Source organism: Lissotriton helveticus, chromosome 2_1 (assembly GCF_964261635.1).
Source record: "Lissotriton helveticus chromosome 2_1, aLisHel1.1, whole genome shotgun sequence".
NCBI classification, from domain to species: Eukaryota; Metazoa; Chordata; class Amphibia; order Caudata; family Salamandridae; genus Lissotriton; species Lissotriton helveticus.
Genome location: NC_136059.1, coordinates 1,869,434,446 through 1,870,587,878, shown reverse-complemented (window position 1 = coordinate 1,870,587,878; position 1,153,433 = coordinate 1,869,434,446). Strand labels below are relative to the sequence as shown.

The following is a 1,153,433-nucleotide window of genomic DNA, read 5'->3' as shown; positions in this document are numbered from 1 at the left end:
CAGAGAGTTAGAACTCAAGGCCCTACAGGCAGGGACTTCCAGTTCTCCAAATGGTGGCAGCGAATCAAAGGAATTGACCAGGGAACCCAGACCTTATCTACCTAACGACATAGTCGCCAGTTACAGTACTGGGGATGACATCGCCAAGTGGCTGGCTGCCTATGAGGTCTCCTTAAGAGCCCATGGGATCTTGGAAAAACACTGGGGGGGGGTGGCTTGTACAAATACATGCCTCCTGCAGGAAGGGATACACTCTTGGCCCTAGGGCAGGGAGAGCAGACCCACTACCCCACCATGAAAGTGGCGCTTATAAGAAAGTTTGGACTGACCCCAGAGAAGTATCGGCAGAAGTTCAGGGGTAGTCACAAATTAGGCACACAGAATTGGGTGGATTTCTTGGACTACGCAAAGAAGGCATTAGAGGGCTGGGTGCAGGGCAGCGAGGTAGAAGACTATGAGGGGTTGTATGACCTTATACTCAAGGAGCACCTACTTGAGAAATGTTTTCCCGAGCTGCGTCAACACCTGGTGGACAGCAAGCTGACCAACCCCCGGAAGCTTGCAGAGGAGGCGAACATCTGGGCAAGTACCCGGGTGTCCTCAAAGGGGACTGGAGGGGATTCCCAAAGGGCCGGACAGGGCGCCCCCCAGAAGAAGGAGGGGGGAGATAAAAAACAGGAGTTCTCAAAAGGCCCCCAAAACAGTTTCCAGGGAAAGGGAACAGGATTCACCCCTAAGGCTAACCCGCCCAGAAACCCTCATCCTGGCCAAAGTCAGCAGCCAAGGGTTGTCCACTGCTTTGAGTGTGGTGGTGTTGGACATTATAAGGGAGATGTCAAGTGCCCAAAGAGACCACCCCCTCCCACCGGAGGAAAAGCCCCGGGAGTAGCTAGTGTAGTGCTCGGGGAGGAGTTGCCCTTAGATAAGGGGGGTGAGTGGGCGGGTGTCACCTTAGTGTCAATGGGGGATCGGGAGATGGTTCCTAAGATCCAGGTGCCCTCAAATACTGTCAAGTATGGGCAGTGGGTCACCATCAATGGCCAAAGAGGGGAGGCTCTGAGAGACACAGGAGCCAGTATGACTATGGTAAGGAGTCAACTGGTGTCTCCAGAGCAGGTGATTCCACATGTACTCCACCCCGCCGCGATGGCTGACGGCAGATTGGGCCACTACCCTGTGGCCGAGGTTCCCTTTGAGTGGGAAGGGGTTGCAGGTTCACTTCGAGTTGCCGTAAGCCCTGCCGTGCCAGTCGATTGTCTGTTGGGAAATGACATGCAGCACAATGCTTGGAAGGAGGTGGAATTCCGGACTCATTCGGATATGCTGGGTACACCTGACTGGGCCTGTGCAAGCACAAGGTCTGCGACTACCCGGAGAGGGAGTTCGCCTGGGCTGGAGCCTGGAACAATGGCCCAGCCCGCTGACAAAAAGGGAAAGACCCGGAGACAGGAGAAGCCTGCTTCGGCTTCCACGCCCCATGAGACAGATCGGCCACCTGCGGTGGTGGGCCAGGAGTCCGTGGAGGGGGAAGTAGTCTCCCTGGAGGACTTACCTATCCCTGCTGAGTGGCATGTGGAAGGAGGGCCTACCAGGGAGGAGTTGTGTAAGGGCCAGAAGGAGTGCCCTACCCTTGAGGGACTGAGGCAACAGGCCGAAGGCCAGGCAGCAGGGAACGTTGCAGGGCACTACCATATTTACTGGGAGGACGAACTCCTCTACAGTGAACCCAAGGTACCTTTGCCCGGTTCATCACGGGCCTTGGTAGTCCCTCAACGGTACCGAGCCTTTCTTCTGGAACTGGCTCATGAAATTCCCTTGGCAGGACACTTAGGACAGGACAAGACCTTTGCCCGGCTTGTCCCCCACTTTTACTGGCCTCAGATGAAAGTGGCATCCGACACATACTGTCGGACGTGTGTATCCTGCCAAGCCAGTGGGAAAACAGGGGTGAAGCTGAAAGCTCCCCTGGAACCACTTCCTGTCGTTAGCACCCCCTTTGAAAGGGTGGGCATCAACATTGTGGGGCCATTGGATCCGCCAACTACAGCTGGTCACAGGTTTATCCTGGTTCTGGTGGATCATGCCACACGGTACCCAGAGGCAATTCCTTTGAGGACTGTCACTGCACCTGTAGTGGCTAGGGCCCTGATGGGGATCTTTACCCGAGTGGGTTTCCCCAAGGAAGTTGTGTCTGACAGGGGGACCAACTTCATGTCAGCGTACATGCGGGCTATGTGGAAGGAGTGTGGAGTTACCTACCGGTTTACCACTCCTTATCACCCCCAGACGAATGGTCTGGTGGAAAGGTTCAACAAGACCTTGAAAGGCATGATAAGAAGTCTGCCTGAGAGCCTGCGGAGGAAATGGGACGTCCTCCTACCCTGTTTGTTATTTTCCTACAGGGAAGTGCCACAGAAAGGAGTGGGCTTCAGCCCCTTCGAACTTCTGTATGGGCATCCTGTGCGTGGACCTCTCAGCCTGGTGAAGGACGGATGGGAAAAGTCTCCCAGAAAGCCTCCCCGGGATATGGTGAGTTATATGCTGGCCTTCTGGAGCCAAATGGCAAAGTTGTGGAAGCAAGCTTCTGACAACTTGGAAGCCAGCCAAGCAGTGATGAAAGAGTGGTATGACCACAACGCTCACCCTGTGGAGTTGGAGCCTGGCCAGAAAGTGTGGGTGATGGAACCTGGAGAGCTAAGTGCCCTCCAGGATCGCTGGACAGGCATCTTTGAGGTATTGGAGAAGAAGGGTAAGGCCACCTACCTGGTGGATCTTAAGACCCCTCGACAGCCCCTGCGGGTGCTGCATGCTAATCACCTCAAACCCCACCATGAGAGGCCCGAGGTCATCTTGATGATGGTGACTGATGGAGGAGAGGAAGCGGAAAGCGAGCCTCTCCCTGATCTTTTTTCGTCTCAGGAAAAGGATGGGTCGGTGGAGGGAGTGAATCTCTCCCCATTCCTAACTCCTGAGCAGCTGGAGGACTGCCGCCAGATATTGGAGCAGTACTCTTCGTTGTTCTCCCTTGTCCCGGGAAGGACCCACCTGTGTACCCATGATGTGGACACAGGAGACAGCCCACCAGTGAAGTCTAAGACCTACCGGCTGTCAGACAAGGTGAAGGCCAGCATCCACAGTGAAGTTACCAAGATGCTGGAGCTAGGAGTTATCGAACCTTCCAGTAGTCCCTGGACCAGTCCGGTGGTTCTGGTACCGAAAGCTGCCCCACCGGGCACCACTCCAGAACTAAGGTCTGTGTGGATTACCGGGGATTAAACTCAGTAACTAAGACTGATGCACATCCGATCCCAAGGGCGGATGAACTCATTGACCGGCTAGGAGCTGCCCAATACTTAAGTACCTTTGACCTCACTTCGGGGTACTGGCAGATCTCCCTTACAGATGGAGCAAAGGAAAGGTCAGCCTTCTCCACGCCTGAGGGTCACTACCAGTTCTGTGTGATGCCCTTCGGGCTCAAGAACGCCCCTGCTACTTTTCAGCCCCTGGTGAACCAGGTCCTTTCTGGAATGGAGGCTTTCTCCGCTGCTTATCTGGATGACATTGCCGTCTTCAGCAGCAGTTGGAAGGACCATTTGTGTCACTTACAAGCTGTTCTCCAGGCCCTGAAACAGGCTGGCTTGACAATCAAGGCCAGTAAATGTCAGATCGGGCAGGGGTCGGTTGTGTACCTGGGCCACTTGGTGGGCAGGGGAGCGGTGCAGCCCCTCCAGGCAAAGATTGAGGCAATCATGGCCTGGGAGCCCCCCAAGACCCAAACTGAGGTCCGAGCTTTCCTGGGCCTCACAGGTTACTACCGTCGCTTTGTGAAGGGGTATGGCACTATTGTGGCGCTCCTCACGGAGCTCACATCCAAGAAACAACCTCAACGGGTAGTCTGGACGGAGGCTTGTCAGCAAGCCTTTGAGAAGCTGAAACAAGCAATGTGCGCAGCACCGGTCCTGAGGGCGCTAGATTTCTCCAAGGAGTTCATTGTCCAGACAGACGCATCAGAGCATGGCATTGGGGCAGTGTTATCGCAACTCAATGAAGAGGGTCTGGATCAGCCTGTTGTCTTTCTGTCTAGGAGACTGCTTCCCCGGGAACAGAGGTGGAGTGCAATTGAGCGGGAAGCTTTTGCAGTGGTATGGGCTCTGAAGAAGTTGTGGCCATACCTGTTTGGCTCGCATTTCCTGGTTCAGACCGACCACCGACCCCTTTGTTGGCTGATGCAAATGAAGGGGGAGAATCCCAAGCTGTTGAGATGGTCCATCTCCCTACAGGGAATGGACTTCCGGGTGGAACATCGGCCTGGAGTGGACCACGCCAATGCAGACGGTCTCTCTAGGTATTTCCGCCTTAGTGATGAGGACTCCCAAGGTGTTGGGTAGTTCTCTCCACTTTCAGCTGGGGGGGACGCGTGTTAGACCTGTCAGCCCTTTGGGTGGTCCCTCCTGTCATTATTTATTTTGTCCCCTTTTTGCCCCTCATAACCTTCATTTTTTTTTATGTCCACTGGGAATTTTTCAGGTGTTGACCAGGGGGTTAGGTGCTCCTTGACCCCATGGTTCCTCTCAGACCCAGAATTCCCTCCTTTTCTGAGGTAAAGCCTAGATGCCTAAAATGGTGGACAGTAACTGCCATAACGGTCACCTCAGGAGAAGGACCCATAGGTTAGAATAGGGCCATTCCTGAACCTTCTGGACCCTGCTGGACCTTTTGAGGGGAGCCTATATAAGGCGGAATGTTAGGCGGCCATTTTAGAAGTGACCAGTGAGAGCACAGAGTGGAACTGGTGAGGAGAGAGGCGACTCTGAGAAGGAGGACAGCACATTACAAGGAGTGGGATCGACCTGTGGGCCGGCTGAGCTCCTGTACTGACCTGACCCCTCTTGCGTTGACCAAACCCTGCCATGGCAGTCCACATCTAAATTTCTCAAAAGACCCCGTGTTATTCAAAATGCTCTGGGGACCCCGTACTGAGTTGCTACTGAGGAGTTGAAGAAACCTAGCTCCGAGGGGTCATCCCTAGAAACCGCTGAACTTGACTCGCCCCTTGTCTTGCCTGCGGGGAGTTATCCGGCCCATTTATCAAGGACTCACCGCACGTGGGTCTTGCGGGGCCAGCTGTCGTCCCTGTGGGGCAGAGGCGCCCTATCCGGCGCGGATTACTTCTGTGTGCTGGCGGAAGCGGGACCCGGCAGAGGCTCTGCGACTTCTGGAGGAAGTCTGAGGGGCGTCGGAAGAGGCGGACCAGCGTTGAAGGAGGCCGGACGTAGGCGGGGAACTTCCTGCGTGTGGAGACGGTGAGGAGCGAGCAGCCTGTGAAGAAACGCCGTGAGTAGTGCGGCGGCGTCTGTCACTTGTGCAGGCCCAGAAGCGCGGTTCTCAGAGGAGTGTACCGAGCGGCAGTGTCTGGCTTCTGCGCAGGATCTGGGGGTGAGTCGGCCCGACCAGTGACGGAGGCGCACAGGGAAGAGGAGTGTCAGGAGGCGCTGTTGTGTTTCCGGGCGCTAGTGACAGCCTGAGATTGTCCGGACATCGAACTCCCCATAAGTAAGCTGGGGGCTCTTGACTGGAGGGAGGTGAGGAGCGAGACTGGGACTGCAGCGGGACAGCGGTTTTGGCCGTGAACTCTCACCCAGGCTACAGAAACAGTCCCCAATTGATGGGCGGTGGCATTAACATTACCCCATAAGATCGGGAACTTCCTGATGGTTTAATTGTCCTTTACTAGAAACCACAGAACCAGGGCTGAACTGGGGATAAGAAAGTGTGTGGGGCTGCATTTGACACGGGACAATCAGTGCCCGTTAGGAGTCAAGGTGATTCATCTAGCCTAATGTGGGTTTGGAGCAAGTCAGGTTAGCTTTTATTAAATGAATTAACATCCTGTCTGTCTTCACTCAGACCCCCAGCTGATCGCACCGAGACATAAGGGTGCCATTATTGGAACTGTGCTGAGAGCCTGTGCAACCTGTTGGTAATGTCCATGAGACGGATCTATGATGTTACAACGCGTTATTTTACAACGCAGACCGTTACATCGCAATTTTTACAACGCAGGAACCATTACAATGCAAACCTTTACAACGCATGACATTACATAGCAGATGCTATTACAACGCATGGCATTACATCGTAAGTATAGGTAAGTATACCTTTTTAAAAAAAATGTAATTAAGTTAATTTAATTAAATTAATTTAATTAAAATACATTTTAAAATAGTAATTATTTTTATTTAATAAATTTAAATTTATTTATTTAAATTAATTTAAATAAAAATTGTAATTAATTTTATTTAATTAATATAATTAAATTAATTTAATTTAAATATTTTTTTGATTGTAATTAAATTAAATTATTTAAAATAATGTATTTAATTTAATTATTTTAATTAAGAAATGTAATTAATATAATATAATTAATTTAATTTAACCTAAAAACACCCCTGTACCCTAAAACCCAAACCCTGCCCTGAAACCTAAAAACACCCCTGTACCCCAAAACCCAAACCCTACCCTGAAACCTAAAAACACCCCTGTACCCCAAAACCCAAACCCTACCCTGAAACCTAAAAACACCCCTGTATCCCAAAACCCAAACCCTACCCTGAAACCTAAAAACACCCCTGTACCCCAAAACCCAAACCCTACCCTGAAACCTAAAAACACCCCTGTACCCCAAAACCCAAACCTTGCCCTAAAACCTAAAAACACCCCTGTACCCCAAAACCCAAACCCTACCCTGAAACCTAAAAACACCCCTGTACCCCAAAACCCAAACCCTGCCCTAAAACCTAAAAACACCCATATACCCCAAAACCCAAACCCTGCCCTGAAACCTAAAAACACCCCTGTACCCCAAAACCCAAACCCTACCCTGAAACCTAAAAACACCCCTGTACCCCAAAACCCAAACCCTACCCTGAAACCTAAAAACACCCCTGTATCCCAAAACCCAAACCCTACCCTGAAACCTAAAAACACCCCTGTACCCCAAAACCCAAACCCTACCCTGAAACCTAAAAACACCCCTGTACCCCAAAACCCAAACCTTGCCCTAAAACCTAAAAACACCCCTGTACCCCAAAACCCAAACCCTACCCTGAAACCTAAAAACACCCCTGTACCCCAAAACCCAAACCCTGTCCTAAAACCTAAAAACACCCATGTACCCCAAAACCCAAACCCTGCCCTAAAACCTAAAAACACCCCTGTACCCCAAAACCCAAACCCTGCCCTAAAACCTAAAAATACCCAAACACCCCAAAACATATACCTCAGTACCCCAAAACATATACTCCTATACTCATACTTATTTTAAAAATTACTTTAATTAATAAATTTAATTTATAATATTTAAATACATTAATAAATATTTTTATTTATTTTTATTTATAATTAATAATAATTAAATCAATTATATAATATTAAATAAAATTAAAAAAAATTATATACTTACCAATATTTACGATGTAATGGTATGCGTTGTAATACCATCTGCTATGTAATGCCATGCGTTGTAATGGCATCCGATGTAATGGATCCTGCGTTGTAATAGCTGCGTTGTAACAGCATTACGACGTAAAAGTTGCGTTGTAAGTGATACACACCCCATGAGACCTCAGGGGTAATGTACAGCTTTATTATAAAGAAGCTTGACAATTGCTGATACCTGATCTAAGTTTGTAGAGTATATGTACTGCTTGCTTGAGATACAGAATTTATCGCTCAGTTCCCTCCATTTAGGAAAAGAGAAGAAAGTAATGTTAATGTCCTACAGAAATTTGGCACAAACTAATAATTGAATGTGAAGATATTTAATGTACTGTCTCTGAAATCTGCCGTAACCGAACAAAGAGTTTTTATAAAGCAGAACGTATTTTTCTAAAACTGGTGTAGTGTTATTTTTGAATGGATGAACGCTGAGTTACTAAGGGGTGTGGCGTAAGCTTTGCACTTTTGCCTCTAGGAATTGACTGTCTTACACTGGGCCAGGCTACCCTATGTGATCTAGAAACCTTAGGTCCAACAGTACTCAAGAGTAGTTCAGGCACAGAAAAACGAAATTAAACACGATGCATGGGCTGAGCTTATGGATAAAGCAACCCTAAAAGATAGTGCCAAGTTTTGGTCTAATATTAATACCCCCTTGTTTTCCTGTAATCAAAATACTGTCTTAGAACTAAATATTGCAGAGGAGGACTGGTTGAGCCACTTTGAAAAAATCTATGGAAGTCATCTAGAGCTGGAAACTTTTGTGGCCCCAGCCTCTGAACCTCCCGTTATACCAGTAAGGTTTAACATAGCTGAAGTTGTCAAAGCAATTGAGGGCACAGCAGGGCGAAAGGCACAAGGCCCGGATGGGGTACCCTCAGATATGTACAAGGCAAACCCTACGTACTGGGCAAATATTTTGACCAATGTCTTCAATACCTCGGCCAGTGTAGGATTCCCTAAGTCATGGTCTCGTTCGATAATAATTCCTGTGTTTAAGAAGGGTCAAAGGGGAGACCCTAGATGCTTTAGGCCTATATCTTTGCTAGACTCTTCCATTAAAATCTTAGGGAAGGTCATTCTAGCAAAGATAACAGGTTGGGCTTCGGAGAACAATATACTGTCCGACGCCCAGTATGGCTTTAGAGCTGGGAGGAGCACGGAGGACCAATGTCTGAACTTACACCTAATTATAGCTAAATACACGAAGGCGGCAAGGGGCTCTATTTTCCTGGGCTTTATGGACCTGTCCACGGCCTTTGATCTAGTCAATAGATCAAGGCTGTGGACAATGCTCCTGGAGATGGGCCTTGATCGGCCCCTTGTGTATTTTTTGGCTGAGCTGCATAAAGACCTAAATGCCTCAATTAGGATGACGAACGAGGGGAAATGTATGTCAAGTTTTAAGTCCGGCAGAGGGGTGCGTCAGGGATGTATCCTGGCCCCCATGTTGTTTACGCTGTATGTGAACTCGTTGGAGGCAAATTTGTTAACAGCCACCCTTGACATCCCGCGCATGGGGGGAACACCGATCCCAGTGCTCCTCTATGCCGACGATGCTGTCTTATTAGCAAGGACTCCGCTGGGCCTACAAATATTGTTGGACTCTTTTGGGGTTTTTATGAAAAGCCTGGATCTGGTGGTAAATAATGGCAAATCGCATATCATGTCGTTAGGTGTTTCAAAAAACAATGTCAAGACCTTTTACTGTGGTAGTGAAGTAATCACCAGAGTGAAAGTATTTACCTATTTGGGAGTAGTTTTTGATGATAGGGGAACATGGTCCCCACAGCTTTCAATAAAGGTAAACGCAGTGAGAAGTTCTTCTGCTGCAGTGATAGGATTCGCTAAAAGATTGGGGGGGAAACCCTATGAGGCGATCCTGGCAATTTATAAAGCCAAGACCATCTCAATTGCAAGGTATGGGGCAGCAATATGGGGGTTTACCAAACCCGACCCCATTCAAACAGAAGAAAACACATTTTTACGGTCCCTTCTAGGCCTCCCACAATCCACAGCTACCCACTCTGTCCATCTTGATTTGGGGATAGGATATATATCAGATATAATTAAAATAGCCCCTATCCTGTTAGGATCGAAATTTGGTTGAATTCGAATCTTTCCCTAAACCACAAGATCCTAAAGGACTGTATTAATTTAGATAACATGAAGGAAATCCAGTGGTTGTCCTATATAAAAACGTCAGCTGTGAATATGGGGCGCCCTGAGATTTTTTCAAATCCAGAATCTTTATGTAAGGCTGATTTAGCGTGGGTAAAAACTAATTTTACTAAGCTAAGCGAGGTAGAGCGGGAAGCAGTAGAATTATGTAAACCATCGGTCAGGGGCCACCTCCTGGTTATTTTGTCATTAGCGATGCCTCCTTATTTGTCCATAGTGACTAACTCTTTCCATAGATGGCTATTGACAAAATTTCGGTTCAACCAAATACATATGGTATTATGGGATTTGCAGGGCTGGAGTAGGCTCGAGGACGCTGCTCCGTGCAAATGTGATGATTTCTCTCCCCAAGACACCTTGCATTTTATGTTTTTTTGTCCTTTGTACCGCGAGGCTAGGAAAAGGTTTATTTTCCCATTATTGAAAAAGATGAATTTTTTTCCGTGTAAACCTACTTTACTGTTTTTACAACTGTTGGAAACCCCCGAAACCATGTTTAGTGTTGCCAGCTTCCTTGCTGCGTCTGTTAGAAGCAGGAGGGTTAGACAGGATGCTGCACAGGAAAGTTAATTCTCTTAATATAAGTATAGGTATACTGTTTACTGGCTTTAAAAATGGAAATGTTTTTTAACGATTTTTTTAATGTCCTTTGTACTGTGTTTTAAATTGTATAATATATTTTTAAAAATATTTTTAATGTTTTGTATATGTATAGCATGCTTTTATGATTTTAATTAATCGAATAAAGTGGTTTGGCTTGACTTGACTTGACTTGACTTGACTAGTTTACACTGCATTTAGATCCAGCCTCTATACACAAGGATAAAAGCGAAGAACAAAACCCAGGATATAGTGATGACCAGTCATATACATCATCGGCAACTTCATAGTTTCTTCAGAACAGGGACACCACTGGAATAGTAGTTAGGGAGCGAGTGTCCACCCCACAGCGGAGGGCTGCAGATGATGCAAGATAGAATGAATGGGAATAGGGCTGTAGGTATGGCACGATGGCCAGTATATCAAGGAAGAGATCAGGAGTTTGGAAGGAGTGGGGACAGTGTAGCACTTTGGAAGAAGGAGAAAGGGAACATAGTAGTTTCACCAGAAAGTGATCAAGAATGGCTATTGTCAATTGAGAGAAGGAAAGACGCCAGTGAACTGAGGAGAAAGGGGATAGCTAGATGACTTTTCATGAGAAATTCAGGGAGGTTTCGGGAGAAAAACAGATAGGGTAGAGACTAAACATAAGCGTGTGGATAGTATAGGTGAGATGCTTCAAACCCTAAAAGCTAGGCACCATACCCATGATACTGATATTCAAGAACGACTCCTTATTGATTTGGACCACACAAGGAATGCAAGGAGATTGTCTAAACTTTCTGATACTTGTGTTTTCTAGAGGTAGGAAAACTCGAGCAACAGAACTTAAGCAGTTAAAATTGCAAGGTGCTCATGGCCAGCTAGACCCCAGGATGGGATCCTGTGAGACCATGGGAGGATTGACACTAAAGAATAGACCAGGACACCATGTGAGTGTACAATTAATTCTGCACAGTGCAGATTTCACTCCTAGTGAGATAGTCACTGAAGGTGAGAATGACTGCTACAATGTTGTGCTAAATGTAGATGATTTGGTGGATTGGACTGAGGATTTAGCTTCACAAATGAGCCCATGGCCACAAGAAGGGTCCTTTGACCCACACAATATGGCAAATGCGGAGCATTGCATTATTTATGGTGAGAGAGACCCAGACTGGCATTATCCTGTGGAAATGTTTGTGTGTATGGCAGAAATACCCCAGACAGTACAATGCGCAACATTCAACCTCTCCCTTACACCAAATTCTCCTGATACGAAAGGGATCTGGGGCACCACATTAAGGGGTCGATTAGGATCGCGGACGGACTTGAGTCCGTCCGCGACCCCTGAGGAGGAGGGAACGTCCGCATGGGCTGCGGCGTTCCCTCCGATCTGATTAGGATGTGACCGCCAGGGTGGCGGTCACATCCTCTATCTCTAACATTGCGGCGGGTGCAGCTTCAAGCTGCACCCGCCCCAATGTAAAAAATGCATGCACAGCATTTGCGTGCACAAAGCGGCAGGCACCGCGCGGTGCCTGCTGCAGTGTGCACGCAAATGCAGGGGGGTACCATAGGTACCCCCCATGTGCACCCCCCACCACCCCTTCACCCAGGGGGCCCGCAACGGGCCCCCAAAGTGAAGGTCCGTATGCTTTTTCACGGCGGAAAAGCCGCCGTGGAAAAGCATAGAATTGCAGACATCCTAATATGCCTGGCGGTGTCTGATAGACACCGCCAGCCATGTTAGTGCTTTTCCGCCGTGGTCGCCTTCCGACCGCGGCGGAAAAGCGGCGGACAGATTGTGAGACCCACCAGCCATCCTGATTTGGCGGTGGGTCTTTCAGGCCTCCTCGGCGGATTTCCCGCATACTCCGGGCCGGCGGTGGCTTCCGCCGGCCCGGAGTATGCGGAAAATCCGCCATCATAATGACCCCCAATGTTTCTTGCCACAGATGGACACGGAAAATCTAGAAAAACAGTTGTCGTTGCTTACAGAGTAAGCAGGGAAATGGATTAGGGTGTTTGAAAAGCAAACCGCAGGTATCACTTTAGCAGTTGGAACTATAAAGAGTCTGCTTAGTTCTCTCATAGGAGATGAGACAGACACTGTATTTCAAAAGGCTGGAGTGAGAAATGTTACCAATACTGAGACTACATGTGTTGGGTCTCCATTTAATTTGGTTAGAACAGTAGTTTGGGATCAGCTGAGGTAAATGTATCCTGATAGGCCAGAAATTGGATCTCTCATGGCTCAGTCAATGCAGCCAAATGAGGATCCCGCTCAGTTTCTTAATAGGAGGAAAGAGAAATGGACCAAGGAAGTAGGTCAGGGTTGGGAAGTAACAGGAGAACACGCTGTGTTGTTTTACCATGTAGTTAAAAAAGGGTTGCCTTCTGACATGCATTCTAAATAACATAGTAGTGCTAGAAGTCAAACCCTGGACAGAAATATTAAAGAGGAAAACCTTCTGATTTCCAACAGATCAATGGACATACAAGGGTTCTCTGGGGAAGTCATAAAGATTCTTTTTACCAAACCAGTGGAGATGGAAGTAGGAGGGAGTATGTAGTAATTACGCTCATAATCAAAGTAAGATTTGAAAGGTTTTAATGTCATCAGGTGCTGCGCAGCAGATCAGCTTAAAGAGTCAGCATAAAATGACAGTTACATCTCCAGGGCATTCTAAATAGAACATAAGAATGGAACACTTTGGAAAGGTTCCAGAAAGACTAGAACAAAACATTACATTATCCTCTCTTCTTCAATATCAACAATTTTAAAAAAGGATAAAACATACAGGAAGAAGAAGTAAATGAGAAAAAGAAAGCAACAAAAAGAAAATGATAAATTAACGATACCTAACAGGAATGGAGCGAGGACGGCCACTCCTTCGAACACCCTCCACACGAGGTGAGTAAGAAGGAGAAGAGTCCTTTGCGCACACAGTATCCGAAGACGAAGAATTACATCCACTTGAAGTGGAGCTTGCAGGTGACAAAATAGTTCTTCTGGCACAATCATTGGCCTTGACAACTCTGGCCACATTCCACCAATTCTTCATGTTCACCCTCACAGCATTACCACAAACCTTATCGATAACAAGAGGTTCAGAGAATTTCTCACTCCCTTTGGTGGTATGAACAGGCAACTTAATACGAATTCTATCTCCAACAGAAAACTGTTGAGCCACAACTTTTTTCCTGGAGTCAAAGTGAAGTTTCTGTTTGGACTGAGCATTAGTAACATTATCCCTAATGATCTCATCCACATTGCACAGGGAATTAAGCTTCACCCAACGTGACATCCACCCAGGACAAACCTTAGAACACGGTTTCCTCCCACGCAACAATTTATACGGAGAGAACTTGGTAGAGGAATGGGGAGTGGTACGATAGAACCACAACATGGACCTGACTGCATTGGGAACATTGCAACGTTGAGAAATAGCCCATTGAACTCAGTTATTTAAGACTCTGTTCATGCGCTCCACCAGGCCGTTTGTTTGAGGGTGATAGAGAGCACTCTTCAAATGATTGATCCCACTTTGGCACAGAAAAGAGTTAAACTCTTGACTAACAAACTGGACACCGTTATCGCTAATAATGGTGGAAGGAAAACCTTCCCGTAAGAAAAGGTCTTTTAAAAAGTCAATGACATTTTTGGAATTGGACTCACCAACAAAACGCACCTCCGGCCATTTGGAATAATAGTCAACAGCAACAATGGCCTCCAGGGCATTCTAAATAGAACATAAGAATGGAACACTTTGGAAAGGTTCCAGAAAGACTAGAACAAAACATTACAGAGTCACATTGATGGCTGTTTATTGTTCTCCCCAGCTGCCCAAGCTAATCTATTAGGAAGAGCTTTGATGGCCAAATTGAATATATATGACTATTTGTTTTGAATCTGATGGTAGCATGATTTGTTCCACCCCTTGAGTTCCGTCCTCCAGGATCATGGCAATACCAGTAGATTTCTCCACTGGAGACCAGATCAGAGTATGACCTGCTTATATAGCAACATTTACTACAGCAGTGTTTACTATTATAGCAGTTGCTTAAGAATTCTTTTTTCAGCGACAAGAACAAGATTATTGGATGCCTGATGCTGAATTAATTTTGAAAGTAGAGGCTTTAGAAGTAACACCAACCTATTGTGCTCTGATGGCTAGTGACCATAATCATGTCTTATGGACTTGTACAATCTTCATTGAGCCAGGAAAAATGGTTAGGGAGATATTAGATGACTAACTATTTAACGATGATCCCAAGAAAATGGTTGTAGTTTTCCAAGATGACACACCACTGAGCACAATGAGAAGTAAGGACACCAACAGTAGGAAAAGCTTTTGACTCTGTTAGGGAGGCAGACCTGTCCCAAGTACTAGACACATTGTGGACTAAGGGTCCCCATGATGTCAGCCTTAATCGTACTGCCATACCATTCTGAATTACTTAATCAATTGCTTGCCTTATTCGACAATAATAGTCATAAAATAATAAAATAAATAAATACAATTCATAAAATATAAGCTATATAAAAACATACAAACAATTTGATAAAAATGTAAAATGCTATATCATGCAAAAATCATTGCAAAGGCTAGATAAAAAGAATTTTCCGGAAAAGTGTTGAGAACAACTACACCCACAATTTACTTGGAAAAGCACAGTAGAGCACAAAAGTAAAGACTAAGGTACACATGCATCAAGCTAATTTGCAAGCGCAAAATTTGCAAATTTGAAAAACAGGCCTTTTGCAATGCATCAATACAAATTTGCAAAATAGGAAGAAATTCCCAAAAAGAGGGAATCACAATTTTGCGAGGACCAAAATTGTGATTCCTTATTTGTGAGTCGATATTACAAAGTCGCAAAGCAATGCAAGAAAAGTTGCAAATAGCAATTTTCATGTAAGTCGCAAATTTGCGATCGCAATTTACCAATTTTTACAGGTAGGTGGTAAACAGGTGAAAACAATCACAACGGGTGCAGAACATCAGCAAAGTATTTAAACAGGCCCAGGAAGCTTCAGAATGTTTCACAATGGCAGCGCTCTATGTCATGGCGAGGAGGATGAGGTTACGAGCAGCAGCACAGAGAAGAAGGAGAATACAGGAGCGCATTTTTAGAGTGCGCATCACATTGTGGGGGCAGACAGAGGAAGAGATCTATGACAAGTATAGGTTAATTGCTGCTATGATTCATTATCTGATTGCTGAATTGGATCCCCTACTGCAGCGCCAGACTAGCAGGACACATGCCATTCCCACTCATGTGCAGGTCCTATGTTCCCTCACCTACGAGCGTCAGGTAGCTTCCAGGGTGTAGTACCTGTAACTGGAGGGGTGTCACAAAGTGCCTGGCCACGTTCTTTTTATTCATTCCTAAACGCCATGTTGACCAGGATACACCACCACATTAGCTTCCCCTCAACCACACAATATTTGCTTAAGACAAAACTAGACTTCTGTCAGGTAGCCCGGTTTCCCCATGTCATAGGTTGCATTGATGGAACGCATGCAGCCATTTGTCGACCATCAGTGAATGAGTACATCTTTAGGAACCAGAAATCCTACCATTCACTGAATATCCAAGTAGTCTGCAATTAAAAAACCATAATCACTGACATAGTTGCACGGTACCCTGTCAGCACACATGACTTGTACATATTCAGACACAGTGGTATACACACTCGTCTCCTTGGGGATGAATTTGGAGAAGGATATTTACTTGGTAAACATATGTTACAATTTCTCTGACACTATGGTCAAATGGTAATGCATATCTGTCACTAACCATTTGCTTACTACCCTGTAGGTGACAGTGCATACGCTGTACGCAACTACATCCTGAGACCATACCTCAACCCAAGTGCCCCAAGTGAGCAGCGTTACAATGCAGTGCACACCACACCACGAAACGTCATAGAGCACACCTTTGGCCTGCTGAAAAGTAGGATTTGCTGCCTCCACAAGACTGGAGGGGCATTGCAGTACCGACCAGAGACCTGCTGCAGATTGTGGCCACTTGTGCCATGTTGCACAACAACGCTAGTAGGAGAGGCATACCCTTGGAATTGTCAGACAGCAAGCCTAAGGAGGACAACCAGCCAGGGCAACCACTATGAGCAGCAAGCTTAGCAGAAGGGAGAAGGAGACATGCAGAAATTACACAGCATTATTTTTGAGGTGGGTAATCATGAGACACGAAACAGAATGGTTGAACTGTACTGTATGTTTTTCAATGTAGAAATGTGGTAGGGTTAATGCACACATACCAGGTGCTAAATAGCACAGTGAGTGTAAACAAAATAAATCAACAAGACATCCTCATTGGATTTGAATGTCAGGCACAACTTTTGCCATGATAATGGTTACATCACCATATAGGAGGTAGTCTGCCAACGGCCCAATATATTTTGCGAACATGCACTCACAAACTCCTTTTGGTGACCTCATTCATGTCCCTTGTGGAGCCTTCTGAAGCTGCGGTACTCTTAGTAGTGTGCCTCCTGCATAGTCACTGGCACCAAGAGACTACTGAGGCTGGACGCCTCATCACTCTCCCCTCCCCCAATACATTGCTGCCCCCAGCAGAAACAATTTGAAATTGCTCTACTGCATTTGTGACCTGGACGAGTCCCCTGGCCACATCCTCACAACAATGGCTCATTTTGACCTGCATGGCCACAGAACGACGGGACAGCAGAGCTGTGTTGGTGCTCAGCCGATTGATGGATCTGGTGTAGCCATCTAGGCGCCCTAAGAACTGGCGATGCCTTTTTCTTTGAGACACCTGGTCCTCCTGCAGCACCCTGCATAGCTCCTGTATGGCCTTATTGGACTATCTATGTCCTTCCACCACTGCTGTAGGCAGCTCTTTCAAGCAGTCCCTCATGTCTGCCATGTTGTTTGGCATAGTGCAAAGTTGTCTCCCTACCTCGAGACCATAGGTCCCGACCCCTACGCACAATCTCAATGGGAATTTACCACCAAAATATATTCAACTGTATATACATTAAAGAACAATATTTGAATTAAATTTGAACATTTATTTCCAACACCATAAATGTTTTTTCAAATGAATTCTTATAGCAAATCATAAAGCATAATTATGAAACATATGCAATCTTAAATTTCATTTACACATGTAAAGTTTTCAAATGTAAAGTTTTCAAATTAACAATTCATCTGTAATTTCTTGAAGATGCTCTATGCATTTCGGGTCACACCGGACCCTTCATCAGGAGCAAGTGCCATCTAAAAAACAATGTTACACAGCAATAAGCAATATGTACCAACTGGAGTGTGCAATGTATCAAAAATTATTCGAAAAAGCAATACAAATTGCAGTGAAATCAATGTAACCATGTGGTGCATTATAGTGCCCTTCACCTCAGTGTTCGAAAAATAACCATACTCTGGACTTACTTGATCCATCCTACTAAATACTCGTGAATCTGAAAAAAAGAACCAACATAGGATCTAACCTGCAACTTAAATAATGACAAACTTAAGTAATACTACAAAGCTAATGAAAACTTGGCCTTCAGGACTTACCGAAGGACTTCCACAAAATCTACTGAATGCCGCAGCCACCTTTAGGAATACTCTCGTACTTTCAACTCTCAAAACGGAGCTTATGTCGGGGAACCCTGTAAATGTCAAATACCAAACAAACGTTCATCAAACCTCCACTCGAGAAAACGCTCGAAATTAGCGCACATCCAAAAAATACTTGCTCTATGTAGAGCTTACCGGGACTTCCTCGTGCTACCAAACAACTCCGCTTCCACGGATCTCCTTTGGATACGACTCTATGGTTCCTAACTGAAGATCGGTGCTAATATCCAGTCTCGATCGATAAACACTAAGAACGGACTACTATTCCATAACATATCTGTAGCCGCCATCTTTAAATGGTGAAAAGTGAAAATACTCCGGACATTCTCCAATACACTGGAACTAATAACGTTACCCATACGGACTGGTGCACATAAAAACTGAATCCCAAGCCACACTGGGGGTCAAAACTAATATCACTCCTGCGGAAACTAGACTCGCCCCTCAACCAAAAGAGGATCGTAAAAACAATAGAAAAAACTTTATTACTCATTGAATTGAACACTGCCATCAGAACCGCTGTGCTGACACCATATAAAAAGTGCTGGAAGAGTGTAAATGTATGAGACATGAATGGAAAAGAGCAAATGATTGCTTAATGATGTTACAATTTCTATAACACAATGCACAATATTTACAATATTTACATAGGTACTAAGTCAACAATATACAGAGCAGTGAGCGAATTTACAAAAAACATGATAGATCAAACTTATCATTTAAACCTTTTGGTTCTTGGGTACCCAATTTTTTTATCCAAAATGCTTCTCTCTGGAGGAGGGATCTCGTGTGATCCACACCTTCAGGGAGAACTACCTGTTCTAACACTGAGAACTGTAGTTGAGAGATACTGTGCCTTTCTTGAATCCAGTGGGATGCCAAATTACTCTTTAGATTTTTATTCCTTATAGTGCTCTTATGTTCTGAAATGTGCACTTTTAGTTTCCTTTCTGTTTTGCCTACGTAAATTTTCCTGCAGGGGCATTTTATATAGTAGATCAGGTTCATGGAGTTACAATCTGAATTATGATGTAATGCGATTTCTTTGCCTGACTGGGGATGATGCAGTTTGTTTCCAATAATCACGTTGCTACAATGGACACAATTAGCACATTTTTTCATTCCTCTATTCACTGTAGTTTCTTTCCTATACGTGGGAAATTTTAAAATTTCTTTGATGTTCTTCGACCTGGTGTAAGCAAACAAGGGTTTAACACAAAATAAACCTTGAAAATCCAATTCGTTTTCCAGAAGAACCCAATGGCGGTTAATTATATTCTTGATTTTTTGGGTGCTTGTGTTGAATTTGGAAACAAATACATGTCTTTCTTGTTTAACCTTCGGTTTCTGGATCAACAAATTTTTCCGTTCCATGGCGTGAATTCTTTTGTTTGCCTGCTCAATTACATTGGTAGGATATCCCCTCTCCTCATACTTTTGCGCCTGAATTCTTAATTGAGCTTCCAGATCTGTTTTATCAGAACATATACGTTTTAATCTCATGAATTGAGAAAAAGGGAGATTTTTCTTCAAGCTCGGTGGGTGAAAGCTTTGGTATTTGAGCGCATTGTTTACATCAGTATCTTTTCTGTGGAGGGATGTGCTGATTTGTTGATTTTCAATTTTTACTAAAACATCTAAAAACGATATTTGAGAATCACTGATGTCATGAGTGAATTGAATATTGTCATCATACGTGTTCAACTGTGAGAGTTTTCTCTCTAAACCTTGTCTGTCGCCTGTCCAGATGATGAATATGTCATCTATGAACCTGCAAAACAGTCTAGTGCTGGTACTCCATTCCTGATCATTGAAGATGTTATCTGATTCAAATTTAGCCATGTAGGTATTGGCGTACGCCGGAGCCCCGGCAAAACCCATAGAAGTACCTTTCTGTTGCAGAAAAAATTGATTGTTCCAGGAAAAATAACTGTGGAACAAACAAAAGTGCAAAATTTCCAATATGAAGATTTTATCTGCCTTAATGTCTCTTTGTTGGAGTAATGCCCACTCTACCGCCTCAATTCCCTGAAGATGGGGAATTGAGGTGTAAAGTGACTTAACGTCCACTGTGCATAACAACGTGTTCTCTGTGCAAGATACTTCTTCAATCTTATTTAAGAAGTCGGTGGTGTCTTTGACGTAAGAACGCCAGTGTTGTACGAATGGTTGAAGAAAAGTGTCTATGTATTGGCCTAATGGTTCAAAGATAGTTCCACATCCCGTGACGATGGGTCTCATTGGAGGATTCTGTAGATCTTTATGAATTTTGGGTAGCATGTATAACTTTGGTTGCCTTGGTAAGTCTATTGTCAAGAATTGTCGTGTGGAGGTGGAGATTACGCCTTCTTCAAATGCCTTCTCCAGAATGATGTTTAGGGTAACCTTAAGATCTTTAATGGGATCCTCTTTTAAGTGAAGATATGTTGATGCGTCATGCACATGTTCATTAACTTTTTCCATATAGAAAGAGGCCTCCATAACAACAATGGCTCCACCTTTGTCCGCCTTTTGAATCACCAGTTGTTCATCTTGTTGAAGCGTCAACAATGTGCGTTTATCATGAAATGACAAATTTTTTCTCTTAGTTTTGTGCAGGTTTAATTGGTGGAAATCATGTAAAACTGTTTTCTCAAATGCATCAAGAACTTTATGAGATACTGGAGCTTGAAATTTCGATTTTGACTTGAATTCCATGTAGTCTGGTTCTGGTTTCTGAGTTTGTTCAATTACAACGTTCTTGAAAAAATGTTTCAAACGCAGTACTCTCATAAACTTGTAAAAAGATACCTCTGTTTCCAGGATATTCGTGTCATATGTCGGCACAAAACTTAGACCTTTATTAAGAATCTTTATTTGTTGGCTTGTGAGTGTTTTATTTGAAATATTGACAACTAGGTTGGTCTTTGACTTCTCAGGCGACTGCTTACGGATGCTTCTTCTTGTCCTTCTTGTCTTTTGGATGAACTGGGTGTTTGACTTAAATCCGTAGCCTGTGATAAAAAATATTTCGACTTAGATGTTGCTTATCCACTCTTTTCTGAGGAAACTTTAGCGCCAGCTTTATCCTCTATTTGTGTTTTTGCTAAAGGTCTGCTTGCACTGACCTCAGAGTCAGAAACACTACTTTCCTCCGATGTAGTAATATTTGTTGCTGTCTTCTTTTTTGGATAAACGCGTCTCTGGGCATAGACCTCAGCCCAGGTATATACCTCATTCAATTTATAATCCTGGGTGCCCCTCTTATATTTGCGAAGTTTCCCTTCTTGGACTTCTTTAGCATGTTTCTCTAGACGTATTTGTAGCTCCTCCAATTCTCTATCAAAATGTAATCGTTCCATTCTTTCTGACAAATTCTGTTTAATCTCATTGATTTCAGTGGCTAATTCTTCGATGACTCTGGCCAATTCCTCCACCAATAATAAGATCAAGTCTAAAGAACACTTGTTTAAAATAGAATACCATTTTTCCATAAAGTCTTTGTTCAAATGAAATCTGTATAACATAGGTTTGATCGCCATTCTTAAGCCACGTGGGATTCGCTTTGCTCTGTGGTACTGTATCAGAGTACTCGCATGTAATTTCGGACTCAATTCTCTTTTAACTAAGAACTCCAGTTGTTTAAGCTGCTGTATTACTGTGCTGCCTTGTACATTAGATGTTTTCACTTCATTGATGAGTGAATAAATATCTGTAGCTTGTTCAGCTGTGTAAGCTAAAATATTAGCTCTGTTTTCTGTCATACTGGTGATGGCGTTGAATGCCATGATTGGGTGCTATCTCTGGAAGACTAACAACTGAGACTTTATGAGATTTGGAGATGCACACACTCTTCCAAGTACCTAATCTCTTTTGACTGAAATTTCTCTGGATTAATCCACTTTATCTAGCGTGCTGCAGGGGTGACACGTTTGTCCAAGACCGTGTCTCTAACTGAACCTCCCTACCTCGAGACCATAGGTCCCGACCCCTACGCACACTCTCAATGGGAATTTACCACCAAAATATATTCAACTGTATGTACATTAAAGAACAATATTTGAATTAAATTTGAACATTTATTTCCGACACCATAAATGTTTTTTCAAATGAATTCTTATAGCAAATCATAAAGCATAATTATGAAACATATGCAATCTTAAATTTCATTTACACATGTAAAGTTTTCAAATGTAAAGTTTTCAAATTAACAATTCATCTGTAATTTCTTGAAGATGCTCTATGCATTTCGGGTCACACCGGACCCTTCATCAGGAGCAAGTGCCATCTAAAAAACAATGTTACACAGCAATAAGCAATATGTACCAACTGGAGTGTGCAATGTATCAAAAATTATTCGAAAAAGCAATACAAATTGCAGTGAAATCAATGTAACCATGTGGTGCATTATAGTGCCCTTCACCTCAGTGTTCGAAAAATAACCATACTCTGGACTTACTTGATCCATCCTACTAAATACTCGTGAATCTGAAAAAAAGAACCAACATAGGATCTAACCTGCAACTTAAATAATGACAAACTTAAGTAATACTACAAAGCTAATGAAAACTTGGCCTTCAGGACTTACCGAAGGACTTCCACAAAATCTACTGAATGCCGCAGCCACCTTTAGGAATACTCTCGTACTTTCAACTCTCAAAACGGAGCTTATGTCGGGGAACCCTGTAAATGTCAAATACCAAACAAACGTTCATCAAACCTCCACTCGAGAAAACGCTCGAAAAAAGCGCACATCCAAAAAATACTTGCTCTATGTAGAGCTTACCGGGACTTCCTCGTGCTACCAAACAACTCCGCTTCCACGGACCTCCTTTGGATACGACTCTATGGTTCCTAACTGAAGATCGGTGCTAATATCCAGTCTCAATCGATAAACACTAAGAACGGACTACTATTCCATAACATATCTGTAGCCGCCATCTTTAAATGGTGAAAAGTGAAAATACTCCGGACATTCTCCAATACACTGGAACTAATAACGTTACCCATACGGACTGGTGCACATAAAAACTGAATCCCAAGCCACACTGGGGGTCAAAACTAATATCACTCCTGCGGAAACTAGACTCGCCCCTCAACCAAAAGAGGATCGTAAAAACAATAGAAAAAACTTTATTACTCATTGAATTGAACACTGCCATCAGGACCGCTGTGCTGACACCATATAAAAAGTGCTGGAAGAGTGTAAATGTATGAGACATGAATGGAAAAGAGCAAATGATTGCTTAATGATGTTACAATTTCTATAACACAATGCACAATATTTACAATATTTACATAGGTACTAAGTCAACAATATACAGAGCAGTGAGCGAATTTACAAAAAACATGATAGATCAAACTTATCATTTAAACCTTTTGGTTCTTGGGTACCCAATTTTTTTATCCAAAATGCTTCTCTCTGGAGGAGGGATCTCGTGTGATCCACACCTTCAGGGAGAACTACCTGTTCTAACACTGAGAACTGTAGTTGAGAGATACTGTGCCTTTCTTGAATCCAGTGGGACGCCAAATTACTCTTTAGATTTTTATTCCTTATAGTGCTCTTATGTTCTGAAATGCGCACTTTTAGTTTCCTTTCTGTTTTGCCTACGTAAATTTTCCCGCAGGGGCATTTTATATAGTAGATCAGGTTCATGGAGTTACAATCTGAATTATGATGTAATGCGATTTCTTTGCCTGACTGGGGATGATGCAGTTTGTTTCCAATAATCACGTTGCTACAATGGACACAATTAGCACATTTTTTCATTCCTCTATTCACTGTAGTTTCTTTCCTATACGTGGGAAATTTTAAAATTTCTTTGATGTTCTTCGACCTGGTGTAAGCAAACAAGGGTTTAACACAAAATAAACCTTGAAAATCCAATTCGTTTTCCAGAAGAACCCAATGGCGGTTAATTATATTCTTGATTTTTTGGGTGCTTGTGTTGAATTTGGAAACAAATACATGTCTTTCTTGTTTAACCTTCGGTTTCTGGATCAACAAATTTTTCCGTTCCATGGCGTGAATTCTTTTGTTTGCCTGCTCAATTACATTGGTAGGATATCCCCTCTCCTCATACTTTTGCGCCTGAATTCTTAATTGAGCTTCCAGATCTGTTTTATCAGAACATATACATTTTAATCTCATGAATTGAGAAAAAGGGAGATTTTTCTTCAAGCTCGGTGGGTGAAAGCTTTGGTATTTGAGCGCATTGTTTACATCAGTATCTTTTCTGTGGAGGGATGTGCTGATTTGTTAAATGATAAGTTTGATCTATCATGTTTTTTGTAAATTCGCTCACTGCTCTGTATATTGTTGACTTAGTACCTATGTAAATATTGTAAATATTGTGCATTGTGTTATTGAAATTGTAACATCATTAAGCAATCATTTGCTCTTTTCCATTCATGTCTCATACATTTACACTCTTCCAGCACTTTTTATATGGTGTCAGCACGGCGGTTCTGATGGCAGTGTTCAATTCAATGAGTAATAAAGTTTTTTCTATTGTTTTTACGATCCTCTTTTGGTTGAGGGGCGAGTCTAGTTTCCGCAGGAGTGATATTAGTTTTGACCCCCAGTGTGGCTTGGGATTCAGTTTTTATGTGCACCAGTCCGTATGGGTAACGTTATTAGTTCCAGTGTATTGGAGAATGTCCGGAGTATTTTCACTTTTCACCATTTAAAGATGGCGGCTACAGATATGTTATGGAATAGTAGTCCGTTCTTAGTGTTTATCGATCGAGACTGGCTATTAGCACCGATCTTCAGTTAGGAACCATAGAGTCGTATCCAAAGGAGGTCCGTGGAAGCGGAGTTGTTTGGTAGCACGAGGAAGTCCCGGTAAGCTCTACATAGAGCAAGTATTTTTTGGATGTGCGCTTTTTTCGAGCGTTTTCTCGAGTGGAGGTTTGATGAACGTTTGTTTGGTATTTGACATTTACAGGGTTCCCCGACATAAGCTCCGTTTTGAGAGTTGAAAGTACAAGAGTATTCCTAAAGGTGGCTGCGGCATTCAGTAGATTTTGTGGAAGTCCTTCGGTAAGTCCTGAAGGCCAAGTTTTCATTAGCTTTGTAGTATTACTTAAGTTTGTCATTATTTAAGTTGCAGGTTAGATCCTATGTTGGTTCTTTTTTTCAGATTCACGAGTATTTAGTAGGATGGATCAAGTAAGTCCAGAGTATGGTTATTTTTCGAACACTGAGGTGAAGGGCACTATAATGCACCACATGGTTACATTGATTTCACTGCAATTTGTATTGCTTTTTCGAATAATTTTTGATACATTGCACACTCCAGTTGGTACATATTGCTTATTGCTGTGTAACATTGTTTTTTAGATGGCACTTGCTCCTGATGAAGGGTCCGGTGTGACCCGAAATGCATAGAGCATCTTCAAGAAATTACAGATGAATTGGTTTTTTTTTTTTTTTTTTTTTTAAGTTAACTGTTCACTTTAATTTTCAAATGTTTCATACTGTACGTTTATAAATAGCAGGCATTTTGCTCCCAGTGGCTGGTAGACACTGCCATATTTACAACTGACAAAATACAGTAATTTTATTTTAAATGGGAGAAACTGAACGTGAAGAAAAATGTTTCTATTAACATTGTCTTTTCTTTTTTTTTTTTTTTCCAAAACCTTTATTTGAGCAAGCATAGAAAAATACAAAAATGGGCCCACAACCTCACGGGCTGGCCGCTAATAATAAGGCACAAAGAAATAAATAGAAATGTACTCCCGTGGTCAGGCACAAATCAAGTACCAAGCAGTACTCCAAACATATCACAGAGCATATTGATTTTCTGTTTTATACATAAACACAACAAACACTAAAAAGGCGAATGCATAGTAATCAAGGTCAGCCCAAAGAACGGAGGGGATGGTCAGCAATCAGGAGAACATAACAAGAGCCCTGAGACTCTAATAAGGTTGGGGGGGGGGAAGCAGCGGGGAGAACCGGAAATGCACAAGACAGTATGAAAAGGTTCCGGGAACGCTCGCCTAGGGAGATAGAGTAACATCAGTAGTGCCAACAAGGGGAGGGGTACAGATATCCCCACGATATTCATTCCACTGGCCCCAAATCTTCCTCCACGCCCTGGGTCTGCCCCTGGCCACGTAAACAGTTTTCTCACGAAACATGGACCAGTCCATATTGTCCTCCCATTTCGAGACCTCAGGGGGTCTGGATGCGCCCCAGAGTTGCGCAATATCCCGTTTGGCAATCATGTAACCCAAGGTAGCCCATCTGGTCTGGGCTACAGAGTAGTCAGTGGGTTCCCACACATTCAACAGACACCGTCGTGTCTCCGGCCGCAGGGCAACACCAGTCACAGCAGTCATCACCTCAAGCACAGCAGTCCAGTAGGCCGCCACCACTGGGCACTCCCAAAGAATATGTAAAAAAGTAGCACTCGACCCACAACCACGCTTACATAACCCATCAGGGGAAAAGCCCATTGTCACCAGACGCGGACCAGTGACATACACTCGATGAAGGATTTTAAGTTGAACCAAACGGAGACGGGCAGGGATGGCTACTTCTTTCGGAGAAGAGAGTGCAGATTGCCAATCCTCGTCGTCCAGTTCCAACCCATCGCCGACCCAAACCTCCCGAAGTCGGACCAATAAGTCTGCCCGATTATTGATCAGCTTCTTATAGATCAGGGAAATAGTGCTATCAGGCAGGTAGCCATCAAGGACACGATCTTCGAGGGGGGAAGACTCGGGCAGGGTCTCATCAGGAGTCAGGACTGAGGCGAGAGCGTGTCGGACCTGCAGATAACGAAAAAATTCTCTACCATTCAAACCGTATTCCGCCTGGAGGGCCTGGAACGACTTCACACTACCGTTCGAACAGACATCACCCACCTTACATATCCCAATCATATCCCAGCGGTCGAAGCCCTTAGTAGACCAGAGGCACCCCAAACGTTCAGAGGCATAAAGCGGCGTCGCCAATGTCATTCGATCCTCCCATCCCAAGCTCACATTCGCGGCTCGCCACACAGTGACTGCAATCCTGGACGGACCCACAAGATGGCGCCCGGCTGATCGAGAATAAAGCGCTCTATTAAAGTCCCCACCCGGCAGCTGGAGTTTATCCATCTCAAATGCAGGATTTCGACCCGGTGAAAACATCACGTGATTAATAGCAGACAACTGGGAAGCCCAATAATATCTCTTGATGTCGGGGAGCGCCATGCCCCCGTCGTACCAAGGGATGGTGAGTTTCGCGAGAGCAATACGTGGACGCCCGTCCCAAATCAATTGCCTTTGAAGACTCTCGATCTCTCGGAAGTAGGTCTTGGGGATGTCGTCATAGGAATTCTGGAGCGCATAGAGGAACCGCGGCAAGGACATCATTTTAAACAGAGCCGCCCTGCCCAGAGGAGACAAAGGGAGCTTACGCCAACGGGCCACGTCCAGTCGGAATCTAAGCAACGGGGGGAGGAGATTACGCTCAAATCGGAGCGAGGAGTCCAACGTAATGAAGATCCCTAAATATTTGAAGCCAGACTGGACCACCTGTATAGGAAGTCTGCTCGGCAATGGGGGTAAAACACCCGAAAGAACATATACGCAGGACTTGGCCCAGTTAATAACAAGGCCTGAGTTGGCTCCAAATGAAGTAAGAACATCAAATAAAACAGTCAGAGATTTACGCGGGGAGGTGTGATATAAAAGAATGTCGTCCGCGTAAAGCGAGACGCGGTCCTCAAAGTCCGGTGACCAGCGAATCCCTTTAAGCGAAGGCTCCCACCGAAGCCATGCAGCTAACGGTTCCAAGGAAAGTGCAAAAAGCAACGGAGACAAGGGGCAACCCTGACGGGTTCCCCTGCCAAGGGTGAAAGGGGTCGAAACTCTACCGTTTACCACTACTTGTGCTAGGGGTTCAGCATACAATAACTTGACCCAACCAATAAACTCAGGCCCAAAACCAAATTTCTCAAGAGCCGCCCAAAGATAAGGCCATTCCACAGTGTCAAAAGCCATCGAGGCATCCAACGACGCCAAAATGGCCGGCTCCGTCAGAAGCCCCGCCCTCGCAATCGCACCGTGGAGACGACGTAGGTTAAGAGCCGTGTTGCGATGCGGGATAAATCCGGATTGATCTGGATGGACCAAGTCACTAATGACCGTCAGAAGGCGGGTCGCCAGGAGTTTCGCCAATACCTTGGGCTCAACATTCAGCAGGGATATGGGTCTATAGGATGAACAAAGGTCCCGCGGTTTACCATCCTTGGGGATGACAACTATCGTGGCCAGACGCTGATCATATGGGAGAATACCCCGTTCCCGGGACTCCAGAAACATGGCGCGAAGATATGGCGCCACTCTGTCGGGACGTAGCTTGTACAGTTCAATTGGCAACCCGTTCGGGCCCAATGCTTTGCCCGAACGGAGTGAACTGATGGCAGTAGCTATCTCATCAACAGTAAAGGGGGAATCCAACGCTACACGATCCAAGTCGGAAACACAGGGCAGAGCTATATCACGCAACAGAAGGCGAGAGTCAGCCACATCCCTCACAGACACAGGGGTATAAACCACGCGAAAATACTCAGCAAAACAGTCAACTATTCCAATCGGGTCCGTCACACTCTCACCACTCGATGACTGAATCACGGGCACCACACGATTAGCCCTCTCCTTCTTATCCAACCATGCCAGCAATTTACCCGCTTTGTCCCCCACATTATACAAACGACCCTGTTGCTCCCGAAACATCAATTTAGCAGCATCCGTGACCATAGATTTATAGGCAAATTGTTTCAGACCCAGGGCGTGGAGTTTCGCAGACGTGACCCCCGATTCCAAAGCAGCCTCCAATGCAGAAACCTCCCCCTCAAGGTCCACCACCTCCCGATTCCTCGCCTTCTTAGTTTCCACAATAAGGGAGAGGGCCTGCCCACGAATCACCGTCTTAAAAGCCTCCCACAGGGACACCGCAGAGGAAACCGACCCCTCGTTATCCAGAAAATATGCGTCCAAAGACTTAAGCAAAAGGCTGCGGGTCTCGGGGGAGGTAAGGTACCACGGGTTGATAGGAGCCACCCGGCCCACCGCCTCCACTCCAACCTCAAAACGGAGCCAGAGTGGAGAGTGGTCAGAAATGCCCCTGGGTAGGTGTACAATCTCACGCACCGCTGGCGACTGAGCCGCAGGCATCAGGAAATAATCCAGTCTAGACAGACTCCCATGGGCCCCAGAGTGAAAGGTGTATTGAAGCTGAGTAGGATGCAAAAGCCTCCAGCAATCCACCAAGCCAAATGTATCCAAAAACCCACCCAACCACTGTTGGGCCGCAGGAGTATCTCTAGGGGGGTGGCGATCGTGTAGACCGGAGAACACCGAATTAAAATCACCAGCCATAAATAGAGTACTATTAGGGAGGTCCAACAACACACGGCCCAAATCGGAATAGGTAGAAGTCTGCAGGCCGGGGGGCACGTAAACCGTAAATAAGGAGAGGGCACGACCCTCATAGCGACCCACAAGGACAGCATATCGCCCCCGATCATCCAGAATCACATCATCAATAGCTAGGGGGAGGGAAGCCCGAACAAGGATACCCACACCCCTAGAACCCGAGGTAAACCCCGAATGTGCTACGAGGCGATAGCCCCACCTATTCATCGCATGACAGCTATTGCCCACCAAATGAGCCTCCTGCAGGAAAACAATATCTGGAGATAGACGTCGTATGCATTTCAACACCACACTCCGTTTGATACGGTCCCCCAGACCGTTAACGTTCCACGAAACAAATCTCAACCCGCTACCCCCCATCCCACCCAACAACGCCAAAACCCCCCACCAATGAGCATGACACAAGAAACATCATCAAATACAGGATAGAGTCGCCTTGAGAACAGAACACACAAACAACGAACTTCCCAACCGCCCACCCCCCAACTAACAAGAGAACACCCCCCACCCTGCACCCCTGCAAAAAGCTAAAAAGCCACCCCAACCTGCAGTGTGCCTGTCGCCCAAGAACCCCCATTCTACACAAAGACCCCGGAGGAGGAAAGGCTCCGTCCCACCCGCCACCCCGATCAAGACCAATAACGAGAAAAAACATTCATCAAATCACATAAGCAATAGAGGAGCGTAGGCATACACTCCTGGAAAAAGTTATTCAAGACAAGGCACCAGGCGAAGACGAAATGTTCAGCTCTCTACACCACCTTCAGCACCGCCCAGGTGGGCATCGGACTCAGTCTCAGGAGGTCGGTCAGGCAAGGAGTCCAGCCAGTCATTCACAGCATCCGGCCGATCAAAGAAAAAAGTTCGGTCATTGTACTCAACCCGCAGCCTGGTCGGAAAAAGCATAGCATAGCGCATCCCCATGTCCCTAAGACGCTTCTTGACACCACGAAATCCCATTCGCTGCTTCTGGACCTGTTGGGAAAAGTCCGGATAAAAGTTCACCGTGGCATTCTCAAAGGCCACCGGGCCCTTCACTCGTGATGCTCGCAGGATAGCGTCCCGATCCCTATAGTGGAAAAGTTTTGCAACAATAGGTCTCGGCGGGGCACCTGGCTTACCCAGGCCCCCCGGAACACGATGTGCACGCTCCACTGTGAAAAATTTACTCAGTCCAGATGGAGAGAGGTGGTTTTGGATCAGGTCTTCAACCAGGAGATCAACCGCGTGGGGTTCTGGATTCTCCGGAACACCAACCACGCGAACATTACAGCGACGTGCCCTGTTCTCAAAGTCTTCCAAGCGCCGGGTCATGAAATCGTACACCCTACGGAGGTTGCCAATCTCCGTCTGTATCTCAGAGACGTCTGTCGTGAGGCTGGAGGATTTGATGTCCAACGATTTCACCTTTTCATTGGTTTTTGAAAGATCGGCTCAAATTAAGTTCACATCAATGGCCACGGTGTCAATTTTGTGGGCCAAGGTTTCATATTGTTGGCTTATCGACTCCCTCATGCCAGAAATGGCGCCCATGATGTCCTGCAAGGAAGGCTCCGTCGACGCATCCACGATGTGGTCAGACGCGCTGGAGCCGGGCAGGGCAGCTCCGGGGGACCCCTTAGAGTGGGTATAACGGTCCATGACGTTAGATTGGACCGGACCCCCGCGCAGAGGTGTCTTCGTCTTCCGTGTCTCCCGGTCCCCTCTGCCCGCCATTTTGGAGATGCGTCACAAGGAGATTCACCAGGGTCAACGGACCGGGCACCAGAAAGGGAGGCCTCAGGACCAAAGGACCGCCACAAAGTTACCGCTAGGATAGGGACAGCCAAAGAGGAGAATAGTCCAGCCAAAGGCCCGACAGCCGACTCGTGCCCTGGACCCAGCTCTGGCCCGACCCTCTAGCCGATGTCTCAGTCTGAGGCAGAATCGAAACCGAAACTTAAGAGGGGGACCCACAAGTCCAATCCCCCTGCCGTTGTTGTTCAACTCCAAGACGGCCACTGAACCTCACCCAGTCCCGGGCGCACCTCAAGGGCGGAGCCCAAAAGTTCGAATCACCGTAACTCCGGCACCCGGTGTCAAAATAAATTTCTGAAAGGTCCAGGTAGATCAGCCCAACGTCCTCTATACAAATCCTCGTGGAAAATCAGGATTTGTTCAGGATATTATGCCGGGAGTGGCGGGGGTCCGGGGAGCGCTGTGCTCACGCGGCCATCTCGGATGCCCGCCAAGCTCCTCCTCCACAGATGAATTGTTAATTTGAAAACTTTACATGTGTAAATGAAATTTAAGATTGCATATGTTTCATAATTATGCTTTATGATTTGCTATAAGAATTCATTTGAAAAAACATTTATGGTGTCGGAAATAAATGTTCAAATTTAATTCAAATATTGTTCTTTAATGTATATACAGTTGAATATATTTTGGTGGTAAATTCCCATTGAGATTGTGCGTAGGGGTCGGGACCTATGGTCTCGAGGTAGGGAGGTTCAGTTAGAGACACGGTCTTGGACAAACGTGTCACCCCTGCAGCACGCTAGATAAAGTGGATTAATCCAGAGAAAATTCAGTCAAAAGAGATTAGGTACTTGGAAGAGGGAGTGCATCTCCAAATCTCATAAAGTCTCAGTTGTTTGTCTTCCAGAGATAGCACCCAATCCTGGCATTCGACGCCATCACCAGTATGACAGAAAACAGAGCTAATATTTTAGCTTACACAGCTGAACAAGCTACAGATATTTATTCACTCATCAATGAAGTGAAAACATCTAATGTACAAGGCAGCACAGTAATACAGCAGCTTAAACAACTGGAGTTCTTAGTTAAAAGAGAATTGAGTCAGAATTACATGCGAGTACTCTGATACAGTACCACAGAGCAAAGCGAATCCCACATGGCTTAAGAATGGCGATCAAACCTATGTTATACAGATTTCATTTGAACAAAGACTTTATGGAAAAATGGTATTCTATTTTAAACAAGTGTTCTTTAGACTTGATCTTATTATTGGTGGAGGAATTGGCCAGAGTCATCGAAGAATTAGCCACTGAAATCAATGAGATTAAACAGAATTTGTCAGAAAGAATGGAATGATTAGATTTTGATAGAGAATTGGAGGAGCTACAAATACGTCTAGAGAAACATGCTAAAGAAGTCCAAGAAGGGAAACTTCGCAAATATAAGAGGGACACCCTGGATTATAAATTGAATGAGGTATATACCTGGGCTGAGGTCTATGCCCAGAGACGCGTTTATCCAAAAAAGAAGACAGCAACAAATATTACTACATCGGAGGAAAGTAGTGTTTCTGACTCTGAGGTCAGTGCAAGCAGACCTTTAGCAAAAACACAAATAGAGGATAAAGCTGGCGCTAAAGGTTCCTCAGAAAAGAGTGGAGAAGCAACATCTAAGTCGAAAGATTTTTTATCACAGGCTACGGATTCAAGTCAAACACCCAGTTCATCCAAAAGACAAGAAGGACAAGAAGAAGCATCCGTAAGCAGTCACCTGAGAAGTCAAAGACCAACCTAGTTGTCAATATTTCAAATAAAACACTCACAAGCCAACAAATAAAGATTCTTAATAAAGGTCTAAGTTTTGTGCCGACATATGACACGAATATCCTGGAAACAGAGGTATCTTTTTACAAGTTTATGAGAGTACTGCGTTTGAAACATTTTTTCAAGAACGTTGTAATTGAACAAACTCAGAAACCAGAACCAGACTACATGGAATTCAAGTCAAAATCGAAATTTCAAGCTCCAGTATCTCATAAAGTTCTTGATGCATTTGAGAAAACAGTTTTACATGATTTCCACCAATTAAACCTGCACAAAACTTAGAGAAAAAATTTGTCATTTCATGATAAACGCACATTGTTGACGCTTCAACAAGATGAACAACTGGTGATTCAAAAGGCGGACAAAGGTGGAGCCATTGTTGTTATGGAGGCCTCTTTCTATATGGAAAAAGTTAATGAACATGTGCATGACGCATCAACATATCTTCACTTAAAAGAGGATCCCATTAAAGATCTTAAGGTTACCCTAAACATCATTCTGGAGAAGGCATTTGAAGAAGGCGTAATCTCCACCTCCACACGACAATTCTTGACAATAGACTTACCAAGGCAACCAAAGTTATACATGCTACCCAAAATTCATAAAGATCTACAGAATCCTCCAATGAGACCCATCGTCACGGGATGTGGAACTATCTTTGAACCATTAGGCCAATACATAGACACTTTTCTTCAACCATTCGTACAACACTGGCGTTCTTACGTCAAAGACACCACCGACTTCTTAAATAAGATTGAAGAAGTATCTTGCACAGAGAACATGTTGTTATGCACAGTGGACGTTAAGTCACTTTACACATCAATTCCCCATCTTCAGGGAATTGAGGCGGTAGAGTGGGCATTACTCCAACAAAGAGACATTAAGGCAGATAAAATCTTCATATTGGAAATTTTGCACTTTTGTTTGTTCCACAGTTATTTTTCCTGGAACAATCAATTTTTTCTGCAACAGAAAGGTACGTCTATGGGTTTTGCCGGGGCTCCGGCGTACGCCAATACCTACATGGCTAAATTTGAATCAGATAACATCTTCAATGATCAGGAATGGAGTACCAGCACTAGACTGTTTTGCAGGTTCATAGATGACATATTCATTATCTGGACAGGCGACAGACAAAGTTTAGAGAGAAAACTCTCACAGTTGAACACGTATGATGACAATATTCAATTCACTCATGACATCAGTGATTCTCAAATATCGTTTTTAGATGTTTTAGTAAAAATTGAAAATCAACAAATCAGCACATCCCTCCACAGAAAAGATAATGATGTAAACAATGCGCTCAAATATCAAAGCTTTCACCCACCGAGCTTGAAGAAAAATCTCCCTTTTTCTCAATTCATGAGATTAAAACGTATATGTTCTGATAAAACAGATCTGGAAGCTCAATTAAGAATTCAGGCGCAAAAGTATGAGGAGAGGGGATATCCTACCAATGTAATTGAGCAGGCAAACAAAAGAATTCACGCCATGGAACGGAAAAATTTGTTGATCCAGAAACCGAAGGTTAAACAAGAAAGACATGTATTTGTTTCCAAATTCAACACAAGCACCCAAAAAATCAAGAATATAATTAACCGCCATTGGGTTCTTCTGGAAAACGAATTGAATTTTCAAGGTTTATTTTGTGTTAAACCCTTGTTTGCTTACACCAGGTCGAAGAACATCAAAGAAATTTTAAAATTTCCCACGTATAGGAAAGAAACTACAGTGAATAGAGGAATGAAAAAATGTGCTAATTGTGTCCATTGTAGCAACGTGATTATTGGAAACAAACTGCATCATCCCCAGTCAGGCAAAGAAATCGCATTACATCATAATTCAGATTGTAACTCCATGAACCTGATCTACTATATAAAATGCCCCTGCGGGAAAATTTACGTAGGCAAAACAGAAAGGAAACTAAAAGTGCGCATTTCAGAACATAAGAGCACTATAAGGAATACAAATCTAAAGAGTAATTTGGCGTCCCACTGGATTCAAGAAAGGCACAGTATCTCTCAACTACAGTTCTCAGTGTTAGAACAGGTAGTTCTCCCTGAAGGTGTGGATCACACGAGATCCCTCCTCCAGAGAGAAGCATTTTGGATAAAAAAATTGGGTAACCAAGAACCAAAAGGTTTAAATGATAAGTTTGATCTATCATGTTTTTTGTAAGTTCGCTCACTGCTCTGTATATTGTTGACTTAGTACCTATGTAAATATTGTAAATATTGTGCATTGTGTTATAGAAATTGTAACATCATTAAGCAATCATTTGCTCTTTTCCATTCATGTCTCATACATTTACACTCTTCCAGCACTTTTTATATGGTGTCAGCACAGCGGTTCTGATGGCAGTGTTCAATTTAATGAGTAATAACGTTTTTTCTATTGTTTTTACGATCCTCTTTTGGTTGAGGGGCGAGTCTAGTTTCCGCAGGAGTGATATTAGTTTTGACCCCCAGTGTGGCTTGGGATTCAGTTTTTATGTGCACCAGTCCATATGGGTAACGTTATTAGTTCCAGTGTATTGGAGAATGTCCGGAGTATTTTCACTTTTCACCATTTAAAGATGGCGGCTACAGATATGTTATGGAATAGTAGTCCGTTCTTAGTGTTTATCGATCGAGACTGGATATTAGCACTGATCTTCAGTTAGGAACAATAGAGTCGTATCCAAAGGAGGTCCGTGGAAGCGGAGTTGTTTGGTAGCACGAGGAAGTCCCGGTAAGCTCTACATAGAGCAAGTATTTTTTGGATGTGCGCTTTTTTCGAGCGTTTTCTCGAGTGGAGGTTTGATGAACGTTTGTTTGGTATTTGACATTTACAGGGTTCCCCGACATAAGCTCCGTTTTGAGAGTTGAAAGTACGAGAGTATTCCTAAAGGTGGCTGCGGCATTCAGTAGATTTTGTGGAAGTCCTTCGGTAAGTCCTGAAGGCCAAGTTTTCATTAGCTTTGTAGTATTACTTAAGTTTGTCATTATTTAAGTTGCAGGTTAGATCCTATGTTGGTTCTTTTTTTCAGATTCACGAGTATTTAGTAGGATGGATCAAGTAAGTCCAGAGTATGGTTATTTTTCGAACACTGAGGTGAAGGGCACTATAATGCACCACATGGTTACATTGATTTCACTGCAATTTGTATTGCTTTTTCGAATAATTTTTGATACATTGCACACTCCAGTTGGTACATATTGCTTATTGCTGTGTAACATTGTTTTTTAGATGGCACTTGCTCCTGATGAAGGGTCCGGTGTGACCCGAAATGCATAGAGCATCTTCAAGAAATTACAGATGAATTGTTAATTTGAAAACTTTACATTTGAAAACTTTACATGTGTAAATGAAATTTAAGATTGCATATGTTTCATAATTATGCTTTATGATTTGCTATAAGAATTCATTTGAAAAAACATTTATGGTGTCGGAAATAAATGTTCAAATTTAATTCAAATATTGTTCTTTAATGTATATACAGTTGAATATATTTTGGTGGTAAATTCCCATTGAGATTGTGCGTAGGGGTCGGGACCTATGGTCTCGAGGTAGGGAGGTTCAGTTAGAAACACGGTCTTGGACAAACGTGTCACCCCTGCAGCACGCTAGATAAAGTGGATTAATCCAGAGAAAATTCAGTCAAAAGAGATTAAGTACTTGGAAGAGGGAGTGCATCTCCAAATCTCATAAAGTCAATAGTGCAAAGTTGTGCCTGCATTACTCTCATGTTCTTTGCTTGCAGGTGCTGCACCCTACGCATTTGGCTCTCCAGCCCGCCCCAGACATTTGGACTTTCAACCTCTGGTGTCGTCATCTGTGCCCTTGACCTGTGCCTCCGTGTTAGGTTATTGCTGCGCCGGACCTGTGATTTGGGTCTTGTCATGGGTGTATGTTCAGGCTGGGATGTCTGGGGATCATGTTCGCTCTCTTCCTGACCTTCCATGGCAGGTAGTGGTGGGACTGTGGACCTGCATCTAGTGGGTGCAGGGTTTGTGGTTTGTGGGGCCACGGGTGTCTCCACATCTACCTCAGCCCAAGTCTCCTGGGACTCTCCGCCTTTACTTCCCTCTGACTCCTGTACAGCTGCATCTGTGATGTTGAACAGTGAATTTGTTTGTTATAATGTTGAAATTTGTGTCTCACATAGTGCATATTTGTGTTCCATTAAATTACTATCTGACACACAGTGTCCATATGTTTTACTTCCTTGTTGTACTTGCCTACCAACTTCCCTTCCCTGCCTGTTCCTTCCATACCGTATTTGGCTATTGCAAGTTAAATGTGGACTGGAGTATGATTCAGAACACTAGACCTGATCTGACTTGATGTTTCTAAATTTATAATCTGCATTAAATAGACATATGCATGCATCTTACCTTGTGAAGTACTGGCCGGTGCAGAGGTGTCCAACTCCGTCACTCCGACCACAGCTTCAGGCAGGAGTGTGGACTCCACTAGGTCCTCCTTGGGTGTATTCCCAGGCAGTGTTACAGGTCTCCCTCCAGTCTGCTTTGCCTCCGAAAGCCTGTCAGCAACCCTCTCTTTAGCACGACTGCGTAGGTCATACCACCGTTTGCGCAGATCTTCTATTGTGCGGTGGGTGACCCCCACTGCGTTCACTTTGGATTGTATCCTGAGCCAGATTTTTTGCTTCTCTGACTCAGGGACCTGGAGTGATAGTTTGCCAAACACCTTGTCATGGCTTCTCACAACCTCCTCAATGAGGATTTCTATCTCCTTTTCACTGAAATTCAGTTTCCTTTTTTCGATTAACAGCCTTCTTCCCAGTTGCTCCAGATTCCATGTTTTTATCCCAGAATAGTTTTAGCAAAGCAAAAAAAGGTAACTTCAGCTGTGCTCCTGCAGTCTGCCTCCTCCTCTGACTCTCTCATTGCACTGGAATCAGCATGGGAGGCATCACTTCCTGATTGTATTGTCATCAAGCGGCACCAAAAGCGACTCGCTATTTGCGATATCGCAATTTGGGATCTCGCTATTTGCAATATCGCAATTTGCAATATCGGTATTTGCGATATCGCAATTTACGATCTCGCAATTTGCGATTTCACTAATAGTGAGACTGTAATATGTAATCGCTAATAGCGATTGGGAATATTACTGATTCGCTATTTTTTGCGATTTTTTTGGGGCATTGCATTTCAGGTTCCTTATTAGCGATTCCTTAAAAATCGCTATTAAGCAATCGCAAATTCGTACTTTGATATAGGTGCACCTAAGAGAATGCAATACAAATATATACCTAATAATCAATGGCACATCCCTTAAAAATCGTAATGACATTCATTTCCAAATAGCAATAATCACCTCACACAGGTTCAAAGTAATTACACTAGATCAAAATTATGGTGTTGCATGGCAGTCTGGGAGATGTTAATAGGGTTAAGTAATAGCTGTTAATGCTTTTGCACGAATGACCAACATTTTACCCAGAAAACGTAGCAACAGCACATACATATTCCTGGTTCGAATCCAATGTGAGTATTCTAAAGGCTGCTTGGCTACTGTGTGTCCCCGTCAACCTACATATAGCTTTAACCCATGTAGGACGAATACCATTATACCCATGGCAGGCAAATAAAACGTGTCTAATAGATTCAGGAGCAGCATTACATATTGGACATACTTCATCTTTGTCAGGAGCCCATCTAGCAGTGAAAGTCTTGAGAGGCAATGTACATGTCCTGAAGTATAGTTTTCTGTCTAAAGGTGCGGAGATTGTATCCCAATATGGTTCCCAAAAAAGTATGGATTTAAAATCATAAAAGCTTCCGATCAGGGGATGACCAATCAGGGGATGACCAATACTTGCTCTAACTACATTTTTGTCAACTCAATGCCCATTTTGAATTACATTAAAAGAAGGAGCTCTCTTACCCAGAGTATAGCAATATCCTTTGTCTACAGACGCAGATGAGGGCATCACCCGTACTGTACAGGCGTTGCTAGAGCAAGGAGTAATTTATCCTGCAGTGTCTCTTTGCAACACCCAATTTACCCAGTCAAGAAAGAAATCTAAGGGTAATACTTGGCGTGTGGTTCAAGACCTGCACCCCCTAAATGACATAGTGGTAAAAAAAAAATCAATTGTTCCTGACCCGCATCATTTTGACGAATATTCCACGGGATGCCAAGCATTTTTCTGTTATTGATTTGAAGAAAGCCTTCTTTAGCATCCCTCTCCTTCCAGACTACCTTCATCTTACAGCTCTTCCCTGTCGGGTGTCTCAGTACTTGTCCTCTAGATTGTCCCTAGGGTATTGTGAGCACCCTACCATTTTTAGAGAATGGTAAAGAATGATTTGTTGAATTTTCAATGTGACAGCACATTGGTGCAATATGTCGATGACGTTTTGATTTGTAGTCCTACTGAGCTGCAGTGCAGAAAAGACACCATATCTCTTCTAGTAACTCTTGCGCAGAGAGGATACAAAGTGGAGAGAGAGGAAATTCAGTACTGTCAGGAAGAGGTCCATTATTTAGGGCATTTATTGTCAACTTTTGGTAGTCGAGTGACCCCTGAAAGAGCAGCATCCATCCGCCAAATGACTAATCTGGGAACTGTCAAAGGAATGCAGAAGTTTCTTGACCTCTGTAATTATGTAAGGCAGTGGGCCTTCGATTATAGCACATTAATAGTGCTCTCGCTGGCTTCTATCAAACACGAAAGAGACAGTAATGACAAGATAACATGTACACGAGAAATGAGGGAGAATTTCCCAAAAATTGAAAACTGAAATAACAAATGCTCGAATTTTGGGAACTCCTGATTACACCAAGGAATTTTTATATATTCTGCCATTTCAATGGTCAGGTGCCGACAGCTGTCCTTACACAGAAATACACTTTAGGACATATACCCATTGCATACTTTAATGGGCTTCTGCATTCAGTAATGAAAGGACATTAACCCTGTGAGCAAGCTCTCACCACTGCAGCCTTTGCAGCGCAGAACAGCACCCCCATCATTATGATGACACCTTTGACACTCTATGCAGAGCATGCAGTATTTGCTAGTATTCAGAAAACGAAGACCACTCTTGCCACACGTAGAGTGTCAGGATATGAGGTGATACTGTCACTACCATCTTCGAAGGTTGGGAAGTGTCCTATGGTGAATCTTGCTAAATTTTTTGCCCATGCAATAATAGACTCTGAGAAGGATGCGCATGAGCGTGCAAACCGTATTCCCAATGAATCTAGTCAAGCAACAGAGGATCCTATACCAGGTATCATTGTCTGTTTTGTTGACATGTGTGGCCGTAGCCAGAACAAAACAGCATGATTTTTCTGATCCACTCCATATAGTAGGACAGTTGACATTACCAGGGCATTATTCCACCCAAGCAGCAGAATTAACTGCATTAATAGCGGCTCTTAAGCTAGGAGCAGGTGAAGTCATTGCAATATATTCAGATTCCGCTTACGTGACAACCACTGTGCATTCCAACATCATGGCATGGGCCAGGAATAGTTTCCTTCAGTCAGATGGAAGTCCTGTTTTGCATAGAAGCCTCTTAGCGGCACTAATAGATCCACTCGCGTTTCCAAATGCAGTGGCATTTGTGAAATGTGCAGCACATACAAGTGGACAGGATTTTGTGTCTCAAGGTAATGCACTAGCATATTGGCCACCTAAAGATGCAACTAGGTTCACAACATGTCCCTGTTCTAGTGGCTCAGACTGCCTCACCGCCTGAGTCTGAAATATTGACAATGACATGCCTTATTAGATTGAGACAGCGCAGTTACATCTGCAAGAATTGCAGGAAGCTGCTCCTCCACATGGAAAACAGTTATGGGAATTTAGAGGATGCACCCAGTCAGGGGATGACCTAGTATATAGACAATTATCTAAAGGTAAACCAGTGATGTCACATGCTTTGCTTACAATAGCTCTTGATAAGCTACATTTACCAGCCCATACTTCAGGAGATTATGTGTTTATGCAAATACAAGAAGACTGGTTTGTTTCCAATTTAAATGACATACTTATCATGTATCTTCATAACTGTTTTGTTTGTCAGCAATCCTCCCCCAGTCCCACACAAAAGTATAAATTCTACCATTCCACAACCACACTGCCCCTTTAAGGCCCCTCATATGACTTTGCGGATATGATAGATAAGTGCAACAACTACAGATGCCTCATACTTGTAGTCTGCCCTTCTTCTCGATGGATTGAAGCAGGACCATGTGTCCATTTTGATGCTAAATCACAGCTACATTCCTAATTTGTGAAGTAATCTCATGATGGGGAATTCCTGAAAGGATTAGATCCGACAATGGCATTCATTTCATGAACACAATATTTGTGCATACCATGACACAGTTAGGAATAAAAAAAACACTCAAAAGTAGGAAGAAGGTCTCAGGGAATGTTTATAGACCTAGCGTGAATATATTCCCAAATCCTATGCTGTATACACACCATAATATCTACGGGTCTCACTTATTGAGATGTACAATGAAGCCTACAAGAAACCTAGAGTAGCCGCAAACTGCCCGCCCCTAGGCAAACCCGAGGAAATATTTTTAAAAAGGACGGATTCCCATCACTCACCATTGGTGACATGCTTCATCATCTGGGTCTCCTCCTAGTGACACACTGGTGTCACTAAGGGCTGCAACCCTTTGAGAAGGAAAGTAGAGCTCGCAGATGTTTTTTATTTTTATCAGCTGTATATGATCCTACAGATGTGAGCAAATACTTTGTTTAGGGATGATAAGTGCAGTGCAAGCTAGTGAATGATAGTGAGTTAAAATTGGGCAGTGAGGGAAAAAAAACTTTAATATGTATCTCTTATTGCGCAAGCTTAAAAACAGTGCAAAGACAGTTTTCAACATATGACTGTCTGTGAGTGGAAACTGAGGGTTGGCATGTTTCAGTCAAAAGAGGACAAAATAGTCCTAGGCTTTCTTCAGGACCATAAATGTTGCTACTGCATTAGTAAAAACAAACAGTAAAGTGAAAAAAAGAAGAAAGAAAGAGGTTGGTACCAAATAGAACCTCGTCACCTGTTTACAGGGATATACGAATTCTCTGCACAAGACGGTTCACTATGGATGTCTAAAAGAAATGACAAATAGTCCACACATAAGGATCGTCACAACTTCACTGGTACTTCTAGACTTCATACATCTGATTGATCCAGAGTGACCTATTTGTCCGTCATTTCTGATCTTATTGTTACAAAGTCAAATGCCTTCATGCTTACCCGTTTTGCACGAGAACAAGACCTCACCTCGCCTGCCAATGGCTCAGGAAAAGAGGCAACACTCCATGAGAAAACAATGGAAAGAACCACTAATGTTCACCTTGTTTTCTAACAAAACACTCATTCTGTCTACTGTTAAAAAGCACGTCCGGCGCAAACATCACACAACGTAGCTGTCAAATCACTCGATTAATACGCGAAGAATACCTGTGGGGAGTGTCATGCTTACCCCACTGACATTAACCACACTATGGTGCCAGTTCTAAACCAGCCAACATCATTTCATCATATGCTAATCAACATATTGCTTTGCATGAGGTCCCCATGTGCCATGCAATGACCCTGCTACTCTAAAGCCGAAGGAAGAGTACTGCAGAGTACGTTGGTACAAGCAGCAACAAAGTCCCGGGCACACGTAATTGCGGTCAGAGTATAGTCATGGAATATCCAGTGTCAAATAACAGAATCTGTGGTCCACACCAGAATGAAAAGTTTAAATAAATGTAATTAATGTAACACAAAAAAGCAACCAGCCGGCACGTGTTTCGTCACCTATGGGAGTGATCCCGTGACTTCTTCAGGGCTAGTGTGGAATACAAAAAACAAATGAGAAAGGGATAATAGGGAATCTTAAATTAATTGGATGCTGAGACGGTCCAGCATGACCAGCCGGTCATGCAGAGGTACAGTATTGCATATTAACGTGGAAACCCTAAGTGCATAGTGATGGTGAAATTTAGTGAGATTTTAAGAAAACAATAGAACTTGTGACTCAATTAAAGTGTAAGTAAATTAAAAAACATCGAAAATGTAATGAAAACACTGGGGGAGGAAAAAGAAAAGTGACATGAACCTGACACTTAGGGGGTCATTAGAATGACGGGCGGACAAGCTAGCGGATAACGGGACCGCCCGCCATAAGGGCGGGGGTCCCGTGGGGGGAATTAGGATGCACCCGCCACAGTGGCGGGCGCATCCAGTATTTTTAACATTGCGGCGGGCGGTGCTGAATGAAATACATGTTGTGCATTTCAAAGCACACCGTGACAGGCACCGCGCGGTGCCTGCCCCGTTGTCCTTTGAATAGGTACCCCCCATGTGCACCCCCCATCCCCCGGAGTCCTTGGGGGCCCGTAACAGGCCCCCAAAGTAGACTCCGCATGCCTTTCCGTGGCGGCATTGGAAAATGCCCAAGGTAATATGGCTGGCGGTGTCTGATAGACTCGCCACCATATAAACCCTTTTCCGCCCCGGTCGCAATTCGACCAGGGCGGAAAAGCGTAGAACGGTCTTTCCATCCGCCGCAGACCCCCCAGCCATACTAATATGGCGGTGGGTCATTCCGGCAAGGATGGCGGGCGGATCGCCCCCTCCAGGCCGGCTGTGGCTACCACTGGCCTGGCGGGGCCGATCCGCCCGCCATCCTAATGGGCCCCTTAGTGTGGGGTGTATCGGCGGTGACAACCAGTATGATCTACACACTTGTGACAGAAGGAGTACATATGAAACAGAATTAAAATAAAGCATTTTTGTGCTGAAGTAATAAAAAATCATGTGAATGGAAGTAACGGCTGCAGAGCTGAATTGTTATTAAGAAAGTGTTATTGAGAATAGAAGTTAAAGCTGGGTCACACATCCTAAGGGTAGTGAGAAAAGTGTATGAGGCACTGTGTAGAGAATCAAGGATGGGAGTAATCATAACTGTAAACAAGGCAATTGTACAAGCACTTGGAATGATGTTTCCCAAGAGTACCGCCTGTTCAATGATGTGCAAATATTCTGCGAGAGCATTCTGCTGCTCGTTCAAGCTAAAGCAACAGCTTGGTGGGTGCAAGATATGTGGTGGGAGCTGCTTAAAGTCACTAACACTACACATGACTGTTTTAATGCCACAAAGGAAGAATTGTGTGCTATAAGAAAGATGGTACTGCAGTACTGTTATGTACTTGACCTTATGAGAGCCATGCATGCAGGGGTATGCAAGAAAATTGGAACAGTGTGCTGCACTTTTATTTCATCAAAAGATGCAGATAATGGAACTTTATCAGAGGCTATACAGACACTGCATAATCTACAAAAGAAAATGGTAGATAAAGGAGATGCCCCAGTTAGTTGGTTTAGTGGTTGGGTTTTATCACTGCCATCCTGAATGAGGGTACTGTTAAGAGCCTTGTTGTCAACTATTGTGGTCTTATTGCCAATATATTGTGTTGTAGAGTTCATCCCAGCTTGTTGTAGGAGAACAGGCGCTAAGGCAGAGGGATGTTTCCAGTTAGGACACCAATGCAAGTAGCAGATTCCCATGGCAACTTGTACACCTAGTGCCAAGTACAGACCAAGGTCTAGATGTAGTAGCCGAAATATCAACTAGAGGTGGGAATGTTGTAGAAAACATAAATTATGAACACCCAGCAGAGAATATAAAACACGCAGAAAATGTAAAACACAAGAACATAGCGCAACAACAAATACGAGTAGAAAATACACAGGTGTACTTGGTTAAAAAACAGTTTAGACCCAAGTCTTGCGCTGACAAGAGTGAGGTGAAAAGTTTACTTGTGAACACATTGGGACAAGCAACTTGAAAGGGTTTTAGTTTAAGGCCAATTCGTATTTAGCAAGCATGAAAATATTTATGGGTTTAGCACACGAGAGCACCTGAATACACTCCGTGCTTCCACACAGATTGTAACCTGAATGGACAATGGGGGCAGAAAAACTAAAGTAGTTTGGAACACACGGAGGTCTTAGGTGCACAATGATAAAAGCACACATTCCATTTAAATCACATTTTCCACCAATACACATGCATTCACGAGCAGAAGAATGCTTAATTTGTTAAGCAATGTTGGAAGTGAAGTCAGTAAAGAAATGCATTGTATTGCCAGGAGGAGTCTGTTGTTTTTTCATTGTGATGGTTTCATGTCACCCTGTACCACAGAGTATCCACAGGTCCAGAAGTTTACTGAAGTGGTGGTGTCTGAGGTTTTTCTTTTATACACATCTATGCCTTTGAAGTGGGGAGTAGCTTCTAAAGGCATTCCTTTGAAGTACACATAGGCCATGCCTTCCTGCCCTGGCTCCAGACTATCTACAGTGGCTATGCAGCCCTTTGTGTGAAGACACGGCACAGCCTATTTAGGTGTAAGTGAGGCTTTTGCCAGCTCCTCCCATCCTACCAGTGATGGCACTTGCAGTCACACCAAAGCTCACATTGTGTGTGACTGTTTAGGAGAAATACACAAAGCCAAACTTCCAACTACACCCAGTCATGTGATTAGAGACAGTCTGCAGGCTCCAAATGGCTAAGTCAAATAAATGCCAGCTTTCTGAAAGTGGCAGTTTCAGAATTGTAATTTAAAACCCAACTTCATCATAAGTTAGGATTTTAAATTAGGATTCCAAGACACCAAACATGAACCACTTATCTCTTCCTAATTGGAAATTATACTTATAAAATGTAACCAGGCAACTCCAATGTTTTCTTATAGGAGAGATAGGCCTTGCAAAAGTGGAAAGCAAATTTAGGAGTTTTTCACTGCCAGTAGATGTAAAACTTAAAAGCACATGTCCAACTTTTTAAAAATACTGCACCCTGCCCTTGGGTTGTCCAGGGCCTACCCTAGCGGTGACTTGTATGTATTAAAAAGAAAGGTTTGGCCTGGCAAAAGGTGTATTTTGCCAGGTGAAAATGGCAGTTTAAACCGCACACACAGGCTCTACAGTGGCAGGCCTGAGACATGTTTAAAGGGCTACTTAAGTGGATGGCACCACTAGTGGATCGCACCACTAGTAGCATTGAATTTACAGCCCCTGGACACATGTGGTGCCACTTTACTAGGGACTTATAGGGAAATTAAATATGCTAATTGCGCATAAGCCAATATTACCAAGTTTTGAGTAGAGAGCACTGGTTGGCAGTGGTATAGTGCACAGAGTCCTAAAGTCAACCAAAATTATTTCAGCAAAATGTTTGGGGATGACTCTGCAGAAAGGGCCAGGACCAATACAGGTTCAATAACTTCAAGACTTTTCCTCACTTAATACTCCACTGAAGAACCTCACTAAGAAAGGACATGCATGCCTGTGGTCCCATGAATGGCAGGCAGCACGTGAAAATTAATAAATCCCTTGCCCAGGATAAAAACTTGTCATACTTTTATTTCTCATTGCACACTGAGCATATGCTAGCCTTCTAGAATTTGATGTTATCCCAGTTTATCATAAATGTGACCATTACTCTAGAGACCATCAGATGTTGACGAATAGATATGTTGTGTCATATAGCAGGACTGCCTTTGCCAACATAATTGAAGCAGCTTAATAATATGGTTGACGTTGTGAAAGAACTAATGCACAGCAGGGATCTGGTTATATTCAGAAGACACATTTATTTTCGCTGCAGCTCGAACTCGGTTTGCAGCAAATCCCTTCTGGATCTCTTTACATGACGCATTGTCGCCATTGCATTTAGGTAATCTATACCATTATTTGAATTTTATATAGTGTAGCAGTCCGTACCGCAATTAGGTATCCTGGTCCTGGTTCTGCTTTATCCTTACACGGTTTTTTATCTCCCTGCAGTAGTAACTATCAAACACCCTCTGCAGTGTATGAGATTTTCCGCTGCATTTGTTTGTACATCTACTTACCAGAGGATAGCAATGTATACAAACACCATACGTACCCTACCTGTAGGTACCTCACCTCTAGAGTAATGACTGCATTTATACAAATCCACTGTCCCTGAACTGAAGTTTAATTTTAATTTTTAGCCTATTCTATCTGTAGTAAAAAGCAACCGCTCTGGTGCCTTATCTGAAATTCAAGTGATCACAACACTATATCTAGAGTCCACCTCCAGCTATTGCGGTTGCCGCACTAAACGGGTAAGATACCATCCAAACAGTTCAGTTAAATATAACCAACTCCATATGCTTCCCTCTCTTCCCTCCATTTTTTCCCCCTGTCTCTTTTTTCTCCCCTTTTTCCAAACCCCCCCTTTTTTTCCTTCCCATTTTCCTCCCCCCACTTCTTTCTTTTCTTCTCTTTTTCTTTTCCCTCCTTTTTCTTCTCTTCAGCTTATCCTTCCCTCTACACCCCCGTTCTCCCCAGGACGTTATAAATGGAACGGACCATAAACTATATCTGTCAACCCTAAGTGTAAATAGAAATACTGATATAGACCAGTAGGTCTCTTCAGATTTTTTCAAACCTTCGTCTCTTGATCTTATGTCCTTAGAGCTGTAACCACACAATGGTTCGAAGAAGTGTGTGTAACATTGTACATAGATGCATAGATGTATATACTAAGATTGTTTGTTGTCCTTTTGTTTTTAATGATAGCCTTGTAAATATTAGATTAAATGTATTGTATATATATATATATTCACAGAAAAAACCCTAGGTTATAGACCATATATAGTTAGGAATTAGCATTTACAAAACCTTGAAAATTCACTGAAAAAACCATAGGTTATAGACCATATATAGTTAGGAATTAGCATTTAGAAAACCTTATTTTACTCACACAAAACCATTGAAATTCCATATATAGTTAGTTGCACTAACTATATATCGCGCACCCGCAATCCACTGCTGATGATGTCACATATTACATCATTCATGACATGGTCAGTGACATCACTGATGACATCACTGATGACATCTCAAATGACATCACTGATGACATCATCTAGTGTCTGTGTGTTTTTGTAAAGTTTAAATACGTTTTACATATTGAAGAATGACTGGATGTATGGAAGACTGAGTGTGTGTGTGGCTGGCTGGGAGGTGTGTGACTCTGTGCATATCAATGTGTACTTGTATCAGTGATTGTATAAGAGAGTAAGTATGTGTTAGTATATGTGTGAAAAGTATGGTGTTCTGTGTTTAACTATAGATGAGGAAATCGAAGTGTGATTGATTCTTCACAGGACTGACTAGGTGTATGAGTGCATATGATAGTGTTCTAATAATAAGTGACTGTATGTATGAGTAATTGTATGGGTGAATGAGTGAATGTGTGTGTAGACGTACGAATCAGTGAGTGTGTATGTAGTAACTGGTATTGGTGTGTCATGATGTCATCAGTGATGTCATTTGAGATGTCATCAGTGATGTCATTTCAGATGTCATTAGTGATGTCATCAGTGATGTCACTGAAGTATGGTGTTCTGTGTTTAACTGTATAGATGAAGAAATGGAAGTGTGATTGATTCTTTACAGGACTGGCTTGGTGTGTGAGTAACTCCATGGATGAGTGGCAGTGTGTGACTGTCTGCATAGGTGTATGAGTGCATATGATAGTGTTGTAATAATAAGTGACTGTATGTATGAGTGATTGTATGGGTGAATGAGTGAATGTGTGTGTAGACGTAGGAATCAGTGAGTGCTTATGTAGTAACTGGTATTGGTGTGTCATGATGTCATCAGTGATGTCATTTGAGATGTCATCAGTGATGTCATCAGTGATGTCATTTGAGATGTCATCAGTGATGTCATCAGTGATGTCACTGACCATGTCATGAATGATGTAATATGTGACATCATCAGCAGTGGATTGCGGGTGCGCGATATATAGTTAGTGCAACTAACTATATATGGAATTTCAATGGTTTTGTGTGAGTAAAATAAGGTTTTCTAAATGCTAATTCCTAACTATATATGGTCTATAACCTATGGTTTTTTCAGTGAATTTTCAAGGTTTTGTAAATGCTAATTCCTAACTATATATGGTCTATAACCTATGGTTTTTTCTGTGAATTTCATTGGTTTTTTAACAGCTAATATCTGTAGCTGTAAAATGTATTCTTCTTTAAATCCAAAAATATATTTTATATGTTTATGAATAATTTTTTTTTTAAATATTTTTTTTTCTTCGTTCCCGCTTCGCGAATCGGGAAGCTTCCCGTTAGCTGACCTTGATGCCGCGAAATAGACCGCGAGCCGGTAAACGTTTCTTTACCGCAAGTGCCGCGTTAGAAAACAACATCGTGACGCCTCCCGTCCGCATGACGTTTCACGTTGTCGCGTGATACGTCATATGACGTACAACGTTAGCGAACTGGTACGCGAAGCGAGTCGCAAAGCGCAGGTTTCTGGAAGCAAACCGGGAGGCCCTGCAAAGCGCTTAACGTAAACACAGCAAGTCATGTGACTTGGTAATAACACTTTTCATTGGTTCATTTCACTTTTGGTTTCCTAATGATGTAAGACTAGGTCATATAATCTAAAATGAACACTTTTGATTGGTTGAGAACTCTTGTTTTTCCCAAATGATGAAAATCCCTCCTTCTTTCCTCACTCTGACTTTCATCATTGTGAGAGAAAGACCCTTTGTGATCACTGAGCAATGGCTTCTTTAGTAGCTTCAGCTGGTGCTTCCCCACCACCTCCACCACATCCAAGGAAGAGTGGACCACCTGCTCAAGTTATAATTCAACAAGGAGAGGAAGAAGAGGAACAGGAGGACGAGCACGAAGAGAGGCAGTTTTTGCCTGAGCAGCCCAGGACGTCTCACCGGAAAGAAAACTTCATTTGGCAATTTTTTAAAATTCCCAAAGGTCAGAAAAAAGTAAATGCAAGATACGTAACTTGCCTTATATGTCAAGATAGACTGTCCAGAGGGACCGACAAAAAATACAGTTTCGGAAACTACACAATGCATCGCCATATGACTAGGTGGCATCCTAACAACTACAGTGCTGCACAGTTTCGGAACGACCTAGATAATCTCCCTATTATGGCCAGAAGATCTGTTGTACCGGAAGTAACGGGACCAGAGGGCAGGGAGATGGTGCCAAATATACAAATGAGATTTGGTGATGTAAAACACATCTGCGTATTTTGCGATGGATTCATTTCCTACGGAGAAAAAAGCATCACTCTGATCAACAGAGCTATTGACTATCATATGCAAGTTTGTACGAAACGCCCAAAATAATAAATACTTCTTTTTTTTGTTTTGTTGCTCCTGTTGAGCCCTTTACAATGAATCGTTTTCATTGCCCCCTCCAAGAAAAACCCAAAAAAATATAAAACTGTTCAGAAAAATTCAAAAAAAGTAAAAAAATGTTCTGAAAAATAAAAAAAAAAGTTCTTTTCAGAACTACCTCCCCGTTATTAAAAAATTGGTACAATATTTGGAACTGTGCCAACCTCTATTTCTCTTAGTTCGCTTCCCAGTTCGCTCCCCGGTACGCGAACCGGAAGCGAACCAAAAACAGTAAGTATAAGGGAAGGAAACAGACACTTATGTTAAAAGAAAGACAGCTATAGGGGAGTAAACTAGAGATACTATTACCCGTAATCCACTGCTGATGATGTCACATATTACATCATTCATGACATGCTCAGTGACATCATCAGCAGAGGATTGCGGGTTTTTTGGCAACGTGCCTTATCCACGGTTTAATAACGCTGCCTTTTGCTTTATATAAGTTTTCAAATTGTATGAAATATATACCAATAGGTCGTTATGAACCTTTAGGTAGTGCTTTTCTTCATGAGGTCTGGTCGCTTCCATACACATACAGATGTTTCAAAGATGATCAAGAAGTTTATCTGAATGGAGAGGAATGCACTGAGACGCCAGATCATTCACTAATGTGTAGGCACATACAGTTACACGGTTCATGCAACAAACACCGACCAAATATGGCTTGCGTGTTGCAAGGCACGCCAGTTCCTGCTATCATCCCCACGTTCAAGTTGTTGGAAAATGGTAGTTATTTGATGCTCAATAATGAAGATTGTTCTGAGTTAATTAAAAGTATTCCTTTTATCGTAACAGTAAGTGAACGGGTTATTTGCTGCAGAAATGTTCTATTTCCTCCCACACATGAACATAGGGAGTTTTCAATCTGGCCACAAATACCAACCTTGGGACAGATTTCAACGGCATGGCAAGAATAAGAGCTCTTTTGTCTCAGAGAGAGGTGGCCTTGAGTTCGGCCCGTGAAACTTTCGTGCTTCACATAGCGAACACCCGTACAGAGGTGCACACACTTTTCAATTTAGATTTGCCTTTCAAATTCAGCAAGATGGTTCCGACTATCTTTAACGCATCCTCCGCAAAGTCCCTGGCGCACTTTTTTAAAGTTGTTACCAGTGGTCTCGTGACTTCATTTGAGAAAATCTTTGGACTCATCCCTGCTTCCTTTCATTCTATTTTCTCCACTCTGGTTCGTGGATTGGCATTTTTACTTGCATTACCAGTGGACGCTCTTGTGCTTTTTTACATTTTTAAATATGGATGTCCCTCCTATGCAACCTCCCACCCTGCAGCTGCTGACACTGTTCCGCAATCGCATGCTAGAATATTATGGCACAATGCCGTTGGCGATATTAAGCACGGCATATGGATTATCTTTTCGATTCTCCTACTTCACCTGTGTCCAGCCTGTATTTCACTGCCTGACCTGTGATTTCGATTGGGCCATTGATTTGTGTCTCTGCGGACCGGTTTCTCCTGACGTCGACTTTAATCAGCTGATGACTCCTATCATTACTCACGAGTTGGTTTGTCCTGGCGAAAGGATTATGGCTGTGGCATTGATGCATGGACTACTTGGTCCCTGGAATTTACTGGCGGCAGCACAGTCTTTCTTGGAACAGAGCTTTCTTGAAAACCCACCGAGCTGTCCTCTGATGGTGATAGAGGATCCGGTGCTGGGAGAGCACGTATGTTCTTTTCCGCTTTTAAATTGGATGGCTGTACTGTTTTCGGATGAAGACGGTGACTTCCTATTGGAGGCTGTTGCAGCTTATTTTGCATACACAGTTATGTCATAGACCTTTTTCATGTTTGATATGCTGAGTACTAGCATTTCATTGACAATTCATTGACTTATTTGTCAAGTTTTTATTATTTACCTTGCCTATTGGCTTAAGACTCGATAAAGTACTTGGCTGTTTTATTTTTCTTTAGCATTAAATTTTCCTAGTTTTTAATGCTTTACCTTGCGGACCGTCCACATATAAACTTGCACTCTGCTCTCATGAGATGGCACTTCTATTATCTTATTCAGTTCGTTTCCGGATCATGGGGAGGTGTCATCTAGGTCCTGGATATCTTTACACCGTGTTAAGTTAGCATGGGCTCATTACCGGTTTAAACGCCATTTTTCCTTTTTTGCAACTTCTGCACACGACACTTAGTTGTTGCTTTAGCTTTCCACCTAGTAGTTCATCGTGGTTTACATGAGAATAATATGTTATTGCTCTACTATCTGCTTTGCTTGTTAAACTATATCTGTACAGCGAGTGCTAAAGTTTCAAGAACAACACGATACAGAATTGTTATGAGGTCTGATCTCCACGACTTCATACTCATAACATAAGTGCAACTTCTGCCAATTCTGGGCATGAGGCGGGTTTTATATTGCTTTGCCGAACACACATACACAACAGTTGATGCGGCTCACATGAAGAGAGAGCTGGTGTATGCTGATGTGATTCCTTCAAATCTAAGACACTAAAGTATGGGCACGCCCTAAACCAACACAAAGAGACCTTCTTAGCAAATAATATAATATGTGTATTAGGGAGGGTGAGATATAAGCAGCCGCGGGCCGTGGAGGGAGTTACGGTGAGGCAGGGAGGCGGGGATGGGGAGAAGCAGGGTGGAGCCCTCTCTACCTTGCCCCTCCCCCTCTCCGCCTCCCTGCCCCACCGTAACTCCCTCCACGGCCCGCGGCTGCTTATAAGTGTTGCTAACTCTTATTCATTTACAGCATGTTAACATACCATCACCATTCGCTTTTTATGTACTAGTAACTATGCTGGTAATTTTGCTACTGATAATATGTGTACTTGTATTATCTAAGATACTACGCCTGTGAAGACGGCATTAGTAAATAAACATTTCAAATACACATGTGTTCTTCTTAACTCCATGTTCTGGTTTCTAAGAAATATATAACGACCGACTGTTCATGAGTTCCACGTATCCTGAGGTACTATAAGTTCATATTCTGGATTGTCTAAACATTGAGAGTTTGTTATATCCAATGTGACACTGTACCTAGCTTGCTAAGGAGTTTTTGATTACTAACGTGAGTTTTGGGACACCCTAATTCGCCGAGGTTCCAATCCTCTGTCCACAGTTCTGTGTGAGAACAGAAACCCTGCGACAGGGGCACCCCCGACCCTTGCTGGAGCTTCATCACACTTGCGATACAACTCCAGCAATGCGCCACCTTTACGGCACAGATACATCACGCATCTGTGCTGTTTTTGCCCCATGATGCGCCGCATTGTAAATGCAGCACACCATAGGTGACGGAACAGCGGCACAGAATGACTAACACATCCCTGGTGATGCGCCAGTCATCATAAATGTATCCCTATGCTTCTTATCTTGTTAGAGATGAACCGCCATATGTATCATCAAAGTTTTTTGCATTTCCTAAATAGCGAACTTTAAGGAATAAATAGCGATTCTTTACCATTCCTAGTTTGCGATGAGCTATTTGCTAATTACAAATTACCCATTCATTTCCTTCATTTCCATAGGGCGGTTGGACTCACTTTTAGCTCGAACGGCTGAATGGATTTCCACGAAACTTGGCAAAATTGTAGGGACTGGTAGCCCGATGTGCCTTTGCTATGTCTCAAGATATATGCTCCAGTGGTTTTTACGAAAATTAACTTTGAAAAATATATATTGGGCTACATTGGCCTATATATATGTTGGAGCCCAAATGTAGCCCAATGTAGCCCAATGAAGCCCAAAGATGGCCGCCAGACACACAAAAAAACAAATGTAGCCCAAATATCAGCCAGATGTAGCCCAACTATAGCCCAGTGACAGAATGACCAATCAGCTTCGCAAACCTCCGTTACGCGAAGCGGAGCGCTGTTACAGATATATATCTTTTTTTGAACGTTAATTTCTTAAAATCCACTGGAGCACATATATTGAGACCTAGCAAAGGCACATCGGGCTACCAGTCCCTAATATTTTGCCAAGTTTCGTGCAAATCCATTCAGCCGTTCGATTATTATTATTATTATTTTTTTTTGCCCCGCGGGGCCCTTTTAAAACCTCCACATCAAACCTAGGGGGTCAGCGAGGATCTACTATGCCCCCTTATAGTTATTTCCCCCTTTGTTTTGACCTCCTCTTGTCTCTCGATCCTACCGAGAGACAAGATGGCGGCCGCTACGGACTGTTTGGAATGTTGACAGACGCCGGAGAACCAATCAGCTTCGCTTCACAAAGCTCCGTTGCGCGAAAAGTACGCGTCCTGGGCCGCTGCCCAGTCCGCTGTTACAGATATATATCTTTTTTTAAACGTTAATTTCTCAAAATCCACTGGAGCACATATATTGAGACCTACAAAAGGCACATCGGGCTACCAGTCCCTACAATTTTGCCAAGTTTCGTGCAAATCCATTCAGCCGTTCGGGCTAAAAGTGAGGCCAACCGCCCTATGGAAATTAACATGGGAAAAACGCGTTTTGGGACCCCCCTTTTTTCTCGGCCCCCCCTTGACGAACCCCCCCAAAATTTTCAGGGGCTGCTCAGAAACAAAATGTGCCATTTTCCTGAAAATTTCAGCCAATTCCGTCCACAAACGCCAAAGTTATTAGACATAGAATTTTCAAAAATCCCATAGGGAAAAAATCCTAACTATATATACCTACTGGCGACCGCCAGTAGGTAATATGATGTAAATATTAGGACTTGACAATGACACTGATATGGATTTTTCATATATTTTGTATAGGTACATTTGGAACATATATCATGGCTTCCTGATGAAGGCTTAAGGCCGAAACACGCGTAGCAATGTCAAATTATCTTCAGCCATGTTTTTGTGATTATACAATTTACCTTTTTATATATATATTATCTTTTGTATTTACTTGAATCTATTTATGAAATGTATACTTTCACTGAATTGTATTGTGATACATAATAAGCATCAAAAACACACTACGATAATCGATGCTGGATCGGCAATGAATGTTTAAACCAGATCCCAAATAAAAATAAAAATAAAAATATATTTTTGAATAAAATATATTCTTGATGATATGTTCCTTTTCACTTTTTACTGTTTATCCATAGTCAGTAACTCTTGTTGTCAGTAACAATTGTGGTCAGTCCATTTTATTTAAAACCCTTGTTCCTAAATAATGGTACTTCCAAACAAATATATTCAGAAGACACAACACAGCAACATGGAAGAACTGGGAGTTTTTGGCACTTCCAAGTTGAACTAGCGTACAAAGCAGAAAGACTGAAGCTCTATGGTGTATGCATTGTTGTTGCACATTATTGCGTCTAAAGTCCACTTATGGCCTGTGGACCCTGATTGGGGATTGCCTATTGTTTTCTTTGCGTTATGCATATAGCTACATAGTAGTGCATTGCTTATGTTTTATATATCATGATAGTAAACTTTTAATGCACATACATATATATCTAATGTGGTATGGTGGTTTACTTATGCCTAATTTTCTTTTTTATGTATAGATGTATACAGGACTGTAAAAGTTCCATGAAATACTTCACGCGTTATGTCAATAACTGCAAGAACACCTCACTGTTCTACAAAAACACTACAAATAGGGTGGTATGATCTGACTGATAGAAAGAGGTGTGCTTTCTTTCACTCAGAGACTTAGGGGCAGATCTATCAACCAATTTTTTAGTCGCAAACGCTGCGATTCGCAAACAAACAGCGTTTGCGACTAAAAAATAGAGAAAAGGTATGCATGAAAGAAATCGCATCGCAATATAAGGAATTGCAAAAATTGCAATTCCTTACATTGCGAGAACATAATTTCTGCAAATTTTTCTGCAATTTTTTATTTTGCGATGTTTTTTGTTTGCGAATATCGCAAACCAGAAATCGCAAATTAAGAAATCGCAATGACATGTATGAAAAAATAGCAAATTGTGAATTTATGAAAATGGCAATCTAAGAAATCGCAATTACGACCAAGTGCATGCAGGTGGTTACCAGGTTGAAAGTATAAAAAGTAACCCACAATGCAACAGTAACCTCCAAAATGGCAGGACTGTACCTGATAGCCAGGAGGCTGCGTATCCGTGCCCTTGCACCGAGAAGACAGAGAGAGGAGCGAATATTCAGACTGTGCATCACGCTGTTCCAGCAGACTGAAGAGGACAGGACACAATCAATTCCAACCCATGTGCAGGTATTTTGCTCACTGCACCTTCTGGCTTCAGGGTCATTTCAAGGTGTTATAGCAGAGGTGGGTGGGGTGTCCCAGAGTGCTCTTTCAAGGTTTTTTCATGCCTTTTTGGATGCAATGCTGAACAGGCTACAACATCACATTTACTTTCCAAGCACCCAACAGGCATTGCAAGAAACAAAACTTGATTTCTACCAAATTGCACGTTTTCCCCATTTCATTGGCTGCATCGATGGGACCCATATTGCCATCACGCCACCAGCAGTTACAGAATATGTCTTCAGGAATCGGAAAAGCTACCATTCCCTGAACATCCAGATTGTGTGCAATACTAAATACATTATAACTGATATTGTGGCAAAATACCCAGGCAGCACAAATGACTCCTTCATTTTCCGACATAGTGGGATACATGGACGTCTGAGTGCTGGACAGTTTGGAGAGGGATACCTGCTTGGTAAATATATCTCACACATCCATCCTTCCATACATTAGTAATTCGTCAGTGGAACATACACTTACTCTTACTTTCCTTCAATGCAGGTGACAGTGCCTACGCAGTGCGTGACTTCATCTTAACGCCCTACTTAAATCCATCAAATGCAAGTGAAAGAAGATACAACAGGGCACACCGGTCAACGCGCAGTATCATAGAACGCACATTTGGCATATTGAAAAGCCGTTTCTGGTGCATACATAAAAGTGGAGGGGCATTGCAGTACGAACCTGAAACATGTTGTAAGATTGTAACAAGCTGCGCAATGCTACACAACATGGCAATGAGGAAAAGGCACTGAAATTGAAGTGAGTGACTCAGACACATCGGATGATGATTGCACACCTCCCCCTTGCAGAGCAACAGCAGGAGTAGGAGCAGCGGCTGGACGGCAGAGGCGGTCTGAGATCACACAAAATTACTTTTAGGTAAGAAAAAAATGTAGTCTCAGAAAATTTCTGTATCACAGGTGCTGTGTTTAATCACACTTCACGCATCTCATTTGTGTAACAACCCATAACATGTTAAAGCACAGTCATGGCACTGTTCAGTGAAGTAATTTCAAAGTCATAGTTGTGTTGCATCCACATTTGAAACAGTAGTGTACTGTAGTATTTCACTTCCTACGGTTGCGGCTAGTTGCAGGGTGGTGTTCTGATTGTGTGCTCTCCATTCCTTGTGAACTTGCAGCACCAAGTCTGCCACTTCTGCGTTGAGTGATTTGCGATGTAGGAGTAGGAGTGGTACTACTCCTGCTAGAGGCCTCCTCACTTTCTGCAGATGCCATTAGGGTGCTGGCACCAGAGTTGGCTGTTTGTAATAGTTCAACTGCATTTGTTATTTGCGCCAGGCCTCTAGCTATATCTTGACTGCAGTGACTCATCTCCCTCTGCATGGTGATGCTGCGCCTTGTGAAGTTTGATGTCACTGTGCAGAGGTGGTTAACAGCCTTTGTGTAGCAATGCATACGCCCATGTGCACGATGAGCAGCCCTGTTTCTTGCTGTCTCTGTGTGCTCCAGTGTGGTACACAATCTATCTATAGCACCTGCCATTTCCAGCATGCCCTCGCCCATGTTTCGCTGATTACCGTTTAATTTGGACAGCTGCCTATTTATTGACCGCAGTGCCTTATGTTGCAGGCACTGCACCTCAAGCATGTCCTGCTCCAGACCTGCGAATACAGTGGGTGTCTCTACATGAACACTACTACTCCTGCACCTTTGTGCTCCGTATGTGTGTGTTCTTGCTTGCAGTTGCTGTTGGCCTAGGCTCTCGCCAGGGTCCACTGTGTATTGGCTACTGTCTCTTGCATCCCCATGCATGTCCATGACATCCTCCAGAGGAGGCAGAGGGGGCACATGTCGGCGTTTCCAACGCACTATTGGTGTGGAGACACGTTCCTCACTACTTTCCCCTTCATTGCCAGATTCTACATGGATTTGGGACTCCTCTCCCTCAGTGATGTCCCCTGGTGCCCTTATTTGTGCTGTGGATATAGAATGGGACATATGAGTTTGTGTTTTGATCTGCATCTTGGAACAAATAAAGATAATCAGAACCACTATGTAAGCATGTGTATCATTGCTATCAACTACAAAGTTTCCTGCATTAGACTACAACTCCCATGGTGCATTTGTATGTGTATGTTAAAGGGTGCACCTGGACTAAAACTTCTTTGCTCAATGAACCTCTATCTACACTGTGTGCATGCAACACCTAGCTGATTTTATCTTTCTGACATGCATCTTACCTTGAGCACTGGAAGTAGGGTCGGAGCTGTCAATATCAGCCACTCCACTTACACTCTCAGGCAGGAGAGTAGCCTCCACAAGGTATTCGTGTGGAGTTGGTTGCTCTGCAGTGGAAATACCACCACCAGTCTTCTGTGCCTCCTTCAACCATGCAGCCACCCTTTCTTTGGCGCATATCATACCATATTTTCCTTAATTCCTCGATGGTACGTGTGGTCACTCCTATAGAATTCACCTTCTGTTGGATTTCTAGCCAGACCTTCCTCTTCCTGGACTCTGGCACCTTCAATGCTTTCTTTCCAAAAAGCAGTTAATGGCTGCAAACCATCTCCTCAATTAAAACTTCCTGCTCCTTTTCAGAAAACGTATGATTTCTTTTCCTCTTTTCAGCATCCATGCCCTCCTGTGGCCTCTGGGACTCAATTGCAGAGCTAGCAGTTCAGTTCAGCTTCCAAACAGTCTCCTAACTGCCTCTGGGTGTGGCTCAGGCAAGCAGGTGCAGGTGATCACTCCCTCTTCCTGGTTGTGATGTCATCAACCTGCACCTGCTTTGCAGATTCCCGTTTTTGCGATTTTTTAAATTGCAAATTTTGCAATTTAGGAAATCGCAAAATATTCTGCAATTTTTAGCGATATTTAAGAAATCGCATTTTTTTGCGATTTATTACATTCATCCCGTTTTGCGAATCTGCAACTGCAAATCGCAAAATTTCGCAATTACAGAATCGCAAAACGGATTCTTGATACATCTGCCCCTTACTACTTTAAAGGACACACTATCACATAATCTAGTGAGGCCTCGATAGAATGGTCTGTGTGATTTGTGAGCCCACCTTTGGTAAACAGATAGTGGCAGACATTTTAGTTGCTAAGTGTTAGTAACCGAAGCTCACTAGGAAAATGAATTACTAAATATACCGTGTGATATCTGATTAAGATATAATATTTATTAACACTTTAATATTGTCTACCATTATTTTGGGTATTTCCTGTTCGAATTTAGTTTATAATTAAAGCCACTGATAATACTAAGCCAGATGTGTTCTGACTTTGGGGGATGGGTACGGAGAATCCAGAAAAATATGCCTGTTGTCACTGCAAAGTTCATCTGTTTCTAATATGGTTTATTACCAGGTCAATTAGGAGAGGTTCACTGGAAATCTGTTCATTTTTCCCACTCCAGATGATAAGTTGGTATGATTGTACTGCTGGGGGCTTTGGAAATCTATAGGTGTGACCAAGATTAGTTTGACAACAGTGGAGGTGAAAAAAAATAGTTATAGCAGAATCTCTTTGGAGACAAGTCATTGATCTACTTCATGAGGCACATCATCAAACTATAGTCACTAAAAGACAAAAGGTCTAAATTCCATTTTTGGACATGCTTGTGGAGAAAGCATCCTCATCCACTAAGTCTGAGCAAAGAAGGTGCACTTGAGTCCAATCAATGGTCCTCATTACTACAAGGCATCTAGGAAGAAGTGGCTACTGATTTGTTGTTGCCAACCCCAATGGGGCTTGCTCTCATTGTTGTCATGGAAGACTGTCCCTACTTGGATATGTCATTGTGGTAAACAACACTTCCGTGGATGTTGTTGTCTCCACTCTCTAAACAAGATTTACTCAACGTTTTGCATACCTAAGACTGTCAAGTCATATAATGGCCATCTGTTTAATGGAGAGGAATTCTAAGACGTTCCTACTTACATGAGGTATAATCATTGGAAGATCGCTTCTCGCTGGCCGAAGGTAATTGACATTGTGAAACACTACATGCACAGTTGGATAGACGCCATTGAAATAGTCGAGCTCACCAGAAAACCTATATCTCAAATACTTTGTTAAGCACTCAAGATTTCAGAGACACCCCTCATGGCAGTACTAGCACATCACTTTTTACTGCATTTGACTGGACACCCCATGTAATTTGATATGTTTGGGGAGATGTCGCTACATCCAAAGCACACACTTTCTGACACATATAAGAGGAGGCCAGTTGGCAGGGAGGGCAGGCTATCACTAGATTTGTAGAGTGCAGACTAAATTCTGCGAAGATTATAGGCCGCTCACTTGTATTTCTACCTGTAAGAATTGATGGTCCTGAAATATATAACCCTTTCACTGCAAAAAAAAAGTTGTCGCCAGGAAGTCATTATGATGTATTTATCACCTCATTTATTCACTACCCCTGGGCTCCATTTCTAAAACGCTTTTTTGTCCCCCAATGAGGAAAAAGATCCTTCTTAAGTTACTTTGAAGGAGTTTGCTGGTTCCTTCTGAGCACCAACACACTCTTGAATTAAGTGGTCTGCTGCTCACTTCCAGATCAACTCTTTAATATGTACGTGATGTCATGAATGATATCGCTTGCATATCAGATGGACCTGAGAGGGGTTGCCTAGCCTCTTAGGTGCCTCCTAAGATCGAGCTGGTGGGTGTGGCTGTTGCTGTCCCCAGCTCTACTTTAGCCATGCTCACCAGCTCGACCCGCTCTTTTTGGAGATTGAGAGGGAGGTAGGAGGAACAGCCCAGATCCTGAACACCCTCCCACCCAGCACCTGTTCTACCTCACCAGCAGAAGAAATTAATCTAGAGGTGGGGATTGGGGGGGTCTGGGCTAGGATTTCTTTAGTCCCTCTACTTCCAAGCATCATTTCCTGAGTCAATTTCACCGGCTTCTTTTTTAACACAAAGCTTCTTTTTACAAGAGAAGCATTGTGAAAGGAAGGAGGTTTGTGTAATGTTCTTGAATAAAACAGGAACACAGGTTGTAGACAACATAGAGGTTTATTCTTGACATCACCGTTGGTGTCTCTTCTCAGCAAGATACCAGTTTTGTTTTAGCCTAAGGAAATATCCAGAGTGTCTGTTTGGATTGTTTCTTATCATAAGAAAAATCCAATAAATGTCAGGCTCATGTCTAGGGGCAGAGACACTCATATCTGGGCCCCAGCAATGATCCGGATGGTATTTGAATTTTTTGTTAGTGTACAAGAACATCCGATAGACATCTGGCTAGTTTTTGGGGTACTGAAAGTCTGTGCTGTTTTTTTTTTTTTTTACCCTAAGAAAAAATTCAGTAAGCCCATGACTCCTTGCTGGGGTGCGGACACATAAGCCACCCTAGCGCCTCCCCCCCCACCCCTAGCGCCTTGAGACCCTTACGGGTGAGTATTTGCGCTTTAACAAACTCCTGATTGATTGATACATAAATAATAACGTTTGTTTGCTGTGACTTCAAGGACCTCACTTTGTTTACTGAAGACAATGAAATTAGTATAAAAATTAATTATGATTTAAATGTAGTGCTTATTCTTAATGTGCTGTATAATAGTGTGCAAAATTCTTACAACAGCCAGACATATTCAAGTAATTGAACAGGTCTAAATAGTGGCATGTAGGAAATGATTGTCACTTGAGTTTATGTGTGAACACATTAAAATGAAGAGAATCTTAAGTTCAAAGAACGATTGTAATAGACAGGCTAGCTCAGCACGTCATGTCCCAGGGAGATTAGGCAATCTACAGTTTGCATTCCCATTGTAGGCTTATTGTTTATGCATGAGTAATTGTCATTGGCCTAATGTGGGCATTTATATTCCTTTCTCAATCAGCTGATTCTCACTTTGTGAAACTATGGGCAGGGAGAAGTCGAGGGGGAGGTTAATAGCCCTACATTTCACGGCTTCAATGGAATTCTGCCAGAAACACTGCTTGACTTTTACGCATCGTTTAGAAAAAGAATTGCACAGCAGATGAAATCGCTTTATTGACATTAACACTTAAAGTGAAAAACTATGGGACATATTTACAAGTCCCTATCGCCATGGGAACGTCACGTTGTACAACGTTCCTGTGGTGATCGGGTCTTCGCCTTATTTAGAAGTCAACGTTAAGCCACTTAACATGGCTTACCGCTGCCTTGTAAAGAAGCCCTCTTTCACACTATGCTTAGCGTGAAAGGGGAGGGCAATGGGTGTTGCTGTGGGCGTTCTACTGCAACACCCATTGATTCTGACGCTGCTCCGTATTTACAAGGGAGGCGTCAATGGGAGGCAACACCAGAATTAAGACAAGGGAAAACCTGGACTACGTTTCAATCTGTTATAAAAATGGGATCATGAAAATACACTGTTTGCCTAGATACATAAATCAATATGAAAGCAAGTAAATACAAACTAGAATGTGTAAGAAAAAAGAAAGGGGAAGATGAAGAGAAAGGAGAGAAGAGAAAGAAAATGGAAAAATTAATTTTGGTCACTTGCATTAGTATAGAATCTCTGCAGTAGGGTCTCCGTTCTGTGGGCAATCGTGACTAAAACATGTTGATGATTCTGTGTAGTATCTAAAGTAGGTAATAATATGGCGCACAACCAAGGAGTTCCAATACAATGCTCCCTGCCAATATTCAACCTGCAGTTCTAATGGTCCACAATAATTGAGTGGCATGCAGAGTGGTCAATAGCGTGCACCATACGAAAATCACCTGTGAGAATTACACAGGCATTACTGCCGCAAGATCAAGGGGCTCCGTGCAGTGCTTTATACCAAATAGACAACTAGCAGGTTAAGTTGTCCAGTAAAAGTCACATGCATAGTGGTAAGTAGCATGAGTTATACAGAAATAATCAGTGCACATAAATATAAGAATTACCAAAATCATATGGCTGCACCAAGAACTACTCCAGGCGAGAGTCCTTCCATTCATTCAAGGTGTTCCCGGAATGGGAATACCAGTGGCACTGTCATAAATAATCAGATTATGAACATAGGACTAGCCAGCTTAAATAAATACAGTGTCCTAAAGAAAGAACTCAAAACTTACATACCTAGAGCTAATTAATTCGGTAGAAACTAATGCACATATTCATAAAACTGTGACAATGCCTGATGCCCAAACTCCTGAATCAAGGGCTCGCTGGCTCTGAAAACGATAATTAATATGTTTGTTCCGGATCGACTGGCGCCTGGGGAATGGGAAACTTCAATGGAACCTAGAACATATGGACTTACACTAGAAGGCAAGAAAACTGTGACCAGGTCAAAACTATGGTGTTGATATTTACATGTATTATGATTGCTTGAAGATTGACATATTATTCATTATGTTTAAAGGAAATAACTGTGATTCATTGATGTACTAAGAAGCCTTGATAAAGCCCTGGTCTCATTGATCACTAGGGGCGAAACACGTGTCGGCTGTTGCAGTATCTACAATGTAATTCAAACAACACTTTGAAAAAATAAGGATGCAACCAATATGTTTGATCAAGAAAAGAATATCAAAAGAATAAAAATTGTTTCTTTTTTAAAATCAAAGAGGATTTCTTCTTGATTATTAAAATACATGTCAAGTAAGGAGGAGTATATGCTCAACTCATTCCGTACTGCTAAAACAAACGAGGCTGGAAAGTTCCAGTGCCTCGAGATAATCTCCTCTACCCATCAATACCACATTTGGGTAATACTATCCGGGATCAGAATCCCTGGATCTTACATAAACTGGGAACATTCATATATAATTAGCCTGTCGCATCAGTCCTTCTGATATAAATATGCCAATATGCAGACCTACATACCTATTAAAGGCAAATGTATCACTAATGTCAGCCAGGGAATTGAATATTGCCAGCAGGTATTACAACTTGGTCCTGACCATGGCAGGAGCTAGTTGTGCGGGCTCTATAAAAAGACTATTTGGTTTAATGACCCAAAAAATGCAGTTGTATTGAGCTATGAATGCATGCCTGTCTTACCATGGCAACAGCATGGTGTGCCAAAGCAAGCTGGCTGTGAGCTAGCGGCTGTGGATGGAGACATGCGCATCTTCAAAGTAATAGAAATGAAGAAGGGACTAATCCAGTAAAGTCCCAAACAATCCTTAAATCAATGGTGGCCTTTTAAAAATAGGTTAGAACAGTGAAGAAAACAGTAAAGAAAAATAATAGAAAAGGCATATAGAGCGAATTGATAATATTATAATTTGTATTAGGAAATGTACGCAAAAAACCCCAATTGGTGGCTTGCCAAGAAGGAAATTACAAAATGTGGCCTCAAGATATGCATGTAGGGGCAAAATGCAAAACAGTGTGCATAGAACACATGAACTATATATATAAACAATATATATAAACATTAGCCCTTATACGGCGGCACATACCTTAAGTAAGGAAGTGTTCGGTAATTATGTACATTTGGGGTATATCGTGTGAGAAATAGCCCATCCTAAGTGTTCTGTGGAACAGTTATGACAATTTATCAACCTATTGTGGTATATGGCTGTTATCAGCCACAAGGGAAATAAATATAATCTTAAATGTCTGTTCATGACATGTAAAAAGGTAGCAGTCAACCAGAAAATTCAGCATTGGGAAACTTGAGATGGCATTACATCCCCTTGTGTGCTCCTAGTTCCTCAGAAATATAATCTTAAATGTCTGCTTAATACATGTAAAAAGGTAACAGTCAGCTTGAAAAATCTGCATCAGGAAACTTGAGATGGTATTACATCCCCTTGTTCATAGTTCATCAGTCCTGACAATCAGAGAGATTCATATCAGAGACATCCAATCCTCTAATATGTTATGTCTGCTGTGGAAACTATCCGTTCTCACAATCCATTTCAGGTCTTCTTTATTGAGAATTGCTTCAAGGTCATCTCCATGTTCAGGTACTTTTACATTAATTACTTGCCATTGCAAGTCATTTTCATTATGGCCCAGTGATTAGGAATGTTCCACCAAAGGTGCATTTGCCACTTGCCTCTCAATCAGCTTCTGTGCTGGCATAATCTAATTCTCACTTTTTCTGTAGTCTGACCGACAAAGGTCAGGTCACAAGGACAGAAATATAATCTTAAATGTCTGCTCATGACATGTAAAAAGGTGACAGTCAACCAGAAAATTCAGCATCAGGATTCTTGAGCTGGTGTTAAATCCCCATTGTGGGCTTATAGTTCATGAGGGAAAGAAATATAATCTTAAATGTCTGCATGTGTCATGTAAAAAGTTAACAGTCAACCAGAAAACTCAGCTTCAAGAAACTTGAGATGGCCTTAAATCCCCTTGTGTGCTCATAGTTCATCTGTCCTGAACCATTAGAAAGATTCATATCAGAGACATCCAAGCCTCTAATCTGTTAAAACTGCTGTGGAAACTGTCTATTCTCACGATCTATTTAATTTCTTCTTTATTGAGAATTGCAGTGAGGTCACCTCCATGTACTGGTACTTTTATAACATTAATTGCTTGCCATCGTAAGTAATTTTTGCTATGGCCCAGAGTTTAGAAATGCTCCACCCAAGGTGCGTTTGCCACTTTGCATCTCAATTAGCTTCTGTGTTGGCATATTCTAATCCTCACTTTTTGTGTAGTCTGACCCTCTTAGATTAGGTCACAAGGACAAAAACTAGCATAAATTACATTTGCAATGTTGCAATTAGAACAAATGTGAAAGTGCAGTTTTTAAATTTTGGTGTACAAATTATTGTGTCTCAATTGTATATTTACACATACACTGCAATTCCCACATTCTCGATGGCCAACAGAGGGTGTCATACACCAAATATCATGCAAAGTGTGAGTCACTCAAGAGGCTGGTAGGCATGCTCTCACTAAGTGGCCTTTGATGTTATTTTTTATGGTGAAATGCAAAAATGGGGAGCTCTATGGATAACTGTCCTGAATTTAGAATTTGCCAGTGGCATAAAATAGATTTCTTTATTTGATTAGAGGGGTGAAAATGTGGTGACACAGACCATATTTCCTGTATCATCTCTTACTCTGGGGGTCAAAAGTGCTTCTAATGGGCAGTACCATACCCTTTTAATTGATCTTGTCCTTAGTCTATGGGGTAACCTATAGTTGGTTTCTTACTGGGTCCCCCAATGATTAAACAAAAACAATTGGTTCTGTCGGGATATGTGCAATTGCTTAGGGTACTGTTTGTAAATACAGAGAACAATTACTTTAAAAAAAACATAAAACAATGATTCACAAAAGAAATTAATTCACACAAGGAGAAAACACACACACAAAAATAAAAATCAATAATGTATTCTAAATGAGAATCGAATACCAAGGCTGTCACAGCTACAAATTCAATTGTATCAAGAGACAACAAGTGACCGTGGTGAATAAAGTGACATATAGTGATTGAGTGATATGAACAGTACACTATATACATAACAAATTCATGTGGATCAAATAAGGAGGGAGGGTAAACTTTGGAGAAGGTTTTGTCCTGTTTCTTTTTGCACATGTACTGCAAGATCCAATAATAAATTTAATTGTGATCATGAGGGCTGTGTGGACACATATGGCATGCCGACGTTTCGACCCCGAAAGTAGCGCAATTTTAAGGTGCATCAGGGTGGGTCTTCTTCAGGACTTTGGAGGGATGAGTGGATAGCCAATGACGCAGGTGTCTCAATGAATGAAATTAGAATGCAGTAATTAAGTAGCGAGTCACGATTTGACAAAGCAGGTCTCCACCAGCCGGTTGGACCCTCATCTAGATCTTCAACAGCAGGTTGGGTTCTCGTAAGAAAAGCCTAACGATTCAGGCTTGTTAAGAGCAAGGAAGCCACGTCCATCCAGCAGCAGTTTGGATCAATAACTCAACGAGGCGACAGACTTGGCGCCCCGATGCGATGCGACAATCCGGGACGATGCATGGATTCTTTCAGCCGCACAGCAGGGCTTGTGTCGGAATTGGTGCGGTTATCTCTAACCCTGGGCGTAGTGGGCGTAGTGGGGCTCCGCGGAGCTACGCGGAGTGGGCGAGAAGCTACTCCCACTCCCGCACTCCGCGTAGCCCCACTACGCACCTCCCTCCCGCTCTCCCCTACATACGTTATTTAAGCAACTAACCTTAATAAAACAATTTTAAAGCACTTACCGTGTCTGGGGCTCGTCCGGGGCTCCCTCTTGAAATAGCGTCGTCCTGGATACCAATGCGCATGCGCGGGCGGCCGCGCATGCGCATTGGTATCCAGGAAGGGACGCTATTCCAAGAAGGGAGCCCCAGGCGAACACCGGACACGGTAAGTGCTTTAAAATTGTTTTATTAAGGTTAGTTGCTTAAATAATGTATGTAGGGGAGGGCGGGAGGGAGGCGGGTGGCGGCCGACTCGGCTACGCACACGGAGTGGGCGTAGTGTTGCCGGCTACGCTGTCTACGCAAAATGCGTAGAAGGCAACACTACGCCTACTCCGTGGGCGTAGCCGATTCGGACGCCCAGGGTTAGTTATCTCAGACTTCAGAGATTGTTGCACTCGATGCGGCGTGCAGCGATTTCTCAAGCCGCGGCAGGCGATGCAGCGGTTTCTCCGGTGATGTATCAGAAACAGGTACGGATGCGTCACGCTTCTCGATGTTGCATTGATTTTCCACCTCCCAGCTGAAAACAGTTCTCTAGAGGTCCAAAACAACAGCAGACACCTCTATGGAGGTCAGAACTCCCAGCAAGGCAGTTCAGGGAGCTGGTGGTGAAGTCTTTGTGTCCATGAGACTTCAGAACAGGAAGCAAGCTCTGTTTCAAACCATTGGAGATCTTCCTCAAGATGGGGACACAGCAAACCGCAAAGTCCTTTTCTCCTTTCCTTAACAGCAAGTAGCCACTGCAGGCCAACCCCGACAGCAAACAGCACAGGGGCAGTATTCCTCCTCAGCTTATCGGGCTCTTCTCCTTGGCAAAGGTTCCTCTTGATTTCCCAGAAGTGATCTAAAGTTCTGGGCCCCAATATTTATACTACAAAATCCTTTGTTCTGTGGTGGCAGAGAAGCCCTGTGCTTGGTCAAAGCCAGTTCTGTCCTCTCTGGTGCCGCTTCCTCGCAAGAGGTGGAGACATCATTGTCCTTGACAGACCAGGCCCATTCGGGTGAAAGGAAATCTTCTCCCCCTACTCTAAATGCAGCCCAGTTCTATTCAGCCCCAGCCCTGACTCATCAGGCTCTCTGGAGCCACTGCTCCTCCCCAGCCCCTGTCATTCAAAAGCCAGACATACGATACACAAACCTAGCAGAGGCACACTGGATGGCTAAGCAAGAAAATACCTACTTTCTAAAAGTGGTATTTTCAAACACAGAGTGTAAAAATAACCCTCACTAAAAGATGCATTTTAACATTCTGTGTTCAGGCATATCAAACTTTCTTTTCCTACCTTGTTCCCAGGGGTAGTTATGTTTATAAGATATTATAAACAAACATCTCATTCTATCCTATGGGAACAGGTAGCCTTGCAATCGTGAAAAACGAAATTGGCAGTAATTCATGATCAGGACATGCCAAACACACCAGGGCATGTCCTACCTTTCACATACACTGCAACCTGCCCACAGGGGTACCGTGGGCCTACCTTAGGTGTGACTAACATGTAAGAAAAGGGAAGGTTACGGCCTGGCAAGTGAGTACACTAGCCAAGTCGACATGGCAGTACAAGACTGCACACAGGCTCTGCAATGGGGGGCCAGAGTTACATTTACAGGCTGCTTATCTGGGTGACACAATCAGTGCTGCAGCCCACTAGCAACATTTTATTTACAGGCCCTGGGCACACACAGTGCACTGTACTAGGGACTGACTAGTAAATCCAATCAGCCAATCATGGAAACACCAATACATAACAACAATTTACAATGGGAGCACTTGCACTTTGGCACTGAACAGCAGTGGCAAAGTGCCAAAAGCATCTAGACCAGCAAAACTGACACCAACACAAAGCAAAACCACAGGAGGCAAGGCAGAAATACAGGGGAGACCCACACCAATGGTGTGAGGTCTAACAGCCACCTTTTGTTTTAGATCTTCCCCTTCCCTTGACCCTCCGGGTAGGTCGCTTCCCCACCGCTGCAGCGCCACCTGTGCCTGTGACCTCCTCCTGCCAGCCGCCTGCTCTGCTGCCTCGCTCCTCTGCTCCCCGTGTGCCAGTGCCTGCTGCCCTTCTCATTTCTGTACCCCCGTGTGCCTGTCGCCCCTGTTTCCCTTTACTCTTTACCCCTCGCTCCACTACTCCCCCGTTTCCCGCGGCTGACTCCCGTGCGGCCCGCCCCCCGTGCCCATTGGCTGTCCTGCCCTCCTGCCTCCCGGCTGACCCATTTAATGGTGGCCGCTGCGCGATAGAGGCAGCGACCCTTGACCCTCCGGGTAGGTCGCTTCCCCACCGCTGCAGCGCCACCTGTGCCTGTGACCTCCTCCTGCCAGCCGCCTGCTCTGCTGTCTCGCTCCTCTGCTCCCCGTGTGCCAGTGCCTGCTGCCCTTTTCATTTCTGTACCCCCGTGTGCCAGTGCCTGCTGCCCTTCTCATTTCTGTACCCCCTGTTTCCCTTTATTCTTTACCCCTCGCTCCACTACTCCCCCGTTTCCCGCCGGTGACTCCCGTGAGGCCCCGCCCCCCGTGCCCATTGGCTGTCCTGCCCTCCCGCCTCCCAGCTAACCCCTCCTCCCCCCTCCCACTTAATGGCAGCCGCGCACAGCGGGCGCGCCACTGGCAAGAAGCCCGTCTGCGCCCGTCCGTGCCTGGACCGCGCCCTGCACCAGAAACCCTGGCCCCCACCAGATCCAGAGGACGCGACTGAGATACGACTCCGCGGACCTCCACGCACTCAACACCGAACGACCACACGCCTGCTACCGAGCCACCCCGAAGCGCACCCACGGACCCTTCACCTGTCAAGCCTGCAAATTCACCTGCCTCCGAACCCGCCCCAACACCCTCTAAACCACGCAACAACAACAACAACCACCTCAAGTGCATCCTCCTCAACACCCGCTCCGTCCACAAGCACGCCATCGAACTGTGGGACCTCCTCGACACAACAGCACCAGACGTCGCCTTCCTCACGGAAACCTGGATGAATGCCTCCTCGGCCCCCGACATCGCCACAGCCATCCCGGACAGCTACAAGATAACCCGGAAGGACTGCGTCAACCAAACCGGAGGAGGAATCGCCATCGTCCACAAGAACACTATCGACATCACAACCACCACCGAAGACACGCTCCTCGCTGCCGAACACCTACACTTCCAGATTCACACTGACCCGAAGGCCACCCTCAGAGGAACGCTCATCTACAGACCCCCGGGACCACGCACACAATTCAGCAAAACCATCACCAACTTCATCAGCCCGCACGCCCTAACCTCACCAGAATACATTCTCCTAGGGCAGTGGTTCCCAAACTTTTTTGACCCGTGGCTCCCTTGACCTAATTGGCAGTTGGCCGTGGCTCCCCACAATTTTTTTACCGGTGGGCAAAGGGGAGGGGGGGGTGGGATGTAAGCCATGGCCCTATAGGGTCACAGAACTTCTCTGTGACTTACAATATCTTTATAACATATGGCAGGCGGTATTTTATCCCTTTTATGATATTTGGAAGCCTGCAATCCTTGTATAAAAGCTACTCAGATGTAGTAAGTTATTAGTGTTAAATTCTGACATCACAATGTCTTCAGCCAGACCCAGCAGTCAACTTATTTAGCGCTGAGGTGTGTGAGTGGTTTCCCTTATTGTCTTTCTCCCGTCCATCTATGTATATTGGTGATATTTAGCTGGGAAGTGAAAAGCATGTGCCATTGGCAATGACTGTGAGCCATTGTCAGTGATCAAGAACATCATTAGTATCTACGAACTTCCCAGTGCCCAGAAACTCACCCACAGGGTTGGTGGTCCTAGTTGGTGACTGTGTGCTGCCCACTTGCTGCCCACCAATGAAGTGCAGGTCCAGCAACTACTATTCGTGTTCTGTGCCTTCATGGGCGGTGTCAAGACATTCTTCTAGAAATGAAGAGTCTCTGTGAATCAGGCCCTAGTGAGATCAACATCAACTACATGGCCATCCAGTCCTTTTGTGGGCAAGTTCTCTGCCTGCATTAGTGATTTCTCTTTGCTCCTGACAGGTATAGAAAAAAAAAATTATATTTGAATTTCTGATATCCGATCCTGCAGCAGCACACTTGCAAGTCCTACACATGCCAAGGGACCTGACACAGAAAACATTTTGCGTACAAGATCATATTTGAGGTTAATACATTTATTGTTTAATGCAATACGCATTTTTATTTATAACATTGACACGGCCTGTTTTTATGTAGTCCTTTGATTGACTTTAGAGTCACCACATTCCAATACTTGTTTACTTTAATATGTGCGCTTAAATGTTATCGATTCCGCAGCGCCACCCATTTTAACTTGCACACTTTGCTGAATCGCACCCCCTTGCTTTCAAGACCCATTTCCATTTCAAAAACTTTCCTCGAAGAACAGCATGGCTCTGTGCGCCTCGGGTCTTACATGCAAAAGAAAGCAGCCCCCACCAGCAGTGGGGCCTTCCCTCGGGTTCATGGAAAGTTTGCTCAAAACACAGACATTAAATGCCTGTTCATTAAGTGGTGAGGGTTGGAGTGAGCAGAGGTTAAGCACTTTGGCAGCCAAACCCCAAGTCGGTGAAAGCTGAAGGATTCAGACAGCAAAACCTGTTGGTGTTAATAATGGAGACGAGACTTCTGGGGTTGAAGGTTCTGGCATCATTTGCCATCAGAATCTGTTTTTGTGTCAAATAGGTCAGGAAGGAGGAATCCGATGAGCTAGTGGCGGTGGCCAGGGTCGGACTGGCTGCAGAAAAAAGAGGCTTCACTTTTCCATATTGTGGTCGCGGCACCCCTGGCTCCTCATTACAGAGCACAGGGGTGCCGCGGCGCACAGTTTGGGAACCATGGTCCTAGGGTATCTGAACTTCCACCAGGAGAAAAACAGCAACAACAACACCACCACCCTGCTCGACAACTTGACCAACCTCAGACTCAAACAATTGGTTGACACACCCACCCTCCTCGCCGGCCACACGCTCGACCCCATCTTCTCCGCCAGCAACCACGTCTCCTTCAGCCACTCCACAGAACTACACTGGACCGACCACAGATGTATCCACTTCACCTTCAAAAAGAACACATCCCACCACCGCACACGACAGATCCTCCACAGATGCTGGAGCAAAATCACTACAGACCAACTGCTCTCATCACTAAGCCAGAATCCGCCAGCCAACACCACAGACGCCAACGACGCAGCCCGCAACCTCGCACAGTGGATCACCAACTGCGCTGACGACCTCGCACCACTGAAGAACCCCCCAGGCCTGACCGGCAACAGGAAAACCCCATGGTTCACAGACGCACTTAAAGAATCCAAGAAATCGTGTCAAACCCTTGAAAAAACCTGGTGCCACGAACGAACCACAGAGAACATGACAGCCCTAAGGAACGCCACCCACGAGCACCACCAGCTTATCCGAACCACCAAAAGGTCTTAATTCAAAGAGCGACTATACAACAACACCCGCAACAGCAAGGAGCTCTTCAGCATCGTCAAAGAGCTCTCCAACCCCAGCGCCAGCAACAACGACGTCACACCATCACAAGAACTCTGCAACTCCCTCGCCACGTTCTTCCACCGCAAGATCGCAGATATACACGACAGCTTTGGACCCCAGACGCCACCTGCAGCCACCAAACGAATGACCATCACCTCCATCCTCAGCAACTGGACCCCTACCAGCACTGAAGACAACGCCAGCGTCATGAACTCCATCCACTCTGGCTCCCCCTCTGACCCTTGCCCCCATCATATCTTCAACAAAGCCGACACCATCATCGCACCCCATCTCCGGAACGTCATAAACAGCTCGTTCACGTCAGCCGACTTCCCCGAGAGCTGGAAACATGCAGAAATCAATGCCCTTCTGAAGAAACCCACGGCGGACCCCAAAGACCTCAAGAACTTCCGTCCCATCTCTCTACTACCCTTCCCGGCCAAAGTCATCGAGAAGACCGTAAACAAACAACTGACTGCTTTCCTCGAGGCTAACAACCTGCTCGACCCGTCCCAGTCCGGATTTCGAGCCAACCACAGCACCGAGACTACCCTCATCGCAGTCACCTGACGACATCAGGACCATGATGGATAACGGGGAAACAACCACCCTGATCCTCCTGGACCTCTCGGCAGGCTTCGACACCGTCTGCCACCGCACCCTAATAACCCGCCTCTCCAACACCGGGATCCAAGGAAAGGCCCTGGAGTGGATCACCTTGTTCCTGTCCAACAGAACCCAGAGAGTTCGCCTCCCTCCCTTCCGATCAGAAGCCACCAGGATCATCTGTGGCGTACCCCAGGGCTCCTCGCTCAGCCCAACCCTCTTCAACATCTACATGAGCCCCCTCGCTGCCATCGCACGCAAACACAACATCAACATCATCTCCTACACCAAAGACACCCAGCTGATACTCTCCCTCACCAAAGACCCAACGACCGCCAAAACCAACCTCCAGGAAGGAATGAAAGACGTCGCAGAATCGATGAGACTCAGCCGCCTGAAACTGAACTCATACAAAACGGAGGTCCTCATCCTCGGACAATCCCCCTCCGCCTGGGATGACTCCTGGTGACTCACAGCACTGGGCTCCGCCCCAGCACCAGCGGACCATGCACGCAACCTGGGATTCATCCTAGACACATCCCTCACAATGACCAAGCAAGTCAACGCCGTTTCGTCCTCCTGCTTCAACACCCTGTGCATGCTCCGAAAAATCTTCAGATGGATCCCCACCGAAACCAGAAAGACCGTCACCCAGGCCCTCGTCACCAGCCGACTGGACTACGGAAGTGCCCTATACGCAGGAACCAACGCCAAATTTCAGAACCGACTACAACGCATACAAAACGCCTCCGCACGACTCATCCTCGACATCCCCCGCCACAGCCACATATCCGCCCACCTGAGAAACCTGCACTGGCTCCCCGTCAACAAGAGGATCACGTTCAGGATCCTCACCCATGCACACAAAGCACTCCACGACATATGACCCGAATACCTCAACAACCGCCTCTCGTTCTACACTCCCACACGCCAACTCTGCTCCTCCAGCCTCGCCCTCGCCACCATCCCACGGATTCGTAGAACCACCAACGGAGGAAGATCGTTCTCCTACCTAGCAGCCAAAACATGGAACTCTCTCCCCACACACCTACGAACGACCCAGGACCATCTCACCTTCAGGAAACACCTCAAGACCTGGCTCTTCGAGCAGTTGCAGCAGCAAGTCCTGGCTCTCGAACAGTAGCAGACCCCCTTACTCTCTCAGTGCCTTGAAACCCTCACGGGTGAGTAGGGCGCTCTATAAATGCTCTGATTGATAGATTGATTGAGGAAGTTATATGCAGACCTGACTGATGTAGAAGAAACGATGGCCAGTGCGAGCGAAGAAATAGGTGCCTTTTTCATGAATGAGAGGGTGAGCCTGCTTCTGTACTGGGACTCCCCTAGTAACACACAGATGCCAATTTGGGACTAATAATTGCCTTCCCGTCATTACATGCTCACACCTTCACTTCATGGCCATGATTGCCTGGCAAGCATTTAATAGGAGGTAAAACTCACTTGTTAATACTCTGCACAGTGGGCAATAGGGCTTAAATATTATTAGACTAGATGTGACAATTACATTACTATTTGAGAACTGGAAATGTGCTCCATTTTCAGCTGCAATTCTGGTACCCTCATTATATGGCAGTGATCCCACTTTACCCCTTTTGGGATAAATGGCACCCTCTGTGGCAGAATACTTTGGGTGGTCCTTCCTGAACTGGTGCAGCGGAGTTATTTCCTCAACCACACCACTGTCCAGCCACAAAACACTATGTCAGGACCTCAATTTGCAATTACAGATGCAAACCATTTGCTTCTACAACATTATACTGACACTCTATAATCAGTGATATCTTCATCTAACTTTTCAAATATAATGCAAGGCAGCTTTAATGGGTTTATACTTTTCTGGATAGCTTGACCCTGTCTATCTCCAATACTAGCAACCTTTCAAATAGCTGGCAATAATGCCTAGAGATTCTAAAGACTACAATCACTCACACTTTTTGTAGCCAATTATTTGTCATCATGCTTTTGATTGGCACCTTGAATAATGCCACTGTAAAAAAAAAATGCATGTCTGTCAGAAGGTGCACTTGTGCTGTTCCCACTGGTTCTTCTCAGCACAACTCTGCTCGCTAACCTTCAGCACTGTCTCTTACTGATCCCTTCTAACTCCCAACTTGACAAAGGCATCCGTGTTACTTAACCATGCCTCCTAGCCCCATGAGTTCCAACATGGATTTCAAGTCCACATGAAAGATGCTGGCTGCAGCATCTTCAGTATTATCTACCTTCCTATGTTCTCAAAAAGTTACCTAAAAAACCTCAACAACCAGGGTCTCACCTCCAACTCCAAAACCCTTTTTGCAGAGAAATATGGGCAAATAATGCAGTACCTAACACCATCCTCATCTTCTACTTTCACAACACTGTTGCCTGGGAACTGACCTTCACCAACTTATTTTACACCCTTACAAATGATAAAACTTTCAACAATAGGAAATGGTTTGTTTCTGGTTATCAGAGCCAGAAACCCGAACTCCATGACAGTATCTACGGTAATAGAAAAACAGAAGATACAATCCTCAGACCTCAATCTGCACATCTTCGCCACCCTTTTTCAGGACTTCAAGAAACATATGACACTCTGTTTCACATCGCATATCATGTATACTTTTCCCCCACTTCAAGTCCAGGCTCTTGCTTCCCTCACTCTTCAACTCCCATTTAACCCTGTACTCCCAATTTACCCCTCTCAATCTAAGAATCCCTTGCTAGCTATCTCAACACGTACTTCTCTTTGCCCTTTCACTTTCCCTCAGCCTTCTAACACTCTCACCTCTTTAATTTTGCATTCAATTGACCTTCTCTTTACTCACCCCTACCACTAGTACTTCTTTAACCTATCTTTCACTCTCTGACAACATACGTCAAGTTAGCATTCCCAGAAGTCATTGATTAATACCCCTTAACCCTCTCTCACTCTAAGCCTTCTTCTTCATCTACCCCTTTCCTCCTTTTAAGGTTGAGCATGAGCCAGCACGCAAGCGCTGCTCTGGGAAGATCTGTGGTAGTTCATTACAAAGAGAAGCTTTACCCACTCCCTTGTCCTTATTTTTCATTGGCTTGTGTGTTTGTCCTTTATAAATGCTCTCTTCTGATTCATTGTGAGGCTTGTAAGTCTCGCCTTAGTACAGCCATGTCGTCATTAGTATCCTCCCATGGCTACTGGCCCCTTTACTTGAATGTTACATGTATCGTTTACTTTTTGTTTATTGAGCCAGGACAATGGCATAGTCCTCGCAGAGCGAGGTGTCTGACGCTTTCTTTCACTCCTTTTAAACCACTGCGGATGCTGCTCAGCAAACTGCACATAACGAGTTTCCCCCATTGTTGGAATTATGTTTTGCTGTAATATGCAAGCACACTGTATGTCCATAATGCGGAAGTGACTTTTAAATAATAATAATTTCAACAGTGTGTCTCTATAGTGGCAGTTACTATTTTGCAGTTTTGAATCGCTATAATTTGATATTATCCCTGTGTGACACGCAAGCTAGGAGCAGCAGAGGCAGCCTGAGACTCCGTGCTTCCTGACATTGGCGTTTATGATAACAGATTGCATTATGGGAGTTGTAGTTTGCTTCTCTGGAATGGAACTCAGTGTACTTGAACATCAGATTACAACAAGGGTCGGTAAAAAGCGGGAATAAAAATCTGAAAATGCCGTATACAGGAGCTGCAACACAAATGAAAACTTCTGGTATAATAAACTAGTTTGTGTCTTGGATGTTTGTATGTATGTATGTATTTGGTATTTGTTAGGCGCGTGTATCACCCGTAGGTCTCGCAGCGCCAGCAGAATACTCAGATAGCTTGTGAGTGGTCACACGTTAGAGCTGGAAGAGCCAGGTTTTCAGTAATTTGCGAAATCTCTTGTGGTTTAGTTCTGCACGAAGATGCAAGGGAAGGGCATTCCAGGTTTCAGGGCCAAATTTGGAGAAAGCTCTGCCTCCGTTTCTGACTGTGCGCACTTTAGGTATGGCTAGGAGGAGTTTGCTGGACGAGCGGAGGAGTCTGGCTGGTTCGTATCTTATCAGTTTATTGGCTAAGTGTTTGGGCCCATTGCAGTTTAGAGACTTGTGGACCAGGCAGCATGTTTTGAAAATTATCCTCTTTTTTATTCAGAGCCAATGGAGGGCCTTCAGACTGGGAGCAGAGGGGGAGCGAGGGGGGAGGTTAAGGACCAATCTGGCAGCCGTGTTTGGCAGCAACTGGAGTTTGTACAGATGTTCCTCATTGATGTCAGCTAGTAGGGCATTTCCATTGTCTAGACGACTAATAATGAGACCCTGGACAAGGGGCATTCGGGAGGATAAAGGACTCCACTTGAAGACTTTTTTAAGGGTTCTCATTAGGCGGATAGTAGTGTTAATATGATCAGCCATAGAAAGTTTGTCGTTGATTATGATGCCCAGGTTGAGTGCTGCAGCTTTGGGTGGGGGGCAGGGGCCCAGGGATGATGGCCACCAGTCGTCGGTCCATATTTTCTGGGCGTTACCGAAGAGTAGAATTTTGATTTTGCTGGCATTAAGAAGAAGGTGGTTATTCGCAATCCAGTCACTGATGGATGCCATGCATTAAATCTGACTTTGGAGTCAATGGGGTCTGCCCCAAGTGTGATTAGTAGTTGCTTGTCATCAGCGTATGACACTGTATCGAACCCATAATCACGGATGATCTGAACCTGAGGTGACATATACAGATTAAAAAGTGTAGGGCTCAATAAGGAGCCCTGGGGAACTCCTTTGTCGATGTTCTGTTTTTTGGAAAGGAAAGAGCCTATTTGAACTTTAGAGGACCTCGCAGTCAGGTAGCTCCTAATCCAGCCCAACGCCGGGCCCCCGACACCAATATCCGACAAACGTTCTAGCTGGGTGTTGTGGGAGATGGTGTCGAAGGCCGCAGATAGATCAAGCAAGATTAAGATAGTGGACTGTCTAGCGTCGAGAGAGAGCCTGATGTTATCAAAAATTTCGAGGAGGGTGGTTTCGGTGCTGTGGCACACCCGAAAGCCTGACTGGGATGGGTCTAGCAGGTTGTTGTGTTCCAGGTATTGATAGAGCTGTCCATTAATCATGGATTTCCAAACAAGGGTAAGAGGGAAATGGGAAATGGGGCATTAATTGGCAAGTTGTTTTGGGTCGGCCATGGGTTTTTTCAGAATTGGTCGGATTGTGGCTTCCTTCCAATGTTTGGGGACAGTGGAGTGGCATAGTGGTCGGTTGAAGATTTTCGTCAGGTGTGGGACGAGGACTGGGGAAATTTTTGAAATGATCTGGGCGGATGCTGGGTCATCAGGAGATCCTGATTTGATTTTATTCAGGGTAAGGCCTACCTCTTCCTCAGTGATGGTGGGGTATTGCTTAAGAGAGGGAGTGGAAGGAGGGAGCGATTTGTTGGTTTCTTGTAAGGGGTTAGTGTTGGGAGGAAACTGACTTTAAATGATCTCTATTTTCTCTACGAAGTGGGACGAAAGGTCGTCAACCCATTCCTGGGAAGCCGAGAGTGGGGGTTGACATGCAGCGGGGCAGGTGAATTCTTTAACTATTTTGTAAAATTCCTTCTCTGAGTTAGAGGCCTGATCTATTCTGTTTGCAAGATAAGTTTTTTTTTGCTGAGGCTATCTGACCCATGTAGTTCCTATGCATTATTTTGTAGTGTTGTTTATCTATTTCGTTTTTAGTGTGTCGCCATTTACGTTCTGCCTTCCGGACAGTAAGTTTATCAATTATTAGGTCAGGAGTGGACCAGGGGGAGAGTTTGGCTGGACACTTAATAGCTTTTACTGGAGCAATGATGTCCAGGGTCTTGCTAATTGCATTTTCCAATTCTCTGGCAGCTTTGTCAATGTGGATGGTTTCAGACGAGGGGGGAATGGAAAAGTGGGTAGAGAAGGGCACTATCTGAATCTTTTTCCAGTAACGACAAGACTTTGTTTCTCGCACAGGTGGGGATTTGGTCAGAGACCCGTGGATCATGAACTTTATTACATAGTGGTCTGACCATAAGACTGGGAATAACTGGTCATAGGTGACGTTGGGTGAGTTGGAGAATAAAAGGTCTAAGGAGGGTCCTGCAACATGAGTGGGGCCTTTTACCAGTTGCTCCAGACCCAGTGAACCTAGGCTGGTGATGAGGTCTTTAGTGTGGGGATCCGATGGGAGTTCCGCGTGGTAGTTGAAATCTCCAAGTAGAAAGACATTTTTGGTGGCTAAGATATGTGGCGCTATTATTTCAGACAGTTTATTGATAAAATGGGTTTTATCGCCAGGTGGACGGTAGAGGAGAGGTCCTTTCCGGGATTCTTTATCTGTGAGCTCTATGTTAAAGATGCACAGTTCGCCCCAGTCTGACTGGTGGTATTCGCTAGGCACAGCTTCTATGCACTTCAATAATATAAAACGTATAGAAAACATATTTAATTATGATGCAATGAATACAAATACTCTAAATTGAGCAGATAGTTCGGTAAATAAGCATAATATTCGGGTAATTCAATTGGCCAAAAGATGACTTTTCAATGTTTGCTTTTTTTAATTCCGAAATGATTTCTTCTGTTCATCCTTCAGTAATTGAGCGCTAGGCATGGCATTTGACAAGACCAATGCTGCTCACGGCGAGCAGGGTGGCACAGCTCGGTGCACGAGGCGTGGCTCCATACCTTTCTCACCTGGTTTGGCAGCAGTGGGCTTCGGGATGCTACTCTCCTCCTGCTCAGCCTTCTCTGCGCCCCTCCGGACCCCACCAGACCCCACCAGAAATAAAAGACTGGGCTGTCCCACTGGCCCTATCGGTGCACCAGGGCACACTGGTGCCCCCTGCCAGTGCTGGGTAGCTCGGCGTGTGGGTGGTGACAGTGGTGGGTGCGAGGGTTGTTCCCACCACGGGGGCCCAGGCAGAGCTGGAGAGCCCGGCTAGAAGGAGAAGAGGTCAGTGCATCCTGCGAGCTGTCCAGGCACTGTGTGAGCACCACAGCTGCTGAAACTATTACAGTAAGACCCCAGGCTCAGCCCTGACCCCCCTCTCCCCTCCCACACCCATCCTAGACCCTCACACCGCATGCAGGGCCCAGAGAGACCACCCTCCGGAACCCCTGCAGAATCCTTCATGCAGCACTACCACATTCTCGGGACTAGCAGGGGGTGCTGTACTAAGAAGTATAAATCTTTGGGGAAAAATGTGCATGCTGGTCAAGTAATTTCAAACAAAAGTAGAGGTATATAATTTCTCATCATCACCTCATGCCTGTAAACCCTTTTTTTTTTTGTATTTTTACAATTTGTGTATTTTAATCTGGTGTCCATATAAAGTGCACTATTGGCCTGTGGATCAAATTTGCGCTATATAAAAACTGCAAAAAAGTAACAGTCTAATAAACGTCTACATGAACTCATGAATTTGTTTGTGAACCATTTGTCGTGAAAATAAAATCCGCTCACATTTGGTTGACTCCTCGTTACAATTCTCCCAATGTTCTATTTTCATTCCACCCACAATAGACATTCATGAACTTGACTTATTACTCATTAGGTCTTGTATATCGCCTATGCCTGTCACCTGCCGACCTCTTCAAAGCGCTGGGCAATGGATAATTGCGATAGGGTGAATATTGCTTACATGAGGCTCCTTCCGGTGAGGAGTCCGAAATGGCAATGCGTCCTTGGGTCCATTGAGGGCTCTGGGCATGAAAAGTAAATTGTTCCACCCCGGTGAGGTGATTCAGACTTGTGGAGGGGGTCCTTTTTCTGACTTTCTTGTATAAAAGCAGCTTTGAAGATCAGAGTTATCAGGTCTTCCTTTAACTTGTGTTAACTTGATGGCCATCTCTACACTGAGTCGCTCCTGGCTTGTATAATCCAGATTTCAGCATTTTGAGGGTTCGTCTTCCATGCTTTTTTCGCCCGGGCTCTCTTTGGCACAGTCGGGCAGTGTACCTGGATCATGGGCTGCCTACAGACACCTAGCGGGAGGTCAGCTTGACCGAATCCATAGGTGACTTGGGAGAAGGTCAAACAAAGGAAGTAAGAGCTAGTTTGCGCATTCTGTTTTAGGTCCAGGTCCACCCTTGCTGACTGATGGTTGATCCTCTGTAGTTCTTGCATCCATGCCTTAGGTAGATGGGCAAAGGTGATGTTGCTGTGATCCAACCTAGTGGGACCATTGACCTTGTGAAGTTGATATGAAGGAAGCAGATCTCTCATCTTTGCAGGGAGAGTTGGAAGTTATGCTTTTCACTATGGCATGGATTTAGAGGTCAAACAACATCTATCAGAATAACTATATGTTATATAGAGACTGGCAAATGCAGGAAAACCACCTAAAGGATTTTCTATCTTGTCTATATTCCAGCAAACACGACGTATGTCTCACTTTTTAATTATTTTGTGCTCAGCAGACACAAGCACTTCCCAAGGTATGTATCTCTGCATCCTTCATACCCTAGAAATGAAAGTGTTCCTGTAGCCAGGAGTCGCTGAACCTGTTGGGATTTGCCAACACTACTTCAACAGAAATTAGAAATGAAATATGGGGTCTCTGTATTGATGTATTCAAATCATGGCTGGATGGGACTGCGAGTCTGATAACAGCACATTTTAAAAGGAGGGTGTAGGATTGAGCCTTTTTTATATGGTCACCCCACAGTTTTTTTCTCCAAATGCTGTTGGTTATGACTCTGATGGTGTACTGTAGTCTGCTGCCAAAGCACCGGTGCCATTGCCTTCTCCCAAAACTGTGATGTTCAATTTGGTAATCCCAAATTGACAAAGACTTTTCTCTGTTATAAGTCCCTAGTATATGGTACCAGGGGTAGCCAGGGCCCGGATGGTCAGGCGGTCCCCAGAGCAGTTTGGTGCCACAATGAGTAACCCAAGTAAACTACAGACAGTAGGCCTGCCATTGCAGACTGCAGGAGTAGTGTAAACTGCTCGAACTGTGTGTGGCACAGTGAGAACACTATTTTAAATATATGTCAGGCACCACTAAGGAAGTCCTCCTGAGCCCAGGAGGCAGGGTGCATTATATTAAAGGTGAGGACATATAAATGCAAGACTGGGGTTCCCCATTGGAAACTACTATAAGTGTTGGCAGGTTGGCAGTCCATAAGATAACATGAACTGGCATCCAAGCATTCCTGAGGTTGACAGCTCCATTATGGTATCAGAGAAATATATCATGTTTGGTATCAAACGATGTGCTTTCTCAACCCTGACACAAATCTCGAGTTAAGTGCAATGTGGCATGCACCCAGGTGTCAACCTTAGAGGGGTTGCACCAGCTTCTCTGTGCTCTGGCTGACAAGCCTGCGATTCCCACGCTTGCTGCGGCCAAGACAGGATTCTGACCTCCCGCCAGGCAGTGTGATTGTTTGACCTGGCATCTTTTGGCATGTTTCCCCTGTCTTTTTGCATTCCGACCTCCTGTTTTTGATGGTATGTTGGACTACATTTTTTCTGGTCTGTTGTCTCTGCGCACTTTACCACTGCTGACCGGTGCTAAGGGCAAGTGCCTCCCCTGTAAATTGTGGTATTGATTGGTATTTCCATGATTGGCTTATTTGATTCACTTGTAAATCCCTAGTATTGGGCACAGATGTGACCAGGGCCTATAAATAAAATACTACTAGTGGGCCTGCAGCACTGATTGTGCTACCCACACAAGTAACCTTTCAAATGTGTCTCAGGCCTGCCACTGCAGTGTCTGCAGGCAGTTTTAAACTGCTTTGTCGACCTGGCAAGTGCACCCACATTCCAGGCCCAAACCTTCCCCTTTTACTACATGTAAGACGCCCTTAAGGTAGGCCCAGGGCAGCCCCTTGGGTAGTGTGCAGTGTTCTTAAAAGGTAGGACATGTAGTAGTGTGTTTTTACATGTTCTGATATTGAAATACTGTGCATTTCATTCTTAGGTTGAGCGCGAGCCAGCGCGCAAGCGCGGCTCTGCGAAGATCTGTGGTAGTTCAGTACAGAGAGAAGCTTTGCCCACTCCCCCGCCCTTATTTTTCATTGGCTTGTTTGTTTGTCCTTTGTAAATGCTGTCTTCCAATTCATTGTGAGGCTTGTTAGTCCCTCCTTAGTAGGGCCATGTCGTAATTTGTATCCTCCTATGGCTACTGGCCCCTTTACTTGGATGTTACACGTTTTGTATACTTTTTGTTTATGGAGCCGGGACAATGGCGTAGGGTTCGCCGAGCGATGTATTCCGGCTCCACGCTCTCTTTCTCTCCTGTGACGCCAACTGCTTGGGTGCCTGGAGTGAGAGGACTTTGAGTCGCTGTGCACTCCAATCTGCGTCAGCCCGGAGGAAGCAGAGGCCGGCTTCCAGCAGATGGACACCGATGGGGCCATCACCTTCCAGGACTTCACCATGGGCTTCCACGGGACCCGTGGCTCACCCTGGCTGCGGAGAGGAGGCTCGGGGGCCTATGTGAGGGCTCCCAGCGAGCCGGAGGATGAGCACGGAGGAGACCCCCTTTAACCCGGCTTGTTTTGCTTGGCAGCGCAGCGCACTACAGTGGCTGCACACCTTTCTTTTCCAATGGCAACCGCATGCCTGTATTTGCAAATGTGCGCCTCGCCCCACTAGAAAAGCACAAACTCATGTTGGAAGCAGCTGGTGTAGGTAAGTTTCATTTCTTTAAAAAATTATATTGTATCAAAAAAAAATCTGTTGGAGGTTTGTTTTAATACTTTAATTTTATGTCTACTTCTATGCTAAATGTTACAAAGTTAACTACTCCTTAATGGGTACGTGCATCTTCCAAGACGCCACGTTGGCATTGTTCGTATTTTCTTCACAATTTCGATTTCCTGTATTAACTGAAGACACCGCCCTTAGGCGACCAAGCTAAACTTTCTGTTTTACCTACCACGTCCGACTTGCTATTTAGAAGGAAATAGCTGCTGGAAAGCAGATTTATTTGCCTATGGTCTTGTATTGTATTAGTCATTTACTCCTTTAGTCACGTCAGTGCTTCAAGAGTACCCCCCGGCGATCAATCAAGGGACGCATAATTACATTTATGAATTAATTAATCACTTAAGTTTTAGGGCCGAAGTTACACTTTCTTTCCACCACTTCTTAGGAGCCTCACACAGACCCCTCGAAGACACCATTGGCCATAGAGCATTCTTAATGGATCATAATTTAAAAGCAGCATATAAAGTCTGCAAAGAGAACACATACATTTTTATGCTGCATATATCATGTATGTCAGATTCTCAACTGGTAATTAATGGTAATTATCCAAAAATGGTCAACTACTGACGCTTACCAGATATGGCACCTACACCATTTACTCCCCCTACTATGCACTGCTCATGATCACATTCAAGTCTGCACTTGTGACATGACATCCTAATAACATCACATATGACATTACCAGATGTATCATCAATCACCTCAGTGATGAAAACACAATGGGGATTTGGGGGGGCAGCCGACCAACGGGAGGCTTGCCCACCCGGGGAAATTTGGGGCAGCAGGAGGGGGGGGGGGATAGGTGAGCACTGTGGGTCCCCGTAGTTTGGGCTGGTTTGGCTGGTTGGGCTTCTTTTGGGCGCCTTTTGGGCTGGATAGTTTAAAACCGGACATTTTGTAGAGCCAGGCACCATTTGAGGTGCAGTGACATGGCAGCCGGGGGTTGTCCGAGATTGTTGTCCCGCCCTCCCTCCCTGTGCCCCGTTGGAGTGGGGGGGGGGGGGTTGCTTCCAGGTACGGGCCAGGGTAGGTCCTGGGGTCGTGAGGGGCTTTCTTGGTTGATGGTGCACTGGAGGTCAGGGGACAAGAGTTGTGTTGTCGCTGGAACAGGTGCTGGGATGGGTGGCATTTCCCTAAGAGAAAGGGGGGTATTCACAGAAGGCCTGGGGCTGTATGGGCAGTTGGGGAGCGGAGGTCAGTAAGGTCACTGAGTTCATTGTAGTTGGGGGTAGGTTGCTGAGCGGATGTGGACACTTTGTTGCATTGTTGGGGATACAATTAGGGGTGGGGGTGGGGGGGGCTGTTAGGCAGTTGTTATTTATCGAGCACTAGTTTTGTTCGGCACAGGCCAGGTGGGTGTTGTGTAGGTGCACCTGATTCCAAATAAAGCGGCCTTTATCACACTAAGTTGGTGTCTGTGTCAGTGCTTCCCCCCTCCACCTACTGGTGTGCCCCAAAATGCGATCTGAATGCAGCCTTTACATTATCCTCGCTTGAAAACATTACGATTGTTGCTGATCACCAACCCTCTTCCTATAACACTTGAGGACGTAGATTGAAAACCAAAACATGACTAAATCAATGTAATCGTGAAATGAGGTGCTTTAAATGACAGAGAGGTGAAAGCAAACTTAACTTTCAGACTATATGGGAACCTGAAGTAGGTGATATAAGGGAATCTGTAATAGCATGACGTGTCGCGTGACTGCATGAAAACCACATACAAAACAATGACGTGGGAGACAGAGGCCTTAGGTATGGGACTGTCTTTGAAGAGCTCATTAGTGAAGTCAGTAATGGAAAGGAAGCTAGCGAGCTGAAGCGGTATGCAAGCAGTGCACTTAAGACTGAAGGGTACGTGATCAGGGTACGTCAGTGCCCAGAGCTTGCCCGGGAGTGGAGTGTGCACATCCATCCTTGCACCCAGTAGCCCCCGTAACATATTCTGCAGAACAAAGCCCACAGACAGCACAGCAGTACATGGACATGATGCAAGATCACAAAATAACTGAAATTATGTGCTGTCCAGCCGTTCAAGGGTTCATGGCCCTTCCTATAATTGAGAAGCCTGAGGACTAGTAAATGTTTTTTAAATGTAGAACAATTACTGAACAGAGTTAAGGTACATTTGGAAAAGCACTCAGGAAAAAAACACTCTGCTCTGTTTGAATTCCAAATTCAGGGCCATTTGACCCATCTGCTTTATTTTCTCTAGCATAATCCTAAACTCCATGCAGGAGTTAACAAGCATTTGTAATGCACTAGGTCTCGCATTACTGAAAGTTTGAGCTATGACAGAACCTCTGCCATATTTGTGAAGGAATATCCTGTCCACCAAACTCTAAATAAGACTATAACTAAAGCAGTGCTTAATTTGAGCTTGTGTTTCCCGGTGCTCAACACCGGCACTTAATTGCCTCAACCTGCACTTATGACAGCTACCACATGGTAGCACTGTTTGTGTAATTTAAAGATGAGCAGAAAAAGAGTTGTTTGTTAATTCAAACACATTAACAACAATTAATACCTGCCACCCTAGCTGTACTTGAAGCTTTGGCGGCCTAGACCATTCTGAATTGTCACACTTCAGTGTGATGGTTAGTAGTTGTGTAAGTACAGTGGCAATGTGTTGTGCAAACTGTGATTGCCTCCTGACGAGGGCCCTGGCACTTATTTTTTCACCAATTAAGCGCTGTTCTAAAGAGACATGCTGTTAGAAAAGTGTGCGTAGAAAAAAAAGACTTTTCTGTCACTGTCCCAGATTAAAGTGCTAAGGAAAATGTTAGAAATGGGATCTCTGGTTGGCTAAGGCTTGCGCCAAAGCCAGGCAGAGACCACCACTCTAGTCAGGGCAAGGGAGTTACACACCAAAGATAACCCCTGCTCACCCCCTTGGTAGCATGGCACGAGCAGTCAGGCTTATCCCCGTGGCAATGTGTAAAGCGTTTGCGCAACACACACACAGCAACAACATACTAGGCACACCACAAAAAGGAACTCCACACAAGGTTATATATATAAAAAACAGCCTTTGGATTATCATAAAACACATTAAATGGTAATCACACAATATACACTGTGCCATTTGGCACTGGGCAATATTTACAGCGGATTGTATACACATGACAGGGCCACGTGGTCCACTGTCAGAATCCTCACTTAGCAAAGACAATAAATGTTGACATATAATAAACGTAGAACACAACCAGTAATTACTGGCAAACACTATACTCAGCATTATCCTGTAACATAAATTATATTATGCACAGTAACACACCAGGCGAGAAATATATCCTGCACCAACCTCATAAGCCTAAACGTATTAGACCATAACCTCCTAAGCATAACTCACATTAGGAAATACTCTTACATAAACCGCAGTAAGGAATAACTCATACCTAAACTACATTAGAGAATAATCTCACGTGGAAAAACCACAGTATGCAAATAACCTCATACCTCAACCTCAGTAGAGGATAACTCAAACACGAACACAGTATGCAAAACCTCATAATCATAAAAACACATCTAGAGGCATAAATTAGGGTGCATAAAACAGTACATGAATTACATTTCCTGCGCACCAAATAAAAACACATTAGGGCCTGGCGCCCTATTAACCTAACAGTCTCCAGGGCCAACTGGCCTCCTCAAAGGGGCTCAAATGCCCCATGTCCAAAAGTCAGGGCGCGCTGCCAATGCAGCAGAAGTCAAGAGTGCCCAATTGCGCTGACCTAAACGTAGCAGCTGGCACTAAGTGCTGCGCAGCTGTAAGTGTATGGAGCAGAGAAGTGGATCTCACTCCTAACTCAACAGACATGCCCCAAAGAAAGAATGGCCTAAACGTTGCAGCTGGGACTAATTGCTGCACAACTGGGATCAGAACGTGGGCCTGGGTACTCACTGGGCCCTCTGGACAAATTGTTAGGCAAAACGTTGCCAGCGTTGGTGCGGTGCAGCTGAATCAGAGTGAAGGGGACCTGGCACATCTTTGCCTTCGGGGCCTCACTGGGGCTCTCTTAAATAATATTGCCCCCATCAGTGCAGCTGCCCACTGTCAGGTGGGGCAGCTCAGAAAATCACCAAATGTTTAGGGCACGGCCCCCTCTGGCCCTCTTAAAACAAATATGCCCCCTTCAATAAATGAGGCCTACCAATGGGCCCTACGAGGAACTGGCACTCTTTGTGCCTTTTGAAGCCACAAGGGGAGGCAGGCACCGATAGCGTGCCTCGCTATACCCCCTCTCCCCCAGCTCCATTCACCAGACTTCTTCTGCAACATGCAGGGCTCTCACTCAGTGTACGGAAGCCCCGCTGATGATCCGGGACCGGTACTCAGCTCTCCTCTTCACCCGGGCCCCCTCTTGGGACCTGGGACTTCTCCCTCCAGATGTGGGGGCTCTCCCAGGTTTACGGGAGCCCCACGCTGACTTCCGGACGCCTATAGGAAGTCCTGCCCACAACCAGGCAACCGCGCCTGTCTTTCGGGTTGCTAAGATAGAGGCCCGGAGAAATTTTCAAAAGCGGCTCGGGCCGCGGCGGTACTCTTGAAAAATAGAACACGGGGTCAACCAATAAAATATAAAGTAGACAATGAGGGGTAGGCTCCCTCCCAATTAAAAGTACAAAACGGGGTGGGTACCCACTATGGGTCAATAATAAAAAAAAGGCAAAGATGCGGGGTGGGTTCCCGCTTCTTCTGGCCTCACGGGGTAATCCCTATGACAGGGATTCCCTCTACGCAGACGGCAGCTCAGCGCTGTGGAGCATACATGTTCCTCTTCTTGGACAAAGCTGGAGTTCCCCTCTCTGGGGCACCAGCCATAAAAGTGTAGTGCTCACGAGGCGCCAGACTCACCAAAAGTCCTGCATAGCTGCAAAATCGGCCCTGTAACAAAATCATCCGAAAACCGGCCCTGGCAAAGAGCTCGGCAGCACCCACAACCCCCCAGGGGGGCGGGGAGGGAGGGTGGCAGAGGACTTTGCCAGGGCCGGTTTTGGTTCCCAGTCTGGCCCTGGAAGGGATCCAAACAAAAGGGTCCCAAAGAAAAGGTCTTCTAGGTCCAGGGGAAATGCAGGGCAGGGCCCAGGGAGGCAGCCCCCCTGTGCCCCCACAGCAGCACTCCCAAGCAGGAACAGCACACCAGAACTCAACATTTTCATGGCGTCACAGCCCCTATATTTATACTACATTTCCCATTGTGTCACAGCACAGGGCTTGGGGATACTAGCCAGAACTGGTTTAGGGGGGGTTTGGAGCACTTTGTTTTGCCCAGCTCCTCTCCCCTTTGTCAGGTGGGGACTCAGTGATCAGACACACCACAGGGGGCGGAGCCAGCATTGTACTAGGAAAGCACAATCCTATTCAGAGTCAGGGAATCTCGCATCCCACCACTCTCAGCTCAGGGGTCCCATTCAGCCTAGCACCGACTCATCCCGCCCCTCCTGGAGCCACCCACGCCCCTCAGCTCCTGTCACTCACAAGCCAGACATGCAATTCACATCAGGCAGGTAGACACATTGCACACAGAAATGCCAACTTCTAAAAGTGCCATTTCTAAAATAACCACAATAAATCTGTGCACACCATTGCGCAACATTTATTCACACAACCTCAGACAGACCATACTTGACCATACTGCTCCTCTCATAACAGGAAGTATCACTGACACACACTGATTAGGGAATCCCCAAAGCATTCCTGTGGGAGGGCAGGCCAACTTTACAAATGTAACACAGAGAGCGCACGCACTTTACACTGGCCACAGTGCTAAAGTGCCCAGAGGCCTAAAACCACCAATACCAGGTCAGAGAAAAGGCTAAAAGTTTAGGAGTGAACCTGCCAAAAAGGGCCAAGTCCAAGAGTTACAAATAGTTTATCCTCTCAGCTAAAGCTTCTTGCCTCAGATCTCTGAATAACCCTGCCAAGAACAGATGGGCCAGATACTCTGATATGCAATGGATTCTCGACATTGTTCACAGACAAAATCAGACGAGCACTTGACATCGGCAATAAAATCTCTTCCATCGGAAGACATATCTCCAGTATCCCTCCTCCAAAACCTCCAACATCCAACCTCCTGATTGCACCTGCCATGCCAACGAAAACAATCTCCCTTTGTTGGAATTTTTTCTCCTTCAATTTGGAACAAAACCTTCTCTCGACTGTATCCAATGGCGAACTTTGTAGATCCAATCCCTCCCACCACTGCCAAAGACCTTATTTATATACTTTTTTTTTTTGGCTTTCCCTCGCCAATTTTTCTTTGGAGACTGGCATTGTACCAAACTGCCTCAAAACAGTCAACGCAAAACCCCTTGTAAAAGAAAAAAACAACAACCTTTAATGTGGAGGAATCCCCATAAAATCATTTGGATTGTAAGATTAGTTTATTCAACACAGCTCTTTGCAGCTACCAGGATTTAACTACTGTAGAACTCCTGGGTCAACCAAAGCCATTCCACATAGAGCATTAAGAATGAAGACCTAAACAATACATTACAACAACAAGTCCCTTTATCGAAAATAACTCCCATCCTACAAGCATAGGAAAAGGAAACATGAACAATAAATAAAGTGAGAAAACAAGGAGAAGAGGATTGAGGAAATATCAAGATTAAAATGTGAGCTGGGCAAACCAATTAAAACATACATCACAAGAGTTATGCAATAGAGTTATACAAGAGAAGCAAATTCATCGCGAAGAAAACACCCTACATTGAGCACAGTGCTACCTGATTACTGTTAGTGGGGGAGGTGCCTGAACAATCTTTCAACAAGCCGAGGGCTAGGTTCCACCCCTTTCTGAGAAATAAAATGACCCAGATATTTAACTAATCTTTTAGCAAATTCACATATGTAGTTGCTGGCCACAATACCCACATTGTTCAACTTGCGAAGCACAGTATCTAAAATCTTACCATGATCTGCTTTGTAACAACCAGCAACCAGGATGTTGTCTTGGAAAACAACTGTGCCAAAGATCCCCCTAACTCTCTGAAACACAGAGGCAGCTGATGCTAAACCAAATGAGATCCTCCTGAACTGGAAAGTTCCTGACAATGAAACAAAAGCTGTAAGATGTCTCAAAAACGGGACTAAGACGACCTGCTAATGAGCAAATGCCTGGTCAATGTTGCTGAAATCTTTATCCCTGGCAGTATACAAGATGTCATCACTCAATAGTAGAGAATGAGTGTTCTAAACACTTTTTCTCACATTAATTTTCAAGATCCTCTCTGATACTAAACAGTACGTTACTCGGCTTATGTATAATTAGAGTGGCACCTTCTTTTATTTGATGACACAATTTGTCTGAAAACTCCTCCTTGAAGGAAGTGAGCCAAAGGTCTTGTTCTTCTTCTATTGATCACCCACCAAAGAAATCAGCTCTTTTATCCCACGTCTTAAAGATATTCCAAAAATATCTTGATGATATCAACCTAAAATATTGAGACCCCCATTCGCCACATACCTTCCCGCTGAATATTAAGGTCTCTTAAACTCAATCTACATTTAAAATCCCAGGCAAGTTAATTTTATTGACTTCATAAGTGTTAGACCTGTCGTGTTTTTCCCCCGTCTTTTTTTTTTCTGACCTCCTGTTTTTGACTGTGTGCTGCAGTTCGTTTTTGCTGGTTTTAGGACTCTGGGCACTTTACTTCTACTGTCCAGTACTAAAGTGCATGTGCTCTCTGTGTAAATAGTATCTGTAATTGGTTATCCATGGTTGTCATATTTGATTTACTGGTAAGTCCCTAGTAAATTGCACTGTGTGTGCCCAGGGCCTGTAAACCAAATGATACTTGTGGGCCGGCAGAACGCATTGTGCCCCCCATGAGTAGTCATGCAAACATGTCTCAGGCCTGCCATTCAGTGCTTAATTTGAGCTGGTGCTTTCCGGTGCTCAGCACCGGCACTTAATTGGTTTCCGGTGCTCGGCACCGGCACCTAATTGTCAACACCATACTTAGAACAGTCTACCACATGGTGGCGCTGCTCATCTAATTTAGGGATGAGCAGAACAAAAGTTGCACCTCATGGGAATAGTCCAGACCGAACTGCCAAGCCAGGTCCTCCCTGGACCTGAAACAAGCATCCTGGGACCAGTTTCTGGGAATTACCCTCCATCAGCGAGGCTAGCTTGAATCCATAATATATTCACAACAATTATGGAAAAATAAATAGGGAAAGGAAAAAACTATATAGCCCAACAGATAGTCAGCCACAAAGGTGATGCTATTTCAAAAGATTATATGGAGAACCTTGCCCAGGTAATATACACTGGATATTATCAATAAATAAGTGCAATTAATTTGATCTTCTAATGGTGTGCTTATAACCGCTGTCAAGACATAGCCTAGTGTAAGTGAAAATGAGTACCTTACAGGTGAAGTTGAGCTTACGACTGATAATATGACATACTCAAACAGTGCTGCAGTTGCACAATCTTTAAGTAGTGACAAGGAATCCAAAGATGTAGAACCTAAACATGCTAAAGAGACAGAGCGCATTCTGCGCAAAAGGAACTGGGTGCAAATTTGATCAGGGCAATATGAGGCAAGGGGTGGCCACCCAACCCAAGTTGACTGCTTGCTGATGCATAGATGCACACAGAAGATCTTTCAGTTGCCACCAAATGAAAGATGTACAAAAGGGGGTGGTGACGGACGGAGCATCTGAACCAATCAAACACACACACCCAGTCGACAGATCTGGGTTTAATCCATCACCGTTCTTTAGCCCACTCTGCCACCCCAGTTCAGACATGGCCATATGCAAATCTGTCTGACCCTGTTCTTCATGGGAACAGTCCAGCCTGAACTGCCAAGCCATGCCTTCCCTGGACCGGAAACAAGCTTCCAAAGACCGGTTTCTGGCATTTCAGCCGTCTTCAGCCCGGCTTGCTTGAATTCAGTGGCAAAGTGAGCAAGGGACGCACGTCTGAGCATATCCTGCCAACTTATGGCGAACAAAGTGGTACAGAAGGGGGTGGTGATGGACGGAGCATCTGAACCAATCAAACACTCACACCCAGTCAACAGATCTGGGTTTAATCCATCACCGTTCTTTAGCCGGCTGAAGATGGCTGATAGCCAGAAACCGGTCCTAGGATGCTTGATTCCGGTCCAAGGAAGACATGGCTTGGCAGTTCTGGCTGGACTGTTCCCATGAGGCATAGGGTCAAGGCTGATTTGCATATGGCCATGTCTGAATTGGGGTGGTGTGGTGAGCAAAAAAACGATGGATTTAGGCCCAGATCTCTGTACTGGGGTGAATGTATGACATTGTTCTGCATTCTGTCCATCAACTGTTGTTTTTGCATTTGTCACCCCGAGTGCGACGGGTATGCTCAGACGTGAGTCCCGTGCTCTCCACACCACTGGAGTCAAGCTATCCTGGCTGAAGACGGCTGATAGCCAGAAACCGGTCCTAGGATGCTTGATTCCGGTCCAAGGAAGACATGGCTTGGCAGTTCGGGCTGGACTGTTCCCATGAGGCACAGGGTCAAGGCTGATTTGCATATGGCCATGTTTGAATTGGGGTGGTGAGATTAGCAAAAAAACAATGGATTTAGGCCCAGATCTCTGTACTGGGGTGAATGTATGACATTGTTCTGGATTCTGTCCATCAACTGTTGTTTTTGCATTTGTCACCCCGAGTGGGACCGGTATGCTCAGACGTGAGTCCGGTGCTCTCCACACCACTGGAGTCAAGCTATCCTGGCTGAAGACGGCTGATAGCCAGAAACCAGTCCTAGGATGCTTGATTCCGGTCCAAGGAAGACATGGCTTGGCAGTTCGGGCTGGACTGTTCCCATGAGGCACAAGATCAAGGCTGATTTGCATATGGCCATATCTGAATTGGGGTGGTGTGGTGAGCGAAAAAACGATGGATTTAGGCCCTGATCTCTGTACTGGGGTGAATGTATGACATTGTTCTGCATTCTGTCCATCAACTGTTGTTTTTGCATTTGTCACCCCGAGTGGGACGGGTATGCTCAGACGTGAGTCCCGTGCTCTCCACACCACTGGAGTCAAGCTATCCTGGCTGAAGACGGCTGATAGCCAGAAACCGGTCCTAGGATGCTTGATTCCGGTCCAAGGAAGACATGGATTGGCAGTTCTGGCTGGACTGTTCCCATGAGGCACAGGGTCAAGGCTGATTTGCATAAGGCCATGTCTGAATTGGGGTGGTGTGGTGATCGAAAAAACGAAGGATTTAGGCCCAGATCTCTGTACTGGTGTGAATGTATGACATTGTTCTGCATTCTGTCCATCAACTGTTGTTTTTGCATTTGTCAGCCCGAGTGGGACGGGTATGCTCAGACGTGAGTCCCGTGCTCTCCACACCACTGGAGTCAAGCTATCCTGGCTGAAGACGTCTGATAGCCAGAAACCGGTCCTAGGATGCTTGATTCCGGTCCAAGGAAGACATGTCTTGCCAGTTCGGGCTGGACTGTTCCCACGAGGCACAGGGTCAAGGCTGATTTGCATATGGCCATGTTTGAATTGGGGTGGTGAGGTGAGGGAAAAAACGATGGATTTAGGCCCAGGTCTCTGTACTCAGGTGAATGTATGACATTGTTCTGGATTCTGTCCATCAACTGTTGTTTTTGCATTTGTCACCCCGAGTGGGACCGGTATGCTCAGACGTGAGTCCCGTGCTCTCCACACCACTGGAGTCAAGCTATCCTGGCTGAAGACGGCTGATAGCCAGAAACCGGTCCTAGTATGCTTGATTCCGGTCCAAGGAAGACATGGCTTGGCAGTTCGGGCTGGACTGTTCCCATGAGGCACAGGGTCAAGGCTGATTTGCATATGGCCATGTCTGAATTGGGGTGGTGTGGTGAGCAATAAAATGATGGATTTAGGCCCAGGTCTCTGTACTGGGGTGAATGTATGATATTGTTCTGCATTCTGTCCATCGACTGTTGCTTTTGCATTTGTCACCCCGAGTGGGACGGGTATGCTCAGACGTGAGTCCCGTGCTCTCCACACCACTCGAGTCAAGCTATCCTGGCTAAAGACGGCTGATAGCCAGAAACCGGTCCTAGGATGCTTGATTCCGGTCCAAGGAAGACATGGCTTGACAGTTCGGGCTGGACTGTTCCAATGAGGCACAGTGTCAAGGCTGATTTGCATATGGCCATGTCTGAATTGGGGTTGTGTGGTGAGCAAAAAAACAATGGATTTAGGCCCAGATCTCTGTACTGGGGTGAATGTATGACATTGTTCTGCATTCTGTCCATCAACTGTTGTTTTTACCAAATGAAAGATGGCGGCATGCTGATGCTCCAACACACGTCACTGGTGATGTTTCTCAAAGCTCTTTCACATCAAGGATCAGAGCTTCTCCCTGAACATGTTGTCGGGTAAGTTAAGGCCGTCGGCATATGGGCACTAAATTAATCTTTCAGAGTTGAGGACTCAGCACTCACAGTGCGCGCTAGAGCGGCAGAGTACCTTGGCAGCAGACCACCTCACAAACTGAATGTAACAGTCCAACAAACTGTAGTGCTCTCCACCCCTCTGCTCCCAAGCTTCACAGAAAAGATAACAAAACAGCTTCCTCTGCATACGTTGATCCTGGGCTGCGGTGTCACTCATCGCCAAATTGCAACGTGAAGGAATCATAATGAAACCATTTGGAATATAACATTTATTTATTCCCCACAGGCCTCTGAATCTACCAGGATTCATCTACAGTAGATCTCCCAGTTAACTCAACCAAATAATTTCCAAATAGAATGTTAAGTGCAAGGACTAACCAGTGCATTACACCATAACTTGGACCCATTTATTGTGGAAAAATACTGCCCTTTCTCAAGTCCATCTTTTGTAGACAAAGGTCCAGCAAAATGCCTATCCTCTCGCTTAATAAAATACACCCAAGAGAATGATTTATTGGGTATGTTCCAACCTGGTTTACATCAGGGCCACAATACAGAATTTGCAACACTCACTGTTATTGAAGACATTCTCTGCACCTCATCTCACTAGATTGAACTATAGCGTTTGACACAGTTGACCATCAAATTCTACTGGACACCCTGAAAAACAGAATGTGCCCCAGAGGAAGTGTCATCCAGTTGTTCCGCTCGTCTCTCTCTGAACACTCCCAACAGTTAAAGTTGGTAATAAATATTCTGTCCCTTCCCCCATCTCAAGTGGTGTCCCTCAGAGCTCCATCATAGCACCAGCTATCTGTAATATTGATGTACCACTATCGGTTGACCACCTTGAAATATTTTGGCAGCTCTTTCCACCAGTCCATCTTGTGAGTTGCAGCCCACATGTGCCCCAGATTGCAGTGAGCAGAGTCCAGGAAGTGGCAAGGAGACAGACTAGTGCTGTCTCTTCCCAAGACAAAAAGTTGTTTAAAAACGATTTTCACTTTCTGTGTTTACTGTCTATGCCTGTGGTTGTTACAGTTAAAAATTGTAGTTTTAGCCTTCCTGTAATTGCATATTTTATCACCTGTGTTGTGTTTTAAATGTGTGGTTTTCCCTGCCCATCATTTAGTGTGTTGAATTGTGGGATTTGCAGTCCAACCTCTGTAGTTTGTCCCTCTCATTCCTTGGTGACAAATCTGTTTTCCCTCCAAATTTCTCCTTTGCTCTGTGCTTAGGCCTGTGTGCTCAAACAGTGCACCCCCAGCCACCATTTTGTGTTCACAAGCCAGTGAGGCCAGCCCCCCTGCCTCCCCCCCCAGCAACAGGGATTTTCTACATCAGATGGGGCTTCTGTGAGCTGTATTTACTGGGGCCTGTGCACTTTGTTTTTTGGCCAGCAGGGGGAGTAAAGCTTTATTCAAACAGTATTGTTAGATTTCGAGTTAGTGAAGCCTTTACCTGCTGAAGTCCAAAGTTGTGGATTGAGCCTGTCTGTCTCCTAGGAGATTCTGAACAGGAGCAAGCAGCTGCTCAGACCCCACCCCCAGGCCAGCAGACCTTTGGCTATTCAGCTACCAGGCAAGTCTAAGCCCTCCTCTCACACCTGCCCAGGCCCCTGAAGGCCTTGCTGGGTGCACCCCAAATCATTCTCCTCCATCTTGTGAGTTGCAGCCCACATGTGCCCCAGATTGCAGTGAGCAGAGTCCAGGAAGTGGTAAGGAGACAGACTAGTGCTGTCTCTTCCCAAGACAAAAAGTTGTTTAGAAAACGATTTTCACTTTCTGTGTTTACTGTCTATGCCTGTGGTTGTTACAGTTAAAAATTGTAGTTTTAGCCTGCCTGTAATTGCATATTTTATCACCTGTGTTGTGGTTTAAATGTGTGGTTTTCCCTGCCCATGATTGCCTTCATTTAGTGTGTTGAATTGTGGGATTTGCAGTCCAACCTCTGTAGTTTGTCCCTCTCATTCCTTGGTGACAAATCTGTTTTCCCTCCAAATTTCTCCTTTGCTCTGTGCTTAGGCCTGTGTGCTCAAACAGTGCACCCCCTGCCACCATTTTGTGTTCACAAGCCAGTGAGGCCAGCCCCCCTGACCCCCCCACCCCCAGCAACAGGGATTTTCTACATCAGAGGGTGCTTCTGTGAGCTGTTTAAACTGTATTTACTGGGGCCTGTGCACTTCGTTTTTTGGCCAGCAGGGGGAGTAAAGCTTTATTCAAACAGTATTGTTAGATTTCGAGTTAGTGAAGCCTTTACCTGCTGAAGTCCAAAGTTGTGGATTGAGCCTGTCTGTCTCCTAGGAGATTCTGAACAGGAGCAAGCAGCTTCCAACTCCCTGGCCAGCAAACCTTGCCTGAGGTTGCTGGGACCTTATATGGTGTGCTAGTGGTTGGTACATGTGTACACTGATTGGTGGTTGTATCTGGTGTTTCTATTGGGTTAGGGTTAATGTCCTCATTGGTTGGGTATTTGAGGGTTCTGATTGGTTTCTCGGTCTGTGATTCAATCATTGCAGGGTTGGGACTAGGGCTAGGGTTAGGATTTCTATTGGAAGTAGGGACTAGGCCTTTCTATGTTATTGGTTGTTGGGAGTAGGGTGGGACTAGGGCTAGGGTTAGACCTTTAATTGGAAGTAGCTATTTAGGGCTTCTGGTGTGATTGGTTGTTGGACCAGTTGTGGGACTAAGGGTAGGGTTAAGCTTTCTATTGGAAGTAGGGACTAGGGATACCTGTACCATTGGCTGCTTGGACATGGGTTGGGATAAGTGGTAGGGCTAAGGCCTTCATTGGACATAGAGATCAGGGTTTTTGAACTGATTTGGTGCTTGGACTAGGGCTAAGATTGGCTCCAAGGTCCTGGTCTCCTATTGGTTCTAGATGTTAGGGCTAGTGTTGTGATTGGATAGTGTTAGGGCTAGGGTTCCCATTGGCTGAAGGGGTCACCTGATTAGGGCTACAAAAAAGGCCAGGGCATCTCAGCCCGGGCGTCAAGGCTAAGGGTGGAGAGGAGAAGGATTGTTGCCTGTTTGGGCCTGTTAAGGGTGGAGAGGACAAGGGTTGTTGCCTGTTTGGGCCTGTTAAGGATGGAGAGGACAAGGGTAGTTGCCTGTTTGGGCCTGTTCGAGACTGGTCGGGACTAGGACTAGAAATGCTGCCCTTTTTCTCATTTAACAATACCCAGCCCACACCATCCACAACCACAAACAGAGCAACACACTCACACCAAATATACACCACGCACAACACTATGCACAGATTAATTTACTAGCATGCACCACCAACCCAACCAAACCACATCTACACACCCTACTATCCCAACTACCACACATATCCACCATCACCCACAAACAGTACACAACTCTATCCTATACCACTAACCAATACACTCATTACTAACACAACGCCAATCAACACCATAAATAACTTCATCCCACTCAGACACACTCTCCCTGCTGTGATTACACCTAACAGTCCACCTTTTATCACTAACAAATATATAATGATCCTTTCATCAGTTGACCTAAAAAAATAAAAATAAAAAAAAAGTCCTTCACTCTTTTATCCCTCCATTATTCTTTTTCTATCAAAATTAACAGACTAACATGTTCACTTCTCAAATTCCGAATTTTCCATATTCCATATTCAACTATACTAATATACTGCCCAAATAACTGAATAACATATCTACTACTCAAATTACTTCATATTTATACTATACTAATTTTCAACACTAATCCTTTATGGGTTCCGGAGTGGCGTGCTACTCGCCAAAAAAACGCTTCAACACCCATCAGGGGTAACAAGTGCTATCTGAATGCAAATCTTTCTTCCCCTTTTATCCATCCGCTAGCCTTCTCACTCCAAGTAACAGACTAATATCCACCACTGAAATTACCTCATATTTCACCATATTGATTCACCACTAATTCTTTATAGGCTCCCTGAATAGCATGCGTCAACAAGCGAGCGATAAATAAATACAAACATTTGTCCTACTCTATCCTTCTGCTATCATTCCAAATCCAAATAACTGACTAACCTATCCACCACTTAAAATGTACTTGCATGTTTCACTATACTAATTCAACACTAATCCTCTGTGGGTCCCGGAGTAGCGTGCTACCCGCCGAAAAAGCGCTTCGACGCCTCGTATGGGGTAGTAAGCGTGATATAAATGCAATTACAATACAATACAATACAACGCTCAGGTCTATCTCAAACTGCATTTCCCTGAATCCATCATAAAGTTGAAATCCTCACTTCAGTGCCTCAGCAAATGGATGGACCAAAAGTATTTCAAATATGCGGAAGGCTGAATTTCTCCTCCTCATACCTAAACCCGACTGTGCTACTGACCTTCTCTGATTTGAATCCATAATATCGGCAGATATAATCTTTGGTAATTAGTGTGCATTGACTGAACGATTTTGCAGAAATACGCTCGTCATCTGAAACTGATTTTACCTATTTTATACTCCTTGCTCCAATATATATTTTTTAGGTTTCGCCCTCGCCGTAGCAACTGCGTAGCAGTTGCTCCGCCCAGGGCGAAATCTTATGTCCTAGATATGGGGCTTTGGTTCCGCCTCTGTCTTCCATTGGCTAGCTCCATAAATGGAGGCTAGCCATTGGAAGAGATTGGCTGTCAATCATGCTTTCCCCGTGAAAACGCGATTCAGGGGCGTTTCTGTGTCTTTTTTTAAGTCACGCCCTCTCCTCTTCCCATTGGCTGGAATTTTACCTTCCAGCCAATGGGAAGGGGAGAGCGCGAAAAACACGCCCCCGAATCTGCCGGCCGGGACACCCTTGTGACGTCATTCCCCGGGCCGCGCTGTGATTGGCTGCCGGCCCGGGACCTGACTTGTTTTTTAATGTGTTTGTTTTCGTCATTCCATGCCGACCACGGCCGCCGGAAGAAGTACAGGTGGTGCTTTGTTGGGTGCTTTGTTTTTCTTGCCTTCCCGCCCCTCCCTCCCCCTCCCCCTGTCCTTGTGCCCGTTCCCGCCCCCTCCCGCTGTCCGTTCCCGCCCCCCCCGCTGCTGTCCGTGTGCCCGTGCTTCTTGTTCAATGTCTGTGGTCGTTTCCAGATGATATTTGAGAGTGTTTAGTGGTGCGTTCCTGCAGTGCACAGCTCGGGTCCGTGCAGTGTGTGCCCGGCACCTGAGGGCTGTTTTTGTCTAATGCACAACGGACACGGCGTTCGTTGGTTTCGCAAACTCGACCTATTTCCTCAGGGCTTCCTTCTGCTTTTCATATGTGGATATCAAAATGAACCAAACAAGAGTCACTTCGGAGGCCTGTCAGCCCTGCCGGGGTTCTCGCGATACGATCGGCAGATTATGGCCGTGCCCCATCTGTTTGAGTGGAGGGCCCTCAGGGATGCTCCAGAGTCAGTTCTGACAGTCCTTTAACTGTTGTCCTCTGCCTTCCGTTATCAGCGGCAGCAACACCTGCACTACCATGCAAGAGTCACTTCTTCCCTCAATACACTGAATCCTGGCTATAATTTGAGACGGACAAGTCCGCCGTGCCCCTGCACTCTTTTCCTCACACACAACACAACGGCCGACGTGTTATTCTTCGCGTTTTGTTGTTTCTTGGAGCATGCTCGGGGTGACAAAAAGTTACATTTATTTGTTGTGGACTAGCCATCTAGTAGTCAAAGAAGGAACAACTGTAATGAGTATGAAAACACATACTGAACATTAATACACTGCAGGACACCATACTGGAAATATTGAATTTAATCCTGCACATTAACTTGTTTTCCGGGTCACTGGTGAAAGGGAGGCAGGTGGCTGTTGGGTCTTGTAGTTACACAGCCCCCACAGCACGCCTTACCTGCGGCCTGCACAGCCTCCTCAGGCTGTGCTATCATGCATACCACTGTCGCTCGGGGAGGCGGTTGCGTTACACGTGTACCTGTAGCCTCCTAAAAACACGCCCTCTCCCCCACACACACAGTGGCAGCTTATCTGATTCGGGGTGTTTTTGTTCTGTCTGACAAAAGTTAGTTCGCGAGTTCTTATTTAGTGGAAGTGAGTTGCAATTACATTAAGTGGTGTCGGGAACTCTAAAACTGCTATTCTTTGGGGAAGTTTTTAATAATCGTGCATCAGCGAAGCGTCCTACAATGTCATTGTTTACTATTTAGCTGTATACTCCCGTTGTGTTTTTTTTTTTTTTTTTGGCTCGGTGAATAGGACACCACTGTCCAACGCGAAACATGACCGTGACAACTCAGCCCAAATACGTAGGCCACACCACTTGTGAGCAGCAACGTGCTTTTGAAGGGGGAGTGGTGGGGTGGTTCTGTCAGAGGTGGGGCAGGGTAGACCATTGTTTATGATCGTACCATTGGAATTATGCAGGTTTGAGTAAACTATGCGGCAAGAAAAGGCAAATAAGGCGGCACGTTTTTTAATGGCATTACCTCATTTTGTCATACTGTAAACTTGTAAGTGTCTGGGCACTGGTTGCACCTCATTAGAACCAGTTGAACACACACACACATAGCAAGCAGTAAGCAACTGAAATGTGTCTAGTTTTGCAAAGAGCATCCAGCCTGCAGCAAAACTTGTTTCTGTTTTTTTAGTAACTTTTGATCCGTTTGCCCTAGAAACAAACCTGCAGGTTTTAACAAAAAGAGTTTATGCAGCAGATGATTATGTGACAAATGCGGCAGATTTATATAGTTATGCCATAATCTCTGCACAATCCCATAATTCCAGTGGCCATGTTTATAATACACAATTTGAACATCTCACAATGGTAGTTTATCGTGTGACGTTTACTACACACAGTGGATTCGATCATTCAAGTCATGCATGTCATTTGATTTTTAAAGGCTAAATTGTGTAAGTGATCATAAGTAGGCATTGCTTAGCTTGAATTATTAACTCCTTCACCTCAGCTCTCCATCTTAAGTTACGGCAATGTAGGAGCGATCATTCACTCTTGATTGGTAAAAGTTTTCTTTCGTACCGCAATAAAGTCTCACCATAAATATAGCATTGTTCAGGCTTTTTTTCCTGGCCTTTAGTTGACCCTTTAAATTAAGTCGAACAACACTTGGTGGGTACTTTTTGAGACCACTATACGAACTTGGGACCCATTTTATTTTCCCCCATAATACCGGATCACCGACCTTTAATACTTTACTAATTGTCATTCCAATTTCCTGAACTACTGGCATTTTATGGGTAGTATACTTCCCCACATCTTACTGTAGAACGAAATGGGCTTATTTCTCCATGTGGTGTAATAACTGTGTGAAGGTCGTTCGAGGTTAGTGCCAGATAATAGCAAACGACGTTTCACTGTTATCTACAGTGTTAGGCTGAGATCAGGCTTTATTTATTTACTTCATGGTTTAGTGCTCTGTCCCGGAGAACCAGGACTTTTTTTCCATTATACTCTGTTCATTGCTGGTGGGTTTTTGTGTTTTTATGCTCCATGCACTGGGCTGGAAGTCACGCCATGCACCAGAGCTGTGCTCAGGCTCCTGAGATCCACAGCGCCTCACACATCTGGGAGGACTACGAGGGGTGTGCTGCTCCTCTGAGAATGTGGCGGACCCTCACAAAGCCATAGCTGGGTGTGTGTGTGTGTGTTTACAAACTCTCAAAGACTTTGTCACACTCATTGCTGCCAGTTCATGTAGTTGTAAATTCTTTAATGAATGTGGGAAAGTGCCAGAACCCACCCGTGTTTTCAGAGGGTCCACGTGAAGGGATTTCCACGCAAGGAAAATGTTTTGCAGGTTAAAATAAAAGTGGCATAACATTGGTCCCCATATGATGGTGGATTTTCCCCTTTGTGTACCATCCATTGCTGCATAATTAGATGTGAGCAGCCTGTGCTACCTGCAGGTCGCCCAGGAGCAAACCTGTCTGTGTTCAGCATCTAATAATTGAGTAAAACACGCAAACAATAGATTTATGCTTATTTAAGCATGGTTTGGCTTTTATTTGCTTATTTAAGCACGGTTTGTCTTTTATTTGTTTATTTAAACATGGTGCAGCTTTTATTTGCTTATTTAAGCATGATTTGGCTTTTTTTTTTAAGAGGAGTCCCCACTCTGCTTCAATGTTGAACCTGCTCAGTGATCCTGATGTGATGAAACAGTTCTCAGGAGTAGTGCCACACTGTGTGTGAGAGACTCCACCACCAATCCCTCTGCCTGGAAGCTTATTTACCTTCGTGTTTTTTATTTCCGGTTTGTTCCCTCCTGGGATATACTTCCATGTGGTTGGAAGGCAGTGGGGAGGGGGGGTGACTGGCCTGTGCAGGATTTCACAACATATTCTGATATCCCTGGATGTGCAGGTGTTCGTCAGTGTGGGGAAACTCCTCTGAAACACTGTGAATCAATTGCTATGATGCTTTTTCTACTCGGGTACAATAAGTGGAAACAGGCCGCCAGGCAATGGTAGGAAATCTGCTGTTGAGTCTGCCTTTTTTGTGCGGTCACCCCAGATTTTTCACCTTTATCGTGCCCCTATGGGTGCTGATTTAATCACTGTGTCCATTTTGTGACACTGTTGTTCAGTGCCACTGTGCTCGTTCTCTGGTTCTAAAATGGTACGGTCAAAATTGCTTTCACCCCATTGGTGTATTTAACTTTCCCATAAGGTCATGGTAGGTGGTGCAGAACATACACCAATGGCTCTGGGTGTGTGTGTGTGGCTCTGGGTGTGTGTGTGTGGCTCTGGGTGTGTGTGTGGCTCTGGGTGTGTGTGTGGCTCTGGGTGTGTGTGTGTGTGTGTGTCTGTGTGTGTGTGTGTGTGTGTGTGTGTGTGGCTGGCTCTGGGTGTGTGTGTGTGGCTGGCTCTGGGTGTGTGTGTGTGGCTGGCTCTGGGTGTGTTTGTGTGGCTCTGTGTGTGTGTGTGGTAGTAATTGCTGTCTGCTGAGCTCGTCCGTAGGGTACAATAGGTCTCACATTTGCGAGAGATTAAACTAATGGCAATGTAAATGACAATGCCATTTATTTATCTGTTTTCAAAACCAACACATAAATACAAATTTTGTCATTTACAATGCCAATAGCTCAAACTTTTCCATAGGCGAAACCATTGCATTGTAAATGCTTGTTTCTTTTTTTGAACCGCTTTCCTTTACGTGTTCTCTTGTTTTATATTGTTTGTTTATCATATTATATGATTGAGTCTTATAGTGGAGATGCCCCATTTAATGCGAGTGAGGTACCACGCTGATTCCTAAATGATGAAAATGTTTTTTCTTTAATTTCGTTTTGATTTCGAAACATGCAGTGAGGGAATCTTCTTCTCCGAGATATCAAGTGGGATACTTGATCTGGCCATTAAATGCTAAATGCCTTCTGAGCCTTGAACTAGATACCTAAACTGAAAAAGTCTACTTCAAGAAACAGATGTAAAATATAGGCTCCCTTTAGGCGTGCAAGTATTAGCAAAAAGAGTCGCGTGCTACATGTTTCATAGCTGGCTAGAGTTTTCATACTTATGAATAAGACTTTTAATGGTACTTAAAATTAACATGAATGTTACAGACTGCGTTGAACTGTTTATTTAAAATACAACTATATCGTTCGCAGAGGATGCTGCTAAGAAGGATGCAAACATGTCAGGTAAGGCTGGGTGACAAAGAAGCCATGAGGTGTCTGGGTAGGCTACAACAATGTGTATCGATTTTTCTGTCACAAAGGGATAAAGGGGCATATCATCAAGAACTGCCTCTAAAACGGTGATAATGGGCTTGATAATATGCCCTTGTGAATTCTCATAGCAGCCCAGGTTAACACCAGATAATTTTATCGCCGTTCTTGATAATATGCCCCGCTGTACTTTCGCAGACCTGATGAAAAACAGAAGAATTTATTTGCATTTTTTTTTTATGAATTCCTTTAGGATGAACCCCATACTCATCTACCCCTGAAAGGAAACAGATGATTTGGGATTAGACAATTTTCGGTTTCTGCTTTTGGTTTGCAGTGAGTTCAGCCCTGAAAGAAGGTCATTTTTTCTGTTTAAAGGGGATCTGGTGAGAGCACAGCAAAGAAATACCTGGTGGGCACTGGGTAGAGGAGTGTAATACGGCCCCTTTAAATCCACTTGGTGCACGAGGCCCCCCGCAAGACAGGGGCCCCGAATCTACCCAAAGTGTCAGCATATCTTTGAGAGGGCAGACCATGTGATGTTCTATGTACTACTCACCAAATTATGCGGGGGGGGAGAGGCGGGTTGGGGGGTGCATTCTTTAACTTCATGCCACCAGCTGGATATTGAACCGGGAACGTTAAAGAGGAAGGGAGATCGGGCAGGTGAGTGTTGATTCATTTGAAGAAAGTGCATTACCCACAGCGCCTCAGCAGAGCACTTAACCTGTCCTCTGTCAGGTGGAGTTGCACATCCAGTTGTGTTTTTTCTTTGAATGCTGGTACTTGCAGAACTCCATTTATCAAAAGGGATAACAAAATCAGAAGTATCCGAACATTAGGTTCAGGTGAATTATCCACGCCTAACACGGGGAAGTCTTGGAGTTCTACAAAAGATATGGGGCAGATTTACAAGCCCCTTGCGATACATTTACGCCGCTATTGTGTCACTTCTGTGACGCAGCGGCAGCGTAAACCATGAGCCATGTTGCGCCTTATTTACAAAGTGAGGCATCTAGGGAGATGCATCACGTTGTAAAGCCCTGCGCCACATGAAACTTGCGTCAGGTTTCATGTGGGTGTTACGGTGCAGGGTGGGCATTTCCTTGCAGGTACGCCTCGTAAAAGTGACGCAGTGACATCTACAAGATTTCACTGAGTCACTTTTACGGCCATGCTGTGTCAAAACCCAGCGCCTGGGGGAGCGCGCGGCGGCGGCAAGATGGCCGCACCCTGAAAAGGCTCCGTTGCACCGAGACAAACTTCCTCACGAAGGGACCTCCCAACGGGACCGTATCCGCTCACAAACACTTGTGATTTCGTTGGAGACCGCCAGGATTGAGGAGGCGTATTTCCGACCTTTATTGAAAATGTGTTGACCCGTTTTCAGCACAAATTGGATTCTCCTGTTGTTCCTCGAGATCGCGGCAGCCAATATGTTCACGCTTGGAGCGGCGCATCACAAATCTCCTCAGCATGACCCGCATTATGACTGGCACAGAATAAAATCTTCACAATGCAAGTAAACGCCTAGTTTTTCAATAAGCATGGCGGCTGTTACCAAATGCTGCCTTTGGTTTTTGTAACTTATTCTCCTCAGGTGTTTCTCCACAGCGTGCGAGCTTATCGAAGCACAACTACTTTTACCTCAGCTCGTGGCTTTTACTGAGAATATACCTAGAATACTCTTCATAAGATTTAATATTATTGCAGCTGCCACTGTATAGACACTTGTAACTGCGCAATCAACTCTGCATAGTTCTAATAGTATTGTGGCTCTCATAGTTCTGATAGTATTGTGGCGGCCACAGTAGTGAAGCTTGCATCTACCTGTATATAGCTGTTATTCAGCTCATTATATCAATAACATGCTGAGCCTTCTAAAACGTCTCTCCTTCTAAGCGTATTATATTTGATTAAACTCAGCTTTTTGGCACCTGCTAAGTTGACACTGTGCTTTTTCCCTGGATTTTGGACTCTGTATCCTCGTGGTGTCTGCAGCAACTCACTCTCTACCAGTCACTCCACTGAAGTGATTGAATTTTACTCGATCTCGCTTTAATAACATTATTGTCTCTGGTCTTTTCCTGCCTTTGATTTTGGGTTTTTGTCTTTGACTTTACCTGACGATCTTGCTCAACTCTTCAAAATGGATCTTGCGCTCTCTAATAAGTTTCATGGAACTGCTGGGTCTTTTTCTGGAGGTCGAAAGGACTCTACAGCCAACAACAGCAAACGCCTTAAAAAAGACCCTTCCTCTCCAACTAAGTCCCCTCTTCCGATCACATTGGAGGACATCATGGTTGAATTACTTCCCTTTCTGCCCCTTCAAGTCGGACACTACCACCACCCTCCATAGAATTGAGGAAAAATGGTCCGGCCTTGACATGAGACTATCTGATGTGTGAACAAAAGTTGAGCGACGCACAGGATGTCATTGCCAAAGTCGAGACCCTCACCAAAGAAGTTCACCAACTCATAAAATCTACTGAGGATTTAGAAAACCGCAACAGGCATAATAATCTCCGTATTTATGGCATTCCGGAAGGTTCTGCAGGCTCCGATATGATCACCTTCTTGAAAACTCAGGTTTTGCAGATTGTTGGCCTCTCAAAATCAGTTGACTTTAATATTCAAAGAGCACCTAGACTAGGGCCTCAAAACGCATCCTCTGCCACCAAACCAAGAGGTATCATCGCCTATTTTCTGCTATCTTATGTAAATCCTAACGGCTGACAAACAACACAAACAGATGTACTCGTCAGGTCACAAGGTTTTTTTCAGTCAGCATGTAACCAAATCAACTGCTAGTAGATGCAAAGAATTTTTGGATCTCAGACCAGCCTTAAAATCCATGAATGCACGCTATGGCCTTATACATCCCTGTTACTTTAAAGTGACTAACAAGGACAGACCATTTTCATTTGAGGACCCAGCTGATCTCCGGAAGTTCATTCATACACATCGAGAAGAGCACAAGGAACTTGGCAAACATTGATTGTTTTATTATGTCTTCTTCTTCACTCCTTAGGTTTTGCATTTGGTGTTTGTCATTGTTAATTTTTCCTTTTGTCCGTTTTTCGTTTTTTCTTGTGCTGTGGTTGAAGATTCCTGCATATATCAACTGCCTGTCGATTTGTTTGCGGTATCCAGTTGACTTGTTCTCCTGTCTCTGGTAAGCTCCCCTTTTCCTTGTATTATTTGTTTATTTTAAATTTTTTTCCTTTCTGGAATATTTCATCCTTTCCTTTACATCTGATATTGTAAAAACGATATTTGTTTTTCGGTGTCCTCCCCCAGTCGTGTAGTTGTTTTGGTTTTTGCCGTCCCCCCCTCCAGCAACAATGCTTCTTGTTCTTTTTTACATCATTACCATGACTAAATCCCCTTAGCTTTCTGTCATCTCTTCTTCTTTATCTCCTTCTACACAACTTCTTTCCTCCTCTCTAATTTTTTCCTGGCAACATTATTCTTTTTTTGGACTTTCATTTAAAAAAGATTCTATTTCATCTAAAACTTTTGCACCGTACTTTTCTCTTATCTTGTTCCTGCTGCGACCATTTCATATGAGTACCTTTTCTTGGGCTGTCTTCTGCTGTCTTGATCTTTCTACTCCTCTCCTCGCTAATTCATTCCCTATTCTCTTCCCTCTCTTACTTTTCTTCATCCTTATGCTTACCTTTATTTAACATTTACTCAAGAAGGGTCTTCACGTGATATCCTGGAATGTTAAAGGTATTCGCAACCCTGTTAAAAAAACAGCTAGTCTTAACTCATTTGGCGAGATTAAAATGTCAAATTGCATTGTTGCAAGACACACACCTCAAACATTGTTGCAAGACACACACCTCAAACACAGTGCTTAATTTGTAAAAAATGAAGTGCATGTGCTGAAAATTTTGTCAAGCAGGCCACAGCTCACTTCTTCCTCCAGTGAGCCCCATTTTCAACACTCTCACTGCCTCAGTCTCTATCTTCTAACCTTGATCTGTTGTATGTCCCCTACGTCTTAGCTCTAAAAGCCTATCTTCTAACCTCTCGAATTGTTTTCTATCATCTTTGTCACACCTAGTGTGTTACCTTATACCCTGCATTTCTGATTTGCCCTCTATTCATTCTACCCCTGCCCTTTTTCCTCTTCACTTTTATCCATGCTCTGCTCTCTCTCTCCTCGATCTTGGCTCTTTACGATCACTCTTCTGGCAGTGATTAGCTGTGTCTCCGTTTTATCATTTGTCTTCTTTTTTTCCTCTGTCCTTTCTTCTACATCCTTTCATTCTATCTTCTCTCTTCTTAATGCTCTCTTCTTCACACCATGGCTGCTTTCTCTTTGTATCTGATTTGCTCTTCTCTTCTTCTACTTAGCTCCGTCTTATCTCTCTCCTCTCCTGTTGTTTCTTTCTCCTCTTTACACCTGCTCTCTCTCTCATCTCTAACACTGCTGCTGCCTGTGACCCCTGTCGTCAGCCTGTACATGTCCCTGCTATTTTGAACTCTGCGTTTTCCTGTTGTCTTTCCTAAAGAAGAGGATGGTGACAAGTGTTTTACTTTCTTACCTACATCGAGTGCAAAAACAAAATGTACACCAAAAAAAATTCTCTTTTTGCATATATTAATCAGTGCAGTATAACTGGGTTATTTGCAGAACGGGTAGCTGCTCGAGCACAGCAGGTGATGTCACTACTAGTGCTGCCTGTAATTAGTAGGTCCAGGGAAGGCAACGGCATTGGCATCCACTGCTCAGCTTGCTGTGACCCTGCCTGCTACAGCACAGGCTTTGTCCCCAACCGTAATGCTACCAATGCCGGGAAGTATGGCTGTGGTGCCTACTGGACTCACGCACGCTCAGCAATTACCATGCTGGGGTGCAGCACACAGATTCTACAGGTGATGCCATTGCGCACAAAAGTTGTGTTGGGCCACAGCCGCATTGAGCACGTTGAGGATAGCAGCAATGCAGGGCTGCAGAATATGCTACTCTGGCTACACAGCAAGTAGAAAGTCCACACTTATTTTTGTTTATTCTTCCTCAAGAACCCTTACTCCCAAGTTCCAAATGCTCTCTTGCAGCTTCCTTGCCTCAACTCCATCTTGAGCCAGCCCCCAGCTACAATTATCCAATGGGAGGCTTAGGCTCAGGCAGTGGCATGGTGCAGCAGACTCTCAGAATAGAATGCAACACATAGTTTGTCAATGACTTCTTGGATTTGTGATTGGCGAGATGACATCATCACTAACTTGGTGATACACAATCATGCCTGCCTGTACAGGCGTATGCTGGCCTGTCTATGAACATTTACCAGCCAGAAACCATGCAATGTATGTTATCATTTTTATTTTGAATTTGAACAATTAATATTGAGACCACCACCTGCAGGGTCAGAAATTGTAGCCCCTGCCCTGTGAAAGAAGCGCAGGTGCTGAGCACCTGAAAGCTCCTGCTCAAATTAAGCACTGCTCAAACTACAAGATCTGTCTTCACTGCGTAAGCAAAGGGTAGGAGAAATTTTTTGTTCTCCAGCAGTGAATAATAAAAATGGTGTTGTTATTTTGTTTCACAAGTTGTTAAATGTTCAGTTGCAAAATGAGTTTCACGATAACAATGGTAGAAGGTTGTATTTGTATACTACTGCTAATGATACAGAACTTTTCTTTTGTAATGTTTACTGTCCTAATGGCATTGATTTAGCTTTTTGGAACACATTTTCTACTCTTCTCTCTTCGCATACAACTGATAGCTTAATTGTGGGTGGTAATTGTAACCAACTCATGGATCCCTTCTGGATCGGAAGTCACAAACCAGATATGTTCCCAATAAGATGCAAAAATCCTTCTATAGAGCCATTTCCTTTAGAGGTCTAATAGACACAGGGAGAATTTCCCATCCAGACACATTAGAATTCTCCCCCTTTTCCCCTGTTCACAAATCTCACTCACGAATTGATTACATTTTCCTTACACAACACGCCTTGCAATTCATGACTGATTCAGACATAGGCTCTAATCTCATTTCAGACCACGCCCCGTCATTTGAGATCTGGATTACCCTACACCATCTCCCACCTCTCGTTGCTGGCGCTTTAATAATTCTCTCCTCCTAGACTCCCAATTTGTTGAACAATTTACATCCTTGATGGAAGAGTTTTTCCTTAACAATCTTCACTCTACTCCTCATTTTCATTTTGTTTGGGATGCCTTCAAGGATGCCGCAAGAGGATTTATTATTGCTTATGTATCTCAGAAGAAGAAGAAAGATCTCTTGCAGTCTTCCCTTATTCTTAAACAGATTAAAGACCTTGAACATCAATATTTCACAACAAACTCTACTGATACATTATCTTCTCTCATTAAAGCAAAAATGCGATACAATAAACACTCATGGGATTCTGCCAGTAATAATCTTCTCAAATTTAATGCAAAGATGTATGGTGGATGGAATAAGGTGGATACATTTCTTGCAAACTATCTTAAAATTAAAAAACAAAAATCCAACATTATTGCTATTAAGAATAATCAGGGAGTTTGTCATTCTACAAGTGATAAGATTCTTTTTTCAAACAATTCCCAAATGTCCCAAAACTTCTATAGATCTCACATCCCTAGATACTCCTATATCAGATAAAGAAATAGCCAATGCCATTACTCTGTTGCCCAAAGATACAACCCCTGGCCCAGATGGCTTTACTGTTCGCTTTTATCTTCACTTTAAATCAATCTTAATACCCCATTTACTCTCACTGATTAATTATTTTCTTACTACAGGTAAATCTGCCGGCTCTTTCACTCAGGGAATGCTATGTTTGATTCCTAAAAAGGACAAAGGTCCTTCCATGTGCAAAAATTATAGGCCTATCTCCTTAATTAACACTGATTTTAAAATCTATGCAAAAATTCTAGCTATTCGCATCAATGAAGTTATCCCTGATCTCATTAATATTTATCAATCGGGGTTTGTTAAGGGTAGATCAATTACTGACAATTCAAGAACCTTTCTCAACATCATTCACCTTGCTTCAAAGATGGATTCTCCTGTTGCAGCTATCACATTAGATGCTGAGAAAGCATTTGAAAAGGGTAAGCTGGGACTTTATGTTTGGAGCATTGAGATGGAACGGTTTTAGTCCCCATATCATTCAGCATATTCAATTGCTATATTCTGCCCCCCCCACTTCCATTTGGGTCAATGGCTCTCAATCTAATTACTTTTCTTTCCTCAAAGGTACCAGACAGGGTTGCCCCATTTCCCTTCTTCTTTTCATTCTTGCTTTAGCACCTTTCCTGGAAAAAATTAGGCGCTCATCATCTTATACTGGTTTCAAATTTCAGAATATTGATATGAAATATACTGCCTACACTGATGATATTCTTCTTTACATTGCTAACACGTCTACTTCCTTGCCTTCCATTTTCTCCTTATTAAATGAATACTCTTTAGTTTCTGGTTACAAGTTAAATATCGATAAATCTGAGGTTTTACCCTTAAACAAATTCTGCCTCTCTCATATGTTTCAAGGTTCTGGCTTTGAATGGAATCCTAAGAATATCAAATGTTTAGGTGTCCTATATGCGAATACTATTAGAGAAACTATTTATATCAATCATGCTGATTTTCTCTACAGACATGTTATTTGAATTTTTGCCTTTTCTTCTTTTTTGCTCCTAGTTGTTATTACCATTTAATTTTACTTATCCTTATGTTTTTTAAATAAATATTATATATTGACTGCATATGATATGTTGCTTTCTTTCTTCTTTCTCTCTTTCTTTCTTCTTTTCTCTCTTTCCTTTTCCTTCTTAAAAACAAAAAATCCTCAAAAGCTTTTTGTAATTGGTATAGCTTTTATATCCCTTTTTGGGACTTAAATTTCATAAAATTTTTCTTGCAACTTTTTTAATGAATTTTCTTTGTACCGATGTTTTACATTGTCTATTATATTCAACAATGCTTTCTAAACTTAGAAAAAAAACCTGCGCCTGCTTGGAGTAGGCGTAAGGAGTGATGCAGCAGGTTAGGCATAGGGCGCCCCCGAGCCTTGCTAGAGCCGCTTTGTGCTTGCGACGCGACTCCAGCAATGCTCCGTCTTTCCGACGAGGGATGCGACACGCATCTGCCCATCCGTGCGCCACGGCGTGCCGCATTGTAAATGCGGCGCATCAGTGGTGGGGCAAGGGTGGTTTTGCGTGCCACATATTTCATAACTTGTTGAAAAATTAGATGGGCCGATTGGTCAAATGCAAATGTGGGCATCCAGCAGGGCTTCCTCCACACTTGTGCGTGATTACTTCTATTTCTTTTATGATTGCCTAACAGTAACTGCAGGAAAACAGAAATAGAGAGTTAAAGAGAGAGGCAAAGAGAGGAATACTAGATTCAAAATCAGACATTGATAGAGGGCAGCCAAAACTAAATTTGATATGCAAGATAAGATACAGCCTACAGCAAGGAAGCTTTTAATATGGCTTCACAATTCAACATATATTTTTATATATATTGATTTCTGATTCAGATGGTTATTTGAGAGGACGAAGTTCTCTGGAGCTCCAAATAGGCAAATTACACAGAACTCTTCATTCACCCAAAAGTTCACAAAGTCAATGTGAGAATATTACCATACCCTGAGAATCCCTTATCCTACAGCAGACCCGGTTGGAAACTCACATTTCCAATCCTGGAGGTATGGCACAGGGTGAAACTCACCTTGCACTGTAAGATTCCATGTTTAAAATATTCCTTCGAGATGCAGACTCATGAGACTCAAGAGGAACTGCATTTTTGAATCTTTTTGAGAGGAGCCCCACTGGATGGAAATTGTCGCTTTCTTCACAGCGCTGATGGTCTGCAAATGGGTGCCATATTTACAGTGCCCAGGCAGCACACTTTTTGTAATGAGCAAATAGATACCCAAAGTGGGAGTTTGTTCCCTCAATACAAAAAAATAAATGCCGCAGACAGACATGGGCTGGGAAAATGATTCATAGTCGCTCTTCCATTAATAGGGGGGGATGACCATCACTGTGACTTGACGGCCCATGAGAAGATGGACCACGGGATCAGAGCCAACAGAGGCTGGTGTAAATACAATGCTTCCCTCAACTTAAAATAGAGCTGGGGTACTGCAGGTTTGTGTTGGTGTTATCACCAATTGACGTTACCAGAAATTCGCAAAAAAGAATCCTAGCAGTTTCACATGGTTGCACTATAGTGGATTTCTCCACCAAGAGTGTAAAGAAATCTGCAATTGTATCTCTCATGCTGGTGGTGGAATGTCGATAAAACTAAATGTGATTAGACTTGTGAGTTTGTGAACATCCAGAAACTTACATTTGCAGGCATGTGCAAACTGAAATCCAACTATTTTCCACCATGGAAATGCCTGGAGGTCTACTCTAACTGTTCCGTTCTAGGACGGCCAGGGGAATGGACTTACCCCTAGATTTGGTGATGGTGTAAGAGGTAGTGCTTTATCCACAGGTAAAAGGCGTTTCCCCAGAAAGAAAAAAAAATAGAGAATAAACATGTGCTTTTGGACATTTGGCTCCCCATCCACCTGAATGAAATTGCATTCTGTGTACAATTGCATCTAGAGGGAATCGTCTCTGTTACTGTGTTTCTGCAAATTGCCCATACCTCTTCTCAAAGCAGGCAATCTTTCTGTTAAAGTTCATACCCCTGAAACCTAGCAATACCTAATCTCCTGCAGCTCATCTATTCATTTCACCAGCCATTTGCACTAATTCCAATACCCGCAGTGGCGTAACGAAACATGAGGGGGCCCCCCTGCAAAGTACATGGAGGGGGCCCCCCATTCTCCTTGCCAGTCAAGAGCTCTCAGGCCAGCGACCCACTATACTTCATGGGCTCACCCCAGCCATAAAAAAGCATTTGCAATGCAATAGGTCTCACATTTATGCCAGTTTCAGCTATTGACTTTGCAAATAACAATCCCTTTTGTTTTTGTTTACGTTTTAAAACATAAATAAAAGGCTTTGTCATTTACAATGCCAAATACTCCAGAATGATGCTGCAAAATCACAATACTTCAGACACAGCCTATGGGACTAGACACAATACTCAAGAATGAAATTGTCAGAATTGTACACAATACTCTGGATGTGGTGCACAGTGCTGGGCACAATACTTCAGACAAGGCCTCTATGACTTTGCCTGGCCACTGGTCTTGTACAATTGTGCCTCCCTGCTGTTTTTCACGTAATTATGAATTTGCCATATTTGCCACATCATCCTTAATCTGCTGCATAATTTGCAGATTTTTAGAAAACAATGTTATGTATCTATCTCAACCAGATTGAAAGTTACCATAAACAAAGCAATGTGTGCTACTGGGCAGTGGAAGGTCCTTCAGGGAGGTTAACAGTCACTTTTCAGTAGCTTATTGAATGAATGAATAAATGAATGGATGAATGAATCAAAGTGTTCTTATATAGCGCAACGTTCACTCCAGGGAGAATCTTGGCGCTTAGCGGAAAGAAAAGAGACAACTGGTGATGCATTACAGAGGACGGGGCGATGAAGAGGATACTTTAAATCAGAGATAGCGCCAAGTGATCTGGGAAAGCGAAGATCCATGTTTTGAGCAGGCTCCTAAAGGTTAATTCTGTTTGTGTGTGCCTCAACTGAGAGGGTAGGGCGTTTCACGCTTTTGTCCCTAGTACCGCCATAGTCTTTCCCCCCGTGTGGTCATTTTGAAGTTGGGGACAGTTAGTATGTTTTCTGATGTTGACCGCAGGATGCGTTTGGTTCTATAAGGCTTGATGTTGGATCTTCGATATTCTGGCCCAGTTTCGTTTATGACTTTGTATGTGGTTGTTAGGACCTTAAAGAGAATCCTTTTATGAACCGGTAGCCAGTGGAGCTTTTTGAGTGCTGCAGCTGAAGAGGAGTCCCTGGGGAGCTTCAATACTAATCTTGCCGCAGACTTTTGGACAACTTGTAGTCTTTTCACAACTGACTTTTTAGTTCCTGCATATAGACTGTTGCAGTAGTCCAAGCGAGACAGGATTAGGGCCACTGCAACAGTCTTCCTAGCGGCTAGTGGAAGTAGGTCGAAAAATTTCCGGAGGGTTTTGATGATTTGGAAACACATGCCTGCAGTTGCAAGTGCATACTTGTGAAAGGAAAGTGTGGGGTCGAATTTTATTCCCAGGTTTTTGGCTGTATCTGCCATTGTGGGTGGGGCATCGGAGTCTGCGGGCCACCATTGAAGAGGTCTGAAAACGTTTGATTTTCCAAACAGCATGACTTCGGTTTTGGAGCTATTACATTTTAGGTGATTTTGTTTCATCCAATTCTTCACTGCCGTGAGGCAGTGATGGAACTTTTCCTCCGTTGCTGAGGAGTTTTTGTCCAGCGTGAGAATTAGTTGGGTGTCATCGGCATAAGCAATTGACTCAATGTCGAAGGTGGCTATCAGGGAGAGAAGTGGCGTCATATAAAGGTTAATCAGGGTGGGGCTCAGGGAAGAGCCCTGGAGACCCCTGATGACAAGCATTTCTCTCCTGATTTGTAGCTGCCCAGTGTGACGATCTGACGCCTTTTATCAAGAAAAGATGTGGTCCAGGCCAAAGCTTTGTCTTTTATTCCGCTGCATTCTAATCTGTCTCCCAGGATATTGCGTGATACGGTGTCGAACGCCGCCGACAGGTACAACAGAATCAGTACTGCCTCCTTGCCTTGATCAAGGGCATATTTTATTGTGTAACTTTATTGCTGTATTTAAAGGTTAAGGTTGTACTAATAAGGCAAAACATTTGATAAAACAGTATTAAGGTAGGTAAAAATCACAAAATAACAAAGTAATATGCTCACAAAATGTGGTGCATTACACCCCATAATTTACTTTTTCTTGCTGCATAGTTGAGTCAATGCTTACCAGGGTCTTACTGGCATATTAGGCAGTGCATGTGTGTGTTTTTGGCAGTTTTTGGACTTGTTTGATAATCTGGTGGAACGACTTTTACTGCTGATTTCCCTGATAATACCACAAACACTGCATGCAGCAGGCACACCTGCATTTATTCTCCTAAACCATGCAAAACACCTGTAGCATGTGTACGTAAAATTTTAAACTGCCCGAGGTGCAGGAGGGGGGTCACTGTTTTAGCTGTAAATGGGGGCTTTTCGGTTGTGGTGCCCCAGCGTGTTTTCAGTACCATCCTGAACCTGGACTTGCCGCATAATTTTGTCCTCCTCTGCCGCATAATTCCAGTGCCCCTAGTCTAGACACGGTACTCGGATCGATGCTGCTAAAACTGAATGCAGCCTTCGGGTGTACACAATGCTCTACAAGGGGGCGATGTTGAAAGGTGAGGCCGCCGAAATATATGAGACATCGCTTCAGCTGGGCTCCCTTTCCTGCAAAGGAGGAGGGGGGCTCTTATTGGCACATTATACCCCAAATGATGGCTCTACGGTAACTGCACAGTTACTGCAGGTGATTTATCAAACAGTACAGGGTGATATTTGCCAGTCTTCCTGGAGGTGACATCATGATGTTTACCGACTTTAAGGCATCATGTAAGGCAGGTGAGTGGGCAACACAGATTCAAAGTATGGCAGGGCTGACTCTGCCTTTCATCAATCAACTTCAAGGTATTGTGTAAGTCAACTGAGTTTACAATACAGATGCAAAGTATGGTAGGGCTGACTCAGCAGTTCATCTACTAACGTGAAGGCATCACGTAGAGCAGGTGCGAAGGCAATACAGATCATAGCAGGGTTGACTCAGCCTTTTATCTTCCAGCTTTAAGGTCTCGCGTAAGGCAGGTAAGTGGGCAATGCAGATTCAAATTATGGCAGGGCTGACTCGGCCTTTCATCTACCAATATTAAGGTATGGCATAAGGCAGATGAGTGGGTAATAGAGATCCATAATATGGCAGGGCAGACTCGGCCTTTCATCTACCAACTTTAAGGTGGCTGACTAGGCCTTTCATCTACTAACTTTAACTTGAAGGCAGGTGAATGGGCAATACAGATCATGGCAGGGCTGAATCGGCATTTCATCTACCAACTTTAAGGTAGCGTAAGGCAGGTGAGTGAGCAATACAGATACAAAGTAAGGCAGGGCTGACTAGGCCTTTCATCTACTAACTTGAACTTGAAGGCAGGTGAATGGGCAATACAGATCATGGTAGGGCTGAATCGGCATTTCATCTAACAACATGAAGGCAGGTGAATGAGCAATCATATCATGGCAGGGCTGAGTCAGCCTTTCATCTACCAACTTTAAGGCATCATGTAAGGCAGGTGAGTGGGAAATACAGATCTAAGGTATGCCAGGGCTGACTTGTCGGTTCATCCCCCAACTTCAAGATATTGTGTAAGGCAGCTGAGTGGACAATGCAGATGCACAGTATGGTAGGGCTGACTTAGCCTTTCATCTACTAACATGAAGGCATCAAGTAGCACAGGTGAGAAGGCATTACAGATAATGGCAGGGTTGACTCAGCCTTTTATCTTCCAACTTTAATGTATAGCGTATGGCAGGCGAGTGGGCAATGCACATCCAAAGTATAACAGGGCTGACTCGCACTTTCATCTACCAGCTTTGAGGCATCACGTAACACAGGTGAGAAGGTAATACAGATCATGGCAGGGCTGACTGAGCCTTCCATCTACCAACTTTAAGGCATCAAATAAGGCAGCTGAGTGGACAATACAGATGTAAAGTATGGTAGTGCTGACTCGGCCTTTTTTCTACCAACGTGAAGGCATGATCATCATGTAGCGCAGGTGAGTAAGCAATACAATCATGGCAGGGTTGACTCAGTCCTTTATCTTCCAACTTTAAGGTATCGCTTAAGGCAGGTCTACTAGTAATCATCTTTGATTTCACAAAAAACTCAGTTTTTCTGGCCTTGCAGTCCTCCCTTCATTAGCAAACTGTGATTAAAAGTCAGCTCAGGACACCTTCAGGCAATCATTGAGCTTTAAAAATTAAACAACTTGGAGTCATTATTTGCAGGTCCACTGGAATTATACGTCAGAGGAAGACCAAATAGTGTGGCAGGGTTCACCAAAGTATGCGGCAAGGAAAATCGAATTATGCGGTGTAATGCAGCATCTTTTACGATAGTATTAATTATTTAACACTTTAACACTATCCAGGAAAATGTTTGATCTCATTAGTACGAGTTTAACATTCAATTCCAACAGAAAGGTAATCAATCAACTTTTGCAAAGGGTCTACCATGGATTGTGGGAAGCAATTGCCTAAAATTAGACATGCTTTCTGTGGCGAAGTCCTCGCGTGATGTAGTCAGAAAGACCCGTCTTGCGCATATTTCCTCTCAAACAAATGGACAAAACTTGGGCTGCACATTGGCACCAGGGCCCCCACCCCATCCTTTTTCCGGGCCTGGCGCGCTCTGACTTAGGAGAAACAATGTATGTTGATACTTTGTTTCTCTTCAGTCTTAGGTCAGCAGCGCAAGGTGCTCAGGGCAGGCTGCAGACTGCTGCAACTCAATCAATCAAATATACTTTATTCGGTTTTACATATGTTAAAACCATAAAAGCAACATTACAACATAAATATAAAAAAACTTTAAAAAGGATAAATTACATGTTCGTTGCCCCAGTTTTTATACAAATCATTTCATTTACAGAGGAGATGGGATACATCAATAAAATCCATTAATAACAACACGATAAAAATCTGTCATGCGTTTCTGGTTTTTAGTGCTGATTTAAGAAATCCTACCACATATAAAGTGCATCTGCAAATAACACAGTGCTGGGCGGACCTGATTAAAATGTAATTTTTTTAATAACGGTTTCAAAAAGAACCACCGGGGAGCATTATAGAAAGGGCAAAAGAATACAAAATGCACCAAATCCTGCGGAGACATATTGTCGCAGCCGCAGGGTGGTAACATCTATCCTCTATGTGATCCCCTAGGTATAGCTAGTAATAGATGGTAGTAATCCAGCTGAAACCTTATTAGTAAAAAACGCTCATGATTATTGATGGGCCATGATAGATATGGCTCTATTAGAGGAGTGGTTTTGAGCATCGCAAATTTGCGTATGCTGGGTTTTGCCAGTTCCACCTCATCTCCGGCTAGTTTTCTCGTGAGCATAACGTTTTTTTTACAAACTCTACATCAGCGGTGACAATCAAGTCTGGATTTAAAAAAAGTTCAGGCCACCCCAGCCCAGTGAAACAACTTTTAAGGTATTTAAGCCATGGTCCATTAAGCATGTGGACCTGAGACATCACGTCTCTTAACAGCTGATGATTTAAAACCAGGTCTTTATTTAACCAGCACATTAGCCAGAACAATAGAGGCCGTAGTGCTATAGTATCGCCAATAAAAGGTGTTCCGGTTTCCTCGTGTACTATTAGATTTGCTGTTCCCTTGGGTACCCCCAATAGCTGTTTCAGGAAGGTGTTCTCAGCCACCTTGATACATTCAACTGGGGCGTACCCCCATAGTTCACTACCGTAACTGCCTAGTGCGATACTTTTTGCCTGGTATATCTTCAATAGTGCGGCTACTGGACGTTTGCCCATTTTAGTCGCAAAATTGAATATTGCTGAATTAGCCCGGATTATCTCTCCTCTTTTCCTTTGTACCAGTGTGCCCCATTTTAACTGGTCGTTAAACAGGACTCCCAGATACGAGAATGACGTAGTTAAAGGTACCTTCTCAGCATTTATCATGAATGAATACTGTTTCTTTGGGCGCACCCCTATCTGCATGATATATGATTTTGTATTATTTATGACAAGATCATGATCAGCCATAAATCCATGAAAGTTGTTCAATAGGGTTTTCAGGCCTCTGGGAGTTCCAGCCAAAAGGACGGCGCAGTCTGCATATAGCAAGACGGGCAGGCCCCTGCGCCCAACAAATGGGAAATCAGCCTCAGTCTTTACCAGAAACGTATCCAGCTCGGGAATATATACATTAAAAAGAAACGGGCCAGAATACAGCCCTGTCTTACTCCTCTCTCAACGGGGAAATCCCTGGATACCTTAAGATCTAGCGAATATCTTACATTTGCCTTGGTGTCCTTGTGAAGGTCTCTTATGAAATTGACCAGGGAGGGCTCCACCCCCATGGCGCCCATGAGATCCCATCATTTCCCCCGGTTTATGCAATCAAACGTGGAGGAGAGATCCATGAACGCCATGTAGATGGTGCCCTGCCTGGCCATAATGTACTTCCCAAGTACCATATATAATTTTAGGCATTGTGCTAGTGTTGAGTGGCCAGGGCAAAACCCGTATTGAATGTCTGATATAACCCTATTCTCCTCAGCCCAAGTTGACAGTCTATTCAGGACCACACCTCCCACGACCTTAACCACAGAATCAATCAGGGAGATCGGTCTATAGCAGGTAGTACTATTTCGGTCTTCCTTCTTGAAAACAGGTACGATCGTGGATGTACCCCAGGGTTGCTGCTGCATTAAGTACTGCTGTAAGGACTGGTACCCATAAAGCCATATTTGACTTATAGAGATCTGGGGGCATAGCATCAGGGCCCGGTGCTTTGTTTCTCGTCAGCCCGATAATTCCTCTCTCAATTCAATTCAATTAGTCTTTATTTCGAATGATAAAAATTCATAAAAGACAATATACGATCATGTACAATATAAAATACACTAGGAACCCCTAGGGCTAAAAACACAATACACAAACAGTATACATAAAATTCATCTAAATGGGACGATCAGTGCAAAGGTGCATTCAGACTCTTGATTCGGATCAGCCAAGACCATCCCAGGAATCTAGCAACACAAACCACCACAATTTCCGATCTTACTACTTGCAATTTCCTGAGTGCATCACGATAACCACTACAATTCAAGGATGCACATATGGGTTTTAGCCACTTATTTCTAGGATCACGATAAACAGGGCAACCAAAGAAAAGATGACCAATGCTTTCTTCCTGGGCAGAACACCAAGGACATTTACTTCCTGTCTTCGCATCCCATTTAGCAGTAAAGGAATTGACTGGCAAGGTGCCAGTACGAAACTGATGATAGAGCTTACGATCTAACACCTTGGGTATCAAATCCCAATACTGCTCTAATAAGGGAGTGACCTTGTGCAATAAAAATATTCCTGTTAGATTAGTGTCCAGGGATTGGGTTACCAAGATGGATTTTTTCCATGCCCAGAAGAGCGCTTTGAACTCAGATTTGGATGGAAAAGTAGACCCCCCTGGATTTGACCAAAGCTCAGGAAGGCCCATCATATGTAGGGTGTTTCTGACTTCCCTAAACCAGTGTAATTTTTGTGCACCCCATAATGATTTTACCTCGTCTAATTCCCGAGCAAAAAGACTAAGCTCTGGAGTGGACCAAAGGCGACGCCAGAGTGACACTATGCGATACTGGGCCAAATCATTGATTGGTCTACAACCTAGGTCAAGTAACAAGGGTTTTATGGGTGCAGACTGCGGGAGACCTACCAGGTTCCGTAGGAACCTATTTTGTGCCACAGCCAAGCATGATAGATCTTTGTGACCCCAGACTTCGGCTCCATATAAGGTTGCAGAAAGGACCTTAGCCTCGTAGATCTTAAGGGCAGGGGTAATACGTTTTGTAAAAGAGTTCTTTTGCTCAAGAACCAAACAACCGGCCAGCCTATTAAATTTCAGTTTGGACGTCTCCAATTGGGAGTTCCAAACGAGATGTTGATCAAGAGTCACACCAAGATATGTCATGACCTTGACCTGCTCAAGTTGGACCCCGTTTAGAGACACAGAGCAAATCGGAGGGGTTTTCTTACAAAAAACCATAAATTTGGTCTTTTCAACATTTATTTGTAAGTCGTTTGCGTTACAAAACTCAGAAAATCTATTCAGGGCGACCTAGAGCCCTCCTCTTGTTTTCGAAAGGAGGAGGGTATCGTCTGCAAAAATAAGCATAGGATATTTGCGACCACCCAACATTGGTGCGTCGGTCTGTGTGTTGTTAAAATATTGGGCCACCTGATTAATAAACAAGAGGAACAGGGTGGGGGCCAGGACACAGCCTTGTCGCACCCCACGTTGTACAGGGAAGCATTCGGTCACCTGCCCCTGGCTACCCCACCTTACCTTAGCGAAATTATCCTCGTGTAAGCGCTGGACAAGGCTCAAAAGCTCTAAAGGAAGACCCATTGATCTAAGAGCTTCCCATAGCTTCTTCCTTGGGACTAAATCAAAAGCCGACTTAAGGTCGACAAACGCGGCGTATATTACGCCGCCGCCCAACAGAACCACTTTCCAAAAAAGAAGTGAGAACCGGAGAACCTGGTCAATAGTACTAATGCCAAACCTAAACCCTGCCTGCATAGGAGAAAGTATGTTATTGGTGTCGATCCATTCCTGGATTCTTACTAAAATCATCCTAGACACAATTTTCTGAATCGCATCGATCAGACTAATTGGCCGATAATTATTTGGGACGGAGCGATCACCCTTCTTATATACTGGCAGGATTTCCGCACCTTTCCAGGATTTCGGAATCACTGCGCCTGCGGCTATATTGTTAGCCAATAGTGTGATATAAGGAACCCATAAGTCAGGATTAAGCTTAAAAAGGTCAGCGGGGATAACATCTAGGCCAGGGGCTTTTCCCGACTGGACTGACTCAAGAGCTTGTAAGGTATCAGTTTCCAGAAAGGTAAGTCTATCTCCTATTGGTTGTAAAGGACTCTGTGGGAAGGTTGCTAATGTGTGATCCAGAGCTATATTTGGGTCGTTGAATTGTGCCGAGAAAAATTCAACCCAAGATTGCGCTGACACGTGATTATCGAGTGTTTGGGCAACTGAAGCCCTTCCCCTCCTCACGATCAGCCAGAATTCAGTTGGATTGGAAGACTCACAGGCTCTAAAAAGAGCGAGCCAGTAAGAGTCATCCCAATCCCGCTTGGCCGCCCAGAGAGTTTGTTTATAACGCTGCCTAGCAACCCTAATATCTGTGGTATTCCTAGCCTTAACAGCATCTATTAGGCCACTGTGAGCTGCTCTGCAGCTCTTGTTGTACCATTTTTTGTGCGCCTTAATGGGGGCAGGTTTAGAGGGCTTAGTAAGGAGGTTTTTGAGACTCAAAAAACACTCCTCATGGAGATTGATGAAGGTTGGATCAACAACACCAGAAGGGGATAATGGTAGCATCCTGCTCCTCGTGCTCCTGACCTTCTCCTCTATCTTGGCGATAAGCGCTAAATCATCTAACACTCTGGTCCACTTTACACGACGTCTATTGTCACACAAGACTACGTCTGACGTCAAGCAGTTGGTTCCACAGGCTTGGGCACCCAAGCCGGAAACCAAAATCTCGAGTGAAAGAGGATTGTGATCGCTCTCTGGACGGGGCTCTACCACCATATCTCGCACAATCGACCAATATTCAATATTGATCAATATGTAGTCGATACGGCTAGAGCTTAAACCATTATCAAAGGTATTTGTCCCTAATCTATCTGAGCGCGTGCGCCCATTAACAGCCCGAAGGCCCCATTCCAAACAGAGGCCCAGCCAATGAAGGGCTGCCTCAGTACCCCTAACTCCCCTGGAGATAGTTAACGGGGGAATGTTCCAAGCTGTGTCCTCCTCTGCACCCACGTCCTCTGCCAGTGTAAGTATGGGCTCAAAGGAGGAATTCATATCGCCCGCTACCATAATAATCTGATCGGCTGTGAGGTTCTTCAGTACCCGATCAAGGTCGTTCAACACGGTTTGTTTTCTCCCACCCTGGCAACCACGGGCATAGACATTAACCAGAAAAAGATCAATGGCATTGACTTTACTCAAAGTGATGCACAGGAGATCCAGACTCTCTACCAAAGTTTCCTTACCATAAAAGCCCAGGTTATTTTTAATCCAGATGGTTAAGCCACCTGAGGCCCTACCCTTGATACTCGGGGTGGCGGGTTTTGAGAAATTAAGATAACCCACCCTATATAGGGGGACTGTTGACCATGTTTCCTGGAAGATAATAATATCATATAGGTCGATAAAGTTGGTCCAGTCGACATTATCCAGGCGTCCCCGTAGCCCTGCGATGTTCCAGGATGCCACTCTCAGTGGGTTATCCGTACCATTTGCTCGGTAGGTGGAAACCAGATCCTGCGCATCAAACCCAGACATAGCCAGAACAGCGCTAGGGTCTGGAGATGGACACAGATTTCCAGGCGTAGTGGGGCCAATACATGACGATGTTAAGGTAATAGGTTGGGCTGCCTCCCTAGAATAGGGAGAGTTCGTCAGATTTCTAGGAGGAGTTAAGTTGACACTGGATTTTGTAGGTGTGGTAAATGGGACTATCTCCCTAGTGTGAGGGAGGTTCCTTAATGGCAGTATGTCAACAGACCCCCCATGTCAATCGACATCCTCCAGACATCCAAACATATTTGATGTCGGTGCCCCCTGCCACCAATTATGCTGGGTGTACCCATCAACCATATGATTTGGCCGTCTAGAGTGCTGAACATTTGACCATAAGCCCTCCTGCATGGGTTGATGTCTAGGAGGGTAAAAGAAAGTAAGTGGCCTCACAACTATAGTAGAGTTAGCTCCATAGGATGGCCGTGCGCACAGATGCTGGGCTGTGTGGGGGTCGGCAAAAGATACCACAACACAGTCACCCGCTATGGACTTATACGTGGGGCCTATCCAAGGCACTCTCCGTACCATTAGGACACTACTTCTATACTGACCAGGGAGCTGTTTATTAGAATTAAGCCAATGAATGACCTTGTTTTTTAGGGAAAGATCATTCTCCTGAGAATGAGGGTCCAATTCAGGAACACCAGCTAATATAATGACATAGAACCCAGCTTCAGGGGGTAAATCAATAAACCCTCCACGAAAGTTGGGGCGGGTAGCCTGTCGTGGTAGGTGTTTCGTGCGTTCAGGTCTTGAGTATTGATGGGCTGCTACTCTTGGGACAAAATTCTGTCTATTGGCAGGTTTTTGCGAGGGTAGAGATAATGGTACATCTAAGCTAGGAGTGGGTACTGCAGAATTGGCAATAATAGTGCGGGGCTTAGGTGTTGGTTTTGATGCTGACAAGGTCGCAGGAATGCTTACAGATACATGCGGAGGGGATGGTGTGGGAGCAGGTGCCTTGGCTTGGGGGATAGGGTCGGTTACACATGGGAGCTTGGCTTCCATGTTTTTTAAGCTCAAACTAGCCAGTGTGACTATGGTCCTGTCCATTTCCAACAGGTTGTTCTCTATGCGGGAAAGTCTTAATTCCAAAGGGGATAGTAATTGCTTAAGCGTGCCCCAAACTATCTTAAGGAATTCTTCATCCCCCTCCCTTTCATTCACGGGACAGCTCACCCGACTCTCCAGGTTAACCACACTATTCTTCTCTGGGGGGGTGATAGGGATGGTATCTTCCACCAGTCTAGATGAACTGGGGACGTGTTCCCCCCCCATACCACTAGGAGTCATTTTATGACTATCATCTTTCGCCCCAAGGGAGCCCATGATACGTCTGCGGTTAAAAAACTGGGATCTTGCAATTTTAGCTTTTTTCCGTGCGTAAATAGACCTCGCTAGACATTTCTTTTTGAAGGTTGCTGCTTTCTTGGCACTACACGATCTGGTGATTAGGTTAGTTTTGGGAAAAGAAATGGAGCCTGAACCATTGGTTAGTGGGACAAGGGCTTTGCTTTGCTGCACTAGAGATGGGATGGGGGTAGGGGGGGAATTTATAAGAATTGTTGGCGGTGCGGGATGAATAGCTGCCGTTATTAATAAGGGCCGGGGAGCTATGGTACGATCAGGAGTACGGGCAGATGCAATATTCCCCAAGGATGATTTTTTTGTGCTGGCTATATGTTCTGACAGCCTTCTTGCAGCATCAAGTTCTAGGGAAACCTTGTGCTGCATTTTACTGATTTCTTGGTCAATAGCCAAATTGGTTTTGACTAAGAAATCATCCAGGGTTCTATTACAATTGCTAGCAGCCATGAGGGTTTTGCTCCGACTACCCCGTGAGCACATTTTACAGAGTACAAGTGAATAAATAACAATACAAACAACAATAAAACTGTATAATGTACCAACAAGGGGGGGTGGCCCAGCCCAGCCCTCTTAGTCCTCGAACGGCCTCAAACGGCCCGCTCTTTGCCCGGTCTTCGCTCCGGGCTGCGTCCCGCGCTGCGGGAGTGTTGGGACAATAAATAAGTGGCCGAATAAAACATGGGGGCGTAGCAGCAGGGAGAGCGGACCGGATGTCAGGCAATGGTCTAGCAGGGACTCCTGGGCAATGGAGTCCCCTGCACGCTCGCAGCCCCGCTGACCGCACTCACCCGGTAGCCGGTGTCCAAAGCAGCGAAGTGGCACCCGCAGAGCGGGTGCGGCGAGTCGTCCTGCAAAGTCCTGCAAAATCCTGGAAAGTCCGGTGAGTACCGCTGTGGTTGCAGGGTCAGCGACCAGAAGAGCCTCAAAAGTGCCTCAGTGCTTGCAAATGCGTCCCACAGGTGAAGGGAAGGAAAGGGTTTTTAAACGGCAGAGGGCGGGAGGCGGCAGCAGGGAGAGCGGACCGGATGTCAGGCAATGGTCTAGCAGGGACTCCTGGGCAATGGAGTCCCCTGCACGCTCGCAGCCCCGCTGACCGCACTCACCCGGTAGCCGGTGTCCAAAGCAGCGAAGCGGCACCCGCGGAGCGGGTGCGGCGAGTCGTCCTGCAAAGTCCTGCAAAATCCTGGAAAGTCCGGTGAGTAACGCTGTGGTTGCAGGGTCAGCGACCAGAAGAGCCTCAAAAGTGCCTCAGTGCTTGCAAATGCGTCCCACAGGTGAAGGGAAGGAAAGGGTTTTTAAACGGCAGAGGGCGGGAGGCGGCAGCAGGGAGAGCGGACCGGATGTCAGGCAATGGTCTAGCAGGGACTCCTGGGCAATGGAGTCCCCTGCACGCTCGCAGCCCCGCTGACCGCACTCACCCGGTAGCCGGTGTCCAAAGCAGCGAAGCGGCACCCGCGGAGCGGGTGCGGCGAGTCGTCCTGCAAAGTCCTGCAAAATCCTGGAAAGTCCGGTGAGTACCGCTGTGGTTGCAGGGTCAGCGACCAGAAGAGCCTCAAAAGTGCCTCAGTGCTTGCAAATGCGTCCCACAGGTGAAGGGAAGGAAAGGGTTTTTAAACGGCAGAGGGCGGGAGGCGGCAGCAGGGAGAGCGGACCGGATGTCAGGCAATGGTCTAGCAGGGACTCCTGGGCAATGGAGTCCCCTGCACGCTCGCAGCCCCGCTGACCGCACTCACCCGGTAGCCGGTGTCCAAAGCAGCGAAGCGGCACCCGCGGAGCGGGTGCGGCGAGTCGTCCTGCAAAGTCCTGCAAAATCCTGGAAAGTCCGGTGAGTACCGCTGTGGTTGCAGGGTCAGCGACCAGAAGAGCCTCAAAAGTGCCTCAGTGCTTGCAAATGCGTCCCACAGGTGAAGGGAAGGAAAGGGTTTTTAAACGGCAGAGGGCGGGAGGCGGCAGCAGGGAGAGCGGACCGGATGTCAGGCAATGGTCTAGCAGGGACTCCTGGGCAATGGAGTCCCCTGCACGCTCGCAGCCCCGCTGACCGCACTCACCCGGTAGCCGGTGTCCAAAGCAGCGAAGCGGCACCCGCGGAGCGGGTGCGGCGAGTCGTCCTGCAAAGTCCTGCAAAATCCTGGAAAGTCCGGTGAGTACCGCTGTGGTTGCAGGGTCAGCGACCAGAAGAGCCTCAAAAGTGCCTCAGTGCTTGCAAATGCGTCCCTCTCTCAATTTCACTTGGTGTAAAATGCGGACGGGTTGCACCCTGCCCACCTATGTCCAGCTGGGGGGTGTTGGCCTTAAAGATGGGGCTGAAGTGCTGTACCCAGGCATTTTCAGGGATATTAGTACCTAATTCGGGTACCCCTTCTGTGTCAAAAAGTGGTCTGTTGACTATACCCCAGAATTTCTCTCTGTTATTCAAAGTGCTGGGGTCTGAAAGATCCGTCCAGATAATTTCTTTTAGTTCACCCTTACATTTTATGAGACTGCTGCAGCTGATTTAGAGAGTGAGAGAGACACACAGCTCTCTATGGAAGTGCTGAGGGACCCCCCCTTCATCTACTGAAGACTGGGGGTCCCTTGCACCGTGGGGGCTGCGGGGGTGTTTGTCATGCCCCTGAATACCCACTCCCATTAAAGATCACACCTAAGTCCTATTAGTGTCATCTCTGACATAAAAATGGGATGCATGCAATTGTGTCATTCAGTGCACAAGACTAATACCAATACCTAATAATAATCAATGAAAAACATATTGAAGCCTGAGTTCTGGAGCAGTGTGCTGCATGCCACAAAGCTTTTCAGTGCCTTGTCAGGGGTAGTAAGCTCTAAATGAATGCAATTTCAATAGAAAGACATTCTACAATACATGCTGCATGGGCCTACCACAGAAAAAGGAAAACTCACATGTGCTCTGCTTACACTGCTGGTGATTAAGGTCACACACCGCCAACAACATTTTTGCCTTGTAAAGAATGTTTGACCAGGATCCTAGATGTATATGAGAGAAGTGGTCCTATGATGTGTGAAACATATGTAATTTCTGAGCTAGGATTTATCGGATCTCATACCTTGTTCATTGTCATTAACTTATTATAAAAAACTTAATGCAATCAACTACAGGAATGTAATCACAAGAGAATTTTGCTGCATTTATAATGCACTTGCTTATATATTTTGATACTGCTTTGGCAATGCTTCTAACCCACAATTATTGAGTTTAAACTTTGAAGGGTTCATCCATTGATGATATAGTCTGCCTTGCCTTTTCATTTGACTTTGAGCTGCTCCGTACAGGGGAGATGCTTTTTTCCACGTCTTTTAGAGAAGACATAAGCACAAAGGTGCCCTTCTAAAATGCACATTAGCACTTTGCTGTGGGGGCACATTAGCTTTTTCTTTAAGATGAGTCAGTGAATCTTTCTGATTGGAGTAATGAAAGGAAACACTGTTCTCAGTAACTTTGCAACTCTGTTCACGCCTTTAATGACTCAGCAGACAGGTTTGTAGTACAGTTAGTGGACCTTCATGCTCTGATACTGCTTTGAATCTATCAACTGCCCCCATTTCCCTATGTATTTGCCATCTTTAATTGTATTTACCCATTAGAAAATACATTTCCTTGTTCTGAAGCAACCTTTGGTGGCATGCAGTGCTATGTATGTGTAATAAATACTCAATTAAGTAATGTTAGAAATGGCGTCTCTAGTTGGCAGAGGTATGCACACTAAGTAGGGACCACTATCCTAGACAGGGTAAGCTAGACACACACTAATTGATAGCATATACTCACCCTCTAGTAGCTTGGCACAGAGAAGTCAAGCTTCTCTAAAGAGGCAATGTGTAAAGTATTTGTGCAGCACACACACAGTAACACAATGAAAACACCACAAAAATATTGAGAGTTATTTGCAGGTCCTGTAGTGTACTGTCTTGGTACAGTCAAAGCCTCAGCATTTATACTCAAATGTGCCTTTGAAGTGGGGGGTGACTTCGAAGCAGGCCCGGGAGTGCACAGGTCCCTTTTCATCTCAGCCCTGTCTATGGGGGTAATCAGCCCTTTGTGTGAGAAACAGAACACTGCCTATTCAGGTGTAAGTGTCAGCTCCCCCTCTCTCTTCCTGCCCAGGAAGAGCTATCAAAATGCAAATGAGTTTTCTGTCACACTCACCCTTCCTGTGTTTGTGGCTGTCTAGAGGGAATGCACAAGGTGTAGCTGTATCCCACCCCAGATGTGTATTGGAGGCTGCAGGCACACAGAGCAGTAAGAGCAGAGAAATGTCAATTTTCTAAAAGTGGCTTTTCTAAAATAGTAACGTTGATTTCTCATTACTACATTATGCGGAAAAAGTGCTTTGACGCCTCGTCAGGGGTAGCAAGCGCTATATAACTGCAATTACAATAATACAATACAATTACAAAGATATGAAACATGATGCAGCAACTCCTTTCTAATCAGGAATTACATCTTAAAAGTGTATTAAGGAATTGCACATGTTAGCCTATGCTATGAGAAGACTAGGTCTCCCAGTAGTGAAAAACTAATTTGGCTGTTTGTCACTACTAGGACGTGTAAAACTTAAAAGTACATGTCCTACCTTTTACTTACACATCACCCTGCCCTTAGGGCTATCTAGGGCCTACCTTAGTGACAAATTATGTGTAATAAAAGAGGAGTTTAAGGCTTGCCAAGTGGTTTTAAATGCCAAGTCGAAGTAGCAGTAAACTGCACATAAAGGCCTTACAATGGCAGGCCCGAGGCAGGTTTGAAACTCTGTTTGTGTGGTTGGCACAATCAGTCATGCAGGTTCACGAGTAGCATTTAGGTTATAGATCCTAGGTATATGGTATGTGACCATACATGGGACTTGTATGTACACTAAATTTGCCAATCATGTATTCACCAATATAAACATGTCTAGAGGAGAATCACATGCTTTAGCACTGGTTAGCAATGGTAAAGTGCTCAGAGTCCTATGGCCAACAAAAAGATGCAGCAAAAAGAAGCCTTAAGAAGGCAAACAGTTTGGGAGAAGATCACACTAAGGATGACAGGTCTAACAAGTAATTAAACAAATACATACAAATATGAACGTCAGAACCCGTGATATAATGGAAATCATTAGTGTACAGAAAATCTGAAATTTCATTAAACATGGAGTCACAATTTATGTGCAGAACATTCTTTATTTACTATATACTAGCAGCAATAAAATAAAGAATAAATAGAGACTTTATGACCCACTAAATTCCCAGCTCCATTACAACAGCCTAAGCATTCTGCAAATCCAGTCCAGAGTTCATCAGGGGAAATTGTGATATCAACTAAACAGAGGAGGGGAAAGTGAGTTGAGACAGGAAGAACAAGGAGATTAGGAGGAGCCTCTAAACAAAGGGAGCTGTGAGAAAAAAGGGCCAGGGCAGCCAATAGAAAAACAGAAAAGAATGCAAACATACATAGCAACTAGAATGAAATAAAGCTCAGGAAACAATGAATTGCTTGTCCAAAAGATAAAAAAGTTAGCTCACTACAATAATTGGGAAAACTCCCTTTTAACCAAGAGGTAGAAAGTCATGAAAGCTGTGTTACTGGACCAACCGAGTGTTTTAGGAATTTCCTGTAATCTAGAGCAGCACGGTAGACTTTGGGGCCAAGGCATCCCCCAGAGCCCCGAAGGAGGGCACACCAGTGCCTGCTGAAGCCACGACGAGCTAGTCGGAGGAGGACCAAAGAGTATTGGTCTGAGACAAGTATTCTCTGAGGTACTAGATGGATACACAAGGAAGGCAAAGGATAGTGTGAAATTAAAAGTGTTCGCTTCTAAAATGTTTTCATATGATTACCAAGAACTGCAATGTGTTTTGCTCATGTTATATCTGGTTACCAGATGTGCTCGTCTCCTAAATAAAACACGAAGTGCCTTGGCACTGGAGGTGAGAATGTTCTAATTAGCCTAATCAGTCAAAATAACACTAAGGGCCATATTTACGAGGCCAGTGGCGTCACACTTGCTCCATGCAAAGTGGTGCTTGCACAACACAACTCAAAAATGAGATTTATGAAGCCACGCAAGGCCACTTTGAGTGGCTCTGAGTGGCTTCATGGACCTGGAATAACAGAGCACAGCGCACTATTCTGCATTCCATTACATCTGCCTTGGGAAAACACTACATGGGCATTGCGTGGGTGTTCCCACGCAAATCCCATGGATTTTGACACATTGCTAGATTTACCAGGCTTGGTAAACCTGAGAATAAGGCAACATGCTACACCTTCCTAGGGGAGGTATAATGAGAAGAAATGTCTTTATTTCTTCATGTTACTTCCTCTCTATATGTTTGCTGAAGAATGCAGCACACATAGAAAGAGCAATATGTGTCAGGGTTTTGTGTTGTGAAGGAAAGTGCGCCTTCCTGCACAAGACAATCCTGCATGCAACAAAGGCACCGTTGCACCATGTGTCCCAGCTCAGGGACAAAGGCTGGAATGCGCCATATTCCTTTAAATACGGCACATTCCTTCCAAGGTGACTTGCTGCCTTGCGCTACTTTGCCATAAATATAGCCCTGTAAACATACCTGTTCACCTGCGTTTATTCCAGTGTGCTCTATACAAGAAACTCTGCCGTGCTTCAGGGAAATGGTTTCCATTGCTTTTGTCAAGGGATACACAGTGTCAGATCTCTCTGTGACTCACAGACTTGTAATTATGTAGGAAATGCCTGTAGCCTTGTCTATCTGGATGTGAGTTCACAAGAGCTGGCAATTGAGGTGCAATGTATGAAGGTCTGCAAACAGGAGATCCTAATGACTAGTTACTGCCAGAAATTCCTGAGAATCCAGTTTTCAGTGGCTGTGCTCCAGTGACGCCTGAAGTAAAAGTCTACAGACCAGTGATGTCCTCTATGATGACAACTAAGGTGTTTCATAAACGGTGTTCCTAGAGGTCTTTTGGAAAGTTTGCAAGCACTTTTCACTGTGCATCTCCAAGTTTGTTCACATATTCTTGAGAAAGGTACAGCAGTTGAACTTCTGTTTGGCCGCAGTCTTTATGGAAAGGCATTGGCAAGTAACTCCAGAGCATTACATTTGGGGTGCCCTTCAACCAGGGACCACAAGCAATTGGTAAACAAGTAATTTCAATTTGTTGTAGTCCACTCTACAAATGATAGTTGAATCAGAAAGTAGTTTGTTCCATAAATGGAGGGAGAGCAGGTTTGTGCATCTTTCTCACACGAAATCAGCTCCAACAGTCACCCACCATCATGAACATTCGTACAAGGAATGAACACGTCATAACTATGACCACAGTGACATATACTACCCATGGCATCCAACTTAGCAACACCACATTTGGCTCCAAATATTGCCTTGATTGTGCCATACATAAAGATGATGTTTGCAGCAGTGCCAGAAATGGCATTGCCAGTCTAACACTGATGGTTGGGCCTACACCAATGAAGTTCGAACTGTGAATCCCTGTCCAGTGACATGTGGTCGGAGAAATGGAGACCATTGTAGGCATGTTTCGTTTTCCAGTCCTGGAGAGCATGGTGGTGCAATGTGGCTCAGAATATGGATCATTTGTAGTCTGCCAAGAGACCAGTAAGCTCCCAGAGGGAAGGGGTGAGAAAGTCAGTTTGAAAGGAGGTGTATTGTAATGTAGAACCTCCATATGTCATACATGTTGTGGTTGCATGATTCTTACTGCAGCAGTTGCTCCATGGCTGGTGAAGGGAAGTCTCAAACCATTACTTGGTGTTTCAATAAACGAAGCCTACAGGTATATACTGTGTCGTGGTGTTGTCATTACCTCAAGGTGCAGGCTAATTTTTTTTTAAATACCAAAAGAAACCTACACATACAGGAGAAAAATAATGTGTTGAGACACTGCTGCATAAAGAGTGTGCAAGGTAGATATATATAATGTAATATAAAATTGATTTATAAAGTGCATCCTGGCACTCGTGAAAATCATTGGCTAACTGAAAACAAAACAGGACAGTCTACAGCAACTAATCAGAGTATAGCCAAGTGTTTGGGTTTTCCAAAACAGTAACAGCTGGTTAATATTATTCAGATACAGTGGCAAAGAGTTCCATCATCTTACCGCAGTTAGTGTAAAAGCGTGATCCTCAGTGCATGCTAGTAGGCTAGTAGGCTGAGCAAGGTAAAATGTTCCCGGAAAATACAGAGGACCAAGTGTTGTTGCAACAAAGCATCTAGATGCTTCGTAAATAGAGTTAAAGTAAAGTTTACTTCTTGGAGCAAGGAGTCGTGGCAGCCTAAGGCTAGGCACCACAAACTAACAGACTTCTTGAAAAAAAAGCACTCGGAACACTTTAATAATGAATTCTAAAACTGAACCCTTATGTTACCATGACGATAGCCCTGTTTAGTGACATATATAAAACCAAGACAGTGAAAACACCTGAAGACCATGCAGAGTGACTTGAAAGTAACTCTTTTTGGAAACTGACAACCAGTGCAGGGTATTTAGGAGCATGGGAGGTAGAAAAACTACGGGGCAACGTCATGAAACTGATAGACGACTCCCTAAATAGAGAATTATAGCAGTTCAGGACCGAAAAAAATAATCTCATGAACATTAGAGGACACGGAATCTCTTGTATAATGGAAATGATGAGGGACTGGAGGAAGTAACTGAACTGCGAATCCTGTTGCTGGGCTCTTGGTTCATTTCTTTTCCCCGGACTGCTGCATTAACTGGAGCCTGAGGACCGAGGAGCGCTTACATACCGGGACATCACCGCTGCTAACGGGGCCGGGACTGCAAGACCCAGGGTGCACAGCGCTTCACCACCATAGCGCACCTGGTGTCTCTTCCCACCCCCAACTCCCTCTTATAAGCACTTCCCCCTCCGCGCATGCAGGACGTGTGCGGGACTCAGCCCGGGGCTAAGCCCGGGCAAAGGGCGGGCCGTTTGAGGCCGTTCGAGAACAGTCGTGACCGGGACCGGGCCACCCCCCTTTCAGGCGTCTCCCTGGCATACACTGAATCCAACTTTGCTTGACGATGACTACGATGGAAACAAGGAGCAAAAGCACGCTGGCGCCATTCGGAGCTGCTAAAGGTACTTTGGATAATTACTTTGTAAAAGCTGGGTCATTACTGATCGATGAAATCACGATCCTGGAGAGGCGTATTTCCCAAGAAATTGACTGGGTGAGAAGATCCTCTATGGGCCCCTTGGCACAGGCCAAGAGCCCAACCAACAGACCCAATTGTACTGAGCACGCTGAGTCTAGCAATGGGGCAACTAGTGTCAGTGAGCATTTAGTGAATTTAGATTTGACCAATTCCAGCTCGCACATTAGCGCGAAGGATCAAAGCGACTTTGTTGATCTGAGCCTGCTAAATCTGCCATTGGTCCAACCCCACCCTGCCCTATTCCCCAATCCTGACCATGCACTCGATACGGTCACTATTAATGACAGAGTCACACTGCAGGGGACAAGGGAAGGAGCAATCCCGAAAGTGAAAAGCGGGGCACATAAAAGAGGCAATAGGAAGGCAAAAACCCCAAAGTCCAATCCTACTTTGAAGGTTAATAGTCATGGATTGAGCACACTGGGGAATTTGCCTATTGACAGAGTTGAGGCTACACCTACTGAGATTCAGCCTGTAGTGACATTGGAATACACCAGTAACAATTCCCTTGAGACTTCTGGCGAAGACATTACCCTAGCCGATATAGGATCTCTTTTGAGAACCCTATTAAGTCCTCTAGAAGCGCGGTTAATTAAGATGGAAGCCAGGCTAGTGAACATAGAGAAATCTATGGTCCAACTAGCCGACAACCTCAAAATAGAGAGCAAAATAGATAATAAGGGTGGTAGAGGGGGGCAGAGACAAAGAATAAGAGGGGCACTACAGTTAACACTAAGGTGGGTAATAGTGCAGTATCCCTAGCCCATCAGGACAAACCAACTCCCTCTCAAGGTATGACCACGCAGCCCAGGACTAATACTGTTACTTCCAATCAGCCACTAGCACTCCCTTCCCAAACTATACCCAAACAGCCCAAGGTTAACACTCCTGTCCTTAGCCAGCCTCTTAAAGTAGTAGCACCAATAGATGAGACACTAGGTAATACTAAAAAGTTAAGAGTAGTGAACTTGCCGCCGGAGGCAAGTCCGTACACAGTAATCCTAGCGGGGGTGCCGGAGTTAAAAACCACTCTGACTGAATCTACTGCCTCTCTTAAGAACAAGGTGATGGATTGGTTATCAATGTATAGACCTCTACCACAAGGTATAACAAGCGAGGTCCTTATGGTAAGAAGGGTCCCGTGGGTGGGCAGTTCAAGAAAAACAATCAAAGGAGACTGTGTCCTGATTAGTTTTTGAGACCCCATGACCATCTCCCACATTTGTGGATGGTTCCATGATGACCAGGGGACCAATATTCAGTCCCTACCCCTCTCTTTCTTCTACCCCCGGCTGACACACGCATATGAGGGGTAGCCTTCTGGAGAGGGCGGGAGGGAGAGGAGACTTTCACTACCCAAGCCGTCACCAACAAGTGTATTTCACCCCAAACACTGAAGAGGAAGGCTGGGAAATTTGTCACAGGAGGGGAGGTGCCTGGAGGGGTAGAGAGACAGGTGATTATCGCCACCCCAGACCTCAACACGCTATATATTTTCCTTTGTCCAATAGGTATAGTCATTTGGACATGGTAGATTGACAGTCCAGGTGCAACGCCAGCGGGCATTACTCCTACCCCAGGGAGGGTGCGGAGGTAGACATTATATCCCCTGGACCCACAATGGATTTAATGGTAGAGTCTGGGCAGCCTGATGTTCCATTGCACAGCAAAGAAAAAGTTCAAACCACTGTGGATTTGCCCCTTATAAATACGGAGCTAGGGGAAGGATTAGGAGATTTGACTCCAGAGATAAGGCCCCTGGATAATGTAATTGACATCGTTCCCTCCCCAACAGCGGCCTCAAATCCAAGGCCACCATCCCTGAAGATAATTTCATGGAATGTGGCTGGCGTGGGCAACAAGCTGGATCTACAGGAATGGACTGCCTTTGTCGATTCCAGGGATGTATGCCTGTTTCAGGAAACCTGGGCGAGGGACGAATACTCTCGTCGGGGTTTCCTGGCATTTTCCATTCCCGTGAAATGGGGGGGTAGGAGCTGTCCTTCTGGAGGCCTTTCAACATGGGTGGCGACCCATATGGGTTGCCAGGCGGTACGCCTCCCCCTGGCTTCTGAGGACATATTAGTGGTATTGCTGGAATGGCCAAATTCTTGCAGACTTGCCGTGATAAATGTATATTCAAGGCCGGTAAATATAACACGAGAATCACCTACTATCGAGGAATTATCAGCTTTCCTCAGTGAAATTCCCAAGGGTACCCCATTTCTGGTAGGTGGGGACCTGAACTCACATTTTGAGCCCCTAGAAGGCCTGTTGTATGGTCCCTCCTTGGAAGAGGATGCAAGGTGGTCTGTTCCCTCTACAGTGGCCCCTCCACCCAGAGCTTGGACACCACTTGCCCTACAGATCACTGCCCTAACTCTCAAACATGGTGTTAGAGCTTGCAATGGGCGCATTAAATCTGATATACCCAGCAAACATACTTACAATAGAGTGGGTAGGGAGTCGCGACTGGACTATGTCCTTGTACAACTTTCCTCGTGGTCGCATATTATCGACTTTAGGGTCATAGAAAGAGTCGATAGCGACCACAACGCCCTAGAACTGGACTATGCTTTCCCTGGCAAGGAGGGCAGGGATCACGCCACGGTGGAGCCAAACCCAGGGCTTTTTTTCGAAAACAACAGAAGGAGAATTAGGTGGGAAAAATTAGTCACCAGTAGAGAGAAGCTTCCCAGGCTTTATGCTGGAATTATTCCAATTCTGGAAAAAGTGGGTATTTTAAGTGAGGAAACCAACAATCAGGAAACCCAAAAATTACTCTGTTTGGCACATGAGGATCTTATTAGGACCATGGCGGCAGATCTATTTACTGAGGGTCAAAGCAGAGGTGGCAGGGTACGACGCAAAACATGGTATAATGCTGCTTGCCGCAAGGCGAAGGGAGATCTCCTCTCATGCATTAAGGAGGGTAAAAGCAGTTTGGAGTTACAGGCCAGAAGACGGGAATACAAGAAGTTGGTCACCCAGGCCAAGATTGAATGGGAGCAGGACAAATGGGAGGAACTTTCTAGTTCTCTAGCTACCAAGGATTACCGCACGTTTTGGCGAATTGTTAATGCGGGATCCGAGCATTTGGCATCGGCAATAGAACCGAATATTGCGCCAGGGGTATGGCAGGAGCCCTTTCAGTCCCTCTACACATTGGAAGCTGGGGTTTTATGCAATCCATCCCCAACCATAGCTAGCCATTCTAAGGGGGACCTGTTTACAGAAAAGGAGGTGCGAGCCGCTATTGTGGGACTGTCATCAGGCAAGGCTCCTGGGTTGGATGGCCTCCTAGGTGACCTGTTTAACCAAGAGCCTGATGTACGGGCTCCCTATCTGTTGACAATATTTAATGCTGTCTTATTGGGCATGGAGGTGCCCAGTACTTGGGTGGGGCAGAGGTAGTTCCTATATTCAAGAAGGGCTCGCCTCTGCTCCCAGCCAACTAAAGGCCCATCAGCCTAATAGACGTGTCCCAGAAGCTTTTTGGTAGGTTTATGTTAGACCGCCTCCAGATCTGGCTAGAGGAAACTGCTACTTTGAGCCCATACCAGGCGGGATTTAGAAGGGGGGTGTCCACAACTGATCAGATATTCCGCCTAAATCTCATCTACTGGAGGACTGCACTAATCGAGGGGGGTAGCTTGTACACGGTCTTCGTGGACTTGCGAGCCGCCTTCGATTTGGTGCCAAGACCCAGATTATGGAACGTGCTCTCTGAGATGGGGGTTCCAGTTGATATTCTTGCTATTCTGATGAGACTGCACCGGAATAATTTTGCACATGTCAGGTGTGGCAGAAATGGTAATTTAACAGAAAGATTCCCCGTTGGCAGAGGGGTGAGACAGGGCTGCGTGCTCGCACCGACCCTGTTCTGCCTCTTTGTCAATGGGGTAATCGCCCACCTGAACAGGATTGATGACACCGATGCTCCCAAATTGAATGGCAGCAGGGTGCCCGCTATTATGTTTGCGGACGACACCCTGCTGCTGTCTAAATCCCCCATGGGAATTCAGCGGATACTTGACGGTTTTTTAATATTCTGCACGGAGAGGGGCCTAGAGATCAATGCCCTTAAAACAAAATATATGACAGAATCGGGATTAATTAATGTACAAAGAGGCACAAGGCAGGGCTGCCCATGCTCACCGATTTTGTTTGCCTTGTTTATCAATCCATTAATTTTTTCTATGAAACCAAGATACTTTGATGTGGCGGTATTAACACCTAACCCTGCTGAGGCAATCCAGGAAATCGAGCGAATCACTCAGACTTTTGGTTACTATTCAGGGTATTCCCTGAACCGGGATAAAACAATGGTTTTGTGCACGAAGAATATTTCTTATGAAAATCCAAAGAAGGTGGATAATGCTATCTATCTTGGAGTTTGTATCTCCCCCAAGGTAGAAACTATCAACAAGCTCAACTACGAACCCCTAATGAAGACCATTAAAAAGGATCTCATAAGGGTAAATGGTCTCCACCTATCAATCATTGGCAGGGGGAATTTTTTTAAAATGAACATCCCTCCTAGGATATTATATCTATTTCGCACTATCCCCCTGATGGTTGATGATAATATTATTAAAACTATTGACTCACATATGTCCAAATTTATTTGGCAGTATGGTAAAATAAGAAGGGCTCTATCATACCTATCATTACCACAGCACAGGGGAGGATTGGCGATCCCTAATATGATGTTATATCTTTGGGCAGCTCTGCTCCAGCAAATGACACCATTATTCAACCCAAAAATACCAACTGGAATCATACAAGATGGGGAGATACCGTCAATATATGAATTAGCAATTGGGGACAAAGCCAGAGGGCTGCTTCTAAGACAATTGGAGCCGTCTTTCTTTAAGAAAGTAAAATTTAAGATCATCCATAGTGCATGGAATATTTGGAAAAAATCTTCCAAACATCTAGCAATACCAAAATGTAATAAGTATACCCCGTTATGGCACTCTTCTGTTTTACCAATTCAAATCAATGATAGAACTGCCAAAAAATGGGAAAGCATGGGGATTGCTATAGTGGGGGATTTTCTTGGTCAGGAACCAAGTACTGGATTGCTGAATTTGCAAACAAAATTTTCTGTGCCTAGTAGTGATTTTCTTAAATTTATACAGGTGAATACTGTTCCTAATCAAGTTATTCCAAGAATTACACTGGAAAGCATCCCCTTATTTGAGCTTATAGGGAAACGGTCTACAAGGATAGGTACTATTTATGACTTACTAATTGAGAAACAACGAGACGATCTGGAACATGTTGAGAGTGCGTCGGCGGGCAAACTTGATAATCCCAATGTGGATATTGACATGTCATTATTGCTATCGTCTAAATTATTTTTAGCATCTAATCTAAAATCGCAACTTTATAAAACTATATATAACTTATACTACACGCCGGCTAAGTTACATACCTAGGGCAAAAGAACAAATGATAAATGTCCAAGATGCGGTATGGGTCCCGCAAACCTAATACATATGTTCTCTGAATGTTCCAAACTAGACCTATTTAAAAAAATGATATCTGATTATTGGGAGGAAGTCTTTGGCCATAAATTGTCGGTATCAACAACACTCTATCTAGTAGGCTATAATAATACTCTTGGGCATAATAAGGAGGAGGAATCATGTTTATTCCTGGGTATGGCGGTGTATCGGAGTATATTGGCAGCCCGGTGGAAGGAAGTTGATCCTCCTAGGTTCCAAATGTGGTTAACCCGCTTTTTAGGAATTTATAACCAAGAAAAAGTCATTTATGAAGCTAGAGGTAAAAAGTCTAGAATACGTGGATGCCAAATTTGGTCTCCAATTACCGTCTGGAGTAATGATGTAAGGAATGCTCTGTGATGATTGATTGTATAGATTTTTATGTTTTGATAATTTATATGAGAGAAAATGTAATGTTTTTATAATAATACTATGAATTGACTTCGATCTTAATCTTTACTAATGTTTACTGCTGTAACCTGATATCTTTTTCATATGTATTTTTATATTACCGGAATATGAATCATGTATTTTGTATTATCTGAAACTGCTCTATTAAAAAAAAAATTAAATGAAAAAACATTTTAGCAAGTTCATGTGACACAATAGAACAAGAAAGAGGCTCAAGGGGCTTGTAAATCTGCCCAACAGTGTATGCAGCAGTCTATCTATACTGACTACAAAATTGTAGATTTATAACACAAGCCTAATTCTACAGAAGCAACATTATTAAATATTATACAACTAAAAAAGTGACTGCACACATTCTACATTGTTTAGTACTGCACTTTATTGCACAAAGGTGACTAACTAAACACATTAAATTACCAAATGATTTTATCACAATACTTATCCAAATGCAGAGAAACTCAGAATATGGTTCTACAAACTTTACAGGAATAAACACATTACTCCCTTACAAGTAATCAACTCACCTTACAAACTGATTGGAAGATTAACAAGAATGTCACTCACACAGCAGATAGCCTCACACAGAATCTCTCTGCTTCAGTGCGTGCAGCAGAACCAAACAAATGGCACATTTTCCCTCTCAATTTACACATATATACACATTAATAACGAATCAATTTCCTTCACACAATAATTCAAAACCAAAGACACATTTCCATTGGTTCAACATTTCAAACCTGTTCAACTGACATAACTTTCCACCCTCCCCCCAGCAAATCATGCAAAAGTTAACTGTCAATAGAGGTCAAAAGTTTAGCACTCTATAAAGCACTGCTCCTCAACGAATTTAGACTATGCATAAGTACTTACATATAAGTACCAATAAATAGAAAAAGTATTATTAGAACCAACCAACACATAAACACATAAGCTTGATAGATATTTGTAAAATATAATTTATTTATTGAGTTTTTCATGCTGAGGTACGCTTATGGGACGTCTTACAGATGTTTTACCGTACGTTGTACCGTGCGTTCATGGTACGCGTACTGTAAATCTTTCGTAAAAATAAAAATAGCGTCTATTACTAATTTTTATAATCCCCGGGGACCCCATCCCCCGGGGCTAAAATATAACGTTGGGGACCGTGGGGGAGGCCCAAAGCCCCCACGGTCCCAGCCGGCTCCCCGCGTCCTTCGGGAGCCGGCATTGCTTTTCGTCAGAGAGAGCAGCTAACATGCTGCTCTCTCTGACGAAAAGCAGTTTGTTATGATAGGGCAGGAGCCGCGAGGCTACCGCCCTACCATAACAAATAGCAGTGTCTCGGGGGTAGGCACCCCGGGACACTGCAGGAGCCGGCCCTGGGGAGGTGGCGGTCCCCAGGGCCACCACAAAGCTCCAGGAGGGGGGCCTCGCCGCCCCCCTCCCAACATAGAAAAGGCCCAAGGGGTGGTGGTCCCCGGGGCTGGGGGGTCCGTAACGGACCCCCCAATATTCAATATTAAAGCCCCGGGGAGGTGGCGGTCCCCGGGGGGACCCCCACACAAGTTTTTTTTTTAAACAAAGCCCCGGGCGGGGTGGGGGGCGGTCCCCGGGGCTCGGGGGCCTTAGAGGCCCCCATAATATTCCTTAAACCCCAGGGGATGGGGTCCCCGGGGATTATAAAAAATTAGTTACAGAGGCTATTTTTTTTTTATGGTAAATTTACTGTGCGAGTACCATGCACGCACCATACGACGTATGTGCAAACTCTGTAAGTTGTCCTGTAAGCGCAAGAAACCAAACAAAAGAAAAAAATGGACAATAAGGAGCATTGTTAAACCCTCTAACTAACCCAAGAGAATCAGGAAGTTTTATAGCAAACAGAAAATATTTTCTGTCAATCTACACATTCAATCCACACACATATACAAATCAATAACAAATCACATTTATTCCCACATTAAATCAAAATGAAACATACTTTTCTATTGCTTGAACTTTTGAACCTTTTCCAACTGTCAAAACTTTCAACCCATCCCCCAACCACATTCTGCCAGTTACCATAGAAACACTTCAGGGAACACCTAACTGAGCACACAGGTGAAAAGTTCATCATACATTGTTGCAAATCAAAACAGCAAGTGTGCTTGACTTCTCAATATACCAGCTTATATTAAGTAATGTTCTTTTCTATAACTTTTTCTTAACCAATAAATGACAGGCTTTTAAAAAACTGAAAATTGCACCCTACCTTTCTACCTAGTAACATTTCAAACAACCAATCACTTCTTTGCTTTTTTTCAAAACTCCACTTATCCACCATTTTAGAAAAAACGAAAATCTTCAAACTACCCTTTCATTTACTATCTGAGTGCATCAAGACCTCTCTTCAACATGCTTACAGTGTGGATTGTGGGACACAGCTATATTTTCTGGAGTGAAAGGTACGGACAACAGAAAGAAATTCACAAAGACCTAGGTTTACCAAATGTAGACATTAAATGGATTGGACAGAGAGGGTTAAAGTGGCATCAATTGACGCCATTGGTGAAATCCTTTATGCATTTCCAAAACCTAGGCCTAGGCACTTTGACTGGGGTAGGTCTGGAAATGTTTATGAAGGACACCTTTACAGAACTGATGTCACTTTTCCCCAAAACTACCTTTGTCTATTCTAATATATGTCAAAGGTAAAAATGGAACTGGTCCAATCAATTTTGTCCACAGATTGAGAAAGCTAGGAAACATGTGAATAAATCTGTTTCTGCGTTTCTCCGAGACTATAGAATGGGGTCCATTTACCATAACAATCTGCGCTTCAATATGCATGACATCAATAGGAGAGATGGTGTACATTTTACAAATGAGGGGAACAGAGTCTTTCTCTTGAACTTTAGATTCTGCATCGGTACTTACCTGTAGGTACTAAAATCTCCCACTAAACACAAAGGCTCTTTTTAGATCCACCCAACATATAAACACGTACACTTCATAAATATCTAATAATATTGTACTTTTTCTATCTTAGGTGCATGGTACGCGTACCGTAAATCTATTCTAAAAAAGAAAAATCGCGTCTATTACTAATTTTTTATAATCGCCGGGAACCCCATCCCCCGGGGCTAAAATATAACGTTGGGGACCGTGGGGGGAGCCCCAATGCCCCCGTGGTCCCAGCTGGCTCCCCGCGTCCTTCGGGAGCCGGCATTGCTTTTCGTCAGAGAGAGCAGCTAACATGCTGCTCTCTCTGACGAAAAGCAGTTTGTTATGGTAGGGTGGGAGCCACGAGACTCCCGTCCTACCATAACAAACAGCAGTGTCCCAGGGGTAGGCACCCCGGGACACTGCAGGAGCCGGCCCTGGGGAGATGGCGGTCCCCAGGGCCACACAAGGCTCCAGGAGGGGGGCCGCGGGCCCCCCTCCCAACATAGAAAAGCCCCGGGGGTGGTGGTCCCCGGGGCTAGGGGGTCCGTAACGGACTCCCCAATATTCAATATTAAAGCCCCGGGGAGGTGGTGGTCCCCAGGGCTGGGGGGGCCGTGAGCCCCCAGCATACTTACAAAAAAAGCCCCGGGCGTGGCGGTCCCCGGGGCTTGGGTGGCCTTAGAGGCCCCCATCACTAACAACAGAGCCCCGGGGGCTGGCGGTCCCCGGGGCTGTGTGGGGGCTCTATGCCCCCTCGCTAGCATAATAACTTTGCCCCGGGGGGTGGCGGTCCCCGGGGCAGTGTGGGGGGGATTGGGGCCCCCCACACTTTTTATAAAATATGCCCCCGGGATTTGGTCCCCCAGGGGCTAATATAAAAAAAGCACACCGTTTTTTTTTTCTTTTTCGCGGGGTACGCGTACCGTGCGCGTACCCCCGTGATTTTTAAAAAATATATTTTTTTTTTTGGGCCTTGGGGGTCCTTGTGGGACCCCTTGAGCAGGCCTAGGGAGTCAGGGTGTGTCTACCCTGCCCCCTTTGCATGTTTTGAGCATTTTGTTTTCAGCTTTCTTATGCCGCGGTTCTACCGAGGCACAAGATGGCTGCCAACACTTCCTGGTCCGGAGTGTTGGCAGACAGTTGACAGCCAATTAGCATGCAGCTCGTGCTCGGGAAGGTACGCGTACAGTACGCGAACTGTACAGAGTACATTACAGAGTATGGTAAGCTCCTCTAGATATACTTATGATTTTACTTATGATTTTCACAGGAACTACTGAACGGATTTACACCATTCAACAAAAAGGGTCATCTGCGAACCAAACTCTACCGTTTTGCCAAATTTAGTGTAATTCCGTTCAGCCGTTCGGGCTGTAGCCCTGCCTAAAAGTCCTATATAAAATTGCATGCGGAAAACACATTTTGGGACCCCCCTTTTTTCTCGGGCCCCCGCTTCACAAATCACCCCCAAACTTTCAGGGAAGGAGCGGAGCGGAGGAGGCCATTTTCTTGGAGAAATTTGCGACGATTCGTCCACCGATGCCAAAGTTATTCCAAATAGACAAATATGACAACTAGGTTTTAACTATAACTACCTACTGGCGACCGCCAGTAGGTAATATATCTCTCACTCACTCACCCCCCAGCAGGAAGAGGAAAACGAGGAGGGGCAAAAAAACCAAAACAGGAAGATCAACTCCTATAATGACACGCAGCAAACGGGGGGGGCCACTAGAAAAGAACGAAATGACCCAAACAGTGGTGAACCTATTATATAGGGTTCTGACTGAAACCGAACTAAGAGTTTTAGAATTAGGTCTAACGTCTCACCCCAAACTTTGATTATACACAAATGAGAATTGATCTTTATCTTTTCATTAGAAAGGTCAAACTGATGAAACTGCATATACTCCACCCACGACAGAAGGAAAAATCCCTTGAACAAATGGAACGGTTCGACGATTTAAAAGGAACGGATTTGGAAATGATACAACTCTTGAATGAATGCAGTGGGGAGGAAACATCCCCAGCGATAAATGTGACACAAATGCTGGAAGAATCAGGCATTGATCAACGTACATGTTAAAGCAATCTGAAGAAAAAATCTAAGACAATCCCGAGAACACCCTATGATGCAATTGATACTTTTCAAGAATTAATCATAGAGGATTTGAAACAATTACAAACAAAGAAATTTAAGGAATCAGAAAAAAACTTATCGAAAAAACAATGGGAAGCAATAAAATCTTTGAAGGAAGATGATTCTGTGATCATCAAAACAAGTGATAAAGGAGGAAACGTAGTAATTTTAAACAAAACACAATATGAAGATGAGGCGTTGTTGCAGTTGAACAAAAAGGAACATTATTTACCAATCAATAAACTGAGATTTTTGGAAAGTATCTCTAACTTTGAAACATTAATCAACAAATGGAGAGATGAAGGAACACTAGACCAGGAAGATTGGTGCTTTTTGAAATGTGATTATCCTGAACTGGCAACATTTTACCATCTGCCAAAAATACATAAGAGCAAAGTATGGCCTCCAGGGAGACCTATCGTCTCCTCCAAAAACAGTTTATTGGAAAACACTTCAATCTATATTGATCACTTCATCCAACCAATGGTGAAAGATCTTAATTCATACCTTCGTGATACTAAAGATTTTTTGTGCCTCATTGAAGGGATAGGTTGGGAACCAGATATGCTTCTAATAACATTAGACTTAACAAGTCTTTACACGTCAATTGATCATGAAAAAGGACTCTTTGCCATGAAATCTTTTTTAGACACAAGACCTTTGAAATTTCGAAAACATAATGAGATGCTATTAGAAGTAGCGAAATTCTGTTTGTATAATAACATCTTTTTATTTTCAGGACAAATATATGTGCAACAACAGGGGGACTGCGATGGGCACGTGCTTCGCCCCCAGCTACGCAAATCTTTTCGTTGGCTGGTGGGAGAAGCACGTGGCCTGGGCGGGCACTAATGAGAGGTGGATGGAAAATATCGCTCTTTGGACGCGATACATTGATGATCTTTTCATCTTGTGGCGCGGTCCGAAGAGCGAGGCTGAGCAATTCGTGGCAGCTTTGAATCAAAATGAGCTAAATTTGAAATTTACGGGTTGCATCAGCCACAAAGAGGTAATCTACCTTGACCTGAAGGTTTATATTGACAAAAACAGGATTCAAACCGCACTACACAGAAAAGCAACAGCAGGGAACACAATCCTCCATGCGGAAAGCTGTCACCCCAAGAGAGTGATACGTTTCATTCCTGTAGGCGAGTTTTTAAGAATGAAACGCAATTGTTCCACCACACCTGACTTTGAATTAGCAATATCTCAGGCGAAACAAAGATTTCGACAAAGAGGATATAGCTCAGTCCTGATTAAAAAAGCAGAAGCAAAATGCGAAAATACAGAAAGAAGTCTCTTATTGACAGAGAAAGTCAAGAAGACAGATCAAAAAGTAAGACTAATAACAAACTACACAGAAAAATCTTCAGAAATCCACAGTATCTTAAATAAGAACTGGAAGGTCATAAAATCTGACAATGTGACAGGGAAATTGTTACCAGAACATCCTTTAATTACATACAGGAAAGGTAACTCCTTAAGGGATCATCTGGTCAACAGTCACTAACAACAAAAAAGAAAGAATCTTCAACAATAACTGGATTTTTTCCTTACATGAAGTGCAAGGCCTGCAGGTTTAGCCACAAAGTTAAAGATTATCATGTTCCAGGGAAAAAGGCAAAGGTGCCAATTACTAAATTACTGAACTGTAGTTCAGATCACACTGTATATTCCCTGAGCTGCCCTTGCAATAAGAAATATGTAGGGAGCACGATTAAACCAACCAAAAATAGAATCCTGGAACATCTATGGGCAATAAACAATAAAGACCATAATTATCCTGTAGCCCGTCACTTTGAGGAGAAACATGACAGCAATAGTAGCCTCCTGAAATTTTTCTGTTTAGATCAAATTATCAAGTCAGAAAGAGGGGGTGACAATGTAAGGAAACTCCGTACACTTGAGTCCAGGTATATTATCAAATTACAAACTAAGATACCGATGGGACTCAATAATGAGGAGGAAATGTGGGTTCATGTAGGCTAATTCCTGTAGATCATAATTCTTTATGTAGACAATTAGAAAACGCTTTCTGTATATATATGCATTGAAATGGACTGGAATGTCGAATAGTATGTCGAATTTCACACTGTAGAGTCTTTTTTGAAATATTACAAATCAGTTGAACTTAAGCTAGCCCATTCAGGGCTTAATTGTAAGGTATCAGTCATAAAATACGAATAAGATAATATCATTGTCATAAAATATCATTATGAATAATGACTGAATAAAAATGCAACGCTTAGCACACAGCAAGCATAAATCAGAAAGTTGAGAGTCCATATGCTAACCGTAATATGCATTGAGAATTTATCACATGTAAATATTGGTGCAATATGGTGTCATTATGATTGTTGTATATGTAACGTTAAACACCATTCCAAGATGGCCGACGACAAATAAGTCCTTTTGTGCTTTTTATGATTTGCATGGACACTTTCTAGGTCTATGAAATGAATACTCCTTTTTTTTATTTAAACACTGTTGAGTAAAGTGCACATTGAACCTGACGAAGGTGGCAACGCTGAAATGCGTCTGTCAATTTTTGCTGTAAAACGGCTAAATAAATTTTATCTTTCGCTTCGAAAATCATATATGGCTCAGGAGTGCACTCTTTTGGAAACGTTTCTTTTGGATTGAGAGACGAGAGTTGTGTAATATATATATATATATATATATATATATATATATTCACTGAAAAAAACATAGGTTTTACACACGTTATAGTTAGGAAAGAGCATTTACCAAACCTATGAAATTCAATGAAAAAACCATAGGTTTTACACCAGTTATAGTTAGCTGGAAATTTTACACGCATAAAAGCAATGAAATTCCCACGTTATAGTTAGTTGGACTCACTATAACTTGCGCGTGCAATGCACTGCTGATGACGTCACATATTACATCACTCATGACATGGTCAGTGACATCAGTCATGACATCACTGATGACACCATCCTTGTGACAGAGTGACAGACCTCTTTTCACTGTAATGTAATGGGAAGCGTGTAAAAATAAGGGACTTTCTCCTCTGAGTTGGTCAGGAAATCAGCTTCCTGTTTGCTGATATAGCCATCCCTTTCCGCTGTCATAACCAATTCCAATATTTCGTCTTTCAGGAAAGGGGAGGGGTCCTGTTGGAGGATGGTATAACTGGTAGTGTCACCCAGGAGTCGTCTGCATTCCTGGTCATAGGCAGCGGCATCCTGGATGACAATGCCACCCCCCTTGTCAGCACTCTTGATGACAATTTCTGTGTTCTTCTGTAAGGATTGAATGGCTTTATACTCCCCTGCTTTGAGGTTCTTAAAGGGAGTAGGTTCTGTCAGAGCCTCAACTTCGAGGAACACTGCTTGCTCAAAAGCTATTATGTCAGCAGGCACTAAATGGGTAGGTGCGGTAAAAGTAGACTTTTTCTTGAAGGTTGTGTCACTTATTGGAACATGATTGGTTGTAGGGTCGTGTTGCTCAAAGAATGTTTTCAACCTGAGTTTTCTAAAGAACTCACCAAGTTCACATTTTAATTTAAAGCGGTCTAGACGAGGGGTAGGTATAAAACCCAAACCCTTTTCTAAGACAGCGGTCTCGTCCGGATTCAGGACAATTTTCGATAAGTTTGTTATTAGGGTTTTTGGTTGCTGGGTCCCGCTCTCTGATCCTGGGTTTTGCTCCGCGTGTTGTCCCCTACGGATTCTGTTGGTCCCCAGTGTACTTGATTCCCTCTCCTCTTCCCCCTGCCTCTCCGGCCAAAACCTAAAAAAGGCTGGGGATACATGTTCTGCTGAAAATGTTGAGGTGGTGGAGCAAAATGTGGGTTCCAACCAAACTGAGGTGGGAATGGAGGTTGGTTGAAGGGGTTCGGTTGATAAGCACCCTGTCCTTGTTGTGGATAAGGAAACCAATGTGGATTGTACTGATTCTGATTCTGTCTGCCTCTGCCTCTGCCACGTTGTCTATTCCCTCTGCTACCAGTACTTGAATTACCGGGATTTGGTCCCCCAGGGGCTAATATAAAAAAAGCACGCCGTTTTTTTTTCTTTTTCGCGGGGTACGCGTACCGTGCGCGTACCCCCGTGATTTTTTAAAAAAAATTTTTTTTTTTTTGGCCTTGGGGGTCCTTGTGGGACCCCTTGAGCAGGCCTAGGGAGTCAGGGTGTGTCTACCCTGCCCCCTTTGCATGTTTTGAGCATTTTGTTTTCAGCTTTCTTATGCCGCGGTTCTACCGAGGCACAAGATGGCTGCCAACACTTCCTGGTCCGGAGTGTTGGCAGACAGTTGACAGCCAATTAGCATGCAGCTCGTGCTCGGGAAGGTACGCGTACAGTACGCGAACTGTACAGAGTACATTACAGAGTATGGTAAGCTCCTCTAGATATACTTATGATTTTACTTATGATTTTCACAGGAACTACTGAACGGATTTACACCATTCAACAAAAAGGGTCATCTGCGAACCAAACTCTACCGTTTTGCCAAATTTAGTGTAATTCCGTTCAGCCGTTCGGGCTGTAGCCCTGCCTAAAAGTCCTATATAAAATTGCATGCGGAAAACACATTTTGGGACCCCCCTTTTTTCTCGGGCCCCCGCTTCACAAATCACCCCCAAACTTTCAGGGAAGGAGCGGAGCGGAGGAGGCCATTTTCTTGGAGAAGTTTGCGACGATTCGTCCACCGATGCCAAAGTTATTCCAAATAGACAAATATGACAACTAGGTTTTAACTATAACTACCTACTGGCGACCGCCAGTAGGTAATATATCTCTCACTCACTCACCCCCCAGCAGGAAGAGGAAAACGAGGAGGGGCAAAAAAACCAAAACAGGAAGATCAACTCCTATAATGACACGCAGCAAACGGGGGGGCCACTAGAAAAGAACGAAATGACCCAAACAGTGGTGAACCTATCATATAGGGTTCTGACTGAAACCGAACTAAGAGTTTTAGAATTAGGTCTAACGTTCTGTCTCACCCCAAACTTTGATTATACACAAATGAGAATTGATCTTTATCTTTTCATTAGAAAGGTCAAACTGATGAAACTGCATATACTCCACCCACGACAGAAGGAAAAATCCCTTGAACAAATGGAACGGTTCGACGATTTAAAAGGAACGGATTTGGAAATGATACAACTCTTGAATGAATGCAGTGGGGAGGAAACATCCCCAGCGATAAATGTGACACAAATGCTGGAAGAATCAGGCATTGATCAACGTACATGTTAAAGCAATCTGAAGAAAAAATCTAAGACAATCCCGAGAACACCCTATGATGCAATTGATACTTTTCAAGAATTAATCATAGAGGATTTGAAACAATTACAAACAAAGAAATTTAAGGAATCAGAAAAAAACTTATCGAAAAAACAATGGGAAGCAATAAAATCTTTGAAGGAAAATGATTCTGTGATCATCAAAACAAGTGATAAAGGAGGAAACGTAGTAATTTTAAACAAAACACAATATGAAGATGAGGCGTTGTTGCAGTTGAACAAAAAGGAACATTATTTACCAATCAATAAACTGAGATTTTTGGAAAGTATCTCTAACTTTGAAACATTAATCAACAAATGGAGAGATGAAGGAACACTAGACCAGGAAGATTGGTGCTTTTTGAAATGTGATTATCCTGAACTGGCAACATTTTACCATCTGCCAAAAATACATAAGAGCAAAGTATGGCCTCCAGGGAGACCTATCGTCTCCTCCAAAAACAGTTTATTGGAAAACACTTCAATCTATATTGATCACTTCATCCAACCAATGGTGAAAGATCTTAATTCATACCTTCGTGATACTAAAGATTTTTTGTGCCTCATTGAAGGGATAGGTTGGGAACCAGATATGCTTCTAATAACATTAGACTTAACAAGTCTTTACACGTCAATTGATCATGAAAAAGGACTCTTTGCCATGAAATCTTTTTTAGACACAAGACCTTTGAAATTTCGAAAACATAATGAGATGCTATTAGAAGTAGCGAAATTCTGTTTGTATAATAACATCTTTTTATTTTCAGGACAAATATATGTGCAACAACAGGGGGGCTGCGATGGGCACGTGCTTCGCCCTCAGCTACGCAAATCTTTTCGTTGGCTGGTGGGAGAAGCACGTGGCCTGGGCGGGCACTAATGAGAGGTGTATGGAAAATATCGCTCTTTGGACGCGATACATTGATGATCATTTCATCTTGTGGCGCGGTCCGAAGAGCGAGGCTGAGCAATTCGTGGCAGCTTTGAATCAAAATGAGCTAAATTTGAAATTTATGGGTTGCATCAGCCACAAAGAGGTAATCTAACTTGACCTGAAGGTTTATATTGACAAAAACAGGATTCAAACCGCACTACACAGAAAAGCAACAGCAGGGAACACAATCCTCCATGCGGAAAGCTGTCACCCCAAGAGAGTGATACGTTTCATTCCTGTAGGCGAGTTTTTAAGAATGAAACGCAATTGTTCCACCACACCTGACTTTGAATTAGCAATATCTCAGGCGAAACAAAGATTTCGACAAAGAGGATATAGCTCAGTCCTGATTAAAAAAGCAGAAGCAAAATGCGAAAATACAGAAAGAAGTCTCTTATTGACAGAGAAAGTCAAGAAGACAGATCAAAAAGTGAGACTAATAACAAACTACACAGAAAAATCTTCAGAAATCCACAGTATCTTAAATAAGAACTGGAAGGTCATAAAATCTGACAATGTGACAGGGAAATTGTTACCAGAACATCCTTTAATTACATACAGGAAAGGTAACTCCTTAAGGGATCATCTGGTCAACAGTCACTAACAACAAAAAAGAAAGAATCTTCAACAATAACTGGATTTTTTCCTTACATGAAGTGCAAGGCCTGCAGGTTTAGCCACAAAGTTAAAGATTATCATGTTCCAGGGAAAAAGGCAAAGGTGCCAATTACTAAATTACTGAACTGTAGTTCAGATCACACTGTATATTCCCTGAGCTGCCCTTGCAATAAGAAATATGTAGGGAGCACGATTAAACCAACCAAAAATAGAATCCTGGAACATCTATGGGCAATAAACAATAAAGACCATAATTATCCTGTAGCCCGTCACTTTGAGGAGAAACATGACAGCAATAGTAGCCTCCTGAAATTTTTCTGTTTAGATCAAATTATCAAGTCAGAAAGAGGGGGTGACAATGTAAGGAAACTCCGTACACTTGAGTCCAGGTATATTATCAAATTACAAACTAAGATACCGATGGGACTCAATAATGAGGAGGAAATGTGGGTTCATGTAGGCTAATTCCTGTAGATCATAATTCTTTATGTAGACAATTAGAAAACGCTTTCTGTATATATATGCATTGAAATGGACTGGAATGTCGAATAGTATGTCGAATTTCACACTGTAGAGTCTTTTTTGAAATATTACAAATCAGTTGAACTTAAGCTAGCCCATTCAGGGCTTAATTGTAAGGTATCGGTCATAAAATACGAATAAGATAATATCATTGTCATAAAATATCATTATGAATAATGACTGAATGAAAATGCAACGCTTAGCACACAGCAAGCATAAATCAGAAAGTTGAGAGTCCATATGCTAACCGTAATATGCATTGAGAATTTATCACATGTAAATATTGGTGCAATATGGTGTCATTATGATTGTTGTATATGTAACGTTAAACACCATTCCAAGATGGCCGACGACAAATAAGTCCTTTTGTGCTTTTTATGATTTGCATGGACACTTTCTAGGTCTATGAAATGAATACTCCTTTTTTTTATTTAAACACTGTTGAGTAAAGTGCACATTGAACCTGACGAAGGTGGCAACGCTGAAATGCGTCTGTCAATTTTTGCTGTAAAACGGCTAAATAAATTTTATCTTTCGCTTCGAAAATCATATATGGCTCAGGAGTGCACTCTTTTGGAAACGTTTCTTTTGGATTGAGAGACGAGAGTTGTGGAATATATATATATATATATATATATATATTCACTGAAAAAAACATAGGTTTTACACACGTTATAGTTAGGAAAGAGCATTTACCAAACCTATGAAATTCAATGAAAAAACCATAGGTTTTACACCAGTTATAGTTAGCTGGAAATTTTACTCGCATAAAAGCAATGAAATTCCCACGTTATAGTTAGTTGGACTCACTATAACTTGCGCGTGCAATGCACTGCTGATGACGTCACATATTACATCACTCATGACATGGTCAGTGACATCAGTCATGACATCACTGATGACACCATCCTTGTGACAGAGTGACAGACCTCTTTTCACTGTAATGTAATGGGAAGCGTGTAAAAATAAGGGACTTTCTCCTCTGAGTTGGTCAGGAAATCAGCTTCCTGTTTGCTGATATAGCCATCCCTTTCCGCTGTCATAACCAATTCCAATATTTCGTCTTTCAGGAAAGGGGAGGGGTCCTGTTGGAGGATGGTATAACTGGTAGTGTCACCCAGGAGTCGTCTGCATTCCTGGTCATAGGCAGCGGCATCCTGGATGACAATGCCACCCCCCTTGTCAGCACTCTTGATGACAATTTCTGTGTTCTTCTGTAAGGATTGAATGGCTTTATACTCCCCTGCTTTGAGGTTCTTAAAGGGAGTAGGTTCTGTCAGAGCCTCAACTTCGAGGAACACTGCTTGCTCAAAAGCTATTATGTCAGCAGGCACTAAATGGGTAGGTGCGGTAAAAGTAGACTTTTTCTTGAAGGTTGTGTCACTTATTGGAACATGATTGGTTGTAGGGTCGTGTTGCTCAAAGAATGTTTTCAACCTGAGTTTTCTAAAGAACTCACCAAGTTCACATTTTAATTTAAAGCGGTCTAGACGAGGGGTAGGTATAAAACCCAAACCCTTTTCTAAGACAGCGGTCTCGTCCGGATTCAGGACAATTTTCGATAAGTTTGTTATTAGGGTTTTTGGTTGCTGGGTCCCGCTCTCTGATCCTGGGTTTTGCTCTGCGTGTTGTCCCCTACGGATTCTGTTGGTCCCCAGTGTACTTGATTCCCTCTCCTCTTCCCCCTGCCTCTCCGGCCAAAACCTAAAAAAGGCTGGGGATACATGTTCTGCTGAAAATGTTGAGGTGGTGGAGCAAAATGTGGGTTCCAACCAAACTGAGGTGGGAATGGAGGTTGGTTGAAGGGGTTCGGTTGATAAGCACCCTGTCCTTGTTGTGGATAAGGAAACCAATGTGGATTGTACTGATTCTGATTCTGTCTGCCTCTGCCTCTGCCACGTTGTCTATTCCCTCTGCTACCAGTACTTGAATTACTGGAGTCTGAATCATCAGAGGTATTAGGATCGTAATTTGTACGGTCAGGTGGAGTATGGTCTTGACTGGCATAGGGGTAGGTTTTGTCATATGACCATCTTTTCAGATCTTTTTGGAACTTCACTACCTTAGATTGTGTAAGGTTTTCTTTATATTCATTGAGTTCCTTATTAAACTCCTCAAGTTTCTTTTTGAAACCTGTGATTGTTGTCTTAATATGGGTTTCTGTAGCCTGTATGTCAATTAAGAGGGCTTCTGACAATCGCATTGCAGTTTTTATAATTAAAATAGCCCAATCATGCGTGCAATGCCAGGCGATTTGCGCCCATTCTTTCCTGAACACACTGTCCTCTAAGAATATCCGAGGGGCATTAGTAACTAATAAGCCCTTGGGGGGCATTTTATTAGTAAGGTATTCTTTCATCATTGTTCCGTGTAGGATGGCCCTAATCCGACTCTTCTTCTGCTCACCCAACTTGTCCCAATCAGAAGTTTGTGATATAGCCTGGGCTACCAAGGGATCGGCGAACAGTGAAGGGTCATTTAGTATGGCATCTGCCTCCTCTCTGGAGTACGACAGGCCTGATGCTTCCATAGTAAAGGTGTAAACGATGCACTTTCAGATGGATGTTTTATTAAAAAATTCTCTAGACTCTCGCAGCTGCACGCTGCTGAATCAAAACAACCAACAAGAGAGAAAGGGTCAAAAAGCCACTCTTGTACCCCTTACAAACGATATATATACCAATCAACGTAAGAGTGTCAACAAAACTAAAGTAAAAAGCAAAGATAAAAGACAAGAAAGGTTCAAGGTGTCATAAGTTTACTAGCACCAAAATAGATACCAAGTTAGTATGGAGGTGAAATACACGTGCTCAGTGTAAGCTAAAAGGACCCTCAGGCCCCAACTCAGAGTTGTGAACACCGTAGGTTTGACGGCGGGCAGTCGCCCAGATACAAGTAGGTTGTCCGTGGGCCGATGGGGCCTTTTGACTGGAAATAATTTAATAATTGCTGTAATAAACACCCCGAGCCGTGCATAGGAATAAAATCACCGTTTCCCTTGTGTTTACATTTAGATTGCCTGGGCGTGAAGAAATCCCCCTGCCGCAAGCCCATGGGGCGCTCTCACCATTAATTAACTGTGAGTGCTTTTTTCTCTGAGTGCGATCGGACCTTTTGATCCTTCCGTTTTTTCTAAAGGTGTTTTTAACTGCTAGTAATTCCTAACGAGCACTTTCTATACTAGGATGTATTTGGCTGCCAAACAACGTGTACAGAATATTTTTACACACCAGTTTAAGGCAGACTATGAGTGGGGCTTGAATATTATGCCATGAATATTGCTACAGTCTATAGCATTCATCTATTTGTTAATGGACAGTTTTGCAATTACAGAAGATAAAATTGGGAGGTTATACAGCATGTATACATGTGTCTAGAAGTGTTTACAATTATATAATGTCTAAATACCCATAATTATAAATTACATATGTTTGTTTTGATTTCTACATTTCAGATTTCCTGGTCTCCCATAATGCGGAGAGGCCACAGGAAGAAATCCCTACATGAACTTTTACAGATAAGGTTGTAATAGTTTCTTTTCCCACCCCATAAGGTCGGACGCCTTAGCGTGTGCCTACCATGGAGTGAGAATTTCTTTTTTGGTCCTGACGAATGCTAAGCTGATCTTTGGCTTGCTAGCAGAAACATGTTGACCATTATTTTTCTATTATTAGGACTTTATGGTTTAAATTAACACAACCACTTATCAGTCCGCTTTGTTTCACTGGTTTTAACGGAGTTAGAACTACCCTCTCATTAAAAAGAATTGTTTCAGTTGGAGGAGTAGTCCATACTCCTTTTAATTCACCCTAATCACCAATTCTGATTTCTTTTCTACTACCTGGGACCCAATGAAGACAACTGGCTACCAACTCTGAGTTGGGGCCTGAGGGTCCTTTTAGCTTACACTGAGCACGTGTATTTCACCTCCATACTAACTTGGTATCTATTTTGGTGCTAGTAAACTTATGACACCTTGAACCTTTCTTGTCTTTTATCTTTGCTTTTTACTTTAGTTTTGTTGACACTCTTACGTTGATTGGTATATAGTTGGGCTACATCTGGCTGATATTTGGGCTACATTTGGGCTCTTTTGTCTCTGGTGGCCATCTTGGGAGACTGCATATCAGAATTTTTTTAATGAAATATAAGAGGATTTGAGAAGTCACTCAAAATGTGCCCTAATTTTTCTTTCTTCAGCACTAATCATAATTTCTATGGCAAAATGAACCCCCTCATTTTGTTCCTTTGCAAATTAAATGTTTTAATTGTTAACACTTTATTCCAATCAAGATGACTTCAGGTGTGCCATACTTTTGTCATAAGTAAGACTGTTAGCGCTCTAGTTGTTCTTTAGAACACTCTGGGACATTCTGTCATTGGGGTATAGTTGGGCTACATCTGGCTGATATTTGGGCTACATTTGTTTTTTTTGTCTCTGGTGGCCATCTTTGGGCTACATTGGGCTACATTGGGCTACACTGGGCTACATTGGGCTACATTTGGGCTCTAACATATATATAGCCCAATGTAGCCCAATATATATTTTTTCAAAGTTAATTTTCTCTGCAACTACTGAACAGATTTACACCATTCAAAGAAAAGCGTAATCTGCGAGCCGGACTCTACCTTTCTACCAAATTTCTTATAAATCCATTCAGCCGTTCGAGCTGTAGCCGTGTCTAAACGTCCTATGGAAAATAACATGGGGAAAACAAGTTTTGGGACCCCCCTTTTATCCCAGCCTCCACTTGACGACTCCCCCCCAAACTTTCAGGGAAGGAGCGGAGCGGAGCAGGCCATCTTCTTTGAGAAATTCGCAAAGATTCGTCCACCGGCGCCAAAGTTATTCTCAAAAGAATGTTGTGGATTTCCTATGGAAACTAGGTCCTAACTACTGTCATTGGGTTATAGTTGGGCTACATCTGGCTGATATTTGGGCTACATTTGGGCTCTTTTGTCTCTGGTGGCCATCTTGGGAGACTGCATATCAGAATTTTTTTAATGAAATATAAGAGGATTTGAGAAGTCACTCAAAATGTGCCCTAATTTTTCTTTCTTCAGCACTAATCATAATTTCTATGGCAAAATGAACCCCCTCATTTTGTTCCTTTGCAAATTAAATGTTTTAAGTGTTAACACTTTATTCCAATCAAGATGACTTCAGGTGTGCCATACTTTTGTCATAAGTAAGACTGTTAGCGCTCTAGTTGTTCTTTAGAACACTCTGGGACATTCTGTCATTGGGCTATAGTTGGGCTACATCTGGCTGATATTTGGGCTACATTTGTTTTTTTTGTCTCTGGTGGCCATCTTTGGGCTACATTGGGCTACATTGGGCTACATTTGGGCTCTAACATATATATAGCCCAATGTAGCCCAATATATATTTTTTCAAAGTTAATTTTCTCTGCAACTACTGAACAGATTTACACCATTCAAAGAAAAGCGTAATCTGCGAGCCGGACTCTACCTTTCTACCAAATTTCTTATAAATCCATTCAGCCGTTCGAGCTGTAGCCGTGTCTAAACGTCCTATGGAAAATAACATGGGGAAAACACGTTTTGGGACCCCCCTTTTATCTCAGCCCCCACTTGACGAATCCCCCCCAAACTTTCAGGGAAGGAGCGGAGCGGAGCAGGCCATCTTCTTTGAGAAATTCGCAAAGATTCGTCCACCGGCGCCAAAGTTATTCTCAAAAGAATGTTGTGGATTTCCTATGGAAACTAGGTCCTAACTACTGTCATTGGGTTATAGTTGGGCTACATCTGGCTGATATTTGGGCTACATTTGGGCTCTTTTGTCTCTGGTGGCCATCTTGGGAGACTGCATATCAGAATTTTTTTAATGAAATATAAGAGGATTTGAGAAGTCACTCAAAATGTGCCCTAATTTTTCTTTCTTCAGCACTAATCATAATTTCTATGGCAAAATGAACCCCCTCATTTTGTTCCTTTGCAAATTAAATGTTTTAAGTGTTAACACTTTATTCCAATCAAGATGACTTCAGGTGTGCCATACTTTTGTCATAAGTAAGACTGTTAGCGCTCTAGTTGTTCTTTAGAACACTCTGGGACATTCTGTCATTGGGCTATTGTTGGGCTACATCTGGCTGATATTTGGGCTACATTTGTTTTTTTTTGTCTCTGGTGGCCATCTTTGGGCTACATTGGGCTACATTGGGCTACACTGGGCTACATTTGGGCTCTAACATATATATAGCCCAATGTAGACCAATATATATTTTTTCAAAGTTAATTTTCTCAGCAACTACTGAACAGATTTACACCATTCAAAGAAAAGCGTAATCTGTGAGCCGGACTCTACCTTTCTACCAAATTTCATATAAATCCATTCAGCCGTTCGAGCTGTAGCCGTGTCTAAACGTCCTATGGAAAATAACATGGGGAAAACACGTTTTGGGACCCCCCTTTTATCTCAGCCCCCACTTGACGAATCCCCCCCAAACTTTCAGGGAAGGAGCGGAGCGGAGCAGGCCATCTTCTTTGAGAAATTCGCAAAGATTCGTCCACCGGCGCCAAAGTTATTCTCAATAGAATGTTGCGGATTTCCTATGGAAACTAGGTCCTAACTATAACTACCTACTGGCGACCGCCAGTAGGTAATATATAAATATATATATATATATATATATATATATATATATATATATATATATATATATATATATTCACTGAAAAAACCATAGGTTATAGACCATATATAGTTAGGAATTAGCATTTAAAAAACCTTATTTTACTCACACAAAACCATTGAAATTCCATATATAGTTAGTTGTACTAACTATATATCGCGCACCCGCAATCCACTGCTGATCATGTCACATATTACATCATTCATGACATGGTCAGTGACATCACTGATGACATCACTGATGACATCTCAAATGACATCACTGATGACATCACTGATGACATCTCAAATGACATCACTGATGACATCACTGATGACAACATCCAGTGACTGTATTTTTCTGTAAAGTTAAAATATGTCTTGAGTGGATGTATAAGTGTCTGGATGAAGGATTTAGTAGGTGCATGACTGACTGTATGAGTGAGTGATTAAATGTGTCTCACTGAGTGCATGGGTTAGTGACTAAACTGTCTTAATTTGTGCATCATTATGTCTGTTGTTCTGAAAACTGCTGCATGTGTTGTTCAGTAGCTATATGAGTAACTATATGGGTTATTGATTGGTTGCCCAAGTATTTGTATGGGAGACTGAGTGTGTGTGTGGGTGGCTGGGAGGTGTATGACTCTGTGCATAGATGTGTGAGCAGTTGATTCACTAGATGTATGGGTTCAAAAGTGCATGTGGAAACAGCTGTATGGGCGGTTGACTGTGTGCATCAGTGTATTGGTGAGTGAATGGATATCTCAGTGCTACATGTCAAAGTAAGTACATATGTAAAACACAGTACATGTGAGACTTGACATATATAAATAACTGTGCATAAGAGCCAGTGAATGTGTGAGTGGCTGTATGCATCATTGTGAACTTGTATCCATGATTGTATAAGAGAGTAAATATGTTTTAGTATATGTTTGAATAAGTAAGGTGTGTATAACTGTATAGTTGGGAAAATGGAGGTGTGATTGATTGTTTGCATGACTGACTAGGTGTGTGTGTAACTTCATGGATGAGTGACAATCTGTGAGTCTGTGCTTACACTGAGTGTATCTAATGTTATATTAGAGTCTGAAGAGGTTCATCGTATTATCACATGAATGATGTCATCAGTGATGTGATCAGTAATGTCAAATGAGGTGTCATCAGTGATGTCATCAGTGATGTCATTTGAGATGTCATCAGTGATGTCATCAGTGATGTCATTTGAGATGTCATCAGTGATGTCATCAGTGATGTCATTTGAGATGTCATCAGTGATGTCATCAGTGATGTCACTGACCATGTCATGAATGATGTAATATGTGACATGATCAACAGTGGATTGCGGGTGCGCGATATATAGTTAGTACAACTAACTATATATGGAATTTCAATGGTTTTGTGTGAGTAAAATAAGGTTTTTTAAATGCTAATTCCTAACTATATATGGTCTATAACCTATGGTTTTTTCAGTGAATTTTCAAGGTTTTGTAAATGCTAATTCCTAACTATATATGGTCTATAACCTATGGTTTTTTCAGTGAATATCATTGGTTTTTTAAAAGCTAATATCTATAGCTGTAAAATGTATTCTTCTTTAAATCCAAAAATATATTTTATATATTTATTAATAATTTTTTTAAAATATTTTTTTTGTTTCGCTCCCGGTCCGCGAACCGGGAAGCTTTCCGTTAGCTCAAATTGATGCCGCGACCCGGTCCGCGAACCGGTAAGATATCAACATAGTGACGGTATCGCGTTGCCGCGTAATGCGTCTTATGACGTACTGCGTTAGCGCACCCGGAAGTGCCCCGGGGCGCGGACCGAGGCGCGAAACGCAGCTCCCCGGAAGCGATCCGCAGCGCGTCGCGAAAGCGCGACGTATCGCGTTGCCGCGTAATGCGTCTTGTGACGTACCGCGTTAGCGCACCCGGAAGTGTCCCGGGGCGCGGACCGAGGCGCGAAGCGCAGCGACCCGGAAGCTAACCGGGGCGCGTTCCGCAGCGCGTAACATGAGCGTGAGAGGTCATGTGACTTGTTAATAAAACTTTTCATTGGTTCATTTCACTTTTGGTTTCATAATGATGTAAGGCTAGGTCAGGTGACCTAAAAATAACACTTTTCATTGGTTGAGAAGTATTGTTTTTCCCAAATGATGAAAACCCCTCCTTCTTTCCTCACTCTGACTTTCATCATTGTGAGAGGAAGACCTTTACTACTATATGAGAAATGGCTTCATTGGTAGCTTCAGCTGGTGCACCCCCACCACCACCTCCACCTCCTCATGGGAAGAGAGGACCACCTCCCCAGGTCATTACCAACACTGAGGAGGAAGATGAAGAAATGGATGAGGAGGGAGAAGAACCACAGTTCTTAGAAGAGGTGCCCCGGGTTTCCAGAAAGAAAGCCAGTTTCATCTGGCAGTTTTATTCGATCCCTCGTGGCCAAAAAAAAGTCAATGCGAGGTATGTCACCTGCCTCATATGCAAAGAACAATTATCAAGAGGGACGGACAAGAAATATAGTTATGGAAATCACACAATGCACAGGCACATGACAAGGAAGCATCCACTAAATTACAGCCGGGCGGAAATAAGGGATATGCAGGACAATCCAAGATCAACTCCTGTGGCCAGACCAAGAATACCAATTTCATTAACACCAGAAGAGGCACGGGAAACTGTGCCAAATATACAAGAAAATGTTGGCCACATGATACACTCTTGTATGCACTGTCGTGCGTTGTTAGCGTGTGGCAACATGAGCATCAATGCACTCAACCTGGCGTATGAACACCATGATTGCCCTAACCGCCCCCAGTAATTTTTTTTTTGCTCCTGTTGAGCGCTTTTCAACGCCTGTTTTTTGTTGTTTCCCCCCCCCCCCAAAAAAAACCAAAAAAAATATAAAATCGTTCAAAAAAAAAAAAATGTTCAAAAAAAAAAAAAATATATAAAACAACAAAAATATTTAAAAAAAAGTTCTTTTCAGAACTACCTTCCCTTTCAAAAAAAGTTTCTTTTGGTTCGCTCCCGGGTTAGCTTCCCGGTACGCGGACCGGGAGCTAACCAAAAAAAATTTACAAAAAAAAAAAGAGTAAGTATAAGGAAAGTAAACAGAGAGTGATGTTAAAAGAAAGACAGCTATAGGGAGTAAAGAAGAGATACTGTTTAATAGATCTATTTACCGAAGAAAAGACGGAAGAGGGTATAATTGTGAAAAACAAAATAGATAACGAAGTGAAAGAAAGAAAAAAGAGTATAACATTAACAAAGAAGAGTTTCTTGGAGAATGTGAGTGAATGTTCAAAATAAGATTAAAACATGAGGAATAACAGAGAGAAAAAATAGAAAACAGAAAACAAAAAATAACAGAAAAAGATTAATTGAAACAGCAAAGAAATGTAAGTAACATAGAGCCATATCATCAACATAAGCAATAAAAGTTTTGCAGCTTTTATTGGCAGAAATGTGTCGCTAAAGCTGCTTTTGCGGCAGAAAACTGCCGCTAAAACCACTTTTGCACCAGTTTTCTGCCAATAAAAAGAGCAATAATTTTATTGGCTGTGTTCATAATATGCCCCTTAGTGTGCTTCAACTACACAGAGAAAGCATTATGAACAAGTAGTGATAGAGTGATCAGTCAAAGACACTAAGAGTAATAGAGACGGAGTGAGTGAACAAGAGTGAGGAACTATGAGAAGAGAGGGACTGAGAAAAAGAGTGGAAGGAGTTGAGTAAGTAGGTAATAGAGAAAGGAATGAGGGAAGTAGCAAAGGCAGGAAACTGAGGGTTAAAGAAATGAAGCAGTGGAACTAATAGTAGGTGAATGTGATAGAAATGTAACGAAAAGAGTACAAAGCATTTACCTTATAATTGTCGTTAAATTACTCACTTTTTGTTTTGATACTTTCAATCTGTGAAAGAGAGAACAAACATTTCAAAAATATTAAAACATGTATTTAAAAATTACAAAAGACAAGGGAAAAGATTGAAGGACAAACAGTTTTTCAACAACTTTGACACTTACAGAAGCTTCTGCTTCTCCAGGCCCCCTACACAGTCCTAAAGATATACATTTTAAACTAACAGTATCTTGATGCAGATGAAGTGAGGCCTATCTTAAAACATGGTGCATCTTTTGCATTGCTGTTGTCTCAGAAAAGTGTCGCAAGACACTAAAATTTTAAATAATTGCTTCAGGATGCCAATAAGATGTGTCCTATCCAGAGGTTTGTTTGAGGTGAGGCCTACTCAGGGTTGCAGATGAAATTTCGAGTTGTTGAAGAGAATAGAGGACATAATACATGTGAAGGTCTACCAATGAAGTGAGTCATGTCCACTGCACTCTTGAACAATGTCCAAACCTCCTATGTTTCCCTGGACAGACCTAAACTTGATCTGCACAATGTGATTCGTAATGATAGGAAACACAGGTGATGTAATTGAAATACGTGCAATTTATTTTGCTCATTTCACAATCACATCACTTGTGTTTCCTTTGCTTAGGTATCTCATTGTGCAGATGTAGTCTAGCATATGAAAGAATATTACAGAAGCCTCACCTTCTCCATGCCTCCTACACAGTTCTACATATACATCATAAATGCAAACAGTACAGAATTAATTATACATGTTAAATGGTTTATTTTTGCTGTTCTCAGAATGTATCAAAATTCACTAAAAACAGTGACTTGAAGGTATTCATCATATAACAGCGGGGAAAAAAAAACACAATCAAAATGATTGTGTTTAAAAAACCCATACAACATAAGAAATCAGAATTCAGAACTCCTTAAAGTTAACTTACTTTCCATGACGTCAAAGGATGTCCTATGAACAGCTTACACTCTTTTGTGCTGTTATTACTTTCAGCCCGCCACTTTCTGAAAGAAAATCTCCATCGTTTTTAAAAACATGTTACATGCAATAAATGACTTCTTGCTCTCTACCACAAGTTTCCACAAGGCCAAATCTTGTCAGACCCATTTATAACTCTTGGATTTCTTGTAAGCCAATCCCGTCATTTGGCATTTCCGCAACTTTCAGAATTAAAATGTTGAAGATCATTTTCACAATCCTGGAATAGTAATATCTTCCCCTTCTTGCTCAGTCATGTTCTACATTTCCTATGACACTGATACTGCTTACTATGAAGCAGACTTACACTAACTCTATGACTACTACAATTATTTAATTCTCTACATCACTTTCAATCACAAAGCAATGTAAAACAGTAGACAGCGTTGCAGACTTACATTCCCTCTACTCTATGTTTTGATTGGCTGCTTCAATTAGCTTATAAAAAGAAATAGTTTTTCTGAACTCATTCAAAGTGCACTTATTTCTCCATGACGTCCAGTCTTATGGTTAGAAGTTATGTCTCTGAACTACACTTATCCTCAAGGCCAAATTGTGTAGGAGCCATTAGAACTTCTTGAAATTCCGCAGAGCACATCCTAAGATTATTTCCCTAAAATTTTGGTTTTAAAAACACCAGGTAAGAGTTTTTAAGGTCATACGGCAATTTTTTTTTGAAAATTAAAACAGAATCGTTGCAGAATGACCAGCCATTTCTAGACTTTAAATAAGCTGTGTAATGTCCTGATGTTATTGAAGGGCCGTCATGATATATAATTGCTGCAGTTACAAAAGTCCTTCCTGATATTGACAACTGCGAAGCTACAAAATTTTTAATTAAAGTTGTCAATTTTGTTCCATCAGGCCTACATCGTTGGAACATTAAAATGACATACTGGCCATATGTTCGTATAAATAATGTGGACATCATTTCAGATTTACATTGGCTACACTCCATGTTGTGATCAGCTGCTTTTACTAGCTTATTAAAGGAGACTGATTTACTGTCTGGCAAAGTTAAATATATAAATCTTTCTGAGTCTACACTAGTAGTACTTGATACCATACAGTTCTCGCAGTCATGCTGCCATTGATAAGAAAGCCCAAACAGCTGATCTACATCTACACCTTCAGCATGCAATACATCAAGCATATACATTAAAAACTCCTGACAATCTTGCTGAATATTTTGAGAGAATTGTGTTTGGCCTGAACATCTGTCTAACAGATTTCGAATTTCAGACACACTTTCTATGTTTCTTCTATCAGTGCTACATTTCTCTAACACAGAATTTAACAAACTGCAAAATCTTTGATCAGAATTGACCACAATCTCTTCTTTTACATTTTCTAGAGAAAACAAAACATTAACCACTACATTAGCATAGCAGTTGACACCAGAACTGTTTTCAAATTGAAAATCAACAACATCTTCAACAGAATCCTTTTTGTTTCTGCTTGTAATTTTAGGTTCATCGACTTTTCGTCTTTTTGCTACAACCTCCCCAGTATTGGTCACATTTCTTCGTTTCCGGCCTACCACACGTTTCTCAAACAAAGGATACTGAGGCAAATGTGGCGCATACTCTCTTCTTAACCTATTGTATTCCTTAACACAATCTAGATCCGCACAAATGTTTGTGACATCACACTCAATCAAGTACAATCCCGATAAAGTTCTAACTCGTGACAATGCCACATATGCCATACCCTCCTTGAACACAGAACTGCCAATATTCACCAATGCACAGTCTACACTTAAACCTTGCGATTTATGGATTGTCACCGCATATGCCAAGCAAACAGGAAACTGCTTACGGCGAACATATAAGTCTTTTACAAGCAAAAATCTAGCAGAGCAACAACCAATTAGCTGTACTTCCTCAATGCCATCAAATGTAATTTTTAAAAATTCAATTCCATCTCTATTTCTGTATTTTACAAAATCAACAACATTACCCATTGATCCATTTACCAGACCTCTTTCAACATGTAAATTCCTTCTTAAAATTATACGGCAGTTCAAGCACACATTCAGAGTCTTTTCAAAACCTGCAGTTTTAGATATACTCTTCTCTAATGAATCCAATTTTGTTTTCAGATTCTCAGACAAAATAATTGTTGATCCCATATGCTCTACTCTGTCAATAGCTTCCAGTTTCACAATCTCTTGCTTTTCTAAATGCAACATTTTGTTGTTGAATTTGGCACATTCTGCAAGAGTTGGCATCAAACATATTCCAGATTTCTTATCAGTAATTTTCTGAAAAATATTCTCAGGCACAACATCTTGTTCTGGATATAAATTTGATAGTAATCGTGCATGTAAAGCTTCTTTCCCATGCTCGGTCACTTTTCCAATTCTAACATCTTGTAGAATAGTCTTGTAAACTTCATCCTTCGCCTGACGCATATTTTCATGCAGTTCAGCATAATTGAAGTTTAACCATATATTGACGTTGCCAATGCTGCCTAGGCACTTCCTGGTATCTTCATGCGTGAGCATTTTGAACACAGGTTGCCCTTTCACTGGTGTCAGCTGCAGAAGATCTCCGAAAACAATGATGTGTTTGCCACCAAATAACACATCATACTCTGTTTTGAGAACTTCTTGCATTCTCAAATGCACAAAGGCAAGCATGACATTGGAAACCATGCTTACTTCGTCAATGATAAGAAGTTTCATTTTCCTCAAGATTCTTGAAACTTCAAAACAAGCATCTCCAGATAGCTTGTGATATTGTAATTTGTTGTCATGCTCCACTGGCAGCATCAGTAAACGATGTAAAGTAATCCCTTTAATGTTATGTGCTGCCAGTCCAGTTGGAGCGGTGACAACACAAGACAGCGATGACTCTGTCCTTTCCTGCAAATAGCATGAAATTGCTTTAATGAGGAAACTTTTTCCAGTTCCCGCTTCTCCACTCACGTACAGTCGGACAGGCTTCAACGACGTACATCAGCACTCTTTCTTGTCATGACTTAATCCATGATCAATTTGCATGGTAACTTCGTCATATATTTTCCTCTGCTCAACGTTGAGTTGTCTTTCCAACTCTTCTAAGTTAACCGCATCCTCCTGAGCATGTGCCATGGCTCTTTCCACTTCATTCATGGCAGTGGCAGCTTCATTTTCGATAACAGGTCCTCCTAGTGGATCCTGACTCAATGAAGCAGAACTCTGACTGTCCTGAGAACTGTCTCTGGCAATCTCGGCTGCAATCGTTGCTTCCTGCTCAATTTCCGCATTCAACATTTCTACATATTTGGGAAAAGCAGGACATTCTATGGTCTCCTTGGCGGCATTGAAAGAGTCTTCGTAACAGAGGAAATCTCCAAGCAGTTCCTCTTCTGCACGCCAAGGCTTGAAAAGTTGCAAAAGTGCTAAATAGAAAAACTCCTTTTTTTCAGGAGATTCGCCACTCAATTTTCGATGGTTTACCAAGTGGCATTTTCTTTGCTTGACCAGACATCCCTCACTTCCTATTACAGCATACACTCCTTTCTCAGTATCTTCTTTGATGTTCCTCTTGAATATGTAATTTTGAAGAACCTCATACAGACAAACATTGTCGAGGTGACTGCTTCTATTTGGATAATATGTATCCAACATGTTGGTCTTCAAAATGTCGGTACTGTTTGGCTCCTTTTCCGCCAAATACTCAATTTCCCGCACAGGTTTCAGAACTCGATTACGCGTTGCAGCAAGACCAAGACTCGCCCAAACGATACTCCTGGACTTGGCACAGAGACTTGCTGAAGACAACCGGTCAGAGCATTCGTAAGCTCCAATTTCTCGATGCGACAACATCTTCAGACTGAAACTGTACAACTTCTTGCTGAGGCTCTTTTCATGGGAAATGTCCTCCCACATATCCTTCAATTCTGTCTTCTCTTTTTTGGTGATGTAAGACGTCACATACCGAGCCACAGCCATACAGTTATCAGCCACAAACTGTATATCCATGTTAGCATTCCACATGGACAAAATCACCGGGTTGTAGTCGTTGATGTACTTGGACTCTTCGTTCCTCTTCAAATTGTATGTGTTTTTAGGTGATTTCTTCATGACATTATGTCGCAGCGAAGACATCAAACTGTTTACTCTTCCTTTAGAAATCACCGGTCGTGGAAAGCCGAAACGACATTTGGTGTAGAACTTGTCCTTGTTTCGGAATTTACGACGGCAGTACTTTCCACATCGATGGCTTTGGAAACGCAGAACTTTTTCTCTTAAGCTTTTCTTCTCCTTTGCGTTTGGAACAGCACACTTAGAATACTGTTGGATGAAACTCATCACTGAGTCTTCTGGATCCGTTCCAAATTTAGGTGCATCCTTGATCCACAGCAACATATGTATATGAGGAGCACCTCTTGCTTGGTACTCCTTTCTCCAGAAGAAATCCAACACCTCTCCAAGAGGTGGATTCTTCTTATTCATGATGAAAGACATCATAGCTTCAAATCTATGATTGAAGTACCTACATACATTGACTGGATCCAAAGAGCACAGTTCTCCGGGTGTTTTGAATTCGATGTTATCTACGTTAGCATTTGCCTCTCGTAGAAATTCAAGTAAGTCTTCCCAGCCATACTCGGCACAGCTCAGAGTGAGGAACCATGTGGGAGTACCTAAGTTCCTCAGCATACATTTTAAATCACCATGACGACGGTACCAGTACTCATTAGTACCACGCTGACACGCCATGAGATTAATCAGGTGAGAATCCAAAATACTGTCTTGGACATTGACTTTATCCATAAAGTCACTTGCCGAGATGTTTTGCATGTGTATACCACTTTTCAAGATGTGGTTCACTGCATATGACAGTCCAGACAGATCGCTTTCAAACAGGAGATGAAACAAATAGGGAATGCATTGTCGAAACCTAGCATCTCCTGCATACAATCGCAAAGTCCGGTATTCAGAAGCAGGAATTTGATGAGGTCGCTCATCATATCTTCCTCCCTGACCTGTTGGAAAAAGCTGTGGGAAACACCGAGCTTCCAAACTTTCCTCCCAAACACTAATGGGACTCCCTTTGGCTTGTTTCATTTGAAACAACTCAATAGCATTCCCCATGACTTCCTTGGAATGCAAAGGATGAACACTATAATGTTCATATATTTCTTCACTAGTAGAGGGTTCTACTTTCTCAATTTGACCAGCACACAAATCGCTATCCTCTTCCTCACTTACTTCCTCTTCTGCAACATATACATTCTTATAGTATTTATTATTTTTTTTCAAATACAATGTTGCCTTTTTAACTTTCCTAACATCTACTAAATCTTGCCATATTTTCTTATTCTTTGTCGGAACCCCATTAACTAAGATAACCAGAGGTTCCTCTTCCACTTTTTCTACTCCAATTGTGTTAATGTTTTTCTTCAAATCTAGAGGCAAATAAACAACTCTTCCCTTTAATCCTCTCTGTAAATCTGATGGAGGCAATTTCCCTGTCTTTGGCTCCATTCTTACAATAGCCTGAAAGGGATGGATACTTTGAATCAAAATAGATTCATAAGTATTTAAATCCTTCAATTCAGAAGGAATCTCAACCAATTCCAGATTATTATGAACTGCTCTAGCAGGCATCTGGTTTTGATTTAATTTGCAACAACAATAAGTACACACACGTTGATCGAATCCCAAATCAAAACAATTTTCTACCATCAAGTATGTTGCAAAATCCTTCCATTCACTATTATTTTCCCTTTCACTTTTTGCATATAAATCCACTAACTTAGTCTGATTCTTATAATAAGTGCGTCGACAACACACACAAGTGAAATTAGGCCTCTCACTTGATTTCACCTGAAACGTCGCAATTTCCCTCTGGAAAATATCTGTACTGGAAACCTGTACACTATCTTCCACATTACCCTCTTCTTCTGGGTCAATTTCAACATTCTCCTCTTTACTTCCAAAGTAACAAAACTCAATTTCTTCACATATGTTCTTCACATCTATTTCAGAACCATGCAAAAGAGCAGCGCATAATTGCTGGACTCTTAGCATAATACAACATTCTAACTAATTTCCTCACTTTATTATGATGCACTGCTAGCATCCTGAAATGATGAAAAACACTCTGGCATACTCTCCTGGAAAGACAAGCCAGTGAATGACCATGCAAACCTGTCACTTCTCTCACTCTGCAAGGATCTAATTCTTGCAACAACCTTATTTTCTGCTTCAAACTTTTCTTATTAAATGACCGTACAAAATCACAAAGCAAATTGATGGAATCCTGTCGCACACTACAAATACTACTACACTTCCAGGTGTACACAGGACCCTTAGCACGTCTTCCTAAAACCTCATTACCTAACACCTCTTCTGTCTCTGTTGTCACAAGTTTTTCTTTTTCAACTGGACAACCATCTTTCACTTCATAAGCACGACCACTGGTGTCAACTGCATGCACCAAATCATTATCCTGGAAATAACTCTCCTCATTAAAAAATGCCTCACAGCTTGAACTATGCATCCATTCTCCAGAAAAAACTTCACAAAAATTACTACGATTAACTATTCTCTTCCATCTACTATTTCTTTTGAAATCATAAATTGCCTTGTTTAGCTTCCTAATTCTATTGATTATCAAAATAAATAACTTACGTTTAATTTCAAATGCCTGACCAATAACTTTCTCAACTTTTTTTTTTCTCTTATAAAAAACCAGTTTCTGTTGACCTTTCTTAATATTTTTTAACAAATTGCCAATTATCCTGTTGCGGAACATTCGTTTACGAATGTCCCTAAACTGTTGTTTCCTTCTACTATCATGCACATAGTTATCTCTTGCTCTAGCAGTAACATTTTTGATTGGCCTTTCCTTTCCATTTGATTTGCTTCTCTTTTTATGGACTGAAACATTTTCTGTAGTAATATTTTTTTTACTACACATATTTCTTATGAAATATTTTGTGCTCTTACCCGGTGCTTTCTTCGTGACTTGACAAATCTTTTTGTTAGAGGACTGCTGCTTATTTTGTTTCACCTGCTGTCTTTGACGTTTTGCAGCCTTTCTCTGTCTTTCTATTGTTGGCATGGTGAAATCTTGAAATGATCTGCAGTTGAATCTGTGGTAAAATATAATAAAAAATGTTATTAACCATTATTACCAAACAGTAAATCAATAACAGTGATCAAAAACTTAACACACTACTTGACATTTTAAATAGAAGATTTTTTAGTCCTTGGCAAATTTACAATACAGAAATAGCAGAAAAGAAATGACATTTATATTTATGTTACCTGTGCTATTTTATATGTGAATCTGATCTAATTTTATGAGCATATTTTAATATTTTATTGAAGACACTACACATAACCTGTTTTTGAAGGTGTCTTTATTTTTAAATTAAACGGTTTACATTTTTACTTTTTATTAATTATACATTTTAAAAATAAATGATTATATTTCCATAGGCTCAAGCAGGTCAGCTTCCCACCCTATGTCATATAATTCGGACAAATCTGCATCCTCATCACGCTCTTCTTCATCCTCAGGATTTAAATCATCCAATGGATCAACATCCACTGATGTTTCAATTACAAGTTCAATGATGAGGTCAAAATCAACTGATTGCAGATTGTCGCTCATGTTGATGTTGTCTTTATCTTTAAAGAAAGATAACAACAATGAGATGTTGCAGAGTAAGAGACAAATCTCAGAGATTATAATAGTAAAATTGTTTAACAAGAGTAATATTTTGCAGCTATTATTTAGCCATGTCCAGCAATGCTGATCAGGTGAAGACTATGCCTAATTTTTCAGTGAACAGGACTCATCTCTTCTTAACCTTGGATAAGCCTCACCGACTCTGTGTGTCCTGCACATACTTACATGTAAAGGGGCAGATTTATGTTAAATGGCACATCCCCAGGCATGCACCAGTTAACGTGCACCGCTGCTCTGCCACCCATGGTGTGCCGTATTTACAATCAGATAGGAGAAAGCTGCGTCAAAACCCTGCGCCTGCTTTAAGCAGGCATAGGTCTTGACGCAACATTGTGGAGATGGGGCACCCCTGAGCCTTGCTTGAGCTGCATCGCACTTGCGATACAACTCCAGCAATCACTACCTTTACAGCACAGATACATCACGCATCTGTGCCATTTTTGCCCCATGATGCCCCGCATTGTAAATGCAGCACACCATGGGTGGCGGAACAGCGGCGCAGGATGACTGACACATCCCTGGTGATGCACCAGTCATCATAAATCTATCCCTAAGCTTCTTATCTTGTTACAGATGAACCGCCATATGTACCATCAAACTATTTTGCATTTCCTAAATAGCGAATTTTAAGGAATAAATAGCAATTCTTTACCATTCCTAATTTGCAATGAGCAAATTGCTAATTGCAAGTTACCCATTCATTTCCATGGGCTAGGAGCCTCATAGGAATGAAGGTTTAATTTGCGATTAGCAATTTGCTCATCACAAATTAGGAATTTTTCCAAGGGTGCAGGGGTGTCTCAAGAACACCCTGCTGCACCCCTGAAAAAGAAATTTGGGGGCATATGGCACACATACATGCCCTAAGGGCATGTGTTGGCGTCATATGGGACCTTTTGTTTTTTTGAAAAAAAGCTTTTTGAAAAGAATTCACAAATTACCACCAATTTACCACAATAGTTTCCAAATCCTTAATGTCATTTTTTACATATTTTTTGTTTGATACATTGCATTTAAGTAATCGCAAAATTTGCAAATCCCTCAGTGCAATCGCAAAATAAGGAATAGCAAATTTTGCTACTCCTTATTTTGCATCAAACTTGTTTGATACATACCATTTGTCTAATTAACATTCGCAAAGGCTGAAATTCGCAGAATTTTGATCTTTGCGAATGCTAATTAGCTTGATACATATGGCCCCAAGTGAGGCCTGTCTTGCAACATGGTGCATCTTTTGCATCACTGCTGCATTGGTTTCATGTGGTACGTTTTTTTTACACCATGACATATCTGCCTAAATGCATCAATTTGTAATTTTGTCGCCTCATAGCAAATCTTTTGCACCGCCGCTGCATCATAAAAGTGACGCACAGTGGCGCAAAAGAGGCATACACCTATCATAAATCTGTCCCTAGCATTTTAAATGATTAATCCAGGATGACGATAAGGTGTGGCCTACCCAAAGGTTTGTTTAAGGTGAGGCCTACTCAGGATTGCAGATTAAAGTTACGCTTGATGAAGAATACAGAGGAGATAATACATGTAAAGGCCTACCAATGAAGTAAGTGATTTGCACTTTATTTCGCCAGTCATCATAAATGTATCCCTAAGCTTCTTATCTTGTTACAGATGAACCACCATATGTACCATCAAACTATTTTGCATTTCCTAAATAGCGAATTTTAAGGAATAAATAGCAATTCTTTACCATTCCTAATTTGCAATGAGCAATTTGCTAATTGCAAATTACCCATTCATTTCCATAGGCTAGGAGGCTCATAGGAATGAAGGTGCAATTTGCGATTAGCAATTAGCTCATCACAAAATAGGAATTTTTCCAAGGGTGCAGGGGTGTCTCAAGAACACCCTGCTGCACCCCCTGAAAAAGAAATTTGGGGGCATATGGCGCACATACATGCCCTAAGGGCATGTATGGGCGTCATATGGCACCTTTTGTTTTTTGGAAAAAAAGCTTTTTGAAAAGAATTCACAAATTACCACCAACTAGAAGTTGGTGGTAGTTTCCAAATCCTTAATGTCATTTTTTTACATATTTTTTGTTTGATACATTGCATTTAAGTAATCGCAAAATTTGCAAATCCTTCAGTGCAATCGCAAAATAAGGAATAGCAAATTTTGCTATTCCTTATTTTGCATCAAACTTGTTTGATACATACCATTTGTCTAATTAGCATTCGCAAAGGCCGAAATTCGCAGAATTTTGATCTTTGCGAATGCTAATTAGCTTGATACATATGGCCCCAAGTGAGGCCTGTCTTGCAACATGGTGCATCTTTTGCATCACTGCTGCATCGGTTTCATGTGGTACGTTTTTTTTACACCATGACATATCTGCCTAAATGCATCAATTTGTAATTTTGTCGCCTCATAGCAAATCTTTTGCACCGCCGCTGCATCATAAAAGTGACGCACAGTGGCGCAAAAGAGGCATACACCTATCATAAATCTGTCCCTAGCATTTTAAATGATTAATCCAGGATGACGATAAGGTGTGGCCTATCCAGAGGTTTGTTTAAGGTGAGGCCTACTCAGGATTGCAGATTAAAGTTACGCTTGATGAAGAATACAGAAGAGATAATACATGTAAAGGCCTACCAATGAAGTAAGTGATTTGCACTTTATTTTGCCAGTCATCATAAATGTATCCCTAAGCTTCTTATCTTGTTACAGATGAACCACCATATGTACCATCAAACTATTTTGCATTTCCTAAATAGCGAATTTTAAGGAATAAATAGCAATTCTTAACCATTCCTAATTTGCAATGAGCAAATTGCTAATTGCAAATTACCCATTCATTTCCATGGGCTAGGAGGCTCATAGGAATGAAGGTTGCAATTTGCGATTAGCAATTACCTCATCACAAAATAGGAATTTTTTCAAGGGTGCAGGGGTATCTCAAGAACACCCTGCTGCACCCCTGAAAAAGAAAATTGGGGGCATATGGCACACATACATGCCCTAAGGACATGTATTGGCGTCATATGGCACCTTTTGTTTTTTGGAAAAAAATGCTTTTTGAAAAGAATTCGCAAATTACCACAAACTAGAAGTTGGTGGTAGTTTCCAAATCCTTAATGTCATTTTTTACATATTTTTTGTTTGATACATTGCATTTAAGGAATCGCAAAATTTGCAAATCCTTCAGTGCAATCGCAAAATAAGGAATAGCAAATTTTGAATTAAGGACATTTTAAGTAATTTCCACATGTGCAGTGTTTTCAAATTATGATTTGAAAATCGTTTTTGGGGAAAAGTAATGGTTTGCAAATTTATGACAAGGACATAATGGTGTATGCTTCTCTATAAGGCATTTCAGTGTCTCTGATGTCATTTTTCCCATATTACATTATAAGACCTTTCCCCATGGAGCACATTCCTTGTAAATATGCTCCCACCTGTGCATGGTGAATTTAGATTTTGACTGTTTGAGTCACATAGCCATGTTAAAAGTGACCCAAAAAAATTGCAAACGCTTTAAAAAAACACATTCATGTGTCTTAAGGACATTTTAAGTCATTTCCCCATGGACAGTGTTTTGTAAGTGGCGCAAAAGAGGCATACACCTATCATAAATCTGTCCCTAGCATTTTAAATGATTAATTCAGGATGACGATAAGATGTGGCCTATCCAGAGGTTTGTTTAAGGTGAGGCCTACTCAGGATTGCAGATTAAAGTTACGCTTGATGAAGAATACAGAGGACATAATACATGTAAAGCTCTACCAATGAAGTAAGTGCTGTCCACTTCATTTCGCCAGTCATCATAAATGTATCCCTAAGCTTCTTATCTTGTTAGACATCAACCGCCATATGTATCATATAACTATTTTGCATTTCCAAAATAGCGAATTTTAAGGAATAAATAGCGATTCTTTACCATTCCAAATTTGCGATGAGCAAATTGCTAATTGCAAATTACCCATTCATTTCCATGCGCCAGGATGCCCATATGAAAGAAGGTGCAATTTGCGATTAGCAATTAGCTCATCGCAAATTAGGAATTTTTCCAAAGGTGCAGGGGTGTCTCAATAACACCCTGCTGCACCCTTGAAAAAGAAATTTGGGGGCATATGGCGCACATAAATTTTAACAACATTCCTTTACCTCAAAAACTATTTTCAATTCATAATTTGAAAACACTGCCCACAGGGAAATTACTTAAAATGTCCTTAAGACACATGAAAGTGTTTTTTTATTGCCTTTCCAGCATGGTTGGGTCACTTTTAACATGGCTATGTAACACAAACATTTAAAATCTAAATTTGCCATGCACAGGTGGGAGCATATTTACAAGCAATTTGCGCCACAGAGAAAGGTCTTACATTAAAATGGGAAAAATAACATCAGGGACAGTCAATTGCCTTATAAAGAAGCATACACCATTATGTCCTTGTCATAAATTTAAAAACAATTCCTTTTCCCCAAAAACGATTTTCAAATCATAATTTCAAAACACTGCACATGGGAAAATTACTTAAAATGTCCTTAAGACACATAAAAGCGTTTTTTAATTGCCTTTGCAGCATGTTTGTATCACTTTTAACATGGCTATGTAACACAAACATTCAAAATCTAAATTTTCCATGCACAGGTGGGAGCATATTTACAAGCAATTTGCGCCACATAATTCATAATTTTCTCCTTAAAGCACACTATTCTCTATCTAAATTAAAGAAATATTTTCTCACCTTAGCAAATACTTTGAGTTTGAAAACAGTCTCAGAAACACACCAATTTGTCTTCAGCAGAGCAAAAGGTATGCACTCCAGAGTCTGCAGCTATCAAAAGCACAGAAATGCTGTAATTCTTCACACATATCTCTCATGTCACCCAATCAAAACTCTTCCCTCACTTTTTTTTAAATGAAAACCCTTCCCCCCTCTGCCCTTTCTGCCTTTTCTGCATGGCAACCACCTCTTGGAAGACTTCTGGTGTTTGCAAGTTCACACAACAATGTTGCAATTGAACTCTGAACTCTCAGTGCACCTGCATATCCAGTGCATTCTTTCATTTAATGACTTTTTATTGACCATTCAAAATACATCTTTCAAATAACTCATCCGTGCACCCTAACTTTCTGTTTTCAGCAATCAAAATCCACCAATCACTGTTACTGCTTCATGAACACAGAAACTCCACAGTTTTTTTCATTTTAAACTCTCATTTTTTCAACTGCCATTTCATTGCCACACTTCATCTGACTGCAGGAGAACCTTCTCTCACCATGTTTTCTGTCTGGATTGTTGGACATAGTTATATTCACTGGGCTCAAAGGTACACTGAAAACAGGAATTTACCTAACCTCAATTTACAAGATGTGGAAATTAAGTGGTTTGGCCACAGAGGATTAAAATGTCACCAATTGATACCATTGGTGAAAACCTTTATGCATTTGCCCAAACCTGACCTGTTAATTGTGCACTGTGGAGGTAATGACTTGGGCACTTTGACTGGTGTAGGTCTGGAAATGCTTTTAAAGGACACCTTTGAGCAATTAATGGCACTTTTTCCTCAGACTGCCTTGGTATATTCAAATATATGCCAAAGACAGAAATGGAGGTGGTCAAACCAATTTTGTCCACAAATTGAGAAGTCGAGGAAGCATGTAAACAAATCTGTTTCAGCTTACATGAGAGACCATGGAATGGGCTCCCTGTACAACAATAACTTGCGTTACTACATGCAAGATATCTACAGAGGAGATGGAGTTCACTTCTCAGATGAGGGCAACAGAATTTTCACTCTGACTTTAAGAATGTGCATTGGTACCTACTTATAAGTACCTAAATGTACCATAAACCCAAAAGCTCTTCTCAGAGCTACCCTACATCTGATCACTCACAATTGTTATTTTTCCTCTAACTTTTTTCACTAATTTTCAACAAAGTACGCTCCCTGGGACGCTACCCGGTACGTGAACCGGGAGCTAACCTCGCGAAATTTAAAAAAAAAAATTTTTTTTTCCGCACATATAAGCCTCTTCAGCCACCCTCACAAAACCTAGGGGGTCAAGATAAGTCTACCGTGCCCCCTTCTACCCATTCTGAACATTATTTGCCCTCCATTTTGTATCTTAATTCGACCGAAACACAAAATGGTGGACTCCCGTAACGCTTAAGGTTCGCGAACCGGGGCGCTCAACGGTTCGCGTACCGGGTCGCTCCCTGGGAAGCGCACCATCAAAATAGGTGGGAAAGTAGTTCACAGAAAAGCCACTGGAGACAATTTCACCAAATATAGATTAGCTCATACTACATACCAATCCCTACCATTTTCACAAATTTGATTGGAATTCCATTTAGCCATTTAGCCTGTAGACCTCTCTAAATACCGTGAGGTAAATTACTTCACAAAACACATCTGAAGTGTTGGAATTGACAACCAATTAATATGTTACTTTCATTTTCTACTTTTTTTACCTGACATTTCATTGGTTATATACCTGAATATATATAAAGGAAGAGAAGAAAACACAGCCATTTTGACTACTACTTCTTGGTGTACATTTCAATAGGATTTTCACTAATTCCTTCAACTTCTTTCTAAAGGTAAGTTTTTATTTTTAAAACTGAAGTATATTGTGCACTATAAGTTAATATGGTAAACTTTTTCTGATAGTTATATACTATCCCTCTGTAGTAGTTATAGATTTAGATAGACTTCTCTGTTATAGTTATGGATGGAGTTAGGCTTCTCTTGTATAATTATGAATTTACTTACGTTAAATCACATACACTTTTTTATATTCCTACTTCCACTCTGATACTATACACTGCCCAAAGATAAATTCACTGATAAAAACTGCCTATCTAAAATTAATCCCAACAGTGCCCCATCTCTACTAATATATATTTTTTTAATCTAAATTTCAGGCAAAATGGAAGGCGAACAGAAAGTTGAATTTCAAATTGTCCTGCAAGAGAGCAGCCAAGAAATCATTGATGAAAATGATATTGAATTTTTCGATGAAACTTTAGACAAAGAACTACTGCAATGTGTACAAGCAGTAGATAACCTCCTTGAAAATGAGGACATTTTACACCCTCAGAGACTACAATGTATATTCAATGATAATTATGAAATTTCTGACAATGAAATGTTAGAAAGTTTAATAAATTATGAAACACAATCACAATAAAAAAAAATGCTTAAAAAATAAAGAAAATAAAAAATAATCAACAAAACCAACAATCAATTAACATACAGCATTTGAAAAGTCTATCATTCATTTTTCATTGTAGTACGCTGCCTAGAACGCTTCCCGGTTCGCGGGGCCCTTTTAAAGCCTCCACATTAAACCTAGGGGGTCAGGGAGGATCTACTATGCCCCCTTATGGTTATTTCCCCCTTTGTTTTGGCCTCCTCTTGTCTCTCAATCCTACCGAGAGACAAGATGGCGGCCGCTCCGGACTGTTTAGAATGTTGACAGACACCGGAGAGCCAATCAGCTTCGCTACACGAAGTTCCGGTACGCTTAAGGTCCGCGGACCGGAGCGCTGCCTGGAGCGCGCTTACAGATATATATCTTTTTTTAAACGTGAATTTCTCAAAATCCACTGGAGCACATATATTGAGACCTACAAAAGGCACATCGGGCTACCAGTCCCTACAATTTTGCCAAGTTTCATGCAAATCCATTCAGCCGTTCGGGCTAAAAGTGAGGCCAACCGCCCTATGGAAAATTGCATGGGGAAAACACGTTTTGGGACCCCCCTTTTTTCTCGGCCCCCCCTTGACAAAACCTCCCCAATTTCAGCCAATTCCGTCCACAAACGCCAAAGTTATTAGACATAGAATTTTCAAAAATCCCATAGGGAAAAAATCCTAACTATATATACCTACTGGCGACCGCCAGTAGGTAATATATATATATATATTTATATCACAAAGAACCAGCGCTTCGAAGTGCACTCTCGATCACAGTCATATTGGTTGCTCGGCGGCTTCCCTTCCCTCGGGTAATTATCATCTGCCTTATGCGTTTCAGAGCCGTAGCGCTCCTTGGTCACAGGCATTCATGACGAGCACAGGAAAACAACGGAGGAATTTCGGTATTGCGTTTTTTATTTCACTACCAATTAGCACCATTTGACATAGTGTTGTATTCTGGTACTTAGAGTCTGTAGTAGGCTTCCTTTAGTAGGCTTTGTGCCCCCTTTGCATTGTCTTCACCATAGTGGGTCGGGCGCATCTTCATGGATTAATAAAATTAACAGTAGCCCTCTAGTGGGCCCCCAGGGCAAAGGGCTTCCAACAGTGAAGTTGACTGGATTGTCCAACCGGAGACTTTCTACAGTCCTAGTGTCTCCACGGCCCCCACTTCGGGTGGTGCAACTTCGCGACAGTGGACTGCTGCTGGTTCTTTGGGATACATATATATATCCAGGGTGCGAGTGAAACCCCTCCTCAATTGGGCGAGAAGCGGCAGGAAGCTGGGATTCTGTGAACCAGAATCGAAATACTGACTCAGGTAGGAGGAAGCCGCGAGAGCCCCTGCGAGTGAAGCACACGCCTACCTGGGACCAAAGGAGTCGGCAACACTGGAAATCGTCTGTGGATTTGCGGGCAGCCTGGTCCAGGTAGGAGAGCAAACGCAAAGCGCAGTGAGGAGTGTGCCCGGCGGTAGCATGTTAATTTAAGAACACGCGTCTTACCGGTTCCTTTGTGCAGTGCTTAAAACAGAGCCACTATAAGTAATAAAATGTCCGCTGATGTGTTGAAACACAGGGAGGAAGCCTCTGAATCTGTGTTCGAGCCCCCGTCTGGGGGAGAATCAACCTCGCGACGTATGGACAAAAGAGACACTAATCCCACAATCAAGGATTTATTCCGCAAGCTAGAAAAACTCATCAAAAAAGAACAGGCAAAGTGGTGGGAAAATAAGTCTTTATCCCGCTACTTACAAGCCGGACGTGTCCCCAGGGGTCTGCGCATAACATTAGCACCCAGCTATGATAACCCTGACCCAGAAATGTTAGAGGAGTGGGCTGCTGCGAATTTGGAACATTCTGCTCGAATTATGGGGATTTTGGTAAAATCTGCGGAAAAAGACAGGAAAAAATTACAAACTGAAATAGAAAGCATTGAGGATGAATTGGACAAAATGGAAAAAGATGATAGTTCCAAAAAAATGAGGGAAGAAATGTTGACACGCTTGGCAAAGGAGGAGGACATCATTAAAAAACGTAAAGCTTTTAAATTTGAAAGAGACAGATTAGATTATTTAAATGGTCGGATTTTTACCTTCGCCCGTAGGTACGATAACATCAAGGCAAGAGTGGGCAAGGGTGTGCAAAAAACACAAGGAGCAACATCAGTGTCCGTGTCTTTAACTGATTTAAGCTCGGCAGCGGAGAGTGATGCGGATGGTGACCCCACAAAAACACAGGGATTGGGGTTTACCAAACTCTCCCTTGCCCAGGAAGTGAGTTGCTTATGCGAAAATCGCCGAGATACTCTGAGGCCAAGACTGAAGGCAAATGCCAATGTCATTCCAAGCGACAAAGAGCAAACCACAAGCGGTTCGAACGCCGCAAATGCCACAAAATCAAATACGGGCGGAGCAAAGAAAAGCAAACACGGGAAATGGAACAGATCTCAAAACCAATGACAAACCCTGGTACAACATCAATTATAAATCTAACAAATATCACACTGACGACTAAGGAGGTGGCCATTCTGGGGTTGGGACTGTCATATTGTCCACCCAAAGACTTTAATTATGCGACCACACGTATGGATGCCTTTAGATTTATAAGGAAATTAAAATTGAGCAAATTCCACCGCTTACAACCTTATAGAAAGGCTAAAAATCCACCTTTAAAGAGTCCATCTCTCCTAACAGCAAGTGATGAACCCTCTTTCCAAGAGATGTGGTCACTCCAACAAGAATGTGCCGATGTTAGCCTAATGGAAACCACACAGACTGAGGGCAACACTGGGATGGGTACTACACCATTCAAAGCTAAGTCAACTTTCTTACCGCTCATGACCCATGACAATCTTGATGTTTACCATGATTTCATCATGGAGGACCTAAAAAAACTGTATACAGCCACAAATAAAAAGCTCTCTGCCTTTAATCGGCAAAATCAGAGCTACAATAATTTGATAAAGAAACTAAACACCAATAAAATGTTGTAGTGAAACAGGCAGATAAAGGTTGGAACATTGTCCTGTGGGACCGTGACCTCTATATCAAGGAAGCTGAAAAACAACTGGGGGACCAAACCTCGTTACAAAAAAAGCAATATATGGGCAATCAGGACAGCCTGGAATGAACAAAATTCGAAATTAATGGCATGGAGGAGCAGTGGTCTAATATCCAAAGATGAATTTCAATTCCTGAAAAAAGAACATCCTGTCATTCCAACTTTTTACCTTTTACCAAAGGTCCATAAGGATGTTGCAATACCACCTGGAAGGCCGATCATATCTGCTATTGATAGTTCGACTGAGAACATTTCTAGATGTATTGACTATTTTTTGCAAGAATGGGTCACAAAATTGCTTTCTTATGTGAGAGACACTACTGATTTTATATGCAAATTGAAGGAGATTGTTTGGAATGAGGACTATTTGTTAATGACTTTGGATGTTAAGTCGTTGTATACTTCGATTAGACATAGTGAAGGTGTAAAAGCAGTGGAACACTACTTGGACAAGCGTCCCATGAATTATATACATCACAGCAAAATGATTGTTGGAATGTTGAAGTTATGCCTAGAGCAGAATTTGTTTTATTTTCTATGGCCAAGTGTATCAGCAGCTCAGAGGGGTGGCCATGGGGGCCTGCTTCTCCCCCAGTTTCGCGTGTTTGCACATGGGACTGTGGGAGGAGCGGGTCCTCATAGACCACCATAAGGTCATAATAACCAACAATGTGATTGTATATCTAAGATATATAGATGACCTTTTTATGATTTGGAGGGGATCCAAGGAGGAGGCCACCAGTTTTGTAGAGAAACTGAATGATAACATCTACAATTTACAGTTTACATCAGAGATCCATAGAGAAAGAGTAAACTTTTTGGATGTCGAAGTATACATTGAGAATAACAAGTTGGAGACAAAATTACACAGGAAGGCAACTTCAGGGAATACAGTGTTGCATGCTACTAGCCAGCACCCACGGCACCTCATCCGCAGCATCCCTTATGGGGAGATGCTCAGGCTGAGACGGATCTGCAGTACTGACAATGATTGTGAGAGAGCTCAGAGGGAAAGCAGAAGCCGTTTTTTGGAAAGAGGGTACAGTGCGAGCATAGTAGAAATGGCAATTGAACGCACCCGGAGCATCCCTAGAGAACAGGCTTTGAGACCTAAAATCAAAACTATAGAAACTAAGCCTGAGTGTATACAAGCTAGGGCCATTGTGACCTATAGCAGGCAGCATGCGGAGATTAGAAAAATTTTCAGCAGAAACTGGAACTTAGTAAAAGGGGATCCAGTTATAGGGAAATTTGTGTCCAACAAACCAGAACTTACATTTCGTAAATCATTAACAATGGCCAATGCTTTGGTAAGCAACAATTTGGACAAATCAATTTCAGGGACCTGGATGGACCTGAACAAAGGGATTTAAAAAGTGTCCATTTTGCAAAGCAATGTCGCCATGGAGTAAATAAGACTCACTACTCTATCCCTTTCCATGACAAGCCAATCGCAATCAGTAAAAGGCTCACATGCAAAACAGAATATGTGGTCTATGTGCTGCAGTGTCCGTGTGGGCTGCGCTATGTGGGCAGCACACGGCTGCCCGCCCACAAACGAATACTGCAGCACCTGAGAGCCATATCAGGTAAAGACCACACATATCCTGTAGCGCGACACTTCGAGTCAACACACAATAGTGACCCTGAGGGTCTCCAATACTACCTGGTTGACACAATCCCACCCCTGAAGAGGGGAGGAAATAGAGATGCCGAGCTACGATTGCTGGAAACAAGGTACATTCTGGAGTTTAACAGTAAGAATCCGGGAGGCCTTAATGCAAGCGAGGATATGTATACTTGTTTGTGAAGGGTTTTAAGATCAAGGGAATGTTCTTTTGTAAATACTGATATATATACTCATCTATCAGGAGACAACACAACAAACTGGGACCAGGTGTTGTAATAATTGATATGTTTGAGGAATTTGATTCTTTTAGGACACAGATTCATAATCTTCCATATAACAGATAATGTTATTTCTTAAAAATAAAGATTGCACTTGCACTTTACTCACATACATTAGTTTATTCCAGCACCCCCGCGTGGGCATTTGATATGTAAATGGAGGAGAAATTTTCCTTACTTGTAACTGAAAAGAAATTCTTGACTACCCACATGGGTTAGATGAACAGAATTATAAAGATCTGCACTTTATGGTTAGGGTATAAAGATTGCGAGGTAGGATGTTATGATGCTATAACCATCCACTCCTCTTAATACTCCTATTTTTGTATTATTCAGAAAATCAATGTAAATATATGGTTATATGAAATAGTATGGATTTATCCTTGTAAATATAACATGTAAAATTGGTTTTAGATTGTAGAAATGTTTTTAACATTCTCTATTTATGTATATTTATTTTTTCTTAAACATTTGGGAAAAATATGTTTACATTATGTTGGGCACTATGCCCTGAATATACTGCTTGCTGCTATAACATTTAGGCAGTATCTTTTCTCTGTTCACTGTTTTAATTGCAAACAGCTGTTACAAGGTAGTGGATTCGACTACAAATGCCCTTGTTTGTGTTAATGACACATCATGTGATCAAGGCTCTTTGGGAGGCGAAACGCGTCATGGCAGATTGCTGGCACGATTTTGCACCAATAAAGCACTAAGGATCAGCACTGAATGAAATATATATATATATAAACCTAAGGTTACAGAGACGTTATAGGGAGACCCAGGTTTTACTGGTACAAAACCAGAGAAATTTAGCAGCTAAGCTAACTTTAAGTAGCTCCCCTATAATGCAATGCTTATGACCTCACATATTACATCACTGATGACATGGGGCCTGACCCTTTTTCTATATAAAGAATCAGGAGGGGGACAGCGGGCCCCCACCCAGGCAAATTTTGGCCCAGTGGACCCCATCCCCTGGGGCCCGGCCTTTATTTTTATTTTTTTGTATAATTCAAAGGGCATGAGGGCTGAGTGGCCGCCCTCCTGAGGCCGATTTTGGCCCAAAGTCTCCATCCCCCAAGGTCAGGCCTTTATTCTTTTTTTACAAAAAGGGGAGGGGGCGCGTGGCCCCTCTCCCCAAGCCTTTTTATTTAGAAGTATTTATCCCCAGGACTATTCCACTTCATTGAGGACTGCGGGGGGAGCCTGAAGGTACCCGTGGTCACTGCCGGCTCCCTGCCTCCTGCAGAAGCCGGCATTGCTTTTACACACAGGGAGCTGCTGACATGCAGGTCACTGTGAGTAAAAGCAAAGTTTTCCTCTTTGAGCAAGCAAGAGCAGCTCTCACTTGCTCAAAGCAGAGCATTGTTTGCTACGGCATGGCGGGAGCAGTGCTCACGCCAAACCATAGAAAACTGCAATGTCCGGAGGTGGGCACCCATGACATTGTAGGAGCTGGCAGTGGGGGCTGGCGGTTCCCAGGGCGATGTAGAGCTCCGGGAGGGGGCGTGCCCCCCTCCTTTGTTCAAATTTGCACCGGGGAGGTGGTGAACCCCGAGACCAGGAGTCAGTAACAGACCACTTAGTATTGCAATTGTACCCTGGGGAGGTGGAGGTCCCTGGGGCAGTGGGGAGGCACTACAGACTCCCCCGCACTAATTAAATTAAAAAAAGCACTGTGCCCCGGGGAGTTGGTGTCCCTGGGCCGAGGGGGGGGGGGTTCATGAGGCTAAACATAATTTTAATTAGCCCTGGGGAGGTGGCAGTTCCCAGGGCAGGAGGGTCCACAAGGACCCCATGTAATTGCAATTAGCTCCAGGGAGGTTACGGTCCCCAGGGCTACCGGTGGGCCCACATAATTAGCAATCCCCCAGGGAAGTGGCTGTCTGTGGAACTTTGAATAGCCAGAGGAGGGGCGCCCATGCTTCCCCTATTATATTTAGCATATGCCTCCAGGACCTGACCCACCTGGGCTTATTCAAAAGCAAGCATGTGAGCCTGCAATTGCTTTTTTGAAAACAATTTTGCTGTGGATTTGCGGATCCACCCACGAGTCTGAGGAAAAATTAAAAAAAAAATGCTTTTTACCCATTGCGGGGTCCCTCTGTTGAGCCCCCCCAACATATCTGGGGGTGGGGGTATTTCTACCCTGCCCCCTTTACTTTTTTTGAAACTTTTTTTCTGTGATTTGGCTTCAAGCCGAGCCTGAAGATGGCGGCCAACACTTCCTGGTTGAAGTGTTGACAGCCACTCACATTTTGGTAGGATTTGCGAGCCCACTGCAAGGACTCGGGTCTCCAGATATCTCAAAAACTACTGAAAAGATTTACACCAAATCACAAAAAGCACGCTTTCTGGATCAACACCTACGTTTCTGCCAAATTTGGTGTCATTCATTTCAGCAGTTTGGGCTGTAGTCATTTTAAAAAAATAGAAAAATACCAATAGACATGACATGGGGAAAGCGCATTTTGAGACCCCCCTTTTTTCTCGGCTCCCACGTGATGGATCACCCCCAAACTTTCAACACAGCAGCTGAACCAAAAAGGGGAAGTTTGGGGAAACTTTTGTGTAGATTTGTCAAGCGGCATCAACGTTATTAGCAAAACAATAATGCTTTACCTGTAGGGACTTTTGATCTTAACTATAACTACCCACTGGCTATGTATATATATGTATATATATTACCTACTGGCGGTCGCCAGTAGGTAGGTATAGTTAGAACCGAGTTTCCATAGGAAAAGCATTTTTTGATTTGCTAATAACGTTGGCGTCGTGTGACGAATCTTTGTGAAATTCTCCCAAAAAAAGTCTATCCAGGTCAGCTCCTAGCCTGAACGTTTTGGGGTGATTCGCCAAGTGGGGGCTGAGAAAAAAGGGGGGTCCCAAAACGCGTTTTCCCAATGTTAATTTCCATAGGAAATTTTGAGACGGGCTACAGCCCGAACTGCAGAACCGAATTACTCGAAATTTAGCAAAAAGATAGAGCTTGGTGCACAAAGCGACCTTTTTTTTTTAAAATGGTGTTAATCCGTTCAGTAGTTGCTGAGAAATTAAAAAAATAAGAGTAAAAAAATCAATTTCCCATAGAAAACTTTGGGAAAGTCTAAGCTGAAACTACTGAACGGAATTACCCCAAATTTGGCAAAAAGGTAGTGCTTAGATAAGAAAGCGTCATTTTTTTAAATGTTGTAAATCCGTTCATTAGTTGCTGAGTAATTAAAAAAATAATAGTTTTGATATCCAAGGCCGCGATGGAATCGCGACCCTTCCCGACCACGAGCTTCATTCTAATTGGCTGTCAACACTCCAAACCAGGAAGTGTTGGCAGCCATCTTGTGACTCGGTAGAAGCGAGTCACCAGAAAACAGAGAAACAAAGATATGAAACATGAGAAGGGGGTAGGGTAGAAACACCCTGACCCCCTAGGCCTGCTCAGGGGGTCCCAGAATGACCCCCAGGGCCCAAAAAAGCATTTTCTTTTACATTTCATCACAATTCCTACTGGGGGCGCGAATCCCGCCTAAATTATTTTAAAGAAATTAAGCGTGGGATATTTAATGAGACCCCCCTTGTGGGCTAGGTGCTGGGGGCATTTCTTAAAAAATAATAAAGTTTCGATATCTGGGGCAGCGATGGGCTCTCGCACCCTCCCGACCACGCGCTTGACTGCAATTGGCTGCGAGAACCACAAGCTTCACTGTTATTGGCTGCCAACACTCCAAACCAGGAAGTGTTAGCAGCCATCTTGTGACTTAGTAGAACCAAGTTACAAGAAAACAGTAAAAAAAAAAGATTAAAAGAGAAGAAGACGGGGCAGGGTAGAAACACCATGACTTCCTAGTCCTGCTCACGGGGGTCCCACAAGGATCCCCAGGACTAAAAATTATTTTTTTAATTAAAAAAAAACCTGGATGCGCGCTGGGTGCGCGAATCCGGACAAAACATTTTTTTTATAAAAAGAAGCGGGGGCTGCCCCACTAAATTTAAATGAGCCACCGGGTGGGCCAGGGTCCAGGGGTAACCATATAATTATATTGCGGGGGGCCTGCAGGGCCTCCACAGCCCCAGGGAATGCCACCTCTTCGGGGAGGGCACACGGTCCCCCCCAAGCCCGGGGGTTCACCACCCCTGGGATTTAATTAAATATGCAGGTGTGGGCTTCGCCGGCTCCCCAAAGGTCCGGGGAACACCACCTTTCCGGGGTTTTTAAAACAGCCCGGCTCATCTGCTGGAGTCCTTGATGGCTCTGGGGACCGCCACTCCCCAGGGCCAGTTCTTGCACAACATCTAACAAACTGTGAATACGAAGGGTGCATGACTCTCAGCACGGCCCCCTAATGTGAACGTGCTGGGTGTGTACCTCTCAGTGTGGCACTCGAGTACTTCTTAAGTCTTTCAAACACCGAGGGGTATATTCTCAAGGACACATCGCCGAGTTAACGGTACTTTATCGCAACCAAAATGGTAATAAATATAACGCACCATTCACAAGCTGGAGCAAACAGCCTATATCACCAGTTTACCAGCGATAGCAGACTCAAAAAGCATCATCACGGATGACCCAGGCAAATACTGCTAATGAGATGTAAATTAGGCTTTCCAGTGCAAAAAGCAGCAAACACATCACTTCGCAAGTTTCTCAACCACCAGCAAGATCGTCGAAGAGAGTACAAAATAAGCAATAAAGGTGCATTAGTAGCAGGAGTTTACACCTGCTCTGACCTGGTGTAAAGTCGGACTACATCCTGCAACATGAAAGAGAGCCCAGCCCAGAGCCACATCTGAACAACAAAAGATGCAATGGAGCCAACGATCATGCTGCTCGGACACCCAACACTGCCCTGACACCCCCCGCCACCAGCCCCTTGTCCGCCATCCCCCCTCACCCCCCCCCCCCACAAACAAATGTGACAGCAACATTCGAAAATCTGGAATGTAACAAATTGGCTGATGTTGCACAATTATATTAAAAAAGATGTTTGTGAGGTTGGACAAATAAGAATCTTAGTCATCCATTGATTTACATATAAAACATTTTATTTAAACAAAACAACAAAATAAAAGTAGGTACAGCCATGGCGTGTCATCCCTCGACAATTTGTGAATCACAGCCTGCAAGACAAAAAGAAAGGTAAGATTGTGTTTCAAAGGAAGAGAGGGAGAAAGAGAGAAACAGTGTGAGAGAGAGGAAGAGGGAGAGAAAGAGTGAGACAGAGAGGAAGAGGGAGAAAGAGAAAGAATTAGAGCGAGAGGAAGAGACAGAGAAAGGGAGAAAGAGTGTGACAGAGAGAAAGGAAGAGATAGAGAGTGAGAGAGAGATAAAGATTGTGAGTGACAGAAAGGAAGAGATTGAGGGGGAGAGTGAGTGTTGACACTGTGGAGAAAATCCTCACAGCTCACCTTTCTGCCACCGGTGTGTCTCCAACCACGTGCCGGGACATAGTGCAGCCCTCAAGTTTAGCCATCTGAAACAGTATATAATCAGTAATAGCAGAGTACATACAACTGCACACGCCTAATTCTCTGTTCCACCCCTGTGCACTCAAGCTCCTGTACCCCATCAACTCCCGCCACCCAGAGGTGTCTGTCCGCCCCTGCGCACTCAGGCTGCTTCACCCCAATCGACTCACGCTGGCCAGAGGCGTCTGCCCGCTTCTGCGCACCCAGGCTGCTGTTCCCCATCCACTCCCACTCCCCAGAGATGTCTGCCGCTTCTGTACACCCAGGCTGCTGCATCAATTGGCTAATTGAGCAACAGAAAGGCTTCACAAAGTATAATTCATGCAAACAATCACGGAACCCAATGGAAACATAATACGTTTGGATCAAAGAATTACCTGCACAACTCAATATGTAATCTACGTAATTGAATGCAACTGCCGGATGAAATACATTGGTAGTAAAATCTGTATGCTTAAAAAATGTATTTAGAAGATATCCAAGCTGTAAAAAACAGGGATATGACATATACCACCGTCAAATACATGGCACAATGTCAGAATGGAGATAGGAAGGCAATGAGCTATTGTGGCATCAATGCTATAACACCAGATGAGCAAGAAGGGGACGGAATGACAAAATGAGAAAACTACGTCAAGTGGAATCTCCCTACATCATCAGACTCAGGACAAAGACCCCAAGGGGAATTAATAATGATGAGGAACTTTTTGAACATCTATTGACCCTAATGCAGTTGGTCCGGTTCGCCTGATTACCACTTTCTGCACCCAAGAGAAGACCATTCGACGTATTATATACTCCGATTGGCCGATCATTATGACAACATTCTAGGTCCTATCATGCCAAGTCAGCCCGCCATCACTTTCAGAAGAGCGCCCTCCATGAGGGATGCCCTTGACAGACCCATGCCTGAAATTTTAACCAAGCGAACCTGGTTATCTAAAATGGGCTTCTTTAAATGCACATCTTGTCGTGCTTGCACGTTTGCTAAGAATGGCACATACTATCAATCAGCCTTCAGCGAGAAACGCATTGCCATTCAAGAATACCTGACCTTCCGGTCGGAGTATGTTATCTACAAACCCAGATGCACTTGCAATTTAGAGTACATAGGAAGCACCAAGCTTCCTGTCAACAAACGTACCTTGCAACACGTTAGAGCCATTGTTAATTCAGATAGTAATTATCCCGTGGCTAAACACTTCAAATCCATACATAACAATAAACTGAAGGATTTGGAATATACTGTTCTAGGTTCAGTCCCTAACACCGGAGGGGGGTGGGGGATTGAGATAAATTACTTAGACAGAGGGAAACCCATTTTATTCTTTTGTTAGATATTAGAGTTCCGAATGGGTTAAATATGAATGAGGATCTGCATAACTTCTTATATAAAACCTTATGTCTTTGAATTATGCCTTTTGGTCTATATTTGTACTTTCTGTGTTATTAGGTCTCTATTTCCATCGGTATCGCTTTTTTGTAACTGAACTGTATTATTGAGTCTTAAGGTTTTCAACACTTTGCCCCATGTGTGCTGCTGTTCTCCTTTGTTTATTCATATATTTTTGTGATGCTTTATTTACACATTATTTTTTAGTTTTTTCACAAAAAAAGACTAGTGTGGCATAATTTAGCATAACATGTTATTTATGTACCATCTTTTTTGAGAGGTTCAGATCAAATTTTGATCCATTTTTGAACTGTGCACTTGCACTTTAGTAGTTCCAGCTTCTGCCATCCGATAATTCTCCATATATCAAATCGATATCTTTTGCACTTGCACTTTATTGATTCTTGTTATACAATGGGAATTATTCTATATAAATAGTAACATATTGCACTGTGATTGTGGTGGACAAACTTATACATTTAAAACAACTTGTTGTTGCTGCTACTTTTCATGTTCGACTACATTTTGATGATTTTGTGATTCTTTGGGCACTTGCCAATATTTTTAACATTGTGAACAAAAAATGTCTTCTCTAATGTATGAATTTTTTTACTTCTTTTGTGGACCTCCAGTACCTTGATTTGCTTTTTTGTCACTCTTAGTCGTTTTACTTATTTACTACACATGATTGCCTTTCAGCCTATTTTCTAGGGCTGTTTGGGCTTTTAAAGCACTTTAAATTTGTGATGTTTGTCGGGGCGCGTCATGTGATCAAGCTCCTTTCAGGGAGTGAAACGCGTCATGGGGGACATTTGTCTCAAAGAACAATGAAATAAAACTTTAAAACTGCTTGCAGAACTTTGTGCAGTGGCCCGTTATTGAATCTACATCTTGGGGAAGAGGTCCGCACCTGTTCGGTTCCGCCTTGTAATTGGCGGTCAGGAGCTGCAACTTTATATATATATATATATATATATATATATATATATATATATATATATATATATATATATATATATATATATATATATTTATATTCACTGAAAAAACCATAGGTTATAGACCATATATAGTTAAGAATTAGCATTTAAGAAACCTTTTTTTTACTCACACAAAACCATTGAAATTCCAGATATAGTTAGTTGTACTAACTATATATCACGCACCCGCAATCCACTGCTGATCATGTCACATATTACATCATTCATGACATGGTCAGTGACATCACTGATGACATCACTGATGACATCTCAAATGACATCACTGATGACATCACTGATGACATCTCAAATGACATCACTGATGACATCACTGATGACATCTCAAATGACATCATTGATGATATCACTGATGACCTCACTGATGACATCATTGATGACATCTCAAATGACATCACCGATGACATCACTGATGACATCACTGATCACATCTCAAAAGACATCACTGATGACATCACTGATGACATTATTCATGTGATAATACGATGAATCTCTTCAGACTCTAATAAAAATTTAGATACACTCAGTGTAAACAGACACTCACAGACTGTCACTCATCCATGGAGTTACTCACACACCTAGTCAGTCATGTAAAGAATCAATCACACCTCCATTTCCTCAACTATACAGTTATACACACCTTACTTATTCAAACATATACTAACACATATTTACTCTCTTATACAATCCCTGATACAAGTTCACAATGATCCATACAGCCACTCACACATTCACTGGCTCTTATGCATAGTTATTTATATATGTCAACTCTCACAAGTAATGTGTTTTACATATGTACTTACTTTGACATGTAGCACTTAGATATCCATTCACTCACCAATACACTCATGCACACAGTCAACTGCCCATTCAGCTGTTTCCACATGCACTTTTGAACCCATACATCTAGTGAATCAACTGAACACACATCTATGCACAGAGTTATACACCTCCCAGCCACCCACACACACACTCAGTCTCCCATACAAATACTTAGGCAATCAACCAATAACCCATATAGTTACTCATATAGCTACTGATCAACACATGCAGCAGTTTACAGAACAACAGACATAATGATGCACAAATTAAGACAGTTTAGTCACTAACCCATGCACTCAGTGAGACACATTTAATCAGTCACTCATACAGTCAGTCATGCACCTAATAAATCCTTCATCCAGACACTTATAAATCCACTCATTCTTCAATATGTAAGACATATTTTAACTTTACAGAAACATACAGTCACTGGATGTTGTCATCAGTGATGTCATCAGTGATGTCATTTGAGATGTCATCAGTGATGTCATCAGTGATGTCATTTGAGATGTCATCAGTGATGTCATCAGTGATGTCACTGACCATGTCATGAATGATGTAATATGTGACATGATCAGCAGTGGATTGCGGGTGCGTGATATATAGTTAGTACAACTAACTATATATGGAATTTCAATAGTTTTGTGTGAGTAAAAAAAAGGTTTCTTAAATGCTAATTCCTAACTATATATGGTCTATAACCTATGGTTTTTTCAGTGAATTTTCAAGGTTTTGTAAATGCTAATTCCTAACTATATATGGTCTATAACCTATGGTTTTTTCTGTGAATTTCAATGGTTTTTTAATAGCAAATATCAAAAGCTTTAAAATGTATTCTTCTTTAAATCAAAAATATATTTTATATGTTTATTAATAATTTTTTTTTTATTATTATGTTTTGGTTCGCTCCCGGTCCGCGAACCGGGTAGCTTCCCGTTAGCTCAATTTGGTGCCGCGACTCGGTACGCGAACCGGTAAACGTTCCGTTAGCGCAACTGTCGCGTTAGAAATCAACATCGTGACGCGTCGCGGAAGCGCGACGTATCGCGTTGTCGCGTAATGTGTCTTATGACGCGCCGCGTTAGCGCACCCGGAAGTGCTCCGGTACGCGAACCGAGGCGCGAAGCGCAGCTCCCCGGAAGCGATCCGGGGCGCGGCCCGCAGCGCGTAACGTAAGTGTAACAGGTCATGTGACTTGTTAATAAAACTTTTCATTGGTTCATTTCACTTTTGGTTTCCTAATGATGTAAGGCTAATGATGTAAGGCTAGGTCATGTGACCTAAAAATAACACTTTTCATTGGTTTAGAACTATTTTTTTTCCAAAATGATGAAAGCCCCCACCTTTTTTCTCACTCTGACTTTCAACTTTGTGAAAGGAAGACCTATTTTGCTTAGTAGAAAATGGCTTCAGTAGTAGCTGCAGCTGGTGCACCCCCACCACCACCACCACCACCAAGGAAGAGAGGACCACCTCCACAGTTCCTTCCCAACACAGAGGAGGAAGAGGATGAAGAAGAGGAAGAGGAAGTACAGCCAAGACAGTTTTTACGTGAGGAGCCCCGGATATCTCACCACAAAAATAGTTTTATTTGGCAGTTTTTTTCTTTTCCTCAAGGACAGAAAAAAGTGAATGCTTGCTATGTGACATGCCTCATATGCAAAGAAGATTTATCTAGAGGCACAAATAAAAAGTATAGTTTCGGCAACTATACTATGCACCGTCACATGCAGAGGTGGCATCCACTGAATTACAGCATGGCAGAGATGCGTGACCTGCAAGACAACCCACCAACTCCTGTGGCCAGTACATCGGCACAGGTAACTCTGTCGGGGCCAGAGGCACGGGAAACAGTGCCAAACATTCAAGAACATTTTGTGCACATGAAGATAGTGTGTCTTTATTGTGGTAACCTACTCTCATGTGCAAACATGAGTATCAATTTGATAAACAGAGCATATGAAAACCACAAATGCTCAAAACGCCCCAAAAAATATATATTTTTTTTGCTCCTGTTGAGCCCTTTCTAATGCCTGTTTTTCGTTGTTTCCCCCCAAAAAACCCCAAAAAACATAAAATTGTTCAAAAAATACAAAAAAAACTAAAAATGTTCAGAAAAATAAAAAAAAATATAAAACAACAAAAACATTAAAAAAAAAGTTCTTTTCAGAACTACCTCCTCTTTATAAAAAAATTGCTAGAATGTTTAGCACTCTGGCAACCTCTATTTCTTTTGGTTCGCTTCCCGGTTCGCTCCCCGGTACGCGAACCGGGAGCGAACCCAAAAAATTTTTTAAAAAAGAAGAGTAAGTATAAGGGAAGTAAACAGAGAGTAATGTTAAAAGAAAAACAGCTATAGGGACTAAACCAGAGATACTGTTTAATAGATCTATTTACCGAAGAAAAGATGGAAGAGGGTATAATTGTGAAAAACAAAATAGATAAGGAAGTGAAAGAAAAAAAGGAGAGTAGAAGAATAACAAAGAAGAGTTTCTTAGAGAATGTGAGTGAATGTTCAAAATAAGATTAAAACATGTGGAATAACAGAGAGAAAAAACAGAAAGCAGAAAAGAAGAAGTAACAGAAAAGGAATAATTGAAACAGCAAAGAAATGTAAATAACATAGGGGCATATTATCAACATAGGCGATAAAAGTTTCGCAGCTTTTATCGGCAGAAATGTGTCGCTAAAGCCGCTTTTGCGGCAGAAAACTGCCGCTAAAGCCGCTTTTGCAGCAGTTTTCTGCCGATAAAAGCAGCAATAATTTTATTGGCTGTGTTCATAATATGCCCCTTAGTGTGTTTTAATTACAGAGAGAAAGCATAATGAACAAGTAGTGAAAGAGTGATCAGTCAGAGACACTAAGAGTAATAGAGACGGAGTGAGTGAACAAGAGTGAGGAACTATGAGAAGAGAGGGACTGAGAAAAGGAGTGGAAGGAGTAGAGTAAGTAAGTAATAGAGAAAGGAATGAGGGAAGTAGCAAAGGCAGGAAAGTGAGGGTTAAAGAAATGAAGCAGTGGAACTAATAGTAGTTAAATGTGATAGAAATGTAACGAAAAGAGTACAAAATATTTACCTTATAATTGTCGTTAACTTAGTCACTTGTTATTTTTATACTTTCAATCTGTGAAAGAGAGAACAAACATTTGAAAAATATTAAAACATGTATTTAAAAATTAGAAAAGACAAGGGAAAAGATTGAAGGACAAACAGTTTTTCAACAACTTTGACACTTACAGAAGCCTCTGCTTCTCCAGGCCCCCTACACAGTCCTAAAGATATACATTTTAAACTAACAGTATCTTGATGCAGATGAAGTGAGGCCTATCTTGGAACATGGTGCATCTTTTGCACTGCTGTTGTCTCACAAAAGGCACACAATGGCAGCGCAAAAGAGGTGCACAATCATCATAAAACTGTTCCTAACATTTTAAATGATTGTTTCAGGATGGCAGTAAGGTGTGTCCTATCCAGACGTTTGTTTCAGGTGAGGCCTACTCAGGGTTGCAGATGAAATTTAGGCTTGTTGAAGAGTACAGAGGAGATAATACATGTGCAGGCCTACCAATAAAGTGAGTCATGTCCACTGCACTCTTGAACAAAGTTCAGACCTCCTCTGTTTCCCTAGACAGGCCTAAACTTCATCTGCACAATGTGATTCGTAATGTTAGGAAACACAGGTAATGTATTTGAAAAACGTGCAATTTCTTTTGCTCATTTCACAATCACATCACTTGTGTTTCCTTTGGTTAGGTATCTCATTGTGCAGATGTAGTCCAGCATATGAAAGAGTACGCAGAAGTGCAGCACTGCATGCAACAACTTTGACACTTACTGAAGCCTCAGCTTCTGCATGCCCCCTACACAGTCCTAATTATATACATTTTAAACTGACGGTATCTTGCTGGAAATGAACTGAGGCCTATCTTGCAACATGGTGCATCTTTTACACTGCTGCTGCGTCACAAAAGTGACGGAACAGCGGCGCAAAAGAGGCACACAGCCTTCATAAAACTGCCCTTAACATTTTAAATGATTGTTTCTAGATGCTGATAAGGTGTAGCCTATCCACAGATTTTTTTCAGGTGAGTCCTACTCAGTTTTGCAGATGAAATTTAGGCTTCTTGAAAAGTACAGAGGAGATAATACATGTGCAGGCCTACCAACGAAGTGACTCATGTGCACTGCACTCTTCAACAAATGTCAGACCTCCTCTATCTCCTGGAACAGGCCTAAACCTTATCTACACAATGTGATGTGTAATGTTAGGAAACACAGGTAATGTAATTGAAAAACGTGCAATTTCTTTTGCTCATTCCACAATCACATCACCTGTGTTTCCTTTGCTTAGGTATCTCATGGTGGAAATGTAGTCTATCATATGAAAGACTACGAAGAATGTGAGCACTGTATGCAACAACTTTGACACTTACAGAAGCCTCAGCTTCTCCATGCCTACTACACAGTTCTAAATGTATATCATAAATACAAAAAGTACAGAATTAATTATACATGTTAAATGGTTTATTTTTGCTGTTCTCAGAATTTATCAAATTTCACTAAAAACAGTGACTTGAAGGTATTCATCATATAACAGCGGGGAAAAAAACCCACAATCAAAATGATTGTGTTTAAAAAACCCATACAACATGACAAATCAGAAATCAGAACTCCTTAAAATTAACTTACTTTCCATGACGTCGAATGATGTCCTATGAACAGCTTACACTCTGTTGTGCTGTTATTATTTTCAGCCCGCCACTTTCTGAAAGAAAACCTCCATCGTTTTGAAAAATATGTTACATACAATAAATGACTTCTCGCTCTCTACCACACGTTTCCACAAGGCCAAATCGTGTAAGAGCCATTTATAACTCTTGGAATTCTTCTAAGCAAATCCCGTCATTTTGTATTTCCGCAACTTTGAGAAAGAAAACGTTCAAGATCACTTTCACAATCCTGGACTAGTAATATCTTACCCTTCTTGCTCACTCATGTTCCAAATTTCCTATGACACTGATACTGCTTACTATGAAGCAGACTTACACTACCTCTATGACTACTACAATTATTTAATTCTCTACATCACTTTTAATCACAAAGCAATTTAAAACAGTAGATAAAATTATATCAACCCCTAGAATCATTATAGGCCAGTTACCTACCCTAAATTCTCTTTTCCTGAAAACAGAAAGTAGGAATATTTTTAAGTAAAAAGGCAACATTGTATCGTAGTCAAATAGGAATCATTTACGAAACAGCAGCTTTTTTTACATTTTCAATAAGCTGTGTAATAAGCGGATCTTGTCAAAGGACCATCATGTCATATAATAGCTGCAGTTAAAAATGTTCTTCCTAAAATAAACGACTGTGTAGCCACAACATTTGTAATTAAAGTTGAAGACTTACTTTCATCAGGTTTATATAGTTGGAATTTTAAAATGACATTATAACCAAAAGTTTGGTCAAATAATCTAGACAGCATTGCAGACTTACATTACCTCTACTCCATGTTTTTATTGGCTGCTTGAATTAGCTTATAAAAAGAAACAGTTTTTCTGAACTCATTCAAAGTGCAGTTATTTTTCCATGACGTCAAGTGTTATGGTAAGAACACCGTTTGCTTTGGGAAATACTCTGTTGTCCTTTAACTAATCCGTGCCCACCACTTTCTGTAAGAAAACCTTCTTTTTTTCCAGGAACTATTTAAAACTCAAAAATAACTTTTGACTCTGTACTACACTTATCCTCAAGGCCAAATTGTGTAGGAGCCATTAGAACCTCTTGAAATTCCTCAGAGCAAATCCTGAGATTCCTTCCCTAAAATTTTGGTTTTAAAAACACCAGGTAAGAATTTTTAAGGTCAAAAGGCAATTTTTAAAAAAAAGTTAAAACAGAATCATTGCAGAATGACCAGCCATTTCTAGACTTTAAATAAGCTGTGTAATGTCCTGATGTTATTGAAGGACCGTCATGATATATAATTGCTGCAGTTACAAAAGTCCTTCCTGATATTGACAACTGTGAAGCCACAACATTTTTAATCAAAGTTGTCAATTTTGTTCCATCAGGCTTACATCGTTGGAACATTAAAATAACATACTGGCCATATGTTCGTATAAATAATGTTGACAACATTTCAGACTTACATTGGCTACACTCCATGTTGTGATCAGGTGCTTTTACTAGCTTATTAAAAGACACTGATTTACTGTCTGGCAAAGTTAAATATATAAATTTTTCTGAGTCTACACTAGTAGTACTTGATACTCTACAGTTCTCGCAGTCATGCTGCCATTGATAAGAAAGCCCAAACAGGTGATCTACATCTACACCTTCATCATGCAATACATCAAGCATATACATTAAAAACTCCTGACAATCTTGCTGAATATTTTGAGAAAATTGTGTTTGACCTGAACATCTGTCTAACAGATTTCGAATTTCAGACACACTTTCTATTTTTGTTCTATCAGTGCTACATTTCTCTAACACAGAATTCAACAAACTGCAAAATCTCTGATCCGAATTGACCACAATCTCTTGTTTTAAAGTTTCTAGAGAAAACAAAACATTAACCACTACATTAGCATAGCAGTTGACACCAGAACTGTTTTCAAATTGAAAACCAACAACATCTTCAACAGAATCCATTTTCTTTCTGCTTATAATTTCGGGTTCATCGACTTTTCGTCTTTTTGCTACAACCTCCCTACTATTGGTCACATTTCTTCGTTTCCGGCCTACCACACGTTTCTCAAACAAAGGATATTGAGGCAAATGTGGCGCATACTCTCTTCTTAACCTATTGTATTCCTTAACACAGTCTAGATCCGCACAAATGTTTGTGACATCACACTCAATCAAGTACAATCCTGATAAAGTTCTGACTCGTGACAATGCCACATATGCCATACCCTCCTTGAACACAGAACTCCCAATATTCACCAATGCACTGTCTACACTTAAACCTTGCGATTTATGGATTGTCACCGCATATGCCAAGCAAACAGGAAACTGCTTACGGCGAACATATAAGTCTTTCACAAGCAAAAACCTAGCAGAGCAACGACCAATTAGCTGTACTTCCTCAATGCCATCAAATTTAATTTTTAAAAATTCAATTTCATCCCTATTTCTGTATTTCACAAAATCAACAACATTACCCATTGATCCATTTACCAGACCTCTTTCAACATGTGAATTCCTTCTTAAAATTATACGGCAATTTAAGCACACATTCAGAGTCTTTTCAAAACCCGCAGTTTTAGATATACTCTTTTCTAATGAATCCAATTTTGATTTCAAATTCTCAGACAAAATAATTGTTGATCCCATATGCTCTACTCTGTCAATACCTTCCAGTTTCACAATCTCTTGGTTTTCTAAATACAACATTTTGTTGTTGAAGATGGCACATTCTGCAAGAGTTGGCATCAAACATATTCCAGATTTCTTCTCAGTAATTTTCTGAAAAATATTCTCAGGCACAACGTCTTGTTCTGGATACAAATTTGACAGTAATCGTGCATGTAAAGCTTCTTTCCCATGCTCGGTCACTTTTCCGATTCTAACATCTTGTAGAATATTCTTGTAATCTTCATCCTTCGCCTGACGCATATTTTCATGTAGTTCAGCATAATTGAAGTTTAACCATATATTAACGTTGCCAATGCTCCCTAGGCACTTCCTGGTATCTTCATGCGTGAGCATTTTGAACACAGGTTGTCCTTTCACTGGTGTCAGCTGCAGAAGATCACCGAAAACAATGATGTGTTTGCCACCAAATAACACATCATACTCTGTTTTGAGAACTTCTTGCATTCTCAAATGCACAAAGGCAAGCATGACATTGGAAACCATGCTTACTTCGTCAATGATAAGAAGTTTCATTTTCTTCAAGACTCTTGAAACTTCACAACAAGCATCTCCAGATAACTTGTGGTATTGTAATTTGTTATCATGCTCCACTGGCAGCATCAGTAGACGATGCAAAGTAATACCTTTAATGTTATGTGCTGCCAGTCCAGTTGGAGCAGTGACAACACAAGACAGTGATGACTCAGTCCTTTTCTGCAAATAACATGAAATTGCTTTAATGAGGAAACTTTTTTCAGTTCCCGCTTCTCCACTCACGTACAGTCGGACAGGTTTCAACGACGTACATGAGCACTCTTTCTTCTCATGACTTAATCCATGATCAATTTGGTTGGTAACTTCGTCATATATTTTCCTCTGCTCAACGTTGAGTTTTCTTTCCAAGTCTTCTAAGTTAACCGCATCCTCCTGAGCATGTGCCATGACTCTTTCCACTTCAATCATGGCAGTGGCAGCTTCATTTTTGATAACTGGTCCTCCTAGTGGATCCTGACTCAATGAAACAGAACTCTGACTGTCCTGAGAACTGTCTCTAGCAATCTCGGCTGCAATCGTTGCTTCCTGCTCGATTTCCGCATTCAACATTTCTACATATTTGAGAAAAACAGGACATTCTATGGTCTCCTTGGCGGCATTGAAAGAGTCTTCGTAACAGAGGAAATCTCCAAGCAGTTCCTCTTCTGCACGCCCAGGCTTGAAAAGTTGCAAAAGTGCTAAATAGAAAAACTCTTTTTTTTCAGGAGATTCGCCACTCAATTTTCGATGGTTTACCAAGTGGCATTTTCTTTGCTTGACGAGACATCCCTCACTTCCAATTACAGCATCACTCCTTTATCAATATCTTCTTTGATGTTCCTCTTGAATATGTAATTTTGTAGAACTTCATACAGACAAACATTCTCGAGGTGTCTGCTTCTATTTGGATAATATGTATCCAACATGTTGGTCTTCAAAATATCAGTACTGTTTGGCTCCTTTTCCGCCAAATACTCAATTTCCCGCACAGGTTTCAGAACTCGATTACGCGTTGCAGCAAGACCAAGACTCGCCCAAACGATACTCCTGGATTTGGCATAGAGACTTGCTGAAGACAACCGGTCAGAACATTCGTAAGCTCCGATTTCTCGATATGACAACATCTTCAGACTGAAACTGTACAACTTCTTACTAAGGCTCTTTTCATGGGAAATGTCCTCCCACATATCCTTCAATTCTGTCTTTTCTTTTTTGGTGATGTAAGATGTCACATACCGAGCCACAGCCATACAGTTATCAGCCACAAACTATATATCCATGTTAGCATTCCACATGGACAAAATCACTGGGTTGTAGTCGTTGATATACTTGGACTCTTCGTTCCTTTTCAAATTGTATGTGTTTTTAGGTGATTTCTTCATCACATTATGTCGCAGCGAAGACATCAAACTGTTCACTCTTCCTTTAGAAATCACCGGTCGTGGAAAGGCGAAACGACATTTGGTGTAGAACTTGTCCTTGTTTCTGAATTTACGACGACAGTACTTTCCGCAACGATGGCTTTGGAAGCGTAGAACTTGTTCTCTTAGGCTTTTGTCCTCCTTTGCGTTTGGAACAGCACATGTAGAATACTGTTCTATGAAACTCATCACTAAGTCTTCTGGATCTGTTCCAAATTTAGGTGCATCCTTGATCCACAGCAGCATATGTATATGAGGAGCACCTCTTGCTTGGTACTCCTTCCTCCAGAAGAAATCCAACACCTCTCCAAGAGGTGGATTTCTCTTGTTCATGATGAAAGACATCATAGCTTCAAATCTATGATTGAAGTACCTGCATACATTCACTGGATCCAAAGAGCACAGTTCTCCGGGTGTCTTGAATTCGATATTTTCAATGTTTCCATTTGCCTCTCGTAGAAATTCAAGTAAGTCTTCCCAGCCATACTCGGCACAGCTGAGAGTGAGGAACCATGTGGGAGTTCCTAAGTTCCTCAGCATACATTTTAAATCACCATGACGACGGTACCAGTACTCATTAGTACCACGCTGACACGCCATGAGATTAATCAGGTGAGAATCCAAAATACTGTCTTGCACATTGACTTTATCCATAAAGTCACTTGCCGAGATGTTTTGCAGCTGTATACCACTTTTCAAGATGTGGTTCACTGCATATGACAGTCCAGACAGATCGCTTTCAAACAGGAGATGAAACAAATAGGGAATGCATTGTCGAAACCTAGGATCTTCTGCATACAATCGTAAAGTCCGGTATTCAGAAGCAGGAATTTGATGAGTTCGCTCATCATATCTTCCTCCTTGACCTGTTGGAAATAGCTGTGGGAAACACCGACCTTCCAAACTTTCCTCCCAAACACTAATGGGACTCCCTTTGGCTTGTTTCATTTGAAACAACTCAATAGCATTCCCCATGACTTCCTTGGAATGCAAAGGATGAACACTATAATGTTCATATATTTCTTCACTTTTAGAGGGTTCTACTTTCTCAATTTGATCAGCACACAAATCGCTATCCTCTTCTTCACTTACTTCCTCTTCTGCAACATATACATTCTTATAGGTTTTTTTTCAAATACAATGTTGCCTTTTTGACTTTCCTAACATCCACTAAATCTTGCCATATTTTCTTACTCTTTGTCAGAACCCCATTAACTAAGATAACCAGAGGTTCCTCTTCCACTTTTTCTACTCCAATTGTATTCATGTTTTTCTTCAAATCTAGAGGCAAATAAACAACTCTTCCCTTTAATCCTCTCTGTAAATCTGATGGAGGCAATTTCCCTGTCTTTGGCTCCATTCGTACAATAGCCTGAAAGGGATGGATACTTTGAATCAAAATAGATTCATAAGTATTTAAATCCTTCAATTCAGAAGGAATCTTAACCAATTCCAGATTATTATGAACCGCTCTAGCAGGCATCCGGTTTTGATTTAATTTGTTACAACAATAAGTACACACACGTTGATCCAATCCCAAATCAAAACAATTTTCTACCATCAAGTATGTTGCGAAATCCTTCCATTCACTATTATTTTCCCTTTCACTTTTTGCATATAAAGCCACTAACTTAGTCTGATTCTTATAATAAGTGCGTCGACAACACACACAAGTGAAATTAGGCCTCTCACTTGATTTCACCTGAAATGTGGCAATTTCCTTCTGAAAATTATCTGTACTGGAAACCTGTACACTATCTTCCACATTACCCTCTTCTGCTGGGTCAATTTCAACATTCTCCTCTTTACTTCCAAAGTAACAAAACTCAATTTCTTCACAAATATTCTTCACATCTATTTCAGAACCATGCAAAAGAGCAGTGCATAATTGTTTAAGCATAACTGCTGGACTCTTAGCATAATACAACATTCTAACTAATTTCCTCACTTTATTATGATGCACTGCTAGCATCCTGAAATGATGAAAAACACTCTGGCATACTCTCCTGGAAAGACAAGCCAGTGAATAACCATGCAAACCTGTCACTTCTCTCACTCTGCAAGGATCTAATTCTTGCAACAACTTCATTTTCTGCTTCAAACTTTTCTTATTAAATGTCCGTACAAAATCACAAAGCAAATTGATGGAATCCTGTCGCACACTGCAAATACTACTACACTTCCAGGTGTACACAGGTCCCTTAGGACGTCTTCCTAAAACCTCATTACCTAACACCTCTTCTGCCTCTGTTGTCACAAGTTTTTCTTTTTCAACTGGACAACCATCTTTCACCTCATAAGCTCGACCACTGGTGTCAACTGCATGCACCAAATCATTATCCTGGAAATAACTCTCCTCATTAAAAAATGCCTCACAACTTGAACTATGCATCCATTCTCCTGAAAAAACTTCACAAAAATTACTACGATTAACTGTTCTCTTCCATCTACTATTTGTTTTGAAATCATAAATTGCCTTGTTTAGCTTCCTAATTCTATTGATTATCAAAATAAATAACTTTTGCTTAATTTCAAGTGCCTGATCAATAACTTTCTCAATTTTTTTTTTCTCCTATAAAAAACCACTTTCTGCTGACCTTTCTTAATATTTTTTAACAAATTGCCAATTATCCTGTTGCGGAACATTCGTCTACGAATGTCCCTAAACTGATTTTTCCTTCTACTACCATGCACAGAGTTATCTCCTGCTCTAGCAGTAACATTTTTGATTGGCCTTCCCTTTCCGTTTAAATTGCTTCTCTTTTTCTGGACTAAAACATTTTCTGTAGTACTACTTTTTTTTCTACAAATGTTTCTTATGAATGATTTCTTTATCTTACCCGGACCTTTCTTGGTGACTTGACAAGTTTTTATTGTAGAGGTCTGCTGCGATAATTTTTTAACCTGCTGTCTTTGATGTTTGGTAGCCTTTCGCCTTCTGTCTTTCGAAGGCATTCTTTAATTTTGAAATGATCTGCAGTTGAATCTGTGGTAAAATATAATAAAAATTTTTATTAACCACTATTAGCAAACAGTAAATCAATAACAGTCATCAAAAATTTAACACACTACTTGTTATTTTTACATAGAATAATTTTTAGTGCATTGGCAAATTTAGAAATCACAAATAGTAGCAAAGAAATGGAATGCTTCTACATTTTACCTGTGCTGTTTTATATGTGAATCTGATCTAATTTTATGAGCATATTTTACTATTTCATTAAAGACACTACACATAACCTGTTTTTGAAGTTGTGTTTAATTTTAAATGAAACGGTTTACATTTTTACTTTTCACTTCAAGTAAATTTTAAAAATAAATGTTTATAGTTCCATAGGCTCAAGCAGGTCAGCTTCCCACCCTATGTCATACAATTCTACCAAATCGGCATCCTCATCATGTTCTTCATCATCCTCAGGATTTAAATCATCCAAGGGATCTACTTCCACTGACGTTTCAATTACAAGTTCAATGATAAGGTCGAGATCAACTGATTGCTCATTATCACTCATGGTTGATGTTGTCGTTATCTTTAAAGAAAGAGAACAACAATGAGATGTTGCAGAGTAAGAGACAAATCTCAGAGATTATAATAGTAAAATTGTTTAACAAGAGTAACATTTTGCAGCTATTATTTAGCCATGTCCAGCGATGCTGAGGAGGTGAGGCCTATGTCCAAGTTTTCAGTGAACAGGACTCATCTCTTCTTAACCTTGGATAAGCCTCACCGACTCTGTGTCCCCTGCTCATACTTAAATGTAAAGGGGCAGATTTAGGTTAACTGGCGCATCCCCACGGATGCACCAGTTAATGTGCACCGCTGCTCTGCCACCCATGGTGTGCCGCATTTACAATGTGGAGCACCATTGAGCAAAAACAGCACAGATGCGTCACGCATCAGTGCTGCAAAAGCAGCACATTGCAGGAATCACGTCGTAAGCGCGACATGTCTACTGCAATGCACAGGAGGAAGCCTCACATTGCATGGTGCATCACTCCTTATGCCTGTTTCAAACAGGCGTAAGGATTTGATTCAGCAATGCTATAAAGCTGACTCAGTGAAATCTTCTAAATTTCACTGTGTTAGTTTTACAGGGCTTTCATGCAAATAAATGCATACCCTGCAACAAAACACCTATATGAAAACTGACGCAGGTTTCATGTGGCACAGGACTTTACAGCATGACACATCTGCCTAGATGCATCAAGTTGTAAATATGTCACAACATAGCAAATCTTTTGCACCGCCGCTGCGTCACAAAAGTGACGCACAGCAGCGGAAAAGAGGCACACACCTATCATAAATCTGTCCCTAACATTTTAAATGATTGATTCAGGATGACGATAAGGTGTGGCCTATCCAGAGGTTTGTTTGAGGTGAGGCCTACTCAGGGTTGCAGATGAAATTTAGGCTTGTTGAAGAATACAGAGGAGATAATACATGTCCAGGCCTACCAATGAAGTGAGTCATGTCCACTTCACTCTTGAACAAAGGCCTGACCTCTTCTGTGTCCGTGGACAGGCCTAAAGCTCATCTGCACAATGTCATTCGTAAAGTTAGAAAACACAGGTGATGTAATTGAAAAATGTGGAGTTTCTTTTCCTCATTTCACAATCACATCACCTGTGTTTCCTTTGCTTAGGTATCTCATAGTGCAGATGGAGTCTAGCATATGAAAGAGTACACAGAAGTTCAGCAGTGTATACAACAATTTTGACATTTACAGAAGATTCAGCTTCTTATCTTGTTGGAGATGAAGTGAGGCCTGTCTTGCAACATGGTGCATCTTTTGCATCACTGCTGCATCGGTTTCATGTGGCACGGGACTTTACAGCATGACACATCTGCCTAGATGCATCAAGTTGTAAATATGTCACCACATAGCAAATCTTTTGCACCGCCGCTGCGTCACAAAAGTGACGCACAGTGACGCAAAAGAGGCATACACCTATCATAAATCTGTCCCTAACATTTTAAATGATTGATTCAGGATGACGATAAGGTGTGGCCTATCCAGAGGTTTGTTTAAGGACGGTGAGGCCTACTCAGGGTTGCAGATGAAATTTACGCTTGTTGAAGAGTACAGAGGAGATAATACATGTGAAGGCCTACCAATGAAGTAAGTCATGTCCACTTCACTCTTGAACAAAGGCCAGACCTCTTCTGTGTCCGTGGACAGGCCTAAACCTCATCTGCACAATGTCATTCGTAAACTTAGGAAACACAGGTGATGTAATTGAAAAATGTGGAGTTTCTTTTCCTCATTTCACAATCACATCACCTGTGTTTCCTTTGCTTAGGTATCTCATAGTGCAGATGGAGTCTAGCATATCAAAGAGTACACAGAAGTTCAGCAGTGTATACAACAATTTTGACATTTACAGAAGATTCAGCTTCTTATCTTGTTGGAGATGAAGTGAGGCCTGTCTTGCAACATGGTGCATCTTTTGCATCACTGCTGCATCGGTTTCATGTGGCACGGGACTTTACAGCATGACACATCTGCCTAGATGCATCAAGTTGTAAATATGTCACCACATAGCAAATCTTTTGCACCGCCGCTGCGTCACAAAAGTGACGCACAGTGACGCAAAAGAGGCATACACCTATCATAAATCTGTCCCTAACATTTTAAATGATTAATTCAGGATGACGATAAGGTGTGGCCTATCCAGAGGTTTGTTTAAGGTGAGCCCTACTCAGGGTTGCAGATGAAATTTACGCTTGTTGAAGAGTACAGAGGAGATAATACATGTGAAGGCCTACCAATGAAGTAAGTCATGTCCACTTCACTCTTGAACAAAGGCCAGACCTCTTCTGTGTCCGTGGACAGGCCTAAACCTCATCTGCACAATGTCATTCGTAAACTTAGGAAACACAGGTGATGTAATTGAAAAATGTGGAGTTTCTTTTCCTCATTTCACAATCACATCACCTGTGTTTCCTTTGCTTAGGTATCTCATAGTGCAGATGGAGTCTAGCATATCAAAGAGTACACAGAAGTTCAGCAGTGTATACAACAATTTTGACATTTACAGAAGATTCAGCTTCTTATCTTGTTGGAGATGAAGTGAGGCCTGTCTTGCAACATGGTGCATCTTTTGCATCACTGCTGCATCGGTTTCATGTGGCACGGGACTTTACAGCATGACACATCTGCCTAGATGCATCAAGTTGTAAATATGTCGCCCAATAGCAAATCTTTTGCACCGCCGCTGCGTCACAAAAGTGACGCACAGTGACGCAAAAGAGGCATACACCTATCAAAAATCTGTCCCTAACATTTTAAATGATTAATTCAGGATGACGATAAGGTGTGGCCTATCCAGAGGTTTGTTTAAGGTGAGGCCTACTCAGGGTTGCAGATGAAATTTACGCTTGTTGAAGAGTACAGAGGAGATAATACATGTGAAGGCCTACCAATGAAGTAAGTCATGTCCACTTCACTCTTGAACAAAGGCCAGACCTCTTCTGTGTCCGTGGACAGGCCTAAACCTCATCTGCACAATGTCATTCGTAAACTTAGGAAACACAGGTGATGTAATTGAAAAATGTGGAGTTTCTTTTCCTCATTTCACAATCACATCACCTGTGTTTCCTTTGCTTAGGCATCTCATAGTGCAGATGGAGTCTAGCATATCAAAGAGTACACAGAAGTTCAGCAGTGTATACAACAATTTTGACATTTACAGAAGATTCAGCTTCTTATCTTGTTGGAGATGAAGTGAGGCCTGTCTTGCAACATGGTGCATCTTTTGCATCACTGCTGCATCGGTTTCATGTGGCACGGGACTTTACAGCATGACACATCTGCCTAGATGCATCAAGTTGTAAATATGTCGCCCAATAGCAAATCTTTTGCACCGCCGCTGCGTCACAAAAGTGACGCACAGTGACGCAAAAGAGGCATACACCTATCATAAATCTGTCCCTAACATTTTAAATGATTAATTCAGGATGACGATAAGGTGTGGCCTATCCAGAGGTTTGTTTAAGGTGAGCCCTACTCAGGGTTGCAGATGAAATTTACGCTTGTTGAAGAGTACAGAGGAGATAATACATGTGAAGGCCTACCAATGAAGTAAGTCATGTCCACTTCACTCTTGAACAAAGGCCAGACCTCTTCTGTGTCCGTGGACAGGCCTAAACCTCATCTGCACAATGTCATTCGTAAACTTAGGAAACACAGGTGATGTAATTGAAAAATGTGGAGTTTCTTTTCCTCATTTCACAATCACATCACCTGTGTTTCCTTTGCTTAGGTGTCTCATAGTGCAGATGGAGTCTAGCATATCAAAGAGTACACAGAAGTTCAGCAGAGTATACAACAATTTTGACATTTACAGAAGATTCAGCTTCTTATCTTGTTGGAGATGAAGTGAGACCTGTCTTGCAACATGGTGCATCTTTTGCATCACTGCTGCATCGGTTTCATGTGGCACGGGACTTTACAGCATGACACATCTGCCTAGATGCATCAAGTTGTAAATATGTCGCCACATAGCAAATCTTTTGCACCGCCGCTGCGTCACAAAAGTGACGCACAGTGACGCAAAAGAGGCATACACCTATCATAAATCTGTCCCTAACATTTTAAATGATTGATTCAGGATGACGATAAGGTGTGGCCTATCCAGAGGTTTGTTTAAGGTGAGGCCTACTCAGGGTTGCAGATGAAATTTACGCTTGTTGAGGAGTACAGAGGAAATAATACATGTGAAGGCCTACCAATGAAGTAAGTCATGTCCACTTCACTCTTGAACAAAGGCCAGACCTCTTCTGTGTCCGTGGACAGGCCTAAACCTCATCTGCACAATGTCATTCGTAAACTTAGGAAACACAGGTGATGTAATTGAAAAATGTGGAGTTTCTTTTCCTCATTTCACAATCACATCACCTGTGTTTCCTTTGCTTAGGTATCTCATAGTGCAGATGGAGTCTAGCATATCAAAGACTACGCAGAAGGTGAGAACTGTATGGAACATGGCTATGTAAGTCAAATAATCAAAATCTAAATTTGCCAAGCACACATGGGGGTGTATTTACAAGGACCTTCCACCACGGGGAAATGTCTTTAATTAAAATGGGAAAAATAACATCAAAGGGACTCAAATGCCTTTTAAATATACCCCAAGCAACCTATGAAACTCTAGCACTACATATCAAGAAACCTAATTGATTTCAAAAATCGTTTTTAAACACATCATCTAAATCAATTATATACCTACATTCAAGGAGAAATGACTTAAAATGGCCTAAGACACATGAAAGCGTTTTTTTAAGGCCCTTGCACCATTTTTGGGTCGCTTTTAACATGGCTATGTTAGTCAAAGAATTAAAATCTAAATTTGCCAAGCACAGATGGGGCATATTTACAAGGAACTTGCACCACGGGGAAAGGTCTTAAATTAAAATGGGAAAAATAACATCAGAGAGACTCAAATGCCTTATAAATATGCCCCAAGCAACCTATGAAACTCTAGCACTACATATCCAGAAACCTAATTGATGTCAAAAAACGTTTTAAAACACATCATCTAAATCAATTATATACCTACATTCATCGGGAAGTGACTTAAAATGCCCTAAGACACATGAAAGCGTTTTTTTTAAGCCCTTGCTCCATTTTTGGATCACTTTTAACATGGCTATGTAAGTCAAATAATCAAGATCTAAATTTGCCAAGCACAGATGGGGGCGTATTTACAAGGACCTTGCACCACAGGGAAAGGTCTTAAATTAAAATGGGAAAAATAACATCAGAGAGACTCAAAGGCCTTATAAATATGCCCCAAAGCAACCTATGAAGCTCTAGCAGTACATATCAAGAAACCTAATTGTTTTCAAAAATAGTTTTTAAACACATCATCTAAATCAATTATATACCTACATTCAAGGGTAAATGACTTAAAATGGCCTAAGACATATGAAAGCGTTTTTTTAAGGCCCTTGCAATATTTTTGGGTCACTTTTAACATGGCTATGTTAGTCAAAGAATTAAAATCTAAATTTGCCAAGCACAGATGGGGGCATATTTACAAGGACCTTGCACCACGGGGAAAGGTCTTAAATTAAAATGGGAAAAATTACATCAAAGGAACTCAAAAGCCTTGAAAATATGCCCCAAGCAACCTATGAAACTCTAGCAGTACATATCAAGAAACCTAATTGTTTTCAAAAAACGTTTTTATACACATCTTGTAAAGCAATTATATTCATACATTCATGGGGAAGTGAGTTAAAATACCCTAAGACACATGAAAGCATTTTTGTAAGACCCTTGCACTATTTTTGCGTCACTTTTAACATGGCTATGTAACACAAAGAAACAAAATCTATTTGTAAAACACTTGACACAAAGCAACATTTTAAATACACAACTTTCTTCATAATTTTCTCCCTAAACCATACTATTCTCTATCTAAATTAAATGAATCTTTTCTCACCTTAGCAAATACTTTATGAGTTTCAAAACAGTCTCAGAAACACACCAATTTGTCTTTAGCAGAGCAAAAGGTATGCACTCCAGAGTCTGCAGCCATAAAAAGCACAGAAAAGCTGTAATTCATCACATATATCTCTCATGTCACCCTTATCAAAACTCTTCCCTCACTTTTTTCAAATCAACACCCTTCCCCCTCTGCCCTTTCTGCCTTTTTTGCATAGCAACCACCTCCTGAAAGACCTCTGATGTTTGCAAGTTCACACAACAATGTTTCAATTGAACTCTGAACTCTCAGTACACCTGCATATCCAGTGCAATCTTTCATAAAATGATTTTTTTTGACCATTCAAATTACATCTTTCAAAGAACTCATCCATGCACCCTAACTTTCTGTTTTCAGCAATCAAAATCCACCAATCACTGCTACTGCTTCATTAACACAGAAACTCCACAGTTTTTTTCATTTTAAACTCTTATTTTTTCAACTGCCATTTCATTGCCACACTTCATCTGACTGCAGCAGAACCTCCTCTCACCATGTTTTCTGTCTGGATTGTTGGACATAGTTATATCCACTGGGCTAAAAGGTTTGCTGATAACAGAAATTTACCTAACCTCAATTTACAAAATGTGGAAATCAAGTGGATTGCCCACAGAGGATTAAAATGTCACCAATTGATACCATTGGTGAAAACCTTTTTGCATTTGCCAACACCTGACCTGTTAATTGTGCACTGTGGAGGTAATGACTTGGGCACTTTGACTGGGGTAGGTCTGGAAATGCTTTTAAAGGACACCTTTGAGCAATTGATGGCACTTTTTCCTCAAACTGCCTTGGTATATTCAAATATATGCCAAAGACAGAAATGGAGGTGGTCGAACCAATTTTGTCCACAAATTGAGAAATCGAGGAAGCATGTAAATAAGTCTGTTTCAGCTTACATGAGAGACCATGGAATGGGCTCCATGTACAACAATAACTTGCGTTACTACATGCAAGATATCTACAGAGCAGATGGAGTTCACTTCTCAGATGAGGGGAACAGAATTTTCATCCTGAATTTAAGACTGTGCATTGGTACCTACTTGTAGGTACCTAAATCAGCCACAGGACCCAAAAGCTCTTTTCAGAGCTACCCTACATCTGATCACTCACAATTATTATTTTACTCTAACTTTTTCACTAATTTTCACCAAAGTACGCTCCCCGGAGCGCTACCCGGTACGCGCACCGGACGCTAACCACGCGAAAATGTAAAAACAAATGTTTTTTTTCTCGCACATATGGGCCTCCTCAACCACCCTCAGAAAACCTAGGGGGTCAGGATACGTGTACCTTGCCCCCTTCTACCCATTCTGATCATTATTTGCCCTCCATCTTGTATCTCAATTCTACCGAAACACAAAATGGAGGACTCCCGTAACGCTGCCGGTTCGCGTACCGGGGCGCGCACCGGGAAGCGCTCCATTAAAAAAGGTGGGAAAGTAATTTACAGAAGAAACCCTGGAGACAATGTCACCAAATATAGATTAACTCATACTACATACCAATCCCTACCATTTTCACAAATTTGATTGGAATTCCATTTAGCCATTTAGCCTGTAGACCTCTCTAAATACCCTGAGGTAAATTACTTCACAAAACACATCTGAAGTGTTGGAATTGACAACCAATTAAAATGTTACTTTCATTTTCTACTTTTTTTACCTGACATTTGATTGGTTATATACCTGAATATATATAAAAAAAGAGAGAAAAACACAGCCATTTTGACTACTACTTCCTGAACTACATTGCAAGATCATTTTCACTCACAACTTAAACTTGTTTTTAAAAGGTAAGATATTATTTTATAAATTTGAAAACATTTTCAGATAGTTATATACTATCCCTCTGTAAGAGTTAGACATTGAGAAAGGCTTGTTTATTATAATTATGGATTGATTTAGGTTTCTGTGGTATAATTATGAATTTACATAGGCTTTTTCACAGGCACTTTTTAATAGTACTACTTCATGCCCCAAAAGTACCTGTCTGAACTTAAACCCAACAGTGCCCTATCTCTACTGATATATATATATTTTTCAAATTTCAGCACAAAAATGCAAGGAGAACAGAACGTTTGCTTTGAAATTGTCCTAGACATGAACAATGAGGAAATAATTGAACCCATTGACTTGGAATTCATGGATGAATCACGAGACCATGAACTTCTACAATGTGTAGAATCTGTGGATCATTTACTTCATTATGATGACGGTCAAATGTGGGAAGTTATGTTCACTCAACAAGAGGACATATCGGACAGTCAAATGTTAGACGTTCTATTAAATTTTGAAAAACAATCCGAAAAATAAAATTATATGTAATATTAAAAAATTGTTTGAGTCTTTAATAATTTTTATATGTAATTCATAAACTAGTACCAAATTGATTATAATGTAAAGTCAGACTTATAGTATGCTGTGCACAATTCCAAAAATACATTTATATTTAATAATCATTAATACTGCTACTTAAATAAAAAAAATTAAAAAAACAACAAAAAGAACAATCAATAAACATACAATATTTCAAAATATCATAGTCTATCATTCTTTTTTCCTTATAGTACGCTCCCCGGACCGCTTCCCGGTGCGCGTACCGGGCGCTCTCCACGCAAAAAAAAACAAAAAAAAATGTATTTTTTTTTTGCCCCGCGGGGCCCTTTTAAAGCCTCCACATCAAACCTAGGGGGTCAGGGAGGATCTACTATGCCCCCTTATGGTCATTTCCCCCTTTGTTTTGGCCTCCTCTTGTCTCTCGATCCTACCGAGAGACAAGATGGCGGCCGCTCCGGACTGTTTAGAATGTTGACAGACACCGGAGAGCCAATCAGCTTCGCTTCGCGAAGTTCCGTTACGCGTCAGGTACGCGAACCGGGGCGCTGCCCGGAGCGCGCTTACAGATATATATATTTTTTTGAACGTTAATTTCTCAAAATCCACTGGAGCACATATATTGAGACCTAGCAAAGGCACATCGGGCTACCTGTCCCTACAATTTTGCCAAGTTTCGTGCAAATCCATTCAGCCGTTCGGGCTAAAAGTGAGGCCAACCGCCCTATGGAAATTAACATGGGAAAAACGCGTTTTGGGACCCCCCTTTTTTCTCCGCCCCCCTTTGACGACCCCCCCCCAAATTTTCAGTGGCTGCTCAGAAACAAAATGTTCAATTTTCCTGAAAATTTCAGGCAATTCCGTCCACAAACGCCAAAGTTATTAGACATAGAATTTTCAAAAATCCCATAGAGAAAAAATCCTAACTATATATACCTACTGGCGACCGCCAGTAGGTAATATATATATATATATATATATATATATATATATATATATATATATATTCCAAAGTACTCTCCTTTCCACGAATTACCACTGGAACAGCACGAGCACCGACCACAGGATTCGTGTTTAATACCGATTTGCTTTATTCAGGCTTATTTTACAAACAAAACGGCAGCCATTATATATATATCTCATTGTGCCCCATTATATTTGAGATCCAAACCTATTACCACCTCAGAGAGTAAGCATTGACACTCATCCCAGCTACCATTGGAGAGTTAGAAGTGAGAAAGGTCTTCTTGGTTATTCAGGCGGTGTGCAGTACATCCTGAGTACTTTCAGCACCAGTGCAAAACATCAGTGCTCAATGTGGATGCTTCTCTGCAGCCGGGACCGGTAGTGGGAGTAACGAATTTCGTTGGGCGCACTACATCGCATTTGGTGATGCAGTACGCAACGAAATTCGTTTTATTAATTAAATGTTTACTTACCTGTTAAACTCCGTAATCCATACATTACTACCCCGCACCCTGCCCCTCCCCCTCCCCACGTCACCGCCCGGCCGGTACTCCCACTACTGGCCGCGGCTGCTTCCCTGTATGCTCTAACTGCCCTAGACCACGCTTAGAGGCATTATTTTTGGGCACAAATGGTACAAAATCAGTTCCTGACATTATGGGGCATATCTACAATGAAATGTCAGAGAGCGGAGCTGCGCCAAATTTGGCAGTGCCACGCTCTGACATTTACCAACATGCAGGGGTGCGCCGTATTTACAACAATATGGCGCACCCCTTTGTTGTGTCTAGCGCTGGCGCTAAAATTAGCAGCCTAGCCTAACGTTAATGCAGGCACCCTTTATTCATAGTGCAAGGTGTAGGAGAGTAGGGTCTGCTTTCCTATGGTCACCCCACTTTTTGCTTCACTGGTTTTCGATTTTAATGTGGCTGTGGGCCTGCTAATCAGACCCACAGCCCAGCTGTTCCCTCTCTAAACTCATACCATGTACTTTAGGTACATCACCGATTGGGAAACGGGTCACTCTTGTGAGTCCCTGTACAATGTACCATAGGTACCCAGGGCATAGGTGCACCCAAGGCCTACCAGGGGCTGCAGCATATCTTATGCCACCCCTGGCTGGCCATCCAAACTGACACAACTGGCTGATCACTCAGCTGCGGCAAGGTCATGTAATCACCCCTTGCTTAGGTATGATATTCCTATACCTACCATTATATATAGACACATATGCTCCTATAAGTCACTCCTATGGCAGGCCTTAACAATCCTGAAGGCAGAGTGCTTGGTTTTATGTGAGATGAGGCTCTAGCATGAGCTGAGCCTGTCTGCAGCTTTCGGAACCATGTCCTTATAGCTGTTCTATGATATAGCCATACTATATACTCTTAAATGCAATATAATCCTCGCGGTTGAATGGTAACTTTGGTTTGACTTTATCAAAACATGTTGTGTAAGGTGTCATACACTTTGGAATAATACCCCTTCACCAGTTCTGGCGACGGGGGTAGCATTCCACCCTCCTAGAGGGAGATGACATGTTGTTCCTACTAATCCCGGTTAAAGTTAACCTGAGCCTCAGCATCACAAAATGGATGCTGCTGCCACAGACACAAGTCTGACCTCCTGCTGCTGGGAGTCCTTCCAACTAGGGAGGCTTGGACAATAGGTTTCCTGTCTTGGGAGGTGCTAGCACCACCCCAGAGAGGCCATAGTGTATTGGGGCAGGGAGGGCTGAATGAAATGAGACACTGCCTGGGGCACACAAGGTGTCCCATGCATAGTCCGGTTCAAACCGGTGCTGGGGCATTCCAGACCCAGCTCTGGCATGAAACTGGACAAAGGGAAAGGGGTGTAACCATCCCCTTCCCTGGTCACACCCATAGGAGGGACCTAGCAAGTAATCCAGCCCCTAAATTTGGTATATAGGTTGGAGCTGAGTCCCAAGACTTTAGATTTATCCTGACTGAAACTTGAAATGAAACTCTTGACCTTCGATGTTCTTCCTGAAGATAGAAGACTGAAGAATCTCCCTTGTGGTCAAGGAGTGACCACCCTGTGTAAGCAGGCACTATCAAGCGATCAACAATTTGCTTTGTCGATGCTCCCGCCGGAGCCCGAGCACAGAGCCTGACAAGACAAGTCCCAGACTTCCAGACTTCCTTCAGCCCGATCCACAGCCACAGCAAAGCTGAGACCCATGGAGGCGACGAGAGACGTGGGAGCGGCCATCTTGAAAAGCCAGCAAATTGCTTTCCTTGCAACTTCTGAGGCACCCTTGAAGTTGTGCTTTGGGGATTGAGAAGTCCCAGCCCCGAGCATCAACTGCACCGAAGATCAGCCCTCCACACTCCACGAGTTCTGCGTGGGGCCCTTCTGCATTTTCCTGCTTGTCATGTCTGTCTGGTCAATTGCCCGTTAGCTAGTGGCCTCTGTGACGACGAACCTTTGAATTTCCACTGCTGGTCTGGTTGCTCAAGACTGGCCCCTGCTTCCCTGAAAAGGAGAAGCCCATCAAACCTTGCTGGTCTGATCCAGAAGGCATCTTTGATTCCTGCATGGGTTGCATTTGCCAAGGCCTGTTGACTCCAATCCGGAAGCCGATGCCGCCAACAGCGAGATCCTTCTTGGGACAGTGGGTATCCAACTCCTGGTTGTCGTCGACGCCTCCTGGTCCACATGGTGCAGAGTCAAGCTTCACGACATCACCTGATCGCATCCCGACATCGCCTGGTTCCTTCCTGGTTCCTTTCTGGTCACTGGCTAGTGACCCAGACTCTGTCCCCTCTGCTTTCAGGTACTCTTCATCCTCGATCCATCCTTGGATCCACCCGTACACTTCTCTCCTGGTCGCCTGCAGCATCTTTCTTCACCGTTCCATAGGATTCAGCGGCGAAACCCAACACACTTTGACACCTACGCACCCGCTTCCTGTGGGTGAGGTAACGCGAGAACTACGGTGCTCCTGTGGTTATTAACTATCCTCGTGTCCTAGTTTTCAGTGGCTTTCTCCTAGTCCATCCGGAAGTGACCTAAAAGAACTAGTTTCCAATTCTTTCGTTCCCATTCTAACTCGATGGTAACTTGCGTGTGTGTAAAGACACTGCACACGCATCCCGTGGGCCTCCTGCTCCCTATCCTTTGGTAGTACAGCGTAGCCCCAGTGATTCTCCAGGCCCTAGGCCTATCCTTTGTTCGTGACGTGGGTCTTATACCACTATTTTAGTATATGGTTTGAAGTGCCCCTACGGCATTACTGTATTTTGTGTAACCCTGGGCGTAGTGGGCGTAGTGGGGCTTCGCGAAGCTACGCGAAGTGGGCAAAAAACTACGCCCACCCACGCACTTCGCGTAGCCCGACTACGCGCCACCCGCCTCCCTCCCTCCCGCCCTAAATGCTTACTTGAATATATAAATGAATTATTAAACCCTTTACCTTGTCCGCCGCGTCCCCGGGGCTCCCACTCATCCTCGCGCCGCCGCCGTCTTAGATCCTAATGCGCATGCGCGGCCGCCCGCGCATGCGCATTAGGATCTAAGACGGCGGCGCGATGACGAGCGGGAGCCCCGGGGACGCGGCGGACAAGGTAAGTGGTTTTATAATTCATTTATATATTCATTTAACCATTTAGTGAGGGCGGGAGGGAGGCGGGTGGCGGGCAACATCGCAGCGTAGTGTTGCCTGCTTCGCCTACTTCGCAAAGGGCGAAGTAGGCAACACTACGCCCACTTCGTGGGCATAGCGAACTTGCCCGCCCATGGTTAATTTTGTGCAACTTATTGTATGATAATTAAGTATCTTGTTATGTGCTTGAGCCTCTGACCTCATAAAGAGTTCAGAGGATTAATTTAGTAATAAATACATATATATTTTATATATATAACCTGTGTGGTGTCCTTTCATTTGGTATTAAAGGGATTGCATATGGTAAAACAGCTGGCTTCACATGCCCTCTTGAGTTTAGCCTAAGACTGCTTTGTCCATGCTACCACTAGGATAGCTGGTCTATAAGGTTGACTTTACAACCATCACCATAAGGGTTGTTTGGACTGGTGCAAGGTGCTCACTAGAATAGTGAACATCATATACCAGGACAACTTCTCACATTGGTGTGCAGCGGTTGGGATTTGAGCTTGCTATTGTTTTACCAATTGTAATCTTTGAGATATTATTTGAAAGTTCACATTAGGTACCATAGGTCCATATAACAAGACTTATAATACTTAAGTTCTACTGAACTTAGTTGTTGTAGACCAAAGGGCCTAGCACACCCTGACTACAACTCCTAGAGAGGTTTAGTAGGAAACCCTTAGTGTAGGTAGGTGCACACACCACACCTCACTAGATCATGTCAACCACAGGTGAACCTAGTGTATCTCTACCTGTGGGAGGTGACCCTCCAAGGGCACCCTCCAAATTTGACATACTCAACTTCAGAGAGCTGAGACACTTGTGTACCACAAGGAAGTTGAAACAGGGTTCTAACCCTACCCTTCAGCACCTGATAGACCTCTTAGAAGAATCTGAGGTTCTTAAGGCCTCTAGCACAGGTCCTACAGGGAATGCAGAAGGCATACCCACCACAGAAGATGACCCCCCTGTCCCAGAAGATGAGGAAGAAGAGGAAGAAGAAGATTCTGAGAAAGAGGTGGACAGCCAGGTACCAGTCAGAAGACTTAGCCAGGCTAACCTAAGCCTACATGGGGCTGGAGAAGGGCTAGCCCTTCCCAGACCCAACAGTAGACTTAATCAGAGGTATAGGAGGGAAAGATCCCACTCAGGGGAATCTCTCCACTCCTATGCTTCAATGGGTTCTCAGAGGGGAATGACTTCCCCTCAGAGGAGAGAACACCTGGCTAGGATGAGGGTAGTCCAAATCAGGATTGAGAGGGAAGAACGTGCCCTAGCCCAAGCAAAACTTGCTCTTGCAAGAGAGCAGAAGTTAAGTGGACTAGAGTCCACTGGTAGCAGCAATATCCCTAAGGATAAAGACAGGTCCTATGACTATAGACACCTGAGTAAGATTGTGCCCCCCTACAAAGTTGGGGATGATATCCACAAATGGATAAAAGCTTTGGAGAGGGCCTGCAAAGTACAGCAGGTACCCCAAAGTCAGTGGGCAGCAATCTTGTGGCTCTCCTTTTCAGAAAAAGGAAGAGACACGCTCCTCACAGTTAGTGATGATGATGCTAATAATTACACTGTCCTGAAGAGTGCTCTGATTGATGGGTTTGGCCTAACCACTGAACAGTACAGGTTGATGTTCAGATATACCCAGAAGACACAGACTCAGGACTGGACTGATTTTGTTGATTGTGCCATTAAGGCTCTGGAAGGCTGGTTGCCGGGAAGTAAAGTTAAGGACTATACTGGATTGTATAATTTGATCATGAGAGAGCAAATACTTAACAATTGTCAGAACCAGTTGTTGCACCAACACCTGATTGATTCAGATCTGACCTCTCCCCAAGAATTGGGAAAGAAGGCAGACAAGTGGGTCAGAACCAGGGTTAAGCAGAAAAACCAGGTCCAAGGTGGTGATCAGAAAAAGGCAGACCAAAAAGGTGGGGATCAGAAACAAAAAGACCAGAAGTCTTCTTCAGGCCCCTAACAAACGTCTTATGAGGGGGGTCCCAAAATTCCAAGAAAAAGAAGAAAGAAGGTCCAAAGAAACATTGGTGTAATTATTGTAAATTTGCCTCTCACTGGTTCAGTGAGTGCACCAAGAAAGGTACAGCCGCTACCACTGTAGCCCCTAAGGCATCTGCACCCCCTAGTACAGTTAACAGTGGTAGTTCCCAACCCAAGGCTATAGTGGGGTTAACCATGGGTACTGAGGTGGATTCTGGCTTAGTCAGGATACCAACCCAAGCTGTTCTTGTCTGTAATGTGGACATGGCTATGCCCTCTACTGTGAGTCCCAGTACTCTGGACAAGTACAGGCAAACACCTTTGATTAATGACAAAGTTGCTCAGGCCTACAGGGACACATGTGCCAGTGTCACCATGGTGACACCTAACTTTGTGGACCCTGGAAAGATTGTACTGGGTGATAATTACCTGGTGACCAATGCAAGCAATGTCACTACTACACATAGTGTGGCAGTTGTTAACTTGTCCTGGGGAGGGGTAACTGGCCTCAAAAGAGTTGTGGTAAGTGCAGACCTCCCAGTTGAATGTCTGTTGGGCAATGATCTTAAATCCTCAGTATGGTCAGAAGTGGAGTATAGGACTCATGCAGAGATGTTAGGCATATCAGCTCATGTCCTTGCTGTGACCGGGTCACAGGCCAAAAAGTGCCAAACTGAACAGGTCTTGATCCTGTTACTAGGGACCAAGTACCACCCAAGAGAAAGAGCGGTAGGGTTAAGGCAGTGCCTTCCCCTCTGCCCTCAGGTGAAGATCAGCCTTCTCAGGAAGCTGATTGTGAGACCCCTGAAGGAACTGTCCTAGAAGAACTTGAGCCTGACCAGGTTGAGTTTCCTGGGACAGGGGGACCTTCAAGGGCAGACTTGAGGCAGGCACAGTTAGACTGCCCCTCTCTTGAACCCCTCAGACAGCAAGCTGCATCTGAGGCTGCTGGGAATGCTACAGGTACCCACAGAGTTTACTGGGATGAAGGACTCCTTTATTCTGTCTGAGGCTAGAGACCCCAAGCCTGGTGCTTCAGGAAGTTGGTTATACCTCAGACCTTTAGGGGTTTCCTTCTTACCTTAGCCCATGATACTCCCTTAGCAGGACATCTAGGCCAGAACAAGACTTGGGACAGGCGTGTCCCTCACTTTTACTGGCCACAAATGTCAGAAGATACCAAGGAGTTTTGTCACTCCTGTGTGACCTGCCAAGCCAGGGTAAATCAGGTGGCACAACAAAGGCCCCCCTTATACCACTACCTGTGGTGGGGTACCCTTCGAAAAAGTAGGGATTGACATTGTTGGACCAATGGATCCCCAAGCAGCCTCTGTGCACAGATTTATACTGGTGGTAGTGGATCATGCCACCAGGTATCCAGAAGCTATTTCCCTAAGGACCACAACAGCACCTGTTGTGGCAAGAGCCCTCCAGGGAGTTTTCTCAAGAGTGGGCTTTCCAAAGGAGGTTGTCTCAGATAGAGGTGCAAACTTCATGTCTGGGTACTTGACTGCAATGTGGAAGGAGTGTGGTGTAAATTACAAATTCACTACACCCTACCATCCACAGTGCAATGGGCTTGTTGAAAGATTTAACAAGACCCTAAAGGGTATGATCAAGGGTTTACCTGAAAAGCTTAGGCGAAGATGGGACATCCTTCTACCCTGCCTTCTGTTTGCTTACAGAGAGGTCCCACAAAAGGGGGTTGGCTACAGCCCTTTTGAGCTTTTGTTTGGGCATCCTGTAAGGGGACCCCTATGAAGGAAGGATGGGAGTTACCTCTCAAAAAGCCTTAACAAGACATAGTGGACTATGTACTTGGTCTCTGCTCCAGGATGGCTGAGTATATGAAGAAGGCTTCTAAAAACCTTGAGGCTAGCCAAGAACTTCAAAATGCTTGGAATGACCAAAAGGCTGTGCTGACTGAGTACCAGCCAGGACAGAAGGTGTGGGTGTTGGAGAAGTGGCCCCAGCAGCACTCCAGGACAAATGGTCTGAACCCCACACAGTTGTTGAGAAAAAGGGAGAGGTCACTTACCTGGTGGACCTTGGAACTCCCAGGAGCCCCCACAGGGTGCTCCATGTCAACAGACTCAAAGCACATGTTGACACGGCAGTCATGGGCTTCCTCATGGCTTCAGATGAGGGACAGGAGGAAGAGAGTGACCCTCTCCCAGACCTGTTGACTCAGAACCCTGATGATGGTTCAGTTGATGGTGTGGCCTTAGCTGGCAGCCTCACTGACCAGCAGCAACAGGACTGCAGACAAGTTTTACAGTCCTTCAGACATATGTTTTCCTTGACACCTAGTCAACCTAACTGGTGCACCCATGAGGTGGACACTGGTGACAGTCTGCATGTGAAGAGTAAGATCTACAGGCAACCTGACCATGTCAGGGACTGTATAAAGACTGAGGTACAGAAAATGTTGGAGCTGGGAGTAACTGAGCCCTCAGAGCGCCCCTGTGCCAGCCCAGTAGTCCTTGTACCAAAACCTCACACCCAAGATGGTAAGAGAGAGATGAGGTTATGTGTGGACTATAGAGGTCTCAAGGCTGTCACTAGGACAGATGCTCACCCAAATCCAAGAGCAGATGACCTCATTGATAGATTGGCTTCTGCCAAGATTCTGAGCACATTTGATTTGACAGCAGGCTATTGGCAAATCAGGTTAGCTGAGGATGCCAAGGCCAAAACTTCTTTCTCAACCCCAGGAGGTCATTACCAATTTGTGGTGATGCCCTTTGGTTTGAAGAATGCACCTGCCACTTTCCAAAGGTTGGTGAACCAAGTCCTCAATGGGTTGGATGACTTTTGTGCAGCTTATCTTGATGATATTGCTGTCTTCAGCTCCACCTGGGAGGATCACCTGATCCACCTGAAGAAGGTTTTAGAGGCCCTGCAGAAGGCGGGCCTAACTATCAAGGCCACAAAGTGATAGATAGGGCAGAGTAAGGTTGTGTACCTGGGCCACCTTGTAGGTGGGGGTCAGGTTCAACCACTGGAGAGTAAGATCCAGACCATCAAGGACTGGGCTCCTCCAACCATCCAGACACAGGTCAGAGCTTTCTTGGGCCTGTCTAGATACTACAGAAAGTTTGTTAAGAATTATGGGTCCATTGTGGCACCACTTAATGACTTGACTTCAAAGAAGATGCCAAAAAAGGTTCAGTGGACAGTAAGCTGTCAAAAGGCATTTGATGACATGAAGAAGGCCATGTGCTCTGCACCTATCCTGAAGACTGCTGACTACTCCAAAGAGTTCATTGTCCAAACAGATGCTTCTGAGTTGGGGGTGGGAGCTGTGCTTTCACAACTGAATGTAGATGGTCTAGACCAGCCCATTGCTTTTATTAGCAGAAGGCTGACCCGTAGAGAGAAACGTTGGTCAGCCATTGGGAGGGAGGCCTTTGCTGTGGTTTGGGCCCTGAAGAAGCTGAGGCCATACTTGTTTGGCACTCACTTCAAAATTCAGAAAGACCATAAGCCCCTCTTGGGGGTAAATCAGATGAAGGGTGAGAATCCCAAACTGCTCAGGTGGTCCATTTCCCTACACGGGATTGACTTTACAGTGGAGCACAGACCAGGGACTGACCATGGCATTGCAGATGGTCTCTCCAGGTACTTCCACTTAGAACATGAAGACACAACTGGTCAAGGCTAGTCTAATGTCCCTGTGTTTGGGGGGTTATGTAGGAGAGTAGGGTCTGCTTTCCTATGGTCACCCCACTTTTTGCTTTTTGCTTCACTGGTTTTCAACTTTAATGTGGCTGTGGGCCTGCTAATCAGACCCACAGCCCAGCTGTTCCCTCTCTAAACTCATACCATGTACTTTAGGTACATCACCGATTGGGAAACGGGTCACTCTTGTGAGTCCCTGTACAGTGTACCATAGGTACCCAGGGCATAGGTGCACCCAAGGCCTACCAGGGGCTGCAGCCTATCTTATGCCACCCCTGGCTGGCCATCCAACTGACACAACTGGCTGATCACTCAGCTGGGGCAAGGTCGTGTAATCACCCCTTGCTTAGGTATGGTATTCCTATACCTACCATTATATATAGACATATGTGCACCTATATGTCACTCCTATGGCAGGCCTTAACAATCTTGAAGGCAGAGTGCTTGGTTTTATGTGAGATGAGGCTCTAGCATGAGCTGAGCCTTTCTGCAGCTTTTGGAACCATGTCCTTATAGCTGTTCTATGATATAGCCATACCATATACTCTTAAGTGCATTATAATCTTCGCGGTTGAATGCTAACTTTGGTTTGGCTTTATCAAAACATGTCGTGTAAGGTGTCATACGCTTTGGAATACTACCCCCTCGCCAGTTCTGGAGACAGGGGTAGCATTCCACCCTTCTAGAGGGAGAAGACATGTTGTTCCTACTAATCCCGGTAAAAGTTAACCAGAGCCTCAGCATCACAAAATGGATGCTGCTGCCACAGACACGAGTCTGACCTCCTGCTGCTGGGAGTCCTTCCAACAAGGGAGGCTTGGACAATATGTTTTCTGTCTTGGGGGTGCTAGCACCACCCCAGATAGGCCATAGTGTATTGGAGAAGGGAGGGCTGAATGAAATGAGACACTGCCTGGGACACACAAGGTGTCCCATGCATAGTCCGGTTCAAACCAGTGCTGGGGCACTCCAGCCCCAGCTCTGACACGAAACTGGACAAAGGGAAAGGGATGTAACCACCCCCTTCCCTGGTCCCACACATAGGAAGTACCTAGCAGGTAATCCAGCCCCTAAATTTGGTATATAGGTAGGAGTTGAGTCCTAAGACTTTAGATTTATCCTGACTGAAACTTGAAATGAAACTCTGGACCTTGGACGTTCTACCTGAAGATAGAAGACTGAAGAATCTCCCTTGTGGTCAAGGAGTGACCACCCTGTGTAAGCAGGCACCATCAAGCGATCAACGGTTTGCTTTGTTGACGCTCCCGCCAGAGCCGGAGCACAGAGCCTGACAAGACCCAGACTTCCAGACTTCCTTCAGCCCGATACACACCCACAGCAAAACTGAGACCCGTGGAGGCGACGAGAAACGGGAGACCGGCCATGTTGGAAAGCCAGTGAATTGCTTTCCGTGCAACTTCTGAGGCACCCTCAAAGTTGTGCATTGGGGATTGAGAATCCCCAGCCCCGAGCACCAACTGCACCGGAGATCAGCCCTCCACACTCCACGAGTTCTGCGTGGGGACCTTCTGCATTTTCCTGCTTGACACGTCTGCCCGGTCACTTGCCTGTTGGCTAGTGGCCTCTGTGACGATGAACCTTTAAATTTACACCACTGGTCTGGTTGCTCAAGACTGGCCCCTACTTCCCTGGAAAGGAGAAGCTCATCAGACCTTGCTGGTCTGATCCAGAAGCCATCTTTGATTCCTGTGTGGGTTGCATTTGCCAAGGCCTGTTGACTCCAATCCGGAAGCCGACGCCGCCAACAGCGAGATCCTTTGTGGGACAGTCCGTATCCAGCTCCTGGTTGTCGTCGATGCCTCCTGGTCCACGTGGCTGCAGAGTCAAGCTTCACAACATCACCTGATCGCATCCCGACATTGCCTGGTTCCTTCCTGGTCACTGGCTAGTGACCCAGACTCAGTCCCCTCTGCTTACAGGTACTCTTCATCCTCGATCCGCTCTTGGATCCACCCGGACACTTCTCTCCTGGTCGCCTGCAGCATCTTTCTTCACGGCTCCAAAGGATTCAGCGACGAAACCCGACACACTTTGACACCTATGCACCCGCTTCCTGTGGGTGAGGTAATGCGAGTACTCTGGTGCTCCTGTGGGTATTAACTATCCTAGTGTCCTAGTTTTCAGTGGCTTTCTCCTAGTCCATCCGGAAGTGACCTAAAAGAACTAGATTCCAATTCTTTCGTACCCATTCTAACTCTATGGTAACTCGCGTGTGTGTAAAGACACTGCACATGCATCCCGTGGGCCTCCTGATCCCTATCCTTTGGTAGTACAGCATATCCCCAGTGATTCTCCAGGCCTTGGGCCTATCCTTTGCTCTTGACGTGGTTCTTATACCACTATTTTAGTATATGGTTTGAAGTGCCCCTAGGGCATTACTGTATTTTGTGCAACTTAATGTATGATAATTAAGTATCTTGTTATGTGCTTGTGCCTCTGACCTCATAAAGAGTTCAGAGGATTAATTTAGTAATAAATACATATATATATATTTTATATATAACCTGTGTGGTGTCCTTTCATTTGGTATTAAAGGGATTGCATATGGTAAAACAGCTGGCTTCACATGCCCTCTTGAGTTTAGCCTAAGACTGCTTTGTCCATGCTACCACTAGGATAGCTGGTCTATGAGGTTGACTTTACAACCATCACCATAAGGGTTGTTTGGACTGGTGCAAGGTGCTCACTAGAATAGTGAACATCATATACCAGGCCAACTTCTCACACAAGGGTGCCTGTGTTTCAGGGAATGGTTGTTTATGTGCAGGAAATTGTCCCTTCTCGCACATAAACAATCCATAATGGCGATTTGTTACTTCTATGTGTGCTACATTTTGCAGCACACGTGTAAGTAGCAAATCGTAATTATTTTATGATTGTTTATGTGCAAGAAGGGAGACATTCCTACACATAAACAAACTTTAATGGCACACATAGACAGAGGAAAAACTAGGAGGAATGAAAGTATTTTTCCTCGTTTCGCCATTCTAATGTCTGTTCGTGCACGGCATTTGTTTTTGGCACTGCCTCAGATTTACGCATCCTAATAAATCTGGGGTAGCATCAAAATGCAATGGGTGTTGTGATGGAATGCCCACAGCAACGCCCCTTTCATGTTAAGTGATGTGTGTAAAAGGGCCATATTTACAAGGCAGCTTTAAGCCTTAAAAAGTGGCTTAACGTCGCTTTGTAAATATGAAGAAGGGCATAGGGCCACCAGAACGTTGCTAATAATGATGTTCTGGTGGCGCTATCCTCTTGTAAATATACCCTTAGGAATCAAGTGATATCACTCACTGAAGTTCACCACAATGGCCAGTTACAGTGCTGGTGATTTGCAACTGACTGAGGAGTCCAAAATATTGGCAATACCAGAATTTTGGAATCATCATCAAACTTAGTCTTTGAACTTTTTATTTCAGAGGTCCCTCCTTCAAATAAAGTACCACAATATGCTACAAGCTCCCTAGACCCAACAAGATGGAAGATATTGGGCACGGCTGTCCTACAGGGACAGTGAAGGACTGTATTTAAACCCTTCTACCCTTATGACGGCTCCCGAGAGAAGTGAAGGTCGCAGACCAGTCTTCCCCCGGAGTGCTTTGTGCAGGGCCAATGGTACAGGGTTGGGAAATAGGCCAACCTAGGGGGAAGGGGCGGGTTTTAGAAAGGGTATAAATGTGTCAGGAGAGTAGTATCCAGCCTCTTCCAGACACCTGAACATCACTGGGGCTGACAGACAGGTTTTTTCGGCCTTTCACTTACCCTACATATTGTAGGAGAAAGAGGTGGTAAATGTCTTGTTGTGTGTTGCCAGTTTAGGACAGGTTGCAGGGCATAGGCAGTATTTTGGGGGTGGTGAGTCACATTCGGGCATATCCACCCCTGGGGGAAGGAAGAGTGCACAGGGAACTGGTGGCGGTTCTTGTGATGTGACGAGCAAGGGAAGGATCTTCAAGGGAGGATGTTTGGGGGGCGGGTGAAATAAAGTTTGGGTAGATGGAATAAGGTCAGTGTTTGAGAGGGGGAACAGTTGAACAAATTATATGGTCTTACGGGGTACGTGGAAGTGGATAGTGGTGAATGGTGCTGGAAGAATTGAACACTCTGGGTTATGTCAATGGTTTGTATTTGAAATGTATAGTTAAAGTTAATAAAGTTAATTTAGTATGTAAGCAACCTTGTCCTAATAAATGGCCTTTTACGCTATCACGACAGCGTGGAGTGTGGTTATTCCACGAGGTTGATGCATGAAACCCTGATGGAGAGACGTTTTGCACCCCATGTTTTTAACAGTTATCGTTGCTAGTTTTAATGGCCTGCTGTGTGTAGCTATGAATGCATTTCCTTTATTTTACACCTGATGCAAAATGTGTATCCCACCTTCATGGAGCTCCATGGAAAGTCAGCCAAGCCAGGTCTCAATTGTTCTTTCCTGTCATGCCATCGATGGTCAAATGTTGGGAGTTGTCACTACTGTTTACTTTTTTATTCAAATATTACTGTAAACCATAATATCGGTGTCCCTTGCTGATGAAATGCCTTTTCCCGAAAAAAAAGTGTGACTGCTCCTTCCATGTTTCCATTCAGTCATAGTTTTCTTTCTTGCAGCTTTCGTTCTCTGAATTATTTGCTCTCCTTTTTTATGCGAGTGCATTGAACTGGGATGTATGACATTACAACGCATGCTTTTACATCGCAGTTTTTACAACGCACACCATTACAACGCATAGCGCTTTGGGGTGCTGGATAGTGAATAGTTTAATTTACTATTCCAACTCCAGTCCCCGTGGACACTAGGGAAGGTGTTGGATAGTAAATTAAATCTATTCCCTATCCTAGAGTGCCCCCCCAGCGCAATGCGTTGAAATGATTTGCGTTGTAAAAGTTGCGATGTAAAAGCACTGCGTGGTAAAAGTTGCGTTGTAAAGGATGTTTCCCATTGAACTGTGAATGTCTGGGTGACAGTAAGCAGCATTGGTAGCTGCACTATTTTCTCCACCGCCCTCCTGCACTGAATCGTTTTGGGTTCTGCAAGGGGCAGTGGTGTAACAAGGATGCCCTGGGCCCTAATGCAAGAAAGCAAATTGCCCCCCGTTTCCTGTTTAATTAGTGAAAGACAATTACAGCTGCCGTACAAAGGGCCCCCGTGCTTCTGGGACCCGGTGCCACCTCACCTGCCGCCCAAATGATAGCTAGGCCCCTGGCAAGAAGCTGCTTGTTACCAATCCTTGCCCAGGGGCGGAAGAGGTGCCACCGAGTGCCAGCACCCCCTTGCACTGCTTTCTCATAAGCAGCAGCTGTCACGTTGTCACTGGGATCAGTGTTCGTCTCATGCTGCTGGCTTGTCTCTCATCAATGTGTATAGTTTTCCCTAATGTGCCAGCGACTGCCACAATGGAGGCGCTTCATGGGCGGCGAACAAACCACAACTCCTAATCTCAACAATAAAACCTCAACATTTTTTTTAATGAATTTACCATTCATAAAATTCTGAACACCAGCATTTCTCATGTTATACTCTAGAACCACGAATATGGCCTCGGAGGATGTTATGAGATTAATTTGAGATAAATTGTTTATTTAATGTTTTTTTTTTAAACGCCCTGCGGAACATCATGAAACATCACGCTGTTCATACAAAGGCATCAATAAGTATTTATTTACCATAAAATCACAAATAATAATTTGAAGAGCACAGGGCAGGTGCTGCTATACTGAACAATAGTATTCTATTCTCAAATTCTGTTTCTACTGAGTGGAAAGCAAACCCTCCTTTTTGTTAGCAAATCAAACGTACGAAGCAAATATTTATACAGAGATAAAGGGACTTAAATCAGAGTACCACTAGCCCGGAAAACTCCTTTTTCAGACATACCACATTAATCAAACTGTATTTTTTCGATCCTTTATAGCTTCTTGAACATTTTTAGGGGTTACTGACAGACACCCTCAGAAATATATTCCAAATTAATGAATAGAGGAGGAAAAAAGCAGTTGCTAATCACTGAGACTGGTGGAAAGAAATGTTATCTGTCATGTTGCAAACTTGGCAGTGTCGCTCATTTCTGGTGAACCTGTGCCAAGCACCTTGGACGCTTAGGAGAGTTTCAGTGTGTTACCAATGCCAGCATTATAACAAGAGCGTGTAAATTACACAGTGACTTCATTAAGCCACTGGTCCAGCCTTTCTCATAGAATCCCTGATCTGTGCAACAAAGATGCAAAATGCAGCTGTTTAATTCCCCCTCCTTATCCCACACCTTGATGACAGGGGAAGGCAGACACAATCTGCCATGGCTGGGCCAATTTCAGCCCTTGTCTCAAGATCATCATCTGGAGATTAAGAGCTTATCCGTCCACAATAACGTGAGAGCAGACACACGCCTTCGTTAGCACCGGGAACAACAGGAACACCAGCGTGTAGGATTAAAAGAGCAAAGAATAGGGAATGTGAAAGGCAGAGTGGTTACATCGAGGAAGAGGGCGGTGAGGAAGGCGAGAGCAGCAGAGACATGAAATCAATATTATGGAACAGTTGCATAGCTTTTGAAACTGAAGTGGCATATGTCCTGTGACAGAACAAGGATAATTCTTACATCTGGTCAACCGCAGAGTGATCAGGGAGGCGGAGCCACCAAAATATCAGGGTGAGTGGAAGTGACAACATGCACCCTTAGATCCGCCTCACATTAACTAGAGATGCATAGTGCTCTGTAAAGCCCCTCGATAAATTAATAAATACTCAATTGTCCAGCATTTGTCCAGCTACTACTTAGCTAAAGGCGAAACAAAGTGAAATGCTGCCAATATGAGAGCACAGGCCACAGCTTATCACTTCTATTAGCAATCGTGAGTGAGGAAAAACGGTCAGATGACCTGAGTAGAAAAAAGACCCCCCTTAGAAAAGGAGGTGGGATTCCATCATTGAAAGGGAAATAGAATGCGTAGTACACTAAGGGCCTGATTACGAGTTTGGTGGTGCAGGAGCAGCCCGCTCCAGTATCGTCAAACCCATGGTCGGGCCGCCTGCTGTGTTGTTCATCTTCCCAACTTTCATTTAATCATACTTTTGGCTTATTTTTGCTGAAGTACCCTCCTCAAATAATTACCACAACCCTTGTAAAGGTGAACCACAAAAGCCCCTATATTAACTTGAGCTCAACCCCCTAGTAGCTATGACACAGAGCAGACAAGCTTAAATTAGAAGCAAAGCATAAAGTATCCATGCATCAACCACACTGTAATAAGGACAAAACACTACACAAGTAAAATTCCAAATCAGTTCAGAAAAATAGGGTACATTTGAATCCATTAAAGGACACCAAAATACAAAAATCTAATAAGTTGAATTGGAGTTATGAGTTTTTAAAGCTTACGTTTATAGCACTAAAAAGTGGTAAGCGCCAACCATGGCTATCTGGTTGCGCTTGACTGGAACAAGAGTAATGTTTCAGGACAACTGTGATGGAGCGAGGCTTGATTCTAGAGAACAGGTTCATCTCAAAGAAAAGTTTTACCATCTTACTTAGCCTCTGGAATGGAAATCAAAATTCTCAGTTGGGCAAGACAGCAGGCTGTGTATGAATAGGTCTCCATCTCATTGGCTAGCCGCTGGACAAGGTCTCGGTGAAGCTGCTGATTTCTGGAAGGAAAGCTCAGAGTGGGAGAAATTTAAATTTCACGTCCAGAGAAGTTCTCTTGCCGCCCCCACCACCACCAGTAAATACAACGATAATAAAACAGGTTTTAAACCTGTTTTATTATCTTTTAATTTTAATCTACTGGACCCACCCCCAGGACTATAAGGAGTCTTGCGGGCAGGTCCAGGGGTTGACACTGCTAGTGAGGGAGTAGTGGCTCTCCCATCACTGTGCAATAGGTGTTTGGCGGGCCCTCTCAGGCCGGCAAAACCCCTCATGCACAGTGAAGCTCTCTCCAGCCTCAGCTGCGTTGCTGGGAATGGAGAGAGCAGGCACAGGCTCCCAGTCTTCCTGGTGCATGCGTAGCTGGCACTCAGGCCAATCCTGAAGCTGGTCTCTTGTGAGAGCAGCTTCAGGATGTGCCGCAGGGCAGGCTGGGAGCCTGTGCCCAGAGCCGCAAGCAAAAAGAGCCAATGCGCGGGAGACGACGGCAGCGGCAGCATTAAGGTAAGTTCAAGTTTTTATTTTATTTTTGTGCTCAAACCCTCCCCACCTCCCGCCTCCCTCCTCAGGTCCGGACCACCCCCCCCTACTGTGGCAGGGAACGGTCTGCTGACAGGATCCACCTAAATTGTAGGCCTTGCGGCCTCACACCTTCACCAGATTGGCTTGGCAATTTTCAGAGCAAAAAGTTAGCAAAAAGTTTCTAAGTCCTAGGTTTCAGGAAGCTTCAGGAGAAGTACACATATACACCAGCCAAGGTTCAAGGACCTTGGAGACAACACTTGGGGTCAATACTCATTTCAGTTGAGGCCAGCAGCAGGGCCCAGGTCAGGCACAGTTGGAACTGGTCAGCTGGAAATGCAGAACATGGCCTCTCATAGCCTGTTGTGTCCCAAAACAGGGGGTAATCCTTATGACCCTTGGAGTCCACAATTGTGTTCATGAGGGTGCACAAGTACAGTCTTAAGGGCTTTTCTAAGATCACATACAGAAGTTCCAGCCCTCTTCTGTTCTTCCAGCTCCGGAAGTGATCTGAGGATGATACTGTGGGTGCCACGGTTATGCCCAGTGCCAGCTTATGGGGACACTCCTGGCTACTCCCTAACCAATGTGGCACAGTTTCCAGGAGTGACCCAACCCACATTTGCAGCCTTTCCTGTGTGTGTTCAATGCAAATAATCCCAAAGGGCCTCTCTCTGCCAAAACCAACAAAGCAGAAACGTTCTTCCTCTGTGCAGAGCTCCTGTCCCCACCAGATTTTAAAAAGTCCAAGGGCAGACTCTGTAGCTGTGTCCTAAGCAGAAATAGAGAAATTACATTTAATAGAGTATCCCAAAGCTTTCCTATGGAACAGATGGCCCTGCTACAGTCAAAATATCCATTTAGGCCCTTTCACTGTAAGGCCATGTTTAACACTAAACTTTTACATGTCCTACTCTTAAATACCATGCTCCTGCCCTAATGGGAAGTAAGGCCTACTTAGGGGTGACTTATAAATATTTGAAAGAAGTGTTAAGGTATGCCAAAAATGGTTTCTTTTGTCAGGTCATATTTGCAGTCAAAACCTGCATCACTGTGGTATATATGACAGGTCTGAAATCATGTTTGCCCTGTCACTTCAATGCGTTGCACAATATATACTTCAGCCATCTGCAGTATACATTTAGCTTACAGGCCCTGTGGACACATTAGGTGCCATATACTAGGTACTTATGGGTACGTTAAACATGCCAATTAGGGGAAGGTCAATCTCATCAGGTTGAAAGGGGGAAAACAGGCACTTTACCTAGTTGGCAGGGGTAAAGTGCAGAGTTATTGTTAGAAATGGAATTTATGGTTGCCAGGCTATGCAGTCTGTACAAGCAGGAACCACAACTTTAGTCATGGTAAGCTACATACATACTAAGAGATAACCTGTGCTCGCCCCTGTTATCTTGGCTTAGAGCAATCAAGCTTATCCAAAGAGGCAATGTGTAAAGTACTTGTGCAACACAAACACACACGCACACACGAACACACGCATACACAGACAAACACATGAACAGCATGAATTCACCACAAAAAGACTGCACACAGGTTTATAAACATAGATTTTTATATTAAAAAACAAAACAAGTCCAAAACGGGAAAAATCCAATAAGTAAGAGTTGAGATATCGAATTTCAAAAGAATAAATGCTTTAAAGCGCTTTGAAGCAAGTAGCGCTAAAATGTTACTTGAGGGCGCGGGGGACTGGTGCAAATCCAAACTTCAGGCTGACCGCGATCGAGGGCAGACCGGCTACAGAACTCAGACAGGTCCCGCTGACAAAGGAGCTTGGATGGAGCAAAGTGTCGATGTCGATTGGAGGCAAGCAGTTGAGGAGGCGCCACGTCGACGTAGATCTGTGGATGGAGGCGGGTGTGGGTGACAATCTGCACCATAGATAGAATCTTCGAAGTCAAACCCCTTTTTTATGCAGTCGCTGCATTGATGTTGAGCCGTGCTGTCTGTCTAGGCAATGTCAACGATCGGCTCCTGCATTGGTGTTGAAGGACATCCCGGTCTGTTCAGGTGACGTCGATGGTCAGCTCCTGCTTTAACGTCAAAAGGCAATGTGTCTGATCTTTTTTTATGTTTGAAAGCTTTATTAGAATAAAATCAGATATTACAATTAAGGTGACATCAGCAAAAAATTAGAAAAAGTTAAAGATTGGGATAAATTAAACATAGGCAGCCAATATCACAGTGAAAAAACCAAGCATTTGGAATTATTTTACGGGGGGAAGGAGGGGGAGGGGAGGGAGGTAAATAAAAGCATGGTAATAGGATAAGGAGTGAGTAAAATAGAGAATTCAATAAATGTAATCAAAAGAGTACAGTAAAATACATAATATTTAGCGATTACTTGAAATAAGAACCTTTAGCGAGAAGGAAACAAGTATAAAGATAAAAAGAGAAATCACAATAGTGAAATTGAAATATCATAAACTGCAGGCAGAGTACATGTATTCAAGGGGGTTTGAAATTATCCGAGGAAACTGGAGAATATATCTTTTTGGCAGATTGATCTAAATATAAAGTGAGAGGTAACCAGTAAAGTTCAACATTTCGGGGGGGTTTACAGGAGGAGGCAAAGGCAACATCAAGTCTATGTGATTGACATACTAGATTCCACCAACAATTTAGAGACAAATTGTTCAAAGATTTCCAGTTAGATACAATGTGTTGTAATGCAAGGGCTAACATAAGGTCAAAAAGGCCTTGAGAGTGTGGAGGGAGATCCAGATCATCTGAAAGGCTACCTAGAAATACAGTGGTAGTGGAAAAATGGGGAGAGATGTTGAAAATACAGGAGAGGCGAGAAAATATCTGAGTCCAAAAAACGCGAACTGATGGGCAAAGGAAGAAAAGATGTGAAACATCTGCATTGGGAGCGTTACAGGTCCAGCAAGTAGGGAGAGAAGTGGAGTGAAAGCGAGATATAGAAAGAGGAGAAAGGTAGAGTCTGTGATAGAAGAAAAATAGGGATTGAGTGAGAGAGGCAGTGCGGGAAATCTTCAAAGATCTGGCCCATATTTTGTCCCAAAGAGAAGTTGACCATAAAGAGCCCAAATCTTCCTCCCAAGACAATTCTAACTTCGATTTAAGACGGTGTGGGTCAGGGGCTGAGAAGTGGCGATAAATAAGAGAAGCTTTAGGAACAGTATAGAGGACGGTAAGTAAAGAGGGAGGTGAGGCTGGCAGGTCTTCAGACGGAAGAGAATAATAGCGATCTAAAATGGTTTCCATAAGAATGAGGAATTTTTTTGCAAAAGAAGGAGGGCAGCGGAATTGAGACTGGAGTTGGGGAAACGAACAGGGGGATGAGCCATCAAACAGATGACGTACCCAGATGATACCTTTCGCTCTCCATGAGGGCCATGCGATAGGTCTGTTATTTATTAGTATGAGTGAATTATACCATATAGGTAATAGTAGGAAGGATTCCTGAGTGACCGGGGCAGAGGAGATTAAAGGTCGTAGAAGAGAAGAGGTATGTTTGAATAAAAGGGGGTTAAGACATGGGGCTTTAGAAGTGAAACGGATAACCTCTTGTAAAGAGTAAGGAAGCAATAACTCCTGTTCGACAGAGAGCCAGAGGGGAGAAAAAGGGGAGGTTTCCTGAGAGAGCCAGCGGGAAGCTTGTCGAAGTGAGAAAGATTTGTGGTAAAGTCGAAAGTCTGGGAAGTTGGTTCCACCATTGAGTTTAGATTTGCGGAGGCGTAAGAGAGAAATACGAGCCTTTTTCTGTTTCCAGAGAAATTTGGACAAAACCGAATCAATGCGGCGGAAATAAGAAATAGGGATACGGATTGGAAGCATGGATAATAAATAAATCAAAATTGGGGCAATCATCATCCTGATGGAGTCAAGACGACCCCACCAGGAGAGAAACAGAGGATTCCAGGAAGCGAGCAATAATTCTATTCTAGAGATAACTGCATTCATGTTGAGTTGAATAGAAGAGGAAATAGAGTTAGAAAAAAGAACACCAAGATATTTAATTTTCTTAGAGTTCCAAGCAAAGCCTGTAGCCGTAAAGAAGTGGGGAAGGCAAAGTTTAGTTAACGGAAGAATTTCAGTTTTGTCAGAATTTATTTTATAACCTGAGACCAAAGAGAATTTTTCGAATTCACTTAATAAAGAGGGAACAGAGGTGACTGGGTCTGAAATAAATAAAAGAATATCGTCAGCATATGCAGATAATTTAAGATGATGAGCACCATAAGGGAATCCGGAAATGGAGGGATTGTTACGTATAGAGGTGAGGAAGGGTTCAAGTGCTAAGATAAATAAAAGAGGTGACAAAGGACAACCTTGACGGACTCCACGTTGAAGTGTGAATGGGGAAGTGAATTGACTATTGACGAGAACAGAGGCTTTGGGCGTAGAGTATATCAAAGAAATATAAGATATGAATTTAGGGTTGAAGCCATGCCATTTTAAAGAAGCCATGAGAAAGGACCAGTCAACCCGATCAAAGGCCTTCTCAGCATCGACTGAGATGGCGGCAATGGGAATTGATAGTGAGGGGGCTTTACTTAACACATTAAGGAAGAGTCTGGAATTATCTGAAGTAAGGCGGCCTTTAACAAATCCACATTGTTCTTTCCCTATGAGATGTGGTAAGAGCGGGTCAAGGCGGAGAGCTAATAATTTTGCAAAAATCTTATAATCCACATTGACTAAAGATATAGGGCGATAATTTTTACAAAACTTAGGGTCTCTACCGTCTTTAGGAATAAGGCATATGGGAGCGTCCTGAAATGAGCCTTGGGCCGATCCAGTAGAACAAAAAGATTGAAAAAGAGATAGAAGTTTAGGTAAAAGGAGATCCGAAAAATGTAAGTAAAATTCAACTGGAAAGCCGTCAGGTCCTGGAGTCTTGCCTTTAGTGAGGGAGGATAAAGCAGTGGACAACTCAGAGATGGTGAGGTCAGTATCAACGGTCGAAAAATCAAGATGGGAGGTATCTGGTGTAGGTAGGTTGTCAAAATAGGATTGAATAAGGTCTGGGGTGGGAGGGTTCTCAGGCGTATATAAAGATTCATAAAAAGAATGAAATTGTTCCAGGATTTCTGCATTTGTATGTAAAAGAACATTAGAGGGGGAATAGATAGAATCTATGTGAGTTCGTTCCTTACGCGATTTGAGGTAGTTAGCTAATAGTTTGCCAGATTTATTTCGGCCTCCATAGTATCGTGCGCTGCTCCTGAGGAGAAAAGAGGAGGCTGAGTCTGTAGTAAGCTTGTTAAAAGCGATCTTAGCTTTAAGAAGTTCAGGAGACATATGATTATTAGAGGAGGTATAGAATTGATGTTCCAGCGATTTAATGTGGGCAAGGGTAACTTTACGTTTTTGAAGGAATTTTTTCTTCTTCTTAGAGACAAAATCAATAATAAAACCTCGGGCTGTGGCCTTGAAGGAATCCCAAAGAATATGAGGAGGGGTATCAGGTGTAGAGTTGAGTTGAAAAAATTCAGAAGCGAAAGAGCGAAAAGAGGAGGAGAAGAGAGGATCAGTAAGAAGAGAAGGGTTGAAACGCCAACGAGAGGATTTAGGAGTAGGTGGAAGAAGGTCAAAGACAGTAATAATAGGAGCATGGTCAGAGATAACAATAGGTTCAATAGAAGTGGAGATAAGGTGTTGAGAAAGAGATGAAGATAGAAAAATGTAGTCTAAACGAGAGAAAGAAGCATGCGGAGGAGAGAAGAAGGAGAAATCCATAACGTCTGGGTGAGTGAGTCTCCATGAATCCACAAGATGTGTCTGAGTGATAGTGTCAAGGAATTGCTTATGTGGTTTGTGAGGGGAAAAACGAACAGAAGATTTACGGTCTAAAAAGGGGTCAATGATCTGGTTACAATCTCCACCTAGTAGGAAAGAATCATCTTTATATTGAATACATTTCGCTGTAATGGAGGGCCAAAAGGAGGAGTCAAAACCTGTGGGTCCGTACACATTGAATACAGTAATTGGGATAGCATTAATGAGTAGTTTAGCCAAGATCCAACGCCCCTCATCATCTTTTTCTTCTAACAATACTTTACACTGGAGGCGTTTATGAATCAAGATAGCCACCCCATTCTTTTTTTGAGAAGCAGGAGAAAATAAAACAGTGCCAACCCATAATCGCTTTAGTTTTAAGGATTCAATATCTGAGAGATGGGTTTCTTGAATAAGAACAATATCTGGATTGGAAGAAGATAAATGTGAAAGTACTCTTTGCCTTTTGATAGGGTGATTAAATCCTTTCACATTCCATGAAACAACTTTGAAGGTGAAAGAGCAGTAAATTGATCAAAATTGAAAAATGCAACAACATACCGTACAATAAGTAATTCAAACTGTAGATAAATAAGAACCATATAGATCATCAAAAAGGTAGAAGGAAGGATAGATAGAAGATGAAAAAGAAAAGGAAAAATAAAGGGAGAAAGGGAGAAGGATAGGAAAAGGGAGAAAAGAGCAGCAAAGGAAGGGAAAGGAAGAAAAGAGAGAAGGCATAGAAGACAGTACAAATCCAAAAGGATGACTGTATTGAACATACCTGAAGGGGGAAGTACACAAAGGGGAAGGTGGGGAGGTGGTGATGCGCTACAAGACGGACGAACCAGGGTCGGGAGCAGGACCACGCCAAGACCGGACAAAAGGAATACAGGGCGGGACAAAGTGGTGAAGGAAGCGTCCGACAAATATCCATCTGGGAAAAAAGAAAAATTATTGACAGACATACGAAACATGTGACTTAAACGTAGAGCTAGAAATACAGAGAGGAAGAATAAATAAACGTAAGAGATGCAAGAGAAAGACAATCAAAGAGGAGATAGGGGAAAAAAGGATGTTAAGGATAAAGTAAGGAATGCGGAAAGGAGCACAAAATCAGAGAAAGATTATTAGAGAACAAGACATGAATACAACAAAGGTCAAAGCTCAGCCACTGGTCGAAGCAGAGGAGGAGGCATCCATTCCTTCTTCATTTTGTAAGAGGAGAAAGTTCCGTAGTTCTCCAGGTTCCTGAAATGACCAAGTCTTGTTCCGATAGGTGACTCTGAGAGTACAAGGGTGAAATAGGCCATATCTTGCTCCCATAGAACGTAGAGAAGGACGCATAGCCAGAAATTCTTTACGTCTGGAGGCAGTAACATTAGATACATCTTGGGATAAGTAGACTCGTTGACCTTGCCAAGACACTTGTTTCTTGTTCCTTGCTGCTGAAAGAATCAAAAGAAGATCTGTGTACTTCAAAAAGAGGATGATTACTCCACGAGGCTTGGAAGAAGAGTCAGTTCTCGCACCCAATCTATGGGCCCTCTGTATACTGATGGTTGTAGAAGGGGGCAAGTCCAAGAGTTTCGGTAAGAAGGTGGTAAAGAAAGTCACTGGATTGTCACCCTCAAGATTTTCCGGCAAATTGTAAATACGGAGGTTGTTCCTCCTATTGCGATTTTCCAAATCTTCTGTATGCTTTTGCAGGGAAAGGACAGTCTTCTCCAACGCCCCAATACGTTGCGTGTTGGATTGAAGTTCAGGAATATGGAGCTCAACAGTAGAAATACGGGCATCCATGGATTCCCATTTGTCTTTCAAAAGTTGCATATCTGTACTCGTCTTCTCAATAAAGGGACGCATTGCTCGTAGTTCCTCCAAAATCTGATCAATAGGCGAGGCAGGGGGGCTATCCTCTGGTGTAGGAGAATTTTGTTTGAGGCGCTTGCCTGGTGTAGCCGGTGAAGAGGGCTTACCAACAGATGAGTGAGCCAAGGATGACTTCTGAGTCGCCATTTTGACAGAGGGATTCCACTTAGGTGCACCAGATGGAGAGCCCACCAGAGTTTTCATAGAGGGTGTAAAAACAAATTGAGGCTCACGTAACCATTAACGTACCTCAGACAGGTAAAGTCAAGTTTGAGAAGTCACTTGCACATGTAGTGATTATGTGAATAGATGTAAAGTATTCATCAGATGGACAAAGGACGAGAAGGTATACTGTAGTCCTCTCGCGCTGAGGTAAAAATGAGTTGCAGCGTAAGAGGAACCGTTCCGCTAATGGCGCAGGCGCGCTGGTTTGTTGATTCGCGCTTTAGATGAGGGGGCGCTTATCCATGATGAAGTAATTGGCACAGCGCAGTGTGAAGAACGGTTATAATAAGGCGCGCTAATGACAAGCGCCCGTAACTGAGATATCCAATTTAGTAATGATGATGGGGTCAGTGTTCATGAGACAGTCACCACAGGGAAGTGCACAACATGAAGAGGAGACATGTGGCGAGCCGCAGTGCCGTCACAGAGAGCAGAGGAGGACATAAGGTGGCAGTTCGCAGATGAGAGATGTAAACAGCATGGAAGCGTGAGGAGATGAACTTGGATCGCGGTGCGCAGTCAGTCGCGGTGATTTCAAAATGGGGGACACTTGACAGGAGAGGGATAGCGGTTTTAAGTGGAATAGGGGCATAAAGAAAGACGAACTCGTGTAAGTGGCTGTTGGTGTGAGGCCGGTAATTAGAGGCGCTAAAGAAGAGCCAGTCTGTAACCGAGTCGCCGGCACTGAGGCAGATCACAAAATGGCGGATCCCGGTGACTGGAGAGTTAAACAGGCTAAAATTCCATCAAAGTCACGGAATATGAGCAGGGAAAAACACACCTCATGTTGGCGGTATGCTCCGGTTTCCAAATCCGGTGTTTTGGGCGAAGTCCAGCTTCCTTCACAACGGTAAAAGCAGAAGAGGCTGTCCCGGCGCGACGGAGCTCCTCACCTAGCCGTCCATCTCGCACGGCGTCCAAGCCACGCCCCCCAATGTGTCTGATCTAATCAGTGCAAAGTTGTCACTGCTTCGATTTTGTAGCAAAACAGCTGTAGCACCCACTTCTGAAACCCAGACCTGGAGAGGACACCTCAGACAAGGGCAGGACTCACAGTCAGCAGAGTCCAGCAGCAACAGCAGAATTGCAGGAAGTCATTTGTGCCCCTGGGATTTCAGAAAACAGGAGGCAAGCCAACAAGGCCTTGGAGGGAATGCACAGAGTGCATTTGTCACTCAGCCTAGATGTGTATCAGAGACAGGCTGTCAGGCACAAAGGGCCCGATTCACAGAACTAACTTAAGACAAAATCCTAAACTTGCTACCATTTTGGTATTCACAGAAGGCACTTACTCATTTTGGTATTCACAGAAGGCACTTACTCATTTCGGTATTCACAGAAGTTAGGAGTCCTAACTTTAGGACTCCTAAGTGCCTTCTGTGAATACCGAAAGTCTTAAAGTTAGGATTTTTCTCAATTTAGTAGTAGTAAAGTTAGGACTCCTAACTTTAGGACTCCTAAACATTCACTGTCCGTAGCAGAATGTACAAATCCAACACTGCAGATTTGCTTTTTAGTCTAAGAAGGATGGCTGTTATCAAACTGCAAAAGGCAGAAAGTGCTCTTGTTGTGAATGCTATGCATTCAAAGCTCTGTACCCTGCGAACGACGCACTCAAAAGCGCAGTGTTAATTACAATTGGTCTACAGCACAAAGTAGCTGGTGAAGAATACATTCCATCACCCCTCAAAGAAATAAAACAAATCTTAGTGCCATCTTTTGCACTTTTACAAAAAGTGTAGACTGGAGACCAGGGGCCTCATTTATGAGGCCTTGCGTCAGTCTTGCGCTTCCGATGCGTCACTTTTTGTGACGCATCGGCGGCGTAAAACATGCCTCCTGTTGCGAACTATTTACAAAGTGACGTATCTAAGCAGATGCGTCACTTTGTAAACCCCTGCGCTACATTATACCTGCGTCAGGTATAATGTATGCAGAGAGGGCGTTCCCCCGCAAAATGCCTCGTAATAGTGACACAGTGAAATCTATGAGATTTCACTGCGTCACTTTTAGGATGCTGTTGCGTCAAAATCTTGCGCCTGCCTCACAGCAGGCGTAAGACTGACGCAACCCTTTCACATGGGGATTCCCCGTGTGAAAGGACACATTGCTGGAGTTGCGTCACTTTTGTGACACACTCCAGCAATGCGTGACTTTTGCGCTTACAGATACGTCAGAAATACTGACATATCTGTAACTCCTTGCAACATGATGCGTCATACTGTAAATATGATGCATCAATCATGTCGCAAGGAGTGCGCACTGAGAAGTGACGCATCGCTGCTTTCACGCAGCGATGCGTCATTTCTCATAAATGAGGCCCCAGGTGTTAGAAAACCGCTTGGTGCGCTACCAGACCGTAAAAGCTCTGTGAACAGTAAACCTGCTCCATCTGTTTCCCTTTTTAAAAGCACGCCCGGGCACAATAGACTGGGAAGAAGGACACGCTTCAAGGGAACTATTTATGGCACCGGGCCCGGTACTAGCTTGTGTGTTTTTGGTGTCAGTGTTTGTGTTACACGCTTTCCCAGTGCTGAGGACCATTTGAGCAAGCACATGGGAATAGTTTATTTTCCATTCCAAGAAAATTAGTTTAAACACGTTTAAAAGAGGGACACCCACGGCCCCTCCATTAGTGCCCATGCCCTTTGTCCCTTACCATGAGCCCACTAACGTTCCACTTTTAAACCTTGGAGGACCGGTGGGGCACGAAGGTAGCAAAAGTGACTGTAGAAGAACAGCTATTAGCCAGTACAGACTGCTGCGTGCAGCTATTGTGAAGAATGACAGCACCACTGAGCTGATGCACCTCCTGGTGGAAGGAGCGACTGATGCAGGCAGCTACCAAGACTACACCCACTCCAGGGCACCACTGGTCGACCTACGCGACGGTTAGAGTATAGCAGTAGATGATGACAGTGTCTATTATAGCTAGGCTTTCTTGTTTTCAGTTTCTATTTTTGGTAGATTCCGGTGGGGTTTATTCAGTTTTTAAAAAAAACAGTGGTTATTAGTGGTTACACATTTTCACGCCATTAAGAACAACAGAAACTGTGTTTTTCCGGTTTTTATAGAATTTTAATTTAATTTGAATTATTGCTTGCTTTCTGCACTGATAGTGCATGTGTATATGAGGTCAAAATACATTTTTCAGTGAGTCTTTGGTCATGGGCACATGCTCTTTCCTTCCTATGTAAACGTTTGTCTGTGAAAATGCCCTCTCAACATTGGCTCTTGAGACGGGCAACGCCAAAACAGCCAGTACACAATTTTCTAACTCTGGCCAATGACATAGCTTTCCATGCCAATACTTGTGCACCTGAAGATTGTGATTCTCTAGGACATGTTCTGCAACCTATGCGTTGAATTGGGCACATATGCCCTCAGCTATTGAAGCAGTCAAAAATGAATCAGTACTTTTCAAAGTCTGGAGAAAATTCAGAAGGAATTCAGAACTTGTGCAGAGTACACAAGTGAGGCTTCATTAACTTCAAATGCCATGGTTGTTGAAGGCACATTTCTATGCATGATTGCAAGCCATTTCCCATAGACTGTAAAATAAAATTGTCTGCATTGCTCCTCTTTGTTTACCAAGTGGCAAGAATTCTAACATGGAGCAGTACCAAAGTCACTAAAAGTGTCACCCAGTCTACTCTCAAGGAGATGTTTCACATCTACACCAATTACGCTGAACACTTGGTAGACAAGGATGTTTTCAGACTCTAGTATTTTGATTATGTCTACTACAGCAGTCACGTATTCCAGTAAAAACCAAAGCATGCAGTAAACTGTACTTTTTTCACATCACTATAAATATGTGACCAAAGATCATCACATTTCTTGCCTTTGGCATCATCACTAAGCAAAAATTCTGTAACAGGTCGCTACATGGATAATATAGCATTCACGTCCTCTAGGATTGAGAACCACCGGCTAAATGACACAGTTAGTATGACTCTTTCTTTGATGCCACACAATGCACAAAATTAGAAATATTTGCATTTTAGTTCCCGGGCATAGCGAAACAGTGCACCAGAATGGACTACAAAGTCAATAGCATTCTTCATTAACTCTGAAGATTGTAAAGATGCTTTCAGAATACCATTTAGCAAGTGACAAGGATCTCTTACAGGGAAGCACTTCAGCTCAGGTATCGATTTTAACAGGCCATCATACACATTTTTCATATACGTACTTGAATTACTGCAAATACAAACAATATTACTCCAATCTTTATTGAACTTGGTAGGAACTTCTTTCAGCAGCATTCCAAGACACCAGACAAATGTCTAGTGTCATGTTTTCACCACTTTCTCAGATGCTTGATGACATTCTTTTTACACATACCTGTCGCTACACCTTGCATTGAAATTTTAAAACCTGGGGTGTTTGGCAATTCAATTACAATCAATGCTGACTCACTAGAAAAGGGGGCTGATGTATCAAAGGATTTCACCCATTTTCTGTCTGTGGGTAAATGTGATGGTACATATTGGGAAAGGTTCTTATGAAAACAGCCATTTTACCTATCAGTGAAATCAAATGTAGTGCCAAAATATCAAATATGATTTTGATATTTCCATATTCTCTACAGTTTGTAAAATAACTAAATAAGACCTAAAACATGCTTCTAAACACTGCCATCTTTAAAACAAAGACCACAAAACTAAAGAAAGAGCTTAAGGAAGAAGAGACAATGTTTTAGCGACAGCCATAAACAACAAAACTCAAACAGAATACTGTTAACCCAGTCTTTCTTGCTGCTGCCTTGTATAACAAAGTTACATTGTATTGGCCCATTGAGGAAGAAATAAAAATGAGTCTTTCACTCATCTTTTCCTTTCTTCGAATGGCACTTAGTTTGTGGTTGCAAAGGTGTTTTTTCAGTGTATATAAGTTTACAGCGGCTATGGCTATTTTCCTTTCAGAGGGGTTTTATCAGTTATTATAGGTTTAAACCTAAATCCAGATAGGCGAATTATAGCTAAGGCGTTGGCCATCCTGGACAAGGTCTTTTTGTAGATTATATGATATGTATTAAGCAAGATATTTGAAAGGTGCGCATATCAGAACACTATTTAGAAATAATTGTTACAACTTACAACTGTGCTGATTACGAACATTAAATGCTATTTTGGCTCAATTACTTTTTTTCTTAAAACGTTAGATTTTTTTAGTTTGAACAGAGGCAGATGTTTTAGGTGTGCTTTGTTGATTAGTATTCGTCTGCCACAACAAATTCTAAAATAGTACTTTAAATTTACTGTGATTCTATAAATTAGCATAGACTGTGTCGAATACAAAAATCAGAGACACTGGAGTAACCCTTTCTCAGGAAGCTGTCCTCGGTAGTACTTATGTACCGCAAATAACTTAATCGCCCCTGTTATATCATTCTACAAATGTACATAAAAAGAGCAGCTGAGACGGGGTAATGTAAATTAAAGTTAAAGTAAACAAGCATTGCAGGCATACCTAAAAAACAAGTCCACTCCCCATTAGATGGAAGCCCAAACCAAGCAAATATGCTACTAGAAAAAGCCTAACTGTCAGTGGAGATCGGAAAATACAAAAAGCCTAATTAAAAAAGTACAAGCAATGGAGGCAACGGAGCTGGAGCCACAGTGAGGGAGGCAGCAGTAAAAAAAGGCAGCAATAACACAACCGTGGAATTAAGAGGAGGTGGGAAGAAGAATGCTTTATTTGAATGTAAGCTGCTAGGGAGATGAAGTTAAAAACACAGGCAACAGTAACAGAGCAGGAATCCAAGAAAAAATAGTCCCCCAAGAACAGATAAAGAGCCATAGCGGAATGAGACAGTGGGAAGAACAGGAGATAGAAAGGAGGGACAAAGAGGCAGGACTGACCACTAGCAGGCAAGGATTTTTAAAGGACACTGACGTAGACAAATGAAAAGCAATAGCAAGAAAGGGGATGGACTTGATGCCCACATACCGATTATAATGGAGTAAAAAAAACAGGATTAAACCAGTTAACCCAACTGAGACCCGGGTACAGTTTTTAACTAAAAGACAACATCTCAACCGGTAATCATTTAGGGGGGGAAGTACTAGGAGAGTACCAATCACTCAGGGAAGGGAAAGAAGGGAGACCACAAAAAGTTTCATTACAAAGTAAATTTCTTTGTTGTAAGTAGTTATATAGGCACTACAATACAGTTTATGTGAAAGTAACCAGAACACACAATTGTGCACTGAATGTGCTAGTGACAGTGAATGACGCAGTGACACAAAGGGGTGAAAAACAGCGTGAACAGCGCAGGGATTATATACAGAAATAGTGGTCAACCAAACGGTAAGGATTATATACAAATAGGGTTTCTTCGTTAAATCTCTTTAAGTAGATCACAATGATGCCAAGTATATGTGAATAGTCGACGGCGCTTCAACCTGTTCAATTCCAGGTCATCATCAGGACAGGGTTACTTTATTCAAAGTAGTGCTGCATAAGGAGAAAGAAGAATGAGGTGCAGAATTCAAGAGAATAAATCAAGAGGTAGTAATTGTGGGAGCTGAAAACTACCTCTGACGGTAGTGGTGAAGAGATCCAGACGGTACTAAGAATGAGGGCGATTACAGCAGGTCTCGGAGAGACAGCTGCGCTGTCTAGCTCGACCTAAAAATAAGCCAATTTGGTATGAGCCACTGCTACATGTTTTAGGGAGAGAGCGCATGCACTTTAGCACTGGTTAGCAGTGGTAAAGTGCCAAGAGTCCTAAAGCCACAAAAACAAGGTCAGAAAAAATAGGAGGAGGAAAGCAAAAAAATTGGGATAGCCTTGCAAAAAGGGCCATTTCCAACATAACCCCAGACTAAAGTCAGGGTAGCTTAATCAATAACTTGCTGGACTTCCCGGCTTACGGCAATAGAACCTGGATAATGGCCCACTAATGCAGGGGCACTTGCCAGCTCGATGCCTCTCTGAACCCAGTTGGATTCCTCTGTCTATGCTCTCAGGGGCCGGTGACCTTACTAGTGGGGACTCCTTTTCTCTCTTGTGGACCCCTTCTGTGAAACACCTAACTTTAATTTGCTAACTCTGTTGTTTAAAGTTTGAAAGATGCCAACGCAAAATCTTTTATATTTAAATTTTATTGTTACGAATTTTTATAACAAAAAGTGATGTGTATTTTTACAGATTGATAAATCGTTTGGGAAATTCTTTTATATTGCATTAGGGGAGTATTGTAATGATTTTAATTAATCAAACAATAAAAATGAACTTGAACTTGAACTAACTTTAATTTGCTCACAGATGCATCCCAGTAGGCAGACAGTGCCACCATGGCCAACAAAGTGATGTGGCCCATTCCACCCCTTGGGTCTGACTTCTGTCCCCAACCCAAGGTAAACTCTGTCCACATGGACTGCAACCAACAGAGTAAACTGTTACCCCTGGTGCCTTTAATCCTTTCTCCACTCCACCTCCCAACAGTTCAGGTGTGATATCCTACAACTGGTCCTCCAGCCCAGGGTCTGTACCCTTGGGCTGGACAGGAGTCAGGGGTGAGCCTTTCCTCCCCCTGACCCTCCATGCTCCGTACCCTCCTTTTGGGAGTAGTACCCCCAGAAAACTGAACTGTCAGGGTGCTTGTGGCAGCTGCCCTGCCCAGTTCCCCCAACAGTTCAGTGGTGCTATCCTATAACTGGTCTCCTAACCCAGGGACTGAACTCTTAGGTTGAACAGGAGTTAGGGCTGAGTCCGTCCTCCCCTTGCCTCTCCATATGGGCTTCTGCACCCTCCTCTATGGATTGGTACCGCCAGAAACCAGAACAGGTTGGACGCTTGTGTCAGCCGTCCACCCAAGTTCTCTTGACACTGTGGGACCCCCCTCAGTGGATGGTCTCCCGATATAGACTAGACTCTCCAGTGGGGCCCCCTCTGTGGATGGGCTGCCAGCACATACTAGACTCCCCTGCTGGTGCTCCCTCCTGGAACTATCCAAGCTCTGGGTATAGGGCATCCTTGGCCTCTGCCCACCTCCACCTCTCCTTCTACTCTGAGAACTAAACATCGAACCCTTTACTGCCCCCCTACAAAGCAGGGACCTGCCTGGGCTACTCTGAATGTTCCCTGTCCTCGACTGGCGGGAACCTGAGCCACTCCCTTTAGTATCACTCTGAAATGCCTTTCCAGACTCCCTGGTACTTACCCAGAGGTAAACCTCCTACGCAAGTTCCCTGGGGTCAGAGGACTTACACTCAACCAGTTGTAGGCGTAGCCCCAGAAGACAATAACTGAAAATGTTCTTTCTGACAATCAAATTGTACAGCCCTTTAAAAGTGTTTACCGTGCTTCCATTCACCCAACCATCCAGTGCTCTGCAAAAGTACTCCACAAAATCCCCTCAGGTTGGTGAGACAGTTTTTTACTGCGCCTAAACGTAAACCTACAGTTTTCTGGGGTGAATCCATACTTCCTAACCAGGGCCTCCTTCATGCGGTATACCTCAACCTGTTCCCCTCTTCAAAGGCCAGTGGGATGCCCCTCCCATCACCAGGAATATGACTCAATTTGCATGTTCCCCAATCCTCCCTAGGGTTCCTATGCACCTTTAGATCTACTTCATATGACTGAAACCATTGGTGTATGCCATTCCACTCTTTGAAGCTAGGAGCCAAATCTCTGGGTATGTGTAATGACCGAATTTCCTGACCAAGTTATCAGCTCACCCAAACACCACAAACCCAGTCATCATGTAACTTCATCCCTTCCCAGACCCTATTTACAACAGTACCTGGGGTACTTACCTGGGAATGGGGAACCCACAATATATACAAGCTTACACAGCTAATATACCACTAAATCCTATAGGAACTACGGAATTCCATCCTATATCCTATGATCTCACCTTATAGCCCCACAACAATCTGGCTCGGGGTAATCTACTCTCTGTCGTGTCGGAGAGCAGCTATTTATAGTGTTCCCACTTGTAATCCCACGGCAATCCGACCCGGACTACTCTACCCCCTCTCTCTTCGGGGAGCAGCTCCAGCATACAGCGCCCTATCCTGAGCGATCTCTCTCTTTAGTGTCCCCACTGTCCTATTAATACCTCCTGCTCTCTATTGGGAATTTCCTAAGTACCTAATATCTACTGGAAGTATCTTCTATTATATATATATATGAATTATTATTAAGAACTGCCAAATTATTACATTCAAGAATTATTCCCTAATATGGTTCACACTCTCCCTTGTCATCAGTTACCTTCTCAGAAGGGAATGTCCCATCCTTCTGTTCGTCAGCATCTGGCTAAAAAGAAAGGTTAGCCCCATCATGGAAACAATACTCAGATGTAAAAGGGGTCTCTTTATTACACAACTGACAATCACCTACACATACATTTATATGAAGAACTGAAAAGTAAAGATGATTAAACATGACACAATGATAGAATGAGGAACTAAAAGGAAAGTGATTCATTGTGGCATAGCTGAAAGAAAAGTGATTGATTATGAACAGATATAATGAAAGTACTCTTAAAACACCTCACCCTCAGAAAGGGGATCCAATTCTCTCTGTCCCTCTCTGGTTGAATCAGAACTCTCTGCTCACTGAGCCACCATCACCAACGGGCCAACCTCTGTTGTTCCTTATGGCCTCTGCACTCCACTGGCTCCAACTGTCAGCTGTACTCCAAACTCCAAACTGACTTTATCAACTCATCTCATCTCTCCAACTGCCAGCTCCTCCTGGTTTCTCCAACAGACAAATCCTTCTGAACCAAACTATAGCTGGCTCTTTCTCAGCACACTGCACGTTCCCTTCTGCACATGTAGTTCCATCTGCTCCAAAAACCATCTGGATCGTCTCTCTCTCTTCTACCAAGAATCATCTGCGTGTCCAAGAATCGTCTGCCCCTCTGCTCTCTTGCCCTCTGATTATATAGAATGCTCTCTCCTCATGGAAATTTCCAGCAGCAGGCTGCTTCCCACCGAATTCCTGTGCCAGCTCCAAGGCTCCCTGCGCACCCGCAGTGGCCACTTGCGTGTTGCGTCTAGGACCCAAGAGACAAACACATTCCTTCGATAAGAACCAGTCTTCACTGGCTCCTCTCTAGCACATAACAGGCTAAACTCTAAACATTACCTTTACCCTACAAGCAACTCAGGCAGCTGAGGCAAGAACAAAGATGGCTTCTCTCTAGTTTAGGCTTCCAGGCCCGAAAAGAGGCAAAGAAGGCACAGAATCATGCCAAAGCCAATAGGTAAACCCTACAAATAGGCACAAATAAGGCTGAAATAAAGGATTCATAAGTATATACTGAGATGGCGGTGGACAACAGTCACCATCAGTCCAAATAGGACAAATTATCCGGGCACGACAGTATGTGAGTTGTGTCTTAAGCACTGGACACAGTAGTTTAGCTGCACCCACAAGATTCTGCGTGCTCTGCTCGTAAGTCCAGTTCCTTCAAACTTAGCTCATGGGCCAATTTCTTCTCCACAAGAGCAAGTTTTTTTTCTGGTTAAGGCCCTTTCAGCCTCAGCCTTCCTTTCCTCAACCAAGGCGTTTTCAGCCTCTGCTCTTCTCTCTTCTGTAGCCAGTTGGGCCAGCCACAGTCTCAGGTTCCCCTCTCTGTATCTGTCCTTGAGCTCCTGAGGTTACAAGGTTTGGGAGGAGACACTGCTCCCAGCATGGGATCCCTCTCTGTGGGCTCCCCTCTCTCTTCTAGAGCCTTTGCCCAGTCATCGGTCTGCGGGCGACCATCGTTTTGGTGTTTTTCTTGTTTGGCAACCTCTGTGAGGTACCAAGGCATTGTATACTTTAAAATTCCAAAGGGGTCCTCCCCTCAGAGTTCTTATTGATCTCTGAATCCTCCTCAGAGCCTTCTGCTGTTTTTGCCCCCACGTTTGAACTCAAATGAACAGAGGGCCAGCTTTTGGTCCAGGTTAGTGGAACCTCTCATAACTGGCAGCTCCCTCTTCTTGCAGAACCTCCTCAGCTCCCTAAGCAGTCACGGAGGCACTGTGCCAGCATCAATTCATGGATAGAGGCGAGCGGCAGACCAATCAGCACAGTCTATTGAAGCTTTGGTGTCCTACGCCTTCTCGATACAGGAGCTGCGCTGTCTGTCGACGTCGAGCTGTGAGGTCTGTTGAGGTAATTTAGATGATCAGCTCCTGAGTTGGCGTCGAAGGGCCACATGGTTCCTCGAGGCAATGTCGGCAGTCGGCTCCTGCGTTGGCATAGAAGGGCACTGCATCAGTTTTCATCGGCGCAAAGTCGTCACTGCGTCGATTTTGTAGCAAAACAGCTATAGCACTCACCTCTGAAGCCCAAAACTGAGGGCACCTTGGGCAAGGGCAGGACTCACAGACAGCATAGTCCAGCAGCAACAGCAGAATTGCAGGAAGTCTTTTGTGCCCCTGAAACTTCAAAAAAACTGTAGGCAAGCCAACAACCCCTTGGAGATCAGTTTGGATGGAGGGCAGAGTTCAATCTCCTTCAGCAGAGTTAGAAAGCAGCAGGTAGAAGTGCAACAAGCAGGCAGCAGTCCTTCCAGGAACGCATTCCAGTTGAGTCTTTTAAGCAGCACAGCAGGTCTTCTGACAGAAGTCAAGTTCAAGATCCAGAAGTGTCTGATGTGATAGGGTCAGAGCCCTGGTACTTATACTCAAATGTTGATGTAGGGGGTGACTTCAAAGGAGTTCTCTAAAGTGCACACTGATCCCTTTCAATCCAGTCCTTGCTCCAGACTACCAGTATGGGGTAAATCAGCCCTTTATGTGAGGGCAGGACACAACCTATTCAGATGTAAGTGTGAACCACCTCTCCCCCTTCCTGCCCAGGAAGTCTATCAGTATGCTGATGAATGCTGATTAATCTCCTGTCACACCCAGCCCTCCTGTGTTGTAGCTGTCTAGAGGGAATGCACAAAGTGTAGCTGTCACCCAGCTCAGGCTTGTATTGTAGACAAGCTGTCAGGTGCAAAGCGGTATAAGCACAGAAAAATGTCCACATTCTAAAAGTGGCATTTCTAAAACAGTCATGTGAAATCCAACTTCACCAGTAAGGAGGATTTATCATTACCATTCTAAACAAACCAAACATGACAAAGCTACTCCTTTATGATCAGGAATTATCACTGAAGAGTATATAAGGGAATTCCCAATGCAAGCATATTAGAGGAGTAGTCCTCACAGTAGTGAAAAATGTAATAGGCTGTTTGTCAAAATCAGGACTTGTCAAACATAAAAGTACATAAGCTACCTTTTACTTACACAGCACCCTGCCCATAGGGCTACCCAGGGCCTTCCTTAGGTGTGACCTACATTTATTAAAAGGAGAGTTTAAAGCTTGGCAATTAGTTTTAAAAGCCAAGTGGAAGTGGCAGTAAACTGCACAGACAGGCCTTGCAGTGGCAGGCCTGAGGCACATTTAAAATATATATTTTTTTAGAGTTTTACATAGCACGAACTAGACCTGAGACATCAGGTACCAGAGCGCTTTACATGAGCACCAGTTTCGTTACAGATGGACACATTCATTTTTGTTAGGCACAGGGAGATTACGTGATTTGCCCAGAATCACAGGATGTTGAGCGTCGTTGCCGAGACTCAAACCCAGTTCCCCAGTTTCAAGGTCAACCACTCTAGCTGTAAGGCTACATCCTATATTGTGGTCTTTGTGTGTCATACACAGCTTTAGTAAGTGCTGGCTTTGATGAGCCAGTCGTCTAGGTAGAGGAAGACGTGAATATGTTGTCTTCTGAGATGATCTGCAACTACTGCCTGGCATTTGGTAAATACTCTGGGAGTAGTAGTCACTCCAAACGGGAGTACTTTGAATTGGTAATGTTTGCCTGCTATCACAAATCTGAGGTATTTGCGATGAGCTGGTGTAATGACCGGATTTTCTGACCAAGTTATCAGCTTACCCAAACACCACAAACCCAGTCATCACGTAACTTCATCCCTTCCCAGACCCTATTTACAACAGTACCTGGGGTACTTACCTGGGAATGGGGAACCCACAATATATACAAGCTTACACAGCTAATATACCACTAAATCCTAGAGAAACTACGGAATTCCATCTTACATCCTATGATCTCACCTTATAGCCCCACAACAATCTGGCTCGGGCTAATCTACTCTCTCTCGTATCGGAGAGCAGCGCTAATGTATAACGCTCTATCTTGAGCGATCTCCCTTTATAGTGTCCCCACTTGTAGCCCCACGACTATCTGGCCTGGACTACTCTACCCCCTCGCTCCTCGGGGAGCAGCTCTATTATACCTAACGCTCTATCTTGAGCGATCTCTTCCCACTGTCCTATTAATACCTCCTTCTCTCTATTGGGGAATCTCCTAAGTACCTAATATCTACTGGAAGTATCTATCTCACATGAGTTACTATTATCCTTTGTATGTTGGATAGGAGATCCAATCCTCACACACAAAAACGGTTGAGTCGTTACATTCAAGAATTATTACATGACCTGACTTACACTCTCCCCTGTCATCAGTTACCTTCTCAGAAGGGGATGTCCCATTCTTCGGTTCGTCAGCACCTGGCTAAAAAGAAAGGTTAACTCTATCATAGAAATAATACTCAAATGCATTCATTAAGAACTGGGGTCCCTTTATTAGGCAATAAAAATAAACATTGCATTTATAGTAGCACCTAGCAATCTAAGCATAGCCTGAAAAGTAAAGGAAAGAGTTAATATATATTTGCGCACTATAATAGCACGACAGACTTCACCTTATAATTACGTAGTCCGGTTCTGGCTGTCGTCTGGGTCCCTCTCTCATCTGTGCCTCGGCTCATCTCAGACTCTGCTCTGCACTCACGGATACATGTCTGCACCGCTATGCACCTTCACCTCCGTCGCCCCTCCAAATCACTGGAACCCTTCTCTGGTCTTCGTCTCTGCCTCTCAGCTCTACACTGTCCAATCTGCACTGACTTCTCCTCTCTCCCACAAACTGTCTTCACCTCCAAGCTTCACTCTGCTGGTATAGTTTTCACTATTCTGAGAACCATCCGTCGACTAACTTCTTCACTCTGATTATGCCAATGCTGACCACAAACTAACTCCAAATGCTCTAACAGACCGATTGATATAACTTCGGCCTCTCCAAAGGATCATCTGCGTGGCTAAGAATCGTCTGCCTCATTTCTCTTTCAAAGATCGTTGCCTGTCCAAAAATCATCTGTCTCATTTCTCTCCCAAAGATCGTCTGCCTGTCTTACCTTGCTGCATTTCGATAATATAGAGAGCCCTTCGTTCGTGGAAATTTCCAGACAGTAACCTGCCGCCCACCAGACTTCTGTACCAGGCCCGGAGCTCTCTACGCTCCCACAGTGGCCACCTGTTGTTGCGTCTTAAACTCGAGCCCCGTTTACATTCTTCTGATAAGGGCCAGCTCTGACCGGTTCTTCTCCAGCGAACAACAGCTCATAACTAAAATATTACTTTTGACCTACAAGCGCCTCGGGCAGCCGAGGCGGAAAGGAAAATGGAGTCTCTCTCGTTTGGGCCTTGCAGGCCCGAAAAATATGAAAGAGACACTGTTGGAAATGGGGGTTGCCCAAATCTCAAAGGGGGGTAGCATGGCATCAAGCGGGCAGGCCAAACTTCGAGGACATGTGAAGCATTCACGCAGTACACACAGACGACCTCCCAATCACACTACAAAAGAGTCACAACACCACCTTTGGTTGGAAAAAGATTACATTTAGTTATGTCTCCAACCTGCAAGGTAAAAAGAAATAGAATAGTGGTAGTCACAACAAGGCGCCAACTGGCACCAGAGCCAAGTACTTCATAGGGGGATTATTTACATGGGACAAAAAGGGATTGAGTCCATAGTCCATAGCTGTAAGGAAAAAGGATGGTTAATAAAACACTAGACCTGGGGCCAATCTGGCGGGGCCAACTCAGGATCTCATCCTTAGGGGGTTGGCTGAAATTGTAAGTTGCAACATTAGCGTAAGTACACCTCATGTGTGACAATGCCAACCCAACCCCTGTAAGGGAAAAGCATCATATAATACCAGACAGGAACATGACTCCTCAGCCCCCTCCGCAACCTGCAACACAAACATTAAGCAGTGCATTGGCAACAATAACATTTGAACCAGGCCGGCATCACATTTTCCGTGAGTAGGAATAAACGGTTCATTGCATGAGGACATATCATTTCTTTCCTTGTAAAGCATCTCATTAGATGTAACACTTTCCCAATTGAAACACCCCTCAGTAGCCGTAGCATCAAGTTGGCATTTCTCTTCCCTGGGTCAGGAGTAAAACATTTCAGCATTACATTTCCTTAGAGCAGGGTCAAGGAAGCAAGTCAACAATGCAACACTTCCCAATAAAGGATTAGCCCTCCATTACCTTCTAATAGGTGGTTTAGTATAACAGAGACTAGCGTAGAACATTTTATCATCTACTGGTGGCCAATTAACCTACATTTCACTATGGGGGAAGTAACCATCTCATTAGGCACAGGGAATAAGGCACCCGGTGACATGTGCTACTCCCTAGGCCTATCACCCTTGGTCGATGAATGTACAACTGTTCCTGGGGGGGGTCACGAGGACATCTTGTATTTCCCCCTTTCGCCTTCCTGGTAAGCAGGGGTCTCTATAGGCAGTTCAAAAAGGCCTAATGGGAGTCCTGGGTTTGACTAGTCCCCCAGCAGTCACTAGCGGCTTTTACCCGGCCTCTAGGCACTTAGGCCCTTACAAGTTGACAGGGAGGGGGGCGGACACCGACCCTGTGTCCCATTGCCCTCTCTACCCTCCCCACGGTGTGCTTGAGGCCTCACTCACCAGCTACTCCAGGTTTCTGGCTCCATCCACGCTGCTGGCCTTCTCCCAGGGCTCCCGAGATAAGGGGGGGGGGGCAGGCACCGACAATGTGTCTCGAGGCCCCCCTCTGTGCCCTTACAACCAGCCACGGGACTTGCGGCAACACTAGGGACTCTTCTCACTGGCTGGAAGCCCCGCAGGAATTCAGACTTCCTCCGGCCGGCTCCTGTGCGTGATGGCAGGGCTCCTCGACCACACGGAGCCCTGCAGGTAACTCGCTACTCTTGTGGTGCCCTGCCCGGTGGGGCGTTCTTCCGTGGAAGGGGGGCCGGCACCGACAGAGTGCCTCGATGCCCCCTCCTCTCCCCCTCTCACACAGAGTCCTACAGGCGGGGCAGTCTGCTGGGCGGCTCTCCGTCCTCACCCGGGCACAGACCGGCGGGGTGGCCTCCCGCTCCGGTCGCTCTTGCTCCGGCGCTTCACCCGGCCTTCCTGGCCGTCAGCCAATCCCTGCGCGGCCTTTACAGGTCACGGCCGCGCAGGCCAATCAGTGCGCGGCGGGGGCGGGCCGATGACGCGGCCGGGCCCCCGTCATGTGACGGGAGAACCTGACGGCCTCAGGGCCTAGCGCGGCCCTTCCTGCAATTCGGCGGCCCTCTCCTGGTACCGGGGGCCGCCGCGACGATTTCCACAGCGGTGGGGGCCCCTCCACAGTCGCGCCGGGCTGCGGCGGTGATTTCCAGCGGCGATAAGGGGTAGGCTCCCTTGTAATTAATTCATAATACGGCAGACAGCGCGCTGACACGAGGGTAGGCTCCTCAGCGCTATTTCTCCTCACAGTGCCCTCAGGCCACACGGCGCGATTCTCCTCAGCAGATGGCGCTATTTACAGCGCCCTGCTCCTCCCTCTGCACGCAGCTCAGGGCCAACAGTACTTCGGGGGCCACACCAATCACAGGGCACAATCCCTTGGGGGCACAATCCTCCCCAGGCAGCCACAGTCTTTAGACATCCAGCGCTTAGGGGGCGATACCACAGTTTATGCCAGTCAGCTGTCCACAGCCCTTCACCATAGGCACCTCACAGCCCAGCGCTTCCAAAGGGCCTCACACCACCTCAGCCAGCAACAATTCCTTTGGGGGCACAATCTTCCCCAGGGTGCTTCAGAGGGGCAGACAGTCCCACAGCAATTCCTCAGGGGCACACTCCTCACCTCCTGGGCGCTTCTTCACACAGCGCTGGCGTGGTACCCGGTCAAATAGCGTCAGTGACCTGGATAGGGGCCCTCCCTTGTCAGGGGCCCTTGGGGACAGCAGAGAGGGGGGGTTTATAGGGGTGCAGGGCCCAGCTCACAGGCCCCTGTGGCGGTAGCACCTCACTGCAGGTCCCCTCACTTCTTTGTCCCAGCGCTGACTGACCTTCTGGTGACACTTCACCCTATTTATACCCTCCTCCCAGGCAGTGCCAGGACCTTCTAGAATGTTGGCACATCTAGCCTAAACTGGTTCTAGGGGAGGGGGTGAGCACCCTGGGTGCCAGGCTTTCCCTCCGAAAGCTAGGGGTAGCTGGGTAATATTATCTAGACCGCTGACCTATGTCAGTCCAGTGGCAAAACCCATGGCCATGGCATCCATTTTAAATACAATACATTTCAATCAGGGGCAGTTTTAAAATGGGGGATTTTACAAGTGCTCACATTACTTCAGGTAATTACATTTTCACAAGGTGTCTCACACCACTCATGGCCTATACAGGTTTAATCCCATGGGGGAGACAATCTAGATAAGGGGGTCAAAAGCGAAAAATTTTGGGGGGGAAAAGGCCAAGTCCAACAGACACACAGCTCTGTCAAAGTACATAGGCAAGCCCTAAGAATAGGCTACGAATAGGGATCTATCCACTATACTAAGATAGCAGTAGACCACAGTCACCATCACTCAGAAAATGAAACAAAATATCCGGTCACCACAGCTGGATGAATTGGAACATGAAAATATGAGTCTTTTAATTCTAGAGTAGACATAAAATCTCCCTTCTGTAAAAGTGGAAGTACCTATTGAAGGGTTATCATGTGAAAGTGCTCTGACAGTATATATTGGCTTAACTCTGAGATCCAGAATAGGTCTTAAGGAGCCTGTCCTTTTTGGGAATCAGAAAATCGAGAGAGTAAACCCCTGAACCATGGTACTGTACTGGAACTGGTGCTATGGCTCCTTTTAATAAGAGAGATTGCGCTTCCTGTTTGAGCAACTGCAAGTGGTCTGGAGACAATTTGTGATAACGAGGCAGAATATTTCGAGGATTGGTGGTGAGCTCCAGGAAATAACCATGTTGGATAATTCTGATCACCCATTTGTCAGTTATTATAGATTGTCAAATGGGGAGGAATTGTTGAAGTCTTCCTCTGACAGGAGTGGTATGGTCGGAGGGGAGTGTGGGGAAGTCACTGCTTATTAGGGGAAGGGGAGTTACAGGGTGTGGTACCCTTACCTTTCGAGTTGTTTCGTCTATATCTTCCTCGAAAAAAGCCTCTTTAGGAAGAGAACTGGCTATTACCTTTGTAAGAGGAGGTGTTCTGGTCTGAGGGTGTGGTTTTGGACCCTGCTCAGTAAAAGGAGCATTGAAAGGAGCCTCCGTTTGAAGGAGACTGGCCTTAGACACTTCAGTGTCATTTTTCATTTTCTCAAGCACCTGATCTACCTCAGGACCAACAAGAAGTTTTTTCTCAGATGGTGTATTTAAAATAAATTGTTGGACTTTTGGGGTTAAACCCGGAAATCCTTAACCAAGCATGTCTTCTGAGTAAGATGCTAGTGTGGACCTCCCTAACTGTGGTATCAGCAGCATCTAGAGCACATCTTATTGAAGAATTGGAAATTAGCTTTCCTTCATTTACCAAATCTTGCGCTTTTGCTTTATACTCATCTGGGAGATATTGGAGCAATTGCTCCATTTAATCTCAGTGTACCTCATCCTATCTGGCCAAAAGGCCCTGTGTGTTACCAATGAGCCAGTGATTGGCAGCTTGAGCAGCTATGCATTTACCAGAAGTGTCTATTAGCTTGAATTCTTTGTCTGGGGGGGGGGGGGCGTTTGGGAATTCGCTTTTTTGCAAGCATTGGACACCACCAGTGAGTCTACTGGCAACTGACTTTTAAAATATTGGGTCTGTTGGGGAGGCTTTATATTTTTTGTCGACTCTAGGAGTCAAGATGTGTGCACATACAGGATCTTTAAAAATGTCATCAGTGTGTCTCATCATACCTTTAAGCATAGGGAGTGTTTGTGTCAACCTGTGTATGGATCCTAATTTCTCAAACAAAAATCCTCTTCTAAGGATTCTTTGTGTAGTACCACCCCATGGTATTCTGTAGCCCTGGCAATGAGTTCCTGATTAGATACATTGTCATCAGATGGAGATGGCTAAGCAGGGTAAAGGTCTGGATCAGTGTTTAATGGAGGGTCAATTGTGTTATACCGCCATGGAGCTACCGGTAATTGTGTGTCCCCTTCATCAATATCGTCGCCATCATGCTGAGAATGTGGAGAATCCTAAGGTGTGATGTGCAAAGGATTTAAAGTCTGAGAAGAGGATGGTGGAGGGGATGCTGGTGGTGGATGAAAAGGGCTGGTACCAACAGTCTTCTTTTTTGAAGGGATCTTGGAATGACAGTCCTCATCAGGAAGCTTGTGTTTACGAGGCAGCTTGGTATGAATAAGACCAGTTTCGGGGTTAATATAAAGTCTCTTCTGTTTGGGATCCATTTTCAGTGGAACAATGTCCCAATTTGGATCAATGGGGACATATTTTGGTTTCGGCACTAGCGTTTTGGGTGCCGATATGGACTGGCCTTTGGGTGCGGAAGATTTTGGTTCCGAAGGAGGTTCATTTTTCGGAGTGGAGGATTTTAGCTCTGAGACGTATTTTGACTTGGAACCGGGGTGCTTTAGTTCCAAAGAGGTTATGTGTCAACTCGGTCCCGAGCCGGAAGGCTTGACCGGGTGTTTCGGAGCCGAGCCGGAAGGCAGGGCGTCGCAAACGTTGTTTCGGGCTACTTATGTGAGTGGCACAAGCAGCGCTGCTGGACCACTAGTCGCGTTTAATTTACAGGTCCTGGGCACATATAGTGCACTATACTAGGGACTCTCCAAGACTCAGGGACAGGTGCACACCGGCAATGGCATTTGCTAACTTTAAAATGTATTGTGACCAATTGTGTGTATCCTCTAGGAATAAGTCCGCAGGGATGCCATCGAGTCCTTGTGCTGTAGCTTCTGCATCTAGTGCCTTATGAATATCAGTTAAATCAAAAAAGGGGATCCTTTTGGAGGGCTGAGTAGTCAATTGACAAATCAGTATAGTCCACTTCTGCATCCACTATACAAGAGCCTTCAGCAAATATATTTGTAAAATGTTCAGCCCAGGCTGCTGGGGATATATGGTTTTGGGCAGGAGGCGCTACACCATCATTGCCCCATGTAACAAAGGCCCAAAATCTATGAGAGTCCTTGGCAGAGCAACCTACCCTAAGAACCTGACACCTCCTCTTATCCCAGTCTCTCTTAGCTGGAGCCTGAGTAGATTTATACTGCATTCCTGCCTCACGGATGTGCTGGATATCCTTGTTTTTGATTGACTTGATCAGCAGGGAGCGCATCCGTCTGCATTCTGTGTTGAACAAAGTCTTCGAAGTAAGAAAGTGTGAGAGGATTCTCTTAAATAGCTTATTGTGTCAGGGTATAACTATGCTTAAATCCTCCTGGTGCGAAGGCTCGTCTGGCCACTTGATCAGACATGAAGATATATTATCGCTAAGACTAGATAATATTTCTGGAGAACTAGCAATCTGAGCCCACTTGACATGGCATTTGTCATTGGAGAGTTGGATACTACTAGTGGAGATGGCCATAGTCAGACATCCAGGAAAATATAGTCTATGCGGTGTTATCAAATGTATTGGCCCCCTTCCTATCAGACTCTGTTCTACCATTGGCTGCTTTTAAGCTCAATTCTATAGAAAAAACCTTAAGTTGCATGCCCATTTTTTGATTTATGTCAGCTCTAGACTTGGGATGCCCCATATTTCATCCTTGTCCCTTGTAAAGTTAATGCCATCACTGTACATGGGTTCGAAAGTTTTATTGAAATCTCCTGCTGTCAAGAGATATGCAAAAAGACTTGAGGGCATGAAATAGGATCCCAGGGACGAGAAACTGTATAATTTAGCATCCCCCTTGACACCCCAGCATACACATGGTAGAGTTCTATTCTAGTGTGTTTATCGATTACCAGGAGTATAGCCAAGACATCGTGCATATCAAAGTTTATTGTCTGTATTTTACAGGAAAGACTAGCTCTGGTCCAAATGGTTAACCCCCCCCCTTCAGGCCGACTAACACGTCTGTGCCTTGCTGGGGTATAAAAATGTAAATAGCCCGACTTATATGCTGGATCCACACTCCAAGTTTCTTGGAACAAGCATTTGTCATAGGGCTCAATGAAATTATTCCAATCTGGGAGGGAGATCTTAAAACCAAGGCCTGACACATTTAATGAAATAAGTGTCGTAAGGGGTCTTTGATGGATGTCAAAAAAAGGTTTTAACTCAATAACGTCAAAATCCGACTCTTAGTGAATACCTTGTTGCAGCATTAATGTCCTCGCGTATGAGAGAATTACATCCCCTAACTTTGTGTATCCAATGAGTTACCTTATTAATCAATGTGTCCTCGCCCTCGCTACGTGTGGACTGGCTGAGTTTGGGGACATTAATCATAAAAACTTTGCCAGGAATTTGTGAAACTGATGTGACCACTTGAGATTGAGAATTCTGGGCTTGTTCCAAAGGGCGCTCAAACTCTCTAAGGAAAGGTGTTATGTTGTTCTATTTCTCATGTACCTTTAAGACTCGTGCTATGTATTATAGAATGCATGAGGTCAGGGTTGGAATGTGGTATTAGCTAGATTCTTAGGTGGTGGCAGTTATGCTGGAGTGGTCCTTGGACTGAGCTACCTCCTGGCACACACCTGTATAGCTTATGCTTATATCTTAATAAAGCTATCCTCTATTCCTGCCTACGCTCCATCATTACAATTGGCGACGATGGAAAACGGATTTGGACCCTTATAAAGAAGAAGTTCGCTCCTTTACATATATTCGTGTTTTTGAAGAAATCGACCGTAAAGCGTTTGGATACTTTGGAGAATTTCATCTCTGGTGGAAAGAATTGCTATTGAAACGCCGGTGTATCGTGGCAAAGGTAACATTTGTCATTTGACTTACTTCTCTTTAAAAAAAAATTGGCCCGGTCGCTTGGTGTCCGTTGAGATCTCTTCCAGCGGCATTTTTCGAGTGGAGAGCGAGATTCAGCTCGGGCTGCGCTCAAGCGGTAGTGCGAGAAGCGGAAGTTACCTTGGAACACCGGATGATCCTGCAATTAGAGGAAAGAACCTAACTACGCGAGGCCACGTTACGTGACCTTACGTAGAGGACATTGTGAATTGCCTTCCTCTATCTTTCATTTCCACCGGAGCAACGCGATTGTGGAGAAGCTTTCTGATGATTTAATTCGACCGGAGCAACGCGTTGGAGGAGAAGTTTTTCGGTGATTTAATAACATTTTTTTTATTCTCCCTTCTTTATTGACTACATTACACTTGTGGATTTAATAACAGTAATTGGACGTAGAGGGAATATATTTCTGAGACATTAGAACAATTTTTCTATACAGGTGAGGGAGTCGGGCAGGAGCAAATAAACATACTAATAGTTTCTCTCAACATTAGTAAAGAGAGAAGTGTTATGTTTAGCTTTTGAAGAATTTTGTGTGTAATGGACCAGGGCGACACAAGTGAAGCCAGTGAAAATACAAGTGTAGAAATGGCTCAACAGAACTTCACGATAAATGCTCCTGAACCTTTTTGGGCAACTGGTACAAAACCGGTTATTAAGTGGATTGAATGGAAAGAGTATTTTATAAACTATGTCGAAGCAATTGATGAAGGGAAAAAGATGAAACCAGAACAAAAGAAAATAATTTTGTTACATTCATTGGGCCCAATTGGTTTAAAAACTCATTCACGTATGAGCAAAGTTGAAGACTCGAATTTAGATGTTTTTGAGAATTGCATTAAGGATATGGATAAGTATTTCGCACCCAAAGTATGTATTGGTGTGACGAGACATAAGTTCTTCCAGAGGAAGCAAACGAAGCAAGAAACTGTTGATGACTGGGTGGACGACTTAAAAAAACTGGCTATTGACTGCAATTTCAGAGACTTGCATGATGAGCTAATAAGAGACCAACTGGTTATGCATAACAATAATTCTACATTACAGGATAGGTTATGGGTGAACGGCGATGCGCCTTTGGATGATGTTTTAGCCATTATGAGAAAAGTAGAAATGTCTGGCAGATGTTCTTCTGTGGTAAAAGAAGCAGAAGAAGATAAGAGCGCAAGTGCGGTTTGTAAAATACAAACCGCAAACAAACCACAGAGTAGATTTCAACAAAGCTCACAAGGGAAGGGTTTGAGTCAACCTTCTAGGTTTCAGAAATTTGAAGTGAAAAGGGAAGAACGAAGATGCTATCGCTGTGATAGTAAGGAGCACTTAGCATTTAGCAGGAATTGTCCTGCTTTAAGAAAGAAATGTTCAATATGTGGATTATTAGGCCATTTTAGCAAAATGTGTCGAAGGAGAAGCACTGTTAAATATATATGGGATGAGGAAGAAATTGAACATGTTGAAGAATAAACTGAGTATGTGAAAAGTGTGAGGGGCAATTATGTGATTAATATATCGGAAGAGTCGTTACAAGGCAAACCTTTATGTAATATTTCTTTAGGAGGTGTGATTGTGGAGGTGTATGCTGATTCTGGATCTCCCTACACTATTGTCAATGAGGATGTATGGAAGAAGAGTTTTGTGGGAAAAATTGGAGGTCAAATGTATGAGCCTGATATTAATCCAGTTGGGTATACAGGCAAGAGGATTGAAATGCTTGGTTACAGATGGCTTACATTCTTATTTAAGGGAAGGAACACAAGAGGAAAATTGTACGTGTCTAAGGTTGGACCGTCAGTATTGGGGTGGTTTGACTAGAAAAATCTGAACATCATCCTAGACCCCAATAGAGAGGAAAAAGTGTTGCTTGTGGATGATCAAAGTAAATTGAGTACTGTTTTATGCAAAGAATTTCCAGGAGTGTTTGGTGAAGTGTTGGGGAAATTGCAAGGTTTTGAGCTTAAAATCCAACTTAAGGCTGGCGCGGTACCTAAGGTTCACAAGGTGAGACCCATTCCAATGTTGGTTAGAGATGAGGTAAAAAAAGAGTTACAGGGTCTGCTAGCGAAAGGGATCATTGAAGAGGTAGAGGCGTCAGAGTGGATTAGTCCTATTGTCGTCGCACGTAAACCTAATGGCAAGATCCGGCTATGCATTGATTTATGCCATCTTAATATTAACATTGTTGTGGAGAAATTTCCATTACCGAAAATTAATGAAATGGTTTCCTTGCTTAATGGTGCTTCATGGTTCTCAACCATAGATCTTTCAGCTGCATACCACCAGGTGGAGTTAGAACCAGAGTCAAGAGGCCTTACGGCTTTCATCACGCTGTTCGGTTGCTATCAGTTCAAACGGATGCCGTTCGGGCTGGCGTCAGCTGCTGCTGTCTTCCAGCGACTGATGTATAGGTTATTAGGGGATATGGAAATTATCTCATTTTTCCAGGATGATATTTTAATTGCTGCTAAGAACCAGGAGGAACATGATGTTAAGTTGAGGCAAGTTTTAAAAGTGTTGGAAGATGCTGGGCTAACGGTTGAGTTGTCCAAATGTAAATTTAGTCAAAGAAACGTATCTTATTTAGGTCACATCATTAGCGAGGAAGGGGTTAGGCCTAAGCCAGAATTGATTGAGAATATTGTGAATTCAGGAGCACCTTGTACCAAAGAAGAGGTGAGGGCATTCCTTGAGATGGCGGAGTATTGTGCGAAATTTGTAAGCAATTTTGCATCTAAGACATTTAACATAAGGAACTTACTCAAAAAGACTGTAAAGTTTGACTGGACAAAGAATTGTCAGGATGAATTTGACAGGATCAAAGATGATTTACAACATGTCAATGCCCTAGCCAGTTTTGACCCTAATGCTGAATGTTTGTTAACAACTGATGCCAGTGATAAGGGTCTGGGGCTGTGTTATTGCAAGTGGATAGGCAGGGGAAAGAAAGGATAATTGTATTTGCTTCCAGAGCACTTTCACCTGCGGAAGTAAGGTACCCTATCATTGAGAGGGAGGCGTTGGCGTGTGCATGGGCGTTGGAGCACTTCAGAGCCTTTGTTTGGGGCAAGCCTGTGGTCATTCGCACGGATCACCGACCATTGGTGAAGATTTTGTCGTCTGAAGGAATTTGTGGAGCTTCAGCGAGGATGGCCAGGTTATCCATGCGCATGAGGGAGTATATATATAAGATGGTTTATTTACCAGGCAGGGACAATCTTGTTGCAGACTGTTTGTCTAGGTTGCCTTCTCCACTTGAAGAGTGTGTTGATGACCCATGGGGCACTTTTAGTGTAGCTCTGGTGCATGATTCTGGAGCTCCTGCCATTAGTAATGAAGAGTGGTTAGTGGAGCAGGAGAAGGATGTGGAACTTAAGAAAGTTCTAGAATATATCTGTAGGGGGTGGCCTAGGAAGTGTTTCATGGAAGATGGTTTAAAAGCTTTTTGGGAGGTCAGGATGGAGTTTTCTCTTGAGAAAAATATACTTTTTAGTGGCGATAGAGTCATTCCCCCTGTCTCCTTGAGACAAAAGATTCTGGAGTTATGTCATGAAGGACATTTTGGAATTGGTAGGAACAAAGTTGTAGTTAAGAACATGTTTTGGTGGCCAGGGGTTGATAGAGATACGGAGAAATTTGTTAGGAATTGTAAAGTTTGTTGTTCTGCAGACAAGACTCTCAGAACTTTGAAACCAAGCATGAGTAAAGGATTGATTCCTGATCTTCCATGGGATACCATTGCTGTTGATATTATTGGACCTTTGGGTGCCATGAGTGAGTTTGGTTTAGTTGCTATAGACTTATTTACTAAGTGGCCTATTGTGAGGTTTGTAGATAAAGCGGACACTCTTTCGGTTTTGAAATTTTTAGATAAGATTTTTATTATGGAGGGTCTGCCAAATTGTATTCTCACAGACAATGGTGTTCAGTTTCTGTCACATATGGCTAAGGATTATTTTCAGAAGTGTGGAGTAAAGCATAAAACTTCTGCCTTGTACAATCCTAGTGGTAATGGCACTGTCGAGAGATTTAATAGAGTGATCAAGGGGGTGATTCAGGCTGCTGTTAACAAAGGAATGGATTGGAAAGTTCAGGTGCAGAAAGCAGTGTGGTCTTACAGAACTACGTCACAGACTGGCGTTGGTCTCTCCCCATTTGTTATGATGAGAGGAAGATTGCCAAGAAGCAAAAATAACCCTGGTTGGTTGGTGGAAGGGAAAGTGACTCAATGGTCTCCTACTAAAGTTAAGAGGGACCTGGATTTGCTCCATGCTAAGAGTAAAAGTTTTTATGATGTTCGTCATGGTACGAAAGATATACAAATTGCTGTGGGAGACTGGGTGCATGTGAGGAAGCCTTGGAAAGTACCCAAGGGTGAGAGTTGTTTTGATCCACCAAAACAGGTTAGGGAAGTTTTGAGAAATGCTGTGAGGCTGAGTGATGGAAAAGTGTGGAACATGAAAAGTATTGCTATTAATCCTGAACAAAACAATATGGAATGTGCTGAGGAGGGTTGTGGACGGAATAGTTATGATTGGATTGAAGATCATTTTGAGAATAGTTGTTTGCAATCCCAGTTGGCTGATGTGGAAAACAACAGTGATAATGTCATGGAGGACTCTTCTGTTGTCAGTTCGTCTGTTTGTGAGAAGGGGGGAGGGGTTGCTGGTAGTGATGTTATTTCTGATTCGGATTCTAACTGTGACATGGGTGGCTCCACTGTTGTGAGAAGGGAGCATGGGAAAATAACTTGTGTTTTACCTTCATGGCTTAAGGACTAGGGCCCAGATGTAGGGAAAATAGATTTACCGATTTTTAATTACCGAATTTTACCGATTCGGTAATTAAAACTCGGTAAATCTAAGGGGTGGATATGTAGGTATTCCAGATGTGCTGGAATACCAATTCTGAAGAATTCGGTATTTACCGATTCGGTAAATACCGAATCGGTAATGCCCATTCATTCCTATGGGCTTTGAAGCCCATAGGAATGAATGGGCATTACCGATTCGGTGTTTACCGAATCGGTAAATACCGATTTGCACAAGGGTGCAGGGGGTGTCACTTTGACACCCTCTGGCACCCCCAAAACAGGCTCGGGTGCCATGTGGCAGGCATACATGCCCTAAGGGCAGGTCTGCCTGTCACATGGCATAGGTGTGCATGCACACATGTGCATGCACACCGGAATCGGTATTTTACCATCAAATTGGATTTGATGGTAAAATACCGATTCTGTAAGGCCTCTGGGACTCTGAAGAGTCCCACCTACATCTCGGTGCCTCAGAATCGGTAAATTTACCGATTTTTTATTTTACCGAATCGGTAAAATTACCGAATCGGTAATTTTACCGATTTGTTAAAATAATGCCCCCTACATACCTGTCACCCATATACCGGTCGGTAACGGCCGAAAATACCGATTTTCGGCCGTTACCGACCGACCTACATCTGGCCCTATGTTACTTAATGTATCTGTGGGTGGTTAGTTCATTTTGTTTTTTTATTTGTTTTTTTTTTGGTTCTTTTGATTAAGGGGGGGATGTGTTATGTTGTTCTATTTCTCATGTACCTTTAAGACTCGTGCTATGTATTATAGAATGCACGAGGTCAGGGTTGGAATGTGGTATTAGCTAGATTCTTAGGTGGTGGCAGTTATGCTGGAGTGGTCCTTGGACTGAACATACCTCCTGGCACTCACCTGTATAGCTTATGCTTATATCTTAATAAAGCTATCCTCTATTCCTGCCTACGCTCCATCGTTACAAAAGGTTTAATGCCATGGCTAGAGGGGAGGGAAAAGCAGGGTGATTGAGCTGGCCTAAGAATACTGTTCATCTTGATTCTCCCTAAATCGCTAGACATTCTCAACGGGGGAGCTAAGTATTTGGATTGGGAAAAAATGGAATGGGGCCCATTTTGAAAATTGTTTGCCCTTTCTGGAAGAGAGGTATTATTCCGTAATAGTTGAGTTGAAATGAACCGATCAGTTTGTTATCTCAAGCTTTCTGATATGCTATTCAATGATGCTGTTTAAATGAACTATCAGCGCTTTTAAATCTCCCACTTCCCCCTAAGATTTTTAATACGTTAAAGAAAGTGAGTGTTATCTGCCATAACAGAGAATGTGAGAAGGTCAGACCCATGAACATGCTGTACAGGTGGTAGGCTACTGGCTTCCTCTGTAAATGGTGAAAAATTATTTGTACAGGGGATAGAGGGAGAAGTCAGCAGATGACTTGGTTCAACGATGTGTGTTTCTCGGACTGGTGGAATGCCAGGGTTATAATGTTTGCTCATCTGTTGCTTAAAATACCTGGAAATCGATTGTAATTTGCTCTTAGACTTAGCTACTCCCACTTCTGTAAGGGAATTATTTAGCAGGCTTTCTTTTTTTTGAGCAGTCCCAGATTTATTAGGCAATTTAGCACAAAATTCAGCTGATTTGGTGTTTCCAGCAATGGACCTTTGCTCTAATCTAGACGGAGTATCAGAGCTGAAAAAAGCTCAACCTCCTCTATGAGAGTATCGATTTCTTTAAGAGTACAGTTTCCTGTCTTTGGGCATTTTTTTGCAATGTTGGCGGTGCCCAGACCAATTTTGGTACTGCTCAGCTGCCTTGCGTTTCTCTATGATGGCGTATTTAAGGCAAACCACCTACTATGCGAAACTACCCACTAAAGTAAATATGATTACCACTTTCTAACCGCTCACACTCTACTTTCTGGAGGGCCTGTCCAATTAGCAAAATTGCTGGTCAGCTGTCTAATTAGTCCAGTGCATTAAATTTTCCCAAAGTCAATCGCAAAACTAGTTCAATGGTTTAAAAGTCACACTGCCACACAATATAACTATACTGTGTGAGGCCTGCTCAGGCACCACCGTGGGAATTATGATACACATTTCCACACATATCACCACTTCAGCATTAATTAAGTTAGGTCTTCCAATTAAGTTATTATAAGGAGGTAGTTGGCCAGGTTGTCTAAGAAATGCCTGATAGCAGTGGCAATCTGCAGAGATTCCAGTCTGCTGTGGTAAACGGATTGTGTGGATCCTTACTATCGATGATAATATTGATGGTACTTAATATCTCAGTCATATTATTGTGTCCACAATTAGTTTGACTATTATGTAATAATGGGGTGACCCATATTAGTCCTCGAGTCAGGCTCAGGAAACAGCAAATAACCTGTAAAACCTATCAGGGACAGGCCCCATTGTGAGACTGGTGTTATTGTAAACCACAACCAGTTTACTAAGGACAGTACTATAAGAAATTGATTGTTCTAAATTATTTTCTGATTTCTCTCCCTATATATCTGTTCTATTCTCACGAGCACTCTCCTTCTTTAAACTCCCTTTGGAGCAACCCTCTTTCTGTTTTGAAGTATTATCTACATTGATCTGTTATTGTAACTGTGAAATTAAACAGTCAGTACTGGAGCTATTTTTGGTGCTTGTGTGTCATTTGGAAGATATACTGAATTAAATTGAGAAATAACTGGGGTACATTCATGATGCAACTTGATTTCTATGTGTACCAGGTATATAGATCTTGATTTAAAGAATACCTTCCTAAAAGCCACAATTAGTTTGAGGCTTTGAATACCAATCATAAATATATTGTTTTTGTTTGTGTAACAATAATATCAATGTTTAAATATTTCTAACTTTAATATTGTGATGTTTAATATTGCTGTACGTGTTCTTTGTATCAATAATGGTTAACTTATATGATATTGTTATTTTTTAGGGATGTATTTAATATTTATTTTTTTACTTGTTAAGATGCTTTTTATTTTTTATCCCAGTTTTCAAACTTGTTTTGATTTTTGTATTTTCAATAAAATTTGTAATTGGACTGTTTTTTAGTTTAGTCCTATAGGGGTTTTGTCTGGCTATTGTTTTAAATAAATGTTCTACATTTTTTGCATTTTTTTAAAAGTATTTATTATTTTCGTAATAATATTTTTATTTTAATGTTATGTATTTTTTTAAATTGGTAACCTTTAAAGGGGTTTGAGTGGGTAGTGTTTTTAAGTTGATTATGTTATTTTAAAAAATTGACTTTTCTAATTACTTTTTAAAATAACGTGTTTCTTTTTTTGTTTATTTTTGGGTTGTTAGGTTTTGTTGATGTTTTGGCTGTGTAGCATTTTAAAACCTATATAATTAAAAGTTTTGGTTTTAAAATGTTTTGTGTACATTTTATTTTATTTTTTAATGTGTTTTTATTGGTATTTGGTATGATTCATATGAGTGGACAAAGGAAAACAGGTGTATTTGAACATTACATTACATTAAAAGATGTTTAAATCGTATCATAGATTGTTACAGACATTAATACACATGCAGCAACGGCAGTTTCCATTGCAGTTATTTCCTAGGAGCAGAGAACCCAATCATCTAGAAGCCTGCACCCCGCCTTCTAGCTTTATTAACAGTGGTCAAAGAAATTACTTACATCTTCGGATATTGAACATATTATCTAGTACTTGTTTCACTGACATCTGGTTACGACAACATGTAAATGGGTGTTTTCTGACAGCGGTCCAGTATGCACACATACCATTTGTCATCGTTTAAGAGCTACTTCATGTATTGAGTACAAACCTTATACCCAAAAGGGAAACAGTATGAAACAGAACATAAAACCTGTGCAGAGGAGAGGGGTGAATAGTAGTTGACAGTACCACCTGAGGGAAGAGTTATAGTGCAAAGAGAACTCTAGTGAACCCGAAGGGAGAGAAGGGCTCCCTGCTTCCGCCATGTCTCCCTCGCCTGCTCATCAGAACTCTAACTGACAACCACTCATGATCGACTATCATTTGGTTCAACACTCAGGGCCCACTGGGGACCGCAACAGACTGCCACGCCTAGTACCTCCAGGACATGCCCCCAGTCCCAGCCCTACCTCCTCGCTATCAGTATCCACAGGTTTCTCCCATACCGCCAGTGCCTCTGTCCATTGTTCAACTATTGGGTGCTTCCGCAGCCCCTTGGACTCTTCCCAGCTGAGCGCTCTACCTTCTGCCCCAGCCCATCTGATGACGTCTCCATTCCAAGTTTCAAACTGAGGCTCCCTTGGAGACTTCCATTCCATCACTATTCTGCATTTATCGAGGCCCAGTGCGAGATCTATCAGCCTAGTCCCAACTTTGCGCTTTGGCGGCCTAGGGAAAAGACCCAATAAACAAGTCTGCACTGTTGGGATCAGCACCCTGCCCAACGCCACCCTTAGCTTGCCCAGTACTACCTCCCAAAAGGGACACAGGCCCCGGCAATCCCATGTCATGTGGCCAAAGTCTGTATCAGGGTGCATGCATCTGGGGCATTGTCGGGCTCCCCCCCCATAAGTCACATTAAGGCAGTGAGGTGTCATGTAGGACATATGTGTATAATTGAATTGTATGTATTTTAAATGAGTATTGCTGGAGATCTTTTTAGGATAATGCAAGACTCTGCGCCATTCTGAATCTGTGAGTTCTCTGCCCCCGACTCTGTCCCACTTTGCCCTTAACCCACTCAGGGAAACTACGGCCGTTGCTTGCAGCGTGGCATATAGCCATTTCACTAGATGGCCTGCTGTACCAAGGGTCAATAAGGCTTGTAGTACGGGGTGAGTCTCTGGTTCTTCCCTCCCTCTGTTCCATAACTGCGCAAACATGTGCGTCAGGGCCTCATATTGTAAAAATTGTCCTGGGGAAAGTCCACAGTCCTCCATCAGCTCTCTAAACGGGAGCAGGACTTTGTCCAGGTAGCAATCCCGACATTGTCCAACCCCACGGCTGAACAATGAGCCAATTGCTCACTCGTGAATATAACTTGGGGGTCGCCATGTGATAACCCCACGAGGGGCAACATGGGGGTGTATCTGGTGGATCGCTGCTCCTTACTCTGGCACCGCCTCCAAGTGTGGAAGGCTGTGCGCTGCAACAGTGAACAATAAGGGTTGGACGTTCCTGGGATCAGTAGCTTTCCTATCAATAGACTGGGATGGGACTCTGGATGCGATAAGCACTCCCTCTACCCACTGCGCTAGCCACTGTAGCTGAGCAGCGAGCATATAAAGTTCAAAGTTCAGTACCCCTAGCCCTCCTTCCGACATAGGGTGTTGTAGCATTTTAAGAGACACCTTAGGCACCCTTCTCCCCACACCAAGTCCCGTAGAAGGGAGTTCAAGGAGCGGAACCATTTTCTTGGCATAAGGACTGAGAGATTGACAAAGAAATACAATAGCCGTGGCAGCATGACCATTTTAGATGGAGCGATCTGGGCCAAAATGGGTAGTTGCAATGTGCGCCAAAAATGTACACAAGAGCGCATCAACTGTAACACCATGCCCAAGTTTCCTTCCTTCAAATCATACAAGGAATGGAAGATGTGTATGCCTAGGTATTTAAACGTACTCTGAGCCCAGAGTATGTCGGCCATCAATGCCTCCGGTCTCTGCAATTGTCCTGCTATTGGGAACAGATATGTCTTAGCTTTGTTGACCCGAAGGCCAGAGAGAAGCGAAAAGTTATCCAGGATTTGCATGACCGTGGAGGTGCCAGTGGCTGCGTCTGTCAGGTATATCAGCAGGTCTTCAGTGTATAAAGAGAAATGATGTAACCACCCTCCCATAGACAAACCAATCCCATCGCCTCACTGGCAGATCTCACCCACGAGGGGCTCGATTGCCAAGGCGAACAGGAGGGGAGAAGGGGACACCCCTGCCTAGTCCCGCGGGATATCTTATACTGTCTGGAAATTGTTCTGCCTGTTTTAACCCTTGCCGTAGGTGAAGCATAAAGGAGTCACACCCACTGCACTCTCTCTTCCCCCAAGCCCATGTGCAGCATCCCCTCAAACAAGTACTCCCAACCCACTGTGTCAAAAGCTTTTTCTAACCGCTGCCTGGTGTTTGGTTGGGGCCTCAACAGGGTAGAGTATGGAGTAGAGCCTGCGGAGGTTATAAGAGGTACTGCGAGAGGGGATAAAGCCATTTTGGTCAGGGTGAACCAGAGTCCACATGTGAAGGAGTAGCCTGCCAGCTAACACCTTACTGAGGATCCTAAAGTCCAGATTGAGCTTGGAGAGAGGCCTGAAATTTTTCATTCCAACCTCTGACTTCTTAGTCTTTGTGAGAGGGATCACTAGAGCAGTCTCGGTGGAGCAGGGCAGTTCACCGCTATCGTATGTGGCTGCCTACAGCTTGACTAATTGTGGTGCTAATATATTGGCAAAGCAAAGGTTAAATTCCGCTGAAAGACTGTCTGAACCCAGCATTTTGCCAACTGCTAATGCACTAATAGCTGCAATGATTTCCTGCAAATTTATCGGTTCTCCCAATTCTTCCCGATCCTCCTCCTCCAATGTACGGAGAGGTAGAGGGCCCAAGAACTGATTTATATCCAGGCGGGGAGCCGCAGCTGGGCTGAATACAATCGCTCATAATATGCTAAAGAGGAATTGTTAATCGCGTCCAGGTTGTACACTCCCTCTCCCGTATCCAGGCTAAGTCGGGTGATTGGTGGTTCCGCTAGTTCAGGTTTAATTAACCTAGCTAGGAGTCGCCCCGCCTTCCCTTCCTCCCTCTGCACTCCATCCAAATATTCCTTTAGTTGTAACATCTTAACCGCCCAATTGCATCATTATATTTTGCACCTGTGGCCTCTGGTGAAACGCGAGCCGGGGCATCAGTACCCTGGATGTTATCTAAGCTGCAGATGCTCCCTTCCAGGTCTAGGAGTTCTTGACGGGGCTATCTGTGGGCACCATTTGCCTGTCCCATACAGTGACCCTTTATGACCCTTTTAAATACCTCCCACTCCACTTGAGCAGAAGATGCTGTATTGGCGTTGATGGGGAAGTATGTGTCTAGGAGTGTATGTAATGACGTGCAGGGTAGAGAGACAAAATATCGAAATTAAAATACCGATATACAATAATATCGATGTTTTAATTTCGATGGTATAGAATATCGATGTGCAAAATATCGATAGACAGAATATCGTTTTTAAGGTATGTATGTTACTAATATCGAAATTTACTAATATCGAAATTTTGTTTAGTATTATGTATTTTATTATGTTGTTTATATGTTTGTTAAATATGTTTTTAATGTATGTTTTGAAATTAGTAATTTTGTTTACATTTTGCGTTTTAGTATCAGAGGGTTTATAGAGGAATAGGGTGGGAAGTAATTTAATAATAATTAATTAAATAATATATATTTTAATATTTATAATTAATAATTAACTGGTAATTAATTATTATTAATTAGTTAATTGAATTAATTAGAGTTAATGTAGTAGTATTTACTTTTTTGTTATTGTTAATTAATAATTAATTGGTAATTAATTATTATTAATTAGTTAATTAAATTAATTAAAGTTAATGTGCTAATATATTTAATTTTTAGTTATTGTTAATAATAATTAATTGGTAATTAATTATTATTAAGTGATTAAATGATGTGATTTATTTACGTGTAGTGGGTTGTGTGTTTATAGGGGAATAGGGTGTGTTAAAATTAACTTTAATTAATTAAAGAGATTGTATTTATTTATTGGTATTTATTGTTAATTAATTGGTAATTAATATGTGTTAATTAGTTTATTTATAATTACATCAATTTAATAATATTAATTTTTATTAATTGATTAATTGATATTTATATTAATTGTGTTTTTTTGTATGTGTAGTGTGTTGTGTGTTAAAGGGGAGTAGTGTGGGAAGTAGTTTTTACCTCCATGCTATCCAACACTTTCCCTACTGTTGCACCCTCTGGAGTGGGAATAGTAATTTTTACCCCTACGCTATCCAACGCTTTCCCTACTGTTGCACCCTCTGGAGTGGGAATAGGAATTTTTACCCCTACGCTATCCAACGCTTTCCCTACTGTTGAACCCTTTGGAGTGGGAATAGTAATTGTTACCCCTACGCTATCCAACGCTTTCCCTACTGTTTTCACCCTCTGGAGTGGGAATAGTAATTTGTACCCCTACGCTATCCAACGCTTTCCCTACTGTTGCACTCTCTGGAGTGGGAATAGTAATTTTTACCCCGACGCTATCCAACGTTTTCCCTACTGTTGCACCCTCTGGAGTGGGAATAGTAATTTTTACCCCTACGCTATCCAATGCTTTCCCTACTGTTGCACTCTCTGGAGTGGGAATAGTAATGTTTACCCCTACGCTATCCAATGCTTTCCCTACTGTTGCACTCTCTGGAGTGGGATTAGTAGTTTTTACCCCTACGCTATCCAGCGCTTTCCCTACTGTTGCACCCTTTGGAGTGGGAATAGTAATTGTTACCCCTACGCTATCCAACGCTTTCCCTACTGTTGCACCCTCTGGAGTGTGAATATTAATTTGTACCCCTACACCATCCAACGCTTTCCCTACTGTTGCACTCTCTGGAATGGGAATAGTAATTTTTACCCCTACGCTATCCAACGTTTTCCCTACTGTTGCACCCTCTGGAGAGGGAATAGTAATTTTTACCCCTACGCTATCCAACGCTTTCCCTACTGTTGCACCCTCTGGAGTGGAAATAGTCATTTTTACCCCTACGCTATCCAACGCTTTCCCTACTGTTGCACCCTTTGGAGTGGGAATAGTAATTGTTACCCCTACGCTATCCAACACTTTCCCTACTGTTGCACCCTCTGGAGTGGGACTAGTAATTTGTACCCCTACTCTAGCCAACGCTTTCCCTACTGTTGCACTCTCTGGAGTGGGAATAGTAAGTTTTACCCCTACGCTATCCAACGTTTTCCCTACTGTTGCACCCTCTGGAGTGGGAATAGTAATTTTTACCCCTACGCTATCCAACCCTTTCCCTACTGTTGCACCCTCTGGAGTGGGAATAGTAATTTTTACCCCTACGCTATCCAACGCTTTCCCTACTGTTGCACTCTCTGCAGTGGGAATAGTAATTTTTACCCCTACGCTATCCAACACTTTCCCTACTGTTGCACCCTCTGGAGTGGGAATAGTAATTGTTACCCCTACGCTATCCAACGCTTTCCCTACTGTTGCACACTCTGGAGTGGGAATGGTAATTTTTACACCTACGCTATTCAACGCTTTCCCTACTGTTGCACTCTCTGGAGCGGGAATAGTAATTTTTACCCCTACGCTATCCAACGCTTTCCCTACTGTTGCACCCTCTGGAGTGGGAATAGTAATTTTTACCCCTACGCTATCCAACGTTTTCCCTACTGTTGCACCCTTTGGAGTGGGATTAGTAATTTTTACCCCTACGCTATCCAACGTTTTTTCTACTGTCGCAATATGTGGAGTAAGTATATATATATTAATTTATATGTAGAGTTTTAAATTTATTTTAAATGTATATGTATTAGTTATTATTTTTTAAATATGTTTTAATGTTTATATTTAATATTTGTAAAATTATATGTATTTTTACATTATTTGTACATTATTATTAATACATTTAAAAAAACGATATTTTTAATTTCGATATTTTTGTACTACGATATTTTTTTTCTCGATATTTTTGTACTTACCTTTATGAAGATATAACTTCGATATTTTTGATGTCGATATTTTTGTGTCGATAATTTTGTATGTAGATATTCTGTCTGTCGATATTATGTCAGTGATCCGACGTGCAGAAAGGAGCATCCTCAAGCATTGTCGGATTCAGTTTGCAGGTGGGGATCGGAGGTCGGCTTCCCGGGAGCTGATGCGTCATAATCAGTGGACTATGGTCCGACACTGTACGCCCTAAATATTCGGTGTGTATGATGGAGCTATAAAAGGCAGGAGGGCAAAGAAATGTGTCAAGCCTAGTGTGTACCTGATGCACCGGTGAGAAGAAGGAGTACTCCCTATCTCTATTGTTTTGCAATCTCTAGGTGTCTTCAAGGCCCCAGTGGGATATCCAAGTGCGGAATCCCAGAGCTGCATGATATGGCTGAGACCCCGACAAGGGAGGGTGCAAACGGTCAGTTGCAACATCTGCAACACAGTTAAAGTCCTCCCCTAGTACTATGTGTCCATTGAATTCATTAGCGAGTGAGGCTGGGAAGGACTCCAGGAAACCGATCTGGTCTTGATTAGACGCATTTATATTGCCAAGTGTCGCACCCTGACCCTCTAATTTCCCCGTGATCAGGGCATACCGTCGCTCTGCATCCAGCCACACCTGCTCGAGGGCAAAAGGGACCCCAGCCTTGACCCAAATCAGTACTCCTGTGGCTAAAGCCGAGGAGGTGGGCACGAAGACCTGACCCCTCCATCGTCTCTTCAACTTCCAGGCTTCCTCACTATTCAGTTGTGTCTCCTGGAGAAATGCAATTTGTATGTCCCTGCGCCTCAGATAGGAATAAATATTGTGGTGCTTTACAATAGACCCCATACCTTGAATGTTCAATGTCAGGAACCGCAAAACATTATGACCATCTGCCATTCATGTTGGATAGCACAAGACAGCCCCACAATGGAAGCCTTCCCCTGCCCCCCCGTTCATGCACGACCACCCCCACTGCAATCTTCAAAACATAAGAAACAAACAAATGATTGGTCAACTCCCCGAACCCCTGGCAGTCCGACAACGGTCGACCGCCCAAACAGCGTGTGAAACGTTTGTACTAGATGAGGCCCCAACCTAGGAAGGCACTCAGCAGGGGGTAGCCAATGAAGACATAGTTAAGGGCGCCCAAACCATCCAGAGCGCACCTGCCTCATAAGATGGGGCAGCTCGGGACCTGCATCAGCAATCAACAGACAGGAACCCCTCCAAAGTTACCGCAGCAATCTAACTGCCTCAGATAATTTTGTCGGATGTATTCGGCGTCACCACCGGCAACTTCACACTGTCACTGCGGGAGGTGTCTGACTCATTTATTTCAGTCTCCCTCAAGGAGCGGACCTCCACCACTGGGGAGGGACTCTTGTCCTGCATAAGCGCTGCCACACCCTGCAAAGCTTCAGCCCTCTTCCTCTGTGTCTGCAAAGAGTTTGGTTTTTTCGTGGCCCTTCAATGAGGTCATCTTCGGGAGTGCTTCCCAAGCTCCGTGGCTTTCTTCGGAGCAGGTCCAGGGCCCATGTACTGTGGCGACCCAATCTTGTAGGCCTCTAACCAGTCCCAGGCATCTTTGGGACTTTCACAGTAGTGAGTGTTCCCATCTAGGATAATACGCAGCTGGGCTGGGAACATCAGAGAGTATTGGAGGCCTATGTCTCTCAATGCCTTTTTGACCTCTAGGTAAGAGGCCAGTTTCCTCTGCACTTCCAGTGTATAATCCGGGAAGAAGGAGATTCTGCTGTTTTCCTTGGCGAATGGGTCCTCCGTGCGAGCTTTTTGCAGGAGGAAGTCTCTATCTCAAAAATGGAGAAATCGAGCCACCACGGACCGCGGGGTCTTCCAGGGGCAAGCGGTCAGCACCCAATGGACCCTCTCCAGTGTATAGAAGGTGGACAGTCCCTCAGGTGCCACAACCCTACATAGCCAATGCTCCAAGAAGGACACAATATCACTGCCTTCCCCCCCCTTCTGGCAGGCCCATGACCCTGATGTTGTTCCTGCGGTTGCACCCTTCGGCGTCTTCGGCCCTCCGCTCTAGCACACCCACTTTGTCCAAAAGGGCCCCCACCTGCTTCTCTAGTGCATTCTGTGCCGGCGTTAGTTCCATAATACTGGTTTCAGTCCCTGTCACTCTCTCCAATAGCTTATTGTGCTCTTCCCGCAGTAGGCCAAGCCCCATTGCGACCGTGCTGATATCTTGGTGGAGGGTGGCCTTCGAGTCTGCTATGGCCTCCAGGATTTTGCTCAGCTGTTGTTGCACCGGGTCCTCTGTGGTAGGCTACGATTGCTCCTGGACACTGTCCTCCTGGTCGTGCGAGACCCCCAGCTGTCAGCCCCTGGATTTGCCCATTATGCCAGAAATCTCTTTAGGTCTCCCGGGGAGGATAAGACTAAAACCTGCAGTGCCACTCCTAGACACCACGTAGTGAGGCACCCTATGTTCCCGGGGCCATGGATCTGAATATCTACCTCAGTATCCCGGCCCCAAAAGACAGCTTGGTATGAGGCCGTCACACGCCTCGCAGGTGTGTAGGCTGTGCCCCCTGGGGCAGGAACAGGTTGTCGCAGCCCCCTCTGTCCACCCACTTCAAACACACTCCCAATGGTGCGGCAGCCTCATGATCAGCTCCCACAGCCTCGTGGGTGCAGGCCCTTATTCAGGCCCCATCTGTGGGTTGCCTGCATTCCTTAACAACCCCAGGGGCCGAGGTGCCATGCTGCACTCGTTGTAGGTATTGTAGTAGGCAGTGTCCACACCCCAGGCAACCCTTCAATGCAGGCCACAGGTGTACCAGGGAGCAGACCTCTCAGGCAGCGACTTCAGTACCTACCTCCTACCAGCTGGGAACAAATACAACCTCCCACGGTCTTCACACGGGGTGTGCCTCTTCTCCTGTTGTAGCCCAGACCCCCAGTTTGAGGATCAACCAGGGCCAGCCTCTTCAGTGCGTCACCCGGCTCGCGCGAGGAAACAGCTTGGCACACGCAGCCCAAAGAGCCAGAGAAGGTCGGCACAAGCCCCGATCCAGGCCCCGGTCCAGGCTCCGATCCCCAGTTGCACCCAGCTCCTCACCTCAGGAATAATTTCGCCATTCATCGGTGTTCAGCGCAGGGGCCACACCGCAGCCAAGCCCCCAAACTGGACTCCAACTCAGCAGCTGGGGGGCGCCTGATCTATGGGCAGGCAGCAACCCCCACAGAGTTACTCATCACTCGACTCCGGTCGTCTGCTCTGAAGCTGCCAGCTCCAACCAGCCGCGGTTCCAGACTCTGCTCTCTCGCCATGCGCCCGGTAATCGGCGAGCTCGTAAAAGCCTACCCTTCACAGCATGGGAGCCTGGGGGTACGTTTTCCGCCATCGCCCTAGCCCCAGCTGCCAGTAATTAAGCCAATAAATGATGGGCCTGTGCGGAGCTCCGAGCCCACGCGTCCGCCATCATAGACTCCAGGCCACGCCCCCGTATATTAAATTAATTAAAAAATAAAAATGGAAATCCCCCAGAATTCAATACTTTCTCCAATGTTGCTTAGTTTGGAGTGTGACTATTAACCCTGAACTCACTATAGCCCAGGAGTTTACCTTTTTTTTTTAGTTTGGAGTGGTAATAGAAATTGTCATCTCACCCACGTAATTTCCAGTTTTCACATATTTTGTTTACTTTGTAATGGTAACAGTTATCCTGGATTTTTTTATTAAAAAAATGTTTTATCTGTTTAACTAAAAACACATTTTATGCTTAATTGTTATACTACTTAATTGTTAACAAAATAAAATGTATATCCGTGCAATATATTTTGTTTAATTACATAAAATATAAATATTTCTTTAATACAGATTACATTTAATGTATATTCAATTAATATTATATGTTTAAATGATTAAACTAATGTATACCATGTTTTTGTATCCATTTGTGCAATTGTTTCACTAAGTATAAAAAAAAATAGATTTTCATATTAACCATTTTTCATGATTTCTTTTTTTCATAAATACAGATTGTTAAACTTAATTTCATTAAAATACCTTTTCACCTCTTTTGAACATTTAATACAAAACATGTTAAATATTTCACATTTAAACATATAATGTAAACATTTTATATACCACATCGTTTAATGTGTTTTAATACTTTTTTTCTTACATGTAAACTCTTTTTACATAGGATAATGCAAAAAAGAATTGTTTTATTTTTCATTAAGACATTTTTTTATCTCATAGAATACTTTCTATAAATCTTTTTTCATCAGTCAGGGGTGATTGTTGTGGAGAATAATTGTTAATCAGATGTAGAAACTTAAACTTCGAACATGAATCTCTGCTACACTTGATTTGTTGCTGTCCCAGAATGCTCCAGCCCCGTCAGAACCTTTTCAAACAAATATGGCTGTGTAACGGGGTTCGGACAGTTAAAGAAGATGTCTCTGTACTCTTTTCGTGCACTTTACCGTCAGACTTGGCCAGGTTTGGGAGATACATGGCCGAGCTACGACATAGACTTATGGAAGAAGAGGAGCCAGGCAATACGAAAGTCAATCTGGGTTATTAAAATAATTAGTCGCAAGTAACCAGCCGGTGAAGAAGTCATTTTAACTATTAAATCTTAGAAAGTGTATGAATTTTGGCAAAAATGTTGAACTGGCAATCTCTTGTAGTTTTACTAAGGTATATATTTATCCTTTTACTATGTTTTGACAGTGCTGTATGGAAATGTTTTTTTAACTGTATTTAAGTTGTATTGCAAATGCTTTTAAGTAACTGTGCAATATAAATAAATAAAACTCATATCAAAACTCCATTTTGCATTCCTTAAGTAGAGATATTTAGGTCATTGCTATTTAAGGAATGCACAATGATGTGTAAGAAAATAGCGATGACCTAATAGCCATTCCTAAATCACAATTAGGTAATCGCTATTAGGTAATACTACTCCATTCGTTCTTATGGTCCCAAAGGCCCACATGTGCCACTGGTTTTGTATTACTAAATTTGTGATGAACTAATTGTTGGTCGCAGGTTGGGTAATGCAAAGCCAGGGGTGCCTAGGGGCCTAAGCCCCCCCGGAGCACCCCATAAACAAATGTACATTTGTAAAGTGTAGGCATGCCCCAGGGGCATGTGTGCGCTTAATAGGACTTTGAAAAATGCATTTTTGTGTTTTTTTTTTTAAATTGCACATGGTGACCATTGTCAGTTTGTATTTAAAAAATGCTGGGTACATGTGCTCCATCAGGACCACTTCTGCAGGACGCATTGTCGGTGCAAGCCTGCGTCACAGCCCTCACAGCACATCAGAAACCTTCAAAGTGGAAGGCATCCTTGACAGGTGCTTTGCACTACTCCTCAGGACCACTGCTGCTCGGTGCAATGACCCCCCCCCCCCAAAAAAAAAATGTTAAGGTGTTAAATATGGTTACGGTGATAAAATGCTCTTATTCTGCTTCTTATAATGTTATGATGTTTTGAGGTGGAGGTGAGAATGTATATGTTGTGTTTTTTTAGGATTGATGAAGATTTCATTCAAGTTGTATTTTTTCTTATGTCCCCTTTTTGTTTGGTTTTGTTTTTTGTGAAAGGAATTATTTTAGATAGTTCTTATACCTAACTGTTAAGCAAATTCGTTTTATGTTTTCTTTTTTTGGTATGCATACCATTTTTGGATTGCTTTTTAGCCTGCATGGATTATGTTCATTTTTTAAATATGTTTGGATTTGATTTTTTCATTTTAGGCGGTATCTCTAATGGATAAATGCTTTCAAGATGTACTGCTATACAACTGTCAGTAATATTTTACATTTATCTTTTTTTTGTTGGAGGGAAAGTTTATATTGTATTATGTAAGTAATAAAAAAGATTATGAATGTTTTTATGTACTATGGTTTGTATTTAATCACTGTATTATTGTTATCCATGCATTACTTATGTGTTTGATATTTTCATCTATATTGTATTTGTATATATTGTTTTTTTAACTATCTTTGTGAGTTTATGGGGAAATTAGAATTTTGTTGAAGATGTCTTCATTTAAAGTGTGGTGTGTGCTACAGAGTCTAGGTTGTCTAGAGGTTGAAGATCTGTCAATAGTGTTACTTCATTGCATAAGATTTCTACATGTATTTGATTTAGTTGGATAGTTTGGTTTTAAGGTTTGAGTAATTAATTACTTATTAGAATATTTAAAATTATAATTATGCAATTACATAACTAAATGACAAACTAAAGCTTCTGAAAATAAAATTATATATTTTTAAAACACTGCCCATCCAACACCTCTCTAAAACCCATGAACTAAAAACATACATAATTATTATACCATTTCAAAATATATTTACGAACTGCTAAACACTAAACTATTTAAACATTTGAAATAATTTAAAAACATTGTTTAAAAATACTACCCACCAAAACTGAAAACAAATGTGGAAAAATATATATATAAAATATTGAAGACTAGTATAAATATCACTTCCAAATGAAAAAATATACAAAGAGAAACTGCACCCTCAATAACCAATGGCCATAGCCAGAAGATGTGTCCAATGGGTACCAAGGAGAATACCTGCAGTGGCAAGGCCAGATCCTGTGACCTGTGGGTGTTGGCCATATTTGAAGGTAGTGCAGAATGAGAGCTGGAACATGGCCTGATGCTGCACCCTACGCCATGAGCCTAACGGAAAAAGCTAAAAATGGTGGTAAGATATTGAGGGCCTGGTATTGGGTACAGCTTATAAGTGTGAAAAAGTTGTATCTTAGCCGCATTTTTCTTTGGTCACTTTAATCATAATTTTGGCCTCAGGCTTAACGTATAGGTTATTCATCATCCCTACTAATTTTGGGGGGACTCCAACGTACAATAGGATCGTGAACAGAACCTCCTCCTGTATGCCATTAAAAGCCCTCTCATCATTGAGCATAATTATTGCAGCCGCTATCTTATTGGTTGAATAATAATAGATTGCCTAAATTTACATTCAGTGACATTGATCTCCCGGGCAAAATGTTGTTTTGGTCACCATGTACTGATGATGCGGCAGGGCCTAGCCTTAATGTTATGATTTAGGGAAAAGTTTATAATCGCAATATAAGAGGCTGATAGGATGATACAAACCAAGTTGGTCAGGCGGGTTGTCCTTTTTGAGAAAGCTTATGATGACTGCCTTCGTGAACGCCTTAAGGATTTCACATCCATCCAGGATTTCATTAAAAAGTATAACTAGATCATTCACTAACTGCGCTACCAATACTTTATAGAATTTGAACGGTAGGCCATCGTTGACACATGCTTTGGCATTATGCATAATTTTAATAGCATTTTATTCTCAGTGCTCATAATAGGAACCCACACCCTTTACCGAAGTTTCAGTGAGGGGAGTTTTATCCGATGCAAGAAGGCTTCAATCATGCTAGGCAATGGGCTGCTAGTAGAAGCATAGAGATCTGCATAATGATCTAGAAACACCCTGCCAATCTGATCGATGTCTGTTACCGTTCTATTCTGATTTAAGGCACAGATTGCTTTAATGACCCCCTGGTTGTGTTTCTTTTTATCCGACCATGCCAAATAACGCCCTGCATGCTTGCTCTCTTCGTAGAAGTGCTGCAAACAGGAATTCTGATTGACCAAATCTCTGGAAGTAAAAAAAGTCTTTAAGTCTTTGACTTACCAATGTCAAATTAGCATTGGATTCAGCAGTGTTTACACTAAGGTAATCCCTATGAGCTTGCTCCAAGTCTTGTTGCAAGGTGGCAATTTCTTCCAGTCTTACTTTATTGGCATTGACTATAGAAGAGATTGCTTCTCCCTGAATGAAGGCTTTACATGCCGCCAAACAGAAAAACTAGAGGACGTGCCAACATTTCTCTGAAAAAACTCCTCCAGCACATGCGTGTGATCCATCCCTCTTGTGTTAAAAAAAATTTGTCTAATGACAACCATGGTCGCTCTTTCAGAGTGCTACGCATTTTTAGATCTAAAAAAGGAATGGTGTGATCTGAGAATGGGTTCAAGAGTATAAATAACAACAAGCACTTCTCCCTTAATACATATTTTAAGGCAAGGTAGTATATCCAAAAGTACACATGTCCCAAACACCAGTTATGTATCCAAATTTATTATCAAAAAGTACAAATCATTTTATAAATACATTTTTGATATTACAATTATACATAAAAATATCTTGAAAACATCAACTTTGGAGAAGCCCCATTAACAAGATGAGGAACAGTGGACGTAATATACACATCAGAGAGGAAACATAAAGAAAAAAGACATGATTAAAGACAACACAGATTCGTCAATACACATAATTCAAAAACTGGACAAACAATATATGTGAATACAGCACAATTTACATAGATAAGCAAAATTTACAATACACAATTCTCAACATTAAATACATGTGAACAGGAAATGCGATGACGAGCATTTCGGAAATGTGAGGTACACAACAAATTCCTTCATCAGGGCACTGAGAGAACCAATAAATCAGTGGCCGCAGGCCATCTGCGTATCATACACTGAAATTGTATATACAGTGTTGTGGGCTCCATATCAATTTACGTTGTGAATGGGTCTGCTTTCAAGGAAGAAGCAAAGGATACTGGTTAAGTTTGACAAAGCATCACAGTGTTGAAGACGGTGCATTAAATCCAAAGCACAACGCGAAATACCAATAACTTGAATGAACCCGCTCCTGGATTTAAAATAGGGTACTATGTCCCGCAATGTGAGCAATTATGCAATAATGTTAGCCGGGACTAACACTAAATTGAATGCTCTGAAGACTGAGAAATAAACTGCTATATCAGTGGCAGAAAATATCCATATGTATGAGTTCAAGAGTTACCTGATCAAATTCTTCCCCCGACTATGCAGTAGTAAGAAATAATCCATGCGAGATGCAGAATTGAAGCATTTGGCAAAACAAGTATACTCTCGTCCTGGAGGATGGTCAACTTTCCAGGGATCAACCAAAGTGAGATCCTGTCCCAAATGTGCCAGAATGCTTATTTTGGTGAGAGCAATTATATCAGACTTCAGAGAACTTCTCTTTTAAGATTTTTTTATGCCATGTCAGTATCTTCGTACTGACATGTTGATACTGACATGTCCGTTGGGCTTAGGCCATGGTGCTGCTAAAAAGTGTTACAGTTCTTTGCATACACATATTTCTGATATTATTGTGACCTGGAGTGCACCCTGTATCTCTGTAGTATTGAATTATAACTGCTAGGGTGGACCTAGATTGACAGCGCGTTGCACCACATAAGGGTGATGGAGGAGGGGGTTAGAATAGGATATTTCCCAAGTGTGAATATTATTGATGAAATTTTAGCATGGTTGGGCCTAGTCCTGCTAATAATATTTCCAGGTGTGATTTATACCCTGAAATACACGATGTTCATGTGTTGATTATTGTGTATGGTAAAACCAAATTTTATTTACATACATCGCGTGTGAAGTCTCTTTTGCGATGTTTAGTGTATTTATTGTGAGTGAGTGCGGTGCCAATGCTTTACACATTGCCTTTGTGATAAGCCAGAAAGCTCAGTGCCAAGCTACCCAAGGGTCAGGGCAGGTTATACAGTGAGTGTAATTATCCACCTCTGATGGGAGTGCTAGGTTCTGCCTAGCTGGGGCCTTGCCTCAGCCAGCCAGAATGTGCCAATTCCAACACTCAAAGAAAAGAGGAGATAGACCAAAGTGAATAATTGGGGGTGAGAGTCACTGGAGGCATTAGTGTCTGCATGTACCAGAGAAAGGCGGTGTGTAAAGAGAATAAAACACGTGTGAAGTGCCCCCGTGTCCCTCCGCAAACCCATTACCATAAGGGCTGATGGCAAGCAAACATTAAAATGGTGCACATCGATGCAGGCTGATAGTGACATTCCAGGTGGTATTTTGAAGGTGGAAAGCATCAGAAGCACATCCAAAGTGACAACATGTCGGACAAGCCACAAGACGCAGCGGGCCCAGAACTACAATGGTATGCACAGGCACCAATCACAGTGCTACCGCCATTTAGCCAGCTGGTGGATCCCACGACTACTGCTTCGCGTTGGTGGATACAGTGCATTTCCACTACTTTTGAGCCACGCTTGAGACAGGTAGGACTGTCAAAAGTGAATGTGTGATGCTTCATGTGGGTGATGCAGAACTATATGATCTATTCCAACATCTCCCTAACACAGTGGGAGATGACTACCTCGATTCAACTGTGGCTGCTCTGAATCAACACTTTCACCCCCAGTTGAACCCAGATTACAAAAGATTCAAGCTGTGGCAAGCCCGGCAGACTGTAGCCGAATTGGTGGATGTGTTCTATGTGCACCTATGCAAACTGCACAGCACCTGCACAAACATCGACCAGCCAGATTAAATCAGGGTTCAACTGATTCAAGATTGCCATTTGTCCACCCTCCGGAACTCATCCTCCGCCAACCAGGCTAACATTGGACAATATATTGATTCTGGCCAGGTTCCACGAACTAGCAGACAGCAAGGCTGAGGACATGGAAGCAGCCCTCGCACATGGCTCAGGTGCGTCAACCACACCAAAGAATGTAAAAGGTAAAGAGGAACAAGTGGATACTATTCAACGCTGCCCTGATCGACGTGCCCTGTATCAGCTCCCAAACAGGTCGAGAAGGTCTGTGGATACTGCAGCATGGCCCTCCGCACACCCATGTGCTCAAAACAAGGTAAACGCTGTCTGAAATGTGGCTGCATTAATCATTTTGCTAGAGGGAGGCGCAGCGGAGGCCGAGGTACAAGCTCAGGTTACCGGGGACGAGGGTGGTTGACTCTCCCCCAACTTTTGTTTAAAGATGGAGAAGAAGGCCAGGCCTGGTAGCGTGCAGAAGCTGTGAGTCGCCCGACGATGATGATGATAATGATCAGGTCTTCATGATATCATTCACAAGCAAAGAAAACCAACGCAAGAGGCCCCCGCTGATGTGCAAGGTGGAGAATTGAAGAGTCCAGATCATCGCCCTCATCGACACGGGTGCGTCTGTAAATATCATTAACACTACTCAGTTCCGCAAACTGGTGCCATGGCCTAAGCTCATGCCCATGAAGGGCAGGATCTATATATGTGGAGGAACAGAGATGATACACCTAAGAGGAGTCATGAAGGTGATGGTAGAAAATTAAGGGACAAAGACACAAGTCAGGTTGCACATGATGAAAGGAGACACCAGCACCTTTCTGGGATGTCACACAGCAGAAGACCTTGGCCTGGTCTTCTTTGCCCGGCATGTGCATCAGTCACATGTGGAGGACTTCCTGGGGGAATTCTGGGAACTATTCAAGGGCCTAGGTTGCCTAAAAGGGTGAAGCTAAAGCTACACATTGATGAGACAATATGGCCGGTGGCCCTGAGACACATGAGAGTGCCATTCCACTTACACACGCTAGTCGAGGAAGAGCTAGAACAGCTCGAATTGCTAGGTGCAACTGAAAAAGTAACCGGACCGACTACATGGGTATCGCAACTCATAATAGCTCCTAAGCCCAAACAACCTGGGGCCATAACACTCTGTTTAGACATGAGCTTTCCAAACAAAGCTGATGAGAGGAGTTGGCTTAACGGCTAGGATGGTCAACCTCGAATCTGGGGTACCAGGTTCGAGTCTCTGCAATGAAGCTAATCATCCTGTGATTCTGGGCAAATCACTTAATCTCCTGGTGCCTAATAAAAAAATTAATGTGTCCTCATGTAACACAACTGGTGCTATGTAAAGTGCTCTGATACCCGATACCTTCGGTTCACGTTCGGCAGGAACTGCACATCACTTCGACAGAAGGCAACATTGTGGCAGATCTAAATGCTGCTTGCTGGTTCTCCAAGTTGGATCTTAATGCCGTATATCACCAGCTTGTGCTTGACAAGGCAAGTAGATATATAATAACCTTTTCAACCCATGTGGGTCTCCACCGATACTGGCGCCTCTGCTTCTGGATCTCTTTGGCAGCCAAAGTCTTTCAAGATGCTAATCGAGAAACCATGTTGGGGCTGGTCAGAGTGATCAATGTGAGCGACAACATCTTGATTTTCTCTGACACTTTGGAGGTGCACCACGTGAGGTTGAGAGCCTCCTCAAATGCCTGCCAGACTGTGGGCTCACATTACTACACCAAAAAGTCTTCCTTCTACAGGAATGCTGTTGAGTTCTTTGAATACCACTTCTTGAGCAAACGACTGCAGGTTGATCTCAAGAAGGTGGAAGCCATTCGATTTATAGTGGTTCCTCGAAATGCATCTGAAGTACGAAGTTCTTTGGGGATGGCTAGTTACTGTGGATGTTTTGTATCCACCTGGACACCTTGGACACCTTGTTAGACCCCCTACGGGCTTTGACTAAATGTGACTGCTCCTGGGAGTAGGAAAGCAGGACCGGGCAGGAGTTCAGGAAGGTAAAGGAAGCACTGCTAGATGATGTTATGATGGTGTACTACAGTCTCAGGTGCTGGACCGAGCTGGTAGTGGATGTAAGCCCCATGGGCCTTTGTGTTGTCCTGCTCCAGGAGGAACATGAAGGATCATGGGTCCCCATTGCCTACGCCAGCAGGGCTCTCACTGACACTGAGGCTCTGTATGCCCAAATTGAGTGGGAGGCCCTGGCACTTTGGTGGGCTTGTCAGCAACCCCACCTATATCTCTGAGGAGAAAGATTTCATGTAGGGACAGGCCACAAACCATTGGTCCTCTTGTTTGCTGGCCCCACTTGAAACGGGCCACCCCCGATCAAACAATGGGTGGTTAAAATTCAACAGTACTCATTCGATGTGGTGTATCATCCAGAGGTAAACAACCCTGCAGACTACCGGTCTCAACATCCCATCATTCCCATTGAGACCCGCAGCAAGGAAAAAGATGAAGGCGTGGAAGGCTTCGTAAAGATGATTGCTGAGGATGCCTGCCCAACTGTAATGTCTCTAACAGAAATCCAGGAGGCTATCGCAAACGACACTCAAATACCAAAGCGGCGCTTCAGCGATGATAGTGGCACAACTATCTGGATGGGGGCTGAGCACTCGCTGCAGAGAAGCAGGCAGTGATGAGCCAAATCTACTGGACTTGTGATGAGCTCTGAACTAGCGATGAAAGGCTGTTGCTGTCAGTGCATCAAATTGTGGTCCCACAAAGCCAATGGGCCCGAGTCATCAAACTGGCTCACCAGGGGCACCAGGGCATCACCAAGACCAAAGCCTGCCTCCAAGACAAGTTGTGGTTCCTTGGTTTGGACAAGTGGGTAGAGGAGAAGGTGAGAAATTGCCCTTCATGTGCCATCACTAGTGGAGACCCACTGCCTGCACCAGTGATTATAGAAGAAGCTAGCCCTAATCCATGGCCATCTGTCAACATAGATCTCAGCAGTTTCCCCAATGGCTGACTCACCGCAGTCATAGACAGCCACACCAAGTACCTCGCTGTAGAGCTAGTGAGGTCGAAAGTGTTTGGAAATGTCAAACACACACTGGAGAAAATATTCGCACTATTAGGCATTCCAGGTGAAATTAAGACTGACAATGGCCCACCAATCCGCGGCAAGAGTTCCAAGTATATCTCAACAGCCTCAATGTAAAACAGCAGAAAGTGACCCCGCAGTGGCCCCAGGCCAAATGAGAAGTCGAGCGCTTCATGCGCACTTTAAACAGAGCTCTGAGAATCGGGGTAGAGAAAGGAGAAGATGCAAAGTACAGCCTGCACCGATTTTTGATAGCCGATTGTCAGATACCCCAGTGCACCAAGGGGTGCTCTCCAAGGGACCCCTTGACCAGGAGATGTGCTTGAGACATCATTCTGGCAGGGACTAGCTGGAAATTGCCAGTCATTGAAGTTCAGGCTACACAGGAGAAGCTCCAGGCCACTAACGATCGGGGCAGCAAAGACTGAAAATCAGTGGTGTCTGACATTGTTGTTGGTGACAAAGTGATAATAAAAGATCGCCATCTGGGATGGAAGTTCCACACCCCGTTTGAGAAGGATTGTGGGAAGTCACACAACTCCAAGAGACAAAGGTCACAGTTCAGAGAGAATCGTCCCTAGTGTCCAGAAATATTTCATGATTCATGTGAGTCAGATCGGCAGAGCATGAACAACCAGCATACCACAACCCCATGAATGACGCCACCAGCCTGGAGGACACTCATTCCAACGCAGGCCAGTATACCCCACCAGCAACGCCTCTACAGGAGCCCACACTACAGCCCACAACTAGCTGCCTGCCCGCGCAACAGAGTGAGAGTGATGGATGTACCATGAGCCAGGATTTGAGTGGTCGCTGCCAGAGGTATGAAATCCGGCTCAATCCTGCACCAAGTCGGAGCCTCAGAGACTAAGTATGCTGTGTCTCTGTTCCATGATTATGTTATTATTTTATTTTATTCCTTATCCTTTACTGCTATCATGCCAGTAAAATTTGGGAGGGATGTAGAGTGCCACCTGGACGCAAAGATATCCGCTAGCTATCCGGTCTTTGCATTGACTTCCGATTCAGCAAAGGACGGTATTTAAAGCCCTATGTCTGATCCATAAGACATTATTCAGTGGAGCACCTCACACTTCTCAGAATCTTTTTTCACGGTATACCCCCACCAGAAATCTTAGATCCACCGATGCTGGTTTCGTGTGTATCCCTAAGGTCGGCAAAGCTAGATTGGGAGGCAGAAGTCTCTCACATTGTGCTGCAAAGCAATGGAACCAGCTACCCATTTCCATGAGACTAATGTCTAATAGGTTTCTTTTTAGGAAGGTATTAAAAACACGGTTGTTCTCACCTCTTTAAATATCAGCTTAGCCACTATGACCTACTATCTCACCTACTAGCGCCAAGACGCCTCGGCATTCGAGCCCTTTACAAAACTCCATCCAATCCTATCCTAATGTATTGAGAATGCAGCCGTAGGGCTGGGCGCGGCCCGAGGGTATAAATAAAGGCTGGGTGATCGCTCATATTCTGCGTGTCTAAGACCCTTATTTTATGACCCAGTGTGGTGCCTGCAAGCAGTCTGTCGACAAGGAGCACCATTCCCACACTGACATCCCTGGGAAGCACCTATCATTTCATTTTCCATGCTGGAAGATCAGCAAGTCTGTCAACTGGCAGACCTATCCACTATATCTTCAGCACCGCATGATCATTGCATAAGTGTTCCTCTTGTACCAACTAATGTTTATGAGGCATTATATTGCCCAATTCTGCCTATTTGGCATAGAATTTGACACTGGGTTATTTGAGATGACTGCTTTAAAGATTGGTTTTTTTGCAGTGCTGTCTTGCTAGCATTACTTTTACTTCCAGGTATTTAATATTGCGACCATTTGTGAGTGGCCTTACGAGAGTTCCCAATGGAATCACTGAGGAAATTGGAGCTTGTTGGTTTTGGAGGAACACTATTTTTTTCAAATTTATATTTGTAATTTTTATTCCTAATGGTAATATTCTGTCAGCAAAGTTACTTTTCATGATGCACCAACCTGCAGTGTCAATTGAAGCAAATATAGGAAGAGGCTTCTTCCTTGCAGGGCTTCACATCCTGCATCACAACCCAAATGCAAAATCTTGGAGCTTTGTCTGCCAATAATACAGCCAACATTGTCAATGGTGCCATTCTGCTGTACACCCTAAACATTAAATGCTAGCTTTCATCTCACTAAGAAAGCTGCACCATGGTGATAGCCTTTCTACATGTATGGCTTCCTTCCTTAGGGGGTTTCAACCCCATGTATTTCCCCACATCATGTACAAATCTTTAGGGTGGCTTATTAGGTTTGGCAGAGTGGGAATACCTTTTTAAATCAGCAGTCACCCTGCAGTGCCAAGCTCGCTGGCTCCATGTCCCGTTAGAGATAGAGAGAGACACTGGTATTTCATAGGTAGAACTGCAGCTTGATCTGGAGGTGGTGTAGAGTTATCAGCAATGTTTGACTTGTAAAAAAAACATAACTGTTGGGTCTAAAGCTTTGCTCAGAAGCCTGCGGTCGGCACTATTGAATGTCAGCATGATGAAACCCAATGCTGCGTAGTTTTTATTTCATCTCATTCCTCATTAATCCACTACCAGACACTTTCGGTACCTTTATCTCACTCTTGCAGATATCTGCATTCTCCCTTTCTGTAGGTCTTCCATTTTTCCTCATCCTCCTTCCTCTTGTGTATTTTGCCCTTCTTGCTCTGAGTCAAAGTCTGATGAAAAGTGCTGGTCCCCAAAAACTAGTGCCGGTGGGCCCCACCTCCAACCATCAGCTCAAATTAAGGACTGGTTATCGGAAAGATAGGCAGATAAGGAATGGAGACTATTTAATCTCCTCTTACCTATCTATTCCTAGCTTGAAGATAGAGTTGTTGTCAATATTCTGGAGTCAATATTGTTTCAGATTGATATTTTGTAACTCAATATTGTGACCTGAACCACCACCTCACTTTCCATGTACCCGTCAGACAACTCGGATCCTCCAAACTCGCCCTTGCCTTTGTCCCCAGGATATACAAGACCAGAACCGGAGGAAGATTGCTCTCCTACCTCAACACTAAGACCTGGAACATAATGCCCCTCTACCTCAGGCTATCTGCGTTGCTGACCCAATTCAGGAAAGACCTCAAGATCTGGCTCTTTGAATTATCCTCCACCCAGTCAGACCAGCAGCCCCATCCCCCTGTACCTTGAGCCCCTCACTGCGCTATACAAGACCCTGATTGATTGATTGATTGACTCAGCCTATGGTTGGATCTTATGGCTACCATAATATTAAAGGATTGCGTGAATTTCATATATATGCTACAGTATGCATATACCACACTAATTACATTCTGCACAAGGTTGTTATATAATCCAGTTCATTTCTTTTTTTCTGATGTTAAAGCGAATATGTCTTGTTCTGTATTCAAGCAAGGTCCTGTTTGGACACTGGGGACCCGATTTTGGAAAAGGGGGTGGTGATGGACAGAGTTTCTGAATGATGCAGAATACTCTTACCAAGTCAATAGATCATGGTTTTAATCCATCACCGTTTTTTAGCTCACTGCACCATCCCAGCTCAGAACCTGGCTATATGCAAATTAGTCTGTTCCTGTCCCAGTGCATGATGGGAACAGGGCAGACCAAACTACCAAGCCAATTCTTATACTGGGAAGGAAACAAGCTTCCGGGGACCGGTTTCTGGCATCACAGCCTTCTTCGGCCCGGCTTGCTTGAATCCTGATGGTGCAATGAGCAAGGGACTCACGTCTGAGTATACCCTCCCACACATAGTGTGGATAAAACCGATTTTGGAAAAGGGGGTGGTGATGGACAGAGTTTCTGAATGATGCAGAATACTCTTACCAAGTCAATAGATCATGGTTTTAATCCATCACCGTTTTTTAGCTCACTGCACCATCCCAGCTCAGAACCTGGCTATATGCAAATTAGTCTGTTCCTGTCCCAGTGCATGATGGGAACAGGGCAGACCAAACTACCAAGCCAATTCTTATACTGGGAAGGAAACAAGCTTCCGGGGACCGGTTTCTGGCATCACAGCCTTCTTCGGCCCGGCTTGCTTGAATCCTGATGGTGCAATGAGCAAGGGACTCACGTCTGAGTATACCCTCCCACACATAGTGTGGATAAAACCGATTTTGGAAAAGGGGGTGGTGATGGACACTGGGGACCCACAAGCATGTTGGGCCCCATTGACAAAAGCATGTTAGAGTAGATAGTTTTACGTACTCTTGCATGCTTCTATAAATTGGCTCCTTAACCCAAAATATTTTAATGACATAGGACTATTCAAGGAATATTAATATACAAGACGAACAAATAGAAAGGAATGTGCCCTCTTGCACTTTTGGCAATAGGGAGATGGACATTTTGGGTCACTTCACAAAGGCTTGTAAGAGTATGTAAAAAAAGTACTACATGGCTAATACTTTCCTTACTCACAAATGTTTTTGTGACTCAACCCCATTGTGTCCACTTGCATATGGGGAAGAAGGACTGGCAGTTATGGGGCACCTGTGGCTCTCCAGTGCTTTGAGTCTTCATTAGCACAGTACCCCTGTACTGCACTCAGGGCAGTACATGCTTGTTGGCTTGAGGTGTGATGGTGTAAGGCAGAGGTATTCAAACTGTGGGGCGCGACCCCCAGGGGGGTCCTGGAGTCCTAGGAAGGGGGTCGCAGATTCCCCATCTTCACTTGTCTCTGTAAAAAGACAGCCGTCTGACATCCTCGGATGGCTAATTGGGATCGTCATCAGCTGTTTGCCTGAATAAAAGGCAAATGCGCAGGTAATCTGCAAGTGTAAAGGATGCTTGGGAGCCTTCTGGCTCTTTGTGACGACAAAGATGTGTGTTTATTTGAGTTGAAGTGCAAAGATTTACCTACTGATCTGGGAAGTTCATTCCTTTAATTTTACTGCATTTACACAGCCCTTTGTGCCACTAAAGAGGTCTTGAAGGGACAGTTATGTTAAAAAAAAAAAAGAAAACTGCATTACATATGGTCTGGTACTATTAAAACCTACATTTTAAAAGCACCATTTTATTGTAAAACCATTCACACATTTTGCAGCATTGTATCTTACCCTGTGTGTAAAGCAAGTATACAAAATTGACTTGCATATTCACAGTGCTTTCTGTTGCAGGCTGTGAATTTGTAGCACTAAAACTACACATCACTATTCTCCACTGCATCAATCAAGATTTAATTCTGTGGGTCTCTGGTTACACGCAGACCTCCGCAGTGCATTAACTAATGGAGGTTTCATAATGTACTACTGTGCATTTCCCACTGAGCAATAACTTTTTTTTATTTATGTTTCATTTATGCTGTCCATTATTTTATATGTGAATACCTGAAGGCGAAAGAGCCAAAAAACGTATAAAATATTTTGGGCTTATTTATGAGAGGCTTGGATTGCCAGAGCATCACTTTTTTTAATGCTCCAGTGGCGCAACCATCTCAACCATACCTATGAGGCAGTGCAAAGTCACCCTGCAAGGCTTTGCATTGCCTCATATGGAGTAATCAGTAAGACAGAAGCGCAAGTCACTGTGTTGCTTTACTCTGCATCAAGTAGGTATTCCATGGGCTTTGCGTGGGGTTCCCACGCAAAGCCCATGGATTGTGAGGCTGCCCCATATTTACAAAATCATGTAAACCTGGGGCAGCTCCAAAAACTGATGCCTCTCCAGTGGAGGCGTAACGAGGAGAAATGTTCTAATTTCTCCTCGTTTTTAGGTCTCGCCTGTCGATGCGCATGCGCATCGAGCAAGGCGAGAGTATTGGCACTTATCCGCTCTTTATCCACACTGCAAGGAATCGTGGCGATTCCTTGCAGTGCACGAGAAATTTAAGCTCAATGCGCATGCGCATTGAGCTTAAATGCGCGTGCACATGCCCCCAGCCGCCTACTCTCTCTCACAGCCTCCCCCAGCTCCGCCCCTCACTACTTGATTGCACGTGTCGATGCGCATGCGCATCGAGCAAGGCGAGAGTATTGGCACTTATCCGCTCTTTATCCACACTGCAAGGAATCGTGGCGATTCCTTGCAGTGCACGAGAAATTTAAGCTCAATGCGCATGCGCATTGAGCTTAAATGCGCGTGCACATGCCCCCAGCCGCCTACTCTCTCTCACAGCCTCCCCCAGCTCCGCCCCTCACTACTTGATTGCACGGCCGCTAGGCCGTGCCTCCCCTACTCTCCTCCCCCCTCCTCCTTTCCTCCCCTGCCTGCCTGCCGCTAGGCCGTGCCTCCCCTACTCTCCTCCCCCCTCCTCCTCCTACTCTCCTCCCCTGCCTGCCTGCCGTGTCGCACCTCTCCCCTCTCCGCCCCCTCCCCTGCCCGCCCCCTCCCCTGCCCGCCGTGTTACGGTGAAAGGCTTGTTGCTTGTTTGCCTTCGTCTCGTTCCTCCCCCCCTTCTTTTAATTCTGTCCTTCGTTCCTTCCTTCTATCCATCTTTCACTAACTTCCATAACACTCTCCTCCTGCCCTGGATTTCCTTCCCTTCGTCCATAGCTGTTTGCTCCATTTCTCCATCGTTGACTCCCTCCTTCATTGCTATTCCAGACCTGTTCTCAGGCACGGGTTTCTTTCTTTCTGCCCTCCATCTCCTCTAATCACCCAGCTCTTCCCGTGACCTCTGCTCCTTTCAATCACGGAGAAAGCCCGCGTTACCATAACAACCTAATGCGATCACTGAGAAACAGCGGCCTCCTCTGCAGTCGCCGCCCGTTGCAGCGGCCGCCTGGGGCCTTGAGCCCTCGGAAGCGATGGCTGCCCACCCCCCTCCTCCCGCGTAGAGCCTACAACGGGAGGAAGAATAGTGAGGTAAAAAGTGCATCCGAAAATGTTTAAGACATTCTGATCCTCTCAAGGGAGGCTAGGGGGTTCTTTACCTATTGTTTATTTTTAAATTACGCCAAAACATTCTTTTTAAAGAAAGATTTTCGGTTTGGCATGCAGTTCTGAGACATGGCTGTGCCAGTGACATTTTACTTCGTGGCTGCTTTCACGATTGGCGGGCCCGAGGGCTGCCCTCCAGCCCTCAACACAGCCCCCTGACCTAAAGCCTCCTGGCGAGTGCCCCATGTCCCGTATGCTCACTCCAGCACCGACGACAGTGTCAGGAATAATAATAATAATAATAATTCCTGGCTGCTCACTTCCAGCCCTCTATAATCTTGGATCAGTAGAGCAAAGAAAATATTAACTCAAAAAATCGCCGATGGGTTTGGCACAACACCTGACTCTGAAAGATTGTTCTTCAAGCAAGGTTTTACTGCATGCACTGGCAGGGCAGCCATGTAGCGGAAGAAATCATTGACAAAGCCAATGGCTTTCATGGCTGTTGGGGCGTGAATGTTCCCTGTATGATAAACATGTTCCCCTGCCCGAGTGCCCGACTCAGTGAAAAGGCCCGGACCTTTATTTTGCCCCTGGAGTCACATTATTCTAGTCTGTGCACAGAGGCAGAGGCCTGTCCCTGACAGAGAAAGACCCAGGAACCTGTCCTGTGACCAGCAGGGTTATACCAAGCATAGCCTAATTGTATGCAGTGGAATAGAGTCTCTGGTGTACCATAGAGAACAGTGGTGGCTTTTAAAGGTGGAAAAACACAATATTTGGTAGGAAGCATACCAATAACAAGCATGTTGCCAGGATACAACAGTGGCAGCATACTGTGATTTGTGAACCCTTGGTATGATTAGACTTTTTTATCGGTTTCAGTGAGAGTGTGGCATTCTGATCCCTCTTTAGTAAAGTAACACTGTTATGTGAAAAACAAAACCTTGTGCCGACATCCCATATGTATGTGTGGCAGTAGGATTGCGTGGGTAACTGAGTACTGCCACTAGTGGTATCCATTATTAATGCCCCTGGTTATAGCATGACAACCAGCTTCCCCAGACAGTGGAAGTGTATCGCCTGCGTTCCTTTGAATCGAGGAAGGATATCCGAGTAGCCACTGTCTGCTTTGTGGCCCCCAAACAGACCAGACCTGTGGCTTTGCCACTGCTTGTTTTTTTAAAACTCTTTATTTGTTAAGACAGGGAAGAGTAAAATAATAAACACATCTCACATTTGCAGCATGTTTAATCATTCGACACTTCAGTGTACATGTTTCATTGGACAATTAAGTAGTGATCAGAATAAGCGAGTAGGAAGATACTTACTTACCTGCCGTCAAGGAGTCTCCTACTTCAATAGAGGCGTGTTCCACCAAGAGACTGCTAGAAGAAAAGAAATGACCTCTCCTAGCTTTCTTCCTAAGTGGGTCACTAATGGAACACAAGCCTTTTATTAGGTGGAGAAAAAGGTTTTTAGGTCTCGCCTGTCGATGCGCATGCGCATCGAGCAAGGCGAGAGTATTGGGACTTATCCGCTCTTTATCCACACTGCAAGGAATCGTGGCGATTCCTTGCAGTGCCCGTGACTTTTAAGCTCAATGCGCATGCGCATTGAGCTTAAAAGCGCGTGCACGTCCGTCTTTGTTTACCCGCTCCGCCCCCTCCCCTTCCCGCCGTCTCGCATTTCCCCTGTCGCACTTCTCCTCCCCCCTCCCCTCTCTTCCCTCCGTCTTGTTTATTGTACCCGCTCCGCCCCCTCCCCTTCCCGCCGTGTCGCATTTCTCCTCCCCCCTCCCCTCTCTTCCCTCCGTCTTGTTTATTGTACCCGCTCCGCCCCCTCCCCTTGTGTATGTTTGTCATATACTACTGGTGCAGTAGCATTTCAAGAGATGACTGGTGTAGCAGCAGTATACAAATGTTTTTATTCGTTCAAGATGGCGGCAGATTTTCACTCTCTATGATTTAATGTTTCACTTTAGTCCTACTTCTTTTTTTCACTTTCACTGCACACATGTTTTGCTTCCATGTCACGTAATACACTGGAGACACTAACGCATCGGTTGCACTCAATCACCGAGTTGTCCAGCACACGAGGGATACTTTTTGCGGCACGGTCCGATAAGTTTATGTGCTCTTTAGTTAAGGCACGATCGCAATGAGTGAGCGAGAGGTTTCATGGTTACTTCTTTTTCACAGCACAAGACACGGTTCACCTAAAGGCCAGCTACTTACACTTTTTTAAAAGAACCGGCGAATTTAGCGGGTGGTGTTCATCCGCATGCTTTAACATTTCGGTAAGCCTTTGTGTATACATAAGCATGGCCGGAGTCTCACATTTTTACTGGGCATTGTATCGAGGGGAATTTTACTGTATCTCTCTTTGCTTTTTGAAGTTTGTGGTGGACTTTGCGAAATATAATACATTTATTTAGCACAAGCATTTGGGCACGAAATAGGTCTCCAGGATTCCTCGTACAATTAAGTAAGAGGCTGATTTTATGTGACTTCTCACGTGTTTAGTTTAGCCAGTGAAGACCACAGTAATTACGCATGTTTCATGCTTTTTTCTCAGACAGGATTCCCTGGTTTTAAAAGCAATCCTGAGTTACAGGACAGTGATAATTTGAATGGGCAATCAACCTGACATTAACCTAATTGCACTCACCCTCAACCCCTCACCCTCACTCACCCTCACTCACCCTCACCCACCCTCACACACCCTCAACCCATCACCCTCACTCACCCTCACTCACCCTCACCCACCCTCAACCCCTCACCCTCACTCACCCTCAACCCCTCACCCTCACCCCCTCACTCACCCTCAACCCCTCACCCTCACTCACCCTCACCCTCACTCACCCTCAACCCCTCACTCACCCTCACTCACCCTCAACCCCTCACCCTCAACATCAACCCCTCACCCTCACTCACCCTCACCCTCACTCACCCTCACTCACACTCACCCTCACTCACCCTCACCCTCACCCTTACTCACCCTCACTCACCCTCACCCTCACTCTCACTCACCCTCAACCCCTCACCCTCACTCACCCTCACCCACCCTCACTCACCCTCACTCACCCTCAACCCCTCACCCTCACACAGTGGAATAGGTCTCGGAGCATTTGAGTTAGAGCTTTTAGAAATGTTTATGGTTTTTTTTTTTTAATTCTTTAGCATTGGCTACAGGAAACAAAAATGCTAAAGATTTACAAAAAAACCCATAAACAATTCTAAAAGCACTAACTCTAATGCTGCGAGACCTATTGCATTTCCAATGCTTGTTTCCTCTTTCCACGAGTGCTGCATTCTGCAGCTCTCATAGAAATAGGAAAACGCCCCACAGGATTGTTTTGGTGAAGGAAGGTGCCTCTTCCCGTACAAAAACAAATCTGCCTATGTTAGTGCTAGGCAGCAATTTGTGAAGGGAAAAGAACTGGAATGCACCGTGTTGCATAATTACAGTTTATTCCTGCCCTTTCACATTGGCATTGGGCAACGCCGGAAGAAGACTTGCAGCGCTGTCCTTCGCCAATTCCTCATAAATAAGGCCCTTTGTTTTTAGCTACACCTTTGGCTACACCCCTATGCTCAATGACCTTTGGTTTGGATATGCTCATATAATGTTATTAGTAAAGTCCCATTCTATCCTATGGGACAGATAGCCTTTCCATAGTGAAAAATGAAACACACTGTAATTCACTACCAGAACATGTCGCACACACCAGTACATGTCTTACCTATAACATACACAGCACCCTGCCCACAGGGGTACCTTGGGCCTATCTTAGGGGTGACTTACATGTAAGAAAAGTGAAGATTAGGGCTTGGCAAGTGGGTGCACTTGCCAGGTCGTCGTGGCAGTTACAAACTTCACACAGACACTGCAGTGGCAGGTCTGATAACCCTTTTAAGGGCTGCTGGGTGAGTGGCACAATCAGTACTGCAGGACCACCAGCACCATTTTATTTACAGATTCTGGCACCCTCAGTGCACTTTACTAGGGACTTATCAGTAAGTCAAACATGCCAATCATGGAAACACCTATCCATAATACAATTTATAATAGGAGCACTTGCACATTAATACTGAACAGCAATGAGGAAGTGTGCAGAGACACTGAACTAGCAAAAACAGAGTCAAAACTAGGTCATAAAAGAAAAAAACAGGAGAAACATGCCAAAAGATGGCAGGTATAACAGGGGCATTTATAGTTATCGATATATGTTGCTGACAAGAAGAACCAGTTTCTAGAAAATGCTGTCAGAAGGGGATCCTTACGCCTAAAAAGGTTTGACAAGGGGATCTCGACTTCAAAACGTTTGAAGACCACTGGTGTAAGGGCTGAAAGATGTAGCACAGGGCAATTCACAACTGATGTGTCCTTTCATTGTGCAAAAGTTTAATGCATAATGTGGACACAAGAATGACTTTTAAGCAAATTTGGATGCTGTTCCTCTAAATGTGGTGCCTAGTTTACAAGAGGTAAAAGGACCATCCACCAACAAGGAGGTGGTGGTGGCGGGGAGGGTCATGCTTCATCACCTGGACCTGCTCCTCGTCGGGTCGGCGGTGCAATACTCAACGGGCACCCACGAAGGGGCTCTTTTTCTGAGATCTTTTGCTCCTTTGCGTATGATGAAGTAGGGGGGTGTGGCCCGTGCAAGTGTAGATACTGTGAAGTGCAGTGAGTGCGTTAAAAAAGGTTAGATATTCCACATAATATTTTTATTCAGTTTGGTAATCTACCTTGTTAAAAACGTGAAGAGTGGCAGCTTCCCTGACGTGAGGGTTCAGTTGAAGATATGCTCATCTCGTAGGGTCAATATGTTTCTCTCCTAATGGTTGCTCAATACCATGGCAATTCTTCAGGACCTAATAAATGAAAACTAAATATATCTAGAATGACACCATATATCTACTTTCACATTGGGGGAAAACGACAACTCTACACAGTCATTGTTTATTTTTAAACACAAATACCACTTATTGGCGACTTTATGGAACTCCTTGCCCCTTAAGATCCGTTCAGAGCCCAAGATCTTACTCTTTAGGGAACTTCTGAAGACTCATTTGTTTCCACTGTAGTGATTGAGCTGAGCCTCTCCTGTGTTCTGTTTCGCGCCGGGATGCCTCTGGGTAACTGAGCGCGCTATAAATTTTATATAAATATAAATAAAATAAACAGTGCCACTGGATTTATGCGGCAGGGGAGGACCAAATTATGCAGCAGGGTTTAGTACATTATATGGCAATAAAAGGCAAATTATGTGGCGCCAAGTGGCCCTTTTTGTGATGGCATTACTTCTTGTTTTTGTAATTTTACCAAATATTAACACTATCCGAGCAACGGTGTTTGCCTCATTAGCGCCAGCCTGACACCCAAATACAGCAATAAGTAACACAAGATGGTATTTGTGAAGAGCCTTCTCTTGGTTGGAAAGTAACGCGTTCTGTCTGGTTTTCATAATTGTTTAACTCGCTTAAAGCTGCTTTTTTCGTTAAAATCTGACGATTATGCAGCAGCACGTGGGTTATGTGGCAACTGCGACAAATGCATAATTATGCGGAAACCGCCACGAAGTGGCATCATTTCAGTGCCTCTGCTTATAAGTCAGACGCAGCGCGGTGTTCCATGAGCGGTGGGTAAGAGACGTCCAACCTCGAGGGAGAGTTTCGATGAGCGGCACACGAAGGGGGCATGCTGTGGGCAGGATGGCATTCTCCTGAGGGGACGAACGATGACAGCACAGTAGAGACGGAGTTGCCCTTGCTAGAGAGGTTTTGGTCGCTTACAACCTCTGAAAACAGCAGCGAAACTGTTCAATGGTGCTCGACCCGAATTTTAAGTCGGGGTTGATTTTAACGCACAGTATTTAAACCAGCAGTACCTTTAGCACCACGGGTCTAGAGGTTCTGTATGCCCCCTCTTTTCTACTTTGAAAACTTGCGGATATTGACCTGCAGCTGATGGGATGTTGATGTTTTACTAACTACATTAAAAGCAGGATCCGAGCATCCGAACTGGGGTCTCTTAGGAGCTCGGCGAGGCGCTGCTCCTGGCTGCGCGCTGGGGTCCCCGTCCTCTGCGCGCTCTGCGCGATGTCCCCTCTGCGGTCGACCCCTGTCCTCGCTCTGTTTGCGCTGCCCTCCCTCTCCCCGCGCTGCCCTTCCTCTCCCGCCCACCCCTGTGCAGACAGCGCCCTCCCTCCGCGGTCAGGGCTGACACCTGCCGGGAGGAGCAGTGGGGCGGTGGCTGCGCGTTCATCCACAGGGACCGCTGCACTTCGCCCTCAGCGCCGATCTGATCCCGCGGGGAGGGGGGCAAGTACCCATGAGTGAAACCGGGAACCCTGCAACAGCCGCTAGCGCCTCGAAGGAGCCCTCCACCTCGCGTGCCGACCGGCCAGTGGCCAACGAGAAGCAGGGTCTCTGAGTCCATCCACTGCGCGTAATATATCACTTTAAAGTTGGAGGGGTTTACATTACTCATTTCTAAGTGGTCGGCGTGGACACTGCTGAGGAGCTAGAACGTCGAGATCACACAAAGTTTGGTGTCAAGAAAAGTTTATACGACTGGCTGGCTGGTGAGGCAGAGGACACGGACATACGCCTGCGCGCCCAGGAGTAAGGACTTTACCCCGGACAGCACTGTGAGGTGCGACCGCGGCGCTGGAGGAGCAGGTACATTGCTGAAGAGACGAGGTGAGCAGATGCGCCTCAGGGAGAGACTGGAAGATGGGGTTATAGACGCTTTTTTGGTAATATCTGTATTTTTCCAGAGCATGGTACAAGCTCCCTAATTCATCTATACATAGGCTCTGGACTAGCTGATAGAATGGTGACAAGCTTGCCATAAAATGAATCTGAAGGGAACCTTCTTGAGTGGCAGATGCGTGGTTGGTCAGGTGTGTACCCTGCTTACGTCACGTCCACAGGTGAGAACTCAGGGTCCCTGACCCCGGCGGTACTCCGCCTGGACCCTCGGCTCCACGGATCAGCTTTAGACCTTTCATTGGAATCTCTCTGAGGCGAGTTGGCATCCACATAACCAATACCTTCTCGCCTCTCATCATCCCCTTTCCGCCTCCAAGCCACTGCTCGGGTCTGTCATTGCCTCTCGCGCGCTGAGGAAAGGGCACCAGAAAAGCAGGTTGCCCTTTCCAGAGCTGTGAGGTCGAACAAACTCCCGCTTTGTTCAAAACGGTTTTATTTCCTCACTCCCAATTTTTCACCGCCTACTCTGGCATTTACAAGACGTTTTCCACAATTTAATAATGGGTTTTAAATTTTTTGGCAATGTGTCTCGTGAGGAAAGTGCAGAGCGAACGGTCTGGTTTTATCAAAGGCACGGGAGCTATAAAAACGCTCCAGGGTCGTATAGCAGGGTTCCTCCCTCTTGGGCGCCGCGTTTCTGGGAAACACCTGTAAAGAAAACCGCTGCAGAGGTAGAGGCGGGCGAGTCAGTAGATTAACGGGGAGAACCGAGCCCAGCGTGGGTGGCTGGCAGAAGGCACATGAGGGCTCAGCCCAAGAGGACCTCGAGCCCAGCCAAAGTCAGGCTCGAGCCTTTATTGGGCTGTTTATCTCCATCCAGAGCTCGGCACAGGTTTGCTAACACTGGTCTGTGACCTTCTCCTCGCCATTGTGGAAGGTACAGCATTCCTCACCCTCCACTATTTCCATTCATAGGCTTGCCTTTAAATTCTCAGTTAGGACCACTCTTCAGTGCACACCTCTTTTATGTGTCCCCATTCGTTTATGGACAAACGTGTCTTCTCCCTACCCCCATGCCAGAATCTCTCTTTTCCATTGTGTGGTGATTCTGCACGCACCTGCTCTGTCCCATTTGCCACCGATGAACCCGTAGCCCGTCCTCTGTGTCACCTGGGTCCAGATTACATAAACTGCCACAGAGCGCTCATTGGTCGAGAGGCGCCGTTTATGACTTTATTACATTCTGAATGCACGGACTATTTCGCACTGTTTATTTCTGCAGAAGTCTGTGACGTTTTGCAGAAGTAAAACATACTTTTATTTTGTCTATGAAGACCTAGTACGTAAACAAAGTAATACGAATATTTAATTATGGCCGCTGAAGGTCAACAGTCATCGCATGAGGAAATGGGGCGCTGTGGCACACACTCCAATATTTATTTATTTATACAATTTCTAAAGCGCACTACCACCTAACAGGCATCTTGGCGCTAGTAACTCCGAGACCAAATCAACACAGGAGGGGTCAATGCGCAGGCCTAGTTCCTAGGGAATAGCCAGGTTTTAAGGTTCTTTCTGAACGCAAGCAGCAATATTGTAATACGGTGCAAAATAGAGACCAGTGAAATGTGTTAAAATCTGTTGTGAATGTTCAAAGCAAAAATTGAAAAAATACAATATCGCTGCGCAAGAAACAACATTGTGGATAGCTGTCTGCTCCTTGCTAGCTCTGTATGTGTGCCACAATTAAACAACAAGATGACAAAATGCTACATATAGGGACATTTAAACAGCATTATGAATATTTGACAGTCACTTAGACGATTGCTGTTTTTAGCAGAGCTTTTCTGATCAATGTGCGTGCTCGTGGCTCAACAGTAAAACTTTCCGAGCCCACATCTTAAACATCTCCCAAACCTGGCAGCTTTCAAGAAACAAGCGTTGGCAAAGCCTATAGGTCTGGCACTGGCAGTCCGCCTTTTGACTTTTTCAATGCTTGTTTTCTTTCGTTATGGTCAAACTTTCGTGTTGGGGAAGCTGTCGGACCCTTCCCAATCATTAATTAATTAATTCTTCATTGTTTGATTACTTAAAATCTTACAATATTACAGATACAAACATATACTATAATGTTAAAACCATTAAAAAAAATTACATAAAAAATACATTACAACTTACTAAGCCTCGTATTTTAGGACTTAGTCTCCCAATTTTGCTTTAACTCTCAGTAAAAACTTTACGAAGGCAGAGTTCATACTTATATCATTAGGGTGCAGACACCTTATCAGTGCGTGCCTACATGTCCTTATTCCTCGTATATTAAAAGATCGTTTAAGTAAAATTTTTCTTTCAATCTGAAGTCCAGGACACATACATAGCAGGTGGACAATATTCTCCTCTCCATTTTTACACAATCCGCAGAGTGTACACCCCTCCATTTTCTTCCACGGGGGAAGATGACTAAGGCCAGGGAGTATGCCAAATCTTGCTTTAACAAGAACTTGCTTATTTTTTTCTGACCAAGGTATTTCCCAATAATCTTGTACCTTCTTTTTTGTATATCCATTATGATTGGCCTTCCCAATCTAAAAAAATGTCTAAAAGTAGAACTGTTGTTTTGGTTTCAAACTGTAGACATTAGTCGCTGGCACTGAATGAAGCTACTTTGTGTATGAATGCGCACCTTGGGAAAGGGTAAAACACCGTCTCTCACAGTGAAGTTAGCCAGTGGCTGTAGTGGGCTGAACCACTACCCCTTGCTGTAGTGGGCAGAAGTAAAATATGAATGACTTACCAAAAGACCAATGGGTGAAGGGATAGCTGAAAGCCACAATAAGTTAGTATAATATAGATATATTTTAGTAAAATCAAAAGATCTTGGCTAATGCCAGACTGAAAAAGCCCAAACAAGCCTAATCTTTGAGTCATTCATCCGCTTGTCCAACCACTGTGACTAACACTCTCCCCTCCCCTCCGCCCCTGAAGCTCATAGCCCGACTCAACTTAGTTTGACCTGCGGCGGCCGGCACAGGTAAGCGCAGTGGGGCGTGGTAGTGCGTGGCAGGGGGGAAACCGACGGAATAGGTATTGTTTATATAACTATACCTGTCATCTGTCGACTCCCCTTCCCACCCCACCCTGCCCCGCCCCACCACCCTACTGTGTTTACCTGTGCTGCCCGCCACTGAGTTTGACCTTCACAGAAGATAAAAGCTCAACACATACCATACCATGTATCCTGTCCCAACATTCTCACAGATCTTCAGCTAACCAGGAAGTAAGTGATGCAAGAAAAATCTGAATCCCCACATTTAAAAACAGCATGAAGAAATAAATAAACTAAAAAGCTGCCATGCAAGATACATGTAGAAGGAGAATGATAGTATGAGTGCTGCAAACAGTGGATAAATCATTTGATATATCTGGATGAATGGATGCATGAAAAAGCACTAGTTATTGATCATCTTGTGTGGTCATGACTCAAGGTTCAAGGCATAGGAGGCGTGGGGTGTGGTCTTTGTAAAAAGGAGGCAATTATACCGAAGGGACAGGGAGCGGGGTTTGAGACAGTTAATCCCTTGATTCCCATGTGGTCGTGCTGTCTTCCTTCCTCTTTTCTCTCAATAAGTCCCTCCTTTTTTTGCACCCTTTAAGAGCCTATGTGATATATGCAGGCTTGTGTTAGCATAGCCAGTTGAAGCCCTAAGGATCCTGGAGCTATAATATTTCATAGACCGGTGCATTAAAGGGTAACATGTGAGTCGGTACTGACGTGAGTAGTGCTGCATTCATGCCTGATATTTCAATTTCTAAGTACATGTATGAAAAGTACTAGGAAAGGAACAGGCCAATTCACACACAAAATTTAGGAATCCCGGGCTTGCAAAGGCATTCCCCCATCTACCAGTGCTCCATCGACTCACAACACCCAGCGCACAACTCATGTAGCAAACACAAGAAGATGATGGATGGGGGGCTTAAACTTTCCAGACACTCACCCCCAGTCACAGATCTCGGTTGAATCCATCATCGTTCTTTAGCTCACTTCATGGAAATGGAAATGGAAATGGATGTGGATTTATAGAGCGCGAATTGCTGCCCGAAGGCGTCCAAGCGCTTCACCACTCCAGTTCATACACAACTATATGTAATTCAGTCTAGAACACTTAGGGGCACATTTATGAAAAAGTGGTGCGGCGAAGCACAGAAAGTCATCTTGCTGCATGGCACTGTGCCACTGAGAAAGGGCAGGAATGTGACATTTATACGGCAAACAGGACATTCCTGACTCCCCCCCCCTGTACTGGCACACAATGGGCTGCCTAGCACCAACACAGGCACCCTTGCAGAGGTTTATCTATGCAGAATGCAGCACACACAGAGAGAGGAAGTAACATGGAGAAAAAATATATATTTCTCCTCGTTACAAGTCTCCTGGGGAGGCATATTGTTTAGGCGCATTCCCAGGTTAACAAATCTTGTAAATCTTGGAATGTGCCAAAAACTGTGGGAGTTGCGTGGGAACACCCACTCAATGCCCATGGATCGCCTTCCCAGGGCAGAGTAACAAAACACAGCGATTCGCGCTGCATTGTCTTACTCCAGATTGTTGTAGCCACTCAAAGCCACACAAAGTGGCTCAAATAATCTGACTTAGAGGTTTGTGTCACGCATGTACCACACTGCATGGCGCAAAGGTGACACAACCTTCTCATAAATATGCACCTCCTGATAGACAGATGTGGTATATCCCCTAGTGCTCCCCTGAGGCACATCATTGAGCGGCTCTCCTGAGGTGAATCACTAGGACTTCCTGCATTTCATCCTAAACTACCCTGCTGAACATGAACCTGCGCGGCTGATATGCATCACCATGTGCCCCCTGCATGACACAATCCTGTGCTCTGTTGATGCGCATCATTCTGCGCCCACTGCTGCACAGGGTGATGTGTAATTGATGGTCTGTGTGCACTGAAGCATGCATATGTGTTGATATGCATGTATAAATTGTCTGTAAGTCTGTTAGACTGTTAGATTTTGTGAAAAGATGTATCTCGGTGTATTGATCTGTGCGCCTGTGGGCACTTTGTGCAATCTGGATTATTTGTATGTTGGATGCCTCGCTGTACATGTACTTAACAAAAGGCAAATAAATAGGCTTTTTTAATGTTTATCATTGAATTTATTTTGAAAAAATTAATGCAATGTCAAGCTTCAATGATGGTCACAAATAAGGGTATATTGTTCTTTTAACTCATTCTATGCCCCAGACAGTCTGTACCGTTTGATTAGAAAGAATGTGACTGCATTTAATACGCCCACAACCTCTTTCAAAAGCCGACTATTCCCAACAATACATTTGTAGATATGAACATGGGTTTTGAAGATTCATTAGTCCCTGCATACCATTACCCATTGCAAACCACAGGATCTCTTACAAAGTTTAACCCCTTGGGCACGTCTGGAATTCCCCAGCGGTGCAGGCAAATTCCACACGTGCGAGGTTCGGACGGCCCCCGGCCGTCCAACGCACACACCCACCTTGACGTTGGATGGCCGGGGGCCGTCCGACGCATAGAAGGGGTTAAAGTATGTGGAAGGGGACAATGGGACTGATCTCAGTGCACTTATCTGCCTAACTTCTCCAATGAGCAACTTGGTGGCAGAGTCAAGATGTAAGGGTCAATGGTCAAACCTTGTTGTAGGTCAGGCGCACCAATAATTCTGCTCCAACTACCACCCATTAAACGCACAACGGATATAAAAATATGTGTACTTCACTGTCATATTTGCCACAGAACATTTACTAGTGTTTACGTTATGTCAATTTGTTAAGCTTACTATTCACCTGCAAGTGTACCCTGGCGCTTGAGTAGGTGTGTGGTCCCTGCATAATTATTTGAAGAGCCAGGTCTTCAGCTTCTTGCGAAACTCAAGTAGCGAGGATGAGGCTCTGATGTGTTGCAGGAGGTTGTTCCATGTTTTGGGTGCAAGGTAAGAGCACAGAATGATGGCTATCAACAGAGCACAGGATCGAGTCATGCAGGAGGCACACGGTGATGTGTATCAACATCACAGGTTCATGTTCAGCACTGGGTGTTGTGAGTCAGTGGAGCACTGGTTGATGAGGGAATGCCTTTGCGTGGCCATGATTGGCAGACAATTCTAAAGCTGGACTACTTGAAGGCTAGGTAGGCAACATACCAGTTGCCGTTTGTATATTCTGTGAGTTTTATGGCATTGGCGTTATTATATAAAATCTAATGTATAGAAATTGAGATATTGAGTTTCAAAACAATTAGCAAAAAATGGCACTTAGAAGCAAAAAGAGCTTTAGGGGTTACTGAGGTCACGTTGGACCGAGGCAAAGTCAAAGTTCGGGCGCAGTGGAGCACCAGCCGGCTATAGGACCCATGCAGGCCCCATTGAGCAAAGTACATTTCCGGGTCGCAACAGCGAGATGCATTGGGAGATACATCGATACAGGTCCCACACGTTGAGGGTTAGTCAATTTTCTCCATGCATTGATGGCGATGCGTCAGTTCCACCGACGGATGCCAAAGTTGAGAGGTGTTGAGCTATGCGCCTGATTTCTCCATGGAATCAAGGAGATGTGTCGATCTCTCCACACTGCAGCGGGGACAATACGATGTCTGATGCGTCGATCTCGAGAGGCAAAGCGCTGGTTCCTATGTGATGCACTGATTTTACTCCAGCAACCAGGTCAATGCGCTGGTTCTCCTACACGTAGACATTAGATCGCTCGAAGTCTGTGTTGTAAGTATCTGTGCCACTTCCAGTGAGCCAGGCACAGGAGCAGCAGTAGAGACTTTGATATACCTGAGTCTCAAGCAACAGGAGGCAAGCCAAGAAGTCCTTGGAGCACACTTGGAGTGAAGGCAGAGTTCAGCTCTCCTTCAGCAAAGTCAGAGAGCAACAGGCAACAGGGCAGCACACATAAAAGCAGGCCTTCCAGATTAGCAGTCAGTTGAGTCCTTTAAGCAGCCCAGCAGTTCTTCCGGCAGAGCTTTAGTGATACGTCCTGTAGTGTCTGATTTTAGGGGGTCAGAGCCCCAGTACGTATACCCAAAAGTGCCTTTGATGTGGGGGTGACTTAAAAGCAACTCTTCGAAGTACACAGGTCCGCCTTTCAATCCAGCGCTATCTGCCAAGCTATCTATGGGGGGTAAATCAGCCCTTTGTGTGGGGACAGGACTTAACTTAATTAATGAAGTGTTAGCCCCTCCCTTCCATCCTGCCCAGGCAGGGCCATCAGAATAGAAATGTATGTAGATGGGTAATGAGCCACACCTATCCTTCTTGTGTTATTGGCTGCCCAGAGGAGAAACTAAGTGTAGCTGTCACCCACCCCAGATGTGTATTGAAGTAAGGCTGCTAGACACACAGAGCAGTAATTGCAGAGAAATGTCCAATTTCTAAAAGTGCCATTTCTAAAACAGTAATGTTAAATCCAACATTTCCAGTAAGGAGGATTTATCATTACCATTCAAAAGATATGAAACATGAAGTGGCTCCTCCTGTCTGATGAGGACTTACACCTTAAAAGTGTATAAGGGAATTCCAAATGCAAACCGATGAGAGAAGTAGGCGTCACAGAAGTGGTAAGCAAATCTAGCTGTTTGTCACTACTAGATCAGGCAAAACCTACCAGTACATATCCTACCTTTTACTTACACAGCACCCTGCCAGTGCGGCTACCTGGGGTCTACCTTAGGTGTGACATATGTGTAATAAAAGGGGCGTTTAAGGCTTGGCAAGTGGTTTTAAATGCTAAGTTGGAGTGGCAGTAAACTGCACACACAGGCTCTGCAATGGCAAGCCTGGCCACGTTTTAAAGGCTACTTGTGTGGAAGGCACAATCAGTGCTGCAGACCCACTAGTAGCCTTTATTTTAAAGGCCCTCTGTATATGGTATACCTCTTTACAAGAGACTTATAGGTAAATTAAATATGCTAATCATGTATACACAAAATATCCACATGTTCAGAGAAGAAGCACAAGCACCTTAGCACTGGTCAGCAGTGATATAGAGCTCAGAGACCAAAGGCCAACAAAAACTTTGTGCAAAAAGAGGAAGAGGAAGCCAAATAATTTGGGGTGACCCTTCAGAGAGAGACATTTTCCAACAGTGACATTATAGTGAGGTGAAAATGTCAGTGGCAAGGTAAGATTTTAAACCAAAAAACAAATGAAATACACCAGTTATAGTTATCTCTAGCAACAATAATGTGTGCCGTAATTACCCCACATTTTACATTGCCCATGACATATTCTATAGCATCATCTTTTCTGTTTAAATTTGTTTTATTGAATTTTGGTTTTTCACATCTCAGATGGTACATTCTGGAGCATCATAGATAACATTACTGCAACATTTTCGACATCTTGAGAACACAGTGCATGGGGGGATGGTTTATAGTTACTTATTACATTGGTGCACAAGTTTAGTTACCAGAGTAGACTATAACTGGTGAATATCAGTTTAAAATGCTACATTGTCACTTACATTTTCACCTAACTATACCGTCACTTTGACCACTGTTTTATTTACACACACACATATTTCTTTTTATTCCACATTGACATACCTTATGGATTATACAAGAGATGAACAACACGTTTTGAGATGCTAAACTCATACAATAAAATATGTCCAATCCCTGCATTTACCAAAGTTTTTCTTTTGTGATTTTATCAGTAACAACTGAGGAACCTTAAAATTGACATTTTACTGTCACGATGGAAGAAAGCAGATTTTGCAGGGTCAGAAAAAAATATTTTCCCCATGGGGAGTTGCCTTCTGGTTGTCAATAAAAAGTTGCCTAGTAATGTATTGTCCGCTGTTGTATTCTCAAAGTGATACCGAGCAATCTTTGGAACTTTTTATGCTCATTCACATGGTGTGATAGCTGTAAATTCTGTTGCTTTGAAAACAGACCTTGGGCGGACAGGTTGGGCGAGGGACCAGATCTTATCGACTCTACTTAGGGTGGGCTTTTCACTGTCCCTGCTCTCAGTAGCGGTTGCTGGTGGGAGTAGCTACCGGGCGGTGACGTGGTGAGGGGGAGGGGCAGGGTGAGGGGTAGTAATCTATGGATTACGGAGGATTACAGGTAAGTAAACATATAAATAAATTAATTGAATTTTGTTGCGTGCACTGCATTCCGAAATGCGATGCAGTGCACGCAACTAAATTCGTTTTATTTATTTATATGTTTACTTACCTGTAATCCACAGATTACTAACCCCCACCCTGCCCCTCCCCCTCCACCCGTCACCACCCGGTAGCTACTCTCACCACCGACCGCTACTGCCTGCAATCCATGAGGGCCCCACCCTAAGTGCGCCCACTCATTAAAAGGAAATATATTTTGTTTGTGTTTCCTTTAGCTTCATCAGGTTATGTATACACAGTAATTCCGCTATAAAACAGAAGATGTTGCAAATACGTAACCGGAAGCAATAAGAAAACAACTACAGAAAAATGTGTTATGCTACCAAAATGGATAAATGAGAGTGTAGCGTTAGAACTCCATGGGGGCTTATTTACAATCCCCTTGCTGTGCTGGACCATCAATTTTAACATGGGAAAAAATGGCAACTGGCGGCGCAAGGGGCTTGTAAATAAGCCCCATGGTGTATTGGTCTCTTCCGTATTAATTTGTGCTGGTGTTTGCTTGTGCTCGGCACAGGCACCTATTGTTGACAGTCCACAACATAATGGCGCTGTCTTTCAAACTTTTAAGCACTGTAAAGCAGCAGAGTGTTAAAAATATCGATATACATTAAAATCAAAGTTATAATTTAGAGCTTTGGTTAACACAGAATAGACCAAATCGACACATTAGTTAAAGAGTGATGGTTAGGAAGCAACAGAGATAATGCATTTTGCAGTGTTTGCAGGCGTGGTGGGTGGTTCAGGTTGAAGTTGCCTTCCATGAACACCTTGGTCAGTGGCACTTTTTTTTACACAGGAAGCAATGATTACAGAAGACTTTATAGAAATATCCGAGGTTCGTTGTTCACTAAAAAGGTTCACAAATAGAAGCGACAGTGGCTTCTATCACTAGAACCAATGCATAGAATCATATGTTGCAGAAACCGATATTGACAATAATGATATCAATATGTTTTAGAATGACACAGACTTTTTACATTGGCACTTCATGAACCACTTCTCTATAATGTTTCACTATCGTTTTTCATTGCTTTTCTTTTCTGTATTTAGTTTCTAAGAGCCTTGGTTCCACACAATTCTCAGCTGCAAAATGTGGGGCAATGCATTCAGTGGACATCATAACTGATTACATTAACAATGCACTTTAACATATCATGAGTGATGTAATACTTGAGGTCATAAGCAGTGCATGGCAGGAGCATAGGTTTTAGTTAGCGGAGAAAACTATGAATGATGAATTTGAGTATGCTTTTTAAAAAAAAAAAAATTTGCTTTTATCCAAAACTATAGCATCAATGTTTCCTTTATTTTTGTTAAGTAAGGTAAGAATTTATCACCATATCTAACTATAAAGTCACATTAATCTCCTCCTGGAGAATGGTATGTCAGTCAAAAATGAAAGCAATCTCACCTGCATTCAATTGGTGTGTGAGTGATCCACCAAAGTATGTCTAAGGCAGGTAGGTGTTATATTCAATGAATGGTTTACACCGTTACATCCAGAGGTGTTTTATACCAACTGTCCACTGAACTGCTGTTTGTTCACATGCCCTAGGTATGTGATCACACTCAAGTGTATTGTGGCTAATGCCCAATATGTGTTGCCTATACATCAATGTTTTCTGCGGCCACACATTACTTTATATGCTAACAATAGCAACAACAACAACAATAATAATATGAATACTAATTAACAATGTATGAATCCATTAACCCTGTGTTTTTCCACCCACTAATAAATACAATTATAATACATAACGATGATCACACTTGTCCCATAATAATTAGCCTTACCACAAATAAACTGGATGGATTGGTTTCCTTAAGAGCACAAAACAAATCCAAACAAGCTACAATAACCACTGGGTTAACCACAAACCTTGGGTTCCAGTTGGAGCAGCATGTCACTTGCCCTAAAGCGCTTGTTCTTCTCTACTCCCACTTGATTACTAGTTCTTCGGAAGTGCGTGGTAGTAAGCCCACTGTTTCGGGGAGGCCCATTGCAAGCTTTGCCCACTCCCATGGAGTCTTTATGGTATAGAAACCTGTAAGCCTCTGGAAGATGGGCTGCTTTACCTTACCGTGGGTGTTATTCCTTAGTGAAGCGTTGATCCCCTCCATTATTACAAGAAGGTGGAGATCTTCAGTTAAGTCTTTCATCTGGCTTCCTTTCTTTGTAGACTACTGCAGACCTGATATGACTTCTGCAGCGTCCAAGGCCTTCCTCTCCTTTCTGGTGTTGACATACAAATCCCAAACCAGCATTTAATTCTCTTGGATCTGACAATATTAAATACACGAGTGGCCCGACAGAAGACCAGGAGGGAAAAAAAAAAAATAATAATTTCCCCACATCGTCGTCTGTCGAATTACGAAATCCCCCCCCCCCCACCCGGCCCCACCACTCTTACCTGCACGGGCGGCGGCTGATTAAGTTATCCAAGTACTTATACAATTGCACAAAACCATTGCCAAAGTAGGCTTAACAATGTTCAAGTTCTTCTTGCTGGATCTGGGCACACACTAGTGCTACCAACTTTTTTCTGGAAGGAATGGTGCAAAGCATTTTAAAGATTTGTGAAACCTTAAACACAATAGTATATTTTTTGAGGATTTGGTTTCCCATGGAGCTGTAAAGTCAGTGAATTGGTTTATTGAAATGCCCTCGTCCATTACGCTGATAAGATAGCTCATTTTATTTAATAATTTGCTGTAGAGATCCGTGGGTCCCCTGAAGGTCACATGTCCGAGTTCTGGTAAGGCTGACTCAGGCTACTCGGTTGATAACATTGTTTTTTATTGATTTACACCTGCTGTTTAGTGCAGAAATACCAATCAATTATATGTGTCCTTCTTTGCACCTGGCAACCCCACAAATAAATGGTCATCCATTCAATGTTTTTTGGTGCGATCAATGTAAACATCTAAGTGGCTAATATTTTCATTACGTAAACTCTGTTCATATTAATTTTGAAAGCTACAATGTGTGAGAATGAGCCCCAGGGCATTAACAACCTATGGTTGCTGCATAATTAATGCATAATTAAACATTTCACATGAGTGCAACTTCCTTAAATACACGTTCAGCTTTATTTAATTGAGCAACAGTTGCTTCTGAAATAGAATGAACCGTCACATAGTAAATTGCAAGTGCTTTTCAGGTCTTGCCCACAGAGAGCTTTGGCTGTCTGATTTCAAAAGACCTTTTGTCCTTATTGCAAATATTTCTAGTGGACTTTAGGTCAGCCATTGCTTATCACTGGTTAGCTTTTTTGTCCATCTCATTTGCTAGCTTCTAATTTATTGGCTTTACTTCATCTTATTCTTCTTGTCCCTCCCCTGGAGTGAAGCTGTGTTATAGAGTTTCTGAATGAATGTGTTATATCCTTCCACTTCTTGCAGTCAGCAAACAACTGTTTTCTTCTCCTTTCGGCATTCATAGGTTATACATGTGTTTTCCCTCTCTCTATAGTGTGCTTATTTTATTTTATGTTTGCCTCCCCATTTGCTTTTGTTGAATAGTGGTAGAAAGTAACTTTTATACCCCTATAATGCACACATGAAGTACAAGACCATTTAATGAAACTAGCTTTTCCACACTTTTCAGAGCACCTTATTCCTTCAATAACACTGTCCTTCTCAAAGTTTCTGTTCCTTCCCTACCCCTTCCGACTCTTTGCTTGAAATTTTTTTATATGTATTTTTTTATATGTATCCCCCCCCCCAGTGTCACATGTGTGAGGGCGCAGCAGCTGCACACTGCTGCCGCATTGCTCAAACCGCTGATCATTGCTCTCCAGCGATCCCCCATCCAGTTTCTCCTTCCTGCTCCCCGGCTTACTCCTCGTTTATAATTTTTTTCTCTTTTTCCCCCCGAAAGGACACAGCAGCTGTGATGTGCTAAGGGGGCCGCTCCTTTCCTATTTTCCGTGCTCCTGTGTATTTTATTTGATCTTTTTAATGGACTTCCCTAACTGACCATCAGCGAGGCTGGAACAGTAAATTATCAAGCATTTGCAATACAATAGGTCTCGCATTTGCGAGATTTTGAGCTATTGGCGTAAATGACAATGTCTTTTACCCGCGTTTTTCTTGGGTGGAGTTGTTTGGAAAAATAGGCAATATTTGCTTGTGCAGTTTACTTTTGCTTACCATAAGTTTATGCTACATAAATTATGATTGTAAATGCATTCATGCACACATATACATGTACATAGGCGTGTAAATAGATATCGATGCATACATGAGTACAAACATGCCTATTGGCGATGTGAAACTTCACTTAATCCCTGATAGCAACATCCTTGGACAAGCCCCTTACTCTCCAAAACATTGGTCCTGTATACAATGCACAGAAGCAGTTTTATACTAGCAGTCGGACCTACAGTTCACGCCACTGTATTTTGAATAATAAAGTCGGGAACCCTGAGCGGAGACAAACAGAGCCGTTTGTGCCTGTCTGCTCACAGGAGTTTTAAAAAGTGTCCCTCTTTCTTCTGCCAACACAGCCTTAAGCCTGAGCTGTCTGGCCCAAATCCAACATGATTTCAGATGCACTCATAGCAACACACAGAAATGAACACATATGAACACGGTTCTTTCCACCATGCCTTGTGCTGTTTTAAAATTAGGGTTGCGTGAAGGGTGACCAACTGGCATGGGTGCAAATTTAGAATGGCGATTGTAAAAATTCAGGACACAGGGTCAATATTCAGGACAAAAATTCAGGACAAAAGGTCAAAATTCAGGACAAAACTTCAGGACAAAAGGTAAGTTTTACAGATGCATCAGAGGAGGTCGCGCAATAGAATATAAGTAAGTAAATAGACAACCACTTAAGTACAAGTCAAAATAGGTTTATATTAGGGTGAGACAATCGTGTACTTCACGTTTTTTTAGTATGGCCACTGCTTGCTACCTTAGACGATTCAAAACTGGCATCTCACTCCAGCAGGTACATTAGTCACCAGACGATGGTGAACCACACCTGAATACAAGTGGGGCTGCTTTTATTGTTGATTGAAAACTACTGGATATTCAAGGAACTTGGCAGTGCCATCACCAAGTAACAAAACCGCTCACCCCCCTTTAATGCCTCCCAGGGAAACACCTGATTCCCAGTTGGCCAGTTCGATATTGCTACCACCCTCCGATGGTGCCCCGCATCTTCACATAGACCATCTCTCATGTGTATTTAATTTCTTTTACAGTGTTACTCATCTCAAGTATATAGGGCAGGGAGTCAGAGTGTGATACATCACACACACATTATGTAGAGACAATGACTCATATGAACGTGAAAGTCAATGTATAGGAAATGTTACTTAAGATAATGGGTGCTACAAGGAGTAATCATTCTTTTATATATATCACCATTCATTCTGTCCTTCTATCTATGTGCCCATTTATATCCAAACATATTCAACCATTTGCAAACGTATCTACCCTGTATCCTTACATCCATCATTTCGCTCATCCATCCCTCCATCCAACTTTTCACTCATCCATCCATTATTCATCCACCCATCCTTTCACCCCATCCGTACCGTCATCTATCCACTCTTCTATCCATCCATCTATTCACTCATCTATCCAGCCATTTACCCTTACACCCATCCAGCCATCCTTTCACTTACTCATCCGTCCACCCAGTCACTTATTCTTCCACCCATTCACCTTTTTAGTCATTCACCCTCCCTTTCCCTCTCCATCCCCCTTTCACTTATCCATCCATCCTTCCACCCACCCACCCATCTACTCATCCATTCATTAATCCATCCATTGACTCTATTACTCATCCATCCGTTCTCTCATCCATCCACCCTTTCACTTCTTCACTCATCTATCCATCCTTTTGTCCATCTACACCCTTTCACTCACTCATCAATCCTTACATCCACCCTTTAACTTATCCATCCATCCATCCTTTCACTTATCAATTCATCGATCCATCCATCCTTTCACTCATCCATTCACCCATTCACTCGCCCATCATCTACCCTTTCTCTCATCCATCTGCCCTTTCACCCACACATCCATCTCTTTACCTTTTCTCTCATCCATACTTCCACTCATTCACTCATCCATCCATCCTTTCTTTCATTATCTATCCATTCACCCTTTCATTCATCCTTTATTTATTTATTTATTTTAAAAATTTATAAAGCGCGGCGTATACCCGTGGGTGTCTTGGCGCTATAATTTTGCTGAAAATCCCAGAATGAGGTGGTATCTGCCTTAAAACGTATTGTTACTGAACAGATTATTGATCGAATAACCAGGTTTTTACCAATTTTCTAAATTGAAATAACGAGGGTGACAGTTTTATTTCCTTTGGGAGCATGTTCCAGATTTTGGCTGCAGCGTTGGTAAAGGTTCTATCGCCCCATGTCACCGTCCTGGTACGTGGTACTACCAGTAGGTGACTCTGTTCGGAGCGTAAGGATCTTTTTGGTGAGTAGTAATAGAGTTTCTGTTTGAGAAATGCTGGTCCAAGACCCTTAAGGGCTTTATAGGTGAGACACAGGGTCTTGAATCTAATGCGATTTCTCACTGTTAACCAGTGGAAATTTCTTATCGCTTGCTTGGTGGACTGAAACTTAGGAATGCCAGCTAGTAGCCTTGCGGCCGCATTTTGTATAAGCTGCAGTTTGGCCACCACCCGTGCCTGGGCGTTTACAAAGAGTCCGTTACAGTAGTCAAGTGATGAGAGTACTAAGGAGCTCACCACTGTTTTCCTAGCACTCTCAGGGAGATAGGGCAGGATTTTTCTAATGATCTTAAGCTTGTCGAAAGCAGACAACGCAACCTGGTTGGCATGGTTGGAAAAATTGAGATTGTCGTCAAATATAATGCCTAAGTTCCTGACCTTTTTCACTGGTTCTGGAGGGGCTCTGAGGGGTGTCGGCCACCAAAGAGTGGACCACTGCGGTGATAGATTTCCAAAGATCATTACCTCGGTTTTCTCCGAGTTGAGGCGCAAGCAATTTTCAGACATCCATTCCTTGATGGCAAGCATGCCTTCTTGGAATCTGGCGGCAACCTCCTCACCATTGTTCTTGATTGCGATCACCAGTTGGGTGTCGTCGGCGTAGGAGGTAAGGCTCATCCGGTAGTTCTTGATCACCCTTGCTAAGTCCGACACATAGATGTTAAAGAGTGTCGGACTTAGGGATGAGCCTTGCGGGACGCCACATGGGAGGGCGAGCTGAGGGGATTGAAATGCGCCCAGTGTCACTGCCTGTGTTCTATTGGACAGGAATGAAGCCAGAAGCTCCTTGGCCTTTGAGCAAATGCCCATCTCCTCGACACGGTCAATCAGGACGGTATGATTGACCGTGTCGAAGGCCGCCGAGAGATCCAGTAGGACCAGTATAGCGGTTCCTCCTGGGTCCCTAATGGTTCTAATATCATCGGCGGCCTTAATGAGGGCAGTCTCCGTTCCATGAAGTTTTCGGAATCCAAACTGCGACTCATCCAGGAGATTATTTTGTTCGATATATTCGGCTAGTTGAACATTCATTGCTCTTTCCACAATTTTAGCCAGGTAGGGCAGGCTGGCAATGGGTCTGTAGTTTTTAAGAGTTGTTTTATCAAGACCAGTTTTTTTCAATAGGGGTTTCAGCAGAGTGTTTTTTAACTTGTCTGGGAAGATCCCAGATTGGAACATGGCGTTACAGATGGGAGTTATGACTTTGCTCACCACATCCATTACTGGAATAAAGATTTTAGGGGGGCAGGGATCTAAGGATGAGCCTGTTTTTACCAGTCTCATAATATCTCCTATTTCCTGATTCGTCATATCCCTAAATCGGGAAAACGAACAGCCCATGCTATTTTTTGATGATTTAGGATATGTGCTGGTACTTGATGGAGTAACCGAGAATTCTGCATATATATCGTTTACTTTTGAAAAAAAGTAATCTGCTAAATTATTGCAGAATTCCTGAGTGTGAGGAGGGTTCAGATCTACCACCTTCCCTGCCAGAGTCTTAACTACTTCAAACAGTTGTCGACTCGAATTTTTTGATTTATTAATTTGCTGCTCGAAATAGTCCTTTTTTACCTCCTGAATCATTTTTTTATAGATGATGAGTTCATCTTTATACTGGGCTTTACTTAAGTTATCGTATGTTTTGCGCCAGGTTCTTTCCTTGTTTCTACAAATCTGTTTTTGCTGTCTAAGGGTTTTTGAGTACCACGGTGCTGAAGGCACCTTTCTGTTTTTTGATATGGTTTTTAAAGGAGCGTGCATGTCTACCGCATTGCCTACCCAGTTAAGATACTGCTCCACTGCTTCGGTGGGGTCAGACTGGATATTCGGACAAGTCTTGGAAAGGGACATCTTAAAGGTTTCGTCATCGATGTCCTTCCATACTCTGAATTTATTTTGATGATGGGCCTGTTTATCCGGTTTGGGTCGTTTGAACAGTAGATGACAGAAAATAGCATGGTGATCTGTCCATGTGAGCGGCAGAATTTTAGATACCTCCAGATCACTGATGTTAGAAAAGATAGCGTCCAGGGTGTGTCCTGCGTCATGTGTTGGAGCTTTTATGTACTGGTTTAAGCCCAGTGTGTTACATTCTACTAGTAGCGTTTGTGTATCCGCCTCATCTGTCCTGTCCAGATGGAAATTTATGTCTCCTAATGCCATAAAGGAATCCTCAATGGCTAAGGGTTCCAACCAGGAGGTAAAGGTGGAGAGAAATTCTGAGCGAGATCCTGGTGGCCTGTAGATAAGCACTCCCTTAAAATTGTGTGACGCATTCAGTTTAATGGCAAAGTGCAGCGCCTCGCATGCCGACGATGGTACCGGGGAGATTCTAACTGGGAAGATGACCCGTGTAATGATAGCCAAGCCACCTCCTCTTTTTCCCCCCTGTCTGTCCTGCCTATACACCTTATAGCCTACAGGTACAGCTACCTGAAGGTCGGGCTCGGATGTATCATCCATCCAAGTTTCGGTTATAAAAAGGATGTCTATTGCGTGATCTGTAATTAAGTCAGCGATATCCTGCCTATGCTTAGCCAAGGAGCGAGCATTGATGAGGGCGATAGATGTAGTGGGATGCTTGGTGGTACCGTCAATCAGATGTTTAACTTTGTCATTAATAAGGGGAATAGTGATTTTGCAGTTCCTACACCTGATGGTGGCTTGATCTACAAGATTCTCTGGAGTATGTTGACTGCAAGTCGTCAGTGGTCCAGGATTCAACTTACGTATTTTCACTAATCCATCCAGCCGTTCACACATTCCTTCACTTATTTACTCACCCCACCTTTTCACATTATGAGCTGAGCCTTTGTCTGCGGAGTTGCAGACAGAAGAGGCCCATCAAGAACTTCACCTTGCTGTAGTTCCTAAAGCAAGGAGTGGGGTGGGTGAGGGTTTACTATGCCCCTGCACATAGGCAATCTGAAAACTAGAAGTTGAGTCATACATGATTCACAGTGCCAGGATGTGAGATGACTGTGACATGGTGTGGTTTTCAGGGCTTTAAGTGGCGTAAAAAAACTGGATGGTGTCTTCACATGGGGTGTTCGATGTAATTAAGGGTGTGGTTTAAAACACCTAGGCTAAAAATCTGTGCTTAGCATAGTGTTTCGCGGGACTGGTATTATGTTGTTTCTGTCATTGCATCCAAATACATAATACAGCAAATATCATTACACCAACAACAAGCCAGGACTATTGGCTTTCTCAATGGTTGTTATTTGCTTAGAAATAAAAAAGCAGTAACCATTGCTTTGTTGAATATAATATTGAAAATACTTCAGTTCTAAAATGATGAAATAATGAAAGAACATAACCTGTTTCACAGGCTTCTTTATGTAAACTGTTGTCTAACATTGCAGCCTGGGCGTTTTACCTTTTATCTAACAGAATGCCCTGCTGTACACTGAGGCAGGAGGAGGCCACCACATGCTGTCACACTACAGACTGCCCCATTGCCATTATGTATGTGGCAATTAGCCGGCATACAGAATGACAATGGGCGGGGTGGGGCTGCTCTTGTGCTCAAGGAGGAGTGTGAGGCGCCAGCATCAAGGGGCTAAGGCTTCTCACAGGGGAGCAGCGCAGCACCCTGTGATGGCCAAAATTACAGACTAAAGATGTCCGTAAAAGGGATCCTCACGGACTATGGACGTGAGGTTCAAATTACAGACAGTCCGTGAAATTTACGGACGGTTGGTCACCCTAGTTGCGTGTGCCCCCAGCCTCCTCATTCCTCCCTTCATTCAAGTCCTGCCGTAATTCAGAAGGTGCTAAATGAGGACTTAACCTGATTAGACTGTCCCCGTGGCCTGTGGAACAAGCACTGGCAAATGCACTAGGTTTCACCTATATGATTAATAATACGTTTTTTTGTAAGCAGTGAGCAGTTTTGTAATATAAATTTAAGAAACTCCATAATCTCCAGGAGGACTTCAGAGGCAAAGCCAGGAAATAAATGTCAGACAGTGTGTTTGTTAAACAGGCACAGATGGCCAAGGGGTTGGCAGACCAGTGTAATCTGAAATCTACACTGCCTTTTGAAGCTGCACCCATGCACGCTTCTTTAACATTTCAGGCCTCTGCGAAATCTAAAACTGCTTCTGAAAAATTCAGAGCGAACAGAGCCCACATCTTTTCAGCTGAGCAGTAGTAGCCTTTTTGTGGTAAGGAAATTGCCAGAAACCCCTGCCCTTTCAACCTAAAGACCACAACAATAAACCAGACTCTAGAAAGAATGTGCTTTCACATTCTAAAGTAAGAGGCAGTAATGTCTGAGCCTGGGTTGTTCATACTGCTTTAAAAAACAATTGCATCAGATAAATAAATCATCTGCCTTCTTGTTCAATGGACAAATCCATGGTTGTACATTTCACAGTTTCATTGGTCATGCATAACATCCATGGTATTGTATACTTCCATTGTCTTTGTACATTCATTGTTGTTATTTGCTCCCAAACAGTATAGTTTTGCGAGGTGCCCCTTCTGCAGTTCCAGGCTTCAACTTGCTATCGAATTTGGTGGGTGTCCGACAGGACCTGCCTAGGCTGCAAGTGCTGTTCTGCTTGCCCTGGACCCTTTGTTGGCCCCTCGCCTGCTCTTCAGGTCTCCTGCTGTGTGGCATCCCAAGGGACCTGTGTGAGCACTCATCTACTCAGCCTGTGGCTTTGTCCTGTCATTTAGCTCCCTCAGTACCCCTGCCGTGAGGCATCCCAAGGGCCCTCTGGGAGCATCACATCTACTCTGCCTGATTTTTGTGTGCCGTCATTAGCTCCATCAGTGCCCCCTGCCATGAGGCATCCCAAGGACACTGTGTGAGCCTTCCATCTACCTGTAGTAAATGTTCTCTCTTTTGCATATATATCCTGGGTTTCTTCTGCCACGTTACCTATGGTTTTACGATCGGAGGGAGATCTCCCTTCTCTCCCTTCCCTTCCTTCCTCACCAGAAATCCCTCTGAGTCTTCGACCGATGCAGGAGGATCTTCATATAACCAGCCCCCGATTCCATGTCTGCCTGGTGTGTGTAGTTCGTTCCTGAGTTATCTGCTGCGGGGGCCACTATCTCACTGAACTTGCATGCCCCAACGAATGCCAGCCGACCGCTGCCTTAAACAGCTTAGCCTCCAGTTCCATGGAGCCTACCTCATCCAGTATCCATATCATTTCCCGTAGTACTTCAAATACAATGGGCCACACTAGTGCGCTTGCTGACAGTTGTGGGAGATTATATCACTTGCTCTCAGTAGCGGAAAATTGGTGGAATTTGAAACTGCGAATGCTAACTACTGATTCAACTATTACTTCCCAGCCCCAAGTGAGATGTCAATAGGAGGCTGTCTTGCAACAGGCAGTGTGGCTTCACAATTATTACCATTTAATGCAGTGATTTTGGCTGCATTTCCCTTATTTAAATTATTTGTGGTCTCCCAGCTTACCAACTTTGAGGGCACTGGAGCCTGATTTGACATACCCAATAGTTACTCTTCTTTTTTTGTTTTTAAAACAGTAAGCTATGCTTCAATCAATCAATCAATCAAAGCATTTGTATAGCGCGCTACTCACCCGGAGGGTCTCAAGGCGCTTGGGGTAGGGTGGTCCGCTACTGCTCGAACAGCCAGGTCTTGAGTTGCTTCCTGAAGGCGAGGTGGTCTTGGGTCAGACGGAGGTGGATGGGGAGGGAGTTCCACGTCTTGGCGGCCAGGTAGGAGAAGGATCTTCCTCCCGTTGTTGCTCTTCGGATGCGGGGGTCGGTGGCGAGGGCGTGGCTGGTCGATCGAAGCTGGCGGGTGGGAGTGTAGAAGGTCAGGCGATCGTTGAGGTATTTTGGGCCTTGGTTGTGGAGAGCTTTGTGTGCGTGGGTGAGGAGTCGGAACGTGATTCTCTTGCTGACGGGGAGACAGTGCAGGTTCCTCAGGTGTACGGAGATGTGGCTGTGTCGGGGGATGTCCAGGATGAGGCGTGCTGAGGCGTTCTGAATGCCCTGGAGTCTTTTCTGGAGTTTTGCAGTGGTTCCGGCGTAGAGGGAGTTGCCATAGTCCAGTCGGCTGGTGACGAGGGCCTGGGTGACCGTCTTCCTGGTTTCGGTGGGGAAACGTCTTTTAAAACACTTACACAGGTGGGAGACAGGTACCTTATACCACACCCCAACCAAACACTGATAGCATCAATCCTCTGTGTTTAAAGCAGTGCACATGCAATGACTACAAGTACTAGGCACAGAGAAAAACAAACTCAGAACTAACCCGTTTGACAAAGGTTTCTGCTCAAATGAACCCTTTTTGCAGCTTCAGGATAATGAAACACTGGGGAAGTCTTACCACTCTGCTCTGCACCTCATAGTTGGATGCAGCACCCTGCTATCCAGTAATGGCTCACTGTTCTGATTAACCTAACCAGGATAGTGACATGTGTTTTCAATATTGTGACATCTCACTAATAATATTAATAATACTACAAATAATCCCTCTGACCTACGACTACGAGAGTTCCGGTTTTGATCTAAAAGTAACTTTGTATGGATGTTTGCATGAAACAAACACAATATTTCTCTGCCAAATATCTATAAGACACATACATCTCTCACATTAAAATGAATTAAAGGAAAATGGTATTTGAAGCATCTGCTTAAGCATTATTCAGGGCCATCCGGGCAAGACTCTCTGGAAAACAGAGTTGTCTCGATCCCGGCCCCCCCTGCAGGGCTGGGCACCTAGGCCAGGGCTTACTTTACCCATTCCTTAACATCTCTGCTTGCCAACGCGCCAGCCCACTGACCTATTTCTTGCCAAAAACTTCGTGCTCTGTCTGGTACTGTCTTTGCTGCGGGCCCATTAACCTTGCCTACTGCCACTTGATCAGATAACAATTTCCCCCTGACAAAAACTAAGACCCATCCCCTGGCCAGACATTAATCATGAGGTTCTCCCGACTTTTATTTTTCTTGAAATTGTGTAGGCTGCAGGGAACCGGTGGGGCTGGTAACAGTGGGGTATTATCCTGCCGCCAACCATATATCAGACCAGTCCTATAGGCAAGCATTAGGGCTTTTAATATAAACTATGTTCAAAATGTGAGCCCTGTCCTAATTCTTGCAGTGTTTAACTCTAGTGCTTCCTGACCGAAACCCCTTCAAGGCAGCTTTTTCCATCTTATTCTCCTGAATACTCATTACTCACGCAGGCTGTGACTCCAACTTCGCTACTAGATCCGCCATCTACACCTGCGTTGCTGGCCTCTGCCTGAGACCTTGATTTCCCGGCTAAACACACATTACTCTTGTATGCGCACTGGCCAACCACTTAGTTCAATGGTTCCCAATTTTTTTGTAGTCATGTCACCTAAAAATGTAGGCCCCAATGCCAAAGTGTTTCTGCGCTTGAAGAATATTTGCCTGCACTTCCATTTCTACCCATGTCATACGTGCCACACCTGTCTCAGCGGGGTGACTCACGATTTTTTAAACCCCATACAGCTTTATTTTTTGCTGCCTCATCCCTAAAATTGGCTCCAAATCAATGCAAGTAAAATAATTCCTCTGATTTATTTTTATAAACGTCCCTCTTCCTTGCTCCTAAATGTTGCCATTATGCCCTATATGGTGTTTTACTTACCTGTGCTCAAGGAGAGAGCAGGGCTGTCTGCAAATGTGTGTGTACTGAAACAAATGTGTACTGGAAGTACCTATGCTTCAAGTAAAAATGTCAATACTTAATAATACTTAGTGTGTTTAATAGACAGAAATACTGTACTTTCCTGATAACTTGCATTGGTGTAAAATGCATTTGGAAAACAACTAAACTATTAACAAGTCTAACAAAATACATCTGTTATTTTCACCGTACTTATTAAGGAATCGCTATTAAAGACTCGCAAAACGGGATTCATGTAGCAATCGCAATATTATTTGCGATTTCTACAGCTTCCTTATTTGGGATTAGCAATTTGCTAATTGCAAATAAAGATGCGATTTCAAGGGTGCCAGGGGTGTCCAAAGGACACCCTGTAGCACCCCTGAAATGTAAATGTAGACTGATGTTGCGCACACACATGTCCAAAGGACATGTGTGTCTGTATCATACAACTTAGAAAAATGCACTAAAGTGCATTTTTCTAAGTTTTCGCTATTTACCACAAAGTCAGACTTCACGGTAAATAGCGGCCAAAAATAGCGATTTCGCAATTCAAAAATGGTTCATGAATTGCATTTAAGGAATCTCAAATAGAGATTCCTTAAATGCAATTCCTCGCAATTTAGCGATTTTGCAATTTGCGATTTTTGCATTTGGGGTGAGGAATCCCAAATGCAAAAATTGCGCACGCAAAGGGCCAGATTTTCAGAATTTATTTAGCGATTTCTTAAAATTCCTTAATTGCGATTAGCAAATTGCGAATCACAATTAAGGAATACTTTCCCATTCATTTCTATGGGCAAGGAGACCCATAGGAATGAATGGGAAGTTATTCTCAATTTGTGATTCGCAATTTGCTAATCGCAAATTGAGAATAATTTCAAGGGTGCAGGGGTGTCCAAAGGACACCCTGTTGCACCCCTGAAATATGCATGGGTGCACATGTGGCGCACATACATGCCCTAAGGGCATGTATGTGCGTCACATGGCACTTTGAAAAATGCTGAAATGTGCATTTTTCAAGGAATTCGCAACTTGCGATTCCTTAAGGGCATTTTGCAATTTTTTTTGCTTCATACATTGCATTTAAGGAATTGCAAAATGTGCGATTCTTTAAATGCAATTGCAAAATAAGGAATTGCAAATTTTACGATTCCTTATTTTGCACCAGATTTTACTTTATACATACCATTTTGCAAATTTGCATTCGCAAAGGCCTTTGCGAATGCGAATTTGCTTCATACATATGGCCCTAAGTTCACAATTTTAGTCGTGTCACTTACAAATCATCTACGTCATGCATTTGAGTCTAATTAGTTTAACTGAAGCCAACAGACCCTTCAACATTAAATGCATTAAAGTTTCAGCTCTGTCATGCCCAATCTGGCCAGGTCACTGCCACTGCATTGGACAATGGTACAAGTTCTAACTGTGTTTACATCTAATATTGGGGGATAGTGACATGCAATATTGTGACATCCCACTAGTACTACCACAATTATTCCCTGAGTCCCCTGACTCGGAGAGTTCCCGTTTTGATCCAAAAGTAATTTTTTGTATCGATGCTTGCATGAAAAAATACAACATATTTCTGTAAAATATCTATCAGACTCATTTCCATCCACCCAATCTGTGAGCATTTGTGAAAAGCTTTCTGAATCGAATTGAGGTTTTCAGATCTTGCTCACTCTTCCCACTTGCTCCATTATTTCTCAAGGTAACGAAGCCTTTTAGGGAAGTGCCATGCCACCGTAAAGACATTGAGCTGTCACTAAATTAGTCTTTTCTGGTCCCGTGAAACTGACCCCGTTCTTGCCCAACCAGTGTGCTGAGAGGCATGCACATCTTCATTAGAGCCGCATTTCAGCTCCACGCGCACTTACCTTAACAAAAAACGCCATTGTAGTTCTATTATACGTGACCTCGAACCGAAAGCATTGGGACGTTTTACGTTGGCACCAGTTACATTACACAAAGACAACGTTTATTTTATTTTTTGTAGGCATGGGGATTGTCCAAACCCACAGAATGGGGAGCAAACGCTGAGACTCAAACGCTCTTCCACCGCCAACTCCATGGAGAGCAATTCTAGACTTACGCCACAACTTCACCCACATACCATTCATTTCCCCACCACTTATCTATTTGTTGAGGTGGCACTCCAGACCCCATTCGGCTGCTCTAAGTAATGTGCTAACAATGGTCTTCTCCCGGCTCGCCTTACACTTAAAGCTCATGGCATGCGGTATCTAGTGCCCGGAACTACTGCTATTAGTTGCGGATAGGTTTGCGACTAAAGATTTAACGGGTAACTGACAGTCTGCTGAATTGTCTTAGTTACTTCACACTGTATGTGCAGCCCAATTGGGGCACGGTCAGGGCCAGACTGGCTACTGGGTGTTTTGGTGGGCTGGGTAGCGGGGCCGATTTCACTGCGGTGGGGGCTGATTTTGTGGATGGTGACCCGTATGTACTTCTAAATAAAGAAAGCAAAACAAATGGTTTTAAAACATACTTTAAACCATGTGGTTTTGCATTGTTTACTTAAAAAGCGTGTCCAGCCCCGGCCACGGTACCATTAGAACTCTCAGAGTAATGGAGTGTGCTGTAGTAAGACTTAGCACCTAGAAAAGCAAGCCCTGCACTCTATCACTACTTGACTTGTTGGAGTTTGCGCAACATGGTATGCCTCAACAGTAAATTAACCGCATCGCTGCTAGAGCGATTCCGCTGCTGTGCTGGACAGAAATAAAAACAGGTGTGGTCATGACGAACTCAGCTCGTCATGAGCACAGGAGCACTGTACTGCATGACGAGCTGAGCTCGTCATGAGCATGGAAGGGGTTAAGACAAATCTTATGACAAGTATTGCAAGCGCAAAATCAGACGAGATTACCTGCGACTGATGAGACTAAGCTTAGTGCGGAGCGGTACTACGTCCAATATCATGCGCCAACCCGTCTATTCGTATTACGTGGGGCTTCACAAGTCCAACCCCAAACACCTCTGCAAACTGGCACCATTGACTAGGGCCTCTGCCCGCTTTGTTACCAACGCCGGCTTATGTGCATCTCCGCCTGCCTGTGTGATATGGGCCTGACCAAGCCAGTCCTCCTCCCAGGGCCCGCCCCTGCAGATCGGATTATCAATGCCGGCTTGCCACTCCATGTTGAATAGTTATGCCATGTCTCAGGCACCGCCGCCCTGGCTGCAGGTGCCTCCATGGCCTGCTAGTTGCCCTCGCCAGCTCTGCCCATCCCTGCAGCTGCCTAAGGTGAGCCGATCTCCTCTTCCTGGGGATTACTTTGCATCAAGCCTCCCATGCAGTGGTGGCAACCACGTTCGTGATCAGCTTTCGGCGGGCAGGCCCCCACAAATGTCTAAGAACCTCACGCAAACCAAGCTTGGGGTTAACGGTCCGTTCCTACCGCTGGGTACCTCACACTTGGGTGTTCGGTCCAACGAGATCAGCATGCTCCCCTCACACCGTTGCCTGCTCCACCTTCATGCCGGCGTCTCCTCTAGCTCCCAGGTATCTCCGCAACGACCCGAAGGCGAGGGCTTCTCACAAAAAGCTGTTCTTCAGCGCAGCTCCCCAATGCTAGAAAAACCTTTGGAAAATTGCAACAGGCTTTTAAATGCCGTGCTCTCCACGAAGACATGCAACCCCCGGCTTGGCCCCCTTGCAACATGCTTCTCGTGTTTCTATCCTCAGACATTTTCCACAAAGAAGCTGTTCCTGCCACCACGCAGCCCAGTGCTGATTGCTGCCTGCTGACAACACCGCCACCCTAGTGGACAACCTCGCCAACCTCGGACTTAAACAACTAGTCACTTCCCCCACCCACATCGCAGGTCACACACTCGACCCCATCTTCACATCCAGCAATCATGTCTCCTTCAGCCACACTACGGACCTCCTCTGGACTGACCACAGCTGCGTTCACTTCACCTACAACAAACCAAAACCCAGCATCCACCTCCAACCTACCCTACAAAGGAACTGGAACAAAATCACCACGGACCAAATCTCCGCATCGCTCCTTCAAAACACCCCAGCCCTCTCTTCTAACGCTAACGAAGCCGCCGCCAACCTCACCCTATGGTTATCCAACACCGCTGACACCTTAGCACCACTGAAAAAACGTCAAAACAAACCTGGCAGCAAGAAGGCCTCATGGTTCAACGATGATCTCAAGAAATCCAAGAAACTCTGCCGCTCCCTTGAAAAGACCTGGAAAAAAGACCCAACCACCAGCACCAAGGACGCCTTCAAAAACGCCACCCGCACTCACCACCAACTAATCCGAAAAGCCAAGAAAACAGCATTTAAGGATCGACTTGACAACAACGCCCACAACAGCAAGGAACTGTTCAACATCGTCAAGGAATTTTCCAATCCCTCGGCCAACTCCAACGACATCACCCCCTCTCAAACCCTCTGCGACTCCCTAGCCTCATTTTTTCACAACAAGATTGCAGACATCCACAACAGCTTTGACAACCAACCCGGAAACCAACCCACCCTACCATTTGCTGATCATCTTCCCCCCGTGAACACCCTTATCGACTGGAACCCAATCTCCACTGAGGACACCATCCGCCTGATGAATTCCATCCACTCAGGATCTCCCACAGACCCATGTCTGCACCACATCTTCAACAAAGCAGACTCCGTCATAGCACCGCACCTCCGAGACGTCATCAACTGCTCCTTCAACTCCGCCACCTTCCCGGAAGACTGGAAACACGCTGAACTCACCGCCCTTCTGAAAAAACCCACAGCGGACCCCACCGAACTCAAAAATTACCGCCCCATCTCGCTTCTCCCATTCCCAGCCAAAGTCATCGAGAAAGCTGTCAACAACCAGCTCGCCGCCTTCCTCGAAGCCAACAAATCCCTCGACCCCTCACAATCTGGCTTCCGAGCAAAACACAGCACTGAGACCGCCCTCATCGCAGCAACAGACGACATTCGAACCCTACTAGACAATGGAGACACAGTCGCCCTCATCCTCCTCGACCTCTCCGCAGCCTTCGACACAGTCTGCCACAGCACCCTTCTACAGCGCCTCAGAAACATCGGAATCCAAGGAAAAGCACTTGAATGGATCACCTCGTTCCTCACCGGAAGAACCCAGAGAGTCCGCCTTCCACCATTCAAATCCAAGGCCTCTGAAGTCATCTGCGGCGTACCACAAGGATCCTCACTCAGTCCCACCCTCTTCAACGTATACATGAGCCCCCTCGCGACCATCGCCCGCCAACACAACCTCAAAATCATCTCGTACGCGGATGACACTCAACTGATCCTTTCCCTCACCAATGACCCCAGCACCGCCAAAACCAACCTACACGAAGGAATGAAAGAAGTTGCCGAATGGATGAAACAAAGCCGTCTGAAACTGAACTCAGACAAAACAGAAGTCCTCATCTTAGGTACATCCCCCTCTGCTTGGGACGACTCCTGGTGGCCGGAAGCCCTCGGAAAAGCACCCATACCGACAGACCACGCACGGAACCTAGGCGTCATCCTGGATTCCTCACTCTCAATGAACAGACAAGTCAGCGCCGTATCCTCTTCCTGCTTCAACATTCTTCGCATGCTCAGAAAAACATTTCGCTGGATCCCCTCCGAAACAAGGAAAATAGTCACCCACGCTCTGGTCACGAGCCGACTGGACTACGGAAACACCCTCTACGCAGGTACTACCGCAAAACTCCAGAAGAAACTCCAAAGAATCCAAAACGCCTCAGCCAGACTCATATTAGACATCCCACGCAACGATCACATCTCTGGTCACCTTAAAGACCTCCACTGGCTAACAGTCAATAAGAGGATCACTTTCCGACTGCTTACCCACGCACACAAATCACTCTACGACATCGGTCCAGAATGCCTCAACTCACGACTGTCCTTCTACACCCCCTCCCGCCAACTACGTTCTTCCAGCCAAGCCCTCGCCACCGTACCTCGCATCAACAAGACCACCATGGGAGGCAGATCCTTTTCATACCTGGCTGCTAAAACATGGAACTCTCTCCCCGCTTACCTTCGCCTTACCCAGAACCACCTAGCATTCAGAAAGCAACTTAAAACGTGGATTTTTAACAAGTAATTCTCCTCCCCTTCCTAAGCGCCTTGAAACCCTACGGGTATGTAGTGCGCTATATAAATCCTTTGACTTGACTTGACTTGACTTGCTGAGACCCCAGGCGCCCGTCGCCTCCTCGCACCACCATCCTGGCTGCTGGTAAAGGGGATGGTGTACTCGTCTCTTCTGTAGATAGTGGTACTGGCCATAGGCTCCTCAACTGGTTCCCGCCGGATAGAGCCTGATCCTCGCAGCAGCTCGATTAATCCCAGTGCCGCCTTCCTCCTCGATGGTCTGGTCTCTGCAGTCGAACCGACGATTCCTTCTTCTCCTTGCAGGGGCGGGTTGTATGCTAACTCAGTGCCTTGCGCCCTTATTTAACCCCCCCAGCTGCTTGCCAACTCGCAACTTGATTGGGGGCGCGTTGGCGTTCTTGGGTCGCCCCTCCTTATGCGGGCTTTGGGACGGGGAGGCTTCCCACCTTTGGGCTGCGTTTACCCCGGGCCCCCATTGGGACCTGGAGCAACCTGCCCGGGTTTTAAAGTCTCCTTGTTTTTGTGAATCTGTAGGACAATGGGGGTTGTCAAATTATTTTTAATGCAAACTTAATTGTATAGCCATATGTGTTACTGTGGTTGTTCTTTAGATGGATGACCCGGTAGTACCTCAGAAAAGAACATTCACAGTGCTCGGTATGATGGCAGAACAAGCAACGCAGCCACACATGCAAACAAATGTAATTAAAAATAAATACAAGGGAGTGTCGGCGATGAGAGGGCTTTTTTATTAGGCAAAATACTTTATCCAGGCGCCGTGCCATCTCTGCTCTAATTATTATATGTGGTTCCTGCAGGCTGTGAAAGGCTGTAGCGAAATACTTCAGCTTTACCCAGGTGTCTCTGGGCTGCCTGTGATCATAAAATAAAACACATGCTTCCCTAAAGCATGGCGTACGTGCATATTTAAGGTAGATGCATGGCGGCCCGGGAAGCAGGAGCCATGGTGATAACAAAACAGAAAGAAATCACAAAACCAGGCGCCATGCTAGGTGCACAATACAAAATAAAAGAAGTAGTCCCTAAACAGAAGAAACAAAAACTTACAGCATAACAAAACTGTGGTTGGTCGGGGCTCCTTGCTAAACAACGGAAGTGATGTATCGGGGCACCAACCAATAAAGAGTCATTAAAGAAGACTGATGCAGGAGTCAGCCTATGGTAAGCAGCTGTCTTGAAGACAGTGCATGTGTGCTGATGCTCGACCTAAAAATGACAAAATGACAAAATAGCTGCCTGTGCATGCATCATCACTCAAAAGTGACTCTAAAGCACATAGGCACACACAACAGAGGTCACCTGGCAAAGGCATTTCTTTTTAGAAAACACAGTCAAAGATGGCTAGCCAATGCTTCCACATGCATGGCCATATGTCATCAGCCACTGGCGGCCACTGTGGCATTACCGTAAGTCAAATATAAAGAAGCATTAGCAAAGCCAATTGCTTGACCTTTCAGAGGAAAGACCTATTGGCTTTGCCATTCCTTGTTAATGGGACACACAGCTGTCGTGTGTGCCTATTGAACCTGAAACAGGTGTGCTCAGAAGCAAATATAGTCCATGCCCACCTTTAAAAATATAGGTATTTGCATCAAGGCTATTTTTAATTTCAAAGTATGTTTATTGAGTTTTAGAACAGAAAGAAAAAGAAAAGGCATGGCATAGCGAAGGACAATCAACAGGCAAGTTAGGCAAGCGAGACAGACAGACACGTCTTCTCTTAATAAGCGTTAGGTGAGTTGGATGAACATGCTCAGATGTAAAGGTAGTGCCCGGAGGTCGAAAGACGCCCCTAGTCGGGCAACAGGTAAACAAGCCAGCCTCAAGAACCCGCCTCCCCCCCAACACCCCAATTCAACGCCCCCCCACCCCACCAGTACGCCATTCTTCCATAGTAGTCTTATGAGTCATAGCTAGTCTAAATGTATCAAGGCGCCTCTGTTTGCGTTCGGTCCATCATGCAGTCTGTAAGCCGTAGGATACGAAGGTACTTCGGGCAGGTGATTTCGTGGAATTCCCTGGAGAGCAACGTCAGGAGCGGCTGCCAAGTGGTGCGGAATGCGTCAGTGGTATGTGTTAGTGTAGCCTGGATCCGTTCCATGCCCAACGTGAACCACAGCTTGTGTAGCCAGCCAGTGTGGGTGGGTGGGATAGTAGAGCCCCATAGCGACAGGATGTGTTGCGATGCTGCCTGCATAGCGATGCCCATCTGTTTGCCGCGAGCTGATCTTAGAGGGAATGTAAGTGCATTGGGAAGTCCTAGGAGTGTATAAGCTGGGAAACGCGGGATCTCAGTGTCGAACGTGGAGTCAATATCGTCCAGGACGACCTTCCAGTACTCCTGCAGGGCGGGGCAGTCCCACAGGAGGTGAGTCAGTGTTCCCCGGCTGCCACATCCTCTCCAACACAGCGCACTACGGGTCGGGTTGCCTTGATTGAGTCTCGCTGGGGTAAGGTGCCAATAGATAGCCAATTTTATCGCCGATTCCCTGGCTTTGGTGTTGCGGGTAGTGTGGGCGGCCCTGTAATATACGTGGTTCCATTCTATTGTGGAAAGAGGTCTTCCGAATTCCGTTTCCCATCGCCGCTGCCCAGCGGTTTTAGCAGGGTCGGCAGCAGGGGAGAGCATCCGATAGAGGTCTGAGATAAGATGTTTATCTGAGTCTTTGGACACGAGCCAGCGTTCGAACGGTGTCATTTGCCGGCCCACCAGGGGGGCAACGTCCGGGCTCAAGAGCCAGTGGCGGATTTGGAAATATTGATACATGTGAGGGTTATCCACTCCATAGTCTCGCGAGATGTCGGCGAGAGAGAGGAACCCCTCCGTATCAAAGAGGTGCCCAGCTGATCGGCACGGTGTGTCACGCCATTGCAAGAAAGCTCGAGTGTCCATGCCGGGTGGGAATGCGGGGTTGTCAAAGAGCGGAGTAAGTGGGGACGGGAAGGTCGTGAGGCCCCGTTTGACCGCTACCATGTCCCGGGTCGCCATAGTGGTCCGAGTAATAGGGGAACGGAGGAGATGACGTAGCCTGTGCTGGCGAGCGAGAAACGGTATCTTCCACAGGGAGGTCTGTGCCATAGCCCTGTCCTGAAAGAGCCATCTCTTCTCTGATTCGGGCCGGTACCACTCCACTAGATATCGAATTTGCGAGGCCTGGAAGTACTGCAGCAAGTTTGGGATCCCGAGGCCGCCCTCGTCCACAGTCCTGTGCGCTACTCGTCGATGTAGCCTGGCGCGTTTCCTCTCCCATACAAATTGGTGAAGATCATGTTGGAGATCAGCTAGCATTCCCATTGACGGCGACACCGGGAGGGTCTGAAAGATGTATAGTATTTTGGGCAGGACCGACATCTTTACCGCCGCGATCCTCCCAAGTAAGGAGAGGGGTTGCTTTGACCAACGCGCGAGGTCAGCCCGGATCTGGGATGATAAGGTAGAGTAGTTGTGAGTAACCGTCGAGACCGTGGAGGAGGTCAGGGTAATCCCCAGATATGGCAGTCGAGTGGTGGACCGCAGTTGGCAACCGAAGGTGGCCAGCGGGCTATTGGAAAGAGCATGGCTGCCAAGGGGCAATATCAGGGATTTCCCCTGGTTGACCTTGAAACCCGACACCGCGCCGAATTGTTCCAGCTCCGCCAAAAACGCTGGTATGGAGCTAGATGGACGGTCCAACGCGGCGATTATGTCGTCTGCGTACAGTCCCACCACGTGGGGTTCGTTGCCGAAAGACATTCCTAGAATGTGGGGATTATCGCGGATCTTCTGCGCCAAGGGCTCCACATATAGAGCAAATAGGAGTGGTGAGAGGGGACAACCCTGGCGGGTTCCCCTCTGTATCTCGAAGGGGTCGGACATGAGGCCACCCAGCCGGACACGTGCCAAGGGACGATGGTAGCAGCTCGCGATCCAGGCCTGAAACCGGTCGCCCAGGCGGTAGCGCTGCAGCACAGCCTGCATGTAGGTCCAGTCGACACGGTCGAAAGCCTTCTCGGCATCGATGGCTAATAGGGCCGAGTCGGAAACCTGAAAATGAGCTTTGTCCACGAGGTGCAGGAGTCTTTTGGTATTGTCACTGCACTGGCGGTTCGGGACAAAGCCCGATTGGTCCGGTTTGAGGATGCCCGGGAGGCAGGGGCCCAGGCGGGCTGCCAGCACCCCCGTAAACAGCTTCAGATCTAGATTGAGTAAGGAGATGGGGCGGAATGCAGAGCAGTGCGTTGGGGGTTTGCCCGGTTTAGGCAGGACCACAATGTCGGCTGCAAGCATATCGGGCGGGATGGAGCTTGGTCCTTCAAAGGAATTAAAGAGCCTGGCGAGGATAGGCGCTAAGACATGGCCGAAGGATTTATAAAAGCCCGATGAGAAGCCGTCAGGGCCCGGGGATTTAAGCGGACGGAGGCGTGCAATGGCAGCGAGGATCTCGTCGGGGCGAATGGGGGCATCAAGGGCTTCCACGCTCGCTGAACATAACGGCGTAATGTTGGCCGATTGCAAGTAGGTGTCGATGGCTGTCGGTGACGCCTTGTCTGCGCTATACAGAGAGGCATAGTAGGAGCGAAAGGCCGAGGCAACCTGTGCGTCCTCAGTAACTGCATCGCCGGTGTCGTCTAGTAGCGTCGTGATTTTGGAGCGTTGGAGTTTGGCTTTCAAGGCGCTGGCCAGGAGCCGGCCAGTGCGGTTGCCCCCCACATAGTACGTGTGGCGGAGGCGAAGAGCAGCAAATTCTGCCCTGTCGGTATCGAGGCTAGCCAACTGAGCTCGGGCGGCCTTAAGTTGGCGCCATATTCTCGGGGCGCCAGTGCGGCTGTGAACTCTCTCCAACTCCGCGACTTTGTCGGAGAGGTCGCTCCTCTTTTCTTTGCGAAGTTTGGCGTCTGCAGCTGATATCGCTATCAGCTCCCCCCTAACGACAGCTTTCAAATCTCCCCATAAGGACGACATCGACACATCAGGGGTGTCATTGGTGGCCAAGTAGTCTGAGATGCATTTATGAAGTTGGCGGGTGACCGCCGGTTTTTGTAAGAGGGTTTCATTAAGCCTCCACGACCCCGGAGTGCGTGGCGTGCAGGGCACGTTAAGCGTCAGTTCCACTGCTTGATGGTCGGAGAGGGCAGCCGGGACAATTGACACTGTGGCGATGTGGGGAATAAGGGTCGATGAGCCCATGAAGTGGTCTATGCGTGCGTAGGTGTGGTGTACGTGTGAGTAGAATGTGTACTGCGTTGTAAGTGGGTGTGCGTGCCTCCAGAGGTCCGAGATGTCCCTATCATGCAGCCAAGTAGTGCCTTTCTGTGAAATCGCCCCCGTGTCTCCGTATCGGTGCCCCGATCTATCCTTGACTGTGTCCATGACGAGGTTAAGATCCCCCCCTAGGAGCATGTAGGTGTGAGGTGCTTGAAGCGTTTCCGAGATTGCGGAAAGCAAGAAGGGTTCCTGACCTGTATTGGGGGAATAGATGGAGCCTATCACGTAGGTGGTGTTGCCTATCTGGAAAGCGTGGGCTAGAAGGCGTCCCTTAATCTCCCCTATTTTGGCCCCTACCTTGCCTTTGAAGCGCCGTGATATGAGCATAGCCACCCCAGCCTTCTTTGATGTGAGAGAGGAGAAAAGTTGCTGTGGGAAAGCGCGAGAGCACAGCCGGTGCCAATCCTTAGCCAGGAGGTGGGTTTCTTGCAGCAGGCAGACGTCGGCCTCAGAGTTCTCTAGGTAAGAGATGATAGCCCTGCGCTTAATCGGGTTATTGAGTCCCTTGACATTAAGGGACAGGATTTTGAGCGTGTCAGCCATCACTGGGGCACACAGGGGTGAACGGGCTCAGTTTTGCAAGACGCTGCGCAGCGGTGGAGAACGTGGGCAAGCCCTGGTGTGTGTAAAGATCCCATGGCATACTGATCCCCATCCCCCATGGCGTACTGGTCCCCCCCAACAGTTCCCTCCCCCCGTGGCCACCCTAACCCCAACAGAGTGGACCTTCCCAACCCCCCTCGAGTGCAGAACCCCCCATCCCCAACTTCCCCATCCCCTCCCAGAACATCCCGCCCAACAGAAACCAGTAAAAGTCTCGGGCCTAGTCGTGCAGGGCACAGGTCCGTAGAATGTCAAAGAAAGGGGTACCGTGGTTGCAGCCCAATTGGCGGCTCCCCGGCCCAGACCCCAGTTAAGCCAGGTGCGAATGAGAGAACACCCCCAAGCTGGTCAAAGTTCATGAGGGCGGTGTCCTACAGGTCGGGTGCTGTGTTATCCGCCACTTCCTGTATTGCAGCTTCTCGTTCCTGGGCGGCCGTGATCGGGTCTGGCTTCGGGATGGTTCTCGGCGTTCTCCTCCTGCGGACCGTCTGCCAGCCGTCGGCTGTAGGGCGAGGTGGGTCTCCCTGCGATCGGGACGGAGAGGCGTCCCTGGAGGTTGCACTGTCCGGCATGTCGATCCCAAGTAGGGAGCAGGTGTCGCGGAGTGATCGAAGCTGGTGAAGGGATCCGTTCCACTTGAAGATCAGACGGAACGGGTGGCCCCAGGAGTAGGGTATTCCGGCTTCTCTCAGGAAGTTCGTCGCAGGCCTGAAGGATTTGCGCTTCAGCAGGGTGATATTAGAGAGATCCTGAAAAAGGGCCACAGGGTAATCGCGAAATCTGATGGGTTGTGCTTCCCTGGCCTCTCTAAGGTTGCGTTCCTTCAGGGGGAAGTCCGGCAGGAATGCCAGGATGTCCGGAGGTGGTGCTGGCGCCCTGCGTGTCATGCCCACCCTGTGCGCCCTGTCGATTCGGATTTCGAAGTCGCTCGTCTCCCCCAGGATGTGTCTGAATAGGTCCTGCAGGTAGTTGGTCACACTGTCCTTTTCAGCTTTCAACGGGACACCCCTAACTCTTATGTTATTCCGCCTGGAGCGGTTTTCCAAATCCTCAGAGTGCGACTGTAAGTCCACCTGTTGATCCTGAAGTCGCAGGATTTCCTGCTGAAGTCTCTCCACCTCCTCACTGCGGGACCGATCAGCCTCCTCTAGAGAGGCAACTCGCTCACCCAGGCCGTCAATGTCGCGACGGAGTTCGCGCTGTTCCCCGGCCTTGTCCTGTTTTAGAGTCTGGAAGTCCTCACGCAATGTGTTGAAGAGGGAGGCCAGGAAGGCTTTTGTAATCGGAGCGGAGTCTTCATCCTGTGGCTGAGGGCTCGCGGGGGGTTTCGGGGACGACTGTGGTTGAGTCTTGTCACCTTTCGACGCTGCCTTATGCATAAGTTCCACCACATTCCGGGTCCCTTTGCGATTAGAGTGCGTCATTGTGGCCAGAGCAGGGTGGTGGGCCAACTGGCGGGCGTCGTCGGAGGTCGCCGAGTAATCGCCCAGCAATGAAATGAACAGTGAAGGGTAGTGGACGAACCAGAGCTGGCGCCGGGTCCCGTGAAGAGGCGAGGAGCGGCGACCCAAGAAGAAGCTCCGCAGGGTGCCTTGGGGGCGGCCGGAGGGAGAGTCTCTCGTGTGGCGCCGCAAGGGTGGCGCTCAGGGTGCGTTGTGGCCGGTGAGGTGGTGGGGATAGAGGTGACCAGGCCAGTCGGGCTGGGGCCACTATGCCGCGCCGAGCAAGGTTATGCCTGAGTGAGGAAGAGCAACGTGGATCTAGGGAGAGTGCTTAGGCGCCAGGCTGAAGAGCAATGCCTCGGGAGCAGCCGAAGGCCGCGGAGATGTCCACTGATGTCCTTATTGGCCAAGCGGGGGGTCCGGTGGGCAGCAGGCAGCAGGGAGGAGGCCTGGACCGACGGCTCCGGCGATCGGGGGCCCAGGGCAATGTCCAGCTGGGCTGTGACACCGACCTCAGCTGTCGAGGGACACCCAGCAGCGAGTGCAGGGACCCAGGGGAGGGGAAGCAGGCGGTAGTCCAGGTCGCAGGGCGCCGCTCACCTGATGCCCCTCGTCCAAGGGGTCGTTTTCAATGCGGGGGTGCACTGCTGTGTGGCTCCTCACGTCGTTAGTGTATCCCTCCGCCGGGAAATCAGGGGATGGGGGGGCTCCGGGGCTCTCCCGGTGGCGGGCCGACGCCGCTCAGTGAGATGTCCGCCGTGGGTGGGGTGGCGGTTGGAGATATCTCTGACCCTCAAGCAGGCCCACGCCGGGGCGTAAAGTGGCAGGAGGCGTCCGGCGGGGTTCGCTGTTCCCGGAGGGGCCGGGTGAGCAGGCCTCAGCTCAGGTGCTGGCGCTCGGGGATGCGGGGGAGACTCCGGTGAGGTGTGGGGGCGGGTGAACGACTCCCCGCCCGGCGTATAGCGCTGTGGGTGAGTCCGTGCCGCCACCCTATAGGCCCACGCGTGGGCCCAGAATGTCCAGAGGACTCCCGCTAGGGTGTATGAGGCACCCGCGGATCAGAACCACCGATCACGGCGCGCCCCCCCCCAGGGGCCACTGATGAGATGGGGGATGGCCGGCGAGAGTGCGCAGGACCGGAGGCCGGCGCTCCTCGCGATTCAAGGATCCGTGGGCCCGCCAAGGGAGGGCGTGGGTGTGCGCCTGGAGGCCCACGCCGGGGCCCGAAGTCGGTGGTCGGCTGCTGATGAGGCGCGGGCCGCCCGGGAAGGCTGAGATCACCGGCCCTCAGGTACTCCGCCGTGAAGTGTTCTGGGCGCTTGTGCTCGGGTGGCTCGGGTGGCCGGCCCCAGGGCTGGCAGGCCTGTCTACGCCCGCAGCCGCCGGGATGCAGGCGCGCGGCGGAAGGGCTCTAACCTTCTTCGCCGGTGCACCGGTCACGGCCACAGCAGAAGTTGCGGGTCGTCGGCATCCGTTGGTGCCCAAAGCTCTGGTCGGCGGACCCTCAGCGAAGCAGGGTGGATGTGCGCGGTATGTGGGCGCCGTGGGGCCGCCGGGGTCGGACCAGTCTGGTCTTCTGGTAGGCCCACGCCGGGGCCTAGATTTGCCAGGGGTCCTCTTGCGAGGCGCTCTATGTCCGAGGGGTTCGGGGCACACCGCGTCCCCCGGGGAACTCCCGCGGCCTCTGGGTACGCTTCACTGCAGTCCGGTGTGCTATTCCACGGCGCTCCGGCGTGGTATACGTAGTCTCCGCGGTGCAGCCGCGCGGTGGAGGAGCTCAGACCCCCGTCGCCATTACGCCGTTCTCCCCGGCGACTGGGAAAGCGAGGCCACCGGCGGTCAAACGCCCAGAGGAGTCCGAACGGTAGCTCTCCAAGGCAGTTGAGAGGGTCGAGCTCGGATTTGGGCTGAGTCACGGGGGGTGATAGCTGGAAATTACGTGGTAATGGGGCTTAGGGCCGGGGAGCCTCTTGAGATACGTCTGTTCAAGCCGCCATCTTGGCCACGCCCCATCAAGGCTATTTTTAAGTTCTTTCTGTCCAGCGAGTTGGAAGCTAAACGTTACCTCCCCATGTAGCAATATTCTTTGCTGAGAAGAATATTGAGTTCATGGAAAGGAGATAACAATATATATTAAAAATATATGAAAAAAACTGGCCCTTTAACATGAAGATGGTTGAGCTCTGTATCGGTAGCTGTTTCAAAACAAGGAGGCTATAGTAAAAGATGTTCGGAATTTGACTGCTAAGAATAAAGTAATGCTCTTAAGATATGACTATAAATTGGCTCTTTCCAAAAGAAAGAGGGAGTTGTAGCAAGAAGCTTGGGACAACCTAGTGCAGGCAGCGGATACCTCTGACTGCTGCCTGTTTTGGGCTACAGTAAATTCGCCCTTTCTTAGGGACGATAATGCTCCACATCTTGCGTCCCATGTCAGCAGTGAGGCCTGGGTCACCCACTTTTCAGCCATATTTCTATCTGCTGGCCATAATGGTGTGAAACGAAGTTCATGGTCTATAGTCCCATTAGACATCACTTTAGCTGAGGTGGAGAAGAGTATTGAGGCCAGTAAGGGGGGTAAGGCCCAGGGACCGGATGGGGTCCCTATCGATGTTTATAAGGCCCTCCCACTGTTATGGGGCCCTATACTTACTCCAGTTCTTAACGCAGCAGTGACTACTATGATTCCACCAACATGGGGGGACTCTATCATTGTACCTATTCATAAAAAGGGGGATAAGTCTGCAGCATGTAACTACCGCCCTATCAGCTTACTCGACTCATCGGTGAAAATCATGAGCAGAGTGCGGCTGTTTAGGCTGGAAGAGTGGGCCGATGAGAGGGGAATCCTGGCCAGCTCACAGTATGGCTTCAGGAAGGGGCGCGGCACCCTAGACCAATGCTTAAATCTGGATTTATTAATTGGCAAATACACCAAGGCCAAGCATGGCACTCTATATCTTTGCTTTGCTGATTTAAGCAGTGCATTTGATTTGTTCGACCACTCCCTTTTATGGCCAACCCTGTTAGATCTTGGTGCACCCGAGGAAATTATTTTCTTTTTAGCCCGACTTTATGAGAAGATGCAAGCCTGTGTGCGCTACTGGGTAAGCGAGGAGTGCACCCCAACTTTAACATAAAGCGTGGAATAAGACAGGGCTGTGTCGTCGCCCCTTGCTCTTTACCCTTTTTTATAAATGCTGTGTGTTGGAAATGGGATCCCTGGCCGGCCAGGGCTTTCGCCAAAGTCAGTCAGAGACCACCACTCCCAAGTCAGGGCAAGGGAGTTACACGCCAAGATAACCCCCGCTCACCCTCTAGGTAACGTGGCGCGAGCAGCAAGGCTAAACTTGGAGGCGATGTAAGTTAAGTATCTGCGCATGCACCCCAGCAACAACACCCAGGACCCACCACAAAGGAAACTCCACACAAGGTTATATAAAAAATAGCCTTTGTATTACACCAAAACACATTTAGATAAAACACACACTTTACAAGGTGCCAGAGGCACGGGCAGAATTTACAGGGGATATTTACAAGACAGGGCCACCTGGACCACTGTCAGGAATCAGCACTTTTAGAAGTAACAATACAATACTTGTAGGCCTAGAACTTAGAACATAGCCTATCAGACAGTACCTTCCGTCCTGGTTGCACGGGATAATGCGAGTGACCTCCTCAGTAAGCTTGAGCGGGCGGCCCAGCGAAGCGGCGCGACTCAGGGGAGAGCGGCGCGGCTCGAGGCTTGAGCGGGCGGCCGGCAAGGTACAAGCGTTTCTCTGGGGCGACCAATGTGTGCGGCTCAGAAGAGGAGGGGAAGGCAGGATGCGGGCGACCCAGCGAAGCGGCGCGACTCAGGGGAGAGCGGCGCTGCTCGAGGCTTGGACGGGCTGCCGGCACGAGCTGCCGAGGGGAACGAGCGAGGCACACTTCAGCGAGGCCCCAGGGGCCCAGGGAGATCAGACAAGTCCCAGCAATTTGGCAGGGAAGGCACCATAGAGTCCACTGGTCCTGGGACTCTGGTCAGGGGGCAAGCTTAGTATCAAGCCCTTGGGATCACTTATAACAGAAGATCACTGTAACACAAAATAGGACATAAAGCACACAACCAGTACCCACTGGTAACTGGTAAGAACCCCTTACGCAATCCTAACCACCCTAGGAACAGGTCACGCAGGGAACCAGGACCTTACTAGCACCACCTGCACTAGCAAGAACAACCACCTCAGTATCACAATACAAGTAGGGGCCTAGACCTGGGGATAAAACACATGATGCAGAACCTACATTCAGCGGTGTAAGGAACAGGGCACATAATGTATCAACAACACATTCAGAGGTGCAGCAAAGAGCACTTTGCAGAAATCACAGTAACATGAACTTACATCAAAGTCCAGGGTCCAGGTTGCGCCACTGCGCCAAGACCTAAACGTAGCAGCTGCCCACTACTTGCTGGGCCGCTGAGGGACAGGACAGGGGGCCTAAACGCTGCAGCTGGCACTAAGTGCTGCGCAGCTGGGGAAAGGCCAGGGATGAAGGAGTGCGCCTCACTCCTAAAGTCCAGAACATGTCCCTAGAAGCAAAATACCTAAACGGTGCAGCTGCCCACTAATTGCTGGGCAGCTGGAAACAAATCTGCGCCAGGGGCCCTCACTGGCCCCTCAGGAAGCAAAACTGTGCAAACGGGGAGCCTTCTAGGCTCTAGAACATACATAGGCGCAGTTTGGATCCCACTAGGCTTTCAAATTAAGCAATGCCCTTGAGCCTCTCTGGGCTCTATCAAAGAATGCGGGGACCGAACCTCGCAGGCTCGCCGGGGCAAAGGTAGGCGGAGTCCCTCTCGGGGACTCGATATCACGGGGGGCCCCCACGAGCCTCTCTGGGGCTCCAAAACACTCTGTGGGCACTCAAGAGCCCCTCGTGGGCTCTCCACAGTGGGGCCTCGCAATCGGTGGAGTCCCGCTCGGGGACTCAAAAACACTCGTAATGCCCCCGGAGCCTCTTGGGCTTGTGAAGCAAGGAAATGCCCCCAGAACACTCACCGGGCGTCTTTCCTCCGGGGCCAGCGCGGGACTCTGCCTCCGGGGCTCCCCTCACTCCTGGGAGCCCCAACATGCAACACCCGGCTCCAGGAGGGGGGGGGGCATCTTCACCCGGTCCCCCATCTCGGGACCGGGACTTGGAAAGTGGAGCCCTCAAGGCTCCGGGCTCTTCTTCTCCGGCCGGGCGCCCTGGACAATCAGAGCACGGCGGCGGGCGGGACTTCCTTCAGCAACCCAGAAGTCCCGCCTACAGTCAGGCGCGATGCCGCCTGACTTCCTGGTTTTGCCCGCGGCTGCGGTGGTGATTTCTCGGGGCCATAGCGAGGGGTGGGCACCCTCGAAATACACCGTAAATAGCGGGGTGGCACCCGCTAGGGCTCTGATATGCGGGGTGGCACCCGTGAATGCATATCATGAAAATCGGGCAAAAGTCAAAATAAAGCGCTCCGAGCGCTAGGGAACAACACAGCGCTTTCAAGCGCTATAAGGCAAATAAATCGCTCCTTGCGCTAGGAGGGGAAAGAAAGGTCTTTCGGGCGCTTGGAGGGTAGATACAGCGCTCCCAAGCGCTATGGCAAGCCCCACAAGTCCAGGGACAAGCACAGCAGAGAAAAGTCCTCCAGGGCATCAGTAGTCCAGGGGCTGGGTAGGGCTCAGGGAGGCAAGCCTTCCCCTGAGCCCAAGCAGCAACACGCCCCTGGTAGGATTCAAGTTGAGAACAAGAACATTTTCATGGGGTCACAGCCCCTCTTTTATACACCTTTTCCCTTTGTCTTTAGGTGCAGGGTGAGGGCAGAACCAGTCGCAGCTGGTTCTTGAGTACTCTTGATGGCCCAACCACCCATTTCATTCACTGGGGAGGCTTGGGTCATTAGACGCACCACAGGGGGGCGGAGCCAGCATTGTCAGGGGAAAACCCAGCCTCATTCAGGACACAGGTACACTCCTCCCACACATCACTCATGCTAATCTCCCACTCACCACCGGGCAGACCCAGCCAGACTTCCTGGAGCCTGGCATGCCAGCCAGCTCCAGCCAATCACGCTCCAGTACCCTTACTGCACACACACAGCCATGTCTAGAAGTGCCCTTCCCCACTAGACACATACAAGCCGGGCATACCGTTGCGCAGCATTCATTCCCACGAGTTCACACATACCAATCTCGAGCCTGCACTCCCCACGCATCAGGAACTACCAGGGACACATACATTCCCCATGCATTCCTATGGGAGGGCAGGCCTATCTCACACACACACTCCAAGTGCGCACGCACTTTACACTGCGCCACAGTGTCAAAGTGCGCAAAGACCAGAAATCACTATTATTTAAGGCAAAAAGTTCAGGGGTGAACCTGCCACAAGGCCCAAGTCCAACACTGTGGACTCCATTTTAAAAACAGTCAGAGCTGATGCGCCCCAGGTAAAAGGGTTGGAAGTGCCGATACTGCTTTACGCAGACGACGCTGTTTTATTATCAAGTACCCCTATAGGTCTCCAGCGTCTGTTGGACCGGTTTTCTGTTTTTATTAAAGACAGAAAATTATTAATCAATAAGAGCAAAACACATACGATGATTTGTGGGGCTAGGGTTAACAAAAATCATACATTTTTTATAGAAGGGGTGAAAGTGCAGCAAGTTGAAAATTTTTGCTATTTGGATGTTACATTTTCAAGAGATGGTAGCTGGTCCCAGGATCTTGTTAATGTAAGGTCAAAGATGGCAAAAAGTGCTTATGGTATTTTTAAATTTGCCTCTAAAATTGGCAACCGACGAATTGGTGATATGATGCAGATATATCAGGCAAGGAGTGTCTCGGTTGCATTATATGGGGCTGGGTTGTGGGAATATTCTAATATTGGCCGTCTGCAAATGGAAGAAAACGCTTTCCTTAAAAAACTTCTCTGCCTACCTGCCTCTGCCCCAACCGACTTAATCCATAGGGAAGTGGGGGCCGCCTATTTATGTGATCTTATATCATTAAGACCTCTAATGATTTGGCGCTCTGTTTGGCACAAGGAAGAGACAGTTTTTAACCAACATGTTATCAAGGATTGCCTTGATTTGGCTAATTATTGTAAGATCTCCTGGCTAAAGTACATCATAGATAGTTTTCAGGCAATTTATGGTCTAGATATATTAGCGGACCCCTATGCCTTAGGAGATTTCTCCAAACAGGAGATGAAAAACAAATTTATGTTGTATAAAGCCCAAAAGCGTTTAGCTGCCAATGAACAACTGACTACAGTTGGCCTTTACAATAAATACATTGACTATGAAGGTTTTCAACCATACTTGAGCCAGGTAACCAGACCAACCCACAGGTTTGTTCTTACGAGACTTAGACTTGGACTGGCTCACTATTTGGTGGCTTTCCCTCATCTCAAGAAGCACCCTGTTGGACCCTGTCCATGTGACGGCCGCTCCAAACAAAGCACATTGCACTTTATGTTAATCTGTACCCTTTTCATGAATTTTAGGGTGGCCTACCTGAAGCCGATGTTTATAAAATATGGTATCTATAATGTTGAGGAGGCAATGAGGCTGATGTACAATATGGATTCTGCTGATAAATGTTTTTTTACAGCTACCTTTCTATGTAAATCTATTTATTCTAGGAAAGGATGATATTTTAAATTTTGTATCTTGTCTTTTAAACCTGTTTATCGCTACCTTATTATATGTTTGTTTTTGCCTGTATGCTTTTATGGTCATTTGTATATATGAACCGAATAAAGCTTCATGAAATGAAATAACTGCTTTACTCAAAACTGCAAAAGTTTGCAGAGGCCACACAATTTCCACATTGAAATATATTGCTGACCAGTGAGAAGGGCATTTTTCATTGAACCAAGTTGCCCTCTGCAAAAGGCATTAATCCTCCTGCCTTTTGTAATGTTTTAGCAGCTTTTTAAAAGCACCACATATGCTTCCTTAACCCCTTCAGCGCTAATGACAAGGGTAACTCGTCATGGACTTTCCATTGATTTCAATGGAAAGTGAATGGACCTCGCACACACCCCTTAGCAGCCAAGTGGTTAAACCGCTTGATTTTACAAAGGTATTAGAAGTAATAGAACATTCACAGCGGCAGATTCAAAACAGAGGAGCATGCTTTTGTGTCAGGGCTGGACTGGCCGCAGCAGTTACCGGGCGTTTTCCCAGTGGACTGGAAGGGTGGGGGTGGGTTTTGGAGCAGTGTGGGCCATTTTTGTTACTTTAGAACGGTTTTGCAGCAGTGCTGCAAAATTGGCCCCCAGGAACAAAAGCAGCAGTGCTGGGGGTCAGTTTAGTGAAGAAGCAATGCTTCACACTAGCATTGTCCCCCCCCAACCTCAGGGCCAGTCCGATTGAATTGCCGGGTCTGCTATGTGTTCTCAGTCTGGCCCTGTTTATATTTATAGTTTTCTAAGAGAAAGCAATACCAGACGAGGGGTTGAATTGCTCAACACATTTGATTTAAGCAATTCGCCCATCTATTTTTTTGCTTTCCTTAGTTTGGTTTTACAGACTACTGAATCTGATTGGCATCAGGAAAGAATATTTAAAGATTGGATTTACATAGGTTTTGCAGGTTCCAACAGTGTGACTAAATTATAGATCATGCTTTACAGTTGGTGTAGTAGCTCATAAAATGTGTATTGGTTTGTTTCCAGAAACTGTGTGAAGTCTGAGGCTGACAACAGTCTAGTTGCTTTGAAGTTGAACTGATTCTTAGGCGTGAGGAAAGCCCCAATTGCCTCTGTGCATAGCTAGTTCATCAGCTGCGCGTTACTGTATTTTGCTCACTTGTCCCCTAGGAGTACTCAAGCAACAAACCTGTACGTGTTCCGAAGTGAGGGGTAACGAGGAGAAATATATTTATTTCTCCTCAATATTTTCTCTATGTGTGCTGCAAAATGCCTCTTAGGATTTTTTTATGTACAGATTGGTGTTCCTTCCTGCACAAAAACAATGCTGCATGCAATTGAGGCACACTTGCAACATTGTGCAAAGGTGCCTACGTTGGCGCTAGACTGACGAAATGGTGCCACTGCAGGGAGGAAGGACAGGAACGCACCGTATTGCATGAATATGGTGCATTCCAGTTCGTTCACTTTGCCGTAGGTCAGTGCAGCAAGAATCCTACTTCAAAATTCCTTAAACAAGGGCCTCAAATTATTCATCCTGTAAATGGGGCTGGAAGAATTGTGCTAGGCTTTGGCTGCAGGAACAGCCAAGCCACAGTGCCTTTTTTGTGTAAATTCTGTTTATTGAATATATATCAGACAACAAATTTATTTTGTTTGACAGGTTGATGATATAATGCTCCCCTATGCCAGAAAAAAACTCTCTCCTACCTGCCCAAACTCCCCTCACTGCACTCCCTCGACCCCACACACAGGTCCCACCATAGTTTTATGACCCATTGAGACCAGGTTTTAAATGTATTTGTTCAAACTCCATGGAATGAGGAATTCCAGGTGGTCTTGTGACTGGAATAATGGTCCCACACATTAATTCCCCATTCCATGGTGTTTTACTCGTAATTGTATTGTAATAGTTTGAATTCACAGCACGATACAAACAATTTTACCAATGTCGCCCGTGTCTGGAAACTTGTAGAGACAAGATGGACGAAGAATTTTTGAGGTCGCAAACGGCCCAATTCACAGAATCAGGCCATTTGCAACCACAGTTTTTTTTATGTACAAACACCAAACTTCAATTCTACAGAATCTCAACTTGGGCTTGCGATTCTGTATTTGGAAGGGGCATGTTCGGTGGGTCCCTTCCAAATAACAAATCTGAATGGTATATATTAATGTTTTTTGGCCAGAATTAGTTAATAATTTACAGCCTTCAGAAGTGTAGTAGTAATGCATTTGCAAACAGGAATGTAAAAAAAAAGAGAAGGCAGGGATACATGGGACCACTGCAATTTCTTAAACAAACAGAAAACAAAGAAACTTTTTTTTTTAAATGCAGCCCTGTTTTCTAAAGGAAACAAGCAACATCTAAAAAGCATAAACCAAAAAAAAAGTTTTCTTTAATAAAAAGCAATCAGCAGGCCACCATTCCTGTGATGTCTGCCATTCCTAACGGGTTGCAAATAAGCGACCTACCTGATTAATATTCATGAGGCAGGTCGATTTGTGACCCACTAGAAATCCCTAATTTAAAAATAAAACTTAAAAACATTAAGATTAGTGATTACCAAATAGCGATTTGAAAAAATATTGCTATTTGGAAATCGCTATTCTAAATGTACAAATATCTGGTCCCAGGTCCTTAGTGGTAAATCATTTTACTCTCAATATCGTTTTCTAATCTAGTTGTAAGGGCCTGGCTGGACAATCCATAGATGATAAAAGCATGCAAAGGAAGGTAAGCCCTACTGAAGTATGCTACTTCATCATTTCAACAGTTCATTTTAGCAAGATCCTGTGAAAAAGTCTATAACTTTTGATTTTCTTGTCCTCAGTGTCCAGAGCAGGAGATGGTGTCTGGAGCCCGAGGTGGGATCTCCCGTGGACAGCTACCTCGAAAATTGACCTTTTAGGGGAAGCATTTTTAGTGGTCCATTCTTGGTACTCTTGCATCAGGTTGATGAGTGCCATTGCTGTTGACGTTTGGAAAACAAAGTTTTTTAAGGCGGATTTATTTCCAGTCAAAGAGGGTCACAGAATGAGATGAAAGATTGTTCAATGCTTTCTCACTGGCTCATGAGCATGTTTGGACAATGCTACCATGTGGCAACGGTCAACTGGCAAGTTGGTGCCAGTGTTTTTATGTTTTTTGCACAGCACTTTGAGGCAATGACTCAGGTTGTCTTGGGGCTGTTCTCTAGGGTTTGTAGTGGGTTCACGGCAGACAAGGTATAGTGAGAGCATAAGGCGCAGTTTACCAGGGTTTCCAGTTACTTCGCTTTGAGCAGGTAGGACAGTTCTATATCACAAGAACGTAAGAGACAGACTGTGCTTGTGCTAGTGATCAGTCAACAAATGTGTAAATCTCCACTGGAAACTCCATTTCAATCATTAGGCAAGAGACTTGTGTGCAATAAAGAGCGTTTAAGGAAGTGGGCCACCCATTTGCATTATAAAAGAACATTGATAGTCCTGGATTGACAAATTTATATCCAATAGTGGCCTCCATTAAAAGTCCTAGTCCAGGATAAATGACCCCTTGCAAGATAACTGGAATAATAAGATAAATTCTCTGAAATGGGGAGTAACCTCCCGAATCCAGACTTACAGGGTACTTTTTGCAGATTTTTCTGAATTCTGTGAATTGTAATGCAGATGTTTGCACCCTGCTCTGATTAGTTAGCAAATATCTTTAGGGTTCAAGGGGAAGGCGATTGGGATTTTGGGGTGGGTGGTGGAGAGTATGTCTGGACTGGGGGGGTGAAGAACTGTGGGGGAGTATTGTCTACCCTACTTGTGGTAAGGCGATGGATGGGTGCCGGACTGTGCCTCTGATCTGCAGCCACTACCTAATTTGTTTCCAGATGCAAATCTGCACCCAGTAACACCAGTCTAATGCTTCTGAACTTAGAAATTTCTCATTCTAAAACACTGGTCCACTCAAAATTGCCTGGAGTGGTAATCCCATCTGAATATTACTCTGTGCAAAACACACTTTTACTTAGAGTAATAATTTTTGATAAACTACATTCAGAAGTGGTGCTTAATATTAGCCCTTCAGAAGACATCCAAGTAGTGCACTCTATATATTTACTTCCACTATTAGGTTCTTTGTATTTTGGAACAGGAAATAATGTCTGAAATTTCATTAGAGAAATACATTTGGTAAAGGTTGAAGTAAATGGGTCTTTGCCTTACTACATACATCACCACTAAAGGTCTAACTTTTGAGCTGGATTTCACAATACCTGAGGGAAATAATGGGCCAAATCTACAAATGTTTTCCCAAAGTAGGGATAAATATTGCGGGGACTTTTTTTATTGACTGAGTTGAGTCTTCTGGTTGCAGGGGGAAGCGGGGTAGCAGAGATCCTTTAACTTCAGCTGGTGGGAGCAGAAAAGGTGACCTTGAGTCTTTTTGAAATATGCATAGTAATAACCTAACTAAATATGCAAACATTTAGAAACTAAACCAAGTAGTGTACTTGATAGAAATCGAATTACCAGAGGCATTTGTTTAAATATTGTCTGAAAGACAGCAACATCATTTTTAGCATGATTTTCTGAAGGAAAAGAAGGTGTCTGCATTTACTGGCTGCAATTTATTTGCAAAGTCCAAAAAATGAAGTAAACCTCAGCGAATACTTAGGTCTTTTAGGAGTATGTTCGGAAATGTCACCATATGATACTGTAGAGCTTGTACACTAAAGTGTGCCATGATAATTGGATGTCCATGCTCTTATATTTCAAGGCTTGTATTGTTGGGGTTAGGGCGAAATTTTAAGTGCCCCAAACCCCAGCACGCCCTGCAATTCAATCCCAACAAAGTTTCATTTTTAGAGATCGTCTTAAACTGAAAAGATCCATACAACACGTGTCCATTGAACACAGAGGGTCCCACACCTGAATCTATAGGGAGGTCGCACCACCAACTTTAACACGGCACCCACATTTTCAGCTTTTTTATTTTTGTCGAATTTTTATGTCGCCTCCTTTATTTATTTATGTGTGAACAGTATAGAGACACCCCTGATTGCGCGAAGGTTTGTGTAGAATAAACTGATGATCAGTGCTGTTTAATGGCGCTGATTATTTACAACAAGGGGTGGTGATGGACAGAGTCTCTGAATTAAGCAGAGTACTCTCACCCAGTCAAGAGATCAGGGCTAGATCCAACACCGTTTTTTAGCTCATTGCACCATCCCAGTTTCAGATTTTTGAATCCTGATGGTGCAATGAGCAAGGGACTCACATCTGAGTATACCCTTCCACGCTTAGGGTGGACAAAATTATTTACAACAAGGGGTGGTGATGGACAGAGTCTCTGAATTAAGCAGAGTACTCTCACCCAGTCAAGAGATCAGGGCTAGATCCAACACCGTTTTTTAGCTCATTGCACCATCCCAGTTTCAGATTTTTGAATCCTGATGGTGCAATGAGCAAGGGACTCACATCTGAGTATACCCTTCCACGCTTAGGGTGGACAAAATTATTTACAACAAGGGGTGGTGATGGACAGAGTCTCTGAATTAAGCAGAGTACTCTCACCCTTTAATGGCGCTGAGACATTATGTGTCAAATTTTCATTTAGAACTAACCTACGAAGAGATACGTTGGCCAGATAGACAGAGCCATTCACACCTGTAAGTCGATCTTACATTTGCAAATAGAATAATTTACAAGTGCAAGCAATTCACAAACTCTGAATTTGCATTAGTAAATTTATTTAATTATGTAAAATAGTATCCCGGTGCGATGTTATATTATGCAAGAGTAAATAATCTGCTGAGGTGTAAAGTGGTGGTTTCTGGGCGAGAATGCCTTAGAAACGCCGTGGGAACACCCACACATTCATTTGTGGGTTTTTACAAGCTTCTCAGTGACCCATTTCCACCCTGCAAAATCTCACAGATTTGCCCCTATCAAGAGTGGGAGCAAACATGTTTCCAGGTTTGTACCTAACTCTAAAGTTCTTCATTAAATGCTGTGACAAGAGCAGACAGTGGTTGCCCGGTTGGGTAGTCCCACCATTCCCCTATGATACATCTGCATGTATTTCAAGAGCGGAGGTCCAACCTTACTTGATAAAACATGCCGACCCTTCTTCAATCCTAAGAGAAATGTAATACCTTTTATTCTTAACTGCTGACTGCGTACAGTCCGTGCACGCTCATCCACAGCAGACCCTGATGAGTTCCATAGCCAGCTGGCTCTTCCCTCTGTCTTCCTAGCAACATGTTTTGTGGGCTGCGCGAGACGCGTGGCAACTTATTTAAATATTGAAGAATGTCCCCCTTGACAACTGACCCATACTATTACGGGGTAATTAACTGCCCCACCAACTAATGCCTGGCCCGGTTGTCAAAAGCGCCTTGGAAGGACAATACAGCAATTCAGAATGGGAACATTCCTCTCCTCTGTGTGGGATTTTTGAAATGATGTACTGTTCAGAGAATATCTTTGTTTGGATCCTGAATTCCTCAGTGAACGAGAAGGAGTTGCTGATGCAGGGGAAGATATGGCTACGGAAGTCATTCGTATTCTGGAGGCAGGGCTCCTTTGCACAGATCCCTGATAATTGGAGTGATGTCGCTGCTGGGATGGTCAGGCTTGATTTCAGGCCCTGAGAGGGACGCTTCACCCTGAATCCCAAGCTTGCTCTGGTGCTCTCACTGCCAGAGAGAGACTGACGGTATTTGACAGCAGAAGATCCCCCTGCCAAAGCACAAACCTTTTTCTAAGAGTAGCTGTGTCTTTATCTTGTTTTAGATATAAGTTAAACCTGAATATTCATGCCTGATTCACAAAGTGTGGTTATTCACGGAAAAGTGATTCACAAAGTGCTGAAGTAGCAAGGGTGTTATGGGCAGTGGTGTAACGAGACTTGAAGGGGCTCCCCTGCAAAGTACATGGAGGCTCCCCACCCCACCCGTACTCACTCTGGTGCTCTCAGGCCAGGGTACTGAGCTGAGGGGACCCCCTGGAGCTCAGTGCCCCCCACATTGCAGGAGCCTTTGTTACGCCACTGGCCACAGGCTCTAATGCAAACAAAGCTATAACGAAAATTGCCCCCCTCCGTCTGTCATAAATGGGGTGCAGTGGGTGTCTTTTATACCTGTGCTCATTACCACTGCACCTGCTGCACTAAACAACCGCTAAGGTTCCGTTGTCCAAAAAGTGGCACCAGAACCAGGACCCAACTCCTCACATAATGTCATCAAGGCAATAGCCAAGTTTCACAACTGTAAGGTAAAAGGGAAGGTGACCATTCTAAAATAATGCCCCTGAGCCCGCTGCAAGGCAGGCTGGCCTCCCACCACCCGGTGCCACTGCACTTCTGCACTACTATCGCTAAGCCCCTGCCACAAAGCTTTTTTTTCTGTGAGCAAGCACCTCTTAATTGATTGGTAGGTCAAACTTAACCCTGCAGTATGACACAGGTGCTTCCATGCAATGCTTTCTAAAAACACTTTGTCAATCAGGCCCCCACTCTCTAGTTGGTGGGACAACACTTTTGTACAATATAATGCCAATGGAACTTTGTCCCACTCTGTAGATCAGTGTTCATGTCAGCATTCAACACCAATGTTTAATTTAAAGAAGGCTATATTGGATAGCGCATGTTAATGAAACACATAGGGGCTTATTCACAAACTGCATTTTGTAGTATGTTTATTAGTACTGCAATAGTACTACTAATGTACTACAAAATGCTATTAACAAACCTACTTGTGGAGGTTCCACATCACCTATCTTTTTCTGTGCGTAGATCTCTGCCCCGACTTTAGAGTCTCTACACACTTAAGTATACGTTTTAGTAGTAAATGTGGAAGGGACAGTGGAAAATGGCTGGAAAATGGGAAAGACATACTACTAACTGGGAGTGATAAAGGGAGGAGTAAGGAGAGGTTAAGGCTGGGTTAGGGAGAGGTTTATGGAAAGAGGTGCACACGTTCACAAAAGAGTAAGGCAACTGTTGTTCACTTCTAAAGTTACTAATGCGAAAAAGGACCCAAAACAGTGAAAAACATACTCAAGCATAGAGCTGGAGTAAGTCTAGCATCACACATGTCCTGTCACAGGTACTGCAAACCCTGGTCAAAAAAATCACATAGAAAATAATGTTAAATTAAATAAATTATTTAAAACAGTTAAAAAGTATAAATATTTAAAATGTAATGTTAAAAAATTATTAGCAAAACAAATATATTTTTATTTGAACATATTTCAATAATTAAAAAAAAGTATAACCATTTTTTATTAAAATATAGTTAAACTGATTTTATTTAATTCTATAATTATAAATGTATTACAATTCTGTGGAGGTCCCCCTAAGTTAAAGTAACAGGAAACTATAGGATCTCCATAGAGGTCTCCTTATGGTAAAGTATAGTGAATATTCATAAAGTTTATTAAATTTATACAGAATAGTGAAACTATTTTTATGTTAAATAATATTGGAAAGTAATTTTAGGTATTTATATTAAATATAGAACAAAGCAAAAAGCTACAGCACTCAACTTTATTTTGAATTAAATATTTAATTATTTTAAATATGTTAAGTTAAAATCATTTTCCGAAGTTTAAAATAAAGAAAATAAATTCAACTACAGTTTAAAAAAATGAAATTTTTGATTAGTATTAATATTTATGAAAATAATTAAAAGTAATCTATATAATTAATCAAAAATAATGTAATTCTTTTAAATTGTTGGTACATTCTTTATTACATTTAAAACAGATTATTATATATGTTAACATAAACATTTTCTTTTAGATTATTTGTAAGCATTAAATGAAAATTATTTATATTTTTAATTATTTTAAATAATTGTATTTAATGTACCATTATTTCCTACAGTGTTTTATTTTAAGTCCTACCTCCATTATGTTCTGTGGGATGGTGATGCAGTATCACTAGTTGGCCATGTGTTGTACTGGACTTACTACTGATCCTTGTTGGCATTATTACTGTTACACTCATCAATTTGGCTGCAGTCCCTTGTAGAGATGTAAGTTTATACTTTTGAGTAACTTTACACTCATATATTGGGAATAGCCCAAAGTAGTAAAGTTACTCAAAAGTGTAAGAGTAAATTTACTAGTAGCAAATCTACACGTGTAGCCGCCGACACCATCGCACCCATGCTCTGCCACACCATCAGCCACTCCCTGGCAACCGCCTCATTCCCTGACGACTGGAAACACGTTGAGATCAACCCCCTCCTGAAGAAACCCTCGGAGAACCCCAGCAACCTCAAAAATTACAGACCCATCTCCCTGCTCCCAATCCCAGTGAAAGTCATCGAGAAAGCCATCAACAGCCAACTCGCCACATTCATCGAAGAGCACAACATCCTCGACACCTCCCAATCCGGCTTCAGAAAAAGCCACAGTGCAGAAACCACCCTCCTTGCTACAACAGACGACATCCGTACCTTACTGGACATAGTAGAAACAGCAGCCCTCATCCTCCTCGACCTCTCAGCGTTGTTCGACACTGTCTCTTAACGCACCCTAATACTCAGACTCCACGACGCAGGGATCCAAGACAAGGACCTCGACTGGATCTGTTCCTTCCTCTCCGGTAGAACGCAGGGGATCAGACTCCCCCCTTTCCTCTTGGACCCTACACCTACCCCCTGCGGAGTCCCCCCAGCGGTCCTCCCTCAGTCCTATGCGCTTCACCGTCCACATGGCTCCACTAGCCCCCATCGTCAGAACCTACAGACTTAACATTGTGTCATACGCAAACAACACACAACTCATCCTCTCCCTATCCAATGAACCCAACACCGCCAAACACAACTTTTGAGAAGGCATGGAAGTCGTCGCCAAATGGATGAAAAACAGCTGCCAACAACTAAACACCAACAAAATGGAAGTACTCATCATGGGCCCAAACCCTGATGCCTGGAATGACACCTGGTGACCCCCCTCCCTCGGAAGCCAGCCCACCCCCACGGACCATGCACGCAACCTGGGAATCATCCTGAATTCAGAGCTCAAAATGGACTGCCAGATCAACTCCTTCTTGTCCTCCTGCTTCTACACCTTCCGCCTCCTACATAAGACCTTCAAATGGATCCCCCTCGAACACAGAAAGACCGTCACTCACGCCCTGGTCACCAGCAGACTCGACTACGGCAACGCATTCTATGCTGGAATAAACAAAAACCTCACCCGCAAGCTGCAGAACATCCAAAACGCCGCAGCACGACTGGTCCTCAACCTGCCAAGACACTGCCATATCTCCCAGCACCTGTGCACACTCCACTGGCTCCCATTGAAGCTAGAGACACCTTCAAGATGCTAACCCACGCTCACAAGGCCCTCCATGACCCCGGACCAGCATACCTGAACAGCCGACTCAAATTCCACACACCCCAAAGGACCCTACGATCAGCCCGGCTCTCCTACGCCGTGGTCCCCCACACCAGAAAGACCAGACTGGGAGGCAGCTCCTTCTCCTTCTGCGCGGCCAGAACCTGGAACGACCTTCCGCTCCACCTCAGAGAGATAGCACCGCTCCCCATCTTCGCAAGGAACCTCAAAACCTGGCTCTTCGACAAACCCCTTCCTTGATAGACTGGAACCTGCGACCCACCCGCCCAGCGCCATGAGAACCGTACGGGTGAGTAGTCGTGCTTTAACAAACACCTGATTGATTGATGATTGATTGACTTGTGTAAATTTACCTTTTGTAGAAGCTCCATTCTCTTTATGAACACATTTAGTCCTGGGTGTTTCATCTTCCTTTTGGGTGCCTCAGAAATCTTCCAGCGTTTCCTTCCTGGAAACACCAAGTCATAGCTGAAAATAATCCAGACAGTTGTTCTGTCTATCGTCTAGTTCCCCCACTGTAGTATTAAGGGGGTCCGAGTTTATCATGAATCAGAAGCTCTGAGATATGAGATACAAAAATAAAAGTGAGAAGGCATAATAAAACGGAATCAATAAACACCTATATCTAAGTCATGGAAAAGGAAAACAAGGGGGGAAAAGGAAACAAAACTAAAGGGAAGTGAAGTATGAACATTTCATAAAATATAACATTGTATGCATATATTAAAACTTAAATAAAATGTATACAATTGACAGCGAGTAATAAATAAGTATAAAACTTTATAAATCGAAGGAAAAAGATAAATAAGCAAAATCATGGCGGCTTATGAACATCATCAGATGGATTTTGGTGGGTAACAATAGTATTTTGAGGAGAGGGAGAGGTTTTGGAGAGGTAGGTAGTAAGAGGAATCCATAATAGATCTGGTTTAACAGCTAAGGAAACAGGGGTAACATAATTGGTATCAAGCCTATGGTGAAAACAAATAGCATTCCACCAAGCTGAATAACTGACTTTGGTAGAATCTTTCCAATTGGAGGTAATCAGGTGAAAGGCTATGGCCAAAAATAAGTCAAGCAACTTATAGTGAGAAGGGGAGAGTGGTAAATCAGGAGACAAAGAACCCAAAAGGACGTTGGAAAGGGAGAAAGGGAGTGTGAAACCAAAAATATTGTGCAAGCGGGACCAAATCAATTGCCAAAAGGAAGCAATGTTGGGGCAGTGGAACAACATATGAAGTAAATCAGCAGATTGGCAAGGACAGGACCAACACTTAGGCGAAATGTCCTGGGAGAATGTGGCCAATCTCATATACCTTTCATTGATTGAGTGTATTAAATTCTGTATTCTATGCTATGTTTTGGTTTCAATAAACTTGAACTTAAAAAAAAAAAGAAGCTCTGAGATATTTTTGTCCCATAAATAGCTTATTTTTTGCACCACGTTCACTTTTGGGGTACGTGTACCTTCCAAGAGCGTAAATATTAAACAGAAAAATGTATGTCCTATTAAGCTTTGGAGGAGTTAAATCTGAGATGTCCTGGCATTCACTGCAGTTTGCCCAGCTTTAAAGAAAAAAGGCAGTGGAATCTGGTAAATTAAAGGGAATATTGTGAGATCGGAAGACGTTTAGGGAACATAGTAAAAGCAAGACTCAGACTGTGATAGTATCACACTGTATGACATATGTTATAAAGCTGAGTGCAAAAAGAGAATGATCAAAAATAGATGTAAAAGGTAGTGGCAAGCATATGTCAACGGAAAATGCAGAGATAAAAAGATCAAATTTGTATCATTTTTTTATATTTTCATATATTCAACTTTTCTGTAGTCTAAATATGTGATGAACTACTTTTGTCTCTACTTATTTGTTACGCTACTGTTAGAAATTAAGTAACGTTTATTATTATCTTTTTAACGCACATCTTTTATAACTGGAAAGTATTTTATTACGCCAGTTAATTGCACTCATTCACTTTATGGGACAGAGCCGCAATCAAGCGTGCGTAAGGAGGCTAAGGGACAACAAATAACGTTATGTGGCGGCTCCAAGGCCAGTAATTCTACTAGCGTATTCATGTTTCACTTCCTCCCCCTCCCTCAGTCTACAGTCCAACAAAATAGTACGTTTGTGTGTGAGAGCTGGAGATGAGCGCCCATAATGGCAGTTTTGACTGCCTTCTACTAAAACTATTTGGATGTCCTATTTACAATTACTAATGCTCAACTTCCCTAACAAAACATGTGACAATACTGAATATTAATACAGCAAATGGAGTCCCCATACCACATTTCACACTTACTGTAGATGCTTGATTGCCACCAAGTGCCCCAGGCACCATTCTCTACACAGGGGAGAGTTGTCTACAGTGCAGACCCTTAGAAAGTCAACTTATGTGTCATTTGTCAGCCTGGGCAGAACACACCCATTCGACCCTGACGCAGAAATCAGGGCCATCCTTCACTGTGTTGCCTTGCCCAATATGTTAGTTATTGTGACAGGTGTGGCGCTAAAAGCTATAATGCGTGGTAGTACACAGTGAGAAACTAGAACTCTGAAAAAACAAGCAAGATGTTTATGATCTGCTAACAACTCTGCAAAAACGGATCACTGACATAATATAGAATGACAAAATATAGACTCACCAAAATATAGTCACCAAAATATAGAATGCCAAAATATCGAATTCCTATCTACAAACAGGTAAGTACAAAAATATCGAATCCAAAATATAGTCTGTAAAAAATATAGTCAGTCAAAATATCATTTTTTTTTTAATGTCTTAAAAGTAATTTAAAATTAATGAAATAATAAATATAATGAACTAAAACATACTTAAAAATACTCAAATAACCTTACAATTAAGATATAATTAATTTAAGTTATTAATAAAAAATGTACAATATTTTACCGTAGGATAGCAGGAGGGTAACATTTAATATTACCACTCCAGTGAGTGCAACAGTAGGGAAAGCGTTGGATAGCGTAGGGGTAAAAAATACTATTCCCACTCCAGTGAGTGCAACAGTAGGGAAAGCGTTGGATAGCGTAGGGGTAAAAAATACTATTCCCACTCCAGAGAGTGCAACAGTAGGGAAAGCGTTGGATAGCGTAGGGGTAAAAATGACTATTCCCACTCCAGAGAGTGCAACAGTAGGGAAAGCGTTGGATAGCGTAGGGGTAAAAAATACTATTCCCACTCCAGTGAGTGCAACAGTAGGGAAAGCGTTGGATAGCGCAAGGGTAAAAATTACTATTCCCACTCCAGAGAGTGCAACAGTAGGGAAAGCGTTGGATAGCGGGAGGGTAAAAAATACTATTCCCACTCCAGTGAATGCAACAGTAGGGAAAGCGTTGGATAGCGTAGGGGTAAAAAATACTATTCCCACTCCAGAGAGTGCAACAGTAGGGAAAGCGTTGGATGGCGTAGGGGTAAAAATTACTATTCCCACTCCAGAGAGTGCAACAGTAGAGAAAGCGTTAGATAGCATAAGGGTAAAAATTACTATTCCCACTCCAGAGAGTGCAACAGTAGGGAAAGCGCTGGATAGCGGGAGGGTAAAAATTACTATTCCAACTCCAGAGCGTGCAACAGTAGGGAAAGCGTTGGATAGCGTAGGGGTAAAAATTACTATTCCCACTCCAGAGAGTGCAACAGTAGGGAAATGTGTTGGATATTGGAAGGGTAAAAATTACTATTTCCACTCCGGAGAGTACAACAGTAGGGAAAGCATTGGAAAGCGTAGGGGTAAAAATTACTATTCCCACTCCAGAGAGTGCAACAGTAGGGAAAGTGTTGGATAGCGTAGGGGTAAAATGTACTATTCCCACTCCAGAGAGTGCAACAGTAGGGAAAGCGTTGGATAGCGGGAGTGTGAAAATTACTATTCCCACTCCAGATAGTGCAACAGTAGGGAAAGCTTTGGACAGCGTAGGGGTAAAAATTACTATTCCTACTCCAGAGACTGCAACAGTAGGGAAAGCGTAGGGGTAAAAAATACTATTCCCACTCCAGAGAGTGCAACAGTAGGGAAAGCGTTGGATAGCGGGAGGGTGAAAATTACTATTCCCACTCCAGTGAGTTTAACAGTAGGGAAAGTAATGATTTAATATATTATTAAAAATAAATTAAATATCAATACCAATAAAACGTTAATTGAAATTAATAACCAATTTAATATTATGTAATAATTAATTAGAAATACAACTACATATTAGTTATTAAAAATTATTAACCTAATCATAATTATTTAACAACTAATTAATTTTCAATAACAAAAACGAATTAATAATAAAAATTAATACCAATTAAAAATTAACAGTACATTAATTATCAATACACAAAAAGTATTTTTAATATGTAATTAATTACAATTACATTACTTCCCACCCTATTCCCCTATAAACCCACATCCCACTACAGAAAATACATTAATACAATTATCATAATTATCAAATATTTAATTAATACAAAATAATTACCAATTGATAAAAATTAATTGCCAATTAATAGAAATTAATTACCAATTAAAAATTAATTAACAATAAATCTAAAACCAATACCAGTAAATGAAAAAAATTATTTACTTAATTACAATTAAATTACTTCCCACCCTATTCCCCTATAAACCCACAACCCGCTACAGAAAATACATTTAGAAAATTAACATAATTAACAATTAATCAATTAATACAAATTAATTGGCAATTAATAAAAATGAATTACCAATTAAACAATAACAATAAATTCAAAATGAATACCAATAAATAAATAAAAATATTTAATTAATTACAATTAAATTACTTCCCACCCTATTCCCCTATTAACCCACAACCCGCTACAGAACTAAATAGCAAAATTTAATAAAAAATGTATAATAATTGCTAAAAATTAATATTTAATTTAATATAATTAAATTACTTCCCACCCTATTCCCCTATAAACCCACAACCCGCTACAGAATTAAATTACGCAAAAATTAAATAACATAAAATTCATTACTTAAAATACATTAAACATACATTAAAAAAATTAATATACACTTTTCACACATATACTAACATACAAAACACTTTTTAAAAAATGATATTATTAAAAAATTGATATATTTAATGCCTATATTGTATACTTCGATATTTTGACTTCTATATTTTGAAAATCGATATTACTTACCTTAAATTCGATATTTTTAACCACTATATTGTGTCCATTCGATATTTTGTCCATTCTATATTTTTACTTCGATATTATGTCCATTCTATATTTTGGAATCGATATTATGACTGTTTACCTGCAAAAACATCAATTGCATGATTTATTCATTGCAAGTTCACAGAAGGTGAAATGGCTGCATCACTCTGAAGACCTAACACCATGGCACTTTTTGATAGTGCCTATTCTCACTCAGTGCATTGTCTTACTCTCCAGAGCCGTTGCTACCCTGGAGTGTGCCATGGGCACCTTTCACTGGGTGCACAAAGCATTTATTGGGTTAATGTGCTCTAACACAATGAGTGTGCTGTCCTCAATACAGCCGCAAACTTGCAACTGTCCTCGGGCAGTGCATCAGTGAAAGATGGACTGGCTGTTTGAAGCAGCGTGTCCAACTATAACCCCTTCCATGCGTTTGTCGGCCAACGGCCGTCGCAAACACTACCTCCATAGTGCTGCGCATGTTCGTTGGCTAACGCGGCCCCGCCCACTCCGCTAAACCGCCGTACCGCAGCGGAATTGCCGCCACGGTTAAGCGGTTATCTGTGCAAAGTGCAACCTCATCTGACTTCAAATGTGGGGCAGAGATCCCTCTGTGGGATGGTGCAGAGAGTGACTGCACCCGCCTGCAGGGGGGATGTTTGAGGCAGTTCTTCTTCCCTTCCAATGGCTTCACTCAAGGCGCACACTGACTGTGCACTTGCAGTGCGCCTCACGATGGACTCTTCTGCAACCATGTTTGTACAGCATGGGTGCAGAGGCAAAGTGTTTCTTCATTTGGATGGGGCAAAGCCCCCATGCAAATAGGAGAATGCCCTCGAGATCATGCCGGAGCAATGTGTCACAGAAGCAACCTCTTCTGTAATACCATAGGGCCTGGGGTGCAGAAAGCGGGTGCATATGCTGTTGTGCCCCTGGGGTACGTAGTGTGATATGGCCACTTGATTCTTTATAAAGAGCGTCTGCCGATATGACTCAAAGATGTGAATGTTTTTTTAATTCTGTGAATAGCTGCCACTAGAGGTCACTTTCCCATGGGAAACCTGCTATGAACTTGAGAAACCCACTTTGTGGTTCAGCTGGTAACCAATGCAGCAACATACTCCAGAAGGGATGTACGACGGTACAACGCGTGGTATTACCACGCGTACCATTACAATGCGTCTTTTACAACGCAAGTCGTTACCACGACTTGCGCCTTAGGGGTGCGGACTTAGGAATAGTTTAATTTACTATTCCAACACCAGCCTATGTACAGTAGGGAAGGTGTTGAAATAGTAAATCTACTATTCCTTATCTTAGAGCGCCCTTTAGCGCAAGTCGTGTTTACGACTTGCGTTGTAAAAGATGCGTCGTAACAGTACTGCGGGGTAACATCCGCGTTGTAATGGATGTTCCCCCTCCAGAAGAGTTTTTTCCCAACAGTAGTGTTTTTCCCTCTCACACCAGTTACACGGAAGTTTCCTGTAAATCTGCATCTAAAACCTGCTACTCTGAAGGTTCCTGTAAATCTGATCTAATTCTTTGGGACACACTTTAGACATTTGCTGTGGCGAAACAAACATATTTCGGATTGGGCTAAGTTTTCATGTACATACTAGTTTTGCTCATGGCGTGTGTTAGAAATGAGGTTAGTAATTTGGGTGGAGCATGCCTATAAACTGAATAAATAAACTTTGGGTAGATCAAAACTCAGCTCACACCCTGGGAGCTTTGGCTCATGCAGCAGGCAAACCCAAGAGAAGGGTGTGCAATAAGCAAGCAATGTCAACAATCTGAAAGTAAAGAACCTTGAATAAAAAAATGTCCAAACCAATTTAGGCAAATTTAAAAAACTTTAAGGAGCAAAGACACCAATTTCATCAAAATAGATTATGGAGAAGTGAAGAAATTGATTTTTAAAGCTTTAAGCAAAAAGCACCTGGTCCACTGAAAACAACAGTTTTCAGTGGACCAGGACCTAGGCACAATATCAGGCTAAACACAATGGAGCAGAGGTTGGATACATCACATAGGCTGTACCATTCAAAGATGCTACATTCAGACTGACTGCCTGATTTCAAGTTTTCATTTGGCTGAGGAATTTAAACTGAACCTGCCGATTTAGATAGATTCTAGCCTGCATCCTGAAACTTGAAACCAGCAAATATTATTTAACAAACATAAAGTGAAGCACCTGTGCTAACACATACAGCTACCAGTAACAACACATTCCAATTTATACAGTTCAACTTTGTACACAGAACATATATCACTCCAACATGTTCCATAAAATTGACCAACCCAAAAGTCGTAAATGTCCGCAGTGCCAACAAACAAGTGCGTCATATTTACGTATGACCTGGGATTGTCTGAGATTAGAGGAATTCTGGGAGTGAGCAGGTGTCAGCTCGATTTCAGGAAGGGATACATGCAGAATTCCAGTAGAGCTCCAAAGCCTGCTTGTTGGGGTTAAGTGCTGGTGGCACCAAAAGTAAGATGAAGAGAAGGTATGTGCATTTTATGTCATTGCCAGCAAGGAGGAGGTGAGCAACACATTGCTTAAATCGCAAAGTTCCAATCGTAGCTGACTGGCTGAGAGACGCATGCTTTTACCACGCATGCCATTACAACACAGTTTTTACAACGCAAGTCGTTACAACGACTTGCGTTGGGGGGCGTTGGATAGTGGAATAGTTTAATTTTCTATTCCAACTCCAGTCCCCGTGGATAGTAGGGAAGGAGTTGGATAGAAAATTAAGCTATTCCCTATCCCACAGCGCCCTCCAGCGCAAGTCGTTGTAATGATTTGCGTTGTAATGGTTGTGTTGTAATGGTAGTGCGGGGTAAAAAAGTTGCGTTGTAAAGGATGTTCTCCATCAGAAACAGCCAGAGATCTAGAAACCCCACAGACATTAACCAGTAGCATACACATCCCGCAAGAGCGACCTCTGAATGCTTCAATAAATATAGACTTGATATGTATATGTTTTGCTGGCAACTGTGAGGCCTTTAAATTGACACACGCGAAGAATAACGGGGCACTGCTTGTGGCAAGATGGTGTAAAGTTACGAAACGACACGTCCATTTGTGTGTAATATCGCTCTTCGCCAAAGGCACGAATTAAGATGTTTTTTAAGGTTATGGATTTTCATAGAAAATCACAATATAAGGTTATATAAAAAAAAATAAAGTGCTTACCTGCTGTAACTGTTCTCATGCGAAGCGCTCTGCAAATAAATAAATAAATACACACCCATTAAGTTCGACGTTTTCACACCGCATGAGCTCCTGCTCCCTGCAACTCATTGACTTAGGTCAGGACTTCGGGTCATTCCAGGCACAGTTTAGGCAGCCCGCCGGGCATTTTCTTTATTGATTTCTATCCCCCCAGGGAACCACCTCTATTATGTGCATACCCTAACTTAGAAAAACAGGCAGTGGCAATTTATGCAAATAAAAAACACAAAGGAGGGTGAACCGTTCCAAATTAAACTCACCTTTTACTTATCTAAAACATTAAAATACCGAATTTTGGTGAAAATATTCTATCACGTTGTTGTTTTTGAAATTACTGGAACTGTGGAGTGTTTTTCTCATCCTCGCTGTTCCGTAAACTGTTTTGAGGAACATAAGATAGTGTGTCCAGAACACTAGTTGCCTCCCTGGGTGTGTCGCACTTCCTGGCCTTCTCTCTTTGTTTTGTGACCCGCATGCACAGCTGCGGGAGATACCTGAGGAAGTTTATTCTTTCTTTTTAGTGCACTCTGTGCCACTGTAGTTTATGGTAGGCAGCGGTTTGGGTGTTGTACCAAGCTAATGCACGACTGTGTAATCAAATCACAAATTCAGCTTCCTTGTAGAAACTCACGCCCATGGGCCTCCTCACTATGTTATTACAGAGCAAGGCCGTGGGAACGTAAACTGGCGACAATCCACGAAACAAAGCTTACACTCGAAGGTATACACTTGCTTCAGATCTGATGCAGGTCACACGCTTCATTCTTAGAAAAGGGTTTCTGACTTTACTAGACTAAGCAAAATGCGTTATTGGTGCGTGTGTGCTGAGGCATAGCATGGGCGGGGCCACAGGGGTGGTTGCCCCGGGCGCAAAATTCTTAGGGGTGCAAAATTTTAATAGGGGCGCAAACTTTTAAAAGAAAAGTGCTCCGGGTGCTGGCAATCCACGCTACTCCGCTGCCTATGTGCTTGCTCTGTAGGTGTCCTAATCGTTCCCAACTTACTGGTAATCCTCGGCTGATTCCTGATCCTCAATCAATCAATCAACTATTCGTAGAGCGCACTAATCACCCGTGAGGGTTTCAAGGCGCTGAGAGGGGGGTGGGGATGCAGCTACTGATTGAACAGCCAGGTCTTGAGAAGTCTCCTGAAGGTCAGCAGCTCCTGGGTCTGTCGCAGCTGAGTGGGGAGGGTGTTTCATGTCTTGGCAGCGAGGTAGGAGAAGAATCCGCCACCGGTGGAGGTCCTGTGGCTGCGTGGGACGGTGGCGAGGTCGGCAGAGCACAGCTGGTGGTTCGGGGTGTAGAAGGTGAGAGGCTTGTTGAGGTATGCTGGTCCGGCGTTGTGTTGTGCTTTGTGGGCGTGGGTGAGGACCATGAAGGTGATCCTCTTCTTGACTGGGCGCCAGTGCAGGTCTTTCAGGTGGGCAGTGATGTGGGTGTGGTGGGGAAGGTCGAGGATGAGGGGTGTGGAGGCGTTTTGTATGCGTTGGAGCCTCTTCTAGAGTTTGATCATGGTCCCTGCGTAGAGGGCGTTGCCTCACAATGCTTACACTTGGGGTGAGCCGAGGATGTGTAATAGACAACCACAAAAGCATCGCAAACGTAGCAGTATTTCAGTACTCTCTCTTGCACCTTTCATACACATTTGACCTCTCGCTTAGATGTCCTATTTGTCCTACTCAGGCAGTCCCACAGAAACTGAAGGCATAGTTTCTGTAATTCAAAATGCAAAATGTGATGAGATAGCAGCAGAACCTTTGCCCTGGGAATGCAGCCACAGCAGGACTGGAAAGGGTTAAATTGTACTATGTTTCTATTTGATCATCTCACACCTCATTCAAATATTATTGTAAATGAATTTTAACAGCATAACGTTCAACTTTTTATCGATACATGTCTGATTACCTCTTCATTTGAGTTTATTACAGATGTACAACATTTGATGTTACCTAAATAAGTCTATGAATGCCTGTTTCGTAGCCATCATGGATTTAATACACGTGCAGAAACATATTATTTTAAGGAATGAAATATGTGAAACTGTTCTAAGAATAAAATAATAATTATTCTAATGTTATGCAAGTGTGAAACACGCACAGTAATATTACTACACTGTCTCCTTATTCCCAGAAGGTGGCTGCTGTGGTGGTTAGCCTCATCCTAAGAGGGCTCACACACCTGCGATAGGCCTTGTACCTGAGTCAAGCTGTTTTTGATGTGATCTGTCACCTTTCCTGTCAGTATCAACCAAGCACTCTACTCCACCTGGGTCTATATGTCTGCCTTTAGTTTTTAAAGCAATTATCTGAAAAAAATTCAAGACATTATCTAACATATACAGATAGTTCATGTATCCACTACTGAAACACGAATATTAAGAAGGGGTAGCCTACAAGCACAGGTGAGCAGCCTAAAATGGAGACAGACTATTAACCAAACAGCTTGTATGACAATACATCAAAGAGTAGCCCTGTGTTCCAGTGACTTGCAAGCGATTAGAAGGATATTTCTATTTTTGTTTACCAGCAGCCATGAGCACCAGATCAATTTGCTATTCCTTCATCTTCGAAAAAGCTAATCTTACACCTTCAACATCTTGTGGGAGTCTCCAATCCCTCCAATTACCACTAAGATTTTTAGAGGGTGGTTATTTTTGCACTTTGGAGAATGGTTGACCGGGATCACCGCAATTGCTCTTGATGCCAAAGTCACCAACACACTTGAGAAGCGTTAGTCCAAGCTCGAAGGTGTGGATTTTCCATGCTCGGGCGCCATCGAGTGCTTGTAGATGTAGAAGTGCTTGCGCGGCCCTGCATGTGAGCCAAAAGAGGACGCAAGGAAGCTGCCAGTACCATGTCTATGGCCAGAGGATACTTTGTACTTGACCCTAAAAACTACAACCCATCAGTCAAATTGCTGGATAATGAGGATTGGATTTTTCTTTTGAGTAGATCATCTTACTTTAGGAGGTGCTGAAGAATCCTGGGGTACATGCAAAGCTCTGATAAATGGCAACAGGGCCTGCATGTGACATGGCATAGTCTGTTATACTTAAGAAGACACCTGCCCGATAGACAATCCTAACCTTTGGAGCTGCTACAAATAGTGAATAAGCAATCTGATGATAGATAGTACTGAGACCTGATAATACTTAGCCATTGATAATATTGAGCTATTAAAAATTCACCTCCATCATTGATACCAGCAAAACAAACGTATTGGTCTCCAAGGTTTTGTGTCTTCTGGTTGGTGGCCCTTGGCCGATACTTGTTTCCTCATTGCGCGGGGTCAGCTGGGTGCCGGTCTATCCCTCCAAAAGAGATTTGTGTGTTTTTCTTTCAAAAGTTTATTAATTTATGACTGTATTTTTAAAAATGCATTCGTCTGGTAAGACATTTGCTATGTTCCATTGCTTTTGAAAACTTTGCTTCGGCAGGCTGTGAGCTGTGACTGTGTAGTGGACTTGTTTATTTTTAAAAAACAAAATGTTAAAGACATTAGGATAGTGTTGTAACAGTGCTGTGATCTTTTGAAATACCTTGCCCTCTCCCAAGCTAAGTAGAGGTTCCCAGGCAATAGGGCTACTTTCAAACAGCTACATAGTAGGGCTGAACTTTGGCCTTAGGCTAGCCTTCCTAGTGTGTGACATGTAGAGATCTGATTGGACCCTGGTCACATGATCGCTGGGGACATTAGAGCGTCCAGCCCAGGCGACCAGGTAAGGGGCGACCAGATATTGGGTGACAGGTTTAGGGCACTACATGATTGCACTTATTGTTAAAGGCTTTGCCTAGTTGGGTCTGTGGTTAAAGTCATTGCCTGTTTGGGTCTTTGGTTCAGACAACTTCCTACTTGGGCTTGTAAGAACCTGTAAAGGGCAGAGAGAAAGAAACTCTGCTCTCTCTTCATCCGACACAGGTAATCTGTTAGGAAATAGTTACTCCACTGTCCATCCCACACCTGTCTTCTGCAGGATAATTGATTCCGAGTACAACTCTTATCGGCCTCCTGTGGATAGCTGCTCCTGTGCAGAGCCCATTAGCTCAGCTAAGACCATAATGTTTGCATTCATCAGACTCAATGTCGACTCAAGTTATAGATACTGTGAACAGCACCATAGAACCTTTGAGAAATCTCAGCAAACTAATAAATCCAAGGATTATAACACTCTTAATGAAAAATAAATACCAACATTTCTTTCTAATACTTATAATGATTGTTTGACATCTAATGTGAACCATTCCCAAAACACGCATTAACTACGTAACAGTAATTGGTGATACCAGTGGCGGCTTGTGACATTTGAAATTAGTGGGGCGTAAAAGTTCAGGATGAGTGACACCAATTTTTTATTGTGTCTCTATCAATAAGCTGGTGTCTGATGCACACTGGAGCAGCTTTACACTTGGCCGACCTGCTATCGCACTCATAACTGCCCCCGTGGGTCACTCTGCTTGAGGCTTGGACCACAACAGGCACGGGTCTCTGGGGGGAGGGAGGCTGGCGCAAAGCTGAAAACCCCCAACCTTCCCGTGCCCAGTCCACCTGGCATCGCGCCTTACAGATGGCGAGGGTGGAGCTAATGAAGACGTGGTTGGGGGCGACCCCAGGTCAAGGTTCTTCTCGAGGGAGAAAGAAGATGAGGCCGAGCCCCCCACGTCCCTCCCCGTGCCACAGCCCCCGGGCATTTGGTCAATCCCCACTTCAATGTTGACGTTTTGACCCACAGGTTAATTTGCCTGGATTTGCTCAGGACAAAGTCTGTCTGACAAAGGTACCTCAGCGGTGTATATTCTGCACCTATAGAGGTCTCTAAACTGCCTCAACAACGGCTACTTCACCCTCGAGCCACCAACTTTCATCATGGACGGCAGTAAATATGAGCTCGGTACCAGAGGTCTCCGGCGCTCGCACTGCACTTTTCTATGTTTTATTCCTTTGAAGTCTTCCCTGCACATTGCTTTAGCTGTTGTCTTCACACTCCATGAGGATGTATCCTAGTACAGAAAAAGGCTTTCAGCCATTGGCTACTGTCGTTCATCTACTTTTATGCATTTTTCTCTGCTTGTGATTGATGGGACAGTGAACACAATTATTTCATAAACACATTTCCGTTATGTTTTTATTTTTTTTGCTTTGGCCTAGGCTCTGTGCACACCTTCCCTCCTCCAACTTGTCTCTTGCTCTCAATGCTTATGAATGTTTTTCTCTCACTCACGGATTCAAACTGCGTCTCTACTTCTGAGCTGTTGTGCTCACTATATGTCATATACTAATAAAACACCCGTGGAGGGTGCACGTGACTGGCCAAGGCAAGAGGGTGAACTTTGTACACGCCATGCGACGTCGACGATAAATAATAATAAAATATAATAAAACTTACCTTGGCTTCAGTTCCCGCTTTTCTCCCGAGACTGCAGACTCCCGCCGTCCTGGATTTTGAATTCCTCTAACGTCTGGTCTGGGCTCTCCTCTCGTCAACAGGATCAGGAAGGCTGCAGGCAGCCTCCCTCCCCTCCACCGCAGCCAGCGCTGGGATTGGTTCGGCCGGCTGCCCCAACCACGTCATTTCTCTCTGTATGCTGCAGCATACAGAGAGACAGGGAGAGTGGGAGGTGTCTAGAGGGCAGGGGGGAGCGGCTTTCCCATTGTTCTTAATACTGTCTATTTGGCAGCCTCTCAGGTTGCCCAAACAGACAGTATTAACAACAGTGAGCAAGCCGCTCCCCCCTGCCCACGAGTAACCCCGCCCACTCGAACTTCTGCTTTCTCGCCGTGCAAGAAGGCAGAAACAAATGGTAGTTATTACGGTAATAACTACCATTTGTTTCTGCCTTCTCGCACGGCGAGAAAGCAGTGGGGTGGCGACCAATTGCCCCCATGGATGAGCCGCCACTGGGTGATACTAAGGGCCTGATTCACAAAGGAAAACATACACTTATGTGTAAGTTTAGGATTGCTTGTTATCAACAAAGGGATTTACGAGTAGTATCTTTACGACTGTGAAGTCTTCACACAGAAGAAGATAGGACAGTCCTATCTTTTTATGGGCAGAGACTCCCAACCCTGTAAAACCTTCCGACACTGAGCCCTTCATAATACTTGATACTGATATGTCTGAAAAAGCATACCTGAGGTATGTGCTCTTTTCACTGCCGGAGAGCAAGTGTAGTGTGACATCGTAATGAATAGGTTAAAAAGAGCTAAGCATCAGAAAAATGTGTGGGAACCATTCTGGCTGGCTGACATTACATCACACGATTCAGAGTTGTGAAAAAATCCCTCAGTTACCAAACAGAAGACCTACTATGATATTTAGGATTGTTCTATGAATGAACTGATCTTTTAATACATCTTGAAAGCCAGGCGAATAGTCCAGGTGGTTTAAAAAGGTCCAGCTTCCAATCCCTGTACCACATGCCAGGGGTTGTTGCAGTGATTTGTTTGTAAGCTGTATGTCACAGGTCTCATTGTAGATATGATCGACCCGGTTATTTATCCATATCAGGTTCATAAAATAACTGTGATTTATGGGCCTCATTTATGAGAAATGACGCATCGCTGCGTGAAAGCAGTGATGCGTCACTTCTCAGTGCGCACTCCTTGCGACAAACCTGATGCGTCATATTTAATGTATGGCGCATCATGTCGCAAGGAATTACAGATACGTCAGTATTTCTGACGTATCTGTAAGCGCAAAAGTGACGCATCTCCAGCAATGCTTCCTTTCACATGGGGCAAGCCCCATGTGAAAGGGCTTGCGTCATTCTTACGCCTGCTGTGAGGCAGGCGCAAGATTTTGACGCAACAGTGTCCTAGAAGGGACGCAGGGAAATCTCATAGATTTCACTGCGTCACTTCTACGAAGCTTTTTGCAGGGAAACGCCCCCCCCCCCCTGTATCTATTATACCTGACGCAGGTATAATGTAGCGCAGGGGTTAACAAAGGGACGCATCTGCTTAGATGCGTCACTTTGTAAATAGAACGCAACAGGAGGCATGTTTTACGCCGCCACTGCGTCACAGAAAGTGACGCATCGGAAGCGCAAAACTGACGCAAGGCCTCATAAATGAGGCCCTATATTTTTAGGGGCATATTTATGAGAGGAGTTGCGTCACTGCTGCACTACGCAATATGGTGCAAGAGTAAACCAAGTACAAAATGAGATTTACAAAGCTATGCAGGGCCATCTTGCATGACCCTGAGTGGTTTCATAAATCAGGAGTAATGCAACGCAGTGCAAATTGCTGTGTTGAGTTACTCTGCCCCGGGAAGACATTCCGTGGGCGTTGTGTAGGTGATCCCATAAATGGTAATCTTGGGAATACGCCAAAAAAATACAACCTTCTCAGTAGACGGTGTACTGGGAAAAATATGATTATTCCTCCTTGTTACTTCCTCTGTGCTTTGTGCTGCAGCAGCACACTTAGAAAGAGGAATATGCCTCAGGGGATTTTTTTTGTAGAGGAAGGTGCTCCTTCCTGCACAAAATCAATCCTCCTTACAATGCAGGCACCCTTGCATCATGGTGCAAGGGGGTCTGCTTTGGCGCAAGGCTCCTAAAACGGCACCAGAGCAGGGACAAAGGCAGGAATGCACAGTATTCAATTAAATGCAGCACATTCGAGCCCTTTACCTGTCACACAGTACAGCGTAGCAAGGGGACTTGCTGCGCTGAGTGACTTTCTAATAAATATGCTCCCTCATATGTACATCTAAATGTATATGAATGGAACTTTTATTGCCCATAGTATCTCTTCAAGCTGATTGTGGAGCAATTTAATGAGCATCTCAAGGGTTATTTTTGCTTGTTTTATGACTGCTCTTCCAAATGTACTTTAACAAAGATAATTTAAAGTGCACCATTTTGCTCTCTGCTTAAAGCATGTTGTAACCAAATTCTGATGAATTTTGACAAACAAAAAAAGTAAAACTGCTATAAATCGAACCAGGTAGGCCCGTTCCTTTAACTACATGCTATTAAATCCAATCGTATCTGAATAAATCAGGCCAAAAACCTTTTGGTATAATTCCCCCCAAATCCCCAAATTCCTTGGCTGGAAAATCCTAAACTACGCAAACTCTCTACAGTATCTCTAAAATATAACCTATTTCTCCAGAGAATTGCAACAGGATCTAGATCAAGAAAAAGATGATGTTTCTCACTGCCAGTGGGTACAGGGTTGAGGACGGACAGGATTGTACCTGCTTTATATACTCTCATAGATGGCAGATGAGCAGAGGGTTGCATCTCTGCAATGCTGCTTCCAGGCACCCTGCCTGATCACACATACAATCTGAGCACTACAATTGCAAGGCAAGTGCAAGCATCCTGTCTTTACTCTCTGGTTTCTGGGCCCCTGTTAGTCAATGGGGCAGGAACAAGTGTTCACCTCTTCTTTGAGCCCGATAAACTTACACATTCTCCCGTGGGCACTCCAGGGGAAAATACATTTTCGGAAACAAGCAGGTTTGCCAGTCCTATAACCAGTTGTAGTGAGGACTAGGAGGCCATTACAAGTTTAGAATTGCACATCTTGACTGAGTAGCCCGAGAAATATGGTCGAGGTCTGCCGGCTGAAGAGTCAATGCAAAAACAGGCCAGACCAAGAAACATGGCAGGGAAGGTCTTAGAGTGGAGGTACAGAACTACACATTCAGAAGTAGTTAGCACAAGTTCATGTAGTTATTGATTTACTTTTACATGTGTAGGGCCTCATTTATGAGGCTGTGCGTCACTTTTACGCCGCCGGTGCGTCCCTTTTTGTGACGCACCAGCAGCGTAAAAAATGTGCCTTGTTGCACCATATTTACAAAGTGACGCATCTAGGTAGCTGCGTCACTTTGTAAACCCCGGCGCTACATTATACCTGCACCAGGTATAATGTATGCATAGGGGCGTTCTGACGCAAGAAAGGGTCATGGAAGTGACGCAGTGAAATCTATAAGATTTCACTGCGCCACTTCTAGGACGCAAATGCGTCAATTTCTTACACCTGCCTCACGGCAGGCGTAACACTGACGCAGGCCCTTTCACATAGGGCTTGCCCCATGTGAAAGGACACATTGCTGGAGTTGAGTCACTTTTGTGACACACTCCAGCAATGCGTCACTTTTGTGCCATACAGATACGTCAGAAATACTGACGTATCTGTAACTCCTTGCGACATGATGCGTCATATTATAAATATGATGCATCAATCATGACGCAATGAGTGCGCACTGAGCAGTGACGCATCGCTGCTTTCACGCAGAGATGCGTCATTTCTCGTAAATGAGGCCCGTAGACCTTGGCGTGTGGAGGATGTGCATGACTTGAATCCTTCTTAAAATAGTTCAGAGAAAGACGCATGAAAAGTGTGAATCGTTTCTAGTTAGTTTTATACTCACTGGCAGCTTGGTCCAATTTCCAGCTGAATCTCGTTTTACTTCCTGCTTCGACGAGGTGGGCTAGTCCGATTCACTGCAGACCCTCTGCCTTTATTCCAGTATCTAATATTACAGGTCATGCATGCAGCCAGGTCTTGTTAGACACCCGATCTGAGAGGGTGTCTATTCCGATAATCTATAGAGGCCTCAGGGTGTTGTGAGTCGACGGGGAAGGTGAGACAATGACACCGCAAAGGTATCTGCCCCATTTGGAATCGGACACACCACCTTTGCAGAACAGGAGAGAACATGATAATGGCCCTCAACATTTGTATTTTCATTTCAGAGATGTATCAAAATTGTACTGGTCCTAAAATACGAGGCTAGTATGCCCCTTCATGGCCAAAGCCAAGTTCAGCTGCTGTGTGGAAAATTTCGAATTGAACCATCAACTGGGGGCAGAGAAAAAGGGGGGGTTCCGAAACCCGCTTTCCCCATTATATTTCCCGGAGGGATTTTGAAATTTACTGCTGGACGGAATTGTACGAAATTTGGCAAAAAGTCTGCTCTTGGTCCAGTTTTGTAATTGGCTGATTTTGTAATTTGGTGTAAATCTGTTCGGCATTTTTATAGTTATTAAAGAAAAAAGAAAGATAGGCATCTAGGGATGCAAACCCTCGGCAGATCCGAGAGATCTCATGCTGAGATCTGATTAACTGCTAACACTTCAACCTACTAAGTTTTGGCAGCCATTTTGGGAATTGGACTCAGCCGAGTCCTAAAGAAAAGTAAAAAGAAAGAGAAAGGGGCAGGAAAGGAATACTGTGACCCCCTAGGCCCAGTGGTGGGGTCTGACAAGGACCCCTCCAGAGTAAAAAAGCATCTTTATAAAAAATATTCCTGCGAAAATCACAGTTGATCTGCCAAAGTCTAGAAAAAAAAAAACAAGCGGGGTCTCTTGCACTTGTTTATAGTGAGCCCTTGGGTAGGCCAGGTCCCGGGGCTAATTTAAATATTAATTTTGAGGCAGGGTGCACACGGTCCCCCTTCCTATGGCTAAAAGGACCACCACCTCCCCAGGACAAGGTCAATAAATTAAATACCAGTGAAGGGGGTATGTGCGGACCCCCTTTCAATGCCCTTTATGGCAAGATTTAACTAAAAGGGTATGGAAGGCTGTGTGGCCCCCTCCCAGGACTTTTTTAGCCCCAGGGACCAGCAGTTCCCTGGGGCAGGCCCCGCAAAAACAAAGGAGGGGGACCCCCCTCCTGAACCCATTACTAGCCCTGTAGACCGCCACCCTCCAGGGCTGGCGTCCTATCTCCCAAAGTTGCCATCTTCAGGGCCTGATTATGACTTTGGCAGTGCTGCGACGGCTTTGCGCTGGCACAGCACCACCAAAACCATGCATGGTCTGCCCGCCAGATTATGAGTTCAAACTCATGTCTGGTGGGCTTTTCTTTTGCCCTTCCCACAGCGGTGCCCTTAAAATATGCACTACAATGGGAACGCAAAAGCAATTCCAGCACAACATGGACTGTTAAGTCCATGCCGAGCTGGAACTTAGGGTGCGTGCAAACAGGGGGGGCACATGTTGTGCGCTCCTGAATGCATCCACATGGTGGTGGGGGAAAGGAGGCTCCCTTTGTTTCCCCACCGCCAGTCTTTTCGCGGCTGGCTCACCACCATGAAAAGGCTGGCGGTGGGGAACCTCGTAATATGCTCGGTGGACCAAAATGGTCCCCCCTTGCATATTATATACCACTGTCTGCTGCGCCATCATCTGGGTACAGAAGTTCCCTGGCCCAGCCAGCGCAGCAGTGGCTGTCCAAATGGCCTCCTTGTAAAACGGTGGCCATAGGACCGCCACCAAATACTGCCAGACTTGAAATCAGGCATAGAGTTATTTGCTGCCTCTTGGCCAGAGCTTAGACAGCTGCAACCAGTGAGAGCAAACAGTAAGTCCACACCCAGAAGGCAGGCGCAGGAAAATTGCTCGCACCCATTGGGAGCGGACTTTTCATCTTTCAAGCAGACAGGAAAACAGATGAAAACATTGCTCCCACGCACAGTTGGGTGGGAACTTGGGGGCCCGAGTCTCCCCCTAGGGTGACCAACAATGCACATAGGGTGCCCTGGGTGGGGCCAGGGCAACCAGCAACAAGTGGTTGGGCCCAAGGGCGAGAACCGGCCCGGGGCAAAGGCCCACATGTCCCCTTCCCTTTCCATCAATTGGCTGGGCCCCAGGGGAATGGGACCCCTGGGGCCAAAATTGGCCTGAAGAGGAGAGCCGTGTGGCCCACCTCCCCTTTTACTAATTTGTCGGGTCCTGGGGGTTGGGGTGTCCTGGGACAAGGAGGTCTAATTTCAGATGTTATCAGTGATGTCATCAGTGATGTCACTAACCATGTTATGAGTTTTGTAATATGTGAGGTCATAAGCATTGCATTGCTCAGGTAACTATAACGCCTGATTTCACTGGTTTTGTACGAGTGAAATCTGAGCCTAACTCCCTGTAACCTTCATTTTTTTCAGTGTATTTCCAAGTTTTTTAAATTCTAGTTCCTATCTATAATGTCCCTGTAACCTTTGGTTTAATCAGTGAATTTCTATGTTTTTTAATGTTATTTGCTTACTATAACTTTCCTGTCACCTTTGTTTTTTTTGTGAATTTCGATGTTTTTTATAATGTTATTTCCTAACTATAACATCCCTGTAACCTCTGTTTTTTTAAGTGAATTTCTAATGTGTTTTAAATTTTATTCCCTAACTGTAACCTGTAACCTTTGGGAGTAAGTGTGTGAGCAAGTACATGAGTGTCTCTGTGGCAGTAGCGGCCTGTGGTGGGAGTGTTGCTGGGCTATGGCGTGGGGCAGAGGAGGGGCAGGGTGGGGGGCAGAAAACTATGGATTACGGGCGATTAGAGGTAATTATGGCCTAGGGGACCCCAATCCGCAGGGCCTGGCCATGCCTACCTGGATTCTCTAGCTCTACCCAGGGCACCCAGTGTGTATCAGGAAACACATGGGGAGCTTCAAGGTCCCCACAGGCCAAGACAGTTTCCTGCCTTCTGCGGGACCCGTAATGTATAAAGGGGGGGTTCACCCAGTATAAGTCTCTGGGACCTGGGTATTAATAGTACTGAGAAGAGGGGTCCCAGCAATTAGAGAAGAGAAATACTAGAAATGGATAGTAAAATATACAAAACAGAGTAGAAAAAAAACTAATTGACGTACATTGTTATTTATTTCACAATGTAGGCATATACTGTATATCACAAAAAATCACACAATTGTATCAATCAAGGCTGTTCAACAAGGTGCCCCTTAGGAGGGAGGGAGTGATATAGTGGAGGGTAGTGTAGGTAGGATAGTGACATAAAAAAAAACGGCCAAGCGGCCTCACTGTACTATGTATTTTCAGTCAGACATAGACATAAGAATCATCAATGTAAAATTTCTTAAATAGGAAAACATGCTCCACATAATACATTCAATGTCATGTTGGTGGGGTGAAGCTGAAGATGCACACAAAGCTGTCGACGTTTCGACCCCTAGAGGAGGCAGGCATTAATTAGTCCCTTGCAATGGGGTCTTCATCAGGACGAAAAATGGGGTAGGAGACCTATTTAGTAGATAATAAATGTGATTTAATATATAGCATTAATCTAGAAAGATACATTGCAAACATAGGCACATGAGTCATAGACAAGACATATCAGCCGGTTGCTTGTCTCAGGTGGAGATGAAAGGGAGGAACACTCTCACAGGAGAAACTTCAAATCCTATGGGGAAGAGTATGGATTATGAAAAACTCAGCTAGAGTGGCTGGCTAAGAATTGAGAGAGGGAGTGGAATAATATAAAAGGAGACTCACAGCTTTGGTAACGGTGATTAGGTCATCAGATCTGTAAGAAAGCAAGGTGACAAAATGTACCTCCTGTGCATGCTCCGTATGGATAAATTAAATGTTACGAAACATGAAGAGAGGGAAGCTTACTATGTGGTTGATTGCTTTCGGGAACCGCCAGCAGGTCGGGTACACCGTGGTCAGATCCACTGCTATGTGAGACGTCGTTGATCGGCACACAGTCTGAAAAAGTGAAAACTAGGGTCACAATGAGTGGGGGAGGGTGGTCAAAAGCAGTTAGCAGTTAGCCATACTCTATAGAGCGCGAACATAAAGGAGGAGATAAATCCATCCGAATCCACAGCGCGGTCAATAATGGAGGACGGCTGCTTCCCGATTCTAGTGTCACTATGAAAACTAAGACACGTGATCAGTGACGACGTGTCGGAATAATGGAGCCCGAGAAAAGACTCAAAAAACGGACAGGAGGATCCGCGGACTGACAAGGAATGTTAAAGTCAATGGTGTATATAAGGAGTATTATAACAAGCTCGGATAGTTTATATTATTATGCACATAAACAAACAATTACAGTAATGTCCAATAAAAATATGGCATATATAAAAAAGGGCCGTAGAAAGAATATGTGCATAAACGTATATGATGTTCAAAGAACACAATTTTCAGTGATATGACCCCTGTTAAGAATAGTGAGATTCTGAGATAGGTCAAAGGACGAATTAAAAGCATAATACATATGGCAGCCTACCTGTTACATAACGGTAAAGGCTGCACAATTATAGAAAGATCATTAGTTAGTGGAATCAAAAGTACAAATGAACCAATGACAAGGCCACAGTGGGTAAGCGATAGGGGGTATCATATTTAGTTGAGTGTGGCCAATTGGGAGAAAGAACTATCGTTTTCATTTAGGCCATTTTGGATTGAATCAAAATAAAACATCCATTTGGATTCACGGATGTTAAGGATGTTGGTAATGCTGCCCCCTTGGGGTCCCAGCATTGCTTGTTCAAGAATCACCCATTTGAAAGTGTCAGGAGGGTATTGGGCAACCTTGAAATGCTCCACAAGCGGTGCACCTTGTACATCACGCCGTATTCGGCTCATATGTTGCAAAATTTTGGCTTTCGCCTTTTGTTGAGTCTGTCCGATATATATCTGATTGCAGGGGCAAACTATGGCGTAGATGATATTGGTTGTGTTGCAGTTGGTAGGCGATTTTAGCTGCACTTTACATTGGTTATAGTGGAATTCCTTAGTCTGGATTGTGGTACCACAGGCCTTACATTGTCCACATTTGTAGTGCCCCACAATCGGTGGGAGATTCCACACGGTCGTAACAGTTTGTTCTTCTCTAGGCTGTAGGAATGATCTTACCACGTGGTCCCTTATGCTTTTTGCTTTTCTGAAAGCGTGGAGAGGTGTTTTTCCTTGTCCAACTTCATCAGCGATCAGCTTCCAATGTTTGTTAACAGTGTGTTTTATTTTGTTACTTTTAGTTGTGAAAGTAGTAACACACACAAGTCTCTCTTCTTGCTTGTCTGTTTTCTCTTTAGGAGTCAGCAGATGTTCGCGTGGATTGAACATGCACACTTCTGCAGGACCCAGCATTGCTCCGATATGCAAGGAGCTTCTAGAAATGTAGATCCCTGTGTGTGGGAGCTAATTGTTTCATCTGTTTCCCTGCCTGCATAATAGTGGGCAGGATACAGATGAAAACTCTGCTCCCAGCATCTTTTTTTAATTACCTGCATGCCCCCGGGCCCTGGCCGACCCCGGATTTTTTTTTAAAACAAGAGCAGGAGACCGTTTTTTCTGCTTGTTTTTATGACCTCAGTTTTGCCTTTTCTGCTTGTTTTTTCTGCCCTCTGTTTTGTTTCTCATGCTCATTTTTCTGCCCTTCATTTTACATTTTCTGCTCATTTTTCTGCCCTTCATTTTGCCTTTCAGCTCGTTTTTATGCCCTCTGTTTTCCCTTTTTCTGCCCTCTGTTTTGACTTTCCTGTTAATTTTTCTGCCCTCCGTTTTGCCTTTTCTGCTAATTTAGCTGTGCTCCGTTTTGACTTTACTGCTTATTTTTCTGCCTTCTGTTTTGCTCTCTTCTTCTCTGTTTTGCCTTTTCTGCTTGTTTTTCTGACTTCTGTTTTGCCCTCTTCTGCTCTTTTTTGCCTTGTGTGCTAGTTTGTGGCCCTCTGTTTTGCCTTTTTCTACCCTCTGTTTTGCCTTTCCTGCTCATTTTTCTGCCCTCTGAGGGAGACAATGCTTGTTTTTGTGTAAAAAACGTTGCTGCAGATCTGTGAATCTGTTGCGATTTTTGCCGCTAAACTTAAAAAAAAAATGCTTTTTTGCCCTGGCGGGCTCCCTGGATACCCCAGAGCTAGGGGTTCAGGGTATTTCTACCCTGACCATTATTCCTTATTTCATTATTTCATTTTACTCTGGGACTTGCCTGAAGCAGAGCCACAAAATGGCTGCTAACATTTCCTGGATGAAGTGCTGGCAGTCAATCAGATTTCTGCATGAGATCGGGAGGATTTGCGGCCCTTTATATACAAATTTGGTTTTCTTTTAATAACTCTAAAACTACTGAAAGGATTTTCACCAAATAACAAAAAGGGCGCTTTCTGTTCCAAGACTTACCTTTCTGCCAAATTTGGTGTAATTCCATTCCGCTGTTCAGGCTGTTTTCATGTCTAAAATTCCTATGGGAATTAACATGTGAAACAGACATTTTTGATCCGCCCTTTTTGCTTTGCCCCCGCTTGTGGAATCACCCCAAAGCTTTCCATGCACAACTAGAATCGCCAGCACACATATTTTTTTTTATTTCGTGAATATTCGTCAACCGGTGTGTGTGTATTAATATGTACATGAAAGCAGCGCCGCAAAACGAAAATGCCAGCACTCCAAGATGACTGCAAAGTTGTTTATTTGATTGCCCTAATGTGACATGCTTTGGCACAATTGCCTTTCTCAGGCTGAAGTGCCCAACAAGCTTCCAAAAGAAAAACGCAGTGGTTTAATAAACATAGAAGAAATGTGCAAAAGAGTTTACTAAAGGCGTACTTGCATTCCTCCCTGCCACATTGAAAATTGTAATACCACAAAAATGTAGTGCCAAAGGACAATGTATACAAACAAATGCATACAAACAAAGAATCAGTGGTGCTGGCCAAATGGGCTGACCAAGAGAAGCATCAAGTCAAAATGCAATATTGTAAGAAAACCAAAATAAATGTTGTAATTTCACAGCGTGGTGTGAATAGCACTGTGATTAATCCTATGCTTAAAGACTTTGCTGTAGAAATTGCAAAAGAGCTTGTCCCTTTCTATCTCGGCATGGATGGCATGTGCTTATCCTATTCTTAAATGCTTTGATAGAAAGCAGATATTTGAGGGAGCAAAAATAGTGTCGCTGGTCTTGTAGGGTGTTCCACACAGGAGCTGCTCTCCACCTAAACTTGGCCAATAATCAAAGTTCTCTGCTTCTTTTTTTGCATAATTTATCCGTCCCTCTATGCCTGAAAGAAAAATATGTAAATGTCACACTTCCCAATATATAACTAAATCACTTACCACAATATCAGAGAATCAAAAATGTAGAAAAAATAAATTAAAAGATTCAAAATTCAAAGAAAAACGGATAACTCTTCATCGATATTATGACCCATCTGGTATTTTGCATCCAGTTGAACAATATATCTGCATTCCATCTGCCTCAAAATTGTCACTCAATCCCCTCCTTGTGTTTTCTTTTGAACCCTGTCAATACCAAAAAATTGCAACAAATCAGAATTTTGATTATGTTCTATGTCAAAATGCCTTGCAACAGGTTATGCATTGCCACAATTTTTGATAGCTCTCACGTGTTTCAAATTTCTTCTGCCTACGGAGAAGATGGTACTACCCACATAAATTCGTTTGCAGGGACATGGGGGTACATAAACACAATAATCACAATAATCACTGGAACATGTGATCTGTTTTTGAATCTTTTTGATCTTCTTGTAATCTAAAACTTTTACAATTTTTACTGAACCTGCAAACCTTCCAATTACTGCATTTGAAAAAGCCTTTACTGAGGTACAACCAACTCATACTCACACTAGGCTGTAGATAGCTGGACATCAAAACATTCCTTAATGGTTTGACCACAAGATAAGTGATGGTAGGATTACTTAACAATTCAGGGCCAAAAATCAGATCCGTTTTGACAAAATACTAATGTTTTCTCAATATCTTATTGAACTCCTTATTCACCTTGCAATAAGTGCAACTAAAACGAGCAATATCTTTATCTTCAGTCTCATCCGTTATGGGAAAACAGTCACTGATCTCTGATTACTATTGATATCTTGGTTTCCACCTGACGTACTACCCTTTCAGGATAGCCCCTCTGTCTGAAGCAATTTTTATAGATGACAATTCTCTTCAAAATCCTTCATCAGTATGGCAATTCTGTTTTGTCCAAAGAAATTCTCCATAAAGAACGCTTCACTTGAGACTATCTGGATGGTGGCTAGACCCATACAGGATACTGTTACCTGCTGTGTATTTGCAAAATAAACAGGAAATATTTTTGCCACCCATAACCATAACTTTAATATTGAAAAATTGAACCTCAGTATTGCTAATACGGGATGAGAAGGCTAGTTTATCTACTTGCACTTAATGAAATCTTCTGCCTCTGTCCTACTTCCATCCCAAAGAACAAACAAATCATCTATATTGAGAATCCATAATGGAATCATCTGGATTCAATTGCCCAAACATTTATGGCCTACCTGCTCTTCCCACTAGCCCATAAAGATATTAGTATAGCTGGGGCGAAGCAGGTGCCTATTGCTGTTCCAGATAGCTGTCTGTATAACTGCCTTTCAAATAAGAACAGATAATCCACAAGGCAAAATTCAATAATTTTCAACAACTCCCCCTCCCCATGCCCATATCAGCCCCGGGGACCCCATCCCCCACATTGTGGTTTTCTATCTGGGAGAGTGTGGGCATACCCTGCTCGTACTCTCCAGGGCATGGAACTCCCCTTTGTACACGCTTGGTGTGAGCATTTGAAAAAACTGTTTCCATCAGATGAGAGCAAAGAAAATGTGCCAACTCTCGGCAGCATCTAGTATGGTGCTGGCTGGGGAGCTGGCTGGGGGGCAGTGGTCTCCCCGTGAGCGCCAATGTAATATTTTGTGGGTGCCCTGGCTGGACACTGGGGCTCCCATCTTTGGCAGCATACGTCCTGGGGGATGGGGTCCCCAGAGCCCATAGGGATCAGGGAGGTGGCAGTGTGCCCCTTCTCTCAATTTTAAAACAAAGGCACTGTGGGATGGGGTCCCCGGGACCCTTGTTGGCTCGGAAAGCGTGGCCAGGTGTCCCATTCCCCTTATTAAAAAAACATGACCCATGGGATGGGGTTACCAGGGACCCCATCCCCTGGGTCGGCATATATTAATGAAGGGGAGAAGGGGAGTGTGGCAACCCTCACTGAGGCAGTTTTGGCCCCAAGGTCCCCATGCCTCAGGGGGCCAAATATGTAGGAAAGGTGAGGGTGCCAGGTGGGGCCTCTAAAGGACCCCATCCCCAACGGCCAAGTTATAAAATAAAGGTAGGGGGTGCACAGACCCCCTCTCGGAGCCTTCTTATGCCACAGTATCCCATTTGCTGGGGCTGAAGTGTATATTAAAGGGGAGGGTGTCCTTGAAAAGGCCTTGGGGACCCCATTTCATAGGGCCAAAACTTTAATGTAAAGGGAGGGGGGTAACGCGGCTCACTCCCTGAGCCTTTGAAGGCCCCATGGACTGGAGGGGGGCAACGCTCCCCATCCCTTTATTTTATTATAGGGACTGCTCATTTACTGTGACCCAGGGATCCCATCCCCACCACCCAGTAGTTTCCCTGCCCAAAACATGTTTACCCTCATCTTGTGGGAGCATTTAAAATTCACCCTCCAAATGGGAGCAAACACTTAGGACCCAATTAAGACTTTTGGTCGGAGCGGTGGCGCAGAGGCGCAAACTGCCGTGTCACCACTCCGCCGAAGGTCGCTGCTGTCCGCCCAACAGATTACAACTTTTCAGTAGTCTGGCAGGCGGGCTGCGTGGTGGTCCCATGACGGTGCCTCTTTTAAAGGCCGTTATGTCTTTGAAAAAGGCACCGTACTACAAAGTTACTGCACGGCATGGACTCGAAAGTCCATGCCGTGTAGGAACCTATGTCCATGCACACAGGGGGACACATGTTCAGCCAAATGCGGTTGAGGCACAGGGGGGCCCTGTAGGGCCCCCTTTGATTCCTCTCCTCCAAGGTCTACATGGAGGAAGAACCTCCATGTAAACCCCGGAGGAAAGGAAACTTGTAATATGCCGGGCGGGACCGCGTCGGTGCTGCCAAGCATATTGCGGGCTCTGAACGCTGCTCCAATGTCAGGAAAAGGTGGTCCCGTGGCAGAGCTGGCGGTCCGAGAGCAGTCCGACTGGCCAAATCCTAATGGGATGATTGGACCGCCGCTTTGGCAGTGGCTAGATCTGCGCACCACCTCGCCACCACGAGTCTGCCGGTCCTCAGACCGCCAGACTCGTAATAGGGCCCTAAGTCTGCTCTCAGCCGGAGAACGTTTTAAAGATGTTCCCGCCGGCTAGGAGCAGACTTATGTTCTGTTTCCCTATCTGCACTGATGCAGTCAGGGAAACAGAACCTATCTTGCTCCCGCCCCAACACAGCAAATGTAAACAGCATTGCTCTGGGTAGCAGTAATGCAGGTTCTTGTAGCATGTGGGGGAGTAGGCTGGGGCACCAGGGGTTGTGGATGCCATGGGTGGGCACAGGGGCACCCACCTATCATCGCGGGGATGGGGCTGTGCAGCCCTCCTCCTCTTTTAAACAAAAAACGGCCCGGGAGTTAGGGAGTTAGGGTCCCTGGGTCCTATGAAGGCTCGAGGAGGGGGGCTGTGCAGCCCATCCACATTTTTATTGTATTTTGTCCTGGAGTATGGGGTTCCACAGGGCCTATTAAGGCTCTGGGATAGTGGCTGCATGCTCCCGACCCATTAGATTTTGGCCCTGGGTGATGGAGTCCCCGGGGCCAAAAAAGGCCTGAAGAGAGAAACCATGCAGCCCCTCTCTTAAAAAACACACACAGCCCTGGAGATGGGTCCAGGGCCCTAATAAGGCTCAGAGAGGGGGGCTGCATGCCACAACCCCTTAGATTTTGGCCCATGGGGATGGAGTATCAGATGGTGTCCCTTGGGCCCCAGAAGACTTTAGGAGGGGGTCCACCCCCCCCCCCCCCCCATTTTTCATTGTATTGGACCCCACGAGATGCAGACTCTGTGGGCCTCTTAAGGCTCGGGAGGGGGGCTGTGTGCTCTGTTTGCCTTTTTTAATTGTATTTTGCCACAGGGAATGGAAACCCCGGGCCTTTTAGAGCTTGGGGAGGAGGCCGCATGACCGACCAGGCCAATTAAGGGTAATCGAGAGGGGCTGAATACCCCCTTCCCCTCAATATATATATAGTTTGACCCCAGGGGATGGGGTCTCTGGGACCCGAAGATCAACACTACACTGCGCACACCAAAGACTGTGCGCAGTGTGAGTTGGCAGCCAGCTGGTGGCAGACCAAGCCCTGTGGCCAATCCCCCACTGTGTGTGGCCAAGACTTACTTCTGATTGACTGTTCCTCAGTATAGGGCTGGGAATGTTATTTTAACCCCTTGGCCGCGGCAGTAATTCTGCTGCGGAGCTGGGGGTGAAGGGGGGTTGCGCAGCGCCGCCATGCTTGTGACGGAACCACTCTGTCACGAGCCAGGGGCGGGCTGTGCTTATGATGGAGTGGAACCACTCCGTCATGAGCACACGCCACCCGTGGCTCGTGATGGAGTGGTTCCGTCACAAGCATGGAAGGGGTTAAAACATATCTAACAAATGTACATCACTTTCCAGTCCTGCCAAACATTAATGCTCTCCTTCTGAATGAGGGACATCAGCATTGTGGTAGTTCACCTACAGTGTAACACTACCTCCCAGTACAGGCTACAGCCTTTTTCTACATGAACTGGACAATATAAGGTATGGGACTGTATTACCATGGTGTCTATTGCCCCAGTTGTTGCCTGATCCTTCTTGTGTGCATCCGATACAAGCCAAGACCATAAACAACAGTCCGAAGCAAAACAAGGCATGGATTACGGTCCGGTGCAAACCGAGGCCATAGACTAGTGTCTAATGCTAACCAAGGCATGTCCTAGGATCCAGTGCAACCAAGGGATGGACTAGCATCCTGTACAACCGAGGCCAACCAAGGCCACGGACTAGTGTCTGGTGCAAACTGAGGCTATGGACTAGCGGCCAATGCAATCCAAGACATGGACTAGTGTCCCATGCACACTGAAGTAATGGACGAGGATCCAATGCAGACCAATCATGGACTAGCGTCCAGTGCAAACTAAGATTGTAAACTATATTAATCAAAAAAATAAAGTGGTTTCTGTTACATGTGTGCATGACAGCCCCAAATAAAAACAAAGACCAGTAGCCAGTGTATGTTTGTGTTTTAGATGGACACCTCAGTCCTTTGAGAGGGGCACTTAAAGTCTAATAGTGGAAGCACCGACAGTCATGAGGACCTTTAAGGTCAACCTTAAGATTCAGGAGGCAGTGTTTCCCTACACCGACAGTAACAGTGTCACAGTAATAGTAATACCTCTACTATGCATTACTAGCTAAGGGTGTCCCCAAAGGATCCCACGTACTATAAGATATTTGTCTGATATAGAGATGGATGTATGAACAACAATGTACTTACATCTCTTGTCTGTGATACTGCTCACATTACTTTTGTGTTCTTGTGCCCTTTTAAAATATATTTAGGTGTAATCAGATTGTGTTCCCAATGCAGCATTGACTGTTTCCAACAGTGACTGAACTGTGAGTATTTGGCGGGAGTCCGATTCTATTGTGAACCATTTAAAAAGTGAATACAGGGAATGTTTTTCATCTCGTCAGTTCTGAAGTCTACTGAATGTCACTCAGAATCCATTGGTGAAAACATTCTTTTCTACGTTTTAAAAGCTTTATTAAAGAATATAATGCATACAAGAGAGTAAATTAAGTAAACAATTGGAACCGAGAACAAATGTATAAATAAGCATGACTAAAAAACATGTGCATACAAAGTTGATGATAAATGCAATCATAATAATATAAGCAAAACCTCTGAAAAATGAAATAAAGAATAAGCTAATTTTGGTTATTTTTTCCTTTTTTGGGGCACTGGAGGGGGGAAGAATTATGCATGGGTGATAAGAATCATTATATAATTGGTCAGTCAAAATTACAATGGGAGGACAATCTGCAATCTGCATACAATAAAATACGAATACCTTTTTTTTAAATTTTTTTTTTATTAAACATTTTTTTTTAAAAATTCCACATATTCCTGTATATGTTACAGCATACAGCAATTTCACAAGTGGTTATATCATTACGCACTGGGGGAAAAAGGAACGTAAGTAAACAAAGTAAAATAAGAAGAGAGAGAGTAAAATAACCACCTCCCCTCAACTATCCTGGGTTTAACCTACTATTTTTCCAGCTTGTGATGGGCTGCCATATCCTTTTTCCTAATAACTTAGCTCTCCTTCCTTTCCTATCATAGATTGCCTTTTCCAGATTATACATAGAAAGAAGTCTTGAGATCCAGATTTGGAACGGGGGGAACCTTGTCCAGCCAGGTTCTTGCTATACAGATGCGGAGCACCGCCAGTGAGACAAAAATAAATTCTACTGGAAAAATGTCTAATGTATCCCCCACACCCAACATAATTAATTCATCTGTAAGCTTTATCTTAATCTTAAGTGATTTATCCAAGAACTCTTCAATAGCCTTTTTCAGAGTGAACAATTGAGGGCATTGTGAAAACATATGTATAATGTCTGCTTCATTTGAGTCACAGCGGGGGCATGTTATTCCAGTTGTTCCACCCCACTGGGCGATTCTGGCTGGGGTATGATATAGTGAGAACACAGTCTTAAAGTGTTGTGATTGCAAAGTAGCTGAGCATAGCACTGTTCTGCCCAGGTCCAGAGATAGCTGAAAACTTTCTACTCCTGACCCCAGTTTTTCTGTCCATTTTTGTGCATATTTCCCCCTTTCATCAGTTTTAATGTCTTTCAGTTCCGTGTATAACTGTCTTATTGTGCATTTGTTAGCTACTTCTATATAATCCATGACTCTGCATTGACCCAACCCTGCCAGGCCACCCTGTTTTTGCATTAAGAAACTTCTAATTTGAAGATATTTATAAAAGCTGTGGTGTTCTAGCCCGAACTTTGCTTGTAGCCCCCCGAACTGTAGCATATTCCCCTGACTATCGAGCAAGTTTCCTATTTTCACTATACCCTTGTTATGCCAATCTCTCATGGTAATATCTCCAAAAATGTCCCTCGGTAATGAACAATTTGTGTACAGTCGTGTATAATTATTATGTCTTCCTAAACCAAGTTTTTTTGAAAACCCCTTTCCAGACCCTATAGGCCGCCTTTAATGTTTTAAACCGTGTATGTTTGAAATACCTAAAGTCGATTGTGTTTAAAAACCCATTTTCTGCCCCCTCTCCCAATAATGTAGTATATACATTAGTACATCCTGAGTTGTCGTCCGCTGTGTAATCTGTGCCTCCCCCACCTAACAGCCCTGACAGTACTGCAATACGGCAGCCCAATAATAGAGCCTAAAATCTGGTGCCCCCCAACCGCCTTTTTCTCTAGATACTGTTAGGTGTCTGTAAGCTCTCCTTGTCTTTCCTTTGGCCCAGATAAATTTATTCAGGATTGCTTCTAATTTATTAAACCATATAGTGTCAAAAAATAGCGGAATAGACCTAAACAAATACAAAAATTTAGGGAACGTTACAATTTTTATTACATTAATCCGTCCCATCAAGGTCAAATGCAGATTATTCATTCTTTCCGTATTTGCTTTTACTTTTGCCAGCAGTGGAGTCATATTAATTTCCACTAACTTATCCAGGTCAGCTGTAATTTTGACACCTAAGTACATGACTTCAGGAGCCACTCTTATGTCCTGATAATTAACCCAACTATTTTGTATAATTTGCGTCTTTCCTTTATTCAGTGAGTAACCCGAAACTATCCCAAAAGCAGCTGCCTCCTGTTCTATTTCTATGATGGCTAGCTCCGGTTCAGGGGTGACCACCGCCACGTCGTCTGCATAAGCGAGCGTTTTATATTCAAAACCATGCAATTTTATCGGGAGGATGTTAGAGTTTCCTTCCAGCTTGCGCAGGAGGGGATCAATATATAACGCGAATAACAGTGGTGAAGACGGGCAGCCCTGTCGTGTGCCACGTCTTATGCGTATTTCAGCAGTATACCCTCTGTTTATTCTCACCTTAGCCATAGGTTCTAAATATAGTGCTTGAATAGCCTTTATGTAGCCTGTTCCTATACCAAACCAGTCCAGAACCCTCCACAGATACCTCCAGGAGACCCTGTCGAAAGCCTTCTCTGCATCCAGAAAAATAGCCGCAGCAGGGTCCCCTGTGGCGCCCGCTGCATCCAGTATGGTAACCATCTGCCTTGTATGTTGTGTGGTCCCTCTCCCGGGAATGAATCCATGTTGTGTTACACCTTCTAAACCCTCAATTACCTTGCTTAATCTATGTGAAAGCGCCTTGGAATAGATTTTTGCGTCGGCATTCATGAGTGTTATTGGCCTGTATGACCCGGGATCCAAATGTGATTTGTTTTTTTTCAAGATTACTATAATGTTTGCTCCGGCCCATGACTGTGGAGTACTTCCCCCCCTCTGCGCATGACTTAAGGTTTCCAGCATATCACTTCCCAGGGTGTCCCAGAAAATTCTGTAGAATTCCGCCGGAATTTGATCTGGCCCTGCTGCCTTTCCTGAGGGGAGTTTGGATACTGCATTCTGTACTTCCCCCAATGTCAATGGTAACTCCAGTGTCTCCTTGTTCTCCTCGGTCAGTTCCTCATGCAAGGTTCCTACTAAGTAGTCTTCTATCTCAGTGTCAACATTTCCGAGATCTTGATCATATAGATCAGAGTAAAACTCCCTAAACACTTCTCTCACTTCCTCTGCCTTAGTCACAACTTTTCCCCCTTTATGCTTAATTTCTTTTATTTCTCCTGCTGCCATGTTTTGTCTGGTGCGAACTGCTAGCATATGGCCTACCCTCTCATTAAATTCATAGCATTTTTCCTTTTTCATTAAATAATTACTTGCCGCTTTATTTGCCAAACTTTCGCTAGCCTCGGCTTTTTTCAGTTCTATTTCCAATAGAATCTCCTCTAAAGATTCTTGGGTAATGGCTGCTTGGATGAGCCGTTGTTCCAGCTCCATTAAATCATGCAGTCTGTTAGTTAATTCGAGTTTTTCATTTTTACACCTGTGGAGAGTGTAGGCCAGAGTTTCCCCTCTTATCCCGGCTTTAAAAGTGTCCCAGACCACCCCTGCAGAAGCTGTACCTCTGTTTACTTCCCAGAATTGTCTAATCCATACCTTCATCCTATTTACGTATTCTTCTTCCCTAAGTAGCCCTCTTTCAAACGTCCAATTATATTCTTTATATACAGCACTTAGATTCTGAGGGATAGTTAATATTAGGGGGTTGTGGTCTGAGAAGACCCGAGGAAGTCTTTCTATTTTTGTGTCTGGTACTAGGGAGCTAGAAACCAGAAAGTAATCCAATCTGGCAACTACCCTGTGAGGGGCAAAATAAAAGGTACTGCCCGTTCCAGCGGGATTATTGACTGTCCAAACATCTACCAATGCATTGTGAAACATTAGATTACCAATAGCCCTTCGTGTTCCCTTTTTACGATCACCCTGCATCCCCCCACCCATCAGACCCAACCCTGGCAGCCCATTGACGTTAAAGTCCCCGCAAAATATCACCGGTTCTGCCCACAGTGCCAATTCAATGTCTAAAAAATCAAATAATTCAGGTTCATCCTCGTTAGAGCCATATACTGAGACAATGGTATACCGTCCCCCAGCTGTTTCCCCTTCGACCATAGCCCATCTCCCTTCCTCATCTTCCCTCTTTTTCTTTACCTGTATAGTTCCTTTCTTAGCGAAAATAGCCACTCCTTTTGTTTTAGAATCTTGTTGTGTACATGCTAAAACTTCATAACCAAGTTGGTCCATAAGGTATTTGTCCTTTCCCCTCACATGCGTCTCCTGGAGGCATATTACATCCAACTTCAATAATCTAAACATAGCCGCTACTTTCTGTCTTTTCCCACCATCGTTTAGCCCGCAGATATTAATAGTAGCAACCCTTAGCGCCATCTTATCTCGATGATTGAACTACCAAAGGCCCTCCTCTTAAAATATGCTACCACTTGTTCATTTCTATACATCTTTTTGTCTTGTGCTGTACATAACCTTACTTCTTCACCACCCCTCCACCTCCCTCCCCCCACCCCCCAGTCAACCCCCCTCCCTTTACCTACCCCCCCCATTCTACAGGCAAATAGGTCAAGCATGACCTATGTGTGACTACTTACTGCTGTAGTGTCGCCTCCTTCTCCTGCCCAATCTACCCATACTGCTAAGATATTCAATACTTCTTCAGTATTGTAATATGTATCTTATGCTGGTTCAATATCCCTACTCTTCCTGCCCCTTTGACTCTCCGTGATTTCTGCAAGATACTCGCCTGCCTTTATCTCTGAGAAAAACATTCTGACACGACCCCCTGTAATAACTTTCAGCTTTGCTGGAAACATCAGGTATGCTTCAGAGCCCTGACGCTGAAACGGAGTAATTAGCTGCCTGAACTTCCACCTCCTTTTGACGGTCGCATGGCAGAAATCAGGCCTAGCAAAAAATGTAACCCCTTCAAATGATTTCTTTTTGTCTGGCCTGGCAGAATCCATGACTTCCTGCCTAGCCAGAAAGTTCCCAAAAAAAACTAGCATAGCCCTTGGTAAGGAATCCTGACTAGCGCCTTTGGGTTTTTTCTGGGTCAGTGGGAATCTGTGTGCCCTCTGAACTTCTAATTCCCATTGTCACTGTGCCTCTGGGTATGCACCTTTCAGCAGTTTGACCACAAACCCCCTAGGGTCCTTCCCTTCCACTCCTTCTTCCAAGCCAAGAAATCTCAGATTGTTCCGCCGCTGGCGGTTCTCAAAGTCCTCCAGCTTCCATTGTAAGTCCTCCACCACCTTCCCTTGCTCCATTCTGAAAGTCTGCCAGTTTGTAACTTCATCCTCCAATCTGCCTGTTCTTTCTTCGACCTGTACAACTCTCTCTTCCACCTCTTCATATTTTTTATTCATTTTCCTAATACTCGCTTGTATTTTTTTAGTGTCTTGTCTTGCTCTCCTACTTTCTATTCTAGCCTCCATGTGCATTTGCTTTAACATATTAAACATCCCATCTAAGGTTGCTTGAGGTGGTGGTTCGGCAGTGTCTTGGGTGGTATTTGCGGCGTAATTATCAACTCCTTCTTCTTCCTGGTACATCTTGGAGGTATTACCGTAGTCCCAGAGCAATTTCCTATTAGTGCTAGATGCTGATCTGTCTATGTCTCTATCCCGTTTTATCATGGTTCTTCTTTTTTTCTTTTGTGTCTCCTTGTTTCTGGGATTACCAGTATGTGACCCCTCTGACTCTGTCTCTGATGAGAAATCTGAAATTCCGCCCTCCTCTTCTGTGCCCAGTAAGGAGGAGTCAGAGCCTTCAGTCACTGAGTAGAATTTCTCTCCTTCAGGGGAGCGAACTCTCCTCCCTTTATCCGCTTTAACCCCCTTTAGCCCACGACTTTCGACGCTTCTCATGCTTCCCCAGGTAGAAGATTCTATTAGCGCATTTTGGCCTCCAGGGGTGGGAGCAAGATTTACCTGCATTAGGGCTTCTAGCATTTGAGCATTGTTGAGATTTACCGGGTCTCCGAGTTCTGCCCCCGTCTCTTCAAGCATCCCCCTGCTCACCTGGTCGGCCCCGCTCTCTGTGACCCCGCTCTCTGTGGCTGCGCCTGTGTCAGTGTCAGCATTCTCAGCACTTCCAGCGTTTCCGTCTCTCAGCGCGATTCCCGCATGAGGCGTGCATGATTGGAGCTCCTGCTGCCTAACAACCGCCGTACTTGCGTCCTCGCGGTCGATGAGTGCTGTCTCAGCGTTTGTTTCCGTGTCTGTCTCGTCAGGAGCTTCGGATACCAGAATCACCGGCTGGATTTTACCTGCAAAAGCCTCTGAGACGGTAGGTTGTCTTAAATCTTTGGTTGGTATGGCGATCGCTTGTTTTAAAGCTCCGCTGTCTGATTGGGAGCGTCTCTGCTGTTGCTGCCCTTTAGATCCGGGGGTGCCCGCTTGCACCGTTATCTTGGCTCCCACTTTTTCTTTGGCAACTTTTTCTGCCTTCTCTCCTCTCTTGGGTTGTTGACTCAGTTGAGAGACAGTACTCGCCAGGGTAGATCGCTTGTTCATGCTTGTTAGTTTCGGAGCTGCTCCAGCGCGGTGTGCCATCTCTGCAATTGCGCTGACACCTCGCTTGTAAACCTCTCTCCAATGTCTCCCAAGCAGGATAAAGAGTGTCGCCAGGGACTTCTGTAGCACCAAAGTACCTCCTACAATATTAATTTTACTTGGTTTTGGAAAGATCGGCATGTCCTTTTCCAACTTCCAGCTGCATGTCCCGCGGGTCAGGAGAAGGAGTAGATGCGACTACTCTCTACAGCAGCATAGCGGCCATCTTGCCTCCCATAGCGGCCATCTTGCCTCCGCATAGCGGCCATCTTGCCTCCGCATAGCGGCCATCTTGCCTCCGCATAGCGGCCATCTTGCCTCCTAAAATACGAATACCTTAAGGAGAAAAAACATTGTATTGATGAATACTAGCAAAAGGGGTTGAAACATTTAAGGTTTAAAAGTAAGAGTATCAGAAGTAGAATCAATAGCAGATAAAACACTAACTGTGTTTAAATATGTAGTGAGAGATTCCCAAATAAGCCCTCTATTGTGGGTTCCAAAGGTGTAGATTGTATGGGCCATATGCATGAACACATTTTCCCATAGACACAGAATGGGCAAAACCCTTTGATGCATCTGGCCCTATATGCTCTATCTAGTCGTTGATGATAGCAATTCTTGAAAAGAGAAAGGAAAAATTAAAGACTTTTCTAATGTTAACCAAAGAGGTGAAGAAGAGGGTTGTGCTTTTAATAACCAAAACGCGGCATGTTCAAGGCCAAAAGCCTTAAGATATCGTACAAAGTTAGAAAAAGTAACACCCTCTTCAGTTTTCAAAGTTTTGAGATGGGATAAGGAGATGCAGTATGTCTTCTTGTTCCATGAAAAAAAAAATAATCGAGAATCAATTTCCTTGAAATAGAAGTGGGGTATACGCATGTGAATCATGGATAAGTTATAGATAATTATGGGAGAAATTATCAACTTAATTGAAACAAGTCGACCCCATCAAGAAAGAAAAAGAGCTGAAGTAAATAAGGTTTCAGTTCTGAGAAGAAGGTAAGTAAAACTGAGGGACAGAGGCAGTAATTGAATTAGAGAGCCATTTTTCTAGATATTTAATTCGAGTAGGAGTCCAAGTGAAACCAGAGGAGGAGAATGAATGTTTAGTACAGAATGTATTGAAAGGAAGGCTTTCAGTCTTGTCAAAGTTAATTTTGTAACCTAAAACCTGGAAAAAAACTAAGAATATCTTGAGGGAGAGAGGTGATAATGAGGTTTCGGGATTGAACATAAAAAAGGAGAATATCAGTAGCATAAGCTGCAGCCTTTAAGTGATGTGCAATGCCTTGAAACCCAGAAATGTAAGTATTGAGTATGATTTTGGATGCTTTTATAAATGAGTTAGAAGGCCCTCTATTGGTGATCGCGGGTGATCTAAATTGCACATTCGAGCCTCTTGGCCACGATTATCACAATCTTAGTGTGGAGGAGGGCTCAAATTGGGGGGTACCATCCTTATCGCTGCCGCTTATTAATAAATGGACAGGGGCGGCGCTACAACTTAAAAGTCTAACCCTCGGGAGGGGTCTCAGGGCAGTCAACGGGAGATCGCCCTCGGACAGGGAACGCATTAATACCTTCAGTAATGGGTTAAGTAGTAGTAGGATTGATTATTTTCTTATTAGCTTAGAGCTGTGGTCAAGACTTTTAGATATGTTGGTCCAGCATAGTCCCGAGAGCGACCATGGCCCATTGCTGCTAACATTAGCAGTGAAGGGACTGGTTAGACAGAGGGCTCCCCAGGAAATGCTGACCGGAGATGTAATTATGACCAATAATTGACGACGGCTAAAATGGGCAGCGGTCTTAGAAGATGGAACTACCCTAGCCCAGATCAAGCTAATTACCGCAGAAACATTATCGATTCTTCCCTCCTTAGATTCCCATGCTGACCCCTTCTCACGCCTAATGAAGGTACATGAGGACCTCTTTGCGAAATTGAAAACCTTCTTTACAACTAGTAAGAGAGTACCAAGGCTTACTATAAAAAAAATCAGCTAAATGGTACGATGATGCATGTGGGACTGCATTTAGGCAACTGTCACAAGCAATTAAGCTGGGAGATCTACAGGAGGTAAAAAACGCAAGGGTAAATTATAAAAAAGTCCAATATAGGGCCAAGAGGAATTTTGACGAGAAAAGATGGGCAGATATAACCAATGCTAGTAACGAGAAGAATTGGCTCAAATTTTGGCATCTGATTAAATGTGGTAATGGGGAATCAGAGCCTATACCAGCTAATAATGTTCCACCCGATTTCTGGGTCTCACATTATCAGGCCCAATTTGCTATCCCGACAAATGCCCTAACTGATTACTCTGAGCCTACAACTGATGCCGTCCTAACCTTTGGTAAAGGGGAGATAGAAAGAGTTCTGGATTGTGTTCCAGCAGGATGGGCACCTGGCCCGGACTGCATCCCGGCCGACATATACAAACATGATAGGAAGAACTGGGTCAAATACATCCATATTATCATAAACGCCTTGGCCAGAGGTGCTCCGATTCCTGAAACTTGGTGTGGGGCAGAAATTAGCCCAATATATAGTCCATGCAACTATAGGCCAATAAGCCTAATTGACAGCCTGCAAAAATCGTGTCTAGACTGGTGTTAGGTAGAGTCAATGAATGAATAACCGATCATGAGGTACTGTCTACCTACCAAGCGGGTATCCGACCACATGTCAGCCCCATCGACCAAGTCTTTAGATTTATGATAATCTACTGGAGTACTTTGATCCTATCTGGGGGGACCCTTTACGCTGCGTTTGTTGATTTAAAATCAGCATTCGATTTAGTGCCACGTCATACGCTGTGGGATTCTCTAAAGGAGGCCGGGATGCCCCCAAAACTCTTATGTTTTATCATCAAATTGCATAAAGCAATGCACAGGTAAGGTGGGGACAACAGGGCAAACTAACAGATCGCTTCCAAGTTAACAGGGGAGTGCGGCAAGGGTGTGTCCTCGCCCCTACCCTGTTCTTCCTATTTATACACAAGGTAATCTCCTACTACTCTAATTTTCCTTCTGACGCTCCAACTCTTGCCTGTTCTAGGGTCCCACTTCTAATGTTTGCAGACGACACTCTAATTTTGTCCAAAACTCAATCTGGTCTGCAACGGGCCCTAGACAGATTTACAGTGTTTTTCAACAACCATGATCTGATAATTAATGCTGATAAGACAAAGTTCATGGTGCTGCATAAACACAAAATAATCAAGGTCAGAGTGGTAATGAATAATGCATCTTTGGAACAAACAGATACCTTTACTTACTTGGGAGTAACTATGGGTAGGAGGATGAACTGGAAACCCCAGCTAGACCTGCTAGTCCTCAGGCACAATCAGCTAGCAGGTGCTCTATTAAAAGAACACCGACTTTCACACACTAAACCGGTGGGGCCGGCACTAGCTAAGTACAATGGGAAAATTAGAGGATCTATAATCTATGGTGCAGAGCTTTGGGGATTTGACAATCTATCTCCCCTAGCAACTGCACAAAACAAGTTCCTGCGATGACTCACAGCCCTGCTTCAATCCACTCCTATTAAGCCCCTATTACTAGATCTAGATTGTACTCCGTTTGATCAGGATGCGGGATTTAGACCCATATCTTACTAGAGAAGGTTGTGGACGACACCAGAGTTAGCATCCTATGCCAATGCAGTAATGCACATTAAGAAGGCAGATATGTCTTCGAAAATTGCATGGTTGCAAAAGATCAAGGCAGCTTGTTTGATATGGGACTTGGCCACCTGTGGGATGACCCAATAGGGAACTTGTTTCCTAACAAAGACGAGTTTAAAGCACCTTATTGGGAAATGATCAGCAGGAAAACTATGTCATTGGTGAACAGTAGCTCCCTAACAGGCATTTTTATGGAGCATAACCTGGTCAAAAGACTAGAAGCTTATTGGAATTTTATCACAAGGCCTGGTGATAGGAAGCTATATCACCAATTTAGAGTGGGCTTACTTCCGTTAAAATCCTTTACAACAAAATGGAATGATGCTTTAGATACTTATTGTCCCTTGTGCCCCTCCATGGTAGAGACCATAGCTCACGAACTGTTCGTCTGCCCAGCATATGTTGGCCCGCGAAACAGGTGGCGTAAGCCGTTGTGCTCCAATTTTGGCACCAGATCCTATGAGACTGCATTGCGTATTTTGAAAACCAATACACGAGAAGACATAGTAATGGCTGTGGCAAAATTTCTTAGCTGGACCTGGGCACTACGCAGAACAAATTTGAAGGCTTCCATAGTATCCGCACCGTCATCCCAATTTTGTCCACTTAGGAGCGGTTTGTGTTTATGATAGAATTCTGTGTAATTGTTTTACGACTCTTTTTAAACTTAATTCATTACATTGCCTGGTATGATTTAAATTGTTAGATTCATATTAGGAAACTTTCGATAAAGATGATACTTAAATTTTGCTCTGAAATGTATGATTTTAATAAGAAATAGTTCTAAGGCAAGAATGTCCACCTCTATGAAGAGGAAAGCATCTTGATGATTTACCTTTAACCAATAGCGAGGCTATCAGAGAATTATAAAGAGTAGAGATTAAAGATAGAATAGGGGGCTAAAGCCATGCCATTGCAAGGCCTTAAACAGCAGTCTGGTGCATGGAGCATAAAGACATATAAAATGATATGTGCATTGCCTCAAAAAGTTCATATCACTCCAAGCGGAGCTTGACTGTTTCTAGAGGACTGTGGCAAAATCCTTCGTCTGCTGGAATACTCTAGGCTTGTAGGGAGAGATAGGATGAAGCACTCAGTCCATCCACCACTGAAAGCTGCCATCTAGAATCAGCACACCGTCTCATTGCAGGATTCACTGTTACTCAGAATGAGATACTTTAATATTCCACGATTGTATCTTCATGTCTGTGCATATGTTTTTCTTTTTTACCATATTTAGAAAACTGGGTTAACATTCTTTTTGGGCGTTAACTAAGCACATATATGAGTTAGGAACAGCCCGCTTGTCCATTGGAGAGCAGGGGTGGCTCTAGGCTCATGGTGTCCCTGGGCAGGGAGCGTAGGTAGGGGGCCCTGGAAGAGGGGGTCCGGGAGGGGCGGAGCGTGGAGGCCAGTGAAGAGGGGGGGTCAGTGTGTTTGGAAGTGGAACAGAGCCGGAGGCCGCCAAATCCCTGCCAGGGGCCGCCATGCAAATATGTATCCATCCTTAGAGGATTATTTTATTAAGGATATATATTGGCATGGTTGCCCCTGGGGTTTGGTGGCCCTGTGCAGGTGCACAGCTTGCACATGCCTAAGGCCGCCCCTGTAGAGAGCTTCTGCCATAGTCACTTTGCCTACCTCTGTAAATAAGGACGTATATTTAAAAAAAATCCAGCATTGATTTGAGCTTTTATTTCTGTTGCTGCTTCTAAGCCTGCACCTGTGCCGCACAGGGCTTCATGTCAGCCTTTGGTATAGCTAGGAGGCCCTGAGACCTAATGCAAATGAGGAAAATGGACCCTCAAAATTCTCGGTTGGGTTGAAAACCATTAATATTTGCAGTAGAGAGGGCTCCTCACTGCATTGTGCCCCGGTGCCACTGCACCTACTGCACAATTGATAGCTGCGTCCCTGATACCAGCGCATCCCTTCACTTTGTGCCTTTGTGCCTTCGATAGGCTTGACCCCTCTGCAGTCTGCTCTTTTCTGAACCACTGCAAGATTGCTCTCTACTTGTAACAGACTCTACGTGTGAGGGACCTCACCACAATCCAAGACAATTAATCTCGATTATTTGATGTCTCTATACCTTTTTTATGTGCCCACACTGCTGTCAACCCCGTTTCTTTGCTTCATTCGTTATTCCCTACTCTAATCCAATCCGTGTGAACTCGACTCTTAATTTCTTTTGAGCACTAGCATCCTCTTCTAATTGAGGCTGTATGCAATCGGAACTCCATGTGTGGTTGGAACCAGAGTTGAATTTACAGGTGGGAATTCTGCACTTGTAGATTTATTCCTGCACCTAGGCGTAAATCTCCTTATAAATCCAATTCACCAACACCGAGCAGTGATATACTGTTAGCATTAGGAGGCCCCACTCCTTTACATGAAGGGATGAGAATATGTACAATTCAAAATGCAATCGATATTACCTTTAAGGGTGTATTTTAGGTGTTAAATTACTAGATGGAGTTATCCACAACATAGGTAACAAACTCCGTCTTTGATATTTAGAAAATGAATTGAAAAGAATATGGAAACAAGCATCACCTGAGAAAATTATTGTATATTAATGTGTACCAGACAAACATTACCACTGGGAACATTTAAATAGAGCCTACGTCCTTGAGTGTGTGTAGAGTAGGGTTGGATGTGAGATGAGCCAGAGGTCGTTTTTTTTACAATTTATAAAAAATGTGCCTATGTGTAATTTTCTATGTATGTGCATCTTTTAGGTTTACATCTTTGTAACATTATTTGTATTAGTGGCCACCATAAATACAGTGAATGATTATGAATTTATAATAATTTTATTTGAGTATATTAGTACAATGTGGTGTATATGTAATGTGTAAAGTTACATGACCTGCTTTGTTTTATTTAATTTTTTTGTAGGTAGTGTCCTTTGTGCTAATATTGTTATCCGCTGATTTCTGTATCATTTCACTACAGTTGCTGTGAGTGGCTATGTTTTGAATGTGCTCTACTCAAAGGCTTGGCTAGAGTAGATAAGCCGGTTTGAGCTGTATCACTACTGGAGAAGATGTGGGCAATCTTTGGTGAACTGCAACTAACTTACCTTTTTGTAGGTGTTTTTGTATGTGCCTGTTGTAGTGTCCTCCCCAGCCCGGGTACTCGCCAATGATACCGCCACACATTGGGCCTACTATAGCACGTCTTCATTCTTCTGCGTGTAAACGCAGACTCAACATTCTAAACCTGTATTCAATTCACTATGCTCTAACGCTTATGTCATAGTTCTATGGAGTCCATCAGGAGCCACAAAGGTTCCATCATTACATGCTTACACCACACTACACTTGTCTCTCCCCTTGCATCTTACTTTTTACTTTCCTCCTCCCACTTTGTAGTAAATATTTCCCATTTTGTAGCCACTCCAAATGCCGCTCTCACATTTACGACTAAATGTAGTCTATGGGCATGGAGTAGTACGCCCTCATAGCAGGCAACTCTGCACATAAAACATAGAGCCAGTCTAGGTGTGGATCTATGCCCATATCTTTGTGAATTGCATTTATGAGTGTGTGAAGTAGCACTGTGGGAGTGCTACTACACATACTGACAACTGTTTTTATAAACTAGTTCCTAAATCTTTTCTGAAGTGGGAAGTACCCCAGTTAGCCTTAGCCTGACATCTATGCTGGCAACATAAACATCTTTTAACCCAATTTAGACTAGGGTGGGAAAGTGATAACTAGTTAAAAAGGCTGATTTCACGTTAGCCTGTTGTTTAATCTTCTGTCTCATTAAGAGAACAAGGGAAGGTAGTATTATCGATAACAGAGTTGCCTCCATACGAGCTTTGTGAAACATTAATTTGGTGGCTGTGATGATGCAAATAGTACCAAAATGGCAGCCCTTTTTATGGTGGCGCATCCGATGCAAGACTGTCTTTGTTACCAAGGCAGTTTTGCACAGAAAACTGTGTATATGTCCCTGACACCCATGAGGACATTTCCATTGTGGATTGTGGAAATGTATCTCCACTTTGGAGAAACATTTCCAGGACCCATATCCATCCAGACGGTAGTGTGTGAAGAGGATGGGATCTGGTTTGGTGGGGGCTCAGAACAAAGTGGCAACACAGGGTTCATGTTTTAGGGGATCAAGATTTGTCGAGTGAGACTTTTGTGCCCAAAGAAGCGCCAGCCTCAAACTCTAAATCACCTCTCTAGGCTAAAATAAAGTACTATCTGCAGTTAAAACATTGGAAAACTGGATTCTCTGGCTTGAAGAACTTCTGAAATATATTTTTCTCCCACTGCTTCTGCCAAGCATCTTTGTATTGCTGGAAATAGAACAAACCATTAATCTTAGGTTCAGTATCTAGAATACCAAAAAACAAGAGCAACTTTGAGTGAAAACACTGCGTCATACCTTGGTAGCCATCACTGTTTTGACTATAACACAAACAACTGGCATAATAATTTATTGTAATTTTGTGTCTCTGCTATTTCAGCCATGAAGACTCCTCACACTACAGTTTTCTTAGTCCTTTGGTGTGCTGTTGGAATAACAAGGGCTGCCAAAATTGTGATTGTGCCGCCAATTATGTTTGAAAGCCATCTGTACATTTTCAAGACCCTGGCTTCGGCTTTACGAGAACAAGGCCATCAAACGGTGTTCCTGGTGTCTGAGGGCAGGGAGGTCCCTCATTCAGATCACTATGGACTGCAACGCTATCCAGGGATCTTCAACAGCAGCACATCAGATGATTTCCTGCAGTCCAAAATGAGGAATATTTTCTCTGGGAGACTAACAGCACTGGAGCTTTTTGATATTCTAGACCATTATTCAAGAAACTGTGACATGATGGTTGGCAACAAAGCACTAATGGAGCGCTTAAAACAGGAGAAATTTGACCTCCTACTGGTGGATCCAAATGAGATGTGTGGGTTTGTTATAGCTCATCTCCTGGGGCTGAAGTATGCTGTTTTTTCAACTGGACTTTGGTACCCGGCAGAGGTAGGAGCCCCGGCTCCTTTGGCATACGTTCCAGAGTTTAACTCTCTTCTCACAGACCGTATGGGTCTGCTCGATAGGATGACAAACACCGTGGTTTATCTACTTTCCAGATTTGGAGTCAATTTTTTGGTTTTACCAAAATATGAACGGATAATGCAGAAATACAATGTGCTGCCAGACCGATCAATGTACCAGCTAGTGTCTGGATCCAGTCTGTGGATGTTGTGTACTGATGTTGCACTGGAGTTCCCAAGACCCACCTTACCAAACGTTGTTTATGTAGGAGGAATCCTAACCAAACCTGCGAGCCCTCTCCCACAGGTAAGGATTATTTTCTTCCACATAACGGCGTGCATTCATTTTAACATTGCAAACTGTTTAAAACTTAGCATCCGGCCATGTGAAATGTTAAATATAAAAATTACAATTTGCAAATGTCATTTTGATACAAATGTTTGACATATCGAGTAATTTCTCCCCATGATTTGCATTTAGTATCCCTTTGTTATGTGCACAGAAATGTTGATGTCCTTGGGACAGTCCACAATAAAAGATTGGTGGAGCTTTTTGGTACAGAGGAAAAGAATTCGGGATTTGCTAAATTGCAGGTATTTTCACGAAGTTTACGAAGTTGGAAATAACAGTGAGGAGGTAATGCTAATGGCCTCATTCCATGCACCATGTAATTCACAAATCGGGCACAAACTGGAGTTTACACTTGAATCATGATTCTGAGATCTGCAAAATTTGCCTTGCATCTGGAATTTTTCTTTTCACATTTCACCTCAAACATCTTGGTGAAGTGTGATGGGAAAAAAACTGCTCAAAAGGCCAGAATAGTTGTAGTAACAAGTGCTCACAACTCTGATACCAGAGGCTAACCTTCATTCTGAGCAGCAAAATCAGAATCAAGAGGGAATATCCAAGGGTGTTGCTTGATTTATGTCCTACCCCCAAATAAATGTTAAATGTCGGGTTCTGAGAGGCCCTGTGGGGTTTGACAGTATTTTACAGCTTTCACTTGAGTCATACTTGTCAGTATAGCAAATAATAATCCTTGGAGCACTGAAAATGAATACAATAATGCTTGACTTGGTTTGCAGCACTAGTAAGGTCTGGATTATGAGTCTGGTGGTCCACGGACCTCCAGATTCGCGGGGGCACGGTGTTGGTGATCTCCCGACCACCCTATTAGGAATTGGTTGGTCGGACCGCTGTTCCCTGGCGGTGTTGCGGCGGTGTAGAAGCATCAATATGCTTGACGGGATCACCGCGGTCCCGCCAAGCATATTAAGAGTTTCCTCTCCTCCAGGGTTTTCATGGTGGTTCATCCTCAATGAAAAGCCTGGTGGTAAAGAAACAAAGGAGGGCCTACAGGTTCTCCTGGTGCCTCTGCCCTCCTGTGTTCATGCACACCAGTTCCTGCACGGTATGGACTTTTCAGTTCATGTCTTGCAGGAGCTGTTTTTGGTGTTCCCACTGCGGTGCCTGTTTTCAGAGGCACCGCCGTGGGAATGCCAAAAAAAGCCCGCCAGACAGGAGGAAACTCCTAATCTTGTAGGTGGCTCGACCACAGCTTTTACGGTGAGGTGGGCGGTCCCCGCCCAAGTGTATTATGGTTTCTTCCACATATTTTCAGGAACACCGCTACTGAAGTTTAGAGTTCACCACTTGGTGCTGCAGACAGAGGAGGAACAGACACATGAAATGCTACAGAATAGATCGTAAAGTGCATAAAAATGTTGGCATGCTATTCAACACAACTTGCACAAGTCATGGAACAGTGGATCCTAAGTATTAAATATGAATACACTACTAGTGGAAAAATAATAATTTCCAGAAATTGTTCCCATGACTGTAAGGAAAATGTATTTATTTTTTGAATAAAAGACACATTAAGAATAGATTGAGGAATATACCCCAGCCGGGGTAAATCCAAAACAAGTGTGAAAAACAGACAAAACAAAAAACATACAGGTAAAGAGCAAAGTGTGATCAACAATCATGTAAAAAATTAGGGTCACTTATTTAGGAAACAACGATCTACTGAACTCAAAAAGAAAGTTTATACAGAATCTAGCGGGTCATGGTGTGTGTTGATTGCGATTTGATCCATTTTCAATATGGGATCATCATCAGGGCAGCTAATAATTTGCCTGAGACAAAATTAAATGGTACAGTAATGAATTTAACACCTGGTGTCAAGTGAATTAAGGGGAGAACAATGGGGCTGAGTAGGGCACATAACAGACCATCTTCCAAGTCGAAGTCATGATAACTTGGCTCTTGGTTCCAATCAATTATTGAATCTAGAGAATTAGACTGTCGGGTTAGGGTCCAGCCATAAATCCAATGTGGTTGAACAGTTGTCAGAAGGAGTGCATCGTTTCTGCATGAAGACAGACAAGTCTGTCTATTATTATTTCACTAGTATTGTGTTCATATTTAATGCTTAGGGACCACTGTTACTTTAGCTACGCATTACCCTTGGTCCCCACTGATCCTTGTGTTTCCCTTGTTTGTGATGCTACAAGTCATGGAGGCACAGACGTTTTAACATTAATACATTGCTTTCTGCTTTTGATGCGCATGCTGAAGATGATATTTTGAATCTGCTGAATCTCAATACATCATATAGGATAAAGAATCAGCTTCTTGAGCTGTGCTGTTTTCATACCTCTTTTTTGAGGGAAGGTCCAGAATTAAGGGTGATATAAGAGCATGTCTGGGACTTTGCTTTTCGTTGGGCACTCTGCAGTGCTTGTTGGGACACCTCAGGCTTACACCCCCTGAATCCAACTGAGTAAGCTACGCCCCTGGTGAATATTACAGACACCTTCCTGCACATAAACAATAATTCCCTGCACCGTAGGCACCCTTGCACTATGTTGCAATGGGTGCCTGCGTTGGCGCCAGGCAGCTAATTTTAGTGCCAGCGCTAGGGAAAACACAGGGGTGCACTGTATTGTTGCAAATACGGTGCATCCCTGTGCTTTGGAAATGTCGGAGCGTGGCGCTGCAAAATTTGGCCCAGCTCTGCGCTCCAATATTTAATTATACATATGCCTCAGTGTGTACTATTATGTGCCACAGAGAAATGGAGAAAATAGCACCTAATTTGTGAATATTTAAGCAAAAATGACATTATCAATAATGTCAGTGGCGTTGTCGTCTTTAATTTCTGTGAGAACTCATGAGCAATGCAGTGGTTGCAACTTATTGTTAGCTCACCATAAATTTAACTGCTTTAATTTTTTAATCATAATAATAGTCTCTTCCACTGACCTTTTTTAGGTGAGTATACATGTTTTATAGCACACGTTATTTTGTCATCTTATTTAACAATTCCCATAGCAAAATTATGTTTCAGTTACGCTGAATCTACCTTTGACCTTACTTCAGTGCTTAACTTGGCATACGACCTGTCCCTACACTCAGAGATGCTGGGAATTGATAACTGTGTAACACAGCAGACTGCCAAGTACAGTGCTCTTGAGTAACTTCACTGATAAATGCAATGCTGTGATTTCACCAATGTTGTTATTGAAATTATAATCTATGATGCCATCTGTGACAACGTTTGTGAGGTAATGAACTGTGCACTGGTGGAGTCATGATTGTGTAGCTCACCATACCTGGCTATTTGCTGTGAGATTTTGGTTTTGTTAATCTTTCAAGTAATGGTTTGAGGACATTTTTATCTTTTTGTGTATCAAACTTTACTTTCTACTATATGTGAAGATTCATTACATTTCAGTAAACTTTTCTTGACATCATTTACCACCTGGCCAAAGGAAGCAAACACACTGTCCATTGCCACTGGCATGCAGGAGGTGTCCGAAAGACCATTGTTAGAGCTATTTGGTTGTGTGTACGGCATATTTAACACAGGAAATTGCCTTTGCACACATTCTGTTACCATTCCTTGTACCTCCAACATACGACACACGGACGTGGGGTGGGCAACGTGCAGTGGGCTTTATGATAGTTTCCGGTCCTTAGCACAGTGCAGCACCGCACAAAAGGGCATAACTGCCTCTACCTTCAGCCATTTCCTGTCTTTGTCTCATGACCTGAGAACCCAATAAATATCTCTGTTACATCTGCAAGAGCGCACTAGGCCACACCTTGCTAACACTTCCTATGCTTTCGGAACAGATTTGCATGCCATTGACCCTCCATAAGGGGCGGCACTGTCATGGTCCTCAGCCATGTACCCTACTTGTTGCATAGGGCCCAAGACCTAAATGTACGTTGTCTTCAGTCATTTGGAGCAGATTAGGCAGGGGCGGCCAGCACTGCTCACAGGTGGGTCCGCGAGGGTGGGAGGGGGCCGCGGGCTGCATTGAAAAATAACACAAATAACACTTACCTTGCCACCACCGGGTCCTGCGTATACTCTACTGTTCGCCTGTGTCCGACTCCAGGTCAGAACTGGAAGCAGGCAGCCAGGCTCCCACCCCTAGGCCAATCACAATGCTGCAATGCAGCATTGTGATTGGTCTGAGCGCCGTGGTACGGCGCTCAACCAGGGACTGGAAGGGTGGACCTCCTTGCGGGCTATAATGCAGCCTGCATGGAGAACAGGGAAGTGTGCGTGACTCTTTTGGGTGGCCCGAGAGGGCCGACCAAACAGTCACTGCGCACAGGAGTGTTCGACCACCCTTCCCCTGTTCTGCAGCCCCACCCCACCCTCTCACTCCCGCTGCTGCAGCAGGAGGACAAAATAAAATGATAATAACATTCTGTTATTTTCATCGTATTTTTTCCTTTCTTTTGCTGCTTCCTAGCAGAGGGGAAACACTTCTCCGCCTTAGCAGGGGAGCCACCCCTGAGATTGGGTGGCCTTTGTGCCATTACCATGCACTCTAGCCTGTGCACCATTAAACTGCTGAACATGATGGGGCAGATTTATTGGGATTTGGTGTAGGGGAGTGCAGCAAGTCACCTTGCTGCGCTGTCCTACGTCAAAGTAAAAGGGGAGGAATGCACCATTTGTATCTATTATTGAGCGTTCCTGTCCTTTTCCTTTGCAATTCAGCCATTGTGGCAGCCTAGTGCCACTACAGGCACCCTTGCACCAAAGTGCAAGGTTGCCTATATTGTCATCAGGATTGTTTTAGTGCACGAAGGTGCACCTTTCTGCACAAAAACAATCCTGGGAGGCTTCTTCCTCTTTCTATGTGCAGTACAGATAGAAAGAGGAAATAACGAGGAGAAATACAGTTATTTATCCTCGCTGCGCCTCCCCTGGTGAGGCGTAAGGTTTTTGACACAACCTCAGGTTTACATGGCCTTGTTAATCTGAGAGAGTTTCAAAATCAATGGGGTTTGTTTGGGAACACCCACCGCAATGCCCATGGAATGCCTCCCTAGCACAGAGTAAGGCAACACATTGACTCCATATCTATGAGTGGCTTTGCGTGGCCTCATAAATATGAGTTTGCCCTGCTGAAGCATCACAAAATGTGATGCTACAGCGGTGAAAAGGGCTCATAAATATGCCCTTACACCTTCATCTGTGCTCAGCATCTTTGTGCATAGGGTTGCATGTGAGAATTTTGAGTTTTAAATATGAACCTACAAAAATATTGTGACCTAAACAATGACTGCAAGAATATAATGAAGGTAAGCATATGCAGGTAAGTATAGATTTACTATTCTCAACTTCATATCTATGTACCTTGAACATGTAAATATCATTAAAGTAGATATATGACATTCTGGTAGTCGCCAATTTGGCCACAAACATCAGCATGGGTCATGGCCTTTGGAAACATATTGCACCTAGTGTCTGTGCTCCCAGAAACCAGTGGTGATTGCTTTTGGCGATGGATGGCCGTCAATACGTACAGTGTGTGACATTTGAATATGCTGTGTTCCTTTTCTGGGCTCATAAGTTCTGACATCATTAACACTAGGTTGTCGAGGTGCTTACATCCTGAACAATAGGTTGTCGAGGTAGGGCATGAACAATTTTCAAGAAATATCATTTAATGCAGAAATGTAATATGTTTTTTTTCCGCTGACTATATATGTTTAAACAAAATAGTAGGATCAGTAATAAAACCCTTTAATTGGAGTGAGCACATGTCTTTTGACTTCACACGGACATCTAGTAACAGCCTGGGCTACTGAAGACTTGTGCTGTTTCAAAAGGGAACTCTTGGAACTGCCTGTAGGAATGCATTGAGGAGTAAAATAAGAGGGGGCCGTCATGAGGAGGTAGCAGTATTCAACCAGGCCAGAGAAGATGTGTCCCTTTTAGTTTATTCCCTTGATGTGTCATTGTTAGAAATGGGGGTCTCTAGTTGGCAATGGTTTGCAACTTTGTCCAAGTAGGGATCCTTCCTTTTAGTCAGGATAAGGGAGTTACACACCTAAAATAACGCCTGCTCACCCCCTTGGTAGCTTGGCCCGAGAAGTCAGGCTTATCTTAGAGGCAGTGTGTAAAGCATTTGCACATAACCACAGTAACAGTATTAGCACTACAAAAGGACACCACACAAGTTTAGACAAATAGCCAATATTTTGATATACTTAAGGCAAGACCAAAAACTATAAGAACCCACAATACAGTACTTAGAAATCTTCAGTTAGCCAAATAAACTTGAAATAAAGTTCCTTGAAGTCAATAGCTCTGCCTGGGGCTATCACAGCATTGTGCAAAACAAATTTCAAACAGTTCTGGCTGACCACCACGTCGCGGGCCCGCTATAGTGTCGGGAAGACCCGCAAAACAGTACCTTTAGAAATGCAGGGCGTCGGTGACCTCTTGTTGAGCTCCGAAAGCACGGTGTCCACAGGCGTTGGTTCCGGACATTGGTGCAGGAGTCGTCGAGCCATTGAAGTCACACGCATTGCAGATCAAACTCCTCGCGGTTGAAGTATGGAGCCCTGGCGTTGGCAGGCATCGGGTGCTGCGTTGCGAAGTACAGCAGTGCGTTGTGCGGGACCTCAGGTTGCTGTACAGGCAGCGGCTCGTGATGGTTGTCCAGCGGCGTCGGTGAGACCAGGGCTGTGGTGCGAAGTGATGCGGTGCTCGTCGCAGTGCTGGCAGGTCACGGTGCAAGCAGCGGCATAGTCGTTTTTGGAGTGCTGTCGTTGACTGACGAACTGGAGTTGATGGTGCCGGCATCAGTAGGCCATGGTTCTAGTGCGGGAAAAGGACGATGCATCATGTAACTTACGAGCAGTGCCCTCATACCACAGTGCAAGCAGTGGCGTCGATGTTGGCGTGGAGCGGCATCATTGGGGAAACCATGGGAATGATGTGAAGTGAGGCGGTGCGGAGTGCGGTGCCAGAGGTTGCGGTGCAAGTAGCAGCTCGGTGACAGCATCAGCAAGCATCCTCGGTGAGACCAGGGTTGTGGTGCGGTGTTGCGACGGTGCCCTCTGCGGTGCTTTCAGGACACAGAGTTGGCTGCAGCGTCGTAGACAGCGTCGGGTTGCTTTTTCTTCTGTTGCAGCACAAAACACAGTTTTCAGTGCTGAGGGCAGAAGAACTTGAAGTCTTAGCTGTTGCTGAGACTTATTGAACAGGGGGCAAGCTCTACCTCAAGCCTTTGGAGAAACTAACAAAAAGAAATTGCAGAAAGTTCAAGTCCAGTCCTTTCACTGTCCAAGACAGAAGCAGCCACTGCAGGCCAACACACCAAAGCACACAGTAAAGTGGTAGTTCCTCCTCAGCTTCTCCAGCTCTTCTTCTTGGCAATCCTCCTGGTCCAAAAGAGTTCTAAAGTTCTGGGGTCCGGGCCCCAATACTAATACCCCAAAATCCTGTGCTTAGTCCGAACCAGTTCTGTCCTTTGTGGCCCAGATTCCTGGCAGGGGGTGGAGACAGCATTGTCCAAGGCAGAGAGGGCCTATTCAGGTGCGAGGGAAATCTCCTCCCACCACTCCAAATGCAGACTGGCCCATTCAGGTGCCAGTGAGAACTCCTCCCACTACTCTGAATGCAGCCCAGGTCTATTCAGCCCAGCCTTGATTCATTCAGGAAAGGCAGGACACACATCAACCCCCCGGTGGCCGTCTGAGAGAATACACCTCCCAACCCCTGTCACTCCAAAGCCAGATAGTCAATACACATCTTACCAGAGGATCACAGGATGGCTAACCAAGAAAATACCTACTTTCTAAAAGTGGTATTTTCAAACACAGAATGTAAAAAATCACCTTTACTAAAAGATACATCTTAACATTCTGAGTTCAGGCATATTAAACTTTATTTTCCTATCTGGTCCCAATGGGAAGTTATATTTATAAGATTTTATAAATTAACTCCCATGCTTTCCTACGGGCCAGATAGCCTTTCAATAGTGAAAAACAAAATGCACTGTAATTCACTACCAGGACATGTCATACACATCAGTGCATGTCCTATCTTTCACATAAACTGCACCCTACCCACAGGGGTACGTTGGCCCCACCTTAGGGGTGGACTCACATGTGAGAAAGGGGAAGATTAGGGCCTGGTAAGTGGGTGCACTTGCCAAGTCGACATGGCAGTTACAAATTGTGTGCAGACTCTGTAGTGGCAGATCTGAGTTACCTTTTCAGGGCTACTCATGTGGGTGGCACAATCAGTGCTGCATGCCCACTAGTAGCGTTTGATTTACAGGCCCTGGGCACACACAGTGCACTGTACTAGGGACTGACTAGTAAATCAAATATGCCAATCATGGAAACACCAATCCATAATACAAATTTGAGAGATCATATGCACTTTAGCACTGATTAGCAGTGGTAAAGTGCCCAGAGTCCTAAAACCAACAACAGCAGGTCAGGAAAAAATAGGAGGATGAAGCAAAAAGTTTGGGGATAACCCTGCAAAACGGGTCATCCACAACAGTCACAATGCTGTGTATAAGGTGATGCTAAGGTCGTTGGGGATCAGTGTGTAGTCTGGAAGGTGAAGGAGCAGGGCTTAGCAGCTATACAGATCCAAAAGTATCATGTTTTGAGCTACAAGTCTGAAGCTGCAGTTGGGAGGATCTGTTTTTGAGGTTGAGCATTAGGTTGATGATGGAGAAGCCTTTGAAGGATCTGAATTTGTGTTGCTCTTTGTTGGGTTGACCTCTGTGTGTTAAGTTGATGCTGAGCAGGGTGATGGGTTGACAAGGTGGTCGGTCCAGCCCAGGCATATAGGATGTTTGCGTTGGATGGTTGGTGATGGTGATGTTGAAACGACAAGGCAGATGATTTTGGCTGAGTGATCTGCTAAACCACACTGAGAGTGTTGAAGAGGATGAGGGTTTAGAAGGGGTCCATAGTTTTTATTCGTGCTTGAATGTTTGGAAGTTAAAGTCAAGGGGGAGTGGTGGGGTGGTGTCAGATTAAGCAGGTGCTGAGAAGGTCAGAGAATTCATTTATGAAGTGTTTGTTCTGTTTGGGAAACCTGTGGATGAGGTGGAAGATGACAGACGGAGTGGAGGAGAATGTTAAGTGGCATGAACACAGCTTTATAGTGTTATGTGTCACTCACTTGTCTATGGCGCAGGGCCAGGAGTACTTATTCATTATTACGAGGCATCCTCCCCTCTTATGTGTAAGGTCCACATGCTGGAATCAGTATCCTGTGGGAACAATAGCAGTTAGGGTGTGTGAGGATGTGGTGACAATCTATGTTTCTGTAATGAAGAGCGCATTAAGGTTGTGATATTTGGTGTGGTCTGAGATGTCTGGGAATTGGAGTGCTACAAAGTGCGTATTAGTGAGCATGAGTTGCATTAGTTTGAGGATGTGGGTGATTAGTGGGCTATGTTTGACTTTGGGCCTATGTGTTGTGAGGATGTGTTTTGAGGGTGGCCCTGGTCTGATTGTGAGAATGGGTAAGTAGGTATGCTAGGCTAGCTACATGAGCGTATTTTACCTTGCACATGTTTGCATAGATTGCAGTGGAAAGGGGATTCTGACCCAGTGCCTTCCTGTCTATATCAGGCCAAAAAGTTGACACTCTTATCTGGGGATTCCAGGATGGTGTGAAATCCTCAGGAGGAGACTTACTTAGGGTAGACAGCAAGAAATATCTGGTGGGAACTGCCGATGTCACATCCTCCACTTATGGCTGCTGTTGAATGCATGTGAAGTCACGCAGCAGTGCATGTTGGGAAGTGCAGTTATGTAACTTGCTGTAGAGATGGATGCTACAAAGATATCATTTCCAAATATGATAGCCTAGTATCGCATTTATGTTTCCTTGAGGTGTTATCCTGAAGCCATGTCATGCTGGCATGTAATGTGCCTTCTAGCATTTATTTATTTATTTATGGATTTGTAACGCGCCGGAATCACACCCGAAGGTGTATCTCCGCGCAGTGCTGTATGAGGGTGCAAAGAGAGGAGGCACTAGTACTGAAACAGAGTTGTCTTAAGACTCTTCCTGAAGATTGAATGGCTGGAACACTGTCTAAGCAGGAGGGGAAGGTTGTTCCACAGACGTGCACCCATAACAGAAAGGGCACGTCCTCCCTGTCTGGTCTTGTTGAATCGGGGAATCTGCAGTAACAGCTGATTACTAGAGCGCATGTTACGTGAGGGGCGATGATGAACAAATTTTTCAGCCAGATAGGGCGGCCCTAGATTATGTAGGCTTTTGTGCACCACGAAGCAGGTCTTAAATTCCACCCGTTTCTGGATGGGGAGCCAGTGTAGCAGTTTAAGAAGGGGCCGGGATGGAGTTCTGGGGGGGGCATTTGTCACCAGGCGTGCCGCGGTATTCTGTACCACTTGGAGTTTGTTTAGCACGCCTTCATTGGCTGCTAGGAGAAGATTACATGAGGCATTATTAGTAGGTTGAATCCAGATACAATAAAATACAGCACCAGAGCTGCATTAGATTAAGTGAGTAATGCAAGATCAGCGAGTTCACAATTACATTTCATTACCAAGTCTATCATGTACTCTTGATATGTAGTAAGGAGGAATGTGTGTGTTCAGCAATGCTAGTATAACTTCAACATGGTGTAGTACAAGACTATCATTGAATATCGTCTATGTAATTATTGTGCCCACATTTTTGTCTAGAAAGCTATCTCCACATTGGACTTAATAATAGAAAATCTACACCCAAAGGAACAATATTTATGTCAAACAATTTTTCGGTGTTCAATATTCTGACGTACAGCATGGAACATAGGGTAGTTCCACATTCGGCCAGGCTTAGTTTGTGGTTAAGAGCCTGTACCCTAAGCGCTAGAGTGGTTGACCTCGAAGCTGGGGAACTGGGTTCCAGTCTCTGCAGGAACACTCAACAGCCTGTGATTCTGGGCAAATCTCCCCGTGCTTTACAAAAGGAGTGTGCCGTCTGTAACGCAGCTGGTGCTTGTGTAAAGATCTCTGATATGTTCGGGTCGAGCTCGAGCTATATAACCCCTTTGCCCCCCTAAAAAAAGATTTGTCACCGTTCATGAGCATTAAGAGGAGAATCGATTTTGGAGTACACATGGCTCAGAGACGATACCAGCTCTATCATGACGGGCTTTGCTAGCACCGTGAACAGTCTAGCACGGGTTTTATGCACTACGAGTTAAATGAACACACTGCAGGCACATACAACAGGGGCTCGGCTATGTGCAGGGCCACCAAAGCCCATCATGACATGGACACCAAAATCTATCACTCTTTCACTCACTCACAAACTGAGCTTTTCTGCTTTACATTGGAGAGCATGTGTGTCCAGGTGATGTTAAAGTGCCACAGCTGCCCATGTTTCACATCACTTTTTTACAACATGCTTCTGGCTCCTAGTCATTTTAAATTATGTCGTAACAGATTGAACTGCCATTTGGGTCCGGACATATTCTGGGTTATGCAAATGTTTCTCATTATCAAATAGCTAATTCAGCAGGATAAGTGTCATGTAAATGAGTAATTCATTGGCACGAGTGAATGGAAACAAAGATAGACCACATTCTACAAGTTTGTGGTTCTGTCCCAAAAGATACTACAATATATACAAGCCAAGCATGCTCTATCATTCGCCAGGCCCTCCTGTTATTTAAAAGCAGGATGGCCACTTGCAGTGCCTGCTCCTCGACTGCCACTGCATATCAGTTTTCCAACGGTGACCCTCTTCAGTCTCAGCTGTGCAAAGATGTGAAGCTCTATTGTGCGCGAGCCCATTCAGTCAGAACCGGAGCACCTGCTATCACCTAACCGGTTGCTAGGGGAACCAAGGCTGGAAAGAGTGGACCTTCCTGTGAGGAATGGAGGAAGAGGCTGAGGTCTGCCGCGAGTTGGGCGCCAAGCGAGCTCATAGGTTCCGGTTTATTTTGTAGTTCTTGTAATGGGCGAACGTTTGCACTTTCGTAGTCAGCAGACGCCAGTCATAGATTGTTGGCAAGCTCAGGAGTCCCTGAAAGGCGACCAGGATCATGACGTACATGTTTATTGGTCGCATACTAAAATGATGTTTTCAACTGTTATTTTGTTTAACATACGTTTAAATGCTCTTTCCCTCTATTTTATGTTAGGGTTGTGTTTTTATACGGCATCATGAACAGTTGAAACCCTGTTTCAGATCACGTTCTTATTATACTGTGTGACCTCGCCGGGCATCACATCAGAGGCAGAATTAATTTCAAAGTCCAACCGAGTAAAGAGGTGAGCAGGCTTATTAACAACCCACTTCTGATATCTGGGATGTGAGTATGGCCGGGTATGGACTTACATTCTGGTCGAAGTTTTTGGAAATAAATATTTATGCAATGGCTTGAATTTGGATGAAAATATTTTGGAATCTATGTTTTTGAAAAATATGTTTTCGCAGTCTGTGTTTTCATGTCTAAGCTTGTAGAGGGGTGCGGATATTCCCACCCTCCACAACAGCCTCTTGCGCAATAAGGACACTCCACGCATCTGCTAAGTAGCATAAAAGGTCACTTTATTTTTAGGACAGCCAAAGACAGACTCCAAACCTTGCATTTATTAAATAAACAAACCTTTGTATATTTTCCAAAACCTTTTCCCCAACTGGTTTTTGCATCACCATTCCCCAACGATTTCATCATTTGCCAAAACTCCAAAACTGTTTAATACCAAACCAATGTTTTTCCTTCCAACTTTTCCTTTTCCTTTTCCTTTTCCACCTACCCTCCCCCACCCCCCAGAGAGAAAGGATACGTCCGCACTAGACTATCCTATCCCCAAAAACACGCCTAAAAGAAAATATAATACAAAAGGAGAACTGTGAAGACTGCCCTAGAGTGACATTTTTTTTTTTTTTTAAACACAACATGGTCAGTTATACCAATCCCCCCCGCCCCCCACCAACCCACAGAAAGAGGGCGGGTGGGTGGGGTAAACAGGACAACGCCACAGCTCCCTCACTCTTCTCGAGTGACGTCACCATCCAGCTCCCAGCGCGAGCACAAACCAGCCCCTCCACTCTCCAACCTGACCAATCGCGCCCCGTGGGAAGTCCCACCGCGCGAACTATCCCAGGGGGACACTGGCTCGTGCCACGTCCCCCCGGGACCCATCACGCAATAAGGACACTCCACGCATCTGCTAAGTAGCATAAAAGGTCACTTTATATTTAGGACAGCCAAAGACAGACTCCAAACCTTGCATTTATGAAAGTACAAACCTTTGTATATTTTCCAAAACCTTTTCCCCAACTGGTTTTTGCATCACCATTCCCCAACGATTTCATCATTTGCCAAAACTCCAAAACTGTTTAATACCAAACCAATGTTTTTCCTTCCAACTTTTCCTTTTCCTTTTCCACCTACCCTCCCCCAGCCCCCAGAGAGAAAGGATACGTCCGCACTAGACCATCCTATCCCCAAAAACACACCACCCAGGAAAACCCAAAGTGTTTTCCTGCCCCACCCAACCCCCCCAACAGATAACTTCAACCCTTCTTGTTAGAACACCATAACTCAGTACCCCAAAACCCCGCCAACAAATCCCGAAGCTCCATTAGATAGTACGCCTGCCCCAATTGAGACAGATGCACTCCATCCCTTCTGAACAAATGAAGCTCCTTGCCTGACAGATGTTCATGAGCCAATACAGTAATGCCCATAGCAGTGCAATAAATTTTCATGGCTGTATTCAGCTTCCTGCGAGCCTTCTCAACTGCCGAATGCGTGCGAGCCCCTCGCCATTGGTGTCGGTACACAAATTCTGTCCAGACCACCGCTGTGCCAACCCAATTGTTTTTTATGACCGCTAAGTCCATTTTCATTTGCTGAATCAATGTGAGACCAGATAGTTCGACCAGATCGTTCTCACCCAAATGTATGAGTAAAAGATCCGGAAACTCCCATTCCTGAGCCAATTTGGACAATAACGGGAAAAGGTCTCTCCATTTCAGCCCCCCAATCCCTTTCCACAATACCTCATGGTCCTTGCCATGCAAACCCAAAGCCCTTCCACATATCTGTTGTTCTGCAAACACTGATGACCACTTCACCAAAGAGTGGCCCACAATCCATGTTCTCTTTTTCCGGGGAAAAGACACAACTCGACCTACGATAAGAAAGAAAAGCGACTAGCATAAAAGAAACATACTGTATTCATTGACAAACATATCTATAGCAACAGTCAGATTTCCAATGCCCAATGTGCTGAATCTCCTCCCTCGCCCAACCCAATCTGGCAGCCTCCGTAGCAGCACCTATACGAAAAGAATGTGTACCATAGCACCGTGGATTTTTACCCACCAGTGATAAACTTTTTCTCATAACTGCTAACAATTGAAAACAAGATACCTGGCCCCCATCTTCATGACAAAATATGACCCCAGCTCTAAAAACAGGTGACTTTAAAAATGACTCCCATTCTGTCAATGGACAACAACCCGCCACCCCGCTTCCCCCCAGTTTTACCCAAGTTCCAACCCTTCTTTGGTCTGTCTTTGACTGTCGTAACCTGATCCGTAAAATTTGCTCATTTAAAATTTGTATATCAGACGTTTGGAACAGTTATACCAACCCCCCCCCCCACCAACCCACAGAAAGAGGGCGGGTGGGTGGGGCAAACACAACGACGCCACAGCTCCCTCACTCTTCTCGAGTGACGTCACCCTCCCGCTCCCAGCACGAGCACAAACCAGCCCCTCCCACTCCCCAACCTGACCAATCGCGCCGCATGGGAAGTCCCACCGTGCGAACTATCCCAGGGGGACACTGGCTCGTGCCACATCCCCCCGGGACCCATTGGGATCCCATCAGACCCCAACTCGCACGGGCCTGTCAGCTATGTGCTGGTTTATGCTTGTGCTGGTGCTGGAAGGGTGTGTGAGTGAATACTAGCCCATATATGTTGTTTGGGGCCGAGTCTTGGGCTTGCATATTAGGAAAGAACCTGATAGTTTTAGCAATGTGATTAGTTTAGTTGTCCAGTTTTCATCAGCAAGGGTAAACTGTGCTATGCAGGAAACATAAAAGGATAAAAAGATGCATAAACAAAGAATAAGTGGATAAATATTTTTATAAAAATAAAAAGTGAATGTGACTGTTCTTGGGTGTGTAATTGTCTTAGATTAATCCCCGTCCCCTCAAGCGTGCGGGGCGCAGGCGCACTGATAAGCTGATGCTTCCAGTATCCTGTTTCTCCCATTTTTCACCCTGAACTTGCACCTTTGTTCTTTTGTATATTCACTGCCAAGCTCCTTTGTTTAACAAAGCCACATCCTGTCCTAACCCCAAAACACGCCTTTCCAGCCTCCATCAATTTTGATAATTTTTCCACTCAACACAAATATCAAAGAAGGGATCCTAGGAAGTGTCAATACCCGTTGGACTTTTGACTATGACTTTGTAACTTGATAGTATATGATCTGCAAACAGAGGCGATGAGCGAGGCGCAGGCAGTATTGATTGCAGGGGAGTGGGCCTTTTATCTAAGTTCCTGGTTACCCATTGACAGTCCCTCTGCTTCCAGTGTGTTTCTTTTAATTAATGATTTTTCAAACTCACGGGTTGATAGAAAACTCACTTCAATGTCCTCTTATAAAATGTCAGGGAATCACACATTATTAAATAGGGTCTGTGTGTCAACCAAGAGAATGTTTTATATTTAATAAGGAGGATCAGGTTATGTGAACTGTATGTTATGTTGGTATAAAAATGAGCATTTAATTGATAAAGGATGTGAAGTTAATCTTTGTAGCTCTCCTCCTGTTGACACTGGTGTTGCCCCACACCTTATCTATGTCTGAATAATTTTGAATACTCACCTGTGCATCCCTTTCTATCAAATGCAAAGATAATCTCAGAACAGAACTTCTACTATTTAACCCATTACCATTCTATTTGGTCAGAGCGCTAATTCGCTTTTACCTGCTTTACACTGCCCCCCTTTGTGTCGTTTTTAGGTTTCGGCTACCGTCGCACTGCGTAGCAGTGGGCGGAGCCGAAATCTTATGTCTGTAGTATGGGGGCCTGAACACGCCCCTCTTCTCGATTGGCTGGCCTCGTAAATGCTGGCCAGCCATTGGAGGAGAGGAGCGTCACTGAGTTCAGGGCCCGCCTTGACGCGATTCGGGGGCGTTTCTGGGTCTTTTTTTAAGTCCCGCCCTCTCCTCTTCCCATTGGCTGGAATTTTACCTTCCAGCCAATAGGAAGGGGAGAGCACGCCCCCGAATCCCTACAGGACGCTGTGCTTTCCGAGCAGCGTCTACGAGGCCATGAGGTAAGCCTATTCGTCCGCTGTGTGTTACTGGGGCTTTGGCAGATTACTCGGCCCTGCAAGGGGTTAACATCCAGCAACAGGTTTCACGAGGGGTGGACCTTCGACTCCACGATTTGCGCCCTCGAGCACACACTGTACAGTACCTTGGTAGGGGTTGTCGTGGACAAATGCGGGGGGACAGCGGTAGACCGGGACAGGGCTCAGCAGGGCGCCTGATGTGGGTCCGGCTCGTGGCGGCGTCAAGACGGGCGGCGCTGGAGCGGGGCCGCCGAGTGGCTCTGCGGGCTTTCAGGGACGCTGTCTGTGTCCGGGCGTAGGTGTCCCTTCGACGCGAAGCTTTAGGGAGATCTGGGGCGGAAATGCCACATGGAGCAGCCTGTACGCATCGTACAGGGCAGCTCCTCTTGATGCGGCGCGGCCTCGGGGATCTCTCCCGGTGCAGTGCAGTGCAGTACGCCTTCACCGGCTGGGGAGATGCAGGTCAGATCCGAAGTGAAGCAATCAAGCTGGTGCGGCGCAGCCTCAGCGGGAAGGTACGGCGCGGAGCTGCTCATGCCTGTTCACAGATGGCGAGGCTGAATGAACAGCGACGACAATAATAAAGAGAAAACCGAAAGCGTCATTATGAGCCGCATAATTCCCTCTTGTGGTTTTAACAAGCAACAATATAGTTATTTGGGTTTTCAAAACTGCTTTCTTTTGGAGTGACGCAGCGCTGCTACGCAACCTCTGAGGTGGAAATGAAAACAGAGGCACGAGAAAAGTAACTTAGCATTTCAAAGGACATCCTTCTATTTAATGCCTTCGGTACAACGCGGAAAAGAGTCAGGATTGCATACGGCCTGCGGTTAGGGTGAAATGTAAAACACGCGCTATAAAACATCTGTGTTTTGCTTTGGCAGACTGACCTTTTCCATGTGTGGAACCGGGCACACGGATACGCCCCGGAGTCGGTTTGAGAGAGTATACATAAAACGCGTTAGTCTGCGAGAAAATAAAATCCAGGGGTCAGACATCATGCCCTCGCGTGAGGTAGTTTGAGATGGGAAGAGAGAAGAAAGGGTGGGGGCTGTGATTTTTTTTTACTGCTGGTAGGTGTTGGGTGCTTGACCAGAGAAGCCGTGAAACTCGTTAATAATAACGGGCGGACGTACACTGATCCCGGGGGCAATGCTCATCTATTGATTTAATTGTTTAAATCAAACTGCTTAATGGTCCCGGTCGGAAAAGTGTGCAGCTACTACAGGGGCAGCGAGGTTCGCAGAAATACTTCCTTTCAGCACATGTTTTTGATGTATAAATGGGAACCAGGTGTCGGCTTTGATAGTGTAACGGAAATCCCCCTGGACTGTCAGTAGCTACGGGCATAAGATAAAACAGCTAAAATGTTCCATCTGCTTTAATTCTGAATTCCGAGATATGTATTGTTAATGCATAGACAAGGCAGTTATTTCCCAGGTCCAACCTTTCTGACGTGCTGGCCTACTGGCTCAAATGAGAGAGGGACTCATATTAGCTTTTGTGTCTGATGCGAAAATATTGATTTTCTAGTCATGCTTACGACTTCATAATTTTAATTTCAAAGTTGAATTGAAAAGTACAGTTGTTCTTTGAAGCTTCTCACATCCTACAGTCAGTTCAAGGTATAGGCCGTTGCTTATAACGTTGAGGTCGGAAAAACGTTCCAATACCTTTAAAGTAAACCACAGGCTACATGGGTGTGTGGGTATGAGACGCTCGTCATGTCTTTTATTTCTGATATTTATGTTTCCTTTGTCTTCATTGCTTGAATTTGCTTGCGAGGCAGTGTCACTCATAGTTGTTGAAATGTAACTCATAATTACACTGGGATTATGAAATTGTCACACATAGCAATCTGAAACCTTGGCAGCTATGTGGTCGAGGGCGCGAAGCCCTTCCGCTGCTACATGCAGGGGCGTTTCTGTGCCCACCTCACCCTCCTTCTGCCTTGAATTTCTCTGCCGGTGTCCTACAACTATTTTGTGCCGCGGCGACCTGTGCCAGGCTGTGAAAGTACAGTCCGAAGTCTGCTGCGCCCAGACCTTGCATGAGGACTTAAACATTAGCTGACCAGCTCAGTGACCATATGTCGGCTGAAACGACCTTCAATAGGGTAAGGGATGGGGTAAAATATGTATTCTGTAAAAGAAGGCTTCCCGTGAGTTTACATTCCGGAGAGACGAGGCAAACACACTAGCGAAATGCAGAAAATTGTGGACATGTCAATGCGGGAATCCCAGTGCAAGTAACAGAATAGACATTCATAGATGTTAATACGCCGGCAATGGGCACCGAAAAGGCACATTCAGTGCTCCATTGGTGTGAATTGAGGTAACTCAGACTCCGGCTTGGAACTGTCATGTCGTTGTCTTCTCTTAGGCCCACATGCATCAATGTCTCTTTTTGCATTTCTTAATTTGCGAAAAATAAGGAATCGCAAATTAAGAAATGCAAAATGATATGCATCAATATTTTCGGTATTCTTGTGGGATTCGGTAAAAATCGCATTTTTTACCGAATCCCAAAGAAATACCGATTTCTTAACTTAATTTTCGCAATTCCCATTGATTCCTATGGGCCAAAAGGCCCATAGGAGTCAATGGAAATTGCGAGTGGCACTTAGAAAATTTCATGGGTGCAGGGGGGGGGTCCAAAGGACCCCCCCATGCACCCCTGAAATGTACTTTTCAGCATAAGTTACATACACACATGTCCTAAGGACATGTGTGTGTGTAACTTTACAGTTTAAAAAATGCATTTTTGTGCATTTTTAATCAATTTCGCAATTTACCACGAAGTTGAACTTCGTGGTAATTTGCACTTCCAATTTTAAAAAACGCATATTTTTCTATAATGATGCATAGCATTTAAGAAATCGCACAATTGCGATTTCTTAAATGCTAACGCAATTTTAGAAATCGTAAAAAAGATGCGACTTCTAAAATGGCATGATGCATCCCAACAAGCACTTTTGCATTCGCAAACGGCCGATTTTAAGGAATCGCACCGTCTGCGACTGCAAAAATGCTTGATGCATGTGGGCCTTAAAGTGTACTTAGCGGTGTAACAGCTTGGGTTGTTATAGGGGGTTAGTAAGCCCCCATAGCGATGCCGTGCTACACTAATTGCAGAAGGCGCTGCACAATTTATGTTAACACAACACAGACCTAAGCTGCCAAGTTTTTCAATCGAGCTTTGTAAATTGTTGCTGGATGGTGTCAACCCCGATTCTGCCACTAGGAGTCCCTGTAACTGAACTCTGGCCACAGACCTGTCATCAGACAAAAGTAATCTTACAGAGCCCATATTCCTCGTGCGCCCACACAAGTAAACACTTCAGTCTGTAATGCGGCATTAAAACACATAGGCGCGCCTGGAAATTGTCAGTGAGCGCATGAAGTGGCCACCCATGGAAACCGGTCACTGCATTCGAAAGTTGTGCTTTTCAGAACAGCATAAATGCTGGAACTATTCGGCCTTGTCCGTATAGGCTGTTCTTTATCAACAGAAAGGGTAACAAGCACTGGCGTTGCCAATAGGTTTCGCATTTGGAAAGTTGGAGCTATTTGTTTTGTAAATGACATTTTATATTTATATATCGTTATTGGCATTGTCAATAACAATATATAAATATAAAATGTCATTTACAAAACCAATAGCTCCAACTTTCCAAATGCGAAACCTATTGGCAACGCCAGTGCTTGTTTATCTTGTTTTCAATCTTTCTGTCTCAGATGCAGGTGAACTTTGGCCTCATAAAAAGTTAACCTCATTCTATACACTTTATAACTTAAATTGACGTCAGTCATAAAGGACTACGTAATCGGTAAATTGACTACCAATAAATTTAGAAATCTTAACACCTGTTATTTGCAGCGGTTAGAAAAGTAATATAAAGTGAATATAAAAGCAAGTTATTATTACATGAGATTTTTATGACCGTGGAACGTCTGCTTAACCCCTGCGAAGAAACATTAATTTTATTTTATTTTATAAGATAATGACAGGAGATATGATCAACTCGATAGGTCTTGGCTTCAGACATGAGTTCTAATCTCTTTCTCGTCACTTGATTACATTATATAATCAATGTATCTGCCTGTGCCGCATTTCCTTCTCTGCCAAGACGCTGTGTGTTTACAAAGCAGTGAACCAGCATGTACTAAGCGCTACATGAAAGTGTTTTTTTCTGTTTCACTGTGAGTACCGTAAAAGTATCCACAATTCACAAGACTTTGCTCTATGAAAGTGATCTAATGTTTTGCATGGAGTCCCTTTAACTCAGCGTCGTCATTGCAGTTAAGAGCATAACATCCTTAACATTAGTCAAGCAAAGGAGCTTAGTCAATGAGGCTTTGATCTAAGCAGTTTTGTTGTGAATGTTACTTACTACCTCATCACTTTTGACCTTGACATCAGCTTTAACTTCTTTTGTACTACTACTCGACATCTCAGCTTCCCTAATAATAACTAAAGTAAACTCTAAATTTGCATCTCCATTCACCCACAACCTTTCCTGTATGGATGGGTCCTTCTCATGCATGACCAAGTGGTCTCTGATCAAATTCTCTTGCAACGCTCCAAATTTACAATCTAAAGACAAGTTCTCAGAGTACAAAACGTAATTGTGTCAAGATTCATCCGTTTCCTGTTTCTTCTGGAAGAACTTATATCTTACAATACCCACACAAACCTTGGGTGAGAAATAACAATCAAAATCACGCCACAGGACTTTTAAACACATTTCTATCCACCTCCCCTCCAACCTTAGACATCTGAATAATAGCTTTATCATCCTCTGGGCCTACAGAATGAAAGATTATTCCTTTCCTCTGAGCAGCAGGCATCTTTCCTTGCATACCCATGGTATCAATGTAGGTAAAAAAATATGCTTTCCATTCTGGCCACTTCATGCATGTGTACACCCAGCCGGGCCAACAACTTTATGGATGGGCTAGTGCATAATTTTTAGCAAACATGTTGAAGCCTCATCAGCAAGAAATAGGGACTACTTCACTGTAACGCTCCACCAGTGTCCGTTCTTTAACCAGAAGATACCCCCACTGCAAACACAAGGGATTTTTTTGCTGTAAAATAAAAATCCACAGTGTCCACTTTCACAGGTGAGGGACCGTCACGAGACCGGTGTGCTGACAAGGGAAGACCGAGATTGCCCTCCACAGACCAGAACAAAATTACAGCAGTACCCCTCATATGAAACCACTAAAGACAACCAAACTTGCGTTAGAGAATGTAACCATTCTCTGGCCGTATTTATAACACTTCATAAACACAACATTACAAATTCAACTGTTGTCTTCATGTTGCATAACATTTCTATATATATACAAAATGAATACAAAATAATTACAAATAATTTTTCACTAATACAATGAATCTCCTGCTCGCATATTCTCACACTCAATTAGGAGTCATGATTGACCAGCTCTCAGTTCCTAGTGGCATCGTTTACAAGGCGAACTTTCCATTCCTTCAAGACAGGGGAGCTAGGGCCAACAAGGTAGCTGGCCCACCAAAAGAACCATGCCAGAGCAACTCAGTAAAGGGACGCCCCCTGGCACTCAATCGGGGGGATGAGCCTTACCTGGGCCCCCTAGTGCAGCCACCTTCCCCCCGCCACTTCCATGGGGAATGTCACGGGGTACCCTCTAAAGCCAGAGACAATTGCAGTAGCGGATGCCCCCAGCCCTTCACTAGTGACTGTATCACACTTGCCCTGGGTTATTCAAAACCAACAACATTTTGAATCCACCTGCGGTTAGATCTGTGATGCCCTGCATTGGCAACCCGTTTTGTGGTCAAAACATGGCTCCTTAACCACCTCCCCAAAAGTTTGTCGATGCTAGAGGGATGGAAGGGTGCTTGAGGTGGTTGAAAACCTATTCAAGCAGCAACCACAATTTCTGACAGGGCGAACTCACAAGCAACCCAAAATTAAGTTAACTTCCTGGTAGCTAGGCACAAAGCAGTCAGGTGTAAATTGGAGGCAATGTATAAAGTATGTATACAGCACTTCAAACAGTAATAAAGTGAGAGAACAACCCAATAAAAAACAAACAGACTAATTTTGAAAAAATGCAATAAGTTATTTAGACCAAAATGGCAAATATCCAACCAGTGGATCCAAAGCTATGCAATTTAAAAGATTTAAGTGGAAATAGGGCCTAGAAGCACAAAGCGCCAACTGTGGTTATCTGGTTGCACCAGACCGAGACATTCACAAGTCAGAACAACCACAAAGGAGTGATGGACCTGCTGAACAATGTACCTTAAATCCTGGATATGGAGCATTGTGAGATCCCACGCCGAGGATGCGTCGTGCAGAGGCAGCTCCGGGACTGAGATGGGAGGTCCTGCATTGTCTTCAAGGATACAGCTGAAGAGGGGCTGGCAATGCGAAGTCTAGCATCGAGGATGTTTGGTGCAGTGGCAGTTCTTCGGGGCTGCAGATTGTGATGAGAGGTCCTGCATTAGGCATGTGTTGGGAAGTGGCAGTTCCGACGCAGAGCTCTGAGGAGATGTGTTGTGCTGCATTGGTTCTGCACAGAGGACCACAGCTGGGCTGGAAAATCTTCTTAAGGCTCCTTTCCAAGGGTTCAAGACTGTAGTGGCACCACTCGAGGGGCTTGACTCGAAGCAGACAGAGTCCAGGTGCTGAGTTCAAAGTGGTTGGAGCCTTTTCTGTTCCAAAAGCTCTGATCAGGAGGCCATCCAATTAGCCGTTGGAGTCACTCTGGTGTTCTTCGGTTCACGATGCAAGTCCAGTCATTTTCAATCAGGCATCAGGGCTGCAGAGTAGCAGTCCTTCTTGCAGTAGAGCAGCTCAGCAGTCCTTCTGAGTCTTCTACAGGTCCAGAGTTGTACTGAAAGGCTGGGTTTGAAGGCCCAATATTTTATACTTGGTGCCAGCTTTGAAGAAGGGAAGGTTCTGTAGGTTTTCACCCCAGAGGTGTTCAGAAAATCCTGCCTCCCTGCCCTATCCCACCTTGTCTGGAGACACAAAAGACTTGTGTCAATCCCTTTGTGAGTGTGCTTAATCAAAGGCTTTGTGATTTGCAGGTGTGGAAGGTGACAGCCAGAGATGGCCCATCCTGCTAACACCTACCCCCCCCCTTGTCTCACTGTTTGGGAGAAATACACAAAACCAACTGACAGCTAAACCCAGCCATGTGAACCAGCATATAGTTTGCAGGCACCAAATAGCTGGGAAAAGAAAATGTCAACATTCTAAAAGTGGCATTTTCAGAATTGTGACTTAAAATCTGACTTTACCATTAAAGAGTGTTATATTTTACAATTTTTTAGATACCAAACTCGAACTTCCTACCAGATCCCAATTGAAAGTTCTCACTTAAGGTAACCAAATGTTATACTATGGGAGAGGTAGGCCTTGCAGTAGTGAAAAATGAATTTAAGAGATTTTCACTACCAGGACATCTAAAACTGAAAAATACTTTCCCAACTTTTTAAATACACTGCACCCGGCCCTATGGGCTGTTTAGGGCCTATCCTATGGTGACATACACCTGACAACGGGGTTATTTAGTCAGGTCGAAATGGACTTTCAAAATGCACACACAGGCTGCAATGGCAGGCATGAGACATATTTAATAGGCTACTTAAGTGGGTGGCAAAACAAATGCACCAGGATCGCTACTAGCATTAAATTTACAGGTACTGAGTATTGTAGTACCACTGTACTAGGGACTTACATGTAAATTACATGTGCCAACTAGGTCTGCGCCAAAGTAACTGTTAGACCTGGCTCCATTGGCGTGGGTCTCCCTTCCATTTTTTGCTGTTGCCTCCTGTGTTTTTGCTATGTTTTTGCTGGTCTAGATGCTTTGGGCACTTTGCCACTGCTATTCAGTGCCAAAGTATACGTGTTCCCTATTGTAAATTATTGTAATGGATTAGTGACTCCATGATTGGCTATTTGATTTACTTATCAGACCCTAGTACAGTGCACATGTGTGCCCAGGACCTGCATATCAAATGTTGCTGGTGGGCTTGCATCACTGGTTGTACCACCCACAGAAGCAGCTTGTAAAATATGGCTCAGACTGCCATTGCAGAGCCTCTGTGCAGTCTGGGACTGCCATGTTGACTTGGCAAGTGCACACACTTGCCAGTCCTAACATTCCCTATTCTACATGTTAGTCACCCCTAAGTTAGGCCCATGGTACCCCCGTGGGCAGGGTGCATTGTATATATAAGGTAGGACATGCCCTGATGTGCATGACATGTCCTGATAGTGGATTACAGCCAATGTTGTTTTATTCACTATTGCAAGGCTACCTGTTCCCATAGGCCAGAATGGGCAGTTTGATTATAACATCTTATAATCCTAACTGACCCAGGGAACAAGGCAGAAATTTGAGTTTCGTATGCCTGAACTCAGAATGTTAAAATACATCTTTTAGTGAGGGTGATTTTTACATTCTGTGTTTGAAAATACCACTTTTAGAAAGTTAGTATTTTCTTGCCTAACCATCCAGTATGTCTCTGCTGGGTTTGTGTATTCCATGTCTGGTTTGTGAGTGATAGGGGGCTGCAGAGAGCCTTGGCTCCAGCAGTCTGATGGGCCAGGGCTGGGCGGAATAGGACCTGCATTGAATAGAGAGTAGGGGGGGAGATTTCCTTTCACTGCCCTGAGCCCTCATAGAATAGAGAGTAGGGGGCGGAGAATTCCTTTCACTGACCTGAGCCCTCATTGAATAGAGAGTAGGGGGGGAGATTTCCTTTCAGCTACCTGGGCAAGGTCTGCTCTCAAACAATGCTGTCCACCTCCTGCCAGGGAACTGCACCCAGGAGGACAGAACTGGTTTTGACTAGGTACAGACACTCTCAGCCTTCAGAGAACAGAGGATATTGCAGTATAAATATTGGGGGAAGTCCCCAGAACTTTACAATCAAGACAAACCCTTTGCCAAGGAGAGAAACCAAGGAAGCTGAAGGAGGAGACTGCCCATGTGCTGTTTGCTGTTCGGGGTTGGCCTGCAGTGGTTACCTATTGCCAAGGAAAGGAGAAAAGGAACTTTGTGTGTACTTTTACTATCTTGAGGAAGACCTACAAGGGCTTGAAGTTGAGCTTGCCTCCTGTTCTGAAGTCTCAGGGCCACAAAGACTTCACCACCAACCAGCTCCCCCTGAATTACCTTGCTGGGAATTCTACCTGCACTGAGGTGCCTGCTGTTGTTGTGGGCCCTCTGGAGACTGTGTGCCGCTGGGAGCTGGAAGCGCGACGCAACGAGGATGAAGCGTGTCACAGCCACAGCAGTTGCCATCACATCGCCAAAGAAGCGTGCCGTCACCGCAGCTATTCACCGTCGCATCACAGATGAATCGTGTCACATCCCCGGAGAAGCGTGTTGCAGGGCCTGTTGCGGCTCCAAAGTTCATCGATTTCGCTGCACAGCCGTTGGGCGTGCATGCATCGCTTCCAAGTTGTCGCATTGCATCAAAGACACCATTTTGTCGCATCACACCGGATCATCACATCGCATCAAGGCACCATCTTGTGGCATCGTAACCAGAACGCAGTAAGAAACCGACGCATCTCCTCCTCTCCGGTAAGGAACCGATGCATCACCTCCCCTGCGCTGCAGTAAGGAACCGACGCATCACCTTCCCTGCGACCCTTTTGTTTGTTTTGCGTGACGCATCCAAGGTACTTTGAGAGTAAAGTGTTGCATTTACGATCTACATTGAACTAAGCTATTTCTACCCTTTTAAAGTGATATTCTTGATACTGTATTGTGGATTTTTTTTGTTTGGTCTTGTGTTAAGTCTAGTAAAGATTACTTCTTTTTCTACACTGGTGTGGTGTCCATTTGTAGTGTTTTCACTGTATTACTGTATGTGTTCACAAATGCTTTACACACTGCCTCTGAGATAAGCCTGCCTGCTCGTGCCAAGCTACCAAGGGGGGGAGCAGCGGTTATTCAGGAGTGTATCCCCCTTTCCCTGACTAGAAGCAAGGGTCCCTTTTTGGACAAAGGTGTATACGATTGCCAACTAGAGACCTTCATTTCTAACAGTTACCATGTTTTAGAGAGTGAGCGCACGCAATGGAGCTTTGTGAGTTCAGGCTTATACATAACTTTTCCTGGGGTGAGTCAGTGAATGACGCAGTCAACCCTGTCCTATGTGATGTATGCCCTACTCGATCATGTGAAAATCATGCTCACAAAGGTCTCGCAAAGGCAGACAGTGAGTCTGCTTTCCACCCTTTTCCTAGTCACGCATATTATTTTCATTTGCTTGTCTTTCAGTTTAAAGGATCCTTCTTTTTTAACAAGTGCATGTCGAGCTGTTGCTCGGTGTCTTGTGGATCCTTGGAACATTTCAGCACCTTTCTTGGGTGGGCTTTAAAGAAACAGCTAAAATTAGCTAGGTCATTCACTATTTGGATGATTTTTATTTCTTCTGCTCGGTTGGCTCATGTCTGCATGCAGAGTTGCTGTCTCACTTCATTGACCTCATGGCAAAGTGTGGAGTCCCTTTAGCACGTGAAAATGCCACAGGTCCAGCTACTTTGTTAGTTTTCATAGGTAATGAAATTAATACAGTCAACCGAGTCTACCATCTACCTCCTGAAAAAATAACAGCCTTCAAACACTCACTAAGGTCTTCCTTGGGAGGGTATCAAAGTTACACAGCAGCAGCTGCAAATATTAATTGGGCACCGTAGCTTCACACCCCGCATCATCCCGATGGGGTACTCCGTCTCAAGATAAAAGTGCAAGCTATATCAGATTTAAAGGAGAAGCATTACAGGACCAGAAAAACCGTAGAGGTCAAGCAGGATCTGGCTGGCAATATGGGCTTCATTCTTGGACCACTTCAATAACTCTGTGGTTAGACCCTCCCCTGTTGTTTCAAGAGCAGACTTGAGTTATTCTCTGGTGCAGGGGGCGGTGTAGGTTTTGGAGCCTTATTAGCAGCCGAAGGGTGTGTACAAGTGTGACCAAATGTCTGTTTTGTTCTGAGCTGGTGAAATATGCAATATTGCAGGAAGTGTTCCGTATTGCGGTGGCACTCTGGGTTTTGACTGATCGTTTCCATGATCGGTCAGTCATGTTCAGGTCAGATAGCAGTAGGTAGTTGATGCCATTAATTTGCAACATGCCAAGTGTAAGATGTTGCTGTGCCTGCTGAAGGACAAGGTACTGGTTTATCTGATGGATATCATCTTATTCAAAGCTAAATATCCCCCTGCTGTGATTAATAATACTGCTGATGCCTTACCAGACCTATCTCGTATCAGCTAGCCTAACGCTAAGGACTGTGAGGCACTATGATGGGGCCTTTAGTAACTATTTGAAGTTTGTAGGCTGGGCTTTGGAAAAGGCCTCTTTAGACTGCTGGGTTGTTTCCTGAGCTACTTGTTTGGTGAGGAGAGGTCGGCAGCATTTGCTGGGAGACATATTTCAATGTTGGCTTTCCTCGCCAAGGTGGCATGGGCACAGGGCTATTCTAGTACTTTCCATATATGCAAAGCTTTTGCGTAATGGGAGAGACTGGACGTGGTGCGTTGAAGGTGCTCTTGCAAAATTCAAAATAATAAGAAAGCAATATAGTACTTTGAATTTATGCCTGGGTGTGCTTGTTCTCAGGCTCCTCCCAGAGCTTGTTGCAGCAGAGCAATTTCCCACAATGTTTTGGCCGTGTACAGTTAAAGGGCTTTAATGCCTCCTGATCTTATGAAGTTATACCAGGATGCATTGTATTATTTTCCCGCCAGACAGGGACTGGATTACATTTATGCATTGCTGTTTGATACATTTTGCAGTGGTATTTGGGTCAGTTTTACACTAGCATTTTTACTGACCACCCAATGCAAAAAAATGACCTTTGCAATGACTGATTAATTGAAGACTTTTGCACGCAGAAAAGAGGTCTGGCGTGCCGTTTAAACATCAGAATGATGACAACTGCTTCATGTCAACAAATCAAGACATGGACAGTAGTTCCTGGTCATTAAAAGAGGGCATGCTTGGTGCCCAGGTCACAGAGCCATTTCTAGTGCACACGCTAGATGAATGGTTTCTGGGCCTCACTAACTGTCGAGAAAGTAGTTAAACATGCAGTCGCGTGCTCAGGGTAGGGGTATACTGCCAGTACAGGATGTAAGCGACATTCCCGTCCCAAAAACGGTTTAAATGGTTAGATACTACCACGTGGTGAGTGGTATAATACTGAAGCTCTGCTCTGTGTGGCTTGATTTTTCGGGTCTTCATTGGAAAGTAGAGGCAATGAATGACTTCACGAGGCATGAATACCGACCTCTGTCACGTGGAGATTACAGAACGATTCTGTGGCATGTCCAAGTCTGGCCACCCCACAACTAAAAGACTGTCTGTGTTTTTTTAAACTCTGCACATTATCGATCGCGCGCAGAGCAAGCAGGTGCCAGGCTCTGCATGTCACCGCCAGCTGGTGCCTCGCTGCCCAGGGCCAGCTGTGCGGGGACACTGCTGAATCCCTGATTAGAATAATCGGAAACAAAAAGGGACACTCAGTTCCGGAGAACAATCTCTTTTTTTATGAAGGACACTGGGTGAGGGCAGGAGGATTTGGGGAAACAAATCACAACTTTGTCCAGGCACAAATATTGGCACGCTTGATTAAAGTTGCTGTCTAGGGATGTGCCCGTGAGGAAAAAGCTACTGAAAAACACAAGGACCTTTATGTACTCCTTTCGACAGCATCGTGAAATTACCGAAGATCACACATTTGATATGTTTAGGCAATGTTTTAAATGGAAATATAGAAATGCATGCACTCACAATGTAGAGTATCTATTTGCTCCTGAGAAGTGCCAGTACTCTGTCAATAAATAAATTGCAGCAGTGCTGAGAAGTGCAGGTACTCTCATATTCGAATTAAAGTAGACCAGGTACTCAGTACCGGACACTACCTGCACATTTAAAGAACTGTGTTTAGGTCATCATCAACATTTTATCAAATATTACACTTGCTTTGCAAGGGACCTGCATCATTAATATTCATGGGGCATGTCGCAATTTGCTACTCATTAAGAATGGCTAGCACTCAGGTATTGTGGCCTGCTTGGGTAGGCTGGACTGGCTACCGGGCGTTTTGGTGTGCTGCTGAGCTGGGGGCTAATTTTACTGCGATAGGGGCTGATTTCGTTGATGGGGACCTGCCTGGCTTCGAAGTAAACAAAGCAAAACAAATGTTTTTCAGCACATGCAGGTCCCCATCAACTACAGTTTTGTTACAAATGCTGTAAGTTTCCATTTCTTATGTTTAGGGACTACTTCTTTTATTTTGCATTGTGCCATTGGGTGGATGAACCAGTTGAACCCTCATCTACGGTTCACCAAGAGCTCCCTGGAATATGGTAGAGCCCACCCTGACTTTTAGGTGTCAGGGTGACCCAATGATGAAGTATGACACCACTAGGGTGTGTGAAGGTAAATAAAACAAAAGGATCGGTCTCCTTTCCCCACTGTCCAGTTGGTGACCAACTCTAGCTTCACATAGGGACTTCATAGTTGCGCCTAGTTTCATGTTTTTCTTTTTTTTGTTATCCTCATGGTACCTGCGTCATGGGCTGCCATGCACATAACTTAAATGTGCATGGGCGCCACGCTTTATTTTTTTGGCACAACGCCCACTTATTTTATTTTAATTGTTTCCTGCCTCATGTTGTTTCTTTTTTATATCTAAACCACAAGAAGTACTCCTCTGGTACGTGAATCGTATCAGTGACTCATAATAAATGAACCATGATATGACAGGAATGGGAAGTCCCTATGTGAAGCTAGAGTTGGTAACCAACTGGACAGTGGGGAAAGGAGACCGATCCTTTTGTTTTATTTACCTTCACACACCCTAGTGGTGTCATACTTCATCATTGGGTCACCCTGACACCTAAAAGTCAGGGTGGGCTCGACCATATTCCAGGGAGCTCTTGGTGAAATTATTGGCCAGGGGAGTTTAAAGATTAAAAATTTGCAGGCAGATCCCAGTTTCCCTTTATTATTGGATCTGGCAGGGATATTAAAAATAGAAGTGAAAAGGTCAATCAGGTTATTATGGTCCTAAGACCCTAGTGCCAACATGTTTCAGTCCACTTATGCCCCAACAGGGTGCTGGACTTTCTTCAGGGCGATGGAAAGAACCTCCCTGGAACAAGAAAGGGGATTTGCCTACGCTATTGTTTGTAAAAGGGCAGATAGCTGCTCCTTTTCTGGACAGAAATGTTTTATCTTGTCTGGTACTCCATCTGCAATACAAAGGAGAAAATAAAACCAAACATAGTGTGTCAATGATGGAAACACTGTTACTTCCCATGTGAGATGTGCTCGTCAATGCACCTGTGTACTTTTAACTGTCAGGTGTAAATGACTTCATCCAACATACCTATTTGGTGTGTGTAGGAGATTACTATTTAACGTTACCACACTCACCTAGGTGATTAAAGCAAGTGTGGTGGCGGCATTTGTCGCATACTGTTAATATCCACATAATTGTGCATGTAAAATCATTGTGAAACAACTGTGTCTTTCACTCCAAAATAGCAAACGCTGCTATCACTCTCCATGTCATGCAAACCACACAATTTATTTACCCTGCAATTCTTACCCCAATGTGGGAGAAGACGCGTCTCTCAAGGGACCTCACGTATAATGGGGTAGCCCTGTAGTCACACACTGTTATGTAGTCATAAAACATGAACCAGCGCGTTAGCGTAAATATATGTACAAGGAAACACAAAAAGAACCAATGGCCAGATTATTGTTCAGTAAAACGTGGCCCTGCATTGGAGCGAAGCTCGCACATACCTGTAGTCAAGCGGGAGTGCCAGATCTACTTACACCATCAAGGGTCCTGCCCTGCTGGGTAACCTGCTCTGCGTGGGTCCCTGAGCTTTTCGCAGAGAGGAGACGAGGTTCAAATGTTTATAAAGACCCAAAAGAATGCCAAAGTGCGGGAACCACCCCCTGCGGGAGAACCATCGTAATTGCAATGCGCGGTCCCCGTCTAGCTCGTCATGCGTGAACCAGGGATACTGGGAACTGTAGTTCAATGCATGCGTGTACACAAAATTGCTGAATCGAAAGTACAGCAAATGGAGGGGGTCAGCCACGGCCGGTAGTGGGAGTACCGGCCGGGCGGTGACGTGGGGAGGGGGAGGGGCAGGGTGGGGGAATAGTAATGTATGGAATCCGGACATTAACAGGTAAGTAACCATAAAAATAAATAAAACGAATTTCGTTGCACGCACTGCATCACCAAATGCGATGCAGTGCGCGCAACGAAATTCGGTTTATTTATTTTTATGGTTACTTACCTGTTAAGGTCCGGATTCCATACATTACTATTCCCCCACCCTGCCCCTCCCCCTCCCCACGTCACCACCCGGCCGGTACTCCCACTACAGGCCGCGGTTGGAGGGGGTGATGCGGATGTAACACTGAATCCCTTCACCCATATGAGATTTTGGACACACACTAATTGGCATTTTATTGTGATCATGACTAGGAATGCAAGTTATGGATGTTGTTCCCATTCGGACCAGGTCATCCCCATGCTGGGTGTGCTGGGAATTGTAGTCACCTGACTAAAGTTGTCAGATAAAATTAGTAAGGAAGAGAAAAAGCGATCTTCAAATAAATGAGCTGTCACTCAGTCGAACACATTTCCTAATGTTGATGGCCCATAACATGTTAATAATGTGGACTACACAAACCTTTGTGTAAAGACTAGTGGGGATTGTGAAACTTTATTAGTAATCACAACCCAACAATCTGGAGAACTTTATTTTCTACAGCTACCTCTGGACCCCAACATGTGTTGGAAATATCAAAGAAAGTCAGGGACTCTAGTTGTGTATGGAATAGTGTGGAAGCAGAACACACAGAGTTATGATCATTTTCTGTCCATCTGGTTCCATGGTATGTAATCATTCAACCCGGTGACGTGGGTTTTTAATCGGTAAACCCAACAAGGTTCTCGTTCTAGAACTCTTTTAGTGAGGTCACCAATACCCTGAACCTTTTCAATGACTGTCGATTTTATATCAGTATCAGAGTGTTTCTTCTCCAGGTTGTGAGCTGTTAATTTGGTGGTAGTAATAGCTCTTCTGACTGTGCTTCTATGTACGCTTATGGGATGTATGACGGTACAACGCGTGCTTTCACAACGCGTACCGTTACCACGCAGGTTTTACAACGCAAGTCGTTACAACGACTTACGTTGGGGGGCGCTGGATAGTGAATAGTTTAATTTACTATTCCAACTCCAGTCCCTGTGGATAGTAGGGAAGGTGTTGAATAGTAAATTAAACTATTCCCTATCCTACAGCGCCCTCCAGCGCAAGTTGTTGTAACGACTTGCATTGTAAAACCTGCGTGGTAATGGTACCGCGTTGTGAAAGTTTCGTTAGAAAGGATGTTTCCCACGCTTATGCGTACCTTGACTTTTCTTCCAGGCATGCCTATGTACATAAGTTGACATTGACACTTGATCATGTATATAACGTTGTCACTGTTACAATTAGTATGGGATTGCTGTCCCCAAGCGTGATGCATACCTAAATCAATTTCTTTGATGTGTTCAGTGAGGGGGCATGCCACGCAAGATCCTCATGGGTAATGACCCGTAGCTGGAGGATTGTTCCAGAGATTTAACTGGTGAGTGGTTGTGGACCTCAGTAAGTTGGTATGTATTAATGTGTCCCTTATGCTCTTATTCCTCCTGAAAGAGTACATAGGCTTCTCGAAGGTTAGTTTATTAGGTGTCAACACAGCCCACTTCTTATTGATGAATTTTTTGATCTCGTTAGACGAGGAGTTGAATGTTGTAACACATATCAGTGTATCCTTTTCTTTTTTCTGGTAGGATTCCAGCAATGCCTCTCGTGGTGTGTTACATGCTCTTTTTTTGGCTTTCTCAATAATCTTTGTCGGGTAGGCTCTCTGTTGCAACGTTTTCGACAATGTTTCTGCTTCGTCCTTATTATCTCTTAGGTCAGCACAATTCCTGCATATACGGAGAAAATGGCCAATGGGTAAATTTTCTCTAAGAGCGCGAGGCTGGGCGCTGTTAAAGTGTAATGGACTATTCTTGTCAGCTGGTTTCATGTAGAGAGAACTAACCAATTTTCCGCCTTTGGCCCTGAGTTTCACATCCAGAAACGAGACCTGCTCCTTGTTAGAATTCATAGTGAACCGTAGATGAGGGTTCAACTGGTTCATCCACCCAATGAAACTCCCCAGCTTTGTTTGATCTACTTTCCAGATTCCTGGGAAATAATCAATGTATCTGAACCACTTACAGATGTTATTCGAGTAAGGGTTTGTTGGCCAGATGTATTGGTCTTCAAGTTGGCCCACATACAGACACGCTATATTAGGCGCAATTGTGCTGCCCATCGATGTTCCATGGACTTGAAGATATAGCTGGTCCTCAAAGCTGAAGACATTTTCAGTCAATGCCAGGCGCATCAATGTGATCACCCAGCTGATGGGTGCATCCCAATTCCAATCTTCCTGTTTCAGGAGATCCTCTACCACACGGATACTTTCTTCTTGCGGGACGCTAGTATATAGCCCTTCTACGTCTCAGCACACCATGATGTTCTGTTCTGGATCATATGTTACATCTAACAAGAGGTGGAGCAAATGTTGAGTATCTGGTACATATGGCCTAATCTGTGTGACGAGGGGACATATCTTTTCGCTAACGAGCTGGGACATGTTTTATGACTATATAACAGTGTGTGGTTAAAGGGGTACCCCATTAAACGTGAGGTCCCTTGAGATACACGTCTTCTCCCACATTGGGTTAAGAATTGCAGGGTGAATTAATTGTGTGTTTGCATTACACGGATAGTGATAACCACGTTTGCTGCTTTGGAGTGAGAGACACGGTTGTTTCACAATGATTTTACACACATTTATGTGGATATTGACAGTATGCGACAAATGCCGCCACCACACTTGCTTTGATCACCTAGGTGAGTTTGGTAACGTTAAATAGTAATCTCCTACACACACCAAATAGGTATGTTGGATGATGTCATTTTCACCGGACAGTTAAAAGTACACAGGTGCATTGACGAGCACATCTCACATGGGAAGTAACAGTGTTTCCATCATTGATACACTATGTTTGGTTTCATTTTCTCCTTTGTACTACAGATTGAGTACCAGCCAAGATAAAATTGTCCTGTGCAGAAAAGGAGCAGCTGTTTGCCCTTTTATAAACACTAGCATAGGGAAATTCCCTTTCTTGCTCCAGAGAGGTTCTCTCCATCGACCTTAAGAAAGTCCATCACCCTGTTAGGGCATAAGTTGACTGAAACATGTTGGAACTAGGGTATTAGGACCATAATAACCTGATTGACCCTTTCACTTCTATTTTTAATATCTCTGTCAGATCCAATAATAAAGGGAAACTGGGATCTGCCTGCGAATTTTTAATCTTTAAACTCCCTTGGCCAGTAATGTCACCAAGAGCTCCCTGGCATATGGTCGAGCCCACCCTGAATTTTAGGTGTCAGGGTGACCCAATGATGAAGCATGACACCACTAGGGTGTGTGAGGGTAAATAAAACAAAAGGATCGGGCTCCTTTACCCACTGTCCAGTTGGTTACCAGCTCTAGCTTCACATAGGGACTTTCCATTCCTGTCATATCATGGTTCATTTATTATGAATCACTGATGCGATTCACCTGCCAGAGGAGTACTTCTTGTGATTTAGTTGTTAACACACAGGAGGGTGTACTCCCTCTAGTAAGTTCCTCTTGGCCCTTGCGGTGTAGAGAGAGGGGTCCCTCTCTCTCTATATACAATTTTGTGCATCACAAATCTTTTTTATATCACCATTGCACATGAGCTGCGCTTTCTAATTTTTTAAATTCTTTTTAACCCCTTGGATGCTGGTGATGGAACCACTCCGTCACCAGCCATGGGTGGGTTGTGCTAATGACGGAGTGGTTCCATCACGGCCCGGCCGCCACGCCTGCGCGGCATGAATTCCTCACCTGCGCTGAGCGTTCTATTCGGCGGGCGGGGCCGTGACGGAACCACTCTGTTACAAGCACAACGCGCCCGTGGCTGGTGACGAAGTGGTTCCGTCACCAGAATGGCAGCGCCGCGCGGCACCCCCTCCCCCCAGCGCCAAGGTGTTAAACAACAGTGGTCCCTTACAAGCAAAGGAATACAGTCTAATAAATATAGACACAGTTGTTTCTATATTGGTATGACATGTCCAGCCAGACAGAGGTCTAATATTTAGTCATTTAGTAGTATCAACAAATTCAACAGCAATTTACAGGGTGGGGCACAAGCCTGTACCCTACTTAGCATTCATGAAACGTACAGAAGGGAAACGTAAAACACAAAGGGCTTTTTAAGCAAAAGCTTAAGGTTCTGTTATTCGTACAGTTTCACTTGTCAAGCAGAACATCAATACACCTTTACATATAAAGTGACATCAAGGATCATAAATGTATAAGGTGCGCAATTTTTTCGACGGTGTTTCGATCCAACTAAACCAGTATGTGGATCATCATCAGGACATGTGATAAATGCCTAATAAATGCAAGCCTTATTTGCCTAAGGGAAAAAAAGGGGAGAGAAGGACAACAAAAACCAATAAGGTAAGTAAGTCGGAAAAGCGGTTTTTCAACAGAGTTTAAGCGACGTCCAATGCCAGTGATTAGGTATGCAAACTGAAACAAGGTGAAGTGGCTCGGCCAACCAGGCAGTTATACAAGACATGTGAGCAAGCCAAGAGATGGAAACCTGCATACCCGTGTAGGTACAACGTACAATTGAGGCGCAAGGTGGTTTCCCTAATTTAATGAAGCTAAGGGTGGTGCGTGTCCCCAGTGCGTGGGGGATCAGTAATACAGGTGGAATTCCGCACTAAAAAATGATGAGTGCGCATGGAGACAGTATGCGGGTAGCGGGTTTGGAGAACATGAAAGTTGAAACAGACAAAAAGTGTAAACGTGAACTGGCCGATGTGGCTAGCGTTGTCAGCAAGATGGAAGGATACCGGATAAGAGAGTGCAAACTATACCCGGAGGTGTATACCGTAAAAGAAAGTGAAACCGGAAAGACATATTAATGTGGAATGACCGACGTGACTAACGGCGTGAGCCATGGTCTAGTTAAAGTGGTGCTGGGAATGAAAGGGCAGCTATAATCAGAGGCGCTTACCGTGACCGAGCCAGAAGGCGGACATGGCTCTGGAAGCGGGTGAGCGTATTCAATATGTGAATAACGAAGACCCTGTAAAAGTAATGCTATCAGGGTCCGTGCTCAAGCAAGGTAACGGCGTGTGTGAAAATGACTGACTAAGGGCTTACCAGGGTCGGGGTCCTCACAGAAACGTCAAGCCAATAAGGGCAATGTGGGTGATCGCTTCATTTGGAGAAAAATTGCCTGTAGAGAACAAGGTGGGGAATGAGGTCAAGGAAGGCCGGACCTCGCAAGGGGTGAACCGCTAAAGCAATCCTAGTAGGACTTACCGCAAGTATCAAGCAGGGTCGTGCAGTCACGATGGGATGGTGAGCCGGCAATGTTCAAACAGGCCTCCTTAGGGAGATATGTACTGCCGGATTGGTTAGAAAAGTCACATGGTCAAGGTAAAAATAAAAGAGGGGTGCCGAGTTGGTAAAGTCGGCGGCCATCTTAAGATGGTCATGGATTGGTGAATGTAAAGGTGGAGAGCCGCGAGAGGGGCGTTTACAACCAGTAAAGGGCATACAAGGATGCAAAACAACATTAAAACCAATAATACAATTCAGAGACAGTACACATGAGAAAAATATGAGAAAAATATACACTGGGAGTTAAAAGCACACGAAGCAATTTGAAAGCACTATTTCTTGTATACTGCAATAAAACAGTATTGTGGATTGTTCATATCAGAGAGGTCCAATCCTCAAGAAGGTTCAGGCCAGAGTTCAAGCTATCGGTCTTCAGAATCCATTTAAGTTCCTCTTTGTTAAGGATCCTGGAAAGGTTGCCACCTCTTGGAGGTAAAATAACCTGACAAATCACAGTCCAACGAATGTCATTTTCAGTGTGTCCTTTTTAGATCTCGCCTCTCAATGCGCATGCGCATTGAGCGAGACTATAGGGGCTTAAATAAGGTTTACCTAGACTGGCGATTGAATGGCGATTTGATGCTGTGCCCGTGCGCTTTTAGGTCAATGCGCAAGCGCATTGACCTAAAATGCGCGTGCACATCATCAAATCGCCATCTGTTCCCCAGCAGCACTCCTCCCACACCTTTGAAGTGAAGCTTAGCTTCACTTCAAAGGCCCCTGCTGATCTCCCCGCTCCGCCCCCTGCTGCGGCCGTGTCGCATTTCTCTTCCCCCCTCCCCACAGCACTGCCCTCCGTCTTGTTTACCAAATGGTCACTCCCACAGCCTTTTGCTTGTTTTTAAGAGTTTGCGAGCCGTCTATTTTTTTCGTCTTGTGTGCAAACGTCTTATCTTTTGCCTTTTGAAAGTATCATGTAAAATAATTATTTTCACAATGTTTTCATAGTCCGTTTCAAGACCCTCAAATTTAATTAGCTGCTTAGATAGCCGTTCAATTTCGCTCTTTTTAAAAAGCGCGCATGAAAACTTGTTTGCTTACTTTCTGAATCTGCAAATGAGACAGTTCCATACGATTGCGGCATGGCTTGCTTTTTGAAGGTACTAACGCCCTGTGCCAAGGGTGCATGCATGTGGGTTGGGTGTAGCAGTAAGTGCAAAGGCATTTTTTTCTCTCATGCCTCTCTCCCAAACTCATCTTCTCCCTTTCTATACTCAACTCTCTCCCTTTCTATAATCTCAGACTCCCTCTCCTGCTTCTCTCTCTTGCTTCGCTCTTGGGCTCCCTGTCCGTACTTCTCGCCCCTGATACACTCTGTCTCCCTCTCCATGCTTCTGTCCCCTGCTGCACTCTCAGGTTCCCTGTCCGTGCATCTCACCCTTGCTTCACTCTTGGGCTCCCTCTCCCTGCTTCTCTTCCTTGCTGCACTCTCTGCTCCCTCTCTGTGCTTCTCTCCCCTGCTGCACTCTCGTGCTCTCTAGAGATGTGGCCTAACGACCAGAGCTGCCATCTAAGTCACGTAAATACAAAACATGTTGCATTCCAAATGCTATAGGTGTCACATTCGCGAAAGTTATACCTATTGGCATTGTAAATGACAAAGCTATCCATTTAGCTATTTTAAAAACCAACACATAAATAAAATATTTGTCATTTACAAGACCAATAGCTCCAACTTTTCTAATGCGAGACCTATTGCATTTCGAATGCTTGTTCAGTGAAGTGCTCAACAAGGGGGGCATTGGCTGTTTTACACCGGATTCTGCTTCAATGTTGAGAAATACGCAGCCGGATTTTCTGTTTTGTTTGTCCCACGTAAATCATATTGCACGGGAAGAAGATAGCATATATTAGATTACACGTGTTCAATCAATCAATCAATCATGCCATTTGTATAGCGCACTACTCACCCGGGAGGGTCTCAAGGCGCTTGGGGGAGGGGTATGCTACTGCTCGAACAGCCAGGTCTTGAGTTGTTTCCTGAAGGCGAGATGGTCCTGGGTCAGCCGAAGGTGGATGGGGAGGGAGTTCCAAGTCTTGGCAGCCAGGTAAGAGAAGGATCTTCCTCCGGCGGTGGCTCTTCGGATGCGTGGTACGGCTGCGAGGGCGAGGCTGGTGGACCGTAGCTGGCGGGTGGGCGTGTAGAAGGTCAGGCGGTCGTTGAGGTACTTGGGGCCCAGGTCGTGGAGAGACTTGTGTGCGTGGGTGAGGAGCCGGAACGTGATCCTCTTGTCGACGGGGAGCCAGTGCAGGTTCCTCAGGTGGCTGGAGATGTGGCTGCGTCGGGGGACATCCAGGATGAGTCGGACGGAGGCGTTCTGGATGCGCTGGAGTCTTTTCTGTAGCTTGGCTGTGGTTCCGGCGTAGAGGGCGTTTCCGTAGTCCAGTCGGCTGGTGACGAGTGCCTGGGTGACAGTCTTCCTGGTCTCGGTCGGGATCCAGCGGAAGATCTTGCGAAGCATACGCAGGGTGTTGAAGCACGATGAGGAGAGGGTGTTGACTTGTCTGGTCATCGAGAGGGAGGGGTCCAGGCTGAAGCCCAGGTTGCGTGCGTGGTCGGTTGGCTTGGGTGCGGTGCCCAGGGCTGGGGGCCACCAGGAGTCGTCCCAGGCGGAGGGCGAAGATCCCAGGATGAGGACTTCCGTCTTGTCCGAGTTCAGTTTCAGGCGGCTGTCCTTCATCCACTCGGCGATGTCTTTCATCCCTTCGTGTAGGTAGGTTCTGGCGGGGTCGGGGTCTCTGGTGAGGGAGAGGATCAGCTGGGTGTCGTCGGCATAAGAGATGATGTTGAGGTTGTGCTGGCGTGCGATGGCTGCGAGAGGTTTCATGTAGATGTTGAAGAGGGTGGGGCTGAGTGAAGATCCTTGCGGGACGCCGCAGATGACTTCGGTGGCCTCGGAGCGAAACGGGGGGAGGCAGACTCTTTGTGTTCTTCCGGCGAGGAACGAGATGATCCACTCCAGTGCCTTCTCTTGGATACCGATGTTGCTGAGGCGCTGGACTAGGGTGCGGTGGCAGACTGTGTCGAACGCAGCGGAGAGGTCCAGGAGGATGAGGGCCACTGTTTCCCCCTTGTCGAGCAGGGTCCGGATGTCGTCGGTGGCTGCGATGAGGGCGGTCTCGGTGCTGTGGTTGGCTCTGAAGCCGGACTGCGAGGGGTCGAGGGATCCGTTCGTCTCGAGGAAGGCGGTCAGCTGTCTGTTGACGATCTTCTCGATGACTTTAGCAGGAAAAGGGAGGAGTGAGATGGGGCGGAAGTTTTTGAGATCGGTGGGGTCCGCTGTAGGCTTCTTCAGGAGGGCGCTGATCTTGGCGTGCTTCCAGCTCTCCGGGAAGGTGGCGGTGTTGAAGGAGGCGTTGATGATGTTCCGGAGTTGGGGTGCGATGGTGGAGTCGGCCTTGTTGAAGACGTGGTGTGGGCAGGGGTCGGTCGGTGATCCGGAGTGGATGGTGTTCATCGTGCGAGCTGTGTCTTCGGTGGTCACCGTGGTCCAGGTGCGAAGGGTGGCGGTGGGGGGCGTTAATTCGACGGTTGGGTGCGTGGGTGGGGCGCCGAAGCTGTTGTGGATGTCGGCGATCTTGCGGTGGAAGAACGAGGCGAGGGAGTCGCAGAGGTCTTGTGACGGAGTGATGTCGTTGGTGCCGGTGCTGGGGTTGGAGAACTCCTTGACGATAGTGAAGAGCTCTTTGCTGTCGTGGGCGTTGTTGTCCAGTCGTTCCTTCAGGGATTTCTTCTTGGTGGTGCGGATGAGCTGGTGGTGCTTGCGGGTAGCGTGTTTGAGGGCGGTCATGTTGTCGGTGGTCCGGTCGAGGAGCCAGGCTTTCTCGAGGGTGCGGCAGGTCTTCTTGGAGTCCTTGAGGTCGTCGGTGAACCAGGATGCCTTCTTGCTTCTGTGTCTGCTGGGAGGGTTCTTTAGTGGCGCGAGGTCGTCGGCGCAGACGGTCAGCCACTGTGTGAAGTTGTGGGCTGCTTCGTTGGGGTCCGTTGTGTTGGCGGGTGGGCTCTGGCTGAGGGAGGTGGTGAGCTGGTCTGCGGTGATCTTGCTCCAATTCCTGTGAGGTACCTGTTGCGGGTGGTGGTGTTACAATTAGTGAATGTCTTGATTGTGTTCTTTACTTCTTTATACACAAATTCCTTACATTCAATGGTATAGTCAGCTTTCTAATTTTAGCACAGCGCCTGCTTTAGTTGTTTCCTGTCTCTGCTCCGTGTGCATGGCGACTGTGTCCTCAACATGTGTTCAAAACAGTGTTCCGTAGATGAGTCTGCAGAAGATCTCGCAACTCTGCTGATAGATTCAACCCTCGAAAGATGCACAGGGCTCGCAAAGTGAAGCCTTTCAGCTAAAACTGAATTTAAAGCCTTTTTATCGCGGACTGCATGCCCTAATTTTGAAAACCTTCTGAAGTCATAGAAATGTAATTGCATGGTTTCGCCTCCTTCTGGACAGTGAGGAAGGCAGTCTGCGGTATTTGCTTGAGGTGCACTGGACTGCTGACCTTTAGCCCTCCCTCATGTTCAGCAGTGGCGAAAAAGACTTCTTAGCCAGGTACTAATTTGAAGGTCAGTCCCCACTGCCTCCCCAGGCTTCACTGTATGTATTCTTGAATGTTCGATGTCTTACGGGAATCCCGGGCTCTTATGTTTTCTTCTGGGAAAAGAATTGTCTTGTGAGAACTTTTCCTTTGTGTGCACTTTGAAAGCCCTTGCCTCTGGTGCTATTGGGTCATGCGTTAGCTACATACCTGTTCTCTGTATGATTGATGTTAGCAGGCGCGAATCATAGGGCACATTTGGCTGGTGCTACGAAGCGTTGGACGTTTTTCGTCATTTCTTGGCCTTCCTCCCCCGTAGGCTTTAGTCACTTCCTGGCTCGTTGAGATCAAACACTGTTAGTCATGCAAGAGAGATCCTGTTATTGAAAACGGGCTCTTTCTTATCTGCGACTCCATCATCAACATCAGTTCGCAGTTCGCAAAAGGGGTACTACCTCCCTCATGGATTTGGTAAAGTATGAATTCTTTGTGACCACATTCTGGTTGAAAAACATTCATACATTCCCCTGCGACTCGTTATTATGAAACCTAATTTGCGATTCATTAATAGTTTACCAAATCACAAATAGGGCTTTGTACATTTAAAAATGCTTTTTTTCAGGTCGCAAATGACACGATTCTGTGAATTGGGCCGTTTGCAAGCGGAAAAAATCTTCGGATTTGTTTTTTGCTTGAAGTGATTGGTTGTCTCCATTAACATAGTTTCTTGTAAGCCTTTGTTCTTGTTATTCATTTGTTTCCACTGTCGACCTCACCAGTATTCCATTTGTGTCCAGACTAAACTCTGGTTTTCACCTAAATACAAGTCAATCTCCAGACTATTAGTCAGCAGTGTGTCCTTTGTCCTGGAATCCAATTTTTTAGAAGTTTCATCGACCGTCTGAGGAAAGATTTCCTCTGACCGGATAGCACTTAGGAAAGCATCAAGAGGCTATGTAATTGGCAAGTGTGCCCTATATAAAATACAGGTTACCCGTCAGGTTGCAGAAGATGGTGCTATAAGTGCTGCAGTCATAAGAGCTCACTAACCATTGGCCCCGTTTCCCTGACCAGTAGTTTACAGGTATCCACCTTTCTCCCAGGTCTCATCCATTGTCTCTCTAGGACCCCAAGCAACTCCCTGTCAGTCGTTTGCCTATCTAAATCAAAATTCACACTGACAGCTGGCCTGTCCTTGTTACACTAAAGTGCAGTCCTTAGACTGTCCCCTAAAGCAACCTTCTATGTCCTAAACTTAGTTGCAACGGCAACATAGTGATCTGTCTGCTCGATTTAAAAGTTGCTGCACCATAGATGTAATCACATTAAAGGCTACTCCATCTCTGCCATGATTCAACCCCTCCAAGGGCACTGTGGTGTAAGTGCCTTCGGTGACAGACTTCTAATTCTGCCCACCTGATTTAGATGGGTGGAATTAGAGGTCAAGGAAACCCCTGGCTGTAAGGGACAGTGAAAACTACTAGTTGCTCCCTTCACCATGGGAGAGGACTCCAATGACAAGAGGACCATTTTCTTTAGTTTTTTTCAAACAGAAAATCCCGCTGTGGGTTTTAGTTTCAGAAAAAAAAGCAGTTTGGTGCAAGGCTCCATCATGTTGACATGGGAAGGTGCTCTGCGATCAGTGTCTCCGACACATGTCCACCAAAAGGTAGCTCATGCAGATCGCACAAATAAGAACAAGATGAAATCATATGCGGACCATCGACGGCGAGCCGAGTCTCCTTCCTTACAGACGGGGGACTGTGTGGTGGTCGAACAAGAACAATCCCGCGAGACAGATTGCGGGTTCAAAGACGAACTGTTGGTTATCACCCAACAAAAGGGCACCATGGTCACTGCGGCATCTGACAAGAGAAAGATTACGAGAAATGTGTCTCACTTTCAAAAATGCACGCCAGGCCTGAAGGAGGCTCTTGAACAAGATGGAGACATACCGGACACACAAGGACCCAGTCAAGTGGGCGCAATCCAAAGACTTGATCAGCAGACTGAGGCTGAATTGGATGCTGGCGGTATGAGTCTGCGACCGAGAAGGAACATTCACAGACCTAAAAGACTGATTGAAGAACTTTAATTAATCTAGTTTGTTCTTTTGTTAACAACGGGGGAGATGTTATGTCTTTGAGCATTCTAGTAGCTGGGCGTGGGTGGAGTCATGGGGTGGAGGAAGAGGCGGGGCACGAGCAGGAAAGAGTTAGTTAGAGTAGGGACAGGGACGAGGAAGGAGTGTGTTAATAAAGCTCCTTTAACATCAAGTAGTGTCTGTCATTATTGCATGCACGACACTACACCCGCCTGTTCCTCAGGTTGTCTCTGAATGCTAAAGGGCAGGCTGGGGTCGTGTTTGGGGCAGATGTTTGTGTCGCTGCTTCTGTAAAACAGATAACACCGGATCTAAATGTACGCTGGCGCCGTCCCCTTTACATGGGGCACAAGCACATTTCAATGATGGACTCCACTGCCTTTGCACCGGCGCCGAATTGTAGCAATGTTCTGCTGGTTGGAGATGGGCCTAATTCGTACATGAAAAACGAAAATACGAAGCGAAAATAAAGAGTTATGAACAGCGAAAAACTCAGGGGCATGTTATCAAGGACGGGGATACATTATCGCCACTTTTATCGGCAGGAAACTGCCGATAAAGCGGCGATAATGGGCTTGATGATATGCTCTATGGAATTCCTATCGAAGCACATGTTAGATGTCTTCACATTTAACATGGGCTTCGATAGGAATTCCATAGAGCATATTATCAAGCCCATTATCGCCGCTTTATTGGCAGTTTCCTGCCGATAAAAGCGGCGATAATGTATCGCCCGTCCTTGATAATATGCCCCTAAATGTTTTCATTCTTTAGCTCATTTCCACCAACTAGGCTCCGATGTATTACAAGCACACACGCGTTGTGTACAGCAAGTGGTACGGCCTCGTCGTGACCTGCTGTCCAACTCTGGCTGCCTGCTGCTGCCGTCACTTCATCAAGAGGGAATTGAATTCCTGTGCCTGCACGTTCCAGGCGTTTTATGTACATGAATAAAACCCCATACTTGTTGCATTCCCCGCCATTTGCACCTCCGCGCCTTCACTCTTTCCAATTATCGCCACAGCGGATGTGTGATCACTCATCTAGAGTGACCCCTGTATGAAGCCCTCTTCTCGTCCTACACGGCCAATGCACCCTAGGGTCGGTCTTGCGAGGTGACCTGTCCCTGTCCCACCCTCGTCGTTCTGTCACAGCCGGTCTTACAGTCGGATTTTCACTCCTAGACCAGCGGGTCTTTAAATGCACGCAGCAGCTGTAGTTCTCAATCTGTGGACCCCCAGGAAAGTCTCAGGAGGATTCCAAGGTGGTCACTGAAGCCCCTTTGGCTCTATTTGAATTCTGACACCAGATATGCAAGGAAGCGATAGGATTGCCATTGGCCATTTATACGGGAAGAGGTCAGGCCTTGACCATTCCTTTACAGAGCGCGAAGCTGCACAGGGAGCCGATTATAGAATTTCTGACAATTTGCACTGGGGCAGCATAGTTGAAACGTCAAACCCTGTGACTGGACTCGGCAAATAAAGCGATAGGGGTTACCACCAGGTACCGCAGCGTGTTATTAGGTGCTGGCGAGTCGCTGCTGGCATGACGGGCGGTGGTGGAGCGGGGGGGGTGAAAATGGGATTATTAACTTACCGTCCTGCGCCACCTCAGCTTCCCGCCGTCTGGTCCTGCTTTTCCAATTTCGGCTGCAGCTCTATTCGTGATCATGAAAGGCAGCCCCCCTCCCTCCCCTCCGCCAATCACAACACTGAAATGGCAGTGTTGTGATTGGTGAGGCGCATCCGAGCGCGCCCTACCCGAGCCATTTTATTTTCTCTGTAGGCTGAGAAAAAGGGAGAGTGGGCAGTCCTGTTCGAGGGCAGGGGGAGTGGCTTTCCCACTGTTGTGGGTATTGACTGTTTGGTTGGCCCCAGGGCAGACCAAACAGTCAGTACACACAACAGTGGGCAAGCCACTCCCCCCTTGCCCTTAAGCAGGACCGCCCACCCCCAACGAGGCACTTCTACTTTCTCGCGTGCGAGAAGCAGAACAAACATAAATGGTAGTTATTGCCAGTATGTTTCTGCCTTCTCGCACTGCGAGAAATCAGGGGGGCAGCGCCCAAACGCCCCTATGGAGGAGTCACCACTGATCGCCCTGGTGGAGCAACAGGCCACCCGCCTAAATATAAATCAGGACCACCGTTTCTTATCCCAGGGAGGGGGACAGTTGGGGCTTTAGACTCCAGGACCTCCCTTTTTCAAGGCCCCACACTGGCTCTCCAAAATTTATTTATAGATTTTGAAGCTAGCCTGCCCCATTTATTAATGATGAGAGAGTTAACATAACTACCCACACTAGATGGCACCAAATGCTGGAGCTACTATCTTTTTAATGTAGAAGAAGGTGCCCATGCTATATGGGCCCTGAAAGAAGTAACAGGGCCTCACAAAAACATCAGATATGCCTTTCTTAGCAAGATCTTTATTGTGTTATAATACATGGTATTCTGAAGTCTCTGTATATCCGCCTGTCTCTAATTTCTTTATAATACATGGGATTCTGAAATCCCTGTATAAATGTCAGTGTTTAATTTATTCTGGACTATAACACATTTTTGCAGTCAAGTTGTGATGTCAGAATCCCTGCTGCCAGAGCCAGCATCCGAGGTGAAAGAGAGGCCAGAGAGCATAATTGAAGCAGTTGTTTAAAGCAAACAAAATGAAGTGTTGCTTTTCTTTCTTGTCCTTTATTTTTCTGCTTACAGTGAAAAGCAGAAATATTTTTTGCACTCCTTAGATCATTTTATAAAAGTTAGAATCTCTCTGTGTGTTTCTACACATTCTGAGCTACTGCAGCTTTTTGTTAATAAACTGACTTGTTTTGAACAGTTTCGAATATATTTTTTCAACAAATATCTAACTGGGGTTAATTTTGCATTATAGGTTCTGTTTTTATTGCTCGTGTTTGCAAACATGCCCTCTCTTTCATATGAAAGAGCTACACACCAAGGGTTTAAGTGGTTTGTGCAAAAGGTGATGGGATGACCATGTATACATGGGATAATCTACCCCCTGTCGTACATGATAAGGATATTGCAGTCACCTTTGAGATTTCATAATCCTATAAAGTAACTCGGTCTTTGACCTTGGTCCTCTATATGGTTATGAAACACCTCAGTGACTTGTAATGCCTCATAATGTATGGCAGGGGATACTTTATCTCTTCTATGAGTGTTCAATAATTCATATCATAGGTCTGCAAACATATGGGGAAATTTACTCACCTATTTTGCATCTCTTCTTAGTCACAGAGTGTATTGCAAAACTTTCAAGTTCAAGATAACACACTTAGGTTTCTGTCCGTGAGCCAAAGATTTATGGCAATCCAGTAAAGAGAAGTTGAATCAGTTATCTTGGTGGTGTACCTTTACTCCATATAAAAGCTCTATCCACAGCTCCACCTCCAGCAGTGTCCCAACACCATCAGTCCCTGTAACTTTCCGCTAACATCAACAACTAGTAGAATCTACACAATTCCACGTTCCACTGTTCCACTCCAAGATACCACACATCTCTCTTTCTATACCAAACAAAGAACAGTTTACAACCCAAATATAACATAATACCACATACTAAACAATTCATTGCTACATAACAAAATCTTTTAATTTTTTCAGACTCCTTTGGTTTCTAATCCATCTTATCTGTTGCTTCTGCTCTGGTTTTTCCACACTTTCTTCAGCCATTTGTTTCACCAGGTCCATGTGTGATCTTCACAACTCTATTCAAGTTCCAAATACGGCCATCTTCTGTTCTCACAGCATTTTTAAATGCTTTGATGACCTTCAGAGGCCTGCCGTACTTGAAATACAGATTAAGAGTGACAGGTGCTCTGACCTTCACTTTATCACCAACTTCAACAAAAAAGCCTTGACTGCTTTCCTCTTGTCTTTATTCCTTAACCTTTCATCCAATATTCTCTTCACTTTACTCTTCATCTTCAACACACACCTCTATCCCCTTACATTCCTTTGTCCACGATGGTGACAACATGGAATTAGATCTCCTCCCTCTGAACAATTCAAAAGGAGTTCTACCAGTTGTTCCATGAGGAGTCAGTCTGCACGTTTCCATACATTTCATAAGTTCTTTTTCCAGTGTTTTCCAGTACTCTGTGCTGCATGTATAGCCTCTTTAGTTGTTCGATTTAGTCTTACCACTGTGCCATTAGTTTCTGGGTGATAAGAGCAGACTTCTTGTGTCTAAAGCCTCTTTTTTTAAAGGAAATTACTCATCTTTCTATACAAGATGCACACTGTTTTCTGTTAATACAGATCCTGACAAACCTTCTCTCACAAAATATTTCTGAGAAAAACTCAGCCACACTCTCAGAGCTGACATCATTCACAACATCACTTCTGGCCATCTTGAATACAGATCTACCAGCAGAATGATAATCTTTCCTTATGCCATCCCACGCAGTGGCCCCATTATATACAGCAATGTCATTCCATTCTTTCTTCTGTAGTTCTTGAATTGCAATGGGCTGGTCGCTGGTCTTACATACCTTGTCACTCAAAAAACTTTCCATGCACTCCCCTCACCTTTCTCTCCATCTCCTTATCCATAGCCAGTCACCAGTAACTCAAAAGTAACTGCTCATTTTGTCTGGAAATGCATTGATGACCCTCATGAGCCATGCAAACCAATTTCTTCAGAATTGACTCAGGAGGAATTAATCTTTTTCCTCTGAACACAATACCTTCATCCAATGACAACTCATCCTTAATATACCAAAAAGGCTTCACCTCTTCATCCATTAACTTCTTCTCTCCCTAAACTTTTTCCATCTTCATCATCATATTTTGCAAAACCCTATCTTCACAACTTCTTTCTTCAACTCTTCCTTCTCCACAGCACCTTCAATCACAACACGCACCTTGTCATCATCTTCTTCTTCATCGTCTTCCACATCACCTACATTGACCATTCTATACAAGAATTCCACTACTAAATTACTCTTTCCAGGTACATAAACCAGAAAATCAAATTCCTGTAGCGCCACTACCCACTTCGCAAATCTGCTAGAAATATTAGCCATTCCTTTTCTCCCTTCCTTTAGCGTCTTATACCCCATTCTTACTCTAAATTCCTTGCCCCATATACAAGTTTTCTATTTCTTCATTGCCCAGAAGACCGTAAGTGCTTCCCTTTCATTAACTGAGTAGCTCATCGAAGCTAGTTTAAGGGCCTGTGAAATAAAAATTACAGTTCTCTCAACTCCGCCTTGCACCTACTCCTTTCTTGCATCCATACATATCATGTTTTCAGATTCTGGACAGTAACTTTTTACATTTTGTACATTTAGTAGTTCTCCTTTCAACGGTAAAAATTCATCTCCACACTTCTTCTACAACTTGAATTCAACATTCTTTCTTAACAAGCTTCACATCACAAACATCTTTTCTGAAAACTTTTAAAGAAGTTTACTATTGAATTCCACTAATTCCAAGAGTGATGCTAACTCTTCCTTGTTCTGTGGCACAGACATTAATCTGATGCTTTGCCAAGCTCCTGTTTTGGTCTCAGCCATTCACTAGTCAACATGTAACCAAGAAAGTCAAATAGTTCTCCATGGAATTTATTATTATCAACTTTGAAAGTCAAACCTTTCTCCCGTAATCTTCCCAAAACCTTACGAACTCTTTCATCATGTTCTTCTAGAGCGTTCCCAAAAATTAAAATATACTCCTGTTACACTTTCACCCCTGATAAATCTCCCAACATACTGTCAATTGCTCTTTGGAAAACTGAGGCTGCAGAAACCAACCCAAATGGCATCCTTCTGAATCTCTATGTCATAATAATCGTAATAAATGCTGTGAGATCAATGAAATTCTAATGCATTCTAATTTCGTGATAGGCAGAGGCTATGTCTAGCATGGAAAACCATCTGACATCACCCAGCATACACACCAAATCAATAATCCCAGGTATGGAAAATCTGTCCATTACTACAAACTTGTTCAAACCCTTTAAGTCCACGCACAATCTGATCTCCCTGCTCTGCTTCTGCACTTTCATCACTGGATACAACTATTCTGTTCCCTCTACCTTTTCATTCACTTTCGCAGCTTCTAAGTTACCCAGTTCTTTAAGAACCGCATCCTTAGCCTCAAGAGTTACCTTCCTCATCCGGCTCACCACAGGACTGGAACCTTCTCTGATTTTGATTTTATGTACTTATCCCTTCAAACAATCTAATGAATCACAGAATATTTCCAGAAATTCTTTTCAAAACACATTTTTAGACTTCTAACTTTCCAAGATCTTCATGATGTTTAACCACTTTCAAATCCAAATCATCTCTCAATCTAATAGGTGGGTCAGAATTGTATTCCAGCATGGCTCCTAATTCATATTGATGGAACCGTCTTATCACCATATCACCTTTAGCAGCCACATAAACCTTGCCTACCTTACCCTCAAAATATCCCACCAACTTTATGGACTCACATGCCTTACCTGTCGATCCAATGTCTGGTTTAAACAGTTGTACTTTGTTCTTATTATTCTGAAATACATCTTGTGAAATGATAGTCAGTTTTGCTCTCAAGTGAAACAACATCTTTACTTTCTGCCCCTGTACCATCACATAAACATGAGGTCCATCACCTTGTTTTCCAGTCACTTTAAGTATTAATTCTTCACATTCCTCCTCAACATCCATTATTTCCTTAATTTCCCCATCACTGTTAGTACTCCTAAACAAGCATTTACAATGCAACGGTTTCGCCTTTGGAAAAGTTAGAGCTATTGGCATTGTAAATGACAACATTTGTATTTATGTGTTGGTTTTGAAAACATAAATAAATGGCACTCTCATTTACAATGCCAATAGCTCAAACTTGCGTAAATGCAAGACCAATTGCTTTGCAGATGCTTGTTTAATGTCACGCTTCATACTGAAGACTACCTAGCTTTCAGATGAATCGAGTGTCAATATGTGACTCTGTAATCCATCATCTGATATTTAGAAAAAGTAACATGTGCCCCTAAAGAGTTCTAGTGGTGTTATACAAGCCACCATGCTGGCTAAACAAAAGTTTGGGTGATGGCCTATTGAGAATCAATCATCTTGAACTCTAAAGACAGTTACTCCCCATTGCTAATCCTTAAACTTTAAAAGACCTGAAGGAACCTTCTAGGACCATAAAATCTTGTGATACTCAAAGAAGCCCAGAGTGTGGCAAACGTATGTCACTGTGGCATAGTCAGACCATACACTGAACTCAATTCTCAATGCTACTGTTGAGGCTGTCACGTACTCCCTAAAGGCCCTCATAGCCAAAAAACTCCTCACTATACTTATAAATTGACCAACAACAGTACTTCATGGACAAAATAAGCACCAACAAGTCTCAACGTCAGCAGCACATAAAACTCACACTGATCAACAATAACACAGTCTTACCTCACAGCACTATCTCAATAATATCACTTCTAGAAAGTAAATCTAAATTATTTCTTCAAACATTGACTATTAATATTAATAGCACCTAAAATATGATTTGTGAGTGAATCTGCTCTTTTTTGCAGTTTTATATAGTGCACCCTCGACTCAAAGGTATTGAAACGCTTTACAAGAGCATCAGTTACATTACACAAGGACACATTTATTATGTTAGGCACAGTGAGATGAAGTGATTTGCCCAGAACCACAGGATGGTGAGCCAATGCCCAGACCAGAACTTGGTTCCCCAGTTTCCAAAATAGGCAGCGCTGGCTGTTTCGCCACATCCTCTCCCCTAATCTGGGGGAGAAAGCCTGGAGAGTGGATATTCAATTGCTAGAGTGCCTTGCAAACTATGTGAAGACCCACAAACTTGCAAGTTTGCAGGCATTCATAGACGTACATTTAAACGTTGATTTATTGTTATTGAGGGAAAAGTAAATTGCTTTCACAAGGACGCAGTGCAGTGGGAATAATCTCAAAATTCGTGAGGTGTAGGAGTAGGGGATTGTCTACGGGAAAATCAGCATTACCCTGAAAGAAAGAAAAAGTTATGTGTTAACCGCATTTTCTTATACGTTAACAAATGTGTAACTGTGCACAATGCACATTGACAAATGTGTGTGTTTTCCTGGAAAGCTACTGTAATAATAATAAGTACTTTAAATGGGCTGGTACTTTCAGGGACCGAGTACCTGCACTTTTTTAATTTTCAAGTGAGAGTACCTGCACTTCTCTGCAGCAAGAAGGTACTTTGGAATAGTAAATATCCACACTTTTCCATTTCATGCATCTGTCATCCTGTCCCTGCAACACCATAAACAACCGGCCAGGCCCAATCTATGCAGGTCAAGTCACATCCTAAAAAAGCTGCAGGAAAGGGTGGGTAGCGACCTTCCTGCATTATGAATTCTCCTTGGCAACTGACACATCAAGATTACCGGGAAAAGGCCAGGTGGCGCCTTCAAATACAACTTCACAAAATCAAAGTACCACTCGGGATAGGGGTACAAGGAGATTTGCCTAGGTCCAATACATTACCGAGAGATGGCATTGCATTTAACCCAGCAGATTCATTCATATGTAGGCCTTAGCATGCCACAAAAAATCTAACCATAACAAAACGCCAGCTTTAACAAACGACGCTCCTAAGGTGCAAACATTACATAGGACATTTGCCAGATTCTGGGGTGGCTGAAAGGGGATAATGTTTTAATGGTCTATGCTTGAAAGGAGCTGGTTGCACCCTCGTTGTGTCAAGCCCCCAGGACTCCACAGGGATTAGTTTTCCATTGCGGCGCATCTTCAAGGACTACAACCCACCAACCAACCAAATTCTCCAATATCTACCTAGTTACCCTTGTCTACAGAGAGCGCTATCAGCAGAGCCAGTTCATGCTTTCACGCCCACATCCGTTTTGCGGTAGAAAGGTTCAGACGCCTGTCTGCGCTGCATCCCATATCCCCAAATACAAAAACAAAGGGACGCTTGCATCTAATAAACAGTCATGCATCATTCCTGTTTTTCCGATTACAAAAAAACAGAAATGAGGTATGGCGCACCATATAAACGATGCTCAAAGGCTCAAGAAATGTATCCGCATAACAAGTGACACAATCTTTAAGTTTAATGGGGCACACTCAAAAGCGTCACCCGCCAAATTTAATCTAGCACCCGAAAAATTCACAATAGCAGTGTCCAACGTAGGGCAGCCATGCAACATTTTCAGGACTAAATGCAAGCTATGAATTAGTTCAGACAGGAATAGAAGAGAAAACTGCCGTGATTAGGTTAACATTTTTTTAATAGACTGAGAAGAAATGTGTGCATTTGTTAGCATTGGAAACTTTATGCACATTTTAGCGCAAATCTGATAATTCGAAAAAGAAGTAGATAGCAAATAAGTGCACAAAAAGGAGCCATAACTAGAAAAGAATAAACAATTAGGCCTACCAGGCCCTGCCTCAACAGGTGCTGTTCAAGCTTTTGTAATTACTGCCTACTCCTCAAGGCTCGCATCAACACCAACGTCGTCCAGGTCGCGCTCTTAGACTGAGTTTGAATGGCGGCGGCCTTTGAACCTCGATGACTCGGTGCCGGTGGTGAGGGCGGCGTGAGGGTATGCTGCCTGGGGCTTGGCAAAGCAGCAAATGCGCGCGCAATCGGAAAAAATTTGCGCACACTGCCTGCTGCTGAGCTCAGCCCCAACCCCCACAGAAGACTAAAATCCAGCCCTGCCCAACTCAGTGTCCCGCCCACAGGGCAGGCAACACCGAGACACTGCATCAACATTTAGATTGAAATTGAGAGGCGTGAAAAACAGAACTCGAAGAATCAGAGTCAGAAAACGTTCAACATCAACACAACAGTACGTAACACTCGGAAACAGTAACATCAGCACTTGCGGTAGAGCAGCACTCACTCTGTGCCACTAATTACTATTAAATCAATTAAGTGCACAAACTGCGTGTAGACCCGGCCCTGGTAATTAAGTGCCGGTGCTAAGCACCGGCACAAATTAAGCACTGACGCCCCGTTCCTTCTGCCCAGTGATGATCAACAAGATGTAACCCCGGAAAGAGCCAAAATAAATAGCTCAGTGGGTTCCGCGGGGGCATGGTGACATTGCTAACCGCTTCCTGTGTCATTCTGCATGCGACCGACAAAGTAGCAGCCGGCGTACACGAAAACCAATTAATAATGAAAAGGGTATTTTTTAATTCAGAGCTTACATACCAATGTGACGTCCTTCACGTTCATTTTGAATCTCACGCAGCCAACTCAGTTGGACACTTCTAACAACAAGCATGTAGCCACTCTGGGAAGCTTAATTGAACTCTCCCTTAAAGTAGCCCAATTCACACCTTCAACTATTGGGGTTGCACTCGGACCAGAACAAGCTGCAAAGACTGACATTCAAAAAGCCGTAAGTAAACAGAAACGGAGCTACATTTCCACTTACTGGCATTTTAGTATGAAATGGCCTTGGGTTCTGGGAAAAAGGAGCGGGCAAATGGAGAGATGGCACGAATAATGAATACAAGCCTGAAACAAGCACCTACGAGGACACGGACAGCAGGAGGGGGGGGGGGAAAGCACACGGACAGCGGGAGGGTGGGGGGGGCGGCACGGACAGCGGGAGGGGGGGGCGGCAAAGACACGGACAGCGGGAGGGGGGGAGAGGAACGCACTCACCTGGACTTCTTCCGGCGGCCGTGGTCGGCATTAAATGAGGAAAACACACAAAAAAAAAACGAGACTCCGCCCACCACCCAATGACGATGCAAAAAGGGTGGAGAGGGAAAAAAATGCAGGAACGCCCACGAATCTGGTCCGGCCTTGACGGACAGATCTCTGTTCCAATGGCTAGCCTCCATTTATGGAGCTAGCCAATGGAACAGAGGGCGTATTCCAAGAGTCCCTTACTGAAGACTAGAGATTTCTCTGGGGGCGGAGCTTACGCTCCATGCCCCAGGCGAAACCTAAAAACGTACTCATGTGTCCCTTCCGTAAGCATAGTTTTCAAGTTATCTTCCACCCTGTACATTTCTTGTCATTAGCCATGTGTCCTCTTGCCCACAGCTTAAACATTTCCCTTTGAACTGCTTAACTTTGCCTTGACCTTTAGAAAAATTCTAATCTGGTTCTTTCATCTCAGTTCATGGCTTATTTATCGCAGATATTGCACTGCTGGTTCCACTTTCAGTGAAATTTCTTCTAATTACTTCCACACATGCTAGGCTATGTTCCAATATTTTAGCCAAATGTATAATTTCTGTTAATTATGGATTATCTTCTCACCATTATTATTATTAATGACATTTGTTAAGCGCATGGTTGCACAAGGAACAGTGCGTCCCCGCGCTGACAATCCCACTAAACATCTCTTCAGCTTAGCTCACGGAGGATGAGCACTTGGGCCAGGGGAACCTATACTGATTGTGTCTTGGGGAAGAGATGGGTTTTCAACCTCTGTCTGAACCTTGTTTCAGACGGTTCCATCCTCAATTCGATGGGCAGGTCATTCCAGTCTTTACTAGCCAGATGTCTAAAGGACCGTCCTCCCATCCTTGCTCTGTGGATCCGTGGAACCACTAATAGCATGCTGCCCATTGACCTAAGAGGGCGTGAAGGACGATAGATTGGAAGCAAATCCTGGAGATATGAAGGTGCTTTTTTGTGAGCTATGCGATGGGTAATGCACATAGTTTTAAATTTAATTCGTTCCCTTATTGGAAGCCAATGCAGGGAACGTAATGCATGTTTCCCAGAGGCCCTCCTAGGGAGGTTCAGGACAAGCCTGGCAGCTGCATTCTGGGCACGTTGCAACTGCATTAGGCCTTTTTTACTGAGTCCACATAGGAGGGAGTTCCCATAGTCTAAATGGGAGGTGACCAAGGCATGTACCATTGTTTTTCTGGTGCTGGGAGGCAGTAGGTCAAGGATTTTCCTCAGGACCTTCAAAATGCCATAGCCATACCATAGCTCTTGTCTGACTTTATCATGAATGCATCTAAGCACAAATTGATCTCTTATCCTCTCATCCACAGTATTTTCAAATGTACACAATGAACTAACTTTCTTTACACCATACTGTATTCTTCAACCTTCTTCATTTTCATTTGCATATGTTTCCCAAAATAAAATCTTTCTAAAACTGACGAAACTTGGCCAAAACATGACTATCCAATACATTCAAACCATCACAACAATTCTGGAAGATGATTAAATATTTCTTGCCTTTCTGGACCCAAATAGTGCAATAACAATTATGCTTTCCTCTCTACACTCAAACTAGGTTCAAGCACTCTGGCACATCTTGAAAATACATTTCTGCCACCTAATTAATGGTTATCCAGGAGATGGTGGAGAAGACACTTTTTACATGTTAAATACTTAATACTAATAACAACTGTTACACCTTAAACCTCTCATTAGATATAACAATTGATATCAATTTAGTATACTAAACTACTGAGCCTTTAAAGTACCTCACACAGTCCTTAATAAATGGCAAATAAATCTTCGCAATTCCGCACAACTATTATCCGTCCAAATGGAGTGTGAATTACTATTGAATCGCTGCACAACTACAGTCCATCCAAATGGTGTGCGAATCACCATTGACTCTCCGTTGTGATGAACGTGAAGCAAGCCAATATCCAATAGCAAAGTTGCGCGAATCACTGCTGTTTGAAACAGATTCAAAATGGCCTGTGCTGGCCTATGAATTACAGTTATGCGAACTTGCATTAAAATACTTTTATAAGGTGTGTAGATCATCGTAATTTTTACACACTGAACATGGACCTCCCCAATAAAAAATGGCAGCAGTGCATTTGTTTGCGTATCCCTTTTCGCCCTAAGTGGGATGGGTATGTCCAGACGTGGGTCCCTTGCTCACTTTGCCACTGCATTCAAGCTAGCCTGTCTGATGAAGGGTAATACCCAGAAACCGGTCCCAGGATGCTTGTTTCCGGTACAGGGAGGACCGGCTTGGCAGTTTGGGCTGGATTGTTCCTATGAGGTACATGCTCAAGACTGTTTTGCATATAGCTGGGTCCAAACTAGGGTGGCATAGTGAGCAGAAGAACAATGGATTTAACCCAGATCTCTTGACGGGGGGATGTATAATTTATTCAGCATTCCGTCCATCATTTGTTTGCGTATCACGCAGTGCGTGGCATGCATGATGATGCACAACCAGACATGCGTGTGACGTGTGAAGAACCTCTCAGATCCGATCAGGTGAAGAACCTCTGAGATCCAATGTCAGCCTCATGCTTGCTGTACTCACAAGAGCAGAGAGCAGAAATGTATGTCAAGAGGGCTTGTGGGCAAAGGCACCTGCTGAGAGCTGCAGCAAGCAAACCTGCTCTGGCTTGCCAAAAGGCTCCAAGTTTGGAAAGTCTGTGGGAAAGAGATGAAATCCCAAAATCCAGCACCATGTACGAGACATGAGTCGAGTCGTAGATCCTTCACTCGAGCTTCACCTCTGGTCTCACCAGCCTTGTTGAATATTATTTTGTAATAACTTCTTGCAGAATGTGGCAGGCCGGATAAAAATCGCTGTGTTGGAAAACAAAGAGTAATTTAAAGGATTTTCCTTGTTGGCAAAATATGGTAATACAAATAAGAGAAGTTGAATCAGTTATCTCTGTGGTATTTGTTTACTCCGTATAAAAGCTCCATCCACAGCTCCACCTTCAACAGTGTCCCAACTGTCCCTGTAACATCCCACTAACCACACATCAACAACTGGTAAAATCTACATGATTCCACATTTCACTATTCCACCCCAAGATACAACACAATTATTTTATAAATAAATGTGGTGAACACAAGTCCTTGTCAAAGGGAATAACCACTGATCAAGCCATCTGTGTTTAAACCATGCCCTGATGATATTGTAGTGAGGTGACAGTGTGTAGGACATGGTCAAAGAGCATGCCCTGCAGATATTGCCAGAAGAATACTGCAAGTAGGGGTGCTGCACATGGCTATGCCCTATACATCATACCCACAAGATATCACCATCCATACTAATATTATAAAGAGAGAGCCGAAACCTTTGAGGCGGGTAATCTCAGTAACCACAGCACCAATTACAACACCCAATACAGCGTTGGAAAAGGCAGTTGCAGCAGAAGGACATAGGCTATGCAGATGGCCACCATATATATATATTTTTTTTTTTGCAGAGTTTTATATAGCGCGAACTTGACCCGAACTGAATCAGGTATCAGAGCGCTTTACATAGCACCAGTTACGTTACATGAGGACACACATTCATTTTTGTTAGGCACGGGGAGATTAAGTGATTTGCCCAGAATCACAGGATGTTTGGCGTCGTTACCAAGACTCGAAACCAGATCCCCAGGTCCGAGGTCGAGCGCCTTAGCCGTTAGGCCAACTCCTCTATACATTTAAAAGGTAAAAGAACCGTGCCAGCAAAGTAGTCCCTTGTGGGCGTGTCTGCTTTGTGCTGTGGGCGTGGGCTGGGGGCGTGGGGTACGGCCATCACATCGTGGGCTGTGGGCGTGTGCTGGGGGCGTGACAAATGCTGGGGGCGTGACAAACACTGGGGGCGTGTGTCCGCCCTACATGCCCTGTGAGTCGTACATACAAACGCCAATTACGTTGCTGCGCAGCATCAAGGGGCACGCTGGGGGCGTGACACGCTGGGGGTGTGAGAAACGCTGGGGGCATGTGTCCGGCCTTCATGCCATGTGAACGCAATTGCGCCGCATCAAGGGGCACGCCGGGGGCATGAGAAACGCTGGGGGCATGTGCTACGTTTCGCCCTTCATGCCATGTGGGTCGTACACTAATCAGAAGATCGCCTGCTATGGCCGTGTGCTCGTGGCGTGACAAACGCGTTCACCTGGAGGCCTGGTAGGTAATGTTACTGCAGCCTCTCCTGCGCGCTGTTACTGAACTCTCTCATTCAATGAAATTACACACACCTGCTACCATCAACCAGGTCTCTAGCCGGGCTCAGGCGTCGGATCAGTACACTAATTACACGCGCCTGATAACATCAACCAGGGCTGCAGCTGGGCCTCAAGCGGGGGAACACGCTCCTGCTAACATCAAACAGGCCTGCATCTGGGCCTCAAGCGGGGGAACACGCAAATGAGCGTGTCTACGGGGACAATTACTGCAGTCTCTCCTACTCGCTGTCACTCAGCTCTCTCATTAAACGGATTTACCCGCGGCTGATAACTCTCTCATTCAACGACATTACACGCGCCTGCTAACATCAACCAGGGCTGTAGCGGTGCTCAGGCGGCGGATCACTACACTAATTACACGCGCCTCCTAACATCAACCAGGGCTGCAGCTGGGCCTTCTCCGTCCGTATTCTAATGAAACAAAAAATGTTGTCTACCGCGAGATTTTAAAATAAATTGCCCTTGCCAAATACACACATTACACACATTCTATTTCATACCCGGACAACGTCGGGACGGGCTGCTAGTGTATTGAGATTGCTATCCGTCAGACTTTTCAGGTATTCAATCAGTTCCTTTTCCACTTTAGTCCCTATGACTGGCAAAACCCCAATATTCCTAAAACATTTTATAGTTTGTCATGTTTAAGGAGTGATGGTAACTGCACTACTGTCTTGCTATGTCAACGCACTATGTTTTGGTGCACAGTGGCAAAAATGGGGTCCTTTTACTGGTGTCTATTTAGAGATAACATTTTAATCAACCACAAAATAATTAAGTGACAGTACTATTCGAGTCATGTCTAATAACATTCACCTGAAGAAGAAAACTTGCTGATCTTTCTTCTAGAAAATAATGTAGTGTAATAATGGTCATCAGATGCTTAGTGCTCATTTAGTGGTTAAGCGCTTCAGTTGTAACCATTGCGTTATATGATTGATGTTGCATCCATCTTACTACATTTTTACTATCTCTAGTAAATGGCTGCCAGCAGCACTTGACCACAAGGCCTAGGTTTGGGTAATTTCCGATGATCAAAACGAGTAAGGGTCAAAGTACCAAGCCCCCGGGAAGTCAATAATCTTCACAATCCCAAACAGTGTGGCTCCGGCCCACATTCAAATCGTGATTCACGCTGTTTGGGATTGTGAAGATTATCGACTTCCCAGGGCTTGGTATTTTGACCTTACTCGTCTAACGCAACAAGTGTGTTTTTGGTTTACTGGCCCGTACTAGTGACTACCTGGGCACTGGTTAGCCCTATGACATTAATTGGTATGGAGTAGCACTTTGAAACCATTGCAAAGATTGTGATTACGTTGGCTTTGCTGATTTCGCATATTTTTAGAATTTTGCACTTGAGCCGTTGAAAAAGTCTTATAACGACGAAATATGTGTCGGCTGTTCATTTTGCTCCATCTACGTGTCAACAATTTGTTTCATGATCCACCTATGATCAAGATGTGTTATACCTATTCCTCTTCATTTGGAAATAAACGGTTTACTGACTGTTTGCCAGTCAGTTGAAACTTTTAAATGTGCTGTGCTCTGCTGTCTGAATTTTTACAATTTATGTGCTTGGAGAATTTTCCACCATTTACTAAGAAATATTGTGGGTGGCACAATATTTGCATCGAGCACACCATAAAACATATTGAGTACTTACATTTTCAAACATAACAGAGGAGCTGGCTACGCTGTTTAAAAGCACTACCACCTTTTCTGTTATAGATATCTTAAGCTGTCTAGTGTCTACACCTAAAAAGTAGTCAAACTGTTACAGCATCCAAGACAGTACATTGTTACTCCAAAACGAAGCACCAGCTGTTATGCAATATGGGCATACACATAAAATTATAGCAGCTTCGTTACAACAGAATGCCACTACTTGATGTGAAAAGGAGCAGCCAAGACAAACCACTCATCTTTAAAGACGGAGTTCTTCTGGTAATTGTATGTTATTTGTGTTATTGCATTGACAACACCCTGACCACCGCCGAACACCTGCATTTCCAGATCCACACCGACCCGAAGACCACCCTCAGAGGCACCCTGATCTACCGACCCCCGGGACCACGCACACAATTCTGCGAGGACATCGCCGACTTCGTCAGCCCGCATGCCCTCCCCTCCGCCGACTACATCCTCCTGGGGGACCTCAACTTCCACCTGGAGAACAACAACGACCGCAACACCAGCACCCTGCTCGACAACCTCGCCAATCTTGGACTCAAGCAGCTGGTGTCCACCCCCACCCACCTCGCCGGACACACACTCGACGCAGTCTTCACCTCCAGCACAGACATCGACTTCTGCCACGCCACAGAGCTGCAATGGACGGACCACAGCTGCGTCCACTTCACCTTCAAGAGAACAACGACCCACCACCACCAGCAACAGGCAGCCCGCAGAAGCTGGAACAAGATCACAGCAGACCAGCTCGCCACCTCCCTGAGCCAGCACCCTCCTGCCAGCTCAGCGAACCCCAGCCAGGCCGCCGACAACCTCACGAAGTGGATCAGCATCTGCGCGGACGAGCTCGCCCCGATGAGGACCCCGCCCAGCAGACCCGGCAGCAAGAAAGCCCCGTGGTTCACCGACGAACTCAAGAGCTCCAAGAAGAACTGCCGAGCCCTCGAGAAAGTCTGGAAAAGGGATCCTACACCAGACAACAGGACCACCTTCAAGCTGGCCACCCGGAAGCACCACCAGCTGATCCGCGCCGCCAAGAAAACTGCATTCAAGGACCGGCTGGACAACAACGCACACAACTACAAGGAACTCTTCAACATCGTGAAAGAGCTATCCAACCCCAGCGCAGGAAACAACGACATCACCCCATCGCAAGACCTCTGCAACTCCCTCGCTTCATACTTCCACAACAAGATCAAGGACATACACAACAGCTTCAACACCCAAACAACGCACACCAAGACCGAACAACCACCCCCCACCACCACCCTTCTCGCCTGGACCCCGATCAGCACCGAAGACACCATCCGCACGATGAACTCCATCCACTCCGGATCACCGACCGACCCCTGCCCTCACCACGTCTTCAACAAGGCCGACGCCGTCATCGCACCCCACCTGCGAGACATCATCAACACATCCTTCGACACCGCCACCTTCCCCGAGAGCTGGAAGCACGCCGAACTCACCGCTCTACTCAAGAAACCCACAGCGGACCCCACCGAACTCAAGAATTACCGCCCCATCTCGCTCCTCCCGTTTCCCGCCAAAGTCATCGAGAAGACCGTCAACAAGCAGATGACCGCCTTCCTCGAGACGAATGGATCCCTCGACCCCTCACAGTCCGGCTTCCGAGCCAATCACAGCACCGAGACCGCCCTCCTCGCCGCCACCGACGACATCCGAGCCCTGATGGACAACGGAGAAACAGCGGCCCTCATCCTCCTAGACCTCTCCGCAGCATTCGACACTGTCTGCCACCGCACCCTAGTGCAACGCCTCAGGAACGTCGGAATCCAGGAGAAGGCACTGGAATGGATCATCTCCTTCCTCGCTGGAAGAACACAGAGAGTCCGCCTACCACCGTACAAGTCAGAGGCCTCCGAAGTCATCTGCGGCGTCCCCCAAGGATCCTCGCTGAGCCCCACCCTCTTCAACGTCTACATGAGCCCCCTCGCGGCCATCGCACGCCAACACAACCTCAGCATAATCTCCTACGCCGACGACACCCAGCTGATCCTCTCCCTGACCAACGACCCCGCCGCCGCCAGAGCCAACCTGCACGAAGGGATGAAAGAAGTAGCCGAGTGGATGACGACCAGCCGCCTGAAACTGAACTCTGACAAGACGGAGGTCCTCATCCTGGGCTCTTCACCCTCCGCCTGGGACGACTCCTGGTGGCCTCCCGCCCTGGGCACCGCACCCAAACCGACAGACCATGCACGCAACCTGGGCTTCATCCTGGACTCCTCCCTCTCCATGACCAGACAAGTCAACAACGTCTCCTCGGCTTGCTTCAACATCCTACGCATGCTACGGAAGATCTTCTGGTGGATCCCCACCGAGACCAGGAAGACCGTCACCCAGGCCCTCGTCACCAGCCGACTGGACTACGGCAACGCCCTCTACGCCGGTACCACCGCCAAGCTCCAGAAGAGACTCCAGCGGATCCAGAACGCCTCAGCCAGACTCATCCTCGACATCCCACGAACCAGCCACATCTCCGGACACCTGAGAGACCTTCACTGGCTCCCCGTCAACAAAAGAATCACCTTCCGCCTCCTCACCCACGCACACAAAGCCCTACACGACCAAGGCCCGAGCTACCTCAACAACCGGATCAACTTCTACACTCCCAAACGCCACCTCCGATCAGCCAACCACGCCCTCGCCGCCGTCCCTCGCATCCGAAGAGCGACTACAGGAGGAAGGTCCTTCTCCTACCTGGCCGCCAAGACCTGGAACTCCCTCCCGTCCGACCTGCGCCTGACCCGAGACCACCTCTCCTTCAGGAAGAAGCTGAAGACCTGGCTGTTCGAGCAGTAGCGGCACCCCCCCTCCCCCAGCGCCTTGAGACCCTACGGGTATGTAGCGCGCTATATAAATGTCATTGATTGATTGAATTTCCCTTCAACAGACAATCACATATCTATCTTGTAAAATTGCATTAAGTTCCACTTTCCTTTCCCGCTAAAGAGAATTAGCACATGACAGCAACACCCAGCGCTGACATAAAATGTATCAATTCATCGCTTTCATCATAAAATATATGCGTCGGTTTCATGTTTCTAATTCTCATTGAATGCGGCATAAACAATTTTTTTGATAAATGTTAACTTGTAGGGCGTTGTATGATGCAGCAAGCCTCTTTAGCGCACATCTTTTGAAACCAAATGTGTGCAGCAAACGACAAACAATTTACCGGTCCTTAAGGTGGAATTTGTTCACCAAAATTGGTTGGCCGCGATTTGCTGGCAAGCTCAATCAGCTGGTTACTGTCTTTGGAGATTGTAAAGAGGTTTATGAACAGACCCTGCCTAAAATATTCTGAGGAAAAGTGGTTTGCAAAATATTTCCTCTAATTGAATGGTTTAGAGACTTTTTCAGAATTCAAGGTTGTCACCTTGGTATCAGAGCTGAGAAAGTTGCATATCTGAAGGACCTTGGGGCATATTTTAATCCCCTAACGCCACCGGAGCATCATTTATTCTGACGCTCTGGTGGCGTTGCGCCATTCCCCATATTTACAAAGTGGCACTAGGCCACTTAACGTGGCTTAACACCAACTTGCAAATATGCCCCTTTCTGCCGCAGTCTGCTACAGCAAAGGAATGGGTAATGGGGATTGCACTGAGTGTTCCACTGCAACACCCGTTGCTTTTTGACGCTGTCCCATATTTACAAGGCTGAGGCAGTGCCAAAAACTGAGGGCAGGTAATACCTGGTGTTAGAATGGCGCTATTTGCTCTTTCTATGTGTACTGCATTCTGCACATTGCGTATAAAATATTTTTAACTGTGACATCGAAATACTCTTATAAAAATTGGGGAGGACCCTCACACATGTGCAATAGCAGGAGTTACACCAGTTGTGAGGAGAAATATATTAATTTTGTCCTGATGAAGGTGGTCATATCGACTAAATACCACTGAAACGCGTCAACGCTCTTTTTCCTGTTAAATTTGGAAGGGCAAACAGGGTTGGTTGTGGTGACAGGGAATTAAAACTCATGCCATCTGTTGTGCCAAGCTAATCTAAATTAACATCAACAAGATAAAGTCAATTGTCTAGGTTTTCTCCTGTCAGTCTATGATACTTTTTTTAACAATGTAGTGTTTTTTTTAAAATACATTTTGTGTCAATAATTTTAATGTATTTGTACATTAGGGATAATGCTTTTAAATGACAAACTTTGTGATATATTTTGAATATAACTGTTATTTTACTTTGTAAATGCTTTATAACCTGATGATAGGTCAAGAAGAGTGATTGATGTGAGTAAATAGGTGTGGCGTGATTGGCCTCTATGTTAAATGACACTAAAGGGAAACCTTGTTCTTTTACTATAATGCATTCTGCAGCACACATACAACAATTAAATCACCATTATTGATTGTTTATGTGCCATTATTGATTGTTTATGTGCAAAAAGGTGTCCCTTCCTGCACATGAACAATAACCCCTGCAGCGCAGGCTCACTTGCAACATGGCACAAGGGTGCCTGTGCTGGTGCTAGGCAGCTTTTTTAGTGCCAGTATTAGGGGAAATGCAGGGGTGCACCGTATTTCTATAAATAAGGGGCATTCCTGCGTTTGAAAATGTCGGAGCGCGGCGTTGCAAAATTTGGTGTAACACTGCGCTCCTGCATTTTCTTGTAAATATCCTCCTTGTCTTATCTGAGTGAACGTCTCTTAGAGAGTCACTTAACCTTTCCAGTATGGATTCTATTCACCATTCACCTTGCCTCTAGGGTCAGCATACTCTGAAGGGGGAATTACCTTGGGTAGCCATACTCTCAATATGCCTTGTGGGCTAGGAACAGCAATCGAAAGAGGAGGTATGATCTCTTGGTGATGCAGATTATAATTCTGGCATCACCCATTATTCTCAGACCTACAAACATTTTGGGTAATCTATATTGTGCCATTTGAAGTTCCATATTGTGCCATTTGAAGTCCTTTATCTGGAGATCTGCATATGTGAATTGTGGAAGTTCTCATGATTAATCAGGACAGAAGCTCTGATTAGATTTTGACCTGGAATTGGGGTGAAAAACAGCAGAGCTCTTCTGAGTTTTTATGTGGAAGTACACACTTTTTGTGGCACGATTAATAACTAGCTCGCCGTATGCAGCGCTGATTCAGCAGCAAAGCCTTTCTCAGAGACATTACAAGTGGTATGAACGCATTAACAATATCATTAAGAAATGAACAGGCTGATAGTTCAAGCCATGTTAATTTAGATGGCAAAGGGTAATAAGAAAATTGTCACACTAAATAAGACAAACTGTAGTCAGGCTCAAACTTTAAAGAGAAATCAACTTTTGCCCAGTCTACATAGAAAAAGCAAAAAACTGTGAACAAATGCCCCAGTGTACTCCATGCAATTGACTTGGACTCTAACACCTTTTTTGGCAAACTTGTATCTGGCAGAGTACAGATACAAGTTGATGGTTGGTTTTGGTGAAAGTTTTAAATTTAAGAATTAGAAACTTTTCTGGAAGCCAAATGTCTTCCGCTGGGTAAACCTCGAGGCTGTATCAAGCAAAGACTCTATGAGTTTTCATGCAGTGGTCGAGGAGCCGTCGCAAACCTCTCAATAAATAACTCAGAGCAAGAAAAATGGCAATGTGATCCAGTCGAAGTTGAGCCTTATCATGAAGACCTATTAGATTGTCAGCAGTAATACAGTGATAGTTATTTCACAAATTTCAACGTTTTCCATGAGTTCCGGTAGCAGTGGTACCTTGAAGAAAAGTCCTTAAATATTCAGAACTCGTTCCTTGGTCATTTTATTTATTTGATTTCTGAGTCAGTGGCCCATCTCATCCTCCAGATCCTCACGAACTGCACAGTGCCAACAGGACTGCTCAAAATCTCTGAGACAGAGAACAGATCCCTCTGTCTCAATCAAACATTTATAAAGCACTGCAAATCACATGTAAGATTCTCGAGATGCTGAAGATGTTGGCTACTGCCTGATGGGTAGTTCATTCAAACATCTAGTTCTTTCCTGATTTGCTGGAGCAATGGAGTGATTCTGAGGTGCAGGGGTCTGTTGTTCTATGCCTTGGCTGCCAAATGCAAGAAGGAGCATCCTCCACTGTTGGTTCGGTGGATCCATGGGGTGTGTGCAAAGGAGAGGAAAGCCAATTAAAGGTGTCTGGTAAGTTGGTAGAAGGTCAGGCGTTTGTTGATGCAAGCTGTTCCTTAGTTGTGCAAGGCCTTATAAGCATGGGCCAGCATCTTCAATTGGCATCTCTCTGGATCTGGAGCTAGTGTACTATCTTGAGGTGGGGTGTGATGTGGGTCTAGGGAGGTCTAGGATGAGTCTTGCCGCTGAGTTTAGAATTGGCTGGAGTCTCTTCAGGAGGCGTGCAGTGATTCCTACTTAGAGAGTGTTCCTGTAGTTCAGCCCATTGGTGATGAGGGCCTGCATGACAGTCTTTCTTGTGTTGACTGGGAGCCACTTGAAAATCTTGCAGAGCATGTGAAGGATGTGGAAGCAGGTGGATGAGTCTGCTTTGACTTGTTTCTTCATAGATAGCTTGCTGCCCAGGATGATGCAGAGGTTGCAGGCATGGTCTGTTGGGGCAAGGGGTGGGCCGAGTTCTGTGGGCTGCCATGTGTCACTCCATGGCGAGGTGTTGTTCTAAAAAAAAAAGGACTTACATCTTGTCCATGTTGAGTTCGAGTCAGTTGTCCTTCATCCAGTCAGTTGGCTCTGGTGATGGAGGGGTCTTCGGATAGTGAGAGGATGAGCTGGGTATCGTCGGCATAGGAGATGATGTTGAGTCTGTGCGATCTGACGATGTCAGCCAGGGGGATCATGTAGGTGTTGAAGTGGGTGGGGCTGAGGGTTGACCCTTGTGGGCACTCCACAGATAATCTACTTGGGCTCCGAAGTGAACGTGGGAGATGGATTCTCTGGGTTCTACCGGTGACGTAGGAGGCAATTCACATTTACTTGAGGGCATCTCCCTGGATCCTGATGTGGATCGAGTCTGTTGATCAGGATGTGATGGGAGTCGGTGTCAAATGTGGGTGACAGGTCCAAGAGGATGAGGGCTCCCGTTTCTCTGCTGTCCAGTAGGGTCCTGATGTCTTAGTGCTAAGGTTGGCTTGAAATCCAGATGGGGAGGGGTTCAGAAGGTTGTGGTATTCTAGTTGTTGGGGGAGTTGAGGGTTGATCGCTTTTTCAAGGACCTTTGCTGGATAGGACAGCATAGAGATGGGCCAGTAGCTCTTTGGTTTAGTAGGGTAGGCGGATGATTCTCTCAGGAGGGGCTTCACTTCAGCACATTTCCAGTCCTCAAGAAAGGAGGCTGAGGTGATAAAGGTGTTCAGGACTTTCCTCAGCTTGTTGCCCATTGTCCTTCTTCCAAGATTGAAGGCGTGGTGGGTGCAGGGGTCCGTGGGTGCTACTAAGTGAACGGATTTCATGATAGAGATAGTGTCTTGTGTGGTGAGGAGGTCCCAGTGGGTGAGCAGGTGTTCAGGATTTGTGTTTGTGGGTGTGAGCTGGTTGATGCTGTAGGTGGCTGAGGTTTGGCACTCAAAGTTGTCTTAGATGGCTCGGTCTTGTCGTAGAAAAAGTCAGCCAGATTTTTCCACCGTTTCTGGGAGGGAGTAATGCCGTTCTTGGTGGCAGCAGGATTGGAGAACTCTTTAGCTATGGCAAAGAGTTCCTTGCTGTGGTTTGTGCTGGCGTCAATGCTGTCTGCTATGGTGTGCTTCTTATTTTCTTTCAGGAGGCAGTGGTACTAGTTGAGTGCTGTCTTCAAAGCGATGCAGTCTTCCGTATTTTTGCTTATGCGCCACCTCCTTTCTAGTTGTCAGCAGTTGCACTCGGTAGATTGCAGTTCACCTGTGAACCAGCAGGTTCTTTTGGTAGGTCTTTTGAATGTGGCTATCTTGGCAGGAACAATAGTGTTGACGTATTCTTTGATCCACTAGGAGAAGTGTTTTGCTGCTTGTTCTGTATCTAGAGTAGGTCTGGGAGGTGGGAGCAGAGAGTGTTGTTTCATTGGTCTTCTGAAAGTCTCTGGACTTTCTACATCATAAAAGCTCTGGCGGTAAGTTCCACAGGGGTAAGGAGGCTTAACTCAAAACTCGCTTTAAGTCTGTGGGTCAGCAAGGTCAACAGGGGATGGGTACCACCAGTCCTGGACCAGACTAGTGGAATTAGAAGTTATTGCTAAGCAGAATACAACTTTCTTCAGTGATCTCTGGCTGGTCCGCAACCATTAATCAGTGCAGCAGACAAGGACGTTTTTTCTGCTCTTAAGATCTGGACAGTTTTTCTCCATGGAGTGATCAAGTTGGGTGTTGCAAAGGATAAACCATTTAGTCATTGTTTCTGAGCTCTAGACTGTTCTGTAAACATCTGTGGGCTTCATTAACCCTGGGCGTAGCATGCGTAGTGGGGCTACGCGAAGCTACGCAAAGTGGGCAAGAAGCTACGCCCACCTATGCACTACGCGTAGCCCCACTACGCGCCGCCTGCCCCCTCCCCTACATAGCTAACTTTTGTACATTTTTAAATAAAAGTAAATAAAAAGGCACTTACCTTGTCCGCTGCGTCCCCGGGCTCCCTCTGCTCGTTCGCGCCGCCGTCGCCGCCATCTTGGATACCAATGCGCATGCGCGGCCGCCCGCGCATGCGCATTTCTCGCATTTCTCTTTTGTCTTTTGCCGTATGTTATTTTGTTTACAGACCAGTAGTATTCATCTAGTTTGGTTATAAAGCCTAAGCACTCAGGCAGTTGCAATTAGCAGAGGCTAGAAGGGTCTACTCAGCTCGAAGTCAGCAAGTATTTCTAAGATCTGTTTTTTCTAGTCTAAGGATCAAACTCTATTATAATTCAACAAAACTCTAATTACAAAATGTTTCTTCATTCTCACTCCTGCAAACCAATCAGTCTTCACCAAACTCTAGGAGGAGGTAAACTCTCCAGTTTCACATGTATTTACAATGGTTCATACATGAACATGTCCTTGAGTTACTCTGAACAAAATCTTCCCACGAGTCGCGCTTCCTGGCATCTTCCTCTCCTCCTCAGATAACAGAACAGCTCTCTGGAGAGTCCCCCAAGGGAATATATGACGTTACATCACGGTGTTTACAACGCAATACCTTTACAACGCAGGCATTACAACGCAAGTCGTCACAACGACTTGCGTTGGAGGGCGCTGGACTTAGTGTGATTTACTATTCCAACTCCAGTCTACTTACAGTAGGAAAGGTGTTGGAATAGTAAATCATACTATTCCTTAGGTTAGAGTGCCATCTACTGCAAGTCATTGTAATGTCTTTCGTTGTAATACCCGCGTTGTAAAGGTATTGCGCTATAAATACCGCAATGTAACCGATGTTTCCCACCCAGGGTCCTTCCCTTTCTCCTCTTTTGGCCAGTCTATAACCACCCGCTCCATCAAATGGAAAAGTCATGTTCCTTGTATTAGGATGCTTTCAACTTTCGTTGGACAAGGAGAAATATCAAGCTTGTAAAGGTGTCACACTCTCAGGCCTTGATAAGGTTCTGGGGCTAAATATCTATGTTCGTTGTTAGCATGTCTCCCAATGAGTGGGATTATCTTCTATGGTTGTACTATCAGAATGGGTGCCCTAAAACAATCTCTGTGATGAGGAATCATGCCATTCTTGTGGACTCCAACCTTTCCCATGATGCACATATTTCAGTTTTCTCAATATTTTGTTCTGTTTTCAAACTCTGTGACTCATCTTACAGTTTTTACGAATGGCTCACAGAGTTTCTAACTTCTGTGACTTTTATTCACTTCCATATTGAATATTGTGATCTAACCTCCATGGTTTGTGGTAAATAAATAATTAATTACCGGTACTATTTTTCAGGATAATCAATAAAACAGGTAGCTCAATAAATAAGAGTCAGGATTCGAGGTATCTTGAGTCGTCAGGCTTTAATCAGACATAAAGGACAGGAACAGGACAGCCTGCACGGGAAGGGAATGAAGGCAGCTGCCGGGGGCAGGATCTGGGAGCATAAGGGATAACTTTCAACATGGGTGCACAGTATATATATCAAAACAATTGCATTACATTCAATACAGTAGGCGTAGCAGTAGGCGTGACTCGTAGCAGTCGCGAAAGATAAGGGCAAAATGATGTAACAAGAAGGCGTGTACAGGGCGTATACATAGACATGTGATGTAAACGTAACAGAAGTGTCATAAATGGGGCGGAAACATGGAGGGGGCTACCTGAGCAGCTGGGACCTCTAACCTAGTGGTGCGCGCAAACGGGCAATGACGTGTTACCAGGGAGAACTGGGGGCTATGACTTCTGCGCTAGAAGAGGAGACTAAAGTCTGGAGTGTCAGAGCGACATGTACCCAAGACATATCTAGTATCTGGTGTTTAGAGTACATGTTGATAGAATCCAAAAGTTATCAGGGCAAAGGCTAATAGACTCTAAGACTGGTGCGTGCATAATTCTATATGTATTGCGTGTGCGAGGAATATTCTATGAATATTAATACAGTATTTCTCTTATATGGAGACATAAAGGCTAGACCATGACGGAAACTATTGATGCGATTCAGTAGCTTAGGAATGCAGAGAAGGAGGGCTGGACTGATAACTAGAAACATAACATACTCTTGGCAGACTGGGAGGCAGAGCCAGGCCGGGCCGGGCACTGCGAGGCAGGAAGTAAGTGAAGGGTCAGGGATGCAGGTGGGGGCTGTATCGCTCCTCGGAGAGGGTTCAGGAGACAGGAGCTGAATCTGAGTCCGGGCCCTTTTGAGGCCTAGAAACGGGGACAATTCAATGAATTAACGTGCACACTGTAAAATGTGGCAACGTAGGTTTACATAGGCCTAATATTCGTTGTTTTCACGAAGACTGGAAACTGGCATACTAGAGATGGACACAACTGTAATTGCGTCTTTAATCGATCAGAGGGGAAATACATGCATATCGATCATGCACATATAACATAAGATGGGGAACACGTAGGCACATACAACATGGCAAAATTCACTTTTCCACATTCCCTCCTTGTGCCCTACGTTTCCATCAGGAAACATCAATATTCATGATACCATCTATCATTTCATATAGCATCATTTGCTCGTCTCGAATTGTCTTGGAACGGGATTTAGGACTAGGAATACAAGAGGTAGCACACATGCCGCAAATCGCAGGGCCACATTGTATACAGAGGCAGCAACTGAATATGATCATTACTGCAATACCTAGAAATGACAATACTTTCCATCCCCAGGCAGATATAATACTCCAGAGCCAACCGGACCATGTCCAGGTGCCTGGATTCTGGTGTAACTGATGGGCAATTTTATGAAGTCTGGTTATAGCTGAATAAACAGACGGCGCGTTATTAGGAATGAAAATGCAGCAACTAGATCCGATGACTCTACATGCTCCTCCTCTATCGGCCAGTATGACGTCAAGAACGAGACGATTTTGGAGCACGACAAATCTCATTGCTCCTCAGTTAAGTTACCTAGAGCAGAAGTAGTCTCATTCACTACTGCTTCAAGGGTTCTGGTTAACCTACGTATTAACTTACTATTCTGGACAGGTCCTATAAAGAAGAAGAAACCTTTATTAAAGTCTTGATACTGTTCTAGAGCAGTTTCAGTTTGATCGACAATTGGGGACTCGATCTCCCTTCTAGGTCTGACGTGTACTAGATGTGTGTTTCTATGATAATCAGATGGGGCTAGGAAAACTGGTGGCAGTAGGAAGGCAATGTAACATGTTCCTTCCCAATCGAGGGGCAGACGAACATATGCGGTCTGACCACAAACAAAATAAGAATGACGTGAGGCTTTGAAAATAGATTTCCCACTGTCACGATACTCGACAGTAGTAGTACAATCACTATGACCTACATGTGCGGAACCATTCTTTCTGACACATAATTCGCCTTTGACTGGTAGTACTGAAATAGCAGGTAAATCTGGAGTAGTATCAGACTGAACATTCAGGACCATGAAATTCGAAGAATAATTACCTAAATCATATACTTCATTTTCTAGATCTAACCCTGTTCTATGGGAGAGACCTTGCTTGTCTGGAAAACATATTCTATTCAGAAGGGACATATCATTGGAGGATGATGTTAAAGTGGACCATGCTCCACACGAACCATTATGTGAAAACGGATAAGGAAAGAGTGGCAGAACTCCCTTCGGTGTCTGGAAAGGGGGGAGTCGACCACACACCCAACAATTAGTGGCATTGCTGGTCTGGTGTGAATAGTGTAACATTCTGATAAATGTATTATTTCGCATAGCAAGACGATAGGATAGCTCGTGAGGAGGCAGATCACTAGATGTGTGCTCTACTGTAGCATTAGAAAACATATTTACATGTGAGACTGGAAAACATAAATGTAAAGCATAACTTGTACAGGTAACCATAAGACTCAAAAATAGCAAAAAACTTAGAACAACGATACATCGTTTAGAGTTTTGACTAACTCTCTCACTATGGGGGTCTATCTTATACATGTCAGAAACCTGTCTAACCGTTTCACCCGAGAGGGACTTAGACAATTAAACTGGCTGACTTATTTTACTAGACCGAAGCTTCTCTTTATACTCCTGTTGCGGAGTTTTCTCTAACAGGGGAACTTTAAGTTCAGAGTCTGTTTTTAGGCAGTCTTTAGGAATGCGGCAGTCCTTTGCAAAAGTCTTTTCTGGTACTCCATGGAATTTCTTTATGTGGGTCAGATGGACCCATCCTTTCCTCCCCTCGAGTTTCACGGCGGTCCTTGTTGTAAGCAAGACGAGGCGGGGCTCCTTCCAGCGGGGCTCCAGCGGACTTGAACGATCAAAATTCCGCACCAACACCAGATCGCCTGGAATGACTTCATGCGGTTTCACCTCGGTGTTGTCTGGAAATGCGGCGGCAACCTGTGAACGACAAGAGTGTAGGGCAGACATCAAGGAAGCTAGGTAATCTGTCAGCATATTACTGGAAACATCTGTAATACTGCGGGGTCTAGGTGTACCCCACATGTTTGGGGGGCGGCCGAATACGACCTCATACGGGGACAGACCTGATCTGGAATGTGCAACCATCCTCATAAAAAATAAAGCAACTGGCGGGGCGACTAGCCAGTCTACACCTTTCTCTTTACATATTTTCGCAATGCGAATTTTTAACGTCTGATTATGTCTCTCTACGAGACCGGCTGCTTCAGGATGGCGCACACAATGGAACTTCCACTGGTACCCTAACAGAAGGGAAACATGTTTCATAAGTTCAGATGAGAATGGCTGGCCGTTATCAGAATACACGACCCTAGGGAGTCCATAGCGGGGGAAGAATTCACGAACCAACTGCCTGGCAGTGGTCGCGGCTGTGTAATCTGGTACTGGATATGCTTCTGTCCACCTGGACAAAGCGCATACAACTACGAGGATATACTTGAAACCTCGACATCGCTCCATCTGAATATAATCCATCTGGAGGACTTCAAAAGGGTGGTCAGGAGGTTGGAATCCACCTTGTTCCACCGGGACACTTTTACCTGGATTGAACTGGCAACATATCATACAGGTACGGACTTTCTGCTTGGCTGCAGCTCGTAAGTGCTTGTTGAACCAAAGGTTCTGAATACTGTCTAACATAGCTTTTTCGCCTAGATGTGCTGGACTATGTGCGGTATTAATAATGACTTGAACCATAGAGTCGGGGAGAAACCATGTGGCTTTTCCCTTCGTCACCCATCCTTGATCTGTCTGGACCCCTCCTTGTTCGGACCATTTCTTGATTTCTTCGGGAGTAGCATGTAACTGTATGTCTATGACATCTTGTGTAGGGTCCTTAACTGTCATACAAGTAGTCGGATCTGGAGTGAGTGTCTGTGTTGTGTTAACTGGAATGTCTTGAGTCTGAGCTGTAAGCTTGGCTGTTCGATCTGCTAGATCGTTACCTTGGGAAATGATGTCAGTAACTTTCGTATGTGCCTTGCACTTCATGATAGCGATAGCTGTCGGTAAATGTATTGCATCTAACAGAGCTTGAATGAGGAGACCATGCTGAATCTTGGTTCCATGAGAAGTCATGAAACCTCTCTCCTGCCAGAGCACTCCAAAGTCGTGTACGACTCCGAATGCATAACGCGAATCTGTATATATGTTTACTTTCAGGTTCTTGGCACGTATGCAGGCTTGGGTCAGAGCAACTAGCTCTGCTGCTTGAGCAGACAGGGTGTCAATACGATGTGTTTCTATAACTTCAGTTTCAGTAGTCACTGCATACGCGGCTACTAGTTCTCCTGTACTTGTTCTCATACATGAACCATCCACATAAAGTGTCAGGTCGGGATTAGGTAATGCAATATCTGTCAGGTCTTGTCTTGGCTTAGTCATAGTGTTAACAACTTCCACACAGTCATGTGTGGCAGGATTTGAAGTAACTGACGGTAACAGTGTAGCTGGATTTAGAATGTTGCAGCGTCTGATTTCTATGTGTGGCTGGAACAGTGTCAGTTCATAACCTGTTAAACGTGCAATGGTCAAGTGCTGAGTCTGTGTTCGGTTTAAAAGAACTTCCACGGAGTGTGGAACTTGTACTGTCAGGGAATGTCCTAACACTATGGAATCACTCTGTCTGATTGCTAGAGCTGTGGCTGCAACTGACTTGAGGCACGCAGGCAGAGCCTGGGCTACTGGATCTAATGTGCTCGAAAAATAAGCACAGGGCTTGTACTGTCCTGCTTGATCTTGTGTGAGAACAGATAATGCAGTACCATCACGTTCTGTGACAAACAGTGTAAAAGGCTTACTGTAGTTCGGTGTAGCTAGAACAGGCGCTTGGCATAAGGCTTTCTTTAACTCATTAAAAACAAGTGTATGTTCCTGGGTCCAAGGGAGGACAGTCGATACGGCTGCCTCCTGTGTCGTTAACTGTATCAGTGGCTTGGCTAGAAATGCATACTGAGGAATCCATTGTCTGCAATAAGAAGTGAGGCCAATAAAAGCTCGTACCTCCTTCTGTGTCTTGGGCTGTGGAAGACTCGCTATTAACTGGATACGGTCTGGTGTCAACTGCCTACCCCACTTGGACAGTAAGTGGCCTAAGTAGATCACTTGCTGGACACAGAATTGTAACTTGGAAGGGGACACCTTGTGCCCCTGCTCGGCCAGGAAATACAGAACTGTAAGTGACGCTCGCTCGCAGTCACGTTCAGAACGGGCTGTGATCAGTAGATCATCGACATACTGGAGCAGGGCAGTGTCAGTTGGCATGTGAATATTGTCTAGTTGTCTCTTAAGTGCTTGACTGTAAATACTAGGGCTTTCTGTGAAACCTTGAGGAGCTTGTGTGAATTTATAGCTCCTTCCATTTAAACAAAAACCAAAAAGGTACTGGCTGTCTGGATGAATGGGGACACTGAAAAATGCATTCTTGAGATCGATAACTGTGAAAAATGTAGCTTCGGAATCAATGGCTGTCAATAGGGAAGAAATATCTGGGACTACTGGATACTGGGGTATGATACATTTATTAAGCTCTCGAAGGTCAATCACTAATCGATATACTGGAGGTGCATTTGGATCAGTACGTTTCAGGACTGGAATGATAGGAGAATTACATACATTGGAGTCAGTTTCTACAACCACTCCTTGAACAATAAGCTCGTCAATAATTTTGGATAAGGCTGCTACAGCCTCAGGTGGCAATCTGTACTGTCTGATTCGTGGCAAAACTATACCTTGTTTGAGAGTCACACGATGGGGTGTGATGTGCATACATCCTACATCAGTTGGACCTTGCGCCCATAAATGCTGTGGTACATTTAGTAATCCTGGATCAAAATCACGTAATACATAATGACCTTTAAAGTCGCGTAAAAACAATCGAACTCCTTCTGGGGAGCAACAAATTACTGCACCTAATTCTTTTAACGTTTTAATGCCTAACAAATTTTCTGGACATGACTTCGTAAGTAACAAATCAGTAGTTCGGGACAATGGACCAACTCCTAGAGTAACTGGTTTTGAAATTTCATTAACAATCGGCTTTCCTAGAAATCCAAGGGAAACATTTTTAGAGCCTGAGAGCGGAGCCCCTGGAACTTCGTCATGACTGATGGTAGTCCTACTTGCCCCTGTATCAATCAGAAACTTTCTGTCTTTCCCTAATACTTGACTGTGTACATAGGGACCCTCTTGATCTACAGGTATCTCGATGAGAGGCAAGCCTACCTCCCTCTCTAGGCTGTTTCATGAATACTGCTGATACTCTGGATACTCTGACTGAGCATACTGGTACATTTGCTGTGTAACATGCTGTGTTGCAGCGATAGGCTGCGGTGCTGGAGCTGTCTGTCGTGCATTCTGTGGTGACTGAGAAGTCTGTGAAACTTGTTCTTGCCTAGGCGGACGTGGTCTTTCTTTAGTTTTACCATTAGCTATGTTGTGTTTCAGAACTGCACACTCGTTTATAAAATGACCTGGCTGTTTACAGTAATTGCAAGTCCCTTTAACGGGAGCTGCAGGATGACTGGCTTGATTCGGACCCCTCTTCTGACTGTCTTGTGGAACAGATTGTGCAACTAATACTTTCATTTTCGTGTCTTTCATACGTCTCCTTTCGTGTTCTTGCTCTTCCCTGATTCTATTCTGGTGATACTGGAGCATCTGTAACATTTGGGACGGAGTATTAGCTTGCCAACTACTTTCGACTTTCAAAACTCGATTTTTAACTTGCGGACTTGAATTCTCGACTAGTTTGGTAACAAAAAGATGAGGGTACGATTCACTACTCGTCTTCAGACCACTGTTAATTATAAAACATTTTTCAAATCTAGAATAAAAATCACTAGTGTCTTCATCCTGTTTCTGTTTACAAGCTGAGATTGCATCCCAATCTTCCTTTTTCGTGGCTAGTAACCTTTGCAAAACCTGTATCAATAACTCGGGCAATTCTTTAACTTTACCCCCTAGATCGGTACCTGGTACTCGTGAAGTATCTTCAGCTTCTAGAGCTGTCCAATCTATCTTTTTCTCTCCCACCTCCCATTCCTTCTCCTTGAGTTTCTCATATACCCCTGCGGGCAACAGGACTTTTAACATTTTAGTGATATCAGGATATGTGTATTCTCCCATACGGAGCATGTCTTTTAATTCTCGATGGAACCCTGCTGGATCTTTGTCGTGACAGGGAATTAACTTTTTCATCTCTAAGAGTTCCATTTTTGTGATAGGGGTGTAAACAAATACTCGTTCTAGATCACCACCCGTTGTCCTAACTGGGTGTACTTCTCGTAACGGATGCTGTCTATCTATGTAAAATGATTTACTTTCTGGAGGTGAGACATGAACAAAATGCGGATTCAAAAACGTTCGATATTTGTGGCGCTGTTCTAGAATGACACTAATTAAATCGGTACCTAGACCTCTCCATCTATACTGGAGTAACTCGTTCAGAACATCATGTAACGGACCTGGATCAGAATGCTGTCCCTCATACAGTGTGATGAGGTGCTGGATCATATACATACCCACCAGTCGCTGCTCGGCTGGGGGCAGTTTCAGAAACATTTGTGCCACTATTTCGTCAGGAAAAGTGGTAGAATCAGTAGTCCATCGGACCGCTGATCGGGCTAGTTCTTGTTCATGCATGGTACTAAGTTCACTATAACCGATTCGTGATTTCAGAATGTGATCGGTAGCTTGAAATGCTTGTTCAAGAGAACCTTGTTCTGGTGCTGGAGGAGGGAAAACTTTCTTGTGTTCTAGGCGTGAATGTCGGTCGGGAAGTCTAGTTCTACCTACATACGCTATTCTTGAAGTATTCTCGTCGTCTACCTCTTCAGTAGAAGAGTTGTCTTCTTTCTCGCTTACTTGTACTGCTTTTCGTTTCTCGTGTAACTTTATTATTTCCCTACGGATTTTCTTGTACATACTGTCTATACAGTTCTGTGTCTTGTGTCTTCCCTCGGCTATATGGTCACTCCACCTGGTCAGGACCTTCATTTCTTCCGGATCTTTATCCGGATAATCTTGTTCTCGTATTAAACAATTAATTAGAAACTTTAAAAGCATGAGCTGAATCTCGACTTTTCTTTGAACCATGGCCTCGCCAATACTTCCTGGATCTGCTCCTGTACGGATAAAACGATATATTCTGTCTAGATATTCTTTCATATTCGGTAGGGTGTCCAAATATTCGGTCACCCGTCTTACACGCAATGAATATATAACCATATCATCATTGCTTGGGACTGGATCATAACGGCATTCGGTAAGGGCTCGCTTGATATCGGCAACTGACTGATGTTTGGGCGAACGCTGTAACGCTCGGGCATGTAGCTCGAGTAATGTCACACGTCTGTGTTGAGGCGGGGTTCCAGGAGGACTTCCCCCCGCTGCTCCTAGACTAGAATCGTCGACGGGTATTGTACGTGCTGGGAGAGTGACTGACGTAGCGGGTACATGTACTGTAGGCTGGACCGGGGGTACCGTAACAGGTGCTGTAACGGGTGCCCCGGTGGCTGGAGGAACAGGAATTACATTATTTACGGGAGCTGGCGGAGCAGGATTTGCATATTCTGGGACTGTGTCGTCCAAATAGGACGAGAGAAAAATATCAGCTGCGGTCGGTTTGTGACGTAGCTTAATCGGAACTAATGGCGGCGGAAAATTACATGGTGCTTCCGGGGTTGCTTTCGGCAAGCCCTCGGCAAGAAGAGGATACATACCCTTAATAAGGGCATTTCTCTGTCTGTCTGACTGTTCGGCTTTAACTCGTTCACCTACTTCGATTAATTCCCTTTCTTGGGCTCTTTCTGAGGATTCCCTACTTAATTCTGTCTTTCTGATTTCTTTTTCTGTTCTTCTATGAGATTCTTTGCGCCATAACTCGATGGCATCTTTCTGAGACTGTCTAGATTTCTTTTTCCATAATGCTTCTTCTACTCGCATGATGCACTCGGCATCCCACGTACCTGATACGGGCCATCTATATTTCTCTTCTAATTCCTTGGTGTAATCCACCCATAAGTCTAGATATAATATGGCACTTAAGCCATGCTTATGATACATAAAATGACCTGGACTGTCCCTAGGCGGGACAGGAACTGCTTCCTCGAGCAGACTTTTTCTGGTTTTTAACTGACGGAACTTCGAGAATAGAGGCATAATTTAGGCTGGAGTCTGGACACAATACAATACACGATAAAAACAATAATAACTGAAAAACAAATCACTCATACCACGACATTGAAAACACATGAAATAACATTTAAAATAACAGTTCGGACAGAATACATGAATTTTCGAGAACTGAACTTACTAGAATGACTAGATGCACTGCTAAAACAGCACGAAACTTACCGGTCCCATAAAGAGACACGTCAGGACCCGCGTCCACCTAAGTGAACACTTCGTGTTGGATCTGCGTACCCAAACCCACGGACCAGAGACAAATTAATTGACCCTGTCTAGATACTACCCCAGCAACGGTACTCACCGGGCAGCAAGAACGGAAGGCCTCGGACTGGACTGGACTGCTACGACGACGGACTACGAACTTCGGACTTCAGTTACAGGTGGGCCTCTGGATACCTCGGACCTTGGACTCTCGGCTTGGGCTCTGGTCGGGACTCGCCGCGTTCCTCACCGCCTCGTCTGGACGCTGGACCGCAACCTCCGTCTCCTCCGTGGGCCTGAGGGATACTTGAAGCAGAAATATCTGCACGTGCACGGTATGGTTCCGTCACGGCTGCAGAGGATCAGGGGGCCTGCGTGGCTTCTCCGGCGCGTGGGGAAAGGGCAAGTCCCTATTCGGGCGCCATTATGTGGTAAATAAATAATTAATTACCGGTACTATTTTTCAGGATAATCAATAAAACAGGTAGCTCAATAAATAAGAGTCAGGATTCGAGGTATCTTGAGTCGTCAGGCTTTAATCAGACATAAAGGACAGGAACAGGACAGCCTGCACGGGAAGGGAATGAAGGCAGCTGCCGGGGGCAGGATCTGGGAGCATAAGGGATAACTTTCAACATGTGTGCACAGTATATATATCAAAACAATTGCATTACATTCAATACAGTAGGCGTAGCAGTAGGCCTGACTCGTAGCAGTCGCGAAAGATAAGGGCAAAATGATGTAACAAGAAGGCGTGTACAGGGCGTATACATAGACATGTGATGTAAACGTAACAGAAGTGTCATAAATGGGGCGGAAACATGGAGGGGGCTACCTGAGCAGCTGGGACCTCTAACCTAGTGGTGCGCGCAAACGGGCAATGACGTGTTACCAGGGAGAACTGGGGGCTATGACTTCTGCGCTAGAAGAGGAGACTAAAGTCTGGAGTGTCAGAGCGACATGTACCCAAGACATATCTAGTATCTGGTGTTTAGAGTACATGTTGATAGAATCCAAAAGTTATCAGGGCAAAGGCTAATAGACTCTAAGACTGGTGCGTGCATAATTCTATATGTATTGCGTGTGCGAGGAATATTCTATGAATATTAATACAGTATTTCTCTTATATGGAGACATAAAGGCTAGACCATGACGGAAACTATTGATGCGATTCAGTAGCTTAGGAATGCAGAGAAGGAGGGCTGGACTGATAACTAGAAACATAACATACTCTTGGCAGACTGGGAGGCAGAGCCAGGCCGGGCCGGGCACTGCGAGGCAGGAAGTAAGTGAAGGGTCAGGGATGCAGGTGGGGGCTGTATCGCTCCTCGGAGAGGGTTCAGGAGACAGGAGCTGAATCTGAGTCCGGGCCCTTTTGAGGCCTAGAAACGGGGACAATTCAATGAATTAACGTGCACACTGTAAAATGTGGCAACGTAGGTTTACATAGGCCTAATATTCGTTGTTTTCACGAAGACTGGAAACTGGCATACTAGAGATGGACACAACTGTAATTGCGTCTTTAATCGATCAGAGGGGAAATACATGCATATCGATCATGCACATATAACATAAGATGGGGAACACGTAGGCACATACAACATGGCAAAATTTACTTTTCCACAGGTTCTTGCGGAGAAATTGAGCCAAACCTCAATATATTCAGAATATGGCATCTATAATCATTTTTGGCCTTCTCAAATTCTATCATTTTTCTGCGAAGATCAGATCAATGCATCATATATCATATTGCTGCTTACTCTTGTGGCTGGTCCACAGAGCAGGCCATCCTCAGATATAAATTCAGAGACATGTGCATTTGCACATGCAATTGTTTTTCTTTTTTGTCGAAGAGGAGAACATTTTAGCAAATGGAGAAAACTGCTTTCACTACGTCACAATAAACTATCAGAGTGTTTTAAATCTGTTCCCACCTTAGAAAAACATGGACTCCTACCTTTTGTTCGAAGTAAATTTACTTGTGCTTTTAAAGTGGGGGTAATCATGCAAGCTGTTTGTTACTATCCTCTCGGGCGCTCATTTATGAGAGCCTTGCATCAGGTTTGCACCATGTAAAATGGTACACACTTGATACAGGGCACTCAATCTGATTTATGAGCCATGCAAAGCCACTCTGCATGGCTTTGAGTGGCCTCATAAATATTGAGTAAGGCAACGCAGAGCAAATTGCTGCGTTGCCTTCCTCTGTGCCCTGGAGGCGTTCCATGGGTGTTGCAGTGGATTTTCCCAGGTAACACCCATGGATTTTGACGCTGCCTCAGATTTACACAATCATGTAAACCTGAGGAAGTGCCAAATGGATACACCTCTCGAGATGAGGTGTAACAAGGATAGATATGTTTATTTCTCCTTGTTTTTTCATCTTTCTGTGTGTGCTGCATTCTGCGCAAACATAGAAAGAGGAAAACACCTCTTAGGGTTTTTATTGTGCAGGAATGTGTATCTTCCTGTGCAAAAACAATTCTGCGTGCAACAAAAGCAACCTTGCAAGGGTGCCTACGGTGAAGCTTGGCTACCAAAAAGGCACCAGCACAGGGTACATATGGTGCATACCTGCCCTTTCACTTTGGCGCAGGGCAGATCAGCAATGTGCCTTACTGTACGGCCCTATGCCAAAATCCCATAAATGAAGGCCTAAGTTAGAACTGTGAAAGTGTCCCAAGCATTTTGAATGGCCATTCCTCTATGACGCTACCTTGATATTCTCGAAATACCCCTAAATTGACAACTTAGGGAAATGTGCCTTAATTGTGGATTTCCCCAAGAAGGAAAGCAGAGGGAATTAACAGACTGCAGCACACATAGAAAGAGGAAGAAACAAGGAGAAATACAGATATGTTTCCCCGTTACACCTTCCCTGGGGAGGTGTACGTTTTTCGTGCATTCACAGGTTTACATGTTCTTGTAAATCTGGGTATGCGTCAAAATCCATGGGAGTTGTGTGGGAACACCCACTGTAACACCCATGGAATGCCTATACAGAGCAGAGTAACGCAACATAGCTATTTGCGCCGAGTTGTGAAACTCCAGATTTTTGAAGCCACTCTGAGCCACGCAAAGTGGCTTTGCCTTGCTTCAGAAATCTGACTTAGAGGTTTGCATCATGCATGTGCCACTTTGCGTGGTGCAGCAAGACGTAGGCCTATCACAATTGAGGCCCTTTGAGTTCACTTTCTAATGACCTTCTTTCACATGAAAGAAACCTCAGATTGGTGACTGGTTTGCATATACATCAGAAACCACGGTGAAAATGTCCTTGACCCACAATCGTATCATCAAAAGAAAATTGGAACACATTTTTTTTTCTAGATTAGAGACTTAGCTAAAGCTCATTGCGAATATTATTTTGTTTCTTGAAGTTTTTGCCTATTGCTCTAGAACTCAGAATTAAAAGACAATAATTTAAACAAGATGCCTTTTCATACTCTCTCCCGTTATGCGCAAATTGAATAATATCATTTTAGTGCAAGGTATTTTTCCAGATTGCCTGAAGGTAGCTGCGTTATTCTATAAATATCAATTTTTAATCCTCCCTACTTTAAAACCCCACCTGATAATATTAATAATAATATTAATAACAATAATAATAATAAGCAGTTCATTCCTGTCTGGTTTCCAAGTTACCTTTATAACTAAAATGGGACCCCTCTAGGTGCCAAGCGACTCACATTATGGATGGTGGGGATGTCTGTTTTGTAATCATCCTTATTACTTAAAGTCCTCTCATTGATCACAGGTCCATCTGTGTTGATGCTGTTATTTGCCATGGATAGCGCACAAACTGCATCATCGTGAATGACTGCATATGGTTTGATGGGGCTGGGGAAAGAGTGTAAGGTTCTATACCTTCTTCTGCGGATTTCATGCAGCCCCATTTTTTCCCCATGTTTGGTTTACATGGAAACACTCAGGGCCAGATGTAGGTAATTTTTATTTACCGACCTCTTAAATACCGAGTCATACCGACTCGGTATTTAAGAGGTCGGAAAATAAAAATACCGAGATGTAGGTAATTGCAGATGTGCAATTACCGAATCGGAAACAGTCGGTAATTTCCGATGTGGTAAATACCGACCAGTTAATGCCCATGCATTCCTATGGGCTTTGAAGCCCATAGGATTGATTGGGCATATACCGGTCGGTATTTACCACATCGGAAAATACCGACTGTCACAAGGGTGCAGGGGGTGTCACTTTGACACCCTCTGGCACCCCCAAAAGAGGCTCGGGTGCCATGTGGCAGGCATACCTGCCCTAAGGGCAGGTCTGCCTGTCATATGGCATAGGTGTGCATGCACACATGTGCATGCACACCAGAAACGGTATTTTACCATCAAGTAGTATTTGATGGTAAAATACCGATGTGGTACTGCTTGTGGGACTCAGAAGAGTCCCACCTACATACCAATTGTCCGGAATCAGTAATGATACCGACTCGGTATTTTACATACTCGGTAAATTTACCTACCGGTAAATTTACCGAGTCTGTAAATTACAGGGACCTACATGTCAAATTGCTTTTACCGGGTGGTAACGGCCGAATTCGGCCGTTACCACCCGGTAAAAGCCTACCTACATCTGGCCCTCAGAGTTCTTTTTAACTAGCATGGCTTTAACATCCATCAGAAAGTCACGTCACGGTGTGTCTTGTGGGTCACTTGAAGATCTTACATAGCATGCGCAGAGTGAGGAAGCAGGCAGATGAGATGGCATTGATCTGTGATTTCATGGTGAGCTTGAGGTCAATGATGATTCCGAGGTTTCTGGCGTGGTTGGAAGGAACGGGCGCAGTTCCACGGTCTAATGGCCCCCAAGGGCCGTTCCATATGTTGCTGCTGTTGCCAAAGATCAGTACTTTCCATCTTGTGTGTGATCAGCTGCAGACAGTTGTTCTTCACCCAGTCGGTGTTGTTTGTCATGCATCTGTGGAAGTTGGTTATGGTGGTTTGTGGAGTCGTCAGTCAGTGAGAGGATGAGTTGGGTATCTTCTGCGTAGGAAATTATGTTGAGACTGTAGGATCTGACAATGTTGGCCAGCAGGGTCATATATGCATTGAAGAGCATAGGGCTAAGTGAAAAGCCCTGAGGGACACCACATGTGAACTCCTTGGGTTCAGAGGTGAAAGGTGGGTGGTCGATCCCCTGGGTTATTCCGGTGAGGAAGGAGGTGATCTATCTGAGTGCGTCCCCTTGGATGCCGATGTGGTGGAATCTTTTGATTAGTGTGTGGTGGGATACGATGTCAAAGGCTGCCAAGAGGTCGAGGAGGATCAAAGCTGCTGTTTCTCCTCCGTTCTGGTGGGTTCAGATGTAGTCAGTGGCTGGCATCAGGGCTGTTTCAGTGCTGTGATTGCTGGGAAAGCTGGATTGGGAGGCATTGAGTAGCTGGTTCTATTCCAGGGGTGTCATGAATTGATTGTTGATGAGCTTTTCCAGTACCTTTGCTGGGAATAGGACCAGGGAGATTTGCCGGTAATTTTTGAGTTTGCTGGGGCCAGCTGAGGGTTTTTTGAGTAGTGGTCTGACTTCAGAGTGTTTTCAGGCATTGGGAAATATTGTGGTGGTGATACAGGTGTTGAGTAGGGTTGTGAGTTCCTGGCAGATCCTTTGGTTTCTGAGGTTGAAGATGCTGTGCGGGCATGGATCTGTCGGAGTTTCCATGTCGATGGATTTCATGCTAGAGGTGGTGTCCTGGATGGAGAGGATGTTCCAGGTGGTCAGTGAATGGTTTGTGTCGGTTACAGTGGTGGCATATATGTTGAGAAAGTCCATGGGCGAGATTGTCGTACAGCTCCTGTGAGGGTGTGATGTTCGCTGGCAGCCAGGTTTGAGAATTCCTTAACAATGTTGAAAAGTTCCCTAGTGTTGTTGGCGCTGGTTTCGATGCATGCTGCATGGGCTGTCTTCTTTGTTATCCTCTGCAAGTGGTGCTAGAGGTTGAGGGAGGCTGCTCTGCTGGAGGTGTCCTTGTTGGTGCTCCATCTCCTCTCCAACTGTTTACTGTTTCATTTCGCTCTTTTGAGTTCTTGGGTATACCAGCTGGCCTTTTTGCAGGAATTTCTCTGGATGTTGCTGGTTATGGGAACAATGCTTTCTGTACAATTGATGATCCAGGCAATGAAGTTCTTCACTCCCTATTTGAGGTTGGTGGATGTAGCAGAGTTGGATGTGTTGTGGGCATTTGCCCAGCTGGTCTCTTAGACTGTATTCTACCTCTGTTGGGGGACGTTGGTCATCTTGAGGGTGGCGGTGTGTGGGTTGGAGATGCTTAAGTGGACGATAGAGTGATTGGTCCATGTGAGTTCTGACATGGCTATATTTTATGCGGTTGCTGATGGTGAAAATTGAATCTAATGTCATGCAGCGTGTGTAGATTCATGGACGATCTGGGTTAATCGGAGGCTGCTCATTCTGCATAGTGTTTTTGACGTTGGGGTCATCGATGTGAAAATTTAGCTCACTGAGGAAGCTGTAGTCCTAGAAGTTTAAGGCAGAGAGTGCAATGAAGAAGTCTGCAGTGGTGTTGCAGAAAGTGCAGCGTGGGCCTTGGGGTCGGTATGCAAGTGTGCGTCTGATGGTTGCCTTGGCGTCCATTTGGAGCTTAAAGTTGAGATGTTCCATGGGGGTGGTGGTGTTGTCGGTGGAAGTGGTACACTTTGTGGTCTCTTTGTGAATGATGGATGTTCCTCCTCCCAGCTTGTCGGTGCAGTCTTGGTGAGTGATTTTATATCTGTTTGGCATAACTGTGGCAATGTCTGAGGCAGAAGTGCGGTTGAGCCAGGTCTCAGTGAAGAAGATGATGTTGGGTGCGACATTGAGGAGGAGCTGAGCAACACAGGGACTCGGCGTCGCCACTTTCACAGGAGCATACCATGAACTCCTGGGTCTAATACAATAGCTGTATTTTGAGTACTACCAAACTTTTTCCTCATTTTTTTCTATTATGACTGACTATCACTGAATGATTTGGACAGTTCCCTACTGGTGACCTACAACATTTCTGTAACTTCATTTCTTGTTTGGTACTCATCCAACTGCACTATTTCGAACCAGTGGATTATTATCTTGATGGACTGATCACTGCCAACATATGGCCATTGTTTCATATTCATTTTAGGTCTAGTTTTACAACTACCAGCCCATGAAGGGACACCCTTTCTATGTACCGACTTTGATCATTCGCCAATTTACCTCTGGACTATGCTGTCGATAAAGAAATAAATACCTACATCCATTCTATAAGCCTTGAAAAAATCACAGTGACGAAACATGCTTTGGCTGTTCATCCACAAATAACATTAATTTGTATATCATCTGTATCAGAAGACTATCTGTTTGTTTATACCTTATAATAAACAGGAACAGTGCTCCCTACAAGTCTTTACTGTTTGGACAGTGTATTTTGCGATACAATACCATTTTGAGTGCTTTGGTTTGTTAAATTACATTATTCGACTTACTGGACTCTTTGCAGTCTGTCAGTAGCCATCTTTGGTGGTAGGGTGCGTAAAACCAATATAGCACCACCAGACAAAATAATTGTTGCTCTGTGTTCAACATACTTCACCCACAATAAATGTATATAGGCTCAAACGATGTGCAATAATGAAAACCACTACTACTGATTATTGTTCTTGGGTGCGAGGGTGGTGATGAGGTCCCATAATTCAGTGGAATGCTTGCATAGTGAGCATGTGTTGAGAAGGGCCCATGCGAGTTGATGTTTTTGTTCAGGTGGTGTTTGTGGATTGTTCGGGGTGGGGCGGGTTGGTGGGCAGGTGTGTGTGCAGTGGCAGGTGAAGTGGCAGTGGGTGCAGGTAAAAGGTCCTACTGTGGAGCTTGGTCTGCGTGGTGGCAGTGTTTGTTGTGGCATCCAGGGTCGAGGGTGTAGAGCTCAGCAATAGTGTATCTTCGGGGGCGGGAGGGCCAGGAGACATAGTGCTGGGTGTGGACTAGGCGTTGTCGGGCTCAGATGCGCCTGCCTTTTTTGCACCAGCGGCACACCTGCTGCATGGTCGTGCTACGGCCTGCATTAAGTAAGTCCTGGGGTGGTCAGGGTTTTTGTTAACGGAGAGAATGGTTAGTGGGAAAACCACAGCGGGAAAACCCAGGCAGCTACAGTGTCTCTCGATCAGCCTTGAACAAGCAGGTACTAGTGGCCACAGGCAAGTGGCAAGCTAAGTGTTCGGGTGCCTGTCTTATGCATTCAATTGCTGGAAGCATTTTCTCAAAGCTTTTTAGTAGGAAAGTGTGAGCATTTCAACATCTGTTGACCATATTTTTCCAGTGATGCTGTTTTTCGTATTTTTCATTGAAATAGGTCTTTCGTTTTGAAGGTCAGTTGCTATGTCTTTGCTGATAAAATGTGTTCTCTTTTGCCAACCCCAGGAATCTTTCTTGGACTTGGACTACTCCTAGGCTGTGCATGATTGTGGTATATGAGTGCTTAAAATGGTTGGAGAGCTCTAAAAATAGGATAGCAGAAAAAGCATATAAAAACCCTCCATAAGAGGCATGGTCTTTGCAACGAAGGACGTGCTCAAATACATGTGGAATAGAATTGTGTACTCAACAAATTCATAAATACTTACTGAACAAGCAATAACTGAAATTAGTGGGCAACAACATATTTGTTTAGCAGTTTACATAGTACAATTACCACGTGCCTTAAGCAATAAAGCATTTCACATGTTAAACGTAAGCAACGCCATGACAGCTTCTGTTGTTACTGTATTTAGGCCCTTGCACACCAATGGTATTGAATAGTATCAACCATGTTGCTTTATCCCACTGCCACAAATGAGACTTTTGGATACTTTGTCGCAGTTCAGGTGTGTGACAGGCAGCCAACATGGTTGATGACAACAGGGTCATGATTTGAATGGTGCAGCAGGTTCAGTGGCACCAGGACCAAAAATGATCAGAACTCCTCTAAACACTTAAAATTTCTATATTTTACAACTAAACAGGCAGTCACAAGTGTAATTATCTAGCAAGCGCTAGGTCACAATTTCAATAGTGCAGCAGTTGCAATGGCACCGGGACCAAACGCTCCAAGGACCCCACTAAACACCGATTATTGCTATATTTTACAACTAAAAAGGCAGTCACAAGTGCAGTTACCTTACAGACAACAGGGTCATGATTTTAAAGGTGCAGCAGGTGCAGTGACACCAGGACCAAACGCTCTAGGCACCCCACTAAACACCTAAAATTGCTATATTTTACTAGTCAACAGGCAGTCACAAGTGCAGCTACCTTTCAGACAACAGGCTCATGATTTGAATGGTGCAGCAGGTGCATTTGCACCAGGCCCAAAAGTTGTCAGAACTCCTCTAAACACCTAATATTACTATATTGTACTACTATACAGGCAGTTACTATTGCAGTTACTTTGCAGTTAAAAGGGTCATGATTTAAATGGTGCAGCAGGTACAGTGGCACCGGGGCTATATGTTATCATAACTCCACTAAACACCAAATATTGCTATATTTTTCTACTAAACAGGCAGTCACAAGTGCAGTTATCTTGCAAGCAACAGGGTCATTATTTGAATGCTGCAGCAGGGGCAGTGGACCTGGCCCACAAGTTATCCAAACTCCTTTAAGCACCTAATATTTCTTTAGTTTACAACTAAACAGGCAGTCACTGGTTGTGGCTAAGATGGCCGCGAGGTAGGACGTAGTTTGCTGCCTCTCTGCCAACCGCTGCACTATAGCACCAGCCCGTAGCCTCACGGAGCATTGCCGTCGAGGGTGACAACCTCTACCCACGGCGTTGCACCCAGGACCCCCGCAGGGCGAAATTCAGCTGTCCCGAATGCCGTGGAAGGTGGAGTTTGGCACCCGGAACCGGCGCCATCGCAGCAGCGGCGCGGCCTACACTCAGGCAACGGCCGCATTGCATTGGCGATCCGATTCACTTGCTACACGTAGCTGCCTGGTGGCTGCTTGACTGGGGACCGCTGCTTGGACAACGAGCTACCTGCCACCTGACCCCTGCTTTCAGCGCCGTTCCAGTGGGCCCAGAGATTAGGAGAGGCGCCCCATTGGCGGCGGTGTGAGCTACACCCCGGCGGCGACTGAGCCACATTGGTTTGCCGATTCCTCCGCACCGCATGACTATCCTGTGCCACCCGGAGGGGGCATATTCTTGCAGCAGTAGGCAACCCACCGCCTGAGCCTGGCCCAGTGGGGCTTGCTTTGCGACAACGGTGGTTCGGCGACCGGCAGCGAGGACTGTAGCAACGCTGTAGATGCCGTGGACGTCCCTGGAGATGAGGAGGACCCGCTTGGGGACCCGGCGCCTAGAACACGCTTACGGCGACAGTGCGGGGTGCGACCGATGCGGGCCCAGCTGGAAACCCTGGAGCTTGATTCGCCTGCATAACTCTTTTGCCTGGCTCCTGAGAGTGTGGCGACTCCGGCTGGCCGTTTAGAGCCAGTCGCACCTGACCCAGCCTGCATTGAGACCTGCTGTGGCCGGCGGCCTCTGGGTGTGAGAGAGGAGATATGGGCCCCTACCCGCAGCCTGCGTTGCGCAGGGCCTCTGGGATAGGGGACCCTGCCTGAGGGAGCTGAGGAAGGCTGTCGCTGCCATTTTCTGCCAATGCTGGGATTCCCTGATGTGAGCTGCCATTGGCCTGAGGTGGGCCCAGACCTGAGAGCACACGGCGAGGGGCCTTCAATACCTGGAGTGCACCATTCCTGGGCGGTGGAGTGTGCCTGGCACTATGACATCCTGGCTGCTGCCCCCTGGACTCAGCCCGCCATAGATTCTGAGCCGGGCCTCGGAGCACTGACAGGCCGGTCCCCTGCGCATTTACTTGATTCGTGCAACCTTGCTCCGGTTACCACGGGGGCGAGTTCGCTCTGCTCATTCCTTGTGGAGCAGGCCTGGGATTAGACCTCCACCGGATCCAAGAGGGATAGAAACCAGAAGGACTCCAAGCCTGACCTTAGAGTGAAGGACCTCTTCTGTCACGCCCCACGGGCCCTCTCAAGATGGCTCACTCATCCCAGGAAGCCGCGTCCACCTTAACACCGAGATATGAATGAGAGGAACCAGTGACATGCACCTTCCTTGAGTCCCTTTTCACAACGCTCCGGGAGGATCTGCAGACGGTGAAACGCGATCTCACCTCTGAGATGAAGGACATTCACAGGGACGTTGATAACATTGGGGAAAGTGTTGCAGCACTTGAAGATAAAAGGAGACGATAGAGACACAGAACTCTCCGTGCTCCAGCAGTAGGTCATCCGCATCCATGTGCAGCAGGTGGACCCTTCAAGCACATCTCGAAGATCTTGACAACCGCTCCCAGACACACAACATAAGGATCCGGGGAGATGCTACAATCGGACATCGTATATATTCACAACATTGTGGTTCTTGTTCTTGTTGGGGTTTCCTATTTCCTTTTTCCTTCTTTTGGGGGCCCTCATCCACTGTGTTTTAAGATTGGCTTTGATAGGCTACCTTCGTTGATGAACTATCCCTGCTCGACAGGCCCTTGTACTCAGAGGTGCTCTTGGTCTCTCACTCCCTAGATGGCACCCACCACATTTCGTATTCTTACCCTGAATGTGCTGGGGCTTAACAACCCAGTCAAGTGCAGGACAGTCCTTTTCTACCTGAAACACTCGAAAGCGGATATTTGTTTCCTCCAAGAGATGCACTTACTGGCCCAGGACTGCTACTGCCTCAAATCCCGCTTGTTCCCCACTCCGTTTTTTTCCTCTAGCGCTACCAAAAGGGCAGGGGTAGCCATTTTGGTTTCCCGTTCCTTCCAGGGAAGGGTTCTTCAGAGGGAGGCCGAGATTAGAGGGAGATTTCTCACATATCATTTCCCTATCGGAGGAGTTGACGTTCACAATAGGGTCCATCTTTGCCCCTAACGAGGGACAAGAAAAGTTCTTGCACAAAGCACTGACCGAAGCCACAGCGACAGTGGAGCGTAGAATCCTGTTGGGGGGGACTTAAACCTGGTATTTGACAACTCGAGGGACAGATCAGCGCAGCGGTCGGGCCAGTCGGGCGCACTCTCCCAGTGAGGCCTGGATGGATTGAGGGAGTTGGGGATAGTGGACCTGTAGTGTACTTCCCACCCAAATAGCCGTGAATACTCATTTTACTCGAGTGTCCACAAGACTTATGTTCACCTTGACTATTTCCTTGGCACGGAGGCTCTTCGGACCCTGATGGGGCGGTCAGAGATTTTGACCGCCTCTCTCTCCGATCTTGCCCCGGTTGTAGTTACTCTTCACTTCCCCTACTCCAGCAACCTTCCCACCAATGACCCTTGCGCGACACCCTCCTCCACCATGCAAACATGGTCAACAAGTGCAGAGCACGATGGACTATTTCCTGACGCACAACGACAACCATGACACTCCACTTTCCACACAATGGGCAGCTCTTAAGGCTGTGCGGAGAGGAGAAATCATCGCTATTGCGACGGCAGATAATGCCGACCACAGGCGTAAAAGAGAAGATCTTACGTAGCAAACTAGGGAGTTGGAACAGATGCACCAGCGTACCCAGGCGCATAGGATCTGGGGACAATTGCGCCCAGTAAGGGCCCAGCTGGCGGCTATTGATAATGACAGGGCTTAATATGCAGCCCTTCGCTTGCACCAAGCCTTTTACACGGGGACCGTTTACTTGCTCACAAACTGCGCGAGATCAAGCAGCGACAGGGGGTTCAGAAACGGCGCGGGGCGAGTGGTGACAGATGACGCTGACATTGCAAACACCTTCCGTGACTTTTATGCCCAACTGTATGCGGCGCAAGAATAAGATAGCTCGGTCAGCAAAACATACATAGCTGCTGCACAACTTCACTCCCTCATGCTGGCACAGGCTGACCACTTGGAGAGAGAGATACTTGTGGAGGAGGTCATAGCGTCAATCTCTCGCCTTAAACTGGCTAAATCTCCCAGACCTGATGGCTACACGGCCACCTTTTACAAAAACTTCTGCCCAACGAAGGGAATACATGCTCCTTACCAAAGACGTGGAGAAGGCCTTCGACAGGGTCCACTGGCCATTTCTAGAGCAGGTACTGATCCATACAGGGATAGGGGAGAAGTTTCGTACCCTAATGTCTAATTGGTATCGGTGCCCTGCGGCCTCTGTCCGAGTTAACGGACACACCTCGCCTCGCTTACCTATTACCAGGGGAACAAGACATGGATGTCCTCTTTCTCCCCTGCTTTTTGTGCTATATATGGAGCCTCTCCCAAAGTGTTAGGCGCAACCCTCTTATCAGCGGGATTAGAGTTTGGGGGCGATACCCACATCATTAGCCTTTATGCCAATTACATCCTAGTATCTCTTTCCGATCCCACCCTGGCCTTGGGTGCTTTTAGGGCAGAACTAGATCGCTTCACTTGGGCATCGGGCTTTAAAGTTAATGTTGAAAAATCGGTCGCCCTCAACCTCTCCTTCCACCTTGGCGCACTTACGTTCTGTGCACCCCCTCCAATGGGCGGAAAGACCTGTCCCCTACCTAGGCATCCAGCGGCACCTATGCTGCCAGAGATGGCCACCATCAACTACGCTAAGCTGCCGGCGCAGATCCGGGTAGAGTTACGGTGGTGGAAATATTTCCCAATCTCCTGGCTAGGGAGAGTGGCTGCCATAAAAATGATGATTCTCCCCCAAATACTGTACATGTTCCAGAACCTGTGCCTATGGCCACCCAAGGGGTGGATCAAGCGGCTCCAATCAGAGCTGTCACAGTTCATCTGGCGGGCCGCCGACCCCGCATGAAGGGAGCCATTACGATGCTGCCTCCATAGCAGGGCGGTCTGGGGGTCCCGGATCTCTGGCTTTCAGGTGGCGCCAATTCGTTATTCTGAATCTGAGAAACATGGGCTGTTTCAGGACCAGGCGGTGGCGGTCACAAAACTACGAAGGATCCCTTTTCTGTGTAAGACCCACAGGCCTGCCCATCTCTATGCCTCTCACATTACCAGGATGATTCTGGAGGCCTGGGATCAGACCTGTCAGAAATACAACTTGACTACCTTCCCATATCCCCTCACTCCGCTCTTTGATAATCCTGAATTTCAACTGGGGATGGGCAAGACCTCCTTCACGAGCTGTGGCCCTATGGGTTTTCGGTCCCTGGGACATTTGTTCGACCTTGAGGGGATTTTACCTTCCTTCAGGTTCGCTCACTTTATGGGATTCTGGATTCTGAACGATTCCACTACCTTCAGTTCCGGCACTGGGCTCTCCACTCACTCATAAAATCGCAAGCACAGCACTTCCTCACACCCTACGGAAAATGGCTACTAGCACACACATCCGATAAAAAGCTAATTTCTGAAATGTACAAGATGATGCTAGCTAGACATACACATATTTACAACGCCAGGCGAACGCGCTGGGAGTGGGACCTGGGTCGGGCCCTCAATCACAAAGAACGCGAGGGGGTATATTATAGAGCCCATCACTCAGCACGCAACATCGGACTGACGGAGACCCTGACCAAGGTGACCACATACTGGTATTACACACCCGACCACCTATACTCGATGGACCCTACACAAAGTGCAGTCTGTTGGCGAGGCTGTGGGAAACGGGGCACACTGGTGAATCTTCTGTGGGACTGTGAACAGCTGCACACCTATTGGACACAGGTTATCCATGAAATAGACAAATATTTCGATACTCAGCTCTCACCCTTTCTAAGTAATGTCCTACTGGGCCTCCCGAATCCTCTCGCATACCCGCTCCGATCATGGCGGGGCCGCCAGATGGCGATTACTCTGGGATCGGCCATGCAAAGCATCTTGCTCCACTGGCGGACCACTCACATCCCCACATTTACTGGCTGGCTGCATCTGTGGCAGGCCTTGGGGATGGAAAAGATGACTCTCACTTTAGCTGGGAAAGGTTCCACTTTTGTAGACCTCTGGCAGCCATTTCTCGCCCTGCTGGGCTCTGAGTTTAGGGAGCTCACCTGCCCGAGACACCTCCGCCTGCTGCGCCTTTCAGCCCCCCCGAGGGAGAGTCCCAGGATGCTGTGTTGAAAGAGGAGGAGTAGACCTGTCTCATATTGGCCTTTTAGTCGTGGACGAGGGTCGGGTGGGGGGTGGGGTGGGAGGGTAGAATATGTTTCCTTTTTTTGTCCATTTGTAAAAGTGAAACTGTTGGTTCTCTCTACTATTCGCATTTCATTGATGGTAAACCTGATGTGCGTTGGAGAATATATGTCTATCAAACCGTTGGCCTTTGTTTACGAAATGCAAATAAAAAGATTTAAACCTAAACAGGCAGTCACAAGTGCAGTATTCTAGCAAGCGCTAGGGTCACAATTTCAAAAGTGCAGCAGGTGCATTTGCACTGGGACCAAAAATTCCAGGCACCCCACTAAACACAGATAATTGCTATATTTTACAACTAAACAGGAAGTCACAAGTGCAGTTACCTTGCAGATGCCAGGGTCATTATATGAATTGTTCAGCAGGTGCAATGGCTCCAGGCCAAAAAGTCATCAGAACTCCTCTAATCACCCAATATTGCTATATTTTACTACTATACAGGCAGATACAATTGCAGTTATCTTGCAGCTGAAAGGGGCTTGATTTGAAAGGTGCCGCAGGCGCAGTGGCACCAGGGTCGAAAGCTCTTGGGTCCCCACTAAACTCAGAATATAGCTAAATTTCACTGCTAAACAGGCAGTCACAAGTGCAGTGATCTAGCAGGCACTTGACTAGGTCCATGCTTTCAGTGGTGCTGCAGGTGCAGTCGCACCTGGGGCAAAATGTGTCAGAACTCCTCTAAACACCAAATATGGCTATATTTAACTACTAAATAAGCAGTCACAAGTGCAGTTACCTTGCAGGCACTAGGTCCATAATTCCAATGGTGCAGCAGCTGCAGTGCCACCGGGGCCTGAAGCTCTAGGAACCCCTGTAAGTACCACATATTGCAGTATTTTACTATTAAACATGCAGTCAGAAGTGCAGTGACCTTACAAGCATTATGGTCATGATTTGAATGGTGCAGCAGGTGCAGTGGCACCGAGTCCGAAAGTTGTCAAAACTCCTCTAAACACCAAATATTGCTGTATTTTACTACTAAACAGGCAGTCACAAATGCAGTTATCTTGCAGGCACTAGGAGCATGATTTGAATGGTGCAGCAGGTGCAGTGCCACTGGGCCCAAACGTTGTCACAACTCCTCTAAACACATAATATTGCTATTACATCAAGTAAACCATCATTATTTCCTTCTTTAATTTAATTTTTCAAAATATTACTATTAGTTACCAGCACTATACCACTAGTAACAGCACTATATTTTGCCTTTTTGTACATAAGCAAGTCGTGGTACTTCAACAGACTTTCAGTAACTTATATTGTACAACTACTCAGCAAGATACAACTTACAACAAAATACTGCTTATTTTTAATCACATAGGCGAAACCTAATGCATTTACTGATGCTTGTTATGGTTTGCCAGGGCTCAGCCCTTGCAGACCCTGAACCATAAGTCAGGTCCAGGGTTCACTTTATGTGGAACAAAAGATCTACTGGGAGCCGTTGTTCTGTTGGTGGTTGATAGGTGCTTCATTTTGACTGTCGCTTTCCTCCCTTTTCCTAGGTTAGCTGATTATTTCCAGGATCTGAGAATCAGTGGCAGTGGTTTTGAAGTCCTTTCTTGACTTGATTGTGGTGGCTTTGGAAAAGGCCACATGCAAGTTAATTTGGAATCTTTGACCGAACGACATTTTGTCATTGTTTTTTAAGTCCGTGAGTGGCTTTATCACGTGCACTTTGAAACTTTCATGACAAACAAGGCCGTTCTTTATGTGCTATTAGTTAGAAACTTTATGCTGCACTGTTTTCTAGGCAAATCAGTCTAAGGAAATAAGAAACATGCATCTTGAAAACATTTCTGATATGTAAGGAGGATTGTTAGTCAGTGCTTAATTTGAACTGGTGGTTACAGGTGGGGCACACTGGCACTCTTGTTTGTGCACCAGCACCTATTTTGCCTCATCAGACTGACCCAGAGAAAGAGAGAAAACAATACCTAAGTGGGGAAGAAAGAAGAAAGAGATAGGAAAACCGTGACAAAAGTTGAAAGCAGGGAAGAAAAAGAACCTATAAGAGTGAAATGGGAGTGTCTGGTGGTGGATGAAAGATGCATTAGTTGGAATCAAGATTTGAGTTCCGTGCTACTGGTATTTGTAATGCCCCGGTACTTATTGTGTTACAAATTAAGCAATGTTATAGTCACTATTCACAGAGATTGCTAACAGCAGCACTCATAGATAACAAATAAATGGTTAAACCCACTTAAACGAGTGCAGTCATAGGGGCCGATTCACAGAACTAACTTAAGACAAAATCCTAAACTTACTACTTTTGGTATTCACAGATGTTAGGATTTTGTCTTAAGTTTGTCTTAAGACAGACTTAAGACAGACTTAAGTTAGGATTTTGTCTTAAGTCTGTCTTAAGTCTGTCTTAAGACAAATTTAAGATAAAATCCTAACTTCTGTGAATACCAAAAGTAGTAAGTTTAGGATTTTGTCTTAAGTTAGTTCTGTGAATCGGGCCCTACCAAGCTAAACTCAATCTGATTGGGAGCTTTGAGTCCATGTATAAATCCACCTTTAACTTCAGAGAGGTGGCCATGTTATTTCATTTGTGTTGTCAACATTTCAGTATTTCAATCGTAAAGGATGGTTTATTTGCCATACTCCACCTATTAAGAAAAGACCTTAAGGAACCACAAATTCCAGAGTTAACAGTTTGGCAAACCTTGCCGAACCATGGTAAGATCTAATAAATAATTGGAGCATATTTTAAGAAAAACAGGACCATAGCCTCACGGCTCTTCCACCGTCAAAGTGTGCCAACGCATTGTACACCCAAGAAATTCAGAAAGATGGTTGCATTGTGTGCTTGTTGGAAATGAAAGCAGACCTGCTGTCGAGTAATCCTTACTGCATAGGTGTCTGCAGGTGAATTATTTATGTCCCTTCATAATTGATAACCCGCCACCATTTACTCCTGACTTCACTTCTCTGGACCATAGAATGGGGCGTGTAACCGGCTCACCGGGGTGTAGCTTCTACTTAAATTATACATGGTCCGTCGACCCATGGTATAGTATCCATGTCAGGTAGGCAGTCATAGGTGCAATCAAAGCATCATATTGGAGCCTATAAGAATGTATGTTTAGAGCACATCCATGTATTATCTGGTACCTCCATTTACAATAGTTGTTCAAATATTTCCAACTGTACATTTAGACAAGAGTAAGATGCTTGCAATTATATTCTAGTCCCCCTTGTGCCAAGATTTCCAATTAATATTGCACAATTCTGTCCTTTTTCCAATAGTTTTACACACATCAGTTTCCTATATGTGAGCAGATCACAGTGGATGGTTATATATGTTGGATATTTAACCATGTCCCCCAAACAGGTGTTTTACAGCTATGTTAAATGTAAAGTACCAGTGAAAGGCTATAGTTCAGCACTATGGATTATGCAGGAGGAAGACAGTTAGGCAGAAGTGTGGTCCTTCCTGCTGGGAGCTGGATTAGATACCACATTAACTGTTTAGGTGGTGACGGGTTGCGTCATAAGGTATTTACCTTGGCCGAAGGGTGTCTCTACTTTGGGGGACTGGGCTCAGTCCATTGGGAACGCAGTGCCAGTTTGGTGTCATTGTGGCTTGTTACGCAATGGAGGCAAACACTGCTGCTTATGTCCAAGCTGTGCTGCAGAATCCCACGTTTTATGCCACAAGCCACACTGAGGGGCTTATTTACAAGTCCCTGTGCGCCGTGGGAATGCCACTTTTAGTGATTGTCCAGCGTCGCACACCACAGGGCCATATCTACAAGGCCACATAAAGCCACTCTGCATGGTTTTTCATGGCTTTGTAGTTATGGACTGAAGCAAAGCAGCACAAATCACTGCGTTGCCTCGCCCTGCGATAGGAAGAGGTGCCATGGGCATTACGGTGGGTGATCCCACGTAACACCCATGGCATTTGACACATTACCAGCCAGCGCAAGGGAAAAGGACAGGAATGTGTTGTATCTCAAGAATACGGGACATTCCTGTCCATTTCTTTTGATGCAGGGTGGCACAGCAATATTCCTTGTGGTGCTACCCTCCGCCAAAACCTCATAAATTAGGCCCTCAGTATTACAGAGTTAGTGCAATGCTGTAATATGAATTGAGTAGTTTAGCGAAGAGATAAATGTGGCCATTTTAGCCATTTTAGAGCCAATAGAATGCAGGTTCACCAGGTTGTGGAGATATTCTCCTGATTAGCAAGTTGGATGATCAGTCTAGCAGTCATACTTTGAGATACCTGTAGTCAGTAGTTTAGGAATTTAGGAAGTCTGTAATAAAGTGACAGTCAACGTCTGTAGTTCAGCAATATGGATGATACAAAGTGCTAGAGAACGTCTGTGGTTCAGCTATCTGGGTGCTGCAAAGAGGTAGTGGATATCTGTAGCTCAGAAATATGGGTGCTACAAAATGCTAGTGAGGATTTCTAGTTAAGAAATATGGATGCTGCAAAGTACAAGTGAACATCTCTAACTTCAGCAGAAAAAATATTGTGTAAAGAACACAAATAAAAAACTACAACGCTCTGCCTCTCAAAGCATTCACGATTATAAAACTGAAAAGATGTGAATCCCGCTCTAAGCGCCACAACCATCAAAGGTGCTGTTTAAAATTCATTCATTAACCAGGAGATATAGCACAGTGTCTAAACATATAAACAACTGAAGATATCCCTTACCATCTCAAGTACTGCAGAGACTCCTGTGATTGGCTCCAGGAAACAGTTAGTACTTTATGTGTTGCTCATTTCAACCTTTAAAAACATACAGTGACACAAACGTCAATATATGTATTCCCCTGTCCATTCTATTTCAAAGCAATACCCTTGGTCTTGCCAGTACTCAATTGTGAGGAGTTGAAGGCTATGGCAAATCGCCACTAGAGCACGGTCAGTTGTTCTCATTTAGTCCGGTGGAGGCAAGAAGTCAGTAGATACTTACATTCTCTGGTTCTGCGAGCTGTTGGGAGAATCTGCTATGGCTAATCATTCCCAGGAAATAATATAAGTAGTCCCCAAAGGAAATCATAAACACGTATAGCGTAAGTAAACTGTACTTAGTCGGTGCTGCCTCAGCACAAAACAGAAATGCTGTATAGGACCACCAACCAATAAGGAGCCAGGACATAAAAGCAATGCAAGAGTGAACCAATCCCAAGCAGCAGACGGGTTTACACTACGTACTGCAATTGCAGCAAGTCTTCCAGACAGCACATGTGCGATAGGCTCGCTCGACCTAAAAACGGGTGCACAACTTGTACTGCGGCCGTGTGCTAGAGCTGATCCCCTTTACAATACGGCCGAGTGCGCACTCACACGTTTATTCCTGCTCACTAATTTAATTTACGTGCCCAACATTATTCGTGAACCGACCTCATAGATCATTAATATTGCCAGAGTTTTTTCTTGAGCGGTTTGTTCTCACTAAACTGAAAACAAGCTTGTTAAAAAGAAGAGCAAAACAGCCTTGGACACCGCATTAAAAGAAGCTGGGACAGTAAAAGGTTAATAAAGGACAATTCCTAAACTTCACACCGTCCTAATAAACTATTCTGGGAACCTGAAACAACAGAAGGCATTTATCTTGTTAAATAATAGATTAAGCGGTTTCCTGGAGTTGGTTTTAATAACTTCTGGGCAGACTTGTTATAACAACTTGAAACTCGAGATGAGCATCCAGAGGTATTTGAGCAGTTTCTCAACAGGGCTTGCTTCATGGATCTCACTTTACTAATCAGACAAGCTTGATCGCCAATAAAACAATCGATTAGAAAAGGCGAACTGAGTCACATTGCCTTCATATCTGCGTACGTATATTCGCAATAACCTTGACCGCATTGCCTTTCCAAGCATACGCCTAATAAAACGTCTGCTCTCTGGAGCACCTCGAACGTGTGCTGTGTGGAGATCCAAGCAAATTGTAAGGTTTGCTGCTCCTCTACTCTTCATTTCACAGCCTTTGCAGTTCCCTTCGCGTCAAAAAAGATATTTTGTTCTGCGCGTGTGTGTGCGTGTGTGTGTGTGTGTGTATATATATATATATATATATATATATATATATATATATATATATATATATATATATACTATATATATATATATATATATTCTGAGCGTTTTTGTTTATATATATATATATATATACAGGCTTCAAAATTGTCAATTCACTCAATTTAGGGGCTTATTTACAAGTACCTCACTTTTTCCATATTATAATTGACTCACCGGCGGCGAAGGGGCTTGTAAATAAGCCTCTTAGGATGTAAACAAGGTATATTTAGTACAGATGGAAATGTGGACACTAGAGTTGAGCCGCTAAACAAGAAAGAAACACATGAATTCGGAACACGTGAAACATGTTGAGCCGCAAGGGCGACCAGAGCTGAGAGAGAGGTAAATTTGAATATTGACAGACCCACCGTGCTAAATGTACAGATGAGGTAATAACATTGCCCCATGAAATGCTATATGAATATATACCTTAAAGCGATTCAAATTGCAGATGATGTGAGCTATTTTTAAGGGCCTTTTTTCCAAGTCAATTAACTGTTGTGTCTTTTTGTTTGTTATCTTTGCGCTGTCTTTACTGAGATTTACTGGAAACGAAGGATCTATGGGCCATATTATCAAGCAAGGGCGATACATTATCGCCGCTTTTATCGGCAGGAAACTGCCGCTAAAGCGGGGATAATTGCTTGATAATATGCCCTTGTGAATTCCCATAGAAGCCCAGGTTCTGGTGTTAACCTGGCCTTCTATGGGAATTCACAAGGACATATTATCAAGCCCATTATCGCCACTTTAGCGGCAGTTTCCTGCCGATAAAAGCGGCGATAATGTATCGCCCTTGCTTGATAATATGGCCCTCAGTTTCCTGCCAATATTCGAACTTTTTTTGTAAAAAAAAAAACAATTAAGCAGAATGGCCCACACACGTCAACATAAGTTATCCACATAAGAATTACGACAGAAGCATCTGTATAAAAATCCATTTTTATCTCAGCTTTGCTAGCAGCCTTTCCGAACATTATTGTGTTTGCCCGTCAACAATAGCATCATATAAAAGAAAGAGTGGGTTTTGACTATGTCCACTAGCACCAGAACCGTGGGTTCTGTGAGGAAACAGTGAGGGGCTTATTTACAAGCCTCTTGCGCCACCTCTTGCGTCATTTTTAATATGGGAAAAAATGTGACGTAGGGGTGGTGCAAGGGGCTTGTAAATAAGCCCCTCAGTCCTCATTGAGTGTGACCAGCTCATCACCTAAAGTGCACTTCGAATTCATTCGTTATTTTATTGATTTAAAGGTAAGAGAGATGCTCTTGTGTGAGTTACAAAGTAATCCTTCTGCTGTGCATCACAACTATGCGTGAGGAAATAGTAAGTAACACTACATTTTTAAATCTTTTTATGCAGGACCTACAAAGCTGGGTGGCTGCTGATCCCGAAAATGGTTTTTTTCTGGTCTCGTTTGGGGCTGGAGTGAAATACCTGTCAGAAGACATAGCCAATAAGTTAGCTGGGGCCTTGGCAAGACTTCCTCAAAGAGTGCTCTGGAGGTAAGTGAGACACAGAAATCAGGAAAAAGTATGACTTCCTAGGTTCATGTTTCTTGTGCTAAAGAAACAGTTTTATACTTTGCTTAAGTGACAACACTACAATTTTCCTATATTCATGGCCACCAATCGCTAATGTCAACCGGTTTATGAAAGCTGAGCAGTTTGTCTATAAAAAGAAGTTTAAAAGAAAAGAAAATGGCCTTTCGGTAAATATTTTGGTGGCAGCTGAAGTATGATTTCAATCATAGTGCCCGTGAACTTCCTGAATATGTCGATTTTGGCACCTCTGCTGACGTGCTCTCAGTCTCCAATACCACATTCTTGCCACTGTGCTTGTCTCGATTGCCCGGGCATTCCTATCCAGCTCTTTAAATCCCCTCCTGTCTCATCAGCAGGTGAACAGTCTGTGCTCGCCGACGTCACACAGTGAAAGCCCTTCTGTCATCGTGTCTCGCTGAGCTCCACTTATCTGTGCGGTGGATTACCTCCCCATAGCGTTTGATTTCTGGCTCATTTATTGTGTAATACTAGACTTATCACACGCTTTTGACACCATCAACCATAGAGTGTTGAGGGACAAGCCAGAGTGGCTGGCAGGAGCAGGGTCCGCAGCAGGTGGTGGTTACCTTTCATTGTGCCACTGTGCTCATCCGGCTGACGCGGGAGGGGATCACCTGACATGACCTTCCATTATGTGCTGCCTCTAAACCATTCCTAGTCTACCTTATGTTATGTAGCTGATTCGAAGATGTCTGCTAATTTGTTTTTGCCAGGCTGGTATTGTACCTGTCTCTACTCCTTTTCAAATCCACGTGCTGCAGGATATCTGTGTTAAAGTGATATATTTTGAATGCCTCATGTGTCACACAACTCTTCTCCCAAACCTCTGATGAAAAAAGATAATTACATATTTCTTTCATGGGAAATAATAGCAGTCATCAGACTTGCAATTATTACAGGGTGGCAGCGGAAATGTTTTTATTGTAAGTATGAGAAGCGTAAAAGCCAGCGGCGGTGCGTCCATTAGTGTGCTGCTGGCGCTGGGGCGTTAACTCACCAGTCACCCGCGCCCGCAGCTCCCTCGACGTCTCTGAACTTAAGTAAACTCTCAGTTTACTTACCTACAGAGACGCCGAGGGAGAATTGACAATGCACGTCAGTCAGCATAACGTGGGACCGCCCACCCCCTTCAGAGTCCGGCGTCATGTTGACTGACAGGCATTGTCAGGGGCAGGCAGCAGCACAAGTGCGCATGAGTGGGGAAGGTCTGCGTATTTTTCGCCCCTGCCCAGTCATGCACACTGGTGTCTGGTCAGGCTGGTGCATGCCCATTAGGAGAGCGAGGGTTGAGCAAAGGCTCAAACCTCGGTCTCCTTATGGGCTGGCGGGCGGAAAGTTAGCATGCCCTAAGTCAATCCTTGCCACTCACTTGCCAGCACTGCGCAGTGATGCGGCTGTTGAAGGCGCCAATGGTCCAGAGGGGGCGCGGACCAGGTAAGATTATTTTTATTTTATTTAAGTGGAATGAACAATTTTAGGCTAAGGTGACTTAATGGATTATCTTTCGACTCGGCAAAGACTCCACTCTGATGTTCTTCCTTTTAAATGCCTTACGTTCACAAGGGTGACAGCACCACCTCTTTTTGGAGAAGTGCCAAAATGGAGTACATTAGCCTGACGGACCCATTTTTAAGATTTCGAAAAAAAATATTTGATTAAATAAAACAAACTCAACAAAAAGGGACAATAAAAACGAGCAGCAAAACTGGCAAGGAGAGAAAGAAGGAGCGGTAAGGGGAAAATATACTAGAGTGTAGATAGGGACAGATGTACTCGGGAAGAGGTACTGGTATATAGGTAGGTTAAGGCGAGCCGGACTGGGAACCCAAGCAGTCCTGGCAATATTCTCATACCAGCCCCTGCGAACCACTGCCTGGCCCATGGAGGCTGAAAACGCTTGCTTGCTGCTTGTATTACTGGAGGCCAATATTGCAGCACCACTGCAGAACCGGCCCCCAGTAACAAAGCCGGCCCCGACTTCTGCAAAACCGGGCCCCACTGCTGCAAAACTGGCCCACCCTTCCAGCCTCCCGGGGAAACACCCAAGGCCCAGTAAGGCCAGTCCAGCCCTGAGGTAAAGAGGTCTGAGTATAAGGAGAAGCCGAGTTGCTAAATTATAGGAAGAGACAGAGGTTCTAGAGTACAGAATGGGTAGAGTTATTAGGGTATATTAAGATACAAGGGAATAGTTAGGTATACAGTTAGGGTTAGATATACGAAGGCATAGGTAAGGGAAGAGGTACTTGAATATAGGCAGGAGAGACAAAACTGTAGAAGTAATTCGGTATATGAGAGCTTAGGACATAGATGGATTAGCAGTCCTAGGGTATACTGTAAGTAGGTGTTTAGGAGGTGTCAGACCCCATTCAGGGGTCAAGGGGCAAGCAGTGGCTTCTGAGCATCAATTATGGGACTGGGGTACTTTGCCTCCGATGTTCCGGGGTCCGTCCTATCCTGGTTCTGCAAACACAGCAAGAAAGAGCCCCTTCTGCACTTGACTCTCAGTGGTAGCAATAGCAAGCAGTCACAGACTTCTCACAGAGGTGATGTGGGTGTGCTTCAAGATGATAATTCAAAAATCACCCAGCAGAACAATAATTCATTGTCTAGCCCTGTGCTTATATTTTATAAAAAGAAAGGATGTTAATATGCTCAAAAAATGAAATACTAGACACTACAGTATGCAAATAGGAAAGCAACTGGCACAAGGCCACTGTACCCAGGTACCAGGGTTCCCTCCTTCCCTCTTCCTCCTCAACTCAGGGTTGGATCTGGTATGACAAGTTTCAGGCACAGGTGAAGTTCTAAACGCCTCATTCCCAATGTCCATACCTCACCAATACAAGTTTTAGAACCACCGGTCACAACCAGGACCCTCAGCACACAGCTTGTCTTTCCTCACTCCTCTGGGAGGAAATTCTCTGGCTGTGAGTGTTTTACCACTCATGTCTAGTTCTCGGAAGAACCAGCGGATGCCGCCACCCAGAGTCTGTGCTAGTGGGTAGGTTTTGGCATTTAAAAAAAGATCTTTTTATTAGTTTCATAACCAGCAGATATAAAGCAAGAATGTTGTCTCCATGGAACCCCCTCATCCTGCCCCAGGTCCATAGTATAGAAACAGCTCCAAACATCAAGTACACATTGTAGCCCCGCCCATAACAATAGATTCCTTCCCGATCATGGCCGCGCTAAGGTCTCTCTCCACCCATCCTCCCCTCGCATTTGGAGCGCAGGTGGTCAACACGATAATCCTTCCCCCATGGTGCCAACCCTGGACCCAACCATCTGACTCCTATCCTTTGGCTTCGTCTGTGAGTTGCTTCCAATGGCCCCATACTATCTTGTGCTTCTGATGAGAACCTCTTGACTGATAGACCAGTTTTTCTTTTTACATGCACCATTCTAAGTTTGAACTCCAAGCCTTGACTGTTGGAGGTCTTCCCCTGTTGTAGAGTATGTCCCGCTTAGCAACTGCCAATGTCACAGTACAAAACAGTTGCGTGTATTTTTCTAGCGATTGCATGTCACATATTCCCTGCATTACCAGGGCTGGAGTAAGGTTCAGGGTGAGGTCCAACCCTCCCATTATTGTCTTGCCAATCGTGTATACTGGTACACGTGGGCAGACATATAGAGTTTGAAATAGTCTGCAACCTCTGAGGCATCTATCATTTTCTATCTTGCTGATTGCCAACAATTGCGTTCTAGTGTAGTGCACTCTGTGGCATATCTTTAATTGTCCCAACCTAAAGCCCACCGGATAGTAATTTCCTTAGGGTAACTACATGCTTCTGCCTGGCGTTACCCTCAAGTCTCCCTAAGTCTCTCTCCCAGCTATCCTCCAGTACCGTGAGGGGGGTAGACTATTGGTAAAGTAGTGTGACACAGATCTGCAACACTGCATGTTTGTGCAGGGGTCCCCCCAGGACTTTCTATTCCAATGGTGTTTCTTCTTCCGTCTCTTCCAGGTTGTTGATGGGGGCCATCAGTATATGCTGCATCTGCATAAAACTGAAATGTGGCTACCTGGCAAATTATATTGCATCTGGAGTTCATGGAATGATAGCACTTCTCCATCCTTCCACATGTCCCCTATTTTTGAGATACCCAGCTGGTTCCACTTCCTGGACCCTTCTACAAACCGTAGGTTTTTCAATACATCAGTCTCCCAGAGCAGTGTCTCCATTGTCAACTTTCCTCCCCATCCTGTGGCCACTGTCGCTGTTTTCCCATAATCAAACCAACATTGCCGTCTCGCACAACAACATGTCCGCCCAGTCTCCCCCACTCAAGTATCGCAGATTTTCCTTCAGGTCCATTTCTGTCCTGCCTGCAATCAGAGCGAAGTCCTGTTGACTTTGTACACTCAGTCATTAGCTACCAGTAGCTGAGACGCCCAGTAGTATAATTTTAGATTCAGAAGAGGAATTCCTTTATCATGGGGTGTTCTGGTCAGGTCTAAAACTACTTTCCCAGGGTGCATACGAGTTCCCTCTTCACTGCAACCACTTCATTAAAAAAACAAATAGGGACCTCAAATGGAGTGTTCTTCAGGACGTATAGGAATTTAGGCAGATGGATCATCTTGGGCTGCTGTGCCCATCACTATTAGGGGGAGCTGGTGCCAGTGCTTGACATTGTTTTTTATAGTTTTCCAGGACCCCCCCCCCCCCAGATTGTTGGTGTGAAACCCATTACGATCCTCTGCAGCGTAAATCCCCATATACCTAAACCTGTTGGTTCTCATTGCAGGGGAGAGTCCCACTCGCCTTTTGGTTCCCACAGAGTCAGGGGGTAAATCGCAGATTTGGCCTTTGTAAGTCGCACAACACCTCCATGACTTGTAGGACCCGTCTTATCGAGCACTCAGGGTCCTCCAGGTAGAGGAGCAAGTCATTTGCATAGAGCAAGATCACATCCACCCAGTCTGGGTTTCACTTCAGCCCCGCAGTGAGGCATTAGTTTGGGTCAATGGAGCCAATGGCTCGATTGCCGTCGTAAAGAGCAAGGGGAGGGCAGTGGGCAGCCCTGCTGGGTGCCCCTGCCTAAATGGATTTTGTGTGAATCTGCACCATTGAAACAGCCCCTGCCATCGGCTTCCTAAACAGAAGCCTTGTCCATGCCATGAAGAATGGGTTGAAGCCCCTTTTGCGCATGTCCTCCCAAAGGTATGGCCACTCCACAGAGTCAAAGGCTTTTGTGGCATCGAGGGTTAGGAGTACTGCTGACTTCCACACTCAATTTAGGCCCACCAGGCAGCCGAAAAATCTCCTCAGATTGTGCCAAGTCGCTCTATATGGCATGAAGCCAAATTGATCTCCTGCAATTAGGGCATCCATCACCCCCATCAGACGGTTAGCCAGTATTTTGGCCAAGACCTTGGTTTTAATATTCAGTGGGGAGATTGGCCTATATGAAGCCCAGTCATCCCTTTTATTTTCCCTTCCTTATGATTGAGCACTATTGTGTCTTTCCTCCAGTCTCTGGACAGTGTTCTGCCTGCTCTGGCCACATCAATCACTGCCTTAATTGGCCCCGTAATTTTGGATTTCACGCATTTATAGAATTCAACTGGGAAACCATTGGGGCCCGGTGCTTTCCGGCTGTGCAATTGGTTTATCGCCTCGGAGATCTCCAGTTCTATGAACTCTGCCTCCACGGTAAGCCTCACCTCATTTCTTAATTGGGAAATGGTAAATCTCCGACAAAGTGGGTCAGAACATTACCGTCCTGCACCATCTGGGATTAATAGATACTATTCAGGTGGTCAGCAAAGACCTGGGCTATGTCTTCCGCCATAGTCACCAGAGCCCCGTCCGGCCACACACCCCATGAACCCGCCTCTGCTCTTCCATTCTGTGGGCTTGCCAGCCTAATGGATTCACAGGTTTGTTCCCCACTTCATATAGGTAAGCCTGCTTGTTCTGGAAGAGAGCCCTCACCTCCTGAATGACTTGGGCCCTATATTCCTCCCGGAGGACCTCCAGATGATTTTCACACTCTGCTGTGGTGGCAGCTATGTTGTCTGCCTTCTTATGGGCCAGTTGGTCCTCAAAGTCTCTCAGGTCCTTATTCTTTCTCTCAACGTTCCCCCAATTTTATGGGCTGTCAAGTGGCCTGTGTCACTATGGAGATGGATGATGTTCTCAGATTTTATTCCTGGAACTGGGAGGATCTATCTCATTCACTGTTCAGGATTTTTGTTTCCTATTGTTAGAAAGGGTTGGTTATTCGATTTGGGAGAGGGAGGGGGCAAAGTAATCCTTTATTGTCCACCAATCAGCTCTGTCCTGATCATTCGTGACAACAACAGGATCTTTGCAATACAGCGATGATCGTCCGTGACGCCATGCCTGCTCATCACGCTACATCGACGACACCATCCACAATGCTTCTCTGGCTTCGCCGCCCCCTCCACCACAAACAAGACTCTTTGCACTGGACTGACAAGGTAATTTTTCAGCAGACTAACCTGGTCCCTGTATCCGACCCACGCTTCAGCAAGCTTCGCCTGACTTGTGACCGTCTCCTGTTCCCTCATTATTAGATAGCCGCGAGTGCTGCTTTGAGCTGTTTAGCGGTATTTTCACTTAAATCTTTAAAATTGCATATTTTCGGTTGTACTGATTGGATTGTTGTCATTTTGGTCTTGATTACATTTTTTAATTTGCTCTATTTTTGTGAATTTGTGTGGAATTTTTCTTGTGTTGTGTTTCGACTTTTTTACTGTTGGAGGTGCTGCATAAATACTTTACACATTGCCTTTAAGCTAAGCCTGACTGCTCTGTGCAAAGCTCCCAGAGGGTTGAGCACAGGTTAATTTGGGGTTTGCTTGTGCCTCACCCTGACAGGGATTCTGGTTGCTGGTTTCACCCCCCTCAACCAGTTATCCAATTTCTCACATTTTCCAATTTATAAATGTTGGTTTCATACTCACAAATGGATTTGCTTGAACAAAAATTCTTTTTAAGTTCAAAAATCTTTATTGGGATTTTTTAGCACAATCCAAACACAAGAGGATACAATAGACATAAACACATATAACATAACATAAATTGGCAGTAGTAAAGATACAGACATGCTGCAGTTAATAGGATGTCTAATAATAGCGCATCATTGGGCGAGCCCACCCAGGGGTCCAGAAATCCCTTAATGTGGGAGCTAAAATCTCAGTTAAGCTGAAAACAGAATAGTGTTCAGAAAAAGTAAAAAATTATTTCCAAAATATAGAAACCGAGTGACAATGCATAAGGTGTGTTAAGTCACCGACTTCCTCATTGCAGTTCTAACAAGTCGGATTGTCCAAGAGGGCTAGTTTACGGAGTTGAGAGGGAGTCCAGTATATTCTGCGTAGAAGCCAGTATTTGGTTTGGGACAGGGTAGGGATAATTTTGTGGGAGACGACCAGTGTCCATATTAGAGTCCATTCCTCTTGGGACATAGGGTTACACTCGCCCCATTTACAATGTGTGACAAGGTTTAAATGAGTGGAGGTAGGTTTTAAGAGTTTATAGAATTTTGAAATCCGGCGTCCAAATTTGTTGGTTAAGTCGATCAGTTTAGGAAAGGAATGATCTAGTAAGGAGGGTTTAGATTTAGATACACAGGACTTAAGCTTAAGAGAATTGTAAAAATCTGTGTTCTCCAGTTTATAATAGATTTGAAGTACTTTGAAAGTAAGCAGGTAATTTCTTGAGCATAATTTTCCCGGAAATGAATGCCTTTGGAGGACCATGATTTCCAAAAGATTCAATTGCCATTAATCTATAATAATGGGTTATGCATGAGTGAAGCTAGTCTAGTTTTAACCCCTTCGATGCTCATGACGGAATGGTTCCGTCATGAGCATCGGTGCCCCTGTGCTCATAATGGAACCATTCCGTCATGAGGCCAGGGGCACGAAATCCCTCTGCTGCAGACAGCAGAGGGAATTCCTTATCTCCCCCAAAGCCTCGGGAGCTGGGGAAGAGCTTCCCCAGAACCCGAGACCCCCACCCTGGTTTCTGTGAGTCATTGCGCAGAAACCGAAAGTGAAATGAGCCTTCAGGCTCATTTCAGTTTCACTTTCTACATGCTCAGGGGGCTGTCTCAGCCTCCTGAGCACGTAGAAAGACGGGAGATGTATCATTGGAAAGGGGAGAATCACCCAGTGGATCCCTGCTTGGGGATCGACCCAGGAGGGCGATCCCCAAGCAGGGATCCACCCACTAGACACCAGGGAGGAGGGAGCGGCCCCTTGGGCAAGGGCCTTCGCTCCCCCCATAAAGAAATGGGAATATTTCAGTCTTTCTGCCCCCCCCCCCCCGGAGGCAGATGGGGCAGTAGCCCCCAATCTGTCTCCCCGGGAGGCAGAAAGCCCACTTGATGGCAGGGATTTTTTTCACACATTTTATTTTAGGGTGGGGGCTGCCCAAAATGTACATGCCAATGCCCCACCCCTCCCCCACAAAAATTACAGCTTTTATGTCCCCAATCTGCCCCTTGGGGTGGCAAAAATCCCAGTAGACAGCAGGGATTTTTTGGGCATATTTAATTAGGGTGGGGGCATTGGCATGCCCGTTTTGGGCAGCCCCCACCTTAATTAAAATCTGCCAGAAAAACTCCCTGGCGTATAGTGGGATTTCTGCCCCCCGGGGGGCAAAAAGCCCACTAGACGCCAGGTAATTTTTTGGGGGGAAAATTTGAATAAGCCTGGGGGCTACCCCCACCCACAACAATTATAGCCTTTTTGCCCCCCCCTGGGGGGAAGATGGGTGCAGTAGCCCCCAATCTGTCCCCCGGGGGGTCAAAAAGCCCACTAGACGCCAACGACTATGCTGGCTTTTTTATGTGTGGGGGCTGCCTAGAATGGGCATACCAATGCCCCCGCCCCCCCAAAAAAATAGCCACAGCGTTTCTGCCCCCCTTGGGGCATATTGGGGCAACACCACCCCCCATTTCCCCCCTTGCCGACTAGGCACAGATTTGTTTTTAGCAATATGCCTCCCTGTGGAGTTTGGGCCCTAGCGCAGCCAGTACATAGAGAAACCTGGTAAATCAGAATTTTTTTGAAAACTAGACACCCAGTGGAATCCAGGATGGGGTGGCTCACCTGGTTCTGTTATCCAGAATCCCTTGCAAACCTAAAAATGTGTCCCAAAAACACATTTTCCTCACATTTCTTGTGGTGGAAAGTTCTGGAATCTGTGGGGATCCACACAAGTGAGGTACCGTTTTTCTCGGAAGACTCTGGGGAATGCAGAGTGGGTGGAAATTTGTGGCTCCACATAGATTCCAGAACTTTCCACCACAGAAATGTGAGGAAAATGTGTTTTTTGTGGGACAATTTTTTAGGTTTGCAAGGGATTCTGGATAACAGTACCTGGTGAGAGCCAGTCAAGTAACCCCATCCTGGATTTCCCTGGGTGTCTTGCTTTAAAAAATGTATAGGTTTGCTAGGTTTCCCGAGGTGGCGGCAGAGCTAGGGTTATAAAACTACAGCTAGGCACTTTGCCAAAAAAGGGTCATTTTTCGCTGTGAATTTCTGGTGTGTCCACGGTTGCATTTTGCACCATTTCATGTCACGGGCACTAGGCCTAGCCACACAAGTGAGGTATAATTTTTCTCTTAAGACTCTGGGGAATGCGGGGTGGGTGAAAATTTGTGGATCCACGTAGATTCCAGAACCTTCCACCACAGAAATGTAAGGAAAATGTGTTTTTTTGACAATTCTTTAGGTTTGCATGGGATTCTGGGTAACAGAACCTGGTGAGAGGCAGTCAAGTCACCCCATACTGGATTCCCCTGGGTGTCTAGTTTCCACAAATGTTTAGGTTTGCTATGTTTCCCTAGGCTCCGGCAGAGCTAGGGTTCAGAAACTACAGCTAGGCACTTTGCCAAAAAAGGGTCATTTTTTGCTGTGAATTTATGGTGTGTCCACGGTTGCATTTTGCGCCGTTTCCTGTCACGGGCACTATGCCTACCCACAGAAGTGAGGTACCGTTTTTCTCTGAAGACTTTGGGAAATATGGGGTGGGTGAAAATTTGTGTATCCACGCAGATTCCAGAACTTTCCACCACAGAAATGTGAGGACAATGTGTTTTTTTGGATACATTTTAAGGTTTGCAAGGGATTCTGGGTGTATTAGAACCTGGTGAGAGCCAGTCAAGTCACCCCATCCTGGATTCCCCTGGGTGCTAGTTTTAAAAAATGTATAGGTTTGCTAGGTTTCCCTAGGTGTCGGCAGAGCTAGGGTTAAAAAACTACAGCTAGGCACTTAGCAAAAATAGGGTAATTTTTCATTGTGTAATTATGGTGTGTTCATGTTGCGTTTTGAGCCGTCTCCTGTCGTGGACACTATGCTTACCCCCACAAGTGACATACCATTTTTATCGGGCGACTTATGGTAATTCAGGTTTGTAAAGCAAATCTTAGAGAAGTCATGCATTTTCTGTGAAGAGACGTTTTATTGTCATGAACCACTTTTACTGTCCTTCTATTCAATGTATTTCTACCTTCCAAATGAACGACAATGTGTAAAAAAGAAGTCATTTTGAAAAATGACCGATAATTCTCATGCGAGCATGAGTATTCTCTTTTTCGGAAAGATGCAAATATCTACTGTTTCTAAACTCTATATTTTGTTCCCATTTCAGAAATACATAGGTGTCTTGCATACCGATTTTTCCATGTATACATTTTCCCAGAATCAGAATAATTGCTATATACCCTGTACATAATAAAACACCATTGCAAGTCGCTGCTCAGTTTTTGGCTCTGGGTTTGTTGGGTTCTTGGTAAACCTACAAGTCCTATATATCGCCACAACCAGTAAGGTCCAGCGGATGTAACAGTATATTGCTTTGAAAGAGCCGTCATAATGAGAAGAAGTTACAGGTTAAAGCATTGACACAAAAGGCTGTTTATTTCAACTAATTTTCAATTTTTCCTATATTTAACTGTTAGTTTCTATAAAGAAACCTTGAATTATTTACACAGTGACCACTTGCTGAATTCAGATATTTGTCTAGTGTTCAAAAAGGTATAGCTTTCCAGGATCCATTATTGCTTTCATACCCATTTTTACTATTAACTGGAAGGAGGTTGAAAGCACAAAAAACAGCAAAAAAGGCTATGTCCCAGAAAATTGCCAAAACTGTGTTAAAAGTTTTGGTTTTCTGACAAAAGTTTGTAATTCTCTCAAAGCTGGGAAAATTTTGATTTCATTCCCACAAACCCTTTTTTGATACCATTTGCAGGGGAAAAAACTGATGCTTTCCTTTGCAGCAGTTTTTTCCCATCCCCCCCCCCAAATTTTTTTTAGCTGTATTTTGTCTAATTTCTGGGTCCTCTTCAGGGGAATCCACAAACCCTGGGTACATTTGTAATCCCCATGATGTTGGAAGAAAAGGACGCAAATTTGGAGTGGATACCTTAAGCGGTCAAAAAGTTACAGAGGCCTAAGCTCGAACTCCCCCAAATAGCCCAAAAAAGGCTTAGCACAGAGGGGGTGGGGGAAGGCCTAGCAGCGAAGGGGTTAATAAGGCCTGTTTGGTATTTTAAATATCTATTTGTTTGGTAGTGATGGCCTAATTATAGTGGACTATAGCATGATAGGGTGTGTTCCATCTAAAATCAATATTTCGACCAAAAGCCAGTGTTGAATTCAGTAAAATAAAGATGAAGACTCCTCGTTGTAATGTTCAAGTAGTATATTTTTTCTTGGGATTAGTTGGTCAGGTACAGCATTCTAGTAGAAATGTAATCTGGTAAGAAACCCCACCGGGAGCAGATAACCTCCTGCTCAGCCTCCAGGTAACTGTTAAATCTCTTGAACAGCAACAGGTAGAATCATGGATGACATCACAGAGACATGACATAGACAAGCAGACACTAACACTAAGGAGGGACATAGAGGGAGGGAGAGTAGGATGTAAAACACCTCCCCCTTTAACTGAAAAGAAGAAGAAGATTAAACAGAAGATGGCAGAAGCAGAAAGGCAGAAGAAAGAAAGAACATAAACGCACAAGAAATAAACACCCTCTTCAACATGGTGGAAAGAAGAGGTAACACCAAGGGGCGCAGGTACAAAGGTTGTACAAGCACCGTAAGCTAACAAAATAATGTAAGCTTAAGTAAATGTGGTAAAGTCCATAAGAGGAGAAATCCACAAAATGAAAACTGAACATCTCAAAACCAAATGAGCAAAAGTAGAGTATGGCTCAGTACCGTAGGTTGAAATTTCAACTCCTCAAATTCGAATATTTTTTATTCCTCTAAAAATAAAGCACAATAAAAAAGAGCCCAACTCCTCACAGTTAATACATAAACGCCTCTAAAAATAGAGCACAGTAAAAGTGGTTCATGACAATAAAATGGCTCTTCACAGAAAATGCACGACTTCTCTAAGAATAGAATAAAACTGAGCCCCTGCAGCTCCTCACAGTAAGTAACAGAACATCACTGAAAAAACTGAGCCATGCAGCTCCTCACAGTAAATAGATGAACTCCTCTAACCATAGATCAATATAAGTGTTTTATTTGAAATGACAATGAAATAGAGCCCCTACGGCTCCTACTAGGTAGCACATGAACACCTCTAACAATGGAGCGTTATAAAGTGGTTCATAACAGAAATAAACAGCAAAACTTAAGCATCACTCTAGCTCATTATCACTAAGCATGAAAACAAATTGGAGCACCTCAAGATAGTTGAGCACATAAATGACCCCAATAAGCATAACGCCTACAAATTGTTGTGTTGTGTCTCGAGGTGTATCTCGAGACAGATCTGTTCCTTCATTTAGATCTGGCTCGAGTACATCTTGCACTACTGTTCCATAGTGGTTTTTAGTTGAACATGCATGATGGGTCAGTTGCAATGTGGTGGTTGGGAAGACACAGTTGGTGAGTGGAGCTGTCAGGCGGTGCGCCCCTGATTATCCTGACCAGGTTACGCTTTTAATAAAGAAGACATTATCTACAAGACTACGAATCTTCTTTTTAACAATGGCGACGATGGAAGCGTAACCCGAGGAAGAACCTGCGCATTCAGCAGCAATTTAATTTATTTGTGCGTTCGTGAATTTCTGAAGGAAGTTGAAGACTTCAAGATTTGATGAAGACAGTCCGCACGATTTAAGCCACAATGAAATCTTAACGTGAGTTGCTGACATTTCATTTTATGGATTAATAATTATTTAACAAGAAGTCTCTTCTGGACTTTCTCGGTTAGATGACACTCAGCATCGCATTCCTTTTTACTGCTGGAGAGTTTGAATGGGCATTTGGTTATGCTATTTCCTTCGTCTTCATTCTACGTGTCATTACGTTTATGATAATTATTACCTTGTTGAGCTCGAAGACTACCATTGTGATGTGCATCTTCTGAAAGCTCCGGCATTCTACTGCACACACAGAGCGCTGGATGGTTACGCGAGACTTGTGTTGTGTCATCGCAAGTACACGCAAGGTCACCACGTCATCGCATGATCACGTAAGGTCACGCTACGTGACTCCATTTTGCCGGCATTTATTCTTGACAGTTTTGGAAATCCTCGCTAATTAGAAGAGAAGTTTACTGTACTTTCAGTGTTCTCAGTGGATCAATATGATATAAATATTCAGCGAGAGGATCGCTTTACCAAGTATTATAAATTAAGTAAAGTATTTATTTTGAGAGCATTTTTTTCGTTTGTGTGTTACGGAAGTATCCTCATCAGTGACACACACACTGTTCTTACCACAATACTGAAGGTATTTTCAAGCATTCATTGAATACAACCTGAGGATTTGGATTGATATTTACGTTGTTTAAATCATATATATTATATATATTGTATTGAGTGTTATTTTATATTCACAGGTTTGTATAGTACATGCATTGATTATATACGCATTCTTTTGCTGTACCCTTGTTATACCTTTTAGTCAATTACTCTACTACTTACTACTGCAATATGTCCACCACCACTATGAATCTGCCTGCTCCACAGGCATTTATGATTAGAGATGGAGAGGTGTCAAGCCAGAGATGGGAGGAGTGGAGAGAATATCTGGTTAATTATTTGGAAACCTTTGAGAGCAAAGAATTGACTCCTGAAAGAAAGAAAAAAATACTCCTACATTGCCTTGGTCCAGGCGGATTAAGAGTTTACAATAGAATTGAAAAAAAAGCTAGTGGTGGAAGCGATGAGAATGTCTTTACACGTGCAATCGATGACCCCAACACTTATTTTGCACCGACTGTATGCAAGGCTGTACACAGATTTAACTTTTACCATAGGAAGCAAGAGAGTAATGAGAAAATTGAGGATTATATAGCATCACTTAGGAGACTTGCACTGTCATGTAATTTTGGCACTTTTGAGGAAGAATTGATCCGTGACCAATTGATAATGCATTGTAATAACCAAAACCTGCAGGATAAACTATGGATCAATGGTGACGCGAGTTTAAAAGAGATTTCAGCCATAATTTCAAAGGCGGAATTAACTTCTAGATGTGCTAAGACTGTTATCAACAAATCTAAAAGTAACAACGGTGAAAAAGTGATCAAAATTGTAAGGGTTCCAATTCAACAACAAAATACAGAGAAGAGTAAATTTAAACCCAGCTTTAAAGGGAAAAGTAAAATGAAAGAATCCAGCACAAAACCTAATGTAGTTAAAGGCGTTTGCTTCCGTTGCGATAGCAATTCACATCTGGCAAATGATCGTAAATGTCCGGCACTGGGTCAGAGGTGTGCCTACTGTAAAATGTCCGGACATTTTGCACGAGCGTGTAGGAACTGTAAAAGTGTAAAATGTATTGTGGATGAGTGTGATGCTATTGATGACAATGACGAGGACAATCCTGATGACATTGTATGTTGTATTAGTGATGATGAAGCAACTGATCTAGGTAAGATAAGGAAAAAGCCTGTATGTGATATCGCGGTGAACGAGATTATTGTAACTTTAACAGCTGATTCCGGCTCACCATACACTATTATCAATAAAAAGAAGTGGGAGGATCTATTTTGTCTAAAGATAGGTTATGATCTAGACAAACCTGATATCCACCCAGTTGGTTATACTGGTAAACCTATTGATCTGATAGGGTTTAGGAGACTTAAATTTGAATTCAAAGGGAGATCTGCTTTTTGTAAACTTTATGTCTCGAGAGTAGGACCCTGTGTTTTGGGCTGGTGGGATCAGGGTGACTTAGGGATACTTCTTGATCCTAATAGTCCAGATCCTGTTTTGTGCATTGAACAAGACAATTGTGATGAAATTTACAAGGAATTTCCAAAGGTGTTTTCTGGGGATGTGGTGGAGTTAAAAGGATTCTCGCATAAGATCATCTTAAAACATGATGCAATACCATGCATCCATAAGGTAAGGAATATCCCTTTTGGGGTCAAGAATGATGTACAAAGTGAAATCCAGAAACTCATGGATAGGGACATAATTGAGTGCATTGAGTCTTCTGATTGGGTCGCACCTTTGGTGGTCGCACGGAAGGCCAATGGCAAGATTTGTCTCTGTGTTGACCTCAGGGCGTTAAATAAGATCATTTTTATTGATGTTTTCCCCCTGCCTAATATTACAGAACTTCTCTCATCCACAAGGGACATGGAATGGTTTTCCACTATTGATCTAACGTCTCCCTACCACCAGGTTCCACTCCATATAGAGAGTAGACATTTAACTGCTTTTGTGACGCTGTTTGGGTTATTCCAGTTCAAAAGGGTACCGTTAGGGTTGGCGTCGGCTGCTGCTATGTTTCAGCGCAAAATGTTTACCATGTTTAAATGTATTAGAGATGTATTATTTTTTCAGGATGACATCCTTGTGATGGGCAAACATAAGAATGAACATGATATCTTGTTGAGGAAGGTATTACATGTTCTGGATACGACAGGTCTGTCTGCTGAAAGGTCTAAGTGCAAGATTCAAAAAGGTGTGTGACATATCTTGGTCACAAAATTAGTGGCAATGGCATTATCCCTAAATCTGAATTAGTAGATGCTATCCTCAAGGCTCCTGTTCCGCAAAATAAGGATGATGTTAGATCCTTTTTAGGGTTAGCAGAATACTACTCAAAGTTTGTTAATAATTTTGCGGAGAAAATGTATAGTATCAGACAGTTGTTAAATAAAGGGAACACTTTTTTGTGGTCTGATAAGTGTCAGGAGGGAATGGAAAGAATTAAGAAAGACATTTGTACCGTGCCTGCATTGAAAGGATTTGACCCTAAGCTTAAGAGTTTCATTACAACTGACGCTAGTGGGAAGGGTCTAGGGGCAGTCCTTTCACAACTGCAGAGGGATAGCTCTGAATGTGTAGTGGCTTTTGCTTCTATGGCTTTGACTGCAACTGAGGAAAATTACTCCGTTATAGAAAGAGAAGCGCTAGGTTGTTTGTGGGGTCTCAAACATTTCAAACAATTCATTTTGGGAACGCGTGTTACTCTAAGAACAGACCACAAGCCATTAACTTAAGTTCTTACATCTTCTGGTCTTGACAATGTATCACCCAAGATATCAAGTTTTTCTGCACAGTTCTTGGGTTTTGTTTATGATGTAGTGTATATGCCTGGGGTGCACAACCGTATTGCAGATTTTCTAAGCAGGAGACCTCTTCCTGTTGTTGATAGTTGTGATAAGGAGTGGAATGAATGGTTTGTGTCTAGTATCTTTGATAGTGAAGTTAAGAGTATAACTCACAAAGAGTGGGTGGATAAAATAGCTACGGACTGTCAGATCCAAGAAATTTGTAAATTTGTCAAGAAGGGATGGCCAGAGAAACATAATTTAGACAAAAGTTTAAGACCGTTTTGGGAAGTGAGACATGAATTGTCTTTTGAAAATGGGTTGTTACTCAGAGGGGGGAAATTGATTCCACCTTCAATTTTTAGAGTGAAGGTTATACATCTTTGTCATGAGGGACATTTAGGTATTGTAAAAACCAAGAATAGGATTAAACATAACTCTTGGTGGCCCGGCATTGATAGAGACATTGAGATGGTTGTGCGGGAGTGTTGTGAATGCATTAACTCCGATAAAACCTTGACCACGTGTAGTCCTATACCTCATCCTATTATTGTTCCTAATATGCCATGGGAAAGTTTGGAGTGGACATTTTTGGGCCAATTAAAAGTTATGAGGGTTTACTGAAATACATCATTGTAATCGTTGATCATTTTTCAAAATGGCCAGAATATAAGGTGGTGGAAAAAGCAGACTCTGAGAATGTTTTGTTATTCTTAGGTGATGTTTTTAGCAGGGAAGGTCTTCCTAAAGACTTACAGCCAGATTCATCATGGTCCCGTTTTGCGAGCCCTTAATAGCGATTCATAAGGAATCGCTATTAAGGACTTGCAAAACGGGATTCATGTAGGAATTGCAAAAAATATTGCGATTCCTACGTGTTCCTTATTTGCGATTAGCAAATTGCTAATCGCAAATAAGGAATAAATCCCCATGCATTCCTATGGGCCTACAGGCCCATAGGAATGAATGGGGAGTTATTCCTTATTTGCGATTAGCAATTAGCTAATCGCAAATAAGGATGCGATTTCAAGGGTGCAGGGGTGTCCAAAGGACACCCTGTAGCACCCCTGAAATGTAATCTACATTGGTGTTGCGCACACACACGTCCAAAGGACATGTGTGTGTGTAATATGCAACTTAGAGAAATGCATTTAAATGCATTTTTCTAAGTTTTTGCTATTTACCACGAGGTCTGACCTCTCGGTAAATAGCGGCCCAAAATTGCAATTTCGCAATTTTAAAATGATTCATGAATTGCATTTAAGGAATCTCAAATAGAGATTCCTTAAATGCAATTCTTCGCAAATGTGCGAATTCTTTAATAGCGAATTTTGCATTTGGGATGATGAATCCCAAATGCAAAAATTGCACTCGCAAAAGGCAAGATTCTGAGAATCTTGCCCTTTGCAAGTGCAATTTAGCTTGATGAATCAGGCTGGTAGTTTCTGATAATGGTGGACAATTTGTGGGTGAACAGTTCAAGGAATTTATAATGGATTCTGGTGTTACCCACAGAACCACTTCAGTTTATCACCCAGAGGGCAATGGTAGCGTGGAACGGTAGTGGCCTGTTGCAGCGGCCTTTATAAGTTATTTGGGGACACTCACTGTCTGACATTTTACAGTAGTGTCAGTCAGTGTCCCCAGTTGCCCAAATAAATTATAAAGGCCGCCGCAATGGGCCACCAGTCAATCAGAGTACAGCCCAGGCCTGACGTCACCAGATCGAGACATGAGTGGCAACTGCTGGGCGGTGCCTGCCCTCAGTGGGCCTGCCACCCCACCCACTCCCTATTATGCCACTGACAAATAGGATTTACATAGCGCTACTTATCACCTGTGAGGGTATCTAGGCGCTGGGGGGTGGGGGCGGTGCTGCTGATGAGGGACGATAATCAAATACCCATGTTTTTAGGCCCCTTCTGAAATCCTGCAGGGTGGCAGTCTGTGTGTTCTCCTTTGTTCTGCCGGTCACCGGTGTATTCACAACTGTGTAGCCCTGGACTGTGTCATGTATGTGCATGCAACTTGAATGATCAAGGTAACTATTAGCGGCGGGACTACGCCCCCCCCCAGGGGCGGCTTACTGAGGGATAGCCCCGGGCCCCACAAGCTCTAGCTACGCCCCTGCTTAAAGCAATACATGTATGCACATTTATTTAATTCCTTGTGTATTTTAATGATTTATAGTTTAATCTATGGCTAGTGTGGTACTGTTTCTTTTCTAGTTTTGATACTTAATCCCTCCACCATGAGCCTGATCAGAATCAAACCCCACCTAATGTAAAGGCTGATCCTGAGTGTAGCACCTATAACGAGGGAGAGAGCTATTTTTTTTTATTTCAAAAGATTTTTATTGAAGACATTTTCTGATATTATACAGATACAGTACAGTGGTAATGCGGGGGCACATACAGATGAGGCACAGGCATATTATGGTAAACATTCGGCATATAGGAATAATGGTATAGCTCGTGACAGAAGAGCTACAAGGCTATTAGAACATTCCATCCACCAAGGGTGGAATTTTCTACCTTAAAAAGGGAGAAAAAGAAAGGCAAAAAAACTGGAATATTAGAGCAAAAGGCCTAAACCATTATTGACCCTGAGCTACCTCATTGTCTTCAGTGGAGCTCTGAACGTTCTAATGTTCTAATCAAGTTCAATTTTCAAATGTTTGTTGTTTTTATCGATGAATATGAGGGGCAAAGAAGAGAACCTTACCTTGCTAAATGTCCACATTAATGTCAGAAAGAATAGATGTAAGAAGTGAGCTATATTGTATATTTCCTTAGCAGGCACACTATGATATTGTTACTCAAAAATTACAATTGCGATAGAGTTCTCCTGGAAGCACCTAGGGCTTTACTTGGCATCATGAATTAACGATGTGCATTATAGACTTACATCATTACAAGGAGCCCAGATCTATGAAAATCAAAGTATCCACAATGGCGGTAAAGGTAATTTCCACTTTAATGACTGGTGATCACAGCGAAGAGCAGATATGGGTCTTTACGGCTAATCCAGAAAGCATGACTCACTTTTGGCAAATGGTATTGGGCGTAGACGTTTTCCCTTGCATTCAGTATTCATCATAGTGCATAAGGGTGGTTTGCATTAATTAAAATGAGACAATTCATGCATCTCTTTCAAATATGCATAAACCAATAAGAAATGCCTTGTCTGTCCTGTAACACAGTGTAAAGTAGCTAGCATAATGTTGCATTACACATCTAAACAGACTTGTTAATAAAAGCAGCATCTAGACCCTAAGTGATGAATAGTTCCTTAATAAATCAGTTCACACTTTGACTTAATTTACTTAGAATGACCAACATGAGGTTTCTACTTGCACCTGGCATTTTGATGCAGAACTGTTAGTTTGAGTTCTTCTGAGCGACCCTTGACCCTTTATAGGCAGGTCGCTCCTCCACCCGCAGGCTACCACCTGTGCCTCATCCCTGGTGGCCAGTGGTAGGGCATAGGTCTGCTTTTTGTTGTATTTGTATGGCTTTTGTTTTAATTGTTTATTTGTTTCATTTTTCTTCCTCCTTGTCCCTCCTGTATTATTTCAGTGCTGTGTGCCTTTTTTTGCCTTTTGTATCCCTCGCTGTTCCTCCCCCCTTTTATGCCTTCTGTATCCCTCGCCGTTCCTCCCCTCGGTTTTTCCCGCCACTGCGTCCTCTGCGGCCCGCCCCCGCTCACCCATTCATCCACTCCCTCCTCCCAGCTGCTCCTCCCTCCCACCTCCCCTTCTTATGGCGGCCGCGCGCAGCGGACACACCGCTTGCGCGCCGAAGGCGCACCTATGGCGAGCCCATCTGCGCCCGTCCACCCCGGACCGCGCCCAGCGCCAGAACCCCTGGCCCCCGCGAACGGCACGACGCCCGTCTCCGCTACGATGCCAGCACCCTCCATGCACTCAACCCTGGACGCTCACCCACCTGCTTCCTGGCCACCCTGAAGCACACCCAAGGACCCTTCTCCTGCCCGAACTGCAGCTTCACCAGCATATGATCTGCCAACCCACCCACGGTAAAAGAACGCAACCACCTCCGATGCATTCTTCTCAACACCCGCTTGGCCTGCAAACACAACGTTGAACTTTGGAACCTACTCAACTCAACCTCCCCATACATCGCCTTCCTGACAGAGACCTGGATGAACCCCTCCTCAGCACCCAACATCGCCATAGCCATACCGAACGGCTACAAGATCACCCGCCGGGACCGCACCAACGGAACAGGAGGAGGAATCTCCATCATCCACAGGAACACTCTCAGAGTCTGGACCAACACTGATGACACCCTCAGCACCGCTGAACACCTGCACTTCCAGATCCACACCGATCCCACCACCACCCTAAGAGGAAACCTCGTCTACAGACCCCCCGGACCTCAGCCACAGTTCAGCGACTCCATTGCCGACTTCGTCACTACACAAGTCTTCTCCTCCACAGACTACATCCTCCTCAGGGACCCGAACTTCCTCCTTGAGAACAACAACAACACTAACTCCACCACCTTGATCAACAACCTCGCCAACCTCGGACTCAGACAGCTCGTCACAACACCCTCCCACTCTGCCGGCTACACGCTTGACCCCATCTTCTCCGCAAGCTCCCACGTCTCCTTCAGCCATACCATCGAACTCCATTGGAACGACCACCGCTGCATCCACTTCACCTTCCGGAAACCCACCACACACCACCGCACCAAACAGATCTCTTGCTGCTGCTGGAGTAAAGTCACCGAAGACCACCCTCGCCCGGAGCCCACACACCGACCTCATCCACCCCAAAACTGCCGTCCGCATCCTCAGACAGTGGATCAACGACTGCACCCTCGCCTCGATCAAGAAACCCTCCAACAGACACACCAGCAAGAAAGTCAGCTGGTTCACCGAGGACCTCCAGGCTTCCAAGCAAACTTGCAGAAAACTAGAGAAGAAATGGCACAGCGAACCGACACCGGACAGCTAGGCAGCCCAGAAGAATGCCACCCGCGGACACCGTCACCTCATCAGATCCGCCAAAAGGCCTCCTTCAAAGACCGCCTAGACGACAACGCACACAACTGTAAAGAGCTCTTCAACATCGTGAAGTAACTCTCCAACCCCAGCTCCAACACCAACGACATCCCACCTTCACAAGACCTGTGCGACTCCCTTGCCACCTTCTTCCATCGCAAGAACGCAGATATCCATGACAGCTTCCAAGTCACGACCGCCCGACAGCCACTGAGACCTCCGTCCCCATGGCCATAATCCGCACCAATCCCCTGCTCTTCTGGACTAACATAAGTGACGACGACACCATCAAAATCATGAACAACATCCATTCCGGATCTCCGTCAGACCCATGCCCACACCACATCTTCAACAAAGTCAGCGCCACCATCGCACCCCATCGACTAACATAAGTGACGACGACACCATCAAAATCATGAACACCATCCATTCCGGATCTCCGTCAGACCCATGCCCACACCACATCTTCAACAAAGTCAGCGCCACCATCGCACCCCATCTCCGGAAAGCCATCAACATCTCCTTCGAGACAGCGACCTTCCTGGAGAGCTGGAATCACGCCTAGATCAACGCCTTACTCAAAAAACCCAAGGCAGACCCTAAGGACCTCAAGAACTTCCGGCCTGTCTCCCTGCTCCCATTCCTGGCGAAGGTCATTGAGAAGACCATCAACAGACAACTGACCCGCTACCTCGAGGAGAACAGCATCCTGGACCCATCCCAGTCCGGGTTCCGCAGCAACCACAGCACCGAAACTGCCCTCATTGCCACCACTGATGACATCAGGGCCCTGCTGGACAACGGCGAAACCGCGGCCCTCATCCTCCTGGACCTGTCAGCCGCCTTTGACACTGTCTGCCACCACACCCTACGCACACGCCTACACGACGCTGGGATCCGAGACAAGGCTCTGGACTGGACCACCTCCTTCCTCTCCGGCAGAAGCTCATCCTTCAGCCCGACATTGTTCAACATCTACATGGCACCGATCGCCCACGTCACCCGACTACATGACTTCAAGATCATCTCCTACGATGACGACACCCAGCTGATCCTATCCCTCACCAAGGAACCCTTCACCGCCAAAACCAATCTCCATGAAAGAATGAAAGCAGTCGCTGAGTGGATGAAGAACAGCCGTCTGAAGCTAAACTCGGACAAGACAGAAGTCCTCATCCTCGGCTCCACCCCCTTGGCCTGGGACGACTCCTGGTGGCCGACCATACTGGGAACAGCACCAACACCCACCAACCACGCAACCTGGGGTTCATCCTCGACTCTACTCTCTCCATGACAAAGCAGGTCAACGCTGTCTCGTCCTCCTGCTTTAACACCCTCTGCATGCTCCGCAAGATCTACAGGTGAATCCCCACTGCAAGAAGAAGAACGGTCACCCAGGCCCTCGTCAGCAGGTTGGACTACGGAAACGCCCTCTACGCAGGAACCTCGGCCAAACTCCTGAACCGACTACAAAGCATTCAGAACGCCTCTGCACACCTGATCCTCGACATCACTCGCTGCAGCCACATCACACCCCACCTGAGAGACCTGCACTGGCTCCCCGTCAACAAGAGGATTATCTGTAAGCTTCTCACCCACGCACACAAGGCACTCCACAACACCGGACCTGCATACCTCAGCAGACCTGGCTATTCGAGCAGTAGCAGCACCCCCCCACCCCAGCGCTTTGAGACTCCCACGGGTGAGTAGTGCGCTTTACAAATGTTCTGATTGATTGATTGTATCTTTTGCCAGAAATAATACAGATGACCTCCAGATTGACCGGAGGTTTCTATTTTCCAAGCAATAACTTGAATGTGTTGTTTTGACTTCACTGAAGGAAAGCCCAATAACCATGCTGTGTTGCATTAGTACCGTGATTGACAAAACTATTAAAATGTTGCAAAGTTAACCTCTGTGGATGGTCATGGTGCTGGTTAATAATCACATTTCAATGATTAAGGACAATGATGGTGGAGAAAACACTATATAATGTAGAGATGGCTTTTTAACAAAAATGTTTGTTTCTTGAACAATAAGTTGAAGTCTTGTGTTGCTTATTTATTGCAGGTTTTCCGGGTCTAAACCCAAACTTTTAGGAAACAACACAAAGCTTGTGGAGTGGTTACCACAAAATGACTTGCTTGGTAAGTGAAAGATTTCTTGCAGTGCGCGTTAATTGGTGGAAATTCTCCATGTTTACGATTCTTACGCACATTCCCAGTTTTCTCTTCAGTGCACATTGCCCTGTTTTGGCAGATAAAGCATGGATAGCAAAGAATTGGCCCCGACAAGCTAGTTTTTAGACTACTTAAAGCAGCTTAAGGACTATTTTAAGACAGACTTTCAGCCGCAGGTTTGGGATGACTGGTGTCTTGAAGAGTTGAAGAGTATGATGTACAGTGTTGTATCACCTTAGACAGTGGTAAATGGTTGAATGGCATGGCAAATGTAAAGTCATGTGTCACTTTTGGGAAATAATGTAGCAGCACTTGTTGGCATATCTAAAGTAAACAAGAATCGTTACACAAATAATACATAACAGGCCACAACAAAACAGCCACAATAGAATGCATCCCAGCACCAATACAACACAGCAATATTACTTTGCAATACTGCAGCACAAAAATATAGCAGCACAAAACAAATAACAAAACACAACACTGCACCCACAAAATGCTGCATAACGCATATGCAACATTGTTCTTGTCACATTTTTCAACATCCAGGATTCTGTTTTCATAATACAGTAGTAAAATGTATTTGGAACAAGAACGGCCATACCGTATTACAAAGCACACAGTGCCAGTCAAAAATGTTTTGTGATTTAGCCTCTGGAATCTAAGGAATATACATTTCCATAACCGGGAAGGAAACTTTCCATTGAAAAAAATAAGGTCAAAGTAAGTTATAGTTAGGTGATAATTTCTATGACAACGTAACATTTTAAACTAAAAAACCCAATGAATTTCACCAGTTATCCAGTATTAGGGTATCTTTCATAGATTCACATGCCTGAATCATTTCCCGTCGTCGGGATGGGAGTACCCGGTACATAAATAAAGTAATGTCTCATTAGACATATAGAGTAATAGGCTAAGGGCCTCACATTAGTAACATATCCATGTCCTTTTGCAAAAAAAGACCAAACTCTAGAGAAGAGCCAATCAGCTATCATCACCCTCTGGAACCTTCCTGGAAGGAGCTCTAGTCCCTCAGATTTTCTACCGCACGTCATGCTAAGGGAGTCTCCACTGAGCTCTGCTCAGCTTTCCTTGTTTCTGGATTTCCAGTTTTTTTCAAGATTCCATCTTTGTGTGAAGTTCTCAATATCTTCATGCCAGATACTCCAAAGAAAGGCCTTTTTAGGCCCTGTGCTTCCTGTGGTAAAAAGAAACTTCATGTTGATGACCAACACAAAGACTGTCTCTACTGTCTTTACCGGGATCACTCCTCAGAGGACTGTAAGGTATGTTGTACCTTTTCTTCAAAGACTCTTAAAGACCGGGAGGGACGCCTTTTAATTTGGCTGCATAGACTTAAGGACAAAGACCAAGCCTTGTCTTCTGAGGAGAGTGAGAGTTCCTCCAAGTCTTCAAAGTCCTCTCAAAAAAGGCCCAGAGTTTCTTCTCCAGGGCCTTCGTCGCAGCCCCCTCAAAAGAAGACGCACAAAAAGTCTTCAGAGGCACACTCTAAGGCTTTACCAGCAAATGTTTCTCCTCAGGAAGTTCTACACACCTTTAAGAAGCCTAGTTCCACCTCGTCGTCGACTGCCTCGCGACGGTGGCTTCGACAACGAGAAAATCTCCGTCTACAGCTGTGGGTGTAACCTCGTCGATGACGACTGTCTCTACCTCTTTGTCGTCTTCAGCATGGTCCACGTCGACAACGACGACTTCATCGTGGACGGCTGGTAAATTGGTTTCATTGATGATAAAAATGAAGAAATAATCGTCGATGTCTAAACCAGCATCGCGTTACGATCACCGACGAGGGCGTCGACGCCTACGTCGTCGAAGACTGTTCCGTTGACGTCTTCCCCGTTGTCGCGAGGGCTCCGCCGCCGCCGACACCGTCGATGAGGGCTCCGTCAAGGACGACAACATCGTCGACGAAGGCTCCACGACAGGAGCTTTATCGACGTTACCTGCAATTGTGCCCGTGGATGCTTCGGCGTCGATGACTACACCTTCGATGGGCTCGTCGATGACAACAGAGTCCAATATACAAAGTGCTTATGTCCATCTCAAGATAACAAAACGCAGGCTGACACCTACCCTGACGTCTCCTAGTAGGGTCCAACCATTACCTCCAACTCACCTTTTGGAAGAGGAGGAAGATTCAGACGATGGCAGTATGTTCAGAACTGCGACAAGTCCATCTGAACTTCACGTCAAGTACCTAGACAGCTCGGACTATGACGACCAAGAACCTGAGTACCAGGGAGATTATCCTGAAGACAGCCATCCACCTCACCCTCCCATGGTTTGTCTACCTGTGTCTTTGGTTTCCGACCTCCAATTTCTTATTACTGACTATAAGCAGAGATTTCCAACTTCTGCTACGTCTCCTCCTCCAGTTGTCTCTCCGCTGCCAAGGCCACAGCCTCCACCTCTGCTTCCACAGCCTGTGCCTGTCACACCAACACCTCCACTGTCCACAGATGATGAGGAGGATGATCAACAAGAGGAAGGAGAACTCCATGATTCTCAATCGACTCATGATGAATGGGATGATTATGTTATCCCCTGTCCAGCGTCTCCGGTGCCTACTCAAGCTGACTCGCCTCCTGAGGATATCGGGGGTTTTCATAAGGTCTTGGAAAGGTCTGCACAGTGTTTCCAGATCCCTATGCTTTCTCACCAACAGGATTGCTTCCTTTAAGACTTTAAGGAACCTTTTAAAAAGTCTGTCAGATCTGTGCCTATTATAGACTACATATGGGGATCAGGGTGTAAAGATAATGCACAACCCATCTTTGGTTCCACCAGTCTTACCACGGCTAGACAAAAAATACAGAGCTCCGGACCGGACATCCCAAACCTGACTCCGTCATCACACAGGCTGCTCAGCGGTAATTTAAAAATCCTTCCGCTCCGCTGTCCGCTCCTCCAGACAAGGAACGTAGAATGCTTGATATATATTGGGAAACGTTTCTCTTCCATGTCAGCATTGACAGTGCATGCATCTAATTCCTTAGCACTGTTAGGGTGCTATAACAGACAGATGTGGGCGGACATTGCTCCATACTTGGGTGCCTTGCCGGATGATTCGAGGGGAGAAGCAAAGAAGATCTTGCTGGAGGGCGAATGTTCGGTGTCCGAAATCATCGATTGTGCGATGGATATCACCTCTACTGGTTTCCGCCAACTGGCTGGCGCTGCTGTACTACGACTCCAAGGTTGGCTGAAGGCGACTTCATTCCGGCTGGAAGTACAGACAAAAATCCCGGACATGCCCTACGACGGTCAGCTTCTTTTCGGCACACATATCAATGAAGCTCTTCAAGGCATAAAAAAGGATACCGACACGGCTAGGGCTTTGGGTACCCTTCAATTTAAAAAACCTCCCTTTCGTGGCTCAAGGGGAAGAGGGCAGTCTTCTACTAGAGGAGACTACCAACACTATCGATCTTCCTATTCCTCCTCCAGCCAACAGTATCGACCGCAATACCAGCAACGTCAACAACAACAATCTTCTTACACTAAGTCCTCATTTCGACGAAAAGGAGGGTGACAGAAAGACGCTGCTCAGCGACAATGACTTTTCACTACTGCTGGTCTCCACTTCCTTTCCACCCTCCAGAGTAGGAGGAAGAATATCCCATTTGCTGCACCATTGGAAACAAATAACAACAGACGGTTGGGTCCTTCAACTAGTTCAATTTGGACATTCACTGCAGTTCATTCAAATTCCTCCCCAAACCCCTCCCCGGCCTATGCTTCACAAAAATCTATGCCTTTTACTCCTGGAACTTTCACTTATGCTCCAGAAGGGGGCTATAGAAAGGGTTCCTCTTTGTCAACGGGGAAAGGGGCTTTACTCCCGTTTTTTCCTGGTGCGCAAAAAGAAGAAGAAATGGAGCAATCCTAGACTTGAGAAGTCTCAACAAATTCTTAAAGAAGCAATCGTTTCGCATGGTTACCATCCAAGGAGTGCTGCAACGTAATGCAAACAACTACATGGTGTCTTTGGATCTTCAAGATGCCTATTTCCATATCCCTATCCACCGGAATCACAAAAAGTTTCTGAGGTTTGCCGTGGCAGGCAGACGTTACCAATTAGTGTCCTGCCCTTCGGACTCAAATCAGCTCCACGCATTTTTACGAAATGCCTTTCTCCAGTGGCTGCATATCTCAGGCAACAACACCATCAGGTTTTTCCCTATCTCGACGACTGGCTCGTCAAGGCACCTTCTCTAGAAGGCGCGCCTAGGTCTTCGGATGCCTGTCTACAGCTTTTCAATCGCTTGGGACTCACTCTCAATCAGGACAAGTTTGTCCTTCAGCCTTCTCAGCAAATACCCTTCCTGGGTGCTACTCTCAACACAACCCAGAAGAAAGCTATTCCGTCACAAGAGCGACAGAACAGACTTCTTTACTTGGTGAATCACATAAAATCCAAGAAGTCTCTCTCAGTGCGCTTTTTCAAATCCGTTCTCGGAATGATGTCTTCCTGCATTCTTCTGATTCCTCACTCTCGTCTTCACATGTGCCCTCTCCAAAAAGCGCTGTCAGCTCAATGGATTCAATGCGAAGGATCAATCGACGATGTCATTCAGGTGACCCCTCAGATGGTCACTGTTCTGCAGTGAAGGAATCGCCCACGGAATCTTTCTCAAGGCCTGCCTTTCTTACTACCAGCTTCTCCACAAATCATCACAACAGATGCAAGGTTGGGGAGCTTTCCTCCAAGAACTTCGGATCAGTGGAAAGTGGTCTCCTTTCGAACGGAAGCTTCACATAAACCTCCTCAAGCTGCGAGCTGTCTATCTGGCTCTACTGGCGTTCCTTCCCAGGATCAAAAAATTCTCTAGTGCTTGTCCGGACAGAAAATACCACGACAATGCACTACCTGAACAAGCAGGAAGGTACTCGTTCTCTGACACTCTCTCACGAATCACAAAAGATCTGGAACTGGTTGCTTCATCACAACATTTCCCTTCGAGCAGAATATGTTCCAGGAACAGACAACATGCTGGCCGACTCACTCAGCAGGCAACAAACAACGTGTCACGAATGGGAGTTGAACCAGCGGACTCTCGACCGCATATTCTCTCAATAGGGCATCCCTCTTTTGGACCTATTTGCTACCAAGCAGAATGCCAAATGAAAAAACTTCGCAAGCTGGCATACCAACGGGAATCTCTAGGGAATGCATTTTTTTTTTTTTTTTTTTTTTTTTTTTGTAAAACCTTTATTGTGCACAAAAAGAGAGAACAAATACGGGCCTACAACCAGCAGGCCGGCCACGAAACTTTAAGCACATGTGCGAGCAATGCGGTTTCACAGCGGCAACAGGCAAGATAGCAGCAATCAGTAGCAGTTACACTGAATGGAGTCATGTCGCCAAGGAGAAGGAGTATTGAAGGTTAAATTTTAAAGTTTCGAAAAAATATAAATCAGTAAAGAATAAAATCAAGAAGAACTGAGTCCGGACATTAGCTTTACAACATGAGCAGGCAGCAGCAATTAGAACAACATTAGTAAGAACACCCCATAAATATGGCAGTACCATACAAAACAATAAGAGCTGCAGTTCACATGTACGCACTACCCTCAGCGCCACCCAATCCCTACTGACCCCTAACGCAGACCCAGAACAGAAAGCAGAACAAGAAAGCGCAGAAATTAGAAAAATAAGGCCCATAGAAACTAAAAAGAAAAATAAATCTACCCCCCCACCCTGCAACAATCCGGAGGCTACGGCCTACCCCCCCCGGCAAAGTGCCTGTCGCCCAGTAAAGAAACCCGAAATACAGAGGAAGAATAGAAAAGAAAGAAGAAAGATAAGAAAAGAAAGTTATCACACTTGAAGCATCGGGAGGAAGAGAAGAACAAGCTAGTCTACCACTCCCGAAAAAGAAAGGAAACGGGGGAGGAGGAGCCCTCATACTAACAAAATTCCCGGACCCCCAGCTATGTATAGCCCCCTGCACTGAGTGAAGCAATAATATCGAAAAGTACACCACCAGATGAAAAATTGAATCAGATACACCCGGGACCCCGAGCCGGTACTTGAATGACCACCCCGTCCATATGGGCAATAACAGGATACACCCAGTTCAACCCCACGTACGAAATCGCCAGGATGAGCAACAGTAGCAGAACAAATGTGGGGGGCTACGACCATTACGTTCGCCAGAGATGCGGCACAGTCCGAAACATAACAGCTAGTCCAACAAGAGCGAAGCCCCGAAGACCTCCAGCTCTGATCAGGTCGCAAGCGACCACTACAGTATGACGCCCAGCAAAAGCCCTCCCCAGTCAAGACAAAGGGACAAGATGGCCGCCGTAACGAGAGTGCAGAGAAAGGAGAGCAAGATGGACGCTACCCTAAACAAATAACACCCATGTCACAACAAGCTTCCAGGACCAGCAAACAGGAACCATAGAAAACGTGGCGGAGCCGATAGCCAGCAATTAATTAGGGTAGCCAGTGTATAATGCCGACTGTGCCATTGACAAAGGTCGCAGCACCCGAAGGATGCCTTGATTGGAAAGCAAAACAACCACTAGCTATAATAGAGACAGACGGGGGAGAACAATCTACATCGTAAACATAAGCCATGCAGCCAGTACGTACCCCATTCTAACCCCAATCCCCACCCGGCAAGACAGTGACACAACCAGGAACCCGCCCAACCCTGTCCCGATCTAAGGAGCACCCCCGATCCCAGCCCTCGATCAATTAGCAGCAGTCGATGAAACTGGACATAAAAACAATCCTAAACCCGGCCCAACCAGCCAAGAAGCAGGTACTAAGGAAATCAGCCCAGCCCTGACCCAAACGTGGATAAACCCCCGGACAAGCTCCCCGAAAGAAGCTCGCCCACTGCAGAACAAAGAAGCAACAAGGCAAGAGAAAAACGAAAGTGCAGTGAGATCACAAAATGGCCGTCAAAAGTCACCAGGAATTCCGTCGACTGTAGCATGGAAATCCGCGTGGGGGTCATTGCATGTAAAAAGCGACCAGTATATCAACCAGCGCGCCAGTCCAGGTCTCAGCCAGCCAGTCAGTCAGAACCAGGGAGAGAAACAGCATCAACCTTGTCCTGAACGTCGAAACCCCAGCAGGCTTGGCCACCGCTGTGAGCGCACTTCAGGCAGAACAAAGGAGGAAAATGGCCGCCCTCGGCATGGAAGAAACGGAAAAAGAAGAAGGGAGTGTCCCCAGTCGGCAGCCAGAGAAGCGTCCAAGGTGGCGGGCTCTATGTTTTCCGCAGGATGGCTCACACTCCGATTGTGAAGAAAAGACGATGGCAGCATTCTCGTAGGCAAAGTCTCAGTAGTAAGAATGGAGGGATACTTTGTAGCTGCAGTCTCGTCAGTAGGGAAACACTCGACACTGTAACCAGGGACATGGCCGATCTCCGTGTGCACATGTTGCAACATTGTATCCATCTCGGGAGCAGTGAGAGGCAGCAAAGGGTCAGCCAGCCGCGATTGCTCCATGTCATGGGCAGCGCTGTCGATCTTCCGTGCCAGCTCTCGAGCAGTCCTTTGCCATGTCGCCCGTAGATCCGCAAGCGCCACCAGGATATCTCTATAAGTCAGGACACTCCGCGGTACTGGCCGGTCAGCTCCGCTCAATGACACCCCCAGTGTAGTCTCAAGCCCCAGGGCAGGCAGGGCGGCAAGTACTGAAGACAGGGGACCAGCCACTCCATCGTATCGATAGGCAGGCGCCATTACCACCCCTTCGGGCAGCCTACAATGGAGGGAGGGGGGGCCGACTCCGGTACCTAATGAAGCAGGGGTTAGAGCCACCAGATGTAGCGCGGCTCGCAGTCCGGGGGCCGCGCGAGTGAAAGCCCTTTCGCTGGCTGTTGGTGCAAGCGTCACACGGCGGAGAAAGCGCTTTAAGATGGAGTCCGCTCCGATGGCCCGTCTCAGAACAAAGAAAGGCTTCGCCTGCATAGACCCAGCCCCACGATTAGACACTCCGCCGTTAAATGGGGTCTCGTCCCAGCAGAGAAAGCAATCCCGCTCGTCTCAGCAATCGGACGCGCTTCGCTCAGGATCGGCCCCGCTACAGCCCCGCCACAGCTCGTTCCACCTCCCAAGTCCAGCAGCGTCAGGCGGGGAACATCGGAGCAGATCCCAGGGGCAGTGTCGGAGGTCGGCTAACTCCACGAATCCTCCAGCAAATCAGCCGAGAGAGACCTCAGGAGAACGCAGTCATCTCCAGCGCAGTCGTGGCTCCGTTTAAATTAGATTCGACCGAGGATAACTAACAGGATTTTAAAGTGAAAAACAGACGGGTCGCGGAGCTGGGGGCTCACACGTCCGTCCCGTCCGCCATCTTGGCTCCTCCCCCCCAGGGAATGCATTTTTGATCGCATGGTTCAATGTCTTTGCATACACTTTTCCACCAATTCCCCTAATTTCCAGGGTCATCAGGAAGTTGAAAGCAGAACCTTGCACACTCATCATGATAGCTCCAGCATGGCCACGCCAGCATTGGTCCACAGAGCTCCATCTTCTCTCCCTGGAACAGCCGATCCCTTTGAACCCATTTCCCTCTCACCTCACAATGAACTGGCAACAAGTCCAACATCCGGATCCAGCATCTCTCAAATTATCGGCTTGGCTCCTGAGTTCAGAGAATTCCATGGCTTAGACATTCCTGCCGACTGCAGGGCAGTTCTGGCTCGGGCTCGAGCCGACAGTACTAACAAAACATATTCCTTAAAATGGAAGAGGTTCTGCATCTGGTGCAAGTCAACAAAGATACACCGTCTTTCATCTTCTCCAGAACAAATATTGCCTTACCTTCTCCATCTGGCGAACTCAGGTCTTAGTCTATTAAAGTTCACCTGGCAGCAATATCCCTTTTCAGGAGATCTTCTGCAGGCCCTTCTCTTTGGTCTAGTAGATTGATTAAACAATTTCTCAAAGGTCTATTCAGGGTGTTTCCTCCGAAAAAGTCTCTGCCTCCCACTTGGCAGCTCAACACAGTTCTTGCTCAGCTTATGAAACACCCTTTTGAGCCGATACACAGAGCTGATATTAAATATCTCTCCTGGAAAACGGCACTCCTTTTAGCCCGTACCTCTGCAAGGCGAGTAAGTGAGCTTCAAGCTTTTTCAATTCAAGAACCTTTCCTTCAGTTCAAACATGACAGGGTTATACTGCGAACTAATCCTAAGTTTGTGCCTAAGGTCCCGTCAGACTTTCACCTCAATGAGCCTATAGTCTTACAAACCTTCTTTGCAAATCCTCAAACGGCGGCAGAAAGAGCCCTACACTCTCTAGACCTTAAACGCTGCCTTAAATTTTGCCTTGACAGGACAAAGTCGTTCCGCAAATCCAACCAACTTTTTGTGGCTTACAGTCGACCTAGGAAGGGTCTTCCACTTATTAAACAAAGTATCTCTCGGTGGATCTCTGGGGCCATTACTTTCTGTCACTAGCAAGCGATCAACCCTTGCGTTCCAAGGTTCCAGCACATTCCACTAGGGCGATTTCTACCTCCATGGCACTTTTGGTAGGTGTGCCCATCACAGACATTTGCAGAGCGACATTTACCAAGCATTACTGCTTGGATACAGAACTCATAAAGGATGCTGCAGTGGGACAGGCGGTGCTTCGTCATCTATTTCATTAGAGGTGAGCCTTCTCTTCATCCCACCATCCTTTCTTCTATACGCACATTTCTCTATTGTATACTGTGAGAAGTTAGCCTGGCATATGATGTCCACTATTCTAGTGAGCACCTTCCACCAGTCTAATCGACCCTTATTGATGGTGGTTGTAAAGTCAACCTTATAGACAAGCTATCCTAGTGGTAGCATGGACCAGCAGTCTTAGACTAAGACTTCAGAGAGCATGTGAAGCAAGCTGTTTTACCAATTATAATCCCTTGAATACCAAATGAAAGGACACCACACAAGGTATTTATCAAATATATATGTATTTATTCTAAACACAACTCCGCTGCACTCTTTATGAGGTCAGAGGTAAAAGTACATCATAAGTTACTCAATTAGCATACGATAAGTTGCACAAATACATTTATGCCCTAGGGGCCTCACAAACCATATACTAAAGAAGTGGTATAAGAACCACGTGAGAATTAGACAGCAGGCCTAGGGCCTGTAGAATCGCTGGGGCTACACTAAACAACGAAAGGTTAGGAAGTAGGAGGCCCACGGGAGACGCGTGCAGTGTCTAAACACAGTCGGGAGTTACCATTGACTTATAATGGGAAACGTAGAAGTTACAAAGTTACTGTTTAAGGACGCTTCCGGATGGACTACGATAAAACCCCTTTAGACTAGGACACTTCGAGAGTCAAGACCCATGGGAGCACCGAAGTACTCATGTTACCTCACCCAGGGAAGCAGGGTGCATAGGTGCCTTTTGGTGTCGGGTTTCGTCGTCGTTTTCTATGGAGAGTTGCAAAGAAGTGCTGCAGGCGACCAGAGGAAAAGCGTCCGGGTGGATCCAAGGGTGGGTCGGTGATGTGAAGAACCTGAAAGCAGAGGGGACAGAGTCTGGGTCACTAGCCAGTGACCAGGAAGGAACCAGAAAGGAACCAGGCGATGTTGTGTGCTTGAAGGTGAAGAAGGTGAGCTTGTCTCTTTAGCCACGAGGTCCAGGAGGCATCGACGATGACCAGGCACTGGATTCGAGCTGTCCCACATTGGATCTAGTTGACTGCGGTGTCAGTATCTGGATTGGACCCAACAAGCCTTGGCAACCGCAACCCACGCAGGATGTCGAGATTGGCTCTGTTGCAGACCAGCAAGGTCTGTGGCGCTTCTCCTTTGAAGGGACACTGGAGCAAGCCTGGAGCAACCAGGAAAGCAGTTTAGTTCAAAAGGAAAGTCTTCAAGGGGCTCACTAGCCAATGGGCAAGGAACCGGGGAGATGCATCGAGCTGAAAGAGCGGGCCCCACGCGACACTCATGGAGTGTGGAGGGCTGAGCTTCGGTGCAAATGGCGCTCGGGTCTGGGGCTTCTCGTACCTCAATGCACAACTGAGAGGGTACCTCGGTAGTCGAGCTGTTAGCAAAATGCAGGCTGTCCAGGGTGTCCGGTCCCACGTCTCTCGTGTCCGCCACGGGTCTCAGCTTTGCTGTGGATGTGGGTCGGAGTTAGAGAAGTGTGAGAGTCCAGTTCCTGTGTTGCTGAGTCTTCGGGTTCCTGCGGGAGCGTCGACAAAGCAGACCGGCAAGTTACTTGAGTTCTGTATCAAAGTTTCTTTCCAGGATAATCTAAAGTCCTGGGGACACAGCTCCTATGCTTATACTAAGCTAAAGGGCTGGATTACCTGCCTAGGTCCCTCCTATGGGTGGACCTGAGAAGGGGGTGGTTACACCCCTTTCCCTTTGTCCAGTTTCGCGCCAGAGTTGGGGCTGGAGTGCCCCAGCAACTGGTTTGAACCGGGCTATGCATGGAGCACCTTGTGTGCCCCAGGCAGTGTCTCAAAAAGCATCTGCTGATGCAGCCCTCCCTGTCCCAATACACATCTGCCTGACTGGGGAGGTGCTGGCACCTCCCTGAACAGGAAACCTATTGTCCAGGCCTCCCCTGCCGGAGTTTCGTCCAGCAGCAGGAGGTCAGACTTGTGTCTGTGGCAGCAGCATCCATTTTGTGATGCTGGGGCTCTGTTTAACTTTAACCTGGTAAAGCAGTAACATGCATGTCTTTTCCCTCTAGAAGGGTGGAATGCTACACCCACCGCCAGAATTGGCGGGGGGGGGGGTAGTATTGCAAAGTGTTTGACACCTTACACGACATGTTTTGATAAAGCCAAACCAAAGTTAGCATTAACCGCGAGGATTATAATGCACTTAAGAGTATATGGTATGGCTAAATCATAGAACAGCTATAAGGAGATGGTTCCGAAAGCTGCAGAGGGGCTCAGCTCATGCTAGGGCATCCTCTCACATAAAACCAAGAACTCTGCCTCCAGGATTGTTGAGGCCTACCAGAAGGAGTAACTTATAGGTGCATATGTGTCTATATATAAGGTAGATATAGGTATACTATATCTAAGTAAGGGGTGATTACACCACCTTACTCAAGCTGAGTGATCAGGCTGTGGTGTCAGTTTGTAGGGCCAGCCAGGGGTGGCATAGTACATGCTGCAGCCCCTGGTAGGCCTTAGATGCACCTATGCCCTGGGTACCTATGGTACACTATACAGGGGCTTACCTAAAGTACATGGTATCAATTTAGAGAGAGAACAGCTGGGCTGTGGGTCTGATTGGCAGGCCCACAGCCACACTAAAGTCGAAAAACCAGAAAATCACAGCAAAAAGTGGGGGTGACCATAGGAAGCAGACCCTACTCCCCTACATATACCTTAATGTTTTCTTTGATTGCAATTTGGTACCTTCTATGTTTCACATTGATATGTTATTATCTGGTAAATTTGTATATGCTGTACCATCCGAAATGTGCTTATCATTGCTTACTACTCTGATTCAGGCATGTGAATCTATGAAAGATACCCTAATACTGAATAAGAAATGCATTACTTTCATGTAACTGCAGTTATCCAGTATTGGTATCTTTCATAGATTCACATGCAACCCACCCACCTCCCCTGGAAGGGCTCACCTAGTTTTCTCAGTGATACACCTGCTTAGCACTGTGCTTATGAATATCTGAGGGACTAGAGCTCCTTGCAGGAAGGTTCCAGAAGGTGGTGATAGCTGATTGGCTCTTCTCTAGAGTTTGGTCCTTTTTGCAAAAGGACATGGATATGTTACTAATGTGAGGCCCTTGGCCTATTACTCTATATGTCTAATGGGACATTACTTTATTTATGTACCGGGGACTCCCATCCCGACGACGGGGAATGATTCAGGCATGTGAGTCTATGAAAGATACTAATACTGTATAACTGCAGTTACATGTAAGTAACGCATTTCTTATAGCTATCTCAGGTAACTATAACTTGTGCCTTAAGGTAACTATAACTCACCCACCACCATGCACAGTCTTGTCAGCAATTATGTCATTTCAGATGTTGCAGTAATGTTATCAATGATGTTACCGAACATGTCATGAGTGATCTAATATGTGGGATAAATAGTTGTGCACGATTTATAGTTAAACATCAGTTATAGTTAATTGAGATCACTACAGCTGTTGAAATCCATTTTCTTTTAAATTTTGAAACGTTATGTTGTAGTTGAAATTTTCACCTAACCATAACATTACTTTAACCTTTGTTTTTGTCAGTGTATTTCTAGTTTTTTTTAATGTAAAGTAATATTTTATTACCATACATAGAGCCAACTCTCTGCCTTGCATGCACTTCGGCTGTGCATGGATAATCCCGTGCGAGCAGCCAACCCCATGCAGTGCACTGCCTTTGGACATGCTCAGCATAGGTTCAGCCCTAGGGCTTGGCCTGATAGCAGGCAATTCCTCACAGTGCACTGCCTTCTGGTTGGTCTTGAAGGTCCTGGCTGCACTCAGGCAGACTTTTGACTTTATCAAAGAGTCAAAACAATGTTTAAAGGTGAGTCTGTTGGCTTCATCAAGTTTTGAGCATTTTAATATATATAAAGCAGATCTATCATCGTTATCCAAAAATCACCATTATGTTAAGTCTGATGAACACTTCAGCAATTCACACAATGCAATGTTCACTAATATTGATTATTATAAAAATGTCTAATAACTTTTTTTACAAAAAACATGTTTGTTATTTTCTTTTTACAAAAATTTTTATTATTACATTTTGTAGGAGGAACCTTTTAAAACAAATAGTCAGAAACATTTGTTTTTTTAAATTAAAACCAGCATGTCTCTTAGACTTTCTTTTAAAAAAATTTGGCCCAGAAAATACAATCATAAGAACAATCACAAGAGGGACTGGCACTCTAGCTGAATAGCACATAGCTTCAGATAGGAGTGCTTTTCAAAATATGGGAGTGTGTACAAAACAATATCCCAAATGGTATTATTGAACACGTTAGTAAACAATACTTGGTAAGGATATCTATACAGTATTATCCTAAAAAGATCAAGGAGTCAGTTATTTTGTTCATGGTAGTGCTAAAAAGCATCATTTTATATTTATGATTCAAAGAAAAAGGGGGGGGGCAGATAAATACAATTGGTTACAGCACTGTCTGAACAAATAAACAAATAGCAAATATCAGCCCAAAAGGTAGTACAAGGTGCACGAGTGCAGTGGGTTGTGACACTACGGCAGCGCAAGTGACAGAGAATACAGCGTGAACGGCGCAAGGTGCAAATATATACAGTGAAGGTACACAATGGTTTCCGGTTCAATAATGGTGTCTTAGTTCAGTATGTGTAAGGAGAACCAATGTGGAGGGGCGCCTAGAGTCTGGCTGTTTGGTCGACGGCGTTTCGATCCGTGTAAATGAGGATCATCTTCAGGACATGGTGGGCTGGGTACAGTGCTGTATGGGAGGGAAGGGAGACAAGGGTAAGGGGAAGTCAGGCAACTGGATTAAGGTCATGGGAAGGGGGGGGGGTTTGGTGCTTACCGTGGATCAGTAATTATCGGACCAGTATGAAAGGATTCAATTGGAGTCAAGCCTGTGGTGGTCCTGATCCGGGTGGCGCGTGGAGAACTGAAATTATATATGTATATATATCAGGCATGAAATACGATTTAAAGGGAGTAGGTCTGTGTAGGGCGAGCAAGAGCACTAGCACTACTCACCAGCAGAATCCTGGAGTAACGAGTAGTCCAGGAAGGGCAAGGGCCGTCAGGTGGCGTAGAAACGTCCACTTCGGCGGCAAGGAGATCAGTTATCTGGTGAGATGAAGGGAGGGATGGAGTTGGAGCAACGGTCTCGGGGCTTAGATTGAAAAACACAAATGCAACGCGCTGAGGGAACCTCAGCGTCTTACCTTCAAGCTGTCATATGAATCACACGGTGAAGGGATGAATCTGTGGGGACAGAGAGCCTAGATCAGAAAAGCGCCTATAGGTAACAAGTGGGAATCGCAAAGTACGGAGGGGCCGCCATGGCGTCTTACCGTCTTCAATTCGGGCAGTGAGTTGAATCGAGTAGCAGCGCTCAGTCGCTATGGTGACCGGCTGCTTACTCGTGGTATACATAACGGGATTGGATCCGGCAAGCGTGAACGCCCTCCGGTGTTAGGGAGGCTTGGATAGGGCCCCGGTAAGGGATGACGCGCAGCGTCATTGGTAACCGGGACGATGATCTGAACAGCCCACGTGAGTGTGTGGAAGTGTCATCAGAGTTCCCAGTCGGTCAGAATGTCCGATTGCTGGAAAGGGGTGGACAGCGGTATGAGCAAGAGGTAGCGCTAGGCGAATTGCTGGGGGAGATGTCCGACTAGAAGAATGGCCCATTTTGGAGGTGTGTAACAACGTTGTAATACAGCCATATTTGTGGCGTTGTTAATATAGAGGGCCAGCTTCATAGAGTGACAGCGGGTGTATGTGCCCAGGTCCTAGATGTGTAAAATGGCCTGGAATCAACATTCATGTAATAGACCTTGATAATTATGTACAATTGTCGACATTCACATTTACATTACATCGTAAAAAGTTACATTAAGAGACAACATAGAGGAGTGGCTAATCACCGAGGTAAAGGTTGTACAGATGTTATTCAAAATTGTACATTCATGCAATAATGGTCAGAGTGATTGCCTAATGAGTGGGTTACTAAGGCAAGTAAGCTGCTTGTCAGTAGCACAGGGAAGAATGGGTTGGGGAGAAGGCATGCAGCAAGGAGGGGGGTCATATCAGAATGGTACTATTCCATTCGTCAATAGTGTTCATCCCCTGGTTCACTGAGACACAGAGAGTGATCCATTTGCTTTCACTTTTATTCAAAAGTGCGTGAATGTTGCTACCTCTGGTTGGTAAAGCGATCTGTTCAATGACCTGCCATTTCAAGTCCGTGTCTTTGTGATTGAATAGCAGAAAATGCGGAACCATGGGTGATGTAGTCACTTCACAGTTGATGCGGCTCTTGTGCTGTATGATCCTGTTTTTTATCATTTGTGTGGTCTGGCCGATGTACAAGAGGCCACACGGGCATTCAATTGCGTAAATTACGTTAGATGATCTGCAATTGGTGTGACTCTTAAGGGTCTGTACCTTTCCTTTGTATTGGAATGTCTTGGTGTTCAGTGTAAGTTCGCATACAGAGCAGTTTTGGCATTTGTAATGTCCGAGGACCGGGGGCAGTCCCCATGCTGCAGTGATGCTGCTTTGTTCAGGTTTTTTCTCCGGCCAGGTGATGGCTCGTACTAGATGTGTAGAGAGATTGTCACCCCTTTGGTAAGAGAACAGAGGCTCATCCTTGAAAGGGGCGAATGGGCGTAAGATGGACCAGTTTCTTTTGATTATTCTGGCTACCTCGTTGCTGTTAGGGGAGAATTTAGAGACGAAGGGGATTCTCTTCAGAAGTTGTTTGGTCTGAGGCGCGAGAAGGTGTTCTCTGTGGCAGTACCATGCTCTCTTGCGTGCCCGAGTGATTCGTTTTTTTGGATATCCGCGTGTGAGGAGCTTCTGGGTCAGGACATCTGCTTCCCTGAAATAATCATGGCGCCATTTGCAGTTGCGCCTGAGTCGTAGAAACTGCCCATAGGGCAGACCATCCCTGAGTCCTCTCGGATGGTAGCTGGTGCATTGCAGCAAGGTGTTTCTTTCAGTGGTTTTTCGGAAAAGACGGGTTCCCAGTTTGCCTTCTTCGGCATGGATGGTCACGTCTAGGAAGGGTAGGTCATTGGTTTTGCACTCACTGGTGAAACGTAGGTGATCTTGGGATTGATTTAGCCAGTCCATGAAGGTTCGTAGGTGTTCTCTTGTGCCTGTCCAGAGCAACAGAATATCGTCGATGTAGCGACGCCAAAGACGAATATTACTGTAGAAAGGGTTAGTGGGCTGGAGGAAAATCATTTTTTCGAGATGGTGCACGTATAGTATAGCAAAATTGGGGGCAAAGCAAGCGCCCATTGAGACTCCTTTGATCTGTAAATAAAAAGTGTCTTTGTATAATAAGTAGTTGTTTTGGAGGGCGATACGGAGTAAGTTCATGATGTTAATCAGATGCGTGGTGTCTCTGATGAAGGTATCTGTTAGATACCTTCATCAGAGACACCACGCATCTGATTAACATTATCGATGATCTAGACTACGACGAAGAACGTGATTTGATGGTAGGATTGGATATCGAATCATTGTACACCAATATCCCCCACCAAGAAGGTTTATGTGTCATTGAAACCCTGCTTCACACCAGACCACTGCCCACCAGAATTCCTACACAATTCATCATGAACTTACTCCGTATCGCCCTCCAAAACAACTACTTCTTATACAAAGACACTTTTTATTTACAGATGAAAGGAGTCTCAATGGGCGCTTGCTTTGCCCCCAATGTTGCTATACTATACGTGCACCATCTCGAAAAAATGATTTTCCTCCAGCCCACTAACCCTTTCTACAGTAATATTCGTCTTTGGCGTCGCTACATCGACGATATTCTGTTGCTCTGGACAGGCACAAGAGAACACCTACGAACCTTCATGGACTGGCTAAATCAATCCCAAGATCACCTACGTTTCACCAGTGAGTGCAAAACCAATGACCTACCCTTCCTAGACGTGACCATCCATGCCGAAGAAGGCAAACTGGGAACCCGTCTTTTCCGAAAAACCACTGAAAGAAACACCTTGCTGCAATACACCAGCTACCATCCGAGAGGACTCAGGGATGGTCTGCCCTATGGGCAGTTTCTACGACTCAGGCGCAACTGCAAATGGCGCCATGATTATTTCAGGAAAGCAGATGTCCTGACCCAGAAGCTCCTCACACACGGATATCCCAAAAAACTAATCACTCGGGCACGCAAGAGAGCATGGTACTGCTACAGAGAACACCTTCTCGCGCCTCAGACCAAACAACTTCTGAAGAGAATCCCCTTCGTCTCTAAATTCTCCCCTAACAGCAACGAGGTAGCCAGAATAATCAAAAGAAACTGGTCCATCTTACGCCCATTCGCCCCTTTCAAGGATGAGCCTCTGTTCTCTTACCAAAGGGGTGACAATCTCTCTACACATCTAGTACGAGCCATCACCTGGCCGGAGAAAAAACCTGAACAAAACAGCATCACTGCAGCATGGGGACTGCCCCCGGTCCTCGGACATTACAAATGCCAAAACTGCTCTGTATGCGAACTTACACTGAACACCAAGACATTCCAATACAAAGGAAAGGTACAGACCCTTAAGAGTCACACCAATTGCAGATCATCTAACGTAATTTACGCAATTGAATGCCCGTGTGGCCTCTTGTACATCGGCCAGACCACACAAATGATAAAAAACAGGATCATACAGCACAAGAGCCGCATCAACTGTGAAGTGACTACATCACCCATGGTTCCGCATTTTCTGCTATTCAATCACAAAGACACGGACTTGAAATGGCAGGTCATTGAACAGATCGCTTTACCAACCAGAGGTGGCAACATTCACGCACTGTTGAATAAAAGTGAAAGCAAATGGATCACTCTCTGTGACTCAGTGAACCAGGGGATGAACACTATTGACGAATGGAATAGTACCATTCTTATATGACCCACCTCCTTGCTGCATGCCTTCTCCCCAACCCATTCTTCCCTGTGCTACTGACAAGCAGCTTACTTGCCTTAGTAACCCACTCATTAGGCAATCACTCTGACCATTATTGCATGAATGTACAATTTTGAATAACATCTGTACAACCTTTACCTCGGTGATTAGCCACTCCTCTATGTTGTCTCTTAATGTAACTTTTTACGATGTAATGTAAATGTGAATGTCGACAATTGTACATAATTATCAAGGTCTATTACATGAATGTTGATTCCAGGCCATTTTACACATCTAGGACCTGGGCACATACACCCGCTGTCACTCTATGAAGCTGGCCCTCTATATTAACAACGCCACAAATATGGCTGTATTACAAGGTTGTTACACACCTCCAAAATGGGCCATTCTTCTAGTCGGACATCTCCCCCAGCAATTCGCCTAACGCTACCTCTTGCTCATATCGCTGTCCACCCCTTTCCAGCAATCGGACATTCTGACCGACTGGGAACTCTGATGACACTCCCACACACTCACGTGGGCTGTTCAGATCATCGTCCCGGTTACCAATGACGCTGCGCGTCATCCCTTACCGGGGCCCTATCCAAGCCTCCCTAACACCGGTGGGCGTTCACGCTTGCCGGATCCAATCCCGTTATGTATACCACGAGTAAGCAGCCGGTCACCATAGCGACTGAGCGCTGCTACTCGATTCAACTCACTGCCCGAATTGAAGACGGTAAGACGCCATGGCGGCCCCTCCGTACTTTGCGATTCCCACTTGTTACCTATAGGCGCTTTTCTGATCTAGGCTCTCTGTCCCCACAGATTCATCCCTTCACCGTGTGATTCATATGACAGCTTGAAGGTAAGACGCTGAGGTTCCCTCAGCGCGTTTCATTTGTGTTTTTCAATCTAAGCCCCAAGACCGTTGCTCCAACTCCATCCCTCCCTTCATCTCACCAGATAACTGATCCCCTTGCCGCCGAAGTGGACGTTTCTACGCCACCTGACGGCCCTTGCCCTTCCTGGACTACTCGTTACTCCAGGATTCTGCTGGTGAGTAGTGCTAGTGCTCTTGCTCGCCCTACACAGACCTACTCCCTTTAAATCGTATTTCATGCCTGATATATATACATCTATAATTTCAGTTCTCCACGCGCCACCCGGATCAGGACCACCACAGGCTTGACTCCAATTGAATCCTTTCATACTGGTCCGATAATTACTGATCCACGGTAAGCACCAAACCCCCCCCCCCTTCCCATGACCTTAATCCAGTTGCCTGACTTCCCCTTACCCTTGTCTCCCTTCCCTCCCATACAGCACTGTACCCAGCCCGCCATGTCCTGAAGATGATCCTCATTTACACGGATCGAAACGCCGTCGACCAAACAGCCAGACTCTAGGCGCCCCTCCACATTGGTTCTCCTTACAAATACTGAACTAAGACACCATTATTGAATCGGAAACCATTGTGTACCTTCACTGTATATATTTGCACCTTGCGCCGTGCACGCTGTATTCTCTGTCACTTGCGCTGCCGTAGTGTCACAACCCACTGCACTCGTGCACCTTGTACTACCTTTTGGGCTGATATTTGCTATTTGTTTATTTGTTCAGGCAGTGCTGTAACCAATTGTATTTATCTGCCCCCCCCCCTTTTTCTTTGAATCATAAATATAAAATGATGCTTTTTAGCACTACCATGAACAAAATAACTGACTCCTTGTTCTTTTTAGGATAATACTGTATAGATATCCTTACCAAGTATTGTTTACTAACGTGTTCAATAATACCATTTGGGATATTGTTTTGTATACACTTCCTTAGACCCCAATCCCAATAGGTTGATGGGTTCATACTCCTGTTTCTCCACATATATTTCAAAATATGGGGGCATAGTATCAAGAACGGCGGTAAAAATTATCGCTGGTTTAGCGGCAGAAAACTGCCGCTAAAGCAGCGATAATGGGCTTCATAGTATGCTCTTGAGAATTTCAATAAAAGTCCATGTTCTGGTGTGAACATGGGCTTCTATTGGAATTCTCCAGGGCATATTATCAAGCCCATTATCACCGCTTTAGCTGCAGTTTTCTGCCGCTAAACCGGCGATGATTGTAATGCCGTTCTTGATAATATGCCCCATGGTTATTTTCATGGATTTAATGACCCAGGTGTCTTATTGTTTTTTTAAATTTCGCTGGTGGGGCTGCTGGGCTCCCTGCAGCCCCCAACATCATTATAAAAAGCTCTGTGGTGTCCCAATCTATTCTAGGACACCACCAAGCTAAATTTTTTTTAAAAATTACAAAAAAACCTTGCAGAACATTATGAGGTGCTCCTTCAGAAAAGCAGTGATTAATAAATTAGCCCACATGGGACACCCCTTTTTAGGTTGAGCCTAGCGCAGAGTGCATGTGCTGCCCTATGGGAGGCTTCCTGTGAGGGCTCAAAACTTCTCTGTGTAGGTCGGACTCCTCACACACATCTGATTGGCCTTTGTGTGTGTCTTTCAACAATGAAAGCACACAAGTAGCTAAAGGCGGGTGCATGTCCCACCTCTTCTTCAAATGTTCACTCCCACGGCGTTTTGCTCTCGGGAGCGAGCTGCGGCATGCAGGCTTGCATCTGCATACCTCCCTCGTCGTGGACCAAGTTACTAATTAGCAGCCTGCGCTCAATATTTGCACCTATCCCTCTCTTCTTTGTTTGTTCTTTGTAGTGCGGTCCGGTTTCACTTTAGGGACCGCAGACCGCGCATGCTGAAAGTGACAATGTATTCCAACAGTGTGACTTTTACTTTCAGTTCATAAATGGCATGGAGAGTTAAGACAGAAAAGCAACCCCCCATGCCGGTCCACTTTTCTCCCCGTTGTAACCTCTATACTGTCTATAAACACCAATTTTATCACATCTCTCAAAGAGACACATGTTTTGGGGTTAACAAGGCTTTCGCATGTTTACATTGTTTTCAACCCATCATGTGTTTTATTCATCTTTTGATGATTCCTCATCTAGTTGTTAGTTCCCTTCTAGTTGTGTTTCTTTCATTGTATCTCCCACTGTGGATCCCTATTAAGGTTCTCTTGAAATATGGATGGATGTCTGGCAACAGGGGCGGTTGTTACCACTCTCTCGTTTACCCTACTAGTTTGCATTCATACCCTGCTTCCACTACTTCATTGTTTTGCCTGTTGTCGGTTCCCTCAGTAGTTCGTGCTATACTTGTCTCTGACTATGCTCTGTATTCCTTGTGGACTACCCGTGTCTAAATGTATCCTGGTTTTCCCACTGTATATGACAGCACAACACTGCTTCCCAGGTGTAGTGGTATTTGTTTCTTCTTCGGATCTTGAGCAATATTACTGGTTTGCCTGGTGCTAGTTACAATGAGACTCCAAGTCGCACGAAGATTATTAAGTTATGCTCCATATATCTTGTTTGTGATGCTGCGCCGTTCTGTGACCCAGAGGGTCCAGCCCAGGTCTTCCACTCTCTCACTGTCTTTCTCTCTCACTGACTGACTCTGTCACTGACTGACTCTCTCCCTCCCACTGACTGACTCACTTTCTTACTGTCTGACTCTCTCTCTCTCACGGACTGCCTCTCTCACTCTCTTTCTTTCACTGACTGACTCTCTCACTGACTGACTCTCTGACTCTCTATCTCTCACTCAACTCTCTATCTCTCACTGACTGACTCTATCTCACTCACTGACTCTCACTCTGTCTCACTGACTGACTAACTGACTGACTCTCTCACTGACTGACTCTCTCACTCTCTCACTCACTGACTGACTCACTCACTCTCTCAAGCTCTCACTGACTGACTGTCTGACATTCTGACTGACTGACTGGCTGACTCTCTCACTCTCTCTCTCTGACTGACTGACTGACTGACTGACTCTCTCCCTGACTGACTGGCTCACTGACTGACTGACTGACTGATTGACTCTCTTGCTCTCTCTCTCACTGATTGACTGACTCTCTCACTCACTGACTGACTGACTGACAAAAAAGTTGATAATGGAGAGAAGCCTCTCAGCCGTAAAATCTTTCGCCCAAAGATTGGGCGCTACTTTAAATGGGGCTGTTTAGGAAACTAGAAGGTGGAAATAGTTCAATGCAGTACGGGTTTCAATTTACCTTTATTTGTAGATGAAACATGAATTACCCATTGTTTTTATTGATTATGAATTTTTAGCATGTATTTATTCTGTGATTTTATGATCGTTTTTTAACTGATCGAATAAAGAATTGAATTGACTGACTGACTCTCTCACTGACTGACTCCCTGACTGACTGACTGACTGACTCTCTCACAGACTGACTGACTCACTGCTTGACTGACTGGCTCTCTCACTGACTGACTGACTGACTCTCTCACTCTCTCTCACTGACTGACAGAGTGACTCTCTCCCTCACTTTCCCTCTCACTGACTGACAGACTGCTTCTCTCACTCTCTCTCACTGACTGACTGACTAACTCTCTCACTCTCCCTCTCACTGACTGACTGACTCTCTCACTGACTGACTGACTCTCTGACTGACTGACTTACTCTCTCATTCTCTCTCTCTTCCTCTCACTGACTGACTGACTCACTGACTGACTGACTAACTCTCTCACTGACTGACTGACTGACTGACTGACTGACTGACTCTCTCACTGACTGACTGACTCTCTCTCTCACTGACTGACTGACTCTCACTCTCACTGACTGAATGAATGAGTCTCTAAATCTCTCTCTCACTGACTGACTGACTGACTCACTGACTCACTGACTCTCTCACTCTCTCACTATCTGACTCTCTCTCTCTCAATGACTGACTCTCTGCCTCTCTCTCTCACTTACTGACTCTCTGACTCTCTCTCTCTCTCTCACTGACTGACTCTCTCTCTCACTGACCGACTCTCTCTCTCTCTCACTGACTGACTCTCTCTCTCTGACTGACTCTCTCACTGACTGACTGACTCTTTCTCTCACTGACTGACTGACTCTCTCACTCTCTCTCACTGACTGACTAACTCTGTCACTCTCTCACTGACTGACTGACTCTCTGACTGACTGACTGACTCTCGCACTCTCTCTCTCTCTCACTGACTGACTAACTAACTGACTCTCTCATTGACTGACTGACTAACTGACTGACTCTCTCACTGACTGTTATACAGGCACTATTTCCCAACCTTCACCCTCTTGTTATTTATGCTCCCCCAATAACAAAAAAAACCATAACAAGCAACCATTGGGACAGGCACATAGAAGTTGCCAGCATTGAAAGGACAAAAAAACCTCAAGACATTATTTATTGTTCAATCTTTTTTTAATATGGTCGTTCAGTTGTACATAATGCTGTCTTGGTCATATATAAGATGACAAAAATGCTTCTGACACTGCTTTATTATAACTTTTCAGCATGCTGCAGACTTCCGTACAGCACAGCTTAAAGACATAGGCAAAGTCAATGTCTCTGGCTAAACACTTATAAGGTCCCAAAGGCGAGACTTATTGGCTATGCCATTGCTTGTTACATTTACTTGCAGGGTGCTGTGCAGCCTACCTATCTGAGCCTTTTGGCCCTAGGCACTGCATCCCCGGAGGCCTTTTTTTTTATTAGGAGAGGCTTGCAGCCTCCGTCCCCAAGCCTTTAAGACTGTGTGGACCCCATTCTCTGGGGCTTTTCTTTTTTTAATTGGAATGAGGTACTTGGCCCAGAGCATATCTGTCTTAGGATCTGATTATGAGCTGCTCTGGGTAGGGGGATCAGAATTACTGGTGCCAGAATTACTGATTACTGCTAGGAGGAATTCCTCCGCTGCACCACCCAATCACAAGATAAACCGACCGAATGGGGAATAACTATGCAGACCTGGTTTTTCCAAGCCACATTCCACATAGTTATCCTGAACCTGGGCACCTTAATGCTCCCATTTATAACCTTCTTTGGAAGCCTCATGTTTGAGGAAGAAGTTGGTAAGATAAATCCGTACGACCTAAGGATATGACTGCTGTCTTAATAAGGGAGGTCTCTGTAACCTAAGTGGTAGTTTGAGCCAGTAAGAGCTGTTCAACCAGGGCGATACCTCTGGTCCTTATAGCATGAAATTGACATTTTCATGTTCTCAGTGTTCAAACATTTTCCAACTAACTAGATTCTCCTTTAAAGACTCAGGGTAGGAAAAGGTATGAAAGTAAAAGATGCTATGCATATTTTAGAAAGTATTTTAAGAAGCCAAGGTAATTCCCATATACAATTTATTTCAACCGCCTTTAAACTGATCACTTTTATTTAAGTTTAATTAAAAATTCAGTGTGGTCCCATTTTTTCAAAGGTATTATTGGCAAGGGGAAAGATCTATTGGGGAGAATAGACTTACAAGGCACATCATAAAGGTGTTGCAATATTTTATGTCTGCCTTGTCATAACTACTTACAAAATATATAGACCATTTCATAAGGGTAGTTGAATCGCCCTTGCACCATGCAGCATGGTGCAATCGCGACACAAGTCCAAAATGCGATTTATCAAGCCACGCTAGGCCACCCTATGTGTCCGCGACTGGCTTCATAAATCTGGAGTAACGCAACACAGCGCAAATCGCTGTGTTGCATTGCTCTGCCCTGAAAAGATGTTCCATGGGCATTGCAGGAATGTTCCCACCCAGCTCCCATAGTTATTGACGCATTCCCAGATTTACCAAAAGTGGTAGACCTGGGAATGCCCCAGAAAGATACACCTGCCCACATAGAAAGAGGAATATGCCTCTCGGGAAGGTACCCTGTATGCAACACAGGCACCCTTGCACTATACAACCATATTTGTGACAGGTGCCAATTTTCTCAAAACTTTCTCTTGGAGCAAGAATCTTCCTCCTTTTAATGGGGCACATGTTGCTTCATTCTCTCTTCCTATGTGTATGTGGGAACAGAGTCTTATGCCAAACAAGTTCATCACTTAAAATGGTCTCATACTGTTTATGTGGGTGTCATCACTTGGCGTACTTATAATCCTTAGCAAGAACAGAATTGGATGGCTGGGTGATAATTGCGCTGGGTTGTGGGGATAGCAAGTGTGATGTGAACAATAAGAAAAAAGCTCAAAGGATAAGGTTTAGGCCATCCATCTATAACCAAACAGGTATGAACAAATCAATACCTTATGAACATAAATGCAAAATATATCCTGAGCTAACAAACATTAAAGAGTATTTATAAACAAATGACAAATCATGTGTTTCTTCTCTTCTTCTTTTATTCTGCAATTCTAAAACGCGGTTTTCCGTCTCCAAACAAGACGTTACTCCGTCTTGGGTGAAACACATGGCCTCTCCCTACATCTGGAGTTGATTATTGAATTGCGGTAACACGAAGCTGGGAAACACGAGTTCTAGAATTACAAGGATCGCACTATCCAATTATTAGTAGCTGGGTCAGATGAATAGGATCAGAGAGCCTAATCTTAGCCCTGAAGAAGTCTGTGGTTTACAACCACTAGAGGCGAAACACGTGTTGGCGATGGCTAGACTGTACTAAGAAGGATTACTGCAGAATAAAAGAAGAAGAGAAGAAGCACATGATTTGTCATTTGTTTATATATACTCTTTAATGTTTGTTAGCTCAGGATATATTTAGCATTTTTACTTATAATCCTTAACAGGTGGTCCACAAAAATGGGAGTTATCTTTCAAAATAACATGTCCTTTATGACTTATATTGAAGGGGAGTTTTTGGTGACCTTTCTAGGAGAAATACTCCACCTTCATTGATATCAGTAGGTTATCCTCGAACCTCTCAGTTCTACATTGATCACTCAACCTGCTCTGTTGTGGTGTCCCTGTCAAATTTCTAAATATATTGCAAATTATTTTTTATGATGATGCACTTCTCACAATTGGTCTGTGAAAGCTGTTTGATTCTATCAAACCACCTGATCAAATTCAAGACTTTTGGCCTTCCCCACAGAGCACTCTGTGGCAATGTACCCAACGACTTAACCAAAATAAAATCATCCCATTAGCCCACCAGATACTTAAGAAAGCCTCCCAAAATGTGATGGCCACTCCTCAGGTAAAGGGCACATGTTTTGAGTAGAGATATTGAGAATGTAGAGAATAATCTCTCTTAAACCTTCTTGTACTACTGTCATAATTTAAAACATGACCACCTAAAGTTTGGAACCTGCATTGGAAACAGAGATACTGACCATAGAAGGCAGAACGCTGATCCTGGAAGTATTGGCGCTCAGCAGAGTATGCTGACAATTACTAGAAAGAAGGAGTAACGTTTCAACTTTAGCAGCTACAGCATATTTGTGGCATTATTTCCTTCAAAAGAAGTGCTACAGCCACTCTAAGAGTGCTTGATTTGAGCCTGTGGTCGTTCGTGGAAGCCACTGGCAGTTATTTTTGAGGACCAGCACTTATTATTTCATATCAGATATTTACCGACCGCAAGAGAGGTGGTAAAAAATACAGATCAGAAAGGAGGAAGAGAAATACAGCAAAACCATCACAAAGAGAGAAAGCAGGAACCTGCAAGAGTGATATAAAGGGGCAGGCAGAATTTGGTAGTGGATTAAAGAGGCATGAGGTGGATTTAAGACTGAAGCCTTGGTATTTGGCACACCAAAGTCGAATTGCAACAGTCACGGATTTCTGTTCTGAGCAGAGCTTTGGCCATTGGCACTCTTTCTTTTTCAAATTTTGCACTGCACTCTAATGCTTCACACCAGTGTTTTCTTCAGCCAGTGCTGAAGCTCCATATTGACAGCTCTTCTTTCTTCTTATCTTCAGACCAGTTCATAGCTCCCTGTGTTTTGGGCACCAGTTTGTTTCTGACCTCTTTTAGCTAACACCCTGTTATCTGGTTTTCTCTTTCTTCATTCCTGCTATTTTGCCAGCCAAGCCTGCTCTTTTCCTGGTGCTTTTTGTGAGTCATTCCACACTTTGACTATCATTATTGTCTGCACCTTGGTCACTATGGGCCTGCTTTAGATCTCGGTGAATGGGTTACTCCTTCACAATGGTGATGGAAATCCCGTCCCCCGAAATGTAAATCCAATAGGATATAATGGGATTTATATCTCTGCAGACTGGATATCTACTACCATTGTAACGAAGTCACCTGTCCACTGAGATCTAAATCAGGCCCCATGTCTGCATTTATCTTCCTGCTATTCTTTATCAAGTTTGAAAACCATCTGGAAGAACACAAACTCTACTTTCAGTTTACAATTCAAGACATTATTCAAGATTTTGCAGCTACTACGAAGCAATCTACTCTGAAAGTCATCAAAAGACTCACATAGATATCTTGCATCATTCATATTGGAACTAGTCTTCCTTCTGTGCACATTCAAAGAAAGCCATACTCTACTAATGAGAGGTGCTGCTTTACATCTGTCTTGCCCTGCGGTTAGAATATGTAAAAACTCACCTGCTCCACTCACACAGGGACTCTAGACCATGGGTACTCATAGTACGGCCCGCGGGCCGCCAGCGGCCTGGCAAGCCTTCCTTGGCGGCCTGCGGAACTTTCAGACATCGTACCCGTGTTTAAAACACAAAACAAATTAAGTGTGTCTGCAAACGGTGCCGGTTGCGGCAGTGCGACTCTGAGAGACTCTGCTGCTCTGTGGGGGCTGGGCGACCAGTGATAGTCAGAGTGGAGCTCCAGGGGCCGAGAGGTGAAATACAACAACGCCTCATTAACATGCAAATGGTCTTTTAAAGACCTGTGAAGTGTTAGGTTGCGGCTATGTGTGCCCGGGAAGCTGTCTCATCCCGGGCACACACAGGCAGGGTGAGATGACAGAGGGTGACAAAGGGAGGGAGGGAAAGGGAGGGAGACAGAGGGAGAGGGAGGTAGGGAAAGGGAGGGAGACAGAGGGAAAGGGAGGGAGAGAAAGGGAGGGAGAGGGAGGGAGAGAAAGTGAGGGAGAGAAAGGGAGGGAGGGAAAGGGAGAGAGACAGAGGGAGAGGGACGGAGGTAAAGGGAGGGAGAAAAAGGGAGGGAGAGGAAGGGAGGGAGGGAGAGGGAGGGAGAGAAAGGGAGGGAGGGAAAGGGAGGGAGACAGAGAAAGGGAGGGAGAGACAGAGGGACGAGCGAGACAGAGGGTGACAGACAGAGGGTGACAGACAGAGAGAGAGAGGGAGAGGGAGACAGACAGAGAGAGAGGGAGAGAGAGAAAGGGAGAGGGAGAGAGGGAGAGGGAGAGGGAGAGAGAGTGAGGGTGACAGAGTGAGGGAGACAGAGTGAGGGAGAGGGAAGGAGGGAGAGGGAGACAGAGAGAGAGAGGGAGTGAGACAGTCAGAGTGAGTGAGACATAGGGAGACAGAGAGATAGAGAGAGGGAGAGAGAGGGAGAGAGAGGTAGAGAGACAGAGGAAGACAGAGAGAGACAGAGGGAGAGAGACAGAGGGAGAGAGAGGGAGAGAGACAGAGGGAGAGACAGGGAGGGAGGGAAACAGAGGGAGAGGGAGAGGGAGACAGAGGGAGAGCGAGGGAGAGAGGGAGGGAGACAGACAGAGGGAGACAGAGGGAAAGAGAGGGGGAAACAGGGAGAAAGAGGGAGGGAGACTGAGGTAGACAGAGGGAGAAACAGGGAGAGAGAGGGAGGGAGACAGAGGGAGACAGAGGGAGAGACAGGGAGAGAGAGGGAGAGGGGAAGCCTACCCTGGCACCACCATTCATCTGCATGACTGCTTTACAAAAACAACTAAGAAAACAAAAATAATTACAACATAGGCCAGCAGTATAACCTGTGTTTCGTGGAGACCACTTGCAGTGTTTACTGGGTATAATGTTTTAATAAAAGCAGATTTTTTATCATGTTTGATACAATAAATAAATACAGAGATTCAGTCTTGTGCTAACCTAGGCTCACCCCATCTTATGATATATTTAATATTTCTACAGCAGGCTAATATATTGAGAATCAAGAGGGAAGGAGAGAGAAGCAGAAATTGGTTCACTCAGCGTCCAAGTGTAATCAAATCTAAATAAAAGAGGGTAGTGAACCACACCAGTTTGTTTGTCAGAGTCTCAAAATAAATTTTCTCAGAGACCCGCAACCATCGTTGTTGCAACCAAGAGTGTATACCAAATCCGTTGGAGTATTGTAGTGGTTAGTGTCATTATCAGGTCTTGTTATTTATCATTTTAGGACCCTATTGTAAGTTTCCTGATTCATGCCCTGATATAGGTATAAATCACCATATCCTTATATTGGCATAGAAATCCTAACCATATTAGGTATAGCTCATGCAGTCCAAATACGGCAGGGCTACTTCCACTAGTTCCGAAAATCCACAACGATTTCTTGGAAAAACCCGCTTTCAGCAGTCAGGGACTTCCCCTTGCCTGAGTATTGATTTATCCAAGAACTCATGGAGTTTTCAAAGAACTGAGACTCTTTGATGACGTTATTATGTCCAACTGTACGTAAAAGTCGGCACCTTCAAGGTATAAATATGCCCACACTCGCCCAAGCAAACACATGGTGGTTTGGAGCAGTTCGACTATCTACTTGCCCGACGCACCCTGCTACAGCAAGTGCCGAAGGAAGCCGACCCTCCAGCAGACACACTGAGAGAGATGCTGCCTTTTCTCCTGCTGAGAAATCCAGCTCCAGTATTTCCAAGCTACCCTTGTGGGTTGTTGGGAAATCGAGTCCCCAGACCAGCCTTCTCCATTCTAAACTAAGGTACGGAGCTGATTTGACCCTTGGAGAAATCTTGGACAGATTCTTGGCAAAAGAATACTACCTTTATGCTACACCTCACTTACTTCATCCCTCCTACTAAGCTTAGGTTAGGTACAACGGGGTAGGCGTATTTTAGAAGCACCAGTTGAGTACTTTTAGCCTCTGTTACTTATGTATGTATTTCTATATGGTTTAGGAACCATACAATGCTCTTACAGTATTATTTTATTCTACTATTTATACTGTACACATTATATTTTACCAACAGTTTTACTATTGTAGCAGTTCATTTCTTATGCTTGAGAAAGAAGACTGTTCAAAAAAAGCTTTTATTGAAAACGCACGTCTTTCTACTTTCTCCGTACCTCTAGTGAAACAAAGCATGCACGATTGACTGAGTGAAATATCTATCTATTGTTTCCATGACTCTGAAGATACGTTTTATCTTGGGGAAACAAAGTTGTCATGTTTATGCGATTGTCAGAGACAAATCCCTTCTTGTGAATTCGAGAAAGTTTCTAGTGACCTCTGAGCTAGCTGGCACACACAATTAAGTCTAGTATATTCGATATAGACCTAGTCGACCTCAGTCCTACGTCTAATCTATAGGATATACTATTCCAATGCACAGAGCCTATTGGGAATATAGGAACTACACTACAGTCTCTCACTCGAGTGTTTGGTAGGCAAAGTCAGACATGCCATCACCTCCAGGGAGGACCTATACGCTGGATGGTCCGACACCAATATGTAAAGACAGATTTATCCAGGTTTACTTGCATCCCAAGGGGCTAATGAACTCCTCTGTAGATTTATAGGGAACAACTTAGCCTATAACAATGACCCATCAGGGCCAATAAGCACACCCTTGATGAAGAACCGTACGTTAATACACTTATTTGTTAAGTCCATGGAATAACAACAACAAAAGGAATCTACTCCACATGGTCCTGATGAAGGCCACAGACCCATAGGGTCAACACAAGGCTGAAACATGTCACCAGACCACAAGATGTTGAGAACCAATAACCTGTCCACACAACATCTCTCCGGTTTTAGCATTGCCCTATCCCACCTATTTTAATAAATCACTTACATAGGTATAGGAGGTAATTTTACTTTGTGCCACACAGATCCCACCATTGTCTCCACCCAGTCTCTCTCCTGTTGGAGGTATGTCCCACTTGGAGAACCGAATACTCAAGTGAGAGACCTGATGATGACATTAACCATTACATCAATCCAAAGGAGATAATATACACTGTTGGTTGCGACAATGTGGTTTGGATCTCAGCCAATTTCTTTCGAGACTCTAACACACAGACTAGTGTCGATTTACTCCCCTTTTGATTTAGATTACAGCAGCCTAATGTCTAGCTTGACTGGTATTTTTTGGCTGAAGAGGTAATAGTTTATGATTTTCCTTTATTGTTGTGCCTTTTGCAAGCAGTAGTTCGATATCAGCCATTGATGTGCATTCTCTCTACTGGAAATGAACATGAGTGACCTAATAGCACCCATTGTTACCTAAAAAAAAATCCTGTTTCTTGATGCAAAGCAATTTTTTTAATTTTGCACTGATACATGGCTCATTTGAGTAACAATTGAATGACAGTCCGTCAAAATTGCTTTATTTGATCAATTAAAATCATAAAAGCGTAGAAAGATGCACAATATTCCCAAAAGATCAAATCTATAATATTCCATAAACAATGAGCAATAAAATTCAGGGCTAAATATTTCATGTTAATAGTGTACGGCGTAACAGAAGAATCTACTACACAAATGAATAAAACAATTTAAAAGCAACATTGCATGACAGTAACGCCTTTTGACAGGGCTATAGTTTAGGATTCCTATGGCCTGTGTGGCAACAGAATTACTGCTCATTTTTGAGAAAGACAAAAATAGGCTAGAAAAAGATATATTTGTCATTGGCTCAGTATGTCACTGGGTATTTAGATATATATTTCAAGAAATACGGTTTATTCCTCAAATTACTGTCAATACTAGGATGAGAGCACAAGCATATATGGCCGCTGGGTAGTTATAGTTAGGTCAGCGTTTCCATAGGAAATGACTTTTAAGTTTTGCTTATAACTTTGACACCGTTTCAAGGAATCGTCACAAAACTTTCAAAAAAATACTCTTTTTACCTAGTTTGTGCATGGTAAGATTTGGTGTCACCCCTCAAGTGGGGGGGTCGAGAAAAAAAAGGGGTCCCAGAAGGCCAAATCCCCATGTGTTTTCCATAGATTTACGTTAAAAGTATTTTCCGGAAAACTGCTGATTGTGCTTTTAGTGATTTGGTGTAAATCCATTCAATAGGTTTTGAGATAGTAAGGTTAAAAAATATTTGTATATCTGGATGGTTTTAAAAAATCATTTATAAACCACACCTAAAGCCCTATATTTAGATCCAGAAGTTCAGTCTTCTAACTAATGAAAATGTGTCTCAGCGAGAGTAAATCAGAAAGCTATCCAAATTGTCAAGAAGTGTCACATGAATGTCAAGGCATTTGGGTTACTTTACTAGTGACTCACCAGTAAACTAAATAGGCCAATTGGGTGTAAGCCATTTCTATCATGTTTACAGCAGAGATCATAGGCACTTTAGCACTTGTTAGCAGTGGTAAAGTGCACAGAGGACTTGGACCAGCCAAATACAAATTCAGGATAAAGAAAAAAACAGAAAGCAAGCGCATGAGCAGGCACACACATAGACACAAACACAGTTAGGCCCACACAAATCAATATGTGCCCAAGCACACATACACAGATACATACACACAAATGGTCCCACAAACACAAGACACACATATGCTTATAGACCCATTTAATCAAAGAAATGGAAAAACACATATGCACACATGACACACATTCTTTCGCTCACACATAGACACACATAAACACCCGCCCAAATGCAAACACACACAAACACGCAACAGGTTAGGTGAGCTGACTAGCCAGTTGAGGGTCAACAAGTGACACCATAAAGTTAATATTCCCGCTCTACCTCCAGTGTTGGACTTTTGCTATCTCAACGCCAGCGCTAGCAGAATTGTTCATAATAGAACTCAATCTAATTTTACAGATCTAGTAAGGTGACAAGATCAGAGGTGTAGAAGACTGAGAGATAGGTCTGGTCCTTTCCTTATCCCACAGTGTTTAGGTGGAACACTGAACATAGCACATGCATTTGTGCAGAAAAGAAACCCTTCCATTTGCCCATGACACCTGACCCAGGATGATGATTTTGCTTTAATGCATACCTGCCTCTCTTACCACAAATAGCTACCAGCTTGGCAGTACAGCGATATTGTAGGGAGTTTGCAAAAGCCATGAGGAGGTGGGACTGCCAGCACGGGTTAATGAGCGGAGACCCACAATCAAATAAAGCAATCCAAACACCACCAATTAAAAAAAACACACTTGGCTCCAGCTCATCAGAAGACCTGTTTTGACTTTTTGGATCCCTTTTCAAACAGTATGCCTTCTGCTGAGAAAACCAATAGGAGGTGTGAGTGCCTGTACTGTTAATGAAGGAAAACCAACAGTATTAAAAAGCATTCCCTACACCACCATTTGAAGGTGATGCACTTGCCCATGGCCTTACATTGCAAATGATGATGATTTGAGATGACTATCACTTTATGGATCTCTATTGAAAACCTATGAAAGCTCTATCCTAAGTCTGCTAAATGTAAGTTCCTTCAGACATAAAAAGTTACAAAGACTTGCATGAAACATGATAAAGTCCAGCCTAAGTTACTAAGGTATTAGAGAGCGAAACCACTTCAATGGAAGTTTTAGTGCTCTTGGTGTTGGTTAGAAACCTCACTTAAATTAATTTTACTTGAATCCCCTACTACATGGGAAATAGGGCTGACGTTTCTAGGGATCTGGCTTATGGGTAAGTGGTATGATCCAATTATGTTTTTAAGTTGAGCTGATTCCTGCAGTGATGGAATGAAGTTACATATCCCCAGATGAGCCAGGTTTAGTCAGAGGAAAGTCTGCTACATGGGTGTAGGAAATTAGATTATTATTTAGGGTGGGCTACTGCCACCTCAAGCAATAATCACAATCCTTGCAATGGTGAACCCTTAAAGTGACTTCATTAACCTGTGCTGAACTCCCAGAGTGCTATGGCACAGACTAGACAGGCTTAACTTAGGGCAATGTGTGAAGTTTTTATGCAGTATTAAAACAGTAATAAAGTCAGTCAGTCAAAATCTTTATTCGATTTTCATTATTCGAGGAAAACCATAAAAGTACAAACTTGACATATTTACACTTAAAATCTTTAAAAAGAAAATACATGATTTGACTAAAGGATAAAATAGTAATTAATTAATTAAGATTTGGACGGTGATTTACACAAAATTTTGAAAAACAGGCAATGAATTTAGCATGTAATTCATTTTCTAACATCTGTAGTGCTAGGAAAGCTGGGCGGCAAGTTCGGAGTATCATTTGTCTCAATATCGGGATGATCCATCGTCTGCGTGGAGCCTCATAAAACTTGCAGAACAAGGAAATGTGGATTGAGGATTGCGGGGAATTACAATCACATGGACATGGTGGTAAATTCTTAGTCCAGTCGTTCTGCTTTGGAAACGAAATCAACCTATGGAAAGTATTTAATCTAAATCGAATAAGCAACAAATTTTCAAATTGATTTAGGTTATACTTCAGATATGGCTGGATCGCAAAGGTGGTTTGAATAGTCAGCAGATGTTGCACTGAGCTTTTTCCTATTTCTTGCATTAGTCGAAGGTCGCCCAGATGAAGGAGAGAGATCCTTTTTAGCTCTCTTCTGGGTATTTCGGAGATAGTATGTGAGTGTATAAAATATCTCTGGAGGCCTAAATCATTAAAAAAGGACTTTACGTAAGCTAACCATCTAATCTTTTGAGTGTTATCAAGTAGCATGCATTCCTCTATAAGAGAACGGGTTTTCTTACACTGTTCAGTGGTCCAGATATGCCGCCACAACATTATTGGCTGGATCTTTAAAATATCTGATATATGATCCAGTCCTAATTCTAGGTGGCAGCCGTATGTCGTTGTACTTTGGGGACTGACAAAAGATATCGGAGGAAGGAGTTCTCTACTCTCTGTAATATTTCCGTGTTTAAACACCCCCATAAACCTGAACCATAGCTGGCAACACTGGTGCATTTTGACTGATAGATCTTTAGCATTTCTTCAGGCGATCTCTTGCCTAGCTTTTGAGCAAATGCCACCAGTGCTTTCGTAGTCCTTAAAAAGGCTAGCTTCCTAGCTTGAATAGCCTTTACCCAATTTAGCTTGTTGTCTATCAAAATCCCTAAATAAGGGTAGGATGTTGTAGGCTCTAAGCTAGAATTGTTGACAAATATGTCTTTAGTTTTTTTATTTTTTATTCTCGAGCCAATATGCATGGTAAATGTAATAAAGTTAAAACACCAACCTATAAAAATCCCAAACTGAATTGGAAAAATAGATCAAATGTACTAACAAATTGAAACCAAAATGGCATGAATCTAATTAACGTAAAGGGTTTACTACCTGTAGCTCAGGTGATCTCCCACATACCTCTGATCCATGGTCTTCTATGCAGTCACAGAGAAGAGTCAATGCCAGCTGTCTGACTTCTTTAGCCCCACCAAACATTGGCAACGATTTGTAGCCCACCGCTGCTTTTCATTCTCTCTCAGCCTTGCTAGCTTTTCTCTATGATGTATGGCCTTTGCACTCTCTGGCAGCTCCAAAGGAGGGTTAAACAAAACACGGGGTAGTGCATCAGAATTTCACTCATAGACTAATTTCATTTAATGGAAATAGAGAACCTACACTAGGTTAATAGCTCCCCTTCGATGCACCATACAAGCCATCATGCTAGAGTCGATCAAATTTTCTTCTGAGTCTATAGCGCTCTATGCAGGGCTGGCATACATGGAAGAAGCTGCAAGTATCCAGAGATGAGCACTCTGAAGGCATTCATAAATAGAATGTTGTCTTTACTAGCTACAATAGAATATTTGTCTTTATGGAAAGTATATTTAAGAACTGCAGGGCACAATTAACAACGATTTTCCTGAGAAAAAGGCTCTGAAATAGGGCCCGAGTAAGCATTTGTTACTTCTGGAAGTTAATGAGGTACGAGACCAGAAAAACATAACAACAATATTGTTACACTGCAATATGGTATCCCAACTATAATGTGAAAAATATCACCCCATTGGTGTTAATAATAGAAAATGTACACTGCAAGGAATAATATTTTTGTAAATGATAACTAGGACACAATATTTCTGTCAGCTAATGTTTTTAGATAACGATATTCTGGCATACAGCCATAACGTGTGTTTTTGGTACTCTTTCAATAACAATACAATTAGCATTCATCGAATGTTGACAGGCTGCCTACTTCATAAAGAAGGAGGCAACATAAAGACCAATGCATTTTAATGCCAGTGATAAACAAATTCAATGTGTTCATGTGTATTGTTCTAAAAAAAGTCTCTCACTGTTCTTCACTTTTAACTAAAGAACTCATAATTCTTCTTCTTCTCAAAGCCATTCATATACTTTTCGATTGAACTGTGCGAAATATCACTAGCCATACATTACAGAATTTGATTAGTATCTACCACACTACAAATATTTTATTAAAGTCTGCTAGAATACTTTACGAAATGCTTAATTATGATATGCTGCTCACTAGTTGATGTATTATACTATGGACAGATGTTTGTATACCTAAGAGCTATAGGGCCATATGTACAAAAAGTAGGAATTGTGATTTCCTAATTGCGATTTGTATCTGAATCACAATTAGGAAATCATAATTTCTAATGTAAGAAAACATACACATATTAAATATCAATTTCTAATGGGTTGCAAATCGACCTACCTCATGAATATTAATAGAGTAGGTTGCAGTTTGCGACCCATTTGGAATGATGGCCATCACAGGAATGATGGCCTGCTGGGGTCAGCAGACCACCAGGTCTGTGACTGCTTTACAAAAAAACAATTATTTTTCTTAAATGCATCCCATTTTCCTTAAAGGAAAATGGGATCTGTTTCAAAATGAAAATGAAACATTTAGGTTTCCTTTGTTAAGGGCAGGAGTGGTACGATTTAACATTACATACCCATACATGTACATATGGGACTTTTTCTATAATACAACTTTATATCTCTTTATTATTTTCCCTATACATGTATGCCTTCAATGTAGTTCTGTATTAATATATTTATCACTTTACTTTTACTGTAGATAACAAAAACAAACCTTCAACTCTCTTCAATTCACTTCTCTGTCTGATCCTGTACCTCTTTCGATATATCCTCTACTGCCACTCTCTGGCCTAACCCAAACCTCCTTGTACTACTAAATAAACCTTTCTAGACTCTTCACTTCTCTATCCCTCCTTTGACTCATACCAAACCTAATTTTTCTGCTATGATCTCCCCAAAAAATCTTTCCAGACTCTTCCCTCCTCTATCCCTCCTTTGTCCTATTCAATTTGTTGGACTTTTTGCCTTCCTCCTGTATTTCTCTGACCCATTTTTGTTGGTTTTATGACTCTGGGCACTTTACCACTGCTGATCAGTGCTAACGTGCATATGCTCTCTCTATTGTAAATTGTTTTCGGGAATTAGTAACTCCATGATTGGCTTATTTGGTTTGCTTGTCAGACCCTAGTATAGTGCACCATGTGTGCCCAGGGCGTGTAAATCAAATGCTGCTGGTGGGCTTGCAGCACTGGTCGTGCCACCCACAGAAGCAGCCTGTAAAATGTGTCTCAGGCCTGCCATTGCAGAGCCTGTGTGCAGTCTAGTACTGCCATGTCGCCCTGTCAAGTGCACCCACTTGCCAGTCCCTAAACCTTCCCTTTTTTATATTTTAGTCACCCCTAAGGTAGGCCCTAGGAAAGGGTGCATTGTATGTAAAAGGTAGGTCATGCCCTTATGTATGTGGCATGACCTGATAGTGAATTACAGCATATTTCGTTTTTCACTATTACAAGGCTACCTAATCCTAACTGGCCCAGGGAACGTGGTAGAAATTCGAATTTAGTATGCCTGAACTCAGAATGATAATATACATCTTTTAGTGAAGTTGGTTTAACATTCTGTGTTTGAAAACATCACTTTTAGAAAGTAGGTATTTTCTTGCCTAACCATCCAGCCTGCCTCTGCTAGGTTGTGTATTGTATGCCTGGATTTGTGAGTGATAGGGGCTGGGGTGGCTCCAGGAGTCAGGGTGAGTCAGCACAAGGCCAAATAGACCTATCTGCGTGTAGATGGGTGGTAGGAGTAGCTCCGGTGCCTGAATAGGACTGTGTCTGCCTTCCACAATGCTGGCTCCACCTCCTGTGGTGTGTTTGATGACCCTGGCCCACCCTGCCAAAGGAAAGAAGGAGTCCTGTAAACAAAGTGCTCCAGGACTGCACAGAACTGGTTTGGACTAGGTACAGGCCCCTCTGCCTTCAGAGGACAAAGGATTTAGTCGTATAAATACGGGGACCCAGAACCCAAGACTTTAGATCGTTTCTGAAACAACAAGACAAACCTTTGCCAAGGAGAAGAACCAAGGAAGCAGCAGGAGTTTGGACTGACCATCTGCCAGTGTGCTGTTTGCTGGGTTTGCCTGCAGTGGTCTCTTCATTGCCAAGGAAAGGAGAAGGAACCTTTTAAGAACTTTCATCATCTTGCAGAATATTACTCCAAGGGCTTGATTTGAGCTTGCTCCTGACTGAAGTCTCAGGGATACCAGACTTCACCCCTTCTGTTTGCCTGCATCTGGAACTTGCTGTTATAGCTGCTACAGAAGGAATTCTGCAACACAGACGCCGGAGAGCGAGGCCATCATTTGCACCGAAGCTGTGAGCGCTGCTCCGACTTGCAACGTAGACCCGACACCGGCCGGCGTGCCACATCAACGCCAGCGAATAACATCGTAAGCCTGCCATAGCTGTGAGCACTGCTCTGACTTGCGATGTAGGCCCGACGCCTGCTGCTGTGCCGCATCGACTCCAAAGCCGACCTCAACGCGGAGCCGGTCGTTGACGTGGGTGGTCAAGAATCCATCAACATCGTGACATCGTACGGAACCGTGGTTTCGGCACCATCGTGACGTCCCCTCCTCTCCGGTCAGGAACCAACGCCTCCCTTGCCTGCGCCAGCATCCAGGACATCGACGCATCATCTCCCCCAAAGCCAGGACCCGACGCCGCAACGTGCCGATGCCACACCTCCCTGACGTTGTGAGCTGTCTTTGTTTTTGCTTTTCTAGGTACTGTTTTGTGTGGGTCTGTTTTGACCTCCGGCCCGACGCCGCGCACCTCGCGATTGGCGCCGTACTTTGGGATTTCTTAGACCTTGACGTCGTGATAACTCCCTTTGGGTTTATCTGTTGATAAAGACTGCTTTTAAGTGAATAACTTATTTTTGAACTATTTCTACCAACTTGAACGATTAATATTCATTAAAGTATTGTGGATTTTTTTAATTTATGGTCTTGTGATAAGTCTATATAAAGAATAATTATTTTTATAAAACCTGTGTGGTGTCCATCTGTAGTGTTTTCACTGTATTACTGTGTGTGTTCACAAATGCTTCACACACTGCCTCTAAGATAAGCCTGTCTGCTCGTGCCAAGCTACCAGAGGGCTGAGTAGGGTTATCCAGGAGTGTAATCTCCTGTCCCTGACTTAGAAGCAAGGGTCCCGATTTGGTCAAAGGTACCTACCTCTGCCAACTGGAGACCCCCATTTCTAACACAATCCACGAACAGACTCGCATGTAAAGTGCTCAAACTAACAACTTATATTTTCCTATACTAATCCACCACTAATCCACTTTGCGTTCCGGACTGGCATGCTACTTGTCAAAAAGTGCTTCAACGCTTTGACAGGGGTAGTAGGAGCTATGTAAATACAAATACAATTACAATAATAACTGCAATTGTCAGAGGAGAAGGGTTCCCATAATGACCTCTTCCCATTTGCGAACGGTTTATCACCTTCTTTGAGGTGTAGAAAAATTATTAACGTTTTGTGACCTCAATTCAGCCACAAAACATTGATTCGATATTTGGAAGAGATGTTCAAACACGCCCATAACACGCCCCTTCCAAATACAGAAATGGTATATATTTGCAATTCCAATTTGCAATTTGGTAATGTGTTACTGAATTGCAATTTGGAATTCATACATACCAAAATGTTGTGATTCGGACAGTTTTTGACCACAAAAAAGGTTTGTACATCTGGCCCATAGTTGTTTTGTGTTTGTTGCACTTATTGCCAGGCTGTGCATTTCCAGGGATTGCAACAAAAACTTCCCCCTCTCATCCCCCGATGTAGCTTGCTGGTGGGATCAACTATGGTATTACAATGAATGAGAAGGAGTTATATGTGATAAAAAAAGGTGTACTGGGGTGCAGAAAATGTCATAAAATCTGGGGATCTTTGGGGGTATAGGTCTTTGATATTGATGGTAATGGAATACAACTTGCATAATATAGGATAGAATGGAGATCATCAATGATCCATTTCACAAGAGGTGGTATATGTATTTATCCTATGATATTTGTGAATGCATAGATGAATTGGTCTCTTTCTCTCCATCAACTAAATACATTACAAAATGTGATCTATTTTGCATCGCCCACACTGTATATATACTTCTAGTGGCAGAAGAAAAAGTCTGAAATGCATCTCTTCATGTTTACAGTCTTTTGGTGCCTGACTGGGAAGTTTGGTTAGATTGACCATATCTAATCGTTGTCGGCAAAGCAAATAAGCTGGCATCTATTTTGAAGGGTCTGACTGTTGAACTGTAGTCAGATACCTGCCCGTCTGATGCCCTGACTGGGGAGCTTGGTTACATTGACAGTGTCTGGTTGTCTTTCCCAAGTTATGGCCAACAACATACATACTTTCCTAAACTCAGTACTGTGCTACAATCGTACCCATAAGCTGATATGGTCACACTTCACTAAATGTTATTGAAAGGTACTTTTACGGTTAATTTAGGTCCTTGGTGTTAGTGGATTTATTGTGACCTCACTTTAGAAACCTAAGGGCATATTTATTCATCTTTCACGCAGCGCAACACAGCAAGTCACCTTGCTGGACTGAGCTGTGTAAAAGGGAAAGGGCAGGAATGCACTGTATTTAACATCATAAGGCACATTTCTATCCTTTCCTTGCACTGGTGCACTTTTGGCTACCTAGGATCAATGCTTGCACCCTTGCACCATGGTGTAAGGGTGTCTGCGTTGAAGGAAGGATTGTTTTGTGCAGGAAGGGACACCTTCATTCACAGAAACACTCCTCTAAGGCATTTTCCTTTTTCAATGTGTGCTGCAGAATGCATCACACTCAGAAAGAGGCAATTCTCCATGTTTTGCCTCACCTGGGGAGGCGTAGGATTTTGACACATTTCCAGGTCTACCACTAATGGTAAATCTGGGAATGCGCCAAACTCCCCGGGTGGATAGATGGGAACACCCATGCTCCACTCATGGACGCCTCTCCGGAGCATAATATTGCAAGGCGGTGATTTGCGCTGCCTTGTGTTCCTCCAGATTTATCAAGCCATGCAGGGCCATTCAAAGTGGCCCTGAGTGGCTTTATAAATCTGACTTTAGTGTTGTGTAGCACTCGCACCCCCTTGTGTGGCACAAGGGCGAGGCAACACTATGATAAATATGCCCCCTATTATATCCAAAAATCCTTGTGCACCAGGTGTTCACATTTAATTCAACAGCAACCAATATTAGTTAATAACTATTCACTCTTTAAACCGTGAAGATTTCAAACAGGAGTAATGCCACCCTGCAAAAAAACAATGCAACCATCAAAAGAGATGCAGCCACCTTTGTTGATGCATTCTTTGAAAGTACACTTGCCAATGGGTACAATGTCTGCTTGCTGGCACCACACTTCGTAGGCAGCCTGCCAAAGACCAGAACGGTGGGCTTGTTTCACAGCATTATGTTTTGAAATGGGAGCATAATGCACTACTTAGCTTATAGAAAATGATTGTTTTCATGAATAGCGTTATTGCCTTTAATGACCTCTAAGTCAAAAAAATATTTATCAAACTGAGGGGCATATTTATGACATTGTCAGGCAGTGAAGCGCAGCAAGTCACCTTGCTGTGCTGCGTGACAGGGAAAGGGCATGAATGTGCTGTAGTTAAAAGAGTACAGCACATTCCTACCTTTTCCCCTGCTCTGGCGCCGTATTGGCTGGCTAGCGCCAACGCAGGCTCCCTTCCACCATGGGGCAAGGGTGCCTGTGTTGCATGCAGGATTGTTTTTGTGCAGGAAGGGGCACCTTCCTGCAACCAAAAAATCCTGAGAGGCGTATTTCTCTAGATTTTTCTAGTTGTGTGTGCTGCAGAAAGCAGCACACATAGAAATAGGAAGTAACGAGGAGAAATTAAGATATTTCTCCTCGTTACACCTCTCCTGGGAAGGCATAACATTTGGGTGCATTTTCAGGTTTACTAGCTCCGGTAAATATGGGAATGTGCCAAAAACCATAGGGGCTGCATTGGAACACCCACGAAATGCCCTGGAATACCTCGCTAGTTCAGAGTGAGGCAATGTACTGTAGTGTGGCGCTGCATTACTTTACTCAAGGTCCCGATTCACAGAACTAACTTAAGACAAAATCCTAAACTTACTACCATTTTGGTATTCACAGAAAGCACTTACTCATTTCGGTATTCACAGAAGTTTGGAGTCCTAACTTTAGGACTCCTAACTGCCTTCTGTGAATACCGAAAGTTTTAAAGTTAGGATTTTTCTCAGTTTAGGAGTAGTAAAGTTAGGACTCCTAACTTCTGTGAATACCGAAATGAGTAAGTGCCTTCTGTGAATACTAAAATGGTAGTAAGTTTAGGATTTTGTCTTGTTAGTTCTGTGAATTGGGCCCAAAGCCATTCTCCCTGACACATTATGTTATTCCTCCATGTCAATAAACAAACACATACATTTTGCAGGCTAGAACAGAACGCAGGGATTGTCTTCATATCATAGTACAGTTTCTTATGCCTGTCCTTCAAGTACTGACCTGGCCAATACAGCGCCACAGCAGCGCTTCCTTAGCAACAAAGATGAAGGTTCCACAGCAATTCACAAAAACCATTAATGTGCATATTTATTTCCAGCTGCTCTGATTTTTACTGATGTACTTATAATAGAAAGTTTGAACCAGAACAACAATTTTTTTTAAATGACAGAGCGTAACCTTATCAGTGGAATATCCAAGCAGAAAATCCTAAATGGTAAAGGACATTATTTAAAAAAATAAAAAAAACATAATACATATTTTCTTCATCTTTTCTGACATCTTCTTAAGGCTCTCAGAGAACTCAGCATGTCTTCCTTTCACAACATGGCCATCTTCTTCGGCAAGGCCTTTATGTACATTTTGCAGACTGCAGTAAACAACACAATTGCCAATCAGTTAAAGATATCACCTATAAAACTTTGGAAGGCAAAGACCAGCATTGCATTTAGTATCACCCAAAAAATAATCGTATTCCATTTTAGGAATCAGTTCACGGATTTTTATTTATTTATTTATGTTTTATAGAACGCAAACGGATCACTTCCCTGTAGACAAGAGGCTACGGACACGTTTCTAGAATGAGAATAGAGACAAATTTTTAGAATGTGACCATGTTAGGAATCAGTTCACAGGTTATTTACCTATAGGCAAGAGACTAGAGACATGTTTCTAGTATGTGACCCTTGATCAAAAAATAAATCACATTTTGGTGGCCTCCCCTTTAGTGTCCGTATTTTATCCCTGGATACTGAGTGATGGGTTGAGCTGCACGGTACAAGGACATTTAATAAAGTACAAAAAGACAGATTTTCAGCTTCAATGCAGGCACAGCCGTTTTAAGTAAGTGAAAACTGGATTAACAGATCCTGCTACACAGAACCGGATTTAGAGGAATTCTGGATTTATAATGGTGGAAAATCCACTAGTGTGGCTGCTTTTCCAAAATGTGATGTCATATCAGATGCCATCTGTAACATTATGATGTCCTGTAATCACTTCTGATTTCCTGAAATCCTCAGATCATGGCCCTCCCTCAACAGCATACAATTAATTTTAGGTGCAAGACGTGGCTTCCAATTACACGCTGCATCACGGACCGAGCGGCTTGCTATTCCACCGGCCATTTCCTGATGGGCTGGAGCCTTTGGGGGCTGGTTTTTGAAAGTCAGGGCCTCCTGGTACCTCGGTCACTATCCCCAGCTCCCGGGGTTAATTGGAACAGGCACAGGAACGCTTCAAGAGACAGAGAAAGGAATGGGAGGGGAAGGTAGAGAGAAAGCCGGCCAGACTGGCTGTAGCAGGCACCGGGCATTTCCCCGGTCGGCCGCCAGGGTGGGGGCTGATTTTGGGCCCCAGGGGAGGCCGTTTTTGTTACCGGGGCCAGCAATATCGCCCTCCTGTAACAAATTCGGCCAAAACCGGCCTAGCAAACTGCTCAGCTGCACCTCACCCACGGGGGGTGGCCAAGCAGTTTGCCAGGGCCTGTATCGGTTCCCAGTCCGCCCTGAGAGAAAGGGATCAGAGAGTGGGAAAGAGAGAGAGGCAGGAGAGAAGGCGAGAAAGATAATGGGAGGATGAAAAGGAAAGAAATAGAGAGAGAGCGAGAAGACAAGGAGAGTGGCCGGGCTTGAACGTTTTCTCGACAGCTGCTTTTGGCTCCTCAGTCCAGCCCCACCCTGTATCCAGCATGCATGTTATGTTATTCGGAATTTATAGAGCGCGAACTCCGAAAGGAGCATCCTGGCGCTACGGAGCTAAAGAGTCAACAGAAGTGAGAACTAGATGGCAGTGAAAGGGCGAGATTTTGATCGATACCTTATATCTATTGATCCCAACCTCGATCTGGTCGACTGAACCTTTGTTGCCTGTCTTGGAAGAAAACAGTACCCCTATCTGCAAGTTAGTTCACCCAATAAAGGACTCTACTCTCAAAGATCACGGACAACTTCTAGGTTTCAAAAGTTTATTGTAAAGATATAATGAGCTGCAAATACAAGCATCTCAGAATGAGATTCACGAGATACACAGGTCCAATTACATACATGTGCTCTCGAAAAGCCCTCAGACGAGCAACAGAAATCACTAACACAAGTTCTAAAAATAATAAAGCTATCAGCATAGATGCATATCTCTCCTTCATTTAGGTTGGAGGAAAACAAACACAGGTTAGGCGTCCCTACCCTGTTCTAGATGGTATCCCTACTTAACCAAATCCCAACCTAACAAAGGTGTCAGCAATGAATGACCCCCAAGGGAAGTCACCCACTCTAAGTCTCTTGGTGAAAACCTAAAGTTCTCCAGTCATGACCCCTCACTGCCTACCCATCCGCTCTCTAAAGGGTCCTCAGGTCTCTGCTCTAACTCCACCCAGGGGTGCTGTCCCTAATACAAAACAGTCAACAACATTTGAGACGCCCCTTGCGAAACGCCTCTCACGTGGTGCAACTTCAGGCTTTTTCCATGATGCTTTGTCTTGGGCCTCATGCGTTAGAGTTGACCTTGCTTCTCAGACTCTTCTCCGGCCCGCTGATACCCCTTAAACATTCCAGAACCCTCCTCCATGTCTGGGCCGTCTACTGAACAGACCTCTATTCATTCATTTATAATTGGATCCCCCCTTTCCTGTTGCAGACAGATATCTGCCGCCAAGAACCCAACTCTCATAGACTTCTAAAAAGGCTTGCAACATTTCTCAGCCCAGACATGTACGTGTAAATCAATGCTAAAACATTTCAGGCCTACAATATTTCTCATTATGATTATAGCATTCAACTTCTTCATTTAATTAAAGCATGTTAATACTCTTATTCTATTATTTAGAAAACATTACTATAAATCATGGCCCATTAATGCAATGACCAAAAACGTTAAAACAATCAGTGTCGTGAAAAGAAACACCTTCCCTTTTAGCTCCAGCTCTGGCCCTGAGGCCTACCACGTTCTGCGTTTTACCACAGACCATCTTACATGTTAACAGCTACACGACATAGATTCAAAATAATCACGTCTAATAAAATCATATAATGTCACACATTTCTGTATTAGTTCCACTTCTACTTAAATCTCTACAGTAGCTATACCTTCAGAATATATTTGCAGATACTATTAGCACTCATGGCATTTCTCTTCATGATTTGTGCTTACTTCAGGTAAGTGTGATGTACTCATACAATTAAATCAGTTTGCGCTCTCTCAGTTCCCCCCTTTGATGACCTCTCGGGGTCATCACTAACATTTAAACTGCCGTTATTGCTGGCATTCTCTGCGCTTCCAGAGCTCTCAGACTCCTGTACTGATTATCTTGTATGGCAGCCAATCTCTGCAACTGTTCTCTTTGGGCCCTTTCTGACCTTCTTGCTCTGTACCATTTGAATACCCTCACCAATCCCCACAATATTATCACACAGATCAATATTATGATGATAGGCTTTAGGATATACCAAATAAAGCTTTTGCCTAAGGTGGAAAACCACCCTCCAACCGTACTCATTCCGTGGCCCACCTTTTCCCAGACATTTTCTCTACTCAAGTCTTCGATCTCCTTGTGTATATTAGTTATGTTCTTAATAACCTTCTCAAGGGGCTTCGAAAGGTCTGGAATGTAAGTGCAACATTCCTGGACCTTCAAAGCCTTACAGACTCCGCCCTCTTTTGCTAATAAGACATCTAATGCAAGCCGATTTTGAAGAACCATAGCCCTTATCGATTGCATCTCTCCTTCTACCAGCATTAAGGACTGAGCAGTGCTGGCAGACAACCTGTCGACAACTGTTGCCAGTCGTCTAATTTTAACATCATTAAGGATTATTCCCAAAAGAGGGAACATAGCTCCAAAGACATCTCCAACCATTTCGGCATCACCTACATCTCTCCTTCCCCTCGATGATGCCTGACCCTCAATGATCACTAAGTCTTGTGCATGATATATTTTGGGGAAGACAATTGCCAAGTAACATGATCCATACCAGTTATCAGGTAGTCTCACGTAAGCATTTCTTCCACATACAAAATACACATTTGGAATCACTTGCATTCCCTTCAGGAAATCCTTAGTGTAGTACTCTAAATTAAAAGCATGTTCACAGTCAACTTCACCCACGTATACATTTTCATAATACGTTTTGGCTCGGTGAAGACATAACTTTCCTCTCTGCGCTTTATCTAAAGCTATTGGACCACTACTACCTTTTCTCTTGTGTGACTTCTCTTCCTCGGTCCAATCTATTTTCCCTTGTCCTGATTTTTTCAAAATCTTTTGTCTCCTGTAACGATCATCCACCTGCCCTATGAACTTTTTCTCGACTTCTGACACCTTACATGTCAGGTTATTTCTACGGGCATGTGAAGTATCTAAGGTAATCCAAGGAATGAAGAACTTGGCCAATCTGTCTTCACTCTTCCAGTAATCCCATTTGTTCATCTGCTTATAATTTGGGACTTCCGGCAACACAGAATCATAATTGGAGAAATAGTATTCAAAACTATCTCTCTCATAAAATATACTAAGCAATAAGCTACATGTAATGCCATATGTCAAAGGGAGGTGATGATAGCGAATTCCTTCATCTACAGACGCAGGCAACTGCATGCAGACGTAGCAATCCTTAACCTCCATGGCATCCACGTATTCATATAAAAGTTTAGCATAAGCATTTGACCTAAAGTCTCCTTGGGACTCGTCTACATGTAACCTGCGGGCTTCTGCAGCCAATAACGCTTTCTCTTGAGTGTTTTCCCTTTTCTCACCAGCAACAATAGGTGTAAGCGTTACTACAGAACTCACATCAGTTACCTTCACCTCTTCCTCATGTCCCTTTACATAAGAAATTGTTACCACTAAAGCTATTAATATTATCACTCCTACTATTAGTGTACCTATTATACATTTAGCTCTGCGGTTCGGAGTGCCGGCCTCCATTTCGTCAGATATTATAGCTCTCTCTTTATCCTTGCAAAAAGTTCTTTTCCTCTCGTTCCTTTACAGTCTCTTTTCAATCCTTTTTGTCTTTAGAATCCACACAGCTGGAGGCTGACAGCCTTTTTCGCAAAAAGTCCTTTAACAGTTCAAAAAGACAACCCTAGCCCTTCTCCATCAACTCAAGGGATTCCCTAAAATTCTCTGCTTCCTGGGCGCTAGGTAATCTTCTTTTTCTGCTTGCTTTATTTACAAAATCCTTTAACAGTCAACTATCAGATTTGTGGTTGCAGCTTCAATAGCATAGTTCAATATTTCCATGCGAAGAGTATGCTCTTCATGTGCTGTTATCGTTGTACCAAAGTCGGGGAATTGCAATTCTGTAAGAAACATATGTTTTAACTTGCTGAGGCGGGGAGGTCTGGGGAGCACGAATGTTAGTGACCCTTCTTGTTCGACACCGGGTACCAACAGTCGTATTTCCACGGTGATAATGGGCTCAGAACTGGACACCACCACCGCTCGGATCCTCCCTGTCTCCGGTTTCACAGACATTTGTCGCCAGATATGTCCACTCAGGTGTGGAGTATCTTCTGTTAGGCACACGCACTCTTCTTGACCTCCTTCGGTCCGGTGCCTCAGCGCCCTGAGCACCTTCTTCTGGGTCTGAGTCTTCTGATATCGGAGGAAGGGTTGCTTCTGGAGTTGACCTCAGGCTAGAGCTCCTTCTTTGCGGCCAATTAGCTTCTCCACGTGCCCTTCTACTCCTTCTCCTTCTGGTCTGTTCTCGCTCTCTTTCAGACCTGTCAGGGTCAGACTCGTACTCCCAGCTACTCTCTCCTTCTGTAGCGTCTTCAGTTTCGCTGTTGTACTGGCCGTCCTCAGCTTGGTCAGACTCGTTCCCTGCTTCCGCGGGCACCTCTACAGCTTGACTAGCCCCCTCTATGGCTTCTTGGTCCTCTGCTGGACGTCCATTCGAGAGAGGAGCTGTTTCCAGAGGTGCTGGAACCCTTTTCGTATGTGACGCGTGGATCCAATTGGGCAGGCCTCCCACCTTTACAGCCGTGTTTGTGATCAGGATGACCTGGTAGGGCCCACGCCAACGAATATCCAAGCAGCTTCTTCTCACATGTTTCTTCACCAGGACCCAGTCCCCAGGATACAGGTCATGGCAAGGGCCCTGGCACGCTGGAACCTCTGCAGCCTGCACCTGAAGGGACACAGAACGCATGGCGTCAGACAGCCCCTTACAATAGTCCAGGATCATATCATCTGTGATATTTAACAGTGCAGTAGCTGGAATAGATGGCAGCCTCATTGCTCTCCCCATTAACACCTCATGTGGTGACAACCCTGTTCTTCTGTCTGGGGTACTACGAAGGCTCATGAGGACTAATGGCAGGGCATCAGGCCAACTCAGGGTCGTTGAGGAGCAAACTTTCGCTATTCTGGACTTGATCGTACCATTAATTTGTTCCACAATTCCTGAGGCTTCTGGTCGGTAACTGCAATGTAGCTTTTGATCAATATTTAGTGCAACACAAATCATCTTCACAAGCTCGCTGTTAAAATGTGTTCCCCTATCTGATTCCAAAAAGGCCGGCACCCCGAAACGAGGGATAAGTTCTCTAAGCAGTAACTTAGCCACTGTGAGGGTGTCGCACCTACGTGTAGGGTATGCCTCAACCCATCTGGAGAACACACAAACAACCACCAGGACATAGCGGAGGCGGTTGCATCTTGGCATTTCAATGAAATCTATCTGCATTCTGTTGAATGGACCTCCAGACCTTCCTATGTGACTTAGTGCAACTGGTGTTCTTTTTCCTACGTTCAGCTGCTGGCAGGTCACACAACGCTGGCACACTGCTTCTGCTGCTATTCTAAACTTAGGATTGTACCAAGTCTGTCTAAACACTCTCAGCATAGCATCTCTCCCTAAGTGTACGGGACCATGTATGAGCCTAGCCATTGGACTCACCATCTCATTGGGCAACACTGCTCTGCCGTCTGCTGAGACCCAAAAATGAGTCTCACCCATTACACATCCTGCCCTTTCCCATGTTTCTTTTTCAGAATCAGGAGCATTTTCTTGCATGATTGACAGTTCATCCCAAGTATCAACAGTTTCCAGTATCATGGCTAATTCAGTTCTTACATTTATTCCACCCACCTCCACCTCTGTGAAAGAGTAACCTTGTTCCGCGCAATACCGCGCAACTTCATCAGCATATCTATTGCCTTTCGAAACAAAGTCCTCATTTCTGGTATGTGCGATGCACTTTACAACTGCGATACTTGCTGGGCATTGCAATGCTTCTAACAACAGGCGCACAAACTCTCCATTGCGAATGGGAGAGCCTGAAGAAGTCATGAACCCTCTTTGAGACCATAACTGCCCGTAATCATGAACTACCCCATACCCATACTGGCTGTCGGTGTAGATGGTGACTCGAATTTGATTGCCTGCTAAGCAAGCACGTGTCAGGGCAATAATCTCGGCTACCTGAGCGGAGTGTACTCCTTCCAGGCACCCAGCTTCCACAACTCCTTCAATTGTACAAACAGCATAAGCTGCTCTCAATTGCCCAACTCCGTCTCTTACACATGAGCCATCGACAAAGAAAACTTCGTCTGGGTCGGTCAGTGGCTCATCTACGATGTCGGGTCTGGGTTTGGTGCATAGTTCAGTCACATCGAGACAGTCATGGTCTGTATATTCATCATCATCATCAATATCATTTGGAAGTGGCATTAAGGTAGCAGGGTTCAAAACAGAGCATCTCTTGAGGGTCACGTTCTCTGCAGCAAGAATAACTTGCTCATAGCGCGTGAGCCTGCTATTAGTCAGATGCTGTGTTTTGGTCCTGGTCATCAACAGTTCAACCGAATGTGGCACGCACACCTCTAACGGGTGCCCCATGACAATATTTTCACATCTCTCAATGCTGACACCCGTTGCAGCAACGGATTTGAGACATCCGGGCAACGCTGCGGCTACTGGGTCTAAAGTAGCCGAGAAATAAGCAACTGGTCTACGGGCATTCCCATGGATTTGGACCAACACAGACAACGCACAACCCTCTCTCTCACAACAGTAAAGAAAAAATTGTTTATTGTAATCAGGCATTCCCAATGCCGGAGCACGACACAGGTCCTCTCGCAGCTGTAAGAATGCCATCAAACAGTCTTTGTCCCATGGTACCGGATCACTCACCTCCTTGTGCGTCAGTTTTTGCAAGGGCTTTGCTTTCAGTGAAAAGTTCACGATCCACTGTCGGCAATAACCCACCATCCCTAGGAACATCCTGACCTCTCTCTGTGTCTGAGGCGCATTCATTTTCATGATCGCCTCTATCCTGTCTGGTGACACTTTTCGTTTGCCTTTCTCAATTCTGTGTCCCAAGTACTGTACTTCTGTCAGGCAGTACTGCAATTTTCCCGGGGACACCTTGTGCCCATTGGCAGCTAGGTGATTTAACAAAGCAATGGAGTCTTCCCTGCAAGCCTCTTCTGTTTCTGACGCCACAAGGAGGTCGTCTATGTACTGGACCAGAACTGACTTCTGGGGCAGCACTAGACTTTCAAGATTTTTCTTCAAAAGCTGGTTAAAGATCGATGGACTCTCTGTATACCCCTGAGGGATACGACACCATGTTAGGACGCGATTTTCCAGCTTAAATGCGAAAAGAAAATGGCTATCTTCGTCCAAAGGGATCGAAAAGAAAGCCTGACAAAGATCGATCACAGTGAACCACTCAGCTTGGAATGGAATCTGAAACAGTATCACTGATGGATTCGGTACCACTGGACAACATGAAACGACTATGTTATTAATCTTTCGAAGGTCCTGAACTATCCGAAATTTCCCATTTGGTTTCTGCAGACCCATAATCGGGGAGTTACATGGACTACCCACGATTTCTTTCAGTATTCCCTGTTTAATCATGGACTCAATCACGGGTTTTATGCCTGCAATCGTTTCTGGAGTCAATTTATACTGGGGTGTTCTTGGGAACTCAGCATGCGGTTTCACTACAATTTTCACTGGGTCTACCCCTTTGACCAATCCAATCTCTTCCCCAGTGAAATCCCATACTTCTGATGCCACTGTCTCTCTCAAGTCCCAGGGAAGCTCGTCTACTGTCAAAGTAGGGTACAGCTCCACACATATTCTTGAGTTTGCAACTTTGAAATCTGCATCATCATCATTAGTCAATACCTCCACTCCCTGTGGTGTACAATATATAGTACAATTCAATTTGCATAACAGGTCTCTTCCTAGCAAACACACAGGGCTTGAATCGCAAACCACAAACTGGTGCTCATCCCTGTACTTCCCTATTTTCACCTGTACCGGTTCTGTTAATTGGCTAGTTATCCTCCTGTTTGCGACCCCTACCACCTGTATGGTCTCTCCAGACATGGGCAGGTCTGGAACTGCAGCTGATCTGATCGTGGACCTAGTGGCTCCTGTGTCCACCAGAAATGTCGTAGGGCACCCTGCTACTTCTGCTTCAACATAGGGTCCCCTCTGATCTACCTCTAAGGCTGCCCCAAGGGTGCAGTCTTCTCTTTCCACTCTCTGTCCGGTTAATGGGTCCACATAATAGCACTCTTCACCTTCCACAAACAGGGGCATTTGTCTATAGGTCTTACCCATACTCCCTACTCGAGGAGGTTGCGGGAACTGGGCTCGGGGAGGAGCCCCCCCCCCTTTCAGCACCTTTCCTTGGTATGGCGTTACCCCTCTTGTAGGCGCGCTCTGAACCTCCTCCTCCTCTATTTCTTGCTCTCCTATCTCTACATTGTAAGGGCACTCGCGTTTCCAATGCCCCAGCTCGTTACACTGGTGGCACCTAGTCGTTTTCTTCAAGGTAGCTATGTCTATTCTGGGTCTAAAGGTAGAACTCTCCTCATTACCCTTGTTCTGACTGTACTGCTTCTTTCCTCCTGTACCTGTCCCTTGCTGCTGTTGCTGTGGTCCCCCCTTCCCGGCTGCCTGCATCTGTACCACCATCAACTTTTCTTTTAGTTTCTTAGCCTTGGAATCTATCTCATCACAGCAGTACCTGGCATATCTCAGTATTTCGTCTAGGGGTTTACTTTGCCAACAGATCGAGTGTTGCTGAATCATTAAACTAATATCCGGTCTCAGTCCCAGGACGAACTTGGACACAAATTGCCCTATGTCTTTTGGATCCATTACATCCAAGCCGCTATACTGTTTAAACGCCTTCAGCAATCTCTCGTAATATTCATGAACTGTCTCTTTGGGTTCCTGTCTTGTTCGGTCTATTCTGACCCAATCTATGTCTTGCATTGGCACCTTCTCTTTCAGCCAAGTCATCACTCTCTCGAATTTTGCCATCACAATCTCGGACGGCCCATTAGTCTTGGCATCTCTCTCTGGCTCTGTTGTGGGCCACTCAGCGCTAACCTTGCATGCTGTCCATAGATCGCCTGGTACTACAATGTCAAACAGCGTGTTCAGATCTATCCAAAGGACTTTTGAGATTTTTACAAATCTCTCGACTTGCTTGTACCACTCCACAGGGTTCTCTCGTAATTTGGGGAAAGAGGTGGTAAAAGCAGCTAAATCTCCCCTACTCCAAGGGACATGTACATAGTTCCCATTTGCAACTTCCCGTAAAGGGTAAGCTTCTATTCCCTGCTGTCCTGGTGTCATACCAATCATGCTTCTCCTGCCGGTCCCTTTCTTGGACCACCTCTCTTCCCACTTATCTAGTGCCCTCCATGTCCTTATTCCAGTAATCAGTTCCCTTATGTGTGTTTTCAGCCCAATCGTTCTCCTCTCATCTAGGTCCCGATCTGAGTAATGTAGCCTGTGGTTACCCTGTAATGCTTTGGTTCTTGACAAGTCCACCATATATTTGCCTGCTAGTTCGACTAACTTCTCATGGACTGCTCTCGCCTTTCGAGTGATGTCCTTTGCCATATACAGTATTTCATCCTGTTCATACATTTCCATTCTTTCTAAAGGCAGGGTACCATCTACCATGTCATCCAGATCTGACCTTAAGCTGGAGACATCAAGTCTCTTGGCTTTTATCTCAGCTCGCAATATGTCCTTTGAAGGGGGCTCACTGGTCTCCCTACCATCCCAACTTCGAGCTCTGCGTTTGGGCTCAGGAGAGTTAATGGGTGGCCTCCCTTGCTCCCATCTCTCCAGGTCCCATGCTCGGCCATCCGATCTTGGAAGGTGATGGAACACGGGCCTGTTATCCCTACTCTCTCTCTGCTCACTCTCGTCTTCTTCTCTCCTCTCACCGCACATCTCTCTGTTATTTTCCCTCTGGTCGCTACACTCCCTTTGCCTCGTATCGCTCAGTATCCGATACGATCCTTCCTGGTTCCCCATATTCCCTGGGCTGCGCTCATTTCTGTCATCACAGGGACTATGGTGCGACCTCTCACAACTCCCATTCTGTTCTCTGGTGCCAGGCACACAGTGTGGACACTTAAAGCTGTTCCTGTACTCTTGCGCTCTCTTCTCCCCTTCACTGAGTATTGGGCACGCCACCCCTCTATTCACGGGGCCCCCGTTTTCCAGGTCTGTTCTACCTCCATTCCGGGCCCAATGGGTGACTCCCCTACTCCCTCTACAGTCCCACTCCGGGCTACTCTCTCCAGCCCCGCAGTGAGTCCGTGCTCGGCTGTCCTGACTTTCCCTTTCTGCTTCTGCAGCATTGATGCACTTTTGAGCCTTCACTGCCTCGTCCCACTGCTTCATGTACTCATTTAGCTCTTGAAAGGATTTTCGTCCAGATCCCCTCAGATCCATTGGCCATCTGGGGCCCCCAGGATCTCCCCCTGGGTCCCCTGCTGTGTGCATCGGGGTACTCCACTCTCTGGGTATCGGCATCTGACTTGGGGAATTAGTGGTATCGTTCCTCCTTGCCTGCTCTGCTCTTTCCCTGTCTTTCCGTTTCCGTTCTTCCCCTTTTGCTCTCTCTTGGTCATATATCGATATTATAGGACCTATGGTAACAGGTACCTGTAGTGCATCTGGTAATGGGTAGGATGTGGCGCTTTCCGTTTCCGGCGCTCTTTGTACCACAAACCTACCGACTACCTGTTGCACCTGACTAGGCTGGAGCAACTCTTTCTTTGGCTCAGGATCCCACTCTGAACTGGGAAGCGGTCTATGCTCTCCTGCATTGCCCCCCTTTGCTCCTTCAGTATTCTCGACCTCTCCCCCTGCTCTATTATACGGGGGTGGCCTGTCTGTCAGTAATCTGTTTATCAAGCTATCCTCTGTTTCGCTCTCCTCATCTTCTTCTAGGGGACTTTTATTTACTGGCGCCTCTAACACTGGGTACAGTTTATTTATTTCCAAATTATGCACTCTCCATCTTTTAGCATCCGCATCCCACCTGGCATCCTGTACTGCCCTTACCGAGCGTTTCACCCTTTCTTGTCGTCTGTTCATATTCCTTTCATGCGCTGCCCTAAGCCATGCATCAAGGGCTTCAAACTGGGTTGGTCTAGGCAAGGGTCTCTTTGAGGTCATGACTGATTTCAATCGATGTAACACCTCTAATCTGAACGTCCCGTACTTCGGGAACGTCAGTTCCTCATTTCCTTCAGTAATCTTACTCCACTCTGATATCCAAAGGATCGTATGCAACCCAACATTTACTGCCATATAACGAGCTGGCGTACCCTCCGGCGGGGCTTCTTCCCCTTCATACGATCCTCGCTTCTCTTTCTTAAACAGCGCTTTCAACCATTTAAAACACTTCATAATTATGCGCACAAAATCCAGCCTCGCTACTCTGTTTACTTCCTGATGACAATCCACCAATCCTGTCGCAGCTTTGCTAGCTTGGCCTATCACAGCGCGGTCTTTCTCCTATTGGCCAATCACGTCGCGACCCTGTCTGACGTGTTCGCTAGCTGGCCTATCACAGCGCGGTCTTTCGCCGGTCAGCCAATCACTGCGCGACACCACCTGACGTCACTTTTCTCCGCTTCGCAGCAGCACCCCTCCTTTCTCAACTCGTCTCCCGGTTATGCATGCGTCCCATTCATACACCGAAAAATGACTACTTCCGACCAAGCGGTCACTTCTCTCTCGACTGTACGTCCACAGTCTATCTGTAATTGTCAACACAACTGACGAGATGTCTATCGTCTCTCTGATAGGTTGCTTACACACACAGTAACTTCCGACCAGCGTCCGTTACTCACGCACTCACTCTTACGTTCCCCCTATCTCGGTCTTTTGGGTGATCAATGGTACCTCATGACCCCCTTCACACTAGTTGACAATTACTCTGGGTGTCCGATACACCCGAACCACTTAAGCTCTCCTTGAACTTAAGATTTCCATCGGTTGCGCGCGCTCACAACCTGTTCCACAGTCACTCTACAGACATTCAACTCCGCCAGACATTACAACATAGATACAATACAAAAACACCGCAATCTAACACGCATAACCCTTTATACTCACTCTCGACCGATACTGCTGCTTTTTCTGTCTCACGTCATCCGGATCTTCATCTGCGGGCTGTTCTTCCGATCATCAATTTCTAGGGGCCTTGGGGTAAGCTAACCTGGCCTAGGTCACCGTCCTCAAGAAGGCAACCATCCTCTATAGCTACCAACTGAAAGGGCGAGATTTTGATCGATACCTTATATCTATTGATCCCAACCTCGATCTGGTCGACTGAACCTTTGTTGCCTGTCTTGGAAGAAAACAGTACCCCTATCTGCAAGTTAGTTCACCCAATAAAGGACTCTACTCTCAAAGATCACGGACAACTTCTAGGTTTCAAAAGTTTATTGTAAAGATATAATGAGCTGCAAATACAAGCATCTCAGAATGAGATTCACGAGATACACAGGTCCAATTACATACATGTGCTCTCGAAAAGCCCTCAGACGAGCAACAGAAATCACTAACACAAGTTCTAAAAATAATAAAGCTATCAGCATAGATGCATATCTCTCCTTCATTTAGGTTGGAGGAAAACAAACACAGGTTAGGCGTCCCTACCCTGTTCTAGATGGTATCCCTACTTAACCAAATCCCAACCTAACAAAGGTGTCAGCAATGAATGACCCCCAAGGGAAGTCACCCACTCTAAGTCTCTTGGTGAAAACCTAAAGTTCTCCAGTCATGACCCCTCACTGCCTACCCATCCGCTCTCTAAAGGGTCCTCAGGTCTCTGCTCTAACTCCACCCAGGGGTGCTGTCCCTAATACAAAACAGTCAACAACATTTGAGACGCCCCTTGCGAAACGCCTCTCACGTGGTGCAACTTCAGGCTTTTTCCATGATGCTTTGTCTTGGGCCTCATGCGTTAGAGTTGACCTTGCTTCTCAGACTCTTCTCCGGCCCGCTGATACCCCTTAAACATTCCAGAACCCTCCTCCATGTCTGGGCCGTCTACTGAACAGACCTCTATTCATTCATTTATAATTGGATCCCCCCTTTCCTGTTGCAGACAGATATCTGCCGCCAAGAACCCAACTCTCATAGACTTCTAAAAAGGCTTGCAACATTTCTCAGCCCAGACATGTACGTGTAAATCAATGCTAAAACATTTCAGGCCTACAATATTTCTCATTATGATTATAGCATTCAACTTCTTCATTTAATTAAAGCATGTTAATACTCTTATTCTATTATTTAGAAAACATTACTATAAATCATGGCCCATTAATGCAATGACCAAAAACGTTAAAACAATCAGTGTCGTGAAAAGAAACACCTTCCCTTTTAGCTCCAGCTCTGGCCCTGAGGCCTACCACGTTCTGCGTTTTACCACAGACCATCTTACATGTTAACAGCTACACGACATAGATTCAAAATAATCACGTCTAATAAAATCATATAATGTCACACATTTCTGTATTAGTTCCACTTCTACTTAAATCTCTACAGTAGCTATACCTTCAGAATATATTTGCAGATACTATTAGCACTCATGGCATTTCTCTTCATGATTTGTGCTTACTTCAGGTAAGTGTGATGTACTCATACAATTAAATCAGTTTGCGCTCTCTCAGCAGCTAATACATAAGCATCTGACAAGTTAAGTAGCCAGGTTTTAAGTTGTTTACGGAAAGGGGCTTCTCGATCTAGTAGCCTTAGCTCCTTTGGCATCACATTCCAAGCCTTGGAAGCCAGGACGCTGAGGGTGTTTCCCCCTTTGGTTTTATAGTGAAAAGTGGGAGTATTAATTAGGTTACAACCTGCTGATCTCAGAACTCTGGTGGGATTGTAGCGTGAGTATCTTTTTGAGAGATACTTAGGGCCAATGTTATTTAGTGCTCTGAAAGAGGTCAATAAGATTTTGAAAAGAATCCTTTTGTGGAGAGGAAGCCAATGCAATTTCCTTAGGGCCGCAGATGCCAAAGACTTTCTGGGCAGTTTCAATACCAGACGTGCAGCTGCGTGTTGGACACTTTGTAGTTTTGTTAGTGTCAACTTTTTTACTCCAGCCATCAGGCCATTACAATAATCGAGGCGGGAGAGTATAAGGGCAACAGCCACAGACTTTCTTGATTCAGTGGGAAGAAAATCAAATAATTTTTTCAATGATTTGATGATGTTAAAACAGCTACCTGCTAAACTCCTAACTTGATGGTCAAAGGATAGTGACGAATCAAAAAGAATGCCCAAATTCCTGGCCGTTTCCACCGAACTGGGAGGCGGGGTGGCTCCCTTAGGCCACCGTTTGTTGGGACTAAAATTGACATTTTTCCCAATGGGCAATATTTCTGTTTTAGTAGAATTGCATTTAAGACAATTGTCATTCATCCATTGGAAGACATCAGTAAGGCAATTCTGAAAGTTTTGTTCGGCCACTGTGGAATTTTTGTCGAGGGATACAATCAGTTGGGTATCATCAGCATATGAGGTTACCATTATCCCATAGGATTCAATTAAATAGATGAGGGGCGCCATATAAATATTAAAGAGTAAGGGACTCAGGATGGAGCCCTGGGGAACTCCTGAGGTGACATTCTTCTCCTTCGAGAAAAACGGCCCCAAAGAAATGGTTTGAGTTCTCTCTGAGAGGAAAGATCTTATCCAGTTAAGGGCCCCATCTGTTATTCCACTTAGTCTCAGCCTATCAATAAGGATTTTATGGGAGATGGTGTCGAACGCTGCCGATAAGTCAAGTAGAATCAAGACGGCGTTCTTCCCTTCATCCGGTAAATTTTTGATGGCATCCGTTAGTTCCATGAGGGCCGTTTCTGTGGAAAACAACATTTACAACGCAACTTTTACAACGCACTACCATTACAACAAAACTTTTACAACGCAACATCCATTACAACGCATGCAATTACAACGCAAAAATTACAACGCATGACACTACAACACACACCACTACAATGCATGTCATTACAACACAGTCATTACAACGCATACCATTACAACGCATAACATTACCATACAACACTTACCCTACTGTTGCACCCCCTGGAGTTAGAATAGTAATTTTTACCCCTACACTATCCAACACTTACCCTACTGTTGCACCCCCCTGGAGTTAGAATAGTAATTTTTACCCCTACACTATCCAATACCTACCAAACATGCAATGTAATGTTATGCGTTGTAATGGTATGCGTTGTAAAGGTATTATGCGTTGTAATGGAATGCGTTGTAAATGTAGTTTTTAAAATTTCGTAGTAATGGCATGCGTTGTAATGGAATGCGTTGTAATGGATGTTGCGTTGTAAAAAATGCGTTGTAAAGGTATGCGTTGTAAAAGTGTGCGTTGTAGTGACATACATCCGTTTCCGTGGAGTGCTTTGGTCGAAAGCCTGATTGGTGGGAATGTAGGATATTATGTGTTTCCACAGTGCAGGGTTGTCGCCTGCACTGTGAAAACATGGAGCGGCTACTTGCAGCTGCTATGATTTTAACATGAATGCAGTGCCCTAAGGACAGTGCGAGTTCCCAGCTGCCCTGTGGGCTTTGCGATCATTATAATACGGCACACTACCCTTCATTGCGCTGGGCGCACCTTCAAAAAGTTGCGCCCGGCGTAATGAAGGGAAATGCAACTCATCTATATTGCGGCCCCATGTTTACTCCCGAGACACTGGAGGTGGCCTGGAGGCTGAGTGTGAAGGCATACAGATCTGCCTCAACCCTCTCAAGAGTTATTAGGAAGCAAACATTTAAAATAGTGCAGCAGGCTGTGTATATGTCACGACTTACCACTGCAACACTTTAAATGCTCATTTCAGCTGATCCACTTGATGCATGTCCAAGCATGAACACTAAGAGTAGCCACATTTGTCTCAATGCATATGTGCCTGTGTTCAGAATCACGTCTGTTCCCGGGCGGGTGTGCAGAGCAGGCTCCAATGCATATGCAGCTCCACTTCATCTCTCTCCCTTCTGTGCTAGCTCAATTCATATTTTCACTTCCTTGTCTGCCTTCGTGTCTACTTTGACTTCTATTTCTGTTCCACAATGCTTTCTTTTAATCCCCTCCTCTTTCTTTCCCTCTTGACCTTTCAATCTATATTTGTCTTTGTCTCTTTTTGAGTCTTTGTTTAATTCCCTCTGTTTACCCCCATCTTTCCTTTCCTTCTAATTTTTGTGTTTGTCTACGCTTTTTTAACTATATTTCATTCTTACTTATTTTTTGCTTCCTGTTATTCATTATTTATTACTTCATTCTCCTTTCCTTCTCCTGCCTGTTTTTATATCACTTTTCGAACCTCTTCCCATTTGTCATCTTCCCTTCACATTCCTAGTCTTGATTTCTTTCTATCGCCGTCTCTTTGTTTGTTTGTTTATTTGTTTGTTTCGTTGTGTGTTTGTTCGTTTGTTTGTTTCTTTCTTTTTGGACCATTGTCAACCTCAATATACCTCCGGGGCGAGGAGTGATGGGGCACACCACTTGTTAAAATGCCAATATGCAGCAGATTACTACTTATGATAGTGAAAGAGGGGATTTTCATAAAGTATGGGGACAAATACATGACCAATTTGAATGAAGAGTTGTAATTTGATTAAAGAGTTGTGGAATTTGAGGGCTTCGATGGTGAGAAATGATATATGATATAAGACCAGTAACATGTAAAAGTGAAGTAGTAACATGATGTTTACAAAAGCGATTTTAAAGAATGTATATATAAAGATCCTTTTATATAGGTTGACATGGAGTATGTGATTGAAAAAAATACAAATTCACTTAAAACAAAAATAAAAAATTGTTACACAGATTCACAGCCCAGCGATATATACGCATGTTCACTCTTTTTTTGACTTGGAAAAAAAACTATTGTAAAATGTGCGCAATACAAGTGACAAAGGGGCATATTACCAAGCAATAGCGATAATTATCGCTATTGCTTGGTTAGAGACAAAAATTTACCGCTGAGCTGAGGCGATTTTTAACGCAAATAAACCTTGGTATTACCAAGGTTTATCGCAAATGCGATAAAAATCGGCCGCAATGCATGAATATCGCTGAAAAGTCAGCGGTATTCAGGCATTACCGAGCTAATGCTCTTAGCCATGTTATCCACCTCCCATTGGATAACATGGCTAAGAACTGCTCAGGGCAGGTGTTAGCTTTTGGAGATATTCGCGCTTAGCGCGAATATCTCCATAAGTTGGTAATAGGAGATAGCGATGTTAGCGACTGTTTCCAGTCGCTAACATCTTGGCACGCCCACTTTGCATGTCATTAGTGATAAATATCACTGACATGCAAAGTGGGGCCCAAGATGGTCGCTATCTCCTACTAGCTGTCGCTAACTGTTGTTAGCGACAGCTAGGTAATAGGGAGATAATTTTATCTCCGCTTTCTTGGCTTTTAAAGCCAAAAAAGCAGAGATAAACCCCCTTGATAATATGCCCCAAAATCTTTATTACTACCTTCTGGTACTAGGCGCATTTAGCTCTGTTGCTTTGTAGAGAAATGTCCGCATAGTTGTTCACATGCCTACAAGGATATCAATTCTTTCTGCGCTGGCCTTTATCACTGCACCAAATCAACATACACGCTTTACAATGAGAAACGTTGCCTCTTTCCTGGCGCATCATGTTCTTTACTGATGTTTTTCAGGTCACCCGAATATTAAAGCATTTCTTAGTCATGGTGGTTTGAACAGCATTTTTGAAGCCATGTACCACGGAGTTCCAGTTGTGGGAATTCCTCTGTTCGGAGACCACTATGACACCATGACCCGAGTGCAAGCCAAAGGCATGGGCATCTTACTGCAGTGGAAACAGATGACGGAAGACGACCTCTATGGAGCACTAACAAAGGTCATCAGTGATTCCAGGTAAGGCGCGCTAATGCCACGCAATCTATTTTTATTTCGACTGCTGTACAATAAAAATGTTCATAATGGTGATCAGGATTCAACAACAACTTGACCACTATTCCAAGGTACATACATAAAAAAGGTATAAGTAAAACTGAAATGTCACTTTATTCTGTGTCCTTGAAAAACCTCTTTTTGTTTCTGTACAGGACAGATGAGTTTATAAAGTCCTTTATAAGAGGACAGTTCATATCTCTACTGTTTTTGTAGGTGATATAGTTCTTGCGAAACACAGGTGGTTTATTTACGACCCAGGTGGTGGGCTGCTGCATGTCTCAGAACATTCACTGAGAAGGCAGGAGGACATGGACGGGTCGCTCGGGACCGCTGGTGTTTGCCTTCCAGTTGTGTAATGATGACTCGAAGCAGGTTGAAATGGAGTTGGTGGTGGTTTATTCAGTGACAGTACATCCATCCATGAAAGGGGCACTGGAGCAACTGACAGATAGAACACATAGCTCCGGTGACCTCATAGCATTCCATGGTTCTAGCTTGCACAATTCCACAAGTTGCCAATTTAAAAATCCTAAGGACAAGCTCTTGAGAGAACAGCTTTCAGTATTTTCCAGATGGAGAAGTGTTTATATTTCCCACTCTGAGCAGTGAAAATGTAATAACACTGATCTGTTCTCCTTGTAGACATGATCAAGCTCTTATGGATTAGAAACGACAGAGGGCAGAGATGGCACCTGTAGGTCTATGCAATGTATTTGCCCCATTTCAAGGTTTCTTTCATGCAGTGTGGCGCCCAGTGGAGGTTCCTTATTTTGTGAATCACAAATACGATAGCATTTTCCCACACCACACACTGAAGCTGTACCCCAATTACACAAATCTAAAAAGATGTAATTTCACTAACTCCTGGGTTGCGCTCTCATGAGTTCCTTATCTGAATCTGTGTGCAATTTGCACACATTTCTGCTTTTGCAAACTGAAATTTGCTTCATTGCCTATAAACATTTTCTGGAGCCTCTGTATTTAGGACCCTTAAACCAGGACAGCTCCTACGCTAAAACGGAGGAGCACTGCCCCACAAAGTACAAAAAGAAAATGATAATAACGCAATGTTAAAAACGTTAAGTTATTATCATTTTCTTCTTGGAACCAGCCAGGTTGGGAAGGGGCTGGGCTTCCCTGGGAGAGGGAAAAGTGGTCCTAATGCATTTAATTGCGCATGACGGTTTTGCCGGCCGTCTTGGGCTAGCCAAACCGTTACGCGCACTTTGCATTTTCTCCACCCAGGCTGCATTACAGCCTGGGTGGAGAACATCCCCAACCTCCCAATCCCCACCTTAGCAGCGCTGTGATTGTTCAGGGCATTCTGGGAGGCTGGGTGCTTCCTGTTCCTGCGTCAGAGGTGGAGAGGCAGTGGCTGGCGATCGGCGATGATAAGGTAAGTTTTTTTTTCTTGTAAATCCCCCTCCATTGCCCTACCACCATTCCCAACCAGCTGCCACTGCCTAAAACATCTGTGAGTTAAGCAGTTCGTTAAATGTTTAGGTTTAAAATGTTGGAATCAACGTAGATGTAGATCTGTAATTCAATGGGAAGGAAATTGAGTTACATGGAAGTTTTCTGGGGCTCTCACAATGAGGTTAGACCTGGGTGTAATTCAAATTAGGCCTGCTTAGCTGGTGACATGGTTTGCTGAGTTGGCACACCCGTACTTGTCCATTTGCTAGATTGGCCTTGAGAATGGCACATCACTGGTGACTATTTTGCGAAAACAAAGGCAAAAAGTAAACTGGTGGACATCTTGAAACCTGGCAAACACTTGTGGGCAGGGTGACACCATGCCCCAAGCAGGTTAGGAGGCTCTGCCTTCTGGCTGGCACCACTGGCCTGCGCAGCGTGTCATGCAAAATCCATTGCATTGCATGCCTCTCATGGGGGATAACAGGAGCTGTTCAGCCCACACGAGCCCCAGACTCCTCATTGGTCTGACACTGCCCTGCACTGGCTAGGAAAGAGACCCTGTCTGGTGCCTGAAGCCCAGGCCTGTGGGGACCAGGTTTCCCAGGGACACGTGGTGAAGGTGGACTCCCATGGGCCCACACCCCAGTCCTTACCACCAGCTGGGGGGCAAATGGATAGTAGGGGCAGGGGGGCTCAGGCATCCAAGGAGGGAGACAAAAGCTTGGATCAGAGTTTGAATTTTATTAGATCACAGTGAGGTAGCTGCTCTTTTATGAAACCCTGATCCAGAATCAGGACGTCTACTAATGATTTAGCACCTGGTGCCCCATGAACATGCAGTGCACTAAGAGAGATGGAAGGCTGCCTCATTCTGTCCCAAAGCGAGTCACTCTACACACCGACCCAGATGCATCCTATGACAGCCCAACCAAGCTCCATGGCATTGTGATATCATTACAGTTTAGGGGGACTCAAGAGGCATTCAGTCATAATCCCTCAGATGATAGGTTTGCTCCATTGGACCTTTAGCCAAAGATATACACCAAATGTTTGAATCTACAGTTCCTCTCATCCTGAGCAGGATTACTTTTGCAACAGCATATCATTAGTAGCATAAAACTAATCTGTCTCACAACAGTCTAAACCCGGGTCACGTTCCCTATTAGTGGATGAACAATCCACGCTTGGTGAATTCTACTTCACAATGAAAGGAAAAGTCAACATTGCAGGATTAAGAAGCAACATCGCTATGAAAGCAAGTCAGTTATCCCTTTGGTAACGTTTCTGACACCTCCCGCTATAAATCCAAAAAGTCAGAAGGATTGAGACCCTGCTTTCATGGTTTGCATTCATAATTAAAATTGGGATCAAGCCCTTCAGCTCCGCTGGAAAATTTCTCTCCCCCTAGAGCTCACCTTAAGACACCGGCATTATCGTTTGACACGCATATCATCCCAGTAAAACTTCCCACATTCCACTCTCACCAGAGAAGGTTGTTCCCAGCAGGTGTGGGCACTTGAAGCCAGGGGTGGAAGAACCAAAGGGCTTTCAACAGGAATGGTCATTTAGAGCTGCTGCGGAAATGTGCTGTGTAGCCTAGAGCAATGGAAAGGCGGGAAGCCTTTGACCACTAGGCGGCATCTGGGAATCACGTCATCCAATCTGGTTAGTCCCTTGGGAGGAGCACAAGCTTCCAGGCTGCTTGGTCTTTTCTCTGTTGGGTGACCTCACACAAAAAGTAGATCCTTGAGTCGGACAGTCCAGGCTGGGCAGAAGTCCTTTGGATGAAACAACAGCTGAGGCTGGGCAAGCAGTCCACCTTTAAACTGCCTGAGGGGCGGTTTATCATACTTTCACATAGAGCAACGCAGCAAGCCACCTTGCTGCTCTGCCCAGCGTGAAAGGGAAAGGGCAGGAAAGCGCCGTATTTAACATCATATGGCCATTTTAGATCTGCAGGACCCCTGAGGCACACAGGAAGAACAAAAAGATAGCAATGAGGTCCATAGCACCTTGTCCTTATTAATCTGGAGGATGGCTATCCGCCATTCTTGTGAGACACTCAAATAAATGTGTTGGACCGCCTGGAACCCTGGCTGGGCTTTAAGAGGAAAATGAGCCGATATCTGGGCTTCCATGGCAGCCTGGCAATCTCACATGCCCTATTGCATGCATGACCATATGGCTAGGCTAAAAGTGACAAAAGGTTTGGGCTGTAAAGATGGCCATCTGGTCATAGCATATCTTATAAATCAGTTTTTGCTTACCCTTGGAAGGGTCAGGGGCTCCCAAGCCAGGTTTTCAGTGCCGAGTTGGTCCTCAGGCATGGGGTGTGGGAGGTGTTATGGAGCTCTGATGTAGATCGAGTCAGAACTTTTTCATCCGGCCAAGGAAGAAAGTTCTGCTAGAGAATGGAGCACAGGCCAGAGCCCCCCACCCCGGGCCAGCTGGATCTGTGACCCGGAGCCCGGTCTGAGATTCTTAACCTGGACAAGTAGTGGAGACATCCCCTGGCCACTCCCACAGGCCCCCGTCTGGAGTAATTTGCGGCATGGCAGGCTGCGGAAGGGAGTCCAGGGTCAGGAGCTTCCATTCCCAGGTATGCAGAGCTGTAAATTGGTACCTGGACAGAGCTTCCAAACTCAGGCAGGTAAGGTCTTCCTTGGCCTGCACTACCCCATTGTGGGCTCCAAGTGACACAGCGGGCTGGTGAATGGAGCCCAGGGTTGGGGGCTTACTATCGGGGCTAGCTGAAACTCTGACCAGGGGCCCGGTCACAGCTTCCTAACCAGACAAGTAGTGACCCCAGACAACTGAGACTTTACCAGGCCTGCAGGACCCTGTCCCTGGCCGTTTGTGACAGATCGGTCTGGGGAATGGAGCCCAGGGAAGGAGGCTTCTAGCCCCGGGTTAGCTGGAGTTCTGACCTGGGGCCCAGTCAGAGCTTCTTCACCTGGCCATGCAACGAAGCCATCATGAGGCATGTAAGACCCTGCTCCGGGCAATTTGTGACACAGCAATCGGGAGAACGGAGTCCAGAATGGGAGCTTCCACCCCAAGGCCAAGTGGAGCTCTCAAATAGAGCCCTGTCACAGCTTTTTCACCTGACCAAGCAATGGAGGCCTCCTCAGGCCTGCTGGACACTATCTCAGACACTTTGAGACACAGCAGGCTGGCGCATAGGCCCCAGACCCTGGGGTTCTCACCCTTGGGCTGCTAGAGCACTATGCATTCCATATACACTGAGTGACAGAGGGATACATTTCAAAGAATGTGACCGGCCTCCTGGAGCCCTGACTGGGCGTGAAGCTTCAAATGAGCCCTCATTGGGACTTCCAGAGCAGCTCGGAATTCTGAATACTGAGCCACATGAAGGAAATGAAGTGTTTCATTTTAAGTACAAAACATCACCAATGACGTTGGCATGCCACATTTCTCCCCACCCATGTATGTCTGGTAAATCCCCTTATTTGCAATTTCATATAGCCCTAAATGAGGCAATAAGAAACATTTTTTAATCTTCCTTGAGTAGTAGCCTGAAAGTCCAGCAACAATAAACAAAACAACTGAGGGTCTGGTGTGCAAAGCAACTTTACGATTCTAAATGTCAAATTTGAGGCTTTGCGACTGCAGCATGAGTTTTCTAAATGTACAAATTCGAAATTGTGATTTGGCAACATGTAAATAAAATCATTAAACACAAAAACTGCCCTGCACCTTAAAATAAATACCCTTCATAAGAAACAAATAAACTGTATAAAGCCCCAGATATATCCATTCTTAATGGAAGAGAAGTTCTTAAAGTCTTTTATACTGAACTCATGAATGTATTTGAGACACAAATAACCATTTTATGGTTCTGAGTATCAATGCACCACAATAAGCTCAAAGTAACTGGCAAGAATGGAAGCCAGTTTCCAGTACTAAAAAAAATAAACCTAAAATCCAACATCACATTTTTTTTATTGTCTAAACCTGCTTGAACTGAATGGGGAAGTAGATGCACAAAAGATGGGGTAAGGTTTTAGGCATAGAAGTAGGGTGCATTAAGAACATTTCTTTTTCAAACCTACACAAAAGTAAGGGACAGTGGAAGCAAGAACCTGCAAATTGAATGGACGCCCTCAACAAGCTTCACAGGGAGCAAAGTACAAACATAAACTTACAAAGGCACTTGACCAAGAGGGTATAAGGAAAAGGAAAAACAAAACAAAAGAGCCAAGCACCTGACTTATTTACAATGAATAGCAAAATAGTCAGACAGCCCTCCCGTGGAAGAAGGCACAGAACTGTGCCAGGCTCTGTGGGAGGTGCTAGATTTAGGAGATTAAGCCACACTCAGTCCCTTCCCTTCAAACCTGCCTACCCGAAACTCGTAGTGCTTTTTTTCATATTGTCAGGAAGAATATATTCTTGATGACTGCCTGATGGCTGGATTTTGAGATGAAGTCTCTTTCTTAGTCATGCTCCATCTGCTTAGGTAGGGTTTGAGTTCTCAAGCACAGGCTCGGCTGTTCAAGGATAAGAGATAAAAATACATGGGCTAGACAAGCTCACACATTTTTTCACGTTGAATCTGGTTACCACAAGTTTTAGTAGGAATGCCACCTGTTGTGGGCTTCGAGGAAAGCCAGCCATTTCATACTACATACCATGTGGAGCCTAATATTTTTTAACGTGATTAATATTTTGAAGTTACACAATTAACTGTTAAATATTATGGCAATAACATTTTGCTTGAATTTGTAGAATCCACTGACCATACTTGGCCAATGGCAAATTACTTTCTAGGGTGATCTGGAAAATGATCTGGAAAATGGAGAAAACACTAAAAGCAAGAGTATAAAGATTCCCCTGAGAGTATTATTCTAGAGACTTGTTTGACCTGAAATCTTAACAAGCCTATACAAAGTGAGACAACACTTTGAGTCAAGATTAAGATATATGTTAAAACAACTAAAGAGAATATGAGGAATCTTCAGTGAATTAAATAGGTTAAAACCAAATGGAACACTAGCAGATGCTTGCTAGATCTCACACCCACCCAAAACAGCTAAAGTCACGAGGCATAACAAAAAAGTGTCAACAGTGAGTAAGTGTCCACATAAGGAGGAGTCCTTATAACCCAGTTAAGAAGATTAACTACAACAGCGTACAATTTCTGCGTTACTCAGCCACTTGCAGATAGCGTATTGCCGTCCATTACCCCCTGCAATGCAACTCCGTTAGAGACTAAATGGTTCTGATCCTCCAAAATGCACCACCTAGACTGTTGTCACTTGATGATGCTTCATGCCCAATAAAAACAGTGAAAGGATCAAGTGAAACTGAGCAATTGAGACTTCTATTCTCAAGGTAGTTCTTGCCTGCCAAGCTCTCAATTTGCATACTGTCTATGGAAGGAACATAGAGTTATTCTGCACATCTCATTAACATATTACGATAATGGCCATCCCAAATCCTTGCTACCTGCTTCATCTCAACTAACACCTAACCCATTACTTCCAACACTCACACTGCCCAGTAGCATGCATACAGTGATATTGACACTCTCACTAAACCCCCCAATAGTTGCCCAAAGGTCTCTGGTCCCTAATTCCTGCTTCTAATTCTTGACATTCTTCATGCATGTTTCCCGTCCTTTCTGGCACTTGGGCCCAGGGTCCTCCTGTAGCATCTGGCTATCCCCTGCACCTCTGACACTCACCTCAAACATTACCACAATTATTTCCTGTCCTCTGGCCCATACTCCCTGACACACACTCCCTGCCCAGTGATATACTCCACATTGTCTCCAAACAAGCCTATATTACTTAAATGCTGGTTTAAAAAAGTAAAACTTTATTTATTTCAGGTATCTGGACCATTTGGGTACACTCATAGCATTTTGCTGAACAATGTTGTATGTCCAGAACACCTTCTTTAAATCCTAAACAAACACCTTGTGTCTAAGACACACATCTCATGCCAACTGTACACATTGAATAAACACACGTTACATGAGCATTAAAACTCTTTAAAAGACATTTTCACTGTTGTGAAGGCATCCACACTTCTTGTCTTCTCCCAACACACCCCTGCCGTTGGCCTCTGCTCTGAGCTTTCTAACTCTTTGCATGACAAAGTCAAACTTATATAAAACTTTGAACCTCAGTCCTCCCAGGACTCTCATCAGCTGAGCCTACAGTAGCCCTGCCAGCCTTCCTGGTCCAATTTATCACTACTCCAGGTCAAAGATGTATCCAGAAACATGCTATCAGTTGAGTCACACTCAAATAACAACTCCTGTCAACACCATTTTTTTTCTAGGATGTGAACTCATAGGAAATACCCTTACCACCCTTTTCAATTCGTCTCTCTCTCTCTCCTCAGATTTCCACCACATGGAATGGAAATATGCCATGGTCTAGCCCCTACTTAAGAAACCCTCACCCTACGCCAAAGTTGTGGCAAACTCTAGACCCTTCTCTCTCCTCTCCTAACTGGCCAAACCACTTGAAAAAGTGGCCAATAAGCCAATCAACCATTATTTCGAGGTCCACAACCTTCTTGATGCCTCTCAATCAGGCCTTAGAACCCATAACAGTACAGAAAAAGCTCTGATTGCAACCAAAGATGACACCTGTCATCCCTGCTAGGAGAGCCTCTATTGCTTGGTCCTCCAGGACGTGCCTGAGGCATTTGACACAATATCCTAGGCAATCCTCTTGACGCACTGCCACAACATGGGCATCTGTGTCTCAGCCTTCCTCTGGTTCTAGGCTCTCCACCGCACTTAGTCATTTTTTCTCCCCCCCTTTTCATTCAGCCCTGTCAACATCCTCTGTGGGGTCCAACAGGGTCCTGTTATTCCCTCAGCCCCACCTTCTTCAATATTTACATGGCGCCATTATCAGATCCTTCGATTCACTATATCATAGGTGGATGACACACAGCTGATTCTCTTCCTTTCAGAGTGCACTGCAAATAACCATGCCAACTGTTGCTGGGATTCTGCACATATACAGAACTATGCCTCAGTGAATAGGTGGTGGACCAACCTACCACATTAGTACCCAAAATCCCAAACCGACTAGCTATAGTGTCTCATTCGTTCTCCATCTACAGCGAAGCCACCAATGATTAGACAACCCAGAACACGTCACTCTATCTTGGGAATCGCGGGAGCCAGACACTCTTTCGCTCACTCACTCATACTGGTCCATAATGCGAGTAATCAGAGACGCTGTAAAGTTTAAAATGTTTATTTCAACTAACGCGCTCTATGGTGCAGCACGCGAGCCAATATTAGCAGCAAAATGCATAAACACAATAAAGTCAGCATTGTTACAATACCATAGAATACAAACGGGGATATCATGTTATAAAAAGCAGTGGAAAAGGGCTGAACGACCTAACCACCCTCTCCGTGGTAAGAGATAGTTTATTATAAAAAAAGAAGACCTCTAGGCTTTGTCAGCAGACCCCCATACCTCAAGGCCTAGCTTCCATGTTCACATCGCAGGACAAGCACAACTCTTCTATCCGAAAAGGTGTCTCTCCAAGACTATCTAAACATGTTGCGCTTTCAATATTAAAGTTCCCGATAGGAGTGCCGCTGAGTGTAGCATGTTATGTCTAGATGCCAGGGACTGACCAGAACAGAATAACAAGGGGCATTGTTGTTTAATCTTGAACATCGCGTGTAGACTAAACCTCAGAGCACAGCAAAGAACGTGCAAGGTAGACAGTTCTCATATGAAAGGGGCACAAACAGAGTCTTGCGAAATATATGCTTGCAGTGTCGTGCGCAAAAGCATCCTCATGGCAGCTAAGATCATGCTAACCTAGCAAATGTCAGCAATGGACATATAAGCCCTACCAAGCAACATTTCCTTTTGTATGTCAACGATGGTGAGTGGATGAACAACAACTGCATCCGACTCAACAGCGATAAAACAGAGCTAGTCTTATTCGTACAGGACACACCCATTCGGTCTAATGCATGGTGGCCGATGGATCTCTGTCCCCTTCACTTCCCTCTCAGTTGATGCAATGCACAAAGAATCTGGGCATCATCTTGGACAGCCAGTGCACATTGGTCTACCAGATGACAGTAGTGTCGGCCTGCTGCCTCAGCATCCTTAAGATGCTCTGAAAATATTAAAGTGGCTGCTACTGAATTCCCAAAAAACTGTCACCCAAGCCCTCATCACTAGCAGATTAAACTACAGAAACACCTTATAAGCAGGCATCCAAGACCACCTCCTCAAGAAGCTACAGTGGCCCAGAATGTGGATAATTTGAGTCTTTCTCACCAAGCCTGAGCCTCAAACTACCTGCAAACCCTTCATTAGCTTTCCGTTCACAAGTAGTCAACCTTTAAACCCCTCTAAAACACTTACAGAGCTCTTCACATGCCAAGTCCCCCTACCTCAGCACAAAAATCTACTTTCACACAACTTCCCTCCACCTCTCTCTTGTTAGTCCACATTCTAAGTATATACCATTCCAGATCTGGGAGTTGCTTCTTTTCCCTTCTTGTCCCCACAGCCCCTAACAAATTTCCATTAACCATCTGCTCCACCTGCTCCCTGCTGGACTTTAGCGAATAGCTAAAAACTTGACAATTTTAATCTTATGTTCCCTACAACTAGGCCTCCCAGCCAGCCTTGCTTTATTCGCACCTGGAACACCCTTGGTGTGAAATGTGCCCATTACAAACATAAATAACATAACATAATATCTCTGTAAATGCACAGCTCTATATCTAATCAAATGCATAACTACATTCACACTAGAACTCAATACCTACAAATCCAGATATGTGCAATCTCACTACAACACTACAGCAGCACAATTATAACATCACAAAGGTATCTACAACAAAGCCACAACCACATAACTTCACATCTGAAACATCAGCTCATAAAAAAATCTACACCTACATCTTAAATGGCATCTCATTTACAATGCAGAGTGCAATCTCATCAATAACATGACAATTTTAAAGCTGCACATAATCAGCAACACTGCCTCTCAGTATCTGTACATTACCCGCAACATTACAACATTACAATTCTACAAGTATATCACTAAAACATTACAGCATTACAGTTACAGCACTGGAACAAAGAACAACAGTGTCAAAACAAGTAGAGCAACACAACCACATTACCACACTATGTACAAACTTCACTACAAAACTACAGTGCTGTCTGTATAATGCCAACACTGCAAGGGCAACCAAAACACTATCATACAGCAACAATACTACAAGCGCGGCTACAAAAAATGAAATACTGCAAGACTCCAAAACTATACACCAATATATCACTATAACAGTGGCACACGAGGAGACTGCAAGGCTAAACACCACACAGCACAAAAAATAATTGCACTGCAATTACAGCCCTACACTTACAACTGCAACACTTAAATTACACCAAAACAATACTACATTAATAAAAATGACAACACTGCAACTTCAGCACCAAAGTTACCATGCTACATCAAGAAGTGCATTTTGATTTCCACTTCTAGTTATTCCGGGTGGAAATTGTTCTACTGTGCCAGACATAAGCACATCACACTAAAGTATAATTCTACAGAAATTCCAAACGTATTGAATTTGTGAAAGCTATTTAGCTCCGCACTTGTTTTTCTCAAATGTGTGGGTCTGACAAAAAAAAACTTGCCTGATACAGTAGTGCCCACTATCATGTCCATCAATGACTAACAGTGAGCAACTTCACTTGTCTAAGAATTTCAGTGCTGTGTGAGCTCTTAAGAATGCATGGTTAATGTTAACAAAATAGCTTACTACGTGAAATAAAATGTTAAGTGAAAGATCACCTCAGTCATGAATATCAAGAGATATCAAAGAGGGATGAATCTTCTTTACAAGCAGCATTCCATATGCAAACAAATCTACTGTCAGGTATAATTAAACAAAGATTTGTCTAGTTTGAACACTTTAAATGTACCAATTTTGCACCCAAATATATAACATTTAAAGAATTAACTGGTAGGAAGGATGCACCTGAAACCTATAGTACAACATAGCTACTGTGGCCTATATAAAATTATAACAGATATTTACCCCACTAGACATAGGTGGTATTTAACATTCTTCTAGTTTTTAATACCACTTATACCTCCACTCCCTCTTTATCCTCAGTAGTGTCAACATGGAAAACCGAAAAATTCCCATGAGTTAAGACAAGTCTCCATGCTATGTGTACATGCTGTCTTCACCTACTCGACACCTGCTTCATGCCCACTGAATTCCACTAAACTCACACATGAATCCTATCCTCTTTTCCTCTAATTATCCCCACCAATATTTCGACCCTTATCTAGGGATCACTTCCGTATCAAAGAGACCAATAAAGCAACTTCTTCCACACATCCATCCACAAAGTCCTTCAAACTTATAAGACTTACATTTTCATCCTAATCTATTGGTACCTGGATTTCATCTGTCAAAAACACTTTTTCCTTCCAACCCATTGTGTGCTGCCCACGTTCACTGATTAGGCATGTTTAAAAACGTAACTGCGTTGTACATTACGGCCCCCTTCTACCTCTCGCAATATAAATACCTTCCACAATTGAGGACCTGAATGAACATACATGCATATTAACTGCAAAGAGCATGCTGCGCTAAACTGCTCACTGCCCTCAAATAACCTTTCCCCTTCACTCAACACTACAATTTCTCCTACTTTCAGACACATATTTTAGCAATACATTTGCGTATATACGCACCTACGCAAGTATGCATACATCCCCTGCTCTACATACATACACATGTATACACCAAAGATATCTCCTAGAAAGTAGAGGAGTCTGCTTGCCCTACTGAGCGCTATTTTCTCAACAAAGGCACGAATCAATTAAATTAAATCTTTCTCTCCTCCCGCCTCAACCCTGACCCTCATTTCTCTGACCAACTCCTACCATCACATGTATAATCTTATTCCCCATTAGCAATCTGAGGATATACATCTTTATTGCTTCAAAAAATCTAGTGTTGCCCATAACCATCTTCTTAGCATCTTCAGAGTCTGACCAATTCATCCTCTTACACTCTGGCAAGACCCAGATTAATGGCCCAGTGCTCAAATTAGACTTAGAACAAACCTGCTCAATTTTAGGAAATCTCTCAAGACATGGTTATTCACACTTGCTTACAAATGATCTGCCTCGGAATCGCGGTTCACTGGCCTTTTTGGCGCCAAGAAACCAACCGGTGAACGAGCGCTCTACAAATGATTGCTAACAATTACAATAACTTCCAGGTGTGCTACAGCTCCCTTCTTGGCCCCTTCACTGCTCTTTCTACCACCTCATAAAGTCCTTACATCAGAGATGCAGCCATTTAAATATTCCAAGACTCATCTCCTAGAATCCTCAATAGGAATTCAACATTTTGGGCACACTGCCTACTAGTTCCTTGTTCTAATATTTAAATCTGTTCATGGCTTCCCTCTTTATAATGGATAGGCTATTTGCAATTATAGCCCATGATGCCTTTTTCAGTAAGAAAGCTAGCATGCCACCTTCACCATGAAAGTTTCCTGCAACATCTTAAGAGCATCCTCTTCTTTTTTCTAAGAAATGCTTTAACCAAAAGAATCAATAAAATTGTCCCTTTATACAACATTTTTAATACCATTGTGATTATTTACTAAGGTTTTGACGGGTGTTCAGATTGTACAAAGAGTTGCTATGATTTACTTAACATTATAAAAGCAGGCACAGCACAAAATTGTCAGCTCCACTAAAATGCCTGCGCCACAATTAGTAAATATATGCCAAAGAGTCTTGTTGTATCTATAAATCTCAGTTGGTTGACCTCACATTCATATTGTAAATTAAGAATATCTATCTAATATTTTATTTACATTTGATGTAACTGCTGCTGTCCTCTTGAAATATCCTACTCAAAAATGCCTCTCCCAAATGTTCAATTCCTATTATTGTGCAGCACCCTGAACCAAGCCTTAATGTAACTTCTGTAGGTCTTTTGTTTTCAACAAGCTTAGCAATAAAATAATACATTTACAATTTATCATGCAACATTAAAGTTGAGTTGAATTTACTTATGCACTTAAGTTTGTATATTGAAAGAACTGATTGTATGTGTTAAAAACAATTGGTACAACAACTCATTATAACATACACGCTGAGTTGCATGACAATCCTCTGGATATATAATTATTCTTTGTCAGTGACATGTACTTTTTCTTCTCCTTTTCTATTTCATAGTTATAGACAACAGGCCCAGAAGCTTTCCGAAATTCACAAAGATCAGCCTGGCCATCCTACGAGTCGTACCATCTATTGGATCAACTATATACTCCGCCACAATGGTGCAGAACACCTACGTGCTGCTATTTCTGACATTTCCTTCTACCAATACTTCTTACTAGACATTGCTATGATTTTTGTCATTGGTACATTCTTTGTATGCTTTGTTTTATCCAGGATAGTAAAATACTTCCACAAGAAGAGCAGAAATATGTGGTCTGTAACAGACCCGAGCAACCTTAATGGACATTGCCACAATGGGATAGCGAATGGCAAGCACAAACGAAACGGCCATATTAAACATGAGAAAAAGGTGAAATGAGCCAACATACAATAACAGTACGGGACCAGATTAGATAATTAATTTAATTGTGTTGCTCAACTATTTAATGTAATATCCCAGTTAACAATTCTTAACACTCCCCTAACCTTTAATTCTAAGATGAAATACCTAAAAAAAACTACTGAAACTGTTCTAAAAACTACAAAGTTGACATGCTTTTGAAATGTGCTTCTTTTACCGAAAAGAAATGTTATTTTTCAAGAAGCTTTATTCCTTTAAAATCATTAGAGAACACCTCAAGTGTCTGCATCGTGAATGTTTCAATTGGACCTATTATGTCGCTCAGAAGGATCACAGTTTGTAAATTATTTTATATACATCTATGCGTATTTTAGTAAAGAGACGTAAAAAAACATCCAGGTGCTGTAAAAAATCTAAAAACAAGTTTCAATGTACAAGTTTTTTGGTACATTGGACAAAAAGAAATATGCCTCAAAAGGATATTCCACAAACATATAGGTTTGTTGAAACAGAGCACTGAAGAAAACATTTTCTACTTTAAGAAACAACACTTTTTCATAACTAATAAAAGCTTTTCTATTGTTTGCTGCTGATATTTTTAAACAGCAAACGCAAAGACACATTTGTAATATTTACTTCTTCCATGTAGATAGGCAACACCATTAGACACAATTTGTGAAACTTTCAAATCACTGAGGGACATGCCAGTCAATCTATGCACAAGTTTGAAAATGACAGGACAACTAAAAGTTGCCGGGTTCTTACAGCCCTATTTAATATTTAAGATGCCTTGCCGTCTTGGAGCCGAAGTTTAACAAACTCTTTCTCAGTGTGAGAATGGTACTGTAGAATCAAGATGGCAATAGGTTTTATGGAAATAGAATGGTACCAATGCTGCAATCCAACAATTACGTTTTTATTGTGATATTTCCTGCATTTGTTTCGGCCATTTACCTACTTAACATAGCGGCCAACATTTAATTCTTTAAATGTGGCTCTTTTCTAGGCGTTGTATGTAGTAGCACAGTATGTGGTTAGATGATCCCCAAATCATAGTAGGCAGAATGACTGAGAAGAATGATTTTGCAGATTAAGGGATGGAGCTCATAAATGTCCAGAATGTCATGCTCTTTCAGTTTAACTAGATAAACTACTTGGCATCAACACCATACCTGGCTGCCGAACACGTTTGGCAACAATATTGTTCTTACTTTTCTAATCCTGTTTACTTGGAATTTGCTCTACACATGTTGGGCGTGTAAAAGCAACTTTATTTTTGTTGAGTTCAAAAAATTCCCACACCTCACTGATAAGGTTACACCAATTTGTGACTCAAGTGATTTTTTACGTAGTAAAACTAAGATTAAGTGTTGTGTACAGTATGCAGCAAAATAATATGCGTAAATGTAGTGACTCAACATTTCATTACCTTCCCACCAGGAGCTTTGGTTCACTTGCAGTAGGCAATAATATTAGGTCTATAAGGTAGCAAATCTGAAGTAGTACTGTGTCCTCAATACTTGAAGAATATCTCCATAGGCCTATTTATGTCAAATACAAATATTTTACCACATTACTCATTTGCATAGGCAAGTGAAGGAACCTTGGCAATGAACGGTGGGATTGTGAACAGCCTCAGAGTGTATGAAGCTGTTTAGGTTTAATTGAGCAGGAGAAATCGGGTGGTGGACGCACTGATTGCATGATTATGTAAGATTTATTCTACACTATGATGAATAACGAGGTATACAACTTGCAGTCAGTGGAGTAATATTGTAATTGGAAATATTCTAACTGACCTGGATGGTTTTTTTTGTCAGTGCTGGCTGTATAAATGTATGTGTGAGTGTGTGTGTGTGTTATGTGAACACACACAAATATACATATACATCTCTGTACAAATGTTATTAAAAATACTAAAGCAAACGCACAACATAGTGTCTTAGTCCTGTGGTTTCTTCACAGTGATTTTGTCCATACGCCAGGCTTGCCTTTATGTACAAACTCATTTACCTATCCATATAAAGCACATAAATGAGGCACTTACATTTCTGTTAAGTATTTGAGGCATTATTTGATATTGTTATGAACATGGTTAAGAGAAGCCCACTGGGGATGACATGAATGCATCTCCATCTTCTCCAGTTGTTGCAATATGTTGAAACCTTCGATGTAATTACTGTGAATTGCATTATCTGCACATAATGTAGTAGTAAACACATGTAAATAACTCTAGTGCATTTAAATTAAGACATGTAATGTTGCTTTGGCCCAGTGCAGTTTGATGTCAGCCTTCAAAAAGAGACACACAAAATTCTCACGAAGACATTATTTATTAATATGTAGAGGCAGCTCAAGTTCCAGGGCACGAGACAGAAACAACTCTTACCCAGATGACTTCTTATTGAAATGTTTGCTATACAGTTTCAGGCCGGGCGCATGACTCTTGCATTATTCATGGTTTAATCAGGAAGGCAGAACTGGGGGTGAGTGGACACTCATATTGCATCAAATGTTTGGACCTTTAATTTGCTCGCCGGCATGGATTCATGTGGGAAATTTTGAACTGAGGACTACATTTAGAAGATCTATTTACATCACATTTACTATATCCCATGGCTAATAAACAAACAGTTATATTTTCACACATTTGCCGACCGGGTGTATGCACAACTATGTGTTTATCTCAGTTGAAGATAAGTACTTAAAGAAAATCCACCACCAAGCTGGTAAGAACTATTTAGTTACCCAATCATCATGTATCTAAGGGAATGATTAAAGGAGAATTGGGAAAGATTGTCAATGTGACAATATATAAATGTCTGTACGATTAGGTGTTCCATCTTTCAGCACATCGTGGTCCAGTGGTTAATCTGAAATAAGGAGGTAACATATTGTAAGTAAGTGTACTTACTTAAGAGAAACCATCAGAAAATAATACATTTGCAATCATCTCTGTGAATTGGCTGCAGGATATCCTATGCTACTTTTAAGATCAGTGAAGTACATCTGAAATTTATAATTATAAGCTAATTTGCATATTTCAATCTACCTTCTGCCTAAGATCTTTCAGTACCCAGACTTTTTAATGTTCAATGTGTCAATTCTAAAATTAAACTTTCTGAACGCAAAGCAGTTTCCCAGCTAGGTGTGTTCAACATTGAATACTTACATTTCTGCCATAATTGTGGCTTAAATACATTGGGCCCGATTCACAGAACTAACTTAAGACAAAAACGTAAACTTACTACCATTTTAGTATTCACAGAAGGCACTTACTCATTGAGTAAGTGCCTTCTGTGAATACCAAAAGGAGTAAGTGCCTTCTGTGAACACAAAAAGGTAGTACGTTTAGGATTTTGTCTTAAGTTAGTTCTGTGAATCAGTTCCATTATATTGATGTAGCAGAATATTTAAAAAAATGAAGATTCGAAAATTTTCTCTTAAAAGCAATTAGTCATTCTGTCACTGTATAAGAGTTCTTATTTGACTGAAATAGAAGTTACTTGTAAATAGCAGTAATTATGAAAGACTAAGTGGGAGATTTAAAAACCTGTTGCGCAGGTTTAGCGTCACAAAAGTAACGCTAACTAGCATAGATTGTTTTTATTTTGCTATTTTCTTTCCAGCACAAAACAAGTTTTGTGCTGGAAAGCACCCTCAAAGTAGCGAAAAGCACTGCTTTGTGTTACTTTGGGCCAAGGGGCACCCATGCCTTTTGATGCAAAACTGTATTTACATAGATTTGTAAACATGGTTTTTGAGCCAAAAGTTAACGTCCCTTCAAAGGAGGTGATAACAGGAGAAATGCTTTCATTTCTCCGTGCTTTTCCGAATTTTCATGCATGTTGCACTGCGCGGCATGTATGCAAAGTGGGAGAAGCTTTGCATCGTGCATTGCATAGTATTTTATACAGGAAGGGTACCCTTACTGTACATAACCTATGCTACACTCATGCACACACCCTAGCGCTACGCCGCTAAGGTGTATGCATGGCACACAGCCGCTAAAATCAGCTATAGTGCAAGGGAAAGGGGAGGAGAACCATATCTCTGAAGATATGGCGCTGTCCTGCAACGCAGCCCAGCCTCACGGAGGGCTGCATTGCATTGCATGACTTTTTTTAAATTCTCCCCCAATATGTATTGGTAAACATTCCAACATAGTCACAATTGTAAGATAGTTAATATGCATATCCTTTGTTAAGACTGGAGTCTAGTTACCCACTCAAGTGTACCTGAGAGTTCGAAGGTGTTCAGCAGCTCAAGGTAAGAATACATCTGGTTGTTATCTCCATCAAAAATCTGCAGAGCATCCTCCTCTGGAGCATCTTCACCAAGGACCTTCACCAGTTCTGCGTAGGTTAAATGTCCACTTGCATCTTTGTCAGCACCGTAGAAAAAGACCTGAAAGTCTAATGGGATTGGAATGTTATATGCATTTTTTTGATTTATTTTATTTATGTTTTTATTTAGAACTTTCGTACAGTACATCAGAGTTCAAAGATAGCGAGCAAAGACAACAGAGATATTTCTCAATAAGCCGAAAAACATAGTTATCGTTGTTTGCAACACATCGCACACTTCTTACTTCAGAGAGTTACAATACAGGAGCAAATGTATAACATATAGGATAATGCGAGACTGAAGGTCCTTCCCAGTCATCCGTTACAGCCAAGCTGATTCCAACATGACACACAAGAGTTGTACAGTTATGGAGCCCTGGAAGCAGACCTGAGAGACTATTTTAACTGACGTTTCCCGACCAGTCGACTCCATTAATGTTAATTCAAAACAGGGGGGACACTATTGCCTTCTTCATTTTCTTTGGCAGCCCTATAAATTATATATAGCTCCCAGAAGTTCTTGGGGCGATTGTGTGGTGGGAGGGGTTCACTATAATTTTCCGTCTGCATGGAGCAGTATACCATGACTCTCGACCAACTGTCATGGTAGGGGTCGGGCCAAGAGACCAGCATATAGCCACCCTACGCCTCGCCATGAGCAACCCCATGTCTATTAAACGTCTGACTGATTTAGGTAAATGTTTAGAGTATCCCAGCAGCGCTAGTGCAGGATCTGGAGGGAGTTGCACTTTTACGATTTGCCCCAAAGTCTTGAATATTGCAGCCCAGAAATGAGCAATCCCCGGGCACAACCATGCCAAATGATAGAAATCAGCCGAAGTGGCACCACACCTTTCGCAGTCAGCAGTCTCCCTCAGTCCATACCTATGTAATCTTTCAGGGGTGTAGTATATTCTATTCAGAAATGTAAAGTGAATTCATCTGTACCTGCCATTTAATGGTATGAGTTTCGTACTTTCACAACAGTACCTCCACATTCCATCATCAATATCCCTCCCCAAGTCTGCCAGACAATCTTTAGTATGATGGTTGGCCCGGTATTCCTGTGCCGATTTGTATAACCTGGCATCCACCCGGGCAGTTCTCTTTTTATCATGGCAGTGAGTGGAGCAACATCGGGTGGCTCCGCAAAATCATTCCCAAGTATTTCCCTTAGCGAGTGCCTCATTCTATGAAAATTGAATCTGTGTAGTAATGTAGCATGCTGGCCCTGTTTAATCACATCTTCCCACTTCTTAGCCACACACTCCCCAAACAAATCCCCAATCTTAGTAATATTGATATCACTCAGTGCCCGAAGTTACCCCTCTGTCTGTGCATGCTGAAAGCCAACGACACCACTCCAGAGGAGACAGCGGAGAGTATAATATGACTCCAGCCTGCAACTTAGGAAGGTAGTGTCTAGCGTGCATGGTCAAATCAATTGAATCAAGTGTCCCAGTTCTACGATTCGGGGGTTTAAATAAGAGAGCCGGCATAGGAAGCAGCGCTGCAACAACTTTTTCAATCTGGAGGTGAGGTGCATCTGCAGGCCATGTATCCAAAAATGAGTGTGTAAGCATTGTGCAACCCTATAGTACAAATTCAGTTCTTGCGACCAAAGGCCAGCCATCCAGTAAGGCAACGTTAGGATGTCCCATAGTATCCTGGCATGTTTGCCAGCCCAGGCCAGCCAGAGCAGGAGCGGTGTGAGAGTGCAGAAAAAAGAACATGGGAGAACCATCGGGATGTTAGCAAACGGAACCAAAAACCAAGGTAGTACCACCATCTTCATAATGGCGAGCCTACCCAATAGCGAGAGTGGCAGTTTGAGCCAGTGCTCCACATCATCCTCCAGCTTACTGACTGCAATGCCATAGTTTTCACGGAACACTACTTCTAAATCTGTGTGTACTTTGACGCCAAGGTATCTTACCGGGTCTGTGGCCAACTGCAAAGGGAACTACGGGGTAAACAGCACTGTGGCGGTAGTGAGTGGGAATATGATTGATTTGGACCTGTTGACCTTGAGACCAGCCAATGCACCAAACTGAACCACCTCCCAAAGGACAGGAGACCGATTTGTTCTGGGTCCCATATGTAAATCAGCGTATCATCTGCGTATGTTGATATCACTAATTCATCCCCCAGGAAGCGGAAACCTCTGTATCTGTGGTTTTCCCTCATTGTGCAGACCAGCGGTTCTGCAGTCAGCGCATAAAGGAGTGAGGAGAGCGGGCATCCCTGCCTCATCCCCCTAGATATATGTATGGTATCTGTGACCATGTCTCCTATTTTTATTCTGGCAACCGGATTTTTGTACAATACTCCCAGCATTTGCAGAAATATCCCCCCAGGCCTATGCGCGTTAAGTCATGCCCCCTGTAGGCCCATTCAACTGAGTTGATTGCCTTGTCCATATCCAGGAACACAGCCACTGCCTGCACTTCTGGTTTGATATGTTGGATTGCCCTGAATACTGTTCGGAAATTGTATGTCAAGTTCATACAAGGAACGAAGCAGGCCTGTTCCGGTGCAACCAGCAATGGAACAAGTGGGGTGAGGCGATTTGCCAATACATTAGCATACAGTTTTGTATCGACATTCAACAGCGAGATGGGGCGATACGATGCACACTCTGAGGGCGGTTTATCTAGTTTTAAAATGGCAATTATCAGAGCCTCCCTCATAGATGGAGGTAGTTGCCCACTTTCGTAGATCTCTTCAAACAGGGTGTGAAGATGTGGTACGAGTAAATCCTTAAACTCTTTATAAAAGGACACCGTTAGCCCATCGGCGCCTGCGGTGCTACCAGCTTGCATTCCAGACAATGCAGCCAATATTTCTTCTTTTTCTAACGGGCGCATGAGATATTCCATGTGAGTGTTCGTCAGCCACAGGAGTGTAATATGAGTGTAATATGCTCTAAAATCTTTGCATCCATATCTCCAGTTCTAGAGGCATACAATGCTGAATAGTATTGTCGAAATCTGTCTGCTATGTTTAGCGGGGCTGTAATGGGTTCCATGTTATATGCAGTTGGCATTGCTATTTACTTGCATCCTAAGACTCATAATTGATCAGCTTATAAAATTCCTGACGTGGAATTCAGAAAACAGATCAGCTCATTTCTTGCTGTGCACCTTCTTTCGCAAATTAGCAGGCACACTTATTCAATTAGGGACTCATGAATACTGCCTAGATATCTACTAAGACTGGCCTGCTGTTGCTGTCATCCTCTGAGCTAGTGCTCAAACAAGGTTGCCCTGCATAATGCCCAGCTTACTACAATGATGCAGAGGTGAGTGTATGCTGTCAAGCATAAGATTTGCACTGGAAGCCTAGCCTTCTGGTACAAATTCTTATGCCTGGAGAAACACAGAAGGATTGCAGGCTGTCTATGTGTGCTGTGCACTACAGCACATCATGTAACGCATCTTTATCTGAGGATGGAACACATTTCCCCCAAGTCTATGCCTGCTTCAAGCTTCTGATGCAAGGCCCAATCTAGCTAATTTAGTAGATTAGGCTTAGCACCAAAACCCAGGTATGGGTGGATTGATGTGCCCCAGGAAGACCCTCTTGACACAAAGCAGTGTAAAGCAGTTTTTGAAATGAGAAAAGAGCTCCTTTCAAGTACAAAATACCTTTCGACCTGCATAAGATAGTAAATACCATTTTGCTTCACTTTGTTTTGCTTTGTGCCAACAGAAAACCTTAGTTAACCTTGGCCTACGGGGTAACCTTACCTGACTACAAACTTAGCTCCTAGTCTTAGTCTAGATCACCAACAACCTAGGAAAATATCACTAAAGTTAACTTTTGTTGAGTGATGTGGGGAGGTCTGGCCTTTAGCTGATTATGCACATGTGGGCCTGGAAGTGAGCCGTTGTGCTGGAGGTGAAGTGTTGTATTGTACCTAAAACCAGGCCTTATTGTGCGCTAGCATGAATGAACTAATTCCTTTGTGTGTGTGACATGCTTAGGGCCTAGAAAGTCAGCCAACTTAACTGGTTGAATGGTAATGCGTGCTTGATAGCCATATTTGATTCAGCACTGCACTTTGTCATTAGTCATGTTAACAAAACAGAGAAACTGGAAACATTCTCCTCTGACAGCTGTAGAGCTGAATTTAGTGATTACAGTTGCAAAGCCTTCTTGTCTTATACAGATCTGACTTGGTAGGAAATAGTTACATTTGTTTGCCTTACATGCCTTTCTGCTAAAGGGACATTGCCTGTGCTCCAAAGCAGCAATATAAAAGTTGTACAGAAGAGCGTCCTCTATTCTCCAGTTGGAATCACTGGAGACAAAGGGATAAAAATCTGATAGAATCAGGAAGTGGCAACACACACAGGATGAAGGGACATGCTGAGGGACCAATTTCTGACTGCAAGTCCAGCTGCAGCATATGGTATGCAGGGATTCTGACATGATTTGGCATAGCAAAGCCTAGTTATGGATCTATATAATCTGTAAAATTCTTAAGCAAATTATTAGGTGTGTTATAGACTAATAGACTAGGTATGTTTGATGAAATATATATTTGGGGCTTTTTTAGGATTTGTCCTAATTTTAGTTATGACTGCTGAAACATTTATTAGTATTACTATTCAGCTACATGTGATTTGTAGATAAATTATGCATAATAAATAACCAAACATTGTAAAATACCAACTATTGTGTGTTAACTGGGAATCAGCGTGTGGCTCCACCTATAATGCCCCCCGGCAGATAAGAGATCCTCTAACAGGCTTTGTTTGACTCCTAACACTCCTATCTAATAAAGCATAACTCATGAGAGAGAGGGGTGACCGACAAATGCTTGCTCTCCTTTTCTCCAAAAAGGGTACAACACATATTATTTCTTTTGGAGGCTTAGGAGAGCTATGGCCAACATACACTAAGTTTCATTCAGTGGATATAGTGGATAGTTTTGGGCAGTTGGAAGTACTTCATACAGATGTAAGTCTGGAAAGCATGCTATGGGTTTTCTCCGCCCTCTCCCTTTCTAACTAAAACTCCACCTTCCTTGGCCAGCTACTATTAGTCAAAGTGAGGAAAAGATGCATACTCCTGTGCAGGTTTCTGAACAAAATGCGTGTGTCCGTTTACCTCCCTTACTTCCACTGCTTCTCATGCCTCTACCACTAAAGCAAGCAGAGTCTCTGCATTTTCCGGCCCTGAGAAGGAACAATAGAAGATGGAAGCTAGTCTTTGCTTTTAAACCACGTTCTATGTCCACATAAAGCACCAAAACCTGTTTTCCCATCAAGGAATTTAGTCAACCTGTCTTTCCTATATGTGCTTATTTATTTATTAATAGTCTCCAGTAGCTCCTCTGTTCTGAGGTGTCATCAAACAGTTCAAAATAATTTAGCAGTTGACAGCAACACAAATCCTAATACGAATTAGAACATTGGAATGGTGGGAGCTCCATTGAAAACAAAGAAGTGCTCCAGGCTTATAATGGCTGATATAAGCTTGGAGCTCCAACATTCCAATGTTTCTAAAGGCTTCAGGGAGCCTGAGGGGATTCCAATTCCCTCACGCTCCCATAATGCTTTGTTCTTTTTTGTTAGAACAATCTGCCCTGTAGTGGCAGAATGTTCTAATAGCCTTATAGCCCTTCGTAGCTGGGCTATACCAGCTAATAAAGTTCCTCTCCCTTGTTAAAGGCCTTGCCTTCGGCTCGGGCCTTTAACGCTGGAGAGGGCCTTTAATAGCCGGTATAGCCCTCTACGGCGGGCTATGAGGCTATATTACAGTACATTTATAAGTTTAATGTGTTTTGGGTAATAATAAGGCACACTGTGCTCATGGTATTGAATGTAATGGGTATTGAAGATGAATACATTCTTTGAGCTTGAAAATGTGTTATTTGAGGGGGGGGCATCTCATGGAAGGTAGCAGGACTGGGAATTCGCACTGTCTGTGGAGATGGACAGGTAAATGTTGGGGTTTCACAGCAGGACATGTGATTGATGATGGCAACCAAGATTGTAATCCGGGCCCGTGCAAAGTAATATGGCGAAGAAAGGGTTGGTTTGAACCATTTGGATGCTCCATCTACAAGACTGACAGTAGTTAGATGAGCTCGCATGTAAGGAATCCAGTTGGTATCGCCTTCCCAGTTACTGTCCATCATGAGTTTCTGGGCCCAGAATAGCAGTTATCATGAGGGACAAAGAATTACCAGGTCCACTACCCCAAGTGATTCCAGGAGTGGGCGGTGCAGCACGGTGGGATGGGGGGGGGGGGGTGGGAGGTCGCTTTGTTGACAGACGACGATGAGTTAAAAAACATTAAATAAAAGAAAACCACTTACCTTAAACTCACTGCATCGCTGACTCCGCGATGCGGCGAGCGCAAGGTTAGTGGTTTCCTTTTTTTAATGTTATTTTAATTTGTTGTCTTTCGACTCCCACCCCACCCTGCCCCTCTGCCCCGCCACTCTTACCTGTACTGGCTGCTTCTTTGTGATACCCTGATTCAGAGTCTTTTCCGTGCATGTTTCCCACATGCTTTCAGCAACTAGAAAAATGGCACAGAAAACCATTTGATTGTACCAGTGCACCCAGTTAAACTCAAAAGTGAGTGTGGGGATTTCACCTTTGGCGATACCACTCTGCATGATTTGGAATTGGGTCCTGTAAGAAGCAACTAGTAGATGGGTTTGCTGTACATGTTGCACCACCATGCCTGATGTATGTGGGTGGTTGGGCAAAATATTGAGAATAAAAAATCGAGTGGCCAAATATTATCTCCAAAATATTGAGGACCGAATTAATGTGAAAGTAAGTTTCTATGTGTAATCAAAGTTTTACTACATCGTACTTCACATATAAGTACATTAACAATGACTATATTTCAAGGAAGGCAGATGTGGAGTTAAGAATAGTAAATCTATACTTACTTATTTGCCCTTTCTTTCTCAATATTTTCATCTTGATATTTTGTGCACTTAATATTTTTGACATTGATATTCTGTTAGCGAACCATATGGGCACAGGTGGCAATATTTCATTTTTCCACTTTGAGTGTGAATGTTACGTCGTTTATTTTCCTATTGGGGTGGCTTTGCTGACAGGTAGTGGCATACAGTTTTTTTGTACAGTGGAACAGGTGAACAACATTTTATTTATTTGATAGCTGCATGCAGCAACATCTTATTTTCTTAGTGTTTTCATTGTTCTCTACTTTGAGGAGCAATCGTTATTTTTTATTACTCGATTACATAGCTGCAACTGTGTGCTTGTGGTTGGCATTTGTTCTCAAATGACCAGGTTTATATTTTCATTGTGAAAGCTTCTAACCTGCTGGAATTAGAAGACATTTTATTTAGGCTAGAAATTAAAATGCAAAATCTAAATTGATGGCCTCTGTATGCAGTTTGATTGTAATGCTCTTTTTGCAGTATGATGCACAGACTATTTATTGACTTGACAAAACCCCTTTCACCCTTCTGCATGTCCTTCCTTCCAGCCCCACTTCCCCTGAGTGTGCTCTGTTGACTTCCTCCTTTATCTCTTTCCCTCCCTAAACATGCAATCTACATTTGGCCCTTTTTTACCATGTGATGCACGTGAAATTCTACCCAACTTTTGAGTGTCCTCATCAGTACATGTCAGCATCCCTGAGGAGCTGATGCTCACTCAATACATACTAATCAGGCTAGATCCTCCACACACCTCAAGCTACCCTCACCCACTGGCGTGGTTATGTCCCCATCCATCACTTCTTGTTAGCTCTACCCATCAAGTGGATGTTAGTAGCATGCGAACTGCATATACTTCCTTGGACCAATTTCAGGAAAACACACCATTGAAAACTAGAGTGTTCAACGACCTGCATACATAGGAATTCCAAGAACATTCAGACACATTTGCTAGTTTTTTGCCCTCCATTCCCAGTAACTATACTAAGGGATCACGATGGGTGTTTTGGGTGGGGAAGGGGTGATAGAGCTTACAGGTCCATTTTGTAGCTTCACATCCACACTGTAATTTTAAACAAAAAAACTGTAGATGCTCATGTAAAGAATGCTAGAAATGTATACCAACACATATTAGTTAGTAACACTATTTTGCACACTAGTTTGCAATAATACTGGAAATTATGACTTAGAAGAGTTCTGTGGCTCTGTGGCCCTGCTAAATGAGGTCATGTGGTGTTTGCCTGTGCATCCATCTGAGGCCCAGGCTTTTGTGATTTCAGCTTATATTCAAAGAAGTTGCTTTTGTGGGAAGGCAGCTATGGCAGCTGTACTCCTGCATGCACTGTACAGCAAGGCTGATTAGATGAGGGCCCTCATGTGTATCCTTATGGCTGGGAAGATGTTCTGGGGTGTTGGAGTTGCCCCCTCAGCCTCGGCCTAAAGGCAGAGCATTTTACCCTAGTATCCTTTGTCCTACAGCGTTCCAGCTAAAAGAAAACTGCATTCAAATGATGCTGCACATTTCACTGACTGGGACTGACATACTATGCAAGGAATTTGCAGACTCGGCCGTCTACTGCACTTCGTGGTGGGTGCACGGGGCCACTGATGTACCCGCTTCATTTGTTAACAGCGTGAGCGGAAAGTATAAATGAATAAGCAGCACCCATTAAAGAAGATAAAGAAACAAACAGGAGCTAGAATACCATAGGTAGATTTTTGCCTTTTATCTGTTGATTTTAACATTTCCAAAGCTCTCATTTAAATAAAAATACAAATGCATAATGAATACAGCTATGTGTCACTACACTGAGATTCAACGTATGTCTCCAACGTTATGAAAATATTTAAAGTAGCCTGTGGCTGCCATCTATGGAGATACAAGTTATCTTTGGATATGCAAACAGGGTGGATATGAGGTCAATTCTCTGTCAGTTGGAAGCAGACTAGGAACCAGCCAACGCATAATCTGTAAACCATTCTGTAGTACGGAAACATTTTAAGATACAGCCTGGTTCGCAATATTCAGTTGTTTAACAGTCAGAAGTGCAAAGTACATAAAAGTATAGGTTTTCTAAAATATGTGAGGGACTCAGAAGCCCATGATAACAATTTCTTGGGAAAAAGTAATGACTACTCTCCAAAAGTATTCATGAAATCATGGGAAGCAGGCAGAACTCCTTTGCATTTCCTAGCCTCTCCTGGAACCTGGCTGCTGTCTGCCTGACTAGGAACCTAAATCTGCCAACAGCCATAATTTGTCGTCGGCTATGCCATTCTTTCGCAAATACTATTTCACACTAACATTTTGACCAGTCTTCTTTTATTATTAGATTGTTAGGCCAAATGCAACAGTAAGAAATATCTCAGGACTTCAGGCCCCATTCCAGTGCCTTCCAGGAACAGGACCTTACCCACACCCTAACTTTGTACTTTTTATTTTATTATGAATATCGTAGATTTTCAAACTTTGTCCTGCCAAAAGCTCTTCTCCCAAGGTAAAGCTGTTGAGTTTCCTTCTTCACTTGCTCCTCCCAAACATTATAATATTACATTTAGTCTTACTCATATGATATGGTTTAACAGTCACCATTTGGGGGTCTAAGTGTTTTTAGTGTATGCAGTAGAATTATTGAATCATCTGCATAGACATGTTCCTATTCTTGGGATACCCGAAGAGGCCTTCAGTACTTCAGAAATTTTGTCTATGCAGTATGAAAATAAAGTGGGAAACAAAAAGCAGTTTTTCTCCATTTGAAGTCTTGAAATGTGCCCTTCTAATTTAATTTCACCTGGGTCGAAGTATTAGTATACAGGGCACGAATAATTTACAGGAAAAGTTCATATATTCCCAACCTCTTTAACTCACCCACACCCCTTGGTCTTGCTTTGTCGACCTGGAAGAAGGTTGGAGAGAAATTTAAACAAGCATTGGCATAGCCAATAGGTCTCGCTTTTGGGACCTTATAAGAATTTAGTTATGCAGCACAATATCCTTAGTGCAACAACATTAACTGTTGCATGGTTAAACACGTATAAGGTCCCAAAGGCGAGACCTATTGGCTATGCCAATGCTTGTTGTGCATGAAAATAGTGCTAGGTGAGTGTGTGTACGAAACAGCAAAAGTTCTGCAACTTAAAGAATGCATCCATCCTCTGTGCAGCATGCTGATACCAGTGCGTTTCGCACCAATAAAAGTAGGCAAGTGAAAAGGCATTAAAAAAGGCAAATCACAGCCAATATTCCCTACATCCTTTATGCAGTGCCGTATTCCTACAGATCACCATCATTCTGAAGTTGCTAGAACGTTGCAATATTAAAGGGTCAATGTGCAAAACATCGAGTGTTACCTCCGGGTACTTGTTTGAAAACCAGAATGGTGGCGGGGGGCTCCATTCAAGCGTATGCACTCGGAAGGCAGTCTGTGAAATGTTACTATTTCACAAGCAATGTTACACTGCAAGGGATTAAACTGATGGCAAAACAGCAACTGCCTCCTTTAGCAATCGATACCTTGAAACTTCTCACAAGGGAGGGGTAAAGGGTAACTGGGAAGAGGTGGTTACACATTCATATGCCAGAGGACGCTGCTCAAACCCGTCCTGCCCAGGATTTCCAAACAAAGGCTACAATTACGAAGCTTTGGGGGCTTCTCAAATATTTGGACATCATCTGGCAATTCCAATTTAAAAACAAGAGGTAGTCGGTGAAACTCAAGTTGCAGTGTTACTCTCACAGTCTATGTTCCCACAAGGGACTGTGTGTTGGCGTCATTTGCTGATCGCTCTCGATGGCTTTGTGCTCTGTGTAAAGGGTTAAAGCATGCTCTGACACCGAAGTCTGGCTGGAGCATACAATACTAAAAGATAAGGTGGGCATAAAGCGTGCAACGTAAGCAAACAGTAACATGAGCTGGGTCCATGGAACCAATGAAAAGAGGAACAAGCACCAGAAAATGTCTACTGTCTGAGGCGGCATTGTCTTAGTCGGGAGTGAATTGCTCCTTGAAGAATTCACATCAGATGCTTCCGAAGTTAAGAATGACAAGCTAACGAGGAGGGAGGGGAGAAGGGAGGAGGGAGAACGGAGGGGGTAGTGAGAGCAGACAGCAAGGGGGTGGAGGAGCATGATTCATGCGCTGGAAGGCTTAATGAGTCATGACAGAAAGGCAGATGGCGGCTGCGCATGTGCACGCTCACGTGCACGCAAGCTTTAGGCCACCAAAAGCCTTTGGTGGCAATTTTAAAAGCCACTTACTAAATGTCTCGAAGAGACAGCATGCGCTGTCTCAGGCGAGACCTAAAAGGGCACATGCACAGCCAAATGCTTCAGTCTGTTTCATTTCTGTAGGAGGTAATGGGGAATGAAGACCTGGTTTGTAGTTAGGATCTCAGCAAGAAACCCACCCTGACATGTGTTGATCCAAGACAGCATGTCCTTCAAAATGACATTACATAGGACCTTGACGTCAAACTCAATAGGGCCAACTGGTTGATATGATAACCTTTTACTTGTTGCCTATTTTGTTGTAAAAGGGGATTATGGGGCTCAGAAACCGGGGTTCGGGGAAATAGTTGTGTGCTGCAAACATAGTTAAATTTATACTACCTGCAAGTACTTGTGAAGGACCCAGGTCATTTAACTCAGCAAGCCTAACAAGAAAGACCCGAGGGGAATAGGGGCAGGGACGCCAAGATGATCAGAATCCGATGAGCACTAAGAAAGACCAATCAATAGGTGTGCCACTGCATTCCGAACCAGCTGTAGTCGATTGGCCAAATAAGCTGGAATATCAAGATACAGCATGCTACTGTAGTCCAGGTATTTGCCTGTGACTATCTAGATCAATGTAAACCAATGAGAGAAGGAAAGTAATGGTACAGTTTTTCTAAGTATTCTCAGGTGCAAATACATTTTTTTGAAGATCTCGTTAATCTGGGGCAAGTTACAGGCTTGTCACAAACAAGGCCAAGGTTATGAACAGTACAACAGGAGTAGGTGAAGGTTCCAGGATAGCAGACCACCAGTAATTTGAACAAAACGTACAATGAAGACGTCTGTCGTATTGGACAAGTCAATATCGAATCTTTTTGAACAGCCTGCCATGGCAGCCGAACATTTTGTAGCAACGCCACCCTCATCTGTGACAATTTGTGACCAATCAAGGATAGAGACCAGAAAACCCTCAGAGCTGTGCGTGCAGTGGAACCCTTACTGAGAAGGGAAGAGAATTGATGGTTCTCTTCCTTTTTGGACATTTTAATTACAAGGGGGATCAGGAACATATTCCAATGTCTACAAAAAAACTGCAGGGCAGCAAGTGTTTTTTCAGCAAGCCAAGTGTTGGTTTTTAGTCATTAGAAACAGAGGCACATCTGAAAGGCTGATTAAAAAGTTTTATAATAGGGTAAAGCATGTCTGCAGCTGGTGCACGAACTGAGCTAGACATACATCCAGGGGAAGGCTCTGATTTAACCAACAGAACAGTTCCCTTAGTAACTTGTAACTAGAATCAGGTGAAATCAATAAACATAGAGGGAGTGATGGAAGAAGTAGAAACAGGTTGTAATATCCTCGGTTTTGTACATATGTTCCTTTACTCCTCTGTATCTAGCTGTTCAGCCAGTATGAGTGTTTCAGGTAGAATGTTAGTGTGATTGACTAGGATGGAATGCTTGGGTGCCTGGTCTGAGTGTTGTCAGCTGGGAGATGGGCTGAGCAGCTAGTAGGCTGCTCCTGGGTGGGCTGCTTGTTCCAGATCTCTGCTTCCTGTTATCTTACTTATGGATATAATAAACCTACTACTTATCTCAGCGACACCTGCCTCGGCTACATTATTATCTGAAAACATGGACTAGCACACTACACATTTTTGGCTACGATCTTGAGAGACATACCTGCACTCAACGTGCCATCTAACAGGAGTTGGGACTATCCAGTAACGAATGTGGAACAAGCAACTAGAAACTCAAGGAAAAGGAACCTCTAATAGCACGCAATGTAGCCCCACCAGTGTCCACTACACCGGACAGCCCCAGCTCAGGCGTGCTGTGTTGTCTTCTTTGCGTCTACATCACCTGGTGCTTCATCAGCAAAGCTGCCTGTGTTAAGCAGAAGAAGATTTTGTCTCAGCTAGTGCCTACATGCCACTGCAAACGTCTACAGGGCATCCAGAGCCAAGGTATTCAGTGACTGACTTTGCTTTTGCCCCAGTACGAAGTACTTCTGTTTTACTTAAGACTTTGTATGCAAGTTCAACACTCTAGTCAGTATTCTACTACCTTTGTATTTGGATGCGTGACATTGTTTTTCTTAGCGCACCATCGTACTGGTGCTGCACTGGTGTGAACTTTATTTGTGTCTATTTTACCTTCTGGCGTTTTCAAAGTGCTAAGGCTGGTCTGAATTACAAAATCGCTGTGTACACTGTCACCAATGTGAAGATTTTATCCCTCTGAAAATGCATGTTGTAGACTCTACCACGAGGGCTGTTAAGGATGACAGTTGTACTGTGCCTTCAAATTCACAGACGGCTTGCGCACCTTACCGTGTCAATGGTGTCTCGTGGACCCGCTCCAGTACCTCTCATGACGTGCCAAGATCTTCTATGCTGCCCATGACGTTCTGCAGCATGAGCGTGCCATGAGCCACTCGGCGTACGTCTACTGTGTGTCCCGCCATCTTGGAATTGGCGGATCCAGGGATTTTAACTTGCCTATTATCGTCTGCTGACCGTTCCCTCCTGTAACCTGCCAACCATTGTTCAACAAATAAGGTTTTGTTTAAGGGATGGTTCGTCATTAGCAGCGTCGGGATGTAAGGATTTCCTTTTCAACATGGGGTTTGCTGTTCTACCCCTGATCTGCTCCAACGCTTGAGTAGTGTCTTCTTCCTTCAAGTCGATCGACACAGGATTATGTCTCTATTGCCTCTCTTCAGCTTCAACGTTTGGTTAGCAAGTCCTTCTCTTCCAGTCGCTGAACTTTGCATACATTCTTTACGGTGAGTTTCTTTTTGTTGCCTATGTGCCCCGGATCATTTTCATCTTTGGTGGGCATGATGTCTGCTGCCAAGTACTTTGATCTACTGCCAAGCATTTTGTTTGTTTCAAGACTTTTTGTTCTCTGGTCCTCAGTGGGCACTGTTTTGTCTGCAAAGTACATTCTGGTGGTACGTCACAAACTGTCTCACGCCTGTCTATCATCTCGGTGACTGGCACACCTTTATCACTTCTTACGATTAGCTTGCTGTTTACTTTTACTGTACATTTAAAATGGTTGTGTTTGTGCACATTCAGAAAATGCTTTGTATTCTAAAGTCATGTTATGTTTATGCTGAATAACACAACTGGGTTCTCTCACCCTCACAACTGTACTACAGTGATGTGTTTCATGCATTATTTCATTACAGTTCATATATCCCTGTTTAAGGGATGGGAGTGGGTTTAAGTCCCATGTCCCCTCTTTCACAGATTGTGTCAAGGGTTTTTTTCCCTTGTCATGTTTGAGATGGGTGTCAGCCCAATTTCAAGGTCATTTCACCGTGCTTCGTTGCTGTTAACCTTCATTCTTGGGTTATGGGGTGATAATCCCCTTTTTATGTTTGTTGAACACTTCATGTACGTCACTTGTGTGTAAGTCGCCCTGCGCTGCATTTTCTCTTGTGTCCAGTGTGTAATCCGCCCTGTGCCTCACTTTTCATTGTCGTGTGTAAGTAGCCCTGTGCATCACGTTCTCGTGTGTGTAGTCGTCCTGCTGCTCACTTTGTCTTGTGTGTGTAAGTTGCCCCGCGCATCACCTTGTACTTTTACGTTGTCTTGTGTGTGTAAGTCACCCTGTGCTTCACCTTGACATTATGTGTGCGTCCGCCCCATTATGCTGCACCTTTTCATACTGCTTGTGTTCATGGGTTTTTGTCCCATGTTACACCTACACTTAAACTTATTTTATTATGGGTCAACCCCATATGTACACAGTGCCTCACATGAGGGGTGGCGTGGAGGGTTTCTTTTCCCTTTGTCACAGTCTCGTTTTGTGTGGACCTTCTCTTCACGTTAGGTCATGCTCACTTGTTGTTTGTGATTTCTTCCTTCACCCTTTACCTTTTCCTTGTTCACCATTAAAGGAGGAGGATGGCATTAGTGTTTTCTATCCCTTTCTTCCTTCTTTCCTTCCTTGTTTGTCTGTTTTCCCTCTCGCGATGTGGTCTCACCTTCATCCCTCGGTTTACGGACTTCTTGCTACTATTGTATATTTACTGTGTATAGTTTTCTCTCTTCATTGTTATTTTCTCTTTTCTTTTTCATTTCGAGAGGAAGAGGATAATGTAATATCCTCAGGTGTGTACATATGTTCCTTTACTCCTCTGTATGTAGCTACTCAGCCATTGTGATTGTTCCGGGTAGAATGTTAGTGTGATTGACATAGATGGAATGCTTGGGTGACTGGTGTGAGTGTTGTCAGTTGGGAGATGGGCTGAGAAGCTAGTAGGCTGCTCCTGGTGGGGCTACTTAATTCCAGATCTCTGCTTCCTGTTATCTTACTTATGGATGTAATAAACCAACTACTTATCTCAGCTACGTCTGCCTTGGCTACATTATTATCTGAACACATGGACTAGCATACTATACAGGTACTATAGGAAGTGTCGCTTTCATTGAAGTAGATTACGGAGGAGCTTGGATGAGAGTATTTATTGTTGATGAAAAACCTGAGAAAGCTTTGCAGAGAGTGCTACACGAAGAGATTGTGGGTGTGCAGCAAACGGGGGTTGGAAACCCTTCCATTATGTTGAACACTTGCTTAGTTGAGTTAATGGCTGAGTTAATGTGATCTGAGGAGAACCAGGAACGAGTCTGTTTAATTTCGTTTTGTAAATTGTAAGGGTAGAAAGGCTTAAGGGTAGAATAATAGAGATTTTTTAGCTGTGCAAAAATAGTCTGAGTATAAAACCCATTCATAGGAGAGCCTAACATGCAGCCCAGTGCCGTGACAATGCCTGCAGTACGTTGATGCAAGATGTGGCATGCATGCCACACCGAGCAGGAACTGGGGTGCAATTACAAGGGGGCACAACATGCACCCCACATGCACCTCCAGGCCCAAATTCAGCGGGGGGACCTCTTGGGATCCCCTTAGTTGACTCTCTGCTACGATTTTCATGGCGGGCTCACCGCCATGAAAAGGACGGTGAAAAGCAACTCAGAATATGCCAGAATGCCAGCAGCAGCACTGCCAGCATATTCGTGCTGGTTTCAGACCACTGGCCCAGCAGTATCCTTGATCCCGGTGGAGCCGGCAGTCTTGTGGCAGTCCAACTGCCACACTTGTAATTCTGCAGGCGGGCCCACATTGTGATGGTGGTCAGACCATCACTGCAAGTATGGCAATCTTATGGACCGGCATACTTGTAATCAGGCCCTGAGACTGTAAGAAAGCCCAGTCGTCTCCCAATTGGAGAGTGACCTGCAAATACTCCAACTCAAACAGTGGTCCAAGGGACCCACCCACACAGCCAGCCACACACTTGATTTTCACTTTTCCAACATCGAAGCCACTTGCATCCATGAGACCCTACCCCTACTCTGGACAGACCATTCGCTCATAGCATTTACATTGGGCCTTCCCTCAAAACCAAGTAAACCCCGCAACGCCCATCAGACATCGAATCGAGCATGGAGGCTTGTCACTGAATCATCATTTCAAGCCCACTTAACTTGCTCTAATGTAGACACCATAAAAATCTCCCAGTTGGTGCAGGTATCACCAACCTTGACTCAGAGATCTGTGCAACACTGGATAAACTAGCACCGATACAGAAACATTAGCAACGTCAAAGACCACATACCGAAAAATGGTACACCCCCCAACTCAAAACACTTAAGAGGAAATGCCAAAACCTCGAACACCTATGGAGATTTTCAAAAAATGATTCGGACAAATTTAGGTACAAATTAAAAATCAAAACTTACAATCTCGCCATAAAAAATGCTAAGAAATCCTACTATGCCCACCGAATCAACGAGAACTGCAACTCTGCTAAAGAATTATATAAAATACTCAGAGAACTTAGTAAACCGGCCAGTATGTCTCAAGTCCTACCTCCCTCAGTTGAAGCATGCGAAAGGATAAGTGACTTCTTCTCAGACAAAATAAAGAAAATGTACTCCTCCTTCAACACTTCCACCCAAACTGACACAGGGTTCAGGGCCCCCTCGACCCCCCACCCTGACGCCACTTCTACCATATGCAATTTCACCCCCTTCACGAAAATGAGATCCTAAAAACCATGAGTGAAACAAAATCAGGATCCCAACTTGACCCATGTCCTCATTTTATCTTTGCCCAGATTGCCCCTGTACTATCCCCATACATCACTCAACTCTTTAATAACTCTCTCAAAACTGCCACCTTCCCCGATAAATGGAAACATGCCTCAGTAATCCCTCTATTAAAGAAAGCGGGCTCCGATGTCCTCAATCCCGAAAACTACCGCCCTATATCACAACTCCCCTATCTTTCCAAAGTCTTTGAGAAACTGATGAACAAACAACTATCCGATTACCTAGAAACTAATAGCCTGCTGGATTCAACACAGACTGGATTCAGGAAAAAAAACAGCACAGAAGCCACTCTGCTGGCAGTATCAGACAACATCAGATCCTGCACGGACCAAGGAGGGGCAGTTGCATTGATACTGTTGGACCTGTTGGCAGCGTTCGACACGGCCTCTCACAATAGTCTGCTAGAAACCCTCTACGAAAAAGGAATTCACTCAAATGCACTGAACTGGATCAGCTCATTTCTAAGCAATCGAACACAATCGGTTCACCTCGGCCAACATCAGTCCAAATTGAACTCCATCACCTGTGGTGTCCCGCAGGGAGCATCTCTTAGTCCCACCCTGTTTAATGCCTACGTCTCCTCACTGGCCACAATTATCAGGAAGTGGGGCAATGGTATTTGCTCCTATGCTGATGACACACAGTTGATGGTGACCCTGGATGAAAAACCTGAAGTCACCAAATCAAAGTTACACAACTGTCTTATGGAGATGGCACAATGGATGCATGAGCATTACCTAAAGCTGAATGCAGGGAAATGCGAGATTCTACTCTTTGGATGCGCCAAACTAGTATGGAATCCCACATGGTGGCCACTCACACTCGGCATCGCTCCAACTCCAAAGCACTGCGCCAAAAATTTGGGTATCATTTTCGACGACACCCTGTCCATGAAGGACCTTGTACGGGCCCTCTATGGAAAGGGATTTGCAACCCTTGAACTCCTGGGCAGGCTGTTCCCCTGGATACCACTCGACTGTAGAAGGTCTGTCACACAAGCGTTGCTGGTCAGTCAAATGGACTAGGGACCGCACTATTCATGGGTATGAACGATCTCTTGTTCTCACGACTACAGGTTCTTCAGAATGCTGCCGCCAAACTTGTCTGCAACAAAGGCAGGCTAAGCTCAGCTCCCTCATACCTGAGGGCCTTGCACTGGCTACCCATGAGGCAAAGAGCAGTGTTCAAGCTGCTGAGCCATGCCCACAAAGCCCTATACCGAACAGGCCCTTTAATACTCCAAGAGAAAATTGAGTTTTACGTCCTTTCCAGGAGTCTTCGCTCACTTCACTCAGCTCTGGCTAGAACTAAGCGCAGCAGGAAGGCGAGAGCCGGCGGACGTTCATTCTCACACTTGGCAGCCAGGAAATGGAATGAACTCCCGCTCGACCTACGACTCACCTCTAACTTCTTGCTCCTCCGGTAAAAACTAAAAACATACCTATTCCCTAAACAATAACTCCTACAGTCCAACTTTCAGCTACCTGTTCCAAAACAATAAGTCCTACTGTCAGCTACCTCACCATGACAGTTGCTACTAGCGCCTTGATATCCTCCGGGATGAATGGTGCGCTTTATAAATAAAAATAAATAAATAAGACCGAGGACACCCAATCTGAATGAGAGGGGTAGCACTGCATGTGCTTAAAACTTGTCTTCCACCTGCCAGCACTGGACCTTAATCCCTGTTTACAGTAGCCCTGCACCCGTGGAAATGTATACCTGCATATGTGAGATTATAATATTTGGTTTTGAGTGCATTTACATATTTTCTTTTCATCAAAGGTGAGCACTGGGTCCCGCTATTGGTCATTGCAACGCTGGGTGATTGTTGAGTTTTGGGAAGCCTGTGACTGCTCTCCATCACTACCACTGAGAGTCAGGAGCCTAAAAGGTTGTACTTGGCCCAGACATTGGAGGCATAGAAGGACAGGCTCCCGGACACCACAGGCGAACGGCCCCAGACCCCACGGCTGTGAGGACTAATATCCTGTTTGTCCTGTGGCCCCCAATTGGGTTCCATTGTATGGCTAATTTCAAGGCATCACTTTCAGTCAACCAGCAGTGTACTTAGAAGCGATGAATGATGGAGACAAACGTAGGCTTTCTAGGGAAGTTAATTTGTGTTGAGACCGCGAAAAGAGTACTGTGGGTTCTCAGACGAGGGGAAATTGGTGAATAATGTCTCACCAGGTGACCGCTATCCTCGGAACGAATGTGAAGTTCAGGCAACTTAATGTCAATTTAACACCACAAATCAGGATGTAGAAATTAGACATAGAGAAGGCATAAGAGAGAGATGGAGAGGGGATGGAGGAAGAGTGCCACAGAGATAACAGAAGTAAGAGAGACAGGCAGCGAGAGAGGGAAATGGAGAGACAAGAGCGGGAGAAGGCAGGAGAGAGTGCGCTTTGTTGGACTTATTTGGGTTATGCGGCTCCCATCTTTGGGAGGGATGGGCAGCATTTCTGCAACTTTTTACTTCAATGCTTCAATGCTGGTTCATTAATAATGGTAGTGGCAAACAACTGCTGCTGCATTTTCATCCCTAAAGTCTTCAAGAGCTGAGCTCAGCCAAGCTGTCAAGTGAATGCAGAGCATCTTAAAGAGACTGTAGGTCTTCACTGTCAGTGCTTGGGTGGAGAGCTCAGAAGCCATTAGGCACAATGGGACCCCACTGAACCTACACCTCACCTGCTCTGCACTTGCAAGTAGAGGGGACTATTAACTGTGTACAATAAACATAAGGTTGCACATTAAACATATTCACCGAGACATTACACATATGCACCGTGGTGCTCGCAATACTTTTTACAGATTCACAAAGCCATTTGCACGTGTATTATAAGGTTACACGTGAAATGGCTATTATTATAGATATAAAGCCAAGCTTATCATCCACAAGACGTCGCTTTACACTTGCAAAAAAATTTAGTCACGCCCACTTTTTGATGAGAGTAAATCTTCTTCTGACAAGGACACCAAGGTGTCATTCCAGCGTGGGAATTTCTGGGAAAGCTCGAGAACAGGTGCAAACCAACTTGTTTGTGGATATTCACACTATTGTACTACCCATTCCCAGCTTGGAAACAGTCAGAGATTTATTGTGTTAAAGGCTAAAAAGGTTCAAATTACAACTGAATTGTGTAAGACACTTTCACGTTTGTAAATTACATCCATACACATCTGCAGAAAGACCTTCGCCTTGACGTATAGAGGGATTCACAGATATTTTCCTGGGATGACATTGGCATCCAGAGGCTTATTTTGGCAGGCTGCACTTTGTCCTCGCCCTTCCCTGTCATCCTCATGGCTGTATACCCTGAAAAAAGAGGTACATCTTGGGCCTCTTCGTGATGTGCTCTGCTAGCTTAGGGCAGAGCAAAACGCCTCTTTATATATAAAGTGAATTCATTTAACCTGATGTTTCTCCGAATTAGTCAATACTTTTGATGGTACAGAACGGGAAACATCCTTTACAACGGAACCGCTACAACGCGGTACCGTTACGATGCAGTTTTAACAACGAAAGTCGTTACAACGACTTTCGCTGGAGGGCGCTCTAGGATAGGGGATAGTTTAATTTACCATCCAACACCTTCCCTACTATCCACGGGGACTGGTGTTGGAATAGTAAATTAAACTATTCACTATCAGCGCCCCCGCAACGCAAGTCGTTGTAACGACTTGCGTTGTTAAAACTGCGTCGTAAAGGGACGCGTTGTAACGGTACGCGTTGTACCATCATACATCCGTACAGAACAGAAACACAAAAGGGGGGAAGACAGTGGACATGGCAAGGCTATGATCTTTCCCATCCTTGTGCAACAGCTTGTTTTCCTCTGCCTATACACACTAGAACATATCATTTGGACTTTCCTTGATCCTTCTCTTCTGCCATCTTGATAGCAAATGTCTAAGCATTTCAGGTGAGCTCCAGTCTGGGGGGCCAGTTGGGAATTCTGATATATTACATTACAGTAGGAGAAGACATCTTTTGTCTTGCAGATGCAGTGAACCCCCGGCATATGTATCACATATTCCCCCTTCGAGGGATCATTGTGCTTATTGCCTGCAACTTCTGATTCCTCTCTAGGAGCTTGGGTGGTTTTGATTTGACATCTGCTCCCTACAAAGGAGTCTCCACAATGCTACAATGAAAAAACTGACAAGTTCCCTCATGACTGCTTCCAAGAACATGATGTCTCTTGCTGAGTACAAGTGCTTTGAAGGTGGCTCACTACAGACGAGTCCCCTCTATAAAATGCCTCGTTTTTCAGGGAATCAGATTTTACGATGTACAAGAGATCTGAAACCGCTCTGTCAAGGACTTCTGTCTTACAAATTCTCCAGCGTCCTTGACTATAGTCAACCTCCACATCTCATTCGCCTCAAATACTAGTAACTCTGGCACCATGCATGCTGCATGAAGTACAATACATGCATTCATTAATATTCATATTATTTTATAGCCAAAGAAGTTAAATCATAATTGCCTTAAAATGGCTTGTGAGTTTACTTAGAACATATTATGCTTCATGTTCCGGTTCAAGTGAGACAAGCCTTGGCGGAGACACAGAGCATGATTCTGGGGCAGTACTTGGCATCTGTCAGGTGCAATTTTCCAAGTGGGGAATAGATGAGTGGGAAAATGGAACAAGTGTACATATAAGGGGTCACTTATACAGTTGTGATTTGAAAAACTAAGGGGCTTATTACGATGTCAGACAGACGTCGCGGATATGGCTCCGACCAACTTCCTTTTCTGTATGGAAGCTTGTGCTGTGGTTGGAATCTGGCCGCAGCACAAGCTCCCATATAAAAAAGGGAATTTGTGTTCATCCCTCCACTGCGTGCAGGCACCTCACTGTGCCTACGACGCGGTGCAGAAATGAACAGGGGTATCCCCTCCGCCCCTAACTGGAGGATGCTGGCTGAAGGGGGCCCTGCTAGGGTCCCCCAGAGTCGCTTTCCAATAGAGTTTCCATGTCAGACAGCCCAGCATTGAAACCCTGCGGTAAACTGACATCACGATCCGGGTGGTGTAAAACGCCTCCCATATGGATTACGTGCTGGTTCTGACTGGCAGACGGAAAGCCAGTGGAATGTCCAGCCAGTTTTAAAAGCAGCAGCCTTCATTGTAATCAGGGTCGGACAGGCTGTAGTGGACACCGGGCGTTTCCCCGGTGGGCCGCTAGGTTGAGGGCTGGTTTAGGACCCCTGGGGGGCCGTTTTTGTTACCGGGGTCGGCAATATCGACCTCCTGTAACAAAATCTGCCAAAACCAGCCCTTGCAAACTGCTCAGCTGCGCCCCCCTCACCCCAGGGGGTGCCAGCCGAGCAGTTTGCCAGGGCCAGTTTTGGTTCCCAGTCCGGCCCTGATTGTAATGAGGCTGTCGGAATTGAAACCGACAATCTCAGTTGGAAATCCTCCGACATAAGGTTGGAGGCTTTCCGAAAGAGATTGTAATTGGCCCCTAAATATTCATGAAAGCAATATTGCCCTAGAGGTAGACGTAGTTGGCAGGCTAATGTCTAATCATTTGAAGACCCCAAGTTAAGTGCAATAATATATCTAGGAAGCATCTGTTTTCCAAACAATTGGCACTTGCATGTGCTGCTCATTTGGGTCAGTCGTAGCATAAACCAAAGTGCTCACCTCCATGATTCTTTATGAATGGAATTTTTATTTTGTGCTTCACTTCAGCAGGAGGATGTGTTGTCCCAACAGTGGAAAGATTTTCTTTGAGGGTCGCCCCTTCTGCTGCATGAAAAGAAGTCAAAGTTGACATAAAAGATAGACCTAGACAAAAGCACTGCAAACACTGAAGATTTCAAGAAGCAAGATGTGTGTGGAAGATTCTTAAAAACAAGCAAGAAAATGTTTATTTAACAACCTACTTTTCTTTAGATATTTGTCTTGTTTGTAGAAATTTTACATACCTTAAAATGTGTTTTTGGCACAATTCTTACATATTATAAAAACAGAGAAGAGAGGCAAGATATTACACAAATAATTATCCTCTTGTAAAAAACAAAAATCACACAAGTGTGTATATGTTGACTCTCAGTCAGTTGGGAGCACCTCCCCACCAGTCCTAGAGTCACACTCCACTCCCAGGTAACCTTTACTGCAAAGAAAAGCTCCTGCCTGTGAAGGGTATGTGGATAATTGATATTTTAGTACAGGCATATCATCACATTGTTTATGAATAATGAATACAGGGCCTCATTTACACATGTTTGACACACTCCAGCGCAGCAGGCCATCCTGCGATTCTGCCATGCATCAAAACAGGGGCAGAATGACTGCATGAATGTGTGATTTGCATACCCTTTTCCCTTTATCAACCAACGATTGTGCTTGAATACATGAAATAGAGTGGCCATTGTAAAGCCAGGCTAGAAGTTCGATCCAATTGTAGGAGAGTAGGATCTGCTAACTATGCTTACCCCCACTTTTTGCTGGTGTTTCCTCACTGTTTTTCGACTTTAGTCTGGCTGGGGCCCTGCTAACCAGGACCCCAGCCTAGCTGCTTCCTCTCTAAATTGATTGCATGTACTTACTCCAGATTGGTTACTGGGTTACCCTTGTGAGTCCCTAGTATATGGTACCTCAGGTGCTAAGGAAATAGGTACCCCAGAGGCCTACCAGGTGCTGAAGCATGTAATATGCCACCCCAGGGATCCCTTCCAAAATGGCACCACAGGTCTGCTACTGCAGCCTGGGTAAGGCGGTGCATGCACCCCTTACTAAGATATAGGTTACCTATATCTACCTTAAATCACTGGCACATATACATCTATAAGTCATTCCTATGGCAGGCCTTATCAATCCTGAAGGCAGAGTGCTTGGTTTTGTGTGACAGGGTGCCCATGCATGAGCAGGACCCCTCAGGAGCTTTCGGAATCACTTGCTGTTGCTGTAGCTGTTCTGTGATGCAGCCAGACCGTATACTCTTAAGTTGATTATAACCTAGCGGTAAATGCTAACTTTGGAATGGCTGCATGGAAACATGTCGTGTTTGGTGTCAAACACTTTGGAATCCTACCCCCCCGCCAGTCCTGGCGGCGGGGGTAGAATTCCACCCTTATAGAGGGAGAAGACATGTGCATACTTACTTAACCGGTAATAGTTTAAAAGAGCCTCAGCATCGCAAAATGGATGCTGCAGCCACACACACAAGTCTGACCTCCTACTGCTGGATGAAACTCCGGCAGGGGAGGCCTGGACAATAGGTTTGCTGTCACAGAGAGGTGTGGCCACCTCCCAGCCAGGCTTTAGTGTATTGGGGCTGGGTGGGTGCATTCATAGAATGCTTTTTCAGACAGTGCTGGGGGCACACTTGGTGTCCCTGTGCATACCACAGTTCAAAACGGTTGCAGGGGCACCTCTCAGCCCCTGCTCTGGCACAAAACTGGACAAAGGGAAAGGGGTGTAACTACCGCCACCCTGGATCCTTCCATAGGTGGGACCCTAGAGTAAGTCCAACCCCTAAACTTAGTGTAAGTTTAGGAACCCAGTCCTTAGGACTTTAGATTATACCTGGACGGAACGTTGCAACATATATCCTGGAACTTCGACATTCTATTTTGACTAGAAGACGAAAGAATCTCCCTTGGGGTCAAGGAGTGACTCCCCTGTTAAAACAGGCACCAAAGAAGCAACTTGCTGGTCTGCATTTTCAAGGCTCCCACCAAATCCCGATGGATTTGTGACTCAGGACTCAGAGTTCCAGACTTCTCCGAGGCCGACACGAGATCCCAGCAAAGCTGAGACCTGCATCCCTTACGAGTGATGTGGAACCGGAACCCCTGGACACCGTGCACATTTGCAAGTGCATTAACTTTCCGAGCTTTCCCAAAGTTGTGCGTTGGGCTACTTGTAGTACAAGCCCCGAGCACTATTTGTACTGAAGATTGTGGGCCTACACTCCACGAGTGTTCAGTGGGCCCGCTTTTAGCATTTCAGCTTGAGGCTCCTTTGCAATCCCTTGTCCGTCGACTGGTGGGTCCCCATGAAGATAACTCTTCTGTTCCTTGGGCTTTCCTGGTTGCTTCAGACTTGCCCTGACTCCCCTCCGAGGGTGAGTCCCTCAGACCTTGCTGGTCAGCACCGAAACCAATCTTTGCTTTCTACAAGAGTTGCTGTTGCCAAGGCTTGTTTGGTCCAATCTGGATACCGACACTGCAGCACTCGCCATCCTTTTTGGGACAGCTCAAATCCAGCTCCTGGTCATTGTCGACACCTCCTAGTCTTCCTGGCTGAAGAGTCAAGCTTCACCTTCTTCACCTGAAATCACCAAACATTGGTTGGCATCTTCTCATTGCCTTCCTGGTCACTGGCTAGTGACCCAGACTCATTCCCCTCTGCTTTCAGGTTCTTCAGATCTAGATCTTTGATCCACCCTTGGATCCACCTGGACATTTTCCACTTGGTCACCTGAAGCACTTTTCCGCAGCTCGCCATTGAAAATGACGACGAAACCCGACACAAAAAGACACCTATGCACCCGGCTTCCCTGGGTGAAGAAACTCGAGTACTCTGGTGCTCCCATGGGTTATGACTCTAGAACTGTCTAGTTCTAAAGGGGTTTGCTCCAAGTCCTCTTCTAAGCGTCCTTTATCTGTAATTTTCTAACCGCGACTTTCCCCATAGAAGGTAATGGTGATTCGCTGCTGTGTTTAGACACTGCACGCATCCCCCGTGGGTCCCCTGTGTCACTACCTTGAGTGGTTCCTGGTGGCCCCAGCAGTTCCAAAGGCTCTAGGCCATGTATCGATGTCAGTTGTGGTTCTTATACCACTTTCTTAGTATATGGTTTGTGAGGCCCCAAGGGCTAATCATATATTGTGCTAATTTACTGTGTGCTAAATAAGTTTACTTTATCTACTTTTGCCTCTAGCCTCATAAAGAGACTAGAGGGATGTGTTTAGAATAAATACATATATTTTATATATATACCTGGTGTGGGTCTCCTTTCATTTGGTCATTCATGAGATTATAGACTGGTAAAACAAGCTGCTTTACATTCCTTCAAGACTTAGCCTGAAGGCTGCTCTCCACAGCTACCACTAGGATAGCTTTATATAAGGTTGTCTTTAACCTACCATCTATAAGGGGTCGTTTGGCCTGGTGCAAGGTGCCCACTAGAATAGTGGACAGCATATGCCAGGCCAACTTCTTACACCAATGACTGAACAATTTTGGAAAAAGTGGACACCAACAACTGATCTTTCTTTCAAACATGGTCCTTGGAAATACATCCTCATGAATTCACACTGAAGCTAAAGTATCATTAGACACAACTGTAACCACCTCAATGTATCTGCTGCTCAATCCAGTCTTTCAAATGGTAGTTCACAAAAAGGCCCATGCCACAGTGCAGAATGCCTTCTCAGAATCTATTATCTTACGCACAAAGGTTTCTCTTCTTCTCTGGCTATAATTTATGGGTTAAATAAAAAAAGTGCATGTCAGGCATGAGATTTTTTTCAATCTGGATTGATTCTTTTTCATGCTGGATAACTGATGTATGTCCTTAAAAGTCATTTACAAATATCCTTCTCTGCAGGGTCACCCCCAAACCGTTTGCCCTACCCTCCACGTTTTGTTGAATTCATTTTTGCTGGCATTGGGTCTCTGTGCACTTTACCAATGCTAACCAGTGCTAAAGTACTGCAAATCTCCCGCACTGCCTCATGCAGGGGGCAGGTATCTCTAGCGACTACCCCTTTATTGTATGTCAAGTGGCAGTGACCTGAGAGCACACTGTTACACAGGTGTTATGTGGGCTCCCTATGCTAGAATGCTGCCCCTCCACTGGTCAAAAGCATTTTTAGGCTGTACAGTTCATGATGGATATGTTGCGGTGGTTCAAGGGGGCTGCACCACAGCCGGTTGCCTATATCTAAATGGAACTTTCCTCACAATGTGGGAGGCACTATAACTATTTCACCTACAACAGTGCCAGTTTTTGCAATTTGCAGAAGGTGCCCTGAACGTTTCCTGAGATATGGACAGATTTTCCTGCCAAGCTTGCTGAGTCCCAGACATTGCAAACACTGTTACTTCCTGGTTCCACTGGAGGGTTAATATCTCGTATTTATAAGGCTCTTATGGGAGATCGGCATACTGACATGACAGGGGTCTGAGACAGATGGGCCGATGACCTGCCTGACCCACTTTACAAGAGCGGCTGTAGGAGAGTTTTGCTCCTCTTAAGGAGGCGGCTAGTAACACACGGTTCGAGCGTACCCAGTTTTATTACTTGCATCGCACCTATCTGATCCCGCAGTGAGTAAATAGGATTAATAGATCCCAGTCTGCTGCTTGCCCTAGGTGTGGGTCGGTTCCGACATCCTTTCTTGATATAACATGAGACTGTGGTAACCTACAAGCATTCTGGGGAGGGGTCCTATGAGTTCTGTTGGAGATCACATGTGTGCCAGTAGAAGCTTCTTGGGATGATTCCGATCCCTAAGCGTGGGTCCAAGACGGGATATAGATTTTCTCCTGTGGGTCCGGTGCTCACTACGCAAATCTATCTGATGGCTGCAGGACAGTGTACCAACTGTTCAGAAATGGATGATGGACATACACGAAATGAGTGTGGTGGAGGAGAGACGGCTGTGTGCAATACGTACTGACGACAATGCAGAATGTGATTTGAAACTCTGGGGGGTCATGTGGAACAGTTTGACCAAAGAAGTTCTGCAAGTGTATGGTTCCCCAGTAGCCTCCCAGAATCTGGAGCTACAGGCAACCCTGTGGAGGTTTAGGGTACTGGATTACACACTGAGTTTAAGAGAGCGCACGTTCCTTCCTATGTGTGTATCTAACTAATGATGCCATATTGATGGGGGTTGAGTTGATTGCGCCTTCTCTCCTACCCCTCCCTATTCTCTGGTAGCTTCTTGTCCTTTATCCCCCTTCTCCTCTTCTTCTAGGAGATGTGGGGACTTTATTACTAGTGAAGTATTGGTATAGTTGTCCTCTGTCGCTGCTCATAGTTACATTGATTTTCGTTTCCTAATTTGTTTATTGATCAATGTTTGCAATACATGTTTTTTTTTGGCTATTGGGCAACCTTCGCTACTATTGAATTGATTTTAATGTGGGGACAGATACTGTTCTTTTCTACTTTATGCAATTGTTCACTAGGGAGGGAATGGGATGATATCTCCCCTTGAGGCTTGTTGAAACAGGGGATGTTACCTTTTTCAGATACCTCCACGAAGGTTGAATGCACTGTCTTATTGTGCCTTGCATTGTCCCGATGTCAATAAAAACTTGTTTACAAAAACAGTGCTAAAGTGCTTGCGCTCTCTCTTCTAAACATGGTAACGTTGGGTTATACCCAATAGGCACATTTAATTTACTTGCAAGACCCTTGTAAAGTGACACTACCTGTGCCCAGGGCCTGAAAATTAAACACTACTAGTGGGCCAGCAGCACGGATTGTGTCACCCACTTTAGTTACACTTTAAACATACCCCAGGCCTCTCACTGCAGCCTGAATGCAGTTTTAAACTGCCATGTCGACTTGGCAGTAACATCTCCTTGTCAAGCCTTAACATTCCCTTGTATTACATATGTCACCTCTAAGGTAGGCCCCAGGTAGCCCCTAGGGCAGGGTGCTGTGGACATGTACTTAAATGTTTTACATGTCCCGGTAATAAAAACTCCTACAACTGTTTTTCACTGCTGTGAGGGCTCCCCTTTCCATAGGATAACATTGGGAATTCCTACTTACATTCAATAATCCATCATTTCCAACTGGAAGCAAGAAGCTTTTACATGTTTGGTGTCTATGAAATTGTAATGTTAAACCATCTTTAACTGTAAAGTCTGACTTTTCATTACAATTCTGAGAACACAATTTTTAGAAATTTGCTATTTTCCTGCCCTTAGCCCCTTTGTGCCCATAGCTTGGCTTGGGCCACATGACTGGGTGTAACCTACAGTTACACATTGTGACGTCCTCCCATACAGTCACACAATAGAGGGATTAGGTGTGCCTGAATCGGCCATCTGCTGGCAGGTTGGGGCGGAGCTGAGCACAGCCCTACTTGCAACTAAATAGCCTGTGCTCTGCCTTCACACAAAGTGCCTAATGACCCCATATTGTACTTGCAGCCAGCTTGAAGCCAGATCAGGGGAGTCGGGAAATCCCATGCACTTCAAAGCTGCTAATTAGTAGCTTCTCCCACCTTCTAGAACCGAAGTATAAAAAAGGGACCTCAGACACCAACTCTTCAGTAAACTGCAGGTCCTGTGGATACTCTGCCGCCAGGAAGAAGAACTGCTGAGCTGCTGAAGGACTGTCACTCTGCCGGGCTCCAGCAACCTTGCTCTTTGTACTTGGACTCCGCCAATCTACCCTGCAAAGTGGTGCCACACCAGCCCTGGACCCTTGGAAGTGGGCCTAAGGTGCTTTGCTAGCCTTTGTGGATCTAGCCAAACTGACGCACCTCCTCTGCTGCGGGCTGCACAATCCCAGTATAACTGATGCATCACCACTGCTGGGTGGATTAGAACTGCAACAAAGACCTGCACTGAATCGTAACCCATCGCAACATCGAAACTGCCTTGGCTCCACGCATCCACATTACAGGACCTCTCATCTTTTGTTGACAGCAGCCTCGACAATGATGACAGGTTCTCCATTGCAGCCTCATAGCTCCTCAAAACCGATGCATTGCTCCAACTACAAGTCTCATTGATGGGATCTTAGACAACGACACAGCAATACCTCACACCACAGCTCCACCACATCTTGGAACTAACAGCTTCGGCTGTCTGATCCATGTTTGAGACAAAACCTAGAAACGGTTTGAAAACCAGGATTTAAGGTACTCTAAACAGTGGTTGCAAACCAGGATTTAAGGTACTCTAAACAGTGGACCTAACTGGGCCCCTGTAGCCGCCCTGCAGTCCTCGCAATTGATGTGAGCTTGTGACTTTGTTCCAGTCAGACGCAACAAGTTATCCATACTTGATGCTTTACGCCTTTCGGCACTATTTTTATTAAAATGTTTATAAATGAATACCTCCGGTTCTATTGATAGGATTTTTGCAAATTTTGGGTTTGTTGTATGTATTAAAAAACAACTCTATTCTTCTGAAACTGTTGTGGGCTCCTTTTGTGGTGTGTTTCCACTCTGTTACTGCTTGAAGTGGTGCACAAATACTTTACCCATCGTGTCTGAGTTAAGACTCAGGGGCATATTACCAACCAATAGAGATAATTTTTGTCTCTAACTTGTTTAGAGACAAAAATTATCGCCGCAAATCGGCGATTTTTATCGCAATAGCAAGGTTTATCTCAAATGCGATAAAAAACGGCCGCAATGCATGAATATCGCTGAAAAGTCAGCGATATTCATGCATTATCGAGCAAATGCTCTTAGCCATGTTATCCACCTCCCATTGGATAACATGGCTAAGAACTGCTCCTGGGCAAGTGTTAGCTTTTGGAGATATTCGCGCTTAGCGCGAATATCTCCAAAAGTTGGTAATAGGAGATAGCGATGTTAGCGACTGTTTTCAGTCGCTAACATCTTGGCACGCCCACTTTGCATGTCATTAGTGATAAATATCACTGACATGCAAAGCGGGGCCCAAGATGGTCACTATCTCCTATTAGCTGTCGCTAACTGGTGTTAGCGACAGCTTGGTAATAGGGAGATAATTTTATCTCCGCTTTCTTGGCTTTTAAAGCCAAAAAAGCGGAGATAAAGCCCCTTGATAATATGCCCCTCAATGCTCTGTGCCAAGCTACCTGAGGCTTGAGCAGCTGCTACTTTAGGGTTTGCTTGACTTCACCCTGAGAAGAATTGTGGTTGCTGCTTGAGAAGGGTTTCATGACTCTCATCTATTAACCTAGGGGCATATTATCAAAAAACGGAGTTAAAATTATCGCTGTTTTAGCGGCAGCAAACTGCTGCTAAAGCGGCAATAATGGGCTTGATATTGGAATTCTCAAGGGCATTGTATCAAGCTCATTATCGTCGCTTTAGCTGCAGTTTTCTGCCACTAAAACTGCGATAATTTTAACGCCGTGCTTGATAATATGCCCCCTAATTTCTTACAGGACTTCATTATTGAATCGTAATTTCTTACTCAGCAATTAATTCTTTGAACTAGTGTTACTTTGATGTGTTCAATGTACAATGAGGTTAAGACACAGTTTCGGCCTGTTATCTAATTGCTCTCACTTAAACAATTGCTGTAAAAAGTGAAACATGTCATTGATTTTCACTGGTCTCCATACTAATCACCCACATTACCCTGCACTTTGGCTTTACTAACATTTGAGTTATTTTCCAAACCAAACAGGTAACAATTTTTACCTTCTTCGGGGCATATCACCAAGAAACTGCGATAAACATCGCAGAGCGCACATAGCGCAAATTTGTATAATGCCGACTATCGCCAGAATTAATCACCGACATAACGCGTTATTATCAACGCTTATCTCCATGGCGATAAAAATTCAGGCGATAGCGGCGTAATAGGGGAACATCACTGGAAATCCAGCGATGCATCTACAGTGCTAAGGGAATCCTTGTTAATAGGGAGATGTGGACTTAGGCTTAGAATCCACCTCCCATTAAAAATATAGCTTAGTCTATCATTTTGCAGACGTTAGCTGATGGTGATAACCGCAGTAAGCGCCGATTTTTATGTCGCCATATGTATCAGGGTCTGGCTTGATGATACCACGATGTGCGGTTAGCAACTTTTTCTAGGGTTGTTTTCAGAGGGAACGCCTACTTTGCATGTCATTAGTGATGAATATTGCTGACATGCAAAGCGACAATAACACGGGCGCTATTGCCAGTAAGCCTTTGCTAACAGCTGTTAGCGACAGCTTGGTGATAGGGCGATAAAAATATTGCCCCTTTAGCGGCAAAAAGTGCAGCTAAAGTGGCGATATTGCCCTTGATGATATGCCCCTTCATTTCTTGTTGCTTCAGATGTCTCTTGTGGCTTTGTAACTTGTTAACTCAAAGAATAGTGATCTGTTTATGCTTAGTCTGCTCCTGTTATGTGCATTTCCTGAGTGTTTCACCAACGTATTCTCCTATTGCAATACTTCCTTATTTCTTTTTTTCAGTTCACGCCAACAGGTTTTATTTCTTTTTACTCTGTGAATTTTGAACCACCCTGGTTGAATCCTGAAATTCAATTTAAACAATTTTGCTGTGATTTTCCTAATAAGTCCTCGAAATTCAGGTTTGGGCAACTACATATTTGTCATGTTTTTGGTTTTACTCCTATTTTCAAATGTTGTATTTATATTAATAGAAGCACAGTCAGATTAATATCTGGCAATATGTTGTTTCATATGCAGTAGAGCTCAAGACTAAGGACTACTACTGTGGGACTTGATGGCTGGTGATACTTTGAATATCGATAGAATTCATAGTACTTGAATCCAGAGGTGAGAAACAGGGACACAATTGAGAGAGCGCAAACTGACCTAAATGTATGAGTGCATCACACTTACCTGTAGTAAGCATAAATCATGAGGAGAAATGCCATGAGTGCTAATAGTATCTGCAATTATATTCTGAATGTATAGCTAATGTAGAGATTTAAGTAGAAGTGGAACTAATACAGAAATGTGTGACACTATATGATTTTATTAGATATGATTATTCCTGAATCCATGTCGTGTAGCTGTTAAAATGTAAGATGGTATGTGGTTAAACGCAAAATGTGGTAGGCCTCAGGGCCAGAGCTAGAAGGGAAGGTGTTTCTTTTCACGACATAGATTGTACTAATGTTTTGGTCATTGCATTAATGGGCCATGATTTATAGATGTGTTTACTGAATAATAGAATAAGAGTATTAACATGCTTTAATTAATGAAGAAGTTGAATGCTATAATTATTATGAGAAATGCTGTAGGCCTGAAATGTTTTAGCATTGATTTACACGTACATGTCTGGGCCAAGAAATGTTGCGAACCTTTTTGGAAGTCTATGAGAGTTGGGATCTTGGCTGCAGATGTCTGTCTGCAAGAGAGAAGGGGGAATCCAATTATAAATAATATGAATAGAGGTCTGTTCAGTAGACGGCCCAGACATGGAGGAGGGTTCCGGAATGTTTAAGGGGTATCAGCGGGCCGGAGAAGAGTCTGAGAAGCAAGGTCAACTCCAACGTATGAGGCCCAATACAAAGCAGCATGGAAAAAGCCAGAAGCTACACCACGTGAGAGGCGTCTCACGAGGGGCGTCTCAAATGTTGTTGACTGTTTTGTATTAGGGACAGCACCCCTGGGTGGAGTTAGAGCAGATACCTGAGGACCCTTTAGAGAGCGGATGGGTAGGCAGAGAGGGGTCATGACTGGAGAACTATAGGTTTTCACCAAGAGACTTAGAGTGAGTGACTTCCCTTGGGGGTCATTCACTGCTGACACCTTTGTTAGGTTGGGATTTGGTTAAGTAGGGATACCATCTAGAGCAGGGTAGGGACAGCCTAACCTGTGCGTTTTCCTCCAACTTAAATGAAGGAGAGATATGCGTCAATGCTGATAGCTTTATTATTCTTAGAACTTGTGTTAGTAATTTCCGTTGCTCGTCTGAGGGCTTTCAGAGAGCACATGTATGTAGTTGGACCTGTGTATCTCGTGAATCTCATTCTGAGATGCCTGTATTTGCAGCTTATCATATCCTTACAATAAACTTTTGAAAGCTAGAAGTTGTTTGTGATCTTTGGGAGCAGAGTCCTTTATTGGGTGAACTAACTTGGAAATAGATGCACTTTCTTCCTCAAAGACAGGCAACAAAGGTTCAGTCGACCAGATCGAGGTTTAGGTCAATAGTGATAAGGTATCGATCAAAATCTCGCCCTTCCAGTTGGTAGCTATAGAGGATGGTTGCCTTCTTGAGGACGGTGACCTAGGCCAGGTTAGCTTACCCCAAGGCCCCTAGAGATCGATGATCGGAAGAACCGCCCGCTGAAGAAGATCCGGATGACGTGAGACAGAAAAAGCAGCAGTATCGGTCGAGAGTGAGTATAAAGGGTCATGCGTGTTAGATTGCGGTGTTTTTGTATTGTATCTATGTTGTAATGTCTGGCGGAGTTGAATGTCTGTAGAGTGACTGTGGAACAGGTTGTGAGCGCGCGCAACCGGTGGAAATCTTAAGTTCAAGGAGAGCTTAAGTGGTCCGGGTGTATCGGACACCCAGAGTAATTGTTAACTAGTGTGAAGGGGGTCATGAGGTACCATTGATCACCCGAAAGACCGAGATAGGGGGAACGTAAGAGTGAGTGCGTGAGTAACGGACGCTGGTCGGAGGTTACTGTGTGTGTAAGCAACCTATCAGAGAGACGATAGACATTTCGTCAGTTGTGTTGACAATTACATATAGACTGTGGACGTACAGTCGAGGGAAGTGACCGCTTGGTCGGAAGTAGTCATTTTTCGGTGTATGAATGGGACGCATGCATGACCGGGAGACGAGTTGAGAAAGGAGGGGTGCTGCTGCGAAGCGGAGAAAAGTGACGTCAGAAAGGGTCGCGACGTGATTGGCCGACCGGAGAAAGACCGCGCTGTGATAGGCCAGCTAGCAAAGACGTCAGAAAGGGTCGCGACGTGATTGGCCGACCGGAGAAAGACCGCGCTGCGATAGGCCAAGTTAGCAAAGCCGCGACAGGATTGGTGGATTGTCATCAGGAAGTAAACAGAGTAGCGAGGCTGGATATTGTGCGCATAATTATGAAGTGTTTTAAATGGCTGAGAGCGGTGTTTAAAAAAGAGAAGCGGGGATCGTATGAAGGGGAAGAAGCCCCGCCGGAGGGTACGCCGGCTCGTTACATGGCAGTGAATGTTGGGTTGCATACGATCCTTTGGATATCAGAGTGGAGTAAGATTACGGAAGGAAATGAGGAACTGACGTTCCCGAAGTACGGGACGTTCAGATTAGAGGTGTTACATCGATTAAAATCAGTCATGACCTCAATGAGACCCTTGCCTAGACCGACCCAGTTTGAAGCCCTTGATGCATGGATTAGGGCAGCGCATGAAAAGAATATGAACAGACGACAAGAAAGGGTGAAACGATCGGTAAGGGCAGTGCAGGATGCCAGGTGGGATGCGGATGCTAAAAGATGGAGAGTGCATAACATGGAAGTAAATAAACTGTACCCAGTGTTAGAGGTGCCCGGTAATAAAAGCCCCCTAGAAGAAGATGATGAGAGCGAAACAGAGGATAGCCTGATAAACAGATTATTGACAGACAGGCCACCCCCGTATAATAGAGCAGGGGGAGAGGTCGAGCATAGTGAAGGAGAAAAGGGGGGCAATGCAGGAGAGCATGGACCGCTTCCCAGTTCAGAGTGGGATCCTGAGGCAAAGAAAGAGCTGTCCCAGCCTAGTCAGGTGCAACAGGTAGTCGGGAGGTTTGTGGTACAAAGAGCGCCGGAAACGGAGAGCGCCACATCCTACGCATTACCAGATGCACTACAGGTACCTGTTACTATAGGTCCTATAATATCGATATATGACCAAGAGAGAGCAAGAGGGGAAGAACGGGTACGGAAGGACAGAGAAAGAGCAGGGACGGCAAGGAGGAACGATACGATTAATTCCCCAAGTCAGATGCCGATACCCAGAGAGTGGAGCACCCCGATGCACCCAGCAGGGGACCCAGGAGGGGATCCCGGGGGCCCTAGATGGCCAGCGGATCTGAGGGGATCTGGACGAAAATCCTTTCAAGAGCTAAATGAGTACATGAAGAAGTGGGATGAGGCAGTGGAGGCTCACAAGAGCATCATAGCTGCAGAAGCTGAAAGGGAAAGTCAGGACAGCAGAGCTCGGACTCACTGCGGGGCTGGGGAGAGCAGCCCGGAGTGGGACTGTAGAGAGAGAGATAGTAGGGGAGTCACCCATTGGGCCCGGAGTGGAGGTAGAACAGACCTGGAAAACGGGGGCCCCGGGAATGGGAGGGTGGCGCGCCCAATACTCAGTGAAGAGGAGAGGAGAGCGCAAGAGTACAGAAACAGCTTTAAGTGTCCACACTGTGTGCCCGGCACCAGAGAACTGAATGGGAGTTGTGAGAGGTCGCATCATAGTCCCTGTGATGACGGAAATGAGCGCAGCCCAGGGAATATGGGGAACCAGGAAGGATCGTATCGGATATTGAGCGATACTAGGCAAAGGGAGAGTAGCGACCAGAGGGAAAATAACAGAGAGGCGTACGGTGAAAGGAGAGAAGAAGAAGAGAGTGGGCAGAGCAAGAGTGGGGGTAACAGGCCCGTGTTCCATCACCTTCCAAGATCGGATGGCCGAGCATGGGACCTGGAGAGATGGGAGCAAGGGAAGGCACTCATTAACTCTCCCGAGCCCAAACGTAGAGCTCGAAGTTGGGATGGTAGGGAGACTAGTGAGCCCCCTTCGAAAGACATATTGCGAGCTGAGATAAAAGCCAAGAGACTCGATGTCGCCAGCTTAAGGTCAGACCTGGATGACATGATAGATGGTACCCTGCCTTTAGAAAGAATGGAAATGTATGAGCAAGATGAAATACTGTATATGGCAAAGGACATTACTCGAAAAGCGAGAGCAATCCATGAGAAGTTAGTCGAACTAGCAGGCAAATATATGGTGGACCTGTCAAGAACCAAAGCATTACAGGGTAACCACAGGCTACATTACACAGATCGAGACCTAGATGAGAGGAGAACGATTGGGCTAAAAACGCACATAAGGGAACTGATCACTGGAATAAGGACATGGAGGGCTCTAGATAAGTGGGAAGAGAGGTGGTCCAAGAAAGGGACCGTCAGGAGAAGCACCCTTGGTATGACACTAGGAGGACTGCAGGGAATAGAAGCATACCCTTTGCGTGAAGTCGCAAATGGGAACTATGTGCATGTCCCTTGGAGTAGGGGAGATTTAGCTGCTTTTACCACCTCCTTCCCCAAATTGCGGGAAAACCCAGTGGAGTGGTACAAGCAAGTCGAGAGATTTGTAAAAATCTCAAAGGTTCTATGGATAGATCTGAACACGCTGTTTGACATTGTAGTACCAGGAGATCTGTGGACAGCATGCAAGGTTAGTGCTGAGTGGCCCACAACGGAGCCAGAGAGAGATGCTAAGACTAATGGGCCGTCCGAGATTGTGATGGCAAAATTCGAGAGAGTGATGACTTGGCTGAAAGAGAAAGTGCCAATGCAAGACATAGATTGGGTCAGAATAGACCGAACCAGACAGGAACCTAAAGAGACAGTCCACGAATATTACGAGAGATTGCTGAAGGCGTTTAAACAGTATAGCGGCCTGGATGTAATGGATCCAAAAGACATAGGGCAATTCGTGTCCAAGTTCGTCCTGGGACTGAGACCGGATATTAGTTTAATGATTCAGCAACACTCGATTTGTTGGCAAAGTAAACCCCTAGACGAAATACTGAGGTATGCCAGGTACTGCTGTGATGAGATAGACTCCAAGGCTAAGAAACTAAAAGAAAAGTTGATGGTGGTACAGATGCAGGCAGCAGGGAAGGGGGGACAGCAGCAACAGCAGCAAGGAACAGGTACAGGAGGAAAGAAGCAGTACAGTCAGAACAAGGGCAATGAGGAGAGTTCCACCTTTAGACCCAGAATAGACATAGCTGCCTTGAAGAAAACGACTAGGTGCCACCAGTGTAACGAGGTGGGGCATTGGAAACGCGAGTGTCCCTACAATGTAGAGATAGGAGAACAAGAGATAGAGGAGGAAGAGGTCCAGAGCGCGCCTACAAGAGGGGTGACGCCATACCAGGGAAAGGTGCTCAAAGGGGGGGGGGCTCCTCCCCGAGCCCAGTTCCCGCAACCTCCTCGAGTAGGGACTATGGGTAAGACCTATAGACAGATGCCCCTGTTTGTAGAAGGAGAAGAGTGCTATTATGTGGACCCATTAACCGGACAGAGAGTGGAAAGAGAAGACTGCACCCTCGGGGCAGCCTTGGAGGTGGACCAGAGGGGACCCTATGTCGAAGCAGAAGTAGCAGGGTTCCCCACGACATTTCTGGTGGACACAGGAGCCACTAGGTCCACGATCAGATCAGCTGCAGTTCCAGACCTGCCCATGTCTGGAGAGACCATACAAGTGGTGGGGGTCGCAAACAGGAGAATAACCAGCCAATTGACAGAACCGGTACAGGTGAAAATAGGGAAGTACAGCGATGAGCACCAGTTTGTGGTTTGCGATTCAAGTCCTGTGTGTCTGCTAGGGAGAGACCTGTTGTGTAAATTGAATTGTACAATATACTGTACACCTCAGGGAGTGGAGGTATTGACCAATGATGATGACGCAGATTTCAAAGTTGCAAACTCAAGAATATGCGTGGAGCTGTACCCTACTTTGACAGTAGATGAGCTCCCCTGGGACTTGAGAGAGACAGTGGCACCAGAAGTATGGGATTTCACTGGGGAAGAGATAGGATTGGTCAAAGGGGTGGACCCAGTGAAAATTGTAGTGAAACCGCATGCTGAGTTCCCAAGAACACCCCAATATAAATTGACTCCAGAAACGATTGCAGGCATAAAACCCGTGATCGAGTCCATGATTAAACAGGGAATACTGAAAGAAATCGTGGGTAGTCCATGCAACTCCCCGATTATGGGTCTGCAGAAACCAAATGGGAAATTCAGGATAGTGCAGGACCTTCGAAAGATTAATAACATAGTCGTTTCGTGTTGTCCAGTGGTACCGAACCCATCAGTGATACTGTTTCAGATTCCATTCCAAGCTGAGTGGTTCACTGTGATTGATCTTTGTCAGGCTTTCTTTTCGATCCCTCTGGACGAAGAAAGCCATTTTCTTTTCGCATTTAAGCTGGAAGGTCGCGTCCTAACATGGTGTCGCATTCCTCAGGGGTATACAGAGAGCCCATCGATCTTTAACCAGCTTTTGAAGAAAAATCTTGAAAGTCTAGTGCTGCCCCAGAAGTCAGTTCTGGTCCAGTACATAGACGACCTCCTCGTGGCGTCAGAAACAGAAGAAGCTTGCAGGGAGGACTCCATTGCTTTGTTAAATCACCTAGCTGCCAATGGGCACAAGGTGTCCCCGGGAAAATTGCAGTACTGCCTGACAGAAGTGCAGTACTTGGGACACAGAATAGAGAAAGGCAAACGAAAGGTGTCACCAGACAGGATAGAGGCGATCATGAAAATGAATGCGCCTAAGACACAGAGAGAGGTCAGGATGTTCCTAGGGATGGTGGGTTATTGCCGACAGTGGATCGCGAACTTTTCACTGAAAGCAAAGCCCTTGCAAAAACTGACGCACAAGGAGGTGAGCGACCCGGTACCATGGGACAAAGACTGTTTGATGGCATTCTTACAGCTGCGAGAGGACCTGTGTCGTGCTCCGGCATTGGGAATGCCTGATTACAATAAACCATTTTTGCTGTACTGTTGTGAGAGAGAAGGTTGCGCGTTGTCTGTGTTAGTCCAAATCCATGGGAATGCCCGTAGACCAGTTGCTTATTTCTCGGCTACTTTAGACCCAGTAGCCGCAGCGTTGCCCGGATGTCTCAAATCCGTTGCTGCAACGGGTGTCAGCATTGAAAGATGTGAAAATATCGTCATGGGGCACCCGTTAGAGGTGTGCGTGCCCCATTCTGTTGAACTGTTGATGACCAGGACCAAAACACAGCATCTGACCAACAGCAGGCTCACGCGCTATGAGCAAGTTATTCTTGCTGCAGAGAATGTGACCCTTAGGAGATGCTCTGTTTTGAACCCTGCCACCTTGATGCCACTCCCAAATGATATCGAGGATGATGATGAATGTACAGACCATGACTGCCTCGATGTGACTGAACTATGCACCAAACCCAGACCCGACATCGTAGATGAGCCACTGACCGACCCAGACGAAATTTTCTTTGTCGATGGCTCATGTGTAAGAGACGAAGTTGGGCAGTTGAGAGCAGCTTATGCTGTTTGTACAATTACTGGAGTTGTGGAAGCTGGGTGCCTGGAAGGAGTACACTCCGCTCAGGTAGCCGAGATTATTGCCTTGACACGTGCTTGCTTGGCAAGCAATCAAATTCGAGTCACCATATACACCGACAGCCAATATGGTTATGGGGTGGTTCATGATTACGGGCAGTTATGGTCTCAAAGAGGGTTCATGACCTCTTCAGGCTCTCCCATTCGCAATGGAGAGTTTGTGCGCCTGTTGTTAGAGGCGTTGCAATGCCCAGCAGGTATAGCAGTTGTAAAGTGCACCGCACATACCAGAAATGAGGACTTCGTTTCGAAAGGCAATAGATATGCTGATGAAGTTGCGCGGTATTGCGCGGAACAAGGGTACTCTTTCACAGAGGTGGAAGTGGGTGGAATAAATGTAAGGACTGAATTAGCCATGATATTGGAAACTGTTGATACTTGGGATGAACTGTCAAACATGCAAGAAAATGCTCCTGATTCTGAAAAAGAAACATGGGAAAAGGCAGGATGTGTAATGGGTGAGTCCCATTTTTGGGTCTCAGCAGACGGCAGAGCAGTGTTGCCCAATGAGATGGTGAGTCCAATGGCCAGACTCATACATGGTCCCGTACACTTAGGGAGAGATGCTATGCTGAGAGTGTTTAGACAGACTTGGTACAATCCTAAGTTTAGAATAGCAGCAGAAGCAGTGTGCCAGCGTTGTGTGACCTGTCAGCAGCTGAACGTAGGGAAAAGAACACCAGTTGCACTGAGTCACATAGGAAGGTCTGGAGGTCCATTCAATCGAATGCAGATAGATTTCATTGAAATGCCAAGGTGCAACCGCCTCCGCTATGTCCTGGTGGTTGTTTGTGTATTCTCCAGATGGGTTGAGGCATACCCTACACGTAGGTGCGACACCCTCACAGTGGCCAAGTTACTGCTTAGGGAACTCATTCCGCGCTTCGGGGTGCCGGCCTTTTTGGAATCAGATAGGGGAACGCATTTTAACAGCGAGCTTGTGAAGATGATTTGTGCAGCTCTGAATATCGATCAGAAGTTGCATTGCAGTTACCGACCAGAAGCCTCAGGAATTGTGGAGCAGATCAATGGCACGATCAAAGCCCGAATTGCAAAAGTGTGCTCCTCAACGACCCTGAGTTGGCCTGACGCCCTGCCATTGGTCCTCATGAGCCTTCGTAGTACCCCAGACAGAAGAACGGGGTTGTCACCACATGAGGTGTTAATGGGGAGAGCAATGAGGCTGCCATCTGTCCCAACTACTGCACTGTTAAATATCACAGATGATATGATCCTAGACTATTGTAAGGGGCTGTCTGACGCCATTCGTTCTGTGTCCCTTCAGGTGCAGGCTGCCGAGGTTCCATCGTGCCAGGGCCCGTGTCATGACCTGTATCCTGGGGACTGGGTCCTGGTGAAAAAACATGTGAGAAGAAGCTGCCTGGATGTTCGTTGGCGTGGGCCCTTCCAGATCATCCTGATCACGAACACGGCTGTGAAGGTGGGAGGCCTGCCCAATTGGATCCACGCGTCACATACGCGAAGGGTTCCAGTACCTCGGGAAGAAACAGCTCCTCTCTCGGATAGACGTCCAGCAGAGGACCGAGAAGCCATAGAGGGGGCTAGCCAAGCTGTAGAGGTGCCAGCGGAAGCAGGGAACGAGTCTGACCAAGCTGAGGACGGTCAGTACAACAGCGAAACAGACGACGCTACAGAAGGAGAAAGTAGCTGGGAGTACGAGTCAGACACTGACAGGTCTGACAGAGAGCGAGAACAGACAAGAAGGAGAAGGAGTAGAAGGGCACGTGGAGAAGCTAATTGGCCGCAAAGAAGGAGCTCTAGCCTGAGGTCAACTCCAGAGGTAACCCTTCCTCCGATATCAGAAGACTCAGACCCGGAAGAAGGTGCTCAGGGCGCTGAAGCACCGGACCGAAGAAGGTCAAGAAGAGTGCGTGTGCCTAACAGAAGATACTCCACACCTGAGTGGACATATCTGGCGACAAATGTCTGTGAAACAGGAGACAGGGAGGATCCGAGCGGTGGTGGTGTCCAGTTCTGAGCCCATCGTCACCGTGGAAATACGACTGTTGGTACCCGGAGTCGAACAAGAAGGGTCACTAACATTCATGCTCCCCAGACCTCCCCGCCTCAGCAAGTTAAAACACATGTTTCTCTCAGAATTGCAATTCCCCGACTTTGGTACAACGATAACAGCACATGAAGAGCACAATCTTCGTTTGGAAATACTGAACTTTGCTATCGAAGCTGCAGGCACAAACCTGATAGTAGACTGTTAAAGGACTTTGTAAATTAAGCGAGTAGAAAAAGAAGATTACCTAGCGCCCAGGAAGCAGAGAATATTAGGGAACTTCCCTTGAGTTGATGGAGAAGGGCTAGGGTTGTCTTTATTGAACTGTTAAAGGACTTTTGCGAAAAAGGTTGTCAGCTTCCAGTTGTGATTCTAAAGACAAAAAGGATTAAAAAGAGACTGTAAAGGAACGAGAAGAAAAGAACTTTTTGCTAAGATAAGAGAGAGCCATATTGTCTGACGAAATGGAAGCCGGCACCCAGAACCGCAGAGCTAAATGTATAATAGGTACACTAATAGTAGGAGTGATAATATTAATAGCTTTAGTGGTAACAATTTCTTATGTAAAGGGACATGAGGAAGAAGCGAAGGTAACTGATGTGAAATCTGTAGAAACGCTTACACCTACTGTTGCTGGTGAGAAAAGGGAAAACACTCAAGATAAAGCGTTATTAGCTGCAGAAGCCCGCAGGTTACACGTAGATGAGTCCCAAGGAGACTTTAGGTCAAATGCTTATGCTAAACTCTTATATGAATACGTGGATGCCATGGAGGTTAAGGACTGTTACGTCTGCATGCAGTTGCCGGCGTCTGTAGATGAAGGCATTAGATACCATCACCTCCCGCTGACATATGGCATTACATGTAGCTTATTGCTTAGTATATTTTATGAGAGAGATAGTTTTGAATACTATTTCTCCAACTATGATTCAGTGTTGCCAGAAGTCCCAAATTATAAGCAGATGAACAAATGGGACTACTGGAAAAGTGAAGACAGATTGGCCAAGTTCTTCATTCCTTGGATTACCTTAGATACTTCACATGCCCGTAGAAATAACCTGACATGCAAAGTGTCAGAAGTCGAGAAGAAGTTCATAGGGCAGGTGGATGATCGTTACAGGAGACAAAAGATTTTGAAAAAATCAGGACAATGGAAAACAGATTGGACCGAGGAAGAGAAGGCACACAAGAGAAAGGGTAGTAGTGGTCCAATAGCTTTAGATAAGACGCAGAGAGGAAAGCTATGTCTTCATCGAGCCAAAACGTATTATGAAAATGTATACGTGGGAGAAGTCGACTGTGAACATGCTTTCAATATAGAGTACTATACTAAAGATTTCCTGAAGGGAATGCAAGTGATTCCAAATGTGTATTTTGTATGTGGAAGAAATGCCTACGTGAGACTACCTGACAACTGGTATGGATCATGTTACCTAGCAATTGTCTTCCCCAAAATATATCATGCACAAGACTTAGAGATCATTGAAGGCAAGACCTCATCGAGGGGAAGGAGAGATATAGGAGATGCAGAAATGGTTGGAGATGTTTTTGGAGCTATGTTCCCTCTTTTGGGTCTAATCCTTAATGATGTTAAAATTAGACGACTGGCAACAGTCGTCGACAGGTTGTCTGCCAGCACTGCTCAGTCCTTAATGCTGGTAGAAGGAGAGATGCAATCGATAAGGGCTATGGTTCTTCAGAACCGTCTTGCATTAGATGTCCTACTAGCAAAAGAGGGCGGAGTCTGTAAGGCTTTGAAGGTCCAGGAATGTTGTACTTACATTCCAGACAATTCAAAGCCCCTTGAGAAAGTTATTAGGAACATAACTGATATTCACAAAGAGATCGAAGACTTGAGTAGAGAAAATGTCTGGGAAAAGGTGGGCCACGGAATGAGTAAAGTTGGAGGGTGGATCTCCACCCTAGGCAAAAGCTTTGTGTGGTATATACTAAAACCTGTCATCATAATATTGATCTGTGGGATCATATTGTGGGGATTGGTGAGGGTATTCAAATGGTACAGAGCTAAAAGGTCAGAAAGGGCCCAAAGAGAGCAGCTGCAGAGATTGGCTGCCATACAAGATAATCAGTACAGGAGTCTGAGGGCTCTGGAAGCGCAGAGACAAGTTATGCTACCAATAACTGCAGTTTAAATGTTAGTGATGACCCCGAGAGGTCATCAAAGGGGGGAACTGAGAGAGCGCAAACTGACCTAAATGTATGAGTGCATCACACTTACCTGTAGTAAGCATAAATCATGAGGAGAAATGCCATGAGTGCTAATAGTATCTGCAATTATATTCTGAATGTATAGCTAATGTAGAGATTTAAGTAGAAGTGGAACTAATACAGAAATGTGTGACACTATATGATTTTATTAGATATGATTATTCCTGAATCCATGTCGTGTAGCTGTTAAAATGTAAGATGGTATGTGGTTAAACGCAAAATGTGGTAGGCCTCAGGGCCAGAGCTAGAAGGGAAGGTGTTTCTTTTCACGACATAGATTGTACTAATGTTTTGGTCATTGCATTAATGGGCCATGATTTATAGATGTGTTTACTGAATAATAGAATAAGAGTATTAACATGCTTTAATTAATGAAGAAGTTGAATGCTATAATTATTATGAGAAATGCTGTAGGCCTGAAATGTTTTAGCATTGATTTACACGTACATGTCTGGGCCAAGAAATGTTGCGAACCTTTTTGGAAGTCTATGAGAGTTGGGATCTTGGCTGCAGATGTCTGTCTGCAAGAGAGAAGGGGGAATCCAATTATAAATAATATGAATAGAGGTCTGTTCAGTAGACGGCCCAGACATGGAGGAGGGTTCCGGAATGTTTAAGGGGTATCAGCGGGCCGGAGAAGAGTCTGAGAAGCAAGGTCAACTCCAACGTATGAGGCCCAATACAAAGCAGCATGGAAAAAGCCAGAAGCTACACCACGTGAGAGGCGTCTCACGAGGGGCGTCTCAAATGTTGTTGACTGTTTTGTATTAGGGACAGCACCCCTGGGTGGAGTTAGAGCAGATACCTGAGGACCCTTTAGAGAGCGGATGGGTAGGCAGAGAGGGGTCATGACTGGAGAACTATAGGTTTTCACCAAGAGACTTAGAGTGAGTGACTTCCCTTGGGGGTCATTCACTGCTGACACCTTTGTTAGGTTGGGATTTGGTTAAGTAGGGATACCATCTAGAGCAGGGTAGGGACAGCCTAACCTGTGCGTTTTCCTCCAACTTAAATGAAGGAGAGATATGCGTCAATGCTGATAGCTTTATTATTCTTAGAACTTGTGTTAGTAATTTCCGTTGCCCGTCTGAGGGCTTTCAGAGAGCACATGTATGTAGTTGGACCTGTGTATCTCGTGAATCTCATTCTGAGATGCCTGTATTTGCAGCTTATCATATCCTTACAATAAACTTTTGAAAGCTAGAAGTTGTTTGTGATCTTTGGGAGCAGAGTCCTTTATTGGGTGAACTAACTTGGAAATAGATGCACTTTCTTCCTCAAAGACAGGCAACAAAGGTTCAGTCGACCAGATCGAGGTTTAGGTCAATAGTGATAAGGTATCGATCAAAATCTCGCCCTTCCACAATGCTGGGAACCTATTGTAGGAGTGAACAGGATTAAAATACAGTTCAAATAATATATACTTAGAGAGAAACAATATAGAAGTGTAATTCTGGAGGAGAATGAGAAGGGAGAATCTGTATGTCTGCCAGAATGTAGTTTTAAAATATGAACATGAAACAATGGTTAGAAAATAGTAGATGTGTGTTTCAAGAAACTTACAAATGGAGAGCAAAAAAACTATATACAGATTGTTTGAAGAGGTATTTTGGGAAATTAGTTGTTTAGGGGAGACATTACAGAATATGAATGTGGGTCCTCTAAACCAAGAATTAATAAAAGACTCATTAATCTAAAACTTTAATGGCACAGGTTTATGAAGACATGAATAGGTCCCTCAATGAATGTATTCACAATTCAACAGTACCTGCTACTTGATCCGTTGTAAGTGGCTCAGAAGACCACAAAAATACTGTAAAGCTTATCAGTTCTGATAGACTTCCAGATCAAATACCACAATGCTAAACAGTGGGTTATAGTGCTTAGACCTGTTCAAAAACTGCTAACTCCTAAGACACACCGCTCTTATCACAGAGAAGTCGACATGTTGACTTTCATTACACTTGTGGCCAGTGGTGGCTGCTACTTAATGGGGGTGTCTGGCAGGGGAGAGGAGGCTGGGAGGGGGTGGTAAATGAAACAAAATAATAATAATAACACTTAAATGCAGGCCGCCCTCCATATTTGAGTCCTCTTCGGATCCTCAGTCGACTCCAGGAGCAGGAAGCAGGAACCAGGAACCAGAAAGCACACAGGCTCCCAGACTCCCCTAGCCAATCATGATGCTGCCTTACAGCAGCATTGTGATTGGTTTCAGCGCCGTGGTTCTCCGCTGAGAGAGGGACTGGGAGGCTGTGCATGTTCCCCACCCAGGCTGTACATTACAGCTGGTGGGGAACATGCAAAGTGGCCCAATTGCGAGTCTAGTGGACCTTGGACCGCCAGACTTGTGGTCGGGCGGTGGTGGCGATCTTCGGACTGTCACATTATGACCTGCGGTCTTTCCTCCATGCCTCACTCCATGTGGATGCACACAGGTGGGGCACAACATGTGCCCCACCTGTGAGCATGCACCACCAGTTCCAGCACGGCATGGACTTCACAGTCCATGCCGTGCTGGAACTTCCTTTGACATTCCTATTGCGGTGTCTAACTTATAGGCACTGCCATGGCAATGTCAAAGAATCGCCCGACAATTAATAAAAAAGTCATAATACACTGGGCGATTCTCACACAGGTTTGGCGGTGCGGTGGCAGGGCAGTGCCACAGCTGCACCGTCAAACTTGTAATCAGCCCCTTAGAGTGTGCTTTCCACTCCTCCCCCTGGCCCCTGCTCATGCCCGCCCTGCCCCGCACCTAAGCAGGAATGGAAAAATAAAATGATAATCACATTGCGTTATTATTTTATAAACTGCTCGCAGAGCAGTGGGGCGGCGCTCCACCACCTTGGCGGTGGAGCCGCCCCTGCTTATGGCCATACATGGAGGGCTGTCAGTAGAATGGAAATCCTATTGCAATGGGGTGAATACCCACTCTGGCACAGTCTAGCGGGCATTCAATGGATTTCTCTAGCAGAGTCTAGAAGTAGTCAATGCATTTCCAACAGTTTCCAGCACATGCTGGCTACATTCTGATATCAGTGGCACTAAAAATACATGAATGTAACCTATTTTTAAGGAGCGCTGAAGATGGAGAGACACAATACAGAAAAAAAACGGAATTAAAATGAAAAACGCCTTGAAACGTTTGAGCCATTTTCTAAAATCCCTAATCCTAAACAAGCATGCATTATTCAATGCATGACATTTTCAAAGGAGGACTTTGGAAAGTCATGTGTATTGTATTAATTAGTAATACACACGTACATTTGTGTATCCAGTAAAACGTTATGTGAACAACCCAAACAGGTGTCTTTAACGATCATGTGAGGGTGACATGAGGCATGACTTAGGTTGCTCTTAATTTTAAAATCCACATGTAGCCCACAGAGTTTCACCTACTTGTTGAATCCGCTGGCGGAAGTCCTGTGGTACTTGGAACGTCCTTTATTTCCTTAAAAGATGGAGCAGTGGATGGCTCATCAAAATGGAAGTGTTCCTTGTCGGTAAGATTTAAATAATTCTCAATAAAATAGAAATCATCTTTAAGTTGCGAAATCTGTAACAAGTTTGCATCCAATCCCTAGGTGTAAAAAGGCATAAAAGAACCTTGTAAGAACATAAAGTAGGTGAACAGTGGTGTCTCTTTAGAAACTCTTAGGCCCCAGACAATGGGGCACTATGATAATGGAACTGCATATAATTCTGAATTTCACACCTATAAAATTGTACTTTTTTACACAGTTTTTTTGCAGAATAACCTCATAAAAATGGAAACATAATATTCTTAATTCATTTTTTTCTTCAGACGGGAACATTCAAACGTTATTAACATGATTTCGAAAGGTTGTGAAATGGTAGTGAACCGTCCCCCACAACTTTCATAACTTTTACATATAAATCTCAGCTTTTTGAGCCGTCCAAAAACGTTTACATTTTTAGAAAAGTGTTTATTACATGGTAGAAACCTTAGAAATACATTTTGATCAACCAATACCAACACTTTCCCAAAAGTGAAAACAATTAATTTATGCACAGGCAAGTAATCCTACTTTATGCTGAGGTTGCGCATATGCAATCACATGCCCTTCATATATCGTGGAGTAGTACACTCTTGTTTGGGGCGGTTCGTCAGCACAATTAGCCTATCATTGGTACATTCAGTACCTCGACAACCATTTAAAACTGGCAGAGTGCAATAATAGACCATTAAAGGCCGGTGCGGGGGGCATTACTGGTAATGATTTGCTCTCTCTTAGAAGTAGAGGCCTGAGACACATACAAAGGTCTGAACGAAGAAAAGACACATAGGCCAAATGGTTCCACTATTTTTAGACAATTCCATCCACTGATGGCAGAATGTCCTGAATAAAACAGGAAAAATCACAACCACTGGAATGGAGAACAAGAAGTCACTATTGACTCTCTCCTGCTCAACTGCCTTTAATGGACCACCCATCATTCTGCGTTTAGGGAATCTGAAGGTGCAACACCGCATCAGTCCATGGTTACAGCAGATCGCCACCAACCCTATCTAAACTTCTCCAAGGTTAGGACCTACAAGAGTTTCTTGAAACAAATCCACAGCAGTTTCCCCTTTATATAAGCAACTCATACCAGAGTTGACCTAGTGATGATTGTTCAAGTTCTTAACATTGGCACGGATAACCCTGAATTATGCATACACATGATCCACACACCTCTTTGAGACACCCTCTCTGGTATTTGACCCAATAATTCACTTTTTTTGCTTTTCCAAAATCCCCTCCCAAGCCTCACTCCCACTCATCTTTGAGAGCAGCTCCACCCCCTGCGCACCGCAGTGGGGTACATGGATCATCCTCAGCAACAACCCCCAACAAAATGTCTATGGGTTGATCTACATGCTAAGGTGAACATGTGGTAACAGCACGACCAACCTCCCTTTACATTGTTCACACCTGCAGAGTTTCTCACAACCTTGTAATTTTGTATTGAATAATTCTAACATGATATGATACAGAAAATGAAGTGCACCACAAGTCACCACATGAATGCGGAGACCCGTGACAGAAAGCATAGATGTCAGTGAGGTGAGATTAATACAGCCATAGCAAGCCGGATCATTGTTGTTGGGGCAAGGAATACCTTCAGCTCTTCATTGCCAGTAATTGACTAAAAGGAATTCTGCCAATTGACTTTTAGGTAGGAAACTGAAACAACTGAGGCAATGATAGCTGTTTAAACTCAGGGAGTAACACCGTTAGCTCTCTTTATGATTTAGCCATGTCAGGCACCAGCTCAGAAATACTAAAAAGGAAAAAGCAAGGGGAGCAGTTACCCACTGATTTTAATGGGGAAGTTGCGGGATATTTTCTTTGATGACTGTGCATGTAGTTCATGAAAGACGTAATACGTATGGGGATGCGAGAAGGAGGGCGACGGAAACAAAGAGACACCGCGGCAAGGAGGAGGGCAGCCCGCATAGAAGCTAAGTGTTTTTTAAAAGAAATATTTAAAGGTTTGGCTGGGCACCACGTAGTTGTAGTTTTGCCGCAACTTCGTGTTCCCAGCGGAGCTGGTAAAACTCCGCAAAGTCTGCTGGCGGAGTGGAGCACTCGGCCCAGGGTTAGTATACACAAAGCCCAACAGTAAGCTATTCACAGTTATGCGACCCAGGACACTGAAAGCAGGCTCCAAATGGTAGGACAAGAAAATGCCAACTTTCCAAAAGTGCCATTGTGACTTAAGATCCGACTTTACTATTGAATAGGACTTTAAATTACAGGCCAGAGGGACATTTTTACCTGCTCCCAATCAAAAGTTAGCACTTATTAACTGTACTAAGGTAATCCAGTAATATCCATTGAGAGAGTTAGGTCTTATTGTAGTGAAACATTAATTTAGAGGTTTTTCACTACCAGGACATATAAAACATATGTCCTACTTTTTAACTACAATACACCCTGTCCCTATGGGGTTTTCAGGGCCTACTTATATGTATTAAAAAGGAAGGTTTAGGCCTGTTAAAAGGTTTATGTAACCCGGTCGAATCTGCAGTTTTAAAACTGCACCACAGCTTAAATGGGAGTCCTGAGACATGTTTTAAAGTGGTACGTATGTGGGAGGCACAATGGTAGCATTTAATTTGCAGTCCCTTTGTACATGTAATACCATATACTAGGGACTTATAAGTAAATTAAATATGTAATTAGGTGTATGCCAATTGTAACATGTTTGAGGGAAAGAGCACAATCTCTTTAGCACTGGACAGCAGTTGTGATATGCACACAGTCTTAATGCCAACAAAAACGACATTCAGAAAACAGGAGGGGTGAAGGCAAAAGATTTGGGGGAAGACCACACCAAGGATGACAGGTCTAACAAGTCTGTACAGATGTCTATTGTAGACTCGTCTTACCGTACCGGGCCAAGAGATTGCCAAATCCATCTAATATGTGCCAGTTCACTGTGGGTTCATCATGAAGTGAGAAAGCCCTATTATTTGCCACTATCCATGGAGAAACACAAAAATATTTATGGACAATTGGCAAATTTATGCCTTCACCTCTTGACAGAGTATCTGCAGAAAGATCCTGGGTGTGCAACCTCCACAGAACCGCAAATTCAAGTTGGCATCTAGCAGCATGAGGAATTCATCTGGCATCCAGTACAGAGAGTTCTGGAGCAAATCCAGAAACCTTGTGAGCGTTATCCTATTGTACAAGGTTTCAATCAGTGACATACACATTCTCCATTAACATAGGGATACATCACAGTGCCATTGGAACAACCACTGACAGGCTGTCGGTGGTGGTCCCAATGACAGGCAGCCCTTTGGGCTAACTGCTGCATTAGGATGCCGGAGGTCGGACCCTTGTCTGTCGAGGGATGGACTGCTGCCTATTCCAGAATTTACTGATCCCGACAGTGCGTCAGTCATAATTGTGATCCTTAATGGAGTGTCCTCACCGCCCCAATTTTCATGGCGGTGCGACCACCATGAACAGTGTGACTTTAGGGTCCCCTTGTACCTCAGTGCCATGGAGTGACTGTAGGGGAGAACATAGTGTGACCCTCTGTCTGCATGCACCCCAATGTTCCTGCATGGAATGAAATGCACAACATTGTGCATTTCGGTTTGTGCAGGAACATGCTTTGATGTTCCCATTGCTGTTCCTATTTAAAGTCACCACTGTGAGAACGCCAAAGAACTGCCCACCAGGGACTTAAAAAGTCATAAACTAGTGGGTAGTCTGCTTTGGTGGTGTGGGGCAGCCAAAGTCATAATAAGACCCAATGGTTGTTAGCTGGTTAAGATAAATAGGCTAAAAAATTGATCTGTTATAAATGATTAACATTGGAAATGTTTCTATTTTGAAATTGTGAGTCTGTGAATTGAATAGTATTGAGGGTTGTGGAAGGAGTTTTGGCCTTCAGTTATGTGTGCTTTATGTTAGATATGTATGCTTTTTCTCTGTATATCTCATACTTCTACACTTCTTCAACCACCTCGCTTTTTACTTCAGCACCCACTTTTCATTCTTCCTGGAATGCACTTCCTCGCATCGCCCTAATTTCACCACTTCCAAATGCACTGTATTTAGGCGCTCCCATCTCCGCAGTCAGGAAACTTCAAACCGTTCAAAACCGCGCTGCAAGGCTACTAACAGGGACTTACAACAGGCTTTCGGCCACACCGGCCCTCTGCACCCTACACGGGCTCCCGGTCCAAGAGCGGATCAGGTTTAAGCCTTTGTGCCTTGTACATAAAGCTTTGCAAGGACTCAGCCCACCCACGATATCTACTATGATCCACCCTTATGAAGCCAGTCGGAATCTCCGGTCAGACGACCTTTATCTGGCAGAGACCCCTAGGATCAAGAGATCCAGGAGCGGCGGTAGACTTTTCTCATACAATGCCTCTAGACTCTGGAACTCCCACCTCTCCACCTACGCGCTACTCAGGACGTGTCTCGGTGCCCCGAGAATGGAACAGAGCTCATGGATCGTGAGATCGAGTGGATAATTTGGGACCTTTTGATGATGAGCAACAGTCTCACTGTCTTAGGATGAGCAGGTCACTTAGTCCAGTGAATAGAAGCCAGACATACAAGTAAACATGATTGTCTGAGGACCTGTTGGCCCATGGGTGTTGAGAATCCCCATGTCTGAGCAGGAGCCTTAGAGCCTGCTGGCCGAGAGGAGACTCGGGGATCTGAGGGTGAGAAAGGTTTAAGGGAGACTCAAAGACATGAAGAAGAAGAGCAGGGGACCCATGAATGAATTGCAGTGGGATAATGAGGTTTGCCCCAGCACTAACCAAACAATAGTTAAAGAAGGGTCATTATCCACGAATGCGTGCCACTTTTTTGGGAGCCCGGGTCCATTTTTGGTCCCAATCCGACTCTGCTCTCTCCTATTAAATAATTCATCGAACGTGTTTCTTAATATGGGCTTTTCTTTAACACTAAATACGCTATGTATGTCTCTTTTACATTATTTATCTTCATAAAGCATGTTTATCTAAACTGACATAGGCAATATTACCTATTTATAGTTAATATAAACACATAATAGCCCTTCTGTACACGTGTATTGCTATGCCTGCCTTGCTTTGACATTAATTACTCCTACATTATTAATACAATTAAAGGGCTGAACAAAATACACGCCCTTTCTTTATCTGAAACTCAGGAGGGTGGAGCTCGTAGAAAATAAAATAATGCATACTTTAGTGAATGAATAAATATGTTCCTTCTTTAACTAAAATATTTTGCATTGTTCATCATCTCTGTCTGGATGCCCAGGGATGAGGTTATCGATGTACTTCACTGAATCATGAGGCAATAATAAAGCTATATATCTTGGAATTTGTACCTCATTAAAGCAATTAAATGCAATAAAGTACAAGTATTACTTCCACCTTCCCAAGTCTTTGCATTAATGTCCACTGTAAACATTTTATTACAAATAATGGCTGGCTACTGCCATCTAGCGGTAGTTAAATGTATTCCTCTATTTTATTGTTGACTATTCCTAAGAATGCAAAGTTGATGATAAAATATCAATTTGGTGGGGAATGAAAGAAAAAAGGAGAAAGAAAAAGGACTGTTGGCATCAGCAAGGCAGGACAAATTCAGATAGAAAATATAGACATACGATTCAAAATGGCAAAACAGGCAAACTTTAAACATTGGGAGGTTTGAAAGTGTAATAGAAAGACTGCATAGGGCTTGAAATGTTGTCTTCCCTGTCCTAGCCAATTAGAATTGCTGGGTGTAATCATAATCAAACGTTTGGAGTGCTGTCTACTCAATTTGGTCGAGATGATCCTTATCAGTGCCTATATACATATACATATTTATATATACATATAGATTATTTAAAGGAAGAAAGATAGAAGGTATTAGGTATAAAAGGCCAATATAAATGAGGGCATGGCTGTAGAGGGCGTCCCCCGTACTACAGTTTAAAAAAACTAACTAAATAATAATTATATTTTAATATTCCAAATTTAAAAAAACAAAAACATGGTATTTGGGATAATATATTTGTAGATAAGGCAACACTGCCATCTTCAGGCTCCAAGAAAAAAGGACAAGAGATCTGAATTTTCGCAAAGAAAAATAAGATTAGCATTGGCTTTAAAGGAAGTTTTGAATCTGATATTAATGGACAAATAAACACTTTGGAATTCACAATTTTCGCAATATTAATCTCCTCAGATTCATCTCAAAGTACTTATTGGTCATGAGACAAGCACATGGAACCCCATTTACACGCTGTAAAGTGGATGAGAAGTCAAACTAGGTAAAATATAGGGGCATATTTGCAAAGAAGTGATGGAGCGCTGCCTTAGCCTTCTTGGCTTAATGCCACGCTCAGCCACTTCTGAAACGCAGGGCTGCACCGTATGCGTGCTGCTTTGTGCAGCACACATAGAAGTTGCAACGCGCCATTTTTAAAATGATTGTTTATGTGCAGGATGGGAAACCTTCCTGCACATAAACAATCATGCATTGTCTTTTGCTGTTTTTATGTTTTCTGCACAATACAGTACACATAAAATCAGCAAAAACGAGGAGAAATAAGTATTTCTCCTCGTTGAGCCCCGTTAAAACCAGGTTTTCCCTGGTCTTAATTTTGGCGCTGCCCCATATTTACGTCACTCTTGTAAATATAGGGCAGTTTCAAAATCAATGGGTGTTGCGGTGGAACATGTACTGCAACACTCATTGCCCACCCCTTTTACCCTAAGTATAGCGTGAAAGCGTGCCTTATTTACGAGGCAGCGTTAAGCCACCTTAAAAAAGTGACGTTCTCATGGCGATAGGGACTGGTAAACATTCCCCATAGTTTTCTTGTTCAGTGTATATGCAAAGGAAAGATGAAGTACAAAAAAACATAAACTTTGGTAGACATACTTTTATGAAAGCACAGTTGGGCAAATTCGAGGATGTCCCTTTTGTAATAAAAATTTCACACAGCCCTATTCTAAACCTGAGGGCTTATTAATGAGTTCCCTACGTCACTTTTGCACCATGTGACGCAGGGCTCTCATAAAGGTTTATGAAGCCATGCAAAGCACCCCCGTGGAGAAGCTCTTTCAGATTTGCAGGGTTTTGGTGACAGTGAGGGAGCCCAAACCTTCAGGAAAGGGGGTTAATCAGCCTACCTTCCATAAAAAAGTGTTAATAATTTGTGTTAAATGGTACTTTTTTTGCATTACTCTCCAAATATATTGTCATTACTGATCGACAGCAACAGGGTATACAAGGCCATGTTGAATGACAGTGCTACAGGGGAGACTGTGTCAGTAGAGGCAGGCATGTCCAGAAAGTGGTGGGGCGGGAGGAGGCACATAACAAAATGCAAAATAAAAGGCACTTACCTTTTCCATGAGTGCAACGTCCCCCTCGATTTTTCTCTTTTCGAGGCAGGCAGCAGGCAGGCTCCTGACTCCCAGGCTAATTTTGGCTCTGCTGTCATGCAGCATGAAAGCATCTCTAGGATTGATAGGAGCGGCCTCTATCAGCCCCCACAAGAACATTAGAGACCTTTGCTTTCTCTAACCCAGCTGTCTTAAGACATCAGGGTTAGAGAGGTTTAAAAAAAGCATGCCTGGCTGGCCGTTGTAAGATGGCTGGCCTAAAAGACATGCGCATTTTAAACTTCGAAAGCACAAAGCTCCCTGCTGCCACTCAGCAGCAATGGCCTGACGCTCAGTTCGAAAAATAAAATGGTAATAAATAGACTTTATTACTATTTTATTTTTCAGCTCCGGCCTGGGGGTTTTGTTTGTGGGGCGACGCTCCTCCGCTCAAATGGAGGAGCCACCCCTAAATTGTGAGCTATATAGCTGCCACTAACAAAACATAGTGTGCGGTAATCAGGAAAAATGTGTGCTCAATAGAAACAATGAGTGTAGGGGGTATTCCATTGAGTATTAATGACTATAAAGCAACAGCTTCTTCGCTTGGTGGTATTTTAGGACACAAACATAAAATATGAACGTTATTGCTTGGCCATACCAAAGTGGCCTGTGGCTGGGAGGGTTGGGCTTGAGTGCAATTCACAAGGACATTCTAACATCCAGGCCCGGACTGGCCGTTGCGGGCACCGGGCAATCCCCCGGTGGGCCGCATGGTTTGGGGCCGGTTTTGGCCACCTGGGGGCCGTTTTTATTACATTTATTATTATTATGCTGCAAAAACGGCCCTGTAATAAAAACGGCCAATAACCGGCACTGGCACAGACCGCGGTCGCACCCCAGGGGGGCCGGCCGAGCACTTTGCCAGGGCCGGTTCTGGTTCCCAGTCCGGCCCTGCTAACATCCCCCCTTCCATGTTATTACAGAACATGGCTAAAATCCGAAATGATTTAATAAAAACCAGGGTCTCCATTAATGAGATTGGACACATATTTTGTGAAAGTATTTCAAGATCACTAGATATACAGCAATGTTTAATATGTAAGAAAAATTGTTAAACAATAAATGCACAAGCACAAATCTTTACATATGGTGCCTACTGCTTGTGCTGAAGAATTCTGCAGAATACCAAGAGCCTAGAGATGACTCCATCTCATGCCTATTTCTTCCACTACCCTAAACAGTCTGTCTCTTTATCTCTCTATTGCAGGTTCATTTTCTTCCCTTCTTTCTCCCCTTGTCCTGTTTTCATTTGTTTTCCCTACTGCCTCTTTTTCTCTTTTCTTCTCTGAATCAAACTCTGCTGAGAAAAAAAATTCTGACTCTGAAAATAAGGGTGGTGTTGCCAGTTAAAGAATGCAGGGGCATATTATCAAGACAGGAGATAAAATTATCGCCGCTTTAGCGGCAGAAAACTGCCGCTAAAACGGTTATAATGGGCTTGATAATATTCTCTATGGAATTCCAGTGAAGCCCATGTTAGATGTTAGATGTGAAGGACATCTTACCTGAGCTTCAATTGGAATATCATAGAGCATATTATCAAGCCCATTATCGAAGTTTTAGCGGCAGTCCTCTGCTGCTAAAGCGGTGATAATTTTATCGCCTGGCTTGATAATATGCCGCACAGTCTTATATGACACACCCAAACAGTGAAATCATATACATTTGCTAGTTTACAGTTCCTACTAGCAGCTTAAATCAAATGTAGCTACAAGGCAGCCATTGGATGGGCAATAAAATTGACATAGCTGAATTCGGAGAACCACAAAAAACAAAAGTAGGAGTAGGAAGCCATAGAAGTGATATTTTCTCTCAGCCTCACCTGGGCTGGCTGTGGGTGGATGTTACCTTCTCATACCACTATCTTCCTTTTTTGTAAACAGATTGTATTGTTTTTTTATATATATCCAACAATACAGTCATTACAGTATCACTCATCTGCTTGGGTCTGTATAATTACAGTATATAAGAAATATAATTATAATGATATGTAATCAACACTCCCTCCATGAGCCAGTATATCGTTACAGAAGTGAGGTTAAACAGCATGGTCAATGAAGTGCACCAGCACTTCAGGTAGGGAGACATGAGATATTCACAACTAGACATCCATTCCTAGCAAGTATAAGTATTCAAGGGTTCACAGTACAGGCCATGGTAGGTGGTATATCCTCATGTGGAACAAATCATGGTGATCCCGCAGGTGACCTCGTGGGCATACCCAGCTCTGGATTGGATTGCTCATGTCACTATCTTGTGGTCTCTGATCCGGTCCAGGTATTGCTGAGTAACTGTGATCCAGCTTCCATCTCAGATGCATGGACTCAGCCGCAATCAAGGAATCTAAACTTTAGGAATGAGAAGCCGCTTGCTACGGAGGGTTGGTCAGTATCCAGCAGCGGACTGACTACCGGTACTAGGAATCTTCTGACATGCTGTTGGACTATGGGGCATATTAGCAAGAACCTCGTTAAAATTATTGCTGTTTTAGCGGCAGGACACTGCCTCTAAAACGGCGATAATGGGCTTGCTAATAAGTGTTATCGGATTCCAATAGAAGCTCAGGTTAGATGTGCAAGACATCTAACCTGGGCTTCTATTGGAATTCTATAATGCATATCAGCAAGCCCATTATCGCTGTTTTTAGCGGCAGTTTCCTGCCCCTAAATCTGCAATACTTTTAATGACGTTCTTGCTAATATGCCCCCTTATGCCTAACAGGCAAACAGGAAGGGGCAGATTTATGACGGCCTTGCGCCGCCGGTGCGTCACTTTATTTGACGCAACGGCGGCGCAAACAATGCGCCCTATTTACAACGTGACGCATCTAGGAGATGCGTCACGTTGTAAAGCCGTGCGCCTTAAGGAGGCGTTCCGGCGCAGGGGGGGCGTTCCTGCGCAGGAACGCCTCCTAAAAGTGGCTGAGTGAAATCTATGAGATTTCACTCAGTCACATTCAGAACAATGCTGCGTCAAAACCCTGCACCTGCTTGAAGCAGGCGTAGGTCTTGACGCAGCATTGTGGAGATGGGGCACTCCCGAGCCTTGCTGGAGCTGCGTCGCGCTAGCGACACAGCTCCAGCAATGCGCCACCTTTACTGCACAGATGCGTCACGCATCTGTGCCGTTTTTGCCCCATGGTGCGCCGCATTATAAATGCGGCGCACCATGGGTGGTGGAGCAGCGGCGCAGGATGACTGGCGCATCCCCAGGGATGCGCCAGTCATCATAAATCTGCCCCGAAGTCTTTTGGCTGTCACTGGTGGATTTGACTTGCTCCAGTAATGGTACAAAGCATATGAACTCTGCTGATGGCAGCTGTCAGCATTAGGGTGCAAAGGTGTGTGACACTGGCAGCGCCATAAGTGGAAGACACCGCAGCAAACAAGTTTCTAAATTGGGTCAGGGGCACTACCAAGCAGTGGTAAGTACTTTAATCATGAAGCTGAGAACTAAGGGCCGCAATTACAATAAATAAATTTGGGGCGGCACCACAAACTATTTTGCTGCGCTGAACTGCGTAATTGCAAAAGCATAGTGATGTGTCATATATTTACAACAAAATGACTCATCCCTGTGCTTTCCTCTGACCTGGTGCACAATTGTCTGCCATGCGTCAATGTAGTCACCCTTTCATCATGGTGCAAGGGTACCTGCATTGCGGGGATCATTGTTTTTGTTTAGGAAGGGCACCTTCCTAAACAAAAAACAATCACTGACGGTATTTTTATCTTTCAATGTGTGCTGCAGAATGCAGCATGAATAGAAAGAGGAAAAAATTTGGCAAAATAAAAGTATTTCTCCTCGTTGCACCTTCTTACACCTCCTCTGGGGAGGCATAAGATTCTGACACATTCCCAGGTTTATGAAATATTGTATATCTGGGAATGCAGCAGAATTTTTGGATAATGCGTGGGAACACCCACAACAGCCTGGGCACACCCCTTTCACTTAAAGTGATGTGTGAAAAGGTCCGTATTCACAAGGCCATAAAAAGCCATGCAGAGTGGCTTTACATGGCCTTGTTTGTAACAAGGTAACCCAACCAGTTAGCTGCGGACCGTGGGTAAATACTATTATTCAAGAACAAGGGTCCTTAGCTTTTTAGATAAAACACAAAATTGATGAAATATAGGCCATAATTGGAAACTATATTTTGTCACTGTCCAGCCGGACAGGACGTTTTATTTTTCAACAATGTAAGTCTTGTAATTCAAAAAGATAACAAGGCACAATCCTGTACCATAAAAGAAAAGAACACAAAGAATAAAGAAAAATTTCCAGAGTGTTGGAAAACAGGCAAAAGAAAGAGCAAATGTTGGCCACTTTTCAAATCAGTGTTACATTCAAGGTATGCCAAGCAACTGCCAAAACACAACAGGATTTAACACAATGGTTTAGGTTGTGAAGGCAATCTACATAGTCGACGTTTCGATCCCTAGTGCTCAATTAATTGGGACCATCATCAGGACTGACAAATTTACAGTATTTGCCTGTCAAGACAAAATATTTACAATTTTTGACCGCCTGTAGAGAAATAAAAGGAGGAAAAAAGCGAAAGAGAAAACTGTTTTAGAAATTAAACAACTTTGACATGAAGAGAGTGTTCATTAGACCTGAAGACTGTTGGATCATCTGAGGTAACAAACTCATGTACTCGGATTCGACGTATTCGTGCCTACATATGTGATACACTCGTGGTGGGTTTGTTTAAAATAAACCGACGTGGTAGTGACTTGTGAATAGCTCCATGTATTCCTAAAATACAATGCCCTATTGAAAATGGTATAGTAGTAAAAAAACATTGACGCGAGCATTTATTGTGGAAAAATTCTCCGTGGCTAACACATGCAGTCGGCATCTGTTGTGGGGTGATCGGAGGGACGGGCAGTCTGGGCTTACCCTGAGTCGGCGGGGAATAGCGACCCTGTTGGTGGTGGTGGGGGGAGAGAATCTATGCGGGTCGTCCACCTGAAAGGAACCGGGAAGGGAATTTTAGCATGAAGTGCTGCTAAGGGCGGGGCTGTGTGGAGCTCATGCGCAGGGGCGCGAATTACCTTAATGAACTCGTAGGGTCCACGCTCCGCGTTGGGTAGCCTAGGACTCCTTTGATTATTATCGTTCCCTGTAGGGAAACGAATTGTGATCAGGAGAGTGTTCTACCAACAGTTGCGCAAGACCAAGGTTTAGTAAACCGGGACCCCTCGGAGTACCCGACTTGGTGCATTCTTACCTTAAGGCGTGGTTTTCGCACTATGTCTCGGTCGGCATAGTGGATCAGCGATTGGAAGACAATGTCCGGTACAACGCTGATTGCTCACTGGAAGCCATTGCACTAAAGTAAGCGTGCAAGGCGTCAGTGGGATGACGTCACTAATGGGCGCCATCTTGGAATGGGAGTGGATGGCAGGAGCTAAGCGCCATGTTGGGTGGGACAGTGCGCGTTGCGGCTGATGGGCCGACCCGTGCTGTGAGGGTGGGCCGGGGGAAGGGGCGCCATCTTGAAGATTGGAACCCGTGGGTTAAGTCTAATCGCGGGGACAATTGAAGAGGTGACATTTGTGCAAATAACGATAATTACAATGGTGAAAAGGTGCTTACTTACTGTGCAAGTGCCAATATAATTGGTGACATTTCTTTAGAACTTCTCATTTTGTTTGACCAATACATAACTTGTTAGAGCAATAAATCATTCATTGTCTATATAGTTCAGACGGCAATTTCAGAAAAGGGGAGCAATTAATATAGTCAATCAGAGGAGACTTGTCCAATCCTCTAGGCAATTTAGGCCATTCCGAATGGTATCAAATTGGATCATTGTTCTTAATTCTTCCTTATTCAGTAGCTGACCCAGATTACCACCTAGTTGTACTAGGGTGGCCTACCCTCGGCTGAGGGTTGGTGGTTTTTTCCGGAAAAACCTTGCAATCTAGTGATTGCGCTAAGGTACTTTTTTGTAACAAGGTAACCCAACCAGTTAGCTGCGGACCGTGGGTAAATACTATTATTCAAGAACAAGGGTCCTTAGCTTTTTAGATTTTTCTATACTAATAGAGCCTACTCAAATCCCCGTGGAGATAAACCTTGGGGACGCTACAATCGTAGGCAAAACCTTGTAGGTTTTTCAGACACATCTGCTGAATCATCAGAAAGCTCAGACGCAGGTGAGGGACCTAGTACTTTAAATAGACGTGGTGGGGGACAGCCTAATTTTTTATCCAGAGGCCAGCCAAACACCCCGCAGCGAGGGAGAGCAAAGAAAAGATGGCACAACCCTCCTGGAGAACGGAAAACCAGGAACAATTTTTACCAATGGTAACTGGCCCCCCCAATGAGATTATTCCCATTTTAATCTCTCTAAACATGTTCTCTGCAACACTGAAATGGAACTCCTTAAAAAAGGTCTCTCCTTTGTGCCCACCACCCGCCCCGATTTCATGGAGCTGCAGACAGAATTGTTAAGATTCTTCAGAACAATACGTTTGAAAGCCTTTTTTCAACTACACCCTAGCCCCATACAAGATTCGTACACACCTTTTAGACCTCCCTCTACTTTTTCGCCCACATCCTCTATGGTACCGGCGGAAATTGTGACTTTTGAAAAGCTAGTTCTAAATGACCTGTCACAGATTCAAAATCAGAAACTATTCATCCCTTATAACATATCGCTGCCTGAAAAAAATGCTATCAATACCCTAAAAGGCAACAATAACATAATCATCAAAAGTGCAGATAAGGGTGGAGGTATTGTGATTCAGGAAATTGAGGCCTATAAAGAAGAAATCTTGCGTCAACTAAACAATACTGAGCACTACCAAAGGCTCCCTGGCAATCCTACCAGTCGAATACAGGAGACCATTAAGGAGCTAACGTCCCAAGCTTGTGCAGAGGGATATTTAAGTAAGAAAGAATATAATTTTCTTAACATTAAATCCCCACGTGTCCCGGTAATATATACTTTGCCCAAGATACATAAAAACCTCACCAACCCACCCGGACGCCCAATTGTATCCGCATGTGGTTCCGTGTTAGAACCACTAGGGGCCTATGTTGACTTTTTTATCAAAAGTTTTGTGCCCTCAACAACTTGCTACGTCAGAGACAGCATGTCTATGATCAATCTTGTTGAGCATTTGGAATTTGACCCACAGTATGAAACACTCTGCACATTAGATGTAGAATCGTTATATACTAACATCCCTCAAACTGCTGCCTTGCTAGTCATTCAAAAAATCTTAGATACACGGCCACGTCCACATAGGGTACCCTCCCTATTCATTCTCCAACTACTCGAGCTCTGTTTGACAAAAAACTTTTTCTGCTTTGACAACACCTACTATCAGCAGATTAAGGGGACATCTATGGGGGCTATTTTTGCCCCCAATCTGGCCATATTATTTATGGACCAGTTAGAAACGGGCTCAATCTTGGTGCCAGGCAACCCGTTCCATCCGGGCATAAAACTTTGGCGTCGCTATATAGACGACATTTTTATGATCTGGACTCAGACTTCTGAGACATTACTACAGTTTCTCCACTGGCTCAATAATAACTGCCTTGGTCTTACCTTTTCCCTTACCCATGACAAGTCTTCAATAGCATTCTTAGACCTCACCATTTACCATGCGGAAGGTGAGCTTCTCACAAAGCTATTTCGTAAACCAACAGAGCGTAACACGCTTCTCAACTATAAAAGCAATCATCCCAGGGCCCTCAGAGATTCACTGCCATACTCGCAATTTCTGAGGATTAGGCGCAACTGCTCTGATAAGAGAGACTACTTCAGAGAAGCAGAGGTACTGTCCATTAAACTCAAGGAAAGAGGCTACCCAAAACGAATAGTGGAACAAGCTTCCAAACGTGCATGGTACTGCCCGCGGGAAGTGTTGTTATCCCCAAAAGAAAGGACCCAGAAAGAGAGAGTAGCGTGTGTTACCACCTTCTCTCCAATATCTAACAAAATCCGAAAATCGATTCTGAAGCATTGGCCTACTTTAAATGTGGGGAGTATCAAAATTGACAAACCCCTCTTCGCATTTCGGAAAAATAAAAATCTGAAAGACCATCTGGTGAGGGCAGCCCTTCCAGGCACTACACAAGGAAATACACTTGAAACAGCTTGGGGCTTGCCACCCATTGTAGGACATGCTAAGTGTGGAAGGTGTAATGTTTGCGACTTCACGGTGGAGGGCACAAAATTCACTCACCAGCACATCACATTTGAAAGACGATCATTTTCAAATTGTAACACATCAAATGTGATTTATGTTATTGAATGTCCATGTCCCAAACTCTACGTGGGACAAACGACGCAGAAAGTAAAGACCAGAATCTGCCAACACAGGAGCCGCATTAGATGCAGAACTGCAAATGCCCCCCTGGTGGACCACTACAATGCGGTAGGACACACTGAGAATGACATCAAATGGTCCATCCTAAAAGTCGTGAAACTTCCCCCAAGAGGTGGTAATCTGGGTCAGCTACTGAATAAGGAAGAATTAAGAACAATGATCCAATTTGATACCATTCGGAATGGCCTAAATCGCCTAGAGGATTGGACAAGTCTCCTCTGATTGACTATATTAATTGCTCCCCTTTTCTGAAATTGCCGTCTGAACTATATAGACAATGAATGATTTATTGCTCTAACAAGTTATGTATTGGTCAAACAAAATGAGAAGTTCTAAAGAAATGTCACCAATTATATTGGCACTTGCATAGTAAGTAAGCACCTTTTCACCATTGTAATTATCGTTATTTGCACAAATGTCACCTCTTCAATTGTCCCCGCGATTAGACTTAACCCACGGGTTCCAATCTTCAAGATGGCGCCCCTTCCCCCGGCCCACCCTCACAGCACGGGTCGGCCCATCAGCCGCAACGCGCACTGTCCCACCCAACATGGCGCTTAGCTCCTGCCATCCACTCCCATTCCAAGATGGCGCCCATTAGTGACGTCATCCCACTGACGCCTTGCACGCTTACTTTAGTGCAATGGCTTCCAGTGAGCAATCAGCGTTGTACCGGACATTGTCTTCCAATCGCTGATCCACTATGCCGACCGAGACATAGTGCGAAAACCACGCCTTAAGGTAAGAATGCACCAAGTCGGGTACTCCGAGGGGTCCCGGTTTACTAAACCTTGGTCTTGCGCAACTGTTGGTAGAACACTCTCCTGATCACAATTCGTTTCCCTACAGGGAACGATAATAATCAAAGGAGTCCTAGGCTACCCAACGCGGAGCGTGGACCCTACGAGTTCATTAAGGTAATTCGCGCCCCTGCGCATGAGCTCCACACAGCCCCGCCCTTAGCAGCACTTCATGCTAAAATTCCCTTCCCGGTTCCTTTCAGGTGGACGACCCGCATAGATTCTCTCCCCCCACCACCACCAACAGGGTCGCTATTCCCCGCCGACTCAGGGTAAGCCCAGACTGCCCGTCCCTCCGATCACCCCACAACAGATGCCGACTGCATGTGTTAGCCACGGAGAATTTTTCCACAATAAATGCTCGCGTCAATGTTTTTTTACTACTATACCATTTTCAATAGGGCATTGTATTTTAGGAATACATGGAGCTATTCACAAGTCACTACCACGTCGGTTTATTTTAAACAAACCCACCACGAGTGTATCACATATGTAGGCACGAATAAGTCGAATCCGAGTACATGAGTTTGTTACCTCAGATGATCCAACAGTCTTCAGGTCTAATGAACACTCTCTTCATGTCAAAGTTGTTTAATTTCTAAAACAGTTTTCTCTTTCGCTTTTTTCCTCCTTTTATTTCTCTACAGGCGGTCAAAAATTGTAAATATTTTGTCTTGACAGGCAAATACTGTAAATTTGTCAGTCCTGATGATGGTCCCAATTAATTGAGCACTAGGGATCGAAACGTCGACTATGTAGATTGCCTTCACAACCTAAACCATTGTGTTAAATCCTGTTGTGTTTTGGCAGTTGCTTGGCATACCTTGAATGTAACACTGATTTGAAAAGTGGCCAACATTTGCTCTTTCTTTTGCCTGTTTTCCAACACTCTGGAAATTTTTCTTTATTCTTTGTGTTCTTTTCTTTTATGGTACAGGATTGTGCCTTGTTATCTTTTTGAATTACAAGACTTACATTGTTGAAAAATAAAACGTCCTGTCCGGCTGGACAGTGACAAAATATAGTTTCCAATTATGGCCTATATTTCATCAATTTTGTGTTTTATCTAAAAAGCTAAGGACCCTTGTTCTTGAATAATTGTAATATGGGTCAGCACACTGCGCCACCGGTGCATCAAAAAAGTGATGTGGCGGCTGCGCAGAGGGCTTGTAAATAAACCCATAACAACATTAACTGTCGCACCAAAAGCTTGACATTTGTAAGGGCCATGGAGGCAGAACAGAAGCTGATAATGTCGAAACCCTGTGCACATGCAGCCAGCAGCAGCTTTAAGTGATATGCACACAACCATACTAGTTTGCAGATATGTACACCACGTAACGTGCAATGACAGACCGCGCAGTACAACATCCGCAGAAGCGGCCAACAGTATTTGTGCCCTTGACCTGTACATCTAGTGACTGCTGCAGTTGCCCCTCTGCCACCTGTTTATCCACCTCCTGGCCTTTGCCTTGGCCCTCCACCACTTGCTGTGCTCAGCTTGCAACCACTGTACCCCTGGAGAACTCGTGAGTGGGTGCTGTTACCCAGTGGGCCGCTTCTTCATCTACTTTTCTGAAAACATTATAGAAGGTACCGCAGGGAACTAATGTTAATATGTTAACAGACAGACTCGAGGACCTTTGACTGTGCATTACTGCTTTCATGATGTCACTTAAATTAGTTTCTTATTTAACTGTGCCAACTCACTCTCTCCTCCATAGATGCAACTTCCACCGCTTCCCTACTTCCCATTGTGGTCCTCCTCCTATTTTGCCATCACTAACCATTGTACATTACATATGGTAGGTTTTCAAATGGTATAGATACTCACTTTACCAATCTTAGAAGGATGGAAGGCTGAGTTGGCATGCAGAGATTGCAACTTAAGAGTTGGACATCTCACACAGACGTCAAGGCAAGTATTTAACTCACTTAGGGACAGATGTACAAAGCCATTAGCAATTGCAAAGTCTGCAATTCAATGAAACATGGGGCTTGAAACTGCTAAATGGCTTTGACAAATATAATAAACCCATTTTGCAATTTGGTAACTGGTTACTGAATTGTATCTGTTGCTGATCAGGGAATCCACTCCTTTAACTTTGAATCATGCAGAGTCCTTCCTTTGTGGAGTCTTGTGCGTGCAACAGGTGCAGTCCCTCTGAGTACAAGCCTTCTGTAGTGCAATCCAAGGGTCCAGCAGAGCAGTGCTTCTTCTTCTGATGTTCCGGGCAGTGATTTGAGCAGCTCCTGCAGCTCTCCCATATTTCTCCTCCATTCTGGGCTGGCAAGAGGGCAGGGCACTCCTACCAATAGTGGTAAACCTACCTCCCTCTGCTATGACCACAACCTATTAATGCACTGTTCGTCCAAAAATCTAAATGGAGAAATTCCGTCCTTGGTGCGTGTCCGTGTAACTTAACCCAGCGGTGTGGCTAACATCTGACTTTGCGCCCCTTCTAGCCCCTCTCCTAATCTAATTAGGGGGACTCCCATCTAGCTGAAGATGAAGGAAGTGGAGGCTGGCCTAGGTCCTATGACATCTGTTCTCCTACCTTTGAGGTCCAGCTTATCTCCCCAGCTGTTTTCCTCTTCCTGGCTTCTCCAGGAAGCAAATCTCCTCCAACCAAATGGCTGTATTGTTGCAGCCCCAGGCATCTTTCAATTTACTCAGGTAGCAGCTTGCCCTAGGCTGTTAAAGCTGACCAATCAGAAGAGGTTGACTTGGTAACTTCAGGATAGTAAGTTCTAAAACTACGTTGCTGTAATAGTTATAATAAATCCAACCTTGGCAAATTGTTTGATTATTGTAACCATTGTATTAATACTTTGAATGATATGTCTTGCTAGTTCCAATTAAAATATAGACTTTATTAAGCTTAATAAAGCCTTCGTATGTTAGCCTATGGGGCTAGCAGCACTACAATAGGGAAAAACAACTTTGGCTGCTTTTTCTTACCAGGGCATACAAAACATATTTCATATTGTTCCTGCATTTTTTAACATGGCACACCTACCATTGGGGCACCTAGAGCAGACCTTAGGGGTGACTTAAATGTAATAAAAATGTAGTTCTGGACTTTGGAAGTACTTTTGATTAAAAAGTAGAATTTGGACATAATTCTAATTTAAAACCAGTCTGCAAGAGAGTTCTGGCTTTAAAAGGACACTAGACACCACAGCAGTGCACACTTAGGTGCATTAAGTTCACTTGGGTTTCTAAACCTACAGGCTCTACCATATGTAGAGACTTACAGTTAGTTTGTCAATTAGAATTATACCAATTATCATATACCTTTAGGGGTCAGAGCACCGGACTTGGGCCTGGTTAGCAGATCCCAGGGCTCTTTCATAGCCAGTAACCACCATCATCAGTCAACAAAACGGAGGTGATCAGGGCAAAAAGGATGACTTTCCTACAGGTGAGCATAACCCTCTCTGCCTGGTGAGTTTTGGTAGGACGGAGGTGCAGGAATTATGATATCACAGACACTGCATTTACATCATTGAATCCCTATGGATCTAAGGACATGGAAGAAGATGGACGTGTCCTGCGCCCCATCCAGTAAGGACATGGAGACTGCCCTTGCGACCTTGATAGTAGAAGGAAGACTCCCCTCGGAGGCAGTGATGGAGACTCCCTTGGAGGCAGGCATACCCCAAGACGAGTCAGGAGTGACTCACCACTCCTAATGAGGGTACTCACACTTGCCCTCTTGTAATTTGCTACTACCAGGCTGCACTCTTGTCTTTTCAAAACTAAGACCCATGTCATCAGGCCACATGGAATAGCCAATCCCGGGAGAATGGACCTCCTCCAAGAGCAATCAGGACTCCTCCTCCTAGAGCGAGGGTGGAGTTGAGCTCTCCTACAGTGCACAAAGGGGGCATTTTAGAGACACCTGGGGATTAACCCATACCTATCCTAACAGTAACCCTTAAGGAGACCCCTCACATAGTGATGTGCAGGCAGAGGTAGGTGACCACAGAGTCTCAGGGCCCATGGAAACAGAGAGGGGGGGGGAAAGATGGTGTGCCCTCCTCACAGCGTAATGAGAGATTCGGTGCATGTTGGGCACCACTGAAGAACCAATAGGAGAAAAAGCAGGTCCATGAAGGTTCCAAGGGATGGCCCTGGACTCTAGAGGCTCATATTTATCACTCCAGTCAATAATACAGACAAGCAGGGTTAGGTTTTCCCAGGCAACCACATAAATGCAAGATGCAAAGACAGAAGACCCAAGGATAAAGAGGATAAGGCACACAGGACTCAAGGAGACGGGGACCATTCTGCAACTTCTCGACCTTCGATGGAAGAAGAGTGGAAGGATGAGCGAGGGGGACTCGACAGGGGTGGGGTGCTAGCAAGGAGAGACAAAGGAGAATACAAGGGATTGTGGTCAGCAGTGGTAGCAGCGCAAATGCCAAGTGGCAGGGAGATTTCGACAGAGCAGAATGGAAGTGGAGCAAAGATGTGGGGTGGATGATGAAGACAGGACGATGGAAGAGAGAGAAAGGGGAACAAGGAGCAAAGGCGAAGTTACCTTAGCTTCGGAGAGGGAGGAACAAGACAAAAGAGGTTTGGCTGGAGACAGATGTGAAAGGGGGATGGGAGAGCAAGAGAGTAGGAGGGCTGACAGTTGGGGAGAGGCATGCTCAGCCTGCGGTAGCAGTAGAAGATAATGGGTAAAGAAACACAAAAACAGACTTGTAGCGATATGGAAGCAATACAGTGGAGGGGAAGAAAGAAGCCATGGAGAATGTTGTCGGGTCAAGGAATAGAGTATTGAAAGGAGAGTGAGTATGAGGATGAATGGAGAGAAGGAGAAGGCACCTTGTCAGGGGCATTTGAAGAGACAGCAGAAGAAGAGTGGGGGAGGGAGTGCCAACAGGGAACAAATGAGTGGGTCTGAGTTGCAGAAATCATTGTTTGAATTTTGAAAGAAGTATTTGAAGGACAAGGAAGAAGCCCATAAGGGAGGAAAGGGCTACATGGGGAAACATGGCGGGAGATGGTCAGGAACAAGGAAGTGGGGGATGCCGGGGAGGAGGAGTCCAGTCAAAGTGTTGACAGATATGTTGACGAAAATATCAGGACATATTAAACAAAGGTTCAACGGGGCTGGTTAGCATGTGGAGGATACGGGCAAAGGAGAGAAAAAGAAAGATGAGGAAGAGGGGGAGAAGATGCTACAATAGGAGTGAGAGATGTGCTGGGGATGCCTTTGTTTGCTAGTATGAAAGAAAAGATATAGGAGAACGAGTGCATTGACCTTTTCAGGTTTCTCCATTGAGAAATGAGGTGCAAAGAGGGACCACAGGCAGAAGAATGAGCATTAGCAAAGCTGCTTTGAGTCACAAGGGACATTGACAGGTGGATGGCAGTGTTGACTATCTATGTGAGTATTAGATGAAGAAGTAGCCAGAAGAGAGTGTAGGTTTAAGGAAATACATGGACATGATGAAAACAGCTTTGGGAGACTCTTGTGGCTGAGATATAATGAGACTCTTGTGGCTGAGATATAATGAGCAATTCCGATCACACAGGAGTGTGAACCTATATAAAGCTCAGGCAATTTAGGAAATGAGTTTTGGCTGCAGTTGATGACACCCACCAAGTCCACGCCAACACAACACATGGTGAGTGGGTTGCCACTGCCCATAAAGCTTTTTCCAGGGCATCCTATCTATAGTTAGATGGGGTGAACAAGATTTACCGGCACATGCCAGAATTAGGCAGCTTGTTAGCTAAACCAATGCAAATTCTGCCAGTGTAGCAGCAGGCACCCTATATTGCATTGAGCAAGTGGACAAGCTGAACACAAGGAGTCAGGAGAGGTTACTGGAAAAGGCAGTCATGCCACTAATGCTGAATGTGTTATGTAAGTGATTACTGTTGTATTGAGATCGGAGAACGGCAGGAGTCTTGGTGAAAGGTTTTAGAGAAGGGTTCAGAATTTCTTACACCCAACCAAGACCAAGGAGGTGGGCAGATAATCTCAGATCGTACAGGGAAAACAATGGATAATACAGGGCAAACTGACCTAGGAAGTGAAAGAAGGTAGAACAGCAGATCAATTTCCTAATACTTTGATAGAGATTCACTTTATATCTCCAAAAGGCTGGTACCCAAAAAGAGATAAGGAGAATACATGTTGATATATCACCTGTCATTGCCCAAAGTGCCCTCGATTACTGAGTATATTGACCAAAGAGAATGCTCTGTGGCATACATGAACTTAGACGAGGCAGTGAGGATACTAAGAGAATACAGCCCCGGAACAGAAATGATGATGGCTGACATCAAATCTGCTTTTCGGTTACTTCCAGTTCACCTGCATGTCATGACTTTACTCAGAATACAATTTCATGGTCAAATTTACATAGCTAGAGCCATGCTTATGGGCTGTGCAGTGGGAAACGTGGCATTTGAAAAATCTTGCACATTTGAGAAATGGGAAGTGAAAGGAGCAGTAGGGTCAGAACATGTGCTGCACTACCTGAGTGACTTCTTGATGGTGGAAGTGAGCGAGGTTGAGGGAGAGTGCACCTCCTTCAATGTTGAAGGCAACATTGAAGGAGGTGAACAAACAGTTGGGTATCCCCTTAGCATAGTGGAAAACGGAATTCCGCAACAGGCCGGCCTTACCTTTTTTGAGCGCTGAGATTGACTCTGTAGTGAAGGAGTCATGTTTGGCTACTGCCAAATTAAGGAATTTCCAGGAGATGTTGACACAGACACTTGGGAAGAAGACGTGCGAGGTCACTTGAATTTGCATGCAGAGTGGTAGCCCCAGGGTGAGCATGCAGCAGAAAGCTGATGTTTACATCAATTTAACATCATCTCCTCCACCCCTGCCAACACCCAGCTCATCCTCTCTCTGTCAGAAGACCCCTCTACCCCCATAGCCAACTTCCACAGATGCATGATGAATTTCACCGACTGTCTCAAGCTAAATATGGACAAGACAGAAACCTCAACTAGGGGCACAACACATTAGCATGAGGCGATGCATGGTGGCCAGAAGAACTCAGTCTGCCCCACGCCCAACTGACCACACCCGCAAGTTCGACATCATCCAGGGCAGCAAGTTAGCCATGAAAAAATAGCTAAACGCAGTCTCATCTACCTGATTCTTCACCATATGCATGCTCCGCACAATCTTCAGATTGTTCCCAGTAGACACTAGAAGAATCATCACACAGGCCCTGGTCACCAGCAGGCTGGACTACAGAAACACTCTCTATGTAGTAATCACCACATGAATTTGTACTTGCCATGCTTTAAAGGGCTTCTGTTTGAAAGTAGGAACTTAATGTTTAGAGTAAAATAAATAAGACCACGAGGGAATCTCTTTCTTATTGTAATCACCACATGTCTCCAGAAGAGACTACAAACAATACAAAACTCAGAAGCAAGACTCATCCTCAACCTCCCCAAAAGGACCCACATCACACCCCACCAGAAGACGCTACACCGGCTCCTAATCCAGAAGAGATATCAGTTCAAGGTGCAGACCCATGCATGTAAAGCCCAATACAACGAAGGACCAGCATATACCAACAAATGCATGACCTTCCACTAACCAACCAGACACCTACGATGGACCTCTCTCTTCCTCGCAGACATCCCCAGAATCCACTGAGCCAGTAGCAGAGGACGATAATTCTCCTAACTAACAGCCAAAGCATGAAACAACCGTTCCCTGCACCTCGTGTCTGGCCCTTTGCTCCAGCAATTCAGGAAAGAATTCAGGATCTGGCTATTCAAATAACGCATCACCTTGAAGCAGCTAGCAACCACAAAGCCTTGAGACCCTTGCGGTAATTTGCTCTGCTCTATAAATACTTGATTGATTGATCGAGAGAAGCACAAAAGCCTCACCAGGGGATGAAATTGACAGACATAGTAAAAAAGGAATTGTGGATGTCACACAGATTTGGTCAACCTGCAATGGTGGGACAGTATGGCAGCACGACAACCCACTGGACTGGATTGTTTAATTATTTTTAGGTACATAAGGGAAAGGGAAGTTTTTGCGTTTACTGGAAGGATCAATACTGTGGAAAGGCATGGTCAGAGCCATGGAAGAGGGTAGGATCTACCATTGCCTCTCTAGAATTTTTCCCATTAGTAGTGACACTGCGAATGGGAGGGAGACCTTAGGACAAGAAGATGATGTTCAGAATAGACAACAAAGCGGTGGTGCATGTGGTAAACGGACAGACCACAAAGGATCAGAGAGTGCAGTTTTCTGACAGAGTTTGTGTTGCTGTGTCTGCAGTGGAATGTACAGTTCCTGGCAAGACCTATCCCTGGGCTTGAAAATCTCATTTGCAGTGGGAGAGGTTATGTGGTTTGGTCTAGAAGGTGGATGCAGAGGCAACAGCAGTGCCGCCAGAGATGTGGGACAATGGGTAAAAGTGAAATGGTACATTGAAAAATTGCTGGCAGATTTCAAGAGGAATGTATACCCAGTGGCTTCAACTGACTGTGTGAATTTAGGGGCAGTAAAATGTGGCAGAGGACAAGAGGGCTTATGACTCAGGCAAGATGATGCAGTGAAATTTGTGAAGGATTGACTGATAAACAATTTTCCCTGTTACTAGTGCGGGAAGTATAGAAGGTTGTCTTAGGACAAATGTTTTTGGGGTTATGAGCAGGTGTATGGAGAATTGGTAATAAGGATCTTGGAGGGTTGCTCAAGAGTGCAAGGGAGATTAGTAGGTCAGAGGAGACCAATCCCCACAGAAATGTTGGAAACGAGACTGGAGTTTGAGTGTGCATCTGCCTGGGGTAGCTGTGTGTTCAGGGCAGTTTTTATGCTGATCTTTTGCGGTGGCTTTTGGATATCAGAGGAGTTTTGCAGAGGTCTTCAACTGGAAGATGTTCTGGTTGAGGGGAATGGGTTGTGGATACATTTGTAAAGGAGCAAAAGAGGTCAAAGGTGAAAGAGTTGCCTAGTATATGAATGGGAAAGAGAAGGGGTGAGCATTTGCTTGGTGTGGGCAATGAAGAATTATATTAAGGTGAAGTAGAAGAGTTGCTTATTCGAACATTGGGGGTCATTAGGATGGCGGGCGGACTTAGTCCGCCCGTCATCCTATCGGTGATTGGGACCGCCCGCCATAAGGGCGGGGGTCCCGTGGGGGGTATTAGGATGCACCCGCCACTGTGGCGGGTGCATCCTGCATGTTTAGCATTGCGGCGGGCGGTGCTCTCAGCAACGCCCGCCAAAATGCTAAAAATGCATGTGACGCATTTACATAAACAAAGCAGCAGGCACCACGCGGTGCCTGCCCCTTTGTTTATGTAAATGGGGGGGGTACGACAGGTACCCCCCGTGTGCAGCCCCACCTCTCCTTCACTCTGGGGCCCCCAGAGTGAAGACCGCATGCTTTTCCGTGGAGGCATCGCCGCCTTGGAAAGGCATCACAAACAGCCCATGCTAATATGGCTGGCAGTATCTATTAGACACCGCGACCATGTTAGACCTTTTATGGTGTCGCCTTGCGACCGGGGCAGAAAAGCGGCAGACGGCCATCCCGTCCGCCGCGGTCCCCCTGCCATACTAATATGGCAGGGGGTCATTTAGCTGAGGATGGCGGGTGGATTGTCCCCGCCAGGCAGGCGGTGGCTACCGCCAGCCTGGCGGGGGCAATCCGCCCGCCATCCTAATGACCCCCTTAGTGTTGGATGGTATGTGATGGTACTGGAGATAGTGGGAGAACCAAGATTGAGTTTGGAGAGAGGGGAGTTCGAAGGAGTAACATTTGGAACACACTCTTGTATTGGAGTGGCTATGAAGGGATTTAGGTGAGACTTGGGAGAATGGAAACTTAGGAAGCCAGGACGATAGAACAGTGGTTGCTTGTGGGGGTTTGCAGATGTGAATGAGAGAGTGGGCAACTGAAAGACTTATTTTGATTGTCAGGGGAAAATCAGAGTGGAAAGAGGTGGGAAAAAGTTTGCATTGTTGGTAATTCCATTGTTAAGTGGGCTGCAGTTCAAGCTGAGAAAATAAAGGAAGAAACTGAGCTGGATTGGATGGGAATGCAGTAGTGGTGCACTGGTGCGGAGTAGTGGTATGAGAAGGAAACAATAGTGGGAAAAGCGGGAAATGTAGCTGCACCTGGATGTATTGTTGGTTAATTTGGGAGAGACTAATTTGGTACAACCAATGGGCTTAGAATTGATAAATATGGAGAAAATGTACTTAGGGGAGGTAAGAGAGTTGTGGCCTGATATGATTGTGATGTGGACACAGTTGATGCCCAGTAAAGTTTGGATGTGAGCACACAATTCGATGTCCATAAACAGGGTAATGAAGGAGATAAACAGGGAAGTATCATGAAACTGCAGGGCGCAGGGGATAAGATTAGTGGACCACAAGGTTTTAGTGTATGAATTCGTGCAGGTGTCTTGGCAAGACGGAGTGCATTTGTCGTTGCAGGTACCAGGTTGTACCTGGGTCAAGTGAAGCTGGCATTGGGACAATGAATGTTGGCGGCAGTGTGATTAGTTGGGTAGAGGGGACTTAAGCATCACTCTGGAGAAGAGTTCCTTTGGTGGTATGTGGAAGGTTGCTAAGGATAAGAGGAGGGGTAACTGAAAAAAGAACAATGGAAAGGAAAGATATAAAGAGGGAAGAAAAAGATGTCAGGAAGAGGGAAAAGGCCTGCATACTGTGTACTCTGTGCTCCTGTATGTATAGTGTAGATGGTAACAAAACTCCTTGCTGGGACCAGTAGGATCCATTTTGGAATGTGCCTGGTTCAACGAGGCACAAGATGGAGGGCGGGTTGCAGATCCCCAGTCAGTGTAAGTGTATTGCCTGCATCCCCGAACCGGGATGGTTGAGTATCAGACACTGAAATGAGGGAGGATGGAAACAGTGCTACTTTCAGGAGTTCTATGAAGATCTTTTTAGCAAGGGTTTGCTGATTAGCACTTCCAGAGCACTGCCGTTTTGGGGATGGTGGGTGTGAGGGAGCGACTAAGACGTGACATTTGTTAAGGGTGAGGATGTTTCTAGGAAGGGCCTGTCCTTTTCTCTTTCTTCTTGCTACTTCTGGAAGGTGGATGACAAGTAGGTGCATAGTCTTCACACTTTATTATGTTCATGTTTTGGGAAATTTCTGCTTGGAGCCAGCCTCATCACTGCCTGCTGTGACAACCCTGATCTTGTGCAAAGGCTGTATCCACAGCGGAGCCAGAAAAGTAAGTTTGAAAGGAAATAGACTCAAACCAATTTCAGAACTTTAGACAGTGGATCAACATCCACTCTCTAGAAAATGAGTGCAAAGGTGGAACCCATACCATCCCACTTTGTTCCAGTTCCCTATTCTTCTTAAAGGTTGTCCTTTCTAGAGTACTTGAAGAGCTGATGGTAAGACAAGAGCTGTTGTCTGCATGACAGCCATTCTCCAAGATGAGAGGAGACATCACCTGAAGTCGGCACAAGTTGCTGGAGAACATTGGGTCTGCCTAGATCCTAGAAGCCTGTTTGCCTCCACAGAGAGGGCAGGAACAGAGACTGTCCAGGAGAATTACTCCTAAGAGCTGACTGACAATGAAAGACCAACTGACATTGACCCATTTTGTGTGTGGTCATCTAGCCTCCCTCCGCAGTTCATGTGGTGACGTGCATGAAGTAACTCCAAACCCAAACAACAACAAGGTCTTCAGCTCACCTGCCTTGCATCCAGAACAACACATAATGCTGCTGCCGTGACATGTGGTGCACTGTTGACTGAAACAAAATTGCCACTGTAGTGGAGGACATGTTCCACAGCCCAGAGGAACTTTCACTGCTGTTGCCTTGATGTGAGCATCCACCAACCAGGTCTGCCACAAGATTTTGACTCGTTTCAACCAGGAGTTATCACAACGCATGCAATTACAAGGTGCCCCTTCCTGCACAAAAACAATCTCCCCTCGACGCAAGCATCCTTCCACCATGGTGCAAGGGTGCCTGCGTCAGCGCATGGCTGCAGTTTGTGTGCCATCGCAGGGGAAGCACAGAGATGCAACATATTCTTGTAAATATGTTGCATCCCTGTGCTTCGGAAGTGCCTAAGCGTGGTGCAGCCAAAGGACTTGCGGTGACACACTGCAGCACTTCCTTGTAGATCTGCCCCCTTGTTCACATGAGATTTGTCATCTTCGTTGTATGATCCAAACTGAAGAGAACAAATGGCGCTCAACCAACTTGGGACTAATCCTTATTGACTTTACTGAGTGAAGTCTTAGGGGGAAAGTCGTTTTCTACTGGATATAACGAGATGTCTAAAAAAATGCCTATTTTTTCATTTTCAAAGTAGTGAACCATACTAAGCCTAAGAGAGTGTTTAGAACTTAAATTTGAGCCATTGCACTTATATACATTGAGCACAGAGCGTTGATAAACTGTCTTTAACTGACAATAAGGGGAAATCCGGCTCTGATTTTTGTGACTCCAATATTCCTGTCTGGAAAACCCCAACACATCAGTTGGGAGTTTCTTGACATGGAATTTAGAATTTGTAAAGAGCATAAAACCAAAGAGGAATCAAAGCACTGTAACCGGCAGGAGCAAACAGGGGAGACCAGCAGAAGCAGTTAAGGCTGCGAAAAGAGCCAAGTTTTCAGGTGCCTCCGGAAGACAGAATAAGTATTAAGGTGAACAATATGAGCAGGGAGAGTGTTCCATCGTCTGGCAGCAGCCACAGAATAGGTGCGCTAACCCCATCTTGTCTTCCAGAACCTGGGTACAAACACTTTTAATCTGACCAGCCAATCTCAACAGTCTGTTAGGAAGATACCAATTGACGGCGGTTCTCAAATAACAAGAGCCCTACTGGTTGAGGGACTTGTAAACCAAGCACATGGCTTTAAAAGGCAACCGCTTCCTCACTGGGAGCCAATGAAGAGTCCACAATCCCTCCTGCACTGAGAGATGTTTAGGAACACCCAACACCAACCTAAAAGCCGTATTCTGGGTGACCTGCAGTTTAGTGAGCGAATACTGGTTGGCTTTCAAAAACAGGGCGTTACAGTAGTCAAAGTGATATGTTATAAATGCAATGACCACTGGGTCTCTTAGCTCTTTGGGAAGAAATTGAAAGATCTACTTCAAGCTCTTAGTAAGCCAGAAGCAGAAGTTCACTGTTCTGTTGACCTGAGAATCAAACGGCAGGGTGTGGTCAAATATCAACCCCAGATTTTTTGCGGAGTCCCCCATGCACGGGTAACAGGCCACAGGTCTCAGGCCACCAATGGTCAGATGAAACCATGGGGCATATTATCAAGAACGCCGTTAAACTTATCGCCACTTTAGCAGCACGAAACTGCTGCTAAAGCGGCAATATGGGCTTGGTAATATACCCGTGTGAATTCCCATAGCAGCCCAGGTTCTGGTGTTACCATGGGCTTCTATGGGAATTTACAAGGGCATATTTTCAAGCCCATTATCGATGCTTTAGCGGCAGTTTCCTGCCGCTAAAGCGGCGATAATTTTAAGGCCGTTCTTGATAATATGCCCCCTTATTCTCTGCATTCATTTTAAGCCAATTCTGACGCATCCAATTGCTGATTTAAACCATAAAGGCCTTGAACTTGTCTGGAACTCCAAACCACTCACCAGATATGGAGATAACAATTATGGGTATCATCCAAATAGGCCAATACCTGAAAACCAAAGGAACGTACAAGCTTTGCCAGAGGAGCCACATATAAATTGAATAAGGTGGGACTGATGATGGACCTTTGTGGGACACCACATTGCAGCTGGAAAGACTTGGCCGTGAATTCCACCCAGCTCACAGTTTGAGTCCTATCACCAAAGGATTCCAAGAGGTTTAATGCAGAATCGCTCAGCCGGCCATCATTCAGTCTTTGCACCAGCCGAAGTGAAGATATGGTGTCGAAGGCTGCGGATAAATCAAGCATAACTAGAATAGCTGTGTCTCCCTGATCCACTTGGCGGCGAATAAAATTGGCTGCCGCAATCAGTGCCGGCTCGGTACTTAGGTTCCTCCTAAATCTGTTCTTAGATGGATCAAAATGGAGAGCAAAGGTTGACTCAGACAGTACGAATTCGACCCTTGTCCTCTTTTATTCAATGAAAGGCTTGTTTCCTCTATGTAAAGAAAATAAAAATAATAGAAACAAAACATTTAGTTTCAAGGGATTTCAAAGTCTGAAGGCTGCTTCCGAAGACCCCGAAGACTTTACCCACCTCACCTTCTTAGGCCCAGTGACAACAAACAGATACGTTTGTCCAGAGAAATGTTTTTTAAGTCCGTTTACAAATGTTGATATTCGCCTAAGCACGCCTCAAAATACCCCTTCAGCTATGACGCAGATGCTTTTACTAACTTTCAGATCCCAAATTATCATAAGCAACTTTTAGAGAACACTCATGTTACATATCAGTAAAATTGGAATAAAATGTGAAAAACTGGATGCCTTCTAGCGTGTCATTTTGAGAATTGTGGTAATATTAATTTGCATATTCCCAGGTCTATCGGCCACCAGAAGGATTAGCACTGGCATAATGAGAACCAATGTAATTACTGTAACATACTAAAATATGATGGTTGTAAACCAACTGATGATGGATTCAAACAATAGTCGAGAAATAGCAAATGTTTCCTTAGTACATATCTCAAAATCAAATATTTTATTTAAAACATTTTTAAAAAATATCAGCTCTTTGTATCGCTTTGCATTTCTGTGACATATAAAGAGCATTGAATTAGCATTTTCAATATAAAATGTAATATATATGACATAGAACCAACCTCTTCCAGCCGCTTTTGAAGGGTCTTCAAATCTTCTGTTACATTGTGCAACTGATTTTCCAATCTTCTAATCCTGGCGTCTTCAGAAACCTGCTAAGTAAAAAAATACACGGTTAGTGTCCACTTCTAAGTCCGAATCTGGAAGCAAAAAGTCTGACTCCAACAACCCCACCATGCACCAGCCCCCAAGGAAGGATTTGTGTGTGGTCAAGCAGTGAGATTGGAGATGGAAGAGTGGAATCGAACACAAAGGTGATTTCAGTAAGGAAAAGCATAGATAAAAGGCGCCTTCAATACCTTATTGTACAATGGGCTTCAGTCTAAACTTACATGGCTGGCCTGTCAGTCTCACTTAAACTCTCCTATGAGGGAGGAGAAGGCACCGGGGCACTTTAAAGCATCAGTGAAAAGCTGCTGAAAAAGCACAATTTTTAGCCCCATATTGTTCAAAGGACTTCAAACTCAAACTTGCATGGCAAGCTTAATCTCGCCAAAGTCTCCTGTGAGGAGAGAGCACTAAGGGGCATATTATCAAGAACGGCGTTAAACATTATCGCCGGATAAACAGCAGAAATCTGCTGCTAAAGCAGCGATAATGGGCTTGATAATATGCCCTTGAGAATTCCAATAGAAGCCCATGTTCTGGTGTGAACATGGGTTTCTATTGGAATTCTCCAGGGCATATTATTAAGCCCATTATCGCTGTTTTAGCGGCAGTTTTCTGCCGCTAAACTGGCGATAATTTAACGCCGTTCTTGATAATATGCCCCAAAGGCAATTTAAATGTGGGAGAGAAGAGCCTCAAGCAAAACGGCACCTTTCGTCTCATATTCTGCCATTAACTAAAGCACAGAAAGAGGAAATAACAAGAAGGCATGAAGAGATTTCTCCTCGTTAGGTCTCTGTTGGCAAGGGGTACCATTTTGACACAATCCCTGGTTCACTACCCTTAGTAAACCTGGGATTGTGTCATAATCCATGGGAAGATGTACGGTAACGCACATGGCCCACTCATGGAACGCCTTCTCAATGTACAGTGATGCAAGACAGCAATTTGCACTACTTTGTGGTACTCTAGATTTATTAGGCCATGCAGAGCCACGCCAGGTGGCTTTGCGTGTCTTTGTAAATCTCCCCTAAGCCCTTGTGTTGCCTTGCATCATCTTGTATGATGCAAGGGCAATTCAAGGGCCTAGTAAATCTGGCCCTAGACTTGTGCATGGTCGTACGTGCAGACACTCTCAAAATGTTTCACACGGTTTGCTGTTTTTTCCTACTCTTTAGGGCCTTTGTCATTTGTTGTTTCAGGGAAAACTCAGGGGTGTAATGCAAGCCCCTGTGCAAAAGGGGGCCCGAACCTTTAGGAGCCCACCAACCCTTTAGGGGGCCCCTATTCAATCCAAGACCAATAAATATCCATGGGACATAGGTGACTAAGGGTCCCCTTTTCACATTCTGCAGGGGGGGCCATCACTTTTCGCCACGCCACTGAGAAAACTGGGAGCATTGGGGGCAAAGTGGGGAGTGATCATGCCTGGGCTAATACTCCCGCTCCAGCTTCAGGCAGCCGGATCTGCAGCTTGTGATGCCTTATTTCCTGTTGGTAGGAGAAGGGTTAACTCACAGTGGTGTTTACCATTGTAAACGAACACCTTTGCAGAGGCGCCTAGGCTGGCATTTTGTTTTCGTCTCTATTATAGCATATCTGATAAGCCAACTATTATGAGCAGAACTATCAAATAATGTAAGCAAATGTCATTTTTTTATGGCTTTAAAATGTTTGATTCCGGGTGGAGTAGGAAGTACAGTGTAAGTATTGAGATCACTCAACCTCGCATCCTGTCTGCAATAAAACACTTTTCCATTAGTATTGGCTTTGGATTAAAAAGCTTTCTCCCTTTCACTTGCACCCCTTTGAACCACCCTGGCTCCACACTGTGGCAGACCCCTGCAGGCCAGAAACGCTGACGCTGCGCTGCTGCGGAGTGTTCCTGTGCCCCGCTGCAACACGTACACCTGGGAGGCGGCGTCTCGCTCCCAGGCAGCACACCCTGCTGAGGAGGAGCGGATCCCGCGTAGAGGAAGCGGTGAGTGGCACCCGCCCTGCTCAGCAAGATCCTGCGCAGGCCTCTGCTGGGCCGCGTGGGCCACTCGGAGACAGCCAGTCCACTCGGAGAGCTTCGCCCGAGAACACAATGTCATGCTTCTCCCTGACAGCAGCACCTACAGGGCTGCTCCTGCTGTGGCAGCCTGGCCTCTGCAGACTGCAAGCAAGTAGTCAGACTGGAAAAAAAATTGGAAATAAAGAATAAGATATAAACAAGAAGAAAAAAAAAGCCAAACAGAACATAGAAGACTGACAAAAGGGAGAGGAGAGGAATACAGTGCAGTATCAAGTGGGCACTAGCAAAGAAGGACAAAAGACAAAAAAACAGAGAGAGTAAGAAACAGTAGCAGTCGGTGGTGGGAGTAGATGCCGGGCGGTGACGTGGGGAGGGGGAGGGGCAGGATGGGGAGTAGTAATCAATGGATTATGGAGGATTACGCGTAAGTAAACATATATATAAATAAAATAAATGTTGTTGCGTGCACTGCATCGCATTTGTGGATGCAGTGCGCGCAATGAAATTAATCTTATTTATTTATATGTTTACTTACCTGTAATTCTCCATAATCAATAGATTACTACCCCCCACCCTGCCTCTCCCCATCCCCATGTCACCGCCCGGCAGCTACTTCCACCACCGACCGCTACTGGTAAGAAACAGTCATACAAGAGAGCACTAACAGTCAAGAGAAGGGAGAAAGGAGAGAAGGGGAAAAAAGGAGAAAGTATGAAAGGGGCCACAGACGACGCCTAAGGAAGGAGCCACAGACGACACCACATGGCCGATGAAGACCAAGCCCAGCCCCAGCAGAGGGTCCCAGTACAACATGCCCTCACAGGGGTACTTCAGCTATTCAGTGAGATGGAAGACCCAGCAACAGCGTCTCCACAGTGGAAAATCTGGATCGAAAGACTAAACATCTACTTTGTCGCCACGAGAGAGAGTGACAGAGACGTCAAGAGGTCAATACTACTTCACTACGCAGGGGATGAAAGCTTTAAATTGTTTAAGCATCTACCCAATATGGGCATTGCCACAGATTTAGACGCTGCCATAAAAGCACTCGATGCTCACTTTGACCCACAGCTCAATCCGAACTTCAAGAGATTCAAACTGCGGCAGGTGCGACAACGTGAAGGCAAAATTATTGATGCGTTCTATGTCCGTCTGCTCGAGCTGGCCAGTACCTGTATGGCAGATGACCAGCCGAAGGAGATCAGGGCACAGATCATTCAAGGATGCTGGGGCAAGTACTCTGAGGCTCATTCTACGCCAGCCAGAGATAAGTTTAAAAAACATCCTAATCCTGTTGTGAACCCATGACCTGTCAGCAGCACAGGCCAGCGAAATGGACCAAGCTCTTACAAGAGCTTAAGAGTGAGCAACAAACATCAAGACAGAATGGACCGACGCACTCCACACAAGGACGAGGAATGACGCATGCGGAAAACAAAAGCCCCAAACGTTCAAGATGAAGTGTGGCTACTATGGGCGTGACGAGCAGCCAGAGAGTGAGTGCCCTGTGCAAGGCCAGATCTGTGCCAACAGCAGGATTCTCAACTACTTTGCAGCAGTTTACAGGAAGAAAACCCGGGAAAGGATACCAGAAGCCAGAGGCCGCTTTCCAGAGCGGTGCACCAACTCTCCATCACAAACATAGCGCAATGAGAAGAACTAAAAGGAGCCAGTCGAACAAACCAGAGACTGGAAGACTCATCCCCCAATGAAGACGGGGAAGAGACCTTCCCCATCGCCTTTATGCAAGAACTAAAACACCGCAGGAGGCCTCAACCAATGTGTGTCATCAAGACAGCAATATCCGAAGTCAAGGCCATCATCGACACAGGAGCATAGTTCAATGTAATGGGCATCCAGCAGTACCACCGCTTCCAGCCCAAACCGCCTCTCACACCATCCCGGACCAAAATCTTCACCTATGAAAGCCAGTACCTCTAAAGGGGAGAATGTCGGTACCAGTGAGATTGGAAGGGCAGGAAGTCATGCCGATGATCTACATCATAGACCATGAAGTAGACACCCTTATCGGCAGGCACACCACCGAAGACCTAGGACTGGTGTCCTTCGCCAGGAGAGTCCGGACGCACCAGGTTGATAACATCCTGAACCAACTTCCCAAGCTATTCCAGGGGCTAGGTGGCCTCAAGTGAGCACCTATCAAGCTGCACTAAGACAAATCAGTCGCCCCAATGGCGCTAAGACGCCGATGCATCCTGTTCCACCTGAGGCCACTGGTTGAGAAGGAACTTGAAAAACTAGAATGACAAGGCGTGATCGAAAAAGTCTTGGGTCTGACACCGTGGGTGTCTCCGATGGTGATTGCCGAGAAGCCCAAACAGCCGGAGACAATACAGCTATGCATCGATATGAGGCTACCCAACTGCGCCACCAAGCGTAGCGAAACATCACGCCAACCATGGATGACATAATCGCAGATGTCAACGGATCCAGATGGTTCTCCAAATTGGACCTCAATGCCTGGTATCACCAACTACCCCTGGCGGAGGAGAGTAGGTATAGCACAACGTTAAGTATGCACCTGGGGCTGCGGGGGTACAAGCGTCTAAACTTTGGAATCTCATCAGCTGTTGAAGTCTTCCAGAACACCATACGAGAGACGCTCACTGGCCTACCCGGTGTCCTGAATGTCAGCGACAATACATTAATCCACTCTGCCACTGCAGTGAACCACCGCAAGCAGCTGAAAGAAACCCTACAGTGTCTCAGTAAACACGAAGTGATGCTGCACCGGGACAAGTGCTCGTTTTTCCTACTATCATTAGAGTTCTTCGGATACAAATTCAACCATGAAGGCCGCCAAGTGGATCCCTGCAAGTTACAAGCAATCTGAAGTGTGCCTGCCCCTAGCTCACCTTTGGAAGTAAGGAGCTTCCTCGGCACGGCCACCTATTGCGGGAGGCTCATCCCGTACCTCGCAACCCTGGCCAAACCTAAACTGGCCCTCACGAAAGCGGAAGCCAAATGGACCTGGGGCCTACATGGAGAAGGGGCACTCCAGAGCATCAAGGATGCCCTCCTCAGTGAGGCCACGCTGGCATAGTTCAACCCTGATAGACGCACTGAATTACAGGTGGATGCCAGCCTTGTGGGGTTTGGAGCACTACTAACCAAAGAACAGGAACCCGGGCAATGGGCTGCCCTCACATTAGCCAGCAAGTAGCTGGCTCCATCTTAGCAAAAATTGAATGCTGTCATAAAACTTGAAGTTTTCAAGGGATGCCAACGACCCCTCAAGTCATCTCGGCTGTACCTTAACGGGGGAGGGGGAGGAGTGTTATACACAGGACACGAGTCGGGATACCATGCGTGTGGATGGTGTCCCCCCACTTATTTTACAGTCCACCCTGCTTATCAAAACGCCGTCCACCCTACTCATCGAAACGCCGTCCACCCTGCCCATCAAAAGCGTGATAATTCCTCCATACAGGGACCTTAAGTCACATGCTTAAGTACTGAGCAGTTTCAATTGTTAAATCTTGCAATATGTGCAAATGACAGATCTGATGCACATGTGATGTCACTTCCTGCCGTGATGTCACTTCCCGCCGTAAAGTCACTTCCTGTTACACCACCTAACTTGGAGAGTCCCCCCACTTCTTTTGTTAGGACTTGTGCCCTGCTTGTATCAGATATCTGGATGCAATGACTAAAGCAGCACAATACAAGTCAGGCGCCACACTATGCTAAGCACAGATTTTTAGCTCACCTGTCTGTAAGCCACGCCCTTAATTACATTGGCCACGCATCTTTGAGAGACCCCTCCCCCCCCCAGTTTTTTCGTCCCACTTTAGGCAGATTTATGAAGGCCTTGCGCCGCCGGTGCGTCACTTTTTCCCCATGTTAAAAATGACGCACCGGCGGCGCAAAGCCTTCATAAATCTGCCCCGCCTCGTGTTTATTTTGCTGCGTGACTTTTGCCTCAAAAGACTGAAATTGGAATTGCGGGCGGCAGAAAAGACACGGCGAACTCACTCGTTATGTTGTTTCTGCAGTGTCAGTGCTTCCTATTATGTTTGAAGTGGTAATTTAAGGGGAGCTCGCCTTAACTTGATGGCTGGCTTCTTTTCGTCTTCCTTTGGCACCAACTTGATGGCAGACAATCTTTATGTGCACACTACATTTCCTGGGTTAATGAGCTTCTACTTCCGTTTTGTAGTGCAACATCGCCACCTGCTGATCACAGTGATCAGCGCATCAATTTTTCAACCACTTCCAGCCTGCAACGATCACAATGACCAAGCCCGTCTCCTGTTATTCTCTCTGCTTTTCGCATACTGACAGAACAATAGTGCCAAGAAGTCAGGAGAGCTAATGTCACTTGCAACGTGCAACAACGCTGTGCTGCTGATGGTTAACAGTAATCAGCTCACTCTGAGGGTTTTACTTTCTGCATTGGTTGCGAGTCATTGGTACAGTGATCTGCACACTCTATTCAAATGTTGCTATCTATATTCTCAGAGGGAGTTTGTTACGTTCTTTTATTTTCAGTATTCGGTAGTAACGGTTCACTGGCTCTTACTGTTGGTTCTCACACTATTTTGACCACTGTCAGAGTCTTTGTGTTTATATTTTTCAATCACAATTTGTCATAGTCATACAGAATGCCAACATTTCTACACCCTTTCTTGCTGATCCAGGAGTACAGAAATACAAGGGGAAGCAATGGTATACAAATGTTGATAGTTATATTAGTGTGACTGATGGCGAAAAATGTAAAGCTGCAAGAAACTAACGTTTTGTACAATTGTTTTGGTGTGTAATGGCAAATCATTTTTGATCATTTACCTATGGCTATTCAACCATCGGATGCAGAATGGGATGTTTATATTGAAGCCATTAACATGTTATGCAACCAATTCATGTTGCAGGCGTGGGTCAAAAACACACTTGGCAAATTTGAAAGAATGCCTTGTTTTGGATAAAGCATGTTTAAAGTGCAAGAAGTGGGGCATTTCGCAAGGGAGTGCAAGAATGTACAGGAAGTAAGGTGTATTAGGGATGGAGAGATCCTGGATATTCTCGATGAGGAATCATAACACTGTGATAGTGGGGTTGTGGTATCCATTAAAATGAATGAGGCACAACGAGATTGCCCCCAAGGGTGGTGATCCAGTGTATGACATTGCTATAGGGGAAGTGAAGGTAACAGTTACTCTAGATTGAGGTTCGCCATAACTATTGATATGGATAAGTTGTAAGAGAAAGAATGGAGTGCAATTTATTTGTCCCCTCCATGTACACGTACACTGGCATTTGGGGATCATTGGATTGATATGATGGGGTACTCTCCGGAAACAATCACTTTCTGAGACAGGGCTATTTCTACCATAGTGTATGTGGCTAGAAAGCAGTACAACATTCTAGGTTGGAGAGGCCGAGGTGCTTTTGGCATGGCTTTAAGACCGGGCACTGATTGTCCTAGTTCTCTAGTTGCTCCTGTCCCCTCCTTGCCTCAATCACTGAATGACTTGCTTAGTTCACACAAGGCACATTTGAGGGCAGATTAGGATTGGTTAAGATGTTCAAGCAAGAGATTATTTTGGAGAAGAACGCGATACCTGTGGTGCCAAAAGTCAGGAACATCCTATTGAGTGTAAGAGGTCAATTGAAGGAGCATTTGGACAGTTTGTGATCGGAGTGGGTCATAGAACAATTGACTCCTCCAAATGGATTTTTCCAATTGTTGTGAACAGGGAGATGAGGTTATGTGTTGATCTCAGATCTTTAAACAGAAATTTTTGGTGGACTAAGTTTTACTCCACAAGATCCAGGAAAGGCTGGCTCATTTGGGTAGTGCCAGAGTGTTTTCCACAATTTATCTGAGGGCAGCCTATCACCAAGTAGAATTGGGTGAAAAGTTCAAATCACTGACTGCATTCAAAACCCCCGTTGGTGAGTTTAGGTTCCAACATATGCCATTTGGCCTGGATGCAGCTGTGTCAGTTTTCCATAAGTTGATGTCTCGGCTGTTTGGAAGCAACAAACAAGTGATGGCATACCACAACGATATTCTATTTGTTCACTAAAAATTAGGAAGATCACTTACAAAATTTGAGCAATGTGCTACATACCCTGAGGGTTCAGGGACTAACAGTAAAGAGGGAGAATGACACTTTATTGTGCCAGAAGTAGAGTATCTTAGGCACGTGCTGCAGGGGCTGGCATCTGACCTAATGCAGACTTGGCAAATACGATTAGAGAAAGTCCTGAGCCAGTGGATAAAGAACAACTTAGATCATTCCTAGGCATGTGCAAGTATTATTCCCGGTTCATTGGAAAATGTTCCCTACTAACTGAACCTCTGTTATGTAAGGCTCAGACGTTGGTTTGGGATGCCGAAGAATGTGAAGCATTCACGAGATAGAAGAGATTGTCAAAGCCCCTGCACTCAAAGCTTTTAGGGATGATGTTATGTCAACTGTAACTGTGGATGCTAATGCTATAGGATTCAGTGCGGTCCTGTCTCAGAAGGTAGATGGTGTTTGCCTCTTGGTGCTTGTCTCTGGCTGAAAGAAACTACAGCACTATTGAGAGGGAGGTGCTAGCGTTTGTGTAGGCAACTAGACAGTTTGCAACTTACCTATGGGGACGGAAATTTTCTCTGCTCACTGACCACAAACCGTAAGTGTTTCTATTGTCTGCTCTTACTGCTGTGTGTGCTTTGCATTCTGCCTCCAATACATGTTTGGGGTGAGTGACAGCTATACTTTGTGCATTCCCTCTAGACAGCCACAAACACAGGAAGGGTTGTGTGACAGAGAACTTATCTGCATTAATCTGCATTTTGATAGCTCTTACTGGGCAGGACGGGGGGGGCTGACAGTGCATAGGTAGTGTCATGTTTTGATAACAAAGGGCTGATTACCCCTACTGATAGGTTGTAGCCAGTACTAGAAAGAAAGTGGGACCTGTGCGCTTCAAGCTCCTGCATTGAAGTCACCCCCACCTCAAAGGCACAACTGGGTATAAGTACTAGCGTCCTCATTTATGAGAAATGACGCATCGCTGCGTGAAAGCAACAATGCGTCACTTTTGATTGCACCTCCTTGTGACAAACTGGATGCATCATATTTACTGTATGACGCATCATGTCGCAAGGAGTTACAGATACATCAGTATTTCTGACATATCTGTAGGCGCGCAAAAGTGACGCATTGATGTAGTGTGTCACAAAAGTGTCACAACTCCAGCAATGTTTCCTTTCACATGGGGCAAGCCCCATGTGAAAGGGCCTGCGTCAGTCTTACGCCTGCTGTGAGGCAGGCGCAAGATTTTGACGCATTTGAGTCCTAGAAGTGGCGCAGTGAAATCTGGTAGATTTCACGGCGTCACTTCTACGACCCTTTCTTGTTTGGGAACATTCCCCCTGCATACATTATACCTGGCACAGGTATAATGTGGCGCAAGGGTTTACAAAGTGACGCATATACCTAGATGCGTCACTTTGTAAATATGGAGCAACAAGGCGCATTTTTTACACTGCTGGTGCGTCACAAAAAGTGACGCATCAGTGGTGCAAAAGTGAAGCAATGGCTCATAATTGAGCCCCTAGGGCTCTAAGCCTACAAAGACAGTACTCAACTGGACCTGTGAAGAACTCTGCCAGGAGTAAGGACTGCTGTGCTTCAAGGATTGCAACTCAGCTTGACTACTGTCCTGGAAGAACTGCTTTTCTGCTTTGCTGTACTGCCCTGCTGCCTACTGATCTCTGCCCTGCTGTGGACAAGGACTAGACTCATCTCACGTGAACCCAGAGTGACTCAATTCTGGCTTACTGCCTGTTCTGAAGTCTCAGGGCTATCAAATACTTCCTTTAACCCTGCAACAGCATCTGGACTCTGCCATCTGTGAGTACAGCCCTACCAAGGGGTGCCAATCCAGTCCTGGGCCCTTGAAAGGTGACTTTTGTTGCACTGAACCATCAAAATTAATGAAGTGATAAATTGCGCCAAGCAGAATCGATGCATTGCCCTTCGATGCCGACTCAGGAGCTGATCAAAGACATCGCTTCAACAGACTGCACAGCTTGATGACGACAGACAGCTTGACTCAATGATGATGCTGTAAAAGGGTTTGTCGAGGACACCTCCATGACCTGTGAGGATCAGAACCGACACATCGAGGCTTTAACATCGATGCTTGCTCCATCTTAGTTACTTTTTCTAGGCGACCTGTGTGAGTACTGTAGCCAGCCTGCACTTCATCATGGTCGGCCTGAACTTTGGACTCACCCCGGTCTAGCAAAGTCAAGTAACGCCTAAGCCCTACTTGCTTCTAAGCACTATTTTTTTTATTTATTCTTTAAAAATTCGTAACTCCGGTTTTCACTTATTGAGGGGCTTATTTACAAACCCCAGGCGCTGCCAGTATGTCAATTTTTCCTATTTTAAAAGTGACGTACCAGTGGCGAAAGGGACTTGTAAATAAGCCCCTGGACTTTTGCAGTTTTGGTCTTCTTTTACTCAAAAATATCATCTATTTTTCTACCCCTGCGTGGAATATTTTCATGGTGTTTTCATTGTGTTTCTGTGTGTGTGGGTTGCAGAACTACTTTACTCATTGCCTCTTTAGATAAGCCTGACTCCTCTGTGCCAAGCTACAAGAGGGTGAGCACAGGTTATCTTTTAGTGTGTATCTAGCTTACCCTGCCTAGGCTGGTGGATCCTGTTTGTACAGGGTGCATACTCTGACAACCAGAAACTCCAGTTCTAACAACTCCTTACAGAAGGAAGATTGATTAGCAAAGCAGGATCTGAAAGATGCTAATTTGTTGGGTCCAGGTCATCAATCCCACAGACAATTTAAATGGAACAGCAGAACGTTCGCAATCAAGTCTCTTCCTTTTCAGGTTCAACTCAGATTTGCCAATACTTGTTTTAGATTATGTTTACTGTCTTGTGATTAAAGAATATTGTAATTAAAAAAGTTGTGCCTTTCTCTTTCACAAAACCACATGTAAAAATGCTTTCTCGATTGCAGTCAAGATAGAGCTTTTCTTTTGTGACTATTTTAGTTAAAACATTTCGGTAAAGAACTGATGAGTTTGATGATGACTGGCCCTGTTGGGTAAGAATGTATTTCCTCATTACGCAGGCTACAAATCTTTAATGGAAAGAAAGATGGAGGCTTCTAGATTTGAATAATCAATATTTTGTTCTATGCTTGTAATGTAGCTAACCATCTTGTATATTTCTTATTTTGAGTTGATTAGGGAAGCCAAACTTTGTGACGAATATGTGCACAACAATATGAGTGCTGGGTAATGTGAGCAAAGTCCTTCACTGCAGGAATTAGTGGCTGATAAATACCTCATTTTATTTTAGCTCTGCATATTATTATTTCTTAACACTTGTACAGACATTGTGTCTTGAGTGCAATAAGTCTTTAATTTTGTCTTTGCCACCTCAAGTGCTCCTGGGGCACTACACCACATTCACTTATTTTACCCTTCGCAGCCAAAGTCACAGAGAAGATCATCAACGCCCAGCAGACTGACTTCATCAAAGAGAACTCCACCCTCAACCCCTCCCAATCTGGATTCCGTAGCAACCACAGCACCAAGACAGCCCTCCTCGCTGCCACTGACGACATCCGCACGCTCCTCGACCAAGGCCACACCACAGCCCTCATTCTATTCGACCTCTTCACAGCCTTCGACACCGTCTCCCACCGCACCCTCGCAGCCGGACTCCACGGCGCTGGAGTACAGGTAACCACTCTCGACTGGCTCCGCTCCTTCCTCGTCAGCAGAACCCAAAGGATCAGACTTCCGCCTTTCCTTTCTGAACCCACAGAGATCAACTGTGGAGTACCACAAGGATCTTCTCTCAGTCCCACGCTCTTCAACATCTACATGGCCCCCCTCGCTGCCATCGCCAGACAGCTTGGACTCAGCATTGTATCCTACGCCAATGACACCCAGCTCATCCTCTTCCTCATGAAGGATCCCGAAGCCACCAGACTCAGCTTCCATTAATCAATGAAAGACGTCGCAGCTTGAATAAGTAGCAACTGTCTGAAATTCAACTTGGAGAAGACAGAAGTCCTAGTCCTGGGACCCTCCACGTGGGACAACTCCTGGTTGCCCTTGGCACCCCCATCCCCACGGACCATGCCCTAAATCTCAACATCATACTCAACTCCTCCCTCACATGACCTGACAGATCAACGCCGTCACCTACACCTGCTTCTAAACCCTCCGCATCCTTCCCCAGACCTTCAAATAGTACCACCCAAAGCCAGAAAGACCGTCACCCACGCACTCATGACAAGCAGACTGGACTATGAAAACCCCCTTTTCGCTGGAATCAACAAATGCCTGCTACGCAAACTCCAGACCATCCAGAACACCGCAGCCAGACTCGTCCTCGGTATTCCACTGCATGAGCACATCACCCAACACCTGCAAGAACTCCACTGGTTCCCCGTCGAGAAGAGAGTAACCTTCAAGCTACTCACCCATGCCTACAAATACATCCACAATAGCGGACCCAAATACCTCAGCGAAAGAGTCTCCTTCCACGTACCCAAAAGGAACATCTGCTCAGCAGACCTCGCCCTAGCAGAAACCCCCGCATTCGCAGAACCAGGGCGGGTGGAAGAGCCTTCTCCTAATTTGCAGCCAAAGCCTGGAATGAGCTCCCAGTCAACATGAGACCCTCCCCCACTCTGCATACCTTCAGGAGGAGCCTCAAGACATGGCTCTTCAGCTGCATCCCCCTTCCCCCTCCCCCAGCCTTGAGACCCTCACGGGTGAATAGCACGCTTTACACCCCCTGATTGATTGATTGTAGATCCAAATTTGTATTTCAGAACTCTAATACAGCTTATGAAATGAAAGTCTGTCTCTTAAAGCATAATGTAAATACAAGTGTTTCGTATTCAAGGTAAACCAATCGCACAATAAATTAAGATTGCCATATATTATTTGGAAAATGTTAAACTGTTCAGTTAAATCAGTGTCTTTTGTTGCAATTATCAACTGTCCAAGTTCATATCTGATTTTAAGGGTAGTCCTTTTTATTGACACACATAAAATAAGCTAGTTTGGTGAGAGAATGACACAAAAGTACATGATATTTCAGATGAATACATTGAGGCATTGTCATTGCAAACACGCCCAAGTACTGGTGCCTCTCTACAGGACTGTCTTAGGGCAGCCATAGTCAGAATATGATTGCAAGAAAAGGAGAGCGCCCAGCCACACATTTCAGCAGTAGGACAGAGAGATACTTCACATAGGGTCCCGCACAGGTAGATCCCTTGAGTTTTTTGGCTTATATAGGAAGTTTTTTTCTGCATGTTTTAAGCAACCTCTACCTAGAGGGAGTTAGAGAAAGACTTTTTACTTTCACAAATTCCAATTAGTAAAATAACTTAAGTCCAGTCAAGAAGTCTTGCATACAGGTTTTATCTAGCACTGAACAATCACAGCAAATGCATAACTAAATCAAAGTAATTTGTTTGGAGTATTCTGGTCGATTACAGGAAGTGTGCATGCTGAGATTACGGAAGATGCTTGGGAGTTGAGGCAGGTTTAACTAAATGCATCCTTCTTCATGCTTTGAGGATGGTCTCTACGCCTCATCATAGTATGGGTGAGGTTGACAGTCACATCCCAGTAAACAGGTATTTACTTAATGCTTGGCCAGGAAGCACACTCCACTGGATGCACAAGATGATTCTAGCCCTCACCAGAGTATACTACTCGCTGCAACATTATATGATTTGTCTCTGTGTTGTTCATGAAAGTAGCTATACAAAATAACATTGCCCCCTTCCTGGCTGGTATAAGATGGGGTGTGGGCCTGGCGAGATTCTGGCATCCTAATCTGGCTTAAAAGAATCAGATGAAACCATTTTATGACCAAACCTAGGGTTATGTTTATTACATGTATATAGGTTCAGTAACAACCTAAAGAATCGACACATTATCAACATTACAACTGTAAAAAAGGACAAGGTATTTACGTATTCGTAACGACGTATCTGGTAGTGACATATGTTAGTTTTAGATTCCTTACCTTAGAATTTCCCCCAGGCAGAAGTCTGGATTCAGAGATTTTTTCTTCATCAGAACCCCTGCACATTCGTTGGTCGGTTCTATGTCCGTCGTTGGCATTGTGGGCCCGGGATGACGTCGTGGGACCTACATAGACACCACCCATGCATGCTCATGACAGTTCCTAACACAACTTTCCATGCCAGAATTGCAGAGCCATGAAAGAGACTGACCACTGGTGTGTCAAATCTAGAGCCCTTTAGGGGAGTCCCTATTCCTAGAAATCAGTTTGCAGAGTGGGGAGGACGGCCGGGATGGTAAGGAATCTACCACTAACATATGTATCTACCAGATACATCATTACTGAAGGTAAGTAACTTGTTAATCTAATAGAGATTGTTAGTTGTAGATTCATTACCTTCGAATAGATGCCCCAGCAATAACATCCCTGTAGGAGGGTCTGCAAACCGAGATCAAACCAGAAAGTCCCCATCCCTACAGACTTGGCTATCCAGGCAGTGGTGTCTTGTAAATGTGTGCAACGATGCCCACGTTCCTACCTGATAGATGTCAAGGACTGGAACTCCACATGCTAACGCAGTGGTTGCCGCCGTTCTTCTGGTGGGAGGAGCACGCAACCCCACAGGAGGGTCTTTTTTCCCCAAAGCATAGCATTTTTGATGCAAAGGACAACCCATCGGGAAATTGTCCCTTTTTGAACAGCCCAACCTTTCTTGGCACCCACTAAGCCAATGAAGAATTGATCATCCACCCGAAAGTCTTTTGTGTATCAAGATAAAAAGACAATGCACATTTTGGGTCCAAATGATAGAGTCTCTCCTCCTCCTTGGAGGAGTGTTGGGTGGACAAATGTTGGGCAGAGTGATAGATTGCCCCACATGAAAAGGCATGATGATCTTAGGAAGGAATGAAGGCTTGGTCCGAATCACCACTTTATCCGGATTGACAGATAAAAAAGGGGGCTGCAGCTCACTCAAACTACAAGCAGTATGGCAATAAGAAAAGCAGTTTTGAGAGTCAGTAACCTGAGGAGACAGTTATGAAGAGGTTCGAAGGGAGCACACGTGAGAAAGGCGAGTACCAGATTTAGGTCCCATTGGGGCAATACAAAAGGAGATGGAGGAAACAGATGAATAAGGCCCTTAAAGAATCTGTTAACGATAGGAGACTTGAATAAAGCAGGCTGATCTGGCAGTCGAAGAAAAGCAGAGATGGCCTTTGCTGTGCACCATGCCACAAATTTGTTCCATCTACAGGTGTATACAGTTTTAGTGGAGGGACGCCTGACTGCCAAGATAACATCACAGACTTCAGGCAGAAGGTTGAAAACTGTCAATTGCGCTGCTCAATCTCCATGCAAGGAGGTGGAGACTGGACAGGTTCGAGTGAAGAACCCTTCCCTGTTGCTGCAACAGAAGATCCTCCTGAAGGGGCAGTCTGATCGGAGGATCGATGGCCATGCTCAGAAGTTCGGGGTACCAGACTCTTCGCGCCCTCTCCGGAGCTACAAGAATGACTTAAGCGCTGTCGTGCTTGATCTTCTTGAGCACTCTGGGCGGAACGCCTCTTCATAAAAGGTCCATGACCACACCCTGCCCTGTTTGTTGCAGTAACACATGAAGGTGGTGCTGTCGGTGAACACCTACACCATTTTCCCCCTGAGAGAGGGAAGGAATGCTTTTAGTGCCAGTCTGACAACCCAACGCTCCAAAAGGTTGATATTGAGGCTGGAATCTGCTGGAGACCAGCCACCTCTGATCCACCAGGCGGCCACCCCATCCCAGAAGTGATGCATTCATCACCACTGTTAGATCTGGTTGGGTAAGGGAGAGGAATCTGCCTCTGACCCAATCTTGGTTCATGAGCCACTACTGCAGAAGGTGTGCAGTTTCTACCGAGATCTGGACATAGAAAGATTCCCCTGATGCTGCCCCCACTGGAACTTCAGGTCTCACTGCAGAGCCCGCATATGCCATCTAGCAGGATGCAAGAGTCCAGGATACCCAGCAGCCTCAGAGTCATTCTCACTGAAATTCGGGCTAGAGGCGGAAACATCAGTAGCAAAGCCCAAATATCCAAGACTTGCTACTCAGGAGGATTGGCCGAAAACTACACTGTATCCAGAACAGCCCCAATGAAAGGGAGCAACTGAGAGGGTGTTAGGTGTGACATTCGGCATGTTGATAGTGAACCCCAGTGAGTGCAGGAGATCCCCCGTAGTCTGAAGGTGGAAGACGACAGCCATCAACAGTTCAACATCTGCGCAGATCAGCTGTGACCACTGCCATCACCTTTGTGAACACCCTAGGGGTACTGGTAAGGCCAAAGGTGAGCACAGTGATGGCACTGAAAGTGCTCGTGGCCCACAGTGAATTGAAGGTGATGTCTGTGAGCCAGCAGGACTGGGATATGGAAAAAAGCATCCTGCAAATCCAATGCCACCAGCTAGTCTCCTGATTCAAGTGCAGACAGAGCTTAGGGCAGGTTGAGCATTTTGAAGGTCTCCTTCTGGAGGAAGAAGTTGAGGGTCCAGAGGTCTATGACGGGACACAGGCCTTTGTCCTTCTTGGGTACCAGAAAGTAGCGAGAAGAACAGCCACATTCTACTTCTGGCTGACCTGTTGCAGCTGGATTTTTCCGGGGCTGTGCAAGTACATTGTAGGAAATTGAGTCTTAGCCTCCAAAATCTTCTGTAGTAAAGCTCCAGCAGAATACCGGCTCGACATCGAGTGTCAAGCCACCATGGTTGACTTGTAAATCAACCTGACTGTTAGAACTGGGATTTCTGGTTGGCTAAGGCTTACGCCAAAGCCAGACAGAAACCACCATTCTAGTCAGGGCAAGGGAGTCACACGCCAAGATAACCCCTGCTCACCCCCTTGGTAGCTTGGCACAAGCAGACAGGCTTATCCCGGAGGCAATGTGTAAAGCATTTGCGCACGCACACAACAGCAACAACATCCTAGGCACACCACAAAAGGAACTCCACACAAGGTTATATAAAAATAACTTTTGTATTGTCAAAACACATCAGATAGTAATCACACAATATACATTGTGCCAACTGGCACGGGCAATATTCACACAGGATTATTTACACCAGGACAGGGCCACGTGGGCCACTGTCAGAATCAGCACTTAGTAGAACTGTCACTTAGAATAACTAATACAAACTGACAATTGTAGAACACCACCAGTAACTACTGGTAAAGGTAGGTACACACTACGCAATACTAATAACCATAGGCCTAGATCACGCATGGACACATAACCTCTCTAGTATAACATACTAGGCAAAGCAAACGTCTAAGCATGAGCACCTTTAGAAGTATAACACAAGCATAAAGGCAAAGCACATTACGCAGCAATCACTACACTACACTACACTACAGTAGGCAATCTCTCACTAGTCTAAACACATTAGACTCTCCCCCTAAGAATAAATCACATTTAGGGGCGTACCTCACAGTGAAGTGAACTCTCACTGACATAAATCCACATAGGTAAAATAACCTCATAATCATAGTAATATCACATTGCGCAAAAATCACATTAGGCAATTACCATTCTAAACATAGTAAAATCACATTGCGCAAAAATCACCTTAGGGCCTTGCGCCCTACCCACATACCAGCCCCCTGGCCAACTGGCCATCTCGCCATCTCAATAAGGGGCTCAAATGCCCTGTGTCCAGAATGTCAGGGCGCGCTGCCACGCAGCGCCAGTCAGGGGTGCGCCACCGGCGCAAACCTAAACGTTGCTGCTGCCCACTAATTGCTGGGCAGCTGGGAACAACAACAGGGCCTAAATGTTGCAGCTGGCACTAAGTGCTGTGCAGCTGTAGAAGGCCTGGCACCTCTGTGCCATCTCCGTCCCTCCCAGGGACTCTCACTCAAATGCACCTAAATGGTGCAGCTGCCCACTAATTGCTGGGCAGCTGAGACATCTTCAAATCTGCGACTTGGCCTGGCACCACTGTGCCGCATCTGTCCCTCTCAGGGACTCTCTACCAACATGGCACCACTGTGTCACACCACCGGGGGGAATACGGCCCCTCTGGGCTCAGCAAGAAATGATTGCCCCCTCGTTGGAGCTCGCAGGCTCAGGAATAAATTTGTGCCAACGTTGGAGCCACGGGGCTCTAAAGAACGATCTCTGCCCTTGGCCCACTCTTAAAGAACGGGCCCCCAAATAACGAAGTAGAACTCGCCCCCTCAGTGGAGCCACGTAGGCTCCGACATCAATGGCACCCCTACAACACTGGAGCCACGCGTGGGCTCTTAGACCAATACTGCGGAGGACGGTGGAGCGGCCCGCTGCCAAGTGGGGCCGCTCGGGACACAACTGGGACCACCCCGAGCCCTCTCCCTACCAGGCTCCTGGCGTGGTCCATGATAGGTGGTGGAGGCCGGCACCAACTATGTGCCTCGGCCCCCGGCGCTGCAACCTCTCCACCGGGGCGCTCTCCTTGACTGTTGGCGCCTGCGGGGCTCTCCCACCTTCCGGGAGCCCGCCTCACCTCAGCGCCGGTCTTCACCCGGTCCCCCGTCTTGGGACCGGCACTTCATGTATGGAGCTAGCGAGGCTCCCCGCTACCGCTATCTTCTTCTGGTCCTGCCGCGGCCCCGCCCATGTCACAGGCAAGCATGCCTGGCTTCCGGGCAGCTGCGGCGGGACTGCATCGGTAATCTTTCGTGACGGAGAAGGAGGGGTAGGCTCCCTCAGCGATATATAACGGGCTGGGCACACACTGTATTTAAAATCGGGCATAACAACGGGATGGGCACCCGTAATATCCATAACTCACGAAGCGGGGTGGCACGCTCGATAAGCCCACGAGGAGGAGCCCCTCCATATGGGCTGCAGCGACGTGCTGCCCGCCCCCCGCCTCTCCCTTCTCTAGTGAAATTAAATCAAAAGCGCTTCCTGCCCAAAATAAGGCGCTGAGGGGCTGCTCAAGGTCCTGGCATCATTAACAGCCAGCAAAAAGAAGGTCCCAGCAGTCCTGGAAGAATAAAGATGGAGCAACACAGCTCCCAGTAAGGAAAATCCTCCAGCATCCAGGGGTAGGACATCCAGGGGCTGGGCAGGGCCCAGGGAGGCAAGCCTTCCCCTGGGCCCCAGCAGCAGCACGCCCCTGGTAGATTCAAGTAGGAAACAAGAACATTTTGTAAGGGGACACAGCCCCTTTTTATACAGTCCAAACCTTTGTCTAAAGGTGCAGGGTGGGGGCAAAACCAGGCGCAGCTGGTTTGGGAGCACTCTTGATGTGCTCAGCCACCCCTCCCATTCACTAGTCAGGCTAGGGTCATCAGTCGCACCACAGGGGGCGGAGCCAGCATTGTGTGGGGAAAGCCCAGCCCTATTCAGGCCCCAGGTGCACCCCTCCCTCACATCAGCATGTTAATCTCTCCTCTCACCACCGGGGCAGACCCATCCAGACTCCTGGAGCCAGGCTCACCAGCCAGCTCCAGCCAATCATGTGCCAGCACACTCACTACACACGCACACCCATGTCTAGAAGTGGTACTTCCACACTAGACACATTCACGCCGCACACATCATCGCGCAGCATTCAATCACACGAGTTCGCACATACCAAACTCGACCCTGCACTCCCCACACATCAGGAACTACCATGGTCACACATATTCCCCATGCATTCCTATGGGAGGGCAGGTCACTCTTACACATACACAGAGAGCTCACGCACTTTACACTGTACCACAGTGAAAAAGTGCACAGAGGCCTAAAATCACCAACACCAGGTTACAGAAATAGGCCAGGAAAAAGCTAAAAGTTTCGGGGTGAACCTGCCAAAAAGGGCCGGGTCCAACACTGACCATGCTGGTTTGCCCTTCTGAAAGCTCTGGAGCTATTCTCTGTGACCTCAGGACAAAGACTTCCAGAGACTCACCAAGACATCACGCTGCAGCAGGCCGCCGTCGGGAATCGAACCCTTGATCTAGTGAAAGGCTCAAAGATAAAGACTAGGGGCCTGATTATGAGTTTGGCAGTCCGCACCGGCGGTCTGACCGCCTCATTACAACTCTGGCAGTTGAACTGCAAAGGGGTCCATGCAACTGACAAGGAACCGCGATCCCTGATGGTGTAGCGGTGGTCTAAGAACACACTGTGCTTGATGGTGTCGCTGTGGCACCGCCAGGCCCATTACAAGTTTCCTTACCACCTACGCCTTCTCATGGCGATGCTCACAACATGAAAATGCTGGCTGTGAGGAAACTAAGGGAGTCCCACTGGGCCCCCTGTTGCCTCTGGGCCCTGGGATACATGCAGGGGAGCACATGATCTGCCCACCTATGTGCATGCACCACCTTTCCTGCACAGTCCATGTCATACAGAAATGGGACTTTGCACTCCCATTGCTGTGCCTTTCTAATTGGCAAAGCGTTGGGACCTCCAAAGGACTGCCTGCCAGACCTTGAGCAAACTAGTAAACCGGCGGACGGAGGCAGGTCGAGTTTGACTCATAATCAGGCCCTAAGCCTGAAGGTAAACTTGTGACCTGGATATAGCCCTCTGCTTATCCAACCCACGCTCCATTGTGGTACGCCTAAAAAATGCACAATGGTTTGATTTATTTGTTAAAAATGTATTTTGTTATTTTGGTGTAATTTTGAAGATAAAAATATTCTCTATGTTTATAAATTAGTGCTGGATTATTATTGTGTTGTGTCTTTTACTTATTTTCTGTTTTAGTAGCAATACATACTTTACAGGTACCTGTCTCTGAAGTTAAGCCTGATTGCTTGTTGAATAAGCTACCAAGGGTTAAGCAAGGATTAATTTTCTGAGACTTGACCTGACCTATTAGTGATTGTGGTATTATTACTACTGAGGGTGAATACCCCATCTTATTAAGAACCTACTTTACTACACTAAATGTCAGCTACACCCAGTCCTGTGACCAGAGACAGGCTGCATGCACCAAATGGCTAAGGCAATAAAATGCCAACTTCCTAAAAGTGGCCTTTTCGGATTTGCAATCTTAAATCCGACTTTACCATCAGTTAAATTGTGATTCCATAGACACCAAACTTAATGTGGTTAGCTTTTCACATTTGGAAATTACGCTTATAAAAGCTAATAAGGTATCTCCAATATTATCATAGGAAAGAGATAGGCCTTGCAGTAGCAGGACATGTAAAACGTTAAAGCTCATTTGGAAATTACACTTATAAAAGCTAATAAGGCATCTCCAATATTATCATAGGGAAGAGATAGGCCTTGCAGTACCAGGACATATAAAACGTTAAAGCTCATGTCCTACTTTTTAAATACATTGCACCCTGCCCTCTGGACTGTCCAGGGCCTACCTCTAAAGGTGACTTTTATGTATTAAAAATAAAAGTATGGACCTGGAGAAGCGTTTATAATTCCCAATCGAATTGGCAGTTTAAAACTGTGCAACCAAGCTCTGCAATGGCAGCCTTGAGACATGTTAAAGAGCTACCTAAGTGGGTGGCACAATTAGTGCTGCAGGCCCACTAGTCACATTTATTTTACAGGTCCTGGGCATATTTAGTGCCACTTTACTAGGGACTTAGAAGTAAATTAAATATGCCAATTGGGTATAATCGAATGTTACCATGTTTAGCGGAGAGAACACAAGCACCTCTTTAAGGCCAGCAAAAACGAGATCTGCACAAAAATGGAGGAGGAAGGCAAAATGTTGGGGTAACCACCCTAAGGCTGACAGGCCTAACAATTTTATATAATTTTCCTGAAATGCAATGCATGTTAAGTATGGGTATTTCATACATCCTAGTGATTTGTCTGGGTTTCTAAATTAACCAGCAGAGTAAAGCTAGAAGCTGTAGCCAGACAGGGCTTCACAGGGAGATATACCTTTACTGCAAAGTCATGCTGCACCAATTTTCAATGCAGCAAAATCTCCAAGTATGAGAAATTTGTGTTTTTCATCCACCTAGGGTGTTCTCTGCCTGAGCAAGCCTCAGCACATTGCTCTAGTCTTCCACAGTTGGAAAAAGTGTGTAAATCTCACTTTTCTCCAACTGTTGTAAAATGTATTTCTGATGACTCCTGCAGCCATCATGTTCGCAGGGAAGGCTTTAAGGCTCCAGGGGGCATATTATCAAGAACGGCGATAAAATTATCACCGCTATGCCCTTGTGAATTCCCATAGCAGCCCAGGTTAACACCAGAACCCGGACTGCGATGGGAATTCACAAGGACATAATATCAAGCCCATTATCGCTGTTTTAGCGGCAGTTTCCTGCCGCTAAAGCGGTGATAATTTTATTGCCGTTGTTGATAATATGCCCCCAGGTCTTTTTGAACTAGGGATCCTCAAAGGTTCAGTCCTCTTCAATCAGCTGGCTCTCTGTGAGTCAGTATTCATTTTGCTTTTATTGTCTCTGGATTAAGCAAACAGGAGTCTGTCACCTGATCCTGGGTAGCAGTGTCAGTCCCTGGCTACCAGCAGGAGTCAGAGTTCCTTCATTCCTTTTCTTCCAGTAGGACAGCTTTTTTCAAGTGTTGTCCAGGATTGAAATAGGAGGTGGTAGGGAGGTGTCAGTCTTAACCGTGACACTAGCTCCTGATTTGAGTATTTTCCCTACCCAGTCCTACCTATGTTCTTACCCTACACCCACTTCCTTTTGCAGTATTTCCGCATCGCTTTATTATAAGCATTCCCAGAAGCCCTAAATGGAAGATGGCTAATGCCTTCTTCCACCAGGAGCATAAATGACTCTCTCTTAATTACTCCTGTATTTAGGGGCCGATTAGGATGGCGGACGGATTGCCACCGCCGGCCTGGCGGGAGCAATCCGTCCGCCATCCTGACAGAAATGACCCCCGCCACATTAAGATGGCTGGGGGGTCCGCAGCAAACGGGAAGACCGTCCGCCGCTTTTCCGCCGAGGTCGTCTTGCGACCTTAGCGGAACAGGGCTAAAATGGTGGCGGTGTCTATCAGACACCGCCAGCCATATTAGGATGTGCTTGGGGAATGCCTTTCCGTGGCGAGGCATACGGTCTTTGCTTTGGGGGCCCGTTGTGGGCCCCCATGGTGAAGGGGGGGTGGGGGGTGCACATGGGGGGTAACTATGGTACTCCCCTGCATTTCAAAGTACAACATGGCAGGCACCGCGCGGTGCCTGTCATGTTGTGCTTTGTAACGCACAACATGCATTTTTGGCATTGCGGTGCTTTCAGCTTTCAGCACCGCCGGCCGCAATGTTAAAAATGCTGGATGCACCCGCCACTGTGGCGGGTGCATCCTGATTCCAGGCACGGCACCTCCGCCCTTATGGCGGACGGTCCATGCCCACGACAGGATGGCGGACGGACAAAGTCCGTCCGCCATCCTAATGACCCCCTAGGTTTGGGTAACCTCCCATCTACCAGGGTAAAAAGTGTTTCTTCCTCCTGATGGGTTTGAAACCGGTTTAGGAGAGCTTTGGGAATGATTAGGAGCAGGTCCCGTCAGCCAAGTTTGACATCCCCAACTCAAAAGACAAAAAAGGTAGTGTTAAGCTTCTCGTTCAATGTCAACTGTTCCTGACCTCTCTCAGATGGATAACTAATGCTAAGCACGCTGCTTCTACGGCAGTACACAATTACTAGTTACGTTGACTGTGCTCTTTATGTACGAGGCTAGATTCTGAAATAAAGAGGTACATCTATAAAAGGGAATGGCTTCATAACAATGATTTTAACCCCAGATGAGAAGTATGTTCATACAGCAGTGAGTTATTGACCCCTAAATGTTATGAGTACATGTGTAGCAGCGTAGGAGGTGTATGAAATCGTAAAAGAAGACAACTTGAATTTCTGTATAGAAATAATATTTACCTTGTTTATTTCTTTCATGTGCTGGGATTGCATCGCCTTCTCCTCAGTGTTTTTAAGTGAAACATATAGTTCTAGGAACTTCACTTTCTAAAGAAAAAACAAAATAGTTAGAGCCAAAGATCATAGCATTGGCAATCTCCACTGATCGCATCATGCCAAATCAACACCCATACGTTTTACCCACCGCCCTTATAAGTTGTTCCCTTCCTATGTTTTGAGAAATTGAAGGAACTTAAGCATTTGTGGTAGAATAAAGCAGCAATACTCACATATTTATAATACCCTCATAGTATAAACATATTTAAGTGATAATTCCCTATTGTGGTCTTGATGGGCTTGAGATACTCACGGGGAGGGGGGCTGAACTGCAGCCACTTCTTTTTTTGTAGATAGTCATGAATCAGGTCATTATGACCATTGTTAATGTCAAGATTACCTTTGGCATTTATGTCAATGACAAGACCACCAAATCACCCAGTTAGACAGTTCATCCATCATTAGATTTGCCCCAAAGAATTTAGGTCATTCTAAGCAGATTGTTCCTGACAATGAAGCTATGACTGGAAGTTGAACCAAATATGAAAAAATACTGCTATACACAATCAACCGGGTTATTTAAGGTAAAAATGCAAGTGTCTCTAACAGTGGGGGAGAAAAGTTCATGTGAAATGAATAAACTACAAAATACTGCTGGGAATAACAGATATATATTCAGTGTAAGGTAACAGTGGCCGTCAGTCAGAAAATCAAAATAGACTCCACTCCCTCACATAAACACATTGAAGTTGCACATTTAGGGGCGTGATTCCTCATAAAGTCTAGGTGTGGGGGAGAGGTTCCCTCAACAGCATCTTTTTTGTGTTTTATGTAAAATACATAGTGCACCTGGGCTAATCCAGGCCCACTCTACGCTGGGATACATCTACATTGTAAGCATACGTTCTGTACGTCTTTTTCTTCATAAGCAGGAGAAATGCATATCCTCCAGCACCTATGAAACCAATACAGGGCTCCCGCAGTGGTTTTCCTAAATGTGGCACTGGACACCCCATGGCCCAGTTAGTTGTTGTTTAGCTACATTGTACAGTTCTTTGGGGCAGGCAAGGGTGCAAGTTGTGACGAGAACCAGATGGATATTAGTGTTTGTGTGTTTTACTGGCCTTGTGAATCTGCCCCACTTTCTAGAGAGGAGGAGTTCTCTTTGAATTGAATCAAAAGATTTAGTTTAAACTTTAAGGACCCGTAGAGATAGGCTTACTGCACTGTGAAGTCCTTCTTGTCTCCACCTTACTTTCAGCTGCTCTGTTAATTACATTTCTCACTAAATAAATGACTGTTCTTGTGCCTCTGGGGATTACACAAATACACCCAGTATCTGTAATACCAAATCGACCCCAGAACCACTCAAGTTTAAGACAAATAAGTCAGACATTGAGAAAGTATGAGAGAAACCCCTTCAGTGTCAACCTACAACCCTCCTGAATTAAGCAGTGTATATGTAAATCCATCTCATGTGTGACTATGGTGCATGGCTCGAGAGAACACAGTTGTACCTTTGTTGAGCTGCCATTTAAACCACTGTAGAGACAGGTGGCAAGGGAAAGGGCTTTCCCATTCACAAAACCTGCTTTTAAACATTTGGTAAGTAGCCCTGTTACCTCACACCGCTGGGTGCTTAATGTACGAAAGTGGGACTTACTAAATGTTAAATAAAAGCATGTCCATACTGGAAAAACTTGCCAAAAGCTGTTTTCACTGTGTAGACCAAATTACATGCCCCCTGAAAGGCAGAGTTATAAAGAAAAACATTTAGTGCTATTCAATTCAGTCACTTTTCAATCTTTGGCAAAAATGTAATTTTGAAAGTAGACTGTTAAAAAGTGTCGTGAAAAAAATCACTTAATTGACTCTCTGTTATCTTAGAGCAAACTGGCATGAACCCTATTTTGGATGGCTGGATCTTCTTTACATTGTCATTCGCATCCCAGAATAGGAGGGAATGACTGGCAACAATGCAGCTACTTCTGTAAGCACTTCTGGGAACAGGAAGGCTAATATTGTATAAACACAACCACATGGCAGAAATTAATAAATTGTGCTGGCACAGGAACAGGTGTCAAAACCTATGGCTGCCACAATAGGTTGCTGCTTGGACGGAAATATCCCCTTCTCAGAAAATGGGTGTGTACCAGTGCCCTGTGTACCAACTGCGTGTGAAACTGGTCGCCATATTTTTATTTTGGCCTTGGCATCATGCTAATCTAACATGTGTGCAGAGGCCTAGACCTTCTTTTCTGTGATAAGAAGAAGCAAGCTTACTGGCTCTCCTTGTGGAATGTTACGCAATTATAAGAAATCCAGAAGAACACACTAGCATCCTATGTGTGTATGTTTGTTGAGTGTGTATATATGTGTAGTGTGTATGTAGTACATTTATGGTAGCCTGATTATGTGTGTTGTATACATCTGAGTACTGGTGACATTGGGATCCATTTTGGATGCCCCTGGCTGGTATTACTATGGCATAAGATCGAGGATAAGGACAGCTGCCCCTCACATTCCTGTGGCTGGAGTGTGGCAATCCAGACAATGAAGGGAGGGAGGATGGAGATTAGGTTACCAATGAGGACCATGTTAGCAAAGGGTTGCTGGCTGCGTCTTTTTCTTATATATTTGGTAAAGGATAGGGTTAAGGGATGGGACTGTGGTTTCTGCTATTCAAGATGAGAAGGTTTGTAGGACGGCCCTGTCTTTTGTCTGCCCCTGATTAATGCTTCAGGGAGGTTGATGAAAGCCATGCGTGGAGACGTCACATTTCATCGTGTGCCTGCTCTGGATAACCCTACTTGGAGTCAGCCCCATTGCTACCTGCTGTGAGAGCCATCACTTTTCACAAGGTTATGGCTGGAGAACAGCCCGAGAGTGACATTTGAAAGAGAAGCAACCCAAACAAATGCTGCAACCTTAGACATTGGATCCAGTGCCAGCGTCATGAAACTTGTGGAACTTACTTATTATTTTGACTTCTTGAGGACCGGAAGAAGGTGCTGACGATACCTGAGAAAGGTGCACCCCTTAGCAGGCAAGATTTCGAGGTTTGTTTCACTTTGTGCTTTTTGCTGTGAATAAAACTGCTTTCGCGGATCGTGTGGACTAGCTACCTGGCCTCCTGGACACATACTTGATTTTAGCATTGAGCATTGACTCACTGGAATATTTTGAGAACCAGAAAAGTGACTAAGGGTGTTCTTTAGACTGAGGTGTATATGGAATGGTTAAACCGGCAGATATACTGTCAGCCATGATTAGCGCATATGTTTTAATATACATGGATATACACTCTAAATTGGTAGGATAGAACACGTGCAGCTTTTTGTTGAATATGCTGCATATGACAAACTCTAATTATACCCCAAATCTGAAGGTAACACTTGGGGCTCATGAGGTAGTAAAGTTATCTCAGCAGCGAAGTTCCCTCCTTGACAAATCTCGGGGCATTTTATCAAGAAAGGCGATAAAATGATCGCCGCTTTAGCGGCAAGAAACTGCCGGTAAAGCGGCGATAATTACCTTGATAATATGTCCTTGTGAATTCCCATAGCAGCCCAGGCTCTGGTGTTAACCTGGGCTGCTATGGGGATTCACAAGGGCATATTATCAAGGCCATTATTGCCGCTTTAGCTGCGATAATTTTATCGCCTTTCTTGATAATATGCCCCCCAGTTTTGCCCTCATATGAGCTTTTTGGTGCCTAAACAATGGCTTCATCTGGAGCTCGAGAACAATATACCTGACTTTTATTCATGTATTTGCAAGCTTTATAGTGTGCACAGCCATCCCAGGGGGTTTCCCGGTGCAAAGAAGTAGCAGATAGGCATTTCTGTGACCTAACACTAAAAAAGCCACGTTTTCAGTTTTTTGTGCAAGGTCAATAGAGAGTTGCAGTTCTTGAGATCAGAGTTTGCTGGTTTTAGGAACCCTCACACTGTCCACTGGAGAATTTCGAGAACCAAAAAAGTAACAAAGTTCCAAAGTAAACATTTTGACTGATGCGACCTCCTAGATTTACATGATCAGAGTTCCCTCACAGCCTGAATGAAAATGTTACTAAGTGCCATTCAATTGAAACAACCAACTTCCTTTGGCATTTTTTTATATTGGCACTTTTTGCCTAGAAACTTTCATATGTAAATTGGTTGTGAGATATTATAGTGTTGTGTGCATGTTGGTTCACACTGTCTGAACACAGCACACTATTCTCTAGGGAAGGGCTGGCTGATTTTGCATAGCTTCCACGCATAACACAGATATTCACTTAGAACAGTGTTGTGACCCAATCAGATTGTGTTTACATATCGTGAGGTGTACTCATCCCAAATTCATAACCCAATTTCTAACATGGGAGAACTCAGCACTCATCAAAAAATTAGGTCAGCTTCTGGTGGTCCATAATACGGTTCTGCACACATCACTCTTGAATGTAAGGGCTGCGTGCATACCCTTGTCTCCAGCCCTGTGCAGCTAATCATCTCCTAGCAGTGAGCCACATACCTTTTCTGAACAGAGAAGATCAGTTTGTCAATTAGAATATCAATGGTCACTCTATTATGCAATTCCTTTTTAGGTCAAGCCTAGCGGCAGCGCGCATGCGCTACTCGCTCTGCGAGGCACGCTGTATTTGAGTATGCACTCAAACCCCCCCATTCTCAGCCCATATTTGTCATTGGCTTCTGTTATTGCCCTTACTAAATGCTGACTTCTGATTCGTAAATAGGCTTGTTTTATAAGTAACTATTGGAGTAGGGATACTCAACCTCAATCCATAACTCTTGAAGAAGAACTTCTTCCTATATGAAGAGGCCCCTGATGAGTCACAGGCATCATCCAAGAGTTACTGTTAACCCCCAGTGACTAGCTCCCTGCTCCCTTATAAACAATCTACATGAGAATGACTGTAGGTCAAACAATCGTCCTCAAGGCCTGAGAGTAAAAATCATGCTCCAGGGGTCAGGAGTCCAAGGTTCTTCTACCTTACACAATCTACTATTTGAAACTTTAATCTATTACTAGGTATGACACTTCAGCTCCCCAACCCTCAGCATGTCTCAACACTTTGAAGTCCACTTGAGAGTTCCTATAAACAAGTTACTTGAGCTTTATAATGGATCCCATTTCACCCTTTAGCTTTCTTCCGGACATTGCGTCTTACATTGATATATTACTGTTTTGCAGTTATCTCTGGTGAGAACTATGCAAAACATATTACTGTAAAGGCTTTTATATCTGTCTTTATTTTGTAAGTGAATACAAAACTTCTTTTAACATGTTGGTTTGCAACTTTTTTGTGAAGGAAGATGGTATATAGTAGCTCATTGTTAGTAACTTATAATTATAGTAGCTCAATGTTAAGTTTTTTAAGCATTTCCAAACTTTTTTAAGCTGTCATAACTTTTTCAGACTAGGATTGTACCTTCAACCACATCCCACACCTTATTTTTTCGGTGGCCTGCTTTGGGCATGCCTTTGTCCTAATAGTGCATTTATTTAATTCATAAATAAGTCTACTCTGACCACTCTTTATGTAATTATTGCATCTATCGTTACCAGTGGTAAGTTCAGACCCTTGTAAGCATCTTCTACGTTCGATTTTTGGCTGTTCAACTGCACTGCACTACAGCCTCATTCCGGGTGCCCAGGTAATCCCAATCGGGGCAGGTATAGTAGTTACTGACTCCCTACACGATTACAGGACCTACAGTAATTTATCCAGTTCTTAATTTGTAAAAAAACATAATTGCAAGGACCCTCGTCCAGAGGCCACCACAGCTTGCACTACGCATTACCACTGCCAGCATCGCCAATGACAGTACCTACACAACTACACGCCACCACACTGCTACAAGTGTGACATTGCCGACTGTTCGAGGCCCCCAAAACTATAAGAATGGCTTGGCAGCTGATATTAGTTGTTTTTAATGTGTATTGAATTCATAAACAACTGTTGTTCTACTTATCTTTGAATTGTACAAACATCGCCACCGTGTGGCAGCTGTCATAAATGTGGTTGTTGACAATTAAGTGCAGGTGCAAAGCACCGGAACCCACCGACTCAAATTAAGCACTGAATTCATCGGATTATGGATATTTCACCTGGAGATTTTCTACTGGTGAAAGCATTCAAAGTTTTCCTTTCACATATTGGCCAAACACATTCATGAATCTTTGCAGGAACACCAATTTCCTCATGTATTCTTAATGAGAACTACCAGCGATACTGATGCTTCTGGTACCGATAACTCGTAGAGGGGGATATTTCTAGGTAGAAACCTGCTGGGTCCCATGAGTTTAGGTATGGAAACAGATTTGGGGGCATATTATCAAGCATGGCATTAAAAATTATAGCTGGTTTAGCGGCACAAAACTGCCGCTAAAGCGGCGATCATGGGCTTGATAATATGCCCTGGAGAATTCCTATAGAAGTCCATGTTCTGGTGTGAACATGGGCTTCTATTGGATTTCTCCAGGGCATATTATCAAGCCCATTATCGCCGCTTTAGCGGCAGTTTTCTGCCGCTAAACCGGTGATAATTTTAACGCCGTTCTTGATATTATGCCCCCAAGGTCTTTACACAGAGGTGCCACTTGACAAACTGGCATATTTAGAAAAAAGCGACAAAGAATAATTCTACCAAAATATTCTTCACAAGTGTCATTTCGACCAGAGATGTTGCCATCGATAAATTTCCTTTTGAATGGCACATAATGTGTTTTTAACTCCACAGCTAATTCCCATCTTTACTACTGACGACTGCCGGTTCTATCTCTAGCGCCTTGACGCCTTTGGGCACTCTACAAGATCAACATATCTTCAGTGGAAATTACACTTATGGTCGAAATTATGTTATTGCTCGTTTTTTAAGCAATTATATATCACCATCCAACTCTAAATGAGTCATTAAGCATCCTTACATCACAACAGTTGCAGCTAACTACTCCTATACTGTTAAGGAGGCTGGTACCTTCTCATGAAATTCATTATGATGTTATTTTTTTGTCACTTCGATCACTATGTAGTGATCACAATACAACTTGGAACTACTAACAATCGCACCATAGAAGAACACTTACACGTATTATCTACATGCTTGTTTTTTGGGGATTTGAGGCATGATTTGTCTTTATTCGACATTCTGACACTTATGTGCATCTCTCAATTAATAGGTGTTTAATATCTAATGTCTTCTGCTAGACGTACTTGTTAAATGAAGCACAATTTAACGAATAAAAAGCACTTACATTTTCCAGCTGCTTCACTCTTGACCATAAAGATATATTCCTGGTGTGAGAGGATCTGAAATCTGGTTCTTCAATACCCTGTTGATTAAGAGTTTCACAGTTACCATACACAATGCAAAGAATCAATGACATCAGACTTCAAGGAATAGAGGCAAGAAAAACAAGCTGAACCCATGGACCCTACACAGATGCCCTTTTTCACTGTATTACTCTGTCAAGGGTGTGGGCAGGACATTGCAGCACAGTATTTATGACTGCATTCATTAGTTTTCTGGGGAAAATGTATGATGCATAAAAATGACTAAAATTGAACACATGGTAACTTGCGAGTTGAGCAGTGTTAGTTAGAAACCCTTTTTGCATGCCAGTGGCAGGAGTGTTGTGCCATGTGTCTGGACACCTTAGCCACCTGACCTTTTATCTGAAACGTAGGAGAGAAACTCTGTCGCACTCTGAGGAAAATCGGGAGGGCTAAACTTTACCTTGAGTGTGAGTGAGAGCAAGACCACATGAGCCTCATGATCTCTATAAAAGTGGGACCCACTGACACATTTGTTGTTCCAGTTCCATGTTAATTTTAACACAGAACCCTCAGAGGACTGCTGTGGATCCAGAGCTAATATCTGCCCAATAGCCAATTAACCAGAGGTGAGGGGACATCACCTGAAGTCTTGCCGTTCTGGAAGAAGCTGTTCCTTTGCCCTGAAGTGCCTAGAAGCCAGCATGCCTGCTGACAGAGGGAAGGAGCCTGCCAACCCTGCTGGAGGTGTGACTGACCAGGGAGTGCTAGAAGCAGCGAGACTCCTGTGCTGGAAGGGTCTACACATAAAGAAAGATTGTGGTGAATGATCTGTGAGCCCTAGGGGTGGTGGGTGCCGTTTCTCCAGAGGGGTGGTTCCAATAGGGAATTGCAGATTGGTGGCTCACCTCACCGCTCTGCAGGAAGTGCCACTGCGGCTAATCTCGCTGCCATGACCAAGAACTGTACCCATGACGGGCTTCACACCGTGACCACGAGCTCTACCTACAGGATATTTTTCTGCTGCTTTTAAAATGAGCACTCTATCACTGCCATTGTCCTGCTATGACCCCTGCGGAGTGAGGCATAGCAATGACAAATAAATGTGTCACACTCCAGGTGGTGTCTTCTGCCCACAAACCTTGCGGTGGGCTACCCAGATTGAGGACTTCTCCAGCATTCAGTGCATCTCCTCCCAGAAGCAGGAGACGTGTGCTTCTGCTTTCCAAACTGGCCATAAGAAAAAACAGAGACCTGCATTATGGTGAGACAGCATTGAGGGGACTCTACTTAACTGGAGGGTATCATTGCCGAGCTGGGGTCACCTGAACCTTAGCCTTGATTCAGGTCGCATAACCACGGTTTAGGCCGGGGGAACTGTCTAAACTCAGGAGACGATGGACACTCAGGTAAAGGAAAGGGGTCGCAGCATCCCAAGCTGCAGTTGGCCAAGCACAAGTGCATTTTATTGTACCAGCTAAGATTAATTGTGTGAAAAAATTCCATTGTAAGAATGTGCATTGTGATGACATTTCCTTGTCTAAAAAAAGCCTTGTGAGGAGACTTGGTTTCAATTTAAATCTACTGGTTTTAATTATATGTGAGTAAATCTATTTACAAGGCCAAATTCTCAGTTTGTGCACCATACATTGGAATTCACAGCTTTGAGTATGGCTATTTGGACTTCTAAGTGTGCAAATAGGTTTGCGACTTGGACTTTGAGTATTACCCTATCTACATTGCAGTAACAGTGGTTCTTGCCTAGAGATGTTTGCAGGGCCTGGGGACATTTCCCAATTCGAAGTACGATTAATCCGAGCTCTAAATTGTGCCCTCAGCCTAAATCTATTTTGTACAAGGAAAAATAAAAGGCAATAAAAAAACGCGTGGATCAATCCCCTTTAACAGATTTGCAATGAATATAGCAGTTACAACTCATTATAGACCTTAATGAATAATCCAGGAATCAATTGAAGGAAAACATATTTTGCCAATCACCTAGCCCGGTACAAATGTCATTGCTTTGTACACCCTTCACAAGTATTCTCCACTTCAAAAGGAATAATTCAGTTAGGATCTACTCTTTGCACTTGACAAGAATCACCTCATCATTTTGAAGTGGGTTGGACTATATTAATTTATAAATTTAGAAGGTGAATTCTATAATAACAGTGTAGATTTATGCTTCAGAACTTCTGAAATAAAATCTGGGTTGCTGCAACATTTTAAGAAGCAGTACAAAAGGGGGTGGTGATGGACGGAGCATCGGAACCAATCAAACACTCACACCCAGTCAAAAGATCTGGGTTTGATCCATCACCGTTCTTTAGCCCACTATGCCACCCCAGTTCAGACATAGCTATATGCAAATCAGTCTGACCCTGTGCCTCATGGGAACAGTCCAGCCCGAACTGCCAAGCCATGCCTTCCCTGGACCGGAAACAAGCTTCCGAGGACCGGTTTCTGGCACTCCAGCCGTCTTCAGCCCAGCTTGTTTGAATCCAGTGGTAAAGTGAACAAGGGACTCACGTCTGAGCATACCCTGCCACACTTATGGTGGCCAAAAGCGGTACAAAAGGGGGTGGTGATGGACGGAGCATCAGAACCAATCAAACACTCACACCCAGTCAAAAGATCTTGGTTTGATCCATCACCGTTCTTTAGCCCACTCTGCCACCCCAGTTCAGACATGGCTATATGCAAATCAGTCTGACCCTGTGCCTCATGGGAACAGTCCAGCCCGGCAAATCCAGTGGCAAAGTGAGCAAGGGACTCACGTCTGAGCATACCCGTCCATCACCACCCCCTTTTGTACCGCTTTAGCCGCCATAAGTGTGGCAGGGTATGCTCAGACGTGAGTCCCTTGCTCACTTTGCCACTGGATTCAAGCAAGCCGGGCTGAAGACGGCTGGAATGCCAGAAACCGGTCCTCGGAAGCTTGTTTCCGGTCCAGGGAAGGCATGGCTTGGCAGTTCGGGCTGGACTGTTCTCATGAGGCACAGGGTCAGACTGATTTGCATATAGCCATGTCTGAACGGGGGTGGCAGAGTGGGCTAAAGAACGGTAATGGATCAAACCCAGATCTTTTGACTGGGTGTGAGTGTTTGATTGGTTCAGATGCTCCGTCCATCACCACCCCCTTTTGTACCACATTTTAAGAAGCAGTCACAGCTTGAAGTTCCACATACCTTTTAAAGTTGTTCAAAAACTTTACATTGGTGATGGTTTTATTATTAATATGTTTTCTTTTGGATATTTTCCAAATATAACTATGCATGTGTTTTCCCTTATTTGTGTGTAGTTCCAAAGAGTGACTCTCTTATCTTAGATCCAGCCGAATCTTAAATGTAATCTTTTGTAAATACTTTGAGTGCCAGAACTTTGATAAGAATTCCCTCAATTTATAACATTCTGTCATATACTTTAGTGACACACAACATAAGTAGCCTTTGCACATAGAAGGCTGCTAAATTGTGCGCAATTTTTACGTAACTAAACCATCATGTGGTAGTGCACTACCATTTACAGATAGCACATTTTCCAATGAAATGGCTACTAAATTTGCACAGACTTATATATTACTGAGCAAACTATATTGCACTCAAATGATAATGTGTGGAAAACGGGTTTCTTTGGAATTACAACATTGTGCTTAATTTTTGCTTTCCTAACTGCTGAATGTGTACTGTTCATTTACAGGTTTTTACAGTTGGTTGTGTGGTACAAAAGTGATATTTTACAGGCGTTTCTTTCACACTCCTTGTACCCTAGCAAGACGGTCACACAATTCACTTTATTTTTCTTTCTCTGACCATAAAGTGAGAGGAGATTATAAAAATCAATCCTCGTGCTAAAAAACATAAGCAGCAATTTTTCAGAATACATAGCTTGATATTTGACCTCTATCTTTGAAGTGCAGAAAATATGGCAGGATAAATACAGCATATAAAGGCATCTTTATTTATTGCTTGGACTTACACGACCCACTACAAATCTGCTCCTGACACAACCCACAGTTTAGGAAACACTACATTAGGCCTTTGTTTTTGTTCTTTAATAATAGTTTATAATTAAACTCATGGAAGTCATAAGGGTGAGAACTGAATATTTCGATTTTCCTGCAGATGTCTACATCTTTGGGGCATATTTGCAAGCCTCTCGCACGAGAGCATCACTTTTTTTGACGTTCCGGGGGCTCTCTATGCAAGCTCATTTTTACAAGGCTGAGCTCAGTCACTTTGCGTGGCTTAACACAGCCTTGTAAATGTGGCCCTCTGCAATAAAGTTTTCAGTGGCAAAGGGGCGTGTAATGGGTGTTGCTGTGTCCATTCCCGTCAACGCCCATGGCTTTTTTGCACTGCTCCATCTTTACAAGGATCTGTAAATCTAAGGCAGCGCCAAAAATGAATTCCTTTCAAAAGGAGGCATTAAGGTGGCGCAACAAGAAAAACCTTTATTTTTCTGTGTTTCTTGCTCTTTTTTTATGGGCTGCATTGTGCAGCACACACAGAAGGAGTGAAATACCATTAATGATTGTTTTGTTCTGGAAAGTGTGCCTCCCTGCACAAACACAATCATCCCTGCAATGCAGGCACCCTTGCATCATGGTGCAAGGGTGCCTGCATTGGCGCTGGGCAGCATTTTTAGCACCAGTGCAGGGATGAGCACAGGGATGCGCTGTATTCTTGTTAATATGGCGCATCCCCGCATTTTGAAAATGACGCAGCTCGGCGCAGCTAAATGACTTGCAACACTGCACTGCGCCATTTTCATGTAACTATGCCCCTTTGTGTAATGTTGGAATCCAGCATAGCCTAAGAAGAAACCAGCTGGTTCCAGCCCGATTCATTGTTCAGTCTTAGCTGGAAGTGTGTTAGTCTTGATTTTTATCAGCATGTTGTAAGTTGGTATTGAGGTGATAGAACTCACATTGCTGTAAGTATTTATTAGGCTTAGGAAACATTAACCCCCTTCACTGCGGCGGCTATTCCGCCGCAGTGCTAAGGGGGCGGGGCGGTCACGCGGCGGCCGCATGCTGGTGACGGAACCGCTCCGTCACCAGCCGCGGTTGCGCTGTGCTCATGACGGAGCGGTTCCGTCACGGCCCCGCCCGCTCAATGGAACGCTCAGCGCAGGCGCGGAATCCGCGCCATGCAGGCACTCCGAGTGGGCCGTGATGGAACCGCTCCGTCATCAGCACAGCGCGACCGCAGCTGATGACGGAGTGGTTCCGTCACCAGCAGGGGAGGGGTTAATAATGACGCTTGTTTACTTGCCTGGATTAGTCCAACCCCACAAAACAGCCTGAAATCTGGCAAGAGATTCTACAATATTAGATCTATAAGATTTATAGCATCCGTGGAGATATCATCTGGTAATTTTGACTTTCCACATTGGAGATGTCAGGTTTCTGAGATAACTTCCGCAGGGTTAATTCTCTAATCAAGTTAAAAATTCAGAGACACACTTTATACAAATACACGTTCTTAATATTATTTAATATTTACCATTCCAAAGAATCATTTTACTGTTGACGCACTCTGAATAATACTTGTAACCAATGCATGTTTCATAACAAATAGAGACTTCAGACTTCACATTGTATATCTAAAGTGCATCCTTTCGTTAATGTACACTGTCTATGTTCTCAGAGAGTTGGATAGAACAATATAGGAGCTAATTCTAATTGCTTACATTTTGATTCTAAAGGGACATAAATCAGTCTGTGATACTTGGATCAAATTTTTTTTAATCTGATTTATATATTTATAATGTCAAGGCTGAGCCCTGATGAAGTGAGTAATTGTAAGAAAACGTGCCCAGTGAAAGTCTGTTACTGGATTGATTGGATGAAAATCTATAGTAAATTGTTCCATTTGGTATATTTAATATAATAAGAAATTGGATTTATATAAATGGTGTGCCCGAATGTTTTACTTGAATTTGACTTTTAATTATCCTGGGGTTTAAATTTATATTAAGGGGTGCCCTAGAAGCGTCACAAAGGGAAATATGTGCCACATGTAGATTGCCAACCACAAAAGGCCCGATTCGCTGAATTGGGGCCATTCACGACAGCAAAATAGCCTTTTTACATTTACCTTACCCTATTTTGTGATTTGGTAATCTATTACAGAAATGCAAAATGGGTTCGCGAGTCGGCATTAGGAAGAGGCGTTTTATGGGCATCCCTTCCTAATAGCGAATTGCAAGGGTATGTATGAATGTTCTGCGATCGGATTGCAGTCGAAAAATATTTGCATTTTACCACCAACTTTAAGTTGGGGGTAACCCATTCGCAAATGGGAACGGTTCCCAAAGGGACTCCTCCCACTCTGTGAATGTATACGAAAATGTTTTTTAAGAACAGGCAGTAGTCCCATGGGTCACTGCTTACGCTTAAAAAGATGGAAAATAAAACTTCATTTTTATTTTAGGAAAACAGGCTGCATTTTAATTTTTTTTCTAGTTGCTTTATTTCAAAGCAAACACAGACATGGTGGTCTGCTGTTCCCAGCAGGCCACCATCCCTGTGTTTTTAGAGATTCCCAATGGGTTGCACATTGTGACCTACCACATGAAATTGTATATGGACTCACTCAGAGACAAAATGAAAGGCCTCATAAACATTTTTGTATGGATGGAGGTTCAAGTATTTAAATTGAAGAGACAATGAAAGTGAAACAGAATACAAATCTCCAAAGAAAGTGTGAAGATCTTGAGAATATATCATGAAGAGTGATAATGCACCAAAGGGGTTTGAGGAAGGTAGATTCAGCATCCATTCAAGTACTGATATAATCAAGAGAGTTAGAGTGCTTTTGAATGAAGACGAGGTAAGCAAATACAGGCAACTAATTTATCATTAGCACAAACTCACTGGCTTTCTTTCACTACCTTTCATTTATCTCTAGTGTCCCAGGGTACATCCTACTGTGGCTCTGCAAACTAGGCCAAGTACACCTTTTCTGCACTTGACTCTAAGGGTAGCGAAGGCAAGTAGAAAATGTTTCTCAGGGAGGCATTGTGATGGTCAGAGACTCAGAACTTAACAACCACCAGACACAGTACATATTGTCCAACCAGCGCTTGCCTTAGTAAAAGCGAATTACTTTTCTAACACAGAAAACAAAATACTATACACCGTAATGGGGTCAGCTTACTCAGCTAGAGGGTTCTACAACTCTAACAGAGAAAAACAATTCTTATACATCCCACATGATAAAACAGTGTCCAAGTTCATGGTGACGGTTCCCGCTGCACTACAGTGGTCTAGCATAGCTGCTGCATCTCCCAACCTACTACAGTGACATATAAGTGCGGAAAAACTTAAGGTAAAAATCAGCTGCAGTGTTGGCTTACTACTTGGAGTATTGCAGTGATCACTAGTGCTGGGACCCAAAGGTCAGTTTAGTTTGTATCTTGCAACCGAGTCTGTCTCGGCACATGTTGTCCCTTTCAACTTGCTCTCTATGTAGGAATCGCTGCACACCTCTTACAGAGACTTCAGACCATACAGAATGCCACAGGCAGTGTCAGACTCAGCCTTCCGCGACAAACCCACATCACACCCCACCTCAGGAAGCTCTACTGGCTCCCTGTGCAGAGGAGATGCCATTTCAAGCTGCTGACCGCCACACAAAAAGCTCTACACAACCAAGGACCTGCCTACATTAACCACCCCCTAAACTTCCACCAACCTCTGTGAAGACTGCGCTCCACCTCCCTCTCACTTGCCCATACTCCCCGCATCTACAAAATCAGAAGTGGAGGACGCTCCTTCTCCCACATCGCAGCAAAGACCTGGAACAGCCTCGCCATGCACCTCAGGACAATCACCTCACTTCCGGGATTCCAAATGGCCCTCAAGACCTGGCTATTCGAATAAGCCTTTGGGACCTGCAAGCGCCTGGATACCTTATCAGGTGATTCACCGCGGTATATAAATCCTGATTGATTGATTGATTGATTGTAGCTCAAGAGAGTCTCTCAACATGGCTCTGTGTTTTACCAGTTCATGCAGACTTGGCTCAGCACTAGAACGGTTGTAGTGCGCACTTCGAGGTAGCAAGGGTGGTATCTCTTCAGTGTAAGCAAGGTCACCCTGCCTCTCGGAAAGCAACACAGCAAGCCTTGGTCAGTGGTCATCTGTATTCAGGAGTCAGAGCCTATGGGCCGTCAGGGGGGCCCTTCATGGCAGTGGTGACATCCTTGCCTAAAGTATGTAACAGCGGCAGAACAGGTACCATTAGTCACAGTGAAGAGACATTTTAAGGCTTAGGCAAAGTGGGCAATTGCCCATTGGCCCTCTGGGAAAGTAAACTTTCTCTTCATCCAGTGGCATCTTAAGGATTTTTGGGGGCCCTGGAAAGACATATTTTAACAGTTTCACGTGTGAACCCTTTTTCTGAAAGTTTTTTTGATATCATGCAGGGTTTAATGCGCAGAAAATGGGAACAGGGAGCCCCAAAATTTGTCTTGCCCTGGCCCCAAAAATCTTCAAGACAACATTGTTCCCTGGGGGATGAGCCCCATCTTCCACTTCCTGAGATGTGTCCAGGCCCCTTTCCTTGTGATATGTCACTGAATCAAAGAGCCCTTTGAAATGCGCTGGGGCTGGCTCTCCACTCAACCAGTGCTTGTTCCACCCAGCATAGAGGAATGCAGCAATACACAATTATGTCTGGGGGATTCCTCTACTCATGTTTTCACCGGGGAGGCCTTAGCTTCCCAAAATGGATCCCAAGTTCCTCATTTTTATGTACTAGTTCGGCATTTCTGCACTAACGGTACATTCACAACACACTCACTGCCTGATGCAGCTGTCTTCATGTATTGTGCTACCAGCAGCATTCCCACATGCAGCACACACACTCAGTCTGTGCACACTGTTCACTACTGCAATCTCTCTGTACTGCGTCAGTGTATTATTAAAAAGACACACCCTGCCAGCATTCACACGTTTACCATGTGCGCCCTGTACCACACCTTACCCTCTGCAAAGTGTATTTCCTGCGCACGCACATGTAGCCAGTACATGTTTTCATCCTGCACGCACTTCCACGTCAACCTTAAGTAGGCCAAGGGTGAGTTAAACACACAGCAGCAGAACATTTAAAAATGTGAGTGAGGCTGTAGGCCTCACTCCAGTGACCCAGGGTAAAAAGGACCTGTTCACTACTACTAATCACTACACGGTATGCTGCCACCACTGCGCTTGTGCTATTTAACTCCTGGTGAAGGCAGTAGCCTTCCACCACTATGAGGGTAGTGCTTGAGATGTCCCTCCCGGTCCAATAAGAGCGCAATCTGTGAGACAGGCTATGTCATCGTGCACACACATGATCCGTATTCACCTCCAAGAAAAATCTGCATTAAGGATCCCGACAACAATACAGATGGCCATTTGGGGGCAGGGGTACACGTTCATCACCATGCAGAGAACGTTTAAATTCCATCACAGGACCTGGCCAAAATAAATCAGGAGGCACCTTAGGTGTCTACTGCACATGAACACTATATACTTTGTCAAATAATAAAGGACGTCTTGTTTTAATAAACTAAACACTGGAGGAGTGCTATATGGATTTGAAGTTAATCAGGTTTACAATTGATGGCATCTGCCTGGATGGAGAGTATTTCAGTGGAATGATTCACTTAGCTTAATATCAGGAGGTGTTCCACAGTGTATGATGCTTTATTTAAAATTATTTATTCATTGACTTTAATCTTAGTGTTGGTACTGTTGTTGACACACTGCAATCATTTTGTCTGAGGGAGGTGTGGCAGATTGTGCTAAAATAGCAGGGGTGAGCTAAGGACTCTTCACAGAAACGTACATTTACATCCAAGCAGTAGATTGTTTAACTTTTAGGAAGCATGACCACATTTTAGCCAGATTTCGATTTTAGTTAGTATAGAAAAAGGTATTTGCTCATTTTTGTCATATATGGAACCAGGGAATATGGAAAGTGGAAGCGACAGGGTTGGGATGAATGTTATCAGGCATTATAGCATAAATTGACTAAATTTCTTCTAACATTAGTGCTATCAAAATAACCTAAAACTGTATGGGTGAAGGAATTCCTCAGACACCCTTTTTGTGAAAGAGTTAAAGTGCAGCCTAGGGAAGATAATCCTTGTGATTACCAAGGTGCTTAGTGACCCTGGGCCCCGGGGAATGGCCACAAAGCACCTGTAAACATTAATGCGTGTAATTCCCAGGCTAACATTTTCCTGTGCCTAGGGAATCTGATAGGCTTGCTTTTGGCAGGAGGCCCTGCAGGGTCACCAGGTGGAACAAGGACATCTGAAAGGCAGTGCTTTCACCTCCATGCCTCCAGCGCCTACTGCCTGAGGCTGGGGAGAAATGGTGAAAGACATGGCCCTGAAAGAATTAGAGGTAGTCTTTACAACTGCAGAGTGGACACCTCTGAACCGACTGGCTTACAAGCAAACACTATTGGAATTCAGATGGAAGGCCCTAAAGAGACTTATGTCAGGACAAAGTGACAGCCGAAAAACTGCTGAGTGCAACTCCCCATAGACTTTTAATTTGCATCGAATTCCATTCTATTTTTAGGTCTAGGCTATAGAGTGTCCTAATATTTATCCAATGGCTTTCCTCCTTGTTCTTTTATTTGTTCCCCTAGGAGCATTTCAGTATCACAGTGATATGATTGGAAGATTTTAATCCTTCCGCAGGATATTTGAGGAGGATCTGGTGTTAACCAATACCTTTTGAATGTAATAAAAATATGCACATTAAACTTAAGTAAAGGAGCTTTTAGCCTGCTTTCTTCAAAGGATGCGGCCTAATTGCTAGAGTGGTCGACCTCAAAGCTGGGGAACAGGGTTCGAGTTACGGCAGGGACGCTCAACATCCTGTGATTCTGGGCAAATAATGTAATGTCCCCATGCCAAACAAAATGAATGTGTCTGTCATTAACTCAACTGGTGCTCACGTAAAGCGCTCTGATACCTTCGGGTTGAGTTCACACTATGTAACACTTCCCCCCAAAAAAATTCCATTGGTCTGTTGGCGTGTCATTTATGGTTTGCTTCTGCCCAGTACAGCATGGGGCAGGGGGTCATCTCCCTCAGCCACTGGATACCTTCCCTTTCAGTGATTGCATTTTGCTCTTTAACAAGGAGCACATCTGCACACAAGTTAGTTCCCTCCTGTACCAATGTTTTTTTTAATTATTACTTTGATGTTGCCTTTGTGTTTAGAATCAGATGTGACAGCAGGACACTATATCAGATGTGCTTTGTGTTTAGAGTCTGATGTGACTGCAAGACGCTATATCTGGTATTTCGCATAACAAATTGCGACCATTTGAAATTCTTCAGAACACGTTCGTTCTTGACTCAATTTCCACAATGTTTCTTTATTAAACTTTGCTTAGGAAGAAAACCAGCCTTTATCGTATTTATTTTGCATCACTTTTGACACTATTTTTTTTTATTATTGCCTTCGTTTTTTCTTCTTTCTTCCTTTCCTTTTCTTCTTTCTTACTTTCTTTCTTTCCTTTTTTATCCCTCTTTCCTTCTTTTTCCTTTTTTCTTTCATTCCTCCTTTCTTTGTTTCATTTCATTCCTTAGTTACTTTTTCATGTATTCTTTCTTTTTCTTTCCTTTTTCCTTTTTTCTTGCATTCCCTTTTTCTTTCATTTTTTCATTCATTCTCTCTTGTTTTCCTTTCATCTTTCATTCCTTCTTGACTTTTTCTTTCATTCTTTCAGTTGCTTGTCCCTTTTTTCTTTCTTTCATTCCTTCTTTCTTTCTTACTATCTTTCTAACCTTTTTTCCTTCCTCCTTACTATCTGTCATCTTTCCTTCAATATTTCTTTTCTTCTGTCTTGTCTTCCTTTTTTCCTGCTATCTCTACTTCTTCCTTGCCTTCCTTATTTATTGCTGTATTTCTTTCTCACCTTCTTTCATTCCTTCTTGCCGTCTTTATTTCCTGCTTTCCTTCTTTCTTTCCTGCTTTTGTTTCCTTCTTTCATTCTTTCTTTATCAAAGCTAACAAGCAGGCAGGGAATAGCAAGCTAATTGGCTTTTTAGGTCTGTGTTAGCCAAGACTTTTTGATTTTTCTAAAATTATGTGTATAATATAGTTACTTATCAGGGTTTTCAGCCACTCTTCATCCATTTGTCTGTGGTTGTGTCATTCACATTTTTCTCAAACCCACTTGAGCATCAAGGGGCAACGTGTTACCTCCCTTCAGCCATTGGCTGCCTTCACTATGAGTTATGACATCATTAGTCAATGTTTTTTCTTTTTAGATTGCCAAACTCATGGCAGTTCCCCAAACAATACCATTTTGCAAAAGTTATTACAAAACAAAGCAAGAATTGCCAAAAGGCTGGAGGACGGTGTCAGACCTATTAGCTTAACCAATGTTTGTTTAGGTCTGGCGCTAGGCAAGACCTTTTGTTTTACCAAGACATATATATGTAATATACATCACATGCTGAGTCTGTCAGCCATCTCTCTTCTTTGGTCTGTTGTTTTGTCATTCACAATTTTCTTCCACCCACTACAGTATACTGGATGGGACAATGGGCCACCCCCATCTGCCATTGGTGTATTTCTCAGAGTGAGTCTGAGAGATGATATTTTACCCCTGCACATGTGCACATCCACCTAAAAGATATTCTACTCTAGAGCCTGGGATGTCGGATGCGTCTTTCAGTTTAAGTCAAGGCGTGCAGGCAGTGACGAGCAAAGAAGTTCACATCAATTTGTGAACACTTCACCATCTTTTTTAAGTTGAAGCTTGCCAGACACTGCAGCTGTCTGGTTTGCTAAAGACATCCTAGGGACATTCAGAACCTTCCCTGGGAATGCGTTCTGCCTGCTGCTTACCATTGGCTTTGTGGCTTGTAATTCATATTCTCTAGCTTTCTATTTACTGGCTTTATTTACTTTAGGCTTTTCAGTGTTAGTTTGTTCCTCCCAGGGAGCAAAGCCTATTCACACTACCTCTCCTTATATTCTTTCACGAGTGCTCCTTTCTGTAAATCTGGTTCTTATGTTGTCACACTTGCTGTGCATTCAAATACATACTTCACATGTCAGGCTCTTTTTTCGGAGGTGTTGTCTTTCCTTTCTCTGACTTCAAAGTAAGAGAATTTATGGGACAATTTTGCTGGATACTGGGATTCGGAAAGGTTTTTTTCTGGCACACAACAGCATTTAAATTAAATGTGCAAGTATTTAAGAAAATATCAGAATTGGGAAAACACAAATGAAGCAATTTGTTTTGCTAATTCTGAAGTGTGTTGAAAACAAATACTTTGATATGATAAAAACAAATCAATACACTACCTCATGCCTTCTCCACGCATTATCTTTTGTGCGCTTTATAGTTTTATTAGGACACCTGTCTGTCTGTGCAAATGTAATGGTCATTTCAACTGAAAATGTGTTGTCTGCAATGAAATGGAAGTGTGCTACCACACCTTGAATACTCCACTCTACACCACTCCACTCTACTCTGCTCCACTTTACGCCACTGCAGTCTACGCCAGTCTCCTCCACTCTGCACCACTGGACTCTATACCACTCTATTCTAAAGCACTGCAGTGTACGCCACTGCTCTCTCTGCCAATACACGCTACACAACGGCTCTCTAAGTCACTGAACTCACAAATGTGCTCTACGCCACTGCTCTCTACACCACTCTACTCTATGCCAACACATTCTATACCAATGTACTCTACGCCACTCTTCACCACTGGACCCTATGACACTCTGCAACACTGCACTCTCTCCCACTACACTCTACTCCACTCTACTCTACTCTGCACCACGGCACTCGATGCAAGTGTGCTCTACGCCACTGTACTCTGCATCACTGCACTCCAAGCTACTACACTCTGCAACAATTCACTATACAGCACTGCACTCTATGCAACTCCACTCTGCATCACTATATGACATTACACTCTCTTGTCACTCTACTCTACTCTTCACCACTCTACACCACTATACTCTACGCCACTGCGCTCTATGCCACTGCACTCTGCACTCCACTCTTCTCCACTGCACACTTTGCAACTGCACTCTGCTATGCACCACTCTAAACAAAGCCACTGCATTCTTTGAAGCTGCATTGTATGCCACTGAATTCTATGCCACTGCAATTTATACCATCCAACCTGCCCTTCGTGCTACACCCACAACTATCTGGGACACCTTGGCTGCTTCTCGATACGCTGTTCTTTGAGAAGGTAACTCTTTCAGCGGGACTAACCTGGTCCCTGTAATTGACCTGTACTCCATCATGGTCATCCTCAACTTGTGACTGTCCTCCGTTCTAGCACAAACTAATGACCGCAAGTAGTACTTTAGGCTTTTAGGTGCTTTCTCTTAAATCGCCAAAATTGAATATCTCCGGTTCTACTGATAATATGTTTGTCATTCTATTTTTTTGGTTTTTTTTTTAAAACGAACACTATTTTCTAAATTGGTTAGGGATTTTTCTTGTGCTGTGTTTTCCCCTTATTACAGTTTGTGTGCTGTATAAATGCTTAACACATTTCCTCTCAATTAAGCCTGACTAAATTATGCTAGTTACCTGAGGGTTAAGCACAGGTTAATTTAGTGACTTATGGTTCACCCTGACAAGGTTTTGTTGCATGAATTGGACTTACACTCCCCTCAACCAATAATCCAATTTCGTACATGTTCACATCCAGGAAAGAAAGCAAACTAAAAAACACAACACACACACTTATCCTCATTATTGTTTGGCAAAGTACAATTGTGTTTACGCAGGTAATGTTCTACAAGAGGGGTGGATCAAAAAACAATCCTATGCCATTGTCTACAACGTGCCATGAACATGTTAAAAACACTCATATTACGATCCAAACATAATCCACTTAATTAGCAGTGAACAGGTGCAAAATATGAGATGTCTTGGTAAATGGCCCAAATATCAACCCACGTTTATTTGTCAGATACACAATGAAATAACTGAAAAAGCACCGTAAGCCACACAACCGATATTAATATTTCAGAATCACCTCACATATGAATCTCAACCCTGCACCACAGCTCTCTTTAGCAATCAATGTTTTCAGCCAGTCACAATGTAACCATACCTTTAAACACCACCAGCAAACTGAGAAACTTTATTTCCAAGGTACATTGAACAAACATGCAAACCTAGAGACAGCACTAAACAACACACACCCTAACTGATGTGAAGATGACTGTGTCATATGCTCGCCGATCCTGCCATTCAGAACATCCTCAATAGAAAACACCTTAAAAGTTCCTTGTTTTTCTCAGCCCATTGGGTCCCAGGCAGCCTTATCTCATTCAGCCCGCTGGAAAGATGTCCTGCACACCTAACCTGGGCTTCTATTGGAATTCTATTACGCATATTAGCAAGCCCATTATCGCCGTTTTGACTGCAGTTTCCTGCCACTAAAACGGCGATAATTTTAATGAGGTTCTTGCTAATGTACCCCTAAGAGCGTAGGTGAAATGCTTTACTTAATCTCACTCACTAGGATTTACTCTCACCAGGGTCAATCAATCAATCAAACACATTTATAGAGCGCGCTATTCACCCGCTAGGGTCTCAAGGCACTGGGAGGAGGGGGGTGGGTGCTGCTACTGCTCAAAGAGCCAGGTCTTGAGTTGCTTCCAGAAGGAGAGATGGTCCTGGGTCAGCCGTAGGTGGGTGGGGAGGGAGTTCCAAGTCTTGGCTGCCAGGTAGGAGAAAGATCTTCCTCCGCTGGTGGTTCTGCGAATCCGTGGGACGGTGGCGAGGGCGAGGCTGGCGGATCGGAGCTGGTGGGTGGGTCTGTAGAATGTGATGCGGTTGTTGAGGTATTTGGGGCCTATGTCGTGGAGAGCCTTATGAGCGTGGGTGAGGAGTCTGAATGTGATCCACTTGCTAACGGGGAGCCAGTGCAGTCTTTCAGATGGGCAGAGATGTGGCTGTGACGGGGGATGTCCAGGATAAGTCGTGCAGAAGCGTTCTGTATGCGCTGGAGTCTTTCCTGTAGTTTTGCTGTGGTTCCAGCGTAGAGGGTGTTCCCGTAGTCCAGTCGGCTGGTGACGAGGACCTGGGTGACCGTCTTTCTGGTTTCAGTGGGGATCCACCGGAAGATCTTTCGGAGCATGCGCAGGGTGTTGAAACAAGATGATGAGACGGCGTTGATTTGTTTGGTCATCGTGAGGGAGGAGTCCAGGATGAAGCCCAGGTTGCGTGCGTGGTCCGTGGGCTTGGGGGCGGTGCCCAGTGCGGGGGCCACCAGGAGTTGTCCCAGGCGGAGGGGGATGGTCCGATGATGAGGACTTCCGTCTTGTCTGAGTTCAGTTTCAGATGGCTGAGCTTCATCCATTCCGTGACGTCTTTCATTCCTTCCTGGAGGCTGGCTTTGGCGGTGGCGGGTCGTTGGTGAGGGAGAGGATCAGCTGGGTGTCGTCAGCGTAGGAGATGATGTTTAGGTTGTGTTGGCGTGCGATGGCTGCGAGGGGGCTCATGTAGACGTTGAAGAGGGTGGGGCTGAGCGAGGAGCCTTGAGGAACGCCGCAGATGATCTTGGTGGCCGCTGAGCGGAATGGGGGAGGCGGACTCTTTGAGTTCTGTCGGAGAGGAAGGAGGTGATCCATTCCAGGGCTTTCCCTTGGATCCTGGCGTGGTGGAGGCGGATTGTTAGGGTGCGGTGGCAGACTGTGTCGAATGCGGCCGATAGGTCGAGGAGGATGAGGGCAGCAGTTTCCCCATTGTCGAGCAGGGACCTGATGTCAACGGTAGCTGCGATGAGGGTGGTCTCGGTACTGTGGTTTGCTCGGAAACCGGACTGCGAGGGGTCGAGGGATCCGTTTGTCTCGAGGAAGGCGGATAGTTGTTTGTTGACGGTCTTCTCGATGACTTTGGCAGGAAAAGGGAGTGGCGAGATGGGGCGGAAGTTCTTGAGGTTTGTGGGGTCCGCTGTGGGTTTCTTCAGGAGGGCGCTGAGCTCCACATGTTTCCAGTTTTCCGGGAAGGTGGCGGATGCGAAGGAGCTGTTAATGATGTTCCGGAGTTGGGGTGCGATGATGGAGTCGGCTTTGTTAAAGATGTGGTGTGGACAGGGGTCGGCTGGGGAGCCGGAGTGGATGGTGTTCATCACGCGGGTGGTGTCTTCAGTGCTGACAGAGGTCCAGGTGCAGAGGGTGGTGGTGGGGGGCGCTGGTTCGGTGGTTGGGTGCGTGGTCTGGGCGCCGAAGCTGCTGTGTATGTCGGCGATCTTGCGGTGGAAGAACGAGGCGAGTAAGTTGCAGAGGTCTTGTGAGGGTGTGATGTCGTTGTTGCTGGTGCTGGGGTTAGGGAGCTCTTTAACGATGCTGAAGAGTTCCTTGCTGTTGTGGGTGTTGTTGTTCAGTCGTTCTCTGAATGTTGTCCTTTTGGTGGTGCGGATCAGCTGGTGGTGTTTGCGGATGGCGTTCTTGAGGGCTGTCATGTTTTCTGTTGACTGGTCATGGCGCCAGGCTTTCTCGAGGGTACGGCAGGATTTCTTGGAGTTTTTGAGGTCATTGGTGAACCACGAGGCTTTCTTGCTGCCGGGTCTGCTGGGAGGATTCTTCAGTGGTGAAAGGGCATTGGCACAGTTGGTGAGCCACTGTGTGAGGTTGCGGGCTGCTTCGTTGGAGTCCGTCGTGTTGGTGGGAGGGTTCTGGCTCAGGGAGGTGGTGAGCTGTTCGGCGGTGATCTTGCTCCAGCATCTTCGGGGAACCTGTTGCGGGTGGTGGTGGGTCGTGGTTCTCCTGAAGTTGAAATGGACGCAGCTGTGATCTGTCCAGTGTAGTCCGGTGGAGTGGCTGAAGAAGATGTGGTTGCTGGAGGAGAAGACTGGGTCAAGCGTGTGGCCGGCGTAGTTGGTGGGGGTGTTCACCAGTTGCTTGAGTCCGAGGTTGGTGAGGTTGTCCAGCAGGGTGGTGGTGTTGTTGTCGTTGTTGTTTTCCAGGTGGAAGGTGAGGTCCCCTAGGAGGATGTAATCTGAGGAGGTGAGGGCGTGCGGGCTGATGAAGTCTGAGATGGCTTCGCTGAATTGTGTGCGTGGTCCCGGGGGTCTGTAGATGAGAATGCCTCTGAGGGTGGTCTTGGGGTCGGTGTGTATCTGGAAGTGAAGGTGCTCGGCGGCAGTGAGGGTGTCATCGAAGTTGGTCGTGATGCGGATGGTGTTTCTGGGGACGATGGCGATGCCTTCTCCGGTTTGGTTGACGCGGTCTCTCCGGGTGATCTTGGAGCCATCCGGGATGGCTATGGCAATGTCGGGGCTGAGGAGGCGTTCATACAAGTTTCTGTGAGGAAGGCGACGTCGGGTGCTGTTGTGTCGAGGAGGTTCCAGAGTTCGACGGCGTGCCTGTGGACGGAGCGGGTGTTGAGCAGGATGCACTTGAGGTGATTGTTGCTGGTGCCTGGCCTGGCGGGTGCGGTGCAGGTCCGGAGGCAGGTGAATTTGCAGGCTTGGCAGGTGAAGGGTCCGTGGGTGCGTTTCGGGGTGGCTCGGTGGCAGGCGGGGTTACGGCCGGTGTTGAGTGTGTGGTGGGTGGTGGCGTCGTAATTCAGTCGGGTGAGCTGGTATCGTTGAGGACCAAGGGTACTGGTGCTGGGCGCGGTCCAGGCACGGACGGGCGTAGACGGGCTTGCCTTTGGCGCGCCTTTGGCGCGCAATCGGCGTGCCCGCTGCGTGTTCGTCTGGTCTCCTCCATAAATGACGAGGAGGGAGGGAGGAGCAGCTGGGAGGCGGGAGCGGGGTGGCAAATGGGAGGGGGAGAGGGTACAGCAGAGGAAAAGGGGGGGCGGGCCGCAGGGGAGCAGCGGCGGGGGGGAGCGAAGAGCGGGAAAAACGGTCCCGAAAACAGGCGGCAGGAGGCAAAAACACAATCAGGAAACCAGTGGCACAGAACAAACACAGTTGAAATAACAGAGGCACAGGAACAAATCACAGGGCACAGTAAAAGTACAAGTAAAAGTGAAGCGCAGGATACTTAGCAACAGGGGTAGCGGCTAACTCGCGGCAGCAACGGTGGAAGGCTGGGCACACTCACGGGGAGCCGTGCGGTGTGTGGAGCGAGCGGCCCTGAACCAGGGTCAGGGTACTAGTCCAATCTTTTCTGCCTTTGCCACTTGAAGCGGGGAGCAGCCATGTGCAAACCAGTCTTGTCCCTGCGCCAAATGGGACAGCCCAGGCCAGCATGAACTGGACACTGCTAAATGCAGATGCCAAATAGGGTAGCACAGGTCAGAATGTACTGGATGCTGTTAGGCTCTGTCCTGTTTGTAAAGCAACAAACAAAACAAACACTATTTTCTGTCACTTCAGCTACCATCTTTGCCTTACTTAGAATTTCTAGTACCCATCAACGTTTGTAAGTGTAAAGATAGAACTTATGCTATGGTGAACAGCAACACATTTACGTCCCTTCATCAGTAAGGCTGCAAGGTGCCTTGGTCCTCTATAACTAATAGCTCTTGACTGATATGAATCAACAGCTTGTCTATCACCTTGCTCCATCAGTGGGCGACCTCCGAGGGTGCCTAGAATGGGCCCTCAGATGGTGCCTTTGACCTGGTCAACTGCACCCTGATCACTTCTATTGATTTTTACCTCCATTATTTCCTATAGATTCTTTTTTTTTAATTGTATTTTCCTCACAGTTAATACAGGGGTCCATTGTGGCTAGTTTGAGCACTTCTACACCACTCTCAACTTTCCAATAAAAATAACTCCATTGTTTTCATATGTGGCTCTACGGGGTCAAACCCTGTTGGTGAATATAGCAGGTATGAACTGAAGGCGTATGGAAAATGTAAACAAGCAGGAGCAATAATCCCTCATCACCAGTGCTCATATTTTCTTTTCTGTCCTTTGCTAGAGACTCCAGAAAGACTATAATGTATACTATTCAGACCATTCGCAAACATTTATTTACAGATGTACAACCTTAGTTGTGATTCTAGAAAAGAGTCAAACATTTTCCATAAACCATAACCTGCTGTAAATTAGAAGTAAGGGTGGAGGAGAATCATATGAATTGAAGAGCGTGACACCCAAACATTTTTGGTTTCATGATCAAATAAGACACTATTATGTTTCATTTGTTAGAGATATACTTATTAACCTGCAGTTCACGTTTGTTATGCAGCCATTTTTTAAAGTATCATCTGGCAACTAGAACTGACAAGAAAATGAAACTGAAAAAATTGTAATCGAATGACCCTGCTCTTACACGAGTAAGTGGTGAAGCATATATATTATTTCAAAATCATCCATTAAATTTAAGGGTTCAGATTGTTTTTTTTTCGAAAGAGTTTTTCAGAAGAGTTAGATTGTTTGGCTGTGTGGGAACTCAACCAAAGACTGAGGCCACCCCTCACCACTGCTCTACAGTTTTGGTTTCCTACATTAACAACAATGTCTACCCTTTATTAAGCTGCATCCTAAAAGGGCCCTGACTCCATCAGGAGGACTGAACAGATAGAAGTTATGATGGAATCAGTGCTTAATTTAGTTTCGGGTGCTCAACACTGGTGCTTTCCATGAGCACAAGTTAAGGACATATATGGTAGGCGCAGGGAGATTAAATGATTTGCCAAGAATCACAGAACATTGAGTCAAAGCTGAGACTCGAAGCTGGTTCCCCAGCTCCACGACAGCTCTGACCATTATGCCACATCCTCTCTCCACTTTCATGGTTAGTAGTTGGTTCTGTTGTAGGCGGCACTTACAAGAGAAATGGGCTGGTGCAAGCTGCCTCCTGACGAGAGCCCTGGCACTTATTTTTTTTTACAAATTACTAACTGGGTGGAATACTCCAATAATTATTATAGAGAGGACATCTTATAAAAGGTGGCTTTGAGTACTCAAGGATTGACCTACTTCGACTATGAGTAGTACTGGACATTTAAATATTTACGTCAAAACAAAAAGAGAGGTAGGGAGAGTAGAAAGACACTCTTATTCCCCGGTAATTATCAGTAAACAAAGAAAGAGTGTCCACCAGTAGTATTCAACCACAGTCTGGAACATGTAAACGGCTTCACTTAAGACGTTAAAGAAAGCCCTCACTCACCACCTAGTGATGACATGCTTCATCATCGGGCCCCACCAAAGAGACCGAGTGTCTCTTTGGTGTGCTACAACGCCAGATTTACTGCGGAGCGGGTTAGTGAGTTTAGGCAGTGATGTGCAAAGAAAATTAGTGAGTGTTGGATGGTTAAAAAATAGTCCGTAACCCTGGTCCGGTCGAGGGTTAGATGCAGGTATACAGCGGGTGCCGAGCGTCGAGGGCGGTGTGCCAATTACGCTTCCACCCCCCTCCTGTGACCCATGGTGTGATCTCCTAACACCACAAAAGTGCAGAAACAGTTAAATTGGAAGCCTCCTAAACCAGGAGTTATTAGAAGTCGAATTCCCTTCCTAATTTTTTTGCACTTTTCACTTTTTATTAATTTTCACTTTCACGTCCCTAGGCTAGGGTGGGCCTTAGAGAGTCCATTCCACCAGGGTTTAACACACACAGATTCCTGATGAATGCCAGGTAAATTCATACCGTTTCGTGGCTGAAACATGTCGACTGATTTATAGGAAACTACCACTCTAATAACTGTGGACGATTTTCCGACACATCATTTTTATTAACTTGCCCCTAGTGATCATTAGAATAAAGTTAATTTTTATACATTACGGACTATTTTTTAACCATCCACCACTCACTAATTTTTTTTGCACATCACTGTCTAAACTCACTAACCCGCTCCGCAGTAAATCTGGCGTTGTAGCACACCAAAGAGACACTCGGTCTCTTTGGTGGGGCCCGATGATGAAGCATGTCATCACTAGGTGGTGAGTGAGGGCTTTCTTTAACGTCTTAAGTGAAGCCGTTTACTTGTTCCAGACTGTGGTTGAATACTACTGATTTAAATATTTACTCCAGGAAACTAACCCCTCACCTCATACCATATCTACACCAGGTTTGGTGCAGATCAACAACTGCTCTTGGTAAAATAGGGATTGTGGGTCAAGTCACCCCCCCCCCCAAAAGAATGGTATTGCATTTGTGCTGAGGGTGCACTTCAGATTAGTGGTGTATTTGTCTGTTCTGCCCCTGTGTTGCCTGTTTCTGAAAGGCGTGGTTAATGGCAGGGTTTATGTCCAGGTGGATGAGGATTGTCAAGAGGGCCACGGCTCTGCTATGAGGACAATATGTCCCCTGCTTGGTATATCCAAGTTTCTTAACAGAACCTGGAAACAAAGGCTACTTAGAGACAAATGAATCTCTAGAAGGGTGGAATATGTCGAGATTTGGGAAGCACTGTAAGGGTGGGATGATGTGGTCTAGATTTCAGCTGTGTTGGTATTTTGATAAACTTGTTGGTTTTTGTTTTTGATAGGTATAAATGTGTTTTGTATGTTTGTACCGGATGTGTTTCAACCAATACGTCAATTCTGTTTTTTCTTCTTTTGGGAAGATATTTGATTATATAAGGTTCAAATCTGCCACACAACCAGAAAGCTGAAATCATTTATTCACTCATGTGGTTTTAGGTCAGAGGCAATGTGTTCTAGTTCAGACCTGCTCATAAACAAATAATTAAACTGTAGTCCCACCACCTTTCAAAACAATGTGTGTAGCCCATAGTTCCTTACCAAGAAGGCCGCGCTATTCATTCCATATTGTAGAGGGTCCTCGCTGCTTCCATTGGCTGATCCGTTGAAAATACTGCTTTGAGGCGCTCCTATATAAAGAAAATCAGACATGATGGCAAGAACATTAACCCGGCTGTTTACATTCAGGTTCAAAGTTTTGGCTAGCTGTAAAGGCATTCACTACACCGGCATTGGGTCACATTTAGTAACATCTAAACAATGGTCCAATTACATAGCATCTTTACCAGAGCTGCATTGGTGGATTGTCAATTTTAAATGTTTAGACGCCATTTTATTAACATTAAGGTGTCACTGCTTATAGAACCCCAGCGACCAGGAGCAGCACTTTGTTCCTTTGAGGGCCAGGGTTTACAAACTGCTTATTCTATTTGGAATTTTGGCCTCTATGCATGACACTGGGACGGATACAAGTTCAGCTGATCTCTTCTGTTGAGCAAATATTGTAAGGATTAAAGCACAAGATCCCTGTATTTTGTCCTCTGAAATCCGAATCTTCACCCATGTACCATCTGGTCCTGGACTTCCAAAGGGAGGGGGGGTGAAAGCACTTTATGAACATATAAAGAGCAATAATCACAACAAAAGAGTTGTATACGTATTGTATGTCAGTGAGCGAAAAGGAGGAGAGAAATTACAAGAACATTCTCTCCCTATCTCTCACACTAGCACAATCTGTAACATGGTATCACTCCTTTTTAATAACACAAGAGACAACTTATAGATAAGTAATGGAGAAGTGAGGGAAAGAGAGACAATTAAATACATAAATGAATTTGAGTGTGTGCAAGAAAATAGCGTAGTGGATTTATCGCACATGAAGAATAACATTCATAAGAATATTCACGTTATAACGTCTTAATTCCAGAATGGTGGTTTTAAAACCCTGCTACTTCTTCTTTTGTCTATTGTCAATGACCAATGGAGCCGCAGACATATGCTGGGGTACGTTTCGGGTGCTGGATAAGAAACTGGAGTGTCATTGGCATTCTTTTCAGAATGGCACAGCTCTACTTCACTTACATTCCATCATTTCCCACCAACTTTTACTGCACTGTCCCCAACTTCCTTGATCCACACAAGGCAGCAGAAACGTGGACTGACCTTTATGCAGATGGCTTGGAACATTCACTTTCACTTCAGCAATCACCTAAAACTCCCTGGGTTATGTGAGCTTGTTGACATGGTATCTCAGTTTGCCTGAAGTGACAAGTGTGATGTTTTCTGAGACCTTCCCATAGACCTTGGTGAATACAATGCTCTTGATTGCCTAATTATTCATCCATGAGGGATACATATATGTGCCGAGAGCATGACCTCTGAGGGAAAAAAAGGTGAAAACGCAATGATGGAATGAGAGGTAAAACAGTAAGACCACTGGAGAAAATATATGGAGGAACCACTGGTCTTCCACAGGTCTACTGATTACAGCCGGCAGCCACGCTATTGGTGCGCTCCACCAAAGTATTACATTGAGGGTAGTAGAGAGAAGCTCTTATTCCATGCTGACTTAGAGACAGGCGTACTTTCTCCAAAGTAAAGTAGATCATGGAAGTACAATTTCTGATGGGAAGCCTTCTATGTAGAAGACATCGATCAGAATGGCAATAAACCTCAGAGTATCGCATTTGAGCAATTCGACTCACTCACCTGGTGAAAATCATCCACCACTACTATCACGTGGTACACGAATCTGGGTAAAGTGTTGAAAGATCCTAGGCAGTCAATAGCCAACTATGGCCAGTGTTTTGTCTGTACTTCTGTGTGGATTAAAGGAGGCTTGCAAGTTTTGCAGTGTTTGGTACCATTGTTGCAATAAACACCATTGTAATTAAGAATCAAACTTAAGAGTCACTATCACTGTTAGTGGATGGCCACCACTACTTGTTGACAGTGTTCTGTGTTTGGCTGTAGTCTGGTCAAGTTTAATGTTTTCTGTGACCTTCTTATTGAGCCCCCAGGTGGCTGGAATTGTATGTTCTTATAGCATGAAAGAAACAGAGGCACAGAACCAAAAGACTACTGCGAGGCTCTTTTTTGGGTGGATTGTTGTGCAGCAGGCAACTTATTGATGTCTCAGGGCTTTGGTTTCAGCTTGGTGAGCATGGCGAGGGTCTGCTTTCTCTTAATGCTGAGGACCCCAAAGAACAGCGTCTTATTGGACTGCTGTACTATTTGAATACATAGGTGTATGACGACACTACTCTAGCCACCCCACTTATTATACCTGTAATAGGATGTTTAACAAATTGCTTCATTTCTCGGCCTCTTGAAATTCACCCAACTTCTCACCACAGCCAAAAGTGGGTATATGCCAAAACATTACCTTATTTTCAAAGCATAGGTGATGAATAAGATGATTTATTTTTTTCATTTAGGCTTCTAGCAAAGACTATTGGTGTTTCAAAGGTTGGTGTTGAAAGCGCTAGGGGCATAATGCACTACTTACGGGCTGCAAAATACTGGAAGCAATTTGCAAGTAGTATTTTTGTGTCCAGGAAAGATTTTTAAGAACCAATCTACATACAAATAGGTCAGTTCTTAAAAATCTGAATTCTAGTGGATTCTTAAAACTGTGTCTTTTATTAGTGAATTACTTTTTTTTTTAAACCCAATAGTATCATTGTCTTTTACAATTTCACTCAACTGTTGTTTTTAACACTTGTATAATAATGTATATTTCTAAATATTTTTAAAAACGAGATTGCATTTCACATTGTAATGGTTTTTATTAACTACACAATAAAAGAGTTCTTATTGAATTCTAGTGGGTCAGAATCTGACCCACCTCAGGCATATAAGCTAGGTTGAAATTGTCACCCACTACAATTCATTGCCATTAAAAAACTTTTTTGAGAGTACCTACCCCAAAACATGTTTTTTAATCATTCACAAAAGAGAACTGGTCCCGTGGGGGCCGCATTCCATTTGCAAACGGGTTACCACTGTCCTTTTTTTTTGCAGTTTTATGTAGGGCGAACTCGCCCCGAAGGTATCAGGGGGATTTACATGCGCACTAGCTGCATTACAGACAGACACATTCATTTTGTTAGGCACAGGGAGATTAAGTGATTTGCCTAGAATCAGTAGTGGGTAAAATATTAATGTTTTGTAACCAGATTGCAGTCACCAAACATTAATACATACGATAAGGAATTGGTATGTTTTCCTAAACTTAACGAGTGATTCAGTAACCTGTTACCAAATCACTAAATGAGTTTAGTGAATTCAAAAGACACATTTACTGGTCGCACCCCCTGTGATTTACTGAACCGCAGGGCTTGCGACCAGTAAAAGCGCTCACTCATCTGGTACTGAGCACATTTTCCATTTTATGGATTGTTGTCCAGGAGAAGCAAGAAAGGGAGAAGGTGGATTTACCTCGCCTTGTTTGTTGGAAATGTGTGCAGAAGAACACTAAAAGGTTTCTTCTGATACGTTACGGGTGTTAAACATGTAAAAGTATCAAAATGAATAAACCCCCCCAGCAATGGGAAGTGTATACTCCCAGAACAGTTCAGTTGGCCTACTGGGGAGGGGTGTTCCTAATGCCACTAACAAGAGAAAAGAGGGCTTTAGACATATTTGGGGAGTTGAAGATGTTATGGTAAAAAAGCGCCAGCTTAGCGTTTTTTATTGTTAAATGTCATTCAGTTATGACCATTCAGTTTTTAAGGCTCTGTCATACCCACATCGCCAATGATGCTAAATACAGTAGGGCTTATTTACAAGCCCCTTGCTCCACTTTTGCGTCACTTTTCAAATGTTAAAAGTGACGCAAAAGTGGCGCAAGGGGCTTGTAAATCTGCCCAAGTGTGAGGAGCATTTGAGGACCACGGGTCCTCAGAAAAGCGCCCACACAGGAAGGGCGGGCCCATTTGCCCTTGATCCTATTTTTTGGGACATAAAATCGAACATGGCGTCCAATTGAAAGCAGCAACTATCAAGTAAATTTTTGGGGTCAGAATCCTCAGAAGCAGACTGCAGGTAGATGTTGTGTTAGGACCTCAGCCATCCCATTCATGCAGTTAAAGCGTTCAAAAGAAGGCACAAGGTAGAAATTGCCCTATGCGCTTTCTCAGAAGAAAGAGGAAGAGAAGAGGAGAGCTCGATGGCCAGTCAGGAGGGGGTTGACAGAGTGGAGCATTGGTGCAAATAATATCCAAAGTAGCAAGAAGCTTGTGAGTGGAAAGGAAGATGCTCCGAGAGATAATCAGAGGTACATCAAATAAGGAGAAAAGGGGCAAATCTAAATATTTAAAATGGGTATTGAAATCTCCCAGATCCACTGTATAAGAAACAATAGCCGAGACCTGGGAAAGGACTGAAGCCAGCAGTCGATTGCCCCATCAGGACTCTATGTCTTGCGCGTTGTAATAATGAGGAATACTGTTATAAAAAATATCAGGCATGTCGACAGAGAACCACATATCCTCAGAGAAACAATATAAACGTTTTAGTCCATCACCAAATTCTTAAAATCATAGCAATTTTCAACCGTGGAATAATTGAACATTAATAAGAAGGCCATATAATAGACAATCAGAGAAAACAACGAAAGAGAAGGCATAAAGGACATGGTGTTAGTCCTTTAAAGACAGCAAGCGTTGAGGTTGTCGTGGTTCTGAAATTGAGACATTGAAAGGGAGAAAACAAATTTAGCAGTTATGACTATATTGCAATGTAGACAGGCATTTGACTAACGAGTCGATTGGTAAACTGGAAGCAAAACTGGGTTTTGGGTGGGTGCACTACGGTCGTGGATGGTCACAGACTTACTTATTTTTGGCATGCCTTTGATATGTCTGTGGGTTGACTTAAAAATCCACCCAATTACATATGATTTGCCCTGGAACACTAGTGAATTAACCACACCAAAATGGAACTACATTAAATAAAATGAACTGCATGTTTCTGAAATGTAAATTAAAATATATATTTGCACCTAAAAAAACAATAGTTTTATTATGCAATTCAATCAAAAATTATCGTTTATTTAATTCAAAATTTCAAAATAGGGCATTAAAATATTTATAATTAAACTATACATTTTTATTTTGATATTTTTTTTAACATTAGATTATGTTCATTTATATTTTTAGATATTTGAAAGAATTTAATGTTACATTATTTACCAATGTTTTATTGTTTTTTTTTTTATTATTCCATACCTCCATTATTTTCTATGGGTGGGAATTGCAGTCCAAGTGGTAGCCCATGTGTGGTGGAGGACTTACTATTATGTTTTTTTTTAACTACTAACTTACACTCAGATTTAGGGAAAAGCTAAAAGTAGTAAAATAACTCAAAAGTGTAATTTGATTAAACAGACACACATTGTTTAACTAAAGATATATGTCACAGATAAACAACATATTCTATGTACAGTGCCTTCCTCGTGAGCCTTGTATTAAAAATGATGAATGTTAAGTGGAATTACTTTAAACAATTCCTATCATTATGATGTTGCCAAAACGTATTTAGAAGCACCATTATTACTGTGTAATTATTACACAATTCCTCCAATATCTACTTTTATTTATAATTCATGAGAAATTACCTCTCCTTTGGCACAAACACACATTTTAACAACTAACTTGGAATAAAATCGTCTGCACTGATGCAAAACGTGTACGGTGCAAGCCGAGACTCAAGATGTACAAAAAGACCCATAGGTTTAATTCAACATATCTTGTCGTCGGTGGCTATGTCACCAAATTCCCATCTGTAGAGTTGGAGCGCCCCCTATAGGACAACGGTTTGTTTCAAGATGTTCCTACACGATAAATAGTATAACTCATAGAAATTCATTCCCCTGGGCAATTTTCTGGCTTAATTTTGCCTATTTTCTTCTCTAGCGAATTTCACTGCACGCTCCTCTAATACCATTTTCAAGAAATCTGAAATAGTTCACATTTTATCATGTAACTTTACAAAATGTGCTGCTGTTGCAAATTTAAGGTCTGAGTTTCTTATTAAACTAAGATACTTTAAAATTCTCTGCTCCAGGGGATGCATTGTGTTGCCTGCATACAGTTTTCATCAGTAGCATGTAATGACATAACTGATTTAAGTGGATGAACATTTCAAACTACTACTCGGATAATTCATTTTTAAACTACACCCGTCGGCAAATTCAGGTTTTCGATTACTTGCGTTTCTGCAGGCTTTGCAGTGACTACAGTTAAACAAGCATTGGCAAACGTAATAGTGACGGCCTGGAATGGCCTCCATAAGAGCTACTGGCTTAGCCAATGCTTGTGGGCGCACAGGCAGCTATCTTACCAGCACTTTATTATTGGTCGACCATTCCAAGGTCGCAAAAGTGTTAACAACAATGCACCAGCCACCCTGGAACGATCAGTGAATTATAAAATAATAAAAAAAAACAATCAAATATGGATATTCTTTTGTGCACACACACATAGACAGCCATCTTTGAAATCGTTTGGCATATTGTATTACTACTTTACAATTCCACAATGGCCAGTGCATTTAGAAGCAATGGGTTAACGATCCTGGAACAGAGAATCAAGGATAAAATATGTAAAAAAAACAAACATTTAGCAGATAAAAACAACGATCTTTGAAAGTTTAATGAAATACATTATGTAAACTAATAATAATAAAGTATGGTGAAAAAAGATTCTGATAAGGCCGCCCATACAAGCAGTGGCGAGAACTGCAAGCAAAGTGAGGGCCCAGGTAGCAAAGTGTGTGGACCTGCCGGGTCCCACCACTCATTTTTTAAAGCAAAATGTTTTGTAAATAAAAATCTTGAAGGAATGACTGGAGTATTGACTCATAATTCCTGTCCAGGAATGAGACCTATATATTAGGCAAATCTGCCTATTCACCAGGGGGATACCTGGGGGGTTCCTAACATGCAAAAACAATTTTGGTTATTACTTCACAGTGCCCAAAGCACCAAGGTCGATTGGTAGTGTATTCCTTACACTGGGGAAATAAAATGGGCAGCTTTCACTCACCAGGGTTTATAAAAAAATATTTTATAGGGACCCTTCTTGTAGTTACATGACTCCCCCCTGCTCCCCCTAGGAACAGCTAGCGGAGACCTTGGGAGTACCCAAAATGTAAAACTAAGGTAGATTATTACTTTTAAAGAGCCCTCCCTGCCGCCTGACATCTGGCCCGTCTGTCTAGGTGACCCCCCTACACCGAAGGAGGAGGTCAAGAGCCTGGGCGTATGGCTCGAAAAGGACCTGAGCTTCAGATCACAGGCCAAAAAAACGGCAGGAATCTGCTTTGGACTCCTTAGGGCCTGCAGAAAGGTCTTCCCCCTGCTCCCCGCTACCTCCAAGAAACTCCTGATTCAGGGCCTCATTATGGCGAGGCTGGACTACTGCAACGCAATCTACCTGGGTGCCCCCGAAGCCACCCTCAATACCCTGCAGAAAGTCCAAAACGCCGCGGCCCGCCTACTTACCGACACCCCCGCCAGATCCTCGGCAAAGCCAGCCTTGAAGCTCCTGCATTGGCTCCCAGTCAGAGAAAGGGTGGCTTTCAAGGCCCTCTGTCTGGCCCATAAGACCCTCCATGACAAAGGCCCACCCATCCTCAAGGATTTCATCATCCCTTACAATGCGAGTAGGGTCCTCCGCTCAGGCGGAGAGAACTTCATCACTGTTCCCAGAGTCAAAAAGGCCCGGTCCGGAGGACGCCGCTTCTCGGTCCACACGGCCAAACACTGGAACAACCTTCCTCGGAGACTGAGAACTGAACCTAATCTTCTCCAATTCAGGAAGGCCTTGAAAACCTTTCTCTTTCCTTAAATCCCCCCCCTTCGATTCTGACCTCTCCTGAGTTCTGGTTCTAGCGCTGGGATGCTCTAGGGTTACTACGCGCTCTATAAAACCTTAAAATAAAAATAAATAAATAAAGTGCCCATATCACCAAAGTTGAGTTTGCAGTGAACTTACTTCTAAAAGCAGCGCTGCAACACAGGGCTGCTTTCAAAATGACCTCATGCTCTCGGCAGTGCACACATGCAAGTGCAACAAAGGCTGCTGGCCTCTAAACTGCCACGCCCTATTATATACTAGGGACTTATAGGTAGTTTTCATCCCCTTGCTCTGTTACCAACAAGAAACGTATAAGGTCGGTTATGCAAATTAGAAGTGTACCTCAATGTATGTGTTTGTGTTTAACATAGCACTGGCCCTGGGCCTGGCGAGCAGAGCCCAGGGCACAATAAGAGTCAGCTACCCCCATTGTCAGTCAGCATAAAAATGGGGGTGAACAATCCAAAAAGGGTGACTTCCTAACAAATAGATAGATAGATAGATAGATAGATAGATAGATAGATAGATAGATAGATCGATAGATAGATAGATAGATAGATAGATAGATAGATAGATAGATAGATAGATAGATAGATAGATAGATAGATAGATAGATAGATAGATAGATAGATATCAAAATTGCCCACAGTGGTCCAATCCAGCACCCAGGAAATCGAGTGCCTCATTTCTGAGGCCCTATAAGCACTTTTGCGCCCCCGGAACGTTACTTTTTGGACATTTCGGTGGTGCAATGTTTCATGGCATATTTATTAGGCCACATACAGCCACTTTACATGGCTGTTCATGGCCTTATAAGTATTTGCCCCTTTCACGTAAAAAACTGTGTGAAATGGGCGTTCCATGGGTATTGCTGTGAGTGTTCCCCCGCAACACCCATGGAACCTGACACATTCTCAGATTTACGAGGCATCGTAAAGCTGGGAATGCATCAGAACCTAACACCAAGGGCGGCGTTAGGGAGGCACAATGGAGAGAAATAAAAACATTTCTCCTAGTGCTTTCATTTTTCATGCAGCACACATAGAAGGAGGAAAGCTCCTGAATGGATTGATTTTGTGCAGGATTTCCTGCACATTATCCATCATCCCGCAATGCAGGCACACTTGCACCATGGTGCAAAGGTGCCTGCATTGGCGCACAGCAGCACCAGCACAGGGGAAAAGGACGGAAATGCGCCATATCATGTAGATACAGAGCATTCCTGCCCTTTACTTTTGCCGTTGGGCAGCACAGCAGGGAGGTCTGCGGCGCTGCCTTTACGGCAAAGGGCCCATAAATAAGGCTCCCAATATTTTAGTCAAGTGTTTCATCTTAACAAGTCTTTGTAAACTTTGATAAAGAGTTTCTAAACATAGAACCTGATAAAAGGTACCTCAAATTATACCATAAAGGTGCACAGGCCACTTTATCCAGCACTATGGAGAAACATGGGAGGCCTACTACAACATAAACATGTAGAAATAGGGAACTCATTGCCCTCATACCTATTTCATATATTCAAATAATTGAAGGAGCTTTGACTCCTTCGTAATTACATGAGAAAACGTCCTTCTCTCTTGGAATGGTGAAGAATACCCTAAAACGTGGGATAAGTGGCAACACCAGGTTGACAGTATATGATATATGAGTTACATTAGACAGGAATAACATATCCAATGCCTCCTATTGTTTCAATAATTACCACACTGGTACACAGATGTTGGGAAGTTGATCTCACTTTGGCAGTGTAAACGATTGTGGCATATGACATGACTATGTATACAAGCTGGAATAGGGGTGTAGACTATAAGCAGAAATGTGTAGAATTGATATGCCCACAGGGCTTCATAATCTTGGAAATAAAATAATGTGCATCGATGTAAAACATCTACAGCGCAAAGTGAGACTTCGGTTACACACAGAAAAAAATACAGGGACAGATTTACAAGCCCAGTACGCCATTTCTGCGCCGCCGTTGCATCACTTCTGTGACACAGTGGCAGGCACAACACCAGCGCCATACTCTGGGGAATTTGCAACATGACGCATCTAGGGAGGTGCGTCATGTTGTAAAGCCCTGTGCCACATGGAACCTGCGTCAGGTTCCATGTGGGCGTTCCGGCGCAGGGTGGGGGGGTGTTCCGGTGCAGGAACACCTCGGAAAAGTGGCTGAGTGAAAGCTACAAGAATTCACTCAGTCACTTTTCCGACCCCGCTGCGTCAAAACCTTACACCTACTTGTAGCAGGCACAAGGAGTGATGCAGCACAGCTAGTATAGGGTGCCCCCGAGCACAGCGTCACCTTTACTGCATCAGATGCGTCACACATCTGTCTATTCTTGCGCCATGGTGCACCGCATTGTAAATATGGTGCATCCATGGTGGCGCAAGAGGTTTCTGCCATGACGCACAATAACTGCCGCATCCCTGCTGATATGCAGGGATGCGCCAGTTATTGTAAATCTGCCCCACAATGTTCAATACAACATATTTTGTAGTACTTGAGATGAACTACATCTCCACACTGTTCCCTTTCGAAAAGAACAAATGACCTTACTCCATGAGTGTTGAAATATTCTGTATATTCACAGGAAACAAAGCTTTAGGAAGTGGAAAAATGCACCCGATGCGTTTCGGTCTAACCAGACCTTGCTCACGGGTTACAACTGCCAAGTCCTGCATCCCTTTTGATAATGCTCACATTCAATTAGGCGTTCATTTACTGCTAATGAGTGACCGCACAACTTGATTTTAAAGTAACAATATATGTGAATTAAAAAAAAGCTTGATTGTGTGCTAATAATTGTGTTATATTACATACTGTGTTTAGTGTGCCATGCAATTGAACAATTTAGTTTTCCCATTCTGAATACAATGTTCAGCTTGCCAGTAAGGTGTATGCTGGTTAATGAAGTTCTTCGTTTATTCAGCGTTTACTATGATTTTGTGTAACCACTGCATTTTTTGTGTCTGCACCCTCTAGTGGGCTTTGATTTCTATTGTAGTTCACACTGTGTGATATCAAAAGTTTGAAATACAGAAATGTTCTTGCATTGCCAGTAAGGTTCATTGTGGTAAATGAAGTACTTTGTTTGTTCCACATTACCATAATTTTGAAACATCACTGCATTTTTTATGTGCCCTCTAGTGGGCTGTGAAGCTCACTGTAGTTCACCATGTGTGATATATAAAGAACTTGAAATACAATTGTGTTCTTGGTGGACGCTCCTTTTTGTTTGTATATGCCCTCTAGTGGACTTTTCATTACCATGATAGAAAAATATAAAATCTCATAAAAAAATCTCTTGACAGATGAGCATTAGGATAAATAGAACTAAAAGCCATAAACAAGGCATACCAATAGATACTATATACAATTTCGCCCTAAATTTGATTCCAGTATTCATGGTAATGAAAAGTCCACTGGAGGACACATACAAGAAAAAGGAGAAACTTGCGACCAACCTCACGAATATTAATGAGGTAGGGTTATTTGCAACCCACCTGAAATCGCAAACAGGGTAAAAAGCACTCTAGTGCATCAGTGATTGTGATTACGTAATAGCGAATCACAAAAAAATTGCTATTTGGTAATCACAAACACAAATCTATGTACATCTGGCCCTAAGTCTCCAAAATTCTAATTCAGTCCTTCAACGTTATCTATAACTGATAAAATTGATCTGCCTACTGGGGGTTAATGTGTTTGTTAATCCTTAGTAAAGCATACAAAGTTGCATTTTTTTTTTATAAAAGTAGCAGAAACCTGAATGAATTCTTCAATGTTTAGCGAGCCACTATTAATCCAGTATCTGAATTTTAACGGTAGCCAGTCACAAAATAATTAATATGAGCATTTGGGTGGGTACATTCATGTTTAATGATTGATGAAAATTTGAACAGGGCTCTTTTGGATTGTGAAGTAGATCATTGAAATAGTCTCATGAACTCCAGGCCTTAATTTGAGTTGGTGATTGCTGGTGGGTACCACTGGCACTCATTTTTGAAGAACAGCAGCAATTTTTCTGCATCAGAAATGCACGGAGGACAAGAGAGGAGAAAACACACAGACTGAAAAGATGGAGGAAGAGAAAGATGGCAAAACTGTCACAAAGGGAGAAAGCAGGAACCTGAAAGAATGAGATAAATAGCCCAGTCTGGTACTGGATTGAAGAGGTAGAAGGGGGATTCAAAACTTTTAGCCATCATATTCGGCAATTACATTGGCTGACGGCTTCTCAACAGAGCTTCGGGCACCGGCACTGATTCATTTTCAAATTAAGCAGTGGGTAAATCTGTTCTCATAAGGAGTGAATGAAAACTATTAAAATACCTGAAAAATATTCCTAGAAAATATTAAAGCCAGTTCACAAAGGCTGACAATGTGAAAAGAATTGAATGACAACCTGACTTTCAAGGAACATAAATTGGGTTGGCTAAAATCCTATGAAGGTGTTAGAACAAGGTTTCTGGTTGGCTAGGGTATGCACCTAAGCCAGGCAGAACCCACCACTCTTGTGAGGGTAAGGGAGTTACACACCGAAGATAAACCCTGCTCACCCCCTTGGTAGATTGACAGAACAGTCAGGCTGATCCCAGAGGCAATGTGTAAAGTATTTGAGCAACACACTCTCACACCAGTGACACACTAGGCACAGAACAAAGAGACTCCACACAAGGTTATATAAAAATATCCCTTATATTATTCATAAAAACACATTAGACCACAATCACATAAATCACAGCGCCACTCGGCACTTGTCGTGACATCACATAGATCATAACTCACTTTGCCATAGGGCAATTTGTCATAGCAGTGCTGATAGAGCACACACGTTACAAAACAGCATAAAAACATTATGTATAAACACCAACACAGAACACATAGGTACCCCGTCCTAACCATTGCAAGATATGAGCAACAACATCACATTATAATATCAAGGCACGGATATGAGGCAAATAGAGTGAGGCATGACACATAGGAATCCCCGGCATTACCATTATGATGGGTTACCACAACAAGAAGACTGGCACTGGTGCGCCTACTTTAGATTTCACGGTAATCTTGTTTCTCACATGTAGGTTCCTGGGCCACCTGCCCACCTACACCAGGGAATGCAGTAATTTCTGGGTACTCCATTGCACCCAGGGATCGGGGCCCCCGTCGAAGTCTCACCCCATCCTTGAGCCCAACACAGGCTGCCCCGGTCACTAGGAAATGGGGTATCCTTAATTTCAGTGTAGGTTAGCCACAGTAGGCAAATGCACACTCCCTCGGTCAGGGAGAGCCCAAAGTGTGGTCAGCAACTCCCTGTGAGCCTTGGAGCCGGGCGCATCCGGGCTCGCGGGGGCTTGACCATGCCCCTGGCCATTTCTTACCGGTTGCCTCCGTAATCCCAGGGAAGATGCATTAATACCGGAATGTCATAGATATGCAACATCGTCCCCCACGGGTGTGGGAACCCACCCACCTGCCCACTCACCATGAGACCCCAAAAGCTCCTGGGGCCTTCCTTGACTGTGGTACACTGGAGCCACGAGGATTCCTTCCTCTCTCCTTGGTGGCTGCCAGTTGTGGAGGGTGGGCGTGGCAGTCCTCGCTGGCCCGGCCCACAGCAGGGTAGCAGCGGAGGCTCTCAGTAAAGCTATCCAGGCTGGCCACGCCCACACCCAGGCTCGACCCTGTGGCCCGGAACCTCTGCCTGGTTTCCGGCTGCTTCTTGGTCACCTGGAGGGCTGCAACTAGCCACAACTTCTCTGGTTCTGGGCGGTCCAGGGGCAGCAGCAGTGCTAAATGGAGATACCTACTTCCTCCTTGATCTTCCCTGTGTAGAGGCTCCCCTCCTGTGCTTACCACACGCAGTTGGTTTCCTTCGGCCAAGGGTGGAAGGTGCTACCCTGCACACACTCGGGTGAGCCAGTACTAGGACTGGTAATTAGCGCTCTCACCCCGCTGTTTAGCAATTACAGTGCTCACCACGTGCAGTCCCTCAAATGCGAAAGAAAGCAATGCAGCACACTACAAGTGCTTCCTGCAGGTCAGCCAAAAGCGCTCACCATGCGATCTAGTTGCAGGGACCAGGGGCAGCCACCAGCACTCCTCCTGTGCTGTGCCTCCAGTGAGAACACTTGCAGCACCAACCCTAGGGCGTAGGCAGGTCATCACAAGGGCTTCTATAGGTGGAGTTGCAGTCCTTCTCTCAGCCCAGCAGGCAGCAGGACAGTACTCTAAGCAATAAAGTCCAATGGCGATTCCTCAAGGCAATCCTCTGGCAAGGTGCAGTCTGTAGAGCCAGCAGCAGCTGGGTACAAGTCCACGCAGTTTCTTCTCCTCTTCATGGGGTTTCAGCCCCTGTATTTAAAATGCAAAACTCTTTGTTCAGGAGGCACTTCAAACACATATTAGAAGTGCACAACACACCACTATTCAAATGTAAAGCCTTGGCCCCAGACACACCACAGGGGGATGAAGACAGCACTGCAGAAGGCAGGCACAGCCCTATTCAGGTGCAGGTGCAACTTCTCCCATCACTTGAAATACAAACCAGGCCTATTCAGGTGCAAGGAAAACTACTCCTGCTACTCTTAATTCAGCCAAGGTCTATTCAGCCTAGCGCTGAGGCACCAAGGAAAGACAGGACATACCTCAACCCCCTTGTGACTGTCTAGAGTAAATTGCACATCCCCTCTCTCCTGTCAGTCTAAAACAGATGGTGAATACACATCCAGGCAGGGCACAAAGACACATAGCACACAGAACTGGCCACTTCAACTAGTGGCATTTCGAAAATAGTAATGACAAATCAACTTTCACCAATAAGTAGGATTTATCACTACTATACCAAACATACCAAACATGGTCATGCTACCCGTCTCATGTCAGAAATTACCACTGAAGCACATATCAGGGAATCCTCAATGCAAACCTATCAGAGTGCAACCTCACAGCAGTGAGAAAACCAAATAGGCTACCTTTTACCTACACAGCTCCCTGTCCATAGGGCTAGCTAGGGCCTACCTTAGAGGTGACTTATATGTAGTAAAAGGGGAGTTGCAGATGTGGCAACCTCATTACATGCCACGTCACTGCAGCAGTAAACTGTGCGCGCAGGTCCTGCAGTGGCAGATGCCTGAAACAGGTTTGAAAGGCTATTTCCGTGGGTGGCACAAGCAGCGCTGCAAGCCCACTAGTGGCATTTAATTTACAGGCCCTGAGCATATGGGATACCACTGTAAAAGGGAATTACAGGTAAATTAAATATGCCAAACAGGTGTAGACCAATCTTACCATGTTTACAAGAGAGAGCACATGCACTTTAGCACTGAACAGCAGTAGTAAAGTGCCCAGAGTCATAAAACCAGCAACAACAGGTCATAAAAAATTGAGGAGTAAGGCAAAAAGTTCTGGGATGACCCTGAAAAAAAGGCCACCCCCAATAGAGGGAATTTATGGTGCATGTCTGTTTTGATAAAAATCTACATTTATATCCGGTCCACCAGATATTATAGGAAATACTCGACTCAAATTGAATAGCTGAACATGTTTTCCTAAAGTGATTTATACATACAAATACATTTTATTTTACTATATCTTTACAGTGAAAAATAATATTAAATGTCTGCAGAGAAAATGTACACATTGAATGTCTTATCCTTTACCTGAACGGCAAAGTGGTGGTATATTTTTCTTGGTTTCACTCCTCACTGTACTAATATTGCTTGCCTTACCTTAAGGTGCTTCATGTTCATAATTCAATTGCAGCTCAATGTTGACCTTCAAACTGGGCACAATTTATAGTGTGGTTATTTACCTCTGGCCCTATAAAACCTTTAATCACAGTGGAGTCCTTTTGAAATGGAGACAATGCTCTGACCTAGAAATCATGCAGAATTTGAACAATGCTGAGGAAACTTTCATTTGTTCTCTGCAGTAGAGGTGTTTCCTGCTGTTTTTGCCTCCACAGTTTGACTCTGCATTAATAAAATCCGAAAATGAATGGGCTATTAACAAAATCTTTTTATAGACTGATAAATGGAGTATATCTTGGAGTAAATATAAAAAAAATCTGTATTTTTTATATATTTACCAGCTAATTTGGGAGATAATCCCAAATCCAAAAATCAGACCTCGCCAGAATTGCAAAGACCACATCCAGGACAGAATCCTCCCTCAGATTGCCATTTGCTACGTGATCACAACAAGGACAAACTGGACCATCACCGCCTACTCTAACTTGAAACCAATATCCCTGAGACATTCACGGTCACACTCTGAATCATCAAGATTCCCAAACTGAAGTACTTCTAGCTAATCCTGCTTAGTTCTTGTTCTACCTTCTGGGACATGTAGCCCTGTTTTGTAGGTATGTAAGTACCAGAATACAAAGACAAAACAAACCTGAACTGGATAAGCTAGACATGTATAGACAAAAGAAACCTGAGAGCACTGCATACCACAAGAACTTTGTGGCTGCAAAAACACAACAAAAAGAAATATCAACCTCATACCTAACAGACCACTACTGCGTGAGTGGGACGGCAACACTCTCACAAACTCTGTGTACTAACAAAACCTCTGATGCTACTGAAACTCTAAGCAAGCTCAAAAACACTAAACGCACAGCACTATAGGTCTCTCCGCGCAAAAAGCACACACTTTCAATAAAATAAAGAATGATCTTTCCTGAAAAAATACGTGCCTTGAAAAAATCACATCCAGAACATTGGAAAAAACCAACTAACTTGGGAGACAAGTAAAAATACCCGACTAGAGGCTGCCACTACACATGTAAAAGGCAAGCACGTAACAATGGGGAACAGCGTTTACAACGCAACTTTTACAATGCAGTACCTTTACCATGCAACTTTTACAACGCAAGTCGTTTTAACGGGGGGGCGCTCAAGGATAGGGAATAGTTAATTTACTATCCAAAACCTTCCCTACTATCCACGGGGACTGGAGTTGGAATAGTAAATTAAACTATTCACTATCCAGCACCCCCCAACGCAAGTCGTTGTAACGACTTGCGTTGTGAAAGTTGCGTGGTAAAGGCTGTATGTAATTACCACGCATGCTTTTACAATGCATGCGTGGTAACGACATACATCCGTAACAATTATGTGAAACAATCTCTGTAGAGATAATTCACAAGTGCAGCATACAGAACTTGGAAACAGATGCAAGATCATAGTTACCAGAAATCTATGAAATGCTGTTTTCACCAGTTGCCCCATACTGCATTGCCAAGTTCAAATGCAATCTCATAGATTGGCTGAAGAAGTACTGCAGGGGTCATCTTACAGATACAGCGCACTTCCCTTGTTGTGCCACATTACACTTTTCAAAAGGTGCGCCAAGCGCAAACAAGGAGAATGCACCGTATTAGAATGAATGGGCTGCCCCCAGGGCAGCCCCGAACTTGTGCTGTCCTGGAGGGTAGTGCATTCAAGTGAAATACAGAGCAGCTTCTTAAAAGCTACTCCGTGTTTCGCTGTGCAGCTGGTAACCCGCCTGCACTTTAAGGAGGATTAGAGATCCCCTTGCAACAACAACCGAACCAGCTAATATCCAGATTACCTCAGGGAGTCCAAGTGTCACTGTAAACAACTTGAGAGATTTGAGAGACTCAACAAGAACACAATTGCAATATCCACATACAAAGTCACCATCAACCTCTATTACCAACAACTACAAGGCACAAAGAAAAGGGCCCTAACTCTCAGACTCAAAGCCAACTGCAACAACGGCAAACAACTCTTCACCATCGTCAAGGAGTTCCAACAATGACATCATCCTATCCCAACCACTTTGCAATGACCCCTCAAACTTTTTTTAACAGAAGATTGCCAAAATCTACAATATATTCAACCCAATGCATACCAATACAAGCTCCCCTGACCAGCCAGACACCTGCTTCATCACTAAACAGCAGCTAAGTAACTGAAAGCTCCTCTCGAACAAAGAAACCACTGCCCTAAAAAATATCATCCACTCAGGAGACCACTCAGACATTTGCTTAGCCCACCACTCTTTGATGTTTACATGACACCGCTTGCCTGCAAGCATCTATAAAGTATCCTGCGCTGACGACACACAGCTCATCCTCTCTCTCACTGACTCAATCAGCACCGACAAAACCAACTTATGCCAACTGCATGAGAAATGTCACTGCTTGGATGAAAAACAACTCAACATAGACAAAACCAAAGACCCGATCTTTGGCAGCAACCACTCCCCCTGGGATACCTCTTGGTGTCTCTCCAAACTTGGCCCTCACCTACCCCTGCGGACCATGCCAGGGTCTCTCCATGAGTGGACAGATCAATCCTGTCCCTCATCATGCTTCCATATCCTGTGAATTCTATGCATGATTTCAAAGTGGATCAAGCTGAACACCAGATGAACGATCAACCAAGCTCTTAGCACAAGTAGATTTGATTACAGAAACTCCTTCTATATCAGAATCCCAGCCCATGCCCTACACAGACTCCAAACCACCCAGAATGCTGCTGCCAGACTCATCCTGTGCATCCTACAAAATAACCACATCTCTCCACACCTCAACAATGTCCACAGGCTCCCAATCCAGGAAAGATGTATATTCAAGTTACTCACCCACACCTACAAAGTTCACCACAACACCGGTCCAGCTTATCTCAACCGCCACCTCAATTACTACCAACTCACCAGACACCTTCGATCTGCATCCCAAGCAAGAACACACCTCCGTCGCATCTAGAAGGACAGAAGAGGAGAACGCTCCTTCTCATACCTCTCAGCCAAGACCTGGAAAGTTCTCCCAAAACACCTCAGAACCTCCACCTCCCTCACAGACTTCCGAAAGAATCTCAAGACATGGCTCTTCCAGATAAAACAGACATGATCTCCTCCTCCCCCTTAGGCATGCTCTGCCCAGTGCCTGAATACACTCACGGGTGATTAGCCATGCTCTACAAACTCACATAACAGAGATAGAGTCCTGTAGAGATGGCAAATCTCCATCCTGGAATTAGAATTTCATGGAGGTCAACCTGTTTTGTAAAAGCCACCCATGTGCCACAAAAAGACAGGTGCTGTGTGAGAAACTGGGTTGCTGGTTCACTGGGGTGTGAGACCTGGCCAAGCAACAGCCACAATCCCTGGCAGGGTGAACCACAAAAATTCACTCAAATTACCTGTGCTAAACCCTGGGTAGATTAGCACTAAAAGCAGTCAGGCTTAACTTAGAGGCAATGTGTAAAGTATTTATGCAGCACTCAAACAGCCACATAGTTAACACACAACGCAAGAAAAAAACTACACCTATTTAGTAAATAGAGTTAATTTCATTCAGCCATTTGACACCAAAATGACAACAATCTAATTAGTAGAACTGGAGTTATGAATGTTTGAAGATTTTTGTGAAAATAGCCCTAAAAAGCACAATGCATAACTCGCAGCTGTCAGGTAGAGTGAGACCAGGTGAAAGTCACATTTCAGGCAGACCACGATGGAGCCTAGTTCAGCTACAGGGACCAGGCTAATTTCGTTAAAAGAGTTACAGTCACAGTACAGTGCAAAGAGTTTTGTTCATGGTATAATGGCCGCAAGGCACAGGAAGCGCATTGCAGACAGTCATCGCTCTTGTGCAAAGATCCTGTCGGGCATCGCAAAAGTTCATTGCCAGAGCTTCACAATTGCAGCCACTGCAAGTGGTTGATACTGTAACACAACGAGTCAGCTGCTGAACTTCATGTCGGCGGGTGGCGCTGGTAGCAAGGTATTGGTGCAAATGAGTCAGTTCGTGTAGAGCTCAAAAGCTTCAGGGGAGCTCAACTGAGGCCACACAAAGGCTCCAGGACCTGATCGACACCACTTGGGGGTCAGAAACTCACTTCAGTTGAATCCAGGTGCTGGTTCAAGATGGTGGGAGCCTGTAATGTTTTAAGATGGTGGGAGCCTGTTATGTCCCTGTCTCTCTGAACAGGGGGCCAGCAAACTAGCCCTTGGAGTCACTCTGATAGTCCTGGGTTCAGATGAAGATTACGGACTCAACTCTGAGTTGTGAAAACCTGCTGTATACACATACCCGTGATAGCAGCCGACTTAGACAGCACGCCGGTCAAGACAGACCCGTCCTGTAATGTGCACCTGCTCCACACACGGCTCACTATAGCGAAGTTTTCCTGTGACGCCGCCAGACCCTGACCGATCATCACTGGCGCGCCGCTCATAATATTAGATGCCCCATTACCATTAACTACCCTGAAGAGTCTCAGCCACACACGGTGTGACGAAACACGTGTCGGCTATTCTCTCTTGTATGTACTGATCAACACTGAACCATTAAATAATCATGTTCTATGATGATGGACTCTGGAATCATATACTAAACACCGACCTATTTTGGGTTTCTTACTTGAGAACCAATGTTTAAGATAATCGTATGCACAGGACACTCTTTGCATTTGTTTGGTAGGAGATACATCTCTCTATCTTAGCAAGGGCTGGTTTCTGCTGGGTTTGTTCCCCTGACCTGTTTGCACCGGACCTACTTTATCCACGATTACCGACGTTTAGGTACCCGCTGAGCGCCATATCTTCCTGACATCTATCCAAACCCATTCTCCCCCTTTTTAACACTGGAACCATTAGCTGCATGGATTAGGCAGGATCCGGTTATTCAATGGCTCGGCTGGACCGAAGGATGGGAGGACCGCATTTCCCTATATGCAGATGACATCCTTTTATATATGACCGTCCCAACCCTTCACTGCACAGAATCCTGAATATATGCCAATCTTATAGAAAGCATTCAGGATACACAATCAATTAGAGCAAATCAATACTATATGTACCGATGGCCCATCACCAAAGCTACCTAGTAGATGCGCAGTAAAGATATCGGAGGATACTTTTAAATATTTGGGAATTCATATTACTTTAGATTTGGAGGGCTTCATGACCCTAAATCTTCTTGAACCCCTAAAGAGAATACATAGAGATACCAAACATTGGCAATCCTTACCAATAACACTGCTAGGAAGAGCAGCGCTTTTCAAAATGATGACGCTCCCCCGATTTCTTTATACTCTGCACAATACCCTGTTCTTAGTCCCCCCATCCTACTTCCGAGCAATTGAGGCAGAAGTGACCAAAATCCTTTGGAATGGAAAACCAGCCCGGGTAGCAATGACCAAACTAGTTAGAACTTGGAATGATGGTGGCATTGCGTTCCCAAATATACAAACGTACTATCGGGCGTCCCAACTGACGGTGATAAATCAATGGCTCCATGTTTTTAATACTGACCCTACTTACCCCCTGGACAGACTTGTTCTGGGGACGGAAGGGCTCAGCCAAGCGCTATATAACACTAACCACAAGATGGCTCTATTCGGACCGGCAAAACATACGATTCATCTTTGGCATATAGTACATAAAAAGTTGGTATGGAATAATAAGATCACGCATGCAACGTCCCTTTGGGACACCGGTAAGCTAGGCAAACTACGCAATAGCACAGGATTCAGGCAATGGGACATGATAGGAATGTCAAAGGTGGAAGATCCGTGGGCCAAGGGAAAAGTAATTCCAGTCACCCAACTCCAAGACCAATACAAGATGGCACCTAGGGAAAGGTTTCGCTATCTTCAGATCAAGCATGCACTAGAGGCTGTCATCTCACCTGACACCGCCCTACCTGAGGCTTCCCCATTAGAAGACAGACTCCTGACAGAACAAATGGACAAAAAGGCCACATCCTTCACATATCGCGAAATAATTAACAATCATCCTGACCCCACACAGTCTCTTCGGTATAAATGAAAGATGTGGGAAAGCTAGGCGAGCTTGATTGGCAAGAGGCATTACAATCTTCTATGGAGGTAGCAATCTCCTCGAAACTGCGCCTAGTGCAACATAAAGTGCTCCATAGGATCTAATACACTAGGGTAACACTATGCAAAATAGGAAAGACCGACAATCAACTTTGCCTGCGGCAGTGTGGAGCAGTAGGTACATTTTATCATACGTTGTGGGAATGCCCAGAAACAGCGACATATTGGGAGGCAGTTATGTCCACAATAACAAGAGTAAGTGAGGCCCCTGTACCACCAGAGCCTAGGCGATGTCTACTAAACATATGGGAAGCAACAGACCTTAATATCACAGCATAAACCTGGGCAACACTTGGAATGACGATAGCAAAGAGTAACATTGTCAGACTATTGGGGGGAGGGGGGGCAGGAAACACTCCCACTGTAAGAGACTGGAGCAATGATATGGATACGGCTATGGTGGCCGAAAAGGCGTTATACATACATAGAGGTTGCCCCAAAAAATGGGAAAGACTGTGGAGAAAGTGAAATACTTTTGGAGGGGGCATATGTACCAAACCTACTGTGGAGTCGTCGCTAAAGGACAGTTAGGGAACCACAAAGCGACGAATGATTCAGACTTATAAATGAACTCAAATACTCACAAATATACAATTCTCACTGTAATAGAGTGATGTAAGCAGAATGTGTAATGTGTAATGGTCATAATGATTACTGAATGTAATAATGTAAGCCATTTACCAATAAATTTTTTTTCAAGTATTTCTGGACCAGAACATGTAAAACTTAAAAGTACATGTCCAACCTTTTAATTAGAATGCATCCTGCCATATCTAGGGACTACCTTAGGGCTGACTTAAATGCTATAAAAAGGGGGATTTAAGGCTTGACAACGGGGTTACATTGCTAAGTCGGATTGGCAGTTTAAAACTGCATTCAGGCCTCAATGGTAGACCTGGGACATGTTTTAAGGGGCTAATTAAGTGGGCAGGCCCCCTAGTAGCATTTAATTTAAAGAACCTGGGTATATGGTATACCGCTCTACAATGGACTTTTAAGTAAATTAAATCTGGCAAACAGATGTAAGCCAATCTTACCATGTTTAAAGGAGAGAGCACAAGCACTTTAGCACTGGTTAGCACAGAGTCCTAAGGCTAATACAAACTAATTCAGCAAAAATTAGGAGAAGTGAAAGCCACATGTTTGAGGGTAGCCTTGCAGAGAGGGCAAGGGCCAACATGCTGATTTAAAAAAATACTGACATCTAGAGAAGAAATTAGGAGAGCATGCAGTGCCCACTGGCGTAACAAAACTTGAGGGTGCCCCTTGCAAGGTATGTGGCAGGGGCTGTAGGGGCCTGTGTTACACCACTGGCAGTGCCCACCCTGGGCCAATGTCTGCTCTGCTTGAGGCCACTCACAATGATTTCCAAAGGCGAAGCTGTTCTAGAGGGAAAGTTTACCCTTGAAAATCAGTTACCACCATATGTTGCCTGTTGGTAACTAATCAACTGTTTACAAATGCATTCATTTTAAAAACAACTGATACATTTAATTCCTACTTTTAAATAGGATGGGGAAGCCCCTTTCATCCCCATTCTTATTTGCAATTCAATATGAGCTGCTCCCTAACTCGCAGTTACTTTTAGTCCCTTGCAAGATAGCTTTTTGAGCCTGTTATTTGGAGAACCACACGTGTGTTGCCCACAAAATGCTTTAGCACATCAGGCCCAATTGTTATTTTTAACATTTCTATTCATGTGGTTTACATTATGTCACTGATTGTTCTACTAGCCAGCTCTAAGATGAGCTTCGCCACCTACGCTGGAAAGAACCAGCCTCTGCTTTACGTTCAACAGAAAACTATATATGAGCTCAGGTACATTTGGGAGCAACCTGTAAATTGGAAAAACTAGATGCTTGCATGTTAGTTTTGCCCCAGCAGTGACATACCAAATTCTGACGGAAGTCTAAAAAAATATGGACGTCCCTGCAGTAGATAGGCTAGTGATGTCACAGCATACTCAAAGTACTTCGAACTCAAGGTAACATTCTTGGGAGTATATTTACATTTCCAAATTAACATGGGTTATCAAATAAACTAAGCCAGTCATTGCAGCAAGTCATACACAAGAATGCACAAGACACTTCAAAACGAGAAAAAATAATGAAAGCAGTAATTGGCACAGAAACTAACTACAGCAAAGTGTTGTACTTCAATGTGCACACAATGGATAAGCACGTTTGACATAAGATGCATTAAGGCAGGTGTAGGGGTACAAGGATATGGAGAGGAGTAGACATACAAGTGTATAAGCAGGGACAGGGGTACTATGATAGATTTAGTGGTAGATTTACTGGGGTATAGGTAAAGTAAGGGAAGAGGCGTTTCTGTAGGATGGAGTACTAGTGTATGGATGCTCATGGAGTAGCTAGGATACAGGTAGAAGTACTAAAGCATTGGCAAGACTGCAGATACAAAGCACATTTGCTCTGGTTTGAAAGATGCAATAGTCAAAAGGGTGCTTAGGAAGGTGGTGACCATGTAAGGGAAGGATCACTGACATAACCTCGACAGACCGAATATCGACTGGACAAAATATCGATGACTAATTATCGACAACAAAATTATCGATTGACTATACTTAAACAACAAACCTCAAAAATATCGAATCCACAATATCGACTACTAAAAACAACGACTACAACAATATCGACTAACAACATTATCGATTTCTAAAACATCGATTATTACATATTTATATAAAAACAGTCAAAATATCGAATACAAAAATATAGATAGCAAATTGATCGATTTTTAAAAATATCGCCATTAATACATCCTAGAATAAATGACTTTATTATTTATAAATTGAGTCCTACTAATCATAATTATTCAGATATTGTTAATATAAATAGATAAAATATATAATATATTTTCCTAACATTTACAACACACAATAAATACAAACATACATTTTATAATACATAAACAATGTTTCGAACCACTACACATTTCTTACAGATAATTATATATATTCCCCCACTTTACAAATATCAAGATAACATTACCTATACTAAATAAGGCCTTACACATTAAATAAACGTTAATTGGCGTCACCCATATAAGGAAAGCAATTAGCATAACAGAGAAAAAAATTCAAATCCACAAATAAAAACAGACTATCAATTTAAACAACCAATCCTATTTCTGAAACAATTAAACTAATACTATATAAACGAGATCACAGCAAACTAAAAATGCAGGATACATCTCCAAACTAAAGGAAGACGAAACTCTGCAGGATTTCAGAAAGAAAACTGATTGACTTCAACAGAAAGAGAGCTACACATATCTAAAGTAAGTACTACTACATTATTAGTCAGCGAAAATGTAACTCTCAAACCTCACACCTATGTTTAAAAGCCAAATACCTCAAATATATGTATTTTTTTTTACCACTCATCCTACAGACAAAAAGAAAATACAGAAGACCTACACAACACCTGGACATCAAAAGTTACATATAAATAAGTAAGTATATATTAGAAATGTAAATTCGACATTTAATAGATAGGTAACTAAATAGAAAGTAGCTAAAAACGTCTATCAAAATATCATAAATAGTAATAAAATATTTCCACACATTTTCTCAACTTCCACAGGTACAAAAATATATACACAGAAAATAACAGTTTGAAGAACATCAACACCTGGAAATAACGACTTGAAATCATCAAAAGATTTACAGGTAAAATAAAAATGTATTAAACTGTATAATGTGATTAGAACATTATTTTTTCTAAAAATGTAATGACATTCTCTTTTAATTACCTCCTAGCACTACAATACAATCATGACTGAAGGAGCTAAATTCATTTATTCACAAAAAGGGAAAATGCTTCTTTGTTACATGGGATATGTCTACACTCAAGAGAAACAAAAAGATTTGAAAGTGTTTTGGAAGTGTACGAAATATTATGCCAACAAATGTTATGGTAGAGCTATAACTCAGGAAACTACTGTTACTTATACTAAAGAACATAATCACCCACCCAATATAACAGAAATAGAGATTAGACAAATGCTAGTTTCCCTTAAAGAAGCTAGTACTAGAACTGATCAACCAACAACTGCTATTCTGAAACACCATTTAAGTGTACTTCTCCAACATGCTTCTAGCCAATTACCATCTATCGAATCCCTTAAAAGAACTGTAGCTAGACAAAAAAGAGCAACATGCACTACTCCTCCCACACCAAAAACTTTAGAAGAAGTCCAAATTCCCCCTGAACTCTCTGTAACTCACAATAAAGAAAATGTTATACTCTTTGACAACAAATCTAAAGATAAAAGAATTATACTGTTTGCCACAGCAAACAACATGACTAAACTTACCCAATGCCAAACATGGATGATGGACGGTACTTTTTCTGTATGCCCCAAACCTTTTTATCAATTATACACCATCCATGGTCATTTCCAAAATGCAAATATTCCATTCCTTTATGCCCTTCTACCAAACAAACAGCAAGCTACCTATCAAGAAATACTAACTGAAGTCATTCAACATACTAACAACTATTTTCCACAAAAAATTATCATTGACTTTGAAAAAGCAATGATAAACAGCATCCTTAAAACATACCCACACACAGCAATACAAGGTTGCTATTACCACTTTAATCAATGTATCTGGCGACATCTACAAAAATCAACCTTGAGTATCCAATACGCCACTGATTGCACATTTGCGTATCAAATCAAAAAACTCATCGCCCTAGCCTATGTTCCACTAACAGATGTAACTGAGCACTATAACTTATTAATAGACAGCCCCTACTATAAAAGAAACGAAGATAAACTAAGCCCTATGCTTGACTACTTCGAAGACACATGGGTAGGAAGGCTACACAGATCAGGCCATAGAAGACAACCCAAATACCAAATAGCTTGGTGGAATGTCTACCGTAGCACACTAAATAAGGAAGCGAAAACAAACAATGCAGTTGAAGGATGGCACAATGCCTTCCAAGCAACTACAGGCCGAGGAACGCCTACCCTTCACAAATTAATACAATCCTTACAAAAAGAACAGAGTTACCAGGAGCTCCGAATGGAGCAATCAGTAACTTTGATCGGACCTAAACTCACCAAAGAAACAAAAAAAATGTATAACACACTCCAAAGTCAAGTTACCCTCTATCCAACTAGCAAAGGACTAGAATATCTATCAATGATAGCAAAAACAATTCTTTAAAACATTACATAACTATACACGTTAAATTAAGCATTTTTTTCCTAAAATCCTTGATTATAACATGTAACAATTTGCAATTAAATTATCAAATACATAATATTAACATATATAAAATGTATTTAGATAATGTATTTACAAAATGTTACATACAACGTAAGTAAAGCAAAATTTAAAACAGTTACCCCACCCATTAAATGTTCAGAAAATACTTACATTTCTGTTGCAGCTTCAAACGTAATCCAATTCCAAGCAATCCATACGACACCATTGCAAAAACCCATACAATCCATGGAAGCCCAAAAAAAAATGCAAAAATACAAGCAAATCCATAGCGACTCCTTTCCACTTTAATAGACACGAGATACGATAGAAAACCCGAAAAACAGTAATGCAGAAAAAAAAACGCTCCAGGAAAACTTGAAATCCCCAAAATTTGTGTGCAAAAATAAGAGTATATAATACTCGTCACACAGCTCTGATCAAAAATGAAGGAAGTCCTCCAAAACAGCGAAACGCGACGATAACCTAGAAAAAATAAAATACATACCCACCCACACAAAAACACCCATACATATATAAATACACATATTTGTACATCAAACATATTATCTTAGTAACATTTAAACATATTACCTCACCTCACACACCTACAACAAAAACGCGGTAAAAATCAAATATCGTACACTCTACCTAACACCGAACACACAATCTTCTCTTAATAACTCTCTCTACATAAACCTAAACACAACACACATACACTAACAATAACTTCATTAACTTGTAAAAAACAATTAAAACAAACTTACCCTCTCTAACGCGAAGCAGCATCCAACCGCGATCTGTTGAAGCACCAAATAAGCCTAAGTAACATTACGCGGTTAAAAAGTAGTCCCTGTATACAGCAAAATCCTCTTTAATTTCTATATTCCAACACTTAAAAAAATACACAGAGTATTATATTAAGTGTAAATAATTATTTAAATTGTATAAAATTATTTCATAAATATTCATTACTTTGAAATAATTATTCAACTGTTATGTGATACTTTAAATAATATTTTATGATTTATAAATACATTTAGAAAATAATGTATATGTAAAAAAAAATTGCATATATAACTTTGTTACAAATAAATTGTTATTAAAAATTGGAAATATTATTTTAAACATTATGTATGTATATAAAAAAAAAATGTGTTATCTATGTAAAAATTAATATTATAAATATGTTCAATATTCATAATAATAATTTAAAAAAAATAACATGACTTGGTAAAAAACAAAAATGTTACTGTTACAAAATAAATGTACATATTTTTCTATGACAATATATTCAATGTGTATGTGAATAAAATTTTTGTTATTAAATAAAAAGTACATATTACCAATTTGTTTCTTGAACTATTTAAATTTGAATATATGTAAAAAAACATAAAATTATGTTAATATCATTTATGTGTTAAAAACATATATATGTACTTCATATATTTTTTGGGATAATAAAAACTGTGTATTAAAAAAATTCAATAGAAATAAAAAATTAATCTCTACTTACAATTATTTTTTTATATGTTAATAAACTGTTTTTCATTTATTGCATTTAACCCTGTGTATGTTTCCTTCTTTATTATTGTATATAAATATTAATTGCATATGAAATATTCTATTTAAAAATGCCTTATAAATTTTAATATTTTTAAAAATGTATTAATATTTTAAGTACCACAATAACAATAATTATAATGAGAAAATAAAAGTTCTATGTAATGTAAAAACTTTATTATATTATCCTACCAATAATAAGTATTTATTTAAAAATTGTTTTCTTATTTCCACTGCACCAATTATAAACTCACAAAACCATACTACACATTAAAACCATACAAATTACTATTCCCATTTCACCAATTGTAAAGTCATGGAAGGTGCTGGACACTGAACCCATACTAATTACTATTCCCACTCCAGTGGGTGCAAGAGTAGGGAAAGTAAATACTTCATATATTAATAAATTAATGAAAAAATCATATCTATATAATATTTTTAATAAATGATTAACAATTAAATTTAACATAATAATTAATATTTTAAAATTACTAATTAACTATCATTATTTATCTTACTTTCCTATTAATAATAAATTACAACTAATTACCAATAATTTATGAGATAATTTAAAAATTATTTTTCAATTTTTTTCTATTTAATACAATTAAATAAAACATGTATTAACTTTTAACACATACTTTTACAACGCGTACCTTTACAACGAAACTTTAACAAAGCAAATACCATTACACCACATTAATTTACAACAAATATTTTTACAAAATAAATACCTTTACAACGCATAACATTACAACATAACTATTTATAATTATATAATATTGTGTTTAATGTATATTAATAGAAAGAATTTTTATTAAATGTATTAAAAATTAACTAATTTAATAAAAATTTAAATTTACCTTATTTGTACCCTGTACCCCTCTAACCTAAAACCCCAAACTGACCCTGAACCCTAAAACACCCCTTTACCCACAAACTGAAAACTGACCCAGAACCCAAAAAATACCCCTTTAGCCACAAACTCAAAACTGACCCTGAACCCTAAAAATACCCCTTTAGCGACAAACTGAAAACTGACCCAGAACCCTAAAAATACCCTTTTACCCACAAACTGAAAACTGACCCTGACCCCTAAAAATACCCCTTTCCCCAAAAACTGAAAACTGACCCTAACCCCTAAAAATACCCCTTTATCCACAAACTGAAAACTGACCCTGAAACCAAAAAATAGCCCTTTACCCAAATACTGAAAACTGACCCTGAACCCTAAAAATACCCCTTTACCCACTAACTGAAAACTGACCCTAACCCCTAAAAATACCCCTTTACCCACAAACAGAAAACTGACCCTGAATCCTAAAAATACCCCTTTAACCAAATACTGAAAACTGACCCTGAACCCAAAAAATAACCCTTTATCCACAAACTGAAAACTGACCCTGAAACCAAAAAATACCCCTTTACCAAAATACTGAAAACTGACCCTGAACCCTAAAAATACCCCTTTACCCACAAACTGAAAACTGACCCTGACCCCAAAAAATACCCCTTTACCCACAAACAGAACACTGACCCTGAAACCTAAAAATACCCCTTTACCCAAAAACTGAAAACTGACCCTGAACGATAAAAATACCCCTTTACCCACAAACTGAAAACTGACCCTGAAACCGAAAAATACCCCTTTACCCAAAAACAGAAAACTGACCCTGAACCATACAAATACCCCTTTACCCACAAACTGAAAACTGACCCTGAACCCTAAAAATACCCCTTTACCAAAACACTGAAAACTGACCCTGCACACAACATATACCCCTTAATCCCCAAACTGAAAACTAACCCTGAACACTAAAAGGACCCCTTTACCCAAATACTGAAAACTGACCAAGAACACTAAAAATACCCCTTTACCCAAAAATCCAAAGCTATAACATTTTTTATATATTTATATACTTACCAACACTTAAGTTGTAATAGTATACAATGTAAATATACCTGCCTAGTTAAAACATTTAATGTAAATACATGCCTTGCTATGCTTTTGGCGTTGTAAAAGTTTCATTGTAAAGGTAGTGCTTTTTAAACGTTGTGTGCTAAACGTTTTATACATTATTTAAATATTAATATTTCCTTATTTATTTATATATTACTTCCCAATCTATTCCCCTCTAAAAAAACAACCCACTCCAGAAAAGGAAAAATTAAATGTAACATAATTAAGAATTCAACAATTAGATTACATTATTTATCTAATATATTTTAAATAATGAACATTAATTTATTTAATGAGCAATTAATTAAATATTACTACCAATTAATAAAATTAAATATTTAATTGATTATCATTTAATTACTAACCACCCTATTTCCCTATAAACTCACAACCCCCTACATAACATAATTTACTTGAAAAAACATAAATAGCAATTACTCAATTAAATTATATTATTTACCAATTATAAATTATATAAATAGAATACATTATTTAATTATCAATTATTATAATATGACGACCAATTAAAATTGTTTACTTTTGTAAATAATAATAACATTACTTACCACCCGATTCCCCTATAAACCCACAACTCGCGACATGACATTAATTTAATAATATTACATAATTAGCTATTATTCAATGACATTAATTACCAATTAAATTTATTAAAAGTAAAATATATGATTTACTGACCAATTACTTAATTTTAAATACCAATTAATACATTTACATATTTAATTATTTACAATTAAATTACTTCCCACCCTATTCCCCTAGAAACCCACAACCCACTACATCACATAAAACATTACATTTTACATTATGAACAATTATTCAATTTAATTAAATAAATTACCAATTAACTTGTATATAATTAACATATTTTATTTAATTAACAATTATTTAATTATTAATACTAATTAATAAATTAACATATTTAATTAATTATAATTAAATTACTTCCCACCCTATTCCCCTATAAACCCACAACCCGCTACATGACATAAAACATTACATTGTACATTATGAACAATTATTCAATTTATTTAAATAAATTACCAATTAAATTATATATAATTAACATATTATATTTAATTAACAAATCATTAATTATTAATACCAATTAATTAATTAACATATGTAATTAATTATAATTAAATTACTTCCCACCCTATTCCCCTATAAACCCACAACCCGCTACATGACATAAATTATTTAAATAAGCATAATTATCAAATAATCTATTAAATTACAATATTTACCACTTAATTATTATATATTTAATTAAATTTGTATTTAACAATTATATAAATATTCATACCAATTAATATATTTACATATTTAATTAATTATATTTAAAATACTTCCCACCCTATTCCCCTAAAAACCCACTACCCGCTCCTAGAAATTATTATAGTAATTTAATAATTTTTTTAAATTATTATTTATTTTTTCAATTAATTCTATATAAATAAATAAATAAAATTAATATATTTTAACATAAAATGTATTTATTAAACATTAAAACAGTGTACATTTAACTATTAGATATTATTTATATCCATATTAAGAGTCGATATCATGACAGTCGATAACACAACTTTCGATATTTTTAAACTACTAAACAAATCGATATTTTTTACTAACGATATTACTTACTCGATAGTTTATCTATCGATATTTTTTTACATACATAACAATCGATAAAAATTACATCGATATTACTTACCTCGATATTAATGCCATCTCGATATTCTGTAGTCGATATTACGTCCATTCGAAATAAATGACTTGATATTAAGACTGTACACCGTAAGGGAATAGGCAGCAGTAGCAACCTATAGGGTAAAGACGATTGTAGATTCACAAAGGTATAAGCTATTGTACAGTTATAGGTGTGTGGGTGGAGGTAGAGCCAATAGAATACAGGTAGAGGCAGAGGTATTAAGATATTGCTAGGTGTAGGTAAACTAGAGTACAGTTAGGGGCATGAGTACAAGGATAGAGGATGTGGTAGGAATAAAAGAGTAACGAAAGTGCAAGGGGCACTGGTAAAACAATTATTGATGAAGAATAGGAATAAAAATGAAGAGTAAAAGGAAAAAAGTAGATGGAAGAAAAAGAATACACAGGGAGATAAAAATAGAAACAATTAAATTATGTTATCCACGAAAAACAAGCTGCCGGGCATTAATCGACATGAGGGGCTTTCACCACGATGCATTAACATCTTGGGGATGCCATTCTTTTGAAAAACAAATAGATGAAACTGGTTCATGGAGAAAATTTCTCCAGGACCGGGGGGCGTATTATCAAGACACGCGATAAAATTATTGCCGCTTTAGCGGCAGAAAACTGCCGCTAAAATGGCGATAATGGGCTTGATAATATACTCTGTTGAATTCCAATTGAAGCCCATGTTAGATGTCCTTCACATCTAACATGGGCTTCAATTGGAATTCCAAAGAGCATATTATCAAGCCCATTATCGCTGTTTTAGCTGCAGTTTACTGCCGTTAAAGCGGTGATAATGTTAAAAGGCGCTACATGCGGCTTTAAGGTCAAGAGACCAGACCCTAATTCGTTGTTGCAGGGCAACCTATAAAGTTGTGCAGGCCGCTGCTAAGAAGAATTGGGATGAGACCCGCTGGAAGGAATTGCTGGAGGCATGTCAGAGCAATAATATGATCAAATTCTGGCGGCAGCTTAAATGGGGAAATTGCCCACAAGATAGATCCCCCGCTAATAGTGTTGAGCCAAGGAAATGGGTTGAGTACTATGGGAACCAATTCAAAGCGAATGGCTCCAACCCCGCATATCCGATTCACATCAATACCAAAGATGCCCTGGTCTTCACGCCTACCGAAGTGAGGGCGGTGCTAAGGGTTATTCCGGGAGGTTAAGCACCAGGTCCTGACTGCATACCACCTGACATGTTTAAGCAGGAACAGGACCTCTGGGTCCCATATATTGTCTTCTTGGCGAATGCACTGGTAAGGGGTGCGAAAGTCCCAGAATCATGGCTCGGGCGGAGATTCTCCCCATTCATAAGAAGGGGGACCGCTCAGTAGCGGCCAATTACCGTCCCATAAGCCTCATCGATGCAGTACAAAAAATTGTGGCCCGCCTTCTCCTGGGAAGGATCCAGACTTGGATTTCCGATTATGATGTTTTAAGCCCTTTGCAGGCTGGTTTTCGGCAACACATGGGGACCCTGGAGCAAGTTTTTAGGTTTATGTTAGTATATTGGAAGGTGGTCCTTCTTGGGGGCGGCCTGTTGTTCGCGGCATTTGTGGACCTCAGGTCAGCTTTCGACCTTGTACCTAGGTCTAAGCTATGGGAAGTTCTGCTGGATCTTGGAATGCCCAATGAGCTGGTGGTGTTGTTGATTAATTTGCATACAAATACCTATGCCAAAGTAAGATGGGGTGGCCCAGGTGAAGTTACCGACAGCTTTAAAGTTGCTAAGGGGGTCAGACAAGGGTGTGTGTTGGCCCCGACCCTGTTCTCCTTGTTTATTAATGGGGTGACTAAGTATTTCACAAATTTTCCAACGGACGCGCCCACACTTGCAGGAAGGAAAATCCCTCTACTCATGTTCGCGGACGATACTCTGATTATTTCGAAAATGAGGCAGGGACTGCAGTCCGCCCTGGCTCGGTTTGAGTGTTTTTGCAGCGACCATGAGTTAGAGGTGAACGTTAATAAGACCAAGTTTATGGTTCTGCGTGGCCCCAAGCCTGTGAAGGCCAAGGTGTCAATGTGTGGTGCCACCCTGGACCAAACTGAGGTCTTCACATACCTGGGTGTCACACTAAGTGAGAATCTGAGCTGGAAACCACAGATGGATCTTATGACCCTGAAACATGGGCAACTTGGGGGAGCCTTACTGAAGGAGTATGCTAAATCCCTCACTAAACCCATGGCACCGCTTATTAAAATTTATGGTTCAAAGGTAATTCCTTCAACCACCTATGGGGCCGAGTTGTGGGGATATAGTGATCTTTTCTCCTTGAAGGTGGCTCAGAATAGGTTTCTGAGAATGGCAAGTGGTCTCCCTCAATCGACACCTTGTTTACCCCTGCAGTTAGACCTAGGTGTCAAGCCTATTGAAGATGTGGTACGGTTTAGACCACTGGCGTTTTGGCGGCGCCTGTGGACTACACCGGAATTATCCTTGTTTGCTGAAGCCAACGAAGATGTGAGGGGTCTTGATGGGTCCCATAGGGTGCCTTGGTTTTGCCACCTCAGGTTACTCCTGAAAAACTTAAACCTAGAGGCACTATGGGTAGATCCAGCAAGTGCGACTTTTCCTTCAAAAAAGGCACTTAAGGATATTTACTGGCACTGGATCACTGAGAGGAGATCCGCTATGTCCATTGGTCCGACCATGACACTTGAATTTTTGGTTGCAAAAGATGTTCCCAAATACGAAGCCTATTGGGACTTAATCACTAAGCCACATGATCGTAAACTGTATCACCAACTACGTGTGGGCTCGCTTCCCGTGCGGGGGCTAACGCACTCTTGGTCAGCTGGTGGCAGCGATAAATGTCCCTTCTGTGTAACAGCAGTAGAGAATATTGAACATCTCCTTTTCTGTTGCCCTATGTATTCGTTACCCAGGAAAGTTTGGCTTATACCAGTTTGTCGGTTATTAGGGACCAGATATGCTGTGGAAGCGTTTAGAATTCTCAAAAATGATACCTCCCCTTCCATTGTTATCGGCGTAGCACAATTTGTGAGTTGGGCATGGTCAATCCGAACCCGCAACCTTGGCAAATGAATTTTATGCTGTACTGTGTTTTTTAAAGCAAGATGTTCTATGTAGCAAGGGGTCTTTTCGTCTATTATTGACTTTAAATTTAATACTTTCTTATCATGATTTTAAATTGTAAAGTATTTATTATCTTATATGCAAAATGCTATTTTTATGTATATGTGAATGTCTTTTATGATGTAAATCGAATAAAGACCTCTTGACTGACTGGATAATGTTATCGCCTTGCAAGCGTTGTTCACAGAATCAAACAAAACCTACGGTTTTGGAGTGTTCCATTACCTTTTCAATGTGGTAGTGGGAATTACTCCACCTTTGGCAGGTGCAAACCGTGACAATGTCTAAGGGGGGAAAGGCTTGGGGGTAGTTGGTGAATGGCCACAATGTGCTGAGTTTCAGCAGGCTTCTAATATTTTGTTGCTCAGGATGCCTTAGAATGCCCACCCGCAACCCTTGCGTGCGAACTGCCTCTGCAGAGTATTACTAGACTATGGGCCTGATGCATCAAAGGGTTTTGCTCATTCTGTGTCCATGGAAAAATGTGTTGATGCATATGGCCCTATGAGGTTATATTCCACATGAGTAAAAAGAAGTTATGAATGTATTGTGTGAATATCTTGCACTCATAAATCCAACCATAAGCTCTGATAAATTAGATTCACGAGTGCAAATGGGTTTGTGAATCGGGCCTTCAATGTCCAGGTCATTCTCTAAAAGAAGCACATCCACTGACAAGCAAACTGTGTATTTATTTAGTCTTATGTGCTGCTGACTGCCATTTTCAGAACAACACAGAAACAAGTATTGGGCTTAGCCAATCAGATCAATAAATCAGGTGTGTGAGGCCTCTCTTATAACAAGTGTGAGACTTGCCCTGAGTTTGCTTTCTAGATAAAATCTACCCTGGGGGTTACATCTATGACGGTTCTTCAGTACCAGAAATATAACACCTTCCTCCCTGCCAACAGCTGCCCCACATAGATCTTTCAGTCACCTCCAGTCCCAACCTTCTGTGTTGACTTCGCAGACACCCTGTAGATCAGGCTGACTCAAGAGTCCTCCTGAGTGAAAGCACAGACATTAGACACACACGCAGAGACCCTGGTTCGTGTGCACACACCCAAAAAACACACTCTAAAAACATTTTCAGTTTAAAATAAAAACAGGACATGGGTATCGAGTTGTCAGGTTTACTTCTGAGCTACACATAACAAATAAACAATATTACACAAGGCAATATCGGATTTCATGTGTTGTACATATCGAGAAGGTTATTAGTTTGGTGGGGTTGAAGCTGTGACGATAACAAGATAAAAAGCACATATTTACTCATCGAGAAAATAAAACGAAAAAGTGACAAATTCATAAATATCATTTGTATGTGGATCATAATATCAGCTGCATTGATAATCTTCTACATTATCATTTTTTTATATGCACATCTAATGCTGCAGGTTCAGTGAGACAGCATTACACTGTGAGGTGTTTTAAAGCCTTTCAGTTCATTTTAACTCAAGTCCCTGCCACCAAGGCACCCCACATAGATGGATATTTATGCCGACCCTTTATTTTATATAGTGCGGTCTCTCCTTTCCATAACAGTCAAACAGTTTAGACATTCAGTGCTGCTGAGTGGACAGAACAGGATTAAACCACCTCTTTTCAAGACTCAATCGTGCAAGAGTAATGGCATCGAATGTGACACATTCCTGAAATATTTATTTCCAAATACAATCTCTTGTGTTGAACTAATGTATTTTGTTTGGGTAATCTGTTGACGGTGTTCCGAAATTGTTAGACCTACTGACTAAAAAACAATTTCTTAATGTTTGCCAGCTGCCACCCCAGACAACTAAGGAAGAACCACCTGGCGGAGTCGCTCACACAAAGTTAAAGAACATGACTATCCGCAATAAAATCATACAAAAGTCTAGAAAAAGAGCTAAGAACTAGAAAATTGATCCTTTTAGGAAACGGACACCGGTGAAAATCAGGAAAATATTTTCATCTGCATCACTACTTACAAGATAGCAGCAAATCAGATTTAAAAAATCATTATTAGGAACTTGTGTTTTATGAAGCGGGGACTCTCCTTGGAAACAAACCCAACGTGTTCACACATTAGGTGTAGGAGCAAACCGGACACGTTAGTATGTCCTAGGGATCGAACACTTCAACTAACCCCACCTTGACACCTGGTTTGTGGAGCCTGCCTAAAGTAAGAGACCATTATGCTTGCGGTTACTTCAGTGCATATAATTTAACAACCCATACCAAGACTTTAGATGTGGGACTCAAGACACCATGGACCTGGAGGAAACATACCAATAGTTACTGGGCACAAGTAATTTATATCAATCAATCAATCATGTGGTACTTCTATAGCGCGGCTTGTCACCCATGAGAGCATCCAGGCTCTGGGCTACAGGTTCAGGCGAAGAGCCAGGTCTTGAGTCTCTTCCTGAAGACTGTCTACGAGGGTGATATCATTACCTGACGCTGCCAACTCAGGTACATAGAACTGACTTGCAGGGAAATTAGTACTAGCAATTGCGAACTTTGCAGTAACTCGCGATGTAGGCGCAATATGATCAGAATGTCTAACCACTGCATCACAAAGGGCCATACTGTGGACGATCTGAAATGGGTGGTGATCGAACAACTAGATATCATGACAAAGAATCCAGAACGGGTGCTATTCGAGAAAGAACAGCGCTGATTTTACAGATTATCTCTCTATTAGAAGGGAATGAATTATGACATTCCGTGGGTTATTCTGAGTAAAGACTGATATTGTAACATACGGATGTCCTTCAGGATCACTGTAGGTCATAGCCATTGACACAATCGCTTTCATCTCCCTAATATATCTCCAGAGTGTACATTAGCATGTTTTATATTGCAATATATTGTATACCTCCAGAGTGTATATTAGCATGCTTTCAACAATGATATCAGCTAACAACAATTATAATAATTGGATCTCGAACTCACTGGACTCTACACTCCCCATATGTTGCACTAAGTCGAAACGACATTCAAATACTGCTTCATGGTACTCCTCTGGACTTGGGGAGATGAAACGCCAGTGCAAAAAACTGGAAAGGAAGTGGCGAATAGACTATTGTCCCCTAGACAAAACCGTATATAGGGAAGCGATAAGATCTTATAAAAATGAGATAAAAACTGCACAATCTGTTTTTTACACAGAAAAAATCACTGTGGCCTCCTTCAAGCCAAAAGAAATATATCAGATTGTAAAAAGTCTCACTAAGCTCCCTCAAAATCCGCCACCCACTCACAACATACAATTTCGCTGCAATGATTTGGTAGAATTTATTTTTCAAAAAATTCAACAAATCTACACCTCCTTTCCCGCCACCGACATCGACTCCTATCTCGACTGCACACCCCTTCCCCCTCCGGAACTCGTACGGCATCTTCCAAATATTCTTGACAACCTCCCTCTTTTGGACAGAGAGATCCTCGGTCTCATAATGCACCAAGTAAAATCTGGTTCCCCCCGTGACCCAGCACCCCCTTGCACCCTAGTTGCTGCTACCCACAGAATTTTCCACACCATCCTTCACCTGCTCAATGCTTCCCTATCCTCAGGCATTGTCCCTCCCCTGTGAAAACAAGCGATGGTAAGAGCACTTCTCAAAAAACCAAACCTGGACCCCAACAATCCCAGTAACTATCGTCCCATCTCCCTGCTTCCTTGGATGAGCAAAATCCTCGAGAAACACGTCAATAAACACCTGACTGAGTTCCTCGAGAGTAACCACCTGCTCGACCCCTCCCAGACGGGCTTCCGCCCCAAGCATGGGATGGAAACCGCTCTGATCGCAGTAACGGAAGAAGCCAGGGGGATCTTGGATCGGGGGGATTAGTGGCAGTCATCCTCCTCGATCTAAGTGCCGCTTTCAATATGGTTAATCATAGAATTCTACTGCATAGACTCCTCAGTTTGGGAGTGTCAGGGACAGCAATAACCTGGCTCAAATCCTTTTTAAGTGATCGATCATTCCAGGTCTCCGAAGGTGACACCGTCTCCCTCAGTAAACCCCTGGGCTGTGGAGTACCGCAGGGCTCATCCCTGAGCCCTACGTTATTCAATGTGTATATGAGCCCACTAGCTGAGATTGTCCGTCCATTTGGGATAAAGATCATCACATATGCCGACGACACTTAGCTAGTGGTATCTCTCAATCAGCTAGACAGCCAACTAGCACAGGTCAATCTGAGGGGCTGCTTGGAAGAAGTCAACAACTGGATGACCGCTTCTTGTCTCAAACTTAATGGAGACAAAATGGAGCTGATGCTCCTCGGTAGCTCCGTCTCTCCCACGATCAACTCAATCTGGCCCGCCTGCCTCAGTCTTTCCCCAACACCCAAAGACACTATAAAAAGCCTGGGCGTCTGGCTGGATAAATCTCTTAGCTTCAACAGTCAGGCAATCAAGTTATTAGCCACCTGCTTTGGCCTTCTTAGACTTCTCAGGAAGATTCTTCCCCTCTTGCCCTTCGGGGCTAGACAGATCATGGTCCAATGCTTAATACAGTCCCGCCTTGATTTTGGCAATGCCCTCTACCTAGGAGCCCCTGAATATACCTTACGAAAACTCCAGATAATACAAAACTGTGCTGCCCGTACTTTGCTTCACCTCCCCCGCCGCCTCTCAGCAAAACCCGGCCTGAGAAGCCTGCATTGGCTTCCTGTCAGGGAAAGAATTAAGTTCAAAACTCTTTGCATCTCCCATCAAGCATTTTGGAAAACGGACCCGGCCATTAACCATTCCTTGATTATTGCTTATCATCCCACCAAACAGCTTCGCTCTGCTCATGCCTTCCTTGCCACAGTCCCCCCAATTAAGAGATCAAGATGTGGAGGCCAGTCATTTTCTTATAACGCGGCTAAATTGTGGAACTCTCTCCCCCTTCACCTGAGATCTGACCCCAATCTTCTTTCATTTTGTAAACAGTTAAAAACCCTCCTCTTTAAGAAATCTTTCTAAACTCCCGACGCTAGCAGCCTCACCAGAAAGCACTTCTTTTTTTTCTAGCGCTAGGACGCCTCAGGGCAGCTACTGCGCTTTATAAATCTTCTTTTCATTTCATTTCATTTCATTTCATTTCATTTCATATTGCAATATATTGTGTTACCCTCTAAACAAAATCACCTGTGTGCACCCAATGCAAAGAATATCTGATACCAGGTGGTATAGACACACCCATGTACACCAGTCTAGTCCACTGTGGCAGTAATACCCTTAAGACTTGAAAACACCACACTAGAACACGGATCCCACCAAGATCCAGCATTTGGATACATCATTCCGTCTTAATCTATGTCTTTTAAATATACATTTAAAAGATTAGGGGCCAGATGTATCAAGGGGTTTTACCCATTCTGTGCCTATGGGAAAATGTGTTCATACATAAGGCCCATAGATTAAGAAGGAATGATGTATACAAATTGCTAGGTCATCTTCTGGCTTTTACAGAGACTAGTGTACTTGGAACACCAAACCTTCTCTACCTCCTAGCACCGACAATTGTAGGGTTGAGTAGGGTGCCGCTGACATGAAGAGTAGAATGACTGTTCAGGCCTTCGTAATCAAAATACTGAAAGACGGTTAAATAATGGACATTTGTCTGTCCAACATTACATGGTGCATTCCGTAACACATCATTGTGTGGATGGACAGGTACTACGTGTTGAGAACTATGTGACGCAGAAGTGAGAAGGAAAACGCTCAAGTAGAGTTATGAAGGAACCACAACCAACATGCAGCAATTGGAAGAGCCGAAAGGTATCTAGCAGCTGTTGACCCTTGATGAAGTAATAGTGAGGAGAAGGGAGCAAACAAACCGGATAATATCGAATTGCTATTTCTGAAGGGTCAATAATAGTTATCTCCCTCCCCTTAAGACTGTCACTACAAAGTACACCTGCCTCTAAAACTCTATAGGGCACCATGAATGAGCATACTAAGTATGATTCTAACCTATGTTATCTGTGTATGCATGTTCAAGGAGACATGGATTACTTATCTATGAGCATGAGGGCTGTATCTCATTCTATTTGACATGGGAGCCATGGCCTTGAGATATTAGGCGATGCACGTGTTTTTGTTTCTTCCAATAGATATATTCATGTGTAGTGCTCACCGTGTGTATCACAGCATAAAATGCTAGCTGTGAATATCTGAATATCTTTTAAGCAGTTTCTCTTTAGATTCACAGATACTAAACTGAGGAATTATCACAATACAGTGTGTACGTGTGGTATAATTAAATGAGGGACATTTATACATCTACACGCGCACAAATAGTGAAGTGTTTTTGAAAAGTAGTGATAGTACTAACCCATATGGGTTTGGAGTAGTGATCAAACATTTGGTCCTGATGAAAGCTATTTGACCAATGGGGCAGTTTTTATGGCTTAAACGCAGGCCTGCAGAAACTGTAGTTGATTTGTTGCTCCTGTAGCATCATCTTTTGCTTTTAATCTTGTTAGGGGATCCTAGAATTAAACCTTTGGAAAGCCATTGGGATTCCCTGAGGCAGTTTTATATATAGATCCTTGCCTGTAAAAAACAGAGCTCCCTTGATTATTAAGGTTGAGCCCATCCAGATACAGAAGCAATCTGGCCAAAGAGTGGTCACTTTCATTTGATCATAGCGATATAAAGTTGGAAGTGGTGTGAACCCACTTAAAACTGCTACCTACATCTTTTGACTGTAGACTTGTTTCAAGAATAATCTCATACCGCTGCATTACATGATAAAAAATAGGACAGCTCTCATTACAAAATACGTTATAAAATTCTAGAGAAATCTTTCCGCTCATGTAGCATCACCAGTTAGGAAAAATTGGATTTCATTAACCACCTATTATATGTTAAAGGCTTCCTCGAGTGCAACAATAAAGTCTCTTCAGTTATGTTCCCAAGTGGAATCGGATTCCTCCCACCCACATTCCCTTGTAAGAAGATGCTGGCCTGGTTGAGGGACACTATTTTGACATTAAGTCTGCATACTCCCTTCCATGTTATCAGATACTGGAGCTGAACTTGATGTATTCAGGAATCGATAATGACCTCTTCTTCCAAATTGGGACAACATCATGAAACAAGGATGAACATGCCAATGAGAAGGGAGAGATAAATGAACAGTGAAGGGACTATCTTCCTTGTGATAGGAAAATGACTCAATTAGTGAAATACAACTTTAGGATGTGACCTTGGGATTGTCAGGTGTATTTTAGATAATTTATTGGCAAATTTGTAGATGGATGGTTTGCTCCTGTGGTGATCTGTGCACTATTTATGTTGGGCCTTAGCTTGCAACAGATGTTGGTGAGCTGCTTTCTGCATTGTATGAACCATTTGAAGCAGTTTTGTAACAGAGAGCTTCAGAGTCCGAGATCTCAGCTAGCCACTTTGGGGATGAAATCCATATGAATAACAAAAAGGAGATGGACCCACTGATAAATGCAAAGAGTTTAATAATCCAATTCAGCCAGCATATCCATTGATATCAAGTTTTTTGATGGTCCATCAAAAATATTTCAAATATTGTTTCATGTATTGACTTACAGCCTGATTCATGAAGGTAAATGCGCTCGCAAAAGGGCCAGATTCTCAGAATCTGGCCCTTTGCGAGTGCAATTTTTGCATTTGGGATTCATCATCCCAAATGCAAAAATCGCTAATAAAGAATTAGCAAATATGCGAGGATTAGCATTTAAGGAATCTCTATTAGAGATTCCTTAAATGCTATTCATGACACATTTAAAAATTGCGAATTAGCAATTTTGGGCCGCTATTTACCGAGAGGTCAGACCTCTCGGTAAATAGCAAAAACTTAGAAAAATGCTTTTAAAAGCATTTTTCTAAGTTGCATGTTGCACACACACATGTCCCTTGGACATGTGTGTGCGCAACACCTGTTTCAATTAGCATTTCAGGGGTGCTACAGGGTGTCCTTTGGACACCCCTGGCACCCTTAAAATCGCTATCTTATTTGCGAGTAGCAAATTGCTACTCGCAAATAAGGGATACTCCCCATTCATTCCTATGGGCCTTTTGGCCCATAGGAATGAATGGGGAGTTATTCCTTATTTGCGAGTAGCAATTTGCTACTCGCAAATAGAGAATATGTAGGAATCGCTATTTATTTAGCAATTCCTACATGAATACCGTTTTGCGAGTCCTCAATAGCGATTCGCTATGAATCGCTATTAGAGACTCGCAAAACGGTACCTTCATGAATCAGGCTGTTAGAGCCTAATTTAGAGTTTGTTGGAGAGGTACTCCATCAACATTTGTGATGTAGCACCCTTCCACCAAACTTTAAGTCCTCTTGGTTTATCAGTCTGGGGTTAGTAGCTGGTAGATTCAAAACATCTTGCCCCTAATTGTTTCATCCATTTCTTCAAAAAATCACTGAAAACGTTCTTCTGTCAGTAACTATGCTCTTTAGTAGACTATGCGACTGAAAGATATGGACTATATCCACCAAGTTCTACAGCTGTCAGTAGTTTTTAAAAGGAATAATATGCCACATCTTTATAAAGTAATATAACACTAAAAGCAATGTTGTATATCCATTGGTTGGAGGTAATTCTACAATGAAATCCATATAGATCATATTACAAGGTTGATCTGACATGGGTAGAAGTTGTAACAAATAGGCCGTTGGTGCATGGGAGTGTGGTCGGTAGTTTTTCTTTTGTTTGTGTAGTTTGTGTAGGCCATTCCAGAACTCCATCCTTGGATTCTCTTGCTTTCAATGGTGGGCTCTGTCAGCGTACAACTGATTTTCTATGTTCCAGGCATATGGAGTATTTGCTGATTGACATTGGCTGCTGTGCGTGGGTGTTGCCAATTGGAGCTTTTATTTGTCCAGTAGCAATGTGATTCATCCACAGAAAGCTTTTGGCTTGTGCACAGACAGTGCATTTCTTGATGAACCTTTGCATCTATATCTTTAGAAGAGGCAACTGAAGGTATCAACTGACTAATTCACACATCTTTGTCCTGGATGCTCTGATGCAGAATGCTTATGACACAACTTAATTACTTTCTTTTGCATCTCTTCCACTGGTAGAAACGGTGTGTCTCTTTCATACAGCAAGTCTCTCTTGCAAGATCTTTCATGAGGTTTCTTTTGTATAAACTGTGGAGCCTTACTTGTTTGTTCTTTTCTTTTCACAGTCTCCAGATGTTTAAGGAGATGATCTCTGTTTCTTCAATTAGGTATGTAAGTTCATTCTCGTTATCATCCCTATTTTGCAGCCTAAAAGTGACTCTTGTTATGATGTCGGGCGGAAAGCCATCCGACAGTACATCGGAGGCTTTCCACCAAACATCATAGCTTCCATCCAACTGCCATATTATGATAATGGGGGTCAGAGGGAAGCCTGCTTCACTTCAGACGGGGAAGCAGGTGCAAATGTCATCCCAAAGTAACCGCAAAGCCAGCCTCAGCTCCGTCATCGGGATTACGATGTCGCTTTCCACCTGCACTTTCATGGTTGGCCGCCCACCATGAAAAGGCAGGCAGAAAGTGACTTTGGGGGCCCTTAGAAGGGCCCCCTCCCCCCCCCTGGACCTCCGCTAAGGTGCCTGAGGGCACCATAACATCCCTGCACCATGTGGCAGGCACCGAGTAGCGCCTGCCACACGGTTCAGCGATGTTTGAAAACATCAATTTTTCTAATGCGGGTTGTGCAGCAGCCCTTTTCCAGCCTCTGCACAAGCCACAATGGAAACTTCATGGGCGGTCGCATCTAAATTCATCAGATGGAAACGCTGACTATTAGTCGGTCAGTTTTCATTGCGACATGATGTCGCTCGTCCGACCAACATCGTAATTAGGGTCCAAGTAATTAAACAGTGAGAAACAAAAGAGGCTATCGAGTGTATTGGGTATTAACAGATTTCATTGAGGTTAGGTATAGTTACGGCCAAGGTTTTCTATCTCTTTTGCATATTGTGTAGTTATTTTCTGCTTCAGAAAGGGCCCTTGAGAACTATGCCACCAGGTGCAGGATTTGAATCTTGGAATCATATTGTGAAAGTAGTGCTCCAATAACAAAGGAGGAGGAAGTAATTTTAACTACAAATGGTAAATTAACTTCAGGATGTGGCAAAAAGGGTACTGAAGTGAATGCTGTCTTTAATATCTGAAACGCGTGATCTTAATCCTCTTTTCCACAGAAATTTCGCTTTTCTATGTCTTGTATAAATTGATGGTAGCCGTTGGCAAATTCAATGAATTGCTGTGCTTCTTTTATTTTTTGGGTCACTGTGCTTCTTTTACTTTCAGCAGAACTGGATATTTGAATGATGCATTAACTTTGGTAGAACCAAAACTAATGTCTTGTCCAGATATTTCAAAACACAGAAAGTAGGTTTTGCACAGAGGATTTACAAGAGTCAAGGGGTAAAGGAAATCCATTTCTGGGAGGTAAGGGAAATCGAAGGAGTAGGGAAAAAGGCTTCCCTTTGTATAAAAATGCTTTCCTCATGAATTTAAAAAAAAACATTGGCAATGCCAATAGGTCTGGCATTAAAAGAAGATTGCATGGCAATGTGTAGAATTATAAGTAATGGATATGTATTTGAATGGGATCACTGAAAGAATATCGACTGAAAGAATATCGACTACCCAAAATATCGTTGAGAAAATATCGAGTACAAAATATCGAGTTTCTATCTACAAACAGGTAAGTACAAAAATATCGAGTACAAAATATCGTTTACAAAAATATCGTTGTTAAAAATATCGACTTTACTAAAAACAATGTTTAATTACATTAATATAAAAAATTAATTACTAAAATATAATTAACAATACTTAAAATAACTTTTAATAATTAAATAATTAATGAAAGTAAAAAAATATTTTTTTTTCATCATATTTCTTAAAACATATATATATAGTAACACAATTTAATTAAATAATAGGCAATATTGTATATGTACCCCAAAAACCCCAAACTGACCCTGAACCCTAAAAATACCCCTTTACCCAAAAACTGAAAACTGACCCTGAACCCTAAAAATACCCCTTTACCCAAAAACTGAAAACTGACCCTGAACCCTAAAAATACCCCTTTACCCAAAAACTGAAAACTGACCCTGAACCCTAAAAATACCCCTTTGCCCAAAAACTGAAAACTGACCCTGAACCCTAAAAATACCCCTTTACCCAAAAACTGACCCTGAACCCTAAAAATACCCCTTTACCCAAAAACTGAAAACTGACCCTGAACCCTAAAAATACCCCTTTACCCAAAAACTGAAAACTGACCCTGAACCCTAAAAATACCCCTTTACCCAAAAACTGAAAACTGACCCTGAACCCTAAAAATACCCCTTTACCCAAAAACTGAAAACTGACCCTGAACCCTAAAAATACCCCTTTGCCCAAAAACTGAAAACTGACCCTGAACTCTAAAAATACCCCTTTACCCAAAAACTGAAAACTGACCCTGAACCCTAAAAATACCCCTTTGCCCAAGAACTGAAAACTGACCCTGAACCCTAAAAATACCCCTTTAATTTAACATAATTAGCAATTAATCAATTAAATTAAATTAATTACCAATTAAATTGTAAATAATTAACATATGTTATTTAATTACCAATTAATTAATTATTACTACCAATTAATAAATTTACATATTTAATTTATTATAATTAAATTACTTCCCACCCTATTCCCCTATAAACCCACAACCCGCTACAGAATAAAATTACACAATAATTAAAAAAAAATATTAATTAAAAATAATTATTAAAAAAAATGACACTTTTCACATATATTATAACATAAAAACACTATAAATAATTAAATATTATTGAAAAAACTATATTTTTTACTATCTAGATTATATACTTGGATATTTTCACTGTCTATATTATTTACAGTCGATATTACTTCACTTACCTTAAAAACGATATTTTGACTGTCGATATTCTGTCTAGTCGATATTTTCATCAAACGATATTTAAAACTCGATATTCTTTCCAGTCGATATTTTGGAGTCGATATTATGTCTGTGCACCATTTGAATGGAAACAAAGAACTGTAGAATATTATTGGAGTAGGTTAAATGGTCAGATGAAAGTTGACCTGTCAAGCCCCACCTAAAAATCCATGTAGGTTAATGGCTTCCCTTTTCCCATTCATGCTGCTGCCAGTGAAAAACCTTATAAATTATGTTGTTACTTTTGACACTTTAATAGCATTTCAATGTCATATGTGTGCCCCTGAAAGTTCAAGCTTAGGCAGCTAGATAAATAAACAAAATGATCACAGCTGAAGGATGGTAAGCACTCTTTTGTGGAAGCACACAACTTCTGTCCAATCAGAACATGTACTCCTAGAGCCCAACATGTGGATTCCAAAAAGGCTTAAAAGTCTTTTTAAAGAAAGGAGGAAAGGCCAAAAGATTGTTAATTTTTTGGGGTAAAGTGTTCACTGTGATTGTGGAATAGCAGAGTTTGCCTGCGCACCCACTTGACAGAGAAGGTTACATTATAATAGGGTATAAGTAGGGATCCTACTGATATTCTGCAACTTCCAGCAATATCTGCAAATAGTTCTATTTCAGGCTCATCAGAAAATCCCTTTTTTCAGGCATTTCCTGAAGTGCACGTGGTTTGATTCAACTACTTCGAGGCCAGCTTACTCTGCATCCCAGAGTCTGGGAGCCTACACTAAAGGATTCCAAGTTTCATACCCGGGGGCCATATCACGAACGTCTGCGCTGGCGCAAAGCAGTGCCCCCTAAAGTGCATACACGTAACTTGGAAATTCTCAGGTTGATCCATGAGTTGAAGATAGCCCAGGTCGTAAAAGGGAGAGGCAACCACTGTCCCCTGTTTCAGAGCTGTGCTGTGCTGTCTGCAGCTCATGCACTAACTGAGAATTTCGGAGTCAAGTGCAATGCACTTTAGTGCAAAGTCTTCAAAACAGGCGCACAGCTCTGATTTGTGCCAACGCACCTGTTCATGATCAAATCCCAGAAGAGCAGTTGTCAATCGCATCTTGATGGGTGGTGCATTGTGGGACACCCATGGTGGCCTCAATTATCCTGCACGTGCCCGGGATAGCCATTGTGCGTGGTACAAAGAACGCTGACCGCATTCTTTCATGAATCCACTCGGAGCCAGTGAAGTGCTTTTAGATTAGTACATGGTTACCACAACATAAGTAATTATATTTTGCATGACCATTTTTTTCTTATATTGATTGTTGGGCTGACGTTAGCGAGTGTCAAGTTCAAAGAATGTACTCTTGGAGCAGATGTTCAAGTCTAATGTGCGATCAAATTTTTTACACAAACCTACGATTCCACATCAGCTTGCGTCCCTTCTTCTCTAAAAGACAGCTTTAAAAAAAAAAAAAAAAAAAAAAGCTTAAAGGACAAAAAATGCAAAACAGGACATTTGTGCCTTTACCATACATTATTCATACTCGTGCTCAGCTTGCTCATGAAGCACCAGGGAAACAAATGTCTTTGAAGTTTTCATCATTTTCTTCACATCATGAGAAAGGCATGAAGTTCAGATAATTTTAAGGCTCACCGAAACCAATGGGTGTCGTAAGCAGGGCTTGTGGCTCAGCGTGGAAATCTAAGCAGGAAAGAAGATTGTCGTTCACAAAGAAAGGGTAAAATATCTTTTCCCCCGTTAATGACATACTTTGGACTCCTTCTGAAATTACATTCTTTGCACAGTTTGTTAGGACCTTTCCTTTCATCTCCAGAAATCCATCAGAGCTCTGAGGGGACGTGAGAGCCTTCGGACAGCACCACAATAGCGGACTTTGTTCCGCCATTCCGGCTCGAATTTCTGCCTGAAAACTGAATACAAACGGAGCGAATGCGAACTCGAGGGCTCAAAATTAAAATAATCTCAGACTCAATTACTTTTGGCAAGTAATCATATTTCCATGGGTTGGTTCTTTACATTTTCAGCGTTACTAAGCCAATATGCCCCAGCGTGAGTTGCTTCTTTCAAACTTCCAGTGCATGGATCCGAATAAGCAAGAAGGAATGTAGAAAGGGTTACTTCTGAGATGTAAATAAAACTCTTTGGCCCTGATTCCGAGTTTGTCAGAATGCAGGCGCTTTTAATTGCACCAGATATCTATACCCTAATGTACTGTGGGGCAGATTTACAATAACTGGCGCATCCCCAGGGATACGCCAGTTATTGTGCGCCGCAGCTCCGCCACCCATGGTGCGCCGCATTTACAATGCGGCGCACCATGGGGCAAAAACGGCACAGATGCGTGACGCATCTGTGCCATAAAGGCGGTGCATTGCTGGAGTTGCGTCGCAAGCGCGACGCAGCTCCAGCAATGCTCTGGGGGGCCCTATCTGTCCAATGCTGCATCAAGCCTTACGCCTGCTTCAAGCAGGCGCAGGGTTTTGATGGAGCATTGGCCTAAAAGTGCCTGCGTGAAATCTTGTAGATTTCACGCAGGCACATTTGCGAGGCGCACCTGCCCCGGAACGCCCATCCTGCGCCGGAACGCCCACAGGTGGCGCAGGGCTTTACAACGTGACGCATCTGCCTAGATGCGTCACGTTGTAAATGGGTCGCAGGGATCCGCCACATTTACGCCGCTGTTGCGTGACGCAACGGCGGCATAAACGTGGCGCAAGTCCGACATAAATCTGCCCCATTATATATAGGGTGCGATAAATAACACCTATTACAGGCTTTTGGGGGATGGCATGCATATTTTTATGCTTAATGTACCAAATTATAAATAACAATATTTGGGTGGAGGGCCTGAGGGATATTTATAGACCAGCCTAGGTTGTACCCCTCTAAAAAGCGATATAAACAACAAGAAAACCTAGGGGTCTCTGCAGGGAATATCATGGAGATAAGGTATCTCCATAATGTACCAAATTCCCATGGGATGGTAAATATTGTGCACTTTTCTCCTATTAAGTTACGGCAGGTTTGACCGTCTGAAATTTAACAAAGAGTGAGATAGCTAACAAACCCGGTAATTATCAAATACGGAAAATACCACCCAAATCCAAATCCCAATACCTAGGCAGTGGTCATAATATTCTGACCAATTAAAATCCGAGCCTTTTCTACAAGGTGAAATGCATCATTCTGATAGTGGGGCGGTGTCTAGTGAACATATTGGATATGAGGCTGGCTTTGGATACATACATCAAGCTACACGTTTCGCCAAACATGTCTGATCTTGCACCAATAGAATGAATTTCTTCTTGTGCCCAACTGTCTTCTAACTTTGGAGTGCTTAGAAATAGGCGGATCATCATTACTGATAGATTATTTTAGGGACATTTGAATATTCTTTTCATCCTATTGGTGATTCAGGTAGAATTTTTTAGCTTTATCCCTGGATTAACATACCAATGGTTTCTCCCCTCCCCCTCCAGTTGTATTGTACTATATCAGAGATATACTGCAATGTACCCTCTCATAACCCTGTAGCATTTTCCAGGTGGACAAGTGAGAGGCTACCCTTCCTAGTCCATAGTGTGTACAGACTGGAATTATGGTGCTGCGTTCATGAAAAGCATTGAATATTATGTATGAGGTTGGGAGGCACGCTTCATTCATGCCACGTAGTGAAATGAAATGAAATGAATTTGAACTTGTTTAGCGCACTTATACCCTGAGGTGTCTTGGCGCTGTACGCATACCGCTGTGGAACCCTTCCTGGCTTTTCCCTGTGAAATGCCCACTCCTGGGCACCCCCAAGGTTAAGCCAGCCATCCCAGCACTGTTGGGGCCGTTGTGGAGATTAAGCAAGCTAAAAGGGAAAGAGGGGTGTGAGGTACATGCCATGTTTATATGCACAAGTTGTCTGGCAACCGTGTTCTGAAATCACTGGTGTCCACAGAATAAATAGAAATTATTCCCAAGTTAGAGTCCTGTCCCATTATCGAGGCAGAACAGGGCCAGTCTCATGGTGACCTTCATCCTGCAGGTGAAGCCCAGATTTACTTGTGCAGGTTCCATATTTGGAATTTTTTTTCAAGTATTAGGATTAAGGTGGACGCCCTGCACCCAACAGTCCACCATTTGGAGGCAATGGCATAGGGCACAGAAGTCAACATCCGAATGATTTTAAAACCTTATGATGATGTTGGTGTTGTCAGGATAATTGTATGAGGCAAGGTTAAATGATCAAATGAGGTCTGTGGGGAAGCCAAGGTCTGCAATGAAACGAAGAGGAGCAATACCAGCATGGAACACCAGCCATAGAGTTAAAGGGAAAGCAGGAAGGGAGATAATAAGGGAACGGTCTGGGAGGAAGGACACAACTCAGGATCCCAACATCGCCTCTCCTTTGTAGTAAGGAGGAGTGATGTGTCATGAATGCATTAATAAAATATTTATTGTTTGATTCATTTAAAATCTTACAATAAGCAATGAGATCATATAACTTACAAAACCTCGACATACAAATATTAAAATCAGTGGGGACAAGAAAGATGAATAAATGAAAAAGGAGAAAGTGCATCAGAAGATTATTATGGTGAGTACAAGTCCAAATTTGGCAAAATCCTCTGTGGATTTAGCTGACGTATGACTTCCACAAATGAAGTAAAGAAAGTTCATTAGAGGATTGTTGTGATGAGCACAAGCCCGAAGTTGGCAGTCTCCTCCATAGAACAAAGCTAACTTTAATGACATCCAAAACTACCTTCGCAAAGTGCTTGTGCAAAGTTATTCAAGTAATTTGAGGCTCATGCGAGCACTAGAGAAGCAGCGCTTAACCTTTATAACTTCCACAACTTTAATTCCCAGAGTGCATGTGCAAAGTTAATCAAGAAATGTCAGGGTCATGCTAAGAATAGAGAAGCAACAGAAGACCGTAGAAGACAGAAAGTCCCTATATAAAGTTAGACAATTAAAAGCACGACTTATTTGGCCTCATAATACACAATAACACTGTATAATAAAATTACCCTGAAAAGTGTGGACCAAATTAATACTGTGACTCCCACAACGAAATTCAAGTCTGAAGTTGATTTGAATAACTATTTAGACAGTAGAATGCAACAGCATATCAAAAGTGCTTGTGCCAAAATGAGTTTGAGCCCTACACCTGCCCACGACCCAGTAAGGGTATACACATTATCATAAAGCTGTATAATAGATTAAGTACAGTGTCCAATATTGAGAGATTAACTGCTTTCTAATAGTTTTAGCGCTTTTCGACTGTCATGTAAAATGTGATGAACTGGAATGTAAGTTGAATGTTAGCAAACGCCATACTTTTTAACATGGCCTGCCTATAGGATCTTATATGCAGAGTATTAAATTATGGTTTTAGCAGGCACATTTTCTCCTCTTTAAATACTGGGCACCTGCATAAAATGTCAATGGCTGACCCGTGATGGGAGTTGCAAAAAGAGCACGCCTTCACTGTAAATGCTTGTTCCCATGGCGGTGCACAGTACCTTGAAGGTAAACATCCAGATCTGTAAAGGAGAAGCCTCTGTAAAACAGTGAAAATGGCTAGTTAAGATATTGCCGAGGGCAAAGAAATGTATACAAATTTATCACAGACCAAGCATAAGGACAGGAGGTAAATGCAGTTCTGTCCTCGTAATATGATGCTTTTTTGACATAGAGTTAGCTTCTTGGAAAGACTATGATTTATCGGGGCCTACTTATGATCCTGGAGCTCTAGCTGATTTACTGAATTCATCGGAAGCTGCATCCATTGATTGACCTTGGCTAGAGAACAAGTTGAGGTTTCCTTCCAGATGAAATGACTTACTGTATTTAGATTTGTGCTTTTATGGTATGCATTAATTTGACATATGGTAAGTTATGAAGACCAAACTCCAGCCTTACCTGGCTCAGAGCCTAGTACTATAGTAGAAAGAAAAATTCCTATAAACCTTTGCTGTCAGCGTGTTTAAACGTGATGCTAATTCGGTTGGGAATAAAGCAAGGCCATAGATTAGCATGGGATCTGAGTGGTGTGTCATGCCAAAGGTTGAAGAGAGGTCCAATAGCCTCAGGTCTTGCATCAGATTGTGTCACCAATGATTTTGAGATCAAGCCAGGTGGTGATCAAAGCAGATTCCAACCTCTGTTTGGGTGGAATTATGTTTGGTTGTTGGAGAGGAGGTAATTCTCTTGAAGGAAGACAGATATATGGGCAAAGACTGATCACTGGATGCTCTTGCCAAACAAAGGCCTGTTGAATATAGACCTGAAGATGGATGGGTCCACTGAATTAGGGCTTTGATAGTTTAGGATGTGTTGGAAATGGGAAGTTTGGAGGTCACTGGAAAACATGCTTTTTGTCGTGAGAGCTTGATGATGGCTCTACCTGGGACATCATGCTGAAGCATTGAATAGGATGTTACATGCAAGAAGCATGAGTCTAGTGGTGGAGCAGGGACTGCTGTTGGGTATGATGAGTTCTGTCATATCATTGCTGATGAGCAGTTGGAAGGAGAACAGCCTGAGTAAATTGACGGAATGGAGAACCTTGAGCATTGAGGGCTGAGGTGGAAGTTTACCATGGACTTTAGTCAGAAGCAGTCTCTCCAGGTTCTTAAGTATAGGGATGAAGTGATCTTACACCACAGAGTTCTTGTGAGAGGTTGGTCCCTTGAGAGGTGCATTCTGAATTCAGGAATTCAGCAATGATTTTGTGTAGTTCATTTTGATGGGCACTGGATTATCTTCAAATACTTGATACTGGTGTTGTATGTCGTGTAGCCTGTCCAACCATAATATTGTTTCAGAAATATCTATTTTTTGTTTTATTTTGTTATCTAAATATTTAATATAATTTTATTCACTATCGTTGTACAAAATATTGTATTTTTAAAACGTTTTATTCGTTTTAGTGTTATCAGTGAATATTTTTTACTCATTACATGCAATTTCTTAAAAATTCTCTTTATTAAACAATTTTATTCAGCAACAAACGTCAGTCATTAGATGCAAAGAATGATGAAGAGCTCACTCTTGGCATACAATATTCTATGTGCATGGTCCGTAATATAAATGTTTAAAATCGCCAATAGCAATTATGAAATATAAGGCAGATAGCGGGTTCATAGAGCAGATAAGGAACTTCAATGATACCTACCTTACTCCAATATAAGATAATAATAAGGTATAAATAGACATAGAAACACGGATTTAAACAAGGCTAGTGTGGAGTGGCAAGGTTGGAATGCAGGGAAGGGGGATAAAGGGGAAAGGGTGGGTTTGGGCAATGGTGTACAGGGACTTGGAGGGTTGATACAATGCATAATTGTCTCTCAGGTTCATTGTTTTGAGGGTTAACTTGTTTGATTAGTGCATTACTCCATTAAGGAGCCCCCATATACAGTCCTACATCACTGTCTGTTCATGCATTCTAAATATTACTCTTGCATGTGTTGCAGGGTGAAATAGTTCTAAGATGCAGTCCTCAAGTGTGGATATCATGGCCTACTGCCAATGCCCAAGGATGCATTTCTTGCCAGTGGATAATGTTGTGGCCCTCCTTCTTTATCTGTGTGTCATCATGCTTTACATGTCTAAATTGGCATGTCAAATTGCTAATTTGGCTGATTATGTAATTGGACCGTCACCAGTTGTACCCAGGACTTCCCAGATACCTCACTAGTGGATGGGCTGACCTCACAACCAAAGGATGTGGAGTAGGTCACAGCCACTGTTTTGGCATGTACAATATTCGTTGCTTCTGGAGAGTTTGGCTTTAAACAGGGTTGCGGGGACTGATACCAATTGTGCAAAACTTTGAAACATAAATATTTTTAACAGGATTCTTGGAGTTCCATATCATTATCATATTTATTGAGCAGAACCTCCCAGACTTTAACCCGAGCAAGGTCTTCCACTGTGTTGAATTTTTGTAATGTGGCTTTGAATCTACGGAAGATATGAGGGTATTTTAAAGTCCTGGCTGAGATCATGCTTTTGTTTTAGCTCCACTTCTTCACATATGAAACTATTGAGGCCTGCTGTAAAATATAATGGCCAGACCCAGACATATCCTTCAAGCAATGCATTAGCTGGCAGTATCTACAGGCTTTAGAATTTGGTAAGTAAAACTCATACCGAAGTTCAAAGGATTCAGACCGTCGTCTTCTGTCATCAATCACATGATCTACAGTTAGGACACCAAATAAAGCCTGTGCTTGCCAGTTGATAGTGATTTTGGCACTCAATAGGCCAATAATGTGCCAAGTGGTACCACACTTGCATGAATGGTTAACCGCTTGTAAGAAACCATCCATGAATCTAGCATGGCTCTGATTGGAGGAGGGTTGTTCCTAGCTTTTTTGGATCTTATATTGTACAGATGTTGTAAGCCGCGGAGGCCACCAATGTGATCCCTTTTAATAGGGGCTGCACTGTGAACATCGAATCCAGAACACCGAGGCATGCAAATATTGAGAGCAAAATATCAAAAGGTAATTAAGCATGGATATTCTTGACGCTATTGAGCCAGTCACTTGGGCGAACAACGAGGCCACAGTGATATCCCGTACCACTTACCTGTTGTGTAAGGTCATCTGTGATATATTTTTTATTGGTTTGTGACCTGAAATGACAATCTTTAATGTAACATCTGTGAGATATTGAATAAAAGACTAGTTACAAAATATATGTTCTACACCTAACTCTACAGATAAGTACCATGGCGATATATATATCTCTTTAAGGTATGTAGATGTAGAGTTGGGAATAGTAAATTTAAACTCCTCTATATGCACTCTCCTTTCCATATTTTGTCCCTCAATAATCTGTCCACATTCTTCTTGTAAGCAAATATTCTTAGGCTCGATATTCAGTTATACAACCTTTCAATATGCGCCCAATCTGTGGGTTGTCGCATTGTGGCACAAAGTATCATACATGGGATAGCTGATGCACCAGGTGGCAGGCCTGGGACTTTAGGTCTCCTGTTGTAGTTGCAGCTTCCATTTTGTAAAGTTTCAATCTGTTTTTAACTGCCTAAACAAATGATGAAATGCAGGGTCTCTTTGTCTTGAGAATGTTCTTCAGAATGCGATTAAGAAGCATTCCTAATATATCATTGTATCTATGGGGCAACCACCATTTAAATCACATCCATATATTATTTAGTCCTTTATTATTCAGAACTCCTAGGTATTTCATATTTTTTGATACCACTTGAAGCCATGACCCCCCACAAATGACTTTTAGTACCTCTAGAAATGGGGAGAATTTTGCTTTTACTCCAGTTGGTTGTGATCCAGTATACTTGAAAATACAGAGAATACTTTGATCATCAAGACTGGTATGGACATGTTTGGGGTTTTCAGTGTAAGCAATAGATTGCCCACATACAGCATCATCGTAGTGTGTCCACACTGGTATCTATCCTCTTGAATTGTCAAATTGCTGCTGCCAGCCAGGGCTTCTAAGGGATGCAGGAACATTAAGGGGTATGATGGGCATCTGTCCCTAGTCCATGATCCGTCTGCGAATGCAAGAAAAATGATTATGGCTATCAAAAACACAATTGAATGGCGGCGAAATAATAAAGGTGACTGTTGTGAAAGCAGTGATAAGTGCAGTCAATGGTGAAATATATACAGGACATACATAAGTGACATAAGTGCATGCGGTACAAAAATCCTGTCCTATCTATGAACTTGTTAACATGAATCCAGGACCAAATAATAATTTGGCCGTTATGGTCAAGGAGACTGTATGGACATGGGCGGCCTTAATGTCAAAATGCCGCCATTCAATTGTGATTTTAACAGCCATATTCTTTTTTCCTGTGAATAACAAAGGAGTAAAATACTTGCTTTTTGCAAATCTTTCTCTCTTGGTGTGTTCTTAACGTTATTTCTTAAAAGATTTTGTGAATTCATTGATAATAACTTGATTGACTCTGCTGCCTTCCCTTGATATTAAATATAATATACACACAGCAATTGCACTACCCAACAGAACCAATTGTTCGCTGTATCATTGTATATATTGTAAAACATTTTATTATATTCCAGGCAGGAAATTATATTGAAAAAATTGAGAATTTTTTTCAGGACGCCAGGAGAGGGTAAGAGCTTTATTCCTCTTTTCATTGAATACTGCACATAAATTTTGATCGTTGGTGGGGCCCAGTAATCTGACATAGGTGGACACGCCAAAACATGTTTTGCAGACTAGAATACAGTGAAAAAAAACATCTTTCAATGTGCCAACTCTTTCATTCTTTAATTTATAGGGAAGATGTTTTCTTTTTAGAAAAACATCAGCAGATATTGCTTCCACTGCATTGCACCTGCGCTGCAGTAACGAGATTTTTGTGACTGATCCTTCTTATAGAGAACAATTTGGTCAGCTGTTCCATAGGAAAAGTGATTTTTGTGTTGCAAATAACTTGGGCATCCTTTACGATGCTCCATGAATCTATCCAAAAAGGTGCTACTTTTTGTTTTGTTTGTGCATGTCAAGTTTTGGGGTGAATCGTCAAGCGTGGGCCAAGATACAAGAGGGGTTCCAAAAAACAAAATCCCCATGCATTTTCCACAGACTTTTTAAGGCAAAAAGTGCTGGACAGAATTACACCACATTTGGCAGAAAGCTAGATCTTTGTCGACAGATTTTGCTTTTTGTGATTTGGTGTGAATCCATTACATAATTTTTGAGAAATTAAGCTTAAAAATAGTTGTATATCTGGGAAGATTCTTGCTAGAGCACCAATTTAAAAATAGAGCCTTCTGATTGGCCCAGGGAGCTTTATTTCCCTTATGCCATGTCGCTCCTGCAAGAGTCAGACTCCTGCGGGAGCGAGTGCTGTGATTGGCTGCCAGCAACATGAGAAAATTGTTGCTGGCAGCCATTACAGGACTTGGGGAGGTGAACAACCATTACTTCGCATCTTTTACTTCGCACTTCTTTTACTTAGCATCTTTTACTTAGCATTGTCTTTTACTTCGCATGATTTTACTTAGCATGCCTTTACTTCGCATATGCCTTTACTTAGCATATGCTGTTACTTCGCAAGAGAAGGGTGGACCACGGGCAGAGAGAGGTAAGTGGGGCAGTGTAGTTAGGGTAGTGTAGTAGTGTATGTGTAGTGTAGGGTGTAGTGTTTAGGGTAGTGTTGTAGTGTATGTGTAGTGCGGGGTAGTGTTTTAGGGTTTAGGGCAGTGTTGTAGTGTATGTGTAGTGTAGGGGGTAGTATTTTAGGGTTTAGGGTAGTGTTGTAGTGCATGTGTAGTGTAGGGGGTAGTGTTTTAGTGTTTAGGGTAGTGTTGCAGTGTATGTGTAGTGTAGGGTAGTGTTTTAGGGTTTAGGGTAGTGTTGTAGTGTATGTGTAGTGTAGGGTAGTGTTTTAGGGTTTAGGGTAGTGTTGTAGTGTATGTGTAGTGTAAGGTGCAGTGTTTTAGGGTTCAGGGTAGTGTTGTAGTGTATGTGTAGGGTAGGGGAAGTGTTTTAAGGTTTAGGGTAGTGTTGTAGTGTATGTGTAGTGTAGGGGAAGAGTTTTAGGGTTTAGGGTAGTGATGTAGTGTATGTGTAGTGTAGGGTAGTGTTTTAGGGTTTTGGGAAGTGTAGGGGGCGTGGAGGGTAATGTTGGTGTGTAGGGAAATAAAAATAAAAAAACAATATGCGTAGTAAAATCCTGCGAAGTAATGTACTGCTAAGTAATGCCAATTTAATGCTTTAAATTGATTTTGCGAAGTAAAGGTATGCGTAGTAAAATACGGCTAAGTATAGGCATTTGCGAAGTAAAAACTGCGTAGAAAAGGCATGCTAAGTAATAGCATGCTAAGTAACATCATACATTCCTTGGGGACTTAGTTCACTGCCCTGAACTTGTAGGAAAAAAATATTAAAAAAGAGCAGAGTAGGGATACCGTGCCGCGTCAATCACAAAGGGGGAACCCAGGGGGACCCCCCACCCAAGCCCAAAAAAAAAATCTGCAAAAAAGGCAGCAGGGCCACATTTACTAAGTTTATGCCCAGGGTGTTTACATGGGGAGGTATACATGCGGTCCCCGTCTCCGAGCCTCTGAAGGTCCTGGGGAGCCACACCCAGTGCTCAAATTTTTCACATTTGGGAGTAGGCCCACATGTATCCCCCTCCCCGTTCCTCTAGAAGCCATGATGAGCCCACTCCCATGACCAACATTATTTTATAGAGGGGGGTGCCACATGGCCCCCTCCCCTAGCCTCGAGAGGCCCTGGAGTGCCCACCCTGTGACAAAAATTGTTTATATGAGGAAGGGGATGCACGTTCACTGTCCCCCAAGCCACTGTAGGCCCCAAGGAGCCCACCCCTAGGGCTGACATTTTCAAAATGGGGAGGGGGCGACAGAGCCCCACCACCCTGAGCCTCAAAAGACCCCAGGGAGCCCACCACAGAGCCGAGAATGTTTAAAATTGGGAGAGGGTTTCAACAGCCCCCCTCCCTGAGCCAATAATGGTCCTAGGGATCCCATACCCTGGGGCCAGCTCACAAGCTATGTCCTGTGGGGCCCACCCCAGGGACCAACCAGTGTTTGCTCTCGCTTGACGGGAGCATTTTTAAAACTTCAGCTATGTGGTAACAAATACAACGTCTTCTCCCAGGGGGCAGGAGCTTAAAAAAAGCTCCTGCCCCCTGGGAGCGGACTTTTAATCTGTTTCCCTGCCCACACTGAAGAGGGCAAGAAAGCAGATCAAAATATTGTACCCGCCGGGAGGGAGCCGCATTAGTAGTTGCTCCCTCTAGGAGGGTGCAATGCAGAATCCCTCTGCATGCGGATAGCCGGCTGGAGCTGCAGTGGCATTAAACACTACATCCCAGACTTTGTCAACATTTGGCGCAGTGCACCAAAGCAAGACAACATGCTGCGCTGCATCAAATGGAGAGAGTATGAATGCACCATATTTACTAAAATATGGGCAATTCCTGCTCTCTCTCTCACTGCTGACGCACCTATGGCTGCCAAGAGCCAACACAGACAAACTTGCACCAGGGTGCAAGGGTACCTACACTACAGACAAGTTTGTTGTTCTGCAGCAAGAGGCACCTCCATGCACAAAAACAATCCCCAGAGGAATGTTCCTCTTGAGGTATCTATGTGTGCTGTGTGCTAAATAAATTAAAAAATTTACCTTACGCACGCTGCATCACTGAGTTGGTGATGCAGCGCACGTAAGGTAGATTGTTTCATTTATTTCACCACTTACCTTACTCCTGTCTGTCGTATGTCGGACTCTACTACCCCCCCACCATGCCCCTCCCTCACCCCACCCCAGTGCCCCGCAGCACTCCCACGGCAAGCCGCCACTGTACACATCCATTTGCTACTGTTAATGAGTGGATTGGTGGCTTGGCTATAGGATATCAGTGCTATGAGGCCCTAAGTCCGGAAGGATCACCTGCACTACAGCTAGATCACTTTCTGTCTCCTAACACCTTCATCATCCTCCTGTAACTAGAGGAACAGTGTGCTGTGAGGACCTATCATGTGGGGGTATTTCAGTGACTTAAGCATATGTGTTCTTTCCACCATGTTCCCCATCTCCCACTAGATAAATTAATCTATTTCCTTATTGCACAAATGACACAGTCCATGGTTGGTGCATCTTAGTAATCACAAAATTGTAAGGAAAGGGGAGAAATTGGGACAAGGGAGTGACGGGAACGGAAAGAAATGAGTTTATAGAAATAAACTCAATTGATGTGGTGCAGAAAGGAAGCTGAAAAAAGTTTTCTGTCCACTATAAATGCTGTGAACTCCTCCCCACTGAGCAAGTATCCCTATGGCTGCCTTGTTGTGATTTGTTGTGGCTGCCTCTGAAATGCTGAACTTTGGATACAGGGCACATGCAGCTTAAAGTAATTCCTAATTAATGGGAAATTAATGCTCATTCTCATAAGCGCAGCCATGAACATCTAATTTAGACCATTTTTATATTCATAGTTTTAGGCCCATCCTCAATTAGTGGGAACAAACATGTGCAGCATTTAAACTATAAACTATATTCTTCATTCTTTGCAAATAGGAACTAAAGATGTCATAACAATAATTATGTTGCAAGATTGCTTTGTACTTGTTGGTAGGTAATGAGCATCATAATTGATTGGTGACTCCAATTAAGACTGTTGGTATTCATTAGCAGCCCTGCCTTTGACATGTTTATCACCTCTATTTTTATACCATGCAAATAAGGCATTTATTGTGCACGTTTAGTATCATTATTGTTCGTGAAATAGAATAAATGTAACATCCACTATATCTAATCAACGACCACATGCTTGGAGACTGACCCTGAAAAATGGAAAGTTCCAAGGCAATGTTATATAATTCATAGAATGTGTCACTTTTCTTAGTCATTTTCTTAGATATTTTCTTTTCTTTATGCTGTTCCAGCCCCTGCTGCTGCAATAGCTGAACAAAGAAGAATCGTTTTGAGCTTTCCCGGTCTACTCTGGTAGTTGGGGGACCAAGAGCCCTGTCTGACTTGTGTGGCCTGTTAAAAGAGTTGCAGCACTACAGACCCCCGAGTCACGCGAGCCTGTTGCCTTCACTCGACTTCTGAGCTCAGGCAACAGTCAAGGCAGTACAAGGACAGTAAGGGGCGATAACTAGCATTAATGGCCATCTCCAAGGTCACTAATGCTTTCAGAACATCAGGCATATTATCAGGCAGGGCATTTAAAATGATCGCAGTTTTAGCGGCAGAAATCTGCCGTTAAAGCGGTGATAATGGACTTGATAATATGGCCTTGTGAATTCCAATAGAAACCCATTGTAACCGGGACCCCCATGCGCGCCCCGCATTAGGGCGCGAACTAACCTTGTGTGACCCCCCCCTCTTATCTCCACAGCCACCGCATTCCTCCATATGGACAGGACAAGAAACCTACAGTTGTGACGAAGAAGAGAACGGGCCCTTTAACTGGACCGAAGGTTCAATGGAGGAGGAGGAGCCGGGACTTCTGATAAAAGGCGGTTCCAACAAGCAACAGGTGTGTTACTACACCGGAGGAGTGGTCAGTGAGGAGCAGAGCGGAGTGGCGGGAAGCAGCGAGGACGAGCGGAGAAGTGGAGGACGGGAGAGCAGAGAAGAGGAGCGGAGAAGCGGAGGACGAGGCGACGGGAAGAAGGAGTGGAGCAACAGCATCAAGTGGCTCAGCGAAGTCTGCCTAGCGGAGGAGGAGGAGGAAAGCCCGACCCCGGACCGGAGAAGGGAACAGAACGCTGGGAGCACCCCGGACACCCAATCGCAGACGGGAGGACCCGACGGGAGAGCAGAGGACGAACAGGACACGCCTGGAGGCCAACCCCACAATCCGCCCAGCCGTACGCCAGGAGGGGTACGGCTTGCAGAGGTGCGTAACCGCTTCCTGGGGTGGTTTAGAAAGAGAGCGCGACGCATAACGTAGATGGGGAGAAGCCCGTTTGTAAGATCCCTGGTTACCGTCACAAGCACCTCCCCTCCCTATTGCCTTAAGGTTGCGTCCCCGACGGTTGTCATATCACTGGGTGTTTCCCCACGGCCCCCTACCTTGTGAATCATTGAAGTGCCGCTTCTGCCATACTGATACCCGCCTCTCTTCTGTTTCCCTTTTTCGGTGTCGGCGAGGGTGGACAGCACGGAGCCTCCAGAGCCCCGCAGAAGGAGGAGCTCCGTCCGGCGAAAGGAGGAGGGAGTACTCCGGAAGACCCGCAGGGAGAGGAGCAGATCTCCCCGCCGAGGAGCGGTCCGAAAGACCTGTACTGATTCTTTGTTTGAGCAAATAAATACTGGCATAACCAAGACACGACTCCTGCCTTTTCCTGGTCCCGCTGTTACACCCATGTTCTGATGTTAACATGGGCTTCTATTGGAATTCTCCAGGGCGTATTATCAAGCCCATTATCCCCGCTTTAGCGGCAGTTTTCTGCCGCTAAAACGGCGATATTTGTAACGCCCTGCTTGATAATATGCCCCATCAATATTAAATCTAAATCGCCAACCATCTTACCCTCTACCTCTAAAAAGTAATGTCTATTGTCGGAGCGACAGATGAGGGTCTGTGCTGAGGCAACGTCTTTTCCTTGATATTAGTGTCTAATCATGAGGGGAAAAATAAGTGCTGGGGATGAGTCAACATTGCTGCTGGGTGAACTTTTATTGCTATGTTTAACATAACAGTTTGAGTTTCTTTTCCATTCAAGAAGCGGCCCAGGAAGGCATGGCACAAGTGCATGAGATGGGGCCAAGAAACCCTGATCAGCCCACAATCCCCATTCGCAGTGAGTGCCGCCAAGTTCCTTTCATAGTCCGAGGCAGGAGCATAGACCAGTGGTGCCTGCTCTGCTCCCATTTTTTTTCTCTCCCTGTCATACTCTTTTCCATTGTGTCATAGGTTGGATTTGGAGAAGCGATATTTGCTGACCCCATCCCAACCAGCGAGAGCAAGGATGAGTGCAAGGGATGGCTTCCACCAACCTAAGCTGATATGAAATGGGGAAGACTGATCTGATCAGCCTAGTGTTGTCATAAATGCCAACAGAACCAATTCAGTTGGAAGACTCAAGATTTTTAAGACAAAATTGGCTATATTTTAGCAGTCTTCTACCTAAAATTTCCTGTGCTTAAAAATGAATGGGGGAAATACAGTCTCAGATTTTGTATCCCAAAATCTTCCTCTTTCCAATATCAAAATGTTGGCATGTGTGACCTCTATTTGACCTCTTTGCAGTTTGTAGACAATGTTCTGGTGTCACAAACATCAGACCCTTGTGCGGTGGAGCTCAAAGTTGCACCAATGGTTTTTGTGAGTTGGTCTCCTGGTGTCCTCTGTGTCCTGTTACCTGTTCTTTTCCGGTGTCCGCTGCAGCCTAAAAATAAACGGGCGGGGTGGGACCATGTGCGCGCACTGCACTGTTGTTGCAGCTCTACCCAAGATGGCCCTCCTCTACCCAAGATGGAGTGGATCAGTGATCCCTCCAGTCTAGAGCCCTCTTTTGCTCAGTAGAAAAATCTGAAAAAGAATTGAACAAGACAACTTAAATATTTAAAAGTTAAATGTTTCACGTGAGCCTTTGTTCATACTTAGAAACATCATCCTTGGAAGGCTTTCACAATATTGATGTATTTCTGCTGAACACGTCACACTGTGTTGGCATGTATCTATGTACCGTTTTCTACTGGTAGATAGGAAGTGGGGGGTCTTAGCCAGAGGGTGCTCTGATCCCCTCCATGGCTGGTAAAGAGGTTACAGAATGAGGAGCATAAGTACGAATGCAGAATCTTCTTTGAGTAAATGTATACACACGTCAGGTCTATATTTATGTTTACCAACAGTAATATGTCATCTTCAGAGTCTCATGCACAAGGTGACACTTTAGGCAGCTTTTAGATAAATCTGCATTGTGTTTCAGACCTTCTGCAAAGCCAGAAAGAAATGGTCACAAATTGGCTGCGAACGACTGCACGTCCTCGCGCCTTCATTTCCTAAGTACCAATAGGAGTGCACATATCGTGATTAAAAACAATGCCATTAAAAAAAACAGTTGACTAGTGATGAAGGAAAGCTGAGCATGGTATTGATCTGATGTGGTGCTCTCTGTGCCAACTGCACGCTCTGGTGCCATTCCTACATACAAAAAGTTACCAGTTGCACTTAATGACCGGGCACTTGATCCCTCCACAGGAGCCAGTGCCCAGGGCTTTCTATAATTTTTTCAGACTATTCTTCTTTAAATGACCCATTGAAATGGAATAGAAACAGGAATTGGAATTGTTTCGAAGGTGTGCACTGTCAGTAGACAGAGGGGTATATTATCAAGGGTGGCGATAGGGAATTTTCGCCAAAGCGGCAATAATTCTATCGCCCTATTAGAAAGTTGTCGCTAACAGCAGTTAGCGACAGCTTTTAGGTGATAGCGAGCGGTTTGGGGCCCGCTTTGCATTTTAGCGATATTATCTAAGCGCGAATATCTCCAAATACTAACACCTGCCCAGACCAGTTCTTAGCCATATTATCCAATGGGAGGTGGATAACATGGATAAGAGCATTTTGTCGCTAATGCGTGAATATCGCTGTATTCTCAGCGATATTCACGCATTTCGCCGCTATCGCCGGAAAATGTATCCCTTTGGAGATAAACGTTGCTAATAGCACGTTATCTCAGCGATAAATTCCGGCGATGCTCAGCGATAAAAAAATCGTCGCTAAACCTACTTAGCGATAAATATCGCTACTTGTTGGTAATATGCCCCAAAGTTTTTTGAGGGTTCTATCATTGGTGGCTTCTTATGAAAATATGTGCTTTGCTTGCATATAGAAATTGATCAGGAAATGCAGGGCAAACGCGATTCTGTCATTTTTACTCCAACAGCTATTTCAAATGATAACCTTTGAAAACAGGATAGCAGCTACAGCATATGTGATCAATCTACAGTAAAAGAATGCTGTACATAATAGTGAATTAGGCCATAATCAATCGGTGTCTTTATTCATGTGTCTTGGCAGACTATTTAGATAAGGCACAACTAATTTGATTATTTCCATAAATAACCATGTTCAGTCAGACATAATTCTAAACTAAAGGTCTGTCAAAAAGCCTGTCAGTCCAGACACCACATCTGATCCTTTCCAGGTCAAATGCTATTTAAATACATTATTCATAAAGGTGCCCAGCTAGAAAGTGAGGTTAGACACAAATAAAAAAGTAAGGCAACAGCCACGCTGAATCAGGCGATTACAACCATTAACACCCCGCTCTATTGTTAACCGAAGCCGAAGTTGAGATGAAGGCCAGTACCATGGAGCGAGGCTTTAATGTTCATTATAGTCCACTTCGATGGGCTTTAAGACTGTCAGATAATTCCACCCGTTTTGAGTCTGAGGTCCTAGAAAAGCCTGAAATAAGACACACGGAAAGAAAGAAGGGGAAACCTTCACGGCTTCACTGCCTCGCCTTATCTTCCCAAACAAAGCTAAGAAATGCTGCTGTTGGATGCCTCTTTCCCCTTTCTTTGACAAATACTGCTCTCCATTCCGTTCGGTACTGCTGGCCACGTACATTGGCTTGCTAGCCACACATTAACTGACAAAAAGGGTCAACAAGTGCTGTCAAGGAAGGGAGAAGCTCCACAGCACCTTGCTCTCCTCAGCTCCTCAAAATTGATTTGCTTTGTTTGTCAAAGTGCAAGGAGCGGGGCAGGTGGGGTAGGGTGGGGTGGGGTGTGGCAGTGGAGGTTTTCCCTTCTGCCTGCTGCTTTGGTTATCACTGCAGTGCTTCAGTTGTGCCGCTGTTAGGCGGTGCTTGGCACCAGCACTTTATTTTAAAATGCGGCACTTGTTAACAGGAGCACACCAAATGGTGACGGTCTCGTCGATTTATTTTTAGCACAGCATGCATGTTGGGACAATGCAGTAGTTAATTTGTGAAAAAACATAAGTGCCAGGGCCCTCGTCAGGAGGCCACTGCAGCTTGTGAAAGGGCGAGATTTTGATCGATACTTTACCACTATTGATCTAAACCTCGATCTGGTCGACTGAACCTTTGTTGCCTGTCTGTGAGGAAAGAAAGTGCACCTCTCTGCAAGTTAGTTCACCCAATAAAGGACTCTGCTCCCAAAGATCACAAACAACTTCTAGCTTTCAAAAGTTTATTGTAAAGATATGATAAGCTGCAAATACAGGCATCTCAAAATGAGATTCACGAGATACACAGGTCCAATTACATACATGTGCTCTCGGAAAGCCCTCAGACGAGCAACGGAAATCACTAACACAAGTTCTAAGAATAATAAAGCTATCAGCATTGACGCATATCTCTCCTTCATTTAGGTTGGAGGAAAAACGCACAGGTTAGGCTGTCCCTACCCTGCTCTAGATGGTATCCCTACTTATCCAAAACCCAACCTAACAAAGGTGTCAGCAGTGAATGACCCCCAAGGGAAGTCACTCACTCTAAGTCTCTTGGTGAAAACCTATAGTTCTCCAGTCATGACCCCTCTCTGCCTACCCATCCGCTCTCTAGAGGGTCCTCAGGTATCTGCTCTAACTCCACCCAGGGGTGCTGTCCCTAATACAAAACAGTCAACAACATTTGAGACGCCCCTTGCGAGACGCCCCTCACGTGGTGTAGCTTCTGGCTTTTTCCATGATGCTTTGTATTGGGCCTCATACGTTAGAGTTGACCTTGCTTCTCAGACTCTTCTCCGGCCCGCTGATACCCCTTAAACATTCCAGAACCCTCCTCCATGTCTGGGCCGTCTACTGAACAGACCTCTATTCATTCATTTATAATTGGATCCCCCCTTTTCCTGTGCAGACAGATATCTGCAGCCAAGAACCCAACTCTCATAGACTTCAAAAAAGGCCTGCAACATTTCTAAGCCCAGACATGTACGTGCAAATCAATGTTAAAACATTTCAGGCCTACAATATTTTTCATCATAATTATAGCATCCAACTTCTTCATTAATTAAAGCATGTTAATACTCTTATTCTATTATTTAGTAAACATCTCTATAAATCATGGCCCATTTAATGCAATGACCAAAACATTAATACAATCTATGTCATGAAAAGAAACACCTTCCCTTTTAGCTCTGGCCCTGAGGCCTACCACATTCTGCGTTTAACCACATACCATCTTACATTCTAACAGCTACACGACATGGATTCAGAAATAATCACATCTACTAAAATCATATAGTGTCACACATTTCTGTATTAGTTCCACTTCTATTTAAATCTCTACATTAACTATACATTCAGAATATAATTATAGATACTATTAGCACTCATGGCATTTCTCCTCATGATTTGTGCTTACTACAGGTAAGTGTGATGCACTCATACATTTTAAGTCAGTTTGCGCTCTCTCAGTTCCCCCCTTTGATGACCTCTCGGGGTCATCACTAACCTTTAGACTGCAGTTATTGCTGGCATTCTCTGCGCTTCCAGAGCCCTCAGACTCCTGTACTGAGTATCTTGTATGGCAGCCAATCTCTGCAGCTGTTCTCTTTGGGCCCTTTCTGACCTTCTTGCTCTGTACCATTTGAATACCCTCACCAATCCCCACAATATAATCCCACAGATCAATATTATGATGATAGGTTTTAGTATATACCAAACAAAGCTTTTGCCTAAGGTGGAAATCCACCCACCAACTGCACTCATTCCGTGGCCCACCTTTTCCCAGACATTTTCTTTACTCAAGTCTTCGATCTCCTTGTGAATATCAGTTATGTTCCTAATAACCTTCTCAAGGGGTTTTGAATTGTCTGGAATGTAAGTGCAACATTCCTGGACCTTCAAAGCCTTGCAGACTCCGCCCTCTTTTGCTAGTAGGACATCTAACGCAAGACGGTTCTGAAGAACCATAGCCCTTATCGATTGCATCTCTCCTTCTACCAGCATTAAGGACTGAGCAGTGCTGGCAGACAACCTGTCGACAACTGTTGCCAGTCGTCTAATTTTAACATCATTAAGGATTACCCCCAAAAGAGGGAACATAGCTCCAAAGACATCTCCAACCATTTCTGCATCTCCTATATCTCTCCTTCCCCTCGATGATGTCTTGCCCTCAATGATCACTAAGTCTTGTGCATGATATATTTTGGGGAAGACAATTGCCAAGTAACATGATCCATACCAGTTGTCAGGTAGTCTCACGTAGGCATTTCTTCCACATACAAAATACACATTTGGAATTACTTGCATTCCCTTCAGGAAATCTTTAGTATAGTACTCTATATTGAAAGCATGTTCACAGTCGACTTCTCCCACGTATACATTTTCATAATACGTTTTGGCTCGGTGAAGACATAGCTTTCCTCTCTGTGTCTTATCTAAAGCTATTGGACCACTACTACCCTTTCTCTTGTGTGCCTTCTCTTCCTCGGTCCAATCTGTTTTCCATTGTCCTGATTTTTTCAAAATCTTTTGTCTCCTGTAACGATCATCCACCTGCCCTATGAACTTCTTCTCGACTTCTGACACCTTGCATGTCAGGTTATTTCTACGGGCATGTGAAGTATCTAAGGTAATCCAAGGAATGAAGAACTTGGCCAATCTGTCTTCACTCTTCCAGTAATCCCATTTGTTCATCTGCTTATAATTTGGGACTTCTGGCAACACTGAATCATAATTGGAGAAATAGTATTCAAAACTATCTCTCTCATAAAATATACTAAGCAATAAGCTACATGTAATGCCATATGTCAGCGGGAGGTGATGATACCGAATTCCTTCATCTACAGACGCCGGCAACTGCATGCAGACGTAGCAATCCTTAACCTCCATGGCATCCACGTATTCATATAAGAGTTTAGCATAAGCATTTGACCTAAAGTCTCCTTGGGACTCATCTACGTGTAACCTACGGGCCTCTGCAGCTAATAACGCTTTCTCTTGAGTGTTTTCCCTTTTCTCACCAGCAACAGTAGGTGTAAGCGTCTCTACAGATTTCACATCAGTTACCTTTGCCTCTTCCTCATGTCCCTTTACATAAGAAATTGTTACCACTAAAGCTATTAATATTATCACTCCTACTATTAGTGTACCTATTATACATTTAGCTCTGCGGTTCTGGGTGCCGGCCTCCATTTTGTCAGACAATATGGCTCTCTCTTATCTTAGCCAAAAGTTCTTTTCCTCTCGTTCCTTTACAGTCTCTTTTTAATCCTTTTGTCCTTAGAATCCACACAATTGGAAGCTGACAACCTTCTTCGCAAAAGTCCTTTAACAGTTCAAACAAGACAACCCTAGCCCTTCTCCATCAACTCAAGGGAAGTTCCCTAATATTCTCTGCTTCCTGGGCGCTAGGTAATCTTCTTTTTCTGGTTGCTTTATTTACAAAGTCCTTTAACAGTCTACTATCAGATTTGTTGTTGCAGCTTCAATAGCATAGTTCAATATTTCCAAACGAAGATTGTGCTCTTCATGTGCTGTTATCGTTGTACCAAAGTCGGGGAATTGCAATTCTGAAAGGAACATGTGTTTTAACTTGCTGAGGCGGGGAGGTCTGGGGAGCATGAATGTTAGTGACCCTTCTTGTTCGACACCGGGTACCAACAGTCGTATTTCCACGGTGATAATGGGCTCAGAACTGGACACCACCACCGCTCGGATCCTCCCTGTCTCCGGTTTCACAGACATTTGTCGCCAGATATGTCCACTCAGGTGTGGAGTATCTTCTGTTAGGCACACGCACTCTTCTTGACCTTCTTCGGTCGGGTGCTTCAGCGCCCTGAGCACCTTCTTCTGGGTCTGAGTCTTCTGATATCGGAGGAAGGGTTACCTCTGGAGTTGACCTCAGGCTAGAGCTCCTTCTTTGCGGCCAATTAGCTTCTCCACGTGCCCTTCTACTCCTTCTCCTTCTTGTCTGTTCTCGCTCTCTGTCAGACCTGTCAGTGTCTGACTCGTATTCCCAGCTACTTTCTCCTTCTGTAGCGTCTTCCGTTTCGCTGTTGTACTGACCGTCCTCAGCTTGGTCAGACTCGTTCCCTGCTTCCGCTGGCACCTCTACAGCTGGGCTAGCCCCCTCTATGGCTTCTCGGTCCTCTTCTGGACGTCTATCCGAGAGAGGAGCTGTTTCTTCCCGAGGTGCTGGAACCCTTCGCGTATGTGACGCGTGGATCCAATTGGGCAGGCCTCCCACCTTCACAGCTGTGTTCGTGATCAGGATGATCTGGAAGGGCCCACGCCAACGAACATCCAGACAGCTTCTTCTCACGTGTTTTTTCACCAGGACCCAGTCCCCAGGATACAGGTCATGGCACGGGCCCTGGCACGATGGAACCTCGGCAGCCTGCACCTGAAGGGACACAGAACGAATGGCGTCAGACAGCCCCTTACAATAGTCCAGGATCATATCATCTGTGATATTTAACAGTGCAGTAGTTGGGACAGATGGCAGCCTCATTGCTCTCCCCATTAACACCTCATGTGGTGATAACCCCGTTCTTCTGTCTGGGGTACTACGAAGGCTCATGAGAACCAATGGCAGGGCATCAGGCCAACTCAGGGTCGTTGAGGAACAAACTTTGGCTATTCTGGCCTTGATCGTGCCATTGATCTGCTCCACAATTCCTGAGGCTTCTGGTCGGTAACTGCAATGCAGCTTCTGATCGATATTTAACGCTACACAAATCATCTTCACAAGCTCGCTGTTAAAATGTGTTCCCCTATCTGATTCCAAAAAGGCCGGCACCCCGAAGCGCGGAATGAGTTCCCTGAGCAGTAACTTGGCCACTGTGAGGGTGTCGCACCTACGTGTAGGGTATGCCTCAACCCATCTGGAGAACACACAAACAACCACCAGGACATAGCGAAGGCGGTTGCACCTTGGCATTTCAATGAAATCTATCTGCATTCGATTGAATGGACCTCCAGACCTTCCTATGTGACTTAGTGCAACTGGTGTTCTTTTTCCTACGTTCAGCTGCTGGCAGGTCACACAACGCTGGCACACTGCTTCTGCTGCTATTCTAAACTTAGGATTGTACCAAGTCTGTCTAAACACTCTCAGCATAGCATCTCTCCCTAAGTGTACGGGACCATGTATGAGTCTAGCCATTGGACTCACCATCTCATTGGGCAACACTGCTCTGCCGTCTGCTGAGACCCAAAAATGGGACTCACCCATTACACATCCTGCCTTTTCCCATGTTTCTTTTTCAGAATCAGGAGCATTTTCTTGCATGTTTGACAGTTCATCCCAAGTATCAACAGTTTCCAGTATCATGGCTAATTCAGTTCTTACATTTATTCCACCCACTTCCACCTCTGTGAAAGAGTACCCTTGTTCTGCGCAATACCGCGCAACTTCATCAGCATATCTATTGCCTTTCGAAACGAAGTCCTCATTTCTGGTATGTGCGGTGCACTTTACAACTGCGATACCTGCTGGGCATTGCAACGCCTCTAACAACAGGCGCACAAACTCTCCATTGCGAATGGGAGAGCCTGAAGAGGTCATGAACCCTCTTTGAGACCATAACTGCCCGTAATCATGAACTACCCCATAACCATATTGGCTGTCGGTGTATATGGTGACTCGAATTTGATTGCTTGCCAAGCAAGCACGTGTCAGGGCAATAATCTCGGCTACCTGAGCGGAGTGTACTCCTTCCAGGCACCCAGCTTCCACTACTCCAGTAATTGTACAAACAGCATAAGCTGCTCTCAACTGCCCAACTTCGTCTCTTACACATGAGCCATCGACAAAGAAAATTTCATCTGGGTCGGTCAGTGGCTCATCTACGATGTCGGGTCTGGGTTTGGTGCATAGTTCAGTCACATCGAGGCAGTCATGGTCTGTACATTCATCATCATCCTCGATATCATTTGGGAGTGGCATCAAGGTGGCAGGGTTCAAAACAGAGCATCTCTTGAGGGTCACATTCTCTGCAGCAAGAATAACTTGCTCATATCGCGTGAGCCTGCTGTTGGTCAGATGCTGTGTTTTGGTCCTGGTCATCAACAGTTCAACAGAATGGGGCACGCACACCTCTAACGGGTGCCCCATGACGATATTTTCACACCTCTCAATGCTGACACCCGTTGCAGCAACGGATTTGAGACATCCGGGCAACGCTGCGGCTACTGGGTCTAAAGTAGCCGAGAAATAAGCAACTGGTCTACGGGCATTCCCATGGATTTGGACTAACACAGACAACGCACAACCCTCTCTCTCACAACAGTAAAGAAAAAATTGTTTATTGTAATCAGGCATTCCCAATGCCGGAGCACGACACAGGTCCTCTCGCAGCTGTAAGAATGCCATCAAACAGTCTTTGTCCCATGGTACCGGATCGCTCACCTCCTTGTGTGTCAGTTTTTGCAAGGGCTTTGCTTTCAGTGAAAAGTTCACGATCCACTGTCGGCAATAACCCACCATCCCTAGGAACATCCTGACCTCTCTCTGTGTCTTAGGCGCATTCATTTTCATGATCGCCTCTATCCTGTCTGGTGACACCTTTCGTTTGCCTTTCTCTATTCTGTGTCCCAAGTACTGCACTTCTGTCAGGCAGTACTGCAACTTTCCCGGGGACACCTTGTGCCCATTGGCAGCTAGGTGATTTAACAAAGCAATGGAGTCCTCCCTGCAAGCTTCTTCTGTTTCTGACGCCACAAGGAGGTCGTCTATGTACTGGACCAGAACTGACTTCTGGGGCAGCACTAGACTTTCAAGATTTTTCTTCAAAAGCTGGTTAAAGATCGATGGGCTCTCTGTATACCCCTGAGGGATACGACACCATGTTAGGACGCGATTTTCCAGCTTAAATGCGAAAAGAAAATGGCTTTCTTCGTCCAGAGGGATCGAAAAGAAAGCCTGACAAAGATCGATCACAGTGAACCACTCAGCTTGGAATGGAATCTGAAACAGTATCACTGATGGATTCGGTACCACTGGACAACACGAAACGACTATGTTATTAATCTTTCGAAGGTCCTGCACTATCCGAAATTTCCCATTTGGTTTCTGCAGACCCATAATCGGGGAGTTGCATGGACTACCCACGATTTCTTTCAGTATTCCCTGTTTAATCATGGACTCGATCACGGGTTTTATGCCTGCAATCGTTTCTGGAGTCAATTTATATTGGGGTGTTCTTGGGAACTCAGCATGCGGTTTCACTACAATTTTCACTGGGTCCACCCCTTTGACCAATCCAATCTCTTCCCCAGTGAAATCCCATACTTCTGGTGCCACTGTCTCTCTCAAGTCCCAGGGGAGCTCATCTACTGTCAAAGTAGGGTACAGCTCCACGCATATTCTTGAGTTTGCAACTTTGAAATCTGCGTCATCATCATTGGTCAATACCTCCACTCCCTGAGGTGTACAATATATAGTACAATTCAGTTTACACAACAGGTCTCTTCCCAGCAGACACACAGGACTCGAATCGCAAACCACAAATTGGTGCTCATCGCTGTACTTCCCTATTTTCACCTGTACTGGTTCTGTCAATTGGCTGGTTATTCTCCTATTTGCGACCCCTACCACTTGTATGGTCTCTCCAGACATGGGCAGGTCTGGAACTGCAGCTGATCTGATCGTGGACCTAGTGGCTCCTGTGTCCACCAGAAATGTCGTAGGGCACCCTGCTACTTCTGCTTCGACATAGGGTCCCCTCTGGTCCACCTCTAAGGCTGCCCCAAGGGTGCAGTCTTCTCTTTCCACTCTCTGTCCAGTTAATGGGTCCACATAATAGCACTCTTCACCTTCCACAAACAGGGGCATTTGTCTATAGGTCTTACCCACAGTCCCTACTCGAGGAGGCTGCGGGAACTGGGCTCGGGGAGGAGCCCCCCCCCCTTTGAGCACCTTTCCTTGGTATGGCGTCACCCCTCTTGTAGGTGCGCTCTGGACCTCTTCCTCCTCTATCTCTTGTTCTCCTATCTCTACATTGTAGGGACACTCGCGTTTCCAATGCCCCACCTCGTTACACTGGTGGCACCTAGTCGTTTTCTTCAAGGCAGCTATGTCTATTCTGGGTCTAAAGGTAGAACTCTCCTCATTGCCCTTGTTCTGACTGTACTGCTTCTTTCCTCCTGTACCTGTTCCTTGCTGCTGTTGCTGCGGTCCCCCCTTTCCTGCTGCCTGCATCTGTACCACCATCAACTTTTCTTTTAGTTTCTTAGCCTTGGAGTCTATCTCATCACAGCAGTACCTGGCATATCTCAGTATTTCATCTAGGGGTTTACTTTGCCAACAAATCGAGTGTTGCTGAATCATTAAACTAATATCCGGTCTCAGTCCCAGGACGAACTTGGACACAAATTGCCCTATGTCCTTTGGATCCATTACATCCAAGCCGCTATACTGTTTAAACGCCTTCAGCAATCTCTCGTAATATTCGTGAACTGTCTCTTTGGGTTCCTGTCTTGTTCGGTCTATTCTGACCCAATCTATGTCCTGCATTGGCACTTTCTCTTTCAGCCAAGTCATCACTCTCTCGAATTTTGCCATCACAATCTCGGACGGCCCATTAGTCTTAGCATCTCTCTCTGGCTCCGTTGTGGGCCACTCAGCGCTAACCTTGCATGCGGTCCACAGATCTCCTGGTACTACAATGTCAAACAGCGTGTTTAGATCTATCCATAGGACCTTTGAGATTTTTACAAATCTCTCCACTTGCTTGTACCACTCCACTGGGTTTTCCCGTAATTTGGGGAAGGAGGTGGTAAAAGCAGCTAAATCTCCCCTACTCCAAGGGACGTGCACATAGTTCCCATTTGCGACTTCACGCAAAGGGTAAGCTTCTATTCCCTGCTGTCCTGGTGTCATACCAAGCGTGCTTCTCCTGCCGGTCCCTTTCTTGGACCACCTCTCTTCCCACTTATCTAGTGCCCTCCATGTCCTTATTCCAGCGATCAGTTCCCTTATGTGCGTTTTTAGCCCAATCGTTCTCCTCTCATCTAGGTCTCGATCTGTATAATGTAGCCTGTGGTTACCCTGTAATGCTTTGGTTCTTGACAAGTCCACCATATATTTGCCTGCTAGTTCGACTAACTTCTCATGGACTGCTCTCGCCTTTCGAGTGATGTCCTTTGCCATATACAGTATTTCATCCTGTTCATACATTTCCATTCTTTCTAAAGGCAGGGTACCATCTACCATGTCATCCAGGTCTGACCTTAAGCTGGCGACATCAAGTCTCTTGGCTTTTATCTCAGCTCGCAATATGTCTTTCGAAGGGGGCTCACTGGTCTCCCTACCATCCCAACTTCGAGCTCTACGTTTGGGCTCGGGAGAGTTAATGGGTGCCCTCCCTTGCTCCCATCTCTCCAGGTCCCATGCTCGGCCATCCGATCTTGGAAGGTGATGGAACACGGGCCTGTTACCCCTACTCTTGCTCTGCCCACTCTCTTCTTCTTCTCTCCTCTCACCGCACACCTCTCTGTTATTTTCCCTCTGGTCGCTACTCTCTCTTTGCCTAGTATCGCTCAGTATCCGATACGATCCTTCCTGGTTCCCCATATTCCCTGGGCTGCGCTCATTTCCGTCATCACAGGGACTATGGTGCGACCTCTCACAGCTCCCATTTTGTTCTCTGGTGCCGGGCACACAGTGTGGACACTTAAAGCTGTTTCTGTACTCTTGAGCTCTCCTCTCCTCTTCACTGAGTATTGGGCGCGCCACCCCTCCACTCCCGGGGCCCCCGTTTTCCAGGTCTGTTCTATCTCCCCTCCGGGCCCAATGGGTGACTCCCCTACTCTCTCTCTCTCTACAGTCCCACTCCGGGCTGCTCTCCCCAGCCCCGCAGTGAGTCCGAGCTCGGCTGTCCTGACTTTCCCTTTCAGCTTCCGCAGCTATGATGCTCTTTTGAGCCTTCACTGCCTCATCCCACTGCTTCATGTACTCATTTAGCTCTTGAAAGGATTTTCGTCCAGATCCCCTTAGATCCATTGGCCATCTAGGGCCCCCAGGATCTCCTCCTGGGTCCCCTGCTGTGTGCATCGGGGTGCTCCACTCTCTCGGTATCGGCATCTGACTTGGGGAATTGATCGTATCGTTCCTTCTTGCCTTCTCTGCTCTTTCTCTGTCCTTCCGTACCCGTTCTTCCCCTCTTGCTCTCTCTTGGTCATATATCGATATTATAGGACCTATGGTAACAGGTACCTGTAGTGCATCTGGTAATGGGTAGGATGTGGCGCTTTCCGTTTCCGGCGCTCTTTGTACCACAAACCTCCCGACTACCTGTTGCACCTGACTAGGCTGGGACAGCTCTTTCTTTGCCTCAGGATCCCACTCTGAACTGGGAAGCGGTCTATGCTCTCCTGCATTGCCCCCCTTTTCTCCTTCTGTATGCTCGACCTCTCCCCCTGCTCTATTATACGGGGGTGGCCTGTCTGTCAATAATCTGTTTATCAGGCTGTCCTCTGTTTCGCTCTCATCATCTTCTTCTAGGGGGCTTTTATTTACGGGCACCTCTAATACTGGGTACAGTTTATTTACTTCCAGGTTATGCACTCTCCATCTTTTAGCATCCGCATCCCACCTGGCATCCTGCACTGCCCTTACCGATCGTTTCACCCTTTCTTGTCGTCTGTTCATATTCTTTTCATGCGCTGCCCTAATCCATGCTTCAAGGGCTTCAAACTGGGTCGGTCTAGGCAAGGGTCTCATTGAGGTCATGACTGATTTTAATCGATGTAACACCTCTAATCTGAACGTCCCGTACTTCGGGAACGTCAGTTCCTCATTTCCTTCAGTAATCTTACTCCACTCTGATATCCAAAGGATCGTATGCAGCCCAACATTCACTGCCATATAACGAGCTGGCGTACCCTCCGGCGGGGCTTCTTCCCCTTCATACGATCCCCGCTTCTCTTTTTTAAACACCGCTTTCAGCCATTTAAAACACTTCATAATTATGCGCACAATATCCAGCCTCGCTATTCTGTTTACTTCCTGATGACAATCCACCAATCCTGTCGCGGCTTTGCTAACTTGGCCTATCGCAGCGCGGTCTTTCTCCGGTCGGCCAATCACGTCGCGACCCTGTCTGACGTCTTTGCTAGCTGGCCTATCACAGCGCGGTCTTTCTCCGGTCGGCCAATCTCGTCGCGACACTTTCTGACGTCACTTTTCTCCGCTTCGCAGCAGCACCCCTCCTTTCTCAACTCGTCTCCCGGTTATGCATGCGTCCCATTCATACACCGAAAAATGACTACTTCCGACCAAGCGGTCACTTCTCTCGACTGTACGTCCACAGTCTATATGTAATTGTCAACGTAACTGACGAAATGTCTATCGTCTCTCTGATAGGTTGCTTATACACACAGTAACTTCCGACCAGCGTCCGTTACTCACGCACTCACTCTTACGTTCCCCCTATCTCGGTCTTTCGGGTGATCAATGGTACCTCATGACCCCCTTCACACTAGTTGACAATTACTCTGGGTGTCCGATACACCCGAACCACTTAAGCTCTCCTTGAACTTAAGATTTCCACCGGTTGCGCGCGCTCACAACCTGTTCCACAGTCACTCTACAGACATTCAACTCCGCCAGACATTACAACATAGATACAATACAAAACACCGCAATCTAACACGCATAACCCTTTATACTCACTCTCGACCGATACTGCTGCTTTTTCTGTCTCACGTCATCCGGATCTTCTTCGGCGGGCTGTTCTTCCGATCATCGATCTCTAGGGGCCTTGGGGTAAGCTAACCTGGCCTAGGTTACCGTCCTCAAGAAGGCAACCATCCTCTATAGCTACCAACTGAAAGGGCGAGATTTTGATCGATACTTTACCACTATTGATCTAAACCTCGATCTGGTCGACTGAACCTTTGTTGCCTGTCTGTGAGGAAAGAAAGTGCACCTCTCTGCAAGTTAGTTCACCCAATAAAGGACTCTGCTCCCAAAGATCACAAACAACTTCTAGCTTTCAAAAGTTTATTGTAAAGATATGATAAGCTGCAAATACAGGCATCTCAAAATGAGATTCACGAGATACACAGGTCCAATTACATACATGTGCTCTCGGAAAGCCCTCAGACGAGCAACGGAAATCACTAACACAAGTTCTAAGAATAATAAAGCTATCAGCATTGACGCATATCTCTCCTTCATTTAGGTTGGAGGAAAAACGCACAGGTTAGGCTGTCCCTACCCTGCTCTAGATGGTATCCCTACTTATCCAAAACCCAACCTAACAAAGGTGTCAGCAGTGAATGACCCCCAAGGGAAGTCACTCACTCTAAGTCTCTTGGTGAAAACCTATAGTTCTCCAGTCATGACCCCTCTCTGCCTACCCATCCGCTCTCTAGAGGGTCCTCAGGTATCTGCTCTAACTCCACCCAGGGGTGCTGTCCCTAATACAAAACAGTCAACAACATTTGAGACGCCCCTTGCGAGACGCCCCTCACGTGGTGTAGCTTCTGGCTTTTTCCATGATGCTTTGTATTGGGCCTCATACGTTAGAGTTGACCTTGCTTCTCAGACTCTTCTCCGGCCCGCTGATACCCCTTAAACATTCCAGAACCCTCCTCCATGTCTGGGCCGTCTACTGAACAGACCTCTATTCATTCATTTATAATTGGATCCCCCCTTTTCCTGTGCAGACAGATATCTGCAGCCAAGAACCCAACTCTCATAGACTTCAAAAAAGGCCTGCAACATTTCTAAGCCCAGACATGTACGTGCAAATCAATGTTAAAACATTTCAGGCCTACAATATTTTTCATCATAATTATAGCATCCAACTTCTTCATTAATTAAAGCATGTTAATACTCTTATTCTATTATTTAGTAAACATCTCTATAAATCATGGCCCATTTAATGCAATGACCAAAACATTAATACAATCTATGTCATGAAAAGAAACACCTTCCCTTTTAGCTCTGGCCCTGAGGCCTACCACATTCTGCGTTTAACCACATACCATCTTACATTCTAACAGCTACACGACATGGATTCAGAAATAATCACATCTACTAAAATCATATAGTGTCACACATTTCTGTATTAGTTCCACTTCTATTTAAATCTCTACATTAGCTATACATTCAGAATATAATTATAGATACTATTAGCACTCATGGCATTTCTCCTCATGATTTGTGCTTACTACAGGTAAGTGTGATGCACTCATACATTTTAAGTCAGTTTGCGCTCTCTCACTTGCACAACCCATTGCCTCTGCCAGTGCTGCCAATCACAGTTTTAACACAACGGCTGCCATCACACATCCACAAGCTTCACAATGCAAACTATTCTAGGCCCCCATAGCTATAATAATGGCTTGGGCGTCAAGTATCAGAAATTTTGAATGCATAATGATTTAATAAATAACTGCTGTTGTGCTCGTCTCTAAAGAAGACAAACAGCGCTGCCATGTGGCAGATTGTCATAAATGCCAGTGTTGTCAATTAAGTGCCGGTGCTGAGCACCGGGAACAACCAGCACAAACTAAGCACTAGGGCACTGCATGTATCACAAATTTGTTAAAGTTCACGCTTCCAGACCATCCTTGCAGCTTGGGGTGACTGCAATTGTCCAAAATTTCACATTTGTTTAAGTGCAGTGGATAATAGGAAATGCTGGCACTGCCATTCAGCTGCAGTGGTAGGAGCTGTGGGTAGTGTCTGCTGCAGTGGAACACCTTGGGGCCTAGCACTTTTGTTTTTCCAAATGAAGCACTACTGCACCTGCTTACTAGTGGAACGGGTGGAGGAAAGAGGATGTCTGTGCACACTTCTATGACTCACATTCTCCTTCTCTCTCACCCCAACACAACTTCACATATCCTGAAGAGTCAGAGGCTGAGGATTAGGGCATTGCAATGTTGATGGCAGAACACCTATGAAAGTGTCTAGACCCCGCTGCCAAGGGATTGTTTTCAATAGAGCTCTTAGGGGGCAATTACAATGCAGCCATCAAAGGCTCCGACCCTCGGTCGGAGCCTTTACGGCCGTATTGTAATGGTCCGGTCAGTTTACTTTACGACCGCCTCATTACGATGGAGGCGGTCGTAAACAAAACCTGATGGTCATTCCAGCTGGCTTCCGACGGGCTCAGAGCCATTTGGAATCCGGTCTGTACTCTCAAGGGTGGGCATTTCGGCCCGAGAGATTACAATGTCAGGTTCCGGCAGCCTTTCCGTCATGGCCTTTTCTACATGGAAAGGCTGTCGGAACACAACTTTGGGGGCCCCCAGCAGGTCCCCCTTGGATGCCCGGCCTCCCTTTGGAGGCCGAGGGGGCACATGTTGATCCCTGCACCCTGTGGCACAGAGTGAAGTTATGCCTTCACAAGATAACTATTGTTGGGATGAGGGTGGAGGTAGTAAGTAGTCCAACGTCATAACAGTCTCACTGTTGGAAGATTATCTATTGTGAAATGGTGACTTCATCAGTGTGGCAACAGTGAACCCAGGAGAGGTAACACTTAAAGATCCAATCAGAAATAGTGATGGAGGTTCTAGTAAAAGAGGATTTCAGTGAACGGAGCGAGTGATGTGAATGATCTAAACTGTGAAGAAGTGCACAGCGACCACACGGAAGAGAAGGTGTGTGAAGTTGTAGATGCTGTGGATCTTAGTTTGCATCAGGGCATAAGTTGCATACTGGTTTCAAGACAATGGTCATATAACTGAAGTGTGTTATATTACACTATGCTGTGTAGTGCCTATGGATGGGACGGAGGTATATCAATGCAAGCTGTACGCACACAACTTTAGAAGCTTCCTTTGTCCTGTATTCATGGTCATGAAAAAGAAGAGTACAAACTTATGCTGTCTAAAGAGAAGATGCATATGTGTGTTGTCTTTGGGTGCTCTGGTTCCTGTATAGGCACTCTGGTTGTCTGCATGTGTGCTTGTACATTGCCTTATAGACCACTGCCAACAACTACTGGTTGTTAAAGGTCCAGAACCTGAGTTATAGTTCTGAGCCATTGTTCTCAAACAACTCACTAAGCCGCTTCATATTCATTATGGTCATAAGGTTGTGTTCGCCTGGTTAAAATGTTACAGGTGCCCATGGTATATTTAAGTAAAGCAGACAAGGGGAATAGCCTAATCCCAGCCCTTGTTTTTTAGCCAACTTTGCCATACCCACCCTACCATGCTCCACATATTTACTTCCCTGAGTGCCCTTGGAATTGTCCTGTTAAACCTGTCAGCCTAAAGGTAGTCTTCCCCAGGGCCGGACTGGCTACTGGGCGTTTTGGCATGCTGCCGAGCTGGGGGCTGATGTCTCTGCGGTGGGGGCTAATTTCATTGATGGAGACCTGCGTGTGCTTCCAAATAAACAAAGCAAAATGAATTTCGCTCTGCACACGCAGGTCCCCATCAACGAAATCAGCCCCCAGCTTGGCAGCATGCCAAAATGCCGGGTAGCCAGTACGGCCCTGGTCTTCCCCCAAACTTTGTGCTCTCATCTTCCAATTTTTGCTGATCTTGTTTTTGTTGGCCTTAGGAGTCTCTACACTTTACAGTGCTTGTACTCTCTCCTTTAGACATGGTAAAATTGGCTTGCAGTCAATTGATACATACAGTTTACTTGTAAGTCCCTAGTAAAGTAGCACTACATGTACTCAGAGCCTGTAAATTAAATGCTTCTGGTGAGACTGCAATGCTCCTTGTTGCACCCACTTAAGTAGCCCTTTAAATATGTCTCAGGCCTGCCATTGCAGTCTGTGTATGCAGTTTTTAACTGTCATTTCGACCTGGCAAAATAAACCTTTTACCAGGCCTAAACTTTCCTTTTTTATACATGTAAGGCACCCTTTACAGAGGCCATACACAGCCCAGAAGCCTGGGTTCTGTGTATTTAAAAGGCTGGACATGTACTTTTAAGTTTTCCATGTCCTGGTCTTGAAATACTCTTAAATTCGTTATTTACTTCTGCAAGGACTACCTCCCAAAGGATAACATTGGGTTGTCTTCTTACATTTAATAAATGATAATTTTCAATTGGGAGCAGGTCTGAATATCAAGTAGGTCTCTAAAGACTTGTAATTCAATACCCTCTTTGATAGCGAAGTTGGATCTTTAGGTCACAATTCTAAAAATGGCACTTTTAGGAAGTTTCTTTTTTTGTCCCAACCATTTATTGCCTGCAGCCTGTATCCTGGTTCACATGACTAGGAGTAACTGGCAGTTGGTCCTTGTGTATTCTTCCCAGACAGTGAGACAAAGGGGGAATATGTGTTGTCAGGGTGGGCCATCTCCATTAGGTTGAGGGGGAGGAACTGTCACCTATCACATTTGCATTACCAAGACTCTGCTGGAGCACACTCACATAGGGTTTTAAACTAAACTTTTGTACGCCACAGTCAATCTGGGGCCAGGGCAAGAAGGAAGGAAATTCCAGCTGCTGCCGGAGGGGAACTTCTCACACTTCAAAGCTGGCACCAGGTATAATAGTGGACCCTCAGGAGCAACTCTTCAGATCACTTCTTGACCGCTGTAAGACTCAGAATATGGACTGCTCAGCTATCCTGTTGCTCTGCAATGTTGGCCTGTTGCCTGAATGAGAGGGACTGCCCTGCACCTTGAACCCAGGACCACCAAATGGATAGGTTGCTGGCCTATTGATCCGAGCCTCAGGGACAGAAAAGACTCCAAGCATCCTGAGCACTGCACCTGGACGCTGCCTGCCGTGAGTCCAAACCCCCAGGTGGTGCCCCTCCTGTCCTGGACCCTTGGAGATGGGCCTAAATGTGCTCTGCTAGCCCAGCTGTGGACTTCACCATAACCGACACAGCATGACACAAACCTGACGCAGCTCCTCATCAGATCCGATACAGCACGACGCAGCCTTGACACAAACTCGTATTGCAGCCATTACAGATCCTCATCTAAATTGACGCAGCACGAAGCAGCCTCAATGCAATCACTTGGTCCTTGTATCCAGTCCATATTCCATCGCATTCTGCTTTAAACTGTGAATGTGTCTCGGTCCAGCACGATCAGATAACTACGGTTGGCACTTTGTGGTTTAAAGCACTATTTTTACCTAAACCTTTAAAATGTCATATCTCCAGTTCTACTAATTGGATTTTTGTTGTTTTTGTGTCAAATAATTTATTGTAATTTGCTCTATACTTTTAAAGTGGCATGGGATTCTTCTGTTGTTGTGTTTTCAAATTACTGATGTTTGTGTGCCGTGTAAATACTTTACACATTGCTTCTAAGTACAGCCTGACTGCTTTCGTGCCAAGCTACCAGAGAGTTAAGCACATGTTAACATGGTGACATTAGTGGTTCACCCTGATGGGGCTTCTGGTTGTTGCTTGACAGGGGCTCACACCCTTCTCAACTAACAATGCACTTTCTCACAGTGCCAATATACTTCCAGCAAATTCCGCTGGGAAGGACACACCATTCCACTTGCCCTTAGGTCACATAAAACCCACCTGTGTAGCGAAACTCGAGGGGGCCTCCCTGCAAGGCATGTGGAGGGGGCCCCTCCGGGCTCAATCAGGAGCTTTGCAGCCTGAGTGCTGTGCTGAGGGGTCCCCCTGGCGCTTGGGGGCCCCCCGCATCCCGGGGGCTGCGTGGGCCTGTGTTACGCCCCTGATAAAACCCTCCCTATAATAGTGGGAGATGCAGCGTGCTTCTGCTTGAAGTAATATCATCAATGTCTGGTACTGATCGACCACCCCTGTCATAGATCTCCACAAAAATATACTGGGTAGCATAACTGGAATATCAATTCATAGACACATAAATTTAGCCAGCACTATTGTTTTCAGAAAAGAAATCTTACCCATAACTGGTTATAGCAGTCTCAGCCGTAATTCCACCAAATTCTCTACACTTGGTAAAGTCTTCTCATAATTATCTTTAATAAGCATGTCAACATCACAGCTGATGTCTCTGCTTAACTATCCTAATACTCTTCTCTTCATATGAATCCCATATCCAGGACTGTACTGTTAGATCTATCAATCAAAGTGGGAGTTTTGGATTTACCCAAGTTATATGCAGCTAACTCATAATAAGACACATTGCCCACATTTGAGCCATTAATTAAGACTAGCTCTACAATGTCAGTTATGCTCCTATGCCCCATTACATATCTAACATTCTGGCATGAAACCACTTTATGGATACAAAAATCTACATCAGTTTGAATTACGGTTATTACTCACCTCGAACGTGAGGGAAAAGATGAGAAGACGAGAAGTAGTCTGGCAAAGGCTGAATGCATGATGTGTGTCAGGTGGCTCTCCTGCAACTTGACAATATTTACCTTATTTCTTTTGAGGTAAGCAATTACTTTCCTGGCTTTAATAGGGTGATTGAGGCTGAGCGTTTTCAATGGTCATACCGGTCAGATGCTGAAGGGCTTAAAACTCACTTCTCTCAATCTTATTGCTAGGTTCTTTTAATGTAATCTATTGTGCAGTAGACTACTCAAACACCTACATATGCCTAATCGGACATATTCTTGATTCATTGTAACTATTATTTTGGTGGAGCTGCCATGGATTCTCCATTTATCCAAACTCACCCACCTCCATTTAAAATCCCTCAAACATATGTGTAAAAACTCCACCTCTCTCCAAAAATCAACAGAAAAATCAAAAAAAATAAACCTATACTCCACAAATCTAGTAAGCGAACTCACACAGAATACGTCTTAGTGCTATCTATGACAATGCCTAGGTGCTATCACCCATAATCCTATTATTCATCCAGCTATGTTTTAAACTCTTGTCATTAACAAAGGCTGTAGTAAGAATATAACCACACAGCCCATATCCAATCTTCTTATTAAGTTCATGTGTTGTTTTAGTGTCATATGTTAATATATATCTAATTTCTCAATCTTCTACCATGTTCTGTGCCTCCTATGGAATGCGACATGACAGTTAACAACTGCACTCAGAGACACTGCAATAGCAGCCCTGAGACACGTTTACAGGTTTACAGGACTACTCATGTGGTTGGCACAATCAGTGCTGCAGGCCTACTAGTAGCATTTGCTTTCCAAGCCCTGGACACATGCAGTGCAGTTTACTAGGTGCTTACCAGCAAATCAAATATATCAATCATAGATAACCAATAAGAATTACAATTTATAATGTAGTACATTGGTAGTCGCAATGGTCAGGGGGTTCCATGGCAGCACTTAAGGCTTGCCGTCTCACCACAAAGCACAGCATGTGCAAAGGGAGCTCGAGGTCTCCCCGGAGGGGAAATCTCCACCACCAACATGTGATGGCTTCAGCCAAAATGGTACCAAGACATTTCAGCAGCTCATAGACAGTGCTGAATGGGCACTTACGAAGTAGAATTTTGGTGTTTTAGTGGGGTCGCACCATAGCGCTTTCTAGAGCTCAGGGATAGCAAGAAACTCATAACAGTGAGAATTCTAACCCCTCCCAGACTTGCAAGTTCACACCCTCCTTCTTGGCCACACAGTGCACCCTCTCCCCTCCTCTTAAATCAAACAGGGAGCAGTTTATGGTGCAGAAAGGTCAGAGTTTATTACACAGTATATCAAAACATGGGTCATACATTTCTCAATGTATTGGTTGACCATTTGCAATCCCCATGCTTACTTGTTAAACATCATATTTGTCAATATCAAAATGTTGTACTATTTTGTTGACTCCTATCTCTGGTTGACATCACTAACCCTGAGCGATGGCCCCCTTCGCAGGTGTCTCAGTGTTTGCAGAATCTAGGCTTCCTTTTCAACTGATCTTTGTGGGCAGCCGTCAGACCCAGCCCAGGATGCAAGTGCTGTGTCTGTCTGCCCTGGACCCTTGCTGACAATTCGCCTGCTCCCAGTGCCCCTGCTGTGTGGCATCCCAAGAACAATGTCTGAGCAGCTCTTCTATTCTGGCTGTCATTATGTGCTATCACCTGCTTCCAATTGCCTCTGCCATGAGGCATCCCACGGACACTGTTTGAGCAGCTCTTCTTCCTAGGTTACTCTTTTCTCTGGGTATCTTTCTGTGCTGCCTCCCGCATGTCCTCATCTACCGTCCTTGTGGCTGTAACATCCGCAATTTTGGTGTGGATGGGTGGGCTCAACGGCGAGAGTGAATTTTTAAGGGGTCTAGTGCCCTTCCTTTTGACCTCCTACTCGCCCTGCCCTTCTTCTTCTATTCGGCAATTCAAAACAAGTGTGCCAATCGCTGTATGTAACGGTTGCAGGCTTTTGCCTCATTTTTTTTCCTAGTGTTTCCGCTATTGGTAGGATTTCCCTGCGTGCCCTTATCTGGTCCGGTTAGGCCTTTACGGGCGTGTCTCATTATGTTGCTTTCTTTGAAGATGTCGGCTCGGGTTTTATGTTGTGTTATTACATAATTCACAATTTAGCCCTGTTGAAAACAGCGAATGCTATCTGATTACAATTTTCTCCAAAGTCCCAATCAGATGCAGGGACCCAAAATTCACAGCCTTTGCTATTACTCATTGAATGAATCAATGATATTAATAAATATGTGTGGTTTATCTATGACTTACAGACCAAATATGACACACTTTCGAATGTTCTGAGTAAAAACAAATTATGCAGAGGCTAACACGTGAGACATAAGAAGGTTTCACGTTTTTACACGTCCTGCTTAGGAATTATTTAAAGATTTCATGGCAATTGTATGTAACATCATAGAACGATTCCACATTGAATGAATAGAAATGATCAGACTTTGAGCTCGCGCCAGTGACTAGCATCCCCTGGTCTCAGCTCCTGTTCTGCTCTTACCGCTTCTGAAGGTTTCAGTGTGCTTGTGCCTCACTGCTTCCAGCTCCCAGAACATCCTCAGGAGAAAGAAGCTCTGAACTCCCTGCGCAGCGAGCAGCAGCACGATGAAGAGACTCAGACAGAGCCACCGGGGCTGCAAGAAAGTCGATTTATCTCTGTGTCTCCTGATGAACGTTTTCCTGCAAAACAAGGGAAATAGATGATCGATTTACTCAAAAGGGTATACCGAGTATATTTTATTTCGTCTCTACATGAAATTCATGACAAAGTTGTTCTCAGTCTTTAATTAAACATTTTGCCTGGAAAAGCAATTGTGAGATCCTGAAGTGATACACCCAAGGCAATGATCACAAATTATAATCTCGTGGTCAAAATATGGAACAAGTGATTTTTAATGTTATTTGTTTTGTAGATAAGGCAACACCCAGCTCCATCTGCTGCAGTCATGTCTCAGCAATTGTAGCATCGACCCTACAGTGATTAATATCAGCAGACCAATGCAGCATTGGAGAGTGTAAGCAAACTGATGCATTAAAGCATTGGGAGCCTTTTACAGTTCAGTCCAGTGTCTGTACTTCTGCATGTGGGTGACAAGTTAACATCTGGAAAACTCTGCAGTACAGGATACACAAAACTATTCTGTCCATCGAGGGACTGGGATGCAGCCCAGTGGTTGAGAATAATTCAAGGATTCCTTTCTTCGCATTTTGGTCTTCTCAATTGCAGGCACGGCCCGTGCAGGGCGTTATACCGGGGCGGTGACGTCAGGCGGGGGAGGGTCAGGGTGGGGCGTTGCAAAATGCGGGATATGGACCATTACAGGTAAGTACAGAAAAGAAAAAAAACATAACCTGCGCTGCATCGCCAAATGTGATGCAGCGCGGTCAACAACATTTTTTTTTCCGGTACTTACCTGTAATGGTCCATATCCCGCATTTTACAACCCCCCACCCTGACCCTCCCCTGCCTGACGTCACCGCCACGGTATAATGCCCTGCACGGGCCGTGCCTACTCAATTGGTAACCCAAGCCCTGATGAAGCTACCAGATACATGTGCCACCGCTCTCAGTGCGAGGGGATAGAACTGCGCCTGATGAGGCTCCACAAGGCAGAAACGTGTCTGTGGTTTATTGACATGCATTTGCAATGCAATAGGTCTTGCATTTGGGAGAGTTGGAGCTATTGGCATTGTAAATGACAATTTGGAAACCTTCAAGCAGTGTGTAAACACGCACTTTGTACTTGTAGTCCTTGCTTACGAGAAGAAACATCTATCAAGTACAAAGTTCGTGTTTACGCACCCCTTACAGGTTTTCAAAACACATAAATAAAAGCCATATAAGATATGCCAGCACATACTCTTGCAAATGAGAGACCACATTTTTTGCTGCGGTTGATTGCAAGCCTTTGCTATCTTGACAGTGCATACTACTCACGTGTTTCTATGTTTTTTTTAAGATAGATGAAAGTCAAGTTGTTATGTGGGGAGCAGTGTGGAATGCACAAGTAGCATCACGCTGAGCAAATTTCCTCATCCCGCTACGTGGGTCCCAAACGTTCTGCATTCCCTCACCTTTACGTCGTAATTAATAACCTGCTTCTCCTAACAAGTATCCTCAACAACATCTTGACAACCCAGAAAACAGGGAAGAGGACCCACAGATAATGTGTAATGTTTAGAAATTCAGCCAACTACTGCGCTAGAGAGGACCCTAGTCCCGCCATACATTAACGTTCCGGTCTCAAGCCAGTCTGAGAGCTCAGAGCCGTCGAAACGAATGCCCTCACATGTGACCAGTTGCAGGCACAGAGCAAGAAGATGGACAAAACTAGCTGCTACTATTGTATACGGGAGGCCACCATGTTTGAAGGGACTTTGATTGCAGTAAAAAGAAGCATGTACTGTAATTTAAACACCGAAATCCTACTGCAATTGTAACTTTCTCCAGGTTGTCAGAAACAATCTGACTCAATACTTGAATTTAAAATACAGCTGCAGCCCTAAGAGAGGAAGTGAGTGTTCACAGCTGTGCAGAATAAAAATAAGCGCCGACCTAGGAGGGGTGGTGGGGGCGGACAAGAGACAAACTGGGAAGGGTGGTGTTCTCCGTAAGCAGCGATCAGGGAGGGGTAGTGGGGTGGGGAAGAAGTTTTGTGAGAGAGGATGCTGAGATCTCAGAAACCTTCAGAAAACAAGCCCCCCCAAAAAATGGTCAGCCGAAACAAACGTAAATAGACTGAAGGGAACAAGTTCATGGTATAGGGCCAGCTGCCTTGAGGGGAATTAAATACACGAGGGAGGGACAAATACAGACAAACCACCACTAAAAAGCAAAGATTTTGGAGTGGCAGGAAAAAGAACAAATAGCAAATGATGGGTGTTTGTAAAACACGCAGAGTAGTTGCAGTATCTCTCGAAAAGACAGCACATGCAACGAACCCGTTGCCTAGCCGAGACCTAAAAAGGATTATATTTTAATTCAAAGTTGCAGAGAATAATTCACCTATTCATTCTACCATTCATCACCCTCATCGAGTATCCCTACATAGAGGTGAACAGTCAGTGGTGCATCGCGAGTGAGGTGAACCTGCACCTTATTTGTGATGCCCCAGAAATGCAAAACATGTGTGACATTGCTTGTGTTCCTGTACTACAAAATGATGAACTGGAAGAAGACTCTCAGATAGTACTAGAATCCTCCCATTAAACACTTTTGGTTCTTTTTGGTGGTTAACCCTACGTGTGGCAGCTATGTCCCGACATAGGTCCTTTAGCTTACTTTGCTATTGGGCTCTAGCTGCATCTCACAGATGAGGCCAAAAAAGTGTGAAACAAGTTTGAGGTTGTTTGTGTGCCCTTATGCAGAGGATGTACACTTGTATTTTGGTCTGTTGTGTCCTTTTTTACATTGAGGACATGAATGATTTGCCATGCAGTTGGTTCCTGTCTGTAGTTGGACAGTAAGAAAAAAAGGGTCTAGGATGCAATCAAGAATAATTACCAGGAGCTGGGATTCATTAAATAATTCAATGTATTTTTATTTTTTTTAAATGCATGCAATGTGATGTTCACAAACACATTCAGTGTGTGCTAGAAACAACATGACCTGCAAGACATTCTTAAGCAGAGGAGTGTAGTGCATTGTAAAGGCAATAAAAATGTGTAATGCTGTGTTAACAAACCGTTAAAATGTAGTGCTGCATGCTATCAGCAGTCTTATGCAAGCAATCCAATACACTGTAGAATCACCACAAACGTAGGCGTCTGGTGCAAAATTATTGGATCTTGAACAAGTTAGACGCTACCCTGCACATCTTACATTAAAAACAACTTTTATTATATTTAAGGACATTTTCAATGTAGCAAATAGGCTTTTATCGGGGTAATCTTGGGAAGGTTCAAGCCCAAATAACATCCATACACATTAGGATTTTGTGAAGCTTTCTCAGGTTTACGCTTATTAAGCGTGCTCCATGCCCGAAAGGAATATCGCACATACATTTTCAAAGGTTTACACATCAAGGCCGCCAGGTGTACATGCGTAGTGGCCAACACTCAAATATTTTAGAAGACTTTAATATTAATATATGCAATATTCAACTTGGGAGCTTCAGTGTTAGAATATCTCATAGAGATGGCTCAAATTTAGCTTAATTTTAAAAGCCAGAGACAACATTGCCAATTCTTTCCGCCCCAGATTGTACTGACTGCCACATGATTTGAGGTTTTCCATTTAAAAGCAGCAATTTTATTTGCTGGCGTATTCCTTGGCTTTGAATAGCTTGTGCAAGGGACGGGCATACAATCTGAAGTGAAGGGATGACTAGTTGTTGGTATAGTAAGAGGCAGGAGCTGTCCCACATTGTTGAAGAACTACATACATTGTAAAATGGTAAAACTGGAAAATGTGGGTGCATGAATCAAGGAAAATTATATTTAACTGTGCTGTCGGCGATAGACGTACCTTAAAAATGAACTAGGAATCATTGTTATTTTCGAAAATTGATTGCACCTTGGCCCGTCAAAAGATTTAGAAAATAGATTTAGTCCTATATAGCACTCAAAAATAAATGAATACCTTCTGAAGACGTATTTGAGCAAATCTCTTAAATTATAGGTGTATAGGCTTACTGGCCAAGCTTTTAAATCAGTTTAGTTAAAGATATACATATAAAGAGTTAAAGTGTTTTTGTTAACCTACTTTTGTAAATTTATTCTGCACGCAATTCTAGGCAGTAGGGCCTTGAAAATTAGACAAGAACCACTACCATAAAATAAATTGCATATGTAGTTGGAAGACGATGATCAATAAAAGGAAGACTGAACAGGAGCAGTGCAGAACACTGAGGCCTAGGCCATTTGTGACCAGGAAGAGTGCAGCAAATGTAATCTGTGATCAGTGACAGCACAGCACAATCAGGGCTGGCACACTATGCACTTTGTGACCAATGAGAGAGCATCATGTCGCCAGTGAGGGTGCAGCATCTCATCTGTGTCCAGTATCAGAGCAGCACATTCAGGGCTGGCACCCTGAGCACTTTGTGACCAATGAGAGAGCAGCATGCCACCAGTGAGAGTGCAGCATCTCGCCTGTGTAAAGTAACAGAGCAGCACCTTCAGAGATGCTGATCAGTGCCATCTCACCTGAGACTGCTGCATGTTAGGTTGTTGTCCAAATTGCAACATTCCACAAGGGACAAACCGCAGCTTCGTCAGAGCTGTCAGCTTGTGGCATGCCTGGACTCTAAGATATGTTATGTATTATTTTTTCGTCTCACGTGCACATATCACCCCAGGAGATATCCCGGCTCCACGAAAGGAAGGCATTGCCAGGAGGCCAAGAGAAACGAGCAATAATAGTTAGAACAACAGTGGTTTATGTTCTTTTTTTATGAATTCAAGAACAGCCAGCAGAACGGGTCGAGAGGGGGAGCTTGTTCCCGGCTGTCGGGCCTAAGAGAGTGTGCGCCCCCCTGCTCTAGTGTGGTGGAAGCCTGTTGGTTTGTGAGCAGGAGAGATATAGATCAAAGCTACATAAAAGTGTATACGATTATTGAATACCAGGTACCTACATATGCAGAGATCTCTGCAGGCAGGCAGAGATCCTGCACAGAAAAACAATAGGAGAGGAGGAGGTATAGACTTTCACATATTGGTTAGTGAATAGCATTTTGTAGTACTTTACTTGTACAATGGTAGCACTACTAAAAATACTACAAAATGCAGTTTTGTGAATAGGCCCCTTTCATTGCACATAGACAGTCAGAGGGCATAAAAGATTATGCCCTATTAGGTTAAACTTTCCCTTCCCTGCCCTACTCTCCAACCCTCTCCCTCACACCCCATCCCACGCACCAGCCCACACATAATACATTTACCACCTATTTAGAGCAGGTGGTAAATGTATGCAGGAAAAACCCATGAAACTGTAAATTCTGTGTGGTTGTACGGCTTGAGAAATCAGCCCCATCCTATGGGGTTTACTCATAATTGCACAGAAGGGGGTGGTTTTACTTCATGTGCAGTAATATTGCCTTTCAACTCCTAATTAGAATCTAAGGCCCTCATTTACGACATTTTGGCATAGGGCAGCTCAACAAGTCACCTTGCTGTGCTGCCCTACACCAAAGTGAAAGGGCAGTAATGCAACGTTTTTATGCAATAGGGTGCATTCCAGTCCTTTCTCCCTGCGCTGGCGCTGTTTTAGCAGTCTAGCGCCAAGGTAGGCATGCAGGATTATTGTTGTGAAGGAAGGGGAACTGTCTTGCACAGAAACAATGCTAAAAGGAGTTTTACGTGGAGAAATAAAGATATTTCTGCTTGCTACGCCTCACCTCGGGACACGTGACAATTTGGCACTTCCTCAGGTTTACATGATTTTGTAAATCTGGGGCAGCATCAAAACCCATGGGTGTTGCTTGGAAACACCCACTGCAACGCCCATTGAAAGCCTCCCGAGCGCAGAGAAAGGAGACACATTGGAAGCCACTCAAAGTCATGCAGGGTGGCTTTCCATGGCTTCATTAATCTGATTCAGAGCCTTGCGTCACATATGTACCACTTTACGTGGTGCAAAAATGACACATGGCTCTCATGAATGGCCCTGCACAATGGCACGAAAATACTGGGTGAGGTATTACTGTTTTCACACACTATTCTCTACACTGTAACAGATCATTCTGAGTTTTGCAGAAGGAATGGAGAACAAGATGTGCTAATCGGTGTTTCCATGCTGATCTCCACATGTTAGTTTATATTTGTGGCTGGAATTTCACCTAGAAGATATCACCTGCTTTCAGCAGTCAAAACAGCCTGAGTGAAACACTCCTGACCCATGATGTTCCCAAGGGATTCATAATCAGGATTTGGATAGTTAATCTTGTTATCGGCCAAATAGAGACTCCCAGCCCATCGGGATTTGTCTAATTGTGCATATCTACAATTTGCACTTTTTTTGTTGATGGTAGTCAAGGCATTCCAGGAGGAAAGCATATGTAATGTAGGTGTAACCAGTGTAATCATTGAATAAATATATGGGGTCTTGTCACTACACTGTGGTGTATTCTGAACATGCCAAGGCATAAACATTTATGTTATGATTGACTTTGTAGCTTACCTGGAAGGTGATTTCCATATGTGTTATTATTCAAGCTGACTACTCAAAAGAAAGCCATTGTACAGAGGCTGATGGTCAACATTCTCCTGAATCTAGACCTATCAAGACTAGGCACATACAGGCACATACATCATCTATGTCCAGTTAGGAAAAACTCCTAAAGTCGTTTTCCCCTGCTGTAAAGCTATCACTTCAATAGATTAACACTGGGTTACCTTTTTACAATTAATAAGTGCCATTTCAGAGTTTACACTCAAATGTATTGTAATTTAAAATCTTCTTTAATGCTAAAGTCTGATTATACTTCAAAGAGCCCTGCCTGTAGCACACACAAATAACCTGACACCAGACCTGTCCTTGTTTTTTTCATCCAAGACAGTTGGGAACCAGGGAAAGGGGAACACCTGAACAGAACCAGTTTAGGGGGTAGGTCAGGGAATCCCCCCACACAAAAGCTGGGCCCAGGTATGAAGATGGGACCTTCAGAGTCTCTCATCAGAACTCTTCCACCTGTGAAAGATTCAGAAGGATTGACCTGCTGTCGGAGGGAGAGGGACTGCCCCCTGACTGCAGAATGCAGATTGGATCTGCTTGCATTGAATCCAGGCTACTAAGAGTGACTCAAAGTATCAGTTGACTGATGTCCTGTGTGAAGTACAGGGACCAAACAAGCTTCCAGTGTCCTCCCTGCAACAACCTAGCTGACCAGCACCAACTGGACCTGACTGAACCCTGCAGCTGGCCTATGCTGGAGTGAGTCTTAATCCCCAAGAGGTGCCCCCTAGGTTCTGGACCCCTGGCTAGTATCAATGTGAACTTCCCATGAAGAAAAGAGGAAGATACAGAAGTTCTGAGGTCCTGGCAACCCCTTTGTGTTGAGAATCGACCAACTGCAATGACGGCCAACCCAAATTCCAACTGGACCTGCTCTTGACGCTGCCAGTGACTGTCCACGACAATCGGCAACACAAAACGTGCACTTTGCGCAGACAGCGAGAGCCCATGGTGATCGCCAAAGTGAAGCTCCAGTGATAACCAGCTCTTTGGGGTACAGCAACGACCATCTGTGATGCTTAACCTGTTCCTTGCAGTGATAGCCTTCTTCTTGTGGCCCTTGCTAACTTGAGAAGGTAAGGCTTCAGCGGGACTAACCTGGGCCCTGTATCTGAACCATGCTCCATTGCGGTCGGTCTGAACTTGTGACACCCCTCAGTCTAGCGCAACTAGATAACTGCAAGATACGCTTTGTGCATTTTGCGCATGTGCTCACCTACAACTTTAAAAACTCATATCTCCATGTCTACTGATTGGATTTTTGTTGTTTTGATGCACCTTGTGGAAGAGGTGTGGCGCAGCGGCCAGGGTGCCTGACTCCAGACCACAGGGTTCACGGTTCGATCCCCGGCACTGGAGGCAGGTTAGCCCAGCACCATGTGACTCTGGGCAATAGCTTGCTTAATCTTCCCGATGGCCCCTCAGTGCTGGGACACCTTTCTGGAGGTAGCTGTGCGCTTTACAAATGCTGGCATTTATTTATCTTTATGTATTAATATGTATTCAATTTTCATAAATTGGTTTGGGATTTTTCTTGTGCTGTGTTTTCACTTTGCTACTGTTTGAATGCTGCATAATTAATCTAAACATTTCCTCTAAATTAAGCCTTACCACTTTGTGCCAAGCTAGGAGAGGGTAAAGCACAGTATAATTTATTGACTTTTTGTGGTTCACCCAGGCAAGGACTATGGGCCATATGTATCATACTACCGTTTTGCGAATTCCAAATAGCGAATTTTAAGGAATCGCTATTTGGAATTCGCAAAACGGTATGTATGTACAAAATCGCTATTAAATAGCGATTCTTTACCATTCCTAATTTGCGATTAGAAAATTGCTAATCGCAAATTACCCATTCATTTCTATGGGCCAGGAGGCCCATAGGAATGAAGATGCAATTTGCGATTAGCAATTAGCTGATCGCAAATTAGGAATTTCTTCAAGGGTGCAGGGGTGTCTCTAGAACACCCTGCTGCACCCCTGAAAAAGACATTTGGGGGCATATGGCGCACATACATGCCCCAAGGGCATGTATGGGCGTCATATGGCACCTTTTGTTTTTTGGAAAAAAGCTTTTGGAAAAGAATTCGCAAATTACCACCAACTAGAAGTTGGTGGTAATTTGCGAATCCTTAATGGCATTTTCTGAATATTTTTTGTTTGATACATTGCATTTAAGTGCAATCGCAAAATAAGGAATTGCAAATTTTGCTATTCCTTATTTTGCATCAAACATGTTTGATACATACCATTTGTCAAATTAGCATTCTCAAAGGCCGAAATTCGCAGAATTTCGGCCTTTGCGAATGCTAATTAGCTTGATACATATGGCCCTATGTCTGTTATTGGAGTGGTACTTCCACCTCTCTCAACTAATAACCTAATTTCTTATAAGTACCACATGTAACTCCAGAACAAAATACTTCCTAAATAAATCATGTTCCAGTGGATTCCTAGATGTTCATAACAAAGTCGCACCTCTGAAAAAGATCAAAGCAAATACTGAACACAACCTGAAAAATAAATGGTGATGCTTACACTTTCTAATGATAAATAATAGTATAGATTGCTCACATTTTTAATACTTGTAATTTTAGTCCACTGTACCCGCAAAACTGGCCTGGGAGCTCCACTACCAGCACTACTTCACCAATGCCAGGCCAGGGGACGAACGAAAGACAAATGAAACAGAACAACACAACTGGCACAGAATAACGTTATTGCACAGCTGTTGCTGTAGTCTAGTTATATTGGCACATTTTAGAGGTTATTACCCACAAACCAAGCATTCTGATTAGCTAAGCCATAAACCACATTATCATCTGGATGCTAACATTTTATTCTTCTAAGTGTTCCCGCCATATTGTGCTCAGTTGTCCGTGCTTGCTAGTATATAACTGTTTAACATTACCTATATAAACAGCTAGTCACTGTTATTTTTACAAATAAAACTTAGGCTGGTTAAACATTATGCCAGGGTATCGGTCTTCAAATCAAAATACAGGATTGTGGAAATATTTTATGTATCTGAACACAATTGCTGATTCTGAACCCTAATTTTTCACGAAGTGCCTGGTTACTGGCACTAGAGTAAATTGTAGTGACTCAGAAGTCAGTTGTTCTATAGAATGTGAACTAGGTCAGTGCTCATAAAGGGCTTCAGAATGTTCTTGCCTAGTCTCCAGGGGTTTGAAGGAGGTCTCCTTAATTGAGGAGCATTTTTTTCAAGTTTATTGTATTTTTGTCATTCATGCAGATTTGATTCTTTCATTGTAATGTAGGGAAATATTACTCTCCTTGAAGTTTCTTCAAAATGTCTGAGATTGTCAGCTAATGTCTAATAACATCGCACAGAAGGTAGGTGACCTTTGACCTCCAAGAAGGCCGATGACGAAGCGCGTGGGGCTCCGCCGCTGGTCTTGAATATGCCCTCGGGGTGGGTCATGTCCCGGGGGCTGCACCCAACAGAAGGCGCTGTCATGCTCCCCTTGAAGGTGGTGAAAAGGGGCCCGGGATCCCAACTCTGGGCTCCGATGAAGGTGGGGGGTGCAGTCGCGCCCCTGCAACGACAGAAGTTAGGGACCGTGTTGAGCCCTCTGTGAAGGTGCCCCAGTTGGGTGCCAGGAGCCCACCCTAGCCCCGCCGAAACTGAAACCGTGGAGCGCCATCGCGCTCCATGTGAAGATGGGGGAGGGGCCCGGGATCCCAACTCTGTGCCCCGATGTGAGGAGTAGGAGGCTGGGAGTGCCGTCACGCCCCCTTGTGAAGAGGTCTCTGTCAAAAAACGGGCCCCAAAGCGAAGCCGGGGAGCGTGAAGGTGTGCCCGCAGGGTGCCAGGAGCCCACCCTGGCCCCCGCAGAAGATGCAAGTCGAGGAGCGCAAGCGCGCTCCCCGTGAAGCAGGTGAGGGGGCCCAGGACCCCATCCCCGGGCCATGACGTGATGGAAGGAGGAAGTGGGAGTGCCGCTGCACTCCCCCGAGGCCAGCTGGGGAAGCGCTGGGCTCCGTGTCTACCTGCCGGAGCGGGCAGACCAGAACTGCGTGGCTGGCTCCCGAGGCAGCATACAACGTTGCTGGCCGGGAGAGGAGCCAGTGGGGGCAGCCGGGGTGGGATTCCCGGGCTGCCCTCCAACATGGCAAGCCTGTGGGAATCCCGAGTGGGACCGGGATCCCAAAACCAAGAAAGGAGCTGTGGGAGGCCTGGGTGAGACGGGGCCCGAGAAACTGGCAGAACAGCCAGGGGTGGGCTCCCCGAGCTGTAACACTCACCTGGGTTCTGGGTGGGACCGGACCCTCCCACAAGGAAGGACGCGGCCGGAGGGCTACATCGCAGCTCTTCCCGACGCAGCGAGAGAGCCTCTACTATGATATGCACGACAATGCGGGGAATCGCCCCATAATGACTTGCAGGCCTTGACTGGCCTGCAAGGAAAAATAGTGATTTCTCCGGTTGTGGTGGCCCCAGGAGAACAGGATCACCACGAGGTGTGTGTGAAGGTGCCGGGGAGCTGCAGGAGCAGGGCAGTCTCCCCAACCCGAAAATGGATGCCCCTCCCTAAGTCTCATGGGAACTTGAAAAGAATACCCCCTCAAGGGCTCAACCAGGCTTTATCAGCATCCCCATGGCTGGAACTTTTCTTCTACAGCTGAGGGTGCCTCAGGGATCGCTTCATAGAGTGAAGGGCTGAGTTGGGGATATCTGGAGAAGGGCAGAGGTGTAGTTGCACCAGAACTGCATTTACTAACGTTATTTTTTTTAGAGGGACTTTAGGTCACATGTGAGGTACCTGTGTAAGGCGATGTCATAAGCAAAGTGGGGTTATGTTGCCAAACATGCCTGTTAGGGTGTCTGGCTATATATGCTTAATCCTGTGATTTTGTCTGTGATGCATTTAGGGGCTCTAATTGCAAAGCAATCTAATGATCAACAAATGTGATGAGTATTGTCATTCTTAAGTGATAATTAAACATGTATTCGTGCCTATTTTAAATGCTTGTCGAGGTAATGAGGTGCGTCGCCACTGGGATGGTGCCAGTGCACAGGGCCCTCGCTCCAGGTTATGTTCAACTAACTGCATTAGGGGGCAAGATGATGTGCATACATGGGAGTGGTGGTACTAGACCCCACCACCCTGCTGGAGGGGTGGAGATGTTATGCAATGTCGCAAAGTAATTCCAACAGCTTATGTATATTAGTAAATTGGTGCATAGTGAGAGAGCGCAAATCAAGAAAAGATAGAAGTGCACCATATTTACAAGCACGTTGTATTAGTTTAATAAACATTTTATAAGAGTGTCGAATCTATAGAGTGAAAATACATAAGAGTGTTTAGTTAAAATAGAATACTTATATCAAGTGTGAAAAGCTAATGTAGATGTTTGTAGAGATGTTAGAATGACGTTGAAATCCCATGTTATGTGGCGGTGGTAGGGGAAATGTAATTCTGCTAAACGTAGAAATGTGTAGGCCACATGGCAGTTCACATAGAGTACAAGATGCTGTTACACTCTTACACGATGGTGGATTTTGATGTTATTGTAATTCAAAGTATTATCGATCATAGAACTGAAAAATATGTTTTATAGAAGTGTTTCATATAATCATTGTGTGTAATAAGTTAGAATACTGTTTAGAAGAAATTAAATGTTTTACAGAGTGCACAGGCCCGTTCATGTAATTCTAATAGGCCTGAATAGACAAAGTCATTTCTTTTGATCTGCATGTGCTCGTTAGAGAAAGGTCGTGTTAGGCACAAACTGTGGAGCCTGTTCGAATGGTTTACGACTTAAAGATATGGTGGAGGCCGGAATTTGGGGCCCACAGTACAAGTGTCTGTTTGCAGGTGCGAGGAGGTTTTAATCAAGAGAGTGATGAATAGACTTTTGTTCAAGAGAGCCAGGCACAGGCCTGCAGGAGTCTTCAGGAATTTCCTGGGGGTACCGTCTTGCCGGAGAGGAGCCGGGGAAGCAAGGTCAACGCTAACGATGGGCCCAGAGGAGTACCAGCATGGAACATACCAGAACCAACACCATGTGAAGGGCGTCTCTAAGGGGTGTCTCCAAAGGGCGTTTCTATTGTAAATGTGATTTTGTATTAGGGACAGCACCTTTGGGTGGAGTTAAGGCAGATGATCTGAGGAACCTAAGAGAGCGGATGGGTAGGCAGATAGGGAACTGCGAGACATCGTTTTTGAAACAAAGACTAAGGGAAGTGTGTGATCTTCTTTGGAAGTCACCACTGCTGACACCTTTTTAGGTTAAGATCTTGCTAAGTAGGGATGTCATTTAGTCTAGTGTAGGGACAGTCTAATCTGTTTTTCTTTCCTTTCTGTAAATGACTCATAAGCTACAGCTTGTGTCAATTCTTGCAACTTTGATGATTTTTGAATTGGTTTTGGTAATATTCTTCTGCCGACTAAGAGCATTTAGAAAATTCATGTTTGTATTGATACCCGTATATCTTTTGAACCTTATATTGAGATGTTTGTATCTCCAGTTAAGTTTGGCTTTGTAATAAACTTTTAAACTTTTTAAAGCTTAAGTGGTTCTTTAGAGTGGAGTAAGTTATTAACTGATTGACCTAGTAGTGGATTGCCTTTTACTCTATGACAGGTACCAACGGTTCAGTCGACCGGAGTTGGGATCTAGATCTATAACAATAGACCAGAAATCCCGCGTTAACAGTTGGTAGCAGAGTGAGGATGGTTACCTTCTTGAGGAAGGTGATCTAGACTAGGTTAAGTTTACCCCAAGGTCCCTAGAGATCGAGAGGTGGCCTGCCGAAGAGGGTGCTGACGGCGCGAGAGAAAAGCAGCAGAATCGGACGAGAGTGAGTATAACAAGGGTCATGCGTGGACAGATTGCGGTGTTTTGTGTTGTATCTGTATTGTAATGTCATGCGGAGTTGAATGCCTGTAGTGTGAATGAGAGAGGGTTGTGAGCGCGCGCAACCTGGCAAAATCTTAAGTTCGGGGAAGAGCTTAAGTGGTTCGGGTGTATCGAACATCCAGAGTAGTTGTCGACCAGAGAAAAGGGGGTCATGAGGTACCATTGATCGCCCGCAGGACCGAGATAGGGGGAATGCAAGAGTGAGTGTGTGGGTAACGGACGCAGGTCGAAAGTTACCGTGTGCAAGTAACCTATCAGAGAAGGCGATTGTCTGGACCAACGGAAAGACATTTCGTCAGTTAAGGTGACAATTACAGTTAGACTGTGGACGTACAGTCAAGGAAAGTGATCGCTTGGTCGGAAGTAATCATTTTTCAGAGTATGAATGGGACGCATGCATGACCGGGAGACGAGCGGAGAAAGGAGGGGAACTGCTGCGAAAGGGGGACGAGTGACGTCAGTGAGAGCCGCGCTGTCGGTGTGAAGCCGCGCTGAGACGAGTGACGTCAGCGAGAGCCGCGCTGAGATAGGCCGGTTGGTGTGAAGCTGCGCTGTGATAGGGCGGTTGGTGTGACGTCAGCAAAAGAGCCTCGCTGTGATAGGCCAGTTAGCGAAAAACGCGCTGAGATTGGTGGATTGTCATCAGGAAGTAAAAGAACGCGGAGAAAATAGAAATTCGTAGATTTTGAACATGAAGTGTTTTAAATGTTTGAGAGGGATTTTTAAGAGAAAAAGAAGAGAATCTTATTGCGGGGAAGAGGCACCGCCGGAGGGTACGCCAGCTCACTATATGGCAACGAATGTTGGGTTGCATACTATACCGTGGCTTGGGACTTGGAGTAAGATTACAGAGGGGAATGAGGAATTGACTTTTCCGAAATACGGAACGTTTAGATTAGAAGTGTTACATCAGTTGAAAGCAGTTATGTCCTCATTGAGACCTTTGCCTAGATCAACACAGTTTTAGGCGCTTAATGCATGGATTAGGGCGGCGCACGACAGGAGTCAGAACAGACGCCAGGAAAGGGTACGGCGATCAGTGAGGGCAGTGCAAGATGCCAAATGGGATGCGGAAGCCAAGAAGTGGAGGGTACAGGTGATTGAGGTGGATAAGTTGTACCCCATGAGAGAGGTCACAGGTGGAACGAAACCCATAGAAGAGGATGATGAGAGCGAGTCGGAGGACGGCCTAATAAATAGGTTGTTGATAGATAAACCACCTCCGGACAATAGGGAGATAGAGGGTACTGAGCTCTCAAGGAAAGGTAGAGTTGACATAGAAGAGAACAGGCCACTCCCCATAACGGATTGGGTACCTACCAAAGGCGAGGAGACACCTCAACATAGTCCTATACAGAGAGTAGTCGGAAGGGTTGTGGTGCAGAAGATGCCAGCGACAGAGAGGGTTGAGTCTTATGGATTGCCAGATGCTCTTCAAGTACCCGTTACCATAGGTCCTGTAGTGTCGGTTTACCACCCAGAGAAAGGGAGAGAGAAAAAACAGGTACGGCTAGAGAGAGAGAGAGTTGAGATGGAGAGAAGGAATAACACGACAAATGCCTGGAGGCAATTGCCGGGACCGATAACGTGGAACACCCCATTGGAGTCAGCAGTGGATCCCGTAACAGAACAGGGGGGTCAAAGAGGACCGATGGACCTGAGGGGACCACGGCCGAAATCCTACAAAGAGTTGAGGGCTGACTTGAGGGAATGGGATGGGTCCACAGGAGTACCGAGCAACAGGTCAAGAGCAGAAGCCGAATGGGGAAGTCGAGGAAATGGAATATTATCTCACTGCGGGGCTAGCAAAAGCAGTCAGGAGTGGGAAGGTAAAAGTCAGGAGAGTAGAGGAGTTACACGTCATACAGACAGAGGAAATGGGCAGGAGCAAAGAGGCAGAAGTATGGAGTGTGGAGAGACATCTCGTCCCATTCAAGGTGAGGGAGACCAAAGGACCCAAGAATACAGAGATAGGTTTAGGTGCACTCACCATGCACCTAATGATAACGTACAGCACTGGAATCGTGGGAACACGGGGAACAGTGAAGGATCTTGCCATGCGTCGAGTGATCAGAGGTCGCAGGCGAATTGTGAAGACATGGGGGATAATGGAATGTCTTACCATGCACCTAGAGAAGCCATGCAGAATGAGAAATGCTGGATTATGGGAAATAGAGGAGTGTTTCATCATACACCCAGAGAGGATGGAACTGCATGGGACCAAGAGAGATGGGAGCATGGGAGGACTCCCCATAACTCGCCTGAGCCTAGACGTAGGACTCAGAGCTGTGATGGGAGAGATGTAAATAGACTCTCTAGAGATGGCATACTGAAAGCTGCGATAAAAGCCAAAAGACTCGATGTGACCAGCTTAAGATCTGATCTGAACGATATAATAGATGGTACATTGTCTTTAGAAAGGATCGACATGTACGAACAAGATGAGCTGCTGTTTATAGCAAAGGACATCACTCGAAAGGCCAGAGCAACACATGAGAAACTGTCTGAACTGGCAGACAAGTATATGGTAGATTTGTCCAGAACCAAGGCATTACAGGGTAACCACAGGTTGCATTATTCAGATCAGGACCTAGAAGAGAGGAGGACAACTGGATTAAAAACACACATAAGGGAACTGATCACAGGAATAAGAGCATGGAGGGACCTGGACAAATGGGAAGAGAGGTGGTCGAAAAAGGGAACTGTTAGGCGAAGTGTGAATGTGATGTCTCCGGAGGGAAGACTAATGCAGATGGAGGCATTCCCTTTGCGAGAAATAGCGAATGGGAATTATGTACACGTACCCTGGAGTAGGGGAGATTTGGCTGCCTTCACCAACTCATTTCCGAAGTTAAGGGAGAACCCTGTAGAGTGGTACAAGCAGGTAGAGAGGTTTGTGAAGATCTCAAAAGTATTGTGGATTGATTTGAACACCTTGTTTGACATTGTGGTCCCAGGAGACTTGTGGATAGCATGCAAGGTTAGTGTCGAGTGGCCAACTACAGAACCAGCAAGGGATACTCGTACTAATGGACCGTCAGAAACAGTAATGTTAAAATACGATAGGGTAATGACATGGCTGAAGGAGAAGGTGCCACTACAAGACATAGATTGGGTAAAAATAGACCGAACAAGACAGGAACCAAAGGAGACAGTCCATGAGTATTATGAGCGATTGCTGAAAGCATTCAAACAATACAGTGGACTAGATGTAATGGACCCCAAGGATATAGGACAGTTTGTATCAAAGTTTGTTTTGGGGTTGAGACCTGATATTTGTCTGATGATTCAGCAGCATTTAATTTGTTGGCAAAACAAACCCTTGGATGAGATTTTGAGATACGCAAGATATTGCAGTGATGAGATAGACTCCAAAGCAAAGAAATTAAAGGAGAAACTGATGATGGTGCAGATGCAGTCAGCTGGAAAGGGAGGACAGCAGCAACAGGGAACAGGGACAATGGGACGGAAATCAAACAATCAGAATAAGGACAACGAGGAAAATCCGAGACCTAGAATAGATTTTGCTACATTGAAAAAAACGACAAAGTGTCACCAGTGTCACCAGGTGGGACATTGGAGACGCGAGTGTCCCTATAACCCTGAAAACGGAGAACTGGAAGTTCTAGAGGAGGAAGTTCAGGAAGTTCCAGTCCAAAGGGTGACAGTGACAATGGGGAAGGTGGCCAAAGGGGGGACTTCGGCTCCACGAGCTCAGTTCCCGCAGCCACCAAAGATTACGACAGGGGGAAAGGTCTATAGACAAATGCCTTTTTTCACAGGTAAAGAAGAGTGTTACTACGTTGATCCATTGACGGGACGACGAGTAAGTAGAGAGGAGGACTGTACCCTCGGGGCAGTTCTAGAAGTGGATCAAAGAGGACCATTTGTTGAGGCTGAAGTGGCAGGGTGTCCTACAACATTCTTGGTGGATACTCGAGCTACTCGATCAACTTTGAGATCGGCAGTGGTTCCAGATCTACCAATGTCGGGGGAAACGATTCAGGTGGTAGGAGTTGCAAATAGAAGAATTAATAGCCCTTTGACGGAACCAGTATCAGTGAAAATAGGAAACTATACGGATGAACATCAGTTTGTAGTATGTGATTCTAGTACTGAGTGTGTCTGTTAGGAAGGGACTTATTGTGCAAACTGAACTGCACAATATACTGCACACCTCAGGGAGTGGAGGTACAGACTACAGATGATGATGCTACTTTTAAAGTTACGAATTCGAGAACATGCATAGAACTGTATCCTACCCTGACTGTGGAGGACCTTCCTTGGGACTTACGAGATGCAGTGTCATCAGAGGTATGGGATTTTACTGGAGAAGAGATAGGACTGATCAAAGGAGTAGAACCAGTGAAGATCATGGTAAAACCAAATGCTGAATATCCAAGAACGCCCCAATATAAATTGACCCCGGAGACGATTGCAGGAATAAAACCCGTAATCGACTCTATGATAAAACAGGGAATACTGAAGGAAATCGTGGGTAGTCCATGCAACTCCCCGATTATGGGTTTGCAGAAACCTAGTGGGAAATTTAAAATAGTGCAGGATCTTCGAAAGATTAACAACATAGTTGTTTCATGTTGTCCAGTGGTACCGAATCCATCAGTGATATTGTTTCAGATACCATTCCAAGCTGAGTGGTTCACAGTGATAGACCTTTGTCAGGCTTTCTTCTCAATCCCATTGGATGAGGAGAGCCAGTACCTTTTTGCTTTTAAGCTGGAAAATCGCGCTTTAACATGGTGTCGTATCCCACAAGGGTATACAGAAAGCCCATAAATTTCCATAAATTTTCAACCAGCTGTTGAAGAAAAATCTTGAAAGTCTGGTTCTGCCGCAGAACTCGGTTCTGGTCCAGTACATAGACGACCTACTTGTTGCGTCAGAAACGGAAGAGGCTTGCAAGACAGACACCATTGCCTTGCTGAACCATTTAGCTGAAAATGGGCATAAGGTATCTCCGAACAAATTGCAGTACTGTCTGACAGAAGTACAGTACTTGGGTCACAGGATAGAAAAAGGAAAGCGCAAAGTGTCACCAGATAGGATAGAGGCGATAATGAAGATGAACGCGCCTACGACACAGAGAGAAGTCAGGATGTTCCTAGGAATGGTGGGTTATTGCCGACAGTGGATAGCTAACTTTTCACTGAAAGCAAAACCTTTACAAAAACTGACGCACAAGGAGGTGAGTGATCCGGTACCATGGGATAAGGACTGTTTGATGGCGTTTCTACAGCTGAGAGAGGACTTGTGTCGTGCTCCGGCTTTGGGGATGCCTGACTATGAAAAACCATTTCACTTTTCTGCTGCGAAAGGGAAGTTTGTGCTTTGTCAGTTTTGGTACAGATTCATGGAAATGCCCGTAGACCAGTTGCATACTTTTCGGCTACCTTAGATCCAGTAGCCGCAGCGTTGCCCGGATGTCTCAAATCCGTTGCTGCAATGGGTATCAGCATTGAACAGTGTGAAAATATTGTCATGGGACACCAGTTAGTGGTGTATGTACCTCATTCTGTAGAACTGTTAATGACCAGGACCAAGACACAGCACTTGACCAGTAGTAGGCTCACGCGCTACGAGCAAGTTATACTTGCTGCGGAGAACGTGACCCTTAGGAGGTGCTCTGTTTTGAATCCTGCTACATTGATGCCACTTCCAAATGATATTGAAGGCGAGGAATGTGAAGACCACCACTGCCTTGATGTGACTGAACTATGCACGAAGCCAAGACCAGATATCGTGGATGAGCCGTTGATCGACCCTGATGAAATTTCCTTTGTTTATGGCTCATGTTTAAGAGACGATACTGGTCGGTTGAGAGCAGCTTATGCTGTTTGCACCATTACTGGAGTTGTGGAAGCCGCTTGCCTGGAAGGAGTACACTCCGCTCAGGTAGCAGAAATCATTGCATTGACGCGTGCCTGTATAGCAGGTAGCAAAATTAGAGTCACCATTTATACGGATAGCCAATATGGTTTCGGTGTAGTTCATGATTTTGGGCAGTTGTGGTCTCAGAGAGGTTACATGACCTCCTCTGGTTCGCCTATTCGAAATGGGGAATTTGTGCGACTGTTGTTAGAAGCATTACAAGGTCCAGCTGAAATTGCAATTGTCAAATGCGTAGCCCACACCAAAAATATAGATTTTGTGTCGCAGGGCAATAGATATGCAGACGAAGTTGCCCGTTACTGTGCTGAGCACGGATATTCTTTCACGGAGGTGGAAGTAGGCGGGGCTCAGGAAAAGACAGAGTTAAATATGATGCTAGAAACAGTTGATACTTGGGAGGATTTAAAAGATATGCAAGAGAATGCACCTGATTCTGAGAAAAAGGCATGGGAAACAGCAGGTTGTGTGAAAAGTGAAATGGACTTCTGGGTTTCAGCAGATGGTAGGGCAGTATTACCTGAGGAATTTGCGAATCCCATGGCACGACAGATACATGGTCCAGTACACTTAGGAAGAGATGCCATGCTGAGGGTATTTAGGCAGACTTGGTATTGCCCTAAGTTTAGGATTGCAGCAGAAGCAGTCTGTAGGAGATGCGTTACTTGTCAACAACTGAACGTAGGGAAAAGAACACCAGTTACAATGATTCACATTGGGAGGTCTGGGGGGCCTTTCAACAGAATGCAATTAGATTTCATTGAGATGCCAAAAAGCAACCGCCTCAGGTATGTTCTGGTGGTTGTATGCATATTTTCCAGATGGGTCGAAGCATACCCTACACGCAGGTGCGACACACTCACAGTAGCACAGTTGTTGCTTAGAGAGTTGATCACGCGCTTCGGGGTGCCGACCTCCCTGGAATCAGATCGAGGAACTCATTTCAACAGTGAAGTTGTGAAAATGCTTTGCTCTGCATTGAACATTGATCAGAAGTTGCACTGCAGCTATCGACCAGAGGCTTCAGGTATTGTGAAGCAAATAAATGGCACACTGTGGAGAAGTGTGGCTCAGGGGTTAGAGGCAGCAGACCCGGAAGCTGAGATCGGTCCTGGACCAGGGTTCAATTCCCCGCCTCGGCGGGTCTTGGGCTAAAAATTCCACGGACTCGATAATTCTCGCCCTGGTGCCTCCTCGACTCACGGGTTCACACTCTGCGACTCTGGGCAATAGCTTGCTTAATCTCCACAACGGCCCCTCGTGGCGGGATGCCTGACTTTCACCTTGTGGATACCCTGCTATCTCACAGGGGAATACCAGGAAGGGTTCCCTAAGCAAGCGCCGGGAAACCCACTGCGGGTAGCTGTGCGCTATATAAGCTCAACTACATTTACATTTACATTTACATTTACTCAAGTCCCGAATAGCCAAAGTATGTTCATCGACGTCCTTAAGTTGGCCTGATGCTCTGCCCTTGGTACTCATGAGTATGCGTAGCACACCAGACAGGAGGACAGGTCTCTCTCCACACGAAGTTTTAATGGGGAGGGCAATGAGACTTCCGTCTATACCAACTACAGCTTTGTTGAATATTACAGATGACCTGATCCTGGATTACTGCAAGGGTCTGTCTGACGCCATTCATTCTGTGTCTCTTCAGGTGCAGGCTGCTGAAGTTCCATCTTCAAGAGATCTATGTCACGACTTGTGCCCAGGTGACTGGATCCTGCTGAAGAAGCACGTCCGGAAGAACTGCTTAGACGTGCGTTGGAAGGGCCCCTATCAAGTTATCCTGACAACGAATACCGCTGTGAAGTGTGGAGGGCTGCCAAACTGGATTCACGCTTCCCATACTCAAAGAGTTCCAGCACCCCTGGAAGAAACAGCTCCTCTCACAGATGAAAATCCAGCTGTGGACGGCGAACCACTAGAGGGGATCAGTCAAGCTGTGGGGGTGTCGGAAGAAGTTGGGAGCGCTACAGATCAAGAAGAGGGACAGGACGGCAGTGAAACTGAAGTTGCCACAGAAGGAGAAAGTTGCTGTGAATACGGCTCAAACCCAGATCAAGCCCAGAGTGATCAAGAACTGAATGGGAGAACAAGATACAGGAGAACAAGGCGTGGAGAAGATAGTTGGCCTGAAAGAAGGAAGAGGCCAAGCTTGAAGCCAGCTCCAGAGAAAACTCTTGCCCCTGTATCTGAAGACTCGGATTTGGACGAAAGTGCACAAGGACAGGAACAGGAAGGTCCGAGAAGATCAAGGAGGGTGCGAGTGCCTTGCAGAAGATACGCTACTCCTGAGTGGACCTACCTCGCTGCAGATGTCCAGTGTACAGGGATCTGGGAGGGTGAGGGAAGTGACCCTGATCAGTACTGACCCCATCATAACAGTGGAAATAGTGTTGTTGATACCGGGAGTGGAAGTCGAAGGGTTGCTGACACTCAATATCCCCTATCCTCCTTATCTGAGTGGAATAAGAGACCTGGTTTTAAACAGAATAGATTTCCCGACTTGTTGTCCAAGGAGGTCAATACTTGGGGAGGTCCTTCTTCGTTTGGAAATATTAGAAGCCGTGATTAGAGTCGCTGGAACACGTATAATTTCGGATTGCTAAAAGACTGTGTGAAAGACTTTGTAAATAAACAAATTGAGAGATAACCTAGCGCCAAGTGGAAGAAGAAGAAACTGGGGACTTCCATTTAGTGGACGGAGAAGGGCTAGGGTTGTCTGTTGCTATAGAACACAAAGACTGATCTTGCGGAGAAGATTATCAGCTTCCAGGTGTGGTTCGAAAAGAGACATTGTACAAAGGAAAGAGACATTGTGCTGAGAAAGAGAACTGGAACTACACTGGTTGAGAACATGGAGGTTGGCAACTCGAACCGCAGGGCCAAATGGCACACTTTTAGTGGGAGTGATTTTTCTTATAGTTTTAGTAGTTACTATATCATATATAGTGGGACATGAAAATGAAGAAGAGGCTGCAAAGGAAGCAAAAATTGTATCGACACAGAAACCTACTATTGCTGGTAAAAAGGGGGACAATACAGAGAAAGATAAAGCTTTACTAGCAGCAGAGACTCGTAGGTTACATGTAGATGAATCACAGGGAAATTTTAAATCGAATGCGTATGCTAAATTGCTTTATGAATATATCGATGCTATGGAGGCTAAGAATTGTTATGTTTGTATGAAATTGCCAGCCTCTGTAGACGAAGGTATCAGATATCATCATCTTCCATTGACTTATGGAATCACATGTAGTTTGTTGCTTAGTATATTTTATGAACGTGATGGGTTTGAATACTATTTTTCAAACTTCGATGCTATTTTACCAGAAGTGCCGAACTACAAGCATTTAAAAGTGGGATTATTATAAGAGTGAAGACAGATTACAGAAATTTTTCATTCCCTGGAAAACATTAGATACTTCACACGCCCGAAGAAATAATTTGACTTGTAAAGTGTCAGAAATTGAGAAAAAGTTTGTAGGACAAGTGGATGATCGATACCGGAGACAGAAGATTTTAAAAGCTTCAGGTCAATGGAAAACAGATTGGACCGAGGAAGAAAGAGCACACCAAAGAAAGGGTAGCAGTGGTCCAATAGCTTTAGACCGAGAGAAAAAGGGGAAACTGTGTATACATAGGGGTGAAACCTATTACGAGAATGTGTTTGTGGGAAAAGTGAGTTGTGAACATGCTTTCCAATTAGAGTACTACTCAAAAGACTTCTTGAAGGAAATGCAGGTGATCCCAAATGTATATTTTGTATGTGGAAGAAATGCATACGTGAAACTACCAGATAATTGGTATGGATCATGTTATTTGGCAATTGTCTTCCCCAAAATATACCATGCTAAGGATTTGGAACTTATAGATGGAGGAACTCAAGCTAGAGGAAGAAGGGATGTAAGCGCTGAGGAGGTAGTTGGAGACGTATTTGGTGCTATGTTTCCTATTTTAGGGATAGCACTAAATGATGTCAAGATTAGGAGATTGGCAACAGTTGTAGATAGATTGTCCGCCAGTACTGCTAGATCTTTAATGCTGGTGGAGGGAGAGATGCAATCGATAAGGGCAATGGTTCTTCAGAACTGACTTGCTTTAGATGTTCTGTTAGCCAAAGAGGGAGGAGTCTGTAAGGCTTTGAAGGTCCAGGAATGTTGCACTTACATTCCAGACAACTCAAAACCTTTAGAAACATACATTCGGAACATTACTGAAATACACCATGAGATTGAGGATTTGACAAAGGTAACAGTGTGGGAAAAAGTAGGTCATGGGATGGGTAAAGTTGGAGGTTGGTTTGCCAACCTAGGAAAGAATATTATTTGGTACATACTGAAACCTATCATCATAATAGTTATGTTATGTTATGTTATGCATTTTTTATTAGGCGCACAGCTGCTCCAGCGAAGGAGCGTCCTGGCGCTCCTTCGAAAACTAGTGATTTGTATAATCACTTTGTGGGGATTGGTGCGGCTGTACCAATGGTATAGATCAAACAGGTTGCAAAGAACCATGAGAAGGCAAGAGAGGAGATTGACTGCGATGCAGGATAATCAGTATAGGAGTCTGAAGGCTCTAGAGATAATGAAACGAGGGGGTACTGCAACGACTTCAGTTTGACTCAGACCATACCTCAGGGATGGTGTTGTGATGGTGATGACTACTGAAAGTCATCAAAGGGGGGATCGAGAGAGCGCAAATCAAGAAAAGATAGAAGTGCACCATATTTACAAGCACGTTGTATTAGTTTAGTAAACATTTTATAAGAGTGTCGAATCTATAGAGTGAAAATACATAAGAGTGTTTAGTTAAAATAGAATACTTATATCAAGTGTGAAAAGCTAATGTAGATGTTTGTAGAGATGTTAGAATGACGTTGAAATCCCATGTTATGTGGCGGTGGTAGGGGAAATGTAATTCTGCTAAACGTAGAAATGTGTAGGCCACATGGCAGTTCACATAGAGTACAAGATGCTGTTACACTCTTACACGATGGTGGATTTTGATGTTATTGTAATTCAAAGTATTATCGATCATAGAACTGAAAAATATGTTTTATAGAAGTGTTTCATATAATCATTGTGTGTAATAAGTTAGAATACTGTTTAGAAGAAATTAAATGTTTTACAGAGTGCACAGGCCCGTTCATGTAATTCTAATAGGCCTGAATAGACAAAGTCATTTCTTTTGATCTGCATGTGCTCGTTAGAGAAAGGTCGTGAAAGGCACAAACTGTGGAGCCTGTTCGAATGGTTTACGACTTAAAGATATGGTGGAGGCCGGAATTTGGGGCCCACAGTACAAGTGTCTGTTTGCAGGTGCGAGGAGGTTTTAATCAAGAGAGTGATGAATAGACTTTTGTTCAAGAGAGCCAGGCACAGGCCTGGAGGAGTCTTCAGGAATTTCCTGGGGGTACCGTCTTGCCGGAGAGGAGCCTGGGAAGCAAGGTCAGCGCTAACGATGGGCCCAGAGGAGTACCAGCATGGAACATACCAGAACCAACACCACGTGAGGGGCGTCTCTAAGGAGTGTCTCCAAAGGGCGTTTCTATTGTAAATGTGATTTTGTATTAGGGACAGCACCCTTGGGTGGAGTTAAGGCAGATGATCTGAGGAACCTAAGAGAGCGGATGGGTAGGCAGATAGGGAACTGCGAGACATCGTTTTTGAAACAAAGACTAAGGGAAGTGTGTGATCTTCTTTGGAAGTCACCACTGCTGACACCTTTTTAGGTTAAGATCTTGCTAAGTAGGGATGTCATTTAGTCTAGTGTAGGGACAGTCTAATCTGTTTTTCTTTCCTTTCTGTAAATGACTCATAAGATACAGCTTGTGTCTATTCTTGCAACTTTGATGATTTTTGAATTGGTTTTGGTAATATTCTTCTGCCGACTAAGAGCATTTAGAAAATTCATGTTTGTATTGATACCCGTATATCTTTTGAACCTTATATTGAGATGTTTGTATCTCCAGTTAAGTTTGGCTTTGTAATAAACTTTTAAACTTTTTAAAGCTTACGTGGTTCTTTAGAGTGGAGTAAGTTATTAACTGATTGACCTAGTAGTGGATTGCCTTTTACTCTATGACAGGTACCAACGGTTCAGTCGACCGGAGTTGGGATCTAGATCTATAACAATAGACCAGAAATCCTGCTTTAACAATAGTATAGAGTAGTGTGTGTGTTTATTCAATTCAATTCAAATGATCTTTATTCGGATTTTGAATACATCCATAAAAGTACATACAGAGTGAATACAATTAAAACAAGTTAAAACATATGTTTAAAAAATTGTTATAAAATACAGATCTCAAGCAGCATATATGTCATAAAGTGCGATGTACCAATATAAAGTGCAAAGTACGCAATAGGGGAAAAACATTAATCACAGGGGTACTTAATCACAGAGTTCTAAAAACAATCCTTTATAGCAAAACACATATGCAATTAAGTCTATATCCAATTTCCAGTGAATTAATAAAGTGCATCGAATAGAATGCAAAAAAATGCGTCAGATTACATAAAACTATTGTCCATTATCCATGTTCCATACTTGCCCTCGATCTCACACAGGCTTTTATAAAACAGCTTAAAGTATATATAACATCATCAAAATGTAACATTTGAAAAAATTTTAATGCCAGATTGTGATCTCTGATGTTATATTTGCGAAGAATCGGGATTAAGTATTTGCAAGTATACAGTTTATAGTGACCACAGAAAAAGAGATAATGCAACAGACTTTGTTTTCCACCATGAGGGCATGGGCAGTCCCGCTCTTCGAGTCCAGTGTTGTAGCCAAGGGGGAAACTAAGCAAATTAACTATGCTTCCATCCCGAAACCTAAACAGGAGACTCCGGTTCCACTTTCCCAAAGGTAGTGATAGGTATCTGTAAGGGTTAACCAGGCTATCACCGCCTGGGTCTATAATGCTCAGATATCTGATAACAGCAGGTTTGATAGATTCTGAACTCATGCGTTCCTCTTTATAGAGGACAAGCAATGCCTGTTTAATATTATTCTTGTGGGCAGGTACAATAGAACTAGGAGAGCTAAATAAAGAACCATGCCCCACACTTTCCAGACTATTCTTAACTGCAGTTAACCAGGGAATATACTGTAATCTATCACTTAGCAGGCAGTCGGATATTATACTGCGCGTTAGGGATGCTGCTGGATTTAACCATATTTTAATCCAAAAAAGAGCAGGCCTAGACCTAATAAAATCAGCAATATAAGGCAACCCCAGTTCATTATGACAGATAAATGTAGGGGCGCTGGGGACTCCCCCCAACACCCTTCTACAGAATCTGTTTTCCTCCAACTGGAGGACCTTACTGTTACAGTAACCCCACACTTCTGCACCATAAGTCCCCGTTGGCTGGCATTGAGTGCGGTAAATGTTAAGCAGGGGTGTAACAACATCAGCCAATTTAGGTTGTCGAAGAGACAAAATTGAATTAATTGACTTACTAATTTTATTCCTAGCATGCGCAGCATGTGGATGCCATGAGCCTGAATTGGAGAACAACAGCCCTAAATAAGGAAAAGTGTTGGTACATTTTAGAATATTGTTACCAGATCTAATTGAAGTAATATTGTACTTTTTTGGACCGCAATTCATGATGAAAGATTTTTTAAAATTGGTATTTAAACCAAGATCTGACATGAAGGCTACAAACCCAGAAATTAAAATGCGTAAAGCATTCGGGGTACGCCCCATTAATACTGCGTCATCCGCATAAAGTAAAGTAGTAATGGGGGAGCCGTTTATGATTGGGACATCCTTACAAATCCTACATAAAGTGCTACTCAATCCATTAATATATAAAATAAAAAGCAGTGGGGCGAGTACGCAGCCCTGTCTAACTCCTCTGCTAATAAAAACATCATTGGACAAATCACCATCATTATTAATTCGTACTCTGGCTTTTAAGTCCCGATGGAGCTCAGAAAGAAAATACACCAGTGAGTCATCCAAACCATAATCGAGCAAAAGTGACCACAACCTAGAACGATTAACAAAATCAAACGCGGAACTCAAATCCATAAAACCTAAATAAAGAGGGGATTTTTTAACAATGATATATTTGGCCATAATTAGGTTTAAATTTAGGCATTGTTCGACTGTGCCTACTTGGCTTCTAAAGCCCAATTGACTACAATGGAGAACATTATTGTCCTCTGCCCAGTTCCTTATCCGTTTAAAAATCACCCTTCCCAGAACCTTTAACGTATTGTCGATCAGTGAGATCGGGCGGTAACAGGCGGGATCCGACCTGTCGCCTTTTTTGAATATCGGGACGATGACACTGTTCGCCCAGGATTCAGGGATTGATCTATCACACAGATTATTAAATAAGTTACATAACAGGGGGGCCCAGAAATTAATTTCTGATTTAATTTGGTCAATCGAAAGACCATCAGGGCCAGGGGCTTTATTGCTAGCGCTGTCCATTATAGCATCCTCGACCTCCATTAATGTGAAGGTCAGGGGTTCGGTGTTATTGGGTAGAGCAACGATATCCGAGGAAGTTACAGATATAGCATAAATTTGGGAAAAATGTTCTACCCACGCCTCACCTGTTATGTTACAGTTTATTGGGTTCATGTTGGAGCCAAAAGATCTTAAGGACTTGACCTCTCTCCAAAAACCTGTGTTATCCTTTAGTTTGGCAGTACGTGTGAGAGATTCCCAGTAATTGATCACTAGAGCCTCAGATCTAATGTATAGGGCAGTTTTGTATTTTGATCTTAGTTCTCTCACTGTTACCACGTCCCTAGGGTTAGTTTTCAAAGCAGCCCTCAGGTCCCTATTGGCCTTAGAGCATGACTGATCAAACCAGCGGGGACCATGTGCTGTGTTCTGCCTAAATGGTTTGGAGGATTCTTTTTTAATGGCCCCACATAGATTGCCAAAGGCATCAACCACATTTCTACCAGAACTCGTATGTGACAGACATATCTCTACAATCTCAGGGTGTTTTTTGATTACTCTTGCGAGGAATATCTTTATTGTCCACCCCTTTCCAGATTAATCTTAATCTGTCAGTGGACAATAACAGATTATGTGGACCACACTCTAGCTTCCCTGCAGCCTTCAAATTTTGTGGGATATGTAGATATATTCTGAGCGGATAGTGGTCGCTATACGCGGAACAGATAACTTCTGCTTTTAGAGTTATATCACTTAATTTGAGGCAAGTAAAAATGTAGTCAATCGTGGAAGCACAACCATGACCTATGAAAGTGGGTGTTGTTGGACTATTATCAATAGAACCTGCTATTTCCATTGAATTTACTAGGTTGCGGGATGCTAAAAAGTTTTTCAGCTCCTCGCCGTTTTTACAAGGTGGGCTCCCACGATACATGTGGGCATTGAAGTCCCCTCCGATGCAAATGCCATCAAAGGGCCCATACTTTTGACCTTCCATAATATCATCGATAAAAGCAAACAATAAAATAAAATTAACATTGGGACGAGTAAAAAAATCGTTATAGTAGAAATTAATAATACACAATTTCACTCTGTTAATGTACGTTATAGCCATAAAACAATTACCCGGTGTGGGGATCAGTTTAGTTTGCACCCCGGATTTTATTTTGGACCAAATGGATAGGCCCCCACTGGGCCGACCCATATTAGAAGGTAAAGCCTTTAGGTTATAACAGCAAAATCCCTCCTTTATCGGATCAATTAGACACCAAGTTTCTTGTAGCATCAGTATATCACAGTTGCAGTCAACCCAATTTAACCATTCCCCAATTTTCAGCTTGGATTTCAAGCCGGCTATGTTCCAGCTAACAAGAGATAATTCAGGGACCAAGGACGATTGTTCCTGAGTCTGAATTTTTTTACTTGGAACAATTCGTGACATAGCTTGCGTCAAGACTTGGGGAGCAGCCTGGGGTTCTAAGTGAGGTGTCGAAGGTGATACAGCAAGATTAGTCAAAGAGGGTCAATCTTGCATATCCAGGTCCGACAGGGGTGCATATCTGTTAAACATCTTAAATTGAAATGGAGCGGTTTGGAATTGCATGGGCGGTTGCTGGCAATACATAGGCGGTGCTTGAAACTGACTTGGGTGAAAATGAGGTCGCATGGAGGGGGGCCGGGGTTGTATTATCATTTGTCTGTAAAAATGACTCAGAGGTAGCATAGTAACAACAGTAGAAATGGCAGAACAGTTACTATGCCTGTTAAGGAGGTTTCTCACAGTCCCTGGGTTTTGAAAATTAAGGACTATGCAATCGCCTTCCTTATCTTTGGTCAAAGGCCCGACCCACGACACCCTGCGTACTGATAGAATCTCTCTGGATATATCATATCCTACACCCTTATGCTTGGTCAGCCAGTCTATGCATTTGTTACGCAATTGCACCCATGATTCCCCCTGATCTTCCCTTAATGGTGGTATTCCTGCAAGGACCAAAACAAAAGGGCATGCATCCGGAGGCAGATGTAAAGCCGGCCCTTGATGTTTAAACGGTTTGCTTGGTCCTTGTCGGCCTTTACCCTCATTATTATTAGTAACCACTGGTCTAGATGCTATTGTAGTTTGAATTGGACCATTGTTATTGTTACCAATAGTGGAAGTAATATTTTTTCCTGGAGCAGGTGTGGGGGTAGATTTAGTTGTTGCAGTGGGTAGATTAGACTTACTCCATTGTGACCCTCCATTGATTGGTTGGGGTTGAGTAGTAGGTGGGACAATAGGTGGAATTGAAGTCCCAGAATCACTCATAACCCCACCCAAGATGGTGGTAATTTCCTGCTTTTTCAGGGACAATGTGTTATTTACAGATTCCAGTTCTTTTAAGAGACGGTCGGCTCTAATTTGGTCCAAGATGACAGACCCCTTCCTTTTTGTTTCTCCATTTTTAACTAGGTTGTCCAATCTGTCAAGTCTTTTAAAAACATTATTAAATTGGCCGATCATTTGTTTTTCTAGCCGATTAAAAACAGTGTCCACTATAGTTTCAATGAGATTCACATTTTGTCGTGAGAGATTATAATTATCCCCCATTAATGTGGTTTGGGTCCATACAGTATTGGAATTCCCACTTGAGTGAACAATGGAAGCTGCAGCAAGTCCATCCATGTCTAATAAGTCTTTGTCCTCCGTGATAACAACAGTTGAAGGCCCCGTAGTTTTTTGTTTCTTCCACAAACTTTGTGGGGTGGGCTGATTCTTATGAGTTAGATGTTGTTTCCTTTTGTTAGCACCTTGCTTAACGGTACCTCTTTTACGTTTCCCCCCTCCCTGTTTGTTGCTATGTTCCGGGCTATCCAGGGTGATAATATCGACCTGTGAAGCCATGGTGGTAGTAGGTATGACATCAGACATTGACATTGAGATAGCAGGAGGTGTTGATGTCAATACCATATTTGAAATAGCCACAACTGGTGTTAGGGAGGTAGAGTCTGAAGCAATATAAGTAACAGTATTTTCCTCATCCAAGACAATAGGCACATTTACAGAGGGATAGGATGGCTTAACCACAGTAATTACAGGGGATACGTGTATATTTCCATTTGTGCTGTTTGTGGCACTCGATTTAGTGTTAGTGGTGAAAGGACCCATGGAGAACCTCCTCTCGGTCTCCACTATCTCATTAAAAGCTGAATCAATCAAAGTCTCAAAAGATGTGATGAGGGAGGTGGGGGTATCGGCACCCTGGGTTGCAACGTCAGTATTCATGTTGATAGCCGCACAATCACCCAATGTAGTAGCGGATAAGGAGCTCACCTTTGAAAAACGATGTTAGGGAGGTGGCCCGTCCCGGCCCCTGCTGTCCACTGACGGCCACAGACGGCCCGCCCTCTGCCCGGGCTCCGCCCGGCGCCGTCCGCGCGCGCGTCCGCGACGCGGAGGGAGCTCCGCGATTTTGAGCACCTCCTGGTGCGCGGGACAGGAAGTGGTGGTGGTGTCCGGCCGCTAGGGATGCTGGGAGCCGTAGTTCCACCCCGCGGCAGCCGAGATGGTAGGTGGTAAATGGCGCCGTCGACGGGGGTCACTAACGGCGTCAGGAGCCCAGCGCCCAGCAGCAGCAAGCAACAGCAGTGTCCCAATGGTGAGTGCGAGTGCGTTTCACTCGAAGAGCTTTACAATAGTCCCCGCTCCACCGAGGGAGCTCCGCGATTTTGAGCACCTCCTGGTGCGCGGGACAGGAAGTGGTGGTGGTGTCCGGCCGCTAGGGATGCTGGGAGCCGTAGTTCCACCCCGCGGCAGCCGAGATGGTAGGTGGTAAATGGCGCCGTCGACGGGGGTCACTAACGGCGTCAGGAGCCCAGCGCCCAGCAGCAGCAAGCAACAGCAGTGTCCCAATGGTGAGTGCGAGTGCGTTTCACTCGAAGAGCTTTACAATAGTGTGTGTGTTTAGTAAATGTACTCTTACTTTTATAAAGCAAAGTGCAGACTGGGCAATCAATTATTAAGTGTTATTGCTGGTGCCTGCCAAACTGTGCATAGTTGGAAAGGGGGACCCATGGGTACCCAGACAGGCATGATCCGGAGGGCCCCGGCTTGCTACAGGCCCCCAATGACTGATTCCAGCTGCCTTTTCAATCCGGGCAAAAGGAATCGTAAAGGCTGTCCGAATCGTTCATCGTACTTGCTCACTTGGAAAACCTACTCCATGGAGCTGTACGATTCGGCTCCCGAGGGCTCTATCTCTCCTTATACCTTTTGGAAACGATTCGGTCAGTGCTAAGGGTTTCCAGGCAGCGTACATGGTCTTTCGGAATTGGGAACGAGTCGGTCGGAAACAAGGGCTCCAGATCATTTTAGGCAAAACAAATCCGATAAGGAGCCCTTTCGACTGAGATCGGAATCGGGACCATAGTCTTAGAATCATCCGGCTCCAGAGTTCTCTATCCCTTTGTATGCCTTTCAAAAACGATTTGGTCAGCGCTAAGGGTTTCCCGGAAACATACTTGGTTATTCGGAATTGAGAACAAGTCGGTCGGAAACAAGGGCTCCAGATCGGTTTAGGTAAAACCAAATCCGATTCGGAGCCCTTCCGACCAAGATCGGAATTGGGACCTTAGTCATAGAATCATCCATAACATTCATCCTTACTGTCAAAACTGAATATATCCAATATCAGGATCAACCAAACTGAGCAACACAAAGAATGATGATGTAAAGCTGTATATACCAACTCACATATGAAGTCCGGTTCAAGAATGCACTTACAAAAGAAGGTCCCAAGTATTAAGGATGGAGAACAAGGTTCCACCCCCTCAAAGACATTACCTAAAAGCACGCCCTCCCACACACTGCCAAATAAGGATAATGGACATCAGCATATTAATGGGCAACAGAATGAGTTGATATTTATGCAATGGAGGGCAGGCTGTCATGTTGGAAGAGGTCACTCGCAATTGAGGGATTCTTTATTTTTAGTACTCATTGGACACTTTGAGCTCCTACACGTTTCGACTGTCAAGTATTGTTCATGGTTGAACAAGATTTGACAGTCGAAACGCGTTGGTGTTAGTGTACTGAATAAAAGGATTCTTTTGAAAACAGACTCCTGGTATCTGTGGCATAGTCTTTCTGTTGATGAATGTGGACAGAACAGGGTTTGGTCCTGCATGCCTGCACCCCTTCAAGAGCGTGCGCTGTCTGATGTGGGACTGATTGATGGAATATATATATATTTATAAATATTCAATGAAATCCTCTGACTTCCACACCAGCGGCGCGGCGAAAGAAGGAGACAGACCCCACGGCTTCAGGAAAGATGTTGCTTTTATTTAAAACCTTCCTGGCGACGCGTTTCGAGTAACTGGTACTCTTGATCACACACCATTGAATGAGTCAGCCTGTTATTTTTGAATCCTGGTTTTCCCTGACCCCTCCTATGGGCCACACCTCCTAAAGTGCATCACATGGTTTGTTAAAACATAGGCATAGAAAGGGTACATATATCGTAATGGAATGTAAAACAGACTGTTGTGGACTTTTCCATTTAGTACATTTTGCCTGAAACAATACCGTATAACAAATTAATTCTGTTTATACTTATCAATCAATTTTTCATGATTTTGTAATGCTAAAATATCGCATATAAAAAACATTAGTTACTTCCATTGGTAATTATTGCACATATCTCATGGCTGTATATAACCGTTTATCATAACTGCATGAATGCAGAAGCGCCTCATGGCTAATAAAGTGACTGGTGCTGTATCCTTGCTGCATGAATGCATATACCCTGGGGTATAAAATAACCAGTAACGGATAATACATGAACAACCATCAGATTCGTGAATGTTAATTCCGCCTATGGTTGAAACAATCATGTAATATAAAATCTAAGTGTGTTGGAACTAAACCATGAACCCCCCCAGCTCATGTAATGAATATTTATTAAAAATTCAAAGTGCTTGAATTTATATACATCATAAATATTAATACTATATACACTGTACATACTCAAAAATATTTTTCTTTTAAAGTACCAGTGCTATTTGTGTACATGTGCTCAATTGTGAACGAGGAATACATCAGATGATAATGACCACTGCAGACTTGAATGAGTACACAGACACACTAACACATCACAATGAATAATCTGAGATAATACATCACCAGCTGCAATAACTTCATCCTAGCCTACACCAGACTGGAGGATTCACAGCCGGGGTCAAGAGACTCAGCAAGCCAGGAACAGCTATAGTGAATAAGATGCATCCTTCCCTTCAGGTCAATACAGAAATCCTGCTTTTTAAGGTAACAGACCCCAGTTTTATAATCTCAGTGCACTAGAAGTTTCAGAGAAGACCTCATCTGCACCAATGATACTTGCCTGGTCTCCCACAAGCTTTCCAAAGGCAAAGGAGTTCTCAAGTATTCTTCTGCGCTCCTACATGTTCCAGCCCCTTATCTTAGTGAAGCTTGAGAAAGTAGAAAACATCTCCAAAAGTACAGAAAACAATCTTGAACGTGAATAGCCTAAACAACGTGAGTGATCTGGGGGCCTGCTTGTGTGTACAAAGCTCAATCTAGACAGAGTCAGAATTCAAGATGGCATGAGGGCATGTCAAAGTCAATAGAAAATACTTCATAAAACTTCCCAATGTACAATACAATGCACATTAGTGGACCACTGCCTATAGCACTACACACTTAATTTCCCAATGTACAACATGATGCACATTTGGGCACCAATGCCTTTAACACTACACTACGAGACAGAGAAGTACATTTCACACATTTATCTCTCTTATGCCTTCAAACGTACATCGCACACTTTCTGTTCCTGGCAAGGCTGTAAAAGGCAAACACTCCCATGCTGAAGCTACAAGGAGACACAAAATCTTCAAGACAAAATGCACATGCAGGAAACATGATGTTGTACATTCAGACTAGTGTAACGTAAAACACCTAAAGTCAACTAAAACAATGGTAGTCAAACGTCAACACATGGCCCCAATAAATGGGAGTGCTTCTGGCACTACAATTCACTTATCACATAGCGACACAGATGCCCTATTTGTGCACATATTTGCTCAGTTGCACATTGGTCCTCAATTAGACAAACTGTCCCACAATGCCAATAACAAGATGGAGCATTCCACCAATCAGACGTCATAATGCCCATTTCCACTGAGGCCTCTAAAAAGGTCTCCACCTAGGTTAAATGAGATCTATGTGAATAACTACTCTGGGGCACACTTACACCTTATGGCAAAGGGGAATTCTAGGGGCGTTCTTGGATGTACTGTCATGCTTCCATCCCCCAGTGCCCAAATTTGTTTTCACAGATGACAGACCATTTAATTAGGCATAATTTCAAAGTCAATAATAGTGAGAGACATATGTGACAGTTGCAAACTTTAGACCTTGTTAAAACAGGATTCTCTGCCCATATCTAAATAAGTACACGCTAGCCTTACTGCTCTTTATGCCAGGAAGGCATTGTTGTGGTTGCCTCAGGTCAGGCTCATTAATGCAATTAATCTTATCGTCCAGACTTGCTGTACTGTGAATCTGCTTTAAATCTAGTGGAGCAATAGCACAATGCTAATAGTACCCAGGGTCATGATGGCTGAATTTGTTTGTTGGCACTGATAGAAAGGGCATGTGACTGGGGCAAGGTAGAAATCATGATCTTCTTCACTGAACTCGTGCTGGAAACCAATTGTCTTCAATTTCTGTAGTAGTAGCACAGCAAAGACAAGGCCAACAATTCACACACACTCTTTCACATGCCCATGCCACAGTGCACAATTTAGAATGCTGCTTAGTGGATCATTGTGTGGCGAAGTGTGGAACTGTTTTCTTACAATTGTTCAAATGACAATTCCTACTTGAAAATACAGCTCAACAACATTATTTAGCTCCACTTCTTCTCGTTAACTAAATGTAGCAAATGTGTATGTATACTAAAATGATCTTTTGTTACTAATTGAGATATTTAAAATATGTTCAAAATAACTTTTACATTACTCAATTACTATTTTATTTTAATGTACTATTTATTTTGAATGTTTGTAAAGTGCTGCATGCACTTTCAAAGTTGTTTCTTGGCACTGGTTACTACATATAGTAAGGGGCCTACAATGAGGCTGAAAAGTAATACACAAAGGGCCACATTTTAATGGTCTTGTGGAAGGTCAGATGTTTCATCATCATGGATTGACTGCTTATTGAGTTCCAGAGTTATGCAGCCAGGATGGAGAATACACCTTCCCTTGCCTTATTAAAATGTTAGATAATTTCAAGTTCTGTTGTGGAGGACAGAAAAGAAGCAGTAATAAATGGCCCAGTGAGTCAGGCAAATGGGTCAGAATGGTTATTGTTTTATTTGGTGACAGGTATTAGGTGGGGGGGGAATAGTAGGGGTGATACGTTGAACTTTCAGGAGAATGTAAACAGCATCATTCTGAAATGTCTACAATCTAGATATGAGAAGCTGCGGGAAGTCCATCTACAGTCTATTTCCTCGGTTATTTCTTGAGAAAATTAAGGGCCTGTTGGCAGTGACGTCTTGAAGTCATGTGTAAAATTGTGCCCAGTGTATTTAAAGACAGTTCTGAGCATGTGGTTGACTTGAGTTGGGGGGCCGGGTAGGTTGGTTTAATTTTGGGGGGGGGTTCAGGATAGGCTGACATCAAGACGAAAGGCAAGGTTGTGTGTTTTCAGTAGAGAAGATAGGTAGGTGAATGAAAGCAGTGTGCCAGAAAAATGTATTTCAAAGATCCGAACACTGGATGTGAAGCAATACCTTGGTCATTTATTTGATGAGTTTGCATCGCCTACAAAATGATGGGTCTCAGTGGAACTTTCTGCAAGCCCACCCAAGACGAGCCAAAATAGGGAAGAGCATAGGATGGTCTTCTTTATGATTGTGCTGGGTAAGTGCCTGTCTGTTGTGAAATCTGCTCGATTAGGGCTGAGGATGGTCTTGCAATGTAATGTAACCCTACATGACCTAAAGCTTTGGTATGTGCTACAATGTTTGTGGGGTATTGGAAATTCGATCTGCTCTAGGAATCTCTTTCTCTCAGAGTTTCCTGCATCACACAAAATCTAAAGAACTAAAAGCAAAGGTGTTCAAATGTTTCCACTGAGTGAGGCCATGTTCTCTGTAACTACTAGCATGATTCAAACAATAAAGATGTTGTCCATCTTTCCTACTTTATATACTTGGCCACACGATCCAATTTGACCAAAGGGGCCATAATATTCCTCAGAATTAGGTTAGAATCTCCCAAAACAAAACTGTTCACTATGTCTGTCAATAGATACATTACCATCAAACCTTCTAGTTAATTTCCAACCTAAATTAATTATTTCTCATGCAACTAGAAATATGTAATGTTCCTGGCCAATACATCTAACTTAACATTAATGAACACAATAGGATCTTCTAGCTGAAACACCAGTTTACATATTAGGCACTCCTAGGCTCTAGAGGGAATATGTAGCAAGAATGGGCTTGCGCTAATGTCCTGCACATCACAGTGCCCTTAATACAAGACGCAAGTTGATCCATGACACTAATGCCTCATTGCCAGTGTAGTTCAGTCTTCCACTGAAACCCTAAGCAAGGTACCACATCCTGAGGTCAAAGGAAAATCATCATAATATATATCCATACATTGACGAAAATCTCCCGGACAAGCGCCTTCTCGTCACTTCTTTACAACCAGCAGTGACAAAAACTGAACCAGTAGTGAAGTTAGTGGTACCTTGAATGGCTCCCTCTAGGGGGAAATGGTTACCTCAGAAATAGGAGCAACTTACTCCAACTCACAAAGATAGACAGAACTGTAACCACCAACTGAAAAGGCAATACATTACCACTTCCACACTCTAACAAAACTATCTACATTATGGAACAGGTATTACCCACACCTCGTCCTACGTGGATTCCTGTTATGTAATCCACAATCAAGTTCATCTGCCTTAGCATATACAAATATTCTACCACATCAAAACAATGTTTCAATATACACCTTGAGATTTAAAATCCAGTGCATTGACAGTCCACTACAAATAAGATATATGACAGGATGACAAGCCTTACTGCCCTTGACTGATCAAGCAACTTATCACCATAGAGCACCTCACTTCCCCTGCTCAGTTTCTGTTTCAGCATTTGCAAGTACATTCATCACTGTCCAGTCACCTAGTCAGACATCTACCTTTAACCAAACCTTCTCAGAATTATGTTCCGTTCCAATGTGTGACATTATTCCGCTGTATTTCTCCCCGCAGGGAATCACAACACGGTTGTGACAACGACTGCGTTGTGATTCTGCATACCATTACTCCAAAAGTTGGAACAACGACTTGCGGAGGGGGGCGCTGGATGTTGGAATAGTATAATTTACTATTCCAACTCCAGTTTGTGCAGACAATAGGGAAGGTGTTGGATTTTAAATCCAACACCTCCCCCCCCCCCCGCAAGTCGTTGTTCCGATTTGCGGAGTAATGGTATGAGGAATTACAATGCGGTCATTGTAACAACCGCGTTGTGATTCCCTGCGTGGAGAAAGATTCGTGGTAAACGTTGTTTACCATTCCATTCCAGTTGCCAACCATTTTCTTTGTTGTCCTAGTAGACAGTGAGCTCTGACGTGCAGCTCACAATGACATCATAGCTTAAACCTTCTGCTAGACTTTAGTCTCCCTCTGTTCCACACAGCATATTGGCACACCACATCCCTACACACTCTGAAGACTAGAATCCCTACTTTATATTGACCATTGATGATCTGCTACTATTAGACCCTCTGCTGCTTACATAATCTCTTAATCAATAACACCGTATTACCCAGAGCTCCTAACATAACATAACCTTCAATATCAACGTTCTTACCTCAACTGTATTGGTAAAAAATAGCCTTTTACTTCACATCTCTGATTGAATTTGAAACAGGATGATGCTCAATATAACTTCCTACCTTGGAAACTTGACTATCAAGCCCTAGAGAAATCTTCAATAGAATAACCACAGATCTGTTTTTCAAGGAATTCCAGAGAACTCAAGACTTTAAAAAATAATGTTTGAGAGTCATAGTATTTTGAGACAATACCAGCAAGATTGGAAGAGGCAACCACTACACCCTCTAGAAGCTACACAGCAAATGAATGTAATAACCTGCACTCCTCAGTATCAAATTAATCCTTTACATTAACTTCTCCAGGGACCTATTTTCCATAACGCAAGCACTATCTAATCCATGCTCATTCAAATATTCATACTCAACTTTGGCAGAAAAATGCTTTAAAATCTTCAACTTCAAGTAGAAGTTGTTACATTGCTACTCTTGAGTACAAGCTACTAATCAACCTGGACAGAATGTTAACTTTGCAATCAACCAAAGCCACTTCCACTCCCAGTTGTCATCTTTCTTTTAAGCAAAGTAAGACCCTAGTCATTTATGGAAATGGACACCAACTACACACAGAACCCCTTCTTGCAATTCCTTACACTATAAAGTGACACAGTCAGTCCCTGGCCACCTGCCACTCCCTAGCCACTTGCATACTTTCAGATCATATAATACAATTACTGGTAAGCTATGTGATACTCAATGTTTCTCTTGATCTCTCCGACAAGCGTACACAAAGCCACTTATGTAGCCTTCCATAAAGTGTTTTGGAGGGCACAGCAATCCAACATAACTTACTCACTAACAACCTCTGTGGAGATTCTCAGTTTATCTTCATTGGAAAGAGGCCTTGCACTTTCCTATTCCAGATCACCTACTCTTGGTATACTGGGACATAGGATATCAAACCTCGAAATCATTGACTGCAGAGATGAATCTTACAACAATCATATCATCCTGCTCCAAACATTTGAAGTCAGAATCTTACCTGATAGAATATGTACTTAACTGAGCTCTTCCTCTTTTGAAATTCAGCGCTCAAACAGTGATCTGAAGTTTACACCAATACGTAATTCCGTTAAAAATATTCTGAAGTGCCTGAAATTCCTGTCTTGCTACCATTCATGCGTAATGTCTGGGCGTCTCTTCCAAGACATTACAAAACAAAATAATTCTCCTTAATATAATATACTTATAAAATAGTTGGAGATTCACCTTTTCAGAGAACACTGCATCACAAGACATTAAATGTCCCCAACTCTTACTCTGCTATTACTTGCCGACTTTAAGCTTGCCTTTGACCATGTACAGTGCTCCACTGCCTTTTGTTTAGGTGTGTGCTATAGCAATAGCGTAAACATACATACATATATACATGCATACATACCTATATACATGCATAAATACATCCAGCTCTGGTTTCTAGTAAATAGCATTGAAGATTTCATAAAGTGATAAATCCCCCAGTGACATGAGTAGTTTTGCTCCACTGACACCAAAACAGAACAATTGCTAATAAGTTCGGAGTCTACAATTCTCAAGCTAACACACACACACATAATCAAAAACAGACACAAAGAAAGTCGCTAGGTGCTATCTACACCCTAGGGATCCTGAGGTAGAAGCCATGTAAAGCTGTTCTTGAAGTCAGCCTTCCTTTTGGTAACTTCCTGCTCCTCATAATACTCAAAAGCAAGAATTCCCTCACCAAGAAGTTTAGGATGCGACTGCATGACTGATGTCTGAGAACACAACACATCCAGCAGTTGCATTCTCTTCCCACAAGACAAGATTCTGTATCACAGTCAAACAACTATGTGCTATGCACAAGGCTGTCCACATGTAAATCAAACACAGAAAAGGTGATGGGAAGAATGCTTGTACTTTGCCTAACCACTGGCAATCACTTCCAACCCATTGTCATTTTGCCCACCATGCCCCCTCAGTTTGGACCCAGTCACTTGCATAACCATCTGTAACGGGCTAACAAGTTGACAATACTAGGCATTCATTGGCCATCCAGAACTGATGCAGCCTGACACTAACCAGAACAATACACTCAATCTTTTGGAAGCTTCTGCAGAATTTCAGCCCACTCACCTACTTGTGTACATCAGGTCATTGATCGTGGCTTTTAGAGTCACCAAAGATATAGGCCCTAGGTACCTCAGGCAGAGGTTGCATTTAAATCGGGGCCTGAGATCCAACCACCTGCGGCTCCTGCGGGTTCCACATTTCTGCAAAACTCAGCAAGGTGGCAGGTCCTTTGTGGTAAAGACAGCAAAACTTTGGAACTGTCTGCCGGTTCCCCTTCGCCTGATATGATCAGAACTAGAATTAAGGAGAGTGTTACAAACCTGGCACTTCACTCAGGCCAGCCTGACCGTGAGCGTGCTGTTAGCGCCAGGACACCTCCGTTATGATAGCCGTGCTGTTAGAGATATGTCAATTACATTTCATCAAGAACACACGTTTGTGCCCAATTTTTTTATACCGTCTGCTACCTAGTCCACATCACCACACAATCTCTCCATAGCTCATTTACAGCCAACTCACATTCAATCCTTAAAGGTTGCAGAAGTGATCCTCTCACGCTCCACCTGAGCTACCACAACATATAACTAAGAATTCCGATTGTTACCTGCTTTGTGTATGCGAAACTACTCATGTCAGTGCATCTCGATCGTCTGTTTACAGACATTTACTAAATATAGATATGTCATATATATTTTACTTCTGCTGTGAATAAAGTGGAAAATAAACCTGTCTTGTGATACAGGTCCTAATACAGGGAGTTTACTGGAATAACCAACACACAAGTGCAAGCAGTGGGTTTGCAAAGTTGGCAGCATGGTTTGCATAGTCAAAAGTATGAGTCAGGTTTAACCCCTTGTGCGCTCGTGATGAAACCATTCCATCACCAGCCACGGTGGGGCTGTGCTGGTGACGGAATGGTTCCGTCACGGCCCAGCCGCCGCACCTGCGCGGCGCTGATTTCGCGCCTTCGCGGTGCGTTCTATTGAGCGGGCGGGGCCTTGGCGGAACCATTCCGTCACAAGCACAGCGCCACCACGGCTCGTGACGGAGTGGTTCCGTTTCGAGCATGGTGGCGCGGCGCATCCCCCCCCCCTCTCTCTACCCCCTTGCACCGCGGCGGAATTACCGCTGCTGCCAAGGGGTTAAAATACAGGCCTGGGGTAAATTTCAGTTACACTGTTGTAAGTTCGTATTTGGCTTGCTATGCAAAATTCCTTAGGTTACACTAATATGCCACTTCACGTATTTCTGCACCATTCACTGTAAATGTTTCCACAAATGCACCATTTGCAGAAAATGATTCCTGAAAACTCCCAGGAACAACAGAACAAGAAAAGCTGTTGATCACCGTGCTTTTTTTCTGTAACTATTTTTTAGCACAAAATGTGTCCCTGCGCCAAAACTTTATGTGAGGAGGCATTTCTCACCAAGATATAGAACAAAATGACAGATTTGTATTTCACATAATTACGCATAATTTCGCAAATACAAATTATGTGAATTTCACACACAGTTCTATACAATTCCATTACAAAGGGCCACAGTGGGCTGCCTAGTGTGGGCCTGGTCAAGAGGAACACAGCCTATTTCATCAAGACCATTATAAGCTTAAGAGCCATTCCTTAGAACAAGAGAAATGAGAAATTCATCAGTTATTGGTTGGTGATATCATTCACACCTGAAAAGTAGTCAACACTGATGGTAATTACTTGTTTCTCCCAAGGTCAGCATGCGTCACTCTGGATGCCATATTGAGGACCATAGAAACTCGATGTTAAGGAGACTGACAGCAAACACCTCAGAAAGATAAAAACATTTCCTGCTGATATATATGTGTGATCTGTCTGCCATGAAGAGATTGCATCCTGGCCAGGTCATCTCAGGCTTTAAAGTGCAATTCTTCAAAACTTCAAAACTGCTGTAGTAGACCAGAGAAAATAAAAATAGAAATGATCTTTATTTAATGCGGAAATGCAAAAGGGCAGATTTACAAGCCCCTTGCACCACCATTGCGTCACTTTTTCTGATGGAACGGTGGCGCAAGCAATGTGGCCAATTTACAACATGACGCATCTAGGGAGATACGTCAGATTGCAAAGCCCTGCGTCACATTATACCTGCGTTCAGGGGTAATGTTTGCAAGCTAGGTGTTCCCACGCTAAAAGCCATGTAGAACTGAAACATGTCAAATTTACAACATTTCACTGCACCACACTCTACGCCTTCACTGTGTCAGAATCCCTATGCCTGCTCAGACCATGGGTAAGGAATGAAGCAGGGCTTTTTGTATGGGACTCACCTATCTGTTGGGGCACATTACCATCCTTCTCCGTCTTTCTCGTTACAGTCATGTTCCTGGGTGACTGTGACGAGGAAGACTATGACTCGGACTAATGAAAATTACCGGTAAGTAACCGAGTCATTACCTTCCTCCTCCGTCTTCTTCATCACAGTTACCCAGGAACATGACTGTGACGAGGAAGACTGTGACTCAGATTAATGAAGATTACCGGTAAATAACCGAGTCCTTGCTGGAGTTGCGTCACTTTCATGAGCAACTCCAGCAATGCGTCACTTTTGTGCCAAAAGATGCATCAGTATTTCTGACGCATTTGTTAATCCTTCTGTGCAGATGCGTCAATTCCTTGTAAATCTGCCACAATCTGTGGATTCTTGACCATGGGATTGATGGTTCTTTGGTGATTTAATGATCTCCCTCATATACTTGACATCCGGCCATATTTGTTCCATAGGGAATGAGTAATTTGCTGGAAATGCAAATCTGGTCTCAGGTGAGTGCTGATGCATGCATGAAGCCAGCTAATTTATTCAGCAGGTGAACGTCACTTGGAGTCAAGCAGGTCTGGATAGCTCGACCACCCCTTGGCGTCCCACTGCAAACTAAAGCGAAGACAATGCATTCAGAAAGTTGCTGAATCAGCTAAGCATGTACATTTGTTGTCAGGACGTGTATTTTAAAAACAGTCCTGTTGACCTCTTGACCTCGGAACTTTTAAATTTACATATGAACTCCTTTGGAGAAATTCTAGATGTATTAAAAGCGGTCAGCGTTACCGACAAGACTAAGACACGAGTGAGAGCATGCAGCGAGGAATGTAATTATGTTACCATGGCTTGCACTGCGCGCAGGGTCCTTTGCTGAAAGATGTATTGATTCGCGCTGCACAAAGAACACTGTGTTCCTCACATGCCTGCATCATAAACAGGCCTCTCCGGAGCTAAGATTCAATGCGATGTCCTTTAGGAGCCCAGGATATGAAGGGACAAGGGTGGGACGGAAAGTTTATGGGAAGACAAAAGAGAAACAGTCTGAGCTCTAACAAGCCACGTTTACTCTGTGTAACTTCCACCATCAGAAGGGCATTAAAGGTCACGGAGAAGAAAAACACACTATTAAGCGTCATAGTTTGAGGAGACACTTGCTAATTGATTTAAAGTTTTTAGATAACCGCATGGCTCTTCTTTCTATATGGAGTGATATGATATATGCAGTAATGACGTATGTTTATAACTTTTTTAAATGATAGAGGAGGCAAACACACTCCCTGTCACTTGGAATAATGTGTGCACTCATGAAGTATTAAAGGCCAGGACACAACTAAATCAAAGTAATAAAATTCTGAGCCGCCTCTATCAGGACTTAAACCAACGAGCGCAAGCTTTGTTATGTTGTATACCGTGTGAACTCTTTTCTTACATGTGATACGTGTTAGAAGATTACTTAGGGTAAAAATGTCGACTTTGCGGTTATCTGCAGCTACTTGAAAATGTCACTGCATTTTTGTTGTCTTTATAGAATACTTTTCACTGAAAAAAAAGGAATAGGACACTTTCATTAAAAAAAAACAATTTACGGTTGATTATGTGTAAAGTAAGCTGTGACAAAAGCCAAGTGGTCTGAATGTTTGATCATAAATAGAAGCGTTCTGTGATCGAAATAGAGGCTTTATTCCTCAACGGTTTTGGACGACCCCAAAAGCTTTGATTCGTGGCCATAAAACTCAACCCCTGATACTCAGAACTAGGCAATGGAGAATGTTCGGATGCTAAATCACAGTAATTGGTATGGCAAATTTTAGATGGTAGATAGTTAATTGTAAGGAACAGGATGATGGGTGTTCAGAAGAAGGGGTGTAACCCACAAGGCAGGACACCCCGTCTTCGCAGGAGGCAGCAAAATCCGCTTCAGCCGCACCACGCAACCCCCATGGACAGACGACCACTGTGTACACTTCCAAGTCAACACACCCACGCCGGCCAAACCTGGCCGCGCCTTCCATGAAGAATCTGGAGCAAAGTCACAGAGGAGCAGCTAAACTCCACCCTCAACCACCACCTCCCCACCACCGCGACCAACGCCAATCTCGCAGCTGAAGAACTCCACTGATGGATCTCCAACTGCAAAGACAAACTCCCCTACGCAACCCCGACATACAGCGCCCCAGGAAGGCTACCTGTTTCACCACCGATGTCCAAGAATCCGGACGCACCTGTAGGCATTTCGAGAAGAACTGGGGAAACAGCTAGACGACAGGAAACCGCACCACCTACAAAAATGCCATGGCGGAATACCACCAACAAATCAGAATCACCAAAAGGGCCTTCATTCAAAACTAGATCCTCACCAACTTCACCAACTCCAAGGAACTCTTCAACGTCATCCAGGAATTCACACAGCCCGCCAGCGAAACGAAGGACATCACTCCCTCCCAGGACCTCTGCAATAAACTCAGAACCTACTTCCATCTGAAAATCAAGAACCTCTACAACAACTTCAATGACCAGACACCCGACTCTGTAACCACGGTCCTCTCCAGCAACAGCAGCCAACCCACCATCTCCTCCTGGACCCCAGTCACCAACGAAGACACCACCGCGACCATGAGAGGTGTCCACTCAGGGGTCCCCGCAAACCCCTGTCCACCGCACATCTTCCACAGAGCCACCACCGCCATCGCTCCAGAACTATGATGCACCATCAATGCCTCCTTCAAGACCGGCATATTTCCAGATGACTGGAAACGCGTAGAAGTTAGACCCCTGCTCAAGAAGCCCTCAGCAGATCCCACGGAACCCAAGAACTACAGTCCCATCTCCCTTCTCCCCTTCACAGCCAAAATAACTGAGAAGACCGTCAATGCACAACTAACAAAATTCATCTAAGAAAACTCCTCCATCCACCCTTCCCAATACGGATTCCGCAGCAACCACAGCACCAAGACCGACCTACTCACCGCCACAGATGACATCCTCCTCGACCAAGGACACACTGCGGTCCTGATCCTACTTTCTGCAGCATTTGACACCGTCTCCCACCGCACACTCATCACCAGACTCCACGAAGCCGGCATACAAGGAACTGTCCTCATCTGGATCCGCTTGCTCCTCACCGGCAGAACCCAAAGAATCGGACTACCACCCTTCCTCTCCGAATCCACGGAAATCAACTGAGGAGTACCCCAAGGATCATCGCTCAGCCCCACGCTCTTCAACACCTACATGGCTCCCCTCGCAGCCATCGTAAGACAGCACCGACTCAGCATAGTATCCTTCACTGATGAAACCCAGCTCATCCTCTCCCTCACCAAGAACCCCATCACCACCAGACTCAACTTCCAGGTAGGAATGAAGGACGTCACCTCCTGGATGAACATCAGCTGCCTGAGACTCAAATCAGAGAATACAGAGGTCCTCATCCTCGGACCCTCCCCCTCTGCATGGGACAACACCTGGTGGACCTCGGCAGCCCTCCCACATTCACGGACCATGCCCGGAACCTCAGCATCGTAATCGACTCCTCCCTCTCCATGAATCAACAGGTCAATGCCGTCACCACCAGCTGTTTCTCCATCCTCCGCAAGCTCCAGACCATACAGAACACCGCAGCAGGACTCGTCCTCGGCATCCCTTGACACGAACACATCACCCAACATCTGCGGAACCTCCACTGGCTCCCCGTTCAGAAGAGAGTCATTTCAAGATACTCACTCACGCCTACAAATGCCTCTACAACAACGGACCCCAATACCTCAATGAAAGAATCTCCTTCCATCGACCTAAGAGAAACCTTCGATCCTCGGACCTCGACGAAACCCCGCACATCCGCAGAGCCAGAAAAGGTGGCAGAGCCTTCTCCTGCATCGCGACCACGACCTGGAACGAGCTCCCTATCGACATCAGATGCGCCCCCTCCCTGAACATCTTCAGGAAGACACTCAAGACCTGGCTCTTCGACTGAGTGAAGCTGAATACCCCCTCCAGTACCTTGAGACCCTCATGAGTGAATAGCGGGCTTCCAATTCCCCTGACACTTAGTCAAACCGCATCTAGATGCCTCATTGCCTCACCGACTGACACCTCACTCCAGGCCATTGTGGACACTATCTCCAGCGTTGAACTTTTCTGTACAAATCATTAATTTCAATAGAGTTGATCTAATTAGTTAATTTAAAGCAAAACAAGTCTATAATATTCACTAAGCATTAGGCCATCATGCAATAATTCAGGACTGGAAGCATGATAAGTAATTAGCTGGCAGAGGTAGTCATCCTTTGTTACATCTAAAGTCACTGTTTACAAGACTACTATCAACATATGAATTACAAAAAGCCAGGTGAATGTAAGCCTGACAGAACAACATCAATCTATTTTCAAAACCTTAAATGTACCTTCAGTAAACCAATCCAATGCAGTCAATCACTTCTTGACCACCATCCTAAAAAAAATCAGATCTCACATGAACAACAAGGACCAGATATCTTATTCTACCCTAGTTGACTACTTTCAACTTTCTCTTGCATGGTGAACTACCCAACATCCTGAACTTACTCAAGTTCACCACGCATGAGAATGTCATTTTCTCATCCTCCATCAATAAATATATTGAAGAAGATGTCTCTACACTCCTCCTTAACATCTTCAACTCCTCTCTCATCCATAAAAATGCTACCAGGTGCCATCAAGATTGGAAAGATACCCACCACCCATTGGAGAAACCGACCCTGGACCCGGATGCTCTTGCCAATCTCTGTCAAATGTAATCAGAAAGATCATAGAAAACACAGTCTCCACACAATTACAGAACCAGAAGAACAAATATTTACAGGATTTCTAATCTGATTTGAGACCACGCTGCTGAATGGCGATGGCTATTTTTCACAGAGTCTGCATTTTCCTCAACAACAGAAAAGATTGCTGCCTCCGCATTCTAATTGCATCACAATCCATCAATACATCAATGACTCTCAGCTTTGGCTCAAGATCTCTTCAGATAATGGCAATGACGGCAAATTCTGCCTTGAGCTCATCCAGAACTGGTTGTCAAGTACCAACCTAAAGCTCAACTCAAAGATGACTGAATTTCTTATGTTCACCAACCACTCCAAACAACACAGATTCATGTCTGCCTCTCTCTCACATGAACCATAATAGCTTTACTGAGGAAATTACAGACAGTAAAAGATTCTCCATGGAGATTAATATCACTTTCAAAGAACACATCATCAGGAAAGCAGCATTGCACCAACCTTCCCTCCTACAGAAAGTAAAATCCTGGATGGCGACAATACAGTGCCAGACATCACTTTGACACCCCTTAAAGGCATTGTACGGACTACAGAACATTGTATCAAAGGCTCGAGGGAAGTTCCTCTACATCACTCCAAAGCACAAGGAATAACACTGGCTTGTTCTCCAGATCTGTATCATCTTCAAGACCAAGTACATCATCGACAAGGCCATCAGAAATGATATCTTGAGACACCTTGCCAAGACACTAACAATCTCAATGGACAGTGTCACATTTGAACACAGCCAGACTGTAGACATAGATGGACAAGAGAAGAAAAAAACAGGAGTTAGGCATCCATCTTTGTACCCAGGATTTGGAATAATATCCCCATTGACTTCAGAATTGCTTCAACCCTCATGTGATTCAGAAAGGAGCCCCATGTTCAAAGAGTATTACTTCTGTTCAACCTATGTTGTAAACAATTATTTCTATCCCATTGTTCAGCACTTCTAACTTCACAGCAAGGTTCCTGCAGTATGCTGCTACATACACATGTAGAAAATATCAAGAATGTAAAGGACTGAACAAAGTTAGTCCAAGAGATAAAACAGTATTAAAACGAGTCAAATAGCACACTACGGAACAGTGGATCAAAATTAAGGTAACAGAGTATTGTAAAAATATAAAAAATCACTAGAAAATAAAAGTGAGAGAAATGTAGTGCAAAGTAAATCCAGGACTGAAGTTTAGATAAAGTACATGTTAAATTCCAATTAGTTGGTCTAACCATGTTTCTTTACACATGGAATCCTTGAATGATTGAAGACAGAGAATATAACATTCAATATCTGACTCAAGAATGTTGAATGACAAATTGAAAAGATCAGGGTCACTTGACAGGGAAACTTGAACAACGGTGTTCAGATGTTGTTAAATGTCCATCTCAAATTAAAAGAAGGAAAGAAAGAAATAAAGAGAATGAGAGAGAGAAGGACAATAAAAATGGAAGGAAGGAAGAAAGGAAGAAAGAAAGAAAGAAAGAAAGAAAGAAAGATATAGAAGAAAGAAAGAGAGAGAGAAGGAAAGAGAGAAAGAAAGACAGAAAGAAAGAGAGAGATAAAGAAAGAAAGAGAGAGAGAAAGAAAGAAGGTGAGAAAAAAGAGAGAGAGAAAAAGAATTAAAATTGATCAAAGTAAAAGGAAAGAGAAAGAAAGAAAAAAGAAAGAAAGAAAAGAAAGAAAGAACGTAAAAATAAAAGAAGGAAAAAGAAAGAAAGAAGGAAAAAGAAAGGAAGAAAGAAAGCAAGAAAATGTTAGACTGGTCAGCCTTAGGGTGGTCATCCTTCAAACGTTTTGCCTTACTCCTCCATCTTTTGCTGCTCTCGTTTTTGCTGGCCTTAGGACTCTGTGCACTTTACCACTGCTAAACAGTTCTAAAGTGCATGTTCCCACTGCTTAAAACAAGGTAACACTGGCTTATCCCCAAGTGGCATACTCAATTGACTTATATGTCCCTAGTAAAGTGGTACTACATGTACCCAGGTACTGTAATCAAAATGATATTATTGGGCCTGCAGCACTGATTGTGTCACGCACATCAGTAGCCCTCTGCACATGCCTCAGGCCTTCCATGGCAGCCTGTGTTTTTACAGATTTATACTGCCATTTCGAACTGGTAAAAGAGGTATTTTGACACACTCCAACCTTCCTATTTATTGCATATAAGTCACCTGTAGGATAGGCCCTGGAAAACCAAGCGGCACGATGCAGTGTATTTAAAAGTGGAGGATGTAATTTTAAGTTCTACATGCCTTGGTAGTGGAAAACTCCAAAATTCGTTTTTCACTACTACAAGGCCTACCTCTCCCATTGAAACGCATTGGAGTTACCCTTATTACTTTGAATAAGTTATAATTTCCAAATGGGAGCAGGGGACCAATTCATGTTTGGTGTCTTTGTAATTGTAATGAAACATCCTCTCTCTTGATTAAGTTGGATTTTAAATTACTATTTTGTAAATCCCACTTTTAGAAATAATTAGAAAATTGCCATTTTTCTGCCTTAGTTATTTAGTATCTGTAGCGTGTCTCTGGGTCACATGACTAGGTGTAGCTTGCAGTTGGGCTTTGTGTATTCCTCCTCAACAGCCACACACAAAGGATGGACCATCACTGGCAGGATGGGGGCAGCTGAGCACAGTCATACTTAAACTTGATTAGGCAGTGTCCTGCCTCCACACAAAGGGCTGCACACACCCTATAGGTAGTCTGGAGCCAAGACAGGGAATGCAGGATGACTGAAGACTTCTATGGGAAACCTTTAAAAAATTCTCCAACATTCCAGAGGAAGGGCACCAGATATAAATATTGGACTTCGGACACCACCTCTCCAGTGCACTTTTGGACCTATGGACGTTCTGCTAGGCAGAAGGACTGTGGTGCTGGTAAAAAGGAATGCCCTTCTGTGCTGACCTGCTGCCCTCTTGCCTGGGTGAGAAGGACTAGACATGCATCTGTTGAACCCAGGACCCCAGAGTGAATTTAAGGGCTAGTTAGCTGGCCTCCTGACTTGAGCCTCAGAGAAAGAAGACTCCAACAACTGTGAACCTAGCACCTGGACTCTGCCATCTGTGAGTCTACCCTGCCAAGTGGTACAACCCCAGTCCTGGACTCATAGAAGGGACCTAAGATTTCTACCAGCCTCTGTGGCCCCAGTCGAACCGATGCATCTCCTCTGCTGCGCGGTCCAACCCCAAGCAGATCAGATGCATCATCACTGCTGCATAGATTGGCACGATGCAAAGATCCACATCTCCTTTGCATTCCACACCCTCTTCAGAACCGCCGCTGCACAGTACATCCTTGGCACCGGCCCTCGTATCTCTTGTTGATGCAGCCTCTGCAACGAGGCCAGACTCCGGATCTAAGCCATGCAGCACCTCGGAATCAATGCATTGCACAAACTGCGCAACGTATCCTGGATGCGGACTGCAACATCGCAAGCCCCCATCGACGGGATCCTCGATGACGACTCAGGACCTTTCATCATAACATCATCGCATCTTGCAACTGATGCATCGCTTCCGCTGAGCAACGCATCTGCAACGGGCATCTTCGTGAAACTCAGCAAACCAGGATTTAAGGTACTGGGTCCCTGTAGCCGGCCCGTGCTCCATCACGGTTGGCCTCAATTTATGACTTTGTCCCAACCACATATCCACAGTTGGGCCTTTGTGCATTTTGGCGCTATTTTTACTGAAATCTTTAAACCCGCAAATCCCTAGTTCTACTGACAGGATTATTATTATTTTTTTTTATTAAACATTACTTTATTTTTCAAACTGCTGTGCGATCCTTTTGTGGTGTGTTTTTACTGTGTTACTGTTTGAGGTGTTGCATACATACTTTACAAATTGCCAGTGAGTTAAGTCTGACTGCTCTGTGCCAAGCTACCTGAGGGTTGATAACAGGTTAATTTAGGGTTTGCTAGTGACTTCAGAAAGAAGAAGGAAGAAAGAAGATACAAGCATTTGCAATAGAATAGGTCTTGCAATTGCGAGATTTTGAGCTACTGCCACTGTAAATGACAATGCATTTAGGTGTTTAAAAAGTTTCAGAAATACGAGACCTATTGCAGTGCAAATGCTTGGGAGGCATCTCTATGTTATTACAGTACTTCAAACTGCTTTGCGGAGCTATATGGATCTATTTGCAGTCAAGATGTGCTTGGAGAGTACCACGGACCGCTTGAAGGGGGAGCATAAGGGGCGCATAGTTGGAGGACTAATCCTCTCATGGTCCTGAGTTATGCCATGACGAATGCACGAAAAACCATCAATTCACCAACTGACTGACACACCGCAGACGCACACACCTGACCACCCGCATGAGAGACCTACCAACGAGTGGGGAAGGAAGGTTGGAAGACTGCCGACTGAGAGTGTGAATGGCTGTATATTTTGTATTTATAAATGAACATCTGTATTTTTATACACCTTATTTCCAAATGGTAACAGCAGAGAGAACCAATGCCGGTGGCATGCAGTAAACGCCCAAGAGCAGACGTTCCTCCGAGAATCACTCGATTGGTTGCTGGAAGGAGCAGCGCCACTTGCTTCCTAATGTTAAAACGAGCAGGAAGTTATATGGGATTGGCTACCGAGGGAGACCTGGTGTTATTTTAAAAGTCTCAGATAGAGAAGTCCACATCTGTGGTAAAGTGTGCGAACATCCCCAAAAGTGCTGCTGTCAGGATAAGAGTCCCTTATACATACTCTTAGCACACCGATGCTAGGTGGCACGCACTCCGACATGCCACTTTTGGGCCCTCCTCCGCAATTTTACTTTGCATTATGGAACACTTACCAGCGAGCATGTGGTATTGTGAATATGAAGTCACTGGTTGGAGACATCACTGGGCGGAGGGGCTTCAATGTAAAGAATTACTCTAGGGGATGGCTGCTGTGTCAGCCACAGTCACTGTCTCAAGAGGTGTCTCTATTCCCACAGGTGCATAACACTTCTAAAGATTCGAAGTAGCACCAGCTAGCCATGTTTCTCAGTGACGTACAATATTAATGGTGGGCCCTCCACTGTTCTGAAGCGGTGCTCCAAAACATGCCTGCCCTTGCTAGTTACTTTGGTGAATGCGGGCACAACTTGGTCCTCCCTTGCCACACTGTTCCACCATCCGGCCTATAACAAGGACTAATGGAATGATGCAACTAAGTAGCTGGAGCTCTTTCTGCACTATGATAAGAAGTGCCATATTAGAAAACAGCTGCTAGCTCTCTGTTTTGTTTATCTGTTAGAATGTGTTAGTGACAGACCACAGAGAAAAACAGGGCACAATGTTGTTCCGGGTAGCAGGAAGAAGTACTGAGTAACAAAAATATGTTCAGTTTATTTCTAAAATAATATCATTGCACAGATATAAACGTGTTATTTTGTAATGTGTGCAAAACAGACCAAAGCAATGCGGCCTACAACATGTGCAATTAGGCTAACAGAGGGAAGAACTACAGTGGACCCTATAGGGAACTCATGACATGCTCATACAGTTGGTGCGAGGAAGGATCATCATATCATTCAAACCTAGGCAGACATATCAGAGGAGAGCAGCCATGCATGGGTACTGTTTTGACAGACCACATACAAGGTACTGGTCACCGCAGTGCAGCAAAATCAATACATTTTCTACAGGTGAGCTTCAGTAATGCTGGAATTAATAGACAAGATTTGCATATGTTCTGTGCACAGAACGTTTTGCCCTTGAAGTTACTGTGAGTAATACTTTTATTTGATTTGTAGTAAAAATCATAAAAGGGTGGAGCTTACCACCATTTGGTCATCTTTACATCTTTAAAACAACACAAAATCAGCTTCAGGTCAAGATAAAACAAAAAGAATAAAAAAAGCAAAGAGAATATAAAATTACACAAGCTTTTCGGGAAGGTAGTCTAAGATGAAAATTAAAATTTAAAAAGGTGTTATGAGTTGAATCAGGGGACACTTTTGTAACATGAAATTACACAGACTTTTCAAAAAGTAGTATAAGGGTGAGAGTAAAACTAGGGAAGGCAAAGTGGGTTGAATCAGGGTACACTTTTATGACATGAAATGAAGTGCTGTAGGATGGAAACAAGAGAGTCCGTTGGGAAAATAGAAGTGAGTCTATGGCCGGCTGTGTCCAGGCCTGTTATCCTGAGTTCTCTTTGGTTGCTGCCTTGTTTCCCAGCTCTTGAGCAGCATGCTCCAGAAATTGTATAGTGTTGCAAGATAGTTTTATCCAAGTCCCACTGAGGCATATGATGACAGCCGCCCTGCAGGTTCTCACCTGGGCAACTCTTAAGAGTGGTAGCAGAAGCACTTTCCTTAGTTTCTGAAGTGCAGGGCATATACATATTAGATGCAGTAGTGACTCTGCGCCGTTGTTACAGAGGCGGCAGTCGGAAGTTGACCACGACTGTAGCCATTTGGGAGTGAGATCTTTACTCACAAAGCTGCCCAACCTTAACAAGCCTAATTTCCTCTTGTAATGGTCCCTGAAGCAGTCTTGCAAATATGGATGGGGCTTCATATGGATGTATGATGGCAGAACAAACCAGGTGTGGCTTTTACCTGCCACTGCTGCTTTGTCCATTAATAGTGACGCTTGTTTGATTGCATTGTTAGTTCGCAGTTTGAAAGCGGTGTAAGTCATGGGTGCAAGCCAGGATTCTTCCAGTGCTAATGATTGAAGCGCTTGCCTGAGGGACTTATATATAGACTTGGGAAGTCCTTCCTGTTTTTCTACTTCCAGCCAGCACAGATGAGCCAGGGAGTGATCTTCTGCATCCCTCATTCGCCAGTAGTATTTGACGAGGGCTCCTTGTCTTGCCGGGAGCTGATTTGTGAGACCGTATTCCAAACGTATTTGAGATTGCGAAATATAGCGCGGGATTGAAAAAAGATTTTTAAAGAGGCGAGATTGGGCGAGGTTTAGCGCTGTGGAGTCCCGGGTTGCCATCATCTCAGAACCATATGTGAGGGATGGTAAGAATTTGGCGGCTACGATCTTTAAAACGTGAGCAGTGGAGTTTCCGCGTAGATGTTTTTGGACTGTTTTAACCTCTTCAGCGCGACCGCGTTTCCCCCTCCGGTGCTGGGCGGTAATAGAAACGGGCGTGGTCATGACGGAACGGTTCCGTCATGAGCACAGCTCAACCGTAGCTCATGACGGAACCGTTCCGTCATGAGCATGGAAAGGGTTAAAGGCAAATTGGAGCTGTTTGACTTTTGATTTCGCCTGTTCCAAGTGCTGTTTATATTTTAATTGATAATCCAGAGAGATGCCCAGGTATTTATATTGGTCTACCTGAGTTAGTATGCTGGAGTTTATCTTCCAGACGAATTTTTTTCTTTTCTTGCGAGAGCCAGAGAAACATAAAACATTTGTTTTTTTAAGGTTTATTGTCAGTTGTGCGTTCGAGAGGAATGACGCAAGCTTAGAGATCATACGTTGTAGGCCGAGAGGAGTTTGTGACAAAAGCACAATGTCATCTGCGTATTGTAGACTCATTATGGGTAAGTTACCCAATTTTGGTGGATCTCCCTGAATCGAGCGTAGATCGCTTTCTAGGTCCGCGGTGTAAATGTTGAAAAGGCAGGGGGCCAATACGCAGCCTTGTTTTAAGCCGTTTAGTGTGCAGAATTTCTTTGTCAGACATCGGCCGTCTCCTTTTTTCACTTGGACCCAGGTCTTTGAATACAGCTCTATGATTGCTCCCATTAGCTTTGGCGGCGCGCCCCAGGCTTTCATTTTGGACCAGAGTTTAGATCTTGGCACTTTAACAAAGGCCGCTTTTAAGTCCAAAAAACAAGTGTACAGCGAATTAGAGTTGTTGATTGCCCTTTTTGCCCTTGAAGGTACAACCCCACTTGGGCTGCATGCTCACCACAAGAAACATGCTGCTAGGGAAGACCCTAGCAATGCCAGGGTTTTTGATTCCTTTCTCAATGTGATGTATACACCAAAACAGGATAGGGACAGAGTGTATTCTTGCTTATGGTTGCCCTCCGGGGATGGAAAAGAATTGCGGGGAAGTATTACAAATGCTTCAAAAAATCTCTTAACCTTGGTCACATCAGAGGAGGATATCCCTCAAACAGAACACACTAGGCAGACATTCCCTATCAATTCAACAAAGCACAAGTAGGCCTTTTGACTGGTAGCACATCACTCCCAACTATACTGCCCATCATGGAAAGAAAGGCCACATAAACAACCAACAGAGCACAGTAAACATGAGAAGCCACAAATGCCCTTCACAGCCAGAAGTGATATATTTTGTAGACATGTCTTTCCAAATAACAATGGACAATACATGCCACAAATAAACACAATTAAATACTTTTGAGATAATTCTCATTATCCTCATACAGCTAACATAGCTTACATATACTATATAATTGGGTATCAACGTGCTCTCAACAGCTGGAATCAAGACCCCTTTTTGCATCTATCTGGTATTTGTATGCCATAAACTGAGCCACAATGGCGGCAGAGCGCTGCACAAGGCCCAAAGTAAGCATACGGTCAATGAATGAAAGAAGAGTGTAGCTGGTTATTGGACTACAAATGCATTGAAATGTATTGGTATTTATAGAGGTGTATCTTCAAATCACCTTCAACCCATTGAACCAACCCATTCAGTATACATTACACAAATCCTCTGCCTTACATCCACCACAGCAAAACAGTTCAGATTGGCATCAGCTGACTCTCAAGAGTAGTACCATGATGTAAGCTTCCAACAATATTCTTTAGACAGATCACCACAGAAACATTCACAACATTTCAGACTGGCAATAATAGGCTATTGTGGGGTTTATAACAGCACTAACCACAAAGAAATATCAAATATAATATTAATCAGAACAGATCACATCCAATACATCCAATACAGTTCAGTTACATCATATACTCTGCTATCATAAATGAATGGCAAGAACAACATTTCTGGCACGTAGATAGAAATACCAAACTCAGATTGTCTCTAACCGTTCATAAAAGAGCATACTATTGATTTAAGTACACAAGTTGGTCATGCCCTCTTGCCGAATTTTTTATGATCTTCATAATTAACATCTACAGCCAAACACTTTACAAATTGCCTCCAAAATATCGAACAGGGCCAGAGGTGATGTTCTTATGTTAGTTCATTGATCTACCTGGCACAAAGTTAGTATAACTGAAAGTTTCAGGTTCAAGTATGGAATAATAAGATTAGAATGGCAAAGGTAGCACCCAGAGAACTGACAGCACTTCAAGTCTATAATACTGGCAGTCTGGAAACTGTACGAATCACATGTGAAATAGCAGAAGACATTGCATAATGAAAGATCTGGGATGTAAATGATCTGAGATGGTAATGCTTCACCATTGTTCTTTTCAGTTTCTTTTCTGTGGTTTCCAGATTCTTTGGAATGGAGTAAAGGTTCTGATGCTGCTCACTAGCCAGCCCTCCGTACGGTACACCTTTTCTTCCCTCTAAAGTCATCAGTGTTGACCACAGGCCTCTTATCTGCCGCTTTAACCTACCCCTACAAACGCCTCTCCTTTCATTGAATTTGCCTAAATGATTCCCGATTTTTCATCTTGCTGTCTCTTCCAAACATTACTGTAGCCTTACAGCCAGCTGCTGAAGGCCATACTGGTTGTTAAAGAACCTGAATAAGTTATAGGCCCACTAAGTGTAGGATGTTCTGACTTTAAAAGAGATAAACAGAAGGACAAATACTGGAATATTGGAACAGAAGAATTATACCAGCCATTATAAGCCCTGAGCCACTTCATTGACTTCAATGGAGCTCCCAACATTCCAGTTTTCTAATATAGCCTTACAGCCCTCCGTAGCAGGCTCTACTTGCCATTGAAGTTCCGCTCCATCGTTAAAGGCCCGTGCTGAAGGCAAGGGCCTTTAACAAGGGAGAGGGCCTTGGCTTAGATTTACTAACACTTTTGCTGGGTTTGCATACCTAAAAGCAATCTAAAACAGTGCAAAGTGGTGATTTTGGACTTACTTTCTAGTGCAGAATGCGTTTTGGGTGGCTAAGTAGCCCTCAAGTAGCACAAAGAGTGCTACTTTGTGCCCGGAGGCTGTTTTGTGGGTGGTACAAGTGCGTTGCCATGCAAACGCCCATTGGTATTGACACAAATCCCTCTCGTAACATTATTAGGCTGGGATTTGCATTAAAAACATAAGCTGTTGCTAGGTCAGACATAACGTTTGAGGAAAGTTTAGGCATGGATTTGAATTAAAATCGTATACGCCCCCAAAACAGGTGTAATGCTTGAGAAAAGTTTTATTTTCTCCAAACGTTTCATACTTTGCATCTGTGCAGTCCTGCAGATCTATGCAATACATATACAAACTTGGAAAAGTATCTATATCTGATAATGACTCTGGAAAGTCCACTTCCCGTTTGTTTCTTGCAGGCGGTACAATCTGCACCCTTTCTTTAGGGCCTCATGTAGGCGGGAGACCAATATACTGGGTGCCATTGGGTGTCTGTTTTTGTTGACTGTATATATACACTATAACTTTCATATCACACTGCCCCCCAAGGAATATCCAATTACTTAGTGGTGATTATCTTCCACATTGAGGGCCTTATTATGAGGCCTTGCAACACGTTTGCGCCACCGGTGCATCACTTTTTGTGACGCACCGCCGGCGTCAAAAAATGCACCATGTTGTGCCCTATGTACAAAGTGATGCATCTAGGCAGATGTGTCACTTTGTAAACCCCTGCTCCACATTATACCTGCACCAGGTATATATTATCAAGGGTGGGCATTCCCCCGCAAAAAGCCTTGTAGAAGTGGCACATTGAAATCTACGAGATTTCCGTGCGCCACATCTAGGACGCCATTGCGTCATTATCTTATGCCTGCCTCACAGCAGGCGCAAGACTGACGCAGTGCTATATTCATAGCCCTCCCCCTGCATTGCTGGAGTTGCGTCACGCTTCTGACACAACTCCAGCAATGCGTCTGTTTTGCGTCAACAGATACGTCAGTAATACTGATGTATCTGTCATTTCTTTCAACATGATGCGTCATACAGTAAATATTATGCATCAATCATGTTGCAAGAGGGGGGCGGTGATAACTGTTGCATCGCTATTTTCCTGCAGCTATGTGACAGTTTTCATAAATAAGGCCCTGACAATTTATTGTTAGGTTTAATAATATTGTACTTACTCATCATGTACATAGTATCTTTCCAGCATATATAAGACATTTATGGCTTGCTTCCGTGGCACACATCCACACTGTTGATCTAACACAACGTCACAATATTTATTCTGATTCAGCTGTGCTTGACTATACCCCCTCGTGTTTTGAAAAGTGGCCTGGCTTTACATTTGCAGCTTTCCTTTACGTTTCTTTTCTTGGAATGTTTTCTAAAGATGCCGTTTCTTCCGAGATTATGGCGCATTGATGATGGCAGGTGACTAATACATACATGCGAGTAAAAGCTCTGGAAATTTCCAATTGGCACACAGCCTGTCTGAGAAATTCAATCAAATCGAGCTGCTCTGTTTATTTCAATGCCCTACCTTCCAGAAATATTGAAAAGATATTAAAAATATTGAGCGTGGTTTCCGAAGTCCTCCTAAATAATGCGCTTTTGACATAAATAAATGAAGGTATCCGGGCCGCAATTCTTTTTAAAAGACCTTTTTTGCTAGGAATCGATGCTTCCGACCAGACGCCAGGCCCTTTGCTTCGGTTTTTCTTTGATGCAATGAGTTTTGTAGGAAGGCGGAACAGGGGCACGGGCGAACAGGTCAATATATTGACTGGCTCCTGTGAGCGGATAGAAGCAGATACCGCGTTTCCTTCATTTAAAGGTGACTCTTCAAAACCGTTAAAAAACATCCATGCAATTATAGCCGGACATGAGAGTGTGCTCGAGTCTCTCTGTCACAATGTAGAGATGATTGTATGTTTTCTCTGTTTGACAATCCAAGCAATGTGGATATTAAGAAAGACAGCCAAGCCGAGGCGGGGAGGCGCTCTAGTTTACAATGCAGTATGACGTCACAGGCTTCAGCCTGCAAAGTTCAAAGACTGACCCCAGGTGGAATGAGGTTGATTTTATCTGCTCATTTCTCAATGGAAGGCTGTTCCCGATCAAACGCACCACACACTGTTGCTCAATCTGACAAAAGGGCGAGGACCAGACTTGGAAACCCCAGGCTATGATCTCAGGATAAGCACAAGGGGATTATTAACAAGGATTGATTGAAAGGTTTACAGAAATCAGCCAAGCTCTCGCCCACCTGTAGAGGTCCTCAATAGAGTGCTTGAGGCTTTTTAGTGAGGCTATCCCTTCTCTTGCTGAGGTCACACTTCAAAGGGCGCCTGGAAGCAGTGATATGGGGAAGACAATTGTTCATGTTATGACTGTCTCTCATTGAGAGCCTCTTGTGTGAGCAGAGTATCCTGCATCCACATGTTCACGGCTATAATGTAGCAGCAGAGGAAGAACAACAGTTGTTTTTACACTGCTGTTTCCTCTCCTCCAGAAGATTTATTCAATTTGATAGGGGAGGGAGGCATTGAAGAGTGGGCGCTGTGGGTGGTTGGCAGGACACCAGTTTATTTTGTTTTAAGTTTGAGAAAGGGGAATGGACGATAAATGTCGAGAGTGGTGGGGGTGGATGGTAGCACACTGAAAAACATTTTTTTCTGAATATTTGGGAGTGGATGGGAGTGGTATGCCGAGGGTGATGTAGAAGGGTAGCAGGATGCCAAGTGTTTTTTATTTCATTTAGATGGGGAGGGGAACAATGGATGGAGATGGGTGGCAGGTGCACTGCATACTGGTAATGTTTATTTTTTATTTATTTTTTTATTTATAAAGTTTTATATAGCGCGAACAAGATCCTGAAGGATATCAGAGCTCTTTACAATAAATTGGTAAGAGGACAACATGAAATAACCATAATAATTGAGAAAAGGAGAAAAAAAACTAAAACAGTAAACAAAGGAACAAATATAAGGTATAATGTTGCTTTGGTTGATTTCTTCACACTGGCAGAGAGGAAGGGCAGGAGTTGTCTTGTCAGCAGAGCGATCTGTAGTGGTATTTGTGTGTACATTCAGCACGGTGCAGCTGTGGCCGGGGTAGGCTAGAGCGTGGTTTGTATGACCATCCTATGGCACCTCTACCCCTACGCTACTGATCTAAACAGGGGAAGAGGAAGTGGGATGCCTAATAATATAAAATTGTATATGAGTAACTTTGCTCTTGTCTTCTATTTCATGTCAATCAGAACTCTCCAGTGAAAAATATTCCCGTTATTCGCAGTTACCCACCTGTAGAATTATATGTTTCCCTGCTCCTATTTCCTACACCTTCTCAGTCACCCTACCTGATGAGCTACTTGCACTAAATAGGAGGCTCAAGAAGGAATCTTTCATGGAAGTAAAACTAAAACATGTCGATTTGGACTATGGCTGTTAAATTACTGCCAGCACCTTTACAAGTACATTTTTACTGGAACAGCTGTTGATTTTTAGAAGACTCCTGGCTCAGCATTTCCAAGATTCTCTATAGATTTCACCCCATTTCCCATTTACTCCCGTGCTCTACCTGTTACTGCTTACTTTTCCCCAAGTGAATTTACTCCTACTAAAATTATGGACCTGCTCCTTGGCTGCCACAGTGGTTTCTCTTCCTTTTTTCTGATGGCCTCCAGTCCCATGTTGTTTCTATTCCTTCTGCTGGTCTTCAGTCCCATTTTTAAACACTTGATGGTTTCGCTTTCTACCCTAGCATATACTTCTGAGAAATAGGTAACGGGCAGTTTGCATGGGCATACTCTTATAGATCAACCCACAAACATCAGAGTCGGACTGGCTGATAGCGCAGTCCTGCAGTGCCAGAAGGACTGGTCTGACAGGCCAGTTTGTGGGCCATTTTTTGCCAGTGGGCTTGTTTTATTGTCTGGTGAGTCGGGATCTACTGTGGATTTCCATGATATTTCCACAAATGTTGCCTGAAGCAAGCACACCTGCATGCACTCTCCCAAACCTTGCAAAACATCCATAGAGCGTGCCTTTTAAAGTTCAAAGCAACCCAGATTTGCAGATTTGGCCACTTTTTTAGCTATCTGATTCACTAACGGGTCACTTATTTTAGCACCCAAGTCTATTTTCTGGCCTAGTCGGATCCTGAGAAACATTCCTCCTTTCTTCTCACTCACAGGGCTCTGCTTCAGACCATACCTATAAAGATGGAATAGATAATCCACTCCCCTTTCTTCACGGTTTGTTGGGTACAGAAATAAAGGCATAAAAGTGGTGGGAAACCAATCACAAGCAGGGAGGAGAGATGGGAAGAAGGGTGTGCAGTGCCGAGGGCCCCACCACTGCAAGGGGAGCTGCTAGCACGAGGCAAATAAGCTGTTTCTGCTACATGTTGCACTTTTTTGGCAAAACAAAGGTTTGAGGTGAAGTCTATGGAGAACTTTGGGGATCTCATGCAACATATTTTTGTAAAAAAAAGATAAAAAGGTGCAATGCTGAGGAATAATTGGCGTTTGCAGTAGCAAAAATAATCAGGTTTTCAAAGACAATCTTTGTGGGCGGTTCTCCCACCGAGGACTTTTTAAAACACAAGCTCCAGTGGTGCCTTCTTAATTACACCTTAAGCCCTTGCTAAAAAAACATATCCTAGCATCGAATTGCACCTTATTTAATTTGTTGAACTTGAGAATAGTTTTTCCATTATAAGTTTACAGCAATGAATTTGTGTCGAAGTGGTAGAACTGCGGGATTTTCTTGGCGCAAAAAATGTGTTTTTGGTAGAGGATGCATCCTTTTAAAAAAGGCTGGATTTTTCATGAAAAAGTGTGCTCCTTTTCATTTAATCGAATTCTTTTGTATTTATCTGATTTAGATTATTGTGAGCAAGTACCAGGGGGTGTAAGTTACACGAGTGGCTCTGTTGTGAGTTGCAACGACTGGGAGCTGAGTGCATGTTTGTGCTTGCTCGTGCTTATCCTGACACAGTCTATCAACTTTTCACTGATAAATGATGTGCACACAAAATAGCAAACATTGGATAATCACGCATGCCAAACAGGTGCAACTATCGTTTGCCAGTTGTATTCTTTATTGTAGACCCCAAATTGTAAATTATGGCATGAAAACACTTCAAGTACCCTGCACAAATTTAGTTTGAATGCCTTTTCAAGCTCAATACCGAAACATGTATGTTGTCAAGTTGTCATGGGCAGATTTACACGCTGCGGATAACGCATCAGCTATCAGCATGATTCCTAAATATGCATGTGTAAAATTTTACAAAAGGATGCTAACCTTCAAGTAGAGAAAAATAAAATGGCTGCTTTAGTTCCAAATTACTAATATGATCATACCTACTTTGCAAAGCTTTCTTACACACCAGCTTTATTCCTAGCTTTATCCGACGGTTCTAATTGTAGGTCTCTAACACCCATAACCTTTAATCAACACTTACACTAAAGATGCCTTAACCCAAGAGGGAGGGTACCTACACACCTCCCCTCCCCCAACACCTTCCTTTCTAAGGTGCATTGGAAAGCTCCCAAGGGGAAAGCCCAGTGCACATATATACTGTGATGACCTCTGGTGGATAATAATCAAGATGTAATGGAATAGTAAATGGATTTGCATAAAACCCCTCTTGGATTCTGAGAATCTTCCTTTGGGTGCACTTACATGGGTTGTAAAATGACATAAAAACATATCACCAGTCTTCAGTTTCTAGCCCACTGCACTGACTAGCACTCTGCCCAGAAAAATCAACTCTCCGAAGATAGAAGTTCCTTCCGGGATCAAAATTGGATCAGAAAGATCTCTTCTCAACTTTTCTGCTGGCCTGACTCAAATTCGAAGAAATTTAAGGACGACAACCTGTCGATAGTGACCGTGTCTACAACAGGTTCTGGTTATAGTTCGATGACTGAAATGTGCATCGGGGAAAAAGAAACGTCTTTGGAACCAAATCACGCAAACATTCGCAGGACCACCAGAATCAGCATTCCAAAGTGTGGTGTGCTAGAATTCCCAGATCAACCTATAGAATGTTGTATGTTGATGAAAGTAGCTGGACTCAGTTAGCAACGAAGACTTATGGAAGGACACCCATCTCACCAGTGCTGCTGGTTGCCATTGAGGGCCAGCACCACATTCACTGATGTGTTCATCGTATATGGACAATCCATCACCTCATCTGCTAGGCTACTTCACTCCCATGATGTCCTCATATAATAAAGAGTCTGTGGTGCATATCACACATGGCCCTTCTAGAGTCTGCCTCATGTCTATGCCCGACAGCTAAATCTTTGCTTCTAGAAGAAGAGCAGGATGCCTCAGACTACAGTTTAGGTTCGTCCCCGCCACTGCTTAATTTGAGCTGGTGGTTGCCCTGGGGGCCACTGGTACTTATTTTTGGGGACCAGCACTTATTTCTTCTTATCGGACATTTCCCAAGAGCAAGAAAGAGGGAAAACACACAAAACGGAAAACCTGATGAAGAAAAAAGCAGAAAAGGTCACCAAGGGACAATGCAGGCACCTGTAAGAGTGCGAGAACAGGACAGGGAGTGCCTGGCAGTAAATTAAAGAAATTTGAGGTGGATTCAGGCCTAAGGACCCTTGGTATTCGTCACAGTGACATTTTATAGTGCTGGCCACTGCTGTCTGAGCAGCCCTTTGGGCACCAGCACTTATTATTTTACAAATAAAGCACTGGTCCTCACCCACGCACTGTTTAGTTCTGCCCTTAATGGCACATTAGAGAGAGGAGAGAGGATGATCCTTGTCAAATGTATCTGGATTATGACGGACCATTTTCATTGGCTGCTCTTTTCTTCTATAGAGGAGCACAATTATCTGGGACACTAGAGAAACTAATTCGTCACCACTGCTGTAAGTGGGTTACCTTCTTCCTGTTTGCCGAAGCACCGAACTGCTGCTCGTGTTGCCACCTGCTCCCAGTAATCTACAGTGTCCCTTGCAGCTTTTTGTGAACCCGCCCGCCAGTCTCCCGCCGCTCTGCCGCTTTTTGTCAACCTAAGCGGGAGCCGCCGAGTGGAGACCGGCGAGGGGCTGGACTGCATTTCCCAGCAGCCCTGCTGGGGTTCGCGATACCTGCAAGCACCAGGAGGCGCATATAAACAACGTCACCACTGCTGTAAGTGGGTTACCTCCTTCCTGTTTGCCGAAGCACCGAACTGCTGCTCGTGTTGCCACCTGCTCCCAGTAATCTACAGTGTCCCTTGCAGCTTTTTGTGAACCCGCCCGCCAGTCTCCTGCCGCTCTGCCGCTTTTTGTCAACCTAAGCGGGAGCCGCCGAGTGGAGACCGGCGAGGGGCTGGACTGCATTTCCCAGCAGCCCTGCTGGGGTTCGCGATACCTGCAAGCGCCAGGAGGCGCATATAAACAACGTCACCACTGCTGTAAGTGGGTTACCTCCTTCCTGTTTTGTCATGTATTCCTATCGGTTCTGAATCGATCCCCCTATTCCTGACCCTATTCTAGTTAAACAAACCAACAAGTTAACTAGCAGTCAGCCCATGAGGCAGAAATTCCCCATGATGCAGATACCGTTATCTGACGCAGTCACACTACGGCACAGGAACGTGTTATCTGATTAGGTCATAACGCTTGCGATCTAATTAGACAAGCGATATTCCTCCAGCCCCTGATAAGGCATACGGAGTTCTCATAACAAATCAAACCTATGACAACCTGGGCAAAACCCTGCGGCCATTGTTTTGATTTCACTGAGAACTTTAGTAAAGAATGTGCTAACGAGCAAATCGTATGACATCTTTATTGACGTATCTATCTATGTCCATCCTTACGTCAATCTCGGCACCTTAAAGGTATAAATATTACCGATCTTGCCATATGCAAACACACCCGTGGTGACGAGACGGAGCAGCCACACTTGCCGAAGCCGAGAGCAGAGCAGACCCCGCTGGCAGCAGCCCCGCCTTTCTGACGCGCTGAGAGACGCGCTGCTTTCTCCTGCCGAGAATCCAGCACCGGCGTTTCTGGGCAGCCCTCGCAGGCAGCCTGGAATATCGAGACCAGAGAGAGAGATACCATTCCTCATTCATCCTAACTTCCAGGTACAGAACTGAATAACCCCTCACAGAGAATTCTTTAGTTATTCACTTGGCAAAAACAAACGTAACTTAAACTGTAACTTTCTATTCCCGCCCACGTATTAGACTTAGGTCAGGTACACGGGGTAGGCGTATCTAGAAACACCAGTTGAGTACGTTTAGTCAAATGTATATGTGTATGTAATATATTTTATTCATTTTAAAACATCTTATGGCTTAGAAACCATATCAATGTTTTTACAGTATTATTTTATACTATTGCTTTTAATGTATGCACTTTACTTAACCATAAGTATTGCAATAATATCGATCCATTTCTCTTGTATGAGAAAAGAGACTGATCAATAAATAACACCTTTTTATTGAACACGCCCGTCTCTTCCTTTTCTCTACATTCTGATGAGACTAAGAATGCACGTACTGACTGAGTAAAATAATTTGCCTTTTGTTCACACGACTCTCGAGATTGACTCTTGATTAGGGGAGAGCAAAGTTGTCATGTTCTATGGTTGTCAGAAACTAAATCCCTTCTTGTCTAATCAGGGAAGTTAATTCCTCCTTGAACATTCGAGAAAGTTTCTAGCGAACTCTGAGCTACGCTGGCAAACCCAAAACTTAAGTCTAGTATCGACAGTAGTAGACCTAGTTAACGTCTGGCCTAGGCCTTTACTGCTGTAGGTATTATTCCAATGCGCAGAGCCTATTGGGAAGATAGGAACTACACTACATGGCGCCCAACGCGTTTGGAAAGGGCGATAAAACTAACGTAAGACATTTAGAGTAACTCAGTCGTGCTTTCTCACTCAGACCCCTTTTCCCAAATACTCCAAAGACGTCTGGAGTGGGTGAAAGGTAATATCCTCCAAGACCTCGCAGGAGGGAACTCCTATGTATGGTTCTTGGTATAGTCAACGTTGAAGGATAAACAGTTCCAAAATATTGTGTATCTAATCTTTGTTCCATAAGAAACCTGACCTGCAAACAAACAAAATAACCTTATTGACAGTAAAATGTCTGACAATGAGGATGAAAGAGAGGCAGTTAGATTAGCAGCTGAAATAGCAGCAGCTGATACTGCAGCACTAGATGCGGACGGGGATATAATACTCATCCCGGTCACCAAAAGGAAATCTATAACCTTAAAACTTATAGAAAATGGACTGACACCTAGAGGTGGCACAGTCATATTCGTAATTGAGGCACACGAATATCGGCAGACAGAGGTATACTATACATGGATACATTTTCCAGCAGCAAATGCTGTAACAAAGTACTTCCACTATTACAAAATAGAGGTACCACCCGACATTTACACTCCTTTCGAGGAGGTGGAAGTACCACTCAAATTCCAAGAGCATTTGCTCTTATTTGATGGCGCCCTATTACATAATAATCACATCACCAGGCTCGGTCCTTTAGGTAGACCAGGAGCAACGTGGCCGGTCTTAGCCGGATACACACCACACCCAGACATCGAAGGGATGTCTACAGGAGAGCTGTTAATACAGCTAAAACAATTACTAAAAATTCACAGACAATTAGTCCAGTATGTAATGCGGACTTCAACAATTCAGCCAGCGATTAAACTTCCACAGCTGACCCCTCACCAGGGGAACACAAATAAAATTACACCACAGAACATCCAATCCTGCCTAGGTAAAGTACCGGCTAAACGGGAACAAATACCATTCTGGTTGGCACAGAAAATTACCCAAATAGAGGCGGTGTTTCCTGACACCACCCCGCTAGAAAAACACAGGATTCTGACTATCTGTCTTCCTATGGGAATCGCACCACACATAGAGGACTGTGACACTTGGGGTACAGTCTTTGCTTCCATCTACACAAAAACGCACGGTGTTCCATCCATTTCGGTAATACCTGATGTGCTAAAACAAATTCAAGACGAATACGGTCCAGAACCTGCTTTAACTCTTGGTATGAAATTACTGAAAGACTTCAAGCAGGTCTCGGCTATATTATTAGCCAACATAAAAGGTGAAGCAGCAAACGTGGCGATCCGCCAGAGGTTAAAAGAGACAGATATAGCAGACCAACCAGCTGAAATTGCCAGAATCATAGAAAAATCATATGAGGAACTAGGTAGAGATAGTTTAGGTGGAATACCAGTAAAACCGCAACTGACTGAAAGTCCAGAAAAAATATTTTTTAATAATAATTCACCAAAAAAGAACTGGGATGGAAACAAACAATCCAATCCTAAAGAAAAGAAATTCCAGTCCAGAGGAAGGTCTCCTAGGCGAAGAGAAAAATCTCCAAACCGAAGACAGAGGTCACCGCAGAGTGACCCCTCTGGGAATAGATATAACCTTAGAAATAGGGATAATATTAAAAAACCTGATAGATATCAAGACATTGATACACGTCCCTCTCAATCTTTTCAGAATTCCTCGCAGAAATCGGAAAGAAGAGGACGATCAGAACAAAGAGAAGAGCACGCCAAGTCCAAAGACAAGGAACCTGCTCAGCTAAAAAAGAAATTACAATTTCCAAAAAAGAAGGTAGCCAGTATCAAGGTAGTTAACAATGCCGAGAATACTGAGGACACAACTGAAAAACGGAGAGTGGGCTCAGACAATGCTAGACAGTGCAGCAGAAGTGAGCATAGCTCGCAAAGTCCTTATGAATCATCTGGAGACAGTGGACACGAATGAATATCTTCAAGTGGAAACTGCAGACACCAGGGTTAGCAAACCCCACAAGATATACGAGATAACATTGCGTATAGAGGGTGATAAGACTAGGAAAATAAGGGGACTATTTTGGGATAATCTCTCCAAGGGCTATGATATCCTTCTAGCTGAAAAAGACTGGCCACCAGAGTTTGTCAGGGAGTGCCCTCATGGCGAAGAAGTAATTATGCCTGCCTTCTCAAATCAAATTCCAATTCATAAAAAATACACACTTGCTAGAAAGTGGGCAGTGGCTCTAGCACCTGCTTTATATAAAAATCATGTAGGATGGGATGAGGATTCTCCTCCTCACAAAATCCAGCTAAAATCACAACCTACTGCACAAAGGCAGTACCCAATTAAGCAAGAAGCTAAAAAACAGGTAAATGAAATACTAGATCAGCTAGAATACCAGGGGGTGATTGAAACTTGCACCTCACAAATGAACAATCCTTTGTTTCCGGTCTCCAAACCAGACAACTCATATCGTCTAGTTTTGGATTACCGACACCTTAACACATGTTGCAAATCTTTTGCAGTGCAAAACTCACACAGTGCTGCACTAATGAATAACATAGTGCGCAAAAAATACAAAACAACCTTGGACATCTCCAATGGATTCTTTTGTCAAAACATAGCACCAGAGAGCAGATATTTAACTGCATTCTCAGTAAATGGCACTCAAAAACAATTCTGTCGGTTAGCCCAGGGGTACAAGAACAGCCCGGGGGTATTCTCAGCGAGAGTAACAGAATTACTACAACTATATGATGATGAAGCATTATCTTATGTCGATGACATTTACTTAACAGATGATGACTTGGAGACTCACTTGAAAAGAGTGAACACCATAATACTTGGGTTCGCTGCAGAGGGTTACAAATTCAACCTTAAAAAATCCAGAATTGCCCATCTAACGGTCCTATTCTTAGGATATGAGTTATCAAGTGAAGGCAAAAGCCTGGCTGACAATTTCCCAGAGAAATGTGCCGTACTCCAAGCACCTAGAACACTAAAAAACTTACAGTCGATTCTAGGATTCCTAAATTTCGGAAGAACATACATTGCAAATTACGCAGAAAGGGTCAAACCCCTTTATGATCTAATTAAACCAGACTTTAAAAGATCCAGTTGGACTCAAATACACACAGAAATTTTGAGATCCTTACAAACAGACATGCTAATTAAAACAAAATTAGAAACACGTGATAACACACGCAATCTTGTGATTCGAGTCATCCCAGGGAGATGCGGATTCACATACCTGACCTCTAATGAGGGAGAAAAGGTACCAATTGCATTCAAATCACACTTGTACACTAAGGCTGAAATGAAATTTAGCCCAACGGAAAAAATTCTTACAGCAACACAGACAGCTATAGCAAAAGACCGAGCCCTGGCACAAGGTAAACGAATAATAATCGTGACACCAATACCAGCCCTAGAGGCGGTAACAAAGGCAAGCATTCCAAATGCTAAAGCACTCCATCCGAGATGGATACAATGGGCTAATTCTCTTGCTGCAACAGACGTGGTGTACGAATTTGATCCTTACTTAAAAACACAAGAATTCCTCCAATATGAATTTGAATGCCCTCTGCCAACCGAAATTCTGCCTCTAGACCACTACGGCTGTATAATATATACAGACGGATCAGCACAACCCGCAGTGGGGGGTAAGCACGCTTACAGTGCTGCGTGCGCGATCGTTAAAGGCCGCTGGCACGAAGGAAAATTTAAACCAGCAATCACTAAAACACAATCTTTGGGAGATTGTACAGCTCAGCGAGCTGAACTACTGGCGTTCAAGATGGCGCTTGAAAATACCGATCGAGAATTCCCCACACTCATAGTGTGCGATTCGTATTATTGCGTTCAATCTTACAATGAATACTTGCAGATCTGGCTTCAGAATGGTTTCAAGGATGCGAAAGGTGGCACAATAAAGCATAAAATGCTCTGGGAACAAGTAGTTCTTTTACAGAAAGAACTACCAAAGACTCACGTGATACATACGTTGAGTCATCAACGTGATGGCGTTCACGTTGCAGGGAATTCATTGGCTGATGAGGCCGCGAAGGCAGCTGTGCAAACGGCTTCCGTAGCTGCCGTCACCCGGTCAAAAACAAAATAGACAGCGAAATATTACAAGCTCGCAGCTGTCTTTGTCTGCCGTGACTCCGCTCTACTCATTGCCCGCATCTCCGTGAGGAAAGGAGATAAGTTGCACAGATTTGTGATTGCGTTGGAGGCAGTTAGACAGGGGCCGGGACTGCGAGACCCAGGGTTCTGCGCGTGAAGACCGGAGCGCACCTGGAGTCTCTTCCCGCCCCTGCTCCGCCCTGCTAGTTTGGCTGCCTGCTCTCTGCTGATTCTCTGCCTCCACTACTTACAGCTCGCGGCCCCCGCTCCGCGGGTGCCGCTCGCAGCTGTCTTTGTCTGCCGTGACTCCGCTCTACTCATTGCCCGCATCTCCGTGAGGAAAGGAGATAAGCTGCACAGATTTGTGATTGCGTTGGAGGCAGTTAGACAGGGGCCGGGACTGCGAGACCCAGGGTTCTGCGCGTGAAGACCGGAGCGCACCTGGAGTCTCTTCCCGCCCCTTGCTCCTCCTATTAAGTATACTCACTCCACGCTAAGCGGGACGCGTGCGGGACGCCGGGCTAAGCCCGGGCAAAGGGCGGGCCCTCTGTGGCCCTCAGTGGCCGAGGTAGGCTGGGCTGGGCCCGGTTATTTTCATCGCTTGATTGCTGTTATTTGATTCAAGTGTTATTTTACATCCTCTATTGGACAGTACGCCTGACTGTCGGCGGAAGGAATCATTCATCTTAATTGACTGGCTGCTTCCACGGGCTTTATTCTCGGGCTGCCTCTGTTGCATCTCCAGGACTGGTTTTTATGATTGGTTTTATTATTGTGGTATATTGTATTATTCTTGTGTTCTCTCATCCGGAGGAAAATATTCGTTAAAATATCAATTTGTGGACAAATTTTGTGTATAAAGATGTTTAAGAAATTGCGTTCGGGTAGGGAAGTGGGCGGTTTGCCTAGTGCTAATAATGAAATTAAGCGCTTAAGAAATAAATCGGTAAACAATCCCCCCCTTAAGGGTCAATGCCATTTGTATGAGCTGTGGGATTTGCCCTCCCCGAAGAACGCTAATTTATCCTCTAAAAAAGCCCCATGCGCTCTGGCCCATGAGGTCCATATGCAACCTGTCACACACCTACCGCTCTCCGGTTCTCAGCTCGCACCACAACATCCGGTGCCAGTGGTGTTTTCTTTCCCTGCTCTCCCTGAAGGGAATGGGGAAAACAAAAACACTACTTTAACACAGGAGAGGGAATTTCCAAATCTTCCATCTATACCTCGAACCCCGCTGAAGGATAGGTTGGATGGGGATTTGTCTGCCCTATGTATTGATCATGAACTTTGTGGCCGGTATGTAGATATAGCGAAAATGCAGCTACCGGCCCCTACTAAATCCCCAGGGGGAGCTACCCCATCTGGGTTAATGTTGTATAGTAGTACCCCCTCTTTGAATGATCAGGATATGTCCGATTTGTTAGTTGCTTCGGGGACCCCGGGCCTTAATCTATCTGGCATCTGTCGTCCGTCTGAGGCTTGCGAAAAACCAATTTCTGAATCTATGATTGCCTTGGAACAACTATTAGCCTCTATTTTATCTCTTTTGGGGAAATTTGTTGGTAATTCGGACTGCATTTTGGAATCCGTTACCCAAATACTGAAGTCATTGTTACAAAAGCCATTGGATTTGAGGAGTGTACCCCCCACGTCTGATTATAGTCGGCCAAGGGGGGGAACTAATGTGGCTTCAGTGGATTCTGACACGAAAGCTGGGACATCGGTTTTGATACCACATACTGCAGTCCTTCCCTTAACTGCAGTGCCAAACTGTATAAATAACTCAGTTCTTGAGATAATGGAGGAAGATAAATCCATATCTGACCCTAAAGTGGTTCAGGACCTTTTTCCCATCTTCGTGTCTGAAAATAAAAAAGAATTTATCGATGATAAAGATGAGGTAAAGGCAAAAAATGGGAAATCTAGAAAAAATGGGAAATCTAGAACCAATAAGGGGAATAAAAGGAAACCAACTCGTAAATATAGGAAGAAAAGGCAGCGTCGGATAATTTTTCAAAATTCTGTGTCTGCACTGGAGAATGAAGTGATTGATCTGGAGCCTTCTTCTATATCTGGAAAGGTAGTTATGGATATTGAACGGAACCTACCCATTAGTACCTTTTTTAGGGTAGAAAGTGAACTGTGTCCCCCAACGATTTTGGAATCTGTTCCACAAAGGGTGGGCTCTCCTACCGGTCTTTCTGTTCCTTTAGTGACTGGAGTTTCAATTCAAAATCCATCTGTGTCCCTTAACCCCTTGGCTCCCCCTTTCCGTGTAGTACCTGAGAATGGAGATCGCCATTTTCCGAATTATCCTTTAACTACTTTAAATGCCCCAGTAGAAACGTTAGTGTTGGACTTTTTACCTTTATTCGACGCTGACTTGCCCTTAAACAGAGCTTGGCTACTTAAGCGTTTTAGTGAGATTGATAGTCTCCAGCACATCCAAACTAGGGATATTGAGTTAGTCTCCCTGTTTGGTGAAGTCAAGGTAACGAGTATAAGGGTGAAATTTTATTCCCCTATTATTGTGAATCTGATACTACAGCAAGCTGAGAACTTCCAGCGTATAGGCATTGATATTCTCCCGATCTTTAACCGTGGTAATACCATCCCGTCTCTTAGGGAGGTGTCCAGAAGGGAGGACCAAAATGGGGTAGCCTCTCCTCTTAGAGACCTGAAGATTTGGGTATCCAAGGGAAAACGCTCGGTTTCACAAGTGAAGCCACTCCCGCTGACTTTGAACTCCTCTCTGGTAGAGGACAATAATCGGTGGAACTGGCTGCATAGTGCCTTATCTACTAAATCTAAAGATGATCCAAGATTGTTTCAGCATCTTTAACACCCCTTTAAATATTATTTCCTGGAACGCCGCAGGGATTCACAGTAGCCCAGAGAAGTTTGAGTTTTTATCTACTCTAGGAGCGAATGTGATTTGTTTACAGGAAACGTGGTGCATTGATACGCTGAAGGTTTCGAAGGATTATTATGTCCTGGAAGTTCCTGCCGTACCCTCTAAGAAAGGTCACGCTAGGGGAGGAATCGCTTGCCTACTATCTAATAAATTGCAATGGAAATTCACCCATTACATGGATTCAAGTAAACTCTTCCACGCTATTACCATCGACAATTTGTTCAATAACGGGATAAAGTCCCCTATTGTAATTGTGAATATCTATATCCCTCCGGAAGAGCGTTTTAATGTGGTTTTAAACCAGGTATTTCGATACATTGATTTAATTAAAAATGTTCCGTCCCCTCCGGACATCTTGTTGGTTGGAGACCTGAATTGCAAAATCTCCAATGTTAGCCTGGATCTTTTTAGGAATAAACTTAAAGAAGAGGCGCACTTTATCCCGCAAGCACTCTTCCCGGATAAGTTAGCGACAAACAAAAGAGGGAAGATTTTGTTAAATGAATTAGCGGCCGTCGATGGACTTATATTAAATGGGAGATTTCCATCTGATGTGCCTGCAAAATTTACTCACAAGTCTCCGTTTGGGTCGTCTATCTTAGATTATGCTATCGCAGACTATGGTTTGTATCCTTTTATCCAGGATCTTAAAATAATATGTACTCCTCTGAGTGATCATAGTATACTGTTTGTTACTATTTCCTTAAAGCCTCAGACAATCGCACCTTGGTCTTTTAATGGCAGTGATGCCGATTTTCACGCCTCTTCAGGAAGGTGCTATTGGAATCCCACAGCCATTAACGGGGTTCAGGATTTTTTAGCTGATACCCTACTAGTCTTAAATGAGTGGCATGGGAATGAAATAGCATATTTTGAAGAATTTGTGCGTAATATTATTTTATTTGCTAAAAAAACTCTTCGACCTAGAAATAGAGTTGCGGTGTCGAGCACACTGCGTAGTCTAAATAAGGAAATAAACAAACTGGTTCGCGAACAATATCTTGATAGAGTCATGGAACGTGGAAAAGAAATATCTAGGTTAAAGAGAAAGAGAAGTAGACTTCAGTTAAAATTAAAAAAAGTAAGGGAGGACAATGTATGGATTAACTTGAGGGAATCTGTTGCCCATGGCAGGATCAGAGATTTTTGGACGATAATTGGTAAGGGGTGTGGTTCTAGACTAGCCCCCGCCCCTATCCCCATAGCAGAAGAGGTATGGATTTCCTATATTCGGGATCTTTACGCAGGGAATGGGATTTTAAGTGACGATATTGCCACCGGTGTTAACTCAGGCAACGAGATCGCCATTAATTTTACTTGCGTGGGCCTTACTATCTACCCCGCGGAGAAAGAAATTGAGTTAGCTATAAAAAATATGCGGGTTTCCGGGGCAATGGGACCCGATGAACTTCCTATGACGGTCCTGAAGTCGGATCCTGTAAGGTGGAGCAAAATCCTGTTTCCCCTGTTTAAAGTATGTTTTATGACAAAAAAGGTACCTGCCTCTTGGAGGGGAAGTATCTTGGTCCCTATCTTTAAGAAGGGAGCTAGGGATAGCCCCAGTAATTATCGTTTGATTGCTCTCCTCGACTCCATCGGAAAGGTGTTTGCGAAATGTCTTCTAAAATCCCTTTCCGGTTGGGTAGAGGAGAATAATATTGTGCCATTAGAACAGACTGGTTTCCGTAGGGACCACGGTACGTTAGACAACCTTACTGTTCTTCATGTGGTTACGGATAAGTATGTTCAGGTGAGAGGTGGGGTGGTATATGCTGCCTTTATTGATTTCTCCACAGCGTTCGACAAAGTGGATCGTGGAACGCTGTGGAGAAAATTGGCAGCGTTTGGTCTTCCATCCCATCTGCTGGAGTTGGTGCAGGCTCTACACACAGAGACTTGGTGTAGGGTGTTGATGGGGGGTGAAAGGGGGTTATCGGATTTAATTCCATCTCTGAATGGCCTGAAACAAGGCTGTCTGCTGGCCCCCCTTTTGTTCTCCCTGTATACGGCTGACTTACCCGCTGCCGTGTCCTCTAGAGAGGGCATCGCCCCGGTGGTTGGGGGGACCCCTATATCTTGCCTGATGTACGCCGATGATGTCCTTATCTTTGATCTAACCCCCAAAGGACTCGCAAATCGGCTTACTGCCCTTCATACTTTTGCTGTGGCTCATCATATGAAGATTAACATTACTAAAAGTAAAGTTATGTGTATAGCTGGTATGAAGAGGTGCCGTTCTGTTGATTTTGGTTGGTTTATTGGGGGCCAAAAACTTGAGGTTGTACAGTCCTATACCTTTTTGGGGAAAATTATTACAGCTAACTTGAGTGAGAAGCTCCACATAGAGCATTGTACACGTAAAGCTATTGCCCATGGCAAAGGTTTAAATTCCTTATACCATGCAACGGGGAAACGGCACTTTCCGATTTTATTGGAAGTGTACAGATCTAAAATCCCCGCTACAATTTTGTATGGTATTGAACTTATAGAAGTGAAAAAGTGGGACTTTTGCCATAAGATTGAGGGGAAACTCTTAAGATCTCTCTCTTCCCTAAACACGGCGTGCTCTACGGCCGCCTGTAGGCTCGAATTTGGCCTCAGGAGCAGTTGGGTACAAGGACTATTGGCCCTTGTTAGATGGGTGTCCTGCCTTGCAAGAGCAGAGGTAGGGACAATGAGAGCACTCCTCAAAAGTGAATTATTGGGTAATTTCAATGAGTTCTCTCAACTTGTCCGTAATTTTAGAAAAGCTGTATCCCTTTTAAAATTAGATGAAACTGCTTTGTTTTTGTATTCTCCTTTACAGTTAAAACTTGTTTTAAAAGCAGCTTCATGGGACTTATGTTTCCAGATGGATAAAAAAACAATTAGTGAAAAAAGGAAGGTTGATCCTCTCCTGGACCCTCTCCTTGATTCCTATCTGTGTAAACTTCCACAACCCTATGTAATATGGAACCTACCGCATGGTATCCGCAGATTCTGGTTTCTTTTACGCTATGATTTATTACCCTTAAACCGATTGTTATCTAAATGGTATGGCTCCTCTCCTTTGTGTAATTTTTGTAAAGTAAATATCCAGGACTGTATGCATGTGTTGCTGATTTGCCCTGCGCTTCGTAAATTGCGCTGTAGATGGTTAAAAATTATCTGTCTGTATCTTGGCATTGTCACTTTGAATGATTTTCTGTCTGCACTTTATTGCCCTCCCAATGAAATGTTCTGCTTCTATATTTTTAACTTTTTTAAAGGGTTCTTAGCTATTTATTAATACGTTTCTGGAGATGCATTTTGACTGTCCGACTCTTGTAGTTTTGTCTTATATGTCAGTGTCGTATTACCTTGAGGATGTTTAAAGGATATAATTTTTATTGCTTTTTTATGTAATGTAATTGTACTGTGTTACATTTTGTATATTTTATGTGGCCCTCTTTGGAGAGCCAAAATCATAATAAAATAATTAATTAATTACAAGCTGTCAGCGCTTCAGAAAAGGATTCGATAGAACCACTCCCTAAAGGCTTTCCAGTGAAATACTCATACATAACTGATGCAAACAATGTTCCTTTTGCTCGAATCCCTGGAGTGGGGGATAGGGCAATTCCAAACATGGAACATAGGTTAGGACTAATAATAGCGGCACACGAAGGGCTTGCTTCTATACATGCTGGCGTCTCAGCCACAGTATCATTATTAAAACAGAGATACTGGTGGCCACAAATGAGAAGACAAACAAGGAACTATGTTCTAGAATGTGAAATATGTCAAAGAATGAAAGTATCAACGGTGAGACGTCCAGCTCAGACGCCCCTTCTAATCTCGGATAAACCATTAGCATGTATTTATCTAGACCACTGCGGTCCCTTGCAAAGGGATGGTAACTATAAATATATCTTGGTCGCAGTGGATTCATGCACGAGATTCATATGGATGTGGCCCCAGCGAACGGCTGACGCCAGAACTGTTATAAAAGATTTGCGAGTCTTTATCGGCACATACGCAATTGGCATGCTGCATTCGGACAATGGTCCTGCTTTTAGCTCTCGGGCTTATAAGGAGGCCATGGTCAGCATGGGCGTGCAATTGCGGTACTCTTGTCCATTTCACCCTGAGGGGAACGGAATTGTTGAAAGAAAAAACCGTGACATAAAGCAATCTATAACGGCAAAGGTATTAGGTTCGGGAGCTGGGTGGGTCAAACATCTAATAAGTGTCCAACGTAGTCTCAATAACTTGCCAAGAAATTCTCTGAAGGGATTCAGTGCGTACGAATTATTATTTGGAACTAGGATGTTGATCTCTGACCTTGATAGTCAGACTTCAGTGGTGAAAGAAAAAAGCTTTGATATCAAAGACCGTTTGGCTATTTTGCAGGACTTAAACAAAACAAGAAAAGACCTGAGCAACATAAAGTTGAAACAACAGCCAACAACCACTGAAGAACCACCACCTGTCCCAGCAAGACCTGTCTGGATTCCAAAAGTCGGGGATCTAGTCAGGGAAAAGATCGCGGTTAAGAAGGAATTTGGGCCTTCTTACAGAAAAGCAGTTCCTGTCTTGTCTGTCAACGGGACAAGATCAGTTGTACTACCGCCACTTGCTGGTAAAAAGGAGAACCGAGTTGCATCCATCGACCTGGTAAAACCACAACATGTGGCCGATAACAAACAGTAGGCCAAGTGGACTCCCAATAAGTAGCAGAACACCAAGGTTTGCTACCAGTACAGAGGTCCTAACGAAGAGGCTCATCACATTCGAAACGCCTACAGAAGAACAACAAGGACTATGCAACAATGCAATAGAACTCAGACCTCTGAAAACCCAAATAAAAACATTTAGCAGAGACACACCAATCTATAATGAAGTACCAAGTGACAATGCAAGAAACAAAATCCTGAAGCAATTGGAACAATTGACAGAACTGCATCCGGCTACTTCATCAACTTCGATGATTCCTCTGAAGGCTTCAGTGAATCAAAGACACAGCCATCATCAAAATCCTTTAAAGAAAAAGCTAAGGAACTTTTGAAACAACTGAAAGAAACATATCTGATTTCTCCATGGATTGAATTTTGGGTGGGTTTTGGTGCATTTATCCTCATACTTTGGCTCATCATGGTACTTACTTTGGGACGCTTCATTGAGGGAAAATATGCTAAAATGGACACAGCAAGTCAGAACATCAACTTGATCCTCAAACCACACACATCTTCACACGTCGAGAAAAGAGAACTTTCTTCAGCCAATTTCACAGCCAATCCGATACCTGGTGGGGTAGCCTGGGACAACACTGACTATGAAATTTATGGTCCGGTCGAGATCCTGAAATATCCACACCAAATTAAGATCTCCTTGAGTGACTTTGCAAAACCAAACTCATTTGCTGATGATTGGGACTTCGAAAGCATTAATAATATGATGTCTGACTTAGTAATGTCTGCTAAATTTACCAAACATGATTATTTGCAGGGTTCTACAAATTATGACAGTATGTATTGCTATAACCACTATGGTAATCACTTTTTACATAGATCTGCACAACCTGGAAATGTTTTAAATTATAATCAATGGGAACATTGTGCAACACCTCCAAAAGGGAGCTCAAGAACCGTTTACGACAAATATTCATATTTTTCAGGTTTTAACACAAGTAATGCTGAGACATTTTATTTTAAATTGTCAAACAAGACAGGAACCAAAACCATGATAACCAACACAAAATTGTTATATTCAGACTCATTTTTTGAACAAATGAATACTTTTGGATTTGATTATTGGGACAAAAATGTTGAATTGAAAAGTGTTTGGGGTACAAAAGAATGGCAAGTACAGGGTATAGAAGCTTTGTTTAGAGCCTGCATGATCCCAGAACAAATGATATTTTTAAATGACACTGTTCAACAAACCACCTGTCTTGGCTTAGCCAAAATCAAAGATTTTGATCTGGCCCACAGATACTAATAACTGTCAAGACAGATTCCTGAACAAAACACAAGGTTTCAAAATGAACAGGCCAGACCCTAGATATCCTCAAAGACATCACCCAGGGATAATAACCACCTACAGTGTGGGCAAATTATGCCTTCAATGGCTACAAACTTCCACACTGGCAGAAATTAAGCAACACCTAACTTTACTTACTGATGGTGCTGACTTGCGTGATTTCACTTTGGGACCATGCAAACAGCGTCAAAAGCGTTTCATAGCAGCCTCTGTATATGCAGCATACAATGAGGCCTGGAAGGTTAATCAAATTGAAACAGCAGAAAGAATACGGGAAATTGACCGTATTAATTTGGAAAAATCACTTTCTGTAGTGGTTAATGACTCTGTCCTCCAGAATCTTTTCATTGGACAGCATTGTGTCGACAGCAATCGATATATTATCGCAAGACTTACTGTTATTACAACACGGTCAGTCACAATTGCGTTCTATTGTACAGCTTGGCTGGACGTTACAAAATCTGCATTCAGGCTATGTGCCTTGGCGTTTAATCAACACAACGTCACTATTCCAAATCTTTAACCTTACTGATAGACAAATCGGTATGGCGCAAAAGGGTGCTGATTATACAATCTTGAGCATGGAAAAACTAGAAAGATTACCAATGACAATGTCAGAACGACCTGTCAGTGAATGGATAATACACAGAATCATAAATATTCCAATCTCAACCTTCAGGTTTCAATACTGCCAAAAATATATACAGGCTGGCATGTACGAGAAAATGGGAAAGGGGTACCTTAAAACAACTTGGAACCTGCCCTATTCACATGCATGTGTCAGTAATAAAGGACAGAAAGTGTTTCTTAGTGGCAACAATTGTGCGATGTCACTAAGTGGCACACTTCTGTGTAACGGAATTAGTTTGCATGGAGCCTGTGAAGGGAATTCATACAACCTTTCATGTCACCAGCAAGGCGCACCTGCAACTGAAATAGAACCATTCTTTCAAAGACTCTATAATGGGAGTTACATTCTTATTGTAGACCGCAGATGTTGTAGTCTTATGCCCGGGACTCCTTATCTAGTCACTACGACTGCGAAGGTCAAGTGCTGTGGACGCTCATTGTTCCCCAGCTCCTTCCCAGACAGGGAGGCAAGGGCATGGCCCGATTTGAAAATTACTTCTATTCGAATAGATACTTTAAGCAGAATGAAAACAGTCCTTCTTCAGACGCCTACCAGGCTCTCGTCATCAAAAGAAACGTATGATCTACAAGTCGCAAGGACGACTGCAGAGATACATACATTATTATCAACTAATTCCCCCGTACATTTCGCGGAAATCCTAAATGAAATCTTAAATATTTCTGATACCACTGGGGTCTCAAATGTATTTAAGACAGTATTTTCGATGGCATTAACACCATTCAAAGCCATACTGGGTATTTTTCCAGATTTCGTCCATTCGATTTTTGGCGGACTTCCCCTGATCCTGGGACTAATTGCAGGAATCCTATTCTTAGTCCTTATTTTTCGTTATGGCAACCCATGTCACAGACAAAACTCTTGCGACAAGGGAAGAAACAATCCTAGCCATTGGATACCGGGACCGGATATCAAAAATCCTGGGACTTTCCCGGCTTAGAGACCTGAACATGACTTGGTTTGTATCATTTCGACCAATGTGGCAAAGATGTGTTTTACCTGTATTGAGGTGTCTGCTATGCGGAGAAGAATGCGTGTTAGACACCTGTCTGACGCTACAATCGGATGCGCCGATGGATGCAGAAACATTGTTGAGCCCGATCAAGGTTCATGCTTTGTGCTGCCCTCAAAGGCTACCAATCCTGATGACGGCATTCGTGGAAGCTTCACCACTACGATTGATGGGTAGTGAAGTTCAAGATGAAAGCAGCATCGAACAGGTACGACCTTCTGTCAGTAATGCAAATCAGAATGTCAATGGAGACAATCATGCGCAAGAATGCATGATTACACCTATTTCCGAGTTAGTGGAACTTTCCCAGGAAGCTGTTGACAGTTTTTTCGAAAGCCTGAATGATATGATGTTCTCACCAGAACAGAAATAGAGACTTTTGAGCAAGCTCGCACACGGCGTTCCCTGAATTCGGCCTTCAACTTTAAAAATAAAGTCACATGAACATTTTCGCTCCAGTTCACGGACAGCAGTTTTTTCAGCAGCCCCAAATATTTTTGCATATTTTTCGGGACACTATCTTCTGCTTAAAGTAAGAACTATTCTTAGAGAACTAAGGTTTCTAAATTTTAGATAGCTTATAGACATTAGCTGCCCGCTGGCATGTTCATAAAGATATTTTATTCTGTGATGGAATGGTCTCGAAACTTTTTTCTGTAAGAAATCATTTCATGTGTAATTCTCATATACCAAATAAGCAATAATGTATACAAATGCGATTACTTTGGCATTTTTCTACAGCTTGAGTGCATACAATATATATGCCTGCAATTTTTCAGTATATTTGAAAGTTTCAAAATGCATTTATGTATTTTGGGGTGGTAAGGTATACACACTACTCTATAGTATGTTGTACTATGTTATACTATGCCTAGATTAGTAAATATGTCCATAGTTAGCGTGGAGTGGGTGTCATGTATTCCTATCGGTTCTGAATCGATCCCCCTATTCCTGACCCTATTCTAGTTAAACAAACCAACAAGTTAACTAGCAGTCAGCCCATGAGGCAGAAATTCCCCATGATGCAGATACCGTTATCTGACGCAGTCACACTACGGCACAGGAACGTGTTATCTGATTAGGTCATAACGCTTGCGATCTAATTAGACAAGCGATATTCCTCCAGCCCCTGATAAGGCATACGGAGTTCTCATAACAAATCAAACCTATGACAACCTGGGCAAAACCCTGCGGCCATTGTTTTGATTTCACCGAGAACTTTAGTAAAGAATGTGCTAACGAGCAAATCGTATGACATCTTTATTGACGTATCTATTTCCATCCTTACGTCAATCTCGGCACCTTAAAGGTATAAATATTACCGATCTTGCCATATGCAAACACACGCGTGGTGACGAGACGGAGCAGCCACACTTGCCGAAGCCGAGAGCAGAGCAGACCCCGCTGGCAGCAGCCCCGCCTTTCTGACGCGCTGAGAGACGCGCTGCTTTCTCCTGCCGAGAATCCAGCACCGGCGTTTCTGGGCAGCCCTCGCAGGCAGCCTGGAATATCGAGACCAGAGAGAGAGATACCATTCCTCATTCATCCTAACTTCCAGGTACAGAACTGAATAACCCCTCACAGAGAATTCTTTAGTTATTCACTTGGCAAAAACAAACTTAACTTAAACTGTAACTTTCTATTCCCGCCCACGTATTAGACTTAGGTCAGGTACACGGGGTAGGCGTATCTAGAAACACCAGTTGAGTACGTTTAGTCAAATGTATATGTGTATGTAATATATTTTATTCATTTTAAAACATCTTATGGCTTAGAAACCATATCAATGTTTTTACAGTATTATTTTATACTATTGCTTTTAATGTATGCACTTTACTTAACCATAAGTATTGCAATAATATCGATCCATTTCTCTTGTATGAGAAAAGAGACTGATCAATAAATAACACCTTTTTATTGAACACGCCCGTCTCTTCCTTTTCTCTACATTCTGATGAGACCAAGAATGCACGTACTGACTGAGTAAAATAATTTGCCTTTTGTTCACACGACTCTCGAGATTGACTCTTGATTAGGGGAGAGCAAAGTTGTCATGTTCTATGGTTGTCAGAAACTAAATCCCTTCTTGTCTAATCAGGGAAGTTAATTCCTCCTTGAACATTCGAGAAAGTTTCTAGCGAACTCTGAGCTACGCTGGCAAACCCAAAACTTAAGTCTAGTATCGACAGTAGTAGACCTAGTTAACGTCTGGCCTAGGCCTTTACTGCTGTAGGTATTATTCCAATGCGCAGAGCCTATTGGGAAGATAGGAACTACACTACAGTTTGCCGAAGCACCGAACTGCTGCTCGTGTTGCCACCTGCTCCCAGTAATCTACAGTGTCCCTTGCAGCTTTTTGTGAACCCGCCCGCCAGTCTCCCGCCGCTCTGCTGCTTTTTGTCAACCTAAGCGGGAGCCGCCGAGTGGAGACCGGCGAGGGGCTGGACTGCATTTCCCAGCAGCCCTGCTGGGGTTCGCGATACCTGCAAGCGCCAGGAGGCGCATATAAACAACGTCACCACTGCTGTAAGTGGGTTACCTCCTTCCTGTTTGCCGAAGCACCGAACTGCTGCTCGTGTTGCCACCTGCTCCCAGTAATCTACAGTGTCCCTTGCAGCTTTTTGTGAACCCGCCCGCCAGTCTCCCGCCGCTCTGCCGCTTTTTGTCAACCTAAGCGGGAGCCGCCGAGTGGAGACCGGCGAGGGGCTGGACTGCATTTCCCAGCAGCCCTGCTGGGGTTCGCGATACCTGCAAGCGCCAGGAGGCGCATATAAACAACGTCACCACTCCCTCGCGGGACGCCCGGGCGAAGCCCGGGCAAAGGGCGGGCCCTCTGTGGCCCTAAGAGGCCTGAAGAGACTGGACTGGGCCAGTCCCCCTGGTTGTGGGACACCATTCATGTAAGATTGTAAATCCTTCGTATTTCAGGAGCTACTGTTGGTAATGTCAGTTATCATGAATACACCACCTTCAACTATTGCCCCGGACAAATTAGGGGTTTTGTTGAATGGTACTCTTGACAATTATTTTACTAAAACTGCCTTCGAAAGTACCAGAGTTCTATCCTTAGCAGAACGCCGGGACGACCGCCGCCGTTCCATAGAACGGATCAAGAATAGGGCATTATCTGAACCAATTCCTGATGTCACAACAGCTAATGATTTTTGTGCTGACACTATGGATGCCACATTAATTGAGGCCAGTGTGCCCATATTGTTAAGGGAATGTTTAGCACCCTCCATTGATTCAACGCACACAGATTCAGTACCTGCCCCCCTTGATTCTTCTAGTACTCACGATGCAACAAAAGTAATGATTTCACCAACACCAAGGCCCGGGAAGATAGTAAGAGGAAAAACAATGCGACCAATGCCATATAAAATCCATGGCCCACCGCCAACCAAAAAGAGACGCAAAAGACTGGACCCAACAAAGCCCAAACTAAGTCACTCTGAATTTGGGAAAAAGTCTACTCCCACTACCATTGAAGTAACGGAAACTATGGCTGTGAAGGGAGCTGCAGAGTCAGTGTTAGACCCTTCAGCTCTCTTATTACCGACACCACATTTGGCCACTAAGCACAATATTGAACATGCCATAAATGTTGAAGAGTCCCTACCTACTCCCACTAGTAATTTACTAGATAGTATAGAACAAATTGTAAGGAGTTATACATTAGCCATAATTGAAAGATTAAAAAGAGTGGAGACAAGACTAGAGAAAATAGAAGCGGACCTGGTCATACATGATAAATCGGCTAGGGCCTTAGGAAACAAGGGTCCATTAATTGTACCGATCCCCAGCAGACCCTCTACTTCGACCCATGTTACTACAACGAATGTAGCAGTGGCAACATCTACCACCACCACTCCTTGTCATAATTTGAAAATAGCCACTCCAGCTGCAACTAAAAACCAGCCCACAGGCACACTACCCAAACCAAACCAGAGTCAAATAGTTAAATAAATTTTACCTGTAGCTTCGAACTATACTTCTGATATCCCTGTTAACAACAATCAAGCAAGGGAATTGGGTAACTCATTAAATGGGCTACCTAGAATGGAAGGGGAAGAAGCCAGACATATAAGAGGGGTCCAAGGCAGGAGACCACCCACAGAACTTCCACCAGAAGCTGTTCCCTATGTGGTGGTACTCACTGGGGTACCAGCACTGTCTGGAAACAAGCGGGAAGGTTTTCTCCAACTTAAAAACAAAATAATGCATTGGTTAATTTTACATAGACCAAAGGCCAGCAATATTAATGGTGAAATAATCCACGTACGACGGTTGCCTTGGTTAGGAGGAAGACCGAAGGACATAGGGGGAGACGTGGTTGTGGTGAATTTCAGAGACAAAAATGCGGTACAATATATACTATCCTGGCCACATGGTAATGAAAACAGTTGTATCATACCCCGTCCACTGACTTACTTTTATCCAAGATCCATAGTATTTCCAAATAAACCGGTAACTAGCAATGCTCTCTTGGATTATCACTCTTTTCTCAACCAGGAGCCTGCTAGGAACCTTGTTCATATGTACCATCCAGTATCTGCCCCTGTCTTACCTGGGTGGAACACCATACCCCCAAGATGTAATACAAGTGAATATAGAAGAACATCTCACATCATCCCATTCACGCCACTGGAGACATCGAACAGGTTTAATGTCTTCGGTGGTTTGGATGAATGTGATTGAAGTTTAAGGAACAGGGAGGTAGCTAATGGTGGTGCAAACCATAATACTGATGGAGCTATGGAGGAAGAAGGAGGTAAATCCCCGAGGCCAGTCAATTCTGTTACTGTAATTGGTGGCGGAACCAATTGCAGTTTGTCTTCACTTACAATAGTTGGTAATAGCGGGTCAAAGGAAGGGCATCCCCTGATTACATTAGTCACATGGAATGTGGCGGGGGTGCGTGCAAAAATATGTGACCCAGATTGGAATAGATACATGAACACCTTCGATATCTGCGTGCTTCAGGAGACATGGTCCACGAATCAGGTCCATAGAGTGGGATACAAAACATACCAAATAGAGGCTGTCCCTTCACCAAGAGGCAGAGCTGCAGGAGGCCTAATAATATGGATCAGTGTTTCTATTAATATCGGTATAAAGATCTTAAACACTGATTCCTTAGGAATATTAGGTTTGGAAAAAACTACAGAGGACAAAAGAGTGATTAACCTCATAAACGTGTATAACAGTCCTCATCCAACCTATAAGGTGTCGCCATGTATCGAAAAATTGGAGAGTTTTATGGGCACCCTAGAGCCTGACGCAAGTGTAATCTTATGTGGGGATATGAACTGTAACTTTGAACCGATCTCGGGCATGGTCAACCTGTATGAAGACGAGGACGTGGCCAACGGGATACCACTTCTGACTGATAAAGGAACTGTTACCGGGACCACACTAGCCCTTCAGATCACTAGGTTGCTCACAAGTTATGGCCTGAGGGCTTGCAATGGGCGCATGCCTTCTGATAGCCTGAAAGCACCCACCTTTAATAGGTGAAATTATAAAAGTAATCTTGACTATGTTATTGTTTCGTTTGACTCGTGGCAATATACAGTTGATTTAAAAGTTACTGAGAGATCTGATAGTGACCACTACCCCCTTGAAACCAGCTTTCTTAAAAATTTACTAAAGGGGCAGGGTAACTTAGAGGGTGGTGTTATAAATGTACAGCTACCAATACCAGACAACATTATTGTTAGCAATAACAGAAGGGCTGTTAAATGGGCATACATATTGGAAAGGGAGGATCTCTTATCTAATATCTATTGCACTTTGGCAAATACATTTGAATCCTACTGTCCGTCTGGAAGTGAACCTGGGGAATTCATCAATTTACACAAATCCTTTTTCAGCCAATTACTAGTCCTTTTAACAAAAAAACTAAAAAAAGGGACTGGTATTGTAAATGCTAAACCAGTTGGGAAACCATGGTATAACAAAGAATGCCGTGTTGCCAAAACTGCTTTGATTGAGGCAATTAAAAGAAAAAGTTCCGCAGAAATTAAAGACAAAAGGAAATTATATAATATAATATTGGCAAAAGCAAAAACCTCTTGGGACGATGGAATATGGTCCAGTATGTTACAAGCAGCAAAAACTAATGATCAAAGGCACTTTTGGGAGTTAGTGGCCAAGGGAAACAAACGCGAGAAAGGCTCAAGAGAGGTCTTTTTAGATGAGGCAACGTGGGTAAAACATTTTACCAACTTGTACGCAGCTAAAACAAGCGAGGTTGCTCAGGCGGAAGAATCATTCTCTCTTCAGCCAGCGAACTCACACCCACTGGTTGTCTTTGATTTACACGAAACTGAGTTAGCAATTGCTACAGTCAAACAAGGGAAGGCACCTGGACTTGATAAAATTCCAGGTGATCTTTATTTGCATAACATAGATGTCTGGGCACCATATCTGAACCATTTATTCAATGCTATTGCGGCTGGTGATCATATGCCAGAAACTTGGGATGGTGCAGAAATTATCACTATTTTTAAAAAGGGGGATAGAGGCGATCCAGACAATTATCGTCCCATTAGTCAAAAAATATATGCCAGGCATATATTAAATCGTATCAATACGTGGTTAGACGAAAAATTAGTTTTATCAAAATATCAGGCAGGGTTCAGAGAAAAAACTGGGACCATAGATCAGGTTCTAAGGTTATGCTGCCTGTATTGAAAATATGTTATCATCCGCAAGGGCCACTTGTATGTGACCTTTGTAGATTTACGAGCAGCATTTGACCTAATTCCCCGTGACCTGCTCTGGAAATCCTTGGAACAACAGGGACTTTCCGGGGAACTCTTAAAGCTGGTGATGGGCCTTCACCAGGAAAACTATGCTAAGGTCAGGTGGGGCCCTAACGGGGAACTTACAGACCCAATCCCAATAAAAAGGGGAGTACGCCAGGGATGCGTACTCGCTCCCACACTCTTTTCCCTTTTTGTTAATGATATTGCGGTTTATATGGAGGACTGTGACAATGATTCGCCTTGATTGGGAGGGGAACGTGTACCGTCCCTTCTCTTTGCGGACGACACGATCCTCATTTCACAGACTCCATGGGGACTTCAGATTCTACTAGACAGGTTCCAGCAATATTGTACCTTAAAAGGCCTAGAGATCAACACAAAAAAACCCAAATATATGGCACTAAGCCCCCACAAAGTTTTTAAAAATATCTAATGTTAAATGGTCATAAGCTTGACTATGAACAGAGCTTCACATACTTAGGAGTATTATTAGATTCAACCATGGGATGGAGATCTCAGCTAGAAAAATCTAAAATAGTGTTTAAACAAAATTGTCTCCCAATATTAAAAAGACACAATAAGTGCGTGAACAAGGCAGTAACCCCAGCAATAGAGATTTTTAGGTATAAGGTCCAATCAGCTGTCTTGTACGGGGCGGAACTCTGGGGACCAGTTTGTAAGAAGACATTTGAAACACTGGAAAATAAGTTTATCAGGGGACTACTAAAAGTTCCCATTAACACCCCACTGGTACCATTATTTTTAGACCTAAACATCAAGCACACTGACCATCATGCAATGTTGAGACCACTATTATTATGGGTTAGATTATGGACAGCACCCGAATTGATCGATTATAAAAGAGGGTTGAAAGAAGTTCTGGACCTAGATAGTGGTAATCGAATTTATTGGTTTAAGCATGTAAGAGTGTGGTTATCCAAATTAGGACTAGCACACTTTTGGAGTGAGCCGGAGTCCTTAATTATGGCTTCCAAGAAAATTGTTAAGTTATCCTTTTGGTCTTATGCAAGCCATGATTCTGCGTATGTTAGGACTCACGGCCCATTAACCGAAACATTCTTAATGGTCAAAAACGTGGCGTGTTTTGAAACATTTCTTGATGAGGTCCAGCCGCCGCTGGCTAAAACTCTGTACCTAAAATTCAGATATGTGATACTGAGAACCAAAGTCACAGATAAACACTGGGGGAAGATAAACAGCGATTACTGCACTTTATGTTCCAATAATATAAGGGAAGATGATTTACACATATTGTTCTTTTGTCCTAGTTACAGTATACCTAGGAAAAAATGGATAAAGCCATTATGTTATATTATTGGCTCTAGTTCCCACAAAGAAGCTGGCAGAATTTTAAAAACAGATACAAGCCAAGCTATTGTGTTTGGAATTAGTAGATTTCTTCTGGCTGTAAATTTTATTAGAGTAAAAATGTCTCTTCCCTTTTAAATTGTACTCAATTTGGACCTGTTCAAACCACATATTATGTTTTTAGCTTTATAGGTTGTAATTTTAAAATTCTATGCCCTGGATGTTATAAATGTTGACTTGATTTAATGTCGTTTTAACAATTGTATAATGTTTTTTTAAACTATTTATTAAATACTGTGATAATTCTTGACCTTGATAGATTGTCCTAAAAAGATGACACTTAGCATTGATTACTGGTTTATTTGGCATGGTATAATGAATTTTCTTTTATTATGAATCATTGTATATCTTTTATGTTGCAATGCAACGAAATAAAGATTTTTTTAATTGAATTGAGAAACTAATTTGTTCTGGTTAGGACAAAGCACGTGCCTTAGAGGGCTTGATTATGTATAAGCAAGCTATGTTGGAAGTAATACTTATCACACACAATAAAAGTCCAAAACCAAGGTGTTTGCAATGTATTGCCTATTCTGACTTTTTGGGGAATAACATAGACATTTTGGCGCTTTTGGTCAAACTCTGCATGTTCCGATAAATAACAGGCCTTTCCCACTCCATTAAAATCCAGCCTGTCGAAATTTGAGAAGAGCGCGAACGTCAGCACACCTGGTATTCATCAAGTGCAAAAAACATCCCAGCGCTAATAAGTGAGATCCTGCGCAAACAGCTATTTGAATGCGACACATCTTCGACCCTTAAAAGTGATTAATTGGCATTTACATTTACATCTGTCTCAGTGGCAAAGGTCAAAACACGCGTTCGATGCCACATTCCTGGGGCGCTTAGTAGAGCAGAGAAGTACACCTATGCGATGTGTGGGAGACAGTGCCACCCATCGCCACTTTCGCTCATCCGACGTGTGGGCCAATGGAGTGCACTCTGTGGTGCAGTAAAGGGACCACACTGAATGAAAAGGGGGGGCCCTCGGCCCCCCCGCACGCATGGCGGCGCGGCGACCGTCTCCCCCCCATTCTCCTTTGTTGTCTCTCGGTGGTGGGGACGGGCCCTGGGGGGCGCGACCCACCACCGATTGGCCGGCGGCCTCCCTGACCCGGATACCAGGTAAAAGGTCCGGGTCAGGGGGGGCGGGCTATAGGAGGGGCGGGCCGGGGGGGGGGGCGTGCCCCCCCCGCCTGGCCCCTGGAGAATAAAGAGGTGGGGAGCGCCCAGGAGACCCCCTTGTCCCTGGACGCTCTCCCACAGCACCGTGTGCCCCGCGCTCGGGGCTTCTTTGTTTTTTAATTTGTTTTCCCCCTTTCTTTTTCAGGCAAGCTGTTCCGGGAGCCGGCCGCGTGGAGCCAGCCGCTTCTTTGTTTTTCTTTGTCTCCGGGCGTGCGAGGTGGGGGTTGGAGTGAGACCCCGAGAAAGTTGAAATTCTCCGGAGACCCGTAGGATGGGCAGAGCCTTACCGCGACTGCCACGGTCCCCGCGCTCGGGGCGGAGTAATTGTCTCCTTTTTGTTTCCCTGCAGGGTTGATAGCCAGGACGGCTGGACGGTTCTCCCTGGGGGCGATCAAGGGATTTGGAACAAAGGAGGCGGCAGGACGGGCAACTCGGACCAGGGACAGGGCCCAGGAAGAAACACCGGATGAGCATCGCCGGTGGGCGGCTGGACGGGCAGTGCATGGCTGCTGCAGGCGGAACGGAGGTAATTAAATTGAAAGGAAGCAAGTGAAATGGGTAACATTCGAAATTTGCCGTTTTAACGCAGCTTTCAGGACCCACGTTTGGATACTTATGATTACTTCAAGGTATTGTGAATGCTCGCTGAATGCAGGTGTTTCGCTCTGTTTACTAATCAACGCAGCTTTCAGGACCCACGTTTGGATACTTATGATTATTTCAAGGTATTGTGAATGCTTGCTTAATGCAGGTGTTTCACTCTATTTATTAATCAACGCAGCTGTCATGACCCACGTTTGGGTTCTTATTATTACTTCAAGGTATCGTGAATGCTACAGGCCCCTAAAGTGCTCAGGGATAAATGTGGAGCGCACGCTGTTTTACAGGCCCCTAAAGTGCTCAGAGATAAATGGGGAGCGCACGCTGTTTTACAGGCCCCTAAAGTGCTCGACACCAGGAGGCAGGGGCTGCGCGGCGCTCATTAAGGCTCAGTCAATATTTAAGTAGGCGAGGGTCCACGTTCAGGAAGTAACTGTTTTCTGGTGTGATAGTTCTTTCTCAGACCAAATCAGATGTATTGAAGAAACATAACAATTGTCCTTAGGTATCACTTCTCCCCGCATAGCTGAAATTGTGGGTGTATCTGTCTTCGTCTGAATAATGTCTGTGTAGGCCGCTGTTTTGTTTTACCTGCATACTGAACAGTAGAGGTTACTGGCAGACAGCACGGCAGAGAAGGTCATGTTTTTCTGAACAGGGGATTGAACGGGGAGCGCGATAAAGCCTAGAATAGTCCATCAGCGTAGCACTGTAACCTCTTTTTTATTGCTGAGCCCCTATTGAGGCTTTCTACTGGTTGTTCCATTTCTAATTAATGAAGCATTTGATTAATCCTTAATCATGCAGCCTCCGCTCCACAATAACGTTGCCATTTGCAAGAATGGAAATGTATTTGTTCTACACAATTTTAAATCAGTGCCTTCAGCACAAGTTAAATGGTTTGCACTGACACCTAAATGTGCTGCCTTTACCCATGCATGTCCGAAAAGTGTAGTTTAACAAACTAAAGCTGGCTAACAAAAATGTTGATTATGCCAATTTGATAGAAATACTTTGGGATGCAGTAAAGATCAGTGGCGCTTCGGAACTTTGAAAGTGATTGGGAGTAGTACTAGCCAGGGGTTCGCCATTCTTTTCAAAATGTCTCTTGAGAGTTCCACATATGTTAAGTAAGGGTGGGCGGTGAACCCCGCTCATCTAGCTGAGCTTGCAAAGTTTTTATTACTCCGCCAATCCGCTTGGATCGCGGAGTTCGGGAAACAACCCTACCTCCTGTGTAACGTAACAGAATTTATTGGTGCCAGCCCAGCGTGTCTGTGGGGTCGTAATACACCGGATTCCTGCTTTTGTGTCTGATCATCACACTACGGTCGTTACACATAGAGTTTCAGGATGTAAATTTGTTAAAAGTTAACACTGTTTGTTCACAGTGAGTCATTTGGGTTTTTATACTTGTATGCCTGAGCTTAATTTTGTGATCTGTGTACATTTTGTCCAGGGCTGGGCTTATGTTGGTATTTTCTGTGGCAGGGAGGCAGAGTGATGCACCCCCATTTTGTAGATGAATGTCTGGATTTCTCGTATAAAACTAAATGGAGGGAAGATTTGGTTTCACTCCAGACCAACGTTAATACACTAGAAAGGAATTACTCACAATGACATTTCTGTGCGCACTGCTACGATTATAATCACAGATCAGATTGTATGGAATATACAGTTTGGAACGATCAGATGTTTAACAATAGAACACGATGCACATAAAAGCAATATCTATGTTAAATTGGCAAAACTTACTAAGTATCTGCCATACAAATGATGGACTAACAATAGTCAATTCAACTCTTTTTGACGCAAGTTATAATTCAAGTTTCTAGCTGGAAATATTGTTTACTGCGGAATACTTCAATTTAATTTGGTTGAACATTTAACTTTTGCAACTTTGAGTAAATTACGGTTTACTGCATTTTTAAAGAAAATGTTTCTGAATGATCTGAAATGTCACACCAATGTTGAGCTTCGGAGACATACTAGATCAATATCTATGAATATCATAATATGACATATTAAGGTAACATGTTTAATAATTTTCTCGAGCATGCAGGTGAATGATTACGGTAAAAATATAGCTTGCTTGAATGTTTTCAGGCCGCTGCAAAAAATTTGCATCTTCATGTGATTTTGTATCCCAAAGGACAAGATTTCACGCAATTTGCAATGTCATCATGTGGATTGGCTAAGGGCACATAAAACAGGATTTGACACTCTGCAATAGTGGGGCTGTGCTGTCACAACAAGGCAGCTGGGCTGTGATATATTATTGTGTTATATGGATACATTAAGGTTATTGGGGGGCATGCTGCTGCCTTTCTAGCCGAAATTAGACTTGTACCTTAACAGTTTCTCTCACCAGTAACCAGTCTAACACAAATTTGGTCAAGTAACACTGCCCCAGGTTTTCAACTTTTAAGAGTCCAGTCAGCCCAAAACTGTGGCACTTACTCTATCTTAAATTAGCACCGGCAGTATTCACTGTATCCAACTGGATCGCATCCACGTGCTGGGGGGGATTCATCAATATGGAGCTTGGGCTTTTTAAAAAAAGGCTCGGGTTGTGCTTTTTAGTAGAATTCACAAGGCAGGCGCAGCTCCCTGATGGGACGGGCCCCACCATGGGTTGTGGGTTATCCAAAAGGTGCTCTGTCGGCGCTCAAGACTTCAGGTCATTCAGTTGATGATTTCAGTTTGGGAACACTCATTGTCTAAATTAGAGCTCACGCTACGTGGGTTACATTAAAAATTTCACCTGGAGAATCAGATGGATGTTGACATTCCTGGGCTGCTTCATTGATGTCCTCTAGGCACTGGCAATACTTTATCCAAGCCATGGTTGCTGCTGATTTCTCTTACGCAAGGAACAGCTATTGACATAAGTCAAATTTTGACACTATAGAACGACTATAATTGGTGTCTGCTAGGTGATAGGTAGAACAATCATGGAATCACTTGCGAATAGGGATACCATCTTCTCTTGGGGTCAACCTGGGGATTAACGACATCTAAAGGTAGGGCTTGACGAGGCTGAGAAAGCAAGTTTCCCAGGTCCCACTCTCCTGTGCAAGCCAAAGCGGAAAGCCAAACAATGTACTTATTCCATTGTGGGGGTAATAACCATAGGAGGTGCTGTTCACTATTCTAGGGGGGACATTGCACCAGTCCAATCACTGCACCTGTCCAAACGACCATTCATGGATGATAGGTTGAAGTTAACATTATTGGTAAGCTATCCTGGGGTTAGCTGTACTGCGTGCAGCCTTCAGGCTAAGTCTTGAGGGAAGATAGAGCAGCTTGTTTTACCAGTCTTTAATTTCATGAATGAGTAAATGAAAAAGAACAGGTGTATAACAATAAATATATGTAGCTGTAAGAAACACACCCCTTGAGTTCAGTCAGTAAACTTAGTTAGCACACAAGTAAACTGTCACAATATACGTGAGCCTATGAGGCGAATAATTACAGTGTGAAAACTTATATAGCACACAGTAATTTAGCACCATATACGTTGAGCCCTAGGGGTGTACCAAAGCCATATATTAATAATATGGTGGGAGAACCACGAACGGCATTGAGACAGGGCCTAGAGCCTTTAGAAAGACTACTTGGGGTCCTGATAATGATACACACCCTGATGTCACACCTAAAAGGTGCCTGAGAGCCGAGTTGCGGCAATCCCTTAGTTCTGTGGATGCATGTGATCATGTCCGGTTGGCTGGGATGATATTTTCCAAGAGCCAAAGTGGCGAGCGGAAAAGGTCCTTGGGCCAGCGTATGGCCTGGCGGAGTTAGGGCTGTGCTAATTCTTTTAGCTAAAGACTGTGATGCTGCACTGTTAAGTAGACTGTCTTGTTTCTTACACATAGAGCCTAGGCATAAAGACGTGGGTAGAAAACCAGGATTAAGAGGCGATGTTCTCGCCTGCAGCACAACTTTCTTGTGTAACAATGGTTGTGAAAATAGGAAGCCAATTTTACAGCCTAACAGGGTTAGGGTGGCGCTGATCCTATGCTTAACGACATAGATGCTGCACTAGCAAACAGACAAACTGAGGCTATGCTTAACACTTACTGTCGACATGGTTATGGGTAGTAATCGGGCACTAAGATTATCGAAAACTTAGCGACTGATGGTGATGTAAGTCTAACGCGTGTACAACAGTTATTGCCGGAAACACTAATGGTGTGTCTCTATCTTCCCAATTTATGTATGACCGGGTCCATGGTGGATACCTGGAGTGCTCCACATCACAACAGCTGCAGCTGGTGGACGGCACAAGGGATGCTTACGTCAGTCACGGCTGGGTCCATGGCGGATATCTGAGGAGTGCTTCACACCGCAACATCAGCAGCGGGTGGACGTCTAAAGGGAAGCATACGTCGAGGAAGAGGACACCAAGGGCCCAAGTATTGCGGGCAGGTGTAAGTGCTACCCATCCCCTAAGGTGGAGGTGGGAATTTGTCACCCAAGTTTTTCTTGGTCTTTTCCTGGTTCTTGCAGTTTCTCAAAGCTGCCACGCAGGGGAGGAACTCATCACCAGAAGTTGAGGAGCTACAATGTGCCAGCACAAGCAACAGGCTGGACGCAGGACAGGGAAGAGTTGGTTTGTGGGTCTGTGCCATGGTCAGTTCAGGAACTTCTTTCAGGGACTTTTAGCTCAGCAGCCCGACCCCCTGTCAGTGGTGATACTTCACCTAGGGGGGACTGAATTGGCCAATCTGGGGAGGCGAATACTCATTGATGGGTTCATCTCCACTGTGGGTGGGTCTTCAGGACTTGCCCGGGTGGCACAGTAGTAGGGTCTCAACTTATCCCGTGGTGGCAAGGACCCGGTCAGGGCGTTGAATCACTCGATAAAGAGGATCAACGCACAGTGGGACAAATTATTTCAAGCCCCCCTCGGTTCCAGATGATCCAACATGGGTGTATTTGTCCTGCCTGGTGAGGGGAGTCCATTTGACGGAGGAAGGAAGGGGCCTGTGGTCTGTTGATGTCAGGGCCTGGTTGGAAGGTTTTGGCTAAAGTGAGAACTTTCTAGGGTAGGTCTAGGCAGGGGGAGGCCAGATCGTCGGTTAACAATGCTGGCCTGTGGCGGTAAGGTCATTATCGGTGAGCACATATTTGAGGTCTGAGGGGGCGGGCATCATCTTATGGAGGTTCCCGCCCAGGGGGAGGGGCCTGCAGGCCACTCTCAGAACTCCAGGGGCAAGGTAATGGATGCTGCAAAGCAAAGGAGCGCGGGTAGGAGTAGTTCACGCTTTCCTTAGGCTGGTAGCCACCCCGCGCGCGTGGACTCATGACGCCACCGGCGCAGAGTAAGGGCCCTCCTTTAGTGGGTAAATGGAGTTCAGGGCGTAGACCGGGCAATTCCCGGGGTAACACTGCGCATGCGCACGTCTCTAGGGGAGGCGCAGCTTGTAGGACCTGACACCGGTAGTGACCTTGCCATATGGCCAGAAATGTACAAAAATCAAGATGAGGATGTTAGTCTCGGTTAGGAAACAACATGTATTAGAGTTTTGTTAAGGTCAGGCTCTCAAACTTGTTGACAATAATTTTGTAACTAATGTCCTGCTGATTTTTGTACAAATTGTTGATCATGCAATTAAAACCTTTTTTAATTTCATATCTTAATAAATACGGCCGGGCGACTAGCGCCCGCCTTCCAAAGAGTAAAGAAGTCTCGTGTCCACGTTTCTGGGTGTTGGGTGCCGGTTTGGGGGGGAGGCGGCAGCTAGTCGCTGACCATGTGAAAAGGGGGGCCCTCGGCCCCCCCGCACGCATGGCGGCGCGGCGACCGTCTCCCCCCCATTCTCCTTTGTTGTCTCTCGGTGGTGGGGACGGGCCCTGGGGGGCGCGACCCACCACCGATTGGCCGGCGGCCTCCCTAACCCGGATACCAGGTAAAAGGTCCGGGTCAGGGGGGGCGGGCTATAGGAGGGGCGGGCCGGGGGGGGGGCGTGCCCCCCCGCCTGGCCCCTGGAGAATAAAGAGGTGGGGAGCGCCCAGGAGACCCCCTTGTCCCTGGACGCTCTCCCACAGCACCGTGTGCCCCGCGCTCGGGGCTTCTTTGTTTCCCACCCACCATCCCTTAGAACAAAGTTTTGTGGCATTCTTTATGTCCGGTTTAATGGTAAGTTTGCGAAGGTACTGTCCACATGTATTACATGGTAATAGGAATGGATCTGTCGGTATATTTTGATGATGATGTATGTTTAGGAATTTTTCCCCCTTTTTTCGCGAATTATGTGTAAAGTACTTTTTTCTTGGATGCCAAGTGTCTTTAGGCCTTTTTTCCCTTTGTAGCTGTACGATAATGCTGTTATTTATTAGCCAGTGTAGCTGTCCTTTAGAATTTTTTCCATAGGTCGTCGTATTTATTAGGTATGGGGCATGCGGTAAGGTCATTATCGGTGAGCACATATTTGAGGTCTGAGGGGGCGGGCATCATCCTATGGAGGTTCCCGCCCAGGGGGAGGGGCCTGCGGGCCACTCCCAGAACTCCAGGGGCAAGGTAATGGATGCTGCAAAGCAAAGGAGCGCGGGTAGGAGTAGTTCACGCTTTCCTTAGGCTGGTAGCCACCCCGCGCGCGTGGACTCATGATGCCACCGGCGCAGAGTAAGGGCCCTCCTTTAGTGGGTAAATGGAGTTCAGGGCGTAGACCGGGCAATTCCCGGGGTAACACTGCGCATGCGCACGTCTCTAGGGGAGGCGCAGCTTGTAGGACCTGACACCGGTAGTGACCTTGCCATATGGCCAGAAATGTACAAAAATCAAGATGAGGATGTTAGTCTCGGTTAGGAAACAACATGTATTAGAGTTTTGTTAAGGTCAGGCTCTCAAACTTGTTGACAATAATTTTGTAACTAATGTCCTGCTGATTTTTGTATAAATTGTTGATCATGCAATTAAAACCTTTTTTAATTTCATATCTTAATAAATACGGCCGGGCGACTAGCGCCCGCCTTCCAAAGAGTAAAGAAGTCTCGTGTCCACGTTTCTGGGTGTTGGGTGCCTGTTTGGGGGGGAGGCGGCAGCTAGTCGCTGACCATGTGCAACATAGGCTGCAGCCTGCAGCTGTTCAGCCAGACTCCTGATCACGTGAAAGTGGAGACTGCCGAACGGGTGGAATATGGAGCAGCCACCCACGAGCATCGTTTGCTCATATATTAGGAACTGACCTAACGAACAGTGAGGCATATTAACAAGAAATGACGGTCAAATTATCGCCATTTTAGCGGCAGAAAACTGCCGCTAAAGCGGCGATAATGGGCTTGATAATATGCCCTTGAGAATTCCCATAGAAGCCCATGATCTGGTGTCAACATGGGCTTCTATTGGAATTCTCTACGGCATATTATCAAGCCCACGGCATATTATCAAGCCCATTATCGCCGATTTAGCGCCAGTTTTCTGCTGATAAAACGACGATAATTTTAACGCTGTGCTTGATGATATGCCCCAGTATCTTTTAAGCAAATGTGATTCAGTCACATCGTTCATGAAACCTTTGGACAAGCCTAGCTTTGCTAAACTTCAGGCGGGAACTGATTATGAAGATGTTTTTCAAAAGTATTCTGCATAATTCAAATCAGGAGGGTGTAGGTGCAGCAGGTGGAGCGGTACCGGGGCAAGGGCCTAAGGGGGTGAATGAATGAATGAGAAATATATAAAGCGCAAACTTCTACCCGAGGGCGTCTTGGCGCTGCACCGTGGTCATGTCTGTATGTTGCTACACACCTGCCAGTAGGACGAGGAGGGTGTTCTCCTTTCTGGCATTAGGGCCCCCTGCACCCTGCCTTGCTACGTCACTGACTCGATGTTTTATTTATACAGGCCTCTAAGCGGCACCATCACGCGACCCCAGGGGAACTTCATTCTGTAAGTAAACCTCACCCATCTGGAGACTTGATCAGCGACTCTTTGCTCTTGTCATACTCTTCCGTGTCGGATTCGTCGTCCACGAGCACATATTTCTCCTTGCATCCTTCCATCATCTTGAAGGCTCTTGAACAGGTAGTCGCTTCACTCTCTCTGCTCTGAAAAGCCGCTCCTATCTTCGTTACTGGCCCTTGGCCGTCCGGTCCCGCTGAGCGCCTCAACCCTACGGGCCCTTCACGCAGCGCTGTGTGAGCAGGGACAGGCCTCTGGTGAATGAATACCTGCCGAAACGCCGTGTTTTGTTCTCAGCCTGCTGCCCGCCCCTCCTTGAGAGCAGCCTCCCCTCCCTGGCACACCTGGGAAGCAGCCTGGGAGAGGGCAGGTTTTGGCTTTCAGCAGGAGGAGATTTGGGTTTTCAGATGGATTGTGAAAGAAGGCCTGTGATTCATACCTACACATAATTTCCCCTCTCCGGTTTCTCCTGCCTTCAATGCTTTATTTAATTAGAAATGGTCTGCACAAACCGAAAAGGAGGGGGCATTTTGCCAGGCTCGAAAAGGCCTGTCAGCTTTCAGGGCTGTCATTCCTTGCTGTCTGTGGAATGTTTGGGGGTCTTGAGTGAAAGAAGTGTATTTATTGCTTACAGGATAACCTTGAATAATAATAATAATAATCCACATTTGTAAAGCGCACAATCACCCGTAAGGGTCTCTAGGCGCTGGGGGCCGTCGGAAAGATTAAGCAAGCTATTGCCCAGAGTCACAATGTGAATGAAATGTGCAGAACAACGAAAATATATTCCGCAAACTTCTGAATCTTTGGTATATGGTTTAACTTCTTGCATGCATTGCAAGGGTTTTAAGTAACTCTGCAAAATAAAATAAACTGAATTGATGGCCTGAATGCAGCTCACTTTATTTACTTGTGTGGTTGTGATGCCACAAATAAAACAACAAGGCCATTGCACATGAAAAAGATCACTGTTATCGATGCACACAAATACATTATTTGCTTAGGAAAAACAACATAGCATGACCAGGGCTGGCACGGCATTTATAGAAAATACCCAAAAAATGCAATGTGAACAGGTTTTTTAATGACATGTCTTGCTTTTAGAGTCATTTGTTGAACAATGCTGAAATAATTATATTCTCCATTACTGAGAACACCCCACCCTGTCTATGCAGGCCCATTCGATATCCTTGAAGTCTCTTACCTCTTCCGTGTTACAAGTTACATCCCCTTTTCTCTCCACAGGCCCTCTCCGTGAGTACTGTCAGTGAATGTTTGCACAACCTAGAGCGACAACGTTCGTAATTACCTTGTTGTAGAACGCTACATGAATGTGCCCAAAGCCTTTTCAATTAGAACTACCTAAGTAGCAAACTGGCTTTATAAAAACGTCATCTTGCTCATGGACTAAATTCTCTAGGTTCAGTGCACCTGGAATAAAAAGCATTGAAACATCCTGCAAAATCTAAAAGGAAGCCTCTCTGAACCGTTGCAGCTTGTATTGCATTCAGTACAGTCACTGCACTTCACCACAGAGAGGGATTCTATTGGCCGCTCATCTGATTAAGGACAATGGTGATGAGTGGCACTGCCCACCACACGTCTCGTAGATCACTGCCTGCGCAGATACCCTGGCTCCTCTAAAAGCCAACAAAGCCATGAGAATTGGACCGTAAGCAAGCTGGTACACGGAGGAGCTCAGGCTCACCAAACATCACTGGAAGATTCTTGAATGCAGTTAGAGAAACTGTCAGAACAGCACCAACAAAAGCAGTTACAAACAGGCTCGGCCAGCACAGGTAAGAGCGGTGAGGCTGGGAGAAATTGACAGACGATGGGATAGGGAAAATAAATTAAATGGAGAAATAAGAAAACCACTTAACTTGCGCTTGCCGCATCACAGAGAGCGCAAAGTAAGTGGTTTTATTGATTTCATTTTCCCCATTCCTTCATCTGTCGACTTCTCCTCATGCCCTCACCTGCCACACCGCTCTTACCTGTGCCGGCCACGCCTGCCTACAAATCTGCCCTCAGATGCTATAGTGAGTACATCAAAGCCACTGAATGCTCTGCGCCCACTAACTGCATTGAAAGCAGTGCCAACCACACCAAGGAATTCATTGCCACAGTGAAAGCCTTCACCTCTCTGGCAGCAAGCTCCACCTCCGTAACTCCCTCTCAGCAACTCTGTGGCCAACTGTCTCTAATCTGCAGCCACAAGATCACCAGCATCTATGAAAAGTTTGAGCCCCAACCTGACCCTTTCACGCTTGCAAATCTTTATCAAAATACAAAGGACCACCCTGACCAACTGGCCCACCACCATCATCCAAGAAATCACAGCAAACGTGTAGTCTATACGCTCCAGAGAACCCTTGGACGACTGTCCTCACCAGGTCTTCATCAAACGGCTCTCACCCGATCAGTGCAGCCCTCACCCTGATACTGAAGAATTAAATCATCAGCACCTAGAAACAGGCCACAATACTCCCCCTCAAGAAACCCTCAGCAGATCCAAAGACATTAGCCAATTACTGGCCTATCTCCCTGCTATCTACCTGGCAAAGTCATGGGTCAGATGATAAAAAACGCTTACCCACCCACCTCACTGACAACCACCTCCTCAACACCCTTCAGTCCCAACCACAGTGGAAAGACCACTCTTATCGCCACCACAAGTGACATACAGATGATCCTGGACAGAGGTGGCACCGCAGCCCTCATTTTACTGGATCTGTCCACAACCTTCAACACCATCTCCCACCCCATCCTTATCCATGAATCCGGCATCCAAGATACTACACTTCACTGGTTTTGCTTCTCCCTGACAGCTACAAACAGCCAGTCAACCTGGACCCCTTCCTCACAGACGTCATCAGCCACAGCTGCAGAGCAGCCGCGGGCCGTGGAGGGAGTTACGGTGGGGCAGGGAGGCGGGGAGGGGGAGGGGCAGGGTGGAGAGGGCTAAAAACCGGCATATGGATAATTACAGGTAAGTAAACAATTTAAATAATAAAACGAATTTCGTAGCGCGCACTGCATCGCAAAATGCAGTGCAGTGCGCGCTACGAAATTCGTTTTATTAATTAAATTGTTTACTTACCTGTAATTATCCATATGCCGGTTTTTAGCCCTCTCCACCCTGCCCCTCCCCGCCTCCCTGCCCCACCGTAACTCCCTCCACGGCCCGAGGCTGCTGCAGAGTCCTACAAAGATCCTCCCTCAGCACCACTCTGTTCAACACCTACATGACCCCACACACCAGTATCATCACTGCCCAGAATTAGCCTCATATCCTATGTTGACCACACCCAGCTGATACTTTTACTCTCCGACCAATTTTTCCACTGGCCTAAACAAAGTTGCGAGATGCATGAAAGCGAACTGCCTCAGGCTCAACACAGACATGACAGAAGTAGTCATCTTTGGCAAGGACACCTCACACTGGGATTCCACCTGGTAGCCAGCCAAACTTGGGCCCACACCCCTCCTGGCAACCGCACGCAAAGATCCTCAAAATAGTACTCAACAACCAACTCACCCACACGCTTGAGATGCTCAAAAAGATCTTCAAATGGTTCCCCATCAACACTCACAAAAGCGTCCTTGTTAGACTTGGCATCTTTGGCGTGGTTTCCCCTTACCTTTTGCCTCTACCTCCTGTATTTTTGATGCTGTGCTGGATTTCATTTTTGCTGGCTTAGATGCTTTGGGCACTTTGCCACTGCTGATCAGGGTCAAAGTGCAAGTGCTCCCTGTATAAATTACCATTGTGATTGATCATCCATGATTGGCATATTTGATTTACTGGTGAGTCCCTAGTAAAGTGCACTAAGTGTGCCAGGGTCTATAAATCAAATGCTACTAGTGGGCATGCAGCACTGATTGTGCCACTGCAGTGTCTGTGTGCAGTTGTGAACTGCCATGTCGACCTGTCAAGTGCACCCACTTGCCAGGCCCTTCTCTTTGAAATCCCTTTGAAATCAAAATGTAATAACACATGTTTTAGTAAAGATGGTTTTTAAATTGTGTGTTTGAAAATGCCTCTTTTAGAAAGTAGACATTGTTTTGTACACCATTATGTGTGCCTCTGCCTGTTTGTGGATTTCCTGTCTGGTTTTGGAGTGACAGTGGCTCAGGAAGTGCATTCATTGTAATCAGCCACTTGGTGGGTTGAGGATGCCTTCCCCTTCCTGGAGGAGTCAGAGCTGAGCTGAATAGACCCTGGCTGCATTTTGAGTAGAGGGAAGAGTTTTCCTTGCACCTGAAGAGGCCCTGTCTCCCTTGCAAAATGCTGTCTCCACCTCCTATGGTCATATTGCACCAATGAGTACAGAACTGGTTTGGATTGGGCTCAGAGACCCTCGCACAAAGAAGAACAACAAAATGGGGTATAAGTAGTGGACCTTAGACCGCAGAACTTTAGATCACTTCTGGACTCAAAAGGAACCTTTTCCATGGAGAAGAGCTGGAGAGATATTTGGAGGAGTACGGCCTCTTTTGCTGTGTGCTGTGTGGGGTTGTCCTGAAGATGATCCCAGTATTTTCTTAAGGGATCGAAATACCATCAACACCTTGTACACCAAATACACTTGTTTAAAATGTCCTAATTTTTGTGTAATTGTGTCTACTGTATATTCTGTTTGTTCTATGACAAATGTGCTGAAAACAAACTTTTTCCCTTGCCTGAACCCCTCACTTTATGTTGTACGTCTTTCTTGCTAAAGTTGGATACAGGCTTGTGTCCCACTTAAAACAGCTTCTTGTTTATTCTTTGTAAATATTGAATTGATTGCACATTAAATATCTGTCCTGCTGGACAGATTTCTACAATATATTACTGATTGGGTCTATATTTATTGTCTTTCAACTATTTTTGGTTTGTGGACCACTGTCTTTAGAAAAAAGTTAAATTACCCAAAGGTCCCTGACCAATTATGAATTGGGTCTCCTTGTCCTTTTACAACATGGTTTACCCCTGGCAGAACATCTAGAGCAAGACAAGACCTTTGGCAGGCTTGTGGCCCACTTTTACTGGCCCTGGATGAGAGTGAACTCAGATGCATTCCACAGGTCTTACCCTACTTGCCAGACCAGTGGGAGGTTAAGGGAAAAGCAGAAAGCTCCCCTGGTTCCCCATCTTGTGATGGGCACCCGTTTCAGAAGGTGGGCATGGACATTAATGAGGCACTGGACCCTAAGACTGCCCTAGGCAGCAGGTTTGTCTGCGTCATGGTGGACCATGAGGTTATCCCCTGAGCACAGTGACTGCACCCACAGTGTCCAGGGCACTGATGGGGATATTTACTCAAGTGGGTTTCCTCAAGAAAGAAGTATTTGACCAGAGAACCGACTTCATGTCAGTGTGCATGAAGTCCACGTTGGATGAGTGTGGAGAAACATACATGTTCTCCACACCTTATAGTACCAAGACCAATGGGTTTGTTGAAAGATTCAACAAGACTATTACAGACATGAACATGGGCCTATCGCGCACGCACTCTCTCCCAAAGCATGCAATTCATTGCTCCATGCAAGAGATGGTTCTACATCCACTGGATTCAAAACTTTGATCAGCGCTGAAAGGTTATCACTTGGATATTAAATGCAAGAAGCAGTGGCTGAGAATTTACAATGCTGTGTAGACGAGCATAATGCATACAAAAGACTTCTAGAGTCTTCCTCTAGTCTGCATGGGTTTTACCACAGTGTACAAAACAACAAATTAATAGTGGGAAAGGCACTCCTTAATGTAGATAACAATACTCAATATTAGCTTATTCTAAATGAACAAAATCTATCATGCGTGCTACAGAAGGAGATGCTGTGTCCAAACTGCATCAAAGAAATAAACATACCACAGTGTGACATGGAGCTTGATGCAGGCAGCTAGTACACATGCTTCTTCCTTTATTAGCATAGGGGCATAGGACCTGCAAAAACCCACAGCAGTAGCGGTGTCCAGGAGCCCAATCCAGGAATGTATCTATTGTTGGCAGTCGCACTAATAAAAAATATTATATAGTATCTGTTGTAAAGTGCTGGGTAAAACTGCCCAATGTTCGCTCTATGTAAAACTGCACAAAATAAGTGATGGATTCTGCCCATCACCAAAATCTAATCACATCATTTAGGAAGTAAGCACAAAGCATTTAAGCACAAAGCATTATCTTTAGATGACAGAAAGAGATACCAATCTAGTTGCTGAATTGCACCGCGTGAAACTGGAAAATCTGGGACCAATCCTTGCTTGACCAAATTGTGTGAAGCAAGGCAAATACATTATTTCACGGATCATCCTTTTTGTCAATTGTCACATATGAGAGCAACTCAAATACTTGAGTTCAGGATGTGCAAACTTCAAAAAGCATGTTTTATTTAATACCCTCTAAAGTTGTTCAATCTTTAAGGAGAATCTAGGCCACATATACTGCATACATGACAACTGATTTGCCTCTTTATCATCAGAGCCGGGGCAGTAATGTTTCCCAGTTCATGTTTAAAAACTCCCACTTTTAATAAATACCTTTCACACAAACTGATCTGCTAATGTGAAATGCTCCTGTCTGTAAAACAATACGCGTTCTTGAATATTGAAGACAACTTATCATACACTAACATGAAGTTTGTTGCACAATTTACATGTCATATATTTTGAGGGCTCATCTCGTGCATTGGCTCTTAGAGTAAGAGCCTGCCCATGGCTCAGCTCTCCGCGTTAATTTGTTGGCTCGCCCACCTCTATTTACTCCCTGCTCTGCTGCGCGCTGCAGACAGTTGTTAATTTGTGCTCCCTCCCCTTTCATGACACAGCATGTCTGCTCCTCAATCTATTTTATAATGTCTCAAGCGTGCTGCCAGCGAAAGGAGAAATCGTACTTGTCACCAAGGCTTTAAGTGGGATGAAAAAAAGTGGGGACTCTCTAAAATGGGAATGGCAAAAAGAATTGCTACTGTTACTGTGTTTTGTTGCTCACCTGGAAGAACTGCATTTTCGTTTAGTTTCAACCAATCACTGGTTAATGGCACTTTGTACCTCCTCCTCACGTTTTCGAATGTAATCACAGTTACAATGATACCAATGCTCTGTTCCCTCTGCAGAGGGGCCAACAATTGGATGCTTAGTATTCTGAACGCCTCTCTGAGACACTGAAAGGCATTCTGCAAATTTCACACTTCCCATCAGCCTCAACTCTAGAGCTCTCCATTGTTCCTACAACCTGGCCTTTCATGGATGCAAAAATCCAGGCATTTAAAAAAACATACCAGCATATAAAGAGCTGGTTGGAGATGTCAGAACTGACATGCAACAACTAGGCCGCTCTGTATTAATGCAATTTTCTTATACTGTCTATTTTTCATTAGATCTGCCAACAGGAGAAAATACGTGTTTGTATGTTACAAGTACAACATTAAATCATGTCTATGTGTGACAGCAGACTGAGTTGAAAGTGACATAAGTAACATAGCTGTTTTGTGGTTGGGAGCTAGCATCTCAATATCTTGGTATTCGTATTTAGCAACAAACCCCAATGAGATGGTGCGTACTGGAAAACAACAACTTCCTTTACTGTAATTTTGAGTATAAAATGACACACTCTCATAACTATCTCCACACTGCATAGCCCATATTAACCTTCCAGTTGTCTTGTAGGATTTCACCACACAATCAAGTCACAAGAAGATACGTCTTACTCAGAATTTGAATTAGGATCACTCAATTTTTAGGGTCAAGGATTCAAGGCAAAATTCACAGTCTGAGGTCTGTACCCCTTTAAACTCAACTCTGACAGCCCAAGTAAAGCAGTTCCCAAAATTGTTCAACAATTACAGTTATACAGTGTCCTATTGGGACTCACCAGTGTAATGAGAAAAATATTTTCACCTGCGGTCCTAGATTCACAATAGATCAGCAGACAGCAGATCTGTCCAGGAGTGATGAGACACGATGGTGTTATTGGACAGATTTAATAAGAAAGTAAATAATGTGGAGTTGAAGATCCACAGACCTAGCACGCATGAAGGTCCTGCATTCTGTGAAGGAGTGAAGTACCTAAAATTATATTACCTCCCAAGCCGAACCCTACTTACAGATAACCCATATACCAATTACCAATAATGAGTCAGTCGGCAGTGTAGAAGGTCCAATCGTTTATTAGAACAAACAAACTCTGCCAGAGGAGCTCCTTGCGACCTAACCCCACGAGTTCTGCCAAGAAGACTGCTGGCACATTATCAGCAAACCCCATATTTACAGTTGCAATGCGAAAACCGTTACCTAAGATGGAAAAATACAAGCTGGTACAGGTTGGTGCATAGGAAAGACCATATATGGAACACGATCCCTCCCCAGTATAGTTCAGCTCGTTATAGCAAGGTCGAGAGGGTGACTCCCTTCCGCTAACTTCGAAAGAGTCTGTACAGCGTTCCCCGGGAATGTGCTTGCCCATGCAACCCCCACCTATAACCTTGACAGGCTTAACGTGCAGAAGCAGCAGGTTGCTACAGTGGTACTATTTCACAGGGGAAAGTGTTTCAGAGAAACATAAAGGAGGTTTGTGTCAGTGCTGGAAGCAGACTAGGCCATAAAATGGCGCTGGTCTAGCCAATGCTATGTTTGCGTGCTTAATGGACAAAACGTATATAAGGCGGCAGGGGCATGTCTAAGTCATTACGCAAGTATGAGTTAATGTTCAAATCACTATATTAAACAGACAGCTACACCACGCTAATTACTAAATGACAGTTATATGTTTAACTAGGCCCAGATCGAAGTCTGGTTCTTAAAACCCTCCTTTTAGCGTGATGTAGCTAACTAATGGAAAGTACTAATCCTCTAAGACATCCTCGTCAATGGCCATGAGCTCACTGATCTCCTGTTGGAGCATTTGAGTCTTAGAGGGTATGGACGATGGGGTGAGCATAGTTATCATCCTCGTGGCACAGTAAGAGCAGCAAGCCGGTCCACACTGCATACAAAGGCAGCAGGGGGAAAGGATACCGGCTGCTCTAGCAATGATCATCAAAAGTTTCCAGCTCCAAGTTGACAGGAGCCCCCAGAACCTAACCAGACAGTGACCAGGACCCATTTTCGGTATGCATCTCGGCTGCTATGCGATGCAGCTTCTGAATAGCCAGATGGACCGTGGGGGCGGAGTCAGGGATATAAACACAACAGGAACTGCCGATCATTCGACAGGCTCCTCCCTGATCAGCCAAGATAACATCAAGAACCATCCAGTTCTGGAGCGAAACAAGTCTCGTGGCCTGAAGCTCTACCGTGATATTGGTCATGATATCGGTGGTGATATTGATGACATTCTCTACTATTCTGGATAATCGTCTTATCTCTTTGCTATTGAAGATCGGGCCCCAGAAGGGGACCAATCCTTTCGTGAAGTCTGTAAACTGCTGCAAGGATGTGTCAGTCTGATCTACCTCAGTCATGTCTAGTTGTCTTCGCTGTCTATGGGAAACTGGTATTGCACCATGCAGTCTGTGCGTTCTGTGGTAATCAGAGGGGGCTGTGTAGACTGGGGGGTACAAGAAAGACAGATAGCACTGTCCCGCCCATCCCCGTGGCAACCAAGTGTAAGCATTTTCTCCACAAACGAAATACACATTCGGGGGTGTCAGTAATGGAGGGTTGCTAAAGATCTTCATTCGGTAGGTGTAGTTGCAAACGCTGTTCCCACCCTGTACATGTCCTATACCTTGTACACAGAAATCAGAAGAAGGGTTTAAAATAGGAACAGGCATAATACGTTCACTAGTAACATTTCTGGCAACAAAATGCTGGAAGTATTGGGACTGGTTAAAATTAGCAAAGTCATACAGTTCGTCCTTCAACCAGGTGTTGTTTTCATTAACAGTGTACAGATTCATACAGGCCTCTGGATCCAGGGATCCCCCCCCCCCATTACCAGCTGGGTCAAATCCTTGGTGAGTTTCAATATATGCTAAGATCATACTATAATCTTTCTCCATGTATTGCTTAGGGTTTTCGACATAATGATTGTACATCGCGGAAAACATTTGAAACCATGCTTCACAGCTACCTAAGAAGGACAGGGGCAGAGAAATAAATAAATCGTGCTTGTGCATGACTGATGGCAAGAGGCCACAAACCCAACAATCGGTCATATTGGTGGTGCTGTGGGTCTGATGGAGCATTTCTACAAAAACATTCTTTGCATAGGTCTGGCGATGTCTTTCCTTATGTGGAGATAAAGTGAACATTAAATGCTCGGGTGGAGCGACAGTCGAAGGCATCATAGCTTGCATAGGGTACATATACTCTAAATACATGAAAATACTCATAAAGATGGCTAGTATAACAGTTATTACCAATACAAATTCTATTTTTACAGGCATGGTCCAAGTAGAAAACATTGGCTCATAAAATGGCAAATAATGTGGTGCAATAGGACGTTCTTCTTCCAGTATAATGCGACCAAAGGGGTACATTCCTAGCTAAAAGTCCAAACCTAAACTCGGGCACAGCAGTCCGTCCTGCCAGAGGGTTCTTCTCCCTGTGTCCGTCAGAGTCTCACAGGCAGACTCCTATTGTTCATCTCAAGAAAACGAAGAAATAACCTTTTGATGGGGGTCAGACGTACAACCTGGCCTTACTCAGATGCAAGTCTTTCTTTCTGAACAGAGCACAATAACAAAGTTCCAGCTCTCAGCGTGTTCAGTCCAGTGTCTCGCTCAGTACCTCAGACTTAGGAATCTAGCAAACCCTTGCTACTCAAGTCTTTCCTTATCTCTTGACAGTACTGTCTGAGGCACCGTGTTATTTTCTTGGCCGTAGGTTGCATCGCTCATGACCCAGTGTCTCCTGATCAGCAAACAACAAAGAAGACGCTCCTTCTGCATGTGAGCTAGTACTCGCTGGGAGGTTAACAACTGGTTTGGGGCCACCTGCAACTTTTAATAAGACTGGTTCGCCCAGCCTTGCTACTCCTTCTTCTTGCCTTTTCTCTGTCTCGCAGGCGTCGGAAAAAGGAACAAATGCAGTGGCTCTCTCAGTTTCCTGGGTCAAAATACCGCTGGATTGCAGCTGATCAAAGGGGAGCGGAAATGGCAGCTTCTTCAGGTGGGACACATGGATCCAGTGCTTCCTCCCGTCCACCTTTACTGCCGTCCACGTTGCGAACAAGATTTGGTGTGGCCCAGACCACCTCGGGGCCAAGCTGGTATCTCGCTCGTACTTCTTGATGAGTACCCACTGGCAGGGGTTCCAATCGGTGTCCGGGGCCCACTGGCGGAGGCTGCAGTACAGCTGCTACCTGCTGATGAATAGAACGAAGGTCTTTAGTCAACGTATATAGATAAACAATTAACATAGGGTATTCAATATCAGCAAAAGATCGCAGCCTGGGTACACCCCATATGTTTGCTTGTCGCCCAAAAATGAACTCATAGGGGGAGAGACCAGAACGGAAATGAGGGGACACTCTTAATGACATGAGAGCCAGGGGTAGAGTGTCAGGCCACTTCAGACCAGTGCTTTCTTAGATTTTTACCATCTTAAGTTTCAAAATCCCGTTATACTTTTCTACCAACCCTGCCGACTGGGGGTGTCTGGCTGCATGGAATTTCTGTCGTATCTGTAAGCCATTACAAATGTGCTTAACAAGGGCCCCATGGAAGTGCCCCCCATTGTCCGACCAGATCAAACGGGGCAGCCCGAATCGAGGGATAAACTCCTTGATAAGGGCCTTTGCTGTGGCTAGGGCTGTGTATTCCTTAGTCGGGTAGGCTTCAACCCACTTGCTGAAGGCACAAACCACCACTAATACATATTTCAAATTATTGACGCGCTCCATGTGAATATAATCTATTTGGAGTACTTCAAACGGCAGTGTTGGGGGTGCAAAACTTCCACTCAGAACGTTCTCTGCCTTTCCTGGATTATGTTGCAAGCAGATCATACAGTATTGGACTAAGCAGACAGCCGTCTTTTGTATATTGGGATTATTCCATACTGGGTCTAACAAGGCACAAATTCCTTTAGCCCCCACATGAGCTGGGCCATGAGCCATAGTCACAACGGCTTGTACCAGAGCATTCGGCAGTAGCCATCTTTGCTTTTCCGTTAAATCAACCTAACAATCATTTTCATCTAATCTCCCCACTTCCTGCTCCCACCGCTCTAGTTCAGCCGGGGTGACTTCCTTTTGTAATCTTTTATACTCTCTATGGTGTTGTAGAACAGATCAGATTCCTCCACCCACCTTGCAGAGGACGTCACAAACATAGTAGACATTGTGGATTGAGCTGTCTGTTTAGCAATCTGATCTGCAAAAGCATTCCCCTCGCCCACTTCATCCACTACTACCTTATGAGCGCTACATTTTATGATGGCTAGCTTCTTGGGCAAAGTCAAGGCATCTAACAGTCGCAACACTAATGGACCATTCTGTATCTTCTGACCATGAGAAGTGAGGAAACCCCGTTCCCTCCACAGCCGCCCAAAGCTGTGGGCCACGCCGAAGGCGTATTGGCTGTCTGTGTAAATATTGACCTCTAGCCCTTCACTCAGTTCACAAGCTCGCAGTAACGCCACCAGTTCAGCAGCCTGAGCTGATCGATAGGGGAACTCGAGAGGTCTTGACTACTGTTTTCAACGTAGTGATTGCATATGCAGCTGTTGTTGTACCATCTGCTGGTTTGAAACAAGACCCATCCACATACAATTCCCCTTGGGGGTCAGATAGAGGAATGTCTGTGAGGTCAATTCTACCCTTTGTTTCTTCTTCTGTTCGAAATATGCAATCATGTACATCATTTACATTTTCATTCGAAGGGAGTGGTAGCAACATGGCCGGATTTAAGGTTGCACATCGCATAATCGTAATATGTGGGGCAAAGAGTGTTAATTCATAACCAGTGAGGCGTGCACTCGTAAGATGCTGCGTCTTAGTTCTGTTTAACAATACATCCACAGCATGTGGCACCATCACCGTTAGGCTAGAATTCAGAACGAGTCCTTCTGACTGTCGGATGGCCACCGCGACAGCTGCCGTGGCCCTCAGACAGCTTGGAAGTGCTCTGACTACGTTATCTAATGTGGCCCTAAAGTAAGCACAAGGCCTTTGTTTACCACCGAATTCTTGGGTTAACACAGAGAGTGAACAACCGTCGACCTCATGCACATATAGTACAAAGGGTTTACGGTAGTCTGGAGTACCCAGGACGGGTGCAGAACAGAGAGCAGATTTTAGAGAAGAAAAGGAATACTGACATTCATTGGTCCAAGGGAGGGGTTCATGCACATCTTTAGTCGTTAAATGTAACAAAGGTTTAGCAAGAAGGGAAAAATTAGGTATCCATTGGCAACAGTAAGAGGTTATGCCAAGAAAAGCACGGACTTCACGTTGAGTGCAAGGGACAGACATGTTAGAGATAGTGTTAATACGTTCAGGAGTCAACCGCCTTCCCTCCTTTGACAGTAGATGACCTAAGTAGGTCACCTCCTGTCGACAGTATTGAAACTTGGACAAGGACACCTTATTACCCCTCGCCGCTAGATGGTGTAACAACTTAACCGTAAGCTCCTTACAACCGCCTTCCGTGTCGGAAGCTATCAATAAGTCGTCCACATACTGTAAGAGAACGTTACCCTCAGGAAGAACCAGGTCGTCCAGTTGAGCCTTAAGGGCCTGGCTATAAATACTCAGACTTTCTGCATAGCCTTGGGGAGCACGGCAGAATGTAAAGCTTCGGCCAGATAATGAGAATCCGAAGATCTGCCTACTATCGGGATGAATAGGAATGCTGAAGAAAGCGTTATTTAGATCAATGACCGAAAAATATTTAGCAGTGGGTGGGATCATGGTAAGAATAGTGGTGATGTCAGTCACCACGGGGTACTGTGGTACTACGATCTTGTTGACCTCTCGCAAATCGATCACAAAACGATATGCGTCAACAGCCCCTTGTGGGCCTGATTCGGGTGATTTCTTCAAGATCGGAAGAATCGGGCTGTTACAAACATTCACAGCTGTGTCCTCGACCACCCCTTTATCAATCAAATCCTGTATGATAGAGAGCAAAGCTCGCTCACCAGCTGGTGCAATCTTATACTGGGGTATGCGGGGTAATTTAGCTCCCTGCTTCAATGTAATATGGACGGGTGGGATGTCTAACTTACCGACATCCGCATCCCCTGTAGCCTATAATGAGGCAGGGATGTCATTGAATTCAGGCGGGAGGGGCTCATTTTTAGCAAAACATTGTTTCATACCGTCAACATAGGGTTGTATTATTAAATAAACACCATCAGGGGAACAATATATTTTTGCATTTAACTTTTTCAACATATCCAGGCCTAATAAATTCTCACCACAATGCAAAGTCAACAAGAAAGGGGTATCAATAGTAGCAGGACCAATCGTGAAGGGAAGAGGTTTAGAGATGGGGCTTACCACTGGGACTCCTGAAAATCCCACCAATACATTATTTTGCCCAGACAGAGCCGCCCCTGGAACCAATGATCGAGCAACCGAACTATTCATTGCTCCTGTGTCAATTAAAAAATTCTCAGAAGTCCCCAACAACTCTCCCTTCACATAGGGTCTTTGCTGATAAACTGGGATCGACACTTGGCCCCTACTCTGTCCCTGGCTGTCCTATGGGTGGTCATACCCCCCATGCTCACCAAAAGCGTAGTCCTCCTTGTAATACTGTCTGCCATGGGAGTTATCAAAATGGTTCCGCTCAGACTTGCCTTGAGCCGCCTCCTCTCTGTGCATATCACTCCGGTCCGGGTACTTCATCAACGGCCCCGTCCCCTCACCGCTCCGTTCTGGGCAAGGAGTAACGGACACTGAGCTTTCCAGTGTCCTTCCTGATTACAATATGCACACTGATCTATTCCCAGGGACTGGCCCGTGCCTGCGCCTACACCTCGGCCTGTGCCTCGGCTTGCCCCCTCCCCTCTGGATACCGGCGCTCTTACTCCTCTCCCTCCTTGTCCCCTAACAACTTGCTGTAACAATACTCGAGTTTTGAGATCCTTTGCCTTTTTCTCTACTTTATCCTTACTTTCATTTTCCCTATGCTCATAGTATTGGGCCATACTCAATATTACAGAAGGGGTAGAAGTGGTCCAGGTACCTTCGGCCACCTGCAATCGGGCAGAAACTTCGGGCGCTAAAATAGTTACAAACCTATTCACGAACATCCGCACCCCGCCTTCCGTTGCTAAATCTTGTCCGCTAAAGTCTATGAAAACTCCCTCAAATCGAGTGAAGAAGTCGGAAACGCTCTCATCCTTCTTCTGTCTACAGGCGGTCAACTTATCCCAGTCAACTTTACGTGGGGGAATCAGGGTATGCATGTACGCTATAATTTTAGCCGGTAAAGTCATTATTTCATTCCTAGGTTTATCACCGGGTTTACGGTCTCGGTCCCAGTCTTTCAATTCAGTCCAAGTCCCCACTAACTCGGCAGCGTGGTCAGTGTCATGCACTTGCCGCCATATATCGACCGGTACCAATAATCCGAAAAATAATTCAACATCTGCCAATTTCATTACAGCTGAGGCTGCTGCCTCGGTCAGCTCTTTGTAGTAAGCAGTGGGATTCTTGCGGGGGTCGGGCAATTGTGATTTAAGGGCAAGAACCTCACTTCTTTTCCATGGAGTGTACACCCATTGCTCCTGAAAACAAGCGCCTACCCCAGCTCTTAGAACTTGGTTAGCATTATCGCGCAGTTCAGGGATTTCGGGATGAAAAATTGGGTGTACTTCTCTCATGGGATGCTGGGAAGTCCAATTAGGACTTTTTATAAACATTCTACTGCGATATTTTACTAATGTGTTAACATTCTTGTACACCTCCTCTGGGTCCATATTAAATCTATGGGTCCAATCTCGGATGTTGTACAGTATCTGGGGTGCCATTTCATCATGGAAGCATAGCTCCCAGGCCTCTATCAGATAGCAGGCCATTTGATACAATGCATGTTGCTGCATGACTGGCTCGAGGTCCTTTATGGTACTCCACAAATCCGCTACCGTGTAAATATCGTTCCGCATCCACTTAGCAGCCTGATCCGCCACCGCTTCTTTCTCACCATATTCCACTGACCCCCTAGTAAATAATCGTCTAGCTCTCATACCACCGTGTGCCTCTAATGGTGTGCGCGCCCCATCTAGGGGCGTTGTGCTAGCTGATTGTGAGGTCCAAATGGGACTCGGAGCTGCTAGAACCACTCGAGAAGCCGCCGTGGGCGGCTGTACGCCCGGGAGAAGAGTACCCATGTCTCTCGCTGAGGTAGCAGGGGCACTATGAGTACCTAGGGAGACGAGAGATAAGTCTGCTTCTGGGGCGGAGGCTGTGGAAGCTGCAGCAGGTTAAAGAGGCAGAGCGGGATATACGCGCTGGGGCGCATACGGGGGTGGGGGTCATGCATTCAACAAGTCCTCTATTTCATCTTCCGCCTCATTTCGAGTGACATAACTTCCATCTACCTGTAACCTAAAATGTCGGTCCGCATACTCAATATTCTGTTCGGTCTTATTTTTATCATGAGCAACGGCCTTCTGGGTTACGGTCTGCCCCTGCTGCATTTTCATTAATTTCTCAGACCATATGCGCCTTTGCTTTGCCTCTTCCTGCCATTTGTTAAGGGTGTCAAACATGGACTGCCTGCTTCGTTTGGCGAACAGGCGTTCCTGCAAATACTGGATCTTTTTCTCATCAAAAGATCCCGTCTTTGGCCACTGAAGTTCTATGTTGTCTCTAGTATATTTATTCCATAACGTATTAAATAAGAGGGGTCCAATACCATGCTTACAATACATATCATGGCCAGGAGTTCCCTCTGGAGGGGCTGGCTGGCTTTCATCCAGTCTTGTGCCTCCTCGGCCAAAACAGCCGCAGTATAGCTTACTGAGGCACGGCATTGGTCTTTTCTAAACTGCTAGCTGAAGGAAAAAGGTGTTAAAAATTACAAAGTTATTGTTTACAATACTCTCAAACACATGGCCATGTTCTATATTCCAATCCACTCATACAGTCTCACACTCATAGCATATTCACAGTTTCGTATTAACATAAACAATACAACAAATGTCGTTTTCCAAACAAAAAGGTGGAGCCCGTCGATTCCCACCTATGGAGAACTCGTACCGAAATCTCAAAACAATTTCAAAGAGAAGCAAACAGTCTTGTCCTTTAGACTGCCTAGAGATTGCCACATGGGTTCCTCTGAACCACCGACCGACCTACGGATCATCCAACGGCATTCATGGTTCACCTCCCGGACTTTTCCGGCTAAGCCCGCTTTCTCAAGCGTTGCTCCAGATATGTCCGAGTGCTACCCAATCTCAGCCGCCGGCGTTCCCGAGAGCAGCCCAGCCGGGTGTGTACTTTTCCACAAGTTACACCAAGGCATCTGGTCCAAACCTCTAGTTATTCCCAATTTCAAAATAGGGGCGTCTACCCGTGCAGCCTTAATACTGCCCCGTCAGACCCCCTTCTGCAAGTTCTCCGTGACCAAAAGCCACCAAATTCCAAAGTTCGAATCCAAGAGATATCCAACATATAACAAGACGAATCACTCACCTGGTGCACTCAGGTCCGATTGGGCGTTCTCTAGTGCCAACTCCTATGGACTAACGCGGTCCGTTCTCGGGTTACACCCAAAAGGGACTCCGGCGTGGGGTCACTAGCAGCTGGGCTCTCTCGATCGGGAGAGCGGAGCGGACCCCAATTCTTCGGTCGATCCTTCCCCCTCGATCAAGATCACCTTTTTCAATGTCCCGTTTTTCTGTTTACAGAGGGACGACCCCAACGCGGAGTCCCGGCGGAGTCGCCAACTGAAGTACCTAAAATTATATTACCTCCCAACCCGAACCCTACTTATACCAATTACCAATAATGAGTCAGTCGGCAGTGTAGAAGGTCCAATCGTTTATTAGAACAAACAAACTCTGCCAGAGGAGCTCCTTGCGACCTAACCCCACGAGGTCCGCCAAGAAGACTGCTGGCACATTATCAGCAAACCACATATATACAGTTGCAATTCGAAAACCGTTACCTAAGATGGAAACATACAAGCTGGTACAGGTTGGTGTAAAGGAAAGACCATATATGGAACACAATCCCTCCCCAGTATAGTTCAGCTCGTTAGAGCAAGGTCGAGAGGGTGCTAACTTCGAAAGAGCCTGTACAGCGTTCCCCAGGAATGTGCTTGCCCATGCTACCCCCACCTATAACCTTGACAGGCTTAACGTGCAGAAGCAGCAGGTTGCTACAGTGGTACTATTTCACAGGAGAACGTGTTTCAGAGAAACATAAAGGAGGTTTGTGTCAGTGTTGGAAGCAGACTAGGCCATAAATGGTGCTGGTCTAGCCAATGCTATGTTTCCGTGCTTAATGGACATAACGTATATAAGGCGGCAGGGGCATGTCTAAGTCATTACGCAAGTATGAGTTAATGTTCAAATCACTATATTAAACAGACAGCTACACCACGCTAATTACTAAATGACAGTTATACATTTAACTAGGCCCAGATGGAAGTCTGGTTCTTCAGGAGGAGAGGCTGAGAAGAGGGTTCTTGAGGTGGAAAGGGACCAGACTCGGATGGAGAAAGGCCAGAAGGAGAAACGTCATGCCAAGAGCCCATACTCCTACCTGGCAATGACCACCCTGATGATCCTCATGGAGAGGAGGCTCATGCTCTTCCAGGTAAGCCAAGCGCCCTCCCCCCCTTCATTAGTCCCTTAAGACTTGTTCGTCATTAGGCTCACTTTGGGGTATAATTTCTTATTGCATGCAGTTATAGTTAATATCACACCCAAAGCCTCTATTCTGAAGGCATAGAGGCTGCATTAATCAGCTCTAACCCTTTCAGGCCATTGTCACCGTGCTAACACTTTACCTTCATTAAAAACTTAGAATCATGCAAACTTGTAAGTCCTGTTTTCTTCTAAACCTGGTGTGTAGGTGCCACTAGAGTAAACAATTTATGTCATTACAGTGTGTATCTACATTGCAAAACTGTTACAATTCCCTATTAAATGGAGCTTGATCCTTGAAATGCATCTGTTTTAACTGTTGTTGTAAAGAAAAGTTGGTGTGGTGATTGCCACAGATTTACATAGTGAGCTCTGCACTTGCATGTATGCTCAGTTCCTTGGTGCACATTGACTTGGCTGCAGTGCACAAAGATCTTACACTGCCACAAAGAGAGGAAAAAAAATTAATTAGATGGAACATTCCTTGGGACACCACGTTGGTGGGGGAAGTTGCAGCCCCTTCAGGCCAAACTTTAGACCATCTAGGCCTAATAACCCCCCAGTTCCCAAACAGAAGTAAGAGCCTTCTTGGGGCTCACCTTGAAGAGGAGATTCATCAAGGGGTATGTCAACATTGTTGCTTCCTTGACAAAACCAACTTCTAAGAAGCAGGCCAGAAAGGTGATATGGAGAGAGAGACATGCCCGAATGCTTTTGACACTTAAAGGAGGACATGTGCACAGAATCTGTGCTCAAGGCCCCTGAACTCTCTAAGGAATTCATTGTCCAGGCAGACATCTCAGAGCATGGAATAGGGGCTGTGTTCTCATAACTGAATAGGATGACCTAGACCAACCTGTAGCCTTCATCAGTATGAGGTTGCTTCTGAAGGAAAAGAAGTGGAGTGAAATTGAAAGAAAAGCCTTTACCGTGGTATGGGCACTGAAAAAGTTGGAACCATACTTGTTTGGGACTTACTTCTGGGTTCACACAGAACACAGACTCCTGAGATGGCTAATACGGAGGACGGTTGAGAATCCCAAATTGCTGAGTTGTTCTATCTCTCTACAGCGAATGGACTTTATGGTGGAACATTACCCTGGAACTGACCACGCCAATGCTGATGGTTTTTCCGATAGTGTATTTCTCCCTGCTTTCAGCTGGAGGAGACAGATGTTAATCCAGGCATCCTTGGAGTGGTATTCCCTCAAACCTTTTTCCTTCACTCCTTCCCTTTTGCTGAAATAATATTTCTTGGCATTAGGACTGTGCACTTTACCACTTCTTCTCAAAATGAATGTAGCAAAGAAGCTGGAACTGCTATGTTACCAACTTAAAGAGGTATGCGAGTTAACAGTCTAAAATAATTCCAAGTTTGAAGTAGCAGTGTCAGACCCTGTCAGAGGGGTATGGGCAAACAGGGGCTACTGGACCTCAGCTGTGGGGCCTGGGGTAATTTGCCTCTGATGTCCCAGGGTCCTTCCCACTATTGGTTTGTAAAACTAAGCAATGTTCAACCTCTACAGCACTTCACTCTCAGTTGCAATGACAAACAGTCACAGACTTCCCAGGGAGGTAGTGTGGAGATGCTCAAGCTCAGAACTCAGCAATCAACCAGCAGTGCAATAATGGAGCGTCCAACCCACTGATAAAGAAAAGTACTCTAGAAAATTCAATACTTCACCCAACAGGCTACAAATACAAATGCTTTATTAGCTCTGGGACAATTGCACCTGGGTTGTAGGTCAAACCCCCTGTGCCCCTCCTGCATAAGGTAGGTAGATTTGCCCCTTTTTTGGTTTAAGTTCTTTCAGGGCATGTACAAAGATACAGGAACAGATTACCCCTGTATACTAGTTTCTGTGATCAGTTCTCTCAGCCGTCTCCAGGTGTTATTTCCCTCCATAGTTCAGTCCTTCTTGGGCTTCAGTCAAGGACCCACAGCATGCGTCTGGCTGGCGTGCTCTTCCCAGAGGAAATGTGCTTTTTGGAGGTTCTCCCACACTCGGACCACAGTAGGCATCAGTGGAGGCTGTCAGTGCAGGCATGGGCGGTTCTGGCAAGGAGTCAAGCTTCCAGCGAATGAGTCCACTTCTGCGATTCAGGTGTGCTAAATGTATGGGCCTTGGAGTAAAAGATCACAATTTACTTTGGTGGCATTTCCGAGGCAGTGCGACTTCCCCACGGGTGCAGTTCATGGTAGCAGTGGCACAGTCTCCTTGGGCACACTTCATTGATGAAGTGTCACAGTTCTCATGGGCAAACTTTGTTGATGCAGTGGCAGAGTTTGCTCAGGCTCACGTCATTGATGCAACAGCACAGTCTGTCCTGTTTTTTATTTGATAAAAAACTGCATGTGTGTTAGATGCTGGGTATCCCCTTCCCCTCGCTGTAATTGCTTTTGTTGATTTTAATCCTTTTAAAGCCTTAAGATATAAGAACATTGATGCCAGATGGGGGTCCATCCCTGATAATCAACTTCTTTGTGGTCGTCCAGTTCACTCTTTAATATCCCAGAGGATCGTTAAGGAGGAGGTCTTTGGAGAGAGCAAATCAGCTAAAAAGAGAAATGTAGTACAAAAGGGGGTGGTGATGGACGGAGCATCTGAACCAATCAAACACTCACACCCAGTCAACAGATCTGGGTTTAATCCATCACCGTTCTTTAGCCTACTCTGCCACCCCAGTTCAGACATGGCCATATGCAAATCAGTCTGACCCTGTGCCTTATGGGAACAGTCCAGCCCGAACTGCCAAGCCATGCCTTCCCTGGACCGGAAACAAACTTCCGAGGACCGGTTTCTGGCATTTCAGCCGTCTACAGCCCGGCTTGCTTGAATTCAGTGGCAAAGTGAGCAAGGGACTCACGTCTGAGCATACCCTGCCAACTTATGGCGAACAAAGTGGTACAAAAGGGGGTGGTGATAGACGGAGCATCTGAACCAATCAAACACTCACACCCAGTCAACAGATGTGGGTTTAATCCATCACCATTCTTTAGCCCACTCTGCCACCCCAGTTCAGACATGGCCATATGCAAATCAGTCTGGCCCTGTGCCTCATGGGAACAGTCCAGCCCAACTGCCAAGCCATGCCTTCCCTGGACCGGAAACAAGCTTCCGAGGACTGGTTTCTGGCATTTCAGCCCGGCTTGCTTGAATTCAGTGGCAAAGTGAGCAAGAGACTCACGTCTGAGCATACCCTGCCAACTTATGGTGAACAAAGTGGTACAAAAGGGGGTGGTGATGGACGGAGCATCTGAACCAATCAAACACTCACACCCAGTCAACAGATCTGGGTTTAATCCATCACCGTTCTTTAGCCCACTCTGCCACCCCAGTTCAGACATTGCCATATGCAAATCAGTCTGACCCTGTGCCTTATGGGAACAGTCCAGCCCGAACTGCCAAGCCATGCCTTCCCTGGACCGGAAAAAAGCTTCCGAGGACCGGTTTCTGGCATTTCAGCCATCTTCAGCCCGGCTTGCTTGAATTCAGTGGCAAAGTGAGTAAGGGACTCACGTCTGAGCATACCCTGCCAACTTATGGCGAACAAAGTGGTACAAAAGGGGGTGGTGATGGACGGAGCATCTGAACCAATCAAACACTCACACCCAGTCAACAGATCTGGGTTTAATCCATCACCGTTCTTTAGCCCACTCTGCCACCCCAGTTCAGACATGGCCATATGCAAATAAGTCTGGCCCTGTGCCTCATGGGAAAAGTCCAGCACGAACTGCCAAACCATGCCTTCCCTGGACCGGAAAAAAGCTTCCGAGGACCGGTTTCTGGCATTTCAGCCGTCTTCAGCCGGGCTTGCTTGAATTCAGTGGCAAAGTGAGCAAGGGACTCACGTCTGAGCATACCCTGCCAACTTATGGCGAACAAAGTGGTACAAAAGGGGATGGTGATGGACGGAGCATCTGAACCAATCAAACACTCACACCCAGTCAACAGATCTGGGTTTAATCCATCACCGTTCTTTAGCCCATCTTTACTACCGTAATTCTTTTTATCCTGTACTGTTTTGATGCTTTGATTTCAGGCTTGTGCTTTGTCTTTCTTCATTAATAGTTTTCAAATTGCCTATTGTTTTATTCTAGCTTCTCTGTTTCTGTTCTGTGTGCTTCACTCCCTCTGTCCCTGTTGTTTGATAGTATTTCTTGTTTTATTCTGAAAACTTAAGACCAGTATTTATTTGCATGCATATTCCTTATACTGTGTTTCAATGTTCCATGTTCTGGGGCATATTCATGTAGGATTTGCCGCGTTCTTGCGTCATGCACTGGTGTGCACGAGCAACGCATCTCTAAAGTTTGATTTATCAAGCAGGGCAAGGTCACCTTGCATGGCCTTGCATGGCTGGATAAATCCAGAGTAATGCGACGCAGCGCAAATCACTGTGTTGCATTATTCTGGGAGGCATTCCATGCATAGAGTGCGGGTGTTCCTATGCATCAGCCCATTGATTTGGTGCATTCCCACATTTACCATCAGCTGTAAACTTGGGAATGCGTCACAATGCTACGCCTCCCCAGGTGAAGCGTAATGAGGGGAAACATCTTTATTTCTCCTCATTACCTCCTTTTTCGATGTGTGCTGCATTCTGCTGGACACATCCAAAGAGGAAAAGGCCTCTGGGAATTGTTTTATTGCAGGATGGTGCCCCTTCCTGCACAAAAACAATCCTGCTTTAAACCTAGGTATGGTGCAAGGGTGCCTGTAATGGCTCTAAGCAGTACACTGTGCACCAGTGCTGGGAATGACAGTAATGCGCTGTATATTGTAAATTACATTCCTGTCCCGTTTGCCTATCACGCAGTGCAGCAAGGTGACTTACTGCGATGCGTGATCAATTCATAAATATGCCCTTCCCAGTCCTCTCCTTGATTGTGTGCAGATCCATTCTCCTGTACTTCAGTGTTGATCAGAATACTTCCATTCCAGTCCTATTCTTGCTCTTTAGAATGTGGTCTTGCTTTTCCCTATGCCTTGTTTCAATATTCGGTTCCACTTGCTCCATTCCCTGTGTTCTCTACTCTGTTTATGTTGAAACCATATTGTAACAGAAGGTGCCAGTGAGTTCGAAGGCTTGTTGCCTCTTGCATAGAGATGCACTCAGCACTCTTCTTCCATGGCAGCTGCGAAATATCTTCCACCGTTCTTTGAGAATAACTGCTCCTTGCCCTACTGTTCCACTTTCCATAGAGCTTTTGATAGTTTGTTATTTGTTCTCCTGCTTTGTACTTTCTTATTGCCTTCCTATTGTTGTTTGTACAGTATGTGCCTTTTCTGTCTAGTTTTGGCTTTGCAGCCAACACCCGACTCGGATCGGGAAAGTCCGACCGCCTGATTACGATGCATCCAGATGCTTCCAGATACGATTTGGCTGAACTCCCATTGACTTCAATGGGGGCCTATGTTCTGACCGAATGAATAGGCTCCCATTGAAGAAAGGGGTGGCTGGGGAAAATCGGGCACCCTGTGGTTGGCACCCCCTGATGCCTCCCACGCTATGCATGGCTGGGAAGGGGAGGACCATGGGTACCCCCATGGGCCTAATTGAGAAGGCTCCGGGTGCAGGGTGGCCTGCTACAGGCCCTCAAAATCTGATTCTGACTGCCGATTTTAGTCCGATTGCACTATTCGGAAAGGCTGTCTGAATCCAGCATCACAATCGGTCGTTCGGAAACGCAACACATAAATATGTACGATTCGGCTCCTCAGGGCTCTGTCATTCCGAATGCCGTCGGGTTTGGATTGGGATATTCCTAACTCCTAACTCGCATTGTACTCAGTCGGTCGAAAACCTTTCCGATTCGGACAGAAAGACACGTTCCCGATCCGATTCGGACAGAGCAAATGCCATTAGGAGGCCTTCCAAGCTGCATCAGAATTGGCCCCTTAGTGTTCATACGAAAAGCAGGTCATGAAATTCCTTCTTTAATTGTTTATGGTAATAATATCTTCATACAACAAGACTTTGCAAAAGAAACTGTTAAAATTTGCAAAGACCTTTCTGATTTCCAACCACGATTGTGAAGTCTTGGTTTCTAATATGGTCTTTTTGACCCTTCGACTATGTGAATTTGAAAAGACGGTTTTTCAAAGTCCTTTCAGTACCCTGAAGACCTTCGTCTATTTTTGGCTCAGCAGTCACAGCTCCCCATGGATACACATGAAACTGCTACCGAAATATTAATCTCATTGTCTTTAAGGCTAAACTATTTGTTAATTTTTTTTACAGGGCACGAATGATCCGGTCATGCTAAGCGTGTGTGTGCGTTTCAACATTGTTATTAATGTTTAAATGTGTCTTTTCTGTGTTTGTATGAATCTTTACTTGTCCTTTTTCCCCATTGTTCATTTCTAGAGCTACTTTTTATTCTTTTATACTTTGAAAAAAATGTCACCTCTTTCTTCTTCTCTACATTTTCTTTTCTTCATTACGGCTAATTTCAATAATATTAAAATTGTATCCTTAAATGTTAAATGTTTAAGACATCTTGTGAAACATACTAACATTTTAGATTATTTATGAGGAAATAAAGTGGATATTTGTTTCTTACAAGAGACAAATATTGATGATCCGGTCTTAGCTTTTATGAAAAAATAAATGCGTTGGTACTGTTATATTGTCTTCAGCTGTGCAAAGGAAAATTTGTATTGCTATCCTCCAAAAAGTTTACCATTTCAGATGTTATGCAAATCTTCGGAATCAGAAGGTCGTTATATTATAGTGAAACTTAAAATTCAAGACACAGTTATGTTTTTAATTAATGTATATGGTACGGCTACCGATGACCCCAATTGTTGGTCTCTTCTTACCACAGAAGTACTCAAGTTAAGCAAAGTCCCACTTAATGTTGGAGCAGATTTTAACCCTATATGTGACCCTTTATTAGACAGATTATCATAAACTAAATATCGACCACCTAGAGCTTTTTTATGCGAAAGTCATTTTTTAAAACAGCAGTTAGTTGATATTTGGCGGTTGCATCAACCTACTGAGAAGGTTTACTTTTTTTTCAAACCCTCATAACCCTTACTCAAGATTAGATTATTTATTAGTTTCTTGCCAATTAATTCACTCAGTTAACACACCACATATCTCTAATATTGATATTTCTGACCATGCTCTTATTTCTTTGGTTCTACAACTTAATCCAAATTCTCTAGCCCAATCCAGATGGTGTACTAATTTACAAACTGTTCTTAATGAATATAATAAACCAAAAATGTTATCAGCACTTCAGAATTATTTTACTTTTAACCTGGAAGGCTCTACATCCATGATAACTCAATGCAATGTATTTAAGGCATATATTAGAGGGACATTCATTTCTCTTATGACTCATGAAAACAAATCATTCAATTCTAAAATGAAAGAATTGGATAAGCATATTGACAATTTGAGCGAATTTTCATAACATCTAATGACCCCCAATGTAAAATCGAATTGCAAAAGCTGCGTTATGAGTAATTAAGTAAACGAGTAAAAGTATTAAATAAACGAGCTGGTATACAACTTTCTAATACTAAAGCAAAGTTTTGCTTTTATGCTAAGACATCTGGAAGGCTTTTGCCAAACTATGTATGTATTAAAAAAGATAAAATTCAAATAAATTCAATTCATGGTTCCAGTGGAAAGATTCATTACCCCAAATAGATATAGTTAATGAATTTTTTAATTATTACTCCACCTTATATAATGAACCTAATTTAGAAGACCCTTCCCGAATTGATAATTTTTTACATAAATTCGGATTACCTAAAGTTTCACCATCACCCAAAGATGAATTAGAATCACCAATTACTATGGAAGAAATTGAATTGGCTATTAAATCCCTTAAGCAGGGTAAATCTCCAGGTCCTGATGGAATTCCAGAGGAATTTTACAAAGAATTTGCCTCGCAAGTCATTCCTCATTTATTTAAACTTTTTACCTTTTTGGTGCCTCAGGCTCAACTTCTGGTTCCTTTACTAAAACTTTGATTGTAGTTCTTCCAAAACTTTAGTTTCCTAACTTTACTACTACTAAATTGCGAAAAATCCTAATTTTAAGGCTTTCGGTATTCACAGAAGGCATTTAGGAGTCCTAAAGTTATGACTCCTAACTTCTGTGAATACCGAAATGAGTAAGTGCCTTCTGTGAATACCTAATATGAGTAAGTGCCTTCTGTGAATACCAAAATGGTAGTAAGTTTAGGATTTTGTCTTAAGTTAGTTCTGTGAATCAGGCACTGTCTTTTCTTTACCATCTGGAGTGCTTGCATTGGATGTTGAAAAAGCTTTCGATAAAGTTCATTGGAAATTTTTATTTTATACTTTATCTGCATTTAATTTTGGTGATCTATTTATTTGCATGATATCTGCTCTATATTCTAGTCCTCCTGCTCGCTTATTCATTATTGGTCACATTTCTAATCAGTTTTTTCTTTTTAGAGGTACAAGACAAGGTTGTCCCTTGTCTCCATTGTTATTTATTCTTGTTATTCAACCCTTACTTACTAATATTAGAAAATGTATTGCTATCACTGGTATTAATATCAAGGATGTTATCATCAAAACATCCAGGGGATCCGGACTAGCTTACCTAGTCCTCTCTCTCTATTTTGATTTGCTAATCATCAAAACATTGGCATAATCAGATGATATACTTTTGTTTATTAGTAATCCTGAACCCTCACTTCCTCCATTATTAGATATTACCTCATTACAGTCTCAGATTTCAGGTTATACGTTAAATACCAATAACACTGAATTTTGTCCTCTAAATCTTCATTGCACACCTGATATGTTACCAATACAAGAAATAATTTGGCAAAGGGATCAAATTAAATATCTTGGTATTCAGCTTTCCACTTCTATAAAAAACAATTACATTAAATTGCAAATCTTTTATAAGCTTTATTACAGATATTCCCTTAATTGTTCTACCTTACATCTGTCATGGTGGGGAACAATTGGTTCAATAAAAAAGGTAATAACTCCTAAAACCTTTTATTCCCTAGCTATATTCCCTAGTTAATTCCCTATGCAGTTTTATAAGACTATTGATTGCAATTTTTCTAAGTTTCTTTGGAATAATAAAACACCCCATCTAGGCTATAAAAAAATGCAAAATAGCTAAATGTAATGGAGGATTTGACTTGCCAGATTCTTTTTAACTATCATAATGCGTTTATATTAAAACAAAGTTCTCTTTGCTTTAATCATTCCCACCTTTATCTACTTTGCTAACTATGTCTAACACTTCAGTGTTAATTAAGAAATCTTTTATTTTGAAATCTACAAAGTTTTTATTTCAAGATTTAGATTTTCTTTTTCAATCAACTATTTCACTCTCTTTCGATATGTCATTATGGCATAATCCTAAATTAAACTATCTCGAACAGTAACATTTTTGGCATTCCTGGGTTAAAGCTGGTATTTTTTATTTAAAAGATATATACCATAATAATACTTCTTTAACATTTAATGAATTACTAAATACATTTTGCTTACCTCCTGATTTTTTTTAAATATGAGCTTTTATGTAATTCTATTCTAGACTCCTTTCCTGATAATTTCCCCTCAAATATTAATTCAGCTTCAACAATTTATATTCATTCAGTGTCTTCTTCATCTCACGCTGTTTCATTAATTTATAAAAAATGTAATTCCTTTCTAGGACACAATATTGATATGGTTTCGATGCTTTGGAATAACAAACTCTCAACATCTTTATCACATTATACATGGAAGAAAATATGGTTAAATAATATTTCAGGAGGGTTACCTGTATCACTGTATCAAACAAATTCCTTTAATCTTTTTAACTGCTTATGGACTCCTTTAAAGTTATTTCAAGCTAAGCTTCTATCTAGTTCAAATGTTTGGCATTGTAATTTACATCCAGGCTCATTAAAACATATGCTTTATGGATGTAATTTTGTTCTTACATTTTGGAGTGAAGTTTGGGATGTTATAAAAAAGTATTCAATTTTTATGAAATGCTTTCATTTAATATTTTGATTTGGGAATCCATTGCTCTTTCTACGAATCTGTCTGACTTAAACTGAAAACTTTTCAATTTGTTATTGCCAGCTACTTTAAAGTCTATTACTGCATGTTGGAAAGATGTGTCCCTATTATCTCGTCATGATTGGTGGTCATGTATTATTTTTACTAGAAGAGGTGCTAATTTGTTCTTGTCTAGTATTGTTCATAATAGCCCTTCTTATCATTAATTTTGGAAGCAGATTGATGATTATATTACTTCATACTTATAATTTTTATTTTATCTCTTAATGATAATTAATATATGGTAATTAAAAGTAGCTCTGTCAAAACAAGTAATGTTTTACATAATAATAATATTTTGCTTTTCTTCCCCTTCCTTTGTAATTTATCCTTCTTCTCACTGTATTGTACCTGTTAAATATTTATATATATTGTTCTTGACAGAAAAGTTTTGCATGGTACTTACTACGGTTCTCTTTTTTGTATTGTCTTTGCTTATTATAAATTCAATGAACTATTTTGAACAAGAAATGCTGTTCAGGCCCTCATACTCTTTCATCTGGATGGTGGTAATGCTCTACCCCATGTCTTCCCTGACTCCACATTGGCACTCCTTAGGGACATCCTACACGCCACAGCACGTCTTATCCAGGGTCTGAAGAAATATGATCACATCATCCCTGTCCTGATGGAAATGCCAGCCTGCGTCCTCTTCAAAACCAGTTTCATTATTCACAAAACCATCACAACCAGTACCCCTGCTTATCTTGTGGACAAGCTCACCATATCTGGTGGTTCTGGGTATACCTGCAGCCAGGACAGACTAAAAAGTGTAAACAGAAAAAGCAAGACAAAAGGACTTTTCAATCTATACACAGGATCTGGAACAACATTCCTATAACCATCATGACATCCCTAATGCTTCTGTAATTTAGGAAAGAATTGAAGCCTCTTTAAAAAACACTATGGCCCAGATATACGAAGCCGTTTAGCATTTCTTAATGGGTCGAATAACTATTTTGTCCCATTAAGAAATGTTATATGGCCTTTTTAAGATGTACAAAGGGCCAAAGTCGGTCACATTTTGCGATTTCTACCCGATAGGGATTACCTATTTGCGATTCCCAAAGCATATGAATGTAGCATTTCCTAAATGCGAATTAGGCATTTAAGCCATGCTATTACCATCGACTTGAATTCGATGGTAACCATGTGCAAAATTAAAAAATGCATTTAAAAATCCCTTTTATAATATAACTTGAAGCGAACATATGGCCCTGGGGCATATGTGCACTTACATGTGCACTAGAAAATTCAGCGTGCGTCCAAGGGGGCCTTAAGCCCTGAGGCACCCTTGGCTTTCCATTTCTTAAATTGCAATTTCCTATTAGGAAATCTCAATTTGGAAAATGCTAACCATTTCCTATTTTGCCCATAGGCAGTAATGCAATAGCATTTCCTATTTGAGATTCTCTAATAGCGATTCATACTATGTAGGAATCGCTATTAGGGAATCCGAAATTTGGGAAGTATCCTTTTGGATTTCTTATATAGCGATTCCTAAGGAGTCGTTATTTACAAAATGCCAACAGGAAGCTTTGTACATCTGGGCCTACATCATAAGGGATTAACTATCCACAACTTAGCTTCCTCTTCTATTGCTCATTGAGTTTAAGCTTGCTTTTGACCATGTAAAGTGCTCTGTTGCCTTTTGGCTAAGTTTCCGCTATAGAAATAGCATATACATATGTTATGTTATATTATGTTGATTTGAATAGTGCATTAGTTACCCAAGAGGGTATCTAGGTGCCTGGGTAGATGTGTAGGTGCATTGTCCCCAGGGTGCTTATAAGAAAAGCCAGGCCTTCAGCTTCATGCAGAACTCAAGAAGTGAGGAAGAGGCTCTGATGTGTTGAGGGAGGTCGTTCCATGTCTTGGATGTGATATCGGAGAATGAGCAACCTCCAATTTTGCTTTTGTGTATGTGGGAGTGTGTACGAATGAGAGTGAGGCAGAGTGTAGGTGTCTGGTGGGTTGGCGAGAGTGGCGGTTCAGGTACTCGGGCACTGTGTTGTGTAGGGATTTGTACGTGTGCCTGAGAAGTTTTAACGAGTTGCACTTGTGAAAGGGGAGCAAGTGAAGCTTTCTGAGGTGGGGGATGGTGTGGGTGTGGCATGGGAGGTTGAGTATGAGTCTTGCAGCAGCATTCTGGATGGTCTGGAGTCTGTGTAGGAGTTGTTTGATGATTCCAGCATAGGGAGTGTTTCCTTGGTTAGCCTCCTGGTAATGAGTGCTTGTGCGACAGTCCGTCTTATGTTCTGAGGTAATAATTTGAAGATTTTTTCCAGCATGCATAGGATGTGGAAGCAGGAGGTACACACTGCGTTGACTTGAGCTGTCATGTTGATCTTGTCATCTTGGATGATCCCTAGATTTCTTGCATGGTCTGTGAGTACATACATGCATAGTTGATGTACACAATACACATATTTACCCAGCTAACAAGAAAGAAATAACAACCATTGTGAGAAATTGGGTTTTTGATGGAAGGGGTGAAGACCCATCTCAAGCAACAACTACAATCCCTGTCAGGGTGAACCACCAAAGTCATTAAATTAACCTATGCTTAACCCTCTGGTAATCTGGCATAAAACCAGTTAGGCTTAATGTAGAGGCAATGTGTTAAATATTTATATAGCCCACAAACAGTAATAAAGTGAAAACACAACACAAGAAAAACCCCACACCAGTTTAAGTCAACCTCCATACCTAGAATACCGATATTTTGGCATCCTGCTTGGCATCCTGCCTGTGTCAACTAATATGCTCATCAACATAGCGTGCTCCTCATCAGGGAACTCTCTCTTGTCAAATGATGTTCCTGTTTCTTGTTCACTTTGTCACCAGATCAACTATTGGATCTGTCCACCATGGCTCATGCTTTGCCAAATATTATGGTATTTAGTTAGCAGCAGCATCAGTGCCATATGCAGCACTCTATATTCTACATTACTTTTTCAAACTACAGCATCCCCTGTCCAACAGCAGTTGTCATCATTTGTTTCTTTATAAGTGTCTACAGCGTATTCACTAGCACATTTGTTTTCAACTTGTCTGCATTCATTAACCTCAGTGCACTTTCCAGATACTGTAACACTAAGACATTTATCACAACCACTGACTGCACCTGGGTCAGTGCCAACTATTTCGCAACTACTTCATCATTCTTCCTTATCAATAAATTATTCTTTTAGGCATGAGGCAGGCACATCTCAACAAAGTACCTTGTCATCACAATCATCTGCATCACTTGTCAATCGACATTTGGTCCAGAGCCTGGTCCTCAGCCATCTTGGTAAACTTAGTTGCAATGACTTCATCAGTGTTTTCCCAGCAACTACATTGATCTATGATTCTGAACAAAGGCCACCTTGTCTCCTTCCTCACTACAGTTACTTTCACTTTAAGCATGCGTGCTTTATATTATGCTCTATACTATGCTTTATACAAATATTTTTTTTCATTTTATTGATGATTTCTATCCACTGCCCAAAGCCTGGTGTTTCTTGCAAATTCATTAATGTTTTCCAACAATCCGAAACATTTTACAATACCAAATGGGTGCACCATTATGAACTTGCTTCTATTTTTTGCCTGTACATTCTCCATATGATATTAAATGCCAATCTACAAACAGGAGGAGGTATTGTGCGCTTTTCACCTTCCAGGGGAGGGTTTTATGTATTACACCATGACGTCTGATGTTCTAAAGGTTATCATCCATTGCTAATTAAAGTTCCTCACTAACTACCTTTGCTACCGGTCATTTTTGGTATGACACATCAGAAAGTTGGTTATTATTTTGGGAAGGGGGCACCGTTACAAACTCACCAAACACACCCTGGGTAGTTTTCAACATAGCTCTAAGAGAAAATCTGATCGACACTGGCTGCTGTGCCAAAATCAGCATGCAATTTCCCAGATAAATGTGTGCTAAATTCAAACAATAGCAATAAATCAACACAATACCACTCCCAAAATAATCTGCAAATGTATTTATCAACGTTCAGATCTGCAATGAAATCAAATTAGAATTATACAATCTAGAATAATCAATACATGTTCAAAAACTTTGAAAAATACAAAAAATTAAAACACATAATTTCATTAGTGGGATTATATAACAAACAGATTACCCCTTTTGTCGTACCTATAAAGTATTTCAAAAATAGGGGCTTCAAAAAAAGGCGTCGGTTAGAGTGCAAATGTAGGGCAGGTAAATAAAACATGATCCAAGTTTTGCACCGACTTCATACATAAATCTCTCTTGCGGTGGGTAGACCAACCTAAGCACCAGTGACTGTTTTTATGGGTAAAACGTTCATACGCAACAACATATAAAAACGGCGGACTCCATGACTTAAGTTCCCAAGTTAAATATTGTTGAAACTACGCCTCTATACTTGAAGAAACACCAAAGTCACCCTCTTCTTTCTTTTACAGGCTAACATATCTAACCTCGTAGAGCAACTCCTAATCCACGTTTTCTAGAAATGTTTAAGTTGGGCACAAGACACCTATATTAAATCATCCTCTCTCAGATTAATGTTCATAAATGATTGTTTACAACCTTTATGGAGACTATTCACTTTCCTATTATGATCGAGGACTTCAGCGTATAAATAGCCTCTTAAAGTGGACTCATTGCTATGCAAAAGGTGAGCAACCCAAAGCAAAGTGGTAACCAACCCCATTACGTAAGAACTTGGCCAGCCTACCTACAATCAGATCCCTTCAATCGGAACCAAACTTTTCGAAAAAGTTTACCCTCTCTTTTATGCATATAATTCCAATATTTTGTATGAATTAGTTCAAAGCTATTATAATGTGCGTGGTATTTTTGCCGGATAAATTATAAGGAAATGTTTTAAATGTCAATGTCCCGTGGCCCTATAAATTATAAAAGTGATTTCACATGAGCTTGTACCTTGCTTGATATGTTCAAATTGGCTGAGAAAAAATCCCTAAATAAGGTTATGCATCGAATACTTCCATCTCTTGATTTTCTAGAAGCCCTTTGTAGCTCCTAATATTTTTACGTTTTTAGCCTCGGAAGGTCATTACTTTATTGTATTTACATTGGTTTATACATACATTATTGATTTGTGCAAAATGGACAACAATATAATTAAAAAGACACTAAGACAATCAAAATCGGATAAGGGGAACAGGAGACATGAATTCTATCAATTTATGAGGCAAAAAGTCCCGGAAAAAAAACAAGGCCCCAATGAAAATATTCAGGGGCATATTATCAAGGGGGTTTATCTCCGCTTTTTTGGCTTTAAAAGCCAAGAAAGCGGAGATAAAATTATCTCCCTATTACCTAGCTGTCGCTAACACCAGTTAGTGACAGCTAGTAGGAGATAGCGACCATCTTGGGCCCCACTTTGCATGTCAGTGATATTTATCACTAATGACATGCAAAGTGGGCGTGCCAAGATGTTAGTGACTGGAAACAGTCGCTAACATCGCTATCTCCTATTACCAACTTTTGGAGATATTCGCGCTAAGCGCGAATATCTCCAAAGCTAACACCTGCCCTGAGCAGTTCTTAGCCATGTTATCCAATGGGAGGTGGATAACATGGCTAAGAGCATTAGCTCGGTAATGCATGAATATCGCGGACTTTTCAGCGATATTCATGCATTGCGGCCGTTTTTTATCGCATTTGCGATAAACCTTGGTAATACCAAGGTTTATCTGCGATAAAAATCGCCGCAGCTCAGCGGTAAATTTTTGTCTCTAACAAAGCAATAGCGATAATTATCGCTATTGCTTGGTAATATGCCCCCTAGTTCTTGGTTGACAGTTCTTGGTTGACTAGTCACGATATCAGGCAAACCATGATAGAGTAGGGGTTGGGTAAGCCAAGGGGTGTCACATCACAATAATCGAAGTGTTTACCTGGGAAAACTAGGTCTTATTTAGACCATGGCCAGAGAGTCTTCAAGTTCAAAAGAGGGGCATAAGTCCTAACATCCACCACCCTGGCAAAGGTCCGTTCTCTCCTACTTAGAGGTTCCCTTCAGAATGTCAGGAATTTCTGTGTTGCAAACAAAGGCTCCAGAGTGGTGGCTCCATTTGCAGGACTGAAGTTTGCAGACCGGGTGCCATGTTAAAAGTACTAGCTCTGAAAACGTTTTTGTTACAAAATAAATTCTAAACCAAAAATAAAAATGCCACCAGCATGCAGGGAGTTTTTTTCCCCCTTTCTGTGGGAGCCACTCTGCATTTTCACTGCCTGTGGCACAGGCAGAGAAAATGAGTGAAGTTAGTCCCACCCTCAAAAGAGCAGGTGACTACCACTCTGACCTGGCAACTCTTAGTGTATGGGCAAAGATTCACACCGGCAGAAACTCAATACTTATAGTACAAATCTAGTACTTCCTTTGGCATTAAATATAATGGGGGAACCACAAGTTCTGTGGGGTGGGAGAGCCACCAATTTATAGCAGAAACTCCACTGCACTGCACTCTGAAGGAGGCCTCTAATCTACATTTTGAAGCTCAAGATCTTCCAGTTGGGCAAGGTCCAAAGCTGAAATCAGCGTGGATCCCACAAAGTCAAATGCATTATCGCCTAGGTCTGAAGCCCTTGGCAAGAATGTTCCCTGGTCGCCAGAACTGGCAATCAGGAGCAAAATGAGGCTACAGCAGAGGCGGCGCTCCACTGCTTTCTAGCAGTGCTGAAGCAAAAATATAAAATGATAACTTTCAGTTATTATCATTTTATGTTTGGCTACTTTGTGGCGGGCAGGTGGGCAGGACTGCTCTGTGAGCTGTGAACTTGGCAGTAGAGGAGTGGTTTGCCAACTCCTAAAAGTGCGCAGTGACTGTTTGGTCGGCACTCTCGGGCCGCCCAAACCAGTCATGCTCACTTTCCCCGTTCTCCATTCAGGCTGCAAACATCCTGCATGGACAACATGCTCACCCCTCTAGCCCCTGGCTGAGCGCTGTGTCACGGCACTCAGACCTATCACAATGCTGCAATTGCAGCGCTGCGATTGGCTCAGAGGAGGGAGACTGACTGCCTGCTTCCTGTTCCGGAAATCGGAAGCAAGAGAGCAGGAGCTGCGACGCGGGACTGGGCCACAGCAAGTTAAGTTATTTTAAAAAAAATGTCCCTTTCCTTCTGCAATCACGACCCACTCCCCCTGTCCCCCAACCCCCCCCCCTACACGAGAGTCACGTCGGCTACTGCTTGGCTACAGTCATGCAAAGCGGCCCTATGGGACTGGACAAATCACGTGGAAAGCTCTGCCACACCCGCATATAAATGAGGAACACCCTCCCAACACAGAGCTGGTGCTTCATGTGTCCAAGCGGTCCAGTATCACAGTCTATGATATCTGCAGCCCCTTTTTGTAATACAATAGTGCCCCAGTGGGTGCAGAAAGTGGACCTTCACACATGTTGCACTCCAGAGGCACTATGCATATTGTGGCCCCAGATGCAATCTCTCAGCATAACGTAGTGTGGACTTGGATACTAATGATTAAAATCTATTTATGTATTTTCTTTCTTGCAGTATTCTGGAACATTTTATATTGATCCAATTCACCACTTTTTGATTTATTTTTATTTATTATAAGCTGCTGACATATCTTGTAATTTGTAGCCCTCGAGTTCGAGTCATAGCAAGGCTTACTCAGCCTTCTATATAACTGACTCCCATTAAAATGGTTACTAACGATCAGCTGTTCCATACAATGTTTAAGAACAACAGAAATGCGGTGTAAAGCAATATATAAAAATAAGTTAGTATCATCATTATTAATATCGCTACTATCGGTGAAGACCACTGTGTTGTGTGGAAGATGTTCATTTATACTGCAAAGCAAACCTCATTGCTCTGCTGCACGTGGCTTTCAAGCTCTGTCTGTAACTAGCGTGGGTCTTTGATTGTTTTACTCTTATCTTGTTCCAACACGTGAAATGTTTCATTCTTCCAGGCAGGGTTGGGCGTCCCAGATTTGTTTGTAGTATTTCCTAACACTTGCATGACTGGAAAAAGCTGTTTTTAATTTTGAGTTCATCCCTGGCAAACTGTTCCCACCCTTCAAACTACCAAAATACTGACACATATTTAAATCTGGCTATCTCTAGGGCACGGATTGTCATTCCTTCCCTCATGGGAACAGAAATATTCAATGAGCAGTTGCCTTTCTCTATTCGCCAACTTGTAATATTTCGCTTCTCGCTCATGACAGCTACTTTTTTAATAAACGTGAACATATTCTACACTTTTTTGTACCCAGTAGAGCCTTTCTGAAGGAAGAGCTGTGCTAGTGTTACGACCTTCAGTGTGAATTCCATTTCCTTTGCTCATGCAATCATAGGCCCAGATGTTCTAAGGGCTGTGCCCTGGCGCTCGCAAGCCACTTAAGTAACAGAAGATATCCATTTCCCTGAATAAAAGATTTTGTACACAGAAAGGTTTGTGAGCGCAGCAATACATGTACAGTCATCTGCTGTAGTGTCTAAGAAGGCACTAGTTTTACCAGCCCCTTCTTCGAGGGCTGACCACACTCACAACCCACACCCATCCGACACAAGCGTGCGTGGTCCTGCAAATAAAAGGGCCAGAGTGCACGTACTTGTGGCCAGTTAACCAGCATATCTACGGTGTCTGTGTGAATCATTTTAGTAGCATGTGGGCCTAGGTTCCACAACACTTCAATGGCGATGTAGGGTTCAGAGCCCATTCCGTGCTGCCTGTTAGGGGACCCCCTAATTAAGGGGGGGATAAAGGTCCCTGCTGCAGTTTGCACGCGGAAGCGGGCACATCACCCCATGAAGAAGGTGAACCCTGACCTCACTGCTCCTGCAACGGTCTGCCTGCTTAGGGATTTTGTGAGGTGGACAGCGCAGAGAAATGAAAGTGTTAAGAGGCAGCGCCATCAGCAGAAAGAATGCGCCTTGCCACTCCAAGTATAATTGGGCCCACGTCATGAAATGCCCAACCTGGTGTGTTGTCTGGAACCTGCCCGAGCCAGCCGCCGTCTGCCCCTACAATAGGTGAGAGAAAGCAGAGCTGCAGCATTGGCACCCGGTGCCCTATGTGCAAGCAAGCTGCTGCCTGCCGTCTCGTTGGCCACGTGAGGATGGTGCTGTGTACTAGCCTGAAGCTGCACCAATAGTAAAACGAGTCCAGCTGTTTGACAGCGCCCCGCTCGCAGAGGACATACCGGCATTAAATTAACCCTGGGCGAAGTATTATGCAATGCTCATGTAGTTTACAAAGTTTGCGCTACTTCACACTACGTAAATTGCACGTAGCACAGTGAAAACACGCGTAGCATAGCATAGTGGTCATTTTTTGCTTGCTCGCGGTACTTAACGGCAAGTTGGTGACCGCAAGCGAGCAAAATGACATCCCGGCTAGACTTTTTCCTCGTTCGCGATCAGCAACATCAAGTTGCCGATCGCGAGCGTGGAAAAAAAAACACCCGGCGAGATCTCAACGAGGGGAAGTCAGGTTTCTCATTGCGAGTGGTCGCGCATGCTCGCAACCGCTCACGATTAGTAACTACCAGTCCGCGTTGAGAAAGCTGCCGCTAGAGTAGAAATCTACTTGAGCAGCAGAAAACCACTACACTGTGCAAGATGAGGTTTGCACTGATTGCACAGTGCGGACAAGCATCTGTCACTGTGCAATCAGTGCGAACAGCATTTTGCACAGTGCAGTACGCAGTTCGCGGAGTGCGAAGTGCACTTCGCAAAGCTACACATAGCGCTACTACGCGAACTACACCCAGGGTTACATTAACTGCCAACCCTGCGAAGCCTGACGCAGCTCAGCACCCACCTCGCTGGACTGGAGACAGGACCAGTATGAAGGCCCTACAGGAGGCATGTTGGCTGCTTGCTGAGGCCCTGCCCGCAGGGGTGAGAAGCGTAGATCGGCCAGTGGCCATCTCTACACCCAGGAGCGTCACCTCCCCTGCAGCAACATGCAGAGAGCAGCTTCCATGGCCTTATGTGCAGTGGCAACACTGAGCGCCTAGTCTGTGGCGGCCCAGACTGGGGAAAGCATAGAAAATATGCCTCAAGTACCTGAGTCCATGCACAGGAGGCTCCAGTCATCCTCAGTTCCCTAGGGCCATGGCATGAGTGAAAATCAATTGCAGTGCCACCTGGTGGCCCCAATGCCTCACCACACCCTGAGCTGCCAAAAAGGAGGAATGCAGACCGAGCCTATGAGGGATAGCCAGGACTGGTGCTGAGTGCACCACAAGCCCCCTAGTGGTGGTAGGACACCATCATAAAAGAAAGCTGGTTTCAGACACAAGAGTGGTGAGCAGCCCCAACCCTGCATGAAGCAACTATAGCTCACCAGTGCAACACCAAGAACAGCAGGGCTGAAGGTGTGTCTAATAAATTTGGGACAATTAAAATAAGGCTGTCCCAGAAGAAAGGCTGCACCATTCTCCCCCGCCAGGCCCAGGTCCCTGCTGAGCTGAAATCAGTTTCCCAGCAGTGTGAGGAATGATTAAAAAGGGCAAAAAGAGTGTCATGCACATCCCCAAGCAGTTTTCTGCCGCTTCCATAAGGAGAGCAGAACAAGCATACAAGGAGCCAGACAAGAGTACCCTCCAAGAGACAATGTCAATGAGAAAGCCTGGTTGCCTCCAGGCACCCATGAAAGAGACTATGAACAATGCCAAACGCCACCAGCGCTCACCTATAGAGGAGAGGGGAGTAAAGGCCTAGCATGGCCCGGACGCATGAGGGAGAACCTCAATCATCTCCAGATGGAGAAGTGTGGCTCAGTGGTTAGAGGAGGCAGACCCTGAAGCAGAGGTCAGACCCGGGACCAGGGTTCAATTCCCGACGCGGCAGGGTCTTGAGCCCAAATATCCACGGACTCGATAATTCTCGTTTCGGTGCCTACTCAAATCACAGGTTCACACTCTGCAGCTCTGGGCATCAGCTTGCTTAATCACCACTACGGCCCCCCGCGGCGGGATGCCTGGCTTTCACCTTGGGGATGCCCATTACGGGTATCTCACAGGGAAAAAGCCAGGACGGGTTCCCAAGGCAAGCGCCGATATGCCTACGGGTAATCGAGCGTTATATTAGACCGCATAATAATAATAATAATAATAATAATAATATGCACATAAGCAGCCCCAGCACAGCCCACAATCAGTCCTGTGCAACCCAAACAAGGGGCCTCCCCCAAGTGTGAGAGTTGGACTCGATATTGTCCCACCGACGGACTACAGAATGCAGCGATGCGGTCTAACGGAGACTTCCATAAGTGACAGCACACTGTCTTCAGTCAGTCAAGCAACACCTTTGTGAACCTTCACAATGGACTCCAAACACGCTCATGATGCACCCTGTTTTGTGAACTGTTAGGACCCACCATAGATCATCAGTGGAGTGGAGAAACTTCAGAGCAAAGTACATATTTCCACTGGTATGCTGCCAGAGTTTGGCTGATGTCTCCAAGCCAACATTTGTGCCCTGAACCACTCAGGTTAAATTATGTGTGCAAGCAAAGATGTCCTGTTGCAGTCTGAGTCATCAATCCCATGCCCACTGCTTCCCCGCTGCTCATTCTAGATACAGATGTACCCTGTGGTGTTTATTTTTATCTCTGTTTACTCCCACAGATTGGACTGTTGTTTGTTTTGTTTTTGTAATAAAGTTTGGGATGAATGGAGTGCCCTGCTGGACACCTTCTAGTGTCTCAGCAGGCACCAGTTTTACCAGCCATTCTCTTGAGGGCACATTCACACCCCACACCAATCCATCACAGGTGTCACAGGTGATGTGGACCTTCAAATAAAAGGGCCCGAGTGCACCTGCTCATGGGCAGTTAACCAGTGTGTCCACAGTGTTTGTGTGAATCGTTTTAGTAGCATGTGGCCTAGGGCCCACAACTCTACAATCTGCCTCAAGGTAATTGTACTTGAAACTATGCCTATGGTACAAAAGTGACTAAGATATCGCCCAGTAGCTGTTGCACTGTGGTGCAATGCTTGGGTAAACTGAAAGCAACACATACTCATTGTTATATACATTTGCATTGGCAATGACATCACCAACGGGCCCAGACTGGCCTACCGGCACTAGGTGTTTTCCTGGTGATCTGGCAAGGCTGGGGGAGGTTTCACTGCTAGTGGGGGCCTGTTTTGTTGCTTGAGTCCATTTAGCTATTGGCTGTATTTCCTGCCTGCAGTGATTAAAAATAAACAATGCAACACAAGTGGTTTTAAAGTGTTATACAAACCATTTGTTTTTGCATTTTGATGGTTCCTGTCGCCTGCAGGGTTGCCACGAGCAGGCTGACCTTCAGGTGTAAGTGGCCTGCTGTTCCTTAGCTGAGAGTCCTCAGAAACTCATATAAGGTGACCATGTATTTCTGGGAACCTGTTCTCTCAGAGGGAGGCGAAAAAAGCATTTACTTCCTAGGCAACTATCATTTGGTATCAGTGCAGGTTCTTTCAAAGTTCTTAAGGACTGTAGAGATACCATGTTGCCCCCGCTTCTGGATATCATGAACAGGGCAATGAAGGATGGTATTTTCCCTTCCCAGTGGAAGAGTGCTGTGGTCAAGCCCCTCCATAAGAAGCCCACATTAGACCCTGAGGTACTTAAAAATTTCCGCCCAATTTCTTTGCTCCCAGCACCAGCCAAGATGTTGGAGACCCATCTAAACCAGCATTTGGCGGCATTTCTGGATTCCTCGGGTCTTCTAGATCAGTCCCAGCATGGTTTCAGGAGAGGCCATAGCACGGAGTCGGCCCTTACGATAGTGCTTAATAATATCCGCACTGAAGTCGATCAGGGCCACACTTCCCTTCTGGTCTTACTAGACCTGACAGCCACCTTTGATACCCTGTCTCCCTCGGTTCTTACATCTCGCCTGAGGGAGAAAGGGGTAGAGGGCGTGGCCCTGAGTTTATTGACCTCTTTCCTGGCTCAGAGGGAGCAGAGGGTCAAGCTGGGAGAATATCTATCTCCACCCATACCTGTGCAGTGTGGGGTTCCACAAGGGTCGGCATTGAGTCCGACCCTGTTCAACATCTATGTGGCCCCACTTGCCAGGCTTGTGAGATCGTTTGGGATGGAGGTAGTCTCCTACGCTGACGACACCCAGATCCTGGTGTCCCTCTCTCACTCGGTGAACTCCTCAGTCCTCAACTTTAGAAACTGCATGGAGGCGGTTTCTAAGTGGATGATTTACAATTCACTAAAGTTGAACGGGGAGAAGACCGAGATTCTGGTTTTCGGTGGAAACATGAACATCTGGTCGGCCGAATGGTGGCCCCCCTCGCTGGGAGTCTGTCCTACACCTACAGACTCTGCCAGGAATTTGGGAGTGATGATCGATCCTGCTCTCTCAATGGCACAGCAGGTCAATAGGACAGTTGCTACCTGCTGGGGCATTATTAAAATTCTTCGGAAAATTAAACATTATCTGCCCCCTCAGGCTCGTAAACAGGTTGTCGTTGCACTGGTCGCTTCGCGACTTGATTACTGCAACGCTCTGTATGCTGGCATTAATAAAGGCTTGATGCAGCGCCTTCAAACGGCCCAGAATGCGGCGGCTACGTTTGTACTGGATGCCCCAAGACTCTCCTCTGCCACGGCTGCTAGGAAAAGCTTGCATTGGCTTCCTATTGAGTCCAGGATCGCCTTTAAGATTCTCTGCTTGACCTATGGGGCACTCTCTGGCAAGGGGGCTGGTGATGTGACGAAATTGCTGCTTCCCTATGTTCCGGGCAGAGACCTCCGCTCCTCAACTAAGAGCTTACTGGTGGTCCCCCGTGTTTGTAGAAGTAAATGGGGTGGGAGGGCGTTTTCAACGGTAGCCCCCAAGCTGTGGAATAGCCTCCCTCTAGAAATTAAATCTCAGCTGTCTGTCCTGAAGTTTCGGAGAGCCCTCAAAACGTGGCTATTTTCAAAAGCGTACCCGTAGTGCTGGTTATGCGGTCATTCTGATTGTTTTTATGGTAGGCGCCTTGATGCCTTTGGGCTTAGTAGCGCATTATAAGATTCTTTTCATTTCATTTCATTTCATTTCATTTCTCATATGGTTTTAATTCAATCATACATAAACGTAATTTAGTGATCAGACTGAACTTTGTCTATATATTGGTGTTGCTCCAGTGAACCGGGATGTAAAATATATATAAAATAATGAAATAACACTTGGAAGAGTCTGCATTTAAATAAGTCCTGTGGCTGACTCAATTTTGGAGTACACTACAAAGCCGATATCGATGACTGTGTGTCTAAATTCCTTGGCGTCGTCATCAGGACAAATATAAAGCACTATAAAAGGGGGGCGTGGCTTGCACGCTAAGGTGAATGGCGGACTCGGCGTGAGCTCCGCTACATTGCGGAACTCGGAAATATATTTCGAGCCTCTTCGTACATCATTCCGGGAGCGGAGTGACAGGCATCTTCTCCCAGTAATGCGTTGAGTCTTCGGACCGCAGTTAAAGCCTTCCTTCAGCCGCTTGTAGATCGCTGTAAATCTTTCCTGTCAGAGACGCCACTGTTTCCTCTTGCTTCTTTCAACTGCGCAAAATCCGTAAAATCGCGTGTTTCCTCACCACCGAAGCCCTTACCTTGGCTCTCCTGGCGTTAGTCGTCTCCAGAATTGACTACGCCAATTCCCTGTACGTTGGCATCCCTGACTACCAACTCAAACGTCTGCAGCTTGTTTAGAATCAGGCGGCCCGCCTCATTTTCCATCAACCGAGGCACCACCACACCCGACTTTGCTAAAATCCCTGCACTGGCTCCCTGTTGCTGCACGCTGCAAATTCAAGTTAGGCTGCCTTGTCTTCAAATCTCTGGCCGGCCTAGGCCCTACGTTCATCTCCTCGCTTATTCATCCTTATGTCCCCTCCCGTAATCTGCGCTCTGCTCACCTGGCTCTTCTCAAAATCCCCAGAGTCAAGTGCAAGAAATGGGGAGGCTTAAGATTCTCGTTCCTAGCTTCTTCTCTCTGGAACACCCTCCCCCTGGACATAAGGTCGGCTTCGTTCTACACTCACTTCAGATCCCTCCTTAAGACTCACCTATTTCGTTCTGCTTATAATTAGAATTGAAAATCCTTCTCCTCCTTCCGGTCCCCCTCACCCCTCTCTGTCCTCACCCTTGTTCCTGCCTTTTTCTCCCCCGCACTGCTTAGGTAGCGACCTTCTGTCCTTTTGCCCTAGTGCCAAGAAACCGTATGGTGTATGCTGCGCTTTATAAATGCCTTTCACATCACATCACATCACATCCGAGATGCGGGCGGCTGCCATTTTAGGTCGCTGCGCCCGCGTCTCACTCAGCTCCTAATTTTCTCCGCCTACAGTGGGAAATTACCAATCCTGCAGCAATCCTACACTGAATTACCCTCTGGCATGGAAATATTTAGGATGTGAAACGCTTTAAATATTATGTTTTATAGTTCCTCATGAGGTAACAAGGAACATACTTCACAGAGAGGCACCATTTGCAGAGCTCTGCACTACTTGAAGTCTTTAGTTGACCACAATATGAGGAGTGACGAACCCGCTCTCCGGATTATGCTGTGTATTGAGAGACTGCAGTGTGCCTCATTTTAAGCCCTCTCCAAACCACTTTCAGTTTGCGGCAATGTTTTTCATACTAGGGATGTGGGTGGCCGCCATTTCAGGCCGCTGAGCTCGCGTCTATCTAATCTGCTCTGCCGCTTCTGATAAGGCACTGCCACAATGCTACTAATTATTTAGTTTTTTACTGGTTTTTGGCAGAGATAATGGATTCTTCTTCCTACTCATAGAGCCTAATTGAACTATTCCGCTTATGTCACTCATATAGCTTCTATTACATAATCTTCCTCGTACACTTTCCTATAAACAGTGGAAATGAAGCCATGGAACTGGAACAACGTGTTAGTGACGTACAGGATGTATCTACCAAGTTTCCTTTACTAGAACAGGAAATTCACAAACTAAAAATCCACACTGAGGACCTTGAAAATCGAAATCGTAAGAACAACCTACGTCAGTATAGCCTTCTGGAAAATATTGAAGGTTCAAATACGGTATTGTTTCTACAGAAATTCCTTCCAGAACTCCTAGATCTTCAAGCTTCAACAAGTCCCCTCAACATACAAAGAGCACACCGTCTGGGACATTTAAATCCTAACGCTACAAAACCACGTGGGATCATAATGCTTTTTCTAGAATTTACAGAGCCTATGCATATGTTGAAGGCTGTAAGACTTAAACGTCGTCTTATGTGGTCTTGCCATATTCTCTTCACATCTCAGGATATCTCTAATGCAACTAATGCTCGTTGCAAAGAATTCCTTGCTCTGCATCCTCAAATGAGACACCTTAATATTCAATATGGAATCCTCCATTCATGTCTCTGCAAGATTACACAAGATGGTCTGTCACGCTCTTTTGATGATGCGTAGAAACTTACATGTTATCTTCATAATCTTTCATCTAATGGAATGGATACCAATACCTGACTTTTCTAGTTTTTTGGGATTGCCACTTTGAATTCATTTTATATATTTACTCAATGTTCTCAGATTATGAGTTTTTCCTTATATTCATGAGGTTATTTCTCTCTCTTCTTCTGTATTCTTGTTTCTGAGGTCCGTACCACCTTGCCTCACTATGCTCCCTCTCTTTCGACTTCTTCTCTTCTTACCGATCTGGTTGTAATTCCGTGATCTGTTTGCTTGCTTCTTCCTTCTATTTCATTTCCTTTCCTTCTTTCTTCTTTCTCTCTGTTCTTCTTGTTATGTTCCATTTTTAGTCTTGTCTTTTGATAACTGTTGTCTTTTTAAAAATCCATCACATTTTATCTAACTCTTTACCCTATTTTTTAATAAGCACTTTACTTTTAATGATATGTCTTTTCTCTCACATATTGAACAATGTCTTTCCACTTTTTCTCCTGTTCATTTTACAGTTTTGTGACTCTATTTCCTCATGTACCCCTATTCCCTCGTCATGGTTAATGTGGTCTCGTGGAATGTTCGTGGTCTCGGTCATCCTGTCAAGCGTCAAAAGGTATTGCCTCATTTCGCTAAACTTAATGCCCAGGTTGCTTTTTTGCAGGAAACCCACTGTAACCACAAAGAGTCTCTTAAACTCAAGCGCCAATGGGTCAATCAAATTGTTTTCTCTCCTGCTATTGATCGTCATGGTGGTGTTGCTATATTATTTCATAAGTCTACTAACGCACAGATTTTGTCATCAGATTGTGATCCCACAGGTCATTGGGTAATGGTCGATGTTATTATTAATAAAAAACAAATTCCCTTCTTTAATATTTATGGCCCTGTAAAACCAGATCCAGAATTTTGGCAATCTATAAAATTAAAACTATTATCCATATCAAATTCGAACATTGTGGTTGGTGGTGATTTTAATAACTGGTTAGATCCGTTCTCAGACTGTGGAAAAGTACATTTTGCCATGTTCTGTGTCCCTACGTGTCCTCCATCTTATGTTATGTGTGCATGATTAATATGCATATGTATCCCCCATGTTCGATTAAAGACGCAATTACAGTTGTGTCCATCTCTAGTATGCCAGTTTCCAGTTCTCGTGAAAGCTACGAGTATTAGGCCTATGTAAAGTTACGTTGCCACGTTTCTCAGTGTGCACGTTATTTCATTGAAAAGTCCCCGTTTCTAGGCCTCAAAAGGGCCCGGACACCAGATTCAGCTCCTGTCTCCTGAACCCTCGCTGAGGAGCGATACAGCCCCCACCTGTATCCTCGACCCTTCACTTACTTCCTGCCTCACAGTGCCCGGCTCAGCCTGGCTCTGCCTCTGAGTCTGCCAAGAGTATGTTATGATTCTAGTTATCAGTCCAGCCCTCCTTCTCTGCATTCCTAAGCTACTGAATCGCATCAATAGTTTCCGTCATCGTCTAGCCTTTACGTCTCCATGTAAGAGAAATACTGTATTTATGGTCATTTAATATTCCTCAACACGCACTACATGTAGAATAATGCATGCATCAGTCTTAGAGTCTGTTAGCCTTTACCCCGATAACTTTTGGATTCTATCAACATGTTCTCTAAACATCAGATACTAGATATTGTTTAGGCACATGTCGCCCTGACTCTCCAAGACTTCAGTCTCTGCTCCTAGCACAGAGTTCATAGCCCCCAGCTTCTCCTAGTAACACGTCATTGTCGGTTTGCGCGCACCATTAGGTTAGAGGTCCCGGCTCCTTAGGTAGCCCCCTCCATGTTTCCGCCCCATTAATGACATATTCTGTTACGTTTACATCACATGTCTATGTATACGCCTCTTGTTACACCCACTTTCACCCTTATCTTTCGCGACTGCTATTGACCACACCCACTGCTCCGCCGATCGTATTCACTGTAATGCAACTGTTTTAGTATATATGCTTGTGTACTGTTATTAAAGTTAGCGCGCTCATCCCAGATCCAGCCCCGGCAGCTGCCGGGCCCTGTCATCCTATTCCTGTGCAGGTTGTCCTGTTATGCTGTATTAAACCTGCAAACTCCTACTACCTCGAATCTTGACTCTTATTTATTGAGCTATCTGTTATTCATATATTCATTCAAAAATAGAGGTATTATTTATTTATTTACCACATAATGGCGCCCGAACAGGGACTTGCCCTTTCCCCACGCGCCGGTGAAGCCACGCCGGCCCCCTGACCCTCTGCAGCCGTGACGGAACTCTTCTGCGCACCGGCAGATATTTCTGCTTCAAGTATCCCTCAGGCCCACGGAGGAGACGGAGGTGGCGGTCCAGCATCCAGACGAGGCGGTGGAGGAACGCGGCGAGTCCCGACCAGAGCCCAAGCCGAGAGTCCAAGGTCCGAGGTATCCGGAGGCCCACCCGTAACAGAAGTCCGAAGTTCGTCCGTCCGGCGTCAAAGCAGTCCAGTCCAGTCCGAGGCCTTCCGTTCTTGCTGCCCGGTGAGTACCATTGCTGGGGTAGTATCTAGACAGGGTCAATCTAATTGACTCTGGTCCGTGGGTTGGTGGTACACAGACCCAAAACGAAGTGTCCACTTTGGTGGATGCGGGTCCTAACGTGTCTCTTTATGAGACCGGTGAGTTTCGTACTGTTTTAGCAGTACATCTAGTTTCTGTTCTAGTCAGTTCTGTTTCTCGAGAAAATTCATGTATTCTGTTTTCAGTATTCCAGGTAGTATTCTGTTCGAACTGTTATTTTAAATGTTTTTCATGTATTGTAATGTCGTGGTATGAATGTGGAGTAATTATCGTGTTCATTGTGTATTGTAATTGCGTATTGTGTCTAGGTTACAGTTCAGTCATGCCCTTATTTTCTAAACTACGTCAGTTAAAAACTAGAAAAGGTCTGCTAGAAGCAGCAGTTCCTGTCCCGCCTAGGGACAGTCCAGGTCATTTTATGTATCAGAAGCATGGCATAAGTGCCATATTATATCTAGATTTATGGGTGGAATACACCAAAGAGTTAGAAGAAAAGTATAGATGGCCTATATCAGGTACGTGGGATGCCGAGTGCATCATGAGAGTAGAAGAAGCATTATGGAAAAAGAAAGCCAGACAGTCACAGAAAGATGCCATCGAGTTATGGCGCAAAGAATCTCATAAAAGAACCGAAAAAGAAATCAGAAAGTCAGAACTAAGTAGAGAATCCTTAGAACGAGCCCAAGAAAGGGAACTAATCGAGATAGGTGAACGAGTTAAAACCGAACAGTCCGACAGACAGAGGAATGCCCTCATTAAGGGTATGTACCCTCTTCTTGCCGAGGGCTTGCCAAAAGCGACCCCGGAGGCATCCAGTAATTTTCCGCCACCCTTAGTTCCGACCAAGCTACGTCACAGACCGACCGCAGCTGATATATTCATTTCGTCCTATTTGGAGGACACAGTCCCAGAATATACAAATCCTGTTCCGCCAGCTCCTGTAAATAATGTAAATCCTGCTCCTCCAGTCACCGGAGTACCTGCTACGGTACCCCCGGTCCAGCCTACATTACAATTTCCCGCCGCGCCAGCACGAAGAGTATCAGTCGACGATTCCAGTTTAGGGGCCGCAGGAGGAGGTCCTCCTGGTACCCCGCCGCCGCACCAACGAGTAACGTTAGTCGAGTTACATGAAAGTGCGTTACAGCGTACGCCCAAATATAAGTCCGTTGCAGATATCCGACGAGCTCTCACTGAATGCCGCTATGATCCAGTTGCAGGTGATGATAGTACAGTTATATATTCCATCCGTGTAAGACGGGTGACCGGGTATTTGGACACCCTACCGAATATGAAAGAAGACCTAGACAGAATATATCGTTTCATCCGTACAGGGGATGATCCAGAAAGTATTGGTGAAGCCATGTCTCAAAGGAAAGCTGAGATCCAGCTCATGATATTAAAGTTTCTGATTAATTGTCTAATAAGAGAACAAGACTACCCGACTAAAGATCCGGCCGAAATGAGAATCCTGACAAGGTGGAGTGATAATATAGCCGAGGGTAAGCACAAGACTATCAGTAGTATAGAGAGTATGTACAAGAAAATTCGTAAAGAAATACTAAAGTTACACGAACAACGTAAAGCAGCACAAGTAAGCGAGAAAGAAAATGACTCTACCGAAGAGGTAGACGACGAGAATCCCACTAGAATAGCGTATGTAGGAAAATCTAGATTTCCAGATCGCCATTTATGCCTAGAACACAAGTCAGTCTTTCATCATCCAGCACCAGAACAAGGTTCTCTAGAACAAGTATTTCAAGCTACCGATCACATTCTGAAATCACGAATTGGTTACAGTGAGTTAAGTACTATGCATGAACAAGAACTAGTCCGATCAGCAGTCCGATGGATTACTGATTCTACCACTTTTCCAGACGAAATAGTGGCACAAATGTTTCTGAAATTGCCCCCAGCCGAGCAACGACTGGTGGGTATGTATATGATCCAGCACCTCATTACTCTGTATGAGGGTCAACATTCTGATCCAGGTCCGTTACATGATGTCCTGAACGAGTTACTCCAGTATAGGTGGAAAGGTCTAGGTACCGATTTAATTAGTGTCATTCTAGAACAGCGCCACAAATATAGAACGTTTTTGAACCCGCATTTTGTTCATGTCTCACCCCCAGAAAGTAAACCCTTTTACATAGATAGACAGAACCCGTTACGAGAAGTACACCCAGTCAGGACAACAGATGGTGAAATGCAACGAGTGTTTGTTTACACCCCGATTACAAAGATGGAACTCTTAGAGATGAAGAAATTAATTCCTTGTCACGACAAAGATCCAGCAGGGTTCCACCGAGAATTAAAAGACATGCTCCGTATGGGAGAATACACGTATCCAGATGTTATTAAAATGTTAAAGGTCCTGTTGCCCGCAGGGGTATACGAGAAACTCAAGGAAAAAGAATGGGAGGTGGGAGAGAAAAAGATCGATTGGGCAGTTCTCGAAGCTGAAGATAAGATACGAGTACCAGGTACCGGTCTAGGAGAGAAATGTAAAGAATTACCAGAACTGTTAATACAAGTTTTGCCAAGGTTATTAGCCACTAAAAAGGAAGACTGGGATGCAATCTCAGCCTGTAAACAGAAACAAGATGAAGACACTAGTGATTTTTATTCTAGATTTGAGAAATGCTTTAGTATTAACAGTGGCCTCAAGACAAGTAGCGAGTCATACCCTCATCTTTTTGTTACTAAACTAGTCGAGAATTCAAGTCCCCAAGTTAAGAATCGAGTTTTGAAAGTCGAAAGTACATGGCAAGCTAGTACTCCGTCTCAGATGTTACAGATGCTTCAATACCACCAGAATAGAATCAGAGAAGAGCAAGATCACGAGAGAAAACGTATGAAAGACACGAAAATGAAAGTACTAGTTGCACAATCTGTTCCTCAAGACAGTCAGAAGAGGGGTACGAATCAAGCCAGTCATTCTGCAGTTCCCGTTAAAGGGACATGCAATTATTGTAAACAGCCAGGTCATTATATAAACGAGTGTGCAGTTCTGAAACATAATATAGCTACTGGTAAAACTAAAGAAAGACCACGTCCGCCTAGACAAGAACAAGTTTCACAGACTTCTCAGCCACAGAATGCACAACAGACAGTTCCAGCACCGCAGCCTATTGCTGCAACACAGCATGTTACACAGCAGATGTACCAGTATGCACAGTCCGAGTATCCAGAGTATCAGCCATATTCATGAAACAGCCTAGAGAGGGAGGTAGGCTTGCCTCTCATCGAGATACCTGTAGATCAAGAGGGTCCCTATGTTCATAGTCAAGTACTAGGGAAAGACAGAAAGTTTTTGATTGATACAGGGGCAAGTAGGACGACCATTAGTCACGCCGAAGTTCCAGGGGCTCCGCTCTCAGGCTCTAGAAATGTTTCCCTTGGATTTTCAGGAAAGCCTATTGTAAACGAGATATCTAAACCAGTTACTCTAGAAGTAGGTCCATTGTCCCGCACTACTGATCTGTTACTTACGAAGTCATGTCCAGAAAATCTGTTAGGCATTAAGACACTGAAAGAATTAGGTGCAGTCATATGCTGCTCCCCAGAGGGAATACGCTTGTTCCTACGTGACTTCAAGGGTCACTATGTATTACGAGATTTTGATCCGAGATTGTCCAATGTTCCGCAGCATCTATGGGCGCAAGGTCCAACTGATGTTGGTTATATGCAAATCACACCCCATCGTGTGACTCTCCTGCCACGAATCAGACAGTACAGATTGCCACCTGAGGCTGTAACAGCCTTATCCAAAATTATTGACGAGCTCATGGCTCAAGGAGTAGTTGTAGAAACTGACTCCAATGTATGTAATTCTCCGATCATTCCAGTCATGAAACGTACTGATCCAAATGCACCCCCAGTATATCGATTAGTGATTGACCTTCGAGAACTCAATAAATGTGTTATTCCCCAGTACCCAGTTGTCCCAGATATTTCATCCCTATTGACAGACATTGATTCTGAAGCCACATTTTTTACAGTCATAGACCTCAAGAACGCGTTTTTCAGTGTCCCCATTCATCCAGACAGCCAGTTTCTTTTCGGATTTTGTTTAAATGGAAGGAGCTATATGTTCACACGCGCTCCTCAAGGTTTCACAGAAAGTCCTAGTATTTACAGTCAAGCACTTAAGAGACAACTAGACAATATTCACATGCCAACTGACACTGCCCTGCTCCAGTATGTCGATGATCTACTGATCACAGCCCGTTCTGAACGTGCTTGCGAGCGAGCATCCCTTACAGTCTTGTATTTCCTTGCCGAGATGGGGCACAAGGTGTCCCCTTCTAAGCTTCAATTCTGTGTCCAGCAAGTGATCTATTTAGGCCACTTACTGTCCAAGAGGGGTAGGCAGTTGACACCTGACCGTATCCAGCTAATAGCGAGTCTTCCTCAGCCCAAGACCCAGAAGGAGGTACGTGCTTTTATCGGCCTCACTTCTTACTGCAGACAATGGATTCCTCAGTATGCATTTCTAGCCAAGCCACTGATACAGTTAACGACACAGGAGGCAGCCGTATCGACTGTCCTCCCTTGGACATCTGAACATACACTTAGTTTCAATGAATTAAAGAAAGCTCTATGCCAAGCTCCAGTTCTAGCTACACCGAACTACAGTAAGCCTTTTACACTTTTCGTCACTGAACGCGAAGGTACAGCATTATCTGTTCTTACACAAGATCAAGCAGGACAATACAAGCCCTGTGCTTATTTCTCCAGCACATTAGATCCTGTAGCCCAGGCTCTGCCTGCGTGCCTCAAGTCAGTTGCAGCCACAGCACTAGCTATCAGACAAAGTGATTCCATAGTATTAGGGCATTCCTTGACAGTACAAGTTCCACACTCTGTGGAAGTTCTTTTAAACCGAACACAGACTCAGCACTTGACAATTGCACGTTTAACAGGTTATGAATTGACACTGTTCCAGCCACACATAGAAATCAGACGCTGCAACGTTCTAAATCCTGCAACACTGTTACCATCAGTTAATTCAAATTCTGCCACACACGACTGTGTGGAAGTAGTTAACATTATGACAAAGCCAAGACAAGATCTGACAGACATTCCATTACCAGATCCCGACCTGACACTTTATGTGGATGGTTCATGTATGAGAACAAGTACAGGAGAATTAGTAGCCGCGTATGCAGTGACTACAGACACTGAAGTTATAGAAACACACCGTATTGACACCCTGTCTGCTCAAGCAGCAGAGCTAGTTGCTCTGACACAAGCCTGCATACACGCCAAGAACCTGAAAGTTAATGTTTACACAGATTCACGCTACGCATTTGGAGTCGTACACGACTTCGGAGTGCTCTGGCAGGAGAGAGGTTTCATGACTTCTCATGGAACCAAGATTCAGCATGGTCTCCTTATTCAAGCTCTGTTAGATGCCATACACTTACCGACATCTATTGCTATCATGAAGTGCAAAGCACATACGAAAGTTACTGACACTATTTCCCAAGGTAATGATCTAGCAGATCGCACAGCCAAGCTTACAGCTCAGACACCAGACATTCCAGTTAATAAGACACCGACACACACTCCAGATCTGACTACCTGTATGACAGTTAAGGACCCCACTCAAGATGTCATAGATATCCAGTTACATGCTACTCCCGATGAAATCAAGAAATGGTCCGAACAAGGGGGGGTCCAGACAGATCAGGGATGGGTGACGAAGGGAAAAGCCACATGGTTTCTCCCCGACTCTATGGTTCAAGTCATTATCAATACCGCACATAGTCCAGCACATTTAGGAGAAAAAGCTATGTTAGATAGTATCCAGAACATTTGGTCCAACAAGCATTTACGAGCTGCAGCCAAGCAGAAGGTCCGTACCTGTATGATATGTTGCCAGTTTAATCCAGGTAAAAGTGTCCCGGTGGAACAAGGTGGATTCCAGCCCCCTGACCACCCTTTTGAAGTCCTCCAAATGGATTATATTCAGATGGAGCGATGTCGAGGTTTCAAGTATGTCCTCGTAGTTGTATGCGCTTTGTCCAGGTGGACAGAGGCATATCCAGTCCCAGATTACACAGCCACGACCACTGCCAAGCAGTTGGTTCGTGAATTCTTCCCCCGCTACGGACTCCCTAGAGTCGTATATTCTGATAACGGCCAACCATTCTCATCCGAGCTTATGAAACACATTTCCCTGTTGTTAGGGTACCAGTGGAAGTTCCATTGTGTACGCCATCCTGAAGCAGCCGGTCTCGTAGAGAGACATAATCAGACCCTGAAAATTCGAATTGCAAAAGTATGTAAAGAGAAAGGTGTGGACTGGCTAGTAGCTCTGCCAGTTGCTCTGTTTTATATGCGCATGGTCGCACATTCCAGATCAGGTCTGTCCCCGTACGAGGTCGTGTTCGGCCGCCCCCCTAACATGTGGGGTACACCTACACCCCGAAGTATTACCGATGTTTCAAGTAATATGCTGACAGATTACCTAGCTTCCTTGATGTCTGCCCTACACTCTTGTCGTTCACAGGTTGCTGCCGCATTTCCAGACAATACCGAGGTGGCACCGCATGAAATCGTTCCCGGATGCATGGTTCTTGTGAGGAACTTTGATCGTTCAAGTCCGCTGGAGCCTCGCTGGAAAGAACCCAAACAGGTCCTCCTGGCCACCCGTACTGCCGTCAAGCTGGAAGGCAGGAAGGGCTGGGTCCATTTGTCACATGTGAAAAGATTTTTTGGATTGAAGTCTGTTACCAAGAACATTTCCGAGGATTTGAAAGACTGCCAAAGTACTATTCTTAAGGACTGTCCCGCAAAAGACTATGATACGAATCCCTCCCTGTTAGAGAAAACTCCGCAGCAGGAGTATAAGAAAAAATTAAAGTCTAGTAAAATAAGTCAGCCAGTTTGATTGTCTAAGTCCTCCCCTAGGTGAAACGGTTAGACCGGTTTCTGACATGTATAAAATAGACCCCCATAGAGAGAGAGTTAGTGAGAACGCTAAAAGTTGCATTATTATTTTATGTTTTCTGCTATATTTTAGCATTATGATTTCCTGCACAAGTTATGCCTTTTATTTGTATTCTCCAGTTCCTCATGTAAATAAGTCTGCTAATGTTACAGTAGAGCACACGTTTAGTGATCTGCCTCCTCATGAACTCTCATATCGTCTTGTTATGCGTAATAATTCTTTTATCCGCATGTTACATTATTCACACCAGACCAGCAATGCCACTAATTGTTGGGTGTGTGGTCGACTCCCCCCTTTCCAGACACCGAAGGGAGTTCTGCCACTCTTTCCTTATCCATTTTCACATAATGGTTCGTGTGGAGCATGGTCCACTTTAACGTCGTCCTCAAATGATATGTCTTTTCTTAACAGTACATGTTTTCCAGACAAGCAAGGTCTTCCCCACAGAACAGGGTTAGATCTAGAAAATGAAGTTTATAACTTGGGTAATTATTCTTCGAATTTCATGGTCCTGAATGTTCAGTCTGATTCTACTCCCGACTTACCTGCTATGTCAGTACTACCAGTCAAAGGTGAATTATGTGTCCGAAAGAATGGTTCCGTACATGTAGGACATAGTGATTGCACTACTATTATCAAGTATAGTGACAGTAGGAAATCTATTTTCAAAGCTTCACGTCATTCCTATTTTGTTTGTGGTCAAACCGCATATGTTCGTCTGCCCCTCGATTGGGAGGGAACCTGTTACATTGCCTTCCTACTGCCACCAGTTTTTCTAGTCCCACCTGACTATCATAGGAATTCCCACCTAGTACATACTAGACACAAGAGAGATCTCCCGATTGTCGATTATACTGAAACTGCTCTAGAGCAATACATAGATATCAATAAAGGTGTCTTCCCCTATTTAGGTACTGTCGTGAATAGTAAACTGATACGTAGATTAACCAGAACCCTTGAAGCAGTAGTGATTGAGACTACTTCTGCTCTAAGTAACTTAACCGAAGAACAATCCTTTATGAGAATTGTTGTGCTCCAGAATCGTCTCGTCCTTGACGTCATACTGGCCGATAGGGGCGGGGCATGTAGAGTCATCGGATCTAGTTGCTGCATTTTCATTCCTAATAACGCACCGTCTGTTTATTCAGCTATAACCAGACTCCATAATATTGCCCATATGTTACACCAAAATCCAGGCACCTGGACATGGTCCGGTTGGTTCTGGAATATAATTTCCGCCTGGGGATGGAAAGCATTGTCATTTCTAGGTATTGCAGTAGCGATCATATTCATTTGCTGCCTCTGTTTACAATGTGGCCCTGCGATTTGCGGCATTTGTGCTACCTCTTGTATTCCTAGTCCCAAGTCCCGTTCTAAATCCCGTTCCAAGACAATTCGAGACGAGCAAATGATACTGTATGAAATGATAGATGGTATCATGAATATTGATGTTTCCTGATGGAAACGTAGTGACAAGGAGGGAATGTGGAAAAGTAAATTTTGCCATGTTCTGTGTCCCTACGTGTCCTCCATCTTATGTTATGTGTGCATGATTAATATGCATATGTATCCCCCATGTTCGATTAAAGACGCAATTACAGTTGTGTCCATCTCTAGTATGCCAGTTTCCAGTTCTCGTGAAAGCTACGAGTATTAGGCCTATGTAAAGTTACGTTGCCACGTTTCTCAGTGTGCACGTTATTTCATTGAAAAGTCCCCGTTTCTAGGCCTCAAAAGGGCCCGGACACCAGATTCAGCTCCTGTCTCCTGAACCCTCGCTGAGGAGCGATACAGCCCCCACCTGTATCCTCGACCCTTCACTTACTTCCTGCCTCACAGTGCCCGGCTCAGCCTGGCTCTGCCTCTGAGTCTGCCAAGAGTATGTTATGATTCTAGTTATCAGTCCAGCCCTCCTTCTCTGCATTCCTAAGCTACTGAATCGCATCAATAGTTTCCGTCATCGTCTAGCCTTTACGTCTCCATGTAAGAGAAATACTGTATTTATGGTCATTTAATATTCCTCAACACGCACTACATGTAGAATAATGCATGCATAAGTCTTAGAGTCTGTTAGCCTTTACCCCGATAACTTTTGGATTCTATCAACATGTTCTCTAAACATCAGATACTAGATATTGTTTAGGCACATGTCGCCCTGACTCTCCAAGACTTCAGTCTCTGCTCCTAGCACAGAGTTCATAGCCCCCAGCTTCTCCTAGTAACACGTCATTGTCAGTTTGCGCGCACCATTAGGTTAGAGGTCCCGGCTCCTTAGGTAGCCCCCTCCATGTTTCCGCCCCATTAATGACATATTCTGTTACGTTTACATCACATGTCTATGTATACGCCTCTTGTTACACCCACTTTCACCCTTATCTTTCGCGACTGCTATTGACCACACCCACTGCTCCGCCTATCGTATTCACTGTTATGCAACTGTTTTAGTATATATGCTTGTGTACTGTTATTAAAGTTAGCGCGCTCATCCCAGATCCAGCCCCGGCAGCTGCCGGGCCCTGTCATCCTATTCCTGTGCAGGTTGTCCTGTTATGCTGTATTAAACCTGCAAACTCCTACTACCTCGAATCTTGACTCTTATTTATTGAGCTATCTGTTATTCATATATTCATTCAAAAATAGAGGTATTATTTATTTATTTACCACAAGACAGACACTCTAAATGCTAATTTAAACCAGAAAAAACCCACAAATCATTTCAATCGACCATTGCCTCTCGTCCTCTATTTGATACATGGAAGGCATGTAATCCAGATACCACAGAATTTACTTTCTACTCTCCTGTACATCATACTAGATCTCAAATTGATTATATTTTAATTTCCAAATCGCTGTTACCTTGTCTCCAAAAATCTGATATTGGCTCTATTTTTATTTCTGACCATGCTCCTGTTTCTACCACTATTGATTGATCTATCACAACATGTAAACAAGGTCGGTGGCGTTTTAATAATTATCTTTTGTCAGACTGTACTTTTATGTCAGAAGCAACAGCCTTTATTAAGGATTTTTATGTACTTAATGACTCGTTAGATACATCATTACACAATAATTGGGATGCATTTAAAGCATCCTCTAGACCTTTTACTATTGCTTACTCTGCAAAGAAAAAAAAGCTAATGAATGATAAATATAAAGAAACACTAAATCGTCTCAAAACCCCAGAACATAATTACTATTCATCCAAATCCTCGTCGTCTTTACAAGAACTAATTAAAGCTAAATCCACCCTGAATAAAATAGTCACTACGGACGCCTGTAACATCCTTCTCAAGATTAAATCAAAATATCATGGAGGCCAAAACAAGGCAGTAAAAATGTTAGCAAATTACTTAAAAATTAAATCGGAACGTAAAGTTATCAGTCCTATTCACTCACAATCAACTAATGCACTCCTCTCAACGGATTCTGAGATTATTAACACATTCCAATCATATTACAATCTTTTATACACGGAAACTACTAACAAACTACTAAACCCTCTGAGGAAGATTTTACTTCTTTTTTCCAAGATATTCCCAAACCTAAAACTTCCCCAGATATTTTTAATCAACTTGAAGAGGATATTTCTTCTCAAGAACTGTTGGATGGTCTCAAATCCTTAAATAAAGTGAAGGCTCCTGGCCCTGATGGATTTTCAGTTGAATTATTTCTAGCTTTCTCCTCTTTTTTTGCCCCTAAAATATTAGAACTTTTTAACTCATTTATATCCAATTCTAAGGCCGGTGGCTCTTTTTTGGAAGCCCTCATTATTGTAATCCCAAAACCAGACAAAGATCCCTCCTTTTGCAAAAATGTTCATCCTATATCAGTAATCAATTATGATTGTAAAATGTTTGCAAAAATCTTAGCATCTCGTCTTGAGAAAATTATTCCCATTATTATTAATCCAGATAAAGCTGGTTTTGTTAAAGGACGTCTGGCTTCTGATAATGCTAGAATGTTTTCCAATATTCTGGCTCTTAGTAAAAAATATCCCTATCCATTAGCTGCATTATCTTTAGACGCAGAAAAAGCCTTTGATCGTGTTAACTGGGGTTTCATGATTCACACACTAAATTGGTTTGGTTTTGGCCCAAAATTTATTTCATATATCAAATTGTTATATGCGAATCCAAAAGCTAAAATATGGGGAAAAGGACCATTGTAAAAGCACACTTTTGTCAATGGTCCTTTTTCCCCATATTTTAGTCTTCAAAGAGGTACTGGTCAAGGTTGTCCTCTTTCTCCATTACTTTTTGTGTTATGCTTAGAACCTTTTCTAGAGCGTATTAGAAGTAATCCCCTCATAACTGGTTTTAAAATAAAATCTCATCAAATTAAATTATCTGCCTACGGTGATGATGTCCTTATTTATATGTCTAATCTTGAGTCCTCCCTGCTTCCCTTTCTACAAGAGATTTCTGCTTTCTCTAATGTTTCAGGCTATAAATTAAATTACTCTAAGACAGAGAGTATTCCCTTAAACTCTTTATGTTACACACATATGTTTGAATCAACCAATTTTACAAGGTGTCCTCAGAAAATTAAATATCCAGGCACTTGGTTCTCTTCTAGCATTTGTGATACATTACTCCATCATTTCACTGCCTTAAAACTTAAAATTACTAATTTGTTAAACCTTTGGTCACCTTTATTTTTATCATGGTGGGGCAGGCTTGATACAATTAAAATGATGATTGTTCCTCAAATACTGTTTTTGTTATCGATGTTACCATTCAAAATCCCTAAATATTATTTTACTCAGATTAATTTGTTATGTATTACATTTCTTTGGAATAATAAACTTGCAAGTATTGCTATATCCAAACGGATTTGTCCCAAAAGCGAGGGGGTGTAAGATTTCCTGATTTTCAATTGTACCATAATGCTTTTCGAATTCGTCAATTTTATGCTTTATCTAAAGATTATCAAGATTTACCTAAACCTTCATGGGTTAAAGTTGAATGCTCGTTACTGAATGACTTCTCTGTGTGAGATATTACATACATGACTAACTGTACTTTTATTTCTACATACCCAATTCTGAAATACTCTCAATACCTGTTACATACTCTTTTCTTTAAAAAATTTGACAAATATCAATCTTTTCCATCCTCCTCATTATCCATACTAATATTATAAAGAGAGAGCCCAAACCTTTGAGGCGGGTAATCTCAGTAACCACGGCACCAATCACAACACCCAATACAGCATTGGAAAGGGCAGTTGCAGCAGAAGGACATAGGCTATGCAGACGGATAAAAAAATGTTAAAACAAATTGCAAAAAACTACATCATCCAGAAGGCCGAGGGCCAAAATAACATCAAACAGGAAATGATTTAATAATGTGACTCACTATATTGAGACTGAGAGCCTGGAGCCAAATTGATCGTGAACAAGGGATATGCTATCCCGAAACGCGTAGATTTGTGCCTGCCTGCTTGAGAAACTCCATGCTGTGATGATTAAATAAAAAAGCACATAAGTGAAGACAAACGCGAGTTCATCTCGTTTTTCTCCCAGCTGGGGGAATTTTTTGTGGATTTAAATGCGGCATGGTTCTGCCGCGGGGATTTACGAACCGGCAAGAGAGCACTGCAAATTCTGGCGAAAAGAAACCGAGGGGTATCAATATATATATATATATATATATATATATATATATATATATATATATATATTCACTGAAAAAACCATAGGTTATAGACCATATATAGTTAGGAATTAGCATTTAAAAAACCTTATTTTACTCACACAAAACCATTGAAATTCCATATATAGTTAGTTGCACTAACTATATATCGCGCACCCGCAATCCACTGCTGATGATGTCACATATTACATCATTCATGACATGGTCAGTGACATCACTGATGACATCACTGATGACATCTCAAATGACATCACTGATGACATCACTGATGACATCTCATTTGATATCAATGACCACATCACTGATGATATCATTCATGTGACAATACAATGCATCTCCTCACATTTTAATATAACCTCTCTTTCACCCAGTGTTAAAAAGAGTATAATTTTTGAAACCATTGACACACCAATACTAGTTACTACATACGCACTCACTGATTGCTACGTCTACACACACCTTCACTCATTCACCCATACAATCATTCATACATACAATCACTCATCTTTACAACACTATCATATGCACTCATACACCTATACAGACACTCACAGTCTGCCACTCATCCATGGAGTTACTTACACACCTAGTCAGTCCTGTAAAGAATCAATGAGACTTACATTTTCTTGTCCATACAGTTAAACATAGAGCACCTTACATTTTCAAACATGTACTAACACATACTTACTTTCTTATACAATCATTGATACAAGTACAGATTGATCTGCACAGAGTCACACACCTCCCAGCTAGCCACACACACATTCAGTCTCCCATACAAATACTTGGGCAATCAATCAATAACCCATATAGTTACTCATATAGCTACTGATCAACACATGCAGCAGTTTACAGAACAACAGAAATAATGATGCACAAATTAAGACAGTTTAGTCACTAACCCATGCACTCAGTGAGACACATTTAATCAGTCACTCATACATTCAGTCATGCACCTACTAAATCCTTCGTCCAGACACTTACACATCCACTCATTCTTCAATATGTAAGACATATTTAAACTTTATAGAAACAAAAAATCACTGGATGTTGTTATCAGTGATGTCATCAGTGATGTCATTTGAGATGTCATCAGTGATGTCATCAGTGATGTCACTGACCATGTCATGAATGATGTAATATGTGACATCATCAGCAGTGGATTGCGGGTGCGCGATATATAGTTAGTGCAACTAACTATATATGGAATTTCAATGGTTTTGTGTGAGTAAAATAAGGTTTTTTAAATGCTAATTCCTAACTATATATGGTCTATAACCTATGGTTTTTTCAGTGAATTTTCAAGGTTTTGTAAATGCTAATTCCTAACTATATATGGTCTATAACCTATGGTTTTTTCAGTGAATTTTCAAGGTTTTGTAAATGCTAATTCCTAACTATATATGGTCCATAACCTATGGTTTTTTCTGTGAATTTCATTGGTTTTTTAACAGCTAATATCTGTAGCTGTAAAATGTATTCTTCTTTAAATCCAAAAATATATTTTATATGTTTATGAATAATTTTTTTTTTTAATATTTTTTTTTCTTCGTTCCCGCTTCGCAAATCGGGAAGCTTCCCGTTAGCTGACCTTGATGCCGCGAAATAGACCGCGAGCCGGTAAACGTTTCTTTACCGCAAGTGCCGCGTTACAAAACAACATCGTGACGCCTCCCGTCCGCATGACGTTTCACGTTGTCGCGTGATACGTCATATGACGTACTACGTTAGCGAACTGGTACGCGAAGCGAGTCGCAAAGCGCAGGTTTCTGGAAGCAAACCGGGAGGCCCTGCAAAGCGCTTAACGTAAACACAGCAAGTCATGTGACTTGGTAATAACACTTTTCATTGGTTCATTTCACTTTTGGTTTCCTAATGATGCAAGACTAGGTCATATAATCTAAAATGAACACTTTTGATTGGTTGAGAACTCTTGTTTTTCCCAAATGATGAAAATCCCTCCTTCTTTCCTCACTCTGACTTTCATCATTGTGAGAGAAAGACCCTTTGTGATCACTGAGCAATGGCTTCTTTAGTAGCTTCAGCTGGTGCTTCCCCACCACCTCCACCACATCCAAGGAAGAGTGGACCACCTGCTCAAGTTGTAATTCAACAAGAAGAAGAAGAAGAGGAACAGGAGGACGAGCACGAAGAGAGGCAGTTTTTGCCTGAGCAGCCCAGGACGTCTCACCGGAAAGAAAACTTCATTTGGCAATTTTTTAAAATTCCCAAAGGTCAGAAAAAAGTTAATGCAAGATACGTAACTTGCCTTATATGTCAAGATAGACTGTCCAGAGGGACCGACAAAAAATACAGTTTCGGAAACTACACAATGCATCGCCATATGACTAGGTGGCATCCTAACAACTACAGTGCTGCACAGTTTCGGAACGACCTAGATAATCTCCCTATTATGGCCAGAAGATCTGTTGTACCGGAAGTAACGGGACCAGAGGGCAGGGAGATGGTGCCAAATATACAAATGAGATTTGGTGATGTAAAACACATCTGCGCATTTTGCGATGGATTCATTTCCTACGGAGAAAAAAGCATCACTCTGATCAACAGAGCTATTGACTATCATATGCAAGTTTGTCCGAAACGCCCAAAATAATAAATACTTCTTTTTTTTGTTTTGTTGCTCCTGTTGAGCCCTTTACAATGAATCGTTTTCATTGCCCCCTCCAAGAAAAACCCAAAAAAATATAAAACTGTTCCGAAAAATTCAAAAACAGTAAAAAAATGTTCAGAAAAATAAAAAAAAAAGTTTTTTTCAGAACTACCTCCCCGTTATTAAAAAATTGGTACAATATTTGGAACTGTGCCAACCTCTATTTCTCTTAGTTCGCTTCCCAGTTCGCGAACCGGAAGCGAACCAAAAACAGTAAGTATAAGGGAAGGAAACAGACACTTATGTTAAAAGAAAGACAGCTATAAGGGAGTAAACTAGAGATACCATTACCCGTAATCCACTGCTGATGATGTCACATATTACATCATTCATGACATGCTCAGTGACATCATCAGCAGAGGATTGCGGGTTTTTTGGCAACATGCCTTATCCACGGTTTAATAACGCTGCCTTTTGCTTTATATAAGTTTTCAAATTGTATGAAATATATACCAATAGGTCGTTATGAACCTTTAGGTAGTGCTTTTCTTCATGAGGTCTGGTCGCTTCCATACACATACAGATGTTTCAAAGATGATCAAGAAGTTTATCTGAATGGAGAGGAATGCACTGAGACGCCAGATCATTCACTAATGTGTAGGCACATACAGTTACACGGTTCATGCAACAAACACCGACCAAATATGGCTTGCGTGTTGCAAGGCACGCCAGTTCCTGCTATCATCCCCACGTTCAAGTTGTTGGAAAATGGTAGTTATTTGATGCTCAATAATGAAGATTGTTCTGAGTTAATTAAAAGTATTCCTTTTATCGTAACAGTAAGTGAACGGGTTATTTGCTGCAGAAATGTTCTATTTCCTCCCACATATGAACATAGGGAGTTTTCAATCTGGCCACAAATACCAACCTTGGGACACGTTTCAACGGCATGGCAAGAATAAGAGCTCTTTTGTCTCAGAGAGAGGTGGCCTTGAGTTCGGCCCGTGAAACTTTCGTACTTCACATAGCGAACACCCGTACAGAGGTGCACACCCTTTTCAATTAAGATTTGCCTTTCAATTTCAGCAACATGTTTCCGACTATCTTTAACGCATCCTCCACAAAGTCCCTGGCACACTTTTTTAAAGTTGTTACCAGTGGTCTCGTGACTTCATTTGAGAAAATCTTTGGAGTCATCCCTGCTTCCTTTCATTGTATTTTCTGCACTCTGGTTCGTGGATTGGCATTTTTACTTGCATTACCAGCGGACGCTCTTGTGCTTTTTTACATTTTTAAATATGGATGTCCCTCCTATGCAACCTCCGACCCTGCAGCTGCTGACACTGTTCCGCAATCGCATGCTAGAATATTATGGCACAATGCCGTTGGCGATATTAAGCACGGCATATGGATTATCTTTTCGGTTCTCCTACTTCACCTGTGTCCAGCCTGTATTTCACTGCCTGACCTGTGATTTCGATTGGGCCATTGATTTGTGTCTCTGCGGACCGGTTTCTCCTGACGTCGACTTTAATCAGCTGATGACTCCTATCATTACTCACGAGTTGGTTTGTCCTGGCGAAAGGATTATGGCTGTGGCATTGATGCATGGACTACTTGGTCCCTGGAATTTACTGGCGGCAGCACAGTCTTTCTTGGAACAGAGCTTTCTTGAAAACCCACCGAGCTGTCCTCTGATGGTGATAGAGGATCCGGTGCTGGGAGAGCACGTATGTTCTTTTCCGCTTTTAAATTGGATGGCTGAACTGTTTTCGGATGAAGACGGTGACTTCCTATTGGAGGCTGTTGCAGCTTATTTTGCATACACAGTTATGTCATAGACCTTTTTCATGTTTGATATGCTGAGTACTAGCATTTCATTGACAATTCATTGACTTATTTGTCAAGTTTTTATTATTTACCTTGCCTATTGGCTTAAGACTCGATAAAGTACTTGGCTGTTTTATTTTTCTTTAGCATTAAATTTTCCTAGTTTTTAATGCTTTACCTTGCGGACCGTCCACATATAAACTTGCAATCTGCTCTCATGAGATGGCACTTCTATTATCTTATTCAGTTCGTTTCCGGATCATGAGGAGGTGTCATCTAGGTCCTGGATATCTTTACACCGTGTTAAGTTAGCATGGGCTCATTACCGGTTTAAACGCCATTTTTCCTTTTTTGCAACTTCTGCACACGACACTTAGTTGTTGCTTTAGCTTTCCACCTAGTAGTTCATCGTGGTTTACATGAGAATAATATGTTATTGGTCTACTATCTGCTTTACTTGTTAAACTATATCTGTACAGCGAGTGCTAAAGTTTCAAGAACAACACGATACAGAATTGTTATGAGGTCTGATCTCCACGACTTCATACTCATAACATAAGTGCAACTTCTGCCAATTCTGGGCATGAGGCGGGTTTTATATTGCTTTGCCGAACACACATACACAACAGTTGATGCGGTTCACATGAAGAGAGAGCTGGTGTATGCTGATGTGATTCCTTCAAATCTAAGACACTAAAGTATAGGCACGCCCTAAACCAACACAAAGAGACCTTCTTAGCAAATAATATAATATGTGTATTAGGGAGGGTGAGATATAAGCAGCCGCGGGCCGTGGAGGGAGTTACGATGGGGCAGGGAGGCGGGGAGGGGGAGAAGCAGGGTGGAGCCCTCTCTACCTTGCCCCTCCCCCTCCCCGCCTCCCTGCCCCACCGTAACTCCCTCCACGGCCCGCGGCTGCTTATAAGTGTTGCTAACTCTTATTCATTTACAGCATGTTAACATACTGTCACCATTCGCTTTTTATGTACTAGTAACTATGCTGGTAATTTTGCTACTGATAATATGTGTACTTGTATTCTCCACCCTGCTTCTCCCCCTCCCCGCCTCCCTGCCTCACCGTAACTCCCTCCACGGCCCGCGGCTGCTTATAAGTGTTGCTAACTCTTATTCATTTACAGCATGTTAACATACTATCACCATTCACTTTTTATGTACTAGTAACTATGCTGGTAATTTTGCTACTGATAATATGTGTACTTTTATTATCTAAGGTACTACGACTGAGAAGACGGCATTAGTAAATAAACATTTCAAATACACATCTGTTCTTCTTAACTCCATGTTCTGGTTTCTAAGAAATCTATAACGACCGACTGTTCATGAGTTCCACGTATCCTGAGGTACTATAAGTTCATATTCTGGATTGTCTAAACATTGAGAGTTTGTTATATCCAATGTGACACTGTACCTAGCTTGCTAAGGAGTTTTTGATTACTAACGTGAGTTTTGGGACACCCTAATTCGCCGAGGTTCCAATCCTCTGTCCACAGTTCTGTGTGAGAACAGAAACCCTGCGACAGGGGCACCCCCGACCCTTGCTGGAGCTTCATCACACTTGCGATACAACTCCAGCAATGCATTCGCCGAGGTTCCAATCCTCTGTCCACAGTTCTGTGTGAGAACAGAAACCCTGCGACAGGGGCACCCCCGACCCTTGCTGGAGCTTCATCACACTTGCGATACAACTCCAGCAATGCGCCACCTTTACGGCACAGATACATCACTCATCTGTGCTGTTTTTGCCCCATGATGCGCCGCATTGTAAATGCAGCACACCATAGGTGACGGAACAGCGGCACAGAATGACTAACACATCCCTGGTGATGCGCCAGTTATCATAAATGTATCCCTATGCTTCTTATCTTGTTAGAGATGAACCGCCATATGTATCATCAAAGTTTTTTGCATTTCCTAAATAGCGAACTTTAAGGAATAAATAGCGATTCTTTACCATTCCTAGTTTGCGATGAGCTATTTGCTAATTAGCCGAATGTAGCCCAATGAAGCCCAATGTAGCCCAATGTAGCCCAAAGATGGCCGCCAGACACACAAAAAAACAAATGTAGCCCAAATATCAGCCAGATGTAGCCCAACTATAGCCCAGTGACAGAATGACCAATCAGCTTCGCAAACCTCCGTTACGCGAAGCGGAGCGCTGTTACAGATATATATCTTTTTTTGAACGTTAATTTCTCAAAATCCACTGGAGCACATATATTGAGACCTAGCAAAGGCACATCGGGCTACCAGTCCCTAATATTTTGCCAAGTTTCGTGCAAATCCATTCAGCCGTTCGAATATTATTATTATTATTTTTTTTTGCCCCGCGGGGCCCTTTTAAAACCTCCACATCAAACCTAGGGGGTCAGCGAGGATCTACTATGCCCCCTTATAGTTATTTCCCCCTTTGTTTTGACCTCCTCTTGTCTCTCGATCCTACCGAGAGACAAGATGGCGGCCGCTACGGACTGTTTGGAATGTTGACAGACGCCGGAGAACCAATCAGCTTCGCTTCACAAAGCTCCGTTGCGCGAAAAGTCCGCGAACCAGAGCGCTGCCCGGTCCGCTGTTACAGATATATATATTTTTTTAAACGTTAATTTCTCAAAATCCACTGGAGCACATATATTGAGACCTACAAAAGGCACATCGGGCTACCAGTCCCTACAATTTTGCCAAGTTTCGTGCAAATCCATTCAGCCGTTCGGGCTAAAAGTGAGGCCAACCGCCCTATGGAAATTAACATGGGAAAAACGCGTTTTGGGACCCCCCTTTTTTCTCGGCCCCCCCTTGACGAACCCCCCCCAAAATTTTCAGGGGCTGCTCAGAAAAAAAATGTGCCATTTTCCTGAAAATTTCAGCCAATTCCGTCCACAAACGCCAAAGTTATTAGACATAGAATTTTCAAAAAACCCATAGAGAAAAAATCCTAACTATATATACCTACTGGCGACCGCCAGTAGGTAATATATATATATATATATATGAGGTACGTGGTACTCCCAAGTCGAAGTATTCAGCAACAGCAGTCACTGTCGAACAGAAAACAGGAGCAGCGAGACCCAGGAAAAGTGCAAATATTTTTATTGAGTGCTAGCCCAGCACCAGTCCGCCATGATATATATTCACTGAAAAAACCATAGGTTATAGACCATATATAGTTAGGAATTAGCATTTAAAAAACCTTATTTTACTCACACAAAACCATTGAAATTCCATATATAGTTAGTTGCACTAACTATATATCGCGCACCCGCAATTCACTGCTGATGATGTCACATATTACATCATTCATGACATGGTCAGTGACATCACTGATGACATCACTGATGACATCTCAAATGACATCACTGATGACAACATCCAGTGACTGTATGTTTCTGTAAAGTTAAACTATGTCTTACATATTGAAGAATGAGTAGATGTATAAGCATAAGTATAAGTGTCTGGACGAAGGATTTAGTAGGTGCATGACTGAATGTATGAGTGAGTGATTAAATGTGTCTCACTGAGTGCATGGGTTAGTGACTAAACTGTCTTAATTTGTGCATCATTATGTCTGTTGTTCTGTAAACTGCTGCATGTGTTGATCAGTAGCTATATGAGTAACTATATGGGTTATTGATTGATTGCCCAAGTATTTGCATGGGAGACTGAGTGTGTGTGTGGCTGGCTGGGAGGTGTGTGACTCTGTGCAGATCAATGTGTACTTGTATCAATGATTGTATAAGAGAGTAAGTATGTGTTAGTATATGTTTGAAAATGTAAGGTACTCTATGTTTAACTGTATAGATTAGAAAATGGAAGTGTGATTGATTCTTTACAGGACTGACTAGGTGTGTGAGTAACTCCATGGATGAGTGGCAGAGTGTGAGTGTCTGTATAGGTGTATGAGTGCATATGATAGTGTTGTAAAGATGAGTGATTGTATGTATGAATGATTGTATGGGTGAATGAGTGAATGTGTGTGTAAACATAGGAATCAGTGAGTGCGTATGTAGTAACTAGTATTGGTGTGTCAATGGTTTAAAAAATTATATTCTGTATTTAACACTGGGTGTAACAGAGGTTATATTAAAGTGTGAGGAGATGCATTGTATTGTCACATGAATGATATCATCAGTGATGTGACCAATGATGTCAAATGAGATGTCATCAGTGATGTCATCAGTGATGTCATTTGAGATGTCATCAGTGATGTCATTTGAGATGTTATCAGTGATGTCATTTGAGATGTCATCAGTGATGTCATTTGAGATGTCATCAGTGATGTCATCAGTGATGTCATTTGAGATGTCATCAGTGATGTCATCAGTGATGTCACTGACCATGTCATGAATGATGTAATATGTGACATCATCAGCAGTGAATTGCGGGTGCGCGATATATAGTTAGTGCAACTAACTATATATGGAATTTCAATGGTTTTGTGTGAGTAAAATAAGGTTTTTTAAATGCTAATTCCTAACTATATATGGTCTATAACCTATGGTTTTTTCAGTGAATTTCAATGGTTTTTTAATAGCAAATATCATAAGCTGTCGAATGTCAAGTACGTGGTAAGTAAAAACATTTTCGTGTTTATGCACACTGATCTGCTTTGAATGCTGCCCCCCCCTCATTTCTATTAGGAGTACTCTCTCTTTGCAGATAGTGAAGGGTAGTTAACGCAGGCCTTTGCCCCCGTTGTAATCCGTCGTGCCTGCTTCTCTCTCCATTTGATTGATTGTTATCCAAGCATTTACTGTTTTAGAATTGGTTCTCTTTGGTTCATTCTCTATTTACAAACAAGCACAGAGTCGCAATACTCTGTTTAGTCTTTGCAGATAGCGAAAAATCGTGTAAAAAAACAAAAGGAATCGAGCAAAATCAGTAGGCCACTAATGGGATCTCTTTTTGACCTCGCTAAAATAGAAACATTAGGAACAACCCCTCATGAGAAATACGAAACTAGTGAGATGAACTGAACTCCACACTATGATGGCTGCAAGACAGCTCGGCTCCGCCACCCACCCCGCCCAAAATAACGATAAACTCTATGCAAATATTACAAATATATACAACACACCAGCAAAGTAACAGGGTAAAACATTTTATTAAATAACTATTTACATAACTATTTTATACTTTTTGTTGCCCGATCCGGCTAGCTCAATCGATCGAGCATGAAACTCATGCACTCTGATAGTTCAAAGTTTTGAGGAGTGCTTGTTAGACTGTCTGAAACTTATTTGCACCTCAGCTGCATAGCGAGTGAAACACCAAGGGGCGCCCCACTGCAGCCGAGGAACCTCCATCTTGGGGGCGACGCACAGCATCACATTGCTTTCCAATGCAGTCAGATCCTCAAACAGCCCCCACTGACCACGTTAGAAAGCCACATCGTGACGCGTCGCATAATCACAACGTATCGCGTTACTGCGTAATGCGCCTTATGACACCCTTCGTTAGTGCACCCGGAAGCGCTCTGGAACGCGAACCAAGGCGCGAAACGCAGAGCCCCGGAAACGATCCGAGGCGCGACGCGGAGTGCGTAACGTAAGCATAACAGGTCATGTGACTAGTTCATAAAACTTTTCATTGGTTCATTTTACTTTTAGTTTCCTAATGATGGAAGGTTTGATCATATGACATAAAATAATCACTTTTCATTGGTTTACAACATTTTTTTTTCCCAAATGATGAAAGTCCCACTTTTTTTCTTCACTCCGACTTTCATTTTTATGAGAGAAAGACCTGTTTTTGTGTGCTTACTCATGGCATCTGTAGTAGCTGCAGCTGGTGGCTCCCCACCACGTCCACCACCACCAAAGAAGAGAGGTCCAACTGGCCAGGTCATCTTCCAACAAGAGGAGGAAGAAGAGGAAGACGAGGAACAGGAGCAAGGGACAAGGCGGTTTTTGAAAGAAATGCCAAGGACGTCCCATGTTAAAGTTAATTTTATTTGGCAATTTTTTTCTTTGCCTCCACATAAAAAGAAAGTAAATGCCAGATACGTTACCTGCCTGATCTGCCACGAACAACTCTCCAGAGGGACCGAAAAAAAATATAGTTTTGGTAATTATACCATGCATCGACACATGGAGAGGTGGCACCCGCTTAATTATAGTGCTGCACAAATGAGAGATTTGGTGGACAACCCCCGACCTGCCAGTACATCCACCAATGAAGTGGCACTGACAGAATCAGAGGCAAGGGAAACGGTCCCAAATATTCAGAAGAACTTTGGAAAGATTAAAATGACATGTTTAGATTGTGGCAAATTAATTTTCTATGGACAGATGAGTGTTACTCTAATAAATACAGCATATGAACATCATCAATGTTCAAAACGTCCCCGAAACTACATTTTCTTTTTTTTTGGTTGCTCCTGTTGAGCCCTTTGTACTGAATCATTTTTGTTTCCCCCCCCCTCCAATAAAACACAAAAAAAATATAAAACAACAAAAAATAAAAAATAAAGTTCTTTTCAGAACTACCTTCCCTTTATGAAAAATTGCTAGCATGTTTAGCACTCTGGCAACCTCTATTTCTTTTGGTTCGCTTCCCCGTTCGCTCCCCGGTACGCGAACCGGGAGCGAACCAAAAATTTTTTTTACAAAAAAAAGAAGAGTAAGTGTAAGGGAAGTAAACAGAGAGTAATAATAAAAGAAAGACAGCTATAGGGAGTAAACCAGAGATACTGTTTAATAGATTTATTTACCGAAGAAAAGATGGAAGAGGGTATAATTGTGAAAAACAAAATAGATAAGGAAGTGAAAGAAAAAAAAGAGAGTAGAAGAATAACAAAGAAGAGTTTCTTAGAGAATATGAGTGAATGTTCAAAATAAGATTAAAACATGTGGAATAACAGAGAGAAAAAACAGAAAGCAGAAAAGAAGAAGTAACAGAAAAAGAATAATTGAAACAGCAAAGAAATGTAAATAACATAGGGCCATATTATCAACATAGGCAATACAAGTTTTGCAGCTTTTATCGGCAGAAATGTGTCGCTAAAGCCGCTTTTGCAGCAGAAAACTGCCGCTAAAACCACTTTTGCAGCAGTTTTCTGCCGATAAAAACAGCAATAATTTTATTGGCTGTGTTCATAATATGCCCCTTAGTGTGCTTCAACTACACAGAAAAAGCATAATGAACAAGTAGTGAAAGAGTGATCAGTCAAAGACACTAAGAGTAATAGAGATGGAGTGAGTGAACAAGAGTGAGGAACTATGAGAAGAGAGGGACTGAGAAAAGGAGTGGAAGGAGTAGAGTAAGTAGGTAATAGAGAAAGGAATGAGGGAAGTAGCAAAGGCAGGAAACTGAGGGTTAAAAAAATGAAGCTGTGGAACTAATAGTAGGTGAATGTGATAGAAATGTAACGAAAAGAGTACAAAACATTTACCTTATAATTGTCGTTAACTTACTCACTTGTTATTTTTATACTTTCAATCTGTGAAAGAGATAACAAACATTTGAAAAATATTAAAACATGTATTTAAAAATTAGAAAAGACAAGGGAAAAGATTGAAGGACAAACAGTTTTTCAACAACTTTGACACTTACAGAAGCTTCTGCTTCTCCACGCCCCCTACACAGTCCTAAAGATATACATTTAAAACTAACAGCATCTTGATGCAGATGAAGTGAGGCCTATCTTGGAACATGGTGCATCTTTTGCACTGCTGTTGTCTCACAAAAGTGACGCAATGGCAGCGCAAAAGAGGTGCACAATCATCATAAAACTGTTCCTAACATTTTAAATGATTGTTTCAGGATGGCAATAAGGTGTGTCCTATCCAGACGTTTGTTTCAGGTGAGGCCTACTCAGGGTTGCAGATCAAATTTAGGCTTGTTGAAGTGTACAGAGGAGATAATACATGTGCAGGCCAACCAGTAAAGTTCAGACTTCCTCTGTTTCCCTGGACAGGCCTAAACTTCATCTGCACAATGTGATTCGTAATGTTAGGAAACACAGGTAATGTATTTGAAAAACGTGCAATTTCTTTTGCTCATTTCACAATCACATCACTTGTGTTTCCTTTGATTAGGTATCTCATTGTGCAGATGTAGTCCAGCGTATGAAAGAGTACGCACTGCATGCAACAACTTTGACACTTACTGAAGCCTCAGCTTCTCCATACCCCCTACACAGTCCTAATTATATACATTTTAAACTGACAGTATCTTGCTGGAAATGAACTGAGGCCTATCTTGCAACATGGTGCATCTTTTACACAAAAGTGACAGAACAGCGGCGTAAAAGAGGCACACAGCCTTCATAAAACTGCCCTTAACATTTTAAATAATTGTTTCTAGATGCTGATAAGGTGTAACCTATCCACAGATTTGTTTCAGGTAAGTCCTACTCAGGGTTGCAGATGAAATTTAGGATTGTTGAAGAGTATAGAGGAGGTAATACATGTGCAGGCCTACTAACGAAGTGAGTCATGTCCACTGCACTCTTGAACAAATGTCAGACCTCCTCTGTCTCCTGGAACAGGCCTAAACCTCATCTACACAATGTCATGTGTAATGTTAGGAAACACAGGTAATATAATTGAAAAACGTGCAATTTTTTTTGCTCATTCCACAATCACATCACCTGTGTTTCCTTTGCTTAGGTATCTCATTGTGGAAATGTAGTCTATCATATGAAAGACTACGTAGAATGTGAGCACTGTATGCAACAACTTTGACACTTACAGAAGCCTCACCTTCTCCATGCCTCCTACACAGTTCTACATGTACATCATAAATACAAACAGTACAGAATTAATTATACATGTTAAATGGTTTATTTTTGCTGTTCTCAGAATGTATCAAATTTCACTAAAAACAGTGACTTGAAGGTATTCATCATATAACAGCGGGGAAAAAAAAACACAATCAAAATGATTGTGTTTAAAAAACCCATATAACATAACCAATCAGAAATCAGAACTCCTCAAAAGTAACTTACTTTCCATGACGTCGAAGGATGTCCTATGAACAGCTTACACTCGGTTGTGCTGTTTTTATTTTCGGCCCGCCACTTTCTGAAAGAAAACCTCCATCGTTTTGAGAAATATGTTACATACAATAAATGACTTCTCGCTCTCTACCACACGTTTCCATAAGGCCAAATCATGTAAGAGCCCTTTATAACTCTTGGAATTCTTGTAAGCAAATCCCGTCATTTTGTATTTCCGCAACTTTCAGAAAGAAAACGTTCAAAATCACTTTCACAATCCTGGACTAGTAATATCTTACCCTTCTTGCTCACTCATGTTCTACATTTCCTATGACACTGATACTGCTTACTATGAAGCAGACTTACACTACCTCTATGACTACTACAATTATTTAATTCTCTACATCACTTTTAATCACAAAGCAATATAAAACAGTAGACAGCATTGCAGACTTACATTCCCTCTACTCCATGTTTTGATTGGCTGCTTGAATTAGCTTATAAAAAGAAACAGTTTTTCTGAACTCATTCAAAGTGCAGTTATTTTTCCATGACGTCAAGTGTTATGGTAAGAACTTATGTCTCTGTACTACACTTATCCTCAAGGCCAAATCGTGTAGGAGCCATTAGAACCTCTTGAAATTCCTCAGAGCACATCCCGAGATTCTTTCCCTAAAATTTTGGTTTTAAAAACACCAGGTAAGAATTTTTAAGGTCATACGGCAATTTTTTTTTCAAAATTAAAACAGAATCGTTGCAGAATGACCAGCCATTTCTAGACTTTAAATAAGCTGTGTAATGTCCTGATGTTATTGAAGGACCGTCATGATATATAATTGCTGCAGTTACAAAAGTCCTTCCTGATATTGACAACTGCGAAGCCACATCATTTTTAATTAAAGTTGTCAATTTTGTTCCATCAGGCCTACATCGTTGGAACATTAAAATGACATACTGGCCATATGTTCGTATAAGTAATGTTGACATCATTTCAGATTTACATTGGCTACACTCCATGTTGTGATCAGCTGCTTTTACTAGCTTATTAAAGGAGACTGATTTACTGTCTGGCAAAGTTAAATATATAAATCTTTCTGAGTCTACACTAGTAGTACTTGATACCCTACAGTTCTCGCAGTCATGCTGCCATTGATAAGAAAGCCCAAACAGGTGATCTACATCTACACCTTCAGCATGCAATACATCAAGCATATACATTAAAAACTCCTGACAATCTTGCTGAATATTTTGAGAGAATTGTGTTTGACCTGAACATCTGTCTAACAGATTTCGAATTTCAGACACACTTTCTATTTTTGTTTTATCAGTGCTACATTTCTCTAACACAGAATTTAACAAACTGCAAAATCTTTGATCAGAATTGACCACAATCTCTTCTTTTACATTTTCTAGAGAAAACAAAACATTAACCACTACATTAGCATAGCAGTTGACACCAGAACTGTTTTCAAATTGAAAACCAACAACATCTTCAACAGAATCCTTTTTGTTTCTGCTTATAATTTCAGGTTCATCGACTTTTCGTCTTTTTGCTACAACCTCCCTAGTATTGGTCACATTTCTTCGTTTCCGGCCTACCACACGTTTCTCAAACAAAGGATATTGAGGCAAATGTGGCGCATACTCTCTTCTTAACCTATTGTATTCCTTAACACAATCTAGATCCGCACAAATGTTTGTGACATCACACTCAATCAAGTACAATCCCGATAAAGTTCTAACTCGTGACAATGCCACATATGCCATACCCTCCTTGAACACAGAACTGCCAATATTCACCAATGCACTGTCTACACTTAAACCTTGCGATTTATGGATTGTCACCGCATATGCCAAGCAAACAGGAAACTGCTTACGGCGAACATATAAGTCTTTTACAAGCAAAAATCTAGCAGAACAACGACCAATTAGCTGTACTTCCTCAATGCCATCAAATTTAATTTTTAAAAATTCAATTCCATCTCTATTTCTGTATTTCACAAAATCAACAACATTACCCATTGATCCATTTACCAGACCTCTTTCAACATGTAAATTCCTTCTTAAAATTATACGGCAGTTTAAGCACACATTCAGAGTCTTTTCAAAACCTGCAGTTTTAGATATAGTCTTCTCTAATGAATCCAATTTTGTTTTCAAATTCTCAGACAAAATAATTGTTGATCCCATATGCTCTACTCTGTCAATAGCTTCCAGTTTCACAATCTCTTGGTTTTCTAAATGCAACATTTTGTTGTTGAAGATGGCACATTCTGCAAGAGTTGGCATCAAACATATTCCAGATTTCTTCTCAGTAATTTTCTGAAAAATATTCTCAGGCACAACGTCTTGTTCTGGATATAAATTTGACAGTAATCGTGCATGTAAAGCTTCTTTCCCATGCTCGGTCACTTTTCCAATTCTAACATCTTGTAGAATATTCTTGTAATCTTCATCCTTCGCCTGAGGCATATTTTCATGCAGTTCAGCATAATTGAAGTTTAACCATATATTGACGTTGCCAATGCTCCCTAGGCACTTCCTGGTATCTTCATGCGTGAGCATTTTGAACACAGGTTGTCCTTTCACTGGTGTCAGCAACAGAAGATCTCCGAAAACAATGATGTGTTTGCCACCAAATAACACATCGTTTTGAGAACTTCTTGCATTCTCAAATGCACAAAGGCAAGCATGACATTGGAAACCATGCTTACTTTGTCAATGATAAGAAGTTTCATTTTCCTCAAGACTCTTGAAACTTCACAACAAGCATCTCCAGATAACTTGTGGTATTGTAATTTGTTGTCATGCTCCACTGGCAGCATCAGTAGACGATGCAAAGTAATACCTTTAATGTTATGTGCTGCCAGTCCAGTTGGAGCGGTGACAACACAAGACAGCGATGACTCAGTCCTTTCCTGCAAATAACATGAAATTGCTTTAATGAGGAAACTTTTTCCAGTTCCCGCTTCTCCACTCACGTACAGTCGAACAGGCTTCAACGACGTACATGAGCACTCTTTCTTCTCATGACTTAATCCATGATCAATTTGCTTGGTAACTTCGTCATATATTTTCCTCTGCTCAACGTTGAGTTGTCTTTCCAAGTCTTCTAAGTTAACCGCATCCTCCTGAGCATGTGCCATGGCTCTTTCCACTTCATTCATGGCAGTGGCAGCTTCATTTTCGATAACAGGTCCTCCTAGTGGATCCTGACTCAATGAAACAGAACTCTGACTGTCCTGAGAACTGTCTCTGGCAATCTCGGCTGCAATCGTTGCTTCCTGCTCGATTTCCGCATTCAACATTTCTAGATATTTGGGAAAAGCAGGACATTCTATGGTCTCCTTGGCGGCAGTGAAAGAGTCTTCGTAACAGAGGAAATCTCCAAGCAGTTACTCTTCTGCACGCCAAGGCTTGAAAAGTTGCAAAAGTGCTAAATAGAAAAACTCCTTTTTTTCAGGAGATTCGCCACTCAATTTTCGATGGTTTACCAAGTGGCATTTTCTTTGCTTGACCAGACATCCCTCACTTCCAATTACAGCATACACTCCTTTCACAATATCTTCTTTGATGTTCCTCTTGAATATGTAATTTTGTAGAACCTCATACAGACAAACATTCTCGAGGTGACTGCTTCGATTTGGATAATATGTATCCAACATGTTGGTCTTCAAAATATCGGTACTGTTTGGCTCCTTCTCCACCAAATACTCAATTTCCCGCACAGGTTTCAGAACTCGATTACGCGTTGCAGCAAGACCAAGACTCGCCCAAACAATACTCCTGGATTTGGCATAGAGACTTGCTGAAGACAACCGGTCAGAACATTCGTAAGCTCCGATTTCTCGATGTGACAACATCTTCAGACTGAAACTGTACAACTTCTTGCTGAGGCTCTTTTCATGGGAAATGTCCTCCCACATATCCTTCAATTCTGTCTTTTCTTTTTTGGTGATGTAAGATGTCACATACCGAGCCACATCCATACAGTTATCAGCCACAAACTGTATATCCATGTTAGCATTCCACATGGACAAAATCACTGGATTGTAGTCGTTGATGTACTTGGACTCTTCGTTCCTCTTCAAATTGTATGTGTTTTTAGGTGATTTCTTCATCACATTATGTCGCAGCGAAGACATCAAACTGTTTACTCTTCCTTTAGAAATCACCGGTCGTGGAAAGCCGAAACGACATTTGGTGTAGAACTTATCCTTGTTTCTGAATTTACGACGACAGTACTTTCCACAACGATGGCTTTGGAAACGTAGAACTTTTTCTCTTAGGCTTTTCTTCTCCTTTGCGTTTGGAACAGCACACATAGAATACTGTTGTATGAAACTCATCACTAAGTCTTCTGGATCCGTTCCAAATTTAGGTGCATCCTTGATCCACAGCAGCATATGTATATGAGGAGCACCTCTTGCTTGGTACTCCTTTCTCCAGAAGAAATCCAACACCTCTCCAAGAGGTGGATTTCTCTTGTTCATGATGAAAGACATCATAGTTTCAAATCTATGATTGAAGTACCTGCATACATTGACTGGATCCAAAGAGCACAGTTCTCCGGGTGTCTTGAATTCGATGTTTTCAATGTTTCCATTTGCCTCTCGTAGAAATTCAAGTAAGTCTTCCCAGCCATACTCGGCACAGCTCAGAGTGAGGAACCATGTGGGAGTTCCTAAGTTCCTCAGCATACATTTTAAATCACCATGACGACGGTACCAGTACTCATTAGTACCACGCTGACACGCCATGAGATTAATCAGGTGACAATCCAAAATACTGTCTTGGACATTGACTTTATCCATAAAGTCACTTGCCGAGATGTTTTGCATGTGTATACCACTTTTCAAGATGTGGTTCACTGTATATGACAGTCCAGACAGATCGCTTTCAAACAGGAGATGAAACAAATAGGGAATGCATTGTCGAAACCTAGCATCTCCTGCATACAATCGTAAAGTCCGGTATTCAGAAGCAGGAATTTGATGAGGTCGCTCATCATATCTTCCTCCCTGACCTGTTGGAAATAGCTGTGGGAAACACAGAGCTTCCAAACTTTCCTCCCAAACACTAATGGGACTCCCTTTGGCTTGTTTCATTTGAAACAACTCAATAGCATTCCCCATGACTTCCTTGGAATGCAAAGGATGAACACTATAATGTTCATATATTTCTTCACTTTTAGAGGGTTCTACTTTCTCAATTTGACCAGCACACAAATCGCTATCCTCTTCCTCACTTTCTTCCTCTTCTGCAACATATACATTCTTATAATACTTATTATTTTTTTTCAAGTACAATGTTGCCTTTTTGACTTTCCTAACATCCACTAAATCTTGCCATATTTTCTTATTCTTTGTCGGAACCCCATTAACTAAGATAACCAGAGGTTCCTCTTCCACTTTTTCTACTCCAATTGTATTAATGTTTTTCTTCAAATCTAGAGGCAAATAAACAACTCTTCCCTTTAATCCTCTCTGTAAATCTGATGGAGGCAATTTCCCTGTCTTTGGCTCCATTCTTACAATAGCCTGAAAGGGATGGATACTTTGAATCAAAATAGATTCATAAGTATTTAAATCCTTCAATTCAGAAGGAATCTCAACCAATTCCAGATTATTATGAACCGCTCTAGCAGGCATCTGGTTTTGATTTAATTTGTTACAACAATAAGTACACACACGTTGATCTGATCCCAAATCAAAACAATTTTCTACCATCAAGTATGTTGCGAAATCCTTCCATTCACTATTATTTTCCCTTTCACTTTTTGCATATACATCCACTAACTTAGTCTGATTCTTATAATAAGTGCGTCGACAACACACACAAGTGAAATTAGGCCTCTCACTTGATTTAACCTGAAACGTGGCAATTTCCTTCTGAAAATTATCTGTATTGGAAACCTGTACACTGTCTTCCACATTACCCTCTTCTTCTGGGTCAATTTCAACATTCTCCTCTTTACTTCCAAAGTAACAAAACTCAATTTCTTCAGAAATATTCTTCACATCTATTTCAGAACCATGCAAAAGAGCAGCGCATAATTGTTTAAGCATAATTGCTGGACTCTTAGCATAATTCAACATTCTAACTAATTTCCTCACTTTATTATGATGCACTGCTAGCATTCTGAAATTATGAAAAACACTCTGGCATACTCTCCTGGAAAGACAAGCCAGTGAATGACCATGCAAACCTGTCACTTCTCTCACTCTGCAAGGATCTACTTCTTGCAACAACATCAATTTCTGCTTCAAACTTTTCTTATTAAATGTCCGTACAAAATCACAAAGCAAATTGATGGAATCCTGCCGTACACTGCAAATACTACTACACTTCCAGGTGTACACAGGACCCTTAGGACGTCTTCCTAAAACCTCATTACCTAACACCTCTTCTGTCTCTGTTGTCACAAGTTTTTCTTTTTCAACTGGACAACCATCTTTCACCTCATAAGCTCGACCACTGGTGTCAACTGCATGCACCAAATCATTATCCTGGAAATAACTCTCCTCATTGAAAAATGCCTCACAACTTGAACTATGCATCCATTCTCCGGAAAAAACTTCACAAAAATTACTACGATTAACTATTCTCTTCCATCTACTATTTCTTTTGAAATCATAAATTGCCTTGTTTAGCTTCCTAATTCTATTGATTATCAAAATAAATAACTTTCGCTTTATTTCAAATGCCTGATCAATAACTTTCTCAACTTTTTTTTTCTCTTATAAAAAACCACTTTCTGTTGACCTTTCTTAATATTTTTTAACAAATTGCCAATTATCCTGTTGCGGAACATTCGTCTACGAATGTCCCTAAACTGTTGTTTCCTTCTACTATCATGCACAGAGTTATCTCTTGCTCTAGCAGTAACATTTTTGATTGGCCTTTCCTTTCCGTTTAAATTGCTTCTCTTTTTCTGGACTAAAACATTTTCTGTACTACTACTTTTTTTTCTACAAATGTTTCTTATGAATGTTTTCGTGGTCTTACCCGGTGCTTTCTTGGTGACTTGACAAGTTTTTTTGGTAGAGGATTGCTGCATTATTTCATGGACCTGCTGTCTTTGACGTTTTGCAGCCTTTCTAAGTCTATCCTTGGTTGGCATGCTCAAATCTTGAAATGATCTGCAGTTGAATCTGTGGTAAAATATAATAAAAAATGTTATTAACCACTATTACCAAACAGTAAATCAATAACAGTCATCAAAAACTTAACACACTACTTGACATTTTTACATAGAATATTTTTTAGTGCTTTGGCAAATTTAGAATACAGAAATAGCAGAAAAGAAATGGAATTCTTCTTCATTTTACCTGTGCTGTTTTATATGTGAATCTAATTTTATGAGCATATTTTAATATTTTATTGAAGACACTACACATAACCTGTTTTTGAAGGTGTGTTTAATTTTAAATAAAACGGTTTACATTTTTACTTTTCATTTATTATAAATTTTAAAAATAAATGTTTATAGTTCCATAGGCTCAAGCACGTCAGCTTCCCACCCGATGTCATACAATTCTGACAAATCGGCATCCTCATCATGTTCTTCATCATCCTCAGAATTTAAATCATCCAAGGGATCTACTTCCACTGACGTTTCAATTACAAGTTCAATGATAAGGTCTAAATCAACTGATTGCTGGTTGTCACTCATGGTTGATGTTGTCGTTATCTTTAAAGAAAGAGAACAACAATGAGATGTTGCAGAGTAAGAGACAAATCTCAGAGATTATAATAGTAAAATTGTTTAAGAAGAGTAACATTTTGCAGCTATTATTTAGCCATGTCCAGCGATGCTGAGGAGGTGAGGCCTATGTCCAAGTTTTCAGTGAACAGGACTCATCTCTTCTTAACCTTGGATAAGCCTCACCGACTCTGTGTCCCCTGCTCATACTTAAATGTACAGGGGCAGATTTATGCTAAGTGGCGCATCCCCACGGATGCACCAGTTAATGTGCACCGCTGCTCTGCCACCCATAGTGTGCCGAATTTACAATGTGGAGCACCATTGAGCAAAAACAGCAAAGATGCGTCACGCATCTGTGCCGCAAAAGCAGCACATTGCAGGAATCACGTCATAAGCGCGACATGTCTACTGCAATGCACAGGAGGAACCCTAACATTGCATGGTGCATCACTTCTTATGCCTGTTTCAAACAGGCGTAAGGATTTGATTCAGCAATGCTATAAAGCTGACTCAGTGAAATCTTCTAAATTTCACTGTGTTAGTTTTACAAGGCTTTCATGCAAATTAATGCATACCTTGCAACAAAACACCTATATGAAAACTGACGCAGGTTTCATATGGCACAGGACTTTACAGCATGACACATCTGCCTAGATGCATCAAGTTGTAAATATGTCGCCACATAGCAAATCTTTTGCACCGCTGCTGCGTCACAAAAGTGACGCACAGCGGCGCAAAAGAGGCACACACCTATCATAAATCTGTCCCTAACATGTTAAATGATTGATTCAGGATGACGATAAGGTGTGGCCTATCCAGAGGTTTCTTTAAGGTGAGGCCTACTCAGGGTTGCAGATTAAATTTACGCTTGTTGAACAGTATAGAGGAGATAATACATGTGAAGACCTACCAATGAAGTAAGTCATGTCCACTTCACTCTTGAACAAAGGCCAGACCTCTTCTGTGTCCGTGGACAGACCTAAACCTCATCTGCACAATGTCATTCGTAAACTTAGGAAACACAGGTGATGTAATTGAAAAATGTGGAGTTTCTTTTCCTCATTTCACAATCACATCACCTGTGTTTCCTTTGCTTAGGTATCTAATAGTGCAGATGGACTCTAGCATATGAAAGAGTACACATAAGTTGAGCAGTGTATACAACAATTTTGACATTTACAGAAGATTCAGCTTCTTATCTTGTTGGAGATGAAATGAGGCCTGTCTTGCAACATGGTGCATCTTTTCCATCACTGCTGCATCGGTTTCATGTGGCACGGGACTTTACAGCATGACACATATGCCTAGATGCATCAATTTTTAAATATGTCGCCACATAGCAAATCTTTTGCACCGCTGCTGCGTCACAAAAGTGACGCACAGCGGCGCAAAAGAGGCACACACCTATCATAAATCTGTCCCTAACATGTTAAATGATTGATTCAAGATTACGATAAGGTGTGGCCTATCCAGAGGTTTGTTTAAGGTGAGGCCTACTCAGGGTTGCAGATTAAATTTACGCTTGTTGAAGAGTATAGAGGAGATAATACATGTGAAGACCTACCAATGAAGTAAGTCATGTCCACTTCACTCTTGAACAAAGGCCAGACCTCTTCTGTGTCCGTGGACAGACCTAAACCTCATCTGCACAATGTCATTCGTAAACTTAGGAAACACAGGTGATGTAATTGAAAAATGTGGAGTTTCTTTTCCTCATTTCACAATCACATCACCTGTGTTTCCTTTGCTTTGGTATCTCATAGTGCAGATGGACTCTAGCATATGAAAGAGTACACATAAGTTGAGCAGTGTATACAACAATTTTGACATTTACAGAAGATTCAGCTTCTTATCTTGTTGGAGATGAAATGAGGCCTGTCTTGCAACATGGTGCACGTTTTGCATCACTGCTGCACGGTTTCATGTGGCACAGGACTTTACAGCATGACACATCTGCCTAGATGCATTTGAGTGACGCATTTCTGGGTCACTTTTCACATGGCTATGTTACTCAAAGAATTAAAATCTAAATTTGCCAAGCACAGATGGGGGCATATTTACGAGGACCTTGCTCCACGGGGAAAGGTCTTAAATTAAAATGGGAAAAATAACATCAGAGAGACTCAAATGCCTTATAAATATGCCCCAAGCAACCTATGAAGCTCTAGCAGTACATATCAAGAAACCTAATATTTTTCAAAAAACGATTTTAAACACATCATATAAATCAATGATATACCTACATTCAAGGGGAAATTACTTAAAATGGCCTAAGACACATGAAAGCGTTTTTTAAGGCCCTTGCACCATTTCTGGGTCGCTTTTAACATGGCTATGTTAGTCAAAGAATTAAAATCTAAATTTGCCAAGCACAGATGGGGGCATATTTACAAGGACCTTGCTCCACGGGGAAAGGTCTTAAATTAAAATGGGAAAAATAACATCAGAGAGACACAAATGCCTTATAAATATGCCCCAAGCAACCTATGAAGCTCTAGCAGTACATATCAAGAAACCTAATATTTTTCAAAAACCGATTTTAAACACATCATATAAATCAATGATATACCTACATTCAAGGGGAAATGACTTAAAATGGCCTAAGACACATGAAAGCGTTTTTTAAGGCCCTTGCACCATTTCTGGGTCGCTTTTAACATGTCTATGTTAGTCAAAGAATTAAAATCTAAATTTGCCAAGCACAGATGGGGGCATATTTACAAGGACCTTGCTCCACGGGGAAAGGTCTTAAATTAAAATGGGGAAAATAACATCAGAGAGACTCAAATGCCTTATAAATATGCCCCAAGCAACCTATGAAGCTCTAGCAGTACATATCAAGAAACCTAATATTTTTCAAAAAACGATTTTAAACACATCATATATATCAATTATATACCTACATTCATCGGGAAATGACTTACAATGCCCTAAGACACATGAAAGCGTTTTTTTAAGGGTCACTTTTAACATGGCTATGTAACTCAAAGAAACAAAATCTATTTGTAAAACACTTGACACAAAGCAACATTTTAAATACAGAACTTTCTTCATAATTTTCTCCCTAAAGCATACTATTGTCTATCTAAATTAAATGAATCTTTTCTCACCTTAGCAAATACTTTATGAGTTTCAAAACAGTCTCAGAAACACACCAATTTGTCTTCAGCAGAGCAAAAGGTATGCACTCCAGAGTCTGCAGCTATCAAAAGCACAGAAATGCTGTAATTCTTCACACATATCTCTCATGTCACCCAATCAAAACTCTTCCCTCACTTTTTTCAAATCAACACCCTTCCCCCCTCTGCCCTTTCTGCCTTTTTTGCATAGCAACCACCTCCTGAAAGACCTCTGGTGTTTGCAAGTTCACACAACAATGTTTCAATTGAACTCTGAACTCTCAGTGCACCTGCATATCCCGTGCAATCTTTCATAAAATGATTTTTTCTTGACCATTCAAATTACATCTTTCAAAGAACTCATCCATACACCCTAACTTTCTGTTTTCAGCAATCAAAATCCACCAATCACTGCTACTGCTTCCTTAACACAGAAACTCCACAGTTTTTTTCATTTTAAACTCTTATTTTTCCAACTGCCATTTCATTGCCACACTTCATCTGACTGCAGCAGAACCTTCTCTCACCATGTTTTCTGTCTGGATTGTTGGACATAGTTACATCTATTGGGCTCAGAGGTATGCTGAGAACAGAAATTTACCTAACCTCAATTTACAAGATGTGGAAATTAAGTGGTTTGGCCACAGAGGATTAAAATGTCACCAATTGATACCATTGGTGAAAACCTTTATGCATTTGCCTAAACCTGACCTGTTAATTGTGCACTGTGGAGGTAATGACTTGGGCACTTTGACTGGGGTAGGTCTGGAAATGCTTTTAAAGGACACCTTTGAGCAATTGATGGCACTTTTTCCTCAAACTGCCTTGGTATATTCAAATATATGCCAAAGACAGAAATGGAGGTGGTGGAACCAATTTTGTCCACAAATTGAGAAATCGAGGAAGCATGTAAACAAATCTGTTTCAGCTTACATGAGAGACCATGGAATGGGCTCCATGTACAACAATAACTTGCGTTACTACATGCAAGATATCTACAGAGGAGATGGAGTTCACTTCTCAGATGAAGGGAACAGAGTTTTCATTCTGAATTTAAAACTGTGCATTGGTACCTACTTATAAGTACCTAAATGTACCATAAACCCAAAATCTCTTCTCAGAGCTACCCTACATCTGATCACTCTCAATTATTATTTTACTCTAACTTTTTTCACTAATTTTCAACAAAGTACGCTCCCCGAGGCGCTACCCGGTACGCAAACCGGAAGCTAACCGCGCGAAATTTTTTAAAAAAATGTTTTTTTTTCGCACATATGGGCCTCCTCAGCCATCCTCAGAAAACCTATGGGGTCAAAATACGTCTACCGTGTCCCCTTCTACCCATTCTGAACATTATTTGCCCTCCATCTTGTATCTTAATTCGACCGAAACACAAAATGGTGGACTCCCGTAACGCTGCAGGTTCGCGTACCGGGGCGCTCCCCGGGAAGCGCTCCATCAAAAAAGCTGGGAAAGTAATTTACAGAAGAAACCCTGGAGACACTTTCACCAAATATAGATTTGCTCATACTACATACCAATCCCTACCATTTTCACAAATTTGGTTAGAATTCCATTTAGCCATTTAGCCTGTAGACCTCTCTAAATACCCTGAGGTAAATTACTTCACAAAACACATCTGAAGTGTTGGAATTGACAACCAATGAAAATGTTACTTTCTTTTCCATTTTTTTTTACCTGACATTTGATTGGTTATGTACCTGAATATAAAGGAAGAGAAGGAAACACAGCCATTTTGACTACTACTTCCTGGTGTACATTTCAATAGGATTTTCACTAAAAACTTCAACTTCTTTGTAAAGGTAAGTTGTTATTTTAAAAACTGAAGTATATTGTGCACTTTAAGTTAATATGGTAAACTTTTTCTGATAGTTATATACTATCCCTCTGTAGTAGTTATAGATTTAGATAGACTTCTCTGTTATAGTTATGGATGGAGTTAGGCTTGTCTTTTATAAAGGCGCCCCTTTATCTAAAATTAATCCCAACAGTGCCCTATCTCTACTAATATATATTTTTTTTATGCAAATTTCAGGCAAAATGGAAGGCGAACAGAAAGTTTCATTTGAAATTGTCCTTGCAGAGACCAACCAAGAAATCATTGATCCAAATGACAATGAATTTATGGATGAAACTTGGGACCAAGAACTACTGCAATGTGTGCAATCAGTAGATGTCCTCCTTGAAAATGAGGACATTTTACACACTCAAACATTACAAGCTATGTTCAATGAAAATAACGACATTTCAGACAGTGAAATGGTAGACATTTTATTAAATTTTGAAACACAATCACAATAATAAATAATTGCTTAAAAAACTAAGAAATAAAAAAAAATCAACAAAACAATCAATCAATTAACATCCAATATTTGAAAAGTCTATCATTCTTTTTTCCTCATAGTACGCTCCCCAGACCGCTTTCCGGTTTGCGAACCGGGCGCACCCCACGAAAAAAAACGTTTTTTTTTGTTGTTTTTTTTTGCCCCGCGGGGCCCTTTTAAAGCCTCCACATCAAACCTAGGGGGTCAGGGAGGATCTACTATGCCCCCTTATGGTCATTTGCCCCTTCGCTTTGGCCTCCTCTTGTCTCTCGATCCTACCGAGAGACAAGATGGCGGCCGCTACGGACTGTTTGGAATGTTTACAGACACCGGAGAGCCAATCAGCTTCGCTTCGCAAAGCTCCGTAACGCAAAAAGTACGCGAAACGGAGCGCTACCCGGGACGCTGTCACAGATATATATCTTTTTTTGAACGTTAATTTCTCAAAATCCACTGGAGCACATATATTGAGACCTAGCAAAGGCACATCGGGCTACCAGTCCCTACAATTTTGCCAAGTTTCGTGCAAATCCATTCAGCCGTTCGGGCTAAAAGTGAGGCCAACCGCCCTATGGAAATTAACATGGGAAAAACGCGTTTTGGGACCCCCCTTTTTTCTCGGCCCCCCCTTTGACGAACCCCCCCCAAACTTTCAGGGGCTGCTCAGGAATAAAATGTTCCATTTTCCTGAAAATTTCAGCCAATTCCGTCCACAAACGCCAAAGTTATTAGACATAGAATTTTCAAAAATCCCATAGAGAAAAAATCCTAACTATATATACCTACTGGCGACCGCCAGTAGGTAATATATATATATATATATATATATATATATATATATATATATATATATATCCATACTAATATTATAAAGAGAGAGCCCAAACCTTTGAGGCGGGTAATCTCAGTAAACACAGCACCAATCACAACACCCAATACAGCGTTGGAAAGGGCAGTTGCACCAGGAGGACATAGGCTGCTATATACATTTAAAAGGTAAAAGAAGCGTGCCAGCAAAGTAGTCCTTGTGGGCGTGTCTGCGTTCTGCTGTGGGCGTGTGTCGGGGGCGTGACAAATGCTGGGGGCGTGTGGTACGTTCCGCCCTTCATGCCATGTGAGTCATAATTGCGTCGCATCAAGGGGCACGCTGGGGGCGTGACACGCTGGGGCCGTGACAAACGCTGTGGGCGTGTGTCCGCGCTGTGGGCGTGTGTCCGCCCTTCATGCCATGTGAAGCGCCAATTACGCAATTGCGCCGCATCAAGGGGCACGCTGGGGGCGTGACAAACGCTGGGGGCGTGTGCTATGTTCCGCACTTCATGCCATCTGGGTCGTACATTAATCAGATCGTCTGCTGTGGCCGTGTGCTGGGAGCATCACAAAGGCGTTCACCTCGAAGCGTGGTAAGTAACCATTCGCAAGACTCCCTTGGGGGACTGCCCGTTGTCTCACACATACTGGGGCTGCCGAATGCAGTGTGTGCCTTGGCCTAGGTGCGTCTGAAAGGGCCGAACGCAGCGTGTGGCTTGGCCTGGGTGCGTCTAAAAAGCACTCGGGCCGAAGAGCGTCGGTGTGGGTCATAAAAAAATAAGAACAGCGGGAAACAATCATTTAAGACTCACACAATTCTAATTGTTAGACGGTCGCCGCTGGCCCTCAAGCGGGGGCACACGTGACTGAGCGTGTCTGCGGGGACAATTACTGCAGCCTCTCATGCGCGCTGTTACTGAACTATCACATTAAACCAAATCACACGCGCCTGCTAACCTCAGCCAGGGCTGTAGCCAGGCTCAGGCGGCGGATCACTACACTAATTACATGCGCCTGCTAACATGAACCAGGGCTGCAGCTGGGCCTCAAGCAAGGGGACACGCGCCTGCTAACATCAACCAGGGCTGCAGCTGGGCCTCAAGTGGGGGAACACGCGAATGACCGTATCTGAATACGCACATTACACACATTCTATTTCATACCCGGGCAACGTCGGGACGGGCTGCTAGTGGTTTAATAAATACATTAAGTTTCGTCACAAATCTTTCTACTACAAACAATGGAAAGAAAAGGGTCTCTTTTATGTCAATCAAATGATTGTTAATAATACGGTTCTATCCTTCCAGCAGTTACAAGAGCCCTTTCACCTACCTGATTCCTGTATCCAGCAGTATAATACTTTAACTCCCTAATTACAGGAATGTGTACAGAGCTTTCTTACTCACCCAATCCCTACTTCCTTCACACCCAATACTCCCTTACATCAAATCCCTACTGATATTATACCTAGTGCTTCCTTTATCAAAAAAATCCTATCTACGCAGATTAGCATGCGTAGTAAATCAAGTGTCGAACTTGAATGGGAACATGATCTATCGCAGACATTATCCATTTCTCAGTAGTTTAAGTTTTTGCAAAAACTTTTCAAGACATCCAAAGCTGCAAATATTACACAATCTTTATATTTTATTTACAATAGAGTTCTTATCACTCCTCTCCTGTTACATAAATTCAACCACTCTGTCACATCATCTTGATGGTCATGTCTTAATGCTGAAGGCTCTTTACTGTACTTATTGTTTTACTGTCCTAAGGTGCATGTTTTTTGGAAAGGTATATGGTCGAAATGTATCTTGATTTTTCCATATCAGATTCCATTTAATGTTCACAATATTTTTCTAGGTACTATGTCACCAGATTTTGATCAAATTGACTCTAAATCTATTTTATTTGATCTATTTCTTGCTATGGCGTTTAAAGTTATGTTAACTTGTTGGAAGGACAAATCAAAACTATCTTTCTTTGGTGAAATTTAATTTGCGATGAACACAGAATTACGTCCGTTTCTCAATCTTCAATTCATTTACAGATTAGATCTGATTTACTATGGTTACCTTTCACTACTTTTCTATCATCAGCAGCTTAATCCTTACATTTTCCTACTTTATACCTCATATTTCTTCCTTTTTTGCTATCTTTCTTTTTCTTTCTTTTCCTTTCTTTCTTTCTTTCCTCTTCTTCTCTTTCTTCTTTCTCTATTTTTCTTCATTCTTGCTCTTTTTTCTAATCTTTTTCTATAAAAAAAAATCATTCTTTTTTCTTCATATTTTATTCACTCTAATCATTACACAGGTTATTTTTTATGTAAGCAAAAAATGTTGTGTGTATATATATATAGTTAACCAGTGAATACGCCCGTATCCTGCTTCAACCAACCGGCGCTGAAGAGGCTAAACAACACGCCGAAATGCATCCGCCCTGTTCTTGGTTGTACTGACATTAAAAGGAACCTCTTCTCTCGCCCCTTGGTGGCCTCTGTTTCTTGCCCTTGAAGAAACTTATATATATATAACAAAATCGTCCTCCAAGAAAAAGAACGAGGCAGGACCCGGAGGGGAACAGGTGAGACAGGCTTTATTGTTCAGAGCAACAGCAAGGGTGGCGGCAAATGCATTTCGGCGGGGTGTGCCTTCTTCAGTGCCCTGCACCCGATGCATTCCTGTTGTGTTGAGATTTCCTGCTGCCTAGTTAATAACAATATATATATATATTCATGTATATATAATTTATTTTAATGTATTCTTGTTGTTTCATAGGTACTGTTCAGGAAATTTAATATAAGAGTTGTAAAATATTGTATCCCCCCTAAGTTATATGTTATTTAATTTTACAATTGCTCCGTATCTATACTTGTATACATTACTATACTTTTTTCTATATTAGAGTTGACAAATTTACTTGTTTATTCCTGTGTTCTTTATCTTCAATAAACAACTATTTAACAAAAAAAAGCACTGTAAAAGCTAAATGTACAAGGTTGAAGGCTTGAGAAAATTATCCCCTTATCCTTCTCCCAGTGTGAAACACCATCAGTAGTCAGCTGAATTGCTGGACCATGATATGGGCACTAGGACCTTGCATCACCCCTAAAAAAAACACCATACAGAGACCAGTATAAAGATTAGCCTTTCTCCAGGGCTGGTTCATTAAATATGCTAGAAGTAACAGATTCTAATTATGAATTTAGAGTCGTTAATCCCACATTACTACACTGACAATGAAAATGTGAACCAACGGGAATGCTGTCTTTTGTCTCCTGTAAGCAGCCCGACTGTTACTATTGATGGGATAACATCGCTGTCCCCGACCTGATTTATCTTAATGTGCTTTCAAATGCTTTGTGTTTAATTCTTTGCACTTTGCACTGTGTTAAACACATCAAGGCTATACATGTTTCATAAGGATTGGTGGTAGTATTGGTGGTAGTATTATTTGAGGAGGGTGTTAATGCAGTAGCTAAAATAAAACTAGCGCACTCACCCCTGGTCACTTCATTGAAACTAGTTGTGCCACATCATTAGAAGTATTTATTTATTGTCATCTATTCTTCAATTAATTCATCCACCCACTTATCACCTTCCAACTTTGCAATGATTTTGCCACACACCCTCTTTCCAATCTCCATTTATCCATGGATGAACAAGGTTTGTTAATGAAAATGTGTTGTAAGATGCTCCATATGTCCAACTTTGCTAAAACTTTCTTTGAGGGAGAAACTCCCCAAACCTCCCTTGCATTGGTGTGGCTTGCTCACTGAGCTCGCACGCTATATGCAGTATGGGGTTAGACTCACAAAATTTGCTAAGATTTTTTTGGTTCCTAGGCAGGCCCTGATCACCAGACGATATGTAGTAAGTATGATGCTGTGCTAAAAGTTGTCAGCATGCACCACACAGCTAGTTTTGCTGACAGTAAATATCATTAAATCTGACCAGCTGTGCTGAGCAAACAGTGCTAAGAAACTGAAGAGCACATAGAAGTGGTTCTTATGCTTCACTCACTCATCATTACTTGGACTGTAACTGAGACTATAACATTCAAGGCCTGAGGAGGTTGTTGCCCCCTGTTTTGGGATTGTTACTTTTGTTGTTGTATTGCTTTTTTAGGTTGTGCCTAGGCTGCACACATGCACTGCCTTGAGACATGTGGAATTCACACTATGGGATTTAAACATGCCCAGAGTTTTCCATTAGTTCTTTTTCCTTCCTTTACAAATTCCTTTGCTTTTGTTGGTGAATAGTAAATTTTTTTACCGCATTTGGGCTGATTAGTTCCACCCTGGAGACTGCCCCTGCTGCATGGATCCTTTCACTATCGGCCATATGTTTTACTTCAGTGCACTAATATTTCTCTCTGCTCTCTCCTCGCCACTTACTGGTGCACGGTTCACTTAATTTCCCCGTGTTGTTCCTACACCAACACCTCCCGCCCCTTGCAGCTTGTTATTTGCAGTGTCATTTCTCTGTGATCTCGCCATTTCCCGCCTTTCGCTGCTTTTACGGCATTGCTTTGTTTAATTTGGGTGTAAGCACTCTATATTTGTGTGGTTGCTGGCCCTTACCCGAACTTTCATACCAGTGTTGTGCTTATCTCCAGAAGATCCCTCCCACCCTCTGCTGTGTGGGTGCTTGCTTTTCATTTATAATCATGCTCACCGGTTCCCCTAGACACCAGGAGTTGTAGTGAGTGACGTCATGTACCTTTTGCCCGGCCTACATTTAAATCACTGGGTTGCCCTTTGTCCCCACCTTAAACCCCTTCATTGTTGCTTCCTTCCACCTGTCTCTGCAACACCCCCTCACAACACTGCTAGACAGCCCCCATCCCTCCCAGGTCACTGCTCCCTCAACCGCCTCCCACAACACTGCTTGCTTGCCATGAGACAAGCTAGCGTCTTCCACATCTAGTCGCAATAAAGGATGGAATTAAAACGCCATTGCGTATACACACTATATCAATTTCCCTTCAAATCTCAACCACCGTGCCTACACACTACATCAACCTTTGAAATTGTGGACACAGTTCTAAAAAGCAGTGTTGTGTATTTACATGGGAGATTGCAAGAACGAGGAAAATACACCTAGTAGAGAGCGAAAAAGTTTCCATAGTCAGAGAAGTTCCGTAGCTCGTTTACAACCAAGATCTGTGGCCAGTTACTGACTTCATACTTGCCCTCTCAATCTGAGAAGACCCCTCCTCAATAAGCCCAGTGTTGAAAAAGGTCAGTTAAGTAACAAGAACATCAAATATTTTACGTAATGAGGAAACAAGAAAATGGGGCTGAGGGCATCCTGTTTCAATTATATTTTTACTATAGCCCATTTGCAGCTTTTCAGTCTCCCCATATTTACCATTGTTTTTCACTTAAATGTCAAAGCAATGTTTGTATCATCGCCGCACTCCTTATTTCTAAGCTGCACATTACACCTTTTACTATTACCCAATTTATTAGCTAGGTGGTTGATATGAAAATAGTCCTATCCGCATTTAGTGTGCTTGGCCAATACCGCCAGACATCTCCTGCTCAGAAAGTGGATGCCTCATGTCTAAACAGGAAGCTTATTTTATTTGGCTGGCTGACTCAATGGTCCCTTCTCCGAGCAGACCCCATAAAATGTTTTCATTGGGCACAAACTGTTCTTAAGAGCCGGTGTTATCCACAATTGCCCCTTAAATTAAAATATGTAAAGTCAAATACATTTTTGGTAATCATACATTAATTACGTAGTCAGACGTTGGGATATTCGTTAATACACAGCTTTAAGTTGAAAGGACACTTGTTTTACTCGGAATATTGTAATTTTTTATTTCTAGTTTTAAAGTCCCCTTGTTTCTTGCTGGCATGTTGGTTGAGGTCGATTCCACTTGGGAAGAGGCAGGCTTTCATCATCTTAAGGGAGATCAAGGACACTGTGACACCTATTAAAGACAGTGAAACAGCAGAATGTGCAGCAGGACACACTAAACAAAATCTCACAGTGTTTTTTAAACTTCTCAGATGGAGCTGATACTCATTCTAGAAATATTGGTAGAATAAAAAGCAAATCAAACCTGCTGTGAATCGACATGCAAGTCAAACACGGGTACAGGAGGTTCTATTTCCAACGCTTGAAGTAGGTGCATGTCACACGTCAAGCCCATGCTACTGATAAAAACACCAATGCAGCCCGAAGTCCACAGTTCGAGACATGCACTAACATAACCACCATGGCACAGTGTGGTGAGCCCACAGTGCACCACCACCAGTGCAGCCTCATCTTAGCACCAGCATAGCCCCTCCAGAGCACCAGCACATCCCCACCGCTGCAACAATTCTGCACTGATGCAGCTCCACTTAAGCATCAGTTCAGCACCACCTCAGCATCAGTGCAGCATCACCTCAGCACAGCACTAACTCAGCATCACTCAGCACTACCTGAGCACGAGCTCAATACCATCTGAGCACCAGTGCAGCACCACCACCACCTCAGCATAACTCAGCAACACTGCAACACTCAGCACCACCTCAGCATCACTCAGCATCACCTCAGCATCACTCTTCAGCACCTGAGCATCACTTCTGCACCAGCACACCACCACCTCAGCATCACTCAGCACCACTTCAGCCTGTCCTCGGAATCTGGCATCTGTCGATTCTCCCCTAGAGTCTGTCCGCTGCTCGTGTTGTAATTCAGGTACTGTTTCCAAACCTCTACGGCCCTATAACAAAAAAGCTACATAAAACAAGAATTAGAACAGTCAAGAAGAAGTTGCCAGCATTGGAAGGACAACAAAAACTGGAAGACATTTTAATGGTAATTCTCTCTTTAATAGGTTCGTTCAGTTGTACATAATGTCTGTTTAGCTTTACAAAAGGTAACAAAAATGCTTATAACACTTTTTTATTAGAACTTGTCAACATGCTGCACAGCTGCCACACTGCTCTACAACATAGCTTAAAAACCTTGCCACCTGGAATGTAAATGCGCTGGGGGACAGAATAAAGAGGGGGATAGTCCCCAGTACTTGGAAAGACACATACGGTAGGTAGTCCTCCTGCAAGAAACGCATATTCAAGGAACGCAATATGGTGCGCTAAATAGATGGTGTTATAAATTAATTGCACACTCTGGATATTCTACAGGCTTCAGAGGAGTCGGTATTATAATGTGCACTTTCTTTCCCTTTATGAAACCAAATGTCACAAATGACCCACCGGGACGACTGGTGGTGGTCTCAGGTGGTTGGGAGGGTCGCTTCTTCAATAAAATATTCATCTATAACCCACTAGGCAACAGTCCCTGGTCTTGCTGAAAATGGGGGCTCTCCTACTGAATCTCCCAAAGGGTGAGGTTGTGATTGGAGGGCACTGCAATGCAGCCTTGTCCCCGATACTTGACCCTTTACCGCCAAGACCTCAAGATTTGGCGGGCACAATACTGAGAGACTTCCTGACTGCCATGGGCCCACAAGACATTTGGAGAGGTCCAAACCCCAACTCACGGCAATACACATATCTCTCAGGGTACATGGTAGTTTGTCACATATTGATTATTTATTCACTCTGGCCCAACAGACAACCCATTTCCGAGAGGCTTATCATTTGGCTTGTGGGATCTCAGACCACTCTCCAGCCTGGGTAGGATAAATCCCTGGTACTTTCAAATCCCTCTTACCAGGGAAATTGCACCAGCTGCTTGAGTCAGCTGGCCCATGTTTCACTAATAAGCTGGCCCCAGGACAGCACTACATTTGCAGTACATTACTTGTAACAGGGGTGTGATGCCCCAGGCTACGGGTGCACCTGTTTAAAGGTGCATTGTGGTGCAAACAGAGAGAGTGCACCTTTTACATAATATGGGCCCCCTTGACGTGCTTCTTAGTATTAGGGATCCAAAGAAGACAGACAGAAAAGGAGTGAAGGGCACACATCATAAGAACAATCGCTTGATGAAGACAGGACTGCAGTTATGCACCGCTTTGGAGCAAATATGAAAGCTTTTCAAAAGGATACATTTCTCGACAGGTAACCTGTGTAGAACATGGAGGTGACTTGAAATGGAAGTGAGACACAGTAAATTAAGAAGCATTTATGCTGCACAGTTTTTCACCAATTGAAGATGTTGCACTTTATACGCAAGAATTCCACATAAAACCCATTGACATTGTCGAAAACCAATCAACACGTGAATAATGGGGTAGTGACCAGATTCAGGTTTTAAAAGCTGAAAGCCAAATGATGTAACTCTATCTGTGTAAAGCGAGAGTGAAAGGGAACTGTTCAGAATGACTCCCAGGTTTCTGAAAAAATGAACTGGGGTGGGACATTGCCCTAGCTCTCTTCCGGCCATCTGTTTGGGGTATAGCAACATTCAGCATTATCTAAAATCAGTACTTCCCTATTGTCGGAGTTTAACTTCAGACAACTATTTGACCTTCAATCACCTCTGCCTTTAGTCCATTTACAACATTGACACATGCATTATCTCATGTCTTATCCAGTTGTAATATTATGGTGCTCATAAATAAAAACGTAGGCCCTGATTTACAATCATTTCATGTGACGCAGCACAGCAAGTATTGTGTGAAAAGGAGAGAGCAGAACTGCACCGCATTTTGAAAGAAATGGAGCAGTTCTCTTTTCCTGCACTGGCGCACTTTGGGCTGCCTAGCGCCAATGCAGCTACCCTTGTCCCATAGTTCAGAGGTACCTGCGTTACTGTCAGGAAATAGCTATCCAGAAAGGGATACCGCCCTGCTCAAAAAAATCCTTACAGGCTTTTTCTTCTTTGTATGTGTGCTGCAAAATGCAGCTTACATGCAAAGAGGCAATAACACGACGAAAAAGAGACATTTCTTCTCGTTACACCAGTCTCAGGGAGGCACACCATTTTGGCGCAATTTAATGCAAGGCAGCGCAATGCCTTGTGTTACTTTTTTGTTACAAAACAGCGCAAATCGACATTTACTTTGCTTTGTAAATACCACAACTAATATTGAGTTGGGTTTTAATTTAAAAAGTGACAAACTCATCACAAAATCTTTTTAAATCTGGGCATTAATGCTGTTCAAAGAAATAATGACATGAGAGATACGGTATGTCTGTCGTCCTTCCAAAAATACCTATAAATACCTATTTGTAAGGAATTGAGAGAAGTAGTACAAACTAACCATGCAACGTAGGTCTTGCATAGGCTACCACGACAGAATAGTCTTTCATCACACACATATAAAAGTAGTGCGAACTTCCATTACCCTGTGAACGGACAAAACATAGGAAACAACAGTGAAATCCTCCTTCAAATGCAGAAAAGGTTTCACACATGAAACAGCAGTCCAAACTTGTCAAATAGCAGACATAGCTCTAGCAGCCACCATGCAAGCTTCCGTCTTCCGGGTGGGGGGTAGTAATCTATGGATTACGGACCTTTACAGGTAAGTAAACATATAAATAAATAAAACAAATTTTGTTGCGTGCACTGCATCCCCAAATGCGATGCAGTGCATGCAACGAAATTAGTTTTATTTATTTATATGTTTACTTACCTGTAAGCTCCGTAATCCATAGATTACTGCCCCCACCCTGCCCCTCCCCCTCCCCACGTCACCGCCCTGCAGGTACACCTACTACCGACCGCGGCTGATTTACACATATTATAAAAATCCTACAAGAAACACCTCATAAAATCGAGAATGCAATTCCACTTCTCAAAATTCATTTGATTAATTACAATACATCAATCTCATTAATAGCAAACCAATGATTGAGTAATTATCAACATGTAATAAATATTTGACTCACATTCAGCATTAGCATTCAAGATTCTTTTTATCAAGCAATGGAGACTCAGCACTCAGTGAGTGAGATTTGTTCAAATAGTATACAGAGCAGTAAGGCAAGGTTAGGAAGTAAATGCTAAAAAAGTCTCATAATGCTCCGCCTCATTGATGCACAGAATAAATGATGATTTCTCCTAAAAAGTTGGTTTCTTATTCATGATCTTCTCTTGTTTTAAAAGCGTATTTTTTATTTGTCGTAACCAATGCATTTTGTCCCGTCCTGGACTTTTTCAGGGCTTCTATTTATATGCTATCTGTGCATCACGATAGCTGGGTGGATATTCGAAACAAGAAGAAGTGCATAGTGCCATGAAATTCAATTCAATCTAGGTACTTTCTTGGTGGCTTCTGGTAACTGAATCTTCCATCCATTGTTGAATTAGACCCTTTGTAGTTCAGTGAGTGGCGTAATTCGCTCGCAGCGTCTCATGTCGAAGCTCTAGATATTATTCTTTGCCTACCATTTCCAAACCAACGTTTGTCTCATCATAACTTGTAATAGATATTTGTTGGACATGGCCCTTTTAGCAGGTTCACCCCAACACTTTTTGCTTTTTCCTAGCCTATTTCTGTAACCTGGTGTTGGTGATTTTAGGCCTCTGCGCACTTTTTTACTGTGGTCCAGTGTAAAGTGCGTGCGGAATATGTGTGACCATGGTAGTTCCTGATGTGTGGGGTGTGCAGGGTCGAGTTTGGTATGTGCGAACTCGTGAGATTGAATGCTGCGCGATGATGTGTGCAGCTTTATTGTATCTGGTGTGGAAGTGCCACTTCTAGAAGTTGGCATGTCTGTGCAGTGAATGTGAATTGTCTGTCTGGTTTCTGATTGGCTGAAGCTGGCTGGTGTGCCTGGCTCCAGTAGTCAGGATGGGTCTGCCACAGTGGTGAATAGAGAGATATGCATGTTGATGGCAGGGAGAAGTTGCACCTGGGACTTGAATAGGGCTGGGCCTTCCCTCTACAATGCTGGCTCCACCCCCTGTGGTGCGTCTGATGTCCCTAGCCTGGCCAGTGAAAGGGAGAGAGGGGCAGAGCAAAACAAAGTGCTCAGGAGTTTCCCATAACCAGTTGTAGCTGGTTCTCCCATTGCCTGCACCCTGCTAGACAAAGGATTTTGCTGTATAAAAAGGGGGCTGTGATCCAATGAAAATGTTCTTGTTTTTCCTAACTTGAAACAACCAGGGGTGTGCTGCTGCTGGGGCCTAGGGGAAGGCTTGCCCCCCTGGGCCCTGCCCAGCCCCTGGATACCCTGGATGCTGGAGGACTTTTTCCTTGCTGTGAGCTGCTTTTGCTCCATCTTTATTCCTACTGGATGGCTGGGACCTTTTCTGATTGCTGCTAATTTTGCCAGGACCTTCAGCAGCCTCCCTGCACCTTATTTTTGGCAGAACATGCTTTTATTTAATTTCTCTAGAGAAGGGAGAAGCGGGGGCTGAGCAGTGCGACGTTGCAGCCCTTATGGAGGGAAGACCCCTCCTCCTTGTGGGCTTATCGCGGGTGCCACCCCGCTTCTTCAATTATTTATACTTCGGGTGCCCACCCCGATGATAGCTGCTTAGTTGTTTATTATATGCAGGAGCCCACCCAGCGTTATACGTTAAAGAAACACCGGGACCCTACCCCGTATTGTGGCCAAAAGGTCGGAGATCGCTGCAGCCGCCCGCGGCCCGTCTGGTTGTGGGCGGGGCCGCCGGACGGCAACGGAAGTGCGGCCGAGAGAGGAAGCCGGAAGAAGGGGAGAGGTGTCCGCCGGGGCTCCCGTGACTGAGGGAGAGCCCCGTGGTCAGCAGCAGGAGCGGAAGGGGGAGTGGAAGGGGGAGCGGGAGCCTACCCTGCCTCCCCCTGAATGACGGTCAACGCTCCGGGTCCCAGGAGGGGAGCCCAGGTGGGGAGAGAAGCGTCTTCTCAAGCAGGGCTCCCGTGTACCGATGGGAGCCCTGCGTGTACCGGCGGTAGCGGCCGTCGCCTGGGAAAGCTGCTGAGTGCAGCCACAGCAGCAAGGCTCTCCAAAGTGAGACAGAGCCCCGCCCGCTGCACCCTTGAAGTTCCCAAAGCAGGAGAGGGGCTCCTGTGAGTCGTTGGGAGCCCCGGTGAAACGCGGATGGAGGAGTCCCGCCCCAGAACGAGTCCAGGTGAGTGGGGGCTCTGTGGGGGTCGGGGTCAGTGCCAGTGCGAGGCCCAGTATGATGGGGGCATGTTTCCTAGTGCAGAGCCTGTGGGCTCCAACGATGGGCACGATTGGTTAGAGGGCCCGTGGGGGTCCGGAGGTCCCCGTGTCTGGAGGCCCCATTGAGGCGCATTGTCGGCACCTAGGCGGCCCCGCTGGCGAGACGGCCGCCCCAACGAGGGGCCATTATTTCTTCGAAGGGCCCAGCGGGGCCATGTTTTCAGAGCCAGTGCGCTCCAGCGGGCGAGAATTGTTTCCGGTGCCAGAGGGGCCAGTGGCTGCCCCAGTTGTAGGATAGGCATTTCAAGAGGCCCGTGTTTCCCCCATGGGATGCCTTAGTGTTTGGGGGACATCTTTATTTACAGAGCCCTGGGTGGCTCCAGCCTGCGCATATTTGTTTCCAGAGCCAGAGGGCTCCAATGATTGGCACAGTTCTTCAGAGGGCCAGTGAGGGCCCATGGCACAGTTTTGGATTTCACAGCTGCCCAGCAAGTAGTGGGCAGCTGCCCCGTTTAGGCGCAATTTGAGTGAGAGTCCCTGAGAGGGACAGAAGTGGCCACAGCTGCGCAGCACTTAGTGCCAGCTGCAGCGTTTAGGCCTCCCAGTGATTGTTCTCAGCTGCCCAGCAAGTAGTGGGCAGCTGCAACGTTTAGGTTTGCGCCGGTGGCGCACCCCTGACTGGTGCTGCGTTGGCAGCGCGCCCTGACATTCTGGACACAGGGCATTTGAGCTCCTTCTTGAGATGGCCAATTGGCCAGGGGGCTGGTATATGGATAGGGTGCAAAGCCCTAATGTGAGTGATATGTGCTTTAAATGTGGTGCTAGGAAATGTAATGCATCTAGTAGGTTTTATGCACCCTGTGTTGATACCTCTAGAGATGGTTTTACCTATGGAGGTTTGTGTTAGTGAGATTGTGCTTCACTGTGAGTTACGCCCCTAAATGTGAGTTATGCTTAGGGAGTAGGGTCTAATGTGTTTAGACTAGTGAGGAGATTGCCTACTGTATTTATACTGGTTAGGCCTAAATGTGATTTATGCGTAATGTGCAATGCCTTTATGCCTGTGACGCCTCTAAATGTGTTTTCATGCTCAGGAGGTTGTTTTGCCTAGTATAGTTTATACTAGTGAGTTTATGTGTTCCTGCGTGATCTATGCCTATGATGATTAGTATAGCGTAGCTTGTACCTACCTTTTACCAGTGGTTACTCGTTGTGGTCTATAATTGTTATTTGGTGTTACAGTTACTCTAAGTGCTATTTCTACTAAGTGCTGATTCTGACAGTGGCCCTGTCCCATGTAAATACTGCCCAGTGCCAGTTGGCACAGTGTAACTGTGTGATTATGATCTAATGTGTTTATGGTAATACAAAGGCTATTTTTATATATAACCTTGTGTGGAGTTCCTTTTGTGGTGTGCCTAGGATGTTGTTGCTGTTGTGTGCATGCGCAAATGCTTTACACATTGCCTCCGGGATAAGCCTGTCTGCTCGTGCCAAGCTACCAAGGGGGTGAGCAGGGGTTATCTTGGCGTGTGACTCCCTTGCCCTGACTAGAATGGTAGTTTCTGCCTGGCTTTGGCGCAAGCCTTAGCCAACCAGAAATACCAGTTCTAACATTGGTGATCAGCGGTGAGGATTAGGACTTGTGTTTGCGCAGTAACACAGCGACAACTGGCTACATTACAAAACTCTGCATGTTAGATATTCACATGTTGGGGATTATTGTTTATGATTTTGTATTTTCCTCAAGAGTGTCATTTTCAAATGGTGTTTTCTGCGCTTTTATGTTTAGTGGCAGAAGAGAGAAAATGACAGGAAGAGAGGGAGTGTGGAGGAGAAATGGCTAGCTCGGGAGGGTGATTATCGCTAGAGTGTAGTGTGTGTCTGGATTCCCCAGTATGGTAGGATCCAGCGGTAGCAGATAAAATGTGTCCAGTGCGTGAAGTCCCATTCCCAGTTCCCAGAGTATGGTGCCTGATGCTCAGTAAGAGGGGTACAGGTTGAGAATCAGGGCAGTGAGGAACTGTCTCACCAGTCTGGGGGGAGTGTGTGGATGAGTGGTGTGTTGAACTGGAGGAATTGGTGTGAGTTTTTTTGTGATAAAAGGAGCTTGCATGGGAGGTGTACCTCTGGTGGTGTGCAGGAGGTCCTGCAGAGGCACTGGACGAGAAGGTGGACATCTGGTGGTGTGCTAGATTTCTTGCAGAGGCATTCGGGAGTGATTCCAAAAGGAGTGGCTTCTGTATCTGATGATCCCGTGTGGGGGAAGAGGTTCATGTGTAGCCCAGCTAGGGCCCAGTAGAATGGGAGGGGTGTAGGGGCTCACGTCCTGTCTCAGTGGAGGCGGAGTGAGTGAGGGACGGTGTGTCCTACGGTGGCGCGAAACCCTGTCTCAGGCCCTGGAGGGAGCGCCCGGTCGGGGGCCTAGGCTGTACTTACAGGTCATTTGAGGAGGATCTTCCTTTGTCTAGAGGACGGGGAGTATCTGTAACCAGAACTCCGGCGGTCCGGGTGTTGGGCAGTACCGCTCCTAAGTGGAGGGTGCAGAAGTCCTGGTTGAGGAGCGAGAGGGGGAAAGAGTCCCCAGTGGAAGAACCAGTGGGTCAGGGGCCAGCCAGAAGGGCTGGGCCACCAGTGAGTGACCATGGTGATGCCACTTCTGTCCTGGGGATCTCTGCGCCCTGTCAGGTGGAAGGGATTGGGAGCATGAATCGTGACCAGTACTAGGGGTGCACCCTCTAGGTGGCCCTCCAGGATCACAACTCATCATCCACTTTTTGGAGAACGCTGAGGTGCCATGCACCTGTTCTCTCCTTTTGGCAAGAAGCGCATGTAACTCAGTTGCATTAAGGTGTGTTTCCTGGAGTTTAGCTATGTGTAATTTTTGTCGCATGAGATATGTTTGAATGCGATAGCGTTTTGATGGAGGGGCCATGCCATGCAGATTCTAGGTGCGAATATGATAGTGGGGAATATGCGTGTCAGCCAGTGTGTCTGCCATGGAAGGCATAGGACAAAACAAAAGACAGGATTGCACGACCCCCCAGTCCACCCCCAAACCAGCCCATGAGTTCCAGGGTAATTGTATACTGATATGAGGCATGCAGGCAAGTATCAGGTACAACTGTGAACTCTTTCAGAGCATCTTGTTGAACCGCAAAAACAAGTAAATATACAACCCCCGCCCCGAGGATTGTTGCTCTAACAGGGCCTGTCCAACAAATCACCCCCAAACTATTCATCAAAGGCAACAATAAGAAAAAGGAACAAGCATAAAAGCAATCAAACATGGAGTCCATATAGGGACTTTTGGGTGATGTGGCATGATGTTCGAAGGCTTACTTTGACCAATGTGTAAGAGCGATAGTGTTCTGTGAGTCAGTGATGCTAGCCCCTTGTTTGGGAATGCCTCATGGTCCCATGCCTAGTGCATCTTACCTTCAGGTTGGCAACTAGTTCTATGAAAAGTCTGCCTAATGCAGGGCAGTTACTTCGATACACTGTGGTGTTGCACTTACAGATCATCAGCCGATCTGACAGTGACATTTGGGCCATGTTGACCTGTTGACGAGGAGTGTGAGCCATCTGAGTCTGATTCTGTCTCTGATGGGTTCCCATCCTGGAGGGGAGCAAAGGAGTTCATGGTAGGCCTGCTCCTGTGCCACCTGATCTTTGGTTGGTCTTGCCCCATGGAGCCATGTCCATACATCCTCCAGTGAGTAAAATATGTGAGTTTTATCTCCATTGATGGCATGAACCTTGGCAGTAATTAGAATAGCATATTTGAGGTCCAGGTGAGGAAAATTGAATTTTGCCTTGTCATGTGTGCCTACGTGTTCCCCATCCTATATTATATGTGCATGATCGATATGCATATATCCCCCTATGATCGATTAAAGACGCAATTATAGTCGTGTCCAACGTTAGTATGTCAGTTTCCAGTTCTCGTGAAAGCAACGAGTATTAGGCCTATGTTGCCCACGTTTTACAGTGTGCACGTTAATTCAGCAAAATGTCCCCGTTTCTAGGCCTCATGAGGGCCCGGACACCAGATTCAAGCTCCAGTCTCCTGAACCTGCTCCGAGGAGCGATACAGCCCCCACCTGCATCCCTGACCCTTCACTTACTTCCTGCCGCGCAGCGCGGTGCCCGGCCTGGCTCTGCCTGCCTGCCTGCCAAGAGTATGTTATGCCTCTAGTTATCAGTTCAGCTCTTCGTCTTCACATTCCTAAGCTAACGAACCGCATAAACAGCTTCAGCTATAGTCTAGTCTCTCTGTCTCCATGCAAGTGAATTACTGTATTAATATCCATAGAAGATTCATAGCACACGCAATACATGAAGAATATATGCATGCACCAGTCTTAGTGTCAAGTAGCCTTTACCCTGATAACTTTTAGATTCTATCAACATGTACTCCAAACACCAGATACCAGATATGCTATAGGTACATGTCGTCCTGACATCGCAGACTTTAGTCTCCTCTTCTAGTGCAGAAGTCATAGCCCCCAGTTCTCCCCGGTAACACGTCATAGTCCGTTTGCGCGCACCACTAGGTTAAAGGTCCCAGCTGCTCAGGTAGCCCCCTCCGTGTATACACCCATTTCATGACACTTCTGTGACGTTCTCATCACATGTCTTCGTGCACGCCCTGTGCACGCCTACTTTTCACGCCCATGTGTTCTTATCTTACGCTTGTCACTTGTTACGCCTACTGTATGTAATGTAATTGTGATGCTTTAGTATATATACCTTGTACTGTTAATAAGACGGGGCAGCTGCCATCCCGTGCCTTCTATGCTACTTTATTTCAGGCTGTCCCGATCCTGTCCCTTCCCTTATGCCTGATTAAAGCCTGTTAACCTCAGATTCCTCGGATCCTGCCTCTTATTTATTGAGCTATCTGTTATTATTAATGTATTCAAAAATAGTACCGGTAATTAATTATTTTTTTACCACATAATGGCGCCCGAATAGGGACTTACCTCTTCCCCACGCGCCGGCGATGTAACGCAGGCCCCCTGTCCCTTCTACAGCCGTGACGGAACTCTACCGTGCACGTGCAGATATTTCTGCTTCAAGTCTCCCTCAGGCCCACGGAGGAGACGGAGACTGCGGTCCGGCATCCAGACGAGGCGGTGTGGAAGGCGGTTTGTCCCGACCAGAGCCCAAGCCGAGAGAACAAGGTCCGAGGTATCCGGAGGCCCACCTGTAACCGAAGCCCGAAGTTCGAAGCGCGTAGTAGTAACCAGACGTCGTAGCAGTCCAGTCCAGTCCGAGGCCTTCAGTTTCTGCTTCCCGGTGAGTACCGTTGCGGGGGAAGTATCTAGACAGGTGCATTAGTTTGTTCCTGGTCCGATGGGTTTGGGTACACAGATCCAGTCTGTACTGTTTTAGCAGTGCATCTAGTTTCTGTACTGTTTTTAGCAGTACATCCAGTATTTCTGTTAAGTCTGTTCTCGAGAAATTCAAGTATTATGTTTCCAATGTATCAGGTAATATTTCTGTTCGATCTGTTATTCATGTATTTTTATGTCGTGGTATGAGTGATTTGTTTGCCATTTCATTACTGTGTTTATTGTATATCGTGTTAAAGTCCAAGTAAAAGTTCAAGATGCCTCTGTTCACGAAATTACGTCAGATAAAGACTAGAAAAGGGTTACTCGAAGAAGCAGTTCCTGTCCCTCCTAGGGACAGTCCTGGTCATTTTATGTATCACAAGCATGGCTTAGATGCCATATTATATCTAGACTTATGGTCGGAGTACACGAAAGATCTTGAGGAGAAATATAGATGGCCTGTATCAGGTACATGGGATGCCGAGTGCATCATGCGAGTAGAAGAAGCATTGTGGAAAAAGAAAGCCAGACAGTCCCAGAAAGATGCCATCGAGTTATGGCGCAAAGAATCTCACAGGAGATCCGAGAAAGAATTCAGAAAAGCAGAATTAAGAAGGGAATCCTCAGAAAAAGCCCAAGAAAGGGAATTAATCGAAGAAGGTGAACGAGCTAGAGCAGAACAGTCAGACCAACAGAGAAATGCCCTTATTAAAGGTATGTATCCTCTTCTTGCCGAGGGCTTGCCGAAGGCAACCCCGGAAGCATCCTGTAGTTTGCCGCCACCCTTGGTCCCGACTAAGCTACGTCACAAACCGACTGCAGCTGAAATTTTTCTGTCGTCCTATTTGGACGATACAGTTCCAGAATATGCCAATCCTATTCCGCCTGCTCACCCTCAGCACCCTGTCAATAATGTAATTCCTGTTCCTCCAGTCATTGGTCCCGGGGACCCAGTAAATGTGCCAGTACCCCCGGACCAGTCCGCACCACGTGTTTTGCCAGTTACTTTACCAGCCCGTTCAGTATTAACTGACGATTCTAGTCCAGGAGGAGCGGTAGGAGGTGCTCCTATCACCCCGCCTCAAGTAAAACGAATGACGCTGAGAGAAGCAGCGTTACAGCATACTCCAAAAGTGACTACATACGCGGATCTCAAGCGACACCTTACTGACTGCGTATATGATTCAGTACCAGGTGAAGATCACATGATCTTGTATTCAGTACGTTTAAGACGGGTTGCCAACTTTCTGGTCACCCTGCCCGACATGAAAGATCATCTAGACAGAATATATCATTTTATCCGTACAGGGGAGAATCCAGGAAGTATTCACGAAGCTATGGCACACAGAAAGGTCGAGATTCAAAGTATGATTCTGCAATTTATGATTAACTGTTTAATAAGAGAACAGGATTATCCTAATAAAGACAAAGACGAGATGAAAGCCCTGACTAGGTGGAGTGACAATATAGCCGAGGGAAAACACAAGACTCAAGGTAGTGTAGAAAGTATGTACAGGAAAATCCGTAAGGAAATTATAAGTATACACGAGAAAGAGAAAGCAAGTAGAGCAACCGAGAAAGAGAATGACTCTTCTAGTGAAGAGGTAGACAGCGAGAATCCCTCCAGAATAGTGTATGTAGGTAGAACCAGATTTCCCGACAGACATTCACGTCTAGATTACAAGAAAGTTTTTCCTCCTCCAGTACCAGAACAGTGTTCTCTTGAACAAGTATTCCAGGGTACAGATAAAATCCTGAAATCACGAATAGGTTATAGTGAGCCTAGTACTATGCATGAACAAGAACTAGCCCGATCAGCAGTCCGATGGACTAGTGACTCCGCCACGTTTCCAGACGAAATGGTGGCTCAAACGTTTCTGAAACTGCCCCCAGCCGAGCAGCGACTGGTGGGTATGTATATGATCCAGCACCTCATCACACTGTATGAGGATCAGCATTCTGATCCAGGTCCTTTACATGATATCCTGAACGAGTTACTCCTAAACAGATGGAAAGGTCTAGGTACCGATCTAATTAGTGTCATTCTAGAACAGCGCCACAAATACAGAACGTTCCTGAATCCGCACTTTGTTCCTGTTCCACCTCCAGAAAGGAAATCATTCTATATAGACAGACAGAATCCGTTGCGAGAAGTACATCCAGTTAAGGGAACGGGGGGTGAGCTAGAACGAGTATTTGTTTACACCCCTATCATGAAAATAGAACTTCTGGAAATGAAAAAGTTAATACCCTGTCACGATAAAGATCCAGCAGGGTTCCACCGTGAATTAAAGGACATGCTCCGTATGGGAGAATACACGTATCCTGATATCATTAAAATGTTAAAGGTCCTGTTGCCTGCGGGCATATATGAAAAACTCAAAGAAAAAGAATGGGAGGTGGGAGAGAAAAAGATAGATTGGACCGCATTAGAGACTGAAGATAACACACGAGTTCCAGGTACCGGTCTTGGGGAAAAAGCTAAAGCATTGCCCGAATTGTTAATACAAGTCTTGCCAAGATTACTAGCCACGAAAAAGGAAGACTGGGATGCTATCTCAGCCTGTAAACAGAAACCCGACGAAGACACTAGTGATTTCTATTCTAGATTTGAGAAATGTTTCATTATTAATAGTGGTCTGAAAACAAGTAGTGAATCATATCCGCATCTTTTTGTTACCAAACTAGTTGAGAATTAAAGTCCACAAGTCAAAAATCGAGTACTGAAAGTCGAGAGTACTTGGCAAGCTAATACTCCGTCACAAATGCTCCAGATGCTTCAGTATCACCAGAACAGAATCAGGGAAGAGCAAGAACACGAAAGGAGACGTATGAAAGACACGAAAATGAAAGTACTAGTGGCACAGTCTGTTCCCCAAGACAGTCAGAAGAGGGGTACGAATCAAACCAGTCATCCTGCAGCTCCCGTTAAAGGGACCTGCAATTATTGTAAACAGCCAGGTCATTATATAAACGAATGTACAGTTCTGAAACACAACATAGCTACTGGTAAGACGAAAGAGAGACCACGTCCGCCTAGACAAGAACAAGTTCCGCAGAATACGCAAGCACCGCAGAACGCACAACAGACAGTTACAGTACCGCAGCCTATAGCTGCCACACAACATGTTACACAACAGATGTATCAGTATGCCCAGTCAGAGTATCCAGAATACCAGCAGTATTCATGAAACAGCCTAGAGAGGGAGGTTGGCTTGCCTCTCATCGAGATTCCTGTAGATCAAGAGGGTCCCTATGTACATAGTCAAGTATTAGGGAAAGACAGAAAGTTTCTGATTGATACAGGGGCAAGTAGGACTACCATCAGTCATGACGAGGTTCCAGGGGCTCCACTCTCAGGCTCTAGAAATGTTTCCCTTGGATTTTCAGGAAAGCCTATTGTTAATGAAATATCAAAGCCAGTTACTCTAGAAGTTGGTCCATTGTCCCGAACTACAGACTTGTTACTCACGAAATCATGTCCAGAAAATCTATTAGGCATTAAGACCCTGAAGGAATTAGGAGCAGTTATTTGCTGCTCTCCAGAAGGAGTCAGATTGTTCTTGAGAGATTTTAAAGGTCATTATGTATTACGTGATTTTGATCCAAGATTGTTGAATGTACCTCAGCATTTATGGGCGCAAGGTCCAACTGATGTAGGTTGTATGCATATCACACCCCATCGGGTGTTGTATTACCACGAATCCGACAGTACAAATTGCCACCGGAGGCTGTAGCAGCCTTATCCAAAATTATTGACGAGCTTATGGCTCAAGGAGTGGTTGTAGAAACTGACTCCAATGTATGTAATTCTCCTATCATTCCGATTCTAAAACGTACTGATCCAAATGCACCTCCAGTCTATCGATTAGTGATTGACCTTCGAGAACTTAATAAATGTATCATACCCCAGTACCCAGTGGTTCCAGATATTTCTTCCCTATCGACAGCCATTGATTCCGAAGCTACGTTCTTTACTGTTATTGATCTCAAGAACGCATTCTTTAGTGTCCCTATTCATCCAGACAGCCAGTTTCTTTTCGGATTCTGTTTAAATGGAAGAAGCTATAAATTTACACGAGCTCCTCAAGGTTTCACAGAAAGCCCTAGCATTTACAGTCAAGCACTTAAGAGACAACTAGACAATATACACATGCCAACTGACACTGCCCTGATCCAGTATGTCGATGATCTATTGATCACAGCCCGTTCTGAACGTGACTGCGAACGTGCGTCACTTACAGTCTTGTATTTCCTGGCCGAGATGGGGCACAAGGTGTCCCCTTCTAAATTACAATTCTGTCTCCAGCAAGTGGTCTACCTTGGACACTTACTGTCCAAGAGGGGTAGGCAGTTGACACCAGACCGTATCCAGTTAATAGCACATCTTCCACAGCCCAAGACACAGAAGGAGGTACGAGCTTTTATCGGCCTCACTTCTTACTGCAGACAATGGATTCCTCAGTACGCATATCTAGCCAAGCCACTGATACAGTTAACGACACAGGAGGCAGCCGTATCGACTGTCCTCCCTTGGACCCAAGAACATACACTTGTTTTCAATGAGTTAAAGAAAGCTTTAAGCCAAGCACCTGTTCTAGCAACACCGAACTACAGTAAGCCTTTTACACTTTTTGTCACCGAACGCGAAGGTACTACATTATCTGTTCTCACACAAGATCAAGCAGGACAGTACAAGCCTTGTGCTTATTTTTCAAGCACATTAGATCCAGTGGCCCAGGCTCTGCCTGCGTGCCTCAAGTCAGTTGCAGCCACAGCTCTAGCTATCAGACAAAGTGATTCCATAGTTTTAGGACACTCCCTGACAGTACAAGTTCCACACTCCGTCGAAGTTCTTTTAAACCGAACACAGACTCAGCACTTGACAATTGCACGTTTAACAGGTTATGAACTGACACTGTTTCAGCCACACATAGAAATCAGACGCTGCAAAATTTTAAATCCCGCTACACTGTTACCCTCAGTTACTTCAAATCCTGCCACACATGACTGTGTGGAAGTTGTTAACACCATGACAAAGCCAAGACAAGACTTGACAGACATTGCATTACCTGATCCAGACCTGACACTCTATGTGGATGGTTCATGTATGAGAACAAGTACAGGAGAACTAGTAGCCGCGTATGCAGTGACTACTGAAACTGAAGTTATAGAAACACACCGTATTGACACCCTGTCTGCTCAAGCAGCAGAGCTCGTCGCTCTGACCCAAGCCTGCATACGAGCCAAGAACCTGAAAGTAAATATATATACAGATTCACGTTATGCATTCGGAGTCGTACATGACTTCGGAGTACTCTGGCAAGAAAGAGGTTTCATGACTTCTCATGGAACCAAGATTCAGCATGGCCCCCTCATTCAAGCACTGTTAGATGCAATACATTTACCGACAGCTATCGCTATCATGAAGTGCAAGGCACATACGAAAGTCACAGATATCATTTCCCAAGGTAACGATCTAGCAGATCGAACAGCCAAGCTTACAGCTCAGACTCCAGACATTCCAGTTAACACGACGCAGACAGACATTCCAGTCCAGACTACTTGTATGACAGTTAAGGAGCCTACACAAGACGTACTAGATATACAGTCACATGCTACTCCCGATGAAATCAAGAAATGGTCCGAACAAGGAGGGGTCCAGACAGATCAAGGATGGTTGACGAAGGGAAAAGCCACATGGTTTCTCCCCGACTCTATGGTTCAAGTCATTATTAATACCGCACATAGTCCAGCACACTTAGGAGAAAAAGCCATGTTAGACAGTATTCAGAACCTCTGGTTCAACAAGCATTTACGAGCAGCCGCCAAGCAGAAAGTGCGTACCTGCATGATCTGTTGTCAGTTCAATCCAGGTAAAGGTGTCCCGGTGGAACAAGGTGGATTCCATCCTCCTGACCACCCTTTTGAAGTCCTCCAGATGGATTATATTCAGATGGAGCGATGTCGAGGTTTCAAGTATGTCCTCGTAGTTGTATGTGCTTTGTCCAGATGGACAGAAGCATATCCAGTCCCAGATTACACCGCCGCGACCACTGCCAGGCAGTTGGTCCGTGAGTATTTTCCCCGCTATGGATTGCCTAGGGTCGTGTATTCAGATAACGGCCAGCCATTCTCATCCGAGCTCATGAAACAAGTATCTCTTCTGTTAGGGTACCAGTGGAAGTTCCATTGTGTACGACATCCCGAAGCAGCCGGTCTCGTAGAGAGACATAATCAGACTCTGAAAATCTGCCTTGCCAAGGTATGCGCAGAAAAAGGCGTAGATTGGATAGTAGCACTGCCAGTCGCCCTTTTCTATGTGAGAATGGTCGCTCACTCCCGTTCAGGTCTGTCACCCTTTGAGGTAGTTTTCGGTCGTCCCCCAAACATGTGGGGTACACCTAGACCACGTACAATTACAGATGTTGACAGTAATATGCTGACAGATTACTTGGCCTCCTTGATGTCTGCACTACAATCTTGTCGTTCACAGGTTGCCGCCGCATTTCCAGACAACACCGAAGTGAAACCGCACGAGGTCGTTCCAGGTGACTTCGTCCTCGTGAGGAATTTTGATCGTTCAAGCCCGCTGGAGCCCCGCTGGAAGGAGCCCCGACTTGTACTACTAACAACCAGGACTGCCGTGAAGGTGGAGGGCAGGAAGGGGTGGTTGCACTCCAGTCATGTAAAGAGATTCCATGGACTTCGGCCAAAGACATTTTTCAAAGACTGCCCCGTTCTCAAGGACTGCCCAGACACTGAATTTAAACTTCCCCTGTTAGAGAAAACTCCACAACAGGAGTATAAAGATAAGCTTCGGTCTAGTAAGTCAGCCAGTTTAATTGTCTAAGTCCCTCTCGGGTGAAGCGGTTAGACAGGTTCCTGACATGTATGAGATAGACCTACACAGTGAGAGAGTTAGTCGAAACTCTAAGAGAATCCGTTATCAAAAGAATCTTCGAAGTAGATGTATCGTTACTCTGTTTTTTCTGATATTTCTGAGTCTTATGGTTACCTGCATAAGTTATGCCTTACATTTATGTTTTCCTGTTAATTCACATGTACGTATGTTTTCCAATGTTACAGTAGAGCACACTTTTAGTGACCTGCCTCCTCACGAGTTATCCTATCGTCTTGCAATGCGCAATAATACGTTTATCCGTATGTTACACTATTCACACCAGACCAGCAATGCCACTAATTGTTGGGTGTGTGGTCGACTCCCCCCTTTCCAGACACCGAAGGGAGTTCTGCCACTCTTTCCTTATCCGTTTTCACACAATGGTTCGTGTGGAGCATGGTCCACGTTAACGTCATCCTCAAATGATATGTCCCTTCTGAATAGAACATGTTTCCCAGACAAGAAGGGTCTTTCCCATAGAACAGGGTTAGATCTAGAAAATGAAGTATATGATCTAGGTAATTATTCCTCGAATTTCATGGTTTTAAATGTTCAGTCCGAGACTACTCCAGATTTGCCAGCTATTTCAGTTCTACCAGTTAAAGGCGAATTATGTGTCAGAAAGAATGGTTCAATACATGTGGGACATAGTGATTGTACTACTATGGTCGAGTATAGTGACAGTGGGAAATCTATTTTCAAAGCCTCACGTCATTCGTATTTTGTATGTGGCCAGACCGCATATGTACGTCTGCCCCTAGATTGGGATGGAACATGTTATATTGCCTTCCTACTGCCACCAGTTTTCCTAGCCCCATCTGATTATCACAGAAATACACATCTAGTACACTTTAGACATAGAAGGGAGATCGAGTCCCCAATTGTCGATCAAACTGAAACTACCTTAGAACAATATCAAGACTTCAATAAAGGTTTCTTCTTCTTCATAGGTCCTGTCCAGAATAGTAAGCTAATACGTAGGCTAACTAGAACCCTCGAAGCAGTAGTGAATGAGACTACTTCCGCTCTAGGTAACTTAACTGAAGAACAATCTGCTATGAGATTTGTCGTGCTCCAAAATCGTCTCGTCCTTGACGTCATACTGGCCGATAGGGGAGGAGCTTGTAGAGTCATCGGATCTAGTTGCTGCATTTTCATTCCTAATAACGCACCGTCTGTTTATTCAGCTATAACCAGACTTCATAAAATTGCCCATCAGTTGCACCAGAATCCAGGCACCTGGACATGTTCCGGTTGGCTCTGGAGTATAATATCTGCCTGGGGATGGAAAGTATTGTCATTCCTAGGTATAGCAGTAATGATCATATTCAGTTGCTGTCTTTGTTTACAATGTGGCCCTGCGATTTGCGGCTTGTGTGCTACCTCTTGTATTCCTAGTCCAAAGTCCCGTTCCAAGAAAATTCGAGACGAGCAAATGATGCTATATGAAATGATAGATGGTATCATGAATATTGATGTTTCCTGATGGAAACGTAGTGCACAAGGAGGGAATGAGGAAAATTGAATTTTGCCTCGTCATGTGTGCCTACGTGTTCCCCATCCTATATTATATGTGCATGATCGATATGCATATATCCTCCTATGATCGATTAAAGACGCAATTATAGTCGTGTCCAACGTTAGTATGCCAGTTTCCAGTTCTCGTGAAAGCAACGAGTATTAGGCCTATGTTGCCCACGTTTTACAGTGTGCACGTTAATTGAGCAAAATGTCCCCGTTTCTAGGCCTCATGAGGGCCCGGACACCAGATTCAAGCTCCAGTCTCCTGAACCTGCTCCGAGGAGCGATACAGCCCCCACCTGCATCCCTGACCCTTCACTTACTTCCTGCCGCGCAGCGCGGTGCCCGGCCTGGCTCTGCCTGCCTGCCTGCCAAGAGTATGTTATGCCTCTAGTTATCAGTTCAGCTCCTCGTCTTCACATTCCTAAGCTAACGAACCGCATAAACAGCTTCAGCTATAGTCTAGTCTCTCTGTCTCCATGCAAGTGAATTACTGTATTAATATCCATAGAAGATTCATAGCACACGCAATACATGAAGAATATATGCATGCACCAGTCTTAGTGTCAAGTAGCCTTTACCCTGATAACTTTTAGATTCTATCAACATGTACTCCAAACACCAGATACCAGATATGCTATAGGTACATGTCGTCCTGACATCGCAGACTTTAGTCTCCTCTTCTAGTGCAGAAGTCATAGCCCCCAGTTCTCCCCGGTAACACGTCATAGTCCGTTTGCGCGCACCACTAGGTTAAAGGTCCCAGCTGCTCAGGTAGCCCCCTCCGTGTATACACCCATTTCATGACACTTCTGTGACGTTCTCATCACATGTCTTCGTGCACGCCCTGTGCACGCCTACTTTTCACGCCCATGTGTTCTTATCTTACGCTTGTCACTTGTTACGCCTACTGTATGTAATGTAATTGTGATGCTTTAGTATATATACCTTGTACTGTTAATAAGACGGGGCAGCTGCCATCCCGTGCCTTCTATGCTACTTTATTTCAGGCTGTCCCGATCCTGTCCCTTCCCTTATGCCTGATTAAAGCCTGTTAACCTCAGATTCCTCGGATCCTGCCTCTTATTTATTGAGCTATCTGTTATTATTAATGTATTCAAAAATAGTACCGGTAATTAATTATTTATTTACCACACAGGTCCCGTAGGCGTTGTTTGACTTGAGTATGATCCGCTCCAACGTTGCATCTCCTTGGTGAAATCAGAGTATGCCAATATCCAAGCATTTTTGTAGAACCTTGGGCCCTTGGTGCGAAAGCGCTGATGGGAGCAGAACATGGCAGTTGTGGAGATGTGCTTTGATGGGGAGCAGAGAAGATCCGGGGAGGGGGTGTCGACCCGGAGTGAGATGCGCCTCTTCAATAGAGAAAAAGCTTGCCCTCCAGGACATTCTTCACTGGCCATTCCTCCAAGAACAGCTTCATGCTTGGGCTCTCTGAGCGCTCAGGAAAGCCCATCAAGTGAATGCTGTTGCATCTTCAGCCCTACGATGTAAGGTGGTGATCTCTGCCTCGACCTTTTTTGGATACTCCTGTAAATCTTGCATTGATGGGTGCATTATAGCCAATGCTTATTTGGTTTCCTCCACACGTTTCGCCAGCTTGCGCTGGTCAACCCGCAATAGGCTAAACTCCACAGAAACAGAATCTATGTGGGTTTCCAGGGAGGTCTTAGTGTATGTGATGCCTGGATTACACTGTCGAACTGTGTGGAGTGGGTTTGGAGGGTGTTTTTGAGGTGTTGGAGGCTACCAAGAGTCTTGTCCATCGGATCTGGGTCCATCTCACCATGTTCACAGGTTAGTGCAGGCTACTCAGAGCGGAAATAGAGGGCAGTTAACATTATAATTGTTGAGGTTGCGCACCCCAGTATGTGGTTGTTGAGGGATATCACCAAATAAACATCCAGGCATGGAGTAATGCACCACAAGGTGGGGAACGCAATGTGATTGGGTCCATATGTACTTCTTCCGGGCATTGGGTTTGATGCTTTGGCCACACAACAAAGGCTAACAGGCCCAGTAGTGAAGCGCACGGCCACCCGATGAAGGCAGATCATCACGAGCAAAAGAGGCCAAGTCGGGTTCGTTGTGTTATTGGTGCAGCTGTCGGTAAGTCAGTGTTGCATGAGAGGGCAACTGAGCCTCAGAAAGAAGACCAGGTGCGCCCCCGGCACCCCGGGGAAATGGACAGCCAGCCATAAGTTGATTATGCGGCGGTCCATCCCCCGCAGGGAGCGTGCTCCGGCAGTGGATGTATGCTAGGATTCAGAGCAGCAGTGTGGGGTGACTAGCACCATTCTAAAGCCTAAGTGTTCACTGTCGCTGTAGTACCAGCCACATGCATGCAGGGGTCCCCAATAGTGCAGCATGGAGAGGTGGGTGACAGTCCACGGACTCCTTGTCCAGTAGTCGAGAGTGGGGTGGGGAGAAATGCCAGCCTTTGATCATGCAGCACCCTGGTGCGCACTGCAGGGTGAGGTCACCTGTCCACCAGATTCAATTTCGTGTCAATCCGCAGTGGTCTGTTGGTGTGGTCCCACATGCCCGGTCTGCAAACCAGCAAACTCAGAGGTCGCACCTGACAATGGCATCCCATGACGTATGGTGGATAGCAGGTCCGCCCGCGAGTTGGTGGCGAGAACTCGCACATAAGGGTCTCGCGTCAGAGGCTCCCAGACGGGCTGCCGCACGAAGCCCATCAGGCCGCATGGCCGATTTACTGTACGCCAATCACCCGGGGTTGACTTACGAAACAGGTAGGCAGGAGCGCCTGCTCAAGTTCAGGCCCAGACTGCCCCCCTTGGATCCTGCAAATTCTCACCAGGGAGCCCTGAGTTGGAGCAATGAGGCGTGTGGTCTACACACAGCGGTGCGCGGAGGAACACCTGGGGGTACTATACCTCCCCAGTCAGAGTCTGCAGCCAGCAGCAACACTGCGCAGTCCCCACCAGGCACCAGCACCGGGGTCCTCCAGGCGATGACGATCTGAACTGTCTAGCACAATGAGCAGTCAGCAGGGTGTGGGACCAATCATGCCCGGTCTGCCTCTCTGGCAGCAGAAGGCGAGGCCCATGAAGATCTCCACAGTCACAGGTAGTGGCACCTCCAGTCCAGGGTGCCCCACAGCCCATGTAGCCAAAAACGGGTCCGGGCTCGCCGAATTACCTCACTTCGTTCGACACAGAGCTCCGGGTCTCTGGCAAGGTTGTTGCGCCAGATCCGAGTGCACTGTCCCCAAACAGCCTGGGCAGGCACCTCTGCATGCGCAAGGCTGTGTCTGATGGGTCCTCCCAGTCGTATGTGTCCCTCAGACAGGTATGCTGGCTGAATGTAGCAGGGATGTAGCAGGGATGTGAGGGATAATCATAGATTAAACAACAGACCTAGCACAAAGCTCCTAATTATACATCTGCAGTGGTTGCCATCTTGGCCACACCCCACAGTCCTTGGTCCGATTACATCTTCTTTGAATGCCCGTTTCACCATTGCGGCAACCTCAACTTGTAAACCTTTGGTAGGATCCCCTTGGATTTTATTGTAGAGTCCATGGTTAAGAACTTGTCTCTCTCCTTCTCTCCTGTAATCCTCTGCTGACCAGATGACTGTGGCCCCACCATTATCCACCTGTTTGATCACTATTTACTTGTCCTTTTTTAATGCCACCAGACCGTCTCTATGATCTTTTGAAACATTGTATTTGACAAACTCATTTTACTTTTCAAGATCACTTATGGCAGATAGTATTGTATGTTTAAAAATGAACACTTCTTTCGCAACCATGTTGGGCAGGAGACACAAGTTTGATTTATTTCCTAATCCCGAGACTTCATTTTTTTGATTGGGATCATGTTCTAGTAAGAAGGCCTTAGGTCGTATTTTTCTGCAAAATTTCAACATTTCAGCTTACAAATGAACAGGATTTGTGGCTTTGTTGGAACAAATGACAGCCCTTTAGTCAATATATTCTCTTCTGCTTCCGAGAGAGGTCTCTTAGAAAGCTTGAATATGAGAGATACTACTGATTTGTTTAATATTGCCACAGGTTGTCATTTACCAGGGCTGATTGGCATATTGGATCCTCCCTCTGCCTCTTTGGCGGCCTCTTCCTAAAAATGTCTGATGATTTCTCACTTGTGAATTTTGATTTGAAGTTCCTTCTCCTGTGTCTAATTCTCTTGTGGAGGATGATGAAGTGTCTGAAGAGAAGGTAGAATTTTCTGTTTGGCATTTTTTAGATATTTTATTACTCTGCTCAAGCATACAAGAAAAATATGTGGCTGAAGCTGGATCGTGCAATAATGTAGTTTAGTGGCATTCTCATTTTAATTGTGCATTGGCAACATTAGAGAGGAAAGTTGCTCCCAGTTTGAATTTCTAAGCAAACGTTTTTGAAAGTGCGAATTCGCCTGCTCACATTAGACATGAGTTCACCAAGAGTTCAAAACGCTGCCATCAATTGTCGGCAGACATCAACTGGTTTCTATTTATCTGTGTTCAGCTTTGTCAAAACATTCCTTGGTTTGAACACTTATTGGCATATGCACATATTTGTAGATCTCCTTAGAATTGATTCTCCCTGAAAGATGCAGCCCACCACTGTCAAGTTGGCTGTGAACTACCACATTTAAGTGACTGCTTGAGAGTTCCTCCTGATTATATGAATTTCCAGTCCTTTACAACTAAGCCAGATATTTTTTTTTTAAAAGCTGTATTTGTTTTATAGAAAGTATTGGGACATTCACACAGAAAGAAGATTGGTGGGACCATACTATTGGTTCCACAGTGCAATTAAGGTAAATGGGTTAGGGTCACAGACAACCCTGTAAACCCCCAACTGACAGAATTCCCTAAATACTAAAACATATTATTATTTTTTCTTTAATAGTATCCAATCGTTCTGTGTCCTGAGGAGACCTTCCAAATTAATTAGGTTTTGAAATGCGTCAACAGTGTTGCACACCAGAGTTGCACACATTTCAAAGACATTATTGGTGTACAGGGAACATGATTAGGTTGAAATGATGAGAAGAATCTATCCCTGGTACCATTCATTGAATTAAAGTTATTGTTGTCATGCTTCTGGTTTTGCCCAACTGATAGGAGCTAGGTGAATGATTAAATTAGTGTGGCTATCTATGGGCTATTCATTTCAGAACCAGGATACAAGGTTGTTTAGCGTTAAATGTATTGCGGGTTATTAATGTGGTTGAAAGATATTTGCTGGTATTGTTTTTCATATATGTTGGTCAACTGTCTAAGTTTTTGATACAAAAATGACTTGTGAATGTTCCAGAATATGAAGAAATAAATGGTGATTGCAGTAATTACTTTGTGCACCCATGAAACAAGTGAATGTATTAAAGGATCATCAGCATTGGCAATTCTATTGTTGTTCTATTGTTAGTGGCCTAGCCTTGCTGAGGTGGTATCGGCCCATTCCCTGTTTCTCTTTGTTAACTTTCTACGTTTTCAAAATAGTAAGTTAAAATCCAACTTTACTATTAAAGAGGATGTTAAATTACAATCCAAATGTGTGGAAGACGTAATGATTTAGCTGTTCCCACACTGAAGTTATCACTCATTAAATGTAATAAGGTAACCCATTGTCAGTCCATGGGAGAGCTAGCCTTGCTACAGTGAAAACTGACTTTGGTGCTTTTTCACTGCCAGAATATGTAAAATATGAAAAATATGAGCTGTTAGAGTGGGCGATAGGGGTGACTTATGCGTATTGAGAGGGAAGATGTAGGCGTGTTAAAAAGGTTTTGTTGGACTTGGACCTTTTTGGCAGGTTCACCCCTCAACTTTTTGCCTTTAGCCTCTGGCATGGTGGTAGTGATGTTAGGTCTCTGCGCACTTTATCACTGTGGCCCAGTGTAAAGTGCGTGCGCACTCTGAGTGTGTGTGATGAGAGTGCCCTGCACACCCATAGGAATGCATGGGGGATATGTGTGCCCATGGTAATTCCTGATATGTGGGGAAAGCAGGGGCGAGTTTGGTATGTGCGAACTCGTGAGATTAAATGCTGCGCGATGATGTGCGTGGATTTATTGTGTCTAGTGGAGAAGTACCACTTCTAGAAGTTGGCATGTCTGTGCAGTAAATGTGAATTGACTGTCTGGCTTGTGATTGGCTGGAGCTGGCTGGTGTGCCTGGCTCCAGGAGTCAGGATGGGTCTGCCCCGGTGGTGATTCGAGAGATCTGCATGTTGATGGCAGGAAGGAGTGCACCTGGGACCTGAATAATGCTGGGCCTTCCCTCCACAATGCTGGCTCCAACCCCTGTGTTGCGTCTGATGTCCCTGGCCTGTCTTGTGAATAGGGAGAGGGGCTGAGCAAAACAAAGTGCTCAAGAACCAGTTGCATCTGGTTCTCCCCTTGCCTACACTGCTACAACAAAGGATTTGTGTGTATAAAAGAGGGGATGTGACCCCAAGTAAATGTTCTTGTTCTTGGACTGGAATCTACCATGGGCGTGCTGCTGCTGGGGCTCAGGGGAAGGCTTTCCCCCCTGGGCTCTGCCCTGCCCCTGGATGCCTGGAGGACATTTCTGCTGGGACCGCTTTCTGCTCCAGTTGCTCCTTATTCCTGGAACCCTTTTGCCTTTCTTTCCAGCTCCTAGGACCTTTTGCAGCATGAGAGCGCTGTATTCTCCTTTAAAAATGCCAGCCTGGTGAGCGCTTTATTTTCCCTGAGGGAGCGCTTTTCATTCTCCTGGTAGCACTGGGCTGTGCACCGTTGCTGCATTATGTCCGCTTGTTTTATAATTAATTATCCCCAGTGTGCAGGTGCCCACCCTGCGTCTTCGTTTTCACTTTGTAAGTAATGCGGGTGCCCACACCGCTTATTCAAGTCTAACGCGGGTGCCCACCCCGCTTCTACATTTATATTCACCCCGAGGGAGACTACTCCTCTTGCCGCCGAGAAAATCACCACCGCGGCCCCCAGGAAGTCAGGCATCTTTGCCCGGGACGTGGGCGGGGCCTGCGGTGAAACAGGAAGTCCCGCCTGCCGAGGAAGAAGCCGTGCTGCGCCTCGCTGGGCTCCCGGGTGACAAGAGAGACCAGGGAAGCCCCGTAAGGTACCGAGGTGGTTGTCGATGGTGGAGGGGGCACGAGTCACATTCTCGGTGCCTGCCCCCGCCGCATGTGGAAGGTGGGAGCTGTGCGTGCTCCCTTTTAGCCGGAGGACCTGCGCTGTCAGGCGAATCCGGGGATCCCAGGGGAGACGCCTTAAAGTGAGCCGGTAAGCGGGGGCTCGAGGGTGTCTCCTTGTACTTGCTTTGCAGAGCGGACCTGCCGCTGTGGGAGCTCCACCGAGGGGCCTCTGATGGTATCGGCCCCCATTGCTGTTCCCTTGAGCTGTCTCGCCAGAGAGCGGGCCGCTCCCCCATCGGTTGCCTGATCATTTCTCTAAAGCCCGTGCAGGGCCCGACATTAAATATAATTGCAGAAAGGGTAAGGGGCCCAGGTCCTTTCCTGCATCCTCGCCCTATTATTCCCCAGAGCGCCAGTCTGCTCCAACATTGGGCTATTATTGTTTAAAGGGCCCAGAGGGGCCCATGGTCTTTCCCTCGTGATTGGCCTCATTATCCCAGAGCCTCCGTGGCTCCAACACAGGGCACATTTGTTTTCAGAGCCAGATGGCTCCCACATGTGCAGTATTTATTTAAAGAAGCCACGTGTGGCTCCAGCAATTGCCTAAGTTGTTTTCAGAGCCGGATGGCTCCCACGTTTGGCGCGATTTGTCCTGAGGACCAGAGAGAGCCCTTGCCACATTTGGTTTCTGGAATAGTGGTAGTTTGTACTAGGTTAAAGGCGCCACTGGGAGATGTGCACTTTCCTTATATATACTTGAGCAATAATTGATAACGGTGCTAAAAGGAGAAGAGAACCACTTTCCCTCTTCCAGTCAGGCGATGCCACAAAAGTTTGTTACTCCCTAGCACACGTTTAGTATTGTAAATAGTTGTTAAATACAAGTGTTTTCACAGTTCAATTCATACAACATAAAATAAATTTCTAAATCCTTTTGTTCAGGGTTTTGTTGTTCTTTATTGATGGAGATGTCACAGCCGACACGTGTTTCGTCGTTCTGGGGAATGTAACCCCCGACTTTTTCAAGGCTGTTTAAAGAAAATGGTAATGTTGTAGCACATTACTGTAGAATACGACAATTGTTCACGTTTCATAAACAACATTAAATACTTATTAGGATAAGGCGGTGGTGCCAATCCAGTTACTTCTTCATAAGCATGCTACTATTCAATCTAGAGGATTGCCACATTTCGTGCCTGCTTAATGATATTGTTAAAGATTTGTGTACAATATGGTGTTTCTTAACATTATCTAAGAATATGAGCCCATTGAGAGGAATGGAGAGACCGGTGAGGGTGTAATTATCATTTATCCAGGGCGTGACATGCAAGCTCTTATCGGTGTGATTTATCGTGGGTTCATGCTTATTTAAGAACCATGCTATTTGATACCTATTCTCCGTTGTTGAAGTTCGTTCTGTCAGAAGAAATATTGAAGCAAAGTATAAGTCTGAAGTCGTCCTGGTTGGGACCACTTATTTACACAAAGGTAATATTTTTAGAGTAACCCTACTTACGTAGATTGAGGTGATACTTCCAACCCTCAATGGGGTTCTGATATTGATGTCGTTTTTCTATTATTCCAGTTTCATTGATGTGAACTTCAAATCATGGTTCACTCTCTGCAAGCTGTAATTAATATCAAACATTACTTAATAGCAATTTTAGATTTTACTGTGTACACAGAATCTCTATTTCTGTCAAATAGAATACACTGTCTAGCCTTCCAAGCGTTTTTATTAGGTCTTTAGTATGTGAAAAACTCTGTTTGTATATCCCTATATGGTGCTCTTACTGGTGCTCTACCGTTATATGGCGGGGTGGGAGGTTTAACTCCCGTGTGAAATGTTCACACGTTTATTGCGCCAGCTGTGCTTCTTAACGTGTGATATTAATGCGTCTAATTAATACATTGTGCTCCCCTCCTGTCTGTCCCCATATTGGTCGCTAGTTAGGAAGGTGTTAAATCTGTTTGAATTCCTCCGCGTTTCTTACCCCATTGTGCTTATTATAGAGTGATCTCGAAACGCCCGATTATTTCGAAGTGCTCCTCTCATGTCCGTCCCCTCGTATCTAAACATGTACATTGCTTCCCCCTCCGTTACGCATAAGCGCGTGTGTATCTCTATTCCCTCGGTCGTTAACAGACCTAAGCATTCTCTCGTCTTACCTTTTAGTTGTTTTCTTAGCGGGATTGAAATTCGTCCCTTCTGCTTCGTGTAAGAGGCAGCGTTAATTTCAAAGTACTGGCGCCATATATTTTCAGAGGAAGTATGACCCGGTAGCTAACCGGCTTCACTTCCTGTTTGCCTCGCACACTAGCCTTAATTTTGATTGCAAATCCGGCCGCCATTTTAGAGTGTCTATTTGGCGGTGCAAAACGGTACCGGTTTGTGAATTGGTCCATTATTGCCACATTATTTATATATTTTCTTATTATTTTTTACCTCTGTATTAAGAACGGTTACGTTTTATAGTTATTGGATACACCTATTCAGGCAAATCCCGCCACATATATGTGTATCACAACTTCCTATTCGAGCTCTGTTAATTAGTTAGTATATTTTATTTTATTTTATTTTTCCTTGGGAAGCTAATTATCCCAACTTAATAGGGTGTAAAAGTCGATTTGATGTATTTCACTTCAGTTTATATTCGACTCATTTTTGAAATACCCCGTGATACATGTGTGAGGGCTTCGAATTATTGGTGGTTGTGGACCCATCCTCCTGTGTTTCCCTTCGTGCTTGTGTGCTGTTCCAGAAACCAAACGTTTTCTCCAACTAGGGGCAGCCTAAGGGTCCACTATGAACACTATGACTAACAATAGAGCAGACAGAGACAAGGAAGCAGAGGACCTATTTAACAACATAGGTGGACAGGCACCCAGCTCCTCAGCAGTACAGGGAGGGCAACCTTCAAAAGCTGAGGGTCTGAAAGAAAAATTCATAAGGTTAGAAAAACTCAAAATCACAGAATCATCAAGGTGGTGGGATGCAGCTACCCTGAAGCAATATGTAAAAGTAAAAAGGATCCCAAGAGGTCTCAGGTCGCAGATTATGCCCACCTATGAAGACCTGGAACCGGACCTTTTATTAGCCTGGGAAAAGGAATTGATCAATAATTCCAATAACCTGATAATGATTTTAATAGAAAATTGTGAAAGAAAAGTGGCCAAACTACAAGCAGAGATAGACAAATTAGAGCAAGAAATTAAAGATTTCAATCTTCCTGATGTGACCACCAAGAACTACCAGATTCTGGATGACATAGTACAGCGACATGTCACAGACATTAAACAGAAAAAAAGCAAGAAGCTTAAAAGGGACGAGCGGGACTACTTGGGCGGGAGAGTATTTACATTCGCCAAAAAGTATGACCATCTAATACCTAAAAACCCCACTCAGCCCCCTAGTGAAACCATTTCGGTTGGCTCGAGCACAACTTCTATTGACACCATTAACTCAAGTGAAGCTAGCATAGAAGTAATGGGAGCTATGATTGCAGTAGATCCCAACAACAGTTTTTTATTGGAAATCAACAGAATCAAGAAGGGGAACAGAGAAAGCAAGAAACCAGGCCCACAAGGAAAACAAGGAGAGGCAAAAGAGCAGGCGCCAGGTCAAGGCAGAGTAGGAATGCGAACCAGGTCCTGGAACCAGAATGTGAATCAGAGGAAATAAACAATGTTACTGTTATGAATTTGAGTGAATTGGAACTCACGAATAACATGATATCTGTGCTTGAAAAAGGTATGAGTTTTTGCCCGAACAATGTTGGTGATGTATGTAATACAAAAATTGATTTGTTTAAGTTTACTAGACGTTTGAAATTAAAAAAACACTTTGAAATGACCAACCCGACAAATAAAGAAGTGCAACAAAACTTGGGTATGATGGTTAATGATAATTATTGTATTCAGGATATTCTTGACACAAGATTACTATTGTCAATCACTGATTGTGAAGATGAGGCTATACTGACTGAAAGGATAATGAGGGACTTTGATATAGATCTGGATTATAACATAACAAGTGGGCTAAAAGACAAGTCGAAATGGACACCATCACTAACAGCAGGCAACAATATCGATCAGTTTTACAAAGCAGTAACAGCAGATCTAGACAAACACAACATGAAGAAAACAGTAGAACACATGCACAGAGATAATCTCACAAAGGAAGAGAGGAAAGCATTGAAAGAACTCAGCACAAACAGAGAAATAACAATCAGAGAAGCAGATAAAGGGGGAAACATGGTAGTAATGCAAAGTAAGGATTATGACCATGAAATACTCACCCAGTTACAAAATGCTGAGTGTTATGAACAAATAGGAGCCAACCCAATGTGGAGATTGACAGAGTATATTAACATACTATTAAAACAATGGCACGGTAAAGGTCTTATTGATGACAATGAACATGCTTATCTAAGGATAGATAGACCAAGATATCCGTGCATATATACAGTACCTAAGGTACACAAGCCCCATATTTTCCCTCCGGGAAGACCAATTATATCTGGCATCGGGGGGCCAACTGAGAGGCTCTCAGAATATGTGGACGTGTTCCTAAAGCCATTAGTACAAAACCTTCCATCCTACATCAGGGACACGAAACATATTCTGGGGACCATGGCAGACCTGCCGTGGGATGAAAATATGACAATGGTCACATTAGACGTGGTCTCATTATACACGTGCATTAAAAGAGACACGGGACTAACAGCGGTAAAACACATGCTTAGCAAAAGACCAGCTAGTGCATGGGCACATACCGAGATGATTTTAGAAATGATTGAGACCATATTGGACAACAACATATTCCTTTTTAAGGAACAGTGGTACAGACAGAAGCAAGGAGTGGCGATGGGCTCCAGATTTTCGCCCTCGTATGCCAACCTAGTGATGGGAAGGTTTGAGGAAACGAGAATCTGGGGCCCACCAGCTTCAGAATGGAACAAGGACATATTATATTGGGGAAGATATATCGATGACTGTTTCATGATTTGGACAGGCACATCAGACAAATTACAGGGATTCCACGCATATCTGAATACCAATGATCAAAATATCAGATTCACAATGGAATTCAGCAAAGTAAAATTACCATTCTTAGATGTGGAATTCTTTATTGAGAACAATACGATACAAAGCAGACTATTTAGAAAAAGCACAGCCTGCAATTCCCTGCTACATGCAACCAGTGCCCACCCGGAACACCAAAAAAAGGCAATCCCTTACGGGGAATTAGTGAGAACCCGCCGCAATTGCAGCACAGACGCAGAATTTGAAACACAAAAACAAGGAACAATCAAAAGATTCAGGAACAGAGGGTATAGTCAGAAGGTACTACAAAAAGCTGAAAGTAGAATAAACAAACTATCCAGAACAGACACACTAACAGAAAAGCCCAAACAGGTAAACAAACAAGGAACCGTGAGAATGGTGACATGTTATAATAACTGGGCTCATGTCTTACGTAGAAGTCTAAACAAACACTGGCACCTACTTAGCAAAGATACGATTTTAAAAAAACACATAACAGAAAGGCCAACACTAACATATAGAAAAGGCACAACACTGAGGAACATACTGAGCCCAAGTTACCCGGGGAAGAGAACCAAAAACTGCTGGCTGACAGACCCAGGGTTCTATGGCTGTGGAATGTGCGCAGCATGTAAATGGGCCTACAAAAAGATAAAGGGATTCAAAGGACCACACAATGAAGAATACCGAATACTGACGACTATCAATTGTTGCAGCAAATTTGTGGTTTATGCCCTAGACTGCAAATGCGGCAAAAGATATGTAGGGAGCACTAAAAGAATGCTAAGAGACAGAATAAACGAACATATCAGGGCGGTCAAACAAGGTGATATGCGCTACCCAGTGGCAGCCCACATGTCAATATGTCCTGCACAAACATCGAGTCACTCGTTCCAGTACTTTGGGATAGAACATGTACCAACCCATCCAAGAGGGGGTAATAGGGAATTAGCCCTGCGAAGAAGAGAGGCCATCTGGATAATGACTCTGAAAAGTGTAGAGATGGGTCTTAACATTGACCAGGAGCTACATTATTTTTTGGGTACATGAACACAACACAACCATACACAATACCAGCGAAAACTAGAGAATCACTGAGGAAGGAAGTTGCATGGAATAAGGAATGTATGAAGTGTGGATGAATTAGTACTAATGAAAAATAATGCATTTCTGTTAAGAAAATTCTGTGTTAAAGTAACAGAACATAAGTAGATGGTATATCTGTATCACTGAACATAACATTAGGCCACTTAAAGGCACAACAATTGTTCTGAGCCCATGCGAGATGGAGAATTCGATAGCAGTAGTGACTGGCCCAACATAAAACTCATTAAATAAGTGTGATAATCACACAGCACACAAGCACGAAGGGAAACACAGGAGGATGGGTCCACAACCACCAATAATTCGAAGCCCTCACACATGTATCACGGGGTATTTCAAAAATGAGTCGAATATAAACTGAAGTGAAATACATCAAATCGACTTTTACACCCTATTAAGTTGGGATAATTAGCTTCCCAAGGAAAAATAAAATAAAATAAAATATACTAACTAATTAACCGAGCTCGAATAGGAAGTTGTGATACACATATATGTGGCGGGATTTGCCTGAATAGGTGTATCCAATAACTATAAAACGTAACCGTTCTTAATACAGAGGTAAAAAATAATAAGAAAATATATAAATAATGTGGCAATAATGGACCAATTCACAAATCGGTACCGTTTTGCACCGCCAAATAGACACTCTAAAATGGCGGCCGGATTTGCAATCAAAATTAAGGCTAGTGTGCGAGGCAAACAGGAAGTGAAGCCGGTTAGCTACCGGGTCATACTTCCTCTGAAAATATATGGCGCCAGTACTTTGAAATTAACGCTGCCTCTTACACGAAGCAGAAGGGACGAATTTCAATCCCGCTAAGAAAACAACTAAAAGGTAAGACGAGAGAATGCTTAGGTCTGTTAACGACCGAGGGAATAGAGATACACACGCGCTTATGCGTAACGGAGGGGGCAGCAATGTACATGTTTAGATACGAGGGGACGGACATGAGAGGAGCACTTCGAAATAATCGGGCGTTTCGAGATCACTCTATAATAAGCACAATGGGGTAAGAAACGCGGAGGAATTCAAACAGATTTAACACCTTCCTAACTAGCGACCAATATGGGGACAGACAGGAGGGGAGCACAATGTATTAATTAGACGCATTAATATCACACGTTAAGAAGCACAGCTGGCGCAATAAACGTGTGAACATTTCACACGGGAGTTAAACCTCCCACCCCGCCATATAACGGTAGAGCACCAGTAAGAGCACCATATAGGGATATACAAACAGAGTTTTTCACATACTAAAGACCTAATAAAAACGCTTGGAAGGCTAGACAGTGTATTCTATTTGACAGAAATAGAGATTCTGTGTACACAGTAAAATCTAAAATTGCTATTAAGTAATGTTTGATATTAATTACAGCTTGCAGAGAGTGAACCATGATTTGAAGTTCACATCAATGAAACTGGAATAATAGAAAAACGACATCAATATCAGAACCCCATTGAGGGTTGGAAGTATCACCTCAATCTACGTAAGTAGGGTTACTCTAAAAATATTACCTTTGTGTAAATAAGTGGTCCCAACCAGGACGACTCCAGACTTATACTTTGCTTCAATATTTCTTCTGACAGAACGAACTTCAACAACGGAGAATAGGTATCAAATAGCATGGTTCTTAAATAAGCATGAACCCACGATAAATCACACCGATAAGAGCTTGCATGTCACGCCCTGGATAAATGATAATTACACCCTCACCGGTCTCTCCATTCCTCTCAATGGGCTCATATTCTTAGATAATGTTAAGAAACACCATATTGTACACAAATCTTTAACAATATCATTAAGCAGGCACGAAATGTGGCAATCCTCTAGATTGAATAGTAGCATGCTTATGAAGAAGTAACTGGATTGGCACCACCGCCTTATCCTAATAAGTATTTAATGTTGTTTATGAAACGTGAACAATTGTCGTATTCTACAGTAATGTGCTACAACATTACCATTTTCTTTAAACAGCCTTGAAAAAGTCGGGGGTTACATTCCCCAGAACGACGAAACACGTGTCGGCTGTGACATCTCCATCAATAAAGAACAACAAAAGGATTTAGAAATTTATTTTATGTTGTATGAATTGAACTGTGAAAACACTTGTATTTAACAACTATTTAGAGCCCTTGCCACATTTGATTTTCTCCCGTTTGCCCAGCTAGTAGTGGGCAGCTGCACCGTTTAGGACTTTTATTTCAGGGGACATACTTTTCAGTCTAGGAGTGAGACGCACTCCTTTGCCCCATCTCTGCCTGCACAGCTGCGCAGCAATTAGTGCCAGCTGCAACGTTTAGGCCTGCATTGAGCTTTCTAGCTGCCCAGCAAGTAGTGGGCAACTGCCACGTTTAGGTTTGCGCCAAGTGCGCCCCTTGACTGTCGCTGCATTGGCAGTGCGCCCTGAGTTTGTGGACAGAGGGCATTTGAGCCCCTTATAGACGGCCAGTTGGCCCAGGGGACTAGTAGGTTTATAGGGTGCAAGGCCCTAATGTAATTTTTGTAGGTGCTAGGAAATGTAATGTTTATAGTATGTTTTATGCACCTTGATTTATGCCATAAATGTGATTTTATGATTACTAGGTTTTACCTACTGTCTTATGCTTTATTTTGATTATCTACTGTGGTCTAGGTTTGATTTATTCCCTACTGCAGGTTATGTTATTAAGTGTATTCCCTGATGTTTACGAGATTATGGTTTATCCTATTTTAGCTTATGAGGTTGGCGCAGAATAAAGTTCTCGCCTTATGTGATTCTGTGCCTGTTATGATTTATATTACAGGTTGATGCTGAATTTAGTGTCTGCCAGTGATTACTGGCTGTGTTCTAAGTTCATATATATTCTTACTTTTACTATTCTTTTTTTTTTTTTTTTAATTGGAATTTTATCAGTGCACAACAGAAATGAAAAACATTAGGTTCAATTTATCCGGACAATAAAACAGATCTAGGGCTGCAGGTACGATACATAAATACAATCAATAGCAAATACATAAATACATAAATCCGAATAGGGAGGACTCAATTCATCTTAATCAGCATTTCATCAAAAGACACATAATTTTAAAACCCGTAGTTAAATATAGAGAACAGATAAAACCATAAGACGCAGTATCTCAACTCAAACAGTTACAACCTAGTCTCCCTCCACTTAGTAATGGGAGCCCAGATCCTTCTTCCAAAGTCCCGTGTTTTCACCCCCTTTTGTTCGTAAATGCAAGACTCAATATTATGAATTCCAAGGAATCTGGAGAGCCACATTTGAAAGGACGGGGCCACAACATCTTTCCACCCCGCTGAAATTAAAATCCTGAGCACAGCCACAGAAATAAAAAACAGGGCTTCTTCTTCTTTTCCCAACTTTTGATTAGGATCTATAGCCAGTATCATCAGGGTAGGGGATAGATCGATCTTGTGACCTAGCAGCCCCTCCCAAAATTTCTCTATCTCAATTTTAACTGGGGTCAGGAGGCTACAATTAAAAAACATGTGCAACAGATCCGCGTGCCCAAACCCACATCTTGGACAGCTGTCATCTTCCCTGACCCCCCAGGCAAATAATTTCGCCGGGGTGTAGTACAGATTGAACACATTGTTATAATGCTGGGCTCGCAAATTTGAGGCTCTGAAAATCCTTTTATTCAATAGTATAGCCAAATCAATATCTACATCAGGATTTCCCAATTTCCCTGCCCAGGCTACTTCCATCTTATCCAAATCATCTTGAAGTTCCACTAGAAGGATACTATATAAAGTCTTGATCTTCTTACAGCCCCTAGTCAATGCCTCCAACAGGGGACTATTTACAGGAGGCGGCGGTTTTGGTCTAAGTGCCTTCAGCGACCGTATCAATTGACCATACACAAACCAATGATTGGCTGGAATTCCAAATCTGTTTTGTAGGGCGTCAAAACTAACAACTCCTTCTCCTTCCATTATTTCCCAAAGTGTCTTAATACCCATCCCCCTCCACACTTTTAAGGCCCTATCCACACCCATCCGTGAGAAGAGGCTAGAATTGCACATATGTAAATATGGAATAACCTTGGGGATGTTACATAACATTTCACAGGCCTTCCAGACCCGCCATTCACCATCAACAATCTTAAATCTAGCTTTCTTATAAAATCTCCGGTCCACTTCACACAACATTAAACCCAGAGCCTTTCTTCCTAGCAGCAGCTCAAATATAGATGGATGTCTCTGGACTTCGAGACTTAGAACACTAGGGCACGCCTCTGAATGGAAAAGCACCGACATTTGGATCAAAAGACAGGTCCAATGATATAATCTTAGATTAGGCAAGGCCAGTCCACCCCTTTCCCTTCGAAGTGACATCAGATTAGTGGAACGCCTGACCTTGCCAAATTGCCAAATAAATCTAATAAAGACAGATTCCAGATTTTTAATTATTCTCTCTTCCAGAAATAATGGTATAGCCCGAAAGAGATATAGCAGTTTGGGGAACATCGTCATCTTGACCGCATTCATCCTCCCTATCAATGAGAGATGCAGCACATCTATTCTTCTTAGGTCAGTCTCTATCGATCTGATAAGCGGAATATAATTTTATTATACTATTTTGTCTACAGAAGCATTCATTTTCACACCTAAATAAATAGCTGCGTCCACAAATCTAGAATCTGATTTGACTATATTTTTGGTACATATAATCTGCGTCTTTGCTTCATTTAATAAATATCCGGAGCGGACACCAACAAGTTCAGACAAAACAACCATTGCCTGCTGGGGATCGGTTGAAAAAACCGCGAGGTCATCCGTGTAAGCTAGAATTTTATTTTCATAACCATTGAAAACCACGGGCCTTAACCTGGGACAACCTAATATAGCCTGGATAAGAGGGTCAATATAAAGAGAGAAAAGAATCGGGGAGCAAGGGCACCCTTGACGCGTTCCTCTCTTTATAGCAAACAAATTCAGATTTCTCACCCATGACCGTAACTCTAGCAACAGGATCTGTATACATTGCCTTGAGCGCTCTAATAGTTTTCTCCCGAAAACCTCTACCTGCCAAGACACCCCAGAGAAAGCTCCAGACCACCCGGTCGAAAGCTTTCTCTGCGTCGAGCAGGATCATGGCCATCCCCCCCCTGTGGCAGCATGTTGGAATCTCAGGTAGGGCAATACTCTGGCTCAAATCCTTTCTGAGCAACAGGTCTTTTAAGATATTTGAGGAAGATACGGTCTCCTCCAGAAAACCTCTGAGCTGCGGGGTACCGCAGGGCTCCTCCTTAAGCCCTGCGTTATTTAACATCTATTTGAGACTATTGGCTGAGGTCGTCCGTCCGTTTGGTATTAAGATCATTTCATACGCGGACGACACTCAGCTAGTGGTCTCCCTGGCGCAGGACAACGGCCAATCAGCACAAATGGGGTTAATGAATTGCTTGGAGGAAGTAAAAAGCTGGATGACGACATCCTCCCTTAAGCTTAACGGGGATAAAACTGAGCTGATGCTCCTGGGCCCCGCTGTTCTAACGCACTTTGACTCCCTCTGGCCTCCATGCCTAGGCTTTCCCCCTGTACCCAAGGACAACATAAAAAGCTTGGGGGTATGGCTGGATAAAGCCTTACCTTTTAACACCCAGGCCACGAAGCTTTCCGCAACATGTTTTGGCCTCCTTAGGATGCTGAAAAAAGTACTCCACTTCTACCTATGGAGGCCAAGCAAGTTGCCGTCCAAGGCCTGATCCAGTCTCGGCTGGACTTTAGCAACGTCCTGTATCTCGGTGCGCCTGACTACACACTGCACAAGTTGCAGATTGTCCAAAACTGCGCGGCTAGCACATTGCTCCAGTTGCCACGCAGACTGTCAGCCAAACCTGGGCTGAGTAGCCTGCATTGGCTCCCGGCCCGGCAAAGAATTGCCTTTAAGGCAATGGGCATATCCCATCAAGCCTTTTGGCACAAAGGACCGGCAATTAGCCGCCAACTAATCACACAGTACCACCCTAGAAAGCACCTTCGCTCTAGCCAGGCCTTCTTAGCCACAGTTCCCAGAATCAAGAGAACGAGAGCTGGTGGCAGGATGTTCTCCTATAATGCCGCCAAACTGTGGAACTCCCTTCCCCTCCAACTTAGGTCCAACCCTGATCTGCCCTCCTTCCGTAAGCAATTAAAGACCTTTCTTTTTAACGCTCATAACTAATCCCCTAGCTGATCACCTCTGACAAGTGGCTCCACTCTCTAGTCAGCGCTTGAACGCCTCAGGGCTGCAATCGCGCTTTATAAGTCTACGTTTCATTTCATTTCATTTCATGGGAGTCAAATAAAGCTATAGCCCTACTGGTATGATACGTCGTGCCGCGACCCGGACAAACCCATGCTGCCAAGGGGATATGAGACCGCCAATGACCCTGCCCAACCTCAAAGCCCAGATCTTAGAATATAGCTTGGTGTCTGCGTTGATCAACGAGATTGGTCGGTACGACCCAGGGTTCTCGCTAGGTTTCCCCTTTTTGTGGAATATTATAATATTCGTTTCTCTCCACGAGTCAGGAATCAGCCCCGTACACAAAATTCCGTTAAAAAGGTCAGCGAGAAGTATGATAATCTCTGATTCAATACGCTTATACACCTCCAGAGGAATGCCGTCGGCTCCGGAGGCCTTCCCTGAAGCTAACTCCTGTAAGGCAAACTTAATCTCCGTTTCTGTAATATCCTTATCTAATTCTTCTTGAAGAGAGTCGTCCAGATGCGGTCCTGTATCACCACAATCTTCCAACTGCCCTCCGACCCTAACCTCCTCGTCATACAATCTCTGGTAGAAGTCTCTAAAAACATATAAAATCTCCTTAGCCTCTGTATACTCCTTACCACTCTCTACTATCTTTGTGATTACGTTTTTAGACTTCTCTTTCCTTAAACGAAGTGCCAGGGCTCTGCCTGCATGTTCTCCCGTTTCATATCTTTTAGCTCTGATAGCTTGAAATTCCCCGATCGCTTTCTGGGTGATCAATTTCAAAATACTTTATTCGGTTTATACAGAAAACCATAAAAGTAAACATATCACAATAAAAAGAATAAGTAAAAAAGAAAAGAAACATTCACAATACAGTATAAAATAATTTTCAGAAACAATACATTATCAATTAAAAAAAAAAATACATTGCAAAAAATAAGAGTTTTAAAACAGCAGCGATTTGTCTAATTTAAGGGCCCAAAAATCAATTATTTAACAATATCCTTGGTGTCGTCTCCAACTATTTAATTAATTCCCTCATTCTCATAGCTGTATTTAAGAAAGTGGCAACATTAAAAATTTCCCATGTGTTGGACAACAATTGGAGATATAAAAGCGCAGGTTTCACTTGTTTAAACCCCTTGTCCTTTAACAATGGTACAATAAATTTTTTCCGTATCTCCCTAAGGTGCCCGCAAAAAAACATAAAGTGGGCCGTATCCATTATTGAGAAACCGTCGCAGGTACATACTTTCAGGTCTATCTCCTTAGTCCAACATGGCCTCCCAGAGATAAGTAGATGGATCTTATTTAATCTGAACTTAGTTAAAAGATATCTATGGTTGGCATTGTTGACAACTTTCAGATATAATTCTAAATCGTCATCCGATGTAACAACCAACTGATGGGATCTCACAGATGGCTTGATCAGCTCCACACCCTCTCTATTCATCCCTCTGTGCAGTTTAAAGTTATTCTTAACCCATTTCATATCTGCTTTAACCAGTTTAGATGGTTCCTCAAAAAGTTCAGAGCGTCCCAATGAGACTGCAGTTTTTTTCACATAGCTTAACCATGGAATAGAGTCCCAATGTGCTAGTCTGAGGCAATCCTTCATGATCTCATGATTTACCTCAACCTCTTGGTTTAACCATACCGAGATCCACTTCAAGAGGGGGGCAATAGCAATTCGATCTTCTAGATAGCCCACTCCACACTCTTGGTGGACAATAAAACATGGTGTTGATTGGGGGACTGAGAGGATAGACTTTAAAAATGTGTCCTCTGCCACTTGTAGCTGCTTAGCATTCTTGAATCCCCATAAGTCTGCACCGTACATTGCAATAGAGACGCATTTAGCGTCGTAAACTTTTAATACTGCTTCCAGTGGTTTTACTCCCAGTTTACGAGAAAAGCTCAAAACAGCCGAGATAGATCTTACGAACGCGTTTCTCTTCTCCACTAATTGGGGAAGCCATGTAGATTTTTCATTAAAGACTACCCCCAAATATGGGAATTTGGGTACCCTGGATAGCCTGTTTCCATTGCAATGTAGGGTCATCAGCTTCCTTTGCCTGCCCCTCGTGCCCAGGGCCATAACATGGGATTTAGTATAGTTCACACCAAGGTCCAAAGCGGACATAAACTCATAACATTTGTTTAAAAGACTTTGTAAACCCACTGGTGGGCGCGATATAAGAGCGGCATCATCTGCATATAACAGAGCAGGCAATAAAAACTTGCCTGCCTTTGGGATATCTTTGCAGGCTATTCCCAGAACGCTTGCTAGTTCATTAATATATAAAGTAAATAATATTGGAGCTAATATGCAACCTTGCCTGACCCCATTAGATATTCCAATCTCACCTGTCCTATTCCCCTTCCGATCGTATCTCACTGTAGCAGTGAGATCCCGATGGAGGTCAGCAAGAAAGTATACTATGTTCTCATCGATGCCCATTTTGAGGAGTAATTCCCAAAGCTTGGACCTGTTTACTCGATCAAAAGCCGAGGACAGGTCCATAAAGGCTATATACAGGCATCCTGGCTTTGCTAAGGTATACTTTCCAATTAACAATTGAAGGTTAAGGCTCTGGTCAATGGTACTATGTCCCTTTCTAAACCCGTACTGTGCGGGAGCGAGGGTGTTAGTCTCCTCGAACCAATCGGATAATTTAGATAATACCACCCTACCAAGTACCTTTACTGCAGAATCAATGAGGGAGATCGGGCGGTAATTACTTGGCTCTCCTCTGTTACCTTTTTTGAAAATGGGGACAATTACCGACTGCGACCAGGTCTTAGGGATCCCTGTTGTTGGAATTCTATTAAAAATATTAGTTAAAACTTTAGACCAAGTCTCTATATCAGACTTAAAAAGGTCGGCTGGCACACCATCAGGGCCAGGGGCCTTATTACTAGTCATTTTATTGATAGCTTCGGCCACCTCTGCCTCGTTCACTTCTAGGGAATAAGAGGAAGTAGACCCCCTGCTCCTATTGTCGCCACCTACGGGCATGTGTTCATAAACTAATTTAAAATGTGAAAACCACTTGTCCTCTTGGATGGCGCAATCTAAGACATTATTGCTTGAATCTGAGAAGTATGGTTGGTTAATCACTTTCCAGAATTTTGCACTGTTTTTTATAACGTCTATGGAGGTCAGTTCTGCCCAGGCATCCTCCCTAATTTCCCGCCTCCTCTGCGTTACTGCTCCTTTATAAGCTTTCCTTAGTAAAACTACTCGCTTCCTATCAATGGGCTTACATTTCAGGGCCTCCTTCAATTTGCGGTTACATGTTGAACAATTACGATCAAACCACCCAGTAGATCCTGAGTCTTTTACTTTACTGTTATTTGTTAAATCAGTCATAATCTGGCGGCAAACCGTATGATATGCAGCCGCTACTTCCTTGTCCCCTGCTTTCCTATCCAAACAGATGCGAATCTCCTCGCCTCTGGTGTGGAAAAGGTTGCGTGAGAAATCCTCGGGGATAACTTTGCCCCACTTAATTCTCCGGGCCTGATCTGTAGTCTGAAGATCTAGATTGACCCTGCTATTTAATATAATTTCGGGTCCATTAAAAACTCCATTAATTCGTAAAAAAACGGGATTATGGTCACTAAAATGAGACCATTCCGGGGAGTATTCTGCAATATTGCTCCCTAATGTTGAATTTATAAAAATATAGTCAATAATTGACCCACGGCCATTACCCTTAAAAGTTGGTATATCAGGGTCATCCCCCGTCGGCAACATCAAACCATTTTCTGCAAGGATAGATTCCAACAATGACCCCTGTGCCGTATGCTCAAAGTGGGAATCCGTCTGCCCAGGAGGAGCAGAAAGATCATTGGGCGGACATTTATCAGGACATCTATGGATGTTAAAGTCCCCCAACAAAATTACATCACAATCATTCTCTGGCAATTCCATGTAAGCTGTTAAGAAGGAGTCTAACGCTGTCAAGTTACCTGTTGAGATTACTCTATCAAACAAATTATAAAAATTCACAATTAACACATTTTGAGCCCCTCTACAAACAGTTTTGACAACCAAACAATAAGGTGAACCAGAGTCAATCACAGTATATGTTCCTGCAATGTTAGCAGCCACTAATATTACCAGGCCTCCTCTTGCTCTACCACTAGAGGTGGCGACCGCGGGGAGGAAATACGTGGTATAACCATCTAAAGTAAGTATGTTATTGGTGTCCCAAGTCTCTTGGAGGGCAATGATATCAGCGGAGCCTAAAAATTTCCTCCAAATAGGATCATCAATTTTATTTCTAAGCCCGGCAATGTTCCAGGTTCCCACCTTGATGCCTCTTACTGCTCTTGAGACAGTCCTATTCTCCAGTTCTTGTGCTGAGCTAATTGTTTCAGCATTACCGGTTCCGGGGTCATCAATGATTGGGTCTGCTACCGTATCATTCATGTCTTTGGCACTGTTATTCGGACTCATTTCTATCAAGGGCGCCAAATCAACACTTTTAGGTTTATCCAGATCTGATGGGGTAGTCACCTGTTGTCAATCAACCCAATCTAAGTCCGTCAAACACGCAAACTGGTTTGTCATCGGGACGTTATATGGGTTATTTAGTGTATAAGGGACCCCAGCATGACCGTGGTTATATTCGCCCATCATGCTGTTGCCACTACACCCATCTGTTTGGAATCTGGGGTCTTGATTATACCTGCCACCTCTACGTTGGACTAAATTCCACCCCTCCTCGCTAGTACCGTACCACCCATTGGGGTGTCTTTCCCTGATTACCTCTTGCCTCATGCTTCCTCTATGGGGGATTGGGTTTTTCAGCCAGCTCCATCTATTATCTTGTTGTTCCTTGGGCATATAAAAAAAGGACAGGGGTCTAGCCGTGACCAGGGAACCATTTTGTTTGCGAAGGTTTCTCCTACAGATGTAATCTACCACTTGAGAGACTTCAAAGGTCACGACTATACAGTCGCCATGTATGGTTTTCCGGTTATGTCCTACCCATGGCGTTCTTTCTACCATTAGCATGTTGCCACAAAGATTTGGTGGTAGGGGGTGGTTATTCATAAGCCAGTGACATACCTTATTTTTAAGTGCCTGGAAAGTTTCTGATTGTGAGGGAGCCAGTTCTGTTACCCCAGTCAGTATAATCACATACGGGCAGGCATCTGGGGGAAGATGGATATTGCGCCGTGTTTGATTTATTGCAGTAGGGACTGGGTCAATCTGTGGGGCAGGGATTATGGGAGTACCAGGATTAGCTTTAGCAGTGGGCTTTCTTAATGTATGAGTTTGTGCCTGTGGACTTGCTTTATGCGTCACAGGGGTTGGCAAGTTCAGAGTCTGGACCTTTGTCATTTTCCGATTTTCTGTTGCAGTATTCTTAGCAACTGGTTGGGCTTTAGTTAATATAATGGGGGCGTTTGCGGTCCTATTGGCATAGCTACTATCATGAAACCTGATATCTTTATGTATATCATGTAGCACTTTTTCAATGCCGTTAAGTCTGGCTTCTAGGGGTGCAAGTACATTTTTTTAAATTTCCTTTATGTTACAACCCAATGAAGCCTCTAGCCCAACAACTTCCCCATTAATTTCATGATGAGACCTATCAGCTGTGATGCTATCTTGGAGAATATCCGCTAAGGAATCATCCAAAATAGTATCGTCGATGATGGTCAAGGGCAGACTGACGGTATCTTGGCCATTTTGAACTGCCCCGTTTATCTGACCAGTGGACTCAGTTACACAATCTCTTACCTCTACTGAGTCGACCATATTATTAGCTTCCTCACTGATTTGACTAGCGGGTGCGGGGCGGTCTTTTTTAGCTTTAGTTATACAAGCAAATGATTGCTTACGCTTAGGGATTGCCCCCTCCCTCATCCCCCTTCCTTGTTCATCTATACGTTGTTTCTGGTCCACCACTTGGGGAATTGGTTGTACTTGCCCCGTACAGCTCTTCGAAGAGGTAGAATGCTCCTCCTGGGGGTTTATGGGCAATGGGACTGAGGAGTCTATCTGACTACCATCCATGACATGGATATCAGCCACAGCCTGAACTAGGTTGGGGGTATGTGAGGATTTGTCTGGGGTGCGTGCAATGCCGATAAGGCCTAACGACGATCTCCTTGCTATTGCTAATTCATGGGACACCCTTCTTTCCATTAATACAATGCCCTCATTAATCAGGGAGTTGGTGCGCACAATAAAATCGTCTAGTGTCCCGGTCAATTTTTTCCCTCCCGCAGCTGCCATGCTTCTGGTTTTACGGCACTCCATAAGTCCTACCAAGGCAGAACCAGGAGGGGAGGTAGCGGGGAACGTGGGCAAAATTACAGGATGGTATTACAAACAAAAGAATAATAACTTAATACATTTATGAATAAATAACCCCCCTAAACTAGCCAGTATGGCGCACGAAAAGGGACTATCACTTGGAAATCAAAATGCGACCTCAGATCAAAGAGCATAGGTCCAGTCCAGTCTCTACCGGCCTCGGACGGCCACAGACGGTCCCGCCCTTGTCCCGGGCTTCTCCCGGCACGCTCCCGCGAAGCGGTAGCACCGACACCTTTAAACAAGACTGCAGCTAGCTCATAGGCTGATAGGCGGGTGGGCGTGGCCAGCGGGGAGAGCAGCCCAGGTGTGTTGAATCGGGCGCGCAGGGACTCCTGGACACTGGAGTCCCTGCCTGTAAGCTCGCAGCCCCGCCGACGCTGTCACCGACCCGCGTTCCTTTGACTGCTCCCACAGACCAGCAGCTTAAGGCAATGAAAGCGCTGCGGGACCCGCGGACCGGGTCCGGCGAGGCGCTGAGGGCTTTCTAGGATGCAGGCAATTGCAGATATCCAAATGGCCAGGTAAAGGGCAAAGGCTTCAGCACTGCACAAAACAAAATGGTCCCGCTGACTCGAAGAGAATGACTGTTTTTCTGTCCGTTGGCGGGGGGCGTGGCCAGCGGGGAGAGCAGCCCAGGTGTGTTGAATCGGGCGCGCAGGGACTCCTGGACACTGGAGTCCCTGCCTGTAAGCTCGCAGCCCCGCCGACACTGTCACCGGCCCGCGTTCCTTTGACTGCTCCCACAGACCAGCAGCTTAAGGCAATGAAAGCGCTGCGGGACCCGCGGAGCGGGTCCGGCGAGGCACTGAGGGCTTTCTAGGATGCAGGCAATTGCAGATATCCAAATGGCCAGGTAAAGGGCAAAGGCTTCAGCACTGCACAAAACAAAATGGTCCCGCTGACTCGAAGAGAATGACTGTTTTTCTGTCCGTTGGCGGGGGCGTGGCCAGCGGGGAGAGCAGCCCAGGTGTGTTGAATCGGGCGCGCAGGGACTCCTGGACACTGGAGTCCCTGCCTGTAAGCTCGCAGCCCCGCCGACGCTGTCACCGGCCCGCGTTCCTTTGACTGCTCCCACAGACCAGCAGCTTAAGGCAATGAAAGCGCTGCGGGCTTTCTAGGATGCAGGCAATTGCAGATATCCAAATGGCCAGGTAAAGGGCAAAGGCTTCAGCACTGCACAAAACAAAATGGTCCCGCTGACTCGAAGAGAATGACTGTTTTTCTGTCCGTTGGCGGGGGGCGTGGCCAGCGGGGAGAGCAGCCCACTTGTGTTGAATCGGGCGCGCAGGGACTCCTGGACACTGGAGTCCCTGCCTGTAAGCTCGCAGCCCCGCCGACACTGTCACCGGCCCGCGTTCCTTTGACTGCTCCCACAGGCCAGCAGCTTAAGGCAATGAAAGCGCTGCGGGACCCACGGAGCGGGTCCGGCGAGGCGCTGAGGGCTTTCTAGGATGCAGGCAATTGCAGATATCCAAATGGCCAGGTAAAGGGCAAAGGCTTCAGCACTGCACAAAACAAAATGGTCTGGGTGATCATTTTCTGTAGTTCTGCCTTAATAGCCAGGAGCGTATTATGGCTATCCCTGCCGTCCCTACCCAGGGCAATTACCTTAATATGTTCTTCTTCCACAACCGCTAGCCTCTCCAATAATTGCGTTACCTCAGTCCTATCTTCTTTTCTCATATTGGCTGAAAAACTGATTGTTTCACCTCTAAAGGGCCGCTTTGAATGATTCCCATACAATATTGCGGTATGAGCTATATCTGGTAGCAGCAAAAAAATCACCAGTCCACCTCGTAATATGGGCAACAAATCTTACATCTTCCAATAATCTCCTCTCAAATGACCAAGAGGTCCTTTGCCTTTTAAACAAAACCCTTTGATATGTAATTTCCAAAGGTTTATGATCCGAGAGTACCCTCGGTAGCCTGGATATAGCTACATTATTAATTTCTGACATGGAGACAAACAAATAGTCCAGTTTAGTGTGCTTCTGAGCAGGGTTTGAGAAATATGTAAATCCAGGATTTTGGGGCTCCTTAGTCCCCCAAACATCCACTAATCCAAGTGAACCCATAAGTGCCTTTATTGCCCTAAAGACCTGCGGTTTCCGCCCAGCGTAGTTTACCCTATCAACCCAGTTAGCTGAGATATTTAAATCTCCGCATACTATTAAAGGTATCGGCCAACTAACTAATTCAATTTCCCAAAAATCTAAAATCTCTGGGTCATCCTCATTAGAACCATAGACTACACACAAGGTTTAGCCCATTTCCAATTCCGCGATAGCTTATCTGCCACAGCTATCTACCTTCAACCTTTTAACACCTCCCAGAGACTTCCTGACCAATATTGCAACCCCCCTGATTGTCGAAGATTGTGACGAACAGGCTACCAGCTCAAACCCATTTAGAAACAGAAGATTTCTCTTTGCCCACGGAAGAGGAGTCTCCTGGAGGCACAGAACATCGATATTATTAAATTTAACAAAATAGGCCAATCTTTGTCTCTTCCTCCAGTCATTTAATCCTCCCACATTCACTGTACATATTTTAACATCTGCCATCCTGGCAATTAGCTTGACCAACCGCAATAACCTGAGCCTGATGCCCTCTAGTTTTCGTTAAACACACCTTTAGTCCGAATTGAACAACAAAAACAACAGTATTGCACTTTATCCTCCCATTTTCTGCTTTAACCCTACCACAACCACCCACCTCCCTCTCCTCCCCAACCCCCGCCCTACCACCCTGCAACCCATCCCCTCCTGCCTCCCCCACTCTGTGAGGCGCACAGATCTTGTCTGTGCATGTGACGGACCTGCAGTGCTTGCGGTGAGGACAGCACTAAAAACCTCTTAATACCCAATTATGCCCAAAATAGAAAACAAAGAAAAACTATTGTCAGCGCAACCAGGAACCACACCCCGGCCACAGTCCTATAGAAACACCAAATTGTACCATAGGATAACTCTATTTGCCCAGGCTGTCTAGATACTCCTTGGCCTTGATTTCTGAGGAAAAGTACAGAGTTTTCCCTTCATTAATAATTTTTAACTGCGCCGGGTTTATCAAATAAGCTTGAAGTTTCCTATCCTGGAAGGGTTTGATCAGCCCCCTAAGGCGCCAGCGTCTTTCCACAGTCACGTGGCAGAAGTCTGGGCGGACGAAAAAAGACACCCCATCGCTTCTTCTCCTGGCATCTGGTCTCGCCCTTTCTGCGATTGCCTATTACAGAATAAAGTTACTAAGGAATATCAACACCGCCCTACGTTTATCTCCTTCTTTGGCATTCCTTCGTACTTTGAAGGGGGTACGGTGCACTATTTGTAGCTCATTTGGCCAGTCCCAGCCGGACAACTCGGGGAAGGCTTGCTGGAAAAGCTTAATGATATATGCCCTAATATCCGAGCCCTCGACCCCCTCCGGTATTCCGAGGACTCGCAGTTTATTTCTTCTGAGCCTATTTTCCATCTCCTCAAGCTTCCACTGAATGTCTACCACCTGGGAGCAGTGGGCATCGACCTTGGTCACAGCATCGGCCATCTCGGCTTCCGTAGCCACCACCCGCTCTTCCAAGTTTGACACTCTGCCCCCAGTATTAGCACAAGCCTTAGAGAGTTTCCGCACCACTCCCTGCATTTTCCTCATAGCAGCCTGTGATTTACGGTTGTCTTGGCGTGTTTCCTCTCTATGTGCTAATATTTCTTGATGTATCGTCTCTAACATGGACATTTGCGCCTGTTCCATCAGTGGGCTACCTTGTAGGGGCTGGGCAGATGAATGGTCCCAGCTCAATTCCCGTTGCGTGTGCGCTTGACCCCAGGCAGCCGCTTGGGATTTCAGGGCAGTTGCCGGCTGATCGATGTCAGGGTCACAATCTGATTCCAAAAATGAGCTGTGTTCATCATCATCCTCTGACCATTCAGCCCCCTCTGATACTAAAAAGAAGGCTTCACTCGGCGCATTCTCTTTTTCCATAACCGCTCCGCCATATGCCCCGCCTACTGCCCCTTCCACTTCTGCTACTGGAGGCTCCAATGTAGCTGTGGACTCAGCTGTTGTGAAGTCATTAGCCTCCCCAGTGCCCAGAACCAAAAATTGTGAGACGCATACTGGATGTACCACCACCTGGGGGTTTACAGTATTCTCAGGGTTTCCTTTGCTACCTAGCGTTCCAACAGCAGGGTTTACAGCCCCCGCTTTCCAGACATTAAAAAAAAAATGTCTTTGGTAAACCAGCTGTGAATTGATCACAAAAAACAGATTTATCTGCAAAATAGCATAAAACTCTCCTCCAAATTACATAGTTTCAAACATGAAAGGAGGTTGTTGCTGTCTGTCCATAGAGCAGAGTTCATTGAAAGTACTATGAGCACTCTATTTACATGGGGGTGGGCTGGTCGATAAAGGCAATAGGTACATTAACAACTGGTACAATAAAGTCAGGTAAGGGGTATGGAACTTGCTCTCGGGTTACAGACTGCAGCCGGCAAAACATGCTTTCACTTTCTTGGTGTGCACCGCAAACCGCAAATTCAGGGGCTGTAGAAAGCACGCGCTGTGGATTTTATTGGAGCTCGTCCTGGTTACAGCTGTTCTTTTTCCAGGACGCGCTTTGCTTTTAGGAGGCTTGGTAATGGAGGGGGAGGGCCGCGTCCTCGTCCGTCTTCAGCACTGCTCCAGAGCCAGACACTTGCCTCGAGCTCTGCCTTGTCTTGCCTACTCTGACTCTGCCCGTTCCCATATGTGACGAGCAGGTGAGGTATGGGCACTACTAGTTACAAACTACATTTAGGAATGTTACAATGGGTAACCTGCACGACCCCAATGCACTGGCTTGTAGCCAAACAACAGTGGTGATTCTTGTGCGATTTAGTTACACTGACAATGTGCGCTGAGCACTTCATCGTTAAGTACTCAGGTCTCTCATCAATGCTGTAGTGAGAAAGGGAGATTCTCCTCTTCTGATTATTGGTCCTGATCGAATATGCAGATATCAATGTGTTAACCCATAGTGTGCTAAGGCTGGGTTAAAGAAGGTTTAGCCCTCAGGGTGTGAGGCCATTTCAGTGCACGTGTCCCATGCGGTACAGCTCCACCATGCCAGGTATAATTTTTAGGTCGGGCAGTTGAGACCTCTTGTATATATTTATATGTGTATGTACTTTGTGGGCTCTGGAGATCAGCCAGAGGACTTGTCTGCTTCCGCTTAGGGACATTTTTCTGTTCAATTGCCTCTATTTAACTGTCTTAATAGAAAACGACCAGTAGAGGTCAGTAAAATACTAGAATTGCTTTCTGCTGAGGGACTTTCTTTTTTTAATTTTCTGGCAACTGCCTCTATTTAACTTTCTTGATAGAAAAGGACCAGCAGAGGTCAGTAGAATACCAGAATCACTTAAGCATTTTCTAGATTGCAGTCCATAGACATTGTCCTTCACGAGCAACCGTAGACTATAATATTTTTTTCAAAACATGCATTTTCCGTGATATGACCACTGACAGCCCTGCTTTTATATTAAAAGCAGAGCTTTGGACTTTACCATTTCTCGCTGAAAGGCAATATTTCTCTCTATGCGTTCCCATACCTGGTGTGTCACACAGTTTGGTGCCTATTTTCCCTCCTTGTTAAAGAACAGTAGATGTTTCTGCACCCAGGCTGATGTGCTGCATAGCTAAATACCTATAAGGACCAAAAGGCAAGACCGATTGCATTGCAAATGCTTGTTCCATCTGGAGCCATTTTTGATCAATCCAGTGCTGCATATGTGGGAAGCACTTGTTGATGTAGGAGAAGTTTGCTAGATACTTTGGATCACTGGTGCATTTTTCGTGTTTTTGGGGATATTTTCATGTGCTATTCACTTGAAGGCTGTGGAGGACAGTTGAGAGATATACCATGTTCATAGGAGAACCCTGTGGCACAAGTGTCCTCTGCCAGGGCCACTTAAGCACCTCATCATTCAGAATGGGGCTGTCTGCCTTGTTTTTAGCTTTTTATTACTTGATCAGAAAATATATTCCCTCTGCCTGGCCCATCACCACCCTGTATTCGTCTCATCTATCCCTGCTATGCTATATTTAGATCTGTACATTACATTAGTATCTCTTTAAAATGTCAACATTTCAAAGGAAATGGTTGGGGCATTCTTTCTCTGCTCTGGCAGTCAGGAACATAAACTAGAAGAAACCAGCCCTGGGTTGTGCTTGTTCTGGGTGCAGAGGGAACATGGCTTGACAATTTTGGACTGGACTGCTCCTATTGGAGCAGGACAAACAATGTTCTAATCTGAGGTAGCATTGTTGGCAAAAGAATGAGGGGTTGAAATGCTACCCGGAGCAATTGCCAGCGCCCGAACCAAGACAGCCTTACCTCCAGCGTCCACAATTGATCTTAGCTCTTCGGAGGCCATGACCAAGGCCATCTCGGTGCTATGACCCTCCCGGAATACATATTGAGATGGATCTAAAAGTTCGTTGGAACACATACACGACGTAAGTTGTATGTTTAGCACTTTTCCCAACATCTTTGCCTGTAAGGGTAGTCTAGAGATTGGTCTAACACTGCTGGTATCAGCAGGGTCTAAGTTAAGTATTTTCAAGAGTGGGAAAATAGAGGCTATATACCTGAGCTAATGATCTCATTAAATACAGCACCCTGTTGTTTACTGATAGTTTCAGAAGCAGGGTGCAACACTTTTGGGGAGCATGGGTTCGATGGAGCCCCAGATTTGGATGTCATTACCAGATGAGAGATTTGTTCCACAATAGGTCCGTTAAAGGAGACAAACAAATTGGGAAGGGAAGGTGTTGTGGCAGCTGGTTGATTTCCACTTGAGATTAGGTCGCTGTCCCTAAAGGATTTATACAGTGCCTCCACTTTGACCCTCAAAAACCGTGCGAGGGAGTTCCAGAATTCATCACTGCTGTCAATGCTAGAGGGCGCTGGTAGTTTGTATTGTATTGTGGTAGTACTGTATTGAAGAACTCTTGACTAGAGTTCTTCACCTGCAGAATTCTTGCCGAGAAATACTTGCTTTTCTCTTCAATTATTAATTTGTTATTCGCAGATAGTGACAGTGCATATTTTATCTTTCTGATGGATCATAATTTGCTCTCCACTGCCTCAAAACATGATGCACAAAAGAGCAAATAAGGTGAAGGCTCCCTGGAGGAAAGAGTGTCGGCAGGGTCAGATTTTTACACAAACAATGCCACCCTGACCAATTAAAGCTAAGAATTTAAATCCAGTGTTTGGAAAACTTTAGATGATGACCACTAATGGACGATAATGTATTCTTGATCACATGAATTAAAGCCATTCAAAATGCAAGAGAACAAAGAAGAAAGCAGCATTATTTTCTGGCAGAATAAGTCCTGGTCCAACCAGGTGGTTTACAAAAGAGCTGGGCAGACAGGTGAAAAGCTGCATTATTTTAGCACCAAGAAGCCGTGATGTCAGTGTCTCTACTGAAGTATTATTGCATGACAAACCGGCAATTTCAATAGCCTTGAAGTAATTTGTATTTTATTTAAAAATGAAGCTATTAAGCACAAATCTGCATTTAATGCATAAACAGAATAAATCACAGAGCAATGTGCAGTAAATTAGCTATAAGCCCTTCACAAAAGGATGCCATCGCAAGTTTCAGCTGATCATAGGATAGTGTGGAATCTCATTGTGTCCATAAGACTAAGAAAGCACAGATGAATAAATACTGCTGGTCTAATTTATAAATGTTTGTATCTTGGAGGATTCGCTAATATCTGGGCAAGGAGTGTATGTAATAAAGAATAGTCTCTTCACATTGCTATCATGAGTTTTGAACTGTGCTGCAAATAACTGAGTAATGTTGCACCATCGATTCTTTCACAAATTTGGTAAAACAAACTGGAAAGTACAATGGAGGCTATACATTGGTTGTAAACACGTTTTCAAATTACTTTTTCCTCTTTTTTAGGATTTTACAAATGGATTCCTCGCAGGCGTATACTCACTTATGGTTGTGTGGATCGCTAGTGCATATGCAGCTGTAAATCCCACTGTAGGTGTGGAAAAGGCGTGGATTGCCTTGCAAGTTGGGGAAACCCCACATACTTATATGTTTGTGGGAACTCCAGAACTGAAGCTATCCCTTTTCCACCGTGAAATGGATCAGAAATGTACCCAAGAAAAGGGCTCAGTAAATCCTTTTCTATGGTAGGAATGGAAATAGATCAGCCCTAGATTTGGTGGGTATGTAGAGAAGAACTTTCTCCAATGGGAAAAATATGTTCCACATGCAGAAAAAAGTGCTTTAGCATAGAGAATCTTCTTCCCCCAGTAGGGACTTCCACTCTATGAAGACCTCGGCACAAGTCACATGACCTTTGCGTAATAACACCTGAAATCCTGAGTCTGGGACACCTTTCCAGGCATACTCCTATGAACGGTTGTGAATTGAAACATTTTAAGAAAAAGATATTGAGGAAAAGGTAGAAATCTCTGCCCATATTTTTTCTACTTTTTTTGTGAATCTGACCCAACGAAAGTATTCAGAAACAGTGCAACTTACTCATCTTTTATTTCTAGCTTTGATAAATATTTAGTATTACACTACGGGGGTCGATTCTGATCCGGTAAAAAACGCTCCGAATAGCCGTTCCAAGCGTTTTTCCCATACGAATCGTACCCTGCAACGTCCCCTGCACGTACGATGAAGTACGATTCATACCAGGAGCCGGACTCCGTACGAATCGTACAGTGACCGTACGAATCAAATCCCCGTCCGAATCTCCCTCGGAACCAGCTGTACGCGACATCTGTACGGCTCGCGGCTGGTTTATACGACCCAGCAAGTACGATACGTGTCAGGTACGCACCGTACGACCCTTTTTCTACGGGAGATGAAAACAGCCGTAAAAGCAGAGTTCGCAACGAAACAGGTATGGAACGGCCCCCCTGGGTACGGTGTGTACCCCCTTGATCGCAGGGGTATGCACCGTACACCCAGCGTACATGGGGTACGGTGCATACCCCCCATGATCGCAGGGGTACACACCGTACCCCATGTACGCTGGGTGTACGGTGCGTACCCCTGTGATCATGGGGGGTACGCACCATACGGTGTGTATGTGATTGTGCGCTTTTCCGTACGAATCGCCCTTACCTGACGTGGACCGTACGGATCGCGTCCTGATACCCTGGTCCGGATCGTACTCGTCAGGTCGTATGGCATGTGTACGAGTCGTACGGAGAGGGCCCCGGATACGAATCGTACGGATGTTTTTTTTACCGGATCGGAATAGACCCCTATATGTTACAAACAGATAAATAAATACGCTTGCCTTTGTAGAAATGTATTAGATGTGCCATTCTAACAGGCTGATGGAGGTTTCAATCAGGTCTGAAGATCTTTCAAACGCTTTAGGAAAATACCTTTACCCAGAACACTCAGAGGCAGAGTGTGCAGTCAAAGCAATTCTCCACGTGAGGCTGACTGGCCATTATTTTAAATAGAAATGCAAGTACAAAAGATGGCACCCAACAGTTGATCAAGGATCTTCATAACAACATCCATGTGAAGTAAAAGCAAAGAGTCCAAAAATTCAAACCATAAGGACTGAAAGATTGAACCAATACATCCTAGAGAATACAGTTTAGAACAGCATGTCGCTCTTCTATCAGCCCAACATCATATATTTGATTTCTCTCCAACATGTCCTCTTCCAATCAGTGTAGAAGTGCATCAAAGAGCAATAAAAAAAAGCCCAAGGTGCAGGCCCATCCAAGCAGGAAGCACAAACCCAATGATAGCTGAACAATGCCCCCTCGCACAGTCACACCTGCCATAAAGTGAACTCTCACCTCAATCAATCTCCTGCACTCACATGGACATAAGCCCATTGAACAGGACACCATCTGTGAGCCACATCCCAGTGATCAACAAGCTGTTACTCTCAAATGTAGATGTAAAAGCCCTAATATCCTGAACACAAAGAGGGCAGATGGTACAGAGACAGACCAAAATGAGGTGCACAATCAAAAAGGTTGGAAGGAAATAAAGTGGTAAACATGGGACAAACCAGCCACCATAATTCCCACACGCAAGTGGGCATCACAATAAACCTGCACTATCTGATATTGCCATGCATACAAATAACAAAATTCACCTACCTACCAGTCATCACACTCACTTCTGGAATGCATCCTGACACCCAGGCAAACAGCTTTTGCAATAGATCACATCCACTCCGCACCCAGTATTATAACTAGGAAGAATCGCTACACAAACGGAAACTTCTAAATACCAAGTCAACCTATTCCAAGCTAAGGAAGTTTCTACTCCTCTACATGAGGCAGCCTCTACCCTTGAGTGGGAGACGTTATGACCCACAGCATCTCCAGGAGGCCACACATGAAAAGATCCCCACATCATCACCAGCTTTCCTTTATGCAGTACTATGTCACACACATCAGCAGCAGTGAATCATAACATACCCAGACCAGGAAGCATAAGCAATAGAAACACAACAATACACTGTATACCTCCCTTAGGAAACTCAATCTCAAAGTAATTAAAGCTGCCTGGATAAGCAAATCCATCTCACACCTGCAACCCACCAATATTCCATAATGGTGGACCCTGCTACACCACCTATAAAAGGCACATCACATAGAGAAAGGAATAACATCTTCAGGAGCTGAAAGCCAGCCTACTGCACCCAGATGCTATGATTCCAACAGGCTGCAGCTTCTAATGATTTCCCAGGACCCTACCACCTAATGCTGCCTATCAACACCTTCATACCTTGTGTGATCTAGCAACTACATGCTGCACTGGACTCTTGGACTCAAGAGGGGGTCATGACTGTTACAAAGAATTGCAACAACGCCCCTACCTCCAACAAATAACGTGCACCAGGGGTTGCATTACACAAAGTGCCGCAGGGGCACAACCGGTGTTTGTGTCTTTTTGTGTGCACCAAGGGGCACTTTGGTATTACAGAAGGGTCCCCAGACGCTTGTTGAGTCCCATCTCTAATACTGAAAGTGCTGGCACACATACAGCACCAGCGCTATCTTCAGGGGGCATTCCCTCATTTGCATGGGGCCACACCACATCCCTTTGACTGTGTGCCTGTGCAGTAGACATGGTCATAGAGTCAAAGAAGCTATCAGGGGCTGCGCTGACAGTGCACCACCTAAAAGGTGGCACGTAGTCAGTGCACCCTCTGATGGCAGCCCTCTGGAGTAGGGAAAAGGGGTCCTATGGACACCCTAGACATCCCCTTGTAGGTGGGTACAGTCACTCACGGGAGCCACCTGCAAGAGGATTTCTAATCCCCTTTAAAAGTGCTGTGAAGTTGCCGCCTGCACAGTCAAACTCTGCATACCTTAAGAATGTTATGATACAGTAGCACCCCAGCAGTACAGTGCAAGCATAATTGAGTTCCCCCGGAATGGGGAACAATGGTGTGGTCCCGGTTTTAAGCTGGATGTCAGGAATTTCATCATTTTGAGATTTGTCTCTGATGAGTAATCCACTGAAATAAATAGGGAATGACCCTTAAGTTGAAAGGCTCATTCATTTTCTTAGTTGCCAGGAGGATTGCCCTAATGAAATTGTATCAAAAACTGCATGTGATAATCAGACAGGGCCAGTTGTTATTGGTCTGCTTCTGAAGTCTGATTCAATGAGCCTTCTGGAACTCAAACCATCCCATGAAGTGTAGATAAAGGATTCCGGGGAAATCAGTTCTGTAAAGACACCCACTATATTTTTTTCAGTCTTTACTGAATGTCTTAAATATATATGTTATCATATCTTGAGCGATCTTCCAAAGCTGTCAACTTCTTTTTAAGAAATCCTATGTATGGCCTCCAGTCTGGAAGTCTGCTTGCCTGTATTCCAACTCTTCTAGCCTTTTCGTAGACACTTTGTTTCATGTATCGAACATTGTGATGTCTGTGATAAGTCTAGCATTTTAATATTTAGCTTTGACATCTTTGACTGTTGCAAAGACTTACTTCATAATTGTTAGACCTGGCATCCTTGGCATGGGTTCCACCTAACTTTTTGCCTTCAGGCCTCCTGTTTTTACTGGCCTTGGGACTCTGTGCACTTTGCCATTGATAACCAGTGCTGAAGTGCTTGTGCTCCTTCCCTAAACATGTTAGAAATGACTTATACCCAACTGGCAAATTATATTTACTTATAGGTTCATAGAAAAGTGCACTACATGTGCCCAGGGCCCATAAAATAAATGCTACTAGTGGGTCTGCAGCACTGATTGTGCTACCAACTTAAGTAGACCTTTAAACATGTCTCAGGCCTGCCATTGCACAGCCTGTGTGTGTAATTTTAAACTGCCATTTTGACCCGGCAAAATGAACCTTTTGCCAGGCCCGACACTTACTTTTTTTAATACATGTGTCACCCCTAAGGTAGGCCTTTGACAACCCCATGGGCAGGGTGCAGAGTATTCAAAAAGATTGACTTTTACTTTTGAGTCTTACATGTCCTAGTAGTGAAAAAGTCTTAAATGTGTTTTTCACTACTACAAGCCCTAGCTCTTCCATAGGATAACATTGTAGTTGCCTTATTACATTGTATAAGGGCAATTTCTAAATGGGAATAGATAACCGATTCTTGTTTGATGTCTCTGGAATCCTAATTTACAAGACCAATTTTAAATAACACTTTTAGAAAATGGCTTTTCTTTCCTTAGCCATTTGGTGCCTGCAGCCTGTCTCTTGTTACATGCCTGGGTGTAGCTGGCAGATGGGCTTTCTGTATTCTTCCTAGACAGCCTAACACAATGGAACCTTAGGTGTGACTGGATGGGTCATTTCTGACAGGATGGGAGGGAGGAGAGGGCCCATCCTCACTTACACCTAAATACAATGTTTCCTGTCTCCACACAAAGGGCTTAACGACCCTGCATTGTCAATAGAGCCAGATTGGAGGCAGGGCATCTGTGCCTTTCAAAGGAATGCCTCTAAAAGCTTCTCCCCTCTCCAAATTCACAACAGTGTATAAATGAGAGATCTCAGATACCACTGCTTCAGTACATTTCTGTACCTGTGGATATTCTGCCAGGAAGAAGGACTGCTGTGCTGCTACAAGGACTCCCAGTAATAAGAACTGCTGTGCTGCAACATGGACTGCCACTCTACTGGACTGCTACTCTGAAGGAGCTGCTGCCCTGTTGTGTTGACAGGCTGCCTTCTTGCCTGGGGAAGAGGAACTGGGCCTGCAACTCCATCTTGAACCCAGGACCCCAGAGTGATTCAAAGGGCTAGTCTGCTGGCCTCCTGATCTGAGTCTCAGGATATAACAGGCTCACCACAGCTCCTGGACCCATCTTAAGTGAGTTCCTGGCCCCCAAGAGGTGAAACTCAGGTCCTGCGCCCTTGGAGAGGGTCTCAAGTTTTTACATTGAAGCTTTTGAGCTCTCCATGAACACAAATAGGCTTGTTCACACCGGAACAGCACCTCCCATGTGAAAAATCAGCATGACCCGCCACAAGTCCATCTCTTTGCACAGCCAGCATTGATCGCCAGCATGGACCACCAACACGTAGCTCCAGCCCCCCCGGCCTGCTTCCCGCGTCACACCGACCACCTCCAGCTACGCTTTTCTTGCTCCCAGTGATATTCTTCAACATGTACGGGACTCTTGGCACACAGTATGAGAAGAGCAAACTTTCAGTGGGACTAATCTGTGACTGTATCCGACACATGCTCCTTTGCAGTCGACTTGAACTTTTGACTTTGACCTGGTATACAGCGACCAGATAGCTGCAATTGACATTTTCTGTTTCTAAGCGCTATTTTGCAGTTTATCCTTTAAAAATTAATGACTTCGGTTGTACTGATTGGATTTTTGCCATTTATATCTAGTTTTGTTCATCAAAATAAATTCTATTTTTCAAACTGGTGCTTTGTATGTGGTGTTTTCACTATTTCATTGCTGCACAAATACTTTAATTCGTAACTTTTTCCCTTTGAAACTACATTATGCCTCACCAATTGAGCATTCAGACAACCAGCATCTCAATCTAAACACTCGTCACCCCAATCCTGAATGAGTCAGATGTTACACAACATACCAACTATGTTCATCACAAAGGCTTCAATCGAAAATCAATCCATATATAATTAAACAGCATATTTATAACAAACTTTTTTTGCGCTATGAAAGCATTACATAGAGAATGTCTTAAGAAGCTCTTCATAAAAAGGTTTACGAACTGAACAAATAACTCAAAAATCAATGATTTTAAAACAAAGTAAGAGAGAGAACACACATCTGTAACTGAATAGTGCTAATTTGTAGCAGTCAACCCCAGCGGCACATGATAATGGGCAACTCCTCTTCTAATGCGCTCTGCTGTTCCTCAATTTTGTCACAGCATAAGCGTTTCAGTGAGTAATTACAATCTACGGGCTTTAAGACAAAAAAACTTTTCTCTTTCACAAGAGTGCCAATTTTTATAATATCCTGCATGAAAACATATCTATATAAAAAAACAACTAAAAATCACCAACACAAATCATCCATCATATTCATATATGTCTGAATTTCAACCTATTTCCAAAAATCAACTTAAATCAATTTTTTACGTATAATACATAATTTTTACATCCAAACAATTTGACTCATTCCAAATGTTGGTACGCAGTTAAAAAAGATGTCACCTTACTACACTCAGGACCGGTGGTTCACCATCTCACACAAACCCCCCATTTTCACACCTAGAGCCATTCTCTTCCTAAAAGCCATAACTCTATCCTAGCACGTTTCCTTTCATGCTCGGGCACACTTATAGCCATGTTACTCTAAGCCTAGATGCGCCCAACTCACCATGTGAAAGCAAACCGTCTTTCATATGTTGTTGGTTTGACCGTGGTGCACATCCAACACAAAGGAATATTCAATGCTGGCCTTGAAGAAAAAAATAGATGTAGCGAGAACCTGCAGAACAATCAATGGAGGAGACATAAATGTAAATAAAAACTATTAAGACCTAACCCAATATGCCCACTTCACTTTGTGTGGGTGTTTCATTGTGACTCAATAAGTTCAGTTTGCCACAAAACATATCTCTCGTTGAGGTGAGGTCATGATCCTGCTCCACTAGATTGAACAAAAGACTATAGCGATGATTAGAAAAGCCTTCTAATCCTCCTGTTCACTGCTGGGGGCTAAAATCTTCCAGAGCCTCTCACTGCCTGTAGAAGGACAACAATCTCAGTTATTTTGGGAGGGTAAGACTCCCAAAAGCGAAAGAAAACAGAATTCTAATGAATTCCCAGTGCTTCAAAAACAGCCCTTTCAGGCGTATTTTATTCTCTATATGACCCAATCCAAACCTCACTCCCCAGTCCCGATCTTTCTTAGCCTGTAAGTAATGCCAAAGTAGCTTACCTGAAAGGGTTATTTTCATGCACAAAAGTGTCCACGCTGCTACCTCTCTAGCAGCAGACCAGCATCATGTTGGCTTTAGGTTTTTAACCTACCAGCCAGAGTGGCGTGATGATGTCAACTCTGCACTTTTCATTTGGAAATTGGACGTTAAGCTGATCCTTATTGGCAGTGCCATCTTTAAGCAGGTTTTTCACCGCGATTTAACCTCATTAACCTCATTATGAACCTACAAACACTGCCTCTAAGCTAAGTGTGACTGCTCTGTGCCAAGCTACCAGAAGGTTGAGCACATGTTAATTTGGGATTTGCTTGTGCCTTACCCTGCCTAGGACTGTGATTGCTGCGTGACCACGGCTCACACCCCAGTCAACCAGTAATCCAATTTCTAACAATGAATGAGGCTATTGTTGTTTCAGAGATCTTTGTGGTGCTTTTTTTTTAGCATGTTAGCACTCTCTGATCCCCAGACACTGACGCAGAGAACAATAATTGGTTGGGCAGATATGATGTAGACATGGAAGACAGTGAAAGGGTGCTTCAGAATTCTTACATAAGGAAGGTTTAGTCAGTCATAGAGCCCAGATTACGGAGATAATTGCAATACAATTGAAAGGCACTGGTAGTCTGAAGCTAATGAAGTCTGTTCTTAGGGGTCGATTAGGATGGCGGACGGAAATGGGTTCCGTCCGCCAAGATACTCCCGACCGCTCCGTGGATAAACCGCCGTTGCGATTAGGATAATAATGTCATGAAACTCCGTCCGCGGCGGACGGAGTACATCAAACCCCGTCCGCGGCGGACGGAGTACACCTGAGACCGCCCAAGCGGACGTAACCTAAGAAAAACTGTCCGCCGCGGACGAACATGACTGCGGGAACAGGCACAGCCACCGCAATACCTGCGGAGGCTCCGTGCCCGCGATTAGGATAATGCCGCCATTCCCACGGAACTCACCTCCATCCACGACCGCTGCGGAAACAATGCAACGACAAACCCAGCATCCCAGCGGAAGGACAACACGAACACCATCCCTACCGTCAAACCAATTTACAAATGGCTGACGGAAGTAAATACAAAACACACTACACAGGACACCCACCCACCTGAAACACCCACACCAATCACAAGCCACAATGACACCCCCCCAAGCACCTAAAAATCCACACAAGTCAACACACCCACCTAGCACCTGACTGCCAACAACCATTGGGACACTACCACAACACCGAGTATAAAAAGATTCCCACCCACTACCACAATCCTTTGCACCATAGCATAGCTGCAAGCAAGAGGCTCATCACAACGAACAGCAGACACTAAAGACCACACATACAACCTGCACACAAACACACCCACCACACAAACAAACACCCACCACACCATTCCTACACACCACACACCTGCACATCCCAACCCACTCCACCCACACCTTGCACATCACACACCATGGCACCAATGAAAAATCCAAAATTCACTGACACAGAGTTGAAGGTCCTGGTGGATGAAATCATCCGTGTCGAACCCCACCTATTCGGCACACTAGTCCAGCAGACCACCGTGGCAACCAAAAACCACATGTGGGACATGATTGTCAGTCGGGTGAATGCGTCAGGGACCGTGCCACGAACAAAGCATGACATCCAGAGGCGGTGGCACGACCTCAAAACAAGGGTCAAAGGCATCCGTGCAAAAAATCACCTGTGGGCACACCACACTGGCGGCGGCACACCCCCGGAGCCCATACCCTATGCCGATTGGGAGGAAAAGGTGCTGGGCATACTGCACCCAGAGAGCCTTGAAGGAATCGACGAGGGAGAAGAGGCTGGTAAGTACAAACCAAGCACCACTATCGCACCGACATGGTCTGCCTCACACACCTGAGAGGACACATCCCCCAGGCCCCAAACCATGCATGTGGGCCACATAATCACCAAAATGTGAACGACTGCCAACAGGCCCCCATGTCCACAGGGAGGGTGGTGGTGTGTGTTGGGAGGTGGGTGGGGTGTGTTGGGAGGTGGGTGGTGTGTGTTGGGAGGTGGGTGGTGTGTGTTGGGAGGTGGGTGGGGTGTGTTGGGAGGTGGGTGGTGTGTGTTGGGAGGTGGGTGGGGTGTGTTGGGAGGTGGGTGGTGTGTGATGGGAGGTGGGTGGTGTGTGTTGGGAGGTGGCTGGGGTGTGTTGGGAGGTGGGTGGTGTGTGTTGGGAGGTGGGTGGTGTGTGTTGGGAGGTGTGTGGGGTGTGTGAGAGACCAGCACTACGAATCCCAACAGGCCCCCAAGTCCACAGGGAGGTGGGTGGTGTGTGTTGGGAGGTGGGTGATGTGTGTTGGGAGGTGGGTGGGTGTGTTGGGAGGTGGGTGGTGTGTGTTGGGAGGTGGCTGGGGTGTGTTGGGAGGTGGGTGGGGTGTGTTGGGAGGTGGGTGGTGTGTGTTGGGAGGTGGGTGGTGTGTGTTGGGAGGTGGCTGGGATGTGTTGGGAGGTGGGTGTGGTGTGTTGGGAGGTGTGTGGGGTGTGTGAGAGACCAGCACTACGAATTCCAACAGGCCCCCATGTCCACAGGGAGGTGGGTGGTGTGTGTTGGGAGGTGGGTGGTGTGTGTTGGGAGGTGGGTGGGGTGTGTTGGGAAGTGGGTGGGGTATGTTGGGAGGTGGGTGGTGTGTGTTGGGGGTGTGTTGGGAGGTGGGTGGTGTGTGTTGGGAGGTGGGTGGTGTGTGTTGGGAGGTGGGTGGGGTGTGTTGGGAGGTGGGTGGGGTGTGTTGGGAGGTGTGTGGGGTGTGTGAGAGACCAGCACTACGAATCCCAACAGGCCCCCATGTCCACAGGGAGGTGGGTGGGGTGTGTTGGGAGGTGGGTGGGGTGTGTTGGGAGGGGGGTGGTGTGTGTTGGGAGGTGGGTGGGGTGTGTTGGGAGGTCATTGATATGTAATGTTTGAAAGATTAAAACATGTCATGTCCACTGCATTGATCATTCAAATCTTGTCCCTCTGGTGATCGCAACCTGACTGGCGAAACCAGCAACCGCCTGCAACAGTCGCCACTCTCACAGCACGGACTCTCTGGGGACGATCCCACTGCCAGCTCCGGCACGGAGAACGAAGGGGGCCCAAGCCGACTCCCAGGGCCATCTGGCTCACAGGACATCCCTGCCTCCACAACCTTGGCCTGTGTCACCCCACCGACACCTGCCATAGTTACCTGTGCAGCCACCACCACCACCACCACCTCCACCACCACCTGTACCACCACTCCTGCCTGTGCCACCCTGCCTGACCCATCACAGGACGCAGGCCCATCTACATCCCAGCCAAGCAGGGAGAGTGGACGGCAAAGGACAGACCAGAGGCCACATCACACCCACAGGAGTGCTTCTCACCGGCGAGGTGTGGAAGGACACCCACCCCATCCTGCTGCAGAAACACTGGAAGCCCTAGCCAGAGTCCAGGCCTCCTATGACCGGGGGCAGGCACAGGCTGACCGTGCCCACCAGGACTCAGTGGAGAACACAAATCAGTTGCGGTCAATTGACAGGCGCACAGGGCAACTAGTAGACATCATGGGCCAGGTAACATCACTGTGGAGGGACTGGTTATCCCGCAACACCCCCCCCTCAGCCAAGTGCCCAGCCGCCACGGTCACCAACACCCCCGCCACCACCACCTGAGCCCATGGACACGGATGTAGCCCCTGACCAACCTGCCCCCCAGCTGTCTCCGCTCCGGCTACAAGACGGAGGGGCCGTCCGAGGCTGGAAGTAGGTGAGGGCAGCGGGGATGCACCATCCACCCGCCCAAAGAGGGGCCGCAAATGACATTAACCGTGCCTGACCCTGCCATTCACCCGCCAACTATCCTGTCCCACAACGCCAAGTATTGGCACCGGTCTGCTGGACTAGCTGGACATCACCCAATGTGGTGTCACCACGGTCTTTTCATCTACCATGACCTTCAACTCACACTCCCCCACCCAACACTTACTTGTAAATATCCACCTGCATAAATTCACAACCTGTAAATAAATTTCACTTACACACTCAATTATGTGTTGCCTCCATGTTTTAATCACATGATTGTATCTGAATCAGACGTCACCAGGCGCAGGGAACTATGTCGGTGAGAATTATGCCTCAGTGGGAGTGACCTAGGGAAAATGAGAGACAACAAACACACGTCAGGAAACTGATTCACACCCATCACAACACACTGTACTGCAACATACCACAAACCACACTCACCACCAAATCTGTGGATGAGAGGACACACATCATGGAATACAACACACACATGTAAACATAACATCCCAGAACAGCCAGCTTCCAAACACCACATCCACACACCACCAGCAAACATACATCACGCATTGTCAACCTGCACAAGAGGTAGTCACTCACTTTCAAGGAAAATAGCGAGCAATGAGCTGACACCTCTGGTCCACACCTTCTTCTTCACCACTATCCGCATCAGTCGACATGGGTGGGATGGGAGGCCCAGGGACTTGTTGGTCTTCAGGGTCCAAGATCAGTTCAATGTCATTGCGCACGGCCAGGTTGTGGAGCATGCAGCAGGCAATCACGATCCTGCATACTTTGCCTGGTGAGTAAGGCAGGGCACCTCCGGTTTTATCCAGGCAACGAAACCTAGACTTTAGTAGTCCAAAAGTACGTTCCACCACTCTATGTGTCCTTCCATGGGCATCATTGTATCGCATTTCACCAGCTGTAGTTGGATTACGTATAGGACTCAGCAGCCACGGCCTGTTTGGGTACGCTGAATCACCTATGTGGGGCGATGAAAGACACAGATATCACTACCAGGATTGGTGGGTACCCCATGCCACACAGAATACACAACTGTCCCCACAGCATACTCACCAACAAGCCACGCACGTTCTGGTCACAGATTTGCCATCAGTTGGGGGACAATGCTGCTCCGCATGATGTGGGAGTCATGTGCGGAGCCTGGAAATCTGGCACACACATGTGATATGATGTTGTCGGCCAGGCACACAACCTGCACGTTCGGTGAATGAAAGTGTTTCCGATTGCGATATACAGGCTCACGTGCCCGGGGTGGAATGAGACCGATATGGGTGCCATCAATGGAACCCACTACGTGTGGTATCTGGCCCAGTGCATAGAAGGCTGCTTTGACTGCTGCCAACTCTGCCGCCCGTGGAAAATGGATGTAATCATCCTTGTAAATCATCATGGCCTTGAGAACATCCCCCAGTACCATGCTGAACATGGACTGTGACATCCCCCAGGCATGCCCAACTGTGTACTGGAAGGTGCTAGTTGCAAAGAAGTGAAGTGCCGCCATCACCTTTGCTGTGGGTGTAATGGAACCAGGATATGTCCTTCGTGGCTGCAGATGAGGAGACAATTGGTCTACAAGCTCCAGCAATCTACGTCGATCAAGCCGGAATTTCCTGATCACCTCCTCGTCAACCATGTCCTCCAGCACAGTGTATGGGCGATGCACATTAGGAGCCCTCCTGTGTGGGAGTAGATGTCAATTTACCAACAACGCATAGCTGTGCAACTCTATCACATGTAGGCCAACACAATCAAAATGAGAAAAGTCGACGACAAATATCATATGTGTGACATGTCAGCATTTACCTACAATACAGAGTAGCATGCAAACAATGCATCATCAACCGTAGACCGACCCTCCCAGCCCGGTCACCCACTGCCGTCCCAGCCCGGTCACCCACCGCCGTCCCAGCCCGGTCACCCACCGCCGTCCCAGCCCGGTCACCCACCGCCTTCCCAGCCCGGTCATCCACCGCTGTCCCAGCCCGGTCACCCACCACCGTCCCAGCCCGGTCACCCACCGCCGTCCCAGCCCGGTCACCCACCACCGGGCCAGGCCGGTCACCCACCGCCGGGTGTTGACTGGCCTGGCCCGGCAGTGGGTGACCGGCCTGGCCCGGTGGTGGGTGACCGGGCTGGGACAGCGGTGGGTGACCGGGCTGGGTTGGCGGTGGGTGACCGGGCTGGCCTGGCGGTGGGTGACCGGGCTGGGAGGGTCGGTCTACGGTTGATGATGCAATGTGACTGTAAGGGGGGTCATGAACTGCCATTTTGATTTCCATAATCATAAGTTTGTGTTGGCCTGCACCAACCCCACGGAAGGCGTGCACCGCCATGGTGGCGCCACTGATTGAACATTGTTGCAAAACATCCAACCGTCGCGGAAGTGCGCACTTGCAGTTGCCGATGTGTGTCCGTGACGGCACGTGCACAGGCAGCCAATGGGAAGAGGTACCGCGGGGCGCGTATGCGCCATCGACAATGGCGGAAACAGTGCACCGCCACACCAGGGCCTGTCATTGGCCCTTTTCGTATGAGGCATCCAGGGGGAACCAATAGCTGGCGACGTGTGCCACTGACATGGGCTCTGGGCCCTATATATGTGTGACTTTCACAAGCACACATTCACTGCTTTGATCCAGTGCTGCCTGTGACCATCACCTCGACCTGCTGGTGCTGAGCTGACCAACGGCTACTGCCTGTGACCATCACCTCGACCTGCTGCTGCTGAGCTGACCGGCGGCTGCTGCCTGTGACCATCACCTCGACCTGCTGCTGCTGAGCTGACCAACGGCTGCTGCCTGTGGCCATCACCTCGACCTGCTGCTGAGCTGACCAACGGCTGCTGCCTGTGACCATCACCTCGACCTGCTGCTGCTGAGCTGACCAACGGCTGCTGCTGCTGTGCCACAGTCCAGGACCTTGCCATGCAGGGAGTGCGAGAGACCCGGTCTCGTCCCTTCACCGCAGCGGAGCTGGATGCCTTTGTGGACGGTGTGCTCAGCAACTACCAACGGCTCTACGGTGCACCCGGACAGGTGGTAAGTACAGTGGTGTACATTTTGTTGGCCATGAGGTGTTCAGTGGCTCCTGTCTTCTGCAAGCCTGGCGGTGTGCTGTGGGACCTTCACATGTGTAGTGCTGAGCATGGCTGCATGTAGAAACGTGTTACTACGATGTTTGTGCATGTCATACTGTCCACTTACGTTACCCTCTTGTCTCCCATCATGGTAGGTAAAGCTGCACCTTCGCAAGGCCGTGTGGAGGACCATAGCACATGATGTACGGGCAGTGGGGGGGTGCAATAGACGACACACACACTGCCACAAGCGCTGGGACGACATTTCCAGGCTTAGCAAGAATGTGGCGGAGATGACACTGGGGATGATTCCAATATCTACACGTCTGGCCCGCCGCACCATGACCCCTCTTATGCACCGTATCATTGCTGTGACGCATCCTGACCTGTCCGCCCGGCTGAGTGGGGATCCACAGCACACTAGCGGTAAGCAGAATGTATGTGTATGTGACTTGGGCCAGCAAAGCATGTATTGGTGCTCAGACACAGTAGTGGCTTCCGTGGTGCGTATGTTTAGCTGGAATACCATACTGGTGCCATTAGCGGAGTAAGCGTTGGCATCCATGTCCACCAGGTGGACAGCCCACTTGCTTAGTAGTTGAGGGTTCTAGGACATGCCGTTGAGGTCTGTGGTCCCATGGCATGACATGTGTGCAGATCCACAGGCACTTGCCATGTTCGGGTGATGTACATGTTTGACAGCCAACACCGGTTCTTAGATGTGAGGATGACTGGTAGGGGTGGGACTTGTGCAGGATGTGTGCTACATGTACTATGTATGTCATGGAATCCTAGATCAGTTGTCCTTAAGTACGTGAGTGTGGCACTTACTCACACCTCGTTTCTCTCTATTTCAGCTTCGGCAGAGGGCACTGACCCACAGACGACGGAGATGAGTGGTGGCAATGCTTCAGGATCAGAGGTCACACACACGCAGACTGACACTGAAGAGGGCAGCGCCAGAGAGGGGGACAGGACCGTCCCTGAGGACTCACATGTGGAAACACCATCGCCCTCATCCTCAGAAAGTGTTGGTGAGTCCGCACTGTTGGCACAGACAGGGAGTGGGCAATCGACACCTTCAGTCGGGACACAGCACACAGGGCCCACACTGCCTCCCACTGCAACATGTACTGCTCGTGCTCGCCAGAGGAGGGGGAGCAGAGTTGCCTTCGGTGCAGGAACCGCCGCCCCTGCCCCAGTGACACAAAGTGCACTTTGTGCAGAGGCTGTTGATCTGCTGCGACAGCTGTGTGTAGGGCAGACCAACATGATCAATGCATTCCAAGACCACGATAGGAAGTTGGGGCAGGTGGTGGCATTCATGGAGGGTATGCATGGCGATGTTGCTGGTCTACACAGAACAGTTCGGTCATTGGCAAACACTGTGTCTTCTGCCATTGTACAGTCGCAAAGACACGGTGCTACTTCTGTTCCCCCATCCACACCACTTGATGTCTCAGGGGGGAGTGACTTCTCAGAGCAGGACTCTTTTACAGGTTATTGCACTAGGAGCAGCAACAGGCAGCAGGGCAGGGCACGGAGAGCACAGACCCCATCCCCTAGGACTGGTAAATCTGGCACCAAAGACGACGTGAGCTACACTGGAGTTGACACACAGGATCCTCAAGGGGTGTGGTTGGAAATGGCTTCATATGCTACACAGGCATCCCCCACAAAAGGTAGTCCCAAGGGAAGGGCAACTCCCAAGTCCAGGGACACTACCAAGGACACCACGAAGGAAGGTTCAACTCCTAAGAGCAGGGACACTCCCAGGGACAAGAACACTACAAAGGCAAGGCCACCTCAAAAGAGCAGGGACACTCCCAAGGACAAGGACACTACAAAGGAAGGGGCAACTCCCAAGAGAAGAGACACTCCCAAGGTCAAGGAAACTACAAAGGAAGGGGCAACTCCCAAGAGAAGAGACACTCCCAAGGACAAGGACACTACAAAGGAAGGGGCAACTCCCAAGAGCAGGGACACTCCCAAGGACAAGGACACTACAAGGGAAGGGGCAACTCCCAAGAGAAGAGACACTCCCAGGGACAAGGACACTACAAAGGAAGGGGCTACTCCCAAGAGCAGGGACACTCCCAGGGACAAGGTTGCTTCTAGAGACAGATACAGTACAAGGGAAAGGTCTGCACCCAGGGACAGGGCACCGCCCAGGGAACAGGGAACTTCCAGGGACAGGACACCTCCTACGGCCAAGGCACATCCAAGGGACAGGGCTTCTCCCATAGACACTAGCTCCATCAAGGACAGGCATACATCACCCCTGGCTGCACTGTGGCTGATGTTGTTGAGGGAACGTAGTAAAGATGTGTCCGCGGTGGAGTGCCCCCATACCTCCACTCCCATCCAGGCCCGTCAGAAGCAGAGGAAGGAGTACCCTGTTGTTGCATCCCCCATTAAACATGATGCAGAGGCCAGAAGGCAGGCACACAGCAAACGACAAGCAGGCTCCAGCACGTCCCCAGAGAGCAGACCCGCAGCAGCAGATGCTCCACCTTTGGTGGGTGATATTTCATTTGAGTCCGCACCACTTGCCAGTCCTGTCATGTCCAGGGTGCCCTCACATATCCCTAAGAACCTCCCCTTTGTTTATTTGCACTTGAGCTCTTGACCCCAGAATTCCTTCGGTTTGCTTCCCCCGCGCAGCGGATCTTAGCGCTGCTGCGGGACTCAAACACTCTCGCCGCCATTGCCCACGAGATCACTGGCCACGCCCACTTTCGGAAGACCATGCCCCCTGGTCCTGGCGCCTACATAAGTCGCGCTGATTCCTAGCGCGTGGTAGATGTACTTTGCTCCTGAGGCGGAAGCCGGGAGATTACGCTTGTGACAACTTATTTAAAAGAACTGTAACTGTATTTTAACCTGTGCACACTCACCTTTGTTTATTTGCACTTGAGCTCTTGACCCCAGAATTCCTTCGGTTTGCTTCCCCCGCGCAGCGGATCTTAGCGCTGCTGCGGGACTCAAACACTCTCGCCGCCATTACCCACGAGATCACTGGCCACGCCCACTTTCAGAAGACCACGCCCCCTGGTCCTGGCGCCTACATAAGTCGCGCTGATTCCTAGCGCGTGGTAGATGTACTTTGCTCCTGAAGCGGAAGCCGGGAGATTACGCTCGTGACAACTTATTTTAAAGAACTGTAACTGTATTTTAACCTGTGCACACTCACCTTTGTTTATTTGCACTTGAGCTCTTGACCCCAGAATTCCTTCGGTTTGCTTCCCCCGCGCAGCGGATCTTAGCGCTGCTGCGGGACTCAAACACTCTCGCCGCCATTACCCACGAGATCACTGGCCACGCCCAATTTCAGAAGACCACGCCCCCTGGTCCTGGCGCCTACATAAGTCGCGCTGATTCCTAGCGCGTGGTAGATGTACTTTGCTCCTGAAGCGGAAGCCGGGAGATTACGCTCGTGACAACTTATTTTAAAGAACTGTAACTGTATTTTAACCTGTGCACACTCACCTTTGTTTATTTGCACTTGAGCTCTTGACCCCAGAATTCCTTGGGTTTGCTTCCCCCGCGCAGGGGATCTTAGCGCTGCTGCGGGACTCAAACACTCTCGCCGCCATTGCCCATGAGATCACTGGCCACGCCCACTTTCGGAAGACCACGCCCCATACACCCTACAAAAATGCGCAATCCTTGTACGCGCAGCGGACGAGCGCAGCGGGCGCGCCGCCAGCACGCCAAAGGTAAGCCCGTCTGCGCCCGTCTGCGCCCGTCCGCGGCCGGTCGGGCCTAGGGGTGCCCCACCATGCCCAGATTGTACAATATTCCTCTGTGGAGCTCTGCAACCTCCAAGGTCCGTGGCCTTTAGCCGACTCCACGATTTCGCACATTGGTAGAATGGGATTGACAGCTTCTTGCTCACTCCCCTACTTCCCGTTCCTTCCCCCCTCTCCTTCTCCCTCCCCTGCTCCGTCTCGCGATGTCCCTGTCTCTCCCTCGCTGGCTGCCCTCTCTATTTACAATCTCAATACCAGGTCAGCAGTAAAGCACTGTCACAAACTCTTCGTTTTATTGGACTCGCACAAGCCGGATCTCCTATTTCTTACGGAGACCTGGTTTTGTGACAACTCCCTGCCTTCCCTCTTGGCTGCCCTTCCTGCCTCATATTATGCTCTGTGCGCCGACCGACCCTCCGGCAAGTCTGGTGGCGGCGTTGCTTTGATTGCCCGTACAGACTTTTCCTTTCTGCCTCTAACTTTCTCTTCTATAGGATCGTCAGACCTTTTAGTTGTCCGCTCATCGTCTTTTAAAGTCCCGCTCACTTGCTTGCTTATGTACCGACCCCCTCAACCCTATCAAAACATTCTCCCTGATTTCCAAGAATTGCTGGCCACTCTAGCGGTCAACAACTCTTCTATCTTGGTATTAGGAGATTTTAATTTTTGGCCTTCAGACCCCTCAGAATGCTCGACTTCTAAAGAATTCTCGGACACTCTTCGTTCCCTCAATTTCGATTCCCATGTTCACTCCCCTACAGGTCACACCCTTGATCAGGTTTGGTCCCTTAATTGTCCAGTAGCTTCTTTGTCCATTTCCCCCTGCACATGGTCTGATCACTTCTTGATTTCCTTTTCCCTTCACCTCAGTCCAGCCACCAAGCCCTCCCTTCTTAAAAATATCTGGGCGCGCTCTTGGAACAGGGTGGATGTGGCTTCTCTGTCCGCCACACTTTCTGCATCTAGTCCCAATCTCCATGGTCTGTCGTCCTTTGCACAAGCTGATTCTATTAATTCCTGGCTTCGAACAGGCTGCGACTCGGTCGCTCCCCTTAGACGGGTGTCCTCCAAGCGTGCGAACGACGTGAACCGTTGGTTCAATGAGGAATTGAAGGCCACCAAACTAACTGTGCGCCATGAGGAGCGGTCTTGGAGGCGAGATTACTGCCCTAACCTTAAAATCCAATATGTCATCCTTCTTACCCAGTATAAAAAATCTATCTTGGCTACAAAGACTGCTTATTTCTCCTCAAAAATCGAGGCGGCCGAAAACCAGCCTAGAGAAATTTTCTCTATTGTACATAATCTCGCCTTTTCTGACAGAGTTACCCTAAAACCTTCCCCTTCCCAGGACCTATGTGACTCCCTCAACACTTACTTTCTGGACAAAATCTCCAACATTAAAGCCAATATCCCTTCCCCCCCTCTTTCTTTTGTTGATCCCCAGTGTCCATCAGTCGGGGCACGTCTTGATTCGTTCCCCCTCTTGACGGAAGAGTCTTTTCTTTCCCTCCTTCCTACGGTTAAATCAGGCTCCCCGTTAGACATCTGCCCTGCCCACATTCTTAAGCACATTTACTCAGTATGTGTGCAGCCCCCTCTAAATTTTCTTAACAGCTCACTAGCTCAGGGCACTGTTACTCAATCTCTTAAATCGGCCATCATTGTCCCCATCCTTAAAAAACCTGGCGCAGATCCCTCCGCTCCTGCCAACTACCGCCCCATTTCCTTGTTGCCTTTTCTGGGGAAGGTACTTGAGCGCCACGTGACCAGAGCGCTCAGTACCTTTGTGGAGGAGAACGGCGTTTTAGCCCCCGTCAGGCTGTTTTTTGCCCCGCACACTCTACGGAGTCCGTGGTGTTATCGGTCCTTGACAACCTCAGGGAGGGTATGGACACTAACCATCCCCAGGCCCTGGTCCTCCTTGACCTTTCCGCCACCTTTGACACGGTTGACAATTCCATCCTACTTTCCCGTGTCAGGGCGGCGGGGGTTGGAGGTTCGGCCTTGGTCTGGCTGTCCTCCTTCCTGAGGGACCGCACCCAGGCAGTGCGCCTGGGCGACTTTTCGGCGGACTTCGGGAAGGTACAATGCGGGGTTCCTCAGGGCTCTTCCCTCTCCCCTCTTTTATTTAATTTGTATATTTCCCCTCTTATTTTTGCCCTTCAGCAAATGGAGGTCTCCGTCTACAATTATGCGTATGACCTTCAGCTTATTTTTAATCTGTCCCCATCCTCTGACTCCATGCTTAAGTTCCAGACCGTTATGATTTTTATCCAGGACTGGATGAACTACAACCACCTGAAGTTAAACCCAGACAAAACTGAGCTGGTTCTGACAGGTGGTTGCTCCAGTCCCTGGACCTCTCTCTTTTGGCCCCCTTCCCTGGGTCCCTCCCCTTCTCCATCCTCTTCTGTGAAAACCCTTGGGATTAAGCTGAACGACCAACTTACCTTGCACTCCCAGGTCAGCCTAGTGGTGTCCTCCTCCTTCCTTTCACTGCGCACTATTCACAAAGTCTCCCGCTTCTTCTCATTTTCCGCTTTAAAACTTATAGTCCTGGCGATGGTAATATCTCGCCTCGATTATGGTAATGCACTTTACTCTGGCATGCCCGCTTACAGTCTGCGGCGATTACAGTTGGTCCAAAACCAGGCCGCTCGCCTGGTTTACAATTTGGCCAAATCCCACCACGTCACTCCTCTTCTTAAGTCCTTGCACTGGCTTCCTATCCGAGAACGCGCTCAGTTCAAGATGGGCTGTATTACTTTTCAGGCAAGGGCTGGTGCAGCCCCTACCTTCATTTCTTCGGAAATCAAAGTTTATGCCCCTGCCAGGGAGTTGCGCTCATCCTCCCAATATCTGTTGACAGTCCCCCGCTTTAGGCGCAAAAAATGGGGGGGCACAACATTTTCCACACTTGCCCCCGTTTTCAGGAACTCTCTTCCCGCCCACCTCAGATCTTCTACTCAATATTCTTATTTCCGAAAGGCGCTAAAAACTTTTCTTTTTGCACAAGCCTTTCCACTATAATTGTTCTGCTCTGCCTCTCTCCTGACTTCTTGTTTTCTGGGCCCGGTACACTTCAGCGCCATGAAACCGCCAGGTGAACGTGCGCTCTATAAATGTTTTAAACTCAAACTTAAGAAACGTAGACACACACCATTGACACATGAACAACCCGATGTCGCTCCAGTACAGCTATCCCCAGCTCCCACAGCCACCCTGCCTCTTGGCCCATTCAGCCCTGTGGCTCATCATTTCAGTGGTACCAGTGGCGCAGATGCAGTTGACTCTCATGTGTCAGATAGTGGCACTGTGTCTGTTGTTTGCTGTCATGCATAATGTAGTAGCACTGTCTCAGTTGTGCCCTCTCCTGTTTCTGGTGCTGGCAGTGTGTCTGGGTCTGTGGCTCATGTGTCAGTCACTCGAGCTGTGGCTGTGTCTCACATTCCTGTTTCTGGTGCTGGCAGTGTGTCTGGGTCTGTGGCTCACGTGTCAGTCACTACATCTGTGGCTGTGTCTCACACTCCGGTTTCTGGTGCTGGCAGTGTGTCTGGGTCTGTGGCTCATGTGCCAGTCACTTGAGCTGTGGCTGTGTCTCACACTCCGGTTTCTGGTGCTGGCAGTGTGTCTGGGTCTGTGGCTCATGTGTCAGTCACTCGAGCTGTGGCTGTGTCTCACACTCCGGTTTCTGGTGCTGGCAGTGTGTCTGGGTCTGTGGCTCATGTGTCAGTCACTCGAGCTGTGGCTGTGTCTCACACTCCGGTTTCTGGTGCTGGCACAGTGTCTGGGTATGTGGCTCATGTGTCAGTCACTCGAGCTGTGGCTGTGTCTCACACTCCAGTTTCTGGTGCTGGCAGTGTGTCTGGGTCTGTGGCTCATGTGTCAGTCACTCGAGCTGTGGCTGTGTCTCACACTCCTGTTACTGGTGCTGGCAGTGTGTCCGAGCCAGGTAGTTCAAGCAGTCCACCTGAATCTGTGATGTGAGGTGCTGTTCACTTCACTCACATGTCTTTTCACATGGTGTGTACATTGTCCATTGTAACCAGCCTTGCACTGCTGTTGTCCTTGGGACGGGTGGCTTGAAACACTTACTTGTGTTGCTAGTGATGTACCTGCTCTGTTGTCCACAATGCCCTGTTGCTGTTCTGATAATGCATTCTGCCCTCTCACGTGCTGCCAATGATGTACCTGCTCTGTTGTCCACAATGCCCTGTTGCTGTTCTGATACTGCATTGTGCCCTCTCACGTGCTGCCTCTGATGTACCTGCTCTGTTGTCCACAATGCCCTGTTGCTGTTCTGATACTGCATTGTGCCCTCTCACGTGCTGCCAACGATGTACCTGCTCTGTTGTCCACAATGCCCTGTTGCTGTTCTGATACTGCATTGTGCCCTCTCACGTGCTGCCAATGATGTACCTGCTCTGCTGTCCACAATGTCCTGTTGCTGTTCTGATAAAGCATTCTGCCCTCTCACGTGCTGCCAATGACTGTTGATGCACTTAGCCCCTCTCATGAGCTACCTCTGATGGACCTGTTCAGTGCAATGGACTGTTGATGCACTTAGCCCCTCTCATGTGCTGCCTCTGATGGACCTGTTCAGTGCAATGGACTGTTGATGCACTTAGCCCCTCTCATGTGCTGCCTCTGATGGACCTGTTCAGTGCAATGGACTGTTGATGCACTTAGCCCATCTCATGTGCTGCCTCTGATGGACCTGCTCAGTGCAATGGACTGTTGTCCTTGGGACGGGTGGATTGAAACACTTACTTGTGTTGCTAGTGATGTACCTGCTCTGTTGTCCACAATGCCCTGTTGCTGTTCTGATAATGCATTCTGCCCTCTCACGTGCTGCCAATGATGTACCTGCTCTGTTGTCCACAATGCCCTGTTGCTGTTCTGATACTGCATTGTGCCCTCTCACGTGCTGCCTCTGATGTACCTGCTCTGTTGTCCACAATGCCCTGTTGCTGTTCTGATACTGCATTGTGCCCTCTCACGTGCTGCCAATGATGTACCTGCTCTGCTGTCCACAATGTCCTGTTGCTGTTCTGATAAAGCATTCTGCCCTCTCACGTGCTGCCAATGACTGTTGATGCACTTAGCCCCTCTCATGTGCTGCCTCTGATGGACCTGTTCAGTGCAATGGACTGTTGATGCACTTACACCCTCTCATGTGATGCCAGTGATGTACATGATCTGTTGTACCCAATGCCCATGCTCTTGGATATTCTGTTATTATGCACCTATTATGTTGAATAAAGCTAATAAATCATGTTTAGTGGTAAGTCGCTGTCATTCCTGGTTGTGTACTTCAATTGTGTATATTTTGGTGCGTTCGTCAATGTATTTCCTGTGACATGACACTCCCCCTCCCAACGTCACAGCCCTGCCAGATACTCCCCTTCCGACAGTAAATGGTGTGTAGCGTACCTGCGTCGTCGTCGATGATGGTCCATGACTTGCTGGTGGGGGATCGCGAAGAGTATCGGAAAAGCGTGTAGCGCTGGGTCCATGTGGGCGAGCTGCTTGTGGTGGGTATCTTCGCAATGTGTGGTTTGTTGGCTGTGGGGAATCCGCCGTGTTCAGGCAGGTTGTTTTTCCGCAGCGGTTTTATGTGTGTTTTCCGCCATCGTGATTTGGGACACGTCGGAGACGTCATTCCGTACGGCGGTGTCTCTGGATTGGTTATGTCTGCCGCGGGGTCAGGTGTGATTCCGCGGCGGTGCGTTCTCTCCCGCCGCGTACGGAGTTTTGACAGTGTTTCCCATCCTAATATTGCGGTCGGAGTGTCCGCGGCAGGCGGACGGAAAAAGGCTTTTTCCGCCTACTCCAGGACGGCGGTCGTCCTTCCGTCCGCCATCCTAATGAGCCCGTAAGTGTGAGAAAATGGTGTTGGTGTAGCGGCACGTAAAAGAATCCACTGCAGTGGTAATACAATGGAAGCTGTACAAATAAGCAGATTATGTTATGGATCAGTTAAGGCATTGCTAATGTGGGTGTGGTATTATAGCTATAATAACTAAGCAGTCAAAGTCCCTCTGTGCCACATGATCAAATTTGGAAGGGTCAACTTCTCACCGGTCTCTCATTCCAAACTTCGAGGAGGGCACTCCAAGCAGGTGAGATTTGAGGTGCGGGATTCTTCTGGCCCCTTGCAGTGAGCGCACTGTTGGTGAGCAATTCTTATAACCTGCTGCAAGGCAGGGTCCGCTCAGTAAAATGAGCATTTCCTATGAGGGTTCTTTAATTTACGTGTCTTCTATCCCAAATTCAGGGGCATATTTTCAAGAACGAATCGAGGTATACTCACGCTCTGCCTTCCATTTTCTACAGCAAACGACCGCAAAAAATAGGATAACACGCAGCGTCAGCTGCAGGCGCTGGAGGCAGCAGTATTGATTAAGGTAAGCCGCCGCTGCTCTCCACCATCATTGTTAGTATACAAACGGTCTCTTGGGACATTCACTGTGTCTGGGACATTGACTTACGAATGGCATTTGATTTTCAGGTTACTGCTGCTTATTCAGACATGACATACTAAAGCTGGGGGTAAGTCTTAAGTTGTAACCCACAATGTAGACTATGACGATTTATGACAGTTATCAATTTTCGAAAACGCGTCGACCTGGTCCAAGGTCCCATACAATATGCGTCTAAATATGATGTTGAGTTCTAATTGGTTGAAATTTTGATCACTATGTAAAAACATACAAAACTAAGGAAACTTTTGTTTTTTGAAATTTGTGTTCCATTCTCTTGTGGTGCTGACATTGGGACCTCTGTCTGACCCATACTGGGTTATGTTTGGACGGATGTGGTATGGTGTATGAATGATGATTGCCTATTTTGGCCAAATTAGTGAAGAGGTATGATGTGTTAGTGTGTATATATAGGTTGATTGAAACGTATCTATTGTATATAGTGCGTTCCAAGTGTTTTCTATAAATTTCTATGCACACAAAATTACGTTTTTTGCTAAATTAATAAATGCAAAAAAGTGGAATAAACCATTGAATGGTGCAATTCAAAAAGTGGACTGTTATGTTTTATTCATAAAGTCTATTGAAGAGGATTTCGGGGAGTTGAGCTCAGTACTGGCATTTGTTCTGTTCTTTAGTAAATATTTTCAAGAACGGCATTAAATATTATCGCAGGTTTAGCGACAGAAAACTGCCACTAAAGCGGCGATAGTGGGCTTGATAACATGCCCTTGAGAATTCCAATAGGAGCCCATGTTCCGGTGTGAACATGGGCTTCTATTGGAATTCTCCAAGGCATATTATCAAGCCCATTATCACCGCTTTAGCTGCAGTTTTCTGCCGCTAAACCGGCGATAATTTTTAACGCCGTCCTTGAAAATATGCCCCTCAGTGGGTGTCCGATATCTCACCTAACTGAACATGTGTGCTGTGGGGCGCATACGGAGGCCTCCCTCGTTTGCCCACACTTGTTGCATGCCTCTTGGTGCCTCCAGTGTGAAAGGCCCAATCCCAGGCTGTCCCTCTCCCAGCCGTATTTCAGCCCCATGCACTCTTTATTGCACGTAAAAAGCAGAGTCTGAAACTACAAAATCATGTCTTCCGTTGTGCAAGCTAGGTAGGTAGAATCCTCAGAACAGCAGCATTTGACTCCAGCAGTCAATCTAGTGACACTGCCGTCCCCCAATGAACATGTGCAGGCCATCTTGGGGCGCATCCGAGCTCCATTTCCGTTTAATTCAGTGTCAGAGTTGCCTCAAAATCCGATATTGATGATGGTACTAGCACTATCTGCATGGCGATGGTAATGGTCAAATTACTCTATTACAACCTGCAGAATCCTATGAGTGAAACTTTTAGTGGTACAGTAAGTAAATCAGTGGGTACAGCCAACTGCAGTTAATAGTCGCCACCTACAATAAAATCATACAAATGAAGGGACAAAAAAAGGAAAAAGTAAGTCTCCCAAGCCCACCATTTTATAATGGCTTCATCTCCATAACTCTGAATAAAAAACACAAAATGGCCAACTATGAAAAATAGTTCACTCATACAGTTTGCTACAATTACCTGCAGATTAGCTTCGATCAGATCCATTCAGCACACTGCAAACTGCAGAGTTCAGCACATCACCAAATCCTGTTTGGTCAGTATATCATTTCACTTACCGCATCAAGCTGCAACATGCCCTTCTCACTCAACAAAGTGTTGCTTCAAAGGAAGACTCTGAAACTAGCCCTGGGAAATGTCGCAGTGGAAGGGTGTGGATGCATAAGAACTTGCCTCAGACGCGCATCCCACTCCAGGTTTACTGTTGGTGGCCTAGGGACACAGGGCGGATCCATGCTCCCTATTGTGCTGTTATAATTATTGCTACTTTATTTTTCTAAACATGCCTGTCCACCAATCTTGAAGAAGCCATCCAGATCTTCTGTTTACTAAAGACTAAATTTCAATTCAATTCAATTAAGCTTTATTCGATTTTAGGATGCAAAATCATAAAAGCATACATTCAGGAATAATTATTAACAATAAAAAAACTCTACAATTTAAAATCAACTTTACAAGATAAAAATAATGTATTACAGTTCATTAAAACCAAATGCTATCGAGAAAGCACTCCACGCAGTTCGTTATTCGTTTTATACAGGCGATGTCAGCTTTTGGAAAGAAATTGCATTGATAAGTAAGTATTGAAATTTACAATATTTACAAATTCTTTGTACAATATGTACAGTGTTTCAGTATCTCTTTCCAGTATGGGGAAACTCGAATAGAATATTTGTAGTCTGTGATTTTTGCAGCTTATCTCAGCTTAATTGATATATTTTTTAAAAGGAAAAATATGAATCAAATATAAAATTTAAAATCAAACAGGGAGAATAGTGTTCAATAGGAAGGAAACGGTAACCCACAGATAGATCAGTTTATTCACATTTTCACTTCATTTGTTCATTCTAGGTTATTTCTGTGGCAAATAATACACTTCAGAAAGTTAATGATAATAAAAACCAACCGTTTCCCCTCCAATAATTGTAAAAAAAGAAATGCAGGTCGACATCTTCTAAACCCCATTAATTTTAGTAATGGAATATGCCAGATCTTTCTAAACTCTCTGTAGAAGTTGCAAAAAAGGATCGTATGTAAGGTTGTCTGGGCGGAGATGTGATCACATGGACATAAAGGTAACTCTTTCGCCGATTTGTTTTTCTCTGAAAAAGCCACCAAACTGTGGAAAAAATGAAATCTAAACCTTACCAAGAGAAAGCGCTCATAGGTAGAGATGTTATACGTTAAGTAAGGCTCGATGGTCAATGTGGTTTGGACAACCAAACTGTGTTTGACAGTTGGTTTCATGACCTCGCTCGTGAGACGCAGTTCTTCGAGGTGGTTAAGGCAGTGTATCTGAAAGGCTTTCCTAGATACCTCCCGAATTAATATAGGATCATGATAATATTTTTCCCATTCCAGATCTGATAGAAATCTTTTCACATAAAATAACCATCTAGATTTACAAACGTTATCCAAGGCCATACAATCTGAGATTATCATCTGTGAGAAGGCTGTTTTTTCTGATGACCAAATTCGGTGCCACAGTAGAAGGGGTTGTATTTTCACTGTGTCTGCTGAGTGGCAAAGCCCCAGTTCAGTGTGACAGACAAAAGTGGTTGTGGTTCTAGGTACTGCTAGAAGATACCTCAGGAAGGTGTTTTCTACCTTCTGTAGCTCGTCTACAGCCACGTGGCCCCAGAGTCCCGCCCCGTACAGTGCCATTGTGAGGCATTTAGCTTTGTATATTTTGACAAGTTCCAAAGGGGCTCTTTTCCCTAATTTCCTTGCGAAATTTACTAGGGCTGTAGTTGTTCTTATGAAAGTTTCCTTGCTTCAATTGCCGATTTCCAGCAGAGTTTGTGGTCAATCGTAATTCCTAAATAAGGATAATTTTGTGTAGTCGCCAGCTTTTCCTCATTCAGATAAATGTCCCTTGTTTTACGTTTATTACCAAGCCCAGCTTTCATGACAAATGTTTTCCTAATGTTGATATTTAAGTCCAAATTGGCCATGAAGGTGGAATAGCTATTCAGTGCCTTTTGCAGTTCAAGGGGGGTACGGGCTAGTATCACCGCGTCGTCCGTGTAGAGTAACGCGGGAATCGTGCGGTTGTTTACTAAAGACTCAAATGTAATCTTCAAATGTGCAAATGCATCTGTCTCGTCACTGTGTATGTTTATGTGGTAGCTAGAATCATTCGAATATAATATGATGGAGGACATAAGATAATCATTATTGTTCTCCTGAATAGCAAAGTCAAATATAGTCATTGGGAGGTGATCCTAGTCAAGTTTCACATTCCTGTCACCTCATCTAGGGCCAGATGTAGGAGCCCAAATACCGGTCGGTAACGGCCGATTTCGGCCGTTACTGACCGGTATTTAGGAATTGGCATGTAGGGGGCCAATTTTTCCGACTCAGTAAATTTACCGAATCGGTAACTTCCAGATGTAGGTGGGACTCTTCTGAGTCCTAAAGGCCTTTCAGATTCGGTATTTTACCACCCAATCCAATTGGGTGGTAAAATACCGAATCCAGGTGTGCATGCACATGTGTGCATGCACACCAATGCCATGTGACAGACAGACATGCCCTTAGGGCATGTCTGTGTGCCACATGGCACACATGCCTGTATTCAGGGTGCTAGAGGGTGTCGATAAATACCGATTCGGTATTGCCCATTGATTCCTATGGGCTTCAAGGCCCATAGGAATAAATGGGCAATATTGAATCGGTATTTACCGATTCGTTAAATACCGATTTTTACAGATTCGGTAATTCAATTACCGATTTTACCTAAATCTCCCTCCTTCTATTTTACCGATTCATAAATACCGAATCGGTAAAATTCGATATTTATGAATCGGTAAAATAGAATTACCTACATCTGGCCCCTAGTTGGAAGCTCTCCGAATGGGCTACATAAAAACGTGTTTATTAAGATGGGTCTTTACAACAATACTTACCCATGCAGTGCCCACTTTTAAATGCGTGCTGTTAAAGAACATTCAAGTCATTGTTATGTTATGTTAATGTTGTTTTCTATAGCGCACATATCACCCGGGGGCATCTCGGCGCTGTTGAGGAGCATGATAGGGAGGAACAATGGATGTTAATATAGATAGGCTTTTAGTTGTTTTCTGAAATTGCTGTAAATAGGGGTCTCAGAGCTAAAGGTAGCTTATTCCAGTACCTTGGGGCCAGATAAGAGAAGGCTTTGCCCCCTGTGCGAGTTTGGCGTCTTCGGGGCACACACAAATGGTCTTGGGTACTTGTTCTGAGATTTCGGGAAGGCACGTAAGTGGTGAGTTCTCTTTGAAGGTAGAGTTGACCTTTGCCCCCCAGAGCGTTATAGGAGAGGCAGCAGATTATAAAGTAGGATCGCTTCTTCACAGGTAGCCAGTGCAGTTCCCTCAGCAGAGGCGTGGAAGGAGTGCCCTCTGGGCGGTTCAAGATTAACCTTGCCACGGTGTTCTGTACCACCTGTAGCTTAGTCAGCAAAGTCTCACCCACTTCGGCCAGCAGGGCATTCCCATAGTCCAGTCTACTGATCACCATTGCCTGGAAAAGGGTTCTGCTGGAGTTAGTGGGGAGGAAGGGAACATTTCTACGTAGGAGGTGCAGGTTATAATAACAGGAGCTGGTGGTGGCAGCAATATGGTCTTTCATAGTTAGGGTATGGTCAAGTTTTATCCCTACGTTTCTTACACTTTGTTTGGGTATGGGAACTTCTCCCAGTTGGTGTTGCCACCACTCATCCGACCACAGGGTAGGAGCCTTTCCCATTAGCATTATTTCAGTTTTTTCAGGATTCAACTGGAAGCAGTTCTCAGTCATCCAGTTGGAGATTGCAAGCATTCCGGCCGAGAAAAGCATTTTCTCTGAGTCTAAATTCGGGCCAACGGTAAAGATAAGCCGAGTATCCTCAGCATACGAAATTATCTCAAAGCTATATGGCTCTACAATCTTTGCTTACGGGCCTTATAAATGTTAAATACCGTCTGGCTTAGACCCGATCCTTGGGGTACACCATTGTCCAGATGTATTTTGTTTGAGGAGTAAGGCCCTAGTATAATCGTCTGATGTCTGTCTGATAGGAAATGCTGCAGCCACTTTAATGCAGTTCCCTGGATACCGCTGGCCTGCAATCTTTCCATAAGCTTTGGGTGTGAGATGGTGTCAAAGGCGGCGGACAGATCCAATAATATCAGTACGATAGAACCTCCAGCATCCATCACCTGTCTAAGGGAGTCAGACACAGCCAAAAGTGCGGTCTCTCTGCTGAAACCTTGTCGGAAGACCGATTGTGAAGGGTCCAGAATATTGTTGGTTTCAAGATATGACCCCAGATGCCTATTTATTAGGCTTTCCAATTGTTTACCCAGCAGGGGAAGCAAAGATATTGGGCGATAATTGCTGAGTGTTTGTGGGTCAGATGTAGTTTTTTCAAACTAGGCCGTGCATATGCTTCCTTCCATGCCGTGGGAATAGTTCCTGTTTGTATGGAACAATTGAAAATATTTAGGATCATGGGAGCACAGCATGTGGCTAGAAGAGCCATTATCTTAGGGGAGCAGGGGTCATGGGCTGAGCCGGATTTCGCTGTGACCAAGGAATAGTGAACTTCCTCCAACGTGACCATCCGAAAACAGTCCAGAGTACTGTGTGTTACTTTTCCTTGCTCTTCTAATCTAATTCTGGTCTCTGAGTTCTGCAAGGCCGCAGCCGGGAAATTGGCGTAGATGTCAGAGATCTTTTCCTGTAATAAGTATTTTGTTTGAATAGAGCATCACACTGCCATTGTAAACCATGGAATCTACTCAGGTCTTCATCTTTCTTATTTCAGTGTCGGTATTTTCTATTTCCCAACAGGATTAGAGCAACCTAATAATCCCCCAGAAGACTGCTAAGGCAGTAGAATGCAAATGTGGACGGCTCTAAAGCTATAATTACAAGAAATGGTAATTTATAACTGTTAGACTTGGCATCTTTGGTGTGGTTTCCCCTGACTTTTTGCCTCTACCTCCTGCATTGTTGATGCTGTGCTGGATTTAGTTTTTGCTGGCATAGATGCTATGGCCACTTTGTCACTGCTGCTCAGTGTCAAAGGGAAAGGGCTCCCGGTGTAAATTGTTATTACAAGTGGTTCTCCCTGATTGGCGTATTTGATTTTCTGGGAGGTCCCTAGTAAAGTGCACTGAGTGTGCCAGGGCCTATAAATCAAAAGCTACTAGTGGGCCTGCAGTGCTGATTGTGCTACCCACATGAGTAGCCCTGAAAATGTTTCTCAGACCTGCCACTGGAGTGTCTGTGCGCAGTTTTAAAATGTCATGTCGACCTGGCAAGTGCACCCACTTGAAAGGCCCTTACCTTCCATTTTCTTACATGTAAGGTACCCCATGTTAGGCCCAAGGCAACCCCATGGGCAGGGTGCAGAGTAGGTGAAAGGCAGGCCATGTACTGGAGTTTGTAGCATGGCCTAATAGTGAAATACTGCCACTATTTGTAAAACCAGTATGGATATGTAATGCATGAACGGAACAACTGGTTAAAGCATTTTTTTAACACTTCGGTAAAGAATCAATGTAGGTTATTTTTATTTTATTAAAGAGCTAAGATTAATGAACTTTTTATCTATGTTATTGTTTAAAAAGACTACTGTCTCGATACACATTATTTAATAACAATGTTAATTCAAACACCTAATGTGATATCCATATCAAAGGTTCAGCGTTATACCATACATCATGGCATTGGTAACTGGTGCAATTCTTAAAAAGAACTACCTCGACACATTTCTAAATCGAATCAACCCAAAAACGACCTGACTCCTGATAAAAAATAAAAAAAAACTTCAGTTTCTTTGATGAGACACGTACTATACTCTATCTCTAACACCATAAAGTGACATTGGGCAAACATCTGTTCACAATACTAGCTCCTCTTTGTTTCCTGAAAAAAATGCTATTAAATTAGACTGAATAAACACCACGGTGTGGTGTGATTATTAAGCGCGTTTAAGTATTGCAACACCTAATAACTTAGCAAGCGAAAACCTGAGCGCCAATAAATACATTAAAAATGACGGAGAGCTTGATGGGAAGACAAGCATAAAGTATGCAAACACATTCACTAGCTCTTCTCCTAAAATGTTCCCATGGGCAGTTTTCGAAATAGTCATGGGTGCCTCATTTTCGCTTGGTTGTCTGAATTTGAAGTGCCTGATTGGGAAACCAAGAAAAAAAACATTCAACAGCATTTGTCAGCTACAGATCACAAAGTAAAATTTCACGTGTCAAAAGAAATGCTGGCAGAAGTATTATGCCCGGGCAAGTTGGGACAAATGTTTACAAGAGAGTTTTTTCATAAGCAACTTTCGTGTAATGGCGTTGGTTATTAACCCGCCCTTGCAGTCATAATGCACAAAAATCGTCTATTCTAACCGTTGCTGTTGTAAGCATTATGTTATCAATGTGCAGAATCCTGAATGTCTTGTTTGTGATTGAATAAGTCTTACCGGTTTTTAATTGCTATACGTATGATGCAGTACGTTTTTCAAGTCTGAACGTTCGAAGATTCTTCAAGGAAGATTTATTAAAAAGTTGGGCAACGATGCCCTGTAGACAAATTAAGGGGCATATTATCAAGAAACGGAGTTAAAATTATCGCCAGTTTAGCGGCAGTAAACTGCCGCTTAAGCGGCGATAATGGGCTTGATAATGTGCTCTTTTGAATTCCCATAGAAGCCCATGTTCTGGTGTGAACATGGGCTTCTATGGGAATTCTCTACGGCATATTATCAAGCCCATTATCGCCGCTTTAGCTGCAGTTTCCTGCCACTAAACCGGCGATATTCTTAACTCCATTCTTGATAATATGCCCCTTAATGAGTTAAGAAGGAGGCAAAACAGAAGGCAGAGTTATATGAACAAAGATACAGGCTAATTTATGAGAGCCCTGTGAGAGAGCACGCAGGGACGTACTAGCCCAGTTTTACCATACTCACCTTGGGCCCATATAACATTCACACTTTGAACTAGCAGTCCTGCCTAAGTAATTACTAATTTAGTCACTGTAGGAAATGGGATCCCCGGCCGACCAGGGCTTGCGCCAGAGTCAGTCAGAGACCACCACTCCCCCGTCAGGGCCAGGGGGTCACCCACCAAGACAACCCCTACTCGCCCTCTATGTAACGTGGAGCGAGCAGCCAGGCCTATCTCGGAGGTCATGTGTAAAGCATTTGCGCACGTCCCCCCAGCAACAACCTCCCGGGCCCCCCCACAAAAGGAACTCCACACCAGGTATATATGAAAATAGTCTTTGTATTAAAAAGGACACATAGGAACACATACCTTACAGGGTGCCAGAGGCACGGGCAGGATTTACAAGGGAGAATATACAGGACAGGGCCATGGGACCACTGCCAGGAGTATGCACATGATGGAGTTGGCATTTAGAACATATAACAACTGGGAGTTTCCTCGAACTAGTACTAGAACACATAATCACCAGGAGCTTAGCATTAGAATACGTCACGCCCCGGGGTTTCATAGGACTAGCAATAGAACTCACTCTAACCAGTATCAACATACATGAGGCAAGGTTATACAGGAGGGAAGGAATGGCACGGTACATAACACCACAGACGTACCTGTAGGAAGGAAACAGAGAATAACTCTCAAGAAGCAAAGTTAACATTAGCCAATACTTTCAACAGGCCAGCTGGCCTCCTGGGGCTAGGACGCCCATAGTCTCAATGTTCAGGACAGGCTGTAAGCAGCCCAGCGCACACCTACACGTAGCAGCTGCCCACGAAGTGCTGGGCAGCTGGGGACCAAGGGTGGGGCCAACACGTGGGAGCCTCATAGACTCGGAACCATGGGCTAGGGTGGAGCCTCTCAGGCTCAGGAGGAATGCGCCAAATGGGGGAGCCTCTCTGGGCTCGAGAATAACTGGGCCACGTGGGAGCCTCTCGGGGCTCGGGACACTGGGCCACGTGATGGGGCCTCCTCGGGGCTCAGGGAATATAGCTGGAGCCTCTCAGGGCTCAGGGGGTAAGGTCACGGTGGAGACTCCTCGGGGCTCAGGGAATATAGCTGGAGCCTCTCAGGGCTCAGGGGGTAAGGTCACGGTGGAGCCTCCTCGGGGCTCAGGAGATAAATTATAGAAGGAGCCTCTCGGGGCTCAGGACACGTGGGAGCCTTCTCAGGCTCATGGCGCACGATGGGGGAAGGCGGGCCCCCCCCCTCGGGGGACCCGGCCTCACTGGGGGCCGCGCGGGCCTCTAAACACATGTCTGCTCACGCTGGAGAGGAGGGGCGGCCACCGGCAATGTGGCCCGACGCCCCGCCTCCCCTCCTGCAGCACTCACCGGTCGGCGAGCGCGCCGGTCTCTCTTCGTTCTCCGGGGCTCCCTCTCGCTCCTGGTGCCCCGGGGGGAAAGCGGCACTTCTCCTGGGGGGATGCAGGGGCGCGGAGTAGGCTCCCGCTGCCCCCTGCCTTACTCGGCTCTCTGTCTCCCGCCTCCACAGCTCCCCGGGCCGCCGGCCAATCAGAGCGCGGCCCGGGGAAACGTCATCAGCCCAGCCCGGGCCGGCAGCCAATCAGAGCACGGCCCGGGGGCGGGCCTCACGAGGGTCCCGGGCTGCGGCGGCGAACACAGGGGAAATTGACGAGGGCCAGGCCCCCTCGATGAAGATAGCGATCACGGGGGCAAGCGAGGTAGGCACTAGCTGGGGGCTCGGGCCCCCTCCCACGAACGGGCAAATGCCGGGTGGGCACCGGCTGGAAGATTATAGCGCTCCCGCGCGAGGAGCAGGAATGCAGCGCCCGAAGGCGCTAGGAGCATGGAGGAAGCGCCCCACGGCGCTAGGACAGCCAGAAACGGGAAATAAAGCGCCTCCATGCGCTGGGGTATCAGAAAGTAGCAGGGTCGTGGTAGGGTCCAGGACAGCAGTAGTTCAGGGGCTGGGCAGGGCTCAGGGAGGCAAGCCTGTCCCCTGAGCCCCAAGCAGCCGCACGCCCCTGGCAGGATACCAGTCAGGACAAGCAGGAAAAGAGAGAGAGAAGAGGGCACACCCTCCTTTTATACATGAGATCCCTTTGTCTAAAAAGGGGCAGGCAGGATGAGAACCAGCTAGAACTGGTTATACGGAATTTCTTGTTACTGGCCAGGCTAGGACACCAGACGCACCCCAGGTGGGTGGAGCCAGCATTGTGGGGGTCAGCCCAGACCCATACAGGATACAGGCACAGCCCCTCCCTCACTTCAGCCAATCACGCGCCAGCATACTTACTGCACACACACCCCGATGTCTAGAAGTGGCACTTCTCTTTTAGACACACACACGTCGCATACATCATCTTACAGCATTCAATCACACAAGTCCATACATACCAGACTCGAGCCTGTACCCCCCACGCACCAGGAACTATCAGGGACACACCCATTCCCCATGTAGTCCTATGGGAGGGAAGGCTTCTCTCATCTACACGCACTCAGAGTGGGAATCACCATCCCCAGGTCACATATAACAAGCACAACTTCAGGGGTGGACCTGCCAGAAGGGCCCAGTCCAACACGGCCCCCTTCCAGCCAAAACGCAGGGTAGGCCAATCACCACCGTGATGGACTTCCCTGCTTTGGGCGAAAAAACATGGACGCAGGCCCGCACTGCAGGGCCCCCCTCCAGTTCTACGCCACCTTGATCTTATCGACACACACCGACTTAAAAATAAAAAAAATACAGAAAAAAAAATAAAAACATAGGCCCAACTAGGCTACCCCACTGGTACTCCTTAGTTGACCACGGCTAGGACCAGGCCCTTGGCCACCCAGATACCACTGGTCCATGCCAACCCAGAGTGGGGGGTGGTAACCCCTGGCCCCCGACAGCCACTCTCCACTCCCCTTCTTCGTGTAGTTCCACTTTACCACTTTCTCTCCCACCTAGGGTCCGCACCCTCAGGCTGGCCAGAGGTCACGGGCAAGGATGCCCCACCCTACCTCTACTTCTGAAGTTCCGCGCTCTCCCAGGAGAAGCACCCTCAGAACACGCTCTCCTACCAGTTTCGGAACTTCCTCCTTCCACTGGTCTACCACCTGGGAACTAAGTTCACCGGATGCCCAGGGGTCAGACTCCCTCTGACCCCCGTCCAGTTTTGCACCTAACATTCATTCAGCAAGATGAGCCGTGGCAGCGCCAGCAGGCCCAGTGTTCAGCTCTCCCCAAGGCAAGCCGCGGCAGCGCCAGCAGGTCTTCCTTGTCCGGGATACAACTTAACATACATACAACAAGATGAGCCGCGGCAGCGCCAGCAGGTCTCAGTGTTCAGCTCTCCCCAAGGCAAGCCACGGCCGAGCCAGCAGGTCTTCCTTGTCCGGGATACAACTCAACATACATTCAACAAGGGGGACACCTGACGTATAAAACACATTCAGCTGTGTACGGAACACATGATGCATCAAACACATTCAGCGGGGTAGGTAGAACACCTGACGCATAAAACACATTCAGCGGTGTACGGAACACATGATGCATCAAAACACATTCAGCGGGGTAGGTAGGATACAATTGTCGTTGCTTCAGCAAGCTCCCCATCCCAGAGAACTTACACTCCATTATTCAGCAAGCTCCCCCGCTCAGAGAACTTACACTCCATTATTCAGCAAGCTCCCCCTCTCAGAGAACTTACACTCCATTAATCACCACACATCAACATTCATCCACACACCCTTCCCTGGACTGGTAAGACAGTTTCCACCGCCCCTGATTCCTCAACCTGACCCATGTGGCACAGGTACCATTACTCTAGGGAAGGGACATATTGGACACAATTTCGCTGCCACCACTGGATCCCACCCTTCTGGTGAATCCAGAAAACACATTGCACTTAGGGGGATGATCTACTCTCCCGAGCTAGGGACACCTAACTCACAGTGCACCAGAACCACCTTTTCCACAAGAACAGACATTTTTAGCAACGTGCACCAGAACCACATTTTTCACAAAACAAATATTTTTAGCAACGTGCACCGGAACCACATTTTCCACCAGAACAGACATTTTTAGCAAAGTGCACCAGAACTACCTTTTCCACCAGAACAGATATTTTTAGCAACGCGCACCAATCATTTCTTTTCTTTGCGACAATCTAAACTGCAGAGTGTTGTAGTGGGGCCGGTTATCGCTGTGGTACTGCGCAAACACAAGTCTGGATCCCACCGCTAGCCGCCAATGTAGGAAATGGGATCCCCGGCCGACCAGGGCTTGCGCCAGAGTCAGTCAGAGACCACCACTCCCCCGTCAGGGCCAGGGGGTCACCCACCAAGACAACCCCTACTCGCCCTCTAGGTAAAGTGGCGCGAGCAGCCAGGCCTATCTCGGAGGTCATGTGTAAAGCATTTGCGCACGCACGCACCCCCAGCAACAACCTCCCGGGCCCCCCCACAAAAGGAACTCCACACCAGGTATATATGAAAATAGTCTTTGTATTAAAAAGGACACATAGGAACACATACCTTACAGGGTGCCAGAGGCACGGGCAGGATTTACAAGGGAGAATATACAGGACAGGGCCATGGGACCACTGCCAGGAGTATGCACATGATGGAGTTGGCATTTAGAACATATAACAACTGGGAGTTTCCTCGAACTAGGACTAGAACACATAATCACCAGGAGCTTAGCATTAGAATACGTCACGCCCCGGGGTTTCATAGGACTAGCAATAGAACTCACTCTAACCAGTATCAACATACATGAGGCAAGGTTATACAGGAGGGAAGGAATGGCACGGTACATAACACCACAGACGTACCTGTAGGAAGGAAACACAGAATAACTCTCAAGAAGCAAAGGTAACATTAGCCAATACTTTCAACAGGCCAGCTGGCCTCCTGGGGCTAGGACGCCCATAGTCTCAATGTTCAGGACAGGCTGTAAGCAGCCCAGCGCACACCTACACGTATCAGCTGCCCACGAAGTGCTGGGCAGCTGGGGACCAAGGGTGGGGCCAACACGTGGGAGCCTCACAGACTCGGAACCATGGGCTAGGGTGGAGCCTCTCAGGCTCAGGAGGAATGCGCCAAATGGGGGAGCCTCTCTGGGCTCGAGAATAACTGGGCCACGTGGGAGCCTCTCTGGGCTCGGGACACTGGGCCACATGGTGGGGCCTCCTCGGGGCTCAGGGAATATAGCTGGAGCCTCTCAGGGCTCAGGGGGTAAGGTCACGGTGGAGCCTCCTCGGGGCTCAGGGAATATAGCTGGAGCCTCTCAGGGCTCAGGGGGTAAGGTCACGGTGGAGCCTCCTCCGGGCTCGGGAGATAAATTATAGAAGGAGCCTCTCGGGGCTCAGGACACGTGGGAGCCTTCTCAGGCTCATGGCGCACGATGGGGGAAGGCGGGCCCCCCCCTCGGGGGACCCGGCCTCACTGGGGGCCCCGCGGGCCTCTAAACACATGTCTGCTCACGCTGGAGGGGAGGGGCGGCCACCGGCAATGTGGCCCGACGCCCCGCCTCCCCTCCTGCAGCACTCACCGGTCGGCGAGCGCGCCGGTCTCTCTTCGTTCTCCGGGTCTCCCTCTCGCTCCTGGGGGCCCCGGGGGGAAAGCGGCACTTCTCCTGGGGGGACGGAGGGGCGCGGAGTAGGCTCCCGCTGCCCCCTGCCTTACTCGGCTCTCTGTCTCCCGCCTCCACAGCTCCCCGGGCCGCCGGCCAATCAGAGCGCGGCCCGGGGAAACGTCATCAGCCCAGCCTGGGCCGGCAGCCAATCAGAGCGCGGCCCGGGGGCGGGCCTCACGAGGGTCCTGGGCTGCGGCGGCGAACACAGGGGAAATTGACGAGGGCTAGGCCCCCTCGATGAAGATAGCGATCACGGGGGCAAGCGAGGTAGGCACTCGCTGGGGGCTCGGGCCCCCTCCCACGAACGGGCAAATGCCGGGTGGGCACCGGCTGGAAGATTATAGCGCTCCCCACGCGAGGAGCAGGAATGCAGCGCCCTAAGGCGCTAGGAGCATGGAGGAAGCGCCCCACGGCGCTAGAACAGCCAGAAACGGGAAATAAAGCGCCTCCAGGCGCTGGGGTATCAGAAAGTAGCAGGGTCGTGGTAGGGTCCAGGACAGCAGTAGTTCAGGGGCTGGGCAGGGCTCAGGGAGGCAAGCCTTTCCCCTGAGCCCCAAGCAGCCGCACGCCCCTGGCAGGATACCAGTCAGGACAAGCAGGAAAAGAGAGAGAGAAGAGGGCACACCCTCCTTTTATACATGAGATCCCTTTGTCTAAAAAGGGGCAGGCAGGATGAGAACCAGCTAGAACTGGTTATAAGGAATTTCTTGTTACTGGCCAGGCTAGGACACCAGACGCACCCCAGGTGGGTGGAGCCAGCATTGTGGGGGACAGCCCAGACCCATACAGGATACAGGCACAGCCCCTCCCTCACTTCAGCCAATCACGCGCCAGCATACTTACTGCACACACACCCGATGTCTAGAAGTGGCACTTCTCTTTTAGACACACACACGTCGCATACATCATCTTACAGCAATCAATCACACGAGTCCATACATACCAGACTCGAGCCTGTACCCCCCACACACCAGGAACTATCAGGGACACACCCATTCCCCATGCAGTCCTATGGGAGGGCAGGCTTCTCTCATCTACACGCACTCAGAGTGGGAATCACCATCCCCAGGTCACATATAACAAGCACAACTTCAGGGGTGGACCTGCCAGAAGGGCCCAGTCCAACAGTCACCCTATCAGTTTGCCCAGAGGTCCATTTAGGACTTATACCTGTAAACCATAATAATAATAATAATAATAATCATGACTTACCAATCCTTGCCACCTTATTATAAGTCCTGTGAATCAAAGGGAGTTAGAATAAACAGGCAACATTTAAACAAATTTACTTTTTTAGAATAACCACAGACTCGGGGAAAGTTTTAAAACCTTTATCTATGAGAGACAATCAATTTTACAAGCAAGAATAAAACCAGTAGGACATAAATTTTGTAAGAAATCACAGTAACACCTTTAGACATTGGTACCTGGGAAGGGTGAGAAAAGGAAATAGCACAAGGACATACCACATGGATTATATTTACCTAGAACGGTGCAATGACCAATCCTGGCCACGGGCTGGGGCAAAGAAGATCAGGACCAGGCTCCTGACTAATCAAGTTCCCACGGGACAAGACAGGTGCAGATCAGGACAGGTGACCTCAGCTAAGTGCAACGCCAGCATCACACCCCTCTCTCTCGGAAAGCCAATTAGTACCCTGATTGGGTAATCGATCCTGCTGACAGAGTGCTCCGCCAGCTCCTCTGCTCTCGATTGCCTATTGAGTGCGTTGGGTCAGTGACAGGTCAGCTATTCGGAAAAGTCGGATAATTTCTCTATCTAAACCTACCTTAGTTATACCATTTCGAGGGCAATGTACCATCCCTAAATGTTGCAAATCTATGTGTTCCCCTTCAGTGATTGGTTGGAAAGACGAGGAGAGGTCATCACACCATACTAAGATGATGTAATTTCAAATCAATTCATATTGATTGAATCCCCACCCATAATTTACTTTCCCATGACTTTATTCCGTCCAATAATACTGTTCAACAAGTTTGACACAATTTATATAGCTTCAGGTCCTCCTGTGGTCAGAAGGGCATTTCCTCATAGACATCAAGGGTAAGATGCTTCTTGGCTGAGGATAATGCCAATGCTTCAGCAATTTCAGAGTCAGAGTGCGCGTGCGCGGCATCGTCCAACATGAAAGATGTGACAAGATTCAGGCCAAAAGTACGAACTAGTAGCAAAGTCAAAAATAAATATATTAGAATACAAGAATAAATGAATGCACTGTATACCACTTAACTCTACTCTAACCCCATTACTTTATTTTAACTTGTGCATTAATAGTTAAGCAGAACGAACAAGCTTAGTAGAAGCTGCAGCACAAGCATTAGCATGTGAGATTTAAAGTGGCAATTTCTGGCACTAGTGCACACAAGCAAAGATTTCCCACCAAGCAAAGGGTACATCATGCCAGGTTTCCCGTGTTTTTGGCAGCCATTTTAATGCATTTGAGTTACTGTTAGTGAAAGCACATAGGCAAGCTTTCCCTAGATACTAGAAATGTTGTGTAGTGCAAATATTAGTAAACAAAACATGTTGGTTAATATATTACAGGTTATTTAGAGAGGGCTGAGTACAAGCAAGTTTTGGTATATGTGAAACCTTGCTCCATCAATCCCCTCTTTGATAATATTTTATATCATCACAAATTTAGGAACCAGATGCCAACTTCAACAGTCTCCCAATTCAATTTCTTCAATTACTTGGGGAGTTTTCTTTTTACCATTATTCTGATAAACTTTCATCCTTTTATATCTGTCCCCCTTTAACTCTTCCGTTTGAATCTCGTCAATTTTCTTTTTCTTAATTTTCTCATTATAAGTGTACCTTTTTCTATTCTGCAGCATTTACAACAAATCATTATCACCAATATTATTAGTGATATTCCCATTATTGGCATCAGTACTTTACCTACAATACTTCTACCTACATTAGATATCCAAGTACCAATAGAGGAGAGACCATCAATAAGTCTCTTCCATGCACTATCAACTTCCAGTGGTTTCAGTTCTTCTTCCAAATGAGTAATGTTCCTTACATACCTTACAATTTCAACACTTTTATCAGGTATGTAGGTGCACATTGTTGCGCTTTCAACATTCTACAGATGCCGCACTCTTTTGCTAATAATATGTCAAGAGCAAGTCGATTTTGTAAAACCATTGATCTGATCGCAACCAATTCGGTATTGATCAATAAGAATCCTCCAGCAGTGTCAGTCGATAAGCGATCCCCCACTGTAGACAATTTGCAAATTCTTGGTGTATTCAGAACCACTCGCACTGAAGGTATCAATGCACTAAATATATCACCTACAATTTCTGCAAAACTAGCTCTTTTATAACGCTTTAGTTCATTTTTGTGTTCATTGCTTCCAGTGATTCTTTTTACAGGGTATACCTTTGGGAATACTATTCCGAATTAGCAACTCCCATACCAATGATCAGGTATCTTAAAGTAAGCTTTGTTCCCACAAATGTTAGAAACTCCAGGAAATACTGGATTAGTTCCCCCTTTTAGTCCCCATCCCCCAATTATGAGGAAATTGTGTTCACATTCACTGGCACCGATGAATACATTGTTATACTCAGTTTTCTTTCTATGGAGACAGATTTTCCCCATCTTTTCAAAGTCCAAACACATAGCAGCATAAGGTTTGCCAGTTGCCATAAATTCCTCCCTTTCAGCCCATTTGGGTATCAGGGGTTTCATTTCAGTGGCTTTTCTATGGAAATCCTGCCTCCTTTTCTCTACTAAGTTTAAAAATAAATTTTCTTCTTCGTGTAAATTACATATTAGATTGTCTTTGTGGGCATTAGCTATATCTATTTCTCTCATTGTTAGGAAAAATTCACCAAAAGAATTAGGCATCTTTAGCACTAAGGACAAGATTCATTCTTCTACAGACAGGAATCTCAGGAAAAATAATATCTATGTTAGAATAATAATACTGCAACCTTCCAGTTTTATAAATCAGGCTTGTTAATATGCTTCAGGAAATGCCATAGGTTAGGGGTAAATGATGGTAGGTAACACCTTCAGCTACAGAAGTAGGTAATTTCATACAGACATAACAATCACTAATCTGCATAGTCTCTACATAATGTACTAATAAATACCTTGCTGTTTGTTTGTTTGCTGCTGCTCGTGAGAGGAACCAACCCTTCGTCTGCTCCCTAGTTCTGGGGAAAGAAACGCTGCGACTTGCAGGACCCGCTCTGCGGGTCCCGCTGCGCCAGGAGCACCCGGGGAGAGGAGGAGAAGCACCAACAGACCCCTCCCGCACCGGCAGGGCTGCGAGAAGGCTAGCAGGGACTCCGTTGACCAGGAGTCCCTGCGTGGAACACCTGTGGCCGCTCTCCCTGCCGGACACGCCCCCTGACAGCACAAAGGCCGTCCAGTGCACCCAGCCCTTGGGAAACCTTGCTGTTTGTTTGTTTGCTGCTGCTCGTGAGAGGAACCAACCCTTCGTCTGCTCCCTAGTTCTGGGGAAAGAAACGCTGCGACTTGCAGGACCCGCTCCGCGGGTCCCGCTGCGCCAGGAGCACCCGGGGAGAGGAGGAGAAGCACCAACAGACCCCTCCCGCACCGGCAGGGCTGCGAGAAGGCTAGCAGGGACTCCATTGACCAGGAGTCCCTGCGTGGAACACCTGTGGCCGCTCTCCCTGCCGGACACGCCCCCTGACAGCACAAAGGCCGTCCAGTGCACCCAGCCCTTGGGAAACCTTGCTGTTTGTTTGTTTGCTGCTGCTCGTGAGAGGAACCAACCCTTCGTCTGCTCCCTAGTTCTGGGGAAAGAAACGCTGCGACTTGCAGGACCCGCTCCGCGGGTCCCGCTGCGCCAGGAGCACCCGGGGAGAGGAGGAGAGGCACCAACAGACCCCTCCCGCACCGGCAGGGCTGCGAGAAGGCTAGCAGGGACTCCATTGACCAGGAGTCCCTGCGTGGAACACCTGTGGCCGCTCTCCCTGCCGGACACGCCCCCTGACAGCACAAAGGCCGTCCAGTGCACCCAGCCCTTGGGAAACCTTGCTGTTTGTTTGTTTGCTGCTGCTCGTGAGAGGAACCAACCCTTCGTCTGCTCCCTAGTTCTGGGGAAAGAAACGCTGCGACTTGCAGGACCTGCTCCGCGGGTCCCGCTGCGCCAGGAGCACCCGGGGAGAGGAGGAGAAGCACCAACAGACCCCTCCCGCACCGGCAGGGCTGCGAGAAGGCTAGCAGGGACTCCATTGACCAGGAGTCCCTGCGTGGAACACCTGTGGCCGCTCTCCCTGCCGGACACGCCCCCTGACAGCACAAAGGCCGTCCAGTGCACCCAGCCCTTGGGAAACCTTGCTGTTTGTTTGCTGCTGCTCGTGAGAGGAACCAACCCTTCGTCTGCTCCCTAGTTCTGGGGAAAGAAACGCTGCGACTTGCAGGACCCGCTCCGCGGGTCCCGCTGCGCCAGGAGCACCCGGGGAGAGGAGGAGAAGCACCAACAGACCCCTCCCGCACCGGCAGGGCTGCGAGAAGGCTAGCAGGGAGTCCGTTGACCAGGAGTCCCTGCGTGGAACACCTGTGGCCGCTCTCCCTGCCGGACACGCCCCCTGCCCTGTCAGCACCCCACATAACTGGGCGGGGTAGCCGTGGCGCGGGAGCGCGCGGGAGCGACCGGGGCGAAGACCGGGCAAAGAGCGGGCCGTTTGAGGCCGTTCGAGGACATAGAGGACTGGCCTGGCCCACCCCCCTTGGTTCTCGTTATTTGACTCGTCCCTTTTGCACTAGTAAGTACTTTGTGGGCACTGCAACTCAAATATACCATGAGTACACGGGGCACTCGCAGTAAAACTGCATTGGGGCTGAGTAAGCCCAGCGGGACATTGGATGATTTCCTAGTGAAGACTAATCTAGCAATTGATGCGGAAATTACCAAAATGCAGAAGAGGGTGTCACTTGAGCTTGATGCGGCACGTAGGCTTTCTCAGACCTTTGCCAATTCAAAAAAATCTTCCCTAGGGAAAATCGCGTCTGCTGTATCTCCACAACATGCTTCTTGCCCTCCTCTACTGATAATCCATGCCGATGTTCACCATGCTTCCCCACCTCTGCCCCTTCCAGTAGAGCCCATACCCACCTCAACCTCTGTGCCCCCTAAAATTTTCGAGGGAATCGCGCCCACTGGACCCGGAATTGCCATTAGCTCGCCGGACACCCCTGACCCCCCTGACCTTTCTTCCCCTCTAGCAAAGGATAAAAATAAAGATGGCCCAACCCTAACAAAGAAAAACAATGCAAGATCTGCTTATGCCCGTAAAAAAGCAAAACTTGCAAGGCTGCAGTTCTTTAATAACAGGAGAACCCTACCCACCACGGGGGAGACCATACAAGCGCCAAACTTGGATAAACACCTAATAGGGGGGGACAGGGAACACAGTAATTTTAACGTGGTCCTTGACTCTACTCAAGGGCCTCTCCCCACACATGGTGAGAAACCAAAAGAGGGAGGGCAAAGTGAGCCAGGGAGTAATAAAGACAAGGGCGGTGATGACGAAGATTTTCTCACGATAGTCTGGGGTACATTAAAACAATTACTGTTACCTTTAGAACTCAGACTCTCACGCATTGAGAACAATCTCCTTGAGATGGATAAGACCTTAGTCTCCCTCGCCACCCTTAGCTCCCGCTCTAAGTCAAACGTCCCTTTTCCCCTAATACCAAAAATCCCAATACCAGTGGCAAAAGGCCCCGAGAACCAGACCTTACCCAACCCTATCCCTAAGGCTGCCCACAAGCCCAATAAGACTAATATCACCCCTACTGCGCGTATAACCAACCAGTACCATGGGCGCCAGAACTTTCGTGGGGGCTATATTGATCTTCCTCCTGACGCTGAGCCCTATGTCGTCATACTGGCTGGTGTACCACCACTTGACCCGCATTCTATGGAGACCCAGTGGTCCCTAATGAATAAGGTGATTCACTGGCTCAACATCAATAGACAGCTCCCCATTACCGTTAGGACTAGGATTCTAATGGTTAGGAGAGTGCCATGGGTGGGTCGTACCTATAAATCCATCCCAGGAGACTGCATAGTGGTTTCATTTGCAGACCGCCACACGGCCCAGCATATTACTACACGGGATTCACAGGACACTGACCAATCTATTACCACCAGACCCCTCACTTTTTTCTATCCCCCAAAACAGACTGTTGAGCCACCTGGGGCTTGGTCAATAGCCCACAACCGCAGATGGAAAGGTCATGGGAATGGTTGGCAACCCATTAATAACTGGTGGGAAGGAGCGCCCACTATGAACAGGTTTGAGTGCTTGGATCAGGTGGATTGACTGGGAATTAGTGTCGCACCAATCCTTACCAACGCCCAAAATCCCCTAATGGAGACTGTCCCGAGTGAAAAATTAATGCCCATACCCCAAGTTCCAAGCCACGCTGGGATAGACCTAAACCCCCCTGAACACCACGCTCTTACTGCACAGGTCAAACTACAGGGAGACCTTACTCACCCGCAAGTTCGGATGGGCACAACGGGGACCGCAAGGCATCATCATCCACAGGAAATTGGAAACCCAATGCACTCTCTCCTTTCTTGGAATGTAGCAGGCCTCGGTAGTAAGATCACCCACAAACCTTGGCTGGAGATTGTGCAGAAGTATGGCATCCTATGTCTACAAGAAACCTGGCTCATAGAGGAAGTGCACATGTTGGGCTACCGAACTTTCCACTCCCCAGCTGTGCCATCAGCCCAGGGCCGCAACAAGGGGGGCCTGTGTACATATATCTCGAACGTAGGGGACGTAAAAGTTTGCGACTCCCAATCCAATCAGTACTTCCAAATCATACTACTTAAATGGGGCACTTCGCAAAAGGTGATTCTTGTGAATTTTTATAATAATTTGCCAATTAGCGAGGTGGAATCAAATTTGAACATTATGATCCATCATATTCACAAACTGAGAGATCAAGGCTCAGGGGATCACATAATGTTGTGGGTGGGTGACTTTAATTGTCCCGTCTGTCCGTCTTCTGAGCTAGGTTTGTGCGGCCTGTCAGATCTCGGGGAGGACGGTCCTCTGCACTTCTCCCACACCAACATGGGGTCTCTTCTTAACAATGTTATATTTACCTTTGACCTCACTTTTATCAACCAGGCATGCTCCCCTCCGGTTCCCTTTGCCCCAACGTACAATGGAAGAGGTTGCAAATCCACAATCGATTTTGCCTTGATATCACCCACCCATCCTGACTTTATAACCTTTTGGGAAACGGGGGATGACCACATGAGTGATCATTATCCCATCACCTTCGGGGTAAATCTCATGGAGGGCAAAGTAAAGAAACCTAGTAAGGTTCTATATCCATTTGAGGTTACCCTAACTAAGATCAATGGGTATGTAATTAAATGGGAGAAAATGAACCCTACATCCTTCTTCCAAAACTTCCTATCCTCTTGCTCCACGGACATACTTGATTGTTTAGAGGAAGACACCGACCCAAGGAGCATCATGGTTGCTTTCTCTAACATTCAGCGCCATATAAAAAATGCACTGACTAGGAACTGCAAAGACAACGGGAGGCATACTAGTGGGTGGTTTGACTCTAGATGTACATCTACACTGAAAACCTTAAAGAAAGCTTTGTCTGCCGACCCTAAAGATAGGGCCCAAATTCGTCAAGCGAGGCACGATTATAAGCTGGCAATTAAACAGCGGAGGGCGAAATTGAAGCAGGAGGCCTGGGAAGCTCTGGGGGAAGCCGCCAGGAATAAGGACAGCAATGCCTTCTGGAAAGTCATAAGATCTGTTTACAACTTAAAAGATAGAGATAACTCTGTAGAAGTGGCTATAACGGCTGAACTCTGGGAAGAACATTATGGCAATCTTTATTCCAACACTACACAGGGTAATGCCCCAAACCCACGCAGGGTGACCTTACCCTCAGATAGTATAATTCAGGATAACCATCTAACTGTGTCCCCAGCACCCCCTTACCCCATTGAACTGGTATTTACCACATTAGAAGTGGAAGATGCCCTTAGAGAAAGTCCTTCAGGTAAAGCCCCCGGCCCTGATCACACCCCAGTGGATCTCTATAAATCAGAACCGGATTTCTGGGTTCCCTTATTAACCAACGTATTAAATATGGGAAATAAATGCGGTTTTATTACCACCTGGTCGGACGCAATCGTAGTCCCCATATTTAAAAAAGGGAATAGGGACGACCCGGCTTGTTACCGTCCAATATCCTTATTGGACGGACTCATGAAAGTTGCTGGCAGGATTGTCCTTAAGAGGACACAACACTGGGATGAAGAGAAGAAGGTTATCTCGGAGTTCCAATATGGGTTCCGAAAGGGACTAGGGACATTGGAGCAATGCCTAAACTTGTCCCTATTAGTCTCTAAATACACGCAGGCAAAAAAAGGGGACCTATTTGTCACCTTTGTCGACCTCAGCTCCGCATTCGACTGCGTGGACCATGCGATGCTCTGGTCGACACTGGAAGACATCGGGGTGGATTCAACTATCCTCACATTTATTAAAGAACTATATAGAGAAGCGGGGGCCAGAGTAAGATTTGGGACCCAGGGGCAATGTTCACAAAAATTCGCCATAAACAGAGGGGTGAGGCAAGGCTGCATACTTGCGCCCTTGCTTTTCACATTTTACATAAACTCTATCGCTGAGAGCTTAATTACTCTGTCAAGCGATTACCCGGCTGTTAATGGTAGGCCCGTACCCATTCTTTTATATGCCGATGACGCGGCAATCATGTCTAGGACAAAAGTAGGCTTACAGAGAGCAGTAAATGAATTTTCATCCTACATGGGTAAAAGAAATTTAAAGGTGAACATTTCCAAAACTTTCTCCATGCCCTGCTCCCAAAAGAACAACAGACCATCATGCTCAATATATTTAGATCAGCAAAAGATTGCCATTACAGACACTTTTTGCTATTTGGGCATTGTGTTTGATAGGCGGGGAAGGTGGAAACACGCAGTGTCAGCTAGGAAACTCGCCTTTACCCGTGCCACAGGTGCTTTAAGAACCTTTGCAGCCAAAATTGGGGGTAAACCTATCCAGGAAATGTTACAGATCTACCGGGCAAAGTGTATAGCTACGGCCATATATGGCGCAGGTCTCTGGGGGTTTGAGAATGTGTCCTCATTACAAACTTGCGAGAACATTTTCATCTGCTACTTATTAGGTGTGTCTAAAACCACGTCGACTTTTATGACTCACATTGAGACCGGCATTAAATACCTTAGCGACATTATAAAAATATCACCCTGTTTGCTCTGGCATAAGATTTGGACCACAGAGGAGTGCAAATTGAATAGAAATCTCATAAAAGACTGTATGGCTTTGGACGGTGCAGCAAAAGTCAAGTGGTTGCGATACGTACAAACTATGTTTACTAACATTGGGCACTCTGAATTTTACGATGAACCAGAGACCCTACAAACCTTGACCAGACCGGCCCTTAAAAAACTATTATCCATACACTTAGAGAGCGTTAGATGGGACTCTGAGAAACTTAAAGGCACAACCCTGAGCTATCAGCAAATTACCCCTACTGAAGGCCTGCAATCTTATCTTGGGATTGAAAAAGCACCCTATGCTCGCATGCTTTTAACCAGGCTGCGTCTAGGGATTTTCTTCCGCCTGGTCACTTTGCCGAAACAGAATGACTGGGCCTCATTGAAATTAATATGTCAATGCGACGACCATTCAACACAAAGTAACATTCACATCGTGTTCTTTTGTAATCTATATACCAGCCCGAGGAAATCATTTCTTCTACCTTTACTTAAACGCTGGGGGATAAGAACATGTAAATCTGCATATTTAAAATTATTGCTTTTAGAAGATGTGGATGTTATCTTTGCTGTTTCCCGTTTCTTAATGTCAGTGATGAAATTTAGAAACTCAATGAGGTAACTAATACATGTTTATATTGACTGATTAGTGCAAAACGAGGCCCTTCATCCGAATGATTGCTCTAGATTTTAATTTTTGGAGAAACGTTTTATCTATTTTTGTAACTTTGTTCATATGAAAACTGTTCTTAAACTGTCTGCATAAATTGTATTTGTATGCTTTTATGATTTATTGATAAATCGAATAAAGCTTATTTGATTTGATTTGACTAATAAATACAGTCATTTCAGTTTTGGTTCTATTTCTAATATGATGTAATTCTATCTCATCTGGGGCTTCTAAGTCTAGTCTATCTTGTTTGTGGTGCGCTATCTTTCCGTATATATTAGTGTCATTTTGCTTAGCAGCCATCAAATACTGTATTGCTATTGTCAGTCCTAGCCATACTATAAGTACTATCAATACACTACATATGCATATCCTACAGCATGTCTTTATGCAACTTATTTTCGAGTTTCCATCAACTCTTTATCAGCCATTTTTGATTAAGGAGGCTGAACCCCTCTTTGAGAATCCTTTTCACGGAATACACCTGTGTTTTATCTCAAGTTGGCCTCACTTCAATATCTTGATCAGCAATCAATTCTTCATCACTTTTATCACTGATTTCCAGATTCTCAGAATCTTCAATGATGACGTATGTCCATTCAGGGCCTTTGAATTTATTTTTCAGCAATTTCAGGCGTGGACTTCTCCTTCTTTGATTGCTTGTGGATGGTTTAATTGGACTGGTTACTTCGTCCACCTGTTCAGGTTCTTAATCTATTGTCACTAGGTGATATGTCAGTCTTTGAACAAAACCAGGCCATTTATCATCTTTGCGGAGTCTTTTAGCTGCACTGTGCTTTCTGATTCTTCAAGTGTTCTTTTGCTTTATTTAAGTTGTGGCACAACTTGATTTTCGTCAACTTCAGGTTTCCTCTCTAACTCACCTACCCCAGGGCTTAATACAGTTTAGACTTTTGCCTGTATTGATCCTTCTATCCAAATCTTACCTGATTCAGGATATGACTGTGCTGGTCCTGGAAATTTTTCTTCGTCCTGAATCCCTTTGACTAATCCTGTCTAGTCCTGCACAGGTCTTGCAGATTCTTGATTGTCTTCCGCCTGTGCGTTTTGACTAGTACCTATCTGCCCCTCCTCAGACAATGGAGTTCTGGTAGGGGTTTAGTTGGTCTGAGTATATTGTTCTTTCCTTATCTGGTCCTCCTCATAATTACCATTAGCTTGGATTTCTGCAATCTGAGTATATTATTCTATACCTATCTCGTCCTCACTATCAGGCTGGCTATCTAAATATGATTGGCTTCTTGTTCTCACTCTGATTTCAGGTATGTCAACCACTGGGATCCATTCATCCTGACTGGTGCGCGGTTGCTCTTCTTGAACTACTTCAGGATCTCCTCATTTCTCCAGGGCAGAACGCAGGCCGTCCGGTTTCTCTGCTCCCTCCCGGTCTGTGTCTTGTGGGGTCCCACAAGGCTCGTCCCTGTCCCCTCTTCTTTTTAATCTCTATATCTATTCCCTCATTATTTCTCTTTTCAACATGGAGGTCTCTGTGTACAATTACGCAGATGACCTCCAGCTTGTTTTCGATCTTGCCCCAGCCCCTGATTCTCTTTTCAAATTCCAATCTGCCCTCACTTTTATTTCTGATTGGATGAATCAAAACTCCCTTAAGCTCAACCCGGAGAAAACGGAGCCGGTCCTGACTGGTGGTGCCAACAGCCCATGGACGTCTGCCTTTTGGCCTTCCACCTTCGGCCCCCCTCTAGCTCCTTCAGGGACAGTCAGAACTCTGGGCATCAAAATCAGTCAGGACCTCTCCATGCGTCCCCAGGTTAGCTCTGTTGTTTCATCCTGCTTTCTTTCCCTTAGGATCATTCGCAAGATCTCCCGTTTCTTCTATACTGACGCTCTTAAAATTATTGTCATGGCCATGATTCTCTCACGGTTGGACTATGGGAACTGCCTTAACGTGGGCATCCCTGACTATGAGCTCCGGCGCCTTCAGACCATCCAGAACCAGGCTGCCCGCCTTATCCATCGGCTCCCCAAGTCCTACCATACCACCCGTCTCCTCAAATCCTTTCACTGGCTTCCCATCCTACAGAGATCTCTCTTTAAGATGGGTTGCCTAGCCTTCAAGGCCCGGGACCGCACTGCCCCCGCTTTCATCAACTCCTTGATCACCCACTATTATCCTCGCCGTAACCTCCGTTCCTCATCTCAGGCCCTCCTTTGCATTCCCCGCTTCCGTAAATCCAGAATCGGCGGCACCAGATTTTCCATTCTTGCCCCCCCCCCGCTTCTGGAACAGTCTTCCCTCCACCATTAGGTCCATTACTAACTATCTGCAATTTCGTAAGGCGCTTAAAACTCATCTATACGCCCACGCCTTTACTAACCCCTAACTTCCTGGCCGCTTCTACTATCAGTCACTCTTATCCCTCCAGCGCCAGGAAACCGCTTGGTCACAGAGCGCTTTACAAATACTTTCAGCTTCAGCTTCAACTTCTTGAGACCCTTCAGCTGCACAACCTTCAGCCTCAACTTCGTCAGGTTCTAGTATCCGTTTGGTGTGGCTTGCATGGCTCCAGTTGGGGATTCCCTTGCACTTTATAGCTGTGGTGGTGACCAATATTACTTGATGTGGCTCTCCCCACCTTGGTGCTAGGCAATATTCCTGATGGTGATTCTTTATCACAACCCAATCTCCAGGGTTCAAATCATGTGCTGGAGTTGAATGTCTGACTTCTGCGTCTTCCCCAACCTGGTGAGAGATAGAACTCACTTGTTCAGCCAACTCCTTGCAATACCCCAACTTTAAATCATCAGTCATAGTTAACAGCTGATGTCCTGGCACACATGCTTGCCTCATTGCCCTTCCCATGAGTATTTCATGGGGTATCAAGCCTGTTTTCTTGTCTGGAATGCTTCTGTGTCCCATCCAAACAAGAGGTAAAGCATAAGGCCATTCCCATTGGGTAGATTCACACATCTTTCCCAATCTTGCTTTAATTGTGCCATTCAATTGTTCTACCACTCCAGAAGCCTCTGGGCGATATGCACAGTGCAGTTTTTGCTCTATTTTGAATGCTTCACAGATTAGACTGATAATTTCATTATTAAAGTGCCTTCCTTGGTCTGACTCAATCGTTACTGGAAAACCGAACCTTGGGATGACTTCCCTTAAGAAAAGTTTGGCTACTGTTATGCTATCATTCCTGCGAGTAGGGTATGTTTCCACCCATTTAGAAAACAGGCAAACAGTTACCAAAACATATTTTAATCCTCGACGAGCAGGTAACTGAATGAAATCAATTTGTAGTCTAATAAAAGGGCCTTCTGCTTTCCCAATTTTCTCAAGGCACACTACTGTTTTTTTACCAGGGTTTAATCGTTGACATGTAAGGCATCTCTGGCAAAGACGCTCCGCCATTGAAAATAAGAGACCCTCCCCAACCCCCCTTTTTATTCCCCGCTTTGTTTGGGGGGGAGACCCCCCAAGACCCCTTTTTCTTTTTTTTAGCCTTTACCACACATGCCTTTACTACGTATCTCGTAGTAAAGGTATGCGTGGTCAAGGCTGTCTTGGTAACCACGCATGCATTGTAATGTATGCGTGGTAAAGGTCTGTGTGGAAACGGCCGCGTTGTAGTGGCCGTTTTCCGTGTAATTCATGCACACAAAATTCAGACATTTTATTCTGCTCTTGAGCAATACTGAGGGTGAATGTATTAATAATTCAATGCTCACCAAATCGTGCCAGAATATGTGCCTAAGCAAAACTCTGATCCCTGGATCATCGGGGTTGGCGCCAGATTTAATAGTGCCCAAAGGAGCTTTGTTCCTGTAATACAGTAATTCCACTCGATGTAAAACCTGGGAAGCAAGTTAGCTCTTGCAAGCAGTTATGATGGGTTGCTTTGAAGAGCCACCAAAATCTTAGTTAAATTTTTGCAATCCTCCAATTGAACCCACGCAGGTACTTGATTTAATTGAAACAGGTCCTGCATTAATAACATCCCTCAGGTGCGTTGATTGAGGAAGTGAGGTGTGCAAACTTGAATCTACTGAGAATCATTGGCAGTCCTCATGTTTCAGCACCTGCAACACACGTTGCACCTATTGAAGGCAAGCATGTGCCATATTGGCATTACAGGTGTAGCATTTGAAGCATGCCAAACTCAATGCTCCCGTGCACCAATGCCTGGATGGGCAGGCCCCCACCCTGTGCTTTTCTTTAAAAAATATCTGTCCCTGGAATCTAGAGAGTTTTCTGCTCCTCCTCAGGCTCGGAAAGCAGTTAAAAACTGCAGTCTGTTCCCCCCATCCCCTGCCAAGTGGGCAGACAGGCTATTAGTATTTGAGGGGTGGAAAATACAGTGGTGCTGCCCTACTCCATTTTGTTATATACATATAAACAGTCTAGGCGTCTAGTGCCCACTCTGCCCCACTTTGTAGTGAGCTTTCTACCCAATACTGTAGTAAAACTGTTGGGTGTTTTAGGCTTGGGGCTAAAGCTTGATGCCTAGACAGGCCAGCCTCCACCACATTTTTTTAATACAAATATAAACTGCCTGCAGCCTAGTGGCCTTCTGACCTTCTGCCCCATGGAAGAAGCTTGGGGGTAAACCTCTCAAGCTGCCTCCAGTTGCCAGAAAGGCTGTTTTAGGGGTGGGGGTATGGCTAATGTCAGGACAATCCAGACCTCAACATAATCTTTTTTTTCCAAATAAAACCTAGGTGTCTAGTTGGCTTTCAGCTCAGTGAGGGGGGGGGCAGAAAGAATGTAGGAGGGTTTAGAGCTGGGGTAAGTTCTGATGTCTGGACATGCCAGTCCCAACCAGTTTGTATGTAAATATGAAATGCCTTTGTGTCCGTTGGACTTTCTGCCTCCCAGAATAAAACCCACAATCTTCTCCCCCAGGAGTGGCAGAAAGACTGTTGAGATCTTTAGGCATAACTTTATAGCTGAATGCCAGGACAGATCAGCCCCAACACTTTTCTTTAAAAAAATAAAAATTGCCATTGTGCCTAAAGATTGGGGATAAACCCACATATCAGCCTCTGGGGGAGGGGAGCTAAATATGCCCTTTTCTGGAGGCACTTGACCATGCCTGAGGAGTGATCCCCCTTTCAAGGCATTCCTGGTGGATAGTGGGTTGCTTCCTGCTCGGGGTCTACTCTCTTGTGGTTATCTCTGAGTAGAAATCCACTAGGGAGAGGTACCACTAGGAAGGGGACATTCTCCACTTCCCAGCAGTACCTCTTTCATGGTCAGTGCTCAGGGACAGGTATAATCCCCGAGTTACCAATAGCAGTGCAAGCATTTTAAGACTACAGTCTCTGATTCACTTTCAATCTCTGATACGGCAGTTTGCATTGGAAGCTCTTCCCTCTCAAAACGTTACTAAAAAGAGAAAATTATTTTAGTGTGTGCACCTGCCAGTCTCATGCAGACTCACCAAAGCATCTGGGCCCTGCTCTTGTCTGACATTTCCCTTCGCTCCCCCGGATAGTTAGGCGGACCTGAATGGGAACTCTTCCCAGAGAAAACTCTGCCACAAGGGGCCGCAGTGACCCACTCTCCAGTGCAGAGTGCAGCCGCGGACGGTAATGGGAGTACCTGCAGGGTGGTGATGTGGGGAGGGGGAGGGGCAGGGTGGGGGGTAGTAATGTATGGATTACGGAGCTTCCCAGGTAAGTAAACATTTAAATAAATAAAACAAATTTTGTTGAGTGCACTGCATCCCCAAATGCGATGCAGTGCGCGCAACAAAATTTGTTTTATTTATTTAAATGTTTACTTACCTCCGTAATCCATACATTACTACCCCCCACCCTGCCCCTCCTCCTCCCCACGTAACCGCCCTGCAGGTACTCCCATTACCGACCGCGGCTGGCAGAGTGTTGTTACCTCCAGCACAAGACTAACCTCCATCTGATGCTGCTCATTCTGGTTTTTGCACCACCTCAGCGAACATTCAGAACACAGCCAACAGTCCCATGGTTCTTCATCAGCTCCTTTGCACCATAGCACCCTTCAAGGTAGTGCCATTTTTATCTTCATTATCAACAGGGTGAACCATCTGTTATTGAGCCACTAAAAGATTTGCATGTGATCCTCAATGATAATCTATGAATCCATACAAAGTGGCTACACCCACTCTGCTGTCCTGAGTTCTAATATAGTGCCCAGTGTAGGTCAGGAAACAGGATGCTCCAGGATTATTCAATGGGGCCTAAGAGGTCAAACACTTTGGGGCAGATTTACAAGCCCCTTGCGCATCATTTATGCCGCTGTTGCGTCACTTTTGTGATGCAGCGGCGGCGCAAATCCTGCTCCATGGTGCGGGGTACTTACAACGTGACGCATCTGGTAGATGCGTCACGTTGTAATGCCCTGCGCCACATGTAGGCGTTCCTGTGCAAGGGGGGGGGGGGGCGTTCCGGCGCAGAAACGCCTCCTAATAGTGGCTGAGTGAAATCTACAAGATTTCACTCAGTCACTTTTAGGCCCATGCTGCGTAAAAACCCTGCGCCTGCCTGAAGCAGGCGTAAGGATTGACGCAGCATTAACTAGATAGGGCCCCCAGAGCATTGCTGGAGCTGAGTCATGCTTGCGACGCAACTCCAGCAATGCGTCACTTTTACGGCACAGATGCGTCACACATCTGTGCCGTTTTTACACCATGGTGCGCCGCATTGTGAATGCGGCGCATCCATGATGGCGGAGCTGTGGCGCACAATAACTGGCGCATCCCTGCTGATTTGCAGAGACGTGCCAGTTATTGTAAATATGCCCCTCTGTATGTAAGCAGCCATCTAGCAGCCAGCTTCAAAGTCCATGATGATATTTACTGGTGCAAAATCGTCGTTGTTTTTGATGTACTATTATAATACATTTGTGATCGGTGGAAGCATGCTTGTTGGGAAAAATGGCATAGATTAAAGGAATGTTTTGAGATATTGTCTGCGTAATGTGTAGATTGGGGAAACAAAGGACATTACTTTTCAGCCAAATTGGTGATCGTGTTAGTGTTAATAAGCTATTGACACTACAGAAAAATATAATTTCTGTGTCCTTATTATTGTTGTGTAAAATGACGTCTTTCATAGTATGTGTTACAGTTAGAGGGTGGACACTAATTTCTTGAACAGGTTCGGGTGCTTAATGTGGTCTGGTGTGTATTTTTTCTTCCTTTTCTGATCATAGTTCTTTCAAGGGTTTGCATTTTTGTATAATTGTAGCATTTGATTAGCTAGTTGTGCAGGAATTTAATGGGCATAGTGGTTAGTTATAGTGCCTGAGAAGCTATCAAGTTGGAAGCCACAGCTTGTAAGTCATGTACCATACCTCTAATTTCGATTTGTTACATTTTAGGCATATCCTTGTGGTTCCTGTAGTTTTAATAACTTCATAAATAGTGGTAATTCACCCATAACAAACATTGGAATTGCACTTTGTGCATATCCAAAGTTTTCAATCTATTTACAGTACTTTATTTTGAGTAGGTGAATACTGAATCAATAGTGACTTCCCCTTTTGGGAGGTTGTATAGGTCAGTTCATTTGGCATTTTCAGATCTAAATATGATATACATTAAAAAATAATATTTAATGGAATGTGTTTAGTTGACATGTGAGGTAATATTTAAGCCAGTTTTTAATATGAGGTAGGGATTTTTTTTCACCTTATGGGTGGTTATTTTTCTTTGGTCAATAATCTTTCTCATTTTCTTATGCAGTCCCTATAAATCTGCACACATTTTCGCTCATAGTATTTATAATCTGAAAGGTTTTCAGGTGATGTATCTTTAATTGGAATGGGTTATATTTACTTTACAAGTATATTTTAGTTACATTTAAGAGTGTATTAGTAGGTGTTACATTAAATGAATTTCTTAGAGTTAAATAACTAATTTGCCCCTAATTCAGTTTGAACTTTAGTTGGTGTAGGAAGAACTATATTTATTTTTGGTAAATCCTATTTTAATCCCTTTCATGAGGAATTATGCCGGTTTACATTGTAGGTATGTATCTGATTTGTTTAGACATTAATTTTGGTTTCTTTTCTTTTGTGCCCTTACATGGAGATTATTTTTTAATTATAACAATTTTTGAAACTGGCTTTTCGATTTGGGTATTGAAATGTTTTATATTTTTGGATTATAGATTCAGTTTTTTATCCAATATTTTTAGTTGATGTTATTTATTTCATTGATATTTTGCTTAATTTTCTGTTATTTTGAAAACAGCATTTTAGTTTTCTCTGTTTTGTCATTGATATTCTTGCTTTTACATTTTTTGTGTTGATTTTGTAGTGTCAGTTTACTGTATATAACATTGTGTATCATTGTGTATAGTGGAAGTATTGAAAGTTGACAGTGTTGTAGTGAATACCTAGCTTACAATGAGGAAATGTACAAAAGTCCAGAATTGTGATTTCCCAAATTGCGATGCTTACTGAATCCCAACTTGGAAATCATAATTCCTGATCCAAGAAAATTTACATCTTTGAAATAGAGATTCCAAGTTGGTGGCAAATTAACCTACCTCCTGAATATTAATACGGTAGGTTGGAATTTGCAACCAATTAGGAATCACAGTCATTACAAGGATGGTGGCCTGCTGAGGTCAGCAGACTACCATGTCTATGATTGCTTTTTAATGAAGCAAACCTTTTCAAAAACATGCAGCTAAATTTTCTTGAAGGAAAACGGGATGCGTTTGAAAAGAAAAAAATGACTTTGATGTTTAATTTTTCAAGAGTAGGCAGTGATCCACTGCCTTCTCTTAAAAATATATTGTTTAACATTCTCAGATGTGAAGGAGTCCCCAGGGTACCCATTCCCATTTGCAAATGGGTTACCACCAGTTTTAAACTGGTGGTAAAGTATTACTCTTTTGTGACTGGAATTTGGTTGGAAAACAATAATACATACCCTATCAATTCAGTATTTGGAAGGGACACCCTAAACACATTTGTAGGTGGTGCTACAAATACAGAATTGTTATCACAAATTGCGATTAACTTTAATAAATCACAATTTGTGCTTTTGTACATTTGAAAAAAGCATTCTTGCTGTCTCAAATGGCCTGATTCTGTGAATCTGGCTGTTTCAACTACAAAAATGCTTTGTACATCTGGACCAATATTTTTGATCACACCTCTTACGTATTTATGCTTAGTTTATATGTCAAACTCACAAAATGTAGCCTAGTCATTTTACTCAAACACAGGGAACATAAAATCAAAAGGTGGTGCAGCGTTAAGTACAGTCAATACAGTGGACACATATATTATCATTGTTTAGACTTTCCTATCTTTTTTGCCACTCTTCTGCTTCTGCTATCATTAGGCTCTGGTCTCCCGGACCACATTTTATCGAGGGGTGAATGTGGATTGTTTAAATGCTCTTCCTGTTCTTGAGTCATAAGTGGATGGCAATGTCATGGTGACAACCCATGCTGTCACATATGAGGAATGAGACATTATGACATCATGCCATAAGGTCACATAGTTGTGAATCTGAATTTGGTTGTAATGGTTTCTTAATTGTGATAGGTACATTATTTTCAAGATTGTTCATTGTCAATTCATTACACATATTGTCAACTTTTTCAATTGTTGGTCATTGATATTGTGAGAAATTAGATTACTGGTTGAGGGGGTTAAAACACTATTCAAGCAACAATTACAACCCTTGTTAGAGTGAAGTCACATGAAAATCCCAAATTGACCTTTGCTCAACCCTCTGGTAGATTGGCACAGAGCAGTCATGCTTAATTTAGAAGCAATATGTAAAGCATTGCTGCAATGCTTCAAATAGTAATAAAGTGAGAACAACACCAAAAATCCCACACTAATTTAGAAAAACAAAGTACATTTTGAGAAATAAATCAAGACCAAGGAGACAAAATCCAAACAGTAGAACCTAAGATATGCAAGTTTAAAGATTCCAGTGAAAATAACATCAAAAGGCATAAAGCACCAACTTTGGTCTTCTGGTCATGCTGAACAGGGACAAAGTCACAAGTTGAGGCCGACCGCGATGGAGCATTGGCACTACAGGTACCCTCTGAGGACCACTGAACAGAGTACCTTAATGGTTGCAAAGAGATGCAAAGTACCGTGTTGAGGATGCATTGAAGAGCCGAGGTGTTGAATAGGCCAGGCGAGGAGATGCAGTGGGTGGGGTGATGTCCTTGTGCAGAGATGCATCGCACAGTGGCAGTTCTATTGGACTGTGGTGGTCGAAGCGGAGTCCTTGCATCGCAGAAGTTCATGTAGCAGAGGTGAAGTGTCAGTTCCGAGGGCGATGCATCGAGCGGTGATATGCCAGTTCTCTGGGTGAAGCGCCGTGGAGCAGATGCATCAGGTCTTCTGAAACCACAGATGGGCTGGCAGAGAACCTTTAGGACCATTTCCAGGAGTCCAGGATTGGGGTGGCACCACTTGGCAAGGCAGGACTTAGAGTTACAGAGCCCAGGTGCTGGTTACCACAGATTCAGGAGGGTCCAGGTGCTGGATTCAAGCCAATTAGCTCCTGGGGTCACTCTAAGGTCCTGGGTTTGGAGATGCAGATCCAGTCCTTCTAACCCAGGCAAGAGGGCAGCAAATCAGCAAGTCAGCATAGCAGAACAGCAGTACTTCAGGCCAGCAGCCAAAAAGAGTGGAAGTCATATCGGCAGCACAGCAGTCTTTCTTCCTAGAGAATCCACAGTTCAAGAAGTGTATTGAAGAGAAGGTTTCTAAGGTCCAATATTTATAACTGGTGTGCACTTTAAAGTGCAGGAAGCTTCTAGACATTTCCACTCCCCCTGAGGTGTCAGGCATCCCATTCCTCCCTGTCTTGGCCCCAGCTTGTCTGGGTTCACAAAAGACTAGTGACAAACCCTATGTGAGAGTGCTCAGGCAGACCCTTTGGGATGTGCAAATGTGGTAGGTTACAGCTCCTCTCCCTCGTTAACCTAGAGTGACACACTCTTAGCTTCCCTTTTTCTGACTGTCTGGGAGCAATACACATAGACTAACTGCTAGCTACACCTAGTCATGTGACCTAGGGTCAGCCTGCAGGCACCAAATGGTTAGGACAAGAAAATAGCAACTTTCTCAAAGTGGCATTTTAATAATGGTAACTAAAAATCTGACTTTACAGTTATAGAGGGCTTTTAATTACAATTCTTTTGACATCAAACTTGACCTGTCTACCTGCTCCTAAATAGAAGTTACAGCTTATTAATTGTAATAAGGTAACTCCTACAGGAAAGGCAAGCCTTGCATTAGTGAAACATTTATTTAGGAGTTTTTCACTACTAGGACATGTAAACCTTAAACATATTTGTCCGACTTTTTAAATATATTGCACCCTGCCATCTGGGCTGTTCAGGGCCCAGCCTAGGGGTGACTTATAAGTATTAAAAAGGACGGTTTGGGCCTGGTGAAAGCTTTATTTTGCTAGATCAAGCTGTCAATCTAAAACTACAAACACAAGCTGCAATGGAACGCCTGAGACATGTTAAAGGGTACTTAAGTGGGTGGCACAATAAGTGCAGCAGGCCCACTAGTAGCATTTAATATTCAGGCAATGGGTACATGTAGTACCAATTTATTAGGAACTTACAAGTAAGTTAAATGTGTCAATTGGGTTTAAGCCAATTCTATCATGTTTAAAGGAGAGAGTGCACACACTTTAGCACTGGTTAGCTGTGGTAAAGTGCACAGAGTCCTAAAGCCAGCGAAGTCATCAAAACAGGGGAGCTGAAGGCAAAATGTTAGGGAAAAACTTGCCAAGGATGTCAGATCAAGCAGATCTCTCCACATATCTATGTATCTACCCACTTAAATTATGGTATGGCTCATTGATGGGAGCTAGTATTCAAAACAGCAGTTTGGGTGAACTACAGATTAGGTTGGGAAATTACTGGGATAGTGCATTCCATTCCAGCTCGTCATAGCACACATTTTATATATGCATCTTATTTCTTTTTTTCAATTATTGTCCATTTGAACAGTTCTTGTGAATATGTCATATGACTAAATTTGTCACTAATTTGGTAGTCAACTTGGTACATCTGATGCTACTCTTCTGTTCAAGGATCTTGATTCTGACTTTCCTTGTGGTCATATCTTTATAATGTAGGTTACATTGAGATGTTGTAAGAAATTCGGTTACTAGTTGGGGGCACTCTACTCAAGCAGCAACCACAATATTTGTTAGGGTGGAGTCACGAGCATACACCAAATTAACCTGTGCGGAATCCTCTGGCAGCTTGGCACCAAGCAGTCAGGCTTAAATGAGAAGCAATGAGTAAAATATGTATGCAGCACTTCAAACAGTAATACATTGAAAACACAACACAAAAAGGATCTCACACCAAAACAGAACAATAGAGAGTAAAATGTAATAAAACAAGATCACAATGATCAAAATCCAACAGTAGACCCAGAGATATGCATTTTGTAAGATTTAGATGAAAATAGCACCTAGAAGCACAAAGTTCCAACTGTAAGTTTCTGGTTGCACTGGACCGGGACAAAGTCACAAGTTTAGGTCAACCACGATGGAACATAGGCTGGCTAGAGGGAGCCAGTTAAGCCCGCTGAGCAAAAGTACCTTAAATCCTATATTCTGGATGGGTAGAGAGACAAAATATCGAAATTAATATATCGATATACAATAATATCGATGTTTTAATTTCGATGGTATAGAATATCGATGTGCAATAATATCGATAGACAGAATATGGATATTAAGGTATGTATGTTACTAATATCGAAATTTTGGTTAGTGTTATGTATTTTATTATGTTGTTTATATGTTAGTTAAACATGTTTTTTAATGTATGTTTAGAATTAGAATTAGTAATTTTGTTTACATTTTGCGTTTTAGTATCAGAGCGGGTTGTGGGTTTATAGGGGAATAGGGTGGGAAGTAATTTAATTATAATTAATTGATTAATATGTTTTTAAAATATGTTGGTAATTAATTATTATTAATTAGTTAATTAAATTAATTAGAGTTAATGTAGTAATGTTTATTATTTTTTGTTATTGTTAATTAATAATTAATTGGTAATTCATTATTTTTAATTAGTTAATTAAATTAATTAGAGTTAATGTACTAATATTTTTTATTTTGTGTTATTGCTAATTAATAATTAATTGGTAATTAATTATTATTAAGTGATTAAATGACAATTACATTTTTTATGTGATTTATTTATGTGTAGTGGGTTGTGTGTTTATAGGGGAATAGGGTGTGACATAATTAAATTAAATTAATTAAAGAGATTGTATTTATTTATTGGTATTTATTGTTAATTAATTGTTAATTAATTAATTGGTATTTTTTTAATTATTTCATAATATTAATTATAAATAAGTTATTAATAAATATTGTTTATTCTTGTAAATATTTTGTTAAGTAATTGGTAATTAATTATTAATTGGTAATTAATATGTGTTAATTAGCTAATTTATAATTACATCAATTTAATATTAATTGTTATTCATGTATTAATTGATATTTATATTAATTGTGCTTTTTTGTATGTGTAGTGTGTTGTGTGTTAAAGGGGGAGTAGTGTGGGAAGTAATTTTTACCCCCATGCTATACAACGCTTTCCCTACTGTTGCACCCTCTGGAGTGGGAATAGTAATTTTTACCCCTACGATATCCAACGCTTTCCCTACTGTTGCACCCTCTGGAGTGGGAATAGTAATTATTACCCCTACGCTATCCAACGCTTTCCCTACTATTGCACCCTCTTTAGTGGGAACAGTAATTTTTACCCCTACGCTATCCAACGCTTTCCCTACTGTTGCACCCTCTGGAGTGGGAATAGTAATTTTTACCCCTACGTTATCCAACGCTTTCCCTACTGTTGCACCCTCTGGAGTGGGAATAGTAATTTTTACCCCTACGCTATCCAACGCTTTCCCTACTGTTGCACCCTTTGGAGTGGGAATAGTAATTTTTACCCCTACGCTATCCACCGCTTTCCCTACTGTTGCACCCTTTGGAGTGGGAATAGTAATTTTTACCCCTACGCTATCCAACGCTTTCCCAACTGTTGCACCCTTTGGAGTGGGAATAGTAATTTTTACCCCTACGCTATCCAACACTTTCGCTACTGTTGCACTCTCTGGAGTGGGAATAGTAATTTTTACCCCTACGCTATCCAACGCTTTCCCTACTGTTGCACTCTCTGGAGTGGGAATAGTAATTTTTACCCCTACGCTAGCCAACGTTTTCCCTACTGTTGCACTCTCTGGAGTGGGAATAGTAATTTTTACCCCTACACTATCCAACGCTTTCCCTACTGTTGCACCCTCTGGAGTGGGAATAGTAATTTTTACCCCTACGCTATCCAACGCTTTCCCTACTGTTGCACTCTTTGGAGTGGGAATAGTAATTTTTACCCCTACGCTATCCAACGCTTTCCCTACTGTAACACTCTCTGGAGTGGGAATAGTAATTTTTACCCCTACGCTATCCAACGCTTTCCCTACTGTTGCACCCTCTGGAGTGGGAATAGTAATTTTTACCCCTACGCTATCCAACGCTTTCCCTACTGTTGCACTCTCTGGAGTGGGAATAGTAATTTTTACCCCTACGCTATCCAACGCTTTTCCTACTGTTGCAATATGTAGAGTAAGTAAATATATTAATTTATATGTAGTTTTTAATTTATTTTAAATGTGTATGTATTAGTTATTATTTTTTAAATATGTTTTAATGTTTATATTTATAATTTGCTAAATTATATGTATTTTTAAATTATTTTTACATTATTATTAATACATTTAAAAAAACGATATTTTTAACTTTGATATTTTTGTACTACTATATTTTTTTTCGATATTTTTGTACTTACCTTTATGTAGATAGAACTCCGATATTTTTGATTTCGATATTTTTGTGTCGATATTTTTGTATGTCTATATTCTGTCTGTCGATATTATGCCATAGATTCTTGTGGAGGTAGCCTGTTGAAGATGTGTCGCACAGCTGAGGCAATGCATTAGTTCTGGGGAGCTGCAAGACTGTAATGAAGGTCCTTCATTGTTGTTGAGTAGGCCATCGACAATGGAAGCTTGCGATGAGAAGCCCTACATCATCGTCAAGGTGGCCATCAATGAGTGGTTTGAGATGCGAAGGCCTGCATATGAGATGTGTCGAGCAGCAGTGGTTTCAATGAGACTGCTGGCTGTGAGGGCAATGTGGAGTCCTTGCGCTGGAAGAATCCTCAAAGCAGAGGTGCTGCGTTGGTTCTTCTCAGGTTTGCACCACGCAGCAGAGGTGTTCTGTCGGTGTTGCTGGATCCACAGATAGTCTCGCAGAGCACTTTCAGTCCCAGTTCCAAGGGTCCAGGATTGGGGTGGCACCACTTGGCAAGGCAGGACTCAGAGTTACAGAGCCCAGGTCCTGGTTACAAGACACTAGCCCTGGTGGTAGCCCTGAGTTCACGTTACACGTCGAGTCCTTCTCACCCAGGCAAGAGTGCAACAGGTAACAGGTCAGCACAGCAGGCATCAGTCCTTCAGGACAGCAGTCCAACAGATTGTCAGTCCTTTCAGTTGCACAGCAGTCTTTCTTCCTGGCAGAGTCTTCCACAGACCTAGAAGTGTACTGAATAGTTGAAGTCTGAGGTCGAAAATGTATACCTGGTGCCTTCTTTGAAGTGGGAGAAATTTCTAGAGGATTCTCTTTGAAGTGCTCGGGTTTTCTGTCTCCCCTGCCCTAGCTACAGAATAACTACAGGGGGTATGCAATCCTTTGTATGCTGGCAAGACACATTTTGAAGTTACAGCTTATTAAATGTAATAAGGTAACTACAATGTTATCCCATTGAAGAAGCAGGACTTGCAATAGTGAAGAACTAATGCAATAGTTTTTGACTACTAGGACATGTAAAACTTAAAAGTACAAATCCAACTTTTTAAACACACTGCACCCAGCCCATGGGGCTGTTCAGAGCCTACGCTAGGGGTGACTGATATGTATTAAAAAGTAAGGTCTGGACCTGGCAAAAGGTTTATTTAGCCAGGTTGAAATTGCAGATTACAAACTTCACACACCGACTGCAATGGCAGGCCAAAGACATGTTTAACCCCTTCCCTGCTGATGACGAGCTGAGCTCGTCATGGCAAACACTGCTCGTGTGCTGATGACGAGCTCAGCTCGTCATCACCCCCACCCCTGGAAATCCCTCTGGTGCGGGCACCAGAGGGATTCCCTCTTCTCCCCTAGAGCCTCGGGAGCTGGGGAAGAGCTTCCCCAGCTCCCAAGGCTCCCCCCTGGTTTCCCTGAAATGACGATCAGCGTGCACGTCGCGCTGACGTCATTTCAGTGAAACCGAAACTGGAATGAGCCAAGAGGCTCTTTTCAGTTTCCCTTTCTTCGTGCTCAGGGGGCTATCTCAGCCCCCTGAGCACGTAGAAAGACGGGATAGGTATCATTGGAAAGTGGAGAATCTCCCCAGTGGATGCCTGCTTGGAGATCGCCACAGGAGGGCGATCCCCAAGCAGGGATCCACCCACTAGACCCCAGGGAGGGGGAAGCGGCCCCTTGGGCAAGGGCCTTTGCTCCCCCCAATTCTATTTAGCAAATGTTTAGTCTTTCTCCCCCCCTGGGGGGCAGATGGGGGCATACGCCCCCAATCTGCCCCCCGGCGGGCAAAAAGCCCAGTAGACACCAGGGATTTTACAATAAATTTAAAATAAGGGTGGGGGTTGCCCAAAACGGGCATGCCCATGCCCCCCCCCACAATTGTTACAGTCTTATTCCCCCCCCCGGGGGGCATATGGGGCTTTGGCCCCTAATCTGCCCCTTTGAGGGGCAGACAGCCCACTAAACACCAGGGATTTCTTTTTGGAAAGTTTTTTAGAGTGGGGGCTGCCCAAAATGTGCATGCCCATGACCCCACCCACCCCCCACAATTGTTACAGTCTTTATGCCCCCCGGGGGCAGTTGGGGTATTGGCCCTTAATCTGCCCCTCCGGGGGGAGGAAAGCCCACTAGACACCAGGGTTTTTTTAGATAGTAAAAGTAAGAGTGGGGGCTGCTCAAAATGGGCATGCCCATGCCCCCCCCCGGAATCATTCCAGTCTTTCTGCCTCCCTGGGGGCAAATGGGGAATTGGCCCCTAATCTGCCCCTTTGGGGGGGGGCAGAAAGACCACTAAACACCAGGGTTTTGTTTTTTGACTTTTTTTTAGGGTGGGGGCTGCCCAAAACGGGCCCGCCAATGCCCCCACCCACCCGCCACCATTACAGCCTTTCTGCCCCCCCCTGGGGGGTAGATGGGGGCAGTAGCCCCCAATCTGCCAAAAAGCCCACTAGAAACCAGGGATTTTTTTGGGCACATTTTTATTAGGGTGCCTGTTTTGGGCAGACCCTGCCCTAATTAAAATTTGCCCCAAAAACTCCCTGGCATCTAGTGGACTTTCAGACTCTCCTGGGGAGCAGATGGGGCATTACCCCCAATCTGCCCAGCCGGGGGTGGCAAAAAGCCCACTAGATGCCAGTGATTTTTTTTGGGCAAATTTAAAATAGGGTGGGAATGCCCAAAACGGGCATGCCCATGCCCTCACCCCCGCAACAATTACAGCCTTCCTGCCCCCCTGGAGGGCAGATGGGGCAGTAGCCCCCAATCTGCCCCCCCGGGTGTGCAAAAATCCCACTAGACACTAGGGTTTTTTTGGCAAAGTTTTATTAGGGTGGGGGCATGCCTGTTTTGTGCAGACCCCACTCTAATTAAAATTTGCCCCACTTTTGTGGGTGTCCAAAGCAGAACAGGCTAAAAATGTATTTTTTAAAAATGGTAGCGTTTGGTATTTACAAGAAAGCACAGAGAATTCTACTGTTTTGGGGTCATCCTAGTCACAGGCCTTTGGCCCACCCACACAAGTGAGGTATCATTTTACTCGGGAGAACAAGGGGAACGCTGGGTGGTAGGACATTTGTGCCGGCACGGAGACCCCACGCAAAAATATATGGAAAAGTGTTTTTTTACCTAATTTTAAGGTTTGCAGGGAATTCTGGGTAGGAAAACGTTGGGGGACCCACGCATGCCATACCTCGCTGGACTCCCCCGGGTGTCTAGTTTTCAGAACTGTTTGGGTTTGGTAGTTTCATAAGATGGCCGCCGAGCCCGGGGCAAAAAACTTAGGTGCCCCCCCACAAAATAAGGTAGTTTTGCTGTAGGTAATTTAGTCGGTTTAGTAGGTTTATTTAGGTCTCCACCGTACGATTTGGGCCTTTTCCAGTTGCAACCACTATGCCTACCCATGCAAGTGAGGTACCATTTTTATCGGGAGACCTGGGGTAACACTGGGTGGGAGGATATTTGAGGATCCACGCAGATTCCACAACTTTACCACACAGAAATGTGAGAAAAAAAGTGTTTTTTTTGTGAAATTTGAGGTTTGCAGTGGATTCTGGGTAGGAGGATGAGGAGGGACCCACGCAAGCCATACCTCGCTGGATTGCCCCGGGTGTCTAGTTTCCAGAAATGTGTGGGTTACATAGGTTTCCCTAGATGGCCGCCGAGCCCCGGGCCAAAAACTCATGGGAACCCCCTTGCAAAACCAGGTTGGTAATTTTGATGTCGCCTCATTAGGTTTTGGGTCCTTGCCTGTTGCGGGTCCTTGAGCCACCCACGTAAGCGAGGTACCATTTTTATTGGAAGACCTGGGGGAACGCTGGGTGGGTGGCAATTTGTTGATCCACGAAGATTCCAGAACTTTCCACCACAGAAATGTGAAGAAATTTTGTTTTTTTTGTCCAATTTTTAGGTTTGCAAGGGATTCTGGGTAACAGAACCTGGTGGGAGGCAGTCGAGTCACCCCTTCCGGAATTCCCCTGGGCGTCTAGATTTTAAAAATGTATAGGTTTGCTCGGTTTCCCTAGGTGCCGGCAGAGCTAGGGTTAAAAAACCATAGGTAGGCACTTTGCCAAAAAAGGCCCATTTTTCACTGCGAAATTGAGGTGTGACCACGTTGCGTTTTGTGCCGTTTCCTGATACAGGCACTAGGCAGACCCACGCAATTGAGGTGCCATTTTCTCAGAAGACTTTGGGGAATGCGGGTTGGGAGGAAATTTGTTGATCCACGCAGATTCCAGTACTTTCCACCACAGAAATGTGGGGAAAATGCGTTTTATTTGTCAATTGTTTAGCTTTGCAAGGGATTCTGGGTGACAGAACCTGGTGGGAGGCAGTCGAGTCAACCCATCCTGAATTTCCCTGGTTGTCTAGTTTTCAAAAATGTATAGGTTTGCTAGGTTTCCCTAGGTGCCGGCAGAGCTAGGGTTAAAAAACGACAGGAAGGCACTTTGCAAAAAAAGGCCAATTTTTTACTGCGAAATTGAGGTGCAACCACGTTGCGTTTTGCGCCGTTTCCTGATGCAGGCACTAGGCAGACACATGCAAGTGAGGTACCATTTTTCTCAGAAGACTTTGGGGGACGCGGGGTGGGTGGAAATTTGTTGATCCACGCAGATTCCAGTACTTTCCACCACAGAAATGTGAGGAAAATGCTTTTTATTTATCCATTTTTTTAGCTTTGCAAGGGATTCTAGGTAACAGAACCTGGTGGGAGGCAGTCCAATCACCCCATCATGTATTCCCCTGGGTGTCTAGTTTTCAAAAATGTATAGGTTTGCTAGGTTTCCCTAGGTGCCGGCAGATCTAGGGTTCAAAAACGACAGGTAGGCAATTTGCTAAAAAAGGCCCATTTTTCACTGCGAAATTGATGTGCGACCACGTTGCGTTTTGTGCCATTTCCTGACGCAGGCACTAGGCAGACCCACGCAAGTGAGATACCATTTTTCTCAGAAGACTTTGGGAAACGCGGGGTGGGTGGAAATTTGTTCATCCGCGCAGATTCCAGAACTTTCCACCACAGAAATGTGAGGAAAATGCGTTTTGTTTGTCAATTCTTTAGCTTTGCAAGGGATTCTGGGTAACAGAACCTGGTGGGAGGCAGTCGAGTCATCGCATCCTGAATTTCCCTGGGTGTCTAGTTTTAAAAAATTTATAGGTTTGCTTGGTTTCCCTAGGTGGCGGCAGAGCTAGGGTTAAAAAACGACAGGTAGGCACTATGCCAAAAAAGGCCCATTTTTCACAGCGAAATTGAGGTGCAACCACGATGTGTTTTGCGCCATTTCCTGACGCAGGCACTAGGCAGACCCGCGCAAGTGAGGTACCATTTTTCTCAGAAGACTTTGGGGAACGCGGGGTGGGTGGAAATTTGTTGATCCACGCAGATTCCAGAAGTTTCCACCACAGAAATGTGAGGAAAATGCGTTTTTTTGTCAATTTTTTAGGTTTGCAAGGGATTCTGGGTAACAGAACCTGGTGGAAGGCAGGTGAGTCACCCCATCCTGAATTCCCCTTGGTGTCTAGTTTTTAAAATTTATACGCTTGCTAGGTTTCCCTAGGTGCCGGCAGAGCTAGGGTGCAAAAACGACAAGTAGGCACTTTGCCAAAAAAGGGTCCTTTTTTAACTGCGAAATTGAGGTATGACCATGTTGCATTTTGCCCCGTTTCCTGTCGCAGGCACAGGGCCGACCCACACAAGTGAGGTACCATTTTTATCAGGAGACTTAGGGTAATTCAGATTTGTAAATCAACTGTTATTACTTATTGAGTTTTCACGCATTTCTCCCTTCAAAATGAAAGACATTGTGTAAAAAAAAAACATTTGAAAAATGACCAATATTTCTCATGCTAATATGAGTATACCCAATTTTGAAAATGTGGAAATATATACTGTTTCTAAACTCTATAATTTGTACCCAATTCAGAAATACATAGGTGTCTTTCATACCGATGTTTCCATGTATACATTTTCCCAGAATAATTGCTCTATACCCGGTACATAAAAAAATACCATTGCTAGTTGGTGCTCAGTTTTTGGCTCTGGGTTCGTCGGGTTCTTGGCAAAACTACAAGTCCTGTATATACTCACAACCAGAAAGGTCCAACAGATGTAACGGTATATTGCTTTCAAAGAGCTGTCAAAATTACAAGAAGTTACAGGTGAAAACGTTGAGACAAAAGGCTGTTTTTTTCAACTAATTTAAAATTTTTCCAATATTTAACTGTTAGTTTCTATAAAGAAACTTTCATGGATTTAGACAAATGACCCCTTTCTGAATTCAGAATTTTGTCTACTTCTCTAAAATGTATAGCTTTCTAGGATCCATAATTGCTTTTGAACTCATTTCTACCATTAACTGGAAGGAGGTTGAAAGCACTAAAAATAGCAAAAATAGGCTATGTCCCAAAAAAATGCCAAAACTGTGTGAAAAATGTTGGTTCTCTGACAAAAGACTGTCATTCGCTAAAAGCTGAGAAAATGCTGATTTCAGCCCCAGGAAACCCTTTTTTGATAACATTTGCAGGGAAAAACCCAGAGGCTTTCATTTGCAACCCGTTTTCCCCATTTTTCTGAAACCCTGGGCACCTTTAGAATCCACATGATGTTGGAAGAAAAGGACGCAAATTTGGCATGGATACCTTATGTGGTCAAAAAGTTACAGGGGCCTAAGCGCGCACTACCCCAAATCGCCAAAAAAAGGCTTAGCACAGAAGGGGAAAAGGCCTAGCAGCGAAGGGGTTAAAGGGCTACTAAAGTGGATGGCATAGTAAGTGCTGCAGGCATTCACGTAGTATTTATTTTACAGGCCCTGGATAGTACCACTTTACTAGGGACAAAAAAGTACATTAAATGTGCCAATTGGGTGTAAGCCAATTTCTACCATGATTAGAGGAGAGAGCACAAGCACATCAGCACTGGTTAGAAGTGGTAAAGTGAGCAGAGTCCTAACGCAAAACAAAAATGGGATTAGAAAACAGCAGGGTTAATGCAAAACATCTGAGGGTGACGCTGCAGAAAGGGCCACGTACAATAGATGTGATCATGTATATTACATTTGGTCTGTTTCAGTTTCTATTTTTTAATTATGGTATGTCTGTTCTATGTACAGTACAGGACTCACAAGTAAAGTGACCTGTTACTTTTGGAATGCCCCATAAGGTCGCTGTATTGTGTTACTGGACACTAACATTGGTCTGGTATTAATGATCTGATTCCTAATCCTTTAGTCTTTGCTTGAATTCATCTTGAGATTTTCCAGTGATGATTTTACCACATTCTGTGTTGCCAATGGGATTAATTCTCTTCCTTCTACACATTACCTGAGAAACCCCCAATAATGACTCAAATGCCTTTGTTTTTGAAGAACAATAAGGTCACATTAAATCACATAGAATGCGTCAGATTTGACCCTACTACTCAGATAATGCTTACATTTGACGTGGAGGTTTACGATTTTGGTAAATAATGCTTTGACATCAAAGGTAAGCATTATCTGTGTCGTAGGGTAAACACATAAGAATTCTTTGAGGTTTAACATACCATTAGTGTCCTTCAAGACGAGGTATTAGTGTATTTCAGGGTTTCATAGGTAAGATATAAAAGTAAGAGACTTTAGGTTCTTCAGGTATGAGCTCTTCCTTCAAAACACAGCCCAGAAATTTTGCTTTCATTACTAGTGGCTCTATCAGTAGTCCAACTGATTCTGTCAGATCCTCGTTGAGTGTCTAGTAGGGATTACAGTAAAATAAAAATCTGAGATGTTGTCTGCATATGCTAAGGTTTTGGAGGACTATGGCATCTTCTCTGTTTTATTTTGATGATTTATTTATTCAGTAAGTCAGTGAAGGCCTGCTATTCATTCTTTGGACCGTTATTATAATACCTGCTATTTTTGATTTCTATTATTTCAAGATCTCCCATTGTCAAATGCTAAAACCT

The 1,153,433-nt window shown here is 44.2% G+C and overlaps 2 protein-coding genes across 3 annotated transcripts; one reads left to right on the top strand and one right to left on the bottom strand.

Annotated features, from left to right (window-relative positions):
• The first annotated feature begins 304,235 nt into the window (after positions 1–304,235).
• On the top strand, positions 304,236–611,006 carry UGT8 (UDP glycosyltransferase 8). Of its 2 annotated transcripts, none has more exons than XM_078676775.1 (6): positions 304,236–305,331; positions 405,516–406,342; positions 508,493–508,635; positions 532,312–532,388; positions 594,801–595,020; positions 608,731–611,006. In XM_078676775.1, exons 2-6 carry the CDS (start codon positions 405,518–405,520, stop codon positions 609,092–609,094), a joined length of 1,629 nt encoding a protein of 542 aa, XP_078532901.1. In that variant the 5' UTR covers positions 304,236–305,331; positions 405,516–405,517; the 3' UTR covers positions 609,095–611,006. The 2 variants fall into 2 exon arrangements, with proteins under 2 accessions (XP_078532901.1, XP_078532900.1); XM_078676774.1 differs by having other exon boundaries at positions 304,236–305,352.
• A 384-nt stretch (positions 611,007–611,390) lies between these two features.
• On the bottom strand, positions 611,391–933,721 carry LOC144818908 (uncharacterized). The gene is made up of 10 exons (XM_078676776.1): positions 933,584–933,721; positions 834,247–834,425; positions 746,816–746,904; positions 724,132–724,209; positions 716,836–716,922; positions 692,828–692,917; positions 661,377–661,557; positions 636,362–636,466; positions 613,315–613,491; positions 611,391–611,949 (listed from the first exon to the last, which is right to left on the bottom strand). The coding sequence occupies exons 1-10, from the start codon at positions 933,682–933,684 to the stop codon at positions 611,945–611,947; spliced, it is 1,092 nt and encodes a 363-aa protein (XP_078532902.1). The 5' UTR covers positions 933,685–933,721; the 3' UTR covers positions 611,391–611,944.
• Between the last annotated feature and the right edge of the window lie 219,712 nt (positions 933,722–1,153,433).

Excerpts from the sequence above, each read along its gene's own strand:
- UGT8 (XM_078676775.1), top strand. The coding sequence starts at position 405,518 with ATGAAGACTCCTCACACTACAGTTTTCTTAGTCCTTTGGTGTGCTGTT. Across the intron at positions 406,343-508,492 it reads CTGCGAGCCCTCTCCCACAG|GACCTACAAAGCTGGGTGGC; the intron begins GTAAGGATTATT and ends CTTTTTATGCAG. Across the intron at positions 532,389-594,800 it reads ACCACAAAATGACTTGCTTG|GTCACCCGAATATTAAAGCA; the intron begins GTAAGTGAAAGA and ends GATGTTTTTCAG.
- LOC144818908 (XM_078676776.1), bottom strand. The coding sequence starts at position 933,684 with ATGATGGAAGGATGCAAGGAGAAATATGTGCTCGTGGACGACGAATCC. Across the intron at positions 746,905-834,246 it reads CACTGAAACCTTCAGAAGCG|GAGCGCCTCAAAGCAGTATT; the intron begins GTAAGAGCAGAA and ends TTCTTTATATAG. Across the intron at positions 716,923-724,131 it reads GAGTGAAGCAGCTGGAAAAT|AAAGTGAAGTTCCTAGAACT; the intron begins GTAAGTGCTTTT and ends TTTTTTCTTTAG.